Raw genomic sequence first — 1060553 nt, 5'->3', positions numbered from 1 at the left:
GCAGGCACAAGTCACAAAGAGCTCAATCTTCTGTTTCAACCATTTTTCATCGTCTAGAATTTTGTCCAATTATAAGCCATTTGTGGCACTTTATAGCTGACATTTTCCAAAGGCGCTTTTCAGTTCCATGCTTGTTTGACAGTAAGAAGTGCAGAACAGCACTGTGGTCTACAATATGCAGAGCAAAGGGATGGAAGTATTGCTCAAGACTCCCAGTAGCTCCCGTTTACGTACTATGTTTTGTTTGTTTGTTGTTGTTGTTGTTTAGTCGTTTAGTCGTGTCCGACTCTTCGTGACCCCATGGACCATAGCACGCCAGGCACTCCTGTCTTCCACTGCCTCCCGCAGTTTGGTCCAACTCATGTTCATAGCTTCGAGAACACTGTCCAACCATCTCGTCCTCTGTCGTCCCCTTCTCCTAGTGCCCTCCATCTTTCCCAACACCAGGGTCTTTTCCAAGGATTCTTCTCTTCTCATGAGGTGGCCAAAGCATTGGAGCCTCAGCTTCACGATCTGTCCTTCCAGTGAGCACTCAGGGCCGATTTCCTTAAGAATGGATAGGTTTGATCTTCTTGCAGTCCATGGGACTCTCAAGAGTCTCCTCCAGCACCATAATTCAAAAGCATCAATGTTTTGTTTGGTGGGTCTCAAGTTCTTCAAACCTTCATTGGAATAACGAAGAGTGCAATCCTGTACATTTGTACTCCAAAGTAATTCCTGTTAACAAGGAAGGTGCAACAATCATTAATCTTGGCTAGGCACAGTTGCACCTGCAACCTTATTGCTCACACCATCCACAGTTGAAGGCAGGGAGAGGTGAGTCGGGTATGCACTATGCCAGGCATCCCCAAACTGCGGCCCTCCAGATGTTTTGGCCTACAACTCCCATGATCCCTAGCTAAGAGGACCAGTGGTCAGGGATGATGGGGACTGTAGTCCAAAACATCTGGAGGGCCGAAGTCTGGGGGTGCCTGCACTATGCCATCCTGGAGCTGCTGTGACAACACAACCCCCGAAAACTCTGCCAAGTTCTGCATTTGACCAGTAAAATAGGAGACAAACAAGAATTGTGCAAAATGTTGATTTGCTAGAAAAGTAACCACAAACTAAAAAGTTTATGTTGGTGACAAAAAGCATAGCTGCTTTCTGTTTATAACAACCAAAACAGTTTGAAGAAGAAAGATGCAATTATATATAAAAGCAGGGGGGGGGGGGGGAAGAAACCCTGCTAAATACTAAAACATCAGTTAGACGTTAACTCTCTCTCTCTCTCTCTCTCTCTCTCTCTCTCTCTCTCTCTCTCTCTCTCTCTCTCTCTCTCTCGTGTATATACAGTATATTTGAGGGTGCTCTTATCTTATGCTCTCCGTTATGTTTCTGAGAGACACCAGAGTCCTCCGGCCCTCATTTTGGAAACCACTCTCTTATGTAATTGAAGCAGAGGCCCAAGGAATCTCACAGCTGATCTTTGCACCATCAGATGCAGGTGCTCTCTGCTCTGTATGCTGAATGACGCTTTCAAAGTAAGCCCATTTCCTAGCAAGTGCTTCATCATTTCACCCCTGTAACCCTGTTTATTGTCTGAAAGAGGGCATTTTGATTACAAAGGCATCTTAGGAGTGAAAATATGGCAGCCTCTTGGAATGTGCTGCCATTGATCTTTAATCTGCAGTGGCCATTCCTTGAGCGCTCTTCCACAATGGGGCCTCTCCGGCAGAAATGTGGCTACGGGGGGGAAACATGCGAGCCGAGTGCCAATGTTGCTCTTTTCTCCTCATGAAAAGCCTGAAATTGCTTTGTGTAAATGTGTGGAAAATGCTGATATTTTGTTTCTATAAATATCTCGCCTCCCGCGTGCCATATTTCATTTGTGCGGTTTCCTAGGCGTATTTGGCTTCTTATCATCAGGGCTCAGGGTGTGGAATACAAATGAGCTTCCCCTGCTATGAGTTTACCCGGAAACCAGCTCTTGGAACATTGAGGAAGGCTGTGTGTTCGCTGAGTGAAATGAACTATTGACTGAATCAAATTTCACTGAAACACAGGAGATTAGAAAACATACAGTTCTGGTATAAACAGCCAAGATTATATTCAAGCTCCTTTTTTCTCAGCACGCCAAGAAACATGCGGGCAGGTTTTTGCTCCTATCCAATTACTGCTCTTACCCTTTTACTTTTGCCATAAATTCCTCCTCGTGTGAAGGTTCATGGATGAGCCCAATCTAGTACTTTTCAAACCATATTCCTGCGAATTCCTCAGCAGTTTATCAGGGATTTCCCTGACTGAGAAGATCAGTAGCAGCAAGCAAATTGTCCTGAAAGACAACTTGCCTGCTGCTGTTACCAAATCTTGCTGCTCCATGCAAGAATGCTGAATCCTTGAAACCTGATATGCAGAACTGTGTCCCATAACTGCCCGTTCCATATTTCAGGCTTGTAACTCTACATTCAATTGAGATAGTATATAACAAGCAAACATACTTGTGCTGAATAATGAGAAATATTATCTGGTTGGAAATGGGAGATATCAGAATGAAAGTTGATGTGTAGGCTTAAGTCACAATTATGCATTTGATGTTCAAACACTAGCTCAGTCTACACGCCTGTTTTCAAGAGGCCCAGGAAAGATGATATAAAACACACTGCAATGTGATATTTCCCTGCAGCACTGAGAGATCGGAATTAAAGCTGCCACATACTTTGGCAAAGTGGATCTTCAATTTACGGTAAGATTTAACACCAGCTAGAAGCCCCCCCCACCCCCCCCAACATGTTCATTTTCAAAAGGTGGCAGGGAAAAGATGCAAAATAAATATGAAGTAAAGCAGCTCAAAGATTGCGCATTACTAGCATTACTAGCATTGAGTCATCCAAACTGAGAGCCATCATCACATCTTGTGGAGGGGAATTCCACAGCTTAATTATGTATTGTGTGAAATACTTCCTTCTATCTGCCCACTATAGGGACAGGACTAATGTCCTTAGTTAGGCTCTCTGTGAGAAATTGGGAACCATGTGAAATGCTCTTTCATAACTTGGATTCATTTATTCAATTATTATTTTCTGCAGTGACAAATCTTTTAACAGACTAAGTGAAAATGCTGTTTCAAGACAGATATATTTTCTTAAGCAAGGATTGCCTGCACTTTGTACACAAATCTTGCAAGTATTTGTGTTGCTAAATCCATATTATTCCTTACCACTGCTTAGTGCTGCATCATAGGGCTTAAACTCTCTCCCCCCCCCGTCCCAAGCCAGTTGTTCTAAGCAAGCAAACATCTGGAGGGCCGCAGTTTGGGGATGCCTGCTATAGCTTGTTTAGCTTATACGTAAATCCGACACTGCATGTGTGAAAACGTACTTCTATACACTGTTCGTATTTTTGTTTCCAAAAGAAAAAAGAGTGACAGACATTATTTTATTGTTTTAAGATGCCAAGGGAACATTGTTATGCATGACGTGCAAACACTTTAAGCAAGCAAACAAGCAAATCCTTCGAATGGCCATCCTGAGGGAATTGAACTCTGGAGAAAGGCATAGCAGCTCCTGTGTCATCTTTCAAGGCTACTTCAGCTAGGAAAAAAAAAGCTGACTTTAGGGAGAAATGCTCTTTTAGCTTTAGTAGCAGAAATGGTATACAACACAGATCATTAAAAGTAATAGGATTGCTCCCTGTTGGGACGCAGCATGTGTCTGTTTGTATGGGTGGTAAAGACCAAGGGAACACAGTTAAGATTAAAACATTATTGTTCTCTCCCAGATCTAAATAAAGAATACAATTGCAAGAGTAAATGTACTTGTACCTCACAGCACCTGAATCCTGTCATAGGGAAGTACTGAACACCTTGTTGATGTTGACGTATCTTTGCATGTCTTTCTGGTCTAGATAAATTCACCACCCTATTTGTGAGGAGAGAAAATGGGGGGTAATTTCACCAAATTTCTCCAACTGTTTCTCAGGGGTGGGGGAGACCACGGCTGACCTCAGACATTTTGGCACCTGAGGCGAACCAGAAAATGACGCCCTGCTCCCCGCCAAGGAAGAAGGGGTGAGTGAAGATCTACAACAGGAACAAGGAGGGGAATCAAGATCTACAACTGGATCTGCTGCCCTGTGGATCCTGCCACCTGAGGTGATTGCCTCACCTTGCCTCATGCATGGGCCAGCCCTGGCAGTGACTATAGCACAGCACCTTCCTCATTCACAAGTGGTATTGTGCTGTTGTGGTTTTTCCTGTCGCTACAAGCGACAACAATAGCAGCCTGACCACCATTTTGCCTTTCCCATGGTGGCTTGATCCGAGCATCGTTCCAACGCATTGTGTGTGTGTGTGTGTGTGTGTTGGTGGTGTCAGGTGTTTAAATGGCAGCTGACACCCCCCCCCCAAAAAAATGCTGGAAAATAATCAGAGGTACTTATGCAAAGGGACCCAGGTGGCGTTGTGGTTAAACCACTGAGCCTAGGGCTTGCTGATCAGAAGGTCGGCGGTTCGAATCCCTGTGACGGGGTGAGCTCCCGTTGCTCGGTCCCAGCTCCTGCCAACCTAGCAGTTCGAAAGCACGTCAAAATGCAAATAGATAAATAGAAACCACTACAGCAGGAAGGTAAACGGCGTTTCCATGTGCTGCTCTGGTTTGCCAGAAGCGGCTTTGTCATGCTGGCCACATGACCTGGAAGCTATACGCCGGCTCCCTCGGCCAATAATGCGAGATGAGCGTGCAACCCCAGAGTCGTTCATGACTGGACCTAATGGTCAGGGGTCCCTTTACCTTTACTTATGCAAAATGGCCTTTGCTCCTATGTGGGCTCAGAAAAAAAGAACTCCGAAAGATTCTCAGAAAAGTTTCTTCTAAGAAATTTCAGCTCTGCTCTACTTTAGATGCCAGCCAGTATGCTTGGTCTCCATCAAAACAATAAATAGGTAGAATTAAAAAAAAAAGTTACACATTTGGCATGGGAAACAATAATATGTGGTGAACAGGTGTGAGCAGTAATGAGCATTGCTGATGCCTCTGCCCTTTGCAGATGATGGGGATGCCGTTGTAACAATGTGTTTTGGCAACATACCCTCCCATTAATCTGTGTTTCTGGAACAGAATACTTAACCCAAAATGTACTTTCTGTTCATAGTCTGAAGAAGTGCAAAGGAGGACACAGATATTCCTTCGTAGTTAGTTGTGTAGTAGAGGAGTCCCACAAAGGGTGGGGCAATGTGTTTTAAACCATATTTTAAACCATATGTAAATAAAGAAATAGATAATATTTTGCAAGGACTTTTTAAAATTTATTTTTACAAATACAATTTTATCCTTGCATTTAAAGAAATAAAAACCCATTGCATTTATTCTTGATGAGATTTTTCAACTCTGGGAAGGAGTTGATGTGTAATTTGTTTTAAATAGTTTTTAATATTACTGAAAATTGAACTGTAAATTGCTGTAACCCACCCTGGGACACTGTGGTGAAGGGCAGGTAAAAAAAAAAATCAGTACCACTACCACCACATTAATAACAATTTTCCTGAGAAATGCCTTTATTTCTAGTCAAAGCGTGTTAATAATAATGGGAACATCTACATCCTATATGTCCTATGCCCTTTTAAAATGTGATTTTTATTGGAGGGGCTATTGAGTTGCTGTTTTTATTTTTATTATTTTGTGGTTTTATATCTTGATTTTATTCTGTGAACTGCCTTGAGACAGTTGTTTTTGTTTTTATTATGTATTTTGTGGTTTTATATCGTTCGTTTGAGATACTGTACAGTATTCACAAACATACGTGGGAGAGCGTTAAGACAGGTCTGCTTTCTAACATGCCCCCTTCCCTTGCTCACATGTGTGCATGCGAGAGAAGTGGCAGAGAAGTGTTAGCAATGTACTTCAACATCTGCAGTGAGATATCACAATGCAGCTGCAGGTCCATGTTTCAGAATCTCTCACCTTCAGCAGCTATAGGTGAAAAGATCTCTTCTTCTTCTTCTTCTTCTTCTTCTTCTTCTTCTTCTTCTTCTTCTTCTTCTTCTTCTTCTTCTTCTTCTTCTTCTTCTTCTTCTTCTTCTTCTTCTTCTCGTCACCCTAGAATCATAGAGTTGGAAGAGACCACAAGGGCCATCCAGTCCAACCCCCTGCCAAGCAGGAAACACCATCAAAGCATTCTTGACACACGCCTGTCAAGCCTCTGCTTAAAGACCTCCAAAGAAGGAGACTCCACCACACTCCTTGGTAGCAAATTCCACTGCCGAACAGCTCTTACTGTCAGGAAGTTCTTCCTAATGTTTAGGTGGAATCTTCTATCTTGTAGTTTGAATCCATTGCTCCGTGTCTGCTTCTCTGGAGCAGCAGAAAACAACCTTTCTCCCTCCTCTATATGACATCCTTTTATATAGTTGAACATGGCTATCATATCACCCCTTAACCTTCTCGTCTCCAGGCTAAACATACCCAGCTCCCTAAGCCATCGTTTCCAGACCTTTGACCATTTTGGTTGCCCTTCTCTGGACACGTTCCAGCTTGTCAGTATCTCTCTTGAACTGTGGTGCCCAGAACTGGACACAGTACTCCAGGTGAGGTCTGACCAGAGCAGAATACAGTGGTATCTATTACTTCCCTAGATCTAGATGCTACACTCCTATTGATGCAGCCCAGAAATGCATTGGCTTTTTTAGCTGCTGCATCACACTGTTGACTCATGTCAAGTTTGTGGTCTACCAAGACTCCTAGACCCTTTTCACATGTACTGCTCTCAAGCCAGGTGTCTCCCATCCTGTATTTGTGCCTTTCACTTTTTTTTTGCCCAAGTGTAGTACTTTACATTTCTCCTTGTTTCTCCCTACCTGTCTAACCCTGAAAAATATGGGCTGCTTCAGAAAATATGGGCTACATATAGGCTATTTCCCTACATCTCTCAAAGAGATTCACGTTTCATTCAACTGAAAAGTGGTTTTGAATGACACCTCCCCTCTCCCCTTGTTCTTTCCTCCGCTCGGCACTCGCAGGTGTAGCTGGAGGCCAGGGAAAGGCTCCTACTTATTCGCAGGTGAATGAAGAACGAGACATACAATATTCTTTACGTGCCTCTCAGTGTGCAGGCAAGCCGACGGCATCACATTCAGAGCGGAGTCATATTACTTTGCTCCCCTGCGTGTGAGAAAAGTTGTCTGAAAAAGTCATTTGTTTCCCGCGGGAGGAAAGGCAGAAAGCAGTTATGTACGTTAAAACGAAACAAACAAAACAAAACCCCACCTCCATGGATGTGTGAAATGCTCCAAACAATTCACATAACAACACATGGCTCCTGAAAACTGCACCGTCATGCTCCAGTTGTTGGTTCTCTTTTTTTGAATTGTACTGCATTATTAAGTATTATTAAGTATTTATTATTCATATAGCACCACCACCACATAATGCATTTTTGCTGCACCTGCCTGGAGAGTTTTAGGCCCTGGTCCTTAAGCATAGATCTGAATAGCACCACAATAGAATGACAAAAGCAAAGCACTGGAGCCCTTGAATTAGTGGTCACATATTTGTGCTCCCCCCACCACCACCCACAAGAGCAAGTTTAAAAGCCCATAATGATCCTGCCACCTTGGATGTGAACTGCCCTTCCAAGGGAATCTTGCCTGGTGCCCGCACCCTAATATTTTCAGCACCAAGTGAGCGTTTCGGAATAAGATCAATGTGTAAAATAATGGCACGGAACTCTGCGTAATCCAATAAATGTATGACTCAATTCATTGTACAGTACTCAAGTTATTGTTTTATTCTGTTCTGTTCTGTTCTGAAAACTGAGTAATAACATACTTACAAAAAAGGCATTTGCAGTAAAACTGCATAATTTTTTAAAAGTCTAAAAATGCAGATGGGGAGTCATTTAAAAACTGAAGCATGAGCATCATAATAGAAGCAATAAAAATGTTGATCACTGACTCCTACATACAAAGTATTTGCTAGGCAGACATTAACATTGTCTGTTAGGTAGGCATCCTCCTTGCATGGCAGAAGGAAGGAAGGAAGGGCCTAACTGAGCATGATGTGAGAGATTTGTGTTTGGGATCTCCTGCGACTTTTGTGTAAGCAAGAGGCTGCTTTGAACATCAGTGTACTGTACTGGTGCTCAGTGAGAGGGTGTTTAACCCTTTCCCCAACCTAAACTGCTCCCAGAAGCTGCTTTTTGCTCTGCAGCAATGCATTTGCAGCATGGTTGTCCTGAGACTGATACAGCACAGACTTACTTTATCCCAGAAGTGACAGGCACCATACGTCAGAATCTGTTGTGAGCTATCGTAGCTCAAATCAGCCCCTCCAGATGTTTCAAGCCCATTCACATTTAACAGCTACTTGGGAGTGATCGAAATTAAACCACTAGGCAAATGGAAGACTGAAACCATTTCAGACAGCTGACCCCATATTGGAGAAACAGAAATAACCCTACAATTCTATGGTTCTTGGTGATACGGTAGTATTGAGGAGAGGGAAATGAGTAGAAATGACAAGCGGCAGGAACAAAGAAGATTGTTGAGATGATCTCCATAACATGCATATTAGAAGGTTCCCTGACAATATCAAGCTAGAGCCAAATAAGATAATAATAATAATAATAATAATAATAATAATAATAATAATAATAGAAATTTATTTATACCCCACCCTCCCCAGCCAGGACCGGGCTCAGGGCAGCTAACATCAAAGTAAGTAAAGGTAAAGGGCCCCCTGACCATCAGGTCCAGTCGTGTCCGACTCTGGGGTTGCGGCGCTCATCTTGCTCTATAGGCCGAGGGAGCCGGCGTTTGTCCACAGACAGCTTCCAGGTCATGTGGCCAACATGACAAAGCCACTTCTGGCGAACCAGAGCAGCGCACGGAAACGCCGTTTACCTTCCCGCCGGAGCGGTCCCTATTTATCTACTTGCATTTTGGTGTGCTTTCGAACTGCCAGGTGGGCAGGAGCTGGGACTGAGCAATGGGAGCTCACCCCGTCGCAGGGATTCGAACCACCGACCTTCTGATCAGCAAGCCCTAGACTCTGTGGTTTAACCCACAGCGCCACCTGGGTCCCTAACATCAAAGTATGATACATTAAAAACATAAATCAAACTATTGATTAAAATACAGCTTAAAATCAAATTTGGAGCAGAATAAAATCAGATGGCAACCCGCGGATTATAACTATAACTATATAACTATAATGTGATGATAAAAATGTGTGAATGTATCACTACATATTTTGCCTTTTGCTGTTAGTAGCCATAGGACTCCTTGATTTAGATCAGGACTTTAGCATGGAGAAGGAGGGCCTTCCCCACTTCAGGACTTTTCTTCCAGTGAACATCATCCCTTCTCAAAGCCACTATTTATCCTAGTAGAAATACACACCCGTGTGGGTAGGTTTCTCCTACTGGCTTAATCAGCAGCTTTGGGATCAATTTCCACTGGGAAACCAGCATGGAAGGAAAGGTTAAACCTTTGCAGAATGTTTCCTCACCAGAATTCAAAGAGGCAGCTGTGGTTGCTATATTGTTAAGTTCCAGTTTGAATGGTTTTGTGTGATTTTTAACTGTAATTATTTTATCTGTATGTAATTGTGTATGCTATTGTGGCAATCTGCCCTGGGACCTAAGGTGAAGGCCTGGTAAAAAAATACTGTAAATAAATAAATGGCAGAATGAAAATAAAAAAGATGGGGATGCGCTCAGTGCGTCTGTCATGTCTAGTCGGGCCTTCACTTTTGCTAACAGAACCGAAAAGACAAAATAGATTAAAGGACTGACAATGAAACGGAAAATATGATAGTGCCATCATATAAAGGCATGGTGCAGCCATATTTAAAGCATTTTGGTTGCACCCTCAAAAAATTTACATAAAACTTCCAAAGGTCCAAAAAGTGCAGCAAATGATGATAATAAAGGATCACCAAAAGGACAACCGATAAAGAATAGATCATTTGTGGCTTCTTTTTCTAAAAAAGAAGACAGTAAACCGGGCACAGGATAAAAGAGGTCTGCAAAATGATGAACAGTGTGGGAAGTTTAAATAGAGGGGAATCATTCCCATTCACAATATTAGAACTTGACGTCATCTCGTAAAATTGATTGACAGTAAAGTTCCCAGCAGATGACAGTTTAGTACGTTTTTGTGTGATACAGGATTAACTTATGAATTAATTGCCACAAGATGTCATTATGACAGTCGCTAAAAAGGCTCTTATATAAACCAGATAAATGCACTAATTATTTTAGTTTAAAATGACAGCTCCATATTTACAGTGACCTCCACCTGTCCTTTGGCTGGGCACTTTTGGAAACAATGCAAAAGTGAATGCAAAACAATGAACTTGATATAGTCCAGAGAGGTAATCTCTACATTTCCTGTAAATTTTCAGTAACTGTGAAGAAATCAACAGAAGTATTTTAAAGCACCATTAAGGTATTATGGCTGCTTAGCTCCTGGTTGTGGGATGAACTGCATTGTGACAGTTTAAAGATGAACAATAAATACACCATGAGCTACAGCCTAGTACAGTACTGAGATTCTTGGCACAGGGAAAGCCTGGTACCATGCGCACACAGCAGCCATTACAGCACCATTAGCAGAGAGGCACATGGGGCATCTCCAACCTGCAAGCTAGTTTTGGCTCGCCAGGAGATCCATCCTAGCCTGCAAGGCCATTCCCACTCCCCCAAACCTCAATTTCCAGTGTTGATGCCATGGCAGTGTGCCTTTGAAGACCAGTTGCTGGAAATCATGAATGGGGAGAATGCTTTTGCACTCAAGGTCAACATGCAAGCTTCATTCTCATAGGCATCTAGTTGGTCACTGTGAGAACAGGATGCTGGACTGGATCTAGGAGTCTTGGTAGACCACAAACTTGACATGACTCAACAGTGTGATGCAGCAGCTTAAAAAGCCAATGCAATTCTGGGCTGCATCAATAGGAATATAGCATCTAGATCGGACATCCCCAAACTGCGGCCCTCCAGATGTTTTGGCCTACAGCTCCCATGATCCCTAGCTAAGAGAACCAGTGGTCAGGGATTATGGGAATTGTAGTCCAAAACATCTGGAGGGCCGAAGTTTGGGGATGCCTGATCTAGATCAAGGGAAGTAATAGTACCACTGTATTCTGCTCTGGTCAGACCTCACCTGGAGTACCGTGTCGAGTTCTGGGCACCACAGTTCAAGAAGGATACTGACAAGCTGGAACGTGTCCAGAGGAGGGCAACCAAAATGGTCAAAGGCCTGGAAACGATGCCTTATGAGGAACGGCTTAGGGAGCTGGGTATGTTTAGCCTGGAGAAGAGAAGGTTAAGGGGTGATATGATAGCCATGTTCAAATATATAAAAGGATGTCATATAGAAGAGGGTGAAAGGTTGTTTTCTGCTGCTCCAGAGAAGCAGACACGGAGCAATAGATTCAAGCTACAAGAAAGAAGATTCCACCTAAACATTAGGAAGAACTTCCTGACAGTAAGAGCTGTTTGGCAGTGGAATTTGCTTCCAAGGAGTGTGGTGGAGTCTCCTTCTTTGGAGGTCTTTAAGCAGAGGCATATGTCAAGAATGCTTTGATGGTGTTTCCTGCTTGGCAGGGGGTTGGACTGGATGGCCCTTCTGGTCTCTTCCAACTCTATGATTCTGTGGTCTGATCCAGCAGGGCTCTTTGTATGTTTAGACCGTGTGAGTCAGTTGCTCATCAAATATATAACTACCCTGATGTGAGGAGTGGACTGCACTGTGAAAATTGTGATTGTAACCCTAGACTCACTCACCTAGGAGTAAATCCCAATGGGATTAACTGTAGAGTAAGAGATGTCTGGGATTGCTGTTTGCAGAATACTGCAGGGCATGAAGATCAAGTCATGTGCTGTTCCTCCACCTGGATGCATCTGCTCAGAAAGGTGGGACCTGAACCAATTGCATTCAAGTTACAAGAAAGGAGATTCCAACTAAATATATCAGGAAGAACTTTCTGACAGCAAGAAGTGGAACAGTCTCCCTCAAGAGGTGGTGAACTCTGTTTCCTTGGAGGTTTTTAAGCAGAGGTTGGAAGGCCATCTGTCATGGTGTATGATTCTGTAACATGTTTCTCGACATGTCATTTGAAATGAACATTACCTGATGAGGTCTTTAAGAGGGCTCACCCTCATTTACATGCAAGTCCCCCTTTGCCTCAAATGATCTTGCACCTCTTTCAGGTCAGGCAAAGAAATACTGTCATTATTATGGATTTGTCATGATCTGAGATATCTCTCTGTAACAAGCCAAGATTTGCCCTCGTTTATAATTTTCTGTGAAATTAGCGGGGCTTTTTTCCAGCTGGAACTCACCAGAACTCTGTCCCGGCACCTCTCATGTGGGTGCTATTGGAGGTGTTCGTGGTGAGTTCCGGCACCTCTTTTTATAGAAAAATAGCATTGGAAATTAGATTGGTCTGTCTGAACAAACTTGAATCAAAAATATGTAGTAGTGAGAAAGGCTTTTGCAGGCAAAATAAAGAACAGCAGCAAGTATACTCAAGAGGGAGAACGAACGAGTAAGGCTTTGCATTGATATAGTGAACAATGTTTGTCAAGACTAATCTGAAATCTGATATTGTGGAGTAAAAGGATTATCATGTCATTTGCATTCCACCCTTCTTCCAATAAACTCAAGGTGGTCTACCCAATCCATTTTTATCCTCACAACAGACCTGTAAGGTTGATTAGAGCAAGTGGGAATGACTGGGCCAGTATCACACCGTGAGCTTTGTTGCTCAGGAGGAATTTGAACCCATGTTTCCCAGATCCGAATCTGACACCTTTCCTCACCCAAGTCCATTTACAGTGGTACCTCGGGTTACAAACAATTCGGGTTACAGACTCCCCTAACCCGGAAGTAGTACCTCGGGTTAAGAACTTTACCTCAGGATGAGAACAGAAATTGTGCGGCGGCGGCGGCGGCAGGAGGCCCCATGAGCTAAAGTTGTACCTCAGGTTAAGAACGGTTTCAGGTTCAGAACGGACCTCCAGAATGTATTAAGTTCATAACCGGAGGTACCACTGTAATAAGAGCCTGCAATAGATACTAGGCATTAATGGATATTTGCCTGCTGTAATAAATATCAACCTGTTTCTCTGCTTCATGTCCATAAATAAAACCAAACCCGGAGTACCACAATTTAAGAAGGATATTGACGAGCTGGAATATGTGCAGAGGAGGGCAACCAAGATGATTGAGCAACCAAGATGGAAACCAAGCCGTAGGCAAACTTGGCCCTCCAGATGTTTTGGGACTACAACTCCCATCATCCCTGACCACCGGTCCTGTTAGCTAGGGATGTTGGGAGTTGTAGTCCCAAACATCCCAAAACATCTGGAGGGCCAAGTTTGTCTATGCCTGCATAAGGCTATGTTTAGCCCGGAAAAGAAGAGACTGAGAGGTGATATGATAGCCTTTTTGAAGTATCTAAAGGGCTGTCACGCGGAGGATGGAGGAAGTGTGTTTTCTCCTGCTTCGGAGGCTAGAACCCAAACCAATGGATTAAAATTAAAAGGAGATTCTGACTAATCACCAGGAAGAACTTTCTGACCGTAAGAGCTGTTTGACAGTGAAATGGACTCCCTTGGAAGGTGGTGGCCTCTCATTCATTGGAGCTTTTAAAGCAGAGGTTGGATGGCCATTTGTCATGCATCATCTAATTGAGATTCCTGCATTGCAGGGGTTGGACTAAATGACCCTCAGTGCCCCTTCCAACACTGCAATGCTATGATTGTTACAAGTCGCCCTGAATTATGCTCAGTGAGACATCACACCCTTAATGCCATCCTTGCACAAGACTTTGGTAATACGGCGCCCCCCTGAGTGAGGACAAAATTTAGTGCCCCTCCCTTAATAATTCTTATTTGCACAATAATATTTGGCATTACTATTTGGTACTTTGAGTCGGCACCTGTATAAATATCATCATCATCGTTATCCCCCACCGCTCAGGCAGCCCTCACTGCACTATGGGAACCTGCCCAGAATTTCCCCCCTGCCCCCCTGCTATGGGAATTTGCCCCATAACCCCACCAATGAGATGAACTATTGATTGGGCGGGGTGAGGTTGTAGGGCGGGGGTGGGGGACGGAGATGGGAAACTCCGATGGAGAGAGGATTGCGCAGGGTTGGTTGGTGGGTAGCCGGCGATTTCTTCAACTCTCCCTCTCCTTGGGCTGAATTATTCATGAGACCAAAAAAGAAAGGAAGGAAGGAAGGAAGAAAAGCAGAAAGGAAGGGGGGGAGAGGCCGAGGCGCTGATGTCAGTCCAGAGGAAGGAGCCTTAGTGCACAGCAGGAGCCTGGGCGCTGCTTCCAGTGCTGCAGAGAGGGAGAAAGAGAGAGGGAGGGCAGCTTTAAGGGTGCAGCATGCTGCCTGGCTCCCGTTCCAGCCTCTCCAGTAGCAGCGGCGGCGGCGGCTGCATCGCTCGGGCCAGGAGCGCAGCAGCAGGGCCAAAGGGGGACCACGCGGCGGAGGCGGCCGAGGGCGCACGATGGCTCGCTGGCGGGGCAGCGGCTCTCTCTGGCTCCTGGCGCTGGCGGCGGCGTGCCTGCTGCAGCGCGCCCAGGTGAGGAAGCCGCCGGTGCGGTGTCCCGCCATCTGCAGCTGCACCAAAGAGTCCACCATTTGCGTCGGAGCGGCGGCGGTGCCGCGGAGCCCCGGAGACATCAGCTCCTTGTAAGTCGAGCGCGCTAAGCAGGGTGATGGGTGGCGGTGGCGCGCAGCGCGGCGGGGGGGATGTGCGTCGTGCATGCTTTCCTTGAGATTCCTGCATTGCAGGAGGTTGCGCTGGATGACCCTCGGGGGTCCCCCGCCCCTCCTCCTCTGACACTCCGCGATTCTAGGATTCTGACGTTCGGAGGGTGTAAGCAAAAGCCAAGCACCAAACTCCCCCCGCCCTCCGGCTGCTCCATGCAAACAATGTGCATGGCAAGGGAGGTGCCCGCCTGGCGTTTCTGGAGATGCCTGTGGGATCGCGCATTGCTGGTTCAGCCGGGAGATGTTGTTTTAGAGGCGAGCAGAAAATGCTGCAGCAGGCAGTTCCAGAGATGACAAAGGCTGGAGAGGGGCGGGTGATGCGGGAGAAAAGGCCCAGCGTATAAAACTCAAAGAATTGGGGAGATGCAGCAAGTAAGTGGCCATGTTCTCAGTAGAGAGAGGGGAAGAAATGATTTTCAGCTGGTCTTAATCACCTTGGAACAAATAGGATTCAGGGTCCTGGAAGTTGAGAGTGAGTTCACTGCCTTTGGTAATCTAGGACTTTTCAACTTGCCTCGCTTTAAAATCTGCTAGGCTTCAAAATCCTTCAGCCAGTCAGTCTTCAATTCTGTTTCACTCACTGATTGCTTCTGTTCAGTCATATGTAATCCGTATCTACTGTACAGCTATAGCCCAAAGGCACACATATACTGTATTACAATGCATGTATGTAATAGGTAGGAAAATAAATCCAAAATATAAGGGGACAAAGAAAACAGATCCCGATTCACTTTTCAGACAGAGGCAGTCAAATGCACATAATATTTCGGATTAATTGATAAATACTGTATGGTGAAAGGAGACCATAGAAAACTTCCGGAGAAGCAGGTTAAGAACTGTAAGGAAGGTCATGGAAAAGCTGTTAAGAAAGAGAATCATAATGATGATGGTAATAATAAGGAAAAGTGTTGTAATTAGTTCCTATGGATTTTCCCTTGTATTTCCCCCTTCAGGAGCCTGGTAAATGGAACATTTTCTGAAATAAAAGAGAGAATGTTTTCACATTTGCCTTCCCTGCAGTTGCTGTAAGTATTAAATTTTATTTTATTTTATATAAAATGAGATGATCAAAGCTATTGCCTGCGAAGAGTTTGGGACTTTGAAATAACTGTTTCCAAATCACAGACTGAGACCCATGATTGGTGAACGTTAATTTTTAAAACCAAGTAAAGAGCTAAGGAGTCATTGCTTTGAAAGGAAAGGAAAGGTTAGTGCAGAATCCAAAATAAATTGACATGCAATGGTAAAGCTTATTCTCAAATCCAGATTTATGTTTTATTTTTGTATAGAGGTGCACATTACAAACATTTCTCTAGTTTGACATTCGTTTGAAGGCTTATGCTAAAATATTGGAAGGAAATTCTGCTCCAACAGCAATGCTACATTGTTGAGAAGCACCAAAAGAAATTGGATTCTTAAACACCACCACCACAAGTAACACCTTTTTTAGTATACCTACTTAACAACTTCCTTCTTATATCTCTGCAATAACAGTATAATTCCCTATTTGGTTCCTTCCATATACAAGTTGGCATGAATATGCACAGTACCCACCAAGCTTTCGAATCGCAATTCACATTGTTGTCTCAAACTCCTTGGGCCTTCCTTTCATCTGAGAAAGAGCAGGTGCCTCCCAGGCTCTCACTCATGGGGGGAAAGGAGACAGGAGCCTGCTTGATGGCTTGGCAGTTGCCAAAATCTACACCCAACACTGCAATTTTATCTTGGTTTGGGAGTTATTGGTGAAGTTGACTAAACAGCAGCCGTGCGGTCTGCCCTGCCCACCCACTCCTAACAACCAATGCAGATGACCTGGTGAACCAGCCACAAAACTTGCATGGCCCACAGACTGGAAAACAGGTCATGTATATGCTCCCGATTCTAGATGACTCTCTCGGGAGCAATGCAGTGACCTGCCAAGCCATGCAATCAATGCACTGTGTTACACAACAGTTAACAAAGGGATAGACTGAGATTATTGTTGTGAACTGTGAAGATCAGCATCTTAACCTTCCTGTACAATACTATCCAATGCCCTTCAGGTTATAAGTAATTGGGGACCCAGGTGGCGCTGTGGGTTAAACCTCAGAGCCTAGGGCTTGCTGATCAGAAGGTCAGCGCTTCGAATCCCTGTGACGGGGTGAGCTCCCGTTGCCCGGTCCCAGCTCCTGCCAACCTAGCAGTTCGAAAGCACGTCAAAATGCAAGTAGATAAATAGGAACCGCTACAGCGGGAAGGTAAATGGGGTTTCCGTGTGCTGCTCTGGTTCGCCAGAAGTGGCTTTGTCATGCTGGCCACATGACCTGGAAGCTATACGTCGGCTCCCTCGGCCAATAATGCGAGATGAGCGCGCAACCCCAGAGTCGGTCATGACTGGACCTAATGGTCAGGGGTCCCTTTACCTTTACCTTTACAATACTAACCAATGCCCTTCAGGTTATAAGTAATTGTGGTTGACTTTCGTCTGACTTTACTGAAACTTTTGCAATCATTATCCGTTTTATGATTTGGGGGTGCCGTAATATTTGCCCTCCTTTTTTGCGATAACTGTATTTGTGTGTGTGTGTGTGTGTGTGTGTGTGTAACCAATAAATTGTAGAACTTTACAAAAGAATCAGCACATCGCAGGTTGCAAGCACCAGCAGATGCTCAATTTGTGCTGACATCAGTCGGCTTCTAGCAAGCACCTGCTGTAATCTGCTGAAGTCTTCTTATGAATTATAGTCCATCTCCCCATATATAGTGCCCAGTTCCACCCAAGCTGGAACTAGGAAATCTGGTCAAAATTTCAACTTTGGGAAGAATTCAGTGGTCACGGTAGAAATTAATAGTAACTGTGGGAGAGTGGCAATTTACCCTTAGAGGTTTGTTCCACAAGCACCTCTGTCCTAGCTTGTACCTCTGTGGACTTTTGGTCTACAATTGCTTTACACCAGGAAGAGAGCTGGAATATACCCATCTGAGGATAAGGATGGCACCATCCATCTTTGCTTCCCTTTCCCTTGTGGGTGGAGAGAAGTCCCTAGAAATGTGTTTATGGCCTGAAAGGTGGGAGAGTCCCTGCAGGTTTGTTGTGTACTACAGAGTTGTAGCGCAATTCTGCTCTTTTATGCATTTCTGCTGCACTGGGCTGGGTTGGAGGATGGATGGCAGCTAACAGATTGAGGTTGAATCCTGACAAGACTGTTTGCGGGGGACAGGAGGCGGGCAGGTGTGGAGGACTCCCCGGTCCTGAATGGGGAAACTGTGCCCCTGAAGGACCAGGTGCGCAGCCTGGGAGTAATTTTGGACTCACAGCTGTCCATGGAGGTGCAGGTCAATTCTGTGTCCAGGGCAGCTGTCTATCGGCTCCATCTGGTACGCAGGCTGAGACCCTACCTGCCTGCACACTGTCTCACCAGAGTGGTGCATGCTCTAGTTATCTCCCGCTTGGACTACGGCAATGCGCTCTATGTGGGGCTACCTTTGAAGGTGATCCAGAAACTAAAACTAATCCAGAATGCGACAGCTAGACTGGTGACTGGGAGCGACCGCCAAGACCACATAACACCGGTCTTGAAAGATCTACATTGGCTCCCAGTACGTTTCCGAGCACAATTCAAAGTGTTGGTGCTGACCTTTAAAGCCCTAAATGGCCTCGGTCCAGTATACCTGAAGGAGCGTCTCCACCCCCATCATTCTGCCCGGACACTGAGGTCCAGTACCGAACTGAGGGCCTTCTGGCGGTTCCCTCGTTGCGAGAAGCCAAGTTGCAGGGAACCAGGCAGAGGGCCTTCTCGGTAGTGGCACCCACCCTGTGGAATGCCCTCCCACCAGATGTCAAAGAGAAAAACAGCTACCAGATTTTTAGAAGACATCTGAAGGCAGCCCTGTTTAGGGATGCTTTTAATATTTAATTGATTATTTTATTTTGTTTTTCTGTTGGAAGCCACCCAGAGTGGCTGGGGAAACCCAGCCAGATGGGCGGGGTATAAATAAATAAATAAATAAATAAATAAATAAATACTACTATGATGAGCTACTCTTTTCTAGTAGTCATAGATTCTGTTCCTCTTATTCTGCTATCCAGTGTGGCAAGACCAAAGTCTTTTTAATCCAATAGCGCGCAGGCATAGACAAACTCGGCCCTCCAGATGTTTGGGACTACAATTCCCACCATCCCTAGCTAACAGGGCCAGTGGTCAGGGATGATGGGAATTGTAGTCCCAAAACATCTGGAGGGCCAGAGTTTGCCTATGCTTGCAATAGGGTCATGTCTTGCCACTCTGCCAAGGTGGTCCTGGCTTGTTCTATCAAGGGCTGAGAGCATTTTCTATACAAATCATTATATCAACATTCATATCAATATCTTCTATGGTTATTAAACGATGCTATATTTTGGCATTGATTTTTTTTTGTAACGTTTTACTCAGCTCTCTATCTTTTTTAACTATAAAACATTAAACGACACTATAGGAATCCAAGTCAGCAGAAATGCTAGATGAATGTTTGACAGTGATGTAGAACTGTGACTTATCTATCAATCAACCTGTCCAATGCATTCCATCGTGGCTTCCCAACACTCTGCCACACCCCAGTGTGGTAAAGAAACAGAACCCCGGGTACAACTGTGCAGACAGAAGGGGGAGGCAGAACACTCAGTAAGGGGGCCATAATCCATTGTTCAGCTGAGTTGACCTCTCCCTCCTCCAGCTGCCACCACAAGGCTACCTAAGGACCATCTTTCCCTGAAAGGGGGTGGAGGGGAAGACAGAACAGCCTGGTGAGTTGCCCAAATTTTATCTCCTGGTGTTCCAGCTAAAGTGGTCTCTCCCTGAACTGCCAGCCTATGGCTACACAAAAAACATCTTGCCCTAGGAGAGGAGAGATCTAACTATATCCTAAATAAATAAAATAAAATCCTATATTTAAAATAACTGGCTATCATTCATTCCTATGGAGGGGGGGGGGAGTAAATCACTGCACTTGAGGACAGCATTCTGGTGGGCAACCAACATCCCCAGTCCCTCTAATATTGAGGTGGCCTAGCTATCACATACAAGGCACACCCTGGAAGAAGAAGAAGAGTTTGGATATGATATCCCGCTTTATCACTACCCTAAGGAGTCTCAAAGCGGCCAACATTCTCCTTTCCCTTCCTCCTCCACAACAAACACTCTGTGAGGTGAGTGGGGCTGAGAGACTTCAAAGAAGTGTGACTAGCCCAAGGTCACCCAGCAGCTGCATGTGGAGGAGCGGGGACGCGAACTCGGTTCCCCAGATTACCAGTCTACCGCTCTTAACCACTACACCACACTGGAAGGGAGCAAGGTTCCACTTTCTCCACTTTCCTGCCATTCACAAAGTTGAAAGATTCAGGACAGGGAAAAGGAAGTATTTCTTCATGCAGCACACAGTTAAGATATGGAACTCGCTCCCACAGAAGGCAGTGGTGGCCACCAGCTTGTATGGTTTTAGAAGAGAATTGGACAAATTCATGGAGGATAGAGCCAGTGTGGTGTAGTGGTTAAGAGTGGTAGACTCGTAACCTGGGGAGCCGGGTTCGCGTCTCCGCTCCTCCACATGCAGCTGCTGGGTGACCTTGGGCTAGTCACACTTCTCTGAAGTCTCTCAGCCCCACTCACCTCACAGAGTGCTTGTTGTGGGGGAGGAAGGGAAAGGAGAATGTTAGCCGCTTTGAGACTCCTTCGGGTAGTGATAAAGCAGGATATCAAATCCAAACTCTTCTTCTTCTACTGGTGGCTACTAGCCAGAATGGCTATGCTCTGCCTCCACTGTGAGGGGCAGTATGCTTCTGAATACTAGTTGCTGGAAACCACAGGAGGGGAGACTTTTCTTGTGCTCCTTCCTACTCGTGGGCTTCCCACAAGTAGCTGGCTGGTCGCTGTGTGCTGGACTAGATGGGACATTGGCCTGATCCAGCAGGCTCTTGTGTTCTACTACTTACAGTCATATTTGAAATCAAAGCAATGCGTGCTTAGTTGCGCACCAAAGCAGGGTGTGAGAGAGAGAGTATTAAATGCTCATTGATGACTTGCTAATGGTTCTTTTTATGTAATCTGAAGAAACCTGCTAAGGGAAATTCAGCTTTGTCTAACATTTCTTCACAGTGCTTTAAATTGTACGGTGGCCTTTTAAAAACATCCCCCTCCTTACTGTTTGCATTCCATTTTTTAGACTGCTGAATTCTAACTCGTTTACTATCATACGGGATGATGCCTTTGGTGGTCTGTTCCATCTCGAGTACTTGTAAGTTTCTTTTTTTTTGTTTAATGTAGTAAACTAGGATGTCTTAACTGGATGAAGCTACTCTGATGATTTACCAGTACGCTGTCCTTGAAGGAAATTTTCTTTAGGTGGCATTACATGTTGTGACTCATGCGGGGCAAGTGGATGCGTGAGAACATTCTCATATTTCTGCTTTCCACTGCAAGATATAATGTGCATACTAGGAACTAATACAGTTCCCCAGCGGGAGATGCTTGGGCTCCAGAAACAGGGAGCTCTCGTGCATTTCTCCGCAGGAAATGTACATGAATTCCCATTTAGCACATTGCAACTTACAGTGGAAAGCTGACGTGCAATATTGCTTGCTTTTCCCTTTCTTCAGCACTTAATGTCTAATTATTTCCAGAGGGCTAGCTATGCTTGTCTGTTTCAGCAAAACCAAGAGTCTTGCGGCACCTTCAAGTTTGCTAGCCTTTAAGGTGCCACGTAGCTCTTTGTCATTAAGCACCTTATAAGGTTTTGCACTAAACCGGAGAAGTTCCAGATTACTTTGGAAATATATTTTGTGTTACGTTTCATGTGTTAAGAGTCAGGACTCCACGCACTGCAAAAGGGCTTTGAATGGTCTTTTCACAAACAACAAGCCTGATGCCACATTGGAAACTGCTTTTAAAATGGAAGGGACTTTCAAAAGCAGACTGTGGTACGGCATGGGGCGGGGCAGTGTCTGCTGGTTTTTTTGTTTTTTTTTAAATCCCACTGAGCATGCTCAGGCCCTTTAGTTTGCCTGACATAGCTCTTTGGATCCCAGCCAACGTGATACGGTAATGATTAAGAGCTGGTGATTAATTTGGCACCTCATTCCAGCTGAGATGTATTGTGTGTGGACTCAATAGGAGAGCATTTAAAGCTCACGAAATGTGCCAAATTACTGTGAGTTAAATGAGGGAGTTTTGCAGAAAAATGAGGAATTTGACCCAAGCAAATATATGTTTTCTAAGTGAAGTCGTGTGCTCTGTTGCATCCCGATCGATGCCTTGCCCCCTCTGTGCCATAGAATTAATGTCAAAAGTAGCGAGTAAGGGTGGCAGGAATAGCTACAGCGCTTAATATTACCACTGCACGGTACTGTTGCTGCTTACATTTAAAAAATGGAAAGACGTCCTCAGCTGTGGTGTGTCATTAGCCAATGCTGCCCTTAACTTAACTTCGGTAGCCTCTTAGAACCAGGTGCCTTCTGATTAAACAAAAAAAGATGACCCCACCTTCTCATTGACCTCCTTTTCCTTCTATATCCTAACCACAAAATCAAAATGCTCACGGGCATAAATCTCATGGCTGCTTCAGGAGGCCAATCCATTTTACATATGGTTTTGGATTAAGTTAATGCCACGATGACAGGGCAAGGTTACAGATTGGGTACAAAAGGCAAATGCTGCCCAAACATGATTTATGCTGTTCTTCCATAACAAAGATCCAACCCTATTCATATTTTAAATGTGCCAAACCCCTGGTTTTATGCCGAATAGTCTTAACTTGCTGCTGGTTGTTGTTGCTTTTGATAAGAAATCGATTTTTTTAGTAACATAGCCTACTTTAGCTGTGCTTTACACATTTTATGAACTTCTTTGTGTGGTGCTTTGAGTTGACTTAATAAAAAAAAGTAAGGTATAAATGTTGAAATCAGTAAGTCCTTTTCAGTCCTACTGATTTCAGTAGGAGAGATAATCACATGGTTTAATATCTCCCTTTGGAACCAGTAGGACTTAAAAGTTCTGGGTCATGAATTTCCTTTTGTATTGGTTCTAGAATTTTGCAGCTTCAACTCAGGAGAGTGAGGTTACAAATGTGTGAAGAAATATAACAGCATGCTTACTCAGAAATATGTCCCATTATATTCACTGAGGCTTACTCTCTAGGTGTCCACAGGAGTACAGCTGGGAAGGCAATGTATTCATTATGCTGCGAGCTCCTGGTTGCCTTCATTTCTTTTGCACCTAGTGCCGCTTAAAAATGTATGTTTACAGTTTTCTTCCACGAGCAGGAAACATTCCAAAAACAAAAGTGCGGCCAAATGCTTGTGCTGCCAGTCGAGAAACATCACCAGTCCAACATGGCATGTTATGAACCTAGGCCAAGTGGCAAAGAGTTAGCTACTGTCTAGTTGGGACTATTTAAGCAGTAGATATGTCTGACTAAGGGACCCAGGTGGCGCTGTGGGTTAAACCACTGAGCCTAGGGCTTGCTGATCAGAAGGTCGGCGGTTCGAATCCCTGCAACGGGGTGAGCTCCCGTTGCTTGGTCCCAGCTCCTGCCAACCTAGCAGCTCAAAAGCACGTCAAAATGCAAGTAGATAAATAGAGACCGCTCCGGCGGGAAGGTAAACAGCGTTTCTGCGTGCTGCCAGAAGCGGCTTAGTCATGCTGGCCACATGACCTGGAAGCTGTACGCCGGCTCCCTCGGCCAATAACGCGAGATGAGCACGCAACCCCAGAGTCGGTCATGACTGGACATAATGGTCAGGGGTCCCTTTACGTCTGACTCACAGGGGCAGTTGTTACATAACAAGCAATAAAAGCATATTGTAGCCTGACCCAAAGCCTAGCAAGAGCCCGGCTGCTCACACAAAGCTCCTGAGGGTGACTCTCATGCGTGCACTGAAATGAGCAGTTTGGTTAACGGAGGTTTTTGTTAATCAGACCACAGCAGACACTTAAGCCAAGAAAAGGGGACTAATTGGTGCTATTTTTCTAGAAAAAGAGGTACCGGAACTCATGGCAATGGCACCCACATGAGAGGTGCCGGAATAGAGTTTCAGCGCGTTCTGTCTGCAAAAAAAAGTCCTGGGAATTATGCTGTTCACCTTTTATTCAGTATTTGGTTTTGTTCTTCTACCAGACGAACTAAAACATTCTCTTTAACACGTGTCTTTCAATCAAATCTTTCTGCATAGATTTATTGAAGGAAACAGGGTAGAAACCATTTCAAGAAATGCATTTCGTGGCCTTCGAGATTTGACACACCTGTAAGTCTTTTAATGCTACTTTGAATTATTTTTATCTTGCCCCAAACTAAGTTTTCCAGTACCTGCACTGTAGGTACGACTATGGTATATTTCTCACTTCACTGCATAAGCTGCAGTGGGCTATGCAAAAATGTGAAACAAGAAATGTTCTAGCCCTCATTGTTGGATAAAGTCCTTTTTTGTTAAGACTGAAGAATCAAATGAACTTAGAATAGGGGGTGGGAGGCAATGTATTCTGTGTTCTTCATGTGCTCTGCAAGACACTTAGATTTGCACTCTCCTCTTTCACCCTCATTAAAAGGTTCTTTAATTCCTCCTCACTTTCTGCCATCAAGGTTGTGCCATCTGCATATCTGAGGTTGTTGCTATTTCTTCCGGCAATCTTAATTCTGGCTTGGGATTCATCTAGTCCAGCCTTTCGCATGATGAATTCTGCATATAAGTTAAATAAGCAGGGAGACAATATACAACCTTGTCGTACTCCTTTCCCAATTTTGAATCAGTTAGTTGTTCCATATCCAGTTCTAACTGTAGCTTCTTGTCCCACATAGAGATTTCTCAGGAGACAGATGAGGTGATCAGGCACTCCCATTTCTTTAAGAACTTGCCATAGTTTGCTGTAGTCGACACAGTCAAAGGCTTTTGCATAGTCGATGAAGCAGAAGGAGACATTTTTCTGGAACTCTCTAGCTTTCTCCATAATCCAGCGCATGTTTGCTATTTGGTCTCTGCTTCCTCTGCCTCTTCGAAATCCAGCTTGCACTTCTGGGAGTTCTTGGTCCACATACTGCTGAAGCCTGCCTTGTAGAATTTTGAGCATAACCTTGCTAGCGTGTGAAATGAGTGCAATTGTGCGGTACAAGCAAGTTAGCAGCTTGTTAGCAAGGAATTAGCAAGAAGCACTGCAATAGCACTCATATGGCCCTGTTGCTGGTACTAGTGAGATTGGCTTTAGAGAGGCAAGTTGTTATACATACATACATACATATGTCATCTTTCCACAATTCAGACCATGCTCAAAAGGCAGCTTACAACATGAAATATATATATATAACTACAACATAACAAAAGTAGTCATAAACAATAAATAAAGGATCAAAAATACACAACCAAACTGAACAATTGCCACATAAATCACAACAAGATCTAAAGTAAAGATACAAAAAAACCCAACATCAACACCTTCCCAACAAACCCCCAGACAATACCCCAGCCCAAGAGTCTGTCCAGCAGCTTCAGCTTTTGTAGCTGGAGTCAGTAAGGGCCCCATCCTCCCAGGCCAGGTGAAAAAGGCCTGCAAAACAGGACTCACAGCCAAGATGGTTTCAGGATCAACTAATTCCCATTCACAACCATCACTCTCTGCAATAGCCAGGAAGGAACCCAGTTCATATCTGTCCTCCCTCCCTCACAGCTCCATGTTCCAAAAGCTGCTTTTATATCTCTTATTGCCTTCTGTCTTCCCTGAGATGTCACCAGCAGATGATCATTGGCTATTTTTTTCATTCAACAGAATTCCTGCAGCCTCTCCTATAGTGGGGTAGGACAGCTGGAAAAATAAATAAATCACATCTGACAACCAATGTGCTCCTTTGGTTTCAGACAGTAAATGGGTAGACGAGTCTGAAACTAGTTTGGCCAGAATCGAGTTTACACTTCCAGAGTTAACGCTAAATACATCACTTCTGGGAAATGAGCCACCATAGCTGCTTGAGGGCCGAGGAAAATTTGGGTCCAGCATTGATGCCAATGTACTGTAGTAGATGTCCTTCTCTGGATTCTGCAAGTGCCACCGCACCACAAAATTATCAAGGTTTGAATTGTTTCCTGGTTTCGGAATACCTTCCTACTAGTGTAGAATTTCACTCTCCCCACCTTACTTCAGACAGGTGTTCATATAGGCTACATTTTCCCAGTGTTTGCCTGTTAGTTTCTGCATTATATTTGAGCTTTCACCCGACTTAAAAGCCACTTCCAGAAACATAGTGGAATATAACACAAGTTTAGCTCAATTTCTGTGTCGTTTGTGAAAAGATTTTTTTCCCCCTGTAAGCAAACGGCACAGAAACAAGTTCTAAACCTGCACTACATTCTGCTATGTTTCCAGAAGTTGCTTTTTCATTGCGTGAAATCTCAGATACAATTTGGAAATTAGCAGTTAAGGAAACATCGAGAAAACTGAATAAACTTCCATGTGAATGCAGACAGAGACACTTGGAACCCGGCATCATTATCCAGTTAAATGGCTATTCATTGCCATTTTTTTTAAAAAAAGAAGCCAATCCTCTTTTTAATTTGAAGCACTGTTGTGGGTGAGGGTGTGGCTTAATGAGGCAGCCAATGAGCATTTTCTGTTGAAAGCAGGAATAACTTGCTCCTAAAGTTGATTGTGTGAGAGAGGCTGGGCATGTGGCCTAGAAGGAGTGAATGCAAATTCACAGTGGGCTCATTACTGTACTTAAAATATGTAATTCTATATGCAACCTTTGTCGGTGTACTTTCTTCATCCTAAGCCACAAAAACAGAACGAAATCTGTTTGATGGCACCTTGAGACGAGTTTTTGCAAAGCTTGTTATTACAAACTTATAAACAAAAGCAGCGACTTTCTATTCTCATGAATTAAGTGAAGAGTGTTTAGGATTTCCATTAACTTTCAAGGGTTTTACGTAATTCATTCATAATCCTATTAGTCATTGTCAACATTGGGAATTGGGCAACATCCAACGGTTAACATTAGCTAAGTGCTGCTCTATTTAGTGATTATCATCTCTTCAACTATTTTAACACCTAACTTTACTTTTTCCAGTTCTTTGGCCAATAACCAGATTAAAGCTTTGCCAAGGGATGTCTTCGGTGATTTAGATTCTCTGATTGAACTGTAAGTAAAGCCAAACAAACCATTTGTGTTGTTGTTGTTATTGCAAGCCTGTCTTTGTGTGGGTTTCTAAACTCCGTGTTTGGAATTCGGAATACTGTTTGAGATTCTGATTCTGAAAACAAATACATCAACTGGCACTTGCTTTCTGGCAGCCTGATTCCAGATTGCCAAGTGAAATATTTTTCATTACCTTTTTGCTATTGATCTCATGATAGCAATAGTCATGGTAATTAATTCTTCTGCATGGGTGTTTTATGTAACATTTGGGGGCGTGTGACCACCCACTTTTAAATTATATATCGCTAAGTAAATATATATATATATATATATATATATTCTCAAGTAACATGTACGTCACTTGAGTTGCCATCTCTTAATTATTCAGCACTTGATGACTGAAAGCTGAATATATGAAATGATCCCACGAAAAGAATGTGCCCTTATCTGACACAAAGAAACATGTGCAAACTAGGGGCATATGCACATTTTACTGACTCAAAAGCCCACCAAACTTTTTTCAGATCTCACTAGACACCTTAGAATTCCAGCCCATTGACAGCATTTCCAGTGTACTTCTGAACAAATTTGATGTTAAATTGAATTACTTTTTTTTTACTTTCCCCCATATTTCTTTTAAACCAAAAGCAGTATTGACAAGCTGCCACTCAGGACTGAAGAAGGGCATGTAGAGATAGGCTGCTTAACTCTTTCCTTCATGATATCCTTCAACTCAAAATTGCCCACCTTGCAAGGGGGAAGATATGGGGGAATCCTTCATCTTTTCACCCAAGCATGGGGAAGTAGCTGGGCGTGTATGTGGAATTTTAAGTGGACAAAATGCAGGAATGGAAAGGGGTTTAGCAGCCCCCTTCCCCTTCCTCCTCCAGCTGATCTTCAGTTCTCCATTCCAGTCTCTGGGGAAAACAAATAAGGGTGGGAAAAGAGACCAGCAGAAGTCTAGTATAGTTGACTGACTTGGTTTCGAAAAAGTATAAGTGAATCAGGGATGCAGTCCTCACAGCCATACTCTGTTTCCAGTGTCACACCAGTCACAATGCCCTAGTTTAAGCGCTTATTCAACAGTGCATTTTTGTAAAAGGGCAGATATACCAAAAGCCGCATTCAGCAGTAACCTTTTAGAGATCGACTTGGAAAGAGGCTCTGTTCCAAAATTTTAAATGTACTCAAATGTTTCGGTGCATGGTCTGGTTTTTTTTTTAATGTCGCTAGAAATGCTCGTGATATTTCGTGGTTTATGCAAGAACAGCTGGCATGATGGGGCAGGGAAGTGCAATGGTGGAGGCTGGGGCTATGTGGTGCTGGTGTCAGGAAAGCAATACTGTCCCGCTACGCCAGCCGCTCCTGGGTTTCTGCCACCTAATATCACCAAAAATCACAACGGAGGAGAAAATAAATGACTCTCCCATACAGGAAATCTATATTGCATTTACTGTTAGATAGAAAGAAAGATGGGACTCGGGTGGCGCTGTGGGTTAAACCACAGAGCCTAGGGCTTGTCGATCAGAAGGTCGGCGGTTCGAATCCCCGCCACGGGGTGAGCTCCCATTGCTCGGTCCCTGCTCCTGCCAGCGTCAAAGTGCAAGTAGATAAATAGGTACCACTCCAAGCTCTAGTTCGCCAGAAGCGGCTTTGTCATGCTGGCCACATGACCTGGAAGCTGTACGCCGGCTCCCTCGGCCAATAAAGCGAGATGAGCGCCGCACCCCCAGAGTTGGTCACGACTGGACCTAATGGTCAGGGGTCTCTTTACCTTTACAGTCGTACCTCGGGTTACGAACATCTCGGGTTATGAATAACCCGGGTTACGAACTTCGCAAACCCGGAAGTATCTTCGTCGCGTGCGTGCGCAGAAGCGCCGCGCGCCTTTGCGCATGCGCAAAGTGCGAAAATAGCGCTTTGCGCATGCGCAAAGCGGCGGTTCGGGCCCTTTTCGGGTTACGAACTTTTCGGGTTACAAACTGCGACCCGGAACGGATCGCGTTCGTAACCCGAGGTACCACTGTACCTAAATAGATAGATAGATAGAGTGCTTTTTCCGCAGGGCAACATGCATGCTGTCAATCATCCCACCCACATTTTACATTTACCACAACCCTGTGAGGTAGCTGACGCTAAGAGAGAAAGTGACTTGTTCAAGGTTACCCATAAAAGAGTTCATTGGAGGAAGTGGGTAATAAAAATATGGTAACCTTCAGCTACCAATATAATAATCCTTGGAAAGTATTATATTAGATCTCATAAATAATGGGAAACGATTGTTCCAACAAATTAATAAGTGTGCTCTTTAGGTTATGCACAATATACTTTGTATTCACAGATGTATTTACAGCATAGAGTTATCTCAACAAATTTGCAGCATGTTACAATCTAATACGTATTTCACCTGTACAACCTCCACTCATTTCAACATCACCACCTCCCCACCCCACCCCATGTAGAAAAGCAGGGTCTGTGGGCTGTAAACTTTTTGACCAGGATCAGTTTTGAACTGTTCTAATGTTCTTTGAATTAAGTATTACAAGTAACTTGAAGAAATATTTGACTGTTGGCTCAATAACAACCTTTTCACATCTGTTTATTTTTTTTATGTGTCCTTTTAGAGATTTAAGGGGAAATAAGTTTGAATGTGACTGCAAAGCCAAGTGGTTGTTTTTGTGGTTAAAGATGACAAATTCCACCGTTTCTGATGTCCTGTGTGTTGGTCCAGCAGAATTTCAGGACAAGAAGTTAAACGATGTCTCAAGTTTTGATGATGAGTGCACCACTACAGGTATATTTTATAGCAAATGAATAATGAGAGGTCTGAGCTATGCAAGTCCACGAACCAAGAACGCTGATAAGGTGTTTTCCCAGACCGTTGTTCTGTTAGCATTGACACAAATGTCCCATTTTTAATTGTCCCATTTTATTATTTACATGGAAAGTGATGACAGATCAGTTAAAAAGCTAATCCTTGTTTCTCAAAAATCCACTCCTTTGTGTATAAAATGTTCTCCTTCTTCCTAATTCTTAATCTTCTTCTACATCCCTGCTTCCTGATACCTTCTGTTCTGTTGTTTTTCTGAAACACTTACTAGTAAGCCTTACTTCTAACTAAACATATGTAGTATTGCATTGTTAGAATGGATTTGTCTTCCTGGATCTGCTCAAAGGAAGGTAAGACAAGACTAATGATAGAATTAAAGGTTATGGACAACATGGCTCTGTTGGCAAAAACCATGCTCTAGTGACTCATTCCCAGTAGCATGTAGTGACACTATTACCCGGTGTCATCACTTTACCACAACTGTATATTTTCCCTCTCTTGCTACTGGCAGCTAATGTAGAGAAGTGGAGTGGGGAAACAGTTTAGGGACCGCATGCTGTGCAATGCGTCTCGCTCAGTGTTGCAGCGCACAGGGGAGAACTAAATATAGACAGTGATGTTTTCAACACCAACCCCGTGTCCTTCTGTCACATCTAGTTCAACTTTAAGTTCCCCGTTTTGCTAGTATGAACCTGGATTCAAAGAGTGGACGGCTTTTTCTCCCAGCATGTGAAGTCAAAGCTTCAAGTGCCATTTAATACTGAATAATAATAATAATAATAATAATAATAATAATAATAATAATAATGTATTTGTACCCCTCCCATCTGGCTAGGTTTCCCCAGCCACTCTGGGCAGCTTCCAACAAAAGATTAAAAAATCAGTCATTAAAAACTTTCCTAAATGCAGCAGGCACACAAACCCACAAAAAATTCTCCTCTCTTTCACATGCATGCATTCCTCTTTTAATACTCTGATATCAGCAATAGTAGAATAGCAGCATTTGTTCCCATAGAATAGTAGGAGAAGGAAATTCTTGGCAAGTCATTCACGTACCTTGGACATCAAAAAACTCTCCCTGCCCCCCCCCATTTGTTCAGGTTTCATAATGGCAAAGGGCTTTGTGCTCTCCAGCATTACAAGAGGAAACTGTCAGAGCTGAGAAATCTTCTTTAGGGGGCAAGATAAAGGTAGATTAGTCTTACTATAAACTCCCAAGACAAAATGCGAAATGCAAGTAAGGAGGCAGGGAGATTTAAGTGTTCAGTGGGAAATCTTACGAGTCCCAGAAAATGTACCAAAAGTAAAGACCGAAATAAACTGACATCAGAATGAGAAAGTATTGAAATTTCCCTGGAGTGTATGAAGAAAAAGTGTATATGCATAGGCAAAGCCTGTTGCTATTGGTATGTCTTTACTTTTTGTAGAGAGCCATGCTTAGGCCATGCAATTATTATCAGTGGTGTATCAACAATGGTAAACTAACTGTTGCGTGTTTAGTAGAGTTACGGCTTTTGTCATTTACTTCTCCAGAAGTGTGTAGTGATTATTTTGAGTTCAGTAGGGGATGTGCATAAATACTGGTGACTGTTAGATTTCACATGACGGCGTGAAGACTCTTTACTAACAGAGGTCTTCTGCATTGACCGGTCAACATGCCTAGTCTTCCAAGTGCTGTTGAGGTGTATGTACAGGTGGACAATGTCAACCAGAAAGTATGTATATTGGTATGTCAATGTAAATAGGGGATTGGGCGCATTGCCTGGCTGTTGCGCAAAACTGACACAAATGCTGTGCTTATTCGCTGAACCACGTTTGAAACATTTCTGATACTTTCACGTTCTCTAGCATTTGCTGACCGTTGTCTTCACTCACCAGACAATGTGTAAAATTCCCTGTTGATGCTGTCAGTTGGTGCACATTCTCCTAGTGCCTTCATGTGAATGTGCACAATCACCTGTGTTTATATGCATTCACCAGTCAATTAATTGATGCTGCATACAGTGGTACCTCTTGTTGCGAACGGGTTCCGTTCCGGAGGCCCGTTCGCAACATGAAAAGGAGCATCCTGAAGCACTGCATCTGCGCACGTGCGTGATGCAATGCGGCGCTTCTGTGCATGCGCAAAGCACGATTTAGCGCTTCTGCGCATGTGCTCCGGTTACGGACACGCCAAACCCGGAAGTAACCCGTTCTGGGACTTCCAGGTTCGGCACGTTCGTAACCTAAAAAGATGCAACCCGCGGTGGACGTATCATGAGGTATGACCTCACCTATTTCGAGGCCATAGTTAAGATCATATTCTGTGAGTTGCAATTCTTTGGTTCAAGACCAGGCTCAACCATGTGGGACAGGCATCCCCAAACTTCGGCCCTTCAGATGTTTTGGACTACAATTCCCATCTTCCCCGACCACTGGTCCTGTTTGCTAGGGATCATGGGAGTTGTAGGCCAAAACATCTGGAGGGCCGCAGTTTGGGGATGCCTGATGTGGGATGTCTTTAAGCAAGTAACTACCTCTCACCACCACTACTGTTCATGGGCATAATATATTGGCCTATTATGCTGCAAGGATTATGGAAAATGTGGGGAAAGTAGTATATAAATACTAAAAATTATTACCGTTTATATTTACTCCATGTATTGTAACCTGCAAATATTAGACAGCCAACTTCAGGCTGGTGGCCTGTAGTCTTTGGTGGGTTGAAACTTGCATAGTATCTGATTAAAGGCTTCTTGAACATGGCAGTCAGAGGGGCATCATCCAGCCACACAGTTGTTACTTCACATGAGAGTGTTGGATAAAATCAGCAAAGTATGTTACAGTTTTCGAAACAACTGCAGGAGAAGGAAAATGCTGAGGAAGCAAAGCAATTCTATTAGTGAAGGAACAATCTGACGGTTCGCCTCTAGAAAGGAAATGCATTTTCAATAGAGTTTTCCAGCAGTGTGAAGTAAAATTCTTTAGAATCCATACTGTGAAACAAATTGCTGGGATGCCCTCCTTTGCTACTTCAGAGCAAACTGAATACATCATTTTAGCCTTTCCTTTTTAGTGTGTTCCTCCCCCAAAGGGTAGAATCATCTGTATATAGTAGTTAATTCAAAAATTCATAGCTTTAAGACTTACAAGATACTGTAGGTATCAGAAACCAGAAGAGGCACAGAGGATGTAGTCACAGAAAGGTGTGGGAAAATGTGTCTTTTAACACACAATATATTATTGGAGTTAAGACCCAAATTATGTAGGACAATGTCAGGCTCATGTCTTTAACTGTGCAGGTCTGCTTCTGGTCAGGTGAAGGTGATTTCAGGTGCAAAAAGGAGCACATGGGGGTTTAAATTCATACTTCATTCTGCTGTTTTCCCCCTTGAAGACTGTTCCCCAAAATAATTTTTCCAAGCCAGGGTTTTCCAGAGAGAAATCAGCGTAACGTGTCTGTTTTCTTGTATGTTTTCTTCCAAGTTCAATTGTAACATTTTTGTTGTTTTTAATTACAAACATTTATTTTCAGATTTTGTGGTTCATCAGATTTTACCCTACCAGTCGGTTTCAGTGGACACATACCACTCAAACAATGACGTGTATGTCGCCATTGCCCAGCCCAGCATGGAAAATTGCATGGTGCTAGAATGGGATCACATTGAGAAGAACTTCAGGAGTTATGACAACATTACTGGTAAAAATGAACACATAATTCTTATATTACTTAATTGATTATTAGTGTGTTTTGAATAGGTCTTGTTTTCTTTAAGTATCCAAGTATCAGGGGGGGAAATGCATGTTGAAAAGAATATCTCTTGCTGATCTCTGCTAAATTTAGGTTGGATCTATTGAAAAATAAAAAAAAATTGTTTAGTCTAGTTCACTAACAAAATGGTTGTCATTATGATGGATAAAATATGAGTTCATATATTGCAGAATCCTCAGAGGGTCACAAGATGCCACACTCTAGTTGCCCAAGAAATGGAATGGAATTCAAAGCAGAGCTATGCAGCAATAGGCAGACTTGATTCTTCAGTATGGAGTAGAGCAGGCATCCCCAAACTTCGGCCCTCCAGATGTTTTGGACTACAATTCCCATCTTCCCCGACCACTGATCATGTTAGCTAGGGATCATGGGAGTTGTAGGCCAAAACATCTGGAGGGCCGCAGTTTGGGGATGCCTGGAGTAAAGTAACACTATGGGCCAAAGTAGATGACATGTTAGAGATCAAATCTCTTTTAAATCTTAAAAAAAGCAACCCTCAACCTCAGAGGTGGGGGGATTAAATTCAAACCATGGAACTTAGAAAGGGGGTATTAACCTTCTTGTCGTACTTTTTCCTCAATATAGTTGATCGGCATTTTTATGCAACAACCCAGCTTGACCAAAATACTGGATTTTGATATATATTTTTACTATAAAGGAAGTGAGACAAATATACACTGGACAGTGTGGAATAATGCTTGCTTTGACACAATGTCATCTGACCTCCCCATAAGCAAATTAGAATGAATGTTAATCAGATAGCCGATGTCATCTAATCTCCCTGCAATTGGAGGTGGTGCCATCGCAGTCTTAGAGAGACAGTCACAAATTGTTGTTTGGCCCTGCCCAGATCAACCGAGCATTCTTTGCCTCCTCTTATCTTGAGTCCTCCTCCCAAAGGTTTGAGCTGGGTGATTTTTGATCTCCAACCAAATCTTTATGTTCCCTCATACAGACACTTTGCTCGCACCTGTGAGGAGATGAGGCAAGAGCAGCAACAAAATTGTTGCTTAGAATTGTAGAGTTGGAAGGGACCTTGAGGATCATCTAGTCCTTCCACCTGCAGTGCAGGAATACTGTATGCAGCTGTCCTATACGGGGACTGAACTTGCAACCTTGGCATTATCAGCACCATGCTCTAACCAACTAAGCTATCCAGGCTGATGCACTTGAGGAAAAATGAATCACAAACCTTTGTAATGAAAGATACTCCGTTGCATTTATTCGTTTACTTATCTCACTTCATAAGATTCTTTATTCGTTTACTTATCTCACTTCATAAGATTCTATCAGTTTGGCAAGTAGGAATCCACAGTGGCCAACTCAATATGTTAGTCAATAACTTCCTGCCCCTTTCTTCCTCCCATTTCAACAACAACAACAACAACAACAACAACAACAACAACAACCCCGTCATCTGGCTGGCTGGGTTTCCCAGCCACTCTGGGCAGCTTCCAACAGAACACCAAAATACAATTATCTATTAAACATGAAAAGCTTCCCTAAACAGGGCTGCCTTCACATGTCTTCTAAAAGTCTTAAGACATGATGATGATGTTTCCTTCAAATCTTCTCCTTCCTTTCCCATTCTATTCTTCCTCTTCGCACATGACAGGTCAAAACAAGCACTGCTCCATGTTACTAGTTGCTAGATAATAAATGACAGGATGATGCTTATTGAACTGCATTAGGTCTGATTATGATAAACAGGCCCATTAGCATGCAAGAAACTGTTCCAATTCACTGTCATTCCCCATGCTCCTGGGGAAACCTCTGCCAAAAAATCTAGACTTTGAACTAAAGTAGAGAGGTCTGAAGTGATCTATCCTTTTATGTCTTAACTAGACTTTAGGGCAGAGATGGGGGGAAATTTAACTCATGAGCAACCTTCTGGGAGCCTTATGCTAGTAAAGAGTAGGACCAGAGAAGAGACAAAAGTAGATGGAGCAGTGGGTGTGTACAGTACAGTAGGCAACACAAATGTCATGGGTTTACTTACACACACACAAACACACACACCCCTCTTCATCTATCCAAGGAAGCAACAAGTATTATTGCTGTTTAAGGACAGATTTCAGCCAAGCCAAATACTCAGGGATGGCTATAGTAAGGGGTGTAACTCAGGGCTATATAGAGAGATTTGAGGGCTGCATTCAGTTCTACGGGACTGTTGGGACACATCTCTTAGATGGTTCTTCACTTAGGTTCTTCACAGGATGGGTCCTGGATCTCTTCAGGATCATTTTAAGTGAGCTGGTCAAGCCAAGGCATCTGACCAAAGGAGTGAGACAACGACTGCAAGCCAGAGAGACAGGCTGATTTTTGTTCCTCTAGGCAGGCCAGGGAAATGTAGCATGAGAAGCAGGTAGTGGGAACAAGAATCTTATAATAGCTACGCAGTTAGGAACACACTGAGGCGAAGCAGATGCTGTGAGCTGCGCTCCGTATTTGCAGACCAAGTCAGCTAACAGAAAACGGAGGTTTGACTGGGATGCCGCAAGGCCAGTAAAGCTGATTTGGCACAAGAAGGAGGCCTGGAGACACAGTCCATTTATTTACATGCTGCATATGACAAACTCAGAATACATTATGCTCAAAGCAATTTACAAAGTAGACAGTTTAAGATAAGTGTTTAATAAGTAAACAGAATACACTGCAATGTACCATATACATTTTTCACAATTACAATTTATTTATAACATATCAAAACATACCAACATGTCAGTTAACAGTATCCGGTACCACTAATACTAGCATTATACCCAAATTAAGGCACCTAGCATTAAAGCTTACCCACACCAAACTAACAGCTTAAAAGGAGGAAAATGATACAAACAAAGTCAAACTACTCTTGGCCTCTAACCAAGCATGTTACGTCACTGTGCACAAATGTAACCAAGATGTCCCAATTAAAAGGGACACTTTTTTCCCCAAATGAGACTTTCCCCCTCACTTGACCCCACCTCTAGCTTTGAAAGAAAAGGCACAATAACCACAAGGCACTTCAGACAACCCATCCTGTAATAGGAGACCCTTTTCTCACCAGGTTGCTGTATCCTGAACCAAAAGGGGCACACTCACCCTCATGGAAGAACTCTGGTTCTAGACAGCACAGCACCAGAAGAGGCAAGGTGGAGAAAACTTCTCCCCTGCCAAAGGTTCTCACTGAGCTGTATTAAGTGCCAAAGCCAGCACACTGAGGTGCTCTAGCTCACCCTCAGTGGTTTTGCTCCCCGAAGATCTGTGGTCTGAGCCTGACAAAGAGTTTTTAAGAGGTTGACACTGCAATCCTATGAATGTCTACTCAGAAGTAAAACCTGTTGAGTTCATGGGACTTATTCACAGGTAAGTGTACAGGATTGCAGCCAAGGAATTGTTCAGCACTGCCTGTTTGGTGATTCTCAGCTCATATTTTCGCTGACCAACTACTGCACTTGAAAAACAAATACAAAACATCATGTTCATTGCTTGTTCAAGTTAGTCAATTTATGGTGTTTAGGTGAAACTTTTTTTTAAAAAAGTTGGTGGTGTAGAAAGACGATGTTCCCTTTAGCAAGGAACAGGAAGTAGGTTGCTGTATGGATAGGACATTTTTAGGGTCAAATCAAGTCTATTTCAGAATGGCTGATTCTTTCAAAGAGTAGAAAGGTCTGTCTTGTTTATCAGCAGCAGACACCCAAGGTTGTTAAGGCTGAAAGGCTACTATGCTGATTTTTAAATCTGTAAATGTAGCAGTCTTTTTGCTCAGGAGCTCTGCCCCAGTCATGCATGTTCTTATGCTCTCCAAGAGGTGTTTCCAAGACTGCTTTGGTAGATGCCTCCAGTCACAACATTTACTGGAAGGACCGGCAACAGTTATTTAAATGAGCTAACAACAGGGGGGGGGGTCCATAAATATGACTGGCAGAGTTGACTCCAGTATTCCTTGTTTGGGACTTCAATAATCACATGGGTTTGGATATAGCCTGGTAAACTATCATCGACTGGTTTTGCTCAGGCTACGGCTCCCTGTACAGCAGATGGGAAACTTGTGGTCCTTCAGTTTTCAGGCTACAATTCCAAGATCCCTGAATGCTGGCCATGTTGGCTGGGAATGATGGAGGGACACAGATTCACCATCCTTCCTCTGCAGGCACAGAAGTTACCTTTTTTTTGCTATAAGTACTAGGAATCTGGCCTCTTGCCTTTACCTGGTCAACAGAAGAATTATTTGTCCTTCCTGTATTTCAGGCTCTGGCTACCCGCTCAAGCTAGAGTTTTCTAAGAACCTTAGCTTGATTGCCTAGATCAGACGTGGGGAGTCTGTAGCCCTCCAGATGATGACAGACTCCATTTCCCATCAGCATTATGACTGATGGTCAGAAATTATGGGAGTTGTACTCCAGCAACATTGTAAAGATCTATCTTTTTGCCCTGGCTTTCACTGACCCTTAAGATTGTTTTTTGTTATGCTACCGATTTTATGTTGTATTCTTGTTTTAATGAGGAACACCAAGTAGATATTAGTTTTAAAATATTAAGTGTTTATAAATGCTTTTAAATAAACGAATAAATAAAACAAATGGAGGGCCTGCTCTAGATTTCGATATAGCTGTCCAGAGCATCTGATTGACCCAAACATTTCTCCAGTATTGAAGTTTTTAGCGCTACCAACAACATACTCCATTGGGTCCTCTTTAATGTTGACAGTGGTGCATTTCAGATCTTCAGAGGCAAGGTTAATATGGTATTCTCAGTGGAAAGAAACATGGTCTCTTCATAACTATCTTGATTGCCTGGGTTATCTTGGTTTCATTCAAAAACAATGATGAATTGGTTGATATATTGTTTAAAAGATTTAATTGTACTCTGCTGACATTGCTACTTTGTTTGAGCCAACAGGTCAGTCCATAGTGGGATGCAAAGCTATCTTGATTGATGATCAGGTTTTTGTGGTGGTGGCTCAGCTTTTCGGTGGCTCACACATTTATAAGTATGAGGAAGGCTGGACAAAGTTTGTCAAATTCCAGGACATAGAAGTTTCCCGCATTTCAAAGCCGAATGACATAGAACTCTTTCAGATAGAGAGCGAGACCTTCTTTGTCATCGCAGATAGCTCAAAAGCTGGCCTGACGACAATTTATAAATGGAACAACAAGGGATTTTACTCTTACCAATCCTTGCATGAATGGTTCCGGGACACAGATGCTGAGTTCGTTGATATAGATGGAAAATCTCATCTAATCCTGTCAAGCCGCTCACAGATTCCCATTATCCTTCAATGGAACAAAAATTCCAGAAAGTTTCTCCCACACAGTGAGATACCCAACATGGAAGATGTGTTGGCTGTGAAAAGCTTTCGGATACAGGACAACCTCTACCTCTCACTTACAAGATTTATAGGCGACTCCAGAGTAATGAAGTGGAATAGCAAACAGTTTGTGGAAATCCAAGCTCTGCCATCACGGGGAGCTATGACCCTTCAACCGTTCTCCTTTAAGAATAATCACTATCTAGCCCTGGGAAGTGACTACACCTTCTCCCAAATATTCCAGTGGGATAATGAGAAGCAGCTCTTTAAAATATTCAAGGAAATCTATGTGCAGGCACCTCGTTCATTCACAGCTGTGTCAACCGATAGAAGAGATTTTTTCTTTGCTTCCAGTTTTAAAGGCCACACGCAAATATTTGAACACATCATTGTTGACTTGAGTTTATGAAGGAGCTGCGGGAGGGAGGTGGGAGGGGGGTAACTCATGTACAGTGACATTTTCACATAGAAACAAATCAAAAGGACATTGCTCATTTCCCGAAGGTAGGATGTGCCTGTGGCATTAGTCAGGAGTTTTCTGAACTTTATAGAAGTTTGCATATTTAATCAGGGATCGCATTAACTTGGTTAAGTGCATGCCATGCCCATTTTACCATTGGTAAAGACACTTTGAAGCCTATAATTACTCAGAAAAAGTGTGCAATGCATTAGAATTAATTCCAACACATCTAAAACATTGATGTAAAATCGAGGATGGAGGTGGGAAACCAAAAGAGGCAGGATGGCCGTGTCTCAAAAAGAAGAAGAAGAGGAGGAGGAAGAAATAACTCCAGTGTGCCAATCCTCCTTTGAGCTGATCTTGGCAGAACCCATATTTACGGACTAACTCCACATGCTTGTTTGGGATTTGTTAAAGTTAGCATCGAGATGAAAATGCTGTTACATCATCTTTGCTTCATGCTAGTCAAGGAAGGCAGCAAGAAAAGGACCTCTGCTGGTTGGCCTCTGGAGCAACTGTGATAGGAGGAGCCTCTAGAGAGCGCTGTCTTTTCAATGCTCAGTCTGATTTAGGGGAGGAGGAAGGAGTGGACATGTGATCTGTTCCCTAAATCTTTCCCAGGCGGCTAGTTCACAGCAGCTCCACATTCAGTACTTCATCTGAACTAATCCAACCCACCTCTGCTAATATTTATGGCCTGCCCACTTGTTTTGGAAGGCACGTAGTTGCTGCCAACCCATATCTCTCAGATAATGTTTAGTAAAAGAAGCAAGTGGTGTGATGCCACCACACCCAACATTTCCTACTCCCCATCTTTTTTTAATATATAACGTGGGTTGTTCCCTCACATGGACCGGGATCTAGCCAAAGTTAAACTTTTCAAAGTACAGTTGTGATTTCACTGGGACAGAACTACACGCGTGCTTCATTCTCCCATTGAAAGACTTGCTACTTATCTTTGGCAGGATCATGCCCCGTTAATTCTGCCTAATTCCTTTCATTTGCTTCCTGATTACTTTGGACAAGGCCCCCCAAGCTGTGACCACGAGAACTGGAGTTTTGGTAATTTTCATGCTATTGGCCAACTTGTGCTATCAGTTTCTTTACCCATGTTGTTTAATGCATGCTTAAAAGAATCTCCCGTGCAAAGTTCACACAATCTGAATGGCCTTTTCATTAAAATGTGGACCACCTGATCAGGTGACAGTGCCACAGAGGTGAAGACTGCGTGCAAGAATCAGCTCAGCTTTCAGCTGTTAAACATTCCGAGATTTATTGTAGAAAGGTTTTGTTTGCATTTAGTTCCCCATATTAAAACAGTGAAATGCAAAGCTGTACTGACATTCAGTGGTTTCAGGATGATGGGATGGCACTGGCAGAATCCTATCATTCTCTTTGCTTACAATTTTATTGATTTTTTTTCTCCCTGAGGAAAAAAAAAAGCTTATCAACAAGGACATTTATACTAATAATCGCAACGACAGCGACAACTTTAACCCAGTCCCACTGCTGAAAGACTTACAAATATAAGAAAGTTCATTATCATACACTACCAAGCTAAACGCCTTAATTCTATAACATAGAAGGGATCCCTATTTTCATAAAATTTGACTCCTTTCTGAAGATTGTGAACCGGATTTTGTTATGCTTGTCTGTGCAGAGTCCATTATGGTTAGGTTTGTATTGCAATCTTGCATGTTTTCTAAACCAGAGAGCACCAGTGATAATGTTGGCAGGTTGCAACGCAAGAGATCAGACCTTCACCTTTATAGACATTAACATGCAGTGAGACAAGTTGCTGTATTCCACTGCTCAGCACCACCTTCCATCTTCCTAAAGTAAATGGGTCTTCAGTTTACTTTACCCCCCGGTAGCTGGGGAGGTAGGGTGACAACGCAAGAAGAAATATAAATTGCACAGCCCTACTTTTGGGTAAAGGCTAATTTGTGATTGATGGTTTGAAACCTGGCAACCTTTACTAAGGAGCACAAATGATCAGGAATATGTGCACATCTTTATATCACCTTAATATGGACTTTTTTTAATGCAAAGAATCTTTATTGTTTCTTGTTGAAAACATAGTACAAATTTAAAAAACGAAACTAATTACAAAAATTATTTCCCTTTACATCCTTTTGTGACAAATTATCCAAACAAAAAATTCCAAGACTAAAATTTAACAGACCTTTAAATTAAACAAACTCAGATTAACAAAAGATATCTATTCAAATAATACTAACCAGTTACACACTTTGGTGTCCCTTATCTTTCCCGTTTTGACAATATGTATATCCCTCCTGTGACTTCCAACCAAGCCCGAAAAGTATATTCCAATCATTCCTATGAGCATATTACAATTCAGTCAACTGCATTTTTACATTATCCTCTATGCTCTTACTTAGTTTTATCTTCGTCGGGTTTTTAACATTTTTCAAAGACTGTATTGTGGTTCTATTTTCATTGCAAAGGTCTGCAACTGAATTGTTTAAAAACAGAGCTTTTCAGTTAATCAAACTCTTCAAATACCCACCACTCTTATTTTGAGTGCTGTGCTTTACATAACATTTCTGCACCCTGTGAGCCAAATCCTCTTTTCTCCCTACCCATTTTAGTCAAGCCAGTGAAGCGATGGCCGTTCACATCGGTGTTAAATGAAGCACTGAAAATGTTAGCAGTAGGTCACTCCGGGCAATCCAGCTGTTAAAAAGCTATGAAGATGCCAATATGAAGCCGCTCCAGTGCATGACTCAAGAATCAAACTTTGTTCAGCAGCGTTTAAAAACAAATGCTACAGATGAGAGAATGCAGGTTGTGGCCTTCATTAATCATAATTAGAATGGACCTGCAGTGCGTGGTGGCTTTGTCGTAACCGGCTATGAGACCCTAACAAAAGGTTTCTTTTTTCACTCAGGTTATAAATCAAAGCCATCCTACACAGCAACACCAGTTACTTTGGGCTTCTCCACACTTAACTTTCCCTCTGCTCTTTCCAGGCATAGTCCACAATTTAAAGTTCCATGCCTGAGCACCTTCTCCCCCCCCCACCTTTTTTTTTGTTTTTGCTTTGGAGCTTTCTTCATGAAAACCCGCTCTTTAAATCTCAATTGGAGCAAACGTCAGTCTGCAGAAAACCTAACTTGATGTTTGGTCTGATTCAGCTTTTAAAAGCGGATTCTTGCAGAGAAAGCACAGGTCAATAAAATAAAATAAAATGCTTGGACATGCAGTGTTAAAAGGTGGGCCTCTGTCTGGAAAGAGTGGGGCAAAATATAAGTGTGGATAAGCCCTTTATCTCAACAGCAAAAAAGATGGTGATCAAAAATAGGCTTGGCCCAGATGATTTGACTTTTTCCCACCATAGTCTATGGGTCAGAAACCACTCTCAGTGGTTAGGTACAGCAGTATTTGGCACGTTACAGCAATAAATGTTTTGATCAACATTCGGAGAAAACAGCAAAGAATCTTTCAACACCATGAAGTTGAGCAGATTTATTGGGAAATAAGGTTTGTAGACTAGAAAACACTTTTTTTGAAATGCAGTTATGAAAACTTATGTCAACAGTCCCAGTAGTATTCAAGGTGCCACAAAGCTGTTGTTTTTTCTGCAACAGACTTAAGACAGCTTCCCCCCTGGAATCCAGAGAATATTTAACAGGTTTATATCCCATTGGAATCAAAGAGAACCAAGCAATTAATTTTTCAATTCTGTTTATTTCAGTGGGCTATAGATGTACCCAATTATCTCTGGATTGTAGCTGAAACCTCTCCCTCACTCTGCGCCATTCCATTACAAATTAACTGTGAGACTTTCTGCAATACCTACAAATCATATTAGGAACCTCCCCCCCCCCAAATCAACCAGGGTATTTCACAGCAGCTCTGGTTGACCTCGGTTTTCCTGTTCATGGAAAGGGAGTACATATGGTCAGCTCTAAAAATGGTTCCTGACTTCTGTGTGATGATACATGGCATGTGAACAAATAGGTCATGAATTACAGAATAGGTAAAGGTAAAGGGACCCCTGACCATTAGGTCCAGTCGTGACCGACTCTGGGGTTGCGCGCTCATCTCGCATTATTGGCCGAGGGAGCCGGCGTATAGCTTCCAGGTCATGTGGCCAGCATGACAAAGCCACTTCTGGCAAACCAGAGCAGCACATGGAAACACCGTTTACCTTCCCGCTGTAGCGGTTCCTATTTATCTACTTGCATTTTGACGTGCTTTCGAACTGCTAGGTTGGCAGGAGCTGGGACCAAGCAACGGGAGCTCACCCCGTCACAGGGATTTGAACCGCCGACCTTCTGATCAGCAAGCCCTAGGCTCAGTGGTTTAACCACAGCGCCACCTGGTATCTAATACTTACAGAATAGTATTAGATAATAACATGAAATCATTTTATTAAAATGGAGCCTGAATTGTTTTGTGTTTGTATTTTCCAATGCACGTGGGGGGTGGGGGAATCTAACTTGTAGGAGCTGTGATTTAGGACACCACCCAGCTAAAGCTTTAGTTCAATTTCATAGTAAGCTCAAGACATAATATGCACATGGTCTGCCCGTTTTCTTCTCACAACGCTGTGAGGTTAGGGTGAGAGGCACTAAACTTCCAAGGCTGAGTGGAGTCCTAAACAACAACAACAACTACTACTACTACTAATAATAATAATAATAATAATTTATTATTTATACCCGGTCCATCTGGCTGGGTTTCCCCAGCCACTCTGGGCGGCTTCCAACAGAAATATTAAAATACACTAATTTCTTAAAGATTAAAAGCTTCCCTAAACAGGGCTGCCTTCAGATGTCCTCTAAAAGTCTGGTAGTTGTTTTTCTTTTTGACATCTGGTGGGAGGGCGTTCCACAGGGCGGGTGCCACTACCGAGAAGGCCCTCTGCCTGGTTCTCTGTAGCTTTGCTTTTCGCAGTGAGGGAACCGCCAGAAGGCCCTCGGCACTGGACCTCAGTGTCCGGGCAGAGCAATGGAGGTGGAGACGCTCCTTCAGGTATACTGGACCGGGGCCATAAACAACTAAACCACTGGCTTAGCTCTCACTGAAATCAATGGGAATTTAACTGCCTTTCTGTAACATAGTTTCTTATGTTGCTAACTATACTGGAAATAAGAAGTGTCATGTATGAGGTGTTCTCAATTCCAATAGATTTCTATATATCACTCACTTGCATAGCTGAGTCCTTCATTCAGAATAAATACCAAATCTCCTGTAGTTGGCTGTTTTTAATAGGTCTCTCCTGATTCCTTGAATGAGTCTCATGCAGCGAGATATAACAGGCACATGGGAGCCAGCCAGCTGCATCATTTCCATTAGTATACTCCTGTTAGAAAGCCAAAGGTATTGAACATGCATCATTATAAATATATGAATGGCTACATTTTAAAGATAGGAATTCTCAGTAAACATCTTTCATAAAGGTATATGGCACTGTAATCCTAATCACTCTCTTGGAAATAGGCTCCATAGATTTCGTCAAATTGATTTCCGTGTGTGCAAGCTGTCTAAGCAAGGTTTTACAGAGTGAAAATACATTGGCCCTGATCCAGTTCTAGTTATAGCAAACTAGATGTGTATGTTAACTGTGGCCCCAGATTAGTGATAGATCAACCAGTTCATTTCTAGTCTCTGTCAGTTTTGCACAGGCATCCCCAAACTGCGGCCCTCCAGATGTTTTGGCCTACAACTCCCATGATCCCTAGCAAACAGGACCAGTAGTCGGGGAAGATGGGAATTGTAGTCCAAAACATCTGGAGGGCCGAAGTTTGGGGATGCCTGGTTTTGCACATGTTAATCCAGAAATCCATTTCAGCCCATTTCTGTATTAATCCATTAATAGTTAAAAAAAGAAATTCACACTAAGATTCATATTTATATATTATCGCAATTTATTTCTATGTGTATTTTATCTCAAGTGCACATTTTTAATGCAATTTGGTGCATTTGCTGAGCTAAGAACACTATCATAAGGTTCATGGAAATGCAAAATCCAAAAGATAATTACATTCTGATCCTCATATTAGTCGGGGTGTGTGTGTGTTGTGTGATTGACCAAAATCCAGTTCTCTAAGCTTCCCTATCCCATTTGGGAATGTGCATTGGAAAATGCGTCAGGAGATTGTCCAGCTACAGGATGCCAATTCAAATCTTGCCTTTGTCATGAACTCACTAGATGGCCATAGGCCTCAGCACTTTCACAGCCAATGTGCGGTAATAGTCACCTGCCCTCCAGGATTGCTGCAACAATTCAATATAATATGTATGGCGCACTTTGTGCACTCAAAAGTGCTGTACAACTGATATTGTTAATTATCATAATCTATTGGGGATTGACTAATAAATTCTGACAGATCTGATTTTCTTCCTTGTTCAGCTGTGCATCTACATTGATTACATGCATGAAAAGCTGCTTCCATGCGCGTGATCTCTGTTGCTGGATTGGGCATAATCCAGAAAAAGTTAGTTGCCACAAAGGGCCACTGAAAAGAAGGTTGTGGTTAAGTGGAGTCTTTTTGATTCAGCACAATCCTATATGCCTGCTCAGAAGCAAGTTTCATCGATTGCAACAGGGCTTGCTCCCAAATAAGTGTGCATAGGATTGCAGCCTTTGTTCCTATTAAATTGTTGTCAAATTGTACCTACTGGGTCACTGCATGCCTTTCCAAAACATTTACATATGAGTAAGCATTACTAGAAGGGATGCGGGTGGCGCTGTGGATTAAACCACAGAGCCTATGGCTTGCCGATCAGAAGGTTGGCAGTTTGAGCTCCCATTGCTCTGTCCCAGTTCCTGCCCACCTAGCAGTTCAAAAGCACGTCAAAGTGCAAGTAGATAAATAGGTACCGCTACAGTGGGAAGGTAAATAGCATTTCCGTGTGCTCCTCTGGTTCGCTAGAAGCGGCTTTCTCATGCTGGCCACATGACCTGGAAGCTGTACGCCGGCTCCCTCGGCCAATAACGCGAGATGAGCGCCACAACCCCAGAGTCGGTCACGACTGGACCTAATGATCAGGGGTCCCTTTACCTTTAAGCATTACTAGAACATTCAAGTGGCTTTGTCTCCAGTAACTTCAGAAAAGTAGTGAGTTACAACATCAAAATGCAATTAAAATATGTATGATGAGGTCAATTAGATGAAGAAACAAAGAGGAACACACATACACAGCAAAACAAGCCAAATTCAGCTTCAGTAATAATAGTTTGAGTAAACTAACAAAAAGGAGATGCTTTAATCCCCTTTGAAATCAACACGTGGCATCCCATGAACCAAACACTGAAAATCCATCCATTCCAGTGGAATTTAGGAACAGCTAAATTATTATGTCTTGCACACAAAGAATCTGCATGGAACATCACATTTATAATAGTCATACCATCATTGGGGAAGACATACATACATATATATATAATCTCCCCATATCCAGGGGATACAATTGCCTAATCTCATGCAAAGATATGTGCTCCATAGTCAACTGAAATAAACAGCTCTGTGTAGGTCTGCCCTAGAAAACTTTAGTATTTGGAAGTGATTCCTAGTGAAAATAAATAGAAATTACTTCCAAGTAAGCATGAGCTAATAATCTAGCCAAAGCGAAATGCACATGTGCCCCGCTGACCTTCATGGGGGAGAGTTATGGAGAGAACTGCATGCTTATCTCTCTTGTGGAAAGCAGTGGGATTTAAAAGAACTTTGCTTTGGGTGATCATTCCCATGCTTAGGATATGCTGAGATACATTTATATCAAAGCAGGATTATTATTATTTTTTTGGGGGGGGCGGACAGGCTACCTTTTCTTTTGCAATTCCCACCATTGCTAAATCAACAGTGATTTCACTTGTGAAAGCTAAGCACACCATTAATTCTTTTATTTGGCTTGTACTTAATTCTTCCATTAGAATTAACAGGGTACAAAAATGTTTAACTTTGGCATTCCCATGCCCTTGGTGTTTGGAAGGTGACAGAATACCCTGTTTCTCATATTTTAAGGCATCCCCATAAAATAAGCCATAGCAGGATTTTTAAGCATTCAAGGAATATAAGCCATACCCCGAAAATAAGACATAGTGATAGGAGCAGCAGCAATGCCGGCCGCGGCAGGAGGAGGAGGAAAAAAATAAGACATCCCTTGAAAATAAGCCATAGTGTGTTTTTTTGAGGAAAAAATAAATATAAGACATGTCTTATAATATGAGAAACACGGTAGTACTGGCTGGTGCCTGGAAGGCATTGAAATCTCAGTGAACCAAAAGGAAAAGGAGCAAATAAGATGACTTCAGAGAAGAGACATTTTGATTTCTGTGACATCTTATTTCTTAAAACACACACACACACACACACACAGAGAGAGAGAGAGAGAGAGAGAGAGAGAGAGAGAGAGAGAGAGAGAGAGAGAGAGAGAGAGAGAACTTTTGAATGTAAAAGAATATCCTTGTTGAATCATACTTCCACTGTTTTTCAAATGTGAAAAGTGGAAACTACAGAAAAGACAAAAGCCCAGCCTACAAAATGTAATTTGGTGTTGTTTGTTTGTTTGTAGAGCTTGGCTATAGGTTAATCCAAACGCAACTATCGATGTAATCCTATTCTTGTCTACTCAGACGTCAGTCCCACTGAATTCAATGGGACTTACTCTCAGGTAACTGTGTACTGGATTTCAGCCGATGTTGTTACCATTGCCTGGGTCTGGTGAATGGACAATGGGCATGATCTATGTCTAGTTAAGCACATTTAAGTCCTATTAATTTCACTGGTAAGAGTTCAGCATAAACATTTCAATCACATCAAAATTGGCGGGTCAAAAGTGTCTCGCTTTGGCTGGATCACACCCTGTATTGTTTTAGTTTCATATCTATGCATATCTCGCACTCACATACATCTAAAACTTGTACAGCTGGTACAATGTGTAAAAGAAGGAGTGGCAAAAGAACAATATGCCATTTGGCACAGTTTTTAAGGTATTATTTGTAAATGAGGTAGTTTATAAAAGTACAACAGTCCTGTGGCGGCAATAAAAACATTTTAAGGCTGTACATACATATAGCTCTTTTATGGAAAGGAGATTATTAACCTTAAATGCTACTAATGCATATGTGTACTCTATCAGTATATGAATAAAGTTAGCGCAAAACAATGGTCATGATGTCTTGTGTCTGAAAATGGCTCAAATATGCAAGGAAAAGTGAATGGAAGTGGACCTCTATGGAGAATGATTTCCCTTGTGGTGTCAGATGTTCCTCACAATGAAGCTCTCCTGTCTGCCACATGAAATGGAGCTCTTCCTAGGGAAAGTGCAGGGCAAAAAGTATGTGTGGATGAGCTGCCAGCCACTCTCCTAGCCAGTTCACCCAGGCCTTTCTCTGAAGAGTGAGAAATAAGCCACTGGCCTTTTCTCAAAGTGAGACAAGGTAAAGCAGTGAAGAGATGGGGTGACTGCCAGAGAAACCACCAGGGCTGCCACTGTTATTAGAGAGGAGAAGAGGACTGGTGCCAAAAATAAAAGGATAGGATGGGAGTGGCGGGGAGAGGAGCAGGGAAGTGGAGGCATAACATTTTGTAGTGGGGCTGGCGGACCGTAAAGTTCCATCAACAAAGGTGTAATACGTGCATGACTAGCACTGGTTTTAGCGCAGTACAAGTGGTTTACCCCCACCCCAGAGCGCTGAGCCAAGGAGGTGCAAAATACTACTACTACTACCACTACTACATATTTATATACGTACCTACTGAGAAGATCCATAAAAAGCAACTGTACCAAAAGGATTTACAGTGGTACCTCTACTTACGAATTTAATGCGTCCCGAACGCACATTTGTAAGTCGAATCCCATAGGAATGCATTGGGAGAAAAAAAATCGTAAGTAGAAGCAACCCTATCTAAAAATTCGTAAGTAGAAAAAATCCTATCTAAACCACATCCAAGATGGCGGACGGAGCTCCATTCGTAAGTAGAGTTATTCGTAAGTAGAGGTACCACTGTATTGTGAAAATAAGAAATTCTGCCAAATTCTGTCCTCGCTCAGGGTGCCATATTACCAAAGCCTGTCCCTGGCATGGTCAAATGCTCCAATCAGTACTCCAGCTGCTGAATTCTGCACTAGCTACAACTTCCGAACCAATCACAAGGGTAGAGCATTACAGCCATCCAATCATGAGGTTATTAATGCATGAATCAGAGTGGCTGAGCAATCCCTATGTAGGAAAAGTGCATAGTTGTTGCAGCAGCTGTGGTTGGTGCTCCTCGCTATCAAGGTCATTTGAGCTTTAACTGACTGTGTTGCCTCCAGAGCACCCCCAAATGATGAGGCTGCTCTTTCAGGGGAAGTGGAAACCCGTTCATGAGAAACTTCCTAGTTCCTGGAGCTGGGAATCACTTACCCACAGAGTGAGTCTCCATCGTATAATGATTCATTTTCTGGTTTTGGCAATCGCTGAACCCAGGTGCTGGTGTTCAGGTCATGTACCGGCTATCTTGATTCAGATGTTACAGAGAAACAGAGCAGAATGTCATCAACAGACTGCTGACGCTTTGACTCAAAGCTCTTAATGACGTCTTCCAAGAGCTTCATATAGATCAGGCATCCCCAAACTGCAGCCCTCCAGATGTTTTGGCCTACAACTCCCATGATCCCTAGCTAACAGGACCAGTGGTCAGGGATGATGGGAACTGTAGTCCAAAACATCTGGAGGGCCGAAGTTTTGGGGTGCCTGATATAGATGCTGAATAGCATTGGGATCAAGATAGTACAAACATTTTCAACAGCCAGTTTCACCGTGTTCCTTGCCCCTTGCAAGGAGGCAGAATTTTTGACATCAAATGTTGGCAACCTTGCTTCACATAGCTACCAGTAATTGATTAAGATTATTTGACTTACAGACATGCTGTGACCACACAGTTTATGCATTAGATGTTGTAAATAGCTTTTTACCCAAACTTTGACCAAAAACAGGACCCATTAATTTACTAGGGAACATCTTAAAAGCTTCGTTCTGGCAACAGCCCACTCAAAATTCCGGACAGAAGCACTATACTGAAAAGCACATTAGTATCCCTTTCTGTTCAGTGAAAGGACAGAACTTCCAGGGTTTTCTGGCACCGATCTGTCCATCCATTGGCAGGTCTCCATGTACCTGCTTTCAATTATTTACAGTCTAGAAGAAAATAATAAAAAAATAACAAAGAGCTGAGAAGCATATCCAGGCTGGGAAAGGGGTCACTCACCAGAGATATATGGCTGTCAAACAATGAACATTGGATCTCAAATGGCCTTCAGACTATTAAATGGTCAATATGGTGTTGGCTTCTTCCCCTCGCTTCCTGGGCTTCAAAGTTTTATTAGTTGAAAATAAAAACTCTGTACTAACTCCAAGTCCTGTTGATTTCAATGGGAGTTTTAAGCATTGCATAAAGGTTGTGATGCTAAACAATCTTATTCAGAAGCAAACTCTGTTATAATCTAAATAAACACACTTAGGGTTGCATTGCAAATCTCTTCCATTGGAATCAATGGCTATGAAAGCCACAGTCCTATACACTTTTCTGGGAGTAAGTCCCATTCCCACTGAACTTGATGGGTCCTCGGCCCAAGTAAACAAAATTGGGCTCAAAAGTACTTTGCTTTGATTAGATTGTGCCTATAATTTTTCTCCCATGTAACTGCTTGCAGTAATGTGTTCCATACAGGAATGCCTGTATCTAATGACTGGTCTGTGCTAGCGAGAAATTTTAACAGGTGCATTTGGGAGGAAAAGCTACACAATGAACACCTGCCTGTTGTGTGATTGTTAAAGATGCAAGAACCTTTCTTGAAAAACAGTGGCAACTGTAGATTTTCGAGAACCATAGCAGGTGTATAGATTTCTTAATTAACCTCTCAAATATGGTAAATATATTATGAAGATCCTGAATCCCTTATTACTTTCACACCTATTAATTGGAGTCCATTTGGAGTTTCAAGATGATGCAGAAAATGCAACCTGAAATATTTGCCAGAATCGCTCTAGTTCAGGCATAGGCAACCTTGGCTCTCCAGATGTTTTGGAACTACAACTCCCATGATCCCTGACCACTGGCCCTGTTAGCTAGGGATCATGGGAGTTGTTGTTCCAAAACATCTGGAGAGCCAAGGTTGCCTATGCCTGCTCTAGTTGATGCTTGCGCAAGATCTGCTAGATTCAGCAAAACTCCTCTTTTTACTCTATTGTTCCCAACGTGCATCTTTGAAGGTCATTTTGTAAAGGCTTACGTTGCCACATTTAAATCTAGCTTGCATTATTTTCTCATTTGCATATGTGGGCTTATCTGTCAACACATTGATTTCTATTTACTGCTTGGACATTAGTACTGGATTGTGCGAAAAATGATCATTTTCTAACTACTGCGCCTGTTTCAGTTCTTGTAACTCAGCAGTCTGAATCATCACCCAGCTGCAGGTGCTCTCCTGCAATTTTCTGTTTCATTGTGGTGTGTATAAGGCCAGTGGTTAATAAAACACTTGCCATCTGCCATTATCAATAAGCTCCTGATTTTAAATGTCCATAGGATAACTGGTTAGCGGATGTGAGGAAGTTCAAAGTCCTCTGCATACTAATTGCGATAACAACCAGCTTTATAATAGCTGCTCTTCAAATTCAACCTTTGCAGAGCCATAGTTAGCAGCTCTGTGCTATGAAGATGTCAGGTGCATCGACTGTAGGGGCTGGAGGTGCCTTGTTGTTGTTGTTTAGTCGTTTAGTCGTGTCCGACTCTTCGTGACCCCATGGACCATAGCACGCCAGGCACTCCTGTCTTGCACTGCCTCCCGCAGTTTGGTCAAACTCATGTTCGTAGCTTCGAGAACACTGTCCAACCATCTTGTCCTCTGTCGTCCCCTTCTCCTAGTGCCCTCAATCTTTCCCAACATCAGGGTCTTTTCCAAGGATTCTTCTCTTCTCATGAGGTGGCCAAAGTATTGGAGCCTCAGCTTCACGATCTGTCCTTCCAGGGAGCACTCAGGGCTGATTTCCTTAAGAATGGATAGGTTTGATCTTCTTGCAGTCCATGGGACTCTCAAGAGTCTCCTCCAGCACCATAATTCAAAAGCATCAATTCTTCGGCGATCAGCCTTCTTTATGGTCCAGCTCTCACTTCCATGCATCACTACTGGGAAAACCATAGCTTTAACTATACGGACCTTTGTAGGCAAGGTGATGTCTCTGCTTTTTAAGATGCTGTCTAGGTTTGTCATTGCTTTTCTCCCAAGAAGCAGGCGTCTTTTAATTTCGTGACTGCTGTCACCATCTGCAGTGATCAAGGAGCCCAAGAAAGTAAAATCTCTCACTGCCTCCATTTCTTCCCCTTCTATTTGCCAGGAGGTGATGGGACCAGTGGCCATGATCTTGGTTTTTTTGATGTTGAGCTTCAGACCATATTTTGCGCTCTCCTCTTTCACCCTCATTAAAAGGTTCTTTAATTCCTCCTCGCTTTCTGCCATCAAGGTTGTGTCATCTGCATATCTGAGGTTGTTGATATTTCTTCCGGCAATCTTAATTCCGGCTTGGGATTCATCTAGTCCAGCCTTTCGCATGATGAATTCTGCATATAAGTTAAATAAGCAGGGAGACAATATACAACCTTGTCGTACTCCTTTCCCAATTTTGAACCAATCAGTTGTTCCATATCCAGTTCTAACTGTAGCTTCTTGTCCCACATAGAGATTTCTCAGGAGACAGATGAGGTGATCAGGCACTCCCATTTCTTTAAGAACTTGCCATAGTTTGCTGTGGTCGACACAGTCAAAGGCTTTTGCATAGTCAATGAAGCAGAAGTAGACGTTTTTCTGGAACTCTCTAGCTTTCTCCATAATCCAGCGCATGTTTGCTATTTGGTCTCTGGTTCCTCTGCCCTTTCGAAATCCAGCTTGCACTTCTGGGAGTTCTCGGTCCACATACTGCCTAAGCCTGCCTTGTAGAATTTTGAGCATAACCTTGCTAGCGTGTGAAATGAGCGCAATTGTGCGGTAGTTGGAGCATTCTTTGGCACTGCCCTTCTTTGGAATTGGGATGTAGACTGATCTTCTCCAATCCTCTGGCCATTGCTGAGTTTTCCAAACTTGCTGGCATATTGGGTGTAGCACCTTAACAGCATCATCTTTTAAAATTTTAAATAGTTCAGCTGGAATATCATCACTTCCACTGGCCTTGTTATTAGCAGTGCTTTCTAAGGCCCATTTGACTTCACTCTCCAAGATGTCTGGCTCAAGGTCAGCAACCACACTACCTGGGGTGTACGAGACCTCCATATCTTTCTGGTATAATTCCTCTGTGTATTCTTGCCACCTCTTCTTGATGTCTTCTGCTTCTGTTAGGTCCTTACCACTTTTGTCCTTGATTATGGTAATCTTTGTACGAAATGTTCCTTTCATATCTCCAATTTTCTTGAACAGATCTCTGGTTTTCCCCATTCTATTGTTTTCCTCTATTTCTTTGCATTGATCATTTAAGAAGACCCTCTTGTCTCTCCTTGCTGCTTTTTGGAAATCTGCATTCAGTTTCCTGTATCTTTCCCTATCTCCCTTGCATTTTGCTTGCCTCCTCTCCTCCGCTATTTGTAAGGCCTCGTTGGACAGCCATTTTGCTTTCTTGCATTTCCTTTTCCTTGGGATGGTTTTCGTTGCTGCCTCCTGTATAATGTTACGAGCCTCCATCCATAGTTCTTCAGGCACTCTGTCCACCAAATCTAAATCCTTAAACCTGTTCCTCACTTCTACTGTGTATTCATAAGGGATTTGATTCAGATTATATCTTACTGGCCCAGTGGTTTTTCCTACTTTCTTCAGTTTAAGCTGGAATTTTGCTATAAGAAGCTGATGATCTGAGTTACAGTCAGCTCCAGGTCTTGTTTTTGCTGACTGTATAGAGCTTCTCCATCTTTGGCTGCAGAGAATATAATCAATCTGATTTCGATGCTGCCCATTTGGTGATATCCATGTGTAGAGTCGTCTCTTGTGTTGTTGGAAGAGAGTGTTTGTGATGACCAGCTTGTTCTCTTGACAGAACTCTATTAGCCTTTGCCCTGCTTCATTTTGAACTCCAAGGCCAAACTTGCCAGTTATTCCTTTTATCTCTTGATTCCCTACTTTAGCATTCCAATCCCCTGTAATGAGAAGAACATCCTTCTTTGGTGTCATTTCTAGAAGGTGTTGTAGGTCTTCATAGAATTGGTCAATTTCACTTTCTTCAGCACCGGTAGTTGGTGCATAAACTTGGATTACTGTGATGTTAAAAGGTCTGCCTTGGATTCGTATCGAGATCATTCTGTCATTTTTGAGATTGCATCCCAATACAGTTTTTGCCACTCTTTTGTTGACTATGAGGGCCACTCCATTTCTTCTACAGGATTCTTGCCCACAGTAGTAGATATGATAGTCACCCGAACTGAATTCGCCCATTCCCTTCCATTTTAGTTCACTGATGCCCAGGATGTCGATATTTATTCTTGTCATCTCATTTTTGACCACATCCAGCTTACCTCCATCCATGGTTCTTACATTCCAGGTTCCTATGCAATATTTTTCTTTACAGCATCGGACTTTCCTTTCGCTTCCAGGCATATCCGCAACTGAGCGTCCTTTCGGCTTTGGCCCAGCCGCTTCATCAGCTCTGAATCTACTTGTACTTGTCCTCCGCTCTTCCTCAGTAGCATGTTGGACGCCTTCCGACCTGAGGGGCTCATCTTCCAGCGTCATAACTTTTATATGCCTGTTGTCTTTGTCCATGGAGTTTTCTTGGCAGGGATACTGGAGTGGCTTGCCAGTTCCTTCTCCAGGTGGATCACGTTTAGTCAAAACTCTCCACTATGACCTGTCCATCTTGGGTGGCCCTGCATGGCATAGCTCATAGCTTCTCCGAGTTATTCAAGCCCCTTCGCCACGACAAGGCATTGATCCATGAAGGGGGGAGGTGCCTTATGCCCCTACATATTTGTTTGAAGGGGTTTCAGCGCCATGTTGAGGGGGACTGTTGTGATGTTGCGGGAGGCTGAATCGACCTGCACAGTGCCAGGAGATGCCACAGGGACCAGGACAGCCTGGTGCAAGGTCGCACTGGCCTGCACGGTGTTGGGAGATGTGACATCACACGATGCATGTGTGATGCCACACACGAGCAATGTAAGCTGTAGACCAGGGGTAGGCAACCTAAGGCCGGGGGCCGGATGTGGCCCAATCGCCTTCTCATTCAGGCCCCAGATGGTCTGAGAATCAGCGTATTTTTACATGAATGTGCCCTTTTATTTAAAATGCATCTCTGGGTTATTTGTGGGGCCTGCCTGGTGTTTTCACATGAGTAGCATGTGTGCTTTTATTTAAAACGCATCTCTGGGTTATTTAGGGAATAATCTCTGCCCTGTTTAGGAAAGCTTTTAATGTTTGACAGACTATTGTATTTTAATATTTTGTTGGAAGCCGCCCAGAGTGGCTGGGGAAACCCAGCCAGATGGGCGAGGTATTAATAATAATAATAATTAGCGGGTATAGGAATTCGTTCATTTTTTTTCAAAATACTGTATAGTCCGGCCCACCACATGGTCTGAGAGACAGTGGACTGGCCCACGGCTGAAAAAGGTTGCTGACCCCTTGCTGCGGCCCTCCAGATACAACTCCCATGATCCCTAGCTAACAGGACTAGTGGTTGGGGAGGATGGGAATTGTAGTCCAAAACATCTGGAGGGCGGAAGTTTGGGGATGCCTGCTGTAGACTAACACCTAAAATGCTCCCTTCAAAATCTGACAGCCATCAGTTACTCCAAGCTGTAGCAGATGCCCCAGTATTTGCTGAAGTTGTGTAGAAATTGAAGTTGTGCGGAAATAACAAAGCTGTACTACTCTCTGTTGTCATCAGAATACTGACTGTTCGTTTTGTGTGTGAGAAGATTTGGCAATTGGCTTTAGTGAAAAATACATGGACAAAATAATCTAACTAAGCATGGTGTGGCAACTAAAAAAAATAAGAAGGTAGAATAGCAACAGGAAAATATCATCCCACTTCCTCTCTCCATCATACATAACACACCTCTGTTTACTTATTTTGTAAGTTTACTTAATTGTAAGTTGCTTTAGGAACCATATTTACTGAAAAGTGTACACATTTATATACTTTTAAATGTTTATACATACAGTATATCATTTTTTAAAAAAAATTGAAGGAAGGATTCAACAGTAAAGAGGTGTTTATAAAAGGAAAGGGATGTTTGTGAGTGTTCAGCACTCTGATAATTGTTAATAGTAAGATGATTAAGACTGCAACTCTATACACATTTATGGGGGAGTAAATCCTATGGAACTCACTGGGGCTTACTTCTGAGTAAACATGCCTGGATTGCACTGTAATGTGGCAGCCCTAGAGAAGAAGAAGAAGAAGAAGAAGAAGAAGAAGAAGAAGAAGAAGAAGAAGAAGAAGAAGAAGAAGAAGAAGAAGAAGAAGAGTTTGGATTTGATATCCCGCTTTATCACTACCTGAAGGAGTCTCAAAGCGGCTAACATTCTCCTTTCCCTTCCTCCCCCACAGCAAACACTCTGTGAGGTGAGTGGGGCTGAGAGACTTCAGAGAAGTGTGACTAGCCCAAGGTCACCCAGCAGCTGCATGTGGAGGAGCGGAGACGCGAACCCGGCTCCCCAGACTACGGGTCTACCGCTCTTAACCACTACACCACACTGGCTCTCTAGAGGATGCATATAAATAATTTAGCTCCAATTATACATACTGTATTTAAACCATAAGTGGTTTTAGAACCTTAAAAGAGATTCAAGGATGTTCTACTCAAGAGTAGACCCACTGAAATTAATGAACCTAAATTAGTCATGTCCATTTACTTCAGCGGGTCTAGTCTGACAAGGACTAGCACTGAATACCATGCATAGACTGGAACAGATGAAGCAGATTGTGGTCAATGAATTTATGCCTTTATAAATTTGTTAGATTTTAAGGTGCCACAGGGCTCTTTGTTGTTTTCGCTTCAAAAGAGAACCACAACACCCTCGCTGGAAATGGCTGTGTATGTTATTTGTACATACCAGTATTTGAAACTCTTACAAAAATGTGAATAACAAAATATGAACACATTATACCTATTATTTTACTTCTTTTTTATGCAGCAAAATTACCTTTTTTTTTATAGACCAGGGCAAAATATATTTTGCAGACCCGTGGCATATTTCATAATTGCTTAGACTAACATCCCTTCACACATTAGCCCCCTTATGGAAAGAACCATTCCTACTTTGCACAGCATATTGAGAATCCACCTTGTTTCTGTGACTAAGAGAGGGTGGCTGATGCCTAATGAACATCCTGCACAGTCCTATAATTAAGGGAGCAAAATAACTTGCACAGCTGCACGGGGCACAGCTGTGACATATTCTGCAAGATGGCTCCCTTGCTAACTCTGTTGCGCTGCTGTAATTTCTCTTCACAATACTCTCTCCTCTACTTTCGTTGCTTCCTTTGGCTGTGACGGTTCATCGAGACATTCTTACATTTCACCAAACATTTTGGTGTAGTTTTTAAACCCAGGAATGAGAACACTGAATCATTTTATGCAGGAAAAATATACATAAGTTGCTAAGAATATAAGAAGAGACCTGCAGGATCAAACCAAAAACCTTTCTATGTATCTCAGAACTTATTTATCTATTCATACCTTCAGCAAAATGGTAACAGGGATGTTTACTATACATTTTCTCTTAGCATATGCATTTTTGTACTGTACAGTGTTTTGTTGCATTGTGAAATTCAAAGAAGTGTGCAATTAAAAGCATAGCTATCTTCCAGTTTGCATATTGATTTGGGCAAGTGCAAATTAGGTAACTTTGCATTAAAACGTGAACCGAACCAGATTCCTTCCCCATGCCTATTAGCAAACTTGGCCACTTTACTGCTTTCCCAAAGTAGTGATTAGGCTAACCAGAATCTATACTCCCAGCTCCCTTTCAAAAATGTCTGCTATGTTGGCCACTGTCCAGTTCTCAGGTTATGGAAGCTGATGTTGGTGACAACAAGTAAGGTATTTTTGTTAGCAGTTCCACATCTGATTTTTTAAAGAACTCTGGGGTGGATTCCAGATCTGATGATTTGTTCATTATTATTTTTTATTCTCTCATTAAGGCCCAGAATTTTGTGTCTTGTCACCACAGCTAGCTTCAGTTCCTCAGACTCTCATCCAGAGGTGGTTAGTCCAGGTATAGGGACCTGCCCTATATCAACCACAGTGAAGACAGATGCAAAGCTTTCATTCAGCTTCTCTGCAATTTCATTTTCCTCCTTAAGCACACCTTTTACTTCATCATCCACCTTGCTAGTTGGTTTTCCTGCTTTCACGATGTTTTTTAGCAATGTTATATTCTTTTTAAAAAGTCTTATTGCCTGCTTGCATTTCTTTTGAAAAAGTTAGCACTCCTTTTTGTTCTCATCTGGGCAAGGCTTCCATCAGACTTAGCACCAGTGGTTGGCAAAATCAGGAATTGGTAGAGGGCCCAGCCTTCTGCCCACTTATCCATTGCTGGGTTCAGCTCCACCCTCTACCTCCTTGTCTCACCTGGGCTTTGAGAAGGTCCTTTCTCAGAGCCTCGCATTTGGAGCAACTTGAAAAATAACAATCCAAATTTTAAAAGTCTCATTAGGCCTCCATAGCAAACTGCACTGGTGGCACATTATTCTGGCCATCTCACACAATGTACCAGTTCTATCTTACTTTCCTTCTGCTCTGAGAAGAAGCATCCCCTTGGTTCTTTCTCAGAACCCAAGTGCCAACAGAGGTGGCAGAGAAGCCAGCCGTGCTGCCACCACAGTTACAACAATATTTTTTTAAAAAAAAAGTAAGTGGGTGTTTGTGGTTGGGGGGACGATTGGAGGCAGCAGTGGCAAGGCTATGAGGCAGGAAGGGTTACTGGTAAGAATGTGCCAAAGACCCCTGAAGCCTGGGGCTGACCCTTACTTCCATTTTCTGAAGGAAGCCTTTTTTTAAATATATATATATTTATTGGTTTTATAAAACAAAACATACAACACAAACATACACAATTTGCACAACAAAACAAAATACAAACACTACAATAAAAAAGATATAAAATCAATCTTCTAACATAAATCTCTATCATCCTCCTCCATTCCCTCCCAACTGCCGTTTCTTTATATTACTTCCTTAGTACTTTCCAAATCTTGATTCCCGAAGGAAGCCTTTTTGCCATTAAAAGCACCATTGATTTTGTTGGCTGGCTGGTATCCTCTTGGACTTGGTGTGTATTTGTCCTGATCTGCAGTATGCATTCTCACTGAGCTTCTATCCATGTGGTTTTCCTTTCAATTTTCCTTTCCTTCTTTTTTTTACCAGTCCCCTTATTTCTGAGAACTTGCCTCTTTTGAACCCAAATGTTGGACTATGTTGGCAATTGCCCACTTACATAGATTATAACTCTGATAGCACCGTGATCACTGTTTCCAATCAATTTACCAACACTTACACCTCACAGTGCACCCACTTATGATTAAGTCCAGGGTCACCTCCCCTCTGGTCAGTTCCATGCCCAACTGTTATAAGGTGGTCATTTAGGGTATCTAGAAATGTGACCTTTCTCATGACCAGAAGCTGCCCAATACCATATTGGCCCATTAGTCAATCTAGCCCTGTATTGTTTATTTGGATAGTAGCAGCTCTCTCTGGGATCTTATCACTTGCTACATGCCTATCACCTTCTACCTGTAATGAGTGATGACAGGGGATTGGACCTGGGAACCTCTCTGTTCAGAACATGTGCCTCACCACTGAGCTATGGTCCATTGCCAAAAAATGGCTAGACCAGGCTGCCACTTTTTATGTTATATGCATTGGGATTTCAAAGTCCTCATCCTGAGAAGGGTGTGTGGGATCACGTCTCAAGCCATACAGTCATTTCCCAAGTAATACAGGAAATGTAATACAGGAATGAAGTGACAGCCTGAGTTTGTAGAATTCTGAATGGCGCCACTTTAGATTGCAGGAAAATAATATTTTTTAACATCTTCCACAGAGACTTTACTTTCCTGTTTTTCCTCCTCACTAACACACAGTCATTTTTCTCAGTTTTAAACTTGCTGTATAAGATCAGTTTCTGCAGAGGTTGTGTAATACTATACTCGAAGATGAGGCCAAGAAAAAGAAAAGCAGGACAAGCTTTAAGCTATTTGCAATAAAGGCAAGAGCATTTGCTTCTTTGCCCAGACATATTCTCTAGCATCTACCAAGATCATGGCCACCACTATGCTTGCACATAAGTCTCTAGGGGCAGGTTGTTTTTTAATGGCAGCCACATCCAAAATGGGTATTTACAAGGGAAAATGGGAAGTTCAAAAAGAATGTTTGGGCAATTCAAAAATGCAAAGGTTATATTATGTTTGTTGATGTAAAACGTGATTGATAACATGTTATCCAAGTAAGTGAAGCAGTCCAGGCTCTACCAAAACCCCAGAATCTCCCCAAACATACCCATTTTGCCTCTTCCTGCTAAATATTTGTGCAGGAGAGAGAATGTAGGCAGGTGCTGCTAGTCACACAAAGATATGAAAAGGTGTACCTGAAAAGCTATACCTTAAATCAGGCATCCCCAAACTGCGGCCCTCCAGATGTTTTGGCCTACAACTCCCATGATCCCTAGCTAACAGGACCAGTGGTCAGGGATGATGGGAATTGTAGTCCAAAACATCTGGAGGGCCGAAGTTTGGGGATGCCTGCCTTAAATGGTTTGCAAGCCCGATATCCTTTGAACCTGATCACTGTATCCCTTAACCTCATTGGATTAGTATTTCCTGACTTGGTCACTGAGAGAATCAACTAGAAGGAGAAGAAATTCCACTGGATATAGCTTCTCCTGCTACTGATTCAGCACTGTGGTGGGGAAAGAAAAATCACACTAGGTCTTCAAAGGAGCTTTTAGAGTTTTGGAAATTTTTCTATTATAAGCTCTGGTATGGTGCTTGCCAGCTGCTCTTAGTGTGCAGTTTAAATATTCAAGTGCCTATTGTTCTCATCAGCAATTGTGCATTGTGGCTGTGTGTGTGTACCACTCTGGAAAACAGTTCCTTTTTCAACAGTCTCAGAGGGACTGATAAAGCCCTAAAACAAGCAATGTGGATTAATTCCCAACTAGATAAGATTCCTCCAAATCCCCAAAGATAATTTGCTTGAAGCTTAATTTTCAGCCTGTTATTACATGAAGGCTTTATCTTCAACCAAAGTTGGGAGCAAAATTAAGCAAGCTGACTTTAGCCAAATAAAACGAACAATTGAGCTGGAATCCATAGACAGCTGGTACTTGGAATACACTCTACAGGGGGAAAGTATCTCAGCATCTATTTAGGGGAGCCACTTAAAGGGGACCCCTGACAGTTACTGGTCATGAACGACTATGGGGTTGTGGGGCTCATCTCACTTTACTGGCTGAGGGAGCCGGCATTTGTCCACAGACAGCTTCCAGGTCATGTGGCCAGCATGACTAAGCTGCTTCTGGCGAAACCAGAGCACCGCACGGAAATGCCGTTTGCCTTCCCGTCGGAGCAGTATCTACTTATCTACTTGCACTTTGACGTGCTTTCGAATTGCTAGGTTGGCAGGAGCAGGGACCAAACAATGGGGATTTACTCACTCCATCTCACTCCAGCTCACTCCATCGTGGGGATTTAAACCGCCAACCTTCTGATTGACAAGCCCTAGGCTCTGTGGTTTAGACCACAGTGCCACCCATGTCCCCTAGGGTGGCCACTTAGGGATCTCCTAAAAAGAAGAAAATCATTATGCAGATCTGCAAAAAAATAAAAATAACTCATATTGTAAGGCAGGAGTAGCTAAGAGTTTTAAATGCGAGGGCTGCGTGAGCTATTGGCCAACCTGCAGAGGGTTGCATGGCAGTAGTGGATGTGGCCATAGTAAAAGTTACAGAATTCAAAGTACAGTAGCTGTATGGCAATCGTTCTATCAACACAACCATTTCAGCTTCCAAGATGAAACAATCCTCCCCCCTGACCCGAGCCTATTGCAGAGGAAGGGGAAGAGTTTGGGAGCCCACTCCACCCTCTAGAATCTAAGATATATATATGCAAATTAGGAAATAATTACTATAATTTAAATAGAAATACAATGGATAGTAGTGGAAGACTGTGACCAGGTGACTGACCTGTGTGTCTGCTCAATCTGCCATTGGTGAGAAACTTCAAGACCACTGTTTTCCTTCTTATGCTTATTTATCCTGAAATAGACAACAAATATCAAATAAAATGCCCAGGAAATCTCTAGCGACAAAGACCTGGTACATCTATCTGGGCAACGCCATATAATTTGCTCCATAATGTCAGTCTCATAAAAAGCTTAATTTTATTTACTAGTGCTCAAAAAAAATAATACACATAATTCAGTTATAAGTGCTTTAAAGCTCCACTGAGCACATGCTTCACTCTCTTATATGAAATTAAATGGCCGTAACTATAACAGGCACTTTACTCTTCAAAGTGCTTACCTTTAGCTGGATCATGCTCAATAATTAGTAATAATTCATACATATTTCTATTAGAACAATCTATATTATTCTGAATTGTATTCCTTTGCTAATTCATTATACAGAAGTGTCTTTTAATTTTATTCTAATTGTTTTGGTTTCAATAAGATAATGATGATAATCTCGTATTACCAGTAGGTTAAAAACCTGCGCATATTTATTTGGCAGTAAAACAATGGAATCAGTAAAAGATGTGTAGGATTATGCTGCAAATGCTCAAATATTATAGCATATAAAAAACCCCATTAGTTTGGAATGCTAGAAATATACTTAAAACAAACAATAGAATCACATTGGGCAGAGCTGCAAAAAACATTATTTTCCATAAGAAACCTTTCATTCTGATTTTCTTTTTGCCTATTTTAATATACATCTATATTTAGATGTCCATGGGAGCTCCCTCTGGTGGATTTATTAATAGCTGAATGCTGAATGCTATTAATAGTCTGTTACAAACTGGATAACAAGAGCCTGATGCCCTGATTCTCAACATATTTCTTCAGAATTACTGTAGCAGGTCAATCCAATGGTCCTTCTATGCTGGCAGATGCTGCGTTGCCATAATATCATGTGATGAAAGCAAAACAATACCAGTAGAAACAAAAGAGAATTTAGCAATTCCCACAGCATCCCTTAACAACACCTACTGTGAGACACACCGATCATGCTCTCTGCCCCCACATAAGGCATGCACAGTCTAAATCTGCCAACATGCAAGAACTCAGGGACAGGACTGTTAGTCATATTGATTTATGTGGAGTTTCTTGCAGAATAACCATACATTAGATTGCAGCTCACATGCATACATAGGTACTGGGGTAAGGATGGTGAGCTAAATGTGGTTGAGGTATTGAAAAGACTCAGGGCATAGACCTATAGTATAATCTACATATGCTGTAAATGCCAATGCAAGTCTGTGAGATGGGCTGAGAAGTCTCATCAGCGTAGTGACTTCCTGGGTGTAGAAGGTATAATAGTCTCTCAAGAAACCTGGTCCTGAGCTAGACGAAAGTTTGATTAGTTAGCTGATCAATGTCCCAACTCTTGCTGATCAGAAGGTCGGCGGTTCGAATCCCTGTGACGGGGTGAGCTCCCGTTGCTTGGTCCCAGCTCCTGCCAACCTAGCAGTTCGAAAGCACGTCAAAATGCAAGTAAAATAAAAAAATTCCTTCAGTAGCACCTTAAAGACCAACTAAGTTTATATTTTGGTATGAGCTTTCGTGTGCATGCACACTTCTTCAGATACACTAGAAACAGAAGTGTCAGACCCTATATATATACAGAGGGTGGTGGGGGTGGGTGGGAATGGGTGATGGGCTGATGGGAGTGGTAAACCTGTAGATGGCTGCATTAATGGCTGCATTAATGGCTGCATTATGGCTGCATTAAAATGCAAGTAGATAAATAGGAACCACTACAGCGGGAAGGTAAACGGCGTTTCCGTGTGCTGCTCTGGTTCGCCAGAAGTGGCTTTGTCATGCTGGCCACATGACCTGGAAGCTATACGCTGGCTCCCTCGGTCAATAATGCGAGATGAGCGCGCAACCCCAGTCGGTCACGACTGGACCTAATGGTCAGGAGTCCCTTTACCTTTACCTTTAGGCTTCATTTTTAAGTGTTTGGGGTTTTTAAATTGTAATATAAAACATTCTGTTTTCCCTCTGAGTCCTTTGCCTAGTGGACATATTTTAACCTAAAAACAGGAGGGTGGGGATGAAATATTTCAAAACAACTTTTGACATTGCCACACAGAAAAACAACAACACAGAGGTCATTTCTACCGGCATCCCTGTAAGCTTGTTTTTGTACAGACAACATCATCAGTTCAAGAGCATGCCAGAGAGCTGTCTGCAATCTGCAGTTTCAGGAGATGTAATGTTCTGGAAGGCAAGTAGAATTTGGGACCATGGCTTATATGCCTTGCCTTCTCTTCTTCCACCTCCCAGCTCCGAACAAAAAGGCTGTTAAGTATTAAGAATACAGCAAACTTAAAATGAAATCCTTGGAAGAACTGGAATTCTTTGTGCAAAACAAAATGGAGGCATAACACTGACAGCAAGAAAACTAACATCAGGCTCCAGTGTTTGCATCAAGCAGATAGATGAATCTTATCTTTGAAGAGTTTATAAGTAAACCATTTTTAACTTACCAAATGCACAGTCTCTTTCTATGCTATAGGAAGTGGAGAACTTTGGAGGCAGCTTAGAAAGGGATGTTTTAAAGGTCTAAAAACCTGTAAATCTCTGCTGGACTTCTCTCACCAAAGAGTACTCACCCCAAACCTGGATCTTGGCATCCAAGGGAATTCTCCTTTATATACCTAACAAAAAACAACAACACAGACATCTGGTCCAAGTCTAGTTTTTAAAAAGTTGTCCATCAGCTGTTATTGGCACCTGGAAAGAAGACTGAACAGGAACAAAGGTCACCCAATCACAATATTCCCCATTAAATAATCGCAATTATGTCAAAAAGTATTTAGAAATTTTATTTATTTAGGAAATTTCCCCTTGTCTTTCCTGATCCCAAGTCAGTGGAGGCAGGAAGAGAGATTGCAAATATAAAAAAACAGTGATACAATGCATAAAAATAATTAGTGATCAGTTAATGAAAATTCACATTAATACCAATAAAATCTGTAGGAAAGTTGCCTATTTTTTTCACCAGCAGATAAAAAGTTTTTAAGTAGACACTGTGAACCGCCCTGAGACCTTAGGGTATAGGCAGTATACAAATTTAATAAATAAATATGAAGAAGAAGAAGAAGAAGAAGAAGAAGAAGAAGAAGAAGAAGAAGAAGAAGAAGAAGAAGAAATTTGGAACTCCCAAAGGAAGGGTGTTTCATATTCAGGGTGCCACCACAAAGAAATTTAATTTTTGAGTGGCTGTATAATGCACAAGCTTTGAGAAGGGTTATGGTGGATCAGTAACCATGCCATTCCCATAATATAAGGATTGACTCTCAAACTGATGGCTCAGATTGAGTCACCAGGATCCCTGGCCTCTTTCAGCGGCACCAGTGCCATAACAGAGAGCATTTGGGCTGCATTCCAGCAGCATATTAGTACTGCAATAGTGCATCATCCTGTTTCTCATAATTCTTCCAACTCATTATCATGTGATAATTGCAGCTATTACTTGAATGTGTGAAGTAGCTATTAGGAACTGGCTATCGCTAATCATCCTCTCTTATCACCCAAGTTAATTATCTAATGTGAGAGGCAAGCTGGGAGATGATAAATCCATCAGTCACCCTGGGATGAAACATAGGACAGGTTAAACCTAGAACATGATGTTAGGTGCTTTTGTGCTCTTGCACTAGCAACCAATGGCTGTCTTACCATGAGCATCCACACTGATAATATCTAGGAGTATAGAGAAGGTGTGTTTCAGATTGCAATATACAGTACTATGGAACATTTAAAACAGCACATTACCTATATTCAAAATCACCTTAGTAAATCCTACAGGAGACCTGTAAAGCAGGCCAATATTATCTCAGTATAAGAGGTAGAGTGCTTAATGAGTCTGAAGTAAAAAAACACACAGAAACAATTCTTACAATCCTTACCCAAAAAGCAAAATAAGGACAGAGGCTGCTTCTAGTTAACAGGGGCAGTTGGGGCATATAACAGGGGAATGCTAGGAGCATATAATAGGGCTGCATACGTACAGTAGTAAACACTAAACGTCCTCATATAACAGCGCAATCCCATGGGGCAGACCAGGCATCCCCAAACTTCGGCCCTACAGATGTTTTGGACTACAATTCCCATCTTCCCCGACCACTGGTCCTGTTAGCTAGGGATCATGGGAGTTGTAGGCCAAAACATCTGGAGGGCCGCAGTGTGGGGATGCCTTGGGTAGATCCACATCACACATTTAAAGCACTCCGAACACACATTTAAAGCACTGGACTTCTCCCAAAGAATCCTGATAACTGTAGTTTGTTTAGGGTTGTGAATAATTGTAGCTCTGTGTCAGGAGGAAATACAGCTCCTACGATTCTTGGGCGGGGTGCTTTAAATGTGTGGTGGATGTGATTAAAGTGTGAAACTGCCCCATATCTATTCAGAAGTCCCACTGAATTTAGTGGGTCTTACTCCCAGTGAAGTGGAGTTGATTACAGCCTAATACTCTAGACTTAACTTTTGGCGCATTCTTGACTTGGGGCTGGTCACTGTTGGCATTTAAAAGCTCTGAATGACCTTATCTCTATTTGCTGGTTAGAAGAAATAATTATTTGAAAAGATAACATTGCCACCCTCTTTTCTACCTGGGTCCCACACTGATGTAAGTTTCTTCAGGATTCATGTCACATATTTATTTGATGTTTTGTTTTTTTTAAAAAGGAAAATGCTCCCTCTTCATGTACTTTCGAAAAAGTAAAAATTGTAAATGTTCAACATACTGTGATAAATCACAGTAAACAACAAAACAGTGCCCTTTATCACAGCAGGGATACCAGAGTTATTTAGCTTTAAAACTCTAACAGCATGTAGTGTCTCTAACGTTCCAAAAATATAAATATTGCCAATGACAGCTTTCGCTTGCAACCAATTCCACAAACTGGAAACATAAAACTGCCCCCCCCACCAACACCTTTAAGGAGGTAGATATGTGAAGCTGATAATATAGGCCATATGCTGAATGAACAAAATGTTAATCAAACCTCAGAAAAACCAATACGCAAACTGAAACCCAGGTATCCTGCAAAAATTGTACTTTTTTTCTGTTGCTGTTGTTACGTAGGATCTCTAAGGTTGGCACCCAACACACCATGCAAATGGACTTCCAGTCATGCAATGACTTTTACCCTTGCAGCCCCAATTTCCCCTGGTCTGCGCCAGATGATCCCCCTGGCTGCCTAGAGCAGATTTGGGGCTGGGGCTTCAGAGGAAAGAAAGGTGCATTGTGTTGCATGAGCAGAAGTCTATTCTGCAGGTAACACTGCAGGTGTCATATCCCTTTTATTAACCCTCCCTTGCCTTTTTGCCCTTCTCCACCAGTTCTTATGATTCATCATTTATATCTATGAACTTTTTGTTCCTTCTCAAGAGCACCCTCTTAACATTTTTATGGCTCCTTATCGCGTTCAGAACAAGTTTGGACTTGCTGCTCACTTATAATGCACTGGCAGATTTCTCTGCCAAGATGGGCCTTAAATTCATTCTTCTCCACCCCAGACTTGTGTTAGATTTACAGTACTTGCTAAAACTACATCTGTGAAGATGATACAAGTCTGCTTTCTCTGTACACTCTGTACAATTGATTTGGTATCTTGGTCTTCATTATATTTTAAACTTTCATCTAATCAACTAACTGAATTTTAGCTGCAGCTATATACATCCTGTACAGCACAATAATTTGGCCACGTTGTGAAAGGCTGTGCCGTCATTCATCCCAGTGTCACTTCATGCCAGCAGTAAAGCAATCCGCCATCTTCTAATGCATTACAGTGAACATTTATACAACTATTACACCTTGCAGGACTTCAATATTTTTTCTTTAAGAGGCTTGTCATCTATACAGAGCACAGCGGATTGTCAAGTGACTTCTATGGTTGTCGGAAAGATACCTAGATCCAGCAACCCTGACTTCTACATTTTGATGTTAATGGAGGAAAAGATAATGGAAACATTTATAAAGAAGAAGATTGCAATTCAGTTAAGGTTATGATTTAGTAAGGAGTCGGTCAGCATGAACCAGTTAAATGAAGATCATGTGTGACAAATGTATTAGGGTCATTTCTACACATTATTGAATGGATAAGATGAAGCCATCAGTATAATTCATCCAGGTTTCAGGAAAGCATTTGTTAATATGACTACACCATGAGATGGATTTACAAGGTCAGGCAGAAGAGGATAGGGGACAACATCTGAAATGGAATATAAATTGGTTTAGACATAAGAAGCAGATGGTGTCAGTAAGACGTAAGAATTCATGGTGCAGAAAGGTAGGATATGCATGAATAAAAATACAGAGCATCGCATGATTCATCTGTTGTGTTGGGAAGGTAGAAACAGACAGAGCTGCAGAGCACTTGAACCAAGCACTTTCACAGAGTGACTGACTGAAAACTATTGTGGCAATGCAAATTTGTCATACAGGAATCCCATGTACTCAACATACTAACTTCCTCAATAGGCAGAGGGAAATTGCCTAAACTTCACAGGTTATTAACCACTTCTACCTGCTCTTTAGCACCATCTGTGCACCTGATTAAATACCAAATGCAAATAAATGCATCATAAGTGCAGGTCAAAATTAGAACGTAAGTGCAGAGAACAATACACTTTTCTATAAATAGTATTCATCTGCATGATAAATGTGGCTTTAATTATAACTATACTAATTAATATATCAAATCAATATTCAAGGCACTTCACATTCAAGAATACAATAGTCTTTGCAACAGCTCTGTAAGGCAGGCCAATAGAAGCATCCAATAATGCAAGGCAGGCTGAATATGTGTGTAATAGCTGGGAAGAGGAGGAGGAGGAGGAGGAGGAGGAGGGAGGAGTTTCAATGGCTTATTGAAAAATTAAGAGCTCTAGATCTTTCAAGCTCTTTTCCATAGTCAGAATCCATACAATATCTCAAATTCTGTTACAAGGTGAGAGAATGATGGTCAGACTAGCTAATATGCGAAATACATAGATGCTGCATAAAATGGCAACCATATGTTGGCTCCCCGTTGTATCACTCCGTGATGTCTAATAGACCTTATTGCACTAAACTAAACCAGTTTATTCATCGATGAGTCATCACAGCACAACCCACCTAGGGTGCAACACTAGTTGACTGTGCATGCAGATAGAAGTGATGAATATTCATCTTAAGGGTTTGCACTGGTGTAGACAGGTCATTTGTGCAGCATAATTGGGCTTTTTGCTTCCCTGAATGGATTAGGACAGGATTACCTGAAGAGCTGCTTATGTAAAATACCAATCTCCCTTACTGCCTTGAGATAAGCTTCAGAAGCTCTGCTTAGATTCGCACCAACAAAGACAATTAGGGTGCTGTTGTGCTTCAGATATGTTCATCTGATAGGCGCAGAATAGCAGTTGCTCAGCTTCCTGTTGAGGCTAGAGATCCTAGGGGTCACAGGACTACCTGCTCTCTATCTGTACACACACACCACCTTGCATCTCTGAAGAGATGCTGCTTTGGGTGCCACTGAAGTTGAGTGGTGGCACTTGTATCATGTTAACTCTGTCCAGAAGGAAATTAACCAGATCCTATTCTATATGGTTTGTTTTAAGGAGATCTGTAAAGAATTTAAAGAGATCTGTAAAGACTTTATCTTATTATCCCAGACATCCTAAGAGGTAATATGCTTTATTATGAGAGACTGCTGTTTGTGTGTATTTTGCTCTCCTGATTTTTTTCATGCTTTTATAACTCTGTTTTGTCCCTTGTGGCTGAGAAACAAACAAACAAAAGTCTATGAATATAAATGTCCTGTTCATGAATGCCCAAAAGCCTCCTTCGGGGTGCTGTTAGAAACAGGCTGAAGCACTGGAAGGACCTTTGGTCTGGTCAATCAAAGCAATTCTTATGTTTCTTTAAAAGGTAATTTTAAGAAGAAGGATGCAGATGGTCGCTGGGAGCACTGTTATGGGTGCTGCCTCCAACAATGCACAGTTCCTGAGATGCTTTCCAGAACTCCTGCCAATTCTCAGCTCCATTGATTTCAGTGGGGCATCCATCAATTCATTCCAGCTGCGACCCATTAGTATAATTGAAACAAACCATTTTGTCATACTAGTGTTACAAAGTTTCTCTCTAATTGATTTTGATTATTTTAAAGCCCCACGATTGATTACTAGCAAACTAAAAATTTGCACATGGGTACTGCCGAACGAAGCATTACATAGGGAACTTCTTTTCAACCATGCAATGATAAATGCGGGTGCTTTGAGCATGAAATTCCTTAATGGGACCACCCTTCACAGCAGACCATCTTGTTTAGTATCTACAGAGAGGAAGAGTCTGTATTCAGACAATATAAAGAGGGCAGGAACCCAGAGAGAGGATGGCTTCTGAGTTCCAAGTAATGAGAGTAATCCTATGGTGGCAGAGACCAGTTTTGGTTCTGAAATAAAACAAGTTACAAAAAATTGTTTTTACATTATATTATAATTTAATTAATTTTAACTATTATCTTTCACATGCTTTTAGTTATCAGTGTTTTATCCATATTGGCTTTAATTTTTGTAAGCCGCTTTGAATTCCAGTTCTGGGGGAAAGTGGAATACTGTATAAAAATAAATAAAATAATAATTATTATCTCCACTTTTGAATTCCGTAACTGTATTTCTATATGTCTTAGGTCTTTTTAAAAATTAACACATAAATAAATAAATACAATAAGTCTATCTGCATACTACTATGTAGAGGACTACAAAGTATCAGGCTCTCTTCATACTGGTACAATTTTTGACATGGCAAGACAAACATGGCACTATACCTCACTTATATGAATAGATGATATAATTAATGATCTAGATATGTTACCCCAACAAACAAAACAGGTCATATCTATCTACTATCACTTATGAATTGCAATCAACAGCTAGGTAAATGTCACCAAACTTCAAATATGCAATGCAAAAGAATATAGGCATTAGGCATGTTAATGCATTTTTACTTCACACTCTGATCTCCGATTCATTAATCCTACTTCATTTCTCAGGTCTGTGTATGTGTGTGTACACCCACACCCACACCCACATTTAATATTCAAACAAATAAGTTCAATAAATTTATGTGCAGTAAGATAACAGGATTAAAATGAGCCACCTTTCTTCTACTGAAGAGCACTACTGAGGAAGCTAAAGCCTCAGAGAATAAAAATAATTGGAAGTGATCATAAATAGAGATAACTGAAGGAAAATACAACCTTGCCAGTGTGTCAGGGAAAGTGGAGGTTTGGAAGCCAGTGAGGTGTTTGGTGATGCTACCTACTTATTTCCAAACTTCTAGACTATATTTTAAGATAATTAAGATGGGAAACACATTTGATAATGTGTGGTGTCCCTGAGAGAGCAAATGGGAAGCAGCTTCTTGCCCTCATGGAAAATTGATTCATTTCTTTTTAAGCTTTGCCAAGGAGAAGAAGCTGGGACAGATTCAGCATTGAGACTGAAACTGCATTCTACTAGTCCAGAGAATAATTTAAAAAACATTTGAAACAAAATTTAAAAAATCCTTCCAGCAGCACCTTAAAGACCAACTAAGCTTTTTATTTTGGTATGAGCTTTCGTGTGCATGCACACTTCTTCAGGTGTATTTTTTTATTTTGTTATGACTACGTCAGACCAACACGGCTACCTACCTTAAAAAACATTATTATAAATGAATTTGAGAAGTTAAAAGAGGTCATTAGAATATATAGGAAAGCAGAAACCTATTTGATGATTAGTGATGTCTTACTTCCTGAAACTTTAAGGAAGTACAGGCTGTTGAAAAGATAACGTTTACATTACAACAGTTTAATAATTGATGAGGTTTCAAATTTATGTGATAGTATGTTGACTGTGGGAGCTGTACATTAGATCAGCCGAACAATTTGGGCCATTTTCAATATTGTACTTTAAATATCATTTACCAGTGAATGCTGAATGGCATTATCTTCAGTCCTAACACCTGTTGATGTCTAATTAGGAACCATCTGCTCTGAGTGCTTTGACATCATTGGATGTCTTCACAGGTGGCTAAAGGAATGGAATGGGGAATTAGAATGTGCTATACAACCCAAGCAATGGAAATTTTTTCAGAATCTATACATGATCATTTCCTTACAACTTAAAATTAAGAATTGATCCAGCAAAAAGTAATGTTTTGGATATATTGGACCCCACAACATCTTTATAGGAATACACTGTCTAAGACAGATAGATGCTGGGGGTGTAATGCCTTGTTGAGACATTATGCATTATAATTATGTCTAATTTGTTAATAGACTTGCTAAGACATACCACAATATTAATCCAAACATATTCAAATCAAGAGTATTAAAACTGGCACACATACAGAGATACAAAGAATACGCATCCCACAACAAAAATTAGAAAAGTTGAGAATAATGTACAGATGTACTTGTCCATGCAAAATCTTACGTTATATCTATGTAACCATTCTCGGATAGTGTTTTCTTTTTTCTTTCACTGTTTAAAAATCAACCACCCTGTGGTAGGTAAAAACATAGTATCAAACAAAGGTGGTTACTCCACGTGCTGTAGCAGCAAGTGAGGGGTAGATGGAGCCAGCCAGACTGGGAAGGTAGCCCATCTAGGAGAAGGAAAACTCTGATCGTAAACCTTCTTCTAGAGAAGGAAAAGCTCAGGAATAAACCCAACACAAATCTGGAGTAGAGCCCAAGATGGTTGGATGGCACCTTGTGCGTTTCCTTCCGACAACTTCTGCAGCCAAGTTGGTGCCAAACGTATCGCTCTGCTTTCCTTTGGACCATATCAGCGAGGCCGAGACAGGAGTCTTGTCCTCTGGGCAACCCAGGACATCCATACATGCTGCCCCTTCGAAGTTACTTCAGGGCTGCTAACGCAATGGCTTGACTTCACCCCAGGAAGCATACTCCATTGTGTCTCAAGGCAGACGGATGCCAACAAGTTGAGATTTGTTATGTTTTCTGAGTGCCTTAGGACTCATTGTAGGGCAGAAAGGCAAAAAATAAAAAGCATTTTACAATAAAAAAACTCTAGTTATTAATTCAGCCCCTAGTTATTGTCAAATGTGCTTTAGACTTCCATCTCTCACTTGCTGGATCATCACCTTGTCATGGTGAGTGGGCTTGCACGTTCCCAGCAGGATCCCCCAAGGTTGTAAGGTCAAAGGGAAGGAGCTAGACAAAGAATGATCCAAAAGTCCTCAACAGCAGAACAGGCGGGTGATAACAAGCGGTATGTTACAATGGCTGTGAAGGCAGATGAAGGCTGCAGCAGATAAGAATCTACCGGTCGTCGTGACTACTCATGCCATGGGAACAGAGCCTTACTGCAAAGACTGTGCATTGGTCAGCGTGCAACTCTCCAACTCCTTGGAAAGATTCCATCTGAGCAGGCTGAAAACGTCCGTCATAGAGCTTCAGTATGCTGATGACAACGTAGTGTGTGCACGCTCAGAGGATGACCTCCAAACCATTCTAAATATCTTCGCAGAAGCTTATGAAAAGCTTGGCCTAACGCTCAACAACCAAAAAACCAAAGTGCTGCACCAACAAGTACAAAATAACCCTTCTGCAGTGCCACAAATAAAACTCAGTGGTGTAACGTTGGAAAATGTTGATCACTTCTCCTACCTTGGGGAAAGTTATCTTTCCCCAAGGGCAAACACTGATGCCGAAATCCAGCATCGCCTGGGCTCTGTGAGTGCGGCTTTTTCCTGATTGAAGTGCAGAGTGTTTGAGGACCGGGACATTTGCCGGGAAACCAAAATGCTTGTTTACAAAGCTATTGTACTACCAACCTTACTGTATGTATGCTTATGAAACATGGACCACTTATAAACACCATCTCCAACTCCTCAAAAGATTCCATCAACGGTGTCTCCCAAAATTTTTACACATCACTTGGGAAGACAGGCGAACTAATACCAGTGTACTGGAAGAAGCAAAGATCACCAGTGTTGAAGCAATGATTCTTCAACATCAACTTCGTTGGACTGGCCATGTTGTGTGGATGCCTGATTATCGCCTTGCGAAGCAACTACTCTATTCCGAACTTAAAATTGGAAAGTGTAATGCTGGTGGTCAACAAAAGAGTTTTAAAGATTATCTCAAAGCAAATCTAAGAAAATTTAGTATAAACACCAACAACTGGAAAACACTGGCCTGCGAGCGCTCCAATTGGTGTCATGGGCTTTGAAGACACTCGAACTCAGAACACAAGGGATAAATGTGCCAAGAGGAAGGCACGCTTGGCAAATCCACACCATGGTCAACTCCCGCCCTGAAACCAATGTGTCCCCCTGTGGAAGAACGTGCGGATGCAGAATTGGCCTCCACAGTCACTTACAGACTCATTGTTAAAACCGTATTTATGGAAGACAATCTTACTCGGCTACGAGTGATTGCCAAAGAAGACAACTTCCATCTGCGATCATCTGAGCCCCTTCTTCATGCGCCTCAAGAGCTTTAGATGGTGGCAGCAGGAGAACAATCCTTTCCTGCAATGGCTCCCCATTTGTGGAATGCTCTCTGGCACCTTCAATACATATCTTTAAGCACTGGGCATTCCTATTATTCCAGTCCTTTGGCTTATTAAGCAACCCAAGGCCTTTTAAATGTGCCTGGGCAGGGTGTGTTGTCCTTCTGTCTGTTTGCTACAGTTTTGGGTTTTGTGCTTTTACGCTGTGAACCATCCTGTGATCTTCAGATGAAGGACGGTACAACAAATATAACAAATAATGATAATAATAATAATAGTTCAGCATTTCCCCCTGATTTTGTTGCTAACATCTACAGTCGCTTTGTCTCAGGCTACAGAAGAAGTGAACGTGAGGGGCGAGCATTTCAAACGTGTTAACGACCAACAGCAGGGCCGGCCCACCTGCCAGGCAAGGTGAGGCAACCGCCTTGGGCGGCAGATCCTGATGTAGATCACAGAATCCTAAAGCTGAAAATGGAACCCGAGGGTCATCTGGTCCACCGCCCTTGTTCCTCCTGACGTCCATCTTCACTCAGCCTTTCTTCCCTCAGAGAGAGGAGGCGGCATTTTGTGGTTCGCCTCAGGCGCCAAAAAGGCCTCGGGGTTCACCTCAGGCACCACCAAAATGCCTCAGGCCGACCTGCCCAACAGGCAAGCACGCCTTAGTTTCCCACACGCGGCTCAGAGGTTCCTTTTCTTCCTTCCTTTTTTTCTAAAGCGCAAAAGAGAGGCGTCGGAGCCCTGGAAAAACAGCAGGTGCAGGCGACGGGCGAGGCCGCCTCAGCGCGGGCCCCGCCTCTACGCGTGGCTCGGCCGCCGGCCTGTGTTCCCCGAAGCCCACGTCGCGCAAAAGCAGCCGGAGGAGGAGGAGCAGAGGCGGCGGCGGCGGCGCTGAGGAGACCCGGCTGCTCGCCGGCAGCTGCTGGAGCCGCCCAGCCGCCGCCATGAACTCCAACAACCGCACCGAGAGCGACTGGCAGGGACTAGTGAGCGAGGTGAGAGGGAGAAGGAACGAGGCCTTCCGCGGACTGGAAGGCGGAGCTGCCCTTTTCCCGCCATTACCCCCCCCCCCAAACAGAAGAAGGCCTGCAAAAACCCGCGTTGCTGGTGCAGTGGGGCTTTCCTGCGAGGGTCTCCCATCCCTCTCCTTCCTGGCGTTTCCGGCAGCCTTCTGTGCATATATGCGATCCGGAGAGGCTTGCTTCCTTTCCTCTCTTTAGTGCAATTAAGGTTTGCAGCCCCGCTTCCCCCAATGCGTGTTTACTGTGCAGCATGTCACTTGTGAATTCAAACCCCCTCCCCAGTTAAGCGTGCATAAGGGTTGCAGTGTGGTGGGTTTTTTTCCGGGGTGGTGGTGGCGGCGGCGTCTGGGGCAAACGGCCTCCCTGGCCCGCCAAAGCAGCTGCGCTAAGCTCAAAACTTGCCTCGGTTTTTTCCAGGTGTGGCCAATGCTAAAAGCTGGGTGGTTGCGTGTCACCGCAGGGATCGTTGGCCCTCCAAAGTGGGCTGTGTCTGTGCGCACACGCACTTGTTGCTTGGAGGGGTATGACGGATGTTACCTGTATGTCACTTATTCCTGTTAAGCTGAAAGCAGCAAACTTTTGCTATTCCCATCTCCCCATTTTAAATTTTTTTTTTAACTTAGTAGAGAGACCTTGTGAGTCAGGTATTCCCAAAACTGAGTTGCCAGGTCTTGGGGTGTGATCAGAGGTTTCTGCAGCGCTATTCACTCAACACAAACTTTTTTGGTGAATCAAAATAAAAAAAATTCCTTCAGTAGCACCTTAAAGACCAACTAAGTTTTTATTTTGGTATGAGCTTTCGTGTGCATGCACACGCAGGTGTTCGGTTAAAAGTCTAAATGAAGTCTGTGAATATGCTCTTAGATTCATCAACATATCCAAGTAAATATATGTAGGTTGGGGGTGGACATCCACCACGATCCAGACGGATGCCAAGGGATTTTGCTGTCATTCTCCGCCTGTTAAGTTGTCAGGCAATGTCCCCTACTCGGCAGGGTATAAATAAATAAATTATTATTATTATTATTACTGCATGCTAATGGGATCTGTCCATCCCCCATCAGTCTTCGCCGCCTTGATTCTTGCCCTCAAAAGACCTGGCCACTCTGGGCCAAACTAGATTTAATGTCCATGGCATGATTGCAACTACTAATGTGCTGTTGCTGTTTTTGTTTTTTTAAATGTACTGCTAAGTAGGCAGCTTATGCTATAGCTGCATAGCATATTTGCCCTGTGAAGGCTTCCCTCCTGATGTAAGTTGCAGCTTCAGGGGAATAATTTTCATAGAAACCACAATAGGTGAGACTAATGAGTTAAATTCTCCTCCACCCTCTGTGGTTCTGTTGCTGCTCCCCGCCCCACTCTTTTCTATTTTCCAATTTTAACTTGTGCCTATTAATTCATTCAGTTGTCAACTTACTATTTTTCTTCTGGCTAGGATTCTGTGTGTTTTTAACAGAATCTTTGCTGGTTGAATATGAGCCTATCATTTCCTTGTTAGAGGGAAGGAGAAATGACACATTCACCTGCTAAATTTTGACTACCCTGTGGCTTTTCAATGTACAAGAGGAGAAAAAAAGAAATTTGCAATCCCACTGTAAACTTCATAAAAATATCAGAGGTGATTGAAGTGTTGTTGGAACTAGTCAACTTTGGTAAACACTGTCTAATGCAGGCATCCCTAAACTGCGGCTCTCCAGATGTTTTGGCCTACAACTCCCATGATCCCTAGCTAACAGGACCAGTGGTCGGGGAAGATGGGAATTGTAGTCCAAAACATCTGGAGGGCCGAAGTTTGGGGATGCCTGGTCTAATGTTTGCCACAGTATCTCAAAATGGCTGCTTCCGTAGGTTTCAATTTTCTGCTGATGTTCTCAATAACATCTTCCTTCTGTAGTCATAGAACACTTTGATTCCTATATTATTGTACCAGCATCTTAAACCCACAGCTGAGTAACACAATATAAGATTATAAGAAAGGGTGTCAATCAGAGTGTAAGTAAGCTCTCTAAGCAGCTGTTGGGTCAGCAATGCTTCTATAAAGTGGGTACTGTATTGCCGTTCCATGGTTCTTTTAACTTCCATGATATTCATATTACTGTAATTTGGGCCAGGTTTGGGGTCCTAAAGAAATGCCAGGCAGCTGTGCTTTCTTTCAACCCCAGTCTTACTCCCTGCCCTTCCACTAGCACCCCTCATGCCATGTTGCTTCTGCTCTGAGAAAATCTAAGAAATGACGGGAAATGTTGGCACAGGCAGTTATTGGCAATTATGAATGATTATGGTCACATATGGAGTACCAGCATTCTAATTCTTAGAATCATAGAATTGGAAGGAATCCCAAGGGTCTTTTAGCCCAGCCCCCTGCAATGCAGGAATAAAACAACAACAACAACTAATGATATGGCAAAAAATGGTAGTGGTATTAAATGTTTTGTGGTGAGAAGGATGGTGACCTTATGAGACCAAGATGAAGACCACCTACAAGAGACTCCCTCCCCTTCCATGTTTTGTGAAGCTTTGTGCCAACCAGGGATGTGCTATGGTCTAAACCACTGAGCCTCTTCGGTGTGCCAATCAGAAGGTCGGCAGTTTGAATCCGTGTGACAGGGTGAGCTCCCGTTGCTCTATTCCAGGTTCTGCCAACCTAGCAGTTCGAAAGCATACCAGTGCAAGTAGATAAAAAGATACAGCTGCGGCAGGAAGGTAAATGTCATTTTCGTGTGCTTTGGCACTCGTCATGGTCCTCTGTGCACCAGTAGTGGTTTAGTCACGCTGCCTACGTGACTGGGAATGCTGTCTGTGGACAAAGGCTGGCTCCCTCGACCTGAAAAGCAAAATGAGTGCCGCATCCTTTGACTGGACTCAACCGTCCAGGGGTCCTGTACCTTTTACCTTCTCACTCTGGTGTGACAGTTCAATGTGCTTTGGTCTCTACATACCAGAGGATGAAGTAGGAAAGCCTTCAGGTGTTGACCATGAGGATAGGGTAACTGCTGGTTGGAAGCTAAATATTTAAACATTCTTACATATTTGTAAGAAAAGCAACAATACACAATGAATTTGGGTGTGTCTTTTCAAATAGGCCTTGCAATCTTGGCCATGATTTGTGTAAGATGCTCTTTTACTTTAAAGGCCCCTAATCTTGAACCTATGCAAAATGTAGAACTAATAACCTGTTCAAGATGTACTTTTGGTTGTGAGGGCTGGAAAATAAATAGAGATAAGTTATTGGCAGCAGGTGATGGAAAGAGAGAAGAAAGGGTCTTTCCCCAACCCTCGCAAATCCACAATATTGTGCTCATCCTCACTTGCGGTGCTAAATTATGTACATTATTATATACATCTAAAGCTACTATATGATCCTGTTTGGTAACCTACCATTAGTTTTTAAGAAAAAGAGAAAACAGTTTCATATTATTAAGCAGAAAATTAGTCAAGTGTAATTATTTGAAAACATAGCAAACAAAAAACAAAAAAACAAAACAAAACTGAGGATAGGAAATGAGATGGAAAACTGGAACTGCACATTTTTATTGGGTTTCTTTGCCTGTTGGAAACTTTAAGGGTTATCATCCATAAAATAAAGACTTAAAGACTTACCAATGTTTATTCAGAAGTAAGTCTTGCTGTGTTTAATGGGACATAACACCCAAGTAAGTGTGCACAGGGTTACATGGGAATGAACTCAGTTGTGCTAATTGGGATTTATTCCTGAATAAATGTGCATAAGATCATGCTGCCAGTTTCTTCCCATTACCTGTGTTCCTGTCTATTTGTACTGCTGGTCCAAAGACCTGGCACTTGATGTCACTGTGATAAAGCAAACCTTCCTGGAAACCAGCTCTGAAACTTGTTTTGCACTGGATGATTGGATTTTATGGGCTCTTTGAGGAAATGGTTCTTGTTTAAAGCTTAGATCTGCAGCTGCTTCTTAAGAAAGCACCACACAAGGTTTCATATGCACTCACCTGTCTGCAGGGTTAGAAGCAATGGTTCAAATGATTCAATATAGTAAACGCTACAGTCCCCCTCTGCTTAGGCAGTAGATGTTTATCACAGGCATCTTCTGAGGACTATTTCACACACTATGTTGCATAAAATCCTGGGTTTGCCACTAAATGGCCACTGTCTGTCTGACGAATATTCACACGCGAGACGTGTATGAAAACATTTGCATCTCACATTCAAATGTTACATTTTAAAAGGAGCGTGGGGTTTTTGTTTTGTTTTTTGAAGTGTGATGCAAACCTTATATTGGGTACAAGTGAGGAAAGGGTTGCTTTACAGATGGCTAACGCTCAGCTCTTGTTCTGTGATAACACAAATACAGTACCATATCTGTAATGCTCCCTTGCGGTTTAAAGGGCTGCCCTAAAGGGAATGAATTGGTGCTGGAGGACATCAATGCACACAAGCTGGTTTACACCCACATACCCACACCTTGATCTTCAAAAAAAAAAAATTCCCCATTTATCTACCTATTACCTCATGCCAACAAACATTCAGCACTTCTTAGCTTGCACATTCAACCGCAAGTCACCAAGTGTTAAATGAACATGTGGTGTACGTCCATGTGTGAATCAGTCCTTAGCTATTCTGATATTAAAACTTTGAAAGCGCTGCATTTTTTTTGGCTGTTTAGGATTATTATTACCCAGACATTTTGCATATGAGAATAAAATAGTAACAAACTCACAGTACAAAGCAGGAAATAGATACAACATTTGTAGCCAGGAGTGGCACTGTATTCCACATCCTTCTATCTATCTATCTATCTATCTATCTATCTATCTATCTATCTACAGTATCTATCAATCATCTATCTATCTATCTATCGACTGCCCCGCATCAGAAAATATCAGGGTGGTTCACAGAATAAAATACATAATTAAAAAAAGAAAATAAGTAAAACAAAACAGCAAAAAACTGCTGCCTTTGTTAGGTTCTGAGGGTCCTGAAACTTCAGCTTTTCTGTACATTTGATTTCAGACAAGCTGATACAAGGAGAAGGCAGAGACAGGTGACTGTGTGTGTGTGTGTGAGAGAGAAAAGAGTCCACAGGTGACAGAAAAAAGGAGGAATCTGTATGAAAGGGAGAGGATATCATTAGTTAATCTTAATTAAATTAATATGCAAATCCTTTATTTTAATGGGACTTACTCTTAAATAAATATGCCACTTTAATATTTCAGTGTTGATTTGGAATGAAAATTTTATTTAGTTGAATGTTAAAATGGCAAGATTTTGCAAACAAAGAAAAAAAACTTGATTTGGAACTAAAACCGTATGGTGCTCGAATGTGGAAGAATTGGGAATTTCTTCAAAGCATTATACTGCCAAGGGGCAAAAAAGAACAACTGCCACCTACAGTATACTAGGTTCGGAGGGTGATAAGTGCTGCTAACTTTGATTTCAGGCCTGCTGATGTTAGAAGTGAACAAGAGTCACAGAGAAGTGAATCGAAGGTGGCAGAGAAGGTAAGGTGGAAGAAAGTGAGCAAAGGAAAGTGTGAAGGAGGCAGGCAATAATGAGCAGGTGAAATGAAGTAGTAGGAAGAAAGTATAGAAAAGTTTTAGAAGGTAAAGAGAATTGAGAAGATGGCATGAGCAGAGAGAGAGAAAGGATTGTGAAAGATGGTGAGATGGGAAAAAGTGATAACAGAGGAGGAACTGTGAGGTGCAAGGAGTAGCAAAGAGAATGTGGGAGGTAAAAAGAGAGAAGAGCAAAGGCAAGACAGGTGATGCAGGACCAGAAGGTAGGGAGAGAAAAAGACGGAAGCAGGTGGCAGAGACAGGAGCTGGTAAAATTGATAGGCCTTTTTGGTAACAAAACGCAAGCATAAATAGCGATGGTGACTTGCCCTCTTGCGCAATATCAACCACAGGTTTCAAGGAAGAGAAGAACCCCAGAAATAAAAGAGAAACTATATGTATTAAAAGGGTTCATAAGTTTGCCCAACAGTACATGAAATATTGGTTTACTTGCATTTAGAAAAATTGAATGCCACTACCTCTGTGTAATAGGTGGTGAGACGCTAGTACTATTAAGTATAAATCAAAAGTGAAAATGTAAAAGTGAGTCCTGTGTGCCTGGCAAGGAAGATATGGTGCACCTTGGGTCTAGAGTGGTTGAAGACCACTGCTCTAAATGAAGATGGGCCAAAGCTGATAAGTGACACTGTAATCTGAATTTCCGAGGTTTATAATGGTGTGTCTTTCACTTCTTAGATTTTCCCTCTCCAATAACTTGACAAATGTCCTGGCATTATCAGATTATGAGGTCATTTATGTTCAGGAGTTAATGAGATCAAAGCAGATTTGGCACTAAAAATAGCTACGGACAAATACGGATCATTTGATGGAGAGGAGAGCTGTTTCACCTCTGTAATGTTGTCTTTCTCATTCTGTTTGGTTTAAAGCAGTTAGCAGGTAGTAAGGCAGTTCAAGCAGTAATGTATTATATCAGTCTTTACTTAATATGATCTTGTAGCGATTATAGTCCACTTACAATGGTAAATTAGTGGTAGATAAAAGTCAATAGACAGTCATGAAAAATATTATTTTGAAGGTATTTAGAACAAGAGAAAAGCAGATGAAATTTGAATCAAACGACTATTTTCTCGAAAGCATTAAATGGTTCATTTTGGCAAAACATACATGAAAATGTGTTCAGAAGATTCACTTTAAAAAACAACAACCTGAAAACAAATAGCAGAAGCTATAACCATCTACAGTAAATGGTGGCTCTTTTTTTAAAAAAAGAAATATAATAATAATAATTAATAATAATTTATTTACACCCCGCCCATCTGGCTGCAAATGGTTATTTGCATCTAAAAGTAAAAAACACTGTATTTCAGAAGCAGTATACCACAGTAGCACCATTTGCACATCATGGCAAGCCGCAGTTGGCTCCCACTTTATTTGTTTCATACAACTTTTATACCGCTTGATTGTAGAGAACCCTCAAAGCAGTTTTTCCACACTCCTCTCCTAGTGCAAGTGGGAGAAACAAAGCATAAAACCTGTCTTAATGTTTCGAACTTAACTGGGATTCATGCTTGGTTGTGATTTGCTTGGAGCTGAACAAACCACAGTCCTCAGTTTAGATGTAAATCTGAGCCAGGGTTTGTGGTTGTTTCTCCCACTCAATCTAGGGGAACAGTGAAGCCAAGGATTGTTCTTGGCATACCAGTTGTGGTTTGTTTGACTGAAAGAAACCAGGATCCCTGGTTTGGATTCAGCGCTAAGCCAGGGATTGGGGTTTATTTGATCCCACTTGTGCTAGGAGAGAAGTTGGAGCAATCGCCACATACACAGCGATCCATTACTCTTGGAAGTAGTAACAAGGTCTCCACAACCATATTTATTAACTGCCTATCTGCAAGTTTCATTGTTGTGTTTGGTTACTTCAAGTGTGAAATGAGGCTTGTGTTTCCGTTTCCTATTTAGCCCTAACCATAGTTAGTGTTTGCCCTCCAAATCAAAATAAAAAAAACTGTTTGAAATGGGTTTCTGATTTGGTTTTGGAGAATACAGTGGTACCTTGGATTACAACCATAATCCGTTCCGGAGGTCCGGTTGTAAACCAAAACAGGTTGTAACCCAAACCACGCTTTTGCCAATGGGGCCTCCCCCCCCAATTGGTTTTAAACCCGCCCCCCAAAGGGTTGTAATCCAAAAAAGGGACACACATTTCCGGGTTTGATGTGGTTGTAATCCAAAATGGTCGTAATCCAAAGCGGTTGCAAACCAAGGTACCACTGTAAGTGCCAACTGGAGTTTGCCAATCCAAACTTAATGACTAATTGTGTGTAGGGCTAAGGAAACCAAAACAGAATTCCTGGATCTGTTATGTGTAGAATTCCATTTCTCCATGTTAAAGATGGAGGCTGAGGCTGAGAAAACAGTGACTTACTTGCCTAAGGCTACCGTCTAAGCTTGAACTGGGGCCATGTAGCTTAACCGCTCTTGTAGCTCTTAACCGCTTTAGCATATAGCAGCTTCCTATCCAGAGTTCATCATTATTCCAGGTTCCAATGTCATTTCAATGGTGCATAAAAAGGTACAGATTCCAGATGCCTTTTTAATCAGGGAATTGGCCACTCTTAAAGTGTCACTATATGTATAAGAACAATAATGTTGCTTTATTGAGGATAGTGCCAAGGCATCATAACCCAGAAGGTTTATGGCAGAAATTCAACTTTGCTGCTGTCAGTAATAAAATTAATCCAAGGTGGAGGTGTCCTCTTCAAAGTTCATTACCCTAGAATGATTTCTCCTTCCCTTTAAAGGGCTCTTGAAAGGATGTGTTTGCTACTTTTGGGTAGCACTCAATGCATTATTATTTCTTCATGACCTGCAGGTATATTAATGCACCTTGACCAGTAAAAATAAGGGCTGTAAGGTTCAAGAAAGCCCTTCTCTACACCCCCCCCGTCTTCAAAAAAAGGGCAGAAGGGGTCTTTTGATCGCAGACCAAGTGTGAACAGAACAAATTCTGCAGCTTTTTACACATATGAAACACTAAAGCACATTACATATTTTAGGTGCATATAAATGTCTTTTTTAAAGGGATGTGCCTAAAAACCTCACATGCGAGTAAGATTATATTGCATTTGGAAGGCTGTAATGGAGTTTGTGAGTAGCTAGTAGAAAAAATATTGGGCTTCGTTGGATAAAAGGCTGTCATCAAAATGGAGGGAATATGATAGCTTTTTTTTACTTTTAGAGTAGTGAAAGAAAATGCATCTCTGCTAGCTGAATTAAACACTCTGTGGTTTGATACTTCAATTATGTGTGTGTTTATGAAGAAGGAATTCCCATTATGTTGAGTGGGGCTTCCTCTGAAGTAGGTACACATAGGATCACAGCCTAACTACAATCCTCAGTATGTTTACTTAGAAATAAATCTGTTTTCAAGAATGTGGGCACTGGATTACATCCTAAAGGTTGTAATGTTAACCCAGAAACTGACACAGCCCATAGTTCCTTTAAAGCAGCTTAAACGTGTATGCCCCCACCTTTAAAGTAGCACTTTTGCACAACACCTGTCTGGTTTGGTTTGGTTTGGTTTGGTTTTCAAGCAGCATGTACAAACTTTTTGCCTTGATTTTCTTGCAGTATTTGGTGTGTAAAAGGAAGCTGGAAAGTAAGAAGGAAGCACTGCTAATTCTTTCCAAAGAGCTGGACACCTGTCAACAAGAGAGAGACCAGTACAAGCTTATGGCTAATCAGCTACGGGAGAAGCATCAATCACTGAAAAAGAAATACCGGGAACTGATTGTATGTAGCTGGGTTGATAACTGTCTGTTAATATCTGCTTATATTACATCTTTTGCTTCTTGTAATGCATTGTGCATTATGAATCATTTCCTTGTAATCCTTTTAGTTCTGTGTTTATGGTGCTGTTTTTGTTTATTTTTGTTTATTTTAATTTAATTCTTAATTATGTATTCACTATTATTTAAAGCACTAATAGGAACAGCTTCTACGTTACAGTCTAAACTATGGGTGGGCAAACTTAAGGCCCGGGAGCCGGAGCCGGCCCAATCGCCTTCTAAATCCGGCTCGCAGGCGGTCCGGGAGTCAGTGTGTTTTTACATGAGTAGAATATGGCCTTTTATTTAAAATGCATCTCTGGGTTATTTGTGGGGCATAGGAATTCGTTCATATATTTTTTTCAAAATATAGTCCGGCCCCCCACAAGGTCTGAGGGACAGTAGACTGACCCCGTGCTGAAAAAGTTTGCTGACCCCTCATCTAAACCTCTTAGTGCTTTGATTGCAGTACTGCAGTGCTTCCTGACATTACTTTTTCAAACAAACTACATTACTTTATAAAGTCCTGTTATTTTTCCAGTGACATGTAAACTCCCTTCTTGTAGGACGGTGACCCATCTCTTCCTCCTGAAAAAAGAAAGCAGGTAGGTTTCATTTCTGCCTGCATGCACATATAACTTATTGCTCTATGTTGTTCGTCTTTTTTTTTAAAAAAAAATATTGGTAAACTATGTTATTTTGATTCCACTAATTAATTTACTCACTTTATATTTCAAACCTGTATTCTATTGGACCCTCAAGGCAGTTTGGTAAAAATCCATATAAAGCAAAGTAAACCTGCATATCAACAATAAAAGTTCAAACAGATTCCTGTGACACCCGCTATCCAGTCAGTGGCCAGGATTGATTCAGCTTGATCAATCTGACTTGATGGGTGCTCTCTTCACTGCTCTGGTAGTTATGGTGTCCTCACAAACACCCTAGGTCAGGGGTAGGCAACCTAAGGCCCGGGGGCCAGATGCGGCCCAATCACCTTCTCAATCTGGCCGGTGGGCGGTCCGGGAGTCAGTGTGTTTTTACATGAGTAGAATGTGTCCTTTTATTTAAAATGTATCTCTGGGTTTTTGTGGGGGCTGCCTGGTGTTTTTACATGAGTAGAATGTGACCTTTTATTTAAAAGGCATCTCTGGGTAATTTTTGGGGCATAGGAATTCGTTCATCCCCCCCCCCCCAAATAGTCTGGACCACCACTGAGGGATGGTAGACTGGCCCACAGCTGACAAAGGTTGCTGACCCCTGCCCTAGGTGATCCACCAAAGGAGGCCCTGGAGCACGTCATTGTTCCAGGAAGTCGGGAATGCAGAACAATAACTTGGGTCCATCCTCACTTTCATTCCTTTTTTAATTCTAGTCTTAAAACATTCTTAGAAAGTGTTCGAAGCTGGAAACTTGTTTTACAAAACTTTGCCTGGTTCTTCTTAGTTTTAGGAAAACAGTATGTTGTTTGGGCACTTCGTTAAACAAAGTGTTAGTATTTATTGGTGAATCATATTTATTATAAAATCCAATGGTGAGCTTACTTTCCCTCCAATACACATCGGCTTGATTGTGCATTTTGTTGGAAATATCCTTGCTAGAGCTCCAAAAGCATTTTATTTGTGTGGAAAGACTGTGACAGGTATCCTTCATCACTTGAAAATTAATGCATGAAAGTTTGTTTCTACAACAAAAATGTAACGCTAGCAGATATCATCAATTTTTGTGGTTGGTGTTGAGCTCGAGGGTCTCTTACTAAGCAAAGCAGGTTTTACTGTATTAAGTTGGGTGCCACAATCATACAAAACCATTGAAGTAGAAATTGCAATAAAAATTGCTATCAATCACACTTCTGAAGTGTACTTGATGTTTCATCAGATTTTTCTACCTGTTCTCCTTTATTCCAGTTGTCTAACTTGAGATGTGAGCTTAAACACTGGAAAATAATTTAAGCTTCTAAGAGACTTGAGCATGGTTTGAACATTTCTGTCTAAATGACTTTCGTACTGTTGTCGCTTACATTTGCCCCTCTTGTTCCCCCCTTCATCCGAAAACCTAGTTTACAGGACACGTCTGTGCGATGGGATAACAACTTATGTGTGCTAACTGCGATTTATCTGCAGAGGACTGAAGGGTGCATTAAGTTTGTTACTATCCACCTTCAGTAGTCTGAAGCAAAATAACTTGTACCAGGATTTCAAAAGCTGTGTTATGGAAATCAAATTTTAGGGTAGTGGGTGCTTTAGGGAGAATGTTACTTAGGTTACTGGCTTTTTTCCACTTGGGTTGGGTAACGAGAGAATGAATCAAATTGCCATATGGCAAATGTACTTTGGTTTATTTTGGTTTACCCCCTCGCCAAAGTCTTCTGTTCATTGTGCTGACCGAAAACCCTTACATTTGAAGCTGTATGTGATGGTAGCCCTGCTTTTGGGGGGGGGGCAGATATTGAGGCTGGTTCTGCTTATGTAAAGAGGCTTTCAAAGAGCAGCTGCTGCAGATGGCTCCATAGGTCCTCTTGCTTTTGGCAGCTTTTGTCCTGGTGACATTTTTGTTTGTGTAGGAACCCCTCCCATGTTCATCAGTATACAGTCGTACCTTGGAAGTCGGACGGAATCCATTCCGGAAGTCCGTTCGACTTCCAAAACGTTCGGAAACCAAAGCGCAGCTTCTGATTGGCACCAGGTTCCGAAAATCGTTTGAAAACCAGAACACTCACTTCCAGGTTTCAATCATTTGGGAGCCGATTTGTTCAGGAGCCATGGTGTTTGATCTCCAAGGTACGACTGTACTAACACTTTATACTGTTTCATTGGTAAGAGGAAAAATGACTACTGTATTACTCATACCTAAGTAACATTCTTCCTAAAGCACCCACTACCCTTATACTTAATCTAAACACAACCACAAGGGCTCTTGATTAGATATTTTATCTATGTGATATTAAATGTTACCTGTTAACTTTCTTCTATCCTGTTTCCTCGCTGCTACTGTTTTTATTTAAACAACTCCATGAACCAAGAACTTGTACATTGAATGCTAATAATGAACCATAAGTTGTAGATACTACTGCAAATTTCTTGTGCTATTTTTGAGATGTGCAAAGGATATGCGAATCTCTTGGAATCCCATAGAATTGTAGAGTGGGAAGGGACCCCAAGGGTCATCTAGCCCAACCCCCTGCAATGCAGGAATCCTGCCCACAACTGTCTCTGGTTATCATTTATTACTCCTATGATCCCTGCTTATAAAGCCCAATAAAAAGTTATTTAAATAAGAATAAATAAAAAGTAAAGGAAATGAAGGTTTTGCAGATGTGTCAGTGGAGAGCTGTTTCAGTGCTGCGCAAATCTCATAGTTTAATGTGATGTGCACAAAGTGGAACAAGGCTTGGCAAGCGATGGGTTTGAAATTTTTATTTTCAGGGTTTTTTTTTTTTTAGTACAGCTTGTTTCATCTGAATTAACTGACTGGTTAGTAACGATGGTTTGTTTGAAGCAAGCCAACTTGAAGCCATGGTTGAAGTTCCCATTGACTCCTGTGGGTGCTTTCCCCCAAAGTCATATAGCAGATAAAGGCTGCACAAACCAGTTTGGAACCATAGCAGGAATTGTGTCACATTAGGTAGCTCCTTTATCAAAGCAGTTTCCAGGAAGTTATAATAGGCATTCTAAGGGAAAGCAACAGACAAATAGGTATTCCACCATCTATTATTTGTAAGTTGTTGTTGTTTAGTCGTTTAGTCGTGTCCGACTCTTCGTGACCCCATGGACCATAGCACGCCAGGCACTCCTGTCTTGCACTGCCTCCCGCAGTTTGGTCAAACTCATGTTCGTAGCTTTGAGAACACTGTCCAACCATCTCGTCCTCTGTCGTCCCCTTCTCCTAGTGCCCTCCATCTTTCCCAACATCAGGGTCTTTTCCAAGGATTCTTCTCTTCTCATGAGGTGGCCAAAGTATTGGAGCCTCAACTTCACGATCTGTCCTTCCAGTGAGCACTCAGGGCTGATTTCCTGCAGAATGGATAGGTTTGATCTTCTTGCAGTCCATGGGACTCTCAAGAGTCTCCTCCAGCACCATAATTCAAAAGCATCAATTCTTCGGCGATCAGCCTTCTTTATGGTCCAGCTCTCACTGTATTTGTATTTGTAAGTACAGTAGGTGTATGTGATAACTTTTCTAAATAACAGCTTTGTGACTTTCTTGCAAAGTTAATAACAGCTCTTCATACTTACTGCCAGCAATTGTTTATAAATGATAATAGGGTGACTAAATAACTACAACTGAAAGGGAAATGGCAGTAAATACAACTCCATATAATAGGTTGACTAAATAACTGCAACTGAAAGGAAAATGGCAGTAAATACAACTCCATCCTTTCATTTCTTGAATGAACACTGGTTAGCATATACGTTCCATTTTTGGTAACCATTGCCAGCTCCAAAGCAATAGAGGTTAGAAGCAGTTTTGCAAACTGCTATATGGGGTTAACCATGGTTAGCAAATCACCAGTGCAGATGGTTCACTCTGAAAATGAGAAAGTGGCTGAGATTTGCATGAGAAGCAAAAAGCTGTATAGTAGTCCTCATATATCCACTTATATAAGAGTTTGCACAAGTTGTTATTTTCTTGCACAATGCTCTAGGAGGCACAAGATGCCTTTTGCATGTAACAAGGCACGTTTGGCTCCAACCCAGTGAGCGAGAGCTGTGCAAGAACATGTTTAATGTTCTTGTGCAGCTCCCATTTACTTCATGGAGCTTTGCCCAGGATAAATTCCCATTGGATTGCACCAGTTGATAAGGTGCACTTGTAAGTGAGTGACGATGTAAATAATATTTCTTTTCATAAACTTCCTCATCTTAATTATGGCCTTGTGATATTTAACCACTGGTCTCAATCCCTTGTAGTAAACAAAGTGTGGCAGGATTTTTTCCCTGTGGTATCAAACGATATTTGTGCTGCCATCTGTCTTTGTTTATGTACAAGGTTTATGTGCACACATGATTGATTTATTTTATTTTTTTGCAGTAATTTTAGTTATAGGAATGGTGCTATTTGGCCTAATGAAGTGTTTGGTTACCCTCGCCACCAGTCAAACTATATACAAATGTCGCACTGCATAAAGCTTAATGATTTTTCTCAGCCACATCTTCATAATCCAGCTTTTGACTCACCCTTGTTTGATGAAACTTTGCAATTTTCCTAGGCTAATCTTGCCCAACTCCTGAGTGATTCTCGGAATCGAAATAAGCATCTGGGAGATGAAATCAAAGAACTTGAGCAGAGGCTGGGAGAAGTCCAAGGGGACAACAAGGTATTGTACAAGTTGCATTTGAAAGTAAAAAGGTTATAGCTTTTGAAATAATCTAGTCTCTCATTCAGTTTGCATAACCGCAACCAAAGACAGTTTTGCCTGCAGTTTTCCAGATTGTGATCTATTGCTATTTAAATTGGAAGTATCCAAAAAGAATTAATAACATCTATGCAACTTTTTGCGCTGTGCTGTGTATGTGTTTGTAGCAGTTGCTCCGTATTCAAAACTCATAAATCCCAGAATAAAAATAGCAGTTCCTTATATTACAAAAGAGGTTTAATATATTATATAATTATTATTCCACTTTTCTCTCAAAAGTGACCCAAAGCAACCTACAAAAACAATACAACTAGTGTGGAAAAAAACAACCAATATAAACTTAAAAACACAACTATACAGATAAAGACAACCCTTCCCCACTAACAGAGGTCACAAATACTTGAAACTCTTCAAATTAAGGGCCAAAAGCCCAGGTTAAAAGGAAAATGTTTGCTGTACTTGAGCTTTGATTCTTTAAGGTAGACCCTTCACATTTTGGTTTGTATGTGCATACGTTTCAGGAAGTCTTAAAACTTCATTCAAAAAATCATTACATTTTTTTCTAGAGTTTTTTCTGTTGACTCTCTTTAACAACTCATATCCAATTTGTAACCAAGTTCTTAATTGGCAGTTTTTCTACCCTAGTACTGTGTAGAATTCTCCCTCTTCAAGCTCCTATTTCCTTTTGCAGAATATCATTTTATAGTTGGAGAATTCAAACAGCAGAGCTAATACTTTTGTATATATGATTCTGTTTCAAATATTAAATGAGGAAAATATTAAAATGCAGTTTGTTCTGAGTGTCACAAACATTTCTGATGATACCTGAGAAAGGGTAAGTGGGCTCCCTCCCCGGTTTGTTGTTTTCCTTCTCTCTTGAATGTAAGGAGCATTGGATCCTGGCTCCATCTAAAGCTAATCTAAGAACTGTAAAGTATAAACTCCCCCACCTGCTCCATTAATCCCCTACTGCAATTTGCAAAATAACTTTCTATATATTGTGATTTTAAAGCCAAATATTTAGAAGCTTGACATACCCTTTATGCTGCTGTTTTGAGTTAATCATTGCTGGCTTTCATAGTTTTAATTAGTGTTTCATAATAAATTATCACAAGAAGGAGAGGCAGATCACTTTCTGTTGTGATTTAGTATTTTCTTTTACTAGAAAATTAGTATTTTCGGTAAGTGCAGACACCATTTTAAAAGGTCCATTATATAAGGAATACATTCACATTTTGCTGCTTAAATAGACAGATGGGAGGGTTCAGATATATACATATATATTACTTTTTTATTTTAAAACATTGCCTGCTAATCACCACTTTATAAATTCATTCCTGAATTTAGCAGTTTATATGGAACATTACTCTAATTCTGGAACTTGGTATTAAACAAATGCCGCTTGTCTGTGTTAACTAATATATATGAACTCAAATGCATTTAATAATCGTAGCTTTATCCATGTGCAAAGCGTTGAAAACCAGGATTTAATAGTGCAATCCAGAAAGTGCAAGACTAAGGAAAAGCAGGATTTTAAAGCAGAACAGCTGCCTTCATGGCTGGACTGACCAGGGCTGATGGGAATTGTAACCTGGAATAGCTGGGGGAAAGGCTTCACTAGTGCATAGGCAACATAAAGTTCAACAGTTTAATGCTCAAGTAGGGAAAGAGGTGAACATTGCTTCCAATCTTTCTGCAGAGGCTTCCCATCTAAGGGCAATGTTCCCTGAAGCACTATCTTTTAATTACATATATCAGCCACTGTCTCATCACCTTCACATCCATGTGATCAGAGCAGAGGCTTTGGCAGAGTTCTCAGCTGCAGGCTTCTATGCCAGGGAAGCAAATATAAGGCATATGGGACAAAGTACCTGTAAAGAGGAGACCATGCTCAAATTATTTTTTTTGATGCTGAGAAGGAGAAATGTAAAGAGCCCCTTGTGTCTCAACCTGCAGGGTAGAATGTGGCTGCTGAGCTTAGTTGAAAATACCCTCCTGTTTAAAATTCTTTGCTGCCATATATATATATTCCCAACAATATATGGAAGATTAGAGCCTGGTTCACACATAGTGAAACACTATGGTTTGATTCTGATTTGTTGTTTGAACAAAGCACAGTTTCTCATATTCAGTGTAGCAAGAAACCAGTTTGTACCAAACTGCAATAGGATGATTTAAACTTCCGCCCCTCGTGCATAAAGAAGGATGGTACAAGGTGGAGGCTCATTGTGATGCAGTTGCTTATCTCTGTGAGTTGTTTGAGGATAAAATTGCTTGTTTCTGCTGGGACCTCAGCCCCATTGTTATAGCAGATGAATTGCAAGAAGGGTCCAGATCACTGTCTAGTCCTGTTGTGTTTGATGTGAACAAGGTAGTTGGTTTGATCTGGGACACCACGTGTTCTTGATCTTTTCCCTTCCCTTTACGGCTGAATAAAACTAGTAAGGAAGGGATGGCTGGCTGGGCCAGGGAGGTGATGAATGTGTCCTTGCAGGGAGATGAGGTGCCTGTCTGCCTAAAGGAGGCAGTGGTAAGACCATAAGAAACCCTTGCAGAATCAAGAAAACCTAAATAACTATCAGCAGATTGCTAATGACCCTTCTTGAGTTCTTGAGCACTTGATTGTGGGCAGATCCCAGCTTTCTTGGAAAACTGATTTTTTAGATCCATTTCAATCAGGGTTTAGGCCTCGTTTTGTTTCCTCTCCGACTTGGATGACTGTTTTCAGAGGGTAGTGCTTGGGCAGTCTTATTTAGCCATGTGGAGCATTCAGTGTGGGGTGCCACAAGATTCCATTTTATCCCCCATGCTGCTTAACATCTACATGACACTACTGAGTGGAGTCATCAGGAGTTTGGGTGTGTATTATGAGCAATATGTGTGGCAATGGATGTGGTAAACCAACATCTGGCCTCAGCAGTGAGCCAACAAACTGAAGCTTATTCCAGATCAGACTGAGGCACTGATAAGTGGGTTGTTTCCTAGACCACATGGGCAGGGCAGGGCAGGGCCTGCTTTCAATGGGAGCTTATACTCCCTCTGAAGGTGCAGGTGCATAGTTTAGGAGTACTTAGGATTCACTACTATTGCAGTGGTGCAAAGTGCCTTTCATCATTCATTCATTCATTCAGTCAGTCAGTCATTCATTCTATTTGTATGGTGCTTTTCTGCACAGAAAAAAAATTCTTGCAACAAAGAAAACAGGAATGAATTTCAAATGAACACTACAAAAACAATTTCGTAATAACAACAAAACAATAACGTAATAACAATTTCATAATAACATCCCCAAACAATAGCAAATATAATAATATACAAACAACCACATTTGGATACTATAAATATAACAAGATTGTATAAACAACATGCACCATCCATTAGCAACAATAACAAGGGAGGTTCCCAGTTTCACCTTATTCCTGGAAGCACTCCTCCCATGATGTTGCTGGTGGCCCAGCTATATCTGGACAGAGAGAGCCTAGCTTCTGTTGTTTATGCTCTGTAACCTCTAGTTAGATTATTGCAATGTGTTAAACATGGAGTTGCCTTTGAAGACAGTTTGGAAACAGCAGCTGGTGCACAATTCAGTGGCCAGGTTGCTGAATGGGACAATACGACAGGAATCTATTGGCACTCAATTCAAAGTGTTGATTTTTACCTATAAAGACTCAAGGACTTTATACCACAAGGACCACCACAGTCCTTGAGAACCAACCCTGAACTTGTGATTCTCATCTGATGCCCTTCTACTTCTCCAAAGAAAGTGTGGAAGTTGGCAACATGAGAATGGTGTTCTCAGGGGTAACTTCCTGCTTGTGAATTGCTTTCCCATGGAGGCATGCCTGACTCACCGTTATCTATTTTTAGGACCCAGGAGAGAAAAAAAATTATTCACTTGGGTTTTAGAGCCTTAATTTAGAGGATATTTGGTATATCTGTGGCCTCTTTTTTGCTCATCTTTTTAGTGAGGTAGGTTGAGTTAGATCTGCCCTTTTATATATATTACGAGTGGGCATCTTAGGTTCCTATTATTGTTTTTGTATTTAGTTTTAATGTTGCTTCTGTTTTTTTGTGAAAAAAGCAACTAATAAATAATACAACAACAACAATAGGAAACCACTGTTTCCCAATAGGTCTGAACAAGATTAATGTTTTAGCCTACAGTGGCTACATTTATCGTAGCCCTGGTGTGCAGCACTTTTATAGAATTAAAAGAAACATGTAATGTTCAGTAATGAATTGCTTTGTGTGGTGGTAGTTTTAATATTTGCCAGTATCTCACATGTGTATGATCTGTGCACATTCATATTTCTCTGCAGAGTGTTCTGTTTAGAAAATCTTTCAAACTGGAAGTCTCAGCATGAGTTAAAACCTTGTTTGTTTACACTGGCATTAATCCTCAAGCTGAAACACAGTGATGCCCCATTTGCATTCATGGATTCAACTCTAAGGATTGTAGCTAGGAGCTGGATCTGCACATCACAGTAAGCCATAAACCATGGCACTCATTACTGTGCATGAGTGAAGACTATCCACTTTGCTCCTTCCCACTCCATGATCTGCAGCCAACAAACAACAAACTGTAGCCAAGTTTTGTTCTTGTCTGACTGTACTGCTGATTGTAGTTTGTTGGAGCAAAAGAAATTACAACCCCTGGTTTGGATGTTGTATAAGGTAGGGATCATTTCCTCCCAGCATACCAGCAGAGAGGAGACAAAAAGCTCAGATAGAAGTGTTCACAGCAAGCCATAGTTCTGTGCAAACTGGGCTGCATCTTGTTCTTTCTTTTCTGAACTATGTATAAGAACCCGAAGCCAGTAAACTTCAGAGGGGAAAGCAGTGTGGTCTTATGTCTTGGCACAAATCTTTTTATTTATTTACGTGTTTATAGACAGGAGGACAAATGGATGAGAAGCAGCTGTCACATCGGCAGTGCTTGCCCAAGGCAAAACCCACAAAGCTTTTAGACTTCCACAACCTCTGAATACTTGAGTGCTTCCAGCTTGTATAAAACTGCCTGTTTTATTTTCACCTTTAGCTTTTGCTATCTAATCTTAATTCATTTATTTGAGGCTTTGCAGATGAAAAAGTAAAAGGCTTTATTCTTAGTGATGAAATTTGATGTCAGTAGTGTGAAATCCCAGGGAGGGATAGCCTTTTGACTGCTTAAAATAATGATCAATGTGCTCATTTCCTGGGTTGGAAGGGCGCATACAGGCTCCAAAAAAGTAAAAGAATATTAAAGAAAAAAATCTGTTTCAGTGGAGGCCAGATATCTGCCTGAGCAGATGGGAGGCTACTGCCACCAATCTTCACACTCAGGTCAACTTGTTGAGAACCACAAAACAGGGTGCTAAGGTGGTAGAACTGGGCCATTTGCAGATCCACTGGATCCTATGCCATCCCATTGCCAGATGAATGCCCAGTTTGGACCCCTCTCCTGTGCCAGCTGAGGTTTCTAGATGATGGCCGCGTTGTGCCTGGGAATTGCAAGTGTTCTGTATGTGAGCTTCCTGTGGACCTCTGGTTGCCCACTGTGAGCAGGATCCTTGACTAGATGGGCCATTGGCCTGATCCAGCAGGCTCTTCTTATGTTCTTACGGGGGAAGGCATTTTAAAATGTGTTCCTTGAACCATTGGGTTCAGCAAAACAAGCCCCGCTGCGCTGGCAGATTGTTAATTTTGTTGGAGTATCAGACAAAAGCACTGTAATAATAATTAAAGCATGCACACTCCCCAAAGAATAATTTCTGTATCGTTTTGATAGTTGTGCTTCTATCTGTTCCAAAGTGAATGCCCAGATGGTCTCTGCCAGTGTCACCTCTGGCAAGAGATGAGCAAGCAGCTGCTTTTGCAGCCCGAAAAGATGTTTATGGATGAACTCTGCCTGGATGTGTGATTCATACAGTTGTTTTTCCCCAAGCAAACTGGGCCATAGGGCCGGGAGGAGGAGGGGAAATATTTCAGCAGACATATCTATCAATAGGAGCAGAGGCATGGTTTTTACAGGGGTTTGGGGGATTTTAAGTTGTGCAGTTGCTTAAAAATACTGTACATGATAATAATAACTAACTGAGAACCGAGTGAGGAATGAACTTTTTGGTTGTGGCCAAAAAACCCAAGTTCAAGTGGATTAAGTACAAAAGCAAATAAATTACATAATGTTCTTTAAAAACAACAACCTAGGCTTTTCATTTATTTGGTGATTCTCAAATGTTACAAAGCACCCAAAAACATTTTCTGGCAACCTCTTTGAAGAATTTGCAACAGCAGTTAACAGAATTGTGGTGACACACATACAACTTGCAGTTTGCAAGTTGAGTTCTAAGGCTGTTTATTTTTGTGACAGATCACAATCTCTTATCAAGCCTGACACACACCACCAGAACTGCTCCCAGGTGCAGCTTGCCTAAGGTTTAAAGGTATCTTTGTTTCATGCCACCACGGTCAATAAATGCCTTTTGGACAATAAATGCAAAATACTAAAGAAATAAAAGTGTTTCCACTATTTCTGGGCTAGAAGATAGGAAAATCTGGAGTTTTCTGGAAGAACTCCTCAATTGTTCTGAGTCACCAGTAGTGAAATATTATTTTGAGTAGGAGTGGCAGATTGGTTTTAGGGAGCGTGTTGTTGTTCCTTGCTTCATGAAGCAATGCTGGAAACATTAAATAATTTATTGTGCTTTAATACAAGAGAACTGCATTTTAGTTTACTTCCCAGCTTCTTTTCTCTGCTTCTAGACATATCTCTTCAGTTCTGGTGATTTTGTTTTTTCCTCTTCCCCATCTCTTAAAGGAGCCTTACCTTCACAGTGAGAGAAAAAGGTAAACAGAAAGCAGTGACCACAGCTTACTGGGGGAAGCTGACAAGGCTTCCCCTTTTAACTAGGATTTAAAACCACATGTTAATGTTGGCTTTTTAAAAAAATCTTGATCCATTTGGAGCCCTACCCCAAAAAGTTTTCTTTATCTGCAGTTAAGATGGACATTCACTTGAGGAAGGTGAAATGTGCAGGTAGGGGTTGCAGAATTCCATGGTTGACTCCTAACATCACCTTTGAAAATAATAGTAATGCTGCTGTGTTATGGACCGGTTGAAGTTTCTGAGTTATCTTCAAAGACACCTCCACGTAGAGCACATTGCAACAATCCAATCTGGAAGTTACTAGAGCAGGGGTCAGCAAACTTTTTCAGCAGGGGGCTGGTCCACTGTCCCTCAGACCTTTTGGGGGGCCGCACTATATTTTGAAAAAAAATATGAACGAATTCTTATGCCCCACAAATAACCCAGAGATGCATTTTAAACAAAAGGACACATTCTGCTCATGTAAAAACACCAGGCAGGCCCCACAAATAACCCAGAGATGCATTTTAAATAAAAAAACATATTCTACTTATGAAAAACATGTTGATTCCCAGACCGTCCGCAGGCCGGATTTAGAAGGCGATTGGGCCACATCTGGCCCCCGGGCCTTAGTTTGGGGACCCCTGTACTAGAGCATGGATTACAGTGACCAAAAGAGGGCCACTTCCCAGATGTGAGAACCTGGGTGCGCATAACACCCTTTGTCTTTTCAGGATTCAGCTTCAGTTTATTTGCCAACATTCAAGCCATCAGTGCCTCCAAGCACTGGTCTAACACCTCACCTGATTCAGATGAAACACACACACAGAGAAAGACCTCTCCCAATAAATGTCATCCAAATAGTCTACAAAGACAGTGCATGTGAGTGCATTGTGGTACTCCAGTCCAGATGTAACCAAGGCATGCAGGAATGTGGCTAGGCCTGTCCTATTCAGGAAAAGGTGCAGCTGGTTTACCAGTCTTGGCTTAGCAAAGACTCTCCTGGCTACACCTGCCACCTTGGAAATCCAGGAGGAGAGTGGGATCCAAAACCCTGGTTGTAGTTGCTTCATTTGTATGTCATTTCCCCACATACCTTACATTCAATCTGTTCACAATCATGCATAAGAAAAAGAACCAGAAACACAAGTATCATATCTATAATAATTATGAACTCCATTTTCTGAGTGTTAGTCCATAGCTGAAACAGCACTGTGCATGTTCAGCGTTGGAAGAGCCCCAAGATTCGCATCGGTACAAAAATCTTAGGGAAAAACCCTAAGGGATGGACCGCCATGAGGTGGTAGGCTGTTGAATTGGGGGGGGGGGTTGGACGTGGAAGAACAACACCAGATCTGATCCACAAACTGCTAAAGATATCACCTTACCAGAATTTCATCTGCAATACCAGCTACTTGTAAGGCTTCTGCTATCTGAAACTCAGGGGCTTCATTCTTTGCCCACCAGCTTCTCTTAGTTCTCTTTCCAAACCATCTTTCATTCATGTCTTTATTAGTAGTAAAAAAAATATTTTTTAAAAAATCGGTGCTTAAAAAAATACACATTTTAACATTTTCCTCCTCTTCCCTATTTTTGCTGGCTGGGAATGTGAAAACAGCCCAATTTGCCAAAATGAAAGCAACATGGGGGTCAATGCCTCATTGAGGCCTGCAAGTCAGTCACCCTGTGGAGCTTGTCAAATGAAGAATAGCAGCCACAGCAGCATGGGCTTAATGGGGCTGAAGCAGAGGATCGCGGGTCATTTGCATCAGCAATATTTTAATTGGCCCATAGGTACTTAAGTGATTGGCATTCTGAAATTGCTTTAGGTAGCCTTAATATGTGATGCTCAATTTCAGAAGAGTGATCTTCTATTTCATGAAATATAATGATGTGCATTAATTCTGTAGCGCAGCTGCAAAATGTTAAGTCATGGGAGTTTTCACTGCAGATTTCTCATGCCTCTGCGTCAATTCTACAAATTGGACCACTGAGATGTACGGTAATTCTTTCTCTCTCCCAGCTATGCAGAATGTGGAGGGGGAGGGTTGGAGTTAAACAGTTGCATACACTATGGCCTCATTTTGTAGGTAACTTGCGCACTTTATTTTGACTCCTCAAAACATTTTTGACGGTAGCTTTGAAAACGGTTGGCTCCGAATTGAGTTCATGCTAGTTTGAATACTTGCTATTGGAGATCACATAAACACTGGTGAAATATTTTGGTTTTTCATATTGGGCACATCTTGCCTAACACGGGCATTGATGAGGTTTTTTTTTAACTGCAGTGGTATTTTAGAATTCTCATACTCTCATTGTAAATAAACAGATTGCTGTGTCTGAAGCATTGAACAAAGCTGTACAAAAGGCAATCCCAGATTGAGGACTGAAATTAGGTACTCGGTTCTGAGTTAAGGGTAGCGGGTGGTGCTGTGGTCTAAATCACTAAGCCTCTTGGGCTTGCTGATCGGAAGGTCGGTGGTTCGAATGCGCGCAATGGAGAGAGAGCTCCTGTTGCTCTGTCCCAGCTCCTGCCTAGCAGTTCACAAGCATACCAATGCAAGTGGATAACTAGGTATTGCTGTGTAAGAAAGGTAAACGACATTTCCATTCTCTCTGGCACTCGTCATGGTGTCCCATTGTGCCAGAAGCGGTTTAGTCATGCTGGCCACATGACTCGGAAAGCCATCTGTGGACAAATGCCAGCTCCCTCGGCCTGAAGCGAGATAACCGTCCAGGGGTCCTTCACCTTTATATTTTAGGCTGTAGGTATTTTTAAAAAGCAGTAGTATGGATAGATTATATTTATTGCTACTATGGATAGGGAAGTTCAAGAAAATAATTATATGATCTAGATATGTGTTTAATTGTTATTCTCATAATTGTGCTCCAGCTAAAACTGAAAGAAAGCCTGAGGGCTATTTGAGACATAACACACTGACAAACACATAAGTGTTGATAAGTGTGTTCTAGATTCAGGTAGGTAGCTGTGTTGGTCTGACGCAGTCAAAATACATTTAAAAAAAAATGTCCAGTAGCACACAACTAAGCTTGTTCTTGGTATAAGCTTTCATGTGCATGCACACTTCTTCAGATACAGTGGTACCTCGGGTTATAAACACTTTGGGTTACAGGCTCTGCTAACCCAGAAATAGTACCTTGGGTTAAGAACTTTGCTTCGGGATGAGAACAGAAATCGCGCGGCGGCAGCAGGAGGCCCCATTAGCTAAAGTTGTACCTCAGGTTAAGTACGGTTTCAGGTTAAGAACAGACCTCTGGAACGAATTAAGTTCATAACTAGAGGTACCACTGTACCAGACCCTTATATATAGTGGGAGGGTGGGGTGGGGTTTTTCTCAGGAAGGTAGTAGGAGATGGGTGATTGTTGTTTAGAAATATTTGGAGAGCTGCAGGTTGCCATCTCTAGCCTAACCCTCAAACTGAATGCATTCTCCCCAAGTGCTTTACTTGTAGTCAGGCTTGCTTCGGTTACCATAACCCACCCAAGGGGAAAAGGAGGGGCAGGCAGGTAATATTTGAATAGGGAAGTTGTAAGTGGTGAGAAGATTGGCCCTCACATGTGCACACAGTTGTTATAAAACAGGACTCACCGACATACTGATCTGTATCATCAGCATCATATATTTCTATATCCTGTTCTTCTGTTGATGTACTCATATAACCTAATAGTAAAGGTAAAGGGACACCTGACCATTAGGTCCAGTCGTGACCGACTCTGGGGTTGCGCGCTCCTCTCGCATTATTGGCCGAGGGAGCCGGCGTATAGCTTCCAGGTCGTGGCCAGCATGACAAAGCTGCTTCTGGAGAACCAGAGCAGCACATGGAAACGCCGTTTACCTTCCCGCTGTAGCGGTTCCTATTTATCTACTTGCATTTTGACATGCTTTCGAACTGCTAGGTTGGCAGGAGCTGGGACCAAGCAACGGGAGCTCACCCCATCACAGGGATTCGAACCGCCGACCTTCTGATCAGCAAGCCCTAGGCTCAGTGGTTTAACCACAGCGCCACCTGGGTCCCCATATATAACCTAAAAGCACAAATAAAAGGAAGTCTAATAATAAAATACAAACTGATTTGTAAAAATGTTACGAGAGACATTGCATATATCTTTCTCAGTCAAGAAAATCTTTATAATAATAATAATAATAATAATAATAATAATAATAATAAACAATAGAAATAAGTGCTTAAACAAAAACAACAATATTACACATGTTTTGTACATATTGGAGACAGATTTGGGTTTAAACATACGGTTCTGCTTCCACTACAACAGTGAGAAAAAGGAAAATTTAGGGGCAAAACTAAGTAGTTCATGCATGAATGTGCATTGATTCATCACAGTAGAACATATGAACTGTCACAATGGAAAAAGGATTTTGTATGAGACGATAATAAAGCTATTCCTTCGGTCTATGATTGATACTCTGCACATGGAAGCCATTGCTTTATGTTGCCTAATGGGACAGACTTAACCACCTAGCAGTCTTCTTTCTATGGTATATGAACAGGTGTGCATACTCCTTCAGTGCACCATATGCTAATGTATGAAGCTGTACCTGCATACACCTGATTTGCATCTAGGTTCTTCCATTCGAAGTGAGATAACTGCACCCAAGCCTCCACACATCACCTTTATTGTGTAGTCAAAACAAAATAATTTTTTCCCCCAGTAGCACCTTAGAGACCAACTACGTAAGTTTGTCATTGGTATGAGCTTTCGTGTTGGTCTCTAAGGTGCTACTGAAATTTTGTTTTGTTTTGTTTCGACTACACCAGACCAACACGGCTACCTACCTGTAACTTAAGTGTGTAGTACAGTACAGAATTGTGCAATGCTCACTTACTCTTCTACCATCCAAAGAGGATAGCTGGCCAGGTAAATGTATTTGATGGCATATATGGATATCACACAGGTCAAGAGCTCATTTGAGGGGTGGTGGCTGCAATTGGCTGCAAGTACCTGTTAAATGCATAGTTGGTAAACCTAGGTTTATCTCTGTATATGTGAAGCACCCCTTATACTTCCTTCATTAATCCCCATTGAACTGCCTCAATTCAAGCACTAACTTGCTGGTGTTCCTTTCAGCTCCTTAGGATGACGATAGCTAAACAAAGACTCGGAGATGAGGAGGTTGGGGCGCGCCACTTCGCACCACATGAACGTGAAGACCTTGTCCAGCAACTGGAGAAAGCACGAGAACAAGTAACTTTCCAATGATCATGGCTTATAATTGTGCATCTATTCCTGGTCCCTCCAGAATATATTTTTGGATCTTGAGTTGTTTGTAGGGCAGAAGTAAAAACATATAAAGAGACCTGCTGTATCAGGCTAGGCATCACCTCGTCTGACATCCAGTTACCTTACCTTTAGTTTGATGTTACCCAGAACCCCACAAGCAAAGCATGAAATCCAAAACCCTCTCCAAATCTCTCCAAATCTCTCCAAAGGGAATTTGTCTAGTTCCTTTCTAATGGCCATTGCTACACCTGGGCTTTGAATTTCATAAATAAATAAATAGTGTTGTGTGAAGAAGTATTTTTTGGGGGGACATAATCCAGTTTTAATAGTTAAACGGATATGGGGGTGAAATGCTGCCTAAATTCCCTTCCTGCCTTATTGCTTCTGCTCAGCCTCTTCCCTTGCCTCAGCCAGGCTCCCTACCATAAGGAGAGATGTAATTTGGTTAATTAACATCTCTTTTTTAAAGCTTTGCTTGCAGAAACAGGTTGTTTTGTACATAGGTTAATATAATATTCAACAGAATATAGTAATGCTCATTTGAGTTCTGGTTTTTTTGTCAGATTGAGACTCTGCAGCATGATCTTCAAGCAGCATTGGATGAACTACAGGATGTAAAAGAGGAGCGCTCTTCTTACCAAGATAAGTCCGACAGATTAAACCAGGAGCTTAACCATGTTCTAGGAGGACATGTAAACCGCATTATCGATATTGATGCTCTTTGTATGGAGAACAGGTGAGTTTGTTTAGAAATTGTTACAACTCATCGGGAGAATAGCATTCACAAGGGTCACCTCAAAACCTAAGTCATTGCTAGTATTTTGCAGTTCTAAATTTTAGTTTGAAAGCAATAAGATACTCCATAATAAATAAATAAATAAATAAATAAATAAATAAATAAATAAATAAATAAATAAATAATAATAATGGCTGGGTTTCCCCAGCCACTCTGGGCGGCTTACAACAGAAAAATGAAATAAAATAATCTATTAAACATTAAAAGCCTCCCTAAACAGGGCTGCCTTCAGATGTCTTCTAAAAATCTAGTAGCTGTTTTTCTCTTTGACATCTGATGGGAGGGCGTTCCACAGGGCGGGCGCCACTACCGAGAAGGCCCTCTGCCTGGTTCCCTGCAACTTGGCTTCTCGCAGTGAGGGAACCGCCAGAAGGCCCTTGGTACTAGACCTCAGTGTCCGGGCAGAACGATGGGGGTGGAGATGCTCCTTCAGGTATACTGGACCGAGGCCATTTAGGGCTTTAAAGGTCAGCATCAACACTTTGAACTGTGCTCGGAAACGTACTGGGAGCCAAAGACTTTGGAGCCAAATTTGCACTACAAAGAATTAAAAAAAATAAAGCCAGTAATATACCATCAAGTTTAAGAAGCTGTTAAATTCTGTCACTGCCCCACCCAGCTGTTTAAGTAAGTGGAAAAGGTGTTTGATAGATACTTTCAGGTTCTACAAAATATGGGGTTAGGTCCGAAGTTTATCTCCAGGATTAAATTGATTGTCACTAATCTGACTCCTTTCAGTTTGGGTCAGTAAAACAAGGCTAGAGAAATGCAGACTCCAGTGAGGTGATTGACAGAGTTTTGTCCACTGTCACCAATTTTAATCAACATTAAATTTTAGGGGGGGGGGGCTGGTTGGTGGCAAGACCATCATGAACTGAGCCAGGACTCTGGTGGGCTTCTTTTATAATGGGTTTCGCAAGGGGTGGGGTGAATCCTTCAATTCACTATTGCAGCATGAGTCTCCTCATTTTTTGAGCTGCTAATTTGTTCCAAGTTCAAGATGTTGCTTTTAGCGCATAAAACTTTTTAAAGCTTGCGCCCAGTTTACTTGAAGGATGACCTTCCCCCATATATTTCCATTTGGCTGCTTCGCTCTGCAAAACTGGGACTTTTACGAGTGCACTTAGAAGGAATTGATCCCTCCCCATTGATACTGTGCCCTGTATTGTTTCCTGTGTCTGCTAAAAAACATTTTTAGGCAAGCCTACCCATCCATATAAACTTGACATATACTTGATCATGATATTTTATTTTATTATGGTATTTTTTTAAGCTGCTGATTTTACTTACGCTTTGAAAATGTGTTTTTAAAATTTGGTTTTATTGATTTTTTTAATGTATATTTTATGTAAACAATTTAGAGATTGTTGATGCTTAACCAGTACATAAATCCTGCTAATTAATTAAATAAACTACTGTAATTACAAACTTCAGCTTTTTCACTATCTCTGCATTACGTTATGTTGTGAACCTTTTAAAATGGCTCAATGGATAAACAGCTTCATGAAAGTAATATAGTCTGTTTTCTGACTTTCCAGATATCTTCATGAGAGATTAAAGCAAATTCAAGAAGAGGTCAACATTCTCAAATCAAATATTGTAAAGTATAAGGTAGATTTTGTTTTTGTGATATAATATCCAATCAGTTTTGTTCATGTGTTTGTGGTGCGCACCTGCATTTGTTTTACATCTTGTTACACATTCAGAGAATTGATTAGAAAGTAGATTAATTCATTCACAAAAATACAGAGTGCCACGCCTTTTCTGTGTTCATAGAGACCTGCAGGGTGATTTTAGTACTGGTAATTTACCTATTTTCGTTTACATAAAGGTTTTCAACATTATACGTTCTGCTAGTATTGGAAGGCTTAATCACATACCCATAGTGATAAAAACATGTTTTATTTGCTTGTTAGAAAAGATAGATCTCAATTAGCTTTATCCCCCATGAGAATGCAATTGCTACAGAAGAAATTGCTGTAAAAAAATTCTGTACAATTCTTGAGCTGCCCAAATCTTTTTAGATTCCCCCCCCCCCAACAATAAAATGATTTATCCATCATGTTCAGTTGCAAGGAACTATTAATATTGCTTATGTATTCTGGAAACGACACTTTTATTTATTATTATTTAATTTATATGCCACTCTTCGTCCAAGGATCACAGGGTGTTGTTGTTTAGTCGTTTAGTCGTGTCCGACTCTTCGTGACCCCATGGACCATAGCACGCCAGGCACTCCTGTCTTGCACTGCCTCCCGCAGTTTGGTCAAACTCATGTTCGTAGCTTCGAGAACACTGTCCAACCATCTTGTCCTCTGTCGTCCCCTTCTCCTAGTGCCCTCAATCTTTCCCAACATCAGGGTCTTTTCCAAGGATTCTTCTCTTCTCATGAGGTGGCCAAAGTATTGGAGCCTCAGCTTCACGATCTGTCCTTCCAGTGAGCACTCAGGGCTGATTTCCTTAAGAATGGATAGGTTTGATCTTCTTGCAGTCCATGGGACTCTCAAGAGGAGGAGTCTCCAGCACCATAATTCAAAAGCATCAATTCTTCGGCGATCAGCCTTCTTGATGGTCCAGCTCTCACTTCCATACATCGCTACTGGGAAAACCATAGCTTTAACTATACGGACCTTTGTAGGCAAGGTGATGTCTCTGCTTTTTAAGATGCTGTCTAGGTTTGTCATTGCTTTTCTCCCAAGAAGCAGGCGTCTTTTAATTTCGTGACTGCTGTCACCATCTGCAGTGATCAAGGAGCCCAAGAAAGTAAAATCTCTCACTGCCTCCATTTCTTCCCCTTCTATTTGCCAGGAGGTGATCTTGGTTTTTTTGATGTTGAGCTTCAGACCATATTTTGCGCTCTCCTCTTTCACCCTCATTAAAAGGTTCTTTAATTCCTCCTCTCTTTCTGCCATCAAGGTTGTGTCATCTGCATATCTGAGGTTGTTGATATTTCTTCCGGCAATCTTAATTCCGGCTTGGGATTCATCTAGTCCAGCCTTTCGCATGATGAATTCTGCATATAAGTTAAATAAGCAGGGAGACAATATACAACCTTGTTGTACTCCTTTCCCAATTTTGAACCAATCAGTTGTTCCATATCCAGTTCTAACTGTAGCTTCTCCCACATAGAGATTTCTCAGGAGACAGATGAGGTGATCAGGCACTCCCATTTCTTTAAGAACTTGCCAAAGTTTGCTGTGGTCGACACAGTCAAAGGCTTTTGCATAGTCAATGAAGCAGAAGTAGACGTTTTTCTGGAACTCTCTAGCTTTCTCCATAATCCAGCGCATGTTTGCTATTTGGTCTCTGGTTCCTCTGCCCTTTCGAAATCCAGCTTGCACTTCTGGGGGTTCTCGGTCCACATACTGCCTAAGCCTGCCTTGTAGAATTTCAAGCATAACCTTGCTAGCGTGTGAAATGAGCGCAATTGTGCGGTAGTTGGAGCATTCTTTGGCACTGCCCTTCTTTGGAATTGGGATGTAGACTGATCTTCTCCAATCCTCTGGCCATTGCTGAGTTTTCCAAACTTGCTGGCATATTGGGTGTAGCACCTTAACAGCATCATCTTTTAAAATTTTAAATAGTTCAGCTGGAATATCATCACTTCCACTGGCCTTGTTATTAGCAGTGCTTTCTAAGGCCCATTTGACTTCACTCTCCAAGATGTCTGGCTCAAGGTCAGCAACCACACTACCTGGGGTGTACGAGACCTCCATATCTTTCTGGTATAATTCCTCTGTGTATTCTTGCCACCTCTTCTTGATGTCTTCTGACATCAAGAGGAAAACAATAGAATGGGGAAAACCAGAGATCTGTTCAAGAAAATTGGAGATATGAAAGGAACATTTCGTACAAAGATTACCATAATCAAGGACAAAAGTGGTAAGGATCACAGGGTAGTTTACAATATAAAAACACCCAAAATACTTTTTATTGTGATATAGTGGGATATTTATTTTAGACTAATATCGAGGATGCCTGAAATCTTTTCCTATGTACCTCTGTTTTCTACTTAAGTTGGGTGTGAATATGTAGCAAAAATACCTTCCATTTGGCGAAACCCTACAGACTACATGGATGCTTTGCTGGTGATTACATATCCACGCACAATTTTTTAAAAATAAATAAATAAATATGGACAGTTTGAGGGACCAAAGTTTGATTTCTTAACCTCTCAGTCTAATCAAAAGTTACGTCAACATTTTCTACTCAGAAAAAAACCTTTTTTTATATAATAAAACAAATTACCATTCTTGATTGCTGTTTGTTTTAGAATGCACTAGAGAGGAGGAAAAATTCCAAGTCTCACAGCAAGTCAAATAGCAGTGCACTAACTGGAGTCCTTTCTGCTAAGCAAGGTACTGCATTGGTTTTTGTCTTGCCTTTTCTCTCCAAAACTAAGAACTGCTATTCTGAGACTTCAGCAAAACAGCGAGAATTGTGTTCATGTACTCATGTAATCACTTTGGGAGACGGCAATAACTTTGAGCAATACAATGAACACCCTCAAAAGTCACCATTTCTGTGAGAGAAGCAAAGAACTGCTGTTCTGGGGCTTCAATGAAAACAGCTAAGATAGTGCTTTTATTTTGGTAGATCAAGGGGTTGCTGTAATAATGAATAGAATTTGATTCTTTCCCCGCCCCTGCTGTCTATTGATGTGTCATTTCCAGGCTTCTATCTCCATAAAACTAAGTTGGTATTTCTTTTGTTTTGATTTTTCCAGTCCAAGAGCTGTTATCAGAGGATCATGGATGCAGCCTACCAGCCACACCACAGTCCATTTATGACCTTAAATCTTTGGCTACTGCTTTACTGGAGACAATCCATGAGAAAAACATGGTCATTCAGCATCAAAGGCAAACCAACAAGTAGGCACTTTCACAGAAACGGAGCTTCATCTAGTCCAGTCCCTTCTGCAATGCAAGAATATGCAGTTGTCCCATACGGGGTTCGAACTTTCAGTTGACTTAGTTCAAAATCTGTTTTGCATTTTGTTTTAAAGGCTTTTATCTTGGGGTATAGAGAAAACACCAGATAATGTGAATGTGGGTGTGCATCTTTATGTAATTGTAAAAATGTAAGAAATTGTAGTTATTTTGCCGTTAACCCAGTGCATCAGTTTTGAGAGATACATATTGCTGACCTCACCAGCATTATTAGCACCATCCACGTCCATGGTGTTTTGCAAAGCACAAGAAGACAGGTCTGCACCCTAAAAAGCTTATGATCTAAAATCCATCATAGAGACACAGGAAGGACTCAGTGGCAGGGTTAATAAAGGAAAGAATATGCTGTTCTTTCAATGGAAGTGCTTAGTTACAGGCTAAGTCAAGAAGGATGCTGAAACTTAAGTGGTTCTGATGCAGCAGCATGGTTTCATAATATGTTACTGAAACCCTTGACGTTTAATTTTTAAAGTTACTCACAATTGTGGCTTGATAAACATGAAATGTGGCTTGATAAACGGCGTTTCCGTGTGCTGCTCTGGTTTGCCAGAAGCGGCTTAGTCATGCTGGCCACATGACCTGGAAGCTATACGCCGGCTCCCTCGGCCAATAATGCGAGATGAGCGCGCAACCCCAGAGTCGTCCGCGACTGGACCTAATGGTCAGGGGTACCTTTACCTTTACCTTTAAACATGAATGTGTACTCCTTCTTTAAGGCATACTGTACAGTTCCATTAGCATTACAGAGGGATTTTCTTTCAAAATACTCATTTTTAAAAACTCTTTTCTTTCAAAATACACAATTTTTAAACTATAGGGTTTTGGTTTTTTACTCTCAAGCTGCATTGAAACAATTTAGGAAGTGTAAAATCATGTTGCAGCGAGAAGTACACATTAGCACGAGAAGTATAGATTAGGTCAGGGCACACTGGAATTCACAAAAATTGAATTCTTCTAAACATCCTTAATTACAGTCACTCGTAAATACATATTGCAATAATACTACATATTCCTTGTTACCTAGTTAAGTCAAGTAAACTGCAGATTCCATAGGATTTGTTCATGCATAGACTGGATGTATGGTAACAAGAGATCAGTGGATTTGAGGCAAATATGGAGGAAGGCATTCTGATTAATTATGAAGGAGAAGTGAACCCATTACAGTAATGCTGCCTGCAAATGTGGTGCAGAATACAAGCAAGTCCTGAGACTGTACACCCATTTCAGGAGTGGGTGGATTGCATGGGCATATTACACACACACACACACACACACACACACACACATATAGTATATTTATAATTTCACAATAATTTATGAAATATTTCAGTATTTCACATGAATTAATCTATTCCATGCGTTTAAATGTAAATTTGTGTATCACAAGCGGATGTCTTCTCTCACGACACTGAATATCACCTATCATTGGATATCACCCATCAAATATAAACAGGGCACATGCCCATCAGTGGTGTGTTCCCTGCTTACTGTACTTTTAATTACATTTCATGGAATATTTTATCTTTATTTCAGAATCTTAGGCAATCGTGTAGCAGAACTGGAGAAAAAGTTGAGGACTTTAGAAGTCTCTGGTTTGTGGAGTCTTCCAGGTAAGTCAAAATTCATAGTTGTACTTAATTTGGGGGTATCTGAACATAAGGACAATTTAAAATGTGTATTTCATAAGAAATCTGCTGTTTACATTAGAAAATACATTGTTTTCCTCATTTACTGCAGGGTTTGTTTGTTTTTAGTCTCTATAAGAAAAGTTATATCAAAATATTTTTACTGAACAAGAAATCTTTGTTTTCTTTCACACATAACAGTTAGATTTTTCTGAAATGGAAGCATTTTAAAGGTTCTTTGACAACATAATTAATGATGTGTTACATTTATCAATCATATCTTGCCACATATTTTTTGTGAACATGTAGGCTAGTCAGACTTACGGAAACCTGGGAATGCCACCAGGAGATTTCTCTCTCTCTCTCTCTCTCTCTCTCTCTCTCTCTCTCTCTCTCTCTGTGTGTGTGTGTGTGTGTGTGTAGGTTGAAAATCTTGTCCTTCCAATAAAATCTTTCCAAGGATAAGGCCCTTTTTGACACAGAAGCCTTCAAACATGCAATTTTGTAGGTGTTTAGTTGCAGGAGAGCTGCAGGATTTACAGTCATACCTCGGTTTAAGTACACCTCAGTTTGAGTAATTTCAGTTTAAGTACTCCGCGGACCTGTCTGGAACGGATTAATCCACCTTCCATTACTTTCAATGGGAAAGTTCGCTTCAGGTTAAGTACGCTTCAGGTTAAGTACAGACTTCCGGAACCAATTACACTCATACCTCAAGTACGCTTCAGGTTGAGTACTCCGCGGACCCGTCTGGAACAGATTAATCGACTTTCCATTACTTTCCATGGCAAAGTTCGCTTCAGGTTCAGTACACTTCAGGTTAAGTACAGACTTCCGGAACCAATTGTGTTTGTAAACCGAGGTACCACTGTATTTTAATTTCTTAACATGCAAATGTGCCTAAAGCATAGTAAGAACATGGGAAATGAAACCTAAAACGATTCTAACAATGCAATCCCTATGCATGTGCATTTAGAACTGAATCTCACTGGGTTGTGTCCCAACTAAGTGATATTCAAAGTAGAGCCATTGTAATCAGTAAGCTTTTCTCACTGAAGTCCATTGATTTCAGTGGCGCTGCTCTTAGGGCGATTTAATTGGACAAAGCCCATTGAGTTCAGTGAGACTTAACTCCCCAGCAGGTATTTACATCCTTGAGAATTGTCACGTCTATGGAGGGCATCGGCATTTTGAGGAGTGGAGTGAGCTGTGCTTAGTTCACATGACGGAACAGTTAACAAACTATTAATGGCTATGCTGAATGTTTGACCCTTGATTTTCAGCACAAAAGCAATGTTGGCAATGTGTGTGCAAATTTCTTCTTGGAAAGATCACACATAATCATTCACCTTTTGTGTTTGTAGCCATTTTCTCTGGTCAGCTACAGGTTCAGTCCATTTCTTTTAAAAAAAGAAAAACTACTTTCTGTTTTTTAGCATGACCCCAACCAACAGGGATCATAGAGAAGATGTGATAACATAACTCTATGTGCTTATCTCAGTGACAAAAGTGGCCTGGTCAGATAGCAATCTCAAACTGGCTGATCACAACTTCCCTCTATCGAGTTCATCGCCATGATGGTTGTCAAGCATAATGAATGGTCTAGAAATTTGCTTATGCACTATCTCAATGGACCTCAAAATCAAGAGCCTTGCTGTAATTGCCTCTTGGTTGACTATGTAAGAACACTCAAATTGATGGAATAGGGCATATAATGTAGCTATAATAAGGTATATAAAATATTATCAGCGTGGAACTGCTGAACTTTTCAGTCTGGAAACTATTGAAACTGACATTTTTCTCCAAGAAAGTGCTTTCACTAAACTGTAGACTCTTTGTAACTCCTAAATAGTTTTATCTGCCTTTATGGTATTTAATATCAAAAGTTAGCATATGACTAAGAATATCTTACCTAGCATATTTTATTGTATGCTTGAATGCATTTTGTTTTGTCCCTGGTCTATTCAGGAGCTCTGACATCCATAAATCCCTTCTGCCGCTTGTTCTCATAAATCCAAAAAAATGAACATTTAGATGAGGTTGAGAAGTGCAGATCCAGTAAATGAATTTTGTTTTACTGGGCTGACTGGTTGTTATCATTTCTGAACTATGTTCTCTCTTTTGCAAGCATAGATGCTCAGAGCAGGAGTAAGATTAAAATTAGGTGTAAGCAGCCTCCCCATAGTTAATTTGATGTGTGTTCAGTCACATAGAAGAAAGCGCAGGAAGCCATAGCAATCCTAAGCAACCTTACCCTGGAACTCAATGATAGGGTTAGCAGTGGCACACAGCATGCAGTAGCTTGTCAGGCCACATGTTCCTTGGCAGGACCCAGCAGTGCTGCTTTCAACCCAACCAGCCTATTCAGTCTCCTGGCTATGAATTTACCTGGCAGCTGTGGTAATGCTCTAGTTCAAGGGTTGCCAAGGTTTACCTCTCTTGGGCCAGTTCACTCCAGTGGAGATCCCTCTGTGGGCCGGATCACACATGCACCTGAGCGCACTTGCCCACAATTTCCAGCATCTGCGCAGACGCAATTTTCTGCATCTGTGCAGACGTGATTTCCGGCGCCACAGAAGCGAGTTCCCATACTGCGCTGCACCAGTTTAGTGCAGCGCAGGGGGGCTCACCAAGTGGGCGACCCGGTTTGGGGGCGGATCGTGGGCTGATTAAACAACCCCTTGGGGCCTTGGGTTGCTTACCCCTGCTCTAGTTTCCATCTGTCATTTTGAATTTCCCACAGTGCCCTGGTGCGGAACATTTTTGGCCTGGTGGACTAGATCTCTTATCTTCCCCGCCTTGGTGGTCCAACCGACAAGTGGGTGGGACCAGCCACCTGTCAAGCATCTGTTGTCATATTGACATTGGGGGATTGATAGGTGTGTGGGGGAGGGGTCCCATCCACCTGACAAAGCTGGACTGCTGGAGTAGAGAGGTGATAACCTACATAAAGCAGCATTGAACTCCCCCCACATCAGCCGATGCACAGGGAGTTCAGTCTCGATTTATGCAGGATTCAGGCACCTAGTTTCCAGCTACTGGATATGTACCCATAGCAAGCAGGATTGAATTGTAGTCTTCTGTGTGCATCTAGGGTACTGTTGCTGACGCTGCTGTTGCTTTAAAAAAAAAGTGAAAGAAACCACAACCAGCAACACCAAAACATAAATTCAGACCACACTCACACCTATGATCTTCCCCTGAAGACTGAAATATACAGACCAGGAAATTTATATAGCCCACATGATCATTTTGAGTATATATTTCTGCTCTTCATGCTACTCCACTTGCTTTAATTATTTCTTTTCTGCTGCTATACTTCATTTTATAATTGATTACAGGGGGCATTATCTCCCTTCAGTAAACCAGAGTGTCACTCCTCTGGATAGCTTCATCTTTGTTCATAAACTCCATGTTTCCCTTTCTGTAGATTACAGCCCAGGTATTCTTGGTAGAAGCTCCTACAGGCCTTGTGAAATTGCATTTCCTTGCAGCCAGAGTCTGGTGCCTTGCCACCTGCATCATCCATACTCTTGTTTCCGTTGCAAGATTGCCAGACTGAGCTTTGTGCATTGTTTGAGGCTTCCAGCTAGGCTAATTAGTGTGGGGTTGTGCTTGAGATTGGGATCAGGGCAATGACAGCCTTGCAATTAGGGCTGTACTTTGACTCGGTTCTAATGGCCACTCCTGCTTGCCCCTTTCTCTGCCCTAAGGCCAACGAAGTTAAGCTGGGCTCCTCTTGGGGAAAGGCAGGGTGCAAATTTAGCCATAACAACAACAGGTCAGGAAAGGGGAACACAGAACTGCTCAGTGACCGCAGCAGATCATCCCTTATTGCTGTGGACCAAGACTACATCCCAGAATGTTCAGCTGAAAACTGGCACTGTGTTTTCATTTCCTTTGGAGTCTTAACCTTGTTGAGACACATGGCATCAGTTTCCTCCTGAGGATTCTGGGATTTGAAGTTGAAATCTCTGGCCAGGAAAAAGATGTCCTGTACGGACTTTGTGAGAACACACCACCACTTTTGCCACCCCTCCCACGTGGTAACTGCCCCCTCTGATTCTGCCCAGACTGCTGCCTGTTTTGATACATGTTTGAACCCTTGTCTATTTTCATCTGCACAGTTGCTTCTGGCTTACTTGGTCTGACAAGTAGCTGACCCTGGGTTGCAGAACCTGTCTTCCTGAAGCTTGACCTTTTCCATGGCCCGACACCATTGTTCCTTGAATCTTGATTAAGATCCCAAACATGGATTGAAATCAAGATTGAGCTTGCTCACCTGCCCTGTTCCCACTGTATGTATAACGGGCAAACCAATGTCATCTTGCAAGCAGACAGGCAGGGGAAATGCCTTAACCATGGTTTGCTTGATAGAGATACAACTCTTAAACATGGTGACTGCAGAGCATGGTATGCAGACCCGCCTCAAACCATGGTTTTTCATTTCTTCTGTTTCAAGTAGCTCATAATCCACTAAATAGAGTGTTTTAGCCTTTAAAACAGAACACTAGCAAAAGACAGAGAATGATTTTAGAATACCTTGTTCTATTACTTCTGTTTAGGCATCAAATTAATATTTATATAATAACTTTTCTTTTCTTCCTTTTTTCCTTGCTGCCTGAAGGCCTGAGCTACAAGGTCTCAGTGGGATTTGGGAGTAGGTTCTGTTTGACATACGTATTTTTAGTAACTAATCTTAGCGGTGCATTAAATATTGTCACTGCATGTAAATAAATGGAAATGTTATCTGAATGTTTTCCTATATCTGTCAGATTAAGATGTTCAACCGAGTAAATTAGATGGCCACAAGAGAAATACAGAACACTGTAAAATTATTTTTAATTGGGAGAAATGGTAATAAGGAAGGATATGAGCTAGGTCTGAATATAATCACGGGTTGTGCAGAACGATGTGATTTTGAAGCTTTTTTTTTAATGACAAGCAGTAAGTTGAGACAACCCCCCCCCCCCTTTTAACTCAGCAATTATGAGAATGGATATCACTCAGTGTTGCTACTTACATTTTAATTCCACGAGTGTTGCTATCTAGTTTACGCATTCCAGATCCAGGCATCATGGAACACAAAGACGCTGATGGTAAATGGAGAAAGCGGACATGCCAAACCCATTCAGGGTTTCTACATCCCTCACGCATTGAAGGACAGCAGGGATGGTAGAGAACAAGAACAAGCTTTGCATGTAGAAAGTTCCAATATTTATCCCTCACACCCCCAATTAAATAACCAGAGCAGATAGACCAAAGGTGTGGCTCAATATAGTACACATTTTTAATGTACACATTTTTTTAATAGGAGCATTTCAAAACCTGTATAGGGAAGGTGGCAAAGTCACCCTTTTGGGGATGCCATTTTTGACAGTATCCCTGTGACAAGAACTTAATGTACAACAGATCATAGCAAAGATGAGATAAGAGGAACCTAATTTAATTAATACTTGAGTTAAAATGTTTCTTACTTTAGCCATTCAAAATACTGATTCATATATTTGGAGTGTGACACATACTAAGCAAGTATGCAGATAGAAACAAAGAGTCTCCTTTTATCCAAGTGTTTGAATCAAGTCAATTTAACTTTTTTTATTTTTAAGATTCATGAGTTGGTTCCTGCTTTTCTCTTTGTTAGATCTTTAATTTTAATTAGGACCAGATTCTTGTATGTTCCTCCATCCAGTCTTGTAAAGGAAATGTGTTATGTAAGGTAAAGGTACCCCTGACCGTTAGGTCCAGTCGCGGATGACTCTGGGGCTGCGCGCTCATCTCACTCTATAGGCTGAGGGAGCTAGTGTTTGTCCGCAGACAGCTTCTGGGTCATGTGGCCAGCATGACTAAGCCACTTCTGGCAAACCAGAGCACACGGAAACGCCGTTTACCTTCCTGCCAGAGTGGTACCTATTTATCTACTTGCTCTTTGACATGCTTTCGAACTGCTAGGTGGGCAGGAGCTGGGACCGAACAATGGGAGCTCACCCCATCGCGGGGATTCGAACTGCCGACCTTCTGATCGGCTAGCCCAAGAGGCTCTGTGGTTTAGACCGCAGTGCCACCCGCGTCCCTGTATAATGTGTTACGTAGTAAGGCTGAAAAACCTCCTTGTTAGTCTTTGGAGACCAGGATTAACACCTTCCCACATGCATAGGGAATTTCCCTCTAGATTTCTGATGAAGTTATCAAACTATGTTTCCATGCGCTAAACCACACAGAACAGACACACGTAATGAACGAGGCAACAGAAAAGTAAAGCTGCTCTTATTTTGAGGTGATAAATGAGAAGCCTGTATGACTCTACACCATGCCAACATTGCACCACTTTCAGGAAGGGGTGACACTTGCGCAGGGAAGGACCCTGGTATAGCAGCACACCCCCTCCCCACTGGAGTCAGTAAACATTGGTGGAGAGAGAGGGGATAATGCATTGTCAGGCAATAGCTCTCCCTAGAATACCTTTGTGGTCACTGTTTAATACCAAAACCGTAGTATAGCTATTCTGAGGGACTAGCTACGTGTTGCATGTAAACACATGAAACAGAGATTGTGCACTTTGTTCCTAAAAAAAAAAAAAAAAGTAGCTTCCGCAGAGGAATGTATTAAAAAAAAAAAAACACTTTTGGCCTCCTAGTACAGTATCATGGTTAGAGGCATATGGAAGCAGGTTTTTTTAATGGTTTAAATCAGGGGTCAGCAAACTTTTCAGCAGGGGGCCGGTCCACTCCCTCAGACTTTCTGGGGGGCTGGACTATATTTTTTTTTGGGGGGGTGAACGAATTCCTATGCCCCACACATAACCCAGAGATGCATTTTAAATAAAAGGACACATTCTACTAATGTAAAAACATGCTGTTTCCTGGACCGTCCGTGGGCTGGATTTAGAAGGCGATTGGGCCGGATCCGGCCCCCGGCCCTTAGTTTGCCTACCCATGGTTTAAATGGTGCGTGCTTTAAGGGACCACAAAAGTACTTATTTGCAACATATTGGGAGACACATAGGAACAGTAACATTTTAAACGGTAAAACTGAATGTCATTTTTGGAGGGTCTTGGCAGGCTTCAAAAAGACTCTTGACCCATCCGTCCCAGCTGCATAGGCATTTGCTTGTTTCTCTATCAGAAAGCTTGGGAATGAAACGAGCTGATTTTTAAGAGGGCAAAGGCCAATACAGATTTAATGAAGGACTCATTCAGAATGCTCCAAGATAAAAGCAGAAGAAAACAAATTTTGGTTTTAGAAATCATGTCCTGCAAAAGCAAAAGTCAAACATCCTACAAAAATGAGGAGTTAAAAAGGTCCAAGTAATGCTGTAATAAGAATTTATCATTAATTGGACAGTGGGTCTAAATAAATAGGTGGTAGCAGTAAAATCACAATAGTTTTACAGCACCATTATCTCAGTAATCTCTTCAACAACCCAGAAAATTCATTATTGCCTAAGCCCACCCAGTGAGTTCAAAGGTGATATATTTGTACTTGAAACCCACAGCATATGCTGTTCCCCATCCACCCTCCACCCCTAGCTTGAATTTGCTAATCTATATTGCAGTTGTCAGATATCCATCGTCCGTTAAAATGATTTTTATAAATCCTGATAATATCTAGTATATTTCACCTAAGATTCTTGTATTAGTAGGTGCCGTGGTAGAAGTTTCCCAAAACGCTCTTGCAATATATTCTTACACAGATTGGTATCTTATTCTAATACTTCTGTAAATGCAAGTCAGGTTTTTCAGGCCTCTTCTGATAAACCAGCTTGTGCTCATTGTTTTGCTTTTTCAAAGTAGCCCCCTGGCTGAATACCCATTGAAATATACCCAGTGGAGGTATACCCAGATTACTCCTCCCGATTAAATGTTGCCTATTACCAGTTTTTCTATTCCAGAAGGCTACATTTTTGTCCACTTCCCTCCCCCCACCCCATATGAACTATACACAAGCGTCTCAAGATGTGTAAATCATAGGTAGGTCAAAACAGGAGCAACCTCAAAGCAATATCTTTAATTCTCACAGGAAGGTTGCTTTTGCACCAGTTTCCTGTTGCATTTACAGGATGGTTGTAAGAAAATGATCCTAGATATATGTTTGTGTGCATTTGTACATGCGTGCATGAATTCCTGTTCATGGATCTGACTTCAAAAGACATTTGTTTTTCAGGAAAGCCATTCCTCTGTTCCTCTTCTGGCATTCCATAGACATGTTAAGTAAACGTGGGAGGGAGGCATTGAATGAGCACGTGAGCTCTGCCTCCCCAGCACCATTCTGATCAACCTCCAACTCAAGGAGGAACTCAGTGGGAGGAACTTTCTGTTTCTAATGGAGGTTCCCTGCATGCTTTAGAAACCTGGAGAATCAGAGCAGCAACTGAGAAGCAGAACTTGTGTGTTTGTTCCCACTCCCCACCCCCATGTTTACTTATCATGCCTGAAGAGGAATTCTGCGAACCTCAGATCTAAACAGAAATATTATCTGTATTAGTATTACTCTTTACACTGAGGATACTTGCATCATTTCCGATAAGGTTGGATTGCAGTTGAACGCACCTAGCTTGTGATTTATTCCTTTAAATTATTGTCAAATGAGGAAACCACATCTTTTAACCAGATGTGGTCATACAAAATGGTCTCATTGGGTTTAATGCAGTTGAACTCTGTTACATATTTTGGCTCATTGCATAGCTTTTCCTTTTCTATAGAGCAGAGCTACTGAAATATGCCTGTTGGGTGTATACGACGTGTTTATTTAAATGTAGCCTCACTGTTTAAAACGTTGCATTAGTAAACTCTTCAGTTGTGTTGGAGAGTTAATGCTTCCATGCCCTCTTACTCGCAGGTGGCAAGGATACCATTACATTCAGTGACCCCGCTATGCCTGTTATCCAGAGGTCTCAATCACCATTGCTATCTTTCGCAGATAGGCCACAGCAGAAGACAGAAGGTAAGCATCTGGAGTCATTACAAAAGGCTGGCATAGGGCGATTCATCTCTTGTGCCACCAAATTGAATGTGTAGGGGGAAGTAAAGATGAAGCTGTTTAGAGATACCTGCACTGTCTCATTTTTCCACCACCAGGATAGCATGGGAAGCAAGCCCATGGCCAGCCACGGGGCAGGAAACCATACTCAGTGGTGGCTGGTCGCTCTCCTGGCTTCCAATACTGGGTCACTGCCACTTACCAAGAGGGTGAGGTATGGCGCAGCATCTAGCTCCTCTCACCATGCACCACAGTGAGCTTCCCAAACTTTGCCCCTCCCTGTAAGCAGCAGAAAGTCACTGTGTTGGGAAGCTGGGAGAGCAACAGAGGGCCACCTGCGGCACCTCAATTCGCAGCGCTACTGCCCATACGACTTCTACTATCCTCCATCCTAGCATGATCCAATCCAGAATTTGGGTGATCACTTGCAAGAGCAGGAACTGCAGAACAGACTCCTCCCATGTGGGTTGGGGCTTTTCATGTTGCTCTGGTCGTAGCCGTACTGTAGTGTCATGGGCTTTGAAGACACTCGTGCTAAGAGGAAGGCACGCTTGGCAAATCCACACCGTGATCAACTCCCACCTGGAAACCAATGTCCCCACTGTGGAAGGACGTGTGGATCCAGAATTGGCATCCACAGTCACTTACGGACCCATTGTTAAAACCGTGTTTATGGAAGACAAATCTTCCATTTGGGGTAGAATTCTGAGTCATGCTGCTTTAGGCCAGAGGCAGAAAAGTCCCTGCACAAAGTAAGGAAGAAAGGTTTGGTATGGCCCTCCCCCAGATGTGGTAGCTTCTCCCAGAAGAAATTTTCTAATGTTGATAACTGTTAAAAATAATACCAGTAATTGACTCCCCATCTCTGGTCTGAGGTAGTGCAATCCAGAATCGTATCACCTCATTCTGTGCAAAGTGTAAAAGGGATGTGTTAACACAGGCTGAAATCCTATACGTGTTTACCTGGAATTGAGTCCCACTGAACACAGTGGTGCTTGCTTCTGACAAGAAATGTATAGGATGTCTTGCACTAGAAATCCATGTTTGGTCCAAAGGACTGGATTAGGCCAGATTAAAGAACAAGAATTTATCAGATTGTTTGAGGGGTGAGGTATTCTAGCTACTCCAAGTATGTAAATAAAGCAGTTTTTCATCCAACCGTACTTGCAATTTCATTGAATTTAAAATTGGCAATCGAGGAAGTCGAGACACATGGGTGCACATGGGCTCAAACAGGAAAACACTGGCATGGGGGTGATGGTTCCAATTTGACCAGGTTGGGCTCCTTGTCAGTGTTGGCTGATTGGCAGCTCAGCTTTTGTCTGTATGCCCCCTCTTCATGAGTCAAGGGAATGGGCAAGTCTGAATGGGAAAATACAAATATATACGGTATTTATATGTTGCCAACACTATTTAAAGTTCATACGATGTTGGCCTTCCTTTCTAATTCTTATTCACACAGGTCTGATGCACAGCATACAGTTCGTACTAGTTCCTCACAGTAATTAGAACATGGCCTTTCTTTGATTTTTTTTTTAATTATTAATCTATTGCAATGTCAGATAAAATCTGACTCCAAGGTTGATTTAGTTCCATGAACCTGGCAAACTGATTTTCTTTTCTCCTCTAGTAGAAAATAAGTGTAATTTGAAGTAGCCTATTAACCATTCCATCATAAAATATTGCAAGCAGACTAACCCCAATTATCTAACAGGCTCCAGGGACAATCATTCCATCAAACTAACAAGTAAGCAAACTTTTCTCCACACCTTACTGCCCTCTCGGAGTCTGATCTGGAGGTCCCCCATGTATCTTAATGCATTTGGATCAGCTATAATCAAGGCTGTTTGTATATTAAGCACACATTTTGCACTAAGAAAATTAGAAATTCAGCAGTTAATATGAGCATGTGGTTACTTTGCATACTGCTATTCAGTTTTGCACAGTCCATTCTGATCACAGTATTGGAATTTGAAATGATATGGCAGGAAAGGTTTGGGATAGAATGCCTTTATATAAATAAATTCTAATTCCTGTTTTGTATGGCTTTATATCACTGCTTTATTTGTTTTAAGATGAATCTTCAAGGATACTTCTTACAGAATATTATACTGTAAACCGCTTAGAGAGTTTTAAAATATTAAGTATATTATGTTGTTGTTTAGTCGTGTCCGAGTCTTCGTGACCCCATGGACCAGAGCATGCTAAACACTCCTATCTTCCACTGCCTCCCACAGTTTGGTCAAACTCATGTTGAGAACACTGTCCAACCATCTCATCCTCTAGCATCCCCTTCTCCTTGTGCCTTCCATCTTTCCCAACATCAGGGTCTTTTCCAGGGAGTCTTCTCTTCTCATGAGGTGGCCAAGGTATTGGAGCCTCAGCTTCAGGATCTGTCCTTCCAGTGAGCACTCAGGGCTGATTTCCTTAAGAATGGGTAGGTCTGATTTTCTTGCAGTCCATGGGACTCTCAAGAGTCTCCTCCTGCACCACAATTCAAAAGCATCAATTCTCCAGCGATAAGCCTTCTTTGTGGTCCAGCATAATAAGACTATATGTATAATTATAAGTAGATTGTAAATGTTTTAAAATAAATAGAAGATACACAGAAATGGGAAGTGATGGTCCACAAGCACATACTTCCTATGCATTTCAGTGGCTGTTCTGATCTGATCAAAGTTACGCTTTTTTATTTTATTTTATTCTGTGAATGAGCTGGATTTTCATCTGAAAAGTGGTTAGGCTTGGCTATTCTTTTGGAGCCAAGTATGTAGTGGAAGACTTGTGGATAAAGAGATGATCCACAAACAGGCCAGCCGGTCAGCCTTTCTTTGCTCTTCCTCACATGATTCTAATCACATTGGGGAATTGAATGCCCAAATCGGTGTCATGTGTGCTGTGATTCTGCCGGAGTCCACAAGAGGTGTTGGATGTTGAATTCAGCTTGCTGAGAATCTCAGCAGCTTTCAGGCATCAGAACTTGTTGAGGGGGAACACAAAACCTGAGGGTTTAGGGATAAGCACAATTCTCATAAGACCTTCCCTGCTTCAGAATTGAGGGGACGGATCAGGTGTCAAAACTCCCCCCCCCCTTCAAAATAGCTCTGCATATGGGAAATTAGAACTCTTCAGAGTTGGAGTTTGTTAGCTTTACACACACAGAGAGAGTTAATGCTGTAAGAGGGGGCTCAAAATGCAGGTCCTGCACTTGTTTTCTGTTTTCTTTGTTTCTACAGTGTGTGAGTTGATATCCTATGCCAGTGGTTTTCAGCCAGTGTGCCGTGGCACCCTGGGGTGCCTTGAATGATGGCCAGAGGTGCCACGGGCAACACTGGCCTCTGTCCCTCTTTCTTTCCCTCCCTCATCTGATGCCCTTTCAAGTCTCTGCCTCCCCAAGGTCTGCGCAGCTCTTTATTGCAGCAGCCCAGGCCATAAGCTCCGCAGGCGAACGGTGTCTCTGGGAGGCACCTCTCTTTGAGGGCGGGGGGGGGGCATCTCAGAGAGGGTGTTTGAAAAAAGGTGAGAGGCTACCAGCTCTGCAGGCAAGGGGTGACATAAATGAGCTCCCGAGCCCCGCAGGGGTGCCACAGGAAGACTGTAGTTGGTTTAGGGAGCTGTGGACTCAGAAAGGTTTAAAACCTGTCCTACACTCTTTCTGAATTCTTGAGGTGTTTTGAAGAACAACATACAGAAAGTAGTGGCAGAAATAGAGCCTTCCCAACCACCTCATTACACTGTGGTGTTCTTTGCTATCCTTTGCTTATTATTTATTCAGTTGGTCTGTTCTGCAGCTAGCATTTCCAATGGGAAATAAAACTTTCTTCCCTTAATTTCTCATACTTTTTCTGTCCCTCTACTTTGTTTTTCCTTTTCCTTTTTTCCTCCACACTCCCCTGTTTTATCTGCCCCCAAATATTAAAAATACAGTACTTAAATGGTAGTCATACTAATTAATACTCAAGAGATTCAGACATCTTGACTGTAACTTCAGGCTGTCTCCAGACTCAATGTAATTGGGGTTTGTTTTTTAAAGAGTGTGTTACATGAATTGAAGTCAGTGTCAGTGTTAGTTCACCTCTTGAAAATTTAAGGTCTAGTCTAGTTCCTTCTCTCATCACTTCTTCCCACGCTTCTCGGGAATGGCAAGGCTGGGTATATGCTTCGCTTCCATGGGGTTGGTGTCCCAGCAGGACAGAGATCACAATTTAGTGGGATGAGGCACAAAATCATTGGCACATGTTTTCTATGGAGTACTTTGAAGGAGCCACATAGAAGATGCTTCTGAGAGTAATGTGCAAGTGGGAAAGTGAATTGAATGGGAAATCCTGTTGTGGAACGTGAGCCGCTGGGCTGGGTCAGATGTAGTGATAACTGCTCTAATAAACCATAGAGTCTTAGACTGAGAATTATATGCCCACCCACTTCTTCCTCCTTTCTCTTGCATGTCACAATTTAAAAATCCCTGGAGTTTGTCAAACCACAGTTTGTTAAACTGTTATTTTTGAACTGTGAAACTGTGGTTTAATCTCAAGACTACTTACCAGGATATGAAACCAGATGCTGATGCAGGAGCAGGAAATGAATGAACACAACACTTGTTCTTGTTACATCTGAACCGACCCATTGAGTGAAATAGCAACTAAGGCCTAGGTTAGCAACTAAGTACCGTAACTAACTAAATGGCAACTAAGGCCATGGAGACTTTTTTGGACATTCAAAGGCAGCAATAAGATTGAATAGTGTGTAACCCTCCTCATTCTTCTGAGTATTGTCTTAAGGGAGAGATCTTCAAATCCTCTGTGTTGAGATTTATACTCTTGCCCCTACACCCCATTGTGGATGATACCTTTTCTGCTTAGTTCAAAATATCTAAAGAGGGCTTTCATGAAAAGGGTGTGATGCCTAAGGACAGGCTTCAAGACAATTCACTGCCCTGTGTTATGGAGATGCCTGCTTCTTGTTCCCCTCCAAACCTGCAACTGTGCTTTATATCTACATAAATGTGATGCTTCTCCATTTTTCTCTTCTAGAAGAAACCAGAGAACAAGAGGAAACATGTGCTGTTAAAACAGAATTGACACTTCCAGAGAAAACGGCTGTAGTTTCTGATGATTCCTGCACAAACCAAAACAACGGTAACAAAACCAATCATTTTCATCCATCATTACCCCAGTTTCCTTCTGAGGAAGACGGTGCAAATGGGTTTGGGAATGAAATCATTAAGCTGACAGAGGAGCAGGCAGCTGCAGAGCTGGAAGGGAGCAGAGCAGAATGTTTGACAGAGAGCCAGGCAGCAGGTCAGCCAGAGCTCAGCAGCTCATCCGAAGGCGAATCCCCCTTGCCCAGCCCTCCTCCCTTTGACTCCACAGAGCCCTGCAACCTGGGGGAGAACAAACACGCCAACGAGAACCAGGCCGTGGAAGAAGAGACGGGAACCTCGGAAAGTGACACTGAGAATCTTTGTGACAAAAAGGATGAAAGCAGCGACACAGTGAATGCCGAGGAGGATGAAAAGCAAACTCTCCCAACTCCAGATTTCAGGGACAGTCCAGATAATGTACCTGCAGCTGTGACAGTTATAGACGGTGCTCCTGATCTGGGCTCACCGTGACTCTTTTTGACCGTGGCATTGTTTTCTGAAAGGATGTGTCCCCAGTCTCATCAAGCTTCTCCCAGCCGCCTCCTTGTTTGTCTGTCGAAAGATCCCCTAACACACACACACACACACACACACACACACACACAATGCACCCAACACTTCGGTATGTTTGTACATACAGATCCTAGAGAAATGTGGGGGGGAAAGGAGCAGGACTAAAATGATGGCTTTCAGAATTTTGCCCTCTGCTATTTGCTGTGATTAACGTTATTTGATAGAGTGACATAATTGAGAATAATGGGACTCAGCACCCCATCATTATGCTTTATCACGTCAGTTACATCTCTGTCTCTTTAGTATGTATAATTTTTGGTGCAGTGCCTGTTTGAATGTATCTTAAGAGCCTGGAACATCAAGAGGGAGGGGGGGGGGAGAGTTGCCTTTGGTGAAGCCGACAGAATCAGAAGTGGTAAAACAAAAAGGCTTCAATGAACGAGCTTTTGGTTTCTCAGGGTGGGGGTGGGTGATTATTCCTGGCACACACAGTTTAATACCAAAACAGAAAATTGCCTTGATATAACTGGTGGCTGTACAGACACAGTGTCTGGTCATCGGATTAATTACTTACAAACACATAGCCTATTTTGCTGTTTCTATTTTGAACGAGCTTTTTCCAGTAAGTACTAAGGCACAACAGCGTATTGACAAGGCTGGCCTTGCTGGCCATGTATGCACTAGCACCCCTCCTTCCCCCTGATCCTGTCCCATCTTCCTTGCAAACACCGAGCTCTCCCTCTCTTTCTGTCCCCCCCCCCCCCTTCACTTCTCTCTACTCTGCTGCAACTTCAGTTCTTGACTTCCCGCATCTCTCTCATGGCTCATACTTTGGGTTGTATCAAATGGGAGTTCGTCTGGCCTAGAAATGGAAGTTGAACTCCTTCCATGTCAGAATGACGTCTTTTTGAGCTTAAACCAGGGAAAAGCTGGAAGCCGGATGCCTTCTCTGCTTTCGTTTGAGCAGCGTTTAAACTCCAAGTGTACACCTGTGCAGAAGGGAAGTATATATTTTTCTTTCCCTTCTGATCCATTAGCCTTGTGGATAATAGTTGAAATTACTCTTTTTCCGTAGCCATTGTCTCTCTTCAATTCTTCCCGTGGTGGCAATCAATTAGCTTCCAGTGGGAGAGAGTCTTTAGGGCTTCCTGGGCCTGCTGAGCAAAGCTTTCCATAGCCTACTTCCACTGATTCTGAAGTGTTTCCTTGCAGTTCCTGGTAGGACAATGGCTGTGTAATATTTATTGTGGATATTTTGCAGCTGTGGAGCTAAAGGGAGGCCTGATTTTTTGTGTTTTTTGGTTTGCCCTCCCCTCCCCCCCCCAAATAAGAAACAATCTCAGCAGCTGTAGAGCTTGTCTGGGCCTCCAGCCGTAGAGGCAATTTTCCTGCTGGCTTGGGAACCTAATTGCCTGTAAATGTTCATTTCTCACTCCTAGAACTTAAAACCAATTGGAGAGGGGATTAATCCAAATTTAACAATGCTGCTCATAAGAAAGGAGGGAAATCCTTCCTGTATTGAGCCTTAGTTTTACAAAATAAATACCTGCCAGCTGCACATTGTTACTGGCTGCTTGTTAGCAGGTTGGTGCTGGAAGCAGTGGCAGACCCAACCTTTGAAAGTCAGCTGAGCTAGATAGCAAGTGTTGCTTTGACGACATGACTCCCAAGTGGACAAGAAGATTGTACCCCAGGCTTGGAACCAAGAGGAACCCTGAAAAGATCTTCCAGATTCAGGATCCTCCAGCCAGCTGGAACAATGACTGGTTCTAACAAATGTTTGGGTGCTAGAGAAACCCCATTTGAGATCTCTCTCTCTCCCTCTCCCTCTTTCTTCTTCCAGTACAGCAAGGGAACAAGGTAGTCATTAGGCGTCTTATCTACAGTACAGTATGTGGAGACTCCTTTTAGGCCAAAGATTGTGGAACGGTTCCACATGGACACAGAACAAATGACAGCACTTTCAAAGCAGGAGAGTTTTGTTTCAATCTTTCTTTACTTTTTCAACCCGTTTCTCTGTTCCAAAAGGAAAGGGGGGGAGGAGGAGGAGAGACTCTGCAGTATTCCTTTAATACTCCCTTGATCTTGGGCATTGCACCACTCTTCTATTTGCATCCCATTCTTTTTGAGCAACACTGGTTTATTCTAAATTAAATGCTTTTGTCTCTTGCATTAATATGAAAAAAAGTTGAACCATTTATTAGTTTGCATAATTTCATTCCTCATAGTGCAGTGGAAGAGAAGGGGGGGATTACGTTATCTCTTGAATTTGTGGTACTGTTGCTTTTATTGATAGTAGCTGACAATGTTATCGACTCAGCACAGCGTTTGTGCTTTTATTGGTAAAATAACAGATAGCCTTATTGTCTCGATTTGTTGTTATAGGAATGACAAAACTGATGCAGTGGGAAGAGTAATGAATATGCACCAAACTTATGAATATGAAATTCTGGAATTTTGCTCATCATAAATAAGACATTCCACATCCCAATATTCATTTCAAGATGTATATTTCTTTCTGGTTTTGTCACAGCCTTGATAAGGGCTACAGCTAATGCTGATGAAGTCCTAGTGCAGGAAAAAAATAGTCAAGTTTAATGTAAACAAGTTCACACCATAAATGGCCAATGTTTTGCATTGCTTTAAGTTATGGAGTGAGGGCTGCCATTTGCATTTTTTATGTAGCATCTAGTTTGGAGCCCAGCTGTGCTAGTGGAAATGTTTGCATTTGAGCTCAGTAGCTTCCAGTGAGCTGGAATGATACTATCATAGGGAGAGATTGAATTAAGGTCATATATGTGTAAAAGCAAAATACAAGCCAGAAGAAGCAAGTCAGTTTTTAAACAATGCATGTAGCTATTAAGGTATTAGTAACAGATAGGGTGCTCCCTAAAAATAAACATTCCTCAGCCCCGTGATCTAAAAACTTCAGTAACCAAAGAGCAGGGGGCGATTCAGTGACTACTTACACAGTTGCAAAGAGCCACAGGGGGGGATACAGCAGGTTAAGCGATAATTCCCAGACCCAGTCACTATCCAAATCTATGAAGTAGCAAACTTTTTCAGCAGGGGGCCGGTCCACTGTCCCTCAGACCTTGTGGGGGGCCGGACTATATTTTGAAAAAAAATATATGAATAAATTCCTATGCCCCGCAATTAACCCAGAGATGCATTTTAAATAAAAGGACACATTCTACTCATGTAAAAACATGCTGATTCCCGGACCGTCCGCCGGCTGGATTTAGAAGGCGATTGGGCCGCATCCGGCCCCCAGGCCTTAGTTTGGGGACCCTGAAGTAGCCAGTTCCCTCTTTGCTTCACTTCCAGTGTTGCCACTCACCGTAACTATGTGTAATCTTATATCTAGACTTCTCGTGATGGCAGATTTTTGGGTTTTTTAAATCAGGCAATGTGTTATAGCTGAATTCTTGTCAATAACACTCTTCCTGGTTTACTTTCCGTTCTTCTGCTCCTCCAATTCCAATTTTTGATCTGCCAGCTTCCTTAATCATTTAAAGGTCCAGTGGGCCACATTCCATGTCTTACCCTTACAGAGAAGAGAAGGCAGACTGATAAAGTGTTGGTACATCCAATGACATCTAGTTTAGACCTAACTTTCAGTCCCACACATGTTTACTCACAAGTAAGTCCCCCTGTGCTCTCTAGGGCTTACTCCCTACTGTGCTTACAGTAGCAGCCTTCAGCCTCAAAGATATTGGCTTGTTTATCTGAGAGCAGCACAGTTGATGCTATTTATTGCAGAGGCTCTTATGAGTATCAGTTGTGCTTCCTTGTTGGGACCTAACTCTTTGCTATCAAAAATCCTAGGGAGCTTTCCTGTTTGTTTTTTGATTGCCACTTGCACAGGTTATAGCATTGCAGCTATATTCATTTGGCTCCTGGCTGAAACCAGTACGTGGCCCCACAAATTTGCACTTGCATCTATATATTTTTCAGTTGCAGAAAACAGTGAATGCCAATGGTAATGAAGCCCGGACGTCTGGGTACAAGAGCGCCCATTCCCCTTATCTTGTGGCATATAATTGCAGGGGGGTTGGACTAGATGACCCCAGGGTCCCCCTTCCAATGCTATGATAATCACCTTTGAACATGGAAGTGCACCACAGTGGATCTACATATTATTTATACATGCCAAGTTCCCAACGTCCCGTTGCAACCTAAGCTCTATTCCGGCATTTGTGCAATGAAGCCCTTCTCATACTGGAAGGGAGAGTTCCTGTACTTGTAAAAACCTCCCTGCACAATTTATAGCTTGCACTGGGAATTACAGCAGGCTCTCTGTTTGCAGGCCTTTGTCCTCCAGTGTGCGGTGTGGATGCAGTGAAGATACTGCATCCAGCTTGGGGGGGGGGGAAGCTTTAGCCTGCTCCACCTTAACCTTCCTAGTGTGGCTGAATTTCTCCCATAAAATGAGTAGCTGCCATTCTCTTTCATGGGGGGGGATAAGCTCTTCACACGGGGGACATGGATACGATGAAGACTCTGAGAGTGTTCACTCAGTGGGGGCTGTGGGGTGAACACTGCCGTTCATGGTAGAAAAAATTAAGATCCAGTTTCAAAGGTTCGGTCCAGTTCGACCAAGAAAGAGACAGAACCCAGCATAGGGTCTGCAATTATCAGGCTTCAGCTGTAAAATGAAATAAGTCTAGTCTTATGATTCTGAACAGGGATCTGCTATGTAAAGTTCTTCTTGGCCTTTTGTTTCTTTCTCTCACTAAGACTCGTTTTTCATTTTTATCAGTTCTGGAGGCTCTCAGAAATTAAGACTCCTTTCATAGCCAGGTGTTTCTTTAAAGCTTTTCTTTTAGGAATTCCCTCGCATCCTTCTGCAAAAGGCAATGAACACTGTAATGTCGGAGGGGGGGGGACCCAAATGTTACATTTTAAGACTCTTTTATGTTAAAAAGGTGTTTGATAAATCATTCAGTAGTGCAAATTTTCAATGGTCATGGAAACAACCTCTGTTTTTGAAGGAAAAAACAGTCTTTGGGTAGTGGAGGCTAATTTTATGTTGTTGTTGTTGTTTAGTCGTGTCCGACTCTTCGTGACCCTATGGACCATAGCACGCCAGGCACTCCTGTCTTCCACTGCCTCCCGCAGTTTGGTCAAACTCATGTTCGTAGCTTCGAGAATTTTATGTACAGGGTGTTTTATATAATGCATCAGAAGTTTTTTTTTTAAGTCAAGAGCTCCCAAGAATGTATTTTAATAAATCAGGTGGAAATGTTTTTTTAAAGAACCTTAAATACATTAATTGCTTTATAAAATTCTGCTGCTGATTAATAGTTTCCTTTAAAAATGTGTATTCTATTTATTTGCAGGCCTTGCTTTCATTGCAATCCTGTCCTCAAGTAATATATATATTTTGTCAATTGTAATAAAGACATTTCCTAATATATTTATCTATATTTTGTGTTGTTTTTAACTTCATTTTTATAACATGACTCACTTGGTCATAAACTCATGTGCAAGGCAGCTGCTGGTGTACTTTTCAAGGGCTTTGTCCAACTTCAGTACAAATAGCAAGGGGAGAGTATTATGAGGTGGGTATACATGTTGTCTTTTGACATTTACTCCACATGCTGAAGCATCAACCCAATTTTTAGTTGCCCTCGGCTCTCACTTGGTATATAGTTTGACTGCAGGATTGTGGCCACAAAAGATCCAGGCAACAGTGGGGTTTTAATTCAGAACCTATCCAAGCATCCTCACATATTTAGAAAATTGTGGTTCTGTTAAAATATATATATAGGAAGAAATGTAAGCCACAATAGCTTAGAACAGGCACGTCCAACAAGTAGATCGTGATCTACCGGTAGATCACTGGACATCTGTGGTAGATCACTGGTAGATCACTGGCTCCCCCAAAGAAGCTCAACAACTTTGGCTCCCCTAATAAAAGCTCAATTCTTTTGCCCTGCACCCCCAAATGACAGGGCTTCCCTTCTCCCTAAAAAATGCTCATCAACAACTTTGACCTGAATGCCTTAAAAGGGGGCTTTCCTCCTCCCCAAAAAAGCTCAACAACTTTGACCTGAACCCCCCCCAAAGGGGTAGATCACTGCCAGTTTTTAACTCTAAGTAGATCAAAGTCTCTTGGGAGTTGGCCACCCCTGGCTTAGAACAAAGTTTAAGAAGTGGTGTGTATTTGTCAGATCAATGGCCAAATGTTTTAAGAGAGAAACACGTACACCAGTACATACTAAAGTTAATATTTTTCCCAGTTTGCTTGTCCTTGAATTTGTCACTGGAAAAACTCGTTGATTTTTTATATATATATAAAAAGAACAAACCTTGATTTTTCCCTCTGAAGGCTTGTCAGAAACTTTTTTTCAGAACTGCAAAAACAACAACTTCTGGAGTGAAAAATATATTTTGCTCTATTTTATTAGTTCAGTACTCTCAACAGCTGCACAAAACTACAATGCTGTGCTTCTGTGGCATATTCATGGCATCTTTTTCACTGTTGAAAGCATGCAGAAAGAGATTCTCTCCCCCCCCCTTGATTTATCAGCATTGCACAAACAGCATTACACAATTTAACCAGAAGTGATTCAAATCACACTTTCCCAAATATTTATTCAGTTACTAAGAAAAAAGTCAGGAATGTTTTCGGAAACACTTGCTTCAGATATAAACAGTGTGACACAGCTACAGGACTCTGGATAACTCAAACCAGCTAAGAAGCTTAAAAAGAGTTAGGAAGTAAAACCTGCAAATATAAGCAGAATGAAATAATGGATCTGAAGTTTTAAAATAGAAATAACACACAAACTCCTACCTAAGCTCTGGGGGGGAAAGCTGTTATCACTGTTTGCCAGCCCATCCTCAAAACAGTTGAAAGGGAAGTATTTTCTTTATGCGTTTCAGGTATATAGGAAAACAGAGCACATCATCTTAGTTGGAGACATTTATTTTTACCATTTGTTCCTCCAGCTTTCTTGTTCTTGATATTTTCCCCCTAAGAGATATGGCACACAATAAGCAGGGTTGCTCAAGATTTCAGTAGTGAAGCATACAGTCCTCCTTTCTATATCAAGGATAAACTTTAGAGCTTTTGGGGGGGGGGAAGCAAGCCCGAACCTTTAAACAATATGCTGCTACTTTTTATTATTAATCTGCTTACGGAACGGAGCACTATGGCAGAGCAAAAGGCGTATCTTACACTTTCTCAAAAGAACCAAAAGGCTTTCCTATGGTTTAGCAGCAACGACATGTGAGCTGCTGCTTGCCTCTCTTGTCGTGAGTGTTTTCTTCCTCTTCTCCTTAACCTCGGGGTACTGCCTTTCCCACAGGTTTTTGGTGCACGTTCCGATGACACAGCAAGCCAGGCGCTTGCCCGCGTTGCCGTTCTCCAAACTGGCCTTGTTGTTCCCTTTCCCCAGGTCGTCTTCTTGCTCGTGGATCACAACCGATCTCCCTATGATGCTGTACGGGCCAAACAGAGTGGCCGCGAGATTGGCCTTGTATTTTTTAATCTTGCCTTCCTTAGAGTAGAAGTTCCCAAAGTCCCCAGGGTGACGAGGGTGGTTTTCTTTGAAAGGGTTGTAGTGTCCGCCTGCAGAGTCGCAGCCGTCGCTGAGGTCTCCGTATTGGTGGACATGAATCGCTCTCCCGGATAAGTTGGTGCCTGCCAGAAAGCCGTCCAAGTTGAAAATAGCTTCTGGCTTCCCATTTGGGTAGGCCTGCTTGAACAGAACGTGTCCTGTCACCTGTGGTTTGTCTGCACCTACTTTGGGGCTGGGTTTCACCAAGCAGGAGGCATAAGCAGTCCGGTTGGAGGCGACTATATCCTCGTATAGCTGCGGATAGAGCAAACTCAGCCACAGATCGTTGACTTTTTTCTGAATGTCTTGGAATGCATTTTCTTCATTAGGCTGGGCATCAGTTACACAAAGGGCCACGCCGGTGGCAAGAAACAGCAGCGAGAACATGGCGGAGTCACTCAGAACCTGCAAAGGGCTATCTATGGAGAGAGGCAGAGGAAAGTGGCGTCAATGGCTTTGATAAACGCACCAACACCAAAGGAAAAATAATAATAGCATTTTATAACATTGTTGTGCTGAGGAGGGCAACCCAGATGATCAAGGGTGTGGAAACCAAACCTTTTGAGAAATGGCCGCTAACATATTGAGGTTGAATCCTGACAAGACAGAAGTACTGTTTTTGGGGAACAGGGTGTGTGGGGGGGGGGGGGACTCCTTGGTCTTGAATGGGGCAACTGTGCTTCTGAAGGACCAAGTGCGCAGCCTGGGAGTCATTTTGGACTCACAGCTGTCCATGGAGGCACAGGTTAATTCTGTGTCCAGGGCGGCTGTCTACCCACTCCATCTGGTACGCAGGCTGAGACCCTACCTGCCCGCAGACTGTCTCACCAGAGTGGTGCATGCTCTAGTTATCTCCCGCTTGGACTACTGCAATGCGCTCTACGTGGGGCTACCTTTGAAGGTTACCCGGAAACTGCAATTAATCCAGAATGTGGCAGCTAGACTGGTGACTGGGAGCGGCTGCCGAGACCACATAACACTGGTCCTAAGAGATCTACATTGGCTCCCAGTCCATTTCCAAGCACAATTCAAAGTGTTGGTGCTGACCTTTAAAGCCCTAAATGGTCTCGGTCATATATACCTGAAGGAGCGTCTTCACCCGCGTTGCTCAGCCCGGACACTGAGATCCAGCACCGAGGGCCTTCTGGCGGTTCCCTCACTGCGAGAAGCAAAGCTACAGGGAACCAGACAGAGGGCCTTCTCGGTAGTGGCGCCCGCCCTGTGGAACGCCCTCCCATCGGAGGTCAAGGAGATAAACAACTACCTGACATTTAGAAAACACCTAAAGGCAGCCCTGTTTAGGGAAGTTTTTAATCTGTGATATTTTAATGTATTTTGGTATTTGTTGGAAGCCGCCCAGAGTGGCGGGGGAGACCCAGCCAGATGGGCGGAGTATAAATAATAAATAATAATAATGGTGGAGGGAATTGGTCATGTTTAGTGTGGTAAAGAGGAGACGTGATAGCCATCTTCAGATATCTAAAGGGCTGTCGCGTGGAAGATGGAGCAAGCTTGTTTCCCCTTGCTCTGGAGGATAGGACTCAAACCAATAATCTGAAGAAGTGTGCATGCACACGAAAGCTCATACCAATAACAAACTTAGTTGGTCTCTAAGGTGCTACTGGAAGGAATTTTGTTTTGACAATGGAATCAAACTACAAGAAAGGAGATCCCAACGAAGCATTAGGAGGAACTTTCTGTCAGTAAGAGCTGTCTGGCAGTGGAACAGACTCCCACAAGAGTGGGAGTTTGGAGGTTTTTAAGCAGTTGGCCATCTGTCAGGTAGAATCTAGTTGAGATTCCTGCATTGCATGAGGTTGGAACTAGATGACCCTTGGGGTCCCTTCCAACTACGATTCTATGGTTCTATGAAACTTTCACATATGTGATCTCTGCACCTTGTTTAGGGAGACCCAGACAAGAATATTAATGACTGAGGTGAGATTTGAACTTGGAAGACTTTCTGGTTCACAGCCCAGCATTTTAGAGCTGTCTTTGGGCAATCTCAACAATGTCATGCTTATGTTAAAGCAACAAGGGGGTCTGGTTTTTAAACAGGGGTGAGGTTTTTTTTTTTTTAAAAAAAACCAATTGTTTCTCCAATTCAAATCCCCCAGCCCCACAGCAGAAAACATATTAGATGGCTGTGTTATTATGCCCATGTCTTTCTGAGGTAATAACAAAAATATTCATTAGACCCAATGTCCATTCTTCCCTCATCTTGCCTGATTGGATCCTTCACCACCTCTCTATAGCAACCTAGTTACAGGAACACACATAGATTTTGTTGTAAAATTTATCACCACCTGATTGATTCCTGCGTTCCGGGGGGGGGGGTTGGACTAGATGACCCTCCGAACCCATTCCAACTCTACAATTCTAACTAGGAATGTCCCATATTTTTATTTTATTTTTTAAAAACCACACACACAACCTCTCTTGAATATGGCTGGGAACATGTCACAACACTGGATCACCCCTTTTCCTCAGCATTACCCAAAATGGCATCAGTTTTCCCAAAAGTTGGAAAAAAAGAAGTCAGACTTTCCCAGTGGGATTTAATACTATCACAAGGTGAAGATGAGACAGACAGACCTAAGTGGAGTGGAAGAAGTCTTAACATGTGTTTGCTGCATTCAAAGCTACTTGCCTTTGAAGGCAGAGAATATATGTTCGTTACACTAATGCTGTGTGCATGTTATCGGCTTAAAATACTGCCAGAACCCTCTCTATCTTGATTCAGAATGAAGCTGGTTTTTGTGGGGAAACTCAATAAAAACTCAGTGTTTCATAAGAAATGATAGAATAGAGTCTGGATCGAATGTAAACTGCTTCCCAAACCAGTGGTGGGTGGGATTAAATGGGAGTGTGTACACAGCCTAAGAATGCATGTCTGTCTTCATCCTCAGCTGGTTCTAAAAGTAATTGCAATCGTCCTACCTTCAGCACAGGATTCCTTCTGCAAAGATTTGTTTTCCCGCAAACACTTTCCAGTTGGGTGCAGTCTCTTTGTGCAAAGTGTGACCAGCAAGCAAGTCTAGGTTCCAGGCAACTGTTGAGTTACTGCTTCCGAGCTCTGCTTGTTTATGTAAAAGTTAGGTAATAGTAGCTCAGGGGAGTGGTTAGGAGAAAAAATGAGGAGAGGAGGGGGGAAATGTCGTCTAAAATCAATCTAGAGGCAAAGCCTGCAGATTATTCAAAGAAAAAGAAATGCTTTAAAATTAATATTTCATCGCTTGATGCACTAAAGGAAATAAGATTCAACATGAAGTGACAGAGGAAAAATATTTAAATAAGACTTTGTTTAGTCAATTTGCTGATGAGTTCATTCAGAATCTGTCAACTAGGAGGCAATATTTTTCCTGTTATTAAGCCTCCTCGGAATCTGCTTTTAAGACGCATCTTAGCATTGAAACTTGATTTACCTATCCAAATTGCTGTAATTATATTTGTGTGGCGATGCCCCGAGACCTCCCCGCGAGAAATAAAGACACCAGACACAGGATATAAGGTTAATGGGCATGGAAAGGCCACAACTTTATTGATTACGACTGTAGAGGGGTATTGGCATAGGCATTGGATCTAACCGACTATATCTGACTCCAGCCCGCTCTGCTGGCAGTCTGTGAAGGGTTAACCACCGTTGGATGAGTCCTGCGATGCACATCAACTAGGAACTCATCCTGGGGCCACCATTAGGGGCGAGCCCTCAGGCCCTCACCTACCACGGCTTCGGACATGGCAACGCCCCGGACTCCGTAGGGGAGTACCCTTCGCATTTTTGGGGAGGTGATGGCAGCAACCTCCCCCCCGCACCTGTACCTTCTTGAGATAATCCAATGCCTACCGCCAAAACCCCGAGTTGTGACGATTTGCATACGCGGCAGGCAAAAACCACAAGGCCAGAGCCAATTTGCCAAGTGGGAAAAATCCTACCAGGTCCCAGATGGTGACCCATAAACGTGCGCAGCAACGTCAAGAGCAGACCTGCCTAAAAAGAGGGTGGGTGGGTGGGAAAAGCAGATCGGGTCCGGAACCAAGAGGACGTCTTCCTGCCGCGCGCTCCCTTAAATACACAGCTAATCCGCCGGGGAGCGTCCTGATTGGGTGAGCCAAGGGAGCGACGCGGCAGCGAAGGAACCATTGGGCTGGGGGGGGAATGCTAGCCATTCCCCCCGCGCGAGGAGGACTCGTGGGCCCACAACATCTCCTCCCCCCCGAAGAGGGAAGAGATTTTGTGTGGCGATGCCCCGAGACCTCCCCGCGAGAAATAAAGACACCAGACACAGGATATAAGGTTAATGGGCATGGAAAGGCCACAACTTTATTGATTACGACTGTAGAGGGGTATTGGCATAGGCATTGGATCTAACCGACTATATCTGACTCCAGCCCGCTCTGCTGGCAGTCTGTGAAGGGTTAACCACCGTTGGATGAGTCCTGCGATGCACATCAACTAGGAACTCATCCTGGGGCCACCATTAGGGGCGAGCCCTCAGGCCCTCACCTACCACGGCTTCGGACATGGCAACGCCCCGGACTCCGTAGGGGAGTACCCTTCGCATTTTTGGGGAGGTGATGGCAGCAACCTCCCCCCCGCACCTGTACCTTCTTGAGATAATCCAATGCCTACCGCCAATCGAGCCCCGAAAGGGGTTCGCCGCCAATACCCTTACAGTCGCAACCAATTCCTAATAGCACCTAGTACATCAGAAATCCAAATGTCATTCCCATCATCAGAAAGATGGACGCCATCATCACGGTATAACGAAAGCTCATTGAACCTAATGTTCGGGTGCGGTATATAATGTCCATTCAAGGCCAAAACCTTTCTGGCCACAGCGATATCCAGAAACTTCCTTGCTTTGTTTACAGCAGCGGGCGAAAAGCAGTCGCGCCAAATCCGCCTCTCCATCAGTGAGGACCAAAAGATTGTCACATTGGGGAAATCCGCCAGCAAGCCATCAAAGTCCGCAAAGATAGTCCATTTTAAATCCTGGCCAGAGCGATAAGCCAGATCATTTTCGCCCAGCTGCACCACCATAATATCGGGAGGGCCCTGCGTAGCGGCCCTAGACTTCACGGTTGGCAGGAACTCATTCCAACGCATTCCCCGTCTCGTGATCCAGGACACTCGAACCCATGATGGCAACCCTAGGCTGTGCCCCAATCTCCGATCGTAAGCGCGAGCCCGGGCCCAATGCACGATGCTATGACCAACGAACCAGATGTTTACACGTTTTTCTGTAAAGGAAACAAAGGGAACGTAAAGGGACGTCAGACAACAGCCACAAACGGAAGTGCTCATTTTGAAGATCGGAGGTACCCCTTGTACGCTTTGGACTTCCAACGGCCTAGATCTTTTATTCTCTCTGCCGACAAACCCATATGTACTGCAGTTGTGGCGGCACCAATACGGAATGAATGTGCTGCAAACTCGGAGGGAGGAAGACCACATGCGGCAATAGCCCTGCGCATAACGCGGGTAAATTGGTGGCGGGCTAAACAGGACCCGTCCTGGTGAATTAACAACGGACCGGGTGAGGCGGGCCTCAAATGGAGAAAACGCCTAGTATCCTTTACAGGACAGGGGCCGCAATGACCTGTAGCTGGCAAGCGCATCAAGGTGCCCTTACCCAGTTGATCCGTTTTTGATTGGCGAATGTGAATTAACACTTCCTTTTCCGTCAACGTTAGGTCGGATAACAAGATACCCTTGGCGGTTTGGGCGGGGGATCCTTCGCACACCACCTCCCCAACCCTGAGCGCACCAAAAAAGGCTAACGAGTAAGCTGCTGAGAAAAGTCTTGCCTCATATTTTGACCAGCACAGCTTCCTGAGCTGTTTGTGAATTTGGAATAGTAAGTCAAAAGTAATGGGTTTTCGATTATCCCTGCGCGGAGGCTGGAGCCTGCGCCAGCCCTCCAAAGCTTTGCGCACCAGAAAATCCGCGCAAGGGTCCGTTGCAAAGCTTGCCTTACTAAAGAAGGAGATAGCGGCTGTTTGAATGTGCAAGGTTCTGGGTGCTCTGCCCAGTCTCCTTAAGCCGGCTAAGTACTCTAGAACCTCCTTCCTACTGGGGTGTGTGTCTCCAGTTGAACCCGAGGTCCTAACGCGAAAGGACCGGAAATCAGACCAGGCCTTTTTATAGGTGTTAAGAGTGGAGGGGGCAACCGACGCCAGTACTCCCTCTAGCACGTCTCGTTCCCAAGTTTCCATAGATGTTCCGGGAACGCCTCCGGCAAGTGCTGAGCCTCTGGAGCAAGAGAGCGGAAGCGGTCCATCTGGAAACGAGATAAAGCGTCCGCGATATCATTATTAACACCGGGTACAAATTTGGCAGAGAAATAGATGTTCAATTGCAAGCAGAGCAACACGAAGGCCCGCAGCAAAGCGGACACTCTGGGAGATCGCGAAGATTGTCTTGAGAGAACGTTGACCACCGCCTGGTTATCGGTCCAAAAGCATACTCGATGGTTCTTGAACTCGTCTGCCCACAAATGAACCGCTACAACTATGGGAAAAAATTCCAGAAATGTTAGATCGCGAATGAGGGGTTTCTTCTTCCATTCCGGAGGCCAGTGCTGGGCGCACCATCTGCCCCTAAAGTATACTCCAAATCCCAGAGATCCCGCAGCATCAGAGTGTACCTGGAAATCTACTCTTAAACTCAAAGTGTCCTGCCACAAAGAGATGCCGTTGAATTTTTCTAAAAACTGTAACCAAACCTTCAGGTCGGATTTCACGCTTTTATTGAGGCGCACCCTATGGTGGGACGCGCGCAGTCCTGCTGACAGTCTAGCCAGCCTTGCGCAAAAGGGACGTCCCGGGGACACCACTCTGCAGGCAAAATTAAGGTGACCCAGGAGGGATTGGATTTGCCGCAGAGTCACTTTCCTGAGAGGAAGTGTTTCCGAAATAATTCGCTTAAGGGCCGCTAATTTTTCTGGGGGTAATCGGGATGTTTGTGCAACGGTGTCCAACTCAATACCCAAATACGTTATGGTAGATGCCGGTCCTTCAGTTTTTTCTGCAGCCAAAGGTACGCCCAGCTCTGCGGTCAGGGATGCGAAGGCTTCAAGGAGATAAGCACAATCCGCACTCAGAGCCCGCCCGCAAAAAAGGAAGTCATCCAAGTAATGTGTGACGCCCTGAAGGCCTGTTCTAAATCTGAGTGCCCAATCCAAAAATGTGCTAAACGATTCAAAGGCTGAGCATGCCACTGAGCACCCCATGGGCATTGCTTTGTCAACATAATACGCCCCCTCAAACTTGAATCCCAGCCACCTGAAGTCGTGAGGGTGAACTGGCAGCAAGCGGAATGCAGATTCAATATCACATTTTGCCAATAAAGCGCCTCTGCCAAATTTCCTAATAAGCTTTATTGCCTGGTCAAAGGAGGCGTATTTAACGGTACAAAGCTCCTGGGGGATACCATCATTGACTGAGGAGCCTTTGGGATGAGATAAATTGTGAATTAATCTAAACTCACCTGGGATCTTTTTAGGGACAACACCCAGGGGGGAAACATGAAGATCCTGCAGCGGGGGGAAGGAAAAGGGGCCAGCTATTCTATTCGCTCTAATCTCCTTATTAATTTTCTTTCTGGCTACCTCGGGCATATCCCGCACTGACTTTTGATTTGGTGGGTCACCCGAAACTGGTGGTACTGCTACTGGAATTCTGAAGCCCATGGAGAATCCGTCCCCCAAGTACTTTGCTGCTTGCCTATCGGGATATAGTTGTAGTAATGATTTTAAAGGGAGGAGTTTGATAGGAGAAAACGCCAAGGACAGGGACAAATTAGTATCTGTTGGTTGTGTGACCCGGTCCTTGGGCTGCTGCGCTTTTTGGGCCCTGCCGAAAGTTCCCGCGACCCCCACGAAAGGACTGCTGACCCTTGAAGCAAGCGGACGCTGGGTGGGCTCCTTGGCACCTTTCGCACTCGTGACTATATTTGCAAAACGCTCTGGTGCACGTGCCCTTATTAAATTCCCAGCACACTAGTCGGCGGGTTGGTTTCTTTGGTTCGAATTTCGTATACCGGGATGCCTCTGGGTGTTTCTTTTCAATGTAAGGGTTAACGTGCTCACCCCAGAAGTTCTGGTCACGCAGGTCCCAACGGGTGGTGGCCAAAAGGGAGGCGTTCCTTCGAAAATCCTCATCATACAGGAGAGCCGGTCCTTCCCCAGCCAACTCGTAAGCACGTCTCACATGAGCCATATAGGCCACGAGGTGCATTGCCCTCTTTGGATAACAAGCCACAATGGTACCCATATATACCTGAAAACCGTCCAGCCAGTTTTCGAAGGTGCGCTCTGCCCTAGGCTCCCTATATTTACGTTTACCATATGTGCGTTTCTTTTCCCCTTTCCCCTTTAACTTTGCGGGTGGCAAGAGGGTAAAAATGTCAACAAAGTCCCCATTCAGGATCTTATTCCTTTTCTTGCTAGACAAATGATTCCCAATAATGAAATCAGAAGATACGAAAGTGGAAGTTTTTACATCTTCCAACAAAGCCCCATTCTTCCACTCCAATGTGCCATTAAAAGTTTTGCGGTGTGAGTTAGCCCTCCGCTCGTGTGCCCAAAGAGGCAAACCAATCAGATCTTCCCCCTGGCCCCAGTACCCATCTAGAATTCCTTCATCCTCATCAGAACTAGAAGAGGAAGTACCTGAGTCACCCTCCGGCTCCGTGTGCTTGGTCTTCTTGGTTTTCTTCCGACCCGTCTTCTTCGCGGTGCTCTTCTCCTGGTCGCCCTGCTGAGCGGGGTCCTGATGAGACTGCGCAGCTCTCCCCTGGTCCTGGGCATCACTATCATAGGACGTAATCGACGAGAGACGCCTGGACCTATCATGTGAATCAGGCGGCTGGGTCCGCAGACAAGCAGGGGTACCTGGTGACAGCTGGGAAATATAAGCGTTACCCGTGGCGGGAGAAGGTGTCTTGTCCCTGGCACCGGCAGGGGCCGCATCCACAGTGGCAGATTGGGATCTGGTTTCCATGCGCCTAGACTGTTCCTGGGAAATAGCCGATGAAGGCCCGGGGCGCGAAGCTTCACCCGTGGGTGTCCCGGCAATGAAGTCAGGAGACCCTTCCGTGGGGACTTCTTGGATGGTGACACCCGGCCTAGAAACCTGCTGAAAGAAACTCTGGACGCCCGAGAATAAGCTAGCTAAAGCTTCGGGTGAAACAGAAATAGGGGTAAACGCAGGAGTGCTGGAAGAGCTGTTGCCATTTGTAGTGCGTCTTTTTGCGGGCGCTGCTGCGGACTCCTTCTGTTTGCGTTTTGGGGCCATTGCACTTGATAATTGGGAAAGAGGCGTCTGAGTAACCTAAATGAAAGTTGACTGTAGGCAAAGTGAGGCAGGAGAGCAGTATAATGCGCCAAACAAAAAGTCTTAGTAAGCCCTGAGCAGACCTTAACTGTGAAATGCCTGAAAATCAACCTGGCCTGATAAAGGCCCCAGCTAAATGTATAACTAAATAAAGTGCAAAATAAAACGCCCTTCGGACCCCGGCTTATGGCCCCGGATGAGGTGAGGGCAGATGAGACAAGGGCAATAGCAGTAACAGTACCAATTTGAAGCCAACTCAGGGAGTAATTTTTTACTGCGTAACGTAGTTTTCAAAAGAATTTTATTTTTATTTTTATTTATTTATTTATTTTATTTTTTATATATTTATGTAATTATTTATTTATTATTATTATTATTATTATAGTTACTATCACTAACAGTAATATTGATACTAGATGAACTCCCTCTTTTATGTATACAAATAGCTATATATATATTGGTAATTATTATCTTAGCGAAGCGACCAAAATTACTGCCACCTAAGAAACGAAGCAAGCCTAATTGTGAAGTAAAACCACAGAGATAAACTGACAAGGCAATACAAGGGAAGCAGAACCTTGCAGGCAGGCTGCTACTGTGTAAATAGGCACCGCCCCTGCTCTGTGAATTAAGGGGAAAGGTAGCTTGCAACAAAGGCAAGCCACCCGGCTGCTACTTGACGAGATGCTAAGTTTCAATGCAACTGTTGCAGCTTGAAAACTGCTACGGACTCGAGTGGAAGATAAAAGTTAACTGTAAGCCAAAATCACACAGGCTCAGAGCTATAGATCCGAGCAGGGGGCAAAAGGGTAATTGCAACAAAGAAACGATCAGCCGGAGGCGATGCAAGCAAACAATGAGCTAACGCGATCCAAAGAAAGCAAGGAAATGAATCCCCCTGCTCAAAATGGCGCCGAACACGTGGCCCCTCAAAATGGCGGCCCCCACGTTACCCCGGTAACCTAACAAACCGGGAAGCCGGAAGCAGAGATTAGCTACCACACAACAGGAGCCCCCAGAATAAAGCAAGGACAGAATTCCCAAAAAACAAGCAACCTTAAATGGCGGCGTTAGCCCGGGTGGCCCCAAGGGATCCCGGGCGACTGACCTTCAGGAAGCGTTGCCGAAGCAGGAGCTGCGAGCGGGAGCGTGACCGTTGCCACGAAGCTGTGAAGCAGGATCGCGGGCGTTGTTAGGACCGACTGGCCGCGATTCGAACGCCCCAAGCACAGCAGGACCGGCGGTTAAGGCGAACAGCTGTTAGGCGCTTCGTGAGGGAGCGCCCCAGCGCGGAAGTTTGCCGGTAGCCCGCTGGAGCTAGGGTGCCAGTCAGCCACAAATCAGGCGGCCCGCGCGCTGCGTTACTGCCGCCAAAGAAAAACAGCTGATAGGCGCTACGAGGGGGAAGAAGGTGGCCGCGAGCTCCCAGCCCCGAGAAGAGCCGGTCTGGCGTGAATCAGGCGCCCCGAGCGCTGCGAGACAGGCGGCTGGGGGAAACAGCTGTTAGGCGCCTCGTGGAGCGGCGCCTCGGTGAAGATGGTGGCTACAGCGGCCCCGGAAGCCAGTCGCCGCGCGGGCAGGGCGAGGAGGGGCTTAGCCGGCCGGCGCCGAACGCACGAGGAGCTCGGTGGTCACGGAGGCGCAAGGGGCGATCGTAGCAGCAACCTGTAAAGAAAATTGGCGTTTAAAAACGCCGTTTGAGTGATTTGCAGCTCGGATTTCTCCGTCGAGGAAGCGGCGCTGAGAAGACGCAGGCAAGATCCAGGTCCAAAAGCAGATCGGGTCCGGAACCAAGAGGACGTCTTCCTGCCGCGCGCTCCCTTAAATACACAGCTAATCCGCCGGGGAGCGTCCTGATTGGGTGAGCCAAGGGAGCGACGCGGCAGCGAAGGAACCATTGGGCTGGGGGGGAATGCTAGCCATTCCCCCCGCGCGAGGAGGACTCGTGGGCCCACAACATCTCCTCCCCCCCGAAGAGGGAAGAGATTATATATAAAAATCAATCAAAGTAACTAGGTTTTGAAAGCTTTATGTGATAACTTCTATTGTTGGAGAGGAGGCGTGTGTTATCATTTGAAGTGACAATTTTGAACAGTGGGGTGGTTGGTCTGGAAGCTAAAACTTCCCCTCTCCGTCGGTGGTTCTCGGGAGAGTTGCCTTAGTGCCAAGACCGCTCAGAGCGGACAAGCCAGATTGCAGGAAATTTATGGAGATTTGGTGTCCCAGCACACAAAAAAAGGGTAATAGATTCTGTACAGTGACACTTCATGGTGGGCAAAATTCTTGGGCAGTGAAACTCATGGACAGCCTGGCAGCCATAGATTTGCAGCCACTGGCTGAACCTCTCTCACACCTTTTTAGGGTAGCTGCTTGCTATTGAATGAGGGCAGACTCTGTTCCTGCCATTGACAGAGCTGCCTGGATGCTAGAGAGTTGCATCCAGGGAAGGGGTCAGGACAAGAAAGTAGCAGACCAAGGGACCAGGGAAGTCTGGTGTGTCTGAGCTAGGAAAGAAGGAATCCTCCAGAAGGCTCAAGAGAAGAAGAGGGAGAGAACAGAACAGGGGTAGGAAAGCAGGTGCTCAGATGTAAGGAATACAAACTAAAACAACCATTCATCGACATTCGTAAATGATAGCAGGTGAATTTTTAAGGCACTGCTCCACCTATTGCCAGTGGAATTTGCTGCCAAGAAGTGTGGTGGAGTCTCCTTATTTGGAGGTCTTTAAGCAGAGGCTCGACAGGCATATGTCAAGAATGCTTTGATGGTGTTTCCTGCTTGGCAGGGGGTTGGACTGGATGCCCCTTGTGGTCTCTTCCAACTCTATGATTCTATGATTCTATTCTTTTTGTTCACCAACATTCTGCTCCACTGTAAAAAAACTGCTTAACTCTCCTTGCTAACGTTCATCTGTGTTATTTTTTCCTTCCAGTGCTCAGAACCTTCCCTCAGCTTCCCTCTCTCAAAGCAGCAAATCCCTTTTTCTAGAGTGCATCTCCCTCCCTAAATAATGGTTTCTCTATCAGCTGGCATTCAGCATCTATTTTAATTTGAGGTTTCGCATAACCCACCCCCCCGCATACATATAGTCTTCCAAGTATTTGGTGACTTCTTTTCTCTTGCAGCAGATTGCCTTGTTTCATTCTTGGGTTCCATTAGAACCCTTCGGAACATGTATAGCCTCTCCCCCCCCCTCTGTGGATCCTTTTAAAATGCAAAAACTAGACATGTTAACTGCAAATTAATCTGGCATCTAGTTTGGCTGCATTGGAATGTGCTGTTGTGGTGGCAAAGTGGGGAATTGTGTGAGCGGTGCATCGATCTTTGCAGATGCTTGCATGTAAAACATACACGAGTGCATATCTAGGGTTGCCACATTTCAAAAAGTGAAAATCCAGACACAAATGTTTCCCCAGCTTTGGGGGGCAAAGTTGTTGAGCTTTGAAGTTTTTGAGCTATTTCTAAGGAATTTCGCCCTAATCTACACTGTCGTCATGGGCTGCCAATACGTTTGGATTTTCCCAGACATCATCATCATTTATTATTTATACCCCGCTCCCAATCGAGTTTTAAAAACAATACAGTACATCATTAAATATTAAAAACTTCCCTAAACAAGCCTGCCTTCAGATGTCTTTCAAAAATAGGATAGCTGCTTATTTCCTTGACATCTGATGAGAGGGCATTTCACAGGGCGGGTGCCACTACCGAGAAGGCCCTCTGCCTAGTTCCCTGTAACCTCACATCTCGCAATGAGGGAAACACCAAAAGGCCCTCGGAACTGGATCTCAGTGTCCAGGCTGAACGATGGGGGTGGAGACGCTCCTTCAGGTATACAGGACTAAGGCTATTTAGGGCTTTAAAGGTGAGCACCAACACTTTGAATTGTACTTAGAAATGGACTGGGAGTCCCGGCGGCCGCCCCCAGTCACCAGTCTAGCTGCCGCAGAGTGCCGCAGTCTGGATTAATTGCAGTTTCCGGATCACCTTCAAAGGTAGCCCCATGTAGAGTGCATTGCAGTAGTCCAAGCAGGAGATAACTAGAGCATGCACCACTCTGGCGAGACAGTCTGCGGGCAGGTAGGGTATCAGCTTGTGTACCAGATGTAGCTGGTAGACAGCCACCCTGGACACAGAATTGACCTGCACCTCCATGGACAGATGTGAGTCCAAAATGACTCCCAGGCTGCACACCTGGTCCTTCATTCGCCATTCTAGCGATTTCCTCCCAGATGCTGTTGCTGATGACCGAATCCTGGCTATGCCTGGGAAATTCCAAACACATGGCAACTCAGAATGTGAACAGGGAATGTACTGTAGAGAAAAGGCACTTCTGGATTACTGAGGGTCTTCACTTACCATTTATGTAGGTGCCTAAAATGCTTGCTCAATAGTCCTCGCAACAATACCTTGTAAGACAGGTGAAGTGGACAGAGAGACAGAAACCTGTTTGGAATGGGAGACTTTATAGCTCAGAGTTCACATTCTTTTCGAATAGAAAAAGTCTGAGCAGTCCAGTTCAAAACATTCTTGAAATTCCTCTGCTTGGTAATGTAATTATAGGAACGGGAAAACTTTATTAACTACGAACCCCAAACTTTGAGATCCCCTCCAAACCTTTTGTAGGGCTTTCAACTGCAACACTACAAAAGGTTTGGAGGGCACCCCAGATTTCGATATTTTGTAGATCGTGGCGGCTCTAATATTTCCCTAGTCAACTACAGCCTAGTGCAAGCAAAGTTCAGTGTAAGTTCAGATTGACTTTGACTTCTATATCAGGGAACAAACTTTCACAGCCCAAAAATTATATTAGGAAAACATTAGATTTGCCGTAATACTGATTATCAAAAAGAGGTTTTTTTCCTCATACTGCACTGCCTTTCTCGAAAGCCAGTTTTCCTTTCTCTCTCTCTCCTAATGCTGAAAACTGAAAGGCCACTCTTTTGGTCCAACTCTGCTCCTATTTATTCAGAAGTAGTTATCAATGAAATTAACTGGATTGGTGGCGCTGTGGGTTAAAACAAAGAGCCTAAGGCATACCCTCCAAGATTTCTCTGATGAAAATAGGGACATCCTATTCTATAATCATAATTTTATTATTTGTACCCTGCCCATCTAACTCAGTTGCCCCAGCTTCCAAAAAAAACACAATACAAACATTAAAAAAACTTCCCTATACAGGGCTGCCTTCAGATGTCTTCTAAAAGTTGTATAGTTACTTATCTCCTTGGTTCAGGAGTCGTGTAATCCAATACCTTCCTCTGATGAAAATAAGGACATCCTAAAGAAAAGAGGGACATTCCAGGATCAAATAAGAAACCGGGATGGCTTCTGTAAATCCAGGACTCTCACTGGAAAATAGGGACATTTGGAGGTGTGTAAGTGGTGCGCAGAAAACACTATAACAGTATTATCAATATGCAGGTAACTTTCAGTCCAATTTAAAAACAGATACGCATAACTGTGTGATACATCCAGACTAGGCCTCACTTTATCAGATGCATGAAATGTTAGCCTGAGCTGAATGAAATACATTTAGCATAAAGAATGAGAGAGAGAAATTATTGCAAACAGTAGGTCCCCAAAACTCTGGAACGCAAGGGCAATACTCTGTGACATTCTGTCGATGATTAACTCATTGTTATCTCACATCCATCCGCATTCCTAACCCTTTTGCTTCCCTTTGAAGTTTATGTCCCTTTAATTCAACCTTTACCCATTAGAGAAATACTGGGCTGCCCTTTCTCACAAAGTAATTTTGGTGATACCTGCCGTACCAAACGGTTGCTGTTAACATTTTTCTCTCTCCCCCTTTCATCTCTGCTCAGCTATGTGTGTGATGTTTTATAACATAAGATTAGGGGGTAGTAGTCAAGATTGCATAGCTCAGTTAAAGGGGGCACCCGTCAGAGTAGGTGTTATAGAGACGTACATCTTTCATGAGTTACCTACTGTGATCGCATGGAAAGGGAACCCCTCCCTGCCCGCCCTCGCCCAGTGGCAGTCGTGCCCAACAGTTCCACATTAACAGACTATTGCCCTGAGATGCCTCACCCGGCATCTTCCTGACTCTCCTCACTCTCTGCTTTGGGCAAGGAGAAAGCCAGGGCAGCCACTACCATTGGTTTGCCCCCGGTGTAGCACAGTGCCTTGCTGTTTCTTGCCAGAGAGAGAGAACAATAGGTGCACTATTTAAACTGCAGGATCTAAATGCTCAAGTGGGGAAAAAATAAACAAGGAAATCCTTGTTCCAATCCTCAAATCTGCCACATGCCACAAATGCTTCCATAGAGTAAGTCCCAACAGGAACATAGGAAGCTGCCATATCTCAATCAGGACCGAGTCTAGCTCAGTATTTGTCAACACTGAGCGCCTCTCCTAGCTTCCAGGCATCAGTCTCTCCTGGCTCTGCATGGAGATGCCAGAGGTTGGATCTGGGACCTGTTGCATGAACTACTTCCAAAGGTGGTGAAAAGTTCCAGGGGGCAGTTCTTACCTCGCTTTGATGTCCTTTAGAAGGATGGATTAGCAGAGGCTTATGGCATTGGGAAAGGGTAATATTTGGTTTTTTTTACAAATCTACAAGTTGAGCGTAAGTAGGAATGGTCTTCCTCGGGAGGTTGTGGACCAGGCTTCCTCAACCTCGGCCCTCCAGATGTTTTTGGCCTACAACTCCCATGATGCCTAGCTAGCAGGACCAGTGGTCAGGGACTTACCTTCCAAGTCCCGGACTGCAGAATCCGGGACCGGCAGCCGTGTGACACCGGAAGTTGCGTTGACGTAACTTCTGGTGTCGCTTTGCCCTTCTATGGGCACAAAAATGGCCGCCACCAGCTTCAAAAGTAGCTTCTACACATGACCGGAAGTGCGTCGATGCAACTTCCGGTGCCGCCCCGCCCATCTATGGGCACAAAAAATGGCCACCGCTGACACCGGAAGTCGCGTCTACGCACTTCCGGTCATGCATAGATGTGACTTTTGAAGCCGGCGGCGGCCATTTTTTGTGCCCATAGAAGGGCAAATCAGAAAAAAAAAGTCCACCGGCAGGACAAAATAACGACGAAAAACCAGAGACAAAGTGATACGGGGGACCACCAGGAAAAAGTAAGTAAAAATGGGGGTTTCCCGGGGAAAACGGGGTACTTGGCAGCTATGGTCAGGGATGATGGGAATTGTAGTCTCAAAATATCTGGAGGGCCAAGGTTGAGGAAGCCTGTTGTGGACTTTCCTTCATTGGAGATTTTTAGGCTCGATGATTAACTCATTGTTATCTCACATCCATCCGCATTCCTAACCCTTTTGCTTCCCTTTGAAGTTGATGTCCCTTTAATTCAACCTTTACCCATTAGAGAAATACTGGACTGCCCTTTCTCACAAAGTAATTTTGGTGATACCTGTCGTACCAAATGGTTGCTGTTTATATTTCTCTCTCTCCCCCTTTCATCTCTGCTCAGCTATGTGTGTGATGTTTTATAACATAAAATTAGGGGGTAATAGTCAAGATTCCATAGCTCAGTGTAAAGGGGGCACCCGTCAGAGTAGGTGTTACAGAGATTTTAAACCTCCAGCTGTTTTTGGACTATAACTCCCATCATCCCTAGCTAACATCAGGGATGATGGGAATTGTAGTCCCAAAACAGCTGGAGGGCCAAGTTTGGCCATCACTGCCCTAGGCCAACCCCAACCTCTCTCACCACCAAAGGAACACAAGCAAATAGCAAAGAGAACCAGCACAAGTGACGCTAACACAAAACCCCACACATACATCACGTAAAATCGAAACACCGCCAATCGACCCCACCCCCACTTACTATTCCCCCTTCCACCTCATTCCCCCTTTTCTTCCTAAGGTAACAGTAATGTCTCAGCAAATTAAACTGATCTGTAGAAAATGTAACTGGAATAAACAGGCATTGCTCATACTTTTGTAAGCCAAGAAATCTTTTAATAAAAATACATTAAAAAAGAAGGGAGTGGTGATCTGTAATTGTATAGGGACTATGTATATTGTCATCAGATTCTGTTTGATAACACTCTATTGTGCATAGTTTTGTATAACATTTATACAAAATTATGCACAATAATTTTGTATAAATGCAGAATCAATCTGCAATTAACTCCCCCCCCCTAGAATGAAACCAGTTTCTTAACAAGTGTTTTTTCAGCGGTAAAAAACCCAAAATAAATAAAAATGCAGTAAATCTAGATTGCATGCAGACCACATAGGGAAAAAACCCTCTCCATTGATTCCAGACTGAAAAGGTGTTGTTTTTTTATGTAGCTGCAGACAAATGTGTACATTAATGTCTGAAGAAACTTTCAATGGGAGTTCTGCTATCAGAACAATATTCACTAGATATATCTTGAAGGCAATTATGCAGTAAGAAAGGGGCATTGTTCCCAGTGTGGAAGAAAACAAATTTTCATAGCAAAGTGGCTTCCCACCTTTTCAAACAGTATTCACTCTAATGTGTTGATGTTGCAAGCATAATTTAAACCCTGGGAGACTAATGAAGTTTAGCACTATGCGTTAATTATTTTTTGTTGTCTTGGTTAACGCAAGGTCTTAAATCCTATTTACAGCCTGAAACTTCAGAGGGTCCAGACCTCTCGTGCAACTTTAACATCTTTCGGCTTCACGTGGCTTTTTTCAAAGCCTTGGAACGTTTATTTAAATTCCCTTCCCCCCCCTTGCATCCGCTTTTTTTAGATCCAAGGTGCAAAGATTCTAAACTGAAGACATTGCACGTAGCTGATTTTTTAAAACTTTTAAATAACATAACCAACCTTTGGAAAGGCATTGACGGATACATTAGATTTTATGGGCAGTTCAGTAATTGCATCTGTGTCACACTGTCTCAGTTGGCGCAAGAGCTGAAAACTTGCTGCATGCCCCCTTCCTTTCTTCCGCTGAAATGAGATCTGCAGGAGTTCAAGGCTGCTTTGTTATAGCACCCAGCCTTTTGAATTCCCTGCTCAGGGCAGCATGCCTGGCTAGCTCACGGCTGACCATTACGAGAATGGCAGGACTCTGAATTTAAGAAAGCTTATCCATGCAGCTGATTTTTATTTTTACACGTCATGTAGCTGGTGCAGTGGCTGCAACTATGGTATGTGAGATGGATTGCTTTGTTCTTTAGATTATCCTCTTGTTTTAGATTGTGTCTGGCTATAGATACAGTGGTACCTTGGTTCTCAAATGCCTTGGTACTCAAACATCTTGGAACCCAAACACTGCAAACCCGGAAGTAAGTGTTCCAGTTTGTGAACTTTTTTCGGAAGCCAAACATGCTCTATTTTGATTGTTACGCTTCCAATTTGAGTGCCACACTTCCGTTTTGACTGTTACACTGAGGTTTGTCTGTTTTTGCTATTTATTTTGTGGTTTTGTTTTTGCAGCTCATTTTTGTTGTTTTTGTGACTGTGTGGAACCCATTTCAGCTACTGATTGATTGATTGATTGATTGTGTGACTGCATTGTTTATTGCTTTCATTTTATGGCCTCGTTAGATAGTAAAATTCATGTTAAATTGCTGTTTTAGGGATTGTTTTTAAAAGTCTGGAATGGATTAATCCAGTTTGCGTGCCTTGGTTTTGGAACACTTTGGTTTTGGAACGGACTTCCGGAACGGATTAAGTTTGAGAACCAAGGTACCACTGTACAGTATATGGCTTTGCAATTGTACATTGTGTTAAGTGTCTGGGAGGAGGGCAATTCATATATATATATATATATATATATATATATATATATATATATAATCTAAACTTCATGGATTTTGAAATGTCATTGAACAGTATCCCTCCTGTTACCTAGAGAAATGTTCTGCACAGAGAGACTTACTACAGTGCAACCATAACACAGGAAAAGCTTCGACTGGCCGGCAAACTATGTGAGGGTGGCTGATGGGTCTCAAACCTTTGGTGAGTTAGGAACTTCCCCTGCTTGCGAAGACAGACTCTGGTGGATTGAGCGGATGAGACCAGTAGTGGGTCCAACAGTAAAGAAGGCAAAATAAAAAAAATTCCTTCAGTAGCACCTTAAAGACCAACTAAGTTTATATTTTGGTATGAACTTTCATGTGCATGCACAAAAAAAGGCAGTTTCTGCACTTGCTGCAGAGGGAAGTGAGGGGCAGGTGGGGCTCATCAACCTGGGTAAGGTCGCTCATCTAGGAGAAGGAAAATTCTGATCCTAAACCTCCAATACCTTGCGGCTATACTCATTCATGAGAATGGTTTGGGGGTTAAACCCCAAGGAACAATCCATACCTGCTGGCTTGTGGGACATCTTCAGAAGAGGAAAAGGCTAAGGAGTAAACCCTACACAAACCCTGAGTGGAGTCCCTAAGATTGAAGGGGGAGATTTGCCAATTGTGTTATTGAGATAAATCTGATCATATAGTTTGCATTGTATAATTCTGATTGTATGGCTTAGCCCCCCCCCAATATCCCTGGGATGCTTTCCTCCTAAAATGCTTTTTAAAATGCTTTCCTCTTTGCCTCTCTGTGTGCCAAAGTGTAATGTAAGTGAGACAGCTTCCTATCAAGGCCGAATAAACTGGCCTTGTCTGGAACACAGAGAAAGGCTTATCAGTGAATGAGCTTAACGCTGGAAGTTGCTAGCTTGACGCATAAACCAGTCTTACTGAAGGCTTTGTTGAGTCGGCATGTGTTTACAAGAAGGACCGGACACAGGAAGATCCTTATATGTACTTGTGACCCCCTTGCGTGCGCACATTTACAGAGGAGGGGGAAGGAGCCCAAGAAGTGCATAAGAATGTTTGCAAATTTGTGTTTCTTTACTCTTGTCGTGAGCTGATCACCAAGAGTCTCTTAAATTTAAGAATTAAGCTCTTTCTCTGAATGGAACTCAACCCCGGTGTCGTTATTGACTGTCTCTGTCCCTGCCTGGGCGCAACTTAAGAACCCTTATCAGCTAATAAGGCTACAAGATGGTCGGATAGCGTTTTGCACGCCTCTTTCTGGCAAACTCCTGCAGCCAAGCGTATTGCTCTGCTTTCCTTTGGACCACATCAGCGAGGCTGAGTCTTGTCGTAAGGCCAGCCCAGGACCTCCATACACACTGCCCAGGGTTGCCCCAAAGAGTTGTTTTGATGCTGCTAACAAAGTGGCCTGTCCTTGCCCCCAAAGGGGCACACTCCATTGTCTCCATTGTCTTTCTAATGAAAGGCACAAATACAGGATGGGTGACACCTGGCTTGAGAGCAGTACATGTGAAAAGGATCTAGGAGTCTTGGTAGACCACAAACTTGACATGAGTCAACAGTGTGATGCAGCAGCTAAAAAAGCCAATGCAATTCTGGGCTGCATCAATAGGAGTATAGCATCTAAATCAAGGGAAGTAATAGTACCACTGTAGTGTGCTCTGGTCAGACCTCACCAGGAGTACTGTGTCCAGTTCTGGGCACCACAGTTCAAGGAGGATACTGACAAGCTGGAACGTGTCCAGAAGAGGGCAACCAAAATGGTCAAAGGCCTGTAAACGATGCCTTATGAGGAACGGCTTAGCTGGGTATGTTTAGCCTGGAGAAGAGAAGGTTAAGGGGTGATATGATAGCCATGTTCAAATATATAAAAGAATGCCATATAGAGGAGGGAGAAAGGTTGTTTTCTGCTGCTCCAGAGAAGCGGACACGGAGCAATGGATTCAAACTACAAGAAAGAAGATTCCACCTAAACATTAGGAAGAACTTCTTGACAGCAGGAGCTGTTTGACAGTGGAATTTGCTGCCAAGGAGTGTGGTGGAGTCGCCTTCTTTGGAGGTCTTTAAGCAGAGGCTTGATAGGCATATGCCAGGAATGCTTTGATGGTGTTTCCTGCTTGGCAGGGGGTTGGACTGGATGGCCCTCCAACTCTATGATTCTATGTCTCTAGAGATAGATGAATGCCAACAAAAACAGTACGGCCTTATATCAACATCATCCTCACCTGAACTACTTAAACAGTTTACAGTTCTTGTACTTGCAAAGGTTATTGCTGAAAGTATCTCATTAGATACAGTGAGATCTGAAGGACTGCCACATTTCATCGGAACTGAACACACCTGCTTTTAGGAAACTGGGTTAATGCTGTGGTTTCTGCAAGTGCAGGGTTTTTTTTTGGGGGGGGGGCACATTGTCTGCAAGTCTGGTTAAATAGGATGAAATGAGCTGTTCTGGAAAGCACACAGGAAAGAAGACTGGGACCATCTGCTACCAGGGACTTGTTACTGGAATGCCGGTGACAGAGAAAGTCGGCGAAGTGGGAGGTAGGCAGTAGCATAAGATCACAGGAGGGGGTGTTCTAATGAATCTGCAGAAGTTAAGGCCTTCGGCTTAGAATGCAGCCTAAAAATAGCTACAAAGAAGAATAAAAGCACTATCTTTTGAAGCTGTACTCTTGTTGGCTAGTAACAAAGTGAAATTTCATCCCCAACGTACACAGTTCTTTCTCTCCCATGAGCTGTCATGTATTTGTCACTCACTGGTTTGATACCCAAAAGCCTACTGATATTATTAAAACTGGGGATTATAAGGTTATAAAGTGCTCTGTAGAAACCAGATACGGATTGGATGTTTTTTATTAGAGGATTATTATTCATCTTTCCTCCCCTGTTTTGTCAACAGGAATGTGTCTGAATAATTCTTGCTGGAAGCTTCACTTGCACTAGTTACGCGATATTAAGGAAGCTAAAAAGCCTGCCTTTTCAAAGCCATGCCACTGAATGGGTGGCCATGTTTCCGGCGCGCATGAAGGTGAAATTCTGGTAAGCTGTTCCGTCTTGACCTCAAGCAGCAGAACATTATTTCCATGAAAGCTGGAGACCGGGTACTTCTTTTTAAAAAGGGCCTGTTCGTGGGACCCACCTCTTTTGTTGTATTTATGCTGTTCTGTTCCATTTGGAATGGTTTTTGACTTCTTGTTATAATTGCAGCGCTCGCTTTGGATAAAATCAGAGGCCCCTTCAAAAGCTAATAGAAAAGCTTTGACCTTGCACATCCTTAAATTTCATCCTTTGTTTGAAAAGCAAGCAAAACACAAAAAATTTAGACAGCTCTCAAGCTGAATGGAAAAGGAACAATTTCTGATGAGGAAGCCGTGATTTAATTTGTGCACAAGAATCTCGTAAAGAAACAGAAGGCATGCCATGTGGAGAAAGATGTATGGGAGAAAGGATGAGTTGGAGTTTGCATAAATCTGAGGGCAATCTCCTGATAGCTCCAGCCTTGGTACTTTCTTTCCTTTTGAGTTGCCATGATGGGAATATAAGTCTGGAATTAGTATAAAATTTGCACAGAGTAGAAAACAAATCATTTTTTTTCCTAGGCACTATTGAAAACTTGCCGGCCGGAACAAAATAAGAGTGCACATTATACGTGATCTATCCTTCAGGTACATTCATTACACGTTCCATTATTATAAGCATATAATATCTTCCAGACAAGCTAAACAATGTGTGCAATGTATTCTGAATGTTTAGCATTTGGTATGTCATTCTCATATTTTGAAAGCTACTATTAGTGGTTTCAGTAAAATGTTTTTATAGATTAAAAAAACAACAACCCAGAAGAGACCATTATAAAAAACTAGCACGATCTGCGGCAGAATGAAGCCCACTGACTTTTATCCAACATTTCTTTAACAAATCCAGAATGTTTGCTGAAGCTGTAGTGTATACCGCTATATAGATATTAGCTATATCAGTGTTTCCCAACCAGTGTGCCTCAAGATGTTTTGGGACTACCACTCCCATCATTCCTGACCACTGGTCTTGCTAGCTAGGGATGATGGGAGTTGTAGTCCCAAAACATCTGGAGGCACACTGGTTGGGAAACACTGAGCTATATGCTCAAGTGAGAGAGATTTGACTTGCTCTTGTGATTACTTTATTTGTAAGATTTGCATCTCATTTCTGATTTGTATTGGTCTATAGAATCATAGAGCTGGAAGGGATCCCGAGGGTCATCTAGTCCAACCCCCTGCAATGTAGGAATCTCAGCTAGATCATACATGACAAGTGGCCATTCAACCTCTGCTTAGAAACCTCCAAGGAAGGAGAGTCCACAACGTCCCGAGGGAGACCGTTCCGCTGTTGAACAGTTCTTACTGTGAGAAGGTTCTTCCTGATGTTTAGTCACAATCTCCTTTCTTGTAACTTGAATCTACTGCCTACTGCAGATTGGATCGTCTAAGCCAGAATTCTATTTCCCTAGATGACCATCATTTCATACAATGCCCCCAGAAACTCACAAGCATGGTAAAAAAATCACGACCACCCCCCTTTGATTTGCCTTTACTTATCCTCATGCTTTGCATACCAAGTTTTGTAGCTGCTATAAGTAATAGACACTGATACAACTGTCCTCTAAACCACTGAGCCTCTCGGGCTTGCCGATTGGAAGGTTGGTGGTTCGAATCCCCAAAAGTGTGAACTACCGTTGTTCTGCCCCAGCTCCTGCCAACCTAGCAGTTCAAAAGCACGCCAGTGCAAGTAGAGAAATAGGTATCCCTGCGGTGGAAAGGTAAATGGTGTTTCCGTGCACTCTGGTTTCCATCACGGTGTTCCATTGTGCCAGAAGCGGCTTAGTCATGCTGGCCACATGACCCAGAAGCTGTACACCGGCTCCCTCAGCCAGTAAAGTGAGATGAGCGCCGCAATCCCAGAGTCTTTCGCAACTGGACTTAACAGTCAGGGGTCCTTTAAAGGTGAAGGGAGCCCTGACCGTTAGGTCCAGTTGCAGATGACTCTGGGGTTGCGGCGCTCATCTCGCTTTACTGGCCGAGGGAGCCGGCATACAGCTTCTGGGTCATGTAGCCAGCATAACGAAGCTGCTTCTGGCGAAACCAGAGCAGCACACAGAAACGCCGTTTACCTTCCCGCTGTAGCGGCACCTATTAATCTACTTGCACTTTGACGTGCTTTCGAACTGCTAGGTTGGCAGGAGCCAGGACCAAGCAATGGGAGCTCACCCTGTCATGGAGATTCGAACCACCGACCTTCTGATCGGCAAGCCCTAGGCTCTGTGGTTTAGACAACCGCGCCACCCGTGTCCCACAGTGCCACCTGCACCCAGGGGTCCTTTACCTTTACCTTTATACCCAACCAAATCTACAGCTTTAAACTAATGCTTTTCCAAATGTGCTTGGATGCATGCCCATTTTTAAATGCCTTTGACATAATAAGGTGATTAATTTTCAACAAAAACAAGTTTAGCCACTGAAAGTAAAACATAAGGTTGAGTACAGGGGAGGGGGGAACATGGCCAGTCAGGTTTAGAACTTTGATAATTTGATAAACTTGACCCGTCATGCTTAAAGCTTTATTAATCCTGAGCAGAACAGAGAACCTTGTGAAAACAATAAACAACTTCTTCTCCCGAGACGTTTGTTTGCCATTTCTATGCTGCATGGGATGTTTACAGTAGCTTGCTATCTCATTCTGGTACAACATATTCCAAAGCACCTCCCCCCCCCCCAATTTCCACACAGAATCCTTTCAGAGCGAGACAGTCATATCAGCAATATAATGCCATGTCTTTGTACACTAGAACAAAACAAAAATTATCTACCAACTGAACACTGTTTTTCTTGCTAGTTCTGTCAATAGAGGTCCCTAAAACATCAGTGCCTCAAACTTTAACGCAGACAATGGAAGAGGAGGAGGACAAACTAGACTCCTGTCTTTCTCAAACAAGCAAGGGGACAGAACACAAGTTATTAGTAAATCCCAGGGCTTAGTTTAGATTGAATAAAAGCAGCAATCCAACAAATAAATGAACCATCAAGTTTGAATTTATGTAGCATAGAAAACACATTAAACCTGTTTGACCAAGACAAAGGCCTTTTCTGCTATGAATAATGAAGGCTACACATTGTAACGTTCCCTCAGATGAGACATTAAACCCAAGGTCCTTTCTGTTTGCCTCTGGTGGCTACCCAGGTGGAAGTTAAAGACTCCGTGGCATTTTACTCAGCAAGCACGCAAATTCTCCGGTGTCATGGTGAGGTTTAAAAAACAAGCCTCAAAGCTAAATGGCAACTGAACTCTTGATGAATACTAAATACCTGCTGGGTAACCTGTATGAAAGTTCTGGGGGCCTAGCACTGTTACAATTAAAATCAAGAGAAAATAAAATTCTGCCAACTAACAGCAAGTCCAGATGGCTGGAATTGCAGGGATCAGGTGTAATGGTTTAATACTTTCTGTCTAGGGAAGCCAGGTTTTGATTTAGAAAATACAGGCCCTCTGGGAGGGTTGGGGAGTGGGGACAGAGCAGGCCAAAACAGGGAAGGCCATAGGCAGTGTCAAGGCACACAATGGTAAGACAAGTTTGTGGGCCATGGGTGGAGCCTGGTTGTTGTTGTTTAGTCGTTTGGTCGTGTCCGACTCTTCGTGACCCCATGGACCATAGCACGCCAGACACTGCTGTCTTGCACTGCCTCCCGCAGTTTGGTCAAACTCATGTTCGTAGCTTCAGGAACACTGTCCAACCATCTCGTCCTCTGTCGTCCCCTTCTCCTAGTGCCCTCAAACTTTCCCAACATCAGGGTCTTTTCCAAGGATTCTTCTCTTCTCATGAGGTGGCCAAAGTATTGGAGCCTCAGCTTCAGGATCTGTCCTTCCAGTGAGCACTCAGGGCTGATTTCCTTAAGAATGGATAGGTTTGATCTTCTTGCAGTCCATGGGACTCTCAAGAGTCTCCTCCAGCACCATAATTCAGAAGCATAAATTCTTTGGCGATCAGCCTTCTTTATGGTCCAGCTCTCACTTCCATACATCACTACTGGAGCCTGCTAGAATCTACCAGATTCACCGCTAGAATCAGCAACAACACAGAGTGATTTTGAAGGACTTAAAAATCTACAAAACCTGAGAAAGTGCAAATGATATCCTCTGAGCAGACCCTTGAAATCAATGGATTTAAGAAACATTTTCATTGATTTTAGTTGAATTGCTGGCATCGGTCTGTCTCAAGAGTCAATGGAGTGCACCTCCAAGGGTGAAGTCAAACAGCTGTGTTAGTAGCACCAAAGTGACCTCTCCGGGGCGCAAACCTGGGAAGTGTATATGGAGGTTCTGGGCTGCTGCTGATGTCCAAAGGAAAGCAGAGCAATACGTTTGGCAACAGCTTGGCTGCAGGAGTTGCCAGAAGGAGGCGTACAAGGCGCCATCCAACTGCCTTAGGGACTTCCGGATTTGTGTAGGGTTTACTCCTGAGCCTTTTCTACTGTTGAAGATATCCCACAAGGCAGCAGAGGTTTAGGAACAGTTCTCCTTCCCCTAAATGAGTGATCTACCCAGGTCGATAAGTCCCATCTGCCCCTCACTTCCCTCTACAGCACGTGCAGAAACCGCCTTGAATGTTGGAGCCACTGGTCTCATCCGCTCAATCCACCAGAGCCTGTCTTCGCATGCAGGGGAAGTCCCTAACTCACCAAGGGTTTGAGACCCATCGGCTACCCTCACCTGGCTTAGCTGGCCAGTCGAAGCCATTTCCTGGGGCAACTGTGCCCCTGAAGGAGTAGGTGTGCAGCCTGGGAGTCATTTTGGACTCACAGCTGTCCATGGAGGCACAGGCCAATTCTGTGTCCAGGGCGGCTGTCTACCAGCTCCATCTGGTACGCAGGCTGAGACCCTACTTGCCTGCAAACTGTTTTGCCAGAGTGGTGCATGTTCTAGCTCAGGCATCGCCAAACTTCGGCCCTCCAGATGTTTTGGACCACAATTCCCATCATCCCTGACCACTGGTCCTCTTAGCTAGGGATCATGGGAGTTGTAGGCCAAAACATCTGGAGGGCCGCAGTTTGGGGGTGCCTGCTCTAGCTATTTCCCACTTGTTATCTACTGCAATGCACTCTATGTGGGGCTACCTTTGAAGGTGACCCAGAAACTACAACTAATTCAGAATGCAGCAGCTAAACTGGTGACTGGGAGCGGCTGCCGAGACCACATAACTCTGGTCTTGAAAGACCTACAATGGCTCCCGGTCCATTCTGAGCACAATTCAAAGTGTTGGTGCTGACCTTTAAAGCCCTAAACCGCCTCGGCACAGTATACTTGAAGGAGCGGCTCCTCCCCCCCCCATCATTCAGCCCGGACACTGAGGTCCAGCACCAAGGGCTTTCTGGTGGTTCCCTCACTGCAATAAGTGAAGTTACAGGGAACCAGGCAGAGGGCCTTCTCAGTAGTGGCGCCCACCCTGTGGAATGCCCTCCCATCGGATGTCAAGGAGATAAACAACTATCTGACGTTTAGAAGACATCTGAAGGCAGCCCTGGCTAGGGAAGTTTTTAATGACTGATGTTTTAATGTACTTTTAATCTTTTGTTGGAAGCCGCCCAGAGTGGTGTGGGAAACCAAGCCAGATGGGCAGGGTATAAATTTATTATTATTATTATTATTATTATTATTATTATTATTATTATTATTATTATTATGGCTGCTGACAGCTTCTTGGAGCCATAGGTAAGGAGTTGAGTGCAGGGTGGGAATGAAAGGTGGACAAACTGCCCCAGAAGGAGCATGATGTGTTCCACACCAGAGGTACTAAGTACCCTTTCCCCTAACACCCCATATACCACTATATATATATATATATATATATATATATATATATATATGCCTGTTGTCTTTGTCCATGGAGTTTTCTTGGCAGGGATACTGGAGTGGCTTGCCAGTTCCTTCTCCAGGTGGATAACGTTTAGTCAAAACTCTCCACTATGACCTGTCCATCTTGGGTGGCCCTGCATGGCATAGCTCATAGCTTCTCTGAGTTATTCAAGCCCCTTCACCACGACAAGGCATTGATCCATGAAGGGGATGGCTCCCTGTCGGGGAATCGAACCCCGTTCTCCTGCGTGACAGGCGGGGATACTCACCACTGTACTAGGGCACTAGGAGAAGGGGACGACATAGGACGAGATGGTTGGACAGTGTTCTCGAAGCTACCAACATGAGTTTGACCAAACTGCGGGAGGCAGTGGAAGACAGGAGTGCCTGGCGTGCTATGGTCCATGGGGTCACGAAGAGTCGGACACGACTAAACAACTAAACAACAACAACCACATTTTTACCCCACATACGGTATATCTGAAATTTCTTTTCTACCCTTTCGCTGCCTGATGCACTTACTGCTCAGGGCAGCTTATAACAATTTAAAATCACAATACAATAAAAAAGATACTAAACTACAAAAAACAAAGTAAAGAATTAGAATAAGAAGCTAAGAAACACATTAGAAATAAAGGGCAACGATGGCCATCACACCAACTTCATACAAGTCCCTGAAAAACTATTGCTTGTAATAATAAAGGCATGCTTTGGACATAAATTTCCATGTATAATTTTAAACTGTCCAAGGGTCTTAGGGGGGGAAGACAGGCTTCTTCTACAACTGGCCACTGCTCTATATGCAGAAATTGATAGATGATTTTAAGAGCATGGAGCGACACAGCAAAGAAGAATGATTCCTCCCAAACAGAGACAGCTGGCTCCCTAGACAAGGACACACAACGGTCATGTTGATCTGCCAACCAAAAAGACTGATATAATAGCATCAGGGGTGGTGTGTACATTTCTCACTCCCCTTAATTGCAAGTTAATATGAAGGCTAATTATGGATGCTTTGTATATGTTAACTGCTTCATAGCTGAAGAGATACATCTTGACGCATTAAGTGGGCATGCTTGGCAATGCTAAGCTGCAGTTTATCTTGACTTGTGCATAATGATAACAATCCAGGTGTTATACAGGATTGGACCATCTGCATTATATTAATAACTTTCCCTAAGTGGTGGAGTTTGATTATTGCAGCCATCGTTGAGAGAATTAAAATAAAGGCAATAAAGTGCATTTTCTCTCTATTTAAGGCTGAATCTTTTTGCCACAGTATTTTCTTGTATTTTGTCACCAGCCTACCATCATTGCTACGGATGAGCCTTCGGTCGTTTTTGGCCAAGGAACCTGGGGTTCTGCTGTTTCCTATATATTCATAATCCCCATTTCTGGACTCTGCTGTTGGCACTGTTCAGAAAATCACTCCATTACGGTACATGCAACGTATTTTCCAGAAAACCCATGAAATAATTTGGACCGTGTTGCGCACCTGGTGAGGTCATTAAGTGCGCAATAAGATCCAAACTCCTTGTCCCAAACCCCATGAACCTCCAGTCTGCCCATGAGACCCTGGCACCTTGCCTTGCCTTCAGGACCAGCCTGGCCATCAGGTACACTGAATAAAGCTTCAGCTGCCAGGATAAGATCATCCTGATAAGATCTTCTTATTTACAGGACCACCTCTCCAGTTATGCCCCGCAGAGGACCTTAAGGTCCATGAATAACCATAGTTTAGAGGTCCCAAGCCCTAAGGAAGTCAGACTATCCTCCACCAGGGCCAGGGCCTTTTCAGTGATGGCTCTGACCTGGTGGAATGCTCTGTCCCCTGAGACTAGGGCCCTACAGGATTTAGCCTCCTGCCAGGCCTGTAAGACAGAGCTATTCCGCCTGGCCTTTAATTTGAACTCATCCTGATCTTTTATTTCCCTTCTCTTCACCCCCCCCCCCCTTTTATTAAGATTACCCGCTCTGGGACCCCACAGCTAATTCTCCCCTGGCCACCTCGCTGGCCCAAGTAGGACTAATTTAGCCAGCTAGCCCTGGTGACTATCAAATCATGTTTATTGGATGGATTTCCCCCAAATTGATTTTTGAATTTTATTGTTATTCATGCTTTTATACTGTATTTTATGCTGCTTTTATGTTGTATTACAATTAAGTGTTTAAAATTTGTTGTTAGCCACCCTGAGCCCAAGTTTCTGAACCGGGAAGGGCGGGGTATAAATAAAAATTATTATTATTATTATTATTATTATTATTATTATTATTATTATTATCTCCAAGGAAGAGTGATAGGCTGAATAGCAAAAACAAAACAACACCCCCCCAATGTGTTTGATGATATTCTGCAGTATGTAATTGCTTCTTCTTCTTTGCTGCTGTGCCTTCTAATACCTGGAAACATAGAGGAATAATGACATGGAGTCCAAAACAGATGGGATACCTGTTCCCTTGCTAACTGGAGCCCCTGTTTGTGTCTGCAAGTATTTTTTCTTGTTATTGTTATTAACAAGAAAATGTACAGACGTAAAACCAAGCAGTCCTTTATGAAGGAAACAAATTAGAATAATATCCAGACACCACAATAACGGGAATAACCGTCCGGGTGACCATAGTTCAGTGACTATTGTCCTTTCTCATTTTGGCTGCTTTCCTCCACAGAATGATCATGCTGAGAGAAGAAATGGGTCTAAAAATCAGAAGATGATTGTATCTGGAGACAGATCAGTTAAGACTGGTTTGCAAAATAACACAAAGGTGCGGGGAGACTCTGCCAAGGTTGTGGGTTTGATTCCCCATATGGGCCACCTGTATATTATTGCATTGCAGGGGGTTGGACTAGATGACCCACGGGTACCTTCCAACTCTACAATTCAAGGGGGAAAGAGAGAGTGCAGGAAGGATCTGACATAATAAGCAATGCATAAAACCCACTGAAAGTAGGTAGCTTTCAGGAAATGAGCTCCATATCTTTTCATAAGTTCCCAGAATGATGTTGTGCTCGAGTAGACTTTGAAACGATGGCTGTTGCAGTGTTTTCCCAGACAATGCTTAAATTGGCTTTTGCATTCCATTGGTTTTGATAAGGGGTGTTAAACTTTTGTCCTAGTCAGAAAGCCGAGGGAAAGCACCGCTTGTAGAATTTGTCAGAAATAAGAGAGATTCCAAACATTGCAATGTTAGGGTTTTTGCTGAAATACATAATGACAATTACTTGGATAACAGCTGCTCGGAGTTTTTCTGGAGGATACAGTTGTAACATTAAAAGAAGACTCAAAGTATATTCTTTCAAGACACAGTGTCAGCCTGTCTTCTCAGCTGACATGACAGACATACTGTACCATAAAATCAAATGCATGCTTGACTTGGCTCCGTATAAACGCAGAACTATACGAACCCAACATACTGAGTCAAGTACATCCCCTCTGCAGTGTGCATTAAAACTTACCTGTGCTGTACCATCACCATTCAGTGCATCAAACAATATTGTTTGGCCAATTGTACTTGTCAGGTGTACTTCTGGCCCAAGGCAGCTGCATCTGTTCGCAGAGGAAAATATGCTTAAGCCTCATTGATTTCAATTGAACCTAACATGTGCATAACTGGGAAAGTTGATAGTGGCCCTTTGCATGTGCTGTAGAAAAGCTGCGCATTGTCTATGGTTTCAGTCAATATTTCACTTTTCATGATCATTAAAGGAAACCGGGGCGAGGGGGGGGAGAGGAGAGAGAGAAGCAAGGGTGGGCCGGGGAGAAGACAAAACACAAACCCAATCCTGCCTATGCAATCAAAATAACTTTGATCAATAGGTCTATTCACAGCCTCACTTTATTTTGTTAGTTGCTTTTGAACAAATAAAGAATTGCTCTGTGATTTCTTTCCGAAGCTGAAACCCACCTTCCGAGAGCAAGATGAAAAGCTGGGACTGGTGCTGGAGCAGGAGCTGGGACTGGTGCTGGGCCAGGGGAAGACGTTTAAATTACAAAGCAAGACAAGATGGCGTTAAGAGTACTTTCGTGGAATGTGAATGGACTAAATTCAAGCGTTAAAAGAAGGAAGATTTACCATGTAGTTAAAAAACAGAATTTGGATATTATTTGTTTACAAGAGACTCATGTAATTAGAACTCATAGAAAAATTCTGCAAAATAAGTTTTTGGGCCAAGAATTTATATCTGCTGATAAAGTTAAGAAGAGAGGGGTAGTCATCTATGTAAAGGAAAAATACAATCCTAAATTGTTGTTTAAGGATGAAACAGGGAGATATATTGCAGTGGAAATATCTTTGCAAGGCGAAAAATGTTTGATACTCGGAATTTATGCACCAAATGAAGCTAAATCAGACTTTTTCAAAAATATACATACTGCGTTGTTGGGTTATTTGGACTATAAGATCATAATGATGGGAGATTTTAATGGGGCTGTATCGACTATGATGGACAGAACTCAAAGACAAAAAATATCTAATGAGGGCAAACTTCCAAAAACATTTTTTGATTTGGTGGAGAATCTGGACTTAGTAGATGTTTGGAGGCTAAGAAACCCATTGGAAAAAGAGTTCACTTTTTTCTCGGACTCGCAAAAGTCAGGAAGTAGATTGGACTACATTTGGATTACAAAGGACTTATGTCCAAAAGTGACAAAAAGCGAGATATGCCCCAGAACTTATTCAGACCACAACGCAGTGTTAATGGAATTGAAACAGTATCTGCAGGGTTCTTTTAGATGGAGAATGAATGACTCTTTATTGAGAAATGAGCAGATAAATAATAAGGCCCAGAAGATGTTGAAAGATTATTTCGAATTAAATTTGAATAAAGGACAGAATATTACAGTGGTTTGGGATGCCAGCAAAACAGTAATGAGAGGATTTTTGATTCAGCAGAATACAATTTGGAAGAAGAGGAGAAATGAAAAGAAGGAAAATATTTTGGACAAATTGAAAGAGAAGGGAAAAAAATTGAGAGATAATCCGAAAAGTCAGGAAGTTCAAAAAGAGATAAAAGCTTTGCAGGTGCAGTACTCCCAAATAATAAATGAAGAAATTGAATGGAAAATTAGAAGAATGAAGCAAAGATCGTTCGAATCGGCTAATAAATGTGGGAAATTGTTGGCCTGGCAATTGAAGAAAAGACAAAAAGAGAATACAATTATAAAGATCATGGATGAAGGAAAATCTATTGAGAACCCTGCAGAGATAAGGAAATGTTTTACAAAATATTACAAACAGTTATATAAAAGAGAAAAAGAAGATTTAGATGGAATAGAGAAGTTTATAAAAGAAAATGGACTGCAGAAAATTCCAGTACAACAAAAGAACCTACTGAATCGATTGATTACAAGACAAGAGGTTGAAATGGCAATTCAAGAACTGAAAAATGACAAAGCCCCAGGACCTGATGGACTTACCTCCAAGTATTATAAAACATTAAAAAACTGGTTGATACAACCATTAATGGAGGTAGCAAATGAGATTTTAGGGGGGGGGCAAAGCACCAGAGACTTGGAAAGAAGCTTTTATCTCTCTGATACCAAAACCGGATGTGGATAAGACTCAGGTTAAGAATTATAGACCAATCTCCTTATTAAATGTGGACTATAAGATATTTGCTAGTATTTTGGCGTCAAGACTGAAAAGGGTGTTGAAAGACTTAATTCATAAGGATCAGGCAGGATTTCTGCCTGGTAGACATATGAAAGACAATATAAGAATTATAATAGATATTTTGGAGAGGTTGGAAGTGAAAATAAACACCAAAGCAATGTTAATTTTTGTGGATGCCGAAAAAGCTTTTGATAATATTTCTTGGACTTTTATGAAAAGAAATTTTGAAAAAATGGAGGTTGGCCAAAATTTTGTTAATGGGATTAATGGTATTTACTCTGAGCAAAGAGCTAAGATCATTGTGAATAATGTGGTCTCAGAAGAGATAAGAATTGAGAAAGGAACAAGACAAGGGTGCCCACTCTCCCCCCTGCTATTTATTTCAGTTCTGGAGGTTTTGCTGAATATGATAAGGAGCGATGAAGGTGTCAAAGGAATTACAGTGGGTACAAAACAATATAAGTTAAAAGCCTTTGCAGACGATTTAGTATTGACTTTGCAGAACCCTGAACAGAGTGCGGTGAGAGCACTGCAGATAATTCAAGAATTTGGCAGGGTGGCAGGCTTTAAGTTAAATAAAGGGAAAACTAAAGTATTAGATAAGAACTTGACATTGCAAGAGAGACAGAATATAGAGGATTGCACAGGACTGAAGTGTGCAAAAAAGGTGAAATATCTGGGAGTTAATATGACGTCAAAAAATTTGAATTTGTATAAAGACAATTATGAGAAACTATGGAAAGAAATCCAAAGAGACTTGGAAGTATGGACAAGGTTGAACTTATCTTTAATGGGTAGAATAGCAACTGTTAAAATGAATGTATTGCCGAGAATGTTGTTTTTATTTCAGGCCCTACCGATAGTTGATAAAATGAAATGCTTTCAAGAGTGGCAGAAGACATTGTCTAAATTTGTCTGGCAGGGGAAGAAGCCAAGAATTAAATATAAACTTTTGACTGATGTAAAAGAAAGAGGAGGATTCTCCTTGCCAGACTTAAAGATTTATTTTGAAGCCGCAGCTTTTTGTTGGTTGAAGGAATGGTTCTTGTTGGATAATGATGATTTGCTGGATCTAGAGGGTCATGACAATGCATTTGGTTGGCATGCATATTTATGGTATGACAAAGTGAAATTGCATAAAGGTTTTAAAAGTCATATAATTAGGAAATCATTGTTCAATGTTTGGATGAGATATAAAGATTTGTTGGAAAGAAAAACTCCTAGGTGGATTTCACCACTTGAGGCAAAGAAACCTAAAAGGACAAATATGGATGAGAATAGGTTGAAATACAAAGATATTTTGATGGAGGTGGGAAACCACTTCAAGTTAAGACCATATGAACAACTGAAAGATAGGTTGAGCGATTGGTTTCAGTATGTGCAGATAAATGAAGCATTCAAGTTAGATAAAAAAATAGGATTTCAATCAGAAAAATCGAAATTAGAAACGGAATTATTAGAGACAGACCACAAGAATTTGTCCAGAATGTACAACTTGTTGTTAGAATGGCATTTGAAAGATGAGCAAACGAAATCAGTTATGATTGAATGGGCCAAGGATCTGGGTCATAATGTGATGATGTCGGAGTGGGAAAAATTGTGGAAGAAGGGTATGAAATTTACGGCTTGTATGGTGTTGAAGGAAAACTTGATGAAAATGATGTATAGATGGTATCTGACGCCGGTCAAGTTAGCTAAAATGTACCACAAAAGTGATAATAAATGTTGGAAATGTAAGCAGGATGTTGGCTCATTCTACCATATGTGGTGGACATGCCCAAAGATAAAAGGCTTCTGGGAAATGATTTATAATGAATTGAAAAAGATGTTTAAAAACACATTTTTGAAAAAACCGGAAGCCTTTTTGCTTGGAATAATTGGGGAAGAAATTCCCAAGGATGATGTTAATCTGTTTATGTATGCCACCACAGCTGCTAGGATTCTAATAGCAAAATATTGGAAAAAAGAGGAATTGCCTTCGATACAGGAATGGCAAATGAAAACGATGGACTATATGGAATTGGCAGAATTGACAGGAAGACTCCGGGACCAGACAAATGACAAAGTTTTAAAAGATTGGAAGAAATTTAAAAAGTATATAGGGAATGTATTTGACAATTAGAGTTTGAATATCCAGGAAAATAAAGAGGTTAAGGCATTAGGGAGATAATAGAAGATTGAAAGTTAGAAATTAGGGTAGATGATATGAAGATGAATTAACTTTGAAGTGTTAAAGGGATTACATGATGGATAAGGAAGATGATTTAGAAACTGCTATAGAAGTTTATAAAAATGAAAATCAGATAGTAGGGAATTGGGGAAGCCGGAAGACAATGAATATCAAAATGGTTGAGAAATGATATATATTTTTTTGTTATATATTGTTTGATGTGTGTATTTTTGTATTTTGTATTTTGATGTTTTTTGTATGTTTGTATTTAGTATTTTGTATGTTTGTTGATAAAATTAATAAAAAATATATTAAAAAAAAAAGATGAAAAGCTAATTTTCTTGTAGTTTAACATATTTGTGTAAGCGTGTCAGGTAAAATAAATGACATTGATATTCAGCGAGAAGGTAGGTGGCACCAGCTCCCAAACTCTCTTTTTCATCTTACTGGAACATTAACTTAGGCTCCTGAGGGCTGTGCAGCATGCAAAAAAAGGAAAGCACAAAACGTATAGATGATTTATCATGGCTTTCACCCCATGTATCATGCTCTTTCCCCCCAAATTTTCCGTACCGAGGAATAAGCCAAAATAATTTCCCCTTTCCCCCTTTACTTTTACAAACTGTGCTTACTCTGAGCCATTTATTCAAATGGTCTAGGTACAACATTAGACCCTCCCCCGACTATGCAGCTTGGCTTGCTTTTTTGAGTCCTCTGGAATGATTTTATCTGTACAGCTTAAGGCACATTTCCATTCAGTTTTGAGTCAGATGGGCCTGCGGCATGGGCGTGGCCAGGGGGGGGCAGGGAGGGACAGCTGCTCCCCCCCAAAAATAAAAATAAATAGCTAACTGAGATTCTGCCCCCCCCAACAAAAGGCCTACACCCATGGCCTGAGGAACGTGTTAAATTGTACAGTACAGTGGTACCTCGGTTTACAAACACAATGGTTCCAGAAGTCTGTATTTAACCTGAAGCGTACTTAACCTGAAGCGAACTTTCCCATTGAAAGTAATGGAAAGTGGATTAATCTGTTCCAGACAGGTCCACGGAGTACTTAAACTGAAAATACTCAAACCGAGGTGTACTTAAACCAAGGTATGACTGTATATGAAAAAGGGTGGGATATTTTGTTCCAGTTACTATTTTATACAATATTCTGAACAGTAGCTATGTTCTGAATAGCCTCCTGTTTTGAGTTTTGTTTTGTTGCTAGAAACTAGTGATTTTGTTGTAATTCTTCCACAAAATGCTGGGATGTACAAATATTTGCCTTTTCTTTCTGTTCTGTTTAGAGCTACTGTTCTCACTAATTACCACTGCATTTGCTGCTAGTGAGCCACTGAGTGCAATTCATTGTGTTAGTAGTAGCATGCAAGGCCCTAAATGGCTTGGTGCCCAAGGCCCTGAGGTAGTGCTTCTCTCAGAATCAACCATCTCTGGCCCTACCATCAGCAGGGGAAGCCTCGTTGGTGCCACTGCCTCTGGCTTCTGGTTGGCACTGACGCATGACAGAGCCTTTTTGGTGGTGGTACCCTAGTTTGTGGAATGCCCTTTCTGGAAATTTTTTAAAAACAATCCTGTGTTATCCAGGCATTTGATGATTAATACATACTGTCCATAGCAACTGTGAAAAAATTGTGAGGGTATGCAATTGCTTTTAAATTCAAAGTGCTGGTTTTGACCTATAAAGCCTTAAACTGCTCAGGACCGCAATACACCAAGCACTGCCTCTTTCCATATGAACCTACCCGAATCCTGATATCTTCTGAGGCCTTCCTTCATGTCCCTCCTCCTTGAGAGGTGAGGAGGGTGGCAACACGAGAACAGGGCCTTCTCTACATTGGCTCCCCGTCTGTGGAATGCTCTCCCCAGGGAAGATCGCCTGGCGCCTTCATTATACACCTTTAGGTGTCAGGCAAAAATGTTCCTTTTTAACCAGACCTTTGGTTGACCTGATCAACATCCTATACCCTTTTAAAATGTATTTTTTGGGGGGTGGGGGGCTCCTGGGTTGTTGTTTTTATTTTTATTATGTATTTTGTGGTTTTATATCTTGATTTTATTCTGTGAACCACCCTGAGATCCCCAGGTATAGGGCGGTATATCAATCAATCAATCAATCAATCAATCAATCAATGTGTTGTTAATGGCTTGAAATTGCATTTAAATGTTTCAAAGTTCATTTTTAAATTGCACTCTTTTACCATTTCAATGTTTGCTGGCCTGGGCTCCTTTAGAAGGAATGGCAGGATACAACATTCAACAAACAAATAAAATGTCACTCCCAACTGGGGATTGGCCTAGTTGGCCTTTCAGGAATGCCCAGGCGCTCAGTCCTAGAAAAAGTAATAATAATAATAATAATAATAATAATAATAATAAGTATGCTTGTAGTACCAGTGCTAAACAGATGACTAGGCATCTTTTCACATGAAGGGCTGAGTGGGAAGGTTTAATAAATGGATTTCGGAACAGCGTTAAGCTTGAAAACAGAACAGAAAAATGTCTCCCAGCAGAAAGACATTTGACCTGGCAAACATTCGACGCTGCTGGCTTAATTATTCATGGAAAGGCAAAAGGCGCTGATTCAAAATCTGACCTTAAAAAAAAAACCAACCAAAAAACAATGCAGGTAGGCAACATTTCTATTGGCTGCAATCCCCACAATGCATATATTTCAGAGAGGAGTTCCATTAAAGTTACTGGGGCTGCTGTGGAGTAAACGGACTGCAGTCAGTACCCATCAAGATCCACAATCTTTCCTTGCAAAGATCATCATATTTTGCTCTCATGCAGCACCTTTCACCTAAGCATTGAAAATCACACTAATTGGTTAAGCAACAATTATTGTGCCATGTTCTCAAGAACAACTTGTGCCCAGGGACAGAATGAACAGTTGGAGAAAGGAGGAAAGCGTTTGTCTTGCTTCACAGGGCAGGGCAGAGTTCTTTTCTGTCCTCAAGTAATATATTTTTTTACTCATTGAAATCAATGGGCTTCCACCTGTTTAGTGTTCCACTGGTGTTATAAAAGATGTTCTGAGGGCCCAGGGCCAGTGTGACTACTGCCTTTATCTGGGGTTGCTGTGGGTGCAATCTTGCCCGAGGCACCTGGGCCTGCTGTTAAAGAAAAGGAAAAGGAAAAATTGGAAGCTCGGCTGGGCACTGTGGCTGGCACGCCATTTTCACATAACTTCCTATGGAACGAATCATCATCATGGCTTTTCATCAGCAACTAAAGTCAAGTGTCAGTTCATCAGTCTCAACTCCTCCTCAAGCTTGGAGGATGGCGTGGAAGGAGAGGTGGAACTTCTTGCTGCCAGATCTTACAAGATGGAATATATTGCTTTGTTGGACTCTTCAGACTCTGATGACACACATCACCCCCACTCTGTAGGAGCTAATGGCACAGAATTGGCTGATGTCCTTTAAAGAGCAAATATAGGTCCTTGAGGGTGAACCCTAGGTGGTGTCTGCAAGCTGCTGAGGCAACAGCTCTCCTTGTGTGGGTGAAAACTTGCCAGCCTACCCTTTTCATAGTGCTCTGTCCAGGGTCCTGAAAAGATTCTGGGCTTGTCACAATTGTGCGTTATTTAGCCTATTTGAATTAAACTGAAACAGTCCACATCTGCACATATTTGAATCTATATATGAGGAGCACCTTTCGCTTTCCCCATTCATTCACTTTTGCATTTGCCTTCTAATTTGCTGAGTCAATTACACCAATTAAGTACCGATGGGTCAGGTGGGCAAATAGCAAAAGCACAGTGTCAGGGAATTGTGTATGTGCCTGTGTAGCTTAAACGTTTCTTCGTAAATCTAAGGGATCAGATATAATATTTATTTATTTATACCCCACTTTGGCAGGGACTTTCCTCTCTAGCCTCTCACCCTGGAGACGGCGATGTGGGATTGAGCTCCCCTTCTGGGCCTGTCTGGCCTGTTGCTTGGCAACATGTAGGACTCTCTTAGAGTGGGGTGTGGGAGGAGGAGAGCCAGCAGGAATGAGACTGTCCTGGTGTGTGATGGCAAGTGTATCCTCTGATTCCTCTGTCTGCACTTACACAGACACTCAGCCTCCAGCCCAGTCCTGGAAGGGCCTCTTTCTTCTGACCCCCCCCCCCCCGATCTCTCCAACCTCCTGCTTCCAGCACCACCCAGCTTGTCCCTTCCCCAGCCTCTTCCCTGGTGTCCCACCATCAGGACCCCGGGGTCTAAGTGCTCATCTTCCCTGTCCTTCCTAGGGGACTCCTGGGTGGGAGGTCCTCACCACTCCTCCTCATCCAGCCAGTCCTTGACATAGAGACATAGGATTGGTGGACATGCTCTTTTCTAAGTGTACTTTGACATTAAAGAGTTAATTCCTCACTCTGGACATTCCTTACCTGACAGTGCAGTGAAACAAGCAATTGTCCCTAATTTTCATTCACGCTGCAACAAGGTTGACCTGGCCACGGGGTCCAAGTTCACACCCCTTATTTGATCACTGCATGTTGCCAGAATTGCCTTGCTCTTCCGATGCAATTACTTACTCCAGATTATCCCAATTTCAAGTGTGGAGGTATTTATCAACACCTTGGTCCACGCCAGGATGGCAGAGGGATTACCTCGCTGGATGCCACGGGGGAGCATCGGTCCATGGAAAGCACCATTCTGTTCATGAACAGAAGGCAGTTGGCAACGTTTGTGGCAGGGAGATAGATGACTCCGAGTGTGGATTCAAAGGGATGCCAAGGAATATGGCTCGGTATCAAAAGTTGGCCATTTCCATCTGGAACTTTTTAGGAAGGGGGTCCTTTTGCCAGCTTGCACATTAAGGCCAAAAATATCAGCAAATCAACCTGTAGACAGCAGAACAATACAGACAATTGCTATTATATATGCACCTATAGGCTCTCAGGCTGGCGATCCATCCCTGACCTGCTTCGTGAGAGTGCTTCGCCAGAAGTCCCCTCTACTACTGAGATCTTGCTCTCTGTCTCTCTTCTGTTGGTGGGTCTTTCACCAAGGGGCCGAATACTGGAGATAGTGATGTCTGTCTCCTTTCTAGTGCTCTGGCCTGTTTCAGCCACATCCCAGGTATTACAAGCCTGTGTATGTTCCAAGAATAAATCGGCATCACTCTTTTCTGGAGAGTGGCCTGGAGTTCCACTCAGCCCACCAATCAGGAGATCATTCCCATACTTTGCTATTGCAGCAGCTGCCAGCTGCCAGATCTTCTCCCGGTACATCTGGGGTAATATACTTGGCACTGGCATCTGTCAATCATCATACTCTTCCCACCTCTCCGGGACATACCCGTGGGGCAGGTTCAGGGGGTGATTTTGGGGGGGAGGGGGCAGGTTCAGGGAAGGTATTTTATAGGGAAGGCTCAGAGGGCAAGGGGGCATGGTATTGAGACGTTTAAGGGAGGGACGGGGCACTTTTGGGGAGGGATTTGGAGGGGGAGGGGGCAGGTTCAGGGAGGGATTTGGAGGGGGAGGGGGTTGGTTCAGGGAGGGGTTTGGAGGGGGAGGGGGCGGGTTCAGGGAGGGGTTTGGAGGGGGAGGGGGCGGGTTCAGGGAGGGATTTGGAGGGGGAGGGGGTGGGTTCAGGGAGGGATTTGGAGGGGGAGGGGGCGGGTTCAGGGAGGGATTTGGAGGGGGCAGGTTCATGGAGGGTATTTTATAGGGAGGGCTCAGAGGGCAAGGGGGCATGACATTGCGACGTTTAAGGGAGGGACGGGGCACTTTTGGGGAGGGATTTGGAGGGGGAGGGGGCAGGTTCAGGGAGGGATTTGGAGGGGGAGGAGGCAGGTTCAGGGAGGGATTTGGAGGGGGAGGGGGTGGGTTCAGGGAGGGATTTGGAGGGGGAGGGGGTGGGTTCAGGGAGGGATTTGGAGGGGGAGGGGGTGGGTTCAGGGAGGGATTTGGAGGGGGAGGGGGCGGGTTCAGGGAGGGATTTGGAGGGGGAGGGGGCAAGGTGGAGGAGGGATTAAGTGAGAGGGAGCAGAGGAGGGGGATAAGTTCGGACGGGGAGTATGGGCGGAGGGGGGTGTTAGGGGGGAGGGGTGGGAGGTGCTGGCACTGGGAGGTGCTGGCAATTTCCTGTGAAAACAAAAGAACAAAGAAAAATTAAGGCCTCTTATATCGGTATTGGAGGTTTAGATGCCTGGGGGACCGCTCCCTTCTTGGCCTGCACCCACCAACACAGCTATAAAGCCTGCCTGCCTGCGGAGAGGCCTGGGACACGGCTGTTGTTCCTGCATATACTCTCAGCAGCAAGAAATGTTTTAAAATGCCTCATATGTTTGAATGTGTTTAATTTGGGTTTGTTTAATTTTACTTTGTAACTTTTTGTTTTTGGTTTGTATTGTTTTATTGTATTTGTATATATATAGGTTTTATTTTGTTTTTAAGGGGAGGGGTCAGACCATGTCATTACCGAGGAGGCAGGCTTAGTCGTTGTTTGAAGACTATCCCTGCCTCCGGGTCTGGTCCTGACCGGATGTATACTAGAATCAGCAAGGGATACCCACATGATCTGAAGGTGCTGCTGTGCAATGCCAGGTCAATGATGAATAAGACCACTGCCATCCATGACCTGATTGTGGATGGAGGATTTGACCTGGCATGTGTGACAGAGACCTGGTTGGATGAAGCCGATGGGCCCGTTCTTGGCGCTGCTTGTCCACCAGGTTTCTCTTACGCACAGCAACCCAGGCCATCTGGGCGGGGAGGGGGGGATTGCAGTGATTTTTAGGAAGTCATTAGTTTGCACCAGGCGTCCTATTGGTAAGACTGAGTTTTCTGAGTGCATGTTCTGGAAGTTGGGCAATAGGGGCAGTACAGGATTCCTTTTGGTGTACCGACCTCCCCGCTGCACCAAGGATTCCCTGCCCGAGCTGCTTCAGGTTGTGGCGGATGTGCTCCTGGAGACACCTAGCTTGGTTGTCTTAGGGGATTTTAACATCCATGCCGACACGACCTTACAAGGAGCCGCTCGGGACTTCGTGGAAAGCATGGCCACCATGGGGCTGTCCCTGAATAAGTCAGGCCCAACTCATAGCCGTGGACATACCTTGGACCTGGTGTTTACCTCTATGGATGTTGGTGATCTGACACTAAGTAAAAGCGAAACTAACGAAGTGCCATGGTCAGATCACTACCTGGTGCAACTGGACTTCTCTGCGACCCTTCCCCTCTGCAGGGAGGTGGGACCTATTCGGATGGTCCGCCCTCGCCAAGTGGTTTCCAGAGAGTGGTAGGGGATGCTTTATCCCATGTTGATGGCCTCTCAGCCGATTCCCTGGTGGCCCGCTGGAATGTGGAGTTAACCAGGGCTATTGACTGTTTGGCTCCGAAGCGCCCTCTCCGATTGCATGGAGCCCGGACAGCCCCGTGGTTTTCCCCGGAGCTGAGGGCAATGAAACAGTCGCTGAGACGGCTAGAGCGCGGTGGCGGAAAACTCATTTTGAATCCGACCAAACACGGGCTAGAGCTCAACTTCGAGCCTACCAAGTGGCAATGGCGACGGCGAAGAGGACCTTATTCACCGTTTCTATCGCATCTGCAGAAAACAGCAGCAGGAGACAGTTCCAGGTGGTTTGCAATCTATCCGAACCACCTTCGTCATCGGGGCCTGATAGGGATCCCAATATCTCCTGCAATGCTTTTGCAAAGTTTTTTGCAGATAAAGTCGCTCAGATTCGGAGTGAGGTAGACTCCACCGTGGGAGCAGGGCCGGGGCGGGAGAGTGATGGAGCCCTGTCTAGTCATGTTTCATGGGATCAATTTCAATCTGTTACCTCTGAGGAAGTGGACAGGCTGCTTGGACGAGTGAAACCAACCACCTGTCTCCTTGACCCTTGCCCATCCTGGCTAATAAAAGCGAGCCGGGAAGGGCTGGTGATGGGCTCCGCGGGGTGGTACATGCTTCCCTCTATGAGGGAGTATTCCCAGACCCACTGAAAGAGGCGGTCATTAAACCGCTTCTGAAAAAAACCATCTTTAGATGCGGCTAATATGGCCAACTATCGCCCAGTCTCAAATCTTCCATTCTTGGGCAAGGTGATTGAGCGAGTGGTTGCTGAACAACTCCAGGCACGCCTGGAAGAAGCAGACCATTTGGATCCCTTCCAGTCGGGATTCAGGCCTCATCATGGGACTGAAACTGCCCTAGTTGCACTGGTTGATGATCTCCGGTGGGTTAGGGACAAAGGTGAGAGCTGTTTCCTAGTCCTGCTGGATCTCTCAGCGGTTTTTGACACCATCGACCATAACATCCTTCTGGACCGTCTAGAGCAGGGGTCCCCAGACTTACCCGCCTTCGGCTGGAGGGTGGGGGAGTGCGCGCGCAGTGGGCCGGAGGGTGGGGGAGTGCGCACCAGTGGGCTCCATCAGGTATACTGGAGCGAGGCCGTTTAGGGCTTTAAAAGTCAGCACCAACACTTTGAATTGTGCTTCAGAAACGTACTGGGAGCCAATGTAGATTTTCAAGACCGGTGTTATGTGGTCTCGGCGGCTGATCCCAGTCACCAGTCTAGCTGCCGCATTCTGGATTAGTTGTAGTTTCGGAGTCACCTTCAAAGGTACCCCCACACATAGAGCGCATTGCAGTAGTCCAAGCGGGAGATAACTAGAGCATGCACCACTCTGGCTAGACAGTCTGCAGGCAGGTAGGGTCTCAGCCTGCGTACCAGATGGAGCTGATAGACAGCTTCCCTGGACACAGAATTGACCTGCGCCTCCATGGACAGCTGTGAGTCCAAAATGACTCCCAGGCTGCGCACCTGGTCCTTCAGGGGCACAGTTACCCCATTCAGGACCAGGGAGTCCTCCACACCTGCCCGCCTCCTGTCCCCCACGAACAGTATTTCTGTCTTGTCAGGATTCAACCTCAATCTGTTAGCCACCATCCATCCTCCAACCGCCTCCAGGCACTCACACAGGACCTTCACCGCCTTCACTGGTTCTGATTTGAAAGAGAGGTAGAGCTGGGTATCACCTGCATATTTATGAACACCCAGCCCAAATCCCCTGATGATCTCTCCCAGCGGCTGCATATACATGTTAAAAAGCATGGGGGAGAGGACAGACCCCTGAGGCACCCCACAAGTGAGAGCCCAGGGGTCTGAACACTCATCCCCCACCACCACTTTCTGAACACGGCCCAAGAGGAAGGAGTGGAACCACTGTATAACAGTGCCCCCAACTCCCAACCCCTCTAGACGGTCCAGAAGGATGTTATGGTCGATGGTGTCAAAAGTCGCTGAGAAATCCAGCAGGACTAGGAAACAGCTCTCACCTTTGTCTCTAGCCTGCCGGAGATCATCAACCAGTGCGACCAAGGCAGTTTCAGTCCCATCATGAGGCCTGAATCCCAACTGGAAGGGATCCAAATGGTTGGGCTAGATGAACCGATGCAGCTGTTTGTGTGTTTGTGTGCGTGCACCTTGTGGGTCTCTAGTCCTCCCAGAGAACTTTGGAACTCACTGCCAAGGAAGCTAGCTGGGCTCCCTCCTTGCTGGCAGATGGGAACTGACTGTGTTTTGAGGAAAGAACAACAACAACGCCGTCGTTATGAAACAAAACCTCTCTCTGGCTATTTCCCTCTCAACCCCTTCTCCCTCCCTCCCTCCCTCCCTCCCTCCCTCCCTCCCTCCCTCCCTCCCCCCTCCACCTTTGAAGGGCCACCTTTGCAAGGAAACACTTGCCCCAGCCCCTAACAGGACCCCCCAAGGCTCCTGCTTCAGCTCTTCCGCCCCCCAACTAGGGAAGTTAGCTGGGCTCCCTCCTTGCTGGCAGATGGGAACTGACTGCATTTTGAGGAAAGAACAACAACAACAACAACAACGTCGTCGTTATGAAACAAAACCTGCAGGCAGCCTCTAGGACTAGGTGGTTTCTGTGACATGCGCCCAGCGCCTGTGTACCTGTCAAGTCCTTCCCAGCTGCTGAGTGAAGGGAAGGTTGTGATTGATGGCTGAGCTGCTTGGACATCAGACTAGAGGGCTCTGGTGGCAGTGCAAACATGCCCAGAAATACTGGGAGGTGGCCTATGATGAGCTCAAAAGAATTCTTAAAATCACCTTTCAAAAAAACAACAACCTAAAGCCTTTCTGTTAGCGATAATTGGTGAGGGGATCCCTATGAATCCCTATGAACAACTTATTTCTTTCTGCAACAGCAGTGGCCAAAATAGCATAAATTGGATAGAAAGAGAAAGCCCAACCAAAGAGAAACAACGGCTGCACAAATTGACAGAATTCACAGAATTTGCAAATATGGCAGCCCAAATAAGGAATCAGAATGGGGGGAAAGACAAAGGGGAAATAGTTACAGGTAGCTTGCCGTGTTGGTCTGTGGTATGAGCTTTCGTGTGCATGCACACTTCTTCAGGTACACGGGTGAGGAGGATAGTTTTGGGGAATATTTTAAAAAATATACTAAAATCAATTTACAAGCAGGGATATTCCTATGAACAACAGTTAAATACAGGGAGGGATTAGAAGAGGGAAAGTAGGGTGGACTAATAAACTTTATATGATGCAGCCACGCTAAAAATACCATGGAAGGTCAGGTTGGGAAGTCTGCACAGATAGCCCTTAAAAAAATGTCTATGAATTTTCCATTTTTCTTATTTACACCTTCTGCCCCCCCCAATCATATTTCAAACACAGATGTATTTCACATCCAACCTGTTCCTTGTAACCATGATCTCTGCTACATGTTCCAAAACATGTCTCCCTCCCTCCCTCTCTTTTTCATCCCTTCCTTCCTTGTCTTCCTTCTCTCTCTCTTCCCCCTCCCTCCCCACCCTGCACTAATAATTCTGTGGTAGCAGGACTGCCACTGCTTTGGAACATGTAGCAGAGATCATGGTTACAAGGAACAGGTTGGATGTGAAATACATCTGTGTCTGAAATATGATTGGGGGGGGCAGAAGGTGATCTCGCCTAGGGCGCAAAAAACCCTCGCACCGGCCCTGGGCGCTCTTTCCGTGCCACTGAAAATGGCTGTGCGTGGTCACTGCTGACACAAGTGTCATAGGTTCGCCATCAGGGACCTAAATCCTTACATTTGTCAATAACACCAAAGAAATCCCTTAAAATAACATAATCAAATTCTTCCTATCATGTTCTTTGCAATTCTAATCCAGTCTTTCAAGACTCACACTCCTTCGTGGGCTTCCTGGTGGCAAACGACTCCGAGGGGAGAGTGATCTTGATGTCCTAGCAGAGACAGACCTGGATCTTTGGGCACGACTTCGGCTACGTGCGCGCGAATCTCTCCTTCCTCTGGATCTTGAATAAAATCGAGAGCGCGACCTGCTTTTTCTCTGACGCCTATAGCAATGCCAGTCATATGCATAATGGTATTTCTTGTCAAACTCATGGCATCTATTATTCGGATCAAATGGCCGGCGTGCTGGGGCTCTGTCATGGCGAAACTCCACTCTAACCCTAGAGCCACAGAACACTTTTCCATCTAGCCCACGAACTGCTTCTTCAGCATCTTTTGGGTCTTCAAAGTTAACAAATGCAAATCCTGGAGGATTTCGCGCAATCCATACTTTTTGTAATGGTCCGTAGTAGCTGAAAGCTCTCTCAAGTTCAGCTTTACCAGCACCAGTTCCTAGATTACCAACAAAAACTTTGGTTTCTCCACTGTAAAAGCCAGAATGCGGCATCTTTGCCTGACTGGGTGGAAAGCCCAACCGTCTTCCAACAGCTTGGCTTTTAAAGCATCACATCGGAATTCTCTGGCGTCTCCAGGGGCACCGGAACCCAGGCATTGTGACACACATGGCTGCAAATCCCAGGCAACCAAATGGGGATCCTTCAATTTGTGGGTCAAAGTAAATCTCTCCAGCGGTCTGTTTAACTTTGGCCCACAAGGCCATTTTCCCACCATCACACTCACCTGGTCCATGGGAGATGATGAATTGGGCAGGAGTTTTGGATCCCTCTTCATTTAGCTGCTTAGACTCAGTATCCGATCACTGTGTGCTTTCTCCAACTCCACTGATTCCCTCATAGATTTGGGGGCATTTGGGGATAGCACTCCAATGGTTCTCTTCCTCGGCCTTCATTTGTTCATTAGTTGAAATGTCAATTTGCTCAGAGCTCCCCACTCCACCCCCTTTTAAATCCTTTCCCCCCTGGATGCGAAAGGACAGAAGGGGGGGGTGCTATCTCAACAAGAAGTCCCATTCCTTCCAAATGGAAGCAAAACAACCACCCCAGTTCCAAGGCTTCCTGTGCATACTGGTGGAACCAAAGCCTTTTGCTTCCACCCCTGGCAATCCCCCAGAATGGCTCCTTTATGCCCTCACTGCTAGCTGGGCAGCCAGAGCAAGAGGCCCTCTACCTTCAAGAGAGGGTCTCCATAGCAGGTGTCCCTCTTTGCAGGTCAACGTCCCTCTCCTGATAGGCTGGAGGAAGCAGATGCTACCTATTTTAAGGCCTGCCCTATTCTTCCGACTGTAAATTGTTCTAACTTATTTCAAGGCTGCGTTTTAATATTGTTGTAACCTCCCCTCGGACCACGTGGTGAAGGAAATAAATTTAACAAAGGTTGCCAAAATAAGAACAGAAAGAATCCTTCTACCCTGTTCTGTAAAATATAGTACAGGTAATGTGAAGTTATGTTTCCACCTCCATCGTTAAGGAGTTGGAATTGGAGTGCAAAGTAAACACAGGAGTTTTGAATAAGGAAATGGTGCTCATTTGAGGAGTATCAGAGATGTACGGTATGTGAGAGGAAGGTGAGAGAACAGCAGGGCTGGTCCTATCATTAGGTAGAGTGAAGCAATTGCCTCAGGCTGGCCCCGACATCAAAACACTTTGGGTAAGTCCTACTTTTTTTGTCCTTAAGTAGGCCTGCCCTGTGCTTGCAGCAAACTAATCATCTGAATATATGCAGTGGAATCTTTCAGTTTATACATTTAGTAGACTCATGGGTTTTCCTGGGTTCTCCCACTTCTGGGTACTGTTAAGGCTTTGTACATTTATGTACCCCTCCCCCCAATCTATCCTTCCCTGCAAATTCTTTCAACATGAAAAGAATAATACAGCTGAGAGAAAGTTCAATCCTATTCCCCTGCCCCCTCTCCCAACATTCAACTCTGGTTGCTGGAAGGTCTTGAGGAACTGTGTATGTATTTACACGCCTCGTCCTATTCTGCATGGGAAAGCAGGAAGGTGGCAAAATTTTAATAAATAGACCTCTTATTAAAACACGGCACCAATTTGTGTGCTTGCTCACCTGCAACTAAAGTGGGAAAAGGGGGGGGGATTCCTTCCAGCAGCACATGGAAGGATTTTTTTTATTTTGTTTTGACTACATCAGACCAACACGGCTATCTACCTGTAACCAGAACTACGGGCAAAAGGATGAGCTATGAAGAGTCGGACACGACTAAACAAGAAGTCCTGTTCTGCAGCTACCTTTCAGTGTGGCAATGAAGGATTCATAGCTGCCAAGTTTTCCCTTTTCTCACGAGGAAGCCTATTCAGCATAAGGGAATTTCCCTTAAAAAAGGGGAGAACTTGGCAGCTATGGAAGGATTGTGTGCCAAGGCTATGTCCTTACCCACAAAGTGGATAGCTATCTGCCACTCCTTCCACATATATAGTGAATTAGAAACTGACCAGAAGGTCTTCATCCCTCTCATCTCCACTCCCTCTGATGCTTCTGCAGCCACTTCTTGCTCTAAGGACCACAAATTGTGATCAGTACCGTACCGCCGCAGCAAAAAGAACACTCCTCCTTCGACTTTTTTTTTTGGTAGGAGAGTACACACGGTCTTCCCTGTTCCCCTGGGGTCCCCCTCCCTCCAGATGCCAAGAGGTTGGATTTTAATACGATAGGACTAGGAGTCTTTAAGTCTGAGCCTAAAAGCTCTCAAGCCCTTCACAGGGGGGTCTTAACAGGCTTGTGCCTTTCAAATAAGAAGTGGATCTAGGCTTAAGTCGCTGCCCTCTAGGAAGTGCTGAGACAGTCCTAATTATAGCTGTGCAAATAGCATTGATATAATATCTGAAATAAATGGATACAGCAAAAAAAGAAAAGTCCTGAGATCTGTATTTCCTTACAACCATGTGATTATGAGCCGTCTGCGTCGGGAGGGTGGGGGAGGATAAAGCACTTGGATTATACAGCATGTGGTGGGGAAAGTCTTTGCTGACATTGGCAGAGTATATTGTGTTGCGCCAGCATTGTTAGGAGGAGCGTCTGAGAGTGAGAACATTGCAAAGTAATGAACTTTGGAGCACCGTGGAAAAAAAAGATTACATGCAGGTATGCATAAAGAGGGGAGGGTGGCAGAAAGACTATAGCTGTGTGCTGCGAAATTAATGTGCACTTAATAATAATAATAATAATCAACTCTCTTTTTAAAATGCTCTTCCTGTGCTTTCCAAGAGCAAAGCAGCTGGCAGAACATAAAAGCCTGGCAATATTCCATTGGGGCAAAAAAAAAAAAAATGGCATAGCCGCCCCATAGCATGGTGGAACTGCAACAATAGCCTGTGAATACTGTCTAATTGGCTGAAAGACCTCATCATAATGCTAGTTGAATCCATATCACCATTTGCTAAAGTCAAAACCAGTTATGGGTGATCTTTTAGGGCAATTACTGGGGCTGCAGAGAGACATATCAGGTTCTCCAATCAGCACTCCAATCCTAAGCACTCCTGGGAATAAGTCTCACTGGAATAAGTACTCACCTGGAGTTCTGGGCACCACAGTTCAAGAAGGATACTGACAAACTGGAACATGTCCAGAAGAGGGCAACCAAAATGGTCAAAGGCCTGGAAACGATGCCTTATGAGGAACGGCTTAGGGAGCTGGTTGTGTTTAGCCCGGAGAAGAGAAGGTTAAGGGGTGATATGATAGCCATGTTCAAATATATAAAAGGATGTCATATAGAGGAGGGTGAAAGGTTGTTTTCTGCTGCTCCAGAGAAGCGGACACGGAGCAATGGATTCAAACTACAAGAAAGAAGATTCCACCTAAACATTAGGAAGAACTTCCTGACACTAAGAGCTGTTCGACAGTGGAATTTGCTGCCAAGAAGTGTGATGGAGTCTCCTTCTTTGGAGGTCTTTAAGCAGAGGCTTGACAGCCATATGTCAAGAATGCTTTGATGGTGTTTCCTGCTTGGCAGGGGGTTGGACTGGATGGCCCTTGTGGTCTCTTCCAACTCTATGATTCTATGATTCTATGACTCACTGGGAATTATTCATAGGACTGTGCTGTGAAGCACAGAAAGAGATACACAGGGGGAAATATATAACTCTGACAAATTTCCTCAAAAATCAGATTGGGGGGTGGGCGGGAAGCTGAGGTAGAAGCAGGGTGTCTTTCAAGCTTCCATAGCTATTAACTGTATGTGACTAGAGCAGTGTTTCCCAACCAGTGTGCCTCCAGATGTTTTGGGACTACAACTCCCATCATTCCTGACCCCTGGTCTTGCTAGCTAGGGATGATGGGAGTTGTAGTCCCAAAACATCTGGAGGCACACTGGTTGGGAAACACTGGACTAGAGCACTTCAGGTGACCATGAAGATGGATAAGAGGCACTTAAGAGACTGTCTCCTTAGGTCCGATGCAGAAAGGGATCTAACCATGATTGCTTCTACCAAGAGCTCACCACGGTTCCCACTTACCAAAACGGAGCATGTCTGAGCCAGATAACTGACAAAGCTCCCACTTGCCGTACTAAGAATCGCTTTTACAGAACTACGGCAAAGTACCTTACGAAGAGAGACTCTGTCTGTGTGGACAACCCTGCGCCGAGGACCTGTGCCATTATTTATCGCAGTGCCCGTTATATACAGACCCATGAAACCGATTTATAAAACCCCTGTTTACGAATGGAACACATCTGAATAGGGTGGAAAGGGTCAAATGGCTGCTGAGCGACACCGACGACTTTGTTACTTATAAAGTCGCACTCTATGCGCTGGCAGCTAAAAAAATATCAGGAGGAAGGAACTAGACAAAATAGCGGTCAACTGCAAAGGGGATTCGGATATTTAATTTGGCACATCTTACCTGAGAATCTTTTGCTATTCTATTCTATTTAATGCAACAAATAATTTTAGTAGCCGTGACTGTTGTTTTATTGTATGTGTGGTGCCCGATGATTTTTATGCTTATTGGTTTTTGGTTTTTTTTGTTCTCCTTCTGAATGATGCCATGGCCTATGGCTAGTGCAATAAAAAGTTTAATTGGTCAAAATTGGACTAGAGTAGACTGAAATGAGCACTTTCCTAGCAACTGGTTGATGTTGCGGAATGTTTATCAACATTCCAGCTGCTCAGGAGTTGTGTGTGTGTGTGTGTGTGTGTGTGTGTGTGTGTGTGTGTGTGTGGAGAGAGAGAGGTTTGTGAATGGCATGCACAATGATGAAAGCAGGGAGACGCTTAGAGCACCCCAACTGTCACTGCAAGCATCACTTTTGTTAACACCACTCCTTCCACTTTTATATTGCTGCAGGCTCTAAAACTTCCTGGCTGTGTGCTATATCTGTTTGCTCTGCAATACCTCAGCAGCTTTCATGTGTCAACTGACAGTCTGCATTCTGCACGTCGGCTTAGTATTAATGCACATGCATTTACTTGCATGTGGGCTGAAAGCAAGAGGCATTCCTCAGTCTACTCAGATTTAACTTCTAGAAGACACCCTAGTGGGGAAGAAGCTGAATCATGAGAGCTGGCAATGCTAACACCTCACACTAACAACTTCCAATAAAAACAACAAAGAGTCCCGTGGCACCGTAAGACTAATATGTTTCATGGACCAAACCTAACTTGATCGGTTGCATCAGATGCAACCATTTAGTAAGGCATTCACCAAGTGCAAAACTAGGACAAAGACTGATATAAGAAGTCCTGGGAGCCATATAATCATATAATGAAGGGGTTCCATTAGATTCATTTAGGTGGGTCCATAGCATGTCCATATTACATAGTGACATTTATTTCTACCCCTTCATGGATGGATAGCTTGTCGTGGCGAAGGGGCTTGAATAACTCAGAGAAGCTATGAGCTATGCCATGCAGAGCCACCCAAGATGGACAGGTCATAGTGGAGAGTTTTGACTAAACGTGATCCACCTGGAGAAGGAACTGGCAAGCCACTCCTGTATCCCTGCCAAGAAAACTCCAGGCATATAAAAGTTATGACGCTGGAAGATGAGCCCCCTCAGGTCAGAAGGCATCCAACATGCTACTGAGGAAGAGCGGAGGACAAGTACAAGTAGATTCAGAGCTGATGAAGCGGCTGGGCCAAAGCCGAAAGGTCGCTCAGTTGCGGATATACCTGGAAGCAAAAGGAAAGTCCGATGCTGTAAAGAAAAATATTGCATAGGAACCTGGAATGTAAGAACCATGGATGGAGGTAAGCTGGATGTGGTCAAAAATGAGATGGCAAGAATAAATATTGACATCCTGGGCATCAGTGAACTAAAATGGAAGGGAATGGGCAAATTCAGTTCAGATGACTATCATAAGCCAAGGCTCCAATACTTTGGCCACCTCATGAGAAGAGAAGACTCCCTGGAAAAGACCCTGATGTTGGGAAAGATGGAGGGCACAAGGAGAAGGGGACGACAGAGGACGAGATGGTTGGACAGTGTTCTCGAAGCTACGAACATGAGTTTGACCAAGCTGTGGGAAGCAGTGGAAGACAGGAGTGCCTGGTGTGCTCTGGTCCATGGGGGTCACGAAGAGTTGGACACAACTAAACGACTAAACAACAACATCATTTATTTCTAATTGTATTTTATTGCTTCTTTTATTTCTTATACTGTCTTTTATTGTATTGCAAATTGAATTGCATGGAATGGAAATAGTAATGCAACAAATTGCACAATGGTCTGAGGACCTCACTGGCCTGGCTACTTTTGAACATATTTCATACGGGCGTCAAATTCATGCGGGCATCTGGAGAACTTACATTAACTTATATGTCTAACCTAAGACGTACTTGTCAAGGTTTATTGCACTGTGAACTGGTGGTGGCCTTTTTGTTACTATTGGCATTATTCACGTACTATTTTAAATTTTTTATTATCTTTAATTTTTCTCCCCGTTTTTTCCTTTGTGATAAATCTGCAAATAAAGAAATTATGAACTCAAGCGTAGAATTAAAAGAAGCAATTAAAATCATACAGCATCTAGCTCAGTGCATTACGATTGCTACAACAGGTAGAAAAAATAATTAATTGGTCTGAAAAGACCATCAACAATTTTCAGGTGCTGCATGTGTTGTTGCGGGACGGGGTGGGGGGGGTGGGGAGGTTTCGGAACCACTGGGATAATGTGTGTGGATGTGCAAGTGGATGGATGTGTACACAACCATTTCAATGGAGAAGGCATGAGAAAGTTAAAGAGTGAATGCCCAATAGATCACTCACATTCAACCCCTACATATACCTGCTAATTTACTCCGCTGGTATTATGCATTCGACTCTTTATCTTGCAGATGTGCCAGAATCCTCTTCACAGAGGGGAACTTTCCATTGGTGCACTGAGATGATAAATGCAAAGAAGAGGTGTCTAACCGAGTGTGTGTGCTTTTATACACAATAAAATACTCCCCTTATGATGCTAATAGATCTTTTAAAAAATGAATAGCTCCGAGAAGCTAGAGCTTTAATATACAGATGCAAAATTATGTCCTCAAAAATGTATAAATCACTAAGACGCTGTAGCGCAATTAATTTTCATTGCTGCATTTGTGACCTACTTAGTCAGACCACAAACACTAATCTTGCTGGGTAATTAAAAGAGAGTAAATATCATTTGTTCAGGCCCCCAGTGATTTGTTTTAGATGCTGAACAAATTCTCTGCTGTAAGTTTGTCGATAAGAATTCCTTGGCTATGTACAGACTTTAATTTGCAGTTGCTACTAATGAACCTTAATATCTGGTTCTTCCGCACACATCTGGAAGATAGCTAACTGTACGTTAATGTGCAGTGGGAATATTTTACTCAGACGTAGTTCTTCAGTTTTTGGTTTTTATGAATGCATTATTCCAATTTCAATAAGGATTGGATGTATTGTACCAAAATGGCAAGCTTGTTGCAAGCTTTTATTTATAGCTGCGGCTAAACAAAATGCTCCACGCCACCCCCTCGCAGGCTGCAATCGCTTCAGTTGCTCACACCATAACAAACTCCTTTGCTTCAGTTTCATCCCACCTAAAGGAAGGTGAGCTGGGTAGAAGGAGGAGGGGAACTCTAAGTTAGTGCAATTAAAGTGAATTAAAGTGTTCTGGTGCAACAGATCACACACTCACCCCTTTAACACAGATTTCTTGGGGTTAGGAAACGCACTGAAAATTGTGGAATCAATGAATGATTAATAAGAAAATCTGTAAGCACCCCTCAAGAAAACCGGGATGAATGCAGGATGAATGTTCATTGGGGTATAACTGCCCTGTAAACAAATGAGAACGAATACTCAGTAATTACAAGATATAATCCAACCTCCACTTAAGCTTTGTGCGAGCAAATCAGGACGGATGCTGAATAGGGTGGAAGGATCTGTTGATTTGTTTTCTTAGTTTCTATTTTTTTAAAAAATCTTTAATTTGGTTATCCACATTTTGAAGCAATTTGCAATTTAAAAAAAATCCTCACAAAAATTAGCCAGAATTTTACTGTGAATTTCTCCCAATAAGCACATTTTTATATGCAGTTTTGACTAAGGTACATATTTTCTGCAATCAATTTTCCCTAATATAATCCATTTTTGGGGGATGCTTCATTTTTGCACAAACTTTCCCCTAATCTATGCACATTGTTTGGTTGGGAAACTGCATCACAGAATTTGGATATGTTCAAATTTCAAATGCTTATCTGTGTTTTGGTTTGCATATTGTGTTTTGGTTGGCTTATTGGCTTTCGAAAGTAGGGATTTGATTTAAATGCATACTGAATTTAGCTTTAAATGCATACTGAATCAAATTTCCTTGTTCCTTATTCTGAATAAACAGGTCACCTGGCAAAGCCCTAAGTGTTCTGATGAGCTGGGAAGAGCCACACCTCAATGGTATATACCAGGCATCCCCAAACTTCGGCCCTCCAGATGTTTTGAACTACAATTCCCATCTTCCCCGACCACTGGTCCTGTTAGCTAGGGATCATGGGAGTTGTAGGCCAAAACATCTGGAGGGCCGCATATTGGGGATGCCTGGTATAGACCATGGGTAGGCAAACTAAGGCCAGATCCGGCCCAATTGCCTTCTAAATCCGGCCCACGGACGGTCCGGGAATCAGCATGTTTTTACATGAGTAGAATGTGTGCTTTTATTTAAAATGCATCTCTGGGTTATTTGTGGGGCATAGGAATTTGTTCAACCCCCCCCCCCAATATAGTCCAGTCCCCCACAAGGTCTGAGGGACAGTGGACCGGCCCCCTGCTGAAAAAGTTTGCTGACCCCTGGTATAGACAGAGCAAATGCTTTTGTACTGACGCATCTCCAGTTAGAGGATCGCAAGTCGCAGGACTAGGGAAGATTGAAGCCCTGGAGGGTCATAGAAATTTGTACAGTACTGGGTGAAATGTGGGCCAGAGTTTTGATTCAATATGTTGGCTTCATATGTGGATTATATTCATGGAAGATAAATGACGGATTCATCACAATGGCTAAATGGAGCCTCTATTGGTGGTGCTGTGGTCTAAACCACATAGCCTAGAGCAGGCATGTCAAACATGCGGCCCTCCAGATGTTTTGGCCTACAACTCCCATGATCCCTAGCTAGCAGGACCAGTGGTTGGGGAAGATGGGAATTGTAGTCCAAAACATCTGGAGGGCCGCATGTTTGACATGCCTGGCCTAGAACTTGTCGATCAGAAGGTCGGCGGTTCGAATCCCTGCGACGGGGTGAGCTCCTGTTGCTCGGTCCCAGCTCCTGCCAACCTAACAGTTCGAAAGCACGTCAAAGTGCAAGTAGATAAATAGGTACCGCTCTGGCGGGAAGGTAAACGGTGTAAATGCCGGCTCCCTCGGCCAGTAAAGTGAGATGAGTGCCGCAACCCCAGAGTTGTCTGTGACTGGAGAGAGAGAGAACACTCTGAGGTCTACCAATTCATTTTACAGTGTGTGTAGGCCAGGCCTGAGTACTAGTTGCTGTAGGGGCAAAGAGGCCACTGCCTCCATGCCCTTCTTGTGGGCTTCTCAGAAACACTTACTGTCCACAGCTGGAAGCAGAATCAGGGCTAAATGGACTTTTAATCTGATCCGGAAACACACAAATTTGTTATGCGTATGTGAGTGCCAGATCACTATAATCCCTGGATCTAACTAGTGTTAGAATTTAATTAAGGTTTTGGGTGCTAAAATGTGTGCTAGGCACTTCTAATCCCTGGGTGCAGCAAAGTGTTTAAAGCTAATTAAACCAGGGCAGTTTCCTCTGGGTGACGGGTCATTAAGAGAACAAAGGATCAAACGGACTTAGTAAAAGGTAAAGGACCCCTGACCGTTAGGTCCAGTCGCGAACGACTCTGGGGTTGCAGCGCTCATCTCGCTTTACTGGCCGAGGGAGCCGGCGTACAGCTTCCAGGTCATGTGACCAGCATGACTAAGCCACTTCTGGCGAACCAGAGCAGCACATGGAAACGCCATTTACCTTCCCTCCGGAGCGGTACCCCTACCCCTCAACAGATAAAGCCAGAGCTTAGAGCAGAGAGTTAGGAAAGCAGTAACGTGATCTATGAGAGTGAGGAGGAATTAAAGAACCTTTTAATGAGGGTGAAAGAGGAGAGCGCACAATATGGTCTGAAGCTCAACATCAAAAAAAAAAAAAACCAAGATCATGGCCACTGGTCCCATCACCTCCTGGCAAATAGAAGGGGAAGAAATGGAGGCAGTGAGAGATTTTACTTTCTTGTGTTCCATGATCACTGCAGATGGTGACAGCAGTCATGAAATTAAAAGACGCCTGCTTCTTGGGAGAAAAGCAATGACAAACCTAGACAGCATCTTAAAAAGCAGAGACATTACCTTGCCAACAAAGGTCTGTATAATTAAAACTATGGTTTTCCCAGTAGTGATGTATGGAAGTGAGAGCTGGACCATAAAGAAGGCTGATCACCAAAGAATTGATGCTTTTGAATTATGGTGCTGGAGGAGACTCTTGCGAGTCCCATGGACTGCAAGAAGATCAAACCTATCCATTCTGAAGGAAATCAGCCCTGAGTGCTCACTGGAAGGACAGATCCTGAAGCTGAGGCTCCCATACTTTGGCCACCTCATGAGAAGAGAAGACTCCCTGGAAAAGACCCTGATGTTGGGAAAGATGGAGGGCACAAGGAGAAGGGGATGACAGAGGATGAGATGGTTGGACAGCGTTCTCGAAGCTACCAACATGGGTCTGACCAAACTGTGGGAGGCAGCGGAAGACAGGAGTGCCTGGCGTGCTCTGGTCCATGGGGTCATGAAGAGTCGGACACAACTAAATGACTAAACAACAAACAACAACGTGATCTAGAGGTAAAGCAGGAAGCAGGAGAGGCAGAGAAGTCTGTGAGAGCAACATTTTATGTCTGTGTGAATCCAAGGCTGCAGCTATAGGAGAATCAATACCCTTTTTGGGTGCTGAATCTGTGAACTCCTCCATCTTAGTCTCAGGTTACATATATGTGTAAATAAACCATATATCATAAAGACACCACAATCGCCACTGTGCCTCACTCCCAAAGGAAACATGAACCCTGGGTAAGCACCTGAAATCTCACACCACTTGGAGATTGGGGTGGCATGCAACAATATTATAGCCAGAATTGCTTGCAAATACTGCTTGGAAGGAGACAAATTCTACAGATCTCTTGAAGAGCATTATCAGAGAGTTTGCCTCCTTGTGCTGTATCTTTAAAACATATTGAGCATGTTAGGAACTGACTCCCTTACTATTATAGCTGGACATAAATAAAACTGTGCTTTGTTCTTGTTTTGCCATTCTGATTAGCCATTTTGGGAACCACAAAGAAAGTACCTTGAAAACTGACTCTGTGCTTAAAAGAAAAGAAAAGAAAATGTTGGTTTAACGTGTATAGATGGTCTTTTGAAATATTTTGCCTGTTAAAATATGCAGATCCGGAATTATGCATTTGCCCACAACTTTTATTGCCTCCATAAATATATTTACACATTAAAGGTGCACAGAGGTAGCGCTGAAATTGTGAAGGAGAAAACACACACACACTAAAAGCTAGGAAATGGAAATTTAAGGGTGAACAGCACCATGGGGCTTTAATATGTAGTCACCATGGGAGCCATAAGGCAAGAGCGAATGTGTGGTCCTTCCATGCTGTGATTCGTTATTGAAAGACATGTAGCACATTTTAGTCCTTACTGGTACATTTTCATTCATTATAATTAGTGAAGCCACAGAATTAGAGAAAAACAAGTTGAGACTTGTGGGGGTGGTTGAAAGAGGCACTACGAGCAGTGGGGTTGCAACAGTGCTTGTTAAGCCTGGCACAATTGGCCTCTTCTGTTCGCTTTAGAAGGGAGCTGAAGCTAGGATTGCAACCTGGAGAGCCTACCTTTACTTTTCAGCTCTGCCAAACACTCATTAATTTTGACAATCACTTTCAAACTGGTATACTGACTGCAGCCAAACTAAATATATATTTTTTAAAAAACAAACCTGCTAATCTTACCAAATGTTTGTACCGTTTGGCACCTTTCCATTTCCCTTGGTGGAAGCTGTTGTCATTTGAGTTCCTTTTTGCCCTCACTGCCGCTTAATCCAATGGTTTGTGGCCCCCATGATGGTGTCAGTGACATCACAGCACCACATCTGATGTCACAGGTGCCTATCCACTAAAACACATGGGCCAATCAGATTTCTTTCTTCTTTCTTTCTTTGGCGATCACTCGTAGCCGAGTAAGATTGTCTTCCATAAACAGTTTTAACAGATCCACACGTCCTTCCACAGTGGGGACATTGGTTTCTGGGCGGGAGTTGATCACGGTGTGGATTTGCCAAGCATGTCTTCCTCTTAGCACGTTTCTCCCTTGCGTCCTGAGTTCCAGTGTCTTCAAAGCCCATGATACCTTTGGTGAAGGCTGTTCTCCAATTGGAGCGCTCGCAGGCCAGTGTTTCCCAATTGTTGGTGTTTATACTACCTTTTTAAAAAATGCATTGAAAGAGTCTTTTAAACCTCTTTTGTTGACCACCAGCATTACGCTTTCCATTTTAAAGTTCAGAATAGAGTACAGTGGTACCTCGGGTTATAAACGCTTCAGGTTACAAATGCTTCAGGTTACAAACTCTGCTAACCCAGAAATAGCACATCAGGTTAAGCACTTTGCTTCAGGATGAGAACAGAAATCGTAGGAAGGATGTTACTTTCTTTTTGTATGCCACAACAGCTGCAAGAATTCTACTTGCAAAGAACTGGAAGAATGAAGAATTACCAACAGTGGATGAATGGCAGAAGAAGCTGATAGAATTCATGGAACTGTCTGAGTTGACCAGGAGACTCCGGGATCGGAGTGAAGCAGCAGTGAAAGAAGATTGGAAGAAATTTAAAATATAAGCATATAATAGACTAGAATTAGTGGAAGTGAGGGAGATAAAATAGAGGTTGTAGTTAATATAATGGTGTGAAATAGGTATTGTTAGAAGTTAATGATACCGTAATTTAATTAAGAAGTAAGATATAGATAGAATATAAAGGGATAAGATGTAAAAGATAGAGAAATAAGGTAATATTAAACTAATAATTAGAAATTATATAAGATTTAGAGTTTACTACAGATGATATGTAAAGAATCGCAGAAGGAGGAGGAATGAGGAAGCCAATAGATTAGAAATAAGGGTTATAAATTAGAATTTTTGTTTTTATATTTTTTGTATTTTGTATTTTTTGTGTTTTGTATTTTTGTATGTTTTTGTTGTTTGAAAATCTTTAATAAATACATTTTAAAAAAGAAATTGTGCTCCAGTGGCGCAGCAGCAGCAGGAGCCCCCATTAGCTAAAGTGGTGCTTCAGGTTAAGAACAGTTTCAGGTTAAGAACGTACCTCCAGAATGAATTAAGTTCTATACCAGAGGTACCACTGTAGTTGCTTTGGAAAGTAGTGAGGACAAATGAGAACAAGGACGGCAAGGGCAGATAAGAAGGAAAATATGGAGAGAAGTGCAGAGAAGAAATATTAACAGGTGGGGTGGGGATGGGGATGGGGAGTGCTGAACATAATTGCAACAATGCAAATACGCTCACAGCGAGCATTGAAAAATCGCCCCAAACAGGAGGCGTTCTTCAGCATTCATGAGAAGGAACCCAGAGCTAAACAGCCAGCTTCCACTCAGCCCTACCTTCAACTGTTCTGAAGCGGGGAGAGAGGTTGGCGCTGCTGTGCCTCCTGTTCCATTTCCCCCTGCCCGGTTCCATCACTCACCAAGCTCCTCCATCTGTTGCAAGGCAAATTTAAAAGTCCCTCTTGCATCGGTAAGCGGGAGAGGAGGGTGAGTGATGTCAGCCATGGAAGACTGGGGTGGAGAAGCAGCTGCTGCTGCTGCTGTAGTTCTTTCTCTAGTCTTCTCTTGCTGCCATTTTATTGGTTTGACATATGTGTCTTGTTTTTGGTATGTGTGTGAGATCTTTAGGGACCCTTTTCAGACAGAATGGTGTTGGATGCTACTAGCCCAGAGATGGAAGGAAGAAACAGCCCTGACCAGAGAAGAATGGCAAACCAAGTTGATGGACTATGCTGAAATGGCAAAATTAACTGGGAAGCTCAGAAATCGAGAGGACATGGACTTTAAAAAAGAATGGGAAAAGTTTATACTCTATTTACGAGACCAATGTAAACAGGTTAAAACATTAGCAGGATTTTAATCCCTCTTGTAAAATAATGGAAAGTATGGATCGTTTGGATGGATAAAAATTTGGACAAGTATTGTAAATGTTATCATTAGGACCCATGGAAGGGATGGGGGGGGGGAAATCAGGTGATTCAGAGCAATCTCGATATTTGTATCTTGAATTGTTTTTTGCTATATGTTTATATTTTTAAAAATCAAATAAAAACGTATTTTTTTAAAATAGACAGAATGGTGTTATGGGAATTAAAAGGGGTGTGTGTGTGTCAATAGCCAACGAAGTCATGCACAGAGTAAACCCACTGAAATCAATAGGTCTGCTCTGAGTAGGACTCAGTTCAATGACGCCCAAGCTCCAGAATGAGCCCCTAGCTACATCATAAATGTTATGCAACTAAGAAGTTGTCAAGAAACTTCATAAGGGAACTTTCTCTTTGTGCCCGTCTGATACTCTTAGTAAGACAACACAGAGGCCCAAGTCTGCCATCATATTTTTCCTTCCTTCCCTTTTTTTGGCCTTAAAAGGAATCTGTGAATGCTTTCTCACCGCAGTGGTCCCAAAGCCACACATCCAGCTGGGCATGCTATCTGCTTAATCTCACCTTCTCCTGTTACCCAGAGTGACTCCTGAGGAAATGTATTTCAGCGGGTTATGTAGCCCTTTCATCCCCATCAAAGAGCTAAAGACGGTGGGCACCTCTTCCAAGGAGCACAGGTGTAGTGTGAGAAGAGCCCAACTGTCAGCAGTCAGAAAGGAGGCCGGCAATTTGTGGTTCCCCCCCCCTACTTGTTTGGATCTAAAAATTAGGAATTTTTTAAAAATACGTTGGGTGACCTGACAGCTCATCTTCAGTATGAAAGCATACAGCTATAGAGGGAATGGGAAACAATGTTTGTCCAATTCTTGACGGAAAAACAATAATGTTAGGAATGAAACATAAGGAAACAAAATATATCAGACTAGAAGTAGCAAGTCAGACTAGAAGTTTTAGTTTGTTATTCTCCAGCCAAAGATAATCTCCTATAAAGTTTCACCGACTCCTGTGAGAGAGTGCTTAACTTTGGGAACATGTTGGATCACGCCCCTCCAAATTGAGATCGGAATTTGTAACAGAATTCTCAGTGCCCTTGCCAAGTCATGCACTCCTACAGCCTTAATTTACCAGGGATAGTCTCTGTTTGGCGATAATCACTGCCCCTAATTCTGCCTTTGATGGAGACTGGGGTGTATGCATTTTTTAATTACGTGCGCACCCATTGGAAGACTTGCTGTTTAAGCATCCTGCCTCCGTGTCGTCTGAAGATAAATCTCCGAGTAGGGGGTGGATATACCGTGTGCTTGTGAAAACGCATGTACATTACAGGCACATGAGCACTACAGCACCACCTATGGCCTGACATTTCACGTGTTGGAGCTGGTGAACTGTTAAGTATGATAACAAACAAACAAACAAACAAATTGATCTTCTGCTTCTGTTCCTGCCTTTATCCAGAAAATAAAGGATGCTGAATGTTTGGGTTTCAGGTTCATTGTAAGTACTACTAGATCCACTGAAAAATTAGATGCTCTATTGCACATGGTTATTTTATTTTATTTTTTAAAGGAAACTGTTATGTGGGCAGGAAGGAGAAGCACATCACACACCCTCCACGTGATGGGCAGAAACAGGGGAAATGGGCAGCCGCTTGCTGCCCCACAGTAAATGAACACAGCATGCAGCAAGCGAAAAGAGATTCCAGCACTGTGCAAGAGAATGTTTGATGTGGCATACCTGCCAAGTTCCAGCCTGAGAAATAAGGGACCGGACCGGAAGTAGCAGACCGGAAGTCGTGCTGCGGCCATTTTGGAACTGGGCGGAGCATGCTCAGAAGTGACTTTTGATGCTGCTGTGCCCAGTTCCAAAATGGCTGCCGCACCAGAAGTCACGCTGCAGCCATTTTGGAACTGGGCAGAGCAGCATCAAAAGTCGCTTTTGAGCATGCTCCGGCCAGTTCCAAAATGGCCACCGCGCCAGAATAAACCGGGGAAAAACAAAAAAATCCATTTTTTCGGCTGGGAACAGCTGGAAAAACGGGGGTTTCCCGGGGAATATGGGAAACTTAGCAGCTATGTGAGGTGGTGATGTGAGAATGGACATGTAACAAATATACAAGAGTTTCCCTATTTTCACATCTGAAGATGTGACGTTTATAACTAAAATACATTCCCAAGGATTGTTTGGGGCAGAAGCCATCACTGGTATAAGACCATATGCACTCAGGCTTGGAATTCTGCCCATACCTTTTTCTTTTTTTTTGCCAACCTGGTTCCCAAACAGAATATTCCCTCCTTCCATAAATCAGTCAGACAATCCCATTCTCATTTTCATTCACGAAAAGTGGAATAGCAATGGAAACGCCACATGTATGGACTGCTGTTTTCCACCTAGGTGGTTTTTTTCCCATATAATATATATATATTCTGTCTTCTGCCATTCTGCTGTTACTACATTGTTGATTTCCCCCCATATTGTTGGGTTTTTTCATACATACACACACATGGAAAAACCCAACAATATAGGAGCAGCAGAATGGCAGAAGACAGAAGCCACTTTAGCCAGTGCCCTACAGTCTCAGGAAGGCAGACGAAAGATGAAGACTCAGTGCTAAAATAGCTCAGTCGGTAGAGCATGGGACTCTTAATCTCAGGGTCGTGGGTTCAAGTCCCAAGTTAGGCAAAAGGTTCTTGCTTTGCAGGGTGTTGGACTAGATGACCCTCGTGGTCCCTTCCAACTCTACAATTCTATGATTCTATGTCCTTTAACATATTCCATGAGTGGGCTCCTCCTGGTTTACACCTGATTAATTATATCCTCTTTCCATCACTGCTAATCTATTTGAACACCATATCAGAGAGAGTCTGTTCTCTCTCTCTCTCTCTCTCTCTCTCTCTCTCTCTCTCTCTCTCTCTCTCTCTCTCTCTCTCTCTGTGTGTGTGTGTGTGTGTGTGTGAGAGAGAGAGAGAGAGAGAGAGAGAGAGAGAGAGAGAGAGAGAGAGAGAGAGAGAGAGAGAGAGAGAGAGAGAGACTAACTGTCTGAGACTACTCTGGCTTTAAAGAGGGAAGGAACTGCCGTTTCTGAAAGGGGAACAGAATTTGAAAATTATTTTTTCTCACAAAGAATGCACAGCCAGAGGGAAAGTCACTCTACTGTCTCATGTTGGGAGGAGGGAACAACTTCTGGAAATGATTAAGCAGCAACACAAGCAATCTGCTTCAATTAAAATTAGGCGACAAATTGAAGATATATGCAATAAATTAGAAATGATTAAGCAGCCCCGAGGGGTTGGAAGAAAGAATGTAAGAAGAGAGCCGCTGGATCAGGCCAAAGGCTCACGTAGTCCGGCTTTCTCGTCTCACAGGGGCCAAAACAGTTGCCACTATGGAAAGGTCAGAAGCAGGGCCTGAGATCAACAGCAGCAACTGTGTAGACAGAACACAGCAGGGTGTATGAAAATGTATGAGGTACAGTACATAAGACAACAGCACTCATATTGCAGTATAAAATGGAAAGCAAGAGTCAGAGCTCACTCCGTCTGAAAAACACCTTCTGGAATTGCTGCTGAGGTGGGAGGGTTGGGGCTTACAGAAGTATCAGCACCCTTACCAAACTACTATTCCCAGAATTCTTTGGGTGTGGGGAGCCATTGCAGCAAAGTTATGAGTTGAGGGGGGGCAGGTAAGTTGTATGCCTGAAATCCTTCTAATTCCTGGATCCAGCACTGATTCAATTCCTAGAATAGCCAGGCTAGCTTCCTGGCGAGGTGATGGCCTTCTAAGTAAAGGACATTAAGGTAACAAAGGATGTGGCTCTGCGCCAGATAACAACTAGGTTAGGGCTAGAAAGACAAAGGCCAGAGTTGGGAGTGGGGAGAGAGAGGGAGAGAGGGAGAGAGGGAGAGAGGGAGAGGGAGAGGAGAGAGAGAGAGAGAGAGAGAGAGAGAGAGAGAGAGAGAGAGAGAGAGCTGGAAGTGGGCAGGCTAGGATCTGTTGGAATCTAAGCAGAAACAAGACCCTCTTGGGGTGTTAATACTGTGAACCCTCCATTTTAGACTCAGGTTGCATATATGTGTGAATAAACCATATATCCTAAAGACACCAGTGTCTCCGTTGTGCCTTATTCCAATGAAACTGAACCATGGGTAAGCGCCTGAAATTTTGGAGATTGGGGAGGTGTGCAACGATAGCCATCTCTTTTAAGTTTAATGAGGCAAAACCGTCTGGACCACCATTGTGCTAAAAGCTGGAGGGGGGGGGTTAAGGGAGAAAGCTCCTGTCCAACAAAGCTGTCATGTATAAGTTACACCTACAGGGTTAAGATTTGTTCCCCAAGTTCACCTTGTTCATATTGATGACAGTGAAGATGCATGCATATTCGATCCTCGAGCAGGATTTTTAAATGTATGTGTTTGCAGTCAATGTATCTTGCTGTACGGTAGTTTATGGACTTTAATATGCTATATATATCCACATAAAAAGTCGTAGGCACTGCTGCACCCATGTGATAAGTTTGCTTCTAAATGTTCCGAAGATTAGCATTTTTAGGATTGTTTACAGTTCAGCTGCAGGAATGCTGTAATTCATATTATATATAGTCAACTGTTTATCCATAATTTAAAACTGCAAACTCCAGTACAGTATTTCCACATACTGGGATTCTCTCCCACCCCCCACCCCACCCCCGCGCGCGCGTACACACACACATTCATTTGCCGCCAGATGGCACAGAGAAAATTATTCCAGCACTCACAGCAACTGAATTTTAAGCAGACAAATGTAACAGTCTGTAGCTATAAGTGTGCCTTGCTCGCTTTTATCAATGGCTGTAGTGCTGGCCTGTTTGATCACACGCAACAGAACAAACATGGCTCATTAATCAGCGCTTTGCCTCTTTTCATTCAGAGGCCCCTCTGAAAATTTATTTGGCACAGCCCTTGCTGTACAAAGAACGAAAATTTGTATAATGGCGAGGGGGAGTTATGTTCTGTAATTTAAGATAAGTTAGCTCTAGTAAAATGTGTCATGCAGCTACTCTGCAAAAAGAGTACTGTAGTTAGCTGTCTCTCAGTCCCAACTGGGGTGCTGTGGTAGCCAAGAGCACTGGGGGGGTGGGGCAGCTTTTTACTGGGCTGAGCAGTACAACTGCGTCTTGTTAGGTATCCTGTGTTGAAGTCCAATAAGCTCTTAAAAATGTAGAAACTTCATAAATATAGTTGTTAATAAAGATCTTTCCTAAAAATTAATGTAACGAAAGTGAACTTTAAATTCTGCATAATTTGAGAAGGGCTTTGGATAACATGTGACAGAGTCTCTCTCTCTCTCTCTCTCTCTCTCTCACACACACACACACACACACACACACACACACACACACACACCCCACACCCCCACACCCACCCACACCCAAATAGGCAGTGGACATGAACACTTTCAAGCAACAAACAACACACTCTGTTAATTTGACCCAGGAATGGAAGCTTGGCCATTAGAGCATTAGGAAATTTACTTCCAAGTTAACATGCACAGGATGGCAAAGTGAGTAACTCAATAATTTGAAGGTACCAAAATGGGATAAAAACAAAGAATTGCGTCCAAATCAGATGCGATGTTTGCCATGTTTGTCTTCCATTGCACACCTGGTTTTTGTTAAACACATAGCTTATATCCCATGGCAAGTTGGAGAAAACAGCTTTAACTCTTTGCCCCTGCTGCATTTCTCCCGATGCAAATAGCAGATGCAGAGGGGACAATTTTGGACTAGGGTGTGGGCAAAGGGTTAAAAAAACCCAAACCCTCTAACATACACCACAATCCCAATCCTGTTTAGGCTATTTGACAAAAAATAATAATCAATGCAATACCAAACTGCACACACAAAAATTACATCTAGTTTGGCCCTTACGTATACAGGGTCAGCCTCAGAGTCAGCTTGACCATTAGGCGGAGTGAGGCGGTTGCTTCAGGCGGCAGATTTTTGGGTGTCATGAAACTGCATAAACGCTTACTTTATTTATTACAGTTGTATTTTTACAATTGCTAGGGAGGGGAACTTGTGGGTTTTTATAACTTGTTCAGCAGGAGGAGGAATGGCATTTTACAGCTCTGCCTCAGGCAGCAAAATGTCTTGGATAGGTCCTGTATACTCTTCAGCATTTCTCAAAAGATACAGTATATGAATTTGAAATGCTGTTGCAATGCAGACTTCCTAATGCATGTTTCGCTATGCGGATGGTGGTTGTGGGTACTGTATATGCAATATTTATTAAGGAAAGAGATGTTGCACAATGATCTTTGCTGTTTTGGTTAATGTACTTTAAAGCAGAACTTTCAAATTTAACATATAAAATGAAAAAAATAAAAATAAAGAGATACTAAGGAAATTATAAGGAGCTATCCCAGACACGATGGAGAACCGATTCATAAAAATGTAGTCAGGGCCATAGCTGCCAAGTTATCCCTTTTTTAAAGGGATTTTCCCTTATGCTGAATAGGCTTTCTCGCGAGAAAAGGGAAAACTTGGCAGCTATGGTCAGGGCTATGGGTGCTGTATACATGGCACCAATAAGAACCAGAGGGTTCCAGTAGGTAATTACCAGATCTGTATGGGAAAACATTCCCCTGTTCCATTACAAACACTACTTCTAGAATTACCAAGCAATTGTTAATTTCCCCCTTCCCAACACACCAACACACACACACACACACTGTTAACAGAGAAACTTGATGTTGCAATGAGTATGGTGTGTGGGTTGCCCAGGCATTTTTGAACATCGTCTATTCCTAATGCTCAGTGCAGGCTTCCCAGCTGAATCTAAGATGCCAGGTTAAAATGCATTAAGACAGCACATCTTTCCTCAATGTTTGCAATTCGTCTTTTTTGCAAAGATGGGTATTTTTCATATGTTTGGCAGGTCACGAGCCAAAAAAGCTCTGCACTGTTGACGTTCTTATTTATGCTCTGCAGCAACATTATCAATGATGTTGTCAGTGCCACTTTAGCATAAGGAACTGTTTAAAATTGTGTTGATATTGTTGACTGAATGAGTAACCCTATTGGACAAAACAGCACTGAAAATTCTTAGAAGAAATTTAGATGTTGGATCTACATTTCCTTAGCAGAGTTTGGATTTTAGCTATGTTCCGAGTTGCGAGTAACAGCAGAAGTAACTCAGGAAAGGAGTAGAACTCTAGCCTAAGATATAGCAGCAATTTAATCCTTTTAAAAAAGCATGTTCACTTCATCAAATCTGGCCCTCTTTGAAAAAAGTTTGGGCATTCCTAAAGGTCCTTCTCTTCACCACTGATGCCCTCACCTCTGCAAACATGGGCAGATGAGCTCAAAAAGTAACTTTTAACTTGCACTCACACATATGGCACTAATTGTAAAAAGTAAAATGTCACAGGTGGGAGGCAGCCCTCAATATTGCAATGATCAGCTGTGCTGCTTTGCAAGGAGTTGTCATGACTACTGGTAATCTTTGGCATTTGAGGTAGAAAATCCAAATGGCACCCTCACTACTACTAATTAACTTCAGGACCAATGCACAAAGATGTTGCCTTGCACCTTCCTCCATGAAATGCATGTGAAGTGTTTGAGAGCATTACTTGAGCTTGATATAGGAGACCCTTCAGTAAGTATTAATTTATTAATTTAAGATTGTTTGTGTAATGCCCTTCCACTAAAAAAAAAAACATGCCACTAAAGGCAGCTATTAACACCCAATAAAAATAGTAATCACAGTAGAATAAGCAGATCCACGCCATATATTGGAAACACATTCAACACATGTTTAAAGCACATGAGCCTCCCCCCCCCACGAATCCTGGGAACTGTGGTTTCCCCCCTCCCCTCCCCTCACAGAACTACAGTTCTCAGCACCTTACAAAACTGAGCCAGAGTTATGGGTGGTACAAGAAAGCTGCTAGCAAAATAATAATAATAATAATAATAATAATAATAATAATAATAATAATAATAATTTTTTATTTATACCCCGCCCTCCCCAGTCAAAAACCGGGCTCAGGGCTGCTCACACAAACAATTACAATAAAACATAAAAACAATTAATTAAAATACAGATTAAAATACAGTATTAAAATTTAAAATGCAGCCTCATTTCAATATAGAAGAGACTGGACGCTGTAAATTGTGTTAGGATTTTGCATTTTCCCAATCGGTTGACGCTGGAGGCAGGAAATTCTGCATTGGATGTGATGGAATAACTCAGTCCTTCCAATGTTGATACGTGAAAGAATTACCTGCCCTCAGAAGAGGTAGGCCATTTTGCATTTGCTTACTACCCCTCAGAACAGTGATTCGCACAGAATCACAAAGGGGTGGGCACCCCAGAGAATTGTAGAGAAGTGCTGTCTAGTCCGATATCCTTTTTCACCAGATGACCAGCCAGATGCTTCTGGGAAGGCCCTGAGCAGGACAGGAAGACAATAGACCTAGTCAATTGCTTGCAAGGATATGCAACATTGCACACAGTTCTCAACTATGGATGTAGGTAAAGGTAAAGGGACCCCTGACCATTAGGTCCAGTCATGACCGACTCTGGGGTTGCGGCGCTCATCTCGCATTATTGGCCGAGGGAGCCGGCGTACAGCTTCCGGGTCATGTGGCCAGCATGACAAAGCCGCTTCTAGCGAACCAGAGCAGCACATGGAAACACCGTTTACCTTCCCGCTGTAGCGGTTCCTATTTATCTACTTGCATTTTGACGTGCTTTCGAACTGCTAGGTGGGCAGGAGCTGGGACCGAGCAACGGGAGCTCACCCCGTCGCAGGGATTTGAACAGCCGACGGGGTTCAAATCAGCAAGCCCTAGGCTCAGTGGTTTAACCACAGCGCCACCTGGGTCCCTTGGATGTAGAGAAGCAAATTAGCCATGAATCTGAAGTCTAGCAAACAATATTTATTTTCCCTTAATAAACTAATGGAGCGATTAGCCAATTACCAAGTATAACAATGAATAAAGGACAAGGAAAAAAAACAAATGCCTCGACCCAAACCGCAGCTGAGTATGTGGTAAGGTAGTAAACTGTTGTGAAAAAACTGAGTTTCAATCGTTCCTGTTGCTTGTGCTTAGTCCAAGTGTCTTCTGCCCTCTTTTTTCTTCAAGTATTTCTTCAGCACCTTCTCTTCACCTGCCCCCCTCACTCTAGCTGTCACCAACTGACTTCACTTGAACTGCATCCTCTGACCTCATAGGAGTCGGCATCGCAAAACTGTCTTTGCATACAGAATTCATTCAGCTAGCATGGCTGTCAACAATTCAGTCCTCTCTGAATCACCCACATCTTGGGGAGTGTGAATTCGACAAGTTTGTTACTGAGAAGTAAGGAGTGGTTTTTTTTTTTCTTCATCATCATGAATCTGCTGCCTACTGATGCGATTCTAGTTTTAGCATTAGTAGTTTTTGAATTAGAAGGCGGGAGGAAAATTATCTTCATTTCCACGGCATTCACAATTTTGCAAAATCTCGATCATGCCTCACCCCTAGGTGATTTCAATTTAGAAAAAAAGACAACTAACATCCATCTCACTCTACAAAAATAGTTCTTGTTGTGGATGAGCAAATTGCATGGGGCAGGATTCTTCCCCCTTCCCATGTTATTTGCTCTGCCTAAGAACCAATGCTGGATCAGCTTTCAATTTATTTTTATTCCCCACTAGAGTATTTTCTTTTGAGCCATCGTCCTGATCTGCGTTTTGTCCCACTGCTCTTCTTAAGCAACAGATTGTAAAGAGGTGCTTTTAATTCACTCCAGCAATCCAGACCTCAGAGGGCTAGATCCATTCAGCACATAGTAAGCAGAGCTCCTTCCTGGGTTACCTGCTTTGAGAAAGCAGGCACTGCTGTCGGTCCTCCAAAAGAGGGCAGGCTCCCTCCTCAGCTGGCAGCTTGACCTGCTGCTACAGATTAGGCACCGGAGAATGAATCTTCCTGCCAAGTTTTAAAAATAGCAACAGGCCACAGTACTGTACTGGGAAAGTGCCACTTTCTGGGGAAAGTTAGCTACCTGATTTTCCTGTCCTTTTGAGGTGCTCTAGGAAAAAGTATGCGATGAAAATGAACTTGCCGAAGACTGGGCTTATAAGGTAGAGGTTTTGCACGGCTTTTCTCATCAATTCAGACTTGTTTCATTTACTTGGTTTTAATCTGCGCGTACAGGAGACTGTGGCCTGGTTCTCATAAACAGTAAATGTATGTCTGGAGAGAACTACTCAGATTGCGAGTGTCTCTGTTCAAATGTCTCAGTGCTCCTCCATTCAACACCAAAGCAAACCAAAACCCTGCATATACTGTAGAAGAGTACCGGTACTAACCTTGGGGAGATGTTCTGTCCTTACCTTTTTCTTGACAGGTTAGTTTTCTATGTGCAGTTAATACTTTGGTTAAAAAAAGCATTAAATGTGAGTCTCCACTTGCAGTTTGAAATGAGTGGTACCAGGGCCGTCTTAAGCGCCCCTGGCGCTGTGGAGCGACGGATCCCTCCGGCGCCCCCCCACTCCGTTTCCCAGCGCGGTGGGTGGGCGCCGCGCGCCGCGTGGCTGCCACAGGCGCTGCTGCGCGGTGGGCAGGCACAGCACGGTTGCTGTGGGCGCAGCTGCGCGCCGAACTGTTCTCCACATTTTCTCCACATTTTGCAGCAATTTACAGATTTATTTTTTTTAATCCCATGAAATTTCATCAGCATTTTAGTGCAAATTTTTCCGAATAAACACGTTTTTGCATGCCAAATGTATACATTTTTGCAAGCAACATTCCTTAATATAATGCATTTTTCTGTGTTACTTTCACCAATATCTTCATTTTTATGCACACTCCCCCCCCCCATATATTATTTTTGTAAATATTGTTTGGCCAAAGAACTGCACTGCAAAATTCCGGTAGGTTCCAATTTCAAAGGATAGCTGTTTTTCAGTTCACATACTGTGTGAATGTGATAGATTCGGCTTTAAACGCGTACCAAATCAGATTTCTCCTCCATCCCTAGTTTCCACGATGCTCACTTTTGTAAAATTATATTGCTGACCTACCCCTGACTCTGGGCTCCAACATCTAGTAAGACCTCTTTTAAGGCTACAGTGTCCAGAACTACACACAGCAGTCCAGGTGAGGTCTTACTAGATGTTGGAGCCCAGAGTCAGGGGTAGGTCAGCAATGAAACACCTAGTGAACTTAACTCTTTATTCAAAGAAACCCAAACAGCACACGCCTAGTGGTCACAGCAACTCTTCCCAGTAGATCTTTCCCCAATGAGGCAGCTGTGAGGGCTGAAGGTCCCCACCTTCTCATGGTTCTCTAAGACTCCTCCTGGTCCTTCCCCAGCAATTTTGTCTCCCTTTTCTCCACCCTCTTCATTCATCTTTGTGTTCTAGGAGACCAGGGGAAGGGGAGCTAGGAGACCAGGGGAAGGAGAGCAGAAGGGGGATATTCCTTGGCTTCTTTAGCAGCCTGCCTCCACTTGTCTCTTGACCTCCCTTTGCTTCTGTCTCTGTTTCTGCACTGCTCTCCACCACAGGCTCTCCCTGCTCACTAAACCCTGTTGCCTCTTCAGCTTCTGACTCCTCCTCCTCCTCCTCCTCGCAGTCTGCTCCCTTTTCGTCCTCTGACACTCAGCGTTGTCCCACTACCAACCTCTTGGGCTCTGAGCCTCCTTCCTCTGGGGGTTCCCTTGGGGTGGGTGGGTTCTCCAGCTGTTGCCTCCCATCACTCCTCTGTATCCATCCAACCAGTCCATGACACTAAAACAGATAGAATGGCTTCTCAGGATGTGGGGATTGGATTTAGCCTTTTTTTAGCCACTGCATTGCACTGCTGACTCACATTGAGGTAATGTTCTACTAAAAGACCTACATTCTTTACTTATATTTATGCGTTCGATTTCCCCCCCTGCCTAAATGCTTAATTCACTGTTTAAATTTATTTTGTTTGGCTGAATCCATCCCCATTAAGGTAATACCGAATCATGTTTCTCAGGTATTAGCTATCTCTCCCAGTTTGGTGCCATCTGCAAATTTGATGAGCATTCTTCTTCCGTAACAAAGCTGAAAGACTACATTTCTATCTAAGAGGTATTTTAGCGGCTCAAAAGAGAAATTAGTTTATTTAATCGTTCTAAATAAATTCTTTTCTCCCCTTCCTCTTAGCTGCATCTCATTGTTTTTAAAGAGAGAGAGAGAGAGAGACTTGAGGCAGAAAAATGGCTGTAGTTCTCTTGAACCTGTTCAGAGGGTGGAGGAAAAACTTACACACCTATTTCTCTCTCTTTCTTATGGAGAAGGAAGAAGAGAAGGGGCAGGAGAGGCAGGGAGAGAAAGATAAAGGGAATGAGGTGCATATGCAAGAACAGGGCCGTCTTAAGCAGCGGCGCCCCTGGTGGCCTGGCGCCCTGGTGCCCCGCGCCACCGGACCCGGGCCTAGAGACGGCCCTGTGCAAGAATATGTTTATCTGTCATTTTTAGGGGACAGCTAGAGTTGTTAAGAGTTCCATGTATGATTTTGAGTAAGGCATCTGAGTACTGTACAGTCGAACCTTGGTTTTTGAACAGCTTAGTTCTCAAACATTTTGGCTCCTGAACACCGCAAACCCGGAAGTGACTGTTCCGGTTTGCAAACTATTTTTGGAAGCCAAACATCCGATGGGGCTTCCACAGCTTCCGATTGGCTGCAGGAGCTTCCTGCAGCCAATCAGAGGCTGCACTTTGGTTTACGAATGTTTTGGAAGTCAAACAGACTTCTGGAACGGATTCCTTCGATCTCCAGGGTACAACTGTATTTACAACAAGACCACACTTGCTGAGGTAGTTAAGAATGCTTTTTAGGTTTATACATTTAGCAAACTGGGACATTTATAATAACTTCACATATGACTTTCCTAAGTACAGCTGTTTTGTTTATTTATTTGTGAGATTTCTTATCTGCCCTTCAGGTCCAAGGGTGGGAAACAGCAATGCCGTTAGGGGAGCAGAATGGTGCCAAATCCAAATAATTCCTAAACCACTTTGGGGTCTTGAGCTACAGTGGGGAGTTGAGTAAAATTTTCAGAGATGCTTCTGCAGAAGAACGAGGTAAGGAGTGGCTTAGAGACTCTGTCCCATGATGCAGTGGGAGATGACTTGGCATGTTTTCAGTAGGTATGAGGCCAAGAGCTGGAACAAAATTTATTATAAAATACCAGAGTGTAGAAGGCAGGGTAAAAGGCTTCGTTTTATCCCTGCTGCATATATGCTTGGAAATGCACCCATTTCCTGTAAGTCAGAGCAGCTACACAGTATTTTTGAAGGCAAAAAGCTGGTCAGTTGTATGCCTACAGCTTTATTGTCCATGCTTTGACAATGCTTTAAAGATTATATCAGTTGAATATCCCAGGGTTTTCCAACCCAAGGGTAGAACCCTATTATTAATTCACAGTGAGGGTGAGTCAGGGAAGGAATTTTACCCAGGACTAGTGACAGACTAAGGCAGGCTTCCTCAACCTCAGCCCTCCAGATGTTTTGAAACTACAATTCCCACCAACCCTGACCACTGGTCCTGCTAGCTAGGGATCATGGGAGTTGTAGGCCAAAAACATCTGGCGGCTCAAGGTTGAGGAAGCCTAGACCAGGCACCCCCAAACTTCAGCGCTCCAGATGTCTTGGACTACAATTCCCATCTTCCCCAACCACTAGTCCTGTTAGGTAGGGATCATGGGAGTTGTAGGCCAAAACATCTGGAGGGCCACGGTTTGGGGATGCCTGGCCTAGACTAAGGATACCCCCATTATAAAAAATGATGCAGTGTCTGTTTGCAAACAAGCAGCACCAGACCAGAAGTGACATTAGAAATATGAACAGGTTTAGTAAAACAAACCCATATGGCTTAAGCAATCATTTCCCCAGACACTGTGTTTGTAAATATCTGAATTCCTTCAGTAGCACCTTAAAGACCAACTAAGTTTATATTTTGGTATGAGCTTTCGTGTGCATGCACACTTCTTCAGATCACATGCACACGAAAGCTCATACCAAAATATAAACTTAGTTGGTCTTTAAGGTGCTACTGAAGGAATTTTTTTATTTTGCTTCGACTCAGACCAACACGGCTACCTACCTGTAACTGTAAATATCTGGTTTGTGATGAAATCTGTTCCCTTGCTCAAACTATATGATATTCAAAACCAAAGTATCGCCAGTGACTAGTTTGGAGCAAAGACTCCAAAAGCCCGAGCTTTTCATATGCCTAGATTGATCTAACAACCTTTCCAAACTCATAAGTAAATAGCAGGTAGCTGCTATTGATGTAATATGCAAGAGTGGTTCCAGCTGATGCAGTGAGCCACTACCTGACACCAGGTGACAGGACCAGAATGCCCCCCCTGCTACCCCTCCCCCCTTCTTCCCCAACCCTATGCTGTATACAACACTAATGTCTCATATCAAATGTAACTGATTTGTAGAAAATGCTTCATAATCTGAAAAAATGACACAATGCACATACTTTTGTAAACCAAGAAAACTTTTAATAAAAATTATTTTAAAAACTAAAAAAACAAAATAAAACCTGTGTATGGGGTCAGATCTTAGTTGGAAAATGCATGTATTTCATGCAAAAGAGTCTAGGTTCAGCCCTGGCATCTCCCAGGGTTGCTCTTAAGAAGACTTCTGTCCAAAATCCTAGAAAGCCACAGCTGACTGACAGCATTTGGGCTTTGCAGGCAGAAAGCCCCTGCAATAATATGGTTATTTTTTTTAACCAACTAGTATCTATTGATGTTTCCTTGATGTTTTCAATTACGGGTTTTTTAATACTTTTATTGTTTGTTTGTTTTTTGTATTTTGTATTATACCACCTTGATATACTTTAATGAACATGTGGATTATAAACATATGCAAACAAACAAACATGATGTTAGGCTCTGTCTTAGTTCCCCCCTTTCACCTGCTATTAAAAAACAACTCATAAATGTTAATTGCAATTAACATCACATTTAGTTTGGCCCTGACATGCAACTATAGTACGGTATGTTTAATTTGTGTTTTAAGTTCTTGGATGTTCCAGAAGCAGAACTAAGTTATTTCCCGGAACAACCAATGTCTCAATCAGTTAAGAAGGCAGGGCAAGAGTGTTAAAATAAACAAACAACAATTACCAGTATAATGTAATATAAAATATAATATGGCTTAAAGCTGCTAATACTTCCATTTAGTTGAAATCTAACAAAGCACAGAGATTTCTTGTTATATGGGAGCCTGCTCCAGGCTTCTTATGATCACCCTCTGTTTTCCGCTGTTTCCTTCCTGAAATCACTACTTGTAAACAACAACAAGATGAGGCTCTGTTGCAGCAAGTCCCAGTCAATTAATTAAGCCGGAGACAACTTGAGAGAGGCCATAGGGAATCCAGAGCATCTCTTGTGCCGGATAAGTAGGAGACGGCAAGGGAGATGTGTTTGTTTCTCTAGTGCTGGCCCTCCCAAGGATAGGTTGCAAAACAACATCTCTTTTCTAAAAAAAATGGCCTTCTGTTTCGGTTTGTGTCAGATGCCATTTCGTTGCTGACTACCTCCCTACATGCTCCCTCCTTATGCTCTGTGTCTCTGTAATCCATGCTGCAGTCACAGTTTGTACTGAAAATAAACTAATTATGCCCATGTTTGCCAGTATAGGCACTTTAACTTGCAGGTATGTGCATGGGCGTAGGCAGGGGGCAGGAGGGGGCAATTGCCCCCCCTAGAAGCAGGGCCGCTGGCCAGCCTGCCCCGCTGCCCACCCGGTGCCGTCTCCCTTCTCCCTGGCTGGCTGTGGAGCGGGCGGAGGGAAAGCCAGGCAACTGCTTTGCGCGGCTCTGGGAGTTTCCCTCCACCTGCCCCGGCGATTGCAGAGGGGGAGGAGGGGATCGGAGCAGCCCGATTTCGGGCTGATCCTGGCTCCCCCTCGCCCCTGCCGATCGTGGAGGGGGAGAAGGGAGTCGGAGCAGCCTGTAGGCCAAAACATCTGGAGGGCTGCAGCTTGGGGATGCCTTCTCTAGGGCTTGCCGATCAGAAGGTCGGCAGCTCGAATCCCCGTGACGGGGTGAGCTCCTGTTGCTCAGTCCCGGCTCCTGGCAACCTATCAGTTCGAAAGCACGCCAAAAAGTGCAAGTAGATAAATAGGTGCTGCTCTGGCGGGGAGGCAAACAGCGTTTCTGTGCACTGCTCTGGTTCACCAGAAGCAGCTTAGTCATGCTGGCCACATGACCCGGAAGCTGTCTGTGGACAAACACCTGCTCCCTCGGCCAGTAAAATGAGATGAGCGCTGCAACCCCAGAGTCATCCGCAACTGGACTTAATGGTCAGGGGTCCCTTTACCTTTATACCTTGCCCATCTGGCTGGGTTCCCCCAGCCACTCTGGGCGACTCCAAACAGAATATTAAAAGCACAATAAAATGTCAAAACATTAAAAACTTCCCTGAACAGGGCTGCCTTCAGATGTCTTCTAAAAGTCAGATAGTTGTTTTATTTCCTTGATATCTGATGGGAGGGCATTCCACAGGGCAGGCGCCACTACCGAGAAGGCCCTCTGCCTGGTTCTCTGTAACCTCACGTTCCGAAGTGAGGGAACTGCCAGAAGGCCCTCAGCGCTGGACCTCAGTGTCCAGGCTGAACGATGGGGGTGGAGATGCTCCTTCAGGTATACAGGGCCGAACCGTTTAGGACTTTAAAGGTCAGCACCAACCCTTTGAATTGTGCTCAGAAACGTACTGGGAGCCAACACTGGGACTGGTGTTATATGGTCCCAGTGGCCTCTCCCAGTCACCAGTCTAGCTGCCACTTTTTGGATTAGTTGTAGTTTCCAGGTTACCTTCAAAGGTAGCCCCACATTGCAGTAGTACAAGTGGGAGATAACTAGAGCATGCACCACCCTGGCGAGGCAGTCTGCAGGCAGGTAGGGTCTCAGCCTGCGTACCAGATGGAGCTCCATCTCCAATTGGAGAACAGCCTTTACCAAAGGTGTCATGGGCTTTGAAGAAACTCCATCTCAGGACGCAAGGGAGAAACGTGCTAAGAGGAAGGCACCCTTGGCAAATCCACACCGTGATCAACTCCCACCCAGAAACCAATGTCCCCACTGTGGAAGGACGTGTGGATCCAGAATTGGCTTCCACAGTCACTTACGGACCCATTGTTAAAACCGTGTTTATGGAAGACAATCTTACTCAGCTAGGAGTGATCACCAAAGAGAGAGAGGGAGGTACAGTAATAACTCTCAGTATCGTGTAAATGTTTTTGTCTATATATCAGCGTTGCATTTACTCAAGAATATTTGAGTTTTGATATTAATCTTTTTTTATTACTGCAATTCAGGTTGTATCAATTCTAGTGCAACTGTGGTCCATGGGTCAACTAAGACAACCTCCCCCATATTTCCATTGATATGGGGGTGACAGTGGGTTCCACCTCCATCGATGCTTAACCTGCATATTGGTAAATAAACTAAACTATTGCAAACTGCAGATATGCTTCCAGCGACCACCTCCTAAAAGAAGCCAAACCTGGCTAAGGAATCCATCTCTGGAACTTTTTGCTACTTGAGGGGTTTGTGTAACAATACATTGCAGTCTTCCAGATCTTAATTGCTCTAAGAATGGAAGAAACCATTACATAAATTAGTCCCTTCCCCACAACCTGCAGAATATCTAGGACAAGTTATCAGATGTCCTCTAACATATATGTGTTACATTCCTTGCTGCTGGCCAGCGGCGTAGCGAGGCGCCGCGACACCCGGGGCAGCAAATTGGTTGCACCGGGGGGGGGGGGCCACGGCGTCACTACGCAACAACGCATGCGGGTTATGTGGCGGGGTAAAAAGCCTTCCTGCGCATGCGTGTTACGTAGCGGGGTATTGTCGCCCCCCCCACGCCTCCAAAGCCGCATGCCTCCAACTACAAAACTCCAGGTAGAAAGCCCGCTCAGCGTGGCGGGCTTTCTACCCAGAGTTTGTAGCTGGAGGCGCGCGGCTTTGGAGGCGCAGGGGAGCGATACCCCCGCCACCTAACGACGCATGTGTAGCATCCCGCTGCACATGCGTGTTACGTAGCAGGGTATCACCGCCCCCCCTGGCGACTCCAATCCGTGCGGTGCGGCGGGGGGGTGTCACGGTCCGGTCGGCGGGCGTCAGGACCAGAGGCAAGATGGTGGTGAAGAAGCAGGGTCGAAAGCAGAGGCGAAGGTCCACGGGGCACGAAGCAAGGCGAAGGCAAAGCGAGGGTCCAGGAACAAGAAGCAAAGCGAAGGTCCACGGGGCAGGAGCAAGGCAAAGGCGAGGCAGGGGTCCAAGAAGCACGGCAGCAACAAGGCAAGGGTCCAAGGAACAGGAGGCCAGATGCAACCAGGCAGGGATAGCGTTGCTGTGGCAAAGAGCTGAAGGGAAATGCTGGGCTTTTATCCCTCCCAGCTCCTGCCACCAGGTGCAGTGAGATCTCAAGTGGCCTCACCTGGGTGATTACTCCTTGCTTCTCCAGCACAAGCTGAGGACTTCACCTGTGTGGCCACGCCTTGCTTCTCCAGCACAAGTTGAGGCATGCCCCAGTCCTGCAAAGCACTACAGGCCCCAGAGCCTGACTCCTGCCCATACTCCTGACAGGGGGTGCCACTTGGCGCCCCCACCCCTGCGACTCCCAAGCCAAGCCTCCAGCCTCCCGGTAAAAAGTCTGCTGGAGGCTCGGCTTGGGAGTCGCGGGGGTGGGGGCGCCAAGTGGCACCCCCCCCAAGTGGAACCTGGGGTGTACCGCCCCCATCGCCCCCTCATTGTGACGCCCCTGCTGCTGGCAAGGAAGTGCAAAGTGTAATGATGTCAGAACATGAGATAACTTGGGCTTGGTCTGTGCTAGAATGGTGCCAGAATGGGCTGCATCATTTCAGATGGGGATGACATTTCTGAATAACCGACTAGGTTATAAATTCCACGCAAGCAGAAAATCAACACAGTAGGCAAGGAGCTGCACTAGAACCTTTCCTCCTGACAATGTTAGTTTCCTGTTTGCAGGGTGATGTTTTGCTAGGGGAACGTTCAGAAATTATATCCCTCACCTGTGGTCTTTAAGTCCATTATATTGCCTCTGCATTCCTTGTTATTCTGCTGTATATGCAGAATTGGCCTACTATTAGATGTCAGGGGTGGTGAGCTGTTTTCAATAGCAGTCCCATGTTTCTTGTAGCATTTAATTCAGCCTTGGCCACTTATTAGCACTGATGAGTGTATGCTAATCTTCTCTCTTTGCGGTTTTTCGAGACCTTCAAAAATAAACCAGAGAGGAAGAGAATTTAAATGAAGGGTGGTTGCTATGAGCCAGTGCAATTTCCACTGAAAGCCTGTGGGAAAATAAGCCTATTTTTTTTAAGTGTCCAGAAAAAGCATATTTGCATGATAAATGGCTTCATATAAATGGTTGGCATTATTGATAGGTGTTGACCCTGCCCAAAATTAGGAACCATTAGTGTAAAACCAGCAGTCAGCTGAAAATACATTGTGTGAAGAAAGTATTGTGTTGGGATGAAAGATCTCGATTTTACATGAACTCCAGAAATGAGAATTCATCTCTCTGAAGTAAATCATTGGCCACTTACTCTGGGGTCACCCCACTGAAATTGTTGATATATGGAAATATTCTGTTACTGTATCTGTCACCTAGGATTCAGACTCAGAAGTGCAGCCTTATCTTATGGGTGCCTCTCCAGAGTGAATTCAGTGGGATTTACCCCTAGGTAACTCTGCATAGGTGTAGATTTACTTCAGCAAACAGCCCTACTCAGGATAATGGGACTACTTATATGGTAGAAAAATGAGGTCAAGTCTATGGCTGTGATCCAGATAATTGTGCGTTCCGCAGAAGGCTTTTCAATTGCTGCTGCATTTGCAGTTTTCAAAGTGTGATCAGGACTGGGAGAGCTGGAGCAAGCAGATAGGCTGGGAGCCTCCTTCCCCCTATTCATTTTTATTTTTTACTGATTTAGTAGAACACACACAAAAGCCTAAACATTTGTAGATTGGCCAGATCTCTCGAGGATCAAACCCTGAGATGCAGAAGGGTGGATTCTGGGAACTAAGAAGTGGCACCTGACAGAAGAAGGAGAGAATGGGCTTTGGTGAGACGGGGCCGATTCCAGTTTCTTGGGTCAGAGACTGCGGTTCAGGGAATAAGCCTGACTGTGCCAGGTTCCTGAGGCCAAAGCAGATGTCCCATGGGAGTTGCAAGATCTCCCAACGTTTTCTGTAACATTTAAAAGTAGTTGTAGGGGACCAAAAACTGAATCAGGCTGTGCGCCTAGAGAGAAGGACAGACCCCAATGTCTTTTCCATGACTCAAATTGCTTTTCCCAGGTGCTATTTGCTTTGCTTAAGGGGAAAAAAGACACACAACTTTTCCTTCTAGGCCAGGGCAGTCCAACACACAGGCCAAGGACCGCATGCAGCCCTCAAGGCCTTTTGGGGTGGCCCTCGGCAACATTTCACACACCCCACAGCCCTTGAGCTGCCTTCCTAGATAAGTCAGAGGCTAGGCTTTGGCGCTGTGGGTTAAACCACTGAGCCTAGGGCTTGCTGATCAGAAGGTCAGCGGTTTGAATCCCTGTGACAGGGTGAGCTCCCGTTGCTTGGTCCCAGCTCCTGCCAACCTAGCAGTTCGAAAGCACGTCAAAATGCAAGCAGATAAATAGGAACCGCTACAGCGGGAAGGTAAACGGCATTTCCATGTGCTGCTCTGGTTTGCCAGAAGCGGCTTTGTCATGCTGGCCACATGGCCTGGAAGCTATACGCCGGCTCCCTCGGCCAATAATGCGAGATGAGCGCGCAACCCCAGAGTCGGTCACGACTGGACCTAATGGTCAGGGGGCCCTTTACCTTTTTACCTAGGCTTTGGGAAGGAGGTATGGGGGCTCTGACAGGGTCCTAGAGTCCTCTTGCCTCCTCCCCAAAGCCTAATTAGCTCTTCCCCAGCTTTGGGAAGGAGGTGGGAGGATTCTAAGACCCTACCAGAGCCTCGCCCTTCCTCCCTAAAGCCCAGCACCTCACTTTGGTGGCTTTGGAAAGGCATCACGATGGCTGGGTGGGAGTAGCCTCGTCATGCCTCCGCACATGACAAGGCAGTGTGCGGCCCACAGGTACTGTGTCAAAGTACTCTTGCAGCCCACTTGTTATTGTTACAAAAATTGGGTGCCTCTCCCTCTCCCTCTCCCTTGCAAGTGGTAGAAACAGCCCATGGGTTTCCAAGCATTCGCTGTGTTCCTTTGGAGAATTGAGACATGGTGAAGACTGCCATCGTTTTAAGGAATATGGTTTAGTCATTTATTTACACCTTCTGTCTGCATGGGGGGAGTCCAGATCTTACAGCATGGTTGTTTCAAGAGGTGCTTATACCCCACAGCTGTGCAGCCATGGAGTCCAAGGCATCTCTCCCATCCAGCCTTCAGCCAGCCTGCCCAAGATGGATCCAAGTCTTTCTTCTCCCTCCTAGAACACATTGCTAAAAGGCTCCCTTCTCCTGTCACCTCACACCCAATTACTCTGGCAGACTTCCAGATCTGCAAATCTGCAGTCTCTGTTCACACTTCAGGGCAAGGAGGGTAGGATAGTTCTCTTGCATTTCCAATGGCTCTCAATGGCCCTGTATTGTTTCTTAATGGCCCTAGCTTGGCCAGGTCATTTTGCATAGGCTAGCCCAAGAATTCCTCTGTACTGTAGCTTGTATTCTCCCTTCATATTCCAAATATTAAAAATCCTACCATTTATTAATTTCTAAGGTTTAGGGGTGGTAGTAGTTTGGATGTAAACATTTTTATGTATACACATCATCCCTGGAATGTAAACCCTGCACAAGAAGTGATCGAACTGTATCCACTCCGACGAAGTGATCGAAATGTATCCACTCCGACAAGTAGAAGTGATCTGCATTCTAGTTTGATTGTCCATTAAATAGCACCCTTGTCCCTAGAAGCCAAGCTAACAAATTAACTTTGAAGATCAGTACATTACGCATAACACAGAGAGAATATTTCATATCATGTTAGTATATTGTTGAATTTATAGAATGATGCCACAGCGAACAAACATTGTCAAGCTTGCAGATGAAGCACTCAAAAGAGGGAGAGGCCAGAAAAAAAGCTAATCCTACCCAGTTGGGGGTATCTGTGATACATGAGCTTTATGATCTATAATTACAAGCAACGGAAAAAGCCGTTGCTTTATTTACACAGACGATTCTCTGTTGGGAGCTGTGCTGTAGGAGACTAGAGAATGATTGTTAACTGTTTTGTGCTGACATGAACAGCCTGGGCTTTTGAAAAACGCTGAAGCCGAACACTTACAGCTCCCATTGACTTTAATAGCAAAGGTATGGTTACTCAGCACCTGTGAAAACTAGGCCAATGGAATAGCATCGTATGCCTTGATGCTTGAAATAGAGAGCAGCATTCTTCATGAGCCACTTTCTACTTGAATCTATTCCCACAAATTAATAGCGAGGAAACTATCCCAAGGCTAATTGCACGATCCAAACCGTAGGGGAAACTGATAGCGGGAGTGATCGAGGACCAGTTGGGTAGAGTGAATTAAGGGCTGGACTTGTACTGGAGAGACTTGGGTTCAAATTCTCACCCACTACATTTTTTTAACGGGGTGTACCCCCCCCTCAAAAAAAGCCATCCCCTCTCACCTTTCCCAGCTATTCTGCTAGCAAATAGGAAATATACACACTGCAAATGTATGAGCGGTGTTAGATTAGTTTTTCAGAAGGGTCGCCAAGTAATTAGGAGTGGCCTCCCCCTGTGCTTTTAATTAGCAACTTGATCTGAAGAAGCCAGGACATAAAACAGGGGTGTGGCTAGTGAAGGGCCCAAGGCACAGGACCATGACACAAATGTGCATTTATTTGTATTAGGGTGATGACTTTTTTACAACCTCATTTCCCTGTATCATAATTTGATGAGCTTTCATTAAAGATTAGATAAAATCTTACTTTCAAAGAGATTTGATAAAAAACCTCATGCACAAAATGATTTGAAAAATTTTATTTATCAGTTTTTTGACCATTTTTGAAGTCACTGTAAGCAGATAAGCTTTAGAGTCACATATATACAACATTATATAGGGTCATCAAACACACAAGGAAGCTTTTTTTAGCTGCAGTAACAGTATAGACGCCGCTAGAGGACGATGTTTTGCTACCTCTCCTGTAGGTTATTTTCCCAGCATGCCCGGCAGGGTCTGCTGGCTGAGTTTTGAGGTCCCAAAAAGGGGCTTTTACCTTGCGCAGGTGTGACATTTGTATACCCTATGTTGCTAAGAACACTCCCCATCGTGGAATGTGGTGTTGTGTCCAAATTTGATACGAAATATATATAGAATTGTTAATACAATCTTATGAAATGGTAAAATGGCATACAAAAAAATTTAAAAACGGTTTGCGCGTCACCTTTTAAAAAATATTTCAATGGAATATACCTCATTTTAGTCATTAATAGGCAAAAGTTCATCCATTTGTGCTACAGGAAAAAATTCCTGAGGAAAAATATATGAAAAAGTCATCACCCTGATCTGTATACAGTATGTAGTTGTCTGTGGGCAAATTAAGATGGTGTGTGGTTTGCCAGCATTATGCCTTGCTCTGTAAGCAAAGTGGGTATGGAGGGAAAGGGGCAACAGATCTGGGAGTTGTGCGCAGTGTACACAGGAGCAAGGTCCCAGGAAGGCTTGTGGCAGGGAAATTATACTTCATAGAATCATAGGCTTATAGGGTTGGAAGGGACCCTGAGGATCATCTAGTCCAGGCACCCCCAAACTTCAGCCCTCCAGATGTTTTGGAGTACAATTCCCATCTTCCCCGACCACTGGTCCTGTTAGCTAGGGATCATGGGAGTTGTAGGCTAAAACATCTGGAGGGCCGCAGTTTGGGGGTGCCTGATCTAGTCCAACCCCCCCTGCAACGCAGAAATGAATATGCAGCTGAGCTGTCCCAAATGGGGATCAAACTTGCATCCTTGGCGTTATCAGCAGCATGCTGTAACTAACGGAGCCAGGCACACCCAAACTTCGGCCCTCCAGATGTTTTGGACTACAATTCCCATCATCCCTGACCACTGGTCTTCTTAGCTAGGGATCATGGGAGTTGTAGGCCAAAACATCTGGAGGGCCGCAGTTTGGGGGTGCCTGAACTGAGCTGTGCAAATCTAACTGAGCTACCTCTCTTCCAAAACACGTGTGTCAGGTTTCGGGACTAGTCACATGCCATAGCTTTTCCCGGTCCAGTTCAGGTACCAGCACTGTTAGCAATTTTTCTGGAGCAACCCTTCCCCTCCCTGCGCTGATGATGCTTCTGCAGATTGTGACCTGTTTCCTAGGACAGAGATAAGCATCATGACTTTCAAGTCAAACTGATATCATAAAGTATCTGAAGAAGTGTGCACACACACGAAAGCTGACAAACTTAGTTGGTCTCTAAGGTGCTACTGGAAGGAATTTTTTTATGTTGTTTTGATATTATAATGTCACAGAAGACTTTAATAAAAAAGTAAAGGATCCCCGGCAGTTAAGTCCAGTCGCAAACGACTCTGGGGTTGCGGCGCTCATCTCGCTTTACTGGCTGAGGGAGCCGATGTTTGCCCGCAGACAGTTTTTCTTGGTCATGTGGCCAGCATGACTAAGCCACTTCTGGTGAAACCAGAGCAGCGCATGGAAACGCTGTTTACCTTCCCGCCGGAGCAGTACCTATTTATCTACTTGCACTATGATGTGCTTTTGAACTGCTAGGTTGGCAGGAGCAGGGACCGAGCAACGGGAGCTCACCCCGTCACGGGGATTCGAACTGCCAACCTTCCGGTTGGCAATCCCAAGGCTCAGTGGCCACCCGCTATATAGAGTGAAGACACAGCTTTTTCTCTGGGCCTGTTGTGTTCAAGCTGTGTTTTAATTAAGCTTTGGGTTCCTCCATTAGATCAGAAATGTAAAGGAAAATATTATCTGAAAGACAGCTTGCCTACCAGTACTGGAATTCCTCTGCAATAAGAAGATGCTGGAGTACTGAGTGTGTAGGGGGATTTTATCTGTGATGGCATGGCTCAGGAAATAAGGTCAGGTCCATGCATTAACTGAGGTCATAGCCATGCCATATATTTCAAGAATCCCGAGAACTAGTTTGTTACTGTTGCTCTGTGAGGGATAAACGGATTCTAGCACTCGCTTAGGGATTATTTCCTGTTATGGTCAGTATCAGCTAATTAGTCACTCTTCCTGCATCAGAAAGATACCGACCAGCCTCCAGCACATTTGGCTTCATTAATCTACCAGGTGTTTCTAATTAGGTCACCTATTTGGCACTGTCTTAGTGTCACAACATACACACAGTGGTTACTAGCCAAGCAAGAAACCAAAGGACAGTTCAAATGAAACTTAATTTTAAGCCTGCCAGCAGGCTTAACATATTGGAGTCAAAGTACTCGTTCTTGCATTTGCAAAAAAACCACAAAACCAGGTTAATCACCTTAAACCACGGGTGACCAATCTCTGGCAGGGGATTGCAGAATACCTGTATGAGGTCCTTGCGGCATAGAGACACTCCTGCATGCCTCTGCTATGCTGTCTGTGCAAAAATCTAGCAGGGCATGAGAATCTGCATATACACTTTTGAGTGCATTGCTGTAGCACCGTCTCATAGTTTGGACCTGGCCTATGGCACATGCCCCAAAATAGTTACCTTTGCAGATTTCAGCAGTGGAATAGATGCTATACTAGGTTAAAAAAAAGGTAAAGGTAAATGACCCCTGGAGGGTTAAGTCCAGTCAAAGGCGATTATGGGGTTGCGGTGCTCATCTCGCTTTTCAGGCCAAGGGAGCCGGCGATTGTCCACAGACAGCTTTCCGGGTCATGTGACCAGCAGGACTTAAACCGCTCCTGGCACAACGTGACACCGTGATGAGTGCCAGATCGCACAGAAACACAATTTACCTTCCCACCTCAGCAGTACCTATATATCTACGTGCACTGGTGTGCTTGCGAACTGCTAGGTTGGCAGAATCTGGGACAGAGCAACGGGAGCTCACCCCGTCACCCGGATTTGAACCGCCGACCTTCCAATCCACAAGCCCAAGAGGCTCAGTGGTTTAGACCACAGCGTCACCCACATCCCTTTCTGACGAAGTGCGCATGCACACGAAAGTTCATACCAAAATAAAAACTTATTTGGTCTTTAAGGTGCTACTGAAGGAATTTTTTTATTATCCCTTTACCAAGCTACCGGTATACTAATTGTACTGCTAAAGACATAGTCAAATAACAGCCTGAGGAGTCATGTATTGTGTGCTTGGAGTAATTCTGTTTATAGTCTCTTTTCTCAGCCCTTGGTCATCATGACTAATTGCATTTTGCTGGGAAGATTGGCTGTCTGGTCATGGAGATAGTTAATCCCTGCCTAAGGGAATGGACAGTGTTCTTGAAGCCACGAACATGAGTTTGACCAAGCTGCGGGAGGAGTGCCTGGTGTGCTATGGTCCATGGGGTCACAACAACAAGGGAATGGGGGCATCTCAAAGAAGGCAATTTTGAAGCCACTCCTGGAGGGAGAATCATTAGTCTATCAGATGGTCAATATTATCTTTTTGGGTGTGTGATGGTCAATCAGCTCCAGGCATTCTCTAATTAATCTGATTATCTAAACCTCTTCAATCCAGTTTTTAGCTTGGAATTGAAACCAAAAGAGCCTACTTTGCCCTTTGTTCCCATAGATTACTTTGGTCAGGAAATGGACTAGGTCTTGTGTCCTTGCTTGTTCCGCTGGATTTCTTATATCTCATAACCAGTGGTTTTCTTCTAGAAAAAAAGGTGACAGTACTCAACATGAAATTGTTACAGTAAAAAAAATTCCTTCCAGTAGCACCTTAGAGACCAACTAAGTTTGTCATTGGTATGAGCTTTCATGTGCATGCACACTTCTTCAGATACACTGAAACCATGCACACGAAAGCTCATACCTATGACAAACTTAGTTGGTCTCTAAGCTGCTACTGGAAGGAATTTTTTTATTTTGTTTTGACTACATCAGACCAACACGGCTACCTACCTGTAACTTGTTACAGTAAGTGCCACATTTTTAACCAGTGCTTTTCTTCTAGAAAAAAAGGGCGCTGGTACTGCGTACACTTGAGTATCACCAGAAAAAAAGCACTGATCCTATCAAACTTCTTGTTTGCAATGGTAACTCAAGTGACTGCTCTGGAGTGGCTTGGTGCCTATCTCACTGCTCTATAGAGCTAGGAAAGTTCATTTTTTAACAGGAACTAGTTCTATTCAAGTTCAAGATGTCGAAAAAGTTCATGTTTCTCCCTTCACAAAACAGAATAGGAGATGAAGTAGTCTGGTTCATAATTCCGTTCAAGTTCATCCAAAGGATCCTCAGCAATTTCATTTTCAACAATCAGAATATTACAAGCTCCTTTGTGGACGTATAAAACATACTTATACTTAAGAAGACTAAGAAAACATCAAGCCACACACGCAGTGAATGTGAATTGTTTATTTTTCCTAACAATTATCATAGTTAAGCTTCAAGGCCAAAAGAGTCTAAGGAGTAAAAAATACATGCAAGAGAATGAAGCTGAAGCTGAACTAGAAAGCATTCAAAATTTTACCTCAAAATGAACTTAATTTACTTTCCATTCAGTTAGTAATTATGGAAAGCAGTTTTAGGTGAAGTTCAGATATTTTTGAACTAATTCAGTGAACTTCATTGAACTGAACTAGTTCATTCGAAGCACTGCTGCTCATTTCCAGCTGTCGCTCTGCTCTTTGGCCAGTCGGAAATGGACAATTTTGGTAACAACACCTCTTCTTTAGAACACTCTCCAGCTGTTCATTTTCCAGCCCTCTGCTGCTAACTTCCAGAGAGAATTTGAAGATGTCGTCCGTCTCTTTCGCTTGAATTTATAGTTTCTGAATTGTTTGTTGATTGTTTTATCTGTTGCTGCTTTAATATTTTATATTTGTCATCAACCTCGTGAATGCTTGCGATTAGCAGAGATATCAATATTTTAAATAAATATGATGACGTGGGAAGGCAATTCTATAAGAAATAGGTGCCACAAGATGCTTTCGCCTTTTTGGGCTGTTCCCAGAGATTAGAACTCCATCCCTAGAGAAGCTAGTCTGGCTTCCTCCTTGCTGTCCTTCCATCAGCAGGTGAAGACTTCCTTTTCCCAACAGGCTTTTTGGGAACAGACTGCTCTTTGTGAGGGGGCTGGTACCGTTTTATTTTTTATTGTAAATATATGTATGATTTGAATAGATTATGTATTCATAGAATCATAGCGTTGGAAGAGACCCTGATGATCATTTAGTCCACCCCCTGCAATGCAGTAAAATGCAGCTGTCCCATATGGGGATCGAACCTGCAACCTCGGTGTTATCAGCACCATGCTCTAACCAACTGAGCTATGCTGAAACATATATATAGTTTTAATTCTGTCTGTGTTTAATTGTTCAATTTTTTTATTTGTAAGCCGCCTTAAGTCCCTGTCAAAGTAAAAATTGGGTTATAAATAAACAAAATAATACTAATACTAATACTACTACTACTAATAATAATAATAATGGATACTTTCTATTTGTAGGTTAGATAAATGCCCCAGTTCTGGGGGCTTATCTGCTCCGCGAACATTGCCCATTAGACAAGACTATTACTCAGCAGCAGCAATTTGAAATACTGAACAGTAAGAGGTTTGCCCACAGCCTTTCCATTTAAGTCGTTGCCTGAGGTTTCATCTTTTGCCCAACGTGGCTCTCGAACCCACGACCCTGAGAGATGGAGAATCTGAAGGCAGCCCTGTTTAGGGGAGTTTTTAAATGTTTGGTGCTTTATCGTGTTTCTGATATTCTGTTGGGAGCTGCCCAGAGTGGCTGGGGAAACCCAGCCAGATGGGCGGCGTAGCCTATAAATAAGATGGTGGTGGTGGTGATGATGATGCCTCAACGGAGGCCTTGAGAGTTTTAAAAAATCCTGGACTTGAGAAGAATCTAACAATGAACCTAATATGGCACGAGGCGCGCAGCAAATAACAATTTTGAGGCGCCTCCAGGGTCCCCCCCTATTGCGCGCCCCTAGGCTTGGATGCGAACGCACAAGTATCTGCCTCGCGAATAAACGGAAAGTCATAGAGGGCTGGAGGATGGGGTTGGAGAAATGAAATAAAATGATGGTGATGATGCCTGTGTTAAGGACGCACCCCCCTTCATTCTATAGCGTCCTTTTATTTTATTTATTTGTTTAGAAAAAGGGAACCAATGCGCATACCGGAACCCCGGTGCTGCGGGGTGAGGTTTCCGGCCGGAGCTTTAGCCCCAGCCGTACCTCCTCCTCCTTTCCTCGCGGCTGCCGAGGCCGCTTCCTTCCTGACGCCATTTTAGCTTGATCTTTCCCTTGCCTCTCTCCCCGTCTCTCTCTCCGCGGCCTCCTCGCGGCCGCCTGCCCTCCCGCCCCCGGCCATGTCCAAGCGCCACCGCCTCGACCTCGGGGAGGACTACGGCTCCAACAAGAAGCGGCTCGCCGCCCCCGATGGGTAAGGAGGAGGAGGAGAAGAAGAAGCGGCGGAGGCGTCCCGCTCGTCGCCCGGAGAGCACATTCCTGCTCTCCGGCTCCCTCGGCGCCGTTGTTCGGCGAGGAGGCCGCGCTGGGCGGAGGGAGGGAAGGAAGCAGGCGGGGAGCCGGCGGCGCCGAAGGCAGGCGGGCCCTTTCTCCCACGCCGGACGCGCTTCGGCCTCCCTGGAGGAGGCTGGCCCGTAGCCAGGCCGGGCGGCCCCTTTGTGTCCCTCGGCCTCGGTCCTGCCAAGCCTCCTTTTCCGCGCGGGCTCCGAGCGCGCCCCCGGCGGCTCCCTGCCTGCTCGCTCTTAAAACCGCCAGTTCTTCGTTGCGTCTGCTGCTGCTGCTGCTGCTGCTGCTATTATTATTATTATTATTATTATTATTATTATTATTATTATCTCCCTCACGACGGAAAAGCAAATGAGAATCGGCTAAAATATTGGGGGTGGGGGGGACAGACATAATCGATCTCAAGACTCTGCACACGCGTCTGAATGACAATGCCCATCCACTTTAGGAGCACTCAGCCTCCTTAAATATTTTATTTTTTTTGGTGGGGGTGGGGGGGAAAGAAAGGGACCTCGGCCCTTAGGAGTTGGCTCTTATGATGAGAATATGAAATGCATAATAAAACGAAAGTTTTGTGTTCCCCACATTACCCCCCCCACCTGCCATATCTGCTTCAGGCAGCAACGGCCAACTAAAACACCAGCAGGGTTTCAAAAAGCACGTGGTTTTATGTTTCTCTGTTGTGGGACTACAATTCCCATCATCCCTAACCAAGCAAGATCAGTGGTCGGGGGTGGGGTGGGGGGAGTTGTAGTCCCCACAACAGCTGGGCGTGGGCAAGTTTGAGATATAATGAATTGTAGGGGGTGTTGCGTACAGATTGCGCAAGTTTTATGGAGGAAGGCTGTCGTGGGAAGACCAGGGTTCAGCCTCTATTCCATATGCAGCTGGGAAATGTTTAAAAATCTGGAGAGCCACTTCCGTTTCAGTGGACACAACACTGACCGGGGTGGGGAATAGATTATTGTTCTAATAAAGGGTAGCTTTGTTTGGCTTTGTTTTTCTTTTTTGTGCTTTGGAGACGAGCACATTTTGTAGATAGGAGCCCACTTCACCCAGTATTTTAAGTTACGTTGTTGGGAGTGCAGCCATCATCGTCCCTGACCATTGGGCCATACTTGAATGGGTCTGCTAATAGCTGCTATTACTGCTAAGTTCACTCAGGAACCTTTGGTGAGGGACTTTGTTGAAGTACTGTACAGGCTATGACTTTTATGTGCGTTCTCATGGTGGGCTTACATGTGGGCTCACCCGTGGGGGAGGGGGTCAGGATCGTTGCCTGTATTTAATGTCCACTGGATAACATCTGCAACACCGCCAGGATATGGATGTTATGTTGTTTTGTGTAGGTTTGTACGGCATATACTGGGCATTTTCCTTTTGAAGGTCACTTTATTCATGAACAGAAACATTTTCATATGTTGCAAAGCATTTGTTGCACAGATTTTGCACAGGACCATGGTTATGTCTGACACTGAAGTTTGATGTTGACGCCAGTCATCAGGTCTCTATGAATTCTTTTGAGGGAGGCTAGTAACACTGTGTCCTGGAAGCGTTGGGGGCAACCTTTAATAATAATAATTCTGCAAAGATCTTTTCATAAATGGAGAAAAGCTAGGGCAATGCCAATACAGATGGGGGTCTTTGTATTTCAACAGTGTGAGTATTCCATAACACTACTGCCCCCCCCAAAAGCTCACCTCTGCATCACCACAAGCCAAAAATCATTAGGTTGTGGCAAGGCTAATTGGGAACCATTTGATCTTAAACTTAATGTCCCTGACAAGCTATTGGGGGAGGAGGAGGATTCAGTCATTCAGGTAACCTGGTCCAGAATTGTTTAGGGCTTTTTAAGTATATAATATGATCTTGAAATCAGCTTAATGGCTAATAAGTAGTCATTCAGATCCCTGAGGACAAACATGATATATTTTCATAAGGACCATCTTTCAGACCCTGGCATTCTGGATCAGCTGCAGCCTGTGGATCATCCATAAGGAAAGCCCCATAAGGCTTTCACGGTAGTCTAAACATGGGGCATCCAGTAAATGTGTCCAGCAAAATGACACAGTTTATATACTGGGGGAAGCTGGCAATAGGCACTCTTTGCAATGGTGATCACTGTGTGTTTGTTCCATCAGAGGGAGTGCAATCCCATCTAGAACAGCCAAAATGCCTCATTCTCTGACCTGAGAACCACCACCGTGACTCTGACTTAGCAGTATTCAATTTCAGTTTATTAACATAAGTTGGATTGTCAGCTATTGTTCTTGAGTTGGGATAGCCTGGCTTCAGTTGTTCATGCTCTTGTGACCTCCCATCAGGACTATTGCAGTGTGCTGCTAAGTTGGTAAGACCATGGGTCACCAATCTTGAAAGCGCTGCACTGGTTGCCATTGTGCTACCAGACCCAATTCTAGGTACTTAGCACTAAGGTAAAGGTAAAGGGCCCCCTGACCATCAGGTCCAGTCGTGTCCGACTCGGGTTGCGGCGCTCATCTCGCTCTATAGGCCGAAGGAGCCAGCGTTTGTCCGCAGACAACTTCCGGGTTTAACCCACCTGGGTCCCTAGCACTTGGGTACTAAGCCTTAGATGGGTCCAAGTACCTAAAAGAAACCCCCCCTGGAATTACTCGCATGAAATACATGCCCAACAGACTCTGCTGGAGCATATTCCATCCCCCATTGAAATATGGTTGATAATGTTGCTTGAGAATGTTGAGAGGCAGGTGGAATTTAAAATTCCATCTTGAACACTGATCGTATAGGTCTGCACAGTTTCAGTGATGTAGCTTAAATGTTGAGTTGTGTGTGTGAACTAGGTTGCCTGCCAGCCAGGTTCCTATTATAACTAGGATTGGTGTTTGTTTGGTAAAAAAAAAAAAAACTTGGTTAATGGACCAGTCATATATTCTGAAATATTTTTTTGACGGGGGGACAAGAAGCGTGAGTGGGGTGGGGTGGGGAAGCTGCCAGAGGGTGGTGCCCATGATACCCTCTTAAAATTCCTAGTGACCCGCAGCCCCCAAAGGATTGGGAATCCTTGCTTTTGTACACATACGTGTGTGCTGTGACATCAGAAGTGGTTTGGCTGGAACATTTTAGGCATTTCATCTTCCACTTCAGGCAACTGTCCAAGAGGGTAAAATTTTGACTGGCTAGTACAGGACATGCTGGGTAGCTGACTTGCCTAGACTTGCACCAGTTTGATGGCGGGTTGTATATGTTTTATGCTTCTCTGAATTTGTATTGTTATTCCTGTTCAGAAATACATGTAGTGTTTGTTTTTTGCTATATTTTTATCCTTCCCCCCCCCCAGAGGTCAGGTGATAAATGAGCATTTGTCACAGGAAAGTCAGGGAATGTGGGCACATTAATGAGAAACTTATAAAGTTCTGAATGGTGCAGGGCTTGGGAACAAGGGGCTTTCCATTGTACTGTAGCTACCAGATGATACCACAAAAATGTTACTGGCCACTTAGCAAGGACATTCTTAACTTCAGGGAATATTTGATAGTACATACATGTGGCCATATAATAGATGGTTGATTGAATATTGACAACTGATCAGTTCCAACCATTCCACCATGCTATACGGGAGGGAGATGGAACCACAGGGCCTCTCTATCCACTGCTGAAAGACCAGCAGCTTTAGGTTCTTACCAAATAATTCTATTTCAGCTGGTCAGTACAAAAGTTGGTGCCTGAGCATGCTTCCCTCCCTCCCTCCCTCCCTCCCTCCCTCCCTCCCTCCCTCCCTCCCTCCCTCCCAATCCCTTTTCCATTTGTTTGGTGTCTTTTAGTAAGCCTTGGGACAGAGATGAGCAAATGGGCTATTTTGAGGATGCTACTTTCAGACCCACAAGCGGGGGGCAGAGAAAGGAAGAAAAGATGACCCCATCCACTTTTTATTCTGGTCTTGCACCCACTTCTACCTTGAGAGAATGCAGACCTCGACAGAAAAGTGTTTCCTCTCCCTAGTTTAGTGGCTAGCGAAAAGAGGCCAAAATCAAAGTGTGGTGTCAAATCCTCGTTTGGTCTCCAACCATAGTTTAAAAGAATCACACTTCCCCAAAGCTCACAGCTGTTCTTTGTGTTACTGAGAAACCATGATTTCCTATTCTGTTTCAACAGAACCAGTGGGTATGTAGAGGTGGGTAATTGACTCTTCACCTGCTTGTATTGCATGCGGCAATGCCATAGTTTTTGCAGTAGTTCATACTGATGTGGTAATGTTGATGTGCTGCTGTACTAATAGAACAGGGTTCCCAACCTGCGGCCCATGGGCCAGAAGCAGCCCACGGAGGCCGTTTAACTGGCCCATGAGCCGCTCCCGAACCGAGCTGCCTACTTGGCGAGTCCCCGCGCGCTGCGCTAAACTGATGCAGTGCGGGGACTCGTTTCCGTGGCACCGGAAATCGCGTCTGCTCATGCCCAGATGCCAGAAGCAATTTTCGGTGCTGCGGACATGCACAGATGCGATTTCTGGCATTGTGCTGCGCTGGCCTGGCCCACGGAGGATTTCCGCAGGAGTGATCCGGCCCATGCCCGGTAAGCCTTGCCAACCCCTTGTAATAGAACATCCTGAGTCTACTCATTTGAGTTGCACACAACCATACATACATAAACTGGTATAGGTGAAGCAGTTTCTGCAATTGGTCCTATATAGTTTGCTTATTTAAAATATTTCTATACCACTTGGCAGGTGGATCTCACAAAGTCGTTTTGTTTCCTACCAGTGGGGTCCCTTCTTGGACCCACAAGTCCAAATGTGCTTGGCATAGTGACCCATTGTTTTGTTGTCACATGAATTTTTGACCATCGGTCTTCAGCAGCCATTGATTGTGTGCATTTTAACTACAAGGTTGCCTACGGTATTTTATAACCATTACTTGAGGCATCCAAGAAAAAAAAATACTGAACACCCTTATTAATGTGGAATTTTTTGAAATATTTATAGTGCTTACAAAATTATTCAGTTTTTTATAGGCGTGTAAGAACACCAAGCATCTGATAGCAAGATAATGCTTCATAAGCTTTAAAATATTCTTAAAACATACAGCTCCACAGGCAGTGCTAGATATAGCAAACTTAGAATAAACAGTTTTATTCACTATAAAGTCCATTTTGGCAAGTGTAAGTGGTATGGCTGTGCTTTCATTTTGCCAACAAGTAGGTCAGTGTGGGGTTTGATGATTGTGAGACATAGTCTCAGATCATTATTAATGTACTAAGATAAAGATATTATTTCTTATTTCAACTAAGCAAACTTCAGATTACCCTTGGCTTAACTATTGGCTAATCCTGGCAGTAGATCCAGTGACAGTTTGCCACAAGGTGCTTGTAGAGGGAGTTGTTTTGAGTGACAATAACAGCTTGCCTCTTACGGTGTGAGTATCTTGTGATGAACTGTTACTAGATCTGCTGCCAGTCACCAAGTATTAAAATATAAGACTCAAGCCTTTCTGCTGCACAGTTACAAGTGTCAACACAGCGTTATAATATGCCTTTACCTTTTTAAAAATAATATGCCAAGAAGCTATAAGAGGTATTCATCATACCAGATAAGGATTAAAAGCCATAATTATCTGGCTTATGCTTGTAAAGACTGCAACCCATTTGGAGAGGCATTGCAACCAGCTAGCAGGTTGTGACATACAGGTTGGAAATATTGCTTTACATGGCTTCAGCAAACAGCTAGAGTGGACTTCATACTTCACATTTGTAACTGCGCACCACCTAAAAAGTAAGGAATAGCACTAACAATATTTTTATGTATGTATGTATGTATGTTATAGAATAAATCAAAGGAAGTTACAGCATCAGTTGATCAATAATATCAAGACTATACTATCACCAGTGTGATACACACTTGTATTTAAAGCAGGGTGGTCACCTTAGTCAGTTGGTTGAATTTGCATAGCAATATAAGCAGAATCAGGCATCCCCAAACTGCGGCCCTCCAGATGTTTTAGCCTACAACTCCCATGATCCCTAGCTAACAGGACCAGTGGTCAGGGATGATGGGAATTGTAGTCCAAAACATCTGGAGGGCCGAAGTTTGGGGATGCTTGCTTTAGATCATGTATATGTAAGTCTTGTTGTAGCATAATCTTAGGTAATTCCCCCTTTTGTCTGAGAGAATAGTAAAAGCCTCTTTTAAGATGAGACTTGCCAAGAGAGAAGTTAAAACACCTGCTGCCTAATTAATCAGGTCAACTTTTTGGTTGGTCAAAATACTTACGGTAAATTAAATGTTCCCATCTAAATTTAAAGGCATTTTCCTGGAAGTTAATGCCACATATAATACCCTGTTTCTCATATTTTAAGACATACCCATAAAATAAGCCATAGCAGGATTTTTAAGCATTCAAGGAATATAAGCCATACCCCGAAAATAAGACATAGTGATAGGCACAGCAGCAATGCCGGCCGCGGCAGGAGGAGGAGGAAAAAAATAAGACATCCCTTGAAAATAAGCCATAGTGTGTTTTTTTGAGGAAAAAATAAATATAAGACGTGTCTTATAATATGAGAAACACGGTATGCATCAGTGGTTTGAAGGAAGTGGGTTGAACTAGGTTGTGCCTCCATCATAGTTAGTCAACAGCAACCAATTCTTTGTTTCATCTACTTTGTTGAGCTTTTCTCATTTCCTGGCTCTCATTAAACATCTATGGAAAGAACTAAAAGTAGCCCTATTTGGAAAGATGAGGATAAAAAAAGTCCCCAGGTCTGACTGCTAAGATACACAGTGATATACTCACCACTCATATTCTATTGCTGTTGATAATATGCTGGTCTATTATGGTGTACAGACTCCTAGTAAGATTTAACAACTTCTTTGTTTCTACCACTTGTCTGCTGTCAAAAACTGGTTGCTTATACGAATACTGTAGTATTTTTTGCTTAGAAGCAGATACTCTTTTTCCCATTAGCAGAGAATACACAATACTACCATATACATAGAACATGGGGTTGTTGCAGAAGATGCTATCCCATATCCAGTTGATCTCCCTTGTTCCCATAGCTGGTAGGATTCCTTTTTCTGTGGCATTGTCATATTGTGTCTTCCCCTGACATCTTTGGCTTGAAGTGGGGACAGAGCCAAACACAAATCCTTAGTTTTACAGTTGCTCCCGTGTCTTTAAGCAAATCTGAGTGCAAAAGGCAGGTGGTATTCATTACGAGAATTCTTGGATTGTGGTGCTAGGTAGTATATAGGCTGTATGTCGTTGGATGTGGATGTTCTATTATAACAAATTTAGTATGCAGGAGTGTTCAAGAGATCTATGAATTGGAAAAAAATATCAAACTTGATTTATATCAATAATCTACATATCCACATGACAAGCTTGAATGCTTTTCAGTAGTTTTTCCAGTGATTGTAGACAGTTTCCCTTAAACACAAGACCACTGCAGATTGCCTCTTGAAACAGCCAATTTTGGGTGCATTATAGATGTGTGCTCCATTCATGTGGAGCAATGGTGAAGCCCAAGAACATGGCCAGTGCCCTGGTTGTGCACCCTAGAACACCTGTAGGAATCATGTGCCTTACCAAGGGGTTCAGTTGTAGGTATATGGAGGTTCCTTGGCAGATGTCAGTGTGGAAGGAATTTCCTGGGGTTGGGGAGTTTGAAACCCTGGAACTTACGGTAATTCCTTAGTGCTTATCTGCTTCAAATAAAAAGCTTTCATGCCCTGCATTGGCATTTTCAGACTTGCAAAGCAAGCCAGAACAGAAATTGAATACAATGGAACCTCGGTTTATGAACACCTCGGTTTACAAATTTTCGGTTTACGAACGCCGCAGACCCACCTGGAACGGATTAATTCACTTTCCATTACTTTCAATGGGAAAGTTCGCTTCAGTTTATGAACGCTTCAGTTTATGAACAGACTTCTGGAACCAATTACACCCATGCTTTGGGTTAAGTACGCTTCAGGTTGAGTACTCCGCGGACCCGTCTGGAACGGATTAATCCACTTTCCATTACTTTCAATGGGAAAGTTCGCTTCAGTTTATGAACGCTTCAGTTTAAGTACTCCGCGGACCGTCTGGAACAAATTAATCCACTTTCCATTACTTTCAATGGGAAAATTCGCTTCAGTTTATGAACGCTTCAGTTTATGAACAGACTTCCGGAACCAATTGTGTTCATAAACCGAGGTACCACTGTATCCTAATTTTTATTGGCTTAGTTCATGACAAAGCTGTTCTGAAAACCCAAAATGACTTGTCTGTCCTTGGTTATCATTATCATGGCCAGTCATTCTAGAATATCTTACATAGAGGGAAAGGTAATCTAGAACCAATAGAAACATGGGCTTGCTTATTTCCAATAAGGAAATTTTGTAATAGAGAGCCTTTACTGTGGTTATTTCAATATAACTTATCTTTCTTTGTCCTGGAAATCATTTAGGAAGGATCGAGATCGTGAACGGGATCGCGATGACCGGTCCAAAGACCGTGACAGGGATCGAGATAGAGACCGTGACAGGGAAAGAGATAAGGAAAAGGATTTACGCCCATCAACCAATTCTGCACTCCTTCCTGGTGTTGGGTTGCCACCTTTAAAGCCAGCTGTTCTTCCACAGGGTATTAACCCATTTACAAATCTACCACATACACCTCGTTACTATGAAATCTTAAAGAAACGACTTCAGCTCCCTGTCTGGGAATATAAGGAAAGATTTACTGATATTCTGATCAGACACCAGTCTTTCGTACTTGTTGGTGAGACAGGTTCTGGCAAAACAACACAGGTAAGTTATTTTTCCAACCTTTATTCATCTGTAAAGATTTTGTGGTGTGCGGCAAGTGTTAAATGTTTGGAAGGATTCTGTGAAAGTATTAAGTGTACTAGCAATATTTCAGTGTCCTTAACGAAATTCGTTGTGCAGTGACACATCACTGGTCTTACCCTTTTGAGCAAGATCTGTTTAATGAACCTTTCAGTTGCTTAATGACTAGAAAATGATGTAATGAGATTTCACTTTCTTCCCCCACCTCTGGTAGTCTGTCTGTCTCTTCAGGGTCTGTTACCTTTTCATAAAAGGTTCAGTGATGTTTGAATTGCTCAATACAAGCCTGTGTTAATCTACATATAACCGCTATTCTGGTTACTTGGATGTGGTGGACTTATTACTGGTAAAGTATGGGAAGGCACTTATTCAAACCGTATTTTTATGAAACTGGCTACTGGCTTAATGGAAAAAAACAATGTATTCCAATTCTTATTCATTGATAGCAACTATATTGCTTTGTTTTATCTCCTTTGAACTTATAAAATGATTGTTCGTTGCCTATGTAGATTGCCATTTGGTTTGTAGTAGTGTTAGAACTAATCCTCTAGAAAGAATTATGTCACTGATACAGGTGTGGAGAACATATTGCTCTCAAAAGTCATAGGTGCAGGGCTCATTGTTCTCTGAGAATTCACATAAAGGACAGTATTTTAAATGCTACACAGAAACAGACTTGTTATAAGAACAAAATATTCTGGTGTATTTGCTCTTAATTTGCAGTGTGTGTGTGTGTGTGTGTGTCTGTGTGTGTATCCTCATTTCATCACCTTTGCAACCATTAGTCCTATAGGTATCAGTGAGTGAAGAATTTTCTGTTTTTGGGCCCTTTGTATGTCAAAGGGGGATATTAAGAATCAATGAATTGTAGAGTTGGAAGGAACTAAGAGGGTTATCTAGTCCAAATCTCTGCAAGGCAGGAATCTTAAGAAAACATCCTCGTATGCTGGTAAAGGAATGCTTCAGTACTTCATATTCAGTACATTCAGAACTATCAGTTTTGGGGCATAGCCGTGAAGGAAAGAATATGGCCGCTTAAACTTTAAGCTCTACTCCAAGGCCCGGAAAAACAGCTTGGAGCAAGAGCCTGTTGTCCAAAAACACCAAACCTTGAAGAAAGGAGAGAGGAATGCAAAATGATTCAGAAAAGCCGAAAATGAAAGACCTCACTCAATTTTTTCTGCACATAGATAGGAAGCTCACTTCCCCAAGGACACTAATGCAGGCCGAAGCCAATATGGCACCTCCCTTGAAAGAGGTGTGTTCCTCACTGGAGAAAGAAAATGGTAACAATGTCTTAAGAGAAGAATTTGCAGCCCAACAAGAAGGCATAAAGGAGCTTACTAAAAATACTGTACAGTACTTAGAAATAACTAACGCTTCCAATGGAAACGAAACTGACAGAATGTAACAAGAGGCTTTACTCCTTAACAGAAACAACTGCAGCAACAAAATAAGGCAAATCTATGGTAAAAAGTTCAAAGAATTGCAAAAAGAAAATATAGATCTATGAAGGTGCAGAAAATCAAAATAGGAGAATTAATTCTTCTGAAGAGGGAGTGGAAGAGAATGCCTCTTGGCCTAAATCACTGCTTACAGACATCATAATCTCTGCTGATTATTTTGAACGGGTACACAGAGCACTCGAAACGAAACTGGGAGAGGGAGCTCCCCTCATGATATAATTGTCTGCTTTGCACATTACAAGAAGGAGGAAATGTGGAACAAATTGAGGAACCTAATACCCATAACATATAAAAACAGCCCAGTTGCGGTGATGGAGGAACTGGATTTTGAAACACCCAAGAAAAGGAAAAAATCTCTGTGCTTGCACGATTAAACAAGAAGCTGGAATTAAATAATGCTTGGGCTTTTGAAAGGATCAGCACAGCGCACAGCAACAAATAGACTCGAAGCAACAGATCTCCTCAACACTCTTGGAATCAACCTGCTTCTGGAGTGGCAGCTAGGAGAGGCAGTGGAGGAAGAACACCCTGACCTTTCCAATGGAGGTTGGGAGGATGCAAACAGGAGAAAAAGATCTTGCAAAAGCCTGACACATAACAGCCGAGGAGACCACTACAACACACCAAGCAGATTCCTATGTCCTGCTTCCTGAGACAGATGCCAACAACATAAACCGCTATCAGGCCAAGAAATATGGACTAAACTAGCAAACTTACAACAATATTGGCTGCTCCACCACCAAATCTGCACTGTTTTGCCAAACCCAATTATCAGTACTGGCCACGAGATCAGTAGCCACATTTGAAAGACTTCTAAAGTCTTTCTGAGGATAAGGCCCAAATGTAACACCCCCAATCTATAAAGAATTCCACTCAATGCATTGGTGGGTTCACTTGACCCAATTAAACATCAATGTGAATGTGATTTCGGCTATGAATTTGACCCAGGTCAGTGGAATAGACTTTGGACAAAAAAGCATTTAAGTCTCTTTTGACAAGCTATAGAGAATTAACCCTAAAACTCATATAGGTAGTACTAAACCCCTAGGAAACTGACAGTGATCCATCCCAGCGCCTCACCACGTAACTGCAGGGGCTTGCCCCACACCCAGTATATATCTCCACATGTTGTGGGAATATACAGAAGTTCAACCTTTCTGGAATTTGATAATTCAATAAATTAATAAAATGACAAAAAATAGAAGTTGAACCAGAATTATCTTTATTAAATGCATTTGAAGACAACAATCTGGATTTACATAATCAAGAATTAATAAGTCATTTATTATAAGTGGTGAGATACAACATAACCAGAAAGATCTTTCTAGTAGAACGATAGACAATTGGTACAAAACAGTTTGGCAAAGAACCCTCCTTGAGACATTAAAAAATGAAATACAGTTGACATGTGGACAGATCAAGAATGACGGCTTTCCTCTTATGTGGTTTAAAATTTCATAACATATGCTAGTATTTCAGAAAACGAACAATGCCCCTCATCAGCATTTGGCTCAATCTGGTTGATCTAAATTTAAATTTAAGCATAAATTATTATCTTAACTTTGAGTCAGTATACCAGCACTTTATACTGTTTCATTGGTAACCTATAGGAAAATGACTATTACTCATACTTAATTCCTCATGGGCATTTTAGCTACGTGGTATTGAATGTTACCTGTTCTATCTTGTTTTCCCCTTTGTTTTTTATTTTTATTTTAAACTCTTCACAAACCAATAACTTAGACATGGACTTTTTGAAACATATATTGTAGATATTACTGCAAATTTATTATGCTATTTTTGTGACATACAAAGGTCTATTTATTTGGATCTTTTATTTTTCCTATGCTCCTTGCTTATGAATGCCAATAAAAAGTTATTCCAGAAAAAAGTGAAGAATCAGTTTTGTAGGAAATAACTCTGCTCTAAAACAAAGAGGAAAAGAATGATACAGTAAATATTTGTAAAAAAATTCCTTCAGTAGCACCTTAAAGACCAACTAAGTTTATATTTTGGTATGAGCTTTCGTGTGCATGCACACTTCTTCAGATACGTATCTGAAGAAGTGTGCATGCACACGAAAGCTCATACCAAAATATAAACTTAGTTGGTCTTTAAGGTGCTACTGAAGGAATTTTTTTTATTTTGCTTCGACTCAGACCAACACGGCTACCTACCTGTAACTGTAAATATTTGTGTTCTTGTTAAAGAGTCATCAGGGGCTAACATCTTAGGTATCTAAAATACAGTACATATTTTATTATAGGCTAGGATGTTATGACTATCAAAGTGACTATCAAAGCTATTAGTCTTCTGCATTCTTTGATGAATTCAGAACAATTTAGCCTTTTTTTTCCTTGTGGAGGCATCTAGCTCCCATGAAATAGAAATACAGCAAAGAATCAGGGTCCAGATCAGGCACCCCCAAACTTCGGCCCTCCAGATGTTTTGGACTTCAATTCCCATCTTCCCCGACCACTGGTCCTGTTAGATAAGAATCATGGGAGTTGTAGGCCAAAACATCTGGAAGGCCGCAGTTTGGGGATGCCTGGTCCAGATGATGGTTTGCTGAGTGGTAACATGTGATGCAGGTTTTGTTAAGAGCGTGGGACGAAAAAATCTTAATGATCTTCATGGCAGAGTGAGGATTTGGGCCTGTTCCCCTGATCCTAGCCCAATACTCTTCTCACTAGACTGATACTTTCTAGTGATGCTAAGTTTTATGAGTAATTTCTTATGCTTGTCATATTTTTGTTTCAAGACTCATTGTGTGAGGATCGTGCCAGCTGCCTAGGCTGCCTCCAATGGGTGGCTACCAGAAGTATGCACTTTTTCAGTGTGTACATCACACTGTATGTTCTGTCCACACCATGACATTCCGCTGTAGAGCAGAACGTGCATGCTGGGTGCCACCCTCCCCCCTTTAATCAGTAATTAAATTGATTAAGTGTTCTTGCATCATAAATTACCATTATAGCAGCAGGGTATCATAGCACTGTACTTCTCTTTCATAAAGTGTTTTAGCAGAAATTTAAAAACTGTTTTTTAAAAAATAAAATGGCATGTTCTGAGCTAGATTCAGGTAGGTAGCCGTGTTGGTCTGACACAGTAGAAATATATAAAAATATATATATAAAAAATTGTCCAGTAGCACCTTAGACACCAACTACGTTTGTTCTTGCTATGAGCTTTCATGTGCATGCGCACTTCTTCAGAGCTGTGATAGGTTTATTTCCGGAAATGTTACTTCCCACCTCCTAAACAGCCCCTTTGGAAAAGACAGAAGAGTACCGTAGCACTTAAAGGCATCTAGTGGAGATTGAAGTACTCTTCCATTCTTCTAAAAAAAAGTCAGGCTTTCTTCCAGTCTGAAAAAAGATAGAAGAACCTCGGGGGCAATACAGAATGACAGTGATTAGATAATACTGTTGTGTGGATATACAGTAAAAAGTGAATGAAGCTTGGGAATTCCACACAATAGATGCCTAAAGTGAAAGTAGTGTGGTAAGGTATATGATACCTTATGTGAAGTGCTTAGCAAGGTCTGGCAGAAAAGTGATGTATAAATTCTGTAAATTACAACAACAACAGCAGCAGCAGCAGCAATAATAGTTGGGATCCTTACACCATTATTTGGATTTTATTTTGACATATTAGTTTGACAGGGTATCTGTCCTAAAGTAATCTTCATGCAGTTCTGTGAAAATTCTTGCATAATTGCGCTAGACCAAACCGTTGCCGAAAACATATTCCTAATTGATATTATAGCTTTTGTTCTGGCTTGCTGTTTGTAGCTATGTCTTAAATAGACAGCCTTTTGATTTTAGGAACACACACTGCCTCAGTGAACTGACAGAGTATAACACCTTCTTTCATAATAGCCACATTTAAAGTTATTTTCAAATGCACAAACAACAAATATTGCAGATAGATCTTCCCCACAGGCACTCATTCTTCTTTGTCACAGGTCAGGACTTCATTTTGTCAATAGTGCTTGCCAATCATTTGTGTCAAATCTCCTTATCCAGGAGCATATAAGTAATAAGACTAGAGTAATTCAGTCTCCTTCCTTAATCTTTATATGGGATACGATTGTTTTTCCTCTCGAAAGAATCTAGAGGAAATGTGTAGAAAGTTGCATAGCTGGAAGTTCTCCTTAGCTTGCTAGGAAGAGGCTATAGCAGATTCCCCCCCCCCACTAGGGAAGATCTTGTTAACCAAAGGGTGGTAGCCAGGATGTTCTTATGGTAGGATTAAGCATTCATTGGAATCCTCTTCAGTTTAATCATGACATTTTCCAAGTACTTGCCAGCTGATTGAGTACCCGAGTTGCATTAAGTTACAGTGGTTCCTCTGGATACGAAACGGATCCGTTCCGGAGCCCCATACACATCCAGAGCAGTACTTACCCTGAAGCGCCGAATCTGCGCATGCTCCCCGCGCAATTTGGCACTTCTGCGCATGCACGAATCGTTGAACTCAGAAGTAACCCGTTCCGTTACTTCCATGTTCAGCGCATATGTATCCCATGTCGTACGCAACCTGAAGCATACGTAACTAGAGGTATGACTGTATTTTAGTTCACGTCTTTCATCTTCCTTGCTCATGTATTGAAGCATTAGGAGTCATAAAAGGAAAATGTGTACCTTCTCTTCTTGAAGCAGTCACTTAAAGATCATGCCAGTTTATCTTTAGTTGTTGGTCCCTGTAGTTTAAGGCTACTTTGCTTAGTCCCCGCAGTACATCAATATGAACTCCATTGTTCTACTGTTTTATTAAACAGCTTAATTCAGGTAAAGCCTCAGATTCCTATCCCTGCATTTTTGCATAGTCAGGATAGATACAAGGTAGTTTATATGAAATTAGGGAATATGTCTTCTTCTTTTATTGCTGCTGCTCCTTTGCCTGTCTTAAATTGGAACTTAGCCCTGCATGCAGTCCTCTCGCCCATCAGTTCAACAGCCTGTCTCAAAGATGAATGTATAATACTCTGTTTCTAAAAGCAGCTTTCAGAATGGCATTAAACATAACATTCGCACCCCAAAACCTGCAGATTTTTGAGCCACATTGAGTTGAACCCATTATATTCCATTTGTATGTGAGAGAAGTTATGTGTTTTACATGCTGAAGCGTTGCATTCAATGGTTGGAAGATAAACAAAGTAGACACTGGAAAAAAATTAGTATTTTGCTTTTGAGTTCATTCAATTTGGTTAAAAAAAATCTATGTCCCTTTTGCTACTGTGTAACGTAGTTTATCTCTTGCTAGGCTGTACTAAACCAGTTACCTTACTATTTTTTAAAATGTCTTATCTTTTGCCCTTTTACAGAAGCACTTCTTTTCATATTAGTGTACAACTTTTCACTGTAATATAATCCAAATTTTTAGCTATTGGAGTTGCAAATGGAATGCTTTGTCATAGATTTATACTTTCTTTGAATAGTAGCTGTCTGAAAGACTGATGTTTATCTTCAGTAAATATGGAGGCTAAGTGAAACACTTCAGCACTTAGTTTCATAGTCATTGGTGGCTATTGTATTTGGTCATTTTAATGTGCATTGAACACAAGTTCCTATGACTTTTGTCCCTTTCTTCCCTGCTTGTGTCAGTTTAATACAAGCTTCTTGAATAAGGGCCTATTTGTATTTATCATGTAAACAACTCTGATACATTTTAGAAATATAAATAATACAGTGAAGATTTTTCCTGATAGATTCCTCAGTGGTGCGTCGATTATATGCGGTCACTGCCAGGGCCAAAGAGAGGTGTTGCTTGTACCCAGCCCAGAAGAGTTGCCGCAATGAGTGTGGCCCAGCGTGTTGCTGATGAGATGGATGTCATGTTAGGACAAGAAGTTGGGTACTCTATTCGATTTGAAGACTGCAGTAGTGCAAAAACTATTCTGAAGTAAGTACTGAATCCCATCTTTTCCTAAAATCAACCATCTTGGGAGGAGAGGCTTTGGAAATTGCTTGCTCGCTCGCTAGCTTATATTCCAGGGAGACATCTCAGCTTGGGAAGAGCTTTGAGCATTCATATGTCTGTTTCTACTATGCTGTAGTGTATATCACATTTATTTGACCATGGTGTCTTTCAGACAACCCAGTCTGTCTGTGGAAAGATAGGAATGTTTGATTTGGGTGATATGGGAGACACATGCAGTTCTTTTGTTACTTTCTCCCTGGGTTAATGTGGAGGAGCATGCAAATGCCTACATGTGTAATAGGTTATTTATTAGTTAAAAAATACATACTACTTTCTTTTAGCAAAAGCTCTAAGTGGTTTACAAGAGAAATTTCTTCTTGGAATGTAATATGGACAAGTCCCTGAAGAGGAAACTGTGTAGTGTACCAAGTTTAACTTTGCTTAATTTCTTCATCCAAACAATCTTTTCAGAGGAGACTATTAATCAGGTGGTGTCACTAATAACATCACTGCAAATGGATCTAAAAGTACAAATCTGCTTCTTCTGCAGCTTAAGAATAATTAGAGAGTACGGTTGCCTTTAAAAATAACATGCAAGCTTGAATGGGTGTGACTATATTTTGTAAGGGTTTGAGCAGAGCTGTTATGGATCTCTAGTGTACTGCATTGCTAATAGGACAATGTATGCCAAGCAGTGTAGTATATACAGGGCTGAATGCATAATTATTTTGAATTTGAAAAAACCCATTTCAACTCACCAGATGAGAGTTACTGTTGTTGAATATTCTAAACGTGTGTTACAAATATGAAGCACTTAGCATAGCTGCCAAGTTATCCCTTTTTTAAAGGGATTTTCCCTTATGCTGAATAGGCTTCCTCGCGAGAAAAGGAAAAACTTGGCAGCTATGGCACTTAGTTGTCCTTACATATGTTTATGTTTTTAGGGGCATCTCACTGATTCAATTTATGCAGATTTGAGCCCCCACTGAGTATCTAAATATGGAGTGAAAAACTGAATCCAATCAGTGGGCTGGACTGGTTGATAGCTGAACAATGCTGTCCACCTGTCAGTCACCCGATTAACCCATTTTTGAAATCAAACTGTGTGGGCAAAGGCACTGCCTGCAAAGCACAGCTGAACATTGGGGTCTTGGAAAACTGTGTGTGGCTTTTGTAAGACCTGACAATCAGCTGGTTGTTGGCCCTTGCAGAGTGCTTCCCAAGTGTCTGCAAATCATACATGAGATCAGGTGTAGGGCAGCCCTGCTGCATCAGACCAAAGGCCCACGTAGCCCGGCACCCCGTTGTTCCTGCGGCCAACTAAAGTTCTATGAAGCTCTCAAGCAGAATGTAAGCACAGCAGCACTCTTCCCCACTTGTGCTCCACAGCATACTGCCTTGGTTCCTGGAGGTTCTCTGAACCTGTTCTCTGCTTCCATGGCTTTTATAGGGGAAAAGCTGCGTTCAAAACCTGCATGTGTCCTTGTGTGAATGCAAAGAGATGAGGGTTATAGAAATAAAGAAATAAAGAAATGAGGCTAGAGTAGCAGTTCCCAAACACTGCGCTATGAGAGAACGGTGGGAGTGCAGTGAGGAAAAAACAAATTAGAGGTTTCTTTTGAGACCAATGTACCTATCCACAAAGGGAACTACTTGCTACATCTCTGTATGACTCATTGTTCTGGCCCAGAACAGATACACTTGCTGCAGCACAAGCAGGTAGGTTCCACTCAGCATAGATAATTTTACATTCTCCAAAAGCAGACAAGTATTGCCTGTCAGGCAAGTATTGCCCATTTTTGAGGGGTGCAGGGCAAAAGTGTTGAGCTTCTTTTAGGGGAGTCAAACTTGTTGAGCTTCTCTGGAGGGACCCAGTGATCTACCACAGATGTCCAGTGATCTACCGGTAGATCACGATCTACCTGTTGGACGTGCCTGGTATATATACCAGAAATATGGTCGTGATGGAGAGGGATCTGTGTGGTATTTCTTGCTTTCATCAGTCAAATAAACAGGAAAGCTGGGAATGACATTGCACTTCCCCTAAGCAGCTAGATATACCTTGCTGCCATTATTAACATTATTAACTCATGACTATAACAACCAGGATTTCAAGGGAAACGGAGTAAGTGTGGTGCCAACAGTGACAAAAACATTGGACTGTGTACAGTTTAATCCTTCCAAGTTCAGGAAGAAGCAGATAGGAGAAAGTTAAGAGCATTTTCTGTATGAAGTAAGGGAAGAAGAAAAAACACCCAGTATCTGGGATTAAAATATTGGTTTCCTGTTCAGGTACATGACTGATGGTATGTTACTACGTGAAGCTATGAATGACCCTTTGCTGGAACGTTATGGAGTAATAATTCTTGACGAAGCCCATGAAAGAACACTGGCTACCGATATTTTGATGGGAGTTCTGAAGGAGGTTGTAAGGCAAAGATCTGATTTAAAGGTCAGTAGTATATATCAAATGTAGAATGTTGGAAAACGCATTTGTAGAAGATGTTCTCACTACTGGATTGCTTTGCACATGGTTAAATAAGGTTTGCATTTGTATGTGTGCTTGAAATTTGTTCATAGTGGGAACTTTTATAATTCATGGAAAACCTTAGGTTATAAGTAATATTTTAGCAACTTTGTTCACCCCTTTCTTCCCCAATGTTTGCTTTATTAAATACACAGTACAATCCTGTGTGTATTTATTCAAAAGCAAGTCTCAATGAATTCCCAAGTGAGTGTACATAGGATAGTAACAAGCAAATGTGAATGTGATGGTGTGATCGTATTGGTTTTGATATTCACGTTGCATTTTACCTGAGAATTGGTATGTGGGAGCCAACTTCCAAATAACACCTTTTCCCTTTAATATTGCAGGTTATAGTTATGAGTGCAACTCTTGATGCTGGCAAGTTTCAGATTTATTTTGACAACTGTCCTCTCCTCACTATTCCTGGCCGTACGCATCCTGTGGAGATCTTTTATACCCCAGAACCGGAAAGGGATTACCTTGAGGCAGCCATTCGTACAGTAATCCAGATTCATATGTGTGAAGAGGAGGAAGGAGATCTTCTACTTTTTCTTACTGGGCAAGAGGTATTTTTGAGATTTTTTTTTCTCATAAAGGTTGCACATGAGGTTATTGCACTATATTAAAAAAATATTTTCTCTTAGGAGTTCCTAACTGCTTATTTTTCAACAGTGGCAGAGTTTCATAAGAAAAGCTCTGTGTGGATTACAGTTGAAATACACTAAATGGACAAACAGTAGTTAAAATGTAGACTGAGAAAAATAGTACTTGCATCTCAAGGAGAATGCTTTCTCTTTATTAATTTTTGCATAATCTCATAGCTGGCACCTGTTCAGGACTTTATAATCAAGAGGGTTTTTAAAAATTATTTTAAAGGTTTCATTTCAAAAGGTTGCATTTACTGGAATCAAAGTCATAAGAGGCTATCTATGAATACCGCGTTTCCCCAAAAAGAAGACACTGTCTTATATTTATTTTTTCTCAAGAAGACACACTATGGCTTATTTTCAGGGGATGTCTTATTTTTTTATTACGCATCCAGCCTCGCCTCTTCCTTGGCGCCCTCCAGAACTGCACCTATCACTATGTCTTATTTTGGGGGTATGGCTTACCGTATTTTTCGCTCTATAAGGCGCACCTGACCAAAAGACCCACCTAATTTTTAGAGGAGGAAAGGGGGAAAGCCCTTGTGTTTTTTGGATCAGCTCACAGTTGTGCAGCTTTTTTGCAAAGGGGGAAAGTCCATTTTTTTGAGCATCAGCTCAAAGTTGTGCAGCTTCTTTTGCAAATGGGAAACGCCCCATTTTGGGGGGGGATCAGCTCACAGTTGTGCAGTTTTTGCAAAGGGGGAGAGCTCCATTTTTTACAGTTTTAACTGTGTGCTCAAATCTATAATGAAATTCCTTTTTCTTTCTGTTCCAACGAATACCAACTTAATACTTGAGGAATTCAAGTTGCTACTGTCTCTGCAACAAGATAGTAGGATGCAATTTAAGTGGGAAAACCTGTATGTTTTCTGCTTGACAAAATACCGTATATACTCGAGTATAAGCCAACCCAAACATAACCCGAGGCACCTAATTTTACCACTAAAAACTGGGAAGCCTTATTAACTCGAGTATAAGCCGGGTCACCACAACACAAATCGGAGGAGGAAGGAGCAGCCCGAAAGGGCTGCTTTCGGGCTGCTCGCTCCTCTGCCGACAGTGGCAAAGGCGGTGGAGGAGGAAGGAGCAGCCCAAAAGGGCTGCTTTAAGGTTGCTCGTTCCTCCTCCGCTTCTGTCAAAAATGCACTCAGGTGGGACCCTCACTCGAGTATAAGCCGAGGGGGGCTTTTTCAGCATAAAAATGCTGAAAAAGTCTGCTTATACACGAGTATATACCAGGCATCGCCAAACTGCGGCCCTCCAGATGTTTTGGCCTACAACTCCCATGATCCCTAGCTAAGAGGACCAGTGGTCTGGGAAGATGGAAATTGTAGTCCAAAACATCTGGAGGGTCGAAGTTTGGGGGTGCCTGGTATATACGGTATCTGTAATCCCTATCCACAGTCTTGGAATATTGAGGGGGGAGGTGGAGTGCTTTATGGTGGCAGTTGCTGGGTTTCTGTGGTTCACTGTGTGATTGTAGATAGTAGTGAATGTGCTGAGGTGTCCCTCCCCTACGGCTTTCATTAACTTAAGTCTCTTGCTGCATGCTGGCACATCTGGGAGCAGTCACCAGTGCCCTTAGTCATTTGATTCAGCAGTATGGTCCCCCCAGTTAAAGAACCTGTGCTCCTGACTGGCTGGACACATGAAACAGCAATTCAATTGCTCTCTCCGTGTGAGGTGAGCTGTATGCTTCTTTGTATATTCTTTTCATGTGAAAGAAGCTAAAGGGATAAAGAGCCTGGTGTGTGGAACTCCCATTTCTCTAACGTTTCAGGGATTGCAGAAGCTAACCCTGCCTCTGGTTCACGGGGACAAGGTGTAAAAGAAGATGTTGTTGTTTTGGGGACTTGCATTCAGTACAGTATTATTATTTCCCTCCCTGACATGCCACCTTTTGCAGTTGTAGTTGCTGAAGAAGTTCTTGATCTGTTGTAGCCATTTCTTTTTGATTAGGAGGCTGTGCTCACCTTGATATAAAATGTCAGAAGGAATGAACAGATCCCTAGATCTTGTAGTCTGTTGCAGCTATTTCTGACCTAACTGTGCTAGAGATACGCAGTATAAAAAGCCGCACTAGCCTTTAATGTCCTGCAGATACTGGAAGAGCCCATGGAGCAGGTTTGGCTAGGGCCTTGGTTTGGAGCAATATCTGTAAACGTGCTAGTCTACATTTGAGAACCACATTTCTTTCTCCTGGATGAAATGGAACAGATTTACCTTAGCACAGTCAGCTGTATGATAGTAAAAATAAATTTCAATATACCGGTAACAGGTTGTACTTTGCCGGTAATACTTCACGACACAACCTGGAGGTGCAAGAAAATAGCTTTATTTTGTGTATTCTGCTGATTTTTGAATTAATAGACAGGATTGCTCTAATGTGCTGCTGATAAAAACATATGCCCATGAGACATGTTGGCTTTGCTGCTTCAAACTTTAGGTGTGCAGTTGCCTCATTTGTCAAACATTGTAAGCATATATGTCAGAAGAGACTTTCAGAAAGACAGTTTAAAATTTGTAACATTTTTCTAAATTGTATGTGACTAGCAGCAAGACAAGAAACATCCTGCACAAACAACTACAGCAAAGACAAAGTAGGACCTGAGGAATAAATCTTTTTGTAAAAACATGTGTAGAAAGTGAATTGACCGTACAGCTTATGCACTGCTCTTTGATGTAAACCGCAAGAGAGATGGATATACTGCAAAGATTTCTTCCGTTGCTTTAAATTGCCTAGCAAATGACTTGCTTTCCATACTGCACCCTTGTGTACTCATTACAACTAGACACATAAGCAAGCCATTTCAGTTGTCCAAATGTTCAGTTGCATCTTCTCTTTTTTCAACTTTCCAAGGAAGCACCTGTACTAACACGGTAGCCCTAAGTATGTTTAGGACTAACACTAATGTGTTCTGACAGTTAACTAATGTATTCTGCTGCAGCTGAAGACAAAAGGCATTTGTTTGATGGCAGTTTGAAGTATCTATAGAAACCTTAACTATATTTCCATCCTTTGTGGAGTTGAAACCCAAGGAATTGCATATACACTACATAATAATTAATTCTCCATTGATTTTATGATCGATTTAGAGGTTAGGAGAGGCTAATTACTGTTATAAAAAGTAACCTTTAGTCCAGATAGTCTTAATCTTTTTATTATATTCTGAACCATTTTCCTATATAGATATTCTTTTATGTTATGACTGTCCTGTGGGAAGACAGCAGGAAAAAAATCGGAATTAAAATTTGACTGTTTCTGCACTGTGGTATAGCTGGTATTATGTGTTTCAGCCAAAAGACAGAGCTCACAGTATGAAGAGAGGGAAGGCATTGTTAGATATCGTGTAGCAGTCAAATTACTACTAGTCCATTGATTCTTAAACTGCAACAGCCACATGGTAGGTTGCTTCAAAGACCTTTGTGGCGGCCATTACATGAGACAGTTGCTCACAGTGTTAATTGCTCTGGTGGTGCCTTTTCAAAGACTTTACCAAAAAAAACCCCCCTGCTTTTCTGCATGTTCTTTCAGGTGGTTGGTAAGACAAGAGTATTATACTGCTTGTGGTCACTTGGGCTGCAGTTTAGGAAACACTGCTCTAGTTGTACTTGTTGTATTCTGTTACCTGTTAGGGGGCTTCTGCAGCAACACTTTCCACCTGGCTATACATATTCAAATGTATGCACATCGTATCAGCTATGAAAGGCTATTATGTGTACATTTGCAACTTGTGCCTTTTACATGTGTGGAATTGGGATTTCTGTCACTGTTTCCATGCCTATCCTCAGGTGTATATCCAAGTACAGACTGTTGCATTAGAAACTATTCTTGATTAGCCAAATCCCTTTGGCAAAATGAATCTGGACAAAAAATTTAATGATATTTCGAAGGACTTCCAAAGATCTCCTTGTGAGAAACACCTTAGCTTTTTTAAAAAATAAGTCTCATATCCTACTGTGGTTTGTTGTTACTGCTTTGGTTTCTTAACATTTCCTGTCTTCCCATCCAATATAGTTGATAATATCTACTTCCGGGGTTGGAATTTTGAGCTACTATAGACTGGTGCTGCATATGTAAATGGGCCTTTTATTTATATGTCAGATACAAACCAACTATGTTCACATGTTGATGTGGAATAATGTGAATTACTTCAAGGCTGGGACTTCCTCAGCCTTGCTCTCCATAGTTGAGGGGTCCTGAAATTGGAAACTTTGTGGTTGCTGGTCAGCAGAGTAGAAGTACAGAGGCTCCTCAAAGTGGCACACAGGCAGAAAAGGCTGCTGAGCAAAATACTTTCCTTCCATTCTCCTTGGGGAGCCAACGCTTCAGCTCATTGGTGTGCCCAGAAGAAACAAATATCTTAAGAGTCTGTCACTGTTGCTTAGCAACCTTTCTTGGAAGCGCAGAGAGTCCTATCTCGTAGCTTTGGTGGCCCTGTTTTCCACTCTGTGCTGTGGAAGAAAGATGCTTGTTCATAGCAGCACTTGCTATTCCTATAGTGCCTTTGCTCTTTTCTGTAGCAGCAATGGCAGGACCCAACCCTGGCAGTAATTGAAGGGGCTTGCTGTGACTTCTTATTTCTGTTTCCAAGCAGATTCTATGGCTATCCAAAAAAGCATACTGTAGAATCTTACTCTGATTCTAGCACATATTTGGAGAACTGAACTTACTATAAGATCATCTGGTCATTAACCACGAAACTACCTCCCTGCCCATTTTGAATTCATATTATGTGTTCTTTTAATCTGACATCTATAGGTTTTACAAACCTACTACGGTGATTTCCACATTCTAAAATGGAAAGTTCAAATTCTTCTGTTTTAATATTTTAAGTATTGACCATGTCTATTGAGTGAGCGCTTTTATAGAGAGTCTTGGGTTCCACGAAATAATATTAACCACATTGTCTGATGCATTTGAACTAATGTGGTCACAGTATGCATTCACTGCAATTAGAACACACAATATACTCATTGTATATATAAGCAGGAGATATTAGAATGCATGGCTTATTGTTTCTGATCTATAGCAAATTACTATGAGGCTAACAAACTTTGCATGTTACTGGATATATATCATAAGTTGGGTTTTGGCTTCACCTGTTTTGAAACTATTTTTGTGACATAACTAGAAAGTTGCCTGAACTTTTTAAACATCTCAGCAGCTCAAAATACCTAAATCATAGCTTTACAAAGTAAGTGTATATTTTTTGTTTCTAGTTTAGTAGACCAGTAGGGGGCATGCTAACCCAGAGTGATAGAGGTATTTCTTTTTACATTGAAATCATTTTTTCAAGAAAGCACTAAGAAACTAAAAACAAACAAAAAGCCGTTTCTGATTTCAAAAAGATATTCATGCCGTTCCAGTTCCCCTCTTAATATTTGAGACTTTTTTGTAGCAAGTTCTATTGAAGTATAAAGTGATCAGTAGGTGGTGTGATACTAGATTGTTGAATCAGAACTCGAAACAAAAGACAACTACATCTTCATTGAAGTCTGGATTGGAAAATAAGTAGTAGAACCATAATTTCTGTAGCAGCTCTCTGTATAAAGTGCATGGTTCATGCCTCACTATATCTTGCCTTTAGTCTTGTTTAAGACAAACTACTACTACTCCTTCATCTTTTTCATCTGTTTTAGAATTAAATAAAGTGGTAATAATGTTGCAATTCATGTTATTCTGTATTTTCCACCATAGGATAAGTTAATGGGTGAGACTTGCTCAGAACTTTAGTAATACAGTATCTTAGCTTGTTGATAAATACCTTGAAGTTCAATAACACTGTAGCCTTCTACATGGGAAGATACAAAACAGTTTTTAGCAAGAGTTCTGAGGTCTTTCATAAACCATGTTAACTTGGACTGAGAGGAGGCTGCTTCGTGAGCATCTATGTTTATACTGTAAAGGTGTTTGTTCTCATTAGATACAATGAAGCAAATCTTCCATATAATTGCATTAGTGATACGTGACATTAAAGCTTAATTGGCTTATTTAAAATATCTTGCACATCAATTTCTTTTAGATTCTGAAAATTGAAAAGGTCATGAGTGCAGTTTAATATTCCTGGGTGAGAGATTTCAATTTTAGTACAATTTGTAGAGAATTAATTAGGAAATACGACTAAAAGAAAAAGGGTGTTGAATGCAAATAAGGCTGTTATGCTCATTGGAGTAAAGACTATGAGGCATCTTGGAACTGCTGTGGAAGTCCCATTGAAAATTCAACAAATGTCCAAATTAGTTTAAAAATAACTTGTTTTGTAGCGAGTCTTCTTTTCCCCAAAAAGCCTTCACAGCCATTAAGCTGGAAAAAAGTTTAAAGTTTTCATGGACTCTTGTTTCTGTAGGAAATAGATGAAGCCTGTAAGAGGATAAAGCGTGAAATCGATGATCTGGGCCCTGAGGTTGGTGACATTAAAATCATTCCATTATATTCTACACTTCCGCCGCAGCAGCAACAGAGGATTTTTGAGCCTCCCCCTCCCAAAAAAACAAATGGTGCAATAGGACGAAAGGTAAAGTTATTGACACTATTATCCTTATACCTGCTTACGTGAGAGTCACATTGAAATCAGTGAAACTTATTTCAGAGTAGACATGTATGGAATTACACTGTAAATATTTTATAGCTTGGCATATATTGCCGTAATCTGGTTACTGTGCATCGCAAAAGAACTTAACTTTGAGCTTCACATGTTCTACCGTAATGTTTGGGGAAAGACTTAACTTTGAGCTTCACACGTTCTACCATAATATTTGGGAAATATTCTTTCTCATCTCTCACCCTTTGTGTCTTTCCAGTTGATTTTAGGGTGCTGTGATGTTTAAGTTCATCATTTGTGATTTCTGCAATGTTCTTTTCTTCCACATGGAAATCAGAGCGTTTAGCTTTGTCCTGTAAACAGAAATGAATCATGTTGTTTAATTTTAAAAATAAAGAAATCAATGAACTTAATTTGTAATCATTAATGTATTAACTTTAAATGTATGATTTAAAAGATTTCAGTGAAATAGAATTTTAGAAAAATTTCAATAGAGGGGTGGGAAAAGGAGAATCTTAGTATGCAGTTTGAGAACTGGATCGACGTGTTATTTCTCAAACTGATGTTTCAAGGCACCATGTGGGACCAAAGCAGCCTTGAGGTGATTTGGCAGACTTATAGTTGTGAGCGTTATAATTATAATGACACTTTATAGTTCTCTCTTAAGTTCAAAGTAGCCAGAAGCCAGAAACCTAACATTTTTTTAATATGATTAATCACCTGGTATGGTGATCTAGAACTGGTTTCTTCAACCTTTTCCGATCTGGGACCTGCTTTTAATCCAAACATGCTTTGGGGGACCCATTTCTTAATTGTTGACCATGGTGGTAGTGTTCCTGTTGTGACCCACCTTGGATCAGGGCTTGACCCACTAGTGGTTCTAGCAGCACCATTTGAAGACCTGTTATCTAGAATAAAGATATGAGATGTTCATATTTCTGAGCTGCATTCTTTCAAGGCTCTGCTTTGTCCTCCCAGCTTCAACTGTTAGAAAGAGTGTGGGGCTTGGGATAACAACTAACAGAGTGGCCACAACTATAATTCTGCTCATGTTGGCATACCCCAGATTGTTGTTCAACAGTGGGCTGAAGGAAAGGTCTCCCTGAAAATAAGGTATGCTTGCTTGTGTTTGGAGACCTCACCCACGTTGAATGATGCAGCTGGGTTACATAATGTGGCAGTGCTTATATTGCAGGTGGCAACAGAATAACAGTGAAAGCTATTTTTGTTTGCAAGCAGAAACCCTTGTAGCATGACCTATTTGCATTGGCTTTCCCATTCAGGCTGCCAGGCCATTCTGGGGAAGCCACACACACTCTATAACTGATGTAATAACATGGCATCAGAGGTGCGGCAATGGCAGAGGAAGGGAAGGGAGGGGGAGGAAAGGAGGATGATTCAGGCAAGAGCAGAAGAGGGGGGAGGGTGAAGCTGCGAATCACCTCTCCCCACCCTAGAGCTCTACTAAGGTACACACTGCTTGTTTAAACCTCTGAGGTTTGAAGGAGGTTACAATGAGCAGTGTGGGTGGGAAATCCTTTGCAGAGCTGATTGCAATGGGCTTTCAAGCAGCCCATGCTGGCTTTGAAATCCTGACAAAAAGGCTTCAAAGGTAGCACCTGACATCACTATGCAACATTTTTGCCCTGTTTGTATCATTCACAGAAGAGATTTCTATTATATCGTTCAACAGGTAGTTGTGTCAACCAATATTGCTGAGACATCATTGACAATAGATGGCGTTGTGTTTGTCATTGATCCTGGATTTGCCAAGCAAAAGGTAAACATAGATTCTTTCATACATGATAGATTATTTCCCCTGAAGTTAAGATGGAATTATTTAGAATTGACCTGTCTCTGGTGTTCTTTTCTACTTTTTATGGTTAATGGGGTTAATTGCGTGGATCCGTAAGTGAAAGGAAAAAGTAGGTACAAGTGCTGTGCAACAAGTAGACCAGTGCTATAAGAGTTCATGTTGTAGCAGTCCTCAGTTTCTGGAAGAATATTTTTGATAGCACATGGTGCTGATAACGCCAAGATTGCAGGTTTGTGTCCGGTGTGAGATAGCTGCATATTCCTGCATTGCAGTGGGTTGGACTGCTACATGATTTGCAGGGTCCCTTCGAGCTCTAAGATTCTCTGAGTCAATGAGGATTCAGTTACACTTAGTTACAAAACTCCAGTGCAGCATGTGAAAAGCCATTCTCTCTTGCTTTAAAAACCAACTGTGACACCAACCTGCTTAGTAGATTCTACTTCGAAAGTGAACAAAATAGTAGTAGATATTGGCAATAGATATGGCTTAGTTTCATTCCTTGTTTTAAAAGCCACCTATTGGAATTGATTTCTTCTTACATATTTCATGTTTTAACTTTGTGTGCAGTACTCATGCTAGTTTTCTGTACTTAACTCTTCCGTCAAATAGGTATACAATCCTCGTATAAGAGTAGAGTCTCTTTTGGTGACTGCAATAAGTAAAGCTTCTGCTCAGCAAAGAGCTGGTCGTGCTGGTCGTACTAGGCCAGGCAAGTGCTTCCGACTATATACGGAGAAGGCTTACAAAACCGAGATGCAGGTGCGTAAATTCCTTTTTTAAAGATTTATTTTAGAAGCCAATTATTACACTAGAGTTTAATACAGGATGTCCAAAAATAAATGCATCATCAAAAGACGTAATATTAGTTTCCCTTTTGAGCTGCGAACTATGTATCGTGCTAGAAGACTTGACTGTCATCCTTGTTGGAAATATTTTGGTTGTGGAAGGTTGTTGAGTGTGATATTACTCTTCTGATACTACTTCTGCTTCTCGGATTGAAGATGTTCAACATTTTCATTTGCCTTGATCTCAAGTACGGTGTAATTCTGAGTGCGTCTCAGGTGGGGACAAGGAAGCAAGTCAACTCCCACTGCCAAAGTTCTGCTAGTTTGTGCCAGCTGAGGTAGGAGGTTCAGGGAGGGACCCTGACTTGCCTCCCGCCTCCTTCTCCCATAGGGATACTTTGTGTGTGTGCAATTCTATCCCTTGGTTTTCAGTATGAGAAAGCTCCATGCTGGTATGAATGAGGGGCTTGATCCTGGGGCCTCCCCGATGAACCAGTCCCTGTCCTTCTGTCCCTAGAATACCCAATTCTGGTTTGAGGTATTTTAAGTTAAATGCTGGCTGCTGCTAATGGGAACATCACTGGTGGTAGATTTATGCCCATGGAACTTTACCATTGAATACTTAACCATTGCATACACACATACACAGATCTTTGCATAAACAATTGTGGCCATTGTTGTCAAGCAAGGTAGAAGTGCCTCTTTATGGATTTTGTAAATAGGAATATTAATAACAGTATAAAAGGGTCTTTATTCCTGATTGCCCTGTTAGACCAGTATTTCTTAGCAAAAGAACAAGCCAGCATAAATTGAAATAAAGTTCCCATTTCTTTTCTTCACATTTCCAGTATAGAATAACTTAAGTATGCATAATTTTGCATGGTTTTTGAGACGTGCTATGTAGTTTTGTCATTTTACTTCCAGATACTTTTCTAAAGATTAATTTTTTAAAAATGACCTAGGTCTTGTATCCATTTCATTGTAAAGTTTAACTTGCTCTGTTTTACAATGATATTCCAATCTTTTTAGCAGATATTGAACACAAAATGTTTTGCATTGCCAGATGTTATGTTTCTCTCCCCAATACACCCAGTACTTCAAAGGGAAATACTGTTTTGTAATTTCTTTATGTAATCTTGCGGGTTGATAAATTTGACATCATTGTCGTAACAATATAGATTAAATCTATTTTGACTTCTTTTTAAAGGGGTGCTTATTGTGTTTATATCTTCAGCATGATGGGTATACTTTTGTGTCATACAGTTTTCATTGCATCTATTATTATTTTAAATACCGGTATATAATTAAATTTCTATAATGCCCTTCATCTGAGAATTACAGAATAGTTTACAATTTAAAAACATAAAAATGCATAATTTAATAACAAGCAACAACAACGCCCTCTTCCCCCCCCCCCAGTCTAAGTCCTGTTCAATAAATGAACGTAAGTATATTAATGGACAGAGATCTATAGTTTAATTGTGTCTTGGGCCATTGGGACAGGTAAAACTACCACATTTACAACCCCGGGTATGGCCAACTGAGCTGTCGTCTTCTGTGCCAGCTGTGGATGCAGTCTTCATGCTTTCTGATAATGGGAAAAATTACAGATACAATACTAAAGTGAAACCAAAATTAATAAAATATTTGTTTTCTAGGACAACACCTATCCTGAAATTCTAAGGTCCAACTTGGGTTCTGTGGTATTACAGCTGAAGAAACTAGGCATAGATGATTTGGTTCATTTTGATTTTATGGACCCACCAGGTATATATTTTTTTTTGTAAAAACTTAACATGCAGTAATATAATAAGCAATATCTAGATCATTGTTTTGTCAGGAGCTTTGCCGTAGCCTGAAATAAATTCGTTCCCTAAAGAGAATATACCATATTATCAGTCTAAACAGAAAGATAGGAAGTAGGAAGTCCAATAGTAACTAATCAGTATTCTTTTGTCATGCGTAAAAAATGGAAGCCACAATGCCTTTGCTAGCTTCCTGCTGAACTTGTGAATGTATGGCACATAAAATGCAAGATAGGTGTTCTGATGATGAACAGCATGAGGCAATGGTCACCATAATTTGCTTGGGCTGCAGCTTGTTTTGGAATGCAGTGTTGATCCTGTGTTACAAGGTATTGTAACAATTTGGCTTTTAAAGTGTTTAGGGAAGGGCCACATCTCAGTAGTAGAGCATATGGCATCAGGTTCAATCCCGAGATATGGCTGGAAGGGTCTCTAATCTGAAATCGTGGAGAGCCACTGCATTGCCAGACAGTGCATGCAATCTAGAGGTAAATGGATTAATGGTCTAACTCAGTAAAAGGCAACTTCCTGTGTTCCTGTTGAGTAATGACTGAAGAAGGCTTGCGAGTGTTTATATATATATATATATATATATATATATATATATATATATATATATGAAAGAAAGATAAGAACTTGCCATAGGTTTTGGCAAGTATTTTATGCCAAATACAATTTCATCAATATCCCTACTTAGAGAAATGGCTAATCCGAAAACAGATCTGATTCTTGTTGAACACAACCCTAAAGCAGATTTGAGTTTTATTTGATTCATTGGTGGCTAGATCTCAGTGACTTAATTTTCTGGTAGATTGTATTCTGGATTTTGTCAGCTACAAAAATGGAAAATGAGATTGCTTATAAAAGTGTACTTACATTTTTGCTTCCTAAAGGCAGATTAATTTATAAGAGTATATTGGTGTGTTTTTTTTGCAGCTCCAGAGACCTTGATGAGAGCACTTGAGCTTTTGAATTACCTAGCTGCTTTAAATGATGATGGAGACTTGACTGAACTGGGATCCATGATGGCAGAATTTCCTCTCGATCCACAGCTGGCTAAAATGGTTATAGCAAGTTGCGACTACAACTGTTCTAATGAGATTCTATCTATTACTGCCATGCTGTCAGGTAATAGCAGGGACAGAGATGCCAATCAAAACACAGATCTCCAGTTAGGGGAAGCTTGTATTATTGTTCCTGCAACAGGACTTATAACTTCTAAAAAGTTTGAACTGTGCCTTTCAAAGTTATTGTATAGTGTGATACATAATGGAGTAAAGCTTATAAATGAAATCAACACTGAAGCTAAAGAAGTCATTGTGTGTGAAATGGTCTAACTTCTCTCATGGCAGCAAAAAAAGTATACCTGCTAAGGATTCCAGATCATAGGAGTTCATTTCTGTCTCTTAAATTTTTAACTTATGCCCATTTTTTTGTTACCAAGTGATTGATAGTAATAACAATCCACCTTATCTTCAGCCCTTTAACTTGTGGTCGCCACTTACATAGCTAGTATGTACCAGTTTTTCTGTAGAAGAATCCTAGCATAAACGTCTCAGGTTTTCATTGATAAAAGGGAATGCTAGGCGGAGAAAACATTTTCTTAGCATTAATGCATCACAGTTTTTTTAAAAGGTGGCAGATGCAGAAATTGTAGTGTGGACTTGTCTGAACAGCAGTCTTTTGTTACAGTGGACAAGTTTTCATTAGGGCTGGAATCCAAAGAGTTGCCTGGATGGATCTGAGGACTTGGGCCTGCCTAGTGGGATTTTTAAAACTTTGAGAAGCATCCCCAGCCATATCGCATGCTGCTTTTGAAAGTTGACTTCAGTTTCAAAAGTGGTTTGCACAGGGGTGCTGCTGTTTGAGAAGCTCAAGCCCGGAGCCCTGTTTGACATGTGGAACTAGTATTTTCTTTGGGTACCAGCCTAAATCTTTTTAAAAACCTGCTCAGAATCTGTGCAGGTAAGGCAAGAAATACATATTTTGTATGTGCTTAAACCCTTCCCGTAGTAACTTCTCACCGTATTGTACATTCAACAAGATCTCAACAAGATGGCAAGTAAGATAAAAGGTTTTGAGTAAGACAACCCATCACTTTATTATTGCAGCATATTAAGAATATTTTTCAAAAAGCAAGCTACAATGTTTATTTGCAGAATTTTGACAGTTCAGACTCAGAGCAGCTGGGCAGGGCAGAATCTAATTGTTTCATGTAAATTGTTGTCTTCTCTGCGGAGGTGGTGGTAGGTTGATGCCTGCCTTTTTATGCCATACATTTCCATCAAAGACTTGATGCGAGCTCTTGCTTCCAACTGCATAGTATTAATTTCTTTAACTGCGTATGTCAGTATTTTGAAGGAAGACATTTTACTTTAACCTTGCCCTCTACAAATACTTTTCAAAATATTTATACCTTCATGCTTTTAAAATTAAGAACGGGTGCATTCATTATTTGTTACAGTATTTTATTACTAGCACACAATCTTAAAAAATAATAATCTTATTCTGAGGGATAGCTATTTCCTTGGATGCAGTTAAGGTGCAGTATTCTAAAATCATGTTGCTTTCTAAAGTGTCACCAACAGAATCAATAAACATATTTACAGTGAGAAAATGTGAAGGGAGCCAAGACACCCAGAGTTTAGAGTACAGGACTGTACCAGTCTACTCAGAAGTAAGTCTCCCTGAGTTTCAGGTGTGTGGGTATAGATGTTTGCAAACAATTAAATGGACATAAATGTTAGATAAAGTGAAAGAGGAAATAGTACTGCTTACCAAAGCTACCCAAACTGAAGTAATTTTGAATTTTTAAACTAAAGCCATAATAAGATGCCTTTAAGCAGATTATTAAAAAGTACAGCTTTTCATTCTACAACTTACAGTAATAACACAACTAATTTTTATATGTAAATACTAGTTATTACATCAATGAATTAATGGATTTTTGCCATAATGATGAATGCTTTTTATTAGCCTTAGAGCCAAATAATTCAAAGAATTTCCTGTCTTTGGACTACTCTGTTTTGTAGAATGGACTTTGGTTCATTTTTTTAATTATGCACTGTAAACAGTGTGGTTCTTGCAGTACTTCTGTTGACATATTGCAGTTGTGCAGAATATTCAATTTCCATATTGTTATCAATCTTTTCCCAGTGTGTCTGCGCAGTTAGGAGGCTAAAAGACCAATGTAAAAGTTGTCTGTACAGTGGTACCTCGGGTTACGAACGCGATCTGTTCCAGGTCGCAGTTCGTAACCCGAAAAGTTCGTAACCCGAAAAGGGCCCGAACCGCCGTTATGCGCAAAGGCGCACGGCGCTTTGCGCATGCGCGCGGGGCGAAAATACTTCTGTGTTTGCGAAGTTCGTAACCCGGGTTGTTCGTAACCCGAGGTGTTCGCAACCCGAGGTACGACTGTATTACTTATTTTTTAAAAATAGTGATAGGAGCCTCTTTAAACTTTGGTTGTGACCAAAGCAAAAATACCATGAAGTTTAAATGGCAGGTAGACATTCATTCTGTTCTTTCATCATCCATTATGTTTGGTTTTAGTTAAACACGTGTAGGTTTTAAGTGGAATATTTGCACAAAATTTCTAGGGGAAAGACTTAGAAGCATGTATGAAAGACATACACATAATTTCTATAAGTCAGAGAAGCTTGTGCTAGCATCAAATGAGCTGCTTTATGGAGTGTTTACCTACCATAAATAGTAAAATCACTACTTGTGGTTATTAATTATCCTTCAATTTGACATTTTTAATTAAATCAGGAAAAAATGCATTGTTTAAAGAGTTCAATGTGTAAAGAGCACTAGTAGAGTCAACAATGCACTAAATTCAGATTTGCTTGTTAAGGACTGAAAAAGCTGCTGAGCAGTCTACCTTCCACCACTGCCGCTAACTTCAGAGCCCTGGACTGCTATACACACGTACACACGTTTATATCTAAATATGCTTATTCACCTATGTTTCTGTCTGCCAGTGCTGATAGCAATGCCCGCTGTTGGTGACGGAGGAATAATGCATCTTAATATTCTCTATGATTAGATTAGGTGTTGGCATAACATTTTACAAGGGTTGCTGTGTATCTTGGTCATTTGCCATAGACGACTTATTTAAATGTTCATTGGGTTGGATCCAGAGTTCCCATGGGACATTCCTGCTAGAAGGGTGGGAAGCAGTTTTCTCCCATTCTTCCTTCTCCCTGCAGTCCTCTGTGACCCCGGAAAAACCTTCTCCAGAGGCTTGGTGTTGGGGGCGGAGGGGGGCGGTGTCCTCTGGAACATGTGGGAACTGAAGGAGGTTGCAGAGAGAAGGGGGAATCAGTGAAAACCCTATCCCCCTTCCTCCATCTGGTACCAGTCCCTTCCACAAGTAGAAGCAGCTCTTCCATTTGAGGGAGGGGCGCTGGATCTAATTCACTGTCTCCACTGCAAGGCAGAGCTATCAGCACTTGGTTTTGTACGGGGGTCACATGATCTTTCCATTACCTAACTGGAGCTTTGATGGCCTTCAGATTTTCTTTTGATGCCTACTTCTAGTCAAAATAATCAGGCATTCTGTAGCTTTGAAACCCTCTTGTCTTGCAGATGTGGTTAGGTGTTGATGTACCAAATCAAGGTAGTAGACAGTCCAAGATGCAGTTGGAGGCCATCCTGCCCTGCCCTATGCTCTGTGAACTGACCTAGCTAGGCCTTATTCCTCTATCTGTGAATGCGTGACTCATCGATATGGGCGTTTGTGTTGGGCCCATACCAACCTTGTTTAGTCCCACAGTGTTTTGTTCGCCCCACGGAAGCCAAGAAAGCGGCGGATGAGGCCAAGATGAGGTTCGCCCACATAGATGGAGATCATTTGACGTTGCTGAATGTCTACCATGCTTTCAAACAAAGTAAGTATAAACTGGCTGGGCTGCTTGTATTATTTGCTGATATAGAGTGTTGACAATCTGATAGGTCGGTATTCACTCCTGCTGTAGATCTTCCTCTACTGCAGGCATCCCCAAACTGCGGCCCTCCAGATGTTTTGGCCTACAACTCCCATGATCCCTAGCTAACAGGACCAGTAGTCGGGGAAGATGGAAATTGTAGTCCAAAATATCTGGAGGGCCGAAGTTTGGGCATGCCTGCTCTACTGCATTGTTACACGCTACTGCTTATAAGAGAGATTATCTGTAAGATGAAATACTTTTAGCCAGTGTGGCATAGCACTGTGTACAAATCAGGAAGGCCATGATTATGATAAATAATAATAAATAATTCATAATAATAATAATAATAATAATAATAATAATAATAATAATAATGGTAGTTAGCAGTAGATTGTTGTTGTTGTTGTTGTTGTTGTTGTTATTTATATGCCACCCATTTTACTGGGTTGCCCCAGCCACTTCGGCAGCTTCCAGAATACAGTAAAGCACCACACATTAAAAACTTCCCTCTGTCTCACAGTTTCAGCATAAGCTTTCCCTCTGCGCCAAAGGAATAACAAAACTTGAAAATAAGGCAAAACCTTAAAGTAATTGTAAAATATACCAGGTTGTTTGTGTGGTGACCAGGGTCCTAAATAATTGCTAAGTAAAAGTCGAAGGGACCTTGGCTCCTAGGAGTTTGAGTCAGGCACTTCTCTTTCACTGGCTCTGAGGCCTCTGTTAAACACGTGGCTTTTGAAGATGAACTGTGATGCCTGGAGCGATAGTTTTTCTATTCTCTATAATAAGGCCAATATGATAACTGGGGTTGGGAAAGAAACACTTTGCGCTGGGTTGGACATTACAACTTTTAGAGTATCTTGTGTGTGTGGCTTCGACTGCTTCAAAAAAATCTATTTCACACTTATTCTAAAGTTTTCATATACAGTGAGGGGGGAAAGTATTTGATCCCCTGCTAAATATTGCCAAGCAGCTTGGTGAGAAGGTGACAACAGTTGGTGCAATAATTCGCAAATGGAAGAAAGACAAAATAACTGCCCACCTCCCTCAGTCTGGGGCTCCATGCAAGATCTCATCTCGCGGAGTTGCAATGATCATGAGAACGGTGATGAAGCAGCCCAGAACTACACGGGGGGAACTTGTCAAGGATCTCAGGGCAGTTGGGACCATAGTCACCATGAAAACAGTTGGTAACACATTACGCTGTGAAGAACTGAGATCTTGCAGAGCCCGCAAGGTCCCCTTGCTCAAGACAGCCCATGTACAGGCCCATCTGCAGTTTGCCAATGCACATCTGAATGACCCAGAGGAGAACTGGGTGAAAGTGTTGTGGTCAGATGAGACCAAAATTGAGCTCTTTGGTATCAACTCAACTCACCGTGTTTGGAGGAGGAGGAATGCTGCCTATAACCCCAAGAACACCACCCCCACTGTCAAACATGGAGGCAGACATATTATGCTTTGGGGGTGTTTTTCTGCTAAGGGGACAGGACACCTTCACCGCATCGAAGGGGCGATGGACGGGACCATGTTTCATCAAATCTTGGGTGAGCACCTCCTTCCCTCAGCCAGTGCATTGAAAATGAGTCGAGGATGGGTATTCCAGCAAGACAATGACCCAAAACACACGGCCAAGGCAACAAAGGAGTGGCTCAAGAAGAAGCACATTAAGGTCCTGGAGTGGCCTAGCTAGTCTCCAGACCTTAATCCCATCGAAAAATCTGTGGAGGGCGCTGAAGGTTCGAGTAGCTACACATCAGCCTCGAAATCTTACTGACTTGGAGAGGATCTGCAAAGAGGAGTGGGACAAAATACCTCCTGAGATGTGTGCAAACCTGGTGGCCACCTACAAGAAACGTCTGGCCTCTGTAATTGTCAACAAGGGTTTTGCCACCAAGTACTAAGTCATCTTTTGCAAAGGGATCAAATACTTATTTCACTCATTATAATGCACATCAATCTCTGACTTTTGTCTTCTGGGTTTCTGGGGGTTTTCCTGTTGTTATTCCATCTCTCACAGCTACAATAAACCTACCATTAAAATTATTGACTGGTCATTTCTTCGTCAGAGGGCAAACAGGCAAATTTAGCAGGGGATCAAATACTTATTCCCCTCACTGTAAATCCCATGTTTAACCCTAACTTCACTCTGGATAAATTGATACTTGTTTTGAAAATGCATATAAAACTGCTGTAATATCATAGTGTGATAGGACATCACATCTAGACAGTAGAAAATAAAATTTTGGCTGCCAGGGCCTGCCAGAATTTGAGGACCCCTGGCTATACTTGAAAGGAAATATTTAATGTATTTTTCTGCTCATGACTGAAATGAAATTAAGTCTGAGTGTTCTGTTAATAAGAGACCAATCAATCTCCATTATTTAGAGATCCTGGGTGCTAAATTGGTGAGGACATTAATGACTCAAAGTTGGAATTTTTGTTAGGGACATTCTGAAAATTTCTCAGTGGGGAGGGGGAAGGTGAACTGGAATTCTAGATTAAAATGCAGGCTCAAAACGTATTGCACTCCTGAATATGAGACCAGTCACAGCTAGCTGAAGTGCCTGAGTTTTGGAATGCTACAATTATTCTGAATGACACTGAGTAATGGGTAGATAGGTGTTCATTCAGAAGACAGAGTATTTGTGATAACTTTGTCACAGGGATATTGTTTGCTTCTTGAGTGTTGTCTGTACTAATGCATTCAATCTTCCAATAACATCACTCTTTAGTCAAGTCTATGTAAGAAGTAAGACCAAGATCACAGTGACAAGAGAAGATAAACCAATTCTCTCTTCCAAAGAATTACTTTGAATGACACCCTAGCTTTCAATTCTTATTTTCTATCAATAGCTTTCATGTCAAAACTGATCCCTATCTCTATGAAATAGTAAATTACTCTGCTTCCTGACACAGAATTTACCTGACACAGAGGTTGCACTTCCTTGCATAATCTGTAAATTAAAATTTGAAAATAGTGGCTTGGCAGATGGGAAAATAGCTCGAAATAGATTCGCTCTTCTCCCAAGTAGTTGAAATAAGCAAAGCAAAGAGCGTTTAATGTTAAAATGGAAGATCAGAAGTGTAATGGCAGGTACTAGTTGGCTGTGAGAATTCTGTGGTAGAAAATGTGTTCCTTATGGTTTGAAGTTTTATCGTTACAGGCTGCCTATTTTATTCATTTGTATCACAGCTGTTATGCACATTCTTCATCTATAGTTTGAATATCCCTATGTGCTCTCTGAAGAGCTCATAGATGGTCTTCAGGTTTCTTCAGCAGGGCAAATCTGTTCTATTTGGTAACACCAGCACATTTCCACATTGAAAGAATGTGAATGGCTGGTAAAATTGCAGCATTCCTCAGGCTTCATGGTACTTAGTGCTTGTGTTTCCTTCTGTGGGATCTTCCTCTTTGTGCATTCAAACGTTGTGCGATTAGAGTGAGAGGGGGAACATGAGAGTTGGCCCTCCTTCTCTGGCATATGCCCATCACCAGCTTCATTCATTGCCTTCCATGTTTTGGAAAGTGAAATTCTCCACATGAAAGGTTCTAAATTGTGTAGGGAGTCGGCAGGAATGCAGCAGACCCATCAAACAGGCTCATCTCTGCTCTCACTGTAATGCAATGGTGTGTGCTTGTTTCTAAAAGAATATCTGAAGAGGGATATTGTCCCATGTAATTCCACTGGTCAATCCAAGAGCCAAGGTTGTGTGCATGTAGCCCTCTTTAGAAAGTTGAAACAATACTAACTGGGTGTTTGTGTGCATTTGTGAATGCACGTTTTCCCAAGCTTCCTTTAGAAAGGACTAGGATTGCATAATTCCAGCTGCTGCACCTATGTGCTAATGGATCAGAATAAATGTTCTTTAGGAAAAAAAATTCCTAGAAAGTAGCAGCTGTCCATAGCCTGAAAACAGCTAGTTTGTTCATATATGGTACGACAAAATCATTTCTAGATGTATAGAACTTGTAAAAAAATAACCCATTGGTTGTACTACCCTATAATGACTTCCTACTGTTTACCTTTTCTCCCATCAGATTTCCTATTATCTCCTTGAGCTAATTTTTTTTTTGAAAAACTTAGCAATTCAGTATTTTTTATTTTCTTTGTGCCCCCCCTAATTTCTAGCCACTTCAGTTCTTGTCCACTTGTCGTTGTAATCTTATTTACCGACAGCAGACGCAAATTAAGAGCAGCTGAAAAGGTGTCGCAGTTGCTGTTTAAATAAAACAGTGTCATTCGGTTTTTTTAATCGGTTCAGTGGGTTGACCATTCAGCTGGTTTCTCTTTGTGTACTTGTTTTAATTTGGTAAAATGTTCATTTTTAGATGATTCATGACTTTTTTTTTAACATTGCAGATCATGAATCGGTTCAGTGGTGTTATGACAACTTCATTAACTACAGGTCCCTGATGTCTGCAGACAATGTACGCCAACAGCTGTCACGAATCATGGACAGATTTAATTTGCCGCGTAGAAGCACAGACTTCACAAGCAGGGACTATTACATCAATATTAGGAAGGCTTTGGTTACTGGTTACTTCATGCAGGTATGTTGCATATAAAATACATGGAAATCTGTAATTCTGCACCCCTTCGAAATGATTAAAAATGTGTTTAGTATTTAGCTATGATTTATACAACCTGATTATTGGGCAACTCTGACAGACAGGCAAATAGCATAGGGGAATTCTAACACGGCACATTTTGAAAAGTGCTCCTCTCTCTGTCTCTCCATCTGTTAAAATAGAGACACTGAGGCTCCTTAGGATTGGGACCTGTCTCTTTTCTCATGCAATTCTTTACATTGGTGGCACCATGCTGGTTAGTTTTTGCCTCTGGTAGTTGCCTCCTTGCAGAGTAGATACTCATTTTTTAAAAAATAAACATACATACTTTGTTTAATGAAAGATTTAAGAGATTATAAAAAACAGGCTGTCTTTTAAACTGCATAATTTTAGATATGTGACCTACCGGGGGTGGAGTGGGGGACTTCCAATTATATGTTATATATGGGTAAATTATTATAGCTGGGTGCTTTGTTTTAATGTTTGCTTACGTTTTGACCTATACTCTACAACTGAACTGTTGTGGAATAGCCAGGTCCCTCCTTTATTAAGTACAGGTTGGGCCATAGTGAATGAGAGCAGATTGTATTTTGAAAGTGGTCACTCGAGAACATAAGAACAGCCCTTCTGGATCAGACCAAAGCCCCAAAAGTCCACATTCCTGTTCTCACAGTGTCCAACCAAGACATCCATGGGAAGCCTACAAGTGGTTTATAATTAGTTTAATCCATGGTATGAGCTGCCGTTTTAATAGAATGCAGATTATCTAACCCAGTTACAGGGAGTTTAAAAGCAAGGGACTGTCCCATTTGCACAAGGACTTCTTCTGTTCCTGGGGGATCACACTTAATCCCCCAGAACAGAGTTAGGTGGAGACATGGTGAGGAGAGGAACTCTGCTGTACAAGCAAAAGCCATTGTATGAACGGGACACATTTTATAGATACAACCCTTAAGAATATACCTGAGATTTCTGGATTGGGGCAACTGGCAGATCTGCCTTGCACGGAATTGGTTACCAGTAACTCTTTTGGCTGATTACAAGGGTTGCATCTCTGTTTTCTAATGCTTAATTCTATTGCTCATATTTTCACCCCCCCCCCCACTTTTAATTGTTATTATAAATATGTGCCGCAGCGCTGCTTTGGGCTCTAAATAGCATTACATTTCAGATGATCTTCATATTATAATTTCACATTTCCAATTATTTTAGGAGATTTTTAATTTGTCAAGAATTCGAACCTGTGTTCCGAGTGTGGGAAATGCCCCTGTTGCCATGTATGGGTTTGAAGGTTGTTGCTCAGTTGGGGTTTGAGGTGGCTAAGCTTTGATAATAGAATAACTGGCGTAAGAACAGCCAAGTGCTGTTTTTCCATATTTTCCAAGAGGTTTAGTATCTTGGGAGAAGCACAGCAGGGCACCACATTTCTGATGTGAATGTGAATGTTGTCAATATAGGTGGCACATTTGGAACGGACAGGACACTATCTAACAGTGAAGGACAACCAGGTAGTGCAATTGCATCCTTCCACAGTTCTTGATCACAAGCCTGAGTGGGTACTTTACAACGAATTTGTTCTTACCACAAAGAACTACATCCGCACTTGTACAGACATCAAGCCAGAATGGTAAGCCGCCTTCTTAAAAACTCTCTCTTATTATGTGTCTTTTTCTCTCTCAACACATTACTGATTTTAAAAGTACATTTCATGTTTGTTTTTTATGAAAGTTTCCTGAGAGTTGTAAGGAAAAATTAAAAGGATTCTGGAGCCCTAGACCACCAACAAACATCTCCTTTCTGGACCTTTCTGCTTGAAACATCTCCTTTCTGGACCTTTCTGCTTGAAACATCTCCTTTCTGGACCTTCAGTTTCAATTATTCTTATAAAAAAAAACCTGTGTTGTCTCATTTTCCTTGTTCAAATGGCTGGTTTTATACATTTGCCAACCTGGAAGTTGGAAAGCATGGCCTTTATGCTGTAAACAGAAGTTAGGTTCCTTCTGTTTTGTTTTGATTTGTTTTGCAGCAGAAGCAAGCAAGCAGATTTTAAAAAAGAAACTTTTATTGAGGAGTGCTTGTATTATACTCTTGTTGCTACAGATAATGTGAGCTGGGGAGAGTTTCTGAATTTCAGAGCTTGATTTAAAACACTGCCAGCTTTTCTCACAGTGGTTAAGGGTATTTATTTGAGACACTAAGCAAATCATGCTGAAAGTGGTGGTGGTGTTACAAGAGAGCAAGTGTGCAATTGTGCAGTCCACTGCTTTACTTCTAGTTAAGGGACAAGCTCGCATTACACCCGCAAGTGCCCCTCCCCTCCTTTTTTTACATTTACAAATGTTTCCATGTTGCTGTTTTCCTATTTGTTTAATGTTTTGTCAGCAGCCACATGCATGCTACCTTTTGCACATGCAATTTTGAATTGGGTTGGCAATTAATACTTGAATACATATGGAATTTCAACTAACAATTGAATAGCGGCCAAATCTCAATGGAAAAAAGCAATTGTAACAAGATGTGTGTTCTGCTTTGATAGATAGTCTGGTCCCCGTGGAAGAGATCATGTTGCAGAAAGATCCAGAAGGGAATGAAAGCTTTGAAATAGGACTCACTTGTCACTTCTGCACCTGCTTCTTTAAATAATGCCACCTTCATTTCCCCCCATTTATTATCCTCGTTTCTTTCGTAGCTGACCTAGGATGTGGCCTTAGATTGGGTCAGACCACTGGTCCATCTTTCTCAGTATTGCCTGTATTCACTGGCAGCAACTTTACTGGGTTTCTTGCAGGAATCCTTTCCAGCTCTGTTTGGAGATTCCAGGGACTTAAACCTGGAAACATTCGCATGCAAAGCATGTGCTCCACCATCAGCTATGGTCTTTTTCCTTAGGCGAGAAATAGCAGAAATGACCTCTGCTATTAGATTCACTGAGAGGTTATCATCATCAGCTTGGGCTTGCAGTTACCCATCCTGTTTACATCTGAATTGTACAAATGGTAGTTTGCCTGCAAACCAGAACTGGAAATTAATTGTGGTTTCTACATGGTTCCCAGTTATCCATATGTTCAGTTCATATGTAATGGCAGATTATAAAACCAGGAAAACAGGGTGGAAATTTGAGGGTTTGACAGAAGGGAGCATGAACGCTTGAGCCGCATTCTCAGTTCTCCAGCTGTATTTTCAAGGGTCGGCAATATTGCATCTAAACCAGCTCATAGAATTAGGCAATATTGAGACTTTTTGATAAATCACCTTTAAGGTTGATGCTCATAATTTTAGCCCCAAATGTGAAAAAATGGATAGAAAGAAGTGTATATTCCATTAAAGGCCCTGCGACAAGCCCCTTTTGCTTTTTAGTGAAGCCATAATGTTTGTTCCTATCAGTTCTAAAACATCTGAATGCAGTGTCATTGTTCCGGTATATTTTCGTCATGCATTTGTATTATTGCCTGGAACTTGGCTTACAATCAGAGATTCCTCCTGTGATGCTGTACTCTTATCTATTATTTAATCTAGCTGTTGGTAACTAATGTCTACACTGTTTACAACTACATAATTGACTTTTGGTTGAAGTATCCAAATATTGTCTCCAACTTGCATATTATTCCGAGTCAATAAACGTTGACTTTTATTTTAATGCATGGTAAAAACGGCTTTCTTTGTATTATATATACACAAGATTTTTAAAAACCCTCCTGACAATCACTGCGTGTTTCAAGCTTTTTCTTTTGATTGTTTGAATTTTGTAAGTTTCAGAGTAGTAAGTATATTTACTGCTTGGAGATGCCTTTTATTTTGAATTGGTCCTTTCAGTAGCATTTTTTAAATACATAAACTGGATTTCCATATTTCCAGGCATTATTAAGGAGATTGATAATCTAATTATCATAAGTAGATACTAATTGGGCCACTGCTATCGCCTGCATGATATTCAGATCTGTGCACAAGTGACAAACCTTTCTTTCTTTGGCAGGTTGGTGAAAATTGCCCCTCAATATTATGACATGAGCAATTTCCCACAGTGTGAAGCAAAGAGACAGTTGGACCGCATCATTGCCAAACTTCAGTCCAAGGAATACTCGCAGTACTGAATTTATTATTTGAATTGAAGTTGCTCAAGAGGACAGCTTTAAACAATAAATGAACTCTTAAGTTCCAAGTTGTGCTCTTTGCTTTGGTTCAATAATGGCCTTTATTTGAAAGCTTTTTAATTTTTCTTTACAGTAAATATTTCATTCTGATTTCATAAATTAAACGCGTATGCCTCCCTTTTGTGTTCACACTGTAGCTCATACTGGAAAAGCTGATCAATGTTTTGCAGTTTATTGAAAGTAGTTCTCTATATAAATATAAATATATAACAATGTTATAAGCATTTCTTTAGAAATGGTTGAAAATGCTTCTAAAATGTGATTATCGACCATGGCATGCATGATCGTTGTAATTGTTGACATTCCTTTTAGAAGTTGTGAAATGTTACAACATGCTTATGTAGACACAATCTCCAGCTTCAGTACAGAGGTACTGACTTCAATAAAGTCTATTTATACTAACGTTTTGGCAAAGTAACTTCCTGTTTCTGTGCCCTTGGTGAAGAAATGTTGTTGACACATTCGGGTTGAAATCTTTCAATCTATTGAACATAGTTTTCAGATACGTCTGATAAGTAAGATTTGTTCTTATGTATAGAGAAGGCAAAGGCAACCTTGGCTCTCCAGATGTTTTTGAACTACAACTCCCATGATCCCTAGCTAACAGGGCCAGTGGTCAGGGATGATGGGAGTTGTAGTTCCAAAACATCTGGAGAGCCAAGGTTGCCTGTGCCTGGTATAGAGCAATGCTAGTCAGCTCGTGCATATTGCTATTGTGCAGGCACCCCCAACCTTTGGCCCTCCAGATGTTTTGGACTACAATTCCCATCATCCCTGACCACTGGCCCTGTTCGCTAGGGATCATGGGAGTTGTAGGCCAAAACGTCTGGAGGGCCAAAGGTTGGGGGTGCCTGCTATTGTGTATCATATGTTATCCCATGCCAACTGCCCGAGTATTTGAAAAAGAACTCTAAACTTTCAACCAGTGTTAGAAACTCAGAAATATAAGCTAGGCACCAAATGGTCGCCAAAACGGAATGCCTAGCTGCCTTTTGGGGGCCAGGCTGCTCAAAAGTAGTATTTTTCAGGACAACTTTTTTGATCCTAAAATTCATTCTGATTGTGCAGATAAAACATAACGGATAGAATTCTACAGGATGTGTTGCTAGTGTGTGAAAATAGTCAAGATTCAAGGATTCCCCCGGGATGCACCTCCAGATGGTGGAGATGTCAGGCAGTATCCTAGTGCCTGGGCATCTTCACTAGTCACTCTTAGGCAATGTTTCAGTGCATTCTTTAGGAACATATCTGTAAAAGCTATTTTTGGGAGCCTCTTTCATGACCAAAGCACAGACCAGCTGTGCTTCAGAAATTCAGATTTTGTTCAAAACTGGCTGTCGCTTTTAATAAGAAGTTTGGATTTTAACTGTCAGTGGACAAGGTTGTCTAATAATAAAAATCTGGGCTTCCTCTTCTGAAATGCCTATGGAAATACGTTCTATGCATAAAACAGTTTCCTCTCTTCAAATAAGTGTTACGTGTTCTAGTATCTGATGATGAAAGGGGGCTGATCCTTGGACTTAGGTGCATGATCCAGATGGCTTTGATTCTCCACTTCCTTTTGCAATGGACTGAACTTGGAAAAGATGCAAAGAAGGTCTCACCTTCTTTCCTTCTGTATAAACAATTAATTATGAGTAATTGCTTGCCCCCAGCAATATGAGTGTTTTAACATATTAATGTATTATATTTGAAATAGTATATAAAATATTTCGGTTTTGCTTAGGTAGAGCAGGTATAGGGAACTGAATTTTTGAAATGTGGGTTTATGAAATTGGGTGCTTTTGCTGTTGTTTTTAAACATTTTCGGTGTTAAAGTCTAGAAGAGCCACATTGTATGATAAACTTTTCATATTACCAGGCTAGCCAATAGGCTATATCTGACTTTGTTCCAACTTTCCCATTGGTTTTCAACATTTCTGTATGGAGAACGTTGCAGAGCCTTGACCGAGCCATTGGTTCACAAAGAGGAATGAGACAACCAGAGAGGGCCCCGTTGAGCACATCTAGTGGCCCTCCAGGGAGAGAACTCACTAATAAGGGGCAAACCTGTCTACTATTAAAGAGTCTCTAGTACAGGCATCCCCAAACTTTGGCCCTCCAGATGTTTTGGACTACAATTCCCATCTTTCCCAACCACTGGTCCTGTTAGCTAGGGATCATGGGAGTGGGCTTCAGGGCTGAAAGCCTGGTTTTTGAAATTGTTCTTTAGATTAGATTGGACGAAATTTAAGGAGACTTGAAAGGTTAGAAAAAGTTTGTAAACCAACATTTCCTCCTTTCAACATCTCAGTCATATATTTAATAGCTTGCGTCCTCAGCTGTTTCTCACTCATGCATCTAATTTTTGTTTGTTTCTAGTGGGAATGTGACTTTTAGCGTCCATGGTTTGGAAAACTAAGGATTATAATTGTCCATGCTATAAATAGTTACCAATTTTGATTGCATACAGTGCAACTGTGTGCAATTCTGTCCACAGCTTTCAGGTCTTTTTTTCCTTGGGAGAGCACTTTCTATGATGTGTGTTTATGTTCTCAGTTCAAAGTAAAAAAAATTGACTTCACAATAATGCATATGCAACAAGTGCCTCGCTAGAGATGCAAATGGCGAAACATCTGATTAATGCTAGTAATAAATATTTAAAGCTGTCAACCAGGTTTTAAAAAGTTGAATATTGATCTGCCTTTTAACCAGTTGAGACTGCAACCCTACATTGCCTGGGATCCTCCTTCCAAATTAGGATCGCACTGAATATTATCCCAACCTTGATAATAGGTGTGCTTGAGATGCTGAAGTAGGAGGTGTGAAAACATAACCTTTAATACATGGAAGATACTACTTTTGGATAGAAGGCTACCTATGATACTTGTAAAATTCATTCTCTTATTACAGCAGTACAGTGGAACTGTGAAATAGTTTCAGTAAGTGTTCACTCTTAAGATCCAGCAATTAAGTTTTAGCTGATTAATCTAATTAAACCAATTCATTTGTACCCTGGACTACCTCTTGTGGTTCTCTACTTGCCTGTTTTTGTGTTAATGCTTTTATGTAAAGCATGCATGCCTTTGCTATACATTTGAATTCTGTTTCTGTTCTTGTGTTCCTCTTCCTAACCTCATTGCTCGAAGCAGCACAAATACACACTTTAAACATCCTGCAATTACTAGGCTTTATGCAGTAAAGAGGTCCCTGTGTACCTGCCTATTTCATAAACGCTTTCGTCAATTCACATTTTCAACTGAGTGATATAAACAGCTTCTCATTTTATATTTGTAAATGGGTTTTACCCTCTTGCATGTCAACCTTTCCGGCTCTCCAGAGATGCTTGTTTTCAACATCCAAATTCATCAAAAGCAGTTTAAAATGCTACAACTTGAAACTAGGTTTTTGACATTCAGACCTCAGAATGATCTCGTTCACATAAAGTTGTTTTCCCTTTTCATGGGCCCTTCAGATATGTTAAGATCTCATGGCACAAGGTTAAAAGCTGGTGGATACACATATGTTTGTAGGTTATATCATAGGGCACTTTTTAAAAACCCTGAATAAATTAGGTTGCATCCACCGAAGTTAGTTGTCTATATAATTGATGCTTTTAGATACTTGTCATTTGATCGCAATTTGGAGGACTAACAGGCTGGGGCCACTAATGGAAATCCAGAGAACCAGCATACCTTGCGAGTGTGCATGCAGACCAAAAATACTTCTGTATATGTCTGTTGCCCTGGGCAGCAGGAGCTACATTTTCCATGATGTACATTCAAGGCTGTGGACATGAACGAAAGCATGTAGGTCTCCTATGCATGCTGTAGTCTGCATGGCATGAGTTGAGTCTTGTCCATCATCCCATGCTCCTCCGATGATCCCATTCCTACCATGGAGGGTGTAGTCTCCAGCAGTCCCATATATTTTTGGTGAACGCCTGACAGGGTGGTGATGAGTCTCATTAAAATGAAAGGCCACTGCAGTATCATCCTGCTTTCTATAACATTCCTGCCACAACTGAACCACAAAATGTAAGCAGAGTGGCTGGGGCAACCCAGTCAGATGGATGGCATATTATTAATATTATTATTATGCAATTTGGCAGCAACCCCACTGGTGAGACCTCTGATATCTTTTAGTAGTTTCAGTAGTTGCTTAGGCAAATGACAAATTGATTCGTGGATTACCATAATCAAGCAATTAACCAGGGTTTTATGTTAATAGTTATTACCGTTAAATAGAAAGCTGGCCATCACATTAATATGATGGGTTCACTAAGACTCTTGGGCTATAGGTTTTATAGCTCCAGGTGGTAGCTGCACAATCAATACTGATTACTCCTGCTACTACCACCACTACTAGAAAGTTAATATGAAAGGCCTTTTGTGTGCTGACGGAGCAATCTTGGACCATACTGTTAACCTTCCCCTATCACAGCCCAATCCATTTGCAGAGCCCCAGGAAAGCGGCGCCTCGCAAGACGAATTTAATTTGTTCCACGAGTCAATTCGTTTTGCAAAAAAATTCGTCTTGCGAATCGCGGTTTCCCATAGGAATGCATTGAAATTTCTTTTTCTTTTTTTGCCCATAGGAACGCATTAATTAAATTTCAATGCATTCCTATGGGAAATGCAATTCGCAAGACGACTTGCGAAAAATTCATCTTGCAGGGCATTCGTCTGGCGAGGTACCACTGTATAGAAAGTCCATTTGGATGGTGGTCTGAGAAGGAACAATGGTCTTGGGGAGGTAGGAAAATTAGGGGACTCGGGTGCTGTGCATCCTACGTTTCTTGGTAAGGTGAACTTTTACATATGTTTGGGGTCGCTACTTCCTCATATAATGTCACCCAAAAATATACACACTTTCCCATTATCCCACCTTGCTTATTTTAACAGGAACTTTAGTGTGGGTGTAGACTTCCGATATACCTGTTTGGAGGGCACTTTAATACAAATTTCTAACAGTAAAGTATGCTATTTTGCTACCATATAAAGGGCTGCTGCTTAAGTAATGCGATTCGAGGCTTTGACTGCAAGTCTGCTTTAATGGCATAATTGTTCATTTTTGCCATTTATTGGGGTGCAAAGACTAACCATCAATTACGCTGATGGAGAAGAGCTGTTGAAAGGCCTGAGGAGGGCATTCAATTATCACTTCATTTTAATAACCACAGTAATGTTGAAAGTTTCTTATTACGGGTAGGTTGTTAGACTCATAATGTTTGCTTCCACTTGAACAGACAAGACGTTTATCCAGCTGCACACTTGATCATGTAGAATCCAAAGAGATCTTTATGTACCTTGAAAGAACGACGACAACAACAAAATCCATTTATCTTGTTCTCTTATCTCTTGGCAGTTTTCAATTTGCTTTCTAAGAATGTTTCCGTTACTTGTTTGCTTCCCACCACCTTAATTTTCAGTCAAGAGCAATTCATATGCTGCTATTCAGCTGAATAGTGAGTATTGATCAGCTGCTTTCAACAACGCATCGGTGACATTTGGTATTAGATACAAATGCATGTTTCCATTTCTCCTGCAACACTTAAGATTCTGATATTTGAAGAGCACCAGATTTATACTAAAGGCTAAATATGTTTCTCTGCGCTCAGCAGGGTTGGAGAAAATGAAAGATCTTAGCTTTTATGTTAAATAATAGACATACCCTTTGAGAGAAACATGCCTTAGATGAGTAGAATCCCTATGAGAACAGTGCTTGCACAGATTTTAATAGATTTGTCTTCTAAATATGGCCTTGGGTTGTATCCAGTGAAGTTTTTCTGTTCACACAGCGACTTCTTGTACAACAGAATTTTCCCTCCTTTGCCATCTTCTCCAGAAGGTTGAGATAGGGCCAGCCCTACCATGAGGCATAATGAGGCAGCTGCCTAGGGCGTCAAATCCTGAAGGGCAGAGAAGGGCTGGAAAGGCATGCCATGTAGTCTGCCCTGCAGTCCCCAAGCTAGCTTGCTGCCCTAGCGTGGCCAGCACATCAATGAGGCAGCGTGAGGCGATCCACCTCAGGCGGCAGGCTCCAATAGGGCGAGAGATCCTGATATGGACTTCGCTGAAGGAGCGTCTCCACCCCCACCATTCAGCCCGGACACTGAGATGCAGCACCGAGGACCTTCTGGTGGTTCCCTCGTTGCGAGAAGCCAAGTTGCAGGGAACCAGACGGGGCCTTCTCGGTAGTGGCACCCACCCTGTGGAACGCCCTCCCAGGAGATGTCAAGGCAATAAGTAACTATTTTACTTTTAGAAGACAACTGAAGGCGGCCCTGATTAGGGAAGTTTTTAATGTTTGATGCTGTACTGTTTTTAATATTCGGTTGGAAGCCGCCCAAAGTGTCTGGGGAAACCCAGCCAGATGGGCGGGGTATAAATAAAAAAGTATTATTATTATTATTTGGGTTAGCCAAAGATGCAGCCAAAAACTGAAGATGGCGGAGAGCACTGGAAGCACCCCATTTCCACCTAAAATATTGACAAATAAGGGGGCACCCCTGCAGGGTGGCTGTGTTGTCACTGGTCTCTCGCCCTGCCAGGGCGTGGGTCTGGATCAGGAAAAAGGAGCATTGGTGGCACACCTTGCCTCAGATGCTAAATGGAGTCAGGCTGGCCCTGGTCTGGGCGAACACAGAACAGATTTGGGGGGTGCACAGAGGAAGGAGAAGAAAGGAAACTTCAACTGCAGAAGCATGGCTACAAAACCTAGCCTTTCCAGTGAGTTCTTATCTCTTTTCTGTTCCCATTCAGAATATCACAAAATCATTTCCCCCTTAACTCTTTTAACTTAGAATATCTCAGCCAGAAGAGTTTGTCCTAACCTAGTTGATACACTGATCACACCTTAAACGTTATGTGGTAACTGGACTTCTCCGCTAAAACATAGTCATGGACATAGCAGGTGGACAGCTGTCCCCCCAATCAAGTAAATAAATAAAAATACTTAACTAATTGTCCAATCGCCTTGCAGATAACTCTGTTCTGCCAACTTAAATCCTGCCTCCCAACACAAATACTGGTTAGGCCCATGAACATAGTCTACACTTAATTAGATGATTCCACAAGTTTCGAAATGCCTGGCCTAAAATATTTAGGTCCCAAGTCTTATAACGAACACCTGGAAATTGGTGGGAGGTGATGTTCCGAGCTCCTGTGTCCGTAAGCAAAAAATCACGAAATTGGGAAGCGGCATCTAAAAACTTCTAAATGCCTGCTTTTTCCTGCTCTCCAATCTCCTGCTCTCTCCACACTGCTCTTCAACAGTAGCTGAAACTTTGGGGCTGGCTGGAAGCTATTTCACCACTGCATTCTGTATGAGCTGCAACTTCCATGTCATCTTTAAGGGAAGCGCTCCCACTTAATTGCATTGAAGTAATCTAACCGGGAGGTTATTAGGGCATGGACTATTATGGTCTACCAGGAATGGTCACAGCTATCAAGTCAGCTGAAACTGGCCGAAAGCATTCTGAACCACAGGCACCAAACAAGGCTAGTTAAGCCTGTTCTCTTTGGTCACTTTTCATCTCTTGAGTCATCCTTCCATGCTTCTTTTTTTATGGGGACCCAATTAAGCAACTTCAGTAATTTTGTATAAGGGAAAGGGCTAAGCCAGGCACCCCCAAACTTCAGCCCTCCAGATGTTTTGGACTACAATTCCCATCTTCCCCGACCACTGGTCCTGTTAGCTGGGGATCATGGGAGTTACAGGCCAAAACATCTGGAGGGCCGCAGTTTGGGGATGCCTGGGCTAAGCTGACTTTCCCCTGACAACCAACCTGCAAAATCTACTTGTAAAATAATAATAATTATAATTAATAATAATAATAATAATATGGGGAGAGAACCACACAGCATGTAACACAGAGAGCTTTTGTTTGTTCCTCAGCTGTAAAATCTATTGCTATACAGAGGAACACGCAATGAAGAAAATAAAAATGGAATTGCAAACATTCTTAGGTAGGAATGTTCTTCAGTGGCACAGATGGTGCATGTACCTGTGGGCAAAAGACAAGAGTAAAATTTGCATGGTTAAGCAGAGATGTACTCAAGTTCATTAGGGATTGGAAGGAGGATAAAGGAGTATAAAGGCACATACGTCTCCAGCATATTTAAAAGCAAATTCTGCTTGGACGACGTAAACTAGAACATGCCCTATCCTAGAGGTACAAACAGAAAACCAAATAGAGGAAGACAGGATATGCAGATAAGATCATGCAACAATATCAAAAAGCATTAGCTTGAATATGTGCTGGAAGCATCAAGGGTACGAACTTGGCTGTTTCTCTTGCCCACAAATATCCAGTGTTCTGGTCTTCCAAGCTGTGTGTCCGAAAGATAACCCAGGGATTTGTGTGTGCATTTTTTTTGGGGGGGGGGAGACTGAAAATGATGCAGGGTGCTGTTGAAACTCTGAGTGTGCATGGAGAGAATTTTGGTGGGGTAATGAAGCAGTGAAAGGGGTGTGAAAATTGCAGGAAGATGAATGGCTTATCAGGGAAATTTAGAAGGGAGTGTGTCTAAGGCTGCAGTCCTTGTACTTAGAAGTCTAAATAAAATCGGATAGGACGGGACTGCATTTTTTAGAAATCGTGGTTATGAGTTCTGCTTTGGTGTTTCCATTATATGCATATATTCAAATAAGCTTGGTGCCTTTGAATAAGCTGGGTGCTTTCAGAGGTTTTAAAGCATGGCCATCTGCCATGGACGCTGTAGTTGATATTTCTGCATTGTAGGGGGTTGTTCTAGATCAGGGGTCCCCAAACGTACCCGGCTTTGGGCCGGATGCCTGTCGTGCCGATTGCGTGGTGGGTCAGAGGGTGGGGGAGACCACGCGGCGGCGCGGGAGCGTGTGGCTGTGTGCACCCATGCACAAACGCTCTTTCTGGCACACTCCCGACCTGGAAAGCGCCGGAAATAGCTTGTGCGTATGTGCAGAAGCCTCCGCCGACCCGGAAGTACTCAGGAAATGACGTGCATGTGCACAAGCTATTTCCATCGCTTTTCTGGGTTGGAAGTCGGCAATAATAATAATAATAATAATAATAATAATAATAATAATAATGTATTTATACCCTGCCCATCTGGCTGGGTTTCCCCAGACACTCTGGGCGGCTTACAACAGAAAAATGAAATAAAACAATTAAACATTAAAAGCCTCCCTAAACAGGGCTGCCTTCAGATGTCTTCTAAAAATCTGGTAGCTGTTTTTCTCTTTGACATCTGATGGGAGGGCATTCCACAGGACAGGCGCCACCACCGAGAAGGCCCTCTGCCTGGTTCCCTGCCACGCTGCACCGCGCCAATAAGAGCGGCCTCGGGGGCCATATGTGGTCCCCGGGCCATAGTCTGGGGACCCCTGTACTAGATGACCCTGTGGGGTCATCAATTTTATTAATTGTAAATTTGAGATGCCCTTCTTGGTATCCTCTCATTCCTCACCCTCTTTTTCTTTAATTCTTAGAATTTATTAGGGCTCAGATTTAGCCATCACCTTTGCTCAGCTGCTGTTTCTCAGTTGCAGCTGGTACAGGGGCTGGGTGCTGCTGTTCATGTTGGCTGTCATTTTAAAATGCTGTGCTTTTAAAACCATAATGAAAAAATAAAAATAAAAAAGTTGGAAGTGACTTTTTGTCAGGGAACTTTCAAAAATTACAACACACAGCAAAGAAATACACTTTATTTTGCCTCTACGTGGAAATAGGAATGTATACAGGACAGCACATGGGGCTTAATGGAGAAGTGGAACAGATTATCATTTTCTTGGGAGAAAAGCAATGACAAACCTAGACAGCATCTTAAAAAGCAGAGACATCACCTTGCCTACAAAGGTCCGTATAGTTAAAGCTATGGTTTTCCCAGTAGTGATCTATGGAAGTGAGAGCTGGACCATAAAGAAGGCTGATCGCCAAAGAATTGATGCTTTTGAATTATGGTGCTGGAGGAGACTTTTGAGAGTCCCATGGACTGCAAGAAGATCAAACCTCTCCATTCTTAAGGAAATCAGCCCTGAGTGCTCACTGGAAGGACAGATCGTTAAGCTGAGGCTACAATACTTTGGCCACCTCATGAGAAGAGAAGTCTCCCTGGAAAAGACCTTGATGTTGGGAAAGATGGAGGGTACAAGGAGAAGGGGACGACAGAGGACGAGATGGCTGGACAGTGTTCTTGAAGCTACAAACATGAGTTTGACCAAACTGCAGGAGACAGTGGAAGACAGGAGTGCCTAGCGTGACCATGGGGTCACGAAGAGTCGGACACGACTAAACAACTAAACAACAACAACAACAATCTACTCAGAAGCCAACCCCCCCCCCAATTGAGTTTAATCAGAGTTAAGGTAAAGGTAAAGGGACCCCCGACCATTAGGTCCAGTCGTGACCGACTGGAGTTGCGCGCTCATCTCGCATTATTGGCTGAGGGAGCCGGCGTATAGCTTCCAGGTCATGTGGCCAGCATGACAAAGCCACTTCTGGCAAACCAGAGCAGCAGATCGAAACGCCGTTTACCTTCCCGCTGTAGCGGTTCCTATTTATCTACTTGCATTTTGACGTGCTTTCGAACTGCTAGGTTGGCAGGAGCTGGGACCAAGCAACGGGAGCTCACCCCGTCACAGGGATTCGAACCGCCGACCTTCTAATCAGCAAGCCCTAGGCTCAGTGGTTTAACCACAGCACCATCTGGGTCCCTTAATCAGAGTTATCTCAGCATAAATGTGGATAGGGCTGCAGTCCTAGTTAGTGTGAGATAAGCCCCTATTCACCATTTGATCAAACCACCTCTTTCTCCAGCTGCATCTTAAGGTGAATAATCAGGCCGCCTTTATTCTTTTAGGTTTTCGTATAACAATTATTGCCTTTTACATTTACATGCAACATTTCTTATTATATGCTATATTTACTTGTGTCGTTATAATAATGTCCTTTATTTAGACCTTTCACCTTTAAAAAGTGCATCAAAGCAACGGTGGAGAACCACAAGGTTGTAAGCAGGATTTGTGACCTTAGTGCATGCTTGCAAGAAAACAGACGCATTGTGTGCCAAGTAAAAAGGTAGGCACCCGCTTTTCTATGGAGAGAGCTCTGAAGCAACCTAAGAAGAGTGCTCCATCTTTGGGCAATTGTGATTTGGCGTGGGGGAAAAGAACAAGGGCCATGCTATATACCGGTATGCAACAAGCAGCTCATTTTGAATGTCCCCTTTCCCGGGAGCCTACAGCTGCCTGTGGTGACCGCAATGAACTGCCTGCCAGGTGCTATCAATAAAGACGAGAAAGCCGGCTTGCAAACCAAATGTTTCTTATGATAACAGGTTGCAGGGAGGCTCTAAGCTTGACCTCTTGCTCTATTATTATAATATTTTAAGGGGGGGCGTGTCGCGCGAGGAAAACACGTACTCTGCCTTTGGAGGCTAAGTTCTTCTTTTGATGTACGTGTTTATCCTTGGAAAGGAACTCTGCCCCGAAGAGAATACCTGCCACTGACGCTGCGATCCTATTGTTGTTGTTTAGTCGTTTAGTCGTGTCCGACTCTTCGTGACCCCATGGACCAGAGCACGCCAGGCACTCCTGTCTTGCACTGCCTCCAGCAGTTTGGTCAAACTCATGTTGGTAGCTTCGAGAACACTGTCCAACCATCTTGTCCTCTGACGTCCCCTTCTCCTAGTGCCCTCAATCTTTCCCAACATCAGGGTCTTTTCCAGGGAGTCTTCTCTTCTCATGAGGTGGCCAAAGTATTGGAGCCTCAGCTTCACGATCCTATTAGAAACGATAAAATCCACTGAACGCACTGGAACCTGCTTCTGAACGTCCATGCATAGGATTGTGCGCTATTAGGGAAGAAGGTAAAACGCGGATCTACACGGATCCTCATGGATCCTCCACTTTTTTTAAAACAACTCCAACAAATCCAGTGTCATATCACATCTGGAAGCCACGACTACAGACTGGACTATAAAAAACGTGGATCCAAAACTTTGCTGCCCTGCAGCAACACAAAAACGTGGTTCCGAGGCACGGATCCTCATGAATTCATATGATTTTTATATAGAAACATAATAAAACCACCATAATACTCTAGACCACATCTTAGTCTATAGGCACCACCAAAAAAATCACGCACCCACTGTTTCGTGTGGTCGCAATGGCACAAAAACGTGGTTTTGAAGCACGGATCCTCATGGAACCCCACGCTTTTTGCATGGGACCCCCCCTAATTCACCCTCAAATCACATATCATGCCCAGGGGTACAGCCTGCACCACAAAAATCAAGGATCCACAGCTTCCTGGCGACACCGTGGCCCAAAAACGTGGTTTTGAAGCACGGATCCTCACGAATCTTCACCTATTTGCATGGCCCCCCCCAAATTCACCCTCAAATCACATATCATGCACAGGGGTACAGCCTGCACCACAAAAATCAAGGATCCACAACTTCCCGGCGACACCGTGGCCCAAAAACATGGTTTTGAGGCACGGATCCTCACGGATCCTCATGAATTCATATGATTTTTTCATTCAAATTAAAAAAAACCACCATGATACTGTAAACTATGTCTTACTCTGTAGGCAGCACCAAAAAAATCACGCACCCACTGTTTCGTGGGGTCGCAATGGCGCAAAAACGTGATTTCGAAGCACGGATCCTCGTGGAACCTCACGCTTTTTGCATTGGGCCACCCATAACTCACCCTCAAATCACATATCATGCCCAGGGGCACAGCCTGCACCACAAAAATCAAGGATCCACAGTGTCCTGGAGACACCGTGGCCAAAAAAATAGTTTTGAAGTACGGATCCTCACGGATCCTCACGAATCTTCACCTTTCTGCATGGCCCCCCCCAAATTCACCCTGAAATCACATATCATGCCCAGGGGTACAGCCTGCACCACAAAAATCAAGGATCCACAGCTTCCTGGCGACACCATGGCCCATAAACGTGGTTTTGAAGCACGGATCCTCACGGATCCTCACGAATCTTCACCTATTTGCATGGAGCCCCCCCCAAATTCACCCTCAAATCACATATCATGCCCAGGGGTACAGCCTGCACCACAAAAATCAAGGATCCACAGCTTCCTGGCGACACCGTGGCCCGAAAACGTGGTTTTGAAGCACGGATCCTCACGGATCTTCACCTTTTTGCATGGGGCCCCCCAAATTCACCCTCAAATCACATATCATGGCCAGGGGTACAGCCTGCACCACATAAATCAAGGATCCACAGCTTCCTGGCGACACCGTGGCCCAAAAACGTGGTTTTGAAGCACGGATCCTCACAGATCCTCACGAATCTTCACCTTTTTGCATGGCCCCCCCAAATTCACCCTAAAATCACATATCATGCCCTGGGGTACAGCCTGCACCACAAAAATCAAGGATCCACAGCTTCCTGGCGACACCGTGGCCGAAAAACGTGGTTTTGAAGCACGGATCCTCACGAATCTTCACCTTTTTGCATGGCACCCCCCAAAATTCACCCTCAAATCACATATCATGGCCAGGGGTACAGCCTGCACCACAAAAATCAAGGTTCCACAGCTTCCTGGCGACACCGTGGCCCAAAAACGTGGTTTTGAAGCACGGATCCTCACGAATCTTCACCTTTTTGCATGGTCCCCCTCCAAATTCACCCTTAAATCACATATCATGCCCAGGGGTACAGCCTGCACCACAAAAATCAAGGATCCACAGCTTCCTGGCGACACCGTGGCCCAAAAACATAGTTTTGAAGCACGGATCCTCACGGATCCTCACCTATTTGCATGGAGCCCCCCCAAATTCACCTTCAAATCACATATCATGCCCAGGGGTACAGCCTGCAGCACAAAAATCAAGGATCCACAGCTTCCTGGCGACACCGTGGCCCAAAAACATAGTTTTGAAGCACGGATCCTCACGGATCCTCGCGAATCTTCACCTATTTGCATGGAGCCCCCCCAAATTCACCCTCAAATCACATATCATGCCCAGGGGTACAGCCTGCACCACAAAAATCAAGGATCCACAGCTTCCTGGCGACACCGTGGCCCAAAAACATAGTTTTGAAGCATGGATCCTCACGAATCTTCACCTTTTTGCATGGCACCCCCCAAAATTCACCCTCAAATCACATATCATGGCCAGGGGTACAGCCTGCACCACAAAAATCAAGGATCCAGAGTGTCCTGGCGACACCGTGGCCCAAAAACGTGGTTTTGAAGCACGGATCCTCACGAATCTTCACCTTTTTGCATGGGCCCCCTCCAAATTCACCCTTAAATCACATATCATGCCATGGGGTACAGCCTGCACCACAAAAATCAAGGATCCACAGCTTCCTGGCGACACCGTGGCCCAAAAACATAGTTTTGAAGCACGGATCCTCACGGATCCTCACCTATTTGCATGGAGCCCCCCCAAATTCACCTTCAAATCACATATCATGCCCAGGGGTACAGCCTGCAGCACAAAAATCAAGGTTCCACAGCTTCCTGGCGACACCGTGGCCCAAAAACGTGGTTTTGAAGCACGGATCCTCACGGATCCTCGCGAATCTTCACCTATTTGCATGGAGCCCCCCCAAATTCACCCTCAAATCACATATCATGCCCAGGGGTACAGCCTGCAGCACAAAAATCAAGGATCCAGAGTGTCCTGGCGACACCGTGGCCCAAAAACGTGGTTTTGAAGCACGGATCCTCACGAATCTTCACCTTTTTGCATGGGCCCCCTCCAAATTCACCCTTAAATCACATATCATGCCATGGGGTACAGCCTGCACCACAAAAATCAAGGATCCACAGCTTCCTGGCGACACCGTGGCCCAAAAACGTGGTTTTGAAGCACGGATCCTCACGAATCTTCACCTTTCTGCATGGGCCCCCCCAAATTCACCCTGAAATCACATATCATGCCCAGGGGTACAGCCTGCACCACAAAAATCAAGGATCCACAGCTTCCTGGTGACACCGAGGCCCAAAAAACGTGGTTGTGAAGCACGGATCCTCACGGATCCTCACGGATCCTCACCTTTTTGCATGGAGCCCCCCCGAATTCACCCTCAAATCACATATCATGCCCAGGGGTATAGCCTGCACTACCACAATCAAGGATCCACAGCTTCCTGGCAACACCATGGCCCAAAATCGTGGTTTTGAAGCACGGATCCTCACGGATCCTCATGGATCTTCACCTTTTTGCATGCGGCCTCCCCGAACTCACCCTCAAATCACACAGCATAGCCTTCACTACAAAAATCAAGGATCCACAGCTTTCTGGCGACACCAGGGTTAAAAAAACGCGAACGGCAGAAGATGAAAATATTGACAGATCAAGTACCGTGTTTCTCACATTTTAAGACACCGTCTTAAATTTATTTTACTTAAGAAAATAAGCCTATGGCTTATTTTCGGGGGTGTCTTATTTTTAAAAAATTACCACCTCTTCCTGCTGCGGCTTGGTGCCCGGAACTGGCTGCTCCTGCTCCTGCGCTGCTGGGCGCTTTGTTGGCGTTTCAGTAGGGCACGCTGCTGGGAACCCGGCGGCGGGACGCGGCAAGAGCTGCATCACGCGCTGCGCCCCAACCCGGGGGCGGGACCTGGCAGGAGCGTGCTGCTGTTCTTGCCGGGTCCCGCTGGGTTGGGATTTGGCGCGGCACGCGCTGCGGATCGTGCAGGGTCCTGCTGGGTTGGGGCTCGGTGCGGGGCGTGCTGCAGCTTCTGCCGGCTCCCGCTGCATCTGAGCTCCACGCGGCTCACGTTTCACATCCGCTTCCGGCAAGGGCTGGCATCTTCCTTTTCCTGTTCCTTACGGAAGCGCCATCTAAACCTGCTCCCAACACGATATAGTACCGGTACCCCAGCATGTCTTATTTTGGGGGGATGCCTTATATTTTATTGCCTTGAGAAAATCGTGCCATGGCTTATTTTATAGGCACGTCTTAAAATGTGAGAAACACGGTATGGATGTTGGTGATCTGACACTAAGTAAAAGCGAAACTAAAGAAGTGCCATGGTCAGATCACTACCTGGTGCAACTTGACTTCCCCGCGACTCTTCCCCTCTCTATGGAGGTGGACCAATTTGGTTGGTCCGCCCCCGCTACTTAATGGATCAAAATGGTTTCCAGAGAGTGGTAGGGGATGTTTTATCCCATGTTGATGGCCTACATTCCCTGGTGGCCTGATGGAATGTAGAGTTAACCAGGGCTATTGACTGTTTGGCTCCGAAGCGCCCTCTCCAATTGCATGGAGCCCGGACAGCCCTGTGGTTCTCCATGGATCTGAGGGCAATGAAACAATCGTTGAGACGGTTAGAGCGCTGGTGGCGGATAACTCATTCTGAAGCTGACCGGACACAGGTTAGAGCTCAATGTCGAGCCTACCAAGTGGCGGTAGCGACGGCGAATAAGACTTTCTTCACCGCCTCTATTGCATCTGCAGAAAACAGCAGCAGGAGACTTTTTCAGGTGGTTCGCAGTTTAGTGGAACCACCTGCTCCATCGGGGCCCAGTACGGGCCGCATGATCTCCTGCAACGATTTTGCAAAACAATTTTGCAGATAAAGTCGCTCAGATTCAGGAAGAGGTAAACTCCACCGTGGGAGCAGGGCCAGGGCGGGAGAGTGCTAGAGTCCTGTCTAGTCCAGTTGTGTGGGATCAATTCCATTCTGTTAACTCCGAGGATGTGGACAGGCTACTTGGACGAGTGAAACCAACCACCTGTTTCCTTGATCCTTGCCCATCCTGGCTTATAAAAGCTAGCCGGGAAGGGCTGGGCGATGGGCTTCACGGGTTGGTGAATGCTTCTCTCTGTGAGGGAGCCTTCCCAGACCCGCTGAAAGAGGCGGTTATTAAACCGCTTCTTAAAAAACCATCTTTAGATGCAGCCAATATGGCCAACTATCGCCCAGTCTCAAATCTTCTATTCTTGGGCAAGGTGATTGAGCGAGTGGTTGCTGAACAACTCCAGGCACGCCTGGAAGAAGCAGACCATTTGGATCCCTTCCAGTCGAGATTCAGGCCTCATCATGGGACTGAAACTGCCTTGGTCGCACTGGTTGATGATCTCCGGAGGGCTAGGGACAAAGGTGAGAGCTGTTTTCTAGTTCTGCTGGATCTCTCAGTGGCTTTTGACACCATCGACCATAACATCCTTCTGGACCATCTAGAGGGGTTGGGAGCTGGGGGCACTGTCATACAGTGGTTCTGCTCCTTCCTCCTGGGCCGTGTTCAGAGAGTGGTGGTGGGGGATGAGTGTTCGGACCCCTGGGCTCTCACTTGTGGGGTGCCTAAGGGCTCTGTCCTCTCCCCCAAGCTTTTTAACATCTACATGCAGCCGCTGGGAGAGATCATCAGGGGGTTTGGGCTGGGTGTTCATCAGTATGTGGATGATACCCTGCTCTACCTCTCTTTCCAATCAGAACCAGTGAAGGCGGTGAAGGTCCTGTGTGAGTGCCTAGAGGCAGTTGGAGGATGGATGGCGGCTAACAGATTGAGGTTGAATCCTGACAAGACAGAAGTACTGTTTGTGGGGGACAGGAGGTGGGCAGGTGTGGAGGACTCCCTGGTCCTGAATGGGGTAACTGTGCCCCTGAAGGACCAGGGGGGCAGCCTGGGAGTCATTTTGGACTCACAGCTGTCCATGGAGGCACAGGTCAATTCTGTGTCCAGGGCAGCTGTCTATCAGCTCCATCTGGTACGCAGGCTGAGACCCTACCTGCCTGCAGACTGTCTCGCCGGAGTGGTGCATGCTCCGGTTATCTCCCACTTGGACTACTGCAATGCGCTCTACGTGGGGCTACCTTTGAAGGTGACCCGGAAACTACAACTAATCCAGAATGCGGCAGCTAGACTGGTGGCTGGGAACGGCCGCCGAGACCACAATAACACCAGTCTTGAAAGATCTACATTGGCTCCCAGTACGTTTCCGAGCACAGTTCAAAGTGTTGGTGCTGACCTTTAAAGCCCTAAATGGCCTCGGTCCAGTGGAATTTGCTGCCAAGGAGTGTGGTGGAGTCTCCTTCTTTGGAGGTCTTTAAGCAGAAGCTTGACAGCCATCTGTCAGGAATGCTTTGATGGTGTTTCCTGCTTGGCAGGGGGTTGGACTGGATGGCCCTTGTGGTCTCTTCCAACTCTATGATTCTATGATTCTATGATTCTATGATTCTACCTGAAGGAGTGTCTCCACCCCCATCGTTCTGCCCGGACACTGAGGTCCAGTACCAAGGGCCTTCTGGCATTTCCCTCGTTGCGAGAAGCCAAGTTGCAGGGAACCAGGCAGAGGGCCTTCTTGGTGGTGGCACCCACCCTGTGGAACGCCCTCCCATCAGATGTCAAAGAGAAAAACAGCTACCAGAAGACATCTGAAGGCAGCCCTGTTTAGGGAGGCTTTTAATGTTTAATTGATTTTTTTATTTCATTTTTCTGTTGGATGCCGCCTAGAGTGGCTGGGGAAACCCAGCCTGATAGGCGGGGTATAAATAAAATAATAATAATATTAATAATAATATTTTAAGTACAGTGGTACCTCGCAAGACGAATGCCTCGTGCAAGACAAAACTCGCAAGACGAAAGCTTTTTGCTTTGCATGAGGGACTCGCAAGATGACGAGGTTTTCTATGAACGCCGCTTCATCTTGCGAAGCGCAGCCATAGAAAGACGAAGCGGCGGCGAGTGGCAAAAAAAAGGGGAACCAGCTGTAGCGTGGAAAAAAAGCAAAGGGAGAACAGCTGTCAGCGTGGGAAGCTGATCTTCCTTTGCCTTCATCCCGTGCTACAGCTGGTTCTCCTTTGTGTTCCGCTGGTCTCTGCCAGTTGCGGAGACCAGCGTAACGCAAAGGGGAACCAGCTGTAGCTCGGCAAGAAGGCTGACAGCTGATCTTCTTTGCCTTTTTGCCGCGCTACAGCTGTCAAATCACTTATAATGCCCAGGGGCACAGCCAATGTAGGTCTTTCAAGACTGGTGGTACGTGGTCTCAGTGGCCACTCCCACTCACCAGTCTAGCCAGGGCCGTCTTAAGCATATCCAGCGCCGTAGTGCAAAGATCCCTCCAGCGCCCCACCCCCCTCCGTTTCCCAGAGTTGTCGACCCAATGGCATAGCAAGGTCAGGTGGTACCCGGTGCGGAATTTTTATGTCACACCCCCCATTGAAATTATTAAAACAAGGAAAAATAAGATACTTACAGTTGCAAGTGTTATTTTCTTTTTCTTTTTTTTACATTGTGAGCATGAGCACTTAAAACCCCCTTTTCCTAAAATCAAGGTGCATATATTTTAAAGTTCTACTTATTATGAACATGTAAGAAATGTTGCTGAATTTCTAAAGCGACCTCTTTCGGTTTAAGCGCACCTATACATGCCTCTCCCAAAAGCCGTTCCCTTTAAGCTCAGATGTGCAGAGGCTGGTTGTAGCCGTTCAGCACCCTGCCCATGCACAAAGAAACTCTCATTCCTCATTCCTTCACATGTCCCAGGGTCAAACCCTGACACTGAAAAAAAATGGTTCTGGCTGAGTCCTGAAGTCACATTAAATCCCAGTTCAAAGCCATGCCATTTGTCCATAGGCGAGCAAGTCCGTTTTGCCTTCCTCTTGATTATCAGCCAATATATAGTGTATGAATCGAGTTACCAAAGGTCTAACCTGCATGTGGATTTTCAATTATTTGTCAGGAGTTGGTGTCAGTTGAAGGAAAGCTGAACAGAGATGGAGGGGTAGGTATAAATCCCATCCATAGGGCCAGAACTTGAGAGAGCTGCTGTCCCTTGACGATGGACATGGAAGAAGCCAGGCCATTAGGTGTACAGTGGAACCTCGGTTTACGAATTTTCAGTTTACGAATGCCGCAGACCCATCTGGAACGGATTAATCCACTTTCCATTACTTTCGATGGGAAAGTTCGCTTCAGTTTATGAACGCTTCAGTTTATGAACAGACTTCCGGAACCAATTGTGTTCATAAACCGAGGTACCACTGTAACTTCTTCCATGAGTATAGCACTCTTCTGGGAAAAGTCTCACGTATCCCAGAAAAAGAAAACTTCCTTCCATAGAACTCTTAAAAGGGCAAGAACACTCTCAAGGACTGACAAGGTAGTCAAGGGAGCAAAGAACAGCAAGCAAGAGAAATCCCCACAAGGACACCCCTTAATAAAATGATGAAATCCATCAAGAACATCCCTGAACTCAGGTATGGGGAACCTCCTCATGTTACTGCACTACAACTCCCATCATCCCATCATCCCTGGTCACTGGCTCTGCTTGCTGGGGTTGATGGTAGTTGTGGTTGGTTCATCAATGTCTGGCGGGCTAAAGGTTCACCACATTGGTGCTAACAAAATGGTTCCTTGACAGCCAAGTGCCAATGTCACAATAAATAAATGTTGTTATTTTGGTTCGGTGGGTGCCTGACTTCATTATAATGACCAGATTCACACAAACAGTACTGGCCTCCCTTCAAGTACAGCTTTCCTCAACCTTGTTGCCTTCCAGATGTTTGGGATTGCAACTCCCACCATCCCTGAACTTTGGGAAGAAGATGGGAGCTGGAGTCTGGAGGGCACCAAGTTGGGGGAAACTGGCATAGGTAATCAAGACTGAAGGACTGCCAGCTCCAAAATTACAGCCTCTGTTGCTGGATAGCTCAGTTGGTAGAGCATGAGACCCTTAATCTCAGGGTCATGGGTTCGAGCCTCATGTTGGGCAAGATTCCTGAATTTCAGGGGGTTGGATTAGATGACTCTAATGGTCCCCTCCAATTCTACAATTCTATGTTTCAAAACAGAGACCAACGTGCCTTCCGACTCATCTCTGCTCAACGGCCCAGTTGGGCAACCCTTGAAAATAGCGGCCCCCATAGGCAAAGTTAGGGAAGTGAAGGATGCGGGCAGGTTGTGCTTTGCACAGTGGATATTTCTCCCCCATATTTTTATATATCACATGATTCATTTTCTTGCATACAAGGGCTGCGGATGGATGGGTATGTCCTCGACACCCAGGCAAACCAATGGCATATGACACTGGCTCTGACAGGCGGGCCCTGACCAGAACATGCTGTGGTCCATAGTCTTGGTTTTCCCAGGCTGGTGGGTGGTTGGGTGGTTGTCCCTGCCTCGCAGGGGCATTTGGAAAAGTGGAGCCTCACTTTGAGAGAACGGTTTAAAATGAAAATGCTGCAATTGACGTGTCCTTGCGAATCAAGTGGCATTCCGACAAAGCGTTACCAAATAAACCTTTTGCTATTTCACCTTCCAAAGCCTGCCTCGTGTGGAGTTGCTTCTCTGTTTATGGTACTTTCTCTATAAACAACAGCCTTACTGCGTCTGCCAAAGTTGATCGATCAGGCCTGAGACACGCAGTGCAGGATCTTTTCTTTGCATGAGCGATGTACCAGGATTTTAAAATAACAGACCAAAAACTATGGTTCCAGGTACCCCTCCCCGCCTTCGAGGTGGCTTTGTTGGAGGCACGGCAATCTGCACCCCAAGGAGCGTGCAGCGTTGGACAGCTGGGCTGGGCTGAGCAGGTGGGGGCACAGCCCCTTGACGGAGGCAGCTCCGCCACCACCACCGCCACCGGGAAAGGAGCGAAGCGGAGGAAGCGGACACGCGGGTGGTTCCATGTGCCTCCTCAATGCGCCCCTGCTGGGCAGGCAACATGGCCCAGGGTGCCACTCAGCCCAAGGGGAAAGACGCCCCTGAGTCTAGCTGCCACATTCTGGATTAGTTGTAGTTTCCGGGTCACCTTCAAAGGTAGCCCCACATAGAGCGCATTGCAGTATTCCAAGCGAGAGATAACTAGAGCATGCACCACTCTGGTGAGGCAGTCTGCAGGCAGGTAGGGTCTCAGCCTGCGTACCAGATGGAGCTGGTAGACAGCTGCCCTGGACACAGAATTAACCTGAGCCTCCATAGACAGCTGTTGGTCCAAAATGATTCCTAGGCTGCGCCCCTGGCCCTTCAGGGGCACAGTTGCCCCATTCAGGACCAGGGAGTCCTCCACACCTGCCCGCCTCCTGTCCCCCCAGCACAGTACTTCTGTCTTGTCAGGATTCAACCTCAATCTGTTAGCCACCATCCATCCTCCAACCCCCTCCAAGCACTCACACAGGACCTTCACTGCCATCACTGGTTCTGATTTGAAAGAGAGGTAGAGCTGGGTACATGGGCGTACCCAGGATCAAAACTAGGGGGGGGCAAGGGGAGGGGCCAAGGCACGGAAGGGGAGGGGCCACAAAGTGGGCGGGAACGGCGAACTCGCGCTCCGCCGGGCTGTGCCCCTCCCTAGAAGCAGGGCTGGTGGGTGGAGGCGGAGGCGGAGCCCAGCCCAGCGGAGCGCGAGTTTGGCGTTCCCGCCCACCACGCCGCGCCGCGCTCCCTGGTTCCCCGCCGCGCTTGGCCTTGCCAGAGGGCGCGACGGGGAGCTGGAGGGAGGGTGCGGCGCGGCGTGGCACGGCGGGAATGGCGAACTCGTGCTCCGCCGGGCTGTGCTCCGCCTCTGCCCACCAGCCCTGCTTCTAGAGTAGGGCAGCTGCCCTAACTTGCCCCGTGGTGGGTACGCCCTTGGCTGGGTATCATCCGCATACTCATGCTCTGGTCAGACCTCACCTGGGGTACTGTGTCCAGTTCTGGGCACCATAGTTCAAGAAGGATACTGACAAGCTGGAACGTGTCCAGAGGAGGGCAACCAAAATGGTCAAAGGCCTGGAAACGATGCCTTATGAGGAACGGCTTAGGGAGCTGGGTATGTTTAGCCTGGAGAAGAGAAGGTTAAGGGGTGATTTGATAGCCATGTCCAAATATATAAACGGATGTCATATAGAGGAGGGAGAAAGGTTGTTTTCTGCTGCTCCAGAGAAGCGGACACGGAGCAATGGATTCAAACTACAAGAAAGAAGATTCCACCTAAACATTAGGAAGAACTTCCTGACAGTAAGAGCTGTTCGGCAGTGGAATTTGCTGCCAAGGAGTGTGGTGCAGTCTCCTTCTTTGGAGGTCTTTAAGCGGAGGCTTGACAGGCATATGTCAAGAATGCTTTGATAGTGTTTCCTGCTTGGCAGGAGGTTGGCCTGGATGGCCCTTGTGGTCTCTTCCAACTCTATGATTCTATGATGAACACCCAGCCCAAACCTCCTGATGATCTCTCCCAGCAGCTTCATGTAGATGTTGAAAAGCATGGGGGAGAGGCTTTTCGCTGAATCACCACTGATTCCTGTAATGTTCATGATACATGACAGCAGGCGAGAGGACAATCACAGGAGATTTTTTGAAACCTTTCAAAACAGTGTCCATTGCTCAATTCAGATAAAGGTGTCATAGTGTCTGACAGAGAAAAAGGAATTTAAAATGCTTTGGAGCATCTTTTGTCTGCAGAGACTTCATGTTTTGGTTGAAAAAACATGGGGCCAGTTCAGAAGATACCAAGCTATACCTTGCTGACTATTTTGATCTTCTCGGGTCAAATTCCGAGCAAGACTACAGATTCAAATTTGATAAACTCAGTACAAATTGGAGCAAAGCGTTCTTAGACTACTTTAAGGCAGACCTGCACCAACAATAATAAAGCATGCTGGGGCCTGGATTCTAAAGAGACTGGACATATATAATGAAAAAAGTGGAATCACCACAAATGTCTCTGGGAGTTTTCATGCAGCTCTAAAAAGACTTTGACAATGGAAAGAATTGACGGTGGAAGCAATGGTGTTATCCTTACATGCAATGCAAAAAATTTACTGGAGAGAAACTTTGCGTGGACTGTGTAACACTGGAAACTTTCATTTGCGGCCTCAGTTTGTCAGACACTCAAGATCACCCAGGGAGTAGTCTCGAGCAGGTCGGGCGCCCTGGCACTGAGGAGCGGAGATCGCTCCGGCGCTCCCGCCCTCACTGGGCGCAGCATGTTTTCCGCGCAGCTTCGCCGCACAGCGCCCCACCTACCAGCCCCGCGCCGCGCCCTGGCACACCGCGCCACCGGGAGTCTACCTAGAGCCGGCCCTGAGATAACCAGAAGATACAGTCTTTCCTCATATAGCTTGTGATCCATCACAAATCATGGATAACTTCTGTGGCCTAAGAAAGATGAAAGCTATGAGAAGGCACCATCAGTTTGTCAAATGGTACCATGATCCTTCATGGTAATGAACAATTTAATAGATGTTTGTCCACAGCTTGGTGTATTTGTGGTAAGGGTTAGTAAAGAAAAGCATTATGTTGTCTGCCTTTTCCCCAAAGAGAACTGCTCTTGCCCATCATCCAGGACTTGCTACCATATTATAGCTGCCAAAAAAAATCTATTGGCATGCCACCAGAACCAGGGAAGCCTCACCGGTTGCAGCTCACACAGTTGAAGCGAAATAAAAGGCAAAAGAGTAGATCGGGAAGAAAGTTCCTCAGACTGAAGGAAAATATAACAGTAGCTCCAGCATCTGATTCAGTGCAGGCTGCTAAGAAGTTGGACTCCTAAAAAACAGATCACCGACTGACTATGAGACAGGGAAGGTAAACGGTGTTTCCGTGTGCTGCTCTGGTTTGCCAGAAGCGGCTTAGTCATGCTGGCCACATGACCAGGAAGCTGTCCAGACAAACGCAGGCTCTCTCAGCCTATAGAGTGAGATGAGAGTGCAACCCCAGAGTTGTCCACGACTGGACCTAACTGTCAGGGGTACCTTTGTTATTGTTTAGTCGTTTAGTCGTGTCCGACTCTTCGTGACCCCATGGACCATAGCACGCCAGGCACTCCTGTCTTGCACTGCCTCCCGCAGTTTGGTCAAACTCATGTTCGTAGCTTCAAGAACACTGTCCAACCATCTCGTCCTCTGTCGTCCCCTTCTCCTAGTGCCCTCAATCTTTCCCAACATCAAGGTATTTTACAAGGATTCTTCTCTTCTCATGAGGTGGCCAAAGTATTGGAGCCTCAGCTTCAGGATCTGTCCTTCCAGTGAGCGCTCAGGGCTGATTTCCTTAAGAATGGATCTGTTTTATCTTCTTGCAGTCCATGGGACTCTCAAGAGTCTCCTCCAGCACCATAATTCAAAAGCATCAATCCTTCGGCGATCAGCCTTCTTTATGGTCCAGCTCTCACTTCCATACATCACTACTGGGAAAACCATAGCTTTAACTATACGGACCTTTGTAGGCAAGGTGATGTCTCTGCTTTTTAATATGCTGTCTAGGTTTGTCATTGCTTTTCTCCCAAGAAGCAGGCGTCTTTTAATATCGTGAGTGCTGTCACCATCTGCAGTGATCAAGGAGCCCAAGAAAGTAAAAACTCTCACTGCCTCCATTTCTTCCCCTTCTATTTGCCAGGAGGTGATGGGACCAGTGGCCATGATCTTGGTTTTTTTTGATGTTGAGCTTCAGACCATATTTTGCGCTCTCCTCTTTCACCCTCATTAAAAGGTTCTTTAATTCCTCCTCGCTTTCTGCCATCAAGGTTGTGTCATCTGCATATCTGAGGTTGTTGATATTTCTTCCGGCAATCTTAATTCCGGCTTGGGATTCATCTAGTCCAGCCTTTCGCATGATGAATTCTGCATATAAGTTAAATAAGCAGGGAGACAATATACAACCTTGTCGTACTCCTTTCCCAATTTTGTTGTTCCATATCCAGTTCTAACTGTAGCTTCTTGTCCCACATAGAGATTTCTCAGGAGACAGATGAGGTGATCAGGCACTCCCATTTCTTTAAGAACTTGCCATAGTTTGCTGTGGTCGACACAGTCAAAGGCTTTTGCATAGTCAATGAATCAGAAGTAGACCTTTTTCTGGAACTCTCTAGCTTTCTCCATAATCCAGCGCATATTTGCTATTTGGTCTCTGGTTCTTCTGCCCCTTCGAAATCCAGCTTGCACTTCCGGGAGTTCTCGGTCCACATACTGGCTAAGCCTGCCTTGTAGAATTTTAAGCATAACCTTGCTAGCGTGTGTAATGAGCGCAATTGTGCGGTAGTTGGAGCATTCTTTGGCACTGCCCTTCTTTGGAATTGGGATGTAGACTGATCTTCTCCAATCCTCTGGCCATTGCTGAGTTTTCCAAACTTGCTGGCATATTGGGTGTAGCACCTTAACAGCATCAGCTTTTAAAATTTTAAATAGTTCAGCTGGAATATCATCACTTCCACTGGCCTTGTTATTAGCAGTGCTTTCTAAGGCCCATTTGACTTCACTCTCCAAGATGTCCAGGGCCGGAGCATCCATTTAGGAGAACTAGGCCATTGCCTAGGGCGCCAAAATGGAGGGGGCGCTGCCAGCCTGCCCCCCTCGCTGCCGAGCGAGGCTGCAGCTTCCTTTTTTATTTTTTCTCCTCCCGACATTGCCGGGCGAGGGGCGGGATAGCGGCCCTCTTCGCTAGCCCACCCCTCGCCCGGCAATGTAGGGAGGAGAAAAAATAAAAAAGGAAGCTGCCTGCCGAGCAAGGCTGCAGCTTCCTCTTTTATTTTTTCTCCTCCCGACGTTGCCGGGCGAGGGGCGGGATAGCGAGACGCCGCGCTAGCGACTGACTGGCGTGACCCCCCTCCTCGCTGGCCTGCCCCTCGCCCGGCAACGTCGGGAGGAGAAAAAATAAAAAAGGGCGTGCCTGCCTGCTGCCTGCTTGGGCCCGGCCTGCCTGCTGCCTGCCTGCCTGCCTGGGCCTGGCCGGCCTGCCTGGAATTTGGAGCACCCAGAGGAGTTGCTCCCGTCGGATCAAGAGTCATGAAGGAAGGGGAAAAGGTAAGGTACACTCAGAGGAACTTTTGTAATAAGACTGCTACTTTGACATCTTGTATACAATGTCCTGGGAGATTGAAGTGTTCTCCTACTGGTTTCTCTGCTTGTGATTCCTGATGTCAGAACCCCGCACGCGGCGCAACGCTCCCTTTCCGCAAAGCGCGCCCAGGAAGAGGCGCACCCCACGGGGCCCAGGCACCTTTGCCCTCCCCGGGCGCCACTTAGGCGCTACAATGCCCAGGGCAGGATGCCCCGGGGCATGGGCAGAGTGTGCACTGCTTCTGGGCGTGTTAAAAACCAGTTACCAAATAAAGCAGAAAGCCAAACAAAGTTCAAATTATAGATAAGGAAAAAAACCCCAGCCCATTTTTATTTATTTTTATTTTATTAATAATGGGGGGGCGCCAGAAGGTGATCTCGCCTAGGGCGCAAAAAACCCTAGCACCGGCCCTGAAGATGTCTGGCTCAAGATCAGCAACCACACTACCTGGGGTATACGAGACCTCCATATCTTTCTGGTATAATTCCTCTGTGTATTCTTGCCACCTCTTCTTGATGTCTTCTGCTTCTGTTAGGTCCTTACCACTTTTGTCCTTTATTATGGTAATCTTTGTACGAAATGTTCCTTTCATATCTCTAATTTTCTTGAACAGATCTCTGGTTTTCCCCATTCTATTGTTTTCCTCTATTTCTTTGCATTGCTCATTTAAGAAGACCCTCTTGTCTCTCCTTGCTATTTTTTGGAAATCTGCATTCAGTTTCCTGTATCTTTCCCTATCTCCCTTGCATTTTGCTTGCCTCCTCTCCTCCACTATTTGTAAGGCCTCGTTGGACAGCCATTTTGCTTTCTTGCATTTCCTTTTCCTTGCATTTCCTATGCCTCCTGTATAATGTTACGAGCCTCCATCCATAGTTCTTCAGGCACTCTGTCCACCATATCTAAATCCTTAAACCTGTTCCTCACTTCCACTCATAGCTGCCAAGTTATCCCTTTTTTAAAGGGATTTTCCCTTGTGCTGAATAGGCTTCCTCGCGAGAAAAGGGAAAACTTGGCAGCTATGCTTCCACTGTGTATTCATAAGGGATTTGATTCAGATTGTATCTTACTGGCCCAGTGGTTTTTCCTACTTTCTTCAGTTTAAGCTGGAATTTTGCTATAAGAAGCTGATGATCTGAGTTACAGTCAGCTCCAGGTCTTGTTTTCGCTGACTGTATAGAGCTTCTCCATCTTTGGCTGCAGTGAATATAATCAATCTGATTTCGATGCTGCCCATTTGGTGATATCCATGTGTAGAGTCGTCCCTTCATGGATCAATGCCTTGTCGTGGCGAAGGGGCTTGAATAACTCAGAGAAGCTATGAGCTATGCCATGCAGGGCCACCCAAGATGGACAGGTCATAGTGGAGAGTTTTGACTAAACGTGATCCAACTGGAGAAGGAACTAGCAAGCCACTCCAGTATCCCTGCCAAGAAAATTCCATGGACAAAGACAACAGGCATATAAAAGTTATGACGCTGGAAGAGGAGCCCCTCAGGTCGGAAGGCATCCAACATGCTACTGAGGAAGAGCGGAGGACAAGTACAAGTAGATTCAGAGCTGATGAAGCGGCTGGGCCAAAGCCGAAAGGTCGCTCAGTTGCGTATATGCCTGGAAGCGAAAGGAAAGTCCGATGCTGTAAAGAAAAATATTGCATAGGAACCTGGAATGTAAGAACCATGGATAATGGTAAGCTGGATGTGGTCAAAAATGAGATGGCAAGAATAAATATTGACATCCTGGGCATCAGTGAACTAAAATGGAAGGGAATGGGCGAATTCAGTTCGGATGACTATCATATCTACTACTGTGGGCAAGAATCCCGTAGAAGAAATGGAGTGGCCCTCATAGTCAACAAAAGAGTGGCAAAAGCTGTAATGGGATGCAATCTCAAAAATGACAGAATTATCTCGATACGAATCCAAGGCAGACCCTTTTTTTTTTTATAAAATATTTTTATTAATTTTCCAATTAAAACCAATTATATCACATTCAATATTTCAAATTATACACATATATATATCAATCAAACCGAATGTTATGCCAAATCATCTAAAGAATTTTTTATTTGGGTTCCCATGCTTCAAGAAATTGGGAATTCCTCGCAACTGTCCACTGCTGTCTTTTTTCTAAAGTTCAAATCGTCCTCCAAGTTCATAATAATCCAGATCTTCCCCTTACAGTCACATAGATGTTTTCCACTTTCATCTGATTGTTTCCCAGCTGCTGAGATAAATATCAAACAAAGTTTCACAGATGTTCTTTCTCCTGTGTGAGTTAATCAGTCCAGCCTCCCCATAAATCTTCTTAATGGAGCTCCCTATTGCGTCGAAGCAGCTCGAAGCAGCGCCATCTTAAAAAGCTCAAATCACTTTCGTTTTCTCTCATAGCCATGAAGATTTACGATCATTATAGAATTTACAGCTTTTCCAGGCAGGAGACCCAAACATCAAACCATAAACTCTTGGTAAATTAATGGATCTCCTTGCCCTATAGCTGAACTTAGCTTCAGGTCGCTGCTCCAATTTAAAGTGCGTCACAGCTCATAAATCCTCCGAACGCGTCCAGAACTCCTTCCGTCCGACTAGGGGGGGGCTTTTCTCATCGGCAACTCCACATCTTTAAAAAATATGCTCAGTAACAACAGTTATAAAGTTCAACTCACACAGTCTTTTGCTTCTCTTTCACTCCAAACAAGCCAGGACATCGCGTCCGGGAAGGTACGAGGCAACAATATGAAGAAAAAAAAATAAAAACTCACTTCCCTTATCGCTCCGTCCCCATCAATCCTTCTTCCAGATGCAGTACAGTCTTTGACTCCTCTCCCTCAGCAGCATAAATTTCTCAGCAGTAAACAGCGCTTCTTCCCCTCCTTCTGAAGTATGTCCATAGATTTAAGCCTAATTATCTTCTTTAACCATGGAAATCCCCGCCATGCAGATTAGCGTCCGGGAGTCCTGGCCCTCGTAAGTGCTCAGCCCAAGCTCCCCCCACTCCAAAAACAGTCGGAGTGGGTCTGGGGGCATCGCGGGCCAGCGGCCCCTCTCCGTAACCCCCGGAGAGGGTGGGGGTTGCCATTTACTCCCCTAGCAACCGCCAAATTCCTTACGAAGGTCAGAGAGATGGAAAACAGGTCCGCCATTCCTGCAGGCGGAAACCGGAACCCTCCAAGGCAGACCTTTTAATATCACAGTAATCCAAGTTTATGCACCAACTACCGGTGCTGAAGAAAGTGAAATCGACCAATTCTATGAAGACTTACAACACCTTCTAGAAATGACACCAAAGAAGGATGTTCTTCTCATTACAGGGGATTGGAATGCTAAAGTAGGGAATCAAGAGATAAAAGGAACAACTGGCAAGTTTGGCCTTGGAGTTCAAAATGAAGCAGGGCAAAGGCTAATAGAGTTCTGTCAATAGAACAGGCTGGTCATCACAAACACTCTTTTCCAACAACACAAGAGACGACTCTACACATGGATATCACCAAATGGGCATTCATACACTAGTTATTCATACACTAAATATTGGCTGATAATCAAGAGGAAGGCAAAACGGACTTGCTCGCCTCTGGACTGTTAGGGCTTTAAACCTAAGACGCTGGCAAATTAGCAAGGTCATGTGATTTAAGTTGTTAAGTTGTTAAGATGCTCAGTATATATAGAGCGTTTGTTTTGTTTGCTTGTGGGGTGTGGAGCAGTCATGTCTGAAAGCTCTGGAGATGTTTCTGTTATCTGTTTGCAATAAAACTGTCTTCGAAAGTTGGGCTTCCGTGGGTCGTTTCTGCTGCAAAGCTGCAAGCATTTTACCACAACAAGAATCCAGCCGCTGTGCTTAATGCTCTGCAAAGAGAACTGATTCTGGTCTGTGCAGCGCAGCAGAAGCGTTTTACTGGACCAGTACAGGAAAACCTCTTATGGACAAATGGCAATACTTTGAACTGGGATTTAATGTGACTTCAGGACTCAGCCAGAACCATTTTTTTCAGTGTCAGGGTTTGACCCTGGGTCATGCGAAGGAATGAGGAATGAGAGTTTCTTTGTGCATGGGCAGAGTGCTGAACGGCTACAACCAGCCTCTGCACATCTGAGCTGAAAGGGAACGGCTTTTGGGAGAGGCATGTATAGGTGCGCTTAAACCGAAAGAGGTCGCTTTTGAAATTAAGCACCATTTCTTACATGTTCATAATAAGTAGAACTTAAAAATATATGCATCTTGATTTTAGGAAAAGGGGGTTTTAAGTGCTCATGCTAACAATGTAAAAAAAAAGAAAAAGAAAATAACACTTGCAACTGTAAGTATCTTATTTTTCCTTATTTTAATAATTTCAATGGGGGGTGTGACAAAAAAAATCCACACCGGGTACCACCTGACCTTGCTGGGTCGACAACTATGGGAAACAGAGGGGGTGGGGGCTGGAGGGATCTTTGCACTACGGTGCTGGATATGCTTAAGACGGCCCTGGCTAAACTGGTGACTGGGAGTGGCCACTGAGACCACGTACCACCGGTCTTGAAAGACCTACATTGGCTGTGCCCCTGGGCATTATAAGTGATTTAACAGCTGTAGCGAGGCAAAAAAGGCAAAGGAAGATCAGCTTCCCATGCTGACAGCTGATCTTCCTTTGCCTTCTTCCCACGCTACAGCTGGTTCCCCTGTTGTTGCTGCTTGCCGCCGCTTCGTCTTTCTATGGCTGCGCTTCGCAAGATGAAGCGGCGTTCATAGAAAACCTTGTTGTCTTGTGAGTCCCTCGTGCAAAGCAAAACGCTTTCGTCTTGCGGGTTTTTTGTTGCGCGAGGCATTCGTCTTGCGAGGTACCACTGTACTTAAAATATTATTATTAATATTATTATTATTTTATTTATACCCCGCCTATCAGGCTGGGTTTCCCCAGCCACTCTAGGTGGCATCCAACAGAAAAATGAAATAAAAAAATCAATTAAACATTAAAAGCCTCGCTAAACAGGGCTGCCTTCAGATGTCTTCTGGTAGCTGTTTTTCTCTTTGACATCTGATGGGAGGGCGTTCCACAGGGTGGGCGCCACCCCCGAGAAGGCCCTCTGCCTGGTTCCCTGCAACTTGGTTTCTCGCAACGAGGGAAATGCCAGAAGGCCCTTGGTACTGGACCTCAGTGTCCGGGCAGAACGATGGGGGTGGAGACACTCCTTCAGGTATACTGAACCAAGGCCATTTAGGCCTTTAAAGGTCAGCATCAACACTTTGAATTGTGCTCGGAAATGTACAGGGAGCCAATGTAGATCTTTCAAGACCGGTGTTACGTGGTCTCAGCCGCCGCTTCCACTCACCAGTCTAGCTGCCGCATTCTGGATTAGTTGTAGTTTCTGGGTCACCTTCAAAGGTAGCCCCACGTAGAGTGCATTGCAGTAGTCCAAGCAGGAGATAACTAGAGCATGTACCACTCTGGCGAGACAGTCTGCAGGCAGGTAGGGTTTCAGCCTGCGTACCAGATGATGCTGATAGACAGCTGCCCTGGACACAGAATTGACCTGTGCCTCCATGGACAGCTGTGAGTCCAAAATGACTCCCAGGCTGCGCCCCTGGTCTTTCAGGGGCACAGTTACCCCATTCAGGACAAGGGAGTCCTCCACACCTGCCCGCCTCCTGTCCCCCACAAACAGTACTTCTGTCTTGTCAGGATTCAACCTCAATCTGTTAGCCGCCATCCATCCTCCAACCCCCTGTAGGCACTCACACAGGACCTTCACCGCCTTCACTGGTTCTGATTGGAAAGAGAGGTAGAGCTGGGTACCATCCGCATACTGATGAACACCCAGCCCAAACCCCCTGATGATCTATCCCAGCAGCTTCATATAGATATTAAAAAGCATGGGGGAGAGGACAGAGCCCTTAGGCACCCCACAAGTGAGAGCCCAGGGGTCCGAACACTCATCCCCCACCACCACTCTCTGAACACGGCCCAGGAGGAAGGAGCAGAACCACTGTATAACAGTGCCCCCAGCTCCCAACCCCTCTAGACGGTCCAGAAGGATGTTATGGTCGATGGTGTCAAAAGCCACTGAGAGATCCAGCAGAACTAGAAAACAGCTCTCACCTTTGTCCTTAGGCCGCCGGAGATCATCAACCAGTGCGACCAAGGCAGTTTCAGTCCCATGATGAGGCCTGAATCCCGACTGGAAGGGATCCAAATGGTCCGCTTCTTCCAGGTGTGCCTGGAATTGTTTAGCAACCACTCGCTCAATCACCTTGCCCAAGAATGGACGATTCGAGACTGGGCGATAGTTGGCCATATTGGCCGCATCTAAAGATGGTTTTTTAAGAAGCGGTTTAATAACCGCCTCTTTCAGTGGGTCTGGGAATGCTCCCTCACAGAGAGAAGCATTCACCAACCCGTGTAGCCCATCGCCCAGCCCTTCCCGGCTAGCTTTTATAAGCCAGGATGGGCAAGGATCAAGGAGACAGGTGGCTGGTTTCACTCGTCCAAGTAGCCTGTCCACATCCTCGGAGGTAACAGATTGGAATTGATCCCACACAACTGGACCAGACAGACCTCCAGCGCTCCCCCGCCCCGGCCCTGCTCCCACGGTGGATTTTACCTCTTCCCGAATCTGAGCGACTTTATCTGCAAAAAAACTTTGCAAAATCGTTGCAGGAGATCATGCGGCCCGTACTGGGCCCCGATGGAGCAGGTGGCTCCACTAAACTGCGAACCACCTGAAAAAGTCTCCTGCTGCTGTTTTCTGCAGATGCAATAGAGGCGGTGAAGAAAGTCTTCTTCGCCGTTGCTACCGCCACTTGGTAAGCTTGACATTGAGCTCTAACCCGTGTCTGGCCAGCTTCAGAATGAGTTATCTGCCACCGGCGCTCTAGCCGTCTCAACGATTGTTTCATTGCCCTCAGATCCATGGAGAACCACAGGGCTGTCCGGGCTCCATGCAATTGTAGAGGGCGCTTCGGAGCCAAACAGTCAACAGCCCTGGTCAACTCAACATTCCAGCGGGCCACCAGGGAATCGGCTGTTGAGATTAATAGCCCGTAATTGGCTAATTATCGATAACACAGCTATGTGAGAAAGAAAGATAGCAGAGAAATCTATCTGCCTATGAACAAATTATTAGCTGCATTGCAGACGTACCAAAAATACTCGCCCAGTACGCTCCGTCACAAATGCCCAGCCTCTGTTTCTAAAAACCGCAGAAACATAACCCCCAAGTCCGAATTGGTCCCACCTCCCTGGAGAGGGGAAGAGTCGTGGAGAAGTCCAGTTGCACCAGGTAGTGATCTGACCATGGCACTTCTTTCGGTTCGCTTTTACTTAGTGTCAGATCACCAACATCCATACTTGATCTGTCAATATTTTCATATTCTGCCGTTCATGTTTTTGCGCCCTGGTATCACCAGGAAGCTGTGGATCCTTGATTTTTGTGTTGCAGGCTGTGCCCTGGGCATGATGTGTAAGTTAGTGGCGGCTCCATGCAAAAAGGTGAAGATCCGTGAGGATCCGTGCTTCAAAACCAGGTTTTTGGGCCACGGTGTTCCCAGGACGCTGTGGATCCTTGATTTTTGTGGTGCAGGCTGTACCCCTGGGCATGATATGTGATTTGAGGGTGAATTTGGGGGGGCTCCATGCAAATAGGTGAAGATTCGCGAGGATCCGTGAGGATCCGTGCTTCAAAACCACGTTTTTGGGCCACGGTGTCGCCAGGAAGCTGTGGATCCTTGATTTTTGTGGTGCAGGCTGTACCCCTGGGCATGATATGTGATTTGAGGGTGAATTTGGGGGGGTCCCATGCAAATAGGTGAAGATTCGCGAGGATCCGTGAGGATCCGTGCTTCAAAACCACGTTTTTGGGCCACGGTGTTGCCAGGACGCTGTGGATCCTTGATTTTTGTGGTGCAGGCTGTACCCCTGGGCATGATATGTGATTTGAGGGTGAATTTGGAGGGGGCCCATGCAAAAAGGTGAAGATTCGTGAGGATCCGTGCTTCAAAACCACGTTTTCGGGCCACGGTGTCGCCAGGAAGCTGTGGATCCTTGATTTCTGTGGTGCAGGCTGTACCCCTGGGCATGATATGTGATTTGAGGGTGAATTTGGGGGGGCTCCATGCAAATAGGTGAAGATTTGCGAGGATCCGTGAGGATCCGTACTTCAAAACTACGTTTTTGGGCCACGGTGTCGCCAGGAATCTGTGGATCCTTGATTTTTGTGGTGCAGGCTGTACCCCTGGGCATGATATGTGATTTGAGGGTGAATTTGGGGGGATCCCATGCAAATAGGGGTCAGCATCAACACTTTGAATTGTGCTCGGAAATGTACAGGGAGCCAATGTAGATCTTTCAAGACCGGTGTTACGTGGTCTCAGCCGCCGCTTCCACTCACCAGTCTAGCTGCCGCATTCTGGATTAGTTGTAGTTTCTGGGTCACCTTCAAAGGTAGCCCCACGTAGAGTGCATTGCAGTAGTCCAAGCAGGAGATAACTAGAGCATGTACCACTCTGGCGAGACAGTCTGCAGGCAGGTAGGGTTTCAGCCTGCGTACCAGATGATGCTGATAGACAGCTGCCCTGGACACAGAATTGACCTGTGCCTCCATGGACAGCTGTGAGTCCAAAATGACTCCCAGGCTGCGCCCCTGGTCTTTCAGGGGCACAGTTACCCCATTCAGGACAAGGGAGTCCTCCACACCTGCCCGCCTCCTGTCCCCCACAAACAGTACTTCTGTCTTGTCAGGATTCAACCTCAATCTGTTAGCCGCCATCCATCCTCCAACCCCCTGTAGGCACTCACACAGGACCTTCACCGCCTTCACTGGTTCTGATTGGAAAGAGAGGTAGAGCTGGGTACCATCCGCATACTGATGAACACCCAGCCCAAACCCCCTGATGATCTATCCCAGCAGCTTCATATAGATATTAAAAAGCATGGGGGAGAGGACAGAGCCCTTAGGCACCCCACAAGTGAGAGCCCAGGGGTCCGAACACTCATCCCCCACCACCACTCTCTGAACACGGCCCAGGAGGAAGGAGCAGAACCACTGTATAACAGTGCCCCCAGCTCCCAACCCCTCTAGACGGTCCAGAAGGATGTTATGGTCGATGGTGTCAAAAGCCACTGAGAGATCCAGCAGAACTAGAAAACAGCTCTCACCTTTGTCCTTAGGCCGCCGGAGATCATCAACCAGTGCGACCAAGGCAGTTTCAGTCCCATGATGAGGCCTGAATCCCGACTGGAAGGGATCCAAATGGTCCGCTTCTTCCAGGTGTGCCTGGAATTGTTTAGCAACCACTCGCTCAATCACCTTGCCCAAGAATGGACGATTCGAGACTGGGCGATAGTTGGCCATATGATGGCCATTTTTCTGTGGTGCAGTCTGTACCCCTGGGCATGATATGTGATTTGAGGGTGAATTTGGGGGGGCTCCATGCAAATAGGTGAAGATTCGCGAGGATCCGTGAGGATCCGTGCTTCAAAACCACGTTTTTGGGCCACGGTGTCGCCAGGAAGCCGTGGATCCTTGATTTTTGTGGTGCAGGCTGTACCCCTGGGCATGATATGTGATTTGAGGGTGAATTTGGGGGGGTCCCATGCAAATAGGTGAAGATTCGCGAGGATCCGTGAGGATCCGTGCTTCAAAACCACGTTTTTGGGCCACGGTGTTGCCAGGACGCTGTGGATCCTTGATTTTTGTGGTGCAGGCTGTACCCCTGGGCATGATATGTGATTTGAGGGTGAATTTGGAGGGGGCCCATGCAAAAAGGTGAAGATTCGTGAGGATCCGTGCTTCAAAACCACGTTTTCGGGCCACGGTGTCGCCAGGAAGCTGTGGATCCTTGATTTCTGTGGTGCAGGCTGTACCCCTGGGCATGATATGTGATTTGAGGGTGAATTTGGGGGGGCTCCATGCAAATAGGTGAAGATTCGCGAGGATCCGTGAGGATCCGTGCTTCAAAACCACATTTTTGGGCCACGGTGTCGCCAGGACACTGTGGATCCTTGATTTTTGTGGTGCAGGCTGTACCCCATGGCATGATATGTGATTTGAGGGTGAATTTGGAGGGGGCCCATGCAAAAAGGTGAAGATTCGTGAGGATCCGTGCTTCAAAACTATGTTTTTGGGCCACGGTGTCGCCAGGACACTGTGGATCCTTGATTTTTGTGGTGCAGGCTGTACCCCTGGGCATGATATGTGATTTGAGGGTGAATTTGGGGGGGGCTCCATGCAAAAAGGTGAAGATTCGCGAGGATCCGTGAGGATCCGTGCTTCAAAACTATGTTTTTGGGCCACGGTGTCGCCAGGACACTGTGGATCCTTGATTTTTGTGGTGCAGGCTGTACCCCTGGGCATGATATGTGATATGAGGGTGAATTTGGGGGGGGCTCCATGCAAAAAGGTGAAGATTCGCGAGGATCCGTGAGGATCCGTGCTTCAAAACTATGTTTTTGGACCACGGTGTCGCCAGGACACTGTGGATCCTTGATTTTTGTGGTGCAGGCTGTACCCCTGGCCATGATATGTGATTTGAGGGTGAATTTTGGGGGGTGCCATGCAAAAAGGTGAAGATTCGTGAGGATCCGTGCTTCAAAACCACGTTTTTCGGCCACGGTGTCGCCAGGAAGCTGTGGATCCTTGATTTTTGTGGTGCAGGCTGTACCCCTGGGCATGATATGTGATTTGAGGGTGAATTTGGAGGGGGCCCATGCAAATAGGTGAAGATTCGTGAGGATCCATGCATCAAAACTATTTTTTTGGACCACGGTGTCGCCAGGACACTGTGGAACCTTGATTTTTGTGGTGCAGGCTGTACCCCTGGCCATGATATGTGATTTGAGGGTCAATTTGGGGGGGCATGCAAAAAGGTGAAGATTCGTGAGGATCTGTGAGGATCCGTGCTTCAAAACTATGTTTTTGGACCACGGTGTCGCCAGGAAGCTGTGGATCCTTGATTTTTGTGGTGCAGGCTGTACCCCTGGCCATGATATGTGATTTGAGGGTGAATTTTGGGGGGTGCCATGCAAAAAGGTGAAGATTCGTGAGGATCCGTGCTTAAAAACCATGTTTTTGGGCCACGGTGTCGCCAGGAAGCTGTGGATCCTTGATTTTTGTGGTGCAGGCTGTACCCCTGGGCATGATATGTGATTTGAGGGTGAATTTGGGGGGTCCCATGCAAATAGGTGAAGATTCGCGAGGATCCGTGAGGATCCGTGCTTCAAAACCACGTTTTTGGGCCACGGTGTTGCCAGGACGCTGTGGATCCTTGATTTTTGTGGTGCAGGCTGTACCCCTGGGCATGATATGTGATTTGAGGGTGAATTTGGGGGGTCCCATGCAAATAGGTGAAGATTTGCGAGGATCCGTGAGGATCCGTGCTTCAAAACTATGTTTTTGGGCCACGGTGTCGCCAGGACGCTGTGGATCCTTGATTTTTGTAGTGCAGGCTGTACCCCTGGGCATGATATGTGATTTGAGGGTGAATTTGGGGGGGTGCCATGCAAAAAGTTGAAGATTCGTGAGGATCCGTGCTTCAAAACCACGTTTTCGGGCCACGGTGTCGCCAGGAAGCTGTGGATCCTTGATTTCTGTGGTGCAGGCTGTACCCCTGGGCATGATATGTGATTTGAGGGTGAATTTGGGGGGGCTCCATGCAAATAGGTGAAGATTCGCGAGGATCCGTGAGGATCCGTACTTCAAAACTACGTTTTTGGGCCACGGTGTCGCCAGGAATCTGTGGATCCTTGATTTTTGTGGTGCAGGCTGTACCCCTGGGCATGATATGTGATTTGAGGGTGAATTTGGAGGGGGCCCATGCAAAAAGGTGAAGATTCGTGAGGATCCGTGCTTCAAAACTATGTTTTTGGGCCACGGTGTCGCCAGGACACTGTGGATCCTTGATTTTTGTGCTGCAGGCTGTACCCCATGGCATGATATGTGATTTGAGGGTGAATTTGGGGGGGCTCCATGCAAATAGGTGAGGATCCGTGAGGATCCGTGCTTCAAAACCACGTTTTTGGGCCACGGTGTCGCCAGGAAGCTGTGGATCCTTGATTTTTGTGGTGCAGGCTGTACCCCTGGGCATGATATGTGATTTGAGGGTGAATTTGGGGGGCTCCATGCAAATAGGTGAAGATTCGCGAGGATCCGTAAGGATCCGTGCTTCAAAACCACGTTTTTGGGCCACGGTGTCGCCAGGAAGCAGTGGATCCTTGACTTTTGTGGTGCAGGCTGTACCCCTGGGCATGATATGTGACTTGAGGGTGAATTTGGAGGGGGCCCATGCAAATAGGTGAAGATTCGTGAGGATCCATGCATCAAAACCACGTTTTTGGGCCACGGTGTTTCCAGGAAGCTGTGGATCCTTGTTTTTTGTGGTGCAGGCTGTACCCCTGGGCATGATATGTGATTTGAGGGTGAATTTGGGGGGGCTCCATGCAAATAGGTGAGGATCCGTGAGGATCCGTGCTTCAAAACCACGTTTTTGGGCCACGGTGTCGCCAGGAAGCTGTGGATCCTTGATTTTTGTGGTGCAGGCTGTACCCCTGGGCATGATATGTGACTTGAGGGTGAATTTGGGGGGGCCCATGCAAATAGGTGAAGATTCGTGAGGATCCGTGCTTCAAAACCACGTTTTTGGGCCACGGTGTCGCCAGGAAGCTGTGGATCCTTGACTTTTGTGGTGCAGGCTGTACCCCTGGGCATGATATGTGACTTGAGGGTGAATTTGGAGGGGGCCCATGCAAATAGGTGAAGATTCGTGAGGATCCATGCATCAAAACCACGTTTTTGGGCCACGGTGTTTCCAGGAAGCTGTGGATCCTTGACTTTTGTGGTGCAGGCTGTACCCCTGGCCATGATATGTGATTTGAGGGTGAATTTGGGGGGGTGCCATGCAAAAAGGTGAAGATTCGTGAGGATCCGTGCTTCAAAACCACGTTTTTGGGCCACGGTGTCGCCAGGAATCTGTGGATCCTTGATTTTTGTGGTGCAGGCTGTGCCCCTGGGCATGATATGTGATTTGACAGTGAGTTCGCGGTGGCCCAATGCAGAAATCATGAGGATCCATGAGGATCCGTGGTTTTTAACCACGTTTTTGTGTCATTGTGGCCGCACGAAACAGTGGATGCGTGATTTTTTTGGTGCTGCCTACAGACTAAGACATACTCTACAATATCATGGTGTTGTTTTTTTATTTGAATGAAAAAATCATATGAATTCATGAGGATCCGTTTAAAATCATCTGGATCCGCGTTTTACCCTGACCCCGCTATTAGCTTTGAAAGGGAAGCAGCGTAAAGCCCTCCTTCCCAAACCTCTGGCTATTTTAAAATACATGTTTTCTTTAGCAGCTGCACATAGGTCCCACGGGCGTGGGATGGACCTCCCCACCCCTCGCTCCAGCCCTTTGCTGGACGTCCACGTCTGAGTCCCCCTTAAATCCCTCGATGGCGAGATGAAGGGGATCAGAGACGAGAAACGCGCAGAGAACATGCTCAGAATGCTCTCAGAGTCAGAACACGTTGCTCTTGGGGCGGAGAAGGGTTTTCTGGCTGTTGGCTTCAGACATCTATCCCGCGAAACCACCCGCCGAGCGTCACCCTCGGCTCTGGCCTTTCCTAGAATCGGAAGGAACCCGCAGGGTCATCTAGTCCAACCCCCTACAATGCAGGAATCTTTTTGCCCAACATGCGGCTCGAATTGGGTGAAGACTCCAGAGCAGCGCCATTGAGGCTCCCAGCAGATGCGCTCGCTTTTGTGTGTGTGTGTGCCAAACTGGGTATTTTATCCAGGTGAAATAAAGCCCAGTGTTTTATGGATGGTTCCCCCCCCTTTTTGGTTCCATTGTCTTAAATTATGCCAATAAAGAATGAATGAACGAAGCCTCGTTTCGCTCCTGAGGATGGCACCCTGTGCATGCTCAGGAAACCGCGTGGAGCCAGGTGGGCTGGGCCTAAGCTGCCCTGATGGCGCAAAATCAACTCAGCCCATGCTCAGACGGCTCTCTCTCTCAGAGCTCAGTCATTTGGTGGCGGTGGTGGTCGGGGGAAGAAGCGGGACCAGGCACTTTCGCGTGTGAGAGTGAGATGCACTTTGCACATGCACAGAAGTTCCCAGCAGCAGCGCCAAGTTGCAACCTGATGTTTTTTTTTGGGGGGGGGGGTAAAGAAACACACCGGGCGCTCGGGCTGAAAACCTGCCAGCTGGCGGCAATTTCTCCAACTTGAGCTTGTGTCCTTCCTCTCTCTCTCTCTCTCTCCACCCCTCGTGGGCACCCCGACCCTCGGCAAGTCCGCCTCCCTCCTTCCCTCTCCCCAGTCCAAGCGCGCATCCCCAGCCCTTGGCGCAGTTGGGGCCAGCCGGCTCCTTTTTGCGCATCGCGCTCGCCCGGAAAGGAGGGAGCCCGGCTCGGCGGCGGGAACCGAGCACGGGGCGCTTCTCCGTGTCGCTTTCGCAGCGCCGGGCTGTTGGTCACACGCAGCCTGTGTGTGTCCCCAGCAGCGGCGGCGGAGTGAGCGCGCCCACGTGATTCCGGCGGTGGCTCCTGACGGCGCCTCTCCAAAGAGCCGCACACCAGAAGGAGAGCGTCCAGAGAGAGCCCCGCCGTTGCCGCTGCCGCTGCGCTCGCTCGCCAGCCTCTCCCTGCGCCTCCAGGACGCCGACGCCGCCGAAGAGTTTCGCCCAGGCTCTCCCGCGTCTCAATCTCTCCGTCTCTCTCTCGCTCTCTCTCTCTCACCGTGGGCAGCGAGAGGGAGGCATGGCTGGCTGCGGGCTCTCCGAAGATGCCGCCTTCTCCCTCTCCTCCTCCTCCACCGCCGCCGCCACCACCTCCTGCTCCTCCTTCTGCAACCTCGCCGCCTCTTGGGAAGCCCCCTTCAGCCACCAGGTAAAAGAAAGGGAGGGAAGGGAAACGCTCTCCTCCTGGGGTCGGAGGGCGGCGTGTGAAGGGGTGGGGGGAATAATGCCCGTGTTGCGCCTCGACTCGACGCCTGTTGGTCTCGCTCTCGGCGAAGCTCGGCTGGCTTCTTTTCCTTGGGTGGGCAGTTTCGTGCGCGTTTCCAAAGGGGGGGGCACGGGAGATCTTTTGGGGCGGTTTCACGCCCCCTTTTCCCCTCCAAGGTGCGCGAGAGAGGGAGAGCGCGCGCCCTTTCCCGAGGTAAAGGTGCGTTCGCCAGAAGCAACTCCAGAGCACACCAGGGGAACTCGAGCAGAACCTTCCCCAAATCTCTCTCTCTCTCTCTCTCTCTCTCTCTCTCTCTCTCTCTCTCTCTCTCTCTCTCTCTCTCTCTCTCTCTCTCTCTCTCTCTCTCTCTCTCTCTCTCCCTCCCTCCCTCCCTCCCTCCCTCCCTCTCTCCCTCCCTCCCCCCCAGTCTTTCCCCTTCAGAGTGGCCCAGGTGAATTTGCTGCTTGGGAGGTCCTCGACACTTTCTGCCCTTTCCTCCAAGGGGGGGGGGAGAAGTGCCCCCTTCCTCAGTTTCCTTCATCAATTTCGGCTTCCAGTGCTTTCTCTCCTGCAACTTCCCTAGGAAGGCTGAAGATGCCCACCACTTCCACATAAGAAGGCTGGGCCTCACTCTGATATCAAAAGCACCCCCATTCCCGTCTCTCTCTTTCCCCATCTCCCTTCTCCAACCCTCACACTTAACTTTGATGACTGTGCAATGCAGAGCTTGCAGCTAAACAAAGCCCTTTCCAGTTTCTTCTTTATCCCTACTCTGGTTTCTGAAGCCGACAGAGTGTCCTTTTTAAAAACAACAACAACACAGCACTGGAGAGGAGGGAATAGTAATAATAGTATCATTTCTGTGGGAAATCTTGAATATTGGTAAAAGAGCTCCTCCAACGTCTCTGGAATTAGCTGATGTGGTGGGCTTTTGCTGCCCCTACTGCTTGTTTGGTGAAAGTCTTTGGGCGACCGAGTCATGTCAGAAACTATCGTGCAAGTGAGCTGGACCATTTTTTTTGGGTTGTGGAGGTTTGTCTGATGATGGGAGAAAAGTTGACTTGGTAGAGGGAGAGGCTTCTGGAGAAGGTGAGATGCCCCAGCAGGCAGAGGAGACAAAGCAATATCAGAGAGGGAACGGCATACAGACAACTCCTTCCGCCCCTTTTCCTTCCCTAGCCTAGTGGAAAGGATGGAACGGGGTGGAATCTCCTTGGCACTGTGCCCGCCTGTCAGGTGGTGGTGGTGATGGTGACCGGCTAGGCTTGTGCACTCCCTTTCCTTCTCTACTGGGGGCAGAAGTGTTGCTTAGCTCATGGAAAAACGGGCAGCTTGCAGCCCTGGTTTCCAGGAAACTAAAATCCCCAAACTAGCAGTTGCCAGTTTAAGGTTACATTTCACAGCGCAGGATCAAGAGACTGCACATTTCTCTCTCTCTCTCTGCCTCCAGGAGTTGTTAATACGGAAGGCTCCTTCTTCTGCAGCCAGTCTGAGAGCTTTAGACGTTGAGAGAGAGAGAGAGAGAGAGAGAGAGAGAGAGAGAGAGAGAAGGAAAAGGGAGCTCAGGGGCACAGAGTATTATTATTGATGGGGGCTTTTGGAGCCCTGACAACTGTGTTGTGTTTCCCAGTAAGCAGTGGAATAAGTATCGAACTCTTTAGTGTGTCTCTGAGTGGGAGGAAATATTTATCAGCACCCAATGAAGAAGGCACCTGGTGTCAGGTCAGAGTGATGGATGACTGTTCAAGTCCACACTGGGGGGAAAAGGAAGGAGGGTTTCTAGGATGGGGATGGCAATCGCTATTGCTGATGTGTTTTACCTTCTATTTGCACTGGCCTGGCATTCAAAGCAAACGTTTTAAAAATGAACAGAAACCTAGCTGATTTCATGAAGTTAGCTTTTGCAACGATGGATGCATCGTACAAGTGAGCAGAACAATATAGTCCCTGCCCGTGAAAAGGGGTGGGGGAGGAATCCGTTCTGTGGGTCACACAGCCATCTTTTTGCTTTCTCAGGTTTGCCCCCATTGAAAGGGCTAAAATTGGCATTATTTAGCTGCCAAATACAAATGCTTACTACGGGCACTATTATTTGTATCTGTAATACAGTGCGATTTGTTGAGCACGTCTCAACATGTCTGTGCAGCAACAGTGTAGTTTATGAGAGACTTACTTGTGGTTTGTGCAAACAGAAAAAAAAATCATTAAGCTTGGAAAGGTGTTGGCAAAAATGGTTTCCCTAAATAGTTCCAAACTTACAGAAGTGGATAAATGTGAGATGTTATGTCCTCTCTAATGTGTATCTTTTTAAAGGATTTTCAGCTGTAAACGAGGAAAATTGCTGATAAATCTATAGCTGCTCACTTCATAGAACATCTGACTAATGCTGCATTTTATTTCGGGCAAGAATCAGAGAGATAATTTGGGAAGAGGATCTATTTTAGTAGGCCTGTAAACTCTTGAAATGCAGTATAGAAACTACAATTAAATATGTATAATGCAGGAAGTTGTCCCCTATTCTTCACAATCATATTATCTCATACCGGTATGGTCAGTTGCTGTATTTCATCCAGTAGAGAATAGCAGTGTGATGTTCACTAGCAATTTGCAATCAGAAACTAATTGTGAAAAGGTGCAAAATTACTTTTTGTATAAGTGATGTTTTTTCTGGCTGAAATATAGCACTAAATGTCAGACATGGTTTAGAATTAAATGTCAGACATCACTTTTTGCTTAAAGTGATGCTAAGAGTATACAAGCTATTATCTCTCCTCTCTAAATATAACAGCAGCAGTTACCCAGGAAAAAAAAATGTCTTGTGTAGTAGTACAATTTTGTGTAGGGGAGGAAATCTTCAAATTTCAATATACCACAAAAAGGGCAGGCAAGCTATAGTGGGGGGAAACAGCTTTTTATTCCTGGATCAATATGATGCACTCTGTGAACATCTAATACCATATAAAGCATCCTTTGTAAATATCAATAGAAGTTCAACAAGGACTTGCTAAATCTGTTCCTGGCATAGCAGGATATATATTGTAATAAAACTGTGCATAAACAAAAGCAACACTTGTGTTGTATAAACTCCCAAGTAGAAAGAATGAAGAGAAAATACTGTGCGGCTTTGAAGCCTTGCAACACAGAATAAATTGTTGTTCTGATTTCTAGCTGCTAATATCACACTATATGTTTATTTTTTTGTTGTTGTTGTTGTTATTTTGCATTTCCATGACATGAAAACTTCCTGTATCTTTCAGCATCCAGATGTAGAGCATGATTTGTTGAGAGTCTTCTTCAAGGAAACTACTCTTTGTAGTGTCACAGAAGAGCTGTAACTGGGAAATGGCATTTGATAATACAAGTGTCAAGCTGACTGTTCTAAATTAAAATCCTGGGCACCCAGCACTAAGAAAACCTCCTGTTGAACCTAGTCAGGATCAAAAGCACTTCTCTGGATATGCACAACAAGAACTTTCAGTTACCCAGTGAGGATTTTTAAGGCTCCCCTATCCCTGCCTTTCAGGGTGACTGAGGGGATTATAAGTGTACTTGATGGACTGAGCTTAAGTGCAGAATAAATTTCTTTTCTTTTTTTAAAAAGTGTCAATCCGTTGTAGAACAGGCAAGACAAAGCAAAATGTGCAGGGCACCAGTCTAACCAATCAGTTTGTGAGAAATCAGCTGACTCCTCCCTTTCAGTGATGTCACAGCTGTTTACAGAAGCTGTGCTGTAGAGGAAAAAATAGAATTGCGCCGGCACCTATTGTGGGGGGGCGGGGCGGTATTTTTGGAAAGCAGTTTCTCAGGTAATTCTTTCTGAGAAATCCAGGATTTTAGTGTAGCTATCATTTGGCAGTTTCATACCCACACCAAAGCCAAAGGCAGCTCTTTCTAATCCAAGTTTAATTTTATGCAGAAATGTTAGTTTTTGAGAGTTTGTAAACCTTTAAAAAATTCGCCCTTCTACTTTTTCATTTGCAAAGATCAAATAAGTCCATTGTTAGCATATGACTGCAGTGGGAAGAATGTTGTGATTGAAACAGTTATGTGAAGCAACTCGTTTTGCTGGGGAGTCAAAAAGTAGTTTACAACAGCCCTGTAGTGTAGTCCAGTGTTGTGATCTATTCTCTTGCAGGTATTTTTTTTCTTTAAGGGAAATGTAATGAGGGACTGTTGATTGTATCAGCAAAAACAGGGATGGGATGATTACCGTAATTGCATTCCCACCCATGGGGTGGGGTTCTTAATGTACAGGATGTTACTTCTGGAATAAATGTGCAGATTCTTTTTTTCTCAAAAATGAAAAGAAAAGGGTAGCTATTTGGCCTGTGTTAATAACAATGACTATAGTTAAAGCCTGAGCCCCTGTTCACTTTGCTTGCTAACCCTACCTATGCCCCACACCCAGCCCCTGGCTGGATTATTTTAGTTCATTGCAAGATGCCTGGAGTTAATAGAAAATGGTTACGGAAAGACTTCTTGAAATAGGAGCAGAGTCCCCATGCCCCCAGTGAATCCTCAGGGTCTTCACCCTCATCAACCTCTTTGCCTCCAAATTGAGTGTCTATCAAACTGGAAGTGGACTGGTGTCACCCAAAAGATTCGATGGATTCCCTAGGGGGAATGGGAATACATAAGTTTCTAAAAGAAGAGAGGTTTTATTTAAAAATTGAACAGCCTGTCAAGGACCTGTGAGCTTCAGGGATCTGAGTAATGTTGAAGATGTGAGTTGGGGAGGGGGGCAAGTAATTTTGTGGTTTAAGCCCATGCCTACAAGTCCCTCCCCCAATTACATGGTTTAAATGTGTTAGGATTTCTTTTTCTTGCAAGGCCACACCCGCTCCCTCCAGGAAAATTCTCTACAGTGGTACCTCTACTTACATGCCCCTCTTGTTACGTATCCTTCAGGATACGCATGCGGCATACCTGGAAGTATATTTCCGGGTTTTGCCGTGTGCGCATGTGCAGAAGTGCTCTATCGCGCTGCGTGCATGTACAGAACAGGTGCCTCCGGTTGCGGAAACCTCGGGATCTGACTGGAGCTCTGGAACGGATCCCGCCCGCAACCGGAGGTACCACTGTGTTGCATTTTAAAACCCTGTGAGTAGTTATCGTGTCTGAGAACTAGTTGCCTACCATGTATGGGGTTGCACTCCGCCTGAATCATAGAATCATAGAGTTGGAAGAGACCACAAGGGCCATCCAGCCCAACCCCCTGCCAAGCAGGAAACACCAACAAAGCATTCCTGACAGATGGCTGTCAGGCCTCTGCTTAAAGACCTCCAAAGAAGGAGACTCCACCACACTCCTTGGCAGCAAATTCCACTGTCGAACAACTCTTACTGTCAGGAAGTTCTTCCTAATGTTTAGGTGGAATCTTCTTTCTTGTAGCTTGAATCCATTGCTCCATGTCCGCTTCTCTGGAGCAGCAGAATACAACCTTTCTCCCTCCTCTATATGACATCCTTTTATATATTTGAACATGACTATCATATCACCCCTTAACCTTCTCTTCTCCAGGCTAAACATGCCCAGCTCCCTAAGCCAATCCTCATAAGGCATCATTTTCAGACCTTTGACCATTTTGGTTGCCCTCTTCTGGACACGTTCCAGCTTGTCAGTATCCTTCTTGAACTGTGGTGCCCAGAACTGCACACAGTACTCCAGGTGAGGTCTGACCAGAGCAGAATACAGTAGTACTATTACTTCCCTTGATCTAGATGCTATACTCCTGTTGATGCAGGCCAGAATTGCATTGGCTTTTTTAGCTGCTGCATCACACTGTTGACTCATGTCAAGTTTGTGGTCTACCAAGACTCCTAGATCCTTTCCCCGTGTACTGCTCTCAAGCCAGGTGTCTCCCATCCTGTATTTGTGCCTTTCATTTTTTTTTTGCCCAAGTGTAGTACTTTACATTTCTCCCTGTTAAAATTCATCTTGTTTGCTTTACATTTCTCCCTGTTAAAATTCATCTTGTTTGCTTTGGCCCAGTTCTCTAATCTGTTAAGGTCATTTTGAAGTGTGATCCTGTCCTCTGGGGTATTAGCCACTCCTCCCAATTTGGTGTCATCTGCAAACTTGATCAGGATGCCCTCAAGCCCATCATCCAAGTCATTGATAAAGATGTTGAATAAGATTGGGCCCAAGACAGAAAACCCTGTGGCACCCCACTAGTCACTTCTCTCCAGGATGAAGAGGAGCCATTGATGAGCACCCTTTGGGTTCGGTCAGCCAGCCAGTTACAAATCCATTGGATGGTAGCATTGTCTAGCCCGCATTTTACTAGCTTCTTTACAAGAATATCATGGGGCACCTTGTCAAAGGCCTTGCTGAAATCAAGATATGCTACATCCACAGCGTTCCCTTCATCTACCAGGCTTGTGACTCTGTCAAAAAATGAGATCAGATTAGTCTGACATGACCTATTTTTCAGAAAACCCATGCTGACTTTTAGTGATCACAGCGTTCCTTTCTAGGTGCTCACAGACCGTTTGCTTAATGATCTGCCCTAGATCTTTCCTGGTATTGATGTCAGGCTGACTGGGCGGTAATTGTTTGGGTCCTCCCTTTCCCCCCTTTTGAATATAGGGACAACATTTGCCCTCCTCCAGTCTGCTGGGACTTCGCCTGTTCTCCAGGAATTCTCAAAGATAACTGCCAGTGGTTCTGAAATCACCTCTGCCAGTTCTTTTAATACTCTTGGATGTAGTTCATCTGGCCCTGGAGACCCGAATACATCTAAACTAGCCAAGTATTCTTGTACTACCTCCTTACAGGTAGTAAACCTCTATGGCCATTCCTGAACTGGGAAAGCCTTGCCACAGTACTTCATGCACTGCTTACCTCAGGACTGGATTACTGCAATGTGCTCTATGAGGGGAGCCTCCCTTGTGCTTGATCCGGAGGCTGTTAGACAGGAGTGAGGCCTTGTCGGCATGTAACACCTCTTTGCTCAGAGAGCTGCACTAGTTGCTGATCTGCTACTGGGTCAGGTTAGGTGTGTTGCGATTAGTATACAAAGCCCTTAATAACTTGGTCCCAGCTTACTTACGAGATCAACTTGCCCCGAATGTCATGTGCCCAATCAGCCATTTTGATCCGCAGAATTGGCGGTACGACAGGTGCCACATAACATCTGCGCCACAACTGTATGTAAGAACTTGATTGATTAGTGTGGCAGCACTGAAACTTTGGAACTCCCTGCCTATTGATATCAAGCAGGTGGCTTCACTGTACAATTTTTGGCGCTTGCTAAAAGCATTCTTTTTTTTAGACAAGGCTACTCAGATGCTTAGAAAGTTGAGATAATTTTAATCTGTTTTAATTGAATCAGGGAACTGTAGAGTTGGAAAGGGACCCCGAGGATTTTCCAACCCCCTGCAATGCAGGAACATGCAGCTGTTGTAACATTTTAACTTTTATATGTTTAATTTAAAGGATGGTTGTGAATTTTTCTTGATTTTACTGTTGTATCTTTTGTAAACTGCTTTGGTTTTTTTAAAAAAAACAAACAAACAGTGCATGAATGTTATGGAATAAATAAACTTTGTTGAGTTCGAGTAACACTCTGCCACACAGCAAGGGAATCCTATAAGTAACTGCACTGGAATTATTATTATTATTTAATTATTTTTAAAATTCATCTTTATTTCTTATTAAAAATAAAATCACAAATCCACACGAATCAACAGAACACAATATAACATAAGGTAACATAATCAAACATCTATAATCAACACATAAAGAAAAAGAAAAGAACAAAAATGAAAAAATAAAGCAAAAGGAAAACAAAATAAAAAACAAAAATACAGGTTAAAATTTTTACTTCCAAACATTTAATATCAGTTCCCTTCTCATATGAAACTTCTACCAGGCTTCTCCCTTATCATTTTAATTCTGTACCATATCTTAATTTCCTTATATTATTTAATTGCTTTATCAACTTGTGCATTTTAATCTAAGCAAATCACCCACTTCGAGCTTATACCTTTATAAAAATAATCCTCCACATAACTCCACTCTGCTTTAATTTTTTGTTTGGGGACTCTCCTAATTATCACCGTCAATTTTGCTAAATTCATATATTCCGCCAATTTGATATACCATTCCTGTATAGATGGGACTTTTATCTCCTTTCCAATTTTGGGCTACCAACATTCTGGCCGCTGCACACGCGTATAAGAGGATCTTCCTTCTATCACTCGGCATACTTTCCGGGATCAGACTTAATAATAAAATTTCTGGGTTTTCCCCAAATGTACATCTTAGCATCTTTTTCATTTCATCATATACCTCAGACCAGAATGTGCTAATCTTTTTGCAACTCCACCAGCAATGAAAACTCCACTGGAATTGACAAGGGTCCTGCCGCCCATGGTTTGAGATCAATTTAGCATTAAAATGATAGTCAGGAATGGTTGCCCAGGTCAGGATTCCCAAGCCAGAGCACTGTCCCACCCCCCACCCCGAGTTCATCTGGGGCTTTGGTATATAATATCTTGTGTAGGTGCTGTGCAGTGCTAAATAGCAGCATTTTCATCCCAGCGCTCTCACAGGTGGGGAACTGGGTCGGTCTTTTGCCATTAGCATTGCCCCATGAAAAGAAATGCAGTGCAAAGGTGTTTTCTTCCCTGATTTCTGGTCTTCATCAGAAGACATGGAAGCAGCTGAGATGGGCTAGAGTGCCTCTAGAGCAGGCACCCCCAGACTTCGGCCCTCCAGATGTTTTGGACTACAATTCCCATCATCCCTGACCACTGGTCCTATTAGCTAGGGATCGTGGGAGTTGTAGGCTAAAACATCTGGAGGGCCACAGTTTGGGGATGCCTGCTCTAGAGTTAATGTTTGTGGCCAGGACACCCAGTCTCTTTGTTAGAGGGCAATTCTTCTGCTGTGTTTGTTGTTTCAGTAACGAGAGATTCCTTGGTCTCCTACAAGCAAATTTTACTTAGGTGAATATTAAATTAAGCCTAGGTCTAAAATTACTGAGACAAGAAAGCTAAGTTGCACAGGTCATAAAGGCTTTCTAGAAATATAATTTTGACCCTATGTCCCTATAAGAACTACCGGTATGTTTGAATGCTGCTATTAATTGTGTTAAGTGTGTTAGTTTGCCAGAGTTTCATACTGTATAGGAAGAGGTGGTGAGTGGTTTTTGTGTGTGTTTTGTTTTAGTGTTCATTCCTTATTGAGAATAGATCCACTGAAGTTTACTAGACAGCATAAATGTCTTGTGCCAATAGCCTGAAATGAAGCAAATACATAGAAAAGCTTGCATGTCTGGTAGCTTGGAGGTGATATTTTGTTGCCCTAGGCAATCAGGCAAACTACTATTTACAGGTCTGTGTGGGTTGTTCATTTCAATAAAACAATCCACATCTAGAACAGGATATGCATCTTTAAACTTAAGTGTAGAAAATGTATCTACGCTCCAGAAGAAACACTGGAAAGGTAATGCTGTATAAGAATACAATGCTGATTCACAATAAATATTTCAGTTTACTAAATTAAAAAGTAGCACCTCTCTTCCCACCAGTAGATGAATGCATTCTACACTACATACATACACAAATATATTTATTTGTATTCCACTTTTCCGAAGTTCGAACCATCTCAAGGAGGCTTACAACAGGGGGAAAAAATGCATAACCACAACATAACAAGTGAAGTCATAAACAATAAATAAAACATTAAAAACCTACACAACCAAACAGAACAATTTCCACACAAAGAAGAAGAGGAGTTTGGATTTGATATCCCGCTGTATCACTACCCAGAGGAGTCTCAAAGTGGCTAACATTCTCCTTTCCCTTCCTCCCCCACAACAAACACTCTGTGAGGTGAGTGGGGCTGAGAGACTTCAGAGAAGTGTGACTAGCCCAAGGTCACCCAGCAGCTGCATGTGGAGGAGCGGAGACGCGAACCCAGTTCACCAGATTATGAGTTCACGGCTCTTAACCACTACACCACACTGGCTCTCAAAGCACAAGAAGATCTAAAATAAAGATACAAAAGGGCAGCAGCAGCAACAACAACCCTTCCCCAGACCGAGTCTGTTCAACAACACCAGCTTTTGTAGCTGGAGTCAGTCAGGGCCTCGCTCTCCCAAACCAGATGAAAAGGGCCTGCAAGGCAACAGAATTTCAGCGAGGCTTACTCCTTACTCCTTGAGTGGATTGGATACTTTTTGTACATAAGTAGAAATTCTAAGTTGAAATATGATGGTCTAAAAATGTTTTCATTATTTTATGTAGGCTAGAATCCAGAATTTTACATGCACGAGAAGGAAGGAATGTTAGTCGTAACAGTTATGTAACTAAATGAAGAGGGCAGAGATTTCTTAACTGGTCAAATGTTTAGGTGGGTTAGCAGAAATGTAAAAGTGCAGGTTTTGCATTGCAGTGAGAATGGGGTCACCCACCCTTTGTTCTCATCATCAGGGAAGCAGAACATTCTTCCAGCTTGACCATAGGAAATCAATGAGTATACTATGCTAGTGTAGAGATAAATGTGTACTGTTGAAAGGTATTAAATATAAAAGGGCAGGAGTGGAGTGATTTACTTACATTGTGGCAGAATGATTTGTTTTTGGTCAGCTGAGAGGATTTTTTTTAAAGTTTTGGACCACAGTCATTATATTCCAAATATTTCAATGTTATGTCTCATTTTAAATGTAACTTGTTTACAGCTTAAGTCTCTGTGTTGATTATCAGTGGGAAAGAGTCTTTTGAAAATACAAAATGTATATGAGGAGTGATTGCTTCAATGGAAACAGTTGCCCATATTGTGTGTGTGTGTCCCCCCAACCACTTTGGTTTACTGTAGCGTGATCTTTAGATTTGAAACATTTGCTATAAAGTGGCTGATAACAGAAAGTTAAGTTTCTCTGCGCAGTTTATAGGAAATGGACGCCAATGTTCTGAATATTATCCATGGTTTACAGGCAAAAACTGTGGTACCATGATCTATGATTCTGCTACTGTGTATAATGGGATATTCTTGATGGCTTTCAGTATTGCAGCAAGGGAGATCAAGAACGGTTTTTTATGCACCCATTCTTCATACAGTTTAATTAATATTTGGTGCTAAATTATGTTTATACCCCTACCAATCTTTTAAGTTAACCTTGCAAACTATTTGCTAACAAGCTTGAATTGGCACATTCATACGTTTGATAACTGAGTGCAATGCTTTCTTTCTGGGGGGACGCATACCCCTAAACATTTTGTGAATCTAAGTATGACTTCATTGAGGGACAGTATTTCAATATGAGTAGGAAAATGAGACATTTTTTAAGGGGGGAAAAACAAAACACTGACCGAGGAATCTGATCAACTTACTTTGTTGTTGTTGCTTAGCAGAATCTAGGTGTCCAGGCCCCCTGCTGACTGTGGGCCCACAACATCTTTAGCCCAACCGCCTCTTGGGGGCCTTGATTGTATGAGTGAGAGAGATGTTACCTGACTCTATTTATTAAAACACTGAGGACTACTTTGGCTCTAGATGCCAGGACTGGCCCCCACACAAATAAGAGTATTGCTGTAAGCATTTATTAACTGGTTCCCCAAATACTTTTGAGATGTAACTGTAAGTTTTGTTGTTGTTTAGTCGTTTAGTCATGTCCAACTCTTCGTGACCCCATGGACCAGAGCTCGCCAGGCACTCCTGTCTTCCACTGCCTCCTGCAGTTTGGTCAAACTCATGTTAGTAGCTTTCAGAACACTGTCCAACCACCTCGTCCTCTGTCGTCCCCTTCTCCTTGTGCTCTCAATCTCAGCGTCTTTTCCAGGGAGTCTTCTCTTCTCTTCGAGAGCCAGTGTGGTGTAGTGGTTAAGAGCGGTAGACTCGTAATCTGGGGAACCGGGTTCGCGTCTCCGCTTCTCCACATGCAGCTGCTGGGTGACCTTGGGCTAGTCACACTTCTTTGAAGTCTCTCAGCCCCACTCACCTCACAGAGTGTTTGTTGTGGGGGAGGAAGGGAAAGGAGAATGTTAGCCGCTTTGAGACTCCTTCGGGTAGTGCTAAAGCGGGATATCAAATCCAAACTCCTCCTCCTCCTCCTCCTCCTCCTCCTCCTCCTCCTCCTCCTCCTCCTCCTCCTCCTCCTCCTCCTCCTCTTCTTCTTCTTCTTCTTCTTCTTCTTCTTCTTCTTCTTCTTCTTCTTCTTCTTCTTCTTCTTCTTCTTCTTCTTCTTCTTCTTCTTCCCATGAGGTGGCCAAAGTATTGGAGCCTCAGCTTCAGGATCTGTCCTTCCAGTGAGCACTCGGGGCTGATTTCCTTCAGAATGGATAGGTTTGATCTTCTTTTATGTTTATTCTGTCTAAATGCAGAGATATATGTAGACCATGATTACTTCACACATCAGGGAAAGTAATAGTTTGAAGTGGGTCTGAGGCAACCTGGTTTATGTACAGCAGGCTTCCTCAAACTCGGCCCTCCAGATGTTTTGAGACTACAATTCCCATCATCCCTGACCACTGGTCCTGCTAGCTAGGGATCATGGGAGTTGTAGGCCAAAAACATCTGGAGGGCCAAGTTTGAGGAAGCCTGATGTACAGTATAGTTTGCATTAGTGCACTGTATTTTAGAAATTGGAGGCCCCTAGGCAGACCAGTGATACGCCCTCATATGAAATTCACTATTTAGGGCTGAGAATTCTAAGCACCTTAGGAAACCATGTCCCATTTCCTTTTTCAATTGGGAAACTGGAATTTGTATGTTTTTATTCATTGCATGTTTGGAAGATCCATGGGAGCACAAATAATAGAACAAAAGTCCTACGTACAGTACTTTACTCTTAAAAACTTTTCTTCCATCCCTCTCCTTGGCTTCATGGAAAACCAGTTTATTTCCTCACTTCTCAGATAACTCTTGTCTCATGCTTTTGCAATCTCCCCCCCCCTTATTTAATCTATTTTATTATTTATTTGCAATAGCAGTTTTAGTCCTTAATGTTAACAATGAATGATTATGATTCTCTATTTCCGTTTACAGCATAAATTAGCATTTTTGTTTTCCATTACAGCTTTTGAATGAGGAATTATAATGTATAATTTGCTGCAAATAGATGTTATCATCTTGCTGGAAGAGAACAGCCACATAAACTGGTACAAGTGATAAAAATGGAATCAATTACTTCTCAGATAGGAAGCAGTTTACAAACCTCCACATAGAAAAGTGGCAGTGATAGTGGTTGTATTGTGACAAATAATTAGATTTTTTAAAAACAACATTTATTGAATTCTGTTGACACTTCTAAAATTGTTCATAGGAGTCTGGAATCCTCCCCTTGATATAAAGAAATGAAACAGAGAAGATTTGCATTAGTTACCTCCAGGTTGAATTAATTTGAATTTATATTTTTTTAAATGCATGGCCCTTTTAAAATACAGGGGAGCACAGAGCAGAATTTGCCCTAAGAATAGTTATTAGAAAAACTAATGATTCATGTTGAAACAGTTCGCTCAGAACAGTGGGAATCATTCTGTTGGCTTGGCCTGTTACAGTAAAGAACATGGGTAGGCAAACTAAGGCCCGGGGGCCGTATCCGCCCCAATCGCCTTCTAAATCCGGCCCACAGACGGTCCGGAAACCAGCGTGTTTTTACATGAGTAGAATGTGTGCCAGGGCTGGCTCTAGGCCCGCCCCTGGTGGTGCAGGGCGCCAGGCCACAAGGGGTGCCGCTGCGCCCGCTGAAAGGCGCGGCTGAGGCTGCCCCAGGTGCGCCTCCGCTGTTCAGCGGCTTCAGGCCGCTCTCCGGAGGCGCACGCCTGGGGCCGCCTCCTCCGCGCGCAGGGGCGTCGCAACAGGGGGCGGGCAGCGCCCCCTGGCCCAGGGCCGGCCCTACAACAGGCTGGGAAACGGGGCGGGGCGCCAGAGGGATCTGTCGCACCACGGCACCAGGGCGCCGGGCATGCTTAAGACGGCCCTGTTTTGTGCTTTTATTTAAAATGCATCTCTGGGTTTTTTGTGGGGCATAGGAATTAATTCATCCCCCCCAAAAAAATATAGTCTAGCCCCCCAAAAGGTCTGAGGGACAGTGGACTAGCCCCCTGCTGAAAAAGTTTGCTGACCCCTGGTAAAGAATATCCCAAAAGGGTGCAGTTCATCTTGATCATGTTAATTAGATTTATAGGCAAGTATAACATTTAGGCACTGACAATAAATAAAATAGAAACCTAGGTGGGTGTAAGGTCACTAACCTTAATATGCAGTTGTAAAGAATTAAGTCTCTGTTGTGCTTGCTTGGGGAGCAGGAGAATTTTGAACACTTGAATGGCAGGATTAGCTGCTACTTTGAGCATCCTCTTATTAGCCTTGATTAGCTGATGCTTTTGAATGAAAACTGTTAACAGCATCAATTATGCAGATTTATGGCACTGTGCAAATAAAGTTTGCATAACTGTGTAGTTTCTTTTAGTGACCTGTCCAGGCCTCCCATATCCTCATTCAGCCCTCTGTGTATATTTCAAATAACTCACGTTCCAGAGTTGTGTTGACCATGGAGAAACTCCTTTGTATACAGCCAGGGTGCCCACATTTGGCTGGGTTGAACCCTTATTATATATTGCCAGTCTTTCATATAAATAGGGCAGGAGGAGGAGAAAGTAAAAGTGGCATTCAAGACAAAAAGCTTTAAATGTTGACGGTGGTATACTTTACTAATGAATATGCAGGAAGATGTTCAGAATTTCAGGATGACCTTATCTCCATCGGCGTGTGGTCTAGGTGATGAGATCAACAAAACAGCTCTGCACAGCTTCAGAAGCACAGCCTTAATGGCTTCACCATATTGCAAGGCTGGCCCTTAGCATTAAGGCAACTTTCACAATTTTTTCCTGATAAGCTCTGCCTCTTGTTAAGCCCTAACTGATGGGCATGGAAGATATTAAGAGACCAGGAATGTTCCCCTTGTGAAACTTCCATGGAGTTCTTCACTCTTTAGCATGAAATTAGACTTCCTGTGTATTTTTGCTATACTAAATGTGCTAAAAAGCAATTATACGGGGTTTTCACACATTGTATTTCTAAAGATATTGGGTGAGGTCCAATGCAGTGACAGCAGATGTCTTCCCCCTCCCCTGTAATCTATCGGTGCCCCCCAAAACTGCTTCAGAGGGTGGAGAACTTCCAGTGTGCAAACGGGAGGGAAGACATACCGGTAATTGAATGTCGACTCTCAAGTGAGATAACACAAACTATTGAAACTATTATTGGTATTGGCTCTCTGTGTGTGTGCACCCCCCCACTCACTGAGATCCAGCACCAAGGGCCTTCTGGCAGTTCCCTCATTGCGAGAAGTGAGGTTACAGGGAACCAGACAGAGGGCCTTCTCGGTAGTGGCACCCGTCCTGTGGAATGCCCTCCCAGCAGATGTCAAGGCAATAAGTAACTATTTTACTTTTAGAAGACAACTGAAGGCAGCCCTGTTTAGGGAAGTTTTTAATGTTTAATGCTGTACTGTTTTAATATTCGGTTGGAAGCCGCCCAGAGTGGCTGGGGTATAAATAAATTATTATTATTATTATTATTATTATTATTATTATTGTCAAAACAGTGAACGTGTGTGTGTGTACACACACACTGTCAGAGGGTTGTTGCAGCTACTCCCGAGCAAAGACGCTCCAGCCCCTTCTGTCTTTAAAGGTTTTATTGTGCATGCTATTTACAGTGCAGAGATAGCAGAAAACATGACCTCCTAGTCACTTGCAGAATCTGGCAATGGCGCCCATCTGCTTTGGGGCCAGCATAATAACCTGGGCGCCCTGAAACGCCGCCCCGAGCCCTGCTTTTGGGCGCGTGCCTCAATTCAGGCGCCAGAAGGAGCTGTGCCCCTTCTTCCCCTCGCTGGCTGGGGCAGTGCCTGGGCTCCGACGCCTCCCTGAGCAGTCCCTCCTCCACTTGTTGGTCAGAGTGGTGCAGCAGCTCTGATGCCTCGCTGAGCCTTCCGTCCTCCATTCCGCTTCCCCCTGACCCGCTGCTAGCGCTGTCGCTGAACGAAGTGCTGGTCAGGATGATGGGGGGGGGGGGAAGGCCCCTGGCACATAGATACATACATGAACGCACACACACACACAAAACACATATGCACTGTGATTTGTATGGATGAGCTCTAGCATTTACCGGTAGGTTGGTAGTCATAGTTTTGATCATATGCATTTGATAGTATCCATTCTGTCTGGCCTCCAGTCATTTTTACACCATTATATCCTTGCAGCTTTCTTCACTAAATGCTCTTTTATATTTTGTGGGCATAGCACAATGTGCACAATTGATATTCTCAGCACTGTGAAAATTTAATAATCTGACATGAAAGGTATGATTGGTTTTGGAGTTGAGCAAATGGAGTTGAGTTGTGTGTTTTATTGTTGCTGTTTTTTAAAGGGAGGGGGATGAAATATGTCTCTTGTGTTATGGGGTGCATCACTAATTTCCATCGTACATGAAGTGGTTTTTATTGTGGTTTCACCCTTTTATGTATGTTGCCGTAGGTACTTTGAGTTGGAAGGGAAATGAACAAAATAAATTCTTAACTTTTGAACAGGAGAAGCAGTCAGAAGGTTATTTCCAAACCTGCTTATATGTGACTGGAATGGACTTCCATTTGCACAATGGGTCTTCTTCTTTTTTCCAGCCCACCCCCCACCCCCAGCAGCCTTCTGTGCACTCTCAAAATACAGTGTGCTTCAGAATTAAGGGAATGGAAGGTTATATGAAGTAGTGTTGTGCAAATGGCGGTCTGCTTGTGTAATGTCAGTTATCTTTTAAAAATGTATCTTGGGATAGTCTAGTCTAGATGAAAATTAATTTGTAATTTTTTTGTAATTTGTGTAATTTTTTTGCTTTGCTAATAAAAAGTGTAATTAGTAGAATTTCATTCTTGTAGATTATTTTGCTTTTTAAATAAATCTTGCAATGGCATTGTTGTGACGTGGGGTTCGTGATTTCAGCTCTCTTGACATAATATACTGGAGACAGTTCTTTATTGAAGCAAACACTTCTTTATTGAAGCAAACAAAACTGAGCTCTGAGGAGAGGAAAGCTACATTTATAGGGACAGGGGACTAGCTAGAAAGGGGTACATTTTGGAGGGAACAATATCAGGCAATCCCAGTGCTGCCTTTTGGAGGAAACCAATAAGACAGAGGATCGAAATACAGCAGCTTAAATGAACCAATAGTAGCTGTACTTTCTGGAACCAAAAGGCAGGTACTTTCCCCTAATGCATGAATACAGACAATAGTAATACAGATATAAAATCCTTTGACTCAATACACAACAGACATAATGTGTGGTTATTGATTTCAGGAAAACTTTAAAGGAGTGGAAGTTTTAAAAAGTGGTTCTTTCTCATTCCGGTCTTTTAGGCAGTATACTGCCCCTTGTTAAAAATGTTCATGTTCTTTTAAAACTCAAAACATTGGGTTTTTTAAGGAGCATAAGTAAGGTAATGCAAAATGCATCACTTTGTGGATTGTTCCTTATTTCTTGAAACCAAATTTGGTTGCTACATGGTCTACAAGCATGTTTAAATTTTAAGGGGAAAGGCCTGTATATAATTGCCACCAATAAAGAGAACTTTAATATGTCACATAATTAAATATTGTGTCTGTTTAGAACAATGAAGCCGTGAATTCCTTGCCAAATCCATTAGGCAAAACAAAAGTAACACTGCATTTGCTGTTATTTTTTTAAATTGGAGTCCAAAGGGTTTATAAATCTTTGAGGATTAAAATTATATGGAAATGTACCCTAGCGATAAATAGGACCCACAGTATAGTGGAAAATTGGCTGTGGTTAAAAAGTGCTGTGAGACACACACACACACACACACGTTGCTGGTCTTCGATGCTACTTTTGGATTTAAACAATATGCTGTATAACTAACACACACACACACACATACACACACACACACACTTTTTAGGAGTTATTAAAGGCCTTTTCTCTCTCTCTAAAGAGCCTTGACAACTTTATTAATTGATTTCCTGACACTCATAGTAACAGTTGCACTGCAAATAAATTCATAAAGAGACTTTTATTATCAGAGGCAGAACCCCTGCAGAATTTGTTGTGAAGAAGTGGATTGAGAATGGATTAATTCTACATAAGCATTCTTAGAGAATTATAATCCCCTTGATTGGTAAAACTGCTCCTCTGCTCCTTTGTATATATTTTTTTAACTGTGCACTAATACCATCTCTATGTTGTGGCTTCTTTGTGCTATAAATAACTCTGGCTTTCCTCAGATGTTGCTGGGGCATATTTGGTCATGTACCAGTCTACATCTTTCAGAACTTTGTGCTGCCAGCCAGCGGGGAAGCCCTCTCTAGCTGTGAGTGCAGATGTGGTAATAGGGCAAATTTGTAAAATAGTCCGCTGTTTAGAAGTTTTACTGGGGAATGAAGCAAATACTTGGAAGGCAGAGAAATAGGCTTGGAAATGAAAACAGGCGCCATTGGGAGACAGCCTTGTTGATAAGACTGACTACTCTTGTCAGGAACTAGCAGCCCCCACCCCCCAAAAAAACCCCCAAAGTGCTTGCCTCCCTACTCCCCCAAGTTGCTGGACTGTGTAATTAACATCTACTGTTATTTTTCTTTCAGAGATCTTAACATGCGGGACACAACTCACCCACCTAGAAATATATTTTGCCCCTTCTGTGCCTCCCCCCCCCCATGATATTTTTTCCTGGTGCAGCCACTCAACACTTCACACAGAGCTGTAGTAATCATGTTTGCAGTTGCCATTGCATCCAATAATAATAATAATAATAATAATAATAATAATAATAATAATAATATTATTATTATTAATACCCTGCCCATCTGGCTGGGTTTCCCCAGCCACTCTGGGCGGCTTCCAACAGAAAAATGAAATAAAATAATCTATTAAACATTAAAAGCCTCCCTAAACAGTAATTCACACAGTTGAAAATAATAATAATAATAATAATAATAATAATAATAATAATAATAATAATAATAATAATAATAATGTATTGATACCCCGCCCTTCCCGGTTTAAAAACTGGGCTCAGGGCGGCTAACAGCACGTATGTGGTTTATTAAAAAGTACAGGTAATGGGGCAGATTTGTAAAATTTGTAAAACTGATTAAAATGCGACTTAACAGCACAAAACAGCATAAAATACAACATAAAATGCAGCATCAATATCGAGAAAATTCAAAAATTCAGGGGTCATTTTGGGAAAAAACAAAAACCCAGTCTGTAGACATCAAATGATCACCAGGGCTAACTGGCCAAGTTGGTCCTACTAGGGCCAGCAAGGAGACCAGGGAAGAATTTAAATGTGGCTTCCCAGAAAGGGTTTCTTCATAGAAGGGGAAAGGGTAATTCAAATGGAAGGCCAGGCGGAATAGCTCTGTCTTACAGGCCCTGCGGAAGGAGTATTCCACCAGGTCGGAGCCGTCACTGAAAAAGCCCTAGCCCTGGTGGAGGATAGCCTAGCTTCCTTAGGGCCCAGGACCTTTAAGTTATTATTATTCATGGACCTTATGGTCCCCTCTGTGGAACATACCAGGAGAGGATGTATATGTTGCATGCGTAGGTGTGCACCTTGAAGTGTGCTGCGTGGTACAGTGATAAGGGGATCCTAAAAGGGCATCCTGAGCAAGTTTGCAGATGACACCAAATTGGGAGGGGTGGCTGATACCCCAGAGGACAGGATCACACTTCAAAATGACCTTAACAGATTAGACAATTGGGCCAAAGCAAACAAGACCACAAACTTGACATGAGTCAACAGTGTGATGCAGCAGCTAAAAAAGCCAATGCAATTCTGGGCTGCATCAATAGGAGTATAGCATCTAGATCAAGGGAAGTAGTAATCGTACCACTGTATTCTGCTCTGGTCAGACCTCACCTGGAGTACTGTGTCCAGTTCTGGGCACCACAGTTCAAGAAGGATATTGATAAGCTGGAACGTGTCCAGAGGAGGGCAACCAAAATGGTCAAAGGTCTGGAAACGACGCCTTATGAGGGACGGCTTAGGTAGCTGGGTATGTTTAGCCTGGAGAAGAGAAGGGTGATATAATAGCCATGTTCAAATATATAAAAGGATGTCATATAGAGGAGGGAGAAAGGTTGTTTGCTGCTGCTCCAGAGAAGCGGACACAGAGCAATGGATTCAAACTACAAGAAAGAAGATTCCACCTAAACATTAGGAAGATCTTCCTGACAGTAAGAGCTGTTCGGCAGTGGAATTTGCTACCAAGGAGTGTGGTGGAGTCTCCTTCTTTGGAGGTCTTTAAGCAGAGGCTTGACAGGCATATGTCAAGAATGCTTTGATGGTGTTTCCTGCTCGGCAGGGGGTTGGACTGGATGGCCCTTGTGGTCTCTTCCAACTATGATTCTAAAACTGAATCTGCAGAAAGATAAGAAGAACTGCAAATCACTAAAGCACTGCTGGGAGGAAGAAAAAGAAGACATTAGTAGCAAGGAATACTTTAAAAGAAAATATGGGAGCAGGGTGAAATAAATGGATAATGGGGTCACATATTGTTTTTGAGGCAATGGGAGCTGCTAGTCATAAACTCATAATGGTATTAGTGTTAGATACTACTGGAACTGTTTCAAGTGTCTGATGCTGCGAATGATTTCCCTGCTGGGGTAAGTGAGTCATACTGTCCCTGTGGAGAGAAATGTATTAAAAATGTGGAAACTGGTAAATTATGCTGTTTGGGGTGAAATGCTGAAATATATCTTATCTTCAGTCTGCATTGTTGCATTTCAAGTAGATGCCTACCTGCAGCCTAAATAAATATGAGAGCAGAGTGATTTTCTTTCTAGATGTAGCTGGAGTGTGTAATCGGACATTTTCAGAAGATGGAGTGTGCAAGCAATAAAGGATAGAGGAGGGAAATGGGTAAATGATAAATTAAGCCTGCGCCTTCAGAAGTGATGTCATCCCTACAAGCTCAGGAAAGGGGAAGGGTATTATCTTCCCTTGCACTTCAGAAATGAGAATTGCAAAGCACGGGGTGGCAGGGGGGGGCAATCATCTCAGTGCTCTAATACACCTGAGACCTTGAAGAGCGCCAGTACACTTCACTTCCAGAGTGCATGTTCGCTAAGGAAAGTTGTTTGTGCCAGAGAACATTTAAAGTTTCAATGTAGGCAAAGGTTGAAGGCTTGTGAGGTTCTGTTCTGTTGCAGATGGGAGGAATTAGTTGGTCTGTGATTAAGGTTCACAATTTGATGGTGCGCAAGGGCCTACAACCACTGAGCCTAGGGCTTGCTGATCAGAAGGTCGGTGGTTCGAATCCCTGTGACGGGGTGAGCTCCTGTTGCTTGGTCCCAGCTCCTGCCAACCTAGCAGTTCGAAAGCACGTCAAAATGCAAGTAGATAAATAGGAACCGCTACAGTGGGAAGGTAAAAGGCGTTTCCACGTGCTGCTCTGGTTCGCCAGAAGCGGCATTGTCATGCTGGCCACATGACCTAGAAGCTATACGCCGGCTCCCTCGGCCAATAATGCGAGATGAGCGCGCAACCCCAGAGTCGGTCACGACTGGACCTAATGGTCAGGGGTCCCTTTACCTTTTAAGGGCCTACAAATGATGGCTTTCAACACTTTCCAACATTTTCGGACTATTTCCACACCCCAAAAGTTTTATATAAGCTCAGGTGTTAAATAATGTTTACACCTCTCTTTTTAAAAAATGCAAAATGTGTGAAAACGTGGATTTTGGCTAGTAAGATTCATATTCTCTCTCTCTCTCTCTCTCTCTCTCTCTCTCTCTCTCTCTCTCTCTCTCCCCCCTCTGTGTGTGTGTGTGTGCCTACAATTGTACTACTAAAATAAATGAATGGCCAGCTTTTCAAGAATGAATGAGTTGTCCCAAGCCAGGGGTCAGCAAACCTTTTCAGCAGGGGGCTGGTCCACTGTCCCTCAGACCTTGTGGGGGGCTGGACTATATTTTTTTTGGGGGGGAATGAATGAATTCCTATGCCCCACAAATAACCCAGAGATGCGTTTTAAATAAAAGCACACATTCTACTTATGTAAAAACATGCTGTTTCCCGGACCGTCTGCAGGCCGGATTGAGAAGGCGATTGGGCCAGATCCGGACCCCTGGCCTTAGTTTGCCTACGCATGTCCCAAGCCTATTGCTTATATCAGTAACTGGCAGGATAGGTTAAACAATGGAAGATGGGACTATCCTCTGCTGTAATATTCGCAGTGCTGGGGCCAGGCTGTTTTGTGCCCTAGGCAAGGCTAACTACTTGTACCCACCCCCATTTTCCCTAACTTCAGTTTTCAAAAGCAGGTGTCTTGCAGAAATGATAAAATTATTCGTAATATAGAACAAAAGTGAAATATTATCAATCTATAAAATTGTGCCCCTTCAAAGGTCAGTACGGTCCCCTCTGGGGTCTGTACCCTAGGCGGTTTCCTAGTTGGCCTAATGATAGCACCGGCCCTGAATGGTAGTGGGAGTAGCAGCCCGAGAATGTAGACAGGAAGTTTGTGTTGATGATGCTGACATCTTGTCCTCTCAATCCCTTCCTGTTGTAGCTGGTAAAATCTAGTAGGAGGGGACTGACTGGATGGGTCCTGGACCTGGTCAATGCTTCATCACGGGAGGGAGTTGTACCCACTGCCTTGAAAGAGGTGGAGGTTTGGCCGTCCTTGAAGAGGTCCTCACTGGATCCAGTGGTTTTAGAAAACCCATGTCCAGTCTTAAATGTTCCCTTCCTGGGCAAGGCAATTGAGAGTTGCAGCCAGCCAGCTGCAGGTATGCATGGAGGAAGGATAATAATAATAATAATAATAATAATAATAATAATAATAATAATAATAATGTAATAATAATTTATTATTTATACCCCACCCATCTGGCTGCGTTTCCCCAGCCACTCTGGGCGGCTTCCAACAAAATATTAAAATACAATAGTCTATTAAACATTAAAAGCTTCCCTAAACAGGGCTGCCTTCTCTTTGACATCTGGTGGGAGGGTGTTCCACAGGACGGGTGTCCTGATTATCTAGATTCATTCCAGCCTGGGTTTCAAGCCCAGTTTTGGCCCTGAAACAGCCACGGTTGCCCTGATTGGGAGAGAAATGGGGAACGTGACACTGCTAGTTCTCCTTGATCTGTCAAAGGCTTTTGATGCCGTTGACCATGACATCCTCCTGGAACAACTCAAGAAGGTGGGAGTTGGAAGTACTGCATTACAGTGGTTCTGCTCCCTTGGGAGAAAGGGCAGGACACACATTCTAAAACATGGCATAGGATGTGGTGCATGTGCAACCATGGCAATCGACGATTGCACCACTTCTGAAGAATGTCAAAGCAAGTTTGGAAACAACCCGCCTATTTGACAGCTTGCAAAAAGGCAGCAGGATAAGGTGCTTCACGGCAGTGAGGAGGTGCTGAACTTAACTGATTTCAAGGATAAATTAGTTGCTTAATTATTTATATTTCAGTGCATTTGTAGGCCAGCGCATCCTCTTCTCTAAAAGGCATCCACAGAGACTTCGGCTGCATTCAGACAGCACTTTGTTGTGCTTTCCCGACCTTTAGTTACCTTGTATTTTTTGCTGTTTATGTGATCTTTTGCATGACTTAAAAGCCACTTCAGGAGTCTAGTGGAAGTTGAGCACTCCTAGGGTTTTCTGCTGCCTCCTTCCCCACCCCTTTCATTTAAAACTGTTTATCCAAACTGCCCATAGCCTGAGCGGCTGGTGTGTGATACCTGTTGCTGATGCGTAACTTGAATGAACATACAGTAGAACAAGCCCCCCTGGGAGCAATGGGGTTTGATGCTGGTCCCCAGTGCCATTTTTCTAGAAAAATGAGGTGCCGGAACTCACTGTGGTGAGATACACCGGTAAAGGGTCCCCGGATGTTTGACGGTCTATTGACCCAATACCTCCCTCGCCTATTTCTTCCTCTTGCTGCCACCAACCAGTAAATCTGTGTACTGGTACACAATTGATTTGAACTCAGTCAGATGACCAGTGAACAAAACAATTAAGTTTATTTGATGTGAAGATCTTACAAGCATATCAATTTTTATTGGTTTCTCAATTATGTTTACTTTAAGCTTAACCTTAGTCTTAGTTCCCCCCTTGTCCTCCCTGACTGAAATTCTCTTCTTAACTCTTATAGATTCTGCCCCACCGCTCACCTCACTAGCTTCTCTAACCCTCTATTTCAAAATCCTCTCTACCTCTCTCATCAAATCCACCTCAACTCAACTCCTTTTTCTCCCCCTCCTGTCTGCCTGCTTCTCCTTATATACCCCTGCTTCTGCCTGGAGAGCTCCCATTGGCCGTTTACCTCCCTGGCAACTTAACTCTTTCTAGACCCCTAGAGGTGAAACGCCACACTCACCACGAACACCCCCCTCGTTCTCCTAAAATGGCAAATGGAACTCACCTGAGAGGTACCAAAACTGGTGAATTCCCCCTGAAAAAAAAACCCTGACAAGCATAGCTGCCAAGTTATCCCTTTTTTACAGGGATTTCCCCTTATGCTGAATAGGCTTCCTCGCGAGAAAAGCGAAAACTTGGCAGCTATGCTGACAAGTTTCCCTCAGCCAGGCACTGATCCTGGGAGGTAAACCGCGACTGGGTGAATGGTTCAACACTCTTCACTTTTGTATATCTTTAGCTCCTTTAACTGTAGCTGATTCTGATTGGTTGTCTTATTAGCCCTAATTGCAAGCTTGAAGAACACTTAAAAAGTATGATACAGGAAATGCCCCATATTAAATCTGTTTGGTTGCGATACATTTTAAAGATGCTGATTTACATGCTGTGATGGAAAAAGTTGGGTAGCTCACATAATGTATTTCAGCAGACACTAGAAGTCTGTGCAATTTGTTGTCAATGAATGGTAGCAATCAGAATAATCATGACTAAACTGCCTACTTCTTATCAAGTGAAGTGTTTTCTGCACACAGTGAACACACACAGTAAGAATTTTTTAAAAATGGCTGCCTCATATTAAGGAATTAAAAGTGTTTAGGGTTGGGAAAGGAAGCAGGAGAGGACTTGGAAACGAACAGGAATAAAGCATGTAGTTAAGACTGGGTGATATGTCAATATATCGTCCAAAATTGGTTTGAAGTCCATATCGTGATATCAATTTCATAGTTTTTGACCTGGCATTATATTGTGAATCATGATGTGTGTGTGTGTGTGCAATGTAAAAATCACAGTGTGGGGAAATCCAGGAAGCCAGCCAATGCCGTCTCTACATATCTCTCGATCCTTATTTCAGACTTTGCGATGTATTACTATAAGCACGTCAAAGTGCAAGTAGATAAATAGGTACCACTCCGGCGGGAAGGTAAACGGCGTTTCCGTGCACTGCTCTGGTTTCGCCAGAAGCGGCTTAGTCATGCTGGCCACATGACCCGGAAGCTGTCTGCGGACAAACGGCGGCTCCCTTGGCCTATAGAACGAGATGAGCTCCGCAACCCCAGAGTTGTTCGTGACTGGACCTAATGGTCAGGGGTCCCTTTAACTTTACCTTGTTATGTTTAGCTGGTGATGTATCACAATGTTTAAAACCAGACACCGCCCAGCCCTAGTCAAGCGATGAGGGCCTCATAACTGCTTGCCCATGCACAACACTGTTACTAGGAGGCAGGGTGGATAAAATGCAAAAGATATACTGTCTATATAAAAGATTGTTAAAATTTAAATATAATCGCTGCGGACTAGATTATATAAACGTATGAGGGACAATGCACATGTGCTTAGTTTACCATTTGTGTGGCCCAGAGGAAAAAAGTTTTAGAACTACTGTTCTACCGGTAATATGTCAGAGGAAATAATCTCAGGACTTAGCTGCAACCCTAAAATGAATAATAATGGCTGTCTGAATCAGATATAAGACATAATTCCAGCACCCATCTATGTCAGCACTAATTCGGTAAGCATCATAGTAAGCCAAATAAACTCCGAAGGAGGTCATGGCACAGAGAGGGTAATAAGTGCTTCAGTTATACAAGAGAGTATAACTCTGGCAGTTGAAATGAATGTTGTGACTTGTAGTTACTGGCTACATTCTCTGGTGCAGAATAAGAGGCTCAAAGCAGTTGAATGCCAATGTGGTTTTGGTTTGTTTGACCTGCCACTTTGTAGCTTTAGCTTTCACACTCTTTTATGGATGCTGGCCTGAGCTTTATAAGGGTGCAGAAAATGAACTTGTTTGCTGAAGACACACTCCTTGTACCCAAGAAACACTCAATGGTCACACTTAAGGTCCAATGGCAACAGTGTCACTTGAAAGAATTTATTTACCCTAGAAGGCAAATATACCTATACAGTATCTACAATGCTTACTTCTATATCTACGTATGTGTGTGTGTGTGTGTGTATGTGTGTGTGTGTGTGTGTGACACACACTATAGCGCAGAATCAGAAGCATCATCTCTCTAAGGGGAGGGCCCTCATCTTACTGGTGGTTTCTCAGGAATATCTGGTTGGCCATGATGGGAAAGAGCCTCAAGGCTCTGTTTATTTCCTCTGTACTCCCTTGGAAGGTGATGGACTCTCCTTCCTTCATTGGCAGTTTCTAAACAGAGCTCGGATAAGATACTGCACAGACATACATTTACCATATATGCTGCCTGCTAGAGTTCACATTATTAACAATTGTTATGAATTCCAGACTAAAATATGATACCTTTCTTCAAACAAACAAACAAACAAACAAACAAACAAACAAACAAACAAACAGGCAAGTCAGTAAACATTTGGCATGGTTCTTGGCTAGTTGATACTTTCTGCTTCACAGTAACAAATGTCCACAATTCTTCAGCACCTTTGTATCTTCTACCGTGTACAGTTGGGTGCTTGTGCTGTCTTGCCCCTGTTGATACTGGTTAGACTTAAATGATTTCTGCGACCCCTTGCCAATATCCACAATGGAGTTTGTCCCTTATTCTGAGACATAGACTTATAGGGACAAGCAATAGCTCTAGTTACACTCTTTCTCTCATGCTCCTGTTCTGTATACAAGATTTGTTTGTACATTCAATGTACAGATTGGCAATTTAACTACTTTGAAATTACCAGAAAATTACTGCATTTGGACTTGATATTTTACACCAGGTTTAGTGAGCTCCCGTTGCTCGGTCCCTGCTCCTGCCAACCTAGCCAGTTCAAAAGCACGTCAAAGTGCAAGTAGATAAATAGGTACCTCTCCGGCGGGAAGGTCAACGGCGTTTCCGTGCGCTGCTCTGGTTCGCCAGAAGCGGCTTAGTCATGCTGGCCACATGACCCAGAAGCTGTATGCCGGCTCCCTCAGCCAATAAAGCGAGATGAGCTCTGCAACCCCAGAGTCGTCTGCGACTGGACCCAACTGTCAGGGGTCCCTTTACCTTTAAATGAGCCTTGGGCATAGCTGTGAGGATAAGGAAAGAAGCTTTTGCAACTTTCAAAAAGTAATCATTGTCAAATATGCCTTGTCCAGGCATCCCCAAACTGCGGCCCTCCAGATGTTTTGGCCTACAACTCCCATGATCCCTAGCTAAGAGGACCAGTGGTCAGGGATGATGGGAATTGTAGTCCAAAACTTCTGGAGGGCCGAAGTTTGGGGATGCCTGCCTTAGTCAAATATCTGCTATAGGGGTTGGCCATTTGGATATTGCAACACAAGCAATATCCTTCATAACTTTTGTTGACTCTTCTGTCTTTGTTTCTTGTTGGGTATCTATTGTAACTGAAACCTGACAGATCAACCATACCTGCTGATTGACTTGACAATACCTGCTGATTGACTTGACATATACCGGGAGAACTGCCATTTTAAAAGTTTTATTTTATTAAACATGTAATCCGCCCTTCCTCCAAAAGGAGTCCAGGGCAGCTTTCTTTGCTGGCTCAATTTTTCACTACGATATACCTGTTCAGAACCCAACCTGCTTCCTCTATATGGTTGACAAAGCATCGGAACTCATGGTACTAAAGCCTACTTTATATATTACTGGAACAGAGTGGCTGCTTCTTGTCCAGCAACATCTGTAGAGAGGATCATTGTAGGATAGCCCGGTTTATTAATTTATGTAATTTATCCATAGCCAACATTTTGCAGTCTGAATGAACTTGGTACCTCATATAAGGTGGCCCCTGCTCAGAACACAAGGGATGGCAGAAGAACCCACCAGGACCTGCTTATAAAATGGGTGGAAATATAAGGGTAGCACAATGGTGTGTGTGTGTGTGTGTGTGTGCGGGTGCAGAAGCTGGACTCCCTGACCCCCCTCTGTTTCTCTCCCTAAATAGCTTTTTAAAACCATTTTGTGTGTGTGTGTGTGGTTGCTTCTAATCATGGAGACAACTTCAAAACTTTAAAACAAGGGGTTAGGTGATAAAAGCATTTGCTGGAGAAGGGTTGTGCTTCTACACCTTCCCATACGACATTTTAATTTTTTCTCCCTTTACCACATGCTAAAACATCGTTTCTTCAAATAATTCAATCTTCCTTCTCCAAGAATAATTATATAATTGGAAAGGGGGCAAAGTACTTCAGTCTGCGTTGCAGGATCAACTCCCCATATGGCTTGGTATGAATTTTACTTGACATCTGTATCTTTGCAAATATTGTCTGCAGGTCTGGGAGATCTATTTCTTTCTTTCTTTTCATACTAGAACAGCAAGATTCATGAAACGGAGCCTTATGAAAAACAAACACACTTGGAAATAAAGAACCCAGGAATTGGTTCTGAGTACCAGAACTGCAGTTCATCATCCTTCCACACAAATCTCCCCTCCAGCTCCCCCAGCAGAGGGGCTGGGTTAATTTTGTTGTTGCCACTGCTAAACAATTGGGAGTCAGATTGACTGTTATTTCTGTCTTCTGCCCACCCTTGATTATGAGCACATACAGTACCAAGAGGTTCCTGCACATCCCATAGCTACAGATGGCACACAAATAATGTGGGCCAGGCAAGCGCCCTGCTTTTTCTTTTCAAGCTCATTCCCTGTCTGCTTTTGAAATGAGAGTTCAGACCCTTGGCATTCCAGATTGGAGGCCGTGTTGCAAGGACTATGGTGGTGTCATTGCCATGCAGGTTCTCATATTCCTTGGCCCTTGAGTGTTGTGCAGTTTTAGAATGACACAAGAAAGGCACAGATAGTTGGGGGTTGCCAAAAACTGGCATCTGACATCATCAAAAACTTTGTGTGGATAAAAATGTTAAAAAAAACAAAAACTGATACACTGCAATTTCTACACCCAAAGAAATAGAATTGGAATATCACATAGAAAAAGATAGCCATTTAATTAATGTGTGTTAAAGTGTCATTTAACAATAAAAAATTAAACATCACAACATCCTTTAAACCGGTCATGCCAGCAGATAAAAAAATCACAGCTAGATGTCTGTCGCTTTACAGCTCTTAAAGCAGAGATTGGCAATCTTATCTGAGGATGGGCCGGTCGATGCTCTGTCTGTCGGAGGATGGACCACAGTGTGTGTGCAAGCATGCTCTTCCGGCACTCCTCCGACCCGAAAGTGCGCCAGAAATGGCATGTGCAAATGCGCTTCTCTGTCCTGCATGCTATTTCCGGTGCACATCCAGGTCGGAGGAGCGCCCGTGCACTGTTGATGATTCATCCCCCGTGTTTGCATTCATGGGATTGTTGTTGGTGTATGTTTTCATTCCACAGAGTTGGACGTGACGGAAACAGGATGTTTGTGTTACTGTGTTTCCTGAAGTGGGACTATTGTCCTTTGTTCACTCTCTTTGCTGCTAGAGAGAGAGGGAGCCATGTTGCAGTGCTCCGTGTGTGTTTATATGTAAATAAAATATATTAGCCAAATGCTGAGTTGCTGAGGTCTGTTACGCAATTGTGCAAACTCTGTGGATCCGTAAGTGTGCTGATGTCAGTTGGCATCAGTCGCTGCGATGTTCGGGCTGGAGAAAGCTTTTGAAGCTCCCAAACGATCGACCAGGAGGGAGGGAACATGCCAGTCAAATAGGGTCCTATTTGTGTGTAAGAGATCCTAAAGAGATGCACACAGGCGCCACCAACCCGGAAGTCAGTTCCTGCGCTGAGCCTGTAAGAGTGGGGGGCAGGGTGGTGGGGGGCATGGGTCACCATGGGCCGTTTAGATAAGCCTCGTGGGCCGCTATTGGCCCATGGGCCTTAGGTTGCCAACCCCTGTCTTAAAGCAAGGGAGCAAGAGAGACAAGCAGCTGCTGACCTCACCTGAAACCCATTCTGTGTCTTGGGGCCACTGAAGCAAGTACTCTGCTCCATTCCACTGAAGCTTCTACTTCATACATGTAAAAGTTTAGGACTAATTCAAGCATGTAAAAATAGCCTATGGTGCATTTCTTCCTAGAGTATGCCATTTTAGATTGCAGCCATTTTGAATATGCTTCCACGCTTTCATGGAAAACCCCACCTCCTGCATATATAAAAGCGGCATGCCGATGAAATATGTTTTCTTCTAGTCTTCTTCCTAATGCCTTTCCACGTGCAGCACGCATCTTTGCCTTTTGTTTGTTTTAAACATATAACATTAAAAGATGCAGTTCCTCGCGTGCATGCCAAAGCTTGCTATTTTGACTGTCCAGCTCCTCCTTTAGCTGTGCTTTTTCTTCATGTTGCAGTAGTCTCTAAGTTATAACTGGGAGGACAGAAAGGAAAGCACTTATCTTCAGCATTGTAGGATTTTCACCTACCTGAGCTTTTTTTTTTGAGTATTGCATTCAAATCTTGCCTGAATGCCGTGATGGTTGCTTGAGGCAATGACAACAATAGACACTGACCTTAGTCATAAAGTGACCCAGTTAGGCCTTGGAGGGAATAAAAGTACTGAAGCAAGAATAAAAAGGTTGGGAATGGCAACGAGATTTCAAGAGAGCTTAGGTGGTACGATAGAGGCTTCATTGCTCATTTCCTTTGCCCCGTTATTGGTTCTGGTCAGTGTCTCTGAAGCAGTGCAAATCCTGTGAACGAAGATAACAGTGGGGTGATTCTGAAACCCACAGGCAACAATGCCTCTATCATACCACTTCCAAGTCTTTGGGAGGGAAATAAAATGTATCATCTGTCTCTAGCCAAAGTTTTCAGCTACAACAGATTGTGAGATCTGATGCCTGTTGTCTTAAGACGAGTATTTCTTGATGTGGGAAGCTGAATCAGCGAAAGCAGCAGCTGGCAAGACAAAATAGCAAGCATGCATCAATGCATTTGTCTTGTTTGTTTGAAAGAACGAGAAGAAAGCCACCATGTGAGGTCAGAATGGATGCAGCTATCCCCAAGAAATTGAGGAGCTGGCAACGAAGGCTTTCATTAAGAGAATAAAAATCATATACATTTGCATCCAGAGTGTGGGTGGCTTTGGTAGCAATCATGTGAAAGAGCTGAAGACCTTTCCCTTGTGGAGGCTGTAGTGGTGGGGTGGTTCTAGTAATAATAATAATAATAATAATAATAATAATAATAATAATAATAATAATAATAAATAATTTATTATTTATACCCCACCCATCTGGCCGGGTCTCCCCAGCCACTCTGGGCGGCTTCCAACAGAAGAATAAAACACAATAATCTATTAAACATTAAAAGCCTTCAGATGTCTTCTAAAAGTCTGGTAGTTGTTTTCCTTTTTGACATCTGTTGGGAGGGCATTCCACAGGGCAGGCGCCACCACCGAGAAGGCCCTCTGCCTAGTTCCCTGCAACTTGGCTTCTCTCAGTGAGGGAACCGCCAGAAGGCCCTCGGTGCTGGACCTAAGTGTCCGGGCAGAATGATGGAGGTGGAGACGCTCCTTCAGCTTCTAGAAGCTATGGAGGGTTTCCGTGAGAAAGCAGCTTGCTCACCATTCTTTTCTTTTCCGGAATGCAAAGCCACAGGTGTATGTTGGGTGTATTTTACTCAGTTTATGCAAGGTGACAATAATAATAATAATTTATTATTTATACCCCGCCCATCTGGCCAGGTTCCCCCAGCCACTCTGGGCGGCTTCCAACAAAATGCTAAAATACAGAAATCCATCAAACATTAACAGCTTCCCTAAACAGGGCTGCCTTGAGATTCCTTCTAAAGGTCTGGTAATTGTTGTTCTCTTTGACCTCTGGCGGGAGGGCATTCCACAGGGTGGGTGCCACTACCGAGAAGGCCCTCTGCCTGGTTCCCTGTAATTCGGCTTCTCGTAGTGAGGGAACCGCCAGAAGGCCCTCGGCGCTGGATCTTAGTGTCCAGGCAGAACGGTGGGGGTAGAGACGCTCCTTCAGGTATACAGGCCTGCCATTGCCCCGTGTGAAGTGTGTGCTGGTGTGTTTGTGTGTCCTACAATCCTCTGCCAATGCACATGGGAATCTTCAGAAGAAAAGTCAATGCTTTGTTCCCACAATGAGATTAGGAACTTTTGCTTCCATTTTGGATTAATCGCAGTTTTGCGTTTAATATGTTGCCTGAACCCTAAACTGTGGCTAATGCTGTTGTTCATGGAAACAAGACAACTCCCCAAATCCTGGTTTGAGTAAGTGTATTCCTTGTTCGAAAGGAATAGACCTAATTGGAAGGTGGAGTAGAGTATGTAAAGGGTGTGCACACCATGAATCTGAAAGTGGGAGCCCTGTTGAAAGCACCTGGAAATAGACAGGAGGAGAGGTAACAAATGTGATATTGTTGTGGCAGTCAGTTGAAATAGATCACAAAACTTACACTAACATGAACATAGTAGTAAGGGGGAGAGGGGTTCAGCTGTCCTAACATCTGCTGGAAGACTTACTTGTGCCAAGAAGCTACACACCAGTCATACATACCTATCAATGTACTGATCAACAGATGTTGTTGATCTATAACCATCTTAAAAATAATGCTTTGATTCCTAGGAGACAGCATGAATTTATCAATAATGTCACCCCAGACCAACCCCACCCCCTCTTTTAGTTACTAGTCTGGTAGATCATGGGACCGCCCTGAACATAGTATACCTTGATTTCAGCAAACATTTGACAAGGTCTCCCATGTTATCCTTGTTGTGTTGACAATATTTTTTTAAAAAGTGACATTGGAAAATACTACTGTTAGGTGGTTCCACAGCTGGTTGAGCAACCCAGCCCAATTTGTGCTCATTAATGGTCCTATATCAAACTAGAGGGAGGTCTTGTGTGGACAGTGTGAATATTCTTCAACATTTAACAATTTGTTTATATTTATTTCATAAAATTTATACACCGCTTGATTGTAGAAAAACCCCTCAAAATGGTCTTGACTTAGATGAGGGTTTAAAGGAGATGCAGATTTACATAGAATCGTAGAGTTGGAAGAGACCACAAGGGCCATCCAGTCCAACCCCTTGCCAAGCAGGAAACATCATCAAAGCATTCTTGACATATGGCTGTCAAGCCTCTGCTTAAAGACCTCCAAAGAAGGTCTTTCAGATGACATAAAGCTGGAAGCAGTGGCGTGCAGTCCATGGACTAATAGGACTAGCATAGTCCCCTTAATGTTCCCAGCAGGACCTTTCCATGTACAGTGGTACCTTGGTTTGCATACGTCTTGGTTTGCATATGTTTTGGATTACAAACACGTCAAACCCGGAAGTGTGTCCGCCAGTTTGCAACCTTTTTTTGGATTACAACCCCCTTTTTTGGGGGGGGGAATCATGAACAAATCTTGTTTTGGAGGCCCCGTTGGCGAAAGCGCGCCTTGGGTTACAACCTGTTTTGGTTTACAAACGGACCTCCGGAACGGATTGTGGTTGTAAACCAAGGTACCACTGTACTTGCTTAGCCAGTGTCTCCAGGCTCTGTGTATGTGTGTGCATGCATGCAGGTCTCTCTGTCTCTGTCTCTTTCTCTGTCTGTCTGATTACCTTGGTAAAAGCTGCAAAACTGCATGGCCATGCAGAGCAATACACACGCAGGAGCAGGAAGTGGCTGACTGAAACAGAACTGCAGCCCCTTCTCCTTCATTTTTTAAGGAAGAGCAGTCGGAAAGCCTGACATGCTAATGGGGTGGGAGACAAGGTCCTTGCAACCTTAATACCTCACCTCCTCCTTCCTCACCTTCAGCCACTGTGTGTGTGTAAGTGTTTGTTTTGAAAGCATTGCATTTTAATAAAACAAACCCCCAGCCCCAATCTGCCAGAACCTGAAGGATCAGCAACAACATGCAACAACCGACAACATCACGATCATAGAAAGGGAGATGATGAACAAAGGGTGTGTGCGTTAAAAATTGGTTTTTTTCCGGGGGGTGGAATCCGCCCTTGCGCTTGGGGTTGTCTTTTTCAAAAAACAAACTTTTCTTCTTTTTGCAAGCTGCATTAGGAATTGGCAAATTGATCTGCCGGGGAATGGACTTCATTGGGGGGCTGTGGACTCTCCTTCATTGAAGGTTTTTAGGCATCTGCCAGGGATGCTTGAATGGAGATTCCTGCCTTGGACTCGATGACCCTTGTGCTCCCCAACTCTAACTGTTCCCCTACGAAAAATTTCACCGCACGCCACTGGCTGGAAGGAAATAGCTAACATCGAAGAAGACAGAATCGAGTCCACAGTGATCTTGAGAGGCTTGAATGGTGGGTTGAAACCAACAATCAACAGGAAAAAAAAGTCTTGCATTTAGGTACCCAAATAAAAGAAAAGAGATCAAAGGCACAAGTACTGTATGGACAAGACCTGGTTTGGCAGCAATACAAAAGTGCACGAGCCTGCAAGCTTCTTGGAGTTGGTTCTTTTCAAGCTAAATCATATTTTAGTTTAGTGTTGTGTCTGAAGTGGTCAAATGTAGAAAGAATTATCTTGGAAAACTACTGTGCAAGTATATAGAAAAAGGTTGGCTGACTAGGCTGGAGGAGACTCTTGGAATTCAGCTGACTACCTGCTGAGTCAGCTGGGACCCAGGTGGCACTGTGGGTTAAACCACAGAGTCTAGGGCTTGCTGATCAGAAGGTCGGCGGTTCGAATCCCCGCGACGGGATGAGCTCCCGTTGCTCGGTCCCAGCTCCTGCTCACCTAGCAGTTCGAAAGCACATCAAAGTGCAAGTAGATAAATAGGGACCGCTCCGGCAGGAAGGTAAACGCCGTTTCCGTGCGCTGCTCTGGTTCACCAGAAGCAGCTTTGCCATGCTGGCCACATGACCCGGAAGCTGTCTGTGGACAAACGCTGGCTCCCTCAGCCTATAGAGCGAGATGAGCGCCGCAACCCCAGAGTCGGACACAACTGGACCTGATGGTCAGGGGCCCCTTTACCTGCTGAGTCAGCTGATAACTACCCATATGACTATATGACATACAGTAGTTAAAAAAGACCCAGCCTAATGCCTTGCTCCTGGAAACCCAGTTGAAGCACACTTTTCTGTGTCCACAGCAATAGAGCTGTTCTCCAATACCTGCTTGTAGCAGCCTTCATCTGGGAGCCTTTGGAGTTCCTACATCTCTTGGTGTAATTGCCAGAAGGGATATAACCATGGCAACTCTTCCTTTGGTGGGGTTATTCCCCCCATGTGGTGCTAGAGGGTAGCCCGGAGCATATCTTTGCTTGTACAATCCACACAGATCACCGAAGATGAGGCAGTAGTGAGAGGTAGATCAGAGGTTTAGAACGTGGGATAAAAAAAAAATGCTTATTTTTTCCACTATCATTTTGGAAAGCGTTTATTTATTTATTTATTGGTAACCCTTGCCTTTCAGATTAATTAAAATAGAAACGTATTTGGTAGCTTGATGCAGCCAGCTTGAGTTTTCCAACAGTGTCCCACTTCTGCTTTCAGTAGCATGACAAAAATTTGTTCTGGAAAACGCTGCTGTTCCCTGCAGCAACTTAGTGAGCTCCTGGCTGAGTCAGATTTTGAATCAAAAGTGTCTTGGGTTACAGCTCACAGTCTTTATCCACAATTCTATCCCAGTTGTCAAGAAGATCAGGCAAGCCCATTTTTTAGTGGAATATTGTCTGGACAAAGGTATCTATCATATTAGTTTCTCTTGATTTCACAATGCCATATGCCGGTGTTCGTACTCCCACCCCAAGTGATCTGCACGTGTTCAAGTCATGTGTCGAGATAGAGATATCTATCTATCTCTATATATCTATATCTATTGATCTATCTATGATTTGTGATGATAGCAACAGAGTGGTTGGTTTTCATAGCACTTAATTTGCTGCGTGCAACATGCTTCAAACGTTACTGCGGATTTTATGCTTCATGCCTCAGAGGCAAAGGGAAGATATTGACAAGAAAATGCATTATTTTAATCTCCAGACAGTAGGCAGTTTATAGCACACAGCCTTTTATTCTTTTGCTGTGTTTCATTCAGCAAGAGAGTGAAAACAAATAGTTTTTAAAATATAGGAAGGTGACAGTGTACGCAGATCTAATTGAATAATTAACCTGCCATGCCTGAAAACAAAACTAAACTAAACAAAATGTGACTGATGTTCAAAGCTACATTGCCTACGATGCAGTGATCTCTGTAGATTCTGAACTGCATCACATGGAAACTGCTTTGATGGGATGACTTCTCCCCATCCTGGCTATAACGTGTCACCACTAGCCATCTTCAAGTACCTGGCAGAAAGAGAATAAATGTCAGCCTCCCTCACCTTTCGGAACTGGCAGTGTTGATGTGAAACCTTTCTGTACCAAGGCAGCAGAAGGAAAAGATGCCCTGTGCTTACACATTATGATAGCGGCCAGGAGAAGTCATCGTGTGGAGGCTGTTTTCAGCAATCTCCACAGGATGCAAGTAATGTGTTCTCTGGCCCTAAATGTCCATAATTGGACAGGAAAATGTCCTGGTGTTGCGGAACACTTTAAAAAGCCATCTGCGGCGCTCTATTTTTGGACTAACCTTTCTTGCATGTATAGCAAGAAACACAGCAATCTCCGTTTAAAATATATGTTCTTTTTTTCTGCGGCATATAGAAGCTTTCCGATTCCAGGACATGGTAGTGCTGGAATAGGTAGTGCTGGAATATTGCTAATTACTGTCATTATTCAGCACCGCCGTACGCTGACCACAACATTCGTATCGCAAACGTTAGTAAAGTTCTGTTGACTTCAGTGTTGCTAGTTTCATAGTAAGAATATCTAGGTATGCAGCTCAGGCTTAGTTCTCAAAAGCAGAAAATATATTCAGGGGTTCCCTATTCCTCAATCTGGAAACATTTCATCATGTGCAGGTCAACAGCACTTTTACTACCCCTTTGCTGTTAGTGTGGTAAGGTAAAGGTAAAGGGACCCCTGACCATTAGGTCCAGTCGTGACCGACTCTGGGGTTGCGCGCTCATCTCGCATTATTGGCCGAGGGAGCCGGCCTACAGCTTCCAGGTCATGTGGCCAGCATGACAAAGCCGCTTTTGGCAAACCAGAGCAGCACATGGAAACGCCGTTTACCTTCCCACTTGGAGCGGTACCTATTTATCTACTTGCACTTTGACGTGCTTTCGAACTGCTAGGTTGGCAGGAGCTGGGACCAAGCAACGGGAGCTCACCCCGTCACAGGGATTCAAACCGCCGACCTTCTGATCAGCAAGCCCTAGGCTCAGTGGTTTAACCACAGCGCCACCTGGGTCCCACTAGGTCCTAATTTCAAACACCTTTCTGAAAGGCAGACCTCCAGCTCTTCCTTTGTGACATACACCCAGGTGGTTTGTTCTTCTCATTCCTGCTCCTGCTTGGTTTGTTCCATGTGTGTCTCCTATTTTTTCATCCCTTCCTTTCTCTGCCCAGCTACAAGGTTTCACGCTCCTTTAATACAGGGGAAAAGCTGCCTCTGCTAAGTCCCTTTACCAAAAATAAATGTTCCTCTCTGTCCCCTGCTTGGTGCTTGTTTCAGGCTCCACCTGCTGTTGAGGAGCTGAAATGTTGCAAGTGGATTCTAGATGGAATAACTCTCATTTCTGGACCTCATTTCTGGACCTCAAGTCCTGGTAGAGACAGGACTTAGCCAGTTGAGGAGCAATGGACAGGGGTTCTAGTGCAAAAGTGAGGGAAAGAACTATAGCAAAGGCTAGGTAGTTAATCAGAACTAGATCAGCTAGCTGTGGAAGTTGAACTTTATTAATTTGTTTATTCCAGCTGTAGAAATGAGTCTTGATATAAGTGACTTGCACAATACAAAAAAAAAAGGAAAGTCAAATATTTGAATTGAGCAGGGCCAATCTTGTTTTGTAGAATCATAACTTCTTTCCATATTTGCCACTCAGTGTAGGGGTTAGAGTGTTTGGCAAGGAGCTGGGGGACCAGGGTTCAAACCCTCTGCCATGAAGCTCACACTGTCTCTTAAACTAACCTGCCTCATATGTTTGTTCTGATGATAAATTGGGAGGGAGATGAAACAAGGGAGAGTGATCTACACCACCTTGAGCTCATTGGGTGAGAGGTGGGAGATATATCTAGTAATCTAGTGGGAGATATAGATAGTAAATAGACTTGTTTGAGTTATGAAGAGGTGTGTGAATAAACTAAACAATAAAATAATGAATAGTAAGATTTTTAAATGAATGGAAAATATGAATGATTAACACTTGCCCAGATCAGGACAGCAGCTTTATTCAACTGCTCTCCGACACGCCACTTAGCAGCTCATTGGCACTTCAACATAGTGTCTTCTTCCTCCTCCCCTCAAAAACGCACACACAATATATATAGCTTGTAGCAATCAATTAGATATTTTCATCCTTGTATGACTTCCATACAGTTGCTTAGCAGTGTGAGTCTTTACAGCAGGGAAGAAAGCAAGCTTTTATTTTCCCCCCAATAGAAAATAAAAATCACATTCACATACCATTTTAAGTATATTTAATTGGTGAGGAGGAGAGGAGAATGCAGCCAGTCAAGAGGCTCGATGCAGTGTTTGAAAGGTAAAATACAGCAACGTGTAAGACCAAACTAAAATAATTGCAACAGATTAAATTGAAAACAAAGCTGTAGTGCAGTTAACTATATATAGAGATTTTAATTACCGCCCTATAAAGGCAGGACTAAACACACACAGAGTGAGTTTATAATAGGCTCCAACATAGATGATAGTGAGAAAAGTAAAAATTAGATTTATTAGGGGAAGTCAGCTGAAAAAAATAGTACTGATTCAAAAGGAAAGCATAGTTAGCTTCATGCATACACAGTTAGATGTTCTAGCTGGTGGGTATTTAGTGCTTGATTGCAAAGAAAATTATCCAAAATGTAAGCCGTAAAATAAAATAAAATATGATAAAAGGTAAAGGAGAGACAGGCTGTCTACCATAAGCCCTTAGTGTTCTCACCCAAGACAAACAGAAGGCCCCTGACAGATCTCTCTTCCAAAAGATAACCAATTAAAAGACATTACTTCTATTCACAAATAAGGTTCCCTAGGAAAAGAAGGTGAGAGAATCTTCATATACTGTACATTCATAAACCTGTGAAGAACCAGGAGCTATTACCAAGGCTACAGAGAGCTAGGATTTGCACTTGGCCATCAAGGGAAGTAAGCAGCCATTATGAAATTGCTAAACAGAACTTAACACAACAAAGCACAACAAAGAAAGGAATCTGGAGAGTACTGCCAAGTAACATCCTCCCAAATATACAGATACGAGAGATTTGAGCTAATGCACACACTTCATGCCTGAATGAATGGCCCTTCAAAAAATTGGAGTCTTTTCAAACAAGCTTAGAAAAGATGTAAACCTGTGATAGAAAAGGTCGCCCCATTGAATTCAGGTGCCATACAGAGTTGATGGTATATAAAATTTTGCCAACTAGAAAATCATTAAAGGAGTGCTCTGGAATGGGAATGCATAAGGCTGTGTGGAGATGGAGTAGGGTAACACTTGAGGATACAACGAAATGACAGATAAATATTCTTTGTGAAGGTGGATGCAGGAAGCACCAAATGGAATTGGTGGAGCTGCTTGGTAGCCAAAGAAGTCATGGAGGTGTGGCCAAGTTTTGTTTTTCTCCCCATCTTCCTCCCCTGTAGAGATACTGTATAATTCTTAATCATTGAAACTGTTTGCAAAATTATTTTATGCAGTAACAAGTGTCCCATTAGGTCCTTTGTACCATGCCATCCCCAATGATATATAAATATAGAAATAGTGGCCATGTTTGTTTGTTTATTTACCAAAAATGAAACCAGATCCAATGGTCTTCTTCTTCTTTGGTGATCACTTGTAGCCGAGTAGGATTGTCTTCTGGATCCACACGTCCTTCCACAGTGGGGACATAGGTTTCCAGGCAGGATTTGATCACGGTGAGGGTTTGCCAAGTGTGCCTTCCTCTTAGCTCATTCCTCCCTTTCGTCCTGAGTTTGAGCGTCTTCAAAGTCCATGACACCTTTGGTAAAGGCTGTTCTGTAATTGGAGCACTTGTAGACCAGTGTTTCCCAGTTGTCAGTGTTTATATTACATTTTTTAAAGATTTGCCTTGAGAGAGCCTTTAAGCCTCTTTTGTTGACCACCAGCATTACACTTTCCATTTATAAGTTTGGAATAGAGTAGTTGCTTTGGAAGATGATAATCAGGCAACCTAAGGAGGATAAAATTATCCTCCTGGGTGATTTTAATGCAAGAGTTGGGCGAGATTTTGATCTGTGGCCTGGGACAACTGGGAAAGAAGGAATTGGCAACAGCAACCAGAACATAATCTTACTTTTGCCTATATGTGCAGCACACAACCTTGTTATTACCAACACACTCTTTTGATAATACTGTAATAATAATAATAATAATAATAATAATAATAATAATAATAATAATCCTCCAATGGTAATACAACAGCAGCACTAAGCAACTGAAAACTTAACGTATATGTGACCAGGAATTTACCAGGTGCACAGGCACACATTTCTGCTGCAATCCTGTAAACATTAATTGAGAGTAAGCCACATTGAACACAGTGGGATTTGCTTTTGAATAAACATTCATATGATCTGGTAGTGATGGGAAAAGTTTTATCTGATCAATTTTTACTTACACAAGAGCAGAGTGTGTGTGTGTGTGTGTGTGTGTGTGTGTGTGTGTGTGTGTGTTGGATAAAGCAAACAGAAAGCAAATGAGGAGACTCTCCATTACTGGGAACCATGCAGCATAAGCGAAAATGCTTTCCTGTACTAATGTTCAAATGCATGAAGAGTAAACCTGAAAAGCTGACTGAGCAGCAGCAGCAGCAGCCAGGAGGAGCATGGCAGCCCGAAACACACACATAAGCTATTCACAGTCCTCCATTTATCCTCTCAATCCTTCTATAACACAACCTATTCACAAAAACAAATGCAAATAATTTTAAATGTGAAAAATAGATAAATATTATAGAAAGAGGCTCCCACTGTGTCCACCATCCCTTACCCAACCAAGAATTAGAGGAGAAGAAGCTGCTGAAACTTAACAACCACTTCCACCCGCCTGCCTACCAAAGAGCATGTGTAGGGAAGGAAAGCATGTGGCTTTGATGTTGGGGGGGAGGGGCTTAATCTTGGGCATCTCACTTTTGGTAGGGCTGAGTCCTGGTTGCCCTAATGGGCAAGCCTCAGTGGCATAGGCCAGTGTTTCCCAACCTTGTGCCTCCAGCTGTTTTCGGACTACAATTCCCATCATTCCTGACCACTGGTCTTGCTAGCTAGGGATGATGGGAATTGTAGTCCCAAAACATCTGGAGGCACAAGGTTGGGAAACACTGGCATAGGCCATATTCCCTAATGTGGATCGCCAGCTGTTTTTAGACTACAACTCCCATCATCCCTAAGCTAACAGGACCAGCGGTCAGGGATGATGGGAATTGTAGTCCAAAAACAGCTGGAGACCCAAGTTTTCAAAAACCCTGCCTTAGAGTTTGAGGAGCACAGTGTCAGAGCAGAGTTATAAGCATCTATAACTCTTCTTCAACCTCGCCCCTCCAGATGTTTTGAGACTACAATTCCCATCATCCCTGACGACTGGTCCTGCTAGCTAGGGATCATGGGAGTTGTAGGCCAAAAACATCTGGAGGGCCGAGGCTGAGGAAGCCTGATCTATAACAAACTGCTCGAGACTTCTCACAGCTCAGAGGTTTTATTTCACTTCCTTCTGTGTTCAGGAAGTGTTGACCTGTTTATGGTGGTAGGAAGAAATCCAGCACTTGTGATTACCCTCGTGCTTCCAAATGTGGACCCCTTCCTACTAGCTCTGAACTGAGGCACCACTCACACAGGTACATTGAATAGATGTGGCATAAAAACACATCTAAAGTTGCTTGTTGCTTGGTTCTTGGCTTGAACTACTGACCTAGAAGTGAAACACTTCATATTTCATTACTCTTCTCCTAAGCCAGCTGCTCCCCCGATATAGCCATTGATGTTGATAGCAATGAGTGGCATGCGGTGTCATTTCAAGATGACAGGCTACAGCGAACTGAAAAATAATCCCCTGGACATGAATTCCATGACACCAGAGCAGCAATTAACAGTCCTGTCTTTCGTCACCAGGAGATGATTAATGTTTAAATTATAGGCAAAGAATTGTGTTAAAAAGGGGGGGGGAGTAGCCGAACTGGGAAGGGTTCTTGGCAGTTTTGCATTATCTTCCTCCTTAGGTTTAGCACATGGAGGGTGTTTTTGGATAAAGAGAATAAAAATTTTCATTCTAGAAGGGCCAGAGATAACACTGAGAGGTGACCACGAGATGCAGAAATTTCCGCTTCCATCCATCAGCGAGATATTAAACCAGCATTTGACTGGCCACGTTTCTCATTGAGGATATGTCAATGGCTGGATGGGAGAGTCCTTACACAGATTACCTAGATTCTTTGTCATTTCGTCAATAAGAACTGTATAACAAAAAACAGTAGGAAGCCACCAGGACCTGGGATTTTCTAGGCTAAAGAGACACTTGTTGTTGTTTAGTCGTGTCCGACTCTTCGTGACCCCACTCTTAAGAGACACTTAATAGCGTATTAATAGACACTTAATAGCGTATTAAAATTTATCAGCAGTGTGGCAGGGGACTCAGCCATTTGCTCAGGAATCGTGGGTTTTCGGAGGCGGACTGAGGTGAAGAAGCCGCCCATTCTTTAGAGTTGGATTTTATGGATTTGACAAAGAATTTTCTGTGTATTGGCATTGTAGAATTGTTTTATTATATTTAAATATATTGTATTGTTTTACAGTGGTACCTCTGGTTACAAACTGAATTCATTCCAGAGGTCTGTTCTTAACCTGAAACGGTTCTTAACCTGAGGTACCACTTCAGCTAATGGGGCCTCCCGCTGCCGCCGTGACGCTGGAACACGATTTCTGTTTTCATCCTGAGGTAAGGTTCTTAACCCGAGGTACTACTCCTAGGTTAGCGGAGTCTGTAACCCGAGGTGTTTGTAACCCGAGGTGTTTGTAACCCGAGGTACCACTGTATATTTTAATTGATGTAAACTGTTCTGGGGTCTGATTCTGAAGCAGTATATAGACTCTTAAATAAAACCTCTTAAACATCAAAATATTTTTGTGTTGCATATAAGGTACAATAAATGTGCATGGTTCTCAGGACATACTCATGATGGGGTCTGAGAAATTATTGCTGCTACGGATTCATCTGCAAGAAGAATGGTCAACTGGTGTGATGCTAGGACAGATGTAGTTCCAAGTCGATTTTTGTCTGCCACTCTACATATTATGCCAGTGGGATTTTTTTTTTGGCAACAATATTCTTGTTGTTGTTTAGTCGTTTAGTCGTGTCCGACTCTTCGTGACCCCATGGACCATAGCACACCAGGCACTCCTGTCTTCCACTGCCTCCCGCAGTTTGGTCAAACTCATGTTCGTAGCTTCGAGAACACTATCCAACCATCTCGTCCTCTGTCGTCCCCTTCTCCTTGTGCCCTCCATCTTTCCCAACATCAGGGTCTTTTCCAGGGAGTTTTCTCTTCTCATGAGGTGGCCAAAGTATTGAAGCCTCGGCTTCAAAATCTGTCCTTCCAGTGAGCACTCAGGGCTGATTTCCTTCAGAATGGATAGGTTTGATCTTCTAGCAGTCCATGGGACTCTCAAGTGTCTCCTCCAGCACCATAATTCAAAAGCATCAACTCTTCGGCGATCAGCCTTCTTTATGGTCCAGCTCTCACTTCCATACAACACTACTGGGAAAACCATAGCTTTAATTATACGGACCTTTGTGGGTCCCTTCTTACCCACTGGTAAAAGAGAAGATGCTTGAAGGTTTGTTTCTGATCTTAAAAATCATGGTTTTGAAGTTGAAAAAAGTTACATATGAATGCAGCTGCATGGTCCATCTTTCAAACTTTAGATCTAACATATTCAGGTACTCCGCCACTGTATCATCTCCGGAGCAAGGTAACCATAGCTGCCAAGTTATCCCTTTTTTAAAGGGATTTTCCCTTATGCTGAATAGGCTTCCTCGCGAGAAAAGGGAAAACTTGGCAGCTATGAAGGTAACTCCTATCTTTCAACCATACTTTTAAACAGGGTTTCCCAAACTTAGGTCCCCAGCTGTTTTTGGACTACAGTTCCCATCATCCCTAGCTAACTGGACCAGTGGTCAGAGATGATGGGAGTCGTAGTTCAAAAACAGCTGGAGACTCAAATTTGGGAAACACGGCTTTAAAATACACAAAAGTTAAAATACTGAAGCAGATTAAAATTACTTCAACTTCCTAAGCATCTGGGTAAGCTTGTCTAAACGATAATGTTTTTAAGCAGGCCCCATTTCATGTTTATTCCATGGCTATCCCACTAAAATGGTAACCAGCATAATGGTAAGGGGAACATGCTCTTCAGCAACATTTTCAGCTTAATATGGCAAACTGATATAAGATGCACTCCACTTGCAGTTATAGCCAGTCTTATAACCTCTCTTAGCAGTGGTCATATTCTTGTCTTGTAAATGAGAAACACACTTATGGAATCCTTATTTTTGGTGTGAAAATGAACTATGCACAACCATGCAATAGCTTTTTATTTTGCCTGGAAAGAAAATGGCCGGCTATGCTTTCCTGAGGTCAGTTTCTACCTAGGCACCTGATTGAAACGATCAGACTTTGAAAATTGCTCAAGATCCAGCTGCTTTCATCATTCACAGTGGCCACAAAGCACTGTTTAAAAAACTCTGCCTTTATTATTTTAGCAGCTTTGATTAAGAGTCTGAGTGGTCTACTACAATGTTCTTAACAGGATGGCTTATAGGGAGATTATGAAACCATGGTGCTAAGTTAATACAAAAAAATTCAAGATTCATACCATGCCGTGTAATAAAATACAGAGCACTTGAATATCTGGGTATTTAATACAGTTGCTCCCTTCTGCTGTGAAGGGAGATCCAGTAGAGAGTTGAGCAGATTCCACTACAGTGGAACCTCGGTTTATGAACACCTCGGTTTACGAATTTTCGGTTTACGAATGCCGCGGACCCATCTGGAACGGATTAATTCACTTTCCATTACTTTCAATGGGAAAGTTCGCTTCAGTTTATGAACGCTTCAGTTTATGAACAGACTTTTGGAACCAATTACACCCATGCTTCGGGTTAAGTATGCTTCAGGTTGAGTACTCCGCGGACCCATCTGGAACGGATTAATCCATTTTCCAATACTTTCAATGGGAAAGTTCGCTTCAGTTTATGAACGCTCCAGTTTAAGTACTCCGCGGATCGTCTGGAACAGATTAATCCACTTTCCATTACTTTCAATGGGAAATTTCACTTCAGTTTATGAACGCTTTAGTTTATGAACAGACTTCCGGAACCAATTGTGTTCATAAACCGAGGTACCACTGTAATTCAACTCTGAAGTGTTGATAGGCATACCATAGACTTCAGAAATCTTTCTTCCTCTGTGTTTTTAAAAATATCCTGATATGTTCACTCCTCACAGATTGTAATGGAAAGAAGAGAAAGACCCCATAAAACTTTGTTTTTGAGGTCTAACACTATACAAAAATCATGTAAAGTTCCTTATAAATGTTGCTGTTACCACACAGTGTTGGTCTTTTGGGTGGGAGTTGAGAGAATTTACTGAAAATTACTCTCTCGTATGAAAATGGACATAATGAAATCATAAAAGGAGGCTAAGAATATGAGATATGCACTGAGAGAAACTGGCACCGTAATGTTATTATCATTGTTATTATCATTGCCTTATCTCAAGGCAAGTGTACAAAACACAATAAAAACAGAAGTAAAACAAAAACAACAATATATAAATTTTGACAAGAAGTACTAAGTAGACAGTAATGGAAGAGACCTATTCACCCCTCTGGGTAACTTCTATAAAGAAAAAAAAAGTGGGTGGGGGGAGGAAGCAAACATCAAGATTGCCCAAGCAACACTTCTAGAAGAAAACTGTGAAAAGTTAAAAGATGCAATGGAACACTGTTTTCAGTGAGCCAACAAAGATGTAAATATCTTGGAATAAAACAGACTTTGAAAACTTGGTGTGTTCACATGGAAAGAAATGACTATCAACATTTATATATGATTTTCAGAACATTCCAATTCAAATATAAATTTAATATGTCACTAAATAGAATAGATATACGGTGCGCTGAGTTCGCTTTTTTTCTGAAGAAATGCTTTTCAATGGCAATAAATTGTAAAGAAAATTGTTTTAAAATGGTCACATAGTGGTACTTAACTGTTTGGAAGAAATATAGAAAAGGGGAGGGACAGCACTGGGTGTACTGTACCAAGAATATAGAAAGACTTTATGCATATGCAGTGTGTGTGTGTGTGTGTGCGCGCGTCGGGGTGGGGTGGGGTTTAGAACAGCAGAAAAATACTGGTGTATGATGGTGCTGTTGATTTACAGAATTTGTCAGCTGAATTCGACACAAGATACAAATATGTGTTAATTAGATTTGTTCAAAATTTTGTATCTTCCAGAATACAACCTCCGGTTTTATATATTCTCACAACTGTGAGAACTGAGTAAAAAAAACTTGGAAAAGCCATTTTAAAAAAAGGTAAAAGACAATTAACAAGGCTGCAGTCTCATTCAGTCATACCTTGGTTTACAACCGCCTCCGTTTGCGAACACCACGGACCCATTTGGAACGGATTAATCCACTTTCCATTACTTTCAATGGGAAAGTTCGCTTCAGGTTAAGTATGCTTCAGTTTAAGTACAGACTTCCGGAACCAATTGTGGTTGTAAACTGAGGTACCACTGTACTGTACTCGGTTACCCCAGAGTCCTACCATGTATAGAACACTGTAAGGAAACTGGGAACATATACAAATGGCTACCAGCTCTTGAGAAATGTTTACAGATACAGAATTAGACTGTGATATGTTTGAACCCGCATCTTGCTTCTTCTTTAGAATTGTCACATTTGTTTACTCACTTTTTACTCCCTGGTTCCTCACATGACTCGTGGTTTTGACCGATGATCAGTGCGGATGACCTAAATAAATAAAGTGATCAGTTATTTTAATTATGTTTCCCCCTTGTTTAGGGGGCAGCTACAGACATATCTGGCATGAAATGCCAATGTTTATAACATGACTGGGCTAAAAAATAAATAAATCTCTTAGCTGTTTCATCCATATTGGTCTGGATATTTTCCTTTGAAGTACAGTGCTATTACACAATTTCCCAGATAATTTTAGAAGATACCTGGTGGGATAACGCTGGAAAAACTAGAAGAAAGTGCATGCTGGTCTGCATTGTAACAGTTTGATCATTTATGGCGAGAGCACATTATTGACTTCGCAGCCACACACCAGCTGTTAGCACCAAACCATGCTTAACCTGTAATATGGGTTTTTAAGCTCACTGCTGGTCATTATCTGTTTGGTAATGCCTTAAGAAAAAAAACCTATATTTTATGGCTGTTATGAACAGTTCTTGTCCTATTTTCAAGTTCCTATTTTATAGAGTGGCCACTGACATTGTCAGCAAAGGATTATAGTGCTTGACAGGGCAATTTTGAGGGTGGGTGGGTGAGCACACAAGTATTTTGTGCGGCTTTGCATTGCTGTTTTGAAGACTGCCATCCCTTGTTTCTTGCATGGTGGCAAAAATAAAAATCGGTTATATTAAGAAATGATATGTTCTCTTACTTACGCCTTAAACCAGGAAGTCCCCTTTTTCTTTTTGTTTGTCTTTCATAATTTATTAGGGTTGTTATTTTTTTCTTGAATGAAGCTTTACTTTCAGTGACAGAGTTTGGATTAATGTGGCTAAATTTTAACAGCACTTTTATTGTTTTGAATCAATGGAAACAATTTTGGTCTCTGTGAAAAAATACAGTAGTCAGGAATTGCAGAAGGCCTTTCTTCTGGGGAACATAATTTATTTGCTACGTTTTACACCTAGTTCGATATCGAAAAAATGAAACCAATAAGCCAATATATGTTGAGGTTCTGGACCAGTCTGGAGATAATAATCCTGGCTTTATAAGCCCTGACAAAGCTAGAAAAAAGGATTTTGCCAGTTCTCATCCTTTCCTTGCTTGCTAGCTTCAATGCTTGTATTGTGACTTGTTCAACCCACAGTTTCCAAACTTTGCTTTAATCCTGGGCTCCAAACGATGATAAGAAATCAGGATGGCATTATGCAAAAGATAGAGGTTGCCACCTGCATTGTGCAGTTCTCCAGATGTAGGAACTTTTATAACAGAGCACCTTTATATTGTAAACCGCCCTGTGAGCTTTGAATGAAGGGCGGTTTTTATAGCCTTTGGGGTCTAAGTATAAAGCTTTGATAAGTATATCAAATGTTGATATATTTTAAGTGAACTGTCAATGTTTGTTGTTGTGATATTTTTTTGGAGCATATATTTATTGTACTAGTATTGTCTTTCATATTTTTTATTTTCCATGAACTGCTTTGATTTGAGCTCAAATAATTTGTAGGAAATGTAGCCCATACGTAGTGCAGATGGAAAGGGGAGGGATCGGAATTCCTGCAGCATAATGATTTGCTTCTAGATGGGACTCCCTTTCCTTCTAAAGGTGTAGAGATGCTATAGAACAGCAGAATAAAGAGCTCATGTTATGAAAAGTGGACTCCACATATAGCTGGACAATCTGCATTTGGGTTTGAGGTTTTCATTAGTATGTTAACACTCCTTGGAATCAATTAGGGAGATACCTGTATAAACACAATAAATCTCCTGCCAACTTAGCAGTTCAAAAGCACGAAGTGCAAGTAGATAAATAGGTACCACTCTGGCGGGAAGGTAAACGGTGTTTCCGTGTGCTGCTTTGGTTCGCCAGAAGCAGCTTAGTCATGCTGGCCACATGACCCAGAAGCTGTATGCCGGCTCCCTCAGTCAGTAAAACGAGATGAGTGCCGCAACCCCAGAGTCGTCCACGACTGGACCTAATGGTCAGGGGTCCCTTTACCTTTACCTTTAAACACAATAAATAGCCCTGCTGTATGAGACTAAAGATCTATCTACTCCTGTTTCCCACCAAGGCAAATCAGCTGACTTTCGAAGCCTCTCTCCTGTTGCTGTTCTCCTGCAACTAGCATTAATAGGTATTAATAGGTAACATACAACCATCATGACTAATTGCCATTGATGGCCTTATCCTATATAATAATGTCCATGTTGTCCCTGCGTCCAGATGTCCCGTGTGTCCCTGGGGTACTGCGCATGTCCCCCAGAGACACAGGGATTGGACGGAGGGACAACCAGGGACACAGGGATTGGACCCGTGCTCACGGGACACAGGGAACAGCCAACTGCCGCTCCGCCAACCGCCGCTCCGAAGCCCAGTCTCATGCTGGAGGTGCGCGGTGAGGCGGCGGGGGAGAGAAGCGCTCCCCCCCCCGGCAGCCTTGCCGCACACCTCCGGCATGGGACGGCGCTTCCTCGGGGAACCCGAGGAAGCCGAAGCGGCAGCGGGCGCGGAGGGAGGCCCGCTTTGGCTTGGCAGCGGCGGGAAGAAGGGGAGGAATTCCTCCCCTTTTTCCCGCCGCCGCCAAGCCAGTCCCGGAGCCGAATTGCGGCGCGGCGGGGTTTTTCGCCGTTTGCCTCCCCCTCGAGGGAAGGCAAACGGCGAAAAGCCCCCGCTGCGGACTGGCTTGGCGGTGGCGGGAAGACCCGCCACCGCCAAGCCAGTCCCGGAGCCGAATTGCGGCGCGGCGGGGTTTTTCGCCGTTTGCCTCCCCCAGGGGAAGGCAAACGGCGAAAAGCCCCCGCTGCGGACTGGCTTGGCGGTGGCGGGAACATCCCGCCACCGCCAAGCCAGTCCCGGAGCCGAATTGCGGCGCGGCGGGGTTTTTCGCTGTTTGCCTCCCCCAGGGGAAGGCAAACGGCGAAAACCCCCCGCTGCGGACTGGCTTGGCGGTGGCGGGAAGACCCGCCACCGCCAAGCCAGTCCCGGAGCCGAATTGCGGCGCGGCGGGGTTTTTCGCTGTTTGCCTCCCCCAGGGGAAGGCAAACGGCGAAAACCCCCCGCTGCGGACTGGCTTGGCGGTGGCGGGAAGACCCGCCACCGCCAAGCCAGTCCCGGAGCCGATTTGCGGCGCGGCGGGGTTTTTCGCCGTTTGCCTCCCCCAGGGGAAGGCAAACGGCGAAAAACCCCCACTGCGGACTGGCTTGGCGGTGGCGGGAAGACCCCCCACCGCCAAGCCAGTCCCGGAGCCGAATTGCGGCGCGGCGAGGTTTTTCGCCGTTTGCCTCCCCCAGGGGAAGGCAAACGGCGAAAAGTCCCCGCTGCGGACTGGCTTGGTGGTGGCGGGAAGACCCGCCACCGCCAAGCCAGTCCCGGCAGGCCGCTTCCTCTAGCGCCCGTTTTTAAACGGGCTAAAATCCACTAGTATTCCATAAATTTGTAAATCCCCTTTTGAATGCTTTTGGTGGTAAATTCTGTTGTGTAACTATTTGCTGTGTAAAGAAGTCCTTCCTTTTGTCTGTCCAAAATCTCAAGTCCTGCGGGGTTATTGGATGATTCTGAGTTCTAGTTCTCTGAGAGATGTTCTGAAATGAGCTGCAGTCCTTCTGCAGGAACAGGTACATAGACTGGGTTTGCTCCTGGGGTCCTCCCCTTCTGGCAACAAGTGAAGTACTCTTTAGCAGCTAATAGGTGCGATTGTTGTTGTTGTTGTTTAGTCGTTTAGTTGTGTCTGACTCTTCGTGACCCCATGGACGAGAGCACGCCAGGCACTCCTGTCTTCCACTGCCTCCCGCAGTTTGGTCAAACTCATGTTCGTAGCTTCGAGAACATTGTCCAACCATCTTGTCCTCTGTCGTCCCCTTCTCCTAGTGCCCTCAATCTTTCCCAACATCAGGGTCTTTTCCAGGGAGTCTTCTCTTCTCATGAGGTGGCCAAAGTATTGGAGCCTCAGCTTCACGATCTGTCCTTCCAGTGAGCACTCAGGGCTGATTTCCTTCAGAATGGATAGGTTTGATCTTCTTGCAGTCCATGTGATTACTGCTTTTTAAAGAGGGCACTGCAAGCTAGATCAGGAAAAGCAATCTGATGAGAAGTGACTATTAAGATACTGGGGTTTGTTATCTAGTTGGAGATACGTGTTGGGAAGGAAAGACCACCTCCTCCACCACTACTTCTTCTTCTTCTTCTTCTTCTTCTTCTTCTTCTTCTTCTTCTTCTTCTTCTTCTTCTTCTTCTTCTTCTTCTTCTTCTTCTTCTTCTTCTATGGCTCCTAGCTATAGGTACAAGAATAGCACATAAATAATTATGCTTCTTGTTTTTTTTTTTAAATTAAATACTTTATTTCTTATTAAACAAATTACAGAAAAAAAGACGAAAAAAGGATAAAGAATAGAAAATAAAGGCTACATTGAATATTAACTTATATCAGTCATACATACGAAAAATAGCTCGAGCAAATCATAAATACAAACTACGAAAGCAAATTTAACTCAAACAAATCATAATTACCATGCAATCATTCATTCAACATTAAAATGCCAATAAAGACCAAGGATACCTACTGGGTACAAACTAAACAACGTATATAAAAAAATCATCCATGTAGCAGTTCCCCGTCTCCTTGGCATGAATAAAAGAAAGAGGGGAAGGGAAGAAGGGGAGACAGGCGAATAGTAAAAGGGGAAGAGGAGAAAGAAAAGGGAGGGGAAGAAGAAGGGGGGGAAGAAGGGAAAAGAAGGAAAAGGGGAAAGGAGAGAAGGGAAAGAAGAAAAAAGATGGTTGCTTCCTACTATTTACAATACGCTTTACTTTATATGTTCATTTTCCCTACCGTACTACTGTGTTTTCTCATTTTTTAACTTCTTCCTTTTTGTATTTTCATATCTCCTCTCCTCTTATATCTCTATTCTAAGCATGTCACCAAATTATTCTCTATGTTTTCTTTTTCCAGGTATTCCTGTACATACTTCCATTCTTTTATTATTTTTTGCCTAGATACATTTCTTATTATTGCCGTTAGTTTTGCCATTTTCAGATAATCTATCATTTTCTCCTGCCACTCTTGTACCAATGGTAATTTTTCTTCTTTCCAATTTGTGGCGATCAACATCCTTCCTGCCGCACAAGCATATAACAAAATATTTATTCTATCTGTTGGTATGTTTGTCGGGACCATACTTAGAAGGAATAGCTCAGGGTTTTTCTCAAATGTGCATTTCATCATTTTTTTCATTTTTTCATATACCTCGTTCCAGAATTTTGCCACCTTTGGGCACGTCCACCAGCAGTGGAAAAAGCTTCCCACTTTCTCATGACATTTCCAGCATTTGCCATCTCCAGATCTGTGATATTTTGCAATCTTCTCTGGGGTTATGTACCATCTATGGAACATTTTTAGGATATTTTCTCTAATTGTTATGCATGCTGTAAATTTAGAGTCCGAATTCCATAATTTTTCCCACTGGTAAACTTGAATTGACTTGCCCACATCTACTGCCCATTTTATCATTGCAATTTTGGTTAACTCATCTTTTAGTTCCCATTCCAATAGGAACTTATACATTTTCCCCAGTGGCTTCTTATCATTATTTATAATTATCTCTTGTAATTTAGAATCTTTTGTCGAGAATCCAATTCCTTTATGTAATTTGAAAATACTTTGTATTTGGCCGTAGTGTAGCCAGCTTGCACAATATGTTCTAATTTCCTCATATGGTTTCAATTCTAAATGGTCATTTACCTTCGTCACTAGATCTTTATAAGATGGCCATTTACCCTCTGGCCTGCTGTTACACATAGCCGTCATCTCCACTGGGGACGCCCACCAGGGGCTTTGAGGTTCTACTAACTTTTTAAACTCTTGCCAGATTTGGTACAGCGATTTTTTAATTATATGGTCAGAAAATTCTCTCGGGTTGCCTTTTTGGTCTAATAAAAGATAGGCATGCCATCCTTTGATGTTACGGAATCCTTCTATCTCTAGCAACTCTTTGTTCTCCAACGTGATCCATTCTTTAATCCAGCAGAACCCCGACGCGGCATAATACAATCTCAAATCTGGTACTCCCCAGCCTCCTCTTTCCTTTGTTTCAGTTAGTAATTTATACTGTATCCTGGGTTTCCCTCCTGCCCATATAAATTTGCTTAGAATTTTCCTCCATTCCTCAAATACTGATTTTTTCCCTATTATTGGGAGCATTTGGAAGAGGAATATGAGCCTAGGTAGTATCACCATCTTAATAGCTGCAATTCTGCCTGACATAGATAGGAATAGATTCCTCCACCTGTCTAGGTCCTCTTTTATCTCTTTCCATAATTTGCCGTAATTATCTTCGAATAAATTTATATTATTTGGAGTTACCCATATGCCTAAATATTTAACTTTTTTAACTACCTGCCAATTTGTCGCTTTTTCCAATTTTTTTGCTTCTTCCCCTTTCAGATTTTTTGTCATAATTTTGGTCTTATTTACATTTACCTTAAACCCAGATACTTCTCCAAATTCCTCCAACCTCCTTTTCAATCTAACTATTGATTCTTCCGGATCTTCTAACATTATTATAATATCGTCCGCAAACGCCCTCACTTTTATTATATGTTTTTTAATTTTAACCCCTTTAATTTCTTCATCCTCTGTGATCTTATTCAGTAAACATTCAATTGATAGTATAAATAGCAAGGGCGAAAGCGGACACCCCTGTCTTGTTCCCTTGCTAATTTCGAACTCCTCTAGAATTCTCCCATTCACTATTAATTTTGCCGTTTGTTTTCTATAAATGGCATTTATACCTTCTGCAAATCTTCCCTCTATCCCCATATTTTGTATCGAATTTTTCATAAATTCCCACGACAAATTATCGAAAGCCTTTTCGGCATCCAAAAACACAAATGCTGTTTTTTTCCCGGGATTCCAGTCTAAAAATTCTAATATATTCAAAAATATTCTTATATTATTTGCCATTTTCCTTTTTGGGAGGAACCCTTGTTGACTTCTGCCAATTATTCTATTCAATACTATTTTTAGTCTTTCTGCCAGGATGTTTGCATATATCTTATAGTCAACATTAAGAAGGGATATTGGCCTAAAATTTGTTATCAATATTTCTTCGCTCTTCTCTTTCGGCAGGAGGGTTATATAGGCTTCTTGCCAGGATTGGGGGATATTGCCTTTCTCTAGGGCCTCGTTTACTACTTTTTGATACACTTCTATTAGTTCTTCTTGTAGTAATTATGCTTCTTGTTATGGAACATCCAACAATCTCTGTTATCATCCTGACATTTTTTTCTTCAGGAGAAAAATTAGACAGGAGATATGGCCATGGTGCTTTCTTAAGGAAATGTTAAATAAATGTTTGAAAGATGGCTGAATTTATTTACTTTACAATTAAGTACACAATCCCAGGGAAGTATTTTTAATGTATGTGTTAATTGGGAAGTGACATTATAATTATATGTATAACTGAGGAAATGTATAATCTACTTTATTTACTTGCTCTCAGGAAATTAATCTACAGAGATCATATATTAGATTGCCTGTTCATTAAATGGGACCTCCTGTAGTTAACGAACAACTGAATTAGGTATAAGCTGAACAAAACTGCCTTGTGATATCTCAGGTGTCAACAGTTCAAATCTTTGAGTGCTTATTGATCTGGATTCAAACACTTCATTAATCTAAGCACACATTATATGGATTTTTCAATGTGATTTTGAAAAGGTTGAAAAACTGTATTGAGGGATGAGGGGTGATAGTCAAATTATATCTTTATAGCATCTCTCTCTTGGGTTTCTGACACATCTGTGTGGGAACAGTTTGCAAAGAATGACTGTGTAGATAGCATTTCCCCACCCCCCTATTTGTACAGTATACCAATAAGATTTGTTAGTGTGAAAACCCTAAGGGATATTTTGAATGCTTTGTGAATCAAAAATTCAGAAAAAAGGGACAGGTTGTAAGTTTCTGAATTCAATCTGAAGAGAAAAGAGGACCTCACAGTATATCTGGAACCGTTAATTCTGGGGAGGAAGGATTTATAGCTCAGCATTCATCATGGTCATCTTTAGATATTGGCAGGAAGGAAAATGTATTGTAGAAGTGGACTTGGACAGAAGATAGATGATCAAAGGTTTAGGGTGGTTGAAGAGATGTGGAAACCACATAAAGATAGCAATTTCAGGTGCTGTATAAATAATAAATAAACTCATGGCCCACAAGACTTTGGAGAGATTGGCTCCCTGCCAGTTTCAAAGTGCAATTCAAAGAGCTGGTTTTAATAAGGAAAGATCAAGACAGCTTTGGACCAGGGGTGCTCAAGGGAATGTATTCTTTTGTAGGAATCTCCTTTAGTACTTCAAATTAGGCGCTGCTTTGCATACCTTAGACAACTGAAGCTGTGAAAAGCAGGGCCTTTTTACTCGTTGCATCCATTTTGTGAGAGTCTTTTATCAAGGAAGCCAAATTAACTCCCTCTTTGATTCCTCTCAGAAGATTGATACAAATGTTTTTATTCTGAAGAACCCGGATAGATGCTCCTTTTTCTCTCTCCTTTTTAAAATTTTTGTTGTTGTTTAGTCATTTAGTCGTGTCCGACTCTTCGTGACCCCATGGACCAGAGCATGCCAGGCACTCCTGTCTTCCACTGCCTCCTGCAGTTTGGTCAAACTCATGTTTGTAGCTTCAAGAACTTAGCTTAAAATATAAATATATGATCTTTATTAGTTTTACATACTTCATACTTCAAATACATATTACATTACATTATACATTTATAGTTTGCTCCTACGAGCTGACTTGCCTCCTTCCTCCTTCTGGCTTCTTTATGTCACTTCTAATTTTTCCCATTGTATTTATCCCTTCTATATATTGTTGTTCTGATTACACAATTGTCCATGAATTGTCTGTGAATATATAAACCCTTTTATGCATACAATTCTTATTTTTATATTGTTGTTGTCTGTACTGTTTGTAAATACAGTTCGTTACTTTAGTTACATTGTACTTATTATTATTATTATTATTCCAATAAAAATATTTGTATTACACATTATGAGGTCTATTTCTATTCTGCTGGTTTCTCTATTTCATACAAATCATTCCTATGTACAACATAGATTTCTTCCATTCTTTTTGAAATGTTTCATCGCCCTGTTGTCTGATTTCCCCAGTTAATTTAGCTATTTCTGCGTACTCCATTACCTTCTGTTGCCAATATTCCACTGTCGGCAGTTGCTGTTGTTTCCAAACCTGTGCTAACAATAGTGTCGCCGCTGTTGTTGCATGTAGGAACAATTTCTGATCACTCTTTGCAATATCTTCTCCAACCAGAATGCTTTCGGGTTTTTTCTGAAACGTGTATCTAAAGATCTTCTTTAATTTGTTATATATGTTATCCCAGTAAGTTTTCACCTTTGGATACGTTAGACAACTGAAGCTGTGAAAAGCAGGGCCTTTTTACTCGTTGCATCCATTTTGTGAGAGTCTTTCATCATGGAAGCCAAATTAACTCCCTCTTTGATTCCTCTAAGAAGATTGATACAAATATTTTTGTTCTGAAGAGCCCTGGTGGATGCTCCTTCTTACTGTTCTAGTTTTTGTTTGTTATTATTTTTGTGATTTTAGGTTTTACCGTATTTTTCGCTCCATAGGATGCACCTGACCATAGGACACACCAAGTTTTTAGAGGAGGAAAACAAGGGAAAAAAATACTTTGCTTTCTTGAATTGTCCTAGGCATAGCAGCCAACTCCTAGAGGCCTGGGTGCCTTTGCCCCCCCCATTAAATATTTGAGGAAGCTTCTTTTGCAAAGGGGGAAAGCTCCATTTTATAGGATCAGCTCAAAGTTGCTGAGTTTCCTTGCAAAGGGAAAAAAATCCTTTTTTATGGGGTTCAACTCACAGTTCTGCAGCTTCTTCTATGGGAAAGGAAAGGGACCCATTCCTACAGTTTCCAGACAGATAATCTAACCAGCCAGTCACATGTCTCCCTCTGCAGACAATTGAGGACTAGGCAAGGTGCAGGGAAGAGAGCTAGCTCTCTTATCTCCCTCCCAGATCTCTTGCAATCAGCTGCTGAGCGGGTTCCTTTCAAAGGGCTAATTCCCTCTTGTTAGCCTTTAGTTCTTTCTTTCTTTTTTTAAAAAAGCACATCTGCCTTTAGCCCCTGGGCAATTTGGCTCCAGGGACCACGCATTCGCTCCATAAGACACACAGACATTTCCTCTTACTTTTTAGGATGCAAAAAGTGTGTCTTATGGAACGAAAAATAATATTAAATAAAATAACATAAATACAATAGTAGCTGAATACGTGAAAATAGTTGAAAAGCACACAATTCAACAAGAAGAGACAATTGGTTGAAAGGGTAGCAATCAAATGAGTATTTCCCAATAATTTTGACAATTAAGACTTATGCCTCTACCACCCAGTATGATTCCAACTGTTTTGTACACAAACATGCAGATATTGCCATGTGCATTCGTATATGCTTATCATATGTGAAGGACTAGCTTGGGACATGACCTGTGCCAAAATTGACATGAGAAGAACAGAACAGTACCAATATGACATCATCAGAGCAAAGCAACACACGGATTCCTTCAGGATTCCTGCCTCCTCAGTTATATATTACATGCCCAGCCTGTGATTTGAGAACCTGGGAAGCAGATAGCTTTTTGCTCTCTAACCTCTTGAAGAAATTTGCTGCCCCAAATTGAAGCTACAAAGGCCCTGAAATTTGTGAACTGCTTACTCATATCTTTCAAATGTCATGCAAATCGCTTTGTCCTTGTTTTTATGCACATTCTATCCCAACAAATATATTTGTATGTTTCTGGTTTGGTTAGCAACCACTTTTATGAAATGAAAACTCTGAAAGTTCAAACTACATAAAACAAAGGGAATAAAGAGCAAAACTGTTTGAAGTGGCTTTTGAATCAGGGCATAGGTTTTTCAAGAAGGCTCAACTTGGCTCTCAGGATAATACAGATGGAATTTTATACATCTGCAGCAGAACACAAAATTTATTATGAATGAATTTGACACTGTTCATTATTTGCGCAATTTTATGATGCTTCAGTACTCCGGGAAAAATCAAATCAAATAAGTTGCCGTCCCAAATTCAATTTGTAACTGCATTTCATCTAGAAATACTAATGTATGTTAAATATCAATTAGAATGGAAACACTTTATAGCATAATCCGACTTTAGAATAAAGTTCAAGTGAGATAGAATGGTGATTGGAAACAATACCTCGGGTTGCAAACACTGTGGGTTGCGCGTTTTTGGGTTGCGGACCGCTCCAAACCTGGAAGTACAGGTACGGGTTACTTCCAGGTTTCGGTGCTTGCACATGCGCAGAAGTGCAAAATGACGTCACATGCATGCGCAGAAGCACTGAACTGCATCATGTGTATGCTTCTATGTGAGCACTCTTTTGTTATTTTGCTACCTACATTCCTAGCATGTTTGCACTCCTGTCCCAGCGGCATCTACACTGGCCTGGCCACGTCTACAGAATGGAAGATGGCAGGCTCCCCAAGGATGTGCTCTATGGGGAGCTGTCTTCAGGCACCAGGCCCGTTGGCTGACCAACTAACTCCATGTTACAAAGAAGCCTGCAAGCGAGACATGAAGGCTGGCAACATCAGTTCTGCTGTATGGGAATCCCTTATAGACGGCTGCAGTGCCTGGAGACAGGGTTGTATACCCAGAGTGACCAGAGGAGGAATGACCGCTGGGAGGAGAAGAAACACCGTGGTGCATTTGCAACAGCACAACCGGATGCCTTCATCTGCCCCAGCTGCAACAAAACATGTCTTTCCTGTATCGGTCTCTACAGCCGCAGCAGGTTCTGTAACCTTCATACTGTTTGAGTTGGACTTCAGTCGGAAAGGCACACTTCTCCATTGTCTCCTGAGACAGATGGATGCCAACCAACTTTATAGCCAATGATAAGTCTCTCTTGCCTTAGTCATTTGTTTGAAGCATCTCTCCCTTGTTCTCTAGCACCATCCTCGCTCAGTGTTTGAAACTCCCATTGTTCTAGGCGCATTTTGCAACAGGGAATTTCATTACCGTGAGCAGTTTCTGAGCTCTGGGTGCAGTACTGCACCTAAGATTTCAGATTAAAACTGCAGAGTGGAAGGAAAGGAGGGCCTTTTTCTGCCTCTCCACTTCCAGCTACTCTCTGAAGACTGGAGAAGAGACCCTCTTAAGAATATTAGGGGGGTGGGGCAGGGGAAGGACTAGACCATACGAAAAACAAACATAATATTTTAGCTGCAGTTCATTCATTTTCAGCTTTGTATTCTTGTTATTTAAAAAAGCGCACCTAGACTTTGCGTTGTTGGTGCTCATAACCTAGACTTAAGGTGCCATTTAGCTCCTAGCTTTCATTTCTCAGTTTCTAACACTGTCAATCGCTCCTTCATCTGCTTTCTCCTTCCCAATAATAAAACCCCCGATTTCTCCTCCACATATACCTTCAGCCTTTTTCATTGCCTAGTTATTCCTCTGAATGCATTGCAGGGGTTTGGCCTAGATGGCCTTTGGGCGTCTCTTCCAACTCTATGATTCTATGACATTTATTTCCTTTGAGGCCCATTTACTGCTCTTTCCTGTGTCTCCTTTTCTAGAATGTCACCGCCCTCTTGTAGCAGGTCTTCTCCTAGCAGCTGTTAGGAATGCTTGCTGAGTTTCCTTGTTTGCACTCTGCCTACCCCACCCCACTCCTTTACTCTAACCGTTTTAAGGGCTGGCAGAGGCAAATGTTTTCAATGTCTGAAAAATTGCTTATGCCAAAATAGCCTGCATTTGCCTGGAGACAGATGTGCATGTGCATGAATAAAACTTGCAACATTTATTCCTCCTTTGGTGAGCATGCAGAACCTGGTTTTCTTAGTCACGGAACTGCATGGTTTGATACAGGGGTGGTTGAGACATACCTGCCTATATGCTACTGTCAGAGTAGCACACTAGCTATATAAGTAGTACTGGAGCTAGGCAACTGCAGGAAGTTCAATCCTGCAGCCCTTCCCTGTTCATTGTAGAGGGGGCAGCAGAACCGCCCCCCCCAGAGCCACGGGAGAGAACCAGGTGGACTTCCACTCCCACAGCTCCAGCCAATATCTCCAGTGAACAATATCTGGAGGTCCACCTGTGACCCTGAGTCTAATGCTCAAATAGCTGAGAACTAGTGCAGTCCATTGGGACCCAGGTGGCGCTGTGGGTTAAACCACAGAGCCTAGGGCTTGCTGATCAGAAGGTCGGCGGTTCGAATCCCTGTGACGGGGTGAGCTCCCGTTGCTCGGTCCCAGCTCCTGCCAACCTAGCAGTTCGAAAGCACGTCAAAATGCAAGTAGATAAATAGGAACCGCAACAGCGGGAAGGTAAACGGTGTTTCCGTGTGCTGCTCTGGCTCACCAGAAGCGGCTTTGTCATGCTGGCCACATAACCTGGAAGCTGTACGTCGGCTCCCTCAGCCAATAACGCGAGATGAGCGCGCAACCCCAGAGTCGGTCACGACTGGACCTAATGGTCAGGGGTCCCTTTACCTTTACCTTAGTGCAGTCCATAGGCAAGCAAAGAGTCCAACCCAAAAAATTTGTCCATAAGTGAATGATACAGGTAGATGAGTGAGTTTAATGAGTAAGAGGGTTGTGAAGATTCCAACCATCTCTTGATATTTAGTAGGAAAAGAGCAGAGGGATGGTCTGATTTGTCATTTGGCTCCTTGGCTGGTGAGTTCCCCCTCTACAAATTTCTGCTAGTTGCCCATATTTAGTTTCTCCCTCTCACTTAGGTATGATGTAAGAAAGTAATCTGATCTTGACTCCCAAGGCCCAAGTTTGAGTACTGCAGCATTTGACACACTCTAAAAGCATGAGAATTAGGCCCGCAATATCCAGCCATTTAGATGAATCAATTAACCTTTTGATCAACTAGAAAGGTGCCCCCAATTAATTGGGCAGAAGGTTTTTTTTTTGAAAATTATTATTAAGCAACAACTCATGCATGCATCGTCTAAAACAAAGTGCATTTTGGTTACAAAGTTATTGTGTTATTAATATGCAAATTTATGCAAATTAATTAATTAATTGTTGAGTTGGCTGAACTTCATACAATGAACTGGCTGAGACTGCCGCCATGGGTTCATTTGCCTCATTGAGACTTTTCATGTGATGTACCTGAATTTGTACTACAGTGCATACTTCATTCTGGTTTATTTTGGAATGAGCTAATATGTGCTTTCCGTGTTTTGCAGCATTTGAGTTTATTTACAAATATACAGCTTGAGCACAGGTGAAGGCACAGCTTAAACAAAGGATGGGGGAACCACTGGTCTCTGGGCAGGATCCAGACTGTGGAGCCTTTGATCTGACCCTTGATCTCTCATCTAGCAAAGAAATACCCAATAACTACTACCCTTTGCTTATGGAAAGTTCTGGATTCTTGTTAAAGTTTAGCATGAAGGTGCCTACATTGTGCCTCTCTCCCTCCTGGCGACGCAGCTGACAGAAGACCAGATGAGTGGCAGCAGCCCCTCTGCATTGCCCTGCTGTTAGGCAACCCGCCCCCTGTACTGGCACATTCCAAACCTGGCTGGTGCCCAAAGTGAATGGAAAGTGTGCACTTAGCATATGGCAGCGTTTCTCAACTGCTGTTCCGCGGCACACTAGTGTGCCGCGAGATGCTGGCTGGTGTGCCGCGACGTGCGGCGATGAGAAGGGCAATTTGCATTGTCATTGAATTGCATTGAAAGGAAGCCGGCCGGGTCACGACGCGGAGCGAGCGCAGCTCTCAACAGCCACCACCACGGGAGGGTGGTTTTAGACAAACTTAAAGAAGCTGGCTGAATGAGCTCAACCTGAAACTTGCTGAGCAAAGGATTGTGCTGGCAGAGAAATCAGCGGCTTGTGAAGCCTTATTACAGGAGATTGCAACCAACACAGCAATTGGCAAGTGTTTCTTACAGTCATAATTATATAGTCAATATAGGGCGGCACAGAGTTAATTTTTTTAACTTTTTAAATGGTGGTGTGCCTCATGATTTTTTTCATGGAACAAGTGTGCCTTGGCCCAAAAAAGGTTGAGAAACACTGGCATATGGTCTAGGTTCCTTGAAAGAAAAACCAATGTGGAAAATATGCCCTAAAAGTAGGAGATCTGCTTCACATACATTCCCTCAATATTCATTTGACACTTCCTTCTCATAGTTGTGTTGGATCTGGTTATGCAAGGGCTATCTTACTTCAGCTTAGACCAGGCATCCCCAAACTTTGGCCCTCCAGATGTTTTGGACTACAATTCCCAGCTTCCCCAACCACTGGTCCTGTTAGCTAAGGATCATGGGAGTTGTAGGCCAAAACATCTGGAGGGCCACAGTTTGGGGATGCCTGGCTTAGACTATATTTGCTACTAGATGCCACTCTTGTCCCACAGAAGAACTGACATGCTTCCATGCTTTAGTTCGTAGTATTAAACATGCCCGTTTCATTTTGTTAAGAGCATCCTAGTGGTTTCTGAACTGTGAACCATAAACATATAAATGGTTGAAAATGAGGTATGCAGTAATTTAGGAGTTTAGGAACATTGTTAATGAGCCTGAGAGTACTGCATTTGTAACCATTCTAGAACAGAAGAATGTGTAATAATGTTTGTTTTGATGATCCGTAGAAGAGAAAGAAACAGAAGCATCTGGGCCAGCACCTGCAGAAAGCAGATAGGCAAACTTCATTGTACTCTGAAGGCTGATCTCATGAAAGTTGCTTAATACTATAACTTGAACTTCCCAACTTGGTGTTTCTTTTTTTGAACAAGTTTCCTGTTGCTTTCTTAAGAACCACTTTGCAAACTATGTTGTGAGAATCATCTTCATCTTGGTATTACGATTTGATCTTGTGTGATAATAATAATAATAATAATAATAATAATAATAATAATAATAATAATAATAATAATATTTATACCCCGCCCATCTGGCTGGGTTTCCCCAGCCACTCTGGGCGGCTTCCAACAGAAATATTAAAATACACTAATTTCTTAAAGATTAAAAGCTTCCCTAAACAGGGCTGCCTTCAGATGTCCTCTAAAAGTCTGGTAGTTGTTTTTCTTTTTGACATCTGGTGGGAGGGTGTTCCACAGGGCGGGTTCCACTACTGAGAAGGCCCTCTGCCTGGTTCCCTGTAGCTTTGCTTCTCGCAGTGAGGGAACTGCCAGAAGGCCCTCGGCTCCTTCACATATACTGGACTGAGGCCGTGTAAGCTGTGTACAGTTTAGAATTACTTTATAGATTTATAAACTGCGTAGAAGTTTTATTTACAATTTAGCCATATATAATTTTTGTTACTTTTTTGGATGTTTACTTGAAAATATTTCCCACTATGTTGTAAGGGACTTATTCTCAACCAACCGTCTAGCACATTTAGTCCCATTGAGTGCAATGAAATTTGTTCTCAGGTAAGTGTGTTTAGGATTACAGCCTTAGGTTGAAGTACTGAACCCACTTAAGGGACACGGGTGGCGCTGTGGTCTAAACCACTGAGCCTCTTGTACTTGCCGATCAGAAGGTTGGCGGTTCGAATCCCCGCGAGAGGGTGAGCTCCCGTTGCTCTGTCCCAGCTCCAGCCAACCTAGCAGTTCAAAAGCACACCAGTGCAAGTAGATAAATAGGTTACTGCTGTGGCAGGAAGGTAAACAGCTTTTCCGTGCGCTGCTCTGGTTTCCATCACGCCAGAAGGGGTTTAGTCATGCTGGCCACATGACCCGGAAAGCTTCCTGTGGACAAATATTGGCTCCATCAGCCTGAAAGCGAGATGAGCGCCGCAACCCCATAGTCGCCTTTAACTAGATTTAACTGTCCAGGAGTCCCTTACCTCCCCCCCCTGAACCCACTTACTTGGGAGAAAGTCCCATTTAAGTCAATGGGGCTTGCATTAGTATATAGCATTGTCCATTGAAAAGCATTGATAAGGGGAAAAGGTAGGTAGACATTTCTAAATGGAACTGCCCACATGATTTCCCACCTGCAGAGAAGCAATGTAAGCCTATACAAAATGTGTGGGGCAATGCAATCAGAAATAATAATTCAATCTTACTTTGAGTTGCAGACAGATGTACAATTTTTAAGTGAGGTGGCCACCTCAGGCAGCAGGTGCTGGGTCAGTAGTGATAGTCCCCACTGCCATTTCACATTTGATAGTCCCCTGGCCATTCCTTCAGCACCCAGCTGTTCTCATCCTCCAGAGCTGAGGGAAACAATGCCTGTTTGCTGCTGACCTATGCTATCAAGCCCTCTCGACTAGCTGAGATGGGCTTCCTCAGGAAACGGTGGACTCTCCTTCCTTGGAGGTTTGGAAGCAGAGTTTGGGTAGCCACATGTCATGGATGCTTCAGCTGAGATTCCAGCTTTGCAGGGGTTTGGACTAGATGACCCTTTGGGTCCCTTCCAACTCTACAATACTATGTTTCTGTGGTGGGGCCAGGATACCAGGGGAGGACCCCAGTGTCAGGGTTGAGACAGACGAGGAGGGGTGGTGGCTAGCTCCCCCTGACAAGCCCCCACAGAGGAATCTGAGGAATTCACACCTGGGGAAGACTGGTGGCAGCACTCAGAAGAAGAGCAATCTGACAGGGAGGAGGGAAGATCAGAACTGCAGCAACAAGTCGATCCAGAACCAGGCCCCAGTCAGGCAGGTTATCAGATGGCCCCTTCCCCTCCTCCCTTCTCTGCAAAGGAACGCAGAGCTGAAAAACGCCGGCTGCAATTAGAAACAGCTGCAGCTCATAAAAAGCGGGGGAGGGAACCTGCTACTTAAGAGAGAGGTTGGCTGGCCACTCCTCAGCGTCTGCAACGTCGTCCTGAAGTGCCTGGTTGCCTCGCTCATCTTGTCCTTGGTTCCTGTAATCTTGATCTGGCTTCCCTGACCCCGCTTTTGGACTTCTGGCTTTAACTGACCTTGGCTACTCTTGACTCCCACGTAACTGTCTGACTTCAACTGGCTCTGACCAGACTGTTGACCTTGGCTTATCTGACCCTGTCTGCTGCTCTTCAGTGTGCCTACTTGCTGGCACCCTAACACCCAGGATGATAGTCCTAAGTGACTTCCGTTTCCCCTGGGAAGCTGCTGCATGGCCTCCATGACAACTATGGGGCTGTCTCAGATGGTCATCAGTCCAGCACATCGAGCAGGGTATACCCTTGATTCAGCCATGTTAAGAGATCCCTGTTTCCTTCACAAAGCTACATTTCTCTGTGGTCCCTGGAAGCAGGATGGACCGTAAAGCCCACTCTGGGAACTGTAGCTCTGTGAGGGAAATAGGGGTCTCCTCACAACTCCCTTAACAAACAACAACCACCAGGATTCTTTGAGGGGAAGCCATAGCTGTTTAATGCCTGTTGTCTTTGTCCATGGAGTTTTCTTGGCAGGGATACTGGAGTGGCTTGCCAGTTCCTTCTCCAGGTGGATCACGTTTAGTCGAAACTCTCCACTATGACCTGTCCATCTTGGGTGGCCCTGCATGGCATAGCTCATAGCTTCTCTGAGTTATTCAAGCCCCTTCGCCATGACAAGACATTGATCCATGAAGGGGATCAATGGACAGCATCTTAAAAAGCAGAGACATCACCTTGCCTCAAAGGTCCGTATAGTTAAAGCTATGGTTTTCCCAGTAGTGATGTATGGAAGTGAGAGCTGGACCATAAAGAAGGCTGATCGCCGAAGAATTGATGCTTTTGAATTATGGTGCTGGAGGAGACTCTTGAGAGTCCCATGGACTGAGTGCTCACTGGAAGGACAGATCGTGAAGCTGAGGCTCCAATACTTTGGCCACCTCATGAGAAGAGAAAACTCCCTGGAAAAGACCCTGATGTTGGGAAAGATTGAGGGCACTAGGAGAAGGGGACGAAAGAGGACGAGATGGTTGGACAGTGTTCTCGAAGCTACAAACATGAGTTTGACCAAACTGCGGGAGGCAGTGGAAGACAGGAGTGCCTGGCGTGCTCTGGTCCATGGGGTCACGAAGAGTCGGACACGACTAAACGACTAAACAACAACAACATAGCTGTTTAAAGTAGTACGATACTGCTTTAAATGTGTAGTGCTGATGTATCAAAGCACAGTCTTCTGCATGTATACTTGGAAGTAAGTCCCACTCAATTTAGTGAGGCTTACTCCCAGGTAAGTGTGCATAGGAATGCAGCCTCAGATTTTGTGCTTGAACCCTTGAATAACTTGAGTTCCTTTAGAGTAGAGTCTCCTGCTGCACTCGACTGGACTGAAATGTTAGCATTTGGTTTTTACATTTAGATTGTAAAACCTCCTCTGTGATTGTTAAACTGACACTAAAGTGGGCTTGGAACCCTTTTATGGTCTCTGGAAAGGGGCCACACGGGTGGCGGTGTCATAAATTATGTCTCCTTTTTAGCAAGATACTGCCTGCCAGCTGAGAAGGGTAGGAATAACTTGTTTTTATTTTTCAAATGTAATTTACAATTTGCCCAAGGAGAGAAATGGAAGCAGCTGTCTCTTAAATTAACCCCATAGAGCCACTGGGCTCAGAGCTCTCATTGAAGTGATAATGCATTTAGCATTATCTTTCCACGTCAGGAGATCCCAACTCTTTCAGGCATCTTTGGGTTAGGGGATGAGAAGTGTATGTGGATGTGCAGGTCACCATAGTGACAAACTCCTGAAAGAAAACAATGGCATAGCTCCTGGGGCAGCAACTCAGGAGGTGAATCAACTTGTTTTCACACTGCAGGGCTCCACTTGGTAAGGAAAAAAAGTGCACTTTTACAGAAGCGCTTACAAAATCAAATGCCTTTGTTTTTGAAGGTCTGATGTTTTGCCATGTGCAACCAACTTAAATTTTTGCTTAAAAACGTGTAACTTTAGTACAGTGGAACCTCGGTTTATGAACACCTCAGTTTACGAATTTTCGGTTTACGAACGCCGCGGACCCATCAATTTACTTTCCATTACTTTCAATGGGAAAGTTCGCTTCAGTTTATGAACGCTTCAGTTTATGAACAGACTTCCGGAACCAGTTACACCCATGCTTCGGGTTAAGTACGCTTCAGGTTGAGTACTCCGCGGACCTGTCTGGAACGGATTAATCCACTTTCCATTACTTTCAATGGGAAAGTTCGCTTCAGTTTATGAACGCTTCAGTTTAAGTACTCTGCGGACCGTCTGGAACAGATTAATCCACTTTCCATTACTTTCAATGGGAAAGTTCGCTTCAGTTTATGAACGCTTCAGTTTAAGTACTCTGCGGACCGTCTGGAACAGATTAATCCACTTTCCATTACTTTCAGTGGGAAAGTTTGCTTTAGTTTATGAATGCTTCAGTTTAGGAACAGACTTTTGGAACCAATTGTGTTCATAAACTGAGGTACCGTTGTAATTGTTGGGAGCAGTGCTACAAAGTGTCTCCCAGCAGCTCCATTTTCTGCCTTGACCCAAAATGAAGAAAGAATGGGTCATTATTGGTGGGGTGTTACAAGAGTAGAGCTGGCACTGGCTAGACTCATAGCTCCACTGCAAAGCGGGGCAAAGAGTTAGACCCCGTCTCCTGGTGCTTGGCCTTGATCTTCTGTGGTTGCTTTTTTGGAAACAAAAATGCCACAGGGATTCCCAAATGCAGAGTAGAGCAGCCACATCTCCTCTAGCTTGATCCTTGAACATCTCATGCTTGAAGTATCTCATGCTTCCTCCTGAAACCAGCTTCTACTGTTTTTGTAGTTCTCATGGCTTCAGCACCTCTGTTGCTAAAAAGAAAATGTGTCTAGCTGCTGGAATCTTTCTTTCCCACTGGAATTCTCCCTTCTCCCTCCCTTGCCTTCCCTTTTTTTTGGCCATAACTTACTTCCAGTCACCATTTGAAAACTCTAAGTTCTAGCATTATTTTGGGGGCAGCGCGGCGGGGAGACAGTTCTGTCTTCCCCACATGGCACGAATAAGTCTACATTCCCTGTAATTATGTATGATTTTTGTTTTAAAAAATTGCGAGTTTTCATGTACAGTGGTGCCTCGCTTAACAAATGCCCTGCTTAACGAAATTTCCGTTTAACGAAAGGATTTTTCGAGCGGAGCTTGCCTCGCTAGACAAATGCGTTTTACGAAAAATTCGTCTAGCGAATTGCAGTTTCCCATAGGAATGCATTGAAATTCAATTAATGCATTCCTATGGGCAAAAAAAAAAGTCGAAAAAAATTCAGTGCATTCCTATGGGATTCGCTAGATGAATTTTTCGCTATAAGAAAAGACCCGTGGAACGAATTAATTTCGTCTAGCGAGGCACCACTGTACTTAAATTTTCAAACCCATCACTCACACAGAGACTGACTACAAGGCATAGGACGCAGGAGACGGAATACTATACATATGAATAAATGAGGACGGGTAGTTTGGAAAACACTTGTCAGATGTAACGAGGAATCAGTCTTGCGCCTGTAAATTATTGTTTATTTACAGTATTGTTTCCTTTGATATAACAGCGGCAGAGGTGACTGTAAAACATTTTTGTTTTTAAGAAATGCAAACCTGTTCCGGCATACATGCAATTTCCCCTTTAATCCGCAGCTGCCTCATTAAAAGGCTGATGACATTTTACATGAAGAACTGCCGTGGTTGCTTACTTCTTAAAATACTTCTCTGAAGCATGTGCCTGTTTAATGTACGGAGAAAGCTCATATAACATTTCCGATGCCGGTGTCTTGTGACCCGGGAGCTGAGCCTGAAATGCAGCAGCAAGCAAAAACAAACACACTAAAACCCCACCTTGTGTAGCCTGAGAGGGTGTGTTCATTTAAAGCATAGTTGGCTAAATCTAACTGAATTGAGGTTTTTCCCCTCCCCCCTCCCTTATGGTCCTTGACTGCCGAAGGTTCTTAAAATTGGGGAATCATTGGAGCCAGTTAATTATCTCTATGCACATTAGTGATACAAGCCATGTGCTTAGGAAAGCAATACTAGTGATGTAATGGGAGTTTCTACCTCATGCTTGTATGTCATTCACCTGAAGAGAGCATCGTAGGAGCTGGCTGAGATTGATGTCCTCTCTAAGAATAGCACTGATTATAGAACAGATTTTCCCATATACAGAGCCATTTTTAATTCACTGCCTACTGCAGCTGCCAGCCTGCGGAGATAATTCCTTCTAGGAGAATAGCTCTAGATTATTATAGGGAAATCAAATTTGCATAAAAGCGTTTTATTTCTCCCCCCTCCCCAAACATTTTTCCTTGTCATAAGTTACGAAATATTCACTGTCAGTTACTTTTTAATCGGAGGAACTTTGTTGAATTGTATTATGTCTTAAAAAGGTAAAGGGACCCCTGACCATTAGGTCCAGTCGTGACCGACCCTGGGGTTGCGCGCTCATCTCGCATTATTGGCCGAGGGAGCCGGCGTATAGCTTCCAGGTCATGTGGCCAGCATGACAAAGCCGCTTTGGGCAAACCAGAGCAGCACATGGAAACGCCGTTTACCTTCCCGCTATAGCGGTTCCTATTTATCTACTTGCATTTTGACGTGCTTTCGAACTGCTAGGTTGGCAGGAGCTGGGACCAAGCAACGGGAGCTCACCCCGTCACAGGGATTCGAACCGCCAACCTTCTGATCAGCAAGCCCTAGGCTCAGTGGTTTAACCACAGCGCCACCTGGGTCCTATGTCTTAGGCAAATGCTAACGTCTTAGGCAAATGCTATTTTGAGACCTCTCCTGTACTTTGTTGTTCTGTGGAGTAAGGAATCACATCTGAATGAGAATAAATATAACACTCCACTGTCAAACAGCTCTTATGGTCAGAAAGTCCTTCCTGATGTTTAGTTGGACACGGTACTCTAGGTGTGGTCTGAGCAAGGCAGAATAGAGTGGTACTGTGGATTCCTTTGATCTGGACACTATACTTCTGTTGATGCAGCCTAGAATTAGCTCCCCACCCCACCCCCGCTACATCACATTGTTGACTAATAATAAGCTTCTGGTCTACAGTCGTACCTTATTTTGAGACTGGGATCCGTTCCGGAGCTCCGGCCGCTACCTGAAAAGGCCGCAGGGCAAAGCACACAGAGTAGTTTGCGCTTCTGCGCATGCGTGAGCAGCAAACCTGGAAGTAACCCTTTCCGGTACTTCCAGGTTTGCTGTGGACGTTTGCTGGAATGGACGCTAGATGAGGTGGATGTTGCGGAGGTATCACTGTACCAAGATAATTAGATCCTTTTCAGATGTTTTACTGGCAAGCCATGTGTCCCCCATCTTATATTTGTGCAGCTGCTTCTTCCTGCCTAAGTGTAGAGTCTGAAATTTGTCCCTATTGAAATTTATTTTGTTAGTTTGAGCCCAATTCTCCAATCTGTTAATCATCTTGAATCCCGATTCTGTCTGCTGTGGCATTAGCTACCCACCCACCCCCACAGTTTAGTGTCATCTGCAGATTTGATGAACTTTTCCTTAAGTCCTTCATGTTCCTTGGAATGTAATGCTAACGTCACTTGACTTCAAAATAATATTTAAAGCTACTTATTGTTGCAATCACAAGTATGTGATTGGCTCGTTATTTAAAATTAAAATACAAAACTGGCAAACAATTATGCTGAATAAAAATTAGATGGAAGGATTAATTTAACTTCAATAGATTAAAAATCAAAAGTAATTATAAAATTACTCAGGATAAAATTGAATTGAAGTGTAAGTAAACTTCTTTGAAAACTTGATTAACATACTTGAAACACATTTTTATAATATCTAATAAAGGTGTATTATGATTTGGTGCAGATTTATATTGTGTTCCGTCCAATTTCCCTGTAGAACAGAAATGGGTAAGGCCGAGTAAAGCAGTAGGTTTCATGGCTGAACAGGTATCTGAATCTGTATCCTGTTTAGTATCCTGAACCATACCAAACCATAGATGGTATATAAATAGACTGTACTGCTCAACACCAAGTGAGGATCAGGTCAGGACTGTTAAGGCCACCAAATTATTATCATGTCTCCTCATTCCATACATTTATATTACAGTGGACGCTCGGGTTGCGAACGTGATGCGTGCGGGAGGCACGTTCGCAACCTCCAGTGCCACGTCTGTGCACGCGCAGGTTGCGATTCGGTACTTCTGCGCATGCGCGAGTGCCGAAACCCAGAAGTAACCCGTTCGGGTACTTCTGGGTTCGGTGCGGGACGCAACCTGAAAAGACACAACCTGAAGTGTCTGTAACCCGAGGTATGACTGTATTGAACAATCTGTGTGTAAATAGGGAGAAGAATATGCTTTTCAGTGTTTTCATGTTACTTTTTTCAGAATTGGTTCCAGTTTAGCAATCTTAGACTTTGCTTTATGAGAGGAGCCTCAGTTTAGGAAATGTATCTTGCCATATAAGGGTTATAAACATTGGGCGATTAGTGTTAGTGTTACTTAAGTCCATTAAGTACTTAAGTCCATTAATTTCACTGGGTCTACTCTTGAGTATAGCTTGGTAAGATATCGCCACATTTGTTGTTTCAGGAGTAGTCTGTATTCTGGGCCAGGAGTTTTTTCAGAACCTGTTCTGGCAGGGTTGGAAGGTAGGTGCCTTAGGTAGGCTGAGGCACATGGCCAGCAGGTTGGGAAAAAGTAAAATAAATGAACGATGAAAGGGTATTTAAATAGTGCTTTACAGAATTCCAGAAGCAAAATCCGCACATACATATATACCACCAACCTCCACCTCTTTAGAGTTTACAATCTAAATTTCTCTAGTAGGGGAAACAACAGAGGAATGTAACAGGAAGAGAATTCGTCACCTATGAACTTCCGCAAATGCAGTTCAACATACAATGGTTACAGCTGGGGGAAAGGTTTAAGGCAAAGGCTTGATGGTTGGAAAAGTAAATTTTACAGAAGGGTCTGAAAGAGGTAGAAACAGGAGCCACCATGTATGTATTTACAGAGATATTTGGGGGCATAAGGGGTAGCAAGAAAGAAACAGCTAGAAAAACAAGTTCCAGGTAATATTGCTCTCATCCTCAGGTTTTAGACAAGGTGTGTATGTTCTTCCTGGTTTCTGTTAGCAAAAGTGAGGCTAGAAGTCTGTTTTTTGGGGTTTTTTTATGATGCCCTAATCCATTGGGTTTCCAACTGCACTTTCTGGATGAATACTTTCCCAGTTTGAAACTGGGAGGAAAAAAATAATGTACATAGCTTCCCACAGAGAATGCTGGGATCTGTAGCTTAACCCTTTACAGAGCTACAACTCCCAGCACCCTTAACAAACTACAGTTATTTGGAGGAAGCCATGTATTTTAAATGTATGGTGTGGAAATGACCACAATGGCTATTAAAGCAGGAAGAGAGAATAAAAGATACATAGTTATTCATACTTGGAGACCTTATTTTTAAGGCTTGTTTGAGGGCCAAAGCAGACATGACCTGTGATTGGAGTTCTCACATTTTAAAAAATTGGATTGGATTGGAGCCATAATGCTCAGGGCAGAGGAGGGGGCAACCATGTTCAAATATATAAAAGGATGTCATATAGAGGAGGGAGAAAGGTTGTTTTCTGCTGCTCCAGAGAAGCGGACACAGAGCAATGGATTCAAACTACAAGAAAGAAGATTCCACCTAAACATTAGGAAGAACTTCCTGACAGTAAGAGCTGTTTGGCAGTGGAATTTGCTACCAAGGAGTGTGGTGGAATCTCCTTCTTTGGAGGTCTTTAAGCAGAGGCTTGACAGCCATATGTCAAGAATGCTTTGATGGTGTTTCCTGCTCGGCAGGGGGTTGGACTGGATGGCCCTTGTGGTCTCTTCCAACTCTATGATTCTATGATTCATTTTCCTTGTGCAATTTCCCCCTTCAAGTTTTTGTATTCATCAGCATAAGTAAACTTAAGGGTACAAGTTGGCAGAAAGTGACTTTGTTGTGGGGATGTTGGATAGGGACAATGGAACAATAAAAGGGTAACGCGCCCCCCCCATTGCCCTGAAGCACTTCAGTCAAATCACACACCACCACTCCTTCTGCAGCAGGTATTATCTTTTGAATGAAATGCAGGAGAACAACAGTGTATTTTAGCTCTCTCAATTTGTACTGTGTGCATTCTTGTTTTCGCTTTTTCTTGCTGCCCGGTGGCTTGAAGCGACGCGTGGCATTAATTCGTTCATTCAAAAACCAAAGAGCTGATGCCGGCCTTGGATGAGGAATGTTGCCCATTAAGCATCGCGACTGAACGCTGGAGGAGCCTGCAGGATGGAGTACTTTTTGTTTGAGCAAGAAATCAAACTTCTCCAGGGATTGAACAATACGAATGGATCGAAAGTTGCAAAGCATCCATTTCAGTTGGTTTAATAGCATTCCAACTTGTTATTAATAAAGCAAGCTAATTTGCTAATCATATCTCTTGTAAACAGAAAGGAAATTGAAGTGTACAATAAAATGCCCACTGAAGCACAACCAGCAGCTCAGAACATAAAATAGCCAATTTAGTCTCCTAGAGTTTTCTGCTCTCCGCTCACCTAGCCCCACTAGTTGTGAGTGTTGGGGGTTTGCTGCTGTTGTTGTTAGACTCCACTGGAATCCTATATAATAAAGTCCCTGTGTCTCTGCGTCCAGTATTCCCTGTGTCCCTGGGTTTGCACTAATGCGCATGTGCCCCACGGACACAGGGACTGGACGAAGAGGCGGGACGTACACACGCGCTCTCTCTCTCTCCCCCTCAACCCTCTGCCTCCCGTTCCCCTGCAGCGGCAGACCAAGATGGCGGCATCGGGCTCCAGGGCCGCGACGGTGGGAGCCTGGTCCGGCTCCCATCGCCGCAGAGCCCGATGCCGCCATCTTGGTCCGCCGCCATCTCCTCCTGACAACCCTATCTGGCCCGTGAGAGAAGCCGCGGGACACGACAGGAGAGCGCTTTGTTTAATTGTGTTCCCGGCCCGCCTCGCGGCCGAGCGCAGAAAGGGAGGGAAGGCCGCGGCCCTGTCGCACCTCTAGCGCCCTTTTTCTTAACGGGCTGAATGAGACTAGTATAGGTATATTGTGGCAGCAGTGCTTTGCCTGATGCTGTTGATACAGGGTCAAATAGTGTGATTTCTTGACCTAGGTTTTCTTCCTTTTATCCAAGCACTGGATTCAGTTTCTTTGAAGGGCAATCAAGGGGATACTTTAATTGGAGCTCTGATCTGATCAACACTGGGGACTGGTGATCTACAGAGAGTTAACTTAAAAATAAATAAATCTGTCAATCAGTTTAGAAGTAGTAAAAATATATTGATGCATTGATACAAGAGTTGCTTTCTTCTAATCATTTGGAAGCCATACCATGCTGACCACGTTTTTTACCTTTGGAGAAGCTGACTGAAAATTGTTTGAGGAGATAGTTGCAGTGTGCATCTCGTTGCACAGTTCACCTCAATTAACATACCTGTTTTGCTGATTTGCATGTTTGCCCAGTAGTTGCTACCTGATGATTACAGGTGGTTAGCCTTAACAAACTTCTCACAATGTACTTCTTTCAGTTTTCCTCACTGTTATGTATTCATTGGGCCGTGTTCGCCTGTGCGAGTTTGGACTAAGGATTATGAGCCCCTGTGTTCTGATTTGATACATAGCACTTTCAGGGTTTGGGCGGCTGGCATTGGCTCTTAAACTCTTATAATTCACAGCTTAGGGGTTTAGGCAGCCAATCACGTTGAGAAATGTATATAAGCAGCTGCTTGCCCTTGTTCTGTTCTGTTCGCACACTATAGTCTCTTGCTGTTAACACTTTGCCTCGCCTCATAGAGACCCACGTATACTTCACTCACCATCTTCGTTCATTATCCCTGGCTAGGGTTGCCAGACTCAATAGTGGACAGGACTTCTGTGCCTTTAATTGCCTTGCTCTCTTTTGAGTCTGGAAACCTTAAAGAGAAACCTTTTAATTAACCTGTTTAATTTCCAAGCAAAGGGTCTGCTGGTTTCTCTTTAAGGTTTCCAGACTCAAAAGAGAGCAGGGCAATTAAAGGCACAGAAGTCCTGTCCACTATTGAGTCTGGCAACCCTATCCCTGGCACTAGGATTTCCATTCATGACCCTGTACATGCTTGGTACAGACATGGATGCCAATTTAAGGTACAGACTCCACAGAATCACTATCTGTTCTAACATTCCACAGACTATGAGGAAGAAAGGCATAATACTGCAAGGATAGAACATGAGAGAACAGGAGTCTATAAAGCACCTTTTTGTATTCCTCTCCACCTTTTCATTTGAACACGTAACCGAATGATTTTAAATAACGATGAGCATGCATAACCAAAGCCTTGTAATGGCCATGTCCGCATGTAACACTAAACTATGGTCAGTGGTGTGTTGTTAGCTTCAACAAACATGAGGAAAGTATTATGTTTTCATGCTTACCCCTCCTTTAGTTTAATGTTTACAGAATTGTAGATCAATGTGTTGTTCAAACCAGTGATCTTGGGCTTTGGTTCATTTCAATTTATCCACATAGCACCAAACCATAGTTTTAGCATTACATGTGAACTCACATATGCACATGTGCATTCTCTCTCTCTCTCTCTCTCTCTCTCTCTCTCACACACACACACACACACACACACACACACACACACACACAGTGTTAATATGTATCCATTTACTAAGAAGCACATCAGATATCTTTGAAAATGTACAAAAGTTAGTATCATGACAACCAGGAAGAAACAGAAATTAAATGTAAGAATATAGACCTATCCTTTCATCCGTTTAGGCTATGTGTGGCGTCGAGAACAGAATTTTCCCCAAGGCCACCTAATACCATAGTTTGTCTGCTTTAGGCCTTTTCAGGAACCCCAATTGTGTGGTCACATTGAGGGTGGGTCCTGCAGGGTGGCTTGAGCACAATACAGTCTTGCCACCCCCACTCCCCACCCCAATATCTAGACTAAATGTATGGAGAGAGCTACTGAAAAGTCACAAATTATTATTCAAGGCCTGGTTTAATTTCTTGTGTTTTTAACCCGGGCCTAAATGGAAGCTTGCAAGCCCTTATTGCTATTGGAAATGCCCATTTTGTTCACATTGTAGAAAGTACCATTTTGTCATGGAAGGAGGCACAGCCCATGAATACTTTTGCAAGTTCATATTAATCTCAGCAAGGGGTTGCAGAGAATGAATTCATGGTTTTTCCCCATTGTCATCAAATTTATCAGTTTTACACCCTACTACTAAAATGAGACACTGACTTAATTGATTGGGTTTTCATGCACAATTAAATTTTTTTGCAATCCCTACCTTCCATTTATTTTGCGTAGAAGTGGGCCCTGCACCTACAGATTGGTTGAAGAATGCACATCTTATCTGTCTTGAAGTTCCCATAGAAAAATAATAATCTGTTATGCATTTGTTTAAATCCAGGGGCAGTTGGTTTCTGTCTTTGTGTACTATTATTACATTGTCTGTGAAAGAATTTTCTCTGATGAAAATGGGAAAAAGTTAAAATACAACAATTTACTGCTTCAGTCTACAGGGCAGCTGTTTTCTGCCTCTATCAGTATTCCAAAAAGTCCTTTAAATGAAGAGATTTATGAGATTATTTTAATTTTGATGTCCGTTTAATGCTTCATGCATTTTAAATACAACCTTTTAATAGTTTTTTTGAGATTGAAGAATTTAATTTTATTTTATACTGCAGAAATAAATGTATACTCAGGAGACTGCACCATTATTAGGGCTTTTTGAAATTCAGCAGTTCTGCAATACACAGCACAAGTAATTCAGTTGCATGTGTATCAAGCAGATGAGCAGCAAAATGGCGTGCTGGAACACCACACCTCTTGCAGAGTTTGCTGAGAAAGGGGGGCATTCTGTAAGACCTTGATTCTCTTCTTCTACACCCCAGGGATGGAGAGCACAACAGACTGAAACACTTTGAGCAACACCACACACTGGAACATTTCCGCCAGTGGCGGAAGCCACGGGGCACTGCCTCTCATGCTTTCCTGCCTGAGGCAGCTGATTCACCCCGCCTCATGTGTGGGCCGGCTCTGCTTACCAGCTTTCCTGAGATCAGAACCAGAATTTCAGAGGGGAGAGAGACTAGGAGACAAAGACTGGTGGTGAAGGGGCAGAGTTTACTAAAGTAGGGGACGTACTTGTTGGATTGGAAGCAGAGCATAATGACTCAGGGATTTGGAGCCTGATGGATTCTGGGAAAGACTAATAGCAACAGTCACTTAAGCCAAGCAGAAAATAGCATGCTTACTTGCATGTATCTCAGGCATCCCCAAACTTTGGCCCTCCAGATGTTTCGGACTACAATTCCCATCTTCCCCGACCACTGGTCCTGTTAGCTAGGGATCATGGGAGTTGTAGGCCAAAACATCTGGAGGGCCGCAGTTTGGGGATGCCTGCTCTATCTGATCACTGTTCTCTTTTCCTCCCAATTCTCTGAGAAAGAGACTGAAACTCCAAAAATTCATTCTGAAACCTGGGCAACTTTAGTTGTAACAGCCCAAGGAAAGATGCAAAAGGGATCTTCTCGGTCTGGGTCTTTCAATAGAGTATGTTCCGTAGGAAGCTAGTAGGGGAAAGATTAAGGATGAGGAAATGGGGAGTAAGAAGGATCAAGAAGGATTGGAGGAACATTTGGTGCTAGGTACATTTCAGCATAGCTGCCAAGTCTCCCGTATTCCCCGGGAAATCCCCGTTTTTCCAGCTGTTCCTAGCTGAAAAAACGGATTTTTTCCCCCTGGTTTATTCTGGCGTGACGGCCATTTTGGAACTGGGCGGAGCATGCTCAGAAGCGACTTTTGATGCTGCTCTGCCCAGTTCCAAAATGGCGGCAGCGCTACTTCCGGTCTGTTACTTCCGCCCGGTCCCTTATTTCTCCGACAGCAACTTGGCAGGTATGACATTTCAGTGATAGACCAACTCTGTCCCTTTAGGTGCTTGTGATTGTGGTTCTACTGTATGATCAAATCATGCACTTCAGAGGATGAAATAATTGAGTGCAGAGGTGAATTCCTTTGGACCGCAGGGTGGTTTTTTTTTTTAAACCCATGTGCTTTTTTAACCACTATTGCTTATCTGAGAAGATTTCCCCTCCAAAGCAACTGAAACAACATGCCATGTGATTTATAGGTCCAAACACAAATGTGGTATAATTTTAGTGGGTATCTAAGCACAGGGCTAATGGTGATAGCCTTATTATATTAACTAACTAACTAACTAACTATAGAAATGCTGCTGTTATCACAGCTTGTATAGGATGGGGCTCTGCATATTGCAGAAATCTTGGGGACAGCGCAGCTATATGACACAAGCCCAAAGGGTAATAAGAGATACCGGCATATGCACTGAGCCTGAAGCAATTTTTGCAGAGGCAATGCTGTTTCGGATAGACACTGCACAATGCAGTAGCAATTTGGGGGAAATGGAGAAGGTGAGGGGGGGGGAAACTTTTCCTCTGCCTTACTGTAACCAATGCAAACAACAAAATGGAAGATTTTAAGATTGCAGTTCTGTATGGATTACAAAGCATCAGAATCAAACAGCAACAGGCAGAATGTGTGTGGTCTTCTAACCAAGAAAATCTAAGCAGAATCCCCGTCTTCAAAGAGTACAGTAGAACATTGGTTCTTGAACTTAATATGTTCCGGGAGTCTGTTCGACTCCCGAAACCATTTGAAAACCAAGGCGCGGTTTCTGATTGGCTGCAGGAGTTTCCTGCACTCAAGCAGGAGCCATGTCGGACATTCAGCTTCTGAAAAACGTTTGCAGACTGGAACACTTGCTTCCGGGTTTGCGCCGTTCAGGAGCCAATTTGTTCATCAACTAAGCTGAACCAAGGTACCACTGTATTGTGAACCCAGGGAAAGCCCTGTGTTTGAACGTCACCTGTTTGGAGAGCTTAAATTTACTGATGCAGATGGAATTGATAGCTTTCTTACACAGCTAAGAAGCAAAGCTCAGGAATGTAAACTTAGAATCATAGAATCATAGAGCTGGAAGAGACCACAAGGGCCATCCTGTCCAACCCCCTGCCAAGCAGGAAACACCATCAAAGCATTCCTGACAGATGGCTGTCAAGCCTCTGCTTAAAGACCTCCAAAGAAGGAGACTCCACCACACTCCTTGGTAGCAAATTCCACTGCCGAACAGCTCTTACTGTCAGGAAGTTCTTCCTAATGTTTAGGTGGAATCTTCTTTCTTGTAGTTTGAATCCATTGCTCCGTGTCTGCTTCTCTGGAGCAGCAGAAAACAACATTTCACCCTCCTCTATATGACATCCTTTTATATATTTGAACATGGCTATCATATCACCCCTTAACCTTCTCTTCTCCAGGCTAAACATACCCAGCTCCCTAAGCCGTTCCTCATAAGGCGTCGTTTCCAGACCTTTGACCATTTTGGTTGCCCTCTTCTGGACACGTTCCAGCTTGTCAGTATCCTTCTTGAACTGTGGTGCCCAGAACTGGACACAGTACTCCAGGTGAAGTCTGACCAGAGCAGAATACAGTGGTACTATTACTTCCCTTGATCTAGATGCTATACTCCTATTGATGCAGCCCAGAATTGCATTGGCTTTTTTAGCTGCTGCATCACACTGCTGACTCATGACTTGGTGCTTCAGAAGATGTTTCCCCCTTGCTCCCATCACTATTTTCTTGCTTAGAGAGGCTATAGGTTTCCTCGGTTTGCTAGGGAGTCCAGTGTTGGGTCTTGGCAGATGCCCAGTGATGCCCACTTTGAACACCTGCCCTGAGGGCCGGTCTCTTGCTTTGCACTGGTTTTTTGAGAAGTTCAGAAGTTGCACAAGCTTCTCAACACTTCTGTTCTTCTTCAATATCTGCTGTGAAGCAAGGGACCGGTCCTGTTAACTGCATTTGTCAGAGGATTCACAAGGGAGGGGTGTTGGCCTCTCTGTCCCAGCATAAAATGTGAGATGAGTTCCCCACTGCATGTTCTTGTAGGTTGAGCTATAATGTTTAGCAAAATTGTTTAGCTTAAATCATTAAGGCTGCAATCCTACTCACATATAGGGAGTAACCCCACTGAACACAACGGGATTTATTTCCAATAAATATGCATAGTGTTTTGCAGTAAAACAGGGAACATGAACAGGTCAACCATATAAACAGTGAACAGTACTGTATAATTACACCATCCTTTGCCTATTTTCAACCTCCTTTTTCCGATATACCTTTTTCAATACCTTTCCTGATATCCTTTTTCAAGCTAAAGCAATGGTACTTCTCTGCATGCCTGTTAGATTTCAAGTATCACACTTTAGGTTTCTAATTAAGAAATTAATTAAAATACTACACAGTTTACTGCACAGTCTATCAAGAGTAGGGCAGTTTACAAGATTTTTCATGTTAGGTGTACTATAAACGCTACAGATGTACATAATCATATTCACACTGATATTAAAAGTTCTCCTTCAGGAACATATCTAAAAATTATTGAGAGGCATAAGTCGTGAAAGTAATTGTTTGAGCAGGAAACCTAGTGATAAGAAACTGAAATTTTAAGCACCAAAGACTGACAGTAAATCTGATATGAGCATAGAAAATGCCTACATAGAAAGGAACAGATTAGAAAAGGTGATGTGCTAAATTTGCATGGAAGTTAAATAGGTTGCAAAGTACCTTTATCACTGGGGGGGGGGGGGGGAACCCTTTCTTTTTAAGCCTCAAAATGGCAACATCTGAGAACTCTAAAGAGCAACTTGGACATTTTTCTTTAGTGCTCCAGTAGTTGATTAATGAGCTAAAATATTGGACCACAGGCAACTCCAGCGAGGCAGATTTAAGCAGATATAGATAAAAGTTGAGTTTTACTCAAAATATTTTTAAAGTACATTTTTTGCTAGAATTTGAACTAGGTTATGCATTCGCCGTCACACGAGATCCTATTTAACACCGTGGTCTTTCAATAGTCATGCAATGGGAGCTGCTTGTGTGCTGACTCTTTTGAAAGTGTGTACCCCAGGGTGGCAGAACATTTTCAATAGAGCCCCTTCTACATGCTCAGCCTATGTGAGAACAATTAGCATTGTGATGTAGCAGTGGCCTCCTTATCTGTTGAAATCTAGGACAGGATGGAAAAGATGACTAATTCTCCAGGGGGAGAATTCTATGGGGCATTTCCTCACATGTTATGTACTTGTTCAAGATCAATTGAAACATCACATTCCCCCCCCCCCCATAGCCACTGTTGGGCCTACACATGTTGGACTCTATAAACAAACATGCCAATTATATCTCTGTCTTCTGAGTGGTAACGAGGTTGTTGTATGCATAGCCTCACTGCTGAACTAGTAAAGGTACCCCTGACCGTTAGGTCCAGTCGCGGACAACTCTGGGGTTGCGGCGCTCATCTCACTTTACTAGCCGAGGGAGCCGGCATACAGCTTCCAGGTCATGTGGCCAGCATGACTAAGTCGCTTCTGGTGAACCAGAGCAGCACACGGAAACGGCGTTTACCTTTCCGCCAGAGCGGTACCTATTTATCTACTCGCATTGATTATTCTAAATTTCCCAGACCTGTTTGTGTTTTAGTCATTTCTGTGTGCCCACATTCTGACCCCAGTTGAATGTAGCACAGTATATTAATTAATTATATGAAGACTCTGACACATTGTTTTCCAATGTATCAACTGGAAATATTTTATTTATATCGTGCTTATGGCAACAAAGTCTCTAATATTGGTTGGTTGAGCTTGTTTGGCTTTGCGTGACCAGTGACTCAGGGGACTAAACAGTTTGTAGTTTAGCATCAGAGAACATGGAGAAGGTAGTTTGCTTGATTTGGATTAAAACAACACACAGGGACAGGCTTAGGCAGGCATCCCCAAACTGTGGCCCTCCAGATGTTTTGGCCTACAACTCCCATGATCCCTAGCTAACAGGACCCAGTGGTCAGGGATGATGGGAATTGTAGTCCAAAACACCTGGAGGGCCGAAGTTTGGGGATGCCTGGGCTTAGGGCTTGGAAGAGGGAGAGGGGAAGCTAAGGGATTAGGTACCTAAGAACTGATAAGATTGGTTAAGAGACAGGATGGATGAAAGGCAAATTAGACAATGGGCTGAAAAAGAAGAAACCTGAGTGGAAAAAAGGATGGTGAAATATGGAGTCAGTGGTGTAGCATTTGGGGGGGGGGGCACAGGGGCTGTTGCCCCGGACACAAAATTGTTAGGGGCGCAAAATTTCAACACCCAGTGCTGCTTCAATACAGCTGCACACTTCCATTGCTGCTCTCCATTGAAAATGGCTTATCCATGCGAACCAAGAAGTGACCTCTCCAGACAATGGAACGACTCTTATTTTCTTATCTCTGCAGCTGCCCTTCCTGGGTGACGCAGATAATGTTAGGCAGTTTAATACACATGCGTAGTCTGTCCCTTCCTTCCCCGCAGTGGCCTCGGGCTCTGGCAACCCATGCAACACTACTACATGGAATTGGAGAAAGTAAATAATAATAATAATAATAATAATAATAATAATAATAATAATAATAATAATAATAGGACTGGATCTATGTAATATTGCCAGGAAGAGAAATCTGCCAGTTCTGTCTTCTGCTGCCATTGCACCCCTCTGGCCTGGTGTGTGGATAATGCCATTATATAGTTTAGTCACTAGGTGGCACTGAAGTTAGTTGCATCTGGGTGGAGTCAGGAGCTTCTTGCTATTCTGTGAGAAAGAGCAGTATGTGAGAGTTGAAAGGATGTTTTCTGCATGTGAGTGAGTGCATTTTTTTTACATGCACTATTCTAACATCAGTGGAGAAGAGGTACGTACATGGAACAGTAACTATATGAAATTTAGACAAACTCTTCTGTCATATTTGGTTTTATACCACCATGTCTGTGGTTGACTAAACAGGGCGGGTGACTCCTGTGGAAACAGGCTGTCTTGAGCAAAATATGAGAGAGAAAGCTAACAGATTGCTTTGGGAAATTTATGGGGTTTAAATCAGTTGTCAAAGATCTGTGTTGACATGCAGTTGGGAATCACACTGCACTCTGTATTTTTGTGACGTGGTTCGATGCTGCTCAGTTTCTGAAAAAGATCCATCATTGTGCTTGAAGAGCACATTACTTCCCCAACAGTTTCACATTCAGCAAGAGTAGAAGGTGCTGATAGGACTGGAGTATTACCTTTGTGCATTATTTTGCTGTTGAGATTAGAATGATATTTTTTTAAAAAAAAAACTCCTTTCATTGACATGTGATCTACTTTGATTTGCCAGTGTTCAAGGGTGATGGGAGTTGGGAAGGTCCACAGTTCCCCCAGCCCCCAATGTAAACAATATTCTGGGCCTGAATTTCCCATCCAACTTCCAGATAAATATTTTGACTAAATAGAGAACATTTGGTGTATAGCCCCATTTGGAATGACAATGAATATTTCTTTTTCTTGCTGTTCTGTGAGCAGCTTTTCCACCCCATGTTTGGTGACCAGGAGGCCACAAGATGTCTGTGGCCCATTTCTACCTAAAACATGCAGGAGGGCAGCAGGAGCGAGCATGCTAGCTGCCCCAACCCCAGCAGCATTATTGTCACCCTCCACATGTTGTACTAATGAAGGCTCTCGTTTTGCTTTAGAACCCTGAAAAAAACCAGGGTTCCGACACTCATGGAGAGCCTCCAGAAGCATAGAAGGCTCCCCATTTGACAATTTTGCCCTCCATGAAGACTGGTATATTTCGTGCAGCACAGCGCCCCCTCATGTGTTTTTTAAACCACATAGAATGCCTGGAGAGGGCTTACGTTGCTGGATATCTGGATATATTTGGATATATTTATAATGTTTATGGCAGATAAACCATTGCCCATGATAGCTAAATGGCTAAATAAAATTTCCTCATTTGGAAGAATTATACATTTGAATACCTGTCAGAGGGTCGTCGTGGCTACTCGAGAGTAACTCCGCGTGAGTCCAGTAGACTTTTATTGTGCAAAGTGTTTACAGTGCAGAGACAGCTTAAAACATGACCTCTCATTCCGAATCAGAATCCGGCAATGGTGTACGTCTGTTCTTACACCAGCAAAGTAGTCGGGGCACCCCAAAACGCCTCCCCCTTGACCTGCGTCGCGGTGCTCTCCTTAACTCTTGCGCCAGAAGGAGCGATGCCCTCTCAGTCTCCTCCCTGTCAGGGCAGTGGAAGGGCTCTCCAGCATCATTGAGCCCTTGCCTGCATCTCTCCTCCCCTAAGCCTTCCCATTGTTCCTCACGCTGGTTTCTCTCTCCCTCTGAGTCTTTCCCCTCCCCCCTGGCTGCTTCAGACCCACTGCTGCTCCCTGTGCTTGGCGAGGTGGACGTTAGGATGATGGGGGCTGGCTCCCTGTAGGGAGTCACCCTTACAATACCTTTGTATTACTGTTGCTCCTCAAGGTGCCTTTCTTTCTTCACATGATGTTGGGAAGAGACAAACAGTAGGGTAAAATAGATGCCTCCCATGATAACTACACAACCTTCCTGTGTTTTTCCTAGAAGCATCTGGCCGGCCAATGTAGGATGCTGGACTATATGGGCCTCCTGTTTTTTATTATTAAATTATTATTAAATTTTATTTATACCCCGCCCTCCCCAGCCAAGGCCGGGCTCAGGGCGGCTAACACTAGATATAAAACCACTGATTAAAATACAACTTAAGAACAAGATTAAATACATTAAAATTAAAATTCAGCCTCATACGGTAGGGAAAGGAAAATGAAAAATGGTGGAGGGGTAGTTCTACAACATATGAAATTCAAATACTTTCAAGCATAAAAGCTGTACACAGCATCACCTGGGACGAAAGTTTGTTGCTTTGATTTAGTGTGTCTGGCGATGTTACTTAGGGGTTATGCATGGTTTAAAACAGGGATGTCCAACAGGTTGATCGCGATCCCCCCCACCCCAAAAAGATAAAGCTCAACAGCTTTGGTAGATGACTGAAAGTTTTTTTTTTTTAGTGGGAGTAGATTGCTGCCTCTTGAAAGTTGGACATGCCTGGTTTAAAACATGAGAAAAACTTTGGCTTTAATTCTTCAGGTTTAATAGTCAGTGGCTAATAGCAGCTCTTGCTGCAGATGTAAGTTGAATCCCCCCCTTTTGCCCAAGTGATATAGAGCAGAGGAAAGATTACTGCATTGTAATCTAATAGGTATGAAAGCTATATAATGGCAAGTTTCTCAATAGTGTAACTTATTGTTACTTACATTGGTATCAGAAGAGGGGTCTGGTTGATTGACGTAATATGAATGAATGGGTTTTGAAATGGTTAAGTATATTTAAAGCAGCACTTTGCACCTGAACATACACTTTTTGTGAAGGGAATTGCCATTTCAAATGTTATGCATGCAGCACTTTTACAAATCACGGCAGCGAGGAGATAGGGCAATTCACGCTGAGAGAACCTGTGTTCATGCAGATGCGTGTTAGTGTCTGTCTATTACAAATTTGAGTAATGAACATAGCATGGATGCAGAAATGCATAGACTTGTTCTGGAGATGTTTCTATTTGAAGCTTAATCTTATAAGAAAATCTTTAGCCAAGTCAGGTTTTTAATCACTATGTTAGTCATCCCAGTGATTACATAAGGAATACTGTAGGAGCATTTCAAATACCATCAGCCTTTGGCACTGGAATAGCAATGAGGATGAAGTATTAAAAATATGTACTCATAAAGACAAACTTGGCTAGGCTGTTGCACAGAGAGATCGTTTCTCTGTTCCTGAACCTATCTTTACATTAATTCAACTTGTTTCTGAGACAGTGCAACGGAAAAAGAGCTAATTTGTATTAATTATTTGCACATATGGTGTGCGGCTGATGTTAGCTAATGCTACACTAAGGATAGACAAGCTGGGCTGACATTAAATAATAGTATAAATATTTGCATTGTTTATGACAAACTGATTCCTCCTCCACATCTTCGTCAACTCTGCCACTGCTGGATTCATTTGGTATGACTCGTGGGGTGCTATATGTCTAGAATTATAAAAGTGCCCCCTTAAATCTAAAGCCCTGATTTGTTTCAAGAGCAATTGAATATTTAGTAACACTTAAAAATAATAGCCAAATCATCATCATCATCATCATTATCACAGCAGAATGTCCTGTTCAATATTAATCATGAGAGCTTATTCTGTGTCAGAAATGCTCTAAAGGATTTCCACAGCAGTTCACAAGGAATGAACTGTTTTAAAGATATTTACAAATATTTATAAATATGAAATGGGTTTTAAGCAAAACTATTTGCTTCCAAGGGACGCGGGTGGCGCTGTGGGTTAAACCACAGAGCCTAGGGCTTGCCGATCAGAAGGTTGGCGGTTCGAATCCCTGCGACGGGGTGAGCTCCCATTGCTCGGTCCCAGCTCCTGCCAACCTAGCAGTTCGAAAGCACCTCAAAGTGCAAGTAGATAAATAGGTACTGCTACAGTGGGAAGGTAAACGGCGTTTCCATGCACTGCTCTGGTTCACCAGAAGTGGCTTAGTCATGCTGGCCACATGACCTGGAAGCTGTACGTCAGATCCCTCGGCCAATAAAGCGAGATGAGCGCTGCAACCCCAGAGTCGTCTTCGACTAGACCTAATGGGCAGGGTTCCCTTTACCTTTATCTATTTGCTTCCAAACAAAATAAAAAAAATCATTCCAGTCGCACCTTAGAGACCAACTAAATTTGTCATTGGTATGTGCTTTCGTGTGCATGCACACTTATTCAGATATAGTGGTACCTCGGGTTAATAACTTAATTCGTTCTGGAGGTCTGTTCTTAACCTGCAACTGTTCTTAACCTGAGGTACAAGTTTAGCTAATGGGGGCCTCCCATTGCCGCCGCACCACCACTGCGCGATTTCTGTTCTAATCCTGAAGCAAAGTTCTTAACCCGAGGTACTACTTCTGGGTTAGCGGAGTTTGTAACCTGAAGCGTCTGTAACCTGAGGTCCCACTGTACACTGAAATAGAAGTCACCAGACTTCCGAGATGAGCTAACCTTGTTCAACAAATAGAAGGCAAAAAGACTGCAATAGGATTGAAGTCCCTCTGTGGGAATTTAAAGTTCCTCTGCTAAGAATAACAAAATTATAGGCATGAAGTGAAGGGTGTCCCCAGGGACCATTCTTTTTAATTCACAACTGAGCCACTGTATCTAAATATTCCTTGGCAGATGCTTGTCCAGTCTCCTTTCCAAAGACTTCCAACAAAGTATGAAACACTTCTTTTTCTAAGGCATTACTTGTTCGGTTGCTTTTTTCCATTTACTTACCTCTCAGTGGCAACTGTATATACAGGGTGTTCAAGTATGTGGCTACACAGTGGCCCAAAGGTTTTAGGGAATCTGCCAAACCTAGAAATTAATTTTACTGTACGTATAAACATGTGCCTATAATTTATATAACATTCTGAAGATACATGCTTCATTTTCAATTAAATTTCCTCTTCTCGCCATAATGTTTCCTCTCCGTTCAGAAGGTATATAACTGGATACTGGTGTATCGTCAAATTAAAGTGGGAGAGCCCTTCATAATATTTTTGCACGAGGGTCTCCCTCACTTTAGTTTGATGACTTAACCAATTCAACTTATGCAAACCACATTGTCCTTTCGTGGATAAATAATAAAACACAATATTGTTGTTGTTTAGTCGTTTAGTCGTGTCCGACTCTTCGTGACCCCATGGACCATAGCATGCCAGGCACTCCTGTCTTGCACTGCCTCCCGCAGTTTGGTCAAACTCATACCATCTCGTTCTCTGCCGTCCCCTTCTCCTAGTGCCCTCAATCTTTCCCAACATCAGGGTCTTTTCCAAGGATTCTTCTCTTCTCATGAGGTGGCCAAAGTATTGGAGCCTCAGCTTCACGATCTGTCCTTCCAGTGAGCACTCAGGGCTGATTTCCTTAAGAATGGATAAGTTTGATCTTCTTGCAGTCCATGGAACTCTCAAGAGTCTCCTCCGGCACCATAATTCAAAAGCATCAATTCTTCGGCGATCAGCCTTCTTTATGGTCCAGCTCTCGCTTCCATAAACCATAAACCATAGCTTTAACTATACAGACCTTTGTAGGCAAGGTGATGTCTCTGCTTTTTAAGATGCTGTCTAGGTTTGTCATTGCTTTTCTCCCAAGAATCAGGTGTCTGGACAAAAACAACACAATATTAGAAAACGTGTTTTCAAAGTACAGTAATAAGAAAAGTGAGGATATTCAGTACATAAGCTGCAAGTGACAGGAGTCCGTTCTTTTTAAAATTTATTTTATTAAAGGTTTTCTTGGTTTACAAAGATATGCACAGTGTCTCATAACATTTTTACAAATCAGTTTCATTTGTTGAGACATTGGGAAGAAAAGGGGAAGAGACGTAGGTGGGGGGAGGGTGGTGGGTGGGGTGGGGCCGGGTGATGATGTTTCTATTTTGCTTAATATGTGTGGGGGTTTTCGTCAGCGTCGCAAACAGTATGGGAAACAGCCTTACTAGAAAAATTAACCAATAAGTTGAAACTGGTAAAGGTAAAGGTAAAGGGGCCCCTGACCATCAGGTCCAGTCGTGTCCGACTCTGGGGTTGCGGCGCTCATCTCGCTCTATAGGCCGAGGGAGCCGGCGTTTGTCCGCAGACAGCTTCCGGGTCATGTGGCCAGCATGACAAAGCTGCTTCTGGCGAACCAGAGCAGTGCATGGAAATGTTGTTTACCTTCCTGCCGGAGCGGTCCCTATTTATCTACTTGCACTTTGATGTGCTTTCAAACTGCTAGGTGGGCAGGCAACGGGAGCTCACCCCGTTGCAGGGATTCGAACCGCCAACCTTCTGATCAGCAAGCCCTAGACTCTGTGGTTTAACCCACAGCGCCACCTGGGTCCAAGTTGAAACTGACACGGGGACAAATAGAAGAAGACGGCTTCACCCCGGTATGGTTCCCCTTTATCACATACACAGCCCAACAAGACAATGACAAAAATCCACCAACAGCATACAAATCAATATGGCTAACCTGACCCAAAACACTCACCCACCCCACTCACACACAAAACAAAGACCACCACAGCCAACCACCAAGGAACAACCATATCCGAGGCCAACCCCAACATCTCTCACCACCAAAGGAACACAAGCGGACGGGAGTCCTTTCTGAGATAATACAACAGTGGGATTTTACAGCCAGAGATAACAAACTGTATCCGGCCTTCACTGTGGGGGTGGGGGTGGAACGTGGAAGCACAGCTGGGGACAGTTCACAGTAGGTCTCTCATAGCCAGGAGTTGCAGGATCTGTTGTTTCCTAAGGTAGAGGACAAAATCCCTTCCTTCCAATCCACATTCTTACTCCAGTCAGAGCCATAGTTGAATCTTACTTCAAGATTGGCAGGGGGACAGCATCTGAAGGCAAAAGGCTAGTTTAGGGCAGGCACCCCAAACTTCGGCCCTCCAGATGTTTTGGACTACAATTCCCATCTTCCCTGACCACCGGTCCTGTTAGCTAGGGATCATGGGAGTTGTAGGCCAAAACATTTGGAGGACCGCAGTTTGGGGATGCCTGGTTTAGGGGGTGCAGGGCAGCTCTCCTGGCACACAATAGCTCTGTCTCCCAATCCTTCATTGCCACATTCCATGCCCCAACATTTGCTGCCTGAGGCAGCTGCCCATTTCATGGTAAAGCTGGCCCTGCTTGCAGAAGGCAAAAAGAACATGCTGAGAGACTAGCCATTCTTCCGTTTTGGGATGAAATGCTAAAATGCTGCACACCCAGTTATGAGTAGGAGGGCAGGTGCTGCGGGGAATGGCCTTGCTCATGAACTTACATTTTCCCAAGAGAAACATCCTGTCTAAAATGCTCTCCCAGCACATTCCTGTCCTTTACTTGGATCTCTCTACCTAGGGAAGTCATGGGACAGCAGAATCTTGGTCAACATCAAAAGAATTTGCTTAAGTGATGGAGCTTTAGCTGCTTGTCGTCTCTCAGTTGCTCAATGATTATTTGCTTTAGTTTTATTGATATCTATGGTAATATTTCGACTGACTTGAATGGACTCAGATTTTCAGCTTCATGATGTACAACATCCTATTTCAACTTGAGTGCTTGTGTTTGCATCTCCAGGAGGAAGCTGTCCAGGGGAACTGAATAAAGAATTGACTATTCAGCTTGTTAGGTAGTTCTACGGCCTCAATGTCTCTCATGTCTCCCGAGGTAAATTCTATCACTGGATATTGGTAGAAGCTTGGTCAATTCCTTTGACTTCCAAGTCTGTTTGTAACGAAGGGAGCTTTAACCCTTGAGCTTGAAGGGGAAACAATGCTTAGTATTTTTATACCACAATGTCTGAACATTCAAATAAATCATCAGGCAAATAAGGGAGTATTCTGAAATGTAAAAACCAGCTCAGGGCATTTCTACTTCTCATAACAAAAACTCTGTAGTATTGGTCTGCAAGGGCAATAAATATGTCAATGTGCTGATTCACTTGATAAAGCACTAGTGGCTATTGCCTCTGGTTTCTGATTTGGTTCACAGGCAGTTAGACACTGATTTAACTGTACAACTCCCTAGATCTGTTCCTTAATATTGCTCGCTAATCAGGAACATGGCATAGCCTGCAGAAGCAACACTTGAATCAGTTTGTAAAGTAATCTCTAGTTTGTTGTTAGCAGAAGGGAGAGTAAACAAGATTTTTTTTTTGGTAATATATTGTGATTTTGGAAGAGTTTATGTACTGCAGACATTTGTTTGGATTTTTGGATTAGGTGTCTCAAGCAAGCTGCTTAAGCGTGCACGGGATTGTGTAATAAGTAGATGTTGGATTTGATTGATTGATTGATTGATTGATTGCATTTATTTCCCCACCTTTTGTTGCAAGGAGCTCAAAGTGGTATGCGCAGTTTTCTCCTTCTTCATTTAATTCCCACAACAACCCTTTGAAGTAGGTTAGGCTGAGAGGCAATGACTGGCTCCCGAAGTCACCCTGTGAGCTTCATGGCCAAGTGGGGATCTGAACCCCAGTCTCCAAGGTAATAGTCTGACACTTTAAACACCAAACCACACTGGCTGAAGTAAAAATGCATGGTCTTGCAGAACATAGGAGTGTCATTTGCAACAATACGGTTTACTCATTGGCTCTTGGAGTTACAGGTAGGTAGCTGTGTTGGTCTGCCATAGTCGAAACAATTAAACAAAAAAAATCATTCCAGTAGGACCTTAGAGCTCATACCAATGACAAGCTTAGTTGGTCTCTAAGGTGCTACTGGAAGGAATTCATTAGGCTCTTGGAGTGTTTATGATTGCATATTCTAGTTATCTTGCTGTAGATTTGCTGTTGTTGCACAAGATTCTAATAACTTTAAACTCATCAACTGCTCCTAAAGAGGTTCTGTACCTCTCTCTGAGCAGCATGCAGGTTAACCACTCAAGAAAATTGTGAAATAGTCATCAGGTACCATGCACCAAAGACAGAGCTGTCATATCGACTAATGTCGTTTCCTGCACAGGGCTTTTCAGCGCAGACAGTTCCCAGGTTCAGCTGTGAGCCGTATGTGACAGATTCAGAAGCTGCAAAAGGCTCCATGCGGCATGTCTCCCGTAGCCTCACGGAGGAGATCTGATCTGATGCAGCCGCAGTGGCAGGGAGCAGCTTCCTGGTGGCCATTAGCTGAGCATGGCAGGCAAGAAATAATAAGAGCAGCTCCCACATTCAGGCAGCTTCCTGCTAGGAAGTGGTGCCTGTTTGCATGGTCGTGCTGAGTGAAAACATTTCTTCTTCCACATGCTAATGTAGACACAGACTCACAGTTGACAGGATTTTAAAGCATCTGAACTGGGCACCTTGACCAGTGTACATGTCTGTGTGGGCCAAGTACTTTAATTAAAGAATTTTTCACATTTTGTGGCAATAGGCAACTTACCTACCTTGCTTAAAATGTATGGTTAAAAATGTTGTCAATATATTTCCTTGTTAAAGAACAAAGGAATCAATAATGGAAGTCTCACCTTTCTTTCTGAAATGAAATTCCATTATATCAGATGAGTTACTAGTCTTTGAAAGAACATAGGTTTGTACCCACCAGTTAATTTGCCTTAGTAGAAAGCGCTTCTACTCAAGTGCGTTGGAGCACCCAGTTTTTGCAAAACACCCCCCTGCCTACTCAGTCCTCCACACAGGGCCGGCCCACCCATGATTCAAGGTGAGGTGACCGCCCCAGGTGGCAGGATTTACAGGGGCAGCAAATCTGGCCTGCAATGAATGTTGATTTGATTCCTGTGGATGCCTAGAGCATCATCTAGCCATGTCCTTTTATCACGTGCAACTGATTCATCAGCTGCATCAACAGGAGGAACTAGACTTTGCTACAGTCATTCATGCACTGGTTACATCCAGGCTAGACTACTGCTAGACACTATATGTGGGTTTGCCTTTAAAGACAGTTTGGAGAATTCAGCTGCTGCCAAATGCAGCAGTCCAGTTGCTTGCCAGAGGCTAGGATTACCTGAATCCATTTCTGTCCGGGTTTCAGACCCATGTTTGGCATTGAGATGGTACCTGTCACCCTGAAGGATGACCTCTGACAGGAGACAAGGGGGATTGTGACCTTGTTGATTCTCACTGATCTCTCAAAGGCTCTTGATGCCATCCGTCAAGGTATGTGGCTGCATCAACTTGTGGGATGGAAGCTGGGGTTAGGGTGATATGGTGGTTCTGCTGCTACCAGCAGATCGGTTTCAGAAAGTGGTATGGGGACGGCAGTTCTGCTCAGATCCATAGCATTTGTGTTGCGTGCCAAGACCCCCAGAAAATTCCCCCCAATAACTCAGACAGACACATTATTTTAGGTTTTGTTTTTGGCATAATTTTGGCCACAACTTTATTTAAAATTACAAATTAATTTGAGTGTTGGCCTTAGGCTTTGGTTAATCTTCTGCCCCACGGTGGGACAGGACCAGCTCTGACTTCCTACGGTAGGAAAGTTAAGTAAACACCCCATGGGGGAGGAGACAGCTGAGTCCAGGCCATCTCCCCCACCAGAAATGTTCCCCAAGGCTCGTGCTCTGTATAGGCCCCAGCCCCGCACCATTGCGGGGGTGTAAGGACTAGAGCCCCGGAACCCCAGGATTCCTTTAACGGAATACTTCTATAAGAGCAACACTGAGGGGCATGCACCTCCATGTGATGCCCCTCCCAAACTCATCAACCAAAGCTTAACCTGCCAGCCTAACAAGTTGTGACTATTGCTAAGCAGTAGGCGAAAAACCAGATGGCAACCGCCAATCAGCCAAATGGAAAAAATTCCTACTGGCCCCTGAATACAGGCGGCGCCATAGCAAGGTCACTCTAAACCTGCGAAGAAAAGGAGGTGGGCGGGAGGGAGATTCAAATCACTAGCCAGGAATGAGCTTAACACAAAAAATGCTGAGTACTTAAGCACTCGCCCTGTCAATCAAAGAATGGATACATGCACTTTACCCCAGCAACACTCAGCCCTCCAATCATCTTCTCTCTTTGAGCTTAGACCCACCCCTTAACACACACACAGTCTTTTCTGCTGGGTCCGGCCGCAACACTCATTATTCCCTATGGGGTTAATGAGCTTTGTGGATTAACACAGTGTTCCATCCTGCCCTCCCATGCTCTGCAACACCTGCATATGAAGCCACTGGGCACCAGAGGGTTCGAAGTGAGGGGGAGATATCAGTATGCTGATGACACCTACCTCTATTTCTCTTAATCATCTGATGATATCTAGGTGTTAGGACAGTGCCTGGATTTCATAATGGGCTGAATAAGTGACAAAAAGGTAATTTGAATCCTGATAAGATGACAGTGTTGCAGGCAGGTGTGTCTGGGAACTTGGTGTATTGCCTGCTTTGTCCTTGAAAGAGTAGATACTCCCGGATGCTCCTGGATCCAGCATAGCCACTAGAGACTCAGACACAGTAGTGTGAACTGCCTTTTTCCCTAGCATTGTCTGGCTAGGACCATTCCTGGCAGCGATAGTCTTGCCACAGCAACCCACACTCTCAATTGGAATACTGCAATTCATTGTACGTGGGGCTGCCCTTGAAGATGATTTCTATTGGGGCAAAAATGCAGGTGGCTGAATTTTACTGGTTCAGCCAGATGGAATTTTATCATGTGGGTTCTGAAAGAGTTACATTGACTGCTTGTTTGCTTCTGAGCCTAATTCATGGCTTTAAATGGCTTGGGGCCCAAATATCCAAAGGAGCACCTCTTCCCATACCATCCTGCCCATGCCTTAAGACCCCTATAGGGGACTCTTCTGCATGCCCCAATGATGGGGGAAGTTCACTATGTCGTGATGCCTGCAAGAGAGTCTTCTGTGTAGTGGCACTCTGTGGAATGTCATTCTCTTGGAAGTTTGCGTGGCACTGGAATTGTTACTCTGTCAGAGCTAGGTCAAGACTTGTTTGTTTTTTCCGCTTCCTTTATCTGTTTAGAGGAAGTGTTTTATTGCTCTGTAATTGATTGATGTGTTGTATTGTTTGTTTAAGCCTTACTCTGCCATGGTATCTCTGTAGAGGAAGGGTGAGTTATAAATACTTTCCCACAAATAAATAACTAAGAGAATCAGCAAAGTTTGGGTCTCCTGATGTAGGCAAGTGAAAGTGCTTTCCACAAAGGCAAAATCACAATTACACTAGTGGCCTGTGAATTCTTTGCTGTAAGGTTTTCTGCAGACGGACTTAAAGCTGGCAATTTTATTAACTAGTTTATTATTATTATTGCTAGTTTTGTTTATTGCTAGTTGTTTATTATTATTATTATTATTATTGCTAGTTTATTATAATTATTGCTAGTTTACAGTATTGAATCCACACTGACTTCTTAGATTTTTGCAATAGGAAAAAACCCTAATCTTGCTCAGTAATTATATACCATAGTTAATTAATCATATAATGTAATAAAGTGAGACCATTATTTTTTTTAAAAAAAGAGATGTGCCAAATGATCGTGATAATTCTCAGTAATTATGTTTAATAAGATTGATTAAAAATGACTTTCGCTTGGGTTTTAGGAATGCAATACATGTGATGGAGATAATGCCTGACCCCTCAACTAGTTCCATAATGATCCGGTCAACATGTGGGAGAAATCATACCCACTGGGGATATAATCTGTTGCCACCAAAGAGCTTTCCCCAGATTTTGGAGACTATTCTAACCACTGAGTCATTACTGCATGCATTGTGCACCCAAGGAACCAGCCTAGTTATTTTCAATGGTTATTTATTAAATTTGTATACCGCCCGTCATTTGGAGATCACAGGACAGTTAAGAACATTTAGGTGCACTGAGTTGAGAGGAGGAAGCACATGCTACCAGCTGATTTAATTTCAGTTGTAGAATTTAATTGCTGCAAGATGTTTGGTGTATTCTGGTGGGCATATCTCTATTAGATAAGACATAAAGAGCAAAGGGAAAGAGTTTGAAGTAGTATCATGTCTGTCGTCTATCAGTCTTGCAAATAATGAAAGGCCCATACTGCATTTTTATTAGTCTACATGACCCCCTCAACGCCTATGTTACTTGTTTGTGTCACATTGTCAGGGTGAAAATAAATGCAAAATTCTTTGCCCTGTGACCAGGTAAGCAGTTATTATGGCAAGCCTGTTATGCTGACAATGTATTCTTAATAGGGAAGGGGGCATAACACAGCGATAAAGGTAAAGGTGAAGGGACCCCTGACCATTAGGTCCAGTCGTGACCGACTCTGGGATTGCGGCACTCATCTCGCGTTATTGGCCGAGGGAGCTGGCGTACAGCTTCCAGGTCATGTGGCCAGCATGACAAAGCCACTTCTGGTGAACCAGAGCAGCACATGGAAATGCCGTTTACCTTCCCGCTATAGCGGTCCCTATTTATCTACTTGCACTTTGACGTGCTTTTGAACTGCTAGGTTAGCAGGAGCTGGGACCGAACAACGGGAGCTCACCCTGTCGCAGGGATTCGAACCGCCACCCTTCTGATCAGCAAGCCCTAGGCTCTGTGGTTTAACCCACAGCGCCACCTGCGTCCCACAGCGATAGAGCACATTATTTCCATGACAAAGGCTTCAGTTTCAGGCCTTGGTATTTCCAATGTACAGGATCTTGGATAGCAGGATCTCAAAATACATCTTGCTTAAGACTTTGGGGAGGTTTTCCAGTGAGACAATATAGCTACAATGCAACCATCGGTTCAGCAACGCCCCACAATAGCAAGGACAACACTTATAAGAATGTTTATAAACATTTTTAAATCAATGGATTCAGTTACTGGTATAAAGTTGATTGATTAATCTTAAGGCTTCAATTAAAACATTTAAGCCAAATTCCATGGCAACTTGTATCTTTAAATGAATTTATAAACTACACTTAAGCTTATATTTCTTTTGGTCTTTTGACATTAAAGGTGATTTTCTTTGGGGCGCGTGCAGAATAATAGCTATCGGAAGGATTTGTCTTGTTTGTCATGTTATTTAATCTTTATAATGGTATTGGTCACCTAGTATGAAAATCCTTGGTCCTCTTGTAAGATCATTACTCAGAAACAGACGTAGCTCTTTCTACCTGGTGCTGGCTTCTTGCTTTACAACTGTGAAGTCATTCAAAACATTTAGGTAAAAGATGGAATGGAAAGGAAACTCTACCTGCTTCGGAAGCACCCTATTTTTCATGTTTATATAAAATTCTATCTGCCACAAGGATTGTGTGCACATAATATTCTCACTCTTGGTTTGGTGGACCACCTTGATTGTTCATCTCCCAATTTTTTTGTACTTAATTTTCATATGTACCACTGCTTTAAAGAAAAGCTGCTGCTATGCATAATCTTGTTGGAAGAGGACTCAATAAAATCAAGTTTGTAATACTAATTTTGTCACCTTAGGCTTTATTAGTGAATGTAATAGTCATTTTAAAAATCTTTGCAGCCGTAAGTGTTTTATCTCTCTTACAGTCTCATATGCTGTGTTTAATAAGTGTCATTAAGGAAAGATAATTAAATTTAGCACCACTTACTTTTTTGAATCTCAGCCCTCATTAATAAGTTTGGAAAAAACCTGTATCCAAACACATCTTACAGACAGAACCCACAATCTACCCCAACTTTCTTTAGAAACAGTTACCGTATATACCACAAAGTACACCTTCTGGTTTAGTGTTACATGCATGAACACTGGGCCAGCCAAAATTAGATTACCCTTGCTTGCAGTAATTAATTGTAGCCTAAAAGAAGAAAAAGAAAACATTTTAATTTTTATTTGTTGATAGAGCTTTCCTGGCCTGTTGACTAGAGGCCAGTCTTACCATCTCTAGATGACCAGACGACTGGTTACAATCCTAGCAACATTATTTCGATCAGCTGCTTGTGCCCATAGGAAATTTGTTCAGGGTTACACACACAATGAAATACTCTTAACCACTCCATGTGGTCATTGAATAATCTCATTAATTCACCAAGCTTGAAACTAGTTTCTGCCACAAAAGCCTTTCACTTAGTAGGGGCTAGCATGTGGCACACTACTTCAAAGAGCTTTCTGCAGAAAAACCTAGCACTCTATTAATAATATTTATGTTTCATTTTTATTATTTTCAATTACTCCATTAAAAGAAATAATATTCAATCACCTTAAATAATTACACAGTCATTTCTGTGCAGATCGTTTTCCTTGATCACATATTAGAAAAGGAATGTCTAATGAGCATGTCTAAAATCATTTGCCGAAGTATGTGACTAAACACACTTCTTACCAAATCAATCAACAGATTTCTTAAGATGGAGGCCTCTTGAGTATTTTGGGTTCGCTTGTCATAACTAAGATATCAGTCAAGCTTTCAATCTCGACAAATGTTTCTTAATTAACTTTTTATGCTTTAAGTAGAAGGGAAGTATATTAATCCAGAGCATTAGTGCTGAGTAAAACTGACACTAACCCTATATCTATCAATTTCAGAATGTCTCCAGTAAGGCAGCTGGGTTCATGGTTATGTATTAGTTCAGGTATGTACCTGTCACCTTGAGATGAAGTGTCCTCCTGCTGGACCAGGCCAATGGCCCATCTAGCCTAGTATTCTGTTCTCAAAGTGCCAACAAGATGCCCATGGGAAGCCCAAAAGCAGGATCAGAGCACAACAGCATTCTCCCCAACTGCAGTGAGTGCCACACCCCATAGTCGCCTTTGACTGGACTTAACCATCAAGGGGTCCTTTTACCTTTAGCTCTCAAAGTGTGCATGGTTAGAGTCAGGGAGTGATGTCCCCTATCACCTGAGTAACTGGCAATCTGTTAGCGATTGCTGTGACTGGATGCAGAGGTAAGAGTTACATCCATTGACTTCTGTTGGCATCCGTCTGTCTTGGGAGACAATGGAGGTGTGTGCCTTTATGGGTGAAGTCAAACAGCTGGAGAGTTACAGCGCCTGCTGTGGCTGTAGAAACCAATGCAGTGCATGTTTTGTTGCAGTTGGAGCAGATGAAGGTGTCTGGTTGTGCTGCTGCAGGTGCACCAAGGCATTTCTTCTCTCTGTGCTCCTCCCTGTTGTCATTCCTCCTCTGGTCACTGCTGTGGATACACACACCTGTTTCCAGGCACTGCAGTCACCTGCAAGGGATTCCCACATGGGGGCAGGGGGAGGTTTAATGTTGCCAGCCTTCATGTCCCGCAGACATCCTTGTAACACAAAATCAGTCTGCCAACAGGCCTGGTGCCTGAAGCCAGCTCCCCGTAGAGCACATCCTTGGGGAATCTGCCATCTTCCATTCTGTTGACGTGACCAAGCCAGCGTAGATGTCGCAGAGACAGGAGTGTGAGCATGCTAGGAATGTTGGCTTGGGAGAGCACATCTTTGTTTGAGACTCTGTCCTGCCATGTGATGCCCAAAATCTTCCCAAGGCATTGACTTCAGTGCTTCAATTTACATCACTTATTTTGCTGGCATAGTGGGGAGCAGAGGGAATTTAGGAGGCAGACTAAGCCTACTTCAATCACGGCAGACACCCAACACTACTCATTTCTTGCTTCTATGCTGGTAAACTTGTGTTGGCAGTGGAAATATGCTGGCATAATGTTCTTCTGGCATCACATCCCAGTGGTAGTGGAGCTCCAAGATTTTCCCACACAGGAAGACTTCCATAGAATCATTAATTTCTCCAGCCAGTACAACTTGAGTGTAGGAATTTGTGCCTTAGAATTAATTATTGGACATTCTATACAGTGGAACCTCAGTTTATGAACACCTCGGTTTACGAATTTTCGGTTTACGAACGCTGCGGACCCATCTGGAACGGATTAATTCACTTTCCATTACTTTCAATCGGAAAGTTCGCTTCAGTTTATGAACGCTTCAATTTATGAACAGACTTCCGGAACCAATTACACCCATGCTTCGGGTTAAGTACGCTTCAGTTTGAGTACTCCGCGGACCCGTCTGGAACGGATTAATCCACTTTCCATTACTTTCAATGGGAAAGTTCGCTTCAGTTTAGGAACGCTTCAGTTTAAGTACTCCGCGGACCATCTGGAACAGATTAATCCACTTTCCATTACTTTCAATGGGAAAGTTCGCTTCAGTTTATGAACGCTTCAATTTATGAACAGACTTCCAGAACCAATTGTGTTCATAAACCGAGGTACCACTGTACAATATTCAGGACTTGTTTAAGGCTTGGGAACTGTATCTTCTGAGGTTATTCTGTGGGCCTGTACTATAAATGGGTATATTCAAAATATATTTCTGGGAGCTTTGTGTGATGATACATATATAGATATAGTTCTCTCTCTCTCTCTCTCTCTCTCTCTCTCTCTCTCTCTCTCTCTCACACACACACACACACACACACACACACACCACTTTTAAATATGGGTCCAGAATTTTTTTGATACAACCATCTGAATAAAAAGTATTTTCAGGCTCAAGTTAGTTTTGGATTTCCACTTGGGAGGAAATTGTAGCTCCTATTAGAATACTTGCCTCTGGTTATACCTGGGAGAGAAATGAATCAATTCATTGTGCAATCACTATATTTGTCATCATGGAGCTTATGTGTTACATTGGGACACAGACTCCATAAGGCAGTGGATTGACAAATCAAATACTAGTTGCCTTTTCTTTTAGAAACGTTACAAATTCCAGACTCAAATACTTCTTAAAGTAGTTTCTATCAACCCTGCTGCACTGCTCATATTTCTTCTCCTTCTTCTTCTATGGTAATTTTCTCCAAATGTGTGTATTTTTATATTTGGAAGATTTGCTTCATTGCTGTCAAACCTGGCCTTCAGAATTTAGGATTGCATTCATCCAAACTTTGTGTGCAGACTGATGCAACATTTTAAAGCCATAGTTTTGTTTGCTCCTACCGTACCTGACAGCACACTCCATTATATAAAGAGATATTTACTTCTGAGTAAACTTACATAATATTGCATTACATGAACAGCATAGCTGATTTGAAAATGCCCTCACCACATTCTGTGCAAATGCACATTTCCCCCCCTGCCCCAGCTGAGCTTTGGAAATCAAGAATTCAAGTTTATATCACGATTATTATATGAACAGGGGAAAGCTGGCGCTTTGACAAATACCATGGCATAAACAACCATCACCCCAAGTTGCAACTTTCCCTACATTTTTCAACCATATAAAAGGTTGAATATATTTGTGTGTGAATACGTTTATACACCTCTAAACTTGTGTATACTCTTTTCAAATAATAATAAAAGAAAAAAAGGTGAACCACTTGCCTGAAGCATGGAGGGAGGAGTAATATTGATGGCTAAAGCACTGTTCTACATGTTAGGATGTGTTGTGTGAGAAGCATGTTCTGAAGGCTGAATCACAAAAACCTGCTCTGAAATCAGAATCATAGTGACCACTCTTAAAACACTATGGGATTACTCTAGAAGGCAGTTGCGTATCATCTTCCATTCTTTAATTTCAAAGGAAAAATTGCTATTAAGATCTACATTGGCTCCCAGTACGTTTCCGAGCACAGTTCAAAGTGTTGGTGCTGAGCTTTAAAGCCCTAAATGGCCTCAGTCCAGTATACCTGAAGGAGCGTCTCCACCTCCATCGTTCTGCCCGGACACTGAGGTCCAGTACCGAGGGCCTTCTGGCGGTTCCCTCGTTGCGAGGAGCCAAGTTGCAGGGAACCAGGCAGAGGGCCTTCTTGGTGGTGGTGCCCGCGCTGTGGAACGCCCTTCCATCACATGTCAAAGAGAAAAACAGCTACCAGATTTTTAGAAGACATCTGAAGGCAGCCCTGTTTAGGGAGGCTTTTAATGTTTAATAAATTATTTTATTTCATTTTTCTGTTGGAAGCCACCCAGAGTGGCTGGGGAAACCCAGTCAGATGGGCGGGGTATAAATAATAAATTATTATTATTATTATTATTATTAATTATTATTATTATTATTATTATTATTATTATTATTATTATGAATTAAATGTCCTGTAGTTTGATTTGCTGCTTTACAAATACATGTAGAGGTTTGTGAACGGACAAAGGTCTGTATAGTTAAAGCTATGGTTTTCCCAGTAGTGATGTATGGAAGTGAGAGCTGGACGATAAAGAAGGCTGATCGCCGAAGAATTGATGCTTTTGAATTTTGGTGCTGGAGGAGACTCTTGAGAGTCCCATGGACTGCAAGAAGATCAAACCTATCCATTCTGCAGGAAATCAGCCCCGAGTGCTCACTGGAAGGACAGATCGTGAAGCTGAGGCAACAATACTTTGGCCACCTCATGAGAAGAAAAGTCTCCCTGGAAAAGACCTTGATGTTGGGAAAGATGGAGGGTACAAGGAGAAGGGGATGACAGAGGACAAGATGGCTGGACAGTATTCTTGAAGCTACAAACATGAGTTTGACCAAACTGCGGGAGGCAGTGGAAGACAGGAGTGCCTGGCGTGCTCTGGTCCATGGGGTCACGAAGAGTCGGACACGACTAAACGACTAAACAACAACAAATGTTTGTTTGTATAGATGCTTCACATATAATGATGACGCCCAAAGGCAATATTTTTTATTTCATGATTATTTATTATTACATTGATATGAGATACATGTCTGAGAGTAGCTTCAGTCTTAGGATTTGAAGGATAGCATGGGGAGGAAGAGAGGGGAGAGAACATGGAATGAACGATGTGAAAGAGGATAATAAAAGGAAATTGAGGGGGGGGGACTAGAAAATGCTGAATTTACCCAAACAGTGCATTTCCCCGTTGGATGATACTGAATGTAACCTTATAACACAGAAAACGGAGAACAAGAATCATCTACATAATCCCGTTGAGGACTAAGAAAAGGGACTCAGCTATTTGTTTTTAAATGACCTTTAGTTAATATACAAAGTCAGCAATTAGGTTTAACCTCCTCTTCAGTCCTTGTGCTGAACTCACATTCATGATATTTTTTCCTGTATACTTGAAATTGAAAATAAAACTCCACTATGAAAGTTCCACTGTGAAAATAGTAATGTGTTGTTTACAAAGTCTTCCTTTCTATTTTCTAGGCTTTTTTTCTGACTGAAACACAAATATAGTTATGCATGTACAGTATCTTCCCATTGTCAGCAACATCATTACTATGTCGGAGAGTTTTCTAAATGTTCAGAGGATTTTCAAGAAGAAGAAGAAAAACATTCATCGAACAGTAATACTTGCTTGTCCACTTGTCCTCTCCTACGGCGAGTAACAAAAAGGCGCAGCCAGCTTAAAACGGAAGTTGCATCCTAACTTCTGCTAACAGCAGAAGTGTAACAGCTTCCTCACACTTTAGCACCTTCCAGATTAATAATAATAATAATACTAATAATAATAATAATAATTTTATATATACCCCACCCCCCAGTCAAAACCAGGCTCAGGGCGGCTAACACCAATAAAATTACAATAAGACATAAAAGAAAAGAAAACAATTAATTAAAATACAGATTAAAATACAATATTAAAATGTAAAATGCAGCCTCATTTTAAGTAGTCCATAAATCCAAACCATGAGGGAGGAAAACATAGCGGTCAGACTGAATCCAACCCAAAGGCCAGGCGGAACAGCTCTGTCTTGCAGACCCTGCGGAAAGATGACAAATCCCTGTGATGTTGGGCGAAATGGACGCAAGCGGAGGTGGACAAATCTCCTGTGAAAGAGCGTTCCACCAAGTTGGGGCCAGTACTGAAAAGGCCCCATCCCTAGTTGAGGCCAATCTAGCCACCTTATGGCTCGGGATCTCCAGAATATTGTTGTTTGTGGACGTTAAGGTCCTCCGCGGGGCATACCAGGAGAGGCGGTCCCGTAGGTACGAGGGTCCCAAGCCGCAATTTTCACAGGATAGAATGTGTGTGTGTGAAAGAGTAACCGGGGCAGCTAAAAAGCTGACTGGAAGACAATCTCCAGCCCTGCCATACTGTTCCCATTCTCTCCTGACATGTGATATTACAACTGTTCCACTAACGCACATTGGTATTCTCCCTGCAGTTTATTTGAAAGTGGAATACAGAAAATGCTACAGATGAATTGTGTTGCTTGGCATTTTCAGCAATAACTAGAGTTTCAAGGTTCCTGAATTTTGAGTTGTTTTACAGATGTGGCTGGTTTTTAGAGACTGTCCAGATAAGTTACAGTAAGGCACAGGTAGGCAATGCGATTCCCTTCCAGATGTTGCAACTCTCATCAGCTCCGGCTAGCACAGCCGATGGTTAGAGACGATGGGTGAGTTGTGGTCTGGAGGGCACTATGTTGGCTAGCCCTGCAGTAAGGCGATACCTAAATCAGGACTATCTGCATTCTTGCCACATAGAGAGAATGCTTTCAAGTTCTTTTGGCTGGATATTAAGCAGAAAGCAAGCAGCCACTCCGAAACAAAATGAAACTGAACACAAGCAAAAACAGGGATGGGAGAAAAAGGCAGAACGTGGCGATAAAGCCCAAAGTCTGCAGATCCTAGATGCCCCATGAAGCAGAGACTCCTCTTGGGTGGCTCACAAAAGGCAAGCAAGCAAGCAAGCAAGCAAACAAACAAACAAACAAACAAACAAACAAGGGATTTAAAGGTTTAGGTCTAAGTGAAAAAAGATCTTTATTTAGAACCAAGGAGCCCATAAGGATGGCACCATACAAGGCTTTTAACTTTTGTACACATAAAACAGTTTTAAGTTTCATACACAAAACATCTCTCTTTTTTTGCAATAATTTTAATTAAATTTTCCATTTCTATGTTCATTACATTATATTCATTACATCTATCATGGCTTTAAATTCTTAAATTTCCAATCAGATAGAAAGAAAAGAAAAGGAGAAAAGAAAAGACAGGGAGGGAGAAACATAAAGCTAGAAACAAAAACCAAAAATATTATTAAGTCCAATTTCTATTCAACTTTATATGTTGGACTTCCATTCTTCTTTCTTCTGTCTTCATTCGGTCATCTTTCCCTTTTTCGCAGATATTTTCACAGTTCGTTTTAATTTTCTTCTCTCTTTCACAAATTATAAACATAACATTGAATATACATACAGTATATACTGTAACTGACTTTTAATCAATCATGTATTTACTATACCAAATTAATGAATTGTGTCCTATGTTATGTTTTAATATTCATACCCTGTTATCTTATTGTAATAAAGTATTTTATAACATCTAGTTATGAGATTGAATTCATTTTGCTAGTATTAATACGTTCAACACATCTTAGTGATATATTTTTACATATTTCTTTTCATAGTGTTTCTTCGCCCTACTGTCAAGTTTTTGCTGCTGATTTTGCTTTTCCCTTGTATCCAATTTTTACTATCACCATTCATCCACTAATAAAATTTGCTACAATTTCCAAACCTAAAAACAACAACAACAAAACAAACAAACAAACAACAAAACTAAACTAACCATTTCAATAGAAGGGACCCCGTTAGAGTCTCCCATCGTTGGTATTTATTGTCCATATAATCTATTAATTTTTTTTCTAATTTTCAAGGAGTTTCCACTTTCTTCTCAATCTTGGCATGAGTACCTGCTAAGCTTAATTTTCCACCCTCTTATCATTATATATATATATATATATATATATATATATATATATATATATCCTGCTCAATTTCTTATTTATCTCTATCAGGTTCCTCTACCACTCCTTGTATTTTCCCCAACTCTTTATGGCTTCTTCCAAATTCCTTCATCTCCTGCTCTGTTTTAATCTTAAATTTTTCATCCTTGTAATAAAATAATACACCTTCAGGGTACATACACAAAACATCTCAATGAACAGGTTATGCCTCCCATGAATCAGTGGGTACCATTCCCCTTTCTCTTCCTTCTCTCTCTCTGAAGTAGGCATTTGCCCATACAACCAGTATATATGCAGTTTTAATTGGCCAGACATCTTTTCTTAATCTGGTCTGTTCTCAATACAGTGGAACCTCTACCTGCGACCATAATCCGTTCCGGAGGTCCTCCCGGAGGTCGGAACGGGTCGCTGGGAGAGGCGCCGTTGTGCGCAGGCGCTGCGGCGAGTGTCCACTTCTGTGCAGGCGCAAACGGCGGCAAACCCGCCGGTTACTTCCGGGTTTGCCGCGGACGTTGGGCGAAATGGACGCAAGCGGAGGTGGACATAAGAAGAGGTTTGACTGTAATTTTGTTCAAGCTATTTTTAAGTTTTCTCTTAAGACGAAAGGAAGAAAAACTTTGAAGCCCGTGTATTCTCTTAGCTGGATAGCTGCTTCAGCTAGACTAGTATCTTACACCTAAGAGTAGCCAGTAAAAGCTGAATGAGTGAATGGTGCATAAACTCTGCAGAAAGCAATTACAAAATAAGCTGCCCAAAGGAGAATGTACTCCTAGTCCTCATTGCTCAAGGGGCTGGCTCATCGCCTGAAGACATGAGGGTTTATATCTTTGTTCTTCATTGGACACACACACACACTCTCTCTCTGTTTAATTTCCTCAGTGTCCTTCCTCAGATAAGGTGAAAACCTAAACAGACATTCAAGGTGAGGATGTACCAATTACATGTATAAATGGCAATGCAAGCAGATATTCTGCAAATGCTCACATTCCCTTCTTAGTATAACCTAATGCAGTGTCACACTTCACACCTACAGAGCTCTGATCCCACAGCATTTTGTCTGCCAAAGACCAACTGCACATCTGTCATGGAACTCCTACATATCACAAAGGATTCTGGGGTGTGTTCAGGTTTTTAGAAGCATCAGGTGCACTAGTATATGCTTGGACATTGAGAAGGCCTGCTAAATAACCAGAACATCCAAGCAATCTGCCTAAGTTCTAAATGATCAGGAAGAAAGTGCTTCAGAGTGTTGAAGCACCTCACACACATATATTAACTTGTCTTCCTTAAATGTTCAGCTACACGGTACAATAGTATTGTTATGCATTCCCTGCTTCTGTTCCATGGACTTCTTAAATGGGTTTGTTTAATTATTTTTAATGTTGCCCTGTTTCTCAGTCCAAGAATTCCCAGAGTAATTTGCCATAAAAAATAGTTTACAATAAGTAGACTGAAGCAGCTTAACCAATGGAGGTAGTGTTAGAATCAACAGACCCAAAAGCCCTGGGAGAATAAAGTAAAAAAGGCTGTCATTTTATAGGGAACCAGGCAGAGGGCCTTCTCAGTAGTGGCACCCGCCCTCCCACCAGATGTCAAGGAAACAAACAATTATCTGACTTTTAGAAGACATCTGAAGGCAGCCCTGTTTGACGGACTATTGTATTTTAAGATTCTGTTGGAAGCCGCCCAGAGTGGCTGGGGAACAAACAAACAAACAAACAAACAAACAATTTCCTTTCCTTTCCATGTGTATTTGATTTATTTTAAAATACTACGGGCTCCATTCCTCCTCACCAGTCTTGCCCCCGGACAAACTACCTGTCATAAGAAGCACACCTCCTAGACCTCAGCAGCTCCCCCTCACTTTCTTGGCTCCCACCCACTGGGGTAACATTTATAGGTGGGTAGGACAACTGGTGTGTCAGTCACAAGACGTAACTGTGATGTTACGTGATTGGCAGGTGGGTTACGCCACTGACTTGTCCAAATCCCAACATCGGGGTGGGTGGGTGCAGGAAGTGTTACAAAGGCCGCCTTGTGCTGATCCTGTCAGCTTTTTGTGATCCTCCCCTGACTTTCCTTTGGCCCCTGATGCCAGAGGTACAAAGGAAGGCCAGCCCGCCTACCTTTCCACCGACTTGCCAAAGTCCCCACAATCCCCTAGACCTCACCAGACCCTCTCACCTTCCTCCTGGACGGTCCCATACCTGCCAAGTTGCTGTCAGAGAAATAAGGGACCAGGCCGGAAATAGCAGACCGGAAGTAGCACTGCCGCCATTTTGGAACTGGGCGGAGCATGCTCAGAAGTGACTTTTGATGCTGCTTTGCCCAGTTCCAAAATGGCCGCCGCGCCAGAAGTCGCACTGCAGCCATTTTGGAACTGGGCAGAGCAGCATCAAAAGTTGCTTCTGAGCATGCTCCACCCAGTTCCAAAATGGCCGCCGTGCCAGAATAAACCGGGGAAAAACAAAAGAAATCTGTTTTTTCAGCTAGGAACAGCTGGAAAAACGGGGATTTCCCGGGGAAAATGGGAGACTTGGCAGCTATGCAGCCTAGACCTTGGCAAACCCTCTCCTCATCACCCTAGACCTCACCAAGCCCCCCCACTCCCCATAGCTGCCAAGTTTTCCCTTTTCTCGCGAGGAAGCCTATTCAGCATAATGAAAAATCCCTTAAAAAAAGGGATAACTTGGCAGCTATGCCACTCCCTTCAAACATTCCATCCAGCTTAGATCTTTTCCTGCAGAGACGAGGTAGCAGGAAGCCCAGGGGTGCTAGGGAGCAACAGCCACAACAGGCTGGGCAGCTCCCCATCCTGCTCTCCCAGTGCTTCCTCCTTGTTTTCTACTGCTAAGGCTGAAACCTTAGTGAAGTGGGCAGCAGTGGTGGTAGCCGAGTAGTTGTTGAGACGTTGTTCCGGCCTGTCGTGGCTGTTCCTCCCTAGCTTGCCTGAGTGGCTGACTGTCGGTGGCCACCACTGCCCTCCAACACTGCTGCCATGGCCCGAGCTGCTGTCAGAAGACTAATCACACTGTAGTTTGCAGCACCATCTTTTGGCAGCTAAGTGAACTGACGCATGATGTAAGCCTTAAGCTAATATATAATGGGGGAGATATAACAAGTCAAACATATTGGAGGCAGGCAGGTACTCCTTCAGCAAGAGGGACTCTTCTGTGTGCTCCTCATCTTGAATGCATTCCCAATGCCACCTAGAAATTCTATGTCTTTGCCCAATTCAAAAACTCTAAAATGCCTACACTCCTCACTCTCAGGAGTACAGTGGTGCCTCGCTAGACAAATTTAATTCATTCCACGGGTCTTTTCTTATAATGAAAAATTCGTCTAGCGAATCCCATAGGAATGCATTGAATTTTTTTTGAATTTTTTTTTGCCCATAGGAACGCATTAATTGAATTTCAATGCATTCCTATGGGAAACCGTGATTCGCTAGACGAATTTTTCGTAAAATGAATTCGTCTAGCGAGGCAACCTCCACTAGAAAAAAACCTTTCGTTAAGCGGAAATTTCGTTAAGCAGGGCATTCGTTAAGCGAGGCACCACTGTATCCTGATATGAATTGCTCATTCAGGAAACATCTGAAACCATTAAAGGAGCATGAAGGTTCTTTCGTGAAACCCCTGACTGCCATCAGGTTACACATCTCATCGAGTACAATACACTTCTCACACCACTGTTACGTTCCCCTATTTCAAACACGGACCTGAAACAGTGTGTGTGTGTGCGGCTTTGCTAAGGTCACCTGGGGAATTTATAGCAAAGGTGATATTGAAACTGGAGGTTTCCTGATCCGTGGCTCGGTCTCTTAACCACTATACTGCACAGGCTCTCTAACCAAAGCAAAGAGTCAACAGATCTTGACATTAACATTTTAGGTTCTCTGCATGCTGATTCCCTATTTTGTTTTGTTGCCCTGTTGCGGTGGCCTGATGAGCACCCATTTGGCACTGTTGCCTCTTTTACTTCATTCAAGTTTAATTAAAGAAGCTCTTAACTGCCTTGATAAATTTAACTGGGCTTTTTTTTTTTTAAAAAAAAAGGTTTTCTACTTAGTCATCACAGTTTCCCTTTTGTCTTTCTGCTAATGTCAGTTTGTTTGTTTTTTCAGCTAGTGTCAAATAAAGTAGGTTTCCATTTGTAAAGGTCAAATCGCTGGCCCGAATAAAGTCTTGTACTTTTTGTTATTTAATCATTCTGTTTTACTTACTATTTTTGTTCTGAGGTATTCAAACCTGCTGTGACTCTAATAAGGTATTATTTTAGCTGCTTCCATGCTGTTTTGCATGGATTTTAATTTCTTAACCACCCCTTCAGGCTGTATAACTACATTCTGCATTTAGAACAATAACAACAGCATAGCTCTGAAAAAGAATTTCTAGTCTCTAATAATTGTCAACTTTCTGTAGACATAACAATGAACTCTCTCATGCCTGTTTTTCTTGTGACCCCTTCACAATTTGAAACATGGGTGTACAGTTAAAACGTAAGGTGTGAACGTAATAAATACATGTATCATACAACTACATTTGCCAGGAAAATGTGGTGATGGACTGCAGGTACTGCTTGACTGGCAAACATGAGTGGTTGACTCGGATCAAGCCTGGCAAGTTTATCCTTCTGATCCACCTCCTGAAGTTTTATCATAACTTGCTTTTTATTCCTTTCATCTCCTCTCCAAGTCTTGACTTGGCCTTGAATAAGACTGATTATGCTTTAGGTGGGTTTGAACTTCTTTCTCTATAGTGTGCTTTCAGACACTGGTTTCTTGTTTTCAGAGGAGTGTTTTTGTAGCTTTGTACGATCACGCAAAACATAGTCCGTTTGATTTTAAATGCATTACTAGATTGACAGTGGCGTGAAGCAAAAATAAAGCTCATTTTTTTGAAGTTGTTGCTTTTAAGGTAAAGGTAAAGGGGCCCCTGACCATCAGGTCCAGTCGTGTCCGACTCTGGGGTTGCGGCACTCATCTCGCTCTATAGGCCGAGGGAGCCAGCGTTTGTCCACAGACAGCTTCCAGGTCATGTGGCCAGCATGACAAAGCTGCTTCTGGCGAACCAGAGCAGTGCACGGAAATGCCGTTTACCTTCCCGCCGGAGCGGTCCCTATTTATCTACTTGCACTTTGACGTGCTTTCGAACTGCTAGGTGGGCAGGAGCTGGGTCCAAGCAATGGGAGCTCACCCCGTTGTAGGGATTTGAACCGCCGACCTTCTGATTAGCAAGCCCTAGACTCTGTGGTTTAACCCACAGTGCCACCTGGGTCTCATTTTTTGAAGTTGTTGCTTTTAATGGCTTCTTATTCCCACTTTCTAATGTTGTTTTGCTAAACTAATAACGCAAGGGAAAGCTGAAAGATGGAAAACACAGGTAGATAGATATCTTCAACCTCCACCTTAAAATAATAATAATAATAATAATAATAATAATAATAATAATAATAATAATAAAACCCAGCCATCACTAGTGTCGTATTTGCTTCCTTGCATCAGGTCTGCACAATGTCTGGCCTACGAAAGCCAAAAACTGCCAATAAGGGGCTGATATTACCTCATTAGGAATGAATAACTGAGTTTTTCAAGTCCCTGGCAGGCCGCAATACATGGCCTGTAAGTAGCATTTTGACCATGATGGTCACAACTTGTGCAGACTTGCACAATAGAATATACAAAGTTGGGTAGTATATTTGGAAATGCAGTTTCTTTCTTTCTTTCTTTCCAAAATCCAAAAGGGAAGAATTGTGATTACAGTTGATTTTTTGTTGGAGAGCTGCTAATGCAAATGGTTACCTGCTCATTTGTGAAACAGATTTTTAGACTGTTGACATGATGGAGGCTTGTTTGAAAAGTAATTGAATTTCTGTTACCTAATGGAAAGTGACAGTTAACAGTATTTATTTTCCATTTACGTCTCAGCAGATAACATAATACAATTTTGATTTGTCATTAGCTTTGGAATCTGATATTCTTCTTTTGCTGTAATTTAAGAGTTGGGAGGGCGAAGGCATAATAACAATAGCTTTCTGTTTTCATACAAGTAAACCAGTCATTTGCAGGCTGAATGGATTCTGTTCTATTATAGTCAGATGTTATTGTTTGCATTGTTTTTCTTAGGCTCTCACATATAATAGCCCTGAATTGTTACTTTTTACATTTTTACCACAAAAACTTGGCAAATACTCATTTTCCACTGTCTTCCTTGTTCTCTTTCAGGAAGCATATTTGTTATTCTTTAAAGTTTACTTCTCAGATTTGTATCCTTCCTTAATTCCTCCTTCTGAGGTAATGCAGGGCAGCATACATGCTGGGATTCCTATTGCCAGCTCACCCAAAGTGGCTGCTGCAGGGATTATACTTTCAAAAGGAAACCATCTTTCTGGCCTACATTCAGGTACTGCTGGCTGCTGTTTGCAGTCCAGTAGGTGGATTTTTTTTGCCCCTCAGCTGATTGGCCTTGCTAGCTGGGTCCCTGCCCCTCTTTGTCTACCCATGGGTAGGCAAACTAAGGCTCGGGGGCATAATCTGGCCCAATTGCCTTCTAAAACCGGCCCACGGACGGTCTGGGAATCAGCGTGTTTTTACATGAGTAGAATGCGCCCTTTTATTTAAAATGCATCTCTGGGTTATTTGTGGGGCCTGCCTGGTGTTTTTACACGAGTAGAATGTGCCCTTTTATTTAAAATGCATCTCTGGGTTATTTGTGGGGCCTGCCTGGTGTTTTTACATGAGTAGAATGTGTGCTTTATTAAAAATGCATCTCTGGGTTATTTGTGGGGCCTGCCTGGTGTTTTTACATGAGTAGAATGTGTGCTTTTATTTAAAATGCATCTCTGGGTTATTTGTGGGGCCTGCCTGGTGTTTTTACATGAGTAGAATGTGTGCTTTATTTAAAATGCATCTCTGGGTTATTTGTGGGGCAGAGGAATTTCTTCTTCTTCTTCTTCTTCTTCTTCTTCTTCTTCTTCTTCTTCTTCTTCTTCTTCTTCTTCTTCTTTCAAAATATAGTATGGCCCGGCCCCCCACAAGGTCTGCAGGACAGTGGACCGGCCCCCTGCTGAAAAAGTTTGCTGACCCCACTCTGTACTGCTTTGGTGGTTGGTTGGTACATAGCATGAGGTAGCCATTAAATAGGTTAAATGACCACAATGGCAGGAAGCTGTGGCAAGATAACAGGTAGTTAAGGTTTGGTGAGCACTCATGTCACCTTTAAGGGTGAAGAATGTAGCCCTGAGACTTATTTATTCTGTTTGTGAGTTGCTTTATACAAAAAAAGAGCCTTAAAGTGACATAACAAGATAAAATACAAACAGTAAAAAACAGTGAAAAGATGGAGAATTAAAAACCAGTATATTTCCTGTCCAGTGCCGTAGCACTCAGTCCATGATAACTTGGAATAAATACAGTGTCAAGAAGAGGTGGCAAGAATACACAGAGGAATTATACCAGAAAGATATGGAGGTCTCGTACACCCCAGGTAGTGTGGTTGCTGACCTTGAGCCAGACATCTTGGAGAGTGAAGTCAAATGGGCCTTAGAAAGCACTGCTAATAACAAGGCCAGTGGAAGTGATGATATTCCAGCTGAACTATTTAAAATTTTAAAAGATGATGCTGTTAAGGTGCTACACCCAATATGCCAGCAAGTTTGGAAAACTCAGCAATGGCCAGAGGATTGGAGAAGATCAGTCTACATCCCAATTCCAAAGAAGGGCAGTGCCAAAGAATGCTCCAACTACCGCACAATTGCGCTCATTTCACACGCTAGCAAGGTTATGCTTAAAATTCTACAAGGCAGGCTTAGGCAGTATGTGGACCGAGAACTCCCAGAAGTGCAAGCTGGATTTCGAAAGGGCAGAGGAACCAGAGACCAAATAGCAAACATGCGCTGGATTATGGAGAAAGCTAGAGAGTTCCAGAAAAACGTCTACTTCTGCTTCATTGACTATGCAAAAGCCTTTGACTGTGTCGACCACAGCAAACTTTGGCAAGTTCTTAAAGAAATGGGAGTGCCTGATCACCTCATCTGTCTCCTGAGAAATCTCTATGTGGGACAAGAAGCTACAGTTAGAACTGGATATGGAACAACTGATTGGTTCAAAATTGGGAAAGGAGTACGACAAGGTTGTATATTGTCTCCCTGCTTATTTAACTTATATGCAGAATTCATCATGCGAAAGGCTGGACTAGATGAATCCCAAGCCGGAATTAAGATTGCCGGAAGAAATATCAACAACCTCAGATATGCAGATGACACAACCTTGATGGCAGAAAGCGAGGAGGAATTAAAGAACCTTTTAATGAGGGTGAAAGAGGAGAGCGCAAAATATGGTCTGAAGCTCAACATCAAAAAAACCAAGATCATGGCCACTGGTCCCATCACCTCCTGGCAAATAGAAGGGGAAGAAATGGAGGCAGTGAGAGATTTTACTTTCTTGGGCTCCTTGATCACTGCAGATGGTGACAGCAGTCACGAAATTAAAAGACGCCTGCTTCTTGGGAGAAAAGCAATGACAAACCTAGACAGCATCTTAAAAAGCAGAGACATCACCTTGCCGACAAAGGTCCGTATAGTTAAAGCTATGGTTTTCCCAGTAGTGATGTATGGAAGTGAGAGCTGGACCATAAAGAAGGCTGATCGCCGAAGAATTGATGCTTTTGAATTATGGTGCTGGAGGAGACTCTTGAGAGTCCCATGGACTGCTAGAAGATCAAACCTATCAATTCTTAAGGAAATCAGCCCTGAGTGCTCCCTGGAAGGACAGATCGTGAAGCTGAGGCTCCAATACTTTGGCCACCTCATGAGAAGAGAAGAATCCTTGGAAAAGACCCTGATGTTGGGAAAGATTGAGGGCACTAGGAGAAGGGGACGACAGAGGACAAGATGGTTGGACAGTGTTCTCGAAGCTACGAACATGAGTTTGACCAAACTGCGGGAGGCAGTGCAAGACACGAGTGCCTGGCGTGCTATGGTCCATGGGGTCACGAAGAGTCGGACACGACTAAACGACTAAACAACAACAAGTGTGGGCAAGGGGTGTGAGTATTCTGATTTTATTGTGCCAGTTCTATATGATTTTCCTTGGCTGCTTATTAGTTTCCAGTGTCTGTTCAAGGTGTTGGTCTTCAAAACGTTAATTACTTGGTATCTGAGTGCTTTAGGAATACAGTAATCATTGTCTATATCAGGCATCCCCAAACTGCAGCCCTCCAGATGTTTTTGCCTACAACTCCCATGATCCCTAGCTAACAGGACCAGTGGTTGGGGAAGATGGGAACTGTAGTCCAAAGCATCTGGAGGGCCGAAGTTTGGGGATGCCTGGTCTATATGTTCCTTCTTGATTTGAGGTCCTGGTCCAAACCCTTCAACTTCAGGAAAAGAAGTTGCCATCCATTGGGGCAGGGCCTTTTCTGGTGCTGCACCTTCTCTATGGAATGCTTTGCAGATTGAGGCCAATTAGGCTCCATCACTTTACTTTTTCAGGTGGTTGATGATAAAGTTCATTTTGAAAACAAAAATGGCCTTGGATTAATTGTGTAGGTTTGTGTATTAGTTCTATTGTGTATTGTTTATTAGTTTTATATTGCTTTGTGCTGCTGGGACTTTATTTAACGGGCTGAATATTGGCAACTTATTTCTCTAAATGCATTTTGGATTGTCATTTTTTTGAGGCATTTTGTTTGTTTTACTCTGTTTTATTACTACTTCTTAGGTACCTTTAGTCTCTTTGAAGAAATAGGCAGCATAGATATTTGTAAAGTGAAGTGAAGGTTCGGAAGGAAGAATTGTTTGTTGCCCACAAATGTCAGATGCCCATGACATCCTATGCTTCTTATGGATTTCCTGAAGGCACCTAGATATCTATTGTGGATCGTTCATCTTATCCAGCAGGGCTCTTTGGATACTCTTAGTAGTGACGAAACTAAAAACCCAATTAACATTGTGGATTATAGCGAACAAAGGGTAATTCAGTAACAACAAAACCAGTGCAAAGCAATATGTTGATTTGGTATGTGTGCACAATAGGGAAGGACGGGGGACCTGGTGTAGTGATTTTTAAAGCAACAGAACAGAACACTAGCAGCTGGACCCTTGGATTTTTGCAAGTCTGTTGAATATACACAGTAGAATTTCTTCATTTGAGGCCATTTTTCCATCGCCTAAATCAGCACACAGGTTCTTATAACTGCCCTGCCACCAGTTTATACTGCTAGTCTCAAGAGCTACCATTTTAAATTACCTAGTCATTATGCTGTAGCAAGAGAGCAGCTATTATATCGAACACATTTTTAGCAATTCTTACAGTTATGAGCTCATGAAATGGAGCTTTTTATACTGCATCAAATATCATAACTATTAATTATTCTAGCATTAGAGCTTCGTATGGCTCATGCTAATGAGTGAATCAGCAGGAAGTGAGATTTATATGAGCTGGTCTGGCTCCTGAATGATGGAGGAATATTTTCTCATACACAGAAATTGCGGTGAATGCAATAGTTTGAGCAAATCTAAGACGTAGGTCAATGTAACCATTTAACAGACGGAAATTATGTTTTGTGTATTGTTATGCTATGGTATTTTGTAACTAGAAGGGGTGTAACATAGATTCTAAAGAAATAAAACTCACTTATATAAACTCTCAGTAATTTTCTATATGACATCCCACCCACCCCTGCTTTTAGCATCATTTGTTTTGGAAGCTTAGCGTGTGGTTCAAGTTTGAGAAGTACAAAAAATATTTAGGGAGGAAAACAAACACAACATTAATTTCAGTGGGTCTATGGTGACTAAAACTTAGTTAAATACCACCCTCTGGTGAGATAGGGAGTGTAATACTCTTAAGTTTTTATCAGCCTGGCTGAAACCAACTTTTAGGTTTTGGTATATTTCTATATCTATATATCTATATCTAATCTATATCTATATATCTGGGAAGGTCATAGCTGCCAAGTACCCTGTTTCCCCCGGGAAACCCCCATTTTTACTTACCTTTTCCCAGTGGTCCCCCGTATCACTTCGTCTCCCGTTTTTCTCCGTTATTTTCTCCTGCCGGCGGCCATTTTTTTCTTTCCGATTTGCCCTTCTATGGGCACCAAAAATGGCCACCGCCGGCTTCAAAAGTCGCATCTACGCATGTCCGGAAGTGCATAGACGCGACTTCTGGTGTCGGCGGCGGCCATTTTTGGTGCCCATAGATGGGCGAAGCAACACCGGAAGTTGCGTCGACGCACTTCCTGACATGCGTTCAAGCGACTTTCGAAGCCAGTGGCGGCCATTTTTGGTGCCCATAGAAGGGCAAAGCGACACCGGAAGTTACTTCGACGCAACTTCCGGTGTCACACGGCTGCCAGTCCCGGATTCTGCAGTCCGGGACTTGGAAGGTAAGGGGAAGGTCCCTCATCTAGGAGAAGGAAAACTCTGACCCTAAACCTCCACTGCTTTGCGGGATATTTTCACGAGAAGAAAAGGCTAAGGATCCTACAAAAATCCGGGCTGGAGTCCCTAAGATGGTTGGGTGGTGCCTTGTACACTGCCTTCCAGCAATTCCAGTGTATTTGCTTTGCTTTCCTTTGGACCACATCAGTGAAGCCGAGAGACGGGTCTTGTCAATTGGGCAGCCCAGGACCTCCTTACACACTGCCCAGGCTTGCACTTTGGGGAGGTCACTTCGGTGCTGCTAATGAAGTAGTCTGATTTCACCCCCTGAGGCACACTCCTTTGTCTCTCGAGATAGATGGATGCCAAGAACACCAGCCCACCAAAAACAGCAAGTAAAAAATGCAATGTTAAAATCACTGAAGCATTAAGAAAATATAACAGTACAGTATCATATCATTAAAGGTAAAGGTAAAAGGTACCCCTGACCATTAGGTCCAGCCGCGGACGACTCTGGGGTTGTGCTCTCATCTCGGTCTATAGGCCGAGGGAGCCTATAGAGCGTTTGTCCGCAGACAGCTTCCAGGTCATGTGGCCAGCATGACTAAGCCGCTTCTGGAGAAACCAGAGCAGCGCACGGAAACACCGTTTACCTTGGAGCGGTACCTATGTATCTACTTGCACTTGACGTGCATTCAAACTGCTAGGTTGGCAGGAGCTGGGACTGAACAATGGGAGCTCACCCCATTGCGGGGATTCAAACTGCTGACCTTCTGATTGGCAAGCCCTAGGCCAATCCCTAAGCCACCCGTGTCCCCTCATATCATTAGAACTGCACAAATGCCTGAGAGAACAAAACCGTCAGCCTGGCACTGAAATGATGATGAGGTCTACTTGGGAAGAGCATTCCATATAAACTGGGGAACGGTGTATTGTCTACCACAGAAAAGGCCTGTTTTCTCATCATCCTCCAGTGCTTCTTTTGAAGGTGGCATGCAGAGAAGCCCTTCAGATAACGATCTCAACATCTGGGGGCAGTTTCATATGGGTAAATGCAGTTCCTTAGGTATAGTGGTGAATTGTTTTAGATGTGTCTGGATTGTGTCCATTCTTTGTCAATATAGGGACACAGTGTGATGTCCAGTATTAGTTGCAGGGTACTTCAGTTGAAATAATTGGAAGTTAACATAAGTCCATTGGTTTCAGTAGGCCCACTCTGAGTATGATTTAGCTGAATATCACCCACAGAACTGTTTAATTGTACTGTTTAATTTAAGAAGGCGATATTAATAAGAGAAGACATATTGATGATATGTGGAACAATGAATCTTGAAGATACCATTTTCCCTTTTGTCTCTTGCTGTTCTCGTCACACAAACTCTGCTGGATTCTCTGTAGCTAGTTCATTGACAGAATATAAGCATCCATCAGATTTGTATTGTTTAGATTTATTCTAAAACACTTCCCTACATTACAGCAATTAATTAAACGGATGCGACTTCTAAGGCAGTAATAACTGTGCGGCAATTCTGCAACCTTCAAAATAATGTAAAAATAAAGTAAAAACTGCAAATTTACAGGATTCTGAGCTGAACAGACTCTTGTCAACTAGTTGTGAAAGTAGATGGTTACGAAACTGATAACAGAGCACTGTTAAGTGGTTCCATTGTGAAGGTGACTGGAATTCAACTTGTGCTGGAGTGGGTCTCACTCTGTTTCAAATATCAAGTATGTTTGTGGGTGTTCTTGGATCAATCAATATCATTAGAGGCTCAAGCGATATTAGCTTAGACTGGTTTCCCAGCTACAACCCCATCTGCAGGTATATAACCTGGTTGTAGTGATCTATGCTTTGCAACGTCCAGTTCAGGTTAATATAATGTTTTGTACATGGAGCTCCCTTTGAAGACAATTTGGAAACTTCAGCTGATTCAGACTGTGGCATTGATACTGGTACTTTCTCGTTTGTAATGAATTGCAGTTCATTTCTGGGCCCAGTTCTAAATAGGTCTAGAGAAGGGGTTGCCAACACGGTGCTTCTGCTCATGCCCTCAAAGACTTTGAGCCCCCACTTACAGCCTTGTTGGCTAGGAGGTGCTGCGAGTGGTTCTGTCCCCCCCCCTTGAAAAGTACATCTAGCTCAGGCATCCCCAAACTGTGGACCTCCAGATGTTTTTGCCTACAACTCCCATGATCCCTAGCTAACAGGACCAGTGGTCGGGGAAGATGGGAACTGTAGTCAAAAACATCTGGAGGGCCGGAGTTTGGGGATGCCTGATCTAGCTGAAGAAGCTTGGAAGACTGATGCTCTTTCCCACTTCCTCTTTCAGCTCAATGCACTTTTCAAGGCTCAGAGTAATTCTTGCAAAGTGGCCAGAGGGGATGGGTTCCCACGGCACTTGGTCAAAAATCTAAATGTGCCCACAGTCCTGGCTTGGAGGGCAAAGGGCAGACTGTGGTCATACAGCAGTGTCTTCCAACATCTCACTGCTGCTTAAAGATAGGGCTGGCCCTGCTTGAGAAAAAGAGACATTGATCGAAGACAACAACAAACAAACCCTGCTCACATAACTGGGTTATTCTCTTGCAATGCAACATGCGCGGACAAGACAAATGAAGAAAAGTCATTAGCGATGTGAGAGAGGGCAGATAATGCAAATGAAAGCACCCCATAAGCAATACAACACAAACATGCACAAAATTATACCTAGTATGTCTTGCAGTCACAGTCGGACTGAGGCACCCAGCCTTGAGATGTACATGTTTTAATGAGCCAAAGAAATAAATGGAACTGATAAAAGAAGGGCTGTTAAGATCAGATTCACCTTTCCATCAGATCCCTTCTGCTTGGCATCCTGGTGTTGGAATGAGTGATTATTCCAAGGTTTAGAGTCATTATAATAATAAAATTTCCAATCTCCCCCCACCTCTTCTGTATCTACCATTACTTCTTATGCCAAAGGAAGCAGATGGAGAATGCCCGTGAAAAACAACTGTCTTACATCACAGCCTGTGCTGGTTCTCTGCACTTGCTGCCCACGCTGGCTTCCTAGCTATATTTCAGTAAATAATAGTAGGAAATGGCTCCTCGTGTACCATAAGCCCCTCTGTTTAATATTCACACCTTCTCCTCCTCTAGAACATCTTCAGGATATTTCCCAGGTATCAAAGTTTCAGGCCAGTGATCAGCAGGATATCAAGCTAGAGTGAAATGCGGAGACAGAGTAAGATAGCTAATTTCTGTCTCTTATTATAGTAACAGTCCTGTGTTTCATCCTGTGTTTGAATCCAGGGGGCTACTTGCAAATTGGTGCAGGGGTCAACTGATAGGAGGAATAGGACCAAGGGCTTGTTCACCACTAGGTTGATGGGAGTTAAAGACAAAACATCAGGACGGCACCAGGTTGGTGAAGGCTGGTGTATAGGTCTATATTTTGAATGAATATGGAACAGACTGAAGGTAATCCGCAGAAAAATGTGCCGCTGTTTGTCGTTCTTCTTTTCTTGGTGTAGTCTAAATGAAGTGCAAGTTCTGTTAGTAGCCCAAGGGTGCTCATGGCAAACTGCTTTTAAAACTACCCTCATTTTCAAAAGCAGTTTGTAATATGGCAAGTGGGCCAGGGTAAGACCAGACAAGCCCAACAACCACTTGGCTAGCTCAAGTCCCTTTGCGTGACCCCAAGCAGCTTTCGAATTCCTGACTAAATATGTAACTGCCATGCTAAATATATAACATGATTGCTGGCATGCAAGAATGGAAATTAGTAGAGCATGAAAATTATAAATATCTCATGAAATGCATATGTCTTAGGGGTTCAGGGAGCCGTATAGAAATGCACTTTGAGGGGATATTTCAGTGCAATCATGACTTCAGTTTGCAATAGAAACCATTTGCTCTCCTGCTTAGAAAGGGAGACATTCCCATGCCTTTCCCTGTTCCTGCATAAATGCATCATATCACTTCTGATATGAGTCCTGAGCTGCAGGTGTGCAGCAAGTGAGAGTATAATAAATGTAGGCTACACAAGCAATATGTGTGGGAGATCTTAGCATAGATGCTAGTTAGTACATGAAGGGGTTAAGGACCACAGAATTCTAATTGCTAGATAGGCTTGGTGAGGTCACCGCCCTTCTTCTCCTGAGAGGCAGGAAATAAAGCCTATTTCTTGTTCATTTCCCTCCCTCCACACTGCACACAATGAGGGCAGACGTGCCTTGACTTAGCTCCCAGACTGAGGCTGCTTTGCTGTATTTCAACTAAGAATATTTTGCATGCATTATTTTATTGCTGTTGCATAACAAAAACGCCAAGTCTGAGACTTAGTAATTGTAAGTAAATCATTTTAAAAGTTACTTTGTAGTCTGTGGTCTGTTACACTGAAAAAGTAGTGGGGCAGCTGCTTCATGCAGCTGAACATATTAATAAGGTTTAATAGCCTATTCCTATCTTCATTAATATGCCTAACGATGGGACAATACTCTGCTGCTGGAACTCGCTGTGTGCTAGCCGCACCTTTTACAAACAGGCACCAGCTTTCCCCCTCCCCTTTGTTTGTTAACCCACACACGTTGGTGTGTAGAGGATTAAATACAATCAATACTAATTCCCATCAAGATGAACAAAAATTGGTTTTATCTCTTGGTTTCCATTGTACAACTTGTACTCTTGCATCCATCTTGGAACCACTCCCAAGAACAAAGGTCAGGAGCGTGCTCAGTTCCAATCATTTTCTCAAGAGAACACTTTTGCTTTTTGGCCACTGGGTGGCAACCACATAAACATATATTTCTGGGAGAACTGTGCATCATCTCAAAGAACAGGAAGGCAGAGGAAATTCTATACAGCCAAAATAATATTGACAATCTCTTCACTCAGTTTTCAAAATAAATTCAAAATGTGGGGAACACCCACTCATGTAACAGCAATTTACATGACCTGGAAGCTATACGCCGGCTCCCTCGGCCAATAATGCAAGATGAGCGCGCAACCCCAGAGTTGGTCATGACTGGACCTAATGGTTAGGGGTCCCTTTACCTTTACATTTAACCTATAGGTAGCCAGAGCATAGACAACAGTAGTTAGTTTGTCCCTGTCCAGATGGTGCGGCCGGGCCACTAGCCAAAGCTAATGGGAGGCACTCCACACCACCAAGGCCATTTAGCCTCAAGTGACAGCAATGGATCCAGAATTACCCAAAAGCTGCCACCTGCTCCTTCAGAGGGAGTGTAACTAGAATCGACTGGTGCAACCCAATGTAGAGCAGGGCACATTCCACTCATCCAATCTTGGGAACCATCCCATTAGCAATGCCTCAGTCTTGTCTGGATTGAGCTTCAGTTTATTCTCCCATTCTCCCATTACCCAGGCAAACTACCCCACCTGTGGATGTAATTGAAAAGTAGAACTGTGTGTCATGAGCATAAGAGTAGGTTCTCTTGGCTAGATTTATCTTCTTTGCCCTTTGAGAGGAAGGTATATGTTGAAAGCATATGTATATGTTGAAAGTCGTTCCATTGTCCGGAGAGGTCACTGGAGCCCAGGGATGGAAGTGCGCAGCTGCATTGGGGCAGCACTTGGTGTTGAAATTTTGTGCCTGTGACAATTTTGCGCCATTGGCAACTGCCACTGTGCCGCCGCCCCCCCCCCCCCGGCACAGCGTCATTGTCTGAAAGCGTGTGTTATGGAAATTAGCTCAACTAAACATGACTGAATTTGAGAATCTGTTCTCTGGACAACAGACAGCTCAACTCCCCCCCCCCCCAAAAAAAAGACTCAATAACTTTTGTGTCTGGATTTTCACTTTTTGAAATATGGCAGCCTTAGTTGATTGAAATATCAGGTTTACTGTTGCAAGCGCAGTTAATAATTAACAGATAGACGTCTAACTCTGTGTTGCTTTATCCAGAATTGCCCAACATTTTGCAGTTGTTTTCTGAAGTTGTAGAGCTTTAGCACAACAGAAAGATTGCCTGAGTCACCAAAGTCATTGTGGGGGCCAGGAATTGCCCATGTTAAAAAGAACCTGGCTTCTGGGAGACCTTGATTATATGCTCTGTTTCCATCTCTCCTACTGTTAGAGTAGTGCTATGTACCATTGCGCATATGCTGAAGAACTGATTTATAATTGGGAGCATCTGGCCATTCTGCTGTCTAGAGTAATTTTCCTTGTGTCCTAAACAAAGCATAAGTTTGAAGGCAGTTCTTACCAAGTACGCATAGGGAAAGGCAATATATCAGGGATGTTCTGCTGGCCTAGTAAAATCAGAGTTGCCTAATTTTTTCAGTTTACAACTGTGACCAGGGGCGTCTTGCCCATAGAGGCAAGTGGCACAATGCGCCAGAGGTGCCAAGTTCTGGAGGGCACCAGGGAAGAGATGGAGGCTGTGCGCGGCACCTCCCGGCATCAGCTTGCTGCCCTCACCCGCCTCGCTGAAGCAGCGCCGCACCCGGAGCCTCCACCTCTTCCCCTCCAGAGGAGCCACCCTCCAGCTGCTCCCCACCTCCTCCAGCCCCGCAAAAAGGTTGGCAACTCTGGGAAACGGGGGGTGTGTGTGTGCACCGGAGGGATCTTTGCACCACGGCGCTGGATATACTTAAGACGGCCCCGAATGTCACCATCAGTTTAGATGACTAACCTTACCAACATTGATGCAACTGAACTATACAATGGTTAGGAAACAAGACAAATGGTCTCAGTTTTGCCCATGTTAACTTTAAGATGTCACTGAGACATTTACATGCATCATAAGACGTTAACCCCTTAAGAGTTCCATGGGAATGGTCGCAGAATTATCTATAAACGGACTAAGTATGACTGAGCATCAAACTGACTTGTAATTCACCTGTCTTCTTGCCACGAGACTACCGTATTTTTCGCTCCATAAGACGCACTTTTCTCTCCCAAAAAGGAAGGGGGGAAAGTCTGTGTGTCCTATGGAGTGAATGCGAGAGCCAGAGCCCGTACAGAGCCAGAGCCCTGCCAAAAGCCAGAGCCCGCCCAGAGCCAGAGCCCGCCCAAAACCAGAGCCCGAGCCCGAGCCCGAGCCACACCTAGGACAATTAAAGAAAGCAAAATATTTTTTCTTGTTTTCCTCCTCTCAAAACTAGGTGTGTCCTATGGTCAGGTGCGTCCTATGGAGCGAAAAAATACGGTAGTTTGCTGCTGTTGTTATTTTAAAGAAATGTTTCAAATATGACAACTGTTTGTTCCAGTAAGATATAATCATTTACCACCAGAATCAGCATTTGATCTTAACTGTCTGCAAACTGGGTGCAGCTGAAATGTGTATGCACTTTAACTTCTACCTCATTGATTCACTGCTGAGGGGATTATGTTAGCCATTAACCACTCTGGGCGGCTTCCAACAAGTACCAAAATACATTAAAATATCACAGATTAAAAACTTCCCTAAACAGGGCTGCCTTTAGGTGTTTTCTAAATGTCAGGTAGTTGTTTATCTCCTTAACCTCCGATGGGAGGGCGTTCCACAGGGCGGGCGCCACTACCAAGAAGGCCCTCTGCCTGGTTCCCTGTAGCTTTGCTTCTCGCAGTGAGGGAACCACCAGAAGGCCCTCGGCGCTGGATCTCTCATATGAATCTGCCTGGGCTCTGAGATCTTTTGGGAGAGACCTGGGGAAAAGGTGGGATGTAACATCAACAGCAACAACAACAACAGGTCTTTAGGTTGGGATGGAATAATAAATGCACAACAACTGAATTGTAGAATGTAGTTTTTATTTATTTATTTCAGGGGACTCATCTCAACTATTCGAAGGTACCTAAGACCTTTATGAAAGTTGAACAAGTGTATAATGAGTTTGAATGATAGATGTTTTCTGGGTGACCTCTAGCAATAGCCAAAGGATCTTGGTCTGAAGCTATCTTTGGTTTCCTGGATGGCAGGTGCAGACTGAAAATGGTCAAGCAATAAGGTTAAGCATTTAATGTAACATGATTTACACTGAGCCTCTAAGGTGGCAATGAAGTTGGCTAGGAACTGGAGCGGTTCCGTTTTCTGGGCACCGAGCTCTGCCATATAAATAGGCAGTTGCCGTCTGCTGAATTTTTATAAAATGCCATCTCTCTGCCAACTGGCTAAGTAGGCTTATCAAACAGTGACACTTCAATTACATTTCTCCTATGTATTTTGTGATGATTTTAGTCAATTTTCTGTTGTCGTTCTGGCATTACGTTGTAAATAACAGTATATATATCACTTTGTGAAGATAAGCAAAACCATAGGTAAAATTTCATATTTAGTGGAATGGCCCGCTTCATTAAATTGGAATTTAAGAATATACATATATAGCTGCATCTGTATTGCAGACACGTCCTTGCAAAAATGGTATAAAGCACTGTTCTTCAATCTAAGAGGAAAATCGAGTTGTTAGACATTTGATGGGACAACATCTGTTTGGCACATAGTCTTATGTGCCCGCAGCTTGGAGCAGATAGCATTAATACGAAAAGCATTTCAAAGTTGTAAATTTAATGTAAAATAAGAAATTCATCAATAATTGAATTATAAATCAAACAGTTCTGTTATAAAGGGATTGTAGTTTGGGTAGCAGAAGGAATCTTCTATTGTAACCTGCCCCAAACAATTATTACTGTGTTTATTTATATTATACTTTTCTTCTCCTGCTACTCTCCCCTCCTCTTTTTAAACAACTGCATTATGATGTGACATATCTTTTCTGGGTATTTTGCTTGAATAAATAAATAGGATATTGTATTCAACTGGGATATTAGTATATAAATTAGTTCTGTAACAGACATCATAATGTTATTTAGATTTTTGGTTTACACAGACATGGTAGGAACTCCCCAGAGCTATAGCACAGAATTAGAAGAAGATGCGAGTTGATGTAGGAAAATTGCTTTTTGCAATGCGCCAATGTCAGTAGGCTCTTGCTGTGTGGAAACTGGAAACATATTTAAATTAAAGCTTCTGCTTGCTCTGTCATAGGGACTAAAGATTAGTAATGGTTTAAGATTACTTACTGGCTGGTATGTGGGCTTGGCCTACAATGACAATAGATGCCTCTTCCTTTGTCAGGATCTATTTATACAAAGAGAGCAACAAAAGAAAGACACATCCCAAGTGTGCAGAAATTTCACCTCCTGTCACTGAATTTATGTTTTACACATTGAACTGAGAAGTGTCCCTATGCATTTGTAGTCTTAGTGCTTGATCACCGTCCGGCTGGTGCACAGCCTTGGAATGAGAAGGGGAAGAGAAAACTGGACTGTAATAAATGTCCTGTGTGGATCATCTGTGAAATACAAGTCTGCTTGGTGAATGCTGCTGTGGTGGATGATCGTCTCATGCACTTGCTAATCATCCACCAAGCATCATTTACACCAAGCAACTGCCCCCTCTAGCAGTTGCCAGCAATGCAGAAAGAGTGGGGAGACCCGTTAGGCATTGATTCCAGTTTTATCAGTGCGTACAGCGATGCTTTGCTTTATAGCTGGAGTGCTGGTGCCTTCTAGATGTTTTGCACCAAAACACCTGTAATTCCTGACTTTCACCATATTGGTTATGGCTGGTGGGGGTTATACCGCGTTGGCTAAAGGTAAAGGTAAAGGGACCCCTGACCATTAGGTCCAATCATGACCGACCCTGGGGTTGTGGCGCTCATCTCGCATTATTGGCCGAGGGAGCCGGCGTACAGCTTCCAGGTCATGTGGCCAGCATGACAAAGCCGCTTCTGGTGAACCAGAGCAGCACACGGAAACATCGTTTACCTTCCCGCTGTAGCGGTCCCTATTTATCTACTTGCACTTTGACATGCTTTCGAACTGCTAGGTTGGCAGGAGCTGGAACCGAGCAACGGGAGCTCACCCCGTCGCGGGGATTCGAACCGCTCTGTGGTTTAACCCACAGCACCACCTGCATCCCTTTTGTGTTGGTTACTCCTGTTCTGTTGTCTCTCTGCTACTCTACCCCAAGTCTTTCACCTTCCCTGACTGCTTGACTTCTTTTCTGTTTGCTCACACCCTTGTTTCAGTTTCAGTTTCTGGATGGATGGATATTTTCAGTTCAGAGCCTGGCAAACCTGATTCTATTCCGTACTAATCCTTTTGAGCAGGTAGCTTTGGCCCTGTAGATGTTGCTGAATTACAGCCCACGACAACATCTGGAAGGCCAAAGGCTCCTCATACCTGTTTTTGAGGACCTGCCCCAGTGGTTCATCCAGCTCCAGCCCCAGACCTACTTTGACTTGTACTTAATATCCCACATACACTGGTATCTCTAGAGCGTCCACATTAGAATTATGTAGAAGATGCTAGGCTAGTTTCCACGAAGATTGACCTTTGCAAGGATTGGATGTCTATGTTAAAAATAAATAAATCCCTTGGAATTAGCCAAAAGATAAATTGGAACACAACTTCATTTAGGAAGAAATAAATGTTATACCTTCTTTTAAATTTATTTTTTAATTGATTTAACATACACTTTCACTTGGTTAATAAGGAATAGTATATCTGAGGCAATGTAATCACTCATCCAAGTTAGATCCGCAGCATTTAAGAACATTCCTTTATCAGACAGAAACTAATTTCATGAAGGGGCTGTCCTTGTTTACTGGACTGCTTCAGATAATGTGTCCTGAATATTTTCTTATTAGTTTTGCAGTGTTCCTTGCAGATAAATATAGATTATTAGATAAATTGAATGTAATAACATGCGCCTTGATTGCACGCTGTAACAACTTTCAATTTCATGTGTTAAACTCCATCAGGTCTACTTGTAGCTGGTAAGTAAATAGGGTGGGGATAAAGCAAAAGCTGCAAAACAGGGGGGCTGGAAGTTATATACAAATAACTTCAGCAATGAGGACATCCCATTCTCTAGGCAAAGATAGGTAATGCACTAAAGGGTTTTTGTTATGATGGTAGTGAAACATCTGGCAACTGTTGGGATTTATGAACATACCGCATTCCATTCTGATATTCACTTTCACTTTCACCTGATATTTTCTGTTCTAGTGTCATTGTTATATTTTGCACAAGTCCTTCCGTTTTGCAAACAGTATTTTTTATTTTATGTGTATATCGGAGTGCTTGATAAGTACCGTATGAATATCTCAGCCATCACCAGAGATTTACAAATCAGTTACCTTGCCTTTCAAAGTTAGTGAATTTCCAGAGGGGTAGCCCTGTTTATCTTCTGCAACAGAAAAAAAACAAAAACAAATAACGCTGAGCAGTCTTAAAGGCAAGTCAAAGAAGTGCCCAATGGCCCCTCCCAAAGCCTTCTATGGCTGCAACCCTATCTTGATTTTGCAGTTCAGTATATAGTTTACCTTGCCCTGTTTTCCTCACTTGGGCACCAGGGAAGGGCAGTTTAGATTTCTGTTGATATTTTGCTCTTCGTGCTCTGGATTATATGAATTCTGTGGGAATATTAAACATTTTACAGACACTCGCCTTTGCTCAGTGTAATGCCACTTATGCAAGTGCTCTTTATAATGCAACATTCTGTGTCATAAATGCACATTTTTATATACAGAAAAGAGTCATGTGCTTGCAACCGCTGAAACATAATGCTCAAAGTAATGCATGTTTAAAATGCTTGTAGTAAACATTTTTTTGTTTGACAGCTTGCAATCCTCAAACTTTAACTGAGGAGCACAGAGAACGTCAGCAGGTAACAATAGAGACCACAGATTTTCACGTGAAAACAGCAATAATGAATTATTCATTTGATCAGTTTTTAAAATCTGCAGTGGAAAACAGATTAAGGCTATATAGTTATAACTCTGTTTACTAGGAAGTATGCCCCATTGGATTCAATTTACTTCTAAATATACATGGTTAGGATTTCAGCCTTAGTGCTTATGAGCTTCCTTCAGAAACAAACAACTCATTTACACACAGTGTCAACAATCAACACTTCAGGAAAAATAAAAGCCACGAGGTCTGCAAATTTACATATAATGTTTTTGTTTTAAAAAACTTTTGTTGTAGAGAACTAAGACGAAAAGTGTTTATAGCAAGATGGGGGTTAAATATGTAGGTGGATGAAAGGAAATCTTGACAGTCCATTTTCAATTAATCCTTTCGACACCTCTTGTTGTAGCTGTGAGGTCCTATTGGTAGTCATTAGCTGAACTGTTCAGACCCTAAATGGGGCTGGGCAGAGAGAAGAGCTGAGGGAAGGATGATAATAGAATCATGGGTCTAGGGAAGTAGCATGTTGTAGAGGCTATGAGAAGTCAAGGAGGTCAAGGAAAGGAAGGTAGAAAAAGAGAGTGGTATTGAGGAGGAGAGAGAGCAGGGGCGTACCCAGGATCAAAACTAGGGGGGCAAGGGGCGGGGCCAAGGCATGGGAGGGGCACAAAGTGGGAACATGGGCGGGGCTACGGAGCCCAGGTGAAACTGACTCCGGTCCCACCTAGGCGCTGCGAAGCGGTGGCCGCAGCACACCCCCAAAAGCACATGTTATTACCTAAGCATTTCTATATGTTCAAGTATGCATATCACCGCCATCCCCACCCCAGTGAGGGCTTCCGTGCTCTGGGCAACTGCGCGGCAGGCAGGCATTCAAGAGGTATAGCCTTGGCTCAGCCTAGCGGTGCTGCGACAAGAAACGCTTCGCCCATCATCTGGCCAGCTCATGGAGGGTCCATGAAACCTTCCCTGGCAGAAAAGAGGCAACCTGATCCTAAGACAGGAACCGTCGCTGGATCAAAGCGCCCCCTTACAATAAAGCCCCGGCAAGACTGGGGCAAGTGTCCCTCCCTCCCCTCCAACATCGCACCTTCCCAAGCCCGCCTGGCCCGCCTCTCAGCCCTTCTTAAACAGCAGGTCGCCGGAGGTCGCGAAAGAGCAGCTGCGCGGGACCGAGAAGGTCGGGGATCTGCAGCACCGCCCACCGCACCTACCTTCGCCACTCAGCAGGCCGCTGGCACCATCTGCGCTTGAAGCCGCTCTAGGAGCGCCTTCCGAGGCTCCTCCTCCTCCTGCTGCTGCTTCTTCTCGGTGCGCCGGGTGGCTGGCTGCAAGTTGCGCTACTGCTCCGCCTTGGAGAGAGAGCCGCTTGTCGTCATTCACTGGGCTCTCCCGTGCGCAGCAGAGAGTTCCGGGCCGGCTTCCTGGGGGGCAGCTGCCCCCCTGCCCCGCGTTGGGTACGCCTATGGGAGAGAGGCCAGAGGGAGGAACTTGTAAAGGAAAGCAAATCTGGGAGAGAGAATGAATAAAGTGAAGAGGGTACAACAAGACCAAGAGATGCTAACTTAACTCCTGCAGAAGTTCACATACTGATAGTGAAATAAACAGCTAAAGGTCTATAATTTTGATTGCATTTTTTACTAGCCTTTCACCGTGAGATATGACCTTGCCAGAGTAGAGTTTTATATGGTGGCAACATTCCCTGGCAGAACCATGTGAACACTGAATGCATTATTGTTGAACGAGTTTACAAAAACGATATGGACAAATGGCACCGTTGACTGCCACAGGAGGGTTAGAGAACACACCAGTCAGGAAATTACTCAAAGAACTGTAAGAACAGAGCAGGACTGGTGAGGTGTGTGGCCTTGGAAGAGTCATAGAATTGCAGAATTGGAAGGGACATGGGTCACCTCATCCAACTCCTGCAATGCAGGAATCCTTTGCCCAACATGGGGCTCGAACCCAAGACTCTGAGAGTAAGAGTCTGCTGCTCTACCACCTGAGCTGAGGGCCAGGTGGAAAGGCCTTGAAGGCTGCTTTTGGCCCCAAGGCCTGAGGTTTCGTTTTCATACAAGGTGGTTGATATATTACTATTTTAATATTCTTTAATAGTGCTTTGAATTTTTTAAGCAAAATAAAAAAAATTCCTTCAGTAGCACCTTAAAGACCAACTAAGTTTTTATTTTGGTATGAGCTTTCGTGTGCATGCACACTTCTTCAGATACACTTGAGACAGAAGAGTCAGACCCTTATGTATATACAGAGGGTGGTGGGGGTGGGTGGGAATGGGTGATGGGCTGATGGGAGTGGTAAACCTGTAGATGGCTGTTAATGACTGCTGATGACTGCAATTGGTCCTGCAGGAAAAAAGCAAGGGCTGAGGCGCTAAAGAAAGCTTGATCATGCATAATGAGATAAGAATCCTACATCTTTGTTCATCCCAGGTGGCTCCATGGTTTTAAGCTTGGTATGAGTTCCAATTCAGCAACTTCTCTTTCCAGTCTGTTCCTGAAATTTTTCTGTAATAAAACAGCTGCTTTGAGATCTTCTATAGAATGTCCTGGGAGATTGAAGTGTTCTCCTACTGGTTTCTCTGACTTGTGATTCCTGATGTCAGATTTATGTCCATTTATCCTTTGGCGTAGGGTTTGGCCTGTTTGTCCAATATAGAGAGCTGAAGGGCACTGTTGGAATTTGATGGCATACACAATTTTAGGAGATGAGCAATTAAATAGTCCTGAGATGGTATGTCGGATGTTGTTGGGGCCAGTAATGGTGTTTTCCGGGTGTATGTGGCAGCAAAGTTGGCATCTGGGTTTATTGCCGGCTCTGGTACCAGTGTCCATGTTAAGTCTGGTGGTTGTGTTATTGTGTGTGAGGAGTTGTTTAAGATTGGGTGAATTCTTAAAGTAAAAGTAGTTAACAAACGACAGATCTGGGATCTGAAAGTCACCAGGCTGCTGATGCAGCTTCCATTGCCAATGAATGTGATTTCAATAACTGCTCACCAACCATTGTTGGAACCGGGGAGGTGGGCCTCCCCAGGTCTTCAAGGAACACGGAACCCAGGCCATTAATGGTAAAAACTTGGGTACCTTGCATTGGGCCTGGAAGGCTGTGCATTTCAGCAAGAAATGGGGGCAGGCTGTAAAATGGGGTATGGCCAAGTGTAAGCATCCCCAAACTGCGGCCCTCCAGATATTTTAGCCTACAACTCCCATGATCCTTAGCTAACAGGACCAGTGATCAGGGAAGATGGGAAATGTAGTCCAAAACATCTGGAGGGCTGAAGTTTGGGGATGCCTGGCCAAGAGGCATAAAGCCACATTCTGTTGTAACTTCTGTACTTATAAATGATCAAAAGCAGAATGATTAGCAAAGGATATGGTTCTTATTGTTAATTTATTAATTTGAGTGTATATTGGCATGCTTTTGTTTTGTTTTAATGCTGTATGTACTACTGTTTGTTAGCCACCTTGAGACTCTTTGGAGTGACAGGCAGGATATTATTTTCTATAGATAGATAGATAGATAGATAGATAGATAGATAGATAGATAGATAGATGATAGATAGATGATAGGAGCATCCCCATGAGGATCAGATTGCATTAATCCAAGGTTGAGATAACCAGTGCATGCAAGCGGTGCTCCTAAATCCCACTAAGAAGACAATACGGGAAGCTTCTGTGAGTCCCAAGGGTTGGCTTCCTTCCTTCCTTCCTACTTGAAGTGAAAGATTCAAAAGTCTCACTGCCATACCACCAAATCATTGTATGGCAAATATTTGCATAATTTTAATTATCGCACATTACAATTATTTCTAATTTATTTCAGCATACAAATCACTATTTTATATATGTAATGTTGTTAATGTTTACAAGTATAATTACTAATTTGCTATACGAGGCAGCAATTTAATAGTTATTGAGTTACATATAATTATTATGTCAAATAGGAGATGGCAATTAACACCAAAATATATTACAAATTATTGAACCAAAATTATTCTGCATATATTTGAAACTTAATTGTCATATAAATATAAGCCTCTATTTATTTCCTGTCCTTTTGCTTTGCTTTGTGGTGTTTAGGAAATAATCTTCAAAAGAGCTTCCTATTAAGATATCTCCCCCAAAAGCAGTAAGTTGGACTAATGCATAGAGATTCAAGAGTTGTTCCTGTACAGCAGCTAAAAATCGGGGGGATGAAAGTTGAATATGCAGGAGTAAGTGGACATGCCCCTGGCTGTACTGTTACTTCTTGACTCTCTATGAATCATGTAATTCCTCTGTTCTTCAGTTTTCAGTCTCTGTAAAAGTCCTGCTAAAGACAGGAAGTTGTGTGATTGAATACAATAACAAATAAGGGTGCAATTTTATGTACGCTTGCATGGAAATAGGGTAAACCACATCGAAATCAGTAGAAATCCTAGGTAAAAAGCCATAGGAGAAGATGGTCAAGACTGTTGGCATCAGTCCGTCTCAAGAGACAATGGGGTGCACCTTCAGGGGTGAACTCCTACTGCTGTGTTAGCAGCCCCTAAACCTGAGCAGTCCTGGGTTGCCGAGATGCCAAGATCCCACCCCCCATCATCCTCGCTGATGTAGTCCAAAGGAAAGCAGAGCAATATGTTTGGCACCAGCTTGGCTGTGGGAGTTGCCAGAAGGAGGCATGCAAGGCACCACCCAACCGTTTTAGGGACTCCACTCCAGATTTGCGTATGGTGACTATATTTTGTGGTTTTTCCCCTTTCAGCCCTCCATCTCTCCTACATTATGCAATATACCTGGAGTGGCTGTGTGGTGGAGCCATCAGTTGGGAACCACTATGAGCTAAGCTTAACCACTGAGAATTGCCATCAGGTTCACCCAATCAACAGTTGGTTTAGACCACACTCAATTTAGGAAGCATGCAACCTCAAGATGTGATGATCTTTTGAAAGCATCACAAAATTTGAATTTTGAAAGACTGAGACACAACTCGCGGAGGATGGGTCTGTTATTGGTTATTGGCCATAGTGGCAAAGTGGAACCTTCACGTTCAGGGGAAGTGGTTTTCTGAGTCCCAAATTCTACAGGCAAACGTTTTGGAGAGATTGTTTCCCTCCTGCACTTCTGGTAGGTTTCCAGATGTAGCTGGTTGGACACTGTGGGAGTGCTGCTCCAGATGGACCTTGAATCAAATTTTAAGAATCCTTAGGTCCTTGTGTGCAAGTAGATTCACAAGTACAGTATATAGCAATAAAATCAGAAAATACTGTATCTCAACAACAATATGTCACAAAAGCACACTGGAAAAATAGCCTGGACCATTGGTACTACAGAGGCACGTCACGTGGTAACAAATGGGATAGAACTTTCTCCATTGTCAGGCCCTGATTATGGAATACCCTCACTCAGAAGTATGACTGGACATGATATCTGTATGCCTAGACCTTTGCTGGATGCCAGGATTGGGTGCTGCTGCAATTGAGTATGGTGGGTTTTTGTTTTTTGGCATAGATTATAATTTGTAATTATTTGACTTAAAAGTAAAGGTAAAGGGACCCCTGACCATTAGGTCCAGTCGTGACCGACTCTGGGGTTGCGGCGCTCATCTCGCGTTATTGGCCGAGGGAGCTGGCGTACAGCTTCCGGATCATGTGGCCAGCATGACTAAGCCGCTTCTGGCAAACCAGAGCAGCTCACGGAAACACCGTTTACCTTCCCGCTTGGAGCAGTACCTATTTATCTGCCGTACTTGCACTTTGACGTGCTTTTGAACTGCTAGGTTGGCAGGAGCTGGGACCGAACAACTGGAGCTCACCCCGTCGCAGGGATTCGAACTGCCAACTTTCTGATCAGCAAGCCCTAGGCTCTGTGGTTTAACCCACAGCGCCACCTGCGTCCCTACAGTTATTTGACTTCCTACTTTTAATTTATGCTTTTATTTGTATGCTTGGGGGCATTTTTGCTTTTGTTTTGTTTTAATGGTGCCTTAGCATCCTGTGATGAAGGGCAGGAAAAAGTACCCAAACAGGACTATCTTCCTGCCCTGCTTATGACTGGAAGGGCAGGCAGTTGGGTTGGCGTGTAAAACATCTGAAGGGCAGGAGGTTTAAAATGCTCCGTAAGAGAAGGTGACAGCCTTTAATGTTTGTTTGTTTGTTTGAAATTTGTGAGGCAATAAAACTCCTTTCCACCATAAATGTGTGTGGCAGCTCATCTTAATTAATCTAAGTACTTTTAATATTGGGCTACATAAGGCATACTTTCCTGTATGTGCAAAGCTGAGATAAGTTCATCCTGCGCTGGAAGATGTGAGCCAGAGTCTGCCTTGTGCTAACATAAGCATGTTGACTTATATCAGTCCTTTTGCCTGGTTTAAAATTGATCCCATAAGAAAAAGTTAAATATCACCTATGTTTGTACATTGCTCGACAGCTATTAAGATAATTCTTTTATAAATACAGATGGTGCCCTTATCAAAATTACATGGCAGTAAATAGATGCCAGGAGAAGCAATATGACACTTGATTAGCTAATAAAATGGAGCGCAAAGGAAACCGGGATGCTAAGTTGCTCTGACAGTTCGCGTGCTGTCTTATTTATTGCTCATGTAAATGTTTCTAAAGTGCCATCGCTGTTTCTGTTTAACTGGTTTTCGTGGTTTAATTTTTTTTTTAAAAAAATCACCTGCTCATTAGATCTGAGATGTAAAATACTCATTACCAATAAAGCCTTCATCCTGACAGCAATTGATTTTTCATTCTTCTGGTGTGTGTGTTTTTTTAAAAGCACTGAATTGATGAAAGAAATAGCATGCCAGACATCGTGAAAACAAAAGGGACGATGTGTGCCAATTAATACGTTATGTGAACATTATCGATTTGAGCAAATAATTGCCAGGAATTTGCCAAGTTACCATTTGTTCATTCATGAGGCTACAGTTCTCTAGTCTTGAAAGAATGGCTGATCATTAGTTTTGCACAAACGAGAGAGAGAGAGAGAGAGAGAGAGAGAGAGAGAGAGAGAGAGAGAGAGAGAGAGAGAAATATGCAAGTGGATATTTATATTTTATTGAAGAAAATACCTAAATATAATCCATATAATTAGCATAGGCTGACTAGCCTTTTGTCAGCAAGAATCAAAGGGTAGGCTGGGATGAAAATATAGCTGTTTGGTTTTTTCCTCGCTAGAGATAGCAATGTGATCCAAGAGATCCGTTTGGGCTTTTTATTGGCGTGTAACAAAGATTCACTTGCAATCCTTAAAGCAGGCCACTGTAGAAATATTACAAGTTCTAAACATTATAGCCGAAGTACTCTAGAATTGTAAGATTTGTAAAGTGCCCGAAAGGAGTTCAGTACATCTTTTATGGACTCTGTAAGCTTCTAGTTAAAATCTCAGTTACGACAAATCATGGTAGGCAACGTTATGTACTTTAAATTTGAACTTGTTAAATTTAACTACAGCACGTTCCTTTAAATTTAAACATAAACTACCTAGATCCTGCCCTATAGAGCCATCCTATTGATTTGATGTTCTGTCTAAGGAATGCTTCGTGCATAGCCTACTACTCATTGGCAGTTGACTGGAGCAAAACATCTCCATCCCTCCTTCTAGTGGCAGCGGATGAAGTGCCCTCAGTTCAGTTTGCAAAGCAGTCACTCATTAGAAGCTGTTGTTCTAAGAGTTTCTGCTTCTGTTGTTTAGTGGGCTAGGACGCTTCTCCAGAGCTTAGTGCGACAAACGCTGGGGACTGCGTAGATCTTTTTCTGGGAGTCTCTTTTCGCATTCAGAGCTGAAGAATAACTTTGAGGGCATGTTTTTCTCGTCTTCTTTCATAGCATTATGGGACCAGACAAATTAAGGCCGCCCACCCATGAGACAAGGAGAGGTGCCCCCCTCAAGTAGTGCAAGCCCATGAGATGGCACCCCAATGAGCATCTTGGGGCCCAGCAGAGAAGCAGCTTTGGGAGCAGCCCCATATTCAACGTGCACCGATCTACACACATAAAACAAATTCACGCACAGGCGTCTTCCCAAAACCCAACCCACGTGTTTATGGAAGACAATCTTACTCGGCTGCGAGTGATCACCAAAGAAGAAGAAGAAGGATATTCTGTTGACCTTGTCAAAATCTCACAGAGTACAAGGGATCTGGTGGGATCTCGGTGAGATCTTGCTGAAATTCAGGCAAGGCTTGGGCGGTGGTGACAGAAGAGTGAGGCGTTCCCTTAAGCAATGAAACAGTATGCGCCAACCCCGAGACAAATAAATATGTCAAATGAAGTAACGGGAGCCTGCCTGTAATGACAAACTTGCCCAACGTCTTTAGTCCCATGTCTAGAAGTCAACATTGTTCATGGCAAATCACGCCTTGCTTTAGGTGTGCTTGACCCCTGCTTGCTGAGCTTGGGTTAAAAAAAGCAAACAAAATTGGATTTAATTTGACCTCCAGGCTCCTTTTGCTGTGTTATAAAACACATGGATACATGGTTTTATTAGCATGAGTAGAGGAAGTGGGGGTGCTGATCTGAACCTTAAACCCCTGTATATTGTACATCTGTATGGGGATTGAGTAGATTTCCCCCAAAGGGTTAGTGAGGAAGTTTAATCCTTCTGTTGTAAACTGCTGACTATTACTATAGCTAACACAGACAGGTCAGTTACTTCCCTTCAACAATAGCTGAGAAGATAAGGTGAATTTTTCTTTATTTTATTATATGGATATCATAAAACCCAAGGCAGTGTACTTATTTACACCTTTAAATTACTTAAAATTAAAAACATTATTCTTTTGAAAAAAGCAGCCACCACTAAGCCCTAGAAGCACATTCTGATTTCCAATCCTCTGTGACTACAGTGTCAACGTGATGCATGAGACTTTAGCTGTATAAATCCTTTTAATGCTAGTGAAAATTGTACAGCTAAAACCTTGCACACTACTTCAAGATAATATTCCTTCACCTTTTATTTTTTTAAGCCCTTTTATTGATTTTACCCATTTTCTCTTTTTGCTTTTTTAATGAAAATGCAGACTAACTTAATGCTTTTGTCAGATAGCACAAAGGCCTGAACATTTGGGAGTTTCTGTTTCTTAGCACATTGTTAGATGGCCCTATTCGAAGGAAGTCCTTCCAATAGTTAATAGAGTACTAATTAAGGATGAAGAACCTATGGCTTGCAATTATGCCTCTGGATATGAATGTAGCACAACTGATGATTGTACTTGAAGTGACAAGCTGTTTTTGATTGCGGTTTTTTTTTGATTGCTTTTCCTGTGTGCAGCTGAATTTTCCTTCTCTCAGAAATGGTGCGTTTGACTTGACCAAATATATACAGTATACAGAATCCCAGGTATAGATGACTGGACATAATTTTAATTATATTTTTGTGTGTGAGCTAGAAGCATAATTCAAATGTTCCAAGTAACAGGCACCATGTTGCTTGTGCTTTTCAATTGAACACGTAGCTTTAAAGGTAAACAATGCATTCAGTCTCAGTGGGCAACAATCAAGCTATACCGGAGTTCTTTAGGTCTGTAAAAAAATAATAATGAACATGTTGATATATATGTGTGTGTCTGTGTGTGTGTGTGTGTGTGTGTCTTTCTCTCCCCAAGTGTCCTGGTGGCGCTGTGGTTAAACCACTGAGCCTAGGGCTTGCTGATCAGAAGGTCAGCGGTTCAAATCCCTGTGACGGGGTGAGCTCCCGTTGCTTGGTCCCAGCTCCTGCCAACCTAGCAGTTCGAAAGCACGTCAAAATGCAAGTAGATAAATAGGAACCGCTATAGTGGGAAGGTAAACAGCGTTTCCATGTGCTGCTCTGGTTTGCCAGAAGCGGCTTTGTCATGCTGGCCACATGACCTGGAAGCTATACGCCGGCTCCCTCGGCCAACAATACAAGATGAGCGCGCAACCCCAGAGTCGGTCACGACTGGACCTAATGGTCAGGGGTCCCTTTACCTTTACTTTCTCTCCCCAAGTGTCCTGTTAGACAATTTTCAGGGCTGCTTACTAAACTACCGTAATCATGAAGACTAGAAGTAGAAAACGTTTATTTCATTTTTATTATTTATTAAATTTGTATACCATCCTATTCCTTGTAGTTCTCAGGGTGGTTCACAACATAAAATCACAATATTAAAAACAGACATGAAAATTATGACAGAGTTTTCCTCCTTTCCTGGTATAAGTTACGTGACGTGATCTCATCCCAATGTGCGCTTTCTTCCCCATATCTTATGGTAAGGTAGGGGAAGGCACTGTTGTTGTTACACTAATAAATAGCTATTAACGAGAATAGTCGTGTCAGCTCAATGTATCTTGTAACATCTAGTACTGACTGGCGGTTTTGTGTTGGTTCTTCCTTGTGCTGTTGGTCACGTAGGGGAAGGGCCTTTGCCTGCAGATGGTCTTTGGTTTAATCTCCAAGTTGGATCAGGAAAGACGTTCTGCCTGAAACCCTGGAAAGCTGCTGCCTGTCAGTGTAGAACAGGCACCCCCAAACTTCGGCCCTCCAGATGTTTTGGACTACAATTTCCATCTTCCCCAACCACTGGTCCTGTTAGCTAGGGATCGTGGGAGTTGTAGGCCAAAACATCTGGAGGGCCGCAGTTTGGGGATGCTGGTGTAGAAGAAGGATTTCCAATGTGCCCTCCAGGTTGTTGCTGTTCTCCAGATCCTTTCAGCTCCAACCAACATGGCTCATGGCAAGGGTTGATGGCAGCCGTAGCCCGCAATGTCTGGAGGGCGCCATGTTGGCCAGTCCTGTTGTAGACAGTCCTATGCCAACTGGACCAATGGTTTTACTTCATATAAGTTAGCTTCCTATGTTCCCAGGCAGTCAGATTTGCATTCTTTGATGTTCGAGACCAATAAGAGTTTTATAGGAATTTGAAGGTGGTATGATACAGACATTGTCTTCCATGATGTATACGTTTGTTTCTTTTACCCCACTTATTCTCTCTGCTAAAACAAGTTTTATAGTTTTTTGAAGGACTAAACCAGGCCTTTGGCTGTTTTTTTTAAAAAAATACATTATTTTAATGCATTTTTGTTTTGATGTCTCTATGTGGGCTTTAGTTTATTTGGTTGTAAGTCCCTTTGAGTTGCCTTTGGCACAAAAAAGTAACCAATAAACCAACAAATAAAATGCTGCAAATGATATTTTCTTAAATGGTTTGGCAAGCTTGAAAATAATAATTCTTAATCCAACATTCTCTTGTTGTTCTGCATGTCATCTGATATATCTGTGCAAATTTGCCAACTTTTCAATTTAGTGGGGACAGAGCAGGCTCATATATAGAAATGATGGTTATGTTGATGTGAAAGCAGCCATGGGTTCAGCTATTGGAAACAGACCATTACTCTCCCTCTGCAGAATTAACACCATAACCTTGTGTCAGTAGCTCTCTATTACCATAATATCTGATTTTGGATTCTGTCCAGTCCCATTAGAGATCCCCATGTTGATTGCTCTGTTACTGGTGAATGTTAATTGCCTCCAAATCTCTTTGGAGTTCAAATGCTTGTGAATAGAAAAAACAACAACACACAAAACTCACTGCTTAGTAAAGCTGCCACTTTTACTGACAATCATTCTGTTTAGGGAAGAGATTTGAGTGAAGTGCTAGAGACCAGAGACAGAAACACTGAATCTTGCATTTCTTTAAGTGTCTCTCATCCCATGCAAGCAGGTAGAAGAAAGAGTCGTGTTTATATTTAGCATTAACATAAATGATACTACTGTTCTCATGCATAAACACAACAGTGGTGCCTTAAAGACTTGTTGTTGCATCTGTTTTCATCGACGTATGCCATAATAAACATATTAGCTGCCAAGGTACCACAGTAATTTTGTTGCTTTGCTGCAATAAACATGGCTGCTCCTCTAGAAACTGCATGAAAGCAAAGTACTTTGGTGGGTTTTGCTTTGAGTGGGGTGAATAATATGAAGTGGGGCTACTTTTAGGATGAGCAGAAGTTTATCGGACTAATCAAATAGTGAGATTTATTGGGTTTTAATTTTATTTCAAAGGCTGTCATCCCTTACACTGACAATGAAGGCCCCCATCCACAGTCCAGTGTCACGCTACTCTCTGTCTACTGCATCATATCCCAGCTATGCATGTAAAATAATTTCTATATCACCTTTCGTTTCCAAAAGAAATACCAAGATGGTTCACAAACAACCAAAACAACCAAAATAAAACTAGCTCTGTAAAACAAAGTTAAAACATTAGTCGGTAACAAGGAATAAAAGGAATTGATTGAGCTCTAAATAATCTCCAATGATTTAATATAATATAATAAATAAATAAATTTAAATTGTGGAACAGCCTATATAGTAGCATCAGGGTGATTTAGTTTTGTCTTTCCCCCTAAACCTAGTGCTAATCAAAGCCTATCTGTTCTCATATAAGCTTATGTATAATGGAATGAAAAGTATAATCTCTCTATCTCTCTATTTGGTTGGATTTAAGTACCACCAGGTCATCAATTAATCCTGAAGCTTTCCTACTTATCTGAGTATTTTCGGCAATGTAAACACATCTTTATTTATTTTCTTATACTTACCCATCATGGAGTCTAGCAACCCATTGATATCTTCCTGTCACAAAAATTATCCTTTGGAAAAGAAAGTGAGAATCTTGAGGAAGTATTTCTGATGCACCTTCTCCTGCCCTCCACTAGGGAATAAACTGTTCTTAAAGTAACTTTGGCAAAGATCCCATCTGCTAGCAGCAGAAAACCACCCTCTGAGCCTTATCAATTGTTCTTCAATTTCCACCCTAAATGAACAGCAGTGTTTGCGTCTTTTGCCACCATATGCCAAATGCATTTCATATCGTTTTTTATTTCCTAAATGTTTTACATATTCTCTGGTAACATTTTACTTATGTCCCTCTGTTTCTTTTAAATAAGCTCAGAAAATTATATTTACTGTCAGACGTTTAATTGTAACCATTTGAGAGGAGAGGGAGAAGCCCTCTTTTATTCAGCTACTTCATTTAATTTTCTCCATCCTTTCTTGATGGGATCTACAGTGGTACCTCTGGTTACGTACTTAATTCATTCCGGAGGTCCGTTCTTAACCCGAAACCATTCTTAACCTGAGGTACCACTTTAGCTAATGGGGCCTCCCGCTGCTGCTGTGCGATTTTTGAAGCTTTTATCCTGGGGGAAAATTCTTAACCTGAGGTACTACTTCCGGGTTAGCGGAGTTTGTAACCCGAAGTGTTTGTAACCTGAGGTGTTTGTAACCCAAGGTTCCACTGTACAATGTCCTTTCTGTTGTAATTTTCCCCCAGTTTTTTCTTCCTATCTTTTCAATCTTTCTATATTATTTCTGCTAGCTCTAAACACTCTTCCAGTGCCTGAACCAAAATCGTTTTCCTCTTAAAGTCACAAATAATTTAAAAGGAAATCCCTACTGATAAGTAATTCTCTGTTCTTGTAGTTGCTTCGTATATAGCTTAAGATTTCTGAAGACCTAAGTGTAAGACTTCAGGATATCTTTATCTTTTTTCTCATTCTGCCATGGTGTATTTTATACTATCTGTTGTATCCTAAAACTAGAAGACCTTAGAATAACATCACCGACATCACAATCCTATGTATGTTCAGTCCATGCAAGTAAATCCTCCTGTTGTTCTGTAGAGCTTACTTCCTGGTACGTATGTTAAGGGTTGCAGCCTTACAAAGCAATCTTATACATTTCTATTTAGTAGAAACACCCATTGAGTTCAATGGGACTTATTTCTAGGTAAATGCTTATAGGACTGCAGCTTAAGTCCTGGCTTATAGGACTGCAGCAAGATGAATTTTTCTCAAGACGAATGCATTTTGCGATCTGATGGTGACTCGCAAGACGAATTCGTTTTGTGAAAAATTCGTCTTGCGAATTGCGGTTTCCCATAGGAATGCATTGAAATTTAATTAATGCATTCCTATGGGCAAATAATAATAATAATAATAATAATAATAATAATAATAATAATAATAATAAATCAATGCATTCCTATGGGTAACTGTGATTCGCAAGACAAATTTTTCGCAAAACTCGTGGAACAAATTAAATTCGTCTTGCGAGGCACCACTGTATGTAATATAATTTATGAAAAATCCAGTCCTAATAGGGTTTTATTATATTTATTATTTCTCGTGTATACGCCAACAAATCTTTATCTGTTATGTTTGGGATTCTTTGCAAAATTAAATTACCCCCCCCCTTTACATTTTCTACATGTCTTTCTGCTTGCTTATTCATCTCTTCCCTTCTTCTGTTGTAAATCTTCTACTTTTTGTTTGCGCCTCTTAACTTCTTCCTTTAGCTTGTTTTCTTGGCCTGTGGCACATCTGTCTCCCTTTCCAAACTGAATAACTCTTCGCTGGCATACATTAAAGCAGGCACCCCCAAACTTTGGCCCTCCAGCTGTTTTGGACTACGATTCCCATCTTCCCCGACCACTGGTCCTGTTAGCTTGGGATCATGGGAGTTGTAGGCCAAAACATCTGGAGGGCCGCAATTTGGGGATGCCTGCATTAAAGTTATAGGAAATTCCTTCTTGTGCTCCCTATCACCCAGTTGCCTTCACCAGAACTGATGGTAGCATTTATGTAATATAGAAATTAATATAACATAGTGGTTTGATTTGCATGTCACACCAAACCAAACCAAACCAAACCAACCCAACCAAACCAAACCATGGCTTAGTATAAATGCATGAGCATGGGCTTTGGGAGAAGAGATTGCAGGAACTTCTCTACTCCCCAGTCATTTGGCTGTTGCACTGTGCTGAGCGAAGCCATGGTTTCCCATGGCATGTTGTCCAAAACTGTACTAATGGTTTCACTTTCCCAAGCAATCTATGAGCTGTAAACCATAGGACAAACCTCAGTTGCAGCTTGTGGTCAGTCCAGGTTTAGATGTTTGCTCATTCATACAAACCACAAATCAGGCTTAGTTCACCATCAGCACGGGTGTATAGTGTCACAGAAGGCTTGCAGATGCCTTAACAGCCCAGAAGATGAGGGGGGAAAGGTCTACATATTTGTGAGGGGTGGGGCAACTTGAGGATCTAATCACTAAGCCATCTTTCTGGTCAGTTTAAGGATATGCTTGCTTCATGGGTAGCTTTGTCTATGATCATGGATGCTTTCCATTTGCCTGTTTGTATTTATTTCTTAAAATCTTCTGATCTTGTCGGCCTTGTAAATAAGCAAAAAAAGAGGCAAACGTATGTACTAGCCAACTTGGAGCTATCAGGAGAGGCATAGGGAGTTCTGTCTCTCCTGCAGCAGCCTGCTGGGTTCCTCTGCTGGGTAGAATTTTCAGTTTGTCCCAATGGTGCTACCATGTGTGCATACCCACCCACTTGTGGGAGCCAGGTTTTCCCTGGCCTAGCACACATGACACACCACTCTGTGTCCAGGGCAGCTGTTTACCAGCTCCATTTGGTACGCAGGCTGAGACCCTACCTGTCTGCAGACTGTCTCGCCAGAGTGGTGCATGCTCTAGTTATCTTCCGCTTGGACTACTGCAACACGCTCTACGTGGGGCCACCTTTGAAGGTGACCCAGAAACTACAACTAATCCAGAATGCAGCAGCTAGACTGGTGACTGGGAGCAGCTGCCAAGACCAGATAACACTGGTCTTGAAAGACCTACATTGGCTCCCAGTACGTTTCCGAGTACAGTTCAAAGTGTTGGTGCTGACCTTTAAAGCCCTAAACGGCCTCGGCCCAGTATACCTGAAGGAGCGTCTCCACCCCCATCATTCTGCCCGGACACTGAGGTCCAGCGCCGAGGGCCTTCTGGAGGTTCCCTCGCTACGAGAAGCCAAGTTACAGGCAACCAGGCAGAGGGCCTTTTCGGTAGTGGCTCCTGCCCTGTGGAATGCCCTCCCACCAGATGTCAAAGAGAAAAACAACTACCAGACTTTTAGAAGACATCTGAAGGCAGCCCCGTTTAGGGAAGCTTTTAATGTTTAACAGACAATTGTATTTTAATATTTTGTTGGAAGCTGCCGAGAGAGGCTGGGGAAACTAGCCAGATGGGCGGGGTATAAATAATACATTATTATTATTATTATTATTATTATTATTATTATTATTATTATTATTAAAAAGTGGGCAGAAGCAAGAAAACCAACTTTTGCTCATTCGCCCAGCAATGTGAGGTGGTAGAGGTGTGTGTGTGTGTGTGTGTGTAGAACTGCCAGGTGTAATCATGCTGGTAGCTGATAGTGAGGGAACAAAAAAGCAGGATGGTGATTAGAGAGGAACATGATGCTGGATGGAAACCAATGAGGACGGATGAATTTTGCATCCTGATTCAAAAACACCCAACCAGAATGCATTTCAAAAACAAAAAACCAGACTGCCTAGGTTTCCAATACACCAAATAATCAAGAGTTCTCTACTAATCTTTTATTAATATTTTGAAAATCTTGGCCAAGGCTGTCTATAGGCAGCACATTATGAAGACGCCCTAATCAAGACTATTCTGTTCCTTTTCTACATGGCTATTCACATTTATGAGCCAAGCAGAAATGCTTTTGCATGTTAAATTCCAGAAACAGTCTTACATTTCCTTTTTTTCATTTTAGAATTCACGATAACACAAATCAGATGCAACCATCAAATAAAGCGAGGGGATGAATAAAAGATGGTTTATGTTTATTTGGCTTTATGAGGTTTGAATTTTCCCCGTGATATCTCTGTTAAATGTATTCATGATTTATTGCAATGAAATGAATTTGGATTTACAGCCTTGTCCCACAATGTTTCCACTTTCCACATAAAAGTGTCTTGGGGTGCTTTTGTAACCAAGCTCTGTAGCATCTGGTTAGAGTAGCTTGTGCTACAAGAGCAAAGTTAAGTGGTGCAGATCAGTTTACTCCAAGCACTCCCTGTGAGTCAGAGGAGGGTTCTCAATAACCCAGTTGCTTCTTTTAGGTCATCATTTTGCCAAACTGGCATAGACACCAGGATCATGATCTTCCATTGGCTGCTATTGTGTATACTTGCTATGCTTACCCTGATAAACTTTCTGATACTACTCATGGCACTCCAACTGAGATCACCTAGATCAGGGGTTCACCTGGTCCTTACTGCCCACTAGTGGGAATTTCAGGATTCTAGGTGGGCGGTAGGGGGTTCTACGGCACAAGCTGAATCCTCCTTCCACCCAGCACTGGTGGGTGGTAAGGAAATCTTACCATCAAGAAAGATGCATTAGTGGGCAGTAGGTTGACTACCCCTGACCTCTGGCGACCCAGGTGGCGCTGTGGTTAAACCACTGAGCCTAGGGCTTGCTGATCAGAAGGTTGGCGGTTCGAATCCCTGTGACGGGATGAGCTCCCGTTGCTTGGTCCCAGCTCCTGCCAACCTAGCAGTTTGAAAGCACGTCAAAATGCAAGTAGATAAATAGGAATCGCTACAGCGCGGAAGGTAAACGGCATTTCCATGTGCTGCTCTGGTTTGCCAGAAGCGGCTTTGTCATGCTGGCCACATGACCTGGAAGCTATACGCTGGCTACCTCGGCCAATAATGCGAGATGAGCGCGCAACCCCAGAGTCGGTCACGACTGGACCAAATGGTCAGGGGTCCCTTTACCTTTACCTTTACCCCTGACCTAGATGCAGATGGCAGAAAATGCATAGGTTGTAGACGTTTTCAATCATCTGTTCACAGCTATTTGATTTGCTGAGTAGCGTAATGTCAAAGAGAGAGACAAAGTGGGCAGTGTTGTGGCAAGTCCCCAACCCCAGCTCAGCCAATAATGTGCCAGCTGACTGAGATGAAGCCAGTGTAAGTCCCCAAAAAGGGATGGGGTGGACCAGAGATGAGATACTTAAGATGGTTCATCTCAGTTATGTGTCCTGGCACTCCCTTGTCTCTGGAGACAGATGGGTGGCAACAGCATTAAAAATCCCATGGCAGTTTACTACACATGAACATCGATATAGGGCTTGCAGATCAGAAGGTCGGCAGTTCAAATCCCCGCAATGGGGTGAGCTCCCATTGTTTGGTCCCAGCTCCTGCCCACCTAGCAGTTTGAAAGCATGTCAAAGTGCAAGTAGATAAATAGGAACCACTCTGGTAAATGGCATTTCCGTGTGCTGCCCTGGTTCACCAGAAGCGGCTTAGTCATGCTGGCCACATGACCCGGAAGCTGTCTGCAGACAAACGCCTGCTGCCACGGCCTATAAAGCGAGATGAGCACAACTCCAGAGTTGTCCATGACTGGACCTAACAGTCAGGGGTACCTTTAAAATCCAATAAATACGGTAACTACAGCAACAAGAGCTGTAGCTGGACAATTATCGGTAATTTAGTTAGTAGGGCCGCCATACACCTGGATTTTCCTGGACATATTTGGAAGACCGCAGTCGGCAGCAGTGTATGGGCGGAAATTGGGAAGATGTCCTGGAAAATCTGGACATACGGCAGCCCACGTTGGCAGTTCCGTTTTTCCATAAAAATATGGCAGCCCTAGTTTCAGTGAGCAGCAAAGTCCATACCCATGAGTACTGGAACAATGTTGGTGGAAGTTTTGGAGCATTCTAAAATGCTATATAAGTATTGTTGTAGTTGCTAAATGTTTTTTTTCAAATGTTTGTTTTATGTTTAAAATAGTGTTAAGGTAATCAACTAACATGAATGGTGCTGACCTTTTCCATTTTATGTTGGTATTTTATTATAACCCACCCTGCAAGCTGTATGATGAAGGGCATATTTATAAATGGAAGTAAGTTATTGTTGTTGATTTACTTTCACCATGATTTTTCAGTAAAAGACTCCATGGTATGTAATATCACAGAGTAGTCAGTTATTGAAAATGTAATCACAGGCCATGTGTTTTAGTGCCCTTGTGAATAGTTAGCTAGCTCCCTTTAGGTACATGTGCTAGAAATAGGGTGCATGCTTTGAGCTGAATTCTTCCCTGTCATTGAGGTAGCACAAGCTTCCTCACATTGACATATTCTTGTTTCTGAAATGCACATAAGATCCAGTTTACCCCTGTTCCCAATAACAACAGCATTGGCCAGGTGTGGAGACTGTGATAAAGAGCCATACAATCTGCTGGAAGAACATTGTTAGCAATCTTGCACATGACAGAAGCAGCAGGAGAATAACCACACTACTCATGTAGCTGAGTCAAGATGAAACAAGCAGAGAATCTCAAGGGAACTAATTGCATATAAATGCTAAAATTCATAGTGAGCAATGTAAGTGAAGTTAATGCTAGGTTTGTGAGCAAAAAGTGCTATTCTTTAAAACAGGCATCCCCAAACTGCGGCCCTCCAGATGTTTTGGCCTACAACTCCCATGATCCCTAGCTAACAGGACCAGTTGTCGGGGAAGATGGGAATTGTAGTCCAAAACATCTGGAGGTCCAAAGTTTGGGGATGCCTGCTCTAAAACATTGAAAATAGCTCTGAGGAGGTGATGAAAGTTCTGTCTGTTGTATTTGATCTGTGATCATGGGTGGAAATCACTGCGTTGGTCAAGTCATGACCATGTACATATGGACCTCCTCAAAGGGAATCCTAAGCACATTTACAAGGAAGCGAGTTCCAGTAACTCAAAGAGGCTTACTTATGAGTAAACATATTTGGAATTAGGCTGAGAAGCTGACTCCTTGAAAGCTGAACTCAATATTTGTGTGGCCTCTTACATTGCAATTTTAGGCGAACATTCAGCAGGAGGAAATCGTACAGAGCCGTTTACAAATGTTGACTAGAGATGAGGGGGAAATTCAATTTAAACCCGAAGTCACACTTTCTGAAACAACATGCAAGCAAAAGACAGCTATTTTTTTTCAAAATTCACACGTATCTGAATTTTGCTATGCAGTTCTCCAACCAAACACCTTTTACGAAAATGCATATATTAGGGGAAAGTGTGCATAAAATTGAATATATTTGTGTAAATAACACACAAATGCATTATATTAAGGGAAATTGCTTGCAAAAAGTGTGCACAGTCTAAACTGCATATAAAATTGTGTTTGCGAAGAGAAATTCTCACTAAAATGCTGATAGATTTAGAGAGTGGAATTATAGATTCGAAGAAATAGAAACAGAGAACCAACATTGACAGATCCTTTCCACCCCTAGTTGCCACCAGCTCGGTAGTTGCTTTGGTGTAAGTTTTCGTATGTGCAAAGTCTTCTGCCCTGCTGGTTCCTCCTGACAGAATGCTCTCATAACATGTAAGTGGCACATCAGCCAAATAGTTTGAGGTCTTTGCATTATCTCAGACTGGTATGGAAGCAACTACACAAAAGGCAGTGCTTACACTTGTAAATAGGTCATAGTACCAAGCTTATTGACTGCAAATGCAAATGAAACAGATTGTCCTGTATAAATAAAGGACATATTTGAAGTGGCATATGTAGTTCAAGGTTGCTGTTGGGCTTCCTCTTTACAGTATTTTAAAGGAATGCTGTGGATTTGAATTTTCAATAACATAATCAGATTTGATTAGAATATGAGGTTGAGGAATAAGCAAACCACAGCTGTTAAACAGTGTTAAAACTCCTCTTGAAACCAGTAGAAGGTTCCCCCTACCAATTATTTGACATATAATGGAAATGAAAGAATGACTGGAATGAAAAAAAATATGGCTTTTAATATGGACATGCAATGCTTAAAGTGTCCTGCATACTCAGGAATAAAATATCAAGCTTCAGAAGGACGTTGCTCTACTGGTGATATTCTCGCAGTTGTCCGTGACAGTCATAAAAAGTCCCTTCCGCCGTAGAAGGAGGGGAGATTGTGGGCATCGCGAGCCCGAGCACGTGCTGGGGGGATGGTTGCCATCCTCCCAGCCCATTGGCTGGCTCCCAGACGCGGCGCTCCCTTGGCGCGTCCAATCCGGACGCTCCAGGGGGGGGCGTGGCTCGCCGATTTAATCGAGCACGCGGCCGGGGGTTAAGCCTTTCTTCCCTGAACCCAGCCGCTTCAGTTCCTCCACCCACCCTCCCTTTAGGGAGGGTTCTCCTCTTGACATTGCTATGGACCTTGGTTGGTTGCCGTTGAGGGGCCTGGTAGGAATTTTCCCACTTGGCAAATTGGCTCCGGCCTGGTGGTTTTCACCTACCTCGTAGCAACTCGTCACAACTTTGGTTTTTGGTGGTAGGCATTGGATTATATCTGAAAGGGTACAGGTGGAGGGGGGAGGTTGCTGCCATCACCTCCCCCAAAATGCTGAAGGGTACTCCCTTAAGGAGTCCAGGGGCGTGGCCATGTCTGAAGCCGTGGTAGGTGAGGGCCTAAGGCACGCCCCTAGTGGTGGCCCCAGGGTGAGTTCCTAGTTGATCTGCATCGCAGGGCTCACCCAACGGTGGTTAACCCTTCACAGACTGCCAGCACAACGGGCTAGAGTCGGATATAGACGGTTAGATCCAATTCCTAAGCCAATACCTCTCTACATCCGTAATCAATAAAGTTGTGGCCTTCTACGCCCATTAACCTTATGCAATGTGTCCTGTGTCTTTATTTATTCTGGGAGGGATCGGGGTATCGCCACACAAAAGCTCTCCCATCCCCTATCTACTTCGTTTTCCCTCTTTCTTCTTAGTGTCTTAACAAATGAAACTCTTTTGCAACAATGATACATGTTAAAATATGAGCGACACTGCACACACCTTTGTAATTCAAGAAATCTTTAATAAAAAATATTTTTTTAAAAAAAGGTAATCAAGCTTGCATTGCTATATATTTCATAGGCAAACTTTCATTATTATTATTATTATTATTAATTTTAAAATTATCTTTATTTAATATTAAACATATTAACCATAAAATCAACATAATTCAACATAAATCAATAGAAATCAACATAACACAAATACAAACTTTCATTATTAAGATTACTCCCCAAATTCTACTAATATTTACCCAGCCGTAGCTTCCCAAAGTTTAGTCTTGGAACTGACAAACTATAATATGGATTAGAAAATTGGAGGTGGCTTACCTTTCTTTCTCACCAGCATGTTTTCTAGGGAGCTTCTGGGTGAGTGACAGTATGATTGCTGCCTGTCAAATGTGACAAGCAAAAAATCTAGCTGTTATTCTCTCCCGTATATTCCCCAAAGGTTATTTAAATCCCACAGGTCACTATTGGGATTTATTTTTAGGAAGGAAGCACTTCAGGAGGGGTTTAGAGGCACAGCTGCAGCGCTCTGACAGGCCCTAGGTAAAGCTGTACGGATTTCAGATACACAGAAACGCAGGTTGTTCTGTGATGGGCATTTCTGAACTTCTTATGACATGGATTTACAGCTTTCTCGGAGATTTCCTTGTGGCTGTCAGTGATACCACGTGCCTGCCAATAATAGTCCTGATGCTGTATCTTTTTCATGTGTGGAACACACTCTTTCGTTGAGTAATGCCCAAGAAAGGGATAAGGCAGTAGGCACCCAGCTGCCAATAGATATGGGTGCAACAGGAGGTTTGCATGCAGGGCCGTCTTAAGCGCCCCTGGCGCCGTGGTGCGCCGGATCTCTCCGGCGTCCTCCCGCCCCGTTTCCCAGCGCGGTGGGCGGGTGGGCAGGCGCAGCACAATCTCTCCGGCGCCCTCCCGCTCCATTTCCCTGCGCGGTGGGCGGGTGGGCGCAGCTCGCGGCGCCCTCCTGGTGGGCCGGCGCCATGGTGCCCTGCGCCACCCAGCCTGCACGTAGGGCCGGCCCTGTTTGCATGGGGGAATTCAGACTCAAATTCAGTGAGTGTGTGCTTCAGGATCAGTAATAGGCATCAGGTTCAGAGCATTTGTATCTCTGCAGCAATATTTATTCTTAAGGGCTTTGGCCTTCATCAACATCACCTTATGTTGATGAAGGCTGTTTTATGCATTGCTGTGTATCGGTCTGAAAAAAAGATCCTAAAACTAAATAGCTTTTTATAAGTGACAGTGGTAATACCCCTGTCAACAAGCATACCGATACAGGTGCTCCAGTCAACATTGTGTACTTAAGATTTTTTTAAAAATGCTTTTGATAAAGTTCCTCACCAAAGACTCCTGAATATGTTTAGTGGTGGTGAGAAAAAAAAGTCCTCTTATCCTGCCAACCTAGCAGTTCGAAAGCACGTCAAAATGCAAGTAGATAAATAGGAACCGCTATAGCGGGAAGGTAAACGGCGTTTCCATGTGCTGCTCTGGTTTGCCAGAAGCGGCTTTGTCATGCTGGCCACATGACCTGGAAGCTATACGCCGGCTCCCTCGGCCAATAATGTGAGATGAGCGCGCAACCCCAGAGTCGGTCACGACTGGACCTAATGGTCAGGGGCCCCTTTACCTTTTATGCGTCAGTAACTAGTTAAGGAACAGAGAGCAGGACAGTATAGATAAACAGACTGTTCTGCAAATGGGGGAATGTGGACTCCCCCAACGATTGGTATCAACTTGTTCATAAAGTTAGGGGTGAGAAATGAGATAGCCAAGTTTTCTGCTGATACCCAATTGCCACAGGACTCATATTCTTATACCTCCCCCCCTCCCCCAGCAAGGGGAAAGACATTTACCATTCCAGGTATAATGCTAACTAATATAACTACCGTAAGCTTATTATAGAAAATGAGAATGTGATAGCTCTTGCTCATAGCAGAGATCCCTGCTCCTCCCCCCCCCTCAGAGATACAGTGCAAAGTCTTCTTTTCCTTAATGGTAAAGTTGTTTGAACTATTGCTGCTTGCGGCCATCAGGGAGCACTGCACAAGCGTTGTTCCAAGTTGCTGCCCCACTGCCTCCTTGTTCTACAGCGCAACATCACGTTTCTTGCCACATAACCTTGTTAAGGTCACGCTTAAGAGCTCCAAAATAAAAGGCTTAGCAAATATGCCCTGAAAACACTTGCCTGGGTGGAAACCTCACTTTGCATAATTTGAAACCCAATCTCCACGACATGCTTCCATTGCAACAGCTGAGTCGAAGGAGATGGAAAACGAAAAGAGATTGGATCAGGAGGAGGCCCTCGCCGGCTTCGAACTCAGTGTGCTGTGTGAGTGAAATGTCACATTCCAGAAGGTCCTGGAATTAATAGTCTTGGTGTCGCATCACACATGACAGACTCTGGTCACATGATGCACTGCGCTGCTTCCCTGCTGGACAGGGCCTAAAATAAGAAAGGCATATGCTTCGTTTAGGAGCATTGTGGCACAGTCGCCAAGATGTGCATAACCTTGGGGGAGTGCTATAATATGTTCAGTTTGGATTCACACCCAACTATCTGCTTCTAAATAGGAAGAGGAAAGTGGTCCCCCCCCCCCAGGGTGCTGTGTTATTCTTGAGGAAACAAAAAGAAGGCTGTTGTCCTGTCTGTGGGCTACATAACACATAATGCAATCTTGGTGTCGAACTTTTCTGTTTTTCTGTTTCTAAAAGTAAGAGGTTTTCTTCTTTGTCAAAGGTAGGTAGGTAGGAAGGAAGGAAGGAAGGAAGGAAGGAAGGAAGGAAGGAAGGAAAAGAAACATATGTCTGTAATAGGTATTTTGAATTTTTTCCTGGAAGCTAGGCATGCAAAGATACTCCTACTTTGAGCATTGTAGAAATTCTCATAATGTGATTACCCAATTGTATAGTACTTTTCAGAATTGCAGTTCTCAGAATTGTCCCCATTGTGACTGCAGGTAAGGCCATGAAATAATCGCATTCCACATTTAGAAATTTCTGGTGGCTTCATATGCGACCAAATTAGCCACATTTGGAAATCCCTACATTATATGAATTTTTTTAAAAGGTTTGGGAGGTGAAACGACTGAAGATGTTGTTTTTATGCTCTGCCTTGTAATTTTTTTAAAAAAAATCAACACCTCTAGGGATGACATCCAGCTTCAACATGCACAAAGGGATTTCCCCCTTCTCTCCTCCCCCTGAACCCCCTGCCTGCTACCCAAATCTGCTCTGAGGAGTTGAGGGATGACATGCTAGGGAGCTGCAGGGGGCAGGAAAATAAGAAGTCCTATTGCATGAGCAGAAGTCTGTTTGTGTGACATTGGAGTTCACCCTAGCAGTGGTTCCAACAGGATTAGAAATACATTTCAAGTAGAAGTGATTTTGCATAGCTGAATTTCTGATTGCCATCTGGACACAGGAATCTACCTATTCTGATTCAGGCCAGTCGTCATCTAGTTCAATATGGTCTAATGTCAACTCTGACTGGCAGGAACTACTCAGGATTTCCCAGAGAGGTTTCCCCACGACCTGCTTACTATATGACCATTGAACTGATGATGCGGAGGGTGAAACTTACTTGTTAACTTGCGAACCATATGCTCCACTACTGAGTTATAGCCCTTCGGTTAATGAATTGAAGTTGGCATATTATATTTACTTTGTGGCAAAACAAGCATAAATACCTTGCATAATTGGTCAGCATGTTCTACATTTTTATAAACCATAATATTAGAAGTGCCGAGAGACTTTCAGATAACCCTGTTAATTGACTTACAGAAAATATATATTTATCTCTCCTTCTCTTTGTTTCCATTTTGTCTCTGATTATTCATTCAGATTTACTACTGCTGTGAAGCTCTTTGCTTTATTTTTATAATGCATTTAGAAGTAAAACTTGCAGAGAGATCTCCCCCCCCCCACTGCCCAGAGAGTTTAGGAAGTAACAGCACATCAGGAGGCAAACATTTGTATTTATTTATTAATTTTTAAAAACACAAATTTATATACTGCTGTATCATGCAGCTTTTGAATCCAATGATGAGCTACAAATATAGGCTATAAATATAGATTTAGTCCTACTTTCAAAGAATCTCAGCTTACTGCTACGCAGGAGTCAGGAACCCTAGGTCAGGGTTGCCAAACTAAGGCCCGGGGGCTGGATGCGGCCCAATTGCCTTCTAAATCCAGCCCGCGGACGGTCCGGGAATCAGCATGTTTTTTTTTTTACATTAGTAGAATGTGTTCTTTTATTTACAATGCATCTCTGGGTTATTTGTGGGGCATAGGAATTCATTCATATTTCCCCCCCCCCAAAATATAGTCCGGCCCCCCACAAGGTCTGAGGGACAGTGGACCGGCCCCCTGCTGAAAAAGTTTGCTGACCCCTGCCCTAGGTTAAAGGAAACGAAAAGCTAAATGGCTTGAAGTTGCCTTATTTAGACACTAAAAGGCTAATGGTGCTGAACACTGAGCTCCTATCTGTTACTGTTTGTTTACGGGAAAGTAAGAGCTGTAGACTTCTTTTTGTGAATGGAACCTTCATCTCTCTGTATAATTTTCTTAAAAATAATTAAATAATAATTAAATAAATTTAGATATAACCCACACTACAAGATACGCACCTGGGCAGAACCGAGTAATAATTCCAGTACTTTTACATTTCTCTTGCATCTGGGATTTCGGCTTCCGTCACTGTACTGCGATCTTATACTTTTTGTGTTGCTAAATCAAGATGAGTTATGTCACTTACAGCTTGCTTTTTGTATTTTCACAAAATTATAGTTCAAGGCTTGTGATTAAGTTATTACCAGATCCATACGTCTTTGGCAGTATATTCAGATCGACTTTTAATGGGATTCAGATAGAAATTATTGAGCTTTCTTTGTTGAGCTTTCAGAGAGAGAGGGGGGGAGGGGGAGGAGGGGGAGAAAATAACTTTGAACTAGCTCAGGAAATAAAGCTATACTGTCCATTAAGCTTAAATGGATAATCCCCCCCCAAAAAAATCCTAGTTTGTCAACAACCATCCTATTTAGAAAATGAACAGCAATTTGATTAATAAAAAACATGCAATAGCTTATTAGAAGGCCATTATATTATATATTTTACAATATATAAAGCATCGATGGGACAAGTGAAACAGTTCTTTATTACTTTTATTACTACTGACCTATGTTTGTAGGTGGCACTGTGGTTAAACCACTGAGCCTAGGGCTTGCTGATCAGAAGGTCAGCGGTTCGAATCCCTGTGACGGGGTGAGCTCCCGTTGCTCGGTCCCAGCTCCTGCCAACCTAGCAGTTCGAAAGCACGTCAAAATGCAAGTAGATAAATAGGAACCGCTACAGCGGGAAGGTAAACGGCGTTTCCATGTGCTGCTCTGGTTTGCCAGAAGCGGCTTTGTCATGCTGGCCACATGACCTGGAAGCTATACGTCGGCTCCCTCGGCCAATAATGCGAGATGAGCGCGCAACCCCAGAGTCGGTCACGACTGGACCTAATGGTCAGGGGTCCCTTTACCTTTACCTTTTATGTTCGTAAAGCAGTTTGTGAACTTCTGAAGGCTTATCCACACTTTGCCTTGTCCCATCCCTTTCTCCTGGGGAAAACTATTCTTTTGTGCTTAGTTTTTGCAATTGCGAAGGACGGTCGGGTTTTCTGCATATTGCCTTTTGTTCTGATTTAAAGCTAGCTGTTTTTGGGTGATGGCATATCGCTGAGCACCTCCTGTAGCTTTTTAGATAGCAAGAGGGGAAATAGTCCCAAATTAATAAGCCTGCCTGTATGTATGTATGTATGTATGTATGTATGTATGTATGTATGTATGTATTTTGATGCCAGTTTTTTTTAGATTTAGAGACCACCGGCCTTTCCAAGTGGGAGCATTTTGGATTTAGAGACATTGCTGTGGGCACTAGTAATAAAATTCTAGCCACGGGGAGCTATGGGGAGAAGTCATTGCTACGTCTCCCCAAGCAAGACAACCTAATGTTTACCATGGGAGTTCAGCTACCGTATGTCCTGCTGTTGCTGATTACAGTACTGTGATGGAGCTGTTAAAGGCACAAGAACCCCATTACCACCAGCGCCAACCCTAAACTAAAGCCTAGGCTGCCACACCTTGCCCGGTTACCTGGGAGTAAGTTCCATTAAACACAAATACTTACGGGTGGCGCCCGCCCTGTGGAACGCCCTCCCCTCAAATGTCAGAGAAAAACAGCTACCAGATTTTTAGAAGACATCTGAAAGCAGCCCTGTTTAGGGAGGCTTTTAATGTTTAATCGATTATTTTATTTTATTTTTCTGTTGGAAGCCGCCCAGAGTGGCTGGGGAAACCCAGCCAGATGGGTGGGGTATAAATAATAATAAATTATTTGTCTCCTTTCCATTTTTGAGACAAATTACCGACCATCCAGGCTTGGCATATCAGATTGGTAGAGTTTATGAACCTGGCGAGACTAACAGCGATAGTCAGGAAAGTCCCTAAACAAAAATGGGAAAAAGAATGGAAATATGTAAAAGATTACCTTTGTAATGAAGGAATAGATTCCAGATGGGTGATCTGCTTCGAATAAGTCCGTACAAGTCTATTGGATTTATTATGTGTATAGGAAAAATTGAATTATGTTACTTTTGTTGCTTTGTATTTTACGTTTGGTATTAAATAAAGATATTTTTAAAATTTAAAATAATAATAATAAATTTATTATTATTATTATTATTATTATTATTATTATTATTATTATTATTATTATTATTATCTGAGCAGACACTTATATTGTTGCATGGTAAGTTAACCATATAAAGGTAAAGGTACCCCTGACCATTTGGTCCAGTCGCGGATGACTCTGGGGTTGTGGCGCTCATCTCGGTTTACTGGCTGAGGAAGCTGGCGTTTGTCCACAGACAGCTTCCGGAGGTCATGTGGCCAGCATGACTAAGCTGCTTCTGGTGAACCAGAGCAGCACACAGAAATGCTGTTTACCTTCCCACTATAGCGGTACCTATTTATCTACTTGCACTTTGATGTGCTTTCGAACTGCTAGGTGGGCAGGAGCTGGGACCAAACAACGGGAGCTCACCCCGTTGTGGGGATTCGAACCGCCGACCCTCTGACTGGCAAGCCCTAGGCTCTGTGGCTTAGACCACAGTGCCACCCGCGTCCCTTTTAAGTGAATTCTTAATGATCGCTTGGACATTCATTAAGCCTCTTAGCAAAGTTTTCACATTCCGCAAGGGGGTTCGTTAACGCCCACCTGCACTTATTGTGGCATCCAACTTTTTGACTCAAAATAGACCTTGTACAAGCAATGGACCCGGCTTAATCACACACTTTCATTTCAGTGGGTCTGCTCAGAGTCAAGCTTAGTTGAATGCCACCCAATAACTTAGAGGGAGTACCTGATCTCAGATGAAAGGTGCTATGTGCCGAAAGAGAGTGTTGGTGGGGTAAACTCTGAGGGATTCTGAAGTACCTGGACTATCAAGAACAAAACATCGAAAGTGAAAACTTGATGAAACACATTGTTCTTTAATTGGATGGACGAAAGAAGTGAAATGTACCTATTCCAACATTATCTTAAAGTGCAGAGACAATATTCAATTGGAGTAGAGGAGTGGTGGGACAGTGGCTGAGATGAGTGAAATAAGTTGAGATGAGTTGCTTGAATCAGGCAGTTGGCCTTTGTGCCTCAGTCTCATCTGCTGAAAATTTTGCTGTTTTTCCAGTTCTACAGGCAGGAGTCTTTTCCAGCCCTGCTACCTGGGGTTGTTTCAAATGGAGATTTCTTTTCTTTTTTTATTAAAGACTAGCTGGCCCTGCACGCGTTGCTGTGTGTTAGTCTGTCAAATGGAGGGTAATAGCCCCCCTTTAGATCCCCCTGAGTCTCAGAGTCCCCCTGTTTCACAGGATCTTGTGGCGGAGGCGGGGTTTGTGGGTGTGGGCTAGACTCCATGGGGAGGGAGGAGGAGGTGGAGGAGGAGCTGTGGGAATAACGCCACTTGAGGGAGCTGTTTTAATTTGTGGAAAAGTAGGTTTTTACCTGCGCAGGTATTAGATATGAGAAATCTGAGGTTGTGCAAACACTCGGGAAGTGGCAGGGATCATTGGGTCCAAATTTCAGGGCGATCGGTCAAGCGGTTACTGAGAAAAGTGGAGCCCACACTTTCACCATTTTTACATTTATATAATCTGAAGAAGTGTGCATGCACACGAAAGCTCATACCAAAATAAAAACTTAGTTGGTCTTTAAGGTGCTACTGAAGGAATTTTTTTATTTTACATTTATATAGATATAGATATAGATTTTCGACTTCCTGCATGCAATGCCTGTGATCTGCCACCGAGTTCCGGCTCCTTTAGGTATGAACTCGCAAACAGTGGCTGGAACAGACAACTAAACTGTGCTCATGAAAAGTCATGAATGTGCTAAAGTGCCTTGCTGGGAGCTTAAAAAAATTGAATCCCTGTCACCTCATAGTCTTTAATCAATCAATGCAAAATTGCTTTATTTCCATTTTTGATGAAATTAGCAAATAACTTGTAAACAGAAAATGAAATTAATAGTGTGCTGTTCAATAATAATAATAATAAAACCCCCATCATGCTTACCTCAGCCTTGTAGCTATTTTGCCCTCCTGCAGGGGCTATTTTAATTAGCAGCGTGAATTTTTGGATAGTTTAATTTATTTTATGATTGTGCTTCTTTCTTTTTTTGTTACATAAAAAAAAATTCTCTTATGGAAGGGGAGTTTATAAGCTGCCTGGGGAATCAGCAATAATAGTTCAACAATGGCTGTTAAAGCAGGATGTCCTGTGTGATGTATCATATCACACTTTTAGCAGGATGGTTCCCCTCCCCCACTTCCATATTGCTTTCTGCTGAAAACAGCAAAGGTGGACATTATGAAGACCAGGTCATTAAAAGAGTAAACAAACATTTAATTAATCCCCCACTCTTTTATGATTTCGTAGATCTCATGAAATCCAAGGTTATTAAAGGACCCTCTGATTACAGTAACTGGGATGCTCCATTTGCATAAGGGAGACCAAGCTCCATTTTATAAAAGCCTAAGCTAAGCAGTGATGCTTTTCCTGGTCTGCAGTCTTGAGCAGGGCTTGGGAACCTCGGTCCCAGGGACCAAATAAGCTATGGCTGGTGGCTGATGCAAATAAAGATTCATTCATTCATTCATTCATTCATTCAAATAAGGTCTGCCAAGTTTCTCTTTCTGGCCTTTAGGGCTCTTCCCAGGCCATGTCCCTCCTGGCAGTGCTCTGCACCAACCTTTGATGACTTTATGTAGCTGGAATGTGACCTTGAACTATGTTAATGCCCCCTTGCTTGCCTGTATGGAGAATGGTCTGCATCTGGCCACACCCACTTCTACCATTTCCACCATTGGTATGCAGCCCCCCAGCTCATGAGGAAGTGTAGTCCTTGGGCTGCTTAAGAGGTTCCCATCCGCTACACTTGAACATGCAGGTATGTGTGTGAGAGAGCATAGGAGCACAAGTATTGGAAGCACATTTGAAAGCTTCCTCAGGAAAAACCCCATCCATGCATGTGACTGGGTCACTCACCTCTTTAAAAACTTCAGAACACTTCCCACTCTGTGGAATGAAAAACATACACCATCATGTGATAGACAACAATCCCATGACTGCAGACACTGGGAATGAATCCCCAACACAAACATCAATGAAAGACCTTCATGCCCAGTTTATGGGCTTCCCAGACTTCCTGGACTTAGCTAGCGAGAAACAGAATGCCTAGAGTAGATTGGCCCTTGGTTTGACACTTAACATTTATTACATTAAATATACAGCACAAATGGTGCTCAAGTGAAATGTTGCCACGAGCTTATTTATTTAATTAAATGTTGTGTTTGTTTTTAAATTGTATTTGGACCCATCTGACGCAGTGACTTATATTCGCCTCTTCTTCTGTCGTCGTGTGTTTAGAGTGTCTTGTATTACTCATATCCATTTTTAAGAAGCCCGTATCTGTAAATGTTAATGCAGGGTTTGCACGCCTCGCTGTGCATCTGTGAGAGTGCAGAGGATGCTAATGTAGCATATTGCAGTTGCTTTGACCTAAGCACCAACCACGAAAGTTTAATGTAATCTTCTCTAGTGCAACCCGACAGTCACACAGGTGTAAGCAAAAGTCAGTGTTCACACAGTGACCTGTGCAAAATGGATGCAGATATATTTTATCTGACACTGAGGCGTCATTTTACAGAGGCAGCCCAGCTGAATAATAAGTAAGATACTTCTTTATTCCTGAAAACAGTAGTCAGTGAAAGACAGTGTTTTAGCATTACGGCATCAAAGCTAAATTAGAGTTCTGCAGCCAAACACATTTGACACAAAACATGTTCATTCCTAGTACCCAGGTCTGTGCAGTTTCTGCCTGGCACCTTTTCTCCCTGTCCTCTTTTTGACAGACTCACTCAGCCTCTCAAATCACTGGATGAGAGTGCAGATCTTTCACCTCTGTTTTCTCCCCTTATTGTGACATTGTAATGGATATGGAAAAACAAGAAGCTTAGAATGTTGCAAATGTTAGCAGTGACATTTATGAATGGTGACAATCATGGCGCTTAACTTCCAGATGCAAAGTTGAGACCTGTTAGTTGTTGCCAGTTATGTGTGTATGATAAGGGAACACCTAGCTACTTTAAATGAATTCAAATTTCCAGGGCCTGATGAGCTGCACCCAGAGTACCAAAGAAGCTTGTGGGTGTAATCACAAAGGCTCTGTCTATGCTATTTGATAATCTGTGGTTGAACAGGTGAGGTTCCTGCAGACTGGAGATGGGCAAATATTGTCCCCATCTTCAAAAAGGGGGGGGGGAGAAGACCCAGGTAACTACCAGCCAGTCAGCTTGATGTCGGTACCAGGAAAGATCCTAGAACAGATATTTAACAGTTGGTCTGTGAATTGCTGTGATTACCAAGACATAGCATTGGTTTCTCAAAAACAAGTCATGCCAGACAAAACACTTTTTTTCTTTTTTCTTTTTGATAAAGTTACAATTGGTGGATGAGGGGAATGCTATGGATGAAGTGTATATTGGCTTTTGACATAGTCCCCCATGATAGTCAGTAGAGGACTTCTTGCGGAGAAGCTGGTAAAATATGGGTTGGACAAGGTAACTGTTAGGTGGATTAGCATCTGGTTGTCTGACCAAACCTAAAAAGTACTCACTAATGGTTCCTCATATGACAAATGAGGTGCTGCAGGGTTCTGTCTTGGGCCATTGTTGTTTGACCTCTTTATAAATGACTTGGGTGAAGGAATTGAGGGGATGTTAATCAACTTTGCATATGACATCAAACTGGGAGGGGTAGCTAATGCTGTAAAGTACAGAATTGGGATTCAAGATGACTTTAACACAGGCATCCCCAAACTGCGGCCCTCCAGATGTTTTGGCCTACAACTCCCATGATCCCTAGCTGACAGGACCAGTGGTCAGGGATGTTGGGAATTGTAGTCCAAAACATCTGGAGGGCTGAAGTTTGGGGATGCCTGCTTTAACAGACTGGAGAACTGGTCCCAAACTAACAAAATGAATTTCAATAGAGATGAATGTAAGGTTCTGCACTTAGGCAGGAAGAGTTGTGAATTTCAAAGCATGACTGTATTTCAGTTCACATATTACTTTGGAAAGTGCAAGTTAGGTACACTTGTCTTTAAATGCAAACTAAATCCCTACCCTGACATTTATAGCTACACTGAGCATGTAAGTTTAACATGCGCAGTAGAGTAGTCATTGCAGACCTATACACAATGACTTTTTCTTGTTACCATCTAAAAGCAACTAAGCCAGTGCCCATCACCATATCTTATGGCAGTGAATTCCATAAGTTACTAAAGAGAGGAGTTGCCTTGCACTCTCGGTGGTCCTAAAGTTAATTCCAATCAGTTTCATTGTACAGTACTACTTTGAGTTCTATTGCCACACCATCAACCATTAAAATAGTGGTTAGAAACCGGCAGCCTCTGGGGCAAATTCAGCTCCCAAAGAATGCTATGTTGTCCACAGAGAAAGTTGAAAATAAAGTGGTACCCTGTTTCTCATATTTTAAGGCATACCCATAAAATAAGCCATAGCAGGATTTTTAAGCATTCAAGGAATATAAGCCATACCCCGAAAATAAGACATAGTGATAAGCGCAGCAGCAGTGCCGGCCACGGCAGGAGGAGGAGGAAAAAAATAAGACATCCCTTGAAAATAAGCCATAGTGTGTTTTTTTGAGGAAAAAATAAATATAAGACGTGTCTTATAATATGAGAAACACGGTACCTGTGTCAACAGAGCTTGGAGGCAACCTAATTTGGATGTTGTTTATTAAGATACAGCACACCTAGCTCCTCAAAGTGCTCCCCCTGAAAATCTAGTTGCTGACTAGGATTTTAGCACTATCTCTAGTTAAGAGAGACTTGTTGTTTAGTCGTTTAGTCGTGTCCGACTCTTCGTGACCCCATGGACCAGAGCACGCCGGACACTCCTGTCTTCCACTGCCTCCTGCAGTTTGGTCAAACTCATGTTCATAGCTTCGAGAACACTGTCCAACCATCTCGTCCTCTGTCGTCCCCTTCTCCTAGTGCCCTCAATCTTTCCCAACATCAGGGTCTTTTCCAGGGAGTCTTCTCTTCTCATGAGGTGGCCAAAGTATTGGAGCCTCAGCTTCACGATCTGTCCTTCCAATGAGCGCTCAGGGCTGAATGATAGGTTTGATCTTCTTGCAGTCCATGGGACTCTCAAGAGTCTCCTCCAGCACCATAATTCAAAAGCATCAATTCTTCGGCGATCAGCCTTCTTTATGGTCCAGCTCTCACTGGGCCAAAGCCGAAAGGTCGCTCAGTTGCGGATATGCCTGGAAGTAATTAAGAGAGACTTACTGGATGTTTTAGGTCACCCAGTTATGCCCTAATGTGGACGACTGCAAGCAGTGCTATTTTTCTAGAAAAAGAGGTGCTGGAACTTACCATGAACACTTGCCCCATTCTCTTAAAATGGCAGTGGTGTTGGAACCTACCTGAGAGGTGCTGGAATGGAGTTCCTGTGAGTTCCCCCTGAAAAAAGCCCTGCCAACAAGGTTTAAGATGGAATAACGTATCTCTTCTGCTACCCCAGATAATGAAATCTAAGCTTAGTCTGCTTTAGTATATCCAGATTCTCAACACCTAGTTTCCATTTCTCTTTTTGGCTACCTCTACCTCTCCAGTGATTGAAGGTATGGAGCCTTGTAATTCACTTTGTTCCACCATTATTGATTTGGTGGCACTGGTCCAAATGCTGAAAAAAATATTTCCTAGCGTCTTGTTGCCCTTCGCCTACATTGCGTCAAGTGAAGAGTGAAGCTGAAGTATCAGTAGCAGCAGAGGGGCTTTTGAAGGTTCATTTTCCATTGTGAAAGCAGCTTATGTTTAATTATAGGTATTTCCAAGGGCACTGTGCTCTTCTGTGGCGTCTCTTTTTCTTATCTGAAAATGTTTTGCCAACACCTTCGCATACACATATCCAGAATTTATTCCCCTGCAAACAGAATGTTTCATGTGTTTTGCTGAAGATTTGTATTAAATGCTTAAGTACATCTTTATCCCCTCCATTCTACTTGAGCATTTACTTTCTGCTTCTTGAGAATCTTGCTACACCACAAGCTTAGGATTACTTAGCATCACTAGCAACCATATTATTAAGGCATTTGGCTTTTTCTATAGTTTTTGTAGTATTGGATTGAGAGGATGTAAGAGACCCTGGCCAGGAGGACATTTCTGTACTAGGTATAAGAGGGAAGAGAGACTGTGTTCTTGAGGGAGGATAATTTTGAATTTAATACAGTGGTAAAAGGTAAAGGTACCCCTGACCGTTAGGTCCATTCGTGGACGACTCGGGGGTTGCGTTTTCATCTCGCTCTATAGGCCGACAGAGCCGGCGTTTGTCTGCAGACAGATTCCAGGTCATGTGGTCAGCATGACTAAGTTGCTTCTGGTGAACCAGAGCAGCGCACGGAAACGCCATTTACCTTCCCTCTGTAGCGGTACCTATTTATCTACTTGCACTTTGGCATGCTTTCGAACTGCTAGGTGGGCAGGAGCTGGGACTGAACAACAGGAGCTCACCCCGTCGCAGGGATTTGAACTGCCCACCTTCCGTTCAGCAAGCCCTAGGCTCAGTGGTTTAGACCACAGCGCCACCTGCATCCCTAATACAGGGGTACCTTGATTTAAGAGCAGCTTAGTTTATAAACAACTTGGATTAAGAACACTGCAAACCCGGAAGTAGGTGTTTTGGTTTGTGAACTTTGCCTTGGAATAAGAACATGTTTCGCTTCTTGTTGAGTGTGTTCCATTTGTAAATTGAGTCCCCCGCTGCTATGGGAAAGCACGCCTTGGTTTAAGAACGTGTTGGTTTAAGAATGGACTTAAGTTCGTAAACCAAGGTACCACTGTATTGGATATGTTTAATATCAGGTCTTTGAAGCTTGCATTTTTAAAATCTCTTCTAGGGAGATATTGTTACTTCCCTAACAAAACCTGAAATGTAACTTGATTACTCAGGTATATAGTAATATTCAGACTTGGCTGTCAGAGGAGGGATCAAGTTTTTCCTCAACCCTCTTCCCATGCATTCCTGTTTGTTCTAATCCTTGATAGTCTTCTACAACCCTGAGTGTTCATCAGGCCACCATAGATGCACTTTAACGCCACTCCTTCTAATAGTGAACCAAAGTGATAGGTGCCAAAATTGCAAAACCTGCTTTCAAATCCCTGCTCTGTCATGAAGCTCATTGAGTGAACTTGAGTGAACACTTCCAGCCTAATGAACCTCACAGGGTTGTTCTGAAAAAGAAGAAGAAGAAGAAGAAGAAGAAGAAGAAGAAGAAGAAGAAGAAGAAGAAGAAGAAGAAGATTGCCACTGTGACATTATTAATGGAGGAAGAATGAAATTTCAGATGTAGTAGATATATTTTCCACTTTTTGTATTAGATCTACAGTGGATGTTCACATCTAATGCCAAGGTTCTTCAGTGGAAACGCTGAGGTTTCTCACTTCGACTTTAACAACAACAACCCTTAAAATATTTTAATTTGCAACTCTGCACTGTACTATTATATGCTTGACATTTGCAAATACTGACTTCTATAGAAACATCTTCTGCGATATCTTAATGCCCTTGACATCACTTTCTTTAATGGAACAGTGTGGCTGGTGTATTCTTGGTAATAAGCCAAGCCACTTCTCCCCATCCCATCCCAAGATCAGGTAGTGTGAAAACAGAGTACTTGTGAACACCAAATGGTTGCACAAATATTTTTCAAGTCATTTCAGGGAGAAAAATGCTATATTATATAAGTGCTAGCTTACTTATATCTGAATACAGAAAAGGCCCTTAGGTATGTGAATAACCCACAGGGGAGAGGACATTTTCTGTAGTAGTATCATGACTTTGGGATGTCTTCCCAAAGCATTTGTCTAGGCATTTTAGATGATTTTTTGGGGGGAATCTTTTGCTTTTCAGGTTTCTCAGGTTTGCCTCTTGTTTTTATTGTATTTTCCTGTGTTTATTTATTGGTTCTATTCACACTTTCGTGCACCACCCTGTAAACTTCTGATGAATGCTTTAAACAAATAAGAGTAAAATGAAAACAACCCATAATTCTGAAATTTATGATCCTTCATGTTATTTCTGCTCCTGCATGTTATTGTTTCATAAACTAATTAATTTCTCAATGCCTCACTTGAAGTTTTCTTGCAATAGATGTCAATAGATTTATTTTCCTGCTTACTAAGTTGAAATACAATATTTCTGGTGTGTGTGTAAATGCATCCCTGCGCTCCTTTGATTCAACTCCCACATCTCGTACCACAACATTGCCAACCTTATGGATGCCATTCATAAAGCAGAATGAAGCTGTTCTATAGAGCTCCAGGAGCAGTTTCTCCAGTGCCCCTTAAAACAAGGCTTATATCTGCAGAGTTATATGTGCATATACACACACAGCCTTCGTGTATTTGCACTAAGCAAGTTTTGTTACTCAAACATTCCTTTTTGCTTCAGCTTTACCGTGGACCAGATTTGTCATGTTTGTGTTCGGGTTCAGCTGCTTTCGGTTGTGAGACCAGGCAGCATGTCCGAAATAGTTTTAAGGTGTTAACAGTGGAGGAGCAATACGCCACATCATTTCTTAGCCAAGCATTGTTTCCCATCTGAATCTATCAAAGTGGATCTGCCGAGTGGTCTATTGATTATTGCAGCTGCTGAATTTTTATAGGCCGTTTATGCATGTTCACGTAGTCAAGCGTTCAAGGATAATTTGGCTAATTTTCTTTCTTTCTTTCTTTCTTTTTGTTTTTTGAAAAAGCCAGTGGATGCTTTTGCTGTCCTGCAGTGAAATCATCCTAAGAGACTTTCTTTTGTGGACTGAAGAGAGAGAATGGTGGTGATGAAATGCCAGTAGGGGGTCACGTATGTGGCACTGGCAACTGGAAGACCACAAAGACAGATGGACAATTCCACTGTTTTCATTACTTGTCAATCACACCAGCGCCTTTGCTTGCACTTGACAGTTTAGCTCTTACTAGAATTTTTCATCCCTCCTTCGGGTGTCTTGTGCCGCCTTCCTCACCCCCCGCCCACCCCCACATTTTGAAATTCACTGGCTTTAAACTAAAGGTCAAAAACAGCTCTTTGAATTATGCCTAGAAGCAAAAAGGCAGCCTGTGCAGTTAAAACAGATTAAGGAGTTGCATTTTCTGTGACTCAGGAGGCTAAGGCTGCATTCTGCACCAGCTGCAACTTCTGTGTGATCTTCCTAGATAACCCTTCGTTGTGTACATTGCAGTAGTCCAAATGGGACATTACTGTAGCATCTCCCCCCACTCCATAGCCACAGATTATGCTGATAACTACCATTTTTTTTCTGGCTCTACATGGATAAACGTCTTCTCAGGCTTTGTAGGTGTGTTCATCACCTGGCATTTAAAATGAATTTCAGTAAATTGAGTTAGATGTCCAGTGGCCAATTGTGTTAAAAGGTAAAGGTGAAGGACCCCTGACAGTTAAGTCCAGTTGCGAATGACCCTGGGGTTGCGGCACTCATCTTGCTTTACTGGCCGAGGGAGCCAACGTTTGTCTGCAGACAGTTTTTTCTGGGTCATGTGGCCAGCATGACTAAGCCGCTTCTGGCGAAACCAGAGCAGCGCACGGAAACACCATTTACCTTCCCGCCGGAGTAGTATCTATCTATCTACTTGCACTTTGACGTGCTTTCAAATTGCTAGGTTGGCAGGAGCTGGGACTGAGCAACGGGAGCTCACCCCGTCACGGGGATTTGAACCACCGATCTTCTGATCGGCAAGCCCTAGGCTCAGTGGTTTAGACCACAGCACCACCCGTGTCCCAGCCCATTGTGTTAGTCCTTACCTAATCCCCAACCTCCATGCCCTTTGTTTACTATTTCCCTTTCTTTCAGCTTGCTTATTCCTATGCAAGTCTTTGCAAACAATCGTAAATTCTTTGAAACCCTTAATTTTAGGAAGCAGATTGAATTATGCAAAGTAAGTGGATACATGCAAATTATTTATCTTGCCTTGTTTATTCAGGATGTTCCGGAGGCTGTTGACTGAGGATTGTAATCCTGAATCAACAAGCCCTGTTCTATGCAGATAAGAAACTGTAGGGTGTTTCAGATACATTCCGTTGCTCTCTTTCTTGTCACTTTGTGCTTACAAATAATTTAGTATTTTATACACCTTTGATACCAGCAACAACACTGCTGCTATTGTTTACAGTGGAGATGACCACCATCTGTATTCTGCGGGGACCACTCCTTTCCCCATACACTGTGCTTGCTGCACAACTGGGCTCCTTATGAGTTGGCTCAGTATCACCAGCAGTAAAGAATGTGTAAGTGTTAAATGCGTGCACTTGTAAACTAGGAAATCATCGATGATGATCCGCAGCAGAGGAAAGAACAAATATGGTTCCCAACAGGTCCCTGTCATGCATAGCTGCCAAGTACCCCGTTTTCCCCGGGAAACCCCTGTTTTTACTTACCTTTTCCCGGTGGTCCCCCGTATCACTCTGTCTCCTGTTTTTCTCCATTATTTTCTCCTGCTGGCGGCCATTTTTTTTTCTGATTTGCCCTTCTATGGGCACCAAAAATGGCCGCTGCCGGCTTCAAAAGTCACATCTACGCATGTCCGGAAGTGCATAACACGACTTCCAGTGTCGGCGGCAGCCATTTTTGGTGCCCATACATGGGCAGAGCGATACCGGAAGTTGCGTCGACGCACTTCCTGACATGCGTAGAAGTGACTTTCGAAGCCGGCGGCAGCCATTTTTGGTGCCCATAGAAGGGCAAAGCGACACCGGAAGTTACATCGATGCAACTTCTGATGTCACACGGCTGCCGGTCCCGGATTCTGCAGTCCGGGACTTGGAAGGTAAGCTGTCATGAGACAGATTGCCTAGTAGTTATTTGCCTTTCTGGAATGCACAAGAGGCAGCAATATCAGCAGCACCTGGTTCCTCTCTTCCTGTTCTCTCCAGACTCTGGTTCACATACTGAATCTCTTAACAAACCAGAGCTTCATATAACTGATAATGATGCAGCTGTATTGGTGAAGCTAAGCATGTTTCACCTTGTAAGCTTCCCCAATGGGAAACCTACCTCAAGACCAAATGTAAGCTGCTCAGAAATTTTCAAAGGGAGGTTGGGCAGGGTATAAATGTGATGAATGAATAGAATAATATTAATATGAGCGTGGGGAGAGGACAGCAAACTGAGGACTTGGGAAAGTCCTTACGTCACTGGTAGATAATGTGTTTTGCATACATATTCACATTTTTCAATCTTCAGGTTTTGTATCTAGTAAATGTAAAGGGACCCCTGACCATAAGGTCCAGTCGCGGACGACTCTGGGGTTGCGGCGCTCATCTCGCTCTATAGGCCGAGGGAGCCGGCGTTTGTCTGCAGACAGCTTCCGGGTCATGTGGCCAGCATGACAAAGCCGCTTCTGGTGAACCAGAGCAGTGCACAGAAACGCCGTTTACCTTCCCACTGTAGCGGCACCTATTTATCTACTTGCACTTTGACGTGCTTTCAAACTGCTAGGTTGGCAGGAGCAGAGACCGAGCAACGGGAGCTCACCCCTTCGTGGAGATTCAAACCACCGACCTTCTGATTGGCAAGCCCTAGGCTCTGTGGTTTAGACCACAGCGCCACCCGCGTCCCTTTGTATCTAGTAAAGACTCATAAAAACCTCCTTCATGAAGTCCTGAGTAATGAGTGAGATGGATCAATGGAGTGACTATGAATAAGGTGGCTTCTATATTGATTAGATACCAATGATTTCTAGGTGCCATTTGTCCACTGTTAAATTGGCATTACTGTGTTTTCTTATTGTCCTGTGAATATTTAAAAATTGTGACTTGAAAGCTAGATACTCCAAATTTTAAAATTTGATATTGAAATAAGATAGCCAATGCCAATTTGCAACTGCCTTAAAAAATAGTACAGTTGACTAGCTTGTCTTTATGAATTTTTATTTCTGGTATCATTTGAATATAACAATATAGAATGGCAGTTATTTTTTTTGTGTGTCTTTTGTAGTTACCAAAATGTAACCTTTTGGATATATTTTTTATTTGTTCCAAAACATTTCGCACCATAGCTAAGTATCACTAACCTTTAAATAATGGCTTCAGTTGTTTTCAAGGTTTAATACATTGTTGGCTATGTATGAATCACAATAAGGAACAGTAAATATCTATACTAAAAATCTTTGAACCACACTAAGCATTACAAAAACCTCTCTCATGAACAAAGACATGGGTTATTAAGGAGTTTGACATCAAATCATTATACTTTTATTTTAATTTAATCCATGCTTCCTTTCTAGTGTTACATACTAATTGAAATGGCTGAGTTTGCCCATAAGCAGGTAGTCATGCAAGAATGACCAAGGGTGATAAAAGTGGAATAAGTGATGCTAAGTGCAACATTGCAGTCAATAGGGCTGCAATAGCAATAACCAGAGTAGATCTAGCTAAAGAGATTTAAATCGATCATAATCTGAATGAAGGTTAGAACCACAGAGATGTAAGCTGCTTCTAGCTCAGAAGTAAACCTAATATATCTGACCCTTCTCAGAGCTGTGGCACATATTTAGCTGTCTCAAAACATCCTTGGCATTTGGGAGCTGCATCTACCCTGTTTTCCCGAAAATAAGACATACCCATAAAATAAACCGTAGCAGGATTTCTACGCATTTCCGCAATATAAGCCATACCCCGAAAATAAGACATGGATGCGGCACCTCCTGGCAGCAGCTCAGCCATGCAGAGTCCTTTCCACTGGAATAAGATACCCCCCGAAAATAAGCCATAGTGTGTCTTCTTGCATAGCTGCCAAGTTATCCCTTTTTTAAAGGGATTTTCCATTATGCTGAATAGGCTTCCTCGCGAGAAAAGGGAAAACTTGGCAGCTATGGTCTTCTTGTCAGGAGTATGGGCAGGAGTCAGGCTCTGGGGCCTGTAGTGCTTTGCAGGACTGGGGCCTCCCTCAGCTTGTGCTGGAGAGGCAAGGAGTGGTCACTCAGGTGAGGCCACTTGATACCTCACTGCACCTGGTGGCAGGAGCTGGGAGGGATAAAAGCTCAGCATTTCCCTTCAGCTCTTTGCCACAGCAACGCTATCCCTGCCTGGTTGCATCTGGCCTCTTGCTCCTTGAACCCTTGCCTTGCCAACGCCTTGCTCCTTGCAAAGTGTGGCTGACTAGTGAGTGATGGGAGAACTTCACTTGGCCCACCTTGGAAAAGCATTTCATTTTTTTGCGCTTTCCTTAGAAATAAAGCATTTGGCAGCAAAAAAACTCAAAAACATGTATGTGTGCCATGAAGTTCTGATTGTTTGTGGGTGCCTGGTTTGTGTATATGCCGCATGTTTAATGGCATGTACCTGCCTCTTGCACTTTTATGTATTTCCTGTGGGAAACACCAGTGTAACACCGTTCTAGCAGCAACATTAAAAAAAGAATCTTCATAATAAAGTTGTTTTTGCATAGGTTTTGTGCATATTAAGCTTTGGAGTTCTGTATTAGAATGCAATACTTTCACTTTTCGGATTGCTTAGAAATATAATTACACTAAATATACTGCAAAGTGTGAACTATTGTAGTCCAATATTTGGGAAGCAGTAACCTTTAAGAGAGGAATAAGCAAGCTCAGCTTCAACCCCCAAAACGGCATTGACAAATATTTGAACATTTGGAATGTGTGGCTTTTAATGGAGACCCTTTTAAACGATTAGCAATTGTCGGTGTAGGTTCCCCCCCAAAACAAATTAAAATAAAATCTAGAGTGTTATGTCGCTTCCTTGTATCGAGGGCCAATTCATATGTTTTTAGCCACTGATACGAACATTTGAGAACTTGCAAAAGTGTGCTTAAGCACAAAGAGGAAAACACTGGTGCAATATTGTAACAGGAGCTTACATCTGTAGGGGGCAGGTAAGCGCCTGAAAAATGGTCTCCCCTACTTATGAAAGTTAACTGAATATATTGGTAGGGTTGCCAGACTCAGTAGAGGGCAGGACTTCTGTGCCTTTAATTGCCCTGCTCTCTTTTGAGTCTGGAAACCTTAAAGAGAAACCAGCAGACCCTTTGCTTGGAAATTAAACTTGGAAATAGAACTTTCAGTGGCTGTATCCAAACCAAGACTAGAACAGCTGTAGGGTGAGTTTTTCTGCTCCAGAGTCCCTAACATCTGTTTCTTAAGCTGAAGACTTTAAAAGCTACTCAGAAAAAAAGCTTGAACCTGAATTGCAACATGTAAATAAAGTGTTGCTTTTTTTACCAGGAAGTAGCAAGAAGTTAATACTCTGGACAACATAGAAGCTTCATTCAGTAATACCTTTCATGTTGGTTGGCAAGGGAAAAACACACAAACATGAATATAAAGGAGATTTTTGGGATGCCAAGTTCCAGGTTTGGGGCAAGTTCTCTTTTGTGAGAACATCCCAGCAGAGATTTAAAATCACAAAACAAGCAGCAAAGTAAAGTGTGGAAATATAGGCAATTAGACCTTTAAAATATGCTCTTGTGAGTTCCTTACGAAGTTTCCTACTTCCACGAGCATAGAAGAAAGGCCACACATTTAGTAAGTTAAAAATGGTTCCCCACCCCACCCCACCCCAGATCAGATTCATGTGCTTTTCCATATAGCAGTAAGAAAACACAGGCAGTGAAACTTGGCTTAGTAACAGTGGCAAAAGTTCTTAAATGATTGGTATAGGAACACAAGAATGGCTTGTAAAAGCCATGTGGCCCGAGCTTCTTATGGGGAAAAGCAACACTGTGGCAATATTTCAGCATTTTACATGTAAATCCTATTCTTACAAGCTCTTGTTTGGTGGTATTGCATTTTAGGTATAGGTATAGGTATAGGGGCGCAGGTGGCGCTGTGGGTTAAACCACTGAGCCTAGGGCTTGCTGATCAGAAGGTCAGTGGTTCAAGTCCCTGGGACGGGGTGAGCTCCCATTGCTCGGTCCCAGCTCCTGCCAACCTAGCAGTTCGAAAGCACGTCAAAATGCAAGTAGATAAACAGCGTTTCCATGTGCTGCTCTGGTTTGCCAGAAGCCGCGTTGTCATGCTGGCCACATGACCTGGAAGCTGTACGCCAGCTCCCTCGGCCAATAATGCGAGATGAGCGCGCAACCCCAGAGTCAGTCACGACTGGACCTAATGGTCAGGGGTCCCTTTACCGTTACTTTATCCTAAAAGGAGGTGTGGTCGGTTGCTGGAGAAATTCATGTTGCAACATTTTGTCAAGATGAGCGCGCAACCCCAGAGTCAGTCATGACTGGACTTAATGGTCTTTACCTTTACCTTTACGGTACATATCCTTGGGCTCAGGGGCCAAATGCAATCCTCCCAGCCTCACTATCTGGCTGTAGAGACTCACAGTCTTCCCCCAGGCAAATTCCCATTTAACTGATAAGGAAATCAATCCATTGAAACTTCAAAGCAATTGCCATCATTATATTCTGAATAAACCACATCAGAGAAATATATAAGAAAACGAAACTGGGGAAGCTCTTCAAGAAAATGTAACCCCTTCCTGACACTGTCCTTTAAAAAAAAGCCACACACACACACACACATTCTGATTTGTGTTTTGTTTGTTATAAGAATTGCATAATTTCCTTCTGGGGATTTAAAATATTTAACTTCCATATATAAAGTGGGGTGCTTGGTGAATATGGAGATTCAGCCCACCCTTCCAGCAATGTGCTATAGCCTCACAGCAAAGTGGCAGAAGTCAAGTATCACCACTTTGCTTAGTCAAGTGTGGTCTAAAACACTGAGCCTCTTAGGCTTGCTGATCAGCAGTTCGAATCCGCACGATGAATCATAGAATCATAGAGTTGGAAGAGACCACAAGGGCCATCCAGTCCAACCCCCTGCCAAGCAGGAAACACCATCAAAGCATTCCTGATATATGGCTGTCAAGCCTCTGCTTAAAGACCTCCAAAGAAGGAGACCCCACCACACGCCTTGGCAGCAAATTCCACTGCCAAACAGCTCTTACTGTCTGGAAGATCTTCCTAATGTTTAGGTGGAATCTTCTTTCTTGTAGTTTGAATCCATTGTTCCATGTCTGCTTCTCTGGAGCAGCAGAAAACAACCTTTCTCCCTCCTCTATATGACATCCTTTTATATATTTGAACATGGCTATCATATCACCCCTTAACCTTCTCTTCTCCAGGCTAAACATACCCAGCTCCTGAGGTGAGCGCCTGTTGCTCTTGGCAAGTGGGGCACTTTGTACCCTTCAAACCCTCAATTTCACTCCAAATATTTGGGTGGACAGTGCTTTGACCCATCATAAATGGATAACATTACATGGGAGTGCTGATCAAGCAGCCAAGCTCTTGATATTCACACTGATATGGAGAGCCAGAACAATCAGAACAATATGGAACTGAGTTTTCTCCCTTCACACCATGGTCAATTTGTTCAGTTTCTGTTAATTGGTTCTCATGGGAAACTTACAGATTCTTGCTTCATACAATTAACTCAAGGCAGTGTCAATTTACTCTTGGCAGAAAGCCAAGGTCTGCCTGACCTGGAAACTACTCTCTGATTGGTTAACGACCAGCACTGAACTCTGTTATCTAGGAATGCTAGCACAGTTGTTTCTTGTTGGGTGTTAGGAGTAGGAGTGCTGTGTATGGTTGGAGAGAGAGAGACAGAGAGGATTTATTTTGCTTTGCTTTGTATGGAGAAACTCTGCTGCTTTTATTTTCTTTTAATAAATCCTGTAAATAGTTATTCTGCATCTAGCCGACTAGTCATTTCCACCTCAACTAGCTTCTGCGCTGTGCAGGAAAACTCTGCTACGTTTGGGCTAAAGCCACTAGAGCTATGCCTGACACTTCAAAATTCTAAGACAATTTACTTACCGTCTTGGGGTATTTATACCTGTTATGTTACCTAAACTGTGGAATTATTATTATTAGCTGTATTTGTGGAATTTTTCATGTTGACCTTTTTGTCGAGTTATGTAAATTCCACAGAGAATTCTGATGAAACATGAAGCAGTAGCCTATATAAGTCAAATAAATAGGTGCTAAGCAATCAGGAGGAAACATAAGGAAGAACTTTCTGACAGTAAGAGCTGTTCAACAGTAGAACAGAATCTCTTGGGAGGTTATGGACTAACCTTTCTTGGAGGTTGGATGGCCGTCTGCCATGGATGTTTTGAGGGAAATTCCTCCATTGCCAGGGGTTGGACAAGATGAGGCTTGGGGTCCCTTCCAACTCTACAATTCTCTGAATATAGCAAAAGAAAAACGTTGAGATCGTGGAACTCAGTGATACAGGGGCAATTGTATAACAGAGCACATAACCTGCTTGCTTTTATTTGTGAGCTCTCAACCATGAATGCAGAAATACCACACAGTGATCATTGATCAGCTTTGTCCTGTGATATTTTGCCATTAGAAAGAGCTTCACTTAAACTACTGCCAGAGAAACAACATCCAAAGTTGATGCTTCAGGAAACATGGCTTATGTATTACATGCTCAGCGAGGTAGAATATTGTATTTTTCTTTGCAAGTCCTCTTATATCTCACAAATTATAAGTAAGGCAAATGCAAAAATCTGCGGCTTGACAGGCTTACTGTGTAACAGCTATTTTATGCTATCTGCATGGGGAAACTTGATAGCAAACTCGGAATCTCATTTTGACTCTTAAGAAAAACAACGCAAGCCATTATGTTAATTGCCCGCAGGAAATGTCTACCTGTAGACGATGTTTTATTTCCCCTCCCCCCTTAGTTATGGTTTAGCACCACTCCTGGTACAACTTGCTTTGAAGTTATTAAAGCTTCCCAAGTGTAACAATAAGGGATTGCTGGGTTGCCATGTGAAGATACATTGCATTTGCAAGCAAGGTGCAGAGCTGTGAGAGGCAAGGTATAGCTGTGGTTGCTTCTGCCCTGTTCCCCAGTAGGTTGCTGAACCTCACCCATTAACTCACCTCTGTTGCATGTGAATCTTCCAGCTGTGCCCTGCAGCAGGTGTCAAGAGGAGGTGCAAGGGTACTGATGAAGGTGGCTAATATTTTTTGGCCCAATCCCCTTTGGAATCCAGGGGCACATCGGATGAAATCATGGTTGTTGGCCCCTCTCTGCTCATCCATCTGAGAACCAGGGACTGGGGCGATTTGCATTCCCACCAGGGTGTTGCGTTTAGCACTGTGTCATAAAATCATAGAGTTGGAAGAGACCACAAGGGCCATCCAGTCCAACCCCCTGCCAAGCAGGAAACACCATCAAAGCATTCTTGACATATGCCTGTCAAGCCTCTGCTTAAAGACCTCCAAAGAAGGAGACTCCACCACACTCCTTGGCAGCAAATTCCACTGCCGAACAGCTCTTACTGTCAGGAAGTTCTTCCTAATGTTTAGGTGGAATCTTCTTTCTTGTAGTTTGAATCCATTGCTCCGTGTCTGCTTCTCTGGAGCAGCAGAAAACAACCTTTCTTCCTCCTCTATATGACTTCTTTTATATATTTGAACATGGCTATCATATCACCCCTTAACCTTCTCATCTCCAGGCTACTTTACCTCCCTCTCCTTTTGCCAAAAATGGTTGGGTGGCGTTGGGCTGGGTGGGAGGACAAACCAGCCTCTCAATATTCAAAGCACGCCCCCCCCCAAGAATCATGGGAACTGTAGTTTGCTAAGGGTACTGGGAGTTGTAGCTCCATGAAGAATAAACTTGTAGGATTTTTACAAAAATTCACTGGTGTTTTTGGGTGGGGGGGTTGGGGAACGAATTTAATGCGTTCCGAATGCACATTCGTGTCGGAAAAAAATGTAGGTCGAATCCCATAGGAATGTATTGGGAGAAAAAAATTGTAAGTCAAAGCAACCCTATCTATAAATTTGTAAGTAGAAAAAATCCTATCTAAACCGCATCCAAGATGGTGGACGGAGCTCCGTTCGCAAGTAGAAACATTTGTAAGTAGAGGTACCTGTATGGTGTGCAAGCAGCCTTTGACTGGGGTATCTGTCATGACCTTGTAACCTTCTAAGATGAAAGTTGCAACCCGACAACCCAGCCATGAACTGGTCCATAATACCTCTTAACCCCCCCCTTTGCCCTCACACAGGGCCGTCTTAAGCGCCCCTCGCGCCATGGTGCGTCAGATCTCTCCGGCGCCCTCCCGCCCCATTCCCCAGTGTGGTGGGCGGGCGGGCAGCCACAGCGCGATCTCTCCGGCGCCCTCCCGCCCCGTTTCCCAGCGCGGTGGGCGGGTGGGCGCAGCTGCACGGCAGATTGGCCGGCCAGCGGGCGGGCGCAGCTCGCGGCGCCCTCCTGGCAGGCCGGCCCCATGGTGCCCTGCGCCACCCAGCCTATACGTAGGGCCAGCCCTGCCCTCACACCAGCTGAAACCAAGTGTAACTATACGTAACTCCGTTTGTGCATACTAATTCCCCCTTAACTCTTACAACAAAGATCCTTGGTGATCTTGTCAACATTTAGAGCACAATCTCCTCTTGTGAACCTGCACGTGAGTGATTTTGTGTTTCTTTTTATAAGGCACCATATACATAATAATAATAATAATAATAATAATAATAATAATAATAATTTATTTATACCCCGCCCATCTGGCTGGGTTTCCCCAGCCACTCTGGGCGGCTTCCAACTGAATATTAAAACAGTACAGCATCAAACATTAAAAACTTCCCTAAACAGGGCCGCCTTCAGTTGTCTTCTAAAAGTAAAATAGTTACTTATTGCCTTGACATCTGCTGGGAGGGCGTTCCACAGGACGGGTGCCACTACCAAGAAGGCCCTCTGTCTGGTTCCCTGTAACCTCACTTCTTGCAATGAGGGAACCGCCAGAAGGCCCTCGGTGCTGGATCTCAGTGTCCGGGCTGAATGGTGGGGGTGGAGACGCTCCTTCAGGTATACAGGACCGAGGCCATTAACATTAATGTTACTATACCAAGACCCAAGTTACAGGTTGCTCTCACCCCATGAGAGTTGATTCTAGTTGAGGATTGAGGGTTATGTAGGGAAGGCTTCTATAGCGATAGGCATAGAAAATTCTGGGTGTTTGGAGTAAAAAGTTTAGGGAAGCAGGAGTTTGCTCCCTTCCCTTCCCTTGGTGCCTAACTTTTATGGCTCTTCTCCTTCCCAGCTCATAGGGGAAATGAGTCACTAAGGAGAGAGATAGGTGAAGATAAGGAGATCAGCCATCAGCTCTCTGTTCTCTCCTGCCGTGAGCATACTGTGTAGGCTCAGTTAAAGAGATACAATCTTCCTTTACAGTCAGGACTGTTGAAATAGCTTGCTTCTGTTTTTCTCTTAATTGCCACCTCAATAACTCTAAACAGATGTTTAAATTAGAGTTGCCTAACTGCTGCAGCAATGCTAAATGTTTGATGCGGCCATACGGGCCTCCAGCACCACTGCCACATGCTTGCAATGCTAGCAATGCGATGCCGTCGTGTTTCGGTGGCACAACAGTTGGTGCAACCCATTTTAAGCACGTACTGCATCTGCAGTCTCAGCAAATCTGGAGTGGCCGTAAGCCCAGCGGTTTGCGAGCAGTGCATGCCTCAGAGGTCACCAATGCATGTCGAGCCTTTGCAGCAGCCTTTATATATTTCTAAAAGCTGAGCATAACTCAATTTTAAAGCCTCCTCTCTCTGCATAGTAGTCAGTATGTCCCCGTCTTCAGAGAAATCGGAATAATGCCGTTGTTTTCTGACAAGCATGTCATTTGTTTTACCGGTCTGCAGTTGATTAATTTGCAAATGATATTCCAATAAAGTACTTAGAAGTAGATAATTACAACTATATTAACAGTTACCGGAGAAGCAGATGGTATTCTGAGGAGCTGCCATGTAGAATTAGTGCTGATGCTCCGCTGTAATGTACCATATACCCCAGCAGCCCACAAACAATGAACTAAAATCCTGCTGATACTCCAGATTGCAACAAAACTGTGCTATTTTGCTTCATGCTCAGCCTTATCTGAATTGCTATGTGCCTTTTCTACTGCTCAGCAAGTTGGCACTTTTTATGGCCAGCTCCGTAACTCTGGAGTCCAGTACTTCTCAGTATTGAAAACACACTTTTCACATAGCAGCCAGGTGCCATTTCTGCGCCAATTCATCCCATATAAACATGGCCGTTCTAAACTATTTCACACTCCACAATGAGACAAATCTGTGCTTGTTGGAAAGTGTACAGTCAACTGAAAGCTGCAGCCAGTCATGGCTCTTTGAAAAGAGTAGCAATAAGTGGAGTTCCGTGATTCTTTCCTCCATTTTTTAAACCCAAAGCAGTTTGTGCAAGAGTGGAGAAAGAGCACTGGGCAGAGGCTGCTTTAACACTTATTCTCCGGTTCTGTTTCAACTAAAAATCACCCTCCACAAGTTGATTTTCCACTGTGTGTGTATGTGTAGAAATTGGTGCCTTGTATCTTTCCTTGCTGCATATAGATTAAATAGAATTTGTCTGTGTTAGCAGTGCAAAAAGCAGGAGGATTTCAGTAGGAGCAAATGTAAGGTTCTACAGTCACTTAGGCAGGAATAACCAGGAATGCACACATATAAGATTGGGGACACCTGTCTTACTAGCAGTACATGTGAAAAGGATCTAGGGGTCTTAGTAGACCACAAGCTTAACATGAGTCGACAGTGTGGTGCAGCAGTAAAAATGAAATTAAAAATGAATGCTATTCTAGGCTGCACCGACAGAAGTATAGTGTCCAGATCAAGGGAAGTAATAGCACCACTCTGTGACGTTGTGGGTTAAACTACAGAGTCTAGGGCTTGCTGATCAGAAGGTCGGCGGTTCGAATCCCTGCGACAGGGTGAGCTCCCGTTGCTCGGTCCCAGCTCCTGCCAACCTAGCAGTTCGAAAGCACGTCAAAGTGCAAGTAGATAAATAGGGACTGCTACAGCGGGAAGGTAAACGGTGTTTCCGTGTGCTGCTCTGGTTTGCCAGAAGCGGCTTTGTCATGCTGGCCACATGACCTGGAAGCTGTATGCCGGCTCCCTCGGCCAATAATGCGAGATGAGCGTGCAACCCCAGAGTCGGTCACGACTGGACCTAATGGTCAGGGGTCCCTTTACCTTTTTTATTCCGCCTTAGTCAGACCACACCTGGAATACTGTGTCCAGTTCTGGGCACCACAGTTTAATAAGGATATTGACAAGCTAGAATGTGTATAGATGAGGGTGACCAAGATGATCAAAGGCCTGGAAACCAAGCCCAATGAGGAACAGTTGAAGGAGCTGGGTATGTTTCACTTGGAAAAGAGGAGAGTGAGAGGAGATTTTATGATAACCATCTTCAAATATATCAAGGGCCTGGAAGATGGCCCTTCCAACATGGAAGATGGAGCAAGCTTGGTTTCTCCTGCTCTGGGTGGTAGGGCCTGAACCAACGGCTTCAAGTTACAAGAAAAGAGATTCTGACTGAACATCAGAAAGATCTTTCTGACAGTAAGAGCTGTTTGATAGTGGAATGGACTCCCTCAGAAAGTGGCAGGGTCCCCTTCCCTGGAGTTTTTAAAGCAGAGGTTGAATGGCCATCTGCCATGGATGCTTTAGTTGAGATTCCTGTTTTCCAGAGGGTGGAACTAGATGACCCTTCCAACTCTACAGTCCTGTGATGGAGAGTGATATCATTCTTTGGTATTATGGATAACAGTGTGTCAAGCCTGGAAGGAAAATTGGATAGGTGGGTACATTTAGAAAGCATGGCACCTGCTTTTTGGTGCCGCACTGTTACTGAGGGGTCACTACAGTTTTGTCAATCTGCATGCATCCATCAATGATATTTCCATAGAGTTGTAGAATTGGAAGGGACCCTCAGGATCATCTAGTCCAAAAGGCTGCAATGCATTTTGTAGCTGGTAGGTCAGAAGGTCAGAAAGAGGGATTTGCTTGGGCCCTAGAAAAGCTGAGTGTAACATTAATGCTGATGCAGAAGGATTTTTGCACACCTTTAGAACTGAACTGGGCAATTTTATAAGATAAAGGCATAGAAGATTTATTATTATTATTATTTTCAAATAATACTTTTAATGGGCTTTTCTTTGTAATATGTAGAAAGCACATTTGAAACTATTTTAGGTAGATCAGACTAATATTACTGAAAAACAAACAGAGCAAGATAAATGTTCAATCATGCCAGGTGGACAAATCCCTCAGACGAACAGCATCCTGAGATTTGCTTTCTGAGTTTAACCACAATACTAAGCACTATTCTGCTAGTACATCTTCTCTCCTTTTCTGCATGAACCACAAGTGTGAGAGGTTGTCTAGCAGAATATTTGGATCTATAATTGTAGTAGTAGCAATATAATGATGATGATGATGATGTAAATAAGAGCTTCTCTATTTTATCTGAGAATTTACACTACCTTTCCACTATTAGTAATTGCTTTCCTTAATTTTCCTTAATTTCCTTAATTTTCCGCTGCTTAAAAATAATAATCTCATTGTTCCCTAAGAAGCCGGAAGAATTTTATTAGGTATGGTGGAAAAAGAGCTAAACAAAAAGGATCAAAGATTTTTCTTATATGCTACCACAGCAGCCAGAATAATGTTAGCACAGAAATGGAAAACAATGATTGAGGAATGGAGAATGAAATTAATAGAATATATGGAGTTAGCAAAATTGACCGCAAGGATAAGAGATCAAAAAGATCAAAAGTTTTGGATGGACTGGAGTAAATTGATTGAATATGTAAAAAAGTATGGTAAAGATTTGAAAATACTGACAGGTTGTACATAATGCCGGCAATCATCAACATAAAAAATTCTCTGACCATAATAATTATAGGGAGAGTATAAGGCAAAAGGAACAGAGGTAAACGTAGGAAAGCAAAACAAAGAGGATATAGAAAAAAAACCAATGTAGAGAAGGAAAGAAGTCACAGGCTCGGCAGAGCATCAGTCTAGGTTGACAAACTGTAAAAATATAAGCTGTATATATGTATTTCTGTATTTATTTTGTTTTTTTCTTTGTTTATGTCTGTTATTTTTCTTTCTTTCCCCCCTTTTATCTATTGTTTTGTCCCTATATTATTGCAAAATAAAAATATTTTTTAAAAATAATAATAATCTCATATTCTTTTTTAAAAAAGCATATGGGTAACAATATTTTTCATGCATCTTAAAAATGTTATTGGAATCCAACTGTGCTATAGTGCTTTGGTGTTTCCATCTTTGGAGCTTAATTCTTTCAGTTAAATGGCAGTGGAATCCAGAAACCAAGCTGCATCTGTGCAAACTTTGCTGGCGCAGTGTGTTTAGAGCACATTACAGCACCAGCGGGACCTTTTCCATGCAAATAAAAATCAAATACACAGAGAAACGGATCTCTGGATTGGTTGTTTGGGTGTTTACATTTGGTCTAATAAATAACACTCAGGAAAAGCTGAGCTATAAAAAACAATTGTTAGAAATGTCTTTGAATTTTCTCTCGTGACTGGAGACTTTGTAATTTCTGCTTTTCTGATCCCGATTGGTCCGTGCAGCCAAAAGTGCTGCAAAGGAACAATTATTTCTTTTTTTTCTTTTTATAATAATTTTTTATTGATTTTAATATAAACAAAGACAAAACACAACATGATATATATATTCCATCCCTCCATCCTCCCTCCCCCCACCAGTCCACTTCTGCCACCAGTAGGACCCGTAGGTGTTGGGAGCCAAAGGCGGTCCATTTTAGGGCTGAGTTTGTCCTCCCCCCCCTCCACTCCAGGAGGTCAGGGGTGGAGTAGTAGTAAGGTTTGGATTTCCCCCAGCTGCTCCTTCAACACACACACATAAAACAAACAAATAATTTTTTCAATTCTTATTTCTTAACATTGTATTTGTGACTTCCTCGAATCTCTTCTTCCTGGTTTTCTTAGTATCTTATATGATTATGGCGGATTTTCTGATCTTAACTCAAAGTCTTTTCCTTCAAATATTCACTTTATCCTCCTCCTTCTTCATGCCCCCTCTCCACGGATCCCCTCCTGCCACGAGAGGAACCCGTGAGGTGCGGCCTTCCAATTATTTCTATGGAAGCAGCACAATGTAGGTGCACAGAACAGCAGTGGACTGTGTGGATCTTTTGTTACATAGTGGTAGTTGCACACAACTGAATGTCTTGCAAATAGTCTTATGAGATCAGAGACTGAAATATACTCAGAGTCAAGTAGTAATTTCATGCTCTTTATTTCAGCTCATAGGAACAGTGATTGAATTCCCCCCCCCCGAACCTCAGAGCCAGTGTGGTGTAGTGGTTAAGAGCGGTAGCCTTGTAATCTGGTGAACCAGGTTCGCGTCTCCGCTCCTCCACTTGCAACTGCTGGGTGACCTTGGGCTAGTCACACTTCTCTGAAGTCTCTCAGCCTCACTCACCTCACAGAATGTTTGCTGTGGGGGAGGAAGGGAAAGGAGAATGTTAGCCACATTGAGACTCCTTAAAAGGTAAAGGACCCCTGACAGTTAAGTCCAGTCATGAACGACTCTGGGGTTGTGGCGCTCATCTCACTTTACTGGCCGAGGGAGCCAACATTTGTCCGCAGACAGTTTTTCCAGGTCATGTGGCCAGCATGACTAAGCCACTTCTGGCGAACCAGAGCAGCGCACGGAAGCGCCGTTTACCTTCCCGCCAGAGCGGTACCTGTTTATCTACTTGCACTTTGATGTGCTTTCGAACTGGAGCAGGGTCCGAGCAACAGGAGCTCACCCCATCATGGGGATTCGAACCGCCGACCTTCCGATCGGCAAGCCCTAGGCTCAGTGGTTTAGACCACAGCGCCTCCCGCATCCCTACTCCTTAGGGATAAAGCGGGATATCAAATCCAAACTCCTCTTCCTCCTCCTCCTCTTCTCAGGCTTTATATACATTATTTACACAATGAGTACTGTCTGATTGGTTGATTATGTTTCCCTCCTGGAGCCTGATTGGGCTGCTGCTGCACTGTGCACTGTGGTTTGCAGGCTGTGGTGACTGGTGAAAATTGGGTGCCCCCACCTTGGTCTGGCATAAACACTTTCTGCTAGTATAAGGAACTGATGGGTGCAGCCCAGTGTGAGGAGATACCATTGAACATACACATATATTATTCCATAGGGGAAGAAATACATCACATATACTGCATTTTTGTTGTTGTTCCTGCTTTAAAACAGCTACCCAGGAGATTTTCAGTTACTTTAGAATACTGAACGCAAGTGTTAGAGCTATTGCTGCTTCAAGAATTGAAATTTGTATTCCTCATTTTTGTACTTCCTTTCATTTGAACATCCTGACCATGCGCCTTGTGATCCAATTTGTATTTTTGGAAAATTCTGCTGGAAGCAAAGCTGTAGTTATCTCCTGAAGTTCTTAGCTACGCATTGCTCCAGCTGTTTTGTGATGATAGCTGACTTTTGATGCATCATACAAGTATGTAGATCGTTGCTAATTTTATCTCTGTGCGGTTTGTGAAAGTTGGACTGTTGGCAGCTGTATAAAACAGTTGATAGCTTGAATGTTCTGCTTGTATGTTTTTTCTCTTGTATCAAATGCAATTCCACCTGTTGTTTCCCCTGGTTCTGCTGATACGTTTAACAAACAGAAAGTTAAAAAAAAGCACACACAGCAAAAAAGCTCATCAGAGCAATAACATTATTTATACACAGGAAAATTTGTTGGAGAAGGAACCCCAAAAACGATTTAATGGGGCCAAACACTGTGGTCTTCTGATATTTCTATTGGTACGTTGAAATTTGAGGTGTATGGGGTGTTAGAGGAGGAAAGGTGAGGAACATGCCATGCTTCTTCTGGGTTAGTTTGTCCACCTTTGGTCCCTACCCTGCACTCAACTCTCACCTGTGGCTCCTAGAAGCTTTCAGCACGTGAAGGCGGTCACACCCTGAGGGGGGGGGGGACTTTGACTGGCTGGCTAAAACAGGTGAGGATAGCCAATACGGTAGGTCTTAAATCCTTGGTGAGTTAGGGACTTCTGCTGCATGCAAAGACTGGCTTGGGCGTATGAGACCAATAGTGGGTCCAGCAGTCAAGGAGGTGGTTGCAGCACATGCCATAGAGCAGGCACCCCCAAACTGCGCCCCTCCAGATGTTTTGGCCTACAACTCCCATGATCCCTCGCTAACAGGACCAGTGATCAGGGAATATCTGGAGGGCCGAAGTTTGGGGATGCCTGCCGTAGAGGAAAGTGAGCGGAAGATGGTGTTCCGCTGTCTTTTGGGGTTGTTGTTGTTTAGTCGTTTAATCGTGTCCGACTCTTCGTGACCCCATGGACCATAGCACGCCAGGCACTCCTGTCTTCCACTGCCTCCCGCAGTTTGGTCAAACTCATATTCGTAGCTTCGAGAACACTGTCCAACCACCTCGTCCTCTGTCGTCCCCTTCTCCTAGTGCCCTCAATCTTTCCCAACATCAGGGTCTTTTCCAGGGAGTCTTCTCTTCTCATGAGGTGGCCAAAGTATTGGAGCCTCAGCTTCACGATCTGTCCTTCCAGTGAGCCTTTTGGGGTTATCTTCAGGCTAAAGAGTAAAACCCACACAAAGCTGAAGTGGAGTTCCTCCCTGGGGAGGTTACTGCTACTACAGTTTGACTTCACCCCCAGAGGTGTACTCCATTGTCTCTTGAGACAGAAGGATGCCAACAAAACTGAATTTCCTTGTTTTTATTGAGCCTTCCAATCCACACCCCTAAGTGCTTTCAGGAAGTAGGGGAAATTTTCCAGTCTTTTTCTGAACAGGAGGTGGGTTCAGCACTGCTTGCTTTGGTTAAAACATTACAAGTGTCTTTTATTTTCCTTTCTAAGCCTCAACTGCTCATACTCTCATGAGGCAAGACTACATTTCCTGGGGGCTGAGCTACAATGTGGGAATGGACGGCAGTTCCCAGGGGCAGTTTAAAAGCATTCTTCTGACTTCTATTGAACTTCCCACATGCAGCTATAGATAGGGATTGCTATCCCCATCCAGTGAATTTGACTGCTGACTCTATGCTATCTACCCTTAGCATTTATTTTCAGTGCCAAAGCTCAAAGCACTTTTCACATGCTTGCCATAAATGACACGGCTACTTAGACCAAATCTGGATCTGGCAAACCTGGAGCAGGATAGTAATTTATACAGTACTTCCCAGTGATACTTCCTTGTTTATTTCCTAGGACAGTGTTTCTCAACCTTTTTTGGGCCAAGGCACACTTGTTCCATGAAAAAATTCACGAGGCACACCACCATTAAAAAAGTTAAAAAATTTAACTCTGTGCCGCCCTATATTGACTATATAATTATGACTGTAAGAAACACTTGCCCATTGCTGTGTTGGTTGCAATCTCCTGTAATAAGGCTTCACAAGCCGCTCATTTCTCTGCCAGCACAATCCTTTGCTCAGCAAGTTTCAGGTTGAGCTCATCCAGCCAGCTTCTTTAAGTTTGTCTAAAACCACCCTCCCGTGGTGGTGGCTGTTGAGAGCTGCGCTCGCCCCGCGTCGTGACCTGGCCGGCTTCCTTTCCGGCGGGTTAGTGCTGTTTATTGGCGGCCGCCAGACACGTGACAATGCAAATCGCCCTTCTCGTCGCCGCACGTCGCGACACACCAGCCAGTGTCTCGCGGCACACTAGTGTGCCGCGGAACAGCGGTTGAGAAACGCTGTCCTAGGACACAATTTCTGAAACGCTACATGGATATATTCTGTGTGTGTTACGCTTTTCCTGTATCCCAATATACCTCTCCTTCCAATAGTACTCTGCGGAGTTATGTTCCATAGACAGTTCCTGTTTAACAAGATTATTTTCTCTTGTGCTCTGAAAATCCAGCAAACCTTGCAAAACCGTCTGATCCTTAGCACCATTCCTCCTCCAGGGACTTTACAAAAAACTCCTCTCTTCATTGTACCTCTACAGGAGACTAGTTCAGTCTCCAAAGGATTTAGACTGAAAATGGGCCTGCTGAGAATAGAAGGTGCAGCAGAGAAATGTCTTGCTCTCTGTGATGATGTTTAGTTTAGAAATCTTCACTTCAAAAGCATCAGGTCCTTTACAGCCTCCTGCGTAATTGAGCCTGAATGGCATGAAGGAGACGAGTTAAGCAATAAAGAGGAAATGCCCTGTGTGAGGTCTCTGGGACCAAAATCTCTTGATGCTGCTATGAAAATAAACCCAGAGTCTGAAATAAATGCAAAGTACGACACTACAGAGAATGTGCATTTATTCTGTTTGGCCTGGCTGAATTAGGGATCCTTGCTTTTTCTTTTTAACATCTTTTGTATTCTTCCAGTGTTAGTTTACGTGCTGCGAGAATGAATTAAGATTTTGTTACATAGAGTTTGGAAGAAGAATGTACTAATTGACACTGAAAGACCCCCATTTAACCTTTTGGCAGTCACAATTCACAAATGAGCACACTGGCATGTCCCAGGAGAGGAGGCAGGGGCTGCTTTCTCTTTCCTGGTCATTTTGCTGCTTCACTGAGCTTAGTGTGGTACCCAAAGCTGGGCTCATGGATTTGCGCTCTCCGGACAAAACATGTACTGCAACCAACATGTGTCCTATGGTTTACAGGTAATGGTTTGTCTGGATTCAAATGACATGCTAAGCCAGTGATGGGCAACCTTTTGAGCTTGGTGTGTCAAAATTTGCCAAAAAACTGAGCATAACTCAGGTGGTGTGTCACTTCGAGAGAAAAAACCCATAATTTCACAATATTTATAGTTTAAATAACAAAAATGTATAATTGTAATATATAACTGTATGCTGACCAAAGTTTTGAAGGTTTTTTTGGGTGTGTGTGCAAAAATTGCTTTGTTTTTTTTGGGGGGGGGATGCCCCAAAGCTGCTGCGCTTTTTGGGGGGAAAGAGAACATAAATAAAGGACAAATAATACCTTTGCTGGAACTAACACGCAGCACCGACATAGTCTGCCAAAACGCCAAAAAACCCAGCACAGAACAGGTTAAAAAATGAACGCTGTTACACCCAATCATAGCCTGCCAAAGTGCCAGAAAAAACAGCACAGAAAGGGTTAAAAAAACCAATCTCTGGCTACCAGCAGCAACAACAACAACAAAAAGGATTCGGGTTTTAACAGCGGAGACAAGCTGTAGCGTGAGGAGGAGCAGGAGAACAAATTGGGGGGGGGGGACAACAGCGCGAATGGGCCGATGGGGCATGTGCCAGCAGTGAGAGCTCTGCATGTCACAACTGACATGCGTGTCATAGGTTCGCCATCACTGTGCTAAGCCATGGGTAGGCAAACTAGGGCCCGGATGTGGCTCAATCGCCTTCTAAATCTGGCCCACGGACAGTCCGGGAATCAGCGTGTTTTTACATGAGTAGAATGTGGCCTTTAATTTAAAATGCATCTCTGGGTTATTTGTGGGGCATAGGAATTTGTTCATCCCCCCCCCCAAAAAAAATAGTCCGGCCCCCCACAATGTCTAAGGGACAGTGGACCAGCCCCCTGCTGAAAAAGTTTGCTGACCCCTGTGCTAAGCAAAGCCACGGCTTACTGCATTACAGTCCTAAGAAGAACAAAGCCGCTGCAGTCTCCTCTGTGAGATCCTGTTCATGTGCTCATGTGCACTAAGCCATGGTTTGCCTCAGTGTTACATGTGAATGAGTGTGTTAAGAGCTTGCTGTGCTCATGAAGCAGGAGTTGCCCTCCAGATATCGTTTGCCATCCTGGCTGGAGCTGGTGGGAGTTGGAGCCCAATATCTGCAAGTCCCCTACTGCTGACGCGAGGGCTGGAAGCTGGTACACTTATTATTAAAATAAAGAAAGTAATTCTTGGAAGTATTAAAAGTTTTATTATTTCTTTTTAATTTATAAAGTGCCTCTTTCCTTCTGATTAATCTCTCGTTCTGCTCTTTCTGGGGCTCTGCATTACTTTGATACCAGCCTCTCATTTAAAGCCGAGATTGCATCTGTTGTCTCATTCCTCTGCCCTTATCATTTCGAAATTAATTGCCCTCGGACATTTATACAGTCGAGTCCATCCCTGAAGAAGTGCCTTAAGTCATATTTATGTTGCTGTGCCTTGTCTAATTAATTGAAGTATGTGTGCTACTTCTTGTTCCCTTCCCCTTCTCCTTTCATTCTCCTTGTTTACTTTATTTTACTGTTTACTTTATTTTACTCTTTGTGTGTCCGTTTACTGCAGGAGAAACTTGTTGTGCTCATTCCATTGTATCAAATCTTCTCTGGTTGCTTCTGATGCCTCATTGGGCTTGCATACTACCTTGAAATCTCCCCCCACCCACCCACTGAGCTTTCTTCCTGAGACCCTTTCACCTTCCCAGACACACCTTAGTCTCTTCCCCCTTCCTCCTCCTCCACCCCAGTTCCTGCATTCCCTTTCTCCCATTAAGGCTTCATCTCCATTTTGAAGGCACTGGGTCCTCTTCAGTCCTTGGGAACTTTCTTTTAGTGAATTGCAGGTCACATGGAAACCCTGATTTCTTGTCCAAAAGGTATAAAAGATTCCCCCCTTCATTCCAGTTGGTGCATTGTCCCTCCTCCATTCCTCCCCTCCCCCAGTTTGTGAAAATTGTGTATTCTCCCAATTAATACCAGTCTGGATTTACTGGGTTTTTAAATAATTGTAATAATAATAATAATAATAATAATAATAATAATAATAATAATAATAATAATAATAATAAATATATTATTTATACCCCGCCCATCTGGCTGGGCTTCCCCTGCCACTCTGGGCGGCTTCCAACAAACATTAAAATACATCAAATATCACAGATTAAAAACTTCCCTAAACAGGGCTGCCTTTAGGTATTTTCTAAATTTCAGGTAGTTGTTTATCTCTCTGACCTCTGATGGGAGGGTGTTCCACAGGGCGGGTGCCACTACCGAGAAGGCCCTCTGCCTGGTTCCCTGTAGCTTTGCTTCTCGCAGTGAGGGAACCGCCAGAAGGCCCTCGGTGATGGACCTCAGTGTCCGGGCAGAACGATGGGGGTGGAGACGCTCCTTCAGGTATACTGGACCGAGGCCGTTTAGGGCTTTAAAGGTCAGCACCAACACTTTGAACTGTGCTCGGAAACGTACTGGGAGCCAATGTAGGTCTTTCAAGACCGGTGTTATGTGGTCTCGGCGGCTACTCCCAGGCACCAGTCTAGCTGCCGCATTCTGGATCAGTTGTAGTTTCCGAGTCACCTTCAAAGGTAGCCCCACGTAGAGCGCATTGCAGTAGTCCAAGCGGGAGATAACCAGAGCATGCACCACACTGGTGAGACAGTCTGCAGGCAGGTAGGGTCTCAGCCTGCGTACCAGATGGAGTTGCCCTGGACACAGAATTGACCTGAGTCTTTCAGGGGCACAGTTACCCCGTTTAGGACCAGGGAGTCCTCCACACCTGCCCGCCTCCTGTCCCCCACAAACAGTACTTCTGTCTTTTCAGGATTCAACCTCAATCTGTTAGCTGCCATCCATCCTCCATATAGTGTAGTTGCTCTTGCCGTAATGTTTATACCACTTTGTGGATTTTAAATGAAAAGTGTTTTCAAAATCTTTCTTTTATTGATGCTTCCTTCTTAAACAAAGCGTATAACTTGGTTACCGCAACAGCAGCAGCATAATCCTGACTTCCGCTTCTCCCTCTGTGGTTTGTGCAATTCATGCTGAGAACTACAGAGCTGTTCGATGTCTGCTAGGGCAATGATAGCAATGAAAGGTTGAGCAGACATGTTATAAGGCTGGTTGACTTGAGGAAGTTCCTGCACCCCCAGTAAACTTTGCAACTGCCTTATCTCTTTTTGTGGGAAAAGGTGGAGTTATCCTGTCAGGATCACTGCCACACAACAAGAGGCTGAGGGACAGGCCAAGCACAGATTGCTCTAAGAGTGCTTATATCCCTTGTTCAATAGTTCCTTATCTCTCCAATAGTCCCTTCACAGCTGGCTAACCATTTCCACAGATCTGTGCATTTGTCCCTGGTATCTTTTCTCTTCTATATGTCTCCCGACTTTGAGGAACAAAACTGATAATTGGTGGCATAATCCATCTATTTATTTATGTAACACTGTTCATACACATGGCATGTTATGAAAGAAGGCAGGGCCCTCTTCCAATGAAGCTTGTGTTCTTAACATTTCGACAGTAGGAGAAGCAGCAAAAAGAGGGAAAGGAGTGACGAGGTTTTTGCACATATTCAGGCTTCATATTAGGTGGGTGAGGGGTAAGGGCTTGAGCCTAAGGATTCATGGCAAACAAGGGTTTTGAAGATGGCTGCTTGTAGACCCTCCAACATTTATCCGATGAAAATAGGGACATCCTATTCTCCATCAGGAAGCTTCTCCTGCATTTGATCTCACTGCACACATAGACATCATATATACATCTACATCAGTCACCTTCAGCTAATTACAACAACTCTGCTGAACCAACCAATAATAATAGAAACATAAATCCTATTGAACTCAGTGGGACGTAGTTATGAGTAAAAAGCTTCAGATCACAGTGGAAGGCTGTCCAGTCTTTACCCAGTTACCTGGGAGTAAGCTCCATTGAATACTATGGGATTTACTTCTGAGTAGACGCTGGGTGGGTGGCGCTGTGGTCTAAACCACAGAGCCTAGGGTTTGCCGTTCAGAAGGTCAGCGGTTTGAATCCCTGCAATGTGGTGAGCTCTCTTTGTTTGGTCCCAGCTCCTGCCCAGGGACGGCTCGCCCATTGGCCCTAGTGGTGTGGGGCACGAGGGTGCTGAGGGGTGCTGAGGGGCACCCCAGCAAGTGGGGGAGCTGTGCAGCGGCCTCCCTTTCCCTCCTCCTGGACGCCCGCCAGCCGCGCCGCTCGGAGGAGAGAGGTAAACGAGCGGAGCAGAGGCACTAGGACCCTGTTCCGCTCTGCAGCGGAGCTTTCCTTTTTTTTTAAGAGGGGGGGGCACCTGAGGGATCTGCACCAGGGTGCCTGATGACCTTAAGATGCTACTGCTCCTGCCCACCTAGTAGTTTGAAAGCACGTCAAAGTGCAAGTAGATAAATAGGTACTTCTCCTGCGGGAAGGTAAACAGCGTTTCCGTGCGCTGCTCTGGTTCGCCAGAAGCGGTTTAGTCATGCTGGCCACATGACCCGGAAGCTGTCTGTGGACAAACACCTGCTCCCTCGGCCTATAGAGCGAGATGAGCGCGCAACCCCAGAGTCGTCCGCGACTGGACCTAACGGTCAGGGGTCCCTTTACCTTTACCTTTAGACAAGTTTCAGGCTCCATTTACAGTAAATGAATCAACACTCCCCATGCTTCTTAAGAAATTGCTGGCTGCTGAAGCATTGGAATTAAATAATTTAAAGTGGATTGGTGACTTTTTCCTTCAAAATTATAGGAAGGGTTTCGTATGCCAGCATCACCATTTCCTTCACTTGGTGCAGGTATTTTATTTTCAGGATAAACAGGGCTCAGTTTATGCAGCTACACACATCACTTTTAATTGTTCTCCAAGAAGTGAAGGGGAGGAAAAGAGAAAATCAGGACATTCTGGGATCAAATCAGAACCTGGGACAGCTTCTGTAACTCCAGAACTCTCCTAGGGAAATTGGGACACTGGAAAGGTATGCACTTTCTTGTCTTTTAGATATCTGCCAGTATAGCTTAATCTCCCTTACTGGTGAGGGTTCATGTGGACATGCTGGAAACATGCGCGTACGAAAACAGATACCCATGGTATATGCTTGGTCCCTGGCTAGATGTAGTAAATAAAAGTGGAAGTAAAATAGATTAGGAGGACAGATGTTCCTCTTACAACCCATATGCCCCGTACACAATAGTAATAAAGAAATATATTCACTGTTGTTCTCGCCGGTGCTAAATTTCCTCCAGTGGGGCAATGCGCTCTAATAATAAAAACACATTTTCTTAAGCAAGGGAGCCTAAGATTTACATTGGCAGTAAGTCACTACTTCCAAACACCGTCAGGCGGAATGTCAAAGATAACTGGGAGTCTCCCTAGGATGGCTGACTCTGCACGTAAACTGTAGCCAGGTGGAACGTATGTGCTATTCATCTTCATTTTCTATTTCCGTTGAAGCATTTGTATTAATGGCAATGTGATCTTTTATTTCAAGGACTTGTTTTATATAAGCAGAGTGCAGAGAAACTTTACAGCATTTTAGTTATTTCTCCCCTTCTTCGGTGAAATAGCAGGTGCTCTGTATACAGTTCTTTGCTATTATTGCATCACTATTTCTTCAGTCTTTTGATATCATCCTCTTTGTTCTAGGATCACACTTCACAAGCAGGGGGACAACTCGAAGCTTATTCACACATGCATGCTTATCACATGGTGACATGCATGTATGAATGAGGATATAGACATGCAGAAGAATGGAATGGGAAACTGGGAATGAAGTGATTGAAGTCTTGAGGGTCTACAGTGGTATATACAGGGCTGCTGGTCACCTTCTTGCGAGGTAGGGTGTGACGGATTGGGCTGGCTTGGATAGAACTCCAGGGTGTTAAGTGTTAAACCCAGCCTCTTAGTTGATTGACGCATTCCATTCCTGAGGGGCGGGACTGCCACGAGTTTAAAGGGGATGGGGAGCAGTTTATTCAGTTGAGAGAGGAGAGAGGGTTTGGGGAGCGTGAGCGTGTGGAAGGTAGTGGAGAGCAGAGTGTTTTGAGAAGTTTACTGGAACGATATTAAGTAGCCTGAGTTATTTGTAACTAAGATAATGAACTAAGAGTTTATACGAATGAAACCATAAAGACTTTTACATGTCCTCCAGTTAAATAAAGCTTTCTTAAATGTTGTGTTAAAATCGGATGTTCCTCCTGATTCCAGCAACGTATCTGAACTCAAAAGGGTGGTGACTGAAGAGAGGAGGCAAAACTAAACCTGAGGAGCAGGAGAATAGTTTATACCTCAAGGTCACGCACAGGGGAGGCGAGTGCCAGGGAAAGGGTTTCACAAAGTAGTAAGGGTTGCTAGGGCAAACAGCTGCTGAGGTGAACCTGAGGTGAAAGGGAATCCTTATTGTGGACACAAGTTTGTTCCTGTAACACTTGCCTGGAGTTATTAAGGATACTGAGCCACGTTATTGTGAGAGCTGGAACTGCACTTCATTTACTAGCAAACCCCATATATAAACAGGGAGTTTATTTGGGAGGAAGAAGGAATAGTGGGTTGTTTGTAAAATAACTGAATTCCTTCAACACACTGCTAGTGATAGATAAGGCAGGTACATCGCTAATTTGGTGGGATCTGCACATTTTCGGTGGGACCGTCGCAAATTTAGTGATAGCGGCAGCGGGATCGTTGCATAGGGCTTCCTGTAAGACAGCAGGGAGAGAGCTGGGCTAGAACATTTCTCTCTGATGTGTTAGCTTTCTTCTTGCAATGAATTTTCATGGGTCACCTTTCCAAAATGACATACGCCACCTGCTGTATGAAGTAGTATGGTTTTAATCACATCGAAATTCTGTTGCCTCACTCTGGTAGGAACTCAAGAAGAACCTCCTGGATTAGGCCTGTGGCCCATCTAGTTAATCACCCTGCTCTCAACAGTGGCTGGCCTGTGGGGGACCTGAAAGCAGGACTCTCCTTTCATGAACTTTCCACCAAATGGTATTTGGCAGCACTGCCACATCCAGCTATGGAGGCAGAACATAGCCATCATAGCTGGTAGCCATTGATAGCCTGATCCTCTGTGAATTTGTCTAATCCTCTTTTAGCCTCATCCCACTTGATGGCCATCGCTGCCTCCTGTAGGAGCGAGTTCTATAGTATAACTATGTGCTGCAGGAAGAAGCAGTATCTTATATCTGCCCTGAATCTCCCAACATTCAAGTTTCATTGAGTCCCCATGAGTTCCAGTGTTAAGGAAGCAGGAGAAAAAAAAACTTTTCTCCATGCAGTGCATAATTTCACAAACTTCTATCATATTGCCACTTACTCGCCTTTTCTCTTAAACTAAGAAGTCCCTGATGCCACAACCTTTCCTGATAAGGGGGTTGCTCCTTTTCATGGATCATTTGGGTTGCCACAGATGGGAATTCCAAATCAGTTCATTGAATGACGGTGCTTTTTAATGGAATTTAGTGGTGAACATTTTGCAATTTCAAAAGTCCTGGGGAGAGCTCCCATGCAGCGGTCCCAGTTCTCACAAATGAGAGAAGGCTGTTGGGCTGCAAACCTTATGGCTGCCCTGCATGGTCCCATTGTGATAGGCTGGGGGTTGCTGTTATCTCTGAACTGGAAATGGCAAGGTCAAAAAGGGGAGTACTTGGAATATGGAACTTTACTTCCCTCTATTTGACTCTATATTTGCCTTTATGTGCCAACATACCATATGAAGTAGCATATAAAGTCTTCTTCCTTTATTAACTACCTTGGGTCACTCCTTTCAAGAGCATGCTGATGGACTCGGCTCCATTGCCATGTGCTAGTCTCAGGAATCAAATGCAAAGTAACTCCAATTAAATTCCAGGAAGTCCAGGCAATAGGGTTGCCAGACTCAATAGAGGACAGGACTTCTGTGCCTTTAATTGCCCTGCTCTCTTTTGAGTCTGGAAACCTTAAAGAGAAACCAGCAGACCCTTTGCTTGGAAATTAAACAAAGGGTTTCTCTTTAAGGTTTCCAGACTCAAAAGAGAGCAGGGCAATTAAAGGCACAGAAGTCCTGTCCTCTATTGAGTCTGGCAACCCTACCAGGCAACCAAACAAAACCAGGGCTGTGGGGAGCAATGAGATGGATGCTACTACAGTGCATAGCTGCCAAGTTTTCCCTTTTCTCGCGAGGAAGCCTATTCAGCATAAGGGAAAATCCCTTTAAAAAAGGGATAACTTGGCAGCTATGCTACAGTGGGACCTCGGTTTATGAACACAATTGGTTCCGGAAGTCTGTTCATAAACTGAAGCGAACTTTCCCATTGAAAGTAATGGAAAGTGGATTAATCTGTTCCAGACGGTCCGCGGAGTACTTAAACTGAAGCGTTCATAAACTGAAGCAAACTTTCCCATTGAAAGTAATGGAAAGTGAATTAATCCGTTCCAGACGGGTACACGGAGTACTCAACCTGAAGCGTATTTAACCCTAAGCATGGGTGTAATTGGTTCCGGAAGTCTGTTCATAAACTGAAGCGTTCACAGACTGAAGCGAACTTTCCCATTGAAAGTAATGGAAAGTGAATTAATCCGTTCCAGATGGGTCCGCGGCGTTCATAAACCGAAAATTCATAAACCGAGGTGTTCATAAACCAAGGCTCCACTGTATAGTTCTATCACAGGTGAGCAGCACAAGCCACAAGCTCTGGCACCTGGCTCTCTGTGCCACTGAGACAACTTGTAGGATAATTGGACTAATCTCTGCTGCAATGTCCATCTTGCAGATTGTCAGACTGAGTACTGTAGCCTCAAAGAGTCAGGAGACCTAAGACGCCATTTGGCCTTATATAAATGCTGACTCTGGACTGGCACTCGAGCACAAGACAAATAGAATAGTCGGGCAGGGAGGCAGGTGGATGGATGGAGTTGGAAGAAGGAAGGAGCATTAAAGAGCCGGACAAACAAAAGCAGCCAGGAGGGCTAAATAGAAGGCCCAGCATTTGAGAAACACGATTCCTACACAAAGCCTGCCTGGCTGTATTTGCCAAGAGGCTTGTTAAAAAGCCAGAGCAACTTGTAGCGGTGGTGGTAAGAAATCTCATTAGCTATGTAGTGCCAAAAAAGGCCAACCGGAGGACTCGATCCTGATAAAACCTAAGCTACCGCGTTCCCTTATGGAAGCTGTAAACTCCAAAGATGAAAGCACAGCTCTTGTTACATGATTATGTACATGTTTATATGTTCATTCCTGACCTGGAGAGTTTATGGAAAAAAAATAAAATGACCCACAAAAGGTAGGCGACGATTTGTTAATTCATCTGATAATTTAATCAATCATATGAGAAAATCTGCTGACGTATTCGCCTCTGTCGATCTTAATTGCTAAATTAAAAATTAGCCTTGCAGAAGGCAAGGAAAAAATGACACATTGGATGCAATGAAAAATGTGAAGAGATCTATACCGGTACCTGCACTAACTCTGCATGGGTTTGGTATTCTACCAGGTGTATCCCATTCATCCAGCCAATCTGCCTTGAATTTATCATCAGCAGAGCAGCTGGAAGATGGAGGTCAAACTTCATTTTGGCCTGCAACTTGTTAAAGACAACCTGCAAAAGGTAGCTGTCAGGTTGTTATTTTTATGCATTGGAAAACAGAAAAGATAAGGTGCTCTCCTCAATATGTTCTCTGCCCCCCACCTGTTGCTGCGGGTCTGACATGAGTACCGTACTCTGCTTTGGTTGTGTTTAGGTTTTTAGAAGGCTCATTAAAGCTAAAAACAAGATAGATTTTCTTCAGATGGGCAGCTTCAGTTCAGCACGGTCTGCTGAGAATCTTCTTTCAGCATCTGAGGTTCCAAATTTATCACTAACTATTCATTTCTTTTGGAAAGGGGGGGGGAAGCCCCACCTGCAAACATGACATTTTTGACATGCTCTTTCTTTTGATTTTAGTTCAACTTATCTTGAAAGTCATCTGTTAATGGGGATTAATGATTCTTCAAGAATTTTGATAGTTCAACAACTTTGGGGAGATAGGAAGAAATCCCCCTTTTTTAATGCTAAATTTTATTTTATTTTATTAAAGGAAAATATTGAAAAGTTAATACACAATTTATAATTTTAATTATTTTATTTTATTTTACTCCTATCTCCTTCCTCTATTCTTCCTGCTTTGTTATTTTTTTAAAAAATGACATTAGTTTTTTTTTAATCTACCTTACTCATCTTATATTTTTAAGAAAAATGAAAACCATAACAACTATAGTGTAAAAATATCCATAGAGAATGAAATTTGTTCTCTAGTTACATCCCTCTGCGGTCACATACACTTTGTTAAGAAAGATTTCCACCTTGTCTTCCTCCAAAGAGCAGACATCCAGAATGAAGATCAGAGATTTTCTCCTCAGCCCACGAGAAAATCCACGAGCAGTCTCCCACTGACTTGTGTGAGGCAAATCTAGTGTAGCACACTGCATGCCTGCTGCTTGAAGTAAATCTGAATTTTCAGGGTAACACACAGGCAGGAGGGCAACATCTATAGCTGTGTCACAATCCATTCCGACAATAGTCACTTGATAGTATTCATAAGGACAGGCATACTCAGTTTGAGCTTCTCCAGTTGGTACATCTTTGTATTTTGCTGCTTGGAGACTGTACAGTTGCATGAGAAAATCTGAATTTTCATAATTAAATTTCAAAGGAAAGCTTTCCGGGAAAACGCTGCTGTAATGCAAGTGCTGCTCCAAGTTGTTTTTTTATTCTAGCCCAGAGGCTATTTTCCCAATAACTTGGTGGAAGATTTGCAGACTCACAGTACTTCTTTTTGTTTTTTGTTTTTTTATAATATTTTTATTAATTTTACAATTAGAGAAATAACAAAAACATACAGAAAATACATTGAATAACAGAAAAAATAGAAAAATAGAAAAAAATAAAAGGATAAAAAACAAAAAGGATCCAAATATAAATCCTCATTCCTTTAACAATGTATATAGGGACCTCCTCGGGTTCCATCAGTCTGCGTTTCATTTCATTTTTATCTTTAGCAATTTCTTATACATTTTTATATAAATTTCATAATACTCCAATTCTATCGTCCCTCTAACTACTTTACATATTCTCTGAATCCACAGCTTCTAGACAATCTTTTTTATTATAAAAAAGTTTATTTAAATTATTACATAATGATACAAACACATATTGTTATTATTAAAAAGAAGATACAACTATAACAATGTTGTTACAGTTATCTCATTTTACAGTCCATCTTACTTCCCCCCCCCGCCCCCCACCTCCCCTTTCCCTCCTTATGTGACTTCTCAGCTGGTACTGTGTTTCTCCCTTCTTGATCTTTATACAACCTCTACGTGCTTCCCCCCCTCCTTACTTCTAAATATAATTTATTGTTTACATTACTTAAATCTACAATATAATTCAAATTACTTTTCCTATTTGTAACTCTCGCAGCTGCGACAGCATAGCTTACACAACATCTGTCTTGGGGCTTAATGTCCTCTGGCATCATTCCTAATAAAAAAAGCTCCGGGGATTTATTAAACGAATATTTCAGCATTTTCTTTAGCTCCTTATAGATTGTTTCCCAATACATCTTGGTTTTATTGCAATTCCACCACATGTGTATGAAAGTACCAACTTCCTTGTTACATTTCCAGCATAAATTGTTTTCATCCAGAATGAAGATCAGAGATTTTCTCCTCAGCCCACGAGAAAATCCACGAGCAGTCTCCCGCTGACTTGTGTGAGGCAAATCCAGTGTAGCACACTGCATGCCTGCTGCTTGAAGTAAATCTGAATTTTCAGGGTAACACGCAGGAAGGAGGGCAACATCTATAGCTGTGTCGTAATCCATTCCGACAATAGTCACTTGATAGTATTCATAAGGACAGGCATACTCAGTTTGAGCTTCTCCAGTTGGTACATCTTTGTATTTGGCTGCTTGGAGATTGTACAGTTGCATGAGAAAATCTGAATTTTCATAATTAAATTTCAAAGGAAAGCTTTCTGGGAAAACGCTGCTGTAATGCAAGTGCTGCTCCAAGTTGTTTTTTATTCTAGCCCAGAGGCTATTTTCCCAATAACTTGGTGGAAGATTTGCAGACTCACAGTACTTCTTTTTGTTTTTTTATAATAATTTTTATTAATTTTACAATTAGAGAAATAACAAAAACATACAGAAAATACATTGAATACAGTAATACCTCGGGTTACGAACGCGATCCGTTCCGGATCGCAGTTAGTAACCTGAATAGTTCGTAAACCGAACGCGATGGGCGCCGCCATTTTGCGCATGCGCAAAGCGCAACTTTTGCGATTTTCGTGCTTTGCGCATGCACAGATTGCGCGATCGCGCGCACGCCGCTTCTGCGCACGCACGGCGAAAACACTTCCGGGGTTGCGCAGTTCGTAACCCGAACTGTTCGCAAACCGAGGTGGTCGTAACCCGAGGTACAACTGTAACAGAAAAATAGAAAAAAAGAAAAAAATAGAAAAAAGGATAAAAAACAAAAAAGATCCAAATATAAATCCTCATTCCTTTAACAATGTATATAGGGACCTCCTCGGGTTCCATCAGTCTGCGTTTCATTTCATTTTTATCTTTAGCAATTATCTTATACATTTTTATATAAATTTCATAATACTTCAATTCTCTCGTCCCTCTAACTACTTCACATATTCTCTGAATCCACAGCTTCTAGTCAATCTTAAATCTTAATATAAATTTTAGCATATTTTTTCAAATATATTTTAAATTCTTTCCAATCTTCTTCAATCGCTTCTTCTCCCCGGTCATGGATTCTCCCGCTCATCTCAGCCATCTCCATATACTCCATCATCTTCATTTGCGAATCGTCAATTGTTGGTAGTTCCTGAGACTTCCAGTTCTTAGCTAGTAGTACTATTGCCGCTGTTGTAGCATACATAAAGAAATTTACATTTTTCTTAGAAATCTCTCTTCCGACTATACCCAATAGAAAGGATTCTGGTTTCTTAATAAATGTGTTTTTTTTTCATGAACAACCAAGAAATGTTGTCAAAGGCTTTCTCAGCATCTATAAACATTAATATAACTTTTGTATTTATCTTCTGTTCCAACATCTCCAAAATATCCACCACATTCCTAATATTATCTTTCATATGTCTCCCGGGTAGAAAGCCCACTTGGTCGTGGTGAATAATGTCTTTAAGAACTCTTTTCAATCTAGAAGCCAAAATGTTTGCAAATATTTTGTAATCCACATTTAATAAGGAAATTGGACGATAGTTCTTGACTTGAGTTTTATCCGTATCTGGTTTGGGTATCAGAGTGATGTAGGCCTCTTTCCAAGACTCCGGTGCCTCCCCACCATTCAATATTTGGTTGCTTAAATCCATTAATGGCTGAATCAGCCAATCTTTCATCACTCTATAATATTTAGCTGTTAATCCATCAGGTCCTGGTGCTTTACCCAATTGCATTTGCATTATTGCTTGTTCAACTTCTTGTCTCGAAATTTGTTGACTGAGTAGGGATTTTTTATCTTCGGGGATTTTCTGCAAACCATTTTTGTCCAGGAATTGCTCTATATTATCCTTATCTTCCTTTTCTCTTTTGTACAGCTGCTTATAATACTTTTGAAAACATTTCCTGATCTCAGTCGGGTGTTCCAGATTTTTCCCTTCTTGAACGAGATTTGTGATGGTATTCTGTTTCTGTCTCTTTCTCAATTGCCAAGCAAGTAATTTCCCACATTTATTTGCCGCATCAAACGATTTTCGTTTCATCCATTTAATTTTCCATTCAATCTCTTGGTTAACCAATTGGGAGAACTGTACTTGTAATGCTTTAATTTCTTTTTGTACCTGCTTGTTCTTAGGATTACTTCTTAATTTCTTTTCTTTTTCTTTATTTGGTTTAAAATGTTCTCTTTCTTTGCATTTTGTTCTTTTTTCTTGATTACATTTTGTTGAATCAAAAATCCTCTCATAACAGCTTTACTTGCATCCCAAATTGTCTTTCTTTTAAGTGTCGTTTTCAAGTTTATCTCAAAGTAGTCTTTCAGAGTTTTTTGAGCTTTCTCCACGATTTTCTCATTTCTAAACAATGCATCGTTCCTTCTCCATCTGAAAGTACCCTGCAGAGATGTTTTCAAATCCAGTAATACTGCATTGTGATCCGAGCAAGTTCTTGGACATATTTCCACATTGTTTATCCTTGGGGCTAACTCTCTTGTAATCCAGATGTAATCGAAGCGACTCCAAGATTATTTTGCATCAGAGAAAAAAGTTTGGTCTTTTTCCAATGGGTTTTTCAACCTCCAAGTATCAATTAAGTCCAAATTGTCGATCAATTAAAAAAAAAGAGACTTTGGAAGTCTTCCTTCGTTTGTGTTTTTCTGTCTTTGTGATCTGTCCATTAATGTTGAAATAACCCCATTCAAGTCCCCCAACAAGCATAATTTGTAATCCAAATAGTCTCAAAGGACCTCCTGGAGTCTTTGAAAAAAGTCAGATTTTCCATCATTTGGTGCATAAATTCCCAGAATTAGGATTTTTTCGCCTTGCGATGTTATTTGTACAGCAACATATCTCCCTTCTTCATCTTTGAAGACTAGTTTTGGATTCAACTTCTCTTTGGCATAAATTACTACTCTGCGCTTTTTGACTTCATCTGATGATATAAATTCTTCTCCCAGTTTTTTATTTTGTAGAATTCTTCTATGTAATCTTGTGACATGGGTCTCTTGTAGGCAAATTATGTCCAATTTTTGTTTCGATAAAATATGGTAAACCTGATTTCTCTTACGCCGAGAGTTCAAACCGTTGGAATTCCACGATAAGATTCTTAATGACATCTTGATTTACTTGGCAGCACCTGCACCCTCTCCCAAATCTGAATCCGAATCAAGGTCTATTGGTTCCTTAGATAGGAAGAAATCCTATCACTAAATGAGTGCTATGTGATTGTGTAAATCCCGAAACATGCAGGAGATAGAATTCAAACATCCAAACAAATGTTCTTCTAACACTCAGTGTATTATGAAATGCAAGATCAAATAGAAAAATGAAAAGGATTAGTCTAGGATTAAGAATCCTTTAAACATATGAAGTGCATAACCTTCAGCATGTCCGCTCCTTTCAGTGTTTGTAATTTTAGTCCCATCACTTCTGGTAGCACATTGATAACTGCTGCATTGCAGCCTTCTTCACGTTTGGTCTTTTACGATTCAATGCTACTTTTGGTTTGGTTCATGAATATTGCTATGAGACCTTATCTTGTCTAATTGTTATTACTGCCATCTGCATTACAGTATAATTACTTTTCAAAAAGAGCATCTCTCTCCAGCTAACAGTTAAAGACACTTCCTAAGCCACTGAATTGCAAGCTTATAGCACAAGTCAAAGCATAAGCTTATAAATATGAGCTAATATTGTAGCCTATATTTCTTGTATTTAACCCCCCATAAAAATATTAAAGGAAGATTCATATTTCAGTCTTTTCCTCCCTCCCTTCAGTGGACCAGTCTGGTATAGACATAGGCCCCATGAATGCTCTCCAGGGCAAATTCCCCCTCAATTCTGTTGTCACCCGAAGCAACTTCATTTAACACTTTGCTTGCAGATATAACAATACCAGAATTCCCATCTTTAGCATCAGTTGCAAATCAACTTCAAACCTGGATAAGATAGGAACAAAAAGGTATTTGACTGGTACTGATCAGACAACAAAGTAGGTGCCAAGCAGTTTCTCTGGGGAGCGTATTCTATAACACATAAGCACAGATAGAGAAAGCAGTCCTTCCGCTACTCACCAAGGGGATTTGAAAGTAAAATCAAGTATTTTGAACTGGGCCTAGGACCTTGGATTTTATAATGCAGGTGGCCTTTTTCTTAGCTTTCTGATTTGTTCTTGATTCTCTTCTGTTAATGTATTCTGATCAAATGGCTAAATAGACACACCAGGTTTCTTTGAAGCTATGTTATGTTAAATAGAGGTGTGAAGAAACAATATTCAACTCAATGACAAGCTGGCATGAAGAATAAGTAAAAAGAAGAAGATAAATATTGACGCAACCTTGTGAACATAATCAGTTAACTAAGCTTAGAAGACTTTGAAAAAAATATTTTAGAATATCTAGGTATCTAACGTTCTGTTTTGAAGACATAGAATGCCCTTAGGGTCATGCTCAAGTGCGATAATATCTTTAAGCTTTCCAGTAATTATGTATCACAAATTAGAGCTGTTCTAGTTATTCTCTAGTTACATATGTATGATTTTGAGGGGCAGAGGGATCAAGATGTTCTTGTCAAATCCTATATTACCTTAAAGAGTAAAATAACAGAGAGAAGGATGTTAAAAAGGCACCCAGAAAATGCAGATGACAGGGAGGGAAAATGGAAAGCAACAGAGGGGAAGTACCATGGCTAAAATGATAAGGCAATGTAGTAAAGCATGACAAAACTATGATGGTTTGCATAAGTAATGAGAATAGGATTTGTGGTTTATAAATTGCTGTTAAAATTCCTATTTGCATGTTTATCAGAAATCTCATTTGCTTAAATAAAGCTAGCTTATATAAGCATACATTTTAATCTATGTACATCACTTATTTAGCATAGATGTGTGATCATAGTTATACTGATTCAAGATACTGCTGCGCTGTAAAGCCAGTTAGAGAATGCTGTACATTGCCCAGGGCCAGTCCTACCATTAGGCAGAATGAGACAGCAGCTTCAAGCAGCTGGCTTTGAATGTCATGAAAGGGCAGTAAATATTTATTCATTTATAATTGTATTTTTACTATCTGGGAGGGGTGGAGCTCCTGTGGAACTTTTTACTATGGTACTATGCAAGTTGACTTGGTGTGTGTGATTTGCTGTTTTGTTTCAGGCAACGAAACATGTTAGGCCATCCATTACGCTTCTTTTAGAAGACTTTATCAAGTACTGTACGGAGGACTGGACCAAAACTAGCAAAACAAATTTCAGCAGAGATGAATGTAAAATTGTGCATTGAGATAGGAATAATAAGATGCGCAGATACAGGATGGCTGGCACCTAGCTTGACAGTACTACATGTCAAAAGAGTCTAGGGGCTTCAGCAGACAAAAAGCTAAATAGAAGTCAGCACTGTGATGTAGTGGCTAAAAAGACTGTTTCAATTCTAGGTTGCGTCGACCACCTAGTGTCTAGATCACAAGAAGGAATGGCGCCACTCTGTAATTTAAAAAGGCAATACAATAGCGATCTTCAAATATTTTAAAGGCTGTTACATAGATGATGGAGCAATGTGGTGCATTTCAGATGTTGTTGGACTATAGCTGTCGTCAATGTAAGCCAGCATGGCTCATAGGGATGATGAGATTTGCATTCCAACGGTACAGAGAGGGTATCGTGTTGGCTGCCCTTTCTCTGGAGGGTGGGACCTGAACCAACAGCTTCAAATTGCAAGAAAAGGGATTTAGACAAAAGATCAGGAAGAACATTTTATTGGTATGTATGGGAAGGGCCCTAGCTTAGTGGCATAGCATATGCCTTACATGTAGGAGCTCCCAACTTCAATCTAGGCAGGGCTAGGAATGTCTCTCTGTCTGAAACCCTGGAAAGCCACTTTCAAGCAATGTTGGCAATAGTGAGTTTCCTATCCTAGGTACACAGCATCAACCAGAACAGAAACATGTTGGATCTTAAGTGAAATAGATTAGTGGCTTTGCTTTAGTGGTGATTAGCCATCACGAAAGGTGAACATCCGTAGGCAAATTAGTACATAGGCATATTGATGGCTGTCTGTAACGTTAGGTCATGTGGCACAGTCAGACATAAAGGTTTGAATGTGACTCAGTCTAAGTGAGAACACCTTTAGCTCAACATCTCCTTGAAGAGTTTGCTTTATATGTACAGGGAAATTTAATAGGGGAGTAGGGTGGAGTTGCTCTCATACAATTTATGTCCCATTGCAGATCTGTGGTGGCACAGATCCTTTGCCTAGCTGAAATCTGGATTTGCTCTTCTGTTACGGTTTTGGGGTATAATGTTCCTAAGATAATAAAAGCAATAGCCTTTAGTGATTTCTGTTATAAACTTACTTTTCTTAATACGTGGGAGCACATTTGCATGATAGAAACTAGCCAAATGTGCTTGAATTTCTATCTCTGCAGGAAACACCTATTGCATTTTCAAATTAACAATCACTGCAATTAATCTAAACAATCGCTCCTACACATTGGTACTATTGAAAGTCATATTTCTAATTTACATGTCCAAATTAGTTTCAACTTACTTATATTGAAGGATAATAGATTTCTTTTTCATATAATTAATGTAGTCTGCAAATGTACTGTGGATTAAATTTATCATTGTAAGGATCTTAAGATTCTAATATTTTTGCAGAGGCATAAAAAAGAGTAGCTATAATTATTTCATTATGTATGTATAAAAATAGGATGCGGGGAAGAGTGCATGCTTTCCTTCCCTGATTACTCTTAATGTCTCCCAAATTTCCTGATTTACAGTATTCTCCAAGGATGCAGGTTTTTCTAATTGAAGTGCAGCAATTTGCATATTTTTAGACCTTGTGAAACAGTTAATTGATATATCATACTTATACAGTACTTAATATATTTTATGCATTTTCAGTAGGGGGAGATGACTTCTATAAGGCTATCACATTTTGCAAATAATCTTAAATTTACAAATATGAGATTCCCCCCCCCATTTGTCCTTTCCTCTTAGAATGAAGTAAAAATGTGATGAGGAAGCAATTGGTACAGCACAAAATTTAATCCTATCGGTACCTTGACTTGTTCTGTGCTGGCAGCAGTCCTCAATTATGCAGAGGTGGTCAGGCTGTTCTAGCGATCAGGGTGTGTTGCACTATTCCTGCACCAAATTCCAGCTCTTTTTCTGTTGCAGACATACCCTTTACCATTCTGATGTGTGTGTGCCAATTCTTCAAGTATACATACACCTTCCTAGCTGGTCCTAGCAGTCTCCTTTCCTTGGATAATAGTCTGGCAGAAGCATATAGGGAGGCAGCAGAACTCCCCAAAGAATGCTACAAGCACTGATATGCTGTGGGCATATTGATATGCTGTGGCCAACATGTTGACGATTATAAACATTTTGAAAATCCTGTTTTCGGATTTTCTTGGTAGTCTGGATTTTCTGGAACTATGCATGCACCAGACTAGGTCAGCTTCCTAGTTGATATGGGAGTGTGTTGGCTCCTTGTTTCTGTGAAGAGACTTGCATGCGTCCTGCAGCCCAAGCAAGTAGTGTGTGTGTGTGTGTGTGTGTGTGTGCACGCGCACAGCACACTTTTGCCTGCCTTGCCTGCTCCTTTCCTGCGTCTGATCAGATGGCAGTGCACTCCCAGTTCTGTATGTTGGCATCATTGAGAAGAGAGCACTACCAGTCCGATCATCCATCCCTTAGCTCTGGTACTGGAACTGATAGTGGGTGGGGCAGCTAAGACTTGCCATAGAGATTATTTAGCATCATCCATCTAGTTCTAGTGTAATACTTCACAGGTAAAAGCACTGTGATAAGGACCTTTTAGAAGCAAACATCACAGAGAGATATGGCTCTGCCCAGCTTTCCAGGCAGCTTCAGCCGTTGCAGTATAAGCTATGCCTTGCTCCATGACAGCTAAAATGACTGCACATACGTTTTGATTCAGAGGATTATGACTGAATGCTAAGATGCATTGTTTCAGGGGTCAGCAAACTTTTTCAGCAGGGGGCCGGTCCACTGTCCCTCAGACTATATTTTGAAAATAAAAACAAAAAAATTCCTATGCCCCACAAATATCCCAGAGATGCATTTTAAATAAAAGGACACATTCTACAGTACTCATGTAAAAATACGCTGATTCCCGAACCGTCTGTGGGCCGGATTTAGAAGGCGATTGGGCCCCATCCAACCCCTGGGCCTTAGTTTGTCTACCCATGCATTGTTTGAATAAATGACAGAAAAGCTGGGAGGAAACAGGCTAAGAATAACGATGAATGAGAATGCTGAACCGATTCTCCATGGCAGGACTGGCTGAAGACATTGAGCAGCTTGAGGTGAAGCTGACCAATTGAATTTTACTTTAGCACTGGTGACAGGACAGAGTTTTTCACACCTGAGGGCAGAAGGCTAGCATGGAAGGCACACGGCAAACATGTGGCGCAAGCAGCTCTGTCTCCCAGCACCTTGCAATTTTCCACCCCCAGCATCTTCTGCCTGGTGTGCCCACTCCATTCTGCCTAATTAAGGGTTGCCAACTTGGCACTTGCAGATGCCATGGTGCCCGTGAAGGCTTTTACTGGTGCCGCAGACTCTGAGCTTTCATTTTCTTTCTATACTGAGTCAGAGGGGTGACTCAGTATAGAAAAAGCCTAGGATTGGGAGGTTGATGTAGTACGCTCCAAAGATGCTCTGACATATCTCCAGAGGCAAGCTCACCTAGCATGGAGTGTAGCATCCTGGTATTTCAGGTGTTGGATACAGTGGAGATCTTGCCTATGCCATTGGTATGCTGCTGAAGAAAAGAATTCATCATTGATCTGGCTGAGTTGGTCCTGGAAAGTGGTTTTTCCAAGTGGCTGGGGGCACTGGAGACAGACTACTGCTGGCACATAACACCGATGCTTAAAGTTTACATTGGTGCCCATATGTTACCAGCTTGTATTAATTCACAAGCCACTAAACAACTTGGGTCCAGGATACCGTGGGTCCAGGATATCTTAAGGACTGGCTGATATTTTGGTCTGATATCACTGATATCTTTGGGGGAGTCGTTGTTAGTGGCTCAGATGCACAACTCATAAATGCTAGAAGAGCAGGCGGAGGAGGAGGAGAGAAGGAGAAGAAGAAATAGCAGAGTAGGAGGAGTAGGAGTAGGAGTTTGGATTTGATATTCCGCTTTATCACTATCCTAAGGAGTCTCAAAGCAGCTAACAATCTCCTTTCCCTTCCTCCCCCACAACAAACACTCTGTGAGGTGAGTGGGGCTGAGAGACTTCAGAGAAGTGTGAGTAGCCCAAGGTCACCCAGCAGCTGCATATGGAAGAGCGGGGAAGCGAACCCGGTTCACCAGATTACGAGTCCACTGCTCTTAATCACTACACCACACTGGCTCAGAAGCCCTGTGTTCCGTGTAGTGGGCCCAAGCTTGTGTAACTCCCTCCCAACTGAGATTAGGAAGTCAGCCTCCTTTCTGAACTTCCAGCTCTTGATGAAAATGTTATTGGTCCTGCAGGCATTCTAATGCTGCAGCTTTATTGTTTAATTTTGGGTGGACTGTTTTTATGTACATCATTTAGAAATACGATTGAGCAGTATATAAACATAAATAAATAAATAATGTCATTTTAAATGTTTGAGCTGCTGTTGCTTTCATGCTCTTGTTGTGCATTGTCTACGGTAAACAATGTTGCACATTGTCCAAGATCATTTATAAATACTGAACAGGAATAATTTCTCTTTGGAGCACCTTTGGAGCTGAATGATGTTCAGGCGGGTTAACTTGTACCCACATCTCAGTGAGGAAAGCCTTATTGTCAGCAGGTGTTTTTTGAGAAACTTATTCTTCCATTCATTTTTGAAGCTTCTGCCTCTTGTGATGAAAGAGGGAGCAGTCAATTATAAGTTGTAAATGTAGATATTAGGTTACCTGATTGCCTTTTAAAAATAAAACAAAAGAATTATAAATGCCAAGTGAGTCAATTTTAAGATGAGTCCTATATTGCATGAGCTTTTAGAATGACCTATCTTACTTCATGTGGGATAACCAGCTTCATCTAACCAACATGCTTAAGTCTAATTAATGCATGAAGGGGTTAAGACCATAGAGTAAGCTGTCTTAGCAATGTCCCTTTCCTTCACCTTGGGAGGAAAGTAATCAAGCCTATTGTTGTACCTCAGTCTACCTAAGAACCTCAAAGTGTGAAGAGGTTCTGAACTGGTTGCTTCAGTTCCGTCAACATGACTCTAACAAGCCTCTCTTGAGTTCTTGTATCAAGAATTTAGCAACTTTCACCACTGTATCTAAGCCATGTTTTATTGCCTGTGCAACCTTTTCTGAATGCTTTATGGAAAAGCACATGAACCTAACCTTTGGAGAGTTTGTAAGTAAACCATTTTAAACTTACCAAACTTGTGGGCTTTTACTATGCTAGGGGAAGAGGGAAACTTTGGAACTAACAATGACATTTTAAAGATCTAACAGCCTATATGTCCACACTTTGCTACTTTGTGATTTTAGGGCCAGTGTGGTGTAGTGGTTAAGAGCGGTAGACTCGTAATCTGGGGAACTGGGTTCGTGTCTCCGCTCCTCCACATGCAGCTGCTGGGTGACCTTGGGCTAGTCACACTTCTCTGAAGTCTCTCAGCCCCACTCACCTCACAGAGTGTTTGTTGTGGGGAAGGAGGGGAAAGGATATTGTTCCTTCGGGTAGTGATAAAGCGGGATATCAAATCCAAACTCCTCCTCCTCCTCCTCCTCCTCCTCCTCCTCCTCCTCCTCTTCCTCTTCCTCTTCCTCTTCTTCTTCCTCTTCCTCTTCCTCATCCTCATCTTCTTCTTCTTCTTCTTCTTCTTCTTCTTCTTCTTCTTCTTCTTCTTCCTTCTTCTTTATCTCCACTGGGATTCTCTCACCAAAGAGTACTTGCCCCAAGCCTGAATCTCGGCACCCCAGAATTCTTCCTTTATATACCTATTTTTTCATTGCACCAACACTTCTGCTTTCAGATTTGTTCCTGAACTATTTATCTGTTATCAGACATCAGTTTTATACCAGGTTTACTTTCCAGTGGACAGGTTAGGAAGTCCACCTGGCTCTTTTAGCCTGGGAATTTCCCCAGTCTCCCTTACAGAGACATACGTGTGTGTGTGTGTGTGAGTGTGTGTGCATTTCAGCAAAGGAGTAAAAGACTATACCAATTATCTCACACCCTGCAGCTGTGCCAGCAGCCATCTCAAGAGAATAGTCGTCTGTTAGGGGTTAACTTGAAATCCTGATATTGAAGGATTTGGAATATCTTGGTGTAAAGCAGTGTAATCACAGTGCTGTAATTTGAAGCTTGATCATATATAGAGAACTAAGATACTTTTTCCTAATCAGTTCTTACTGACTTGATGTGAAGGAAATGTTTATTGCGGGGAGAAGAATAGCCATGAAAACAAGAACATCATTTTTTAAAAAACTGTAATATGTAGATCAGAGTCTTGAAATGTATTTTTCCCAATCTTTTTTTAAATACCAACCACTAACGCTACATTTCTTTCGTATCTAATAGTCATTAGTTTTGTAATTTGCTTTGAGATGGGCCGTTCACTAATCATTAAAATATATAGTTAACTATAAAACTGGATATTGAAAAGGCTTAGACAAAATCATTAGATTTGCAGTCCTCAGAAGTTTTTATCTGATATCATCAGGGGTCGCAATGGCCTGCTTGCAATGTCCAAGCGTCATTTCTCTTGAACCAGTAGGAATTTGTGACTCTAAGGGTTAAAAAAATTAAACTTCTGCAAGGTTTGAAGAACATGAGTGGCGAAAGCTTTCATTTCATATCTCCTTCAAACAAATACTGAGATCCCCAAATCCTTAACTAAGCAAAACTCCTGCTGGCAAGACTCTGAGTTTAGTCACTCCCAGTAAAGCTGAAGAAGACGCATTTTTATCTTCAAACACACAAAGGTTTATACAATCTGCTAAGATTCTGAATTCTGGATTACAGCTAAATCTACAGTCCTGTTCATCTACAAATATGTGCACAACCACAATGGCTTTCTGGACAAACATGTTTCTTGCATATCCATGAAATATATGCCAGAATAGTCATTAGATTATCGAAGAAATAAAAGAATGTGTACAGACTCTCCAAGTGCCCCTATTTTCCAGGGATAGTCCCGGATATACAGAAGCCGTCCCGGTTTCTGATTTGATTCTGGAATGTCCTACTTTTCCTTAGGACATCCCTACATAGCTGCCAAGTACCCCGTTTCCCCTGGAAACCCCCGTATTTTCTTACCGTTTCCCGCAGGTGTCCCGAATGGCAAAATACCCCGTATTCCCCCGGATTACGGAGCTCCTGCCGGCGGCCATGTTCTTCTGGTGCCACGCTGGCACCAGAAGTCGCTTCTATGCACTTCTGGACATGCGTAGAAGCAACTTCCGATGCTGCTGTGCCCATTTCCAAAATGTCCGTAGCGCCAGAGGTCGCTTCTACGCATGTCCGGAAGTGCATAGAAGCGACTTCCGGTGCAGCGGCACTGCTGATCCTGGTTTTTTCAATCTGGAACTTGGCACCTATGCATCCCTATGCATTTCATCAGCGAAATGTTGGAAGGTATGGAATCACATAAACTGCATGGCCTTCACCTGGGTGTTTTCCTTTGCCTATTCCAGAGGCATAAACACGTTACCTATTTTAGGAAAGAGAGCCAAGAGTTCAGGCCACAGGCCACCCCCTGGGTAATAAAGACACAATGACACATGAATTAAGTTTAAATGTTAATGGGAAAATTTTGGCCACAACTTTATTGAATACAGAATGTGAGCGGTATTGGCTTAGGCACTGGAATCCAAAACTATAACTGACTCCTGTCCGCCTTGCAGGGAGTCTGGTAAGAGTAACCACACGAAGAGGGAGCATGGCCCTCACCCCTCTGTGGGCTTTGGATGAAATCCAGACCCCCGGATTCCTTTAATGGAATACCCTAGATTGTGGAGGGGCAGGTGAGTACTGCACAGTCCCCCCCACATCACTAGTCCAGTGCCTAACCGCCAAACATTGCAAAGTTGTGACTTGCTACGAGGTAGGTGAAAACCAAGAGGCCAGTGCCAATCTGCCAAATGGAAAAAAATTCCTACCATGCCCCCGATCCAAAACGGGCGACCAACCAAAGTCCATAGCAAGGCCAAAGACACACCTAAAAAAGAGGGTGGGCGGGCGGGTGTTCCGCGACTCGAGGCCAAGAAGGCTTCCAGCGTCGGGCCATGGTTTAAATTGGTCCCATGGCCACACACCTTGCGCTCCCATTGGAGCACCTCCTTGGGGTGACCGTGGTGCCATACCCCAGCGCGGAACAGAGCACTGCTCCGTGCTAAAGAGGGGGTTTCGTGCTCCCAGTGCACAACCCGGTTCCTCAGTTAAGAGCAGGCATCCCCAAACTTTGGCCCTCCAGATGTTTTGGACTACAATTCCCATCTTCCCCAACCACTGGTCCTGTTAGCTAGGGATCATGGGAGTTGTAGGCCAAAACATCTGGAGGGCCACAGTTTGGGGATGCCTGGTTAAGAGGATCCGATTTGCACCTTAAATACTAACAAAGATTTTATGAAAGGCAATAGTGTAAGTGGGGGAGGAGCTCATCATGACCACCTAAAGATAGCCTAAACATGCAGGCAGTTGGGTTGGTCCATTATTTATATCTGTCTACACACATGGACCTCTTCAAGAGCATAGCAACTTGTTAGGATCAGCAGACAGTCACAGAATAGTGAGCTGGCAAAGGATGGTATTCACATTAGTCTTTTTTGTTGCCTGTTACATACCAGAGCCTTGTTAAACACAACAAACAAACAATTGTGACCTAACCCTCAGGGGTCAAAATAGGCTCCTACTAATAAATCAATGAAACATGTTTAGTCAGAAGTAAGTCCCACCAGGTCCAGTTAAAATTGTTCCTTAGTATTGCAGCCTTAGGGACGTGGGTTGCACTGTGGTGTAAACCACTGAGCCTAGGGCTTGCCGGTCGGAAGGTTCGGCAGTTCGAGCCCCTGCGATGGGGTGAGCTCCCATTGTTCAGTCCCAGCTCCTGCCAACCTAGCAGTTCGAAAGCACGCAAAAAGTGCAAGAAGATAAATAGGTACCGCTCCGGCGGGAGGGGAAACTCTGTTTCCGTGCGCTGCTCTGGTTTCGCCAGAAGCGGCTTAGTCATGCTGGCCACATGACCCAGAAAAACTGTCTGCAGACAAACGCCGGCTCCCTCGGCCTGTAAAGCGAGATGAGCGCTGCAACCCAAGTGTCATCTGCGACTGGACTTAACTGTCAGGGGTCATTTACCTTTACCTTTTTATATTTTGAGGAACCAGAGACACAAAGTGGTTGTTGCGTTAGTTATGAGGAAGGGAAAGGAGATTGTTAGCCGCTTTGAGACCCCTTAGGGTAGTGATAAAGCGGGGTATCAAATCCAAACTCCTCCTCCTCCTCCTCCTCCTCCTCCTAGCATATTTTGTATCTTGCTGTAGTGCTGCCAAGAGCGGGGACAATCTCAGAGTAAAATGGTCCAGTTTGTGCTTCTCTCCTGTATTGTGGGGCAGGCTGGAGATTGTGCTGGATGAGTAGCTTTTATAGGTTATGTTTCAACTTATTAATTGAGGACATCTCAAACTTTATTGAAAAATGAACTCAATAAACATATCGATCTTACAGAGGATTGCATTTATAGATAAATGTGCATTGTAACTGACAAAAACTAATCAACTGAGTCACTTTAGTGTTTTGCCAGCCTGTTTGCCTGCATACTAAGGGGAATAATATTTATAGTGTACCGCTTGGAGGTATAACGCTAAAGGGGCAGACCAGATTAAGTGCAATCAGGGAGAAGGGAGGCAACGTCCAGAATCCCCTCCCCAGCCACAGGCAACTATTTCTGTGCACAGTAACAGCTGTGTGAACGAATACCTCTGCATTTTATTCCATGTGAAATTAAGTCTCATTGATTTCAGTGGGTCTCATGGCCACGTAAAGTGCTTTCAGATTGAGGGTGATGGAATTTCACGGGCTTGCTTCTTTTGAAGATACATGGCTAATAGTTCATATTGCACACTCTCTGTAGCTCTGCTATGCTGAGTCTAGCTCATGTCCTAGATCTTTGCAGAACTGGAGCTGTTTCTTATTAACTGACACATTTCCATGTATCCTTTTGTTCTTTGTTACCAGCATATATTGCTTCTTGCGAGGAGCAATCTTCTACATATTTTATATGTGTTATTTTTTTCCCCTTTTAAAATAACCTGCTATGCTTTTTTGATGCAGAGTTACATTATTACAAAAAGTTCAAGTGTAGCTAACACCACAATCCTTTTTGTGTCTACTCAGAAGTAAACCCCATTGTGTTGAGTGAGATAGGTACCGGTAAGTGTGTACCTTGGATCCCGAACACCTTGGTACTCAGATGTTTTGGCTCTCGAATGCCACAAACCTGGAAGTGAGTGTTCCGGTTTGTGAACGTTCTTTCGAACCTGAATGTCCAATAGGGCTTCCACGGCTTCCAATTCGTGCTTTGGTTTCTAAATGTCTTGGAAGTTGAACGGACTTCTGGAACAGATTCCGTTCAACTTCCAAGGTAGGACTATATAAGACTTCAGTCTAGAACTGCAATCTTAAACAAGCTTATTAGAAAGTAAGTCGCACTGAATTTCTGGGTGAATGTGAAATTGGATTGTGAGCTGAACCACAGTGCTCCCATTATGAAGACTGGAAGGGCTGTTCCAGCTCAGGCTTAGCTGAGATCATGGAAGTAGCACTAAACCATGGTTTAGCATTACATGTGAACAAAATCTTTAACTCTAGAAGAGAATCATAGAGTTGGAAGAGACCACAAGGGCCATCCAGTGCAACCCCTTGCCAAGCAGGAAACACCATCAAAGCATTCTTGACATATGGCTGTCAAGCTTCTGCTTAAAGACCTCCAAAGAAGGAGACTCCACCACATTCCTTGGCAGCAAATTCCACTGACGAACAGTTCTTACTGTCAGGAAGTTCTTCCTAAGGCTTAGGTAGAATCTTCTTTCTTGTAGTTTGAATCCATTGCTCTGTGTCCGCTTCTCTGGAGCAGCAGAAAACAACCTTTCACCCTTGGAGAAACATCCAAGCTCCTTCACCTTTGCTTGATCTTCATGAGGATTCCACAGCTATCTAACAGAATTCAAGAAAATTGTGCACATGCTGGTTACCTCAATTAAGACATTTTTCAAGATAGCAAACAAAGATCTTCATGAGAAAGTAGACATAGGGTAGGTGCAAATTTAGATCACAAAATGGATAGGGTGTAAGGGTTTTAAACTTCGCTAAGAGTACATTTCCCATCATCTTCAAAGCCCTTAGGACTGCTAAGTAGTAAAAATAAAATCCCAGTCTTGCAACCTGTGTCATGTCTAGTTTGGTCTTAAGACAAAGATCCATAGGTACCTCAGTGAACAACCTTCAGTGGCCCTAAACAACAGGTATCTCTGCCTCATTGATTTATAAAAAAATACTTGTATATTACTATTCATAAAAAAAAAAAAATCAGAGGGGCAGTTTATGGCAGTCGTACAATGCAATACAATAAAACCATATTTAAAAGTTAGGATCAGAAATCAGTTCAGCATTGTGGAAAGGTATATTCTTAATTGCCTGCACAGCCCTGGCAGAATAGAGACGTTTTCAGCAGGTGTTTAAAAGTTGAAACAGAAGGCACCGGCTGAATCTCTGTTGGTGGAGTATTCCAGGTTCCAACATTTCAGACTCAAGTTCAAATCTGTTAATGCTAGTTGTCATTCAGTTGATATACCTTTGTCCTGATTTTTGCTTTTGTTTTTTGCAGGCTCTTTCCAGTGCTGATCTCCCGATGAAGGAATGCAACATTCTTTTCAACAGTGCACAGGTAAAAAAAAATACCACCTTTAAATTGCTGAATAATTTGTGAACGCAATGCAGCTAGAACAGTGGGTACGTGGAAAAACCTAGTTAAAGAATTAGAGCTGCACCTGTGTGTGTTGAGTAATATGCATAAGCAGATTTCTGTTGGCAGATTGTAGGAAGTGCCTCCACAGACTTTGTCCCTAAAGCGCACTTCAGAGGCTACAGCCCTGGTCTGACCAAGGAGCCTCTAGGGACCCAGAGATGTTTGCTATGGAAGCAAGTATTCTGCTCACCACTGATGTGGATATAACAATGTCTGCTTGTTCCAAGTTCTAGTTTTCTGGCACTGATTTGGAGTGAAGCTGAATGTCTCAGTAGGGAAGGCAAGGGTCTTCTCTATCAGAGATCCTTCAGAGTAGTGGGTCAGATTGCAGGAGAAATTGTTTGACAGACTTTGAGGTTTTTTGCTTCCCTATTTGTTTCACCTCTGCATCCCCCACTCTTGCTTCCGGTGTCCACTCTTGTAAGGGAGTTGCCAGGTGTTCCACAACTGTGTGGAACCTCATGTAGATATTCAATCTGTTGGTCACTTTTCCAGTGTGGCCGCTTCTAAATGGAAACATTTGCAAAATACTTAAAAGACATGAAATGGGTTTCTTCCCTCATTGGGTTTTCTTAAAAAATTACTCACGTATTCAATAAATTTCTATACTGCGCTTTGTCATAAGTTACTCCAGGGCAGTTTTAAGTAGAGATGTCAGACTTTTAGGGTAATTCCAAGGGCCACCACACTTAACATATTTGAGGTGGACATTTAAGATGCTTTAAATGTACATAAAGAATGGAAAGTGTGAATGTTGACAAGGATGTGTCCAGGTGGTATACTCATCACAGAGTTCTGATTAACTGCAGTGCCTATTGAGTATATTTTCAGTTACAAGTCCAGATTTGTCTCTATGTAGTGTGTGAAATGGCCCTAACTATGTTTGATCAAAGGCATTGAAATCAAAATACTTCGCCAGCTGGATGAATTTTTTGTAGAGCAGAATGTAAAATGTCCATGGTATTGTTGATCCTTCTTGTGTGTTGTGTTTATTGCATATAATATTGGGGGGGGGAGCAATCCAGGTTTCTAACCGAGTGTACTCTCAAACGCTCAGTAGATCATTGAACATTTAGTACAGCACTGGGCAGCTGATGGGAAGCATTTGTGCTGTGTTTGTGTTTTTCGTTTGAATGCATTGACTTCAGCTTCCTAAGGCGCCTTTACAGGTTCTATCAGAAGTGTTGCAATATTTAGTGCATGCCTTAGCCTCAATTCCTTATGGCGCTGAGTTGCTTACTTTTTAATGCATTTGAAGAAGACTTTCTCTGACGAGTTTTTCCTGTTAAAACATACACACACAAACCTCCCCCTTATGATGTGCTGTTGAGCAAAATTCACAGCCCTGCAGCCTGTGCTCTTGGTGTGGCACTGTTGCTGAGTTGCACAGGAGATCCCAATGGCGAATGAGATAGTTATGTTTATCTGTCCTATGTACAGTTCGGCTTGTGCTAGTATACTAAACTCCATGATCCAGCCTATGGCTGACAAACCAATTGACCTACAGCTTGCCTGGGTTCTTCAAGATGTGGATCCTTATATTACTCTACAGGTTGCTAAATTCCTAACTGCTGTCCTCTCGTACAAGAGACGGAATGGAATGTTAGCTGATTATTTATAGTTATAAGAATTTTCTATAATGACATCAGATATTGATTTTAGCGTAGTGTCTAAATTTTTAATCATAATCTTAAACTTTTCTTTTTGAATTGTTAATATTTTTCCTTGTGAGCTGTGAATTCTGTTATATTATTTGTGGCTTGTACGAGTCCGCTGTTTTCTTTATTTTGTTGTGTTGTGTTTTATGATGGGCGTAAAGCCGAATAAACATCTTTTGGAGATCCCAATGGAAAAGCTAGGGTTGCATGTAGTAAATGTAGTATGAGATAGCAAAGATGGAGAGAAAATTTGCCTTCTGAACTGCTATTAGCTGGGATTTTAGGTTCAGGGGGGGGGGAATACTCCAGAACTGGAGAGTACCCCCCCCCCCCGCTGCCATTGCCGCCCAGACATACATATATACCCTCTCTTACTGCTGAGTATGTTTTGCTACCAAAATTGGCTGGCTGGAAAACTCAGCTGTTGTCTGTCTGACTGGACTTAAAAAAAAGCAACCGCTATGTTTCATATCAGCTACAGCACCTGCTCGAATCTATTTATCTTTTCTTTTAATTAAGAGATAATGTCAATGGGAGGAAAATAAAACCTGACGAGATGAAAATCTTTCACCATACCATTAAAAACAGAACAACAACAACAACAAAAGTGAACCCGCTTTTTTTGTTTTGAAAGTGAGTGAAGAGAAAATCTTCATTAGGTTGCAACATCCTCTTACATATAGCGTGCTGTGCTATACTAATGAATTAGAAATACGAACAATGAAAGGAAGAATAGGAGATCTGATCAGACAGACCAAAACCCAAGCTATCCACTGAGACCAGTGTAACAGAGTTTAATGCTTCTCTGCTATTTTTAAACAACCTGATTCAGTTTGGCTCAGAGATACTTTTGCTGATTGACTCACGGAAAGAGGACAGTGAATCCTGATCACTAATGCTGTTGTGTGTGTGTTTGAATCTCTGAAGTGCTGTACATCAAGGGCGTACCCACCATGCGGCAAGTTAGGGCAGCTGCCCTACTCTAGAAGCAGGGCTGGTGGGCAGAGGCGGAGCACAGCCCGGCGGAGCGCGAGTTCGCCATTCCCGCCGCACCGCGCCGCACCCTCCCTCCAGCTCCCCGGCGCGCCCTCAGGCAAGGCCAAGCGCGGCGGGGAACCAGGGAGCGCGGCGCTGCGGGCGGGAACGCTGAACTCGCGCTCAGCTGGGCTGGGCTCCGCCTCCGCCCACCAGCCCTGCTTCTAGGGAGGGGCACAGCCCGGCGGAGCGCGAGTTCGCTGTTCCCGCCCACTTTGTGGCCCCTCCCCTTCCGTGCCTTGGCCCCTCCCCTTGCCCCCCCCTAGTTTTGATCCTGGGTACGCCCATGCTGTACATCTCACCAATCCTTTCACATATGGAAAGGATTTTGATGTATATGAGGCTGTTACGTGCTAAAAATCATGTCACTGTCTGAAAATCATGAAATATTATTTGTAAGGGACATTGATGGTGGATTGGTTGGTAGGTTTGTAGCATGAGTTCTAAGGTCACATTTTGATCATGGCTTTGCTGTTCCCCTTTCTCCTGCAAATATGTGGTTTGGAAACTTAAAGTAAGGCATCATTGTTTGTGGGAAAGAATTGTGGATGTAAGACAGGCATAGGCAAACTCGCCCCTCCAGATGTTTTGGGACTACAACTCCCATCATCCCTAGCTAACAGGACCGGTGGTCAGGGATGATGTGAGTTGTAGTCCCAAAACATCTGGAGGGCCGAGTTTGCCTATGTCTGATGTAAGATGTTCAGATAATTGGAATGAAACTATTGGTAGCGTTTGAGTCCCATAGAGAGAGGCTATTTCTTGAAGTGACGTTACCTCTTTCGATGTGCACTTCCCATAGGCAAATGCAGCGCATTTAATTAGAGTGTGCCAGGGGGCCAGGTATGCTCAAGACGGCCCTGCTGGCATGTGTAGGTATAAGCCAGTATTGCACCAAAATCTGCCCAATGTCTTGGAAAAGAGGCTTCCATTCTTCTGCCTCATTCTCATTTTATAATGTATTGGTGAATGCTGGGATTTGAGTTTGTAGTAGTAGTAGTAGTAGTAGTAGCAGCAGCAGCAGCAATAGTAGTTATAAAGCTGGAGGTATGTTGGTAAGCCCATGGCAAATGCTAATAATTATGACATCCCCAGATCATTGGTGTATCTCCTAAGAACTTTGTTGCACTGTTGCTTTGCATAATATTGCTGAATTTTTATTATTGGATAACCAAAGTAATACAGTCTCATATTGGCATGGCTAATCACTCTTCTGTTTGCAAATAACTAGCACCACATTTTTGTCATTTTACATACAGGTTAGCATCCCTCACCCTGCCCAATGGATGCTTAGACTGATTCCTTTTAATGTCGGTCCGGTTTTGTTAATACATGCTATTATAATATAGAAGTGCTGATATTTGAAATGCAGTCAGCCACTCCCAATCACAGCATAATTGTTTGTGCTTTCTTCTTCCACAAGGCCGGATTAGTCATTCGGTACTAATGTTGAATTTTTGTTGTCTGATTCCTGCCAGCAACTGAAACCTGACAACTAATTCTGGATAAGCACGATCAAAATTGATAAACCCTGCTCTACATGGGAGCCAAAAATTGGAAGTGGCTGTTATTTCAAATACAATCTCTTATCTCATATGGCACAGTGGCATTTAGTGGAAACATACAAACAAATCTAGTCTTGGATTGCCCTGGAGATAGAGGTTTGGATGCAATTCAAATAAGTAGTTCTTTATTCTGCATAACTTTGGGATGTACTAAGACATTTCAGCTGCACCTGATATCATTAAATTTGGCAGCCACCGCCTAAGCTTCCTGCTTTTCATTTGTACAAAACGCCACATTAAGGAGTGGAAATATGAGAAAATTCGTGTTTGTCCTCCTTTTGCATATGCTCACAGTGACACTGTAAATTATAAGAGCTGAAAGGAGTCTAAAAGCTAATCTGTATCCCACATTTTTATGATGGATGGCATGCAGTAGAGGAAAGGACCGCTGGATTTAAAAATAAACAAAATCCATTGCAAGTTTATTTGAAAGCAAATGTGGCCCAAGCATGACAGCTTTCTTCAGAATACTTATGTCATGGGAATATATTTGAAGCAAGCATTTAAGAGATAATTTTATTAGGAGAGGTTGATGGTCTCCGGACTGGTTCTTCTCTTCAGATGGAATTATTGTTTCTCTACAATTAAATTAGAAAGTATGTATAAGGCAGCTTCCAAGGTTTAATGGGAAGGGGAGTAGCCCTTTATTATCATAGTCATATTTTTGAGTAGGCCTTGACCTATATATCGTCAAATAACTAACAAGTGCCTTCCTGTACGGTTAAGGTATTTTTTATCAACCAAAGCATGGAACACAATGGCTACTTTTGTGTATGCTCCAACATTCCTCAGATGAGAATAGAGATATTTCTCAACCCCCCAACTGACCTTACCCCATTTCCTGACCCCCTCCCTAAGCATTTCCTGTCGTAAGAAGATTGAGTGCCGCCGCCACTACACTAAAGCCCTCAATCCCGATTTTATTTTTATTTCATTCTTTGGTAGATTTACAAAAAGGAAAACACACACCAATAAATGAATTTTACAAAGGGGCAATATTAGACACCTCACCTGCTCTCCGGCAGCTGCTATGAGCTGCCCAAGGGAGGAGGCTGGAAGCAGCGGCCATGGAGAGGCCACCACAGCCTCACAGCCCCTACTCCAATGCCGCCATCGCTCAGGGCAAGCGCCAACTTATCCTCTTCCCCGAGCTCAGTGGTGGCGAGGGAAATAGAGACATTCTGGAATCAAGTCAGAAGCTGGGATGGCATTCAAAATTCTGGGACTGTCCCTGGAAAATAGGGACACTTGGAGGGTATGTTTCTTCTGCCAAATATCTACTTCTTTGGGTTAGCCTTTAATAAAGTTTATCTCACACACACACACACACACACACACACAGAGAGAGAGAGAGAGAGAGAGAGAGACAGAGAGAGAGAGAGAGACAACTTTGTGATCCTTTCTGGTGCCAACTTGTCATCTGGAAGGGGTGGGCTTCCTGTCCAGAAACGTCTTTCATAACTTTCAGTTTAGTAGGCCAATCTGTTTACACTCTGAATAAACCTAAAAAGTTCATTAAGAGCTGAACATTCAAAGTAATCTCCTGCTGCTTTATCTCACCTTTGCTGTTTTGGTTATATCCACTCCTCAACTATGTATACATTCAACGGTCCCTCAATTCATATTCATAATAATAAAAAATCTATTTTTGTCCCTTTCAGACTCTTAGCAATGACTAATCTCGGTGGGATTTGTTGTTGTTGTTTAGTCGTTTAATCGTGTCCGACTCTTCGTGACCCCATGCACCAGAGCATGCCAGGCACTCCTGTCTTCCACTGCCTCCCGCAGTTTGGTCAAACTCATGTTCGTGGTTTCAAGAACACTGTCTAACCATCTCGTACTCTGTTGTCCCCTTCTCCTTGTGCCCTCAATCTTTCCCAACATCAGGGTCTTTTCCAGGGAGTCTTCTCTCCTCATGAGGTGGCCAAAGTACTGGAGCCTCAGCTTCAGGATCTGTCCTTCCAGTGAGCACTCAGGGCTGATTTACTGGGATTTACTTCTACATAAACATGCACAGCCCTAACTAAGCCTAGACACACACTTACCGAAGAATACCAATGAATTCAGTGGTATTTAATTTCAAGCTGAACTTGTCTAGAATTCCTGTTTAATTTTCATTCCTCGCCACAAATTTCTTCCAGTGTTTAGAATTTTCTTCATTGATTGCATCATCAGTTCCTGCCTGTGCTTCAATCCTGGCCTGCTTTGACTACCACAACTATTCTGATCTTGTATCCTCCTCTTATGTTGCCCTTCCTCCTGAAGGGCTCAGCAGGAAGACAGGAAAACTGAGAATGAATTTATTGGGTTATGAAGTACAACCTAAGCACACCAAATTTTTTATCTTCATGTCAGGCATTTGCATCACAATTCCATCTCGCAGAAAATGTCAAATGTGAAGCCACATTTTCACCCCTTCTGTGAGTCTTTCCAAAAGTGTATAGTGGAAACAGCCTCTCTCACAATAGACCTTTCTCACAATATAGAATTGTCTTTACTATTGATTAGAGGTACTGATTAGCTGCAAACTGTGAAGGCAGACCACCTATAGTTTCAAATCCTGACTTTTTAAAGTTGTTGCCTTCCGCCTGCTACGTCTGTCACCCATGCCAGCTTTGTTGCTTTTGCCAACAATCACGACTTGCCTTTCAGGATTTATGCATTTAAAAAGCAGAGGTAATTTGTTTACTGTGTCCTTGTACAATGCCTAGCTCAGCGTAATCTGGTTGAGTTAAAGTACCAAGTTCATTGCAATGATTAAGAACAATAATCAGCCCTCTTTCGCACCACACACTAAGGGGGCCGCTTGGAAGACCTTGGCGCTCAGTGTGGTATATCCCATCATTCCTGGCATTTCAATGAAGATTAATATTTATTAACAAATTAACACATTTTATATCTACCCACCTATGAGCTCATACATGCAAAAGAGCAAGGAAACCTTCATAAGTCTCCACTGTTAACTCTTCAAAATAAAAGCGATGGACATGCCTATTGTTATCATTACTTCTTAAATATATTAGTTGCTTTTTTGCCATGACAACTCAAAGCCACTTAAAACATTGTAAGCAAAAAACCCCAGACACATATATACATTAAAACCAGAATATTTTATCCCAACATTGAGAGTTTTCCACAAGCAGGGAGATGTTGACACAAGGGGACATTAAATAATGCAGTCCCCCATCTGAAATGGCATGTGCAAAAAGACAAATGCATTGCAACGGAAAAGTAAAAAGATGACCATTAGGTCCAGTTGTGGACAACTCTGGGGTTGTGGCGCTCATCTCGCTCTATAGGCCGAGGGAGCTGGCGTTTGTCTGCAGACATGTGGCCAGCATGAATAAGCCACTTCTGGCGAACCAGAGCAATGCACAGAAATGTCATTTCCCTTCCCGCCTATTTATCTACTTGCACTTTGATGTGCTTTTGAACCGCTAGGTTGGCAGGAGCTGGGACCGAGCAACAGGAGTTCACCCCATCGCGGGGATTCAAACCGCCAACCTTCTGATCGGCAAGCCCTAGGCTCTGTGGTTTAGACCACAGCGCCACCCGCGTCCCTAATGGAAAAGTGCCCAACAAGTATTGGCATGTATCTTCTTCAGGGACAATTGTAAATGTCAGCAAAATAAAGTTTGCCTCCGAGTAACCCAATATCCTTTTGCATGACATTTTGTTCTCCCATGTAATAATTGCCCATCACTTTACTCTGTAGACAGGATTCAACTTCATGCCCTTTAAAATCTTTGCCCCGTCCTAGTAAGTATTGTGTGTGCCAAACATGTGAGCAGAAGTGCCACTGGAAGGATCCCCACTGGCGGTTGCCAGCACCCTGAAATGGATGTTTTGGGCAGCGGCTCAGGCAACCCAGGACGGCTTTGGCTCCAACTACAGTGGTACCTCTACTTACGAATTTAATGCGTTCCGAACACACATTTGTAAGTCGAAAAAAATTGTAAGTTGAATCCCATAGGAATGCATTGGGAGAAAAAATTCGTAAGTCGAAGCAACCCTATCTAAAAATTCGTAAGTAGAAAAAATCCTATCTGAACCGCATCTAAGATGTCGGACGGAGCTCCATTCGTAAGTAGAAACATTCGTAAGTAGAGTTATTCGTAAGTAGAGGTGCCACTGTACTGAACTGGCTAACTAGGCTCCCAGACTAACTTGTGGATAGGAACTGAAAAAATTCAAACGTCATTTTTAGCAAAATATCAAAATACACTTAGACATGCTATACTGAGGATCAAGATAGTCGGCTTCCTTTGAACACGTCTGAAGAATGGGTGAATATGAGGAGTGAACATGCATGAAAGGAATACACCATAAATAGACTGATGTCCTGGCCCCAGATTGGTCCTTGCCTATAGAAAAACCAGGGGTAGCTAGCTGTATGTCCTGTGATCAGAGGCGGAGCGAGCTATGAGCGTCCCGGGGGTGGGGCAGTGATGTCACCCCCCTCAGGGATGACACCTAGGGAAGACTGCACCCATCGCACCCCCTTCCTCCGCCAGTGCCTGTGATGTCACATATTTTTAGTAGACTGGGCAAGACAGGATTGGGTGCATAAGTGAAGAGTTCAAGTTTCATTTTCAGCTTCACTTTCCCTGCTTCAGTCATTCTCTTTCGTTCTCTCTCTGTCCTCCCCGCCCCAAGCAATTGCCAAGGTTCTGCCCCAGAGTAAATTTTTATAGCTCAGTCACAAAAGCCTTCACAATTTGGGATTCATACTGGGCCTGACAACAGCCCTAACAAGAGCCGTGCAAATGGCAGAGTTTTGGAAACAAAAGGTTATCAAGCCTGTAATTTATTTGTTTAGACCACTTGCTGTACAAAAGAGTCCTCTTATCTTTTCGGTTCCCTGAGTATATAGCAACGAGCGTGGGTTCTTCCAGAGCAATGTCTCACTTTCTCTGTCAGTCCTTTTCTGCAACGTTTTGCAAGGAGTTGATATATCAGGCAGGTGGATATTATTTTTCAAGAAGAGAGTTTTGCTTGCCGTCTCCCCTTCTTCCTTCTCATCCTCACATTCTGTACCAGATAACTGTTTCTTCCGTTCTCTTTCAGGTTGCAGAGGACAAAAAATAATAATAGATGGGCAGTGAATTCTATTCACATCTTATTAGGCAAAAAGATCTTGAACTAGCAAAGTGGCAAACTTAATCTGATAAAGCGGTGAAGGAAGGGGAGCTCATGGAAAGCACTTAAATAAGAATCTTTGTATTAATGTACCTCTTGGATTTTTAGAAAATTGATGCCACTGCTTGTTCAAAAGATGGAATCTACTTGTCATCCCTTTAGAATTATACTTTAATGGTGTGCTGAATAATGTGTACCATTTTTTGTGAGACCATTTTTATTGAGCCACTGTCAGCAGTTATTTATTTATTACATCATATTCAGCCCCCCCCCCAAAAAACTCTTGGTGGTGTGAATAGCATGTCCAGCGGCCTCTGCTAGGAGCTGACTAGATAGACCTGGACATAATTAGCTTTGATAAGGCTGCTACACTATTTAGCTCCAGACCAGACCTTTGGATGGATGAATATCTGTCCGTTGTTCCCAAATATCCACTCATACAAGATGTTCATGCTGTCTTGTATTTAGTGAAGCTTCCAGTTGCAATTCCAGTGACCCGCTTGCAAGAGTGGGCATTTGTGGCTGTGGGTCCTTGAGGATAAATTTCAGAGCTCCGCTTGCACATGGATCCACACAAAGAATGATACATTTCAGAAGTTTCATTGATGAACTACAGAAGAAAGCTGTCCTGGTTTATGTAGGTTTCCGCATTTCTGCATAAATTCTCAGGAGGAGGTTTCCCATCTCTACTTAGATCAATCTGAGATGGTTGGAGAATTTGATTGCTATTCCAGTTATTCTCTGATGAGGCTAAGTTACTTTTTCTGGAAACATTAGGCAAAATGGGTCTCTTATGCTTGGCTGATTCAACTTTGTTACTAATACTTTTCCCCACAGTACCTTCCTCTGAAATGGAATGCGTGTCCTGTACTGACACCTTCTTATAACAGTTGAATATTGAAATAACCAAGCCTAATTTCTCCCTTATTACTCCTAATTCCTCACAGATAGACTGCACTATACTGTCAATCAGAAAAGCCTAGTCTCCTGCAAAGTTAGAAATTTACTCATGGAGAAATGTGGCTGGGTTTTATTGGGGAGGGGCTGTGTTACTAATAGTTTCTCCCCCCCCCCAAAAAAATCCAAGCCATCAGGATCTAGGGCACCACATCTGTTTGAGACATTATATATTATATTTCCTCTCCTCCTTATTTTTTTTAAAGAAAACCATCAATTTTAATCTGCATGCCCTATTGCTTACCCACTCCCTTGGTTGCTTTCTACCACCCAGTTAGGGTGGTTAGGATACAAAAAAAAAACTTCTTAAAAAATGTTACTGTAACCAGCAATAAAACCAGCAGGGTAAAACAAACAGTCGGGGTCAGGAATCAGAATGGCCACTGCTCAGTTGTCTCTTGGAGTAGTATCCAACAAAGTTTCACTCAGTTGAAATTAATGGACCCAACTCAAGGTCCTAACTCTGGATCTGCCAGGATGAGAGAAACAACAACAATATTCCTTCCAGTAGCACCTTAGAGACCAACTAAGTTTGTCATAGGTATGAGCTTTCGTGTGCATGCACACTTCTTCAGATACTTTGAGTACCATGTATAGGGAACAAACCTTTTTTGCGAAGCAGTATTTCTTTTTCTCTGTCCTGACTCTCCCAACATTCAGCATCATTGCATGACCTTAATGGGATCTGGCATTGTGAGAGAGGGACAAAAAGCTTCTCCCTCCCTATCCACATTTTCCCACATCATGGAATGGTTTCTATGACTCCCACGGGTATTATAGTATAATGATGCAAGGTACTCCATTTAATCAGTTGTTATAATTGTTGCTACATTATTATCCTGTTCTTCCTCCAAGGAAATGTGTGCTCCTTGCAATCCCATTTCATTCTCAGCAACCATGAGGGAAAAGTTAGGCTGGGAGATGGCAACTAGCTTAGGGCCAATCATTAGGAAGAACTTCCTGACAGTAAGAGCTTGTTCGACAGTGGAATTTGCTGCCAAGGAATGTGGTGGAGTCTCCTTCTTTGGAGGTCTTTAAGCGGAGGCTTGACAGCCATATGTCAAGAATGCTTTGATGGTGTTTCCTGCTTGGCAGGGGGTTGGACAGGATGGCCTTTGTGGTCTCTTCCAACTCTATGATTCTATGTGCTGAACATCACAGCTAACATGCGGTTTCTACCTGGTTTTCCCTGGGCCTCGTCTGATCACTGCATTACACTGGCTCACTTAAGATGCATTCAGCATTCCTCATTACCAATGTTATTAATGATATCACACAAGGATATCAATACTATAATACTAGGGGCTGCACCCCTGTTCACCAGCCCCACCACTCATCCCACATTATGCACCCCTCATTTTCACCATCACTCCCTTTCCCTTCATCCCTCCTCCTTCCTTTTCTCAGTCCCCACTTTGCACACATTCCCACGCCGCCTCCTCCCTCCCATTGCGCAACACCTTTTGGGTGTTCATGAACATGTGCACACATGCATTGACAATATATGTTACTGTCAGTTAGCTTGCCAGATTTCTCCATTCATCTTTACCTTAAATAAACAACAACATTTTGAAACACTTACACAACTATCCTGGTGACTGAGGACGTAGTATGTCCCTGACGTCACAGGTGATAGTCAACTGGTGCCCTCCATGACCAGCTTTCCCCTCAGTTCAAACTGAATTTCTTTTTCAGAGCTTTCCATGGGAAGAGTTACTGAATGAGGTATGGACCCTTCTAAAGAGAGAGCCAGTGTGGTGTAGTGGTTAAGAGCAGTAGACTCGTAATCTGGTGAACCGGGTTCGCTTCCCCGCTCCTCCACATGCAGCTGCTGGGTGACCTTGGGCTAGTCACACTTCTCTGAAGTCTCTCAGCCTCACTCACCTCACAGAGTGTTTGTTGTGGGGGAGGAAGGGAAAGGAGAATGTTAGCCGCTTTGAGACTCCTTCGGGTAGTGATAAAGCGGGATATCAAATCCAAACTCTTCTTCTAAAGCACCCCCATGAACTGAAATCACATTGCAGTGTGATGTTGGCCAGTCGTGTACCATAGAACTCGTTCTTTTTGTGGCTTGCATAGTGCTTAAATATTTCAGTCCACTGTTTTCTTTATTGATTAAAGTCAAGAAAGTGCAGGATTCAAGAGTCTGTTTAAATCAAGAGTGCAATTTGTACTGTTTCCTATGGCTGAGGCTTAGGGGGTCTAGCAGAAGAATTTGGTTTCCAAATCCTCCTGCAGCACAGTTGCCCATCAAAATATAGCCAATTGATTCCCCCCCCCCGGTTTTGAACAAACACTGCTTCATCTTTCCTAAAAATTGAGTTCCAAGCCTTCTCTTTAACTTGCAGATCCACATTTCTGTAGGCATATAACCTGAAAAAAGTATGAAATGCAAAGACCAAATAAGCTTCCCTTCATTCCCATATCTCTCATGTCACATCTTGTTTTATCTAGCATAAACTGCAAGTGGCTTGAGGCAGAGACTGTGCTTTCTACTTATCTACAGATCTCTCTATAACAAAACACTAAATTCTGATAGCCTTACTCGGAATGAGTGCTGTTTCATTCTGCTAAGAAGTTCTGAGTGATCGTTCTCACACACAATACACAGGCTAGGCAAGGATGGAATAAATCAATGTTGCCGCAGGTTTCTGACGTGAACCAGAATGTAAGAAGAATTCTGCTAGATTGGACCAGCTTCAGAAATGGATATGACCCTGAGATTGCCTCTTCTTTTTTAGGGTTAAATGATCTCACCATTCCCTTACCTTTAAGTTGTGCATTAAAATGTCCCAATGCCCAAATCACTGTGCTATGCAGTGGCATGGAAAATACTCAATTCTGCTAATATTAAAGAGCCTCCAAACATAGGCATGGAGATGCAGCAGGAGGTGGAGGAAGAGAGCGGGGGCATGGTAATTCATTTTTCCTATGTGCCTGAGGACAAAGGGGCATAGGAAAAATGGATCATTCTGCAAGGCTTTGAGTGTAAGGGTGCTGAAACAGACTTGGGAGCTTGTGCGTGTGTGTTGTCCAACTGAGGTCAGTTGAGCACACAGCAGTACCTCTGGTTAAGAACTTCATTCATTCTGGAGGCCCGTTCTTAACCTGAAACTGTTCTTAACCCGAGGTTCCACTTTAGCTAATGGGGCCTCCCGCTGCCGCCGCAGGATTTCTGTTCTCACCCTGAAGCAAAGTTCTTAACCCGAGGTACTGTTTCTGGGTTAGCGGAGTCTGTAACCTAAAGCGTCTGTAAACTGAAGTGTCTGTAACCCGAGGTACCACTGTACATTGTACCTGAGCTATGGGTAAGTTGCCCATGTTAATCCCCTTCTAGCAGGTGTGTACCTGTGCCATCATCGTGTGTGTGTGTGTACACACACACACAGGTAACCTTGGCCATATAGACTGGCACCAGTCCCAACGCCCTGGCAGGAGTTAGTGTCCCTTTAACTGGCAGAAATTCAGCAGTTCAGATCCAGCATTTTCAGTGCTATTCTTTGGAAGCCTATGGGATTCATGTTTCCACTTTTAACAGTTTAAAACGGTTGCCGATCTTTTTGGGTGCTCTCACTGACATGACTGGGGCAACACGTGCATAATATTTGAGACTTGAACGCACTCATATTTGAACTTAGTGGAGCTTCTTGTAACCTGCTCTGGGACCTTTGGGTTAATAATACCCTGTTTCTCATATTTTAAGGCATCCCCATAAAATAAGCCATAGCAGGATTTTTAAGCATTCAAGGAATATAAGCCATACCCCGAAAATAAGACATAGTGATAGGCGCAGCAGCAATGCCGGCCGCGGCAGGAGGAGGAGGAAAAAAATAAGACATCCCTTGAAAATAAGCCATAGTGTGTTTTTTTGAGGAAAAAATAAATATAAGACGTGTCTTATAATATGAGAAACACGGTAAGTTTCTAGTGTTTTTAAAATAAACGTTATATGCTATCTAAATATATACGCTGTCTATGCCAATTGTTTGCTTTCAGTGTAAAAGTGCATTTTCTAGGGAAATGAATAGGTTTGTTTTAAACCTAGGAAACTGTTGCTATGCGAATCTGGTAGCAGAATGTTGCTCAAGCCGTGTGCACTCCAAAATCTACTTTTTTTTTCAAGCAGACGCACAACTACCACTACTAGTTTCCATTTAGAATATGGGTACATTGGCCTTATCGACCAAGTGGCTTATTGCTATGTGTCAAAACGCTTGACACATACACAAACACTCCTACACAAACTACATTAATAATAAAAGGGGCTTTTAAAAACCCTCAACACTTTTAGAAAAATGGGAACATTTGAAATATGACAAGTACCAGCCACTTATTTTTCCCCCCTAACAGAATGACAAATGTGTCTAGTTTAAAAGGGCAATTGGGGAATGTAGAGTACAATAATATCCGAGCTCCCTCCCATTTTCCTTAAATGAAGTACTTGTAGCAGGCAATTGTGCTCATTAAAACTACAAATACGGATTCTAAGCATATTTGCAGCCAGTTCCCTGTTCCTAGTTCCCAGTTATGGGTGGGTGTTTGTGGGTGGGGCATAAATTTGGCTAACTAAAAAAAAAAAGCCCTAATCTTAGTAGAGTGGTTTTTGTGAAGAAAACAGGTCATGATGGCTACATATCTATGTTTATGTAGAAATAATCAGAGTTCTGTAAGATCTTTTATGATGGTGAATAAGATTGCTGCAAGTATAGTTGCTGGTGTTGAGACCTTATGAGGATTTGTGCTTGACTTAATATATGCATGGATACAAGGAGCCAGCAAGCAAAATGCAGTCCATGGGACTCTCAAGAGTCTCCTCCAGCACCATAATTCCAGAGCATCACATTATACTCATGTAAAAACACGCTGATTCCTGGACTGTACACAGGCTGGATTTAGAAGGCGATTGGGCCAGATCAGCCCTCCGGGCCTTAGTTTCCTACCCATGACCTAAACATTTGGGCTTTAATTTTTTGCTTATCTTTTATTGGGGTGGGGTTGACTTTGATCTACTCTTTTTGTGGGATGTTAAACAGGTGCAGTCAAATCACAACTGTTCCTAGAGTGTCCACTTGGAGGACTACATGGAGGAACACCTGTGGAGGAACACCTGACTAGCTTGGTTTCCTGTTCCTCCACATGCAAATGAGATGGGGGAAGGCGGCAGATAAATTCACTAGCCAGTGAATTTCCCTCTCTTGGACCACTTCACTTCAAGGACTCAACATCTAGTGAGGATTCTCTCTCTAGGCTTCCAGCCAGGAGAGAGAGCTGAGATGGAGTCTCACTTCCTATAAGTGAACTTCACATGTATATATTACCTTTACCTAAGCCAGTCTACCTCTTGAGTGTGCTGTATCTCGAGATGCCTGTAACTAAACTACTTTTATACTTTTAAGAGCATTGTGTCGTGTCTTTTCTTTTAAGAGCGACAAAAGGGATTAAACCAGGAAAATACACTTTATTTTTACAGGCTTAAATCAAGCCTGCGCAAACGCTTTTCTGCTGTGCATTTGCAAAAGGGAATGTTACTCTGCTAACTTTTGGAGCTTGCTAGCACAAGCTGGGATAGGATATAGTTAACAATATTTCCTCATCCACATTCCTGAACATTCCCACACTTTTATTATTGCTGAGCATTTTAGATTGTTTTTACTCTTGTTTTTAATGTTCGTATTTGTAAGTCACTTTGAGTTCACCTTTCTGAAAAAGTTGCTGATAAAGATAGATGATCATAATTGCCCTGACATACATCCTACATTCCTAGATTTGTTGTATGAGAAGGAATGGTGTCTAGGGATACTGACTGGGATGGGGAATTGCAGTGGCAGGTCTTGTAGCACGGACAAATCTTATGGTCTTCTCTAGTGTTATGCCTGAAGGTTCTCTAGGAGGTGTGCTGGTGGAAAAGCAGGTTTGGGTGAAAGGAGGACCTTGGCTTAATGCTTCAAGAAATGCTCCCATAAAACACAATTCTACAGTCACCAGGTTAAAGCGGTTGTTGCAAAAAGATAATGTCTCATTTGCCAACAGTGTTGTTCAGGGCTCATTTCAGTAGTTCAATCAATGCTAAATCTGTAAAAAAAACACCTGACCATTTGTTTAGGATTAATGACTAATACATTTAATTGTGCGTATGTGATATAATGGTACACCCACTCCCTAAATTTGCTAGCAGAAGGCAGTTACAACTGTGCATCAGGGTGGCCATAGAAATTTATTTTTGCTTAATATATTTTCTTTTATGTCTCAGCCAAAGGAAGTGTAGCATGGATGCTTGAATGCACCTCGAGCTCTTATGTGTTTTGGTCTTGCTCAGGTGAGCTGAAATTAATGCCAGTTTTCTTCCTCACAACTTTAGGTTCCAAAGGAAGATATAGGCCCTAAGAGCTCAGGTGCAGCAACAGATTTTGCCTCTGAGGAAGAAAGAGATACTATTAAGCAAACAGGGATGTTTCCGGACTGCTAGTTAACTTAACGTTTTCTTTTTGTGTGATGGTCATTAAAATAAAGTTCTCCCAAGGGATTACTTCCTTCCTCCCTTTCCATGAGTTTGTCCACTTTAGCGAAGTTTAGCCATGCTAAGAATTCCGACATCCATAGCATCTGGTTAGCTGGTGCTGGTAAGAGAACGCTGAAGCAGGTGGGTCTGGCCCTTGGCAGCTCCAGCTCCAGAGGGTGGTGGCAGCTGGCATTTGCTGAGTCGCCAAGAATGGTGAAAAGCCCCTCCACTCTCTTTGCCTGCCATTCCCACATAGCATTGGGCATCCAGGAAGCTGAGAGGTAGCATTGGAGACTTTTGGCTTTGCACGTGCTGCTTATTTCAGATGAAGGTGTCTTTCCTAAAGGTAAAGGGACCCCTGACCATTAGGTCCAGTCGTGACCGACTCTGGGGTTGCGCACTCATCTCGCATTATTGGCCGAGGGAGCTGGCGTATAGCTTCCAGGTCATGTGGCCAGCATGACTAAGCCACTTCTGGCGAACCAGAGCAGCACACGGAAACGCCGTTTACCTTCCCGCTGTAGCGGTTCCTATTTATCTACTTGCATTTTGACGTGCTTTCGAACTGCTAGGTGGGCAGGAGCTGGGACCGAGCAACAGGAGCTCACCCCATCGCTGGGATTCGAACCGCCGACCTTCTGATCAGCAAGCCCTAGACTCTGTGGTTTTCCTAAGGGCTCCCAAAATCCTAGAGCCAGCACGGGACCTTGGTTTGATGGACATACAAATGCTCTGAGTCTATCTGGATGAGCATCTATGCTGCCTGGTTCTTGTTCTTGCTTTCCAGAGTTTCAAACCAGGTTCTTTCCCAGCCCTAATTGGTAATCCAAGGGTTCTGAACCTGGGATCACCTGTACACAAAGCATCCAGTGCAATTCTTTTTGGGTTTAGCTTCCTGGAGTTTCTCTCTTGTTTCCCTTAGATGTGGCAGAAGCCTCCTGAACCAAGAGCACAATTTGATTATGTTGGCCAAATCGCATTGCCATTGACTTGAGCTACTTTGACATTGACCACTTTGGGCCACTTTTGCCTAACCATGAGCCAAGTTGAACCAAGGGATTTGGGGTTCTGTAGTTGCTTTCCAGTTCCAGTGAAAGTGGAAACCCATTTTTAAAGTGCCATCTTGGTATAATATAATATAATATAATATAATATAATATAATATAATAATATAAAATATAAATATACAAAACCGTAGAGCACTGTCAGAGAGTTAATTCAAGAATGAGCATCTTAATAAAAATCTATAGCAAGGGTGGACAGTTCAAAATAACAGCAAGAACTATGTTTTCTAAGTCAATGAGGTCATCTCTCTCTCTCTCTCTCTCTCTCTCTCTCTCTCTCTGTGCACTTTTTACTCCAAGTCACCTATTTTGTCTTTCTCCTCCTCTCTGCTCAATTCTCTTTCCCCCAGTACATCTCTCTTTCAATTACTCCTCTCCTCTCTTTACTTCAGGGCTTGCTCTTTCTCTTTCTGCACTGCCACAGATCTTTGCCCCATCTGTTCCTCCCATTTCTCAGTTTCCCTGCCTATAGATCTTTTTGTAAGCTTATTATTATTATTATTCTATTTATTAATACCCCGCCCATCTGGCTGGGTTTCCCCTACCACTCTGGGCGGCTTCCAACAACACATTAAAATATCAAAGATTAAAAACTTCCCTAAAAAGGGCTGCCTTTAGGTGTTTTCTAAATGTCAGGTAGTTGTTTATCTCCTTGACCTCCGATGGGAGGGTGTTCCACAGGGCGGGCATCACTACCGAAAAGGCCCTCTGCCTGGTTCCCTGTAGCTTTGCTTCTCGCAGTGAGGGAACCGCCAGAAGGCCCTCGGCGCTGGATCTCTGTGTCCGGGCTAAATGATGGGGGTGGAGACACTCCTTCAGGTATACAGGACCGAGGCCGTTTAGGGCTTTAAAGGTCAGCAGCAACACTTTGAATTGTGCTCGGAAACATACTGGGAGCCAATGAAGGTCTCTTAGGACCGGTGTTATGTGGTCTCGGCGGCCGCTCCCAGTCACCAGTCTAGCTGCCGCTTTCTGGATTAGTTGTAGTTTCCGGGTCACCTTCAAAGGTAACCCCACATAGGTAGGCCCACATTGCAGTAGTCCAAGCGGGAGATAACTAGAGCATGCACCGCTCTGGTGAGACAGTCTGCAGGCAGGTAGGGTCTCAGCCTGCGTACCAGATGGAGCTGGTAGACAGCCGCCCTGGACACAGAACTGACTTCCGCCTCCATGGACAGCTGTGAGTCCAAAATGACTCCCAGGCTGCGCACCTGGTCCTTCAGGGGCACAGTGACCCCATTCAGGACCAGGGAGTCCCCCACACCCGCCCGCCCCGTGCCCCCAAACAGTACTTCATTCCTACCCCACCACCCTCCTCAGCTTGCACTACCACAGATCCCTCTGCAACCCAATTTCTCTGATTCCCAACTCTGCAACAGAGTTTCTTTGCTGTTTTCCAACCATCACATCACTCCTCAGACACAGGTAAAGGTAAAGGTAAAGGGGCCCTTGACCATCAGGTCCAGTCGTGTCTGACTCTGGGGTTGCGGCAATCATCTCGCTCTATATTCCGAGGGAGCCGGCGTTTGTCCGCAGACAGCTTCCAGGTCATGTGGCCAGCATGACAAAGCTGCTTCTGGCGAACCAGAGCAGCACACGGAAACGCCGTTTACCTTCCCGCTGGAGCGGCACCTATTTATCTACTTGCACTTTGACGTGGTTTCGAACTGCTAGGTGGGCAGGAGCTGGGACCAAGCAACGGGAGCTCACCCCGTTGCAGGGATTCGAACCACCGACCTTCTGATCAGCAAGCCCTAGGCTCTGTGGTTTAACCCACAGCGCCACCTGGGTCCCTCCTCAGACACAGACACACCCTTTAAAAAATATCTCTCTTTCCGCATCACCATAGGTCTCTTTGCACTTCCTTGCCCCATTTCTGCTATTCCCTTTTGGGAGCAGGTCTTGGAGATTTCTACAAAAGTGTGGGGAAAAGCGCACAGTGGATAGTAGGAATTCGTATTATGTAATCTGTGAGCCTCAGGTTGTGCAGGCCTGATGCCCTACAAATGCACCACCCCTCTCTTTAACACCCCCCCACACACACCCCCGGCCCAACACGTACCATCATCCAAACTGAATTTCTTCAAAGAAGATAGAATTCCATGGAGTATGAGCTCTGGCTCTCATAATTCTCAAAAGTTAACTTTGGAACAAGTCAGATATTTCCCCGAGCAGGGCCAAGAGAGCTCCCAGGAACATTAAAGATAATGCTAGACAAAGGTCATGGAGTACCTTGTAGGTTTAAAGAGCAGTTGTAAAATTGGTACTTTGGTTTAATTGACAGACATAGCAGCCATTGTGGAATATGTTAAATTAAATCAGGCCTCTTTTCAACTAAGAACATCCTGGTTGTGTAACCTTTCTTGTGCGATATTATGCAGTTAAGCACGTAAGTAACTATAGACTTGCAAATAATCTAATCTTGATGCTACAAAAGCATGAATAATCATCTTGAAAACCTGGCAGAGATTGAACTAGCTGTAATTTAGCGATTTACAATTTACAAAAAAGATAGTTTTCCTCTCACTATTTGAAAAATGAAAATAACATCTTACTCAGATTTTAACTTCTGAACACCACGGGGCTCATTTTCAGACTAAATGAAGACGCTAAACATGATGGATCCTGAATACAAAAAAGAGCAAGTTTAGATAGCTGTGTGTGTGAAAGAGAGATTAGGAAGTAATCCTACACACACTTACCTAGGAGTAAGTCTCACTGAACTCATAGAGTTCCACAGTTTGTCAAGTAAAATCCAGTTGAACACTTAAAGAGCATTTAACAATAGAATGCTAACTATTAGGAATGAATGGATCAGTTTGGTGCAATGAACCGCGAAGCCAAGTGATGAAGTTTCCGCGAAGACACCTACGCAATGAAAATACCCACCACCGGATTTCCCACATGCAGAAGTCCCCAGGCTAAACCATTAATAAACCTTGGTTACAGCTCATGTTAGCTGGGAGAGAGCCAAGTCATGGGCCTGGGTTTAGATGACATGATAAGCCATACTTGGACATAGAACAGCATGGCACTGCAGTATAAAGAACCAAGTACAGTGGTACCTCGGTTTACAAACACAATTGGTTCCGGAAGTCCTTACTTAACCTGAAGCGTACTTAACCTGAAGCGAACTTTCCCATTGAAAGTAATGGAAAGTGGATTAATCCGTTCCAGACAGGTCCGCGGAGTACTTAAACTGAAAATACTCAAACCGAGGAGTACTTAAACCGAGGTATGACTGTAGGGACAAAGTAGGCGTGAGTTCCTCTCCAGGAACCTGCATGCTTGCAAATTCACACTAAACCATGTTTTGCCTGACATGCAGACCAGGCCAGTGTGTGGCTCAGTTCCCTAGGGGGCAGGGGAGTCACATTAACACCATGCCCAAATCCAGTACTCAGTTACACCTTGCCCTATGCTCCATTGAGTTGCCTAAGTCCATGGTGTGCCTTTGCCTCAAGCAACAATGCCCTGTTCTTACCTCCAAAGTGCCCCCATTCAAAATCTGTGCAAATGAGACTCTGCAGGCTCATAGCTGCATGTAACTTCATGGACTTTATCTTGATCACTGTGCACACAGTCTTTGTTAGTTCTCCTTTTAAATTTGTTGCGCTCAACCACCTAGTTCCTTTCACAAACATTTGGCATTCTGGAGGTAAACCAATTTGACAAAATATTCAGTGAGCACCAGAAAATGCTGGTTGAGACTTGCTTTCTGCATTTGTGGCTTGAGATTGTATCGTGGGTGACTGAATCTTAGGTAGGCTTCCGTTGTTTTTTAATATTTATTTTCTATGACTTTGTTGGAAGGTTATTCTAGGGGTTTGTTTAAGACAGCGAGGTATAGGCCCAAGAAATAATTGCCTCAAATCCTTTTCCTTTTTGTCTGTTTCGTAAGCCTCCCCAAATTTACCTCCATTCTCTCGGCTCAGCTCTGCTGTCAATGCCCAGGATTGCTACTTAGCTCACAAGTTATTTACCGTAATAGGAAACTGCAAAATGCTGTGACTCTTTCCCAGAAAAAACCCGAGCATAGACTTAAATCACTTACATGGACAATCAGCCCATCATTTTGGCCAGTGTTTACCATGTTCAGATGTCATAATACCCACTCATGCAATTTCTTTGCTTGGGTGATTCTTTGTCCTTGTTACCTTGAGCTCAGTTACCTTTACCTTTTTCCTTCTGTTTGCACAAGAGGCCTATGAGGCAAAGGCCAGTACTCTGCCCCCCAGCTGAAGTTTGGTAAGCTTACGTTATATCTGAGGCCTACCTCAGAACCTGTTCAGAATTTATCCCAGCACCTACCAGTTTCCACAGTCTTAGATATGAGATGAAAAATTAGAGTTTCTAACCATTTCTTTATAAAACCCCAGCCACACTTCAGATATGATAACAAAAGATATATATATATATATATATATATATATATATATATATATTATTGAACAAATTTAACCAACCAGATTATCAATCAATATAACCAATTGCATTTCCCCCCTTTTCATACCCTCCCTCTCCCACCCTCCAGAGACTTCCCTCAGCTGCCCCCCTCTGATTTGTTTACACATGTTATTCTCTGCATGCTACAAAAGATCAATATATGAATCCTTTGTAAAAAAAAATTCCTTCAGTAGCACCTTAAAGACCAACTAAGTTTTTATTTTGGTATGAGCTTTCATGTGCATGCACACTTCATCAGATCATTAATCCTTTGTGTTATACTAAACTTAAAATGCTAAATCCAAACACTGAAGATAAATTTACTAGAAACTTAGAATCACAGAATCACAGAATTTTGGAGTTGGAAGGGATCATGATCCTTTGCCCAACATGGGGCTTGAAAAAGTCCAGATACAAACACCCAACAAAACAAAGGCAAGACACCCCATGCTGGTGAGCAAAGCATTGTGGTGCTCAAAGGGAGGGTACCGTGCTTCATTGAATTACACCCACCTAGGGTTTAGCTCAAAACTACCAAAATGAGTTTGACCAAACTTTGGCAGGCAGTGGAAGACAGGAGTGCCTGGCATGCTCTGATCCATGGCGTCACAAAGAGTCGGACACGACTAAACAACTAAACAACAAGGGTTTAACTAGGGGAAGAAATGGAGGCAGTGAGAGATTTTACTTTCTTGGGCTCCATGATCACTGCAAATGGTGACAGCAGTCACGAAATTCAAAGACGCCTGCTTCTTGGGAGAAAAGCAATGACAAACCTAGACAGCATCTTAAAAAGCAGAGACATCACCTTGCCGACAAAAGTCCGTATAGTTAAAGCTATGGTTTTCCCAGTACAGTGGTACCTCTAGTTACGAACTTACTTAGTTCCGGAGGTCCGTTCTTAACCTGAAACTGTTCTTAACTAGAGGCATGCTTTCGCTAATGGGGCATCTTGCTGCTGCTGCGCCGCCAGCACACGATTTCCATTCTCATCCTGGGACAAAGTTCTCAACTCGAGGTAACTCTTCCAGGTTAGTGGAGTTTGTAACCTGAGGTGTTTGCAACTCGAGGTACCACTGTAGTGATGTATGGAAGTGAGAGCTGGATCATAAAGAAGGCTGATCGCTGAAGAATTGATGCTTTTGAATTATGGTGCTGGAGGAGACTCCCATGGACTGCAAGAAGATCAAACCTATCCATTCTGAAGAAAATCAGCCCTGAGTGCTCACTGGAAGGACAGATCCTGAAGCTGAGGCTCCAATACTTTGGCCACCTCATGAGAAGGGAAGACTCCCTGGAAAAGACTCTGATGTTGGGAAAGATTGAGGGCACAAGGAGAAGGGGACGACAGAGGACGAGATGGTTGGACAGCGTTCTTGAAACCACGAACATGATTTTGACCAAACTGCGGGAGGCAGTGGAAGACAGGAGTGCCTGGCGTGCTCTCGTTCATGGGGTCACATGGAGTCGGACACAACTAAACAACAACAACAACAACAACAAGGGCTTAACTGCACGTTTTGTTAAATCTGAAGGCAGCCCTGTTTAGGGAGGCTTTTAATGTTTAATCAATTATTTTATTTTATTTTTCTGCTGGAAGCCGCCCAGAGTGGCTGGGGAAACCCAGCCAGATGGGCGGGGTATAAATAATAAATTATTTATTATTATTATTATTATTATTATTATTATTATTATTATTATTATTATTATATCTACAGCATGTCATCTGAAGGTTTAAGTTTCTAAAATAGCAAGAGTTGGAGCCTTCCATTCATTTCAGGAATGCAGCAAGTGGGGAGGGCAGCATCTTGCCTTGGAAGGCAGAGGCAGAGAGAGAGATGAGGGCAATGTGAAGTTGACTAGGTGACAGCATTTTGCCTCTCCATCGGTTGCTCACAAACACCTAATTGTTTATGTCCCTGCATCTGTCTTGCCCTCCACAGACAACCCCCCAAACAGCTGTAGAGGCAAGGACATTCACCACTTGCTGTGCCATGCAGAACACAAGTCAGGCTTACAGCAAGACCAGGAGCAATCAACAGTGAGAAGTATCAACAGTGAGAAGTTTACAATGAGAAGTAAAATGCAGGCCATTTTACTTCTCATTGTACAAGCTCCTTGACTGACAGTTCATGTAACAAAAGCAGTCATACCCAGCATGGTAAAAGAACACAGGGATAAACGCTGGTTACTCTGTTGTCTGCTGTGCAACTTTCGAAGGCAAAAGAACCCTACTGGGGCATCCCTCCTCTCATCTTTCTTTAAGAAACACCTTCATCTCTGATGCTGTTCAACGGAATCTCTCATTTATTTACAGCTGCTGATACATGGTTAATGGGGGTGGCTCCCTTTCTGCTCTTCACAGGCCTCGGGCTGAGACTGTTGCAGCAATAGCCAACAGGCCGAGGCTGTCAAGCAGATGACTAGGCGTGACTGATACAACTTTACAATTCTGCCACAATTCTATCCGAAAGGGGTCCCAACGAACTATCCTTTCAGGATACAACTTTACCCGAAAGGTAAAATTACCCGCCACAATTCTACCCGAAAGGGGTCCCAACGAACTATCCTTTCAGGAAATAGACAGGGCTTAGCAGAATATCCAAATGAACACGGCCATAGTGTGACCTTATAACCCTTGATAGCTTCACCCTTGTCCTTTTAATTCTTCCGGTTACTTGAAATGTTTTATACTGTGATGCCAATAAAGGTATTTGATTGAGTGAGTGATTGATTGATTGATATACAAGACAACCTGGACTACGTGACAGGCAGGCAGTTAGCTAATTGGGGAAGCTCTGCCAGGATGGCTGGTAGAGCACTCTTGGGTGGATCTCCAACCCTTGCCTTTTGTGTGAAACCTGTCCTGTCCTGTCCTTTGTGGCTAGGCTTCTGTTTGAAACCTGTGCAGTCGCAGTGTTTGTGTGTGGGCAGCTGTCTCCTGTCTCTTGCTATGCATAGTGTCACGGTCCGGTCGGTGGGCGGTTGAAGCCCTGACTGAGGACGTCAGGACCAGAGGCAAGATGGTGATGTAGAAGCAGGAACAGGTGCAGGGCTGAGGGTCCAGCAGCAGGCAGTCGCAGGGTCAAGGAGCAAGGCAGAGGCGAAGGTCTGGGAGTCAAGGAGCAAGGCGTCGGCAAGGCAAGGGTCCAAGGAGCAAGGCATCGGCAAGGGTCCAAGGAGCAAGGTGTCGGCAAGGCAAGGGTCCAAGGAGCAAGAGGCCAGAGGCAACCAGGCAGGAATAGTGTTGCTGTGGCAAAGAGCTGAAGGGAAATGCTGAGCTTTTATCCCTCCCAGCTCCTGCCACCAGGTGCAGTGAGGTATCAAGTGGCCTCACCTGAATGACCACTCCTTGCCTCTCCAGCACAAGCTGAGGTCTTCACCTGAGTGGCCACTCCTTGCTTCTCCAGCACAAGCTGAGGCAGGCCCCAGTCCTGCAAAGCACTACAGGCCCCAGAACCTGACTCCTGCCCATACTCCTGACACATAGTTTGCAGCAATGGTGAGCTCTGATCCTCCTGCCTGCTTCATTTCTTTTGCCTTTTGACATGGCTCTTGCTGGCCACGTAGGCAAAAGATGAGTGGAGGCTTTCTTTCTATCATTTCCTAAGGCTGGCTATGAGCTTGCCTATCCTCTTTCCTATCTCCATGTTCTTTGTAGTGCCTTAGCTTCCCTTGTTGCTTGTCTTAATGCCCCTCTCTGTCAAAAGCTTCCTTCTCCGCTTCAGATGAGTTTCTCTCCTGCAGTGGGCCTTGGACCCTGGTCCCAACAAGGCCTGTGTGTATGCTTACTATATGACTCCTCCGAAGGACAGCTATTTAGGTATTCTGCTGGACTGAATGACCTTCAACCCCCTTGCAGCTAAACAGAAGCACTGGCAGACTTCGTGAGATACCTTCTCCTCCCTGCACCAGCTTGGCTACCCTCCTGGTAGGGCTGGCATATTGACTAGTTGGCAGGATTTTACCTGGCTTCTAACCATAAAGGGGGGTGGTGGAACCAAGGCAAGAGAGAACTTGCCCTCTCCTGTCTCTCACAAGCAGCTAGACCAATCTTCCCTCTCCAAGGCATTTACATGACAAGGTGTTGGATGTGTGAGATTGAGGGCAAGCTGAAGATGTAACTAGAGCTGTGTCTGTGACAAACTAATTTGTGCAACACAAAGAGTGCAGAATACAATGGTTGGGCACAGAACACATATTCTGGAAAACCCAAGGCAAATTTCAATGAAAAGCAAGTTTCTTCCTGCTCTTTTGGTTATGCTTAATGGTCTGTAGTGGCCAATGCTAAAGTGAGACTTCTGTTGCTGCATAGAAGGCAAGTGTTGTTGAGCCACAACTCTCATCATCATCTCTGTTCATCGGCCAAGAAGCTGATGGGAGCTACAGCACCATAGCAACTCAAGGGCCACAGTTTTTCCATCCTTAATGCATAAGGTTTCTTTTTAAGTAGACGGGGTGGAGCCTCACATAGCAGAAGCCGAATATTTTATGCAAAACAAGGGAAATTGTCTAATATACCGTACTTAACTTGCTTAATTTACACAGGTGGCAGAAATGAGCTTTTCTTGAAACAAAACAGTGAAAAACTGTTTCACTGGGTTTGAAGAAACCTTGCATAATATGATGGCGCTCTCTCTCCCCCTCTCTTTAATGAGTTCATATAAACCTGAATATAGTTCAGTTTTTTAGTACTAACGTATCTCCAAAATTTCATCTTGGTGTATGCTGAAGTGTCCCTGTTTTCTTGCCAGTGCATATTGGGTGGGGAGGAGAAACATTATCTAACCTTGCAACAGCTGGAATATGGTTATCTAATTGTTGTTTGAATAGCATTGCAATAACAGAAATGTCAAATTCACTGTCGGAATGTCAAAAAGGCAGCTACCAAAGTGAGCCCTCGTCTTTTTCCAAACGAAGAAACAATAAACCAATTTGTAAGCATCTCTTTTTAAGAGCATTCGGTCTCCCTGCCCCTCTTTACTAACAAGAGGGTGAGAGGGGGTTGGTGGAGAGAGGATTTAATGCAATGTGATGAATCTGTCTACATAAAATAGGAGCTGGAAGGATAGGAAGATTGTATTGCCTATAAAATCCACTTAAGATGCATCATGGGTTCATTCAAAATATTTATGATGCCGTTGTAAAAATAAAAATAAAAATGTATTTGTTTTCAAGGATCAGAAAGTGGCAAGTCCTTCTTTTGAGTCTCGCCGCAAAACTTTAAACCGGAACATTCACAGAGCACAGGCATATGGTGGCCCGTGAAGCGGTGCTTGCTTTCATTTACAAGCCTATGCTTTTTCCTGCTGCTGCAGTTTATATACGGTGTTGTCAGTTTCAATGCCTGTGTTTACTCTTGCTGCCGTTATTGACCACAGCCCTGTTGAAGTCTCCGTTCTAGGGGTTATCAAGATTTAGACTGAGTGACCTGGCAGTCCTGTACAATTCTAAGAACTAATTCGTTCGAGGGGAAAGTGTTTGTTCAGCCTGATTGTGTTCTGAAAGAACAAATTATAATTTAAAGGTACAATTTGAAACCCCTTCTTTTATCATCCCTGGTGCTCCAGCTGACTATTAACTAGCTAAGAGGTGCTGGAAACCCCGATGCCCAGTATTAGCTTGATTTGATCATAATTCAACTGCACACTGGTTTTGTCTACCCACTGTGTACAATGAAGTTCCTATATATATGCTATATCAATAAAATCATTAAGATCTTCTGAGACATAGCACAATACTTTCTTCTCTCCTGTAGCACACACAAACTTCTGCATGTCCAAATCTGTGTTCCTGCTTCCAGAAGGTCATACAGATAGCACGGTCCGCTCGTTTTCAATTGATGTGGGAGCATTTTCACATAGACCTCCCATTCCATGAAATAGTCTGTTGTGGTGATGCTGTGCCCATGCCCATCCACAAATGCCAGGCAGAAGGAAACAGGACTCCCGTCTCTTTTCACCTGAGTATTGTACCTGCAGTGCATTGGATCAAACCCATAAGATGTTAATATGCAAGGCTGTAGGATAAAACCCCAGCTGTTGAAAGTGTGCTTAAGTGATATGGTGCCACGGAAAGTAATAGGACTTGTTTGCGAGTAAAGGTATTCAGGATCCATTAAATGCTAGGCCAGGTAGGAAATGTGGCACTGTGGGTTAAACCACTGAGCCTAGGGCTTGCTGATCAGAAGGTCAGCGGTTTGAATCCCTGTGACGGGGTGAGCTCCCGTTGCTTGGTCCCAGCTCCTGCCAACCTAGCAGTTCGAAAGCACGTCAAAAATGCAAGTAGATAAATAGGAACTGCTACAGCGGGAAGGTAAACGGCGTTTCTGTGTGCTGCTCTGGTTTGCCAGAAGTGGCTTTGTCATGCTGGCCACATGACCTGGAAGCTATACGCCGGCTCCCTCGGCCAATAATGCGAGATGAGCGCGCAACCGCGGAGTTGGTCACGACAGGACCTAACGGTCAGGGGTCCCTTTACCTTTACCTAAAGGTATCCAGGATCCATTAAATGCTAGGCCAGGTAGGAAATGTACCAAATTCTGCCTGTTGCGCGCAATGGCAAACCCTCTAATCAGGATTTCTGATGAAGAAATTTATTTGTTTGAGAAGGAACTTCACTTTTCACCAAGCCGATATATTTGTAAGAATTTTTACTATACTGTGCTTGCAAATAACATTCATTTCTGTTGTGTAAATATGCAATGGTTCATTTTAATAAAATGTAAGCCCTAAAATAAGATAAACCCCATGACTAGAAGTGCATTGAAGATTTAAAGTGCATTCTTCTGCTCTTTTTCTATATAAATATTCATTGGTTCAGTGTTCTCAGGTGCTGGAACTTTTAATCTGCATTCAGATGGAGGTGCTTTAATCAGGGAGTTCATAAAAATCTAACTTTTTCCATAAAAAACATAGTAAGGTATATCACAGGGTCACTAGAGCTTAAAAAAAAAGAAATAAAATGGGTAAACTGCATCTTGAAAAGGAGGGAAATGCAAGCAGCGATGGCATTCTGCACCATAATATCAATATTCTATTAAAAATAAATCTCTCACTGTTATACTGAAGTGCCTCAAACAGCCTGTCACTTTACTGCAGTCTTCAAAGATGACTGATAATGGGTGGAAAGAAATATAAAAATAAAAATCCCATAGCATCTGTTTACCATGCACTCTCAGAAACAGTTAAGATTTTTTTTTTTAATGTCAGCAGTAATATGTGCATGTATTAGCTATTATAGAGAGATCAGCTGAACAAAGACAGGCTCACTACATGCTGGGAATGGGGCAGGGAACTGTTATAAATTAGGAGGGTCAAGCACTGGGAGGCAAGGGGAGTAATTTAAAAAGGCACCTTGCCTTTGTTTCATATTTTTTGTTTCTACATTTTGTTTATTAATTATTTATTAAGGGCTGGGACAGAACTATTTAGTTGGAGTTATATATTTGCCACATAGCTCCGCAGAGCCTTCTGGGCAGCTTGCCTTGTTTTGCAGTTTGTTTTTAGTGTTTAACTCCCCCTCTCATTTTCAGCCTTTTTTTTCAGGGGGGAGGCGCATTTCTTGCTAACACATTTGCACTATTTCGTCGTTGTCTTCCTCTTGCTTTACCTTCTCAGTCACTGGCCTCATTCATTTGCCCACAATGCCATTGAATCTTTTGGCTGAGGCAGCCCATGCAATCTTGTTGATATTGTCTTGATCATACATATGATATGATGATTTCAACAAAAAAATGTGGAGGTCAGGCTTTATCTCAGGCATCCCCAAACTTCGGCCCTCCAGATGTTTTGGACAACAATTCCCATCATCCCTGACCACTGGTCCTGTTAGCTAGGGATCATGGGAGTTGTAGGCAAAAACATCTGGAGGGCCGCAGTTCGGGGATGCCTGAGATAAAGCAACACTTTATAACATGGAGGTCCAACGCCCAATAGACTGTGATCTACTCACAGTATTAAAAAAACTGCCAGTGATCTACCCATTGTTGTTGAATGAACCAAAGTTTTTGAGCTTTTTTAAGGAAGCCACTTGTCCCCACTTTTTTTTGGGGAGGGAGAGATCACTGAGGTGCCAAAGATCTACCAGGATCACCAGGAATACCCCATGATCTACCAGTAGATCAAGATCTACCTGTTGGACATGCCTGCTTTATAACACAGATTCCTTTCCTCACCTCTCAACCCGGGCTGAAAACCATAGGTTTCTTCCCCCCGCCCCTGCTATACCTTTAACAGTTCTAAATTTGATCTATTCACTTCTAAATGACTGCAATATCCTGTCAAATGAATTTAAGTCAAGGTTGGTCACGATAAGGTCCATTGAAATCAACGTGACTGAAGTTAGACGTGGCAGAATCCCATTCCGTTGCTTTCAGTGGGACTGTGTTGCAGCTAATTGCAACGTCCTTCGTGCCCAGTGCACAACTGATGACGACGACAGGTGGGGGTGAGTGTGTTTTAATTTTTAGCGATGCAGATTTTAACTGCAAGGAGTAAGTAAACGATCTCTGTGAAAGGGAATAGCAGCTCCTGTCCTTCATTCAGCAGCGTTGGTTTTGGACATGCCCTGGAATTGAACTGAGAAGCTGAAAGTGGCAAATGTTTCAGTTGTAGGAAGGTTAACCACAAAAGGCACTGTGTTTGAGGTCAGTAGAAAGGAGGGGAGGGAAGCAATGCGTACATGACTTAGACTGGATTTTGCATTAGCCAAGCCATTTGGTAACCTGAGCATTTATCAAGTACAGAAAGTCATATAGGTGCAACTGCTGACTACACAAAGTTTGCTTGACAGCCTTGTTAGCAACTGCTATATTACTTGACAATTCTGCACTATTTAAGTACTTAGATATGAAACAGGGTATGTTGTCCTGGCAAAGTCATTGTATTACAAGCCACTTTTCAAACTCAAATTCATAAATCAGCGAGGGATTCCCCCCCCCACCTTCCCTCTCAGAAGCACTGTGTTTAAAAGGCGACCTGCTTCCTCCGCCTGCTTCCCCGCTCTCTTTTATATGGATAAATGGGGGGGGGGGAATACTGAACCAAGAGTTAAGAAATGATACTGTAATATTCAGTGCTTCATTTCTCTATTTTTGAAACAGCTTAATTATTTCCCTGCAAGGGTATTTAGTATCAAGGGTATATTGGCAGAAAATATATCTGACAGTTTCAGCAGAAAAAAATAAATTCAAATTACTGGTACACAGCAAAGGAAAATCCCTAAAGTCCATGGAGAAGATTGTATTGATTTTTTATGGAAGTAGAAGTCAGGACAGAACCAGTACGACTACAGATTGTCCACGGCATCAGTTGCACAGCTGGAGCCATAGAATGGGAGTTTATGTGTTCAGATTGCTAGCATCCATCACCATTTGGCGAGTTATTACAGATCATTGCCTCCCAACACCTCCAAGCTTGGATCCCATAATAGTTGAGGTCAGTGGAAACAGTTAAAAGCTTCTAGCATGCCCATTAACATCTCAATCTTTTCATTTAATTTAAAAGTTTATAAGTTGTAGGATCCTGAGACAGGGAGTGGGATTCAAATGTGTATATGAACTGATGGCAATAGCAGTAGCTCAAAATAAAATAAGAGGAATCTGGAACATAGGTAAGGTCTGCTTCATACTTTTTGTGGCTGTTCCTAAGCGTGCAACACCCGCCCACCTGGGTTTAGCTAGGGAATGGAGAAAGCTGATGAATCAGAGAGGAAAAAATGGGATATAATTATCCAGGAGTATAGATGGACAGAGTGGTGCATGCTCTAGTTATCTCTCGCTTGGACTACTGCAACGCGCTCTATGTGGGGCTACCTTTGAAGGTGACCCGGAAACTACAATTAATCCAGAATGCAGCAGCTAGACTGGTGACTGGGAGTGGCCGCCGAGACCACATAACTCCGGTCTTGAAAGACCTACATTGGGTCCCAGTACGTTTCCGAGCACAATTCAAAGTGTTGGTGCTGACCTTTAAAGCCCTAAACGGCCTCGGTCCAGTATACCTGAAGGAGCGTCTTTACCTCCATTGCTCTGTCCGGACACTGAGGTCCAGTGCCGAGGGCCTTCTCGCAGTTCCCTCGCTGTGAGAAGCCAAGTTACAGGCAGGGCCGTTTCAAGCAGGTCGGGCGCCCTGGCGCGGAGATTGCTCCGGCGCCCCCGCCCCGGCAGCATGGTTTCCGCGCGGCTTTGACGCGCAGCGCCCCCTGCCAGCCCGGCGCCCTGGCGCCCCACGCCACCGGGGCCACACCTAGAGCCGGGCCTGGTTACAGGGGGCCAGGCAGAAGGCCTTCTCGGTAGTGGCACCTGCCCTGTGGAACGCCCACCCACCAGGTGTCAAAAAGAAAAATAACTACCAGACCTTTAGAGGACATCTGAAGGCAGCCCTGTTTAGGGGAGCTTTTAAATCTTTAAGAAATTAGTGTATTCTAATATTTCTGTTGGAAGCCGCCAGAGTGGCTGGGGAAACCCAGCCAGATGGGCGGGGTATAAATAAATTATTATTATTATTATTATTATTATTATTATTACTTATTAACCTTAAAAAGTGTACAGTATTTCTTGGTTAATCAAATGTTCTTCTGCATAGAAACCACTTGGTTAGGTATTATTATAATAACTATTATTATTATTATTGCTATTACTATTTATTGAATTTGTATGCAGTTGTCTAAAATGTTCCTAGAGTAATAAGTCATTTTAATGGTTGCTTTGTATGGCTTTTAAAAGTCTGTATGTTGTACACCACCCTGATGTTTTGCAAGAGGGCAGTATATTCTTTTTATGAAGAAATACATAAATGAAGTCTAGCAGTGTATGCCCTGATTATGGCACTTAACATCAGTGAATAATTGTAGCATAGTAAGGGAAGAGTATTTGCAAAGAAATAGTCCCATGTCTAGTCCCATGGGTTGTGGGGCCTTTCGGAACATTGGCTGGGAATGAAATTAGCAACTTAAATTAGTTCGCCCCCTAGAAGCCAATTGGGCTGGTGCACCAAATACCCCCCCTTTCTTCTAAATGTCTCATCTTGCTCATAGTGCACCAATTCTAAAAGATCTCCGTTGGTTATTTGTCCACTTCTGAGCCCAGGTCAAGATGCTAACTTGTGCTTGTCTTCAAATTACTTGAGACCCAAGAACCTGAAGGGGTGTCTACTCCCATATCAACCTGTCCATACCTCAGAATCATTTGCTATAACGTTTCTCCGTGTGTATTTTCCATCTGAGGCGAGGCTGACATTGATGAGAATGAGTGTTTTTTTCATGTGTTCTGGGCAAGTGTCTCAAAACACTTCTTGTAACTTGGCTTGTCTAAGATTTTGAGAAAAAGAAGATAATTCTTTTTTGGGGGGGGGTGTCACTGGATGTGTGGTTTGTTTGGTTTGTCTTGATTTCATTTTAACACAACCAGTCTATAATGGAAAGGCTAATTTATTAGATCCATAAATATTTTATATTTAATCATGAAATATATACTTTTGGGGGCTATCTGGCATGAAATATACAGCCTTTTATCATAAAACAAGCAATTGTGGACTGCAAAAAGCAAATATTCCCTATTGCCACGATACAGGCCATTAGTGAAGCTGTATTTTCTTTATTTATTACAGTAAACATTTTCTTGATAATAAATAAGTTGCATATTTTACAGCATGCAATAATCCCTGTTGTTTTGTGACATGATTTCCATTTACTCTGAGTTCTGTGATTGCACTTTGTCAGGATTAGTTCTTTTTTTAATGCTTCGTTCTAGTACTTTAAAGTGATTCAAAAGCAATTTAACTTCAATCAGATAATTGTGGCATGGTTGTAGTGTAAAGGACTTCCCTGCAAGTAGATAACAGGTGGGGGGAATTTAAAGTGAAAAAGCGGTGAGGGGAAGGCATGCTTAACCCATTTCCCTGCCTGCCAGTTCTATATTCCTAGTTGCCCGCTTCCAACAACAAATGCAAAACCCACGTTTGAGTACTATGGGATAAAAATTCCTCTTGGGATGGGGACAGGGCCAGCCCACCCATGAGGCAAGGTGAGGCAACCGCCGCAGATGGCAGGATCCACAGGAGCAGCAGATCCCAGCCTAGAGCTTTATTGCCCCCTTGTTTCTGATATAGGTCTTCACTCACCCCTTCTTTTCCTGGTGGGCAAGGAGGTGACATTTTGTAGTTTGCCCCAGGTGCCAAAATGTCTTGGATTGCCCCTGAATGGGGACAACGTCAAGTGAAGAAAGTGTTAAGTGTGTGTGTGTGTGTGTGTGTGTGCACGCACGCACGCACGCACGCACAAACACACACATCACTCCAAATGATCTATTCTTGAAATTGATCTATTCTTGAAATTGGTAAAGAATCCCTGAGAGTTAAGTCCAGTCGCAGACAACTCTGGGGTTGCTGTGCTCATCTCGCTTTACAGGCCGATGTTTACAGCCAGTGTTTGTCCACGGACAGTTTTCCCGGGTCATGTGGCCAGCATGACTAAGCCGCTTCTGGCAAAACCAGAGCAGCGCATGGAAATGCCGTTTCCCTTCCCGCCGGAGTGGTACCTATTTATCTACTTGCACTTTGACGTGCTTTCGGACTGCTAGGTTGGCAGGAGCTGGGACAGAGCAACGGGAGCTCACCCGATCGCGGGTATTCGAACTGCCGACCTTCTGATCGGCAAGCCCAAGAGGCTCAGTGTTTTAGGCCACAGCGCCACCTGCATCCCTATTCACTTGCATTAGCTTGTAATAAATAGTAATATCTCCAAATTGAATGCCTCATTATGGGCCTGTTCAGCCATTGCTTAGCTCAGGCATCCCCAAACTTCGGCCCTCCAGATGTTTTGGACTACAATTCCCAGCTTCCCCAACCACTGGTCCTGTTAGCTAAGGATCATGGGAGTTGTAGGCCAAAACATCTGGAGGGCCACAGTTTGGGGATGCCTGGCTTAGCTCTTTGTGGTTCCGTCTCTCAGCATGAGGGACATCCCACATTCAAAAGACTTTCTTTCCTTTTAAAAACATTTGTACTTTACCTTTCCATTTCAAACATCAATGCTCCAGGTAGTTTGCATTAAAAAGAGAGCCAGACATTTGTTGTGCTGAAGACCTTCAATGGAATTCCATTTCCACTGGGGCCAAATGGAATTCCTTGGTCAACCAGGAAATCAATTACTTGAACTCTGCTCTTCCCGGTTCTGTTCCAGCAGTCTTCTCTATTAGGCCTCATTGGCTAATTGACTAGGACCAAGCTTTCCCAGGGGTCAAGTGACATATAATTTGAGATGTTTGTGCTTGTGGGAATAAAAGGTATTTACAGGCAATACTAAGTTCCCATCTTCTGGAAATCAAGTTGTTTTAAAGAGACCAAAGGCAGGTCACAAATATGAGCTAGACTCTTCTGAAACGGGTCAGCAACCTAATCTTTATAGCACTGCACCAACTTAATCCAGATTGAAATGTGAAATGAATGGAGCTTGAAGTGGGTGCATAGATATAGTTTTCAGTGCTCTTGAGCCATTGGCACTCCTAAATTCCTGGAGCACTTTGGAAAATGAGATTCAGAGCATCGGGTTTCGCCCCAAGTAAAAGGACAGGCAATTCAAGGGCAATCTGTGCCTTTAATTTTTCTCTCTCCGATAGCTCCTATCATTGTACTATCTAATCATTGATCTCACATTGTCAGTTGCTGAGACTCAGAGCGGAGTCCACCATTCATCTGTTTTCTCCTTCAGGATAAGCATGATCTTCAGAATTGAGCCTCTGGCTTCACCTTCTTTCCCCTGCTGCTCTGGAGGTAGAATTGTTACAAGAAAATATGAAGACAAATCTCTTATCTGCTTTTTGGTATCATGTGATACATCTGATAATGAAAGGTTGGATGAGAACAACCATTCAAAATAAAAAAGGATCCAAAGAATGCCCTTGAAGGTGTGAGCAATGTACCAATTTACACAAAATATCTCCTAAACTAGAGAGAAAATGCATTCAAAATACGGAGATGGGGCTGTTTCACACATTACACAAGCAACAAAACTGGGTGTGTACTCCACAGAGAACTTTCCAATATCATATGTTGGATATGGAGCCAGCCCCCATCATCCTGACGTCCACCTCATCAAGTACAGAAAGCACCAGTGGTCCTGAAGCAGCCAGAGGAGGAGGGAGAGACTCGGAGGAGGAGAGAAATCAGAGGGAGGAACAATGGGAAAGCTCAGGGGCCGAGGGATGCAGGCAGACGCTTAGGGATGCTGCAGAGCCAGGGCACTGACCGCTGAGGGAGGAAGCTGAAAGGGCATCACTCCTTCCGGCGCCCGAAGTAAGGAGAGTGTCACAACGCAGGTCAAGGGGGAGGCGTTTTGGGGTGCCGAGACTACTTTGCTGGCGAAGGAACAGATGTACGCCATTGCCAGATTCTGATTCGGGATGAGAGGTCATGTTTTAAGCTGTCTCTACACTGTAAATAAATAGCACAATAAATGTCTTTGAAGACAAACTGGACTCAGGTGGAGTTACTCTAGAGTAGCCATGACGACCCTCGGTAACAATATGCATGCTTCCAAACCCTTGCTCATTGTTTTAAGATTTTATATTTTTGGATTAACCGTAACAATTTTAGAGACACAACGAGGCCCTAAGAGGGTGCAAGGTTTAACAGATAGGCATTTGCTTTCTTGCTTCAGAGCACCCGAGGCAAATCATGATATTTTCCTCGTTCAGTTACTTTACTGTTTTGGAATTTAGCTCCCCCCCCCCGCTTAATTCCAATTTTAAATAGGGATGATGGGGAAGAGTGACCGTTGGGAAAGGCTGTTCTATTTCCTCTATTTACCAGCTCAGAAAGTTGTACATCAGGTTATCACATTGCATCATCCTAAGAACCCAATGAGGTCAGTTAAATGGAGAGAGTCATAAAGAGGCTTTTGACCTGTTCAGTTATATTCAAGGAGCTCCATAGAACAGCGGGGTTTCTTGATCCAATCAGAGCATCTGGTCCAAAGTGCATCACTAGCGCCGTTCCTGACTCAGAACTGTTGGAACTGCTGCAGTCAGTCACAGGAGCAGATTTCACCTGGCCACCTGACCTTGCAGTGTCTGCAGGATTTTAAGCATGACTTTGGTTTGCTGCACTTGGCTTCCTGCAAGAGTGGGCGGTGAGGAGTGGGTTAGACACACCAGCGTAGCAGGTTGGATTGGTGGACTGTGCCCACCAATCTGTAACTCTGAAAGAACTATTTCTGTTTGCATGCTTGGCTAAATAGCCTGTGTACCAATCCAAAATGCTCGTTTTGTGCATTTCTTTAAAGGGCTACAGGAGAAGGTTCAGGTGGAACAATATTCCTCCTACAAAAATAATAATGAACTCATGCTAGGTTCTGTATACCACTTTATTCAACTACGTTTTAATCAGAGTAGACCTGCTGAAATGACTAATTCCAGTAGGTCTTGTCTAACTAAAACTTAGCTGCATATGGCCATAATTTTGTACAGCTCCTCCTGCACTCCACCTTAAACCTGATACACACTTCAAAACATGGTGCTTTAACACAGTGCCTTATTTCTCCCTCTTTCCTGCCTTCCTACTCTCTCTGTCTTTCTACCTGTCTTGTTTGACTTCCAGCCAGAAGCAGACTTCTATAGAACTCTAAAGCAGGCATCCCCAAACTTCGGCCCTCCAGATGTTTTGGACTACAATTCCCATCTTCCCCGACCACTGGTCCTGTTAGCTAGGGATCATGGGAGTTGTAGGCCAAAACATCTGGAGGGCCGCAGTTTGGGGATGCCTGTTCTAAAGCTTGCTCACCAGTTTGTGACATTTTCCTTGGCTCCAATAATGCAATATTTCCATACTGCAGCTTTAAGATTTTTTGCCTGATTGACTTTACAATGATGGAACAGAGTACTGTGGATTTTTTTTTTGTTAGGGTTCTAAAGGCATAACTTTTAAAGAACATCATTTCAACTAACCTTTACTTGGAGTAGACTCATTGAAACAATTGGCTGTTATTACATAGGTCTACTAGTTTCAGTGGGTCTATTCTAAGTAAAATTACTTGACTACACCCCTAGGGCTGTGAATATTGAAGTTTCCTATGGTCATCTATGGAGAGGAAAATATCAACTCAGGGTCTTCAGAAGTGCAGGCAATATTGGCTGTAAAAAGCAGTGGGTCTAGAAATGGATCTGCTTATGTTTCTGTCTGTATATCGTAGCTTAATAGCTTAAAGTTTAGCTAACACTCAAGATCATTAATTTAAGAGAGGCGCTGGCTGCAGTCCACCTGCTGGGATCAATGAATACAAGCCAGACTTACTGTTGGTTATGAACAGGAAAACTATGAACTATGTATTCCATCTACCAACACCACAATGATTCTGGGGACAAGGGCGGGGAGAAAATTAATCAGTTTGCATTTGAAGGTGAACCAAGCTATGTTGCACTTCCAAGAACATGAGAAGCAAAACATAGCTATCTTGAAATTTGCATTTCCCTGAATTTTGCGATGTGTACAAAAATGCATATACTGAGATAAATGTGCCAAAAAATGCATACATTGGTGAAAAGAGCATACAAGCTTCACTTTGCAAAAATGTATATATTAGGCAAAATTGCACACAGGAGAATTTACTCTAAACTGATGATGAATTTTCTCAAGGACTTAAAAAAAAAATACTGGTGTGGAAATGTGGGTAACTGAACTTAAAACTTGAAAAATTGAGAGAAACCAAAATTGACAGAGAATTTAGGGCATCGTTTGGCCTGATTTGGACATCATGCTAAACTATGGTTTAGACTAGGTTTTGTGCATGAGCAGCAATGAGTCATTTGATCCTGACTTGCAGAACAAACTAGGGTTTAAACTAGCCAGTTCCCCCCAGTATGGATATGATGAGAAGCTCTGGTTAGCGTAAAAGTGACAGTGAATGCTATGGATTTCCTCATAGCCACAATGAGGGATGGTGTGTGCGTGGAGAGGGAGCCCGAGGGTCACTGCAATTTTATGTTGTGAACCACTCTGTCTTTATCTTCGGATGAAGGGCAGTATACAAAACACAAACAAACAAAATGCTAGTTTTGCTGCCTTTTTATATGAGAAAACAAGGCAAATCCAGCAGGAAACAGCACATTAATTATGGGTGGATGCTAGGCAGGCCTTTAACAAAACCCACAAACTCTCCACAATTCTTGCCAAATCATAACCTGCACCCCTCTAAAAACAATAGCTAAGGTAGTTGGGGCCTCTTTTCCCCACTGCAATTTTAGCACTGCCAGGAAGTTCTCCTGAAGTTCTCCTGAACAAGCCCTTTTTGCTTGTGTCCACCCCCTTTGATTAAATGTAAATGTAAGTTGCTGTTTTTCCGTAACTGTTGTATTATTTGCATAGAAGATGGCTGTTCTTAATTGGATTGCCTTGCCCATCTTGTGCAGGAAACATTACTTTGTTTTTTAGCTTCTCCAGTCCCCCCCCCCCGCCTTGTAATCCTCGGTGCTGAATTCTACTGAACAGTGATTTACAGTTTATAAATGTCTCCCTTAATTCCACATTATTTATAAATCAATACTTAATTTGAATTGATTATGTTTCTGGGCCCTTAGATCTTTTATTAAGAAAAGGGCTGACTCTGTTCCTGGCAGCTGAACATCAAGTTTCTCTCCTTAACGACGACTAAGGAAATAAATAAAAAAAGTCTTGGAAGTCATTCTGTTAATTGGAATGCACAGTCTTTGCCTTGTTGTAAAATATGAGTGTTTCTCCTAATTACTACCAGAGAATCCCATCTGATTTCATTGAAACAGGTTTAACACTTACATGTAAGAAAGAAAAATCAGAGGAAAGCAACAGTGTCAAAAATTGTATGAATCCCTAAATGCTTAGGCTCACATATTTAAAATGCAATGAGAATGAAGTGCTTCTTTGGAAACATAAATCAGTTGCCAGCTCCAACACTGACTTTGACCGAGTCACTTAGGTTCCTTGCCTTAGCTTCCCAGTTTTGCATAATAAAAGTGATACAATTATGATTGCTATGGTAGAAAGATGACAAGATGGGATAATATTTGTAGTAGAACGCATGTTGTATAAGCAGAAGATCTCAGATTCAATCCTCAGCCTCTCCACGTACGGCTAGTAGGGACTTCTGTCGGAGATCCAGGAGAGCTGCAGCTCGTCCTTGGAGACAGCACTGAGATAGATGGACCGATGGTCCAACTCAGTCTAACTCCTTTTATTCACAATTGCAGCTCATTGTTCCTTGGAGCTCAGAATATGCGTGCATGTCACAATCCTTGCGTGCCGAGGCACCAAGAGGACCCCCCAATAACTCACACTGACACCATAATTTTTGTTAAGGATTTGGCATTAAAATATGGCCACAACTTTTTTATTAAAATACAATCAAAATGTGAGTGGTTGATTAGTCATTGGTTCCCAGCCATCTGTCTCCTGCCTGGGACAGATCTGACTCCCTCTAGCCTAGTAGGGGAGTCAGTAAGTAAGCACCCCCTGAGAGAGGACGGGGCAGGGGGCACAAGCCCTTCTTTGTCCTCTCCCCAGATGCTCCCCGAGGCTCATGCGCATAGCTGCCAAGTTATCCCTTTTTTAAAGGGATTTCCCCTTATGCTGAATAGGCTTCCTCGCGAGAAAAGGGAAAACTTGGCAGCTATGCTCATGCGTGGTCCTGACCCCTAGCGGGGATAAACAGACAAACATGTGGAGCCCGGGATTCCTTTAACGGAATACTTCTATATGGCAGCAGCAATCACATGAGGGTCAGGCCCAGCCAAAATCCAGGGCTGTCAATCAACAAATTGCAACAAGCAAAAATCCCCAGCAACAATTAAACCACCAATCAAGGCCAAACATCAGACCCGCCCCAAAGCCCTGGGTCGTCTTGTTAGCCCTGCCGCAACCCATGCTCTCTCCTATGGAGAGAACCTGCTCTCACAAAAAAAATCCAAGGTTTAGGGATGCTCGAGGAATTTGATCTTTGTGAATTTTAATATGAACTGACCTTATCCTCACCTTCTGGACTGACATGATTTTGCACTTCCCAAATGTTCGGTCACAGGTCTCGGCTCAAAAATACAGTGGTACCTCTGGTTATGAACTTAATTCATTCCGGAGGTCCATTCTTAAGCTGAAACTGTTCTTTATTATTATTATTATTAAATTTTTATTCACTTTTCTTTTTCTATCATTACATGCATCTCATATCAATAAAATTTATGTTACATCACCTCTCCCCTCCCCTCCTGGGCTTCCCCCAACTTCCACTTTTGGTTTGTTTCCCCCTTATTGTATACTGCTGTTTCTTAAAAATCCACTATATCCTTTCTTTGTCATTTTAAATGTTCTTTGTTAATAACGATGTCAGTGTTTACCGCTGAAACTTATCTTACACTAATGGGGCCTCCCGCTGCACGCGCACGCCTCTGGCACGCAATTTCCATTCGCATCCTGGGGCAAAGTTCATAACCAGGAGCAGATAGTTCCGGGTTAGCGGAGCTCGTAACCTGAAGCGTTTGTAACCAGAGGTACCACTGTAGTACCCAAAGGCTATTAGAAATGCTTATTTCCAAAAGAAAACATGTTTACCAAGCGTGTATGATTACATTAAAGTTTTTTCAAAACGGATGCTTACATGCAGTTTTTATGTATATTTTTTAAAAATTCAGATCAGTGGGGAAATGGGAAAGTACAGTCATGGGTGAACACATGCAAAATCAACACAAACTGGAAATAGTGCAGTTTGCTGAACTGCAGATAACTTATATTAGAGGGAGAAAAAAATGAACTAACCTATTGACTCATTGTGAGCTCTGTGGCAAGACTTTGAGCCCAGGTCTCTGTGCTCTAAATTTTGCATTTGTTACACCATGCTGATGCATGAAGTATTGAATTCAGCTGAATTCAGCTCATCTTGTAATATGATCCTCTTCACTATAAAACATGAATAAAATAATGTACTTCTTTCAAATTGCTAAAATATTTTTAATATAGCAAAAAAGTCTAATAGAGGACATAATTCAGGCTAACGTGCAAAATATATATTAAAAGAAGGAAATTCAGAATGCAGCAAACTGGTTAGAAGTGCACATGCGCAAAATACACATATAAAAGATTCTCACCTCACTAGTTTCAAACATTATCAGAAATATTTTGTATGGCCATAGGTTGAGAGAGGGGGGGGGGTAAACCTCTGTAATCTATATGTTTGCATCTGAGTTAATTTTGGGTGCAGGCTTGTCATCTGAATTTGACTCTTTTACAGCTACACAGGAGAATTTTCCAGTTTGTGCCCTTTGTGGTTCTGCATTTCCCATGGTTTTCTCTTATATGACATGAGTTTCTTTCTAGTGTTTATCTCCACATTTAAAATGTAAACATTGGGAAGTCTAGATTACATTTTAGGAATAATCTCAACATTTTTAAAGTATAATGCTACTTGGATTCCCCCCCCCCCCCCAAATATGAGAGTAATCAGTTATCTGATTTTGCTTTTTCTGGCCACAAGGAGCTATCTATATTAGGGATTTTCAATATTAATTCGGCTACACTGTATAAGAAAGTAACTGATGGAGAAGCATACAGTATATTGCTTCATACAAATTTTAACTTGGAATGTAGCTCATGTGTCCTGTCATTTCCTACTCGTTTATACTTTTTTAACACCCTTGAAAAGTGTGCAAAAATACAATCTGTTTGTGACAGTGTTACCCCCTGATTTCCCCCTTGCATTTAGCCTACAACAAAATTAGAATCCGAAAGGCCCTAAGGTATACTGCTTTTTACTTCCACCGGCCTCATATTTATATACTTCAAGGTTATGGTTGTGCTCAAATACTTCAGGAAAAACTGATCTTCCAGTATTTCCTGCTTGAATGAAAGCTGTAAGTGTCAAATATTTTACAAGATCGCAATTATTATGGAATTTCCAGAAAGTTTTTGCTGATTTGCAGGGCTTGGTTTGTTCAGAGAGGTAGGCACACTTTGGTATTGCGAAAAGCATGATGACGTCTCACTTGATAAAATATAAGGATTACTATTGCAGATTTTCTGTTCCCTTATTCCAAATGTTGTTCCTGTATTTGGAATGTTTTGAATACCCCAGTACATTCTTGAGGCATTAGTGAAGGAGGCAGGCAGCGGCAGATTTTGCTGAGATGCGGATGGGTTTTACCTGGTTATTATACCAGCTTACAAGTGTATTTGGGAGAAAAGTGTATCTTCAGAGAAAAGCAATGACAAACCTAGACAGCATCTTAAAAAGCAAAGACATCACCTTGCCTACAAAGGTCCGTATAGTTAAAGCTATGGTTTTCCCAGTAGTGATGTATGGAAGTGAGAGCTGGACCATAAAGGCGGCTGATCGCCGAAGAATTGATGCTTTTGAATTATGGTGCTGGAGGAGACTCTTGAGAGTCCCACGGACTGCAAGAAGATCAAACCTATCAATTCTGAAGGAAATCAGCCCTGAGTGCTCACTGGAAGGACAGATCGTGAAACTGAGGCTCCAATACTTGGGCCACCTCATGAGAAGAGAAGACTCCCTGGAAAAGACCCTGATGCTGGGAAAGATGGAGGGCACAAGGAGAAGGGGACGACAGAGGATGAGATGGTTGAACAGTGTTCTCGAAGCTACGAACATGAGTTTGACCAAACTGCGGGAGGCAGTGGAAGACAGGAGTGCCTGGCGTGCTATGGTCCATGGGGTCACGAAGAGTCGGACACGACTAAACAACTAAACAACAAGTGTATTTACTGTCTCATCTGTCTTCATATATTGGTACATTTACCGGTATGTCCTAAACAAAAGCTAAAAAAGGTTTCTCTTCTGCTTCACAAGACCTCTTCTGCATGATCACCTTGAGATGGTTTTTACATACCACTGGTGTGTGATTTATTTACGAGGCTCAGCTTACAATGAGCTCCTTGGCCATTTCATTGCTGAGGCCAAACATAGCCACGCCTGCATTTCTTATGTTTCACTGGGCTTGGAAACAACAAGGTATGTACGGTATACCAGGAAGACAGTGTGAGATGTCTTGGTGCGGGCATCCCCAAACTTCGGCCCTCCAGATGTTTTGGACTACAATCCCCATCATCCCTGACCACTGGTCCTGTTAGCTAGGGATCATGGGAGTTGTAGGCCAAAACATCTGGAGGGCCACTGTTTGTGGATGCCTGTCTTGGTGTTTCAAATACAGTATTAGAGCAGGGGGATTGAGGCAAAGTCACTCTTTGAAGCCTGCTAAATGAGGGACCCAGGTGGCGCTGTGGTTAAACCACAGAGCCTAGGGCTTGCTGATCAGAAGGTCAGTGGTTTGAATCCCTGTGACGGGGTGAGCTCCCGTTGCTTGGTCCCAGCTCCTGCCAACCTAGCAGTTCGAAAGCATGTCAAAATGCAAGTAGATAAATAGGAACCGCTACAGTGGGAAGGTAAACGGCGTTTCCATGTGCTGTTCTGGTTTGCCAGAAGCGGCTTTGTCATGCTGGCCACATGACCTGGAAGCTATACGCCGGCTCCCTCGGCCATTAATGCGAGATGAGCGCACAACCCCAGAGTCGGTCACGACTGGACCTAATGGTCAGGGGTCTCTTTACCTTTACCTTTAAATCTCCGTTCTGAGATGGACTTCTCAGTTGAAGTGATGTGTGCAGCATCAGATACTTGCTGCACTTGAATTTTCAGCCCTGATGGGAAAAGATGCTTTCCCCATGACCTGAAAGTATCCACAGCGGCCTCTCCTACCTTACTTACTCAAGGTGCAAGGAGAAGAGGAAGGGACCAACAACAATGTCATATCACCAAAGAGCTGGTTCTGAGCACTGTGTACCGATGATGTAATCAGCTAGTGCTTGCAGTGGGAATTGAAGGGTAGGGATGACTTCCCAACAAAGGAACAAAAGTGAAAATGTGCTGTAGTGCACCTGTTTATGCTCAAGTGGCATGCCCAAATACCTCATAAAGGAATAAATTGACTGTGAAAGGTTATGCTCTTGACAGGTCACTGCTGTTGCCACATTAGAGATGCCTTGTATTAAGTATGGGATCAGGGTGAATACGTCCACGGGAGCTACCAGAGCTATTCCAAAGTAGAGCTGGAAAGGGCTTCTCATCCCTCTTCCTTTCTGCTGCAATGAAATTGGATGATACAAAAGGGGAGAGCATAGCTATTCATTTCATTTCTGTCTTGCTACCCTCTATGCCTTGAACTTAGAGAATGCCTCATTCCTGTATTCCTTGAAATAATTTACGAATACATTTTCCCTCTATGAAACACTCTTCCTCTCCAGTGGATGCAAAGCAGAAGGAGCCATAACTACATGTTCTTGCACCATCCAATTCTTTGTTTCTTCCCTAATGTCAAACCTATCAGTTTATCCTGCAGGACAGAAATTTAATAAGTAAGTAGGTGATAGACAGATGATTCATGAGGCTACTAATTATCAAACATAATGTTATCAATGCATATCTGCATTTTTAAAACAACAACAACAACAACAACAACAGAATATATAACACTTTCCAAAGCATTTTACTGGCAGAGCAATCCAAAAGTGGTGTTGGCAGAAAGATTCCCTGGCAGAGAAACTTCCGATTCCAAAGGCTTGCTGGCTCTCAACAATTAGGCAGAGAGGTAGCATACGTATGCACAGGGTTAAGAAACGGTTAAGAAAAACACGAGGGATCAAGGAATGCAGAAAGAAAAAGGCTGGAATGGATCTGCAGATTCGGCTTGTGTCTGTCTCTGGAAGTGGTGGTGGAGTGATTGGCTCAAGAAGAAGCTGCAGATCACTTCCAGCCTTTTTTCTCCTGCCTGCTTCTGTCTCATGGCTCCATTTCTGTCCCAATCCTGCTGGCAACCTTTTGTGGAGAAAGATATGCTTTTGTAGTGCACAAGCAAGAAGGGGAAGGACCTGCCTGTCACTCCAGATTTGTCCTGCCTTTGATCAGCCTGGCATTAGACTTTTTCTTTGCGGGGGGGGGGGGGACACAAAACCTCATGTTTTGGCTCCTTGACCACTCCTGTTATGGTTATTTTGTCAGGTTTTTACCTCTTTTTTGTCCTTATTTGTTTGTCTTGTCATCTCTCCCCACCTCTTCCTTTCGCTGAAATAAATAAAAAAATAAGCCCTGGGTGCACACTCTAGAGAAATGTGCTGCGCAAGCCTGCACATTTTCATTTGCTATTTTTCTTATCCTCGTTCTTCTCCCAGAATTTCCCCTTTTCCAGGCCAACCTCTGGCATAGCTGCCAAGTACCCCGTTTCCCCCGGGAAACCCCCATTTTTACTTACCTTTTCCTGGTGGTCCCCCGTATCACTTAGTCTCCCATTTTTCTCCATTATTTTCTCCTGCCGGCGGCCATTTTTTTCTTTCCGATTTGCCCTTCTATGGGCACCAAAAATGGCTGCCGCCAAAAGTCGCATCTACGCATGCCCGGAAGTGCATAGACGCGACTTCCGGTGTCGGCGGCGGCCATTTTTGGTGCCCATAGATTGGCGGAGCGACACCGGAAGTTACGTCGACGCAACTTCCGGTGTCACACGGCTGCCGGTCCCGGATTCTGCAGTCCGGGACTTGGAAGGTAAGACCTCTGGTGGTACAGGATAACAGCAGAGCTTTCTTCTGCTATACCAGGAAGGCCCATAGCACCCAACAACCCCTCAGTTGCCCTCCTGAGAAATCAAGATTTTTCCTTTAATATGTTTACTTTGAACACAAAAATGTGAACATGTGTATCAGTTTAAAAACCTAATAATGAAATAGCCACCTTTCATAATCTTAGGTGGGATTTTCAGCTTCAACATTGCCCTTAAATACACACAACACAGCGGCCACACATACTTCTTCCATTTAAAAAGTATTTATTTAATCTCACTCTTCATTTTACTTAGCCAAGTGTCACATTTGAATTAGTGAAAGTTTGCTATCTGCAGTGCCTGGTGGATTGTGTCCATTTCACAAAAGAAATAAACCCAACTTCCACTACATTAGCAGATGCAAAATTTACCTAGGGATAAATTGTTCCTTTGCATCACTCTTAGCCGCAATGATGTTTGTTTAAATATTATCTCATTTCCTCAGCACTTTATTATTTACCGATTCAAAAAAGGCATAATTACTTTTCTTCTGATTTTTCTCTCTCTCCAAATGACAATAGTGCAATTAAATTACTGAATTCATTTATATTTAATTGTGTGCTTGGTTTTTAATGTGCCATTGGAAGGCATTTCTGGTGACTGCTTGTTTTCTACACAACATGAGAAAATCTAAAGCTATATTAGGGAAATATATTATATGGGCAACACTGGGTCTCATTAATGTTATTTATTGTATGGTGAAACCTCATTAGAAGGTATCCTGGATTCAAAAACGCATTACCAGGAATGCTCATTCCCTCTCTCTTTTTAATTTTTCTTGTAAGAGAGAAATTGCTTTTATTGTGTTTCTTTATCACACACAAAATGGCTACTGCATTTTTTTAAAAAAGGTATTAAATAAATTAGGGGAGGAGAGAACAATTAATCTGCTAACAAGTACAACCCTATTACAACATGTGATCAAAAAGGGATTTTGTGTTTACTATTCACCTTCGTATCTCAGCTAACCATTAATTCTTAACTTCTTTCACCAGAGTTAAGAACCACTATTTTTCAGTGCAGCTGTTTGCATCTTAAGCACCAATAATGTGCTTTTAGTGCATTTGAGATCAGGGATGAGTGAAACCTGAGGTGCAGAGCCACAAATAGCCCAATTTAGGAAGTAGTATTTGCTCTAATGAGAGCAATATATCCAGTCCTGCGTAAATATTGTTTGGTAAGCCATACAAAGAACCATTATTTGCAAGGAAACGAGAACAAAGCGGAGTCCCTGAATTGTCAGTCCTGGAGAGGGAAGTCGTTTTCAGAAGGCAAATATCCTTTGCCAAGTTTGTGTTGCAGCCATTACTTAACTTACACTGACTACTGCAAACTGCTCTTTATTTCCCCCAAAAAATAAATGAATAAAAAATAAAGATAAAAAATAAATTCCTCTACCCTGCCAGACCTTGATCCTTGATGCTGCCGGTACAAAAACAACTGCAAATGCTTCATTCTCCCTTTCATTTTGCTTCCCACTGCAGTTGGTCACTGTCAACAGTGCTCCACAGCTGACAAACTCTTTTGCATTAGTGCTTCACAAGGCTGCCTCCTGACAGCGCTGCTACCTGGTAGCTGCATTCATTGTTTTGACTTATTGTGCCGCATCCACTTTGTGCTAACTCGACACACAACTGCTTTGATGGCGCTTGCATGCATCAGAACCTTGTGCTAAAATGCTTGGTCCCCGTTGATCAAGGAAATGCTGCTGACCACCGCAACTTCCTTGTGGTCAGCACTCCAGATGCGACCTCCATTGTTGCTGCTGTAACCTTTATGGGTGAAATACTCCGTGAGTTTATAATGGGCGTCAAAGGATACAGATGAAAAACTAACTGTTGGGTTTCTTCAACGGAAAAACAAACTGACTCTAAAGGCTTTAAACTAAAGATAAATACTTTCTCCCACATCAAAAACCTCCCACAAAAACCCTCATTAAACTACCCGAGAACTATCAGCAAACAAAGTAATTATACTAAGGTTTTACTAAAGGGATCTCTTAAACTAAGAACAAACAGAGAGTGATCCATAACGAGATGTATCAAACTGCAAGATCTAGCAAAGAGATGAGGAAGGCTTTCTGGCAGAGCCTTATATACAAAAAACAGAGCCCACGCCTGTGAGCAATTAAGAGAAACGCTTGCACCTGTTTCTCTTAAACAGACAGTGTTTACATTAGACCGGCACTAAAGTAATGACTATTCAAAACAAAATCCAACAGGAGGAAGGGAGATTGTTAGCCACTTTGAGACTCCTTCGGGTAGTGATAAAGCGGAATATCAAATCCAAACTCTTCTTAAGCAGGAATATCAAGGATCAGGCATAAGGTGACCAAGATCCAAGTTCTTAAGAGCCTTATAAATTAATACCAGAACTCTGAACCTGCCCTAGTAACACATATGCAATCAGTAGATGCTTTTAAGCATTGGTGTTATGTTTTGGTCTGTCTCCATTGACGGTCAGACTGCAAGTTACTAGTGAGTACTTAGCAAGAAACTTTCCCTAAAGGCAAAGAAATATTTTATGGCACTTCAACTTTAAAAGAAGGAAGAGAGGGAGGGTTTGGGTTTTTGTTTTGTTTTAAAAAAGGACAATGGATCTGATTACTTCCCCTTTCATTAAATGGTTCTCACTCCTACTTAAATATCAAAGGAGTTAGAAGAGCTTCCATCTGTCACTATCTAATCTGTCTGGCACTCCAGTATAATATATTACTTTAAAGATTTATGCCATTCTCCCTCTCTCTCCACCCTCAACACTACTGTGTTGTACATTGTTAGTGTTACTAATCTGCTAACATGGGAGATAGAGCAGACAATTTGTTGCTCAAGCACCCGTGATGATTTGTGAGAAATTAAACTAAAGGCATTTAAGGTCTCTACCACTTGATAATATGGAGAAGCTAAAATATTATTCATTTGCAAGGATGTTGGCTTTTCACTCTATACAGGAGCAGGAGAGAGAGAAAGAAAGAAAGAAAGAGAGAGAGGGAATGTTACCGAAAACATACAAGAATAAAAAATGCTTTCTTATTATTAGGGACCCAGGTGGCGCTGTGGTTAAACCATTGAGCCTAGGGCTTGCTGATCAGAAGGTCGGCAGTTCGAATCCCTGTGACGGGGTGAGCTCCCGTTGCTCGGTCCCAGCTCCTGCCAACCTAGCAGTTCGAAAGCACGTCAAAGTGCAAGTAGATAAATAGGAACCGCTACAGCGGGAAGGTAAATGGCATTTCCATGTGCTGCTCTGGTTTGCCAGAAGCGGCTTTGTCATGCTGGCCACATGACCTGGAAGCTATACACCAGCTCCCTCGTCCAATAATGCGAGATGAGCGCGCAACCCCAGAGTCGGTCACAACTGGACCTAATGGTCAGGGGTCCCTTTACCTTTTATTATAAGCTTGAAATAGGAGCATAACAGGACTCAAGCTTGATAACATGCTTCAGCATCTTAAACAGTGCATATTGTCTTAGAGGTTTGGTAGTATGAATAACTGTGATGGAGGTCAGGTGCCATTTCTTATATCCATCATTATTTTAATGGAATCGTAAGGAGTTCCAGTATTTGCAAGACATAGTGCAGTATACCCCTGTTCATAGCCTTTTCCTCCATTATTCCAGTGTCTCACACAAACCTGGTTAATTGTTTGAACCACTGACCAGTTCTGTGTCTGAAATCCAGAGATCCAGGGCACACTTTCTGGGAAAAGTTTAAAGTCCCGTACTTTTGTTGCAGGGTGGGTGGGTTGCAGTTTTCACTAGAGAGTGTGTCAGCTGTGTAACCTACAATAGTCTTTTTCTTCTTCTGATTGTGAGCACTAGTGGAAACTGGCCTAGGTTGAACTAACTTGTGCATGCACGTCGCAAGGTAACGGAATGACTCACTTTCTCAGAATGATTGTTCTTGACGGTGCCTTTATAGATTTTACTTATATAGCATAGCGGCTAAAAGTGGGGGCAGTGAGGTTTGAAGTGTCTACTTGAAGCCTTACCACTGCTATGCATTCACTAGGCAACCTTTGGTGAGGCACCATTATCCATAGCTGCCAAGTCTCCCGTATTCCCCAGGAAATCCCCGTTTTTCTAGCTACTCCTAGCTGAAAAAACTGATTTTTTTGTTTCCCCCCGGTTTATTCTGGTGCGGCGGCCATTTTGGAACTGGGCGGAGCATGCTCAGAAGCGACTTTTGATGCTGCTCTGCCCAGTTCCAAAATGGCTGCAGTGCGACTTCTGGCGCGACAGCCATTTTGGAACTGGGCAAAGCAGCATCAAAAGTCACTTCTGAGCATGCTCCACCCAGTTCCAAAATGGCGGCAGCGCTACTTCTGGTCTGCTACTTCCGGCCTGGTCCCTTATTTCTCCGACAGCAACTTGGCAGGTATGCCATTATCTCTGCCTCAGTCTACAAGATTACTAAAAAATTTGCTACGCTGATGCACATGGCATGATTTGAACATTCTAAAGTGCGACAAAGGTGCGTTGATTACATGTAAACGTTGATTACATGTGAAACTCCTCCCCAATGTATTTTTCCACGATCCCATAATTGTTATGTGTGCCCATAATGAACTCACAATATCATATTCAATATGGAAAGTATTCTGAACTAAATGCTCGTTCTAAGCGTCGCTCCCACATTTCATTGTGCGCACTTTTCACAACATATGGATTGTGTCGGAAAACCTAACCTAAGACGACAACTCTCCATACTGATTCTGTTTTGCTTTAAGTTTGGGAAGTCAGCCTGCCCTATCTCCTCCTAATGTATGCCCAACACTGAAATTCAGTTCCAAGCTGAAGGATTGGTCCAAACTAAACTCCCTGTAGGTCCCAGGTGGTTGAAGACAGGGAGTTGAACATCTCACATGAAAGAGATTGCCAAGGGTTTCCCAAAAACTGTATGTCTGGGTCCAGGATTTTTGTTTCTTTTATGAAACGCAGAATTTAAGCCTCAGATCGGCTTCCAAGCGGAGGGAAAATGTACCAGGTAGATCATTCAACAGGATTTATGTGTGTTTTATTTTTTCTGAAGAAGTTAAAACCATGAAGTAAAAATACCCTTTGTGGTGTTAAGCTTCTAATCCTTAATTACTTGGCTAGCAAGATGGCAGAGTGAAAATCCACTAGCAGTATGAAGACACAAGACTACGTCTCTGCAGACACTTCAGTTTTCTTGGAATAATTAGTATCAGGAATTGTATATGTTAGCTCTTCCTCCAGTAAAAGCAGTATCTCTTAATTTAGGACTTTGGGGGACAACAGCAGTGAAATAAACCAGGGTTGGTCAACTGGCAGCCCCTGGGCGTGATCCAGTCCCCGTCAAATTCTAATCAAGGTGTGTGTTAAAAAAGAGGGGGCACTTCCTCTAGATGGACTGATTACAGCATGACAACAGTCTGAAGTGGTGTGGCCTGGGCTTGGGAATTTGCCCAAATGTAGGACTGAGGGAGATGAAACAAAGTGGGCTTGAAAGATGGGGCTGGGGTGATTTAGGGCTGTTGAGAAGAAAAGTGGGAGATCAGGTTGAGGTGATGCTTGGAGTTTGAGGTGAAGATGGGGGTTGGTGAGCAGAGTGAAGAGGAGGGCACTCCCTGGCAAGGGGTATGAGCATGCCACTTCATGTGCATTTCATATATAAGTGCTATTGTATTGTTCTCTTTTCCTTTAGAAACCCAAAGGATAATTGCTAACCTGCAGTTTTGAGGGTATTTTTCAGGAAGTGTATTGAGTTCCGATGGATATTGGGGTAGCTGAAGTCTCTCCTTTTTGAAAATTTTGTAATTTGCTCTAGGAAGGCATCATCCAAGTCCTCAGCCTGGCTTGGAGGTCTATAGCAGACACCCACACAGGCCCGTCCTAGCCATAGAGGCTAGCGGCGCGGAAAACCATGGCACCGGGTGCTGGAGGGCGCTGGAGGGCGCTGGAAGGGCGCCAAGTGAACACAGGATTCCGGCGATCTGGCCAGGACTGCGCTCCTTCTCCAAGGACTCCGCGCTGTGCCTCCTTGTTTCCCCAGCACCGGGTTCCGCTCAGTCAAGCTTCGCCACCAGCGCGTGCACAGCACCCAAGCAGTTCTTGCTGGTCCTGCGGTGCGTGCGCTGGTGGCGAAGCTTGACTGAGCGGAACCCAGCGCTGGGGAAACGAGAAGGAGGCGCAGCGCGGAGTCCTCTGAGGTGGCCTCCCGCTGCTGCCGCGGTCCGCTTGACACTCCCGGGCCCTTGGAGAGGCTCTGAAGGGGGGCGCTGGAGGGACCTAGCGTCAGGGCGCTGGATGGGCTTAAGACGGCCCTGCACCCACGGTAAGGTCGCTGATGTTTTCCCACTCCTACAGTTTTTACCCATATACTTTCAATTGGTCTTCCAGGCCATGGGTATCTTCACAAGTGTATACATAAGCTGTTAGGTTTTATCTGCATGTGTTTGTGCTCTTTCAAGCACCATGTAGCTGTACCATTGCTACTAATGCCACCAGTTCTGCTATTATAATAAAAGGAGGTATGTTAGGTAATTCCATTTTTAGCTGGATCAACAAAGTCAAACTGACTTGTGTTGAAGGCTGGCATTCAAGTGCCGGGGGGATTGTGTTATATTTCTCCAGACTTGGGTCTGCAGTAGGTCAGCAGACCTGGTTGCCGTAACACTGAGTATTTTACCCAGGGAAGTCACACTATTTCCCTGGATTCTTTTGTGTAAACTTGACCTGCCTTTGCTGTATGAAATGTGAAAGTCAGTGTTTGAATTTTCTCAACGCCATAGGATTTTAAATACATGTTGTGGCGGGTGGGAGGGGGAATCACTTGCAAGATCTATGGGTTTGCAAAATCTGATGCTTAAGCAGTTGTTAGTAATGTGTTAAATCTTCTTTTCACAGCCTTTGGCTTACTAAAATGTGCAAACATCTGTTTAGCATTAGTTAATAGATGTTACTGCGATAAATAAAATTGCTCAGGTACCAAGTTCTAAAAGCAATTTCTGAAGCTTTTCATTAGCCAAATGCCATGTTTATATAAATAATTATTCTGTTGACTGGGTGATGTGCTAACTGACTTTATCTGCAAATCTGGTCGTAAACATATTCTGAAGAGACTATTTGCATATGCGAAGATCTGATCACACTTGCAGAAGCTAGCTTGGACAGCTGAGGCAAAATCTGACATTTGACATTGCAGGTCATGGAGTGGTTGAGACCCAAAGACAGAGGAGACAACACAATTTGATATTTACATAACTACTTGAGATTTACCACATTTGTTTATGAATAAGTATGAGGACCTTTAATACAAAGTACTGTATTTATGTAAATACTTCTTCAGATAACCTATCGCACAATGATATTTTTTCAGTTGTGGTGCTGTGGTCTAAACCACTGAGCCTCTTGGGCTTGCCGATGGGAAGGTCAGCAGTTCGAATCCCCGCGACGGGGTGAGCTCCCATTGTTTGGTCCCTGCTCCTGCCAACCTAGCAGTTCGAATGCACGTCAAAGTGCAAGTAGATAAATAGGTACCGCTCCGGCAGGAAGGTAAACAGTGTTTCCGTGCGCTGCTCTGGTTTCGCCAGAAGTGGCTTAGTCATGCTGGCCACATGACCTGGAAAAACTGTCTGTGGACAAACGTTGGCTCCCTTGGCCAGTAAAGCAAGATGAGCACCACAACCCTAGAGAACTGTCAGGGGTTCTTTACCTTTACCTTTTATTGTGGGTGGTAGTCAACTACTGCTATTATTAATTGATTACCAACTTATACTGATTCCATAGGGAAAGCCCTGATAATATTTGGCTAGGCCACTGTTTTCCAGACGTCTGATAGCTAACATCCACTTTTTTCCTGAACTAAAATTGGAATTGCATTGTACTACTTTTAGAGTAGAGGTAATTTGTAACTTGCACACATTTAAGGTGTGCATTCAGCTTTACGTGCTTGGCCAGATAAAGAAATAAATAGGAGGAAAGTTGTATAAAAACTCCATTTCCCAAGAACATATGTAATGCAGAACGCTACTTAGTTTAAAACCCAAAGTGGACATATTTAATATCTCAGGCACAAAGAGGAAAATGAGGAAGGGGGAGCAAGTGATCTGAATCATGCAATCTCAGTTTCCATTTGCATCTGGACCAGCCATGTAAGTTAATTATATATTATGTGGATCATATGGCTTATCACAGGGATAGGTACTCAGATGTTGTGGTCCTAGGGCAAATATTGGGTATTTCTTCAAACAAGGGATATGCACGTGCGTGTGTGCTGTCTAGTTTATCTAACTGGTAAGGAATATTAATCACTCCCTTAATTCAAAGGGTATTTATTGATTCTTTTCCCCTCATTTGATATTTTCTGACATTTTATAACACTCAGTATTGATTTATACAAAATCCGTAGCCTGCTTTATTCACTTGTCATTTTTTGTTTTCTTCCTTAATAAATATAAGAACCATGCATACGCACTCTGTTAAGATCTTGAGGCTCTGCTCTCAAAGAAATGACAATCTGCCACTAAGAAATGTGAAATTCATTGAGAAGCTTCGAAGTTGCAGGAAATAGAGAAAAAGGCTACTTTTTCTGATGACTTGCTGGAAAGACAGAGAAAGGACTTCATGTTGGTAAAGGCCAGCTGGGTTGAGACAGGAGAAATGTAGCTCAGGTGTAACCACTCTTTCCTCTATTGGAGAAAACCGATTTTCCAGATCCATTTCAATCAGGATTTATGCCTGGTTTTGGCACAGAAACTGCTTCGATCTCGCCTCTGCTGGGAAAGACACAGGGGAAATGCGTCCCTCTTAATTCTCACCAACCTCGCCGCAGCTTTAGATACCATTGGCCATGGTGTCCTTTTGGAGTGGTTGTCTGAGTTAAGGGTGTGTGTGTGGCACCACTTTGTGATGGTTCTGTTCCTACTTGAATGGTTCTTTCCAGAGGATGATGCTTGAGGAGTGCTTTTCAGCGCCATAGAGCCTTCTATGAGGTGTTCCCCAGGGTTTTATCTTCTCCGCCATGCTGTGTAACATCGACATGAAACTGCTGAGTGGGGTCATCTGGAGTTTTGGAGTACGCTATCAGCAGTATGGTTTTCCCAGTAGTGATGTATGGAAGTGAGAGCTGGACCATAAAGAAGGCTGATCGCCAAAGAATTGATGCTTTTGAATTATGGTGCTGGAGGAGCCTCTTGAGCAGGCATCCCCAAACTTTGGCCCTCCAGGTGTTTTGGACTACAATTCCCATCATCCCTGACCACTGGTCCTGTTAGCTAGGGATCATGGGAGTTGTAGGCCAAAACATCTGGAGGGCCGCAATTTGGGGATGCCTGCTTTTGAGAGTCCCATGGACTGCAAGAAGATCAACCCTATCCATTCTGAAGGAAATCAGCCCTGAGGGCTCACTGGAAGGACAGATCGTGAAGCCGAGGCTCCAATACTTTGGCCGCCTCATGAGAAGAGAAGACTCCCTGGAAAAGACCCTGATGTTGGGAAAGATGGAGGGCACAAGGAGAAGGGGACGACAGAGGACGAGATGGTTGGACAGTGTTCTCGAAGCTACGTACTTGAGTCTGACCAAACTGCGGGAGGCAGTGGAAGACAGGAGTACCTGGCGTGCTCTGGTCCATGGGGTCATGAAGAGTCGGACACGACTACATGACTAAACAATCAGCAGTATGCTGATGACACACAACTCTACTTCTCTTTTATGTCTGCAGGTGTGACAGTGGTTATGCTGGACCGTTGTCTTACCTCAATAATGGACTGGTTGGGAGCCAATATACCAAAGCTCAATTCAGATAAGATTGAGGCACTGTTAGTGGGTGGTTCCTGAGACCCCCTGGATGGGAGGCTGCCCACTCTTGATAAGCGGTAGTACTTGTAGATCCATCGCTGTTTGCTTGAGGCTCAGGTGGCCTTGATGGTGTGCAGTACCTTCTATTGGCTTTGACTGGTGACTCAGCTATACCCATAGCTGGACAGGGATAGCCTCACTTGTGTTGTCTATGCTCTGATGACTTCAAGGTTAGATTGCTGCAATGATTATATGTGGGGCTCTCTCTGAAGATAGTTTGGAAACTTAAGCTAGTGCAGAATTCAGTAGACAGTGCACTCATTGGGGCAAGATGGCTTGAGCATGGAACACCAATCCTGGCCTGATTGCATTGTCTGCCAATTTATTTCTGGGTCCAATTCAAAGTCTCTCCCCATATGAGCTGACTTGGACCCTGCAATCATCTTCTAAGGGCCTTCTTTGTGTGCCCCACTTCATGAAAGGTCATGGGATGGCAACACGAGAATGGGCCTTTTCTGTGCTGGCACCCCATTGGTGAAATGCTCTCCCTTGGAAGGCTCACCTGGCATCTTTATCACATAAGCATTCCTCTTAAACCAGGCCTTTAGTGATCAAACAATCGGTAGCAGGGATGCCAACTTGAATAAAATAATGGGGGGGGGGAGTAAGTCCCACCCTGCATAATTGATAGTGTGGAGCATGCACACCATTTGTTTTTTTGTTTGTTTTTTAATATATTTATTGAGATTTTTATAATAAAAAATAAAGTGCAGAAAATACAAAAACAAAGAAAAATCCAAAGACAAAAAAGAAAAAGACAAAAAAGAGAAAAATACATAAAATAAAAACATATAGTTAACTAAAACTTGTTAATATCTTACCATCGACTTCCTCGTCCCTCCCTTTCCCGATTCTTATCCTTAACTTATTCGCAGCAATCTTATTACATGTAAAAATTACTCAACAATTTCATATTCTTCATAGAATCCTATTTCTTTTAAACTTTAAGCTTTAAATTCCTTTTAACTTCTTCCAATTAGATCCTTTAGCCTCTATTTACTCCCTAAAGAATATCCTCTATTTACTCCCTAAAGAATATCCTTATTTCACATAAATTTTCACAGATCATTCTTTTATTTTTCCCCTCCCTCTCCTGGGTAACAATTCCCTCACCACCACCACCAGGTCCGTAATCCTTAATCCTTAATCTTTAATCCTTGCCATTTCTCAAACGTCAAAAACCGTCCTTTAGTTGGTATTTTATAAAAAGTTTTCACCCCACTCCCACCCTTGCACACTCTATCCCATGCCATTCCCCCCTTCTCTCCTTTTGTTGCACACCATTTGAATGACGATGCCCATCAACTTTGACCCCCCCTGGAACCCTCAAATATTTTATTGGGGAGGGGGGCTGAAGGGACCTCAACCCCCAAGAGTTTGCTCCTATGATCTATAGCCTTTTAAATGTGCCTCTGGGGGGGGGCATATTGTTTTTAAATATTATGTTACGTATTTTGTGTTGCTATGCTGTAAATGGTCCTGTGATCTTTGGATGAAGGGCAGTATATTTATTTATTTAAATGTAATAACCTCCTGAGTGCCACACTGTACTAAGTAAAAATTATAACTCGAGTGCATATAAAATGCCTCAAAGTAGTCTGAAACTTGGGACAAGCTTTCTGCCAAGTCATATGTGGAGTAACCTATAGTAACCTAGAGGCTAAAGCCCTAAGCAGGCAACATTTCTCTTTATTTAGATATATTTATCCTGCCTTTCCTCTTCAGAGTGAAGCACTCAAGGTGGCTATCATCATAAATTCAGAAAGCCAGTTGTGTAATGTAATACTTTAAAAACACAACAAAACAGGCAGCCATAAATTCACAATACTACATTTCTGCCTCTAGAATTGAAGCAAAAATGTATTTAAATGGTAATAGAAAACTAATGCTGAAGGAGATAAATGAGGTTCGTGTTTTGCGCGCTGCAACAGAGAAGGCCCTTATCCTTTCTCCACCAACTTCTGATGTTGCTTGGGCTTTCAGAAGGGTCTTCCTGCCTCAAAAGATGAGCCAGAAGTTCTAGGTGCCAGTCCTAAATAAGTTAGGACTTAGAAGATAATATGAATCCAGTAATTTGAGTTCCCCTTGAAAATGAACTGCTAGGCAGTGACCTTGGTTAACAATGGAGTAAAGTGATTAAAACACTCACTCTTGTTAGGAATCTTGCCACTGCATTCTGAAATACATGAAGATTTGTTCAAAACGGAATTAAGAAATTTGGAGAGAGTTGTCATCAATAAGCTGCTGATACCTAATCTCCGTAACATCTGAATTGGAAATGGCTGAAATGGCCCTGGAATGGTGTCTGGACGCAATGGTGGGCTGGATGAGGGATGATAAACTGAGATTGAATACTGGCAAGATGAAGGGTTGTGAAGGAGTGGTACCCGGGTCTGATAAGTCGTGAAGTTGCCTGCCTTTAAAAGGGTTGCACTCTGCCTGAATATGCCATCTGATGGAGCTCCTAGTTCCAGCTCTCTCATTGGAGGTGCACTTCTTTTGGTGGCAAGACAACGACAGCCATTCCTGGATCAGAATAGTTTGGCCACAGTTGTCCATACATTGGATTATTGCAGTGCACTCTATGTTGTTGTTTAGTCATTTAGTCGTGTCCAACTCTTCGTGACCCCATGGACCATAGCACGCCAGGCACTCCTGTCTTCCACTGCCTCTTGCAGTTTGGTCAAACTCCTGTTCGTAGCTTCGAGAATAATAATAATAATAATTTATTATTTATACCCCACCCATCTGGCCGGGTTCCCCCAGCCACTCTGGGCAGCTTCCAACAGAATATTAAAATACAGAAATCCATCAAACATTAAAAGCTTCCCTAAACAGGGCTGCCTTGAGATGCTTACTAAAGGTATGGCAATTTTTATTCTCTTTGACCTCTGATGGGAGGGCATTCCACAGGGTGGGTGCCACTACTGAGAAGGCCCTCTGCCTGGTTCCCTGTCATTTGGCTTCTCGTAGCGAGGGAACCGCCAGAAGGCTCTCGGCGCTGGACCTCAGTGTCCGGGCAGAACGATGGGGGAGGAGACGCTCCTTCGGGTATACTGGATACTGTCCAACCATCTCATCCTCTGTCGTCCCCTTCTCCTTGTGCCCTCCATCTTTCCCAACATCAGGGTCTTTTCCAGGGAGTCTTCACTTCTCATGAGGTGGCCAAAGTATTGGAGCCTCAGCTTCAGGATCTGTCCTTCCAGTGAGCGCGCTCTATGTAGAGCTGCCATTGAGATTGGTCCAGAGCCTGCGAATAGTGCATTGACATCTTGTTTATAGGACTCTCACTGACTGCCTTTCTGCCCCGTACAGCTCATTGTCAGATTACTTATCTCTTATATACCCAGTAGCTCACTGCTTTCTGCAGAAGAGCTATCTGAAGCCCACTCCACGAACACTGAACATGGCTTTTAATATGGCTCCCCCTTTTCTGTGGAACAGCATTCCCGTAGAGATATGACCAACACCTAGTATTAGTACTTTCTGGAGGCAATTGAAGGCTTTTTTTTTTTGTTTGACAAGCTTTTCCAGCTGGCTGTTCATTTTGTATTGTTTTTTAACCCACTGCCTGTTATTTCTGCACTATTTTAAAACTATGTTTAACTGTTTTATTATATGTTTGCAAATTGGCTTCATAAATAAAATAACATATCTTATTCATTACTCATACCTTCCTCTGAGCAGCAGCTTTTATATCACTCTCCAGCAACCCTGTTCCAATAAGTTTGTAGGGCTCACCAACCTGGGTATCTTTAGTGATTGTGATTATTAAACTGTATTATATAACTTCAGACTGTCCGCAAAGAACAACTGCTAAGCAGATCTGTTTTCCTTGGGTGTGTACGCACACATTTGAGTGATATATGAAACCTCTTTAACTGCGTTGAATTAGATTTGATTCTTGGCAAATAAGTGACAGCTTCGAAAGAGGGAAATTGCTGTTTCCCTTCATATGATGTTTTTTAATGTGTTTTCTTTGCTTCGGGCTCTCACATTTCAAAATAATTCAAGCACTCTTTGAGTGAAAAAGTTTGCTGATTTCCATCAATAAATGTTTTCATATTCGGCACAATTTGCACAGCACCTTTGTTGAGAGAGAGAGAGAGAGAGAGCATGAAATAATTACATGAAAATATTTGAAGTCCAGTGTGCCATAGATTTAAACAATTGCTGAAACCTATGGCCCCAACTTAAGTGTTCCCCTTCTGTTCAGTTTGTCATTTGGCTTGGATAACCCTCATTCAGTCAAGATGTATCAGATGTACTGTCATGCTACACAGACGTGAGCCTGGGTTTGCCACTAAGTGTACACTCACCAGGAAATTGCAACCCGTCATCATTCCCTGAGACTTTAGCTTTACACTTAAAATTGTCGTTGTTGGCACCTGTCCATCTTGAGAGACAATGGAGTGCACCTCCGGGGTGGAAGTCAAAACACTAACTCATAACTTCTGCCTCCTGCATTGTTTGTTGTGACCTCTCTGGGTGGTATGTTTGGAGGTCCTGGGCTGCCCAGACAACAAGACTCCACCCCCTCACCCAGTCTTGCTGGTGTGCTCCAAAGGAAGCAATACGTTTGGCACCAGCCTGAATGCAGGAGTTGCTGGCAGGAGGCATACAAGAAGCCATCCAAGCAAACTTGTGTAGGATTTACTTCTTTGCCTTTTCTTCTCCTGTCTGGTCTTTGACCACAATAAAATTTGATTCATACCTGCCAAGTTGCTGTCGGAGAAATAAGGGACCAGGCCGGAAGTAGCAGACCAGAAGTAGCGCTGCCGCCATTTTGGAATTGGGCGGAGCATGCTCAGAAGTGACTTTTGATGCTGCTTTGCCCAGTTCCAAAATGGCCGCCACGCAAGAAGTTGCACTGCAGCCATTTTGGAACTGGGCAGAGCAGCATCAAAAGTCGCTTCTGAGCATGCTCCGCCCAGTTCCAAAATGGCCGCCGCACCAGAATAAACCGGGAAAAAACAAAAAAATCCGTTTTTTTCAGCTAGGAACAGCTGGAAAAATGGGGATTTCCTGGGGAATACGGGAGACTTGGCAGCTATGGTTTGGTTTGATTTGACTTTTCTTTTCCTGAAGATGTCTCTCAAGGCAGTGGGTACGGAGTTTTCCTCGGTGTTTACTTCTGAAGCCTTTCTCATGAATGAGTATAGCTGCAAGGCAGCAGAGGTTTATGATCAGAGTTTTTCTTCTCCTACGTGGGCTACCTTCCCAGGTTGACGAGCCCTATCTGCCTCGTTTCCTTCTACAACACATGCAGTAAACTGCCTTCTTGACCACTGGACCCACCATTGGTCTTGTCTGTTCAATCGGCTGGAGCTTTAAAATTAGAGGACATTTAAAAACATAATCTGTGAAGTGGCCTGCAGTAGAGGTGGCCAAGTTCCTCAATTCAACTTGGATTCATCAAATGAGTGAAACTGGAGGATCCTAGGGGGGGGGAGTACTGGGTAATCAGTTTATAATTGCAGTTCTAAATCTGTAGTTGTTGGCCCTTTCTCCTGTGAACACTATATTGTTATTTTTATTCCAGTGGTGGAGGCCTCTGTCTAATCTTCTCTGTTGTGGTTGCTATGGCCACAGCAGGATTGTGGGAGGTTGGGGTCCCTTCCTCTTCTTTCCTCCTCTTCACTTGCTATCCCACTTTATTTCTATTCCCAGTGCCTGGAGTAGTAGTAATCTGGATGCCAGGAGCCTTGGAAACTGTAATTGTTTCAGGTTATCTGAAGATAATGATGGGAGAGAAATTTTCCTCTCTGCTTCCACAATAAGCACTGCAGCAACCACCTGTGTGACTGGGATAAGTTCTTCTCCGGCTTAGATTAAAAAAAAACTGAGCTGGAAAAGAGCTTAAGGGAAGGTTGAAGGTGAGCATTACAAATCTAGGAATCATGAATGTCAAAAACATGACTAGTTTTCAATAGGATTGTTTGTATCCATCTGTATTTATCATATAGATTGGAAAGCAACAATGATGGCCCTATTCATGTATTAGTGTCCTGTCGCCCATATATGCACAAAAGTTACTTTCCTAAGCTTTTCATTGTTAGGCTATGGCGGTATATAAGCCCCTTACACACTTCAGGCAATACACGTTGCTAATCCCTTATTCATTACTATACAATGCAGACGTCCCATTTAACTCAGAGCCGTAAGTACATAAGTAGAGAAGGGTCTGCGTGGTGGGCACTTCTGCAGGCACTCATTATACTGCACATGCTGTACCCTCTCTGTGCTTTTCTCTTCTGGCTCCTCCTGGACCTGGGAGGCAGAGAGGGAGGTGTCTCCAACTCTTGCAAAGAGAGTGGCCCCTCCCCTTGTTGGGTGCCAGAACCACTGCCAGCCCCTTTCTGCATCAGGACATTTTCGCTCACCTTTCCATTCAGGAGGAGGATGTAGGGGCCAGGCGGGTTCGCTATGAGGAAGACAGGGATGGAGGAGCAGATTGGACACCTTCTGCTCTGGGGACCACCCACCCACCCCGCCTCCAGATCTCTGCTGGCCAATTCCCTCACTTTTTGTGGTGGTGGGGACAACAACAACAACAACAATAATATAATTTATTATTTGTACCCCACCCATCTGGCCGGGTTTCCCCAGCCACTCTGGGCGGCTTCCAACAAAACATTAAAATACAGAAATCAAACATTAAAAGCTTCCCTAAACAGGCCTGCCTTGAGATGCCTTCTAAAGGTCTGGTAATTGCTGTTCTCTTTGACCTCTGGTGGGAGGGCATTCCACAGGGTGGGTGCCACTACCGAGAAGGCCCTCTGCCTGGTTCCCTGTAACTTGGCTTCTCGTAGCGAGGGAACCGCCAGAAGGCCCTCGGCGCTGGACCTCAGTGTCCGGGCAGAACGACGGGGGTGGAGACACTCCTTCGCTGGAGTCCTCCCTGGGATTGTCCTCATTCTGACTCAACCAGCCCCTTGCAAGTATGGATAAGAGAGAGCAAAGCCACTCCAACACAGACATCATTCCTGTTAGATCAGGCTTCCTCAACCTCGGCCCTCCAGGTGTTTTTGGCCTACAACTCCCATGATCCCTAGCTAATAGGACCAGTGGTCAGGGGTGATGGGAACTGTAGTCTCAAAACATCTGGAGGGCCGAGGTTGAGGAAGCCTGTGTTAGATGAAGGTTTGCAGCGGGAGTTGGCTGCAGGCGTCTCCCCGTGATTAGGAACCCTGATTTTGCAGGGCTTCCAGCTGTGCAGTGCCCAGATCCCCCTTCACATCTTTGCCTAATAATCAGAGGGAGGGAGGGAGGGGCAGAGCCAGGTGGGTATGCAGCACATTGGGCACGATCTTTCTGGCAGGGGTGGAGGAAGGGGATATGGTGGGGGCGGGTCACCCCTGGGTGTCACCCCTGGGGGGTGGCAAAATGCCGGGTGGCACTTCCTGCGGGGCCTGCAGTGTGGTCACACCACTTTTTTCCACATCTATGTATTTGCCTTCCATGTGGAGGAATAATGTATGCTGGGGGCTGATACGCTGGCACAATCCAGCCCAAGTAAAACTGTGAACCTACCTAATTGGAACTTAAGGCCCATTAACACTAGTTGTATAAATTTTTCATCAAAGTGCTGCTAATTCTAGTAAAAGGGGTTTAAACATTTTTTAAAAAAGCTATTGGACTTCATTTTGTTGAGAATGTTTATTCTATCATTGGCTTCATTAACACAAATCCAGCCCTATACTATCAACTCTAGATAGTTTATTCTGCACGATGAGCAATGGAGAAACCAACAATTCTCTCGTTCGATTTATTTCTATTTATTCTCCATATTGCCGTGTAACAAAGTCTGCAGGCTGGCTTACAGTGAGGAAGAACTCCACTTTTGAAACATCATTACCAAGTTAGCATATCTGGAAAACAGCTAACGTGATCACAAACTTTCTTATCTCTTTCTGTTGCTTGCTTGTCTGGTGTGTCTCATTGTGTCTGTCTGTCTGTCTGTCTGTCTATCGTCTGTCTATCGTCTGTCTATCTATCATCTATCTATCTATCTATCTATCTATCTATCTATCTATCTATCTATCTATCATCATCTATCTATCGTATTCTTCCTGTGTTCATATTGGTGTACTGCTTGCTCTCTTGATCTAAAAATAAAGTACCCCATACAGTACGTGTATCAGATTATCATGTTCCTGAGATCTAAAGTCAAACCATGCTCTGGCAGAGGGAAAATTTGCTTTTTAGACCACATTATGCATTGTTTCAGGAACCTATTTATTTATTTTGAAGCTGTGGTTGGTCATGATATGTGTCACACGATGCAGATGTGCTTTTGCCAAAAGCAAAGCCCCAGAAGAGCCCAAAGTGCAGAGCTTTAATTTGTCTCACATCTAAAATTGCCAATGGTTGTAGTTCTGAGGACTCCTCGGCGACAGATTCCATCCAATCCTTGGTTTTGACCCTAACTCACTCCATTATTACTTGCCCTTCTCAGATATAGGATCAGGTTCTACCTCTCACCCCTGCTTACTTCCCTTTGCCTGACCTCAATTAGTTCAGATTTCTATTTAACCCTCCTCCTTCTTCTGTGTGTATTCACTTCTTTTGTCCTGTACTTTTACTCCACATACCGAAATTGTGCATTTGTATTCCATGTAAAAGGGACCCAGGTGGCGCTGTGGGTTAAACCACTGAGCCTAGGGGTTGCCAATCAGAAGGTCGGCGGTTCGAATCCCTGTGACGGGGTGAGCTCCCGTTGCTTGGTCCCAGCTCCTGCCAACCTAGCAGTTCGAAAGCACATCAAAATGCAAGTAGATAAATAGGAACCGCTACAGCGGGAAGGTAAACGATGTTTCCATGTGCTGCTCTGGTTTGCCAGAAGCGGCTTTGTCATGCTGGCCACATGACCTGGAAGCTGTACGCCGGCTCCCTCGGCCAATAATGCGAGATGAGCGCCGCAACCCCAGAGTTGGTCACGACTGGACCTAATGGTCAGGGGTCCCTTTACCTTTTATTCCATGTAAATAAATGGAAATCACTCCTGATTGATGCGCATGCACTGAAACCCTTGTATATGTGTGCTGAGGAATTCACCACTTTCCTCATATACTTACTGTATTTATTAATAATAGGGGGAAAGGTCATTTACTGTACTTTTTATTTATTGTATTTATTAGTCACCCAACAACGGACGTTACATACACTGGGTGACATGCAGCATATAATAAAAACCATCAAAACACAAAATGAAGTTCAAAATTGCAGTATTAAAATTGCTATTGCTTCCCCACCTCTCCCCACAAATGGATGGCAGCCATATACTTTGCGCAAAACAGAAAAAGTGTGGCTGGGGGAACAACTAGACCTTCCAAGTGTTCCTATTTCCCAGGGACAGTCCCAGATTTACAGAAGCCGCTTCGGTTTCTGATTTGATTCTAGAATGTCCCACTTTCCCTTAGGATGTCCCTATTTTCATCTAAGAAATGTTGGACGGTGTGGAGTTATGCGACCCATAAGGCAAAGAGATAAGCAACTATGCAATGTTTAGAAGACAACTGAAGGCAGCCCTGGATAGGGAAGGTTTTTTTTTAATGTTTAATGTTTCATTATGTTTTATACATGTTTGAAGCTGTCCAGAGTGGCTAGGGCAACCCATTCAGTTGGGCAGGGTATAAAATTATTATTATTATTATTATTATTATTATTATTATTATTATTATTATTATTATTTCTACTACTACTATGGCATAGGATGTCCCTATGTTCAAATCCCCGTGACGGGGTGAGCTCCCGTTACTCTGTCCCTGCTCCTGCCAACCCAGCAGTTCTAAAGCACCCCCAAAAGTGCAAGTACATAAATATATACTTCTCCGGCAGGAAGGTTAACAGCATTTCCGTGCGCTGCTCTGGTTCCCCAGAAGCGGCTTAGTCATGCTGGCCACATGACCTGGAAAAACTCTCTGCAGACAAATGTTGGCTCCTTCGGCCAGTAAAGTGAGATGAGTGCCGCAACCCCAGAGTCATTTGCGACTGGACTTAACTGTCAGGAGATCCGTTACCTTTTTTTATTTCCATTGGAGAAATGTTGGAGGCTATCAACAACTGGGGTGGAGGGTAAACTTTGGTGATTCCAAAAATAAAAAAAATTCCTTCAGTAGCACCTTAAAGACCAACTAAGTTTTTATTTTGGTATGCAAATATTTTGGGGAAAAAAACAAGGGCTGAGGCGCTAAAGAAAGCTTTTCCCCCCAGGACCAATTGCAGCCATCAGCAGTCGTTAACAGCCATCTACAGGTTTACCACTCCCATCACCCATTCCCATCACCCCCACCCTCTGAATATATATAAGGGTTTGGTGGATTCTGTTTCAGTGTATCTGACGAAGTGTGCATGCACACGAAAGCTCATACCAAAATAAAAACTTAGTTGGTCTTTAAGGTGCTACTGAAGGAATTTTTTTATTTTTGCTTCGACTCAGACCAACACGGCTACCTACCTGCAACTAGAACTTTGGTGATTCCAGTCATCAGAATATAGCCTGCTCCTATCTGAATAGCCATATTCTGTGTATTGTTTCTTGTAAAGTGCGACAGAATGATGGGATCATGTATACTTGTCAAAACTGAGTATCCTATAAGCGGATTCTGTAGTTATTTATGGATTATTTATTGACTCCCTTCTCTCTCCCACCCCCATCGTATTTTATTAAGAATCTGGGGCAGGGGAAATGCTTTGAAATTATTTTGTTAGCATCACATTCTCCTTTTGCATCCACATGGGTTTTTTTAATTTATAAATTTGCCATATAATCTCTCTCCCCCCCCCCCGCTAAGCTGTCATGAACTCCCTAGCTATAGATCTGGCACACTTGTGGGGCCTTTCAGCACATGTTGGAGAGCACTCCCACGTTTTTGCGATGTGGCTTTCCCCCACCCCCCCACCCCCCAGAAAGCAGGCTCTTCATGTCAAAAGGAGAAGGGAAAAAAAACCATTTTGAGGCATGACATTTTCCTCATGACAGCCTGCCTCCGAACTGCACTTTGCTGCTGCGGTGGTTAAAAGGCTTACAAAGAGAGCCTAACAGCCAGTGGCCAATCGAGATTGTTCAAGCCACATCTGCTATGGATGAAACACGCACGAGGGAGAATAAGGACTTGGAGGAAGACTGGATAAAAGGGCTACGACGGGAGCCTAGCTGGCAGGTCAGTGATATTAAAGGTGTCTGTGAATGCTTGGAAAGTATGCTGTTATGTCTTAAGCGCCAGTAATCTCTAAACTTTGCCGGCTAAGTACAAATGAAATATGCTTCCTTGATTTGCAGCTCAGCAGTTTGCGGAAGCAGATTCGCAGGGAATCAGCGATCATTATGTTTTCATTGTCTTGGGAAGAATGGCTAGGCGATTCCAAATCTGTTTAGTTCAAATTGCAAGGGGGGTGGGGTGAGAATAAGCAAGGTTTTGAAATCTGTAGATATTTCTAAATTTATACTTCCCTGAATAATGGTACTTGCATTAACAAGCTGCAGGTGTGCTCTCTGCACTGTTAAAGGAAATGCACGGGGCTTTTTCCTCTCTCTTCTTGTGTAGATGCAAGTTTATTGCATTATAAAAACAGAAAGCAACACCTGTCACCCTTTTGCTCCCATGGTGTCACAGTAATTTGTAACAATGAGTTTTGTTTTGTTTTCTTTTAACCTCATTTAATGATGTGACCCTTCCTTTTAAAGCATGCTACATGCCTGCCTTATTATACTGGGCTAATAGCAGGTTTGCATACATTCATTCCCTCCCTCAAGGCAAAGGCAGTTTTCATTTAGGCGAGCATTGCAAGGCAGTACTGTTTGCACTCTGAAATACCTGTTTTTCGATTTTGCGGAATTAGATATTTCCATTTTGTAAGCCGATAAATGAAATCCTCTGCTAAGCGCCACTGAGTGGCTTTTGATTGCTCTTTACATTACATCCTACACAGCATATCTGCACTTTCCCCCCCCCCCTGCTCTGATGCATTTTAATTAGACAATCAACAATATTGAAGAGATATGTCACACGGTAGTTTCTCCCTCCTTTTGGCACTCCTCACAAGCTGTGTTTTGGGGGGGTTGCTGTTGTTAACGGATTCTGATAAAGTGCTAACACAATCTCTTTCTGTCACGAGAAATTGCTCAAAAGTACAGGGCTAGTAAAGATTGCCACACACGACAAAATACTCCCCCTTCCCCACGTGAAGGAAATGTATATATTTCAAATGTACCAGATCTCTCTCCCCCCCGATTTCACACTGAGAAGAGAACCATAACAGTAATCGGTGCTACTGCAGAATGACCTTGGTTGTACTGGGGCGGGTCATCCAACACTTTGGTATGATTCAGAGAACAGAACTTAACGTTCATATAGTGCTGTGAGAGAAATGCTTGGTGGATTTTAGCTACTTGGAGATTTGGATAATCAAAAATATATATATGAATGTTTTGATTTCACTTTATATAAGGTCATGCACCAGTGTCCTAGAGGTCAAGGGCACATCTTCTGAGAATTGTTGAGAGAGTGCTCTTTAGTGCTGTGCTGAAAATGTATCCTGTCCTCTCCCCCCCCCCCAACCATTCTCCATCCATTAATGAAAAAAGAAATGGTGTTTTAAAATGATCAGATTTGGTGAAATTCTTGTGGGTGGGTTCAGGGTTGATGTTACACTTGCTCTACTTTAGAGGTGCTTGTGAGTGCCATGACTTCCACAGAACATTTCACCAGTAGTCTGAACTGCATTCCACCAGTTGGGTTTTAATACCCAAGAGGAAGACATCCCCTGGGCCTTTTTCTGGTCAGGGTGAACAGGCAAGGAGGTTGCAGAGCACTAAATAGATGTTTACTGGATAGGAATAAAGAAGCACCTCTCTTACGACCTAATCCCTGCACCAGCCAACCATAATTCTAAAGACACTCTCGGGTGCCCCCCAAATGAGGCAGAGAAAAAATGGAAACCTTTCACAAAGCAATAAAACTTTTGCAAAATTGGAGGGCAGGTTTCAGCACAGCACGTGCATTGCAAGAATTCTCTAAATACAGAGATTTTTTAAAAAAAACTTACTGGAGCATGATAATTGCCTCTCACTGGTGGTTTTATCTCACGACAATCCTGTACCATCTAAATCCACTAACCAACATATCACTGATGGGGACCAGGCTGGCATTTGCCAGCATTTTATTTTATTATATTTTTATTTATTAAATTGGTCTACTGCCCTTCATCTGAAGATCTCGGGGCAGTTCACGGTACGTCTCATGTGATCAGTCTATGCCATGTGAGCACTGGATTTGGGCATTACTGGAGCATTATGGGATGACACATGGGGATGTCATGTAGCAGTTAAGATCAGGAGCTGGGAAGTTTTCTTTTTAAAAAACATGCTTCTTCTATTATCTTATTTGATAGCCCCAAGCAACCTTAGGCCACCACACCATCTTTCACACCCCCACACGCAACTGAAATAGTATTGATTCACCATACCAGCTTGTTAAAATAATGTATAAGAAGCACCCTAAGAGCACTATCTCTTAGTGGGGATAGGAGTGGCCAGTTGTGGGAATGTTAGGGATGTGGATTAGGATATATTATTAGATAGATCCTATCCAAGCTTGTGTTAGCAAGCTTCCAATATCAGCAGAGTGACATTCCCCTTTTTGTGCGCAGCAAAGCGTGTGCGCTCAGGTTTGCTAAAACCTGTACAATATTATACTTCCCGGCAAAGTCCCCTTTGTCCCTCTTAAAAGAATACACAACACAGTGTTTATAAAATAGCATAGAGTTTACTCACAGTTTGATCCTGGGTTAACAGCATAATCTCAGAAAGGCAGGCTTGCTTAGAAAAGTTACAGTTATATACATGTGGAGACTACTTGGTAAAGTAAGGCTCCATTTGGTCTCTGTCTTGGCTGCAGGCCAAGATGGAGAACCATCCTAACTGGAGATTCTCTGGAGATGTGTTCCCATCGAAGGAGAGAAGGCTAAGAGAGAGAAAATGACTGCTGGCTAGGGGCTTTTGTCCCAGCTAGTCCATCTCATTTGCATGTCTTTAGGAACAGGAACTTAATCAGGTGTCCCTCCAGGTAAGTTCCTGTTAGTGGACACTCTAGGAACTGTTGTGACTTGTCTGCCCCAGTGTTCCATCCCACACCAGTGAGGAGGGGTGGAGCTGCAAAGCTAGCCTTGCGACAACAGAGTTACTACTGTTTACAGTGGGGGTGAGTGGCAGGTAGGTCAGCACTGCCATTGCTTTCACAGCACTGACCTCCTCTCTCCCTTGGTAAGCAGCAGTGATTCCTCAGCAGGAGCATCCCTCCTCATCGACTGCTCCTGGTGATACTATTGCTATTGTTGCAGTTCTTGTTATTATCTGATGCGTATGGGGTGTTAGGGGAAGGGTAGTACTTGTTGGGGGGCACATCATACTCCTCCTGGGGTCGTTTTTCCACCTTTGGTCCCCACCCTGCACTCATCACTCCCTTGTGGCCCCTAGATGTGGCCTCTAGACAGCAGCCACATCCTGGGAAACAGCTTTGAATGGCCAGCTAAACCAAGTTAGGGTAGCCAATGGGTCTCAAACCCTTGCTGAGTTAGGGACTTCCCCTGCATGCAAAGACAGTCTTCGGCAGATTGAGCAGACAAGACCAATAGTGGGTCCAGTGGTCAATAAGATGGTTTCTACATGTGCTCTAGAGAGAGAAGGAAAACTCTGATCCTAAACCTCCACTGCCCTGCGGATATCTCTGGGAGAAGGAAAGGACAATGAGTAAACGCTAGACACATCCAGAGTTGGTGTCCCTAAGACGGTTGGGTGGCACCTTGTATGCCTCCTTCCGGCAACACCTGCAGCCAAGCTGGTGCCAAACCTATTGCTCTGCTTTCCTTTGGACAACATCAGCGAGGCCGAGAGGGTGGTCTTGTCATCTGGGCATCCCAGGATCTCTATGTACACTGCCCAGGCTTTGCTCCAGAGAGGCCACTTTGGAGCTTCTACTGCAGTGGTTTGACTTCACAAGCTGACACAAAACAACTCTTATTGGGCCAATATTTTTAGTCTGTCTGTCTGTCTGTCTGTCTGTCTGTCTGTCTGTCTGTCTGTCTATCATCTATCTATCTATCTATCTATCTATCTATCTATCTATCTATCTATATCTATCTATCTATCTATCTATCTATCTATCTATCTATCATCTATCTATCATCTATCTATCATCTATCTATCATATCTCTCTCTCTCTCTCTCTCTCTCTCTCTCTCTCTCTCTCTCTCTCTCTCTCTCTCTCATCTCTCTCTCTCTCTCTCTCTCTCTCTCTCTCTCTCTCTCTCTCTCTCTCTCTCTCTCTATCATCTCTATGTGTGTCTTTTTCAGGTGGCAAAAAAGGCAGAATATATTTTTCTTCCCACCTTGCACATACAAGGTCAATTTCTGTTAAAAGTCCCAAATATGTCAGTCTGACTCTAGATGATGCAAAATGTGAGAATCACTTACCTAAATAGGATTGGAAAATATATAGGTCAAAAAGTCCCCAAGAGATGAGAAACATCCTAATCGCAGTGGCTTGTCAGTGCAGCAATTTCTCCTGCTGACATGCTGGGATCTCGAATACTTGCAGTTTTCTTCCCAGGTCATGTTTCAGTTTGTTATCTGCTTCTGGACCACTTGTGCCCTTGGTTCATTTCTTAGTTTCTGTGTAACTCTAAAAATGGTTTCCATAGAGAATGACAGAAACAAATGAAATCTAAAATATTAATTATACATTTTGGATAATTAATTACAGCACGAACACACTGGATAAACTTTTGTTTTGTAGGTTTCAGCCATTCAGTTATTTTGAAAAGTTGCTTTTCCCTTTTACAGTTGTTGTTGTTGTTGTTTAGTCATTTAGTGTCCGACTCTTCGTGACCCCATGGACCAGAGCACGCCAGCACTCCCATCTTCCTCTGCCTCCCGCAGTTTGGTCAAACTCATGTTCATAGCTTTGAGAACACTGTCCAACCATCTCGTCCTCTGTCATCCCCTTCTCCTTGTGCCCTCCATCTTTCCCAACATCAGGGTCTTTTCCTCTTCTCATGAGGTGGCAAAGTATTGTAGCCTCAGCTTCACGATCTGTCCTTCCAGTAACTATGCTGTATTTGAAATTTAATTAATCACCCTTACATTATATTTAGTGTTGCGCTGAACCTGCCCCATTTCCCAAGAAATCTCACCAGTTTTGTTGTGCTTTCTCTTGAAATTTCCCAGATATTTAAAATGAGAAGGAGCCCTCAGATTCACCTCAAATTTCAATTCCTGAATTTTTTTTTACCACAGATCCTAACTGGAAAGTTTTGTGACCAAAAAGAGCTGAGATAGAATCCTGTGAGCATCAAGGATGTTTAAATCCAATTTACCTCAGTGGGATTTAAAACAGTCCAAGCCTATGCTGTGTTGCAGCCCTTACATGTCAAAGATGAAATTAGTTGGCTCCCAGCTCGCTGGCAACCTTTTATCTTATGTGAAAAAGTACTAATTTGATAGTACTACAAATATGTTTGCTTATATATGTGAAATTATCCTGTTATACAACACTATCATTTTTTATATAGAAGTTATATAAACCATTCAACTAAAGTAATGTGTAAACTCACTGGTTCTGTCGTCTTCATAATCTCTCCTAAAGCTTATAAAATTTCTGTTCTTAAATTAATAAGCATTTAGACTAAAGGAACTCTTCTGCCGTATTAAGCATGATTAAACAAATAAACGCAAAAAAACTTTAAGCTACTAAAGTTTGAATTTAAGACAAGTTGGTTTTCTTTCCCTCAAGAAAGCAAATGGCACTTTCATTTGAAAGAAATGAAAGCAACGAATGAAGAAACTCTGTAAACAATTCAGTCTAAGGTGAAGCACTTTTAAGTAGAACTGAATTCAGTGGAATAATATACTAAACTCTCCTTGAAATGAATGGGATTTTAGATCATTACCTATCAAGTTTGTTAGCAATAACCGTATACTTTAAGAACAAATTCAGTCTTCCTGGTAGTTCAACAGGTTGCTTCGTAGTCAATATTTCATATATGTAATACTGTACAGATATTCACATAATATATTTTACCTTACCATATAACCAAAGGATTCAAAATTCAGATTATTATTAGTAGAGCATCACATTTTGGTGGGTGCACAGGAGGAGGAAGGGAAGAGGAAATCCCATTGCACAGGTAGAAGTCCTTGCACTAAATGCAGCCTTTCTCAAACTTGGGCCCCCAGATGTTGTTGGACTACAACTCCCATCATCCTTGACCACTGGTCCTGGTAGCTAAGGAGGATGGGAATTGTAGTCCAACAACCTGGGGGGGGGGAGTTTGAGGAAGCCTGCACCCATGGGATGACTTGGTGAGATACAACCATAGGTTAGTTTCAGTTGAAATAAATAGGACTTAACTCACCTAACTTGTTCCATGGATTTCAATAGGACCCAAGTTCCCGCTAACTTAACTCTGGTTGCAACCAAATATGTCTTATACTCCTTCTTGGCCTAAACCAAATCTTGTTAGAATTGTCATCCATCCCCATCTACTCTTCTACAGTATTTCCCCCACCCACACATCTCATTACATGGTTCATTAGCTTAATGCGCCTGCCGTTTCTGCAATCTTGGATATCCCCATTGTTCTTAAAAAGTGAGACTACAGAAATAGCTTCTCAATGTGCCTGGCGTCCTTTGCATAGCTGCCAAGTTATCCCTTTTTTTAAGGGATTTTCCATTATGCTGAATAGGCTTCCTCGCGAGAAAAGGGAAAACTTGGCAGCTATGGTCCTTTGTTAGGGCTGGATTCTGGTTTTCTATATCAGCTAGTTAAAATATAAGAGCTCCATCCTTAAATGAACAAAAATGATGGGCATCCTCTAGAACACTGAAACTCTCTTCACCACCAGCCCAAACCATATGAATACTGAAGGAAGGAAGTAACTGCAGAATTACTTACATGCGTATTTTTGTATGTCTTTCAATATATTCATTTCTCTTTTCATTTTCCGTCAAATGGGAGTTGCATCTGTTTAATGCAACTCAGATAACAATATGGCATCACATGCTCCCTGATGAAGATGTAAAAAAACCCCCTACCCTATTGCTATAAGATGTGTCACAGATGTTTTCATCTTTAGTGCGGTGACGAGACATTTGATAATAAGGGTACATTCAGACAGCATTTCCTTCCATTTTCCTGCTGCTTCCTTACCTGATAATTTCTGCTCTTTCACACGATGTAAAAGCCAGTTCTGGAAATCTAGTGGAAGTTTAGCACTTATTTCCCTGGAAAAAACCCTGTTTGCAGCCCCATTCACCCCTCAAATCATGGAGGTTTGGGGGTGGCATCCGGACATACAGTTTTTTCCTGCCATTTTCATGAGGAGAATCATGGGGGAACAGAGTCACACATATGCGTTAAAAGGTGGCAACATGTCTAGTGATGTTGTCTGTGGTTGTTTCACACCACGCCCACTGATGCAAATGAAATTTAGCATGAAAATGGCAGCATATCAATAAGAAAGCCACAGTTCCTTAACACAACAGGTAATGAAACCGGGATATAAGTGTTCACATAACCAGGAAAATGAATGCAACAATCCACACATCTGAATATACCCTAAGAGATGTAGATAATTCAGTACTGGTAAAGTGGGGTGGTACAAAATGGCATGAACAAGTTTTCTCTTATGATCCCTGTTTTTGGGAGGTTTTCATTGGTTTGTTTTTCGTTTTAAAGCAAAACCCCGGGACAGCCTTGTGAATCGCACAATCCTTGCTCTGTGCTCTCAAGCCTGTTGTAGCAGTTGTGATCTAAATATATTTATTCTTTTGAAAGGGACAAGGTCAATTATTCTTAATATATTGCCAGCTGCAGAAGCATTTGTGCAGTTTTTATTTATGCTATTGATTTATAAGGTGGGTTTTTAGTTAAACTAGTAGAGAAGTCAGATTGGGGTCTTTTATTTTGAAATGTCTTACGCTGGGACTTGGCTATAAAACATCACTTTACTCTCATATGAACATATACATACAACCACCCCAGCCCTCAGAGCAATTCATTTCATCACATCATTTTCAAAAGTGATCACAGTTGACTGTCTTTGGGAATGCTCAGGGCTTTTGCTATGTAGTCACATTTTTTTATATTAGCAAAAATACACAATATTAAAATGATTTTCCAATCCTTCCAAACAGGGCTGTGTTAAGCGGGTCTGGCGCCGTGGTGCGCGGATTGCTCCGATGCCCCCGCCCCGCCCTGTTTCTTCCCGCGGCTGGTGGGCGGGTGCAGCGTGGTTTCCACGCGGCTTCGCCGTGCAGTGCCCCCCTGCCGACCCGGCGCCCCGCGCCACCCAGCCTACCCCTAGAGCCAGCCCTGCCCTGCCCTGCTTCCAAACCAAGTTCCATTTAAGAGTCAGATGGTTATTACAATTAATTGCAACCAACCAGATAGGTAATAATTTGTGAGTCTAACAGGTGGCAGTTCATTTTGATGTTTTCACCAGGACCTTATGTGAGCTACATATGGGCGCACTGTTCCACGTGCAACATCTTCTTTGGAGGTTACAAAGTGTGTTGCCAGCAGAATGCACACGATGCTGGATATTTGGTTGATAGGGTTTGTTTGTGAGGTTTAAGTGAGACTTGGAGTGCTGTGAGACATCGGCTGCTAATCTGCAGTGGAACAATCTTTCCTATTAGGCTACCTTTCTGTCTTGATAAATTGCACTCCGGATAGCAGCATTTACTGTAAGCATGTACTAGCAACAGAACTGGGCACATAGTTATTTAAGGAGAAGTCCCTGTTATAATGCAGTTGAAAGTTAAGGGCACTCAGGCCCAATTTCACTTTCATTACTTGCTCAGGCACCACATATTCACACTTCCTCAATTATCATCTTGACTTCTTTTGCCTTCCATAGGACTGTGTTGTCAGGGGCAGGCATGTATTCCAGGGAACAAGAGGGCTCCCAAATGGACCTTTATTGGGTGGAATTGGTGTTGCTGCATGCAATTTTTTTCATCCTGCCCACCTGATACCATCATTATCATCATCATCAAAATGTGCGCCTATACTTTTTAAAAATGTTTAATTCAGATTTTCTCTGGATTTTTATTTTTTTTATAAATGATTTTTATTGGTTTTATATATGCATCAACATCACTTATACAACAAATATTACAAAAAAATAAAAAAAAACAAATAACAGAAAAGAGAAAAGAAAAAAAGGTAGAGAAAGTACAAAAATACATGAAAACAAGAAAACATTCAAACAAATATCAACTTATTTCTACTTTTACAACCATTATTTCTTGAACTTCCCCAGATCCCTTCTAACTGATTTTCCTTTTCAAATCATCTTTAGCAGTTTCTTACTCATTACTTCAATTATTAACCATCATATTATTATTCCTTCCATTTTTACCTCAATCCTTTAAGTTTAATTCATTTGTCTATTTTCCTCCCATCTTTTTCTTCCCTAATGCCTTAACAACAAAATATTCCCATAGATATTCAGTCTTTTATGTTCTAAAATATTTCCCTAAATATACTTTGAATTTTTTCCAAGCTTCCTCCACCATCTCATCTGCTTGGTCCTGGAGTCTTCCTGTCAGTTCCGCGAGCTCCATAAAGTCCATCATCTTCATTTGCCATTCTTCCATAGTAGGCAATTCATTTTTCTTCCAGTATTTCACAATTAGGATCCTTGCTGCCGTAGTAGCATACATAAAGAAATTAACATCTTTTCTTGGGATTTCATCCCTTTCTCTGGATTTTTAAAGGTGTAGCCCAGAGGTGCAGAAATCCCTGCAACATGCCCAGAATGGGCAGAAAGGTACCAGAGGGCAGGGCACTTGTGACTGAGCAGGGGGGCCCGAAAACATAAAATGGGATGGTTCCATCAAAGCCGATCATCTGTGTCCAGGAAACAGTAGGGTGCTGTGTGGGTGGTCATGTTCCAGCTGTGACATGGAAAGGATCTGCTTCCACTTCTTTCTATCAGATTCCCCTCCCGCCCCCCCCCCCCACACACATTCTAGGTTCATGTGAGAACAGGACACTTGCAACAAGTCTCTTTCTCCCTTTCCCCATGCCACTACTTCCAATATTAGTTAGGTACAAGGGTGTTGTAGGTAGGACAAAACACTGTCACGTCGTTCGCAAAATGAATGGGAAAACATAACAGCAACGCAAACGGCATAATTTCACCACAGCAGACAGTGAGATTAACAGAAAAGTTTTGGGTTGTAAGAGGAGATGCAGTGAAGCAGAAACAGTGTTGCGTACAGGGAACTCAAGCAAAATGGAAAGTGATGCCTCCTTGCACCCATAGCCACAAGAGAGAAGGCCCTGCTCCTTGCCTTTCTTACCATTGGTACACCTTATCCATTTAGAGGGTTGTGAATAAACTCCAGGGGAAGTGATGCTTAGGTTCTCTCGTTCCATATTCAATACTGTCACCTGCCTAACGATTGCGATCCCTAGGATCTCTTGGAAAGAGCCAGGGCCGGCCCTACGGCCAGGCTGGGCGGCGCAGGGTGCCATGGCGCCGGCCCGCCAGGGGGGCGCATCGCAGCTGTGCCCGCCCGCCAGCCGCTCTTCCGCACAGCAGTGCCCTCGGCAGTAGCGCTGCGTGCTGAGCCCGCCCACCCGTTGCGTAGCAGCGCCCTCAGCAGCTGTGCTGTGCCTGCCTGCCCATCGCACTGGGAAACGGGGCAGGGGGGCGCCGGAGGAATCCGTCGCACCACGGCGCCAGGGCGCCAGAGGTGCTTAAGACGGCCCTGGAAAGAGCACATGCAGGGGCGTAGCAAGGGGATGTGTTGGGGGCGGTCCTCCCCGGGTGCCACCCTTGAGGGGGGGGTGACACTCAGCGCCCCCGCGACTCCCAAGCCAAGCCCTGCCGCCCGGTAAAAAGCCTCGCTCCGCAGCTTGCTCGCTCACCTGCTTGGCATGCGCTTTGCTTGTTCTTGCTTGGGCGAAGGCGAGGGGTGGGCCAAGGAGGGGCGTCAGGAACAAGCAAAGCGTGTGCCAAGCAGGTGAGCGAGCAAGCTGCGGAGCGAGGCTTTTTACTGGGCGGCAGGGCAACAGCGCCTCCCAAGCCACCTGGTAAAAAACCTTGTTCCGTGGCTTGCTCGTAGTTTGCTGGTGGCGGCACTCCAGTGCCGTAGGGACAGTGCCAGGATCCTCTGCTTGCAGCTGCAGCCATGAGCAGAGGATCACGGCACTGGCACACCACCGCTGGCAACCCGCTACGTAGTGCGCATGCGCAGTGTCGCTACGTAGCGATGCATGCGTCGTACGTAGTGACGCTGCGCATGTGTGCTACATACAATGCCCGCCCCCGGCTGCACATCAGAGCGGCTTCCTACGCCAGTGAGCACGTGCTGCACTCCAGACTTTCAGCAGGTTTGGTTTTTGTGTGTCAATTTTTATATCCTGCTTTAAAGCCCATACATAGTTTTCCTGTTTTTTAAAAAATCCCCACAGTAAAATTAAATTCATAAGACCAATGGCAGGAAAAGAAGCAACATAGCTTTCACAAGGCACCTTCATCAAAAAGCCCTGCTCTTGTCCTTGCACATCCTTTGGTATCACTCATAGGCCAAGCAGTTCTTCTTGGGGATAGGGTGCGAGGGATGAGGAGGGCTGTTTTCCCAATTTTTCTGGGATCTGCATTTCCCCCCAAAAGAAATGTAAACAAGCCTGTAAAATGAAAGCAAGTTGGATTCCCTGATTGCTGCAGATGCTTTATTACTAATCTGGTTGTGTGTGTGTGTTTTGTTATAATTGATCATATAGGCACATTCATGCATTGCATCTACTCCAAAAAACGTTATATGTATATATCAAATGTTCCGCCTCTTTGTAGCTTGATTTAGAAATGGCCCTAAAATGAATATTTGTTTGTTTGTTTTTTAATTGAGGCACTTCTTTCCATGTAATATATTTGCTTTTCTTATCATATTAAAACAATATTTGAGGAAAATTGATTTTTAAACTTAATAGCATGGATTGTAGGAACTGATAAATCTAAAATTAATAGTTAAGAAAGCAGTCACTTCAGATGGGATAATTTAGATTTTTTTTATCATTTATTAATCATAAAAAGTAAACCTGCTGTATTGCTAATTTTAGTTTTTATCAAGAAGATGAATTGTTTGGGCTAATGAATGTATAGATATTCATTGCCAAAGGCATTTGTGGGAATCTGTTAATCATTTAACTGTGTCAAGGCATATGCTTTGTCTTCATAAACCAATTAAAAGACAAAACTTCATCCACTAAAATATCTGCTGGTCTTTGTTGCCTAAAGCAAATTAAAACAGCATTTGTTTCAGAATGTGCTCCAATCCAGAGTTGATATCTTTAGGTAAATAATTAAAATGGAGATAGTAATATACAATATATTTTTTTACATCAAGATTTACAATGTATGCGAGCTTTCGAACTGCATAGAACTCTTCCTAAACTAAGAATGAATTGATTTCTGTCTTTGCTTTATGTTTGTTATAATCATTCAGAGTGATCCATTAACCTGTTTACTCAGAATAAAAGTTTTGTGTACAATGGGATTTATTCTCCAGGAAGTGCTATTTGGATTTCAGCCTTAAAATGGTAATAGAAGAAGCCCTTTCTAGTTAGAACTCAGCAAACATTTCAGGGTCAGAGAGAGGAATGCTAGGTTTGGGGAAGCAATAGCAGCTCTCCCTTTGAAAATGCAAAACAAAAACAAAAAACCCCAAAACAATAACAGACAGTTATGCAGCCGAGTCTCTCTCTCTGGCACTAATTGGAACTCACATGTACAGGACTTTTTCAGATAAAGAAAAACTAATATGGCATCTCCATTCTCACTTAAATATAAGGGAAAGTAGAAGATCAGTTTCCCCTTTCCCCCCTCGCAGTGTGGGAGTTTCAAATTTAAAGTTCTAGACCTGACAACGGGGGTGCATATTTGCCTCTTAAAAGATTAGCAGCCTTTTGAAAGTGGAGGTGAAATATGCAAGAGTATAGGGGAAAGTCTAGAAATGCCTCAGGCACCCAAATGAGCTAGAAAATCTCCCTGAGTCTTATAAACATCATCACACATGGTTCTGTGATACTCTTCCTGCATTGGGAGCAGGTGTAAGAGAGGTAGTGGTGAGGTGTTTTGGAGATGGAAGTCTTGTATTGTGTTCCTGCGCCTGTAAAGTTTAGATGTAAAGGAGGAAGTGGTGAGATTTTTCTTCCTGTTCAGGAGTTGCTTTTGTCCATTGTTATAGAACAATAGAGTTGGTACGAGACCCTAGACAACATGGGAGAGAAGGAAGGGATCTGGAATGATTAAGAAAGTTTCTCCTGCAATTAAAACCTGTGGTTATTTAAATCAGTAGTTTAGATTAGACCCGGGATCCACTTTTAACCAAAACTTGCATCTCTTAATCTTTTACGCCAAAGAATTGATGCTTTTGAATTATGGTGCTGGAGGAGACTCTTGAGAGTCCCATGGACTGCAAGAAGATCAAACCTATCCATTCTGAAGGAAATCAGCCCTGAGTGCTCACTGGAAGGACAGGTCATGAAGCTGAGGCTCCAATACTTTGGCCAGCTCCTGAGAAGAGAAGACTCCCTGGAAAAGACCCTGATGTTGGGAAAGATGGAGGGCACTAGGAGAAGGGGATGATAGAGGACGAGATGGTTGGACAGTGTTCTCAAAGCTATGAACATGAGTTTGACCAAACTGCGGGAGGCAGTGGAAGACGGGAGTGCCTGGCGTGCTCTGGTCCATGGGGTCACAAAGAGTCTGACACGACTAAACTAAACAACAACAATCTTTTACCATATATGTGCATGGTGGTAGTGCTCCTGCTGCGACCCATCTTGGATCAGGCCATGGCCCACTGATGGGTCCTCACCTACCAGTTGAAGACCAATGGTTTAGATGTGTCACCTAGACAAGGGATGGGGAACTTGTGCTCCCATCAGACCTACCTACCATGCACAGTAGTCAGGGATGATGTGAACTGTTGTCCAACAACACCTAGAGAGGACAGTTTCCACATCCCTAATCCAGATTTAACTAAAGTCAATATTAGCGATCAGCAGCTGGAGTAGTATGTCCTCTGCAGGCTGCCACCTGCCACCACAGTATCTAATCCAGAGGGTGGATGTGGAAGGCATAGTCTACATAGTACTGTCATTCCGTGATCCCCAGCTCTCTAAAATTGCTGCCTATTAGAAGATGCTGAAGAAAAGACAGCAGAGACTTGCAATCTAAATGAGGGGTTGTTGCTGTTGGACTCTGAACTCCCACCAGCTGCAGCCAGCATAGTCAGTGGTCAGGGATAACTGGTGTTGTAGTCCAACAACATTGTGTGGAATGGCAAAGGTTTCCCCATCTCTGGTCTATATGACAAAACTAGTCAGCAGACCACCAGAGGAGGAGGGGGGCAGAAGTGAGGTGATTGGCCTACTGCCCAGCACTCTTGTAATGTCAAAGCCTGATTGGTGATCAGGATTCAATACATGCCTTATGTTTTGTCTCTATACTTGATGCTCTAATATCTCATTCCAGTCATCCTTGTGCACTACAATCTTTTTTGGTATTTGAATATGTGGGAAATAATTGTTTTTCAAATAAGGAGCTGACAATAAAAGCTCTAAAACCTTCTAGCAACAAAATAAACATTTCTTAAATATTTGTGGGAATTTCCCATCTATAAGTTAGCTGTATAAGTGGTATCAAAAGAGCAAAAACATTTGAAGCGATGTACAGTCATACCTCAGTTTAAGTACGCCTCGATTTGAGTATTTTCAGTTTAAGTGCTCCGTGGACCCGTCTGGAATGGATTAATCCACTTTCCATTACTTTTAATGGGAAAGTTTGCTTCAGGTTAAGTACACTTCAGGTTAAGTACAGACTTCCAGAACCAATTACACTCCTACTTCGGGTTAAATACGCTTCAGGTTGAGTACTCCGCGGACCCGTCTGGAACGGATTAATCCACTTTCCATTACTTTCAATGGGAAAGTTCACTTCAGGTTAAGTACGCTTCAGTTTAAGTACTCCACGGACCGTCTGGAACAGATTAATCCACTTTCCATTACTTTCAATGGGAAAGTTCACTTCAGGTTAAGTATGCTTCAGTTTAAGTACTCCACGGTCTGTCTGGAACAGATTAATCCACTTTCCATTACTTTCAATGGGAAAGTTTGCTTCAGGTTAAGTACAGACTTCCAGAACCAATTGTGTTTGTAAACCGAGGTACCACTGCAATGGTTACCATTGTGAAGAAAACAGCCATCTGCAATGGCAGATCACATTTGGAGCATTTTTTAAAAAAATTATTTTAAAGTCACATCCGCTTTTCACCTGCATGTTTTCTTAGAAAAGAACAGTCTTATCAGATTCAGATTTTTTGGAGTTTGGAGTCTTGTGGGACTTGATGCCTCATGTTAGGTCAAGAGTTTTGTCTTTCCAAAAGTGTTCTTGGGTGTATAAAACCACCATAAGGAATAGGAGCGTGTCTTGTAACAAGTTACGCTCCCAGTGCTGGCTTGAGCTATCACTCTCTTCTAAAGAGAAAAACACAAAAGCTTTAGGGTTGTGTTTTTTTCTGGGACTTAAATAATTTTTCAGGACATATTGCCCTAGATTTAACTCACTTCTGGGAATAAGGAAGGGGGAATGGATCCTTCTAACGGCTGTGAGAATGCTGTTGATGTGGAGAGAAGGGAACCAGGTCGTTATGGAGCAATGAACTTGGTTCTAAATGGAGTGTGGAAATGTAATCCATGGTATACTTCTAAATATGGGAGTCTGGTTGTACACAGAAAGCTTGAAAAGAGAGAACAGCATGCAAGGGCAGAGAAATCACAAACTTTGCTCAAAGTCAGGCTTCCCAAGTAAAGAGCGAAACTATCTAAACATGTCCAAAAGTTGGCAAAGTAACTTAAAGGTCATGTTTTTATTATACTTAAAAAGAGGGAAAGGAGTGGAGTTAGAGAGGTGGGAAATTAGATTTCTGAGATGAAAGTTCACAAAGGAACACTTTTTGCTCAAATCTGAGAGTGTGTCCCCCAAAATAGGAGTCCCTGAAATAGAAGCCTCTTCTCCAGACCTTTTTTAATATATAAAGGGGACATGGTATTCACCATAAGGAAGGGTGGTATTCAACTGCTACCCCTTCACCAATTCCTGAAGCATAATGTGACTGTAACTGAGGAATCCTGCAGGGAACAAAATTGCAAAATGCTAAAGGAAGAGCTCCCAAGTTACTGCAAGGGGTTAATCCCTTTGTTCAATTTGGGCTGAGTACAAATGCATGATACAAATACAGTGTGTGGGCGTGGGCGCGCGTGCATGTTCAAAATAGCAACTGCCAGGGGAGGGGAGTGGCCTGGACTGGGATCATGGTGTAGAGAAAAAAATGGCTGAACTCTCCATGTCATTTCCTTGCCCCAAAGCCCCCTGAAGTTTCTATTTGCTCCTGAAGCTGCCATTAGCTGCAGTGAGCTCTTTGGGGCATAATCAGTTTTAATTGGGGACATGATCCAGGCCTTATCTACTCTAAGCTTTTGCCCCACTCTTTCAACGCAAAGGTCTACACTTTAAAGATCTGTGTCCAAGTGCTCCCCGCCCTCTTTTTATTTTGCCCTGGAGCTTTCCTTGTGAAAACCTGTTCTTTAAAGCTGAATTGGAGCAAATGGACATTTGGGTTTTCTGTGGGTTGCCGTTTTCTCCGATTGAGCTGTAAAGAGTGAGTTTTCATGGGGAAAGTTCAGAAGCAAAAGAAAGGGTGCTTGGACATGGAGTTATAAAGCACAGACCATGCCTGAAAAGAGCAGAGGAAAGGTAAGTGTGGGTTAGCCCTCGTGGAAGGGGTTAACTGGTTCTCCTGACCTTGATTAGCTCTGCCTGGGCCTGTTAAGTAAAACAAAAAAAGAATTATGGGAGAGATGATTATGTGATTAACATTGCATCTAGTTTGAGGTGTAGAATAAGGACTGCGTACGAGGCACGTAATGAGGGACCAATCCTTCTGTTTCTTGGCAACACTGGAAGCCACTTGGGAAGTCTCAGAGGAACAGATTGAATTCCCATGGCTGCCAGTTGCCTATCCTTATCTTTCTGATTAGTTGGACTGCCTTCAGTGCACGCAGAGTGATGAATAGTGCCATGGAGAACAGTAGTGAGAAATCCAAAAGAAACAGTGGGTTATAGAGAATAAATGAAATCACCTTTTGCTCTCCTGAACAGAACGCCCGCTCCACACCTTGTTCCATATCAGCAAGCAGCAACGCCTTGAAACATCTCTGCTTTGTGTTTATATTAACATTTAAGAACAACTCCTTGCTTTTTTGGTCAGAGCAATGCATTCACAGATAGCTTTTCATCACTCCTGGAGAACCTTTAGCAACCCAGGCCCTCCCCACTCCCCCAAGATACTTTGTATAAATTCTGAGTGAATACCTATATACCACGAATAAGGTTAGGAGATCTGCAGCTACTTAAAGGTCAGGAAAACATTGAATTAAGCGGCACATTTTATGCTCCCAGACACGTAGCCATGATAAATTTTCTGCAGTACATTCCTGCAACTTCAATAGACACCATTTCTTCAATAATTCACTACCCTTTAAAAGCTTTATTTTTCTTCTGGTTTTGACAGTCTTTTGCAGGACCTGCACTGGACTTCCAAGATCAGTTGAATTGAAGAACAAATGGTGCTAAAGCTTTTATGAAAGCCAAGAAGGAAGCTGTTTTCAGGATTTCACCTTTCCTGAAGCCTGTGGCATACAGGCTGGCTCTTAGTATCATTCTGGCCTTTAGCTCTTTGCTTGTCTCATTTTTATCCAAGGTTTCCCGTGCCCACCCACCCACCCTTAAACCCCTTCAAATCAAATGTTTAAGTGTGAAACCAACGTGGAGAGATTCTCAACCTTTATTAGCCCGAGTATTCACTGAGAAAATGTCATCCGTACCACGTGGCTCCTCATCACACATTGACCTCCCAGCTTTTGTTTGTTGGAGCAAAGTCGGCAGAAGCAAATTGGCTGGCACTTTTCAATGGAGACTTGTTTCCAGTGGCTTCTGCCAGATATTGTGTGGGTTGCCAAATTAGAATTGATTTCTCAATAAAATGGACTTCAACATTCCCCAGCATAATCTGAGGCAGAAATGACAAAACCTTCCTCATTCAGTTTTTCACTCTGTTTTGGTCTTGGATATTTTTCCGTGGCTGTTTGGTGCTCTCTTCCTAGTATCACTACCCTACTCCACAGGGTGGGAAATTGCTGTTGCTCCCTATTACTATCATCTCTCCTGTAAACAGGCCAGCTCCCAGAGTAAAAATAAATGGCAGGAACCTCTCGTGAGGAACTTACAGTCTAAAATTCGACAGTATTTGTTGGCTTGTTTTATTAGATCTCTTACCCACCCTTTATGATATGGTTCCAGGGCAGGATACAACAGTTTTTAAAAAAATACAATTATAAAACAAATGAAGCAGTTTCAACCAACAGATTTTTTAAAATAAATAAATAAATACATTCCTATATAGAAAAAACCATACAAATATTTAAAACCTATTCCACATATAACAGTTAAAACAGTTCCAATAGAGAAAAGGGGGAGCAGGAAAAGCCAGTATAACAAGATATGAATATCTTGCCTGCAGACTGTCTCGCCAGAGTGGTGCATGCTCTAGTTATCTCCCGCTTGGACTACTGCAATGCGCTCTACGTGGGGCTACCTTTGAAGGTGACTCGGAAACTACAACTAATCCAGAATGCGGCAGCTAGACTGGTGACTGGGAGCGGCCGCCAAGACCACATAACACCGGTCTTGAATGATCTACATTGGCTCCCAGTACGTTTCCGAACACAATTCAAAGTGTTGGTGCTGACCTATAAAGCCCTAAAGGGCCTCGGCCCAGTATACCTGAAGGAGCGTCTCCACCACTGAGGTCCAGCTCCGAGGGCCTTCTGGCGGTTCCCTCGTTGCGAGAAGCCAAGTTGCAGGGAACTAGGCAGAGGGCCTTCTCGGTGGTGGCGCCTGCCAACAGATGTCAAAGAGGAAAACAACTACCAGACTTTTAGAAGACATCTGAAGGCAGCCCTGTTCAGGGAGGCTTTTAATGTTTAATAGATTACTGTGTTTTATTTTTCTGTTGGAAGCCGCCCAGAGTGGCTGGGGAAACTGTTATGTACTGAGCTGAATCCTAGAACAATAGGATTCAGAATCAGCGGGAGCTACCCAATCCAACTCCAGGTGGAAGTGAATCCGCAACCTGATTGGCCTGCTGGAGCAGCCAATCAGGCGGCTGGCAGAAGTGAATCTGCTACCTGATTGGCCTGTAGGAGCAGCCAATCAGGCTGCAGGCAAAAGTCAATCCACAATATAATTGGCCCACAGGTGTAGCCCTGAAGTAGCCAATCACGCAAGGCCCATTGTGTAAATAATGTATATAAGCAGATGGTTTTGGGAAAAGAGCCATTCGTCTTCTCTTCTCCTCCTTGATGACTATGAGCTGAATAAAGAGCATGAAATTCACTCTTGACTCCGAGTATATTTCAGAAACCCAGCCAGATGGTCGGGGTATAAATAATAAATTATTATTATCATTATCATTATTATACGTGTTTTCATGTACTTGAGCGTAGCTTTATTTCTTATGGACTTTCTCCTTCCTCACAACCAGGCCACGTTACAACCCTGTGAGGTGCATTAAACCGAGAGGTGGCTGTTTCCTGGCCCAGTGCATTTTGTGGCTTAGTGATGGGGATTTGAACCTGAGTCAGATTCACTCTGTTGTACTTCCCCATTAGTTTCATATAAGAGGCCTTTCCTTTGCAAATTGATACTTTTCTGGACCACATTACACAAAGTCCAAAGGGAAGGGAAAACTGGAAGAGGTGGTAAAGGGGTAAAGGGACCCCTGACCAATAGGTCCAGTCGTGACCGACTGTGGGGTTGCGGCTCTCATCTCGCGTTATTGGCTGAGGGAGCCGGCGTATAGCTTCCAGGTCATGTGGCCAGCATGACAAAGCCATTTCTGGCAAACCAGAGCAGCACACAGAAACGCCGTTTTATCAGACCCCTGATAAAAAGCAAAGTTATAGGCAGAGGAAGATAGGCTATGTTTCTATTGAAATCAATGTGAAAACTAAAAAGTGGAACCAAAACAAAGGGACAGCAACAAATGTGAAACTAAATTAATGCCAATGAAACAAAAAGAAAGGTGACATTTAGAAGCTGAACTGAAACCTCCCAGCCCAGACGTACATTCCTTCCCTATGCTGAGCCTTCAATGTCCAGATGGCTGCGCCAGAGTCAAGATGAATTGTTCCTTATTTTGAAGAGAGGAGGCCCTGCCACAGGCTCACAACTGAGGAAGAGGCAAAGCATAAAAAAGAACTTTACTTGCTTGTCGCCATATGTCATGGTGAATTCTTAATTTAGCTTAAGTTCCTTTGACATCTGATTCTATGGTACAAGTTCATTATCTGCACATCCAACTTTCTCTCTCAACCTTCCAACTCTTCCCACACAACACATTGCTTTGGGAGCTACCAACCACCCTAATTAGAATCCCCTTCTTTTCCTTTCTGCAGTAATGGAAGTAATTCTGCTGCGCTCTACTTTATTGGGTGTTATGCTATCTCTGTCAACTTCCAAACATGAGATTAAAACCCTGTGAAGTTATTGAATTGAAAACATTCCAGTCCAATAAATGATAGCTGGTGGGGCTGCTTTGGGGGCCAGAAATGTCACACAGATGAGGCCAGATAAGTCTAGTCCTCCACCTCTGCCCATCTTCTTCCCTTGCGCAGAATCAGTGGACACGTAAATATTGTGATTGTACAAATACTTTGTTTTGGTCGATGGTATAATTTAGACTGGTAGCTCAATCTGCTACCCTGTGCACCTTTACTTTGGAGCCACTGAACTGATTGGTGCTTACTTATGAGTAGACATGAATGGCATGCATTAATATAATCTAGAAAATGCATGCCTCAAAAGTAAACCACCAGAATAAATGTTAGCCTGTCTCCTGCGGTCAGAACTATAATATCATTTCTATGCATTGCAACAAAGAAGAGCTCTTTGTGGAACCTTTAAGAATATCAGATTAGATTAACACATAACTCCCTTACCCCCTACCCACATTGTTTCAGAATTTCCAGAAAAATATATTTCTCTATGTCTGACAGCACATTCCTTTCGGAGGTAGAATTTAATCTGCAGTTGTATACACTTACCCATTTAACTCAATGAGATTTAATTTTGAGTAGACATGTATAGAGTTACACTCCACTAGAAAATACTACACCAGGGACTGAACTTCTGTCCATTAAAGCTACACTAACTGCAACCACAAACAAACACATATATTGTAATATTATATGTGCAGCAGTGGGTTGATGCCACAGTAATTGAACACTCCTTTCCATGTCCACTCTGAAGTAACCCCCACTGAATTCTCCGGGGCTTACTCCCTGACACTGGTAAGCATGTATAAGATTGCATCTCCAAAGGTGCTACACAGGGCAGTTAACCAGGGGACCAGCGCTAGGGAAGAAGATTATCCCTTACTGTTGTCCTCTATTACAACATGGAGTAAGGTAGAAAGATATGAAGTTGACCAGGACCTGGGAGACCGGGGTTCAAATCCCTACTCATCCTTGAAGCTCACTAGGTGATCTTGGGCAAGTCACCGTTTCTCAGCCTAACCCACCTCTCTGCATTGTGGTGGGGATAAAATGGATAAGAGGAGAACCAGAAATGCTGCCTTTTGCTCCTTGGAGCAATGGTGGGATATAAATGCAATATTAAATAAAAGTTCTATCTCCAGCCTGTCTGACCCTTACTGAATGGGTGTTATGCGGCTTGTGTGTGCAGATGGCTGGGTTTGGAATGAGGAAAGGAATCGATATTGCTAACACTAGTAGAATGCAAAATTTTCAGTTGGTTCTTCAGCCTGGATATGGTTCAAAGGGACCTGCTGAGCATAACCATAATTTTGGATTAGGATTAGCTGTAAGGTGATTGGCCGGAGAATGGGAGATTGACGGAGATGCCTCCAGGGGTCTCTGCAATTTGAAATGGGAGGATATGATGGTGCTTGGGACACAATGTGGTGTTGGGGGAGAACTTTTCAATTTTTTTACTTTCAATGTACTAGTCTCCACTGAACCCAAGGCAAGAATCACAACCATGCTTAGTTTGCTAAGTAGCATGGTTTACTAGCTACATGGCAAAAGTCTGTTAAAATAATAATCATCTCTAATTCTTTTGGTTACGTTTAAGGTTTCCCCTTGCTATTCTGGGTGATATTGATGCCAATGTCATGTCAAAAGTTCTCCATGACGGGATCCACAACAGTTGCCCTCTCCCTCCTCTCTTTGAAGCTTCAGCCTGAATGTCTGATACTGCCAAGGCTACTGAGAACTCTGTGGCCAGTATGCAGCCTGGCCTTAGAAAAGAGTGATAGGCTCAGTTTACAAGGGGGTGGGAGGCAAAGTTTCAAAAGCGTAGTTGTGAAATGCAATACCTCACTATTACAGACCGGAGCTCCAGCTGTTTTAAATTGGCACTTGCCACAAGTTGACATAAAGTTGTCCCAGCAGACACTCTGACCCTATGTTTTCATTAGTACTAAAATACCTCCTTCGCCACCTCCATCCTGCTCTGCGACATACTCTAGTGCAATTTGTCCCTTCCTTTACTCATCTAAGGTGAAGAGAAGCATAGGAAAGCTTTTGAAACAGCATAACTGAAGCTTTTAAAGGCCATCTGTTTGTAGCTGTTCTTGAGAAGGTTTATCTATTTAGCCCATGATGTTGGAACTAAACACATGAAAACAGTTTACATGGCATGTCATCATTATTTTGAACAACACAGTCCTTATGCTTGCATAAGGTAAGCATAAGGTAGTACACACCACATAACTCTTTCCTCCCATTTCAAAACTACAACACAATCCCCTTACAACTGGGGATCCGTGCTTTGGTCTCCTACTCAGATTGCCTCCCCCAATGAAAGCTTTCCTTTCAGCCCTTTGCTTGACAGCTTCATGTACTAAAATGTCACCATGCTTTTTTGCCAGTTCATATGCTCGTCCAGTTCAGGAGTGAATCACAGGCTCACATATTCCACTCTCTCACCTATTGATTGTGTTGTATGATTAGATGCAGGCATCCTTGTGTGTGTACATCTCACCTAACCACTCTGCCCACCCCCCCTTTTTTTTGCAAAAGAAGATTATGTGAGCGAAGTGTGCCCATCTCCTTATATGTTTTATTGATGGGGTGGGCAAAGGAGACACGTGACTCAAGTCTTGCCCTTGCATTCCCTATGTGTGCACTGCGGTGCTAACCTGGTCAGCTCCATGCTCTGCTCACCCTTCTCTCCAACCTTAGGTTCTCAGGGTGTATATAGATCCGAATGGCAGAGGATGCACCTTCTGTGCAGAATGTCTCAGGTCCAATCCCTGGTGTCTTCACAGGAAGGAAGGAAGGAAGGAAGGAAGGAAGGAAGGAAGGAAGGAAGGAAGGATCAGGTTATAATAAATGATCTTTACTTAAGATCCTGGAGAACTTCGTGATCCAGTCAGACTACGTGATACTGAGCTTGATGAGCTGTATTTACAATTTTCCTGTGATCTCATTTCCAGGATCTCCCCTGCTCCTCTGTATCAAATAACTTCCCCCATAATCTTTAATAATTTGATATTTGACCTTTCCCATTGTGCTGTGCCCATGGACAGCCTTTTGCTGGTTTTCAGAAGAGATGGGTGTGCCTTGCTTCCACTCCACTTCAGGATTTACTGAAAGTATTCAGACAGCTTCCCTGCCCCCCCCCATTTCTTCTAGCTTTCATGCATTGATACATGTAGAAGAGATGCCAAAGTAGAAGAGATGGGCAGTTTTCTGATCCAAGGTATCCTTCTCAAAGTGGGTGTGCCCACCTGATCTGCATGTGCACGTCATATGGCTGGGGTTTTGCCATCAATCTCTGATCCTTATCATAAATTGCCTCGTGTATTACTTACCTTCCATTCTCCTTTGCCTGAAGCCAGGCTGACAACTCAGCATAGGAGCTGTCTCAGCACCTGGAAGCCAGCCAGGAACTGGGAAGGACCTTGTCAGTAGCCCTGCCTGGCACCCTTGGAAGTTGACTAAGAACTTCCACAACTCCTGAGCTTATTGGTACAGCCTGACATCATTGATAGGCTGCATCGTTCTATACGTGTCTCGAGTTTGCGAGATTCCCTCTCAGGCAATCGAGGATAGGACTGCAGCCTGAGATGCTGAAAAGTGACGTGGAATGAAACACATAAAACGTAATAATAATTGAATAGTCACTGTTCTGAAGGCTTTCACTGCAGTCACAGCAGAGTGATCTCTATTATTGTCGCTGTTATTCTATGAACTGAAATTAGCCATGTTGTCATCTGGCTTGAGTTTCATTGGTCACGAGAGCTTGGGAACATTATCCTTCTGCGTTAAAGGACTGCCTTGCATGTCTTTTGAGGGTGTTTATTAGGGGCATGGGGGGGGGAATTGAAACATAGAAACTGGAGAATGATAAGTCATCTTGCTGCCTTCTTTCCATAATCCTAGGTCATCTGGTGCATTCCACTGACAGTGCAGATTCCATGCCTTCAAAACATATACAACACAAAATCATGGGCATTTCATACAGAATAGTGGCGCTGTGGGCTAAACCACTGAGCCTAGGGCTTGCTGATCAGAAGGTCGGCGGTTCGAATCCCTGTGATGGGGTGAGCTCCCGTTGCTTGGTCCCAGCTCCTGCCAACCTAGCAGTTCGAAAGCACGTCAAAATGCAAGTAGATAAATAGGAACCGCTACAGCGAGAAGGTAAACAGCGTTTCCATGTGCTGCTCTGGTTTGCCAGAAGCAGCTTTGTCATGCTGGCCACATGACCTGGAAGCTATACGCCGGCTCCCTCGGCCAATAATGCGAGATGAGCGCGCAACCCCAGAGTCGGTCACGACTGGACCTAATGGTCAGGGGTCCCTTTACCTTTACCTTAGTCTGATCTTCATGCACAGCAATTAATATTGAGAGCTGACTTGGAAATTCACTTTGTATAATATGTTGCATTACTTAGTTCTTTATTATTTTAAAGCAATAAAACTCTTACTATGGAAGGTCGTTCTATAGCGTTTATTGACATTCTGCAACCCCCCCTCCCTTTATTTTTAATCGCCACTCGTTACTTCTACTTATGACTCTGTGTTCTGCAATTATAAATGGCTCAGCATCAATTTAGAAGATAATCAATGGGGAAGGGGTGTCACCGGAGTCGGCCCTGGTCACAGTGCTGCATAATGTATTTCTCTTCCCTAAATAATATACACCCAATGATGAAATTTGCAGATGATACCAAATTAGGAGGGATCATAAAACCATGGAAGACAGAGAGAGATAACAAAAGGATCTGGAGAGTTTAAAGAACTGTGTGAAAATTAACAAGATGAGATTTAATTTAGATAAAATGCAAGGTCGTAAACTAAGAGCAAAAATTCCAAGTACAAATGAGAGGAGGCTAGTTAGGAAAACAGACATAATAGTGATGTATTTTGCAGTTTATACAGCAGCTTATTTTCCCAAGGGATGCCAGACTGTTTCGCTGATCAAAATTACGGCGCATTGAAATGCAGCAACCTCTATTGCAGAACACGGACACTGCTGGAATGGCACAAAGTGTCAGAACTAGGGCAGTGAAACCGCCAGAGGCAAACTCTAGTTTCAGGCCTCATCCTTTATTTCCCTTCTGCTGTTCACTCTCAGGCACACAGCTCACAAGCCACAATCTCCTGAGTTTCATCAAGGTAATCTTTATTAGAATGGATACCAAAGTACTTCGGTTTTGTATGTCTCCGAGTCAAGGAACCCCTTTATTTGTGGATGGTTCCATCTTTTTGCATGCTGGCATTACATGTTCAGAACACTGTTTGAACTATTGGTGCAGCTCACTTGCACATCATTCTCCTCAGTTGACTTTGTTGTGCCCATGTTCACTATTCAAAAGCACACGCAGCAGTATAATGCAGAATTGAATCATTGGCATGCATCACTCATACAAATTGCTATAATTTTGCAACAGCATGTCATCCAGAGATATCAGCTGAGGCAGTCATAATCCTTTGCAACAAATTCAGGAGTATTTTCTATTGGGGGGGATGCATATTTTGAACAAAGTCAGCCTTGCTAACCGTGGGCCCTTTCATTTACCATTGCAGTTCACCACGCAAATGTATTTATCAGGAATAGCATCTGGGGAATTATGGTTCGGTCAGTAGACTTTTGCAACTTTCTCTTCCTACTAGAATGCCTGTTTCGTATTCGAGTGCCTAAACGAATATCTTAAAAGTGAAGGTTCGAGGACAGAAATCTGACTGAGTCTGCAATAACCTTGTGAAGTGAAAGGATAAGAAAAAGGGATGTATATCTAGATGTTAGGATTGAGATGATAAGGAAAACAGGAAGATGCAATGAGAGGTAAAGGAGGTGCTGTGGGAATGGTGGAAGTCAAGGTTTGTTTTCTTCTTAAGTGTTTATGTTATTAATTTGTAAGACTTTGGATTTGTTTATCATATGTGTGTTTTTGTATTTTGTGTATTGTTATTTTTTGCTTTTTATGTGGAAAATATTAATATTTTTAAAAAATATTATTCTAAAGGCATAGTGGCAAAAGGAAATACAATATGAAGACCCAAGCATTATGGTGATCGAAGTAAAGGAGCAAAGCTTTTAGAGGGGCGGGGGAATGGGGTGCCAAGTGCTTTAGCTATTTCTTCCACTCTTTCCCCCCACCCCAACCCTTTATTTGCTATGTTCCTCAACCATATTTTGGGAGCTACTCAGATAAGGAGGATTGGAGATTCCTCCAAATGGGATTTGGGTCCTTTTGATCATCCTTGCTTTCCTGAGGCAGCTGCCAGCTGACATTGAAGCTACCGCAAGGATAGTATCACAGCAGGAAGCCCATGCCATGATGAGAGGGCAGGTGGTCATCCCTGGCTGGATGTTATTGCATAGGTGTAAAATCTTTTCTAATATTTGTAATATTGCATCCCATATTTTTAATATCTCAAGTTTTGTGTTTTGAAATTGTTACTATTCACCCTGAAACTGAAGGAAGGGTTGGAAGTGAAATGTAGAATGTGATATTGTAATACAGTGGTACCTCGGTTTATGAACACAATTGGTTCCAGAAGTCTGCTCATAAACTGAAGCGTTCATAAACTGAAGCGAACTTTCCCATTGAAAGTAATGGAAAGTGGATTAATCCGTTCCAGACGGGTCCGCGGAGTACTCAACCTGAAGCGTACTTAACCCGAAGCATGGGTGTAATTGGTTCCGGAAGTCTGTTCATAAACTGAAGCGTTCATAAACTGAAGCGAACTTTCCCATTGAAAGTAATGGAAAGTGGATTAATCCGTTCCAGACGGGTCCGCGGAGTACTCAACCTGAAGCGTACTTAACCCGAAGCATGGGTGTAATTGGTTCCGGAAGTCTGTTCATAAACTGAAGCGTTCATAAACTGAAGCGAACTTTCCCATTGAAAGTAATGGAAAGTGGATTAATCCGTTCCAGACGGGTCCGCGGAGTACTCAACCTGAAGCGTACTTAACCCGAAGCATGGGTGTAATTGGTTCCGGAAGTCTGTTCATAAACTGAAGCGTTCATAAACTGAAGCGAACTTTCCCATTGAAAGTAATGGAAAGTGGATTAATCCGTTCCAGACGGGTCCGCGGAGTACTCAACCTGAAGCGTACTTAACCCGAAGCATGGGTGTAATTGGTTCCGGAAGTCTGTTCATAAACTGAAGCGTTCATAAACTGAAGCGAACTTTCCCATTGAAAGTAATGGAAAGTGAATTAATTCGTTCCAGATGGGTCTGCGGCGTTCATAAACCGAAAATTCGTAAACCGAGGTGTTCATAAACCGAGGTTCCACTGTACTATATAAAGGTAAAGGTAAAGGACCCCTGGCAGTTAAGTCCAGTCGTGAACGACTCTGGGGTTGCAGCACTCATCTCACTTTACTGGCCGAGGGAGCTGGCGTTTGACCGCAGACAGTTTTCCCGGGTCATGTGGCCAGCATGACTAAGCCGCTTCTGGCAAAACCAGAGCAGCGCACGGAAACGTCATTTACCTTCCCGCCGGGGCGGTACCTATTTATCTACTTGCACTTTGACGTGCTTCCGAACTGCTAGGTTTGCAGGAGCTGGGACCAAACAATTGGAGCTCACCCTGTCATGGGGATTTGAACCGCCAACCTTCCGATTGCCAAGCCCAAGGCTCAGTGGTTTACACCGCAGCGCCACCCGCGTCCCATATATATATAAACAAGATTGGCATATGCGATTTTTCTGTTTGAATGACAGCAGGCTGAAGGAGATATCCAAACTATGGGAGAACATGCTTTTTGCAGCAACACTGTCAGCTGTGATTCTGTGGTTACATGCTAGTGGGAAATACTCAGAGGAGATTCATTGTGTGGTTTAAAGAACTTAGCCCCAAGCAATAAAATGTTCACTGGACTTGCTCAGTAAGTATCCTAATAATGAAAAGAAGCTGCAGCATAGTAGCAGTGGAGCAATGTGCTTGTTAAAGATTTTTCTGTTCTCACCCGTGCCCTTGAAGATGAATGGTTGTTACTAGAAAGGAGAGGTTAAAGGCTGGCTCTCAGAGACCACAACCTCACTGTTTTATCATGGCTAGAAAAAAAAGAGAGAGAGAGAGAGAGAGAGAGAGAGAGAGAGAGAACACCAGGCACTGGAGAACACATTTAATAGAGTGACTGGTTAGTCACTTATCTGTTGTTCAGGAACCCATTTATGGTCTATCCAGGTGTTTATAGACCCTGACATCATGATAACATCAGGATATGCTTGGTCTACGAACAAGTGTTGTGCCAGCCTAAAAGTCTGGGTATAAATCATAATATAAAAAATCACCTCACTACACAGTGAGCACTTCAGGCACTTCAGACAATACATGTTGCTAATTCATTACTACACAATGCAGATGCCCTCATAAGTTAAAAGTAATAGAAGTTGATCCAATCCTTGGCAAACTTTCTTTCTGGCTTAAGTGGAGAAGGGGGCTGGGTGGGAGGTGATTCTGTGGGCACTCACTTTTCCTAACAGGTTGCATTCCCTGTTCTCATCTCTTCTGGCTCCTCCTCGACCTGGGAGGGGTGTGTGTGGGTCCACAACTCCTGCGAAGAGGGCAGAGTTGGAAACCCTCCCCTTGTGGACTGACAGCATTTGGCATCTGAAGGCAGCCCTGTTTAGGGAAGTTTTTAATGACTGATGTTTTAATCTTTTTTTAATCTTTTGCTGGAAGCTGCCCAGAGTGGCTGGGGAAACCTAGCCAGATAGGCGGGGTAGAAATAATAAGTTGTTGTTGTTGTTGTTGTTGTTTGGCTGTGTCAGGGCAAACTCACCCTTGCGCAACTCATCCCTGTTGGGAGGATCTGCTAGCGGCTGAGGAGATGATGGGGATAGAGGGACTTATTGGGCCTCTCCCAGGAGCTTCCTAGCCCGGATTTCTGCTGGCTGACTCCTTCACCTCTGGCAGAGGCCCCCCCCCAATCTACCGGGTGCCCTCCCCTGGGTTGTCGTTAGCCTCACTCAGCCCATAGCTGTCAAGTTCTCCCTTTTTTAAAGGGAAATTCCCTTATGCTGAATAGGCTTCCTCGCGAGAAAAGGGAAAACTTGACAGCTATGACTCAGCCCCTGACACCAGAGCCCTCGTCTCCAGGTCAGCCCAGCACCACAGACAATGTAGTTGGTGGGGAAGAGTGCTAGTCTCCAAGACAGAGGCCTGTCCCTTTAAGGCCCTCCATTTCATCCTGGGCAGGGGACCTGTGTTGGATTTTTTAAATAGTCAAGTTACTTTTGAGCCTGTCTAATGTAAATACTGTCTGTTTAAGAGAAACAGGTGCAGGTGATTTCTGTTAATTGCCCACAGGCGTGGGCTCTGCTCCTTGTATATAAGGCTCTGCCAGAAAGCCTTCTGTATCTCTTAGTTAGATCTTTCAGTTTGAGTCATCTCGTACTAGATCACTCTCTCAGTTGTTCTCAGTTTAAGAGATTCCTTAGTTGAATCTTAGTATGAGAGTTGCTTAGTTATAAAGCTAGTTTGCTGTTAATTCTTGGGTAGTTTAATGGGAGTTATGTGGGAGTTTGTGGGAGGTTTGGAATGGGTTGAAGGTTGGAATGTTGCTAAGAGAGAAAGCATTTATCTTTAGTTTAAAGTCTCTTTAGAGTCAGTTTGTATTTCAGTTAAAGAAACCCAACCATTTATATTTTCATCTGCATACTTTTACAAGTGTGCAGCTAGTAAGGGGTTTCATATAAGGGAGATAATTCCCTACGCTCTTGGTGGTGTTTTCTTAGCCAGGTCAACTTCTGACTGCGTATACTCTGCGTGAAGCGTACTTTAAAGGGCCGCTGTAAAACTGGGATATATGATTTAGGTTAAGCAGGTTTCAGTATCCAGTTTTCTCCAATATTATTCTTATCATATATATATATAGGCTATTTTCCAATAAGCTGGCCCCGGAAGCAGGAAAAGGCTTCAGTCCACGCTAAGGCTTTGTTGGAACAAGTTGATTCTAGGTGCTGCAATGGCGCCTGGCCCCGTTTTGACACATGTTCTCCGTCCGCATCAAAGCCAGGCCAGACAAGGCCAAGTACATACTGCCTGGATCCGGCTGCCATCTTGCTTGAAAGAGATTGAATTATGGTGACATCTATTAGAATTCCATTAGCAGTAGCTCAGTGACCCAAATGAATATTCTTTGTTAATTCAAGCCAATGTTCTAGGCATTCTGTTCTCTGGCCAAACAAACCTGCATGAATCTCAGGCTCCTGGAAAAGCCTCTGCAACTGGCTTCAGAGCTCAAAGCTTATATAATAAAGGGCACACTGCTTTGATCCGGCTAATATTAATGCACATATGGCACATGGTTAAAACAGTTTAGATTTTGAATAGGAAATGAGAAAAGGAACAGAGCAGGAGATATCATGAAGTCTTTGGGGGGGTATTTTCTCTTCTTTGAACTATGGTGGCTGCAGTCAGTTGTTTAAATAAAGATAATCCAAATTTCTGAGGATCTTCCTCGTTTTTCCTGGGTGGGAAAATAACACTCCACAACCTAGTTATTTAAAATAGAGAAATGGGGTTCTTTGTAGCAAAACATAACAACCGGTACATCTGTAGGCAGAACCTGACATGAAGGTAATTTTACCACTCTTTCTTGGAAGTAAGTGTAAGTGTGTTCTTTTGAGGAATTTGAAAAGAACCATTGAAAAACCAAAGGAGAATCAGAAAACAGAAGCAACATTTTACTCTGTTTTGAGGATGCAAGTAACGAAGGAGAAATTATTATTGAGGATTCAAGCAGTATTTTCAATATAATTCTTTCTCCTTTAAAAGTGAGCTTGTATTTCTTGCTTCATAAATTACTAGTTTTGAGTGTTTGCTAATTTCTTGTGCTACTTCAGTAATGGTTGATGGACATAATCCCACGGGTATTATTTCTGCCTATGCCCCTTTAAAGGCCGCACAACATTTTTCTTTTGTTATTCTTGTGAAATATTAGCCTATGCCAGGCACCCCCAAACTTCGGCCCTCCAGATGTTTTGGACTACAATTCCCATCATCCCTGACCACTGGTCCTGTTAGCTAGGGATCATGGGAGCTGTAGTTCCAAAACATCTGGAGGGCTGCAGTTTGGGGATGCCTGGCCTATGCATACAATAAAAAGTCATAGTCATAGGTACCAACATCAGACTAGGTCCACTTTCAGTTTAAATTGATGAATCAAATTCATACAGGGCAGGTGTTGCACGTTGCTTATACTTGAAATATTTCTTCATCATTTGTGCAGGTTTCCCAAATAGCATCTCAGTTAAATGTTCATACACTAATTTAACAAGTTTAATATCCTAGCATTTACAGAAGGGGGAAAAGTTGGCCTGAACACATCTTAACAACCACAAAGGATATATATTTTGATGCTGACTGTGCCTGGTGGAAGGAAAGCCTCAAAAAATCTGTTTCCAACATACTTGCACACATTTACTTATCAGCAGCACAGATGGTACTTGAAATGCTGAATAATGATTGTTAGCAGCTAAGGGAAATGGCAATAAGAAGTTAAGCATGGCCACTGGAGTTATAAGATCCTGCACTTGTAGGGGGAAAAAAGTGATAAGAGTTAATAAATGTTGAAGCACATATCATAAGCAGCAGGCCTTTTTTTAACATACTTGCCAATTACTGTGGATATTGGGCAGAGAACAGCAGTAAAGGATTTGATTCATTGTCAGTAAAGTAAAGGCAAACTAGTGACTATTTACTGTCTTTGATGCAAAATTAATACTCACCACAGCTTTAACAGGGTCTATAATAGTGTCCCAGTTAGTATCACCCACCTGATCATAGGCTTTGTGGGATACACATATTTTGGGTGCTGTATCATAAACGTATTACTGATAGGATTTGTTCAAACCTTTTGTGAAGGAGGCAGAATTGCATTCCTGTGCAAGTCTGCGTCATAAAAGGGTATATAAGCGAAAGCCGCTTCTGAAGACAGCAAAGAGCAAGTCTGCTTTAAAATAATAATTTTAAAACTAATAAGGGTAAGATGGTTTGCAGAAATATAATGTAAACTATTACTCAGTTTGAAAACAGAAATTGCTGTGTAGGCTAATGAGAGGCTATAATGATTAGGCATCAGTGTCTGGCTTCCCACCTCTATATTTAAGAATGGAAATTATGTGACTCAATAGCTGTGATTATATTGTGGTCCCAATAACCTCCTTTATATCTTTCTAGTTTTGCTCCACTGATGCGATGAATGGGTAGGTTTTCCATCATTTGCCACTCAAACATGGCAGCACTAGGTCCCCCCACACACACCCAGTGATGAAGTGGTAAATTCAACCTCCCATACCCTCAAGCAGAGTCCAAAAAATGCAGGCATGTTATTGTTCCAATGCACACACGTTCCAATGCACACAAAGAACAGCAGTACTTAGCAAAATGCCTTGCCTTCCTTCAATGCTCTGCACAGGTTTGTCAGAGAAAACTCAGTGGTACTTAATTCTGACTGCATAGGTTCCACATGTGAAACACAATGGACTTTACCAAACCTTTTAATTATAAAAAATTTAATATACCTGAAGGTGCATCTCCACCCGCATCATTCTGCCCGGACACTGAGGTCCAGCTCCAAGGGCCTTCAGGCGATTCCCTCATTGTGAGAAGCAAAGTTACAGGGAAGTGAAGTTACAGGGAACCAGGCAGAAGGCCTTCTCAGTAGTGCATAGCTGCCAAGTTATCCCTTTTTTAAAGGGATTTTCCCTTATGCTGAATAGGCTTCCTCGCGAGAAAAGGGAAAACCTCCCCTCTGCACTGGGCAGAGCAAAGAGCCAGCGACCTGTCACCTCTGTGCCTGGAACCTGCTGCTGCTGCAGTGCCGCGCAGATTGCCCAGCAGCACCATGCAGAGCACCCAGCAGCACCCCGAGCCCTCAGCCCGGCCCGGCCAAGGAGGCCTTAAGGTACCATAAAAACATAATTAAAAAAATAAGACATCCCCTGAAAATAAGACACCGTGTGTTTTTTGAGGAAAAAAAGTTATAAGACGGTGTCTTAAAAAAGGGGAAACATGGTAGCTTGTGCTGTCACCTCCAGGCCTTTTAGAATCGGTTAGTTCTCTCCATTTTGGGGAACAGTCCAGCCAGAAACCCATTCCCTAAATTCGGACCAGAGACAAATTTATCTATACCCTCTGACACTCACCAAAGTCACCTACCCATCCCAATTATTTATAAACTATTAATAAATGTTATTTTTGGGGGAGTGTTTGATTGGAGGGGGTTTCCTATTTGGGGGGCAACATCACTTGCTTGTTTGTTTTTCATGTGTCCGGGGCAGGGGCAGTGTAGGAGTTTGGCTATTGAGGGCATCACCGGCTTTCTTCTGTTGCAGTGGACTTTTGTTTGTTTGTTTGTTTCTCAGATTTCCAAATGTTTTGTGGATTCCATACATTGTAAGCACTCCGTGGTTCCCTTCATATAGTGAAGGAGCAAATGGAAATCTGTGGAAAATCCAAATTGACATTTGCTCCAACTGAGTGCTAAAGAGCGAGGGTTTGTGGGGAAAGCTCCAGCGAAAGAAAGAAAGAAAGAAAGAAAGAAAGAAAGAAAGAAAGAAAGAAAGGAAGGAAGATGCTTGAATATTCGGTTTTTAAGCATGGAAAGTGCAGAACAATAGGGAAGTATTGATAAGCCCTCACAGTTGACTGGTATTCAGAGGCATTAATAGCATCTAAGCCAATGGTCCTCACCACATGTTGCGGCAGTGAAGTCCATAAATTAATTCTGCCCCGTGTGAGGAAGTATATTCTGGTGTGTGTCCTGAACCAACCAGCTTCATTGGATGCAAACAGCTGCTTTTAGTTTCCTGAAGTATAGAAGTATCCACATAGAAGTATTGTGACCTGTTTTGAGCACAGCTGCCAAGTCTCCCGTATTCCCCGGGAAACCCCCGTTTTTCCAGCCGTTTCCTGCTGGCAGCCCAGATTTTTTTAAAAAACCCGTAAATCCCTCAGATTCTTTCCAGCCTGGGGAGGCTCCTTCTGCACATGTCTGGAGTCTCTGGACAGGCGCAGAAGCAATTGCTGGCACTGCAGCCATTTTGGAAATGGGCAGAGCATGTGTAGAAGTGACTTCTGGTGCTGCTCTGCCCAGTTCCAAAATGGCCACAGCGCGACTTCCAGTCGCAGCGCGACTCCCGACCCTGGATTTTTCAATCTGGGAGTTGGCACCTATGGCTTTGAGGGACCAGTTTAGCCAAAAAGTGACTATAACTCTAAAACTAAATAAATGCACACATATTTGGAAATAGACAGTAGCTGAACATCCAACATATGCTAAACAAGAGCTATTTCACCATACAATGTCTCCTTTATGAAACTAAAACCTGGTTTCTCCCTCAATAGTTTCAAGTATTGGCCCGATTTGCTAGCACAAGTACTTTCAGAATATTGGAATTGTGAAGGGCTGGCTAATACAAAGAAGAGAGAGCGAAATAGAGAGAATTGATGTTTGTATCAAATTCAATAATATATAAAATAGCCCAAGGAGGGTTTGTTTTAGTTTTATATTAAATTCAATAAAACAACGACAACAGCCCGACTCTCTTTTTGTTTTGAAGCAATTGCAGAAATGTCAGAGTGCCATGGAGTTCACTTCTGCCGGTCTACTGAAATCAAAGGGACATGTTGAGAAAAACAACAACCCCCAAATTTTCCTTTCTGCAGGGAGCCACCCAGAGTGGCTGGGGAAAGCCAGGCAGATGAGCAGGGTATAAATAAGATGATGATGATGATGGTGATATACACAAGGTATCTAGTTTAGGGGTGAAATTCACCACTTTGCAGTCAGCCAAAAGCTACTGTCATTTTGTCCTCCTCGGGTGGATATAAAATGCATTTAGAGCTTTTAAGATCAAATGTCTATGTTGGAGTAACCATAATTGTGCCCCAAGAAATGCCAAACTCTGCAATTTGCATTCATCATTAAAACTTAGGTAAATTTCTTTATTTAAAAATAAATAAATTATTTTGCCCCCCGCCAGCGAAAAGAACTTAAATCACTGACACCCCACTCCCTGGCATATGGCAGTCTTGTTCAGCAAGGTCTCTGGATCCTGAGATTTGTGCAGGTAATATGAATGTTGGAGCTGAATGTTGGAAGATTTGGGACGGATTTGTGACTTCAAAAGAGGATTGGACAAATTCATGGAGGAGAGGGCTATTGATGGCTACTAGCCATGGTGGTTGTCCTCTGCTTCCTCGGTTGGAGGCAGTATTGCTTCCGAATATCAGTTTCTGGAAAGCATGGGAGGGGAGCGTGCTCTTGCACTCATGTTCTGTTCCGTGGTTTCCCACAGGCACCTGGCTGGCCACTGTGAGAACAGGATGGCCCGGTCCATTGGCCTGATCCAGCAGTCAAGGCTTCTGTTCTTATGAAAGAGCCACTAGATTCAGTCTGAGTGTGTCGGGGTTCCTGGAAGGTACCAGAAACTGTTGGGCAACAGCCATTTCTTGGGGAACCGTAAAGTGAGATCTGTAAAGCTGAGCTTGGTAAAACCTATAAGTGGACACGATTCCACTCCTCACCCCTCCCCATGCATTCAGTTCCTGCAATTTAGAAGGTGAGAAAAGGGCTACAGTCTTGTGTATTGATGCATACCTGTGAGCTCTACTGATATAGTTATGACAATACCCAAATTAGGATGGGGTAGACCACATAGGGTCCTTGGGTTATGCTGAATCCACACTACTTAGTCTTAGAGATTTGCATCAAAATTTTCAGTAAAAAGATAAGCAATAAGATTTCTATAAAATTTCAGATTTTTAAAATAGGCTTACTACTTAACTGTGTTACAGGTAGGTAGCCGTGTTGGTATCTGAAGAAGTGTGCATGCACACGAAATCTATCTTTGTGATGAAACAAATCAGTAAACATGCACACTTGGTTAGCGATATTATTCTTATGTGTCTGTTTTGCTACAGGGGCACAGAAATCCTTCCAGGGAATGCATCCAGCAGAGAGAGGATTCTCATTGCCACATGTTTTTTAGAGCAGAAAATGGAGGGAGGGAATTGGGAAATTTGTGATGTAAAATAAAGGTAGAGTGCTTTAAGGTCCACCAGAAGGTGAACCAGAAGGGTGAAGGGAGCAAGCTGTGATATGAAATGTGTGACTGTTGCAAGCTGGGCCTCCCAAGGAAGAATCAGGGTAGAAATTGCACACAGGTTCCTGGTAGGAGCTAATTTTTAATAATGAACATCTCTGCTTCAAAGAGATACCTCCTACTATTACCTTTTGGAGACGTAGAGAAGGATTAGGTTGGTGGTGTTAGTTGACCCAGTTGATCCTCATTGGACAGACCCCAAGGGAATATGATCACATTGGCACTTATAACATCTAACTGTTTCTCCCATCTATTTCTCAACACAAAGTATATAAAGGTTTTAAGGGGGTAAAGTGACCCCAGCAAATGGAACTGGATATTTGCCATTTCCTACAAAATGTGGCTGCCTTATACGCTTCAACAAATCTCCTGTATCATAGCTCAGAAAAAGTAGTCTTGTGTGCAGAGTCAATGTTGGTATGGTGTAGGTGTGGTAGACAGCCAACTTTACATGCCCAAGCTCCACAGGTTTGAGGCTCACATGCATATATATACACCTCTGTGCCTGATCTCTCTCATGGTCCTAGCAAAATGGAAGGCACAGATTTGTGTAGAGCACCTACGTGCTTCTATGGATATCTGACCTTGAGTGTATGCAGGGTGGGAGAACCAAAACAATAGGGGCACTAGTCATTTGTGTAACTTTAGTTCCAAATTACTTCTCATAAATTCAACCCAAATCCAAATATTTGTACTTAAGATACAGTATCCTGGATCAGACAATACTGTTTTACATCACCATGCAAGTCAGAAAATAACTGCGAGTGTTTCAAGATGGTCTCCGGAGACAAAAAAGAGGTAACAGCTTTTAGAAAATAAGCTGCATTAGCATTATATTTTAATGCATGGCTGTTACTAGCATCTGTTACAACACACCCCCTCCCCAAATTAAATAGTTGAAACTAGCAACTTGGAAATGGAAGTTTGGCTTCTTTGTATCTTAAATCATTTGTAAAGTATATGCATGTTGCCTCTTCCATATTGTACTTCAGAAAGGTTCGTCCATCTGTGTGCTCTGTTGAAAAAACTATGCTGCACCCTCTTTGAAATGGAATGTGGTACTTCGCTGGTTGCATTGCCTTTAGAGATCAGTGCAGAATGACATTTGTTCTATCATGCAGGAAATGATCCATCAAGCACAAGGGGAATGCTACAGGCATCTGTAACCTACACAGCCAAAAAAGAAGAAGGCAAGGAAAGTCCATCCGACTAGCAAAGAGGTGTTTTTGTGCAGCACTTGGTGAGGACACCCAATAAGAAAGGAATTGGAAATGAGACAACTCTAACATGAAGTTAAAGAGGGCTGCCTGGTGCCTGGATAGGACATTTCCTGGGAGTCCTTGTGAGAACTGAGCCAATTTTTTTTCCAGAGTCTATGTTATCCTCACCCTCTTAGAAAAATAAGGATGCCACAGAAGTTTCTCCCAATATTCTGCACCATTTTTGGGTGGCAGCCCACCACCCTGAATAATTATGGAGGATGCAAAATGGTGACTGTACAGTTGCTCCTGTTGCCACTTGCACTAGCAGCACTCACAAAGGAGGGGGGAAAGCTTAGGAAAAAGAAAGAAGCTGAGTAGCTCCCAAAATATGGTTGAAGAACTTTTTCTCTCCCTGGAGAAATTCAGTGAAATGGTATCTGCCCACAGAGCATTTGCGAAACTTCCAGAAGCCATTTCTACGCAGCTGTATTGAAGCTTTTTTATGAGCTTGCTGGAGGAAAACACAGGTTGAGAGAGAAATAGAAGGGAAAACTAGGTTTTGGAAAGTGAAGTTAGTTGTAAAGACTTCATTTTCTCTCTCTTCCTTTTAAGGAGTGTTCTCTGATGCATAGAAGCCCCTGAATTTGCAGGGCTGTTATGGTTGTAAAAATGTGGTGCTATGCAACCAGAAAGCAGCTAATCCCCCTTTAATACAGACTTGGCAAGCGGTGTTGAGCTGATATGACAAGGGTACTAATACTTCTCAATAAAAGAGAGAAGCAAAATCTCGACAAGGAAATATGGGGCTCATTCCTTTAGTATGTTGGATGAAGCTGCACTTTCCCCAGTGCCCTTAGTATTTCCCCATATGCACACACACACTTTTTATTTTTGTTTTTATTTTTAGCACAATCTGACCATAGTTAACACAATATAAGTCTCATTGATTTTGGCTGGAGTGTTCCTCACATGCCAGAATCTCCACCATTTGTACAAGTAGAATTTGAAAGGGTATTAGCTTTCATTAGATCTTGCCCCATCTGTACTATTTTTAAAAAAACCATTTTCTTGCTTCCCCTGGTAGAAGATATCTGAGTTTCACTTTGTGCAGCCAGATGTGTGAAAAGTGGGAGCAGGGATTAGATAGACTCTGCACTGAGAATGTAACTTCCTTCTATAAATGAAAATGAAAATGAAAGTGGAGGTTAATGCGAATGGGGGAAATAGTCTGGGATTGAGATTTGTCCCATTGTATGATAGTATTAGGACTAAATTCCCAGGTCACAACATCACATTAATGCTGTGTATTGAACTCATTAAAGTAATTAGAGTGTATTTTAAGTTTATTAGTGAACTGACTAATGTACTCTTTAAAAGGTTGATTTGGAAGGAAGTCAATAGATAAAGCCAATAGCGCTCTTGAGAGTTTGTGCCACATGCAAACTCTCTCACAGAAAATCGTGTTATCAATTTTCATGTGGCTTTTAATCAATTACAGTGACAAAGAGATGATTTGAAGCCAATCTTCTGTTGGCTGGTTGCAAATTTAGCTTTTGCTTGCGCATATGCTTGTGATGGGTTTGTTTTGTTTTTGTTTTTAAGAAGAGTGCATGGTTAGCTTGCAGTGGTTGGCAACCTCATGAAGATCTGACGGCAGTTTTTGGTTTTGGTATGTTCTGTGACCTGACTCCACTGGGAAGATTTTTCTTGGAAAGATGTGAGGTGAAAATATGTGTTGTGAGGGAAGGAGGCTTGCTGTGCACCTTAGTAGGCCACAGGCTGAGTGGGGTCCCAGGGTATTGCAGTATATGCAAATCACTTTTTTGGGGGGGGGGATGCCTGCTGTTTTACCACAGGTGAATTCATGCATTCATTTTATTTGTTTGCCACTATCCCACAAAAGAAATCATGCTCGAGGTGGCTTACAACAAAGAAAAAAAGGAAAACGTTTCAAGCAAACACTGCAAAAGCAATTTCATAATAATGTAGCAAAACAAATAACAAATATAATAATGTACAAAACCCACGTTTAAATACTAGAAATATAACAAGATTATTTAAAGAACATGCAGCATCCAGTAGCAAAAGTAACAAGGCAACTTCACAGATAATAATAATAATAATTTATTATTTATACCCCGCCCATCTGTCCGGGTTCCCCCAGCCACTCTGGGCGGCTTCCAACAAAACATTAAAATACAGAAATCAAACATTAAAAGCTTCCCTAAACAGGGCTGCCTTGAGATGCCTTCTAAAGGTCTGGTAATTGTTGTTCTCTTTGACCTCTGGTGGGAGGGCATTCCACAGGGTGGGTGCCACTACCGAGAAGGCCCTCTGCCTGGTTCCCTGTAACTTGGCTTCTCGTAGCGAGGGAACCGCCAGAAGACCCTCGCGCTGGACCTCAGTGTCTGGGCAGAATGATGGGGGTGGAGACGCTCCTTCAGGTATACTGGACCGAGGCCGTTTAGGGCTTTAAAGATCAACACCAACACTTTGAATTGTGCTCGGAAACGTACTGGGAGCCAAAGTAGGTCCCTTAGTCCTCAAAACATCATCCCCCCCCCCCAAATGACGATGCTCAACAGCCCCTACCCTGCAGCATCTTATGGAGGAGAGGGCTATTGAAGGCTACTGGCCATGATGACTATGTTTGCCTTCACTGGTAGAGGCAGTACTGCTTCTGAATAACTTGTAAGACTTCCAAGGGCAAAGGGTGCAGTACAGTAAGTAGCTGGAAGCACCCCTCCCATTGATGTTCCTCCATCCCATGTTGTTGTTGAATCTTTGCTTGATATTTTGTCACAAGCAAGTCTCTACTGCCCAAAGGTAATGCTGGTTGTCTTTTTGGGATCAGGAACTACAAAGAAAAGACATTGAAACCACACTTTGTCTACCACTTTGTGAGTTTCTCATCCCCATTACACCTTGCTGTTTCTCTGCCTCATGTCCTACATATGTCTGTACAATTGAAATTGTGATCAGCCAGGCTGGCCTTCATTAATTATCATAAGGAAAAGGGAACCTTTAAAATAAACTGGTTTTGTTTTATTTTCACTACACACACATTTGAAGGGGATGTGTTCCTAGATAGCTGAGCGAAAGTTTCTAAGATTTCAAATACACACCAGCAAATTATTTATGAAGCTGCAGTACCTCAGGAAAAAAAAGAAATTGTGTATGGTGTTCTGACTCCAACTTCTTAGATAACTTCAAATTGGGTAGCTTTTACTATTTACCACAAATGAAGCTCTGCGTAAATGGTTCCCTTATTCTGTGCCATCTGCCCTCGATTTTCTTGCTGCGTCGCCTACAAAGATGTGCAGCAGAAAAATGCCCATCTGCTGAGGGCTGAGGTATTAGACAGAGGTGACAGCACTAAATAGGTATTAGAGACATGTCAAACTGAGTTAAACAGAAAAAGATTAAGAGGTAGATGTCCCAGGAAGATGTGGGTAGTGAGCAAAAGCATTTTATCCATCATAATATTGTGCAGGGAGGGAGGAAGAAGAAGAAGAAATTGCGCAGAGAGGAGAGGGCTTTCAACTTCACAAAGATGCCTTGGTTTGTTGTACTTCTTCGATATCTTTGAAATGTAATGCTGGGACTATGGCAGGCATCCCCAAATTTCGGCCCTCCAGGTGTTTTGGACTACAATTCCCATCATCCCTGACCACTGGTCCTGTTAGCTAGGGATTATTGCATTAAGACAATGCTGAGCACTGGGCAGTATCCATTAGTACTGTCCAAGTTGTTTATAGTTGCTAAGGGTTTGTGCAAAAGTTGCTGTTGGGGGTGAAGTGAAGTTGACAATGAAATATAAGCCACTCCTAGCAAAAAAACAAATATTTATTATTATTATTATTATTATTATTATTATTATTATTACTGGAGTAAACAATGCATAATGTGATGCCTAACCTTTCCTTGTAAAATGATGCAAGTATTTTCACCCATCCTTACCCATCCTTTTCAAGAGGAGTTGAAGGTTTTCACAAAACCGAGTCTACTGGTTTGCATTGACTCCTCCTGAGGGCCAATGTGTCACAGAGGCTAGCTAGGTCAGGTGAAGCCAGTATTGTCCCTAGATATTGCTGACCTATGACTTCCATCAGCTCAAATCAATATGGCCAATAGTCAGAGATGATGACAGATGTAGTACAGCAACACTTGCCTGGCACCACATGGGCCATCCCTCACTTAGATAGGCAGACTACGTTTGAAAAGACCCATGTTCAAAGACCCATGTTCAAAGACCCATGTTTTCCAGGTAGGAAATTCATTGAGTGAATGGGGCAGGCACTATCTCTTGGGGTTGTTTGGGGGGTACAGCTGGGTGTGGGAGACACAGTGTAGGCCACCTTGAATTCCTTGGAAGAGAAGCAGGATATATCCAAAGGCCTGTATATTTTGAGTGCATTGCTAATGAAATTCACAGCCACATTCACTGCCTCCCACCATTCTAAGTCTCAGCTGTCATAATACTTTCTGCTGAACCTGACCATTATCGTGCATACATTGGCGATTGCCAGATTAAGCCACAGTAATGTGTTCAATGTTGTTCTCCTTTTGAAACTGGTCAGAAATGTCAGCAGATGAAGAACATGGGTTCAACTAATTTGCTGAAGTGGGTGAATCAGTGTTCTCATAGTTCATCTATTTTGAGACAGGTACATTGGCCTCCAATTCATCCATGCTGAAGTGTTGGTTTTTAATGCATGATCACAAGACCAAACCTCAAAAGCCCTACATGTCTGCTCCTATATGACGCCCCTGCCCTAGTAATTGAGATCATCTGAAGAACTCATATAACGGAAAGGCAACTTTAGTCTCTAAAACAGGTAAGGGACCTTTGGCCCTCCAGATGTTGCTAAACTACACCTCCCATCAAAGATGGCATTGGCCATCTTTGCTGGGGCTGATGGGAGTTGTAGTTCAGCAACATCTGGAAGGCAGAAGAGGAGGAGGAGGAGGAGGAGGAGGAATAATAATAATAATAATAATAATAATAATAATAATAATAAGTAGTAGTAGTAGTAGTAGTAGTAGTAGTAGAAGTAGAAGTGGTGGATAGTTGGAGAATGGTGTAATGGGAAGGGAACATGCACACAACCGCTTTGCACCAATTAAGTAACCTCAGTTCCCACCCATGGTGTAAGGAATTATAAAGAAAATGTAAAGCATCCTGAGAAAGAGGCAGAAAAATGGAAGCACCTTTCACAATTAAATAAACCGGTTGAAAAATTGAGGTGGGGGAGGTTTTGGCATAGGATTTGTGGTAGCAACCCAAGGTTTCAGGCAAAGGTTGTTCCTGATCTTTGGTTTACCTTGAGAGGCCATGGGTTGAAGTTGAACCGTGGGGCTGCTGCACACAGAGCTTGAACTCTACCATTGAGCTAAAGGTGAGCAGGGGACCTGCTGTTGTTCAAGAAACGTCATATGGATATGTGGAACAAGTGGCTTGGTCCTGGGCCTCTATTTCCGAGAGTCTATTCTGGGCCTCCCTTTTTGAGAGTCCATTCCAGAGCATTCATTCCATGGAAGCATAACTTTAAAAGGTTAAATGACCATTTTGGCCTTGGGAAAGAGCAGAGGGGAGAAACTTTCATGCATATCCGTAGTCTGATAGATTAAACTTTTCTGTTGCAAAGGGCTGAATTCATCATGATTATAAATACTAAGAAATATGTCATTACCCTTGCAGCAGTAGGAGTTAATTGCATGCTGCTTGCTTCAAGGAAACAAATGAGAGGGGGAAGACTGTTTATAATAAGACCATGTATAGATGCACTACCTCTGACCTTCTTAAACAATGACGCTAGGCAAATGCATGCAGAAATACATTGACGTGATTTTGGTCCTTTGCTGTGTCCATGTCTCTGCTTGAGTGAGATTCTGTGGGCCTTTCCAGGTGGTATCTTTTAAAAGCAATAATTGCAGAGTTGCCTCAGTTACTGCTTGACATCCAGATGCATATCCTGAGGGCAGATTTCCTGTTGCGGGGTGGGTGGGTTATGGTTAAAACTCAGCCATTTTTCGTTGAACTTTTTCTAAACTTAGGAAAGGTTCTTTGATTAGGCTGGTTGTTGACAGCTAAACTAGCAGAGGAGTATGGGTTGAACATATTGCATTTATCAATTTTAATTGTTATTTTATACATGTCTTTATTGAGAATGGGAAAATACTACTTATCGGCACTTCCCCGCAGGCACACCATTCAAGCAAGTACGAGACTCAGATTTGTAATTCAGGGAATAGGCAAATCCAAGGCCTCGTTCTGAAGGGTCAGAATCCAAGTGGGAAATGGACAGGATCAGGCCTTTTTAAAGTCATCATCAGGACATATTAACGGTGGCCTGCCAGGAAAGGATAGGCAGAGGAAAGAGAAGAAAGTGGCAGAGGGGTGTAGTGTCTGTCACCCACTAAGCAGGATGGAGTTGAGACACCTTTTCTGCAAGACAGAATCCAGAGCAAAGAGTTCCCGCCCACCTTTGGAAAGCAATCATGTTCACTTGAACGTGCATCCTGGTGAACTTTGACGTGCACCACAATTTTACCGCAAACTACTAATCACCCTACTACTTAGGGACCCAGGTGGCTCTGTGGGTTAAACCACTGAGCCTAGGGCTTGCTGATCAGAAGGTCAGCAGTTCGAATCCCTGTAGCGGGGTGAGCTCCTGTTGCTCGGTCCCAGCTCCTGCCAACCTAGCAGTTCGAAAGCACGTCAAAATGCAAGTAGATAAATAGGAACCGCTACAGCGGGAAGGTAAACGGCGTTTCCATGTGCTGCTCTGGTTCGCCAGAAGTGGCTTTGTCATGCTGGCCACATGACCTGGAAACTATACGCCGGCTCCCTCGGCCAATAATGCGAGATGAGCGCGCAACCCCAGAGTCGGTCATGACTGGACCTAATGGTCAGGGGTCCCTTTACCTTTACCTTTTACTAATCATCCAACAAACAACTAATGAAAACAGCTTTCCGATTCAGCAGAATTTGCACACACGTAATCCTGCTTGCCAGCGTTGACCTCCTTAGCTGGATCAAGGTACAAGTGGCTTCTCTTTTAAAAGTTCATTTGTAAGGAAAACAAACACGACTTGACAAGTAGCATATAAATAAGTGCTATAGATAATTAAAGGGCTTTCTTTGAGCGATGCCGTTTGAAGGTTTCAGCATGTGTCCATATATCATGCCATAGCTGCTGACACTATTATGCAGTGGCAGAGCTGTTGAAGTGGTTGGTATTTTTCAGTGTTCTATCGTTAGAAGGACTGAGCATTCTACTTGTTATGAAATGGTTTGTCTTATCAGTATTAAATTCAGCATGGAGAATCTTAGAAGAATTATAATCAGGCTTGATTAAAAATACAGGTTTTTTAAAAAATGAATGGTGAATTTTATCATAGAATTGAAGAGTTGGAAGGGACTCTGAGGGTCATCTGGTATAGTAATAAAGTCCTGCCACACTGTCTCCTAGTTGAAGACTAGTAAAATGCTTGAGCAGAGGATCTGAAAATTGCAGAACCCAATCCCCGACCCTGTCCCTGGATTGTAGGCAGGGCCAGTGCTAGGGGTTTTTGCGCCCTAGGTGAGATCACCACCTGGACCACCCCCCGGGCGTCTGCCTCCTCCCTGCAGGCCTGGCCCAGCCTTCACCCCCTTCCCAGTGCCCCTCCCGCTTACCTGCAACGTCGATGGCTGGGTTGCTCTGGCCGCCCTTGGGCTTCAGCCACGGACCCCCGGGCGCAACAGCAGCTGCTCCCATCTGCCCGAGAAGTAGAGCGCAGTGACGGCGGCAGGAGCCGAAGGCCCAGCTATGGCGCGCGTGCACCATGGGAAGGGGCTGCTCTCGCCCCACGTGTCCTTCACACGCTGCTGCCCTCGGCGCTCCGGGCATGCCTGGGCTGCACCGGCACCGCTGCTGCTGCCCGCCCTGGACGTGGGTAGGTGGTGTCGGGGTGTAGCGGCCGCGCGGCAGAGCGAGTCCTGTGAAGCCAGCAGCGCTCCCCGTCTTGCCAGCGCCCCCTCCATTTGGGCGCCCTAGGCAACTGCCTAATTCGCCTTAATGGACGCGCCGGCCCTGAGTGTAGGCCTCCTTGTAGCAGAGGTTTGTTTCAGGTTCACACAAATGCACACATGTGCAGACAAAGCGATGGGGTGGGTGGCTGCATTCTGTTACCACCTGCCACAAAAAATGATGACAGCCATCTGCTTCTGACCCTCCTTCATCTCATCATTTACTTAAGATAGCATTCTCGTCCTCCTCCTTTTCCAGTAGTATAGTTTTTGTTTTTTTGTAAAAAAGCACAACTGTGCACAAAGTGGGTATGTCACTTTGGGCAGGGTTATTCATTCCATGGTTGTTTCATTAGCTGTCAAAATGCGTTGTCCTCTCCCTTTCATTGTAGTAGCCAATTTTTGTAGTTTGGAATAAGGACCTGCACCACGATCTTCTGAGAGAGAGAGAGAGAGGGGGGGGAAATAAAATACCCTTTGAAGCTATTGTAAACATATTTTGATGGTGCTTTCATTGGGATTTGAAAACTGACAGTTTGGTGCATTTGACTGAATTAAATTACCCTTATAGTTGTGTTATATGCTGTGGAGAGAGGGATACACACATCCAGAGGTACTTGTGTTCTTCCACTGCCTCAAAGGAAACAGAAACATGAGGAAACAAATGACAGTGAAAAATTTAGCTACCGAGGCATGAAACGAGAGGGTGGAGGTAAAATGCTGTTAGTCTGGTAAGCAAACTTGCGGGAATACTGACATTGTGGCCTTTCCTCACTGCATCATGAACCTGCCAAAGGACATAGCCCAGAAACTTCCTTGTAAGCGTTGACAATTCCATCATACAATGAGTGGCTCAGTTAAACCTGCTAAAAGAGATTTTGCAAGGTCAAAGATCACCGAGCATTTTAAACGTTTTATCATAAAAGTTTTTTAAAAATGTAATTAAGAGTTCACAACTTAAGTAATCTTGTTTACTCAAGATTAGTGAATAAATTCAAGGGGATTTCAAAAGGTAAGCTTGTGTAAGCTTGCTGCTAGGCTTTCCTGCTTGCGTTGCCCCAATGAAATATACAGAGACACTATTGGTTTTTAGATGTTATGCCCAGTGATCTTAGGCAAAAATTCTCACCCCCTCCCTTTAAAAAAGAACAATGTGATGTCTCTTTTCCCAGCCTAGTATTGAGCCCTATTCCGCTTCCCTCAAAATAGCACAGAGTACTCTACAGAAAAAAGCATTTCCTTACCTGTGCTAATGGCAAAGTGTGATAAAGATCTTTGAATAATAGGGCTTAGAAATATCTGCTGCTGGGGCCTTACAGTAAGAGTTCCTAGTCAATACAGCAGCTTTCCTTTCGAGAGGAAGCAAGCTGGCTCTGGCGTGTGCAAGGAGTACATGTTATCCAATATTTCCAACAGAATACTTTTGCATCTCAGATGAATTATTAAATGCAAATTCAGCAATGTGAGGGAGGAAAAAACAGATTATTTTTCCTTTTGAGTTTGCTGATTAGTCAATTGCTTAGTTCATGGAGGATGCCACTTGTGTCAAGTTTCTGTACACTTTCATAGAACTGGAGCATGATACTTACCATATCTCAAGTGAATGATTTTTCAATTAGTCTGCAGTTCCTTGGCTGCATTTCCTTTGCAGTCCCACACGAGTGATGTAGAGCAAAGGTTTAAGAGGTTTTGGACAATTTATGGCATTGGGAGAGACAATTTGTCAAGAAACAATATCTGCAGCAACTTTTTTCCGTCTTGGGTCTTCTATTTATTTTCATAGCACACTTTTCTGAGGTGTTAAAACTAGCTTTAAGGTATTGCTAAAATGTGGAGTGGAGAAGGGGACTTAGTGCAATGGGATCGAGATATTACGAGGCAAACAACGGTTCTGCAATGTAAGTGGGAACACACTTGGAATTTGTTTTATTTTACCCTGCTAGGTGTTAGAGAAAGGAAGGAAAGATCAGAAACATTTGAAAATGAGATCATACAGTATGTGAACTATACAGACATCTTGCCCATGTTTTTTTTATGAGAAGTCTTTCTGACATTTGAAAAGCAGAGCCCCGTTCCATAGTCTTAAGGTTGACTGACATTTAAGGGCAGCAGAAGGCTTGGTTTTCTCTCCACTCCTTTTAAATTGAAGTTTTCATAAATCAGTGCAAGGGGAGAGAACTGGTTACATCTTACAAAATGTGACTATCTGGATAGGAATATGAAAATGTCACCTGTGACATTTTAAAGACATTGCTGACTCTCGATACATCTTATATACTGTGCCTAGCAGAAGAAGAAGAAGAAGAAGAAGAAAGGGGGGGGAGAGAAAAGAAAAAATATGAAAGAATAGAAAATGGTATCATTTCAAGTCTTTGTCTTTAAAGCTTGGGCTCTCTCCTAAAGAGTTTCCTAATTAGAATTGAAATACCTTGGGGTATGATATAGAGATCACAAGAAAAGGTGCTATATTGTGAGGCTTAGCCTCTGGTAGGTTATCATCAGTTTAACATCCCACCGCACAGAAGAGCAGGAGATTCGGAAACAACCTACTCTCTTCTCACCATGTAGTGTTATTAGGCTCCAAGAACCGATAATGTCGCAAATAGTTCCAGCAGTGGACCGATAAAGACTTCCAATTCTCTTGGCCTGTGAATTAAACACGTATTGTGTCTTTCACATATGCACATTTTGTTGCTCCCTCCAAATAGTAAAGCAGGAATCACAATGCTGTCCCCAGTAACACAAGACGGGGAAGGACACTGTGATATAGGATTACGGAGATTCCTCCGGAGATTTTCCAATCAGTATCGCTCCTGTCAAGGCCCATGTCTCTCTTTTTTTTTGATTGATTGATTGATATTTATTACGGCCATTGGCCCATCACACAACAATTCCCATACCAACATATATGTACTTAAACCTCCAAATTTAAAACAGCCAAAAACTTACAAAACAAAACAAAAACAAAAAAACCAACAACATACAATACAATAAATTTGCAACTTAACCATCGCCCTCTGCTCATAAATTAATAAAAGACATCAATGATGATATCACCTAATTACATCCTAAAACATAAATCATGGTTTAAAAGGGTTATCCGAGCCACACAGGAGTCCGTTTTTCTTCTATAGGGATAGGACGTTGATCAAGAATCTGGCAACCGTGAGTGATCTTGAGGGGTCTTCATCATTTAGTAGATATCTCAGTTTGGCTTCATTCGAATAATCGGCGATTCCCTTTAGATATGGAGCAAGGAATTGCTCCTGGCCGATGAGTGAAGAGGACAATCAAGAATTATGTGACGCAACGATTCCGGTGCCCCACAATTACAATCACATAAGAGTGATATCTGTCCATTGGAAAATCTATTTCTCAGCACGTTTAATGGGAAGGTGTTGGATCTTGCCTTTATAAAGGCATATCTATGAGCTGAAGTAGTTAAGGAATTCAAATAATTTGGGCAAGGTCCATGTCTCATTATGGAATGGTGAGATGGTGACCGTTGACATGACTGCTCCCGGGTGCCCTCTTCAGGTCCATGGAGTCCAACAAACGTCAGGCTGTGAAACAGATTGGAAGATAGCTGGAGTGCAGGTGGTGCAAAACTAGGAGCAAATACAACTAACAGAGCAGCTGTGTTGCAGCGAAGAAGGCTCACAATGCTCCCACCATTTTGTCCTTGATGAACCACGCAGTAGAGCTCTCCTAGATAGTGAAGAGGTTGATGAACTCAGGCTCTGAGTTTTGTGAAGAATTTTGAATTCAAAGTTGCTTGTACAGTGGAACCTCTACTCGCGACCATAATCTGTTCCGGAGGCCCGTCCGGAAGTCGAAATGGGTCGCTGGGAAAGGTGCCGTTGTGCACAGGCATGGGCGGCAATTGCCTGCTTCTGCGCATGTGCAAACGGTGATCGCCACTCCTGCGCATGCATGAATGGCGGCAAACCCACCGGTTACCAGGTTTGCCGCAGACCTTGGGCGAAATGGGCGCGACCTGAGGCAGGCGTAAGAAGAGGTTTGACTGTATATGGTCTGAATTGGAGGTCACAGTTGGAGCAAATCTGAAGAAGATTTTCAGAGCACCATCTGGTCAAATATTATGGGATCCATTTCAATTGCTCTAGCCTGATTATTTGGACAAGACACTTGCAGGGATCAGGCTATGTGCCTTCTTGACCCTTGTCCATTCTGGCTAATAATAATAATAATAATTTATTATTTATACCCCGCCCATCTGGCTGGGTTTTCCCAGCCACTCTGGGCGGCTTTCAACAAAATATTAAAATACAATAGACCATCAAACATTAAAAGCTTTCCTAAGCAGGGCTGCCTTCAGATGTCTTCTAAAAGTCTGGAACTGTAGTTGTTTTTCTCTTTGACATCCGGTGGGAGGGCGTTCCACAGGGCAGGTGCCACTACCAAAATCAAGCAAAATATCAGAGAAATTTTGAGGGAAAGAAAGAGACTTTTGATCAGACCAGAACATTTATTGAGGATTGTTGTTTAGTCGTTTAGTCGTGTCCGACTCTTCGTGACCCCATGGACCATAGCACGCCAGGCACTCCTGTCTTCCATTGCCTCCCGCAGTTTGGTCAAACTCATGTTCATAGCTTCGAGAACACTGTCCAACCATCTCATCCTCTGTTGTCCCCTTCTCCTAGTGCCCTCAATCTTTCCCAGCATCAGGGTCTTTTCTCTTCTCATGAGGTGGCCAAAGTATTGGAGCCTCAGCTTAACGATCTGTCCTTCCAGTGAGCACTCAGGGCTGATTTCCTTCAGAATGGATAGGTTTGATCTTCTTGCAGTCCATGGGACTCTCAAGAGTCTCCTCCAGCACCATAATTCAAAAGCATCAATTCTTCGGCGATCAGCCTTCTTTATGGTCCAGCTCTCACTTCCATACATCACTACTGGGAAAACCATAGCTTTAACTATACGGACCTTTGTCGGCAAGGTGATGTCTCTGCTTTGCAAACCTCTTGGCTGAGAAGGAATTAATTCAAATCCCTACTCAGTCAAGTTCATTGGGTGGCTTTTGATCTCTTATGAGAGGATAATATTCAAGGATCCCACCTTTGCATCTCTGAGCAGCCTGGGAAGAAAGCATGTCAATATATTCTAGCTGCTCCTTAGATGGCCTCTGCTGATAAGGAGGCGTGTTGCTGGTAGGGTGGAGGCCCCAATTGTGTCCAAGCAGGCATAAATCATGTGCTAGTCCTGTAATGGGGCAGTCCAGGGCAGGTTGTGGGCAGGTCAACAGCAGCTTTAGATCAACTGAATCCAAAGCCATGAGCATCTCCCAAGGAGCCATGAAGCTACATTACCTTGGGGGGGGGGGGAAGGACGAACATCTACCACCCATCTTCTACTTTGGCCAGTTCAAGTCAGCAGGGACTGGAATTTGGTGAGGGATCTGCTGTTCCACTTTAGCCTATATCTATTAGAATAGTTCTGCATGGCAGGCTTTAAGGTATTCAGTCCTTCACAGTAGCTAGATGCTCTATGAAGCTGATGTAGCTTGAAAAATTGCATCTGCAAAGTAGAGCCTGTCCTTTGAAAATTCATGCCACGAAAGAGTTGTTAGTCTTTTAAGTGCCATAGGACTCCTGCTTCATGAAAACTTGTCATTATTTCTGCACTTTTTGTAATAGAATGCTTTGGACAGGAAATAAAATAGAAGCCCTAGTAGCTAAAACTCACAGCTTCCCTGCATTTTGGATTTTGTACTAAAAAAAATGCAAATGTTCTTCAACAATAAAAATAATGCATTTGCAAAGGGAAGGTCAGCTTTAAAAATCGGAAATAAAAAAGATCAAAGGTCAGAAAATGAATCTTATATACATATATATTTAAGATCATGTGTATGTTAACCTAGACAAAGCTGGAGATCAAGCCAAACTTTATATAGTCTGATGAAACTAAGCTCTGTTGAAGAAGCATACACTATTGCTGCAGTATTCTGACTGGATTAGACTTAACAGCCAGGTAATGAAAAATAAGGACTGGCTACTTTGGCTAGCAAGTATGTATATCACTGGCTGCAACTGCAAAGCGAGGCTGTTGATCCTCACTTACATCTAGCTCACAGTATGGATTTGCTTAGTTAGCAATTGTTTTGTTGGTTGGCATCCATCTGTCTCAAGAGACAATGGAGGAGTGTGCCTTTTGGGTTGAAGCCAAACCATTGGTGAGTTACAGCAGTTGCCTATACCAACTTACTATGCCAAGATCTTAACAGAATAGCTCCCTTGAGAATCACTTGCGATTTAAAACCGACATTTACCCAAAGCGCTGACAAAACTATTGCCAGAACCATGTGCCCTGAAGTTCATTTTAAATCTGGTCTCTCACTACAGCTTCAGTCTGGGGGGGTAGTGGAGGATTCTACACCTACAGTTTTCATTCATAAATGTAATTTTACACTGCCAGGACTTCGTTTGTGGGAGCCATTGCTAATCACATGCTGATCAACATCCCTCCCACTTCAAAGCCTACACGGCAAACCCTTTCTTGCGTGATGTTTACAAAGCCATTTTTTAAAGCAAATATGGAGGGCAAGATCTTAAAAGGATCCCAGTGTCTTGGGAAGCGTATGTTGCCAACCCCAGTGCTTGGTTTATTTGCTGGATAACTCATCACCTTAAAAACAGAATACGAATGCAAATTATAACCTTTGTTATTACCGCAGTTCAGATGCTAACTTGGCAGTTTACCCACAGTTCTTTTATAAACCACTAACCTGAAGAATAAATTATAAATGATACATAATTGTCTTTTTTTTTAAAAAAGCAACCATTGTTCTAAATTTCTAAAAGGCGGGCTTGGCTTTATTTCTCTTGAGATGTGTCCGCTACTAAGCTGGAAACTTTTATCCATGCTCACCTCTCTGAGGTATTGTAGATGCCTGGTCAGGGGTGATAAAGGTACCACTTCCAAAAAGGAACTCCCTGCCCACTGCCCCCGCCATTGAGGTGCCATGGCTCTCTTGCAAAGGACATGCTTTGCATGTGTAAGACCTCTGAGACAACCCCTGGCATCTCCAGTTAAAAGGTTCCTTGGTAGCAGACTTGGGAGATACATTGGCTGACGTCTTTGATGTCCCCACGGTGGAAGGACGTGTGGATCCAGAATTGGCTTCCACAGTCACTTACGGACCCACTGTTAAAACCGTGTTTATGGAAGACCATCTTACTCGGATACGAGTGACTGCCAAAGAAGAAGAAGAAGAAGAAGAAGAAGAAGAAGAAGAAGAAGAAGAAGAAGAAGAAGAAGAAGAAGAAGAAGAAGACCGGTAGATACGACACGCATGGCGTTTCCATCCAGACACCCTCTCCTCCCTGCAGATGTTGATGGCAGTTTATGGAGGAGATGGGCACACACATACCTTTCTGTGTCTCTTCTTTCTCACCTGCACATGTTGCCTTGTTATTTCCTTCCACTGGGATTCAAGCCTGGAAGCAGACCTAGCTGGGAAAGAACATCAGCAAAACAAACAATTGAAACACTTTCATACATGGAACAATTAAAACAATTTCACATATAAAAACAATTTCTCTTAACAACAGAGATGGCTCCTGTCTGGTATATAATGGGAGGGAGTTTCAAAGGGTGTGTAGCACCACTCTAAAGCTGGGTTAAGCATACTATTCCTGTGTGTGACTGTCAGGGTGGATTTGATTTAAATCAAATCGATATAATTAAATCACAATTTAAGTCACAGTTTAAATCACTAGTCAGTAAGACTTGATTTAAATCACTAGTCAGTAAGACTTGATTTAAATCTCTTTCCCCCCCCCCCCCCGAAAAAAATTGCTGGTATAATCTCAGAATTTACAACCAGATGAAGGTTTCATTTTTGGAATAATAAATTTTCAGAGTTGTTTTTACAGTTACATCAAAAATTACTGATTTGGTTATACTATTAGAAATACATTGACAGATAATTATGAAATTATTGTGAGGTTTAATAAGTTAAACAATTTATTTAACTAAAACAATAACATTATAGCATATGTATCCATGTTTGTTAACTGATGGGTTAAACAATTTTTTTTAAAAAAAACACAACAACAACCTTAGACTGAGTTTTAGCACACATGGGAAACTTAAAACAAATCCTCATTTCCTGATGATTAGCCTTTGGAGTATAATGTAACTTAAATAGAAAAGTATCTTTAGAAAGATTTTTCCTCCAAAAGCATTTTATTTTAAAAATCTGATTTAAATAAAAAAATCTGATTTAAATAAATAATAGTACAGTGGAACCTCGGTTTATGAACACCTCGGTTTACGAATTTTCGGTTTACGAACACCGCGGACCCATCTGGAACGGATTAATTTACTTTCCATTAATTTCAATGGGAAAGTTTGCTTCAGTTTATGAACGCTTCAGTTTATGAACAGATTTTCAGAACCAATTACACCCATGCTTCGGGTTAAGTACGCTTCATGTTGACTACTCCGCAGACCCGTCTGGAACTGATTAATCCACTTTCCATTACTTTCAATGGGAAAGTTCGCTTCAGTTTATGAACGCTTCAGTTTATGAACAGACTTCCAGAACCAAAATTTTTTTCATTTTTTTTTAAATCAACCCTGATGATTGTTCTCTCTCTCCTTGCAAGGGAAAAGGTGCAGGAAGCTCTCTCTCTCTCTCTCTCTCTCTCTCTCTCTCTCTCTCTCTCTCTCTCTCTCTCTCTCTCTCTCGTACATTTTGTGTAATTTAGAAGAGAAAAATGGCAGAAGGGAGGGGTTGGTTCTTTTTTTTCATTCCAAGTTGCCCTCATGCATTCAAAAACAACTTGAGGTGTGGGTGTCTGTGTGATTTTGAACAGAAAAAAATGTCACAAGGGGGGGAAAAGTGTCACAAGGGAAGGGATTAATCTTCCTCTCTCTTTTCTCCACAGCTCCTCTAATGCTGCTTTTCAGTTTGGAAAGAGTTCCTTTGGAATTCATTTCACTTGTGTTTCACATATCATCTAATTCCGCCCCCCCCGATATGCCTATTCTCAAGAGAGCGTTTCTGTATCGGGACACTGCAGTTTCCCAGTACTGAAACAGCAGTCTTTTTCCCACCCTTGTGGCCACAGACAAAATGTGATTCTTCCTCCCAGGAAGCACATGTATTACTATTGCGCGTGCCCTGTGGATTCACGAATGTCCTGGAAGTTGGGCTGCGACATCAACCATCAGAGATTAGAAGGTGCTCTCTCTCTCTCTCTCTCTCTCTCTCTCTCTCTCTCTCTCTCTCTCTCTCTCTCTCTCTCTCCATCCTCCCTCCCCCCCACATATTTTCCCCAATATGGTATACCTTTCTGTGGATTGTAATTGTTGGCCTCCTTGGCTAAGAAAGAAGGTATGAATAAAGAGGTCGCTAATGGATCATGCTTGTGACATTAGAGGGATTACATTTCCACATTCTCTCAGTTTTGTAAAAGTATGCTGCTTGTAAAAAAATAACTTCCTTCCCTTATCTTTGTTGAGGACCACCATTTTATCTGGCCACTGTGTTCTGTACAGAAAACCTTATTGTTTCCCTGTGTGACAGAGTGCAGTTAAGCAGTTGATTGGTTCACCAGTGACCTTCGTGATAATGCTATGGAGCTTTGACTCCCTGTGGCTCAATTTTTTTAACAGAGCAAAGCATTGTGGGTGGGTCATCAGTTCTGACACATCCTTCCTCCCGTGGGTCATTCCTGGGATGCCAAGCATTCATTCCCGCTTCTACCCTCCAGCAAGATCAATTGAGTTCCATGTAGTTTATTCTTTTAGAAGATCTTTTTGGAGAAAACTTCTCACTCCTGTTTGCTTTGCATGAACATGAAGCGTATGGCAACACTATCCTTGGCAGAAATAAAATGTACCTGCTTGTTCGCATTCAGGATAGTGCATAGTGTTCCATGTTGTGCACATCCCTCCAAAGCAAAAAAATATTCTTAGAATTAAAAGTATTGTGTACACTTTAAAAACTGCTGGTATGATTATATACATGTTTATTTAAGTGCACTTGTTTAAAAAGATTTCTGTATTTTTTCCTCTTTAATGAGCTGATTAGGTATTCATTTCTTTTGATTTAGAACTATGTAATTTTGCTGTCACTCAGATGGCACTTCATAACTAATACTCAATACATGTACATTTTGCTCAGAATATGTTGCGCAAGCAGGATCTGCCCTTCCACCATCACCACCTGCAAAGACACTTTGAGCTGCCACTCTCCCAAATCATAGAATCATAGAATCGTAGTTGGAAGAGACCACAAGGGCCATCCAGTCCAACCCCCTGCCGAGCAGGAAACACCATCAAAGCATTCTTGACATATGCCTGTCAAGCCTTTTATATTTGAACATGGCTATCACCCCTTAACTTTCTCTTCTCCAGGCTAAACATACCCAGCTCCCTAAGCCGTTCCTCATAAGACATCGTTTCCAGGCCTTTGACCATTTTGGTTGCCCTCTTCTGGACACGTTCCAGCTTGTCAGTATCCTTCTTGAACTGTGGTGCCCAGAACTGGACACAGTACTCCAGGTGAGGTCTGACCAGAGCAGAATACAGTGGTACTATTACTTCCCTTGATCTAGATACTATACTCCTATTGATGCAGCCCAGAATTGCATTGGCTTTTTTAGCTGCCAATGATTACTACAGGAATGATTATTTCCTCCCCCCATTACTGGGTAACTTTTCTCATACCTGTTTTTTTTTTAAATAAATATTAATAGTAGCTCCTTACAGCAAGGCTGACTATCAGAGTCCTTGTACGCCCAACCCCGTGCCCCCAGCCAGACTCTCAATTAATTTTGTTTGCTTGTTAGATACCCTTGTAAAGTGGACAGCATAAATGTTAGACATACTTTGTCTTCTGTGTCCTTTTTTCTTCTGGCTTGCGAGATACATTGCAGAAAACATTTCACACGGGAATGTATGTGTCACTATAATAATTGATACTAGAAAGTTATGTGAAGGTCTTTTCATTATTAAATAAAATAGCCTTTTCTAACAATGGAAAGATAGATGGTGGGAGAGTGAGGAAGAAAGTGGCTCTAAAAATGACCCGAGAGTTAAGATATATAAACTACAGGGGAAAAACTCACATGTTTTTATCCCGGGCTCAGAAAGGTCACTATTTTTCTACAGCGGTAACAGAATAATGACATCTTCAGTTAACAAATAATTGCACAACAGCACAATCTCAAGCGCCGATAGATGTTGCAAGTAAAGTGCAGCGAAGTCTGTACTTCCAGTCTTTGTTTGCTGCTCTTCCAGTGATTAGAGACTGTCAGTCAAAAAGCTGGATTCCTATATAAAAGCTAAATAGGAGCAAGATCTTTTGTATTTCTGAAGGGTAACCATACCTGAATGCCAGCACCAGCAAGACAGTGGTTGCTTTCATACTCTTGACGTTTTACAGCGTCAATACTGCATCTGATGCAGCAATTCAACTGCAAAGTGTCTCAGATGAGATTTTAAAATGAAATTTACCCTTAAGAATATTGTGGCAAGAATTGGAAATTCGATGTGCACTTTTTAGACTTCTTTTCTAGTACTTGTGCATGGTGCCCTGTCTGCCTTATCATTTTTGATTTAATGTTTCGGTGAACAAACATGATTCCCCCCCCTTAAAATAAAAATAAATCTAATGCTTCCTGCTTAAAGTGAGCAGTAAAATGAAGTCACAGGATGGCTTATCAATTGTACTGTGCATGAAATGAGCCTGACTGGAAGGAGTGTGCTTTTTATGGTGCCAGGATTGGACTTGTATGTTTGGGCAAGTTCTGTGGTATTCTGGCCTTGGTATATAGCAGGCATCCCCAAACTTCGGCCCTCCAGATGTTTTGGACTACAATTCCCATCTTCCCCGACCACTGGTCCCGTTAGCTAGGGATGATGGGAGTTGTAGGCCAAAGCATCTGGAGGGCCGCAGTTTGGGGATGCCTGGTATATAGCCTAGTGCTCTCTGTGTTTTATTTGGCTGTGTGGCACAATATATATATTGCAATGCCAAGCAGAACATTATTGTTACGTGTTTGTGGGGGGTTCAGATCCCCCTAAGTCTCTGGATTCAAGGAAGGGTTAGAATTTAAGCAACCCCCTAAATTCCTGGATCTAGCAATGGCTGGAAATAAGATAGGCCAGCTTCTTCATGAGGTAATCCCTTGATAATGGCAAAGTTGCTGACCTAACCAAAGGTTGGCAGTTGGGCCATTGGGAGATTCAGTACCAGATAGCCCAGGCTTCCTCAAACTCGGCCCTCCAGATGTTTTGAGACTACAATTCCCATCATCCCTCACCACTGATCCTGCTAGCTACGGATCATGGAAGTTGTAGGTCAAAAACATCTGGAGGGCCGAGTTTGAGGAAGCCTGAGTTAGCCCAATGGGTAAAGCCACTTCCCGAGTCCTGTTTTTAGTTAGTAAGACAAAATGTCAGCACGGGTGGGTTTATTTTTAGCATTGCCGTTAGTAGTGATGTGCTAGCAAAGCTGTGACAGGTTGGAAAAGAAGACAGAGAGCATGGAGACACGATAGACCCTTTTTGGGTGTTAGCGATGTGAACCCCTCCATCGCAGGTTCAGGTTGTGTGTGTGTGTGTGTGTAAAGAAACCATATGTCACAAAGATACCACAGTCTCCGCTGTGCCTCATTTGCAAAAGGAAACATGAACCTTGTGTAAATGCCTGGAACCCTGGACCCTCACATTGCTGGGAGATTGAGGCGGTGTGTAACATTGTACAGGAGGAAATGACAGAGGCTGTGTTCCGAATGCTATAAAATGTGCCAATTTCTGATGTATTCATTGTCACCAAACAAAGCTAGCGCTACTGCCAAACACCTTGGTCCGCCTCCAAACTTATAAAGACGATATTGACTTCTGAGTGCATATAAAAAGAACCATAATGTCGTAGCTGTGGTTATGATTTAGTTGAAGAGCCCTGGATTGCTTCTTCTAGGAAGGCAAGGGATCTTATTAGATGATCTTAGTGTCCTTTCTGATGCAAAAATGGACGACTCTGTGGGCTTAGTTAGACATTACTTTAACTGGAAAACAGGTCCTGCTTCTCAGAACAGGATGTTGGACTAGATGGGCCTTTGGCCTAATCCCAGCAGGCTCTTCTTAAATTCTTAAGGAGGGAGAAATTGGAGCAATTAGCAGGTGTTCCAGCACCCTCCTTGCATCCTTCTTACCATGCATAGGAAGGCAATTTTAGGGATGGATCCTTGCATAGCTGCCAAGTTATCCCTTTTTTAAAGGGATTTTCCATTATGCTGAATAGGCTTCCTCGCGAGAAAAGGGAAAACTTGGCAGCTATGGATCCTTGCCAGAATTACCTAGGGAGGAGAATATTGCTTCTTCCCTCTTCCTTCTTTATCTTGGAATGATACAAACACACACACAGAGCCAAGGTATCAAGCCAACAGCATGCAAGTTCTTGGGTCATGTCTGGCTCTGTTGGGCTGATGGTTCTCAGCACATCAATTCCCTTTCAACAGACTCCAGGGGAACATTTATTTTTATTTTTGCTTATGGTAGGGATAACCGGTGTAGTGTCATCCAGATGTTAGTGACCAATGGGTATTCTGGCCTGGGGCAGATGAGATTTGGGAGTCCAGCACCGGATAACCGGTGTAGTGTCATCCAGATGTTAGTGACCAGTGGGTATTCTGGCCTGGGGCAGATGAGAGTTGCGAGTCCAGCAACATCTGTTGTTGGCTACCCCTGGCTTGTAAGGATCTGCTGACAATTCCGAATGGGGAAATTCCTTTTTCTGTTGACATCCATCTGTCTTGGAAGACATTGGAATAATGTGCCTCTGGGGATGAAGCCAAGCCACTGGAGAGTTACATCACCTGGTGTTGCTGTAGAGACATGTTTTATTGCAGGTGGGGCAGATGAAAGCATCTGGTTTTGCTGCTTTGGGTACACCATGGCATTTCTTCTCTCTTCACTCCTTCCAGCAGTCTGGTCACTGCTCCTACCAGCTCCTCCTATCCGTTAATGTTACAATCAGGGAGTTTTACAGCCAGAACTCCCTGAAAGGCAGTTCTGACTGGCACCTCTCAAGTGGGTGCCATTGCCACTATCATAGCTGCCAAGTCTCCCGTTTTCCTCGGGAAATCCCCGTTTTTCCAGCTGTTCCTAGCTGGAAAAAACGGATTTTTTTTTGTTTTTCCCCGGCTTATTCTGGCGTGGCGGCCATTTTGGAATTGGGCGGAGCATGTTCAGAAGCGACTTGATGCTGCTCTGCCCAGTTCCAAAATGGCTGCAGCGCGACTTCTGGCGCGGCGGCCATTTTGGAACTGGGCAAAGCAGCATCAAAAGTCACTTCTGAGCATGCTCTGCCCAGTTCCAAAATGGCGGCAGCTACTTCTGGTCTGCTATTTCCGGCCCGGTCCCTTATTTCTCTGACAGCATCTTGGCAGGTATGCACTATAAGAGAACCAGGGGAGCGTTCATGGTGAGTTCTGGCATCTCTTTTTCTAGAAAAATAGCACTAGCTACAATTAATATATGAATAAATATATATATATATATTTGCTCAAGAATTTAACTTTTTATGCTTTCCTCTCCTTTCTAATTACTGAAGAGTTCAAACTGCTCACCCAGCAAACCTGAAGGTAAAAAGTGCTTTCATTTCCCCCGGTAAGGCTCTTGTAAGCTTAAGAATTCAGAAAAAGTTTTAATTCAGTTGGAGGCTGTCCCAGTACTTGGAGCAAGATAAACATGAAACAATTCTCAATTTGAGTGAATGAGGACTCATGGATTCTTATTGTGCGAGGAATCCCAATATAACAGGGAAAAGTTACGAGGTGTATGAGCTGTTCTTTTGTTTGTGTTCTACTTTATGTGGAGAACTTGCCAACTCGATATTACAACAGTTCCTTTCTGCTTTTGTGGGAAATGAAACTCGGGATGGTGTGTATTTGTGTGCAGGGGGTGGGGGAAGAGTCATGGGTGTTGGAAATAAGAAGTGTTTACGATCTAAACTGCAACATGCCAGATTTCCCCACTTCCTTTGACTTTACCATACTTTTTCCTTGGAGTAAACTGTGTAGAATAAAGTTTAGACTTAGAAAGAAATAGGGTTATTTGGAGACACATCTCCAGAATGAAAACAGAGATGTGTTAAGGCAGTCGAACGGACTCCCGGAAGGGATTACGCTCGAGAACCAAGGTACCACTGTATACCAGGAGGAGAGGTGGTGTTCAATCTTGTCTTCTTCAGTGGCTTCAAAACTGGTTTTATTGATAGCTCTGGCCATTCCTACAGAATTGGTTTCAGAAGGTTGTGCTGTGGACTTCTGTCCCACCACTTTGGCCTATGGGATGCCAAGAAGGTTCAGTTCTGTCCTACATACTGTTTAACAGCTACATGGAGTCACTTGGAGAAGCGAATGTGTAATTATCATTCAATCAATCAATCAATCCGTAAACGTGTATTGTTTTAGCCTTAGGAACAAAGAGCAAAAATAGAGTGAGGGCATTAATGCAGTGTGATAACCTTTGCACTTTTAGATCACCATGGCAATCAAAAGTATTAGTTTTGTCAGAAGCTGTCCTTCACGTTGGCCAACTTCCCATTACAACCGAAGACGAGCATTAGTTTTTATAAGAGCTGAAGGTGGTACAACAGAGCCAAAGATAGCTGAGTTTTTGACATTCTTTTGTTTATTCCCACTAATATTTCTAGTCAAACAAGTTTTGCAGATTTTTGAATGGCTCGGGATGAGGGTACACATCACATGTACCTTCAACTCATAGCTGTTGTCAGTTTCTAGCCTAAGTAAAAACTAGAACAGGGAGCAAAATTTCATCCCTGACACTTCTGTAAAATAAGGTTATCTGCTAAACTATATACACATAAACTTCTAGTTCAACATTATTTTCCTAGTCCTCTGAAACCAAAAATAGTGTGTGTCCCCCCCCCCCCGAACATTAGCATGAAAAATGCCTTCCTTGGGTTAGTAGAGCCTAACAGGTTTTTTAAAAAATATGTTTCCCTTTTATGTGGATATTTATAAATATACAAAAAGAAGACAAAACTTACCAGGATGAATCGTCAAGTCATCTATATTTTTAAATGTGTATTTCTCATTTTAATCTGGGAATGCTTCATTTCTGCAAATTTATTCATCGCAGATAGAACGTAATAAAACCAGCTAAAACTGATTTGAAGCTTTCAACAAATAATACATTATTCCATAAGCTGCTTCCTTGCTAATCTTTTGTTACCCAAGGTGAATGAAAAGGTCTCCATCAGCCTATAAATAATTGCAAGTGAGCCAGGTTGACAAGCTGTTTCCAGCAAGCTGTCTTCAACATGGTGAGGGTGGTCCTAAGTGGAAAGCCCTGCAACTCATAGTAACATGCTTACTCTCTGACAGTGGTGCACTTGGAGCAGGATCTCACCAAATGTTCATGGATCACATAGCAGAACATGGGACAAGGCCTTCCTTTGAAGTATTCCATAGAGTTCAATGTAACATCCATGGTGCTACTCATAGCCTTGTAAGGTTAGCCAAAGGGTGAAGCCCGTCCCAGAGTTTTGATTTGAACCTATGGCTGTGTCATCACTTTCATTTGCTGTGCTCTCACTGGGTTTTTAATCCCTGTTCACATGACATTATCCATAATAATAATAATAATAACCCATCTGGCTGGGTTTCCCCAGCCAATCTGGACAGCTTCCAACAGAATATTAAAACACAATAATTTATTAAACATTAAAAGCTTCCCTAAACAGGGCTGCCTTCAGATGTCGCCTAAAAGTCTGGTAGTTTATTTTTCTCTTTGACATCTGGTGGGAGGGCGTTCCACAGGGCGGGTGCCACTACCGAGAAGGCCCTCTGCCTGGTTCCCTGTAACTTGGCTTCTCGCAGCGAGGGAACAGCCAGAAGGCCCTCGGCGCTGGACCTCAGTGTCCGGGCAGAACTATGAGGGTGGAGATGCTCCTTCAAGTATACTGGGCCGAGGCCGGTATATGCATACATATATATCGTACTTTGCGATAAGATACTACTGCTTGATGTGTAAGCCAGCTTCATAACCATTGGAGTCCTTAAGCTATTCTTAATTTGTCTCTAGGCAAAGTGTCGACAACTTTACAGGTCAATGCCCCCTGGTGTCACAAGCAGAAACTAATATGACACTATTGAAGCTATGCTGATGTGAACAGCTGGGGTGGGGGAAAGATCTGTGAAATGCATGATTGGGTGGGGGCCACACTCAGGCGGTAATGTTCACACATCCAGCACCCTAAGTTTCCTCAGTTCAAGTCCAACACACTGTGGCACCACATCAGTCCTCCTACTTCACATGGGGTACGATCCTCTCTTCCAGATAAACCCATGGAGGGCCATATGGGATTGAGTCCTCCTCTAAATTTGCCTAAAACCCATTATACATACAACAGCATCAAGAAAAACATGCAGGCAGCATTTCATTTTCCTTGTTTAGGGACAGATTGTTGAGCAATTGACTTTTTCTGAACTGAAAACAGCTTTCATAGACGTCAAACAAACCGACACTTTCTGTTTTACTTAACATCTTATTTATGATTAAATTAAATTAAGTGAATGTAAGCAGATTATACAACTCCTGTGCAGGATTCTGGTGTTTTAATGTGGGTTTAAGGTGCCCCTCAACCAAGGTATCTTGAGAGTTGGCACCCTTAACTTTAGTAACTTACCTCTTCCCACCAGATTCTGTATTAATCTTTGCAGGACATTAGTTTTATTGGTCTATTTTTCTCTTATAACCACCTTCCACTTTTTTGCTGTTAAAATCAATACCTTTAAGGCTATCTCCCTCCTCCCAAGGAAACATTACTGCTTCTGCCTTGTGGCTTCAAGATAGCTTCTCTTTGTATTAAAGAGTCCAGCTTTACAGATTATATCTCTCCCTTCTTAGACTAATAGATTTATTATATCTTTTTCCCTGTTACATGAAGATGCCTATGTTTGTGCACTAGGGAGGGAGTTGTCGCCGCGGCACCCCTTGGTGTGTGGAGTCCCGCAAGGCGCAATCCTTTCCCCAATGCTTTTTAATATCTTTATGCGCCCCCTTGCCCAGATTGTCCGGAGTTTTGGGCTGGGTTGTCATCAATATGCTGATGACACCCAGATCTATCTGTTGATGGACGGCTGCCCTGCCTCGGCCCCGGACACACTCACCAGGTGCTTGGAAGCTGTGGCTGGATGGCTACGTGGGAGCCGACTGAAGTTAAATCCTTCGAAGACAGAGGTCCTCTGGCTAGGTCGGGGCGACATGGGGTTGGGGGGCCAACTCCCATCTTTTGCAGGGGCTCTATTGGTACCAGCGCCTTCTGTCAAGAGTTTGGGTGTAACCTTTGACGCCTCCCTTTCCATGGAGGCGCAGGTTGCATCCACAGCAAAGGTGGCATTTTTCCATCTCCGCCGCATCAAGCAGCTGGTCCCTTACCTCTCTCGCCCCGATCTGGCCACAGTGATCCATGCGACGATCACCTCCAGGCTTGACTATTGTAACTCGCTCTACGCAGGGTTGCCCTTAAAGCTGACCCAGAAACTCCAGCGGGTGCAGAATGCCGCGGCGAGGCTCCTTACAGGGTCCCGGCCGTGGGATCACATTCATCCAGTGCTTTACCAGCTGCACTGGCTCCCGGTGGAGTACAGGATCAGGTTTAAGGTGCTGGTTTTGACCTTTAAAGCCCTATGCGACTTGGGACCCTCGTACCTACGGGACCGCCTCTCCTGGTATGCCCCGCGGAGGACCTTAAGGTCCACAAACAATAATATTCTGGAGATCCCGAGTCATAAGATGGCTAGATTGGCCTCTACTAGAGCCAGGGCCTTTTCAGTACTGGCCCCAACCTGGTGGAACGCTCTTTCCCAGGAGACCAGGGCCCTGCGGGATTTGTCATCTTTCCGCAGGGCCTGCAAGACAGAGCTGTTCCGCCTGGCCTTTGGGTTAGACTCAGCCTGACCCCTGTGTTTTTCTCCCTCATGGCTTGGATTTATGGCCTACTTGAAATGAGGCTGCACTTTAAATTTTAATACTGTATTTTAATCTGTATTTTAACTAATTTTTTTTTTATGTTTTATTGTGGTTCTGTTGGTGTCAGCCACTTATGGCCTACTTGAAATGAGGCTGCACTTTAAATTTTAATACTGTATTTTAATCTGTATTTTAATTAATTGTTTTTATGTTTTATTGTGGTTCTGTTGGTGTCAGCCGCCCTGAGCCCGGTTTTTGACTGGGGAGGGCGGGGTATAAATAAAAATTTATTATTATTATTATTATTATTACACTCTAATTAAGGGCTGATATCCAGCTGTAGTGGTTTACATTTCTCTAACAGCTTTTATGGTGTTGTCACATGGAGTTAGCTCCATCTGAAGACAGCCAGATTTTACAGCAGTTAAAGGTTTTGAAGGAGATTACCATAATTACAAGTGATCAACATTCAGTGCTTTTGTGCCCTTCCTTTTCCAGCACCCCCTTCGCCCTTTGCACAGCTTATCACATTGCAAGGAAACGTAGAAAGGAAATTCACTGAAAGGGACTTCCTAGGGGATAATGCTTTGTTAGAGTGGAATTTTAAGATTTATGGAATGAGTTTTAAAAGATGCTGCTCTGTTTAATTTTAATAGTTCCCTGCTACTCTTTCACTGTGTCATGGAAAAATGGGTTTCATCTTTTTGGCATTGGCTTTGCCTTCCGATGGCTTGCCACCTGCCCCCTCCTCTGCTGTGGTTCCCATCCACCTCTTTTTCCTACATTCTCTAGGGTTGCCGGACTCAATAGAGGACAGGACCTCTGTGCCTTTAATTGCCCTGCTCTCTAAACCAGCAGACCCTTTGCTTGGAAATTAGAGGCACAGAAGTCCTGTCCTCTATTGAGTCTGGCAACCCTAACATTCTCACAAACTTAACTTAGGTAGAAGGGGTAGACAGAAACCATCATCTGAGGCTAAAAAAAGGCTTCAAGGTTGAATGGAACTCTTTGGATTTTATTCCTCTGAATATAAACCCCACCCAAGTGTACAAAGGTAACCTGAGGTCTGTTTCTCAGGCTTTTACCCTGCTTTATAGCAAGGGTGTGGAAGCTTTCTGAGCCTAAGAGACAAGTTAGCTTATTGCTAACCCACCCACCCCCACCCCCGTCAAGGCCCAGATACAAGCAGTAGGTGGGGGCAAATTTGGCAGTGGGTGGAGCCACTCACACACATTCATGCACTGTATACACAAACCACAAACATGCATGGCCCATTCACACATGCAGACATAAAAGTCACTCTCCTCTCCAGTTCTTCAATTGATCTGTGCAGTTCTTCTAAGAAGATGGGGCAGGTATTTTAATTCCCATGGCAGCATTGGGATCGCCTCACACGCTGCCCAGCCCAGTGCCATTATGCATAGCTGCCAAGTACCCCGTTTTCCCCGGGAAACCCCCGTTTTTACTTACCTTTTCCCAGTGGTCCCCTGTATCACTTAGTCTCCCGTTTTTCTCCATTATTTTCTCCTGCCAGCGACATTTTTTTCTTCCTGATTTGCCCTTCTATGGGCATCAAAAATGGCCGCCGGCGGCTTCAAAATTCGCATCTACGCATGTCCGGAAGTACATAGACGCTACTTCCGGCGACGGCCATTTTTTGGTGCCCATAGATGGGCAGAGTGACACCGGAAGTTGCGTCAATGCACTTCTGGACATGCGTAGAAGCGACTTTCGAAGCCGACGGCGGCCATTTTTGGTGCCCAAAGAAGGGCAAAGCGACACCGGAAGTTACATCGACGCAACTTCCGGTGTCACACAGCTGCCAGTCCCGGATTCTGCAGTCCGGGACTTGGAAGGTAAGCCATTATGAGGATGAAAACCACACTCATTGTTCAGATAATTTGAAGAGCAGGGAGGGAGCAGTTGGGGGCACTGAGGTGGGTTGGGAGATATAAGCCTTTTCTGCCCAGACTAGGTCCACAGTGGGGAAGAACTGCCTATGGCAGTAGCAGGAGGAAACTGCAAAGCAGCTGTAGAACTAGGAGGACACAGTTCCTCCTCCTCCCTGTAGAAAGCACTCTGTTGCATGTGGAGACCATGTAACCCAAGCCTAGAAATAAATTCAGACATGACTCATATTTTTGGTTTGGCTTTTGGCAGAATTTGGGCCACAACTTTATTGATTACAAATCAAGTGAGTGGCTGCATAGGCTCTGGTTCCAAAAGCTACCTACGGTAGCGCTGACTTAGGATGCACCTAGAGTCAGCAACAGGTCCACACCTGAGATGGGGGTCCTGATTGATGCTTGCCAGCCAGGCCCTGATTCCCCCAAGTGTGCCCAGAACCGTGGAGAGGGCAACCCTGCTTGGGGGAATACCAACCAGAAGTCCAATGGATTCTTTTAGGAGGAATACCTGTGGATAGGGTGGTAAGGGCTCATTCCTCCCCTATCAGTGTAAACCAGAACCTATCCGCCAACCTTACAAGTTGTGCCGAATTGCTACGCGGCACACGAAACCCAAGTGGCAACAGCCAATCAGCCAAGTGGGGAAAATTCCTGCCGTGCCCCTGCAACAACGGCAGACGACACACGACGGCATAGCAAGGTCAGGTGCAAGCCCTAAAATTAGGGAGAGGTGGGCGGGTGTTCCAATGCACTGTGTCGGAGAAGGAAGCTATCTATGGCACATGCAGCGCTTATAAATAGTGGTCCATCTGACTCCTTGATTGGCATGCCCTCAGCCCAATTGCACCCCGTCAGATGGACCACAAATAGGGTGTTGTGGCTGCTCCAATTGTCCCCACCCCAACACCTAGACCTGGTTGTCAAGACCCACCGCAGCGTGTGCCCTCTCTTGCATGGAGGACCCGATTAACTGCAGAAGCAGTTCTAATTGCGTGTCCAGACCTTTAAAAGGTAAAGGGACCCCTGATCATTAGGTCCAGTCATGACTGACTCTGGGGTTGCGGCGCTCATCTTGCTCTATTGGCCGAGGGAGCTGGCGTACAGCCTCCAGGTCATGTGCCAGCATGACAAAGCCGCTTCTGGCAAACCAGAGCAGCACATGGAAATGGTACCTATTTATCTACTTGCACTGGTGTACCTTCGAACTGCTAGGTGGGCAGGAGCTAGAAGCAGCTTTGTCATGACCTGGAAGCTGTCTGCGGACAAACGCTGGCTCCCTCGGCCTATAGAGCGAGATGAGCGCTGCAACCCCAGAGTCGGACACGACTGGACCTGATGGTCAGGGGCCCCTTTACCTTTACCGTAGGCACAACACTTGAAGAATGAAATTAATACTAATAATAAACAACTTTTTGGGGCTGAGCTGATTCATGGTGAGCAATGACAACAACAAACTTCCTTTAATTAAGCTTGCTGTTAAGCTCCCATTCCTGGTTGTATTATGGCTTTTATTTTTAAGAAATTATATACAAGTAGATCGTTTAAGATCTGCTGTCCCCATTCAATTGCACCATAGTTTTTGGCCGGGAAAATTTTGATTTAAAAAGGGTTAAAAAGCCAGCCATAACAAGAACATCTTGGATAGATGAATCCATTTATCCACTAATTAATAGCATACTTCTAACAATGGAAAGCCATTAAAACGTGAAATCATGTTTTCTGAGTCACATTTATCAAACACTGAACATACTGAAGTCCTATTATTTATTTGGGTTTTTTTTTACGGATCATATGGATTTTTTCATTCACTATAAAAGCAGCAACAAAAACATATTTTTATCTCCTTTTTTGATTTTTTTAAAGGTAGCCAAGCTAAAATATTAAATAAGGCTGGAATGTTTTATGTCAACAGTAACCTTTATTCTATGCTCTTTAGATAAAACTATGAATATTGGGGAATGGGGGAGGGGAGATAAGTACCTCCCTTATTCATCTTAGTCCAAAATCTATTTTACCCGCTGCTGCTTGCTGGCATTGTTTGATGATATGACACGGTAGTAGAGTATCAGATTATAAGTAAAGGAGATTCCCAATTTAATACTTACTCACAGAAATCAAAGTATTTCCCCCCCTTTTATCTCAGCATCTCCCCCAAAAGTAGCTGTTAAATTTCAAATTATGCAGTCCTCCCGATTTATCATCATATCATGGTTACACTTAGCTGTCTAGCATCAGGAAATCCAATAAGTCCTGTCATATAAGAATAAAAGAGAAAACCCTATTGGATAATGGTTTGCATTCTTTTCCTACAGTGATTTATTTCTGTCGCAAGGCTTAATTTTATCACAAGGCAGATGCTCCGTCTATATCAATGCAATGCCAGCTCTGCATCCATTTATTTTGCATGATACCTGATGTTATTTTCAGATACTTTTTGTTGCTGTTGCTCTTTCAGTGTGTGGAGTGATTAGCTGGTGTTTAATCGCATATGTAATTTTCGGTTTTCCTAATTCTCCAGCATGATAAAGGAAGCCGGCTGAAAAGAGGCATAATATTAGATTAAATTGCACACAGTAGCAGTTACAGATGCGGCTGGTGTCAACATTTTTCGATCTCTGGTCCTTGTCAGGGCGGAGCATGTCAGATAGAATAAGGAGAGCGTGCTCAGGTTATCAGGTGACCCCACTGGTACGAACACACTCAACTTTGCCTGAAATAAGTTACCATTTATATTATCGCGTAATAAAAAGTGTGGTGGTTTTGTTTCATTGCATAGCATGTAATATGTTTCACTTTCTTTCTTTCTTTCTTTTTTGGAAAACACTTAAAAACAAAATCCAGCCAAATTGGAGCTATAATGATCATCTTGCACCCCGTGAACATTTCCCTCCCTTCAGTCTGGCATTTAATACAGATTATACTCTTCTGAATAACCGCCTTTATTCAGTCGGGCAGCCGAGGTCCACAGGTTGAGATGCTCCGCCAACTGTCATTAGACTGTGGGAGCATACTGCATCTGTTTATACTCAATGCTTCTATGTAGACGCTCTCCAGTGGCGCTGTGTGTGTGTGTGTGTGTGAGGGAGAGAGAGAGAGACTGTATTTTCCTTTGTATGTAAAAAGAGCTCTCAGTGAAAGACTTGTCAGCTTGCTCAACTTTTCAATCAGCTCAGGATATTTGTGATTTCCATTTTGACGTTCTGCCTGGAGGAGTATCTATTGTCAGCTGCCATTGACAAGTGACAGAGGAGCTGTGACTTCTAGGAAGTTTATTTTCTTCTGCTGATGCTTCTTCTTTCCTCTAAATCTCCTATATTATTTTCCATTTCTGTTTCTTCATTTGTTTGTTTGTTTGTTTGTTTTTAAAAAACAACCTGTCCTTGACCAGCTATTTCGGTATGGAGTATGAGCAAGGAAAGGTAGGTCTGCAACAGAACCTTCCCAAAGTTGCAATTTGGAGCTATTTCTACAAGTAAGTTAATAGACAGGAAAGGAGACCAAGTTAATGACAATTCTCTAAACAGCTGTTGTACGATTCAGCTCCACTACCTCAGTTAATTAATCAGCACCTTGCTGGCAACTCTAGGGGAGATACTCGTTAGATACTGGTAGCAAACAGACAATGCTTTCATATCGAATCTGTTCAGCAACATCTAATACAGTGATAACTTCCTTAGAACAGGGCAGGGGATACTGTAAGTCATAAAGGTGCTGAAGAGGAGGCGTTTGATATTCTACTATATAGAGGAGCAGTTCACGAATTACATACGTTGTTTTCTCTATCATCTCTTTAAATCTGGTTTACTAAAACGGGAGCTTGAAAAGCAGCTCAGAGCTGTTTTCTTAGGCATGCATGTAGTTTTATTACTCCTCTGGGGACAAATGCCTAGGTCTGTATCCAAACGCATTTCTTTCAGTGGGTCTACTCTTAGTATGGTGGGCAATCAGATACAAACCATAAAAGAGAGAGAATCATAGCATTGTAGAGTTGCAAGGGGCCCTGAGGATCGTGCTGGTGCATTGTTAAATTTCTCAATATGGAATAAATTAAAGCCTTCATTTTTCTTATTCCAGGAAGCATAATTGGCAGCTGTTACTTTTTAAAATGATGTCACTGTAAGTAATGCATGCAGTGACAACAGAATTTGCTTCTGATAGCAGGCCCTTTAGAGAGAGGAGAGCTACCACAATGCCCCCCCCTTCGGTTTTTAAACAGGAGATGCTTCGAATCGCACCTAGTGGTTCAATAAAGCATCAATGTTTTATGAGCAATAATGCATAGAAACCTTAAACCAATGAAATTACATCTGGATATTTTCAGTATAGGGTATATTTTGGTACTGCTCTCAGATGGATGTTGGTTTCAAATTCAAAGCAAAGCTTGCTTTTTCAACATATCTCCATTTGCTAAGATTATATACCCCAGCTTCCTATTATCATCGTCTTGCTCTTTATTTGCTTTTCAGATTTAACCCTGTTCTTGTACAGCTAGAAAACTGTAATTAAGTTAGGCTTTGGAATGCATTTCCCATCAAGTTGGTCTATGGTTATTCAATTCGAAATATGGCTTTTTAAATGTGTTTGTGGGAAGGGGAGGTTATTGGTTTGTTTTATTATGTATTTTGTATTCTCATTTTGCATTTTTTTGTTGTGAATTGCCCTGGGCTCTTTGGATGAAGGGTGGTCTACAAATTTAATAAATAGAATAAAACAATAAAACAATAAAAATAAGTCCATTGTTAATATCATTTTACTCACAAATTAAGAATGAAAAAGCCTCCATAATAATTTTTACATGCATTTGACATACTTTGTGTATCATAGTCCCATTGGATAATGTTTACAACTTGGTGTCCATGAAGTTTAGAGAGTATGGGTGAGATCCAGCATAGTGTATGTGGACATTCATGCAATGGTGTTTCTCCTTCTCTCTTCCCTGCTTGCAGTCTTCTGCACCTCCAAAAAGAATATGTTCTGGAGATTTGGGAACTCTCTGGAGCAGTTTTGACAGGTCCTGGAGAGGGGAGAAAAATAAGTCTTCTTGTGGCAAGCTGTTGTGCAGCCATTGTGAAATGCACATTTAAGGCACATCCAGTGTATATTTAAAACACATTACTCCTCCCAAATAATCATGGGATCTGTAGTTTGTTAAGGGTGATGGACATTTGTGGATCTGTGAGGAGGAAACTGCAGTTCCCAGGATCCTTTGGGGGAAGTTACCGTATTTTTCCGTGTATAACACGCCCCCATGTATAAAATGCCCCCCTTTTTGTGGGACTCAAAATTAAGAATATGGGGGGAATTGCCCACAGTTGTTGAGTTTTTTAAAGGGGAGATTTCCGAAAACCGCTCAGCATAGCTGCCAAGTCTCCTGTATTCCCCGGGAAACCCCCATTTTTCCAGCTGCCCCCAGCCGAAAAAACGGATTTTTTTGTCCCCCCCCCGGTTTATTCTGGCGTGACGGCCATTTTGGAACTGGGCAGAGCATGCTCAGAAGCGACTTTTGATGCTGCTTTGCCCAGTTCAAAAATGGCTGCAGCGCGACTTCTGGTGCGGTGGCCATTTTGGAACAGGGCAGAGCAGCATCAAAAGTAGCTTCTGAGCATGTTCCGCCCAGTTCCAAAATGGCAGCAGCGCTACTTCCGGTCTGCTACTTCCGGTCCAGTCCCTTATTTCTCAGGCCGGAACTTGGCAGCTATGCTCAGCCGCCTGACCAACGCTGCCGCTCACGCGCATCACAGAAGCCAACAATCGCAAGCACGATTGACGCAGTGACATAGCTGTCAAGTTCTCCCCCCCCCCTTTTAAAGGGCAATTCCCTTATGCTGAATAGGCTTCCTCGCGAGAAAATGGAAAACTTGACAGCTATGCGCAGCGACAGCCAATCAGCACCAGCCCTTGACGCAGCCACCAAAAACACACCCAATAGCCACTGACAATCTCTGGCTCGTGGCAAAAACCAACTGCACGTCGACACCACACACTATCCATGTATAAGATGACCCCCCTATTTTTAACATACTTTTAGAATAAAAAAAGGCCGTCTTATACACTGAAAACTATGGTACTGTATTTGCTTTAAATGTGCTTTTGATATGCTTGAAATATGTGGTGTGGATCATGCTATTGATTGATCATCTGTGATATACAGCATCTTGCTGTGATAATATTGGTATTGTGCAAGTCTATGATAACTGACACGCCTTCTGCACTTGGGATTCTACCAGACACTGTCTGACTGGGTCAGCAGGTTGCCATTTAAAGTTGGCAGATGGACAGCAATCCAAATGGTGCCAATCCAGAACACTGTTTATTGCTGTATGAGAATAAAATGCTGCTGTACTGGTTTCTAACCAGTAAGAAGTGGAAGAATAGTCTCTTACTACCATCTTAGATTCTTGATTCCAACAGAGTTAGATCCCATTTTGTGGACTGACAGTGGTCCATTAATTAACACAATGAGTTAGTTACCTAGGGACCTGGAATTCTAGAGGTCAGGATGATGCCCTATTGAATCTAATTTCTGTACAAATTTATGCCAGCATCTGTTGTAGACAATGTTAGCATCAGCTCTGCAAAGAAAGAAAGTATCATAGTATCTGGGAAAGAACATAATAAATTAAATTAAATTGAATAAAATAAAATAAATTGAACTTTCTAACACTGTGGTTTTATGTGGTTACTTACAATTGTATACTTGTTTTGAATATCACTGGTATTACATGCATGTTTGTGTGTGTCATTTTTAAAATAAAAACGTTGTTATACAGTAATTACATGTTAACAGAACCGGCCTTAAACTGCAATTTTGTAGTTGTTCATGTTATACATTCTCAATCCTGCTTAATCTGCAGCTCTCCCACCCCTTTTAAACAAACGTTGAGATAAAAATGACTTGCTACTCTGAGCAACCCACAATCTGAAATTTGACTCTGTTTCAGATTTGCACCATTTAAAATCCCTCCCCCTGCCTTTCTTCTTCCAAAATATATGTTGTTGAAAAGAAAGCATGGGTTCATTCTTGACCAAAAAAAATATATGTATGTGTAATTTAGAAGACAGAAAAGAGGTATAAAATCTTTTTCATGCTTCCTGTATTCAAGAAAAAAAGTCACCCAGTGCTATAATTCTGCATATAATTCTAAAATGCATTTAAGTCTAGAAGTATGGAATGTCCACTGCTGCTTTGTGGCACAACAGTCTAAATTGAAAGGCATTCCAGCATCTGTTTTCAGGGAGTTAAGACATAATGTGCTGGCATTTTTTCCTGATAGATCAGGGAATAAAGAGGTCTGTAAGACTTGCTTGTGAAGGTGTGTATTGCAGATAAGGAGGACCTTCTTTTCCCAAGAATTTATACGCTTTTAAATCCCCCCTTCTCATCCCTCCTTTGCCTTTTTGTTCCTGAGATACATGGGTATATATGCCTCCAAAAAATCCCCACTAGCTGCTCTGTTGCAAATTGAAAAGTCCTGTTGTTGCTATTTCTGGAAGTTTTCCCACTATGTTTAGATGGGGAGATGAGGATAAACAGGTAATTTGGGAAATATAATTTGCTCTCTCTTGATACCCTGTGTTTTATGTAGGGATAGAAGAGAAGAGGAGAATTATGGTTAGAGTTGGTGCCTGTTGTACACACCACACATTGAAAACACATTATTTCCCCCAAAGAATCTTGGGAGTTCACACAGCTGCAATTCTCAGCACCCTTAACAAACTACAGTCCCCAGGATTCTTTGCGAGAAATAATGTGCTTTCAAAGTTTGTTGTGTGTGTTGCCATAGTTTGTCTCTGCATGTGTATTCTTCCCTATTTGAAATAGCAACTACAAGGTGGCCTGATCAGGATCGGGACCATGGCATGCACTGAAGGTTATTTTCCTCCCTGCCCATGGTCCTGGGAAAACACACACACACACACACACACCAAATTTTAAAGCTGAAATTTCCCTTGGGTGGGTAGCTGCTATTTGTGTTTCTCTCCCAAGGCAAATTACAACCTGAGAAAGGTGTTGTTGTTTGTGCTGTTGTTGAGACTGTAGGGGAGAGGAAAGGATTAAATGCCCAGGATAGGGATACTTCAGTAAATCATAGAATCATAGAGTTGGAAGAGACCACAAGGGCCATCCAGTCCAACACCCTGCCAAGCAGGAAACACCATCAAAGCATTCTTGACATATGCCTGTCAAGCCTCTGCTTAAAGACCTCCAAAGAAGGAGACTCCACCACACTCCTTGGTAGCAAATTCCACTGCCGAACAGCTCTTACTGTCAGGAAGTTCTTCCTAATGTTTAGGTGGAATCTTCTTTCTTGAAGTTTGAATCCATTGCTCCGTGCCCGCTTCTCTGGAGCAGCAGAAAACAACCTTTCTCCCTCCTCCATATGACATCCTTTTATATATTTGAACATGGCTATCATATCCCCCCTTAACCTTCTCTTCTCCAGGCTCAACATACCCAGCTCCCTAAGCCGTTCCTCATAAGGCATCGTTTCCAGGCCTTTGACCATTTTGGTTGCCCTCTTCTGGACACGTTCCAGCTTGTCAGTATCCTTCTTGAACTGTGGTGCCCAGAATACCTTCAAACCTTCCATTGAGCGCTCTGTGAGGTCTTGGCCCAAGAAGCAAGTTTTGTAATTGCAATGTGTTGGGCTTGTTTAGTTGTGGAACTTGTCCCTTTCAAGTGAGGTCTGCTAGGTTCAATAGTTTTACCTCATTTGCTTTTGTTACCAATCTGCAGCCGGTGTTATTTTGCTCTTCTTATAGTTTTAGACTGATAAATGTAAACTTGCACTTAATGAATTATGCAAATGTGGCGGTTATTGTGTTGTGTCCCACTTAGCTCTTCAACTAAACGCCGTTCCCCCAAGATGACATACACGCTATATAAATATATAGCAAAAACAAAATCTGCAGCACTGTGCAAATACACCCAGCTTGTGCTTTAAAGGTCACCTCTCTAGGTAAAAAGTGCATCAGTTTATTTCCCCTTTCAAACGCGTCTACTCAATTGAGATGAATAGCAATAATATTTACTTGCTTCCATTGTGTGAGGTCATTGTACATAATAGGCCCATTTTCTGCTTCCTATGGAATTGCCAATATTCATGTGCTAGAGAATGTCTGCACCAGAAACAGAGAACCAGGTATTATTGGTCTACAAATCCCATCACTCACAGCCAACATGGTCATGGGTGATGGGAGTTACAGTTGAACAACTTATGGAAAGCCGTGTGTTCCCCATCACCACAAGCATGGTCTGCTTCCACAATGGGCCTTTAGCTTGGAAAAGCTCTATTTTGCTCACTCCTTAAAGAGTATCTGTGCATCGTCTCTCATGTTTCTGCTGTTCAGCTTCCACTTTTTTTCAGAACTCAGAAAACCCACCTTTTAAAAATTACGTGAAAGACATAGCTGCCAAGTTATCCCTTTTTAAAAGGGATTTTCCCTTATGCTGAATAGGCTTCCTCGCGAGAAAAGGGAAAACTTGGCAGCTATGGTGAAAGAGCTGCACAGTTTTCCTAGATGTAGATGGCCTGTGTTAGGGCAAAATCTGGGTGCAAAGCAGCCGGACACCCAGCACGTCAGGCGAGGGCCTGCGGTGATTGCGGACAGCAAAGGAAGGAGGCCAGCCAGAGGTAGAAGCAAAAACACCAAGGTTTATTGCTGCGCAGCAGGTTCAATGCAGAGAATGAACCCCGAACAAAAGGTTACAACAACTTTTAAAAGTTCTCAATATTTCCCATAGAACACTGCAGAAAGTGTCATACATACATCATTGATACATCATGGACACGTCACGAAAGGGGAAGGTACAGAACACATTTCCATATGGGTAAACAAGTTTTATGGCCAAGGGGTTGACAGACGACCCCTTGATGGGTTACTCGATGGCCCAGGCATTGAAATCTCCAGGAAGATGAGTATTGGTGGATGTTCCAGATATGCACAGACAGGAGGTAACAAAGGAACCCTGGAGGGGAGGATATTCAGGGATTATACCTGATGGGTTTGTGTACAAGGTGGAGGGGACATTTTCCTGTGTACGTGACTCCGCGCTTTGGGGATTATGTCGGAGCCTGGGGTCTTGGAAAGGCCTTGGTGTCTGTATCAAAATATCGTTGGTTCCGAAGGAATCCATGTTTGCAGTGATTTTATATGATTTAATAAAGATTCTTGAGTTCCCCTATCTGGACTTGCTGTCTCGTTCATTGCCTGGGTAGCTTGGATACATTGTAGCAAGTTCTAATTGGATTACCAGCTTCCGAAGGTTCGAAGAACTGTCAGTGATTGTTCTCCTGTCATCGCCTTGTCAGAGGCTTACTCAAGCGTGCAGAGCTAGCTGAGCTAGGCTCTGCAGAGAGATTGCAATCATCTGATTGGCCAAGACGCAGCGGACAGGAGAAGGGGGTTTCATTCATAATTTTCGCTACACTCATAACTTGGTTTCATTCATGGGTTTGTGACAGTGTTACTATCATATAGAAAGGGTTATACAGGGGAGAGGGAGAAGCGGGAATGGAGAGAAGCCTTTATTTTGACAGGGCTCATTCCCATGGGTTGTGGGTTTACTTGTGGTGTGCCTGTGGGGATGTGGCCTAGCCTGGCGGGGTCATCTTGGGGTCCACTTTTGGGGACCAAACTAATCCTCGTTTGGTTGCCCCCCCCCCCGTAAAATTCCCTAACAGTCGCCCACTCGGAGATAGATTCGTGACGAGTTCTAAAAGAACCACGAATCTTTTCTCCGCACCCCCCTTGCATCCCCTCTGGCTATATTTCAGTGATTTGGTATTCACCTTCCCCAAGATGTCGCATTTGGACATATTCAGGGAAAAGACTGGTATTTGGTGAATAGGCTCTCAGTGGGAACAGTTGAGGGGGATTTTTCTCGGGAAGGCAGTGGAGTAGGGCACAACAAGGATTAGCACAATGTAAGGCACAGCAACACATAGACACACACAAAACACTAATAACTAATATTGAAATAATCACCTTAAGTATAGACCTTACCCATCCTAAGTTGGGGAGCCAGCCCCATAGGTCAAAGTCTGAGAGTCCCTCATGTTGAATCGCTTCAAGTTGTCCTGCCAGTTTGTGGATGTTGTTTAGGTGTCCGGTTATGTTTAGGGTTTGGTCTGTCACGAACGTGCAGCATTCAGAGCCAATCAGAGCACAGGTCCCACCCTCACTGGACAACAAGAAGTCCGTTGCAATTCTGTTCTGAATCGAGAGTTGGCGTACCTGTGACAGTTCTGTGGTGAGGGAGTCCGTGATTTGTTCTGCTTCCTGCATGAATTTCAGAAGTACATCAGTAAGTTTAAGGATGTCCACATGGTTGGAGCCCGCTCCATATGCAGGGAATAATGCCCTGCCCCATGTTTCACCGTTGGCTGCCACATCGGAGAGATCTGAGAGGGATTTCTGCCCTCTCCTGTTCCTTTGCCTTCCAGCTGGTAAGTTGTAAGTGACTCGGATTCCAGGCACGATGTATCCGATGAAACAGGAACCAGACATGTGGGGGCTCACCCAGCTGTATGCGCGATGCCCACATACCCAGAATAACCCTGAGAGGTAGGATTCCATCCTTCCGGAAGCGAAGGGCCGCAGGAGCAAGGGGTTCGGGTTGTATGTAGAGTTTTTTGAAGGGCGGCCAATCACCGCGACCCATGCCATTGAAAGATTGGGGTAAATGTGGGAACCTAGATGTGAGGAGATTGTCACCTGTCCAGAAGCATGGAGCTCGAGGTTGGTGGTGCAGGTGCTGGTACCTATGTGGGCCCCGCCACCGGCGAAAAGTCGGCAGAGGGGGCCCTTAGTTGGACCCGTGAGGTACAGGTACTGATGAGTCAGGTTCATAGCGGTAAGATTCCAGGATGTCATGTCCCCGGAGCGGAATTGTTCTAGGGTGACAGGCACTGGTACCAGGGGTAGCCCTTGCCGCATGTGGCTTGGAGCATGGGCGCAAATCCAACAGTCTTGTGGAGGGGCCTCCTTAGCTACCTGGCTAAGGAGTTGGAGGTAAGAGTTCTTGCCCCAGGAGGAGAGCAGATCAGGCTCCTCAAGAGTGGAGTATTCACCGAGCTGTCTAGGAGCCGTTCCGATAGGATGGAGGGGGTCAGAGGTGCTTAGGAGGGTCGTATTCTTGGCGATTCCCCCACATCGCTGCGGTCCATCGTGGTCCCACACTGGGGAATTGTTTGAAGATCCTACAGGGTGGTACCAGCCTTCAAGGTATTCCCCTCCTTTCCAACCCTTTGTGTAGCCCAAGTTCCATAGACAACAGAAACGCCTTAAACAAACTCCCTGTAGCTGTGGTTTCTCCGGCTTCGGGGTCAAGAGGAGGCATTGGAACCCAAATATCAACCTTTCTGATGGATGGTGGTTGTCTGTGTAAACGGGTTGGGCACCTCCCTTTTCCATCTCGGTCCAATTAGGGTAGCGGAGGATGTCCCTTTGCCCGTAGAGGAAGTATGATCCATTGGTACAGTGAAGTCGGTAGTACTGCTGTTCCATGGTGAGATTTGCAGATCCAATGCGCTGGTAGTTCCGGTCCCGTATGAAAAGTTCCCAGTATTGGGTCCCACTGAGCCTTGGGACCAAGGAGTGACGAAGGAGGGTTCGGGATTCCGGGAGGCAAAAGTTGAAGTCGCCCACTCGGTCCGGGTTCTGGTTGCCTCCAAGGTCTGCAGTATGGTAGTCAAGAAAGCGATAGTCCGTCTGCAGACCGGAGCACTGGTCTGATAAAGGCATGGTAGGTGGGGCAAAGAGGAGGAGGATGAATAAGTGAAGGGTAGGTTCCATGTCCAGTTCACGAGTGTTTGGCCTGCGTAGGGGTTGTTTAACAGAAGGAAAAATAAGTGGTTGTTGGGTGCCAGAGACGGGAGTTGTCAGACTAGTCAGAGGAGAACAAGCTGTCAAACCGTGGCGGAGAAGAACGAGCGGCTGAGAGCTGTCAAACAGGAGCTGTCAAAACATGGCGGAGAAGAACGAGCGGTTGACAGCTGTCAAACAGGAGCTGTCAAAACGTGGCGGAGAAGAACGAGCGGTTGACAGCTGTCAAACAGGAGCTGTCAAAACGTGGCGGAGAAGAACGAGCGGTTGACAGCTGTCAAACAGGAGCTGTCAAAACGTGGCGGAGAAGAACGAGCGGTTGACAGCTGTCAAACAGGAGCTGTCAAAACGTGGCGGAGAAGAACGAGCGGCTGACAGCTGTCAAACCGGAGCTGTGCGTCGGCAGGAAGCAGGAACGAAGAGAAGCGAAGCGATGGCTGGAAGCAGGAACGAAGAGAAGCGAAGCGATGGCAGGAAGCAGGAACGAAGCGAAGCGAAGCGATGGCAGGAAGCAGGAACGAAGCGAAGCGAAGCGATGGCAGGAAGCAGGAACGAAGCGAAGCGAAGCGATGGCAGGAAGCAGGAACGAAGCGAAGCGAAGCGATGGCAGGAAGCAGGAACGAAGCGAAGCGAAGCGATGGCAGGAAGCAGGAACGAACAGGAGCTGTCAAAACGTGGCGGAGAAGAACGAGCGGTTGACAGCTGTCAAACAGGAGCTGTCAAAACGTGGCGGAGAAGAACGAGCGGTTGACAGCTGTCAAACAGGAGCTGTCAAAACGTGGCGGAGAAGAACGAGCGGCTGACAGCTGTCAAACCGGAGCTGTGCGTCGGCAGGAAGCAGGAACGAAGAGAAGCGAAGCGATGGCTGGAAGCAGGAACGAAGAGAAGCGAAGCGATGGCAGGAAGCAGGAACGAAGCGAAGCGAAGCGATGGCAGGAAGCAGGAACGAAGCGAAGCGAAGCGATGGCAGGAAGCAGGAACGAAGCGAAGCGAAGCGATGGCAGGAAGCAGGAACGAAGCGAAGCGAAGCGATGGCAGGAAGCAGGAACGAAGCGAAGCGAAGCGATGGCAGGAAGCAGGAACGAAGCGAAGCGAAGCGATGGCAGGAAGCAGGAACGAAGCGAAGCGAAGCGATGGCAGGAAGCAGGAACGAAGCGAAGCGAAGCGATGGCAGGAAGCAGGAACGAAGCGAAGCGAAGCGATGGCAGGAAGCAGGAACGAAGCGAAGCGAAGCGATGGCAGGAAGCAGGAACGAAGCGAAGCGAAGCGATGGCAGGAAGCAGGAACGAAGCGAAGCGAAGCGATGGCAGGAAACAGGAACGATGGCGTCGTCGAGGGGGTATCACTGGCGTTTCAGGCGCAGCTTGATTGCGGTGGGGTCTGGGACAATTTCCGAAGTCCAATTGTCCCACAAAGGCGTAGCGGCAAGGTCTTCCTCAGGTCCGGTCTGTAGAGCCCGATCTTGGCCCCGATCGTCAGGTCCGGTCTGTAGAGCCCGATCTTGGCCCCGATCGTCAGGTCCGGTCTGTAGAGCCCGATCTTGGCCCCGATCCGGGTCCGGAGTTGGGAGCAAGGGAGGCGGGTCAGGCTCGTTGTCCTCTAGGTCAGCAGCTGGGAGGGTTGGAGGTTTGTCAAAGGTACAGTCCTCCCCCTCCCCGTCCCCAGAGTCTGACGGTGGCTCGGCTTTCTTGCACCTGGTGTGGTGCACCCAGGAGCTCTTCTCCCCTATTTTTAAAGCGGTAGGTGAGGTGAGGAGAATTTGAAAGGGTCCCTCCCAGGAGGGTTGAAGTGTCTGCTTGTGGTAAACTTTCACTAAGATCCAATCCCCTGGATGGAAGGAATGGGCCGGAACATCTATAGGCAGATTCTGACCCTCTACAGCAGCGTAGGCATGGAGTCGCCGTAATTGCTTCTGGAGTTGGACGACATATGCCGTGAGTTCCGCTTCCCCGGTATCCAACTCAGCAAGCGGGAATTGTGTGGTATAGACTGGTGGCGGTCTCCCGAATAGGAGCTCGTATGGGGATAGTTTTAGAGCTCTTGTGGGAGCACATCTAATGTTATGTAGAACTAGAGGTAGTGCGTTCACCCATTTCAGCCCCGTTTCACTGCAGAGTTTACCAAGTTGCAACTTGACTTCTTGGTTTATACGCTCTACTTGGCCAGAAGACTGAGGGTGGTAAGGGGTGTGTAGTTCCCACTTAATTCCGAGTGCCTGGGCAACATGTTGGGCCACCTCTGCAGTGAAATGGGTTCCTTGATCGCTGTCCAATTTACGGGGGATCCCATATCTAGGTATAATTTCGTGGATGAGAGTTCTAGCGACTACAGAGGCCGTCGCCCGTCGGGTAGGAAATCCCTCTACCCAATGGGAGAACTTGTCTACAATGATTAATGCGTGCTTGAATCCCTGGCATGGTGGTAGATCGATGAAGTCTAATTGCAGGGTCTCAAAGGGGACGAAAGCCCACGGTCTAGCTCCTGGGGGCCGTTTAGGTTCCCGTTTCGGGTTAAAGTTTTGGCAAGTGATACAATTCTTGGTAGCTGCTGCGGCCGCGGCTGCAGTCCCCGGCGCATAGCAGTACCTTTGTATGAAGTCCGTTATCTTTCCCTTTCCCCAGTGGGTCTGTTGGTGAAGTGTCCTTGCGAACTTAGGCGTCCAAGCCTTGGGTAGAACTATTCTACCATCCGGCAAAGTCCAAATCCCTTCGATTTCGGACGCACCGATAGAGATCCACTTTGCCAGTTCTTCATCAGTTATGGCCTGATAGATATCTTTCAGGTTTAAATCAGCTGGGAGTTGGATGCACTGAAAGTCCATTCCCTCTGAGGGAGGTTGGAGTGCAGCCATTTGGGCCGCTCTATCCGCCCGGCTATTCCCTTTGGAGATGGGATCCCTCCCTCTCGTGTGCGCTTTGCAGTGAACAACAGCTATTGCCTCGGGTAGGTGGATAGCATTCAGGAGCCTCTCCACCAGGGCAGCGTGCGATATTTGGGAACCCGCCGCTGTCAAGAAGCCCCTTTGGAGCCAGATTTGCCCCGTGGTGTGCACCAATCCGAAGCAATACTTGCTGTCTGTGTAGATGGTGGCCCGTTTGCCTTCACTAATTTCACAGGCTCTGATGAGGGCTACAAGTTCAGCCGCTTGGGCACTATACTGCGGACTTATTGGGTTGGCTTCTATTATTTCAAAATCCGTGACCACTGCATACCCCGACTTCCTTTCCCCGTCTACAATTTTGGAGCTGCCATCGGTATACAGAATTAAGTCCGGATTTGGCAGGGGAAGATGATCTAAATCTTCTCGGGGTTTCTCTGCCTGACGGACTATCTGGGCGCAATCATGGTGTGGGGTGCCATCATCTGGTAGTGGTAAGAGGGTGGCAGGATTGAGGGAGGTAACTCGTTTGATAGTTACATTCGAAGGGGTCAGAAGTAAGGCCTCATAGCGGTTTAGTCGCGAGTTTGAGAAGTGGTGCGAACCCTTCATTGTTAGGAGAATGGACACCGCGTGCGGAACATGTATGGTGATTTCATGTCCTAATACAGTTTCCTGAGCTTTCTCAAGGAGTGCGGCTGTTGCAGCTATAGCACGGAGACAGTTGACAGTTCCCTTAGCTGTGTTATCCAGCTGAAGACTGTAGTAGGCTACTGGTCTTTCCCTATCACGAAAGGGTTGTGTGAGGACCCCTGATGCAACTCCCATTTGTTCGTGGACATAGAGATTGAAAGGGATACGGTAGTCTGGGAGTCCCAAAGCGGGAGCTGAGCGGAGTTCCCGTTTTATTCGTTCAAAGGAGGCATAGGCTTCCTCATTCCATTGGAGTTTATCGGGGTGGTCCTGTCGGGTCATGGCTGTCAGGGGCTTGGTGAGTTCAGCGTAACCCGCTATCCATGATCGGCAAAATCCAGCCATCCCTAGGAACCCCCTGAGCTGTCTTTTCGTTTGAGGTAATGGGATCTTTGTGACTGCCTCAATCCTGTCAGTAGCTAGGCTTCTAGTGCCAACCCCCAGGATGTGGCCTAGGTATTTCACCTCTTGTTTGCAGAATTGCAATTTCTTAGGTGACACCTTGTGTCCCTTATGTGCCAATTCCATGAGCAGGTACTTGGTGTCCAATCTGCATGCTTCCTCACTAGTAGAACACAATAAAATATCATCTACGTATAAGAGATAGGTGGATCCCCCAGGAAGGTTCACATCCTGCAGATCTTGGTGGAGGACCGCAGAGAAGATTGCGGGTGATTCAACATATCCCTGGGGTAGCCGAGTCCAGGTTAGTTGACCCGGTCCCCATGTAAACGCAAATAAGAACTGACTTTCTGGGGCCACCGGGATGCTAAAAAAAGCTGAGCACAAATCCGCTGCACTATACCAGGTCGTGTCGGGCGGGATGGCGTTTAGGAGCGAGTTCGGGTTGCCTACGACGGGGTGGCGAGGGATCACGAACTGGTTCACCAAGCGGAGGTCCTGAACAAAGCGATAACGGACAGGTGCGCCTTCCCCTCCCGGTTTTTTGATTGGGAGTACCGGGGTGTTACAAGGGGAGGCGGTGTGCACCAGTATTCCTTGGTCTAGAAAGTCCTGTATCATTGGCGTGAGGCCGTCTATAGCCTCTTTAGGGAGCGGGTATTGCTTTGTGCAGGGGAAAGGTACGTCAGTGCGGTAGGTAATTCTGACAGGTGTAGCTGACTTTAGGAGTCCGACCGAGGTAGATTCGGTGCCCCAGAGCCAAGGGGGCATTTCTAGCTCGAGTTCAAGGGGTAAGTCCGGGAATTGGTGGCCCATTTTCGCCTCCTCCACGATGCCTTGGAAGGCTAGGAGGGACTCTTCAGGGAGGTGTAGATAAATCCCTTCCTTATTACACTGAATGGTAGCTCTCAACTTGCAGAGAAGGTCCCTGCCTAACATGTTCACCGGGCTGTTAGTCAAAAGGAAGGTATGTTCTGCCAGCAGGGGTCCCAACCTTACTTTAGCTGGCTCAGAAAGGGGACAGGTTCGGGGTATCCCATCTAATCCAAACACTTTGCGAGTTTCCCTTCCCGGTTTGAGGTGACTGTCCGACAAGGTAGAAAAGGTGGCTCCCGTGTCCAGCAGGCAATCATAGGATTGTCCGTCTATGTTAAGGGTACAGACTGGGTCCTCAGGTGATAAGGCGAGGACCGGGCAAAGTGCGGAGGCTTGAGTGGGATACCCGGCTGATTGTCAATAATTCTGCCCTCCGGGTAGCAAGGATTGGGTTGAAGGAGCTGGATTAGGCTGGTACGAGCTTCCATACTGTGGAGCCTGTGTCTGATACCCTGAGAGGGGCCGGGGGTTGGTGGCCTGAACGTTTTGTCGGTTCCCAGAATTAGGGGGGTACCGCTGTCCTGAGGCCATAGGTCCGGGTGCCGGTTGGTGTGGGAAGGTGCTGGTAGGGGGGTTTCCGTAGGGAACTTGTGACGGGTAGTAACCCGAGCCAGAGAGGTACGGACAGAACTTTTTGATGTGGCTTTCTTCCCCGCAATTGTAGCACCCCCCTGTGTTGGGTCCCCACGGCCTGGGAATTACTGGTGGTGCGCCTCCTCTACCTCTTCCCCGGGCCATGCCTCTTCCCCGGAACCCCCTAGGTTCCATGTTGAGGGCCAATACCTTCTCCTCCTCAGCTGACCCTTCTCGCTTGGTTTTCTCATCTCGTGAGTTGAAAATGGTCTTTGCAATGGACAGAATTTCGCCAATGGGCTTTCCATCATATCCTATCTGGAGGTTCAGGGCCTTCCTTATGTCTGGGGTGGCCTGGTCCTTGAAGAATCCTTTAACTATAATTTCATGCTCGGGACTTTCTGGGTTTATTCCACCCCATGTTTTTATCGCAGTTGTTAGTCTACTGAAATAGTCGGAGGGGTGTTCGTTTTGTCCTTGCTGGACCGCTTGGACCTTGGTCCAATTGACTACCCGTTTCCCGGCCGCCCGGATCCCTTCTAGGATTGCCCTGGTGAAAACCTCTAGACACCAGGTATGATCTGGATTGTTATAATTCCATGAGGGGTCATTTCGCAGCACGGTGGCTGTGAGAGGTGCGACGCCTCCGGGTCGGTTAGGTTGAAAGTCAGGGAGATTCAAGGCTTCACCTGCCTTGGCTAAGATGTCTGCCTTCTCAGCCTCGTTAAAGAGGGAGTTCAGGAGTACCTGAACATCTGCCCAGGTAGGGTTATATGAAGAGAAGATGGCGCTGACTTGCCGGTGGCATTTATCGGGGTCATCTCTCAGGGAAGGCATCAAATTAGACCAGGTAACAAGATCAGTGGTGGCGAATGGTTGGTGAGCGTACACCATCCTAGGTGGACCGTCAGGGGCGGAAGGAGGGATGGGTAACCCTCGTAGGGGCATCTGTGCGTCCCCTTGGCTGCTAGGACCGGCCCCATCATTTACTGACGTTAGCTTGGACTTTGCCTTTAACTCTTTCTTAGTCTTTTCCCTTTGCGCCAAGGTCGAAGCCCTGGCTGTTCTTCCTTGCCCTTCGCTGCCACTCATTCCATCATCAATTTCACTCTCACTGCTAGTATCTTCTGAGGTGGCCGTTGGGTAGTAAAAGGGCAAAAGGGACTGATCGAAGGAGTCGCTGTCATCTGCTGGGTCCTCATAAGGAGGGGGTGGCGGCAGATTCCTTTGGGACCTAGGTCGGCGGGCTTTGGATTTCAAGACCGCTAGGTGTCTCGGATTTCCTCGTCCTGAGCAATCCGGGACCGTTCTCTCGGCGGCTTCAAAGAGACTTAAATATTGCAGCTGCCGAGGCTTTTCTTCCCTTAAGTGCTTCTTTAAAATCTTAATTCGATCCACGTTAAAGGATCCCTCCGGTGGCCAACGGAGTTCAGGTCTTGTAGTCGTAGTTAACTTTGGCCAGGAAGCCTGACAGAGGTCTTCCAATTTTCGCTTTGAAAGGGTTGCATGTCCTGGAAGTTGACTCCAGCGGGCTAGCACGAATTCAAGGGGAGAGTCGGGGTCCCGCTGGGATAGAGAAGGCGTCCTCGAAGCCTTCTTCCCAGAGGGAGTCCGCTCTGGCTTCGAAGCACAAGTGCCCATTTTAAAGGGTTTTCTGGTGAAAGAAAGGAGGACGGATAAAGGGTAAGGGCTGGGTCACTCTAACGTCTAGATTTTTAACAGGAAACAATCTATCCTATCAAGTTATACTTTTCCCAAAACTCCTGCGGGTTTTCCTTTCCACTCTGCCGTGTCCCCCTAGGCTTCCGCTAGGCTCTTCCCTCCTGGCAACCTCCTACCTATCTCTACAATCTGAAGAAAGAAGAGAGTCCTACTGAACGCCCGCGAGATGCGGTGCCAGATCGGGTGCTCTCCGGATAGAGTTTGCGATCCGGAATACCCCCCTTGCTTTCAGAAGCGAGTTCACGCACGACACGCGTGTTACGTGACTCGACTGGTGCGGCTGGGGTAGAGACAGTGCAGGAAGGCTCCAACCAGGTGGTTGGAGGGTGGAAAAAGAGCTCTGGCCCCTTGCTTTCGCTGGAGATCGTGCCCCAACGGTGCGGCTGGTCAGAGTCCCCCACTCTCACCTGGTCCCTTGCTTTCACTGGAGATCGCGCTCCAGCGGGGCGGCTGACCAGCTGAGGGGGGTTCGAGGAAACAGGGATAGAGCTCAGGACTCCCGTTCGAGTCGAGCGCGGCACTCGGTCCGAAGAGAAAGGCAGAAGGTAAGATAGGTAAGAGGGCAGAGAATTCAGTTGCCAGGAGATACCACCCGCTTCCCACCAGTGCACTGGATTTAACCTTATACTCACACACCTCCTCCTGAGAAGATCCCGGGATCGATGAGGTTGTCCGGCCGGTCCCTGGTTTTGCTCCCTGGCTGGGTCCTTCGGGGACCTGTAGATTACCGCCCGGTTGGTGGCTGGAGGTCCGGAAGATCCCCACAGGCAAAAGGTGCCTGATGCCGGCTTGAAGACCTCAGGGCCCCCGGTCAGCAACTCGGGAGAACCGCAGGTCCCTGTTCGGGCGCCAAATGTTAGGGCAAAATCTGGGTGCAAAGCAGCCGGACACCCAGCACGTCAGGCGAGGGCCTGCGGTGATTGCGGACAGCAAAGGAAGGAGGCCAGCCAGAGGTAGAAGCAAAAACACCAAGGTTTATTGCTGCGCAGCAGGTTCAATGCAGAGAATGAACCCCGAACAAAAGGTTACAACAACTTTTAAAAGTTCTCAATATTTCCCATAGAACACTGCAGAAAGTGTCATACATACATCATTGATACATCATGGACACGTCACGAAAGGGGAAGGTACAGAACACATTTCCATATGGGTAAACAAGTTTTATGGCCAAGGGGTTGACAGACGACCCCTTGATGGGTTACTCGATGGCCCAGGCATTGAAATCTCCAGGAAGATGAGTATTGGTGGATGTTCCAGATATGCACAGACAGGAGGTAACAAAGGAACCCTGGAGGGGAGGATATTCAGGGATTATACCTGATGGGTTTGTGTACAAGGTGGAGGGGACATTTTCCTGTGTACGTGACTCCGCGCTTTGGGGATTATGTCGGAGCCTGGGGTCTTGGAAAGGCCTTGGTGTCTGTATCAAAATATCGTTGGTTCCGAAGGAATCCATGTTTGCAGTGATTTTATATGATTTAATAAAGATTCTTGAGTTCCCCTATCTGGACTTGCTGTCTCGTTCATTGCCTGGGTAGCTTGGATACATTGTAGCAAGTTCTAATTGGATTACCAGCTTCCGAAGGTTCGAAGAACTGTCAGTGATTGTTCTCCTGTCATCGCCTTGTCAGAGGCTTACTCAAGCGTGCAGAGCTAGCTGAGCTAGGCTCTGCAGAGAGATTGCAATCATCTGATTGGCCAAGACGCAGCGGACAGGAGAAGGGGGTTTCATTCATAATTTTCGCTACACTCATAACTTGGTTTCATTCATGGGTTTGTGACAGTGTTACTATCATATAGAAAGGGTTATACAGGGGAGAGGGAGAAGCGGGAATGGAGAGAAGCCTTTATTTTGACAGGGCTCATTCCCATGGGTTGTGGGTTTACTTGTGGTGTGCCTGTGGGGATGTGGCCTAGCCTGGCGGGGTCATCTTGGGGTCCACTTTTGGGGACCAAACTAATCCTCGTTTGGTTGCCCCCCCCCCGTAAAATTCCCTAACAGTCTGCCATACTGTTGTATTGGCTGGTTATGGCCTGTATAGGTGATTCAACTCTTTTCTTCTCTATGGGTGTGTGTTTCTTCCTTAGGAATCAATTATATCACTTTAATTCCCCCCCCCTTCTAAACAGCACTGCCTGTATATCCACACCCACACCCATTTTGCAGTGGTGGAAAGCAGCCAATGATTGAGAGTACGGTGAGAGGAGAAGCATGTAATCTTTTAGCAATGTACAATAGTTCTGGTGAAATTGCCTCTCCTCCAACATTTGGGCCTGGGAAAAGAATGGCTGTCCACTTGGCTCTAGTTTTAGATGTCTGGAAGCAGAATTGCTGCTTTGCTTCCCCTTAAAGTAGACAGCAATGATTGGGCACTGCCAAGTTGTCCACATCCGAAAGCATCTTTAAACTTGATTAAGTGTAAATCCCTTTCACCTGGAATCTCTGGGAACTGCAATTCTCCGAAGAATCCTAAGGATCTCAAACAGAGAAGTCCCAGACCCGTGCTTTGGGGGGGAAGTCACGGCAATTACATTAGTAGAAAACTGATATAAGTTTGTAGAGTAGACATGTCTTGAGGCTTTTGAACTTTTAGAGATTAGTTTTGCTTGTATTCGGACTGGATGTTATCAATTTCAAGAGATTGCAGGAAAGGTAATTGTTCTTTGGGTGGAAGTACATATTCGGTAATTCTTTTCCTTGAGGACTCTCTTTTATCAGGTCAAGCAGATGCTGGTGGCTTCAAATTGAGTGGGGAACCATTGGAGGGAGAAAGAGAAGGACTGCTTAACCTTCTCCTTCCCAGCAATTTGTCCACTTACAATTCTTCTCCCTCAGCTACTTTTCACCTTAAGTGACAAATGATAGAGCTTCCTGTACATTCTGTCTCTCAAGGAGTTGGAGAAAGACAATGTTGAGAAGACAACAGTCCTCAATTCAGGCAGGACCACCCATATCTGCTTTATCTTAGGGGGAAAGAATGAAGAAATGATGTATAATTTGTAGCTTTGCCCTTTGTCTTCGAGACAATTATATTAAGAAACTTCCTCGTTTGCAATATTGATACTTCTGGCACATTCCTGCTTCACATCTCCCTACCATCTTTTCTTAGTCAGTAAAGAAAAGTGCATTGTAAATTGCATTGGGTCCTTAATGGAACTAGGGCAATTTAGACAGATTTGGGATCTGTGTGAGCCAAATCCGAATCTCTCTTAGGGACCGTGAACCAAAGAGGGGCATCTGAAGTGATTTGGGGTGTTTCAGAGATTCAGACATTAAAGTGCCAACAGTGTGTCTGCAAAAATTTATCCCAAAGATCAACATACAGTGGAACCTCGGTTTAAGAATTTTCGGTTTACGAACACCGCAGACCCATCTGGAACGAATTAATTCACTTTCCATTACTTTCAATGGGAAAGTTCGCTTCAGTTTATGAACGCTTCAGTTTATGAACAGACTTCCGGAACCAATTACACCCATGCTTCGGGTTAAGTACGCTTCAGGTTGAGTACTCCGTGGACCCGTCTGGAATGGATTAATCCACTTTCCATTACTTTCAATGGGAAAGTTCGCTTCAGTTTATGAACGCTTCAGTTTATGAACAGAATTCTGGAACCAATTGTGTTAATAAACCGAGGTAGCAAAATGCTGAGGGGTGGGGCTCTTTTGTGGCAGACAGGTCTTGCTTCCAATCAGAGGGAATTATTTTATCATAGCTTTTTGCCCGCCTTTTTTTCCTACCAGTATGTGCTTGTAAATGCTGGACATTCAAGTCCTTCTACCTCTGTGTCACATAACCACACATCCACTTTTGACAAATCAACTTTACAGTTAGGTTCTGCAATTTTGGGTGCCAATGGAGTAGAACACAACCCAGAAGCTTTTCCCCCCTCCATTCACCATAATTCCCTAGCCTCTGCACACATCTTTCTGAAATGAGTTATTTTTTTCTAAGGGCACCTCTATGATGCATGCCATTTTAATAATAAACTCATTGCACACTACACCACAGGGAGGGAAACAAATCCCTTCTAGTTTTCTACCCTCCAAAACATCTTTGAAGGTGCTAATACAATTAATAAGTAAATCCCTGACTCTATTTGTCTGTAATTAACAAGGTTTCTTATCAAGGGGATCCTCTATCATGTGTTCTGTTTTGATATAAATTGTCCATAAAACAATACAGAAGACAAAATGAATCCCTTTTTAACTACCACGTCTGCAAATTTTATCCAGTTCTCCTCAGAACAGTTAAGTTATATATGGTTCCTATTGGGGGCGGACGGACTTTAAAGTGCCCTATACAAAAACCCTGGACCATAAAGAAGGCTGATCGCTGAATAATTGATGCTTTTGAATTATGGTGCTGGAGGAGACTCTTGAAGGTCCCATGGACTGCAAGAAGATCAAACCTATCCATTCTGAAGGAAATCAGCCCTGAGTGCTCACTGGAAGGACAGATCGTGAAGCTGAGGCTCCAATACTTTGGCCACCTCACGAGAAGAGAAGACTCCCTGGAAAAGACCCTGATGTTGGGAAAGATTGAGGGCACTAGGAGAAGGGGACGACAGAGGATGAGATGGTTGGACAGTGTTCTCGAAGCTACGGACATGAGTTTGACCAAACTGCGGGAGGCAGTGCAAGACAGGAGTGCCTGGCGTGCTATGGTCCATGGGGTCGTGAAGAGTCGGACACGACTAAATGACTAAACAACAACAATACAAAAACCCTAGACCTCTTTGTTTATAATTGGGGGAGCTTTGTCCACTCCACAGGAGCTACCATGCCTATAAATTTCACCCTCTTCTGTCAAAAGGAGGGAAAAGGTATAGCCACTTAAAAAGTTATACATATCAGTGCATGTGCAAGACATAAAACTTTGTTTTCCAAATCTGGATTTGGCTAAGTACTTTGAATTGAATCAGAGAGCTTCCTAAGCAGGCTATTTGCCAAAGTGCTGAACTGGGGTACAAATAAATCTTGTGGTTGAGACTATCTATTGTCATACTTATATGTTTTTCCAATTCTGCTGCTTCCTTGAATCAACTTTCTCCTTAATGTGGTTAAATGCTGTGACAGAAAGTTACATTGGGTAAACTTTGGATGCCTGAGGAGTTATATTTTTGATAAATCCTATATGAACTGAACTGATCCTCATCTTGCAAACTAATATGCAGATTGGAAATTAGCTATCCACTGCTTTTTAACTTTCTGAATGTACAGATGCAGTTCTCAGCTCAAAAAGCATATAACAAGACCTTTTTAAAAATGTAAAGAATCTTAAGGCATCTTCAACAAATTTTAGTTTCCATTCTTTATAGTATATCAGACTGGAATGTCTATCATTTAGGAAATCAAATCAAAAATGCATATTTTGAGATAATAAGGGTTGTAACCAATGTTAGTCACACTCAGGTTAAACCCACTAAAATTAAATTATTGCAAGTAAAAGTTAGGATGGATCTAACCCATAGTGCTTAAAATGCATATTTAAATATGTGTTTAATGATAATTTCCATGTGGGTTAAAATGCACAGGGAAATGCAGAAATGGAACGGAAGGTGCTTGTTATGTACTGAGCTGAATCATAGAACAATAGGATCCAGAATCAGCAGTCTGATTGGTCCGCAGGAGCCACCCAATCCAACTCCAGGGGGAAGTGAATCCACAACCTGATTGGCCTGCAGGAGCAGCCAATCAGGCGGATTTCAGTGCTCATGGATTGACATATGCAAAAGTAGTATGAACCAGAAGTAGAACGATTTGGTCATCCTTATGCTGAGCGCATGCCCAGTTGAAGAGTGCGAAGGTGAAGGAAAAGTCTAGAACTGAGGCTTCCACAGATCTGATATTTCCCTTCATCCTCCAGGTTGTGTTGGGCATCAGTATTGCATGAATATATTTCCTTGTGGAAAACTGTGTCTCACAAGCTATGTAAGTTGCAGTCTAGAAAAGAGCCATAATAACCAGATGGCTGGAATCTACAAATCCACATTACATCATGGCAGCTCTGCACTGCACCTGCTTTGCTTTTTGTTTGTTGCAAATCCCCATTTCCAGCAGAGAATGTTGGTTTTGGACACGGTTTCAGAACCTCAAGAGAAGCGCATAAATGTTACCATGGTGGAATGATTTACCAAGCCCACCTGTGTTCCACTTTATCTTCAAGCTTCTGTTCCATGTGGAGTTCAAAGCCTAAGAACCAGGTTTAGATGGATGGGCAAATCTGTATTTGAGCAACCTTCCTCATTTGGTCCATCACCATAATTTTGCAGTTGTTGGGTACTGAGTCGTCATTACTAAGACATCCTTCTCCTGCATTGCTCTGATTGCCATTTTGCAGCATGGGAAGATGCTTCCTCCGATTATGCCAGCAGAGAGAATTGTCAATAATGTGCTTGGCTGAATCCTGCTGAAGAAGAAAGCTCTCACTTCATTCTCCCTGTGAAGACAGCTCACAGATGGTGTCCTGACCTAGTCTCCTTAGGATAATCCTCGGCATCTGGATATTTTGACTCCTTTTTGCCAAAGTCACTTTTCTCTTTCCGTGGCACGAATTTCGGGAAATGCCGCCCTCCTGTAACAAACCAAAAGGAAACCAGGTCTAGTGTAGGTCTGCCATAGTGTTAAAATGATAATGTTTGTACACATATGGTGTTTGCTCGGAATCTGCTTCCCTAAACGAGACTTTTAGAACAATTCTGAATTATAAGAAATGAAGCACACATCTCTTTGTCTGTGCAGTTTTTTTATCCTGCTGCATAACTGACCACAAAGGGAACTAAAAATGTAAGTAAATCTTTCCCCTCTAACCTATACCACTTTATACTCCATGTATTTATATAATAAAAGGCTTGAATTTTTCCATGACTCTGCGTCCCCCTCCCCCAAACGAGTGCTCTCAATTGTAGTCTGTCTCAGTGTTTCCGATTGACACAGTGGGCTTTGCTTGATAAGATAGATTCACACTATGTATTGTCCCCTCCACTCAATTAGTAGCTCCTCACCCGCCCTGAGTTCTGGAAACCTGAAGGCTTTTGTGGTTGTGTATGCAGGCATTTGTTTATCTATGCATGTGCCCTTTTTATTTTTGACATAAAAGTTTCTGACATACCAGATTTCCACAAAGCAGCAAATAATAAAGTGTGTGTGTGTGTGTGTGTGTGTGTGTGTGTGTGTTGCCCCACCCCACCAGCAGCCCACTGAGGCATGTCTCATCAACGGAAGTAAGGATTGTAGTAATAGATGCCACCCATAGCTGCCAAGTTATCCCTTTTTTTAAGGGAAATTCCCTTATGCTGAATAGGCTTCCTCTTGAGAAAAGGGAAAACTTGGCAGCTATGATGCCACCCAGCAAAACATAGAATCATAGAATCATAGAGTTGGAAGAGACCACAAGGGCCATCCAGCCCAACCCCCTGCCAAGCAGGAAACACCATCAAAGCATTCTTGGCAGATGGCTGTCAAGTCTCTGCTTAAAGACCTCCAAAGAAGGAGACTCCACCACACTTCTTGGCAGCAAATTCCACTGTCCAACAGCTCTTACTGTCAGGAGGTTCTTCCTAATGTTTAGGTGGAAGCTTCTTTCTTGTAGTTTGAATCCATTGCTCTGTGTCCGCTTCTCTGGAGCAGCAGAAAACAACCTTTCACCCTCCTCTATATGACATCCTTTTATATATTTGAACATGGCTATCATATCACCCCTTAACCTTCTCTTCTCCAGGCTAAACATACCCAGCTCCCTAAGCCGTTCCTCATAAGGCATCGTTTCCAGGCCTTTGACCATTTTGGTTGCCCTCTTCTGGACACGTTCCAGCTTGTCAGTATCCTTCTTGAACTGTGGTGCCCAGAACTGGACACAGTACTCCAGGTGAGGTCTGACCAGAGCATAATACAGTAGTACTATTACTTCCCTTGATCTAGACGCTATACTCCTATTGATGCAGCCCAGAATTGCATAGGCTTTTTTAGCTGCTGCATCGCACTGTTGACTCATGTCAAGTTTGTGGTCTACCAAGACTCCTAGATCCTTTTCACATGTACTGCTCTCAAGCCAAGTGTCTCCCATCCAACATCACACACAGCCCCCCCCCCAATTCACAAAAATTAGCTCAGCATGCCCGCAATCAGGGAACATGCAGGATTTATGTAGTGTGTGTGTGTGTGTGTGTGTGTGTGTGTGTTAGAAAAAATATATGCACATTTGAAGTATTGGGGATCAAAACAGCGCAGGTTTTTACAGACCCCCTGGACACCATCCTTGTATAGTTGTACATTAGTGTGATGAAAAAAAATCTTTAATACAATTTATTATTTTTGCATTAAACTAGAGCGGATGATGAATCTCTCTTTAGAAATGCTGCAGCCGATGATTTCACTTGGATCTGTCTGACAGAGATATGAGATTAGTAAACTGCTTTTTTTTAGAAAGGGTTGGAAGGCTGACATGCATGACTGTACCTCACACCTGCAGGAAATCTGTTCTTCCTTTTTTTTTTTTGCGGACTCCTCTGTCCCTGAGACTCTAACTAATTATGGCAACATTAGTTGAATGAGACCCAGTGTCTTCTAGCACAGTGTAAGTATTCAAAGGCACTGTCTCAGCTCAGAGGTGTGTGCTTCAAAGGAGGTTATACATATGTACTTATATTCTGACTGGAAACTAATCACGAGTGCACAGTTAAATCTGCAATTTTGTGCACTTATTTAGGCAGAGGCTGCATTGAAATAAGTGGGTTGTGCTTCTGAGTGAGCCCGTGAAAGATTGTGCTGTAAGTTTCATTGATTTCTATGGGACACCTTGCTTCCTCTACACTGCTTCTTTAACAGACTATTCAAACACAATGTAACTGAGTTCTAACTTTGTTTAAATAAAAAGTTTCTCGAGGAGAGGGGAATTCAGAGTGGAGAAATAGCAAAAGAGTTCCTAATCTTTTCTGCTGTTTCTTCATGTTAAATTGCCCTCTCAAGTAGCATTTTCCTCTTTCGAGTTCCAAAGGCATATTTACAATGTCTTCATTCATCTTCTTTCCCCAGAATTACATTATAAATGTCCCAATCTCAGCACCCAAGGCTGTTTCAACCATAGATGTTTCCTGCAGGGGAAGAAAAAAAAACCAATTTCCACGCACATCAAATTAAATTTCAAAATGCTTACGTGATAAATCAGGTCACATATCTCTTGTCCTTGTGGGTATATTTTAGTCAGGAATGTGGGAAGGAATTGCTCGGACTTAGTGTGCTTACTAGCGTAATTGATTAGGAGCATCCCAATGTAGGTGGGCTGCCATGAACCCAGTGGGTGAGACTACACCAAGTGCCACGACAAGGCAAAGCAGGAGTTAAAAAGTATGAGTCTTCAGTAGCCAGAAATAAATGCAGAAAGAAAAGGGGCCTGTTGGATCAATAGTGGAATAGCGTTCCAGGCATATAGTATTTTCCTGGTGGGTGTGCTTTATCAGAAAATGAAGTGCTTCCAGCAGCAAACAGTTAAAACTGTAACTCAAATGAACAGCTCCAAATCTTGTTAAAAGTATTTCCTTCCAAAACTTGCCCAGAGTAGCACATTTGTTTGCGGCTACCTGTTGTTGTTTAGTCGTTTAGTCGTGTCCGACTCTTCGTGACCCCATGGACCATAGCACGCCAGGCACTCCTGTCTTCCACTGTCTCCCGCAGTTTGGTCAAACTCATGTTTGTAGCTTCGAGAACACTGTCCAACCATTTCATCCTCTGTCGTCCCCTTCTCCTTGTGCCCTCCATCTTTCCCAACATCAGGGTCTTTTCCAGGGAGTCTTCTCTTCTCATGAGGTGGCCCAAGTATTGGAGCCTCAGCTTCACGACCTGTCCTTCCAGTGAGTACTCAGGGCTGATTTCCTTCAAAATGGATAGGTTTGATCTTCTTGCAGTCCATTGGACTCTCAAGAGTCTCCTCCAGCACCATAATTCAATTCACACAATTCAGCACCATAATTTTTACACACTGGCTACCTACCAGTGTGTAAAAAGGTGATTCAGTTATGCTTCCCCCCCCCCATAGGAAGGGCAGCAGCTCTTTGCATATTTAGTATCTTTAAAACTTCTCTGCAACCATGTAATTGGGGGATCATAGGTGAGGAGGGCTGTAAAAGAAAATCAGCCTGAGATCCGGGAAAGGTAGATTTGAAATCCAATGATAGATAACCATAAGCAAAGGTAATAATTTTTTCACACACCTTTGTGAGAAATGTCACTACTAACATTTTGAGAAATCTCCATGTTAGCGTGGTATTAAAAACTGGTAGCTGCTTCTGTTACATGCCAAGAGAAACAGTATGGAAATGGTACGTTGGAGACTCACACGGAGCAGTATTTGGGTGAAAAAAAGAAGTTTATTATTGTATGACTGCAGCAACTTTTCATGTCATGAACACTTCTGTCTCCAAGCACTCAAAAAGGCTAGTGTTGTAATATAAATCACTAGTGTCCATGATACGTGTTGTGGTTCTCAGCAGGAGTTTCATCTTAAAAGACATTGGCTGCGTTCTTAGTGCTTTGAAACAGCAAATAGATGGTATTATTTATATTTCTTGAAGGCAGATGGCAGTTTCTTATGGTTAACACAGTATTGTAGTAATTACTGCTGGAACACAATCTAACCTAATGTGTATTAGTTTTGCTCTCTATAATCTAATATGCATTAATACTTCAGCGGGCTGTGCTTACTAATGACTGCATTAATACATACCATGTGCATATTATAGTACATTGTTTTATTTATACTGAGGAATTTTTTTGCAATGTGTACAGTGCTGGCAATCGAAACCCATGGTAAATTATGAAACAAAGTGGACTGGCTTCGTGCTGGAGCAAATGGTATATTTCCTGGCCCACCATAAATGAACTGAAAGGTTGCTGTATAAAGTTATTTATGTAGCTTAAGATTATCAACACAAGCTTTATGAATAATAAAAATTAATGCTGATGTTTCATGTGTGAAGTCACTGAAAGAATATTAGGCTTATGGCTCTTTATTTGTTAACACACTGAAGTGGACACTGGCGATTTAAATGAAGGGGGGGGGAACCATGCATAATGTTTATTATAAATCACATTGTCCAGGAGTGGCCAACTCCCAAGAGACTCCGATCTACTCACAGAGTAGTGGCAGTGATCTGCTCCCCCTTTTTTAGGAAGGAGGAAGGCCCTTTTTTCAGGGGTTGGGGTCAAAGTTGTTGAGTTTTTTCAGGGAGGAGGTAAAATGTCGAGCTTTTTTAAGGGAGCCACAGTTGTTCAGCTTCTTTTGGGGGGAGCCAGTGATCTACCAGTGATCTACCGCAGACGCCCAGTGATCTACTGGTAGATCACGATCTACCTGTTGGACGTGCCTGATCATAGTCCATGATCACATTGTCACCAAATGTTACCTAGAGTGTTATTAGAGGTGGATATGTAAGTTCAAGCTTCAGCAAAAGGTCTACAGAATTTAGAAGGAAACCAAAATAATTTAAATTTAAATCAGACTAGTGGAACATGAAGGAGGCACATCCCTAGTTAAGGCATAGACATTTTGATGGGGCCCACATTGGCTGGAACTGCACATTTTGTGAAGCATGCAGCTGCCAGAGAAAACTGCCACTGCATGCCTCCCTCTCCTTGGCTCCCCTTTCATATTTAGTACAAGACATGTGATGGCGGTGGATGTTTCTGTGCACCTGCTCCACATCATATGCTGGTGTCGGGCAGTGAAATACATAGCATTGTCAAATCACTACATGGAATAAGTTGCACAAGACATTACAAAGCAGACTGGGGCGGGGAGAGACCTGTGGCTGTTGCTTTTGTCAGTAATCACATGTTACTCTTTTAGGCAGTGGTTCCCAACAGGTGGTCCGCGGACCCCAGGGGTCCGCGAGCTATGCCAGAGGGGTCCGCAAGATGCTATTAGAATAAAAAAATATATTAAATATATTTCGTATGATAACAGATTTTTTGTTTTGGCCGCTTCCTGCATGAGCAGAGTCTAGCGCAAAACTAGAATTAGATAGAGGCAGTAGTTCTGCTGTATGCCGTTAGGTGGCGCTTTACAAACACTACTGTTTTGCAAAGAGGCAGTGCGCGCATTCTACTAACGCTCACCTCCCCAAGATGCTTTGCGCACGTCGGCTTCATTAGTGCGCTACTGCGCAGGTACCCTGTCTTCTCCATTCCCCCCCCTCCTCCCTGGCGCGTGCTGCCTCTTTGCAAAACAGTAGTGTTTGTAAACAAAGCGTTGTTTTTCGCGGAAGCTACAGTTTGCGTAGTTAAAAATGGACCGTTGGTTAAAAAGTGGTTCGTTAAAACGACAATGGCCTACAGATGAAGATGAAGATAATGCATTTTTTTTAAATTTATTTTTATTAAAGGTTTTCTCAGTTTACAAAGACATAGGCAATGCATTTGATGTTCAACCAAGTAAGTCAGTGACTCTCGAACCGATCTTGTCAGTGTCCATTGAACCTAAATCGTCGGCGTCCCTTGAACCTAACCCTTCCAAGATCAGTGTTAAGCTTACTGGAAAAAATAGATTAGGAATTAGGAATTAGATTTAGGATTAGGAATTAATGGGGGTCTTGTCACAATTGCGGCTCGATGAGGGGTCCTTGAGAAAATTTTGTTGGGAACCCCTGAGCTATGGTATTGTTCCAGCAGTAGGATCTGTGGTTATTCCATACCATAGGTCCGCTTTTACAGTTGCAAGGAGAAGGAGAAGGCATCTAGTATGAGAGACAGTCATAGAATCATGGAACCATAAAATTGTAGAGTTGGGAGGGAATTGGAGGGTCATTTAACCCAGCCCCTGCAATGCAAGAACCTCGACTAAAGCACCCATGACAGATGGCCAGCCAACCTCTGCTTAAAAACCTGCAAGGAAGGAAAGTCCACCAAGACTTGTGGGAGTCTGTTCCACTGTTGAACATTTTTCACTGTCAGAAAGTTCTTCCTGGTGATTATTCGTAATCTCCATTCTCGTAACTTGAATCCATTGGCTGGGATCCTAGCCTCCGGAGCAGGAGAAAGCTTCCATGTGGCAGCCCTTTAGATATTTGAAGGTGTCTATCATATCTCCTCTCAGTCTCCTCTTCTCAGGGCTAAACATGCCCAACTCCCTCAACCATTCTTCATAAGGCATTCCAGACCCTTGATCACCTTGGTTGCACTTTTCTGCACACTTCCAGCATAGGAGCCAACTCCTAGTGGCTGAGGTCCCTTCGCCCCCCCCCAAAAAAATATTTCAGGGGCCAGACCTAAGAGCCATTTTCAAGGGGGAATCTGTTGGTCAGAAACAGGTCAAGCAGATCTCTTCCTGCTAACTCTCTCCTAACAAGCCCTGCCTATTTGCACATTCATGTTATTTTTTGGGCATATATGGCTTTGGAAACTCCTACTTGCTTAGCCAACATGCCGTTTCTTCCTCTGGGTTTTGTTTTGCTTCAAAACGGGTGTTTTCTGGTGCAATCTAGCATACACGGCTTTTATTTGTGGGTATCATTCAGCTGATTCTTGTCTGCTTTTCAGCAGCCAGTGTGGAATTTCGGCCAGTGTTCCAAACGTAAACTAAGGAACTGGGAAACCCAGCCAGATGGGTGGTGTATGAATTTATTATTGTTGTTGTTTAGTCGTTTAGTCGTGTCCGACTCTTCGTGACCCCATGGACCATAGCACGCCAGGCACTCCTGTCTTCCACTGCCTCCCGCAGTTTGGTCAAACTCATGTTCGTAGCTTCAAGAACACTGTCCAACCATCTCGTCCTCTGTCATCCCCTTCTCCTTGTGCCCTCCATCTTGCCCAACATCAAGGTCTTTTCCAAGGATTCTTCTCTTCTCATGAGGTGGCCAAAGTATTGGAGCCTCAGCTTCAGGATCTGTCCTTCCAGTGAGCACCCAGGGCTGATTTCCTTCAGAATGGATAGGTTTGATCTTCTTGCAGTCCATGGGACTCTCAAGAGTCTCCTCCAGCACCACAACTCAAAAATTATTATTATTATTATTATTATTATTATTATTCTTACCCTACTTTATTTTGAAAGGATGGGTAACTGAGAAGTACTTATAAGAGCTTTGCAAGGAAAAGTATGATGCAGTGTGATGAATGAAATATATTAATCAGCATTCTGGTCATCTTTAACAACCTTGAAGTCATCCATAAACAAATTAACCTTGATTTATCTTTGTCGAGCATTATTTACACATTAATGTAAAGAGAAAAGAGGGAAAGGTAATACTGCCAAGACTAGTAGGAGCTACGTACAGTTGAATGGTGAAAAAAAAGAGAGCTTCTTTATTTCAGGGAGAACTTAAGTAGTGTTTGAAAGCAATATTTTATTTCAAGTTCTTGCTGGTAGCAGCCATTTTTGACACAGTGGGTCTGCCCTATTAAAAAACCCTCCATCATGCTTGTTCGCGATTTAGCACTCATAAAAAGCAGCACATCAGGAGGAAACACATCCATCCATTATTGTTATTGCACTTTCCTGATCTCTCATTTTATATTTCCCCCCTCTCTTATCTAGGACTATATTGCTTATTTCAAGCCATAAGACTGATGAGATCAGCTTAAAAACAATTAAAATGCAAAATTTAAGGTTCCAAAAGAACACAATTTTACATGATTTACTGTTTGGCTTTTTCCTAAGCACTCCACAATACCCCTCATAACATTTGGTAAATAACTGAATTGGAAGGTTTCGTTCTTTTTATGCAAGCCAATATAGCTCTTTCCCTCCTTCCTTCTTTCCTTGTTCTGAATGTTGAGCGCGATTTTGTTGTTGTTACTAAACTGAATGCTACCAACCACTTTTTCTGTTTAAAAATTAAACGTTTTGTTTAGATATTAAACATTTAGAGTTTTCTACTAATTGCTGAATATATTATATGAAATTTGAAACTGTTTAAACATACATTGGCAGAAAAAACCCCAGCAGAATTAAAATGGAATTGGAAAGCCTTAAATGGTTTCATGCTATGTAGCCATGTGGGGATATACTAGCCAACATATGAAAGGCACATCACCAATATCACTTCTCACCCCATCTTCATTTTTTTTTAAATAATTTTTATTAATTTTTAGAAAAAGAAAACACATACAAAGTATACAACATAAACTCTGTCCCTTCATTTTCCCTCCACCCACAAGCCCACCTCTGCCACCAGTGAGACCCATGGGTATTGGGGAACAAAGGGGTCCATTTTAAGCTGGGTTTGACCTCCCCCCTCCTTCCTCCCCCCTCATCCCCCCCCTGCCACTGAGAGGACAAAGGCGGAGGATCTCTGGGGATTGGCTTATCCCCCAGCTATTTCTTCACTGTACTGGAAAAAAGAAAAACAAGGAAAAAAGGGGGAAAAAGCAAAAATATAAAAAGGGGGGGAAAAAAGGAAAGAAAAAAAAAGGAAAAAGGAAAAAATATTAATGGCTTCCACGACTCTCCTCCTCCTGGATTTCCCAACCTCTTTACATAGTTATGGTGGGTTTTCTAATCCAATTCAGAATCTTATTCTTATAATATTAACACAATCCTCCTCCTTCTTCATGCTGTACCCCTCCGAGCCCCCCCCCCTGCCACTGGGGTAGCCCGAGGGGTCCAGCAGTCAAAAGGTTCCATTTTTGTGTCTGGGTTTCCCTCCACCCTTCCCTCTCCCCTCAAGGCACCCCCTGCCACTGGGTACCAAGAGTAAGAAGGGGGAGACAGGCAGTTTTCCACCCAAACACCTCCTGATCACCAAAATTATTCAAAAACAAACTCTAAGCATATTTCCTCAGCCATTCTTTTTACTCCCTCCAGAAAGCTCTTAACCTTAAACTATAAAAATCTCTCCTTCCCCCCCCCCAATGTCCCTCCTCCCAATTGGATCAGCATATCCTTTAACAGGCCAAGATTCCGACACCGTTGTTCATAAACCAAAAAAAGTACCTTAAACTAAATTTTTTACCCCACACCAATTCTTTCCCACATCCACTTCCAGACCTCTGCTCCTCCCTCTTTCTGCCTTTCCCTCCCTTCACTAACACCATTCAACATTTCAGTCTCTCCAGGATTTTCACTTCCATCAATCTTCTCTTCACTTTGCTTCTCCTTGTCGGCCTCATCTCTTTGTTCTGATCTTTGTTTTTCATCATCCAACACATATTTTTTATGGTCTGAATCAGTCTCCAAATTGTCCTCAAATTGTTGCTCCTCACACACAATCTCATAATCAAAATTGTCCTCTAAATCTTGCTCTTGCACCTCATTCTCCTTTTCTGTTGGATTGAAGCATTGCCTTTCCTTGTAGATATCTTCCCATGTTTGTAGATAGCCCAGCACAGCCTCCTGGAAAGCTCGAGAGAATTTTGTTTTCATAGTTCACTTGACCACAGGCAGACCAGAGATAAGGGCAGAAGTGTACTGGAAAATTCCTCTCTACCACGTTGTCGGCTCCATCTTGGCTGTTCTTATCCTTTGTCTTTAACCTCATCAGATTTCAAATTTACAGTCCACTTAAATCCTTTTAAAACCTTTTGAATCAAATTTTCCAATTCACAGGAATAAAATCGTCTTTCTTAGTCCTTTAACAATTTGACAGCTTTTGACAGCTGTCAAAGCGTCCTCCCCCTTGTTGCTGCTGAACCTCAAGGGGCAACGACACCGGGGGCTGGGGAGGTTTGGAAAAGTCTTTCTTTCTCTCGGGTCCGCAATCTTGAAAGAAGTTTTCCCTTTTCGGCTTGGGAATATTTAATGCGCCTCCCGATTGTCCATTTGGAAGAGATCGGCTTCCGTTACTTTAGAATCTCTTCCTATCTTCAAATTTAAAATTTTTAAGATCCGAATGGAGATTTGACTTACTTTGAAGAAGTCTTTTATTTCCTTGGAAGAATCCGCCGCTTGCAGGCTGAGGACTCGGAGCTTCACTTCAAGGAGGTAAGATGAAACCCAAAAATGGCTCCCGCGACTCCACTCCGCTGGCTCTCGATTGCTCTACTGAGCTCTTGGGCAGCAGAGGATTCGCGTCCGGAGCAAACAGCTGGGCACTATGTCACCGGGATTCTCTACCCGGTGTTTTTTCGGGGAGTCCGCTCGCTCTGCGGACTTCCCCCCCCCTCCACGAAGCCAGGGACTTCGGAGCACGAAGTCCCTGCGTCCAACTTCACCAGCGCGACGAATCGGAAGCCTCTCACCCCATCTTCAGTGGTATTTGTGAGCAATTCCAGCATAGGTAAAGGTAAAGGGACCCCTGACCATTAGGTCCAGTCGTGACCGACTCTGGGGTTGCGCGCTCATCTCACATTATTGGCTGAGGGAGCCGGCGTATAGCTTCCAGGTCATGTGGCCAGCATGACAAAGCCGCTTCTGGCAAACCAGAGCAGCACATGGAAACGTCGTTTACCTTCCCGCTGTAGCGGTTCCTATTTATCTACTTGCATTTTGATGTGCTTTCGAATTGCTAGGTTGGCAGGAGCTGGGACCAAGCAACGGGAGCTCACCCCATCACAGGGATTCGAACATAGCCAAGGTGATGGATGGATATGCCTATTCCTGACCCTTGCAAGTTTACCATGTACTCAGTCCATTCTGTTCCAGGTTCTCTCTCGCTCTCTTTTCCCCAGATTAAATAAAATCCATACAAAATTTCAAATGTAAATAGCACTGATTTTATAGATGTTTTATGCAATATATATATATCCCTCCTAAAATGCACATTTTTGCATGTTTTCCAATGCATTTTCCTCCTAAAAACACATTTGGAACCAAACTCCATTTTGAAATGAAACTCTGTCAAAATATTCAGACAAATATGCCCTCCAATTGACAGATGATGTAATTCTTATATAAGGCAAGGATTGGCCAATTAGGTCAGTTTGTCTTAAAATGTAGACCAAACTAATTTTGCCTCCATTCCTAGTGAAAGCCAGAAATTCTTAAACTAGACCCTAGTGTGACATGAGAGAACCGCTGATGCGCTATAAGAAATACAATAAAGTTTCTGTGAGCTCGTAGTATCCACTCAGTTGTTATAGTGGGTGTAAACAGACCAGTTAAAAGAGTCTGCTGTGATTTAAGGGGAGTGGATGTAGATACTTTGCTGCTTCAAGAAATTCACATTAACCAACAACGTGGACATTTTAAAAAGTCACTTATATGAGCTAAGATATATTTTGCACAATGTTCATTGAAAGCTGGGTTTTCTGATCTGGTTAATGGCTCAAGTAGGCTGTGTGTGGCATGGCATTCAGCAATTTATAAGCCCAGATTTATAAATTTATAAGCAATTTATAAGCAATTTATAAGCCCAGACTGAGCCTTAAATAAGGCTGTGGCTTAGTCTGAATGGGATAGGGCTTTGATCATTTTGGCAGCTACAGTGTCCCATGACATAGGTAATGGTGGTTCTGTTGGAGCTTCTACTGGATGTCTCAGAAACTGGGGGTGGTGGACTCTGTGGCAGTGGAGAGTATTATAACCACCTCCCATCTATTGATTTTCCCAGTAGTGATGTATGGAAGTGAGAGCTGGACCACAATTAAGGCTGATTGCCGAAGAATTTATGCTTTTGAATTATGGTGCTGGAGGAGACTCTTGAGAGTCCCATGGACTGCAAGAAGATCAAACCTATCCATTCTGAAGGAAATCAGCCCTGAGTGCTCACTGGAAGGACAGATCCTGAAGCTGAGGCTCCAATACTTTGGCCACCTCATGAGAAGAGAAGACTCCCTGGAAAAGACCCTGATGTTGGGAAAGATGGAGGGCACTAGGAGAAGGGGACGACAGAGGATGAGATGGTTGGACAGTGTTCTCGAAGCTACGAACATGAGTTTGACCAAACTGTAGGAGGCAGTGGAAGACAGGAGTGCCTGGCGTGCTCTGGTCCATGGGGTCACGAAGAGTCGGACATGACTAAACGACTAAACAACAGCAATCCATTGATTATTTTGCCATGTTCACAATCCCATCCCCTGAAAAGGTGAATTTGGTTGCCAAGTTCATGATACCTGGGAGAACTGATCACTTTGAGGAGGTGTATATTTGGTGAAGGGCCATGGCTGAGCAATAGAGCATCTTTTTTGCATGCAGAATGTCATATCCAGTCTGGAATATTGGACAGCTGCTGCTGCTGGACCAACTCAGTATAGAGTCATCTATATACAGATTGACAGCATATCTACTAAGATATTCCATTGACTTCAATTAGGCTTGCATCCAGATGAGCGTGTATAGGATTACAGCTCAAGGGTACCATTTTACTGCTCCTTAAGGTCATCCCATGACCCATAGGACATCTAGGATCTCCCTCTCTGATGCTAGAAACAGAGCCCCATGTTGCACTGGGAGATCCTTCCAGCAGAAACATCTGGTTCCCTGGCCCAAGTGGTTTTAGAGCTCTGGTGTCAGAAGGGACAGAAAGTGTTCATGTTGGGGAAAAGTTAGACAGGAAGCAGCTTGGATCAGAACATGTCCCCAAACCTAGGAGAGATTATTTATATCAGCCCAGGAATTGGTTTCTATCTCTCCCTCTTCTTCCCCTCTTATTGTTCCCAGTAGTGTAAAAATGCAAAATGAATAGACGAGTTCAAGAGCTCCCTTCTGCCTTCATTGCTAGCAAGAGTCTGGAAGGACTTAGAATAAGGCAGTTGGAATATATTCAGTTCCACCTCCTCTTCCCACTTTAGGACTGCAGCATAAATGCATGCAAAGGCTTGAGCAGGGTAATTCTAGGGTACAAGGAATGGCCATTTCTCAAACCCTGCACCAGCCAGGCCAGAAGATGAGGTGTGTTTTCCTTCCTTTCTCAATCTTTTTTGGAACTTGATATTTTTAAATTTTCCTTTCTCCCCTTGGGAAATACCCCATTGCAAGGGGCATTTCAAAGAAACTAGAGAGCTTTGACTCCAAGGCCTTCCCTGATCAGCCTCAATATGCTCACCCCTTTCAAGCTCTGTTCTTTCAGAGCACCTATGACAAAGGAGCAACAGTGGTGAAGCTTCCTGCTGGTACAATGAGAAGGCCTCTAGCAGCAGACCGTACTCCACAACATCCAAAGGTTGTGGAGAAATCTCGAAGGAAGATTGTGGTAGTGGGTTTGTGGGATGGTAGGGAGGGAGAGGGTAGCCTGAACGCCATCTGATGAGGTTCTCAGGCTCATAGGTTCAAGAAGCAGAGACCAAGGGCAGCTCTAAGCCACATCCCATAGCATAAGAGGGTCTGAGTGTTATGTATTAAGTTAACTGCAGTACTCCTTCTGGCCACCGTGGCTGCAGTTCTTACCCTGCCCACTGTGGCTGCAGTTCTCACTCAGGTCCACAATGGGTGTTATGTATTAAGTTAACTGCAGTACTCCTTCTGGCCACCATGGCTGCAGTTCTTACCCCGCCCACTGTGGCTGCAGTTCTCACTCAGGTCCACAACATGCAAATGAAGGATTGAGAGTGCTGTTCACGGATTGGGTAGCTAGGGGAAATTTGTTACTGTTGCAAGTTACTGAGTACTATATAAGCCAGTTGGCTAAGCTACTGTTCAGTCTGGACTCAAGAGCTAGAATAAAGAGCTGGTTGTTTTGAGAGCTGTGTCTTCATCCTTCTTACCCACTATTCAACACTGAGAACACATTGTGGTTTTGTAAAGAATACCATATCCTCATACCCCTTCGTGGATCAATGCCTTGTTTTCAAGTGTCTTTCCGATCATTTTGTCTTCTCTAAAAAGTTGTGAAGGAATTGGGAAACTTTTGGGCCATGAATGAATCCCAAATAGAATGTAAACCTTGAAGATGAAATGTTTGTTTGTTGCTGCGAGATACAGAAGTGGCACACAGAATATAGCTGCAGCTATGTTTGATGAAAATAGCACCAAAGATTCAAGATTAGCGTCAGTGTTGGAGGCAGGAAATGGCAGTGATGAGGGGCCACTTCATTAGTGTAGCATCACTGCAGAAATGAACAAAGAAAAGATCAAAGTGCCCAAAATTATAAGATCTGGAAAGGGAACATAAAAACCTTAAAGCTAAAGACTCCTCTGATGGATTAGAAGTAGCTACGGGTAGGTTAATGTTGACAGAAGCATATAAAATTGAATAATTATACGTGTTTTTTTGGGGGGGGGGAGGTCAGAATCATTTTGAGAAAATGTGCTGCTAACCTGATCAATTGCTGGTCTCCTGTGAAGATTCAAAAAGAATTTGCTTCCTGTTTTAAAGAGTTTGCCTTTGGAAGACAAACTAAAAAAACCACACACACACACAAAACCAAAAAACCAAATAGCAAGATGGTACAAAATACAGATTTTGTGGGTGGGGGTGAGCAGCCTTAATCAAATGTTCCTGTCTAAATTAATGAAGGATGGGTCATATTGGTTTTGAAATTGTTATTAATTAATTAATTAAGGATATTTACATTCCACCCTTCAATAAGTTACGGAAAAGCTAACAATGAAATATCAACAGTTAAAAGATACAAAAGTTGCAGAATACAAGATATTCCTCCATAAAATACATGGTTAAATTAAACACCCACCAATTATATGTTTTACAATGAAAGCTTTGTAAACAATACATGCTGGCAATATAGTTCAGCTGTGTGTTGTTGCATCTACCTTGGGGGACTTTGCAAAAGCCTTTTTATTTTGAGATTCAGACTCGGGGAGTCATTGTGTAGTAGTGGATAGCCAAGAAGCTACCCGGTGAAGAGCCTCTTCCATCCTTGTCCTCTGTGTCCTACTCTACTTATCTCATTTAAATGTATCATAAGTATTTAAACTCTTGCCTTAGGCTATTCAGTTAATGCTCAGATCCATTCCTGTAGAAGGCTTACCTTCTGGTTGTTTGCTTGGAATTCTACTGTCCTCGGCGATGCGGCGAAAAGGATATCAATAAGTAGCGAAAAAACAAAACCCTAACCTAAAAAAGTAAGCAAAAATATTTTATTCTCCCTTGACAGATTTTCCCATTTCACACTTTGTTTAAGGTGGCTGTGCTCCTTCCAGGAAATGTATTGCTAACCAAGAAAAGTCTCTGTTGCCGGAGACTTAACAGGTTTAACCACAAGAGTATTGCCCTGCCTGGAGTTTGCTTGTGGTTATTCCCAGACTGAAGTCTATGTTTTTAGTGACATGGTAGTTCTCAGCAGCAAGCTAAAGGACAGCATTATTCTTTACAGTGGTACCTTGGTTTATGAACACAATTGGTTCCGGAAGTCTGTTCATAAACTGAAGCGTTCATAAACTGAAGCGAACTTTCCCATTGAAAGTAATGGAAAGTGGATTAATCCGTTGCAGGCGGGTCCGTGGAGAACTTAAACTTAAGCGTTCATAAATTGAAACATGGGTGTAATTGGTTCCGGAAGTCTGTTCATAAACTGAAGCGTTCATAAACTGAAGCGAACTTTCCCATTAAAAGTAATGGAAAGTGAATTAATCCGTTCCAGATGGGTCTGCGGCGTTCATAAACCGAAAATTCATAAACCGAGGTGTTCATAAACCGAGGTTCCACTGTACTTGCTACTGTTTTCCTGTGTTGGTACAGGTCTAAAATGTTCGTGAATATGTATTGGGAATGTGGAAGTATGCGGCCTTTATATTCCACCATTGCCACAGAACTGGAGGTTCTGGCTTATCAATTCTACCTCAGAAAATATTTCTTAAATATACTGCAATTCTCTCCCTCTCTCCCTCTCTCTCTCTCTCTCCCCTTAAAATTTCTGCTGCCACCAGAGACATTCTAATAAAACCTTATCCCCTTAGTGACACAATAGTGGGGTATTGGTTTTATAGGTATGGAATGAGAAGACACAAATAATTATTTAAGGAATAAATAAATATATTTACATTGATTTAAAAAACTTAGTTAAATATAATGTATATTAATAATGTATGTTCAGAAGTTAATCAATATGCTTCAATAGTTACTTAAATTTGTGCTGCTTTTTTAAAGGAGGCTGTTCTATCCATATCAAGTTCATTTCCCTAATTAACCCCCCCCATCAATTACCCTTTCCCCAACTCCACCCTAGTTAGCTGTCCCAGAATGACTCACAGGACAAAACCTGGAGTTTTCCCCCTGGGCAGAGATACACAGGGTGCAGGATTGGACAGTGTCTCAGCTGTCAGTCACAACGAATTCAGCTTCCTGAGAAGACAGTCTTTATCTGGCAGGCTCACTTGAGCGACTGCAGCAAAGGAGATGCCTTACCGTAGTTGACTCCTCTGAAGTCTTCATGTTTTCTGAGGCCAGCTGCTTTCTGTTGCCTCTCCGGCCAGAATCTTTCCTGGAGAACAGTCTCCGGAGTCTTCCTCCCTTTCTAGCTGTCACAGATCCTCTTACAGTGATTTCAGCCAATATTCAGCTTGAGCTTCTGATTCCCGTAAGGCTGCATGCACACCAAACATTTAAAGCACACCAAACATTTAAAGCACATGCGCGAAGAATCCTGGGAGTTGGAATTTGTTATGGTTGCTGGGAATTCTAGTTCTGTGATGGTAAACTGCAGTTTGCGGGATTCATTTCGTGTGGGATAAGAGGGGATGTGCTTAAAAAGTCTGGCAGACTTTTCCCTGCTAGAACTGCTACCGACAACGGCCTACACAGACAACACGTTCCTGGACCAAACGGTGACTGTCTTTTTATACAATCTCAGTCAGGACCCTCCTGCCATTTACCTTCAGTCACTTCTGTATCCACTTGTTGACATCTGTCTGTCTGGAGTGACAATGGAGTGCGCCTCTGGGGTTGAAGTCAGTGCACTGGAGAATCGCAGCACCTCCTGTGGCTGCAGACACCAGTAAACTGTAACTACTGCTTCCTATGTTGTTTTTGCTGCGCTAGCAGCACTGAAGTGACTTCTCCAAGGCGCAAGCCTGGGCAGCATGTATGGATGTCCTGGGCTGCCCAGATGACAAGGCTCCATATCTTGGCCTTGCTGATGTGGCCCAGCTGCTCCTAGAGGCCGTTAGCGGCATGTGACAGTAGCCACACCCCAGGAATAGCTTTGAGTGGCTGGGCAAATCAGGTGAAGGTAACCGGAGGATCTCAAACCCTCGGTGAGTTAGGGACTTCCCCTGCATGCAAACACAGGCTTCAGCAGGTGGTTACTGCATGTGCTGTAGGGGGAAGTGAGGGGCAAATGGGGCTTGTCAACCTATTTTGATGTGTGTTTGGTTCATCAAGTAAAGTCAATAGGCACCACAGAGCCTAGGGCTTGCCGATCAGAAGGTCGGCGGTTCGAATCCCCGCGACGGGATGAGCTCCCGTTGCTGTGTTCCAGCTCCTGGCAACCTAGCAGTTCGAAAGCACGTCAAAGTGCAAGTAGATAAATAGGTACCGCTTCAGCGGGAAGGTAAACAGTGTTTCCGTGCGCTGCTCTGGTTCTCCAGAAGCGGCTTAGTCATGCTAGCCACATGACCCGGAAGCTGTACGCCGGCTCTCTTGGCCAGTAAAGCGAGATGAGCGCCGCAACCCCAGAGTCGTCTGCGACTGGACCTAATGGTAAGGGGTCCCTTTACCTTTAATAGCATAGCTGCCAAGTTTTCGCTTTTCTCGCGAGGAAGCCTATTCAGCATAAGGGAAAATCCCTGTAAAAAAGGGATAACTTGGCAGCTATGTTAATAGACAGGTAAATTTTCTGAGAAATCATAAGGTGGTGGGGAGAGAGATTCTGTTAGTTGAGGAATTATGACTTCTTAAGGCCTGCTGACTCACTCCAGCCAGGGTTGCATGAGGTTGTTTTTTTAATTTGCCTCAGTTTTGCTTCCCCACCTCATTTTCCCTCCCATTGACACCTGTGGGGAGGGAAATCACTGTGTTAACTCCAGGGCTGGTGTCCTTGTTTGGACATGGGGTTTTGGGACCTTTCTCCAATGTCCCCCCCCCCAAAAAAAATACTTTACCGCTGTCAACACACCACTGGTAGCATATTTCCTGCTGTGAAGCTTTTTTGTAACTTGTAAAAACCTTCAGAAGGGGATTTGTCGCCATGGAATGCTCAGTGCAGGACTTGACTCATTGTGCAACGGAGTAAAATAAAGCATAATGTTATGTTGCTTAATAAGTTAAATAACACTGAATTTACAGTAATTATATAAATTCACAGTTCGCCACCAGTTCATACGGTAGTATAGCTTAACCCTTAGATAGTTCAGTTTTCTAAAGAAATTGACAAATGCTCTTTAACTGCAGTTTGATTTTCTGGGTTGACCTTCTTACTTTGCCAACTTAATTTCTTGATCTCACAATGCAGTGCATAGAAGGAACTCCCACTCAGGACTTGGGTTGCTTTTCAAATGTCGGTCGTGTGGCCAAAGGCAGGATTGTATTTTGCCAAAATGGAAGCATGTTCTTTTTTGTAGCAAGGTGATGACAGAACTCGCCTCCTTAGAAGCTAACTGAAAATATTGGGCTTATTTGCTTTGCAAATAAAATATTTATTTTTTTGAAATGGAAACACGCTCAGAAGACAGAAACAGAGTTACTGTACTGTTCTGTGAGTTTCGTAATACAAGAACAAGGAGACATTCAACAAACTTGAAAGGCGTCCAGTTAGACCTTATTGCTGAAAGGAAATAACATTTTAACACAATGGATTGTCACACAGACCGGCAGTGGAAGTCATTGCCACAGAATATGCCTGAGGCGAGGTGTCTGGCAGGAATGAAGGGGAGAATGGAAAGTCTTTTTGGATGGGTTTATTAAGTGCAGTAGTTAATGACAGAGAATATTTCTACTACTGAGCCAAAGCCAATCTACAAATAGATGGTTTTGGAATAAAAATTTCCACAGCACAAGTGTTTCCATACTTATGCTGCCTTTATCCTCTCAGAGTTGTGACCTCCATCAGTGACAGATTGCTAGATCTGATATGTTACTAATTTGGCCCTTGTTTTGAGAAGTGAGTTTAGGTTAGCATTTATTTTTTATTTATTAAGTTTGTATACCACCCTGCATTTGTACATCTCATGGCAGTTCACAACATACAAATACAGAATAAAACCACAAAGTACATAATAACAACAAGAACAGAAGCAAAACAAACACATTTAAAAGGCCATAGACTGTTAATCAGCCAAGGTCTGGTTAAAGAGGAACATTTTCACCTGGTCCCTAACGATGTATAATGAAGGCACCTGGCGAGCCTCTCTGGGGAGAGGATTCCACAAATGGGGAGCCACTGCGGAAAAGGCCCATTCTCATGTTGACACCCTCCAGACCTCTTGAGGAAGAGGCACACAAAGAAGGTCTGCAGAAGATGATCTCAGGATCCAGGTAGGTTCATCGAGAGAGAGAGGCGTTCCTTGAGGTATGAGCTGTTTAAGCCTTTGTAGATCAAAACCAGCACTTTGAATTGGGCAGAAAGAGGGGAAATGAATTGGGTTTCAGTAGCTCTTGTTCATCAAGTATGTGACTGTGAGGTACTGTATAATTTCAACATATTGTTTATCTCTCTTCCTTGCTTAAACTCTCCTTTGCAGAATTGCAACAGACTTTGTAGGAATGAGCAAGAGAGTATAGTCCACAAACCCCTCCCTCTCCTCTTTGTAGCTACCAGACCTGCCAAGTTGCTGTCGGAGAAATAAGGGACCGGGCCAGAAGTAGCAGACCGGAAGTAGCGCTGCCGCCATTTTGGAACTGGGCAGAGCATGCTCAAAAGTGACTTTTGATGCTGCTTTGCCCAGTTCCAAAATGGCCACCGTGCCAGAAGTCGCACTGCAGCCATTTTGGAACTGGGCAGAGCAGAATCAAAAGTCGCTTCTGAACATGCTCCGCCCAGTTCCAAAATGGCTGCCACACCAGAATAAACCTGGAAAAAACAAAAAAAACCCATTTTTTTCAGCTAGGGACATCTGGAAAAACAGGGATTTCCCAGGGAATACGGGAGACTTGGCAGCTATAGTAGCTACCGTATGTCAGAGGCTTCCAGCTGGACACTCTTGGAAATAGATGGTTGGACTAGAACAGCCTTTGCAAACATCTGGCACTCTCCAAATATTTTGGACTACAACCCCCATCAAGCGCAAGCTAGGAATCCAGTCTACTAGAAAGATCCTTAGTCTGATTTGGCAAGGCAGTTTGGGGTGTGCAGTTCCACATGGCAGATGAGTAGGAGATCATTGTCAAGATGTTGTTATGAGTGGAAAGTCAATGGACCAGTTGCTTGTATTATTACATCAGACACTGTTTCAGGCACCTTTGAAAGTGCTTAATTTGCGTAACTTTGCTTTAGTCCCCTTTTCCTTTTTGAGGCACGTTTTGGAAGAGCAAAGTGGAATTATGTAGATGCAGAAACCATTAAGGTTTCTGGTGCCCTGTGGTAGGAAGAAATATATTAAAAATTGATTTTGGGTTTTGCCTTTGTCTTGGTAACATTTATAATAAGGAACACAGTGGAAAGTATCATTTGAAATTGACATTCAAAGCTTTTTAGTGTTAAAATATGCTACACTAAAATGTTTATGTAGCTAAGTAAAATGGTCAGCATCTGAGTAAGATGTTTTAAATGGTCCATTAAAAAGTGACATTAGCGTTCTTGAATTATTTAAATAAGAACCAAGATATTTGCCACTTACATTAGGATATAGTAAGCATTACCATTGGAAGTAGTTTAGAAAATACAATCCCATATGATTCTAACTTGGAAACAATGCAAGGAAATTGGTAGCATTAATTCTCTCTTTTCTTTTGGCCTAGTAGTGCTCTATCCTGTTGCAATATAAGTCTACCTTGCATGAGGTTGGTACTGAGATGTAACTATACATTTTGTTCTTTTGTTGCTTGGATTTAGTATGTTACCACTTCTACAATTAGAGGAGCCACTGTTCTTCCTTGAATAATGAACTGTGCTTCTGATTCAGTAAATGCTGTACTATATCAAGCAACCCATACTGAACATCAACGTTCTTCATAAAAACCCTCATACCGGTAGCTCAGGTCTAGTTCTTAGAATCATAGAGTTGCCTCCCACTGTGTTTCAGTTCTTCAAAGGAACACACACCCTGGGTGAATGTCTGGAAGCCCGTAGGTTGTTTCAAATGCTTGGCAGAGAGAGGGGCAGGCACCCAACTTTTGTAACCACCTGATGTGGATCGGGGGATCTATAAGTGTGTGTCTGGTATTTTTCAGTAGTGGGTGATCCAAAGGTGATTCCTCTACCTTATCTGTCAAGTGTAGGTGACAGAATTCCCTCCCTTCTTTTAAAGAAAGCGAATAGCTGTAGCTTCTTCCTCGGCATTAAGTTCCATGTCATCATCATACTGCCTCCCCATCCTGGCTACTACTTATATTAATTTAACTGAAGGACTGTTTAGTTTGCAGTCCATTTATTATAAATATTTCGTTTGCATGTAAGATTTACAGTGTTTATTAATCCATCACCCAACTCTCTAAAATATGATGGATTATGCTGCACAAAATGACATTCTTTATACACTTTAGGTGGTTTGGCAATTAACACTTCAAACCATCAGAGCTATATTGAATCAAATGGTTTTCTTTTCCTTTTTGCCGTTTTTTTTTTAAATACTAGTCTAGGTCCCTGAAGACTTCTGTTGAATTTTAAAATGCATGATAAATCTAAACATGTTGACAGCATTATTCTATCAAGCTGTTTCAAAAGTTCTTTATTTGCAAAGTTACAAAACGAGAAATCAAAGAAAACAAAACGTCTGATTTACAAAATTGTAGTAGAAGCTGCACCGTGCCATTTCCCCCCCACTACAAGTCACATCCTATCCAGATTCATTTGCAGTCTAAAGGACACTTGTAACTGTAATCCGAAGAACTTGATCCTGAACTCATGGATCTAATTCAAAAACAAAGTGAGCAGCTCTCTGCTATGAATGAGACTGTGCACACAGGTTGCCTACTGCATACGAGGACATTTATATGCTGAAAACAGTAACACCCTGGGTGCCCAACGCTCCAGCTACAAAGAGGTGCTGCTGGATTGCAGCCTTCAAGGATGTGTCAATCCAAGTTACGGTATTTCAATGGGCCTTATTTCTACAGGAATATTTGGAGTCAACTCTTCATGAGCTTTGCCTTAGCTAGATAATGGAGCATGTCTAAGCACATAAGGGAAGCCCAGCTAGATCAGATGAAGAAACCCTTTCGTCCAGCATCCCATTGCTAACATTAGCAAACCAGATGCCTACAATTGAGCCACCAACAGGGCACAAAAGCAATAACCTTTGTTTGCCCCTCAGAACATTGAGGTTTAGGCTGTTATTCGGCAATGAACTGCACTGAAATTAACACAACTTAGCTCATGTAATTGGTATTTTCTGGGCTTCCACATTTGTGGGTTTAAGGCTGCAGTCTAATTCTTCCTGAGGGTAAGCCTGTATGAGAGAGCTATGGAACTTTATACTGCAGATAAGAGACTGGATGTTCATCTGAATAAAACTTTAAGAAATTCTTGCACACAAAACACTCTATTCTCAGGAAAATGGGCTAGAACCCTTCTTGCAGACATGCCAGTTTTCAGTGTTCAATGAAGGTTTTTGTCCCCCCATAACAAAACATTCTGTCTTGTGAGGCCTACCTTCAGTTTAAAGTGGTACAACCCAGACACTGGTTTACCACCCCAGTAGGCTACTGTCTCCAGTTCTGGGCACCACAGTTCAAGGAGGATACTGACAAGCTGGAACGTGTCCAGAGGAGGGCAACCAAAATGGTCCATTAGGTCCAGTCGTGACCGACTCTGGGGTTGCGGCGCTCATCTCGCGTTATTGGCCGAGGGAGCTGGCATACAGCTTCCAGGTTATGTGGCCAGCATGACAAAGCTGCTTCTGGATAACCAGAGCAGCACACGGAAATGCCATTTACCTTCCCTATTTATCTACTTGCACTTTGATGTGCTTTCGAACTGCTAGGTGGGCAGGAGCTGGGACCGAGCAACGGGAGCTCAACCCGTCACGGGGATTCGAACCGCCGACCTTCTGATCAGCAAGCCCTAGGCTCAGTGGTTTAACCCACAGCGCCACCTGGGCCCCAATCAGGTGCAATGGTCCACAGTATAGTGGAGAGAGGGTAATTTGCTAAGTGTTTTGTCTGGTAAACGTAAGGTTGGATACCTTTTTTCTGGGCATCCATGTGTCATGATGGGAACTTTTAATACACTGAAACACTTCAGACATCTACTACTTTTGACCTTTGTAAGCTCTCAATCAATGTGTCAAGCCCTGGGTGAGCCACTGGGATACCTAGAGAAGCTCATTGGTGTGGAAAGTGGACTTCATCTATTCAAAACCAGGCAGGACCCAACGCAAGTACACTGCATCTGCTCCTCTTTTGTTTTCATCTCCTCTAATCATTCCGATAGAAGATCGCCCCCCCCCATCAATTCCAAGACTTTTGCGGTGCCACTCCATTATGTAACACTGAACTTTTAAAAGTCACCACACGTTTCATTTTCGTGAAGTGCATGAGTGCATTGGTGGTGGTACTACTGCTTAGAATTCAATTAGCCCAGAATATTTTATGCTTATGAGTGGCTATTTTTCATCCAGGTGGTGTGACTGAAACCCTAAATTGCATAGGAATGAAGACTGCGTAGTGCGAACCTCCTTGTGCTAAACATAGAAAGAGATGCATGAAATCCTAGTGCGCAAAGTTTGCTTTATCTTTAAGGAACATTAAAATTGGACATCAAATAATGTAGCACTGTCGTGAAGGATGTTTATTTTAATTCGGCAAGAAGCAAGCAAATTTGTGTGACAACCAATTTCAAAGCGGAAACTTTGCAAGGGGAAAAAATATGTATGTCCAACACTGATAAGACATTGTGCATTTGCAAGTTTGGAGGCATCTTTCTATTAGTGTTCCCCTGCAACACAATACACTTTCTTCAGCAGCTAGTCCATACTCACAATTTCCTGGTTCACGTATGTTTTTTTTCTGTGCAGATGTACTCAGGGCAGCTGGGAATGCCCACAGAGAGAGAAAATAATAATGGTGTAAGCCAGGGTCTAGAAGAACATCTAACGTTCTGAAAAACTCTGTATGTAGCCTATAATAAGCCTGTCTCAGATTGATACCACTTCAGAGTGCAGGTGGGACTCTTATAAACAAACAACAGATTCCCTACATGTAGAAGATTAGCATGTCTCAGAAACGACTACAATAAATGCCTTCATCTGGCACCTAATTTCCTCTGTGCATTTCACAGAAGAACATTCCATTGCATGAGCCACAATTGTTGTCTGAAGTGGTACAGTCTCCTCTATCTGGTGTTTTTCCACCTTTGTTGGGGACAGGGCCCCTGAAAGCATTGCGTTCATTAACTTAGAACCAAACATTTCAGAACTCTATATTTGAGCAGGGATGTGCAAAAATAGCCGACAATTTTTTTATTTTTTTGCATATATTTCAACCTGCTTGGATTCTATACTGCATTGTTACCAAGGAGCACTTCATTCATGGTTACTCAGAAATAAGTCTAAATGTATGACAGATGGGTGTGCAGAGGACTTTAAAATGTCAGCTGGATGCCCAAGGGAAGGAGCCTTGAAAATCCCAGAAGGGAGCACCCCATTCGATCCTTGGAGCTAATGGCTCTGCAGTGCACACAATCCTTATGCCTATTTGTGAGGATAAAAAGTACGTGGATTGGCATTTTCTGGTATTTGCTCGAGTGCCTTCCCCTTTTGCTTCTGCCTCTTTCCATGCATGCAGGTGCATCTGAATCAATTTGTGTGTGGGTCTGTGTGCTTGCACACTGGTTAGCGTTGCCCAGCACTGTGTGACTGCAGTCTCTTGCTCAAGACTCTAGACTTTTTTAAGTCTGAGAGTTTGTCACTTGCTCTCCCTATCTTCACACTTTCCCCATCTTCACACACTGGGTACGCTTGCAGCAAGAGGAGCAATGATAACAAATGGTCTAGAGCAGACACATCCAACTTCCAAGAGACTGCGATCTACTCCCACTATATATATATAAAAAAAACTGGCAGTAATCTACCCATTGGAAAGACCAGTGTTGTTGAGTTTTTTGGGGGAGGGAAGCTTCATCAAAGTTGTTGAGCTTTGGGGGGGATTCCTTTTTTGGGGGGAATCAGTCGGGATGCAGTGATCGACCAGGGACACCCCACAATCGGCCGGTAGATCACGATCCACCGGTTGGACATCACTGGTCTACAGCTTCTAGAGGAGCCCAACACTACTTGAACTTCTTCCATCTTAGAGCTTTCTCTGACATGGGTTGAAATGCAGCTCAGCTCCGCCAAGCTCCAACAGTAGGTTGGGTGGTTGAGGTGCGAGTGGTGATTTGGGATGAATGACCATCCAGGAGAGGCAACAGCTGCAAGGCACAGCTCAGCAGTGGTGGCTGGGAGGATAAGCAGGGGTCCAGTGGCAGTGGCAAACCCTTGTGTGCTCAATCTTCCATCCTCAAAACCTGCTGCCTGAGACAAAAGCTTTAGTTAAACTCCAGTGCCAAAGATGTGACTGGCAGGACTAAGCAGATAACAGCAGCAGCGATACAACCAAGTCTGAAAAAAACCCATTTATGGTCATGTTCAGCTACCTTCTGATGATGGGGTATTCTAAGCATGAGTAAATCTGGAGGGGTTGATGAAACTCAGGGGTGCTAACACTGCCAAGCCCAAATGCTCAAGCATTCATTGGTCACATTTTCTACCCCTTCAGCTACCACAATATTGCCTTAAAAACGAATGAAATTTAAACTAAGCAGATGCAATTTTCTAAAATGTTATTAAGCTGTTCTCCACAAAGATATAGGGACCCAGGTGGCGCTGTGGTTAAACCACTGAGCCTAGGGCTTGCTGATCAGAAGGTCGGCGGTTCGAATCCCTGTGACGGGGTGAGCTCCCGTTGCTTGGTCCCAGCTCCTGCCAACCTAGCAGTTCGAAAGCACGTCAAAATGCAAGTAGATAAATAGGAACCGCTACAGCGGGAAGGTAAACGGTGTTTCCATGTGCTGCTCTGGTTTGCCAGAAGCGGCTTTGTCATGCTGGCCACATGACCTGGAAGCTATACGCCGGCTCCCTCGGCCAATAATGCGAGATGAGTGCGCAACCCCAGAGTCGGTCACGACTGGACCTAATGGTCAGGGGTCCCTTTACCTTTACCACAAAGATGTAACTTGGAGTTTTGCATGTACCATTTAAAGCCTTTACAACTGGCATACTTTACAGTGGTATGAGATTTAAAAATATATATATAATAGTTTAATGACTGGGCAAGTTATGTGTTCTTTCTCCCTGGAACAGTTATTTGACTTGTATGTGTGTGAACAGGTTTTTGCCATTGTGCTGGAACTAAATAATGTTTCTGTGAAAAAGCCACCATATTGTGGTACCAACAGCCACAATGTTAGTAGTTTCTAGCTAAAACCTTCCACAATGAGTTTTTGTTGTGTATTGCTTCAGTTCCTGAAAAACAAGGCAAAAGGAGTATAACACCAAGATGACTTTCCCTGTTCCAAGTACTCTAGTATTCTCTTGGGCCTTGGCAAAAGAAGGTGAAGGCATTTATTACCTGTGTGTAGATGTAATATTTGCTGTAAACTTTGTAAAAATGATGTCACAGGAGACTGAAGCGTGGAACAAACTTTACACTGTGCAACAATTATAATAAAATAAAAATGCTCAGTTTAATGGAAGAAGACACTTAGAAATTCATTCATGCATCGAAACGCATGAAAATTGTAAGTTAATACACCTGTCACCCAGCTTGACCTCTGTGCCATGTAAGCAGTAAACACATTTTACAGTCTCATATATTGCACTCTCTTACAACTTAGCTTCCATAACCCTCGTTTCCCATGGTCTTTGAACCCCAATTCAGTTTTGTTGCTTTCAGTGGGATGTAGTTACAACTTTCTTTTGCTGGATTGTTTTTTCCCCCAACACACTTCCGTATTTTAATGAAAAGCTCTTCTTTGAATTCTACTTTAACTAAGATGAGAGTTTATGAGCAACTGGCATTCACTATAGAACCTCATTGACTGGGAAGCGGATGGCTTTAGCATTCACAGCACCACTTACAGCTTTTAAATTTCCCCCGCCATAGAATTAGCTGTGATATTTTGTTTTATGAGGACGAAGAAGTATTGCATTGCTTGAGAAGCACTTTCAACAATGCTAAGCGGCATAATTAAGAGATCTTGTTGTCCATGAAAGGATGTCATATAGAGGAGGGTGAAAGGTTGTTTTCTGCTGCTCCAGAGAAGCGGACACGGAGCAATGGATTCAAACTACAAGAAAGAAGATTCCACCTAAACATTAGGAAGAACTTCCTGACAGTAGGAGCTGTTTGACAGTGGAATTTGCTGCCAAGAAGTGTGGTAGAATCTCCTTCTTTGGAGGTCTTTAAGCAGAGGCTTGACAGCCATCTGTCAAGAATGCTCTGATGGTGTTTCCTGCTTGGCAGGGGGTTGGACTGGATGGCCTTGTGGTCTCTTCCAACTCTATGATTCTATTATTTCTGTTTCTTTAGTGTGTGTTTTTTAAATGTGGAAAGATTTCCAGTGCCTGGCATATATGCAAGTTGTCCTCTTGTCCAAAACCATTTCAGTCTATACTGTCAATAATCTGCAGATTTAAAAAAATGTAACAAACAGTTGGATATTTTTTTAAAAAACAAAACAAAACAAAAACAAATACCCTACACTTCCAATTCACATCCCTGCTTCCAGGCCTTTCTGCTTTTGTGCTGGGAAAGAGGCATGCTGAGAGGCTCTGGTCCCCCAAGGGAATTGTGACACATTTTCTTATGCCTCTAACCATACTGAGTTTGCCTAGTCAGATTACATTTGCAGAGCTAGATTGTGTAGGCAGCCGAGATTTAAAATCGAAAGGTGGAAAAGAAAGCACCGTGGTGGATTTAAATCAGCAGACACAGTTCAATTCATTTATATACTTCCCTTCTCCCCACCCACTCAAATACACCCAAGCTCTTTGTGTAAAGAGATTTATTTCCCCTTCCCTCTCCAAAAAAATACCCAGGACCTCGACATCACAGGGGCAGCACCGTTTTAAAGTTCAGTGGGAAAGAGGCAAAATGTTCTGCAAAGTCTAAAGGGCAGTTCTTCATGATTAAAAAGAAAAGCAGTGCATTTTAAAAGTACCTGAGGACGAGATGGTTGGACAGTGTTCTCAAAGCTACGAACATGAGTCTAACCAAACTGCGGGAGGCAGTGGAAGACAGGAGTGCCTGGCGTGCTCTGGTCCATGGGGTCACAAAGAGTCAGACACGACTAAACGACTAAGCAACAATGCTTATCGGTTTATAGCAATGGTCACTCAGTGTATAGAAGCAGTGAGAAAAAGAGTTCCTTCTGAGAAATAAGCACATTCTTGAAACCAAGAAGAGGGTGGTCATTGCACTTTGGAAAGGCATGAAGGAGCGTCTCCACCCCCATCGTTCTGCCTGGACACTGAGGTCCAGTACCGAGGGCCTTCTGGCGGTTCCCCCGTTGCGAGAAGCCAAGTTGCAGGGAACCAGGCAGAGGGCCTTCTCGGTGGTGGCGCCCGCCCTGTGGAACGCCCTCCCATCAGATGTCAAAGAGAAAAACAGCTACCAGATTTTTAGAAGACATCTAAAGGCAGCCCTGTTTAGGGAGGCTTTTAATGTTTAATAGATTATTTTATTTCATTTTTCTGTTGGAAGCCGCCCAGAGTGGCTGGGGAAACCCAGCCAGATGGGCGGGGTATAAATAAATTATTATTATTATTATTATTATTATTATTATTTATTTAATGCATATTTTCCTATAAAGTGTGCAACTTGGAGGCACAGCAGTACTGCCAGAAAGGACTCCTACCAAATCCTCAGCATCATTTCTGTATCATCCTAACATGTTCCAGGCCAGTGTTTCTCAAATTCTGAGCAGCCGAGGCACACTTTTTTTCCTGAAGAATTGGAGGCATGCCTCACTTTGAGGAGTATTTCTAAACCTCCAACATGTTAAGAAGATTGTGGTAGTGTACAATAAAAGCATTAAAAGTTCATAAAATGCAGAACAAATCACCAAAAGTGAATCAAATTCAATATCTGAATATGCTTGGCAGGGCAGAAATCTTTTTAGCAAAAATATCAAAACTGAAGGTGCTTGTCTGGTTTCAGTAGGAAGAGTGTTCTAAATTATTGGCAGTACGTATGTGGTAGTTGTTGTTGTTTAGTCGTTTAGTCGTGTCCGACTCTTCATGACCCCATGGACCAGAACACGCCAGGCACTCCTGTCTTGCACTGCCTCCCACAGTTTGGTCAAACTCATGTTCGTAGCTTCGAGAACACTGTCCAACCATCTCGTCCTCTGTCGTCCCCTTCTCCTAGTGCCCTCCATCTTTCCCAACATCAGGGTCTTTTCCAGGGAGTCTTCTCTTCTCATGAGGTGGCCAAAGTATTGGAGCCTCAGCTTCACGATCTGTCCTTCCAGGGAGCACTCAGGGCTGATTTCCTTCAGAATGGATAGGTTTGATCTTCTTGCAGTCCATGGGACTCTCAAGAGTCTCCTCCAGCACCATAATTCAAAAGCATCAATTCTTCGGCGATCAGCCTTCTTTATGGTCCATGTAGTAGTTAGTGATAGTTAAAGAAGGGGCATTCTCTGCATGGTTCCTGATTGGCTACGAGTGCTCTGGGAAGAAATACAGAGGTAGCTGTATAAGCATGTTGCAGCAAAAATAACAAATACTCCTGTAGTACATTAAAGACTAATAAAGATATGATATCATAAGCGTTTGGGGGCCAGAGCCCACTTCATCAGATGCCCAAAGTATTATCTTCTATTGGCAGGTTTATGTGCATATGAGTAAAGTGGGGTGGGATATGCAAATGATAAGGTTAGACGGTAATGAAAAGCAAAAATACAGCCTGTGACAATTCAATTAGAGCTTAAATGTATGCAGAATAACCCCAGTAACCATTTGCAACAGCAGTAACTGGTAGCTGAGCATATCAACACCTGTAGCGGGACAGGAAACCATTGAGTCTATTTGTTGTGCGTATTCAGAATCAAACTGATAGCATCAAACTTTGTTGTTGGTTCTAATTCAGCTAATTCATGCTAGAGTCCCCCTTTCAAATTCCTTCGTGGCAGAATGCCAGCAGAGCCGAAACGCGTCATTTAAACTCCTTTTTCAGTCCAAGAATCAAAACGGGCAAGGATCTGATGCAATCCTTAGTACTGTACCTTCTCTGGGTAGTTCCCTATTGGAGCAGCATGGGAAGAGGACTCCCCTTATTGTGAATGGACATAGCCACGAGCTGATCTATTTTTCATACATTTGTATGCTGTTTACTACATATATTGTCTATTTTCCATATTGTACCTCCAGATTCAGTATCACATACCGTCCAACTTTTTAAGCCCCAAACCCAAGATCTGCCTCTTCCAGGATGTGTCCCCTGGGGAGTCATGTTACCCGCGCTGCGATCTCACACTGAAAAAAGTGGGGTTTTTTGAGGGTGAGATCAAAATAGCTGCTCTGCGATCTCTCACAAAAAAGAGTTGTCCCGTTTTCTCTGGGACACTCGGCGGGTATGGAGTCACCATCGCTTTTGTATTTCCCAGTGCCAACTGACTGGCTACTTGCAATACAGGGCATATTTGACTTGTTAGACTTTTAGGGCTATTCTATATAAACATACCTTGCATTTTGTACAATTTATGGGGGGGGAATATTGTGTCTAAAATTATATGAATCTTGTCTATAGTAAGCGGTAAAAACAAGCAAGTCAACACCCGATGTTGCAGCCATCGAATGATAAACATTTATGTGTGAGCAGTACTTGGACTGTTCTCCCCAGGGCGGCTCACCTGGCACCATTATTATATATCTTCAGGTTCCAGGCAAAAACTTTTCTCTATAACCAGGGCTTTGGCCTTTAAATATCTGTGTGGCCTTTTAGTAGTGGGTGGGATGCTTTAATGTATTTCCTTTTCCTCTGGGTTTTAATGTATCTATGTGGGATTTTTGGCTATTGGTTGTTTGGTTGTAAGTCACTTTGTATTGCCCTGTGCAAGATAAAGCAAGTAACTAATTCAATCAACATCATCATCATCAACAACAGCAACAACCACCTAGTTTGATAAATAAGGGTTGTCCATCTCCTCAGGGAACCAGACAGAGGGCCTTCTCGGTAGTGGCACCCGCCCTCCCAGCAGATGTCAAGGCAATAAGCAACTATATTACTTTTAGAAGACAACTGAAGGCGGCCCTGTTTAGGGAAGTTTTTAATGTTTGATGCTGTACTGTTTTTAATATTCGGTTGAAAGCCGCCCAGAGCGGCTGGGGAGACTCAGCCAGATGGGCCAGGTACAAATAAATTATTATTATTATAATAATAATAATAATTATCATTATCATTATCATTCTCTATAGTGGCATTCCTGTCTATACAATGCCCTCCTGTCACAATTTCAGCTAGTTTTAGTCCCCTCGCAAAAAAACATTTTGTTTATTTCGGCCTGTAGTTCTCAACCAGTGTGCTGTGGCACCCTGGGGTAACTTGAATGATGGCCGGGGGTATCGCGGGCACCACTGGCCTCTGTCCCCTTTCCTTCCCTCCCATCTCTGATGCCCTCTCAGATCTCTGCCTCCCAAAGGCTTGCACAGCTGTTTCTTGCAGCAGCCCTGGCTACAAGCTTCCCAGGCAAATGGTGCCTGTGGGGCTGGCCAGGGGGTGTTTTTCCCAGGTCCCCGGGGGCAGTGGGAGGAGCACTTCTCCTTGGGGCGGGAGGGGGGAGCAGCTTAGAGGCCAGAGGACTCCCAAGGAGAGGGGAGGGGAGAGGAGGCTGAGGGATGGTGTTCGGGGAAAAAAAAGGGGTGAGAGGCTGCCAGCTCTGCAGGCAATGGGTGACATAAGTGGGTTCCCGAGTCCCTCCGGGGTGCCGCAAAAAGAATGCAGTTGGTCAAGCCATTTGGTTAGTTGACTGAAGAAGATGTTTTATCGTTCTTTCACTGCTGAGATGTAAGTTTGATTTATTGTTGATTTTTAAAGGTTGTTTTAGTTTATTATGTATTGCATATAGGCTGTACCCTGCCCTTGGATTGATTTTTAATGAAGAGCAGGTTATAAATTACCTAAATAAATAAGCAATTAACACCATGCAGCCTCAGTGGGGTGAAGTACCAATATTTTCAGTGTGTTTCCCCTGTTTTGCTTTGATGGTGTTTCCTGCTTGGCAGGGGGTTGGACTGGATGGCCAGTGTGGTCTCTTCCAACTCTATGATTCTATGATTCTTTCTAACACCTCACTCCAGGCATGGTGCTGCTAATTGCACAATTAAAAGTAGCATCTAATTTGTGGTGGAATCTCTTCCTCTGTATCCTTCCTTACGGCCTTTCTTTGGAGTACAGTAGAGCCATTTGAGGACTAAGAGCTCTCTCCTCTGTAACTGTTGCAGTAGCCATTTTAGGTTCAGTTTGAGGTGAAAGACTAGCTTGCTCGCCAATGACAAAAGATAATATTTTAGTGTTTTTGCCTTACCTGCAGTGGCGGAAGTTCATGCTCTGGCACCAGGGGGCGTGGGGCAGGTGGGTTTGGGGCTGGCGCGCATCCCGGGGATCACGCTGCCAGGGGCAGGGAGCTCCCCCCCCCACTCCTTCCTCCACCAGTGCTCACCTGCCGGCACCTTGGCACTTAAAGGGCTTGGTCTTGCCTTTTGAGCCCAGAAAATTGCTCTTTAGGATGTGGTCTAGTGTAAGGTTACCAGATTTTTTTTCAATGAACCGGGAACAATGAATCTTTTTTCAATGAAAAGGGGACACTTTTCAACTTCGATGGATTTTGTATGGGGACTGGTTTGTAAATCCGGGGACTGTCCCCGGGAAACGGGGACATCTGGTAACCTTAGTCTAGTGCGCATCCTGCCAGAATACAGCACTTAAACAGCCATCCTAGTTGAAAACATCATTGATGAATGCCCCCCCTGCCCCCTGTCTTTTTAAACAAAAACTCTCCTTCCTATTATCACAGGTAGTTAGAAATGACCATATGGTGTATAATACCTCGCCTTCAATCTGGCACAATACCTTTTGCTTTTATTTTCTGATCAGGCATTGACAGAATATTCATCTTGTAAATCTTGTTTTCCTATAGGCTGTCATATTTGAACCATATGGTAATTTTTGTGTGTTGGACAGTATCTTTTCCTGGGTATAATTTCAACTCAGTTACACATGTTAGTTTCTGTGCATCAAGATAAGACTTAGTACTAGATTGGCATTTCACAGCCAATATTGGCTCTTTCCTAAAACATATTTGAAGTAGTCCAACGTAAGTTAACATCTTTCTTATAAATACTTATATATCAAACCACGCCTCTCTCACCTTTTAAAGTCAAGTGTAAATGTATTGCTTCAGCTTCAAAGGGGAAAACTCAGCATGATAGACTACCTATTAATTATGGGGATTATGTTTAGGCTGCAGCTTTTGGGGTTTATCTTTGAACTAGAAATCTCTCTTCTTTTCTTTGGGATTTTTTAAAAATAAAAAACCCCTCTCTATATATTTAAATGATAGGCTTCATCCATAGTGACCTTGATTCCCCCCCCCCCATGGTCCTACTGATACATTTTTAAAATCATATTATTTGAATGGCTGTGAATTGCACCCGCTGTGTAATGGCAAGGTGGAACCAAAAACCTGTTTAAATTAATGGAACAATTCCCACCAACTTCCAAGTGCTCTTAAGCAAGCCTAATGAATGAAAATGTGAACAGTTTTATTTTTCCTTACAGCACGACTATTTATGTAGTAATAATAATGACTATTAACCTACATTATTTTTTCGATAGCTCCGTGAGCTTTAATAAAATACTGGTTGTAATTTGGTTTGATATTTTTATGCCACCATAATGAATTTGTTTGTTATTCATTGTAGCACCACTCTCTGCACATAAATCAATTTTGCTTAGTATTCAGCTCAGATAACACACATGTATTTCTAGAGGTTTTCTGGGGGGTAGGGGAGAGTTGCATATATTAATAAAACATAAGCAAAACCCAGTGTTTTAGATGCAATTAGAAAATACCAGACAATCTTTCTCTAGAATTTGTTTCTTGTTTCGAACAGCTCCTGTTGAAGACTTAGAATCTGGCTTCTACTGAACTTTCTTGATAATAATACTAGGGAGATGACTGCAATTTATGACAGACAAGACCAGCTCTGCACACAGTGTCATGTTGCACCCAGGGCCGGCATGTCCATTTAGGCGAACTAGGCAGCTGCCTAGGGCGCCAAAATGGAGGGGGCGCTGGCCAGCCTGCCTGCCTGCCGCCGCCGCCCGGTCCTGCCTAGGGCCATTTCCACTGCGCCTGTCACCTGTTGAGCGGCTTTAGGCCGCTATCCCGAGGCGTGTGCGTGCCTCCGGAGAGCGGCACCCTCATGGGGACCAAGGTGGTGTACACACTGCAATGTTGTTTCCAAGTGTGCATGTGTGAGCAGAAGCCCTTCCTTTAATGAGTGCACTGGGGACACCACTGGATTGTGGTCCCATCTGCCTTCATCCTCAGTCACCTCGATATCTTGAATGAAGGGCATGTCCCTAATTGTTTATGCTGTTCTTTGGAACATTTGACCTTTTTGGTGTTGACCTTTAAAGCCCTGAAGTTTAAACAGTTCAGGACTGCCGGAGCTAAAGAACAGTCTCTTCCCATATGAACCTGTCCAGTCATTTATAATCTGAGGTCCTTCTCTGTGTCCCACCTCCAAAAGAAGCACAGAAAGTGACCATCAGAGAACGGCCCTCCTCTGTAAAAGCCCCCTTGAAACACTCCCCTGTGTCACCTTTTCTGTCATTTTGGCACCAGATAAAAATTTCTTTATTCTCCCAAGTATACCAATAGGGCAGTTACTCAATCTGTGTGTTTCTATAGTTGTTACTTCATTGATACTGTGCATGGCCCAACAGGTTATTATTATGCTTTCTTGTATTATGAACATTGTAAATTGCTTAGAGCCTTTTTTTTTGTTGTTGTTGAAAAGTGTAAAGCGATATACAAGTCTAAATCACATCAAAATGGATAGGAGCTATTGAGAACCAAACTAGGCCCCATTTGTGTGGCCTCATCTCTTCATCTGCGTATTCTTAACCTGGGTATAGTTTCTTCATTTGAATACCACAGAATGCTTGGGCCCTGGGAGACTGGGGAGGATTGAACCCTGTGTGTTTGTGAGAGTGTGTGCGTGCATAAGAGAGGCACACAGAGAGCATTTGCTTTATGGTTACAGGTTGCAATGATGGCTGAACCTTTTCTCACACTGTGGGAAGAAAAGAACTATTACATTCCAGAGCATATGCCACCATTTCCCCCTTGTTAGCTGTGCTCTTATTTCCACTTGTAGCTAACGCTGATCTACAGTGACACTTAGTGAAAGCAGCACGATGGCATCAAAACTGTAATCTTCTTTGACGCTGATGCCTCTTTGTTGGGAATACAACTCATGGCTTTCTTGGCACGTTAACCAAATACTGAAGTGGTTTTAAGAATCACAAAGACTGCTAGGATTTTAATGGTAAAAAAAAAAAAAGTCTGTGATTAACTGAACTTTAAAAGCCCCGACAAGCACAACCTGATCTTGAAATCCTGTTACTCACAGGCCTTAAACCATCTTCATGTGCGGATAGATCCCCAATATTCAAAGTGAAAGTAGAGCAAAATTCAGCTTTGCTGGAAGACCTCACTAATTAGAAAGAAGCATAATTATTCTATGTACTAAGCGTGGAATTTCTGTCCCCCCCCCCATCCTAGCCGCCTTCTCTAGACTTTTTTCTGTACAGGTTGTGTCCATGTTCTCTGACATACTCAACAAGGGTTAATGTATAATTAGGAGGACTGTATGTGCTCAATATGAAAAAGCAAACAAATTAAATACCTGCACAAGGCAGTTCATAAAGGTAAAGGTAAAGGGACCCCTGACCATTGGGTCCAGTCGTGACCGACTCTGGGGTTGCGCGCTCATCTCGCATTATTGGCCGAGGGAGCCGGCGTATAGCTTCCAGGTCATGTGGCCAGCTTCTGGCGAACCAGAGCAGCACACGGAAATGCTGTTTACCTTCCCGCTGTAGCGGTTCCTATTTATCTACTTGCATTTTGACGTGCTTTTGAACTGCTAGGTTGGCAGGAGCTGGGACCGAGCAACGAGAGCTCACCCCGTTGCAGGGATTCGAACTGCTGACCTTCTGATCAGCAAGCCCTAGACTCTGTGGTTTAACCCACAGCGCCACCTGGTTCCCTTTAAGGCAGTTCATATTCTTCATCAAAAAAAGAACCCCCCCCCCCGCTTCCATGATTTCTTCTGTTCTTGTGATGTCTATTGCAAGCTTTATAATTAGAATGATTATTTTCTGTCCCGGCAGTTATGGAGAAGGGCACAATGGACATATCATTAAGGCCTGGCCAAAAATCTACCCCATTTTTTTTTTACACGAATACTCATCCTATGCAAAGATCAGGGCGGGGCACATGTGGAATATTGGTGACTTTCAGGGTGTGAGCAAATTATCAGCGCTTCCAATGGAAGGAGAGGCCTTACCTTTAAAGATGAGGAGCCTGAGTTTCCCCCTCTATTTTTTCCTCCTTAGTAGATGCACACACACACACACAAAGATTTGCTTTTGCACCAAGCAATGGCTAGACTGCCCTGATAAGCCAAAACAGCATTCCCTTCTAATTTCAAACAAAACGCTTCATGGGGACAATGCTACGTAATGACAAAGGCTTAGTTCCTGTCGGGGTGTTGTACTCTGAATGCGGAAGGAATATTGCTGGGCCACTCCTCTGCTTCTTCAAGTATCTGCAATGTCTTTATGCTGAAAAAAGAGGGGTGAACCCTGACACACTCCTTTCCAGAATGGTTTTGCACCCCACCTGGAAAGTATGCAATTTTAGCAAGACTCGCCCTTTAAAGATTGCAGACCCCTACCCTTTGGGGATAAAGGAACCTGTGATGGGGGAGATGTTTGTTACTCCTCTCATCTCATATCATCTCTGTCTCTTTCTCTCACTCCTGGGAAAAAAAACTGTATCAGCGGTATGGACAGACTACCCTACAGATGGCTGTCTCAGACCCACAGACCAGCTTGACTAGCAGACGTGTTTGCTCAGCGTAATTCTTCATTGTTGCTATTGGCATCTTTCCCTGCCACAGTAAATGCCGTAAATAATGCACCAGCACAAAAAAAAGACAACCCTCCAGAGTTTTAAAACGGGAAAATATGGTAGATGTATTAAGTGAAAATTGCAAATGTGACACAATTAGTAAAAAAAAAAAGTCATTAAAGAAATTACTAATACTAAAAACAAATATGCATTATGGTATACTAGCATATGCCTGGGACCACCCTATTAACAGAAGTACAATACATGAAAATTGTTTTTAAAAATCCCCATACATAACTAAACTGCTAGAGTGGAAAAAAAAATTAAACTTCCTTCTTCCCCTGACCATAAACAGTCAGTTAACTTGCCTCCTTTCCTCCTTTTTCCCTGTATAGTACTAACAGCTTGCAGAATGCAATCCAAAAATGCACATATTGTCTCTGTTACTCTAGTAGTAAACAGACCATTGCCATGGGGGAAATAACACACAGTGTTTAGTAATGAGGTCCATGTTTATTTCTATTGATCCGACACAGTGTTCCTTATAGTATAAAAGTAGGGAACTGGTGTTGTTTAGTCCCGTTCCCCCCAATGTTTGTTTTTAGGAATTGAGTTTGCCCAGGGTCCTACTGCTGGGAGCTGAGGGATATCAGCAGCCTGATATGCTTTAGCTGCCTAAAGCAGAATTCAAATGGTTCCACCCAACACAGATGGTCATTTGTTCTGATTTAGGGCAAAAGAGCAGGTTTTCCTTGGAAAAGGAGTGTGGCAAACTGAAAACCGCGCAGACCTACTGTTTCTAGGTGTGGGAGAAGTGGAAGTGTGTACGAGAGCCAACCAATACTCTAAACAGTCTTGCTGCATCTTTCAGATGCCAATTTCTGGATTCATGTTGTTGTTGTTGTTGTTTAGTCGTCTAGTCGTGTCCGACTCTTCGTGACCCCATGGACCATAGCACGCCAGGCACTCCTGTCTTCCACTGCCTCCCGCAGTTTGGTCAAACTCATGTTGGTAGCTTCAAGAACACTGTCCAACCATCTCATCCTCTGCCGTCCCCTTCTCCTTGTGCCCCTCCATCTTTCCCAACATCAGGGTCTTTTCCAGGGAGTCTACTCTTCTCATGAGGTGGCCAAAGTATTGGAGCCTCAGCTTCAGGATCTGTCCTTCCAGTGAGTACTCAGGGCTGATATCCTTCAGAATGGATAGGTTTGATCTTCTTGCAGTCCATGGGACTCTCAAGAGTCTCCTCCAGCACCATAATTCAAAAGCATCAATTCTTCGGCAATCAGCCTTCTTTATGGTCCAGCTCTATGGATTCGTCTATCCCTCTCTTATTAATTGCATTTGAAACAGGCTGATTCACCTTGTTGCATGGCAGGGCTACCCCTGGATGTCAGGTGCAGATCAGCCTTTGCACTGCCAACCAGTTCTGGCCAAAGAAGGGAAGGCTGCCAGACTGGCAAGCTGGCCTTATAGCAACAGGTTGTGCGATACCTCTGGGTCAGGTTCATTCCTTAATGGGGACAGGAAGAGGATTCTACTGCCATGTTGTGATATATTGCCTCCTCTTCTGGGTCTGACCTCTGTAAACACAAAAATGTAACTCTAAATGAATCTTCAGCTATGACACTCAGGTCATATAGTGCACATCAGATACAACAAACAGCTATCAGAGGGAAGAAATGTCATTTATTGTAATATTCTCTCTCTCTCTCCCCCCCCCCTCTCTCTCTGTGTGTGTGTGTGTGTACCAAAGGATATTGACGAGGAGTTACAGTACATTTTCCCTTTTAAATCCAGCACTGTTGTGGTTTGATGAAGTCTCCTTTGAATACGATCTGTTGTAGAGTCATGAAAGTCTGTCTCCTGGGTTTCTCTGTTGGTTGGCCATTGTGGCCTTCATGGATGGTATATTTATGGTGTTGAGAATGCCGTGTCAGCAAACCTGCTGCATAATGATCCCCATTTCATTGTTATACTGTAAGTGGTTAATGCCAAGTGTATATGAATATGTAATGTCCTCCTCCAGCTCCGTAGCCTCGAAATGCATTATACTGGTGAGCTGCGGAGGCATTTATTCCAAAGCAAGTTCAGGGAGTGATTTAGAAATGCCAATAGCAATAATGCAATTACAGTTGCAAAACATCTCAGTTGACCAAACAAATCTTTTCTAAAATGCACCTGCAATATTTCTTTAGCACATTTTAATTAAGCATATATTCAGCATATTTAGTTTGAGACTCAATTAAGCACCAGCAGCATCAAGGAATGAAATACGGCACTTGGTACTTGGTAATTCTTGTTTAAATTCAGCAGTGGTTTTGTTCAGAGCTGCTGCAGAGGTACTTAGAAGTCTGGGGCCATATTGGTAAATGCCATTGGTTCCCTTCAATAGCAGTTACGGTCCTTCAGGCTGCAGCTACGAAACAGAAGAATTTGTAATGTTAGAAGTTTATACCTTTACAACATGCTTTCAAGCACATTATTATGCCACTTTCTTTTCTCTATTGATGTCTTAGTTGCCCATTTCCTTTTTTCTCATGTGTGTGTACACACACACTACCATGTTATATTCTTTTGATCTATTTAGAAACAGATCACTGTGTGGTATTTACAGCTCTGCTTTAGTCTCCATTGTAGTTTATATATCAAGGTGTCAACATATCTCCCAGCCAAGCAGCAGAACACATACAGTGAAAGTGACAGTGAGATGAGGTTACAGCGTTCCAACCAGTAAATCACAATGCTGCAGAGAAGCCATAAGACATTGACAACAAGGGGTAGACAGGAGACCATTTTAACCTGCAGCATGCTAGATTAATGACTAGGATAACAGTTTCAGTTATCAGTAGTTAAAACAACTCTCCGGCTGATATTATTTGTCTAAATAGTTACATACAAAGCAGATAAATACATTCTGCCACAGGCATACCGGTACTAAAGGAGGCAGAACCAGGGAAACTTATTATGTAAGATGCAAACAATGCTTAGTATATAGGGCCACTTGAGAAGGCTTTTCCGGAAACTTATTTTGCAGATCAATTTCATTTGTAAAAGTGGAATAACAAGGTATAGGCAGTTTTAACACATCAGGGCTTGACAGGGTGAAGCCTGCAAGAGGTGAGCAGGAGATCCAGAATAATATGAATCCAAATCAGGTCAAACCTAGGATCCAGGGTACTGAATGAAGATCAAAAAGTCCAGAAGTCGATAGGTAGCCACTATTAAAAGAGGTTGATCAGATTGAGGAAGCAGGCCTGAAGCGATGATTTATACAAGGCAAGACCAGCCCCTACTTACTGGCTTTCCTGCGCATGTGGTCAAGTTGTGCTGATAAACTGCAGAGTCCCTCTCTGGCCGTTATCTGTGTGGCACTGTAGTACAACAGAGACCAAGCCAATAGCTTCCTCTGCCTGAGAGTTGCCTCAGCAAGGAGTACTACACGAATACAGGATGGGTGACACCTGGCTTGAGAGCAGTACATGTGAAAAGGATCTAGGAGTCTTGGTAGACCACAAACTTGACATGAGTCAGCAGTGTGATGCAGCAGCTAAAAAAGCCAATGCAATTCTGGGCTGCATCAATGGAGTATAGTGTCTAGATCAAGGGAAGTAATAGTACCACTGTATTCTGCTCTGGTCAGACCTCACCTGGAGTACTGTGTCCAGTTCTGGGCACCACAGTTCAAGAAGGATACTGACAAGCTGGAACGTGTCCAGAAGATGGCAACCAAAATGGTCAAAGGCCTGGAAACGATGCCTTATGAGGAATGGCTTAGGGAGCTGGGTATGTTTAGCCTGGAGAAGAGAAGGTTAAGGGGTGATATGATAGCCATGTTCAAATATATAAAAGGATGTCATATAGAGGAGAGAGAAAGGTTGTTTTCTGCTGCTCCAGAGAAGCAGACCCAGAGCAATGGATTCAAACTACAAGAAAGAAGATTCCACCTAAACATTAGGAAGAACTTCCTGACAGTAAGAGCTGTTCGACAGTGGAATTTGCTACCAAGGAGTGTGGTGGAGTCTCCTTCTTTGGAGGTCTTTAAGCAGAGGCTTGACAGGCATATGTCAAGAATGCTTTGATGGTGTTTCCTGCTCGGCAGGGGGTTGGACTGGATGGCCCTTGTGGTCTCTTCCAACTCTACGATTCTATGGTTCTAAGGGCAAAACTACATGTTACACTTAATGCGCTTATGACTCCACACAACCAAAAAGAGAGAGAATTAGGTGACTCGAGGAATGAGAGTTGTTATGGAGATCACAGTGATAGAAAGAGGTGGTTTATCCCTTTCCTTCTCAGTCACAGCTACTGGGAACACATGGACTTGATGGTGTAATCCAGTGGATTGGGCAGTGTTTAAGGTAAAATGAACCAAAGTCTCGTAGGCTGATATATATTTACTGAGTCCCATTGAACTCAGAATAGTTTATTTCTGGGCAGACTTGTATAGGATTTCATTACTACTATAGACCAAAACCTACACCCCTCACTCCATGCTCCCCCCCCCCTTTGTAGTCCTGCTTTACTCTTCCATCTTCTTTCTGTGCCCACTTGGAATTAATATATCTCAGCCACTACTGATCTCATACTTTGCTATGCTAATGCCCTGTTCTGGTGTTCATTGTCCTTGGATGAGAGTAGAGAGTTGCAAGCTGTGCTCCTCATCTATGCACATTCGGTCATATATATGTAAGGGTCCCCTGCATGACTATGTGACGGGCTCTTAATGTGTGATTAAGATGGAACCCTCTGTACATACAGATGCATCAATAGGAGAATAGCATCTAGATCAAGGGAAGTAATAGTACCACTGTATTCTGCTCTGGTCAGACCTCACCTGGAGTACTGTGTCCAGTGTCCAGTTCTGGGCACCACAGTTCAAGAAGGATACTGACAAGCTGGAACGTGTCCAGAAGAGGGCAACCAAAATGGTCAAAGGCCTGGAAACGATGCCTTATGAGGAACGGCTTAGGGAGCTGGGTATGTTTAGCCCGGAGAAGAGAAGGTTAAGGGGTGATATGATAGCCATGTTCACATATATAAAAGGATGTCATATGGAGGAGGGAGAAAGATTGTTTTCTGCTGCTCCAGAGAAGCGGACACGGAGCAATGGATTCAAACTTCAAGAAAGAAGATTCCACCTAAACATTAGGAAGAACTTCCTGACAGTAAGAGCTGTTCTGCAGTGGAATTTGCTACCAAGTAGTGTGGCGGAGTCTCCTTCTTTGGAGGTCTTTAAGCAGAGGCTTGACAGGCATATGCCAAGAATGTTTTGACGGTGTTTCCTGCTTGGCAGGGGGTTGGACTGGATGGCCCTTGTGGTCTCTTCCAACTCTATGATTCTATGATTCTATATTCCTGGGAGCTACATTCAGGCAGATCTTGGCACCCTTGCTCTGTGCATGTTTGCAGATACTGAAGGCCTAAATCAGAGTACAGTGGTACCTCTGGTTATGAACTTAATTCGTTCCAGAGGTCTGTGCTTAACCTGAAACCGTTCTTAACCTGAGATACCACTTTAGCTAATGGGGCCTCCTGCTGCCACCGCGCCGCTGGCGTGCGATTTCTGTTCTCATCCTGAGGTAAAGTTCTTAACCCGAGGTACTACTTCTGGCTTAGCGGACTCTGTAACCTGAAGTGTTTGTAACCCGAGGTGTTTGTAACCTGAGACACCACTGTACTTATTCCCATCCATGCTTAGGTTGCCCAGAGCCAGCTATGTACCCATATTGGTCTTCTTTGTATGCTTTCAAGAACTCTGAAAAGGTGTCCATGTGGTAAGCAGAAGCATGAAAACCACTGGTAGGTAATACTTCTTGAATGCTGACATCTGGTAGCTTGTCATGAAGACGTTCTTCTGAGGGCACATTGCTCCTCTTTGCGCTTTGGAATAATTCAGCATCTTGGTTTCCATGCCACAAGGGAAATTGCGTGTGGTTCTCGAGCGTTCTCATAAGGATGTGTTTTCAAAAGTTAGCTCAGCAAGCATTGTTGTGAAGATAGTTTCCTTGGGAAGGGCATGTCTTGAAGTAACAGCATATGTGTCAGGACTGGGAGTGTAAATTAGGGGAAAGAATGAATCCAGGCCAAAGGATGAGAGGAGAGGGAATCCTTCTGTTGTGTGTTTCCTTGCCCTTGAAAAAGTGCTGGGCTGTTCATCTAGTTTTTGTGGCGGTGCTTCCAAGTACAGATGGAACATCTGAGACACATGAGTGATGGGCTGGGGCTGCTGCAAAATAAGTATCTTCTTCTTCAACGTGGTGTCTTGTAAATGTACTGGATTAACCTTGGAATATTCTGATAACAGATGGAATAAAAGATCACATGGCACCGTTTAAATAGTCAAAGCCTGACCCCCAATGTCCTGGTCAGTGTTCCTTCTCCAGTTTAATGACATTGCTAATTAATTGGCACAAGTGTTGCTAGCTAGCCTTATGTGGGTTGCTGCTGAAAGCCTGCTGGGGACTGGCATTCATATATGCTGCAATCACTATCTGGCCAGAATGCCACAGTTTGACCCCACCCCCACCCCCATCTAATTGCGGCAACAAGAGGGATGAATGCAAACTTTGGAAAGTTGTTTCCATGATTGCCTGTTTTTTTAATATATTTTCATCTCTCTTTATAAATCAGTAGAGGAGATTGCTTCTTCAGAAGGTTAGCATATAGGTCTGACTGAAGGGTTTGCAGACAGGCACCAGTGGATTCCATCTTAGCAAACTTGCCAGTGATACATAGGTAAAGGGTAAAGGGATCCCTGACCATTAGGTCCAGTCGTGACCGACTCTGGGGTTGTGGTGCTCATCTCGCATTATTGGCCGAGGGAGCCGGCGTATAGCTTCCAGGTCATGTGGCCAGCATGACAAAGCCACTTCTGGCGAACCAGAGCAGCGCACAGAAAAGCCGTTTACCTTCCCGCTGTAGCGGTTCCTATTTATCTAACTTGCATTTTGACGTGCTTTCGAACTGCTAGGTTGGCAGGAGCTGGGACTGAGCAACGGGAGCTCACCCCGTCACAGGGATTTGAACCGCTGACCTTCTGATCAGCAAGCCCTAAGCTCAGTGGTTTAACCCACAGCGCCACCTGGGTCCCTGATACATAAGGTAGTAATGGCAAATATCTGGTGTAGCAGCTAGTATGGGGAGACTGAGGCTCTCATAACCATTTAGTCCTGAAGCTCACAATGTGTTTTATCTAAAATGATTGTTGTAAGGATTAGAGTGGGATAACTATGTAAAAAGATCTATCCCTCTCTCCCTCTCTCTCCTATATTTTCCCTATATTGATACCACACAGCGCCCATTGGAGCATTTGTAGTCCTGCGTCACAATTCTGGATTTGCATGAAGTCAAGGCAGGATAGGGGAGCAAACGAGAAGACAGGTTGCACAACAGCAGTAGCTGCAGCATAGGAGTGAAAAAATGAGGAGCATTGAGAGAGAGTGAAAAATGCAAGAGCAAGCTGGGAGTGGGGGAAAACAGAGGAGGAGGAGGGGGTAGTAGAAAAGGAATGGAGATGAAAAGAGGGTGCAAAGATGGAGACTTGCAAAAAGAAGAAGAAGAAGAAGAAGAAGAAGAAGAAGAAGAAGAAGAAGAAGAAGAAGAAGAAGAAGAAGAAGAAGAAGAAGAAGAAGAAGAAGAAGAAGAAGAAGAAGGGGGAATTGAAGGCATGGGAATGGGGGCGAAGATGAAAAAGTTGCTTGTGAGTTGCAATGTTTGGGAGTGGGAAGATGCATTGGGGGTGCAGGGGGAGGGGTGCAGAAAAGGAGGAAGAGGCATGGACATGGGGGTGAAGGTGAAAACAGGGTTGTTAAGTGTGCCTGTAGAACAGAAGAGAGAAGGTGGGATGATTTCTTGGTTGGTCAGACAATTTAGCAGGTAGAGTGCCTTATATGGGGTTGGTTAGGGGGTAGAGTGAGCGGGGGGGGGAAAGGGGCGCAGAGCCCCCATAATATATGATGCACACACTATATACTGTATTTTCCACACACTGGTTAGAATGCAGAACTGACCTAAAAGTTGCAAACGAAATAAAATGGTTCAATTTGTATCCTCTCAACTGCTCGCAAAGTTTATCCTCTAAACGTGGGGATTTCACAAAGAATTCTAGATGTTCCTCATGAAAGCAATATCAGTGTTGGATCTCTGTGATAAGGAGATGCGGGACTATTGCCAAAGCTACCAGCTCATATCTCCTCCTCTCTCTTCTGACAATGTCTAGTAAGCCATAACTACACATTCTGACTCGTTTCCTCACTCTGTATGCAGCAGTCAATGAAGCAGAGCAGGGACAGCAAAATTTGGAGTGTGGTGGCATTGCATCCTATCTTTTTGTATTACTAGATATTACTGGGGGCTGCTCCTTTTGCTTGCCTCTATAATCTCATTCTGATATCACTGCTGAATAAATGGAAAACAGTTTTTTGGAAATGTTCTGCATAGTGGTTTTGAAAGATACCTGTGCGCTGCAATCGCATGCATATATTCAGAGGTTCTGCTCTGCTCGATGGGGCTTACAGCCTTGTAAGTGTGCAGCGTAGGTTTGTAACCCTAAATGCTCTTACCAGGGAGTAAGTGACTGAACATAGCGGGGCTTAAAAGGTAAAGGTAAAGGCGCCCCTGACCATCAGGTCCAGTCGTGTCCGACTCTGGGGTTGCGGCGCTCATCTCACTCTATAGGCCGAGGGAGCCGGCGTTTGTCCACAGACAGCTTCCGGGTCATGTGGCCAGCATGACTAAGCTGCTTCTGGCAAACCAGAGCAGCACACGGAAACGCTGTTTACCTTCCCGCCGGAGCGGTCCCTATTTATCTACTTGCACTTTGATATGCTTTTGAACTGCTAGGTTGGCAGGAGCTGGGACCGAGCAATGGGAGCTCACCCCATTGCAGGGATTCGAACCACCAACCTTCTGATCAGCAAGCCCCAGGCTCTGTGGTTTAACCCACAGCGCCACCTGGGCTTACATCTGAGTAAATGTGCATAGATTGCACCGGTGCCACATTTGTTATGTAGCTCTTTACTCTGCTAGTTTTCTGGGTGGAATCCATTTACTAACTAGTAGACAGGGGTGCCAACTTGAATTTTAAAAAATGGGGGGGGAGGGCAGGTAAGGCCAGCCCTGCATAATCACAAGGTTGGTGCGCACACACCATTGAATGGCAATGCCCACTGACTGGGGTTGGCCCCCTCAAATTTTTAATGGGGGGGGGCGACAAAGGGATCTTGGATCCTGGGAGTTGGCTCCTGAGCTAGTAGTTCTTGTAGTTCTTCCTTCATTTTTCACACCTATGTGATTTCACGTGGATCTGGAGTGGGAAAGGGGAAGAGCTGTCAAAATTTTGTGAAACCGAGGTCTTGTTTTTTCCCTCCTCTTCTCTCTTTTTTGCTCATCCTCCCCCATCTAGATTAACCCAAATTAAATTTCCCACAGTCATGCCAGAGGCAGTTAACGATTCATTTGCTTGTAAGGGATTTGGGCTGATTGTGGGGGGAAATGATGATTGCCTTCATTGCAAAATGTGTGAAATCTAGGAGAATAATTGTGGAGCAAAAATACCAACATTTATTGTACAATTAAACCTGTGCAAAATAATAACCAACAGAATTACTGAAATTGCAGGGTAAAAGTAATCATGAATGAAAGGGAATACAATTGTGCCAGAGAATTGAGTACACACTTCATTCGTGTGTTGAAACCATAGTGACTGTACAGGAGGGGGGGAAGGGGGGGGAGAATAGCAACAATGTAGGAGGATAAAATGATTAAGTAAACCAAGTGGTTCCGCTCCTTCCTCCTGGGCCGTATTCAGAAAGTGGTGGGGGGGATGAGTGTTCAGACCCCTGGGCTCTCACTTGTGGGGTGCCTCGGGGTTCCGTTCTCTCCCCCGTGCTTTTTAACATCTACATGCAGCCGCTGGGAGAGATCATCAGGGAGTTTGGGCTGGGTGTTCATCAGTATGCGGATGATACCCAGCTCTACCTCTCTTTCAAATCAGAACCAGTGAAGGCGGTGAAGGTCCTGTGTAAGTGCCTGGAGGCGGTTGGAGGATGGATGGCGGCTAACAGATTGAGGTTGAATCCTGACAAGACAGAAGTACTGTTTGTGGGGGACAGGAGGCGGGCAGGAGTGGAGGACTCCCTGGTCCTGAATGGGGTAACTGTGCCCCTGAAGGACCAGGTGTGCAGCCTGGGAGTCATTTTGGACTCACAGCTGTCCATGGAGGCGCAGGTCAATTCTGTGTCCAGGGCAGCTATCAGCTCCATCTGGTACGCAAGCTGAGACCCTACCTGCCTGCAGATTGTCTCGCCAGAGTGGTGCATGCTCTAGTTATCTCCCGCTTGGACTACTGCAATGCGCTCTACGTGGGGCTACCTTTGAAGGTGACCCGGAAACTACAACTAATCCAGAATGCGGCAGCTAGACTGGTGACTGGGAGCGGCCGCCGAGACCACATAACACCAGTCTTGAAAGATCTGCATTGGCTCCCAGTACGTTTCCGAGCACAGTTCAAAGTGTTGGTGCTGACCTTTAAAGCCCTAAACGGCCTCGCTCCAGTATACCTAAAGGAGTGTCTCCACCCCCATCGTTTAGCCCGGACACTGAGGTCCAGCTCCGAGGGCCTTCTGGCGGTTCCCCCATTGCAAGAAGCCAAGTTGCAGGGAACCAGGCAGAGGGCCTTCTCGGTGGTGGCGCCTACCCTGTGGAACGCCCTCCCATCAGATGTCAAAGAGAAAAACAGCTACCAGATTTTTAGAAGACATCTGAAAGCAGCCCTGTTTAGGGAGGCTTTTAATGTTTAAGAAATTAGTGTATTTTAATGTTTCTGTTGGAAGCCGCCCAGAGTGGCTGGGGAAACCCAGCCAGATGGGTGGGGTATAAATAATAAATTATTATTATTATTATTATTATTATTATTAGATTACAAGATAGACACAACCTAAGCGCAAGAACTCTGTACAGTCATACCTCGGTTTAAGTAAGCCTCGGTTTGAGTATTTTCAGTTTAAGTACTCCGTGAACCCATCTGGAACGGATTAATCCACTTTCCATTACTTTCAGTGGGAAAGTTCGCTTCAGGTTAAGTGTGCTTCAGGTTAAGTACAGACTTCCGGAACCAATTGTGTTTGTATACCGAGGTTTCACTTTACATTCTGAACTTAACTGAGGTGGCAGAAAACCCAAACAAATTATACAGTTGTGTAGTTCTATTGAGCAAATGAACATACATTTCAAGCTGTCTTAAGGCTCGTCAGACATGCCAACTCTAAGACCATTGGTCTATTTAGCTTAGTGCACGCATCCCCAAACTGCGGCCCTCCAGATGTTTTGGCCTACAGCTCCCATGATCCCTAGCTAACAAGACCAGTGGTCAGGGATGATGGGAACTGTAGTCCAAAACATCTGGAGGGCCGAAGTTTCGGGATGCCTGGCTTAGTGCCATCTTTTCAACTAGTAAAAGGTCTTTTCCATCCAGGAAGCTACCTGGCTTATATTCTAACACTTGCTAGTTGCCAGGTTAGAACAGCCTACTCTCCCCCCTCCCACCCACTGCTTCAAGCTCATATATCCATTTCAACTAGGTTTTTGGCACAGAAACTGTTTTGGTCACCCTGTATGACGACCTCTGTCAGGAGAGGAATAGGGGAAATGTGTCCCTGTTAATTCTCCTTGACCTCTCAGTGGCTTTCAATACCATTGACAATGGTATCCTTCTGGAGCAGCTTCTCTCTGCTGTGGTTCCAGAACTACTTGGACAGATGTTTCCAGAGGATGATGCTTGGAGAATGTTCTTGAGCCCCATGTGGGTTCAATTTTATGCTCTATGCTGTTTAACATCTACATGAAACTGTTGAGTGAGAATGAAGAGTGGCATACAAATTTAATAATAATAATAATAATAATAATAATAATAATAATAATATGCATTTATATTTGGCTATTTGGATGGCATGATCTAGTGAGCCAACTTGTGTAGGCTTCCCATAGCACCCACAAGTTTGATATTTGAATAATTGATTGAACATGTGGCTTCCACAAGCTTGTGGCAGGTAATAGTATGCTAATGAGTCTACCATATCCTTGGCAACAACAAAAATAACATTTGAAAATAATTTACTCCGCTTACAGAATATGTTTTTGTAAGTCTCCCGGAGAGAAGAATTCTGAAGGTGAGAGAATGCACCTCTCTGCAACTCTGAATTCTTCATTCGCTCAGAGATATTTAACAAAATTCCTGGTTGATCTTAAAAGCACAGTATCACACAAGGGTGGAGGAGGTCTAAATGTTATGGTTATAAGCTGTTTGGAGCTTTAATGGTGGAAACCAGTAAGCTTAGGAGGCAACAGAAATCCAACGAAGACCCTGGAACACTGTGGCAGTACACTGTCAATGACTTACCTGCATCAAAAAGTAGACCACTATGTCCTATAGATTTGTTGTTGTTTAGTCGTTTAGTCGTGTCCAACTCTTCGTGACCCCATGGACCAGAGCACGCCAGGCACTCCTGTCTTCCACTGCCTCCCGCAGTTTGGTCAAACTCATGTCCTATAGATACTGGGAGTTAAATGTTACTGAGTTACTGAGTTAAATTCCCTTCTGTTTGATGCTATCATTGTCATTGCCATCCTCATAATTCCATCTATCTTAGTTCATACACCATACAAACAAGATAGCTACCCCAGAACCATTTTGAAAGATAGCCTTTGGCTTTCATGTAAAGTGTTGCATTATTTTTCTCTGTATCTTAAATCACTTCTAAGTGGTTTTCAGGCTGACCTGCTGGGGCTCTTGTGCAGAAAATTGTACAGATTACCTGAAGTGAAAACTGTAACACACAAATGTATTCAACTTTATTGCCTGTGACTTAAAAGAACTTCATCTGTTGAAAGGGTTATATGAGCTTGAATGGACTTGCACTCCAGACATAAATTGTTTATGTAAATACTAGATTCTCACAGTAAATCTTCACTGAGTAATGCTCCCTTTTTGGAGTTCAAAGAACAAAATAAGAGGCGATCATGACAGAATTGTGGTTTTCAACTGGTATTATTATATATGCTTAAGTCTGGGATTCCCAACGGGACCAATTTGCAAACACTAAACATGCTCATTTCAAATAGGATGCAGTGAATCCATAGTTGTCCCGTCCCCCTCCCCCCCCCCAGTTTACAGCTTAATTTCCTGTCTCTCTTAGTAGCCCTGGAGTTCCAAATTAGTGGAACTTTCCCCTAACCCTCTTATTAATTAGGAATTATCCGAAGGTGAAATATCGACATTAGCTTGCCAGAGGCGGAATAAAGATTGATGTATTGTGGTACCCGAAAGCTCGTGGTGGTGATAACGCAGAGCAGAAAACTTATAATAAACTAGGAATGACTTTGATGAACTTGACAACAGACAATTAATGTAAATCCTCTTTCCCAGGAGATGCTTTTTGCTGTCTTTCTTTCTTTCTTTTTTGTTAGTACCGTTGCTGGGGATTCTCCTTTTCCTGTTGGTTTCATGCATCAACCAATAATAGAGTATATATAGCATTAACTGGTCGGTTGCCTCTTTAAAAAGAGATTATTTTTGGATGGGGAACAGAATTGCAGGTAAAATTGCCAGCTTTGGATTTCAAAAAAATACTGTTCTCCCGAGTGTGGTCAGCTGACAGACCTGGGACAAAGAGAAGTAGGAAAGAATTAGAATGAGTCAGAAGAAGGAATAGAAAACTCCTTGAGTGTGCTGAAGGCTGAAATGTCCTTAGGGATTCAGGGTCTCTCTCTTCCTCTGAAAATCTGATGCAGGGTTTGTGAATTTCCTGCTTTCTAAAGAAGTCACTATTTGTTTCCAATATGCTCTGCTCACATCTTTGTAAAAAAAAGCAAAACAAATTCACATCAGTTTCCAATGCTCTTTCATTCAATGAAAACTAGACATTTTAGTTATTCCCTTTGGAACTTCTCACTTCATGGAGAAATGGAGATGTTCTCAAATATGTTTTTATTGTTCTATCGCTTTTGGGTTGACGCCCTGCATGCCTTTGAAAGTAAGGCTGGGCTATAAATCAAATAAATAAACAAACAGCATTATCTGCATAAGTGTATGGTTCTTTAGAGAACAGCATATTCCTCCCTATTGTTTTAAGAGCAGGTGCAGAAGGGACATCAATCTGTGAGTTTAAAATGTGTGAGTATTCAAGCCAGAACAGCTTCATTTCCCAGAAAGCCTTGTCAGGGAACATCACTACTCAGATGTGAACACCAGAATGCCTGCTGAGTCCAGCTCACAAATATCTCTCTTCAAAAAGGGCACAGATAACATAACACTTTTTTAATATGGTTAAAAGCAGCTGCTACTTTGCACACTTAACAAGGATCATGTCCATTACTGTGATACAAGATGGAGGCATTATTTGTATATGGTTTATTGGTTCCAAAAATGGTGGCCATCCTTTTCTGATGGGCTTATATTTCTCCTCCCTGAAAAGATCAGGCTTTTTTAGCTGCTGCATCACACAGTGTGTTAACATTCTCCTCAACACCTGACAGGAGGCCACAAAGGACCAAGCCACTACATACAGAGCAAACTCTTTCATTCTGAATGGTTTGGCCATCTGCATGAACTCTGTTTTGTTTCCAATTGAGGGCTAAATGATTTCAGATTTAAAATATCTCTGTCACAACCAACTCTCACTGTCACGGTGGCCGGAGTGGACTACTTCAGAGTAACGACGCCACGCAGCTCTGCATTTTATTCTTTTATTGGTGCTGCGTATTTACAGTGCTCAAGTCATTGCTATTTACACGGAGTGATGTGGTCAGTCGGTTTCAGAACCTCCTAATGGCTTTTGGCGCGTCTTTCTCCAACACAAAAGCTTTGGCAGACCCATCCTCTTGCCCCTCCTCTTCCTGCGTAATTCTGGAGTTGGGGGGATGGGTCTTCCCCCCTTGCTTGCCCCTTCCTGTCCCACCTGGGACCCTGGCTCCACTACCTTGCCTGAGCCTCGGACACGACTTCCTGCTTCCCCACTGGAATCGGAACTCTCCCTGCTTTCCCCTTTGCTCGGGGACGGGCTTGAACTCAGGAGGGGAGGGACTTCGCGATATCCCCTGTCCCTCACATCCACCCCCCTCCCAAGCTCTCCTGCACCCCTCCCCAGGCCCCCCCCATGTGTCGGTGACGACTGGAAGCCTAAGAACTCAGTGCTCTCCGAGCCCGTTGGTGTGAATACCTCCCCCCAGTCCTGCGAGCCCCCCCCTTCCGCCTGGGAGGACGGGAATCCCAAAAAGTCCGTGGCGTCAGAGCTGGTGGGGGTAAAAACGTTCTGCCAATCTGCTCCTTCCTCTGACTGGGTGGATCTCGGTGACACCCATACCTCATCCTCTGGTTCCTCAAACTCCGCTTCCCAGCGCCATGGTGAGCTGCTCTCCCGTGCCTCCTCCTCCTCCCCCTCCCTTTCCATGTGCCAGGGCTTGGGTCTGTGGGGAAAGAGGGCGTGAAATTCTTCCACCAAGAATTCCTCCTGTATCTGCGTGGCTGGGACCCATTCATTCTGGGACGATGGAGCATCCTCCCATGCCATGAGGTACTCCAGTCCCCCCACCCCCCACCTTGAATCCAGGATGGCCGTGGCCTCATTGAGTTGCTCCCTGCCTTCCCTCTCCCCCCCTCCCTCGGGGGTTTGTTCGCTGTCTCGGAGCCTGCTGCTTTCCCTGTACGGCGACAGCAGCGATCTATGAAACACTGGATGCACCCTCATGTCCTCTGGCAGTGCCAGCCTGTATGCCACCGGGTTGACCTGTTGCGTGACCGTGAAGGGGCCCAGCCTTTTGGGTGCCAGCTTTTTGCACCTCCCTCTGGTGGGAAGGCCCTCCGAGGACAACCACACCTTGTCCCCCACCCTGATGACCTCCCCTAGTCGCCTGTGGCGATCTGCCCCCTTTTTGTACGCTTCCTTGGCCCTCTCCAAGTGTTCTCTGAGCTGCTGGTGCACCGTCTCCAGTTCCTCTGCCCAATCCTCAGCCTGTGGGCCCTCCTCCTCCTCCTCCCCCTCCCTCTCTGGGAAAGATCTGAGGTCGCGCCCGTAATTGGCCTTAAAGGGCGACACCCCTGTGGAGACGTGCACTGCATTGTTGTAGGCAAATTCTGCTAGTGGCAGGCGATCCACCCAGTCCGTTTGCCTCTGGCTGACGTAGCATCTCAGGTACTGCTGCAGAATGGCGTTGACCCTCTCCGCTTGTCCGTTGGTCTGCGGGTGTCTAGCCGTCGACAAGCTGACCTCCACCTGCAGGAGGTTCATGAGCCGCCGCCAGAACCTGGAAACAAATTGGCGGCCACGATCCGAAATAACCCTTAAAGGTAATCCATGCAGTCTGAAAACGTGATCAACAAACAGTTTGGCTGTCTCTTCTGCAGAGACTGCCCTGGCACACGGTATAAAGTGGCACATTTTGGACATGAGGTCCACCACCACCAACACTGCGGTCTTACCCCGGGAAGAAGGCAGATCTGTGATGAAGTCCATGGACACCACTTCCCACGGCCTGTGTGGCGTGGCTAAGGGCTCCAGCAACCCTGGTGGCGCTGCTCTGACCACCTTTGCCCGCTGGCAGGTGTCACAGCCCCGTACATAGTCTCGAACATCTTCCCTCACCCCTGGCCACCAGAAGTGTCTCATGACTAGGTGAGTGGTCTTGTCCCTTCCAAAATGCCCCGCCGTTGGGTTGTCGTGCATCTGTTTGAGGACCGTACGTCTGAGCTGGGTGGTGGGCAGGTACAGTGCACCCTTGTAGAAAAGCAGCCCTCTGCGTTCTGCAAAGTCTTTTGCCTGCTCCCTCCCCCCTCTCAGTTCTCTGAAGATGCGGTTGGCAAATTCATCCGCTGCCGTCAGTGCTGTGAGTTCTGCCTCGCTCACCACTGCTGCTCCGCAGGACCATGCCGACGGGGGGAAAATGTGCCTTGGGGCTGGTGGCTCCTCCTCCTCCATGTACTCTGGCTTGCGGGAGAGGGCATCCGCCCTGACGTTCTGCTCTCCCGGGATGTAGTGTATGGAGAAGTTGAAGTTCGAGAAGAACTCTGCCCACCGTATCTGCCGCTGGTTGAGCACCCTGGCAGTTCTCCAGAACTCCAGGTTCTTGTGGTCTGTGCACACCTGGATGGGGTGCTTGGCGCCCACCAGGAAGTGTCTCCAGTGCTGGAACGCCGCGTGGATCGCCAGAAGTTCCCGATCAAAAACTGTGTAGTTCCGCTCTGGCTGGGTCAGCTTCCTGGAGAAGAAGGCACAGGGTCTCCACTCTCTGTTGGCGTCCAGTTGCAACAAAATGGCGCCCACAGCTTTATCAGAGGCATCTGTCTCAATGCGTAGGGGCGCGTCCTGAACCACGTGGAACAGGTTCTGGTCTGAGGCGAACACCCTCTTGAGGCTTTCGAACGCTGCTTGCGCCTCTGGTGTCCACCGGAACTTCTGCTTGCCTCTCAGGCAGTCAGTGATGGGAGCCGTAACTCGAGAGAAGTTCTTGATGAACTTCCTGTAGAAGTTGGCGAAGCCTAGTAGGCGTTGGGCATCTTTGCGCGTCCTGGGGCTGTGCCAGTCCAGGATGGCCTGCACCTTGTCCTTGTCCATCGCTAGCCCCTTGTCTGACAGCTTGTAGCCCAGGAAGTCCACCTCCTTGGTGTGAAACTTGCACTTCTCCAGCTTCACATACAGGTGGTTCTCCTTCAGGCGCTGTAACACCTCCCTGACGTCCTTCACGTGCTGCACTGGGTCGTTGGAATAAATAAGGATGTCATCCAGAAAGACCAAGCATTTCCTGAAGAGGAGGGACCCCAGGACGTGGTGCATGAAGGCCTGGAAGCATGCTGAGCCCCCTTGCAAACCGAAGGGCATCACCAGATATTCAAAAGAGCCCAGAGGCGTGAACATCGTGGTTTTCCATTCATCGCCTTCCCGGATCCTGATTAAGTTGTACGCCCCCCTCAGGTCTAGCTTGGTGAAAATCTTACCCCTGCGTGCCGCTGTCAGGAGATCATCCACTCTGGGCATGGGGAAAGCCACTGGCTCTGTCACCGAATTCAGCCGTCTAAAATCCACCACAAGACGGCGCTGTTGCGTGTCTTTCTTGTCCACCCAGAAGACTGGGCTGCCCCCTGCTGCCTTGCTTTCTCTGATGAACCCCCGCTTGAGGTTCTTGTCGATGAAAGCGCGCAGATCCTCCAGTTCCTGGTCTGACATGGCGTACAGCTTGGCTGGGGGTATAGTTGCCCCTGGCACCAGGTTGATCTGGCAGTCAAAAGGCCTGTGCGGGGGTAGGTGGTCGGACTCCGCTTCGCTGAAGACCTCCTGCAGGTCCCAGTACGGCTTGGGTATCGCCTCACCCCCTTTGACGTGCATGGTGGCCACCGTGGCTATCGGAGGCCCCTCCCCTGGTTGGTGCTGCATGCAATGTTCCAGGCAAAAGTCCGATCCAAAAGTGATGCATCTCTGGTGCCAACTGATGGAGGGGTCGTGGCGCGCCAGCCAGCTCATGCCCAAGACGATGGGGGGGTCTGAGATGGTGGTGACGTTGAATGCCAGTGTCTCTGAGTGCCTCCCCACCGTCATTCTCATGGGGGGGGTTTGATGAGTGATGGCCCCTCCCAGCAGCTCTCTGCCGTCAATGGTTGCCACGTGCAGAGGAAAATCCAGCTGCAGAAGCTGGATCTGGTGCTCTTCTGCAAAGTTTCTCGAGAAGAAGTTCGCTGACGCCCCACTGTCAATTAGGGCGAGGACTGTCAGGGGATAGCCATTTGGAAGCGTGAGCGTCACTTCTAGAACCACTCCTGCTCTGGGAGGGGTGGGCTGGCTCTGCTCCTCTCTGTGCGGGTGGGTGGGCTGGGGCTGTTGTCTGCTGACTGTGCCTGGCTGCCGCCCCTTGTCTCCTGCAGCCAGGCTTTCCCGTTTCCCTGCTGTGGTGCTGCTTCAGTGGGGGAGGGCACAACCGTTCCCGCCTTTCCTTGCCACTCCCTGCGATGTGGGCAGTCTCTGACGAGATGCTGTGGGGAGTTGCAGAGAAAGCAATTCCCACCCCTTCCCTCCTTGCGTCTTGGCGCCGCTGGGGTTTGAAAAGCCCGCGCGCGCGCGCTATCAATCTGCATGGGTTCCTGGTCCTGACTGGCCCCAGGCGTGGCTTGAAAGGGCTGTTGGGGGAGTGGCTTCTCCTGCGACCGTGGGAACCAAGCCCGCTTTGCGCGCGTTGCTTGCTTGTCGCTCCACCGGGATTCCTGTCTCACCCCCACCGCCAGAGCCGCTTTGCTCAGCTGATCCATATTACTGGGCTTTGGACCTCTCGAGAGCTCATCCTTCACCTCCTCATGCAACCCCAAGTAGAACGCCGCTTGCATTGGGGGGGACCCCAGTTCCCACCCCAATCTGTGCACCAGCATGGTGAATTTCGCCCAATACGCGCGAACTGTCATATTTCCTTGGCGTAAATTATGAAGTTCCTCCTTAGTCTGGTCCATATGACTATCGGACGAATACATCGTTTTCAAACCTTCTAGAAATAGTTTGACATTCTTCATGCAAGGATTCCTTGTTGCAATTAACGGTCTTAGCCACTCCCTGGCTGCCCCGGTAAGGTGCTCCACAATAAACGCTACTCTGTGCTCATCATCAGGGAACTCATCGTGGTGCAGCTCAAGAGCATACACAATCTCAGTCTCAAAGCCCTGAAATTCCTTCGGGTCTCCATTGAACTTGCTAACTAGGGTCCCAGCTCTCCTTCCTGGCAGCACTTGGACTTGGGGTGCCCCTCCCGCCTTGTTTTTCTCTGCATCCAGCTTGTTTTGGAGGTCTACCGCCACCGCCCTTAATTGCTGCTCTTTTTCCTGAAGCTCTCTCACCTGTTCCGCAAGTTGTAGCCGGTCGTCCTGGACCTTCTTAGTCTCCTCTTTAGCTGCCTTCAATTCTCCCTGCGCCTGCAGCGACAGCTGCTGCAGTTCTAGCTGGGCTTGCTCAGCGATCTGCCGCCACTTCTCCGCCTCTGACACGCTCATCCCGGCAACTCCAAAGTAGCCCAAAAATGATTAGGAGGTTGCTGTCACGGTGGCCGGAGTGGACTACTTCAGAGTAACGACGCCACGCAGCTCTGCATTTTATTCTTTTATTGGTGCTGCGTATTTACAGTGCTCAAGTCATTGCTATTTACACGGAGTGATGTGGTCAGTCGGTTTCAGAACCTCCTAATGGCTTTTGGCGCGTCTTTCTCCAACACAAAAGCTTTGGCAGACCCATCCTCTTGCCCCTCCTCTTCCTGCGTAATTCTGGAGTTGGGGGGATGGGTCTTCCCCCCTTGCTTGCCCCTTCCTGTCCCACCTGGGACCCTGGCTCCACTACCTTGCCTGAGCCTCGGACACGACTTCCTGCTTCCCCACTGGAATCGGAACTCTCCCTGCTTTCCCCTTTGCTCGGGGACGGGCTTGAACTCAGGAGGGGAGGGACTTCGCGATATCCCCTGTCCCTCACACTCACCCTCCTTCCCCTCATGGTTTTTCTCTTCTCACTTACCCATCCTTGTTCCTGGCATCTTCTCTCTTCAGACACACCTATAGGACTGTGCCATTTGCCTGTGTTTGAATTCACTGCCTTTTATTTGAGAAATGCAAGTTCTATTAAAATTCATGGGTGGCTGTCACCATTGATTTTAGTAGTAAAAATAATGGACAGTCATATTTTGTTTTATTATATGATATAACATTACATGCGAACATAAAGCAGTCAGTTGCCCTGACTTGTATGTGATATGTGGGTGTGATAAAATCATTGCTATGCTTCTACAGGCATCTGAGATGCTGCGCTTCACCTTGGCTCCCAGCATCTCTGAGTGTAGTCAGAGTGGGTGACTTCCTTTTCTCTGGATATACAGTGGTACCTCTAGTTACGAACTTAATTTGTTCTGGAGGTCCGTTCTTAACCTGAAACTGTTCTTAACTAGAGGCGTGCCTTCACTAATGGGGCCTCTTGCTGCCGTTGCGCCGCTGGCACACAATTTCTGTTCTCATCCTGGGGCAAAGTTCTCAATTCGAGGTAACTCTTCCAGGTTAGCAGAGTTTGTAATCTGAGGCGTTTGTAACTCGAGGTACCACTGTAATCTCACTGTCCTATCACCCCTCGCCCCAAGCTGAGGACTAGGCCCCAGCCCAACTCTTGTTCGTTCACGCAGGTCGTGAGTGTAGTCAACATTGGGTGAATATAAGCAGACACTTGAATGGATAATGCAAGTGGTTTGAATACACCCTTTCTTCATTCTGAAGCATTAGTTTTCTAGGCAAAGATCTTGGATGATCTAGCAGTACCCAATCACTGCTGTTTTAAGCTGGATGTGGAATGACAATTCTGCTTACATAATTCTGGAATCCAAATGGTATTCTGTTGCCAAGTGGACAGCTGCTCTTTCCCCAACTTTAACATTGGGGCTGGGGGTGGGTTTTCATTGGAACCATTGTGTGGTGAGAAAGGATTAAATAGTCCTTCCATCACCATGGGAGTCCCAGTCAAGATTGCCATCCTGCTGCAATTTGAGGGAAAACAAACTGCTATTCTAGAAGATCATAGACAAGTGGGAATTTCTGCACCTATCATTTACCATGCGAGCTATACTCCTGAAATTTCCTCTTCTACACAGCTGTAAAAGATGCAGGAGCCCTGCCTATTAAGTAACATCAGGTGCAACCCCAGTGCGAGAGTCTTCAGTGGGGTCAGCAAAGGATGTGTAGGGCAGAGCAGCACCTTCCGGTTTCACATCAGGCGACCAGCAGGTGTCCACAGATTGTGGCTTTGATAGCCAACCCCCTCCCCTGAGTCCTCTGGAAAAGAGCAGGAGCTTTGTTGGGAGAGTTTGGGGGGGTGGGCTCTGTCACTTTGCACCATTCTTTATAAAAAGAAAGAAGCAGAAGGAATATCTCTCATTCTTTCCCTACTCCCCAGGACAGGTAGGTGTGAAGTGAGAGTGAATCACTTTTTTTTTTCTTTAAACACACCATGAAATTGAAGAGGTCATCTCTAAATGGGCATGGTTAATGAAGGCGGCCACAAGACCAAGATTCAGCGGCCCTTGCAAGAGTTTTCCTTTCCGCTTATGCAGTGAACTTTTTTTTAACAGTCACTCTGGGGTTAGTGGTCTTCTGAAACCTCCCATTATTTGGACAGATGCTATTCGAGCTCATCTGACGTTGTGTTCCATGCTGCAGCTGCCTCTTCTTACTTCAGCCCACTGCCTTTTGGTTTGAAATTGAAATTCACGGTGTATCGGGTATCAGTTTGTTGGTGTGGGCTGTTGCCACCAACCTCTTTTCTGCTAAGGCCCTGAATAGTCAGAATCTGAATGCCAACTTCCACTGATAAAGAGCTAAATTATGAACTGCTAATCTCCCCTATGCACCAAACATCATAAAGTATGTAAGAATGCCCACTGTTCTGAGACCCCCTAATAGCCCAAGCCTTTAATGTTATTTTTACATTTTTTTAAAAAAATTAATCTTGTATGCTCTAGTTGAGTTACATGAATGGATTAGTATACAGCATCAGCCAAGGCGAATTCCAGTACAATAGATCGAGGGTTGGGTGGACAGACAGACAGATGCAAGTTTAAAGCACCAGAGGATTTGCATATTTAGTTCTACTTTTACAGCCTGTTTTAGAAGAGTGGGATTAATGATCTGCTAAATTATCAGAGTCCTCTTCACTGGTATGAATTTCTACCCGGCTTCTTTCTGCAGGGCCCATTTTGCAACTTCCTTTGAATGAAAGCAGAAACCGAACTCAGGCACGATGGCTGATAACATTGCAAGAGCAGGTTCTCATCATTAGAAGCTATTGCATTCATCCCTGCTTCTTATGACCAGTTGCCAAACACATTGGCTAAGAGAGCTCCCAGGCTTGTCCTGACTAATGAGATTACTCTGAAGGTTAAGGAGATTCTGGGCAGTGCAAGCTTGGAAAACTCTTTGAGGCTGCTCATAGCTCCCAGCCTCATGCAGCCTAATGAGGCTTCCCATGAAACAGCATTGCTGTGAATTGCTCCTTGGAGCAGGTCTCAACCTCTGAACTCAGATGTTTGGGTATCCACGTTTAGAAGGCTCAGTAAAGCTTCTGAGGAGAGGGAGCTGTCCATGAAGCATTTCCCAAATAACGTGGCCCTCTCTGGCACCCTATTTTGTATACAGTGGGCCATTTTGATGTTGACCTGTAAGACAGTGTACAATGAGGCAATTTCAGACTGGGGTACTCAGATAAAGCCACTTGGTTTAGGGAGGATATCTGTTCATTCCTGATTTTCGCTGGACGGCCTAACTTGGCTGGCCCCTGTTCCTCAGCCTAGTTCCTAGATTATCACATATTTGTGAGGATAGAGTGGGGAAACCCCCTTGCATGTTGCCTTAAACTCTGGGAGATGGATGGAATACAAATGCAATATGTTTTTCCAAGGATGGGCCTACGAGCAATCCTTGAATTCCTGTTGAGTCCGTCTGTCTCATCAAAAATTACATAGGTAACAACGATAGCACTTTTAAATGTCATTTAAAAGCAGGTGTTACATTGCAGCTGCAGTACTATATACACTTAACTGGGAGTGTGTCCAACAGAACTTAGTGGAGCTTATTTTTGAGTAGGCATGCAAAGATTTTCACTACAAAGCTTTCAGTTAACAATACATGCATTTCCCCAGCACCTCATCCTCGAACCAGTGGTGATGATACAAAATTGACATTTGGCATGCTTCTCAAGGTTGCAGAAAGGTGTTATAGGAGCAGTCATTGTAGTCCTGGCTTCAGGAGCTGCTCGCTGCCATGGTGCCTGCCATTTTGCCTCGTCGAAAGTCCCCATATGATATGTCTTGTGCCGTTGAACAATCACACAACAATCACTCCCTATTAATAAATCTACAACACTTAAAATATAAATCCGGGGACATTTAATGAAATCCGGGGACATTCCGGGGACGGATTTTGTCCGGGGACAGATTTGTCAAATCGGGGATCTGAAGAAAAGGGAGAAAATGCCCTCAGTAGAGCATAGTGAGGTGGCTCCTGTATCTACAGAGGTTGTTTTTACACCCGTTTCACTGCACTTCTCTTCTATCCTATGCTATAAACAAAATGCAGTCTCTCAGTACACCGTACCTGCCAGCCATCACAGGAGAAAGCGATCCCTTTTAGCTGTGCCAATGGCCTACCAGGTTTTCAGGATTTTGTTCCCCACCTGTAGACCTTGAGATCCTCATTCGGTGATCAGGTCCCAAGTACCAAAATGAAAAGCTGGCAAGTCAAAGTAGAAATACACTTGTTCTGCTTGGTCTGAATAAGGGCTGTAGCGGATGCTTCATCTTACCGGGGTTCGCCTCCCAATCACAGATGCACATTCGCATCCAGACTCTGCCTGGTCTTCCCAAACCAGCAAGGAAATCCACATGTGCAAGCTTCCGAGGGCAGAAAAGGCATTTTCTGCAACGTGCCAGACTTTGTTCACTTTTTTTCCATTGCTTTTCATTTTTTAACTGCAATTTGTGAATTAATTTTCTTATCTCCACTCTACAGTTAGTTCCCTTCTTTGGAGTTATTCTCTAAACAGTGTGCCTCAATTTCTCTCTCTCTCTCTCTCTCTCTCTCTCTCTGACTCTCTCTCTCTCTCATTTCACAAATATATATATTCATTGATTTCACCACTGTCCCCTCCTTAATTCTTTCCAGGGTTACCTGGGAGGGAGAAACTCCTCTTCCCCTGCCCCCCCTTCCCAACTGCATGTAACTATTCCTCATGTCATGCTATAAGCTATGAAAGGAAAGTTGGGATAATATGTATTCTCTCATGAACAGGCCTGCTTTTTAATTGACCACTGGCCAAAGGTGAGTCAATTAAAGGTGAGTCAGTGAAAGGACTTAACCTTAAGGCTTAGTTGGGCATGCTCTGGAAGACCTTTCATGTTGGGGTGCATAGGAATTGTAGTTTCAAAGACCGGCTAGTTGGAGGGGGAAACACTGAATACGCAAGCTGGCAAGACAGGGGAGTTGGGCACACTCTGCAAAGCCTCCTCTATTAGCAGGCAGCCATTCCCACGACTAGTTCATCTTGCTTCAGAGAGGTATATTTGCTTGGGAAATGAGGGACTAGCAAGGGTGAATGGGTTGTGGCGGCGGGGGCTGCCCTAGGCTTGAACTGTAGCCAATTACAAGCCACAGGGGTTAGGGGAAATCACTAATATAAAGAAGTCAATGGACCTAATCTATAATATTTGCCAAAGGCAGGGCACCTTCATTTTGAAAGTGACTCTTTTTTGAGTTGTGTCTCTGGGAGTTTTCATCCACCACCTGAACATTCAGTAAATGTGTGATGAGGGAGGGGGATTATTTCTGCTCTTTGCACCACTAAACCTGCTAGCAACGCACCCACACTTCATACCCCCAGCAGGCACACATCCATCCTTTAGCAGGTAGAGGGTCTACCTTCTGGGATAGCTCAGTCAATAGACGGTGAGGCTCAGGGTTGCTGGGTTTAAGCCCCATGTTGGGCAAAAGATTCCTGCATCGCAGGGGGTTGGACTAGATGAGCCTTGTGGTCCCGTCCAACTGTTCCATTCTGTGATTCTATGAGATCTACATGCGTGGGGTTTTTCCATGCAAGTGGAAGCCCTGCTCAGTCAGAAGCCCTGGCTATTTGAGGGCACAACAGGCATGTTGTCATCAGGAGGCATGACTTGCAGGACTCCTTCCTATGGGCATCACCAAGACTGCCTTTTATCATCTCCAGGCAGATGTTGAAGACATGTTATTCTGCAAGTTACTTTATGAGTACAGTGGTACTTAATTCGTTCCAGAAGACCGTTCTTAGCCTGAAACTGTTCTTAACCAGAGGCATGCTTTTGCTCATGGGGCTTCTTGGCTGCCGCTGTGTCGCCAGCACACAATTTCCGTTCTCATCCTGGGGCAAAGTTCTCAACTCAAGGTAACTCTTCCAGGTTGGCAGAGTTTGTAACTTGAAGCGTTTGTAACTCGAGGTACCACTGTAAATGTTGTGCTGGTTTTATGTATTTTTATGCCGAGGTATATTAAAAAAGGGTATTTTAAAAAGGGGATGCAGGTGGCGGTGTGGTCTAAACCACAGAGCCTCTTGGGCTTGCCGATCAGAAGGTAGGTGGTTCGAATCCCCGCCATGGGGTGAGCTCCCGTTGCTCGGTCCCAGCTCCTGCCCACCTAGCAGTTTGAAAGCATGTCAAAGTGGAAGTAGATAAATACGTACCGCCCTGGCGGGAAGGTAAACAGCATTTCCGTGTGCTGCTCTGGTTCGCCAGAAGCAGCTTAATCATGCTGGCCACATGACCCTTAAGAGAGATGAGCGCCGCAACCACAGAGTCGTCCGCGACTGGACCTAACAGTCCAGGGTCCCTTTACCTTTAACTTTACTATTTTACAAAAAACATTGGGTGGGGTAGATTTTGTTTGCATTATTATTGTGTTGGTTGTGTTTTTTTGTTTTTTTTAAAAAAAAATATATTGTAAGCCACTCTGGACAAATGTTTTATTCTGAAAGACTGGATACTGGTGACTTAACCAAAATAATCTCCACTCACCTCTCCATGAAATCTCATTCCCTTTCCTATCTAAAATTCTTTTGCTCACCGCATCTAAGCTGGGACTTAGCGGCAGCTTTGTGTTACTACTGGAATGTGGATGTACCGATGCACTAAAGACAGCTGAGGTCCTGCTATGGTGTTTACAGCTCCCATTCTCTTGCCGTTGGGGACTAGGTATAAAAGATGTCACACTATGAAAGCAAAGTTGGGACAATCTGTATTCTCTCATGAGCTGGAGTGCCTTTTGATCGACCGATGCCAAAGCTGGCAAAGCTACATACACTCTCATCCTATTTCACAGGGAATATTTACTCATAATTCTCCTAATGTCTTACAGTCTCACATGACTCCAATGTGCTCTGCTGTATTCCTTCCATTGGCATTCAACGCTCCTTATCCGTTTCCAGAGCTGTTTTGAACAGCAGTCATTGAATGACAGAAGTCATGATATCCTTTTCAGATTCCACCATTACCTTATGAAATTATGGGTGCTTCCAAAAGGAAACCTTAAAGGACATAAATTATGTCTCTCATTTCAGAGTTCACAGTGTCTTCAAACATGCAGCTTTGTTATTATAGTTTATTATTACTGCCATTTATATAGCATTTTGTATAGTGGTTTTGTTTTGTTTTTACTATTTTCTTGTCTTGTCTGCACAACTTCCTGGTGCAAAAAAAGCCATTGTCATCTACCTTTGGCATATGGTGAAGGGAGGCAAAGAGAAAGTAATTTGGCCAAGGTAAAAAAATTAGTCAACTTCAGAGGTGGATCCAGATCGCAACATAGCTCTTACTGCAGTGGGCCGTATCTGCTAGATTGAGGGTAATTTTCCCCCCTGCCCCCACTTCTGTGTATCTTTTCTGATACTCTGTTCCTGCCTCTGAGTTGGTTCACACCTGCAATACTTGCTTGTTTGCTTCACGTTACTAGATATATGTGAATTGGGTAGCACATGGGACTGCAGTGATCCCCTACAAACAGAGGTCAATGGATTCCAGCTGTCTTCTTATATTGTCCGGCCATTTCCAGACTATCTCTGTTTTGGGGTCTGATTCTGTCACATACTGGCAAATTCAGGGTCCGCTATTAAAGTTGATTTGGGACTTTGGTGCAAAGTTCCCCCTTTCCCCCACGAAACCTGACTCTGCAAACCTCCCCTCCCTGCAAACCTTGTGCGAGCAAATCAGGGCGAATGCTCAATTGGCAGAACATGTGCAAGAAACCTCAGGTCATATTTCTCAACGTGACCTGTGTATAGCTGCAGTTTGTGCAAATATTCACCTCCCTCAAAGTTTGCATCAATGCCACTTCCCTCCCTTGCTCCCCCCCCCCTTCCTGGCCTTCATCTTTCTCTTGAGTGACACCAGTGGATATATACCTTCATTATGGCAAGCCTGGAGTGTTATTCAGTGGCGTAGCAAGGGGGGGTGTTGGGGGCAGTCCGCCCCAGGTGGAATGTGGAGGGGGGTGACACTCCGCACACACCCCGTGACTCCCAAGCTGAGCCCCGCCACCTGGTAAAAAGCCTCGCCCAGCGCAGCGGCGGCCGGCTTGCTTGCTTGCTTGCTTGCTCACCTGCTTGACTTCTTCCTTCCTGCTGGGCAGAGCCGTGGAGGCGAGGCCTCCCTGGCCCACCCCTCGCCTCCGCGGCTCCGCCCAGCAGGAAGGAAGAAGCAAAGCATGCGCCAGCCAAGCAGGTGAGTGAGCAAGTCAGCCGCTGCCGCGCCAAGTGAGGCTTTTTACCGGGATGCTGGAGGCTGGTGGGGAGAAGCGTCCCCTCCCACTTACCCACTGCTTCCAGCTCCGTCTTTTGGGGGGGCAGCGTGAACGCCGCCGCCGGCACCTCGCTATGTAGCACGGCCTCGGTCCTATATACCTGAAGGAGCGTCTCCACCCCCATCATTCAGCCCGGACACTGAGGTCCAGCGCCGAGGGCCTTCTGGCGGTTCCCTCACTGCGAGAAGCCAAGTTACAGGGAACCAGGCAGAGGGCCTTCTCGGTAGTGGCGCCCGCCCTTTGGAATGCCCTTCCATTGGAGGTCAAGGAGATAAACAGCTACCTGGCATTTAGAAAACACCTAAAGGCAGCCCTGTTTAGGGAAGTTTTTAATCTGTGATGTTTTAATGTATTTTGGTATTTGTTGGAAGCCGCCCAGAGTGGCAGGGGAAACCCAGCCAGATGGGCGGGGTATAAATAATAAAGAATAATGCGCAGCATCGCTATGTAGTGATGCATGAGTCATACGTAGCGACACATGCATTGACACGTTGTATGTAGCGACGCTGTGCATGCGCGCTATGTAGCGACACCCCGCCCCCAGGTGCGTGTCATGTTTGCCACTCCGGGTGCCCGAGCGACTTCCTACGCCAGTGGTGTTATTTCATTATTTCTCTCCCCCCCCAACCCACAATTGAACAGCAAAAATCAAAGGCCTGCTCTTGGGTAAATTCAAGTTTAAATAATAACAACAACAACAACAACAACGTCCCAGCATGCTTTACTTGTGTTTGTTGTTGTTGTTGTGTATATGTTCCATAAAGAAAACCCAAAGCATGCTCTCCAGGAATAATCCCATGTTGTCTGAAACACTGTGCATATGTGCCACGATAGCATCCTTGTGCCACTCTGTTGCCTTTTCTGCTTCACGCTAGTCTCTGTTATAAAGGCACACATTATTCTCTGGAATCGTGGAGGAGTGAAGAGTTGGTATTCAGAAAACAGGGATTTCTCTATGATAATCCCTGCTCCTGCATCTTTTCTTAAAGCTGGATCTCATTTCATTGCCTGAAGGAAACTTTCTCTCCCCCCCCCCCCCCGCGCCAACTACTGTTATGTTTCATCATCAGTAAGTGGGAGTTGCCAATAAGGGCAGGGCCTTTGGGTTCCTGCATTTAGTTTAAGACCATCTACGAATATCTAAGCCAAAGTTCAGATGAAGGGCAGAGTTTCAGCCAGAAAGTCATGCAGCTCACATGTTGGTTAGTATGTCACTTTGAACAGCCCTTATCTGATATTATTATGACTAACCCTGTGCTGACAGCATGGAACAGATTGCAGAAGCCATGTGATGATTATTTAAGGCCTCGCTGGGTACGTGTTGCTAATATTAACCCATTCTTTCCGGAATAGCTTTATGTGTAAATTACACCCTCGGAGGGAGACTGCAGTAAGGGAACACTGGGCAATTACACCAAGGTTTTTTTTTCCCCCTATGAAAACTAATTGCCAGCAGTAATATATTTATAGCCTGACTCTTCTGGCCTGCCCTACACATTACAGCTTAAAGCAGGGAATAAAGGTTTGCAGATTGCAGCTATGGGTCTAAGGTTTGCTTTTTGCTTCTTCTTTTTTTAAAAAAGAAAAATTAAAAAAAGAAAAAGAAATAGGAAACTATTACTTCTGGTGGATGTAGGACTTTTTTCCAAACACTGCATGCCAATAAAATGTGGACTTTGGTTTGGTCCTTTTGATGGCTGATCTTTAAAGTTTATTGCAAAGTGCGTCGAAGTCACAGGCTGCAGAAACAGTCTCTCAGCGCAGTACAGAAATGTCACAGTAAGAAGGCAATACAAACAACAGAGGTAATGATTTGTGCATAGTGTGAGGTCATGGGGCAAGCACACATATTGAACCCTTAATAAAGTCTCCTACCAGTACATGGGCATTTCAAAACACCACCAGATGTAATGTTATATGAAGTGTAAATAATGGTCGGAAAGAACAGAGTTGGGACAAGAGGAGATGCTGATCTTCACCTCATTGCACCCCCTTTTTTTGGAGATGCATTTGGGAAAGAGGCTGTCCTCGTGGAAGGAGGCCACTCGCACAACAATTTGGGAGAGGGGCAAAGCAAAATGTCAAAAAGTGCTTCCATTGATGCTGGAAAGAAGTTTGGGGGAAGTGTCCTCACGTGGGAGGCATAGGAATAAAAGCAAGTTGTTATGTACTGAGCTTGGATCCTAGAACAATAGGCAAGCAGGATCCTAGGAGACAGCAACCTGATTGGCTTGCAGGAGCCGCCCAATCCGGCTCCAGGAGGAAGTGAATCAGCAACCTGATTGGCCTGCAGGAACAGTCCAATCAGGCTCCAGGAGGGGAGTTGAATCAGCCAAGACCGTTGTGTAAATAATGTATATATAGCCAGAGGTTTTGGGGGAAAGCACTCACTCCCTGTTTACCATGAGCTGAAGTATACTCTGAGTATATTTCATAAGTAATTGCAGCAAATGGTTTGGGGACAATAAGAAGAGAAGCCTCTATCTCCTAGGATTGTCTGTGGCACTCTGGGTGCTGTGTAGTCGGTGCTGCTCCTGAAGTCTCAGGCCACAAAGTGCCGTGCTGAGAGGGCATGATGGGTTTTCTCTATTTAGCCCCTGCCCCCCCTCCGCCTTTTAACCATGCCCATTCATTTAGTCAAGGGGTGGAAGGTCACACTGCCCTCAGATTGATGTCCTTGTCCCAAGGCAACGTCTGGCCTTTTAAATATTCTACCACTAAACTGTGCATATTCCACGAGGCACTTTCCCGTGGTGTGAGAGAGATTATATTCTCACTGGAGAGTTCGGTGGTGTTGCTTTTTGGAACAGCTGCTGAGTCAGGTCTACAGGCACCCTGTGAATCGAAACCACATCATTCTTCCTTCATGGTCTTTTCGGTGGTAGTGCCCTGGCTTTGGAATCGCCTCCTGAATAAAATAGGACTATATTCTTTTTGGCACCTGGTTAATAATGGTAATTTTTATTTTGGGGGGGGGACCCCACCCTGTCCAGCCAGAGCCAGGCTCAGAGCGGCTAACATCATATAAGTAATACAATATGCATAAAAGCAATCAATCAATCAATTAAAATGCATCCCAGGCCTTTAAATTTTACTTACTGTATTTTCTTAGCTGACTTAGATTTTTTTTTAAATGGTTGCTATAACATTGTATTGATGTTTCAATTTTATGTACATTGTCCTGGAATCCATATTTTGAATGAGGGTGCTACAAACAAATTCAAAATGCATATGGTATATACACTAATGGCATGCTATAAATCAGGTATATCCAACAGGTAGATCGTGATCTACCGGTAGATCACTGGATGTCTGTGGTAGATCACTGGTTCCCCCCAAAGAAGCTCAACAACTTTGGCTCCCTTTAAAAATGCTCAACATTTTAGCCCTTCAGCCCCCCAAAACAGGGCTTTCCTCCCGTCTCAGAAAAGCTCAACAACTCTGACCACAACCCCTAAAAATGGGCCTTCCTCCTTCCTAAAAAAATCTCAACAACTTTGACCTGAACCCCTGAAAAACGGGGCTTTCCTCCTCCCTAAAAAAGCTTAACAACTTTTACCTGAAACCCCCCCCCCCAAAAAGGTGGTAGATCACTGCCAGTTTTTACCTCTGTAAGTAGATCACAGACTCTTCAGAGTTGGGCACCCCTGCTATAAATAAATTGATGCTAATGCTTTGCATGGTTACCCTTAGAGACAGTCGATTGACTTGTGCTGCATAAGCACTATGATGGACAGGGGCCATTCATAGCACTGAAGAGATGGTGTTGCCATCTACCAGAACACACAAAGTCTGTGTGCTGTACCTACTTCAGAGGTTGCCTACGGTATGGGGGGGGGGGAGGCATTTCCAATGTGAAGAGACGGCCGGGCTGCTTCTGCGGCATTTCTACCTCCTGCAGACCAGAATGGAGAAAATTAATTGGATTCCTACTAGCATGGAGAGGAGTAGCTCTTCAAAGGAATGAGGCAGTTTAAGCCTTTTTGTGTTCAGATTATTTTTATTCCTGCTATGACATTGTAGTCCGAACTCTCATCGCACCATGCAAGAGAAGTTCAAAATTCTTTCTTGCTACTTATCCAAATGTCCTTATACCGCACACCATTTAAGCATAAATCTATGTAAATAATAAGAGCAGTGGCCATTTCAGAATTGACCCTTCCTTTACTTTGCACAGGGACGCGGGTGGAGCTGAGGTCTAAACCACTGAGCCTAGGGCTTGCTGATCAGAAGGTCGGCGGTTCAAATCCCCGCGAAGGGGTGAGCTCCCGTTGCTCGGTCCCAGCTCCTGCCAACCTAGCAGTTTAAAAGCACGTCAAAGTGCAAGTAGATAAATAGGTACTGCTGCGGCGGGAAGGTAAACGGCGTTTCCATGTGCTGCTCTGGTTCGCCAGAAGCGGTTTAGTCCTGCTGGCCACATGACCCAGAAGCTGTCTGCGGACAAACGCTGGCTCCCTCGGCCTGTAGAGCGAGATGAGCGCCGCAACCCCAGAGTCATCCACGACTGGACCTAACGGTCAGAGGTACCTTTACCTTTATGTCTCATTGAAAACCAAACTCTTTAAATGTGCACATAATCATCAGCTTCCAAAACATGCTAGGTCACAGATTGTTCACCTCTGGAGTAGACTCTATGCATAAAGTTTATGTAATGATAAATCTGCTAAGTTTTTAAGGTTCCACAACATGGGCGTAGCCAAGGGGGGCCGGGGGTAGCTGCCCCCCTAAATCAAGTAAATCAATAAAAACACTTAACTAACTGAGGTTCTTCTCCCCCCCCCAACATGAAGCCTGCTCCCCTAACATAAATCCTGTCAATGCCCATGTTCCACAAGACTCTCACTTGTTTGTTTGTTTTGTTTTTGCTGCAACGGAGTAACATAATTATCCCTCTTGAATATGAATGTAGTTTAGTTACTCCTTGAGTTGCTTTACTGGGGGAGGGCGTTCTATGCTCTATTCGCAGGCAGGGATTTCTTCCTCTCACCCTTTCAATGCATGCTTTTGGGTGAAGTGGGGATTCTTTTTTAATATGTACTAGGTGATTGTCAGTGTGTGACCAGCTGTGTATGTTAATTATTCTGGATTAATTAAATTGATTGTATAGTTTTTTTGCTTTTTTACGGATTGGCAAGCAAAATTATTTTGGCACAAGTAGTGTAGCAGGGTAGAAATTTCTTTCCTGATAAAGAAGAAGAAGAGTTTGGCCTTTCACTACCCTAAGTAGTCTCAAAGGGCTAACAATCTCCTTTCGCTTCCTCCCCCACAACAAACACTCTGTGAGGTGAGTGAGGCTGAGAGACTTCAGAGAAGTGTGACTGGTCCAAGGTCACCCAGAAGCTGCATGTGGAGGAGCGGGGAAGTGAACCCGGTTCACCAGATTACGAGTCCACCGCTCTTAACCACTACAGCAGGCATCCCCAACCTGCGGCCCTCCAGATGTTTTGGCCCTCAACTCCCATGATCCCTAGCTAACAGGACCAGTGGTTGGGGAAGATGGGAATTGTAGTCCAGAACATCTGGAGAGCCGAAGTTTGGGGATGCCTGCACTACACCATGCTGGATGAGCAAAACCTGCCTCTTTCTTTTTGAGAATTTTTCCACTTTCCCTAGCACTGGAATTGCATGGTAGGGACATGTTTCAGAAGCCTTGCTGTGTATCGCATACATATTCACGCCCACAATATTGAACTATTGCTTATTATTTCTCTTTGTGTTTCCTCTTCTCATCTCCGAGTTCCCTCTTTTTACCTTCTCTGTTGGAAAAGAAAGTGTATAAGCAGCACTCCCCTTCTCTCCTGATTTCTAGAGCGGGGCTTGGTATTCTAGTCCTGTGTGCCCCTTGGTTTGTGTGCTTCCTCTTTCCTTCCTGGCTCGTACAATTGAGCATCCTCTGTGGCAAGGCGACAGCTGGACCTTCCTTTTGCTTCCATCGGGATGTCCTGCCAAGTTGGAGTATTTGTGTAGTTCCCCTGGGGCTGTGGTGCCTGAGCTGAGGCGTTTTCCTAGAAGTGCTTGGACACCCTGGTGTTTGTGTCCCATCCCCGTGATCTCCTTTTTCGGTTCTCTTATTCAGAGTTGTTGTGGGATTGTTGTCCGCTGCGCTGTTTCTCTTTTCTTTGACGGACTGAGTCTGTGTCTGCCTGTCGGTTAATGATGAGTAGCTCTCTGGTGCAGGTATAGTTATGCCAGTGTATTGCTGTGACCCAGGCTGCTTGTTATAATTATTTCTCCCCCATCCCAACAGATCCCAGTTTTTGTCACTGCTTGGAGACAGAGAGTCAGGTCGTGTGTCCACAGCAGTGACTACTACAGGTAGGGTTGCCAGACTCAATAGAGGACAGGACTTCTGTGCCTTTAATTGCCCTGCTCTCTTTTTGAGTCTGGAAACCTCAAAGAGAAACCAGCAGACCCTTTGCTAGGAAATTAAACAAAGTGTCTGCTGGTTTCTCTTTAAGGTTTCCAGACTCAAAAGAGAGCAGGGCAATTAAAGGCACAGAGGTCCTGTCTTCTACTGAGTCTGGCAACCCTAACTACAGGGCAAATGACCACTGTGAGGAACGCAGAGAGAAGAAATGCTACGCTGCACCTGTAGCAGCAAAATTAGAAGCCTTCATCTGCCCCAACTGCAATAAAACATGTCTGTCCTGCATCGGTCTCTACAGCCACAGCAGGCGCTGTAACTCTCCAGTGGTTTGACTTTACCCCCCAAGGGGGCACTCCTCTATTGTCTCCCAAAAAGACTGCCAAACATATATTTTGTGCATGGCTCCCCCAATAGAGGTTATTATCTTTATATCTTAACCGTGGGTGCTGAATTGTTCGCTCCCATAACAGGTGTATCCCACTTTCCCCTTTTTCAAACTGTTGACTTAAGAGCACACGGCCTGCAGCGACTCTTGAGCAGCCAATTTACTGTTTTAAAGATTTATGCTTATATTGCTGTTTTCCGCCTTTGGTACAAGAATTTGCAGAGTACAAGACACGATGGGAAGCAGCACTGGATTAGTAAAAAAGAAACCAGCCTGCTGATAAGTTTCATTTATTTATTTTATACTGCCTAGAGATTAAAATACCGGCAGACACTTCCCCACTTGAGTGAGGGACAATGGGGCTTTTGGATGGAAACTTGTGGTGCCTTTGTAGTATTTGCCGCTTTTGCAAATGCACAAGGAGAGCATCGTGGAGACCACAGGCAAAGCATCTGCCAACACTGTGCCTGATTCCCAAAGAGAACCTTACCTTTCTCAGTCCCAAGGTGCTTCACATTTAGGCAGCACTCAGACCTGGGGGTTCTTGCATTAGTTTTACTAGTTATAATGCTAGCACCCCGTCCCGCTTTATAATATTCCTTTTTCACTGCGGTACCCTGTGCGGCTTGGGACCCTCGTACCTATGGGACCGCCTCTCCTGGTATGCCCCGCGGAGGACCTTAAGGTCCACAAACAACAATACTCTGGAGATCCCAAGCCATAAGGTGGCTAGATTGGCCTCTACTAGGGCCAGGGCCTTTTCAGTATTGGCCCCAACTTGGTGGAATGCTCTTTCACAGAAGACCAGGCCCTGCGGGATTTGTCATCTTTCCGCAGGGCCTGCAAGACAGAGTTGTTCCGCCTGGCCTTTGGGTTGGACTTAGTCTGACCCCTGTGTTTTCCTCCCTCATGGCTTGGATTTATGGACTACTTAAAATGAGGCTGCATTTTAAAATTTTAATGCTGTATTTTAATCACTTGCTTTTCATGTTTTATTGTAATTTTATTGGTGTGAGCCGCCCTGAGCCCGGTTTTGACTGGGGAGGGCAGGGTATAAATAAATAAATTATTATTATTATTATTATTATTATTATTATTATTACCTGTTGCACTATGGAACTGCGGCTTTTTACTGATATACTACCATGTCATGTGGAATTTTAAGGGGTGGGAAAGAACTGAATGCCATAATACCACCCCAAAGTTTATCGTGTGAATGGCATGATTTAAAAAAACAACCAACAGCCATGAAGGAATTATAATGCAAATCTCCTGCGGTTTTCTGAGATAAGAAAGTTGCAAATGGGTATTTTTCTGGAAACGAGTACTAAACATCTGCTAGATCTGCTATACTTCCAGGAGTGGCTTTTGCATCATAGGAAAGATATAAAACACAAAAATGATCAGGTAAGGGAATGTCGAGAAGATGGAATAAAGTGCCGTCTGAAGGCAGCCTTAGCATAGTTGCAGCTCCCTACCCTCTTCCGTCTACCAACTCAGCCTGCAAAATGTCTGGAACCTGCTTCTGTCCCTGCTCCCAAACTGTGATGGACATTGCCCTGTAAGGGTCAAACCATAAAGGAGCCTTAGGACTTTCCTATTGGTGCTTCTGGTGCTGCTGTCAAAGCCCTGGTCATGTGATGCCGTGCTAAACTGACCCAACCTGCTTTCCAGAATATTCCTAAACCAGGGGTAGGCAACTTAAGGCCCGTGGGCCAGATGCGGCCCAATCACCTTCTAAATCCGGCCCGCGGACGGTCGGGGAATCAGCGTGTTTTTACATGAGTAGAATGTGCCCTTTTATTTAAAATGCATCTCTGGGTTATTTGTGGGGCCTGCCTGGTGTTTTTACATGAGTAGAATGTGTGCTTTTATTTAATATGCATCTCTGGGTTATTTGTGGGGCATAGGAATTCATTCATTTTTTTCCCAAAATACAATCCGGCCCACCACATGGTCTGAGGGACAGTGGACTGGCCCACGGCTGAGAAAGGTTGCTGACCCCTGCTCCTAAGCACCCTTTCCAGACTAAAAGCACCAGACTTTTAGAAGACATCTGAAGGCAGCCCTGTTTAGGGAAGCTTTTAATGTTTAATAGATTATCGTATTTTAATATCCTGTTGGAAGCCGCCCAGAGTGGCTGGGGAAACCCAGCCAGATGGGCGGGGTATAAATATTATTAATATTAATAATAATAATAATAATAATAATAATAATTCCCCCTCAACAGAAACCGCACACTTACCGAATATATCCAGGCAATGGACACTGCGAAGTAGCAGGGATGATGGCTAGAACACCAGTGGAGGAAGGCTCTGTCTGAATATGACAGAACATAAGTTTACAGCTCTTGTCTGAGCCTGCTGAGTGGCATTAATGGCCCAAAGGAGGGATGCTTTTCTGTAACCCCTGTGTCCACTTAATGCTGTTCAACAAAGTGCTGTTTTGAATAGTTCGGGGATTCCTTTAGTCAGGTCACCAGGGTGAACTCAGAGAATTCGTAGGCCTGCTGTGATACATTTGCAAAGCACTTTGATAAAATCACTCATATCCATTTCAATTTGGAGTCCACAGTTAAAGCAGTTCAGTCGCCGAGTGTGTCTAGGGAACCGCAGCTGGCAACCTAAGTATTTAGAGGGGGGTCCGAAGGGGTTTAGTCTACTATCTCTTTATTTGCCACCTGTCTATCTTGGCTAAACATCTGTCAGGGGGCTGACTGGATAGATCTGTGAAGTGATAAATTAAGAGGTCCTGGCTGCTGGCCTGAAGAAGGTGGCCATGCAGCCACTTTTAATTTTTTTTTAAAAAAAGAAGAAGTATTCCCTCGACCCAGAGGATTGCTTCAACCATCACTTGGTTGCAGATATATTTCCTTCCTAAGCATGTTGCTTAAGGATCTGTTAGCTAGGAAACTCCAGTCATTTTTGGATGGCATCGATTTTTGGATCTATTTCCATTTGGCTTCAGTCCTGGATTTTGCCAGAAACTGCTTTGGTCACCCTGATGGATGACCTCTTCCTGGGGAAGGATAGGGCTTGGAACATGTCCTCAGGAGGGTGACAAAGGTAGACCAGTTCCTATGAGAAACGATTGAAAGATTTGGATATGTTGAAGGAAGTTATTAAGAGGCAACATGGTAGTCATCTTCAAATATTTGGAGGGCTGTCACATAGACGAAGGAGAATGTTTGCTTCCTGTTTCTCCCAAGGGAAAGACCTAATCCAACGAGTTTAAATTACAAGGAAAATGATTCAGGCTAAACATTAGGAAGAACTTCCTGCTTGTATGGGTCATTTGACAGATTGCCTTAGAAGGCAGTGGAGTCTCCATTACTGGTAGTTTTAAACAGAGGCTGGATGGGCACATATCTGGAACGCTGTATTAGTGGGTTTCCAGCATTGGTAGAGAATTAGATGGCATTTGATTCTGAATCCTGAACCAGTGTCTGTGGGTGGTAAAGGACTGGATGAAAGCCAATCAATCAATGCTCAATTCAGACAAGATGCAAGTGCTGTTAGCTGATGGGTCTGTCTGACCAACCTGTTCTGAACAAGGATATGCCCCCCCTCCCTTAAGGATCAGAGTAACAGTTTGGTTTTTACTTCGAATGCCTAAAAGAGGTGTCGGTGGTATGTCACGCTTTCCACTGCCAGGTTGGTGCACCAGAATTCCTCCTGGACAGAGAGAGGCTGAGAGCAGTTATCCAAATCTAAGTGATCCATGCCCAAATAATATGCAGTATTGACTACTGCAGTGTGTTGTGTGTTGGAGGGTTCCTTTGAAAACCTCTCTGAAGCTACAGTGGATGGGCAAAGCTGCAGCAATCCTACTAACTTAGGCAGAGCATGTCTCCCCAGTTTTAAAACAGCTGCACTTGGTTTCTGTGTGTTCCCCTGCACAATTCAGAGTGTTTTAATCAATGAAGCTTCAAACAGCTTGACACTGGGGGAATCTCAAGGATGTCCTGTTCCCATACAAAACTGATTGAGGTCATCAGGTGAGGCATTGCTGCAGGTACCCATTCAGACCCGGTGTATGGTGGTTGAGACTGGGCCTTCTCAGTAGTGACACCATTGCAAGGGAACTTGTACTCAGTTTCCTTATAATCAGAGTCCAGCAAGGGTTTTAGGTGTTAGGAAAATATGGCTTCATTTGCCCAGGCTTATAAATCCCCCCCTGCTGCTACATTGAGTTTTTTATTTGAGTTTTATATGCTCCTTCAAGGGTTTTTATGGTGAGTGCACTGTATTTTATTGCCATATGCTTTGACGGTCTGCTACTATTTTCCCATCTTCTTATTTTGTTTTTACACTTATTTATGTATTTTAAAATGTTGATGATGAGAAGCTGCCTTGAAAGATATTACATGATGTAAGGAGCATTGTTGTTGTTTAGTTGTTAGTCGTGTCCGACTCTTCGTGACCCCATGGACCAGAGCACGCCAGGCACTCCTGTCTTCCACTGCCTCCTACAGTTTGGTCAAACTCATGTTCGTAGCTTCGAGAACACTGTCCGACCATCTCATCCTCTGTCGTCCCCTTCTCCTAGTGCCCTCCATCTTTCCCAACATCAGGGTCTTTTCCAGGGAGTCTTCTCTTCTCATGAGGTGGCCAAAGTATTGGAGCCTCAGCTTCAGGATCTGTCCTTCCAGTGAGCACTCAGGGCTGATTTCCTTCAGAATGGAGAGGTTTGATCTTCTTGCAGTCCATGGGACTCTCAAGAGTCTCCTCCAGCACCATAATTCAAAAGCATAAATTCTTTGGCGATCAGCCTTAATTGTGGTCCAGCTCTCACTTCCATACATCACTACTGGGAAAACCATAGCTTTAACTATACGGACCTTTGTTGGCAAGGTGATGTCTCTGCTTTTTAAGATGCTGTCTAGGTTTGTCATCACTTTTCTCCCAAGAAGCAGGCATCTTTTAATTTCGTGACTGCTGTCACTTCTGCAGTGATCATGGAACCCAAGAAAGTAAAATCTCTCACTGCCTCCATTTCTTCCCCTTCTATTTGCCAGGAGGTGATGGGACCAGTGGCCATGATCTTAGGTTTTTTTTTTATGTTGAGCTTCATATAAACAAACAAACAAACATTCTGTATGGGGTGGGGTTGTGCTCTTCTGAAGCAGCAGGTGTGTAGTTTGTGGGTGCTGCTACAGAATGATAGAATTGTAGGGTTGGAAGGGACCCCAAGGGTCATGTAGTCCAACTTCCTGCAATTCAGGAACATAGGAGTTTTGACAATCAAGTATATGACTCACAATTGTTTTCACTGCCACTTTCACAGTTTATAGCAGGACTATCCAACTTCTAAGAGACTGCGATCTACAACCACTATTTTTTTTAAAAAAAAACTGGCAGTGATCTACCCATTGGATTGATCAGAGTGGTTGAGCTTTTGGGGTGAAAGCTTCATCAAACTTCTTAAGCTTTTTTTTTAGGGAACCCAAAGTTCTTGAGCTTTTTCTTTTTTATAGCAATGCTTCACAGCAGAAAGAACCGCCTTTTGCACTGATTTTCCTATTGGGGCTGACATTAAGACTGATCCCTTTTAAAGAGCAAGTCAGGTTACTTATTCCAATGTGCACATGTTGCATAATTCTAAGGCTCTGCTTAAAAACCTGAGTTGTATTTCCAGAAGCATTGGATGTGTCGTTGTCATTGGAGGCATAGCTGGCCTGTTTCTAACTAGGACTGGCTCACCAGCTAGAGCCACACCTGGGCCAAGATAGAACAGGATCAGTCGCTCATGCTCTGGTGACCCCACATTTGGATTATTGCAATGTACTCTACATGGGGCTACCCTTGAGAATGGTCTAGAAACTGCAGCTAGTGCAGAATGCAGCTTCCATAGTGTTAGCTTGGCCAACAAGATGGAAGAACGCAATGCCACTCCTTAAAACACTATACCTGGCTACTTGTAAACTACTGGACCCAATTCAAGGTTATTAATTCTGTGTCCAGGGCGGCTGTCTATCAGCTCCATCTGGTACGCAGGCTGAGACCCTACCTGCCCGCGGACTGTCTCGTCAGAGTGGTGCATGCTCTGGTTATCTCCCGCTTGGACTACTGCAATGCACTCTACGTGGGGCTACCTTTGAAGGTGACCCGGAAACTGCAACTCATCCAGAATGCGGCAGCTAGACTGGTGACTGGGAGTGGCCGCCGGGACCACATAACACCGGTCCTCAGAGATCTACACTGGCTCCCAGTACGTTTCCGAGCACAATTCAAAGTGTTGGTACTGACCTTTAAAGCCCTAAATGGCTTTGGTCCTGTATACCTGAAGGAGCGTCTCCACCCCCACCATTCAGCCCAGACACTGAAATCCAGCACCTAGGGCCTTCTGGCGGTTCCCTCATTGCGAGAAGTGAGGTTACAGGGAACCAGACAGAGGGCCTTCTCGGTAGTGGCACCCGCCCTGTGGAACGCCCTCCCAGCAGATGTCAAGGCAATAAGTAACTATTCTACTTTCAGAAGACAACTGAAGGCAGCCCTGTTTAGTGAAGTTTTTAATGTTTGATGCTGTACTGTTTTTAATATTCGGATGGAAGCTGCCCAGAGTGGCTGGGGAAACCCAGCCAGATGGGCGGGGTATAAATAATAAATTATTATTATTATTATTGATAATGGTCTGTAAAACTCTAAATGGCTTAGGGATCAAGTATCTGCAGGAGTGCCTCTTCCACTTGAACCTTAAGTGGCAGGTGGGGAGATCTGCTTGTAGTCCCTATAAGAGAACTTGTACAAGCAATTTCAGCTCTGGAATGATCTGTCCTTGTCACTGTTTAAATGTTGACTAAATATTTTTCACCCACATCTTTGCAGTCTGATAGGTTAGTTAGTATGTGTCATGAACAGCAGCGTGTGGACTTGTGTTTCGAATCACTGTAGCTTCTGTATATTTTAGTCCTATATTTGTTTTTACAGTATTCCTTGATTTGTTGTACAAGACCCTTGGCTCTGTTGTAGGAAATGCAATTAAGTAACAGCACATTTGTGTGATTTCTCAAATCTTGGAACAGCCATACTCCTTTAAAAAAGAAAAAAGAAAATCTTTGCATAATGTATTCTGCTTCTGGACTATGCAGGGCACTGAAGCCCATCCAGGACCACTGGCAATCTATTCAAGCACAGCCCCTCTAGCTTCCGAGATTTCACCAGGCGTACTTGCAAGCTGAGTTTTAAAAAACAGGAAGGCCGGGATTCTCAGAAAGGCCCATTCTGTGTCCAGTATTAGTATTATTGTATTAAATTTGTATACTGACCTACATCCATGGATCTCAGGGAGGTTCACAAGATAAAATCATAACAGAAAAACTAAAAACACACAATCAAAATAGAAACAATAGGAAACCAATAACCGCCCCCCTCTTCTTAAGAGGGCATTGGATTTTACTCAGCCAAAGGCCTGGTTAAAAAGGAACGTTTTTGCCTGGCGCCTAAAGGTGTATAGCGAAGAATCCCTGGGGAGAGCATTCCACAAACCTCCCTGGGGAGCCACCACAGAAAAGACCTGTTCTCGTTTTGCTACCCTACGGACCTCTTGTGGAGGAGGCACACAAAGAAGGGCCTCGGAGGATGATCTGAGGGTCCAAGTAGGTTCATATGGAGAGAAACGGTCCTTGAGGTATTGCACTCTACTTTGTGTTGCATCCTAGCATACAGAGAGAACCCTGGGAACTCCCACAAAAAGATTTTGTGGGAGAAGCTCTTAGGAAATGGTAGCCAGGGGGACATCTTCCTGCCCTCCTGTGGTCACAGACTTAATTTTCATGAAAGCCTTACAGTAGGACTGGCCTGTAACACTTCAGACTTCAAGCAGAGAATCACAAGATCCAATGTTTCTCCATTCAGAAACAACACACCCCTCCACAAAAAGGCTTATTGACAGGTTGAAATTGCTTGACTGAAGGGAAAGTATTATTCTTTATTTTTAAAAAATGCGGAAAATGCTTGTTGCTTTTTGTGTTGTTTTTGTACAGATGTGTATTCAGACATATGAACTTCAACCTGCAATCTGAAGTGCTAGACTGCAGGCATCCCCAAACTGCGGCCCTCCAGATTGTTTTGGCCTACAACTCCCATGATCCCTAGCTAACAGGACCAGTGGTCAGGGATGATGGGAATTGTAGTCCAAAACATCTGGAGGGCCGAAGTTTGGGGATGCCTGTGCTAGAGGTCACACAACTTTGGTGACAACAGTGCCTGATGCGTAGTATTTCTCCCCCCTTTTCTCTTCTTCCAAAAACTGTTATGCATCACCCTCCCCTCTCCTCAACAAGTTATCTTGAAATGTGTGATCTTCTAAGGCATTAGATTCCTCTCAAATATAGACCCATTGCAAAAACTCCACACATGGCACTCTCTTCAACCACAAACTCTGCGCTGCCTGGCAAGCCAACAGCCGGAGCCAGCAGAAGCTCAGCCACTTGAATGTAGGTTGTGTAATTGCTAGAATATAAATGGCAACAGCCTTGCGAACTCCCTTTTATGTTGGTAGAAGGGCAAAGAATTCCTGTGGGCAGCCGTGTGACCGGGTCCTGCATGAATGAGAAGCCAACACCTCCCTTTCCCCATTGTGCTGCCACACAGAAACTTGGGTAACCAAGAGGAGGTAAATTCTTCCAGTGCCTTGTGACTCAATCCCTAACTGGGGGGAGCAGCAGCATAAAGAGCTATTATTTGAGCACTGGTTTGCAATCAGCAGGCTGTGTGAATGTCAGAACGAAGATTTTCTCACTAGCAAACTGCCTCTCCTTACGATGGGAGTGTGTGTGTGTGAGAGAGAGAGAGTGTGCGTGCGCACACGCGCTGTTGTAAGGACCCTGGGGTTAGAGGGGAGGTGCATCTCTCACATAGCGACACATTGAAAACATACCCTGTGAAATCCCTGCCAGCAAAACGCCAGCCTCCTAGTATCAGATTTTGCCTTACCACAACATACTCCCTACAGGAGAAAAGAAAAGGGGTGTCAGAGTGGCTATCTGCAGAGCTCCGTCGAGGGTTTGGTCAAGGATTTGCTGGGAACTGAGATAGATAAACAATGGACCACGGAACAGAGTAGAAAAACTGATATTTTAAATATTGCGTCCACTATTGAAAAAGGCTGTGTTGGACCTTCAGCTTGAAATTTATGAAGGCAAGATATTCAGAGTCTGTAAGGACTAGTTCATGGGTAGGCAAACTAAGGCCTGGAGGCCAGATCCGGCACACGGACGGTCTGGGAATCAGTGTGTTTTTACATGAGTAGAATGTGACCTTTTATTTAAAATGCATCTCTGGGTTATTTGTGGGGCATAGGAATTCATTCACCCCCCCCCCAAAAAAAAATATAGTCCGTCCGTCCCCACAAGGTCTGAGGGACAGTGGACCGACCCCCTGCTGAAAAATTTGCTGACTCCTGGACTAGTTAATGACAGTAAGAATCGAGGGCAGGTATACAGGTTTCACAAGTAAATCCATATACTATTGTCAGTGTGGGTGACATTCTCCTCAAATCTGTTTTGGAGTCCAGCTGGGTTGCTGCATGAAAAAGAGCTTGATGGTGTTGGGTCAATCCCTTGTGAATTATTCTCAACGTAAAGTGGTTTGTCAGTGATTCACCATGTCCTGGTATTATTTTCATGCTGAACCCAGGAGGGGCCAGAAATGACCTAGCATGAAAACAGAATTGAGTTTGCTTCCTTCCCTTGTCCTACCCTAAACGGTCAGGGTTAAGGTCATGAACAAATTCCATGAGTGAGAAGGTTACTACACCTTCCCTTTACACGTTGAATAATAAGGCAATGCCACAAAGTTATATTCGTGTTTTAATCCTATAAGTGATTGCTTTTATTTTTGAGTAATTCTGAGCTACCCCCTTCAAGATGTAAGTGCTTATCGGCAAACTGCCAAATACATTAAACTTCTGTAGGAGTTAGGTGGGTGTTTTTTTTATTGTCCCCTGCCTCTTATCAGGGTGTTCATACTGAGTATTTCTTCTGAAATTCATCATGGTGAAAGCAAAGTTTGAGCTCATCCTCTCGTTTTTGACCTGCTCCTTTCTCGGGTACACTCCTTAACTCTGTACTAGGACATGAATGAGTGTGATTGCTCATGCAAGAGAGAGAGAGAAGAGAGAGACAGAAGAAGAAGAAGAAGAAGAAGAAGAAGAAGAAGAAGAAGAAGAAGAAGAAGAAGAAGAAGAAGAAGAAGAAGCTGCTACAACCTGAGTGTTGTAGCCACAGTTCATTCAGAAGCCTGGGGTAGTTCAAATGACCTTCCTTTTGCATTTACAAAGACAGGTGGTGGGGAGTAATTATTATTATTATTATTATTATTATTATTATTATTATTATTATTATTATTATTTATTCCCCACCCATCTGGCTGGGTTTCCCCAGCCACTCTGGGCGGCTTCCAACCGAATATTAAAAACAGTACAGCATCAAACATTAAAAACTTCCCTAAACAGCTGTCTTCTGAAACTAGAATAGTTACTTATTGCCTTGACATCTGCTGGGAGGGCGTTCCACAGGGCGGGTGCCACTACCGAGTGCCATTGGAGTGCCATTGCCAGCTGGCTACCTCCTTGCACCCTCATGACTCACCACGTAATAGGTCTCTTGAGCACAAGAGGAGATCCTGGGATAATCAGGGTCCTCCTCTCTTTCATCACGGAATCCTATGTGTGTCCAGCCCATTCACACTGATGCAGAATGTGTGGCCTGCAAGGGACATCGTCAGCACACAGGTGGCCTTCTCTCCTGTATTAATAAGCACGTGAGTTGGGCGGTGTGAATCCGTCTCCAGGTGGAAAGGAGATGCTGACACAATCTGTTCATTCTGCAAGTTTCTAGCTCTCCCTCAGTTTTGCCAGCCCTCCCACTCAAGGGGGTTTGGAACTTGCTCGGGGTTTAACTCATGTGCGCATTGAAACTTGTGTGGGATAGTTCCTACTCCACATTGTTCCTTTCGCATCATTCCCATTTTTAGCCTATTATTTCTCCCAATAATTCGTGAGGTTTGAGGCTCACGGCACGTGGGAGAAGCCATTTCAAATCCCCAAATGGCTAGGGACTAAGAATGGAAGAGAATGGGTGCATTTTAAGTGGTCTGACCTATTGCACATTTTGTGGTCCGATACACAGCTTGGAACATAGTTATCCTTCTCAGCTCAGAAACATGCGGGAAAAGGTAGATATGATGAATAAAATACATTTAGAAATACATACTGAAATAGGTATTTAGTGATTAAATATGTTTTGAACATTACATAATACATTTTTCTTTAAAATGAGTTCACATATTGATGCACAGATTGACAGAATGCATTTGCGAACAAGCATATGCAATATTGTATTGACATGGTCTTGAAATAGGTTGATCCATCCATGGATACTTGAGACCAGTGAACCTTGAGGTCTATTAACCATTAATTCCATATGAACCTGCCCAGATTTAAGACCCGGCCCTTCTTAGGATCCTCCTGCTTTCAGAGACAAGCCAAGTGGTGACCTGAGAGAGGGCCTTTTTGGTGGTGGCGCCCTCTCTCTGGAATGCCCTCTCCAGGGAGGCTCCCTTGAAACCAGCTGAATAGCTTTTCATTTTATTTTTTTCAGTTCCTTTTGATTGTCTGCTTAATTGGTCTTTTAAATCCCAGTACTGCTCAGGTTTTATAATAGTTTAATTCCTCTTCTGCTGTTCTGGTAATCCCTTTTGGTGTTTATGAGAGGGATAGAACTTGTTCAAAGGAAGGAAGGAATGAAAGGAATGGGCATTTAAAAATACCGTACTGTTTTCCACTTTATATGTGTTACTGCTGAATTTGAGGTGGGTATAGCTCTTCTCTAGCAAGGCAACCATTTTGTCTCTTGTGGTTTCATTCTGCTGACTCAATACCTACAACATAAGCTTTTATGCTATCTCTGTGTGTATGTTTTATTTATTTATTTATTTAAAAAACTGTTCCTCTGTGAGTATGAAGAGTCTGCGAAATAGCTTCATCAGCACCACAAGAAAAAGGTGAAAACCTGTTGTCAATCGCTAGACATTTAATCTAGTAGGATCCCAGCAAATTACTGTTATCAGTCAATTCTAATTTTTTTTATTGTGTGCAAACATCAGTGGGTGTGTTTTTATTACTAGTTGTGGTACATACAGAGATGATCCATTTATTTATAGGATTAGGGAGTTATAGGTGATTGTGAAATAAGCTTGCCCCTCTGTCAAATTCTGCTCTCAGTTGGAAGATTTCCCCATTTTTACAGGGTGAGATGCAGTTCATCTTGTCTAGTACATGACATTCTTCCCTTTCTTACTTAATACCACTTTTGTGTCATATCGCTCTAATTACCCGGCTTGTGTCAGCTTGGCAAATTTAGAAATTAAATTGCATTGATCTCTTGATATAGTGTGACTCCAAAATACTTTACACTGAGAGGTTAATAGTGAACTTTCGGAGGTCAAGAGCCCATGCTTTATCCAGCAAAGCACCTTGTCTACTCCGAAACTATTTCAAAGAGTCCTTCTGCCGTATGTCTCAATGAACAGAACTATTGTATTCAGTGAGATTCTTATCAGCGGGGTCCTCTGTTTCCTACCATGCACATTTGCTCTGAGTCACAAAATTAATTAATGGAGAAAAATTTATTTCAAAATGAAGCAGAGAAGCTGATTGAGTGCTCTTCTCTTCATTTATAAATGTCTCTACCCCTATGGCTACGAGTTACATTAGTTATTTTTCTTTTCTCTTCAATCTATGTACAATGTGGTGTAATGAGTTGAGATATCAAGGCGCTTGCAAAGAGCCATGTGCATTCCTTCAAACGCAGTTCATTTTAGTTTTATAGTTGTCTTTTTCCCCTTCATTAATAGCTTCGTCAAGACAGCATGCCAAGATAACAGAGTGGCCTGGTAGGTGCAACTCTTCTGGGCATGGAGGTGTGTGGTGGCGAAGAAAGGATGAACTCTTGGGGCATCTGCCTGTCAAACAGTTGTTTAAAAACAAAGGAACTAAGGACTGGATTAACATGAATGAATTTGTTGTTGTTTAGTCGTGTCCGACTCTTCGTGACCCCATGGACTCTGGTCTTCCTGTCTTCCACTGCCTCTCACAGTTTGGTCAGACTCATGTTGGTAGCTTCGAGAACACTGTCCGACCATCTCGTCCTCTGTCATCCCCTTCTCCTTGTGCCCTCCATCTTTCCCAACATCAGGGTCTTTTCCAGGGAGTCTTCTCTTCTCATGAGGTGGCCAAAGTATTGGAGCCTCAGCTTCAGGATTTGTCCTTCCAGTGAGCACTGAGGGCTGATTTCCTTCAAAATGGATAGGTTTGATCTTCTTGCAATCCATGGGACTCTCAAGAGTCTCCTCCAGCACCATAATTCAAAAGCATCAATTCTTTGTTGATCAGCCTTCTTTATGGTCCAGCTCTCACTTCAATACATCACTACAGTCATACCTCCGTTTACGACCACAATTGGTTCTGGGGAGCCGGGTGTTCCCAAATTTGTCACTGCAGAACTCAGATGTAAACCCTTCTGCGTCCGCGGTGGTTGGAAACCGAAGTGGTCACAAACGGAGGCAGTCACAAACCAAGGTTTGACTGTACTGGGGAAAACCATAGCTTTAACTATACGGTCCTTTGTCGGCAAGATGATGTCTCTGCTTTTTAAGGTGCTGTCTAGGTTTGTCATTGCTTTTCTCCCAAGAAGCAGGCGTCTTTTAATTTTGTGACTGCTGTCACTATTTGCAGTGATCATGGAACACAAGGAAGTAAAATCTCTCACTTCCTCCATTTCTTCCCCTTCTATTGGCCAGGAGGTGATGGGACCAGTGGCCATGATCTTAGTTTAACATGAATGATACTGGAACACTATTACTTAGGAAGCTGCCATATCCTGAATAAGATCACTGGCCCATCTATCTCAGAGCTCTCTCCAAGATTTCAGACTGTGGACAGTTCCTCCTGTAAATGCCAGGGGTTGAAGCTGAGGCCATCTGTATGAAATGTAGAAGCTCCACCAATGAGCTATTGCTCTTCCTTCCTCTTGGATGTCTAGCACTCTTCTCATAATTGCCTCTGCTCTTGGTAAAGAAAAATGTCTCCCCCGTTATTATTATTTTTAAAATGTGTTTTGCAAATAAAAGCTAGAATGTCATTTCAGACATAGTAGCGGTCTGTTTACTAGGGTGACACTTTGGGTTCTGTACTGCAGGGTCAAGTGTTCAAGTAAACTTGCTGGTTTCTTCCTGCCTGCCAGATAGCAGCAGAACTGCCAAATTTGTGTGCCTCCAGCTCCCGTTCTGGACAGGCAATCCCGATTCCAAGATGCATTGGTTGATGGAGCTGAAGGCAATTTCAACCTCCCCGCCTCCACTCTCTACTCTAGCCCTGAAACTGCACTCTTGAAGGTTGTCTAGGATGGCATGTGATGTCACATGGAGGGCTGGTGGTCAAGGTGAGGGAGTTTACAGAAATCCATGGCCCTCATGTCCAAGTGGAAGATCCTTTAGGTTCAAGCACATATATCTGTCTGTCATTGGATTAGGAATGCCCAATGGCCACAAGTGATTCATACTTAGCCATTGTATACGGTCCTCACTTGATACCTTTTGTGTTGACCACTGGTACAGCTTTTTGGCAGCTAGGGTATCAGATTTATCCATGTATTTTTGCGTGGACAGGCGGAGTCCCCCCCCCCCCAACCCCAGGCGACCCCTGAGTGGAATAATGACTCAAGACAACGTGCTATGGGATTAAAATTGGCCACAACTTTATTAAGTTTCAGGTGTAGGGAGGCCTTGGCTCAGGCATTGGGCAGTTATCCTTCCCTGTCCCCAGTTGGGGATCCGGGGGACATCAGTGTTATTCAGAATGTGTGGGGATTGGGCTGGCTCTGGAGAACATATGTTCAAGCAGAGAGCACGTTCCCCATTTCACCGCCATCACAGGGGAGAGCAATGACAACCTCTCCGTGTATGGCCTCCCCTCAAGACCCCTTTAACGGGGAACCCTGGGATCACCGCCGCAAGGGGGTGTGGGTCACCACTTCAACCCCCCCCCCCTTTAGGGAAGATAAACTAAAGGATTCTGCCCAAGGCCTGAAACCACCAAAGTTGTGACGTTTTGCTACAGGAAAGGCAAAACCTGCCAATGTAGGAAAATTCATTTCCAGCCGTTCAACAGTAACCATGACGTAGCAGCCCCCACGTACCTGTGGAGAAGAGGTTAACCTGCAAAAGAAGGCTTAACTGAGGGAGGGCAAGGTGGGAGAAGCTCTGGAGCCGACTGTCGCTTCGCAGGTAAGATTCACCTTCTGTTGTGTGGGCAGGGCGGTCCCTCCCCCTACCTGGCCGATCCCCTGGCAACGCCTCCCCAGGCAGGATTGGGCGATTGGCTGAGGTAGGCGGAGACCTCCAGGTATCCAGCCTGGGGAGGGCGACACCACCCTGTACTACCAGGAGCCGCTTTGGATCCAGGGGTCTGCGCGCGACCACACAAAAGACGCCCCCCATTTGATGTGGGGAGCGGTCATTTTCGATGTAGCTGCATCTTGTATTGTGGATCCCAGTCTAATGACCTCCAAGGTTGCTTCCAAAGTTATCACACAAGCGGAATTTGGATGGGGGAATGGGGAAGCCAGGAAGACACTGAATTGCTGTGATAGCTCCCTTACCTTTCATAGTACACCAGAACAGCAGCTTATACAGTAGGTCTTGCAATAAAGAACCTGCAGCTCCCATTCTCAATGTTCATACTTCATCATGGAGGCTTATTGCCCCAGTCCAATCTAGTCACACTTTGAAAAGGCATTTACTGTATGTACTACTGGTTGCACTAGAATGCATATTTCAATGCAGAAGCAATGTATTTCAATGCAGTTCCTGATCTTGCTATGTAAATGAGTCTTAGAAATAAATGTGATCCTTGGTTTCAATGTGAATTTTCTTCCAAGGTTTTCCAAATGCTTAACAGATATTTGTGCCGGATAACAGCTGGCATTTAAACTTGCATATCGGAAATGATTTTTGTATGTATTTGGTAGTTTATAGCTGACAATGTTTGATAGACAGCCTGCAGTGGTATTTGGGTTTTTGACAGCATTTGACAGCTGATATTTGGCGTTTGTTACTTGATACCTTCGCACAAACCAAAGAAGCGAGAGTTTGGAGTGGTCAGGTTTGTCTGTTTGCCAAAGTGACATATTCTGTCCCTTGCATATTATGAGCTGAGAGGCTGGAGTGGAAATAAAGGATGAAAGCAAGCAAATCAAGTATAGAGGGACCCAAAAAATAACAACACAAAAACACAAAACAAAAAGGCCCCCGAACCCTAACCTGGCGGTCTAAATGCATATAGTCCATTGTCCTTGGGATTAATGGAAAACTTGATCATCCAGTTATAAAGACTGTAACTGTAAACCCTGTGAATGATCCCACTGTTTCATGTGCAGTTAGTTACCTGCTTGTATGTTTTGTGCTGAGGGACCATGGGAGGATTATCTCTGTTCTATTTGTTTTATTAAACTAATTAAAGTATTTCAGACTTGGAAGTACTTTTCCAGTTATTATGAAAACACTCAAGGGATAAACAACGAAGAAACAGGAAAGGGTGCTGTATAGGTTTTGCAAATGCACAATTAATGCAGTGTTGTAAAATCCTCTGAAAATTAACAGCATCATCCAGCCAAAGTTAAGATTTTTTTTTTTAATTTCCATTGATTTCAGCGGGAGAGGGAAGCATGTACTTAACTTTGTGAAACTGGCCATGACTTAACAGGCTGATCTGCTTCACTGTGAATTTACAGCTAAATCTCTGGGTATTTGTGAGCAGGAGAGAAATAAGAGAGCTCTACCCTTTTACTGCTTCGTAATGCTACAGTGCCGTCATAATAACTATAAGAAAGGGAGCGAGATTTTGTTCTGGCTCATGCATAGCCAATAAAATTGCTAATTAAGGGACAGATTCTGCCCTCTGGTACTTGGGTGAAACTCTCATTAGTGTGAAATAATGGTGTTGTGTGTTTTAATTCAGGTCAGAATCTGAATCTGATGTGCCAATCTGTTAAGATGTATTCTCTGGGTTGAAAGGGGGGGGGGTATCAGTGGAACAAATTTTGTCGAAAGTGGCTAAAAACAAGACTGCAAAATAGTTATTAAAATGTCCATTTATTTGAAGGCTGTGTGTTCACCTTTCAGTTGGAAACCAATAGAATATTTGCAGTATTGAGACAGCTCCTCTCTTCCACTATAAACTAAGTGAGATTGATTGCTTAATGGCACCTGAAAATCCCAGTTCTGCCGCACTGGGGATGTCCCACGTAAGCCTCCCATGTGGAGGGAGACACAGCTCCTTGGTAGAGCACGTTCCTTGCACATAGATGGTCCCAGCCTTAATAATTTAATTATTCCAATTAAAAGGCGTCTGCCAGTCAGAGTAAGCAGTCTTGTATGAGAAGGATCCGTGATCTGACTTGGTAGAAGACATTCCATATGCTGACATATGTTGCGAGCGCAACAGGCACCCTACAATGTGATTGTGCCCCACACCAATTTTGAGGTCTTCCCGTCACCCGTCTGCTCTTGAGTGTTTCTGTGTGGAACCATTCGTAGCCAACATCTTCCTCATTGGTTCCTCTACAGAAAAGTTGTGCCAAGTGATCACTGACATATGCCAGCCTAAAAACCTGAATATCCACTTTGGAGATGGACTTGTTGCTAAGGATGCCCAAATTGCCATAGCTAGTTTACATATGGGCCCATCCTAAATAATAACCGCTCCACCCAAGACACCTGATGTGACACATTTGATGTTTTTCACTGCTCTTGGAACAGGTAACTTTAGTAAGCTTTCTGACAGTCTCGTGGCTCAATAATAATAATAATAATAATTTATTATTTATACCCCGCCCATCTGGCTGGGTTTCCCCAGCCACTCTGGGCAGCTTCCAACAGAAAAATAAAATAATTGATTAAACATTAAAAGCCTCCCTAAACAGGGCTGCCTTCAGATGTCCTCTAAAAGTCTGGTAGTTATTTTTCTTTTTGGCATCTGGTGGGAGGGCGTTCCACAGGGCGGGTGCCACCACCGAGAAGGCCCTCTGCCTGGGTCACTGTAACTTGGCTTCTCGCAGCGAGGGAACCGCCAGAAGGCCCTTGGCACTGGACCTCAGTGTCCAGGCAGAGCGATGGAGGTGGAGAAGCTCCTTCAGGTATACTGGACTGAGGCCGTTTAGGGCTTTAAAGGTCAGCACCAACACTTTGAATTGTGCTCGGAAACGTACTGGGAGCCAATGCAGGTCTTTCAAGACCGGTGTTATGTGGTTTCGGCGGCTGCTCCCAGTCACCAGTCTAGCTGCCGCATTCTGGATTAGTTGTAGTTTCCGGGTCACCTTCAAAGGTAGCCCCACATAGAGTGCATTGCAGTAGTCTAAGCGATAGATAACTAGAGCATGCAGCACTCTGGCGAGACAGTCCGCGGGCAGGTAGGGACTCAGCCTGCGTACCAGATGGAGCTGATAAACAGCTGCCCTGGATACAGAATTAACCTATGCCTCCATGGACAGCTGTAAGTCCAAAATGACTCCCAGGCTGCGCACCTGGTCCTTCAGGGGCACAGTTACCCCATTCAGGACCAGGGAGTCCCCCACACCTGCCCGCCTCCTGTCCCCCACGAACCGTACTTCTGTCTTGTCAGGATTCACCCTCAATCTGTTAGCCGCCATCCATCCTCCAATCGCCTCCAGACACTCACACAACAAATGTGGACTCCTGTGCTTCCACCACAGTTGCCTTTGAATGCCTGAGTACACCTTGCAATTCGCCAGGCTAAACACATCATTACAGCTATGTCTGGTAGCCTACCCAGGAGACACTTATTCATTCATTCATTCTACCCTGGGGTAACTCAAATCTGTGCCAAGAGAAGCTAAATTCTCCTTTGCAACCTATATAAAATACACGTTTGCATATTGTACCTTAATTAGCGTAGATTGCACTTCTGTTACTCAGGAGGAGGGACAGGAAGTTCCGCACAGTTCCTGATGCTCTCTGCCCCTGACCACTGCATGATCCCCCTTCTGGTTTAAATGATTTCAGTGGGCACTTCTCTTGTAATTGTTTAAATGCTGTATTATCTTCATAGTTTACAAAATGAAAACCAAGATTGTCAGGATGCCAAATTCTCCAGCTTTGGCCCAATATGCACAGCTTCAGTTCTTTTTCATTCTGGTGGCAGCCCTCTAGTATTCTTCCTTAGCCAAATCACGTGTGAAAGCACTACCACCAACACACACACACACATGCACGCACCTTCCCTAGAAGAGATTTCTTAGGTAACCCCTGACAGTTAAGTCCATTCGCGAATGACTCTGGGGTTATGGCGCTCATCTCGCTTTACAGGCCGAGGGAGCCAGCGTTTGTCCGCTTCTGCAGACAGTTTTTCCAAGTCATGTGGCCAGCATGACTAAGCCGCTTCTGGCAAAGCCAGAGCAGCGCACGGAAACTTATTTATCTACTTGCACTTTGACATGCTTTCGAACTGCTAGGTTGGCAGGAGCAGGGACTGAACAATGGGAGCTCACCCCACCACGGGGCCTCGAACCGCCGACCTTCCGATCGGCAAGTCCAAGCAGCGCAGTGGTTTAAACCACAGCACCACCCACGTCCCAGAATAGATTTCTTATTAGGCATTAAATATTAGCTTCTTTTTATGTTAGTGCTTTCAGGTTTAGATGCAAGCGGTATCTAGCCTTTGTCATCCCACAAACCCTTCCTTTTTCATTCAGTGTGTTTTGTGTTAAGTGCACAATAGGGACATGAAGAACTCAAGGTAAGAAACATGGTGTATTTATTATTATTATTATTATTATTATTATTATTATTATTATTATTTACAAAGGACGGTGGCTCTCAAGTATAGCAGCAGACAGGTTGGAAGTGAGTTTTCCCCCTTCTTCCATGTTCTGACCTCCTTTCTCGCCACCTACTGTGAATTAAATCTGTGAGTGAGAACCAGTTTGGGCATGTGAAGCAGCGCTCGCATCCATTGCTGCCCAATAATAAGATTTATGTTTCCAAGGAACTGCGGCAAAGAAAAACGGGGGTAAGAGGGAGGGGTTAAGAGCCAGTCGCTGTCACTGCGTAGAAGTATGTATGTTTGGATAGGGAGCTGGGGCGAAGCTTGGATTAGATCATCTCGTATCCTGTTTGCCGTGTGCTCCCCTTTCTGAAAGTTCAGAATGAAACAGCTGTGAGTGTGTGTGTGTGGGGGGGGGTTAGCACATCTCATGCCATTATAGCTTTCAAAAGTCAAATGGGATAAAATCAGTTGTGACCTGCTCAAGACATGTGATTGCGCGAATGGCATGACTGTTGTTTGTTGTTCCCTTGGGAATGATTAGTAACGGCAAACTAACTCGTGAAAGGGATACACTGAAGGCAGAAAAAGAAAGATCTCCCCCACCACCACCCGCCTTCTTCATAGCTTCAAACATGCATAACTTTTCATCCACACTGAGCCCAGCTCTGCCAAACAGTGTAATCCACGCCCCCCGCAACCTTTAGGTTATAAATAACTTTGGAAGGAGGCACAGGCATACCCACAGTTGTAGCAAGGATGTCATGAAAAGGATTGTTTGTGCAACAAAGCATCTTCAAGGGACGAAGAGGCATAGACTGAAACCCCAAAGGAAACATTTAATAATTGAAACATTTCTTTTTCCTCTCCCTTCACACCTTGGACAGGGAGCCTACCTATCCCTGCTTGCTGCTATCTAACACCCAGGGGATCTAAATCTCTTGGGAAAGTCCATAGAACCGTATGTGCATTTTCTCCACCTCTCTCCCCAATTAGAACCCACGAGTTCATAGGAAAGAATCGAGCCTTAAAGACTATATATAAAACAGCATTTGCTCTCCTGGGCTGGCACCCACTTTGTCAGATGGAAGCCCATGAAACACATGCTTCAACTTAAGCTTGGAAAGTGTGTGATCCGATGATAGGCACCTTCTTTTATGCAATAGCTAACAGATCAGTCCCCAAGCCTTCCTCCGTGCAAATGCCAGAGAAAGCTGCCTTTCATATTAAGGAGAGGAATGTCCTCTGTAACAAGCTCCTGTTTTTAAAATAACCAATATTTGTATGTATCTCAAATTGCCCAGAAGATATTTTTGTCTGCTTATTTGCATGATATGGAAACAATTTTCGGCAGCGAGTGTTTTAAGCTATTTTGGTGTTGCTTTTTCTTTTGGAGCGATCAGAAGGGTATACATTTAGGAACGTGTTTCTCTCTCTTCCCTTTTGAAGTCAGCAAAGTGTCTAATTTGCAGCAGAAGAGAGGGAAAGTTGGAAATAGTACATAGACGTACGTTTGAACTTGGGAAAAACTTTAAGGAGTTTTGAGAACCCATGTTTGAAAACAGTTGCTTGCAAATTCTCTCCCCCCCCCAGTTTTTCTTCTTCTTTTGGAGGAACTTGAATAGCTCTGAGCTGAGCATTCATTTCCCCATGTACAATCTAGAATGCTGCCCATTCCACTTCCTGCCAAGTTGGGTGGTGTGAAAGGGGAAAGGAAAGCAGGCTGCAGCCAGGTAAGGCAGAGGCAAAGCTGAAGGAAGCCTGTCACTGGGAGCAGCAAGAGTAAATGCGGAAGCAGCCTCCCCTGTTCTTCAAAACAGTCAGCAGGCTTGATAGAGAGGCCTTTATATGGGGTCGGGCAATTGCATATACCTATTGTGATCCGCTCTACTAAGAGGCATTGATTCTGGTCTGGTCAGGTCTTGCTGATCAGAAGGTCGGCGGTTCGAATCCCTGTGACGGGGTGAGCTCCCGTTGCTTGGTCCCAGCTCCTGCCAACCTAGCAGTTTGAAAGCACATCAAAATGCAAGTAGATAAATAGCGGGAAGGTAAACGACGTTTCCATGTGCTGCTCTGGTTTGCCAGAAGCGGCTTTGTCATGCTGGCCACATGACCTGGAAGCTGTACGCCGGCTCCCTCGGCCAATAATGCGAGATGAGCGCGCAACCCCAGAGTCGGTCACGACTGGACCTAATGGTCAGGGGTCCCTTTACCCTTTACCTTTATTGTGATCCGCTCTACTAAGAGGCATTGATTCTGGTCTGGTCAGGTCCCCTCCAGCCTTTGGCCAGAAATAGATTGATGGTTCAGAAGCTGATTCGCCACCTTAGGTAAAACCAGAGTCAGGATCCGGCGCCGTCTCGTGTCCACAAATGTAGAATCCAGGAGAAATTTCCACATGGGAAGAGAATAACACATTGAATGTATTTCTGCTTGCGGCATCACTTTTCAGGAGACACAGATAGCAATATTAGCATGTAAATAGTGCACACAGCAAGTTGTTTCGGATACACTGATCTCCATAATCCTTATGAAACCACACACAAACACCTTCCCTGTGATAGATCATCTCATTTGTCCTCATATTCTTTATGTGCTCCCTAATTCTTCAAGCAGCGTAATTTTCCAGGGGTGCAGTGCTCACCTGGGTTTGGTTCCCACCGGGAGGTCACGGGAGGTTTGCGTAATGTGTGCAACTATTTACAAATGTAGTGCAAATATTGAAAATAAATAAGTGAAAAAGTAAATACTGGTTGAACACAGTTGAAAAATATCTATTTGAACACTCAAAGAGACAATAAGAACCCACAGCTCCCACGCCAGATTTTGAGGGAGGCTGCCAGGCGCTCAAAAATGCTGTTAGCTTTTTCAGCGCCCCCCCCCCCCCAAACTCAGCTCCCTGACTCTGTCTGGCTCAAAGGTGCAGTCTGCACACACACAGCTTCACCTATTGGCTCCCATGGCAACCTGTCACCCATTGAAAATAACATAAGAGATGTGATGGGCTTGACTTTAGCTGTCCTCATCTAGTCCTTACCCCAATATCTTTATTCAGTGTTGTATATCGGGGACAAAGAGCATGTCTCCATTTGCATGTCCCACCCCCCAAGATCCCAGGCATACAAGCTACCCTTTAGATCTTGGTTTCAGTAGTGAGAAAGCCTATAGAAAGTTCTGAGCATGTTTGGTTGACTTTTAGGTTGGGCAAATTTGTCAGCTTTGGTTTCTCTCCGTTTCTCGTTTTCCAAATTTTCAGGGTGGCTCCCCACCTTTCCACATGAGCCTGCAAAATGTTGGGGTTTTTTTCATGAAAATTGACCCCTCCCCCTCCCCACCCCTCCCCCCACCTACCTCTCTCCCCCTTTCCTCCCCAATGTCTCAACAAAGGAAACGGATTTGTAAAAATGTTATGAGAGACATTGCACATATCTTTGTAAACCAAGAAAACCTTTAATAATAAAAAAATCCACCAGCATTTTAGTGATACATTTTTGCATTCTATTTTAACGAACACACACACTTTTTTGCAATGAAATTTGCCTTAATACAATGCATTTTTTGGTATGTTATTCTCATGAATATATGTATTTTTGTGCATGGTTCACTCTACCAGAAAACTGAAAAGTTAGGAGAACTGTGAATGGCAAAGGATGGCTGAGTTTTGGTTCATGTGTTTCAAAGAAGCAAGGAGGATAGGAAAAAAAGTCATTCGTGTTTCCTTGCGAATGTTTCTTATGCTCTTCCACAAGCCATAGTGTTTGAAGACATTCTCAGTGTAATACTTACTAGGTTGTAAGGCCCACTGAACACAGTATGACTTGCTTCTAAGAAAACATACATACGATTGTGCTGGCTGAAGAGGGATTCAAATTTGAATCTTAAGCATTCATATTCTAATATATATCCATTACACTAGCCTGGAGTTTTGAGGGAACTAGACATTCATGTCGAGAGACAAATCCTGCCAACTTCCCTGTGTTGTGTACTAGATGCACTTTATTTTCCTTTGTGTGAACATTCACCCTGTAACCCCCAACATGCTGTGTGGGATTTTGGATCGGGTTCAAGGAAACACTGTTCATCGATGGCACTGATCAGACCTGTTGGGCTTCATAGGAACCTTGCTTGAACTTTGTCTCCTGGAACATATTCAACATTCTTCAGCTTCACATTGCGGCAGCAGGTCAGTTGGCTTTCAAGGAAGCATGCCTGCCATTTCAGATCATATCTCTGAGGTATCTCTCTTATAAATATCGAATGAACCATAGGGTACCTGGGGGAAATAATTTGAAAATGACCATGGAGGGTTCATAGGCCCCAGCCCCTAAAAAGAGCAAAGGGTGTTGACTAATTGACAACTGGCAAGTTGACTGTAAGGGGGACTCCCTACAGGGAACCAGCCCCCATCATTCTAACGTCCACCTCATCAAGTACAGAGAGCACCAGTGGTTCTGAAGCAGCCAGAGGGGGGAGGAAGAGACTCGGAGGGGGAGAGAAATCAGAGTGAGGAACAATAGGAAAGCTCGGAGGCGGAGGGATGCAGGCAGACTCTTGGGGATACTGCAGAGCCGGGGAACCGACTGCTGAGGGAGGAAACTGAAAGGGCATCGCTCCTTCCGGCACCAGAAATGAGGAGAGCACCGCAACGAAGCTCAGGGGGTGGTGTTTTGAGGTGCCCAGACTACTTTGCTGGTGTAGGAACAGACGTACGCCATTGCCAGATTCTGATTAGGGATGAGAGGTCATGTTTTAAGCTGTCTCTACACTGTAAATATAAGGGACCCAGGTGGTGCTGTGGGTTAAACCACTGAGCCTAGGGCTTGCTGATCAGAAGGTCGGCGGTTCGAATCCCTGTGACGGGGTAAGCTCCCATTGCTTGGTCCCAGCTCCTGCCAACCTAGCAGTTCGAAAGCACGTCAAAATGCAAGCAGATAAATGGGAACCGCTACAGCGGGAAGGTAAATGCCGTTTCCATGTGCTGCTCTGGTTTGCCAGAAGCAGCTTTGTCATGCTGGCCACATGACCTGGAAGCTATACGCCGGCTCCCTCGGCCAATAATGCGAGATGAGCGCGCAACCCCAGAGTTGGTCATGACTGGACCTAATGGTCAGGGGTCCCTTTACCTTTTACACTGTAAATAGATAGCACAATAAACTTCTTTGAAGACAAACTGGACACAGGCGGAGTTACTCTAGAGTAGCCACGATGACCCTCTGACATTGACAAATGCCTTTTTTCCCCAACTTTCTTCACATCACATGCAGAAACCACCAGCTCCCAGCTCCACACACCAGGGGGCGGGATTCCTTGCATGCTCAAGCCCTCCATATTGTAATGTATGATTGATATTAATTAGGTTTTTGCAAAGTACCATGCTCCTCAACTTGAGCTGAACCAGAAATAAATAGGTAGCCATATATTAAAGCTTTATTAGTTGAAGAGAAGGAGACGGTGAAGGCACCTATATGAAACTCAAGGTATGTTGGCTTCTGCTTGTATTAATGTTGGCAGCGCCTTGAGATTAATTTGGTGACCACCATGGGTAAAGAATAAGAAACAGCACACCGTAATATAACTATGTTTACTGATTCATTTCTGGGATTAAAACTTATTGCCGCATTATATATGCAAGAGCAGACTCCCCTCCCCTGCCCATTCCTTTGGGAGATGAAGGGAGGCACATTTTGGTAATTAAAGTGAATGTTGCCCTCTAAAGAGTCAGACATAGAAAACTTGTCGTTCAGGCTCTCATTACACGAGATTGGGGAGCAAATCTTTGGGATATCAGCATTCTGTACCCTCTTGTTTCTGTTTTGTGATGTGATAACATCTATTTAATATGCCATTCAACAGCGCAGGTCAAATGTCATTTTCTAACATCATGTTACTTCCTGTCTCATCAGTATGTACAAGACAGGACGAGCCTTGCATCTTAAAACATTAGAAAGCAAGGGTCATAATGAAATAACACAACAGAAATATCGCATGGATCCTAAAAGCAATTATATTAAAGGGCTTTCCATTTTGACACATTTAGATTAAGAAGTCTTTCCTGTTTCATGCGCCTGCTGTCAAGAACGTTGTTAAAACAAGGAAACTACCTCCAAAGAGAATAACTTTTATACACCAAAATGCAAAAGGGATAAGCACTAAATATATGGGCAGATATATTATGCTGTAACGTCGATTTGTGGTGTTCTTAATACAAAGCACAGTAGGGCTTAATTAAAAAGTGATTGTACCGATCTATCACAAACCTGCATTAAGGATATAGATGCCAAGAAAATTAAGTTGAATAGGTGGTAGTAATGAAATTGATTTTTTATTGAATAGTTTTTATTTCTCCAGCTTTGTTTTCTAATCCGGCCTCTTCATCAGTTAAGTGTGAGACATTCTTCAGCCAGATTCTTTTTAACTTCAGCATGCAGCTGGTTTTTGATACCAGAATTTGCATTTCCATTAATCCTTTGTATTTTTATTTTATTTTTTAATGTTTGAAACTGCTGATAAAGACTTGAAGACTTAATCATGGCAGTAAATGAAGAAGAACAAACCCTTTCAGCCTTTTTCATTCCCTTCTGCTTCCTTCAGCCGAATGCTCAGGTTGCTACCAGAGCAAAGCTGTTTTGCTGGATTTTTTTTATTTCATGTAAGCAAAAGTCTGAGACACGCTAAGAAGGCTCCAGGCAGTCCCATAACTGTACTTTATTCCTTCATAGACAAATCCCCAGCAAACAGCCACGTGTTTTCTGAACCCAATATGTTTAATGTTCCACTGATATAACACTGCACAGGAGACAAAATGGACACAACTCACTAACTACTTCTTGTGTGTAAAGGTAAAGGGGCCCCTGGCCATTAGGTCCAGTCGTGACCGACTCGGGTTGCGCGCTCATCTCGCTTTATTGGCCAAGGGAGCCGGCGTACAGCTTCCGGGTCATGTGGCCAGCATGACTAAGCCGCTTCTGGCAAACCAGAGCAGCACACGGAAACGCCGTTTACCTTCCCGCTTGGAGCGGTACCTATTTATCTACTTGCACTTTGACGTGCTTTCGAACTGCTAGGTTGGCAGGAGCTGGGACCGAGCAACGGGAGCTCATCCCGTTGCAGGGATTTGAACCACTGACCTTCTGATCAGCAAGCCCTAGGCTCTGTGGTTTAACCCACAGCGCCACCTTTAAATAACTGTGAGCACGTTCTGCAAATCCATGAGCACAATCCAGCCACGGTTAAGCACACAGAAGGGGAAGGGATTTTAAAACGCTGAAATTTGCCCACCTGTTCTCCTTCTCCCCCCCCCCCCGTCTTTTTTGCCCTCAAGAAAAAATAACCGAAGGAGGGTTCTGTGGCTACCTTGACACTCTCTTGACTGCTACTTTTAAAGGCAAACACATACTTTGTAGGCTGAAGTCTGGTAATTCTACCCCCAAAGAAACAGGTACATAATGCCATTCATAATGAGAGTCTACAGAAAGCAAAGCCAGAGGCGTTACACTGAGAAAGGCCAAGCAGAGTTACCCTATAAAGAATGAAATGCTTGGACACTGTGCTTAGGAAACCCTTCCCCCAACTCCCAACATGGAAACATCCTTGATATAACCCACTAGCAGCCCTCCGTTGTAGCCTGCAGGAGCATTTGATCAGGGGCGTAGCGAGCCTCTGCGACACCCGGGGCGGCAAATTGCCATGCACCCGGGGGGGGGGGAGTCGCTATGTGAGTGCATGCAAACACTTCTCACTGCCTTCAGCCTTTTCTTCAGTTGATTGATAGACTTCTTGTAATAGGTGTTTACCTTTAAACATACACACCCCACTAACACCACCAGGGCACACAAAGGAGACTGGGTATTATTATTTTAAAAAAAAATATGTTCCATGGCTGATGTTTAGTGAAGGAAGGGTTAGGGGAAGCTGGATCCACCGCACATAGGAAGAAATTCAAAAGGAGAATGTGTTTACCTCTGTTGGTGAGCGGCAAATCTATTCACAACGGGAGAAATTAACAAAAGGAAAGCATAGCTGTCAAGTTATCCCTTTTTTAAAGGGATTTTCCCTTATGCTGAATAGGCTTCCTCGCGAGAAAAGGGAAAACTTGGCAGCTATGAAGGAAAGATTTTCTACAGGGAAAGGGTTCGGGGAGTGAGTATAAATTTGGCCTTCCAAATTGCTCCAAAGGCAACCTGTCTGGGAACTGGGATAAGCACAACTTCAATGTTATGTGCAATTACCTGCAAATAGCATGCCCCACAGAACTTAGTGGACTTATGGCTGGGGAAACACGCATAGGATCAGTGTGCACAAGAGAATTTTTACCACTTGGCAGCAGATTGCAGAAGGGCAGCAGAAATACAAAGGGGAAAGAAAGTGGGTCGCCCCCCCCCCCAATCCTCTTAGGTGTATATAGTGTGTGCAAAACCTGAATAGAACAGCATGGGAATGGGGGCAAGCTAGAAGCAGGTGCAAGATACTGAACCGAGAAGCAAGGCCTACACTCAACTGTTGGGCCTGATTTGGAAGCATTTATAGCTAAGCACAGATCAGAGCCAAGAATTTGCTGGTTGGGGTGGACAACACCCTGAGCTGAAGAGAACATTATCTCTTGTGAGAGTTATTTGGATCCTGTGCAGAGTCTGAACCAATAAGCTCTCTGCACTGAGAGAGAGTCACAACATGTTATTTTTAATAATAATGATTAATAATAATAATAATAATAATAATAATAATAATTTATTATTTATACCCCGCCCATCTGGCTGGGTTTCCCCAGCCACTTTGGGCGGCTTCCAACCGAATATTAAAAACAGTACAGCATCAAACATTAAAAACTTCCCTAAACAGGGCCGCCTTCAGTTGTCTTCTAAATTTTATTTACTTATTTATTGAATTGGTATTCTGCCCTATACCCACAGGTCTCCGGGCAGTTTACAGAGTAACTGCAAACGGCCTTTAAACTTGTTACAAAAAAGGTTGTAAATACAAATCAACACATTGCTTTTAAACAACTTAGCAAGGCTGCCCAGTTCTCTGAGGTCCTCACAGTACTTGTTAATATTGTCTGGTAGCTATTCTCTTTGGTTCCAGAGAGAGAGAGAGAGAGAGAGAGAGAGAGAGAGAGAGAGAGAGAGAGAGAGAGAGAGAGAGAGAGAGAGAGAGAGAGTCAGATAAGCAAGTTGCTTCCTCAATAAGCTGGAAGATTCTGAGAGAGACCCAGACTCCAAAGAATGAGGTAGGTAGCTGTGTTGGTCTGAGTCGAAACCAAATAAAATTTAAAAATTCCTTCAGTAGCACCTTAAAGACCAACTACTGTAAGTTTTTATTTTGGTATGAGCTTTCGTGTGCATGCATGGGTATCTGAAGAAGTGTGCATGCAAATGAAAGCTCATACCAAAATAAAAACTTAGTTGGTCTTTAAGGTGCTACTGAAGGATTTTTTGTTATTTTATTTGGTTCCAAAGAATGAGTTATCGATTAACATATGCATTGAAATAAAAACCACTCCATTCCCTTGTTCAGCTTTAGCCACAAAAGCACCTTTTGCACTTGCTGCAGTCATTGGCAAAACATACATTCTGCAAATGAAAACTTCTACTAAGTTCTATACACCATAGCTATCAAGTTCTCCCTTTTTTTAAAGGGAAATTCCCTTATGCTGAATAGGCTTCCTCGCGAGAAAAGGGAAAACTTGACAGCTATGCATACACAATGAACACTCCCCACTGCACCTGCAACTTGTTGGTCCTGGCTGGTTCTTTTTAGTTGAGCTAGTTGAAAGCCTTGGATTTCTTCAGTTTAATGTGAAACCAGGGAGAGGGCACAGAGGATGGAGAGACTTGGTAGGGCACAGCCCTGCCTTTCCACGTTAAGATTAGCATTTGAACAAGTGTGTATTCAGTTGTTCCTGGGTGATTGGGCAATCTATCCATTAATCAAGATGTTGTGTAGCTCCCAGAGTTTCTTTGTGCTCATAGCTACAAATCTTATTTGCAGTTGGTTAGAGATTGGTGCTGATAATGCCAAGTTTGTAGGTTTGATCCCCCCGTATGGGACAGCTGCGTATTCTTGCACTGCAGGAGGTTGGACTAGATGATCCTCAGGGTCCCTTCCAACTCTACAATTCTATGTTTCTGAGATCTGTGGCTCCACCCCTGTCAATATGCAACCATAGAAAATATAATCCCAGGGCTCACCCCACAAATTCACAAGGTGGATGTTCTCCTATGTGGCGGTATAATATTTGAAAGAAATGCTGGTAGTTATAGCTTGGGACTGGTCATCAAAAAAGGGTGATGGGTAAATCATTGATATGTTAGGAATTCTGAGCACCAACAGTAAAAGATCGTGTTTTCTATCAGCGTGTCATTTTTCAAAAGTGCCTCTGTATTTATGAGGCGGACCTTGTTCTCAATGATTAAAATGTTTTCAAGTTGTTTGTGTCTTTTCTATATCAGCATTTTTGGGTTTTAGAAAAAGTTGTAAGAACTATGACTTTCCTACTTGCTGTTTGGGAAGATTTACTCATTTATATAATTTTTTTTTAAAGGAAATGAATTTGGCAATACCTTTCTCCCCCATATAAAAATGTCTGGCAGTAGATTGTCATTTGGTAGTTTAACAATCAGCTGCCATTAAATGACCCAAATGTTTGCCATTTGCTCCCTTGCACACATTTTGCAGGAGACAAAATGTAAATACTGTATATTTACCGGACAAGAATTAATATCCACTACAGTATAGTTTATGGCATAAGAACTAATAAAGGATTACCATTTACCATCGTTTTTCCATCTACCTTAAGGCTATCTCACTACTCTGCCCCCAACGAATATGTCTGCAGTTTGCACTGCATACTCCCATTCAGTGTTAAAAGGAAATCTGCAAACAATGTAATATTATATTGAGCTGGAGCGCAAACACCATTTTCATTTTCTTTGTAAACAGGGACACGTGAGAATGAAACAGCTGGAGATATACCTCCAGAAGATCCCCTGGGGTATTTCACAGTCATTTCTTTTTTGTATGCAGCCTTGGTGTAATAAATTGATAATAATATGATGATGATGAAGTGTTCTCGTTTTCTCTTTGTTTGCTGGGTTGTTATTTTTGATATTATTATCTTAAGAACTGGAGCCTTGCAGGGTGTGCCTGAAATTTCAGAAGCTGAAACAATCAAAAAGTGAAGTTTCCCGTGAGTAAGAACCAGCCCATCTACTGCACCAGGCCAGCAACCCATCTGATGATTCTTGTGCAATGCTGGCTGGCAATAGCATTTCAAAGTCTCAGGCAGAGATCTTTCCAGCCCTGTTCCCTGAGATCAAATCAACCAAACATGCTGGAAACTGAACTCGAGATCATCTATCTGCATGGAAAGCCGAAGCAGTTTCACTGAGTTATGGCATGGCATGAACTATTTTGTACCTCTAGCTCACACCGGTGTGGTGTCTGAATGAGAATGTTATGACAGCTTGCAACGTTTGTACACTGGTTTTATTGGCATTTGGAAAGAATGCCACACACATGCCATTACAGCAAATGGCACGTAAAATAATATTGCATCCTTGGTCATCTCCTGCTTTTGCTAATATTGGTAAGGTGGTGAACTGCTTGAATCAAATCAAGGAGGAATGAGTGTAGGAGAGGTTTTCAGCAGGACAGGTAGCATGTGGATTCCCTTGCTGTTCAGACTAGTGAAGAAGCCTGACTTGCAAGCTTTTGTAGGGGCCAGGCCTTATCTCATAATCTGTTCCGACCTGTCATTGTTCATGAGGATCCCCCTAACCCCCCCCCCCCCGCCCCAGGTCTAGCTTCTGCAATTCCATCTTTTGGCCAAGTCATGATGGCCAAATCTCTCAGGCTAGGAGTTGCGACCAGCTGGTGATTTAAATAAAATAAAATAAAATTCAGTGACATTCAACTGCTCCCAGTTCTTTCCTCACAATCACAAACGAATCTTCCATGCTCAACCATCCCTGTGCACTTTTAAAAGTGGAGAAGTTGGCGGAAAGCCTACATCCTGCCATTTTTCCCAGTCGCCTTGATTTTGAATATGTTTATCTCAGGGGTAGCCAAAGTGGTGCGCTCTACATTTTCATAGAATCATAGAATTGTAGAGTTGGAAGGGACTGCTAGGATCATCTGGTTCATCTTTTGCCCAACATGGGACTTGAACCCACAACCCTCAGTTGCTCTACCAACTGAGCTGTAGCCCAACAACTGTAGCCAACATGGCCAGGGACAAGACATGATGGGAGTTTCAGTGCAACCTTGTCAGTATTGTAATGTCTCATTCTCACATTGCACAATGTTTCGGGTTACCTTTAATTACTTAATTGATGTATGAGTATGGGAACTATTTAAATGTCTCCTCCCTCTCTCTGTTCCTCTGCTGAAGAAGATGGATGTGAGCGTTGTCTTGCTGTTTTGTTATTTGCTTTATAAATAAAACCTTTGATGTTACTATTCCAACCACAGTTGCTTCTGCTGCATTCTGCTGTAAAGGACTTAGTTTACTATCTGCAAAAGGGCGTTTAACGCTCACACAACCATGGTAACAGGGCACCACATTGGCGAGTTGAAAAGTGTTCATGGAATATGTGCCCTAAAATAATGGATTAGTTCTGGCATTATTATGAGGTTCCTTTTCCTGCAAATAAATCCTGTGACTAAGCTGTTGTTTCGGGTCTGGGGTTTTCCTCAACGGGGGTCTGCAGATATTCTTAAATTGCATCAGATTGCCTGAGAGTTTTGGTTGTGGGTTGCAGAAAGAGCAAGCATATTTGGCAATCTAATTTCAATTGTAGCCTGACATAACATTTAACCTGGAGGTACAATTGCCCTTAGAAGCTAGGATTCTTTAAAATGATTGTCTTTGAAATGATGCTAATTCACTCACAGCTGCATTCCAGAAAGACTTGGGTGTGCTGCCCCCCCTCTCTCTGTGTGTTTGTTTGTTTGTAAAGCAACTGTTAAAATTCACTTTGAGAATAACCAGTTTTTATGGATGAGAAAAAGTTTTGGAAGTTGAGCAATAAATATTACTAGATAGAAAAATAATTACAGGTGTTATAGGGGGGGAACCCTTTTCACATGTTCACTGAGAGTTGGCAACAGGATTGTGTGGGCTTTGTTCAGTCAAAGGTTAGAGCAGAATCTCTCTCGGGGGGGGGGGGGTTTCTCAGCACAATCTGGAATCCATGATCACTTGACAAACTTAGTTGGTCTCTAAGGAATCAAACAGGGCACAATCCACTAAAACGTACACCTATGCCAACCTCACCGACACGACTAGAAGTTTGGCAGGACCGGAACATAGTTCCTATTATTTCAGTGTCCAGTAGAACATCCCAGAGGATTGCACTTAAAGTTTGGGAAAGCCTTATGCTATTTGAAATATTTTATTGCATTTTTTAAAAAAAAGTTGCTTGCTGTTCATTTGGCTACTCAGAGAATACAAGCCAGTCAAAGATCTTAAACAAAAATGGGCCTCTTTCTAGTAAACAGAAAATTTATGTCATGCATCAGACTGCTTTAATATGAGAAAAGCCAAGCACAGGGGCCAAGTTCAAAAGAGAACAGGCTGATTCAAATAAAGTGAAGATCTATCAATGGGCAGATTTCATTTGAAGATGAGAAATGCTTTGCTAAGGCTGGCTGTCGGCTACCACTAGTTCATTTAAAACGAAATTCTCCCAGGCAATACAGTTGCCTATTGTCTTTTCCCTCTGTTCCTTTATTCAAAGGCACTTTGTTCAGGTGGGAGTTACCATACAGTGTGTGTTTAAAATAAATGGTATCATTTAAGGGATATAGTACTTAAATTTCAGTACCGCGTTGCTGACTATGTACCATCGGCCACATTGTGAATAACGATGAAGTAATGTGATTCCTTTGTGATCCCCTTCTCCCAATAGCTTTTGTTGCACCCACACTCTACTTTAAAAGGTTCTGTTAGAGAAAATGTATCCTAGTAATAAAATCAGGGTAGCTGAAGTGGATGTTTTCATACTGATCATTTCTTCCCCAACAGGTGATAATGAGGCCAGATGTGATTTATTCCTTGGTGTCGGCTTGCATAAGAACCTGTGAAGGAGACTTTGCATCCTCCAGTTGGTTATAGTGATTATTGGCTGCGGCAGCAGCTACAGACAGTCGGAGAGCTTTGTTGTAGTCCTCTTTTGGCAGCACTTTTTATTGCTGCTTCAGAGGGTAGAATGGAAGGACAAGGAAGTTGTAGTGAACGACAAGTAATGGCAGCCGTTCTACTAAACAGGGCTAGAGTGGAACAATGGTTAGTCATTGCTCTCCCTTGTTCGAATACAATTTTCTTTCACAAAGTAATCTTCTTGGGTTGGTTCAGACATGATGTTCTCAGACGTAAAAAAAAATATATACTTTGGAGAACTGGGAATGTGTCAAAGATCCTGTCACCTTCCCCTCTGTGATGTGCTCCCTGCTTCCCTCATTTCAGCAAACCAATGTTGGAATATTTGTGAATATTCCAACATGCCAGGGAAAGCTTCATTTGCTCAGATTTCTGCATGTGCTTCCAGGCAATCTCTTTATTGAGCAGGGAGATTAGATGATGTTGGCTATTACCTCTGGGTATAGGGCGGTATATAAATTCAATAAATAATGAGAAGAAATAATGACCACTCTTTCTGTTTGCAGGAAGGTTAGATGGTTGTTACATTGTTACACAGGGCTATCTTAAGCATATGTGGCACCGGGGTGCAAATATCCGCCCGACACCCGCCCTCCAGGTTGCCCAGTCCCAGGCACACAGGAGGGCGGAGCCGGCTGGCCCCCTCAGCGTCTCGCTGGCTTGGTCGCCCCAAACCCGCTGCGCAGAAGAGCCCGCTCTGACTGACAGGCGGGCTCTTCCCCAGACTCAACTCTCAGGCCCCAGACTCTTGGCCTGGCGCCCCTGTAGAGCCCAGTGCCTGGGTGCCCCGCACCCCTAGCCTTGCACCTATGGGTAAAACGGCCCTGTTGTTACATTGGTGCATGTTTTCCAGTGGTTTTGCTATCAGTGTCTTTGTTCCAAAAAGTCTGATCTTTTATTGCACAGGAGCTCCCAATCAACTTGAATTCCGCGCTCTGAACTTGCCAGTATGTGACTGAATCCCACTTGAAATTAGTGACTGTCTGTAAGTTTCCCGTGTTTGGCTGTTGCCTGAAACAAAAATGGAAGAAGAAATGCACAAAAAAAGTTACACCCCTAAAAACTGTTGTAAATGACTAATATAATATGACAATTCCTCTCTTACCTGATCCTCTTTCAATCAGATTATTCTTTTACTAGTAAGAGAAAATAAAATAAAATCCACTTCTACGTGGATTAATAGAAGATCAAATATACAAACCTGAAAGTTTGGGTTTTCTCTCCTATTTATAGGAAACTTAAAAGAAGGAGAACATGTGTTGGCAAAATATGATGAGCAAATATTAATGTAACATTGTGGGCTGCAAATGCAAGTTTTAATACTGTTTATTAATAACAATAATAGGAGGATTGCATTTTTTTTAAAAAAATAAGGGATGGACCAAAACACATTTAGAAAAACAACCACCACAATGAATTCTTTGAAAAATAACAAGACCCACTCTGAAGGTTTTGTGCAGGTTGATGATTCCAACCCAGGGATCCCCAAACTTCAGCCCTCCAGATGTTTTGGACTACAGTTCCCATCATCCCTGACCACTGGTCCTGTTAGCTAGGGATCATGGGAGTTGTAGGCCAAAACATCTGGAGGGCTGCAGTTTGGGGATGCCTGTTCCAACCCATCATGCTGTTTCATATATTTTATTCTTGCTGAGAGATGAAGTATGTGCCTTAACGAGGTGCTTACATGTGTCTCAAGACTGCAAGAATTTTGCAGGATGGATTCAAGCATATAGTAAAAAAGTTAGGTTTGTGCAATTAAAGTGGATTAAAGAGCTCTGTCACCTTAGCATAATAAATCCACTTTAAAAAAAAAAGGGGGGGGGAAACATATTTTTGTGGTTAGTAAAGTGATGGGAGGGAAAGCATTGAAAAGTGTGGAATGATTAAACACCCAGTAAGCAAGTAAGGATGAATGCTCATTCTCCATACAACAAGAGACTCACATTACTGTTTTGAAAATACACCGTGCTGTCACCAGTCAAATCCCAACATTGCATGAACCACCTTCCACTTGCACAATGGAACGTTGCCTTCGTTTCCTTCCCTCTCCAGCTCCCCAAGCATTCCTGGAATCTGCCCCTCAACTTTCCAGATTAGATCTCGAGAGTGGGAAGAGGGTTGCAAAGGGGAAATGAAGCCCCGTTGTGCAACTGGAAGTCTGTTCTGCTGGCACACAGACAATATTGAAAACAACATTGGCCAGCCCAACGTAGCAGTCTTATCCTCTCTGATTTGGGAATAGATCTACAACCTGCTCCTATTTCAAGGAACAGTTCCTTATTTGGTAACCTTGAAATAAGGAATGGATAGGAAACCTCACTGGGAGTCCTGCCAATGAACACTTACTACTGAGTTCAGATGATCTAGGATCACAATGCACGGATACGTACCATGTGACCATTCATGTACTGTACTGATTTGGTGTTGATTTCATTTCACTTTCTCATCTTTCTGTCATTTTTGGTTTGTCCATGGTTGGACGTCTAAGAAAAAAGGAGTGCACTTTGATCATGGAAAGTCTGATTTTTAAAGAAAATGCCAATTTCAGCTTGCTTAATCAATGATACCTAATCAAGCTCTTTTCTCGACAATGTTAAGGAAGTCAAACCAATTGAATTAAATGAATGCCAGGCTATTATATAAACACTCTAAAGGTGTTAAATTGAATGTGATGGTTTGTTAATGGAAACAAAGAATAGCTTTCAATTTGTTTCAGTATTTCTTCTAATCTATATTATGGCAGTAAACGCCTGAAAAATATGGTAAAGGCAGGAGGAAGCATTATAACAGTGCTTTCATGAAAACCAGTATCATTTTAGTAAGTGTTAACTGACATTGGCCAGGATCCAAAGTATCACAGATCCAGTTCCTTGCACCCAAGGAGGCTTTGAGCTTGTTTCTTGACTATCACAGCTCTGTTGTCCCCATGCTATAGGGCAAACCACTTTTGCTAACAAGAGTTTCAAAAACAGTTTGGCTGGTAGCTGTTGTCCAAGTGAAATTCCCACTAGGCATGCCCAATTCCTTGGATATTCCCATGGAAGTTCCTGGGAGCCTAGCCCATGTATCCCTCTCAAAGCCCTGCAGTTTTTGAATCTGCATTTTTGCACAGCATGAACACAAAATGGTACTGGACTATACCAAACGGTACTTGCCAAAAAGGAGGACAAAAGATGGACACAGCTCTGCATAAAATGTGCATGTGCTAATTGCTATGTATAGATGCACATCTAGAAACGATTGCTGCAATTTAATTTAAAAATATTGCCCATTTCGCTATAGTGGGGAACACTGTAACCGGATGACCCACACATGTCTGCTAATGGCCAGCTTCAAGCCTCTTATTATGGTAGTTTTTTATCTTAAAATTGGACTCGGACCAGGCCACCCGTCAAAGAGTTGTACAGAATGGCACTTGACCACATTACAAAGCAATTTCAAAATTTCCATGGGCTACAGTTTGAAATTAGAAAGCCATAGCCATACAGAGCAAAAAGGTGTCTAAGGAGGAGGCAATGTGTTTTGAGTAGTTTTCTCTTCTGTTTTGTGATAGCAGCCGTGGGGCTTTAACAACTAACTGTGGGACTTTCAGAAATCTAACAGGTACAGTTCTCACCAGAATGGGGGAAACTTCATTTGCTGAATTTCTACTTAATACACTAAGCACCAGCAGAAGGGGGAAGTGGAAATGGCGGTGGTTATAGCCTCAGGGAGAGACGCAGGTGGTGCTGTGGTCTAAACCACTGAGCCTTGGGCGGCGGTTTGAATCCCCACGACGGAATGAGCTACCGTTGCTCGGTCCCTGTTCCTGCCAGCCAAGCAGTTCAAAAGCAAGTAGATCAATAGGTACCGCTCCGGCGGGAAGGTAAATGGCGTTTCCATGCACTGCTCTGGTTCACCAGAAGCGGCTTAGTCTTGCTGGCCACATGACCCGGAAGCTGTCTGCGGACAAACGCCGGCACCCTTGGCCTATAGAGCGAGATGAGTGCCGCAACCCCAGAGTCGTTTGTGACTGGACCTAACAGTCAGGTACCTTTACCTTTACCTTTATAGCCTCAGGGCATTACTGATGTTAGAAAATATTCCATCAGTAAGAACATTTGGAAAAACCACTGAAGTATTCTTTAGGCCTTCAGTTAGTGGCATTGCTTATAGCATAGAGAATTGCAAGTGTTTTTTGTTGTTAATGGTAACATTTAGATTACCGGTATTAGTATTATTTATTAAATGTGTTAATTGCTTTATCAACACAAAGCAACTTGCAACCAAGCAAGCAAGCAAAAACAATGCATTAAAACCACAAGGATTACTTAAGTAATTGATTTCTATACTTGTTGGCATCAATGGCATTGGGAAATGTAGACCTGAAATCCAGAAGGCAAACGATAGATGGCTAGATATGAAGCTGAAAGACTGGACGTTTTCTCTGAAATACCAGTAGAATGGAACCAACCAGATTGCCATTAAAATTCAAAAGATGACAGAGCAGCTTTGAAACTGATTGGCAAGGGAAAGCTAATAAGAGCTGAGGGGCATCTAGTTTGGGGCAAATCATCTCTAAGAGATGAGCATGAAAATATTCAAGGTTGTCCAGATGGGCGCAGGCTAGAACTAGGCAATGAAACTACAGTGGGACATGGTGGCGATTCCTAGTGCCATAGAGAAAAACAAAGTTAACAAACATATGTGGAGAGGCACTGGGTATAGACTTTTACTGTATATGTAAATGCAAAGCCTTGAAGCCAAGATGAGTAACACCGCAGACCCATCTGGAACGGATTAATTCACTTTCCATTACTTTCAATGGGAAAGTTCGCTTCAGTTTATGAACGCTTCAGTTTAAGTACAGACTTCCAGAACCAATTACACTCATACTTCGGGTTAAGTACGCTTCAGGTTGAGTACTCCGCGGACCCATCTGGAACGGATTAATCCACTTTCCATTACTTTCAATGGGAAAGTTCGCTTCAGGTTAAGTACGCTTCAGGTTAAGTACAGACTTCCGGAACCAATTGTGGTTGTAAACCGAGGTGCCACTGTATTGATACACTAAAATGACTGTTTCCTAGAACTACTGGTCAAAGAACGGACATGAGGGGAAGTGAGTGTGGACGTAATCCTAAGTGTCACATAGGATGTGGTGCAAGACTTAAGTTTTCTTGAGCCAGTTGGAAACACTGTGTTGTTGGCTTCAACATATACTTAAGTGAACAATTGCCAAGGAAGTCAAAAACAGCCACGTTTGACTTCAGAAGATGAAACTTAAAAAATTGGGGGGTGGGGTGGATTTTGTAGAAAGGAAGTTGAAAGGGAAAGTCAAGAGGTCAAATCTCTCCAGAATGCTGGAGGGCTATTCAAAACCACGGTAATAGAAGCTCAGCTCGAATGTATACTGCCGATCAGGAAAGGTTAACAAGCAGAGTCAGGGAAGCTATTGGAGGCAAAAAGGCTTCTTTTGGAAAATGAAAGTCTTGTCCAAATGAGGAGAACAAAAAGGAACACAAACTTTGGCAAAATAAATTTGAGAAAACAATAAGGCAGGCATAGGCAAACTCCGGCCTTCCAGATGTTTGGGACTACAATTCCCATCATCCCTAGCTAACAGGACCAGTGGTCAGGGGTGATGGGAATTGTAGTCCTAAACATCTGGAGGGCCAGAGTTTGCCTATGCCTGCAATAAGGGATGTGGGGGAAAATTGAGGGGTGTATCACTTTAAACATGAAGGCAAACAATAAGAAATTCTTTTAACTACATTTGAAGCAGGAAACCAGCTAGGGAGAAAACTGGACCTTTGGGTGACAAGGAAGAAGAAGGTGTGTTAAAGGAGGAGAATGAGATTACAAATCAGCTAAATGAATTATTTGCATCTGTCTTCAGTATGGAAGATGTAGGGGAGATGCTTGAACTTTCTCAGTAAGGGAATTTGAAGAACTGAGGCAAATAGTATTGACAAGAGACCACGTCCTAGGCCTTATTGATAAATTAACAACAAACTAATCACCGGGTCCAGATGGCAGCCATTCAACAGTTCAGAAATTGCTGATCTTCTAGCAAAAATATATAACTTATCCCTAAGATCAGATTCCATTCCTGAGGATTGGACAGTACCAATGCAACACCAATTTTTAAAGAGTGATTCAGGGGGACGCAAGAAATTACAGGTCAGTTAGCTTGGTATTCTTCTTTGAAAACTTGTGGAAAACATCATTAAAGGTAAATTCTCTGAGTATATAGAAGGCTAAGTCTTGCTGAAGAAGAACCAGTAAGGCTTCGGTGAAGGATAAATCTTGCCTGCCGTAACTGGGTGGATGGGTATTTAAATGGTGGTGCTAGCAAGTGCAAAGCGATGGTGGGGCAAGAAGCCTTACCTTCAAATGCATGCAAACGGGCTCTGAACCGTTGGTGACTGGTCACCAAAGAGATCTTGGAGTCGTGCGGAATAGCTTGATGAAAATGCCAACCTTGTGTGTGGCAGTTATGAAAGGGTGAATCCCATATTGGAGATTGTTAGGAGAGGGTTTGAAAATAAAACTGCAAATATCATGATGCTCATATACCACAGAAAGGATATGAGTTGCATCTGGAGTCTGCTACTCAAACCATTTGGTTTATGTTACAGCTTGAGATACTGGTGTAAGGGGGAGAAAATATTGCATGTGGCAGCCAGCAGCATTTTGTTTCTCCAATGCTGACAAACTGTGCAGGCAGCTTTATGCATCTCAGCCTGGCCAGCACTGCAAAGCACAGGCTCATGTTCTGCGTGAGTGGGAGGGAGTGCAAAGACGGTGGTTTGGCCAGAGGAGGTATGGTGCCTGGTTGTGCCTGACTGGGATGTGGGGGGCGGGAAGAGCTCAGAGACAGGGGTAGAAACGCATCACAACAGAAGGTCTGAGTAGAAAACTGAGACATGAAGATGGCAAGAGAGGAGCATTGCATTTTCCTTTTTTATTTTTTATTTTATACAAAATCTTTATTTCAAAATTTTAAAAATTACATCAAGTCTTCACAAACACAAACATAATGGAATGTACAAAACAAAACTGAAATCATATACCTCCAAATGATGTCTTAAAAGATGTTCTAAGTTCCACTAATAAATAGCACTTCCAACCTTTTCCATTATATCTGGGTTTTTTTTACTGTTGCTTCTCACAGGTTTCTTATTATTGATTTTGATTACTGTATTTCTTCACTTTTTTCCTTTTTGGTTCTTTATCTTTCCAGATATCATTCTAATTCTGCCAATAATGTATTGTTGTTTAGTCGTTTAGTCGTGTCCAACTCTTCGTGACCCCATGGACCATAGCATATCTTTTGATATTTTTTGGTTACCTATACCCCGCACCCAGCCCGTCAATTTCACTAGATGTAAATATTCAATCATTAGGGCTTGCCACTCTGTTATAGTTGGAAGTGTTTCATCTTTCCATTTCCTTGCGACAAGTACCCTAGCAGCAGTCAAGCTATACATCATGAGTGTTCTGGTTTCCTTTTTGAAGTTATCTGGTAATATGCCCAAGAGAAATATTTTTGGGTTTTTTCTTGAATGTTATCTTAAATAGTTTTTTAATGCATTGCATTTTCCAATAAAAAATTAATCAGTAAATATGCTCCATATAGGGCATCCATTTGTGCCAGGCACCCCCAAACTTTGGCCCTCCAGAAGTTTTGGACTACAATTCCCATCATCCCTGACCACTTGTCCAGTTAGCTAGGGATCATGGGAGTTGTAGTTCCAAAACATCTGGAGGGCCGCAGTTTGGGGATGCCTGATTTGTGCTAACCCAGCTTTTCAGTAAAGTTCTGCTGCCCTTTACTCACCATAGCAGAGCCTTATCTCTTGGCTCTAAGTGATGTCAGTAATCACTGTCCCCACATTTTCAAACTTTCTTCAAACTTTTTTCAATGTCGGTGGGAAACTTGCTTGTATCTATCTATATATATTAACAAAAAACAAAAAGCAGAAGCTGGAATTCTTTACCACTGCAAATGCTTTCTGGACTCTGGACTGTGTTGCAGTGTGTACTCGACATGAAACTCAAAAAATCATTGCCACCGTAATACAATCACCAGTTTTGTAACTACTGTATAGCGATTTTAAAGGTCCCTGCATGTGGGAGATATGCTGGCATTGGCTGGAGAAACAGGAGCTGGAGAGAAATTGACCTTAGCTGGATGGAAAAGACAGCAGCGGATATTTCCACACTAGCCTGTGAGTCATGTGAACATGGCAAGATCCCTTCTGTGTCAAATACAGCATGAGAAGGAGTAAGCTGCAATGATTTAATCAGGGACCTGCTTAATAAATGGGATAAAAATTGTTCTTTTCCCATTATTGGCTAAGTTCCTATAGTAGCTAGGCACTGCACAAAATAGTTTTTAAAACCCATGCCCCGACCTGAAAACTTATTGTATAGCAGGGAAAGTAAAGGCAGAGGTAAATTAAAAGAGCGACTGCCCCATTAGTTGGGTCTTTTACAAGTATGGAAATTCCTTTTGCTGTTCTTTTAATCGGATCGCCTATCATATTGCAGAGTTACATAAAAGCAACAGTGCCACCTCATGGACAGTTAAAGAACAAGTGCATAATGTACTGCAGTGTAGTCAAATGATGCTCAGTTAATTTTCATAGTCTTTTAGTGGCGAAGAAGCTGCTATCTGAAAGGAAGTAGGTCCTAATGGTTTCTGCAAGGGCACTGCAATGTGGAGTGGAAAAGCAGAGGGGCACAATAAGCCTTCCTTTCCCTGACACATGAATTGCTCTGTATACTTGTTCCTCACTGGTATCACAAGTGTTGGGACACTTCCAAAAACGTTTAGCTATGCCTGTATAAATGCTGCGCAGATTATTGACAGGATATTTCTGTTTATTGAAAGACCTAGTAGGCTCTGGAAAAGAGAGGCTGGGAAGTGGGAACAGAGAGGCGAGGCTGCAGAAATGTGCCTCGGAACAGCAAATAATTCAGCATTACAAACAACCTCCCTTTTGAAAGTTCTGAACTAGGGAGGCAGTTACTCTTGAAGTAAGAAACAGAGGAGCATTGTTATATGCTGTGTGCATTTAACTTTAATTTACAGCAATGTTTTAATACCACCCACATAAAAGTGAAGACTCCTAATCCCTAGGTAGATCTCCCCCTGGCAAGCACTCTGCTACTTCCATAAATTGACATTCTTACCCCTGTGTGTGTGTGTGTGTGTGTGTGTGTGTGTGTGTGTGTGTAGGTGTGTAGCCTGTATCTATTCTTGTTTATACATCAGGTTTTCCTCACATGCATTTTCATCACTCTGTGAGTCAAGATCAAGTAATGGTTTGTATGTATGAATGGGTCATCTCCAATAGAATATAAAATACGTACCACATACAGTGGAACCTCGGTTTATGAACACCTCGGTTTACGAATTTTCAGTTTACGAACGCCGCGGACCCATCTGGAACGGATTAATTCACTTTCCATTACTTTCAATGGGAAAGTTCGCTTCAGTTTATGAACGCTTCAGTTTATGAACAGACTTCCGGAACCAATTACACCCATGCTTCAGGTTAAGTACGGTTCAGGTTGAGTACTCCGCGGACCCGTCTGGAATGGATTAATCCACTTTCCATTACTTTCAATGGGAAATTTCGCTTCAGTTTATGAACGCTTCAGTTTATGAACAGACTTCCGGAACCAATTGTGTTCATAAACCAAGATACCACTGTACTGTACTGAACTTTCATATCAAAATGTAATGTTTTTAATGTGATTATATCTACCCCCGATCATTTTGTTCGCTGCTGTTGTGTAGATGTTTTATTGTTTTGCTTGTTTTTTAATGAGTTGTAAACTTACTGTTTTATTGACTAATTGCAAACTGCCTGGGGGTGTATGTAACTAATCCCGAAAGGCAGCTTAAAAATACATCAAACACATAAATGAGATTCACCCCAAAGAGGAGCTACTGCGCTGTAGTGGTTAGAATAGGGTATGTGAGAGAGACCAACCCTTTGGGGGGAATAAGCACATTTTCTAACTGGAGAAACTCTTAATCATAGAATTGCAGAGTTGCGGGGGACTCTGCAGATCATCTAGTCCAACCCCTTGAAAAGCAGGAATAGGCAGCTGTCCCATAGGGGAATCGAACTTCCTACCTTGGTGTGATCAGCACCATGCTCTAACCAACTGAGCTATGTGAGCTGTTGTGGGCTGTGCACTGGCATCACTTTTCTCTCTCATTCCCTCCATTCCTTCCTGCTTTTTATTATTAGATCTACAAGTGTTACAAACTACATTTAGGAAGTGTGATAAAGTAAAGGTAAAGGGACCCCTGACCATGAGGTCCAGTCGTGACCGACTCTGGGGTTGCGCGCTCATCTCGCATTATTGGCCGAGGGAGCCGGCGTATAGCTTCCAGGTCATGCGGCCAGCATGACAAAGCCACTTCTGGCGAACCAGAGCAGCACATGGAAACGCCGTTTACCTTCCCGCTGTAGCGGTTCCTATTTATCTACTTGCACTTTGACGTGCTTTCGAACTGCTAGGTTGGCAGGAGCTGGGACTGAGCAATGGGAGCTCACCCCGTCACGGGGATTCGAAACAACCGACCTTCTGATCGGCAAGCCCTAGGCTCAGTGGTTTAACCCACAGCGCCACCCGCATCCCAGGAAGTGTGATAGAAACTCCCTAATGAAGCTATTTATAGTAATCACTTATGAGCCAGGCAGTTGTTAAAAACCGGGGTGGGGGGGAGGAGGGGGAGGAGGGGGAAGCCTTTCTTTTGGAAACCCTTGCTGGAGTGAGTTCACCAATATTTATAGAAGTATAAGGTACTTTTTGATGTAAATTCTCATAAACTACTGCAGTTCTGTAGGCCTGTCTCAGTAGAAAAATTCCCCAATACTTTCAACCATTGTTCCATGTAGGAAGACTTCGAAATGCATGTGCCAGGAAAGCCCCCCCCCCCAAATCATTTCTGAACCGCTGCTTAAGTTCGTAGTTATCTATTTGTCAGTTAACTTGCTAATTTGACAGAAAAGCAGTGAGATGGAATTGTAGAAAATACAAACAATGCGGGCAGGTTGAAATATGCGTCTCCTTCCCTCTGCAGTCTAAGATGTTGCAGTATAAATATGATTCTATAAAAGGTGTGAATGGAACATAAACATAAAAGTGATGGATTTGGTACAGTCAGTGAACGCAATTATAAGTAGGTATAGCAGAAGACTATTTCATCAAGCATGGATCCACTGATTAATACAAATCTACTCCATTTCTGCCAGTCAGCCGCTGTACTTCACAGATGAGTTTTCTAAGGGCAGAGGTAAATAACCTTTGCCCCTTGTCCCAATAATTTGCTGTCATTCCCCCCCCAATTAAATTAGCATATATTTTGGAAGAAGTTCACTCTGTGGTTTTCTCTCTCTTCATGGTAAGAGCAAAATCGTACCATCCAATCCTTTATGAATGGCTTCTTTCAATTCGCGGTGCATTTTGCTTTAAAGAAATGAGTAAAATGCAATCTGTGGGTGATACACAACTTGGTTTTATTCAGAGAAGACTCATTGAAAGTAGTGGACATGAGTTCCTACTGAAGCCCATAGATTTCATTGGGTCTGTACCCTTTTTATCATTTAGGGGGTTTGGGGAGTGGGAGTTTGCTATGTAAAACAAAAGCAATCGGCTTTTTACATTGCCTAACTTCCTTTCTACATTTGTCAGCAAAGTGAGAGAGGCAAGAAATAGTTAAACATTTACTTGCAGCTTGATTCATATTTTGAATGGACGTAGAATCCTGGGGAAAATGACTGTTTCAAGAATCGCCGCTTCCTGTCTGTCAATTCAATTCTGCCTCTGGATAATAATTGTATTCATTTAGCATTTAGAATACTCAAATTTGCAAATGACAACCCAAATGAATATTTCATAACAAAGAGGCATGATCCATTATGGTAGTGTGACTCTAACTAGTAGCGCAGCATGACTGATCTCACATTTAGAATTTGTGTGAGAGGCTGTGGCACACGGCTAATTAAAAGTACAGCTTTTAATCTTTTTAAAAAAAACAAAGACAAGAAAAGAAATTTAAGACTCGGTTGGAGGGGGAAAGTCCTGTTTTTCCTGTTGTGGGAAAGGTGTGCTGGGTTTGTTGTGAGTTCGTTCCGTTGTGTTGTCATAAAACAGATGCACCTGTAAAAGTCTGGAAAGGGAAAACAGTCCTCGGAGTTGCCATCTGGGAGTATGTTTTGTGCCCTCCCAAGAAAACACATAGCCTAGGCCAGCAACAGGGTTAGTGTGCAGTTTGGTTTATACAAAAATATGCCCCAAGGCAACAGTGGAGAACTTCTCCTGATAATGGAATTTGTGCAAACAGCTATTCGAGTTGTTTGGGTTAAAAACAACAGCAGCAACAACCCACTAAGGTAGTTGTGTATCACAATATTGCTTTTTGAGGAGGATAAAACAGACACACAAAGGTTCAGGGGCTGCTTTCTTCCTTTCAGTTAATTCAGCCTGTGCGATTTAACATAGCGCAAATGTCGAAAAAGTTGTTTTAGAAATATTGATACTCTTAGTAGCAATGGGTTTTTTGTTTTTGTTTCTTTAAATCATGCTTAGGAGGTTCAGAGTGACCGAATGAGTCATAGAGGATCTATGGCTATCAGTAGCTGTTAGCTGTGATGGTTAAATGGAGTCTCCATGTATGATTGCAGTGCACCTGACCACCAAGGGGAAAAACAGTATGTACAGGAAGGCAGTGCGTTTCCAGAGCTGCCTTCCTACTCGAGAGTAAGCTTTTGTGGGAGTTGGGTTTCCCTAAACATGTACATGATTAGAGCTTTCTGCTTGAGGTATCCGGCTGGAAAGAGAATACGCCTACAGTTTCTTTTTTTCCCCTTTGCTTGCACAAATCTACAGCCCTGCAAATCGCTCAGCACCAACCTTCAAAAGTTTAGGATTTTAAAAGGCAAGCGGCCTCCAAATCAAGGCTCTTATTTCTGCCTTCTTCCAAACTTCGAAAACCAACAGCCTTTTGCTCCGTTTTCCTTGGTTTGGAAACGGAAAAAAAACCAGAATGAAAAAGCTTGGTGGACAAGAAGAGAAAGGATTATTTTTTTTTAAGCCCATGGCAAATGGAATGAGTTTATTGGATATCGGCACAGCACAGTTCTGGAGGTGTGGCACGGGTGTGTGTGTGTGTGTGTGTGTGTGTGTGTGTGTGTGTGTGTCGAGCGGGAGGGAATCTGCTTTTTAAAAAGATAAATAAATCCCAACCCCGCCGCCAGTGCAATGTTTTCGCCTGGGAGAGATGCGCGCGCGCGTATGTGTGTGTGTGTGTGCGCGCCCGCGCGCGTGTACACTGGGCTTGACTCCGCTCCAGCCTGGGTCTGCCTCTGAGCGTGACGTCACTTGGCTTTAGCACACAGCGGCACAAGAGCAGGCGGCTGGGTGAGTGACAGGCCAGCCTACTTTTTAATAGCTTTGTCATGTGACTGGAACAGTAGTAAGACAGGTGCCTTCGGTTCACTCTCAGTAAGGGGCTGCTTGGCTGCGCGCGAGTATATTTGCTCTCTCTATCTCTCTCCCTCTCTCGCCCTGGCTGTGGATTGTAGTTTCAAAGCTTTGCTGCCGTCATTCAGGAGCTGGATGGCGTGGGACATGTGCAATCAGGACTCTGTTTGGAGTGACATCGAGGTGAGCTTTTCGGGGACGGTGTCTCTCTCCCTTTTTTTGCGTGCAAATTCTCCCAGCTGGAGGGCTTCTTTCCTTGTATGCTGTTCTTTCTTTCCCTCTTTTTCCCCCTCCTCCCTTTTTATTTTCCGCTTCTGCTTTGAACCTTTTCCACCCCTCCCTTACCGGAAAGTAGCTAGAAGAAGAACCCTTTTGGAATGGAAGCAAGGGGGCATCTTATCTTTAATCCTGTAAGTTTTTCTTTTCTCTTAGCCTCCTCCCGCCCCCCCCCCCCGCCGGCTTTCTATTTTAAGATTACGCTCCGGTTCCTTGAGCAAATTTTTTTAAAAAGCAAGTGGCTCCTGTCATCGGGATCTCCTGCAGTTGGAAACTATTTTTATGTGCCTTTGGCTCCCTTTCCAGTCATATGCAATATTTATGCACAGAGATATTGATATGAATCGATGTCTGAAGTCTTTCCATGGGCATTTAGTGGCATCTGGTTTGGGGGGGGGGGAAGCTACCTCTTTTTCTGTGTGCGTGAGGCAGATAAAATGTTGTTGTTCACCTTTTAAAACTTGTTTTTTAAAAAAGTAGTTTTATTTTATATGGGGTTATCGGCTGCAGAGCAGAGATGTTTGTGCATGGAGAGAGACGAGCTTCATATTGGTTGCTGTGTTGTGGGAATGTGGCTTCTGCTCTGTACTGTGGTTTTTTGGGAAGAGATGCCCTGTCGCTTCTGCTGGAATGCTTGGGCTAAGGAGTCTTGTTCCTTTAGATGGTTCTGCGCCGCTGAGACAACAGGATGGAGCGTGAGAATAGAGTTTATGCAGGATCTCGCTGATGCTGCCTCCACTGCTTGAGTAAAAATAGATGGCAATACATCAAACTCGCAGCTTCTTCTGGCTACAATTCATAAAGGGGAGGGGGGAACGGAGGCAGGGGTGGGGGAAGAAAATAAGCAGCAAATTGGGAGTCTCTGGAGTATAGGAACAGAGGCTTGAGGGTGTCTAAATGCTTGCAATCAGGAAAAGCAAACCAAAATAAATATCCAAGTTCAAAATGGTGTAGTGTCTGAAAGTTCCTGCAACTTGGGGAAAACTTTCCCCCTCCCCAGTTATCCCAAAACAGAAGCCTCAAATGATAGCTACTTTTACAGGCCATTCCTTATGCATCTCCATTCAGTCTTTTGATGGGGATTCCAGGATTCCAGCCTTAAATGCTTCCTTTGGCAGGAGAGAAAGCTACTGGTGATTCCCTTCTCCGCAAACCCCCCCCCTTTAAAAAAAAACACTGAAGATGTTGTTTTAGTGCATGGACACATATTACAGTATTGGGTACAACCCTTTAATGCTTTCTACATATATGTATTCCTGGCAGGAAGCAAATATAATAGCATATTCCCATTATTACTAATAATTATCATCATCAAAAATCATGTTTAGAATATTTGCATCTGCCAACTTCTGTTTGCATATCGTAATTTTTCATCTCTTGTTTTGACTCAGTAAAGTGGAAGAGATATGGATAATTCATATGTCCTGTAGCTATTATGAGTCAAAGTGGTAAGCGAGTGACTTGCTGGCTCCAGAAGTCCTAATTTGTTTCTGAGCAGCTGGAAGCATCCAGTGGATTAGAATCAGAGATTGCCGTCTTGGTTTTTGTTGCACGGGTCTCGGCTGCTGCCGTGGCTTCGTTTTTTCCATCATGCATTATTCCTAACGCTGCTAGAAGCTTATTTGAGGAACCAATGTCTGTGGAAATGGCGATGATCTATTTTAATCACCAGTGTTCCTGCAGAAATTTCAGGCTGGTAACAAGAAAATATAATTTATGCCAGTGAGCCATTTATTTGCTTTTGGGCTTGGGTTCCTCTTCTTGTCGTTTTTACTTGTTTAGAGGAAGGGAAGGGGTCTGTGTGAGTTGTATCGCAGATAAGGTGGCTTCTTAGTTCCACCTTTCAAAGTGGCATGCGCTTTGACCCTATGTGCAGACAGTTTGGTTACTGGCTATAAACTCTTCCTGCTCCTCTGGGGAATCGCCTTTCCTCTTAAAAGTATCAAGTACTATAGGCAGCTCTCCCCCCCCTTCTTTTTTTTTTGAGGCCCTCCAAATTCACTTCTGATATAAAATACTTGAGATCCCCTTGCTCATAACCAGGCGATTCCCTGCTCTTTAATAAAGGCCTGTGCATCACAGCAGCTGATCAGCGTCCCACAGCGTTTCTCTGTTTAATGAAGGTAATGTACGACGAGGCTGCAAAGATTGATAAAGAGGATGCACATGGTGTATGTTTGCTTTAAGCATATAGTCCGTGTTTGGGATTTTCTCTCTCTCTCTCCTCCGTCTCCCTCCCTCGACTCTCTTTAACAACCTTGTTAAATACAGATTATTGTTTTCACTAATGCAATTTAAATGGCACACATCCAGCCTTACACCCCCCCCCACTCACACACACTGGCCATCATTTAGTTTTAAAAATTACCTTCGAAAAGCACACGAGCCTCCAAAAAGGTTAACGGAGAATGATGCTTAATTATGATGATTCATTATCATTGATGCAGTTACGCTAATTTATTGTTTGCTCTTTAACTAAGCGTTTGGAGGGTTGGGCGAGAATGATCTGGGGGCAAAAGAAAGGCACAACAATTAGCCTTTGTGTTTAGTGACTGCTTTATCCTCTTAAAGCTTATTACAGAACTAAGGGTATAGTTGTGTAATAACTGCCGTAAGCTGTTGGCTGTATTTTTTTTTTAAAAAAGGGGGTGGTGGAGAGACATTGCTTGTAAGGTGCACCTGTTAGAGATATATAGACAAACGCCAGATATCTGCGATGAGGACAGTCAGATGAGGACAGTTGCAGGACTCAGAGTGTTAAACCTGGCATCATTCAAAGGCCAAATATAAATTAATAACAGGAACACTTGCTACTAATGTGTCTCAGATTAGAAGTGTGGTGCCATATCTAGAAGCATTGATTTTATTATCCATAGCTGCCAAGTTATCCATTTTTTACAGGGATTTTCCCTTATGCTGAATAGGCTTCCTCGCGAGAAAAGTGAAAATTTGGCAGCTATGTATTATCAGGTCAACATTGGCAAGAGTCGGCGTACTTCACTTCAGATATTCCATTTGTTTTTTTAAAAAAAGTGACACTCCAGTCATTAGAGATAAATGAAAACTGCGAAAAGAAGACTTTCTTTGTTTTAACCCCCCCTCCCCCGCCCCAAATAGAAGAGTTATTTCTTATATTGCTTCAAAATGGCCACCGCAGGCCTTTTTGAAAAATGTGTACCTATTGAGAGAACCCATCCAGTTTTAACTAGGCAGTGCAGAGGGATGGTGGAGAGAATGAGAATCTATTTTTACAAATGAAAAGTAGTAAAGCGATCAGCACGGTACCTTGGAAGTCTGTGGCGTCAGTTTTAAGCCACTGACCTCCACAACACAAAACTGGGGGGGGGGGTGATGCTGAGAATCTACCTTTTCAGGCAAAGACCTAGATTATCCTTTAATGAGATCACAGATTTCATTTGGGCATCAAGAAAAGGTCATTTCTGCATTATAACATTTGCCAACTTTAGAGGGTGGGGGAGCTTTTTTTTCCCCCTAAGGGGGGGGCAGTTTTTATTGCCACTCTTGCTGTGCAGTTTTCTTTGTGTGTTCCTTCCACCTTTTCTTCAAGTTTGCCATATACTACATATGTGTGTGTATAACTCAGGTAGGCCTCGAACTGCTACAGCTTTGTACTCGTTCAAAGAATAGTAATAAATAACAGAGACTCTCCCTCCAGCCCTTAAGTTTCCTTTTCTATGCACCTTTTGTCTGATTCCCTGCATCGTCCTGCTTGACCAGTGAAAGTGGGATGGTAAATTGTAGCCTTTGCCAGCTGCTCCAAGTCTATTGACCCTGTTTCTCTATTCCAAAGCATGCCTTGCAATTAGGTTGCCCCACGTAAAGACAGAATATACAGTGCTGGAATTGCTCTTTCAGGGATTGCCTGTCAAATGTTTCAGGAAGTTTATTTTTCTGAAGTCCAACTTTAGCAAGAAGCCTGCACTTAGCTGTTGAAGTGTGACACGACATGCATTGAATTCCTATGTTTGCTGGGGGAAGGGTGCCTTGAGGTTACTGATAAATTCACCTTAATTGACCTCATTCGAGCAAGATTATAAATAAGGAAAACTATGCCATCTTTGAGGGTGATTGACAGGCCGTGGCATCTGAAATCCACATGCATTTTTCACAGGGGTTTTGGGCTGCTGCATTTGAAACAGATAAATCCAGGGAATGGAAAGTGGGAGGCTGGAAACCTTCATTCTTAAACTGACTACCTTTTGTCACCTTTTAACAACATAATTGGTAATTCATATGGGTGCCAACACAGGGGAGTTCCGGCTTATGCAGGAGAAAAAAATATAAAAGCTGAAGATACTATGGACACAATGCAGCAAAAGTTAAGCACTATAGAGTCACAACTAGTTCAGTTGCAAAGTTTAGCACCATGTTTAGTTTTGTGCCATTAAACTCTGTAGGATTTGTGTTTGTGGCTATGTAGTTAAAAACAAATTTTCACAAGGCTGGAGCTGTAGCCTTACCCACATTGTAACTGCTGTACAATTGTGGATACGTTGTAAAAAGACATGTATCTTCGGTTAGCCTGATATCTAAATTAAATGATGCTGAGATGTCTACAGAATATACGCTGCCTAAACGTATTAGTGGAATGTGCTATAATATTAGTAAAAGGTTTGCTTTGCAATGATTCTCCATATGTAACAGTTACCTAGCAAAACTTGCCAGAGCCAAATGTCAGTCCCTACAAGATCAGAATGGAAGTGATAAGAATATTTTAAAAATACAATTGCACGTTCAGGCATCTCTCTGAAACGGAGTTCTAACAGTTTAGCAATATGTTCTCAGAACAAGAATGAGTTTCATGCGTAGTGAAATCAATCCATGATCCCGGGGTAGATTTCAGCATAAACTATCAATATTGTAAAACCCAAAACAATTGAATCAATGAAATCATACATATGCCTTACATTGAGCCGTCACTGGTCCACCTTGCTCCTTCTTGTCCAGTTTGGTGGCCCCTCTCCAGGTCTCATACAGAGGTCTTTCCTAGCTCTCTGGACTCTTCATGTCAGGGAATGTATGTATGCAGCACATACACACTACAACCGAGCTATGGGCTAGGTAACATTAAACATCCTTTTCCACACTGCAGCTCAAACACGGGCTGTTGATTCCATGTTGCAGAAGTTGTGCTACTGTCATCTCATGGTTGCTCCTGCATAATCCCAGTGACATTTGCAACTGTCACGCACTAAGACAACATACAGTGACAACTACACTAGGCTCCAGTGGCAATGCTTTCCCTTGTATGGTAAATAATGGCACCATGTTCATTTAACAGAAGATGCGTACATTGCTGGAAGTGTTGCGGGCGCAACCGTTAGATTAGATCTGATAGCCAGCACCACTTCAAGTAATGTATGACACAGCCATTGCAGGATTGGCTGGCCCAGCTATTGGACAAATGGGATACATGCCACAGGATCCTATCCTGCATAGGACACCCTGGTGTTCTTAGTATCATTGCCAGGACACATAGCTACTCAGTCCTGGCCAGGACTAGCTGGATTACCATAGCAACAAAAATGATTGCTTGAGATGGTAATGGTTCTAGGGGTGTTGAAGAAGCTGTTTGCAACCCCTACATTGTCCCTTACCACATGGCAAGAAGCCAGTTCATATTTTTTTGGAGCGGGGGAGCAAAGGGGCAAATGCAGTTCACAGCAAATGTACAGGCCCACTCGTGGATACATCCATGATCAAAATTTCAGAAGAAGTGGTGCATTTTAGAAATCTTTTTGAGGTTGATTATGTGAATATGGGGTGCACATACAGGCCTCTCTAAATAGTGCCCTGTTTGCATTTCAATAATCCTGGATGCAGAACACTCTCTAGACTTAGTGTGAATAAGTAGCTGTATGTCCCAGAAGGAAAGAGGCATATCAATGGTGTGCAATGGGTGTGGATCTAGTAGAGGTAGGAGTTCAAATAATGGAGGGGAAAGGTGTCATCCTTGCTTGCAGGCTTGCAAATGGGCAAGGCGGAGTTGGGTTGCCATCTCCCAAACCTGGGGGTAGTCTTATTAGTCTCATTGTCATTTCCCTATTCTGGTTCTCAGTCCTCAAAAGAGGACGACCTACCTCCCAAGACTGTTGTGAAGATGAGGCTATGTTTTTCCTATCTCTGGCATGGGATACACTATGAAAAGCCAATTAGTGGTGCTGTTAAGTTTGGCCTGTGAATTGCAGGATGTTAGCCAATGAGACTGTGCTCGTAGCCGGAAAGCGAAGCTATAGATTGGGAGACTCCATAAATGGAATGTGACATTTATAGATATTTGGTCATTACTTGGCAGGTGCCTGGCTTTTTTTGTGTGTGTCATGAGAAATATTTCAAAATCTGCTTATTATGAGGCTGTTGTAGCTTAGCTTATAGTAGTTTACCCAGAGTTTTGTTACGGCTAATAATTCTGGAACCATTTGGCAGGTTGATGTGTGAGAGGCCAACAGAGATGGGTAATTTCACGTTGCTGTCTTTCCTGCTGGTTTTTGCATCATGGTTTCTGCTGCGGATTCTACGATTTCTGGGCCTTCCGTATGCTAAGTCCAGAGCTTGCTGGAATGGCATGTCTGCTGCTGGAAATGGCAGCCCCAGATCTCTCCTCCTTTCCTGGTGGATACTGTATGTAGTTTAAAGAGGAACAAATGCATGACAGCCAGCTCCTTGCTCTCTTCATTGCCTTCCTTGTATAGGGGTGGGGAACCTCAGAATTCAACATGTTTACTCCTAGGTAAGTCCAACTGAATTCCATGGGGCTTACCTCCGAGCCAACATCCGTAGCATGGCCCTGTCAGTGTGCAATGTTATACCTTAAGAATAAACTAGGAGTTACCAAGGGAGAGAGGCACGGGTTTACTATTTTCGGTTGCTGCTGTGAATCTTCTAATACAGTAATGCCTCATTCTGGCTTAACTGAGAGATCAGAAATCGTGGCCTCCCCTCTTTGCTTTTTAAACGACTTCTGCACTGGGGGCTGTGAATAAAGAGACAGTGGCTGTTCCCAGCGCGCAGGGGGGGGGATGGTTTAGAAGGCAAAGGTCAGCCTTTCTCCAACAAGCAAGCCGGCACACACACGAACACGCTCTGTTGCTCACCTGTGCCAAGCTCCTTGATACAAGTCAGCATTTTCTCCCCCAAAATGGAGTTAACTCCAGTGACCTGCTGGGTGGTATAAGTGAGTTAACGGAGATATAATTCTTCTCATGTGCTGCTGTTCTTCACAGTTTCCTCTAATTAATGAAAGCATTTCTGTATCTTTCCTTCCCCTCTTTTTTCAGTGTGCTGCTCTGGTTGGTGAAGACCAGCCTCTTTGCCCAGATCTTCCAGAACTTGACCTCTCTGAATTAGATGTGAATGACTTGGATGCCGACAGCTTTCTGGGAGGGCTCAAGTGGTACAGTGACCAATCGGAAATCATTTCCAATCAGTATGCCAATGAGTCATCAAACATATTTGAGGTAAGGAAAAGCTGTGCCATGTAAGCATCTCTTTTTTTTAATGACACGGATGGTGGTCTTTATCTGCTCTGATTTCTAATGTTTTCAAGCTGCAGTGCTTGCAGCTATTTTTCCCGATTCCTTGGATATGGCTTCGGATTAGTGGGCACTAATCCTGTAAGGAAATGGCAAAAATACCAAGATATTTAGGTGCCAGTATGAGTATTTCAAATGCCCAAACCAAGGGTCTTAGGGATGACATTTTGGATTTCTAAAATTCTGGATCACTGGATTGAAGCTGGGGAATAACTCAGGGGTGAAATTTTGTGGCTTAGGGGTGGAGCCAGAACGGAATCTGGCATATTTTGGCAAAATGCTGGCAAAGTCTAGGAGGCGATTGTCAGAGTAGGACAAAAGGGGAAGTTTTCTGACCCTGCTAGTGGTGGTATATTGGTTTTGTTTATCAGACTGGTAAAACACTGGTTGGATGGCAACTCTAGGGTGAAATGCAGATCAGGAGTGCTTGAGCTGCAAAGTTTGTTTACAAGGCTGTTCAGGGGGCCAGGGTGTAGCCCTGCCTAGATCCTGTCTGCCCCCACCCCATGAAGTTAACCTGAGCATGAAATTGCAGCACATTCAGCAACACAGTATACAACAGTCCTGCCAGCTATTCCCTAACAGCACCCACTGACTCCCACAAATCGTGGAGTGCTGTATTGGCAAAGAAGGAGCAAACAGAAGTGTGTGGCAAGTGGGCACCCTCTCGCATTGTCACCCTGCCTCACAGATGCAGTAGGCCTGCTGTGGTGACTTCAAGCACTCGAGCATCTGTGGTGAAGGCGGGAAGAGTACAGAAGTCAATATGCCCTGTGGATCTACAAACATTGCCAATCAACACTCCTTTGACTGGCCAATTCCCAGATGGAGGACCTAGAAAGCTTGTAGTTTTATCGTTAGGAGGTTCGCCAAGGGAACCCACGGGCCACCTTCCCCATGATTACCCTCCCTTCCTGTTTTTTGTTCTTTCACTGGCAGAATTATGTCAGAAGCAGAGCTATGCCAGCATAAAATAATATGGGTAGGAGACCTGGATCTACGTAAATCCAAAAGCAGAGGTAGAGTTGGAGCTGTTAATTTTGAAAGTTCCCCACCACCCCTTTTTTCTGCATTCTGGTGCAACTAGTCATGTGGAAATTCCTCCACCTTCTTTATAAAAATTGCAACCAGCACCGGAGTAGCATGTTCTATATCATCTGGCAGTGCGACGTGAAATAGACAAATTTTATTTATTTGCTTGAAACACTTTCTGTCCTGCTCTTTGGCCAAAAAAGGCTCCCAGAGCAGCTTCCATGCAATTAATAAAAATGAGACAGCCCCTGCCTGCGAGCTTTTCATTTGTGTCTTTGTCTTTTAGACTGTAAAAGACACAGGGGGAAAAGAAGAAAACTGGAAAACTCAGACAGCAGTTCTGGGTTACATAATAGTTCTTATGACCAGCTAGAATGGAAACAGTTTAGGGAGGGGAAGGATCCATATGGAACTAGCCTTGCAGGAGATGCAATGGACTGCTCCTGCTTCTCATCTTTCCCTCTGCCGCCGACTGATGGAAGGGCTGCTGCCAGGTGAGAAGCCAGATGGAGAAGGTCTTTCAGCAGAGCCAATGGAGTCGTCCTGCTTCCACCCGCATACCTCTACGACTAAACAAAGAAAAGCAAGCCCGATATGAACCAATGGAGTTAAGACCCTCTTTTTGGGTGGGGTGGGGTGGGAAGAAAACAAATCCCAGGTCAAAGAACCCCAATGTCATTCCATGTCATGGTACTGTTGGCGTATTGCTCATTCAGTGGCGTGGTGGTCTGTTCCTGAGCTGGTGGGCATTGTCTTGGGTATATGTTGAGGACCTATCGTTTTCCTGACTGATTTCAATCATCCTTTGATCTAGTTAAGAAGAGGGGTAGACTTTAGTTCTTTTGGCAAATCCTTACCTGGTGGCTGGGGTTACAGGGCTTCCAAAAATCTCCAAGACTTGTTAGAATGGCTTCCCAGAGGCTGGCTAAATGGGTTCCTGATTTTTTTGGGGGGGGGGTTGTCAAAGCCTTGCCTGCACCCTGGAATGCGGAAATGGCTTATTTGGTTGACATGATGTTTTCTAGGGACTCTTTGATGCTGACTAGGGCATCAGTGGAGAAAGACTCAGGTTAATGCAATAGGACAGGATGTAGAACCTGCTTTGGAGCCGCCTTTGTCACCCTGCCTGCAACATGGTATGTGTTTCCCCACCATTCTTGTGTCGGTACAGTGCTGGCCAGTGGAGGCTTTCTGGGTGGTGATGGGACTTATATATTATTGCAACCAAGGTGTGCCATTGGTAGCCAGTTTGCAAAGTGCTTCGCAGATTGTTTGCATTTTGACTTTACATTAATTGCAGATAGGGTTCTGGATGTTCTTGCGCTGGTCACTTCCAATTTCTGCAGCCTGAGGATGTGGACACGTTGTCTGGTGTGTGTTTGCCTCTCCTGGCTGTGGGGTCCTGGCAAGTGGAGATTGTTTGTGCCCCCTTGAAGAAAGGGGAATTCCCTGTGGCTTTGGGAGTGGTTGTGGCAGGCGCCCTTCAGATTCCACTGAGAACTTTTGCCCAGTCTCTGAAGTGTTGTCTTTTGGCAAAGTGATCCAGTGTGTGGCAGCCCAACTTCAAGCCTTCATTGCTAACTATGATCATCTAGGATCCTGTATCAGTCTGGTTTATAACCTGTTTGCAACAGATGTTTGTGCTGCACTTGGTAGTTGACCTCCATTGTAAGATGATAATGGAATACATCATGGTCCTCTCTATGGCATTCAGTATCATGAACCATGGTATCCTTCTAATCTACCTTGCTGATTTGCGACTAGGGAGTCTCTCTCTCTCTCTCTCTCTCTCTCTCTCTCTCTCTCTCTCTCTCTCTCTCTCTCTCTCTCTCTCTCTCTCTCTCTTTTCTGGTCTCACTTTTCTGGCCCCAACCTGGTGGAACGCTCTGTTGCAATATACCAGGGCCCTGCAGGATCTGACATCTTTCCACAGCGCCTGCAAGATGGAGCTGTTCCGCCAGGCCTTTGGTCCGGGCCCAGTCTGGCCACCTTCCTTCTTTCCTCTTTCTATGGGACCCTGTATGTAAGTGGCCTCTTGGCTCCTTCTGTCAGCCCACATGGGACCAGCACAGGTGGCTGGGCCTGGTGAACATTTAATATTCCTTACCCCTACGGTTGTGATTCGTGGGTTCCCACCTAATTTTATTTTGATTTTAAATGTGATTTTGAACTGTATTTTAATCAATTGTTTGATTTTGTGTTTTTAATGTATTATACATTTGGTGTTAGCCACCCTGAGGGGAGGGTGGGGTATTATTATTATTATTATGGAGCATAGGTCTTGGAAGGTGGTACTCAAACTGTTGCTCTACCCTGTAGTCATTGCTGCAAGGCAGGCATCCCCAAACTTCGGCCCTCCAGATGTTTTGGACTACAGTTCCCATCTTCCCCGACCACTGTTCCTGTTAGCTAGGGATCATGGGAGTTGTAGGCCAAAACATCTGGAGGCCAAAACTGGGGTGCAGTTTGGGGTGCCTGCTGTAAGGCTTCACCTTGCATCTTTTGCTATTTAACGGCTATGCAGAACCAGGAGGTGAGATAATCTGTGGCTTTTTGGTACCATTGATGGCGCCTAGTTCTATTTCTGCTTTTCATCAAGTACCATGGTGACAGGGAGAGGGTTGCAAATGAGTGTTTGGAATTAGAAGCGGTTTGCTGGATGTGGCGAAGAGGTATTCCTGGTTAGGATGCCAGGTGGTCCAGGAACAAGCATACAACCTTTCCTAGGTGGGGTTGCATTCTGTCAACCTCAACTAGCATGGGCAATGGTCAGGGATATTGGGACTTGTAGGCCAGGAACTTTGAGAGGGCAATAGATTCCCCACCCCTTGTTCTAAAGTAAATATTTTTTTGTCCCTCCTACTTAGGTAGGGCTGGGTGAAGAACCCCCGCCCCACAAACTTTGCAACCTTTTTTTGTGGGCTGTGATGCTGGGGTTCCCTTTGGTTAGTTTTGTTGTTGTTGGGGGAGGCTGTGGACATGGGGAAGTTTGCCCATTGTGATGAGTGAGAAGGGGAGGTGTAGCTATGGTTTCCCTGCATAATATGGACAACCCTGATTTTTCCACTGCTGTGCTGGGACCCACAGGAATAGCGGCAGCTTGCTTTAGCTCCCTTGGCCCTTTAGAAGTAAAACTCGGCTAAAGTCTTGGGTCTATTTTTAACACCTCGTATTGAGTCAACTTGAATTAATTTATACGGAGACAACTGAAAAATGATGATTTATTATATTATTATATTTTATTTTATTTAGTAATCTGCATGTCATTTGAGTTTATATTTTATTTGATGATCACTGGAGATGCCTATTTAACTATACAGAATTGGGAGTGCAGTACTAGAGAATAACACTTAAAGAAATCTGAGATAGAGATAAGTGGAAGTCTTTTGTGGGAGAAGTATAGGTAGGGGATCGGGATTACGGAACTGTCTGATAGGATATAGTTACAGGTAGGTAGCCGTGTTGGTCTGAGTCAAAGCAAAATAAAAAAATTCCTTCAGTAGCACCTTAAAGACTAACTAAGTTTTTATTTTGGTATGAGCTTTCGTGTGCATGCACACTTCGTCAGATACACTGAAACAGAATCCACCAAACCCTTATGTATATTCAGAGGGTGGGGGTGATGGGAATGGGTGATGGGCTGATGGGAGTGGTAAACCTGTAGATGGCTGTTAACGACTGCTGATGACTGCAATTGGTCCTGGGGGGAAAAGCAAGGGCTGAGGCACCCTGATAGGATATAGTTGTTGTTTCTTTGGGTACGAATGACGAGTCGAATGTATGCTTTCTCCCCCCCCCTTTTTTTCCTTTTTTCTTTTTTTCTCTTTTTTCATTCTTTATTGTTTATGCACCATTGGTAATTTTTATGTTTATGAATATTATGATTATTAATATTCATATTACATTATGAAGTTATAGATTATTTTATTATTATTTCTATATTATTTTGTATATTATTTTGTATATTATTATTTTTATATTATTGTTTGTTTGGTATGCTTGTGTTTTTTGAACATGTGTTGAATGTATTTTAACCCAGATTTAAATAAAGCTTATTTTAAAATTAAAAAAGGAAAAATAGAAGAAGTAAAACTCGGCTACCTTTTGGGAAGCATTTTGTTCCCCATTCCCAAATTTGTGCCTTAATGATACTTTGGCTGTGTGAGTGAGAGAGAAGGGGCAGGGAGAGAATGGCAGCTCAGCGAGGTGTTCAAATGAAGGGATGTGTCCGTTCCTGTATTGCTTATTCTGGTTGCCTTCCTGATCAGTTGATTCCTTTCTTTTCTGACCCAGGAGGCAAGATGCTGCAGCCTCAGCAATTTTGGGCATATGCTCCCTCCAAATTGTTCCTCCAGCAAATATTAGGGGGCTGGCAAGCAAATTCCCTTTCGGCTGGGGTGAAATCTCTATGTGCCTTGCTTGTGCCACGTTACCATCAGTATGTGGCAAAGCTGTTTTGAAAGAATCCCTTATTTATTCAAAATAATTTATATCCTGATCTTCCTCCCTCAGGAGTCCAGAGCAGTGTACACTAAACACAGCAAAACTATATAAAAAACAGTAGCACAACAATAAAACGAAGAGCAGCCAAAATCTCCATATGGACTCAAACTAATTTAAAAAATTGTGTGTGTGTGTGTGTGTGTGTGTGTGTGTGTGTGTGTGTAAGTAATTGACTTAAGCACAAGCACTGAAAGAGCCAAATGAATATCCACTGGAGGTGGAGGGGGCACTACTGGAAAGTCCCTCTTGGACATTGTCACCTTATAAATACCTGAAGCCCTTTCGGTGGTTTCCAGACTTCCTAAATTCAGGATGTTGTGCTGTGTGTGTGTGTGTGTGTGTGTGTCCAGGACTTGAAGCAGGAAGTCTTTGATCTGATGCTGAGGCTGTATTTTGCTCATCCCTCAGAGCCCTCATTAAACGCCGAGGGAGTTATTGACTTTCTGTTAGGGTTCTGATGAAAATTGGGACCCTTGAAGTGGATCAAAGCAGAGGTGAATCTAGAAGTGGCTCTTCTATGCAAACCTCTGGATTCTGTTGGATCAAAGGTAAAGGTAAAGGACCCCTGGACTGTTAAGTCCAGTCAAAGGCGACTATGGGGGTGTCGCGCTCATCTCGCTTTCAGGCTGAAGGAGCCAGCGTTTGTCCACAGACAGCTTTCCAGGTCATGTGGCCAGAATGACCAAACCGTTTCTGGTGCAATGGGATACTGTGATGGAAAACAGAGTGCCGTTTACCTTCCTGCCACAATGGTACCTATTTATCTACTTGCACTGGCATGCTTTTGAACTGTTAGGTTGGCAGGAGCTGGGACAGAGCAACGGGAGCTCACTCCGTCTGGGGGATTTGAACTGCCGACCTTCTAATTGGCAAGCCCAAGAGGCTCAGAGGTTTAGACCACAGTGATGACCATATTGCCTCCACAGAACCAATCTATGCAGGCAGGTGAATCACGTGGTAATACTCGCACCATTTTTGATTGCAGAACAGCGATCACTTGTTTGAGGTTTTGGGACTTGTCTACCCCCCCCATTGCAATCTAACACCACCCTGCGTAGGTTGATATTTTTTTGGGGGGGGGGGAGTTTTATTTTTTAAAGCAACCCAACCCTGATCAAATTTGCATGCTGCTTCAAAGTTAAAAGTGCAACAAAAACCATTGGGAGGTGCAATCATAGATGGCTTGCATCATAATGCACTTTGGCACCTCGGCTAAGCAGACTGATCCCACTCGGCTCCCATCCGTTCTCCCAAAGCATCAGCTCTCCAAAAGCAAACAGCATGCCTTTGGGAAGCCCCCTCCCCCTCCCTCAGCCCCTGCTTGCCTCCTCCTTATTGCCAGTCAGCTGTGAAGCTCCCACTTTCCTTCTTTCTCCATGCCAAGCTTTCCCTCTCACAGCACCTCCTTGGGATGGGAGCTGTGTCCAGAAGCTCATTGCTGCTGGTAGAGTGCAATTGGATTTACTTCCCGGTAAGTGTGATTACAGTTTCAGACTTAATCTTCTTCTAACGATTAAGAGTCTGGCCAAAGAACCTTTTTTTTTTTTTTTTACTGTTGAGCAAGGGAAAAGTTCAGCCATTCCCGAAAGGTTCTGTTTAGGAATTGGGTGCATATGGGAAATCGAGCAGCCAACATGAAGCGATGTGTGTGTTCTTGACCACCAGGTTTATCCTCTATCTAGCGCCTTGTGACGTACACTGTCACTGTTTTGCCAGCTTTTCTTTTAAATTAAGGTACAATTAAGCCTTGTCATTTCATTAGAGAAATTTATAGAGATGGATGTATGCAGTAGCTACGCAAGCTACTACTGTTCGTGTCTTTGAACAGAGATGCATATTCTGTATTCTCATACTTGGCAGATTTAGATTGCGGGAGTGGGGGAATCAAATGCTTCAAAGCTCCTACTTTTTTTTTTTTTTAAAAAAACTACTTCTGCATAATTGAAAGAGGGATTTACCTTGACATGCTTCTAAATGGAGTGAATCCTCTATTTTAAAAATTATGTCCTATTTTAAATTTACATAAATACCATGTAAACATTATCTGTCTCAAACTTAAGGCCATCAGAATTACCAATACACCTGTTCTGTACTGATTCTAATACAAGACAGACAGTGCCCAGATTTGTTTAAAAGTCATATTGGCTGGGTTATAATTGTTCCTACCTAGCAGTTTTGTGCATGACTATTATCTTCCAGAACCTCTGCTTGAAGATATGAGCGAATAAAAGTATTTGATGGATCAGCTTACTGCAGGAAGGCATCTTTGTTTAGCCATAGAACATGACCACCATTTTGTAAAAAAACAAAACAAAACAAAACCTACCAAGAATATAGCAGAATATCCTGTCTCTGTATCACCATAAGTAGTGGAGTCCAAGCGGAGCCAAGTGGAGTCCACTATAGAAATCAAAACAGTATTTTAAAATGTTTGCCATTGTATAAAACAACAATATATGAAATACTGATAAATGTAGGTCATACAAAATCTGGCCATATCATTGCATAATGCCAAACAACATTCTAAATTGCCTCTGACATTGGAGGAATCCAAGTCATGTTATTTATTGATGATCTATTTATTTTATTTAACAAATTTATATACTACTTGGTGGTAGAGAAAACCCTCAAAGCAGTTTACAAGGAAGATAAAACCATGAAATAATCATGAAACGTTTTACAACCATAATTTAAAACGTACAAGAGCTTAGAACGGCAATAGAATAGACTAAAACAAATTACAAATTCCTACAGACTCTCTGGGTAAGCTTGTCTAAATCAGAATGTCTTCAGCAGGCACCGAACAGAGTATAGTGAGGGCACCTGCCTGATATCAATTTTAACGTTTAACATAACATTGATGATCATGATAATACACACTGCCTACGGTCTGAAGTGTTTGACTCGCAGCAACTGATACATTGTGCAAGTCTGCTGGTCATCCAGTTTGGTTCCAAGAGTGGAATTTGCCTGTTAAAAAGTAGAGAGGCTACATTTTTTTCTCCACAATGTGTGGGTTTGTTGAGCTGTAGCTGTTTCTGTCCAGTGTGGATTGTGAAATATTGCTTGAAGCACTGGTAGATACTTTGCATCCTATTTGAGGCAAAACAAGCACACATTCTTCTTTGCCCTCGTGCAGGTAACTCCAGAGCCAACAGTTTATACGTTCCTGCCTCACCTCTGAATTTGTGACCAGACAGGGTTAGTTTGATCTGGCATGGATATTAGAGAAACAGGATGATATTCCTCTAGATTCTGGCCACATGCTCTAAGGTCTCTCAAGATTTGATAACTTGGCTAACTTTTGGAGGACTGAAGGAAGGAAAATAAACCAACAGCTCTCTTAAAACACAAGTTTATGTATGGCTGCCGGTGATGCTGTAAGTTGCATTCCCCGCTCCGATCTTCACAATTTCCCTCCATGTTTTCTTTGTCTTAACACTTTCACTGCATGCAGGTAAAAAAAGGTAAAGGTAAAGGTCCCCTGGACGGTTACATCCAGTCAAAGGCATCTATGGGGTTGCGGTGCTCATCTCACTTTCAGGCCAAGGGGGCTGGCATTTGTCCACAGACAGCTTTCCGGGTCATGTGGACTAAACTGCTTCTGGCCTGGCACAACGGAACACCGTAACAGAAGCCAGAGCGCACGGAAATGCCGTTTACCTTCCCACCACAGCAGTGCCTGTTTATTGACTTGCACTGGCATGCTTTCGAACTGCTAGGTTGGCAGAAGCTGGGACAGAGCAACAGGAGCTCACCCCGTCACATGAATTCCAACTGCCGACCTTCCAATTGGCAAGTCCAAGAGGCTCAGTGGTTTACACAGCGCCACCTTTCCATGTATGCAACTGTTGCTTTTTATGACTAGGGGTGGGGTGGGGGCTCAAGAACCAGATTCCCCAAATGCTGGATTATTCCTCCATGCTGCTTTCAAGAGAGATTTTGCCACAAGGTTTCACCTTTGTTAAATTTTATGTTCTTTTCCTGCATATTGATTAAATACCTCAGGTTTTATAGTTTACCCAGAGCTGGCCAAAGACACCTTGCTGCTTAAGGCAGGGAATCCACTCCCCTGTCCCCCAGGCCTTTGGGAATTTGGGTATTCTGCAATGGTAATGAGGGAGGGGACCTGCAGCAATAAATGACAAGTAGTCTCTGATGTACCACAATTAGGGTTGCCAGACTCAATAGAGGACAGGACTTCTGTGCCTTTAATTGCTCTGCTCTCTTTTGCGTCTGGAAACCTTAAAGAGAAACCAGCAGACCCTTTGCTTGGAAATTAAACAAAGGGTCTGCTGGTTTCTCTTTAAGGTTTCCAGACTCAAAAGAGAGCAGGGCAATTAAAGGCACAGAAGTCCTGTCCTCTATTGAGTCTGGCAACCCTAACCACAATTTATAACTGGCAATATCTGTCTGATCAGAGCTAAATTGTGTATTGTGTCTCAGCCCCCCCCATCTGTTTTCATGGCAAAACAACATACCACGTTGAGTAAAGAGCGCAGGAAAAGAGCATTTCTTTGCCACTATAGTCTGTCCCCTGCATGCACATGACCCTCAGGTGGGCTTGCTTTAATAGAGTTGCCTTTTTACTTCTGCAGTGAGGCAGTGTTTGCTGTTTTATACCTTTTGTGTAGGGAGAAACATCGAGTCACATGAGCTTCTACCTGCAGTCTGAAGTTGTGCAGTCTAGATGCAGGTTTCCCATCTCGATGAGAGCTAGGCCAAAGTATTTGAGCAACTTACCTGTATAGAGCAGTCAAGAACCATTCTGTCCTAGCTGGGTGGCGGGTGGGACTATTCTATGCTTCTCGGAAATCTTGGATTGCCTTCCTGTCTACCTAACTGTGCACCTATTTGCAATAATATTTAAACCCAGGAAAAGATGTGATAAACACCTGGTGTCCTATGGAGGTAGCTTTGGATACTAATATATGCATGGATGTTTTATATACGTATACGCATAGGGACCCAGGTGGCACTGTGGGTTAAACCACAGAGTCTAGGGCTTGCTGATCAAAAGGTCGGCGGTTTGAATCCCTGCAACGGGGTGAGCTCCCGTTGCTTGGTCCCAGCTCCTGCCCACCTAGCAGTTCGAAAGCACATCAAAGTGCAAGTAGATAAATAGGGACCGCTCCGGCGGGAAGGTAAACAGCGTTTCCGTGTGCTGCTCTGGTTCACCAGAAGCAGCTTTGTCATGCTGGCCACATGACCCGGAAGCTGTCTGCGGATAAACGCCGGCTCCCTCGGCCTATAGAGCGAGATGAGCGCCGCAACCCCAGAGTCGGACACGACTGGACCTGATGGTCAGGGGCCCCTTTACCTTTACCTTTACACGCATACAATCAATGTTGAGGTGAAAATATCATTTATATTTTCTTCTTAAAAAGAGAAGCCAATATGGTTCCCCTTCATCACTTATACAGCCCAACAGGACAATGACAAAATCTTACCGTCAGCATACAAATCAATATGGCTAACCTAATCAAAACACCCTCCCTCCCCACTCACACAAGAAACTAAGGATCATCACAGCCAACCACAAATGAACAATCACATCCTAAGACAAATCCCGACCTCTCTCACCAACAAAGAAGCACAAACAAACAACAGAGAACCCGCACAAACGACGCTGACGCCGAACCCCTAGACATATCAAGAAAAACAGAAACATTGGCAATCCGCCACACCCAACTCCCCATCCCACCCACCTCTTTCCCCCCTTCCTCATAATGTCTCAACAAGTAAAAATGATGTGTAAAAATGATACATGGGAGGGGAAAAAATGAGACATTGCACTACCTTTGTAACCCAAGAAAATCCTTAATAAAAAATAATTACAAAAAGAGAGAGAGAGAGAGAAGGCATATGCTTGCTGATCAGGAATAAGTCCCATTGAGATGAGTGGGACTTACACAAGAGCGATTTAAGGGGGTGACAACCGCCAGTCTCCAGCAATGCTAGAAACAGTGATGACATTTGCAAAAGTAGCATACATTGATGGGGTGCAAATTTTACCTATTTAAAAAGACTTTCCCCTGAATTTCTTCCCTATTCTTTCAGTGAACCGAGATTTCAGCTGCCACACTGTCATTATTATTGCAGTGAACAATCGAGTGTGTGTGTGTGTTTTCAGCTCAGTCCGAGGTACTTCCAGGACTGTGGTGCATGTAAGGTATTTGGAAAACAAAATATAAGCTACTGTGCTTCTCTGTGGGCAGCCAAAGAAGTTTATTACAAGCCGTAAGGATGAGGGGGGAACAAAAGGGATTCACAATGGAAGCATACACAGTGTGTCGTTCTTGGCAAAGAGGAAATTTTACAAAGATAAATGACTTCGTATCCATTTGGAATGGTTTTGCATGGCGAAGGCGATGGGGGCTTTTTATAGTCATCTGGGTAATTTGCATAGATTCATACCATAAAGCTCCAATATTCTGTTGGGGGCTCTGCTACTCCTGCAAAGTTATTCATTCAATGTTTGCAGCCAGATTGATTAATGAATTACCAGATCTTGCATAAAACGACTTGGCCTGACTTTTAAACAGCCCCTGATGTTTTCTTTGCAGAGTCTTGTGACTGGCGTCAATGGGTTTCTAGGGGTCTAAGCCTCCTGTGGAGCTTTCTAAACTGGTCTATTCCGGTATATATGGATAGATATGTATACGTGTGTGTGCATGCACGTGTTTTTTAATTCCACTTTTCGATTTTCTCCAAAACGAGTAGCCCAAGGCAGGCTGCTTAAGCAGATAAAATCTTGTGGGAGGGGGGGCTCGTAGTAAGGCCCTCCACGGCTGCTACCCTTCAGTGCCAACTTGGCATGATTTATCATAGCCATCTATTCGGCACCATAGTCTGTAAGGTGAGTTGCCTGGTGTTAGTAGCACAAAAATGTGTTGCCGGCTCTCTGAACTTTGAAGGAAAGCCTCTGAGCTATTTGCAAAGTGCTGGTGCTTAGTGAATACTAAATTACATTTAGGAAATAGTCTAGAGCCACCAGTTATACTTCATTTTTATTCTTGACACAGACACCTAAATCAGAGAACAGTAACATTTCAGAGATTATGGAAGCAGTTTGGGTATGTTCCAACGCTATAATAGGATCAGAATTTTAAGGCCCTTTTTTATTATTACCAATAGTCACTTAGTTTCTACTGCAGTGTACTTTGTAGGGAATTACAGCTTTTACTAAAAAGATTAAAATGCTATTATGCAAATGATTGCAGTATGTTATTATGTTTACAAATTAACATCCATGGCTCAACACACAAATTAACTAACTATTCTATCTATATTATTAAGGATTTAATAAAGTAAGTGTTGATAAAAAGGGAGAGACGCTTCAGATTGTTAATAGGAGCTGATTGTGATTTAACGGTGGACTTAAAAAACTCACACACTTTGTGCTTAATGTTCTAGATGGGGCAATGGCCGAATGAAGCTCATCATTGTACTTAAAGGAGCTGAGGGTGGAATGAAGAGCAAGTCTAAATGCCCTGAGGTCTTGGCGAACATAAAATAGATTTCTCAAGGCCATATGACAAAACAGGCAGCGTATCTGTAAATCTGAGGGAGACATAAGTGGCTATCCCCAACAAACCCACAAGTTTGTTGAACTTTATAAGTAGGTTATTGGAATTCTAATGACTACGTGTTTAAATGTTTTATATGTCTTTCAAAATGCACCCCACGTACCTAACAGCTTGCATCCCTCCAAAAATGCACCTTTTATTATGGAATTTTTGTTACAGCAAATGGGATTTGGCGTGCATGGTATTGCAGTGAGACGAAAGAGGATGTGGTCGAGTTTAGACCGAGATGGCTTTTCCAAGAGCCCCTGCAAAATGGCTTGTTCCGGCATTTCAGCGGAGATTGTAAAAAACAAAAAGGCAACCAGCTAATAGCCACAGAGGTCCTAGAGAAATGAATGCATGGAATGTGGCTTTTGGATAGACTTTGAGAAGCGCAGACAGTGCTGTGGGTTTAGGGTGCAGATTTCGGATAAGGCAGTTCAGAAGAATAAGCAACTGTAATATTGTTGTGACTTATTCAGTTTGTTCTTTATTGATAAGAGCATTATTATCTGTGAGGTGCTCCATCCTCTCCCCCCATGCTTTTAACATCTATATTAAACCACTGGGAGAGATCATCAGGGGGTTTGGGCTGGATGTTCTTCAGTATGTGGACGATACCCAGCTCTATCTCTCTTTCAAATCAGAACCAGTGAAGGCGGTGAATGTCTGTGTGAGTATCTGGAGGCAGTTGGAGGATGGATGGTGGTTAATGGATTGAGGTTGAATCCTGACAAGATAGAAGCACTCTTTCTTGGGGGGGGGGCAAGTGGGTGGGTGGGCAGGTGTGGGGGACTCCCTGGTCCTGAATGGAGTATATGTGTCCCTAAAGGACCAAGTGTGCAGCCTCGGGGTCATTTTGGACTCACAGCTGATCATGGAGGCCCAGGTCAACTCTGTGCCCAAGGCAACTGTTTACCAGCTCCATCTGGAATGCCAGCTGAGACGCTACTTGCCTGCTCGCTATCTCGACAGAGTGGTACATGCTCTGTTTATCTCATGCTTAGACTACTGCAATGTTCCCTATGTGGGACTCCCTTTGACTCGGAAACTACAATTAATCTAGAATGTGACTGCTGGTCTGGTCACTAGGAGCAGCTTCCAGGACCATATAACACCACTCCTGAAAGATCTGCATTGGTTCCCAGGATGTTTCCAAGCACAATTCAAAGTGTTGGTGTTGACCTTTAAAGCCCTAACAGCTTTAAGGAGGAGCATCTCCGTCCCCATCCTTTGGCCCAGACCCTGAGGTCAAGCTCTGAGGGCCCTCTGGTGGTTCCCTCACTGCGAGAAGTGAAGTTACAGGTAACAAGGCAGAGGGCCTTCTCGGTAGTGGTGCCCAACTGTGGAACATCTTCCTATCAGGTGTTGAAGAGATAAATAACTACAGTGGTACCTCTACTTACGCATTTAATGCGTTCCAAATGCACATTTGTAAGTAGAAAAAATTTGTAAGTCGAATCCCATAGGAATGCATTGGGAGAAAAAATTCGTAAGTAGAAAAAATCCTATCTAAAAATTCGTAAGTAGAAAAAATCCTATCTAAACCGCATCCAAGATGGCGGGCGGAGCTCCATTCATAAGTAGAAACATTCGTAAGTAGAGTTATTCGTAAGTAGAGGTACCACTGTATACAACTTTTAGAAGACATCTGGAGGCAGCCCTGTATAGGGAAGTTTTTAAAATGTTTTATTGTGTTGGAAGCCACCTAGAGTAACTGGGGAACCCTGTCTGATGGGTGGGGGTACCAACAACAACAACAACAACAACAACAACAAGCAAGCAAACAAACAATTTCATTAAAGAAAAAGAGGCAGTTGGGATCTCTGAGACTAACTGATTTAGATTTGGGTGGTGTGGGTTGGTGTGGCATAGTGAGGTCCCTGAATCTAATCTCATGTCTTCCAAGAACTCACAAGATGGGCCCTTGGACATGCCACAATATCTCGTCTCTCACCTGTACTATAGATGTCATCCCCATTTGCAGATCTGGCAGTTGAGAGAAAAGTGGCTGGGTTAGGTCACCAAATGAGTTCATCACTGACTTATTTGAACTAGAATCTTACTGCCTTACACACGTAGCTGACCTAGAAGGGGAGTAGGGTAAGCGGCATCTTTTGGCAACGCGAGTTGCAGACCAGACAGTGTTGGACAGTAGTCCATTTCCCGTAGATTCTCTATGACAGAATTCATAAGGAGGTCTTGCTCAGAGGCACAATTCCTTGCCTAACTAAGATCACGCTGTTCTGTATCAAGGTATCTCTAGAGCAAGGTATCTTCCAGATCAGTTGTATAAATCAGCTAAGCTGTATATCCTAAGGGAAACCAAACAATATACGTATTTCTTTTCCATCAACTGGAGAAATTCTATTCCGTGAGGTAACGGCCAACTCTTGCTTCCAGTCATTCCTGGACAAATTTCACCCTAATCTTTGCATGTTTTCTAATGAATTTGAGCTCCAGTTTCCTCTTTAAGCTTCCAGTTAGGCTCTTACTGTGTATACGTACATGTATGTCTGTAGAAGCAAGTAGATATCTCTACTCAGATATAATTAATTCAGTACTGCATATAGGATAATGCTTCTAAACTGAAAAGGGATTCTTTTGTTGTAGCAATCAGTTAGCATACATGCTTGATCAGGAAATACCTCAATTTCAGAATGGGAAACTTGTTTAACTTGGTCTATTTGTGATTTAAATAAATGATTGAAAAGGCCTTCCTTTAAGTTAAATCAAACCAATTTGCCCCATTAATGTGATGTTGGGGTAAAATGCACTTTGTGCCCCAAATCTAGCATTTAGCTATAGTAATTCTGTGTATGCGACAAGCCCCACATAATCATATGTTTAGCTGCAACGACTGTTCTGTTGTGTACTTTGAAGCATCAAGGTTTACTAAATAAAGGGGATGGGTGGAGATACTGTGTCTCCAAAAACATTGTTAAAAAAATATGCAGGGGCAGCTGTGCCTAAACTCTTGTGCCATCAAGTTAGATCTGCACATTGCTGAAACCATTCTCAAGCAACTGCTCGCTATGTTTCGAGCCAGGAATGTACAGTGTGTAAATATTTATAAATTTTTCCCCCTATCTAGCTTTTGCAAGGTGTGTTTTGTTTCTTCATTCTGTTTCCCGAATTGGAGGAAAGGTGCAATTCAGTGTTAGACTGAATCTGTTGAAGCGAGTCCATGAAAGTTGTTCTCTTTCCATTCACCCCCTGACATTTCTCAGCCAAGTGAGCTTGATGTGGCTTCTTTCGAAGCTTATGGTGGGGTGGGGCGTGTCTGGTTCACAGATAAAAAGATGCTGCAGTGCAGTGATGGGCAACCTTTTGAGCTTGGTGTGTCAAAATTTGCCAAAATACTGAGCATAACTCGGGTGGTGTGTCACTTCGAGAAAAAATACCATAATTTCATAATATTTATAGTCTAAATAACAAAAATGTATAATTGCAATCTGTAACTGTATTTAATAAACCAAAACCTAATTATTTAACCAAACCAAACCAAAAAAACCCTTATTTATCACAAAGTGCCCAGAGGTGTTGAGCTTTTTGGGGGGAGCTGCTGACCAAAGTTTTGGAGGTTTTTTTGTGGGGGTGCAAAAGTTGCTTTGCTTTTTCTGAGGGGATGCCCCAAAGCTACTGCGCTTTTTGGGGGGGGGGGGAAGAGAACAGAAATAAATGACAAATAATACCTTCGCTGGAACTAACACGCAGCACCAACATAGTCTGCCAAAGCGACAAAAAACCCAGCACAGAACAGGTTAAAAAACCGAACGCTGTTACACCCAATCATAGTCTGCCAAAGCGCCAGGAAAACAGCACAGAAAGGGTTAAAAAACCAATCTCTGGCTACCAACAACAACAACAACAACAACAACAAAGGATCCGGGTTTTAACAGCGGAGGCAAGCTGTAGTGGAGACAAGCTCTAGCTCCGGTGGAGGTGTGGCACAGGTATTAATGCTCGTTTCAGTTGAGACCACGCCAATCTCCAGTGAAATCTCATCGAAATGGTGTGAGATCTCACGTGCGCCACAAGATCTAGCGCCATTTCGGTGAGATGTTGCTAGAAATCAATGAGATCTCACCTGAAGTTACTGCTGGTGCTTGTTCCACTTTTCCACCAGAAGTGGTGGGGGAGGCAGTGAGCTTCCCTGAAATATACTCGGAGTCAAGAGTGAATTTCATGCTCTTTATTCAGCTCGTAGTCATCAAAGGAAAAGAAGAGATGAATGGCTCTTTTCCAAAAAAAACATCTGCTTATATACATTATTTACACCAGGGGTTCCCAACAAAATTTTCTCGAGGACCCCTCATCGAGCCGCTATTGTGACAAGGACCCCCATTTATTCCTAATCCTAAATCTTAATTAATTAATTCCTAATCCTAAATCTTTGTTTTGCAAAGAGGCAGCGCGCGCCAGGGAGGAGGGAGGGGAATGAAGAAGACAGGGTACCTGCGCAGTAGCGCACAAATGAAGCCGACGCCCGCAAAGCATCTTGGGGAGGTGAGCATTAGTAGAATACGTGCGCTGCCTCTTTGCAAAACAGTAGTGTTTGTAAAGCGCCACCTAATGGCATACAGCAGAACTACTGCCTTTATCTAATTCTAGTTTTGCGCTAGACTCTGCTCATGCAGGAAGCGGCCAAAACAAAAAAATCTGTTATCATATGAAATATATTTAATATATTTTTTATTCTAATAGCATCTTGCGGACCAATCTGGCATAGCTCGCGGACCCCTGGGGGTCCGCGGACCACCTGTTGGGAACCACTGATTTACACAATGGGCCTTGCGTGATTGGGCCAATCAGTTTGTGGATTGACTTCTGCCAGCAGCCTGATTGGCTGCTCGTGCAGGCCAATCAAGTTGCGGATTCACTTCCACCTGGAGTTGGATTGGGTGGCTCCTGCGGACCAATCAGACTGCTGATTCTGGATCCTATTGTTCTAGGATTCAGCTCAGTACATAACATTCCACCTTCCTAATGGCTATGCCGACCCTGCACAGTCATAACTTATCATCCAACACGATCCTGTCAAACATGGGCATTGTTGAAGGTGTTCTGGGGAAATATGTGTATTTGCGAGCCCACGCGCTAAACCCTGTCCCTGGATGAGACTTGACAACAATGTATGGGTTTAAATTAGGCCACAACTTTATTGAATTTCAGGTGCAGGAACCTTGGCATCTGGTACGCAGGCTGAGACCCTACCTGCCCGCAGGCTGTCTTGCCAGAGTGGTGCTTGCTCTGGTTATTTCTCGCTTAGACTACGGCAATGCGCTCTACGTGGGGCTACTTTTGAAGGTGACCCAGAAACTACAACTAATCCAGAATGTGGCAGCTAGACTGGTGGCTGGGAGTGGCCGCCGAGACCACATAACACCGGTCTTGAAAGACCGACATTGGCTTCCAGTATGTTTCCAAGCACAATTCAAAGTGTTGGTGCTGACCTTTAAAGCCCTAAGTGGCCTCGGCCCAGTATATCGGAAGGAGCGTCTCCACCCCCATCATTCTACCCAGACACTGAAATCCAGCGCCGAGGGCCTTCTGGCGGTTCCCCTGCTGCGAGAAGCCAAGTTACAGGGAACCAGACAGAGGGCCTTTTCTTGGTAGTGTTACCCTCCTTTGGAACGCCCATCCACCAGATGTCAAAGAGAACAACAACTACCAGACTTTTAGAAGACATCTGAAGGCAGCCCTGTTTAGGGAAGCTTTTAATGGATTACTGTATTTTAATATTTTCATGGAAGCTGCCCAGAGTGGCTGGGGAAGCCCAGCCAGATGGGCGGGGTATAAATAAATAATAAATAAATAAATAAATAAATAAATAAATAAATAAAATAATTGGCACATGCCTTGGAAGGCATCCCTCTCAACCCAGCAGGGTCTGAGGATGTGCAGGGCAGTCAGGTGCAGTGGGAGGGGACCATAAAGTGTGAACTTACACAGCGTACCCTCCCACTTCACCAAAGCCGGAAGTTTGACCTATATGCCACCGCTCTAGGGCCAGTGAATCCCGTGACCAACCCTTTAATGGGCCCTGCAAACGCCGCTGCTTGGGGGTGCATGAAGATGTTACCCCCCCACTCAAAGATAGACGTAGGGGTGGCCAGCTCCCAAGAGACTGTGATCTACTCACACAGTTAAAAACTGGCAGTGATCTACCCCCTTTTGCGGGGTTCAGGTCAAAGTTGAGCTTTATTTTTAGGAAGGCCTTTTTTTAAGGGGTTCGGGTCAAAGTTGTTGAGATTTTTTTAGGGGTGATGGGGAAAGTTGTTGAGCTTTTTTTTTAGGGGAGCCAAAGTTGATGAGTTTCTTTGGGGAGAGCCAGTGATCTACTGGTGATCTACCAAAGACGTCCAGTAATCTACCGGTAGATCACGATCTACCTGTTGGACGTGCCTGGACTATAGGATACCGACCAAGGCCTAAAACCACCAAAGTTGTGACAAATTGCTACAGGGAAGGCAAAACCTGCCAAAGTAGGGAGATTCCTTCCTGGTTCTGAATACAGCAACCATCTTACGACCATCGCAGTGCCCGCTGACCAAGGAAGCAAGTGGTTAGCCTGCAAATGAAGACCATGTTATATTTTAGGGAGGGGTGGGTGGGTGAATCTAGCAGGAAAACAAAGTGACCTGGGCCGAAGAGCATTGGCCCTTTTCCTAGCCCTCACAGCTCTTTGTCCTGCCGAGATGGGGGCAAGGGGACAACCACCCTGTAGCAAGATGGGTGGCACCTGGCCAGGTAAGCCCGCATGGTGTCGCAAGCCCCACCCACCTCTTGGAGGGGGTGAGCGGAAATTGTGTGTGCAAGCAATTATGTGTGGGAAGTGTCGGAGACCATAGTCCCAAGTTCTGCTGAGGACCATGTTCCCTGGCCACAGATGTGACAGGTACGAGGCATGGCAGCACTCTGAAAATTCAGAAGGCTCACCTAGTAGGTTCCTCCATGGCAATAGCCGAGACCAGCCATCCCCAAACTCGGCCCTCCGGCTGTTTTGGGACTACAACTCCCATCATCCCTTGCTAACAGGACCAGTGGTCAGGGATGATGGGAGTTGTAGTCCCAAAACAACTGGAGGACCGAGTTTGGGGGGGAGGCCTGGCCCAGACTGAGAAAGTTCAGCAGGACTTGCAGCTTCACAGGGCAATGTGGCCAGGGATTGCCTTGTGGCTCAGGATTACATCATGCTGAGAATGATTTTGACCTGCATTCATATCCTGGCTTGAACCTCCTGCAGTTCTGCCTTCCAGCCACAGTGCTGTTCATAGCTGCCAAGTTATCCCTTTTTTACAGGGATTTTCCCTTATGCTGAATAGGCTTCCTCGCGAGAAAAGCGAAAACTTGGCAGCTATGGTGCTGTTGTTTCAGGGAGTCAGGAATCCGTTCATGGCCTGCACTGTTCCTGGTTCAAGACCCGTGCGTGACAGCTAGAAGAGAAATGTTCATCCAGGACAAGGCAGCTAAGCTAAAGTAAATGGGTGAACATAATGTCTTGGCTCATGTGTTTAAAACAAACCCCTTGAGGACACTGTGTTCTTGCAAGTCAGATATCTAAATACAAACTGGAGTCAGCTGCCATACAAGCAAAAAAATGTATTAGCCTCCCTCCTCATAGGTCATTGCAAATCCACTTCGGTCACCGTCGCTCTGCACATCTGTTTTAGTGAGATGCAGCTCCTTAGGTGGCGTTTGGGACTTCACAAGCACACAAACAACCCAGCTATAAATTGCTGCTGCTGGAGTTATTTTGAATAAGTGTATACTGTTTCATATTTATAATGGCGAAGCTTCATAATATTCACAGTGAATATGTAACACAGATCAGTTCAACAAGCATGAAATTGTATGTTGTCAGGTTGTCACATAAATAGAGCCATATTCCATGTTACAATAATATTGGACTAAATATTTTTCTTCTCCTTAGAAACTCTACACAGAGCCATGCAAAGGAAGAGGGGGGCAAGCTGCTGCTTTTTCTCAAGATTAATGCTATTTTAAAAAGAAACAATTCCTGGTTGTTTTTAAAAAGGATTCCCTCCCCCAGCCCATTTGTAGGGGAGAAAATATTTACTTGGACAAATGCTAATTGGTTAAAATGCCTACATTTTTCTTTTTTTGCTCCCTAATGCTTCATTTCTGAAGTATCCATTTTTAAAGGATTGTTTCCATTTTTGAATTTCACATCGGTACTAATTGCTAATAAATGCTGCAACTGAACCCAGGCATGCGGTCTCCCTCCTGACCCATCCCACTTAGCACTAATTTATGGCAATGCCATTATGGAATGATAAAAGATCACAGTCAAGTCTAATTTAACGCTCTCCACCACTCTTGTTTTGCTTGCATATTGTGTAGGGTGGTATGGATCAGGAGGAAGTAATGTTGCTTATACGCAAAACAAAATCCACAGTAATTGCTCCATATTCATCAAGTTTCGTGCTGTGGTTAGAATGTCAGGTCAGAGCCAGCTTCAACTCTCTACCCAGCCATGATGTGTTACTTGACAAGAGGTCAAATGGGGAGGAGAACCACACTGCCTTGTACTTGTTGGAGGAATAACTGATTTAAAAATATCACAAGTCTGGCTAGTACCTGGATAGCTCAGTTGGTTAGAACATGGTGCTAATGATGGCAAGGTTGCAGGTTTGACCCCCCCCCCATATAAGGCTTCTGCATATTTCTGCATTGCAGGAGGTTGGATTTAAACGATCCTCGCGGTCCCTTCCAACTCCACGATTCCATGATTCTGAAATTCCCATTCAGATAAAAAACTGAGATTGCCACCAAGCAATGCTATCCACAAATTATTCTGCCTATGCTCCCACAGAACGCCACATGATCGAAACTACAACTGTGCCACAGTCAAAGTAGGATAGACTTTTTAAAAAAGATAAGTGAAGTGACATAGCCCAAGCCAAGAATATGGCCGAGAAATTAACCTAGCTGCTATCTTTCATCCTATGGCAGTGGACGGAGAATGCAAGATAGGTTCAGGACTTTTCAGAACAGGAGCAATAACAGCCTTCGCACATGGTAGTTGACATCCCCTTGCTTGAGCGAATGAATGAGATGAAAAGTGTGTTTGTGAAAGATTAGCCTAAAGAAAAACTGAGAATGAGGGAAATAATCGAGCAGAGGCTGGATACATATTTCCTTTTCTTAAATGGAGTTCCTACTTCATGCTAGCAGTTTAAACAGTTAAACTTCTTTGCAAGATCATTTGCATTACTCAGCGAAAGCTCAAAGTTGCCTTTTGTCTGGCTGAAGATCTTTTGTTAAAGCTCAATGTGTTTTCCAAGTTGAATCTATGTGTTCAAAAGAAAGTACTACTGAGTTCAGTGGAGCTTGCTACCAAGAAACTATCCCTAGGATTGCAGTTATGCTAATCCTAATAACTGGATAGTCTTCTATTGTACCACTGCTCTTTAGTATGCGTGGATGAGAAACCCACGCGGGTGGCGCTGTGGGTTAAACCACTGAGCCTAGGGCTTGCTGATCAGAAGGTCGGCAGTTTGAATCCCCACGACGGGGTGAGCTTCCGTTGCTCGGTCCCTACTCCTGCCAACCTAGCAGTCTGAAAGCACGTCAAAGTGCAAGTAGATAAATAGGTATAGCTCTGGCGGGAAGGTAAACGGTGTTTCCGTGCACTGCTCTGGTTCGCCAGAAGCGGCTTAGTCATCCTGGCCACATGACCCAGAAGCTGTATGCCGGCTCCCTCGGCCAGTAAAGCGAGTTGAGCGCTACAACCCCAGAGTCGTCCGCGACTGGACCTAATGGTCAGGGGTCCCTTTACCTTTATGAGAAATATATAATGGGTCACTGCTACTGCCCACATTTTCCTTCAGGTTTTGGTTATGGGGGCTGTCACGATCAGCTCCTGCACTTCAAGATTTGCCACAACACCACTGATCCTGTGTGCACACTTATAGGAAATAAGACCTATTATTCCCTCTCGGTGTTGCTCCTCTCCCGCTTTACGCAAACTCCGACTGTCGTTTAAAGCAGCCACTTTTCTCTTTCAGTGGTTCTTCCTTCCCGCTGTACTTTGACTTCTTCCTCTTCTGTTCCTCAGCTGCCTCATGCGAAAGAGAGAGAGCAGATATTTCATTAAGAAGCAAACTTACATGCATGTACAACACTCAACGACTGAACTTAACCTTCTGTAACTGAACAAGCCAACTGGCAAATTTGCTCTTAAGGTTCTATTCACCTCAAAGATACAATAGCATATATCGCCATGGGACATGTATGCAAAGAGAACTGCAGAATTTCAGAAAGAGGAAAAGGCATGGAAATGGAGGAGAGCTGAAAAAAAAGGAGGAAGTAGGGGAAAGGTTGTGGAGTTAATGTGTGTTTGCAAAGGGGGTTGCACAATAGGCATTAACTTGGGGAGATATGTGGGAAGGGAGAGTTGAGAAAAGGGGAATATTATGATAATGATAATATATTTATAGTTCACATTTTTATCTGACAGGGACTCAAAGCAGTTTACAGATGAATTTAAGGACAGCTTAAAAGGGAACAAAACAAAACATTCATAGAATTGTAGAGTTGGAAGGGACCATGATGGCACGAATATTTCAAAAAAAGTAGGTTAACATTGATAGACTTATATAGACTTATGAAGAAGAAAAGGGGGAAGGGAAAAAAAGAAAAGGAGAAAAGGTGAGAAGGAAAAAGGAAAGAAAAGGAAAAAAGAAAAGGGGGGGGAGAGAAGAAAACCACTTCCTATTGTTTGAATACCGCTTTCCTTTAAATAATTTCTTTTATCTCGCTTTAGCTCAACTGTTATTTACACATATTCTCCAACTTTCCCTTTATATCTTTCAATCTAGACAAATCACCAAATCTACATTCATCCCTTCTCTCTTCAAAAAGGTGAACTTGCAGGTTTAGGAATTGCAATGTGTGGCAGGAGGTTACCAAGGGGTGTTCCGTGTGCAGGGGGAGGATTGTACAGAAGGATGGGAAAGAAGGTGAAGGTGAAGAAGGGTGCAAAGTTTGCTGCAGAACACAAGAAAGAACTGGCTTTAGAAATGGGGACAGGAAAGTGGAAAGCTAGTTACTGGCTGTAGCGGAAGCTCTAGGATGATAGTGTGGGAGGAATGGTAGCAGGAGCAAGCCAGGATGCAGCCCTATGTTTTCCCATAAGTCTTGCTGTGGCCCATGAGCTTCCCTGGGAATGCTATACTGGAGTTTCTGCCAGTTAGTGTGAAAGTGGTACCTTCCTGCCTCCAAATTGCTGCCTTTAGCTGTAAGTTTCTATGCCCATGGAAGTTTTGCAAATCATTCAGGAGACATTCTCTCTTGCACAGCCCTGATTTGAGAGAAGCCCCATTGACGTCAGCTGGTTATAGTTGCTCCCTCTCAACATAGTTAAATGGATGCTGGTAGTATTGTGGTATTCTATGGTTCTTTTTTTCCACAATGTACTTTGCTTTTCGTATACTACTGCTTTAAGTACAGTGGTACCTCGGTTTATGAACACAATTGGTTCCGGAAGTCTGTTCATAAACTGAAGCGTTCATAAACTGAAGCGAACTTTCCCATTGAAAGTAATGGAAAGTGGATTAATCTGTTCCAGACGGCTTAAACTGAAGCGTTCATAAACTGAAGCGAACTTTCCCATTGAAAGTAATGGAAAGTGGATTAATCCGTTCCAGATGGGTCCGCAGAGTACTTAAACTGAAGCGTTCATAATCTGAAGCATGGGTGTAATTGGTTCCAGAAGTCTGTTCATAAACTGAAGCGTTCATAAACTGAAGCGAACTTTCCCATTGAAAGTAATGGAAAATGAATTAATCTGTTCCAGATGGGTCCGCGGCGTTCATAAACCGAAAATTCATAAACCGAGGTGTTCATAAACCGAGGTTCCACTGTATTATATTGAAGGTTCCAACACTCCAAAGAAAAAATACAGCAAATCCATGATCTCTTCCTGGTGTCCTTTTTTCTTCAAATCTTTGTAAATATAAAAGCCCTCGGTTAGGGATTAGGGTGCATGTACTATATTCCCAGTATAGCACCAAGCCCATACATTAATAAGCTTTTTCAAGGGGCAAGCTGAAGAGAACCAAGGTTATATTTAGCCAGTTTGGTCTCTTTGGGCAATAGGAAGTGATAAAGCCAGTTTCATTCTTATTGGAGTGCTTCTTTTTTAATGCAGTCGATTTGGATGTTGTGATTATCTCAGGTTTCCTGTAAACCTTGAAGAGTGTTAATAAGATTTAGTCACTCTTTTATCTGTATAAACTCGGACTGCTAGGATTTATTATGGATATCCTAGAACGGGGTTTTAGTAGTGTGCTAAAGTGAAAGGGAAGAAGAAGTAATTTTTAAAATCTAAGCAAAATAAAAAAATTCCTTCAGTAGCACCTTAAAGACCAACTAAGTTTATATTTTGGTATGAGCTTTCGTGTGCATGCACACTTCTTCAGACGTAGAAGCTGTGCTGTTTTTGCTGATGTCTGTCTATAGGAATTGGAATACATCTGTGCAGAAGTCCTGAGGCCCAGTTAATATGTTGTCTTCTTTGACGATCACTTGTAGCTGAGTAAGATTGTCTTCCATAAACACGGTTTTAACAGTGAGTCCGTAAGTGACTGTGGAGGCCAAGTCTGGATCCACACGTCCTTCCACAGTGGGGACATAGGTTTCCGGGTGGGAGTTGATCACGGTAAGGATTTGCCAAGCATGCCTTCCTCTTAGCACGTTTCTCCCTTGCGTCCTGAGTTCGAGCGTCTTCAAAGCCCATGACACCTTTGGTAAAGGCTGTTCTTCAATTGGAGCGTTCGCCGGCCAGTGTTTCCCAGTTGTTGGTGTTTATACTACATTTTTTAAGATTTGCCTTGAGACAGTCTTTAAACCTCTTTTGTTGACCACCAGCATTAAGCTTTCAATTTTTAAGTTCGGAATAGAGTAGTTGCTTTGGAAGATGATAATCGGGCATCCACACAACATGACCAGTCCAACAAAGTTGATGTTGAAGAATCATTGCTTTGACACTGGTGATCTTTGCTTCTTCCAGTACACTGGCACTAGTTCGCCTGTCTTCCCAAGTGATGTGTAAAATTTTTCAGAGACACCGTTGATGGAATCTTTCAAGGAGTTAACATGTAACACCAAGTCAAACCTTTGCTTAATGTGAATGAGCAAAAGTGTGGATTCCTGGAGAGAAGACAGGCTGCTTTGCTGATGCGTTTCACAGGAGTCTGCCATGGCTTGGTTTAGCATTGCATCTGAACCTGGGCTTGTGGTTTGTATTTTATTTTTCTTGTATCCCTTCGCCAGTGATTTGTTGGTTCATTATCCCTAACTTGCCTTTGGTTAGTTAATTTGCTCTACAGAGGTGTGAAAGTGCCTGGTTCCAGGGGTGGGGTGGGGGCAAACACTGCTAACAAATTGAAATGGAAGCTTGGAGATTCCTTAGCCATATCAGAAATGGTAAGAAAATAATCTCTGATTCACAGTTTGTATGGGATGTTGTTGTTGTTTTTCTTGATTAGAATACCATTGGTGAAATACCAGTTCTCTTTGGGGATGTAGCATTTATAGCTCTATAGTTGCAATTTGTTCCTAATGTTTTGGAGCAAAATTGTCGTGGGCTGTCCACACCATTTGGTTGCATATCACTGTTTTTCAGAGAGTGACTTCACTTTTCCCCATCCACACAAATGATGGAATGTTTTCTGTTTGAGAAAAGTTATCCATCTTTAGTCACACCTCTTCAGTTTTCCTGTTCCTCCAACCAGTAAATGTTGGAATTCTGATGGCCCCTCGGTGGGGCGTCCCCACATTGGTATTTAACACCTGGTAATTTGGAATTCTGGTTGTGAGGGAGATTAGATGGCAGGAACTTCTTGAATTCATTGATAAATGGGGGGAAAGGGAATGAAGCAGATGTTCCTCAAACCACACACCCCAAATGCCACAGAAGAAGCAGGAGGAAATTGAGCAAAACAGCTTCCACACAATGAAAATATTGCAGAAGTATCCTGGATCTTTCACAAATGTCAGATGTTTTGTGACATAATAAAAATGGTTTGGTGACTGCCATACCCCAAAATAGTCATAGAATCATAGAATCATAGAGTTGGAAGAGACCACAAGGGCCATCCAGTCCAACCCCCTGCCAAGCAGGAAACACCATCAAAGCATTCCTGACAGATGGCTGTCAATCCTCCGCTTAAAGACCTCCAAAGAAGGTGACTCCACTACACTCCTTGGCAGCAAATTCCACTGTCGAACAGCTCTTACTGTCAGGAAGTTCTTCCTAATGTTTAGGTGGAATCTTCTTTCTTGTAGCTTGAATCCATTGCTCCGTGTCCGCTTCTCTGGAGCAGCAGAAAACAACCTTTCACCTTCTTCTATATGACATCCCATTATCGTGGAATGATAATGACATCATGTGGAAATATGTGGATACAGTAGTTTGTAGTTATAGCACTACAAACAGTACATCTGGAAGACCCTTGATTGTAATACTCTCTTCCAAAATCTCCTGTAAAAAAACATTGTGGCCGAATTCTATTTTCCAGCGTGATTTGGAAAATTATTGGTTCAAATCTGTACCTCTAGAGCTGATTTGATAGCTTAGGCAAACCATTATTGCCTCGATTCACCCTTTAGCCACCATTTTTTCCAGAAGCCCAACATAATGCATGCAAAGTGACTTAGGGCAGTCTGATGGTATAAGAAATTCTTGTGAGGAAGTCCACAGATGTCTTGTTCTGTTACTTAAGGAAAAGTTGTGTGGTTGGGGGGGGGGGAGAGATTCATGAGGATGAGTACACATGAAGCTTCCCCCTTTCCACCATACAAGATTCCCTGTGTAAACCCAAGGCACTCATGCATCTACTTTCCAGTACTGTTTAGAATGTCAGTTAGAGAAGGTCTACCCCACTCTCTGGACTCAAATTAATTTTAATGTTACTGCTAAATTAATTAGTAGCCACATAGTTGAATGGCTCTGGAATTTCATTGCATTCAACAATTTGGCTCTCTTTGATCAATGATTCTGCACTTGCAATTTGCATTCCAGGCTAGAATTGATGAGGTTTTCTGGGTTTTTATTGTTTTTATTTTTTAGCTTATGGAGAAATGGGAGAGGACATGGGAGTGACCTTCCTTCCCATGCATCTGAATTAGCGCATGGGTGTCTTTAAACTGCAGTGAGGTACACCTAGAGTTAATTTTGCATTTATGCACTAGTGTTAAGTTTCATATAGAAAGTGCACAGGAAGGTTGCAAGGCTCTCTATTCACCCACCTGCAATATCCCAAATAATGTAGGCTGCATACATAACACACACAGTTTCCAGCACCCTTAGCAAACTACCGCTTCTCCGGATTCATTGAAGGAAGCCTTGTGCTTTAGGTGGTGTGCAAACATACATTGCTTGCCTTTTTTAAAAAAAAATGACGTGCAGTTGCTGCTTTCCCATTTTAATAATACAAAATGCAATCTGTGATTGTATAGCACTTAAACATCTTCAGAGAAATTAGAATGATAAGGTAAAAACACTATTTTACCTTATTATTCTAACTTTGATTTTGGTACCGAAACATTTTCTGTCTCTTTAATGGATATTTAAGTTGCACCTATGATTCTGATTGCTTTCAGTCTCCGTTGATGTACTGATTGCCACTCTTGAGAGCATTAACACCATAGCTCTGTTTTTGAGAACAAGGGTTCAGCAATAGTAGTAATAATAGTCACTGTTACACTATCCTTAGCCCCCCATCCCCACCCCCAGTCCATGCTGTGAAGCAGGGTTGTCTGCCCCCGTCACAAAAGCCATTTGTGGTTTTTGGGGTTTTTTTCCTGCCCATTTTCCCCCTACACTAAAACTGCTTTGCATTATTTGCTCAAGCTAAGAACACCTCCCTCCCCAAAAATATGCTCTTGCTCACATTGATGCCCAAACAGATTTCCTTTTTTTAGATGCACTTGGAAGCTGCCTGTACCTGACTGATACCTGGGCACCTTTGCAGAGTGATCCATGCCCTTTTAAGATTTGCCTTTGAGTGACAAACGTGAATCTCCACTGAGTCAGCAAAAGAGAGATGATCCCCTGCAAGAGCGGTCCTAGACTTCTCATCGGAGACAGCCAAGTGGGCTGGCCTTGAGTCATCGCCTCATCTCTTAAAATAGTATTTGGAAGCCAAATTAAGATAAGCATAGCTGAGACACTTATGTGTGCTTGTCTAGGGTTGCTGGGTGATCAAGGATTGGCTATATCCCACTCACACACACACACACCCCCAAAAAAAACCCAAGCTGGTTTATCTCCGTGAACCATGATGAACTCTCAACAGTGGAGAAACCCTGATAATTCTGCAGTAACAAGTGCAATGGGTAAATATTACAGCTTGTGTGCAGTCTTAGCTCATATCTTCCTGCACTCTTGCTAGAAGCCCCTCAACTAGCAACCCCCCCCAAAAAAAACACCTTTACCCTCATATTGCCCTAAACTTGCAGAATCCTTTTAAATAAAGATCTGGGTTTTTTTCTCCCAGGGTGCCTTCTGGTTTTTGAGGTTTATGGACACTAGAATGATGACTTTTTCATTTTGTTTTCTCAAAAATTATTTCCTGTAGCACAAATGGGTGAACTTTTGCCTATTAATGACTAAAATGAGGTATATTCCATTGAAATATTTAAAAAGGTAATGCACAAACCGTTTTTTTAAAAAATTGTATGCCATTTTACCATTTCATAAAATTGTATTAACAAGTCTCTATATATTTCGTATCAAATTTGGACACAACACCACATTCCACAATGGGGAGCGTTCTTTGCAACATAGGGTTTACAAATGTCACACCTGCGCAAGTTAAAAGCCCCTTTTTGGGACCTCAAAACTCAGCCAGCAGACCCTGACAGGCATGCTGGGAAAAGAACCTACAGGAGAGGTAGCAAAACATCGTCCTCTAGCGGCGTCTATACTGTTACTGCAGCTAAAAAAAGCTTCCTTGTGTGTTTGATGACCCTATATAATGTTGTATATATGTGACTCTAAAGCTTGGGTTCAATTTTATATCTGCTTACAGTGACTTCAGAAATGGTAAAAAAAACCCTGATAAATATTTTTTTAAATCATTTTGTGCGTGAGATTTTTCTATCAAATCTCTTTGAAAGTAAGATTTTATCTAATCTTTAATGAAAGCTCATCAAGTTATGATACAGGGAGATGAGGTTGTAAAAAAGTCATCACCCTACTGGACACACTACCATCACATTTTCAAGAAAGAGGCCAAGCTGTTTATCACGTTAAGAGGGTTTCCCTTTTAAAGTCCAGTCACTGCACCAATCGTGATGGTGGTGATGGTTATTGCGTAGCACCCTTAATGCGCCATTCCTCACTTGTGGGGGAAATGATAATGATTGTATGTCTCTAAAAGAACCCGGGGCATGTGTTGTATTTTTGCAATTAGAGCTTTTGTGCAAAATTTTGTCAAACCCAGTCCTTGTCAGGTTGAGGACAATACGAGGTTGGACAGAGGTGAAATAGCTATGTAGCGTAAATTGCTGTGTTGTTTAGACCAGCCAGCCTTTAAGTGGAGCAGGGACAGCCTCCCGCATTGCTTGCTGCGACCTACTGCTGGCAACGGGCTGCTTTCTGCTCTGATTCAGCATCCATCCAAGCCCGAATCCTGATACATTTCTTTTTAGGAACTCCTTCCTGCTGCTTTAAACATATTCACTTTATATTTAGCAGCATATTGATCTTTATGGGACATGCTGGTGACATCTAAGAAGCAATGCAGTTTGAGAATTGGGGACGAAGAGTAAAGTTGCAGTGATTAGTTAAGCACGTTAAGAATTCTTGAAATAATACTCAGTAGTTATTACTGAATGTTTGGCACAAATTAAAATTATGGGGTTTTTGGGGTGTGTGTGTGTGTGTGTGCTAACGAATTATTCAAATAATCAAATGCTGTAGCCCATTTCATCTCATTTTAATTGTTTTTCTTATAGTCCAAGATAGAAAAAAAGTAAGAATCTGGGCTTGCTGAAATCTGTGAATCCTTCACTTCCAGCAGCCGTAACCCTGAGCATCTCCCCCAATTGCAATCTATGATTCACCTAGATTGCATCTTATCTCTCATTTTCTTGCTCCAATAAACACTAAGTATCTAGTCTGTCTTCTGACTTCCTCTTGCCAACAGGATTCAATCTGCTGTCTGTACTTGTAGCATTATTCCTATAATGTTCAACATTGGCAGCAAGTTGTTTGTTGCAAGTTTTCACCTTCTGGATAAAAGGCTGTGGCCGAGTTGCTGTAATTTAGGATGGCTTCTGTTTTCTTTTCCAGTTGTGGTCCCTAGTTGCATCTTGAGGAAGTAATCTGTATTTCAAGGCAGTGCTAAAATACAGTGTTTGGTTTCCCTGGACTGGATACTTAATACTATTTAAAGATAAATAACAGAGCTGTTAAGAACTGTGGGATTTTATATAAAATACTCTTTCTTTTGGCTGAGTTCATGAGTGCCTCTATAGACATTTCTGCTGCTGCATACGCCCTTGCTGCATATTTGGTGTCTGTTTTCTTTTCACTTTTAATTATTGGCTGCTTCATGAATGGTGAGCCAGCATATTGATAGTCCACAGTATGACACTGACACTCAAGGCTAGCCCACTGATAGTCCAGCCAAGGCAGTGTTGTATGCACACTGCCTTAAAATATAAAATAACATTATGTGCTTGGCAAGCCAAATTGTGTATCCAAGAAAAGCTGGATTTTGTAACCTGTTTAAACGGAACAGATTTGCATGATGTTACCTTACTTTGCACAATTTAATGTGTTTTTCACCCCTGTAGTTCTTGCTACAAAGTGTTTCCATTCATTTCTGAATTGTAGGGTGCTTTCTCAAGTGCACAAATACTTTTTACGAGGACAAATAGGCTGAAAAGAAGCATGCGAACCAGCCCTTAAAACCCAAACCATTGTTCCTCTGCTGTTGCGTGATACTATTACAGCTTTTTTTCACTTTTCATCTTGTACCACACATTTTCTCCCATTTTTTTGAGTAAGTTCATGTGCACCTTTGTGTTTATTAGAGTAAAGCTAAGCAGTGCCATTTATGTGGTCTCCTAGAAGTCCCGGCCAGGTTGTTTTGCAGTGAGCTTGACAGGTAGAAAAGAATTATTGACTTGCTAGAGGCCTTCCAAACAGATCAGGAAGTAGCAGTTGGGACTCTTGAATGTGAAACAGCCATGACAACATTCCTTCCATCTTTGTATCGGAATCCACAGTGCGTAAACCAGGGGTAGGCAAACTAAGGCCCGGGGGCTGGATCAGGCCCAATCACCTTCTAAATCCGGCCCACGGACGGTCCGGGAATCAGCGTGGTTTTACATGAGTAGAATGTGTCCTTTTATTCAAAATGCATCTCTGAGTTATTTGTGGGGCATAGGAATTCATTCATTTTTTCCCTCCAGAATATAGTCCAGCCAACCACATGGTCTGAGGGATGGTGGACCGGCCCATGACTGACAGAGGTTGCTGACCCCTGGTGTAAACACAGAACACTACTTAATTTTGTTGTTGTAACTCCTTATTGGTCTTGAAGCAATTTCCTTTCACCCAGGGACGTAGTGGGGAGGGGGGCATGTCCCCGGGTGCACAATTTTGATGGGTCATGAATCAGGCATCCTCACGCACAGGGCCGGCTCGCCCATTGACTCCAGTGGCGCGGGGCGCCTGGATGCTCAGGGGGCTGCTGAGGGGCGCCCCAGCAAGTGGAGGAGCTGCGTGGCGGGCTCCCTTTTCCCTCCGCCAGCCGCTCCACTCAGGTTCTCCGCTCAGGGAGGTAAGCGAGTGGAGCAGGGGCACTAGGACCCTGTTCCGCTCTGCAGCGCCAGGGTCATCCCTCACCCCGGCGCTGCGTTTCATTGGCGTTCCTGTTGGTGGGAAGGCTTGGATGCCTTCCCACAGTCTAGGACTCTCCCCGCTGCCCTGCTGGCTCCGCGGGGCCGGGACGCCGGGCCTCTCTGCAGGCCGCACTCTCCCTTCCCGGCCCTGTGGCTCTTGGCTCAGCCGAGGCATCGCCCCAAGGCCTTCCGGCTCGGGGGAGAAGGCGCGCTCGTCCAGGGAAGGTAAGAGCTTTCCTTTTTTTTTTAAATGGAGGGGAAGAGCTGGAGGTGCAGAGTTTTTTTTAAAAAAAAAGAGTGGGGGTGGGGGGTGCCCGAGGGATCCCTGCACCAGGGCGCCCGATGTGCTAAAGATGGCCCTGCTCACGCAGGTGCCAACTTCCGTGGCACCTGTCCCAATCCGGTGTGCCTTACGGACCCCGCCCCTGGCTCTCCATCCTTCCTTGCCTGCCACTGAGGGGCTCTTGGCCCCAGAATCCAGCCTAGCTTTGCCACTGCATCCCTGGCCCCCTTGCTGAATGGCCACCCGGCCAGCACTTGCTCACTCCTTGTTTGGTGCGCTCCCCAGACAATGAACGGGCATGGATTGAGGGAGGCGGGCAAGGAGCGAGCACAACACTGCCCAGTGTTCCTCTCTCAGGCATTGGTGGAATTCGCCTTCCAAGGACTGAGTTGGCCAGTTGGGCTACCCACTGCACAAGCAGGCAGGCAGCACAGTGTGGCTCTGCTTGGCTGTGGGGGGCGGGGTGGGGAATTGCTCCATCAGTGGCAAGAGCTGGGCTGGTGCGGGAGGCTCCTTTCACCCTCTGCCCCCCACCTCAGGTGCTGCCAAACCACAATAGGCCACTGCTTTCACCTCTTAACATACAAATTTTGGGGGAAGGTGTACTGGTGTAAACAAATGGCATGCTTGCCCAGACTAATGGTAGTTCAGAAGTGATATAATAATAATAATAATAATAATAATAATAATAATAATAATAATAATAATAATAATGGTAAAGGGACTCCTGACCATTAGGTCCAGTCGTGACAGACTCTGGGGTTGCACGCTCATCTCGCATTATTGGCTGAGGGAGCCGGCGTACAGCTTCCAGGTCATGTGTCCAGCATGACAAAGCCGCTTCTGGCAAACCAGAGCAGCACATGGAAACGCCGTTTACCTTCCCGCTGTAGCGGTTCCTATTTATCTACTTGCATTTTTGACATGCTTTCGAACTGCTAGGTTGGCAGGAGCTGGGACCAAGCAACGGGAGCTCACCCCATCACAGGGATTCAAACCGCCGACCTTCTGATCAGCAAGCCCTAGGCTCAGTGGTTTAACCCACAGCGCCACCTGGATCCCTAATAATAATAATAATAATAAATAAATAAATAATTTATTTATACCCTGCCCATCTGGCTGAGTCTCCCCAGCCACTCTGGGTGGCTCCCAATCGGATATTAAAACAATACAGCATTAAATATTGAAAACTTCCCTAAACAGGGCTGTCTACTTGTGATATCAACTTGATGTCTCCCCACCCCCACCCCCACCCCAAAGGCTGTTAAAATTGTTGGCATCTCATGAAAATGCGTTCTATGGGTTAACCTTGAAGAAATTCTGTACCTGTTGGCTTTCAATTTGTAGCCGAACATTCAATAGTGAATTAACCCAAGAGTTTGACGTTAGAGAGTGATGCTTCACGCATATGAGTCATGATTGTAAAGTGGTCTCAATATAATGAGTGTGAATCATTTCCATCGAAGGATGGTGGGTTTTGACTAGGTGTCCGTGTGTTCTCTCTTAGACTTTCCATTTTCTCAAGCACTGGGTTTGTTCAGCATCCCCAGAGCAATGAACATTGTGTTTGTTTTTTCAAAGCAGGGCTGTGAATTTCTGGTTGGCTAAGGAAAGGCACTTTCCAAATGAAGACATATGGAGGATTTTAATGGCAATTGTGAAACATGTGGCCCTGTTACGGCATTGTGCTTTTTAGCATAGAGAGGCAGGGAAGATATATCTCTTCTGAAGAATCTGTGATTTCTCGTACTGCTTAAGATTGCATTCTTCACCCTTAGAGGTGAGCAAAGGACAAGTGAGATCTTAGCTAGTGGAAGTGCAATGAATGGCACAAGGTGCACGATGAAAAGGAGCAGATATGGTTCCTTCCAGGGGGGAGGGGAAACCCTTCCGCAGCTCCCAGGACAACAGAACTTCTTTTAACTTTGCATAGTTAACCTTTTTGGATCATTTAGCTCCTGGGCACAATTAAGAGTGCCCTTTGGCCCAAGGACATCATATGCACAAGGGCAACGCTGCTAGTATTTTGAAGAAACCCTGTTGCATGGTCCATCTACAGGGAAGATGCATTCACTGGCTGTCAATAGAGGGCCTTCTTAGTGCCTCTATCAAAACTCTGGAATTCCCTTGCTAAGGGACTCTGGCCACCACATCCGCCTCTTGATTGGGTTTTGCAGGCAAGAAGAGGCATGTTCATGTTTATTCCGCCAAGTACCCGATGCTGTCTGTGTGACAAAGCTTGAATTTTGTCTGGATTCCCTGCTATACTCTGGTAGTTTGTAGCCTCCTATGAGGGGACCCAGGTGGCGCTGTGGGTTAAACCACAGAGCCTAGGGCTTGCTGATCAGAAGGTCGGCGGTTCGAATCCCTGTGACGGGGTGAGCTCCTGTTGCTCGGTCCCAGCTCCTGCCAACCTAGCAGTTTGAAAGCATGTCAAAGTGCAAGTAGATAAATAGGAACCACTACAGCGGGAAGGTAAACGGCGTTTCCATGTGCTGCTCTGGTTTGCCAGAAGCAGCTTTGTCATGCTGGCCACATGACCTGGAAGCTATACGCTGGCTCCCTCAGCCAATAATGCGAGATGAGCGCGCAACCCCAGAGTCGGTCACGACTGGACGTAATGGTCAGGGGTCCCTTTACCTTTACCTTTACCTTTACCTTTACCCGATGCTGTCTGTGTGACAAAGCTTGAATTTTGTCTGGATTCCCTGCTATACTCTGGTAATTTGTAGCCGCCTATGAGGGGAATGTACCTGCTTCAAATCTTACCTGTGCCATGACTTTTCTAGGTGATAAGTTCCTATCTCTCAGATGCTGTCTCTCATTCTGCAATACTGGGAGTACAGTACTGACCTTCATGGGTTCTTTGCAAGGACTACTGAGAAAGTTTGTAGCAATCCTTGCATGCCCTAAAGCCATATAAGAATAACAATTATTATGATATAGCCTTTTAAAACTGTAGCCATATAGACTCTTTGGAATCTTTGTATTCGTTCTGTATCCTTTTTTAAAAAAAGAAAGAAAGAAATGCAGTTGGTGAGTGATATTTTCTGAAAAAGGAAATAACATTTTTTTAAAAAAAGCATAATGTTAAAAGTTTAATATGTAAGTAGAAAATCCATCAAAAAGGCAAATGTACCCTGCCGTTGCAATTACACTAGTTTAGCCCTCTACAAGCAAAGCATGGTAAAATACATGTTTGAATGGGGATCCACAGTAATCACTATGGTGCTGTCTCTCTGTTTTAAGACCTGAAAGCTCCAGGGGAAGAAAAAGAATAGATGGAAGTATCTTGCAGAGACTAGAGTCTTGATTTGCTCATGTGCCATGACTGCTAATGACACTTGGGTGTAGAACTATGTCCAGAGGTGTTGAAAGGTGGTACAACAACAGGAGAGATTCTGAGCCATTAAATTCTGCCCACCTTCTGTGTGTTTTGATTAATAACTCTGAGGCTTTCTGTGGTTATGAGCTAAATGGACTAGGATTTCAGGCAGCTGACACGGTCGCTCATGTTACACGATTTTTAAAAGTCAGTTGCAGTCTTTGGAGCTAAAAGTAAGAGAACGGCTTTCTCAGAAACATTGGACTGTGTCGCCGCAGACTACAAGTGTGGGTGCCATTTTTGAATGCTTTTTTCCCTATAATAGGAACTCTTTCGGTGAAAAGGAAATGCTAGGCATTATTTCTAAATTTTCAGGTATGCATATCATCTTTGTGTCCTCCTCTCTCCATTTTCCAGGTGTGCCTCTTCTCTCTTTTTTGGCATTGTGCAAGTGGCTACCCTCTATTTCTTTTTTTTTTGAACTTTCTTTGGTTTCGTGCCAGGTTTTGAACTATTCTGGCTTCCCCCAAAGAATCATGGGAAATTGGTCTTGCTGCAGTGGTGGCTGGTGCCCACTGGAACTGGTAGGGCAGAGAGGTGAGCCGCCGGTGGAGCCCAGTGGCAGGGAAACCTGACCAGTTGTCCCATTCCTCCTTCCTGCAGAGTTGTCCAATGGCACTAGTCAGATTCGGGAAGAGGAGACTGAGAGCCAGTGCCACTTGGACTGGATGTAAGTAAGAAGGCGGATAGGTGGAAGCTTGCTGAGGTTGGCAGGGCAGTGTCCCATGTGCCCTAATGGGTCAGTCTCCACTGGGTTGCTGAGGCATTCACTATTGGCAATCCATACACTTTCTCCAACCAAAGACATATTGTTCCTTTGGGTAGGGTGGGGCAGTGATAGCTTTGTAGAGTAGATAAACCTTTAGACATTAAATATGGGAAATAAGCCATGAGATTCTCCACAAAAAACATGGATAGTTGTTTTTAAATTCCCAGTGCATAGTACTGAATGATTTGAAATTGTACAGTTGACAGGTGGCCATCCAACCTCTGCTGTAGAAGTCTCCAAAATTGAGAATGCACAATGCACAACGGCCTCGGTCCTATATACCTGAAGGAGCGTCTCCACCCCCCATTGTTCGGCCCGGACACAGAGATCCAGCGCCAAGGGCCTTCTGGCTGTTCCCTCACTGCGAGAAGCAAAGCTACAGGGAACCAGGCAGAGGGCCTTCTCGGTAGTGGCGCCCGCCCTGTGGAACGCCCTTCCATAGGAGGTCAAGGAGATAAACAACTACTTGACATTTAGAAAACACCTAAAGGCAGCCCTGTTTAGGGAAGTTTTTAATCTGTGATATTTTAATGTATTTTGGTATTTGTTGGAAGCCGCCCAGAGTGGCGGGGGAGACCCAGCCAGATGGGCGGGGTATAAATAAATAAATAAATAAATAAATAAATAAATAATAACCTCCGAAGAGAATCCATTCCACTGTCCAACAGCTTTTACCGTCAGAAAGTTCTTCCTGGTGTTTAGTCGGAATCTCCTTTCTTGTAACGTGAAGCCATTGGTTTAAGTCAGGCATCCCCAAACTTCGACCCTCCAGGTGTTTTGGACTACAGTCCCCATCATCCCTGACCACTGGTCCTGTTAGCTAGGGATCATGGGAGTTGTAGGCCAAAACATCTGGAGGGCTGCAGTTTGGGGATGCCTGGTTTAAGTCCTACCCTCCAGAGCAGGAGAAAACAAGCTTGCTCCATCTTCCATGTGACAACCCTTTAGACCAGGCATAGGCAAACTCGGCCCTCCAGATATTTTGGGACTACAATTCCCATCATCCTTGACCACTGTTCCTGTTAGCTAGGGATAATGGGAGTTGTAGTCCCAAAACACCTGGAGGGCCGAGTTTGCCTATTGCCTACATTAAATATTTGAAGATGGCTATCATATCTCCTCCCAGTCTCCTCTTTTCCAGGCTAAACATACCCAGCACTTCAACTGTTCCTCATAACTGTTGCCCTCCTCTGCACACTTTTCACCTTGTCAATATCCTTCCTAAATTGTGACACACAGAACTGGACACAGTACTCCATGTGTGGTTTGACTAACAAACCAGTAACCTCAAAGTCTTGAGACTGAGACCTAACTCTGTGAGGTAATGTGGACTCTGCTCAGATTTCTAGGCACAGAGCAAAATAGAGGCAGAAAATAATAATAATAATAAAATTATTATTTGTACGCCACCCATCTGGCTGGGTTTCCCCAGCTACTCTGGGTGGCTTCTCACAGAACATTAAAATACAATAATCTATTAAACATTAAAAGCTTCCCTAAACAGGGCTGCCTTCAGATGTCTTCTAAAAGTCTGGTAGTTGTTTTTCTCTTTGACATCTGGTGAGAGGGTGTTCCACAGGGTGGGTGCCACTGCCGAGAAGGCTCTCTGCTGGTTCCCTGTAATTTGGCTTCTCACAGCGAGGGAACCGCCAGAAGGCCCTCAGGACTGGTCTTCAGCATTCAGGCAGAACGATGGGGGTGGAGATGCTCCTTCAGGTATACTGGACCGAGGCCATTTAGGGATTTAAAGGTCAACACCAACAGTTTGAATTGTGCTTGGAAACATACTGGGAGCCAATGTAGGTCTTTCATGAATCCCTCAGATTGGTCAGGCATGATAGAAATACTAGGAGTCTGGCATTCTATCTCTTGTTCAATAGAACAGCACATTATGTACTTCAGGTTCCAGTTTCAAGTTTGGACCACTGACCTCACATGCTCTGAGCTAAGGGCATACCTTCCAAGGTTTAGCTTTAGGTACTCAGGGCCTTGGCAAAACAGAAAAAGCTAGTTTCCTAAATCCTGCTATTAGTAGAGGGGAGAACAAGAGAAGGGAAAGCCAGTCTTTGCTGCAGGCTGCTTTTGACATTAATATTCCAGAGGGACTCTTGCCTAACCTGAGTGTTTGGAGGTCTAACAGCTCATTAGAATATTAACAGTAGGACCAAGCTAAATAAGAAGGGTTTTGTGGGTGGGTGTCCTCTGGCTGTGTTTTTTGAAAGGTGGGGTGGGGGGGAAGTGGCAAACAGAATCAGAAACTAATTAAACAGTCGGCTAAAGCAAGCATATTTAAAAAGCTCCGAAAACTTCCAAAAAAGGAAACATATTACAGTTATCTGCATTCACAGCACAGAACAAGTTTGGTAGTATTTAAGATAATTCTCTAGTGCTTGCTATTTTTAGCCTAGGAGTAAGCTTCTGTAAGAGCTTTTTCAGCAATGCATCCCTTTAACCTGGCCTAACAAGCTAAGCCAATAAGCTGTCTGATTTCCGTCTTACATGAGGAAGAGAGATAGCTGAAACAAACCATTTGCGGTGAAAATGTTCCAGCCTATCTTTGTATTAAGAGAGTCCCACCCCCTCCCACCCCTGCTATGGATTTCCCCCCCAAGCATCCTAATATTAAGTGTAGCTTGTCAGAGACCAAAATGTCAAGCTCCACTGTTTTGAAATTGTAGAAGCAGATAAATAAAAACAGTAGGATTTTTATAGAAGCAGCATAATATGGGGGGCAAGGATAGGGGAGGGGGGTCACAGGCAGGCATTACAACTTCATAGCTGGCAAAACAGAACCTCTGTTCTTTCAGCTGCTATTAGTGATTTGTAGAGATTCGTAACTTTTTGCAGAATTCTGGTGTGTGTGTGTTTGTGTGCACAGAAGAGGCCAGTCTAAAAGTAAAAGAGTAATTTCAGTTGTACTGCAAATAATATATTTACCATACTCCCTCTTCCCTTACTTGCAACATGAGTTACAAACCAAAAGTTGCAACTTTGTTTTTCAGTTGTTTGATTCCTTTGCATTTTTTTTTGTATCAGATGAAAATTAATAAACATTTAAATAAACAAAACAAAAAACAGTAGCCTGGCTGCCCATTTTATAACATGGCAGAGGAAGGAAGGAACGCTTGATTCGTTGCTTGCATGCTGTTTCTCCTCTTCTCTCCCGAGTTTCAAATGCATGCCATGAAAAGGCTCCATAGCTGCTGCTGAATACATTTTTGGGGAGCTGCAGATTTTCAATGGTGAGCATTGAGAAACTGATCCCCAATCCACCCACTTCCATTGTATCATTATAATGTGGATATGCTGCGGCTCCTGGGACAGGGCTGGAGAATCACCAGTTATTGGATTCCAGTTCCCATCAGCCTTGGTCATCATGACTGCTATAGTCAGTGGATGATAGGAGATGTGGCCCTTCAGAGTTGATGGACTAGGGATGCTACATCCCTGATTGGGAGCCAGTGTTTTTGAGTCTGCCACCAGTTTCCCCAATCCCTCATTATAGGGGCCATTCACCTTCTGATGCAAGTGGGTCTGCTACATTTCTAGTGGAGTATTCCACACCTCCATTTACTGTTTGATGAAAAACTAAAATACGGTGGTCCCACAAGGATATCGCATACACTGAGATGTGTCACACTTCAATTTCAGGAATTCAAAAGAGCAGTTTATAGTCATGTTTGCCATCAGTCTGCAACCTTCAGTTGGTGCTAAAGCTGAAGATAAACTTTCATGCGCCTCTTTTGCACTGAGTGGCGGTGAGCAAATGGCACTCGATTTTTAAAAGGCTATCAGAGAATGAGCAGTCTGTTCAGTTTTGTCCATAAATGTAATCTCTGAATGCAAGGAATGCAGCTCTGCCATGTCTCCCAACACTGCGCTGCTACATCAAGCGCTCCAGTCCTGTTGTCACTGAAAGAACAGCAGGAGCAAACCAGCAAAACTCTGGTTAGTACCAAGGCGAATTTCATCAACCGTGATTGTAAAGCCTAAAAACGTTACAGAGAAATGGGGATAAGACTGTGCAGATGGGCTGCACTCAAGGAATCTTTGTTAAGTGAGAACTTTGTATGTCACACCCTCCAAGTGTCCCAGTTTTCCAGAGGCAGTCCTGGATTTATGAAAGCCATATGAAAGAATGATGGCTTCTGATTTGATCCTGGAATGCCCCTATTTTTCCCACCAGTTGTGCCACTGCTGCTGAATTTGGGGAAGAGGATGAGCTAGAGCTTGTTTAACAAAGAAACGTTTTCTGTGTCCGCATCGAATCTTGCCCCTTTCTAAAGCGTATTTATCGGTGTGTGCTTTTCTGTTTGTAAAATGTACCAAATAATAAACTAAAATGAAATCGGGATTAAGGGGTTTTCTGAAGAAAACTTCCCTAAACAGGGCTGCCCTTCTCATAGGAAATGCTCTGGGTGTGTGTTGAATGGGGGGCAGGGCCATCTCAAACCCATCCAGCGCCCTGGAGCTAGATCCCTCTAGCGCCCCCCTTCAGAGCATCTCCAAGGGCCCGGGAGTGCCAAGCAGACCGCGGCAGCAGTGGGAGGCCACCTCCGAGGACTCCGCGCTGCACCTCCTTCTCGTTTCCCCAGCGCTGGGTTCCGCTCAGTCAAGCTTCGCCACCAGCATGCGCACCGCGGGACCAGGAAGAGCTGCTTGGGCGCTGTGCACACGCTAGTGGCGAAGCTCGACTGAGAGGAACCCAGCGCTGGGGAAACAAGGAGGCACAGCGTGGAGTCCTCGGAGAAGGAGTGCAGTCCTGGCCAGATCGCCAGAACCCTGCGCTCACTTGGCGCCCTTCCAGCGCCCTCCAGCGCCCGGCGTCGTGGTTCTCCGCGCCACTAGCCTCTATGGCTTTGACGGGCCTGATGTGGGGGTCAGAAAGGATCAGTTGCGGTGAGGGGAGAGTGAGAAATGCCCCTGTTTTCATCTGAGGAATGTTGGAGGTTATGGTATGTTACTCTGTATACTTCTACATGTGTTGCTATTTATAATCCTTGGTCTGTCTCTCTTCCACCTCCTCACTGCTGGCGTGTGACCCAGGCCCACGAAACATGTGACCCACCAGCCTTCCAGTACTTGGCAGCTTTCCTTGCAGATGCAGGCAGGTGGCAAAATCAGGAGAGGTTGTGTTGTTAGGTTGTTAGGTTGTGTTTTATCTTGGTATGTCACAAATCCTGTAGGTTTGGTGGTTGCGTGCAAATCAAGTACACTTGCTTGAGTCGTGTGAAAGCAGACCCACCTATTAGTCAAGGGGCAAGCTAACCAACTGAGGGGCTGTATATACAAAATTGTTATGTGGCAGCTTGAACTGTGGTTTTTTATGATATTGTTTTGTTTTGTTTTGTTTTGTTTGGGGTGAAGGCAGGGATAGTCCTCAGACAACGACAACTGAGAGATCTACACTGGCTCCCAGTACATTTCCGAGCACAATTCAAAGTGTTGGTGCTGACCTTTAAAGCCCTAAACGGCCTCGGTCCTGTATACCTGAAGGAGCGTCTCCACTCCCACCATTCAGCCCGGACACTGAGATCCAGCACCGAGGGCCTTCTGGCGGTTCCCTCATTGCGAGAAGTGAGGTTACAGGGAACTAGACAGAGGGCCTTCTCGGTAGTGGCACCCGTCCTGTGGAATGCCCTCCCAGCAGATGTCAAGGCAAAAAGTAACTATTTTACTTTTAGATGACAACTGAAGGCGGCCCTGTTTAGGGAAGTTTTTAATGTTTAATGCTGTACTGTTTTAATATTCGGTTGGAAGCCACCCAGAGTGGCTGGGGAAACCCAGCCAGATGGGCGGGGTATAAATAATAAATTATTATTATTATTATTATTATTGTTGGATCGTTCATTTTGGCTTGAACATTTGCACAGCTTTCTTTGGAAGGAGGCTTTCGATTAGTGTAGTTAAATAATAAAAATAATACCAAACACTTAAACGGCATCACTATGTGATCAAAGCACTTTGCATATGTTTCCTTGGACTATTTATAGCATTGGTGGGAATTCTGCAGCCTGTGGGCCTCGTTGACGTCAGGTGTGAGGCGGGTAAAGATGCAGCTGCAAAGGAACAACCAGGAGTTTTAAAATCCCCTTCTGATCCATGTCAAGCAGGGCTTCTATTTGGCACCACATGCAAGGCCCAGTTTAATTGGTTCCACTTGGAAGCTTCCAATCAGAGCTCCTCTAAGTGTAGCCAATCCCTGCAGAAAGCAGGACTCAGAAGTCCATGCCACTCGTGCGATTGATGGCGATGTCAAGCCCTGCTGGGATTGGCTACTCTCTGGCATTTCCGATCAAGCTGTGGCTGATCCATGCAGAAAGCGAGGCTTGGAGACAGGGCTGATCAACAGTTATTTGCAAGCCCTACTTGGATTGGCTGGGATCTCCTTTGAAGTACAGCTTGAGTTCAAACTGTGCCGCAAAGGAAATTGGGCTTCCTGCAGAAATCAAGGGTAGATTTGGAGGTGTGCCTGCATTTGCAGAGGTAGCTGCCTTTTATTTTATTCTGTAAACCAAATCAATCGTTTTTAATGAAAGTGAATATATAAATATGTTTAAAAGGGAATAGTTTAAACAGAGTAGAAATGGTGCAGAAGCTAAGCAGGGTCGGTCTGGTATGGTTTCAAATTGGGTGGGAGACTGTGTGTTGAGATTCCTGCATTGCAGGGGATTAGATGACCCTTAGAGTCCCTTCCAGCTCTACAATTCTATTATTCTGTGGTCAGGTGATTGACAGGTTGGCTGCTCCATCTATCTGCCTATGGGTGGGTGAGCTCAGCATCTGGCCGGACGTACAGAAAAGCTGTTCCTGATCTAGAAGATCTGTGTACATTTGCTTACAGCTCTGGCCGATCCCTGATAACATGTAAAAATGATAGGTGTTGAATTGAGTACAACTCAGGGTAGACCCACTGAAATTATTATTATTATTATTATTATTATTATTATTATTATTATTATTAATAATAATAATAATTTATTGTTTATACCCCACCCATCTGGCTGGGTTTCCCACAGAAAAATGAAATAAAATAATCTGTTAAATATTAAAAGCCTCCCTAAACAGGGCTGCCTTCAGATGTCTTCTAAAAATCTGGTAGCTGTTTTTCTCTTTGACATCTGAAGGGAGGGCGTTCCACAGGGCGGGCGCCACCACCGAGAAGGCCCTCTGCCTGGTTCCCTGCAACTTGGCTTCTCGTAACGAGGGAACCACCAGAAGGCCCTCGGTGCTGGACCTCAGTGTCCGGGCAGAACGATGGGGGTGGAGACGCTCCTTCAGTTATACTGGACCGAGGCAATTTAGGGCTTTAAAGGTCAGCACCAACACTTTGAACTGTGCTCGGAAACATACTGGGAGCCAATGTAGATCTTTCAAGACCGGTGTTATGTGGTCTCGGCGGCCGCTCCCAGTCACCAGTCTAGCTGCCGCATTCTGGATTAGTTGTAGTTTCAGGGTCACCTTCAAAGGTAGCCCCACGTAGAGCGCATTGCAGTAGTCCAAGTGGGAGATAACCAGAGCATGCACCACTCTGGCGAGACAGTCTGCAGGCAGGCAGGGTCTCAGCCTGCGTACCAGATGGAGCTAATAGACAGCTGCCCTGGACACAGAATTGACCTGTGCCTCCATGTACAGCTGTGAGTCCAGATGCACCCAAGTTGTGACTATTAACTTCAGTGGGCCTGCCCATGAGTTGAATACTACCTAAAATGTTTCACAGCTACCACAGCACATTTGCCCTTTCAATGTGTGGAGGACTGAGTTCAGGAGATACAACTGGCTGAGGTGTGGCATGTGCTGGTTGTTCCTCGGTTGTAACCCAGCAAAAACAGTTGTTGCAGATGTGCCCAAAGAGATTTTCTCTTCCCTTGTGTCTCATTGATAGCTTAGTGTAGGGAACCCTTTTCAGCCAAAGGAATATATTCCCTAGTGAGCAAAACTTTGGGGAGTTGCATCCCAGGGTTGGTGAGGCCGCAGGCCAAAAGTGCAGGAGACCGCAGGTGAACTCCACTCTGTGATTGAGCCCGTTATGTAGTTAAATAAGAGCAACTGAAATGGCCTTTAAAAAGAGGGAGGGTGGAAATAGCCCCCATTATTCTACACAAATTGAGGCATACCTGAACCCACAAGCATTCAGCAACTTGTAGGCATGTGAGAGTGATATCTGTGCAGTTCATTTCTATTTTAGTCTTCTGGCTGGGCAAGGCATGACACCGGCCGGCCTATGAGGAAGGAAATATGGCAAGGCCCCAGAACCTAGAGAGGAAGAAGCTACCCTGCAGCGTTGATATCTGTGTGCGTAATAAGAATAGTACTTGGCACATTTAAAGTGTTCAGTGTGCTACACAGTGCGTTTCCCGCAGTAATCCTTAATAACAACTCTGTGCACTAGGTGCTACACAATATGCAGAGATACCATCCGATTCTAACACCTTTTTACGAGTAGCTGAATATTTGCAGGTTCTTGAGTTTCATGGAGCTCTAACCTGGGCAGACTGAGCCAGAGTTTAATGGTACCTATTTGAGGACTGCGTGTGAACTGTTTTGGTCCCAGGTGACTGGAGAAGAGCAAATGGAGTACAAAATAGGGAACAGAGACCCAGGGATATACAGACCTATGAGCCTGACCCTTTTTAACTTGATAGTGTTAAATTGTGTACTAAAACAATACCGTCCTAAGCACCTGTAGGGGGGAAAGGGGGCAAAGAAAGGAAGGACAGGCTGACCTCACAAAAGAGAGAGTGTTGCTAAATATTATTGAGTTGAAATAGAAAGATTTAAAAAGCCCAAGTCTTCATTGAGAGCATTGAGTGACTCCAGTCATTTCTTAATTAAGTATATCAACATGTTTCCACAAGGCATTTTGGATTATCTTAAGTAATTAAAGTCATTCCTTGGTGTGGTAAACAATGGTTGAGTCTTGCTAGGCCTCTGGCATCAACACAAGCTGGCTGTGTAATTGGATTGCCTTGGAGACTTGATAGCCAGATGGATTTATGGAAGGACCATAGGAGGAAGAATGCTGCCCATATCCCTTCTTGTTTGTGGCGATGACAGAGTGCTAGGCCTTTCTGGGGCTGGGCAATGTCCTCAAGGATTAGCTTGGGTTGTTGATGTCACTGTTCCAAGTAACCAGGCTTTTAGCTTCAGTCACAGGAGAATGGGGCTGGAATGCTTGGTTTGCTGTTCTTCTTTTTTGCAGAGCATCCCCAGCTTGCAAGAACCATCTCAAGAAGAGTAAAAATTAGACTCAGAATGTAAAATTCACTTTCCAAGAACAACCAGCTGCTAAACGCCTGGGGAAACAAACCCATTTCAACTTGCCTATATGACAGAGTAGTGGATGTTTCTGTGGAGATAATTCTGTAATGAGGTTTGTTGTTGTTTAGTCATTTAGTCGTGTCCGACGCTTCGTGACCCCATGGACCATAGCACGCCAGGCACTCCTGTCTTGCACTGCCTCCCACAGTTTGGTCAAACTCATGTTCGTAGCTTCGAGAACACTGTCCAACCATCTTGTCCTCTGTCATCCCCTTCTCCTAGTGCCCTCAATCTTTCCCAACATCAGGGTCTTTTCCAAGGATTCTTCTCTCCTCATGAGGTGGCCAAAGTATTGGAGCCTCAGCTTCACGATCTGTCCTTCCAGGGAGCACTCAGGGCTGATTTCCTTAAGAATGGATAGGTTTGATCTTCTAGCAGTCCATGGGACTCTCAAGAGTCTCCTCCAGCACCATAATTCAAAAGCATCAATTCTTCGGCGATCAGCCTTCTTTATGGTCCAGCTCTCACTTCCATACATCACTACTGGGAAAACCATAGCTTTAACTATACGGACCTTTGTAGGCAAGGTGATGTCTCTGCTTTTTAAAATGCTGTCTAGGTTTGATATTGCTTTTCTCCCAAGAAGCAGGCGTCTTTTAATTTCGTGACTGCTGTCACCATCTGCAGTGATCAAGGAGCCCAAGAAAGTAAAATCTCTCACTGCCTCCATTTCTTCCCCTTCTATTTGCCAGGAGGTGATGGGACCAGTGGCCATGATCTTGGTTTTTTTGATGTTGAGCTTCAGACCATATTTTGCGCTCTCCTCTTTCACCACAGAGAAGGCCCTATTTCCACTTACCACCTGTTTATCATTTGAATCCAAGGTTGGAAGAGTGTTACATTTCCAACCATTTGCTTCTTTTTAAATAATAAAGTTTTATTTCCTGATGTTAGCTACCTAGGTTGAGCTGCGGGATTGTGTGGCAGTATGGTCAGAAGACTTGAATGCCACAAAATGACAGGCTTGCTCCCTCCTACTTCTTCCCACTACCATTTTTCCACGGACCTTCACATTTCCACTTTTTCAGCTGAGTAGCTGAAGTGGTATGTGTGTAGCACATAAGTGCTGATGGACTGGCAGCCCGAAGTGCTGTGGTGATGGATAGAGACTGATGAGCCATAGAGTTCCTTACAGCTACAGGAGTATCAGAATCTGAAGTGGGCAAAGATCTGGTGCTCCTCAGGTAGCAGAGTCTGTGTAACAGGACTCCTTGAGCTAAAGTCAAAGATAATTACAGAGACCAGGTGAGGGTGCAAGTGGCCTGGTTTCCTCTGACATGTTAAAACACCGTCTGCCGTAGCAACCATCCTACACCCTGTGTGAGTGTTTTGGTCATTTCCCCCTCTAGTGGGTTTGCCCTGCTATGTACAAAAGAGAGCCTTCCTTGTTCTTGCCCCGTCAGCCCAATTGTGGAATTCCCTTCTTCATGAGACACAGGTAATAAAAATTCTAAGGGGTTTCCACTGCCGAGTGAAAACATTTTTATTCTCCTAGCCTTTCGGTGTAAATCAGTGATTTCCGCTTACTCGGTTTTATATTTTCATGCTATGTTTTAATGATTGGGTCTCAATAAACTGCTCTCAAGTAATGTGTACATCGTAGGTTTGTTTGTACGTTTTGTAACACGTTGGAAACAACCCTGGGATCAGAATGATCCAAATTGGGAAAATAAAAGCGTGAACAGATTTGTTTTGGGAGCATCCTGCTTTCACCTAAGACACCAAGTTTTGCAATCCTACAAGATTGCTTACAACAACAATCTAAAGGTCTGCTTGTTCTCCAGTGATGGCCTGAGGATGTCTCTAGGTAAGATTATTTGTCAGCAGAATGACAGTATCCAAAGTAATAGTTTTCTTGCTGTAGTTGCCATCCCCTGCTTCTGACTACGGCCAAACTAAGGGCCGAACTAGATGTGGCATTTTACTTTGTAGCTTGCCCCAGAGTATAAGCTTTGGTTCCCCCCCCAAAAAAAGGGGGGAAGCCAAGCTGGTGCCCCTGGTCCAGATGAAGAAGATGAAGATTATAATAAGGGGGAGAGGTAGTGGCATAGCATGGGGCTGTTGCACCAGGGGCAACATTTTTAGGGATGCAAAATTTCAATCCCCAGTGCTGCTTCAGTACAGCTGCATGCTTCCATTGCTGGGCTCCATTGAAAGCAGCTTCTCCATGCAAACCAGGAAATGACCTCTCCAGACACTGAAATGACTCTTCTTATCTCTGAGGCTGTGATCTCCTGGGTGATGCTGGTGCCATCAGGCAGTTGAATGTGCATGCATACTCTGCCCGTTTCCCTCCCTCCCACCCCCTTGCGAGGCACCGGCAACCCATGCTATGCCACTGGGGAGAGGAAGACATTAATCCACTGTGGATCTGATTTACACAGAGAGAGAGAGATCAAGACCACAGTGGGTCTGCAATAAACTTTCATTTTACCATCATGTTTAGCTTGACCCTGCGGCAGCAATTGTTTGCTGCAGAGTGGTGCGTTGAGTGTGTTCTCATGCCCACTTCACAGAAGGAGCTTCATCCAGGCTTCCTCCTTTTTCTGCTCACTTTGCACATGGACAAATGTGCTGGGATCATCCCTATTCATAAGTCAGGCCCAGTGTAAGGTGTTGCCCTGATTTGTGTTGCGTGATGAGGATTGATTTTGCAGAGACTGGAAGGGGAACCCACCATGTTTCTTGGCATTATAAAAATGCACTTAATATGCTAATGGTAAGGTAGCTGGCAATGAATCTGCCACCATCAAGTTCTGGACACATTTAAACATCCCTCGTGTGCAAAACACAGTTAATGCATTTATTTAGTAATCAGCATATTATCTCATGTAGTCAGTAAACGTTGAGGCCCAAACTGCTGATAAGATCGTTTGCTTTCAGGTGTTTTTCAATATTGTGCTCAGCGTCAACTATAAATTGAGTTGAGTGACCTTTTGGTTCTGAATCAAATAAGACTGCATTTCTGTGGTTTCAATTACACACACATATATATAATAGGGACCACAACAATTGCACCAGTATCTTATCGTTCTGGTTCTGTTAGCGCAGTCAAGAGTCTGATAGCTCATTGTCCTTTTCATTCTCTGCATTCAAAATCAAAGCCTTGGTGCCAACGAGAGGGAAGATAGGCAGTTTACACAACTGAAATCTAATCATTTAGCAGCTTGCAACAACTGTGAATGATTTCTGGTCAAAGGATGTAAAATGTGTCGCTACAGGTTGCTAGCAAGGTAGTGTATTTGTGAGACAAGTCAATTAGTAGCTCCCCCATTTATTAGAAACTTAATTGTCAGCTCGGAATGGAAACTTCTGAACTGCAACAGCTCATTAGAAGCAAGAAAACATGCAAGAGTATTCCCCCTCAGCTTTTAGTAGAGTTTTGGAAATGTGTTAATGCCAGAAAAGCTTAAATTTATACCGAAACAATGCATCAGCTTGAGGAGGGTGGAGGGTATTTTGTGAAAATTTACTTACGGTAGTTGTTGGCGTTTATACTACATTTTTTTAGATTTGCCTTGAGACAGTCTTTAAACCTCTTTTGCTGACCCCCAGCATTACGCTTTCCATTTTTAAGTTCGGAATAGAGTAGTTGCTTTGGAAGACGATCATCAGGCATCCGCACAACGTGACCAGTCCAACGAAGTTGATGTTGAAAAATCATTGCTTCAACACTGGAGATCTTTGCTTCTTCCAGTACACTGGTATTAGTTTGCCTGATCCAGCGAGTAGGATAAATTTGGCACTGAATGTAGGAGTTACAGCTGAAAGGAGTTACTGGTTTGTCTGAAGGAGGCTAAACTTCAGTTTGGATGAAAACACTAAGTGGAACTTACAGCTTCTCAGGTAAAGGTAAAGGGACCCCTGACCATTAGGTCCAGTCGTGACCTACTCTGGGGTTGTGCGCTCATCTCGCATTATTGGCCAAGGGAGCTGGCGTATAGCTTCCAGGTCATGTGGCCAGCATGACAAAGCCGCTTCTGGCAAACCAGAGCAGCACATGGAAATGCCATTTACCTTCCCACTGTAGCGGTTCCTATTTATCTACTTGCATTTTTGATGTGCTTTCGAACTGCTAGGTTGGCAGGAGCTGGGACCAAGCAACGGGAGCTTACCCCGTCACAGGGATTCGAACCGCCGACCTTCTGATCAGCAAGCCCTAGGCTCAGTGGTTTAACCACAGCGCCACCTGGGTCCCTTCTCAGAGCAGCAGCTTCTCAGAGCAGCAGCAAAATGATGGGGAAGGAACAAAGTGACTGTGATCTCTGCTCCACGAGCCCAAGCATTTGCTTGTTCACAAAAAAGCCATGGTTTGTCTTGCAGAAGGTGATTCCAGCAGGGAGCCTTTTGTATCTGTGGCGGTTTCCATGCTTATGCAGCGTTCTAAAATGGGAAAGGAATCTCCATGGAAGCATGTCTGCCTGCTGCAGACCGTCACTTCCTGTAAGCTGGACTGCAGTGGAATGGGCAGAGTGCTTGTTCCTGCCGCCGCCTCCTCACATGCTAATTAACCCTTCAGAAGTAATATCTGACTAAGGTTATTGATGCAATGAATTTAGAGAGGCACCTTTGTACTTAACTGACCAAGAATGCAGCCATAAGCACCATCTGTAGCTTATGCTTCCAAAAGTGATTCCCATATCCATAACGTATTGTCAGTATTTTGTGATCGTGTCCGAGGAAGATAATTGGGTGATACTGTTCCTTTCTAGCCTATTTCCTACATAAACCATAGCTGCCAAGTTTTCCCTTTTCTCGCGAGGAAGCCCATTCAGCATAAGAGAATTTCCCTTTTAAAAAGGGAGAACTTGGCAGCTATGCATAAACACCCTTTCTCGCTGAAATGCTACCTTCGGTTTGAGTTCTGCATAGATCTTGTCACAAAATACTCAGTTTATTTTAATATTTTGGGGTCAAATGTTCTGACAGTGCCAAAGAACAGTACTGGGATTTCTAATTGAGTGGGCTTCATTGAAAGAATTAAAGCATAGTGTGGTTGTATAGTATTTCAAAACAATTTTGTTTGGGGGTTTCTTCCGTTACATAGAAAACGGGAAAGGCAGGTCGCGTTGAAAAATGACCATGAAAACAGAAGGGGAAGTAAACTTTGAGCTGACACTGGATAGAGAAAAAACTGAACAAAAAATGCTCAGGGAACTTGACAAACAAGGAGAGTCCTCTTCATGAACAGGAGCTGTATGTTCTTTTTCAAAAAGAGTCTAGGTTCTAAAAAATAAAATAAAAAATTCATCTGGTGCCAGTTTGAGGTTCTTTTTGGTTAATTATTATCCATGATGATAACTATTAGCTGTAATAATAAGTTTTACATCAATGAATAATGTGCCTCCTCTGTTTTTCATACTAGACAACACTAGGTGTGAGACTGCCGCACGACTTGTGTTGTGAATCAATGTAGGGGGAAACTTGAGATTTTTAATACTAATTAATGTAATTTTTTTACTGTTGAAAATATGGACAAATTCATTTTGGCAAAAAAAACACCACTGCTTGGAAAGTTGTTGTTGTTTTCTGCTCAAGTATTTAGGAAATCTCTATATGGCACACATTCACAGTGCCATCCAGACTATTTATGGGATCGTTTCAGCAGGGTGCTGAGTGCGGCGCTCTCGCTCATTGATCCTCCTGCTCAGCACCTGTCTGGAACTGCTCAGCCCTCTTCAGGATGAGGCCACCTCATATAATTGCTGGAATGTCCCATGTGGAAGATGAGCTTCATAAGTAGCAATGCTGGAATAGTGAAATTTACAGCTTTTGGCTGCAGCAAAGCTTTCTCCCTGCGCTGTCAACACCAGCGCTCACACCACAAGCACAAAGCAGGGAGCCGACACTTTAATGAACGTTACTCGGAGACGGATCTGTTACGATAATAATTGCAATCACACTTTTTGGTTATGCAAAATGACCTTCTCTGAGTTTCTTTTGCTAGCTGAAATTATCGTCTTTGATGTGCTGTGGGTACTAGCTACTGGATTTTGGTGACATATTTTGGGATAGTAGCTGGGGAAAAACTGATTTGCTGTTGGATTGGGTTGAGCAAAAGTGATGATGCGGGACAAGAACTGATATGGTTTTAAAGACAACTCCTTTTAGTCAGTTGAGCAAGTCTCACATTCCACCTGTGCAGTCCCTTAAACCTGGGGTAGGCCAGCCCACCTGATGCAGCAGATCCAGCTTCAAATCCACTTCCCCACAAATTCCTTAGCACAATCCCTTAGTTTCCAAGCTCCATATGCTACTGTAACCAAGCAACAAATGCATTTTCTCTCCCCGCCTCCCTTCCCTTCCTCTGTTGTCTCCCCGTGCCTAATAATAGATTGTAAGTTCCTCAAGGCAGAGACTTCTACACACAGCAAGAAATGCTTCCACTGGCTAGAATGGGGAATCTCTCTCTCTCCATTTTACTTGCATGAGTGAGGACACTACAGAATAGATAATAATAATGATGATGATAATTTATTACTTATACCGGGTCTCCCCAACCACCTTGGCCGGCTCCCAACAGAATATTAAAAACACAATAAAACTTCAGACATTAAAAAACTTATCTAAACAGGGCTGCCTTCAGATGGCTTCTAAAAGTCAGATAGTTGTTTATTTCCTTGACATCTGATGGGAGGCGAGGAGGCATGAGCCTGAGGAGGCATCAGCGTAATGGCTATGGCTATTTAACGCCCCTTCCCGCTCTTATTTCTATACTTGTAAATACACCCATTTCACAGACCATCAATACACTCATTTCTCAAGAGAATGAATGGACCCTGTAAAAGGCTGGCCCTGCAACTTCCTATTGCTCTGGGAGAAGGAGAGCAAAACAAGACCCTTTCCTTCTTACTACCTTTTCTCAGCGCTGCTTTGGCTACTAATAAAAATGTTTCCGTATAAAACAGTGTTTTCGGCGCCAGCAACATGGCGAAGCTTCGCAAAGGTTATCTCCCGACGTCATTTGTGAACAGACATGTGTTGGCTGGGTAGCGTACCACCGTCTGTGGTGACTTTGATTTATTTGCTCTGTAAATTGGGACTGGAGCAATAATGGAAAGTGACATTAATTGTTCTAACAGAGTCCTCTTTGTCACATCATTTGCTTTCCTCTGAGGGGTGTTTGATTGTTTGAAACTTGTACAAAAAACTAATGGAAATTGCTATGATGAGGGCCAGTGTCCACTCCACACTCCGACTTTGAATGTCGGGGCGCTTCAGTGTCTGTTTGAAAGCGCAGATGCCAAGCGCTGGGACAGCAAATGCTGGAGTTTCTGCGAGGGTCCGTATTATCAAAGAAAGAATGCTGACCTGGAAAGGATTTTTTTTAAAAGACAAAGTTCTGCTGTGGGGGCTGGAAAGCAGCTGGCTGAGGGGAGGACACAGCAGAAGTGGATCCACTCCAGTCATACATGCCCAAGATATTCTGCTTGTAGAACGAGTGGCATGAAGGACTCCCATAGTTCTTTAAGTTGTAGTTCTTGGTTATGGTTCTCTCCTTTAGTGGAGTTGGACCACCCAGGGCCAGCCCACTCATGAGGTAAACTGGGGCGACTGCCTCTGGCAGCGGGATCCACAGGGGCAGCAGATTCCGATGTAGAACTTCCCATCCGCCTTGTTCCTGATGTCGATCTTTCCCCATCCCTTCTTCCCTGGTGGCGGTGGGTGCCATTTTGTGGTTTGCCTTAGGGGCCAAAATGTCTTGGGCTGGTCCTGTGATCACTATCCCAGATAGAATTAGGCATACAAATCATTCATAAAGGCTTCTTCCTATTTAGTTCTTCTAATTCCTTGTTTATGTGCAGAGTCTTCCAAGAGAGGTTTGCGCTTCCTTTTAAATTCCACAAATGTTTCTGGACGAGGCGGGACCGTTTCATCTGATGGCAACCTAATGATGTGTGGAAACTTCCCACTGGGTCATTTCATTAGGCTCTTAACAAAACTTGCCTCGAAATCCTCACAGCTTATTTTTACTTGAGGAGGAACCTCAACATTTGCTTCACATTTCATCTTTATGCTAAATTCTGGTGCCTACTTGAAACCCCCAAGGGGTTGAGAATCACTTGCCTTGCATATACAATACATTGCTAGAGTTTGGGGCCCTGGCAAAATCCCATAAATGGCCCCTGACCAGAGTGGATACAACTGTGAAGGCCGTGGCAACCATCCCAGTGAAGCCAGAGTGGGTCTTAGGGAAGGAATCTGTTTATAAGCCCCATTTAGACATCATGAAAAGTGTATAGTATAACTGTGGGCTGAATTAGCAGAGTCACACACCACTAGGCCCTCGCGTCACTGACTTCATGTGTGTGTGTGCTGTATGTGCATGTGCTGTAATTACATGCACAGTCCAGCAATGTGTGAATTGGGATGGGGGAGGGAAGTCTCTTACTCCTTGTTACTTATCAAACTGTCTTAACAATTTAGTCCTGGTTTTCTGATGTACCGGTAGTCCCCATTGCCTTAACAGCAAGGGAGACCATAGGATAAGAGAGGGGCAGAGAGAATGGGGAAAATTCAAGTTTATTGGGTATATTATTATTATTGCTATTATTGTTGTTGTTAAAATTAAGATTTGTATACCACTCTTCATCCATAGATCTTAGGGTGGTTTATTGAAAGAATGATATAACATCTTCAAAGAAGTATATGTTGTTTTATTTGTTGAAACTTTACTCATCCCCAATAAAGAGCAAAATGTCCAGGGCTGAAGTTTTTTTGTGATCAGACCCAACATGTGTTGGATTTTAGGTGCACTTAAACCGATTAAGTGTCGCGTCCAGCACGCGCCGGTGGGACACCCATTTATTCTGCACACTTGGGTGATGGAAATAGGGCTGTAAACTCTACTTTGTCTTGAAATAACAAAACGATCAAACGTTATAATTGTATGCATGTGTAATTGTTTCCTGTACTGCTCTGTTGCCAAAAGGAAGATTTAACTGAACAGGAGTTAATTCGGTTAAGATCAATCTAAGCTAATCTCTATGGAGAAAAACCTTTATTTTGAGGTTTGCCCTGTGATTCAGGTACTACGCCTTTGCCCGTTCCTGGGTGGTATTAAACTACTTAAGTGTGACATCTGTGGAGAATATCTAGCCTGCTTCCCTTTTCTATCTCGTACTGAGAATTGTATTTGGCTGCCAGCAAAGTCTTTGCATGGGCTCCACAGGGAGTTTTCCCAAGCCCTAAGTCATTAATAATTGCTGCGACAAATCTCTAAAATATAATAAGTGCTTTTATTTTTTTCCCCACCCTGCCTTCCAAATATATGGATGATAATTAGTACATGTTGCATTGAGAAATGCAAGGATATTAAATATATTTGATTTGACACAAACAAGTCGCTGGTACTGAAATAAGATATCTAGTACAAATTAACGTTGCAGCCACATCTGATTAGGAATTAATCTACTTTTTTATAATTGCAGCCTGAATTAGATAAATGCATACAGTAGTTGTATTGAGCACTCAAACTACATAACAGGAAAGGACAACTTCAAAGGCAACCTGCGGAATACATTTATTTTAAAAAGAAACCAGGAGTTTTCCATTAATAATAAGAGCATTGATTGCTTTTCTTCGAAAAGCATATAAATGAGAAGTTTCCCATTTCTGCTAGTGGGAGAAGGCATCTAGAGAACCATAATGCTGTTTGACTTTCCTCCTTGTACAGCTCTCCTCATTAGCTGTCTTGCTTCATCATCCTTGTAGTTTTGTTAGATCAGTTAGTTTCAGTGGTGGTGAGTTGTTGCAGCGACATCTTGGGTGTAGTTCATAGGAAACACAGGTATCGACTGAGCTAAATATATTCATGTTGGATTAAGAATAGGGAAAGGGATGAGGAAATGTTGCAAAGCATAATGTGGAGCACCGGTTGCAAAAAGTGCGTGCTACCCCGAAATTCAAACTGAGTTACCGTACTTTTCCGTGTTTAAGACGAGGATTTTTTAATTCAAAAATTATGTCTAAAATTGGGCATTGTCTTATACATGGATAGTGCATAGGGAGGACGTGGGGTTGGTTCTTGCTGCAAGCCGGAGATTGTCAGCGGTTATGCACCGTGTTATTGGTGGCTGCGGCACGGGCTGTTGTTGATTGGCTGCCGCTGCTGCAAATGGGCGGGTGATTGGCTGCTTCTGCTGGCAGACAATAGGTGGTTTTTGTGACGCGTGTGAGAGGCAGTGGGGGATTTTCGGCAGTTCCCCCCCCAAAATAGCTCAACAACCTCCCCCACAAAAGCTCAACAACTCTGGGCAATCTCCCTCCATTTTCTAAATGCGGAGTCCCCCAAAATAGGGGGCATTTTATACACGGGGGCGTGTTACACACAGAAAAGTACGGTAGTTAGTTAGCACTCTGCGCCCTCAAAAATCAATTGGGCTGAAACATGTGTTATAATAAGGCTATGTAAGTCCTACAACCCCTTTCCCGACTCACCTTTTTTCCTCCCCTGTTTTCCTGCTTCCGCAGAAGATAGACGAAGAGAATGAGGCAAATTTGCTAGCCGTTCTCACGGAGACATTGGACAGTATTCCTGTGGATGAGGATGGACTGCCTTCATTTGATGCACTGACGGATGCAGATGTGACCAACGAAAATGAGGCCAGCCCTTCACCGATGCCCGACGGCACCCCTCCACCTCTGGAGGCAGAAGAGCCGTCTCTAGTAAGAATCTACCTTCCTAGTCTTTAACGGGAAATGGAGGTGCCCTCTCACTTTCCACTGCATGGGTGTGATGTAGTCACAGTAAGGTTTGGTCTTTTCGTTTTTAGACTGGAAACCCAAAGAAAGCTTAATCGCACCTGGGCGTTTCAGACAGAAAGCCCAGGATAAACATGTTTGTTGGAGAAACTAGGGTATTGCCTGAATGTTTTTCTTCCAATAATGCACAAACTTGCTAATTCAGAAAGGGAATATTTTGAATATGTGTTTTCTCATTAGGAGATCTCTGGTATGTGTGTACAAGTTTCACTTTTAATAATGTGTTACCAAGGTAGCTCATTGATAATGGCTGGATCAGGCATCCCCATAACTGCGGCCCTCCAGACGTTTTGGCCTACAATTCCCATGATCCCTAGCTAACAGGACCAGTGGTCAGCGATTATGGGATTTGTAGTCCAAAACATCTGGAGGGCCAAAGTTTGGGGATGCCTGGGCTGGATTCACGTTTGGCTCACATCAGTTAACAACTCTTTGGATTGTGTTAGTAAGCAGATGAAAGGAAGAGAATTCTTTTCATATGGGAATCGGCAACTGAAAACGCCTGTGCCAAATCTGGGGGATAAGAGTTGGCTCTCCATTTGCCAAGCTGGCAAGAAGATGAAGTGGTGGCTCCTCAGAATGGGCCTCCTATAAAACTAGCCACAGACTAGGACCCTATCAAATGGCCAGCCTCTTGCTCAATGAACTGAAAAGATTTACTGATACTCAGTAAAACGCCTCCAAATTTCTAAGGCCACAGCTACGCTACCAACTTTAAACAGGTTTAGTTTTTGTTCCCTCTTTCCCCTCTCTCTATGTGAAATATTTGTAATAAATAAGCTACGTCTCTGTTAGGGTGCCCAGAGTTTATAGTGTTTAACACTGCTGTCAAACTACAGATCTCTAAAGTCTTTGAGGGAAACCACGACAGTGTTTATGCTTTGCATTTTTAGACAGAAGTTAGATGTGCAGCTAAAAAATGTAATGTGTGAAGGAGCTCATGGCAGCAATATCATAGTTCCAGATCAGTATTCTGCAGCAGAAGCAAGGGTTAGAAGGAGAAGGGAGAGGAGAAAAAATGAAGTCCTAGAATCTTTCTTTCTTTTTTTTTAGCATGCACAGGGCCCAGTGTGATGCCTCCTCATGCTCCTTTTCAGATGTGCTTTGTTGTTGTTTAGTCGTTTAGTCGTGTCCAACTCTTCGTGACCCCATGGACCATAGCACGCCAGGCACTCCTGTCTTCCACTGCCTCCCGCAGTTTGGTCAAACTCATGTTCGTAGCTTCGAGAACACTGTCCAACCATCTTGTCCTCTGTCGTCCCCTTCTCCTAGTGCCCTCAATCTTTCCCAACATCAGGGTCTTTTCCAAGGATTCTTCTCTTCTCATGAGGTGGCCAAAGTATTGGAGCCTCAGCTTCAGGATCTGTCCTTCCAGGGAGCACTCAGGGCTGATTTCCTTAAGAATGGATAGGTTTGATCTTCTTGCAGTCCATGGGACTCTCAAGAGTCTCCTCCAGCACCATAATTCAAAAGCATCAATTCTTTGGCGATCAGCCTTCTTCATGGTCCAGCTCTCACTTCCATACATCACTACTGGGAAAACCATAGCTTTAACTATACAGACCTTTGTCGGCAAGGTGATTGTCTTTGTCCAATCAGATGTGCTAAGGGCCCCTCAAGAAATGTGTTAGGACAAACCCTACAGTTTGCTTTGTATAGGCGGAGACCTCCAGGTATCCAGCCTAGGGAGGATGAGGCCAGCCCGAACTACCAGGAGTCGCATTGGGATCTGGGGGGCTGCGCACGACCATGCAAAAGGCGCCCCCCATTTGATGTGGGGAGTGGCCATTGTCTTGAGAGAATAGTACCCTCATTAATAGCAAATACCCAAATACCCATTGCTGTCAGAACTGTCACTTCAAAAGTGACTGCTAAGATTTTCAAAAAAAACACCAACACCTAACTTTACAAAAACCAATTCTGCTGCCAGAGGACTCTTTTATCTTTTGGTCATAATGGAATCGAGAAGTTCAGCATCTTATAGTATTGACTATCAAGATGACTTGCAATGTACATTTCCTGAATGATTTTATCAGCTACCAAGAAGATTCACTCTGCCTGGCAGAAAAACTAGCTAGTGGTCAGGCATTGTTTACTTTGAGATGTAGTACTGTCCTTCATATTGTGCATTTGTATCCCTATGATAGAGTTTCCTCTGCTGTAGGCAAAAGTTGTCTTTTGACAAGTGAATTCCACTTTGTCAGAATAGAAGATGTCAGAACCATGCAAAAAACAATCACTTCAGTCAAATCACTTTACATTTTACTTCTCTTTGTTCATCTGTGGTCCATGTTAATGTGCACCACCTTTGCAAGGTGTGTTGCAAAGAAGGCTTGGCTCCAGGGATGGCTAGATTTTGTTGGCGCCTGAGCACCATTCTGTACATGGGTCCTTGAGCTTGCCATCCCTGCTCAGGTAAAAGCAAGTGGCTGGCAGTCATGCTTATGACTGATGTTCTGCAGCCTTGTTCATGTGTCAGAGCATTCATATAAAGCTTTTTTTTATTAAAAAATGGTTGAGTTTGACTTGAATTTCAAGGACTCGGGTTGGCTGTGGATGCTGATAGGTGTCTACTGCTGACTCTTGGTATGCTTGGCTCAAGTGAATTTCTCACACAGAAGGAAGACATTGTGGAGAACTGGAATCTCCTTTCCCCTCTCTGCTTCCTATATTTTCCTTCCGCTTCATACTTCTCTCCATTCCCTGGTTCCAGCCAAACAGGTTGTGATGAAGGGGAGAACGTGCATCCCTGTCCAGATGCATATAAAATAAAGTGCGTAGTTATGTCCCTGTGTGATATGGCAACATACGGTCATGACTCTTATGAATCTGAAAGTCTTTGCCTATGTCCTTGGGCACAATCTGCATTGGAAATTGGTTGTGTGGTTCCCCAGGCAAAACAGTGCCCACCACCCAGGCTGTTGTTTGTAAAATCATGAATGTAATGCAGCATACCTTTTTGAAGAAGAAAAAAAAACAACCATCATTTTTGGCCTAGGGATAAGTACTAATAAATCTAAAGTACTAATAAGTGTGTAAAATGGTTTTGTAAATCTTACGTTGCTCGTCTTTTTGACAACTCTGTGAAGCAGGCTTTTTATATTTTCCATTCCGTGGTATCTAAGGCTAGAAGCACAGAAGCCAGACTCCTTCCATTTACTGTAGGAACTAATGCAGAACTCTTGTGTCGCTCATTATGCTTGACAATCCTGGTAAAGGTTCAGGGTGAGAGTAGAAGTGCCCTTCCCCTTAAAAAGCTCATGAAACAACTGGTGACTCAACTCCAGTTTTGAGGAGCCAGGTGGGTAATTTTGAATCATAGAATCAAAGAATTGTAGAGTTGGAAGGGACCTTGAGGATCATCTTGTCCAATGCCCTGCAATGCAGAACTCACCTGGAGTACTGTGTCCAGTTCTGGGCACCACAGTTCAAGAAGGAAGTATCAAGACAAGCTGGAACATGTCCAGAAGAGGGCAATGGCTTAGGGAGGTGGGTATGTTTAGCCTGGAGAAGAGAAGGTTAAGGGGTGATATGATAGCCATGTTCAAATATATAAAAGGATGTCATATAGAGGAGGGTGAAAGGTTGTTTTCTGCTGCTCCAGAGAAGCGGACATGGAGCAATGGATTCAAACTACAAGAAAGAAGCTTCCACCTAAACATTAGGAAGAGCTTCCTGACAGTAAGATCTGTTCGACAGTGGAATTTGCTGCCAAGGAGTGTAGTGGAGTCTCCTTCTTTGGAGGTCTTTAAGCGGAGGCTTGACAGCCATATGTCAAGAATGCTTTGATGGGCGTTTCCTGCTTGGCAGGGGGTTGGACTGGATGGCCCTTGTGGTCTCCTCCAACTCTATTATTCTATGAATGCAGGAATATGTGTTCTGTCCCACAAGGGGGTCAAACCTGTAACCTTGGTGTTACCAGCACCACGCTCTAACCAACTGAGCTATGCAACTTCTCATATGATCCTCACAATATATATAGTCAGGGTACTTCTGCCTGTGCTTTGGACCCCGTCAGTCCACTTAGCCAACTACATCCAGTGTGTACTGTGCAGTTTGCATGACTGACTTCTGCCTTGATTGCAGGGGATGGCCTGGGACATGGGCCATGCCCAGCGATGCTTTCTGCACTTCTGGTTGCACTACAGTGCACAAGTGGGAGCACGCAGGAGCAACTATTTTTTAGCACCGTAATGCCTCCAGAACCACCTCTCCCCAAGAATAGGCCTTTCCTGGAATGCTTTCCCCAGGGAGGGTTTCCTGGTGCCTTCAGTACACATCTTTAGGCACCAGGTGAAAGCATTTCTCTCCAACCAGGCCCTTGGCTGATTAGGGGGGGGGGGTTATTGGTGGAGTTTTTTTAATTTGTTTATTAAATATTTTGTGTTCTCAGTGTGCATTTCTAGACTCTAGGCCTGCAGGACATTTATGTATGAAGCAGAATGTGTTAGGCATAGACAGGAATAGTCCGGCGTTTATAGGCTTAAACCAGGGGTTCCCAAACTAAGGCCCGGGGGCCAGATGCGGCCCAATCGTCTTCTCAATCCGGCCCGTGGACGGTCCGGGAATCAGCATGTTTTTACATGAGTAGAATGTGTCCTTTTATTTAAAATGCATCTCTGGGTTATTTGTAGGGCCTGCCTGGTGTTTTTACATGAGTAGAATGTGTCCTTATATTTAAAATGCATCTCTGGGTTATTTGTGGGGCATAGGAATTCATTCGTATTTTTTTTTTTTTTCAAAATATAGTCCAGCCCACCACAAGGTCTGAGGGACAGTGGACCGGCCCCCTGCTGAAAAAGTTTAATGCATCTCTGGGTTATTTGTGGGGCATAGGAATTCATTCGTATTTTTTGTTCAAAATATAGTCCGGCCCCCCACAAGGTCTGAGGGACAGTGGACCGGCCCCCTGCTGAAAAAGTTTGCCGACCCCTGGCTTAAACCATATGAGCATTTCCCAGATTTTACTGGCTTGAATGACTTTATGGTTTTGCCACCCATGGAGGCCCTGTACAAATGTTGCTTCCACGTGTGGACTTACAGCAGCCATAGGGCAAGGCAGGCAAACTTATTGTTCAAAGTCCTACTTTTCCGTCTTGCATAGCCTCTATATATGTTGATATTTGTCTGAACTGGACCTGAGACTCATCAATTCAGATGAAACCTGAGGGATGGAGATGCATAACCTTCTTTCTTTTTCTTTCCAACCTTTCCCCTTGTTATCCTTGCAGCTTAAGAAACTCCTGCTGGCTCCAGCTAACACCCAGCTAAATTACAATGAATGCAGTGGCCTCAGCACACACAACCACGCAAACCATGCCAATCACAGGATCAGAACAAGCCCTGTGGTGGTTAAGGTACAGTGCAATGCATATAAAGATGGTTTTAAATAGTTTCCTTTCCCCCCACTACTGCTCAGACACTTACCCACTCAGTGCACAAGGAGTGGGATATGTCTCAAAGTTTCGCCTGACTCCGCAAGCAGTGGTGGATGAGGGCACTCTCTGCAGAGGTCCATATACACAATGGCCCAGTTTCCATGATCACTCGCACCCTTTTGTGAGAAAGCAAAGAATCTTAAAACTGGGCCATTGCACATAAGACTTGCGGAGAGAGAAAAGGAGAGATGTGCACCTACTCCTTCTGAATGGTCAACTCAATAACTGCACCCAGGGCCGGTGCGTCCATTAAGTCGGACTAGGCAGTCGCCTAGGGCGCGTAAATGGAGGGGGCGCTGGCCAGCCTGCCCCACAAAACCCCCGCGCCACCGCCGCCCTCCCACGGTGCGCGCTCGCGCTCCTACTGCCTATGGAGGGGGCGCTGTGAACTCCTCAGCGGCTGCAGCAAGTGAGCGGCGTCAGCGCCCGTAGCTGAAGACTTCAGCTATGGGTGCTGCTGTTGCCGCCGCTGCTCGCTCGCTGCAGCCGCTGAGGAGCTCACAGTGTCCCCTCCATAGGCGGGAGGGCGCTGAGCTCTCCTTTTGGCCTGCGCTCCTCCCGCCTATGGAGGGGACGCAGGGGCATCAGCGGTGTTGTGCGTGGGGCATGATGCATGCGTCATGCCGCATGTGCCGGGGGGGGGCGCCAGAAGGTGATTTTGCCTAGGGCGCAAAAAGCCCTAGCACCGGCCCTGACTGCACCAACATCCCCACAACATCTCAAATTGTGGGGCTGGGGTGGAAGCGGTGGGGTTTTGTTCATATGTGGGGGTGAGGGGGGATATCCTTAACATAAAGAGAAGCTGCTTCTGTTCATTTTTTCATTCTGAATAATTCATGTTATGCCTCCCCCCCCCCCATTCTTGGCAGCATTAACACATTTTCACAGTCTGCTCTTCTTTCCCCATCCGCAGAATTGTAGGCAGTGCCATTAAAATATTACTGATGGGCTGATGTGTTGACGTGCGACTCCAGGCCACCACTTCACTTGCAGCCCAACTTAGAAAAAGATTATGCTGGAACCTCAGTAGAAAGGTCTATGTCAGCCATTAATTGGCTCCGATGCTGGCAGTGGTGTAATTCTGTTAGCAGGCTGTATTAAACAATGTTTGTCTTGCCATTGACTGTAACCGAAAACAGAGCGTTTAGGGGTACTTAAGAGAGTTGTGAGCGCTGGGCTTGAGCAATCAGCAGCAAATTAAGGTTTAAGCCAGCTTATTCCCCCCCCCCCCCGGTTCATAGTAAAGGCGCTGTTGGGTCTTGTTAGTTATATGTTGCTGAGTAGGAACATTGAAACATAAGAGAAATGAAATAAAAGAGCCGCATAAATGTCATTTAGGAATTTTAAATGTAATTTTCTTTCCTTGTTCTGCAAACAATTATTCACAGCTCATAGATCTAGTGCTCTTATAAGGAACACTTCACTGAAAATATCATCTCTTCAGAAATCCTATATCCATTCTGATAAGGTTCGCTTCACTAATTTCAGCTTTCTTTTTCTTCCTTCCTTCCTTTTATTACTTTTCCTTTTATTGTGACTTGTTTCTTAAGACTGAAAATTCATGGAGCAATAAAGCGAAGAGCATTTGTCAACCACAAAAGCCACAAAGACGTCCCTGCTCAGAGCTTCTCAAGTATCTGACAACAAACGATGACCCTCCTCAGACCAAACCAACAGAGAACAGGAGCAGCAACAGAGACAAATTCACCTCTAAAAAGAAGGCGCTTTTGCACTCTCAGGCGCATCATTTGCAAGGTAGGCTTGGGATCAAAGAATAGGTTTTGGCCAATGATTGTCATTGTTGGAAGTGATCAGACCCTGGTTGGGGTGTGTGTGTGTGTGAAGGGAACCTGTAGCTTCCTGGAGAACATTTCCTAGCAGCTCAGACCATCTCTAAAAGTTTCCAGGAGCCAGGAAGCATTGACTGACCCTCTCTGGGTCAGCCAAAATCCTCCACAGCAGCTTCTCTTCTTTTGTGGGCAACTTGCCTGAACATGACGTACAGTGCAGAGGGGTCCCTATGGAAGTTACCTGCAAAATTTTGGAAGGATAGGTGCAGAAGATACAATGAATGAAACATTGTTTGAGTAGGGCGTATTGAATTTTTCAACTTTCCAATTGTGTAGGAATTATTTAAAATGATTGCCAAGCACTTGCAGTTCAGTAATAATAATAATAATAATAATAATAATAATAATAATAATAATAATAATCTGACATTTTCAGAAAGTTGAATTCGAAATCCTTTGGTTTTCTGGAGCAGTTTATTTCCTTCTTAATCAAATGTAGACTTAGCAAGCTAAAAGTTGACCAATCACAAAAATAAAAAACCAGATTTGAACTCCTCACACCCCCAAACCCATATTTTTAATGCCCCCTCACTGAAGAAATTTGCAAAAAAAATTAAATTTCACCTCCTAAAACAACATGCTCTACTGTTTGAGACTTTTTGGTCCCTGCTCAGCACACTTCTGTACCCTTGGCAAAGTGGATGGGTGGCACTTAATTGAGAAGGATGCTTCATTGACAAAATATGTGACAGTACCTTATGTAGTCGTGTGTGTGTGTGTGTGTGTGTGTGTGTGTGTGTGTGTCTGTCTGTCTGTCTGTGTCTGTGTATGACCACAAACACAGAGTCATATACTATATTCCGTATCCACATGTCAGTCAGTTGTACACGCGCCTTATGAATAACTGGGGCCCCAGCATCACTGCTGTTTACCAGGTGAGGTCAGGGTGGCTACCCCCCCCCCCCCAATATTGCCCCAGTATGCATCAGTTTAACAGTGGCCCTCCTCTCCACCGGCGACTCCTGATAACACTGAAACAAAATCAAATGCTACTGTGGCCACAATGGAGTGACATGCCTGGTAGTAACTGAAAACAGTCACAAGCAGAACAGCAAAACAGCAACCAGTGTAAGTTTTTATAGGAAGCATACAATAAATGGGATTTTAGGAAAGAATTAGCCTAGGTTGGAATAAGGGAAGACTTGGGTCACATAGTGAAAGCACAACTATCCACAATGCCATTCTTTCAGTGTTACTGCCCCTAAGAGAGTCGGTTTGCAAAAAAAACTTCTGATGTGCTTCTTCAGAGACCTTTTTGAAAGCACTGATTGGAGAGACCTGTTAAATCCATTCGCTGATTGGAACCTGGAGCTGCCAGTCACAAAACTACACTCTCTTCCTGTAACCCCCCCCCCCCTTGGTTATTTTCCTTTTATGGAGAACTTGCCTGAGGGAAGTCTGTAATGTTATTAATTTGGGGCTTACAAAGCTGAAACTAAAAGCCACTCTCTCAGGTAGAAGCTTCTGGGAGGACCCACCGCACTTCAGACAAGAGCTACTTTGCTTCAGAATGCCTTTAAAATTTGTAGCTTCCATTCGGCATTCTGACGATGTGTGAGCTATGCTCACATCAACAGCTCGGACATTTTCTCTTTGTGAGTGTGGCAAGGCAACCTTGTCATAATGTTCAAAGCCACACTTAATCATGTTGGAAACCTGATTTCCAACCAGAAGCTGGTGCATAAGAATGCATCCATTCTAGGCCAAGTCTCACAGTATCCCAGGAAGTGGAACACAGGTGAGAGCATAGCTGTGGGGGCATGTGTTTAACCCTGTCCTTCAGGGTTGTGTGGTTCCTTTGTGCCCCTTGTGTGATTATAGTGAACTTCTATAGAGGGGATTCTTAATTTTATTTGTTGCATTCTTATCCAACTTTTTTCCACAATGCTCAAGGTGGCTTCCACAGCTCTCCCACTCCTCATTTAATCCCAGCAACAACCCTGTGAGGTAGATTAGGCTGAGAGGTAGTGACTGGCCCAGGGTCACCCAGTGAGCTTCATGGGGAATGAAACCCTAGTTTCCCAGGTCCTAGTACAAAACTCTAACCACTGCACCACTGCTGGCTGTATGGCACAACTGTGTTTCCTTGGAGGCTCACCAGCCTAGAGGAGTTGTGCTTCTTGAGGCTAAACCCATGTAGCTCTCAGCCCAGCTCTGCCTGGGCTCCCTGTTAATTGCTTAGCATAAATTGGAACATGAGCTGTGCACGTTTGTGCATGCACACAGATGCAAAGATGCATTTTTAACTAGCATAGCTCCTCTTCCTCTTGTTGTTGTTAATAACAACATGCATTTAGAACACATTCTGTGTGCAAAGAGCTTAGGGGCAAAGGGTTTAAGATTTCTCAAGTAAAGAGTCTCTTCACACACAATGGTTTTTAAGCGAGCACCTAAGGGCTGTTAAGAATATGTGAGAATACACTCAGCCTCTTGGGCTCGCCGATCAGAAGGTCGGCGGTTCGAATCCCCACAACGGAGTGAGCTCCCATTGCTCTGTTCCAGCTCCTGCCAACCTAGCATTTCTAAAGCATACCAGTGCAAGTAGATAAATAGGTACTGCTGCGGTGGGAAGGTAAATGGTGTTTCTGTGCGCTCTGGCACTCGTCACAGTGTTCCGTTGTGCCTGAAGCGGTCTAGTCCTGCTGGCCACATGCCCCGGAAAGCTGTCTGTGGACAAACACCGGCTCCCTTGGCTTGAAAAGTGAGATGAGCGGCGTAACCCCATAGTCACCTTTGAGTGGACTTAACCATCCATGGGTCCTTTACCTTAACCTTTTCCTTCCAAGGCCTAATGTGAATGTGGTATGTGTGTGCTTGCAAATGTAGGCCCTTGAAAGAGGAGTCGTAAGGGAGCCAGGACTGGCTGTGTTTCTGACATACATTGGGGAATGCCACCCATGGCCCATATGTAATACAGTGGTACCTCGGTTTATGAACACAATTTGTTCTGGAAGTCTGTTCATAAACTGAAGCGAACTTTCCCATTGAAAGTAATGGAAAGTGGATTAATCCATTCCAGACGGGTCCGCAGAGTACTCAACGTGAAGCGTACTTAACCCAAAGCATGGGTGTAATTGGTTCCGGAAGTCTGTTCATAAACTGAAGTGTTCATAAACTGAAGCGAACTTTCCCATTGAAAGAAATGGAAAGTGAATTAATCCGTTCCAGATGGGTCCGCAGCGTTCATAAACCGAAAATTCGTAAACTGAGGTGTTCATAAACCGAGATTCCACTGTAGTCCTAAGGTGAAGATAAAGACAATTGGGAAGAAGGAACCTCAGTATGGATTTGTAGCCATGGGCGAGTTGAGGGTTAACTGGATTCCAACAGCACAAAAGTAGTGATGCGTTCCTGGGAAATAATTACTGTCTGGACAAGCTGGGCTAGCCAGTTCATTAGGGAGCCTCTTTTATTTTCACCCGACTAAAATGAAGACATTGTTAACTTGCAATATATTCCTTAAGAGACAATAAAAACAGCTTTCTTGCAGCTTCTGAATAGGCAATAAATGTGTCAGCCCTATTATATCTTTAAAAAAAAACACCCCACCATTTTATTGTTTTATTCTCTAAACAGTGTCAAGTGTAGGAACCATCCTGACCCCTCTTGCTCACTTACCAAACAAGAAACTTTATGGCCAACTAAGCATCCGTAATGACGTTTAGCATCCTCCAGTGTATTAAGAGAGGATTTTGGTCCTATACTAACTGCTACAGCTGGGTTGGAAAAATGCAAATGCCCTTCTCTTTCTCAGCTGAGTTGTTCCTTTTCTTGCTTTCTCCTGGTGCCACTTTTGAAAGGCTTATAGGCCCAAGTCGGCTTTATTTAAAGATCCTGCTATTTTTTTTAAAAAAAAGTCATCTACTGCCTTTGTCTCCAAAGGTAAGAAACCAAGACTCGGTTACATCAGCAAGCATCTGTAGCTGCAATGTCAATGAGCGAGAGAATTCGGTTGTAGAACTTGGTTATAAGCAGAGTTGGAAACAAGCATTAATTTCTCCCCCCTACCCCAAGTTTTTTTGTTCCCAAATGGTAATGCCAGTTGAGCAGCCCAGGAAAGAGGGCTGCCTTCTCTTATCTGCAGTGCAAGAAGCAATTAAATGTTGTGAATTGTACGTTTCCGAGCACAATTCAAAGTGTTGGTGCTGACCGTTAAAGCCCTAAATGGCCTCGGCCCAGTATGCCTGCATCTCCACCCCCATCGTTCTGCCCGGACACTGAGGTCCAGTACCGAGGGCCTTCTGGCGGTTCCCTCGTTGCGAGAAGCCAAGTTGCAGGGAACCAGGCAGAGGGCCTTCTCGGTAGTGGCGCCCTCCCTGTGGAACGCCCTCCCATCAGATGTCAAAGAGAAAAACAGCTACCAGATTTTTAGAAGACATCTGAAGGCAGCCCTGTTTAGGGAGGCTTTTAATCTTTAATCGATTAAGTTATTCTTCTGTTGGAAGCCGCCCAGAGTGGCTGGGGAAACCCAGACGGATGGGCGGAGTATAAATAATAAATTTTGTTGTTGTTGTTGTTGTTGTTGTTGTTCTGCCATGCTAAGGCTCAGTTAAGCCACTGCCACCTTTGTCCCTGCCTCCTGCAGTGAGCACTTGTATCTACTTGTGGTCTGGCCAAGTGGCACTCCTTGTTTTATCTACTTGAAGGCAATTTTTGAGCACAGAAGCAGGGCTTGAATTTTTAGGGAGCTGCTGTAAGCAGAGTCCCAGGCCCCTTTAACTGGTTATTGTCTATAGCAGGCACCTTTGGCCCTCCAGAAAGGACTATAACGCCCATCACTCCTGACTATCGGCCATGCTGGCTGGGGTTGATGGGAGATGTAGTTCAGCAACATCTGGAAGGCCAAAGGTTCCCCACCCCGATCCACAATGTAGACTCTACACTACTGGAAGCAACTCTTCCAAGGTTTCCGGCAGTGGCTTTTCCCAGCCCAGCCTGGAGATGTTGTGGATGGAAGTAAAGACCTTCTGCATGCAAAGCAGGGGTGAAGGGTGAAATCTGCAATCCCTACTCCCCGATCCCCTCCAAACGCAGCCAAATCTTGTAGATATTCTTGCATCATGCAGCTCCTTTCTGTTGCTGAAAATGCAGATAGGATGCACCTGGGGAAAACCGAAAGATGCTTCATGCAGGCAGTGTTTTTACTATTGCCTCTATTGTAGAAAATGCTGCAGCATTTCACACATCCCAAAGCCAGTGATTGAGAAAAAGCCAAGCTAGGTGAGATGATCTCCCATCTGTGATCAGATATCCTGGCCCTTTGAATGTTGGCCAGTCAGAGGTGTGTTTGTGGATCTAGATTGGGACCATGTTGTCGGGGGAAAGGCCATTAACGCTTTCCCACCGCACTATTTCCCCCTGTGAATTCAGCTGCTGTTTGCCCTGCTAGAGGCAATTAAACAGCACGCAAATAGCAAGGAAACAGTCCCAGGTCCCAATCCAGATCCACACCAGCTCACCTGAGGGAGATGTGGGAGGGGAAGGGTTTAAAGGCAACGGTGGTGGATCAGGGGCCGAGTGCTGGTAGGATAAAGCTTGGGTCTGGTGATGGCAAAGAGTGGCACCTGGCAGGTCAGGAGAAAAGCGAGTCCTTGGCAGTTGACTCAAGGGATAGAACCTAATGGATATTGCTTGGTGTGAACTGCACAACCTCTCAAGCCAAGCAAAAAATTGCCTGCTGGCAAAATTAAACTCCTGCTTCTGGAAACCCTGAAAAAAAAACAGGCTGAAGTCCAGAGACAGTACAACCCCAATTCAGGATCACACATAAGGTGGAGCAGGCATTTTCCCTGTTACTCCAGAGAGCAGGACTAGAACCAGTGGGTGGAAATTTCAGGTACACAACAGTAGAATAGTCTGCTTGGTGGTAGACTCTCCCTTCCTGGCAGTCCTTAAGCGGAGGCTGGGTAGCCATCTGCTGTAGTTGCCTTCTGCATTGAGCAGGGTCTAGATCAGGCACCACCAAACTGCGGCCCTCCAGATGTTTTGGCCTACAACTACCATGATCCCTAGCTAACAGGATCAGTGGTTGGGGAAGATGGGAAATGCAGTCCAAAACTTCTGGAGGGCCAAAGTTTGGGGATGCCTGCTCTATGATACCTGAGATCCCTCCCAACTCTATTTATTATTACTTTCCCTGGCCAAGTAAAGGCTGCTCCATGGTGAGGAGTTTGTTTGTGTGTGTGTGTGTGTGTGTGTGTGTGTGTGTGTGTGGAGGGGCAGCAAAAGATTGGTCTCACAATTGTTTTCTATCAAAAGGGCTGCAGAAGGTTTAACTGCTAAAAGTGCTGTTGTTCATTCATGTCAGGGTTTTAGCATGGAGGAGTTAAGCCCCAATTTAAGCCATCTGCGACTCTCTTCCCCCCTATTTGCAGAATAATTTGCAAGCGCTTGGATCATATTTGCTTGGGTCTTGGCCTCACAGAAACAACCTATTTTCCGAGTGCTGTATATAAAACTGTATATTGTACAAGTGAAATCAACTGAATATTCATAGAGTTCTGTTGCTTTGTGTCATATCCAAGTGAAACGTGAACTGTAGTCTAAATTAAATGTGAGGGAAGCACATTTTCACACTCTGTTCTGTGCATTTTGGGTGTGTGTTTCTGTAGTTTTCTAAGGTCTCAGGTCTGTATTGCAGGTGTAGAGCAGTTGGCATAAATCAATCGTGCAACCTGTTTAAGGTTCCAGAGGAGTTTAGATCTCTTTATCTATAAAATATGTGTGGCTGCTGGAATTAAACATAATGCGTGATGTGTGGTTGCTGCTGCAAACAGCCTTGCATCCCTTCTCCTTCTTCCACAGTAGCTGGTACTATAAAGTACAAGTCAGAACTAGGGTGGAGAAGAATGTCATTGGTCTGCATTTTAAAGCAGGCTTACCTAATGTGTGCCTTTCAGACTAATATATTGATTGGGACATAGGTAATTATCCTGTGGATTTTGCACTTCTCCAAATGTTGTGATACAGGTCTTGGCTTAAGAAAAAAGTACCAAAATGCATCTTTAGAGACCAAGTGCCCAAACTGCAAACCAAAACCCACTTATTTATCACAAATTGCCCAAACTTTTTGAGCTTTTTTTTGGGGGGGGGGGCTCACCAAAGTTGTTGAGCTTTTTTTGGAGATTCAGAGCAGAAAAATCGCCGCGGTTCTCGCCATCTCCCTCCCTCTTCACCGCTCCCACCAGGCCGCTCCCCAGCTAGCTGGCTGGCTGGCTCGCTCTTGGGCTCCTGCAATGGAGAGGATGGAGCAGTCCTGAGGCCAGGTGATTGGTGGCGACCAGGAGGAGAGGGAGAGCCCCCACCCCAGCCAGCCAGCCCAACAGCCGCGCCTGCCTGCTTCCCGCCCTCGATCCCGGTGTGGTCTTCCCCATCTTCCTCTCTCCCTCCGGCAACGTCGCCATGGCAAAGGGGTGAGGATGGGTTGGGCCAGGTGTGCAGAGAGGCGGCGGGCGCAGGTGTCCTCCTAGCCCAGGCAGGTCAGGGTCACGGGAGGCAAGGGGCCTGCGGAGGATTGGAGCTGGTGGGTGGGCAGAAGGGAATGGGCAAGGCCTGGCTTGGAGGAGGAAGCTGGGAATTACCACGCAGCACCAAAAAATGTGCAGGGGAAAAATCATGAGGGTCAAATAACAAACGCTGTTACGCCCAATCAGAAACAGCCGCTGCCACAGCCAATTGAAAAACAGACCAATTGCTGAACACAATCACCTGCTACCAGCCAAAAAAAAAAAAAGTTCTGGGTTTAAGCAGTGGATGCACGCGGTAACGTGGGGAGGATCGGGAGCACAGGTGGAAGAAACAACAAAACAACAGTGTGGATGGGCCAATGGCACGCATGCCAGCAGTGTGGGCTTTGCGTGCCCACTCTGGCACGCCTGCCATAGGTTCGCCACTGCTGTTTTAGGATAAAATGTGCTTAGAAATGTGTATGTTATTTAACACGCATTTAAATATACATGATTAAATACATATCTCCATACATGTTTATCTTTTGGGGGGGGGGAATCCCAGAGTAATGCTGAAACAGGACACAACATTCTGATGAATAAACACATGTGAAACTAGCATGACTGGATATTCCTAGTCGGCGTAAGAACAGCTGTGAATTTCTCTGCTCCCACAAGTAGCAGCCTATATATAGTAGGGAAATTGACAGTTGGGGTGGCACAAAGGTAAAGGTACCCCTGACCGTTAGGTCCAGTCGCAGATGACTCTGGGGTTGCAGCGCTCATCTTGCTCTATAGGCCGTGGGAGCCAGCGTTTGTCCGCAGACAGCTTCCGGGTCATGTGGCCAGCATGACTAAGCCGCTTCTGGAAACACCATTTACCTTCCCGCCAGAGCGGTACCTATTTATCTACTTGCACTTGACGTGCTTTTGAACTGCTATGTGGGCAGGAGCTGGGATCGAACAACGGGAGCTCACCCCGTCACAGGGATTCGAACTGCTGACCTTCCAATTGGCAGGCCCTAGGTTTAGACCACAGCACCACCTGCGTCCCTGGGGTGGCATCAAAGTATTTGCTTAATGCAAAGTTTTAGGAATGAAGAAGTTATGGGGCTGTTTTTCAAAAAGCAGCCGTGCATTTTCTATCAGGTCTGTTTCCAAACTAATTCAAGACAGCACAGAGTTCTCAATTTCTTTCACCATATTTTACACCTGGTTTTCCTTCTTTTTCGCCCTCCCTTTTTCAGCCAAACCAATGAGTTTATCGCTTCCTTTGACGCCCGAGTCACCAAAGTAAGTATCAAGAACTGTAAATATTTACAACAGGGAAGGGGTTTTAAATACATTTTGGCTACAGCAACTCCATTTCAGCTTGTTTTTATAAATGTGCCCTGTCTTCCAGTGATCCCAAGGGTTCCCCATTTGAGAACAAGACTATTGAACAAACTTTAAGTGTGGAACTCTCTGGAACTGCAGGTGAGAAGTGCATTGTCAGATATGTATATAGATATAGATGTTTTGTGTGGGTTTTTTTATTGCTAGCTTGACATTATGAAGTGCACAGCAATATGTTACCGTGGTCTCTTAAGAGATTAATTGTAATGTACTTTTAACAACAATTTCCCCCCACACGGTTCCTGAAGATGAGATTTGCTTTAGAATTATGATTCCACCGTTACACAGCTTAGTATAATGTCTGGGGAGGAAAGAAGAATGAAATAATTTATCTGGAATAAATTCCCAGTCCCCTGACGTATATATTGCTAAATTTCAGTTGCATTTCCCTTTCTCCCACCTTCTCTTACCTGAAAGGACTGATTCACACATGGCTGGCTGTTCATTACTTGATGACTGCAGCCATCAGTTGATGGCTTGCATTTATACAAAAATAATCAGGAAGAGCTTTTATATTATCTCAAACTTGATGCTTTCCATTTGAAATATTTTGCACATTTAGGTGGAAGTAATTGAAGACTTGAGTGTTCAAGGGTTGTAAACGTATATGTGAACTGGTGCACAACAGAAGATTTATACCATCTGATCAGTGTTTTAGAATTTGGTTCCTTCCTGTTTAAATTAGAGGATAAAACTTTGGCAAACAACATTTTTTGCTGGGTAACAGGAAAGGGACCATCTAGCCTAGTATTGGATTGCAGTCGGTGACCTTCTCTTGATGACGTTTGCAGACCACAGAGCAGTAATGGAATAATCAATTCCCTTGTTTTTCTCTAACTTTAGAAAGTATGAGCTTTGAGGATAGCTTGAGTATATGTAGACCTCGGCAGCCTTGCCTGAAAGCCATAGTATTGCACCTGCCATGAACTTGTCCTCTCTCAAGTTAAGGGCACTCCACAACTTAAAAAAAAATACCACTTATAATGAAATCTAGTCTTATTATGGCCCTCTGCCTTGTACCTTCATTTTACACTCCTAACCTATTCTTGATCCTTTCATGCTTCAAATGCTAGTGCATTTTTTTAAATGTAGCTTTCCGTAGCTTGATTAAATTATACTTATTGAAAACGTCTGACTATTGGGTAGTTAACAGATCAGTCCTATCTATGTTTACCTGCAAGAATGTTTACTTCCAAAGAAAATGCACCTAAATGTGTTGTTTTCCTTTGAGATATCTTCTGCTCGCTCCTGGAGTCCGCAAAGGGTGAAAGGAGTGGTTTCACTGACTCTTCACAGGTTAATATTCTTTAGTGCAGAATAAATTAGGCCTATGTGGACACATTTAAAGCATATGACTTACCCCCCACCCCCAGAGAATCCTGGCATATTTACTGGGTTCCATGTACAGTGGTACCTCTACTTACGAATAACTCTACTCACAAATGTTTCTACTTACGAATGGAGCTCCGTCCACCATCTTGGATGCGGTTTAGATAGGATATTTTCTACTTACGAATTTTTAGATAGGGTTGCTTCGACTTACGAATTTTTTCTCCCAATGCATTCCTATGGGATTCGACTTACAATTTTTTTCTACTTACGAATGTGTGTTCGGAACACATTAAATTCGTAAGTAGAGGTACCACTGTAATAACTTTTAAACAAGTGATGTTCTGATTTTATATACATTTGTTTGTTATATATTTTTTAAATCTTAATAAAGCATTTGGGGGAAAAAACCTTTTAAACAAGTGACAAGCGGGGTGCCACAGGGTTCTGTCCAGGGCCCCTTGTTGTTCAACGTCTCTATAAATGACTTGGATGAAGGAATTGAGGAGACGCTCATCAAATTTGCAGATGGCACCAAACTGAGATGTCCCCTCCAGCATTTCTCCAATGACAATAGGGACGTCCTTTTCCATACTGTCAGAGATGGCTGCGGCTACTCTTGAGTAAAGACGCTCCACGCCGTCTTGTCTTTCAGAGTTTTATTGTGCATACTATTTACAGTGCAAGAACATCAGCAAACATGACTGCTCAGTCCGTGTCAGAACCCCGTGTCAGAACTTCTTGCGGGTTTTCTCCCAGCATAAAAGCCTGGGCACCCCAAAGCGCTGCCTCCTGGCCCTGGTGGGCGTGTGCCTCAATTCGGGCGTCAGAGGGAAGGGCTGCCTTCCTGGCTGCCCTGTGTCCGAAAGCTCTCCGTGCTCCTCCTCCCCTATCCCTCTTTTAGCTGGGGCTCTGGTACATGAGATAGCCCTCTCTCCACTCCTCATTCCTTTCTCCTGACTCGCTACTTGTGCTGACGCTGGGCAAGGAGCTGGTGAGGATGACTGGTGGGGGCTCTCTGTAGAGAGAGACCCTGACACATACCCTCCAACATTTCTCCAATGGAAATAGGGACGTCCTAAGGAAAAGCGGGACATTCTGGAATCAAATCAGAAACCAGAAGATCCTTTGTAAATCTGGGACTGTCCCGGAAAAATAGGGACACTTACGGTCTCTGGTGGTATAGAAATAGTAGTAGTAGTAGTAGTAGTAGTAGTAGTAATTTTGTCATTAACAGAGATGGGCCCATTTAATTCCAACCTATAGTAGACAGCACTGTTGTGTCTTCTGCCTGGATGCTGTCTTTAATGTTACCCTGGCATTGTTTATAACAGTTAATAGTGGTTGCAATGATCCCATCATGGCAAAAGATGCAAAATAGGCAGTGTAAGCATGCATGGAATAAATCCTGTTTTTCAGGTTTTCCTTAAGGGGGGAAAATAGCCTCTAGAGCCTCCATTTACCTTGCTGCAGAAGCTATGCAGCAATCAGACAACGCAATACGAGATTAGAATTGTTAGGGCAAAACATAACCTGCCCCCACTTTGTACTACCAGTGGCAATATTCACACGATATGTTGTGTGCATGCTGCATTTTTCACTCAATTTTCGTCTCCCATATAAAGCAGAGTCAGTCCATGGACATTTCAGAATAATTTATTTAAGAATGATGGCTACTGCATGTTTGTTTGTTTTTCCCTGTGAGGAAAATCATCGTATTTTCCTTGTTTAGCAGCATTAAAGAAATTTTGTGTACACAAAGCTAATGAAAACAAATTTAACTTGTCCAAACTGTCTAACAGGGCAGAGGTATCCATGAGGATAGTTTCACTGAGGATAAATCATCCAGGAAAAATGCAATGCTTGCAATGTATATAGCTTTTTTTACATTTTAGCTTATATTTTAATAAATATTCCCTGAAAGAAAATCTGTTTTAATTCCACCATATTAAAATCAGAACATCCTAGTCAAAGTCAGGCTCTTTGGTCTCAGTTGCATAATTATACAACTTTTCCTCATTGTTCCTACATTGGTGGCATGTATGCCAATCGGGGGCGAGGCAAGGCAGGAACAATAAAATCCCTTTCTTCCTGCTTGTTTCCCCCTTGATTTTCTTAGCTTTTTTAGTATTTTCACCTCTTTCTATGTAGTTTCAGAACAAATAGAACAGAATTGTTTTGATGAAGATAAATTGATGTTGGCCTTTAAAACGGTTTCCCCATCATATTTCCTTTCTCCCCAGCTGTCTGAAAACAAATGGGTGTGTTTCTGTTGTGTGTATAGCATACTAAAGTCAGAAAGGAGTTGCTTTCATTTGCTTTTCTGAGCTGTATTGGTCAGTTGTATTATTATTTTTCAATAAATATTTATATACTTATTTGACAGTAACCCCATAACACCTACAGTGGTGCCTTGCTAGACGAATTTAATTCATTCCATGGGTCTTTTCTTATAACAAAAAATTCATCTAGCGAATCCCATAGGAATGCATTGAAAATTTTTTGAATTTTTTTTTTGCCCATAGGAACGCATTAATTGAATTTCAATGCATTCCTATGGGAAACCGCGGTTTGCTAGATGAATTTTTCGTAAAATGAATTCGTCTAGTGAGGCAACCTCCACTAGAAAAAGCCTTTCATTAAGCGGAAATTTCGTTAAGCAGGGCATTTGTTAAGCGAGGCACCACTGTATTAGATATTACTTCTGAGTAGATTGGCCTTTGATTGGAAATTTTAATCTAAGGAAATGGTCACAGTTAAATTTGAAGCAAGGCGGTCTTTGTTCTCATTTACTTAAGCCTCTGGGCTCCACCTCCCATAGACCCTAGCTGTGCCCACCACTGACATACAGTTCCAGTAGATTATCCTTGAGGAAATATGGTCCCTGACAGAATAAAGCTTGATTAAGAAGTAGCTTCCCAAATGCACCTTTCCACCAAAGATGGATCAAAAAAGTAAAGGAGCATTCATCTTGTGAAATGTCAAACACTTCATTAAAGCATCTTGATAGTTCGCACTTCTGTTCTGCTGGTGTGAGATGTTCTGGTGGCATATTCTGCTCAAGAAATTAGATGATGCTTTTCTGAGTATCCTTCATGAGACATCATTAATATTTGTTGATGAAGCTTGGTCATATAGGTGACACAGAAATTATTCAAGCACAAGACAGATGGATTTATTGTAGTATGAAGTCTTTCTCAGGATCAAGAAAATGCTCATCCTCACATGCCACAGCAGAAGCTTCCCCAACCGCCCCCTTTCCTTTACCACTTGTTGAATCACACCTTTTAAATGTATGGAACCCCGTGAGAGATGGGTATACTTTGTGGACCAGAACTACAGTGGCATTTTGCAAATCATGGCTTCTTGCATCTGCAGTGGAAAAGTAGCAACTGTGACTTGGGACCAGTGAGTGCTAGTCAACACTAGTCCTATTCAGAGCAGAGCCACTGAAGTTAATGGACACAACTAACTTGGGCAGCATAAAAAGAACATATTGCATCAAGTGGGCAGTGTGCTATTGTACTTGAGCCATTTCCACAGACCTCTGGTTGGCCACTGTGAGAACAGGATGCTGGACTAGGTAAACCACTGGCCTGATCCAGTAGGCTCCATATTGTCCTTTATTTCTTTTGTTTTCTGAAAAATTTGCCATCTAAAAAAGAAGCTCCAACCCTGAGATGGGTGTACATTTGTTTCCTTCCCACCCCAGTCCCACTCCTTCAGTACTGCATGTTGCCTCAAAGCTGAAGGGAGTAGTGGACTGTGAAAATGCTAGTTCCCCCAAAAGTGCATATCAATTCAACTTTGCCTCATATTGAAATCTTATCAGGCAGGGAAGTATTCATTAATTTATTTGACGTGGTTCTAAAGCTTGCGTCCTGCCTTCAAAAAAGAAAGGAAGGGGCTGTTTTAGAGTTGTTTCTTGGTTCTCTTTTGTAGGCTATCTTGACAATCTAGATTCATAAAATTATGTTTTTTAAAAAAGGAAAGAAGAGAAAGAGGCACACAAGGTTCTAACACAGTGCATGATACATGTAAGCAGGTATCACTGACTGTTTTGGAAATGCTGGAAAAAAGTAAACTGGGATTTCCTCATTCTTGGGCCATATTTTAAGCAGTTACCAAGAGTCACTGGTATACAGTGGTGCCTCGCAAGATGAATTTAATTCGTTACGTGAGTCAATTCGTTTTGCGAAAAATTCGTCTTGCGAATCGAGGTTTCCCATAGGAATGCTTTGAAATTTCTTTTTTGCCCATAGGAATGCATTAATTAAATTTCAATGCATTCCTATGGGAAACTGCGATTCGCAAGATGAATTTTTCGCAAAACGAATTCGTTTTGCGAGTCACCATCAGATTGCAAGACGCATTAATCTTGCAGGGCATTCGTCTCGCGAGGTACCACTGTATTGCTTAGCTTTTCAAACGTACCCAAACCTGGTCTGGGTTTGTTAGTATTCACATGTGAATGTTGACAGTCACCAAATTCCACATGTTCAATGTAGTAACACACACACACACACACACACACACACACACAAAACAAGCACAAGTCCCAGTATCTGAAGTGTCCCCTACCCCCTGTTGCCACTCTGAATTGCAGCCTGGCCACCCCTGTGCCTGGTGTTTGGGTTGTCTACCCACAAAGCGATAAAGTGATATGAGCAAGAATGGGTGGCGGAAGGTTCGACTGGGGGAATGCCATCTAGTAAATTATTAGATCTTTCCAGAGGTCTATATTTATCCTCTGCTGCACTGACAACAAGATTAAACTGACTGCTCAACAGACATGTAGCCCTTTATTATATGATGGCTATTTAATTTTATTATCCATTCCCAGCTTCTGCCGTTTTGTGTCGTACAGAAGCCCTGCTGATTCTTTTACTGAATCAGGCCATTATCTTGTGTTCAGTGCCTTAAGTGGCTTTAAATAATGTTTCCCTTGATAATCCCATTTCCAAACTCATAAGATGTAAAAGAATCTGTGTGTGTGTGTGTGTGTGTGTGTGTGTGTGTGTGTGTGTGTGTGTGTTTTTAATAATGCTGATACTCACAGCATGTCTCCAGGAAGGTTCAGCTCTCTACAGCCCGCCAATATGCATCCACAAACGAGACGCATTATCAGATGTTTGTACGTTAACACTGAAGTACTCTCAGTCACGTTAAATTTTGACAGGAAAATTGCCATCAGTGTAAACCTGTGTTGTAAAGGGGTAAGAGTTTTAGAATAAATTTCAAAAGCACATTGACATTAATCTTAGGTGGGAGCTGGCGTTCTGCAATGGCTAAAGCGGGCCTGCACAATTTGTGGCCGACCTCAGTGGACACAGCCCACTAGCCAGGTAGTGTTGCCTTCCAGGTGGAAGCGACAATAAACACCTTGTGGTTTGGATTCAGTTTGGTGGGTTGAAATATGCGCAAGCCTAGGCTAAAATGGTTACATTCAGGTCTAGGTGAATCTAACCCATTTTGGTCAAATCTGTGAGGGAGCAGACTGAATTTCCACAAGCTGCTAAGAGCAGTTATATTTACTCAAGCTTTCCTTGGCCTCAAATACCAGTCGAACGATTCCTGATTCCTGTAAATGTGGTAAGTTGCTTTTATTGGCTTTTTAAAATTGTACATTGAATTATTTGTATTGGATTGTTTTATTGAATAGTATGCTATTGTATAATACAATACAATACAATACACAGTATTGTATATACAGTGGTACCTCAACTAATGAACGACTCAACAACCGAATTTTTCGACCTACGAATGGGGGTAATGGTCGCGCACTTACGAATGTCTAGACATCCGGGGGGGGGAACTGCAGCGGTTTTAGATAGGGATTTTCGACTTACGAAATTTTAGATAGGGTTGTTTCGACTTGCGAATTTTTCCGTTTCCAATGCATTCCTATGGGAAATCACGTTTCCAATGGCGTTTTTCGGCTCTACGAATTTTTCGACTTACGTTGGTGCCTTCGGAACGGATTAAATTCATAAGTTGAGGCGCCATTGTAGTACAATACTATCACAGTACAGTATCGCAGTACAGCCTATAGTAGAGTGCAGTAGATTGACTTATTTATTTATATCTACTTTGAGGACCTTATTTTGGATCAAATGTAGAAGCATGTATAGAATTCTTCTAGATTGGTCAGAGCAGTTCACATACATACATACATACATACATACATACATACATACACTAAGTGCATGGGTAGGCAAACTAAGGCCTGGGGGCCAGATCCAGTCCAATCGCCTTCTAAATCCGGCTCGCAGACGGTCCGGGAATCAGCGTGTTTTTACATGACTGGAATGTGTCCTTTTATTTAAAATACATCTCTGGGTTATTTGTGGGGCATAGGAATTCATTCATTACACCACCACCCCAAAAAATAGTCTGACCCCCCACAAGGTCTGTGGGACAGCAGACTGGTCCCCTGTTGGAAAAGTTTGCTGAGCCCTGGCTAAGTGCATTCCATGGAACATTTGATTTCTCTTTCCATTCCAAAAATGGAAAAACACTTCCGCATCCCATGGAGGTGGTGTTGTGGGCTTGCCCCGACCGAACTCTCGTGATGGGGGCTGAGAGCTCAGCCCCCTTGCAAGGTGGGAGTTCCCGCCTCCATCAGACCCGGGCCGACCAATAGGGTCGGCCGGGAGGCGGGGCTTCATTTCTTTTAAAAAAGCTGGAGGCGGGAACTCAGCCTCTTTGCCCCCTTGCTACCATTCCAAAACACCTAATGAGTTTGTGGCTAAAGTGGTTTTTGGATGAAGGACCTTCAGGCTCACACAAATTTTCCTATTCAAATGACTGTCCAAGAGGGGCGTCTACACATGGATAACTTCTTTTTAAAAACAAAACATAACTGTGCTAAATGTTTGTACTAGTGATGCATGCAGTACTCGATTGTGCCATGTGCATGTTTTCCAGGAGTGCAGGGAAAAGGTGGTGCGTTTTAAAATGGGAAATATCAAGGCAGAGAGGGGAAGGCAGTTTAAGCAGCCCTTGCATGCCAAGACGGCACTGCAGTTGGGGGGATCCTTCTCGGGGAGCAGAGGTAGAAGCAGGGAGAGGAGGAGACAGAGCTAGAGCTATTGGATTGTCCTTGTAACATTTGCAAAGGCCATTCAATTTAAGGGAAGACCTTTTAAAGAAAACTTTAAAAAAGGTGGCCTTGAAAGTTTGCTTTAGGCAAAACTTGGTTGCAAATTAGAGGTGCGACTTGACCTGCGACCTCCATATTTATTCGGATGCTTTCCATTATACAGAAGAGTTCTGTGGCATTGCAGCCGAGGACGAGGTTGTGGGGAAGGGAAGGGATATCGTCAAAGCAAAACAAAACAAAATTTAAAAGGCTGGTGTTTGAAGGGAAGCATTGTTGTGGAGCATGTACCACTTCTGCTGTGCAGAAGTACATAAGTGTGAGTGATGTAGAGGTACTTGTTTATTATAGAGCACATTTCAATGCAGTAATCATAAATATTGCTAAGGTTGTGCTCTGTTGAAATATGACCTACATACTCTTGATTGTTTGTGTTACGTGATTTGTCTGACACCCATTACATCCCGGGTAATGGCAGCCATTTGTTGCTGTGCACAGCAGGCGCTTTTGACAAAGGAAAATAGGCAGCAATAAAAAAGCTATAGTCTGAATTACATTCTGCACAGTGCCGCACTGCTGAGAGTTTGTGCAAGTGTGTTAACAATGCTCTGAACTGCCTCTTGTCAGCCTTCAGCCTGTAATGGCCATCTGTCCTCACATAAATCTGTCAAAACCTGCTAAGTTCAAGAGAGAGCACGGAATATACCTTGCACTGTCAACGCGAAAATGTACACATTTGGCAGAGAGAAAATCAGCCGGCGTGAAATAATCCAAAAGGGTGCAGAATGTTTTAGCACTATTGATTTAGGATCATGGCATGAGATGGAACTCAGATCACTGTGATTAGAGGAAAGGCAAAGCAGACGGGATACTCGCTGTGAATAAATATGGCGCTAATTTTTCTCAAAGTTTATATACAGGGGAAAGTAGGCAGAGTTTGGTCCTGGGTAGAAAAGAAGAAGAACCAATGCAAAACTTTTCTCCTCCTTACTTAAATAAATATTGCACCTCCCCCCTCTTCGCTGGTGACATTTAAAAGTCTTTTCTCTTGTTACAGTGCTTGTTGAAAGAGGTGTTCCTAGGGGTTGGTGAAACCAGTCCCCCCGCCACGGGGGATACAAAATTCACGCTAGAAATTTATCTATGTAAATGTATGTAAAGTCCCTTGGAGGCAGGTCTAATTTTGAATGCTCCCCTATGTGAAAAGTTTCCTGCAAACAGAAAACCAGCACAGCCGGCAAAACCTTATGCTAGCTTTCTGTCAGAAAGGGACAAGCTCTCAAAAGTGTTATTCCCCACATGCACATTCTGTTTCCTCAGAACCATATGATTTCATACCCATCTTATTTTCTTGTTGAGGGTGGGTGGGGATTAATTTGTTTAGCTTTCATTTTGCTTATGTGTGCATTTATAACTTCATTTCAACTTAAAAGGCGTCTAATATACATGAGTTGTTTAGTTTCTGTGCTTAGTTCCTAGTCCTTATTTTTAAGGCTCCCCAACTCTCTCACACTCTCTCTCTCCTTAAACATACAATAGTGCTTCTCATCTCATCTTATTCCTTTTTGCACATTTTACTAATGATATGGAAGTATTTTTATTTTAGGAGAAATTCAGTGGTGATTGATTTTTTTTAAAAAAAAAAATCAGACACTTGCAAGCCCTTTTGTGCAGCAGCCTCGCCAACTTTACCATACATACCCTTCTATACTCCATTGGCTAGAACAGGTAGTCATTATCATTTGGGGTGAATAAATGAGGCAGCCTTTTTTTTTTCATAAAGCTTATGACTCTAATAAAATTATTGGCCATATTGGCCTTCATCAACAAGTAGCTTTCCCCCAAACACCACATTACCTATGTAAAAGAAAAAAAAAGCCAAATAAACAAAAATATACCAGGAAAGATTCTAGAGCAGATCATTAAGCAAACGGTCTGTGAGCACCTAGAAAGGAATGCTGTGATCACTAAAAGTCGGCATGGGTGTCTAAAAAATAAGTCATGTCAGACTAATCTGATCTCATTTTTTGGCAGAATTACAAGCCTGGTAGATGAAGGGAATGCTGTGGATGTAGCCTATCTTGATTTCAGCAAGGCCTTAGCCAAGGTGCCCCATGATATTCTTGTAAAGAAGCTGGTAAAGTGTCGGCTAGACAATGCTACCATTCAGTGGTTTTGTAACTGGCTGACTGACCGAACCCAACGGGTGCTCATCAGTGGCTCCATCCTGGAGAGAAGTGACTAGTGGGGTGCCACAGGGTTCTGTCTTGGGCCCACTCTTATTAAACATCTTTATCAATGACTTGGATGATGGGCTTGAGGGCATCCTGATCAAGTTAGCAGATGACACCAAATTGGGAGGGGTGGCTAATACCCCAGAGGAAAGGATCACACTTCTAATTGACCTTAACAGATTAGAGAACTGGGCCAAAGCAAACAAGATGAATTTTAACAAGGAGAAATGTAAAGTACTACACTTGGGCAAAAAAATAAAATAAAAATAAAAATGGAAGGCACAAATACAGGATGCGTGACACCTGGCTTGAGAGCAGTACATGTAAAAAGGATCTAAGAGTCAACAGTGTGATGCAGCAGCTAAAAAAAGCCAATGCAATTATGGGCTGCATCAATAGGAGTATAGTATCTAGATTAAGTAATAGTACCACTGTATTCTGCTCTGGTCAGACCTCACCTGGAGTACTGTGTCCAGTTCTGGGCACCACAGTTCAAGAAGGATACTGGCAAGCTGGAACGTGTCCAGAGGAGGGCAACCAAAATGGTCAAAGGCCTGGAAATCATGCCTTATGAGGAACGGTTTAGGGAGCTGGGTATGTTTAGCCTGGAGAAGAGAAGGTTAAGGGGTGATATGATAGCCATGTTCAAATATATTAAAGGATGTCATATAGATGAGGGAGAAAGGTTGTTTTCTGCTGCTCCAGAGAAGCGGACACGGAGCAATGGATTCAAACTACAAGAAAGAAGATTCCACCTAAACATTAGGAAGAACTTCCTGACAGTAAGAGCTGTTCGACAGTGGAATTTGCTGCCAAGAAGTGTGGTGGAGTCTCCTTCTTTGGAGGTCTTTAAGTGGAGGCTTGACAGCCGTATGTCAGGAATGCTTTGATGATGTTTCCTGCTTGGCAGGGGGTTGGACTGGATGGCCCTTGTGGTCTCTTCCAACTCTATGATTCTATGTAATCATATTGCAGGAGCTATAGGTTTCACATATTTTGCCCAGTTCCCAGTTTGGCTCAAACTGACCAGCAAAAACATCTATAATATATTTAAATGTTTTGGGGGAGTATCGGCAAAAAAATTAGAAAAAGAAGAACCAGTTCTTTCACTGAAGGATAAAAGAGTTCCTTTGGAGTGAAGAGTGCTCTTCTGCAGATTATACACATTTCTCGCCGTCTCTCTTTTGGCCTGACACTGATCAATGGTTGATCATACCTCTGTTGAGGTAACATTCCTGATGCAATACAATATTGTTCCCTCCATTTGTCAGCACAGTTCCTTTTGCAGACCTTAAAATTGCATCTTGAGGGATTAAACTAGACCCCCTTGTCCCTGATGTAGGACATAAGTCCCCACTTCTTTTGTGGCAGGGGGACTCCATTTTGTGGTTTGCCTCAGGTGCCAAAATGTCTTGCGCTGGTCACACTACCGGCATCAGTGACAACATGGCTGTGCAGTTTGCTGGATTATTGTTAGGGACCCATAAAGGCCTTGGGCTGTTACGTGGTGGCTTGGTGTATTGAGACACACCTTGGATGCCTCTGGTGAGATGCTTATGTGTTGTTCCTTAAGCGGAACATTTCTAAGAGCTGGGCTGTGTGTTACTGGCCATTGGAATGCTGTAGGTTATGGTTGAGGTCTGTCCGGTTTTTGTCGTCTTGTTTTTCCAAAGTAACACCTCCGTTCCTCTTTGAATTGGCTTGTCTGGCATAGAGATCTTCAGTTTCCACATTGTAAAACTAAAACAGCAGAGTTAAATACAATTCTGCACAGCTTTATTTAAGCCAGTCCTGTGCTGTTGGTAGAAAGAACCAGACTTAAATCACCCCTGAACAATATTTGACTGTTCAGTGAAGATTTCCACCCATGCAAATTTCTGAACCTCCTTTAAAAAGAAAGAAAAACAACTTGTTTCATTACCTGGCTTAGCTCTCGGTTAACTTGCCTCTCAGCTAGGAAGATGTACTTCCCAACATTTTGGTTTTTTAAAAAATCATTCGATTAACATAATCTTTTATAGAACCTGAAAGAAACTCAAAAAGAGTTGCAGACATCCACTACACAAAACTATCAACAGTGGGATGAAAGCTTTGCCTTCTTTCATTCTAGGTAGTTCAGCGTGGCTGTGTGTGATCTTCCATCTCTGCAAAGAGATCTGGCATAGTAAATGCACATCATAGTGTGTGGGGAGAGAGCGGGGGAACCTGGTAGTTATTGATCTGACATTTGTCTCCTCTTTATTTACTTAATCCTCTATTTGCTCAACACAAAGTAAATTTCAGTCTCTCCTTTGTAATGTTCATTTGTAATGTTCATTTGCCCTTTCAGTTTCACTATTGTTCTGTTCCTCCCATCTCTCTCTCCCCCCCCCCCCCGGCAAAAAACAATGTTATAGAACAGGCATCCCCAAACTGCGGCCCTCCAGATGTTTTGGCCTGCAACTCCCATGATCCCTAGCTAACAGGACCAGTGGTCAGGGGTTGATGGGAATTGTAGTCCAAAACATCTGGAGGGCCGAAGTTTGGGGATGCCTGTTTTAGAAGAACCTTGTTGTTTTGTTTTCAATATTTTTTTGTTTGTTTGTATATTAGCAAGGGTTTCTTGAATTATTGAGCTCTGCAGACCTGAATCATTGCTACAAATTGTATGCTAATTTTAGGTCTTGCATCTCTTTGTGTTGTCTGTTACTGAAGTACTGCACGTTTCTGTCATCTAGATTGTTTTAGCTTTAAAAATAGTTGGATTGGGTGGAGATGACTGTGACAGTGTTTTCAATTTACAGTCTAAATCTACCATTTTCAGTATCAGCTTTGTATAATGAATGCCACCGAAATTAGTTCAAACTCCCTAGCTATTGAGAGGACACCCAAATAGTCCAAAAACCTGATAAGAAAATAAATTCATAAAATCAAAATCCCCCCCCTGCCAATAGTGTTTGATGTTTGAAGGAATAAACATTCCTTTAGACGTTATTTTAGTTGTGTGGTTACCAATCACATCTGCTGTTGTTTTCTTAAATAATACTATGCGTGTGGGCCCCAATTCTCAGTGCATCTGTGTCATACAGAGAAGAGAGGGTTGCCCCTTCACCCCCAACCACAATCTTGATGAAAATTGATTTCCCCTATGTGGCAATAAGGGGGGAAAGCTTCCATTGATACCCATGTTAGGTTTTTTGAAGGTTTTGATTTTTTGGAGGGTGTTATTTGCAGTATTGGGGTGATTTTCATTGTGATTGAGGCTGGGGGAGGGAAGAGTTAAGGATCTCTTCCCCATGTGCAGTTAAAGAAGCTTCTGGTTTGTCCTGTGCTGATATACACCCAGAAGCCCTTTTTAGAGCACTTCTTTTAGCAGCTTTGGAGCCGTAGGAATGCATGCCCCTCCCACATCACTGTGGTAGTATTGAAGACCAAGGCCAAGTGGGAGGAGCCCATGATTTGGTTCTTCTCATGCCAGTATTTATCCAATTACTTGGGGGTACAATGCTGGTGTGGAAAGGAACCACAACATTCGCTTCTGCCTTGTGATCTAGGACTTCGTGACATTACCAAGTGGTGCAAACAGGATCCATGCTGCAGCTATTCCACACCACTAAAGGTAATAACAGAAGGGACTTTTAGTAACATCAGCATCACTTTTTATGTTGCAAGGGGTAAATAAAAACATTGTTTCATTTTTAGGGGTTTTTTTTGTGTGTGTGTGTTTCTTTGCTTGCTTCATTCATTCATTCATTTCAATTAACATGATTTCTTTATGTATATAGCACCCTCAATGTTCATAACACATTATAGAGTAGCAACAAGAAGATAAATCTTTTCCTCTGAGATCCTGAGCATCTAAATTTCAACTTGGGGAAGTCGATGGCGGGAGGTGAGAAAGATGGATGCCAGTGTGAACTAGAGAAGACTGTGTGTTCGGTTTAGATGCATGCACATAAAATAGGTGAATAAAGGTTTTGGCAAAGGTTTTGTGGAAAAGATGGGTTTTGAGGATATATTTCAGGGAAGCGACAGAAGGGGGCCTCATGAAGGTGTTTGGGGGAAAAGTTAGGGTAGAACCCACATGCTAACCAACTTGGGTTGGTTTTTGCTTTGCTTTCCTCTTAGGCCTAACTCCGCCTACAACCCCTCCTCACAAAGCCAACCAAGACAACCCTTTTCGGACTTCACCAAAGCCAAAGTCGCCATGCAAGACTGTTATGCCACCTTCCAAAAAACCGCGCTGCAGTGAGTCTTCCAGCTCTCAAGGACATAACTTAGTTCGGAAGGGTCCAGAACGGTCAGAGCTGTATGCGCAGCTTAGTAAAACAACTGTGCTGTCTGCCGGTCATGAGGAGAGGAAGACAAAGCGGCCCGGTTTGCGGCTGTTTGGTGACCATGACTACTGTCAGTCTGTTAATTCGAAAACAGAAATACACATCAACCTATCCCAGGAGCTTGAGGAGTCCAGACAAGTCCAATTGAAAGGCTGCTTGCCTGAGCGGTGGTGCCATATCTGTTCTTCTTTCGAACAAAGTGACCAGTATAAGAGAGAAATTTCACAGGCGAACAGGCAGGATTTGCAATGCAACGGCCGGAAACAGCTCCAAGACCAGGAAATCCGGGCCGAACTCAATAAGCATTTTGGTCCCCCTAGCCAAGCTGTTTTTGAGGAGGAGACCACTAAAACCAGTGCACTGAGGGACAACGGTAATTATAGTGACGAACAATTCTCCAAGCTACCTATGTTTATAAATTCAGGACTAACAATGGAAGGTCTTTTCGATGACAGCGAAGATGAAAGTGACAAACTGTGCTGGTCGTGGGATGGGACGCAAGCCTACTCCTTGTTTGACCTGTCGGCTTCTTGCTCATCTCTTAACTCTCCATGCAGAGATTCAGCGTCTCCACCCAAATCCTTCCTTTCTCAAAGATTCCAAAGGATGCGTTCTCGATCAAGGTCCTTTCCTCAGCACCGGTCTTGTTCCCGCTCTCCATATTCCCGATCGAGATCAAGGTCGCCGTGCAGTAGATCCTCCTCAAGGTACTGTACTGGAAGAAAGATGCTGAGCAGTAACAAGCGGCATGATGGGATGTGACTGCCCGCTTGCAGGAAGTTGCTGTGCTAACCTTTTATCAGCAACCTCTCCGATGCAAAGCTAGTTACAGTTCATATGAAACGAGGCCGACAGTCGCTAACTCAGTCATCTATTCTTATCTCAGTAAAGAATTTGCAGAGAGAAAATAAATCACTTGGGCAGACAAAAGGAAACACTTTCCCACACAACACACAATTATGGAATTCATTCCCGTAACATGTGCTGATGGCCAACTAACTTAGAGGTTGTTGGGTTATTATTATTTTTTAAAGGATCAGTTGAAATTTGTGGAAGTGAAGCCTCTTAAAGGATAGGAGCTCTGATAAACTAAGTGGAGTCCCCATGATCTCTCAATATGCAGAGCCTGACTTGTACGTCAAAATGGAGCCACATAGCTTGCCATTGCTGGAGTCAGAATCCTAGACAAGTTGGACCCTTGAGCCAGCAAGGCAATGCATCTTTTGTTGTTAGGTGGCTAAGAAATGCACATATTATGACAAAACCTTATCAGCAGATAGAAAGAAGCTATAGATGTGAGCCGTAGGAAGCAGGGGGATAACTCATCCTTTACAATCAGTGACAAATGTTCTTTTTTATTTCTTCTAACAGATCTTCCTACTATCATGAGTCCAGTCACTGTAGACCCCTGGCATATAGAAGTTCTCCCTTGTATTCAAGATCCCGATCCCGATCGCCATATAGCCATAGACCCAGGTAGTGTAGCATCCCCTATTTATACGTCTCACATTTTTAACATATATTTCTTTATGCATGTGTCAAAGGAACAACACACCCAATCTTTATTATTCATTGTTCCTCTGGGAAATTCAGGCACTTGATTTTAATGATTAAGTTATCTCTCCTAGATATGACAGCTATGAGGAATATCAGCATGAAAGGCTGAAGAGGGAAGAATATCGCAAAGAGTATGAAAAACGGGAAACTGAAAGGGCCAAACAAAGAGAGAGACAGAGGCAGAAAGCAATTGTAAGCACTATGCAGATAACTTTCATTTTGGAAGAGATTTGTTTTATACTCCTTTTCTCTGTCTTTTTTCTCCTTAAAGGGAACAAACAAAACACACCCATGCTAATCTCTTCACATGCATTTCTCAGTAATTCTGATCTCCTGTGCTCCAGTGTGCTTTCATTTCAATGCTCACTTTGCCTTTAAAATGTAATATTTTAAAGCTACTGTAAATCATCACTTTCTACATTCGGTAGCCACTAGAAGACGTATTAGAAAAGGGCTTTGTCATGGATAGTAAGCAGCAAAGTAGCTTAAATTTTCGTAGCATATGGGATGTATAGAAATATATAAATCTGCCATAGAAGCAGGAACTTCAGTGATGCAGACAAAAATGTGCTTTGTCCTAAAATGTCCGTCTTGGAGCATATGTGTGCTACAAAGTTAAGGCAATTGTGCTCTGATTTCAATGCCATTGCATCTCCTGAAGAATCAGTGACTCTTAACTTTGTTACAGACCCTTTGCTCCCTCGCAGAACTAAAGTTCCCCAAGAAAAGGAATAACTTTTTCAACCAGTTTCAGTCTTTGTGTAAATTTGCCCCCGCCAGTGAAAGTAATTGGATACGGTTTATCCAATATTGGCATACGGTTTAGTGGTGACACAAAAGCTATACATTAGTTTTAAAACAGGACTTGTTAGGGGTATGTGTGTGCTGGGACTTGTTATTGCTGAAAATAGTTGGCTGACTGCGTGAGGCCAGAGAAATATCACTCTAAAGAGTTACAACATGCCCTTGTATGACCTCTTGTCCCATACGCTCCCCCACCGAGATGTTGACATTCCTGCAATGACCTTGTGTTCCTTTTTCAAGCAATAGTACAATAGCTCTGATTTTTCCTAATGGCTTGAGCAAAGCCTGGGTCCATTTATTTCTGGTCAGAAGTTTTGGGAATACTCAATTTGAGCTACATTGTTGGGCTATGGGGTCAAATCCCCATATTTCCACATGCAAGGGATTGGACTAGATGATCCTTGGGGTCCCTTCCAGCTCTGCATTTCTATGATTCTAAGAAATAATACAAGTCACCTAGGCACTGGCAGATAGACTATAGCAGCAACATGCAGATTGTGAAAGCTTTCACATATACGCCTTCAAAAATGTGTTCGAAAAATATTTCAACTGTCATTCCATGTGTAAAGTAAGGTCTAAGGTATTCAGACAGAGAGCATATGCCGTTGTTTTAATTTTCTTTTGGCAATTTAACATTACCCTATAAAAGAATGAATCCCCAGGCATCCCCAAACTTCTGCCCTCCAGATGTTTTGGAATACAGTTCCCATCTTCCCCGACCACTGGTCCTGTTAGCTAGGGTTCATGGGAGTTGTAGGCCAAAACATCTGGAGGGCCGCAGTTTGGGGGTGCCTGATCAAGACCATTTCCAACTCCAGACAGTGTGCTCACTGCTCGTTATCAGGAGGGAGAGGTGGAGATGTGAAGTGGCGAGCTCAGCGCAGGGCAAACACACCAGCAGGAGCAATGGACTGGCTGCACCAATGCCTTTGCACTGCGCTGACCTTCCTGCCACTTCCCCCTCTCTGGATAAGCATCAGTGACTCAGCTCTTGGGAAGTCAGGTGAGCAGGAAGGACTGTAGCTCACAGGCAGAGAATCTCCTTTGTGTAGAGGAGGTCCCAGGTTCAATCCCTGGAATCTCCAGGTAGAGATTTGCCTGAAGCCCTGGACAGCTACTGTCAATCTTTGTAGGCAGTGCTTTGACTCAGTATAAGACAGCATTCTATGTTCCTCTGCCTCACACTACTGACTTCAGCTGAAGGTTGACCGAAACAGCATTAGGCAGTCAAAAATGTTTTGGGAAATAACAGAATTGCTATGATTAAATTCCTTCCAGCAGCACCTTAGAGACCAACTAAGTTTGTCATTGGTATGAGCTTTCGTGTGCATGCACACTTCTTCAGATAACTAGGATTGCTATGCTTATTCACTAACGAATGAAACAGAAATTGGTAGATTCTTAAGCATAAAGACAAACCCCAAAATTTTGCCTACATCCCTTTCTTCCTGGTTACTTCCCGTACTCATATCCCTGCATGCAGGCATGGAAACATTACTTGTCCCTCCTGCACAATTCCTCCCCCCTCCCACTCCAGCATTACTCCACAGTAACTTAAAGCAGGACTTTGAGTGTGGCAGCCCCTGTTCTGTGGAACAGAATTACTGCCAAGATACGACAGGCTCCTACAGCTTACACCAGGCATAGGCAAACTCAGCCCTTCAGATGTTTTGGAACTACAACTCCCATCACCCCTAGCTAACAGGGCCAGTGGTAAGGGATGATGGGAGTTGTAGTCCCAAAACATCTGGAGGGCAAAGTTTGCCTATGCCTGACCTACACTTTCTGGAAACAATTGAAGACGTTTTTGTTCTGACAAACCTTCCCAGCTTAGATAAACAGGTCTTTGCCACAAGTGTCTAATTTGTGTGGTTTTTGTTTTGTTGTAAATGTATCTGCATTTTTAACTATTTGTGTGTATGTGATTTTGTATAAGGCAATTAATAGATTCGTGATGATGATGATTACCAGAGCAGGGTGATGTGGACCAATGCAGAGTGAGACCATACTTCTCCTACTGTTAGAATTATGTTACCAGCTCTTCAGAGTATGCACTCTTAAGAGCCCAGATAAGAGGTGCCTGCATTTTTTCATTTGCTAAAAGCAGCAGTGTGTGGATGCTGGGATACGGGGTCTGGATAATCTCTTGGAAACATGCATGGCCATCAAACATTGGCAGATGCATGCAAGATAACCTTAAAACTTTTTTGAAGTTGGAAAGAGAGCTTCTTTGCTGAAAAATAGGATCGCCCCCTGCATTTACAATTTTTTAACAATAATTTCTAGAACAACTACAAAAGAGAGCATGATATTGAAGTGACACAATGCAGCAACTTTGTTGAAGCTAAGATACAGTGGTACCTCGGGTTACAAACTTAATTTGTTCTAGAGGTCCTTTCTTAACCCGAAACGGTTCTTAACCTGAGGTGCGCTTTCGCTAATGCCCCCCCCTACCGCCGGCACGCGATATCCATTCTCATCCTGGGGCAAAGTTCTCAACCTGAGGTACTACTTCCGGGTTAGCAGAGTTTGCAAAGTGTTTGTAACCCGAGGTACCACTGTACTTTCATCTGAACAGTGCCTGGACAGGAAACGTCCTGGAAACTCTATGCACATTACCTTGATTTCTTGGGGTTTTTTTGGGGGGCGGGCAGGAATGTTCACAGCCACTATATGTTATGATGTTATGATATTATGTGGCCTTAAAAGAGAGTCAGACATATTCATGGACGATAGGGCTACCAAAGGCTATTAGCTAGGAATTAAATGGAACCTCCATCGTCAGCTAGCGTATATTACTAGTTTACTAAGAACAAGCAGTGGGGCCACACTGTTTGCTGCTTAACCATGTATTGCTTCTATTCACCCTTGCACATTTATGGCCCCGTATCAGAGAAACTGCAAAGAAAGCTACTGTATCGCTCTTGGAATTATGAAAAAGCCATGTAAGCCTGTACCCAATCTGTGGACACAATGGCATGCCGTTTAAGGGAATAGTTAGTGGAATCTTTTGCCGCTCTTGCATACTGGAGGACATATGGTACATTTCAGTTTCAAATTTGAATTTCTGTGCCTTGGTCGTTTTTACTTATTCCCTTAATTGTACTTCACCAAGCCTTTTTTTTTTAATGGTTCAGTTTTAGCAGGGTTATCTCTCGCAGCCTAAATAAAGAGAAGAAGGGGAAATAGAAGCCAAGAATAATCACACTCGTGACAAATCTCGTGGAGCATATGCAGTATTTATTCCCATCACATAGCTCTATTACGTTTTCAATGTTGGTGCATGAAACATTATGGTTTCCCCCCCCCTCCCCTTCCAATCCAGATATATTATCTGAAATGAAGTGTATTAGAAAGTCTGCTCCATGTTATGCTCCATCTGGTCAGTCATTTTGGTTCAATAGCTAGTGTCAACCAAATTGTTTCTTATCAAGTGGTTCAGCGCAGTTAAGTTTTGTTTTGTTAAGACATTTGCGTGTGATGGGGGGAGGAATATTGCAGAGCATGTGCAAATCTTTACTGTTCCCAGATTTATGAGCTGAATCCTCCTATTCCAAGGCAAGGCCATTAGGAGCAAACACAACCTAAAATAAAGTCAAGGAGTATGAAATGGAAATAGAGACCATGCTTACATGTTCCTGACACATTATACCATACGTTGGTAATTCTTCTGAGACTTACCCCTCAATATGATGTCGCCATTGTTGCCTCTCTCCATGAATTCTACACATGGACTGAGTGCACTGTTGCGCTCCGTGAACTGGGAAGTGGAGACTCCTTGTGCTATCTAGAACCTTAGAACAGGTTTTCTCAAACTTGGGTCTCCAGATGTTGTTGGACTACAGCTCCCATAAGGCTTGGCCACTGGTCCCGATAGCTAGGGGATGATCAGAGTTCTAAATTAGTGAACACTTGCACATAGATTTTCTGATACCCCACACCCCATGGGGTTTGTTTTACTTCACACTGCGTCGGGAAGGTTTTGGCATCACATGGCACAGCAGAGTCTCAAACAAAGATGGGTTCTCCCAAGCCCACATTCCCATCATGTTTGAAGTCCCAATGACATCTATGCTGGCTTCGTCATGTCCACAGACTGGAAGATGGCAGGATCCCCAAAGATATTCTCTATGGGGAGCTGGCTTCAGGAACCAGGCTGGCCTGTTGGCAGGCCAACTCTGCATTACAAAATTATCTGCAAGTGTGACTTGAGGCTGGCAATATCAACTACATTGTGTGGGAACCCCTTGCAGAAAAACACAGCGTCTGGAGACAATCAGGTTGTGTATCCACAGCAGTGACAAGAGGAGGAATGACCATTAGAAGGAATTCAGATAGAACAAACACCACCTGCAGTAAAACAGGTGTCTGTCCTGTACAGTCTCTACAGCCGCTGGAGGAGCTGTAAAACTCTCCAGCAGTTTGACTTCACCCCTGAAGGCACACTCTTCCATTGTCTCCTGAGACAGAAGGATGCCAACAAAACATGTCCATGGAGCGTTAAAGTCAGACCAAACTTGCTCAACGTACAGTTCATTCCATTTCTTAGGAGTGTACAAATCTGCTACAATTTCTGCAGCCCATTTTTTTTCTAGACAAAGGGATTTAGCACTTTAAAATTTATATATTATTTAATTTTTATATAAGAAGAATTTATACACAGCCTTTCAGTGTCTTGCAGCACAGATAAAAGTTGGTTAAAAAATGCAAAATCGCTAAAAATCAAAGAGAGATAAGTGGGAGTCTTTAATGGGAGGAATATAGGTACGAGATCATGATCTTTGATGAATTTAGAGGATACTGTTATTGGTTGTTTTTGGACGTGAATGATGAGATAAATGTATGTTTTCTCTTTCTTTCTTTTTTATTCTTTTTTTTCTTTCTCTTTTTCTTTTTTTCTTTATGCTCTGGAATATTATGTTTATCATTACTTTCAATGCACCATGATTGTCTTAATTATTATTATTTAGAGATGAAAGTTTCAGTTTCTTTTTAGTAGTATTTTTTTCTTTTTATTATTATTATATGATTTATATGATTTTGTATATTATGATTTATATATGAATTTGGTTTGGTTTGGTATGACTGTGGTCTTCGAGTATGTATGGATTATATTTTAATCTAAATCTAAAGTTTATTTTTTTTAAAAAAAAAATCAAAGACCTGATCCCTACAAAAAATAATAAAGACAACAGAGAATTTAGTGCTATTGCCAAACCACCCCAAAACAGATAAAAGGTGGACCTGCTCTTTCAAATTAGGTGGTCTTAAACTAAAGTATTAGAATTATATAACACCTCAATTTTATATATGTATTTTCAAATAAGCTATTTCATGTGCTCCTCTCCAACAGGAAGAACGACGTGTAATTTATGTGGGCAAAATTGGGCCTGACACGACCCGAACAGAACTGAGAGACCGGTTTGAAGTTTTTGGTGAAATTGAGGAGTGCACCGTAAATCTACAGGATGATGGGTGAGATTAGCCTTTAAGATTATTTCTTGTTAGGAAGTGTGTACAGTGGTACGTCAGGTTAAGAACTTAATTAGTTCTGGAGGTCCGTTCATAACCTGAAACCGTTCTTAACCCAAGGTACCACTTTAGCTAATGGAGCTTCCCGCCGCCGCCGCCGCACGATTCCTGTTCTCATCCTGAAGCAAAGTTCTTAACCCGAGGTACTATTTCTGGGTTAGGGGAGTCTGCAACCTGAAGCGTCTGTAACCCGAGGTACCACTGTACACTTAAAAAGAAAGAAAGATGCCCATAAGTTTGTGGCAACAAGAAAGTACTGTGTCAGAAGTCAAGCTAAAGTTTTAAAAAAACCTTCCCCCCACTTTCTCCCTTATTTATTAATCCCGCTATAGTTGAGATTTCATGTCCCAGAAAAAAGTATTTAGCTGGCTGACAGGACAATTGTGCTGATGAATGGACGCAGTGGTGTTGGCATTTACGCTAGGTGAGCCCCCGTAGAGTTCTTGCTTCTTAGGAAATGGTGACGTTGGGCGTGCATTAATACTTTTTAATTGCAATTCTCAACAGCATGTTTTCTTTTCAATTACAGAGATAGCTATGGTTTCATCACTTACCGCTACACTTGTGATGCCTTTGCCGCTCTAGAAAATGGGTACACGCTGCGCAGAGCCAACGAACCTGACTTCGAACTGTATTTTTGTGGACAAAAGCAATTTTGCAAGTCAAACTATGCAGACCTAGGTATGGCATTTACTTGGGGGGGGGGGGTTGGCGGGGAGGGGCTGAATGTAGGGTCTGCAATTTCAGTTTACCCGAGGTCTTTCTATTATTTTTCAAGCTGGAACGAACAATAAAAATTAAATTTAGAGCACCTTGTTTGAAAAGTAGCTGCAGTTGTTTCATAAGTGCTTTCTAAACCAAATTCAGGTCTGTTTTTGCCAATGTGGAAAATTGCCATTTCGACGTTCTCCGCATGTGGGAACAGCAAAGGGAGCCCTGCTCTGCTTGTGGTAAAGTGTTGTGAAGTTGCTTCCTTGCCACCACAGATTTCAGTTGTGCCTGCATTCTATGTGCCTCTGCAGAACTGCACTTGGGCAGTTAGTGGACTTCAGAAAGCAGCATTGCACTAGGGATGAAACACATGTGCTAATCCTCACTCCCTCTGCTCATATTCTCACCACCTTCAAATTGTGATAAAGCCACTTTTTTTAAAATTAATTAAAGCATGTCTGTTCCAGCTCCTGCCAACCTAGCAGTTCGAAAGCACACCAGTGCAAGTAGATAAATAGGTACCGCTGCGGCAGGAAGGTAAACAGTGTTTCTGTGTGCTCTGGTTTCTGTCACAGTGTCCCATTGCACCAGAAACTGTTTAGTCATGCTGGCCAGCCACCCAGAAAGCTGTCTGTGGACAAACGCCGGCTCCCTCAGCCTGAAAGCGAGATGAGCGCCAGAACCCCATAGTCGCCTTTGACTGGACCTAACCATCCAGGGGTCCCTCACCCTTTACCTACCTAGCATCCTGGACCTTAGCCATTTTATACATCACCACAGCAGCACCCATACATAAGGCAGCTAGGACTTTCATGATAAATGGCTTCGGTGTTTATCCAAAGACCCTTTTTCTTATAATGAATTCTCTTAACTATATATTTGAATATTAAAGGTTAAGCAGGAGGACAGGAAATGTTTCTCTTTTACCAAAAATAGGATTAAGTGTGATGACACTTGTAGCTGTCCTTAGTAGTCTAATTATGTGGGGATTTTTTTAAATATTAAATTAATGACTGAGATCATTAAGATTTCAGCATACTGCTATTCCTCTGTCTGAAATCTTGTACACTCTCCCTCTGCTTTGTGTAATGCGGGAAGTGAATACAAAACAATATTTCCCCATGCCAATTGATGTCTTCTCCGAATCTAAATGATAAAGGCGATATGCATTGTTCAAAGTGAATATGCTATAATTCACTTCACTGGCTAAATAGATAGTGTAAAGCCGCAGAAAGGCAGCTGACTGCTGGAGAGATAGAGGCCCAGTGATGAAAATATAAAAGGTGGCAAATCATTTGTTCAAACACTGGCTGATAAAACCAGTAAAGACAGATTGAAGTCTTGTCTTGACTTATTTTCCACATTGATGAAGTCAGGGGTGTTTTTTAGTATCGCAAAACATCTAGGGTATAAAATAAGCTGCCTTAAAGAGACCTCCTTGAACATTATCCATCACTGGGGGGTGAGTTCTGGAAGAGCTATCATGTTTTCAGTGTGTCCTCAAACCTTTTCCTCATCAGAACTCCAGTATGCCTCTCCGAGGTTTTTGTTTTAAAGATTGCTGTCTTTTCCTTTAAGGGGGGGGGGGAGAGAATGAGTCAAATGTAGAATTGCAAAACCCTGAACACGAATAACTAATTTATTATCTATTTTAAACTAATCTGTTTTCTAAAAGGTGGTTGTAGTCAGGGGAACTACCGGAATAGTGCATCCCACAATGTGTGTTCAAAATGGCTTGTAACATTCTGCAAGGAATAACTGGGACCCATTAAGAAGTGGGAAACAGCCTAATATGTTGGGAAATAAATGCAGCACTAAAGCTAAGAGGGTTTTTTGGTTTTTTGTTTTAAAAAGGGGGCTTGTAGTAAGCATTTGCTTACATATCCAGAACCCATCTCACTAGGGTAAGAGCCCTTTATGAGTAGCCCTGGAGAGAGAGAGAGAGAGAGAGAGAGAGAGAGAGAGAGAGAGAGAGAGAGAGAGAGAGAGAGAGAGAGAGAGTAAAAATAGCCCCTTCTAATGCTTCTTGTAGTGGTAGTGGAGTCTCCTTCCATTGGCCTCTGTGTCATTACAGGGGTCAGCAAACCTTTTCAGCAGGGGGCCGGTCCACTGTCCCTCAGACCTTGTGGGGGGCCGGACTATATATTTTTTTGGGGGGGGGTGGACGAATTCCTATGCCCTACAAATAACCTAGAGATGCATTTTAATTAAAAGTACATATTCTACTCATGTAAAAACACGCTGATTCCTGGACAGTCCGCGGGCCGGATTTAGAAGGCGATTGGGCCGGATCCAGCCCCCGGGCCTTAGTTTGCCTACTCATGGACTAGAACAGGGGTCAGCAAACCTTTTCAGCAGGGAGTCGGTCCATTGTCCCTTAGACCTTGTGGGGGGCCGGACTATATTTTGGGGTGGGAAATGAATGAATTCCTATGCCACACAAATAACCCAGAGATGCATTCTAATTAAAAGAACACATTCTACTCATGTAAAAACACGCTGATTCCTGAACCAGCTGTGGGCCGGATTTAGAAGGCGATTGGGCCACATCCAGCCCCCAGGCCTTAGTTTGCCTACCCATGGACTAGAAGATTGAGGTAATAAGGGAGAACTGGATGCTGCCCCCCTCCCATAGCAGTGTCACCCCTTCTGGGAACTGGTACCAAATGGTCCCCTGCAAAATGGCTTTAATGTCAAGTGATGTGGAAGGAGCCACCTTCCACACAGCAGTGAAGATAAGGTTGGAAGGAAGCCATGTCACTAAAAATAATGTTGGCTGGACCTGTGGATAAGTAGCATGAAGAATGCAAATGGAAGGGGGTAATTTTTAAAAAATCAAGATGGAAAACTATGACAAATACAACAGGAAATGGAAACGGAAGATATGGAACTGGATGTGAATTAATGAATGCATAATTTTTAAAAAAACAATTATGGAGTATCATTTAATATATCATCACAGAGAGACTCTAGTATAGACAGAGGTGGAAATATTAGTGCTTAATATGGAGGAATGGTTGTGGAAGTAACTGGAGATAACGTTGATATGTTTGATTAGAGGAAAGCTGTTGTTGAAATTTATCAATAACCATAACTAGAGAACCCCTTTTGGATTTTTTTGTGTAAAACGGAAAACAATTTAAGCTGAATTATTTGGTTTGGAAGACTGGGAAAATATTTCCTAACAAAAAAGTAGATCAATGGGATGTCATTCTAGAGTGAATATTTTGAATAATTTATTTTATGTAACTGACAGACAATCAGATATCCTTTTTATTTTCCCTCTTTTTTTCCTTTTCATCTATTTTTCCCCTTTGCTGTTTTGTTTGTTTTTATTTAGATTAGTTTATTATGTCTTATTGTATTATGAAAAATATTTAATAAAATCTTTTAAAAAACAAAACAAACAAACAAACAAACAGATAAATAGCATGAAGAATGTGTGATAGTGGCGTGGCTACTACTCAAATAGGTAGCCAAATTAGTTATTGTTATCCATTGCAGATTGGACTCTAGTCTTGATTAATCCTAGTGCAATTTGCATTCCCAAAGTTGCATGCAAACCAGCCAGTACTATCACGTCAAGGAGACTCTCTCTCTCTCTATATATATATATAAAACCATAGTCACAATAGTCAAGACTCTAACCTACCTATCTCTTCTTCTAGATTCAAACTCAGACGATTTTGATCCTGCTTCTACGAAGAGCAAGTATGACTCCATGGATTTTGACAGCTTACTCAAAGAGGCACAGCGAAGCTTGCGGAGGTAACGTGCATCATGGCCAAGGAAAATGGAGGGATGGCGAATACCTCATGGACGGCAAGTCCTTCAATAATGAACAATGAAGAAGTCATGCTTACAAATTTCTCCCTAACTCCACACACTCTCCATATACAAAAAAAACATAGTTTACATGGACAGCTGCTTAAGGAATGAAGAGGCAAAATGGGTCTGGTGTGAGCGTTTGTGTACCCCCTGAGTCTCAACTTTGCTTTTCCAGGGTGAAGAGGGCGAGGGTTTCGATCTTTGTAGAGTGCCAAGTGAGAACCATTTGACATGGCAGCAGTTCCATAGAGATACGTTTTAAAATATATATATATATATATATATATATATATATATGCGAACTCCAAAATTGTGTACATAGGACATTTTCAAAATGAAGCAAATTCAAACTTCCGCTGCTGACACCTGAGACACACTGCAGGTTTGGGGATTTTGTTTGTTTGTTTGTTTCATTAAAGAAGCTTCTTCTCACGCCATGTTGTTTTAAAATGACGACAATCCTGAAGAAATCTACAGGTCCACAAAGCCCGCCATCTTTCATTGTGCTTCTCTCATGAAGGCAAGGGAAGGGCAGAAAATGGTGGAAGGATTAACAACTTCCATAGCGTTTTAAAGTTCTGTCTTTTTAATTGTGACATCCAAAACATTTATCTTACATAGAGAAATTTTGAGACCCTCATTAACAGCCAGCTTCTTGGGTGTTTTTTCCCCCCTTCGATGAGCCGACATGGTGTTACGCTACAAAAACATTGAGGGCAAATCTTCAGAGGGGGGGGGGTTGGAGGGGGGTGTACAGTTAGATTATTTACTACATTCATGAATGTAGTTAAGTATTTACAGATGCTAAATGGAGTATTTTTATTTTGTGTACATACCGTATGACAAGACGATGCTCTTTTTTTGTTACAGCTATGCACTGTAAATGCAGCGTTCTTTTAAGAAGGAGAAAAAAAAACCTGCTGAAATTTTTCTTAATCAAGAATATTCAAATGTAATTATATGGGGCAAAACAATATTGTACACTAACATATTTAGAAAGCTGAACTTAATGCTTATATATATTTGATTGTAAAAGAAAAAGAAAAAGTGTGTGTGGGTGCGTGTTGAGTGCAAAAATATTGATGCTATACGCACATCATCCATCCCTTCTTTGAGTAGCTTATCAAATAACATTGACCAGAATTCAGCCAAAGTTAAAAACAAAAGTTATTGATTAGCTAGACTGGCGTAATTGTGTCTAATCCTTTGCCATGCCACAAAATGTCTACCCGCGGTATTTCACAGTATGCCAGTGTAGGGATCTGGATATATATATTTCCATATATTTGTATTACATTTGATATTAAAGTCCTGGGCCCTCCAGATGGATGTCCTATTTAGGACATAAAGTCAAGAGGAGGTTGCAACGTTTAGCAGAGAAGCAACCGGCAGGAGTTTGCCTCTCTGCATCTCTTAAGTCCTATTCATTTCATTGGAGGAGTTAGGCACATACTTAAATTTCTCAGTTGAGTTTGGTTGAGACTGCAGTACTATCCATACTTAATTGCACTGCAAAAAGTACTTAACTTTGGCTGGATCATACCTTTGTCAAGAACTTACCTTGGGCAACAAGGCATTAACCTCCTTTGCAATATTTTTTCCCACATTTTTGGGGGGTGCCTCTTTCTTTAGCTGTTTTATATAAACAAAATTTATTAATGGGGGGGCGGGATATTTTTCTCATTTAAAAGTTTTTTCTAGAAGATGCCATAATTTTATGTGAAGCTTCTCAAATGGGAAATCATTAAGAAGTGTTTTTATTTTATGTATCGATGATAGCTTTGGAACTAGAAGTCACAAATCTTTTTAAAAATGATACTTTGTTTTAATCGTTGTGACTTTAATTTGATAAAGAAAATTTGCTGTGGTACAGAGCGCAGTTATGGTTTTTACAATAATCCCGTGTGTCTGAACACTGTTCTTGAAGCCAGTAATCTGTTCATTGGCAGAGTTCAATGATTATCTATGATTTTGAAATGTACGCATCCTCTGTATAAACACTAATTCTTCATTCCTTTGTTTACTTAAAGATGCATATTTATCGGTTGTGATTAACCTATTTATTATAAATTATGAGGTGACTAAAATAATAAAAAGGCCAGTGGACATTTTTATGTAGGATGCACACCGGTTGTCAGGTTGCTAAATGTATTATTTTCATTTGGTGGAGGGGGAAATCTAGCTCTTTTTTTCTTCAGAAGCAGTGATTCTTCTTCCTTCTTCTTCTTCTTCTTCTTCTTCTTTTCTTCTTCTTCTTCTTCTTCTTCTTCTTCTTCTTCTTCTTCTTCTTCTTCTTCTTCTTCTTCTTCTTCTTCTCTTTTCTTTAACTATGCACTAATATGGCCTTAGAGGTGCCCATGACATTGTGGGAGCCTTCAGATCGTATCAGGATCGTAGAATCCATTTGCAAGTTTATGGGCTGGCACAATGCAAGGAGCTAAAATAGACTAACTTGTGCAGCCGTCATATGACTGATGTCTTGTCCATTCAAGTCATTCCTGTCAATTATCCTATTGGATTTCAAGTCAAACCCCCCATCGCAAGGTTGTTACTCCTGTTAAGTTTCCTCTTTAGGGCATTCACTGCTTGTTTACAGAATAAACGAAAGTTTCCCCAGAGAGTTTATGGCTCTAAGAATGTATACAGACCTGCCCAAACCATTGGGCCAACACACGAGTGCACACAGAGGATCCCAATATGGTTCAGTAGATCCCTGTTTTCCGTTTAGAGATCCATAGGCAACCCAAGGGGCTACCATGGTGGATGGAAGGCATTGTGTGCCCGCCCAGCCCTAAGAAAATGAGTAACTTCACCAAGTGAAGAGAATGGATTCAGTGGGGATTTGAGAGTCGTGCGCAGACCTCCCATTGACTCAAGTGGCTCATTGTGCCAACCTGCAGTCGATTATAGAGGCAGGCAAAAGGGAAAGCCGTGCTCAGTTGAATTTTATCTAGATCGTGTGCACCTGGCTGCTGCAACCACAGAGCCCTTGAACATCCCCACTCCATAGTGTGGTGGCAGTGAGATGGTGGGCAGCCATTTGCCTGCTTGAGCCACCTAGTAGGCATACATTAACTAGGGTCCTTTGGCAAGATGTTTAGCACTTGGGTATGAGGAGGTCCTACAGTTGGAAGGGACCACGAGGGTCATCTAGTCCAACCCCCTACAATGCAGGAATCTTTTGCCCGATGCGGGGCTCGAACCCACGGCCATGATAATTAAGAGCCCCATGCTCTACCAACCCAGTTCCTGTTCACATGCATATTCAAGTGGGAAAAGGCACATTGAAACATATCCCATGTTTTTCAGTACTGAGATATTAACACCTCAGCACCAAAAATATGGTAATAACTGGTTGTTACTTAATCTTGGAAGTGGAAGTGGTTTCTGAATTTTAACCAACTGTGCCCACTTCCTACGTGCACACAGCATAGGGGAGCCACTTCCGCTCCATGTGACCTGACACGTACGATAGACATGTGAATGGAACCATTTGGGTCAGGTTCCTCCCTTGATTGTCCCCAAGGGAGGCGGGGCAGCCTTGCTTTGGGGGGGAGGGGCCCTAGGTGGCAAAACAGAACAGGTTCTTTGGTTGCAAATAGGCATCATTTCCTGCTGTGGATCATGAAACTTGATTCCAAGCCTCATTATCCCTAGTGCAAAAGTGTGGGATCTCATTTGTCCTGGAGGAATGAATGGGAGAGTGGTGGAGGCAAAATATTTTGAAAGGGTAGGTTGAGCATTTTGGCTGTTCAAAAGCATTTGATTTGATCTGAACATTTAAAAAGTCAACTGATGGAGGGGAGAGAGCTGGATAAAACTCTCCCATCCTTATGTTCTACACCAGGCACCCCCAAACTTTGGCCCTCCAGATGTTTTGGACTACAGTTCCCATCTTCCCCGACCACTGGTCCTGTTAGCTAGGGATCATGGGAGTTGTAGGCCAAAACATCTGGAGGGACGCAGTTTGGGGGTGCCTGCTCTACACTCTGAACCTGGAGGCATCATTTAATTACCATGGACAGTAGCCACTGATAGGGTACTGACTAAGGACCTAGGACCCCTGCTGTATCAGAGAGAAGCCTTGCCTAGTTCAGCTTGGATCCTGCTTGCCACAACCATTAAAAAAGAATCCTGCAAGGAGGATGTGAAAGCAATAGCTGCCTTCTGCCCTTGTCCTCCAGTGACTGGTATGCTATCACAGATAGCAATTGATAGCCTTAAGTTCCTTCAATTTGTCCCCCTTTAAAGCTGTCTGGGTTCGCGGCCAGCACCACACCTTTCAGTAACCAGTTTCATAGTTTTAACTATGCACTATGTGGCATAGTGACATGGGGTAGGAAATATCCATGGGCGAGGCTCTTGCCTACACCGTTCCCTGTCACCCCTATATACATTTAAAACAGGGATTGGTCTCAGTGGAGCACTTAACCATTGTTTAGCAGTGACTGCTTCTGAAGATACAACATACCTACCTATTTATTCCCCCCCCCTTCCCTAAAGTGCAGGGGAAACGATTTTGTCCCATGATTAGTGCAGCTGAGTCTGACAGCTGTCCTCATTTTTATCACCAGCATATTGTTTTCCAGTAGATTCCACTGTGTCCTGTTCTATGCCTGCCCTTTTTCGTCTTTGTATTCCTCAGTAGGTAGATAGCAATAAAAAGAGAACTTTCTCACATGTTCTGTTTTGCACCCTGTCAATCTGCGTAATCCTTGCCATCCATTGCTTTGTAGGTTGAAGATACAGGTATTTTAACTTTTGATTGTGTGAATGCCAAACTAAACGTTTACAGCTTTTTTTTCTTTCTGGATTTTGAGTGTCTTCTGTTGTAAAGGAAAAAAAATTAAAGCAATAAATTATTTTTTAAGAAATCAATATTTAGTATATCATGTGTTCAAGGACGAGACGCATTGCCGATTTTTGCCTTTCAATTTTAGGGATTCAATTTTTAAATACATTCTGTTTGGCCCTGGATTGCTGACATAAAGAAAAACGTGTGTGTGTGTGCTTATGTTTCCAGGTAGCTGCTATGTCAACAGTTCAGGGTTTCCTTTCTTTCTGGCCTGATAAATAACTTGTTCTTGAAGATGGTTCTTCCTTTGCCGGTATCAAAGCACATATGGAATTAATGCGATTGTGTGGTTGAAGAGCAATCTAGTCCAATCTCTGCATAGGAAGCACGCTGCCATACACAAATATCTTGTTGAACAGGGAACTGCAGGTGCCTATCTCAATTCAGATGCCATCTATCCTCATTGCATCGCATCCACATCCACATTTGTGGCACAAATAGTCATGCATTACTGCAAGCAACTACAGGCCGGGACATATATTGTTGTACAATCTCTGTGGGTAGCCCATCAAGCGCGTCTTCCAAAAGGCGTTTCATATTTGCACATGTCCTACGTTGCCAAATTGTAGCATAGATCTGTATGTCTTTTAGATGAAGATGTTTTGCCTCTGCTTCCATGCTGTGGTAAGTACCGTATCTGGTAAGAGAACCAGTACTTAGAAACAATGGCCTTTCTAAGCGATATAACAAAGTAATTCCTCCGTAACACAAAAATGATCAGAATCCAAACAGAGGGAGTCCAAAATCGGGGGAGAAAAATAGCAATTGGTGCAAAATGGCTCCAAACCACTGCTGTCCTGCCATCAAAGATCATAATGCGGGAGGGGTGGTTTTTGCTGTTAGTGTGTAATGAGCTGGGTCAGTTTGGAAAAAAATAAAATAAAGCCTTTTTATATCCCTTTAGATGTGAGCTTCCAGTAGGCAATGATTATGTGTCCTTTTAGGATGGCTGTAATGGAACTTCAATCACTGTAGTATAAGATCTGATCTATCAATGACCTAGACTAGCCATGTAATGTGATGATTCTAAATTTGTACCTATGTGACAGACATTTTCAATAATGTGAAAACTACTGATCTGATGCAACTACTGTAAAATGTGTACAGTAGGAAGAAAGTGGTAAAAACTATACTGAACAAAGGAGAGCGAGCTATTAGATGGGCCCTCCTTGGGCACCCCCTTGTTCTCTATATGTACTGTTGTAGTTTTTAAACTTGCTGTATGACAATTTCCTGTGATGTCCCAATCCCACCCACCCCTTTAAAAACAAAAACAAAACATGCAGTACAAGCAGCCTCAATGAGCAAAATAAAGGGAATTGAATGTTTCAACCCCACTTGTTGATTTTTCCCTTATTTGTCCTGGGCAAGCAAGGTCTGTCTTTCCAAGCTAGCTTTGGACAGGATTCTGAATGTATGGATCAGGGTGGGAGTGGGGGGTGACACAGACTTTGGAGCACGAAATTGGACAGAATTTCTGCTTTCGTCTGAAAGTTTTCTTAATCTTCTGGTTTGAATCTGTGCAAAGGAATGGCTCTTGAAATAGACGCTAGTTTGGGGCAGAGGCGAGGTTCTGGGTGTCTGCATTGCGTTCCCCAGAATAAATTGTATAAATAATTTAATTGTATTTGTGTAATTGGCACAGGTAATGGAACTCGCCTCTTCTTGTTAGAGGGTTTAGATTATTTTGGATGTTCAGTCCATTTCCTTAGGGGGAAAGTGCCACTGGGCTTACTGCCCTCACTCCCCGTCGCATCCCCATCAGCCTGTCCTTGTTGCAGTCCTCACGTTGAGAGTAGCATTGAACTGCAGAGCCTCCCGTATACATGTAGACTCCCTGTGTCATGTAGCAAGGAGCTCATGTACCTTCAGCAGGTTCCCAACTTCAAAATGGCAGCAAGGAGGAGAGGTGGGGAGGCTCTTCCTGGCCACACATTTGTAACTGCATGGGCCTCTTAGAATTTTGAAGTGTCAGGCATAGCTCTAGTGGCTTTAGCCCAAACGTAGCAGAGTTTTCCTGCACAGCGCAGAAGCTAGTTGAGGTGGAAATGACTAGTCGGCTAGACGCAGAATAACTATTTACAGGATTTATTAAAAGAAAATAAAACCAGCAGAGTTTCTGCATACAAAGCAAAGCAAAATAAATCCTCTCTGTCTCTCTCTCTCTCCAACCATACACAGTACTCCTACTCCTAACACCCAACAAGAAACAACTGTGCTAGCATTCCTAGATAACAGAGTTCAGTGCTGGTCATTAACCAATCAGAGAGCTGTTGCCAGGTCAGGCAGGCCTTGGCTTTCTGCCAAGAGTAAATCGACACTGCCTTGAGTTAATTGTGTGAAGCAAGAATCTGTAAGTTTCCCATGAGAACCAATTATCAGAAACCGAACAGGACCACAGTATCTAAAGAGGGCTAGAGCATCAGGTACATTTTGTAGCCAAGTGTGTGCAGCAATGGCATGCAGTTCTTTTCTTGGTTTTAATAGCAATTTGCATCTCCAAGATGGCTCTATTTTTTCTGAACCTAAAGGGCAAGCGTTAGAAATAAAATGTGTCAAAGGAAAGCTAGTTTGGTTACAGAGATTTTTTTTTGCATTTAATATATAAAATCACACAGCTAGTGTGGTGGCCTCCAGAAGTTCTAGGCTACAATGTCCATCAATTGGATGGCCAAGGGAACTCCCAGGGGAAGAAGGCTCAGATCCAGGGTATTGGTGGTGGGATGACGATAAGAGGGCGGAGGGATCAGACTAGGAGGTGGTGTCGGAAACTGAAGAGGTAGCAGGGTTTAGTGAGCAAGAAGAGGCTGTGGCAGAGAGCAGTCCAGACTCGGAGACAGGAGAGGGGTGGGGCCAAGAGATGAGATGAGGCAGATTGTGGAGGAATCCAGGGGGTCTCCCCCTCCTGCTATGACCAGCTCCTCTCCCTCCTTTACTTCTCTGCATGTTCTGGAAGACTGGAGGGTGGAGCAATGAGAGAGAAGATGGTGGAGCCTTAGGCAGGGGCGTAGCCAGGATCAAAACTAGGGGGGGGGCAAGCCATGGTCGTTCAGGGGCGGGGCCAAGGCACGGAAGGGGAGGGGCCACAAAGTGGGCGGGGCTAAAGGGCCAACGGGCCTGATGACATCGTGGCGGTGGCAGCAGCGGCCACCTTGTGCTTCTGGGGCTGGTAGCGTTGGCGGCTACCCTGCTTGGCTGGAGAGGACGGGAGGGTCGGGCAGGCGAGAGGGGGTGGCAGGGCGGGCGAGGGCGAGGCAAGACACGGCCGCAGCCACGACGGCTCCGAGGCGTTGCTGCATATCAGCATAATATTTCAACCATGGTTCAAGCCCCACCTTAGGAAAAAAATCCTGCATTGCAGGGGGTTGGACTAGATGACCCTTGTGGTCCCTTCCGACTACAATTCTATGATTCTATTGATATATTACCATAGCATATGCATCATTCTGCTTTCTTGAATTGTCCTACTCCTAGGCATAGCATCCAACTCCTAGAGGCCTAGGTGCCCCCCCCCCAATTACTGGTAAATACCGTATTTGAAAGAGTCATCCCCCCATGTTGATGGGCTTTCTATGTGGGGCTTATCTGCCCCCCCCTATTTTATTAAGGATGGAAGAGGGAGGGAAGGAAGGAAGAAATAGAGAGAGAGATAACTCATATTTGTGGGTGTCTCTGGATGACGCTGTGATGCTGGAACTCTGCAGCAAGATGACAGGAGGGTCGGGCAGGCGAGAGGGGGTGGAAGGGCGGGCGAGGGCGGGGCAAGGCATGGCCGCAGCCACGATGGTTCCGAGGCGTTGCAGCATATCAGCATAATATTTCAACCATGGTTCAAGCCCCACCTTAGGAAAAAAATCCTGCATTGCAGCGGGTTGGACTAGATGACCCTTGTGGTCCCTTCCGACTACAATTCTACGATTCTATTGATATATTACCATACCATATGCATCGTTCTGCTTTCTTGAATTGTCCTACTCCTAGGCATAGCAGCCAACTCCTAGAGGCCTAGGTGCCTCCCCCCCCCAATTACTGGTAAATACCGTATTTGAAAGAGTCATCCCCCCATGTTGATGGGCTTTCTATGTGGGGCTTATCTGCCCCCCCCGTATTTTATTAAGGATGGAAGAGGGAGGGAAGGAAGGAAGAAATAGAGAGAGGGATAACTCATATTTGTGGGTGCCTCTGGGTGACGCTGTGATGCTGGGTGACGCTGTGATGCATGTACAGGAGCCTTGTAAGCAGCTTTCTCTCTGCTTAATTTACAGCAGGCACGTCCAACAGGTAGATTGTGATCTACCAGTAGATCACTGGATGTCTGTGGTAGATCACTGGTAGGTCACTGGCACCCCTAAAAAAAGCTCACCCAAAATTTTCCTCCTCCCTCAAAAAAGTTGAACTATGACCTGAAGCCCTAAACAAAAATGGGCCTCCCTCCCTCCTAAAAGAAGCTCAACAAGTTTGACCTAAACCCCCAAAAAAGGGCTTTCCTTCCTTTAAAAAAAACTCAACAGCTTTGACCTGAACCCCCCAAAAGGGGGTAGATCACCCCCAGTTTTAAACTCTGAGTAGATCAGAGTCTCTTGGGAGGTGGCCACCCCTGATTTACAGTATACAGATGCAGGAGGAGGGGCAGACTGGAACACCAATGCTTTTTATAAACATCACTGTCAAAGCTACAGCCTCCCCCCTTTCTTATTCACTTCTTTTTAGCCTTGCAGAGCCACCTTAGTCAAATTGAATCCTCTGAGTCTGCACCCTCATTAAATCGCCAATAGAACTCTTAATGCTCCTGAATGCTCATTAACAACTCCCACTTAAGAACAATAGGGTGAAATGGTCAGCTATCGAATCTTGCCTGGGGATATATGCTCCATTGTCTTAACTGCTTAACTACTGGTAGCCACTTTGCTTTATTTATTTGATGTGTTTTTGTTACTACTGTGTCCCCCCCCCCCCCAGCAAGCGGAGACTTAGCTGCTCTTGCTAAAGCAAAGCCCTTTCCACTTCAGTTTTTGGAGGGGAAAAGTGCTGGTTATGGTCTGTAAAATACATTAATTTTTTTGCTTCTAGGGGGTGGCAGCTGCCCCCTCCTGCCCCCCTGCCTACGCCCATGGCCTTAGGATGTTGGAGAAAGAACTGGAGGAAGAGAGAGCAGTGGGAAGGCCTTCAGTTCTCACAACAGCTTCATTGGGGCAAGACCTACTGGGAATGGTTGCTGCGACTGTGTTGTTTTGTTTCTTGAAATAAAAAGAGTTAGCTTCATTGACATCGGGTGCTCTGTGGTTTTTTTATTTGCTGATCTACGCCTGACTCCAGCTCCTAACATCAAGAGTAAAAATCCACCCTTTAAAGAATTGCATTGGAGAAGCAGGTAAGGAGGGGGGAAATCACTTTCACTTCCTAATGTACCTGATCAGGTTATAGAACATCATCGCCATCTGAGTGGCTAAGACCCTCAACCCATTTCTTGGTGGGCGCCATTGGACTTGGCAGGAGCGCCTCCAAAAGAGAAGAGCGATGAGAAATGATGCAACCTGGATCCAGTAAAATTTTAATTGGAACATTGCCATTGTCAAAAAAATGAAGAGGGGGAGGCAGGCTTGAATTCACAAGGGAAATTCTGACAGCTGAAGGTTTTGTTGTCATTTGGGCATTGTGACCTGGCAATCTAAGATGGGAAGAAGAACTAAGAAGTATAAGCATTTGTTGATGGGGATGATTCCACATATTGATTTCAGCTAATTAGCCAATTATGTGATTGTAAGCTTCTATGGAACATAAACAGGAACTATTGAAATTAATATTCCATTGCAATTTGTCCCACAGCATGGTTCCTAGATATTATGCTAGGCAAATAGCCAATATTCTTATATATTATCAACAATTGGGGGGGGGTACTTAACATTACCACCTACTACATTCTTGTTGGCTGAAATTAGTTGGCTGAAATTAGACACAGTATCTGAGCTCAGAATACATTATGGATTGGGATCTATGCTGCATTGTTAATTTGTTTTTTTAAGGAATTATAAGACTCTGTATTTTATCCTATTGTTCAAAAAGCAATCTCTTAATACTGTTATTACTATTTACATGTACTGTATCTAGTGTGACCAGATATTACAGAAGTTAGGGTGTGCTCAACTCTCACTGTAACTGAATTATGTATGACATAGCTTACATTCTGCCCACTTTTTAAAAAAGATGTTCGTGGGGATATCCCCACGAACATCTTTTTAAAAAGTGGGCAGAATGCAAGCTACGTTGAGGCTTAATTGCAGATTTAACATTAAGAAGCACAATTGTCATAATTTCTTAGCATTAATTAATTTTCCTGCATTGCATTCTATGGATGCAAGCTGATATTGTCAACTTGTACTCAACATTGATATTCTAGGTTCACAAGCACCACTGCGCAGTGTTACAAATCAATTTTCTCTACTTTATCAAACAGCAGAAAGTAATAAAGAAGGTCACAAACAGTACACTAGTTCCTTGGAGGTTTGTAACTTCATGATTTAATTTAAACCTCACAAGATTGAATCAAAAGTTGAATTAATCCCTTAGGGGAATGGTTCTATACAGATTCTGTTGATAGACACCAAGTAACCCATCCTCACTGGGATGTAGCATATCTGTTAATACGCCGCGACAAAGGGAATACGCCTCCAGGGAAAAGAAACAGCAAAGATCCTGTGCAGTCATATCCCACCTTCGGAATCTGCTTGCTGTCCTTTTTCACTGGGGAAAAAATGCTTGGCATGCCAGGTTTCCTCTTGAAATGCATGTGTTTTCTAAAGATAAAGTCAACATTAGGGGGACCCCAGGGTGGGATGGGGCTGCAAGCAAGGCTAGGGTTACCAGGCATCCCCAGTTCCCGGGGACAGTCCCTGGATTTCATAGCTGCCAAGTCTCCTGTATTCCCCGGGAAACCCGTTTTTCCAGCTGTTCCCAGCCGGAAAAAACCCCGGATTGTTTTGTTTTTTCCTGGTTTATTCTGGTGTGGCGGCCATTTTGGAACTGGGCGGAGCATGCTCAGAAGCGACTTTTGATGCTGCTCTGCCCAGTTCCAAAATGGCTGCAGCGCGACTTCTGGTGCGGCGGCCACTTTGGAACTGGGCAGAGCAGCATCAAAAGTCACTTCTGAGCATGCTCCGCCCAGTTCCAAAATGGCGGCAGTGCTACTTCCGGTCTGCTACTTCCGGTCCGACCCCTTATTTTTCAGGCAGGAACTTGGCAGATATGCCGGATTTGCACATTTGTCCCCAGGAAACGTGGCAGCGGTAGCCTCAGCAGCCCGGAGCCAGCCTGGTAGTGCAGTTGGCTCTGGCTGGCTCCAGGCTGCTGACTTCTGGTGCCACTGCCAAAGAAGAACTGGGGATGTCCGGCGGCACAGATCTCCTGCCCCCCTTCCCTTCTTTGGGGGAGGCTCAGGAGTTGTGGGCAGACGGCCGTTGCCCAGGCACGCGGTTTCTCTGCCGGGCAAGGTGCAAAGCCCTTCTTTCGCACCCTGTGAAACATAATGCGCAGAGTTTTATAAAAACTGGGCAACGGCGCATGGCCCGTCCGTGACTCCTGAACCTCCCCCGATCTCCTGCCGTCTTCCCCCTTTGTTTTGACAGATCAAGGGAGGCTCAGGAGCCATGGGTGGGCAGCCATTGCCCAGTGTTTTTTTTAAAAAAAACCACTGCATTTATGTTTCACAGGGTGCTAAAGAAGGGCTTTGCACCTTTATACAATGTGCATGTGTGCTTGGGCCCAGGGTCTTTTGGCTCACCATCATAGCTGCCAAGTCTCCCGTTTTTCCCGGGAAATCCCCGTTTTTCCAGCTGTTCCTAGCTGAAACAACAGATTTTTTTTGTTTTTCCCCGCTTTATTCTGGTGCGGCGGCCATTTTGGAACTGGGCAAAGCAGCATCAAAAGTCACTTCTGAGCATGCTCCGCCCAGTTCCAAAATGGCGGCAGCGCTACTTCCGGTCTGCTATTTCCGGCCCGGTCTCTTATTTCTCTGACAGCAACTTGGCAGGTATGCTCACCATCCCCACTACTGATCCCCTGTTGCTACTCAGCTTCAAAAAAAAAAAAAAGTTCCCGGATTCATTGGGGGGAAATCTGATAACCATAAGCAAGGGGTCTGTATGCTCTGCTGTACACACAGCAAGGGAACCCCCTCACACACTGAAAGAACTTGGGTGAGAGCTTTGCAGACCCATTCACACTGCAGACATGTGCACCAGCCAGTCCGCAGCATATTTGGCAGCTGCATGAAGGAGCCCTGTGGAAACACAGATCTACATCTTCCCAGACAATAATGCCCACTTCACATCACAAAGAGCACAAAGCCCACCTACTCTCAGCAGCTAGAAGTATCATGGTCAGACACTGGAGAGACCAGTCAGGAGTAAACATAGACCAATGGTACCAAATAGTATGGGAATAGTAAAGAGAACCCACAAAGTGATGCTGATGCAAAACGCCATACACTAAGTAGAATAGAAGCATTTCCACCTGACCCCCCTCCACCTCTTTCCCCCTTTTCTTCCTAATGCAACACTAATGTCTCACAACAAATGAAACTGATCTGTAGAAAACGCAACTTGGAAAAAAAGACATTGCAATACTTTTGTAAACTAAGAAATTTTACAGAGAGAGAGAGAGAGAGAGAGAGAGAGAGAGAGAGAGAGAGAGAGAGAGAGCTGTAGGGCTCCCCTCATGCTGACAGTGCACATGGATGTGCGATGGCCAAGGCCACAGAATGTGACCCTTTTGCTCATTCAGCACATGAGGGTGGTTGCACCCCCAATGTCAGGAGTGATGGGCAGGTTGTATTCCAACAACATTGCCTGAAGTTTAGCACTTATTCTCATGGCAGTGAAGCTTGCAGAAGATAAACAAGTGTGCATGTATCTGAAGAAATGTGCATGTATCTGAAGAAGTGTGCATGCACACGAAAGCTCATACCAATGACAAACTTAGTTGTTCTCTAAGGTGCTGCTGGAAGGATTTTTTTCATTTTGTTTCGACTACGTCAGACCAACACGGCTACCTACCTGTAAAGATAAACATCTAACCCTTCCACGTGTGACTCTGGTGTCTTGAGCCAGGAAGAGGTTTTGCCTTATCTCAACTGAGTCTCAGCATTTGTTCCATAGAGTTCAGTGGGAAATGGTGGGTACTGAGCCAGCCCATCTCTGTAACATTCCCCCAATCGCTTCGCCCAGGTATTCCAGGTTGTCGGTGTGATGCTAGAATGGGAACAAGGTTTTCTATTCACAGGTGATTTCTGTAGTCCTTCCTGGTTTGCAAATGCATAATGACTCCACTTGCAGACAAGAAAGACACTGTGACAATAGTGGAGACCCCCTAACAGAACCACAACTCATTATTTGTTGCCTATTCATTTATCTGCCGGAGCCAGTCCAAATAAATGCCCAGGTTAAATAAATACTCTTCCAAAGAAGGTAGGGTTAATGGGTGTAATCATCTGTCTATTTGCTGATTTATAGGTCTTAGGAGACTTGTTTTGGCCACTGAACAGCCCGTCTCATTTGGATTCATAAGAGACCTATGCATCTGTTTGGGGCTACCTAAATGGTTGCATTTGTTTAAGTCTGGCTGTGCTAAAACTCACTGTGCAAAAGAAGAAGAAGAAAAGTTTGGATTTGATATCCCGCTTTATCACTACCCTAAGGAGTCTCAAAGCGGCTAACAATCTCATTTCCCTTCCTCCCCCACAACAAACACTCTGTGAGGTGAGTGAGGCTGAGAAACTTCAGAGAAGTGTGACTAGCCCAAGGTCACCCAGCAGCTGCATGTGGAGGAACAGAGACATGAACCCAGTTCCCCAAATTACGAGTCTACCACTCTTTACCACTACACCATACTGGCTCTACAAGGGAGAAACACAATGTCACAGTCATAACCTGCAGTGCTGTGAGCCTGGCGAGCCATGCATGGCCAAGGTTCTCTACCATAGGCACTGCATATGTCTTTAAAAAGATGTGGTGTGCGAAGACATATTTTATGGGATGTGGCTGCAAAGGGCAGCCTCACGCATTTACATGTATCTTACAGAAAAATAGCAAGCACTCTTATTACTGTCTTCGTTTGACTAACTTTAGCATCAAGAGAATGGCATTTCAAAGGAACGCATTTCAGTTTTCAGGAGGAGGTGATAAATAGACTGCAGCAGAGATGGGCAGTGCGTGCAAAAAACAGCAAGACCTGAAGCCTGTGCTCGGTTGCCTATACAGCAGAGTGTTGTGAGCCTATTGAGTAGTTCTTTTTCGGTTTAAAATTTGGAAGAAGCATGGTAACGTCAGTCACATGGGGCCTTGAAGAGAGGGCTTTAGTGCCTTTCCCTGTTGAGTTCTTGGGCATTGCAATAGGGAAATAGGTTAGGATCTCTCACACAGGGCATGAAGAGGTAAACTTGTGTTGGCAGGCATGGCTATTGGCAGTTGGGACCCAGATGCTCAAATGCTATTCTGTACAGAAGGACACATTCTGTATCCCTTGGTGCCAAGGAAGCATTTCCCTCTGACACATCCATGAAGGATTCCCCTGCTGACTTTCTTTCATGGGGAAACTCTCACTTCATTTCATTTCACTTTTAATTTGTATGCCACTTTTCAATATTACTCTACACAAGGCGGCTCACAAGCTGAAGAATCAACAAAAATAGACAGCAAAGATCACACAAGTCATAACAATCTGAACAAATGTGACAAAAAAGTCACATTTAAAATAAACTACTTGTATCAAATAAAGCAATATTCAACAATCCATTAGAATGCAATGGTAAACACCAAAATTAAACACCAGCAAATCATAATTAAGCAGTTTACCCTTATCAGTTACAATCAATCAATAAAAATAAAAAGAAGTCACAAATACCAGGTAAAATGATCAAATTGAGAAACAAGGACACACAACTTCTAGAAATATCTGTTGTTGTTTTTTTAAAAAAACACCCCTGAACTCCTCTCTTCCCAGCTGCTTCTGCTGTTCTCAAAGTCATGGTCTGGGAAAAGCTCCTAGGGCTGGAGGGCGGAGCAAGGCAGGTGGGAAAAGCCATTCCATCATGTGAGCATCCCTTTCAGTCCAAGACAGTGCAACTGAAACACAGCTTTTGCAACTCATCCGCCAAATGCATGCACAAGGCCTCAGTGTGTGGAACCAGTGAGCTTACCAGAACTAGAGGTGCACCTGAGGACCAGTGAAAAACAGGGAGATGGGAACTTGTCCCCGATGCCTTCCGTAAGTGCTGCCTGCTTCGATCCCCTCCTAATGCAGCCTTTTGACCTTTGCCACTAAGTCCTCTGTTTGCCTATGGGCAACGAGAACACCAACCACTTGCCTGAAAAAAGGGGGGGGGTCCTTTCCTTTTCCAAGAGACCTTGCCATTGTAACTGTAGCTTTCTGTGGCATGAATAATGTACCATATTAGTTAGACATGCTCTCGGTTGTGCACTCCAGCCAGCAAGTAGCGGAGGGTAGAAGCTATCACTGAATAATGATTAATTACTCTCCCTTCTGGCCAATCTCAGCTTAGTAAACTGGTCACACAGCATGTTACATGGGCTGTGTCAGCTCCATATGAGATTACTCCCTCAACGATGCACATCGCAACCATTGTTTGCTTCCAGTTTGTGCTGAATGAGAGTTTAGATGGAAACTCATTTATCTACTTATCTCGGCTGCCAGTCAGAACTACTAAACCCAGCGGTCCCTACTGCAAACTAAGCATAGGCAGGCTATATAGAACAGTACCTGCTCCAAGAGATTCTGTTTGTGTCCTCTGTAAGGAGGGTGGGGCAAACAGTTCAGCACTCTTGAGCAATAGTTTTCAAACTGCGCCAGAGACTAGTCGTGGAGGGTGAGAGCCCGTAAAAGGCAACTTACCCTTCTGCCGCTGCAAAATGCAGCGGCAGAAGGGTGTCGGGCACGTTCTGGAACCAGGAAGGCTTGGAGACTAGAGTGTGCCCTTTAAAAGGTAAAGGGACCCCTGACCATTAGGTCCAGTCATGACCGACTCTGGGGTTGCGGCGCTCATCTCACGTTATTGGCCGAGGGAGCCGGCATACAGCTTCCAGGTCATGTGGCCAGCATGACAAAGCTGCTTCTGGCAAACCAGAGCAGCACACGGAAACGCCGTTTACCTTCCCGCTGTAGCAGTATCTATTTATCTACTTGCACTTTGACTTGCTTTCGAACTGCTAGGTTGGCAGGAGCAGGGACCGAGCAACGGGAGCTCACCCCATCGCAGGGATTCGAACCTCTGACCTTCTGATCGGCAAGCCCTAGGCTCTGTGGTTTAACCCACAGCGCCACCTGCATCCCACAGTGTACCCTTTACCATTCTCCAAATCTGCTGACATCCCTATTTTCGTCAGAAAATGTTGGGAGTACTGTATTTTTTGTGTGTGTATAATATGCCCCCATGTATAATACGCAAATGGGAGACGATCGCCCAGAGTTGTTGGGCTATTTTTTAAGGAGGATATGCTGAAAATTGCTCACCCACCTGACCTACAAAGCCACTTGCACGCATCACATATGCCACCAATCCACTGTCCACAGAAGACGCCAAACACCCACCCAATTGCCGCAGCAACAGCTGATCAAGCCCAGACCTTGACGCTGCCACCAATAACACGCCCAATAGCTATGGACTCTTGCTGGGTCCCGGTACCAACATATAACATGTCCCCCTGATGAACTACCTGTGTATAAGACGAGCCCCAAATTTTTACATGATATTTTAATTTTTTTAAAAAATAAAACCTCGTCTTATACACGGTACAGTGGTACGTCGGGTTACAAACACCTTGGGTTACAAACGCTTCAGGTTACAGACTCTGCTAACCCAGAAGTAGTACCTTGGGTTAATAATTTTACCTTAGAAAATTGTACTGGGAAATGATATACAATGAATTGAAGAAAATGTTGAAAATAACATTTGTTAAACAACCAGAAACTTTCTTGTTAGGCTTTTAAGGCCAAGATATACCAAAAGAGAAGAGGACGCTATTTATGTACAGCGGCGAGAATCTTGATAGCACAAAATTGGAAGACTGGAGAAGTACCAACTAATGAACAAAGGCAGGAAAAAACTGATGAACTATGCAGAAATGGCAAAATTGACAGACAGACTTCGGGGAAAAGACAACAGTGACTCTGAAAGAGACTGGGAACCATTTATGATATACTTGCAGAAACAGAGGAAGACTATTGACTTGATGGCAGGATTTAAATAAACACTCACACTTTTATCGCAAAAATATGTAGAAAATAAAGAAATAATATAGTGGATTTATTTTTTTTTAGAAACAGCAGTGTGTAATAGGTGAAAAATAAATCAGAAGTGGAAGTTGAGGGAAGCCCAAGAGGGGTAGGAAGAGGGAATGTAATATGAATGTTATGGATATGTGATGTTTGTAATAATTGAAAAAGAAAATTGTGTCTGATCCAGAAGAGAGAGAAAAAGAAACACCAGCTTTTGGAAGGAGTTGTGTGTGCATGCACACAAACCAAAGCAACAGCTGAGAAAAGCCCCATCACATGGTATTTTGAGGAAAATATTGCTGTCTTCCAAATTCACCGTATTTGACCTGAAAATCTGAACTGGGGCTGAAAGATCCTACTTCAAATTGCTGATGTTGACAATGAAATTATGTTGGATGCCTTTCCACATGTGCTTCATTTGCTTGACTAGCTTTTAGTGTTTTGTTTTGCCATTTTTTCATTGTCCCTGTCTATTATTAAAGCAGGCCTCCCCCCCCCTTTCTGATTTTGTTTTCCTTCATTATTATGTCCAGCACAGGTAGGCTGCAATCTTATACCTGGGATGAACCCCATTGAATTTAATGAATTTAATTCTGAGAAGACAGAAAAGGACTGCACTGTTAAGTTGGTCATAGTTTGATTTGTTGTAATAGGTTTTCTCCAGAATAAGGTGTAATCATTGTTTTCAGGAATTGGGTTGGAACTGTATCTGTAGTTAAGACGGACGGGGCTGATTTTGAAGTGCTCAGTTGACGCAGCAGAGTCCAGGTGATGGCAAATGATTTTATCAATGTGATTGTGTTTGGCAAGACTTTCTTTGCTGCGTGAGATGGAGCAGTCAGCTCTTGCATGTTTTATGTAATATATTTTCTCGCTCTCAAAGTCCCCAATACAAGAAAGTGCAAGTCCATTACTTCCTAAATCAACACACAGTCTGTGACATGATGTCTCATAGGAAAATGGTGGTCAGACACTATGTTATCTCGGAGAGAGGGAGGAACAGTTGGCATGGTTGTATATAACTCACCTGTCTGCTGTTCGCTCAAAAAGTGGACAATGATGGGGAAATGATGAGACATGAGATATGAACCCAAATAAACAATTCTTGCTTCAGCCTGTGTACATAGCTGCCTATCCTCTGACAGATTCCCTCAATTTCCATTATACATTGGGCAACAGCTCTATCACTTTTTATCTCTGATTGGAGATGGAAAATTATGAAGCCACAGATGAGAGCAGCTACAACAAAGACTACAAAAAGCAGAGGAAGAGAAATGGGTTTGTCCTAGGATAGCGTCAACCAATCACAAACAAACAACCACACCCTAGGCCAACCCCAACCTCTCTCACCACCAAAGGAACACAAGCCAATAGTAAAGAGAACCCGCACAAGCGACACTGACACAAAACCCCACACATACATCAAGTAGAATAGAAACATTTCTACCCAACCCCAACCCCCATGCCCCTTTCCCCCTTTTTGTCCTAATGCAACACTAATGTCTCAACAAATGAAACTGATCTGTAGAAAATGCAACTTGAAAAAAGAGACACTGTGCATACTTTTGTAATCCAAGAAATCTAATTAAAAAAATAATTTTTTTAAAAAAGCCCATGCTGGTCAGAGCTAAATTCAGATCTGTTTGCTGGTACCACATTTGCACAAACCTGCCTATTTTCCTTTTCCAGTCTTATCAGAAGCATTTCTCTCTCTGGGTTGCTTCAAATGAAACCTCCCCCCCCCCAACCACCAGTGGGTTTTGCAGTGTAATGAGTTATGTGAAGGCAGGTTAAGAATACAATAAACGACTTACTAGATTAGACCAGATTCAGTACATGGTGTTGACTCCAACTGTTGGCCAAACCAGTTGCCTGAAGTGGTTCTTCATATTGTGTTTTAGACCCTTTTCACCACCACTCCCTTGTTCAAATTGGTTTGTGTAATCTTGCTCAACAAGCCACAGCTGCAGACACTGTGATTATTGAAGGCCTGTTTCCTTTGATTTTGCCTGGTGATGGCAAAGGGAAGAAGTGTGCTGTCTGAATCTACTCATGATTGGGGCAGGGGGCAGATGCTGTAGCATGGCTAGTCATTAGCCGGACATGTTTTGAAAATCTATCTTGTTTAATGTGAGAAAATGGAATGTTATGTGGTATTGGCTTAATTTAAGGGATAAGGGAGTAATGTGTTTGGTTTGCATTGGGATGTGAACCTACCTACCAACTTCACACTTCCTGAATCAAGGTTGAAACTGAAGTGCAGCTATCATTTGATTTTTGCCCACCCCCAAATGCAGATCCCCAAGCAAGAAAATGTTTACCAAAATACAAAAAATTATATGGAAAGTGTGGACAAGCATACAGGAAAAGATTGTGCCTATTTTTTAAAAAAGGCTAGTCTGAATGAACAGTGAAAGAGATAATAATTTCCCCCTCCCTATACCATTTCTGGGGACCCAGGTGGTGTTGTGGGTTAAACCACAGAGTCTAGGGCTTGCCGATCAGAAGGTCGGTGGTTCGAATCCCTGCGACGGGGTGAGCTCCCATTGCTCAGTCCCAGCTCCTGCCCACCTGGCAGTTCGAAAGCACATCAAAGTGCAAGTGGATAAATAGGGACCGCTCCGGCGGGAAGGTAAACAGCGTTTCCGTGCGCTGCTCTGGTTCGCCAGAAGCAGCTTTGTCATGCTGGCCACATGACCTGGAAGCTGTCTGCGGACAAACACCGGCTCCCTCAGCCTATAGAGTGAGATGAGCGCCGCAACCCCAGAGTCGGACACAACTGGACCTGATGGTCAGGGGCCCCTTTACTTTTATACCACTTCTATGGGACGCGGGTGGCTTGCTGTGGTCTAAACCAATGGCTTGCTGATCTGAAGGTTGGTGGTTCAAATCCCCGCAATAGGGTGAGCTACCGTTGGTTGGTCCCAGCTCCTGCCCACCTAGCAGTTTGAATGCACATCAAGTGCAAGTAGATAAACAGGTACCGCTCCAGTGGGAAGGTAAACGCCATTTCTGTGCGCTGCTCTGTTTTTGCCAGAAGCGACTTAGCCATGCTGGCCACATAACCCGGAAGCTGTCCGCGGTACGAACGCCGGCTCCCTCGGCCTATAGAGCGAGATGAGTGCGCAACCCCAGAGTTGTCTGCAAGTGGACCTAAGGGTCAGGGGTACCCTTATACCACTTCTGACTGCAAGTAGGGAGATCACATGACTGGATGCTCCTCAGTGTCATTAAAGAAACCAACAGCTTTCACTTTGTAGGCAACTAGAGATGTAAGGGAGAAGCATTGTAGAGGTCTTCTTCACAATGTCCCATGGCAGAGCCATGTAAACCCAAATGTGCTGTCTATGTTGATACAGCCCACGATCAGTTTTACTACCTCACCAGTTCTTACCTTGGTAGTTTGTTCTTCATTGGGATTTCTTTGGTTTGGCTGCCATTTCTTCTCTCTGCTAAATCTCTCTCAGTGAAACTATACAGACCTGCATTTTAGGAGAAGAACATTCATTGAGCACAAAGACCCCAGCCTACTGCATAGGACTGAACTAAATAATGCAGTGTCTATGGGGATGCAGTGATAGATACTGGGAAGTTGACAGCCTGGGAAGACAGAATGAGATCTTTGGATTGCCTTCTAATGAATGTGGACAGAGAATGTGCTCTGAGCGTGAACCCAGCTCTTTTATAAAATAGTGCAGAGTTTTGAAAATCAGAAACGAATCGCCTGCAAGAGTCTTAGGTAGCTTGACTAATCATACAGAGCAAGCATAACAGTGCTAAATACGGTAGTGGGTCTACCAAGTTGTGGTTTTTTTTTAAAGCAAGATTCAACCTTCCTTGTAACAGATATAGCTTCCTTCAGGAAGGGGAGTTGAGACTGGGCAGAGAACAGATATTTGTGCACTGATGTCCACCTGTCTTATTCTGTGAGATTCCTTTTTAAATCTCAACATGGAGGGGGGAAGTTGCAACAACAGATAATTATAGTAAAATGGGGCATTTGTAGCAAAGTTTCAAGTCACATGAAAAACCCCTTACAGCAAAGGTCTAAATGGGCAAATGTTTTCTTTGTAAATATTAAAACTAGTTATAAGGTGTGAATTTCCCTCTATCTGGATCTCTTTAGAAGCATTTGTCTGTAGGAGGAGAAGGGGGATGATGACGATGATGACGATGATGATGATGATAAAACTTTCCCCAGCCACTCTGGGCAGCTTCCAACAAAATATTAAAATACAATAGTCCTTCAGATATTAAAAGCTTCCCTAAACAGGGCTGCCTTCAGATGCCTTCAGGATGACAAAAAGGTCACCCTTGCTTTGCCCACCCCATTCATTAGGGGAGGATATGGGGCAGCCATGTTGTTTTCATTCCAAAGGGTCCAATTCCCCACCCAACAGCTTTAAAAACATTTAAAATTCCAAAGGGGGACTTCCAAAGAGAGAAAACAAAAAGTGGGACACCCGCCTGCAATGATAGACCCACACCGTGAATCATTTCACCCCTGTTACCTGTTACTTGTATTTCGTTTCAGGGGATTGATTCAAAGTTGCTGTGTTGGAGAGTGCCAAAGGACAGCAGGAACCGACTTTGATCGATAGATAAACCGAACATGGAATAAGCAGCACGACACTGTGGCAAGACAAGCACAAAGGCCCTTTTAAGACTGTATAAATTCTAGAACACCAGCCATAACTCACGAGGAGAAAAGTGAAGGTGCATAGAGAATTGCTAACCACTATCAGATATGTCAGGTAGTGAGGACGGAAAAGAGCAATTGATCACTTTCCAATGATTGGGGCAGTAGGTTTAAATTACCCAAAGGTTGCCTTTTTAAACTTTTTGTAAGACTGTGCCCGTAACAACCTATCCAGATACTAAATTGTTGCTGAATGTGTCGGAGTTGCAACTATTCTGTAATACATCCAGCCGGTTTCTAAGCATTCTGAAACCACTATGGGATAGGATGTTGCAAGGTGATGGCAGATGGCAAGCCAAGAAGAGCTTTGTGTATGTGTGTGTTTGTGTACGTGTGTGTGCAGTTATCCTGGGTTTAGAATAATCTAAAAGAGAGAAGTGACCCTATTTTCCTTTGTGGCGTGTTGGATACAAGTGATGTCAACAAGCTACCTTGCTCTCAATGGCCGAATAGGTGAAACTTCAGTTTTGCAGATTTATTCAGTGAGTGGTCTTAAAAATAGGTTCTTGGGGGATGTGAGAAATTCAAATCTGCTGGTATGGTTTTTGTGATTGGCCAACATATTGCTTGGGGTGTCTATGTTTGATGAAAAAGTGCATAAACTGCTTTTGGAAAAGCAAAGAATTTTAATTTTTTTTCCTTCAGAAAATGTCCGGTAATGCTAAATAATCATAACAATAGATATTAATATCAATATATAACATAACGGCAAGTGCTTTGCGATCATTTTTAATGGTTTATGTGCCGTTTTAGGCACATTTCACTTACCAAGCAAAACTAAATTATATTAACTTAACCAAAATACCTTTTGAATTCCCAAGTCATGTTACAACTTTAGAGTACCCCCTCATTTTGCAAATTTGAAAGTTGGAAAAAAATTAACATGCTCTAATATCCAAATGCTTAGAACAAGTGTAGATGTTGACTCAACACCAACCAGGGGCGTAGGAAGAGGGGTGTGGGGTGTGTGTGTGTTTGCAGCTCATGCCAGGTGTCATCCTTGAGGGAGGTGACAAATGGCACATCGCGGGGCCTGGCCTGCAGCACGCCCAAGCCACGCGTCTCTCCTGGGAGTGATGCGGTGGCTTGGGGCCCCGCATTGCCCGAAATGCATAGCTGCCAAGTCTCCCATATTCCCCGGGAAACCCCTGTTTTTCCAGCTGTTCCCAGCTGAAAAAACGGATTTTTTTGTTTTTTCCCGGCGCGGTGGCCATTTTGGAACTGGGCGGAGCATGCTCAGAAGCGACTTTTGATGCTGTTTTGCCCAGTTCCAAAATGGCTGCAGCACGACTTCTGGTGCGGCGGCCATTTTGGAACAGGGCAGAGCAGCATCAAAAGTAGCTTCTGAGCATGCTCCGCCCAGTTCCAAAATGGCGGCAGCGCTACTTCCGGCCTGCTACTTCCGGTCCAGTCCCTTATTTCTCAGGCCAGAACTTGGCAGCTATGCCGAAATGGCAGCGTGGGGCTTGTATCTGCCAGGCAGACTCTGTGGGCAGCTCCCCGTGCCGCCACCATGCACGGATCGCTGTGGCACCCCGGTGGGTGACTCGCCCTGCCCTGCCGCTCCAAGTGTCAGGGCAGCTAGCTACACCCCTGACCCCAACCTACTTAGATGAAGATCATGCAAAACGTCTTACACATTCAGATGCCGCTCATGGGGAACATCAACTTTAACAGCTTCCGAACATGTGTGCTTCACTTCCAATGCACACATTGCTTGCAAACCAGCACCAGCGCTGTCAAGAACACATAGTATTGCATGCATATTTGCTTCCAAGTTGGGAAGGGCTGAGGAAGTGCATGGGGCCCCAAGGTGCTCTTACACATCTCAGCATGAGTAAAGGAATGATGGGAGCCTTGACTGATATGTTCCCTTGCTTTCCCCATGGGACAGGATGGGTCCTAGTTTGTCTGTTTCCATGAAAGGAGAAGCAGACATGGAAGCCAGCTCCAAGCTTCTTTCCTAATTAATGGGGCTGATTCTTTGGTACTGCTAGTTTTAAAGGGGACAGATATGCATATATGTACCTTTCAGCTGCGGGGAGTAGATAATAGAAAGCTGGCGACTAGTTTCAAAACTGGAAGCAATGCACAAGTCAGGTCCATGCGTTTGAATGGAGAATCATGTGCAATTTTGCTAAGATCTGAAAACACACCCATGGCAATCCCATCCCACCCTCACAAACACTGCATATCCACTTTTAAGGTTAGGTTAGGTGACCTGAAAAAAAGGATGCAATGTTTTGGTGTAGTGGAGCTATTCACTGTAATAAGTGGGAAAATTTCACACAACCCCAAGCTAGGGTCTGCTTGCTCTCTGTTGGCTCTCTCCCCCCCCCCCTGTTTTGGCAGCTTTTTATACTGGATTGCCTGATGAAAACTCGCATTTGGCTATAGTCCTGTAGATGTCATTTCCAATCCCCCATCATAAAACAGACATCTTGGCTCATTCTGTTCATTCCCTTCACGCTGTTGACATTGCAAGGATTTACTCCAGCTTATAGATTTATTCCATTAATTCCATTTATTTATTTATTTTGGACATTTATCTAGCCTCACTCACCATTATGTCTGGGCACATGTACTTTAAATGATAAGCAAAACAAGTTAAGGACAGGTGCCAAAAACTCCTCAGACCATTAGGGGGGGGGGGAGAGACGCCTTTGCTTATAGGTTGAATATTATTATAATTATGTAGCTAAACCCTAAATAGAATGGATTTTATAATGATGAGGTTTCTATTTGGGAAAAAATCAATGTTGTTTATTAGCCTTCAACAGTTTTCTGTAATTCCTCTCGCTAAAGTGTATTATTTTTCAGAACTGTAAGCATGTGCGGTATGCAACTGGGGTTGCTGTGTTGCATCAACATCTGACAAGGAGAACTGATACAGCTGTGAGGGTGGAAACATTCAAAGCAGGGGGGCTCAATTTGTCTCATACCCATTTGCACCTACCTGCCACATCCCCATACCACCTTCCCATTGCTGAGGGAGGAAAAACTGACCCCGGGGAAGGAAAAGGAGGTAGAAGCACCATCATTCCTGGTGAGATCTGATGCACTGATCTTCAGTTCCAGTAAATCCCGATTCACTTCCAGCTTTTCATTGGTTGGAACTGAATCTCAGAATATCAAAGTTCCCAATAAGGATTGTGTGTGTGTTGTACACTGGCTTCATCATGCCCTGTGGGAAAAGGAGCAGCAGTTCCCACTGGAAGAGAGGCCCTCTGCCACCACAAAAGAGCTCTTCCACCCCCTACCTATTTCCCCTACACTTTCCTTGGGGAGGACGGTGGGCATTGTAGTGGCAACTGGGACATTTTGACTTGGAGGTTCAAAGAGCCCCTCCAGGTTCCATGCCTTTGCTGAAGAAGTCTCCACTGTTTTCGTGACAGTAGCTTCAGCTTTCCATTTCAGGCTGCATCTTCTGGGGACACAGGAAAGTGCTTCATGGTCCAGGCCCAGGCATAGGCAAACTTCCGCCCTGCAGATGTTTGGGACTACAATTCCCATCATCCCTGACCACTGGTCCTGTTAGCTAGGGAAGATGGGAATTGTAGTCCCAAACACCTGGAAGGCCAGAGTTTGCCTGTGCCTGGTCCAGACCATTGCTTCATCTAAGCCCAGCATTTTCTGCCACCACCACCAGAGTCTCTCCAGTGTCTTGGGCAAGCGCATCTCCCACCAGAAAGACATCCTTTCAGCCGGAAATGCCTGGGATGTCCCTGGAGCTTCTGCATGCAAAGCCTTTGATCTCCTGCTGAACGAAGCCCCTCCCTTTTCTCATTCATGCATGCCCCTCCACATTAGAAGAAACTCCCTGTGCATAAAAACAAGCATGTCAAGGAGAGAGCGAGGCTAGAATCCTCCTCCCGAAAATGATATTTTTGTATGCACAGTTATTTGGGAAGCATGCAATCCCCCACCTGCCGTTTGAAGTGGTACAGCAAAGCAAGAGATAATATCATGTGAGGCTGCTGATTACATTGTAAAAACAGCATTGTAAGAGCAGCAAAACACTCTGGAGACACTTCTGTGATAAGCCAATGAGAACTGGGTGTTGCAATTAAAATCCTGCCCAGGCATTTCCTTCCACATATTTTCTACCCACAACACCCTTGAATGGGAAACGATGAAGGGAGAATTGTCACATTTCTGGTGGTTGCCTGCAACTGTAATAACTTGTAGATCCAGTCAGAGAGAGGGGTGAAAATTTCTTGTCTCAGTACAGTTCCTAATGATATTGGCTCTCCATCATGTTTCCCCTTAGTTGTTTTTGGTGGTTAAACTGAAACAGTGCAAATCCTTTTCAGAAGGGACTATTTTCATGGCAGCAGTATGACCTCAGGGCATTTGTTGCATATGTGAATGCAGGGACATGCATTCTCCAAAGCGAGCTCTCGGTAGCTGTTGGCATTTGGGGGTTGTGTAGGGCATTTGTTGAATACTCTCCTTGTAACAGTAACAGATTAAACGAGCTCCTACGAAAGAGGCATGTTTCAGCACTTAAGTTAATTGAAGTGTTACAAACTAAATATGATTCTCAATTGCTTCTGTATTCCAGATCACTTCATGCATGCAGATAAAAACGACAAAAATTACCAAATGGCTTTGGAAATGTGCAAATCGGGCGTACAATAGTGACATTTAGATCTGTGACCTGATTGCCGTCTTTGCAAGAGTACTTTGAAAAACTTTGGGTTTCCTTAAAGCTGTCATGCCAAACCTTTGAACTGTAGATTAATGCAGGTCAAGGCAGGGAAGTCGAGCTCCATTCAAATGGCAGAAGCTATTTGAATGCACCAAGAGGCTTACACCTAAATTATTTTCCCCCTGATTATTTTCATGGGCCGCAGAAGAAGGTATTTGCTTTTATTTATACAGTGGTACCTTGGTTTAAGAACAGCTTAGTTTATGAACAACTTGGATTAAGAATGCTGCAAACCCGGAAGTAGGTGTTTTGGTTTGTGAACTTTGCCTTAGAATAAAAACATGTGTGCTCCATTTGTAAATTGAGTCCCCCCCGCTGCTATGGGAAAGCACGCCTTGGTTTTTAGAACTCTTTGGTTTAAGAACGGACTTCCGGAACGGATTAAGTTTGTAAACCAAGGTACCACTGTACTTGCTATTGAATAGGTTTTAGGTTTCATAACCCACTTCACAATACTTACTAATAAAATTTCAGTAATAATTAAACAAAATTCCCTCCTCTTGGATGTTATGCAGCCCCTCATTGCGAGAAGTGAGGTTACAGGGAACCAGACAGAGGGCCTTCTCGGTAGTGGCACCTGCCCTGTGGAACGCCCTCCCAGCAGATGTCAAGGCAATAAGTAACTATTCTACTTTCAGAAGACAGCTGAAGGCAGCCCTGTTTAGGGAAGTTTTTAATGTTTGATGCTGTACTGTTTTTAATATTTGGTTGGAAGCCCCCCAGAGTGGCTGGGGAAACCCAGCCAGATGGGCGGGGTATAAATATATATTATTATTATTATTATTATTATTATTATTATTATTATTATCATCATCATCATTATTATTATTATCATTATCATCATCATCCCTGTTGTCTTTTTGGCACCCAAGGAAGACCTTCTTTTTTTCAAATAGACTTTTAAGATGAGATCTCACCCTGTCTGCATTTGTTTTGGGCTTGTCACATTGTTTGCCGTCTTGGGCTACTTTGGGAGGAAGGGTGGGATATTAATCTAATTAATAAATAAAAGTGTGGTGGGACAAGGAAAGGGTGCTGGGCAGTTAATAGGCAAGGAAACCGGGGTGGGGGTGGGGCTGTGGCACCCAGTTCCTGCTCACCATCAAGAGGGAGGTGTTTTTCTAGCTCTGTTTTTACCTGTCATAATAAAGGGTACAAAAGTATTTCCACCCTTGTTGAAATGTCTTTGGCTATTTTCAGTCCCAAGTATTCAGTCATTATTTGTCATCTCGAATAAAAGGCCTGTGAGGAATTAGTCCTATAAGAATCAATTCTGATCCCCCCCCAATTTGCAGAATATCCAGAAAACTGTCAAAATTATTTGATCAAAGCAGGTAGCGATTGATCAGGTTAACCAAAGAATAGGGGGGTATCACCTGCATACATACCCATTGTCTGCAACACAAGGCCTTCTTTGTGGATGGTAGGGATTTAGTTTGAGTTCATTATTGGCTTAACTAAAATGAGCAGTTCATTTCTCAGTGAATAGCAGTCTATGCTGTTCAACCATCTTGTACAATTACATAGAATTGGCTGCCTCTCCGTAAAAGAAGTAGAAGTCTCAATTTAGCATGGGCGCTAATCACTTCTCTCAGCTATAAAGAAAGATAGACCTTCCTGGGACTGGCTGACAAATAATAAACATAGTTTATTTTCAGCAAGTCCCTGGGACAAGGTAAATAAGAAATGGCAAAATGCATATTCTCTCATAACATAAAAGCCAGATGGCACCTCTAGCTTGCAATTATTTCTTTTGATTAAGAAGCTACCAAGAACCATAACAGGCAAACAGTATTTTTCTGTAGAAATTACAAAAAAATGGAAACTGTGGGGCACTGGCAGAACAAATATCATTTTTTCAGAGCAAGCCAGTTGCATATCCCTGGTTTACAACCTTTCTAACGCCCAGCAAGTTTCACTTTCACTGCCATTCTCTGTTCATCTCTCGGCATGGATGTAGTGGCATTTGAGGAGCACTGGCCGCAGCAGACAGTGAATTAAAAGGAGCAATAATGTTAATGGACCCCATAACTGAGGGATGGGTAAGCTGGAGGTGGTGAGAGATGAAAAGCCAAAGATGACTTCTTTCAGGTGAAAGGAGGAGATGGATTTGAGAGGCACCCCCAAACCAGTGCAGAACTCTGTTGTTGGGCCTGGTCATACAATATTTATAAATGACAGTGTATGGAGCAATAAAATGGACATTTGACCCATGAACTGTTTGCCGTGATTAATAGTTCATACATTCCCCTGAAGTGGTCTTTATTGCAGATACTAATATTGTGCAGCTTGAAGGAATTGGGTGCATAAACCTGACTCGTCTTGAAATAAAAATTCCCCAGACCCATCAATATGATCCAAAGCTTTACTAACCAGAACTTCTCCAAAACAGGTACAAAAATAAATCAATGATACATCCAAATAAGACATATGCTTGCCAAAGCATAGACATAGCATCTTCTTAGAAATACTATAATTCTAAACAGAACTAGAATCAAAGGTCTCTCTCTCTCTCTTCCTACACAAACTCCATTAGCCTGCATTCCAGCCTGAGGCAGTCCCTCCTGCAGAGGCATCAATAGCACACCCTTCACTGAATGTGCTTGGGAACAAAAGACCAAAAGGCAACTCCCTTCAAAATGACCTTTTGCAACTGAATACCTTAATGTCATGATGTAAGGTTAAACACTCAGGTGAAAGAGCAGACAACACCAACACTTAATTATTAACCCAGCTAAAAGTTCAGAAAGTTCTCTTCTAGTTTTCGTATACCACATTTTCCAATGTTAAACCTTTCAGCAATATACATGCAGGCATTCTCAATTCCAGAGTACAATTAAACGATTATAGTTAACAGTCTCTTCACGGGCATGGTGGGAAAGTGTCAACACTCAAGTCCTCCTGCCACACTTACAACATAGTGTGTAATGTAGCTATACCCACTGACAATTCTCCACCGCCCCCTCCAAAACCGTTTGGGATATTATGTGAATTACATCCACTTACAGCCATTGCACACATTATTTATATTGTAGGCATGCTTGCAATGTGTTTAGGGTGACAGCTTCTTCCTTGGTCTGCACCTTGGGAAGAGTAGAGTGCTCTAGTGCTCCCTGGAAGAGGATGTTTGAGGTAGGAAGGAAAAGGAACGGAATCTGAACTGCAGTGGATCGCTAAAAGGTAAAGGTAAAAGACCCCTGACAGTTAAGTCCAGTCACAGATGACTCTGGGGTTGTGGCGCTCATCTCGCTTTACAGGCCGAGGGAGCCGGCGTTTGTCCCCAGACAGTTTTTCCGGGTCATGTGGTCAGCATGACTAGGCCGCTTCTGGTGCAAAGGAACACCGAAACCAGAGCAGCGCACAGAAACGCTTCCCGCTGGAGCGGTACCTATTTATCTACTTGCACTTTTTGGGGTGCTTTCAAACTGCTAGGTGGGCAGGAGCAGGGACAGAGCAACAGGAGTTCACCCCGTCGCAGTGATTCGAACCACCAACCTTCTGATCAGCAAGCCCAAGAAGCTCAGTGGTTTAGACCACAGCGCCATCGCTAGGAGTGGTTGAAAGTGAAAACCTATTTTCAGTGCTTGAAAAGATCCTGAGGAAAGAGGAGACAATAAGTCTACAGGTGCAATTGTCTGCATACTCACTCAGGTGTAAGTCCTCTTTATTTAAACTTGGCTTAAGCCCAAGTCAATGCGTCAATATTCAGTATGCCAGATGCAAGGAACCTATATCAGTGAAATGAAGCAAGTATGAAATTGCAGGGACATTGTTGCCATTTGACTCAGGGTAGTCCAGATAGGATGTTCCTCACTGAGAAAATGTCCTGACAGGGGTATGTTTGATTCACAGTTTCTTCCTGTGAATCAAATAGATCAATAGCAGACTGTGTAACTTTTCAAGGCAAGGAAAGCTTAGAGACCCCTACCCTAATTCTATGTACATTCCATGTACATTTCCCCATGTGGGAAAGAAAAAGAATATTTAGAAGACTGTTTTTAGCGGGCAAATGACACTTCTCCCTGAACCTTCTGTGACATTGATGTTTATTTTATTTAAAAACACTCACTACATCTGGAGACACTTCACATGATTCCTGCACCATGTCTTGTTTTCACCTGAAAATATCCTACCGGTAAGTGTTCAGTTCCACATTAACATCCTGAAGGGGACTAAAAAAAATAAATTAAACAAACAGGAGAGGAATATTCTCTCTCTTTTTTAATGGTCAACCACACTGCCCTTTTTTTCTTTTTTGCAGTCACTCCACAAAATGTCAAATGTGTGGCAGGGGAGACACAGAAATAAAAAAGAGAGGTGAAATTAGATTTAAATTACTCATTTAGAATTGCTAGTTTCAATCAATGACAATTTTAAGACATTAAATACATTCCAGAGCAACTTGTCAAAAGGGGGGGGGGAATATTGCAGTAGCTGGCATTCCTTGAGGTTTTTTAATAAGATCAGGGTCAGCGATGGGAAATAAGCAGGAAGATGAATAGGATGTCAGAATTAAATTGAGTTCCAGAAGAGTTATCTCAAGTTCCGTAACAAAAAGATCTCACAGAACTTTGCCTCAGACGGGATGGTTAGCACATGATTCAGCGTTGCAGGGCAGTTGGAAGGCTGACAATCCTCCCCAGAAGAATTAGCCAGCTGATTTTTTTTTTATCAGCTTGAAAAACACCTTGTTCCTTTGAATTCTGAGGAAAGGGAAGGTGCTTCTCGTTTGCAGTCTTAATGATTTCTGATGCACCAAGTGCTTTCCTTCTTTCTTTTCCTTTTTTTTAAATACAAGAAACCAGATTAATTGTCTGAGCCATCTGACTAACCATTACTATCTTGCTCAAGTTTTAGAACTGTGGTGGAAAACAAAGTTTTAACAAACCATATGTCTCTTTCTTTCCCTTTTTTGTTGTAAAATATTCAAATGTGTTTATCTCCTACAGTAAGGACTGAAATGTATTAAACACACTGTTCTTTCTGTGACTAATGACCACAATCCAAAGCTTCACTAGGGCTGTGTGTGAACAGCGTTGCTGACATTTTGCTAGTCTTTGCCATTTTGGTTTTCTTTGAATTCTTCAGATGCTCTACCTAAGATGTTACCTCCACATTTGCTTCAGGAAAAACCTAGGGATGTCCCTACCTGTTCCAAGAAATTTTGTTCTTAGCCAATCTCTACCATCTTCCAGCCAAATTCAATTCAACTTGACTTTAGGCCAAATTTTGACAGCAACTCCAACAAAGGGTCTAATGCAGGCACCCCCAAACTGCGGCCCTCCAGATGTTTTGGCCTACAACTCCCATGACCCCGAGCTAACAGGACCAGTGGTCAGGGAAGATGGGAATTGTAGTCCAAAACATCTGGAGGGCCAAGGTTTGGGGATGCCTGGTCTAATGCAAGTAGGAATTTTTGTGCAGGCAGAGGGTGCTTCACCAAGTTCAGTGCTGGGGCTGGATGATGTTCCCCAACAGTGCAAAATTGAGTCTGCAGACTGGACAATCTACACATGGCTCAGTCGCCTGGGCATGAGACAAAAAAACTTTTTCATTGCTATGAAAAATGGCTCAAGAAAAGGCCACAATGAAAGACTTCCAAATAGCTGGGATTGCCTCTGGCTTCTGCCCCACATGCTCAGGCATCCACACAGCCACTTGGGCTGGTATAATTACTGGTGCAACAAAGCACCATGCCAGACACTGCAAAGAACCCCGAGTGTACCTCTCGGGTACCTCCTGGATGTAATCAGAATTTGTAAAAAAAGCAATTCTGGAAGCCATGAAAGATTCAAATATCTTACAGGGATGAAAATGCACTTCTGACCAGAAACAGGAAAAGAAGCATGAGTCACATTTTGTGGTTCTTCAAAATATCCCCTTCCCCCTTTTTTTTCCTTTTGAGACTGGCACTTGAAGGTGGGAAATAGTTGCCTGATTAATGACTTTTGATGGCAGGTGGCTATTCCAATCCACTGTAATTTGCATCATATTCGACCTGCAAGAATGGGAGCTTTAAGAGCAGCTTTTGCATTCTTAAATTTGGCCAGAGGGAGGGAAAGAATCTGAGATTTGGAGTTGGCTGGGAAAGGGTGCTAAGGCTGCAGTCCTAAGGGCTGCTTGTGTGCTTGTGTGTGGTCCTTTCTGATATATCCTGTGGTCCCTGGGAAGGCGTCCCAGGGACAACTGAATAGCCCTCTAAGAGCTCTTACAATACTTTAGTGCTGGACTGATGTTGCCCGCAGACTAGTACTACATGTACGTGCTATGAATTGCTAATAAGTCAACCTCTCAGTGGTGTTGTTGTTGTTTAGTCATTTAGTCGTGTCCAACTCTTCATGACCCCATGGACCAGAACACACCAGGCACTCCTGTCTTCCACTGCCTCCCACAGTTTGGTCAAACTCGTGTTGGTAGCTTCAAGAACACTGTCCAACCATCTCGTCCTCTGTCGTCCCCTTCTCCTTGTGCCCTCAATCTTTCCCAACATCAGGGTCCTTTCTAGGGAGTCTTCTCTTCTCATGTGGTGGCCAAAGTATTGGAGCCTCAGCTTCAGGATCTGTCCTTCCAGTGAGCACTCAGGGCTGATTTCCTTCAGAATGGATAGGTTTGATCTTCTTGCAGTCCATGGGACTCTCAAGAGTCTCCTCCAGCACCATATTTCAAAAGCATCAAATCTTCGGCGATCAGCCTTCTTTATGGTCCAGCCTTCTTTATGGTGATCAGCCTTCTTTATGGTCCAACCTCTCAATAAATGGCTTATTTCAAAAGGCAGGCACCAGACATTGCTGGCACTGCCTTCTTCACAAGGAAACTGACCTTGTAACATGGTCCTTTGTAACCTCTTACCACTTAGGGAGGTAAAGTAGCCAAATGGCCCGAACCTCGTATTGCAGATAGGCTTCTCCCAGATAATGGGATGACGGTGGCCGCTGCTTGGCTTACGTACGTTGCCCAAACTGCATGACCCTGACAGAACCAAGTCTATCAGTTCAACCCACTGAACTGGAGACTGAACTATCGAGGGCGGTAATTAGTCCGGGGCCTGTTGGAATCATGCATTGCTAACTGCTGATAAATGTTCCTGTGTTAACAAGATTTCAAGAAAAGTCAGATATTCTGCGTGGCTGCTCAGGAAGTTTGTTATTTACTCTGGCAATTTAAAATCTAATCACTCTCATGGGTAATCCTGTTTCCTTTGGAGCCGCTTTATCTCTTTTGATAATAATGTAAGCTGCACATGTGATAAGTAAACTTGGATCTAAGTGTGAAGGGCATATGGGTATATCTAGAAAATTGCTAGTAGTAGGATCCTCTATGGCTGAGCTGAAGCCTGCATGATCAAAAAGACCTCAATCTGAGAGCATTTGCGCCTCCTATTTCAAAACCGCAAGATTATCGTTTCCAGAAATAAACAGGGTTTCTTTCTAGTCACCTCTAGCACTTCAGGACAGCAATTTCATGGGGGCAGAGAGGATCCATTGCACATGCCCAGTTCCCTCATCCTTAAGGGCTTCTGCCTTTACTTTAATGGAGCTCAGGGATGCCTAGAGATGTGTGCCTGGGAAACTGGTTCCTCCACTGAACTGACGGGAGATTCTTCCTCACATAATATCTTCCAGATTGAACTACAAGGCTTCCTTTTCTTGAGGCTATAGGTAAAGAGGTGTGAAACACATCTTAAGGTATTTCATGAATCAGTTCTTTTGCCTTTGCTTCGACTTCCTACAGACGTCTCCTCTTTGCAGGACTTTCTAAATTTGCTTCAAATTTTATTTTTTGATGAAATTTGGTGCCAAAAAAACAGCTTTCCAAGTAATTTGCCTCCTTGATTCTATGATCACAGCTGAAAATCCCTTTTAACCCTCTGTCCATCATTTGTTGGGGCAGGGAGAAGGCTCATGGCTGACAACTAATGTGTCTGTTGAGTTTGGCTGAAATGCCTCTCTAAATATTATTTCTCAGGTGCTAATGCTTGATTTATACAAAATCCAAAAGGAATTGCAAGCTCCAGTGTTATGGAAGGCCCTCTCTATGGAACTACAAGAGGCACCAACTGTTTGCTCAGGCAGTCCATTGATTTCTCGACCCAAATCTCCTGTCTTTTAATTGCTTTATTTTTTATGTTTACTGGGTTTTTTGGGGGGGGGGGTCTGGGTATTTCAGCTATATTTTAAAAGCTTTGTGTATCTTGATTTCATTGATCTTCTGTCCCATGAGAAATAAAATTGTAGAGTTGGAAGGGACCCTGAGGGTCATCTAGTCCAACCCCCTGCATTGCTGGAATGTGTAGTTGTCTCATACAAGCATCAAACCTGCAACCTTGGCATTATCAGCACCATGCTCTTGCCAACTGAGCTCTGCTTAAAACTGCTCAGAACTCAGAGCTGCTCAGATTAAGCAGTATCTATTAATGAAACAAATAATGATTATGGAGTGGATAAAGATGGTCTGAACCTGGAAAGTTTTAAGGAGCTAGCTGAAATCTCTGGAGAACCGATTCCAAGGGAAGGGGGGTTGAATTAGGCTAAAGATGGGATCAAAGAAGAAGATATAGAAAAGGATGTATGGATATTTTGGGGTAGCGAATAATGATTTTGAATTGTATAAAAGTTAAGAGAATGATGTAATATAGGAATGGGAATTAAAAGAGGATAAATGCTTAAGATTAGTAAGGATAAATATTTAAGGTTAGGATTAAGTGATAAATCAGGATGTAAAATTAAGATATATGAATACTGCAAATCTAGTTATCAGGACGAACTCAAGAGGGGGAAGCGGGGAAGTCCATAATGCTAAGAATCAGTATTGGATAATGGAGATTGAAATTTTTCTCTTTTTCTTTTTGTTCTGTTTTCTTTTTTGTATTTTTTTATAAAATAAAAAAAAATTATTTCAAAAAAAATTATATACTGCTTGATTATTTTTTATGATTTTTTTTTTAAATAAGAAAACAAGCCTCTCTAATAATCTCTTGTGTCACCACTTTGAGACAACGCAGCCACCTGTGGCAGAGGATGCTGTAATAGTAAGGCAGGCTATGGATCACATCCCAGCTGAATGTAGCCAGTCAGCAATCAAACAAACAGTCCCACTCACTGCAATCAGCATAAACACTCTCTTACCTGTAGGCCCATATATCACAGGAGACACAAACCAATGCAGACAAAAAACATGCATGCACTCTTGCTGCCTGGGGGAGCCAACCAGGATGCTGCTAAGCAGCCCTTCCCTGCTTAGTCCTCTCCCTATGACAATAGAAAGGAAATTCTAGTTATTTTGGGCACTCAAGACAAGGACAAGGACCCCTGGCAGTTAAATCCGGTCACGAATGACTCTGGGGTTGTGGCACTCATCTCGCTTTACTGGCCGAGGGAGCCGACGTTTGTCCGCAAACAGTTTCCCCGGGTCATGTGGCCAGCATGACTAAGCCGCTTCTGGCGAAACCAGAGCAGCGCATGGAAATGCCGTTTACCTTCCCACCAGGGCATTTATTTATCTACTTGCACTTTGACGTGCTTTTGAACTGCTAGGTGGGCAGGAGCTGGGACCGAGCAATGGGAGCTCACCCCGTCGCGGGGATTCGAAAACGCCGACCTTCTGATCGGCAAGCCCAAGAGGCTCAGTGGTTTAGACCACAGCGCTACCTGCGTCCCCCTCAGGTGCCCTCAAATGTATCTGAGAACCATTCACTGCCTTCTTGTGGCCCAAATGTATGGTCGTTCTTGACTGATTGTGAATGAACAATGGAGCAGAACCGACAAAACCAAAACACAATACATCACTATTCACATCAAGTTAATATTCTCTCTCTCTCTCTCTCTCTCTCTCTCTCATGCATCACATGAGTGGAATTACAAACAGAGAAAGACAAATCGCAGCTGCAGTAAATACTGAAACTTCCAAATTTCTGTAGAAAGCTAAAGAGAGAGAAGTCTCATTTCCCCATCTGCTTAATAACTAACATGCAAATGAATAGAGTGCCATTTTTTCCCTTTGCATTCTCTATTGAATTAAATCTTCCTTCGTTCTAAAAGACTCATCTTATTCTGTCAGCCTTTTCAGTAGGCTATTCAGCAGCCGATCAACACAACTGTTTGCCTAGATGCTGCTTGTTCTTTCTTCATCTCGCTTCTCCCTCACCCTTTTCCAATGCACCCCCTTATCTTTTTATAGTCTTTCTGCCAGCATAGCTTTAGGCAGGTGCATGCTCTAAAACCTGTTTTATTGTTAACATATTTATAACCAGGCTTTTCTAATAGAGACAATTAGAAAGGAGCTAGAAATAATCTCTAAACTGATCCCTCCCTGCAACTATTTCCTAAAAACGTGTCTCAGTTCAGTAAGGGTCATGCAAACGTATTGGGGTCCCAGTCATAGCATCCCCCATCCCCGTGCAGTGACTCTAGCTAAGGTGTAGTGAACAAACTCAGACAGACAATGATCTGGGATAAAAAGGGCCACAACTTTATTGATTCCAGATCAGGGGCGCCGACTATGCACGGCCCTGGCTGCCCCAGCACCCACCATTTTTAAATGAAACTCCCCCCCCCACCCGATTCCACTTGCACACACTATCATCTGTGAGTGACATCAGCACACCCACGAGATGTGCAAGAATTATGTCAGCAGGCTGTGGGCACCCAATGGTTGATCAATCGATGGGCACAATCCATCCCAAATGAAGTAAAACATGCGGAACACATTTACTTGGGGCAAAGCACCATTTTGTTGTAGAAAAGGATAATAATTATTTTAAGTAGCAATGACCAAATGAGCTGGTTGGCTGCTCTCCTTTAAAATGTAAAATAATAATACGATGATAGGAGGAAGAGGAGGAGGGGGGAGGGGAGGGGGAGGAGGAGTTTGAACTTGATATCCCACCTTTCACTCCCCATAAGGAGTCTCAAAGCGGCTAACATTCTCCTTTCCCGTCCTCTCCCACAACAAACACTCTGTGAGGTGAATGAGGCTGAGAGACTTCAGAGAAGTGTGACTAGCCCAAGGTCACCCAGCAGCTGCATGTGGAGGAGTGGGAAAGTGAACCCTGCTCACCAGATTACAAGTCCACTGCTCTTAACCACTACACCACGCTGGCTGGAGAAGAAGAAGAAGAAGAAGAAGAAGAAGAAGAAGAAGAAGAAGAAGAAGAAGAAGAAGAAGAAGAAGAAGAAGAAGAAGAAGAAGAATGGATGCTGTGGTGACTAGCAGGTCACCAGCATTGGCCTTCACTGACCTAGGTGGTGATGTAGATCGTGTTTGCCACTAGCTATCATCTGTCACTTTCCATGTGGTCACTTGGAGGGGGGGCTGGGCTGTGGGGCCCAGGACTTGGCCCAGAAGTCCAGGCTTAGCTGTACCACTTCTTAGATCAACACTAGTGTTTGTGTCTTCATCCTCCACACAGCAGCAAGTTAACTGTCACCCCCATAATTTCATCAATAGGTGGCAGTTCAGGATCCAGTTCAACCAGGGTCCGGAATAGTTATTCCCATTAGAATGATCTCAGTTGTAAGGATATCTGAGCAGATTTGAAGCTGATCAATCAAATTGGATCACTATTAGTCTCTTTTTCTTCCGTTGGACTAATTGACTTAAACCTAAATACAGTAGCTTAATTGATTCATGGAGTGCAGCCTTTGATACTCAAGAATCCAATGCAGTGATTAAGTATCATCTTGGCAAGATTGCCGTTCTTATTTATTTTTACATATATCACTATTTCCATTTATGTCCCATACATCATTTTTAATATTCAGTGTATGGATAAATCCTGTATTTCAATGAGCTACATTTTCTGCTCCACGTTAATAGCCAACACTGTTTTACATTAGCTGTTCCTGTTTCTTACCACTTGGTAATGTTCATCAATCAAGATCTTTCTCCATTGTCTACCTTTTTTAGTTGGCACCAGTGAAAAATGGTATGAGGCTGGAGCTCACAATGTATTTTTATTTATTTATATTCAACATCTTGAAATTTAACTCTGTGATGGAATACATCCGGTTTTACATGGCAGATTGTACAACCAAATGGCGTGAGCCAGCCAATATTCGTAATTTCTTATTCATGTTGAAAGCAGTGGGATGAAATTTACAATCTCACGTAGTAAACATGTTTCTGGGCTGTACCACTTCAGACATAGGGATAGAGCCCTTTTTAAAAATCTGAGAGGGTCAGGGGAAGAACGTTCAATTCAGTCACCTTATCACCTTCAGTAAAGGGACCCAGGTGGCGCTGTGGTTAAACCACTGAGCCTAGGGCTTGCTGATCAGAAGGTCGGCGGTTCGAATCCCTGTGACGGGGTGAGCTCCCGTTGCTTGGTCCCAGCTCCTGCCAACCTAGCAGTTCGAAAGCACGTCAAAATGCAAGTAGATAAATGGGAACCGCTACAGTGGGAAGGTAAACGGTGTTTCCATGTGCTGCTCTGGTTTGCCAGAAGTGGCTTTGTCATGCTGGCCACATGACCTGGAAGCTACACACCGGCTCCCTCGGCCAATAGTGCGAGATGAGCATCACAACCCCAGACTCGGTCATGAATGGACCTAATGGTGAAGGGTCCCTTTACCTTTTATCATCTTCAGTATAGCATGCCACATAAGAATGCTATTTATCCCCCGTCCGAACAAACTAATTATGCATATAATCATTTCCAAAAGCATCTATATCGGAAACAGAACCTTAAGGTTTTATGTCTCTAAAACTCAAAGACAAAAAAGTATATTTCATTTGCAATGTTTTTTCTTCAGTCCTTCTGCATATGGATTTCACGTTTCATCAATTAATATAAAAAATAAACGAAGAAAATATTTACACATAACACCAAGATACTTCCATATTAATGCAAAAGTTATGCAGTTATATAAGTTATATCTTATATCTACATTTCTTGGCAGCAAATTCAAAAATTAGATTATCAAAGACATTTCCCTCATTAGATCGTATTCTGTAGAGAGAAGAGATAATGGTGATAGTCTTGACTGCAGCATTGTTGACCATAATTTATTTTTAATAAAAGATAATTTGGAGAATCCTCTTTCTCCTTCACAATTTGAAATGGGCAGAGTGAGATAAAGGAGGAAAGCTATGGTAACATTTGGAAAAAGGCTTCTGCTGGGTCTTTACTGTAAATTATCTTCAAACCCCGCTGTGCTGTAGTCTCAGATCCATCACATTCTTCTGCAGCATCTAGGAAATGAGTGAAATGTTTTAGCTCAGAGAGCAGAAGAAATTAGAAGCCATCCCCAAAGCTTCTGCATCCCTTTCTGTGGGAATGTGCAGGGTGGCAGTAGAGGGTATATTGCTTATTAATATCCTTCCTAAATTTCACTAGCAAGTTCCTTTACTTAGCAGAGTGCATTCCCCTTTACACAGCAGAAATCTAGTTGCAAACTCGTGTGAGTTTCTTAAGACAATATGCAATTCAATCGGGCTTGTCCAGATTGAAATGTGTTCTAATATTTTCCTGGTAAGACCCCTTGTATCCCTCCTAAAAGAATAAAGACACCACAGTCTTATTCATAAGCAATACAGTGGTACCTCGGGTTAAGAACTTAATTCGTTCTGCAGGTCCGTTCTTAATCTGAAACTTTTCTTAACCTGAGGTACCACTTTAGCTAATGGGGCCTCCTGCTACCGCTGCACCGCCGTCACGCAATTTCTATTCCCGTCCTGAAGCAAAGTTCTTAACCTGAGGTACTATTTCTGGGTTAGCGGAGTCTGTAACCTGAAGCGTCTGTAACCCGAAGCATCTGTAACCACTGTAAAAAGAAAATTTACTCACGATCAGGCAGAGCACAGTGTGATCCCTGAAGGCAGGCTTTAGGCTTAAAGTTTCAAGTATATACAAGCAGGTTTACCCCATATGTGGGTTGACCTAATGTCTGCAGATAGCAGTCTGGGAAGTTCGCAGGACAAAAGGAAGATGTTAAAGAGAGAGAGAGTAGCAGCATGCCTTGGCCTTTTACCAGGTCTGAAAAGGTCACGCCCACCCGCTAGTCACATGCAAGGAAGGATGCTCCAGGCCAGGAGGAACAGGAAGTTTCGACTGACTGGACCAAACATTTCCTTGCATGTCCACTCTAGCAAAACAAGGAATGTTGTATTTGACTGCTCCCAGTGGATTAGATTCCACACTTTCCGGTGCACCATGATTTTGCAGAAGAATGGTCCAAACGTACCAGGAATCCAAATAAATCCACAACATCTGGGTAAATGCATGAGTACCTCTCTAGTTCCATTTGCAACTTATCTAAAATATTGTAGTATGTTTCCACGCTCAATTAGCTTGCAATAACTTTTTGTTTTCCATTTGGGAAAACTGATTTGTGTATCCATGATGTTGATCTTTCATCTGAGTATATGGCTTCCACTTGTCGCTTCTTTTCTTTGTATCTTCTTCAGTTCTTCAAAGTTGTCCCACACACGATCTGAACAGAAACCAGAGTTGTCCTACATGTTATTGACAAAGATGATGAGGGAATAATACAAATTTCCTCTGGACATAGCATTCTTGTTGGATTTTTGATTACAGAGGCAAATCTGCGGGGATCTTATGCCTTAATGTCCTTAAAACATATATATATTTCAAATGATTTCAGCATTTTTATTTTATTTAACCAAAGAATGTGCTTCTTACTTAACCACCGCTTTCTCTTTGGAATCAATGGCAATCTTTATTAAGGTGTCCAAAATACTACAGTGGTACCTCGGTTTATGAACACAATTGGTTCCGGAAGTCTGTTCATAAACTGAAGCGTTCATAAACTGAAGCGAACTTTCCCATTGAAAGTAATGGAAAGTGGATTAATCCATTCCAGATGGGTCCGCGGAGTACTTAAACTGAAGCGTTCATAAACTGAAGCATGGGTGTAATTGGTTCCGGAAGTCTGTTCATAAACTGAAGCGTTCATAAACTGAAGCGAACTGTCCCATTGAAAGTAATGGAAAGTGGATTAATCCATTCCAGATGGGTCCGCGGAGTACTTAAACTGAAGCGTTCATAAACTGAAGCATGGGTGTAATTGGTTCCGGAAGTTTGTTCATAAACTGAAGCGTTCATAAACTGAAGTGAACTTTCCCATTGAAAGTAATGGAAAATGAATTAATCCGTTCCAGATGGGTCCGCGGTGTTCATAAACCGAAAATTCATAAACCGAGGTGTTCATAAACCGAGGTTCCACTGTACAATAATTAAGAACAAGCGTTTGTGTGGCATTGTCTCAAAAGGCCTACCTTGATGGTGACATGTTTTTCAAGGTTTTCTTTTGTGTATTATTTGGGAAGGCCAGTGATCAATATCAGTTTGAAACAATTTCAATCTATTGGTAGGTCTGACTGTGGGAAACAGCCTGTAGGTCTGATTATGATTGAGTTTACAACACAGGTTGGCAAATTTTTTTAGCCGTGGGCTGGTCCACTGTCCCTCAGACCTTGTGGTGGGCTGGAGAAGCAGCACTGGGGGGGGGGGGAGCTGGAAGAAGAGGTGAGGGAGGCAAGTAGTGGTGTAGTGGTTTAGAGCAGCAGACTCGTAATCTGGTGAACCGGGTTTGCTTCCCCACTCCTCCACATGCAGCTGCTGGGTGACCTTGGGCTAGTCACACTTCTCTGAAGTCTCTCAGCCCCACCCACCTCACAGAGTGTTTGTTGTAGGGGAGGAAGCGAAAGGAGATTGTTAGCTGCTTTGAAACTTCTTAGGGTAGTGATGAAGCAGGATATCAAATCCAAAATCATCATCTTCCTCCTCCTCCTCCCACCCCCAGCCGCTGCGCTTACCTTCCCAGGGGCTGCCACCGCTGCCACCACCACTGCCCTCTGGCCCACAGGAGCACCAGGGCAGTGGTGGTGGGAAGATGAGTGGCGTGAAAGGGCTGGCTCCGGAGAGGGGCTGCTTTCTCCTCTAGGCAAAGCGGGGAGAAGCCAGGAGGAGGCACCGCCACTGTGTGTGTGAGGTAGAGGGGGGAAATGGAATGGCGCAGGGGAGGAAATGGTGCAGCCTGAACAAACAGAATCCCCACGCTGATCCACAGACCGTCTACGGGCCGGATCCTGAAGGCAATTGGGCCTGATTCAGCCCCCAGGCCTTAGTTTGCCGACCCCTGGTTTACAACCTCATAAAGAACTAGGAACACGTTGCAACTAACTTTTGTGGATTGTGCCCTTTAAGGAGTTTTTCCTCTCATTTCCTTCACCACTCTGATTTCATAGAAATAAAAGAAAAGGAGGTGAGTTGATTATCATACAATTATAGAAATGGAAATGAAACACCTAATCAAGGATGAATAGCTTGTGTAACTATTAACCAGTGCATGACAAACCTTTATGTTGCTCCGCATTAAATGATCCACCAGGAGTATCATGGCAGCTACTTGGCTAATGTTTTAAACCATTCCACAGCAATTTTAACTTGAAGTTAATGGCAGTCTTTTAACTATACATTCACATTCAGGGGCTTTCCCAAATGACAGGGCTATTTGCATAATAAGTACACCACTGTCACTAATTGGTTGTTGGGAATCTGGATGCCCTCCTTTAACAGCAATAGCCAAAACAACAACCAATCATACCTCTCGGAATGAGGCATTATGCAAAATCTAAAGTGATAAAACTTTGAAGGACTCTGGTAAGTTTTTCCCCACCCTACCCCACCCTGAAAAAATCACACTCTCCACCTCCAAGAAACTGAAAGGAGAAAAGTGTTTTTGCAATCTCAGGATTTGGCAAATTCAGAAAAGAATGCAGAGGATCCTGGGATGGCCAAAGATCTGGGGACTAGCAAAATTATTGCAGGGAGAACTTGCACTGAATTTCATTTAAAGCCCCCTTTGAAGCATTCTGCTTGGGCAAAACCTGGGCAATTTTTTTGAGAGAAGCTCAAATAATTTTGATAAGAGAAGAAACGTGTTTCCATGCTTGGCTTGGGACACATGTCTTTAAACAAATTTGTAATGTATATAGAGATGTGTCTCTGAACACATCTGCAAACTACTGCTCTGCAACATGAATGACAGGGGAGGGCAAGATGAGTTAGCTTAATGCAGACCTTTCCCCATTAGAGCAGGCAATGCTATGCCAAAACCCACCTCCCAAGTTCTCAAAAGTTTTCTTCTGCTGTGAAAGAGACTTCCTTTTTTATGCCTCATTTTCAGGGCACTTTAGAGAGTTTTGTTTAGTTAAGGGGTATCACTGCGGTGTGTGTGTTTATTTCCAGTAAATATTCATTCAGCATTTTGCAAGTTCACTGGCTACCTGCTGTCTTTGATTTGAAACCCCCCCCCCCGGAGATGTTACATCATGCTGTCTTTCCCTGGGCTTTCGTTGAAGCATGGGCACCTAGAACACTGCAGAGTGCAGACCCCCGCCCCATGGTATGGTTTGGGCACCTCAGCAGTGAGGCAAATGCAACAAAAACCCTGTGCTGCACCTCTCAGAATTTAACTGAAAACTTCTCTCCTGTTCAATAATATTCGAATGCAATTTCTTCTCCCATTGACTGATAGAGAATGCTGGGGGGGGGGGCGCAGGAGGCCATAGCTGCCAAGTCTCCCGTTTTTCACAGGAAACCCCTGTATTTTGTTACCGTTTCCCGCTGTTATCCCGAATGGGTTTATATCCTGTAAATCCCCGGATTTGGAATGCAGCTCCTGGACATGTGTAGAAGCGACTTCCGGTGCCACTCTGCCCATGTCTGGGCACCGGAAACATAGCTGCCAAGTTATCCCTTTTTAAAAGGGATTTTCCCTTATGCTGAATAGGCTTCCTCGCGAGAAAAGGGAAAAATTGGCAGCTATGACCGGAAACCGGGCAGCGCCGGCACTGGAAGCCGCTTCTACGCATGTCTGGACATGCGTAGAAGCGACTTCCGGTGCCGCGCCACTGCTGATCCCGTATTTTTCAATCCGGAAGTTGGCAGCTATGCAGGAGGCATTTCAACACAGCACCCGCTGCAGGGAAAGGGAGACCACAGTTTTCCTGCTTAATAAAAAAGGTGTGTGTGTGTGTGTGTGTTTCACTTTTGATGGCTTGTATAGCACTCCTTATAATGGTACTCAAAATTTCAATAGCCAATTGATAGGGGATACAGTATTTGGGTCAAATTAGGGAACTAGAAGGAGATTCAGCATGAATGATCTCAGGTTTTGTTCCATAAAGAAAACATTGCCATGCTGTGCAGCTTGCATTGGCTTGCCACTGCCTCACTATTACCGGCATCTAGGAGTTGATCTGCAAATTGCCCTTTCTCTTACATTCTCAATAAAATCGCAAATGTATGCTGTCCTAGCTTAAAACACACACACACACACCAGCTAACACAGTGGGTCTGTTCAGAATTTTGAGAAAGTGCTGTGGGCACCAGTCACAAAATGGCTACTATGGGCATATACGTTGGCTGCCATGGGGGTGTTTAGAGTGTGAGAGACAATGGAAACCAGAAGTGCTTTGTGGCTTTAAGGGGATAAAGGCTTTCATGGGTGCCATAGGTTCTACTGGTGGGTGGTCGTGGGCTCTGTGTTGGCAATCACTGAGATAACCTTTCCAGACAAAATGGAATGCTGTGCACCTGGGGGCGGGGCTAGCCACCCACGGGGGCACTGCCCATGATGAGTGTCCCAGGGGGGTGTTGCAGCAATGTCACACACACACATCCCCAGGGATAACACCTCCGCCACCTCCAAGATAGGGTGGGGACACAAAATGGATGTAAGATTGTTTTTTTCTGGCAACAAACAGTTAAGGTGGGGAGCTCATCCTTACTCTTCCTGCCATTCCATCACCAATGAATTACAGAATATTGCAGAAAAAAGTATCTTACTTTTAGCAAAGCTGCTAGGCGTCACAGCTGTTGTTATCCTTCAAAGCCTTATCATTAAGCATTCATCGATGGCTTTAGCATACATATTTACAAATGACAAGCAGAAATATTATTGCACTTATTAGGAGCATTGCCATTGATTTTGATGGAGGCAAAACCTCGCCTTATCCCCCCCACCCACCCACCCCACCCCCGGGTAAAAACAGAGGCTGTCATGGAAAATATGTACCAAACAATGGAAAGGATCCAACTAAATTCTCCATTCTTTAAGAATGCTTACTATCAAAGGGATTTGCTAATTAGCTTTTTTATGGTAGATAGCAGGCTATTGTTTGTGCTAGTCAATTTCAATCCGTGGACTATGTTTTCAGATCCTGAAAGAGACTTTCCATATTGTTTGCTTTAATACTATTATTTTCTCCTTGCCTACACTGTTCCAATAATTGTGAAATTGGAAATACACTAGAAGGTGTAAGTGAACTGGATCTAATAGCTCTTATTAATGAACTCTTCTAGGAAATACATGAGGGTTATGACCTCTCTCAGAATGGGAATGATGTTTTTATGAAGAGCATATATTTGAACAATACTAGCCTGGCAATTTGATTGAATGAAGAGAGGTTACAGAAATGGAGCACTGGAAAAGTTGATGATGAAACCTTAGGAGGGTACTTCTTGGCGTTCCTTCATTTTCTGAAATCATAAAACAGTATTGTAATGGGTTTTAAATTGTCGACTGCCCCCAAATTAAGAGGATTTGGGGGGTAAGAAAATAGGCATAGAAAAGTCAATTGCATTTTCTACCCTTTTTTGATAACCTCTTGATGCCTAGATGGAATTATGCAAAGGCAAACAGTGTTTCTGCCTATAAGATGAATAAACTCATTATTTTATTTTTTTGCTGCTGAATATTTTCTTATGTTTTATCAACTGCAATGCTAGATGTGCATCAGTAATATGATTTTCTGTTCAGAGAGATGAACTTCTATTATTCAGTTTTATACCACACAAAGAATGCAGAAAATTAAGCAAAATCTTATTTAATAGTCATAGAGTGGATAATCGTGGTGGCTCTTTGGTAAACAAAACATATATAGATTTCCCCCCTTCATAGGCATCATCTTGTTCTAATATAATTTTGTATGTTTCTGTTATTTTTTTTCTGGGTGATTTCAGAATTTCAAGAGTGGGGGGAACAAACCAAAGGAGTGCCATGCTTCTTGTACAGTGTGTGGAATGGGATGAGCAGAGGACTCTTAGGGCCCTCTTATGCTATTGCAACATCCATGTATCTTAGTTGGGATTCTGTACACTCCCAGCAGAGCATGAATTGCTTTGTGCAACCTGAATCGGGGCACATGACACACAACCAGTTTTTGGTCCTTGCTTGAGTGCCTCATTCCCTCTTTCCCATATGTCAAGATGATTGCCTTGTTCATCAGGGTAGAAATGACTGATCAACCATAATCTATGACAAGTTCCTCTGACTGAGGCGCAAGTGGCCAGAGGATGGAGATGATGGAGACCCTGAGTTCGGGTAGCAGGGAAGTCCCTTGAGCACCCCACTCCCCCAGCCCATACTAAGGCTTGCTGAGGTCAGTCAGATGCAAGGTAAGAAATCCATCTGACATTCCTGTTCATCAAGGAATTGCCGCAGAAAAGTGAAAACTTCAACTAGGTGGTATCAAAGATGGAGAAGGCCCTGGAAGAATGTTTGGTGATAATGGCTGGAGTGGAGGGCTTGGTCTTCACAAGAGAGAGAGATGGTGCTTCATGGGCACCAGTCACTGATATTCTTCATCCTACATACTTACACTGTGTCTCCTCTTTGAATCTGCAGACGCTGCTACTAGATGTTGATGAATGGTTGGCTAGCCAACAGAGCAGCCCTTCCCCAACCCAACGCCTTAGATGTTTTGAGTATGACATAAGAACGTAAGGAGATCCTGCTGGATCAAGCCAATGGCCCATCTAGTCCAGCTTCCTGCTCTCACTCTGGCCAAGCCAGATGCCTGAAGGAATCCAGAAGAGCACTGTCTCTTCCTGTGGTTCCCAGCACCAAGGTAATCAAAAGCATATTGCCTACAACAGTGGAGGTAGATCATAGCCATCAGGATTAGTAGGCACTGATAGCCTTATCCTCCGTGCATTTGTCAGATGATGATGATGGCATGGAGACAATGGAGTGCACCTCCCAGGATTAAGTCAAACCACTGCATCAGCAGCACCGAAATGACCTCCCTTTTTAAAGCCATCCAAGTTGGCGGCCATCCTACCTGGAACTGATGCTGACTTGGTCCAACATCTGGAGGGCACCAGGCTGAAGATAGGTGCAGCACAGTTTAGCCAAGAGCAATTTGACAATACTCAAGGACAGGCAGAAGGAGACATAGGACATATTTTCTGGGGTATTGGAAAGTGCATATGTAAAATAAGGGAAAGGGGTACAGAGTGGTTTTCAACACACACACACACACACACACACACAGAGAGAGAGAGAGAGAGAGAGAGAGAGAGAGAGACAGACAGACACAGACAGACAGACAGACAGACAGACAGACAGACAGACAGACAGACCTTCTGTACCATTATTCCTTACTTGTTTCACACACTTCCGTGCCAATGTTACATGCAGAGAGAGATTAACACAATTCTAACAATAATATTGGCAGATGTATAATGAAGCTTAATTTCTCGGAATTAAAAAGCTCTTTCCCCAGTGGTGAACCAATACTATTTTCACTTAAAATGGCAGTTTGCAAATCAACAAACACATACGCATCGAACAGAAGCAACGTAATGTGACAGTTCTGTTTTTCACCTATCTGTCCAGTCTGCTTTGCCTAAATATGTACAAATGATTGCTCAAGCTCCTGCCTTTTCAAGTTTCTTTTCTTTTCTTTTTAAAGTTCCACATCCGAGGCGACTCCACGGTGTGTTTTATAGGAGAGATGTCTGCTCTGTGAATTGCAAGAAAAACACAAAATTTCGACTTCCAGATGGAAAGGTCCTTCCGGCCATCCCAGAAGTTTCTACTAGTGCTGCAGTACTAATGAGATGTGCAGTGATATCCCAAACCTCTGCATCACAGAAAAAGACTGGGCTTAGCATTGCTGCCTGACCATAACCTTGCTAGGGTCAGGGGAAAAAGCTTTTTGTTACATGTTGAAGACAAAAGGCTTGGATAAGCATTTAAAAATGAATGGAAAATATAGGTTTGGGACAGGGTAATGGCTCTCTAGCCTCTCATTTTCAGAACAGTGCATATAGGCAGGAGAAGGAGCTGTGAATGTACTTTTATGAATAGAGTACCACAGAGTGAGGGTCCAAGCCTCAGGTCTAGGGTCCGTATGTGTAATGTTGCTGGTTGCTTCCTCATGAGTAATCCGCTCCAAACTCTGGGCCCAGTCTTATTCAACATCTTCATCAATGACTTGGATGATGGGCTTGAGGGCATCCTGAGCAAGTTTGCAGATGGCACCAAAGTGGGAGGGGTGGCTAATACCCCAGAGGACAGAATCACACTCCAGAATGACCTTAACAGATTAGACAACTGGGCCAAAGCAAACAAGATGAATTTTAACAAGGAGAAGTGTAAAGTACTACACTTGGGCAAAAAAAAAAAAAATGAAAGGCACAAATACAGGATGGGAGACACCTGGCTTGAGAGCAGTACATGTGAAAAGGATCTAGGAGTCCTGGTAGACCACAAACTTGACATGAGTCAACAGTGTGATGCAGCAGCTAAAAAAGCCAATGCAATTCTGGGCTGCATCAATAGGAGTATAGTGTTTAGATCAAGGGAAGTAATAGTACCACTGTATTCTCCTCTGGTCAGACCTCACCTGGAGTACTGTGTCTAGTTCTGGGCACCACAGTTCAAGAAGGATACTGACAAGCTGGAACGTGTCCAGAAGAGGGCAACCAAAATGGTCAAAGGCTTGGAAACAATGCCTTATGAGGAACGGCTTAGGGAGCTGGGTATGTTTAGCCTGGAGAAGAGAAGGTTAAGGGGTGATATGATAGCCATGTTCAAATATATAAAAGGATGTCATATAGAGGAGGGTGAAAGATTGTTTTCTGCTGCTCCAGAGAAGGGGACACAGAGCAATGGATTCAAACTACAAGAAAGAAGATTCCACCTAAACATTAGGAAGAACTTCCTGACAGTAAGAGCTGTTCGGCAGTGGAATTTGCTGCTAAGAAGTGTGGTGGAGTCTCCTTCTTTGGAGGTCTTTAAGCAGAGGCTTGACAGGCATATGTCAAGAATGCTTTGGGGAAGGGAGGAAGGCGGAAAAGGGGGGACAGAGAGAGGGCCCCCTCAGGGAGTCTTTCGTGCCTGCACACTGGCAGCTTACTGGGCCATGGCATGGCTAACTAGCCTTGGACCTGCCATTCGATCATGAGCCCCATCCTAGCATGTTACATGAGGGCGCATTCATAGAGATAGGAAAAGGTTAAGAGTGATCCACGCATGCACACTTCCTGGCCGTGTTTGCAAAACCCCGGACATTTTGGCAAATTCAAAATACCATCCGGAGTGAAATTTTACCCCTGAAAAAGAGGACGGGTCCAGGAAAATCCAGACATAGGCTCACAAATTCATTGGGAAGTCCTCACCCAGGCTCACATAGGCTCAAATATGGTTCCCTTCTAAAGCAATTTAAGTGTGAATTCTCCTGGAGACAATTCATGGGCCTGATCCTCTGCATGTTTACTCTGAATTAAGTCCTATTATATTCAGTAGTGCTTACTCCCTAGTAAGTGTGATTGGAGTTGCAGCCTTAGTGCCCTATGTAAACTAGAAAGATTGTCAAATTTAGGTATGTCTCACATGCAGGAACAGACGATTGACAGAAAAAGGAACAGGATATTGAAAATCAGGATAGTTTTGACTGTGCAATTCATTCAATAATAAGTGTTTGAAGCAAGTCAAATACTTCTAAGCAGTTGTTCTATACTGAGTCATGTAGGAGAGAAAAAGAACAAAAACAAAAAAACACCAGGCACATTTCTAATCAGTATCCAACCAATTTCCCAGGTGTGACAATTTCCTCCAAAGACTCAGAGAACATCCTGAATCATTCTTCCTCCTGTGCTAGAAATATTAACTTCATCTACCCTTTGTTGCCCTAAATGGGTACACATTTTCTGCAAGACTGACACTCAACAGTGTTTCCTGGTAGGACATACTTACAGTGGCGAGTTCACACATCTATGACTCATGATTAAGGTGTAATTCCAAAATGGCTGAATTACTTCCCTGCCACAGAGTGAGGAGGACTGTGGTAGATATAAAACAATTGACTTTGGGCCTCTGTGAGAACCTAGGCTTGCCATATTTCAAACAGTGACAATCCGGACAGAAAAGTTGTTGAGCTTTTATGGCAAAATTGAAAAAAAGAAGACTTTTTTGAGCCATTTTTATGGAAAATTGGCAAAAAAACCGACTACTGCTGACATGTTTTGCCATACGTCTGCATTTTCCTGGACACTTTGCCGATTTTGGCCTGGACACTGCTGCCAACTGCAGTATTCTGGATGCATTCTGACCCTATGAGAACCACATACAGTGGTAGCTCGGTTGCCGAACGTAATCCGTTCCGGAAGACCTTTCGACTTCTGAAATGTTCAACAACCAATGCACAAAGGGCGGTCAGCAAAGTCTATAGAGAAAATAGGAAAAAACTCAGCAGAAGCTGTTTGACTTCCAAGGTGCATTTGAAAACAGAGGCATTTAATTCCGGGTTTTCAACTTTCAAAAACTGAAATGTTTGGCAATGGAGATGTCCGAAAACCGAGGTACAACTGTATATGAATTTTAGAGCTGTAGGCATTCATATGTGTCCTTGGTACCTCGGGTACATCGGGTTACGTATCCCTCTGGATAAGTAATCTTCGGGTTGCGAACACTGCAAACCCAGAAGTGTATACTTCTGGGTTTCAGTGCGCACACATGCGCAGAACCAGTCTGCATGCAGCGCGCAGAAGTGCTCAATCGCGCTGTGCGTGTGCATAGAAGGACACCTCCGTTTGCGGACTTTTCGGGATACGGCTGGGCCTCCAGAACGGATCCTGTCCGTAACCAGAGGTACCACTGTATTCCAGCCTGATTCCACCCCTACACAGTTTTCTCAAAATATCTGCAGCATGATTTACTTCCATACCTTTCCTCCATACCTTTTCTTTCCTCTCTACTTCAGAAGGATACTTCTGACTCTTGCTTAACCAGCCTCTGGAGACAAAGTGATGGCCATAATGTCAGTGGGTCAACTCAGACAGTATGCCAAACCAGAGTTAGCACAAACTAAGTAACTTAACAACTGTTAGCTATCCCCCTGTGTTTTAAAAGCCTGACTAACTCAAATTAGAAGATGGGCATTTAGCGTTGCTGCTTCCATGCTGTGAGAAATTCTTCCATCAGAGATTCAACAGGTTCCCTCAATGCTAACCTTCAAAGCTGGTGCAAATACTTTGATCACAACAGTTAAACTTGTTTAACTTCTTTTAAGATGAGCCAGTCATTTTTACGATTATTCTGCTTTTTGTAAATTTTAGCTGTGCCCTCCCCTGATATTTTATATTGGGGCAGTCTATTAATATTTTTATACCTAAAAATTAATAAATCCATTTCTGGTTCCCATTTGTCTGTTGATCGCAAACCATGATTTGTCCATTCAGACATTGCACCAAACTTATCTAAGTTCCTTAATCATGAGTTTGCTATGATGACTGACCTGCTATATCAGACAGTTGCTGGTGTAAGAAAAAAAGGGGGGGAATTAAATGAAACAATTAAACTCATTTAATTTCTGTAATTCTTAAGGGGAAATAAATGTGTGCGTGTGTGGTCTGGAAGAGAGAGGAAATCTGTATTCTGTGCTTTAGTCTGATGCAATTTTGCACAAGTTGTTAAACACTGAAAAATCAGGGTTCATGAGGGAAATGCCTACTAAGCTGATTGCAGTGCAACTGGTGCAGCTATAATGAGCTCCAGACACTCTTAGATTAGCAGATCTCCATGTATGTCTACAAAGGAGTAGACAAGAAAGACAAGCCAGATGGTGTACTTAGCTGCACTTAAAATCTGATTGCTAGTGTCAATAATGAGTGTTCAGATAGGATGATCCATAAAAGCTAAAAACGCATAAACAAAACTTGAACAAATCCAACCCTTACAGGGGGAAAAGGAGGGCTGGGTTGGTATCCTGGCCTTCCATGATAATTTTACTGTAATCAATTTCTTTGTGGTTTCATCAGGTGCATTTACAATATATAAACAACGCTAGCAGTGATGGGAAAGTTTGCATTTCTTTGCAATGCAGGTGGTTACATTTCTTGTCCATACAGCCTGCGATACTCCAAGCCAAAACTCCCAGGTGCTTAACATTCTGCCTCCCCACACCAATTTTTGAGGGACCCACCAGGGGTTTGAAAATTGCCCAATTTTTTCCTGCATGTTTGGGACTGGGTGTGCAAATAGTTGATTAAGCACCTTGAGAGTCATAGAGTCTACTTGCGCCTTATTAGGTGAAAGCTACGAAGACCTTTAGCTATATGGTTCCCTTTAGTTATATGGTTCCATGGGCGTAGGCAGGGGGGGCAGGAGGGCCCTAGAAGCAGGGCCGCTGGCCAGCCTGCCCCGCTGCCCGCCCGGTGCCGTCTCCCTTCTCCCTGGCTGGCTGTGGAGCGGGCGGAGGGGAAGCCAGGCAACCGCTTTCGGGCTGATCCTGGCTCCCCCTCGCCCCTGCTGATCGCAGAGGGGGAGAAGGGAGTCGGAGCAGCCCAATTTCGGGCTGATCCTGGCTCCTCCTCGCCCCTGCCGATCGTGGAGGGGGAGGAGGGAGTCGGAGCAGCCCGATTTCGGGCTGATCCTGGCGCCCCCTCGCCCCTGCCGATCGCGGAGGGGGAGGAGGGAGTCAGAGCAGCCCGAAATCGGGCTGATCCTGGCTCCCCCTCGTGCCTGCCGATCGCGGAGGGGGAGGAGGGAGTCAGAGCAGCCCGATTTCGGGCTGCTCCGATCCCCTCCTCCCCCTCCGCGATCGCCGGGGCAGGAGGAGAGAAAGCTGGCAAGGGAGAAGGGAGCTTTCCTTGCCCCGCTGTGGCCCCTCCCCCGCCCCTTGGCCCCTCCCCTTGCCCCACCCCTTGCCCCCTGATTTTCATCCTGGCTACGCCCCTGTATGGTTCCCATATAGGTCCACAGAGTTGTATGCAGGAGCACAGGCCATTCTCTCACAAAAACTCTTCTTGACATATACCTGCCCCCTCAGGCATGTAGGTATAGGTTCAAACAAGCTGTGACATTGTTCAAGGTGCTCCTATAGTTGTCAGTTCTGGAGGATTCGGTCCTGCACATCCTAGTATGTGGAAATAGGGGCTGGATATTTCTTGACTCTATTGACCTAGCCAAATCTTTCCCAGTTCTGCTTGCTTACCTGCCTCTTTCCCACTATGCTCTTGGTTTGGTCAAGTTATGTCCTGCAGTGAATCAGAAGCTGTGCACACGCCATATGTTTAAAGAACCCTCAAGAATTCTGAGAATTGTTTTGTTGCGTTCGGGGAATTGCAACTCTGAGAGAGGTAGCTCTGAGATTCTTGGGGGTGGGGTGCTTTAACTGAAGGAAGAATCGGTCATGGACTGGCTGGATGGTTGGAGGAACCAGCTGGACAACCAACAAGGGAAGAAGGCTCAGAGTCCAGAAAGTGATGGTGGGACAATGACGAGTGGTCACAGGAAGAAGAGGGAGAAGACTGGGAAGAGGGTGTTGGAAGCTTACAGGATATAACATGGTTTAGTGAGTTGGGAGAGTCTATGGCTGAGAGCAGTTCAGAATCAGAGGTATAAGCTGAAGCAGGAGAGTGGGAGACCAAGAGGCAGAGAGAAATCAGGCTGGTGAATAGCCATGGGTGTCTCCAGCCCTGCTGTGACAAGTTCCCCTTCTCCCTCGTGTCCCAGAACCAGAAGAGGCATGAAGCTGGAGGAGCAACGAGACACACCCAGGCACAGTCTCTGATTGCTTGGGGAAGCCCTGAAGAAGAGGGGACTTAGGCAGCTGTGAGGAGGGGGTCCTCAGCAACTGCTTCATGGGGGGGGGCAAGACCAACCAAGTCTGAGTTGCTGCGCTCATCAGGCCTGTCACTCCACCAGGTCCTTGCAGATGATGATTTTGCTAATAAAGAGTTAACTCCAATGTGTGTGGTGTGATTTACTGCTGGCTTGCTTCTGAAAGTTATCTGCCTAGTGAGCAGTTGTGCCATTGCATTTCACACCAGCTTCAACTTCCAGACCAGCTTCAAGGGCAGCCCCACATGCAGCAGCGGGTGGGTGGAGAGACTCCATGTGATTAACCAGAAGCGGAGTCATGCTGTTGCCCTCTGCCTGATGTTTTGTGGCATTCCTACCCCTAGCATCCATGTCTTGAGTATGGATACCTAATGCAGGAAAGCCATGCATGTAGATGCCTATGCACATAGTCTTCCACCTGAGCTGGAAGCCTCACAGCCCTGGGTTCTAGCTCACATGGAAGTCTGTGCCTGTAGAAGTCTATGCACAGACGCTCACCTGTTGCTTGAAATCCACCTGTTCAATGTGTGGATGTTGAGGCAGGAGCTAGGAAAGCTCAGTGACACTGTGGCTGGGGACAGAGGCAAGGTTCCATTTCCTTCCATTTGTGTGAAGCTGATTAATATATAACAGAGACAGGGGACACTCACTATAGGGCATTTGTCACATGGGTATAATTAATATATAAAAATGCCATATACACGCACACCAATAAAGCAGGCTGAAAGCCAAAGAGCTTAAACAAAAGTGCATTAAGGACACAGATCAGCCCTCTGATTTATCAAAACAGCCATGGCCCTTTCACAAGGAAGGGGCCTGTGTTGCAGGTTTTTGCTTGGAGCAGAGGAGTGATGCCCAGGCACTTGGTTAAAGAAACACGTATATCTCACATACAAGAACGCCATGGGAACAGACAGGAAGTACCCCAAAGATGAGAGTGAGCTCTGAAGACAAAGTCCCCATCGATCAGCAAGCCATAAGTAAATTGGACCTGGCACCTTAAGTGCCTTAAACATTAGAAGTTAAGCCTTAAATGGTATCCTGATTCTTAAAGGAAGCTAGCAAATTGCTTGCCGAACAAATAGGTGACATGATCAACATGAGCCACGCTGCTGACTCCTGAACAGAGGGCAGAACTGTAAGAAGAGGAAGTGGGAAGCAGGGGACCTGCATTTCTGAGCAATAGGTTGCTCAACACGGAGGGATGATTCACACATACACGATGGTTGCCGTAAGGAGAGCCCTGATGGAATAGGACATTTAAAAGCATGTGGCTTCCTGCAAAGAATCTGGGAACTGCAGCAACTACAGGAGCCAGGATCCCGGTGTGATGGCCTGGGACTCGGGCTCGGAACCAGAGGAGTCTCATTCTGCACCGGATCCTCTGCCTCGGACATCAGTTGAACCAAGTCTGGGGCCTGATTCTGAGGAGCCTCAGCCTGCATAGATTCCCCTGCGACAAGCACCAGTTGAGGCGAGTCAGGGGCCTGAGCCTGTCCTGGCTCCAGATGCGGGGAATACCTTGTTGCCGTCAGTTAGGTCATCACTGACAGCTGACCCACTACCTGAGGCTGAGGTGGCACCTGGGTCTAGTAACCCATTGGCGTTTTCTGAGCTGCAGAGACTCGGGACTGAGAGAAGGAGAGACCTGAGTACTCGCAGGCGGAGTGCTCGTCTTCAGGCAAGACAGGGTGGTGAGTCGTCAGGGGATTGGGACTAGCCATTACCCCGTCAGAGATAAAAAGGCGGTCAGACCGTGCCCCAGGTTGCGGGAGCAACATTGCTGTTTGCCAGATTCTGCCTGTGTTCCTGTTCCTGCCCTGCTTTGGCTACATTGGACTGATTCTGCGTTGGCTTTTTGGACTGTGGACCTTGCTTCTTGGATTACGCATGGGACCAGCACACCCTCATGGGAAACCATATGCTTTAAATGTATGCTGTGGATGTGAAACTTTCTGAAAAACTATTTGAAAACCTTCTTAGGGTCTGGAAACCGAGCCTTATGAGGAATAGTTGAGGCAGGAAAAGAGGAGGCTGAGATGAGATATGGTAGCCATCTTCAAATATCCCAAGGGCTGTCACATGGAAGAGGGAACAAGCTTGTTTTCCCCTGCTCTGGAGTGTAAGACTCGAACCAATGACTTCAAGTTACAAGAAAGGAGATTCTGACTAAACATCTGGAAGAACCTTCTGACAGTTAAGAGCTGATTGGCAGTGGAATGACAGTGGGAGGTTGTGGACTCTCCTTCCATAGAAGTTTCTAAGCAGAGGTTGGATGGCCATCTGTCATGGATGCTTTAGTTAAGATTCCTGCATTTCACGGGGGTTGGACTAGATGACCCTCAGGGTCTCTTCCAACTCTACAGTTCTATGATCTATAGGTCAGCAACCTTGCTTTCAAGAGAACAATTTTCAAGTGTGAGGAGCAAATTACACCACACTCACATGTGACAGTGACATACTGCAAAATTCACTGCATAGTCTAGGCCAGGCTTCCTCAACCTCAGCTCTCCAGAGGTTTTGAGACTACAATTCCCATCATCCCTGACTGCTGGTCCTGCTAGCTAGGGATCATGGGAGTTGTAGGCCAAAAACATTTGGAGGGCTGAGGCTGAGGAAGCCTAGTCTAGGCACCCTCGCTGGCTTTCTACCTGCACACCTACTATTGCTGTTTGAGTTAATTTATTTGGAAGATGGAATTTGCTAGATTCAAAAGTTGGGTTAGTGCCCTAGCCTTCTTTCCCTGATGCTGAACTCATGCAACTGCCTAACTTGCTTGCTGCATTGTCACTGGAGCCAAGATGCTACATCCGCGAAGGTTCCCTTGCTAGGTTGCCCTACATTTATTGCGGCGACTGGATTTTCTACAGGTGCTGTGTAAGCCAATTAGATCAGAAGGGCCTTGTTTGAAAAGCACAAAGGGGTGAGTAGAAATTTGAAACAGGGATGGATCTAGGTCAATTTATCCCCCTGTGAATTGAGGTTTTTGTCAGGGGAGTGGAAAACGGGTAGTAATTAAGTGGGGATTTAAGGTGAGGATGTGGGAAGTTAAAGCCCCTCAAGGGATGTGTGAGTCTGACTCCTAGTGGAAGGTTGCAAACTAGACTAGTTTTTAAATGATTTTGAAACTAAATAAAGCACTGAGATTTAACTTGGACTGTGACAAAAAGAAATTTAGCCTCATCCTTCTGTTTATATGCTGCATTTAATTAATCTTAAACCCATCTTTAACCAAGGTTTGTTAACATGCAAGTTAGCTTCTAGTTTTAATAACTCAACCAGATGTAGCCAGATTTAGCCAACTGAACTGAAAGTTGAAACTTTTAAATTGGACTGAGGTTTATCCTAACACATAGCTTTTAGCTCAAGTTCAGTGTAATATTCAGTTTAGATTGTAAAGGACAGCACATAGGCTAAGTCCACACTTCATTTTAAGTTGCCTTTTCTACTAGCTAGGTCAGTGGTATGTCAAACTATATTTTAGGGTGGTGGGTTTCTTTTAACCTCCTCTCCAAAAATGGGATATTGTCTAAGGTTCTGGTTGCCGTTTACTGTCACGTCTCAAGAGTGCCTGGCTAGGGCAGAGCTGAAAACCAAGTTTCTGCTGCTAAGCTATCAGTTTTTAAAAGGATTTGCCCAACTGAGATTTAGTTTCTGGTACACAATGCTTTGGGTGTCCTTTACCTTTACTTTGCTTTTGGTGTCCCACTGTTAAAGTTTTAGCTAATGCTTAAATGAAAGAAATAAAGTTTCTTACAGAGCTGCCTAGTGCCTAACTTGCTTGTAACCTTGGCATTTTGTCACTGGGGCAGAAATGCTTTGTCAATTGGAGTTGCCCTCTTGCCTGACGATACAACCATGTTGCAGTTCTTGCTTGGTTCTTCCACAGCATACAGTGCCGGATTTACGTATAAGCTAAACAAGCTATAAATCAAAGGGAAAAAAACCTGGATGTACATTTCCAAGTTATAAGATTAAAAGCAAATAAAATAAAAACTACGTTAAGCAACAGTGTTTTGTGTTGTATTGGCTCCTATGATGTAAGTCATGGGCCTTGCCTGCTAGCCTGCTCCCTAAAATATCACTGGTTTGCCCATTTCTATATACAGTATAGGGTGCCTACGCTATTAATCTACTTCTTCTTAATGGTATTTCAGTTCAACAATTACTTTCATAAAATCCACATTTATGGATACCTATTAGGTCCATAAATTACCATATAGCATATATTCAACACAAAAAAACAGCGACAATTTGTTGTCGACAAAGGACAACTGGATATATAAAGGGCCCCATTACCTTCAGTAGTTTAGGGCCTCATCAAACCTAAATCTGGCCCTAATAACATACTTCATTTGTGAGGAAGCATGTGTAAATGCTCCTGAACACATTTTGGGGTGTGTGGAACATATTGTGCATCAAACAAGCATGACAGGGAGAAGTATGTCTGTACCTCATCCCCTGGAACTCCTGGAACTTTTTTTTTTTAACTCATAGGAGTATTAGAACTGTTTTACTGTATAGGACCAGAGGACCACCCTGAATTCTGTCCCCATCAGTGATCAGTCAATACGTTTGGCATTTGACTTCCCTTCTCCCCAATAAGCAATTGCACATAATTTCCTTCTTCTCCCCAGACTCTGATCCTCTTTCTTCTCCTACATTTTCACTTCTGGTAGGTACAGCATTTAAGAATTAATACATTTCATTATTGATCTATGCAGCTATATCTGGCATACGCAATGGTGAAGTGAAAGGTGTTCTCCATTTTTTTTTTATTACCCTCCCCTGCTTTGCATCTAAATTCTCCTCTTACACGTATTTTTAGATACTAGTATGATGTGAAATATTATTGCTTTGGAAATGACAGGCAGGTCTATTTTGCTCGTTCGAGTGATGCACCAAGACAGAGAACCTGCTCTGTCATCCAACTTTGGCAGAGTACAAATACAGGATGGCAGAGCATGTATTTTAAGGTTTAAACAAAAGTGCTGAGAGCTGACTTTGCTAATTTATCAAAAGTGTCTCCTGCCCCCTCTTGGGATTTTTGTGGCTGGCAGTGCCTTTTCTGATACAAGCAGAAGTTTTGGGACCCAGACCATTTCATCATTTTGAAGTCCGCATTCGAGATGGTTCCAACTCTGCCTGCAGAGGCACACCACTTTAGGTTTCAGTAGTGGGGAGGAGGGAATTGGTTTCATTGTGGGACGGACAAAACTCACAGCAAGATTCTAAGGGGTGCGGTGCTCTTGAATAATTAAAATTAGTCTCCTCCCACCCCCTGGAGGTTATTTTAGCTGTTTTTGCTATAATTATTTTTATGTTACCAACAACGATTCCCTACGAACGCATGTAGTCTAAAACACTGAATGTGCTTAGATAGCAAGATTCTCTATTGGGAGCAGGAAGCTTTCCCAAAAACACAGGGAACACAATAGGCTAGAACCCTTCTCCCTAACTAGAGATGGGTGAATTTGTTTGTTTAGGTTCTCTCAGTTTCTCATTTTTCCAATTTCAAGTTCAGTTCTCCACATCTCCATATCGGTTTGAGGGTTCTTCTTTTTAAAAGTCCTCGCGAAAATTCATTAGCCTTTTAGTGCGAATTTCCCCTGATCCTCATATTTTCCTATTCAGTTTTGTTTAACATATACACTTTTGCAAAGTGTTTTCCCTAAATATATGCATCTGTGCATGCAATTTTCATTCATACTTTACCATGGTATGTGCATTTTTTTGGAGAGCTGCATTGCAAAATTCAAAAAAGAGTGAATTTTGAGGCTGTCTGAATTTCAGTACATATCTTGTTTCGGGAAGTGTAAGGTAAATTTCACTAAAATGTAACCTCAAATAAATTCATTCCCCCCCCCCACCTACCTCTAACATATATTATATTTTTATGTGTGGAGAGAAACTTTGTTTATGCATGGAGGAACATTCACATCTACCTGCAGTCTGATTTGGTACTGCCCAGAGACCTCTTCAGCTTCATTAGCACTGCATTAGGCCACAGGGGCCAAAATGGTGCGGGAACCACTTCCCTAAGAGTCCACTTCTCTTAGCCTCTTCTGAAGCAGTGTACAGGACCACCATGCAATAAACCCAATCCTTCTAAAAACCCCTGTACAACAGCAGGTCTGAACTAGCATGTGGTCATCGCTTGGCAAATGCCTCTGTGCTAAGTTTAGCTTCATATTGATTGCAATTTGCCTTGGGATGTTTTGCATGGAGAAAGAGCCTGGAAATGGAAGATTATAATGTATTATTGCATTTGCAGCATTGATAATATTGAAAATCATTTCCTAATTTCCACAGGAATATTTTGGACACATTTTTCTGAGCTAAATGGAAATATTAAGACGGGCACATTGGTTCCATTACAAGGGGGAAAGTGAAGGATGTCGGTGTATCGGTATTGCAAAATAGTCAATTTGCTTCTTAAATTGGAAACTGTGAAGGCTCTGTAGAAATTAAACTTGTTTTTAGCTAGATTTTAAGATTAGATTAGTCCTCACTGCCTGCATACTTGAAGTAAAATCATAAATGAATGCTGGATATAAACTGAAGATGATATATAAGAGCACCCACTTCAAGTTGTTTGCTAAAGTGTTTAACTTTTTATTAAATGAAGAACAAAGTTTCCAAGGTGCAGCAAAGAGAGGGGGGGGGGGAGAAAACAACTGGTTAAGTGCTTCCAGAGAGCTCTCCATCTAGAAGACTGTGACACAGCTCTCTCTTTGCACAGAGGAAAGAGCATCACTGCTCAAACAGTGCAGTGTGACCTATATAAAGTCTAGGGTGGTAATCTAGCTCCCTCAGAATTAACTGGGGTTTTGCCATGGTAGGTAGAAAATGGGTGGTGTGGGAAACAAATCAGCCTGAAACAAAAGAGAAGGTCTGATCCCACTTCATCCTAAACACATTTGGGCACAATCCAATGTAAGTTAAGCACTAAGGTAAAGGTAAAGGGACCCCTGACCATTAGGTCCAGTCGTGTCTGACTCTGGGGTTGCACGCTCATCTCGCATTATTGCCTGAGGGAGCCGGCGTATAGCTTCCAGGTCATGTGGCCAGCATGACAAAGCCGCTTCTGGCAAACCAGAGCAGCACACGGAAACGCCATTTACCTTCCTGCTATAAAGGTAAAGGTAAAGGGACCCCTGACCATTAGGTCCAGTCGTGACCGACTCTGGGGTTGCGCGCTCATCTCGCATTATTGGCCGAGGGAGCCGGCGTATAGCTTCCAGGTCATGTGGCCAGCATGACAAAGCTGCTTCTGGCAAACCAGAGCAGCACATGGAAATGCCATTTACCTTCCCGCTATAGCGGTTCCTATTTATCTACTTTCATTTTGATGTGCTTTCGAACTGCTAGGTGGGCAGGAGCTGGGACCAAGCAACAGGAGCTCACCCCATTGCATGGATTCGAAACGCCGACCTTCTGATCAGCAAGCCCTAGGCTCAGTGGTTTAGACCACAGCGCCACCTGGGTCCCTAAGTTAAGCACTAGGGTCAGTGAAAACTCTCACCTGAAGCCCTGAACAGCCACTGACAGTCAGAGTAGACATTACTGAGCTGGGCAGCCAATTGTCTGACACAGCATGAGTCATGGGCGTAGCCAGGATTTATGTTAGTGGGGCAGGAAACCGAGCTATCTGCCAGATGATTGGTCAGTTAGTTAAGTTTTTTTATTGATTTACTTGATTGGGGGGTAGCTGCCCCCTGCCCCCCCCCCGGCTATGCTATAAATCTCAGGAGCAGAGGAAGTTGCCTTTTTACTGGTTCAAACCTTGGTGAATCTAGCTCTATGCTGGCTGTCATAGGCTCTCCAAGATTCTCTCCATTAGGGTTCTCTCTCAAGACTGAGGGGGTTTGGCGTTTGCCCCCAAGCTCCCCCCTGGAAAACACACTTTTATACCGCTGAATCGCAGCAAATGGCGACGTGTGGAAAATCCGATGGCTCTTTTGTCTGATTCAGCCCTGAATGAAAGGTTGATACCAAACCGTGCATTTAAAAAAACAACAGCACAGGGAGGTAGGGTAATTATTTTGCATTGGAAAGCAATCTGGAGTAGAATGTTGCAGTTTGATAGATCCCATCCTTGAGCTCCCAGGTTTTGCTGCCACTATCACCACCTGAGTGTTAGGAGAAAGTGGCAACACTATATTATGGATAGGCATGAAGAAAGGGAATCTGTGGTGCAATGGGTTAGTGTGTCTGGCTGCCGACCGAAAGGTTGGTGGTTCAAGCCCACCCAGGGACGGCTGTGGGCTGGATTCCTGCATCCACAGGGGTTTAGAGTAGATGGCCCTCGAGGTCCCTTCCAACTCTACAATTCTCCGATTCTTTGATCCCACCAGCATTAACTTGGATGAAGTCTGGACAAATGCTGTCTTTGCCTACAGCATATGGCGTGGCTTGATGCTTAAACTGCTGATTGTAAAGATCTGAGCTGTCAGGTGTCAAGGCTAGAATTCTCGGAGTGCCTCTGCATCAAAGTCAATAATCAGTGAACGGAAGCAAGTCTGGGGGAGGTGAAGCAAAGCAGGCACTGGGCAGGTGGACAGGTATGTCCAGAAGCAGGGATAAGCAACTGCAGGTCAGGTTTAGACTTCAGCCCAAGGAAGCAAGCACTGGTCTAAGGCTTTAATTTAGTGGGCAGTATATAATGTTGCATACATGGAGTTCCACTCAAGCAATGTGACTTGCTCTCCCCCTCCCTGAGCCCTCTCTGCGCCAACCCCCTGAAATGGATATTGAGGGTGTGCATGAGGTTTCAGGGTTGAGGAAATGCATTTTCCGTTTTGGAAGTTTGCTGGGCTGGATGCAGCCCTATGTGTCTATACAAGACTGTCCCAACTAGGCCTCACTGCATGTGTTTTATGACTGTGAAGCCTTTGCTGCTGTGTGGTACCAGCTTTGATATGGAGCCTTGAGATTATGAGGTTCCAGTCATTCCTTCTGTATCTGGAGCATAGCTGCCAAGTCTCCCGTTTTCCCCGGGAAACCCCCGTTTTTCCGGCAGTCCCCAGCCGAAAAAACGTATTTTTTTTTTTTTGTTTTCCCCCGGTTTATTCTGGCACGGCGGCCATTTTGGAACTGGGCGGAGCATGCTCAGAAGCGACTTTTGATGCTGCTCTGCCCAGTTCCAAAATGGCTGCAGCGCGACTTCTGGTGCGGCAGCCATTTTGGAACTGGGCACAGCAGCGGGTTCCGGTTTCCGCCTGCAGGAATGGCGGACCTGTTTTCCATCTCTCTGACCTTCGTAAGGAATTTGGCGGTTGCTAGGGGAGTAAATGGCAACCCCCTACCCTCTCCGGGGGTTACGGAGAGGGGCCGCTGGCCCGCGATGCCCCCAGACCCACTCCGACTGTTTTTGGAGTGGGGGGAGCTTGGGCTGAGCACTTACGACGGCCAGGACTCCCGGACGCTAATCTGCATGGCGGGGATTTCCATGGTTAAAGAAGATAATTAGGCTTAAATCTATGGACATACTTCAGAAGGAGGGGAAGAAGCGCTGTTTACTGCTGAGAATTTTATGCTGCTGAGCGAGAGGAGTCAAAGAATGTACGGCATCTGGAAGAAGGATTGATGGGGACGGAGCGATAAGGGAAGCAAGTTTTTATTTTTTCTTCATATTGTTGCCTCGTATCTTCCCGGACGCGATGTCCTGGCTTGTTTGGAGTGAAAGAGAAGCAAAAGACTGTGTGAGTTGAACTTTATAGCTGTTGTTACTGAGCATATTTCTTAAAGATGTGAAGTTGCCGATGAGAAAAGCCCCCCCCTAGTCAGACGGAAGGAGTTCTGGACGCGTTCGGAGGATTTATGAGCTGTGACGCACTTTAAATTGGAGCAGCGACCTGAAGCTAAGTTCAGCTATAGGGCAAGGAGATCCATTAATTTACCAAGAGTTCATGGTTGGATGTTTGGGTCTCCTGCCTGAAAAAGCTGTAAATTCTATAAAGATAAATAAATCGTAAATCTTCATGGCTATGAGAGAAAATGAAAGTGATTTGAGCCTTTTAAGATGGCGCTGCTACTCCGTCGCAACAGGGAGCTCCACTAAGAAGATTTATGGGGAGGCTGGACTGATTAACTCACACAGGAGAAAGAACATCTGTGAAACTTCGTTTGACATTTATCTCAGCAGCTGGAACAATCGGATGAAAGTGGAAAACATCTAGGTGACTGTAAGGGGAAGATTTGGAATATTATGAGCTTGGAGGACGATTTGAACTTTAGAAATAAGACGGCAGTGGACAGTTGCGAGGAATTCCCAATTTCTTGAAGCATGGGAACCCAAAAATAAATTATTTAGACGATTTGGCATAACATTCGGTTTGATTGATATATATATGTGTATAATTTGAAATATTGAATGTGATATAATTGGTTTTAATTGGAAAATTAATAAAAATATTTTTTTTTTAAAAAAAAAAAGGAACTGGGCACAGCAGCATCAAAAGTCACTTCTGAGCATGCTCCGCCCAGTTCCGAAATGGCCGCCGCACTACTTCCGGTATGCTACTTTTGATCCGGTCCCTTATTTTTCAGAGAGGAATTTGGCAGGTATGATCTGGAGAGCGGGGCTGCCCCCCACCGAGGAGAACAGTTGACCCTGGTTTACAGCAGCGGGTTTTTCCCGAGGAAACTTGAGACTTCCTCGAAGCTTATTTCATACCGTCCAACATTTCTCTGATGAAAATAGGGATGTCCTCTTCCACACCCTGCAACGTTTCTCCAATGAAAATAGGGGCACCCTAAGGAAAAGCGGGACATTCCAGGATCAAATCAGAAACTGGGACAGCTTCTGTAATTCCGGGACTGTCCCTGGAAAGTAGGGACACTTGGAAGGCCTGTCATTGAGGTGCTTTAGTGTGAGGGTTTATAATGCCGGACCAACTTTCCTGAAATATAGCTCACTCATTACGACCAGTGAAACATGCTGAGGCTTCTCTGTGCCCTGTGTGACATGAAAGTGACCCCAGAATCATCTGCAGTGCATCAGGCAAAAATGTCAATGGAGAAATGGGGTTCCTTCAAAATTTTAAGCGGATTCTGTGGGTTGGTTCCCAGGCAGGGTTACATGTCTTAGGGTGGATGAAAGAGCCAAGAGTCCCTCATTTTGCCTGAGATTGCAGATCTCTCATTTCCATCCTCTGTAAATCACTCCTTGAATATGGAAACAAAGATGAATGAGTGAATCAAGGAGCTGTTATCCCAACATACTTGATTGTGTAGATTGTCCAAAATAACACACAGTTCTGCTCATTACAGAGAAAGCAGGACATAATCGCCAGGCATCAAAATCAAATCACGTGTAATAAGATCACAATCCTATGCCTATTTACCTGGGGGTAAACACCACTGAACCCAGTGGGATTTACTTCTGAGTAGAAGTGTAGAGGGCTGCGCTATTAAAATATCTAATTGTCTTAAGAAAAATTATAATTATTTGAATAACCCCCCACCCCCCAAGGCAGGTTTCTGCTGCCTCCTTGCAGTATCTGACAGCACAAAAAAGAGAAGAAAACACAAATCCGGCCACATAATGTAAATGCTTTAAGGTACAATTCTCTCATCTTTTAGAAGATTATTAGCTTATATGAAAGGGGCCATAGCAATATACATACAGAGTGATATTGAAAAGACAATGATGTGATTTGAGGGAGTGAGAGAGAGGGGAGGGGGGAGCCCAACCCTCTGATCTCAAAAGCAGCCGATGAGACAGATAAAGTGCAGACCTTAATGGCAAACCTAGCAGGGAACTTTTATGCATATATAAAAGCAATTATAAAGGTGTTTGATATATTTGGGGGGCATTAAAGCAAGCCAATTAGTCTAGTTTTTCTTTTCTTTTCTTTTCAAAAATCCTATACATAACACTGAGCAAACGACCTAAAATGAAGTTCAGGGAAAGCAAGCAAGCAAGCAAACAAAAACAGGGCAAAGTGGGAGGGTGAGTGTGTGTATCTCCTTTAAAATGTGCTGGAGCAGGATAGCTGAGATGGCAAAAAACCCAAGCTTCCCTCTCGATTCTTTCACAACTTGTGACAGCTTTCGAATGCAGTTGACACAGACACCCAGCGCTGGAAAATTCCTTGAGGGCCTAGGGTAGAAGCTGAGCTTGTATCTCATTGTAAGGCCAAGGCACAGGCTCGTTGGGCTGCTGTTAAGGGATGGGGTGTCAGTCCTGGATGCATCCCCGTGCTTTAGGGTTACAGCTGAGCTATGCTGTTTGTTTGGACTAGACATTTGTTTCTGTCCGGAACCAGGAGAGTTCAAGGGAACACAAACATACCAGAGGATGTTAGACTCTCTTTAGTTTGCCCTGTTGCTGTCATGCACACATGACAGACAACAGGCTCCCCACCCCATAACTGCCTTTGCTGTCGTCACCCCCTCCCCCTTAAACCTTGCCTCAGAGGGCAGTTTGCACTCTTGGTTCCATTCAGAACATCCATTAAATCTGGATGTTTTCCTGTCACTGTTTAAATCCGGAACCCCCTTTAAAAATATGGGCTGATTTCCATACATGCTTATCTGATCTTTCTGCCCCGCCTTGGTCTCAGCTTCATTCTGAACCATATGAGGTAAAGGAAGAGGAAAGCATATTTTTTCAGGAGGTGCAATGTGAATTTCACCACTAACTCGTTAAATTAAACAATTGATCTCAGGGGTTTCCCTTCACACATGCACTTAAGCCACAATCACCCTGCCCAAACAAGGACTCATCCCAACTCAGGGAATCCTTTTCAGGATTCTCTAGTGTTGCACATAAAAGGTAAAGGGACCCCTGACCATTAGGTCCAGTCGTGACCGACTCTGGGGTTGCGCGCTCATCTCGCATTCTTGGCCGAGGGAGCCGGCGTATAGCTTCCAGGTCATGTGGCCAGCATGACAAAGCCGCTTCTGGCAAACCAGAGCAGCACATGGAAACGCCGTTTACCTTCCCGCTGTAGCGGTTCCTATTTATCTACTTGCATTTTGACGTGCTTTCAAACTGCTAGGTTGGCAGGAGCTGGGACCGAGCAACGGTAGCTCACCCCGTCACAGGGATTCGAACCGCCGACCTTCTGATCAGCAAGCCCTAGGTTCAGTGGTTTAACCACAGTGCCACCTGGGTCCCTCAGTGTTGCACATACCTTACTCCTATTCCCTGCATTTAACTGTAAAGTTTCCTAGTGTTTAATCTCAAAAGGGGGGAGCTGGTGATTGTCTGAAAAACATGGCTAGCAGCCCTGGTGAGACTTGAATTCCAGATCCCTAAAGCCCAAGTGTCTCTGGCTGTTAACCAGAAGGTTGGTGGTTCGAGCCCACACAAGGACGGCTGTGGGCAGGATGCCTGCATTGCAGGGGGTTGGACCCTACAATTCTATGATTCTGTGTTTGATGAGGATTTCAAATGCCAGAATATAAACTGGCTTATCCAGGTTGAAGGAATCTAATATATTAAAAAAGGTAAAGCTTAAGTCCAGTCAAAGGCGACTATGGGGTTGCAGTGCTCATCTCACTTTCAGGCCGAGGGAGCTGGTGTTTGTCCACATTACTAAACCACTTCTGGCACAATGGGACACCATGACCACAGAAGCCAGAGTGCACAGAAACACCATTTACGTTCCCGCTGCAGTGGTACCTATTTATCTACTTGCACTGGTATGCTTTCGAACTGCTAGGTTGGCAGGAGCTGGGACAGAGCAACAGGTGCTCACCCTGTCACAGGGATTTGAACCGTCAGCCTTCTGATCGGCAATCCCTAGAGGCTCAGTGGTTTAGACCACAGTGCCACCTGCATCCCTATATATATATATATATATATATATATATATATATATATATATAGAGAGAGAGAGAGAGAGAGAGAGAGAGAGAGAGAGAGAGAATGGTGTTACAGGCTATATTTACAGAGGACTACTGAGTCTTGGGCTTGCCAATCAGAAGGTCGGCAGTCCAAATCCCTGTGACGGGGTGAGCTCCCGTTGCTCGGTCCCAGCTCCTCCTAACCTAACAGTTTGAAAGCATGTCAAAGTGCAAGTATATAAATAACTATTTTTCAGTGTTAAGGTATAGCTTGTGAATTGTAGTTTCAGAGATTGTTGAGATCTCTTGCCTAACCGATTCTTATGCTAGTTACAGGAATACCATCTCCAGGGCTTACGAGGGATAGGAAATGACTACGAACTCAGCTTGTCTGTGGTGCAATATGTCCTTGACGTTCCAGTAAATACAAATTATGGGCAAAATTCAGACAGACCTAATTGCTTTTCTGTCCCATTGATTCCAGCTGGAGGGCGGGAGGCAAGGCAGGGGAGAAGGAGAGTTCTTTCCCCCTCACCCGTGCCCCCTTATTGCGTATAATTTGCCCTCATGCCTCGCTTTTAGCTAAATAAATAAACATTGTTGTGCCTCCATCTCAGCTTGCTCATTCCTGAGCATCTTGGAGGGAGGGTGGGGTGTGTATGGAGGACATTATTATTATTTTGCTTGAAAAATACTTCAAATGTGCACACTGGCACTTTCCTCATTTGAAGTTGCCTTTGAAATACTCATTTAGGGGTCTAATAATTTCTACACCTCATTTGCTGGAAACATGAAGAGCAGCTAAGGCACAATCAGATGCTCACACTCACTGTGCAGTGCTAATCTTAACTGGCCGAGGGGAAGTATTTTATAGAGTAGCTAATCATCTCCTTCCAGAGACAGTTGTAGTTCAGGGAGAGCTGGTCCTTCTCTCTCTCTCTCTCTCTCTCTCTCTCTCTCTCTCTCTCTCTCTCTCTCTCTCTCTCTCTCTCTCTCTCTCTCTCCTATAAATTGATCCCTGATCCTTTCATCCCTCAGTACATTGAACTTGTAGAGAGCAGAGAGGCCCCACTGGACTAATGTGTAATGAAACACTCAACAGGGTTTACTTTGCCACAGTTCCTCTGTTAGGTATGCTTCCATAATCTACGTGGTGGAAATCTTGCTCAGTAAACGGTGCAGTACAAACAAGCGGGCTGTTTGCTGATTTAGAATGTGCTGTCCCAACCGTTGTCTCTGTGATGCTTCCCGCCCGCCCCCCGCCCCCCGCTGCCAATGCTTACATGCCCACATGGAGTCGTGTCCTGATCTTTGGACTTCTGACTGATCGCTAGCCAAACAGTGTTGTGTTGATGTGAACCCTGGCATACTTTCTAAAGGATTCCAAAGAAATCCATCCGAGTTTCCTAATAGGAAATCAAAATGGGCTTTCGTCATAGGAAATTGAACCAAGCTCCAAATGGGAAGATTTAAGAAAGGATAACAAAAAAAAGCATTGCATCATTTTAATTGTTTATTAATGTGTGAGCAACAGATAGGGGTGTGTGGGGTGTTAGAGGAGGGGGAGTACCTCTGGTGGGGGACATGTTGTGCCAGTTCTGGGGTAGTTTGGTCCCCAGCCTGCACTCAACTCTCACCTGTAGCTCCTAGTTGTTGTCATGAGCAGGTTGCTGCTTACCTTCCATGTGTGTGTGTGTGTGTGTGTGTGTGTGTGTGTGTGTGTGTGTGTACCAGTGAAGGTTTATAATATTTTACTTTATTGTAAATGTATGTTTATTTTAAAATCATCCATGATGATTGTGGTATGCGATATGACATTCTGTTGATGTATCTATTTTGTAAAAGTTTGTCATCGATGTGACATCTGAAGGCAACCCTGTTTAGGGAAACTTTTATTGTTTGATGTTTTATCATGTTTTTAATATTCTGTTGGGAGAGCTGCCCAGAGTGGCTTGAAGGAAACCCAGCCAGATGGGCGGGGTATAAATAATATTTCTTCCTCTTCTTCTTCTTCTTCTTCTTCTTCTTCTTCTTCTTCTTCTTCTTCTTCTTCTTCTTCTTCTTCTTCTTCTTCTTCTTCTTCACTTTAGTGCAAGGTTCTCTTCACAGTTTCCCACCAGACACACTTCCTTTAATGCCTGAGGAGCAATGCCACACACCACATGGCACCATTTCCAAGAATTGAGGGATGCATGACCAACAGGACACTGTGCAAATCTCTCTGCACATCTTCCTGCTGACTGCAATTCCTGAGAAGGCCCAGGACAAGGTAAGAAGCATCCGGCTGCCCAAAATTTCAGAGGAGTTTCTCCCCTCACTCCTGGAAGCAGAAGAATGGCCCTCATTTTGTCTGAGTTAGACTATTCTAAGGATATCAAGGGGGTTTGTCCCAGGCTTATTCTGCACAACGTACAAGACAATTCATGGTTGCTAGCTCATATGCTTCCAGGAGTGGCTTCCCAGGCTTGTTGTTGTTGTTTAGTTATTTAGTTGTGTTTGACTCTCCGTGACGACCCCATGGACCAGAGCACACCAGGCACTCCTGTCTTCCACTGCCTCCCAAAGTTGGTCAAACTCATGTTAGTAGCTTCAAGAACACTGTCCAACCATCTCATCCTCTGTCGTCCTCTTCTCCTAGTGCCCTCAATCTTTCCCAACATCAGGGTCTTTTCCAGGGAGTCTTCTCTTCTCATGAGGTGGCCAAAGTATTGGAGCCTCAGCTTCAGGATCTGTCCTGATTTTCTTCAGAATGGATAGGCTTGATCTTCTTGCAGTCCATGGGACTCTCAAGAGTCTCCTCTAGCACCATAATTCAGGCTTGTAGCTTCTGAAAAAATGGGTGCCTTGGGCGCCATTTCATACTCCCAGCCCTGCTAATTTACCTGGAGGTGAATGAATGGTTTGGCACGTCAAGTCTTTTCTCTGCTTTGTAATGGCCCACCTGAAGAGCACATTTCATTTATGCTCTGCCTTTGTTGCATCCATTCACCAAGTGTAAAGGACCCAAAGGTTTTAATGAAAACTCCAATATTTCACCAAAGCCTTAAAAACAACAACAATGCTGCAATGCATACATTGCGAGGCTGGAATAAAAAGAATGCCTGGCTATAAAAACTCTGATAGCTTTAAGGCCAATGTGATTGTTAGAGGCGTTATTCACTGTCACCCTGTTTAGTAGGATGAAGGCATGAGTTTTTAGTTCTGTGGCATTTTGCTGACTTTACAGTAAAATTGGGTTTTCCTCCTCAGATTTTAATGTGCTATGTCAGGAGTAAATTCTATAATAGATGCCTGGGACTTTCTGTCTTATGGACTGATTTTATAACAAATTCCCCCCTTCTTTTCCTCAGAGAGGGTAATTAATGGGGTGTGCCATTATTTCCTTATGAGATAATGTTCATGGAAGTTTGTCCGTTGATGTTATGTAGCTTCGCAAATCCTCTCCCTCTCCCTCTCCCCTTGCCCTTTTTCTTTTTAGGAAGACAGCCAAGATCTTAAAGTGACACAGACTCAAGGAAGAGATCCAACTTTATTCTGTAGTACAATGAAAATTTCTTTTTCTTGTCACAAATACCATGATGCTAGATGCAAGTGTGGTGGAAGTGTGGTAGGGACTATACCATACCCGCCAAAATGTTGCAACCCAAAACTGAGCCACGTCTGCCAGGCATAGCTGCCAAGTTCCGGCCTGAGAAATAAGGGACTGGACCGGAAGTAGCAGGCTGGAAGTAGCGCTGCCGCCATTTTGGAACTGGGCGGAGCATGCTCAGAAGCTACTTTTGATGCTGCTCTGCCCTGTTCCAAAATGGCCGCTGCACCAGAAGTCGTGCTGCAGCCATTTTGGAACTGGGCAAAGCAGCATCAAAGGTCGCTTCTGAGCATGCTCCACCCAGTTCCAAAATGGTCGCAGCGCCAGAATAAACCGGGAAAAAACAAAAAAATCTGTTTTTTTGGCTGGGAACAGCTGGAAAAACGGGGGTTTCCCAGGGAATACGGGAGACTTGGCAGCTATGCTGCCAGGCCGCACTCTCTGGAACATCACATGACTTGTATGAGAATATGGAGCCCAAAAGTGGGATGTTCCTAATAATAATAATAATAATAATAATAATAATAATAATAATAATTTATTATTTATACCCCGCCCATCTGGCTGGGTTTCCCCAGCCACTCGGGCGGCTTCCAGCAAAATATTAAAATACAATAATTCATCAAATATTAAAAGCTCCCCTAAACAGGGCTGCCATCATCAGATGTCTTCTAAAAGTCAGATAGTTGTTTATTTCATTGACATCTGGTGGGAGAGCGTTCCACAGGGTGGGCGCCACAACCAAGAAGGCCCTCTGCCTGGTTCCCTGTAACGTCACTTCTCACAGTGAGGGAACCGCCAAAAGGCCCTTGGAGCTGGACCTCAGTGTCCGGACCGAATGATGGAAGCGGAGACGCTCCTTTAGGTATACTAGGCCGAGGCCATTTAGGGCTTTAAAGGTCAGCACCAACTTTGAATTGTGCCCGGAAACGTACTGGGAGCCAATGTAGGTCTTTCAGGACCAGTGTTATGTGGTCTCGGCAGGGCAGTTGAGGGGTACGCTCTGCAGGAAATAGTGAGATAACCTGCATTTTCACAATTGAACAGGCATTTGTAGCCACAGCAACATTGATAATTATGGTGTGTGTGTGTGTGTGTGTGTGTGTGTGTGTGTGTGTGTGTGTGTGAGAGAGAGAGAGAGAGAGAGAGAGAGAGAGAGAGAGAGAGAGAGAGAGAGCATGCAAAGGAAGTTTGTGGGAGAAGATGCAGGACGTGGCCTGTGTGCAAGAGGGATTGCACAAATGTGGGGAGGCATGGGGTGAAGGTGGAAACAGGGGTGCAAAGTGGGGCTGCAGAATAGAAGAGAGAAGTGGCTTCAGAAAGGGTTCTGGGAAAGGTGAAAAGGAAGCTTAGTAGTTGCGTGAATTGTGAAGATATTGGGGTTAACGTGGGGACAGTGACGGGGTGTCTGGCAAGTGGGGCAAGCAGGGGTGCAGCTCCTAGTACAGTCAATACAAACACAAGATTAATAATATTCAGAATAGTCGTGAGTTATGAATACTCATTTCTTAATATTTCAACTTACGCATTAGTAGTTCATTTTAAATACAACATTTAGTTCAAATGCCATTAAAAAATATCATAACCTGCTCCATTAAATAAATTCCTCATCCTTTAACACTCATTGTTATCCAATTAAGATTCCCGGCACCAGTGAAAGACATGGGTTTGAATCATGAGATCCTCTTGAGAGGAACTCCATTCATCCCCACTGGTAGAAGAGAGGACCTTGATTTTTGGCCAATTCCCTTCCTGGAAGCCTGCAGCAGAAAGGCAACATCAGTGAAAATTGTCTATAACCTCTTCTACCAGTGGGAATTTTGACAGACTGAAGGGATATTCCTTCTGATTGATGAATCCAAGTCATGTGACTTCAGAAAATAGTATAAGCAAAAAAGACAGAAATGTGGGACCCTATGAGAAAACTGAAGTTTAAATGTTGACTGTGAAGGAGACAAAAGGGAGGAGAAGGAGAAGGAAAGATGAAAAAGGGTGAAAACAATATTGCACCATATGTACCTCAGCTTCATTTTTATGAATAGAGCATGCCAGAAACATCACCATCCTAAGACTTGGGGTTGGGTTTTCAGCTCTGTAGTAAACCTTGCCATGTGTGTTTGTGTGTGTGAACTCTAGAAAGATATTGTATGGAAGAACCATAATCTGTGAATAAAGGTGAAAGGTAAAGGTACCCCTGACCGTTAGGTCCAGTGGAGGATGACTCTGGGGTTGCAGCGCTCATCTCGCTCTATAGCCCGAGGGAGCCAGTGTTCGTCCGCAGACAGCTTCCAGGTCATGTAGCCAGCATGCCAGAGCACTGCACGGAAACAGTGTTTACCTTCCCACCGGAGCGGTACCTATTTATCTACTTGCACTCGACGTGCTTTTGAACTGCTAGGTTGGCAGGAGCTGGGACTGAGCAACGGGAGCTCACCCTGTCGCAGGGATTCGAACCGCCGACCTTCTGATTGGCAAGCCCTAGGCTCTGTGGTTTAGACCACAGTGCCACCCACATCTGTGAATAATTGCTCCCTGATCCCTTTCTCATCTAGATATGCTAAAATGCTTGAGATGGCAATAGCTGATTGTACAAGCTTTCAGGCCTTGGAAAGACCAGGTCCTGAGACCCCCGAAAGCAAAGTGTAAGACTTGTTGACACCACAGAGCTACAAGGGCTTGTAATAACCTAATGTTGTGCATTTCAAAGATCCCTAGTTTATCAGAACCTGCACAGTGCTCATAAAACGTCATCTGCAGGATTCAAACCGTCTTCGCTTCTCAATTACTGTAGTTTTCCATGGCTTCCGAGGACGGCCTATTAAGTATTCAGTGTCAAGGCACACCATGCTGTTTCTTGTGCCGACTTCTGACACACTCATTAGCTTAGACTCTTGGAGTTACTGATTATGTCCCTGATAGTCAGAAAAGCCACTAATAGGAGGTAATGAAAAGGAATAAAAACAGCCCATCAGTGTGTAGGAATTCCATTTCGGAAGACACTCTGCATTCACCTATGATGTCCTGTGGTCATTTTAGTTTGGACACGGCATACCACCGGGCTGCCAGGTTCAATATACATGGAGTCCAGTTGCAAGTGGCTGAAATGAGGGCTCCATGATTTGATCATTTAGACAAGAAAGCAAATTGTCACTTTCATTTCAGAATAATGGCTTTTGAATAACAGAACTGCCTATTATTTCCAACCCCCACCCCAATCCAATCTATACACCCTTAACCAAGTAGAAGAAGTGTGAGCAAAGACAATCAACAAATCTGAATGGTCTATATGGACTATTCAGGCTGGTCCAAAGCCCTTTCAATGAGAATTTCGAGCAGTTTAATGCCCACCACACACCCAAAAAAATCTCAAGGCCACATACTCCTTCCCATTTCTCACACACATTACACTTCAATTTGAACTCAGAGAAGACCTGCAGATGTTTCCGTTAATCTGCTGTTCTCTGGCAAATCAGGTTTTTTGGATTAGGATTGGCTAATCCAAAAGGTAGGGATCCAGGTGGCGCTGTGGGTTAAACCACAGAGTCTAGGGCTTGCTGATCAGAAGGTTGGTGGTTCGAATCCCTGCAATGGGGTGAGCTCCCGTTACTCGGTCCCAGCTCCTGCCCAACTAGCAGTTTGAATGCACATCAAAGTGCAAGTAGATAAATAGGGACTGCTCCGACGGGAAGGTAAACGGCATTTCCGTGCGCTGCTCTGGTTCACCAGAAGCAGCTTTTTCATGCTGGCCACATGACCCGGAAGCTGTCTGCGGACAAACACTGGCTCCCTTGGCCTATAGAGCGAGATGAGCGCCGCAACCCCAGAGTTGGGCACAACTGGACCTGATGGTCAGGGGGCGCTTTACCTTTACCTTTAATCCAAAAAGGTAGCTATGACAAAATGCCCCTTTCCATATATCTCTGGGCAGAAAAAAATATGTGAAATTTGAGAAATAGTAGGACTGCCAGGTCTTCGGCCCTGGTTGTACTGATTTCCCATCCCTTTTGTTGTTATAAGGCAAGTCCAGTCTTTGTGTTGGATGAGGCAGGCTGCTTTAACAGCAGTCCTGAGCAAGGTATGGTGAGGAAATGAGAAGAATTTAGCCACACCTCTTTGACTCCTTTGGTCACATGCTCTCCTACATAGCAGCCCCACCAGGGCTAAGAGGGCACCAGCCACCATTGGGACTGTTTGCAGCACAAAATTGTTATCAATAATCAAACAGAGGGCAGCTAAGACTAAACTGATGAGTCAATGGTTCTTCTTCTTTTTTACCAAAACTAACATTGAGCAAAGTTGTGCCAAAGTTAAGCATGTTTGATTTCTTGGAACAAATAGAAAAAGGTGTTTAGTTTTGCCTAGATTCCACCCATTAAAAAAAACCCTAACAGCAATGTGTTAAAATGCCTGGGAACTGTATACAGTCATACCTCGGTTTAAGTACACCTCGGTTTGAGTATTTTCAGTTTAAGTACTCCATGGACCCGTCTGGAACGGATTAATCCACTTTCCATTACTTTCAATGGGAAAGTTCGCTTCAGGTTAAGTACATTTCAGGTTAAGTACGGGCTTCCGGAACCAACTACACTCATACTTCGGGTTAAGTATGCTTCAGGCTGAGTACTCCGTGGACCTATCTGGAACGGATTAATCCACTTTCCATTGCTTTCAATGAGAAAATTCGCTTCAGGTTAAGTACGCTTCAGTTTAAGTACTCCGCGCACTCGTCTGGAACAGATTAATCCACTTTCCATTACTTTCAATGAGAAAGTTCGCTTCAGGTTAAGTACGCTTCAGTTTAAGTACAGACTTCCGGAACCAATTGCGTTTGTAAACCAAGGTACCACTGTACAAAATGACTACCTTTCCCATTTAAAAAAGGGGGCAAAAGCACTGACTTGTTGGATCAAAGCAATCTAACTCCAGCGTTCATTTTCAACAGCAGACAGCTAGATGCTCCTTAATAATAGCATCTATTATTAATATTAAAGTGATGATGAGCACAGTTCCAACAGGAGAAGTAAATGACGGAGGGCACAGAGGTGTATGGGCATTAAATTCAAACTAGGACGGAGAGCAGGCAAGTGTGTCATGAAATATGTGCCAGGCGATTGGCTAAATTCTGGGCATCTTGGGATGCTTCATACAAGGCTTCAGAGAGCAGAGCTGGTTCCAAAGCTGTCCATTAATACAGTCTACACCTGTAAGAGCAGTAACTTTATTGTGCTTCTGTTTCTGCAGGTTTATCATTAACTATGAGGGACCATGGGATTGCTGCTGAAGAGCGCTCCCTCCCCCACCCCCTCCCCGGATATATTACTAAGCCACCATTAATGGCCAATTCGCTGGAGTGTAAACCACTCACTGCTTTGCCTTGGGCTGTCTGGTTTGTTCAAGTTAACCATGGAACAAAAATAACTGTTCTTTTGGCAAGCATCATCTCTGCTTTACTGTGGGGAACTCACTGCTCTTGAGCGCTCAGCATTTTCAAATGCAAACAGCCCTCCAAATTAGGGATGTCCTGCTTCTTCTAGCCACTGCTAAGCAACCACCTGCACATGCTCCTATTCAGAAGCAGGACCACTCCTCATCCCATATGCAATTCCTCTGGCATTTTATTCGTCAATCTGTCTCAGCTTTGCGAGGGAGCTAGCAAATTATGTATTGCTCGTTTTGTCAGTCATCACTGATGACAATTCCGGAGTCAAGAGGCTCATTTTATCCTGCAGATGTTGGGTTTCTTTAACAACACCCCCCCCCCCGAGATAAATACATCACACACACACACACACACACACACACACACACACACACACACACACACACGTGCATGTGATATACATCTTGGAATAAGAGATCTCAGCTGCACACACACCAATTGCACAGTGGGAAATAAAGAAAGAAGTGTATCTTTTCGAAAACTTAAGAAACTCTCCACTTCAGATCTGCAGAGCACACCAGTGGGCGTGTTAGTGTTAGAAGAGGCTAGGATGAGTTGTGGGGAAACACTGAGCTTTTTATAGTAAGCAAATGGTCTTCTCTCAGTCGCTCTTGGATAGCAGCCCAAATTTCAGTAGACCACAATGATGCCATTTCTCCTGCTGTATCTGTTTGCAACAGTTATTTCAGATGTCATTTTAGTCTTAAAATTTTAGTGTTTAGTCATTTTAGTGGTACACGGACCCCTGACCATTAGGTCCAGTCGTGACCGATTCTGGGGTTGCAGCGCTCATCTCGCGTTATTGGCCAAGGGAGCCGGCATACAGCTTCTGGGTCATGTGGCCAGCGTGACTAAGTCACTTCTGGCAAACCAGAGCAGCACACGGAAATGCCCTTTACCTTCCTGCCAGAGCAGTACCTATTTATCTACTTGCACTTTGACGTGATTTCGAACTGCTAGGTTGGCAGGAGCTGGGACAGAGCAACGGGAGCTCACCCCGTCACGGGGATTCAAACTGCCAACCTTCTGATCGGCAAGCCCTAGGCTCTGTGGTTTAACCCACAGCACCACCCGCATTTTAGTGTTACTTCCATATTAAAGCAAAAACAGAGCCAGTTATTGAGATATTAAGCTAAACCTAATGTATAAACTCGCCATGAGGTTCTTTGCTTGATAGGCCAGGACCCAGCATCTTTCCTCCATAATGGAACTGAAAGCAGTGTACAGTGGTACAGTGGTACCTCTACTTACGAATTTAATGCGTTCCGAACACACATTTGTAAGTCGAATCCCATAGGAATGCATTGGGAGAAAAAAATTGTAAGTAGAAGCAACCCTGTCTAAAAATTCGTAAGTAGAAAAAAAATCCTATCTAAACCGCATCCAAGATGGCGGACGGAGCTCCATTTGTAAGTAGAAAAATTCGTAAGTAGAGTTATTTGTAAGTAGAGGTACCACTGTACCTTGGTTTTAGAACAGCTTAGTTTATGAACAACTTGGAAATAGAACACTGCAAACCGTAAGTAGGTGTTCTGGTTTGTGAACTTTGCCTTGGAAGCTTCCTGTTGAGTCTGTTCCATTTGTAAATTGAGTCCCCCACTGCTAATCAGAGGCTTCCTGTTGAGTCTGTCGACTGTTGAGTCCCGAGCACCCATGCAACACAGTGATGATATTTGGAGCTTTGGTTTTTGCTATTTTTATTGCATTTTTGTTTGTGTGGCTTTTTGGTGTTGTTGTTGTTGTTTTACTGTGACTTGTTCATCGTTTTATGGGACTGACTTGTGACTGTGGCTTGTGACTTCGTTTTTGTGACTTGTTTTTGTGACTGTGTGGAACCCAGTTCAGCTACTGGTTGATTGATTGATTGATTGACTGCAGAAATGGATAAAAAAAACCCATCCAAACAATGACTATCATCAGTGCACGTAAGAATTTTTTTAAAAAATTTTTATCAACTACAATTCTGTCTTATTCAATTTATAGTACAGCACATTGATTGTTGCTTTCATTTTATGGATCAATGGTCTCATTAGATAGTTAAATTCATGTTAAATTGCTGTTTTGTGGGTTGTTTTTAAAAGTCTGGAACAGATAAATCAATTTTGCATTACTTTCTATGGGAAAGTGCACCTTGGTTTTAGAACACTTTGGTTTTGGAAGAGACTTCTGGAACGGACTAAGTTTGGGAACCAAGGTACCACTGTACTTGTTCCTGGCACATCCCCATGCAGTTGCTGACCAGACCTGGAATTGCTTAGCTTTAGGTGCCTTCAGACATGCTCAAGTACCTGTGTAGCAGATATATTCTTCCCTTCCAGCAGGGCGAGTAGCAATTTAGGTTGGGGGGAAATTGAAAGGACAAAGAGTTAAATGCCCCCCCTCCTCATTGCACTGATCACAATCCAAACTCCCCACTGTGATTTCTTTTCTCTTCTTTTTTTAAAGTGGGGAAATCCAGTCACAGATTTTGCCTCATCCCATCTGTTTTGTACCTCAAAATAAAGCTTTGTTGTGTTAAATACCAGCACATCTCAACTGACACAGGCAGGAGTTTCTTATTTTGGTAATCAGCAACGGGAAGCCAGCTAAACCCATTAAATCTCTCAGGACGAAGGGATTAAGTGGCTTTGGGAATTGCCACTGGGCATTGAGCTCAATAGTTTTTGAGAAACAGAAAACCCTTAAATGGCTGCGCAGTATTTTGCAGATATTAAAGAGCTTATTCTAGTCAGAATTCTACACAGTCAAAGTTATGGGAAAGGATCACATTGTTTTTACCCTCAAGTATGGTTTTAAAAAGCAGAGACGTCACCTTGCTGACAAAGGTCCGTATACAGTAGTTAAAGCTATGGTTTTCCCAGTAGTGATGTATGGAAGTGAGAGCTGGACCATAAAGGCGGCTGATCGCCGAAGAATTGATGCTTTTGAATTATGGTGCTGGAGGAGACTCTTGAGAGTCCCATGGACTGCAAGAAGATCAAACCTATCCATTCTGAAGGAAATCAGCCCTGAGTGCTCACTGGAAGGACAGATCGTGAAGCTGAGGCTCCAATACTTTGGCCACCTCATGAGAAGAGAAGACACCCTGGAAAAGATCCTGATGTTGGGAAAGATGGAGGGCACTAGGAGAAGGGGACGACAGAGGACGAGATGGTTGGACAGTGTTCTTGAAGTTACTAACATGAGTTTGACCAAACTGCAGGAGGCAGTGCAAGACAGGAGTGCCTGGCATGCTCTGGTCCATGGGGTCACGAAGAGTCGGACATGACTAAACAACAAACAAACAAACATGGTTCTGTATGGCATCTTATGTCACATAGAAAATACTAGAACAGCCAACAACACAGGGTAAGAGCCAGCACGTCATTTTGCTTTTGGAGGGAGCATCATGTGACCTGCAAGAATGCATAATTCACTGAAACATTTGATGGGTAGGTTGACATTAACATCTTATTAAAATGGGGACATTTTAATAAATAGAAAATATGAAACACATATATTAAGTTTTCCCCCTTATAAAGGGTTCTAATTCTATGCATGGGAAAAGTTTTTACTCTGTAAAATATTTCAGCTGCAATCCTAACCCCAACCTCATTGGATTAAATAGGATTTAGTTCTGAGTATTATTTATTAAATTTCTATGCTTGCCTTTCTCCCAAAGGAGCTCAGGGTGGCAAACACCACAGTGATATAACAGTACTATTTGAAAAATAAAAACAAAGCAATTTTAAATATTTTAAAACAGTTTTAAATAATTTTTAAAGTTAAGAACCTCTAAAAATATCTTAGTAGACACTATTAGGCTGTTCAATGACATGAAAACTGGAAACATTAAGATGGGACTCCTAACTGTAAAACTAACCAATAGATCAAACTAGATGATTGACTAATGTGGAGAAACATCTATCTCGCTTTTCCAGTCCTTGAGATGGCTTGTATCAGGAAAAAAAATGAAATAAGATAATTACAGCATAAAAAAATGAAAGGACTGAACAAATGGAAAAGTGACAGATAAGCAATTAGTGGACTAGTTTGGTGATTTTAGATTCCGTGGTTAACAGCCTTATTGGGGCTCCCCTCTACCTCTGAGCAACAGTCCGATTTGTCTCCATAGATAGTGCAAGCTTGGCACCGAACAATGCGGCAGTTCCCAGGCAAATCTTTACCATTATTGACTGTTAAAGTCATTATTGACTTCTAAAGTACACTCATTCTACTAAACCTCCATGCCATTGTTGGCAACGGAACCACTGCTTCGATACACAGCAGTCTGGATCATAGCCAGTGTCTGGACCACAAGTCCAAAACCTTACTTAACCAATCTCCTTTCTGCTAGAAATTTTCAGATCTTACCCACTGGATACTTCATGCCTACTATTTAAAGAGGTGCTTCCAGCCGACTCCCACATCAAAACTAAATTTTTAACACTGGGACACCACAGATGTTGTTGTTGTTGTTGTCTTAAATGTGAATTTCCTCTGTTTACCTTAGCTTCCATGTGATTTACCATTGAATGTTTAGGGGTGAATAAAAATGCAGTAACACAAAAGAAGTTTTAACAAGCTTGCATGAGGCTGACAACAAGAGATGGGGACTCAAAAACATGGAAATAATAAGCAATGAGGATGCCAGCAAGCACTAGCCTCAAACAGGCACAAAATATAAAAATACACACACACACACACACACACACACACACACACACACACACATTCTGTAGTCTGGTTTTGCTTTAACTATTTAGAGTGTTTCAGATTTATTTGCACCAGAAATCTTCAGATTCCAATAATGTGAATGTTGATTCTCCCCTTCTTTGAAAATTACTGCATGAAATGTCCTGTTTTGGCACTTTTGGACTAATGTGTGGGTCTGAACTTAGCTATGCAACAGGTTTCATGCTTATTGAAATATTGATTGAAATACCATTTTGGTACAATTAAAAAAAATCTTTTAACAGATTAAAGCAGAAATGGAATGGAACTGTGGGCGATGTTTCATGGGTGAATTGTGTAGCACTTCAGAATAACATGCTATTCACATGGAAAACACCAATGTTATAAATGTAAGAAAACAGGCTGGATGTCCACTGTAATCAATATAGAACTGAAATTATGGGGTGGGGGGGAGAGTGTATTGAAAGAGACATGAGACAAATGATACAATAAGAAAAGGAAGCTGAAACTAACGGACCTGCCTTAAACGAAACAAATAATGAAGTTAACCAAGTGAGCACCTCTACAGTTAGGCCTGTTCAAATAGGTCAAGCTACGGCCATTGTTTAACTCAGTCTTGAAACACAACAGTCCTGTGTTTGAGAAATGGTAACTTCCTAGATACATTTGTCTATTAATGATTGTGTGAGGTTAATGGACACTCGCAGGAGGTGTATGACCCTTGCCCCTAGCCCTGAAGCTACCTGAAACAATTAGGCTAAGCTGCATAACTTGGGAGAGGCAAGGTATCAACCAGTTGTCAGGACAACCAGAACACACACTAGACCAATGGTGGTTTTTGTACGGTTGGATGTGCCAGAAGAAATCTACTATACTCAAGCTGAAATCTTGAATTTTTGAACATTTGGCTTGAAATTAGGGAGCAGGGGCAAACATGGGGAACAAAATTGTGTGCAACTGTTTTTCATGGAGTAGCATGATTAGGGGCAGAATTGAGGGGATTATCTGTTGGTGCAATAGATAGATAGATAGATAGATAGATAGATAGATAGATAGATAGATAGATAGATAGATAGATAGATGCCCAGACTGAAGTTTGGGGCAAGTACTCCTTAGTGAGATACCCCCAACAGAGATTTAAAACCACAACATATGCTACAAAGTAAAGTGTGGAAATATAGGCTGTCGAATATGCCCTTCCAAATGAATTCCAAAATTTCCCCCTTCCTCCCGAATAGGAAAAGATCACCTATTTGGTAATTTAAAAAATGGCTTACTTACCTTTCAAAGGCCTCGTTGATGTGTTTTTCCATACATCAGTCAGAAAAGTTGCACCGGCAGTAAAACATAGCTTCGTGAAAGTTCCTAAAATATTTGTATAGGAACTCAAGAGTGGCTAGTCAGAGCCTTGCGGCTGAGCTGAGCAACAAACCTCTTCACAGGCTGAGTATCTCAGGTAGACTGGTGGGGGCCAATTGGCTTACCTATTTCCTTCTAAGGTAGGGGAAGAGACATAGCTAAGCCTGACAGGACAGCTTACTCGATGGTATTAACCCCTTCAGGAATTAATTAGACCTAAGCATGTTGGTTATATGAGGCTTGTTATCCAACAGTTATCAGTGGCTTGTGGCAGCGGTTCTGTTTTTCTTCTTTCTCTTTTGCTGCCACTCCATGTTGTCCTGTTGTAGGTGATAGCGAAAATTTGGAGAAATGGTGGTTGGCATGAATGGTAAGAGGGTTGGCCATTTCCCCCACAATGTTATGCTCTGGTGTATTCTGGGCAACTAGGAGAGCAGAATGCCAAGAGGCTAACTGGAATCTGTTCCCATTGCTAGGAAAATGTCTGATTGGAGCTCCTTGAGAAAATACCCACCTTTTTTGCAAATACTCTGGGGACTGGAGCATAAGGGTGTATGTATCTGATGAGGTGGGACGCAGGTGGTGCTGTGGATTAAACCACTGAGACTAGGGCTTGCTGATCAGAAGGTTGGCGGTTTGAATCCCTGTGATGGAGTGAGCTCCTGTTGCTCGGTCCCAGCTCCTGCCAACCTAGCAGTTTGAAAGCACGTCAAAGTGTAAGTAGATAAATAGGTACCGCTCCAAGTGGGAAGGTAAACGGTGTTTCCGTGCGCTGCTCTGGTTCGCCAGAAGCGGCTTTGTCATGCTGGCCACATGACCTGGAAGCTGTATGCCGGCTCCCTCGGCCAATAATGTGAGATGAGCACCGCAACCCCAGAGTCGGTCACTACTGGACCAAATGGTATGGGGGTCCCTTTACCTTTACCTATCTGATGAGGTAGTATCAGCCTCCATACTTTTGAGAAGAAAGGCTACCATGACAGTAAAAGTATCATTGAGGCAGGACTAAGCCCTGTTTTTTTTTTCCCATTGGAGAAAGGAAGTATTGCCTTGAAAAGTTTCGTTGTAATGTTTACCTCCTTCACCCCCAACATCTCTCTCCCTCTCTCCTTTTAAATCTCCTTTTCGTTCCTATTTCCAGAAACAGTTTAGTCTTCCCTACAAATTGTACAAATCATGGAGCTAGCAGTTAGAGTTATTGTAGGAGCACAAATAGCTGAAGACAGATCGCAACGTCCCCAGTGATCAAGGAACTATATAATGCTGACGTGCACGAGCAACGGCAGCAAAAATTATATAAGCCAGCTGCTTAGATTTCAGCAACTCACCCCCTTCATCTCTTTCTCTCTTTCCCTCCCTCTGATAACAACAAACCAAACCCACCCTTGTTACTTCCATAACAAATATAGCCCAGACTGGAGCGGAAGGCGGCAGCGGGGAGGGGGGGAGAGGATCACTGAATTCCTCATTGCTTTGTGATCATTTTTTTTGCATTTAAAAATGAACTTCTAGGGGATGCTGATATGCCTGGAGATAAAAGAGCCCCTCTCCTTGTGAGTGTAGATTTCAGGTTGTTAATCTGAAGAGGCAGCTTCCATCTCAGTACTCATTCCCAGTGTGGCCAGAAGCCCATAGTCAAAGAACATAGTCAAAGAATTGGCCATTTAATTCAAGCTAATGAGTGCAAAGCAGCAAGCTCTCCTCCCTGTTTCTTGGCTTGTTTAGGTTGTCCATTTCACAATACCTCGACACATAATAATAATAATAATAATAATAATAATAATAATAATAATAATAATTTTTATTTATACCCCGCCCTTCCCAGTCAAGACCGGGCTCAGGGCGGCTAACAACAAATAATATCAACACAAGTATAAAAGAAACAATTCGGTTAAAACGCAGATTAATACAATGTTAAAATTCAATTTTAAAATTAAAAAATCTACGAATAAGATAAAACCATTATGAAATAAAACCTTAGGGGAGGGTAACCGTGGGGTCAGACTGCGTCAGTCCAAAGGCCAAATGGAACAGCTCTGTCTTGCAGGCCCCACGAAAAGATGACAAATCCCGCAGGGCCCTAGTCTCCTGGGACAGAGCGTTCCACCAGGTCGGGGCCAGTACTGAGAAGGCCCTGGTCCTGCCGGGTCGAGGCCAGCCTAACCACCTTGTGACTCGGGATCTCCAATATGTTATTACTTGTGGACCTTAATGTCCTCTGTGGGTCATACCAGGAGAGGCGGTCCCGTAGGTACGAGGGTCCTAAGCTTATGTGTGAAAGGAGTCCATGAGATTTAAAAGGTTGGAAAGCAGCTCTGCTAGACCTGCCTCAAAAAATACACAGCTTCCCCAAGACCTCCATCCAACAGCCACAAGTTGTTTTAATGATTATTTATTTGATTATTTTGTATACCCCACCAGCAAATGGTGCTCAAGGTGGCAGTAGTAAAAATACAATTAAATAAAGACGTTAAAAACATACCAACAGCACAGGTAAAACAGCATTAAAAACCATCACTTAAAGCCATATGATACTATATTTACAAGTCATTTTAGGGGCCAAAGGTCTGTGTAAATGAAAACGGAGGAATGTCATTCCACCCTTGACAAGGAGCTTGAAAGCCTGGCAGCAGCCACTAAAAATGCCTTCTTTTGAATTCCAACCAAATAATAAAACAACAACAATTTATTATTTCTACCCCGTCCACCTGGCTGGGTTTCCCCAGCCACTCTGGGCGGCTCCCAACAGAATATGAAATACACGATAAAACATCAAACATTAATTGCATATATTTCTGTAAATCAAGAAAACCTTTAATAATAATAATAATAATAATAATAATAATAATAATAATAATAATAATAAACTTCCCTAAACAGGGCTGCCATCAGATGTTGGCAGAAAAGAAAGGATGTTAAAACCCATGTAGGCTTCTATGGGAGAACATGGTCTTTCCCATAACCTGGTCCCAGGTCATTAGAGCTTTCTGCATCATAACCAACACTTTGAATCCAGAAATGGACTGATAGCAGGTGCACCAACTCGGGGGGGGCAGGTATCATTGGTCCCCATAATACAGGGGTTCCCAACAAATTTTTCTCGAGGACCCCTCATCGAGCCGCTATTGTGACAAGGACCCCCATTAATTCCTAATCCTAAAATTAAAAAGTGAGAGCCAAATTAAGAGTCTTTTTATATTTTATATTTATACGTTTTTTTACAGTTCTTCCTCTTCATCTGTAGGCCTCTGTCGTTTTAACGAACCACTTTTTAACCAACGGTCCATTTTTAACTACGCGAACTGTAGCTTCCGCGAAAAACAACGCTTTGTTTACAAACACTACTGTTTTGCAAAGAGGCAGCACGCGCCAGGGAGGAGGGAGGGGAATGGAGAAGACAGGGTACCTGCGCAGTAGCGCACAAATGAAGCCGACGCACGCAAAGCATCTTGGGGAGGTGAGCGTTAGTAGAATGCGCGCGCTGCCTCTTTGCAAAACAGGAGTGTTTGTAAAGCGCCACCTAACGGCATACAGCAAAACTACTGCCTCTATCTAATTCTAGTTTTGCGCTAGACTCTGCTCATGCAGGAAGCGGCCAAAACAAAAAATCTGTTATCATACGAAATATATTTAATATATTTTTTATTCTAATAGCATCTTGCGGACCCCTCTGGCATAGCTCGCGGACCCCTGGGGGTCCCCGGACCACCTGTTGGGAACCACTGCCATAATATTTGTTGGAATGGAGCTGGGCTGCCGCAATGTTGAGGGGGCAAAGGAAGCTGAGCACAGAGCTGAGTGTGATGCAGCTTCAGTGGCTGGCTCCTCCAGAGCGCTCAGCCTCCTCCAGACGTTGTGATGTCATGCACAATGCCCCCCCCCAATCTTGGGGGCAACTTGGCACCTCCGACTGGTAGCCAGTGAAGGTGTTGTAATATGGGAGTGAGATGTTCCCCGTAACTGGACCCAGACAGGGTCTGTTTGAAGTTTTAATCCAAGCCAAACTGGAAATATTCTTACCCAGCCATAGATGCCAAGTCTCCCATATTCCCCGCAAAAAACCCGTTTTTCCAGCCGTTCCCAGCTGGAAAAACAGATTTTTTTTTTGTTTTTCCCCGGTTTACTTACCGGCCGGGGGAGGCTCCTTCTGCGCATGTCTGGAGTCTCTGGACATGCGCAGAAGCGATTTCTGTCGCGGTGGCCACTTTGGAACTGGGCGGAGCATGCTCAGAAGTGACTTTCGATGCTGCTCTGCCCAGTTCCAAAATGGTCGCAACGTGACTTCTGGCGTGGTGGCCATTTTGGAACTGGGCAGAGCAGCATCGAAAGTCGCTTTTGAGCATGCTCCACCCAGTTCCAAAATGGCGGCAGTGCTACTTACGGTCTGTGGATCCCTTATTTTTCCGGCAGGAACTTGGCAGGTATGTTCCCAGCACACACACACACAACTACAAATATGCTGACACCTCTGCTCCCTGCATGCTGAGAATGTTCAAGTTGTGAGCTTACCATGGGATAATTCCTGCTAATTTTGTGTCTGTGGCTTGCCTGCTACAATGCGGTATATCTTACAATGGTCTTGCAGTCTGAGCATTGTACACTTGTGGTGTGAGAGCTGGTCCAGTTCAACATTTTCCCATGCCACTCAGACAATGGGAAAAGGCCAAGGCAACTTCTCCCCATTCAAGGGATGCTGCCATTTCTGGGGGAGGTGGTGCTGGTGGCACAGGCTACTCCCACACATCCCGGGACATCTCACTTTACCCAGTGGTGTGAGAAGCAATGACCACCAATTCTTGTAAAAGCAGGAATTCTTGATACTTGAGGCAGAGGTCTCCCCCCCCCCCAACCCAGTATAAAACTAGAGGCACACTTACACTCAGTACATATTGTCTCCACCAGCATTCAGAACTCTTTTATGTGCAAAAATATACATGCTTATTTTTTTTCCTGTCAGCTATCAGGCATCCTCCTTGTGATTGTAGGCTAGACTGGTTAATATCGATTCCTAGCATCCTGCCTTCCTCTTTGTTCCAATCAGTTAAAGGTTCAGGGTGCTTTCTGCATAAGTTCCAAGAGGCATGGGGTGGTGGATGCATCCAACCTCATGGATTAATTCATGCGTAGGCAAAGTCCGGATCCGGCCCAATCACCTTCTAAATCTGGCCCACGGACGGTCTGGGAATCAGCGTGTTTTTACATGACTAGAATGTGTACTTTTATATAAAATGCATCTCTGGGTTATTTGTGGGGCGTAGGAATTTGTTCACCCCCTATATATATATATATATTGGTACCTTCATTTATGAACACAATTGGTTCCGGAAATCTGTTCATAAACTGAAGCCTTCATAAACTGAAGCGAACTTTCCCATTGAAAGTACAGTGGAATCTCGGTTTACGAATTTTCGGTTTACGGACGCCGTGGACCCATCTGGAACGAATTAATTCACTTTCCATTACTTTCAATGGGAAAGATCGCTTCAGGTTATGAACGCTTCAGTTTATGAACAGACTTCTGGAACCAATTGTGTTCATAAACCGATGTACCACTGTAATGGAAAGTGGATTAATCTGTTCCAGACAGGTCCGCAGAGTACTCAACCTGAAGCGTACTTAACCCGAAGCATGGGTGTAATTGGTTCCGGAAGTTTGTTCACAAACTGAAGCGTTCATAAACTGAAGCGAACTTTCCCATCGAAAGTAATGGAAAGTGAATTAATTAGTTCCAGATGGGTCCACGGCGTTCGTAAACCGAAAATTTGTAAACCGAGGTTCCACTGTACAGTATATAGTTCGGCCCCCCACAAGGTCTGAGGGAGAGTGGACCGGCCCCCTGCTGAAAAAGTTTGCTGTCCCCTTGCTTAATTCTTTAAGGCATACCAGTTCCCTTCAAGACACACTAGTGTTTTCCAGCACGTATGTTGGGAATCATATAAAAAGTTATTTTGATGATCACCTCTCTCCCAAAATAATGAACAGGCTTTTGTACACATATATCACAGAGCCCTTGCAGAATAAGCCTGATTAAAATTCCGTTCGGTGGGTAAGATTTTTGAAGGTGCCTTTGAAAGCCTGTCCATAAATGATATCCTTTCCTAACCACTCTGTCACTGAATTGCTCTAGTGGTACAAAGATCCAAAGTAGTGAATCAGGATTGTGCTGGTCAAGCATCAAGGATCAGAGCTCATCAGTAGTTTCACAGTAACTGCACAATGATCCATATTCAAACATGGCTTGGATATGTTGGCTGCAACCTGCACACCATTTATTCCTTAGTAGCTCTACAAGGTCAAGGTGGGACTGCTCCTATTGAGGCAGCTGTGCTTTCATTATTAAATTTGCAGCTCCTCTTGACTGCTTGGAAGAAAAGGAGAAAAGATACCAAGAGATCCAAAACATGTAGCTTCTCTGACAATGTTTGCTTTTAGGTAGCATCACCGCCATTCCAGTGTTCTACCCAGTGCCAAGCTCAGCTTCCATAAAAGGAATTAAAGTAGTAAACATTGATATTATATTAGAGATTTTACTTTCTTGGGTTCCATGATCACTGCAGATGGTGACAGCAGTCACCAAATTAAAAGACACCTGCTTCTTGGGAGAAAAGCAATGACAAACCTAGACAGCACCTTAAAAAGCAGAGACATCACCTTGCCGACCAAGTTCCGTATAGTTAAAGCTATGGTTTTCCCAGTAGTGATGTATGGAAGTGAGAGCTGGACCATAAAGAAGGCTGATCGCCGAAGAATTGATGCTTTTGAATTATGGTGCTGGAGGAGACTCTTGAGAGTCCCATGGACTGCAAGAAGATCAAACCTATCCATTCTTCAGGAAATCAGCCCTGAGTGCTCACTGGAAGGACAGATCCTGAAGCTGGGGCTCCAATACTTTGGCCACCTGATGAGAAGAGAAAAGACCCTGATGTTGGGAAAGATTGAGGGCACAAGGAGAAGGGGACGACAGAGGACAAGATGGTTGGGCAGTGTTCTTGAAGCTACGAACATGAGTCTGACCAAACGGCGGGAGGCAGCGGAAGGCAGGAGTGCCTGGCGTGCTCTGGTCCATGGGGTCACGAAGAGTCGGACACGACTAAACAACTAAACAACAACAACAACAAGAGTAAACTGATGTCTGGGCCTGTACCATTTTAGGCTGCAGATAATATGTGTTCTGCAAATATTATGCACATCAACAATTAATGTGTGGTAGAATTCCTCGTATCACTCAACAGGAATATACACAAACTATTCTGCAATGAGCATATTGTCTCTATGGTTTGGTCATAGTTATGGATGAAACATGATGACAATCTGGTAGATACAGTATTTGGAAACTGAATATACAGTAGCACTTTCTTTCTTTCTTTCTTTCTTTCTTTCTTTCTTTCTTTCTTTCTTTCTTTCTTTCTTTCTTTCTTTTCTAGTCCACCCTCCCAGATTGACTACATCCCTTGCAATAAACTTTGCTGTTCCTACAAAATGCGTGTAAAAACAAAAGAGCCTTGTTCCTTGCCAACTTCTGTTTTCCATACCTGAACAAGAGGGGGAAGTTCCAGCTGGCTACCTGAACCAAAAAGAAAGAGGATAGGACCATTGTTTTCAGTGGCCTGAGTCTCCTGAGGTCTTTGCATGCCAGCCTTGCTCTCCTTCCAAAAGGTTTTGTGCTAGTGTACCAGTTCCAGCCCATTCTTTCTTCTCCATGGTGACAGCAGAGGCCAGCGAACAAAGCCTTTGACATTTGTTGCCTACCTGCAAAGAAACCACTATGGGACCCCTAAAGCTTGAATATACTTTCCCTTGGGACCTCATTGTTTTTTAAAAATATATATAATGGATGGCCCTGAAACTGCACAACCTTTGCCCGAGAGCTGGCAAGCTATATTGCTAACAAGAGGGATTGTACTGGCCAGAAGGAAGTGTATACATAGAGAGAAGAAAACAGACCAACAGGCAGAGCAGCTGGCCTCCCCTTCACAAGACAGATTTTTAAAAGGCAGTACTGCACACCACAAAGGTCCGTATAGTTAAAGCTATGGTTTTCCCAGTAGTGATGTATGGAAGTGAGAGCTGGACTACAAAGAAGGCTGATCGCCGAAGAATTGATGCTTTTGAATTATGGTGCTGGAGGAGACTCTTGAGAGTCCCATGGACTGCTAGAAGATCAAACCTATCCATCCTGAAGGAAATCAACCCTGGGTGCTCCCTGGAAGGACAGATCGTGAAGCTGAGGCTCCAATACTTTGGCCACCTCATGAGAAGAGAAGACTCCCTGGAAAAGACCCAGATGTTGGGAAAGATGGAGGGCACTAGGAGAAGGGGACGACAGAGGACGAGATAGTTGGACAGTGTTCTCGAAGCTACGAACATGAGTTTGACCAAACTGCGGGAGGCAGTGGAAGACAGGAGTGCCTGGTGTACTCTGGTCCATGGGGTCACGAAGAGTCGGACACGACTAAACGACTAAACAACAACAACAACACTGCACACCACAGTACTTCTTATCCAGGGGTCAGCAAACTTTTTCAGCAGGGGGCTGGTCTACTGTCCCTCAGACCTTGTGGGGGGGGCCGTACTATATTTTTTTGAGGGGGGATGAATGAATTCCTATGCCCCACAAATAACCCAGAGATGCATTTTAACTAAAAGGACACATTCTACTACTACTACTACTACTAATAATAATAATAATAATAATAATAATAAGTTATTATTTATACCCCGCCCATCTGGCCGGGTTTCCCCAAGCTTCCAACAGAAAAATAAGATACAGTAATCTATTAAACATTAAAAGCCTCCCTGAACAGGGCTGCCTTCAGATGTCTACTAAAAGTCTGGTAGTTGTTTTCCTCTTTGACATCTGTTGGGAGGGCGTTCCACAGGGCAGGCGCCACCACCGAGAAGGCCCTCTGCCTAGTTCCCTGCAACTTGGCTTCTCGCAACAAGGGAACTGCAAGAAGGCCCTCGGTGCTGGACCTCAGTGTCTGGGCAGAACGATGGGGGTGGAGATGCTCCTTCAGGTATACTGGGCCGATGACATTTAGGGCTTTAAAGGTCAGCACCAACACTTTGAATTGTGCTCACATAAAAACACGCTGATTCCTGGACCATCCGTGGGCCAGATTTAAAAGGTGATTGGGCCGGATCTGGCCCCCGGGCCTTAGTTTGCCTACCCATGTTTTATGATGGCCATTGCAAATTGCTAAACCATGATCCAGGGAAAGGAACACAGAAGGTTCCTTATACATTCTATTGCTCATGTTCATCTCACCCAACATTAAAACACATGGCACAACAACCAGCACCAGCAATTTACTCCACATTCAACCACCATCCTATAATGATTGCATCCCTAATGTGGCAATGTATGTAGTGGTGCATTGGTCCCTCAGGGTGTGTTGGGTGTTTGGGGAGGGGGAGTACCTCTGGCGGGGGACACACCATGCTCATTCTGGGGCAGTTTGTCTACCTTTGATCCCCACCTTGCACTCAGCTCTCACCTGTGGCTCCTAGAAGCTGCCAGTGTGCAAATGCGGCCACACCCTGGGAAACAGCTTTGCCTGGCCGGCTAAACCAGGTGAGGGTAGTCAACGAGTCTCAAACCCTCAGTGAGTTAGGGTCTTCCCCTACAGGTGAAAACAGGCTTTGGCAGATTGAGCGGACATGACCAATAGTGGGCTCAACAGTCAAGAAGGCAGTCATTGCACATGCTGTAAAGGAAAATGAGGAGCAGGTGGGGCTCATCAACCTGGGAAGGTAGCCCATCTAGGAGAAGGAAAACTCTGCTCCTAAACCTCTGCTGCCTTGTAGGATTTCTTCAGGAGAAGAAAAGGCTAAGGAGTAAACTCTACACAAATCTGGAGTGGAGTCCCCAATACAGTTGGGTGGTGCTTTTTACGCCTCCTTCCGGCAACTCCTGCAGCCAAGCTGGTGCCAAACATATTGCTCTGCTTTACTTTGAACAACATCAGTGAGTCCGAGAGGGGGGTGTTGTCTGGGCAACTCAGGACCTCCATGCACACTGTCCAGGCTTGCGCCCCAGGGTGGTCACTTTGGTAGTTTGACTTCACCCCTGGAGCCACAGGGGTGTTGACAGACAGATGTCAACAACAATTGGTCTCCCATTCAACCCACTGAATTGTCAGCCGACCCTCTCCCACAGTTTTGCCCTGAAATGAACAAATAGATGTCTTCTGAGCAATGGAATGGTTGCTTTGATGGGCATATAACAAGCCAGTAAATATACCTTTGAGATCTTCCTTCCATCACAACATTGGGAGAAGCACGTTCCCTTTCAGTCCCGGCGTTACTTTGTGCTAAATCCACTGCAAATTAAGCTAGTTTGTCTAGAGACTATTGCAGTTGCTCAGAGCTTGCGCAAGAGACAAGAGACAATGTAATGATCTGTGACTGCATACCATTCACGTAGGCTGCAACCATCACTCAACTGCATGATCCTCAGCATCAAGATTCATTAAAGTCGGTGGGAGCCACCAAGCTAAAACTGTGCGTGTCACTTCGAAAATGTAGAGGTTAGTATTTGTGAATGAGAGGCTGAGATGAGAGAGAAAAGAATGAAAGCGAAATCAGAACAGCTGCAGATAAAGGCAAAGTTGAGCCTTTGTGGTTGTAGATTACTCTTTGGGACAATCACAACCCAAAAGAAAATAAACTGAAGCATTTCTAGAGGAAATGATATGACAATATATCATTTCTCACACAACAAAATGCTCCCCCCCTTCCCTTCCTTGCCACACTTATCTAAATTGCTTTCCGTTTTCCATCGGCTTAAGAAACGTTACATATCAGCGCAACAACTTGAGTGCGCACCAGCAAATTATAGCATCCTTTCCCTTTCTCAAACAGCTCTGACAGTAATAAAGTGGCTCCTTGGAGTTTTGAAAGTGTTAAAAAGAAAGTTAAACCGTAATTACAGGCGGCGAGATGCTAAAGGGAGAACAACGCTGAATTGTAGCAGTGACATCTGGACTAGGAGAAGTGTGCACAATGTGTATCTGTCACTGACAACTCACTGGGCTACATTTAATTCAAAATCATCACTCATGTTGTCGTATTCCACAAGCACCAAAAGAAGCAACTGCGGCTTTGGAGGTAGGAAAGAGGCCTTTGCACAAAGGGCGAGTTAACATGGCGGATTCCAGAAGATGACCTTATGGATGTTAACACAGTGGACAGAATCAGTGTCAATGAATTTACAGTGGTACCTAGGTTTATGAACTTAATCCATTCCCGAAGTCCGTTCTTAAACCAAAACCGTTCTTAAACTGAGGTGCGCTTTCCCTAAAGAGGCCTCCTGCCGCCGGTGCCCTTCCACCGAGTTTGTTAACCCAATTGTTCTTAAACCGGACTGTTCTTAAACTGAGGTACCACTGTATTTCAAAGGGTGTGAAAGTCTGCCACCAAGTCCATTCAAATGCTACCTCTCCTGTTGCTACTAAGTATCTCTTTCTCCCTTAGTTCTAGTGCTACAACATATAATTTGAATTTCCCATTTTGGTGTTAGGCTACACCTGTGGAGGCATCCACCTTCTGGCTAGTGCCCTTGGCACCTTCCCAACATTCCAAATGTTATTGATCCCTGTCCTGGAGCTATAATTGTCACTGGAGTGCTGCAGTCTCTTACCATTCCTGGATCAGAATAGCTTGTTCACAGTGATTTATATAAATGGCCTCGGTCCAGTATACCTGAAGGAGCGTCTCTGCCCCCATCGTTCAGCCCAGATACTGAGCTCCAGAGTCAAGGGCCTTCTGGCGGTTCCCTCACTGTGAGATGTGAGGCTACAGGGAACCAGGCAGAAGGCCTTCTCGGTAGTGGCACGTGCCCTGTGGAACACCCTCCCACCAGATGTCAAACAGATCAACAATTGTCTAACTTTTAGAAGGCATCTGAAGGCAGCCCTGTTTAGGGAAGTTTTTAATGTTTGATGTTTTATCATGTTTTAAATATTCTATTGGGAGCTGCCCAGAGTGGGTGGGGAAACCCAGCCAGATGGGTGGGGTATAAATTATTATTATTATTATTATTATTATTATTATTATTATTGGATATAATCCAGGGCAGGATTTAGGTTTGATGAGGCCCTAAGTTACTGAAGGTAATGGGGTCCTTTATATGTCCAGCTGTCCTTTGTCAACAACAAATTGTCAGGGTTTTTGGCTTCCGGTTGACCACGCCATCTTGCTCAGACGGGGGTCCGCACAGCGGAGCGGACCTCGGCGCTTCAGAGGTGGAGGGAATCGTTCCAGCGAAACGAAACCTCCTTAAAAGCCCCAAATCGAGCTTTTTGGGGACAGATTTTGCCTGGCGGCGCCAAAAGCAGGCTCTCTCCTCCCCGGATCGGCTTTGTTTAAGCCCCCGAGAGCGAGGAGGTGAACCGCGGCGGACAGGCTGACATTGCTGCTCTGAGAGTGCGAAGCTGCGAGTCTGGGAAGTGGAGGTGGCCAATTCTTCAAAGAACACTCAGCAAATGAATAGACTGTGAGTAATTTGGATTCTTTGGAATGTAAATTAAGGCAACAATTTGGACCTGGGAGAGAGGGGAAAAGAGGAAGCCACCCCCCCCCCACGGTAACATAAGAGACAGTAAACAGAAACCCGAAGCCGTAAACAGAAGATTTTAACTTAAAAGGATTCCTCAAAGGCATCAAAGAGAATCTCCCCTAAATGCAGGGTAAAAGGGGAGAGAGACTGTTGTGATTGCCCTGCAGAATGAAGTTAAGACTAAGAAATACCTTTCTTTTTCTCGGGAGCCGGCAGCCCAGAAAACCCAGTGAGCTGACCAGGATTTATAGTTAAATTTTATTTCTATCTTTATCTCTGGACTTTTTGGAAATTCTTTTTTGGTTTATATGCTTTTGAAATGTGAGTTCGAACTTTATTTTTAAGAATGCAGCCAGCTTGTTAAAATGGAGTCGAGAAAATAGACTGCGATCATATTCCACCCCATGTGACAAGTTTTGACCTTGACAGGACTGAACTATGTCAACAAAAAGGTACCCGCCTGAGTTTCAGCGGACTGTTTTGACCTTAATGTGGGAAGCAAGAATAGAACTATGTCAAGAGGAGACACAACGGCTAGTGTTACAGCAACAATTCCAGATTGTGATGACAGAATATGATTTCCTAGAAGATGAAGCTTTTGAAACTGAGGAGGATGAATGTGGGAATGACAATGATGAGGACTGTGATGATTTAACACAGGATGAAGCCCATCACGAAAAAAATGATGATTTTACTCTACAAAAAGTTGGATGGAGTGCCTCCCCTTCGAGGGGGGCACGACTGGACTTACTGGAACTCCAGAATGACCACAGGGAAGAAGGAAAAATTAAGCAGAGAAGAGAAGAAGCTCAGGGGTCTGATATGGAGGCCTGGATGGCAAAAGACTGCAAACAGGGGGTGGGGTGAAGGGAAAGTGAAGTGGTGATTGTAAGGATGGGTTAATAGGACTATAACTGGACTGCTGACTATGGAACTTGCTGGATTGGTGGGGTGGAGCCGGTACTCGGGGGGTGTAAGGTTAGTTTGGGAATAGTTATAGGTTTAAAAAGTGAATTGATTCTGGAAAAAGGTGAAAATATGGAGGCCTATAGAGGGGTAAAAATTAGGCACGGGAAGAAAAAATGGGAGTTTGATTTCTCAGTGATTGGACAATAGGCGAAAATGATAATAGTTTAAAAGTGGTACAAGATATAAAGGTGTATGTTATAAAATATGAACTATGAAACTGTTGAAGATGATAAATAAGGGAGGAAAACCGGGGAAGGGTGGGAGGGTGGGGAAGCCCACAAAATATGGTTTAACAATTATGAATTTAACAATTATGATGAATTTTTATTTTTATTTTGTCTTTTTTCCTTTTTGTCTTTTTTTTTCTTCTTCTCTTTTTTTTCTTTTTCTCTTTTTGTATTTCCTTTTTTTTTTTTTTGGTATGACAATAGATGGTTGGATGGATGAACTCCTGCGTACTGCCCTGGTTCACTGGAGCTCCCTGGTGGCAGGGGGGGGCTTGGGGGGCAGGGGAGGGGGAGGAGGACAGAAACCCAATCATAAAATGGACCACTTCCGACTGATCACCTGCGTGGGATACTTCTGTGGCAGGGGAGGACCCATGGAGGGGGGTGGGAAGAAGGTGGAAAAGATGTTTATGTATGTACCATCTTTTGTAATTTGTAAAAATCAATAAAAATTATGTTTAAAAAAAAAAAAAACAAATTGTCAGGGTTTTTTGTGTTGAATATATGCTATATGGTAATTTATGGACCTAATAATAATTATAATAATAATAATTTATTCTTTATACCCCGTCCATCTGGCCAGGTTCCCCCAGAGACTCTGGGCGGCTTTCAACAAAATATTAAAATACAGAAATCCATCAAACATTAAAAGCTTCCCTAAACAGGGCTGCCTTAAGATGCCTTCTAAAGGTCTGGTAATTGTTGTTCTCTTTGACTTCTGGTGGGAGGGTATTCCACAGGGTGGGTGCCACTACCGAGAAGGCCCTCTGCCTGGTTCCCTGTAACTTGGCTTCTCGTAGCGAGGGAACCACCAGAAGGCCCTCGGCGCTGGATCTCAGTGTCCGGGCAGAATAGTGGGGGGTGGAGACGCTCCTTCAGGTATACTGGACCGAGGCCATTTAAGGCTTTAAAGGTCAGCACCAACACTTTGAATTGTGCTCGGAAACATCCTGGGAGTATCTAAAGCCATTTGCACATAACAAAATATGTATTTTATCAAAGTAATTGTTGAACTGAAATACAATTAAGAAGAAGTATGTTAATAATGAATTCTCTGCTTTAAACTCCTTTTACCAGTTTGATCATTAAACTCATTACTTCAATAACATCTTCGTGCTTTAGATCTATGCTCTTCCTATTCTTCTTGAGATACATCTTCTCCAGATACTTTTTCTTGCTACAGTTTGAAGCAAGCACAACAACAAGCATCAAAAACACAATCTGTTCCAACCTATCAAATAATTCTAAATTTGACTCAACTATGAACTCCACTAATAACTAATAGCTATTTCTCCAGTCATGAGATCCATTGATCCTTCATCTAAGGATAAATTCTAAATCAAATTACAATTTAAAAAGTCAGTCTTAATGTTGGTTCAAAAATCAACTCAATGCAAATATTACCGTAAGAGTTAATCCAAATTCAAATAACCCATTGTTTTCATAAAGTAAAACTGGGGAAAGACCATAAATTACTAAGTGACTCAATAGTGATGCACCAAAATAGAAACAATATTTAAATTAGTAAGCCTGTTAATTCACCACATGCCATCATGACCACTAATCTTCAATTAATTTTAATCATTCCTGAGAATGTGTATTGTTTTTGTTTGAATATTGCAATTACCAAAACAATTGGGACAATGTGCTACTACAACAGTTAAGTAACTAGAGAAAAATTCTTTACCAACAATTAATTCATTAATGAACCAGGAATTAATTTATGTGCGCATTTGCAGTTATATTACAAGCATCAGCACCTACGTTGATGCTGTAGTAACCACTGTAGAGAGCAAAAAAATTGGTAGATATCATTGAAACATTTAAAGTTAATTAATTGTAATTAGAGAAATATCAGCCTTTGATCTTTGTAGAAGTTCTCTTAGATTTGGATATGACATACATGATGAAGCTGATGCATTTGGTTAGAGTGAAAATAAATTTATTGAGAATTGGAATCTGTTTATTCCTTATTTGAATAAGAAAGTACAAGACTTTACAAATTGATATTCCTTGTGGGGAGGAAGTTAAATGTAATACAACCACTAGAAAACCAAGATTATACATTGAGAATTAACTTAGGGAAGTTTAAAGTATATTTAGAGAGGGAAATATCAATAATACTTGAATAAGAATAGTAAAAAAGACATGCTAGTTTTGTGTGGGTTTTTATATTCTACTCATCAAAATATTTATTATGCTCATTAATTGTATTACATTTATAGAACTATTCGTTACCTGCATTTATATTTTATAATAACAATGTTCATAATAAATAAATAGTATCAGCAGTTAGTTCCTTGAAATATTAGCGATTGCTTTTTCCTTCCTTAAAAATATGAGCTGTAACTTACTTTGCAATACTAGCCTTTTTGAATTGCAGGTATCAACAAAGAGTTAATTTTAAAAAATGCATTCGAGCTACAGTGCTCTTGGGATACTCTTGCTGAAGAAAGGGAAGAGGCTTTTTCAGATTCTTCCTCCCCGTTACAGCCCGCTGTACTCCCTGAAAAACTGCTCTGAAAATTTGGGAGAGCTCCCAGAACCATTACTTTAAGGATAGCAGTACAGTCATACCTCGGTTTACAACCACCTCGGTTTACAAACCCCGCGGACCCGTCTGGAACGGATTAATCCACTTTCCATTACTTTCAATGGGAAAGTTCGCTTCAGGTTAAGTACGCTTCAGTTTAAGTACTCCACGGACCATCTGGAACAGATTAATCCACTTTCCATTACTTTCAATGGAAAAGTTCGCTTCAGGTTAAGTACACTTCAGGTTAAGTACAGACTTCCAGAACCAATCGTGGTTATAAGCCGAGGTACCACTGTAGTAGATTTACTGAAGAAATTGGTGGTTAAATTAATAAAGATATCCCAGATTAGTGCAATTAATGCACTGATTCAAGCCATTGGTTCATTCAAACCTTCAGCATATCAGAGTCTGTGGCCTCAGCCTCTATTTTAGCCGATGTAGCTTACCAAAGTGAACTAGACAAGCCCCTGAGTGACTGTTGACTTTTCCGAACAAGCCTGATAACTTGTGTCTAAGACCCAATGTCATTTTCCTTTACAGAAATCAAATGTGGGTAAAGGGGTAATCTTTTCTGTTGAAATTCACCTTCATATCCTTTTGTAACTGGGGAAAATAACAACTTCTAGAATCACCAGGAACCAGTACGCTTGGAAAATGTTCAAAACCACCACTCCTGGGGCAACATCATTGTTCTGGTGTGAGACCCATTGTGACTACTTTTGGTAAAATAAAAACAAACAAACCAGGAATTCTAGCCATAGAACTCCCTCGTCACATCTAATTTTATTCTCAGGATAGTCTCCCTGCGGACCTTTTACTCTCGTTTTTCCAGAGTGTGGCACCTTAGTTGCTGTTGTGGAAGCTGGATCCTACCAGCTTTGCGACTCTTGCATCATTTACTCCTGGCTTAGGGCTGTAAACTGATTAAAGGATTTTGAGTTGGCTTAATTATCTGTCTTTTAACTGATTATTCCGTTCATTCATTGATTACATTTAAATACATTTGTTGCATTCTCAAAACTTCAACACAGGTGGCTTTTTGAGAAAGTGATGAAAGTATAAGATAATTGACCATTTAATAAACAGAAGCCATCACTCACTGTTAGAAGGCTGAGTGATACATTTTGAAGTTTGGCAAATGTTTGAGGCTTCTCTTATCTCAGTAGATGACCTGTACATCGGCCATTGGCCATTGACCATGCTGGCCAGGGCTGATGGGAATTGTCATCCAGAAACATCTGGAGAATTACAGATTCCCCATCACATTTTAAGAGATGAGTGGATGAATTTGTCTTTGGATCAGTTAATATATTCAGCAAAAGCAAGCGATAGTAACTGCTTACCCATGGGAATCTGAGGTGGGGGTGGGGGTGGTGATCACCCAGCCAGAGGGGGAACATTGGGGCTTCCTTTCCTCAGTGGCAGACTTCGGTCTATAGCACCCTGTGCAAGGCTAAAATTTGGCTCCCACCCCCAGCCTGCCTTCCCAAAGGCAGGTTTGGAGGTGCTCACCTTTGGGAAGTTGGCATGAGAGCTCTGGCAGGGTCTTAGAGCTTTCCCACCTCCTTCTCAAAGCTGGGAAAGTACTAACTGCAGGTAGGCTTTGGGAAGGAGGCAGGTAGACTCTAGATCCTGTCAGATCCTCATGCCTTCTTCCCAAAACCTAGTGCCCCACTGACTGGGCTTTGAGATGATGCCCCCTCAGCTCAGTGCCCCATATGTGCACCTCTTGCAATGCTATTTACCGCTCTTTAATGTACAGTCATACCCTGTGTTGCGTTAGGTTCATGTTGTGTCTTTTTGGCTTGTATAGACTTCCGGGTTTCGCCGTGCATGCATGCATGCACAGAAGCGTTCTGCGCACTTCGAGCATGCACAGAAGCGTTCTGCGTGCTTCACACATGTGCAGAAGTGCTCTACTGCACCGCGTGCATGCGCAGAAGTGCCACTCTAGTTGCGGATTTTTGGGGGTGCAAACAACACCCCGGAATGGATTGAGTCCATAACTAGAGGTACCACTGTACTACATTAGCAACCCTGGAATTAATTCACAAACACGCAGAAGAGCAAACCATATTCACAATGTCAGTAGGTTCTACAGGAACCTGTGGGGAACCTGATGCCCTTCAGAATTTGCTGGACTGCAACTCCCATAATCTCTACCATTGGCCAATATGGCTGGGGATTATGGAACCTGCAGAACAATATCCGGAGAGCCACAGTTTCTCTACCTACAGCCTGCTGTGGTCACACAGTTGATATCTTTGTCCGAGATCACTCCTTCGGCAGTCTTATGAATAATAGCCGTTCACATCAAGTAACATATGTGTCTTATGCTACACTAACATATGTACATAGCTGCCAAGTTTGGGCCTGAGAAATAAGGGACTGGACCGGAAGTAGCAGACAGGAAGTAGCGCTGCCGCCATTTTGGAACTGGGCGGAGTATGCTCAGAAGCTACTTTTGATGCTGCTCTGCCCTGTTCCAAAATGGCTGCCGCACCAGAAGTCACGCTGCAGCCATTTTGGAAATGGGCAAAGCAGCATCGAAAGTTGCTTCTGAGCATGCTCCGCCCAGTTCCAAAATGGCCACTGCGCCAGAATAAACTGGGGAAAAACAAAAAAAAATCAGTTTTTTTGGCTGGGGACAGCTGGAAAAACGGGGGTTTCCCGGGGAATATGGGAGACTTGGCAGCTATGCATATGTATCGTTTATGTTTCCTGTAAGATGTTCAAAGGATGAAGTTGCACAACTCCTCTATAATGATACATGTGAACTCTACAAAGATCTCATCGATGGCATCCCATTGATTTGTTTTTTTATTTACATGGATATTGCTGCCCTCTTTTACCCACATTAACGTCATATGCTCTGTAAATTTATCCATAAGTACGGCTGTGCAATTTGCACAATGCAGGTCTGAATTCTTGTTGCCTGTTCCACGAGCCTTTTCATCTACAGGTGACTCAATAGCACGCCATGTGCCCCATTCAACATCACACAATCATCTGCATAATTTGTATGGTTATGATCATGCAGAGTAACTGCTGTAGACTGCGTGCACAATTGACTGACTTACACAGCACCTTCCACCTTCAGTTGTTACTTGATTTCATCTCAGAATTAAGGATCATACTTTCAAACCTTCTGCATGTTTAATAAACGTTCCCTCGACTTTGTGTTCCCCGTTTTCACATTCACAGGTCAGCCGCATCACACAATATCAAACAGTCTGCCCAGTCTCTAGGGTGCAATGAAGGATCCATGTTTGGGGCATTGGTCTGGCGATGTGCCACTGTTTGCAACTGGAAAGCTGCTTTGAGAATTACGAACACTCCAGAATTACTAACACTCTTTGTTCCCGTGTAGTTTATAACTCTAACATTTATGGCATTTGTTTCTGTAACTCTTCACCCTAACAGTGTTTCGTGTGATATAGAATTAATGGCTATATTTCCTAGCAGCAGACCATTTATATTTTTATTGTTTTATTGTTTTTAAGGATCTCTGTTTTGAGAAGAAACCCACATAATAGCCTTTTCTATACAGCCGCTTTTTTATTCACCTGTTGGGAAATGGGTTCTGGGTTTTAAAAAAATATACAAGTACCAATAAACACTAGCTTAAAATATGATACTGTTTCTAAGAAGTACTGGTATGTCATTTTCTTCTATGCAGTACATTCCCATATAAATTAGACATAGGTGCATTTTTACTGAGATCTGTGGCAGGTCTCTTTTAGTATTCATAGGTGTTCCAGCATAATACAATTCATTTAGGAATATGACACAACTGTGTAATTTGTAGGTGTTGACTGTCTAACCTTCAGACAACTTGATGGAAAAAAAATAATTCACCCATAACAGAGACCTTTATTTTTCCATCCATAACATTCTATTTAATGTGTTAGAACTACATGAGCAAAATTGAAAAGCTAGACAAATAGAACAACATGGGGGAAATCCTTATTGTACAGATTTTCATTGCCAAATATGAAGACAGATGCTATCCTTGTATAATGCAAAACATACTCTATGGCGCATGTTCCCTAAATCTTTGCACAGGTTTGTCTTGGGAGCTTGTGTGAGCACTAGAAATTTTGCAATGGATCAAAACTAGGGGAGGGGGTAGACGTGACCCCAGTCTTGTTTGCATTCAACACGTTTTATTTTATTTATTTATATCTGGGGTGGGTAGGGCGTGGGAAGCATGAAGGGATGGATTGTAGAGTTCACCCTTCCACTCTCAATTTCCCAATAGCAATTCAACCACCATTAAAAATGTGCACACCACTAGTTTTTGCACTTTTGTAGGAAGTGATGCAGTTAAGTAAGCCAACATCTGGACACCACTTCCATTTGCTCCTCTTGGTCTTGCCTCCAGGTGGCAAACTGCTTATTTGTTCTGACTCACCAAGAACACTGCGGAGAGGGTCCCTAGAAAGTGGTGCTGGATCTGGGAGATACCGGTAGCTGCTCCAACCGATTGCCAATGGGTTATGAGGATGTCACATTATCTCTTATGCTGCTTTTTTTATATAAAAAAAACCTTTACATGATATTTACATTAAATCACTGGGGAACGTTGTACAGGAAGGTGGCTTGAGGTGTTATCAGGATTCTCATCACTCTTTTCCTTTCCATCTACCTCTCTTTCTGATCATAAGGAGGCAACTGGAGTGTGCTTCATGTTCATAACGGAATGCGTGTAGCCATTTCTGGTGCCCTCCATATGTTCTGGAGCACAATTCCCATCATTCCTGACCATTAAAACTAAATTCAGACAAGACCTTCTGGGGAATTCTAGGAGAAAGTGGCAGCCACCCCACAAAATAACAAATGCCAATAGGAACCACTATTTTTTGGGGAGTGGGGGGTCTCTATTATCCATCTAGACCAGTGTTTCCCAACTGCAGGCCATAGGGCCCCCCTCAGAGGTCCCAGGATATTCCAAAGGAGCCACAGGTGGAAAATGTGTAAAGGGGGGGAGAGACAGCACGAGGCTAGGGGGCCACAGAGGGAAGTGAGAAGTGAAGAAAAAAATCATTTTAAAAAATCCTGATTGGCTGGGTATCCACTTGGCCAATCACAAGTGGGAAAGGGGGTGGCCCACCAGGACAGGGAGCTCCTTTTTGCCATGAGCATTTCCTTGGAGCAGTCTGGTTTGTTTCCAGTAGGAGAGGGATGCTTTAGCTGAGTTTCCTACATTGCAGGGGATTGCACTAGAAAGATGACCCTTGGCTCTACGGTTCTATGTTTTTCTGCTTCAACAATATTTCATTATATTCCTATCATTTTATGTAATTGTATTTTGTATGAAATTATAAAAATTATAAATAAAACAGGTTCTATTTGCAAACAAGACATTTAAATAGCTACCTTTCTACCGGTACGACGGGAATCGGGGGGCATAGACATAGTCAGGATTTTTGTTGTGGAGGGCAGAACCTCAGATTGGTATTAATTTTTATTTATTTTTACTTATTTGGGTGGCAGCTGTCCCCCCTGCCCCACCTTGGCTATGCCCATGGGGGGCACAGGAAGGAAACAAGTTTGGAAGGGGACCATGGTCAGAAAAAGGTTGGGAAACGCTGATCTAGAATGCCTCGGAACAATGCTCTGTTTGAGGCATTCTGTTGAAAATCTGGTGATCTGTGAGAACTCTGCCTACACTTTTCTGCCAGCACCACTAAAGAGCTTGTTGTTGTTGTTTAGTCGTTTAGTCGTGTCCAACTCTTCATAACCCCATGGACCATAGCACGCCAGGCACTCCTGTCTTGCACTGCCTCCCGCAGTTTGGTCAAACTCATGTTCGTAGCTTCGAGAACACTGTCCAACCATCTCGTCCTCTGTTGTCCCCTTCTCCTTGTGCCCTCCATCTTTCCCAACATCAGGGTCTTTTCCAGGGAGTCTTCTCTTCTCATGAGGTAGCCAAAGTATTGGAGCCTCAGCTTCAGGATCTGTCCTTCCAGTGAGCACTCAGGGCTGATTTCCTTCAGAATGGATAGGTTTGATCTTCTTGCAGTCCATGGGACTCTCAAGAGTCTCCCCCAGCACCATAATTCAAAAGCATCAATTCTTCGGTGATCAGCCCTCTTTATGGTCCAGCTCTCACTTCCATACATCACTACTGGGGAAAACATACTGGCAAAACATACTGAAGTAAAAGACTGCCACTACCACCCAGTTAATAAATCACACTGAACCTTTGGTCCAATTTCACTATTCTCTGAAATGGTCCCCATTTTCACCTCTGACACCAAGCTGGACGTTCCACCATTCAAACTTGGTTTTTGTGGGTTTTGCACTGTTTCATCAATATAACATAATTAAGTCACTTTGGCATTTTATGGTATAATGCAACTAAGAGATGTAAATAAAATGATGGTGATGGTGATGATGGTGATGATGTTCCTTTGGCTTCAAGATTCTTGTGCTCCCAAAATGCTGTTTAATACAGCGGCAGACTATTCTAGGATTTTGGTCTTTCTAGCAACATATTCATGTCCCTCTAGCAACATATTTCATCAGCGGAGAGCTTCATTGTAATGTCCTTTTCTGGAGACAAGATGCAGAAAGAATTTAAATGTATAAGCACTGAAAACAGTAGGAAAAGGGGGGAATGACAAAGATGCCCCGAAACAAGTATACAACGAGCACTAGAGCAACTATGGAGGTCTAGTTCTCCTTGTGGTGGAAACCCTGGCTTTTATCACTCCAGGTTGCAGATGGGAGCTCAAAGAATAGAATGCTCTCTGTCGATATTCTCACACATAGAAAGCTATCTTACAGGTGAGGGTACCTTCTTTTATATGTTGTGGACCTGTAAAAGGGTAAAAGGGTATTGGGAAATAATTCATAATGAATTGGAAAAAATGTTTAAAAGCACTTAAAACCCCCCCAAAAAAACAACCAGAGTCCTTTTTGTTGGGGATAATTCAGAAATAAATTCCCAGGTGTGTGTGTGTGTGTGTGTGTGTGTGTGTGTGTGTGTGTGTGTGTATATATATATGGTTATTTATGTGGCCCGTGTTTTGTTAGCCCCTAAATGGAAAATGAGCGAAGTCCCAACTAAAGAAGAATGGGAACTTAAACTGATGGACTATGTGCAGCTTGCAGAACTAACTTATAGAATATGATAAGTGGTAAACAGGTTTACCACTCCTATCAGCCCATCACCCATTCCCATCACCCCCATCCCCACCCTCTGAATATACATAAGGGTCTGGCTACTTCTGTTTCAGTGTATCTGATGAAGCTCATACCAAAATAAAAACTTAGTTGGTCTTTAAGGTGCTACTGAAGGAATTTTTTTTATTTTATAGAATAAGAGAACAAGAAGAACATACGTTTAAAAAAGATTGGAAAATGTTTATTGAATATATGGGGGGGGGGAATTGTGTACATGTGAAAACGCTGGCAGCATTAACATAAATTCAACAGTGTAAATAAGTTTTGGTGGCTGTAATAATGGAATATTGAATGGTCTAGTTTATATAAAATATGCAGGATTTATGTTACAGAAAATGAACCCTGGAAAGTGAAGATTCAAAATGAATATTCAAAAATGTAAAACAGAAAATTCAATAAAAATTATACAAAGAAAGAAAAAAGAAGAAGGAAGGAAGGAAGCTACAGTGGTGCCTCGCTAGACGAATGCCCTGCTAGACGAAAACACCGCTTAACGAAAGGATTTTCTGATCGGAGGTTGCCTCGCTATACGACAAGATTTTCTATGGCCACCGCTTCGTCTTGCGAAGCGTGGCCATAAAAACCTCCAATCATAAAATCAGGGCATTCATCTAGCGAAAGGGGAACCAGCTGTAGCAAGGAAAGAAGGCAAAGGAAGCTCAGCTGAGAGGCGCTGACAGCTGTCACCGCCTCTCAGCTGATCTCCCTTTGCCTTCTTTCTCTGCTGCAGCTGGTTCCCCTTTGTGTTCCGCTGGTCTCTGCCCCGGCAGAGACCAACGGAACTCAAAGAGGAACTAGCGGGGAAGGAACTAGGTGTCCGCCCGCTTGCCTTCGCCGAGGCGGCGCTTTCTTTGTGAAGGCAAGGGGGCGGGCTAAGTAGGTGTCCCCTGCTTGCCGGCATGGAGCGCGGTTTCGGAGGTCTCCCGAAGCCGCGCTCCATGTCGGGGGAGGCAGGCAAGACACGGCGGAGGGGGAAGGTCTTCCCCCGTTGCCGTTTCTCGACGCTTCTCGCTGGCATGGGTCTTGGCAGAGGTGGGGGAAAGGCGTAGGATCGTTCCTTCGCCTTTCCCCCACCCCGCCTGACAGAGCCAGATCCAACAAAGCTTCTGAAGCTTCGTCCGATCCAGCTCTATCGTTGGCAGCAGCGGCGCTTGTTCTCTTGGCTCGGGGAAGCGCCTGCCTGCCTTCCCCGAGCCAAGAGAACAAGCGCCGCCGCCGCCACCACCAGTTCCCCCCAGAGCCTATAGGAACGCATTAATTGACTTTTAATGCATTCCTATGGGAAACGGTGCCTCGCTAGATGAAATTTTCGTAGGACGAATTGAGTCCTGGAACGAATTAATTTCGTCTAGCGAGGCACCACTGTATCTTATAGGAGGCGGTTGTGTGGAGGGATGTTCCATCTGGTGCACCCTTGGCTCCCACCTGCCTGCAGTGATGGAGGTCAAGGAGAAACAGGTTTGCCAGCTGAGTCAAAACTAAGCCAGAGAGCCCCTACATATCCGAGATTGGTTGGGGACGGGAGCAGGCATCAGAGAGTGGTGCCTGAAGTCAGGTTTCTTCCACCCCAACATTCCTTCTTCTGCAAATTAAGCAGCGGTGTCTCCCTAAGCTTCTTATCTGTACAAGTTTCTTGTTTGTCCACAGCAAGTCCCTCTGCATCGCGGCAAAACAGCCCGCCATATCACAAGCTGCCTCACACCTTTCTTGGAACTGTTACATTGCAGTAGCGAGTGCTACTCCTTCCTTCCCTCTCTCTTTCTCTCCCCCTCTTTGGGTAATAATGAATTTTATGCCCATGTTGTTTCTGTTCTTTTGTCTATTTTTAATTCAAATATGTAAAGGCTTTTTAAATACAGACTCCCAGGTGTCAGTTGCTGCCTCAAGTCCCTTTTCTATCCTCTATTGTTCTCTTAATTGTTACTTCAAAACAATTAGCTGGGCATTCATATGCAAATGAATGCAAATGAACAGGGGGATTGGGTGGTGGAGAATACCACCACTTGTTAATTTCCACTTCAAGGTCTGCTGGTAGAAACAAGAAAATTGCTTAACAATGTCTTTTTCCCTGGGCTCTAAAGGGTGCACACTTGACGAAAGCAGCCTTCCTGCTGGCTGGGCAATTGCTGGGAGCCTGCTATTCAACTTGACCAGAATCGTTCTCCTCTTTTGTCATGTGCTAAACTTTTCCATGTTTATTGACCTTGCCCTTGCTCCAGAAAATGCCTGCACAACTTGGGTGCACCGCTGGCAGAGGCTAATAAAATAATAATCGCAATATTCATCAGGAAAATGCTCATTATACAGGGACCCCTCGCCTTCCCACAGCCAAATCATAAACTTCCATAATTTATGAAAAGATCATCTCTTTCCCTTGCATTTTTGTGCCACAGAAGAAAAAGACATAATGACTGATGAGCTGCATGTCTGTGAATGAAATTCTAGGGAGATTTTCTCAGTTGCCGAGATAAATCGGATCTCTTTCAGAGGGGTTGCAGCCTATTGTGCTAAGATGAATACTATTTTAGGCTGTGCATAGTCTAACATCGTATGAAAAGCAATAGATTAACGTGGCATTCAAAAGGTATTTCAGAAGTAAACAATATAGCTTAAAAAATGTATAATCAAGGGTACAATCATGGTCCGTGCAAAGGGAGAGACAATCCTGGCCATCAGAGTCCAGGGCTTTGACCCCATCATGCTTTAGCTGTGATTCAAAGTGAATGCTCTAAATTTGTATTTTAAAAATGCTACGCTGTTCTTGCAAGCCTCCATCAGGCTTGAATCGGATTACAGTGGTACCTCTACTTACGAATTTAATGCGTTCCGAACACACATTTGTAAGTCGAAAAAAAATTGTAAGTCGAATCCCATAAGAATGCATTGGGAGAAAAAATTTGTAAGTAGAAGCAACCCTATCTAAAAATTCGTAAGTAGAAAAAATCCTATCTAAACCGCATCCAAGATGGCAGACGGAGCTCCATTCGTAAGTAGAAATATTCGTAAGTAGAGGTACCACTGTACCTGGCTTGCTTCATATCCAGCTTTGAACATTCTGGAGGAAAACTTCTCATAATCTGACCAAGGACCTTGACTCACCAGGGCTGGACACATTATTCAGAGCTCACCTCAGCCATCAGGCACTGCCATATCTAGAGTTTTGTTATTACTGTGAGTCAGCTGTGGGCCTGAGTCAGGGATAGGGACCACGAAAGAAGGCAGAGGGCAGTGGGGAAGGCTGTTCGGAAGGGGTTGTTTCTTCCTCCTCAGCTTTGGAGTGGGGAAACACATGGAAGGAGATGAGGAACACTGACAAATCTTTTCCTTTCACTTGGCAGGACAGTGTGGTCACAAAGAACCAACATCAGAGTGGGTTGCACAGCCATCACTCCTAATAGCAAGCTCAGGTGCATAGCTGCCAAGTACCCCGTATTCCCCAGGAAACCCCCGTTTTTACTTACCTTTTCCCGGTGGTCCCCCGTATCACTTCGTCTCCCGTTTTTCTCCGTTATTTTCTCCTGCTGGCGGCCATTTTTTTCTTTCTGATTTGTCCTCCTATGGGCACCAAAAATGACCACCGCCGGCCTCAAAAGTCGCATCTACGCATGCCCGGAAGTGCATAGACGCAACTTCCGGTGTCAGTGGCGGCCATTTTTGGTGCCCATAGATGGGCGGAGCGACACCGGAAGTTGCGTCGACGTACTTCCTGACATGTGTAGAAGTGACTTTTGAAGCAGGCAGTGGCCATTTTTGGTGCCCATAGAAGGGCAAAGTGACACTGGAAGTTACGTTAACGCAACTTCCGGTGTCACACGGCTGCCAGTCCCGGATTCTGCAGTCCGGGACTTGGAAGGTAAGCTCAGGTGATGTAGCCAGAGTGGCACCAATGAGAAAGAAGGTGGAAGTTTCATTATGGTTGAGAGAATAACGGGGTTTGTAGAAATAAAAGCCTATGGCGGCAAGTGCCGTATTTCTAGCAGCAAAATACAGGACGCAAAGGTTCTTGAGCTTTTTAAAGGCAACTCTAGACTAAGAGAAGGAAAAGAAAAACCAGTGCTTGGGAGTTGGGGAAAAGACAGTCTGAAATCCTGAGCAATGAACATTAGTTTTAAAGGGAGGAAACACACTGTAACATTTTTGGTAAGTTCTACTTCTTAGGTCCTGCTTGTTAACAGCTATGGTTGCACACAAGGAAAATGAAATGAAATATGTTGCTTTAATGTTTTTGTAGCCGAGATGGAAATTGCATTATTATTAGTATTATTTGCAATAATGTGCATGGCACACTTTGTCCTTTATCTTATCTCATTTATCTTCATAATTCTGCCTTGAGGACATTGTGGCAGAACATTTTCTTTTCTTTTCCAAACACCAGTTAGCTCCATCTGGAATTGCTACCTCATCAGCTCCTGTGATGACACAACCTTGATGGCAGAAAGTGAGGAGGAATTAAAGAACCTTTTAATGAGGGTGAAAGAGGAGAGCGCAAAATATGGTCTGAAGCTCAACATAAAAAAAAACCAAGATCATGGCCACTGGTCCCATCACCTCCTGGCAAATAGAAGGGGAAGAAATGGAGGCAGTGAGAGATTTTACTTTCTTGGGCTCCTTGATCACTGCAGATGGTGACAGCAGTCACAAAATTAAAAGACGCCTGCTTCTTGGGAGAAAAGCAATGACAAACCTAGACAACATCTTAAAAAGCAGAGACATCACCTTGCCGACAAAGGTCCGTATAGTTAAAGCTATGGTTTTCCCAGTAGTGATGTACGGAAGTGAGAGCTGGACCATAAAGAAGGCTGATCGCCGAAGAATTGATGCTTTTGAATTATGGTGCTGGAGGAGACTCTTGAGAGTCCCATGGACTGCAAGAAGATCAAACCTATCCATTCTGAAGGAAATCAGCCCTGAGTGCTCACTGGAAGGACAGATCCTGAAGCTGAGGCTCCAATACTTTGGCCACCTCATGAGAAGAGAATAATCCTTGGAAAAGACCCTGATGTTGGGAAAGATTGAGGGCACTAGGAGAAGGGGACGGCAGAGGACGAGATGGTTGGACAGTGTTCTCGAAGCTGCGAACATGAGTTTGACCAAACTGCGGGAGGCAGTGCAAGACAGGAGTGCCTGGCGTGCTATGGTCCGTGGGGTCACGAAGAGTCGGACACGACTAAACGACTAAACAACAACAGCTCCTGTGTTGTATTTTAGGCGTATTTCTGCTCATGCAACACTTCTGCAGGGTTTATCCAGTGCAAGATACTCCCTCTGAAGGCGGCTGCAGAGATATGAAATACTGGGCTGTCAACCCTGGCCTGCTATATTTCTGAGAGTTGTATCCCCACCCTCTTACCTAATGGAAGGAGACTAAAGGGGTGTTCTCACCTTATGCCATACCTGAGTACATGCCATCTGTACTTGGGTCCAGCTACCTGTGAGAAATAGCCCACACATAGTGAATCGAAAGCACACTGTATGTGGTTGTTCCCCGTGAACACCACTTAATATCAGTGCACAGAGGAGTCAGGAAGGAAGAGAGAGAAAAACAGGTAGAAGAATTAATACCCTTGGCCCATTATGTTAGCAAACCTCATAAGCTTTCTTCCATTTGTTTTCTTTCTTTCCCCCCCAAATAATTTTTATTCAATTTTCCAAATAAACAAACAACACATAAACAAAAAAACACAATTTCAATTCCTCTTATATCCCCTCATCTCAGTTCAATTCACTCCGCCGAGCTGTGACTTCCCTCCCTCCCACCTTTCGGCTTTATTGCTCACTCTTATCTCGCAGTTCCTTTTTACCCACATTTTAAACCAGTTCGTAGGATTTATTTCAATCCTGCAAGTGTCTTTAAGCTTCTACAGTTCTTCTCCATATAGTCAATGAATTTACTCCATTCCCTTTGGTACTTTGTCTCTCCCTGGTCACGAATCCCACAGGTCAACTTTGCTAACTCTGCATAGTCTATCATTTTCGTTTGCCACTCCTCGATCGTCGGTATCTCTTGTAATTTCCATTTTTGGGCTAATAAATTCCTTGCCGCAGTTGTGGCATACATAAATAGTCTCTGATCTCTTTTTGCTATTTCCTCTCCCATTAATCCCAATAGAAAAGCTTCTGGGTTTTTTGGGGGGAAAGTATACCTAAACATCTTTTTCAACTCATTATACAGTGGAACCTCGGTTTATGAACACCTCGGTTTACGAATTTTCAGTTTATGAATGCCGCGGACCCATCTGGAATGGATTAATTCACTTTCCATTACTTTCAATGGGAAAGTTTGCTTCAGTTTATGAACGCTTCAGTTTATGAACAGACTTCCGGAACCAATTACACCCATGCTTCAGGTTAAGTATGCTTCAGGTTGAGTACTCTGCCGACCCATCTGGAATGGATTAATCCACTTTCCATTACTTTCAATGGGAAAGTTTGCTTTAGTTTATGAAAGCTTCAGTTTATGAACAGACTTCCAGAACCAATTGTGTTCATAAACCGAGGTACCAGTATATATTATTTCCCAAAATCTTTAAACTTTTTCGCATGTCCACCACATATGGTAAAATTCACCATCTTCCATTTGTTTTCCTCTGTTTGTCCTTTCATCAGTAAACACTGGCTCAGTCAGTTCACCCTGTACTGTTGTGGCAGGTCTCAGACAAATTCTGCACAGAGAGGGGAATCTCACATGTCCAGGGCTGCTGCCCATTTGCTTGTTCGTTCTTTTTGTGGTCAACCTGCACTAGTGAGAGAGGTATGGGTGGACAAACCTATAGATTTCAGTTCACTGAGATTCTCTTCTTTCCAATCTTAAAGTCATTCCTCCAGTTTCTGCAGCTATTTGCAATTTAAAAATGAAATAAAAGGACCCCCATGAAAATTCGTAAGCACTGTTGTGCAAATGAACTACTAACAGATTCATTTTTGTAAGCAATTTGGCACATTTTTGCAAGCACTTTCCCTTAACACAAGACATTTCTGTATATTATTTTCACTGCTAAATGCATTTTTGTAAAAACTGGTTAAAGAACTGCATCGCAAAATTCAGACAAGTGCAAATTTCAAAGACTGTATCGGTTTGTGCATTGGTTCAAGAATTGTGAACTGGGGAGTTTCTCATACAAACAAAATTATTTTTCCCCCCTCTATTCCCAGAGAGAAGGCAAGGAAAGCAAAGGCTCCTCTTCCTCCTCCTTGCTCATTTCCCCACCTTGTGCTGTCTCCGGAAAGGAATGGAAACGACTTTTAGAAGACACCTGAAGGCAGCCCTGTTTAGGGAAGCTTTTAATGTTTAATAGATTATAGTATTTTAATATCCTGTTGGAAACTGCCCAGAGTGGCTGAGGAAACCTAGCCAGATGGTCGGGGTATAAATAAATTATTATTATTATTATTATTATTATTATTATTATTATTATTATTATTATTATTATTTCTCTTGTGCAAGCAAGGAGTACCAATTCACACAATGCTGGCATAGCAGCAAGAAGTTGGCTTCTGGCTTGTCTTTAGATAAAAGGAAGGAAGGAATGAAACATCATCCACCAGCCACTTTTTCTCATCCTGTATATTTGGTACAGAAAGTTGACACTTTCCTTGGCAGACCTTAAAATGCTGGGTTTTCTGTTAGGAAAGAGAACACCAGGACATCCTAGGAAACTATCTTTTTCAAGAGTGAGAGAGAAGAGTGAGCATAAATGTTTCTTTAACTCAGAGGTTGGGATCCTCCAGCCTGCAGCTCAAATCAGGCCTCTAACTTGCAACCAACAATTCCATTCTATTCCAAACACCTAGTAAAATATTGTCCATTTTCAATAGCATTATTTTGTTTAGTCTTAGAAGAAGAAGAGCTTGGATTTGATATCCTGCTTTATCACTATCCAAAGGAGTCTCAAAACGGGTAACATTCTCCTTTCCCTTCCTCGCCCACAACAAGCACTCTGTGAGGTGAGTGGGGCTGAGAGACTTCAAAGAAGTGTCACCCAGCAACTGGATGAGAAGGAGCGGAGACGCGAACCCGGTTCACCAGATTACGAGTCTACCGCTCTTAACCACTACACCACACTGGCTCTTGGTGCAACGGGAGACTTTTGATTTGTGATTTGGTTTGGCTTAAAAAAAAAAAGACTCAAGATTCATGAAATGTTTTTGGAGGAAGAGGTCTTCCTGAGACAAACAAAAAAGAAGTTTCAAGCCAGTGCTGAGAGAAAAGGTTGAACTAACAAAATAAAGAAATATGTGTCTTTTATAAACATTTTGATTTTTTAAAGATTTATTGGGGACTCTATTTATTTAAAGATTTATTCAAGGAATCTATGGGATCCTTTCTTTAGTAGGTGGCCCTTCTTCAGAGGCATCTTGCATTCATCTCAGTCTCTTCATCATCCATGAATTGAAGCTGAATCCAGATAAGACAAATGTGGTATCTGTTCCGAGTCATCAGGTCCCTGAGGTGGCCTGTTCTGGATGAGCTTGCACTCAACTAGAAGGAATACCCATAAGAGTGCCCCCACCCCTGTGTGCCAGTCAGGGTATTATGATCTGTCACAAAAGCTTTTCTTCTGCTGCTGTTTCCCTCAGGGTGTGTGTGTGTGTGTGTGTGTGTGTGTGTGTTGCTAAGGGTGTTATAGCCTGTAAGAGACCCTTCTCTGTAATGGTCCCCAAACTGTGGAGCTCACTCCGTATAGAGGTGAGACAAGTGCATGTCTTTCCAACTTTAGGCAGTCATTGAAGGTACACCTCTTTTCTGTAACTTTTGGCAGGTTATCTAGTGTTGTTAACATTTCCCTATATATCCTCTTGTTGATATGCACTTTATTGCATGAGATTTTAGGGTGGTTTTTACTGCATTGTATTATATTTTTCCAGATGTTACCTATTGTGGGACCTTATAGTCTTCTTCTTCTTCTTTCTTCTTCTTCTTTGGCAATCACTCCTAGCCGAGTAAGATTGTTTCCATAAACACGGTTTTAACAGTGAGTCTGTAAGTGACTGTGGAGGCCAATTCTGGATCCACACGTCCTTCCACAGTGGGGACATTGGTTTCTGGGTAGGAGTTGATCATGGTGAGGGTTTGCCAAGCGTGCCTTCCTCTTCGCACGCTTCTCCTTTTAGTCCTGAGTTTGAGCGTCTTCAAAGCCCATGACACCTTTGGTCAAGGCTGTTCTGTCATTGGAGCACTTGCAAGCCAGGGTTTTCCAATTATCGGTGTTTATACTACTCTTTTTCTTTGCCTTGAGAGAGTCTTTAAACCTCTTTTGTTGACCACCGGCATTACGCTTTCCATTTTTAAGTTTGGAATAGAGTAGTTGTGGTGATTAAAAATACAAAAGCATTTGTCTTCGCAGTAGTATTTTGTATTCCACAAGTTATGTATTTTAAAGGTGCAGAGATCTGTGTCTCTGTGTGCACTCTATATACTCCTCTCCCTTAATACAGGCATAATGTGCAGCGATTTTGACCTTGAACGAATAGTCCAGGATGTGGTTGAAAGGTAATATACAAATAAATGCCAGAAGGGATCTTTAATTGTAATAGCTCTATTTTTACCTTCCTTAAAACCTGGAGAAATAAATGGATATATTTGTCTTCATTACAACACAAGCACCTGTGAAAGGTTGGGAGGTACTGGATGAGCGAATGTATCATGCCGGCAGCCGGTGTCCTTACTGTAGCCTTGTCATAGCTCACCAACCAATATATTTTATCTTCATATCAAGCTGAAACAGGGCAGATTTCTGCGATTTAAAAGGGAAAATAAAACACATCCATCTTCCAGAGATTATGAATGGATGTCCATTGGTAATACTTGAGCAAAGATGAACATTGTCACACTGATCCAAGCAAGGGAAATGTGTGGATGTGAAAGCAGATTCCAAGCATAGATTCCTTCCTGGATGGGAAACGATGAATGTTTGTATGGATATGAAGCTCTGTAGATGTAAATAAACTGATGCAGTTCCATTCACGGTACTCGGTGTGACTTGCGGCGTGAATGCATTACACCTCAATGCCATTCTTTGTTGGAAGATCTCAAAGCAACTTAAAAATGGTTCTCATGAAGCCACCTCCTCTGCTTACCAGCCCACACGTGCTTAGCTTCACCAGTAACTAGACATTATGCATCTCTGCAAGAAACAGAATCCCATGCTTGAATGACATGATTTGGCACATGGGTGATTTACAAAGTCTTAAGCTTTGTGGCAGAACACAGGAGGAAAAACAAACTCTTAAACATGCTCCCTGTAACTTCTAGTTTAGACTGTCCTTCAGGAGAATGGGCAAACTTGTTTTTGGCCAGTGGCTGTCAGAGACCTTTCCATTATGATACTTTTCCTGACACCCTTCTTACTGCAAGTTTCCTGCTTTATAAGAAGACCCTGAGGAGTTAGACTAACTGGGACGCGGGTGGCACTGTGGTTTAAACCATTGTGCTGCTTGGACTTGCCAATCGGAAGATCGGCGGTTCGAATCCCTGCGATGGGGTGAGCTCCTGTTGCTCGGTCCCTGCTCCTGCCCACCTAGCAGTTCGAAAGCACATCAAAGTGCAAGTAGTTAAATAGGTACCGCTCCGGTGTGAAGGTAAACGGTGCTTCCGTGTGCTGCTCTGGCTTTGCCAGAAGCGGCTTAGTCATGCTGGCCACATGACCAGGAAAAACTGTCTGCAGAAGCGGACAAACGCCAGCTCCTGCAGCCTGTAAAGCGAAATGAGCGCCACAACCCCAGAGTCATCCACAACTGGACTTAACTGTCAGGGGTCCCTTTACCTTTACCTTTTAAGGAGTTAGACCAGATCCAATGGAAGGGGGCTGAGTAGCATTTTGCTTTCCTGCAGTATGGCTTGAAGTTTTATCCCTCACATTTCTTTTTAGTGTATGTTGATTTTAGGATCTCTAATTGTGATCTGAGTTGTGATTCAATTATGTCCACTACATTGTAAGTCATTTGTTTTATTTTTAAAAGGGGCTATAAATGTGATTAATCAGTCAACATAAATGGACTCTGCATACACAGAGCCCTAGAGTCATCTGGCTCACATGCCTGCACTCAAGAGATAAACAAGAGGATTATTATTTAATATTTATTTCAGGCATTTGCAAGGGGCACTGTCTGCCAAAGAGCACTCAAAGGAGCACGCAAGAAAAGAAATAAGAGCACAATGCAAACACTTTAAATTCTATTTCTGATCTTTTAGGCGAGAGTGCAAGCACTTATATAGCCACAACAGCACGTGCACACATGCACATACACACACAAAAGGGAGTTATCAACAGACTCAGGGAAAACGCCAGAAGTGTAAAGTAGGTAACCCCCCCAAAACAGCACAATGAGGACAGAATTCATTTAGTGGGCTTGAATTGTTTGCTTGGCTGACTGTTGGGGAACACAAAGCTGGTAGGAGGGGGAACATAGTGGATTGGCTGGAAAAGAAGGCATGTCGGTATATAGAAAAAGGTTGACATAGCCATTTCATTGTCTAGATAGGCTATTTTTCTGGTTTACACTGAATGGCCATTTAAAAATGTATCCAGGACTAAAGAGATAGCTGCCCATAGAAGTCAATTGAGAAATCCATGATCTTAAGAGAAGCTGGGATTGGCTGCCAATCCCCAACACTCACAAAAACAAAACTGAATGGAGGAGAGAAGAACCTGAACAGCCCAATGGAGACTGAGCATATTCTGTGCATATGGGATGCTGAACGATTGTTGCAGAAAACTGGATGGAATAGCAGGCTTTAAAATCTCAACAGCCGCACTCCATTCTGTAACGCTTTGCTTCACAGCCCCACTTGTTAAACCTTTAAAGCAATCCTAAAGCCCTAAAAAGTCAGCTAGATTAACAGCAATCAATTTAAAACCTTATATAGCACATCCATAGAGAGATGGAAATATCGGCTTAAAAATGCACACATCCCCAACACAAAAGTTTAACGACTAGCGATCTGTAGCAAGGGAGATTGAAACCAGAAGAATGGTAACTCTAGTTTACCACAATCCCAACATTTTGCAAGGGCAGATCAGGCTCTGCAGCTCACTAAAGACATGCCATAGAACAGGACTAGGTAAAGGTAAAGGGACCCCTGACCATTAGGTCCAGTCGTGACTGACTCTGGGGTTGCGGCACTCATCTTGAGTTAGTGGCCAAAGGAGCCGGCGTACAGCTTCCAGGTCATGTGACCAGCATGACAAAACTACTTCTGGCGAACCTATTTATCTACTTGCACTTTGACGTGCTTTTGAACTGCTAGGTTGGCAGGAGCAGGGACCGAGCAACGGGAGCTCACCCCGTTGCGGGGATTCGAACCACCGACCTTCTGATTGGCAAGCCCTAGGCTCTGTGGTTTAACCCACAGCACCACCCACATCCCTAGAACATGACTATTCCAGATAAATAGGGACAACTGAAATTATGCACCATTTTATCAATGGGAGGATACTAGAAGACAAGCATTTGAGTCATGCAGGCTATATTAACACAAGAGCATATAATATTCTTCTCACCTATGAGAAGGTTTGCATCTTTGATTCACATTTCAATACACACACACCCCCATTTCTGAAATCTGGATGCTTTGATGTAATTGATGAGGTTAGGCCTACCCTGTTTCTCATATTTTAAGGCATACCCATAAAATAAGCCATAGCAGGATTTTTAAGCATTCAAGGAATATAAGCCATACCCCGAAAATAAGACATAGTGATAGGCGCAGCAGCAATGCCGGCCGCGGCAGGAGGAGGAGGAAAAAAATAAGACATCCCTTGAAAATAAGCCATAGTGTGTTTTTTTGAGGAAAAAATAAATATAAGACATGTCTTATAATATGAGAAACACGGTATTTGTGCTCTTTCTCTTTTCTTTTGATGCATAGAACGTATTAGGTGGTGTCCGTAAGTCAGATAACACAGATGCACTCTCCCTTTTCAATTATATCCATCCTTTCTAGTCATTTAGAGCAGCATTACAACCACATAATTATACGTTTCTCTGTGCTATCTTAAGAACAAGCAAAATGCCTATCATGATGATGGCTCAGGGTTACCTAGAGGGAGGACCTCTTTTTGCAAAGACACCTGGTGGCATAGATCAGGGATGAGGAACTTGTGACCCTTCAGATGTTGTTGGAATACAACTCCATCGTCCTCGACCATTGGTTATGCTGGCTGGGGCTGATGGAAGTTGGAGCACAGCAATCACAGGGCTGCAGCTTCCCCTTCTCTGATGTAGACACATATGGTCACACCTACGGGGTTCCTTGCAGTTGAGGTTGGGAACTAGGAAGGCATTTCCAGCATTATAAGATTGTTGTGAGTTTGTGGGGTGGTCTGTCTGCATGGCCTCCTAAGCCCCTTCTTCCTGTGCCCAGTAGGAGTTAAGATCTAAGGGAGGATTCCATTGTTGAACTAGTCAGGCAAGTTTCTTTGTGAGATAATGATCATGGTTGCCACCTAAGCACCACCATTAGTATACCAAAAGAAGTTGCGCTATGCCAGAGGGCAAATATACCAAAAGAAGTTGCGCTATGCCATTGGCTTACTCTCCTCTCAATTCTACAATTCTATGACTTTGCCTGACTGGAAAGTATCCTCGGAATCTGATCATGCTCTCTGCTTCTCCTGATGGATGATAGGGGTGTGTGTGTGTGTGTGTGTGTGTGTGTGTGTGTGTGTGTGTGTAAAGGTACAATTTACATTAATTGCTCTGCCCACCTTTGCCTTTGCCCCCACCATGATTGGCATGCTGTCCTTGGAAGGTTGCTCAGAAGGGACTGTGACCCTCAGGTGGAAGGTTTCCCAATTCTGAACTAGGTTACAATGGCATGCCCATTACGAGGTAACAGAAGAAAGTCAAATTCCTGGGTTCTCTAACTTTCTGGCACCACAGGAAGGAAGGAACTGTTTATTCCAGCCACAGACCAGTAACCAGGGAGAGGGGTTATCTCCAACCCTGGCATCACAGTTTATTCTGAAAAGAAATGCCATGAGCACGAGGGGGCAAGGCAAGACAGGTAGGAGCCACCTTGGTCCTATGACAAAGTAAATGACAGCATGGAGAAAGGGAAATGGCAATAAAATGAGGATGTCTGCTGGGGGAGGGCTGAAATTGTGAAAACCAGGGGAGGTTGTTGGGTTTGGACCCATCCCAGCAATCTCCCACAATACTCATATTTACTTTAATATAATTCATATAAGTGATTAGCTGCCATTGGCTCCTTTAGGGAATATGTGGTGGAAAGCAACTTGAGGAAAGTCTGGATCAGAAAAAAACTGTGTGTGGGACAAGGCAATGCCACATTCTCCCTATGGGTCCACTACAAATTTCCTCATGCCAAAGTGGCTTTTCTTGTGGCAGGGAGAGAGAAAGAAGCTTCAGGTCACAACATTACAGTTTGCCCCCTGGGTATGGAGGAGGCTAGCAAACCGGGGGGGGGGGGAGGACCTTTGTCAAATTCTATTCTGCATCTTGAGCTTCATCCAGATGCAACGGCAAGCCAATGAAGACTGCCGGAGAACTCTCTAATGAGTTGCAATTGGCTACAGAGAGCAGAGCAGAGCAGCCAATCACATTGCATATGAATGCCTTTCTACAAATGACTGCTGCATGGTGCCAGCAGCTTGAGCTAGCCAAATACAGCGAAGGAATTGAATAAGCAATCCTGCCTGCCCACCCTCCAGTTCCTATGGACTAAAGCCCAGAGGAAGGAAGCTGGGGACCTCTAGTACTGCCAAGGGCAAGGGACACTGGCCTCGGAAGCCCACTAATGAGCTGTATTGTACTCCACTCACTGTATTCAGAGTCTTTCTTCAGCGTCGCCTCTAATTATTCTTTTTAAGCTTGCCCCATCGATTGCTGTCGATCTGGACACACATTGACAGTCCATTACATTAGCTGGCTGGTTCCCAGGTCCAGGCGACTTATTCATGCTGGGTGACCCTCGAAGCTGTCAGCTGCGCCAAGACTCTAGGCAGGAAAAGAGCACAAGGAGGGGAAGGATCCGTACATGGGTTTCCATCTGGTTTTATGAACATAAACCACCTTCTCTGTAATTAGCCGTTCGGATGAAATACATGGAAGGCAACCTTTCCACTCCACAAGACTAACTTTTAGAGGCTTCATTAAAAACACTGGAAACTGTGAGGTAAAAGGACACTGTCCCATTTTTCTCTAAATGAAATAACTAAGGGTTGCATGATGGGAGTCAGACACCAGTGAATGGAATTCATGCCGCTGGAAAGTCTGAACTATGGGTTTTGTGTTAAAGGAGTTTAATTGATTTTCTTTGGCAAACTATAAATTTGGAGGTGACTTTTGGTTTTGCAGGACCATAGGCTGAAGCAATAGGGATGGGGGTGTCACTTAAAGCAGCATCTCTCGGGGTGTGTGTGTGTTCACAACCCCCCCTATTGAATGTATGAAGAGGGGTTGTATATGCCAGTCATGGCGTGTGCTTGGTGCCACCATGGAGAAGGCCCTGCTTCTTGTTGCCATCAGTCTACCCTCTGGTGGCTGTTGTCCTCGATGGAAGATCTCATAAGATGCCTCAGAACTTCCCAGAGCCAAAGCACATGGGAGATGCTAACTAGCAAGATGGGTTGAACAGTAGAAACCATTCCTTTGTGTATTGCAAGCCATTTCATCTGTAAAGGTAGGAACCTTGAATTGTGCCTAAAAACCAATTGGCTACCAGTTCTCAATGCTTTTTTTTCTGGGGGTACTGTAACAACTTCATGGTGAGTTCTGGCACCCTTTCGCCTTAAAAAAAAAAACACACTGCGTGTTCCTATAATCTTATACACTGCCCATCAAGTTTTCCCTCCCGAAATGTGTGCATTGAGGACAGCGAGCTTACACTTGACCTTTTAGAAATTCTGCCATTTTCCACAGCAGGTACTTAAAAAACCATCCAATCCCTGTTTTTCAAAGGGAGTGGGGTAGGGAGGAATTGTGATGGTACACACCCTCTACCTCACTACAATGATTCACCATATTTTGGTCCCCATCCCAACACACACACACACACCTTTATGGATTTATATCATTGCCTTTCTAATTTGAGAGGAGCCTCAAGCCAGCCCAGGTAAGGGCTAATCTTGATCAACAGCAGAGCTTCCATATTTTGAACCTGTTAGCATTCCCAAATAGTATTCAAGGACAACCCCGCATAGATCATAGCACATAGATTGCGCTTCCAACCCTACCCATTCAGTCACATGCTTGCTGTTCGGTTCACATCCTCGGTCACTTCCGCACCTTTTGTGTGCTATAAAAGTAATGTCTGCAGTGGGGATCCTGCTGTAAGATTTAGATCCATGGAATTAAATGGGGCATACATGCTTACAGTAGACTCTCTATTGCTGAAATTACCCTTATAGCATGTGAGAGATGCACAAATAGGCGTTCAAGTAAGGAGGAGATGAGCAAAGAACCACAATTGTGTGAGGGGGGCTGTAGAACTGGTCACAGCTTCTACCCAGGCACCAAAATGTAAAACTGGGCCCAACAAAACCACATCTTCACTGCTTCCATCTTCTCCACTTTCATGGTGCGATGGGTGAAAAGGATAGGAGAGAAAATTGAAGATAAAGAATTGTGGCTCAGGCAAAGAAGGGGAAAAAGCTGGAAGATATTTTTGCATTCCTAGAATGATAGTGATAACAACCAAAATAATTCAGAGCTAATTATATTTGTTATCAGTCAACATAATTTCCTCCCATTCTACGCCTAACATCATTTTCCTCTTCTCTCAGACAGTCTGAACAAACGTTTTCCCCTTGTCATTATTTTAGCAAGAAGCAAAGTAATGTTGATTGAACTAATAGTGTAAACAGAAGGATATCACTTAAAATGCCCAAAGATGTGGTGCTATTTTTCATTCTACTGCAGCACTGACATATTTGCTGACAGTGAACATCTCCCTCGAGGATTTGGTCCACACAGTTGGGCTTGTAATTCAAATTCTGTCGGTAGAAGATGCAACTGAGGCCTTGCTCTCATGGAGGTGGCAAGCCTTGGCCTTGCCAGGTTGGAGTTCACATGACTGAATGTTCTGCCACACAGAAACCTCCACATAGCTTTTAGGTAAAACAAACCCTCAGGGAGAAGGAGACAAAATAATTTCTCCACACAAATGAAGTGATAGAGGCTTGCAGACTAAAAGCAGAAGCTTATTTAACTGGATATATGAACTGAACTTCAGCCTTCCTGTTGTTATCCCTGCCCTGTTTAGCTTTCAATTTCCCTTTTCCTCTCAGACTCCCCCTTTTGTCAAAAATGTTCATCTCTGCCCCTCAGCCTTTCTAGGGGTAGACGACCTTATCTTTTAACACGTGGTAAATGCTCTCACTATATGGCATATGCCCTACACCACAGAACATAATTGATAGTACTGCAGGTGTACTTCTGGAAGTGCTGTGGCAGAAGGAGAAAGAAGAGTGGGTGACATCAGGGGGGCAAAGGTTAGAGAGCCTCTTTTGGTTCTGGTTTTTGGTTTGGTTCTTAGTGAGAGCCAGCTAACTTGCACCACAGTACGGAACCAAAAAAAGTGCATCTTTCGGTCCAGCGCTCTGCTGCAGGAGCCAAAATAGGACATTCCGGATTGAGCTCAGAAACCAGGGCGGCTTCTGTCAATCTGGGATGTCTCGCTTAAAATGGGACACTTGAAGGGAATGGTGTGTGCGCGCGCACTCTTATGCCAAAGCACCACAAAAGCAGGGCAAAAAACGACAACAACTAGAGCATTTGTCATATAAAAAGTTGCAGGTTTTCAGCAGGGTGTTATGGGTCATGCAGCGATAAAGGAAGCTGCTTGGGCGCCTGGGGAGGCAAGGCTGCTTGGGCGCCATAGGGGAAAGGCGAGGGTGGGGCCTCCAGAGTCTGCCTGCCTCCTCCCACTCAGCCGCCCTACAGCTGGGGACCGTTTGGGCAGTATGGAGCCATACCTGCCAAGATGCTGTCAGAGAAATAAGGGACTGGGCAGAAGTAGCAGACCGGAAATAGCGCTGCCGCCATTTTGGAACTGGGCGGAGCATGCTCAGAAGCGACTTTTGATGCTGCTTTGCCCAAAATGGCCGCCGCACCAGAAGTCGCACTGCAGCCATTTTGGAACTGGGCAGAGCAGCATCAAAAGTCGCTTCTGAGCATGCTCCGCCCAGTTCCAAAATGGCTGCTGCGCCAGAATAAACCGGGGAAAAACAAAAAAAATCTGTTTTTCCAGCTAGGAACATCTGGAAAAACGGGGATTTCCCAGGGAATACGGGAGACTTGGCAGCTATGCATGGAGCCTGCACACGCCCGAGCCACCACATGGCTCAGGCATGCTGCAGGCCCCATGGTGAGTGCTGCCTGGTATTTTGTCACCCCTCTCAGTGGTGACACCCGGGGCAGATCGCCCCCACAGCACACCATTCCTCCACCCCTTGGGACATGTACTGTCTGCAAAAGAAGCCGATGACTGACCCAAAACCTTCACAGGTCACAAAAGGTATGGAAAGTGTGGTTGTGCCTTACTGCCCTGATACCACCATGAGTGCAAATTATCATGAATGTACAAGATCACTTTCTCTCCTTAGAAGGATATCATGACGTCGTCATGGCTGTGTTGCTGCAAGTGGGTACTGCAGCTAGAGGAACAGTGGCGCTCCAGCTGGGCTTTGATCCATCTCTGATAACAGGATAACCAGATTGCAAATTAGATCTTGTCCTACTCAGTTCAGTTATGTCTGTTCACTTTTATTTGTTTTAGCCATAGGCCATAACAAATGCAGAATACACAATACAACTGTCGTCCTAATCACAGGGCAGTAAGCTAGAATCTGAACAGCAACCAAGCACCATGGAAGTACAATAATAAAATGTCAGTAGTCCAGTTTCCTGTCTGCAGCATAAGCATCCAAATAACTCTGGCGAGAGCTTGTACCGCCGAGCCATAGTTGGCTACATTCTCTGTTATCTCCACATTCAGTTTCAGTTTTAATTGTTTAGCCGTGGAGTGTGACTACAACTAATAACCGCCAAAATAAATCATATTAATAGTAACATTTAAGATTGAAAAAAATCAACTGGTTTCCACTTTATCCTAGAAATGAATTTGTTTATCTGGATATCATAAATACAATCTGTATATCTCACATGTACATCCCTTTATCAAGGGGACAAATAGTATCGAAATACATTCGATTCTGCTTTGATACTGACAGGGCAAGTATAACTATTTGCCCTGTTTGCCTCCTTGTGATCAATAGCAAATAGGAATTCAGCATTTTCGCCCTGTTTGTGCATGTTAGGGAGCAATCTCTTAAATATGGGAAGCCAAATTTCATGGAAATTCATGCCAGCTTAAATTAAGCTGATGCAAAGCACACCAAATCCAAGCTCCATTTAGGCTGAGCTGGTCTAAACTTGGCAGAACGGAAACAAGCCATTACAATACAGCTTGACTCGGACTACCCTTTTTTGCTGCCAGGCATTCCACTAGGTTGTCAGGTCATGTGACTGATCATGGACTAAGGATCCAGTGGAAGCTCATGCTGCCCGCCCCACCCTGCCCCAGAACGTCTACTTTTTCGGGTTCTATGCTTGTGTAAGTTCTAGCCATCTCAGTTGATCCAGCTTGGTTCCAACCTGGGAATATCTTCAGGTAAGCCACTGTAGCCTGGCTGAGCTAGGAACCCTGCTGGCTGAGCTGAAGATACACCACATTCTAACTTGTTTATTCTGTGGGAATGTTAGGGATGTGGATTAGGATATATTATTAGATAGATCCTATCCAAGCTTGTGTTAGCAAGCTTCCAATATCAGCAGAGTGACATTCCCCTTTTGTGCGCAGCAAAGCGTGTGCGTTCAGGTTTGCTAAAACCTGTATAATATTATACTTCCTGGCAAAGTCCCCTTTGTCCCTCTTAAAAGAAATACACAACACAGTGTTTATAAAATAAGATAGAGTTTACTTACAGTTTCATCCTGAGTTAACAGCATAATCTCAGAAAGGCAGGCTTACGTAGAAAAGTTACAGATATATACATGTGGAGACTACTTGGTAAAGTAAGGCTCCATTTGGTCTCTCTCTTGGCTGCAGGCCAAGAGGGAGAACCATCCTAACTGGAGATTCTCTGGAGATGTGTTCCCATCGAAGGAGAAAAGGCTAAGAGAGAGAATGGCTGCTGGCTAGGGGCTTTTGTCCCAGCTAATCCATCTCATCTGCATATCTGGAGGAACAGGAACTTAGTCAGGTGTCGCTCCAGGTGAGTTCCTGTTAGTGGACACTCTAGGAACTGTTGTGACTTGTCTGCCCCAGTGTTCCATCCCACATATTCCAGCAGATCTAGGGATGACTTTTTCGTGTATGCTGTCAAAATTGGACAGTCCAATCAATAACAGAATATTCTCATGAGCTCACTCAGGGTATGCACTGTGTGAAGCTTCTATTTTGTAGAATCAGAGACTTTGAAGGGAGCTCTAGACTAACCCACCCAAAAGAATAAACTTGGCTGAGTATAACAAAGCAGTATTTGCTGCAGCAGCAAAAACCAGCTACAACCCTTGTGAAAAAGGGCAGAAGCTGTGCTCTTGCCATTACTAATGCTGAGCCACATCCCCAAGAAACTGGTGGATAAATTCCTGCTTGATGGGAGATGTTTGGTGAATGGTTCTCCCAGTTTCTCTGCTCACAAATGAGAACTTCAAGAGGCCATCTGTGAATAACTCTAGTTCAAGGCTGTCGTATCTTCATAGGGTGCTAAATGGCCAGGATACTTTAAAAAAAAAAAAGATTTTATTGGAATTTAGAAAAAAAGGTATACAAAACTTATTAACTGTAAGGGGAAGGGCTTATAGAGAACAGCCCCCTCTCATCAGAAGCAGCCCATCTCCAAGCAGTCATGAAAGCGAAGGGGCGGGTGAGGAAAGTCAGGAGGCGGAAAGGGAGTGCCAGGCCTCTGGCAACATCCAGGAGCCCCTGCTCCACAGCCAGGAAGAGAGGGAGAGGGAAAGAGAGGAGAGGACACAGGCAGAACGCAGACCCTTCCCCCGACTCCGGAATTGAGAAGGAGGAGAAAGGGGAGGAGATTCGCTGTCCCGAGGCTTTTATGTTGGTCCAAATCGCGGAAGGGGGCAGTGCCGGGTTCTGATTCGGAATGAGAAGACATGAAACCGACAACTCACTACACTGTAAATAATGTGCACTAATAAAGACTTTTGAAAGACAAGTATGTGGAAGGTAGTAGTCACAATAATCCCTGACATTAACAAATATCTTTTTTATCAAAAGTAGAAAGTTAATGTAGATAAAAGCACAAACCACAACAAAAACAGAAACACACTGCAGCCTCTCCCCAGATACACCACCTCTCCCCAGCCAATACATCTCACTGGTCTTGCTTCACATCCTCCAGGTTTGTTGTGATGACAAGGTTCTTGTGGGCAACTTGAATTTCCTCGGCGACAGAGAAACCATTTATAGCTTTCATTGGGCACGTTTAGATGCCCAGCTAGCTTGAAAAGGAGCTTTCGCATCCTGCTGATAATCCTGCCCTCCTCAAACAGATAGAAAGTGGGCTCAGATTAATTGTCCATATCTATGCAGCTACAATACTTGAATCAGAATCAAACCTTCTGGATGACCACAGCACTAAATAGCAGCTCTTCAGGAGAAATGAAGTTGTACCTGTGGCAATCATTTACTGCAAGACCAGCTACACTGGGTGTTTTTTCTTCCCCATACGCTATTTTTAGCTCTTTTACAATAAGTGCAAAGAACTACTGACAGTCTATTAGGAGATCTGTTTCAGTTTGAGGCAAAAGCACTGTGTTATCTGCATAAATAAAATATTGATAGATAATTCCACCCCCTTCTGGCAAGCAGAGATGATCTCTGCTAAGGTCTGCCCCAATATCATTTATAGAAAAAGCCAAGAATACACAGCCTCCTTAGTTTTGCTAGAATACGATTTGTCAGAAATCTGGAGGAAGATGTTAAAATCTGAGGTTGGTATCTCTCTGACGTGTTTTTACTAGCAGCAGCAAGTGGTGGGCCAGAATTGCATTTGCCAATTCCCCCCCATAATTGTTGTCAGTCATATCCAAAGAAGCTTTTAAATTAACAAGACCTGCAGGCAAAGGAGCATTCACTAACTTAACATATTTAGGGATCCAGATGTTTGAGGACTAAGCAGCTGCCTACCGCAGAGTAAAGATAAAGGACCCCTGGACGGTTAAGTCCAGTCGAATTCGGCCATGGGGTGCGATGCTCATTTCCGTTTTAAGACTGGGTCATGTGGCCAGCAGGACTAAACCGCTTCTGGTGCAATGGGACACTGTGCCAGAAGCCAGAGCGCACGGAAATGCCATTTACCTTCCCATTGCAGTGGTACCTATTTATCTACTCGCGCTGGTATGCTTTCGAACTGCTAGGTTGGCAGGAGCTGGGACAGAGCAACGGGAGCTCATCCCACTGAGCAGATTCGAACTGCTGACCTTCTGATCGGCAAGCCCAAGAGGCTCAGTGGTTTAGATCACAGCACCAACTGCATCCCTGTTGAGTAACCAGAGCTAAATCCTGATTGTGCTTCACACAACATGTAGACACACAGAACTTGCCTTATACTGACTTGACCACTAAGCCATCAAGTTCACTCTCTCCATTGTTCCAGGCATAGGTCTCTCCTACCCCTATCTGAAGCTACTTGGGATTGAACTTGGACATTCTGTTTGCAAAGCAGTTATTCTGCTATTGAGCTGCATCCCTAGGGCCATTAAGTACTGCCCAATCCTCCATAAAGGTAAAGGTAAAGGGACCCCTGACCATTAGGTCCAGTCGTGACCGACTCTGGGGTTGCGCGCTCATCTCGCATTATTGGCCGAGGGAGCCGGCGTACAGCTTCCAGGTCATGTGGCCAGCATGACAAAGCACAGCAGCACACGGAAACGCTGTTTACCTTCCCGCTATAGCGGTTCCTATTTATCTACTTGCATTTTTATTAGCTTTCGAACTGCTAGGTTGGCAGAAGCTGGGACCAAGCAATGGGAGCTCACCCCGTCACAGGGATTCGAACTGCCGACCTTCTGATCAGCAAGCCCTAGGCTTTGTGGTTTAGCCCACAGCGCCACCTGGGTCACCTAGGGCCATTAAGTACTGCCCAATGCTCCATATATGTGTTATTACCGGTATTGTTGTTGCTTTTATTATTATTATTATTATTCCCATCTGACTGGGTTGCCCAAGCCACTCAGCGTGGTTTCCAACAATTAAAACATTAAGCACAGTAAACACCATACATTAAAAACTTCTCTATACAGGGCTGCCTTCAGATGTCTTCTAAAAGTCAGATAGTTGTTTATTTCCTTGACATCTGCTGGGAAGGCGTTCCACAGGGAGGGCGCCACTACTGAGAATGCCCTTTGCCAGGTTCCCTGTAACTTCACTGCTCGCCAGAAGGCCCTCGGTGCTGGATCTGAGTGTCTGGGAAAATAAGAATGATGGGGTTGGAGATGCTCAAGTTTACTTAACAAATATCTGGCATAAAATTGAACCAAGTTGTCACTCGTAGGCCTGCTATTGGAAAGTTTACTACTGCCGCTCATATAAACAATGGCATTTGTGTTCCATGCAGGGAAAAGCAACTTTCTAAACTGATTGAATCAAGGCACTGACCATAAGAGGTGGATCCCATCAGACTAGACTACATTAAAAAACTTCACAAGGAATACCGTCCTTACCTGGAAACGTATCATTAGTCAGTTACAAAATTAGATTCTCTACTGCCTTAATAGTAACTGTGGGACCATGATTAATTTCCAGTTTGTCATTAGTGCTCTGACCTTCTGAGCTGATTACCTTGTTAAAGACTTCATACAAGTTTTGCTCCTGAACACTATTAGTTACGTTTATCAGCATATGATTATTAGAGAATAAGCATGAGGGCAGTTGTTCATTCATTCCAAAACTAAATGCTGTAGTTCAACTTGGTGGTTAAATTCTATATAAGTTATTTAAAAACTTGCATCCTTCCCAATAATCATTTGTATTCCCTGTTCAGACCAATCCACACTTGGACTGCATGTTCAGAAAAATGTTGGAAATTAAACAAAGGGTCTGCTGGTTTCTCTTTAAGGTTTCCAGACTCAAAAGAGAGCAGGGCAATTAAAGGCACAGAAGTCCTGTCCTCTATTGAGTCTGGCAACCCTATCCATGGAAACCTCCAAGAACTTCCCATGGTTTCCCAGTGATCTCTCAACCAAACACCAAACAGGTCCACAGCTGCTTACTTTCAACAATCCTTACACCATCAGGTGTTCCCAGACTTCACCAAATGATATCCACTGTATATGAAGGGTGGAAAAAACTGCTGTTGTGGATGTTGGTTTTTTGCTGTGCTGCTCATTTTTAAAAACATCTTACCTGAGTTAATGGATAGATCTCAAGTTAATGGGATGTGGGTGGCGCTGTGGTCCAAACCACTGAACCTCTTGGACTCGCCGATGAGAAGGTCGGTGGTTTGAATCCCCACGACGCCAACCTAGTAGTTTGAAAGCACCCCCCCCCCAAAAAGTGCAAGTAGATAAATAGGTATCGCTGCGGTCGGAAGGTAAATGGCATTTCCATGCACTCTGCTTTCCATCACGGTGTTCCATTGCGCCAGAAGCAGTTTAGTCATGCTAGCCACATGACCTGGAAAGCTGTCTGTGGACAAACGGTGGCACCCTCAACCTGAAAGCGAGATGAGCGCCGCAACCCCAGGGGTCCTTTACCTTTTCCTTTTCTCAAGTTAATGCAGACAAGAAGAAAAGGTGACATCCTTTGAGGCCAATTATGTTTTTTGCCTCTTGGCTTCTTGTATCCCAGTTTGCACCGTGCAATATTTAACATCAAGTTTGATTAATACAATTAACACTTGAAGCGGGGGACCTTTAACTCAAGAGAAAGCAGGACGCTTTCGAAATTGTCAGCTGCATTCACCGGATGAATCCCTGTTATTGTCTCCTTACCCCCATCTCTGAGTTCAGTTGGGCTGCTGGAGCAAGAAGTCAGAGCAAGTTCACCAGGAATGGGCAGACTGCCAAAGGAACAGAGCTCTGTCCAGCAGGACCAATAGACCTAGCACAATTTATGAAAGCAATTTGTTGTTTCAGCACCAAAATCTCTGGAAGACTCGGGCATAGGACACCTGTAGTTCACAGACAGATGCTGGGAAATGTGGAAGTTGCTAAGCAAGTAAAAAAGTTAAAAGGTGACAGTGACAAGGAAGCGTGATGATGACTAAGCCTCTGGAACGGTGTTTCCGGCTGATAGCTGAGGCACACGTTTTCTGAATTAAAATTAGAGAAACGCTTCACTCTTTCATACCCCCAATAAGTTTACTTTTTGAGTGCATAACAGAGAGAATTACCTACCTGCAGTACTGCTTATCCTAAATGTTTCTGCGTGTCCTTGTGCCAGGCATGTTTGTTGGCTGGAAGGTGGAAAACTCAGAGCAGTGATGTAGGCAGTGATGCAATGGGTAGCCTCTAATGTTCTAATCCCATCTCATGCCCAGGCGCAGCAGAATTAGGAACATAGAAAACAGCCTCATGGCAAATAAATGACTCATTTGGCTCCAAATAATTTTTTCTATTTTGCTGGAAGCCGCCCAGAGTGGCTGGAGAAACCCAAGCAGATGGGTGGGGTATAAGCAATAAAAATTATTATTATTATTTATAAACAATACACGGACAAGCAAAGGTTATCTAGGGTTTCAGGTAGACATCTTTCTCAATGCAAGCTGGGGAAGCCGAGGACTGAACTCGGAGCCTTTCTGGCAAGGCCAGAGCAGTGAATCAAGCACAAGTGGGTACTTTGGGCTCAAAGTCACACAAGCCTTTCAATTATTTAATATATTTATTTCTCCTGGTACGCTACGGTCCTCCCTTGGTAAATGACTGAGCCCTGGAACACTGCTCTAGAAACCTGAAGGGACGTGAGCTGAACAGGATTTTAGGGAAGAATCGCTGGGGCAACAAAGCACACTTCCCTTAAATGAGAAATCAAGGGACTCCCCCTCCCCCAGCCCCACCGGAGTCTCGCCTTTGATATATGAATACGACTCCCCAGCTCCAGCTCCCTTGTGTCTCTTGTAGCTCTTGATAATTTAAGATTATTTTTATAATGTGCTTGGCTGCTGCATGCAAATCACATCGCCTTGCCCAGAATTGCATTATACAACACAGCAAGGACCATCTGAACTGAATAAAGACGCAGCATTAAATCAGGTACTTAATCGCTCATTTTGCTTTGATTTACTGAATCTATTGTCTTCCGGTTTTATGTTACAGGGAAAAACCCCAGCCCAGCCCCAAGAAGAAGAAGAAGAAAACATAGCAAGAAACAACTTGATATGACAGGCCCCAATATGCAGTGTCAGATTAGGAAACAATATATTAAGATCCTAGTGGTTACGGAAAATCAATACAGACATGCTTATTCAAGTGACTAGTAATGTCACAGGGGCCATTAAAAGGGCAATTGAGGATTGACCCACAAATATGCTACCTAGAGGGTTAGTTGCTGTTTTTGTGTTATTAACATGGATGAAAATTACAATACTCCACTTGTGGCTTTGTGGAATTGAATGTCAGCCTGGAAACAGACAATAGCTTTTTCAGAGTATTGAAACTATGACAGCCATCATTGTCCATGGCATGCATGGCACTGCACAAAAACCTGCACAAAATCTGTGGAAATGTTCAGGGATGCAGGAGAGCATATATTGTTTGATTATATCCTTTCCAACTTGTGTTAACAAGTTCTACAATTTAGCAGAGTAACACCCCCCCCCCTTTTAAACTTGCACAGTGGATGTGTTTGCTCAGGCTTGCTAAAGCAAAAGATAGACACGGCAGAGTTTTCTATAAAAGTATTAAAAAAGAGTTTACTCACTCATTCTGTTCACAGATGGATCCCAGAAGGCAGGCTTAAGTTGCAAAAGTAATATACACCTGGAAACTATCACATAAGGAGACAGTCCCTTTGTCCTCTCTTGGCTGGAAGCTGGAAGCCAAGAGAGCATCTTAGGCTAAGCAGATGTTGCTTCTTCAGCAAATGTGGTCAGAGAGAGAGATGGCGGCCTCCACTGAGCTATCTTGTTACCTGCACAGGTGAGGCCATGCCTGGTCACATGTAGAGGAAGTCTGCCCCAGCCTAAGAGGAAACAGGAAGCTCTGACATCCCCTTTTAATGTCCACTCTAGGGATGTTGTACTTGACTGCTCTGTGTCTCACATCCCACAAAATCATCTGACCAGAGACAACAGCTGGACAAAATGCACAAGTGTGTATGCCAGAGGAGACAATGCTTTCATCATGCCACCTCCCACTTTTGAGCGTCATGCTGTCAATCACATGTTCACATAATAAAGGTGATCTAGGGATGATGGAGGAGGGTTTTTGTGTGTGTGTGAATGCTCAGATGACCAGTCAGATACAATGAGTTTTCATTGTCTTTATTTATTTCCTGTATTTGTAGGGCACTTTTCAGGATCGTCCCTCTTTCCCTTCCTAGGATGGGTCTCTGCAGCCAAAACATCAGACATTGGGAGCAATTGATATGCAAGGTCCAAATAACATGTTTAACCAATATTTTCCCCGCCCAGCACACCATCATGTATCTATGCATGGGTGACAACCATTTTGCATGGGGGTTCCATTCCTGGACCCCACAAGTGTCAGTGGAGCATGCATAGGCCTGCCATGTTCTGCCCTCTTTTGGGTCCAAAAGGACCCATGTGTTAGCAGTTGCATGTCAATTGGAAGTGTGCAAAATGATCACCGCATGTACTAACTGTTCAGGATAACACTTCATGAATCTGATGAAGTGGACTGTAGTGCCCAAAAGCCTATGCCATGGGTTGGCAAACAAAGGCCCGGAGGCCAGATCCGGCCCAATTGCCTTCTAAATCCGGCCCGCAGATGGTCTGGGAATCAGCGTATTTTTACATGAGTAGAATATGTCCTTTTATTTAAAATGCACCTCTGGGTTATTTGTGGGGCCTGTCTGGTGTTTTTACATGAGTAGAATGTGTGCTTTTCTTTAAAATGCATCTCTGGGTTATTTGTGGGGCATAGGAATTAGTTCATTTTATTTTTTTCCAAAATATAGTCCAGCCCCCCACAAGGTCTGAGGGACAGTGGACCGGCCCCTTGCTGGAAAGGTTTGCTGACCACTCGCCTATGCCATAATAAATGTGTTATTCTTGAAGGTGCTGCAAGATTCTATGTTTTTGGAAACAAGGCTACCCCTTGGGAGGTTTAACCATTGGAGTTTTGTCCATCTCCATTATCAGTAGTGGGTAGTGGAGTGGAATGATGCTACTCACTTGACCTCTGGCCAGCCGTACCGAAAGTACAGCATGGTGCAAATGCATCAGCAGATCCAATCTGGCACTCCTACTGATGAGTTTGCCCTGTGCCAACCTCCTTGCCACCTTCCCCCTCCCACTCTACCTCCTGGTAAGCAGCACCAACACTACTGAATGGAGGCACCTTGCTGATAGAACATTTCCTCCAACTGCTTGGTAAAGATATCCAAATTGGCATCTACTGACTTTTTACCTAATATACCACCTAAAATGAAGCTCTGTTGTGATTTTAAAGGGGGAATGTGTTCAGTTTTAAATCAATGGGCTATGACTGCATAACTGAAAAGAATATTGTAATACCCCAGCTTTCCACTTCTAGTGTGGGTTTATGGCAAAATTGCCATGACCATGTTTTTGTAGGCTTTTAAAAATAGTTAAGGAATCTTTCACTCTTCATATCAAGGTGTGTGTGTGTGTGTGTGTGTGTGTGTGTGTGTGTGTGTGCATATGTGCTGTAGGAATTACTGCCTGCATAAATTTCAATTTTGCTCTCTCAAGCAGCATTTATATACTCTGTCATTTTTATATCATGTAATAAACCAAGCTTTCTTTATTCCTCTGTGTAAGAGCTTTCCGTGGGCATAGGGTTAAGGGTAAAATATAATCATAGACAAGCATGTGCTACAATTCCAGCAGAAGTTCCTAAAACTCTCAGCAGTGTGTTTCTCAACATACATGAGTGCTGGTTGTGCACATGTAAATCCAGGTGCACACTTGTAAAACTCCTTTTGCTAACATAATGTCCTCCTAGTTTCTATTGGTTCCTGTTTTCCACCTACTAGGAAACCCTTGTATTTCACTTAAGGATGGAAACAGACATTGGTAACAGCCAATTCATTTGTCTCCAAGATGGCGACTCAGCTACTGTTATGTTTCCTGATCTCAACGGGTGTTGGTACAACCTGATACCTACATAGCACCTGAACAGCCAAATTTGAATGTTTGTGACCCTCCCACCCACAATTATATTTAGGGCTCCTGCTAGTGAAACAAGGCTTCCCTCCTTCTCCTGTGCCTCCTCCAAATCTGCTCTGGAAACTCTGGCAACCAACCTCACATCAGAGCAGTGCACTGAGAGAGGAAAAGGGGGACAAGCAGATGTTGTTGTGCTGGTGGAAAGTTCAGAAGAGTGTGATGTTCAACTCCTCCCCATGACCTCAACATTAAAGGTAAAGGGACCCCTGACCATTAGGTCCAGTCGTGACCGACTCTGGGGTTGCGCGCTCATCTCGCATTATTGGCCGAGGGAGCCGGCGTATAGCTTCCAGGTCATGTGGCCAACATGACAAAGCCGCTTCTGGCAAACCAGAGCAGCACATGGAAACACCGTTTACCTTCCCGCTGTAGCGGTTCCTATTTATCTACTTGCATTTTGACGTGCTTTCAAACTGCTAGGTTGGCAGGAGCTGGGACCAAGCAACGGGAGCTCACCCCGTCACAGGGATTCAAACCGCCGACCTTCTGACCAGCAAGCCCTAGGCTCAGTGGTTTAACCACAGCGCCACCTGGGTCCCTTGTTTTTTCACTCCATCCTGCCCATCACCTCTTGTTCTGTTTACCAACTAATCTGATAAAGAGTTCTGGAAAACTCGAAATCTCACACACTAGATTCGTGGTATTTTGGTTTGCTTAATACAGGAGTTGTTAAGAAACCAGAAGCATTCCTCCTAGGAATTTTAGACCAAGATGTAAAGAAAGAAAATGGGAAATTATTTATGTATGCAACAACAGCAGCAAGAATTATATTAGCACAAACTTGGAAGACAGAAGAAATACCAATGAAAGAACAATGGCAAGGGAAAGTTATGGAATATGCAGAACTGCCAGAACTAGCAGATAAACTACATGAAAAGGACAACAAAGACTTTAAATGAGAATGGGAACCATTTACAACATATATGAAGAGGCAACATAAAGAAATGGACTCATTGGCAGGGTTTGAGTAAACAATCACAACTGTATACAACAAAAAACAAGACTATTGGAAAATTTTTGAGGAAACAATACACAGGGTGATCAATATGGAAATAGAACAAAACGGGAGTATGAGGGAAGTCCAGGGGAGGAGGGTGGAAATATGAAAAATTGTTAAAGATATATTGTTAGAAGAAGTATACATGAAAAAAAACAATAAATATTTTTTTAATAATAATAATAATAATACAGGCGTTGCTCTACTTTGGAACTTGTAAATGTGTCATCACAAGGACCCTCTTCTTTAATTGGTAGGCTATTCTGCTTATGCAGAATGACAAACCTAGACAGCATCTTAAAAAGCAGAGACATCACCTTGCCTACAAAGGTCCGTATAGTTAAAGCTATGGTTTTCCCAGTAGTGATGTAGGGAAGTGAGAGCTGGACCATAAAGAAGGCTGGCGATCATTGGAGAATTGATGCTTTTGAATTATGGTGCTGGAGGAGACTCTTGAGAGTCCCATGGACTGCAAGAAGATCAAACCTATCCATTCTGAAGGAAATCAGCCCTGAGTGCTCACTGGAATGACAGATCGTGAAGCTGAGGCTCCAATACTTTGGCCACCTCATGAGAAGAGAAGAATCCTTGGAAAAGACCCTGATGTTGGGAAAGATGGAGGGCACTAGGAGAAGGGGACAACAGAGGACGAGATGGTTGGACAGTGTTCTCGAAGCTACAAACATGAGTTTGACCAAACTGCGGGAGGCAGTGCAAGACAGGAGTGCCTGGCGTGCTATGGTCCATGGGGTCATGAAGAGTCGGACACGACTAAACGACTAAACAACATTCTGCTTATGCAATACAGTGGTACCTCGACTCGACAACTGAATTTTTCGACTTATGAATGGGGCAAATGGCCACACGCTTACGAATTTCTCAACATCCGAACAGAAACTGCAGCGGTTTTAGATAGGTTTTTTTTTTTACTTACGAATTTTTAGATGGGGTTGCTTCAAATTACGAATTTTTCCGTTTCCAATGCATTCTTATGGGAAATCGCGTTTCCAATGGCATTTTTCGACTAATGAATTTTTCGACCTACCAAGGTGCCTTCGGAACGGATTAAATTCGTAAGTCGAGGCACCACTGTATTATGAAATTAAATTATGTCCAAATTCTTGAAACTACTGGGCTCAATCCAAGCAAAGTCAAATGCTTTCAATGAAAAAGATGGGAAAAAGGTGTAACCCTATGTCTACTTACCTAAGTGAGCCCTGTTGTTCTCGGTGGGGCTTTTTTTCTGTGTAGGCATGCACAGGCCTGATTGAAATCAAGGGACCTGAATTGTGCCTAACCTTGGCTAGATTGAGCCCAAGTGTCTGTGGTTTAATAAAGGTGAGGGGGGGGAATCAAAAAACAGAAATCCTTTGGGATTTAATTTTTACTGTGTTTGGCAAACATGAAGGAATAAGAGCATTTTCTTTGCATCATGTTATTAATCATATTAAAAATTATGCTGTCCCCAAATTAAACTGCAGCACCACTTATTAAATTCCAGGGACTGTGAGATACATGGAATTATTGCTTCAGTGGTTTCAGTTCAAAATTATTTCCCAAACCTTATGTTAATTAAATTAAGTACTTAAATTAACTGATGTTCAAGTGATCGTTTGTGTATGCTGTGGGTGGAAAGCCAAGGTTCAGTGCTGTGTTTGCTCTAACTTGCAGTAATGTCATCTTGGTAAAATGGGGGAAAGCAACCCTTGCTAGTGTAATGAAAAACTTGGAGATCACCATGTTAAACTGTGCCTATTTTAAATTTCTGTTTGTGCAAATTAAAATTCTGGGAGGTTTCTTAATTATACTAAAATTCATTATTATATTTTACATGAATGTAACATAATTCCCCCCCTTTTACCTGTATTTTGAACACTACCAATTTACACCTGTCTCTTTACGGGAAACAGGTGGCGCTGTGGTCTAAACCACAGAGCCTAGGGCTTGCCGATCGGAAGGTCGGCGGTTTGAATCCCCGCGACGGGGTGAGCTCCCGTTGTTCTGTCCCAGCACCTGCCAACCTAGCAGTTTGAAAGCACGTCAAAGTGCAAGTAGATAAATGTGTACTGCTCCGGCGGGAAGGTAAAGGGCATTTACGTGTGCTGCTCTGCTTTCACCAGAAACAGCTTAGTCATGCTGGCCACATGACCCGGAAAACCTGTCTGCGGACAAAGGTCAGCTCTCTTGGCCTGTAAAGCGAGATGAGCGCCACCACCCCAGAGTGGTTCACGGCTGGACAGGGAACAACTGGAGATTCCAACTCCTGTTGGCCATTTTGGGAGGGGCTGACGTAAACTAGAGTCCAGCAACATCTGGGAGGACATGGATTCCCCATCCCTGATTTAAATAATCATGGGGCTTTAAGTTTGGTCGTAGTCCTGAGGATCTATTGTTAGGGGTTGCTATATCAGAACCACTGTACTGAAACAAACTACCAGCATATTTAGACAGCATATGACCTCATTTGTCTTTGCACCAGGCAAGCCAATTACTGGCAATAAACAAACCAGGCCCAAAAACGTTTCTCTCCATTCCTAATGATCAAATTTCCCATCTACACTTAATCCCAGAGTTGTCCTTCATTTATGAAAACAACAAATAAAGTTTATTGTGAGGACCAAGCCTTTACACAACATTTATGAAAACGTAGAACCTTCAGCAGAGAGATGTCTCTCAGCCCGTGGAATTGATTCCCCTGTGCGATGTCTTCTAGCCTCAGGATTCTCATTCTACCCGACAGCTAAGAAGAAGTTAGTAGAGTGTTCTGCAATGTCTTTGAAATGTGGCAGACCTTGGGTTTTCAAATTCCAGTGGCACCCTGTGCTGCGCTAAAATTTGGCATCTCCCACCCCCCCTCCATTCTACACAGGGCCGCCTTAAGCGCCCCTGGTGCCGTGGAGCGACGGATCCCTCCAGCGCCCCCACCCCGTTTCCCAGCATAGTAGGCGGGCAGGCGCAGCGCGGCTGCCACAGGCGCTGCTGCGCGGCGGGTGGGCAGGCACAGCGTGGTTGCCATGGGCGCAGCTGCGCGGAGAACTGATGGACCGGCCAGCCAGCGAGCGGGCGCAGCTCGCGGCGCCCTCCTGGCGGGCCGGCGCCGTGGTGCCCTGTGCCACCCAGCCTGGCCATAGGGCCAGCCCTGATTCTACATCATTGTTCCAGCACCCCGTGTGGTGCTGGTGCCCAGTGCAGCCAAATGTAAATATAAAACAGAAAAAGGTGTCCTTGCGCCACCTCATTGTCAGAAGTGCATGCAGGAGCCAGGCCCCGTGACTGGTAGGGCCTTGTAGGACTGGGGCCTTCCTGAGTTTGGCCTGGAAGGGCAAGGCCCAGTTGCACAGGTGAGGCTTGACAGAAGACTCATAGCACCTGGTGGGCAAGGGTCGGGAGGGGTATATAAGACCAGCATTTCCCTCTGCCTCTTTGCCACAGCAACATGCTACCTGCCTAGCTGTGCTTCAGCTTCCTGACTCCTGGTATCCTGACTCTCGGAGCCTTGACTTCCTGACTCCTGGTTTCCTGACCCTCAGACTCTTGGCTTCCTGACATCTGGTTTCCTGATTCGTGGACTCTTGGCTTCCTGACCCCTGGACTGCTGATTCCTGCTTCCCAACCTCTACCCTGGTCCTGATGTACTGAGCCGGGACTCCGACTTCCTGTAACCCAGACTGTTACACTCATAAGCCAAGTTTGGAGACTTCCACAGAAAATTATGTTTAGCCTGGAAAAGAGGAGACTGAAAAGAGATAAGATAGCCATCTTCAAATATGTACAGGGCTGTGACATGGAAGATGGAAAAAGCTTTTATTCTCCTGCTCCAGAGGCTAGAACTCAAAACAATGGACTCAAGCTACAAGAAAGGAGATTTTGATTAAGTATTAGGAAGAACTTTCTGACAGTAAGAGCTGTTTGACGGTGAAACAGACTCCTTCAGATGGTTGTGGACTCTCCTTCTTTGGAAGTTTGCAAGCAGAGGTTGGATGGCCATCTTTCATGGATACTTCAGTTGAGACTCCTGCATTGCAGGGGGCTGACACTACATTTCTACGATTCTATGAGTGTACTTCCATCTACTTTCAAGTCTGAGCACCAGTTGTGGAGAGGTGACCCCTCACCCATTCCTATCCATGCAGGGATGGAACAGGAAAGACCCATTTCCCCATGCTGTCTCAGCCATGCAGCGCAATTGCTGTGGTGGTGCATGTACTTGGGAGAACTAGAGGGACAGAAGACTGAAGGGAGATTAAGATAATCCCCTCACATATTCAAATCATGCAAAGCTGCATCAGCTAGACCCGATTCTTCCTTGTAATGCATACTCTGGCCATGAGCAAGCATGAGAAAGGACCCTTCTTGTCTACTGGCTATTCATGTAGACCTCTTCCACATGACGGAGGAACCTGGGACAATCAGGTGACTGTTTGTATGCAGGACCTCTACATGTGTGTAAACTCATAGTCTCTCCATGCTTGCAGAATGTGTAGCCAGAGAGGCTGTGATCAGCAAGCTACATCAGGATGGTCACTGGGCTGAATTCCCCTCTTTCTCTTCCTCTCAGCACATGCTAAAGACGTCATGGGGGCTTCTCTCTGCTATCATAACAATAAAGGACCAGGTAATTTATGCAAAATTCAAAGAGAGTTCAGGCAACAAAGTTTCCATGATAAAACCTGCAGGGTAAATATATGGGAACTCAGTTGAAGTATTTTCCTATAGAAAATTTCCCTCTTATGTCTGTAAAGGCTATGTATTTTTCAATAATTAAAAAAGTGATTTTGTAGTACTGTATGTTAATTGAAATGCATAGGTTGCCTCATTCCTAAATGTCATTGTGTAATGCAAATAGCTTTATGGTTGTGCCACGTTAATCTCCATCACCCCACCACCAAAAAAAAAAAAAAATCCAGCAAAGTAAATATTAATTATTCCTTTTTCATAGGTGGAGGAGCAGGAAATAGAGGTCAGAAACCAAAGGACTCCTTGACTAGATCTGTGCACCAAATGGTGGGTTTTTGTTTTTGTTTCTTGATGGACCAATATTGCTTTAATGAAACACAGCTCCCTTCCTTTCTCCTAAAAGACGAACGTATATGTGAAAGAAAGTCCTCTAACATTCTCACCCAATGACACTCGGTTAATGTCTAAAAGGATATTTCAGTCAAGATGTGTTGGGTCCAAATCTAGAAAACTACTTTGCCTTAGCAGCTCATTAAAACACTGCATATCATATACTGGCCCTTCCTTCCTTCCTTCCTTCCCATTGGTCAGCAAAAAAGGCTCTCAAGGTCATTTAAGATTGACATTATGTCAAATCTGTCTGAAAATTTCACCTAGCTCTGAAATATGTCAATTCCTCACTTTTCATTTTTCCCACATTGCCACATCAATTTGCAATCATATTTATATTTAAAAAGTCCCCATGAAATTCACCAACATTTTTGCGTGAATGCCTCCGAGTATATTTATGTGCAATTTTACCTAATTTGCATGTCCGTAAAGCAATTTTTCCTAACACAATGCGTTTTTGCATGCTGCTTTCACTAGCGTGTACATTTCAACACACACTTATCATTAGTATATTCATTTTTCGTGCACATTACTTGGATGGAGAGCTGCACTACAACATCAGGAGAAGTGTGAATTTTAAAGGATGGCAGTGTTTTCGGTGCACGTATTGTTTTGGACAGCACAATCCAGGTAGGTTTGCCTTTAAATGTGAACTGAATCTAATTTCCCTCTCATCCCTAGATGCACTACATAACAAATTCAAATCTCTAAGCATAGATCCTAATGCTGCCCAAACATAACCATTTATGCCATAAGAGAGATGTCAGTAAGAACTGAGAATGCTCCACGGCCATAGAATGCTAACTTACTGATGGACAGCGGCGAGACAGAATAGAATGGAATATCCTCAAAGTGGGCATGGCTGGTTGGAATCCTGTACAGGAGTGCTACACGTTGCAACATTTTGTGGTAGGTTCATTTTTTAATATTTTGATGCGATAGCCTGTGGCAGCCCTCACATGCACATGGGAGGAATATAGATAGAAGATGGGAGGAAAATCCCAGGAAGGTGATAAAGTGGATTGTCTCCATGTTTCCCCTTTACATTATTTGCTAGGCTGGTTTTTAGGCTAAATACAGCGGGTGGTGCTGTGGTCTAAACCACAGAGCCTAGGGCTTGCCAATCAGAAGGTTGGCGGTTCGTATCCCCGCGACGGGGTGAGCTCCCATTGCTCAGTCCCAGCTCCTGCCGACCTAGCAGTTTGAAAGCCCGTCTGGCGGGAAGGTAAACGGTGTTTCCGTGCGCTGCTCTGGTTCGCCAGAAGCGGCTTAGTCATGCTGGCCACATGACCTGGAAGATGTCTGCGTACAAACGCTGGCTCCCTCGGCCTATAGAGTGAGATGAGCGCGGAAACCCAGAGTCGTCCTCGGCTGGACCTAACTGCATAGCTGCCAAGTTATCCCTTTTTTTAAAGGGATTTTCCCTTATGCTGAATAGGCTTCCTCGCGAGAAAAGGGAAAACTTGCCTAACTGTCAGGGGTACCTTTACCTTTACAGCTCCTTCGGCTCCTTTAATATGTACCAATATAGTTCTAGTTGACTTTAATAGCTGTTGAGGCGCTAACATGAGCTGGGATTTTCACTGACACATTTAAGGCCTTAAAAACAAAAGCAAAAAGCAAAAGCCCTGCTTTTTTTGGTTTGGATTTCGAATAAAATGCAGGGCATGGAGAGGCAAGCGCCTGTTGTTTCCTCTCATTTTCCTGTTCTTCAGCACATAATGATTCTTCTGTCATTAATGGTGCTTTAATTGAGTGGGATTAAGGGTAGATTAAAGGATCTCTCATTAGAGCACAACCTCCCTACATTCACTTCCTGTTGGGACCTCTCAACAGGAGAGCTTTCGATATAGGAAAGTGGAAAACACTTAAAACATAGGAAGAGAGTGGGGGGAAGCATATTTGAAATTTAATCTACTTGTGAAGTGTAAAATATAAATGTCAGTGGTAGATGATAAAAGCTCTAGATTGGAGCAGCCCAACAGCAAGAAGTTTTGTGGGGGGGGGAGTGGGTGTATATGCTTGGAAAATTACCCTAAGTCAATGGAAGGGAATAGAAAACAGCATCTAAATATGTTTACATTAATGTCATGTACAGTGCAGCCCTATAGATGTGTACACTGGAACC

General features: G+C 43.6%; 5 protein-coding genes and 1 pseudogene across 15 annotated transcripts; 4 read left to right on the top strand and 2 right to left on the bottom strand.

Annotated features, from left to right (window-relative positions):
• Positions 1 to 14082: 14082 nt before the first annotated feature.
• LGI2 (leucine rich repeat LGI family member 2) lies at positions 14083 to 40558 on the top strand. The gene is made up of 8 exons (XM_035112321.3): positions 14083 to 14689; positions 15724 to 15795; positions 20948 to 21019; positions 23952 to 24023; positions 26831 to 26902; positions 29524 to 29693; positions 33244 to 33408; positions 38362 to 40558. Exons 1-8 carry the CDS (start codon positions 14505 to 14507, stop codon positions 39177 to 39179), a joined length of 1626 nt encoding a protein of 541 aa, XP_034968212.2. The 5' UTR covers positions 14083 to 14504; the 3' UTR covers positions 39180 to 40558.
• Positions 40559 to 71910: 31352 nt separating this feature from the next.
• CCDC149 (coiled-coil domain containing 149) lies at positions 71911 to 130193 on the top strand. 3 transcript variants are annotated; one of them, XM_060278963.2, is made up of 13 exons: positions 71911 to 75963; positions 85116 to 85277; positions 85879 to 85917; positions 90519 to 90626; positions 102620 to 102736; positions 103336 to 103508; positions 105107 to 105179; positions 107842 to 107926; positions 108295 to 108439; positions 110051 to 110127; positions 118981 to 119085; positions 124152 to 124256; positions 124491 to 130193. In XM_060278963.2, the coding sequence occupies exons 1-13, from the start codon at positions 75913 to 75915 to the stop codon at positions 124730 to 124732; spliced, it is 1482 nt and encodes a 493-aa protein (XP_060134946.1). In that variant the 5' UTR covers positions 71911 to 75912; the 3' UTR covers positions 124733 to 130193. The 3 variants fall into 3 exon arrangements, with proteins under 3 accessions (XP_060134946.1, XP_060134942.2, XP_088514602.1); XM_088658476.1 differs by adding an exon at positions 81410 to 81470 and having other exon boundaries at positions 75836 to 75963; positions 124152 to 130193; XM_060278959.2 differs by having other exon boundaries at positions 71914 to 75963; positions 124152 to 130193.
• Positions 130194 to 131164: 971 nt separating this feature from the next.
• On the bottom strand, positions 131165 to 135793 carry SOD3 (superoxide dismutase 3). Of its 2 annotated transcripts, none has more exons than XM_060278966.2 (2): positions 135283 to 135793; positions 131165 to 132761 (listed from the first exon to the last, which is right to left on the bottom strand). In XM_060278966.2, the coding sequence occupies exon 2, from the start codon at positions 132727 to 132729 to the stop codon at positions 131989 to 131991; it is 741 nt and encodes a 246-aa protein (XP_060134949.2). In that variant the 5' UTR covers positions 132730 to 132761; positions 135283 to 135793; the 3' UTR covers positions 131165 to 131988. The 2 variants fall into 2 exon arrangements, with proteins under 2 accessions (XP_060134949.2, XP_034969919.3); XM_035114028.3 differs by having other exon boundaries at positions 131165 to 132757; positions 135283 to 135439.
• A 43414-nt stretch (positions 135794 to 179207) lies between these two features.
• On the bottom strand, positions 179208 to 179759 carry LOC118077397 (serine/arginine-rich splicing factor 7 pseudogene; annotated as a pseudogene).
• A 43590-nt stretch (positions 179760 to 223349) lies between these two features.
• DHX15 (DEAH-box helicase 15) lies at positions 223350 to 267985 on the top strand. 2 transcript variants are annotated; one of them, XM_060278958.2, is made up of 14 exons: positions 223350 to 223514; positions 232031 to 232373; positions 239592 to 239785; positions 242096 to 242255; positions 242678 to 242896; positions 249328 to 249495; positions 251216 to 251302; positions 251948 to 252097; positions 253782 to 253890; positions 254865 to 255056; positions 258698 to 258820; positions 263224 to 263414; positions 264890 to 265059; positions 267406 to 267985. In XM_060278958.2, exons 1-14 carry the CDS (start codon positions 223441 to 223443, stop codon positions 267521 to 267523), a joined length of 2298 nt encoding a protein of 765 aa, XP_060134941.1. In that variant the 5' UTR covers positions 223350 to 223440; the 3' UTR covers positions 267524 to 267985. The 2 variants fall into 2 exon arrangements, with proteins under 2 accessions (XP_060134941.1, XP_088514458.1); XM_088658332.1 differs by lacking the exon at positions 242678 to 242896.
• A 40850-nt stretch (positions 267986 to 308835) lies between these two features.
• On the top strand, positions 308836 to 917377 carry PPARGC1A (PPARG coactivator 1 alpha). Of its 7 annotated transcripts, XM_060278951.2 has the most exons (14): positions 308836 to 309145; positions 524890 to 524949; positions 813932 to 814111; positions 871408 to 871602; positions 876930 to 877055; positions 878687 to 878891; positions 887679 to 887724; positions 887834 to 887907; positions 902596 to 903511; positions 904176 to 904280; positions 904433 to 904553; positions 910519 to 910640; positions 911227 to 911378; positions 915077 to 917377. In XM_060278951.2, the coding sequence occupies exons 1-14, from the start codon at positions 309017 to 309019 to the stop codon at positions 915178 to 915180; spliced, it is 2535 nt and encodes an 844-aa protein (XP_060134934.2). In that variant the 5' UTR covers positions 308836 to 309016; the 3' UTR covers positions 915181 to 917377. The 7 variants fall into 7 exon arrangements, with proteins under 7 accessions (XP_060134934.2, XP_060134935.2, XP_088514587.1 ...); XM_060278952.2 differs by lacking the exon at positions 904176 to 904280; XM_088658461.1 differs by lacking the exons at positions 308836 to 309145; positions 524890 to 524949 and adding an exon at positions 787910 to 787931.
• The last annotated feature ends 143176 nt before the right edge of the window (positions 917378 to 1060553 follow it).

This window comes from Zootoca vivipara, chromosome Z1 (assembly GCF_965207765.1).
Source record: "Zootoca vivipara chromosome Z1, rZooViv2.hap1.1, whole genome shotgun sequence".
In the NCBI taxonomy this organism is placed as follows: domain Eukaryota; kingdom Metazoa; phylum Chordata; class Lepidosauria; order Squamata; family Lacertidae; genus Zootoca; species Zootoca vivipara.
This window is presented reverse-complemented; position numbering and strand designations above follow the sequence as displayed.

Coding starts and splice junctions, on each gene's coding strand:
- LGI2 (XM_035112321.3), top strand. CDS start 14,505: ATGGCTCGCTGGCGGGGCAGCGGCTCTCTCTGGCTCCTGGCGCTGGCG. Junction 24,024..26,830: donor CTTCGAGATTTGACACACCT/GTAAGTCTTTTA, acceptor TACTTTTTCCAG/TTCTTTGGCCAATAACCAGA. Junction 26,903..29,523: donor TTAGATTCTCTGATTGAACT/GTAAGTAAAGCC, acceptor GTGTCCTTTTAG/AGATTTAAGGGGAAATAAGT.
- CCDC149 (XM_060278959.2), top strand. CDS start 75,913: ATGAACTCCAACAACCGCACCGAGAGCGACTGGCAGGGACTAGTGAGC. Junction 103,509..105,106: donor GCTCTTTGTATGGAGAACAG/GTGAGTTTGTTT, acceptor CTGACTTTCCAG/ATATCTTCATGAGAGATTAA. Junction 108,440..110,050: donor CATCAAAGGCAAACCAACAA/GTAGGCACTTTC, acceptor TCTTTATTTCAG/AATCTTAGGCAATCGTGTAG.
- SOD3 (XM_060278966.2), bottom strand. CDS start 132,729: ATGTTCTCGCTGCTGTTTCTTGCCACCGGCGTGGCCCTTTGTGTAACT.
- DHX15 (XM_060278958.2), top strand. CDS start 223,441: ATGTCCAAGCGCCACCGCCTCGACCTCGGGGAGGACTACGGCTCCAAC. Junction 251,303..251,947: donor CTGGATTTGCCAAGCAAAAG/GTAAACATAGAT, acceptor TCCGTCAAATAG/GTATACAATCCTCGTATAAG. Junction 252,098..253,781: donor CTTACAAAACCGAGATGCAG/GTGCGTAAATTC, acceptor TTTGTTTTCTAG/GACAACACCTATCCTGAAAT.
- PPARGC1A (XM_060278951.2), top strand. CDS start 309,017: ATGGCTGGCTGCGGGCTCTCCGAAGATGCCGCCTTCTCCCTCTCCTCC. Junction 524,950..813,931: donor TTCTTTTCAACAGTGCACAG/GTAAAAAAAAAT, acceptor CTCTTTTTTCAG/TGTGCTGCTCTGGTTGGTGA. Junction 878,892..887,678: donor TCAGGCGCATCATTTGCAAG/GTAGGCTTGGGA, acceptor TCCCTTTTTCAG/CCAAACCAATGAGTTTATCG.